The sequence below is a fragment of the Rousettus aegyptiacus genome, unplaced genomic scaffold (assembly GCF_014176215.1).
Source record: "Rousettus aegyptiacus isolate mRouAeg1 unplaced genomic scaffold, mRouAeg1.p scaffold_m13_p_5, whole genome shotgun sequence".
NCBI lineage: Eukaryota > Metazoa > Chordata > Mammalia > Chiroptera > Pteropodidae > Rousettus > Rousettus aegyptiacus.
In genome coordinates this window covers 120,914,050-121,834,110 of record NW_023416308.1, presented here as the reverse complement: position 1 = coordinate 121,834,110, position 920,061 = coordinate 120,914,050, and the positions used below count along the sequence as shown (strand labels likewise).

Here is a 920,061-nt window from a genome sequence, read left to right as displayed (position 1 = left end):
CCCCAAAATTGCATTTTATGACATGTGCTGTGATTTATTCAGAAAATGCTCACAGTGTAGCGGCAGGTGAGTATTCACAAGAGATACGCAGGTATTATTTCTGAAATGCCCTCCGGATGGCAGCGGCGAACAAATTTCACGACGTACACACTTTTGTTCTTCCCGAGATTCACACGACATGGCGACAGAGAAAACATTTATAGAGACACACGATGGAGTGGTATTTTTAAAGGCACACGACGGCGGCAGCGGTAACTTTTCACGGGACGCACTGTGGCGCTATTCCCAAAATGCTCACCAGGTGGCAGCAGAAAATAAATTTTTCTGCTCACGTACACCTGAGTGTTATTATCAAAATTTCTACGAGATGGCAACAGAGAACAGTTTTTCATTACTTGCGGTCCTGTGCTATTCTCAAGTTTAACCTGAAAAGGCACCAGAGGAAAAAAAATTATAACGACATTCCCTGGGGTGTTATTTTTGAAATGCACATGAGATAGCACCACTTTTTCCCCCATGACACTCTCTATGGCATTGTTCCCAAGTAACCACCAGACGGCCTCAGAAAATAATCCTGTGCTCACGTACACCTGGATATTATTTTCGAAATGCCCTTGAAATGGCAGCAGAGAATAACCTCATGACGTGGTCTCCCGTGTCTTTACACAGATGCAAATGAAATGGCAGTAGATAAAAGGTGATTATAATGACGTTACTTTGGGTTCATTTTCAGAATGCACCCTGCACAGAAGCAGAGATAACATTTTAGGATTTGCGCTGCGTTATTACTCCCAGAATGCCCACCAGATGGCAGCAAGAATAAATTTTATGACACTCGTGTTCTTCTCAAGATGCACAATGCATGAAGGCACAGAAGGAATATTTACGATAACCTACACCAGGTTTTATTTCTGAAAACTCCACCAGGTGGCAGCAAAGAGTAAACTTTTTTATTTCGTACAATCCGGTGTTATTCCCCAAATTCCCACCTATGACGGCAGGAAATAAATTTAATGATGATATACACTTGGGTGTTATTTTCAAATTACCCACGACACGGCAGCAGAGAAAAGCTCTTCATAATGACATGCCCTGGGTGTTATTTCCAAAAGGAACATGAAAAAGAAGTAGAAATAACTTTGAGCAGCCCTGTCATGTTATTCCCAAATTTCCCACCGGATGGAGGCAGAGAATGAATATTCATAATGAGCTACACTTAATGACCTATTTTCAGGTGTTATTCCCAAAATGCACAGCAGATGACTGCACAGGATAATGAATAACATTTCATGGCCAACACTCTGCTGCTATTCCCAAAAAGTCCACGAGATGGCAGCAGAGGATAGAGAATAACATTTCATGGCCATCGCTCGGGGGCTATTCCCAAAAGGCCCACGAGATGGCAGCAGAGGATTAGGAAAAATATCTCAGTACCTAAACTCCGGTGCTATTCCCAAAAATTCCATGAGATGGCACCAGACGATAAGGAATAATATTGCAATACCTACACTCTGGTGCTATTCCCAAAAAGCCCACGAGATGGCAGCAGAAGATAGGGAAAAACATTTCATGGTCGACACACGGTGCTATTCCCAAAAAGCCCACGAGATGGCAGCAGAGGCTTAGGAATAATATTTCAATCCCTAAACTCTGGTGCTATTCCCGAAGAGTCCACGAGATGGCAGCAGAGGATTAGGAAGAATATCTCAATGCCTAAACTCTGGTGCTATTCTCAAAAATTCCACGAGATGGCAGCAGAGGCTTACGAATAATATTTCAATCCCTAAACTCTGGTGCTATTCCCCAAAAAGCCCACGAGATGGCAGCAGAGGCTTTGGAATAATATTTCAATCCCTAAACTCTGGTGCTATTCCCCAGAGAGCCCACGAGATGGCAGCAGAGGCTTCGGAATAATATTTCAATACCTACACTCTGGTGCTATTCCCAAGAAGCCCACGAGATGGCAGCAGAGGCTTCGGAATCATATTTCAATACCTAAACTCTGGTGCTATTCCCAAGAAGCCCACCAGACGGCAGCAGAGGCTTAGGAATAATATTTCAATCCCTAAACTCTGGTGCTATTCCCAAGAAGCGAAAGCCCGGATCCGCGGAACCCCTGGGAACCCCTTGGTCCGCGGAACCCCTGGGAACCCCTTGGTCCGCGGAACCCCTGGGAACCCCTTGGTCCGCGGAACCCCTGGGAACCCCTTGGTCCGCGGAACCCCTGGGAACCCCTTGCTCCGCGGAACCCCTGGGAACCCCGGACCCCCGGAACCGCGGAACCCCTGGGAACCCCGGATCCGCGGAACCCCTGGGAACCCCTGGATCCCGGGCACCGTAGAACCCCTGGAACACCCGGAACCCCGGAACCCCAGAACCCTTTTATCCCCGGAACCCCGGCGCTCCCGGAACTCCCGGAACCTTGTCACCCCTGTATCCCGTACCCCGATACAGGTCGGGGCTCAGGGAGTCTCGTTGTCCTTTGAGTCCTGCCGAGGTACCACCGCAGACAGGCAGGACTCACAGGCTCCCTGGAGTATGTGTGTTGGCGCGCGCGCGCGCGTGTGTGTGTGTGTGAGTGTGTGTGTGTGGCTGTTTGCTGCGGCCTGTCGCGAGCAAGAAGGCTCACGCCGCACACGCGTGCGCGCTCTCGTGTGTCTCGGCCTTTCTGACGCAGCTGGTCAGTCCTGCTTCTCGTCCCGGGTGTGCGGGCCGGCCTCGCGCTTGGGCCGAGGGCACCTGGCTGTCGCGTGAGAAGGGCGAGGAGAAGGGTGTCGGAGGAGGTTTGAGGCCTCCGGCGGGGCGGGGCTGGGCGGGAGGCGGCGTGGCGGGTGGGGGTGGCTGGTCCCGCGTCCCGGGAATGCGAGCACACTCCCAACGTGTGTTAGAGACGGTGGTCCTCGGGGCTCGGTCCTACGGAGCCCAGGAAGGAAAGGGCCAGGAGCGGTGAGAGGAAACGGCCCGGGACTGGCTGCAGGAGAGCAGGTGAGGGCGGGTGAGGGTGCGGGCCCCCGGCCATTGGAGACGCCCTTTGGCTCGGCTGCCCGCGGCGGACCACAGAGACAGCGAGTGAGCGAGTGAGCAGAGCCCAGGGGCATCCAGGGGCAACCTGGCTAGAGGGCGGCATAAGGAAGGGGCGGCAAAAGCCTACGGCACCCGGCGTCCCCAGATGGTCTCCCACCCAAGTAATATAATAACCAGGCCCGACCCTGCTTAGCTTCCAAGATCAGACAAGTTCAGGCGCATTCAGAGTGGTAGGGACTTAGACGGGAGAGCCTGTCGTCTGCCGCCCGGAGAGACCGAGCCTGGCCTCCTGGCCGCTGGAGACGCCCACGACTACACCCTACCTCCTCCTTGGGGGGAGCGCTGGGGGTTCCGCTAGAGAGGTGGCTGGAGCGAGAGCCAGCCCGCGCTAAGGCACCACAGCCCTTGAGGGACTGAGCGGAGGGACTGGGTGGGCGCTCTCGCATCCCGGACCTGCCCAGGCCGCAGACCACTTGCCTTCCCCGTCTTGGCCGTTTGGCAGGACCACGGCCTAGGCGTGCCTCGCCAATCTCTCGGCCACCTGGGCAACAAGGAAGGTGCAGCCCTGATAAGTTTCGACCTGGCCCTGAACCAGATCCACCCCCACCTCTGCGTTCCCCGGCGGGGCTGACCCTGACCTGGCCAGAACCACGCGGAGACACCGGCCACACCACCAGGCAACGCTTCGCCCTGAAACCTCACCTTCTGCCCAGCGCCGTCCGCCATCGAGGCTCGGCCCCGCGGAGCCCAGGAAGCGAAGGGCCCAGAGTGATTCTCTGCTGTCATTTCCTAGGCATTTTGAAAATAACACCCAGGTGTATGTTCATAACTATTCATTCTCTGCTGCCATCTGGTGGGCACTTTTGGAAGAAGGACAGGGCATATTTTATAAACTGTTGTTTCCGGCTATCTCATGTGCTTTCTGAAAACAATCCAAGGGCAGGCTGTCACGAAAAGTTGTCCACTGCCATTTTGAGAGTATCTTGGGAAAGACACCCGATTGCATGTCAAGAATATTGTTCTCTGCTACCATCCCGTTGGAATTTTCAAAATAACAAGCACAGGTATGTCATTATAAAAATTTACTTTCTGCTGCAATCCTGTGGGCATTTTGGGATAACACACTCGAATGTACGCCATCATCAAAATATATTTTCTGTTCTCGACTACTGTGCCTCTTGGAATAACACCAGAATGGAAGGAATAAAGAGTTGTTCGCTGCTGCCATCTGGCGTATATTTCGGTAATAACACTTAAGTGTTTCTCGACATGAATATTCATTCTCTGCTGCTATCTGGTGTGCAATTTGGAACAAGACCGCAGCACACATCATAAGGAATTATATCAATGGCTGACTCGTGCATTTTGAAAATAATATCTGAGCATTTGTCTTAATGAAAATTTGTTCAAGGCCATTTCGTATGCATTTTAGGGAAAATACAGGAGTGCATATAAGGACAAATTATCCTCTGCTGCCATCTCGTGGGCTATTTGAAAGTAACAAGTGTAGGTCATGAAAATTGATTTTCCGCTGTCATCCTGTCGGCATTTTGGGAACAACACCTGAATGTATGCCATCATGAAAATATACTTTCTTCTCTCATTTACTGTGACCGGAGTGCAAGTAATAAAAAGTTATTCTCTGCTTCACCTGGTGGACATTTTAGAATAACGAGTGTTTGACATCTTGAATATTCGTTCTCTGCGACCATCTGGTGCATATTGTATGACCGAAGAGTGCATGTTGGGCATGATGTTATGAAATTATTATCTCTGCTGGCCTTCCGTGTTAATCCTAAAATGAACAAAGGAGTTCCTGTTACACACAAAAAATTGCTCTTTCCTGCCATCTCGTGGGTGTTTTGAAAATAACACCCACATGTACGTCATAATACAAATGTATTTTATACCTTAATATAGTGAGCATCTTGGGAATACCACATGGTGTAAGTAATAAAAACTTATTCTCTGTTGCCATCTGGTGGTATTTTAGGATTAACACCTGAGTGTTTCTCATGATGATTATTCATCCTGGTGGGAATTTTCGGTGTGACAGTGTGGCGCGTGTCAGTAAAAGATATTTCGACAGCCATCTCGTGTGCAGTTTAGAAATAAAACCCAAGGGCGAGTCATCGCAATATTTTTGTTCGCTACCTTCTCGTACACATCTTAGCAAAAACACAAGAGTGCATGTCATGAAGTGATTCTCAGCTGTTATGTTGTGTGCATTTTAGAATTACCATGTGGGTATTGGTTCATCGTGGCAATTCATTTTCACCTACCATCTGCTGTGAATTTAGGGAATTACACCACAAGCCTTATGACAAAGTTATTTTCGCTGCTCTGTCAGCTTATAGAAAATAAGACTATTACATTAAGCAAAGTTTTCATCTGAGGCTATCTCATGTTCATCTTGGAAATGAGACGAGTGCATGTCGTGAAAAATTACTCTCAGCTTTCATCTCGTGGGCATTTAGATATTAACATGCAAGTGTATGTCCAGGTACTATTTTTTTCTGCTGCCATCTGCTGGGCATTTTAGGAATGACACATGATTACGGGTCGTGAAAATTCATTTTTGTCATTCATCTTTGTGCACCGGATTATAAGTAATAAAGATATTCTCTGCTGCCATCTTGTGCATATTTAAGTAATAGCACTTGAGTGTTTGATGGCATGAATACTCATTTCCTTATGCCAGCTTGTGGCCATTATGGAAATGAAACCCAGATGTATATCGTCATAAAAATTAATTCTCAGCTGCCATCTCCTGGGCATTTTAAGAGTAACACCCTAGTGTAGGTTACTGTGAGTATTCATTTCAGCTGACACCTGGTGGGCATTCTGGGAAGAACACAACAGCGTGTCATGAAATGTTATTGCAGCTGCTATCTCACGTGCATTCTGAAGATAAGCCCAAGGGAATGTCATAATGAAAAGTTTTTGTTTAAGGTCATTTCGTGTGAATCTTGGGAACAACTCATGGATATTTTGAAAATAACACCCAGGTATATGTCATCATAAAAATGTATTATCTCTGCCATCTGGTGGGCATTTGGGGACTAAAACACAGAGCATGTCATTACTGTTATTTTGCTGACATCTCACGTGCATTCTGAAAGAAACTCAAGGGATTGACATCATGAAGTTTTCTGCTGCTGTTTTGTGTGCATCTTAAGAAAAACACAGGAGTGTATGTCATGAAGTGACTCTCTTCAGCCATCTTGTGGGCATTTTGAAAATAACACCCTACCTCATATCATAAAAGGTTATTTCTTGCTATCACGTGGAGTTAGAAAATGACTCCTGAGGAGATTTGGTTAAACGAAGGTTTTGCCTGTGGCCGTTCCATGTGCATCTTGTGATAAACACAAGAGCGCACGTCATGAAAAATTGTTCTGTGCTGCCATCTGGTGGGCACTTTGAAAATAACATGTGCGTGTAGGTACATATAAAATTATTTCCTGCTATATGGTGTACATTTAGGGAACAATACAACAGTGCATGTCGTGAAAAATTATTTCTGAAAATGGCTCGTTTGCATTTAAAACATAACACCGCCAGGCATGTCGTTATAATTTCTTTCTCTGCAGCCGTATTGTGTGACTCTTGGCAATAACTCGGGAATGCATGTCATGAAAATTTATTCTCTACATCTTCTGGGCATTTAAAAAATAACACCCAGTGTGTATCATAATTTTTTCCAGCTGCCGTCCTGTGGGCATATGGGATAAACAGCAGTGTACAGCATCATAAAAATTAACATTCTGCAGCCATCTAGTGAATATTTTATTACACCTGAGTTTTTATTTCAGGAATATACATTCTCTGCTGTCACATGGTGGCCACGTAGGGTGTATGACATCATAAAGATTTACTTTCTGCTGCCATCTGCTGGTCATTTGGGAGTAACACGACAGTGCATGTCATGATCAGTTATTTCTGCTGCTATCATATGGATTTTGAAAACAACACCCAAGCGTATGTCATCATAAAAACTTATTCTCTGATGTCATCTCATGGACCTTGGGGAGTAACACTGGAGTGTAGATCATCATGAAAATTAATTTTCTACCCACACCTTGTGTGCTTCTAAGGAATTTTATCAGTGCAGGTAAAAAAAACATTTTGTGCTGCCACCCGGTGGGAAATTTGGGTATAAACCACAGCGCATATTATACGATATTATTTATTATGCTATCTAATGTTCATTCTGAAAATAAACTCAAGGTCCTGTCATTATGAAAACTTGTTGTCAGTTGCCTTTTCGTGTATATCTTGGTAAGAAAAAAAACACGATCGCCATGTCAAGAAAAATTGTTCTCTGCTGCCATCTCGTGGGCATTTGGGGTATAACACCATGGTCTGTGTCATAGCTAGTTATCTCATGCAGTTAGAAAGTAACACCTAAGAGTTGTCCTTTAAGAACACTTTTTGTCTATGGCACTTTCATGTGAATCTAGGGATAAACCCAGGAGTGCATGTCATAAAAATTATTCCCTGTTGCTATCTCCTGGGTATTTTGATAATAACATGCAAGTGTATGTCATCATAAAAATTTATTTTCTGCTTCTGTCTTGTGGGTATTTTGGAATAACACCCGAGTGTACACTAACCTAAAATATGTTTTCCTCTCTCATCTACTCTGCATCTTGGAATAACAACAGTTTAAGTAATTAAATGCATTCCTCGGCTGTCATGTGGCTCGCATTTGAGAATAATACCAGAATGTAAGTAATCAAGTTATTTTCTGCTGCCATCGATGGACATTTAAGGAATCATCACCCCAAGTTGGTCATCATAAATATTAATTTTTTGAAGCCATGTTTTGGTAATTTGGGGAATAACACCAGACTGTTTATCATAAAACTTATTTCTGCTGTTATTTCTTGTGTATTGTAAAAAAAAAAAAAAAAACCAATGACATGTCTTTATGAAATTTTCTCTGGTCCCATTTAATTCAATCTTCAGTACAATACAGTAGTGCAAGTTGTAAAAATTGTTCTCTGCTGCATCTCATGGGTATTTAAAAATTACACCAGTTGTATGTCATCAAAAATATGTTTCTTTGCCATCTGGCGGAAATTTGGGCAAATAGCTTTAGTGTAGGTCATCGTGAAAAATGTTTAAGTCTTATTCTTGTGTGCATCTTGGGAATTACATAAGAATAAATAAGTTATTCTCTCCTGCTATCTGGTGAGTATTTTAGGAATTAACATGAGTGTTGTCCTCATGAATATTCATCCTCTGCTGCCATCTGGTGGACAGTTTGAGAAGACCACAGCTGGTGTCATAAAGAGAAATGTCAGCTGCTGTCTTGCACATTTTGAAAATAATAACTAAGAGCATGTCGTTATGAAAAGTTGCTGTCCTCAGCCATTTTATGTGTCATTGGTAAAACAAAGCAGTGCATGTTCAAAAAAATTATTCTCAGCTGCTATCTCGTCACCTTTTTTGATATAACAAACAAGTGCATATCCTATAACTTTTTGTGTTGCCATCTGGTGGGCATTTTGTGTATGACAGAATAGTGCCTGTTGTGAATAACATTTCAAATTTTTATCTCCTAATCCTACAACACTCACTACAACACTCACCCTAACAACAACCCTAACAACAACCCTAACCCTAACAACAACCCTATATCCCCAGCAACAATCTAACGTTTCCTCATGAGAAATATCTGAGTGTTGATTTCAAAAGCTGCACACGTGGCATTAAAAAATAACCTTCGATTTCTTACATATTGTGTAATTCTACAGATTCACACTACAGGGTGATAAATATATTTATGTGATCACATACACAAAGTGCCCACCAGATGGCAGCAAAGACTAACATTTAATCACTTCCACTCTTGGCATACACCTGGGTGTTACTGCCAAAGCCCGCTAGATGGCAGTAGAAAATATGGTAATGATAGGTGACGCTATTTTGCTATATTAAAAATTGGCCACGAGATGGCAGCAGAGAATAACAGTAGATTACTTCCACTCTGTCTTACGCTTGGATGTTATTCTCAAAATGCCCACTGGATGGCAGCAGAAAACTTGCTAAGGCTATTTTGCTATTTTTAAAAATGGCCGCAGGATGGATGCAGAAAATAACATTTGATTACTTCCACCTTGGCATACACTTGGGTGTTACTCCCTAAATGTCCACTGGATGGCAGAAGAAAATGTTATTTATAACTACCCTACCTTGTTATTTTAAAAAGTGGCCACGAGGTGGCAGCAGAGAATGACAGTCGATTACTTCCACTCTGGCATACACTAGGATGTTATTCCCAAAATGCCCACTGAATGGCAGCAGAAAATATGTTCATTAATGTAAATATCATTTATTTACATTAGCTTGCTATTTTAAAAATTGGCCACGAGATGGCAGCAGGGAATAATTTTTCATCACGAATTTATCATGTAAGTAAAAATGTCATTTTCTGCTGCCATCTGGTGGTCATTTTAGGAATAACACTTGAAAGCTGTCATTAATAGTCATTCTATACTGCAGTCCATTGGGAATCTTGGAAAGAACATAGAATATGTGTAAAAGAATTATTTAAACTGCTTTCTCGCATGCATTTTCAGGATAATAACTAATGGCAAGTCATCAAAAAAAATTCTTGTGCGTTGCTATCTTGCCTTTTCCGAAAATAACAAGCAAATGTATATCAGTATAATTTTTTTCTGCTGCCATCTGATGGGAATTTTGAACATAACACTTGAGCGCATATCATCATGAAAATATATTTTCTGCTCTCATCTACTGCACACCTTGGAATAAGACCTGAGTATAATTAAATGGTATTCCCTCCTACCGTCTCATGGGTATGTTAGGATTAACACTCAGTTATTTCTCATCATGAATATTCTCTGCTGACGTCTGGTGGGCATTTTGTGAATAATACCACAGTGCCTGTCATGAAATGATATTTCTCCTGCTACAGTGTGCGTCTTATAAATAACACCCAAGGATATATCGTCATGAAATATTTTGTCTGCAGCCTTTTAGTATTTACCTTGGGAAAAACAAGGAGTGCATGTTAGGGAAAAATGTAACCTGCAGCCATTGCGAGGACATTTTGAAAACAACAACCAGGTGTATGTCATCATAAAAATTTATTTTTTGCTATCGTCTGGTGGGGGCATTTTGGGATAAAATGCATGTGAGTGTCATCATGAAAATTTGTTTACTGCCACTACCCTGAGTGCATCTTGGGAATTACACCAGAGTGTAATTTAAAACATTAATCTCTGCTGCCATATGATCTGTGTTTTTGGAAAACACCCGAGTGTGTGTCCTCGTGAACTATCATTCTCGGCTGCCAATCGGAAGTGACTATGAAAATAACATGACAAAGCATGTCATAAATATTATTTCTCCTGCTACATCATATAAATCCCGAAAGTTAATCCAAGGGCATTTCATTATCGACACTTTTTGCCCACTTCCATTTCATGTGCATCTTGGGAAAAAAACAAAAGTGCATGTCATGAAGTGATTCTCCGCTGCCATCTTGTGTACATTTTCAAAATAACACTAGATAGGATATGTCACTATAAAAATTAATTTCGGATACGAGGCATAAAAAGTTATTTCTGCTGCTCTCTCTTGTGTGTTCTGAAAATAAACCCGAGGGAATAGTGTTACGAAACCTTTTGTCTCCTGCCATTTCATATGTATTTAGGTAAAAACACAGGAGTGCCTGTCATGTAGTGATTCTCTGCTGTCATTTTGTAGGCATTTTGGAAATAACACCCAGGCGTATATTCATAACTATTCATTCTCTGTTGTCATCTGGTGGACCCTTTTGGAAGAAGAGCAGAGCACATTTTATAAGGAATTGTTTCCATTGCTACCTCATGTGCTTTCTGAAAATAATCCAAGGGCAGGCTCTTATGAAAATTTGTCCACTGCCATTTGAGAGCATCTTGGGAAAAACATCAGTGTGCATGTCAGGAATTATTGTTATCTGCTGCCATCTCATTAGAATTTTCAAAATAACAAGCAAGTGTATGTCATTATAAAAATTTACTTTCTGCTGCCATTCTGTGGGCATTTTGAGAATAACACTTGAAAGTATGCCATCGTGAAAATATATTTTCTATTCTCATCTCCCGTGCATCTTGGAATAACATGACTGGAAGTAATAAAGAGTTATTCATTGCTGCCATCTAATGTATATTTTAGTAATAACACCTAAGCATTTGTCATCGTGAATATTCATTCTCTGCTGCTATCTGATGGGCAATTTGGAAGAAAACAACAGCGCATTTAATAAGGAATTATGTCAGCTGCTGGTACATGTTCCTTTTTGAAATTAATACCTAAGCATTTGTCTTTATGGAAAGTTGTTCACGGCCTTTTCCTATACATTTTAAGAAAAATACAAAACTGCAGATAAGGAAAAATTATTCTCTGATTCCATCTCATGGACTATTTGAAAATAAACAAATGTAAGTCATAAAAATTTATTTTCTGTGGTCATCTTGCGCACATTTTGTAAATAACACCTGAATGTATGCCATCATGAAAATATATTTTCTAATCTCTTCTCCTGTGCATCTTGGAAATACACCAGAGTACCAGTAATAAAAAATTATTCTCTGCTCCATCTGTTGAGCATTTTAGAATAACAACAAATGTTTGACATCATGAATATTCGTTCTCTGCTACCACCTGGTGCATATTATGCGTATCACTGAAGAGTGCCTTTTGGACATGATACTATTATATTATTGTTTCTGCTACCCTTTCATGCTAATCTTAACATCAAGATAGGATTTTCTGTCACACACACACAAAAAATTGTTCTTTCCTGCCATCTCGTGGGCATTTTGAAAATAACACCCACGTGTATGTCGTCATACAAATTTATTTTACACCTCGATATAGCAAACATCTTGGGAATAACACAGCGTAAGTAATAAAAACTTATTCTCTGTTGCCAAAAAAAGAAGTGCATATCATGAAAAATTGTTCTCCACTGCCATCCTGTGGGAATTTTGAAAATAACGACCAGCCTATAGTCATGCCACTCTGAACACACCGAATCTCATCTGATCTCAGAAGCTAAGCAGGGTCACGCATGGTTAGTATTTGGATGGGGGACTACCTAGGAAGACCAGGTGCTGTAGGCACAATTAATGATAATACAAATTACATCCCAAGGTATATCATTATAAAAATTTTTCTGCTGTCATTTCATGTGAATCTTGGGAGTAACAAGAGTGCAACATGAAAATTATTCTCTGCTGCCATCGCGTGGGCATTCTGAAAATTACTTCCAGGTGTATATCATCGCAAAAATTTTCTGTTGTCATCCCTCGAGAGTTTCGGGAATAAAACCTTACTGTAGGACGTCATGAAAATTCATTTCCTGTCCTACACTCATGTGTATCTGGAAATTATGCAAGAGTCTAAGTACAAATAAATTGTTCTCTGCTCCCATCTGGTGGGCATTTGGGGAATAACACAGCAGTGTATGTCAACTAAATCTATTCCTGCTATATCGGGTGTAATTAAAAACACTCCAGCTTATGTAGTTTTAAAGTTTTCTCAACTGCCATTCCTGTGAATCTTAGAAATGAAATAGGAGACCAAGTCATAAAAAATTGTTCTTCGCTGCCATCTCGTGGACATTTTTAAAATAACACCAAGATCCATGTCGTTATAAATTTGTTCTCTAATGACGTCTGGTTGACATTTTGGAAATAACACTCAAAAGTTATCGTAAATATTCATTCACTGCCACGATCTGGTGACAATTTTGGGAATAACATGCGACACATCGCATGTCGTAAATCGTTATTTCTGCTGCAATCTTGTGCAGTTAGAAAATAACAGCTAAGGTCATGTCATTGAGCAATGTTTTTCTGCAGAGACCTTTTTGTGTGTATCTTGAGAAAAATACAGCAATGCTTGTCATGAAAATTATCTTCTGCTGCCATCTCACAGGCATTTTGAGAACAGCAGGCAAGTGAATGTCATTTTTCTGCTTCCATCTGGTGGTCATTTTTAGAAATAACACCTGGGTATAGGTCATCATGAACATTCATTTTCTGCTCCCATCTTTGGAATAACACCAGAATTTAAGTAATAAAGAGTTATTCTGTGCTGCCATCCGGTGTATATTTTAGAAATAACGTCTCAGTGTTTGTCATCATGAATTTTCATTCTCTGCTGCTATCTGGTGGGCAATTTAGAAAATAACCTCATTGTGGTTTTGGAAGAAGAACACAGCACATGTCATAAAGAATTCCTTCAGCTGCTATATCATGTGCATGTTGAAAATAATATCTAAGAGCACATCATTATAAAAAGTAGTTACAAACGACCATTTCATATGTATTTTACGAAAAATACGGGAGTTTGCGTAATGACAAATTTTTCTCTGCTGCCATCTTGTGGGCTTTTTGAAAATAGCAAGCAGGCATAAGTAATAAAAAAAATTTTTCTGCTGCCATCCTGTGGGCATTTTGGAAACAGCACCATGAAAATAGATTTTCTTCTCTCATCTACTTTAGATCTTGGAATACACCAGCATGTAAGTAAATGTTATTATCTGCTGACATCTGCTGGGCATTTAGGAATAACATTGAGTGTTTCACATCATGAGTATTTCTTCTCTGCCATCATCTAGTGAGTGTTTAGTGTATGACAGAAGAGTGCCTGTTGGACATGACGTTATGAAATTTTTATCTCTGCTGCCATTTCATGTTTATTATTTCTGCATGAGATAACAGCAGATATAATTCTTTTAGAAATGCGATGTGGTGTTATTCCCCCAATTCCCACAAAATGGCCACAGAAATGCATATTCATGACCAGCTACACTTGTATGTTATTCTCTGAATGCCCACAAGATGGCAGCAGAAAAAAATTTATGATGACATTCACCTGGGTGTTATTATCAAAATGTCAACGGGATGGCAGCAGATAACAATTCTTTATCACTTGTACTCTGATTTTATTCCAATGATTTACTCGAAACAGCAGCAGAGAGAAAATTTATAATAACATACTGGGGTGTTATTTTTTAAATAAGCATGACATAGCAGTAAAAACTTTTGACGGGCACTGTAGTGTCATTCCCAAAATGAACACTAGATGGCAGTACAGAATAATTTCTCGTGATGACAACACTCGGGTCTTATTCCGAAAATACACACCAGATGGCAGCAGAGAATAATTTATTTTTACTTACGCTCTTGTGTAATTTACCACGTACACGAAATATTGGGGCAGAGGATGAATTTTCATGATGACCTATAGTAAGGTATTATTCCCAAAGTTTCCACCAGATGTCAATGGAAAATATTTGTTGATGAATGCACCTGGAAGTAATTTTCAAAATGCCCGCAAGATGGCAGCAGAGAATAATGTTCATGAGTTGCACTCCTGAGTATTCCCAATATGCACACAAAATGGGAGCAGAGAAAAATTTTATAACGACATATCCTGGGACGTTATTTTTTTAGATGCACACGAGATAGTAGCAAAAATAACTTCTCAAGACATACACTGTTGTGTTATATCCAAAACGCCCACCAGATGGCAGCAGATAGTAAAATTTTATGAAGGCATAAATTGAGCTATTATTTTCAAAATGCCCACGAGATGGCAGCAGAGTACAACTTTCGTAGCTTGTACCCTGTGTTAGTCCCAAGATGCTCACAAAATTGCAACAGAAAAACTTCATAAGGAAAGACCATGGCGATATTTTTTAAATGCACGAGATAGCAGAAATAAGTTTCAAGACATGCACTGTGGTGTTACTCACAAAATACAGACCAGAGGGAAGGAGAGAACAATTATTCAAGATGACACACACTGGGGTGTTATTCTAATATTCAAATGGCAGCAGGAAATACATTTTTATTACATACAGTTGGTATCATTTCCAAAACACACAGATGGCAGAACAAAATAACTTATTACTTGCACTCTGACGTTATTCGCAAGATTCACAGTTCATGAGGGCAGAAAATAAATATTTCATGATGCCATACAATAGAGTGGTATTCCCCAGATGCCCACGGCATGGCAGCAGAAGATGAATATTCATGATGACCTACACTGGGGTGTTATTTTCAAAATGCCACGTGATGGCAGCAGGGAACAATTTTTCATGACTGAACTTGTTTTTCTCAAGATGCATACTAAAAGGCAGCACATAAATACTCATGACGACATACTCTTGGGTGCTATTTGTAAAATACACACAAGATAGCAGCAGAACTATCTTTTCATCACGTCCACTGTGATATTATTCCCAAAATGCAACTAATGGCAGCAGAGAATTAATATTCATGATGAGAAAAGTGGGTGTTAATCCCAAAATACCCACCAGATGGCAGCAGGAAATAAATTTTAATGATGACATACACTTGGTTGTTATTTTCAAAATACTCACGAGATGGCAGCAGAGATAAATTTTTCATAATGACGTGTCCTGAGTGTTATTTTTAAAATGTGCCTGAAAAGCCCTCAGAAATAAATTTATAAGCAGCACTGTCTTGTTATTCCCAAATTTCCCACCAGATGGCAGCAGAGAATGACTATTCATAATGATCTACATTTGATGACCTGTATTCAGGTGTTACTCCCAATATACACACGACATGACAGCAGAGGATAACGAATAACATTTCATGACCTAACCTCTGATGTTATTCCCAAAATGCACACGAGACGGCAGCAGAGAAGAGCATTTCCCTGCCTTAAGGGCTCTGCCCACCATTAATATAATAGTCCAGACCCTTGGTACTTAACTCACTTCTAGGACATAAACCTAAAAGTAACTGACATTCAACAAACCATAACAAACATGAACACTAGAGCGTAAAAATAAGTATAATACTCACTGCAACTTTTAAGCATGAGTGAAACAAACCTACCAATGCACCATCACCCTCAGCTTCGAGTGGAATTTTCAACTCTAAATTTAAAGCCTAACCACAGTCGCCTAAAATTCAAACAATAAACCTTAACCCCTTTACCCAAATTTAATACACTAATCCTAAACTTGACCATTTCAAAGATATCCATAATCCCTGACTAAACTAGCACTAGGACACTGAAAGCTGCTGCTTGACACCGGATAACAGAGCTGCGACCCCAATCCCGAGACGCCTGATATCCGACACCATGGCCGGACCCTGACCACATACCGAAATTCTGACGCCCGACGCCGGACAATGGATGCCGGAGCCGGACCGGAAGCTGGACTGTGATCCCGGACCAGAAGATGAACTCCAATCCCGGACTGGAAGATGGACTCCGGCCCCAGACGCCCGATACTGCACACCGAACACCATGGCGGGACTCTGACCCCGGAATGGAAGCCGGACCTACACCTCGGACGCACGATGCTGACAGCGGATGCCAACCGCTGATGCCGCGTGGCCAGCTGGACCTCGATCCCGGATGTAGATGACGGACACTGGACACCGCAGCTGATGACGAACCCGCACCCAACTCCGGACTGGAAGCTAAAACCAGACATCAGATGCCAGATGACCGACACCAGACAACATAGGAGAACCAAGAGCCCAACCGGCCTGCTGGAGGCCCTAACCACTTAACTCTCTCACTCTGGAATGTATCATGTAACTAAACAGCAAACGCGTTACTATAAAAAATCACAGGAGTTAATCACTCTGGAGAGTAAGGGATACAATAAAGAAACACAGTAGATGGAAGATGTATGAGGCTACTGCCTCGTACCGTTTTTACAGCAAACTATTTTTACTGGAAAGAGTACACTGTAAAAAAAAAAGTTAAAATAAGAATATGTTAAATACAGAAACCACTGAAATGGTCATTTACTACCATTATGAGGTATTATGTCCTGTATGTAATCGTATGTGCAACATGTTTATGACTCCGGGAAAGTAGATGTTTTCACCTGCACAACCCAAACGTGACAGTGATGCATTGTGCTGACATGTAAGGATGTCTGCCATCTCTCCACATATAAGGTATTTTTCCCTTTGTCTTAATATATGGAACAAACATCACATATGGGGTATCATTGAAACATCATTGTGACGTGTGACTGTACATGTAGATGAATAGAACTAACTTGAGAGCCCAGAAATGAGCCCGTCCATCAATGCAATATGAGAGTACAGTAGATGCCTTACTTTTAAAGAAACATGTAAACATGTAGGACATCCGCCAGGGGCAAGCTCTCAAATGCTGTAGGGAATTGGTTTTGCAGCTTCTTTTATGCATTTGAACTTTTAGTTGGACCATAAGGAAGATGACCCGTAGGTGGGAGAAAGTGAGGCTGAGATAGGTTACAGGATAGACAACTAGATTATGTGCTTTCCTGAGGGTTAGTACCACCTTTGGCCTGGATCAATTTTGCTCTTTTAAAAGGTAAGTGTACCCGGACGCAATGCAAGAATGGGCAGGGCTGGATAAAAACCTTTCACCGGAACCTGCCCTGGTAGGAATGTATGACCTTAACACCTATGAGGTTACTTTCCACAGAACCCCACTTTTTCTTCCCACTTAGGTAGGGGCAATAGAGACCTGCAGGAAATCAATCTCTCTCTCTCTCTCTCTCTCTCTCTCTCTCTCGTGCGCGAGAGGAAGAGGGGCGCCTGGGCTATGGGGGTGAGTAGAGACTTGGAGACAATTTCTCTGGCCCTGCATGAGCACAGTATGGGAGGGGCTGAGGGCTACTGGAAACCGTGGGGAGAGAGGTCCAAAGACAAATTCGTTGTGGTGGCATAAGCTTAGTGTGCTCGGGGCATAGACAGTCCTGGAGGAATGGGTGAGAGACCTCGAGGCGAATGCTCCATCCTAGCTCCTGCCAAATTATGAGAGGCAGGGGTCTTTCTGTACGGAACAAGGTGACGCTGGGAGGTGAACACGCCACCCCTGCTCTAGCCAGCCTGAGTGGCAGAGGGGGCGCCCAAGGTAAGGGACGAGATGACACTCGGGGGTGACTTCAGCCCCATTGCAGCCATTGATTGAGAGGCAGAGGTTGCCTGATGTAGGGGTTGCACTTCGGCAGGTTGCGAAAACTTCCTCTAAGCAGGTTTCATGGAAGTACTTCTGGGCTGCTCTCCCGGTACACCTCCTCTGGGCCCAGCGTAACCGAGCGCTTGCTGTGGAATACTTCCCTGAAGCACGGAGAGGCGCGAGCGGCCTTCCCGGCGCAAGCAGAGCCAGCAGCCAGAGGCAGGGCGAGCTTTACCCTTCAAGAGCCACAGCTGGAGCCACCTTGACTTCTTTTTAGGTCCTGCGGTGGAATTGATTCTGAGACGATTTTGGTTACTGCTGTCAGCCATGGAGATGCTGCCTCTTCGGGGACATCTGTATTTGGTTTACCTCAGGATCCTCCTGGGAACAAAAAGGAGGGAGCTTGGGGTGTGCCACACTGCTGAGGCGTGGAGCGTTGGTCTTCCCGGGACTCGGCAGAGTGAGGGCTTGGTGAGGAAAATGGTTTGGTTTTCTGTGTGGCGCAAGGCAAAGGTAGTTCTAGTGTTTTGTAGGCGACTGTCTAGTGTTTCGGTGCCATTTATATGAGTTTGATGTTCAGCTGATTTTTTTTTAATTTTATTTATTTTTATGCCCCTACCACCCTGTTCTTGTTACTACAGTTTCTTAGTGATGTGGAATTCAAAAATCTCACTGTGCTGACCACGTCCAAAGTCACCCTCGACCCCTGAGTTGTAGTGGCTCCTGCTAGTCTTCCCACGGTGCCGCTGATAATGATGGAGTATGCCGAGAAAGAGATCAGCGCCACTGCTTCCCGTGACCGGGTTCGCAGAGAGTGCAGCCTCTGTAACAAGCTTTGATGACTTCTCTGCTTTTCTGGAGTATTAATGACATGGCTGTTTCAAATTGAAATTTATTTTCCGGTAACTTCAAAATTTCGCCTAACTTTCAATAAGAATGCAGAGTCTCTTGCTCTTCAGGCTGCACAGCTGTCATCGCTTCACCACACTTACCGTTTCACACACACGCCTCCGGTGTGCTTCCTCTGAAATAGGTGTGCCGTCCCAGGGAATCGGTGCATAGCCCTTGATGAGAAAATCTTTATGGTTCGGTTTCCCGTGATGATCCAATCCAGGGTCCCACTTCCACTTCGCCACTAGTCTCAACTGTGTAAAAATGATTTTCTCCATTATCACCTGATTTTATTTTTCTGGAACTATTATTTAAACTGTCACTCATTTTCATGGTGTGGGTGGACTTAGAATGCACAGGTGACTTCTATCTAGGTGGCCTTTTCTGCCCAGGTCCTTTTACTTAGTGTGTTTTCAAGACATATATCAGTATCCCAGTCATTAATTCTCCTGGTGCCATAACAAGATGGCAGCTTTCTACTTTTCTCAAATCCATCTTAAGTGCACCTTCAAGCCCAAGTGTCTTATCACCAACAGAGAGAGGAGTGGCAGAAGCAGAAAGCTTGTTTAGGATGTTATGTTCCTATGGGTAACAGCCTATGTTTTCATGGACACAGCCAAGCAGTAACTTTCCTGCAAATAATAAATTTCTAGCAGTCATTTTTCCGCCATTACAGTCTCACCAAAATTTACCTGTTGAACTCTTCTAAAATTACCTGCAAAGCACCCATTTTACCTGTAAAATCTAAGTCCTTTTCACCTTTGTCTAAAAAGTTTTCATGCTTATATAAATTCTAGGTGGGCATATAATAAAATTCCTTGTCTCTTTCGCAGAGTTTGGTAAAAGAAGTGGTTTGAGTTCATTGTCTCCCTTGTAAATTTAGATTGGCAGTTAAGAATATTTGTGAAGGTAGTTTGTCAGGCTTAGAGACTGATGGGTTTTCTGTGGGTTTGACTGTTTGGCACTAGATGTTGAGGTGTAGAGGGGTGGAGGGTAGGATCAAGCATGAGTTGAGGGTTTGGAGTCTCAGGGACAAGAGCCCTGGGCAGGAGCTACGGGAACATCGAACTCGGGTTCCAGGGCTCTAGTCTGTAGTCTGTCTGAATCCAAGGTGACCCTCTCAACCTGACCATGCTTGTCACATTCACATGACCAGGGTGAGCCCACGGCCACTTTGGAAGGTAGCTCAGCAGTTTTTCCCAAAGGGTCCAAAATCATGCCTCTAGTGTTAATGCAAGCGCTTTGTAAAACTACATTCGAATAATAACTAGTATGTAATTATGCACAGGAGTTTTAGTCATAATGGCTAAAAACTTAAGGAAAGTGGGATGTCCTTCAATGGAAGAATGCATTAAGCAAACTTGGGTACATCCATGTGAGGGGGAGCAGAACATGTCACCCCAAAATATACCTCTTTGGCATAAAGATTATTTTGAGCTGGTTAATTTTTAAAAATCAACAGACACAAGGGAATCTCTGAACACCAAGTACAAACTGCCCTTTTGTGAAAGTTGTGCCCAGCACAGAGCCCCAGCTTGCATGGCCAGGTTCACAGCACAGTCCCGGGGTGACTGGTGTGTGAGTGGCCCCACAGCGACCGGTGTGTGAGCGGCCCCTGGGATCAGGGCCCGGGGGCCATGGGCCATGACCAACCTGCAGCTCACAGTTTGGGGGCCACTTTCTTTGGGCAAGTTCACAACAAAAGCAGATGGATCTAGCGCTATCGAGTTTATCACAAGTAACAAAACAAGTAGGTAAAACTTTTTAATCCTTGGATGTAAAACGGGGCTGCAAACTTAGATAACTTTTAAATCATCTAGAAAAGTATTATACACCATCCCTGCAGAAGAGCCCTGCCCCTTGGATGTGCTCAGAACACTGAGGACAAGAAGACAGGCGACAAGGTACGACAAGGCCCACCGGGCAGGAAAAGATTTTAAAGCCACCATTACGGCCAGTTCATCAAATCCTGGACACTATTGTAAGCTGTATCATTGGTCCACATGACACTAAGAAAAACGCCGCCTGTTAATTTATGACTCGTGAGATGCATCCTGACTCAGAGGTCCTACAAGTGTGGCCAACCAAAAAAATCGTGCCTTGGGATTGTATCAGTGTGTGGATTCACAGACATTTAAAAAACAATAAACACGCCAGACATCGACCTAAAACACCCATGACTTGAGTACAACATTAAGATAATACCGCAAAAGGTTGGGGAAAGAAATCTTTTCAGTGAATAGTACGGAAAAAAGTAGGGAGTCATCTATGGGAAAATCATCTCCATTTCTCTCGCGTGCGCTCGCTCTCTCTCTCTCTCTCTCTCTCTCTCTCTCTCATACACACACACACACACACACACACACACACACACACACACAATTCCAGAAGGACCAAAGATGAAACAACATAACAATTTTAGAGGTAAAAATTTATCTTATCGGAACAGGCACGACCTTTCCAAGCATGTCATTGACAGAGAAGCCGCATAAAGACTGACGAATCCCACTGCTTAACAAACGACTCAGAAGCCGGCCGCACAGCACACGCTGCTCCATCATCAAAATGAAAAGGACAAAAGCTGGGAAAGTAGACTGGCCACCTGCACCCCAAAGACACAGTATTCCTCATAAAGAAATGTAAAGAAAACGTGGGTGAATGCTGTGAACCCCAAAAGGAACACAAGGGCTCTCAGGCCCACCAGATGGACATCTGTCTTTCAGAACGACAGGGACCCCTGCCCCCCGGCCCCTCCCCCCCAGTGATGAGCCTCCTTTTTCCACACCCACCTGGATCCCAGGGCTCCACCTCTCCAGGTACCTGGCTTGGGCTCTGGGAGAGGACAGGCCCCCGAAGATCCAAGTGGCCAAAGAGCAGAATGGAGGGTAAGGGAACAGGCTGAGAGTGACAACCGCTGCACCACGGTGACGCGGAGGCCACCGTGGCAGCAGCAGAGACGGTGGAAAGGGCCGAGCATGGCAGAAGGGCCGACAATGATGGGCCGCCCGAGAGCCAGGTGGGCCTGAGGGAGGTGGGATGGGCCACCGTGGAGCTGGCAAAGAAATGGCCGGAGGTTGACAGAGAGGAAGTTGGCGGGGCGCCGAGCCCCACAGGAGGACGGTGGAAAGAAACGAGACTAACAGAGAGTCAAAGGGTCGGGACGGGGCGGAAAAGGAAAGGACGAAGCCGGTGGCTGAGAAGAGCGGGCTGAGGGCGGACACGCGGCGGGCGTCCGTCTCGGCCGGGCAGGGCAGGACGGGGCGAGAAGCGACAGGTGGAGGGGAGGACAGAGGAGGGAGACTGACCAGGAGCAGGAGCTCGGCCTCATCGGGGTGAGGATGCGGGGGAGCGTGCGGACGCTGGGCCCACGCGGACGGGCGGGACAGCGGACAGGACGGCGGAGGTGGCGGACGGCGATGGGAGCGGAGAAGGCGGCGCGCGGGGTCGGGGCTGCCGCCAGCCTTGGGCCACCGACTGCGCGTGGCCTGTAGGTTTGGGATCTTTCCAGGGGCCTTGGCTGACTCTCCAGTGTTCCCAGGTCTTCCGTACACCTGCAGGCCCCCTAGAGCGTGAAGTTCCCACCCCAGGCCTGCCCTCTGACCCGAGAGTGGCCCCAGCCCTGGACAGGACAGTTTCTGCCAGGGCAAAGCCGACAGACTCGACTCCACCCGACAGGTCCACTCAGCACAGCTGTTCGGCGGTGGGGGGCGCGGTTCCCGCACAGCTGCCCGAGGAGCCTGCTGTTCAGCCCCTCTTGCAAATGCTGCACCTGGAGCGGGGTCCTCAAGGCCCCTTCAGCTCCAACCCTAGGCCAGAGTCCAGACCCCACGGCAGCCAGCCAACCCAGCTCTCCCTAGGGCCTGCAGCCTGGCTCCCACAGGCCCCTCTGCAGTCTCTCTACACCCGAGCTCTCGGCTCTCAGACCTGGGTTCCTCTGGTCTGGTCCTGGGCTGTCTGGTTTACGTGCAGAATAAATCTCCGATGGCACCCCCCTGCCCCCAGGCGTAGTGCCGCATGGAGGGTCTCTCAGCACGGCGCTAGTTCATAAACTGCTCTGGGGAAGCCAGGGAGCCAGGAGGGGAGGGCGACGTGAGGCTCGCACAGGAGAGAGGCAGGTGAGAGGGCGGTGGAGTCGGGGTGTGCCAAGCCCTGCGCCCGGTGTCGCCATGAGGACTCCACACTCCGGTGGGCAGCTCCCAGGGCACGAATGACTGGGGCACGGCTCTGGGTCTGACACTCTCCTCACTGGCTCAGAAGCCTTTGGAGAAAGAATAACGTTTCCTGGTGACCTTACTTGGTGTCATTCGCAAGATGCACACGAGATGGCAGCAGAGAAGAGCGTTTCTTTGCAAGTTCCACTTCAAAAGGAGACTCGGGACCCAGGGCACCAAGCTCACCTTGAGACAAATCGTATTTTAGGCCCTTCACGTGCCTCATCTCAGCCACTGCTCCCACTTGCCAGATGAGCCAGGGACAATTATTATCTCCATTTCACGGGTATTTAACCCGAAGGCTGAGCCTAACACAGTTCTGAGTCCAGAACCGGGGCCTACATGGGCCGGAAGAGCCCACGGGACCTGGACACAGAGTCACCCAAGCCGTCCCCGCAGCGTTGGACTGGACTCGGTTGTTCTACGTGAAGAAAATCTGCACTTTACCTCATGGTCCCACTTGCCATGACCGCTGAGCTGGTTCTGGAGTAGGGCTGGGCAGGCAGCTAAGGGTGGGGACAGGTGGGGCGGGGGGAGGGGCCTGGGCCTCACAGGGGTACAAACCAGCACCAGATCCCACAGCGGTGACTCCCCGCTTCTATACCCGCCCGTCCTCCAGCCTTTTACATTCGCTCTTCCTCGGTCCTGGACAAGGTCTGCTTCTGCCATGTTCCCCTCTGAGGTCCCGGCAGCTCAGGACGCAGCGTGCGGTGGCAGCTTCCCTGTGGGGGAGTGACTGGGCCCAGACAGGTGCAGGGCCAACTCCTGCCCCCGCCCCCAGCAGTGCGACTTCAGGCAAAGAACGGGAAACTCAGGCCCTTTCTCTGTCACGCGGGACCGGCCGCGCCTTGGTTTTAAGCCCTTAAACTTGGGGGCAATTTGTTACACGGGAGTAAATGACTAATGCTCATGAACATTCCACCAATTTCGCATAGTTTGCAAACAAAATCAGTTTAAATTAAACGATTTAAAAAACCTGAAAATGAACAATACTAATGGCGCAGACGCCCGTTTGAAACAGCTGCGTCTTGGAGACTCCGGACTGGCATGCCGGCCCCGCGGGCATCACCCCAGCTCCGGGGCCGCGGGCCACGTCCGTCCTGTTGGGGTTCCGCCACCGGCGTCTTCTCCGTCCGCTCAGGGGCCTTGCGTCCTGCGCCAGGCCCCTTCCCTCCGCCCGCCACCCCCGCCCCACGGGAGCCCAGGCGAGAGGTGCGTGGAGCTGCCGGGGAGTCTCCGGCACGGGCCCTGCGTTGTCTGCGCTGGGAAGAGCAGGGCAGGGGCTCCCCTGAGGGCACCCTTTGGGGAAAGCTCCCCACCCAGCTCGCCCAGGAAGGGGGGCCCGCATCCCCCCACCACATCCCCACCCCCACCCCGGAATCCAGCTGTAAAGCGAAACACTCAGAGGGGCATCTCTGAAAGGACTCTGTCCTGGGGTGCTGAAGGGACATCTGGGGGCTGCTAACGCCATGAGCCTCCGCCCTCACTGTTGGAACAAGAATGGCCTCAAAAATGGGGGCTGACGGGGCGCTGCCTGTGCCCCCTCCCAGCCAGAGGGGAGGCTGCGCCCCCGCCTCGTACCACGGGGGTCCCTGAGTGCAGGGGAGGAGAGGGGGGCTCCACCACACTCACCGGCCCCTCGACCCCTGTGCGCACCCGACGCAGGAACCCAGGTTTCATCAGTCCTGAGGCCTCCGACCTCCGCGGCCCTTGGCGCACCACAGGACACCACCCCGGGGCCTCCTGCTGGCCTGGCGGGTGCAGAGGGAGGCGAGGGGACTGTCCAGTGAGGGCAGGAGGAGGGCAGAGGGTGCACGTGTGAGCGCGACCGCGCTCGTGGCGAAGGCGTGGCGGACCGAGCCCAGGCGGACAGGAAGGCCGTGAGGACGGCGGTGGCCAGCCGGGGTGCCCCGCGAGTAACTGCCCAGCCTGCCCCGGAGGCAGCAAGCAGAGGGACGGAGGACATGGCCAGAGGGAGGCTCGCTTGACATCGGAGGTGAGGAGGGGGTCCGTCGTCGGAGCGGCCGAGGCCGGGGACCGCTGACGGCGGCTGACGGAGCCGTGGAGGGGGGCGGGCGGTGCGCGCAGCAGCCCCGCCAAGAGTGGCAGCTGTCACGGTGAGCGGAGCCGGACGGGGCCCAGGGGCTCAGGAGAGAGGGTTCGTGGGTCTGTCGCCCAACGGGCTGGGCAGGGGCACAGCGGCAACGCCCAGGGCCTGGGGTGTGGGGAGGGTCGGAAGCCGCAAGCTGAGCGCAGCAAAAGGCGCCCGTCCACCCAGCCAGGGCCGCGCCCTGGGCACACGGAGCGGAGGGCGGCCTCCCTCCGAGCTGGCCCTGAGCGCGGTGTCGCCTGCAGGGACGCCGAAGCCAGCCGCGGCGAGGCCCCATTACATGTGACTTCTCCTGCATTCTCGGACCCGCGTGCACACACAGGCGATGTCAACTTTGGGTTCCGCATCACGTTAGCAAAGGGTGCAGCACAGTCGTGCTTGACAAGCGCCAGGGGTGAGCAGCTGTGTGTGTTCGGGGAGGCACAGGACGGGGGTCTGGGGTCTGTGACAGACTCGGGGCTAGGCAGAGGCGAGTGAGGGGCGAGGGTGTCACGGTTACTGCGTACGAGGCCCACCCTGCGATTTGTCTGGGGTGGTGAAGTCGGTGCCGGATGAGGGGCTAGCTGAATCTCCGGGTCCTCAAGCTGAGCAGGACGGTCCCTGAGGGCACCAGCGGCCACCAGGTGGCAGAAGGGGACAGGAGGGTCAACGGACGAGGGAGCCCAGGAATGGCTGGCTGGAGCAGTTCGGGTGTCGCCCGCCCCACACCCCGGTCCATTACTCCGTGGGCTGTGACCGTCTCCCCCAGACCCTGGACTGCCCTGGGCTGGGCAGGCCCCAGAAAGGAGCCCTACGTCAGACTGCGGCCCCTCTTCGCTCCCTGCAGCGACGCGGCGACTCGCCAGGCCTCCAGGGTGGCCCCGCCCATGCCCTCCGTCCCCCTCTGCTGCCACACCTGCCCCAGTGGAGGCCTCCAGCCCAAATCCTCGAGCCCTGAGCCCAACGCCGACCCATGGGGCTTGCTGAGCAGAGGGGGCCTCCTACCCCGAGGGAAAAGCCTGGAGGCGTCCCAGCCCGGCCCCTTCCCTACTGACCAGGCTCACTGCTGCCCCTCACTGGAGCCCCAAGCCCCTCGCTGCCTGGTCCCCGCCCTCGCTGGCCCCGCCTGCCCCTCACTGGCCAGTCCTGCCGGGTAGGCCCGCCCTGCCCTGCAGGGGCCGTCCGCGGGGCATAAAGCGGCTGACTGACGGGCGGCTCCCCAGGGACGCGCCTGCCATGAAGGGACGTGGGGCCCTCCTCCTGGTGGCTGTCACCTCGCTCTGTGCCTGCGGTGAGTCTGTGCGCTGGCCGCCCTCCCCGCACGCCGGCTTGGGGGAGGGGCCAGGCCAGGGCAGCTACACGTCCAGGCGCTGCCGCCCGCAGGGACCGCTGTGCGCCTTCCCAGCACCCAGCCCTCCTCCCTCCCAGGACACGACGGACGGGGCAACCACCCTGGACCCCAACTCCTGTCCCCACCCTGCTGCACCCCACTGCACCCCAGCCCGGCCCAGCCAACCTCACACAGACAAGACCCGGCCCCAGAGCAAAGGGGCTGACAGGAGGGGCCTGTGGGCAGGCGGGGCTGGGACTCCAGCGGCTGAGGCGGCACCGAGGGGGAACGTCTGGAGACCACTGGGGCTGGAGACCGGGGAGCGCTGGGGCCGGGGCTGGAACCCTCTCGCCCCGGTGATACAGGGCTGGCCACAGGCGAGGACAACAGTGACTTTTTCATGGAATTTCTACAAACGCTGCTGGTGGGGTCCCCAGAAGAGCTCTACGAGGGGCCCCTGGGCAAGTATGAGGTCAATGCAGATGCCAAGGCAGCCCTGAACGAGCTCAAGTCCTGCATAGACGGCCTGCAGCCCATGCACAAGGCGGAGCTGGTCAAGCTGCTGGTACTGTGGGTGGGAGGGCCCCCCCCGCCCGAAGGTCCAGAGACCTAGCACAGCCCACAGCCCTGCTCCCGCAGCCCCCCACCCCGATACCTGACCTGCCTCAGCCAGCAGAGGTGGACACCCCAGCCCTCACTGCCTACAGAGCAGACCTGTCTTTCCACGCACACACGCACATATGCATGACGCACATGCACACGCATGCACACACACAGGCATACTCAGCCGCCACTCCCCCAGCTGCTAAGAGGGGACTAGGTGCCATGTGCAGAGCCCACTGTCCCCAAAGAGGCCGGCCTTACCTGATGTCACTGTGGCTCTCTAGTACTGACCACCCATGTCTGCCTTCCAGGTGGAGGTGCTGGGTGCTCAGGACGGTGCCTAGCGAACTCCGGATGCGGCTCTGAGCGGCCGCGGGGCCAGCTCCACGGCGCCGAGGCCGCGCCGCCCACCACCGCGCCCAGTGTGTGAACCCATCTTCCAGTCGTTCAATTAATAAAGCGTCCTGCAGCTCAGGGTCTGGGTCCTGTGTCTCCCCACACCGCGGGACACGCGCGCACACACGTGCACACACGCATGTACACGCACACGCATGACACTCGCACGTCTAAGTGCCCACAGAGCAGACCCGCCAGCGGGGATCCGCCTGACTCGGCGCAGGCAGGTGGGCGGGGGCGGGGTGAGTGTCAGTGGTGAGAGGCGTGGGGGGGGGACGCAGAGAGCCCCAAGGAAGAGGAAGCACTAGGCTGGGGGTTTCTAGACAACACGCACGCACACAACGCACAGACGCACATATAGCAGGGGCGGGGGGGGGGGGGAGCAATCTCTCTCCCCAAAGTCACCCAAGAGTCTGCCTGGAAGAAACCCCCACCCGGCCCTACGAGGGACGGAAAGGCAAGTGCGCCTGCTCATGGTCCGCGGGACAGAGAAGGGCTCTAGGTTCCTCAGCTCCCAGCTCCCAGCTGAGGCCGGCCCGGCCCGCCCCGGCCCCGCCCCAGGTCCTGGTCTGTCCTCAGCTTCGCACCACGGCTGCCTGGCTCTGGGCCACTTGGCCCTGCTGCCGGGTCCAGGCCCTCGCCGTCCCTCTCAGTGAGCACCAGAGCGAAGTCCGGGGACCAGAGCCACACCCTGCCTCCCCTCCAGGAGAGGCCATTGTCCCCGTCACAGACAGTGATCTAGAACCCACCACCCCGCAGAGCCACATTCTAGAGCTCGGTGCTGCGACCTCCCAAAGCTCGAAGCCCCAGGGGGCGGCGGCGGAGAGAGAGAGGGAGGTGCCTGGCTCTCCGCGCTCCTTTTTCGGAACTCCCTGTCTCCGAGGACGATGTGACAGGGCCACCTCTGAGGAGGCTTGGCCCACAGGTTGCTCTGAGTGCGGCTCCTGGACTGAAGAGGTGAGGGCCCCCCCAGAGTTGCCCACCTCCCACAGCCTGGGCCCTCACATCTCTGAGAGAGAGGAACCCGGCCAGAGCCCCTGAGGCCAGCGAGGGTGGCCAGCGAGGGCAGAGGAGACAGCTCTTCCGGGCTTGCACACCGGGGCTGACGCTGCCCCCCGGGGACTGGCGAGGGCAGAACAAAGCTGCTCCCCCAGGCAGAGGCCTGCGCTCGCTGAGGGCTGGGCTCAGAGCCCTGCCCTGGAGGCTGCGGCCTGCTGTTCTGCCCATGAGCAGGGCACGAGCGGGGTGTGGGGGGGTGTGGGAGGGGCTGCAGCCTCCCAGCACTTGGTCACCCTCCTATCCATGGACAGGGCCGGCCATGGCGGAGGAGGTATGGGTGGGCACCTGGAGGCCCCACCGCCCCCGGGGCCCCATCATGGCCCTCTACAGCAGCCCTGGACCCAAATACCTGATTCCACCTACCACAGGTAAGCAAGCGCCTGTGGGTCCGGGAGGGGACCGAGGGGCAGGGGTGGGAGCCGGGTCTGAGGTGGGCCTAGGGAGCGTGGGCCTGGGGCTCACCCCTGACTCTCGCACATCGAGCCTGCTGGGGCCGTGGGATGCGGGGAGGGCTGGGGCCTGGCCCCAGGCCACTCAGAGCCCCTGCTCCGCAGGCTTCGCGAAGCACACGCCCACCAAGCCGCGGGCGCCCGCCTACAGTTTCCGCGGGGCCCCCATGCTTCTGGCGGAGAACTGCTCGCCGGGGCCTCGCTACTGCGTGAACCCCAAGATACTGAGGACCGGCAAGGATCTCGGCCCCGCCTTCTCCATCCTGGGGCGCTACAGCACCAAGACCCTGCTGACCCCCGGCCCCGGTGAGTGGCAGCCCCGGCCCGGCCCGAGCCGACGGTGTGAGGGGGTGGTATCTTCGCTCTCCTGCCCTGTCCCTCTGCTCGCGAGGGGCAGAGCAGGGGCTGCTGACCTCAGCGCAGCCTAGAGCCACCAGAGCCCAGCTCTGACCTGGCCTCACTCGGCCCCTGTCCCCACACCGGCCCGTGTCAGACCCTACCCCCTCCTGCACCCCAGTCCTGCAGCATTTCCACTCTGGGTGCCCTGACCCATCTCAGTAACCTGCCGCACCGGGGTCCCTGAGCCCCTGAGGGGGCTAGGCACCTGAGTGAGGGCCCTTCCTCCCCCAGGCGACTACTTTCCAGAGAGGTCGACCAAGCACGTGTTTGACTCGGCGCCCAGCCACTCCATTTCTGCCCGGACCAAGACCTTCCAAGTGGACAGCACCCCAGGTTCCCAGGACTCCGAGGGCCCGTGGCAGGCTGGGTCGGGGCCTGGGAGGGCGGGCACGGTGGGGCAGCCTGACGCTGGCCCCCTGGAGGCGGGGAGCCCCAGGGCAGGAGCCCGGGGAGACTCAGCGCCGCTGCACCCTCAGGCCCCGCCGCCTACATGCTGCCCGTGGTGATGGGGCCGCACACTGTGGGCAAGGCCGCCCAGCCCTCCTTCTCCATCAAAGGCCGCAGCAAGCTGGGCAGCTTCAGCGACGACATGCACAAGGCAAGGGGGCCTGGCGGGCGGAGCGCACCCCCATCTGCCTCCGCCCCCCAGCCCCGGACCCACCGGCCTGACCCCGCCTTCCTGAGGGCTCTCAGCCAAGTGCCGGGTTACATCCAAAAGCTAAGGGGGGCTGAACAGGGCGGGGGGGTCACAGAGCAGCGCTCCTTGGGCGGCACACAGGAGGAAGACGGGAGAAAAGCCAGCTGTGAGGTAGTGAGGGGGATGACGGGGGTCCCAGCCGCAGAAATGGGCACAGAGGCCCTGAGGCGGGAGCCCCACGGGCCTGCCGCCCAGCCCAGCCCACCGCCCCCAGCCCTAGGACAGTGCCCGGCAGGAAGGGGCCTCCCTCACGCGCTCGCGGGAGGGGCGAGTGCGGGCTCGCACATGCCGGGACGTCATCCCCCTGGGGACGCTGGAGATGACGGGGCCCGACGCACAGATGCGCAGCGCCCCGGGCTCGAAGCCCACTGTCCGAGGCCAGCCCCGCGCCCCCCAGAGTCACGTGGCCTGGCGGGCAGAGCCTGTCCGAGCCTCTTCTGCTTCCCAGACCCCAGGTCCTGCAGCCTACCGCCAGACCGACGTGCAGGTGACGAAGTTCAAGGCTCCACAGTACACCATGGCTGCCCGAGTGGAGCCCCCAGGGGACAAGACCCTCAAGCCGGGACCAGGAGCCCACAGCCCTGAGAAGGTCGGGAAGAGCATTGCCTGGCGGGGGATGGGGGAGGCCGGGGCTACCGGGAAGAGGCGCTGGTGGGGGTGGCATGGTCCAGACAGGGTGGGCCAGGGCATGGGGAGCGCGCAGGCTGAGCGGGTAGGGTGGGGATGGCGGTACGAGCCAGCAGGCGTCACGGTGGCCACGCACGTTCAGGATGCCGTGCGTTTCCGGCACTAAGACCTTTCCCCAGCGGGCCGGCTCTGCGTCCCCAGACACTGGTGACAGTTAATGCTACCAAGCGCTCGTCACATACCAGGCTGTGGTCAAACCTGGCAGTGTGGCCTTCGTGCTGGTCATCTTGGCCTGGGGTCCAGGAGGAACAGTAGAGCCATCAGCAACCCGAGCCCCGGTGACGGCAGAGTCTGCAGGGCGGGGCAGGGTTGGTGGCTTCTCTCACAGCCCTTCCTCTCCCAGGTGACAATGACTAAGCCCTGCGCCCCCATCGTCACCTTCGGCATCAAACATTCTGACTACATGACACCGCTGGTCGTGGACGTGGACTAGCCCTGGTCTGCAGTGCGCCCGAGCCGGAGCCCCGCCCTGGGGTGTGGGCTCAGGGTGCTCTCCCACCGGCTGGCCTGGCCCTGCAGCCCTGCAGAGTGGAACACGCTTGCTCGGACAGCTGTGACCCGTTATTTTTTCTACGCTACTTTCCCGTTTGCTAATCTTGTTTGCTGCTGTGCCCACATATTTAATAAATCATGGATTCTATTGGTAATGGTTTGTCTTGGGAGGAACGTCAAGCTTTCAGACAGAAGCCCCCATGGGTCCCGTCCTGGCTTCCAGGGCCTGGGCCCGAGCAGACAGCCAGGCTTGAAGTGCGGACGCCCGCCCTGAGTTCGGTTGCAGACCCGACGGCCACACCTGCACCCGTCCCTCCTCCCCGCACTCTCCTGCCGCCGTGCCGACTCCGCCACTGATCAGTGGGGTCCCCTTGAATCAGGACTAAAGCCTGTGACCACCCTGAAGTGACGCTGCATGACTTTGGGGCCGGGCCACACAACAAAGGACACGGCTGCCGCCTGGACCGCTCACCTTGGTCACCGTCACACCCGCTCCGGGCTGAGGACTGCGTGCGGCACCGGGCGGTCAGCCTCGCCGGGCCCTCAGCTCGCACCAGCACCGACCTGCAGGTGCATGAGCAAGCCTTCAGGGTATGGCAGCCCAGCCTGTGGCCACCAGGTGAGGCCTGGACATCGCAGGGCAGAAACTGCTGTCCTCGCTGTGTCTCAAGTTCCAACCACAGTAACCTTAAGATATAAATTACCACGACTTGAAGTGACTAAGCTTTAAGGTGACCTGCTGCACATCACAGCAACACAGGAAGAACAGGAAGACGCGGGCAGGAAGGGAGCGTCCGAGCTGCGCCCGAGAGGGGCATTTCCAGATGCTGCCCCGGGATCCGCGGTCAGGCCTTGACTGGAGTCTGGATTTCACCTCAGCCTTGGGGAGGGGCCGCTGAGCCTCCCAGGGCGGGTGCCCCTGCCTGTGGCCCCTGGGGGACTGCCAGCTGCTGACGCTCCCTCGGCTGCAGCCCCACGAGGATACAGGTCACAACCACCCAGTCAGTGCCTAAAAGGCAATGCTTCCATCACCCCCGAGTGACAGGATCTTGGGCAGTCAAAAGTGAGCAGCAGGAAGTGACCGGCTGCCTGAGGGGCCGGGGAGGGGTGGAGATGGGAGGCAGGAGTGGCGCGTGAGCCTTCCGTGCCACGGCCAGTTCGTAGACCAGGGTCCGTCCCACACCGAACTCTTCCAAGCCCCCAAGGAGATGAGGACACCGAGGACCACACGTCTGCTCCCTCACGAAGCTGTTTATTGAAAACGTTACTGCTCGGTCTTTTCCTTGAATTACAGGTTAGAGCCTGCCACTTTGTCCTTGCTATAACAGACTGAGCCCCCAGGTCCCTCCCTGTTTTCCTGGTCTTGGGAATCAATGTCAGCAAACCCCCCTCATCCCCAGGATTAGGTGCTGAGGGTCCAGGGCTCAGCGGCAAGGTGAGGCCCGCAGGAAGCCCTGCTGATGTGGCAGCTGCATTCACCATGTCCCCTTCGCGGACCCATCCCAACACCACGAGGAAGAAACAACTGTAAAACAAAAAGGAACTAAAACCCAGGCCCTCGAATGGCCGGGGGGGCTGCACAGAGCCGTGGGGGGGATGGAGAAAGCTCTCCCAGAGGCCAGCTAGGTCCGCATCACGTGAAGAGTGGGCACAGTGGAGCAGGGACCTCCCTCGGGGGCGCTCTCCAGGTGTGGGGTGAGCATCACGGGCCCAGGAAAAGCTGGGGGATGTGGAACTTGCGTTCAGGTGTGTGTCCTGCCCACGGTGACCAGGTAGAGACACAGGCAGCCGCTATGTAGCCTGGCAAGCAACGGCCAAGCCTCCACGACAAGGACTGACAGATGAGCAGAGGGCTCAAAGCTGCAGTAGCAAGGCAGGACCTTGGGGGCTCGGACGTCGAGGAGCAAGCGGCCGAGCCCCAAACACAGAGGCGGGTCAGCCGACCTGAGTGTGACACGAGCCCACGCTGGAGGCCAGGGGCACACAGAACAGGACCCTGGGGATAGAGGCGGGGCCTCCTCCCCCAGCAGGACAGAGGGCACTGCAGGGCCGCTGCAAGGCCTGGCCTGTCGGGTGGGCGGGGGACACACAGGAGCAGCGGCAGTGCTGGAAGGCAGGCGTCCGGGGCTGCAGACCAGAGCGAGGGGGGCAGCAGGAGCAGACGGGCCCCCGGCTGCGACTGCACCTGCGGCGACCGAGCAGGGAAGGAGACAGTGAGCCGCCAGTCCCCGGGCAGCAAGGGGCAGTGACTAGGAAGGCAGAAGCTGGAAAGAGGACGGACGGACACACGGCCGACAACTCCTTCCTCTACGGTGTTTTTACGCGAACACGAGGGTGCTGGGATGTCACTGTGGGGTGTGAAGCCGCTGGCCTGGCTGGGCCTGTGGTTTGGTTTGTGAGCGTGGGGCTGGCCAGGTGGGCAGCAGGAGCCCGGGGACAGGTGGGGGGGCGAGCAGTCTGCCAAAGCAGGGGACAAAGGGGTGGCTCAGAGCCCCCACAGCAGGGGGAGACTTGCCGAGGGAAGATGGGCTGGGCTTGGTGTGGGGAACTGCCCAGTGACCCTTAGGAATTGACCTATGGGCCCTCCGAAGAGGGTTTTTGCAGGGATGACCAACCCCCTCTGACTCTCAAGCGCCAGGCAGGCCTGTTTCCACAGACCTGCTCTCCTGTAAACACATCTTTGGTGCTAGGCTGACCCTAAGTCCTGAGAAAACGTGACTTTGTGGTCTTGGATAAATGGCCGTGAGATCGGGAAGGATCCGGGCCCGGTGCCTCCAGCCAGGACTGCAGTCCACTCTTCTGTCCACAGCCCTGCCCTTCGGCCCTGGAGCGGAGGGCAGGCGCAGGGCCTGGTGGGGGGCCCCGCGGCCCTGGCCAGGAGAAGCCGCCACATCTGGGATGAGGACTCGTGGAGGAGATGGGGCTGATCAGAAGTCCCCAGCACAGCCCTTCCTGTGTCAGATCCAGGCGCCTCAGACACCAGATGTGGCCTTACCCGGATAAGGACATCAGAGCCCCGAGGGCTGCAGAAGGGCTGCTGGCCACGGGTGGCCACATCCAGCACTTCTGGCTGCTCTGCTCGGACATGGCTCTGACAGTGCCTCGAGCACCAGAACCCCTTGCACACACGGGACCAGCCAACACAGCTCATTGAATCAGATGCAACCACGGGCTCCCAGCCACACAGGAAGAAGATTCCTAAGCCACGATCGCCATTTCAAAGGAGTATTTCGTAGGCAGGTCCTCTGGAGCCCAGGACACCAGGGTGGGGAAGCCTCTGGTTCCCCCAGGCACCCACAGAAGCCAGCTCCCACTGGCTCACGTCCTTGCCTTCGACAGGAGGTAGGAGAGGATGAAGAAGACCACGATCAGTCCCACAGCCATACCACACAGCAGCTTTCGGTTGTCGCGCCCAGACCGTGCCATGGTGGAAAAGCGCTTCACGCTCCCTGTGAGCAGGCCTGTCACGCTGGTGAAGTCTGACTCCTGAGGGAAGAAGCCCGGCCGGGTCAGACGTGGGCGAGGCCTCCATGGCCCACGTGGGGCCTGCACAGGGGGCGGCGCAGGGCACGTCGCAGACCCTCACCATGCCATCCAGGTACCGGTTCTGGTCTTCCGTGTCCCTATCGATGTCCAAGGCCAGCTGGTCAGGACACAGAGGGGGCTGGGTCAAGCCAGGGCAGACACCTTGGTAGCACCCGACCCCCTACAAAACCAGCAGGCCCGGCCGACAACTCTGCCAGACATGGCGCCACCACCAGAGGTCAGGTACGGGTGGCACCGAGGCCTCACGCGAATGAGCATGGCCATGAATGGGACAAGGAGGAAGTACATAAAGCCCTTCCAGGCTTCGACCCTCCCTCTGATCCCCACTCTGGGGTGCCGGATGGAGAGGGGAGATCGCTACTGACCGATTTGAGCCTGGTGACCTTGGAAGCCAAGCTGTCAGTCATCCGCTTGTTCTCCAGGTCTAGAATCTCCTCCACAGCACCAGAGCTCTGGGCTGCAAGAAGAGAGAGGCTGAGGAGTACATCCACACGTGAGCCTGACCCTGCCTGTCAGTCCTTTGTGGCCTTGGGGACCCACCGCAACCCCGTCTGCCTAAGTCTCACGTCTGGGGGAACTGCATCCATCTGTGCTGAGGAGCAGGCCCAGCTCTAAGCCAGGGTCTGGTGCGTGCGCTTCGCGCACGTGGCACAGGCTGCATAAGTGACAGTGTGCACGAGCACATGTCCTATGTCCTTGTCCGGGCCAGGAGAGGCAGGAACCCCGAAGTGCACAACCCCAGACAATGCAGTCAAATTGGCACTTTCAGGTGTCATGACAGAATCTGTACCACCCCTCCATGACATCGCCTTTGGTGTACTTGGAACCTGTTCTCAGAGACGAACAGTAAACTGTGGTAGGGAGACTTAGCAGCAGGAAGGCCCCTCAGGGACCACGTGTGAACTGGATCCTAGAGAGACAAGTAACCGGAGGAAACAGCAAGCAATGCTCAACACCAAGGCACAGGTGCTGAGGTCGACCCCTAGGGCTGGGCCTAGGTCTGCTCACCTCTGCGACCCACCGAGGGCTTTGTCTGACACTCTGAACACAGTGCCTGCTGAGACCTGCCCCAGGACTAGGGCTGGGTCAGGCGATTCGGTACTATCGCACCAGGTCTGTGAAACGATCTCTCCCCAACTTGGGTTGCAAATCTGCTGCGGGGCACATGCCTCATTGTGACTTATTATTTTTTTTTTTTTAATTTATGCCTACAGCACCCTGGTCTTCCTAGGTGGTCTCCCATCCAACTACTAACCAGGCCCAACCCTGCTTAGCTTCCAAGATCAGGCATTGAGCTTGTTCAGAGTGGCATGGCCATGAACCATGGACCGTGGCTCCACTGGGCGCCAATCCAGGACCTTCTGCGTGTAAAGCAGACGTGCTAACCACTACACTATGGAACCACGTCATTGTGACCCTTCTAATAGCGGTGCAGCCCTAAGAATCACTGATGTGTACAGGCCCCAAAAGAAAGCGTGTTAACGTCCCACCGGCCCCTTCTCATTAATTCCTAAAGGTCATAACAGCTCAGAGAAACAGGCAGTCAGCATCCCACTTCGCAAATGAGAACAGGGGTCCCAGACAGCAAGTGAGGCGTCCAAGGCCCCAGTCACTGCGAGGCCGGCTTAGGCCCTCCCACCACGCAGCCTCCGCCTCTAGGAGGGCGTCGACCCAGTGGCCGGCCAAGGCCCAATGCGGAACGGTCTCGCAGGGGACAGAGCGTCGGGGACCCCGCGGCTTCGCCGAGCGGATGGGCAGGAGCACCCGCAGGGTCCCAGCGACCCCTCACGGCACCTCTGTGCGGGACCCGGTGCAGCCCGGCCCCGCCAGTTCGCAGGCCCTGCCGAGGCCACTCAGCAAGGCAGGCTGCTGAGGACAGCGGTGTCGGTGACGGCCGGTCCTGCCGCCATCCGGCTCCGCTGTCCCGCGCTCACCCCGAGCCCAGTCCGCCATCGTGCCGGGTTCCGACCCCAGGCTCTGTCACCGCCTCAGCCACAGCCGCCTCCGACGTGGCAGTCACGGGAACGGGCTTCCGGCACCGCCCCTTCCGCCTCAGCCCGCCGACTTCCGGCCGAGGTCTCGGCCGTGGAGCGCAGGGGTGGAACCTATAGTGAGTTGACTTGGGGACCGGGCGGTTAGTGTTTTCAACGCGTTACGGTGTAGACAGACACTTGTCAACCCTCCCGCACACTCGGTGCGGCGCCGGGTCCCAGTTGCTGCTGGAGGAACGAAGTGGAGATCGGTGCCTGCAAAGAGCGAGCACTGCAGGACACGCAGGCGTGAAGCGCTCGGGAAACGAAATGAAGCGAGGAGGGGTGGGAGAGGCGGGGACCTCTGCCTTGGCTCCCGGGCACTGACAGGGCCCAGCGCGACGTAGCTGCCCCACAGAGACCCGTCGCATGAGTTACCCACCCACTGCAACGGAACACATGTTGTGTCATTAGTCCTGCCGACAAACCGTAGAAGTGGGACTTTTTATCACAGTGCTATGACTGCCTAACGTCGTGATTTGTCCGTTTTTGCTTGGCTGTCTTCACTTCTGGAACATAAGCGCCACGAAGAGAGGGAAGTGTGGGTCCTGCTCACCCGCATCCCACCGCCTCGCACGCAGCAGACTCTAAAACGCCTGTCTGACTAACCAAATGGTCACGGGGCTGCAAAGTCCTTTTCCTTTTTCAGCTGTGCTTTCGCCCTCGACACCCCATGCGTTCTGTGGCTTGAGAAGGGCGTCGGTGCGCGTGTAGTCAGGGGCTGCGGTCCTCTCCTGCCCACGAAGCGCCGGGAGGCGGATTCACTGTTCGGTTCAGCGGCGACTCAGGTCCCAAGGTCGGACGATCACCGAGTCGGATCTTGAAGCTGGGGATGAACGAGCAGCAAAACCTTCAAACACCCCCCTTGCTAACTTAAAGCGCGCACAGCCCGGGCCCCGCCCCGCGGCGCCGCGCACGCCCTCCCGGCCTCCCCCGCGCGCAGCCCAGGCCCCGCCCCGCGGCGCCGCGCACGCCCTCCCGGCCTCCCCCGCGCGCAGCCCGGGCCCCGCCCCGCGGCGCCGCGCACGCCCTCCCGGCCTCCCCCGCGCGCAGCCCAGGCCCCGCCCCGCGGCGCCGCGCACGCCCTCCCGGCCTCCCCCGCGCGCCGAGCCAAGGCGGGGCGGGTGGACTCCGACCCGGAATCGCAGAGCGAAGGCCCTTTCGCCTTCTTGGCGCAGGGTGCCCGGGGCGCCATGGAACCCGGTGCGGTTGTGGATGCTGTGGAGACGGGGAAGGAAGACGTGATTATGGAGGCTCTGCGCACATATAACCGTGAGGTGAGTGGGAGCCGTGGATGCGGGCCGCGCGAGGCGGTGGGCAGGGTGGGGCGCGCGTCGGCGGACAGAGGGTGCGTGAGTGTGTGTGGGGGAGAAGGGAGCGCAGCGCGAAGGGGCGCCGAGTCTGCGAGGAAGGTCTGGGTGGGCGGTCGGGGTGCGTGCCTAGGGCAGGTGTGTGGGGTGGAGCTCCACCTACTCAGAGTGGTGCCTCATCCGGGGAGCTGCGCCCTGCCCCGTGTGGACCTGAGGTTCCTGAGCCTCTGGGTTTCTCTGCAGAACTTCCAGAGCTTCACGTTTGATGATGCCCAACAGGAAAACAGGAAGGTGGGTGCCTACCGAGAGGTAAAGGGGCAAGGACGGGTGGCTGCTGGTGGAGGGGTGTGGTGGACCCACTCTTTTCTCTCCCCATAGAGACTGGCGGAGCTGCTGGTGTCCGTCCTGGAGCAGGGTTTGCCACCCTCCCACCGCGTCACCTGGCTACAGAGCATCCGCATCCTGTCCAGGGACAGCAGCTGCCTGGATACCTTCACGAGCAGCCAGAGCCTGCAGGCACTCGCCCGCCACGCTGGCATCTCCATCTCCGAGGGGTCAGTTCCTGAGCCCCTAGACATGGACGTTGTGCTTGAATCCCTCAAGTGCCTGTGCAACCTCGTGCTCAGCAGCCCGGTGGCACAGATGCTGGCAGCGGAGGCCCGCCTGGTGGTGAGGCTTGCAGAGCGCGTGGGGTTGTCCAGCGAGAGCAGCTTCCCACACGAGGTCCAGTTCTTTGACTTGCGCCTCCTCTTCTTGCTGACGGCACTTCGCGTGGACGTGCGCCAGGAGCTGTTTCAGGAGCTGCAGGGCGTGCGCCTGCTGACTGATGCGCTGGAGCGAACACTGGGCGTGAGCCCCAAAGGGAGACCCCCGGAGCTCCTTCCTCCTCCAGAGGCCGAGCGGGCCATGGAGGTCCTCAAGGTGCTCTTCAACATCACCTTTGACTCCGTCAAGAGGGAGGTGGACGAGGTGAGGCCGACTTGCACCGCGGGGTGCTCACTTAATAGCTGGGATGTCTGGACCTGCCTTGTTGACAGGCACTGTAAAGATTCTGGTTACTCAACGTGGAGAAGATAGGAGGAAGCAAGGAGGTGCCCATTCTGGCCAGGGGCATTAAGGAAGGTTTCCGAGGGACGGGCTTTTGCTGCTTGGCAGGGGGGCTACGTGGTGAGAGGTGGTGGGCAAGTCCCCTCCATGAGACTGAGAGTGTGGGGCCAGGATACAGGGTACAATGTTCTCAAAAGGAGACCCATTGCCATTCATAAGGGGGTTGGGGAGAGGTGTGCCCAAGACAAAATGCAGTAGTTCCAGAGTGGGACAGATAGTGGGACCTCAAGTGGCAGTGGTGGGGACAGGTGCAGCTCTCTGTCACAGGAACCCCTTTTTCTTTGGTCAGGAAGATGCTGCCCTTTACCGGCACCTGGGTACCCTTCTACGACATTGTGTGATGGTCGCTGCTGCCGGAGATCGCACAGAAGAGTTCCACGGGTGAGGGTGGGGCCTGTCATCCTGGAGGGAAGTGTGTTCACTTGTCTAAACCGTGGCTCCCAGCCCCAGTGCTGGACCAGCCTCCTCCTAGAGAGCCTTCATCCGTCTTGGTGGGACCAGACGAGTGTGTTGCCAGCGAGCTCCGGCTTTTGCCGTACACGAGTATAAGAGCTGTGAGTGGAGACAGGAGTGTGCCTTTGGCCCTTGGGTTGTGGCAGTGGATGGCGTAGTTGCAGGGCACATGATTGTTTTCCATTCCCAATGACCTGCCTTTGGGTAGCTAGCTCGTGGTTTTCCAGAGACTGCCTGTGGTGTTTCAGCTCAGATGGAGGATGGTAGTGGGGCATCCGCAGAGTGCCTCCCTCTCAGGGACCCACCCCACTGGGCAGGCATGCCCAAGATCAGTCCCTCGCTTCAGCTGCTCTTAGGCTCCTGAATGCTGGGTCATGTCACGTGCAGCCTCAGCAGGGTGCGCCATGCGTTGTGCCTGTGCTAGGAGACTGGACTTACCAAGCTTCCCTCCCCACCTGTCGCCAGCCACACAGTGAATCTCCTGGGGAACTTGCCCCTCAAGTGTCTGGATGTCCTCCTCACGCTGGAGCCACAGGAAGGCTCACTGGAGTTCCTGGGCGTGAACATGGATGTGATCCGTGTCCTACTCAGCTTCTTGGAGAGGCGTCTGAACCAGGTAGGCAGGGGGACCTGCGGTGGGGGCCGCCCGGGAGCTCAGGCTTTCCCAAGCCGCCGTGGCCATTGACTCTGCGAAGTGCACACTGGTCAGCGGCGATCAGCTCAGCGGTGTGATTTGGGCAGTTCCTCCAGCCGCCGTGTTACCCAGCCAGGCCCCTCATCCCCGAGAAGCACGCGGACCCTCCCACACACGCCTGAAGGTTTCACTTTTGTGGGTTACTGCAGGGAATCCAGTATTCACAGTCAAGTGATGTAATCATTTTCTGGATCTGTGGTTCCCTCCTGCGTGGTCCAGAGAAGTCCCAGTCCCTGCTAGTGACCTTAGACTCATGGCACTGAGCGCAGGCATCCCTTGGTGACCAGCATCAGCTGTCCCGTGACCCGCAGGAACCTCGGGGCAAAGGCTCCCTGATCCTGCAGCTGCAGCAGAAGATGTTAGCCAGCGGGGCCCTAGGCAGCCCCTCTGGGAGCTTGCAGACCTGTTGGCTAAATAGCGTGAACCTCTCAGGAGTTCATGTTGCCTGTGTGCGCTGTGGGCTGGGTCACACGTGCTGGGCATTGGGCATTGGCCATGATCGTCTGTGCTATCACTGTCACTGCTGGTGTTGGGATCCATGGAGGTGATGGGAGGCCGGGAAGGGACAGACGCTTCCTGCTCTGTCTGAAACTCACACAGTAGGGGTTTCACGCCTTTTTCTTTGCCGGCCACCTTCTGAGGGCAGCTTGCATGCCAGTAGTGTGCTCACGGCTTCAAACACTGTCTCTCCCGCGTCCCTGTCTCACGGATGAAGAAGCTGGGCCTGGGGGGGTCATGTTACTGGTTCTGCGTCACAGCATGCAAGTGGCCTCACGGATCAGGTTCCAGCACAGTCTTGAAACAACGCAGACACCCACTGCCCGCTCCTGGTTCCCGGCCCCTCGCCTGGCTGGCTGGCTGGCTGGCTGCAGTGGGGCCTTGTCCTGACTGCTTCCTGCTGGGACCATGTGGCACATGTAGCCCCCTGGCCACTGGTCAGCAGCTGGCACAGTCTCCCTGACAAAGACCTCTCTGCAGACACACAGGCTGAAGGAGAGCGTGGCCCCCGTGCTGAGCGTGCTGACTGAGTGTGCCCGCCTGCACCGCCCCGCCAGGAAGTTCCTGAAGGGCCAGGTACAGCAGGGGGTGGCGGTGAGGCCCCGCTCACCCTGACCACTCCCGGCAAAGCTGAGGGACACCTTCCTCCCCAGGTGCTGCCACCACTAAGGGACGTGAAGACCCGGCCGGAGGTCGGGAAGCAGCTGCGGAACAAGCTGGTCCGCCTCATGACACACCTGGACACCGACGTGAAGAGGGTGGCTGCAGAGTTCCTGTTCGTGCTGTGCTCCGAGAGTGGTGAGTGGGAGCCGGGCGGGCTGTGCACCCCCGTCCCCCCGGCTGCCTGGCACGCTCACCTCTGCCCACCCCGCAGTGCCCCGTTTCATCAAGTACACGGGCTACGGCAACGCGGCCGGCCTCCTGGCTGCCCGGGGCCTCATGGCAGGCGGCCGGCCAGAGGGCCAGTACTCGGAGGACGAGGACACGGACACAGACGAGTACAAGGAAGCCAGGGACAGGTGTGTGCCCCACAGCCTTGGGCTTCCTCACTCAGCACCTGTCCCCGTTCCTTTGAGACTTGTGGGCTTGGGGGGACAGCCTGACAAAGGGTTAAGACCTTTCGGAGTGTGGCACTTTGTGAGTGCCGTGGATCCTGACGTCGGAATGTTTCATTGAGCGCAGAGGTGAAAGGGGCCCAGCCGTCTGGGGTCCCAGGTGGCGAGAGCTAGCTAACTGCTGCTCCGGGGAGCAGTCTCTTCCCGAACTCGCCTCCCCCTTCCCACCTTCCCCGCAGGAAATGCGTCTTGTGCCAGCCTAGGCACAGGCGGGCCCTCCCGTGCAGAGGGCCACTAACGCATCCTCCCTGTCCCTCCCCGGGAGCAGCATAGACCCCGTGACTGGGAGGGTGGAGGAGAAGCCACCCAACCCCATGGATGGCATGACGGAGGAGCAGAAGGAGCACGAGGCCATGAAGCTGGTGAACATGTTCGACAAGCTCTCCAGGTGCGTGGCATGGCGAGGCGGCCCGTGCTGTGCTGTCCACCCCGGGAGGTGGTGTGGGACGAGGGCTTCGGGGTCTGACGAGGCTGTTTCTTGTTTGAAATCACCCGCTGTGGAGAAAATCCCTGAGGTTCGAGTCGGGGTTCAGGTCAGCACTGTGTCCATTTTACAAATGGAAGCTGAGGCCCAGAGAAATTGAGAGACTGCCTCAAAGCCATGAGGTAGCAATCAGGGTTCAGGCCTGGATAACAGGGTCCTATGCAGGCTTCCCCAGCAAGCAGAGCAGCCAGGGCGGAGCCCAGCACACCTTTTTCTGCAGGCACAGAGTAATCCAGCCCATGGGCGTGAGTCCCCGGGGGCAGCTGACAAGCCTGCAAGACGCAATGTGTGAGAGCATGGAAGGACAGCTCTCCTCGGACCCCGCCTCAGATCCCGACTGAGGACGGCCGCTCTTCCGCTCCCCTTCAGAACCGGTGCTGCTCCCAGGATGTCCCTGGGGCTGTGACCTGGGGATGCCACGTTCCTCTCCGGCTTGGAGACCTCTTTCTCTTTGCTCCCAAAGTTTTGTTTGTGATCCGCCTCTGGTCCGATTTGTTATCTCTGGGACTGTGCGGGTCTTGCGCTGCTGTCACTGGAAACTCAGCTTCTTCATCCAGAGCCAAAAGGACATGCGCAGAGGCTGCGGCCCGTGGACGTGGCTTAGTGGGACTCAGCCGGCGTGCGTTTGGGAAGATGGGCTGAGCGTGGGTGCGCGCAGGCTGGCATGCTGGCCCGGAGCCGGCGGGTTGGGCAAGCGCTGCATTTCAAGGGAGAGGAACCTGCTGTGACATCTCATACTGACGTCAGAAACGTTCTCTCGAGGTGTGCGCTGATTTTGTCCCCACTGAGCAGAGCTGGAGGCCTGTTCTGCAGCCTCGGTCCTGGCTCAGCTGCCTGCTGTAGGGTCCGTGGCGCATCCTCACTGGTTTTGACAGTGGGATCTGTCTCTCCCCCTGGCGTGGATCATAGATTCACAAAGCAAAATGCTGCACGTGAAACCTTAAATCTGTATCACGTCTCACAAAGTGTCACAAACATCCCGGAGTAGTTTCAGGTGAGAAAGTGCGTTTGTGTGAAGGTGTGTGTAAAACGTCAAGTAAAGGCACATTAAGGAAAGGGAAAAGGCCGGCTTCGTTCTTTGCGGAGCTGCACGCGTAGACCTGCACTGTCCTGCTCAACCTGATGCGGGAGGTGGCTGTCGGTTGACTGTTCCCGCTGCGCTCTATCCCAGGGCCTGCTGGAAACTGCCAGGAAGGAGGGGCACATGGGGTGGATGGGGAGCAGGAAGGGTAACCCCAGTAGGAGGGGCCTGAGCAGGGTGGGGGGGCAGCCCAGGTCTCCAAGACCCTGATGCCTTCTGCGTCATGTAGGTTAATTCTGGCAGCGTTACCAGAAGTCCTAGTGGGGAGACCGGGGACAGGGCGCAGTTAGAAAGCTGCTAGGAGGGTCTGGAACAGGTGTTCCCTGGGGAGGGTAATGTGAAATGTGTCGGGAGAGTGGGCTGAACAAGACCGTCTGAGGCCGGAGGCCGGGCAGCACCCATCTCCAGCGTCCTCCGTCAGCGGATTGCTCCAGTCAAGGGGATGCCCACGCCTCCCAGGGGCCCCCTTCCACACTTGCTGTCAGCACCTGCATTCCCTCAGGAGACAAATGAAGGGATGCCTAATGCCTATGTTAAATTTATTTTGTGTCAAACTAAGGACAACCTTCTAATAAAAATAACTCTGCCAGGGAGGGCGGCGCGCCAGCACCGACGCACGGCCTGCGGCCCGGGGCTGCCCTCTGGGCCTGGATGGCTCACTCGGCCCGAGACTGGGTCTCGGGTGGAGGCTGCACACGCGGCGACTGCGTCTGGGCTCAGGGTCTCTGTCAGGAGGTGGCTTCTGTGTCATGGGCTTCCCCAGTGCAGGGAAGGGCGGCTCATTTGCACCTGGCGCCCTGCGTGACTGGCTCAGCTGCAAAGACACTCAGTGCCAGCCTCGCGCTTCCTCAGGTCCTGTGTTCTGCCTCGGCCAGGATCTGTAAACACGCCCCAGCTGCTCTTCAGCAATGGGTGGCGACTCCCACGTCTCTGCTGGTCCAGGGAGCGGCCATCGCCTATCCATGCTATCCACTGAGCTGGAACACAGGAGAGGGGTCAGCTGTGTGGAGACGCCTGGGCTCAAGCTCCTTCCTGAAGCAGAAGCTTCCGTGGCTCCTGGCAAACGCTGCTGCTCAGCCCGACCAGGGAGACCCAGCGGGGCTGGCAAAATGGCTGTGTGGGGCCTCGTCAGGCAGCCAGTCCAGTTGTGCCCCACCATTCGCTCCCGGCGAGCAACTCTAAATAAGGCCCTAAGTCCTAACCGCATTTATACACTGCGAGACGAGAAGCGGCACCGGCCAGACCTTACAGGGCCGCTGCCCGAAACCCACAGGTGCGGGCCCCTCCCCCCCGGCCGCTGCGCGGAGCTCGTCAGGGCCAGCGCAGGCTCTGAGAACGGACGCTGGACTGCAGATGCCGCCTGCTGCCTCCTGCAGAAGAGAACCCCTTCCCCCAGGTGCCAAGTCTCAAGAGAAATAACATTTCTTGTGACTTCACTCATTTATTGGAGGTTTGAAGTCCAAAGCTTGAAGGCTCGCTGGCTCTCTTCCCCCTCAGCAGGCCAGCAGGCCAGCGGCCCACCTGTCTCTGAACCCGCAGCCACGGCAGTGGGCACTCCTTGACCTCAGGGAACAAGAGCTGGCTGCTGAGGTGTGACGGGCACAGACTGCCGGGACGGCACCCCTGCTCTGCCCCTTGCGAGCAGGCCTCAGCGTCAGCAGAGGTCATGAGGGCCACAGGGCCCCAGATGGTGCCTGGACCGGGACTGGCGGCCAGTTGCCAGCTACCACTGTCACTCTCAGGCCACCAGCTCCATGCCCGGTGGGCCGACCGCCGCAGGGCCCTGCTCAGCAGCCCACCTTTCCGGTCTCCCGCTGGAGAAGGTCCTTCATCTCTCCTGTCCAGCCGAGCAGCTCCACCAGCTTTTCCACGCTGTGAACCAGGTCCCCCAGCTGGACCACGTCCCTGCTGCGAGGACACCACGCCAAGGGCCCTACCACGTCCCGGTTGATGAGCACTCGGGGCACCGAGTTCCGCACGGCTGCAGACAAGCTGGCAAAAGGTTCCACCTGCAAAATGGGCCCAAGTGTGAGGAGCTCAGCGTGCACCCTCCAACCGCTCAGGAGACTTCATGCCACAGCCCCCAGCCTTGAGACGGCAGAATGACAGATCGTGGAGCAGGGAAATCCAGTACCCATGTGCTGTCCTCCGTCTCCCTGCCCTGGTTCCCCCGCCCCTGCCTCAGCCTCAGCACGCCCTCCCTTCCTCTGGCTTCTGCGGCGTCTCCTGGACCAGGCTCATCTGGGCTCGATCCCAGCAGCTACACACACTCTGACCTGTCCTCCCCCTCCCCGCCGCCTCCTCAGCACACCACTGACGCACTGAGAGCAAGGACCTGGTCCCAACCGTGGGCCACCAATGAGGGTCTCCTAATGAGCCCATGGGCTGGGCGGCCGTTCCACCTCTCTGCGGCCTTCACTGTCCAGACCTCCAGAGAGGCCGAAATTCTGCCTATGGGCTCCTTCATCCAAAGGGTGATCATGCAAGACACGGCGATTAATAAATGGTGCTGAGACTGGCTCATCTCCTGGGAGGAAACAGCTCAATTCCTGCCTTTCACTGAAAACATTTCAAGAGGATTAAAGATTTAAGTGTAAACAAAACAGCTCTTGAAGAAAATTTGTGGTTTCTAAGTAAAGGTAGGAAAGGATTTTTTAGGCCTGACAACTGAAGTCAGATAAGACAGGAAAACAATATCAGACTACAATACTAACATAGCTGCATGAAAGTACTTTGTAGATAAATAGTTCTTAAATCTCACCACCATAAACCAATTGCAAAACCAGTTACAACGTGCGCCTATAAATGGTTTATGTTGTTAATCGATAAACTACAAATATGTAATTTATGAATTTACATTGCTAACTTACAGACAAACCCAATGAAAAGTGGTTAAGAGATATGCAATTTGAAGGAAAGAAATAGAGGTCAATAAACAAAAAAAAATGAACTTCACTGTTCATTAAAGAAATGCAAAATATCACACATACACATTTTTTCACAGTAAGATTGGTAAAGACATTTAATACTGGTATTGCTGATCACGTAGGAAAATGGCCACTCATACTGGTGGCGGCAGCGTAAACTGCATTTACTATGAAGTACTGACAGGAATGTACAAAACCGTGTACATGTGGATGGATATTCACTACGTTTTTAATATAAAAGCTATACTCTTTATTTTTGTGGGCCATCAATGGAAATTGCTAAAATAAACACTATAGATCATAGTCCCCTATCTTAAAGCTCTTGGGGCGGGATGCTTTTCAGAGCTCAGAGTACTTCAGGTTTGAGAAAAGACGGCTCACATACCACACACCCCCCAGTGCAGGGGACCAGGCGCTCCACACGGCGTGTGAACATTCCCTCCACGCCACGTGCGCGCCTGTGAGCCAGCTAGACGGCTGAGTGCTGCGGGCTCCGTGCTTACAGCTGAGCACTTGGCTTTGGGGCCCCAAGTGGGACCTCAGATCTGTACCCATCCAGGACTCCATGGCCACTAACAAGGTAGGTGTGTGAACACGATGGCATCCCAGTCCGGTGAAAGACCACCGCGTTTGTGTGCACAGGACAGAAACTCAAGGGGACACGGAACAGAGCACTAACAGTGCTATTGGGACTGATGGTGTCCTGTACTTTGTTCTCTACACAATGTATAAATTTTATATTTTATATATATTTTTTAAGGCGAGGCAACCCTTCGTTGACCTCACAGATTGCGAGGACCTTCTCAGTTTACAATCCCTTATTTTTTTATTTTTCACGCCTATGGCACCGGGTCTTCCTAGGTGGTCTCCCATCCAAGTACTAACCAGGCCCGACCCTGCTTAGCTTCCGAGATAGACAGGACTGGGCTTGTTCAGGGTGGCATGGCCATAGACTACAATGTATAAATTTTTAATAACAAACATGGAATTTTTGTAATCAATGGGGAAAAAACTATTTTCGTGTCACTTAAAAAACAGAGAGGGCTGGTAGCCCATGTGTCCATGCCCAGTGACAGGCACAGGTCAGCCAGGTGCAGCCCGCTGGCCCCCTGGCCTCTCCCACACACATCCCCACCAGGCCCAGTGTGGGCACCAGGTCCATCCACTTAGAGCTCTTCTGTTTGCCCACTCCAGAACCTCGCCACCTAGCACAGGTCCTCCCTGACTTTGACATGTCTACTCAGCAGCCCAGCTACCCAGCAGTCCTCACACCAGTGTGACCAACACCTAGGTCCCCAAACCTGCCCACAGGGCTTCTCCAACTCAGGAAACAAGGCCATCCTTGCAGCTGCTCAGGTCCCCACCTGGAGTCTCGCCAGCCATGCCTCCACTGCCCTCTTGGCTTTACCTGGCTTCCTGCCATCACCACTGGGTCACCCCTGCACTCTACTAACTGTCCCTTCTCCCACACTTGTCCCCCATGGCCTGTTCACGACACAGCGCACAGATGGACAGGAAGTCAGACAATCACCAATGCTGTCCCTACTGCCTCCTCCTCACCAGTGCCACATGGCCTGCTGTGCAGTGTCTCCTGTCAGAACTTCCCCACCCAACACCGCCACCTCCTTCAGCTTGGCCAGCATGACCTTCCTGCCAAGGCATACATATGCAAACCAACCTGCCAACACGTGGTTCCCGAGCCCTGGCCTTCCCATCACCCCACGCACTGTGCAACTCCTCTGTGACACTTGCAGTGTCTGTCCAAAGCACCAAGACACAGCCCCTCCCACAGCTCTGCCTGAGGGCCAGCCTCTGGGACGCCGACACACGGCCACCTATGTCCGCAGCTCAGCTCCTTTTGGGAGCTGCTTCCAGCACAGAGCTGGCCGCTGTGACCTGGGAGGCCTGCTTCTGCAGCTCTGTCCCCTTCCCTCGGCCCACCCCCCACACACTGGCCATACCTACAGCACCTCTAAAGCTGACCTCCTTTTCCCCACCCTGCTCCCCATCCCCCGGGAATACCTGTTTCCTTACCAGCTGAATCTACTCACCTTCCCCAGGTGGGGCCCCAGGGTGCGCCCCCAGCCCCCGCACCTCTGCCTCGCCCGGCCAGCCCTGCCCCTGCATGTCCACGCGCCACCTGCTGCCAAACCTGCAGGGAGGTCCCGAGGATGAGCAGCACGTCTGCCATGGGGAAGTCAGCCAAGTGCAGCAAGAACCTCTGGGGCAGCGGCTCCCCAAAGAACACGATGTCGGGCTTCACGATGCCGGTGCACACGGAGCAGCGCGGGACCCTGTCCACCAGCACATCGGCCTGCGTGACACACACAAAGTGGGCCCGAGGGAGACATCGCAAACACAGTTCAAAGGAAAAGGCAGAAACATCTTAAGAAAGTTTCAAACATCACACAGCTGAGATGGTAAAATGATCACCCCATAGATACACAACGAACCAGCTTCAGTAATTATTGACATTTTACCGATTCTGTTCATACAGCGCCCGAAATTTTGGGAGGACCACAAACTGTGTAACTCCACAGTATGACGTTCTGGGAAAGGCAAAAAGCTAAGGGGATGGCGAGAGGATCAGTGGTTGCCGGCGGCTGGGAAAGGCAGGAAAGGGGTTGGCTGATTCATGGACACAGAGCTGCCTTCTGGGGTGATAGAAATGTTATGGATGTCCTCAAGGCCGCTGACCTGCACTCCTTCAAACGGCGAACCCTGTTATGTGAATTTTACCTCCACCAAAAACGGAAGGCAGTGCGCTGTGCCACGCTGCTACCTGAGAGCTTCACCTTTGTGCACGACTTTCAGCTCAATCCCATTCTACTTGGAGAAACCATCCTATAGAAGTACACAGGGGCATCAGCGGGGGTATCGCTGCCATGTTATTTTTAATAGTAAAAATGGCAAACGTCAAAAAATATCCCACAATAGATGACTAAATGTAACACTCTTTCGTTACAACGTATACTCTAAAACCAGTGAGCAAAGCAGTAGTTACTGACAAGACATCCATGAAATTTTGCTTAGTAAAAAAGCAAGTTGTAGAATTTTAAGCTTAATGATCTCGTTACAAAAAAATAAAATTATAACTGTGTGTGGGTGCAGGTTCACAAATGTTTGTGTGTGTTCATATATGCACACCTTTTTTAAAGGTGTAGACCTTCATGCACCCAACTGTTAAAAGTGGTCTACAGGAACTGGTTATAAGGAGATTCATTTTTCCCTCCAAATTTCTGTACCGCAGTAATTTTTGACAAGCACACACAACATTTCCAATTTAAAAATAAAAAAAAACATTTTCATGGTATTACTGTTCTCTCGCCCTTATGACACGATGCTTTTGAGATACCACTTTTCCGGATCACTCTCGCAGTGCAGTATGACAACTCACCCAAAAGCTCTCCCCTGGGAAGGTTCTTCGGCAGACAGTGCAGGTAGCAGAGGCAAAGGATCCATGAGCTTCAACCAGCTTTGAGGCAGGGATGCCAGATGCTGAAATTCAAACGCGAACTAAGTCCTGCTGCCTCTGGGGCGGGCGCACGAGCCCCAGAGCATCACCTCTGGTCACAGCCCCCACTGGAAGCCTGATGTCCCTGCCTCTGTCACCTACAATGCTACCCACCACCACCCCTCAACCAGAATAAGCCGAGGGGTGAGAGCTCCCAGGTAGAGGCAGGTCACAGCTAAAACCAAGCCTGTCAAAACAGCACAAAAACATCCTATGTAAGTTCAGATACAATTTCGTCCAATGCCTAGGAAAACATTTTCTATTTTACAGACACCAAGCAAAGGTAAGAAAATAATATAAAGAAGTTTCCAAAAATTATATTTATAGATTAAATTTGTAATTTGAGGAATATTCTTCAAAATAATCCAGAGTTAAGAGAGAAGATAGAAGGAGGACAGGGAAGAGGACATGAAGGTTCTTTACATTCTTTGTCTCTTTACTTCTGTGGGTTCAAAAATCCCATAATAAAACCTTCAAGAGAATTCCTCATGTCAGATTAGCAAAACCAGAAGCTCCCGAAGTCAATGTTAGTTCTGGCCAAAACTCAGACTGGCGGGGATGCTGGCGAACAGGGCCACCAGCGGCCCTCGAGCACTCAACGGACGCTTCTGTCAGGAACGAAGGCATAGCTAGGTGGCTCAAGGCCAGTCACCGGGGTAGGGACTGAGACGGGACCCTGTGGTGGAGCGCGCACCCCGCACGCGGCCCGGCTCACCTCTCTCAAGCCCGTCGATGTTCTGTGTGTAGAGCCGCAGCAGCAGCCCCTTCTCATGCAGCAGTCGCAGGAAGTAGTGAATGACGTTGGGCCTGTAGTGCCCGGGGTACAGCTTCTTGGCCAGAGCGAAAAAGGGCTTGGGGTTGTGAAAGAAAAACGGCAGCTCGAAAATGGCCTCCGGGTAGGGGACGTCGTACTCCTGGAGGTTGCTGTAGTGGCCGCTCCCCGGAGACCTGCGGAGAAGTGGGGGGCTGAGAGCGGGCGGGGCCGGCGCCAGGGTGGCAGGGGCGCGCGGGGCCGGCTGGGCACCTGAAGTCCGGGATGCCGCTGGGTGTGCTGATGCCGGCGCCCACCATGACCAGCACCCGCCGGCAGGCTCCAGCCCGGACCAGCTCAGCTACGTCCTGCAGGGAGAACTTCTCTGTCCCGCCACTGCCTCCGTTTCCATGGACACCTGAGATGCCGGCGGAACGAGATCCGGGCCTGCTTCCTCCTGTAATCCTGACGGAAAAAGCAGAGTGGCCGCTAACCGACGCCAGCCGCGGACACGCTAGCGGCTGAGAATGAGGCCGCCGGCCCTTCTGCGACACACCGCTGAGAACGACCGGACGCCGGCCTCCTGCTCCCCAGCGAGTACCCTGCCACCACGAACGGCTTCTGGGCAAAAACAGGGGGCAGTCTCAACTCAGAAATCAAGACTCACTTGGGAGCGAAAGTTTCGCATTAGTGGGAATTGTGCGAACAAGGAAAGCGTCGTTTCCTGACCCCGTCGTCGAGGCCATGCCGACGGAACGGGGTCCGCACCGAGGGCTCCGGCTGGGGCCGGGGGCACCTCCGTGGGCTCCGCAGGGCTGCATGCGCTCACACACTTGGGACAGGATGAGTGAGCAGCGGCCTTTAAACGAAGTTAAGCATCTCAGACTTTACACCAAAGATTATCAGGATGAAAGTGGGTTCTAGAGACCGTTCCACAAAGAAACATCCACACTCTGAAGGCCAGGGGTTCAAACCATGGCAGACTTCGACATCCCCAGTGAATTCCGACGCTGCTCCCTTTCCAGGCAAACAGACCACACGGCACCATGAGGCGCTGGGGAGGCTAGAGCCGGGCGCCCGCCACAGGCTGCAGGCTCCGGGAGGCTTCGCAGGGCCCCTCCGGGAGCCAGAGGCTGAGACTGGCTGGGAGAGCGAGAGGCTGCTCCACAGGAACAGAGCGAGACACACAACAAGTCAGAGGCTTCGGGGAGGCCTCCAGAAAGCACCAGGAAGGAAACAAAAGCGATACAAAGAACACAAAACCTGGAGCAACCCCTGAAAACACCGGGCCAGGCCGCCTGCTTCCTCATCTGCTCTGAGGGCCCCGGCCTGGCATCTAGCCAAGCTGCAGACTTCTTGCTCTCCTGCCTCCTGCTGGTGACTTGCCCAGAGCTCAGGACTGCCAGCCCACTACACAGGACGCCGTCCTCACAGCCCCAGGGCTGGCAGCCACCATGCCTGTTCTTCTAGGACATGGTCCTTGGTGACCCTCCCCTAAGACAACTCTGACCTCAGTAGAGAGAGAGCCCTCCACCCTGGGAAAAAGGGATGCAACGAATGGAACTGAAAACCCCCAAATGATGATGACTCTAAAGTGAACACAGACATAAAAACAGGAAACAGCATTTCTTTAATTCGTGTATGATACACACAAGAAGTAAGCCTCTAAGTGCGCATCTTTAGACACGTGTCAGCACAATTTCGACTTGTCTCCTAGCAAGAGGGCCCTAGCTCCCTCTGTGTGCTTTCTTTTGTGTTTTTCCTACGTTCCTTACAAAACCAACACTGTAAAATCTCTGGACTGACCGACTTGGCGCCTGAAGATCTGCTGCCTACGCGCCACACGTCAGCACAGCAGGTGCCACTCCTGTGACAGCCCCAATTCTCCCTCTTCCCCCCATACACTCCTCCTTCCTGCCAAACAAAAGGACGCCTGGTTCTTATAGATCCCCGCTGCCTGGAAAAATCTTTTTCCACCTCAGCATATCCAAACCTCCCATACGCAAGGCCAGGGGCAAATGCCACCTCCTTCCTGGGCCCACAGCAGAACCCCAGGGAGAAGTCATTTCCCCTCTTCTGAGAGGTGACACTACTGGCACCCTACTCCTTTTAGGGTCACCCCTTGCCTTTATGCAGTTACCCTGCACACTGCCTCTCACGCCCCACGCTGGGGTCAACCGCAGTGCCATTCAGGGACTTGCTTGCCACACACAGTCCACTCACAGCCTTCTGTTGTCACCTCTCCTGCAACATAAAGCATCACCTTGGTTTTCCAGAGAGCCTGATTCTGAGGGGTGCGTACTGAGGAAGGGGAGCATGACAAGCGAAGGCATGTGTGCGGGGCTAGGGGCACCAGAAGGAGTCGGAGCCCTTGCTTGCTGCCTGTCCCTTAAGTCACTCTAACATCGAACCTCAGCTGCCAAAGTCAAAGCCAGGAAGAGACACTCTCACCTCCGTCGCTGGAAACCAACCAGGGGAAAGTGCACACACAGCGGACACCAACGCCCTCCCCACGCTCCTGCAGACGCCCGTGACCAAGTGAGGCCCGCTGCGTGGGAGGCCTGCGGAGAGCACCTGGAAAGGCAGCTCTTCTGAGGGCAAGTCGGGACATCCCCAGGGGATTTGCTAAAGCGAACCATACCAGCTCGTCAGGGGCGATAGAATGCTCTGGCTCCAACCAAAGCGATGAAATGACTTCAGCCGGCACTGAAAACATCTACTCACCCATGGGCCCCACCTAAACATTTACTGAGGACGCCCTAAATGCAAGCTAGTGTGAGCATACAAAATGAAAGAGAAAAAAGTTGTGATCTTGTGATTTGTAGTCAATATATATTTTGGTCTTCGTCCCCAAACCCTAATTTCCTAAGAGCAATGGAAGCGTCTTCTGTTGGGACACGGGCCTTTTGTCTCCAGGTGCTGAAGTTGATTCAGGGCAAAGGTGAAATGGGTGCTCATGAGGAGCCCCTTTCAACCACTCCTGGCTTTATGTTAATGAGACTTTCAGAAACCCTCTAAGGATGGGAGCTGGTTGCCAGGGGAACCAACCAGGATAAGAGGGGTGGAGCCTCCCTAAAAACCCAACAGGAGGGGGCTCAGAGAGCTTCCCCACTGGGGAACCAGAAAGCCGGCCAGGCCCAGGGCCCAGACTCCACGGCACTGATGCTCGCATTAGGGGCCCTTCCAGCCCTTCTGGCCTATGCGTCTCTTCCCCTGGCTGCTCCATCGCACCATGTCACATCCTCTTAACAAGCTGGGGCACTAGTAACTTAACCGGTTTACAGAGTTCCGGGAGCCACTTCAAGCACATGAATCCAACCTGAGGAGAGCATCATGGGGACCTCCACTTTACAGCCCAAGGGTCAGAAGCAGAGGTGACAACCTGATTTGGCATCTGAAGTGGGGGCACTCTTGTGGGACTGAACCCTAGACTGTAGGATCGTGTACCATCTCCAGGTCATGTGTCACGACTGACTCAAATTTGTGGGACATCCAGTCAGTATCTGTGGAAAACTGGAGACTTGCTTGCTGGTGCTGGCAAAAGGCACGTATCACGTAAGTTATTACTGTCGTTGAGCATCTGCCAAGAGCAAGGTGTTATATGTGAGGCACATCTCTCAGCTACATAAATGTTAGTCACTGAAAAACACATGGACAGAATTTTACCAAATGTCCAGAATATACATAACTGTCACTTAAAGCCTACATGGCACATGGGATCGGATTTACTGGCTGCAGGGGGACCCTGAGAAGCAAGTCTAGGAGTAAAAAGATTGAAGAAGCATTTGTCTCCACATGGACGTAACTCCGCGACATACTGTTTAGTAAAAACGGTCAGATACAGAACAGAACGTAACTAAAAAGCGGGAGGTGTCAGCAGTGACACCAAAGTGCTGCTTGTACACGCCCGAAGTGCCCGTGAGGAAAACACTAGAACAACCCGTCGCCACCGGGTCCCCCCCCCACCCCCCGAGTGCCCCGACCCGATCTCCCCGGGTCCTCCCAGCGCCCCGCCCACCGCGCAGGGGAGGCCGGCCGGCCGCGCTCGCCGTCCCCGAACGCCACTGGCCACCGCGGCGACAGTGCCGCGGCCCGTCTCCGCCCCGGCTCCCGCCCTGACCCGCGGCTGCTACCCAGACGAACCGAGGCTGGCGGGCCCAGGCCCGCTCACCTCCCGGGCCCCAGAGCCTGAGGGCGCGAACGGCGGCCCGAGCCCACAGAGCCATGTTCGCCACAGCCGCACGCGGCGTCGTCCCCGAGGGTCACGTGCCCGCCCCGCGCCCCGCCCCCACGCGTCCGGGGGGGCCACGGACGCCAGGCGGGGCCGGTTCCCCAGTGCGCGAAAGCCCCGCTGCGCACCCCGAACGCCAAAGCAGGGCCCTGCATGTCGCCGCCCCGCGCTCCCAGCCCTTTTTGGCCTGGGCGGCGAGGCGCACACTGCGAGCGCTTTCATGATCCTGCGTCTCGCACCAGTCCCGGGGTGCTGTTATCGTCACCCCCTCTGGAGACGAGGAACTGCGGGCGCCACAGGCCGAGGCCGCACGGCCCGGCGACCGTGCGCTGCGACGCCGCGGCGGCACTGCCCGCCGCGCGGGAAAGCCAGACGAGCCCTCACGGAGCTGCGTCCCCGGCGCGGAGGCGGCGCCACCCGGATGCCCGGCGGGGGCCGGGCCGCGGCCCGCTCCCGGCGTGCCCCGCGCTCCCGGCGTGCCCCGCGCGCCGCGGCGCCGGAAGTGAGCGAGCACTTCCGGCGGCGCGGATTCCTCGCTGGTGCCGCTGTCCTGGGCTCTTTCTGCCGAAATGAAGGACGTTCCCGGCTTCCTGCAGCAGAGCCAGAGCTCCGGGCCCGGCCAGGCCGCCGTGTGGCACCGCCTGGAGGAGCTCTACACGAAGAAGTGAGCGCCAACCTGAGAGGACCCGGCGACAGGAGAGCGGGAGACTGGGGGAGGGGCGAGGGCGCTTGGACCCGTTGCGGGGGACAGTGCGGAGGACAGGCTGGGCCGGGGAGGTGGGCGGTGGAACCCGGAAGGGCAGGGCAGAGGAGGAAGAGTGCCGACGGCTCACGAGGACCGAGTTGCAGAGCCGTAGACAGGATTTGGGGGTCTGGGGTTTAACTCCCTCCCTGACCGAGAGACGGTGACCGAGGTTCTGACCTCCCATTCCTTCTGGTCTTAGAAAAAGGGTTCGGGGCTGGCCTGTGATTTTAGCTCTTGGTTACAGTCACACAAGCACACACTCTCGGAGTCAGGCTCCATTCATTTTGGATAACAGATCCTGGTGTCTTGTACTTAGCCTTGTCACGCTGTGACAGCTATCTTTCTCAACGGTCTGGAACAGATAAACCAGAGGCCAGGGAAGTTTTGTCCTTTCCGCGTCGATTGTGCAACCGGTTACACGCTGGGGTACAGCCACTTTTCCCCTCTCCCATGATCCCTACTTTCCATTGTACGTATTGGGCATCGTGCCTCTAGAGAGATCGCAGCTTGGGTCTCTTTAGAAATAGGATGAATTTCAGAATGATTAAATTGTCTGTGGCTAAGCACCAGCCTCCTTTTAAATGAACATGTTGTTGGGATGTACTGGGCTAGCATTGTTCCATAGGCGAAAACAACTCCTGTTATAACCTCCCAGTTAACAGCCCTCGTGTTTAGTGTAGCGCCTTCACACGGATATTCATTCAATACGTATTGATGATGCTAAGAATTTTGGGAGAATATTCTTAGTGTTTGGCAAATAATTGCTTCTGTTGGATAGCCCTTCGTATTCTTCAAAGTTTTATTTGCATCCTTAAGAACTAGCCTTTAGTTTTAATGTGCTGTCATTCTAGAGGTTTGATGTATTCACTTGACATTCACAGATGAGGAAACCGAAGCTCAGTTTAGTTTAAGTTCTTTCCCTGAGGTACTCAGCTAATAAGTAGAAGAGCCAAGATTTCAACTTGAACATATATGATTATTCCAAAGTTCTGCTTTCTAGTTGAACCTTGCAATAACCTATTTAGGTAGTCTAGAAAGGTGTTCTCTGTTTTCAGCTGAGAAAATGAGTCTCAGAGAGATTAAGTGATCTCAAGGTGACATAACCATTGAGTAGCAGAGCCAGGAAACGAACTCAAGTTTATCAGCATGTGCTTTAGCATTATTCTGTTACACAGTAGAGACTGGTGAGTATTTGTTATTTGATAGAACCATCAAGGCTGAAGGTGTCTGTGACTGGAAATTAGTTTATAGGTCTTAAGGGCTTTCTGTTTTTCAGGTTGTGGCACCAGCTGACACTTCAGGTTCTTGATTTTGTGCAAGACCCGTGCTTTGCCCAAGGAGATGGTCTCATTAAGGTAAATGATTTGTCATCCTAGGTCAGATTATATAAATGTGCTCAAGGAATTTTTAAAATAATGGCTGGGATTTGTAATAACATGCAATACTATTTAGCAGTCACTTGACATCAGATACTGTTTTAAGTGCTGTACATATTTACTTATTGAATCTTCATAACAACATTGGGAGGTAAGTACTACTGTCGTCATCTTTTTTCTATGTAGAAGTGGACACCAAGAGATTAAGTAACTTGCCATAGGTCACAGCTAGTAAGTGGCAGAGGAGGATTCAGACAGACGTTCAGACTGCCTCTGAAATCCCAGCCTAAAACACTGTTTATGGCACCTGTGGAGCTTGTTGTTTATAGACTTTTTCTTTTTAGCACTGTACTTTTGGAATCTGTTATTCAGAAATTGAAAATTCCAAACCATTTAGGGGGTAGGGTAGGGTACCGAGGAGGATTACCATAAGGATCCTGTAAATGACTGCCATCGCTCCTCCCTTGCTGACTGTGCTCGCTTGCCCAAACCTTCGTCCTGGTGGGTGTGGAGTGTAGAGAAAAGAGCACCTTTTGTGCTTTACTTGCGGGCGGGGGGTTATGCTGCCTCCATAAAAGAGCACTTTTAGAGTTTTGTCAACATTAAAACACCCACTCTGCCCCAGCCTTTCCCAGATTCCCCAACAAACACCCAAGAATTTGTAACCTCTTTGAGGTCTTTCCTGATGTCTTCCTCTTTGATACCTTTCTCTTGGATTCTAAATGAATCAGAGATTATAGGTGCCTGGGAACTGAAAGCTGGTTCATAATGATAGCCTGAGTTACTTGCCCTGCACAGTGCTCACAGTGAAGCTTACCACCTGATTTCCCCACCCCCTGGGCTCCTGAAATTTTCCTGTGGTTTATATCCATCAATTTGACATTTTACTACTCAAAGGAACTTGTAATCATCTGTAAGCCTGGAGATTTTGCTGGATATTCTGGATTATGTGGAGAAATGGTAAATTAGAGCTGGCTTAATATTGGTTCCCTAAGGCCTATGTTATAGTGATGGGTAATTTATAATTATTTGTTTTTATCCCATTCTTTTTTGTCTTTAGACAGTTTCTACACATAGTAAAATATTTCCACAACCTCATGGTAATGTGACACTTATTTTGGTCAGCAAATTAAAGTTTACTATTTCTATGGATAAAATAAACTTTTAAATATTGTTGATGGCCCAGCCCACGTAACTTTCAGTTAGTATTCATGAGTTTGCAGTCACCAGAAGTAATTTTGAGTTTCCAGATTTAATGGACTTTCTTTAGAGGACTCTTTTCTTTAGGCACCACCATAAATTATAATTGGTGTCAGAAATGTTGAAACATTTCCTGTTACTGAGTTAAATCCCTTTGAAATACTCCTTTGTAATGAAAGACCATGTATTTCCATGGCCTTTTGCTGGGTGACAGATTTAAATAGCTAGCTGACTGCTACAGGGACATTTCTCGTTTTCTTTTTCCCCAAAAAGAAAAGTTTTATAGAGAAATTATTGCTATATAACATTGTATTAGTTGAAGTTGTACAACGTAACGATTTGACACTTACTACCCTCACCTCACTTAATTATAATTTTTTCTTTCTTGTGATGAGAACTTCTAAGACCTGCTCTCCTAGAAGCTTTCAAACATGCAATACACATGGTTAACTAGAGTCACCACGTCCCAGTTACCAGGTCCCGGGTGCTTACTTGTAATGAGAAGTTTGTACCTTTTAACCACCTTTGACCATTTCTCACACACACATGCACTCCCCGCCCTCTGCCTCTGGCAAACATCAATGTGTTCTTTGTATCTACAAGTTTGTTTTTTTTGAGATCATATGGTATCTGTGTTTCTCTTATTTCAGTAAGCATAATGCCCTCGAGGTCCATCCTTGTTGCAGATGGCAGGATTTTCTCCTTTTTCATGGCTGAATAACATTCACACACATGTGCGTGCACACGTGCATGTGTGTGTGTACATACACACGTGTGCCCACCACGCTCTTGCAGGGACCTTTTCATCTCTCTGTCTTCATCTCCCAGAGCAACTTCAGATTCTCCCGATCCTAAGTTGGCGGTGTCCAGAGGTTCCGTCTCCCACTTTGCCCACCCTGGACACTTCTGTCGCCAGTTACCCAGCCACGAGCTCAGAGGTCACTGTCAGCTTCCCTTCTCTGTGGCCTTTCCACATCCAACCAGGGCTGCTTCACCTCGGCTGCACTTCTCAGGCTGCTCGTCTGCCCTCCCTGCCATTGCTCCCTCACTCTCCTGTCTTGACCGCTAGTAACCTCAACTGGTCTCTGTCCCTAAGTCTTTTTCCTCGCTACCCTCTATGCCCCAAGTCATGTCCCTAAAATAGAAGTGTGATCATGTGTCTCCACAGCCTTGACTTTAGGATGGAGACCAAGCCCCAGTGCCTCCCACCCTCTGTGCCCTTCAGCAGTGCTCCTAGGACAATGCAGTTTTTTTTTTCAGTGCTTTTGCACATTTGCTCCTCTCTGGAATGTTCTCCTAACTGCCCCTTCTCCCACACCAAATCTGTTCACTTTAACCGCTCTTCATTCTTTAAACTCAGTTGCCACTATTTCTGGAATCAGTCACCTTCGAAACCTCTCCCTCTGGCCCATACACCTGTACGCTTTTCTTTCCCTTGCTCTTAAGCTCTCAGTGTTGTTATTTATTTGTCTCCAAGTCTGTCTTCTGTACTAGGCCAGGAGCTCAGGAGCGCCACGAAGACTTAGCCGCTGTCTTACACACCCTTGTCTTTAGTTGCTGGCGTAGGCTCTGGGCCCGTGCCCAAGTGTGCCAAGTGACCGAGACGTCTGTGACGGGTACAGTAGCCCGCAGGCTGTTCAGACTGCTTGCGTTCCCGGCCTTGCTGACCGGCGCTCAGTTTTGCTCGAGCACTTGGAGGGAGAGCTTAGGGATTGCTCTTCAGCCACAAAGAACCTAGCTCTCCCCAGTAATGCACTGTGATTATCTACATCTCTTGTCACTCAGCAGACATCTGTGCACTGCCACCGAGTGGTGGACGTCACAGTAGTGTCTGCAGTCTGGACTTTACAGGGTGAGAGCATCTGGTAATGACTCTCCATGTTTTGGCCCCACAGCTCTATGAGAACTTCATCAGTGAGTTTGAACACAGGTAAAACTCTTTTATCAGCTTTTGACTTTGACAGTGAAAACACTGGTACTTGTTGACACCCAGCGACCGGTGGTTTCGTTTCAGGGTGAACCCTTTGTCCCTGGTGGAGATCATTCTGCATGTGGTCAGACAGATGACTGGTGAGTCCCACACTGTGTCCAGAGGACCGGGCCAAGTGATAACGAGAATGCTAGAAAGTATAGGGTTCTAACTTACATTTTTATTGTATTTTATGTTCTAAACCTAAAGGTTATCGTGGTTGGTAGAAACCAGTCTGTAGAGCTGCTCGCTGGTATTCTGCTGACTCTGTCCTGCTTTCTTCTCCAGATCCTAACGTGGCTCTTACTTTTCTGGAAAAAACTCGTGAGAAGGTAAGTGTGACGTTTGAACCAGACCTTTTAAATAGCGGCTCACAGTCCACAGCTCTAGGCTCCAGTGTCTGCGCGCGGGACTCTGCCGGGGCACCCTGCCTGGCTGTGTCAGCCTGCCACCCACACTTCTCAGGTCCCTGTTCTGGCCTCTTCAGGTGAAAAGCAGCGACGAGGCCGTGATCCTGTGCAAGACGGCCATTGGGGCTCTCAAGTTAAACATCGGAGACCTGCAGGTTACAAAGGTGAGGGCGCCGCACCTCAGCTGTACCTTTGATTTAGAAATCTGTTTAAAACTGTTGGGGCAAATCCTGTTCTTCCTCTTTGATTATTTATTTTAAAATAATTTTGAATTCCAAAAAGTTGCAAAAATAGTACAAAGAATTCTCATACTCTTCCCCTCAGATTCTCGTTGTTAACGTTCTGTGCGCAGGGTCCCCGGCACTGTCAGGAGCAGGTGGCTGGCGGGTTACCTGTGTCCTTAACAGAGGGGCAGGCCGCACGGACCACAGCAGGTCCACCCCGCAGGCGTCTGCGCAGCTGTCGGCACGTGGGTTCTTGCGATGGACAGGTCACAGGCCTCTGCTCCGCTCTGCACCCCAATCGCCTCTCTCGCTTTCGCCACAGTATACTTTGGGGGACGGGTGTGGGTGGCAGTAAGACTCAGTTTACACAGTCAGTTCACGTTGTCTACTAGAGACTGTGTGTGTTTTGGTTTGGGTTTGGGATTTTTGGGGACCATGACATTAAAAGAAACTTTGGGGTAAATGTTCATGTCCTCATCTCCCTAGAAAGTACTTTTTCTTGGTTCTCACTGCGTCCCATCTGAGCCCCTATGCATAGTCTCTGCGTTTGTTTTGGCGTATTTAAGCCATACTGACAGCCGTAAAGTTCTGTCGAGGGTGCATGGGCATCGGGGCGCCCTCACTGGCCTAGGGACAAAGCGGCAGGGAACGGGTTTTGCCGCTGGGCCCCTCAGACCGCCCGCCCCCGAGCGCCTGCACCCCAGCGTGGCGCAGCGCGTGCTCGTGTGGGCCGTCCCTACGTGCCACACGACTAGACGACGTGTGGTGGTGTTTTAACACCGGCTAGGCGTGAGGGGTGAGGTGACCTGCTCGTTATTGCCGTACGTGGTATTTCACTGTGCAGTTACATCTTAGCCCGTGTGTCCAGTGTCCTCTTGAACGGATTCAGGTAGTGTTTATCTGTTAGGGACAATGCCATCGTCAGCATTTCTGTGCCTGGTTCCTCGTGGGCAGAGTCTCACCTGGACATAGGCCTGGAGGTGAGGCTGCAGGTGTGTAGAGTGTTCTGCCGGAGAGCCCTCCGAGGTGTCCCACGCGCCAGCAGCACCTGTGCAGGCCCCTGAGGCTGTGTAATTTCAGGACTTGCTACTTTTAGGCCGTTTAGTTCTTGCCGGTCCAGTGGAGGTGCGATGTACCTCATATTTCTTGATTACTGCTGGGTTATTGACCTGTCCATGTCTCCACTTCCATAAATTGCTGTTAATATCTTTTTTTTTTTTTTTGCCCGTTGCCTGTTGACGTGTAAGAGTTTCTCACGTAATGTCAGTCATAGTCCCTGGTATGCCACCTGTGCCGTGACTACCCTTTTCCTTTGTTACCTTTTCTGTGTCGCGGGTGAACTGAAGTTTTCCGTTTTAAGGTAGTCAAGTTTATTGTGCTGCTCATCTTGTCACATGTCACCTTAAAACGTTAAGGAAAGGCACCCTTGCTTCCCGTGCGCAGGAGACGATCGAGGCCGTGGAGGACATGCTGCACAACCTGCCTGGCGTGACGTCCGTTCACAGCCGTTTCTACGACCTGTCCAGCAAATACTACCAGACGGTGGGGAACCACGCGTCCTACTACAAAGACGCCCTGCGGTTCCTGGGCTGTGTCGACATCAGGGACCTGCCAGGTAACACGGGCGTCCAGTCCGCATCCCGCAAGGACCTAACCTGAGACACAGCTGTGAGCTGCTTGAGGCAGCGGGTCTGAGAAATCCCTCCAGCGCATTCGTCCCTTTCTGAAGAAATCCCGCGGGTGAGAGGGTGGGAGGTGGCTCACACTTGAGTGTCTGCGTTGGATTCGTCTCCGGCTTGGAGCTGGGTGAGGATGAGGCTTGCTCCTCGAGCCCCTACTGGTCCTTCTCCAGGCCTCGGCTGCTGTCCAGGCCAGAGCCAGGGGGAAGCGTGGTGCCATCGGGGCGTGCACCTGCAGGACGAGGGGCGCAGGGGATGCGTGACACGGGCTCCCCAGGATTCGAGGGTGGGAAGAAAAGCGACCCAGGAGTTTGAGGAAAAGTGCAATGAGTCCATGTTCAGCAAAGAAACCTCAGCACGTTTCTGACATTTCTCACAGTCTCCTGAGGGGGCGGAAGAGACCAGTGACCCCTCACGTTGTCAGTGCGGTTTTACCTGCTGCATCCCAAGAAAAATACGCTGGAGAAGCAGCTCACGTGGTCGGGGGCGGGGGAGGGAGAGCTGTGCGGGCACAGGAGGCAGTCAGGTCTGGTCTGGAGAGAGGCTAAGCCAGGTCCACACTTGGGGACTTCCCCACGAGAGGCGGGGGCACAGGGAGTAGGGCCAAAAGTGGAAGTCGGTTCACGCACGTTCCGGAGAGGGTGAGTAAGCAGGTGACTCCCACAGAAGCCGGACGCGCGGTTCCAGGAACACTCCGCGTCATCCGATGCTTGAGAGGTGACGGTGTCAGGGCTCTGTGCGAACACCCTGGGACGGGGTGTCTTCACTGTGCGTGGGGTTCTCGAGGCTGCTATGTCGTGACCGTGCGTGTTGGGGGTTGTCGCCCTAGCGCCCGAGCAACGAGAGCGAGCGTTCACTCTGGGACTGGCGGGACTTCTCGGCGACGGAGTTTTTAACTTTGGAGAACTCGTAAGTGGACCCTGGGAACAGTTTCTCTCAAGGGGCCACTGTGCGTTTCGTCAGCTGACCGTCCTGTCCTCACAGCTCATGCACCCCGTGCTGGAGTCTCTGAGGGGCACTGACCGGCAGTGGCTGATCGACACCCTCTACGCCTTCAACAGCGGCAACGTGGAGAGGTTCCAGACGCTGAAGGCCGCCTGGGGCCAGCAGGTTGGTCCCAGGCGGGGCTCCGCGCGGTCGCGTGTCCACTGTTGGCTGAGCACCAGGCCCTGGGGGAGCAGGGACTGAGGCAGGCCAGCCTTCTGTCACCGTGGGAGGGTACAGCAGAAACTCTGGTAACATGGTCACCTGTAGCGCCCAGTGCTGTGGACGGAACATGACAGCAGCGTCGTCTGTGCTGGGTAGAGGGGTGTCGCGGGTGTGCCACCTCACGAGTGAGGAGAAACGAGCCCCGTGAAGGGGTTGGGAAGAGCACATTCGGCAGAGTGAGAGGGTGCTTCGGGCTTAATGCAGCCCCAGAGGCCACAGCGTTGGGGGGGGGGGTAGGGAGTGCAGCAGGTCAGTGACCCCACGCAGGGGGTGCCCAGGGCGGGCCAGTGCGGAGACTGGGGAGGCGGGGCTCAGGGAGGACTTAGGTTTATTCTTTTTTAAATGAAGTTACGTTTCTGTTTTTGTATTTTTCTGACCTTGACATTTTCTGCAAATCCAAATCACACATGATGAAGCAGAGTAGGTGTAGATGGACCGTGGAGAGGCAGACAGGTCCTGCCAAGCCTAGCTAGCCTGTGTGTTAGCATGTCAAAGACAAAGACATGCCGCTCCGGAAGGAGGGGGCCACTTGCGGGAAGAGCCCAAGCATGGGGAGCAGGCCTGGGGAGAAACGCCTGTGCCGGGCGGCCAAGCCGGCCTGGAGGCACGAGCCGTTTGAACCACGTAACACACCCCCTGGCTTTGGTCCTGTGCCCAGCAAGCAGCCTTTTGATGCACCTTCCAGGAGATGGTGCCGGTCACACGGAGGGGCATGTCCTGGTGCTCCTGGCTGTGCTCCTCACTTCAGAGCAAGTCCCTGGAACTCGGGCATGTCCCTCAGGGGCCCCACGTGCACCTGGACCCGCTCAGCCCAGACTGTGCCCTTCCCTGCCTTACTTTGTGCCAGAGTCACCCTAAATGCCTGCACCCTGTGGTCCTACCTCCATTGTTTATAACAGACATACATACCTTGTAAAATCCTTCCCTTGGAAAACGGCTGTTCAGCCAGGCCCTTTTTGAATGAGTTTCTAAGAAAAGAAGTTCAAGTGACTGTTCGAAAGCCAGTCATGATCCCCGGGGCCAGCAGTGTGAGATGTTTGGACCGGCCCAGTTTCCTCTTACTCCATTTGGTGCTGTGAAGTTTCACCACCCAGGTCAGGTAACAAGTGTCACTCTACCCTGCAGCCTGACTTAGCGGCCAACGAAGCCCAGCTCCTGAGGAAGATTCAGCTGCTGTGCCTCATGGAGGTGAGCGAGTGCCGGGGTGGCTTGTGTGGGGCCCTGCAGATGGGCCCGGCCCCACAGGCTCCCCAGCCTCTGGGCACAATGCAGACCAATGGCATTGCTCCTGTCCTGACCCCTCCACCACCTTCCTTTTCCTCGGCCACTGCTTGCTTTTTAAGTTCAGTATTTTGGTCTCAGTGCGGACGACCTCTCAGAGAGGCGCCTGACCATCTGAGCTGAAGTGGCTGCCACTCCGGTGGCTGGGGAATCCCTCTGTCTTCCCCACTGGAATTTAAGATTTCTGAGAAAAGGGACCTGGTGTTTCTGGTCACTGCGGTGTCTGCAGCTGCAAGTCCTTGTTCAGGACACAAATAATGACTGGTAGGAGCTGCTAGGAAACTTACCTTCATCTAAGCCCTGGAAGCTGGTTCTCGGTATGTGACTAATGTTAAGAAAATTTTAGTGTGGTACTAGTAACTATATTTTTAGAGTTGGTATTGATAAAAATATCCTTATCGATCAGTTCTGACAATTTTTAATAAGAAGAAATTAATGAAACTTCTTTCAGATGACTTTCACACGACCTGCCAATCACAGACAACTCACTTTCGAAGAAATTGCCAAAAGTGCTAAAATCAGTGTGAACGAGGTATGGTTCTTTGGTTCTGGGTGTCACTGCAGCACAGCTGCTCCCTGGGGGCGAGGGCTCCCTAGACTCAAAACCACAGAAAGAAACAGCATGTGGCTTCCCGCAGGGCCCATGGGTGCCCAGCGGCACCGGGGCCTCACCCCAGCCCTCCGTGCACAGGTGGAGCTGCTGGTGATGAAGGCGCTGTCCGTGGGGCTGGTGAAAGGGAGCATCGACGAGGTGGACGGGCGGGTCCACATGACCTGGGTGCAGCCCCGCGTGCTGGATTTGCAGCAGGTGAGGCCTTCGGGGCATTCGGGTCGGGTCTGCCCCGTCTTAGCTTCCTTTGGCCAGAAGCCGCTTAGGAAGAAAGCCTTGTCAGACGAGGGGTTTTTGGAGAGTGAATTACCGCCGTAGGGTCTAAGGGCTTTTCCATGAACCTGATTAAATGTGGCCTGGGATTTGAACCCTATATTTAAACGCTTATGACGACAGCAGTGCCGGTTGTGCTGATAACGCCCTTTAATCTGAAAATTGGTACTCTGATCAAATACGTTCCTGGTTCCGTGATTTGAGCTCAGACCCACCTTATTCACTTTTGCTGGAAATTTAAGCTGGTGGGTTTTCTCTACTCTTGCCTGTTTTCTCACGTGCCGTTCTTTAGAATGTCCTTGTGCTAGGAATTGCTGGGGACAGTCCCAGCTCGGACACCCCACTGCCCCAACTCTGCCTCCCTCGTCAGTGCTGCCCCGTGGGCCCTGTGTCCCGAGTGTCTAACGCCCGTGTGGTCCCGGTTTGTACTCAGATCGCGGGCATGCGGGACCGCCTGGGCTTCTGGTGCAGCGACGTGAAGAGCATGGAGATGCTGGTGGAGCACCAGGCCCACGACATCCTCACTTAGCGCCCGTCCGCAGGGCTGCCTCCGACCGACGGAGCTGCCGCTGGGTCTTCATTTACGTGGGGTGGGCTGGGGGTTCTGTTTGGAGGAGGGGCTGTTCTTGCTGTAAAAACAGGACTGTCCATGATGGGGGCCTGGTCGCATGGAGCAGCCTCCTTGGTGGGCGTCTCCTTCACCTGCACTGGGGAAGGGGCACCACATCTGAGACGGTGAAGCCAGCAAGTGTGTGGGGACACCCCCTCTGAGGCCGGCCTCTGTCCTTGCCCCCGCCTGTGTGAGCGCTCGCTCGTTCTGTAATAAACGCCTCTGCTGTGTCCTGTCTGGTGGTTTCCTGACTTAGCTTCCAGGTCACGCCTGTGCCTGAAGAGGCCGAGAGGCAGGAGGTGGGGCCTGGGGACGGCTTGGTGGGGGTGAGATAACGCCTCCCCGCACGTGGGGCTGCAGCGGAGCCAGGCACAGGGCACCAAGGAAGCAGGGCCTGCTTCTCCTGCCCCTCCTTCCAGGCGTCTGCCCCGCGGCGCCTGTCAGGAAACCTGGCCCAGGGAGGGGGACGCACGGCGCGAAGAACCAGGCGAGTGCACGGGCTGCAGGGGGGCTTTAATGCAGGCTCCTGCCACGCGGGCAGGGGCTCCGGGCGCAGTGCGGTGACCACACAGCCTTCAGGCCGCAGGCTTCTTGTAGCTCTCTAGGTGGGACAGGACCCAGCCCGCAGGAATCAGGAAGCTGAGAAAGATCACCGAGAGCCCCACGGCCTGCTCCTGCAGTGAGGAAGGCACACATGAGTCCCCCAGGCTGTTACAGGGTTGGTCCTGGGTCGCCTAGAGAGGCCGGATACCTGCGGTGTGGGACTCGTCCCCGGCCGGGGCAGCAGTTGAGAGAGAGGTGCTGGTCCCAGCCGTGTGTGCCCTGCCTGCCCCAGACCTGGTGAGTCCGGTGGAGGACGTGAGCAGTGACCGCAGCCGTCCCGAGGGGGGACAGCCGGGCCTCCAGCCTCCTGTCACAGCCCCCCCGCCTGCACTAGAGCCTGCCAGGACACCCTCAGCCTTGACCGACCGCGGCCGCCTTCCCAGCGCATGATGTGCACGTCTGGGGCTGCGGCGGCACAGACAACAGGCTCTGAGTTGCTCGCAGACAAAGCCCTTCTCAGCAGCGGTCCCACCCAAACGCCAGGACGGAGGAGGGGCGGGCGTGCGTGCAGCAGAGGCCCCCGCCTGCAGCCCCGTGCTCTCAGTTCTGAAGAGCCAGCTACGTTTCGCCTCCGCCCTGGGCCGGGTCCTCCTCCTGTTCCCTGACACTGGGTCAGTTGCCAGGTTGGCCTGACCTTCCTTCGACCTCAGCCCGAGTTAGGAGGACAGTGGCCTAGAGCGGGTGCCTGAGGCGGGGCTCCTGACTGACCCCCCTCCAGCCGTGCTGCGTAGCGGGCCTTGGTCTCTGTCATTTGTGCTTAAGGGGAAGATAGCTATCTGCTGTCCGGGAGCCCCAGGGGGGATCAGACTTTTCACCTGTGCTCACCCCCAAAACAGCCCCCCTCCCCCTTTAACATGTGTGAGGCTGCAGTCTACTCCTCGCTCAGCCATTGGCATCCACCATTTGCCAGAGGGCTGCTTTGGGCCCCTGGCCTACAGGCAGCTATAGGGACCCCCTTCCTGCAGTTGGGGCAGTGTCCCCGCTGTAGGTCTGAGACCCAGCTCTAGGCCACCTCTAGAGGCTTCAGTCTTGAGAGGCTTTCCCCTCCCCCTGTGCCAGCCTGTGCACTGAGAGCATCTCAGGACAGCCCCCCCCCCCACATCCCGCGGCCAGCCCCCCTGCTGCCTTGGAGGCACTCACCGAGGGAGCAGTGGGCGTTTTGGCAGGTTTGGCGTGGATGTGTGCCCTGGGGACCACCCATCCCCGCAGGGGGGCTTGCAGCAGCCTGCCGGCGGAGGCCAAGCTCATGGTGGTTGTGCCGAGCTGCCTGAGTCCAGCGAGGCTCTGTGCTCAGTGTGTCCTCTGCTCAGTTGGGCATTGGGCTTTTTATAGCTCAAGGGGAACCTGCAGCTGTCCCCTCCTGTCACCAGGCTTGGCAGAAAAGATGCCTGCTTAGAACTGGGACCAGCCTCACACCACAGCTTCCAGGCACCGTCCCCCTCTGTGGCGCCCCAGGGGCTTTGAGCCCCTCACAGTGCGGGCGGGCGCAGCCCTCCCTGGAAAGGACCCTCCCTGCCCGATGCGAAGGGACTCAGGGAAGGAGCAGGACAGGGAAGTCAGGCATGAGAACGCCAGGGAGGACCCAGGATTAAAGAGCAAACTGGGGCGTCGGGCTGCTGGCTGCAGCACCCCATCCGCTGCCACGGAGTCTCCGGCTCGGGCTTCCCGGGCCTGGCGCAGCAGCCAGGTGACTCCGAGCCCTGCCGCCCCAGACGCGGCTCGTGTGTGGCGCGTGTGCCGCCCGGTGCCCACCCTCAGGGCTGCGTCACGTGCAGCCTCTGCCCCTGAGCGGCGGGCGGCCCTCACCAGTGCGCCTCGGAGGCACGGAGCTGGGAGTGGGCCAGGGGCCACTTTCTAAGAGCTAGCTCTCGGCTGGCACGCACGTCCTGCCCCTGGCCACACCTGTGGGCAAAGGCACCCAGGCCAGGACGCACCGGGTCACCCGTCCGCAGGCCGTGCGAGCTCGGCACGGGCCCCTCCTCTCCCGCCTGTGCGGACGACGACAAACTCCATCCTTCCCACGGCAAACGTTCATCGGCACACGTGCTCTCCTGCTCCCGGGGCCTGTTTCACCTCTGTGAACGCCCCCCCGTCGGACCCCATCCCTGTCCTCGGGAGAGCGGTGGGCCTGTCTGTGTCCCCAGACCCTCCTGCCAGAGGCCCGAGGTCCCGTCCCCAGCGTCTGCTCCAGCCGTTAGCGTGGTCGCTGGGGGCTGAGCCCCTGCTCCTCCTCTCAGCTCTTCCAGACTCTGCGCTCACGCTCCGCGGACCTCATCCGGCCTGACGCCCCAGCTACCTCTTATCAGTCATGGTATTTGGGGCGCCTTGGCACCAGCCTTTGACCTTCATCCCCACCGCGGCCCTGAGGCGCGGCCCCCACCCTTTCCCCTCCCGGCTGCTCAGGCCAAGTGCCTGGGCAGCACCCTGCTTCCCCTCCGGCGCGCACTGCGCGTCCGGCCACGGCCCCGCCCCCACGGACTCGTCCTCACGTGGCAGCTGGGACAGCCCGTCTGCAGCAAGCCGGTCACTGCGGCCTCCAGCAGGCTCCGCTCCGCCCAGGGGCTGCGGCCTGAGGGTCTGAGCCGGCCTGCCTCAGCCGGGACACCGCTCCGCCCCCGGGTGCTTCGCCCGCACTGCCCGCCCCGCTCGTCCCCCCGGTGTTGTCTCGTTCGGGCCCCGTTCCGATGGCGTGACCCCGGGTCCACAGGGCGGCTGTGCTTTTGTGGCCGGAACAGGAGCCCCATGACGAGCGCTTTGTCGTGCTCAGCACTGAACCTCTGGGGCCAAGAGCAGAGTCCGGTTGGCGACTTCTAGTCAGTGGTGGACGAGTGGGCGGGGGGTTCGGGGTGGCGTTCCTGTGTTACACCAGGTCTTGGGGGAGATGGAGGGAGACGGAGTCGAGTCAGACAGGACAGCTGACTGCACAGGTGTCAGCCAGGGAGCTGAGCGGCAGCAGCACGTCTGACCACATGGGTCCCTAAGCTCAGCTGTGGTCCCACCGCACTAGGGACGACCATGCCCCGGTGGGTTCGACGTGGTGAGCTGATGCTGTGACGACATTGCACGAGGAACATGACTGACTCATTCCTTCGTTCCGTCCTGGACACCTCGCTGTTTCTGGGCTCCCACCCACACCCCAGGGCCCAGGCCAGCGGTGTCCTGTGACTTGGTTTCCGAGGAGGAGCCCAGCCCTTGAAGGCAGACGTCCCAATCACTGTCCCCAGCAGCGCTGGGTGCTGGGGCCGGCCAGGCGTGAGCCTGCCCCTCCCCAGCAATCCTTTCCGCCTCAGACTTTAATTACAGCTTTCGGGGCCAGCCGGGGATAAGGCTGTGGATTAGAGGATTGATCACCACCCAGGGAGGCCCTCCTCTGCACCCTCCTTGGCTTCGGAGGGAGGGGCCGGGGGCAGCAGAGCGCCCGCTGCACCCCAGGGGAGCAGCCTTTTCCTCAGCCTTCAGCCCTCCCCACGTGCCCCCAGGGGCCTTCCAACCTCCCCAACCTTCCCAGGCACAAACCTGCTCTCCTTACCCCCTGTTCACGCAGCTAGCAGCAGGGAGCTGCGGGCCCACCCCAGTCGGGCCTTGGTCCCCAGAGTCAATCGTTCGAACCAGCCCTGCCCAGAGCCCAGCCACCCACAGCCCACACCAAGGCCTCCAGAGGTGGGAGCCCGGCACAGCCCCTCCCATCATGGCCCCAAGTCCACAGAGGCCCCCAGAGCACGCCTTGTGTCCTGGGCTCCCCTCCCCCTCTGGGGTCTGCCATTTCCTGGAAGAAACTCATGTGACACATGAAGAAGAGGTGGCGGGCACATTGCACAGGGGAGTGAAAGGCCCTGAGGGTGCACGGGGAGGGTGAGGTCCCCTGTGGCGCCGAGTGGGCGCGGAGCAGCGTCCCAGGGCTCGGAGCCAGCCCAGCCCGTCCTGCCTTGGCCTGGGCAGGGAGTGGCATCGAGAAGAGCTCCCCAGGGGTCTAGTGGGCAGCGTCCCGGGTGCCTGAACCCTTCATCAAGCACCCTCGACACACACCACCTGTCGCCCTGGACCTGCCACTCCTGCCCCTGGTGTGTGTGGGGAGGGGCAGCCGCTGAGCACAGCCCCCCTCACACAGCTGCGAGGGCTGGGTGCTCCCTGTGAGCACGTGGCTCCACCCTGTGGCAGTACTCGGAACCACGGAAGCTTCTAGGGAAGGCGTCAGGCAGGGGCTGGAAGGCTGAGAACCTCGGAGGTTCTCAGCGTCAGGGGGCCCAGGAGACTTGCGGTGCGGCCGACTTGCAGGTGGCGTGTGGCATAGAAAACCTTCTTCGTCGCCTAGCAGTGGTTCTTACATGTGGTCCCTGGAGCAGCAGCGCCAACATCCCTGGGAACTTGCTGGAAATCAATCAGAAACGCTGAGGGTGTCCTGGTCCTCTGTCACAGCACTGCCCCCACCAGGAATTCTGACGCAGAGTCAAGTGTGGGAACCACTTTCATGTCACATAAAACGCGATGCTTCACACTTTTTCATTCAAAACTAAATGGCCATTTAACTCGGCCCCTTTCTTTTATCTACAAAAACGTACTTCCACTGAGTGTGTTTTAGGTGTGGCAGGATTTACAGAAATGTTGGGGCTCGTAGGTAGAGCTCCCACAGAGGCCCTGCTGCCCCACGCCGTGCTTCCTGCTGAGGCTCCGCTTCCGGTCCAGAGAAATGCTGCTGCCAACTGACAGGCACAGCGTTCTCACAGCCCTGGCAGTCATGGTTAATTTCATGTGTCAGCTCGGCTGGGCCATGATGCCCAGACATCTGGTCAAACACGATCCTGGATATTTGTGTGAGGCTGAGTTTTGGATGACATGAGCATGCATTTAAACCGGTGGACTCTGGGGAAAGCAGATTGTCCTGTGCCGTGTGGGTGGGCCTCATGCAGTCAGTTAAAGGCCTTTTAAAACAAGTACTGACCTCCCCGAGCAAGCAGGAATTCTGCGCCAGGCGGCCCGTGGGCTCAGACTGGGCCTCCACCTGCCAGCCCCCTGCAGACCCCGGACTTGCCAAGTCTCCACAATCACATGAGTCAACTCCTTAAAGCGAACCCTGTGCGCCCGCCTCTCTCCACATGTACGCACGCGCGCACGCCGTTAGCATGATTCTCCGAGAGCCCTGATGCAGTCGGCAGAACGGCGCCGGGGAGAAGCCAGCCCTCCGGCCCTTCTGCCCCTTCACCTTTGACAGCACTTGGTCGCACGTCCCTGTCTTTGGTGTTTACCACATTAAACAATGCCCGGTGTGACTCAGGAATACTTCCTGTCATTTGCACCAGGGGGAAATCGCGCATGCCATCATTACCGATAGATCAGCATCTCCTGCTGCATGACAACTTACCGCGAACGTGGCAGCTGGGGACGGCTCGCTCATGATCTCGGTGTCCTGCGGGTTGTCTGTCCATGGCTGGGTCGCTGGCCGTCTGTGCAGTCTCCCCCAGCTGACATCGAGGAGTTCTGGGGCTGCAGTTCCCATGTGAGGCTCAGGGTCCTTGTCCAGGGTCACTGCTCGCTGCAGAGTTCAGATCCTCGTGGTTCAGGGCTGAAGTCCTGCTTCTGGCCGTCGCTGGCCAGGGACCACCCTGACTCCTCTGTAAGCAATTCACGATTTGCTGTTTGCTCCTTCAAAGCAAGACAATCACTCGTCCTTCAAATATTTCTGGCATTTTTAAAAATAAATGTTTTAAGAACAGTTTTAGATTTACAGAAAAATTCTGAAGATAACAGAGTTCCCTTACAACCCACGCCCAGTCCCACCTATTATTAACGTCTTAGTCGGGGTGGGGATGTGTCAACTTGTCCGGGCCACGGAGCACCCCGAGCTCCGCGGGAGGTTGTGCTGGCTGTCTGTGGTGTATCCGGGCGAGAAGCCGCACTGAGTTGGTGGGCTGCGTGAAGCAGACTGCCCTCTCCGTGGCAGTGGGGGGAGCCTCGCATAATCAGTTGACGGCGCGACCAAACTAAAAAGGCTGACCTCCTGCCGTGTGCTTCGTCTGGCCCGTGGGTCCCCTCCGCCTCCTACAAGGCGCGAGCCGGCAGCTCTGCCCGGGCTCCCCGCCCCGGCTGGCGGGCCAGACCCGGCGCCGTCAGGCCTGGGCGTCCAGCGCGGGCGCCATGGGGCAGCCGCTCCCGCCGCTCCCGCAACGACCCGCACCCGCGTCTCCCTCTGGCCGCCGCTCCCGCCGCTCCCGCGACGACCCGCACCCGCGTCTCCCTCTGGCCGCCGCTCCCGCCGCTCCCGCGACGACCCGCACCCGCGTCTCCCTCTGGCCGCCAGTCTGTCTCCCCGGAGGACCACGACTGCGGTGACTGGCGCGGTACACGCGTCACAGTCAAGGGCCCAGTAGTGATCCACCGTTATTAACAAAATAAAGCCCATACTTCGCGCGCATTTCCTCGACCCCCCCCCCCCACGCCGTGTCTCTAGTCCAGGACCCCGCCCGGACCGCGCCGCTCGCTCGCTCGTCACGTCTCCTCGGGCCCCTCTCGGCGTGACAGCTGCTCGGACTCCCCTCGTTTTCCACGGCGGCGGCGGTTTGGACGCGGGCGTCTGGGGGCGCGGGGGGGGGGGCGCCCCGGGGGCGTCTGTCCGCGGTCACCTCAGCGCGACCGGGCTGTCGCGCTGGGGAGGTGACGCTCCTCCTCGCCACGCCGCACCGGGGCGCCCGCTGCGAGCACAGCGCCCCGCGGCGGCCCGAGCGCGGCCGAGGCGTGGGCGTCGCCGGCCGCAGCGCCCCCTGCAGGGCGGAGGCCGCGGGTGCGGCGCGCGTTGCTCGGGCCGCCGCTCGTTCTCGCTTCTTTATCCGCTACTTACTCAGCCACTGTTACTTGACTATCCGGATTAGAGGTGGGGTCGTAACCAACGCCGCTTCATTCGGCTGCTCAGGCCTCTCCGCGCCCGGCGGCGGGAGCTCTTCCTTCGGCTGCCGCGTCCCCTTGTCCTCATCGCGTTTGCTCTTTTTGATTTGTTTCGAACACTCCCTTCGCCACTGGCACTGCAAAATGCTCCAGGTGCCTCCGGCGTATTTTCTGCCCCAGTCTTAAAATAAGCCAGGGAGGCCTGGTCCCTTTTATTGAGCAGAGGAGGGGTGTGATCCGACGTAGGTTTACAAGACCCTGTGGCCGCAGGGTCCCCCAGAGCAGCTGTGGGGGGGGGGTGCAGGGCAGGGCGGTGGGTGCAGGGGGGGCGTCCTGCGTGCCGAGGCCGGGCGGGACAGAATGCTCTGGTGACTGGTTCTGCAGGGAGAGACAAGTTCGAGGTGGGAGACAGACGGGCAAGCGGCAGCCGCTGGGGCGGGGACGGCCTAGGTGGGGCTCTCTGGGGACAAAGAACAAGGTTCGCTTTGAGACCTGAGTTTGAGATCTCCTAGGACTCGTGGGTGGAGCCGAGATGAGGTTTGGGAGGCAGAAGCTCACGCCGGGTGTGGCAAGGCGTGACTGCGAATGGGGCGGACACCACAGTGAGCATGGGGAGGGCTGAGCGGGGGTGACCGGGAGGCTGGGGGCCCCGGGGGCAGGTCCGGGAGGGCTGTGAGCGGGCACGGCCTGGGCCTCTGGTGGTTCACTGGGCTCGTGGGCGACTGCGGTGGGAGCTGGACTGGGACTGGGGACCGGAGGGGGGGGGGTGGCAGGAAACTGACCCTCAGGAAGTGGCTGCAGCACAGAATCAGGCTATTCGCAGCTGCCCAGAGGCTGGGAGAACCGGCAGAGCGTTTGTCCCAGCGTGTGACCCAGGAGAGGCTGGAGGTTGCTGGGCTCGGAGGGGGCAGGGAGCAGGCGGGGCGAGGGCACCAGCAGGGCTGCGAGGCAGGGCTTTGTGGAGCTGTGTCTCCAGCGCCGCCTGGCTCTTTGCTCCTGCCAGGCCTCAGGCATCTGGGCCTGGGCCTCCTGCAAAGGTGGGCATCCCCCTCATCCGTCTGATGCGGCAACAGGGGGGTCTGTCCCCTGCAGGTGAGGGTCCAGGCCACCTTTCCAATGGAACCCCTCCCAAGACCCTCCACCAAGTCCTGCCCACAAGAGGCCATGGGGCAAGACCCCGCCCCCCCCACCCCGTTGCACCCACAGGAAGCTGGGGGCGAGGCTAGAGGGCGAGGCTGCCCTGCCCTCCCCACAGGTAGTGCTGTGAGCAAGGTGTGGGCCTGGGCAGGTGATTGGGGCTCACTGGCTGCCAGCCTGTCAATGAGTAATTCAGCCTGATGGGGTTTAGGGTTCAGAGAGGGAGGCAGGCAGGCCCCGCTCTCTGGAGGTGACAAGGGTTGCCGTGTGATAAGCCTGATTAAACTTCATGGACCCTGTCCTCCAGGGGCGGGGGGGGGGGCCTGCTCACAGCCCCTCCCGGCTCAGCACAGGTCTGGGGAGAGAGCTGAGCTAATCGTGAACCAGGTCGTAGGTGAGCTGGCGGCCTTCGCCTTGTATCTGTGAGTCGAGGTAAAACACACGGAGCATGGGACCTCGCGTGGTGACAACTGTCGGCGCGGCTCGGCGGTGCCGGGCGCCGTCACCCTGCTGTGCAGCGGTCGCCGCCGCTGTCGCCAGGACCTTCCCGTCTCCCCAAGCCAACACTCCGTCCCCACGAAGCGGTCGCCCCCAGCCCGTCCCGCAGCCCCTGGCACCGCCATCTCCGTCCCTCTGAATCCGAGTGCCCTGGGGCCCTCGCGTGAGTGGAATGACACAGGCCCCGCCCCTCCACGGAGGGCTCACTTCCGCTTGGTGCCCCGCGGGAAAGGCCCCGAGTTGCAACCAAACATCCCTCCTTTTCAGGCTCAGTGATATTCTCTGTCTCCTTCAGAGACTAGTGCCCGCCACTTACACAGGCCTGTTGGAGGGTCAGGTGGCCAAGCGGGGCGCATCCAAGCAGCAGGCTCCCCAGGGCGGAGCCTCTGTCTGGCTCTGTGGAGAGAAGGGAGGGCATTCCTGGGGGAGCTGGGCCCCTGGGGGTGCAGAGGGCGTTGTCAGGGTCACGGGAGATAGAGGCGAGGCAAAGGGCGTCAGAAACAGGCTGGGGGCAGGGCCCGCCTCGGAGGCAGAGGCCCAAGTAACCCGTTGGCACTGCCTGGGGCGCACGGATGGAAACCCACAGAAAGGACCTGTCCCCCGACAAGGGCCCGGACCCAACGTCATCTGTGGATCAGACGCCTTCACTCCCCCTGCTCCTCTAGCCTCACGCGCACCATCCCAGACCCCGGGACCCTGTCCCCACGGCCTCTGGGGACAGAGGGGCTGGAGGCCGGGAGCAGGGGTCTGACCCCCCAAAAGCTCACCCAGCAGACTTTCTCTTCCCTGTCATTGGCTAAGACCGTGTCCCCCAGTCACCTCCTGGGAAATGAAGCTTGTAGGAAGGCGCCTAATCCTCACGGGTGGGTCCGGCTGCTGAGGAGGAAGGGCAGGGGTGTCTTGGGGCCTCTGGCAGGGCCTGACACACCTGCTTCCACGGGGGACCCCTAGAGGCTCTGGGGCCCGATTGTGTTGTGAGAGGGCCCAGGGGGGCGCCGTGTGGGAGGGGGGCTGGCAGGACAGTGGGGGCGTGGGAGGGAAGGACAGAGGAAGTGGATGGGAGCAAGCGCGCCACGGGGGGCTGGGCAGGGGAGCAGGGGAGGCCGGGGGGGCAGTGGGGAAGCCTCAGCCACGGCCCTGAGCGTGGGCCTCACGCTTCTTCAGGGAAAGCAGTGCCCTGCGATGGGGCGAAGCCCCTGGAGAGGCTGAGGCGCAGGAGGAACACATCTTCTGAGATTCGCAGAGCAGGGTGGACGGTCCTTGGGGATTTGGGCCTAGATTGGGCCATATGTCCTACGTCCGACCTTGAACTGACATCCCCCATGTCTGGCCCGGGACCACAGCACCAAGACTGCTGGGTGTCCATGCAGAGTCCCTGGACACAAGCGAGGTGGCCCCTGTGGTGCCCGCGAGGCGGGACCTGGCAGGGGCAAAGTCGTCGCTCATGGCGAAACAGACTGGTGAGGGGCGTCTGCGCTCATGGAATTTAGGCTGGGCACTCGGCCCCACCTCCCTGACCGCGGAGCGGAGCGCAGCCCCAGGAGGCAGCCGCCAAGCGGCAGAAGGGAAGCCAGCGGCCGGTGCAGTGCTGGCCTTCCCCTTGGAGGAAAGTGGCAAGTCCCTGCCCCTGGCCTTCCCCTGTCCCACAGGCCTCCCAGACCAACCCGGGGCCCGCTGCCCCAGACAGTGGGATCTGGGTCCCGGACCCCTCAGAGACTCCCGGTCATCCCTCTGCTGGTCTGACAGGTGACTTCCGTCCTGCTCCAGCCGTTGTGGGGTCCATTCCGGCCGCCGAGCCCACAGCTCCCTTCCGCAGGCTGCGGGAACGGGGCACAGAGACGGACAGGGCCTGCCGGCACCTCCGTCCCCTGAACCGTCATCCCACTGGGTGCGAAGTGCAATCGCTTTATGGTTTTTAATCAGATTTCGGGTTTAGAGCAGTTTTAGGTTAAAGAAAAACTGCCCGGAGAGAAGAGTGTGTGCACATCCGCCTGGCCCAGCCCCGGTCGGCACGGCCGCCTGGCCCAGCCCCGGTCGGCACATCCGCCTGGCCCAGCCCCGGTCGGCACGGCCGCCTGGCCCAGCCCCGGTCAGCACGGCCGCCTGGCCCAGCTCCGGTCGGCACGGCCACGCGTCCAGCCGCTGCGTCCCTTCTGACACGTGAGCCGATGGGATGCAGCACTGTTACCTGAGTGCTGGTTTACGGCGGGGCTCGCCGCGGGCCCTGCGCACTCGTGGGCTTGGGCGCGTGAGTAGCGCCATGTGTCCACCATCATGGTGTCACACGGAGAAGTCCCACCACCCTGAGGATGCCCTGTGCTCCGTCTGTGCACCCCGCCCACCCACTACCCCAGACGACCCCTGACCTTTCACTGCTTCCTTAGTTTTCCGTTTTCCAGAGCTGGAATCGCACACCACGTGGCCTTTTCAGAATGACTTCTTTCACTTCGTAATGTGCACGGAAGGTTCCTCTGTGGCTTTCCGCGGCGGGAAGTGGCTGCAGTCTGTGCTCCCGGCCACGCGGATCGGGGCCCCGCGGCTCCGGGCCTCGCTCCGTCCTTCCTTCTAGGTGTGTCGCGCTCTCCCACTGCTTTAACTTGCACTCCCGGCTGCTGAGCATCTTTTCATGTGCTTATGTTCATCTTCTCTGGTGAAGTGTCAGGAGCTTTTGACCATTTTTTATGCAAGTCATTAGTTTTCCTCCTGTTGACTCTTGAAAGTTCTTTGTGTATTTTGGATAACAGTCCTTTATCAAATGTCTTCTGCAAATATTTTCTCCCAGTCTCTCAACAGTGTCTTTTGCAGAGCGGACATTTTTAATTTTAGTTAAGTCAAGCATATAGCTTTTTCTTTCGTGGATCATGTTTTTGGTGTTTTATCTAAAATGTCATCGCCAAACCCAAGGTCACCTAGATTTTCTCCTATGATATCTTCTAAAACTTTTATAGTTTTGCGTTTAACATTTAGATCCATGATCCATTTTGAGCTAGTATCTGTGAAGGTGTAAGGTCTGGGTCTAGATATTTGTCACGTGGCCATCCAGTAGCGTTTGTCGAAAAGACAGCCTGTCTTGTCGGATTGGCCTCTGCTGCTTTGTCCGAGGTGCGTGGACTGGGTCCATATGGGTCTGCGTCTGGACTCTCTGCCCTGTCCGCTGGTCTGTGTGTCTAGACCTTTCCAACGCTCACCATCCTGATCACGGTTCCTTTACAGCAGGTCGCGAACCCAGGAAGCGTCAGTCCTCCGACTTCCAGGGTCTTTTGCCTCCATATTAACTTTAGATAAGTTTGTTAATTTCCACAAAATAAGTCGCCAGGATTTTTAAGGGGACTGTGTTGACCCTGATAGATCCATTCAGGAAGAGCCGACATCTTAACACTGAGGCTTCCTGCCCACGCACGGGGCCGTCTCCGCGTTGGCTTAGGGCTTCCCATCGCTCCTCCGAGCCTGAGTTCTCACCCGCGTCCTGCTCAGCCGGTGCCCGGCCGTTTCACTTTTTGGTGCTACTGTAAAAGACATTATGATTTGATGTCAAATTCTAATGGTTCGTTCCTGGTACATAGAAAAAAGTAATTTGTGCCTTATCTCTATTTTTCTTGGTTAGCCTGGCTAGAGGCTTATGAATTTTACTGGTATTTTCAAAGCACTAACTGGCTTTTCATTCTTCGATTTTCTCTATTAGCTTCCAGCTTTCAGTTTCATTGACCTCTGCTCTGATTTGTATTATTTCCTTTTTATGTTACCTTTAGATCTGATTTGCTTTCCTTTTTCTAGTGTCTTAAGGTAGAAGCTTATGTCGTTGATTTCAGAGCATTCTTCTTGTCTACTGTATGCACTCAATATTATAAGTTTTCCTCTAAGCACTACTTTAAATAAATCCCATAAATTTTTATTAGCTATTTTTTTTAATTTAGTAAAACATATTTTTAAATTTCTCCCGAGACTTCCTCTAGGAAACTTGTGTTCAGTTCAGTCGTTCCAAGTTATGGGGTTTTCGAGCACTGTAGGGTACTGTTCTTTTTCATTTGTTTGTGAAAGTGTGTGTCCTGGCCCAGAGTGTGGTTTCTCTTGGCAAATGTCCCACGCGTGGTCGAAGGGAAGGCGTCCTCTGTGGTGTCGGATGGAGTGGCTGGTCGATAGGTGTCAATTCGTCCCGTCGGTGGACGGCGCCACTGAGTCGGGCTGCCCTTACGGGTCCTGCCTGCCTGGTCTGCGGCTACCGGCTGCTGGAGGGGGGCGGTGACTCCCAACGCACCCGCGGATTCCACCGCCGCTCCCGCCCTTGGACGGCTTCTTCCCCCTGCAGCCAGCACCGGTCCTGGGCGCACGCACGTTAGGGCTGTGCATCTTCTTGCCAAACTGACCCTTTTGTCGTTATCTGTGCCCCTCCTGATTCCTGAGGATTTTCCTTGCTCTAAAGTCTACTGTCTGAAATAAACGCAGCTGCTACGATCTTCTCTTTCCAGTTTTATTGGGACATAACTGAGGTGCGAGACTGTGCGCTTACGGCGCACGGGTCTTGGTTTCGCACAGTCAAGAGGCCCCCAGCGGCGGTTTGGGGAGAGGGGGTAGGGAGGGGGGCAGGGGACGCTTTGGCACGGCAAGAGGCCCAGAGTGTGCAAGAAATGACCACAGGTTCTCATGAAATTTTCCTGGGTGGTAAAATCCCCATGGGAGGGACCTTGGAGGAAACTCAAATGCAGCTTACGTTATTTGTGAAAGCTTTTAGAGTTGAGCCTGCAAAGCTGGCCCTGCTCAAAAGCTAAACCTTGCGGTGATAGAAATCGAGACGGAAATGGCCTTGCGTGCAGCTGGCTCCCCACCCTCCCCTCCCCCTTACTTCCGCTCCTGTCCCCTCTCCACTCCCTGCTCTCCAGGGCCCCCTCCCCGCCACCCCAAGCCTCCCGCTCACCCCAGTGCTTGCAGGTGTCACCCCGGGGCGAGGGTTCCAGGAATCACTGATCCCCCGCTATTACGGCCTTCCCCGGCTGTTATCAGCAGGTGCTGAGAGTTTGCAGGGCAGAGTTCACTCCAGGAGGGACTTGGGCAGCCCAGAACAGAAGCAACCCGTGTCACCCGGCCCCAGTCGTCTGGGCCCACCCAGTGCCATCTCAGTTCCTTTGACAAAAGGAAAAGAGCGTTTAGAGGAAAAGTTCATGGTCAGCAGTGCTGAGTGCTGGGCAGAGGTGACGTGAACTCAAAAGGGAACCGGGCGTAGAAGCTCAGACCTTCTTGGTGGCCCCAGAAAACAGCTTCCTAGGAGGGGCCACCCACGGAACCTGAGTGGTGACGATAACTAAAGCCCCTGCTGTGCTAAGATGTGCCATCTCGCCGGTGAGGCAGCGGGGGCACAGAGAGGCTGAGTAACGGGCCCGAGGTCACCCGGCCCGGACGCGGCCCCGGACAGTCTGGCTCAGGAGCATGTACGCTTGACCGTGGCACTTTCCGTCTGAAACCACACGGGACGGGGCGGCACAGTCGCGGGGAACTCGCTTTCCAGGATTTGTGCTGTGGAGACAGAAGATGAAGGTGCCTCTGGGGGAAACGCAGCAGCGGCCCGTCCAGGCCTGGAGGAGCGAGAGTGCGCGAGGACATCTCAGGGGCACCGTGGGGGTGTGGCCCAGGGCCCCGAGTGCCACCCGGGTCTGCGAGGCCCAGACTGTCCACAGCCCAGCGCTGAAACGTCTGCGTCCGCTGTCCAAGCTGTTGCTTTCTCTGGCAAAGCTCCGCCGGCAGAATGCCAGGGAGTCAGGGGCCACGACCCACAGAGGACTCACGGGTCACCCCCGCAGGCAGCCGAGGTGGGCTCTGCTCGGAGTTCGTCTCCAGGACCCTGACCCCAAGGAGACGCCGGCCACGCCCCTACTTTGCTGGGTGCTCCCAGCGTGCCTGACGTGAGGCTCCCACCCCTGCTCTGGGCTGGCCCAGGGCAATGCTGCCCACGCGGGGGGTGGGTGCCTCTCAAGGCTCTGTAGGGACAAGCGAGAGGCGTCCCTTATAAAGCACAAAATGCCCCCAGGACGTGTGCTGGCCTGTCCCGTGCCGCAAGTGGCTGCTTGGACCCGGGCAGGAGTTCAGGGTGCAGGAGAGGGCAAGGAGGCCACAGCCTTGACACCCTGAGCCCTCCTCGAGGAGATGTGGGGGACATTTGTCTAAAATAGAAAAACAAATCACAGGAGAAAAGGGCTCTGGGGCCTTCCTCCTGAGGGGACAGCAAACAGAGGCCGCCCGCGGACGCGGACGCGGTCGCAGACATGCGCAGTCGCACACATGCGCAGTCGCACAGGTGCTCGCGGACGCGGCCGAGTTTGTGGCCTGTGGCTGCCGAAACACGTCGCCGCGAACTCAAGGACCTCGAACGACGTGCATGTGTTCCCTCGGGCCTGGGGTCCAAGGTCCAGGATCCATGTCCCTGAGCTGAGGTGCGGGCGCCGCCCCGCCCTGCCCCCCCAAGGCACAGGGGAGGACGCCCCGCCCACCCACCTCTCCACGCTGAGTCCCAGCGCCCCGCCACCCCAAAGCCAGCGGCCCGGCACCCTGCTTCAGTGCCATCGTGCCTCCTTCTGGCCCGAGCCCCCTCTGCCTTTATCTTATGGCACTTTCAAGGCCATCTGGGGCCCACCAGGACAATCTCCTCCTCTCAAGATCCTGGATTCAGTCATATCCGCAGGGACCAGGGATTAGGACTGGATATCCTTGGGGACTATCACTTAGCTGACCACAGATCCTGCCACGCAGACATTAACGGGGTCACCTGTGCTCCCCCAGCAGTCGTGTGCACCCCCCACGTCCGAACCTCTTCTCATCGGCCTGCTCAAGCCGGGCGCCGGAGCACCCTGCTCCCCTCTGCCCGTTCCGCCCGCGCCTGCGGGCCCGCCTTCCTCTGCCGTCGGCACTGCCAGCGCTCTGCTCCCAGGCTCCTCTCCCTGCGAAGCCCTTCGGAACACAACCGACTTCGAGGCCTTAAAGCTTAAGCCCTAGTTCTGAGCCAGCCACCTCCTCCATGCAGCCCACCCTACTCTGGGGTTAGTTACAGCCATACCTCACAGCCACACCCCATGGGTCTTCAAAGAATGTTAACCAACTAAAGGAAAGTAGGGAATCAAAGGTCACCACGCAGAGCTCTTAAAGGGCGGCGGGGCGTGTGTGCCACAGTGCCCTGGTTTGAGAACTTGGTGGCTGCCTGAGAGCAGCCGGCCCTGGGGCATGGGTGGGGCCGGACCCCCACCCCCGGACTCACTCCAGTCTGCATGTGGCGGGACCACCTCTCTGATCCCCACCTCTGCCCCTGAGCTCTAGAACAACGTGCCGGGTGCCATGGACCAGCCAGAGGCTTCCTGCTCCGGGTGAGTGCTGGGCCTCAGATTGGTCACTTGGGGGACCCGCTGGTCTCAGCCCTCTGGGGCTGCTGCCTCACCCTGCTAACCACCTGGGGCCTCGCACCCCCACATCTACACCCTCCCCCCACTCACCCGGGCTGGGGATTCTGAGGAGCACCCTGGGGTCCGTGCCCCACCAGGGGCTCAGACTCAGCGCCTCCTCCATGCAAGACCCCCAGACCAGGATTCAGGAACACAGACTGGGCAGGGGGAGGGAGGGGGCTTGTGCTCTCTGCTGAGGCCAGGGCAGAGAAGGCAGGGAAGGGGGAGCGAAGGCCTCTGGCACACCTCGCCCTGGGCGGCCGACCTGGCAGCCAGGTGTGAGAAGGCACCAGGCAGGAAGGGAGGCAGGGAGCAGGAAGGTGCCCCCAAGCGCTTGGGTCAGCAGTGGCCAGGGCCCGCCCTGGAGTTCCCCAACTTCATCACCAGGCGGCGTCGTGCTCAGGGGTAAAGTCCCTGAACCCGGTCCTGGGAGGGACAAAAGCCCATCTCTGCAGAGCTTGGGCTGGAGCTCCTGGGGAGTCGGGGCGCACCTGAGCTCCTGCCGGTCGTGGGCGCCAGGACGACGGGTCGGGGTCGAGGGGCGGCGGCGACGAAGCCGGGGAGGGTCCCGGGACGCGGGACGCGCGCTGACCGCGCCCGCCCGCTCGCAGCGTGGAGCCCCGCGCCGCCGCCGCCCGCGAGCTGCTGCTGGCCGCGCTCGAGGATCTGAGCCAGGAGCAGCTGAGGCGCTTCCGCCACAAACTGCGGGACGCGCCGCTGGACGGCCGCAGCATCCCGTGGGGGCGGCTGGAGGGCGCGGACGCCGTGGACCTCGCGGAGCAGCTGACCCATTTCTACGGGCCAGAGCCCGCGCTGGACGTGGCCCGCAAGACCCTGAAGAGGGCGGACGTGCGCGACGTCGCGGCGAGGCTCAAACAGCAGCGGCTGCAGCGTGAGCGCGGGGGGGGGGGGGGGGGGGGGGCGGGTCGCCGGGGTCCCCGCCCCTCTGTCCCCTCGCGCCTGGGCAGAATCCCGTCCCGGCGCTCTCGGGGGCGGCCCTGAGCCCCCCCGCAGGTCCGCGTGGCCTCACCGCGGGTCTGCCTCCCTTTCAGGGCTCGGCGCCAGCCCCTCGGCGCTGCTCTCCGTGTCGGGTAGGTCGGCGGTCCCCGCGGCTGGTCCCAGGGAGGAGCGGGCGGGGAGGAGGGCTGCGGCGGGGCAGGGGAAACCGAGGCCTGCGGCGGAGGGCGGCCTGGGCCCCGGGCGCGGCCGGCCCAGCCCCGCCACCCTCGGCCGCCTCCACCAGAGTACAGGAAGAAGTACCGCGAGCACGTGCTGCGGCAGCACGCCAAGGTGAAGGAGAGGAACGCGCGCTCCGTCAAGATCACCAAGCGCTTCACCAAGCTGCTCATCGCGCCCGAGAGCGCCGCCGCGGAGTCTGAGGTGCCGGGGCCCGAGGAGGAGCCGCCGCCGGAGCGCGCTCGGCGCTCGGACACCCACACCTTCAACCGCCTGTTCGGCCGCGACGAGGAGGGCCAGCGGCCGCTGACCGTGGTGCTGCAGGGTCCGGCGGGCATCGGCAAGACCATGGCGGCCAAGAAAATCCTGTACGACTGGGCGGCGGGCAAGCTGTACAACGGCCAGGTGGACTTCGCCTTCTTCCTGCCCTGCCGGGAGCTGCTCGAGCGACCCGGCGCCTGCAGCCTGGCCGACCTGATCCTGGACCAGTGCCCGGACCGCAGCGCGCCCGTGCGGCCGATGCTGGCGCAGTCCGAGCGGCTGCTCTTCATCCTGGACGGCGTGGACGACCTGCCGGCGCCGGGGCCCGGCGAGGCCGCGCCCTGCGCCGACCCCTTCGAGGCCGCCGCCGGCGCGCGCGTGCTGGGCGGCCTGCTGAGCAAGGCGCTGCTGCCCGGCGCGCGCCTGCTGGTGACCACGCGCACCGCCGCGCCCGGCCGGCTGCAGGGCCGCCTGCGCTCCCCGCAGTGCGCCGAGGTGCGCGGCTTCTCGGACAAGGACAAGAAGAAGTACTTCTTCAAGTTCTTCCAGGACGAGTGGCGGGCGGAGCGCGCCTACCGCTTCGTGAAGGAGAACGAGACGCTGTTCGCGCTGTGCTTCGTGCCCTTCGTGTGCTGGATCGTGTGCACCGTCCTGCGCCAGCAGCTCGAGCTTGGCCAGGACCTGTCGCACACCTCCAAGACCACCACGTCCGTGTACCTGCTCTTCATCGCCAGCGTCCTGAGCTCGGCGCCCGCGGCGGACGGGCCGCGGCTGCGCGGCGAGCTGCGCAAGCTGTGCCGCCTGGCGCGCGAGGGCGTCCTGGGGCGCAGGGCGCAGTTCGCCGACGCGGACCTGGAGCGGCTGCAGCTCCGCGGCTCCACAGTCCAGACGCTGTTTTTCAGCAAGAAGGAGCTCGCCGGCGTTCTGGAGACCGAGGTCACCTACCAGTTCATCGACCAGAGCTTCCAGGAGTTCTTTGCGGCGCTGTCGTACCTGCTGGAGGGCGAGGGGCCGCCCGGAGCACCGGCTGGCGGCGTGGCCGAGCTTCTGAGGGGCGACGCCGAGCTGCGCTGCCACCTGGCGCTCACCACGCGCTTCCTCTTCGGCCTGCTGAGCGCTGAGCGCACGCGTGACATCGAGCTCCGCTTCGGCTGCGTGGTTTCGGAGCGCGTGAGGCAGGACGTCCTGCGGTGGGTGCAGGGCCAGGGCCGCGCCGGGGCGGCGCCGGAGGGCGCGCAGGAGGCCCAGGCGCCGGAGGGCGCTGAGGAGCCGGAGGGCGCTGAGGAGCCGGAGGACGAGGACAGCGAGTTCAACTCGCCGCTGGAGCTGCTGTACTGTCTGTATGAGACGCAGGACGCCGCCTTCGTGCGCCAGGCGCTGCGGGGCTTCCGCGAGCTGGCGCTGCGGCGCGTGCGCTTCAGCCGCATGGACCTGACCGTGCTGAGCTACTGCGTGCGCTGCTGCCCGGCGGGACAGGCGCTACGGCTGGACAGCTGCCGGCTGACCCCAGCGCAGGACAAGAAGAAGAAGAGGAGCCTGATGAAGCGGCTGCAGAGCAGCCTGGGCAGCAGCTCGTGAGTCCTGGGGCCGCCACGCGCTCTGTGGGCCTAGCACATGCTGTCGCCTGGGAGTCGGGGTGTGAGGGCTGGTTCTGCCCGCCCCTGGCGACGCAGCCTCCCAGTGACCACCTCTTCCCCCCTCCCAATACCCACAGCCGGGCACATCCAGGCTCGCGTCGTAGCCTGGCCACCACATAGCTGTGGACTCCCCCCCACACACACACACACCGCCCCACCCCCGCTTTCTCGTAAGTTCTGGAAGACACGGGGCTCCCCATGCCCTGAGCGGCTGCACCTGCTGTCCCCTCCCCCAGAACACTGCTTGCGGCCCAGACTCCCCCAGCTGGCCCGGGGCCCTTTCGCCCCAGAAGGGCCCCGCTAACCACCATATGCCATGACATCTGCCCACACCATCTCCTCCTCCAGACCCTCGGCCGCTCGGGGGCAAGGTCTGTGTCACTGTGGCCGTGCACTCGGCTCCAACCCAGCGCCGGGCCCAGCTGCTCGGCATCTGTCTAGGGAACGAGCGTTAAGACGCTGACGGGCTGGGGCCGCCTCCTGCAGGTGCAAGGACAGATGCGGACCAGGGGTGCCGGTGACAGGCCACCGCTGGCTCCCGCAGACGACGGCGCGGGGGGCGCGCAGGGCCGCAGACGAGTCGCTTCACTCTGGGTTTGGGGTGCAGCGGCAGAGGGGTCCCGGCTCAGCGTGGGGGGAGGGCAGAGGCAGCTCCGACACCTGACGACCGCAGGAAGGGCCCTCGTACACGGAGGGGCCTGTAAGGGGGCCAGGGCCTTCACCTGCCTTCTCTCTCCACAGTGCTCAAGCCGCCGCGAGAAAACCCCAAGCCTCCCCTCTGCGTCCACTCTGCGAGGCCATGGCCGACCAGGAGTGTGGCCTGAACAGCCTGACGTGAGTGACCGTGCCCCAGCCCCTGGGGACACCGAGCAGGATACCCTGGGCAGGGCAGAGGTGTGGCCCTGCTTGGGGGTGGCTGAGAGCCTGGAGCCTCTGGTGTCCTGTGCTGGGGTGGACAGGTGCTGCCCACACAGGGGCAGACGAGGAGATGGGGCAGGGGCTCCGTCGCCACTCAAGGGCTGGTCTGGAAGGGCGTGCGCCCCAGCTCAGTGGGAAGCAGCTGCGCCCTGCAGAAGGGCTGGAGCCGCTGGGAACGCTGGGTGGGCCCCGTGGATGGAGGCCTGTCCGCGCTCCAGCCCTCCCCATGTGTGGGACGAGATTTCACCTCGGAGGGCCACTCGGCCACAGCACTGCCCAGGTGCTGTCAGCTGTCACCCTGAGAGCAGAGAGAGAGAGTCAGGACGATAGTAGGAGCTGGTGCTGATGGGCGCAGTGGCAGGGCCCGTCGTGTCGGCAGGACATGGTGGCGCAGCTCGCAGGGGGCGTTTCCGGCCCCCCGCAAGCAAACGCAGGGAGCCGGCAGGGTGATCAGCACCTTCGGCTGTCAGTCCCACCCGTGAGCGAAACACATGGTGGCGTTCGGCACAGCGCTGTTTATAATGGCAGAGAAGGAGGAAGGGCGGGACTGCCCGACCGCTGGGGACTGCCGGCCACGCAGCCAGGTCCCGCCTTAACCTGACGGACCGCGCGCGGGGAAGTGTGGGCGACGTAGGCACAGGCTCCTCGGAAAGCTTTGGCAGGACAGTGTCCTGGGGAAAAGTGGAGCGCGGGCCGGCACGTGCCTGAGGGGTCAGGTCCCACTGGGACACCCACCGTGACAATGAGCAGGGGAGGCTGTGGAGCCAGTGCTCCTCGGACTGAAATGAACGTCAGCCCCCAGGGAGCGGGCAGCGTGCGACCCGGGGTGCAGCGAGGTGGCCGAGGGGCCTGCACACCGGCCGTGTGCTTCTCACCAACAGGCTGAGCTACTGCAAGCTCCCAGATGCGGCCTGCGGCGACCTCTCTGAGGCCCTGAGGGTGGCCCCCGCCCTGACGGAGCTGAGCCTGCTGCACAGCGGGCTCAGTGAGGGCGGCCTGCGTGTGCTGTGCGCGGCCCTGGCCTGGCCCGGGTGCCGGGTGCGGACACTGAGGTGAGGCCTGGGCTGGGAGGGGCCAGGGGAGCAGCGGGGACCCGCGGCAGTCCCTAAGGTCAACCGGACCCCCAGGGTGCAGCAGTCCGGCCTCCAGGAAGCCCTTCAGTGCCTGGTCAGCACGCTCCGGCAGGGCCCTGCCCTCAGCACCCTGGACCTCAGCGGCTGCCAGCTGTCAGGACCCACGGTGACCTACCTGTGTGCCGTCCTGCAGCACCCGGAATGCCGCCTGCAGACCCTCAGGTGGATGCAGGCCCGGGAGGGGGGCAGGAACACAGCCTCTCAATCCCAGGCTGGGGTGGGGACCTGGGCACTTCACCTGGCCCTGGAGATGAGCCCTCCGGGCCCCCCCCAAGTGACCACTCTGACCCACCCCTAGAGACACACCTCCAGAGCCATGGCCCCGGCCCCTGGCCCCGACCACCCTGCCACACCGACGTCCATCTGTCGTCTGGGGCCCATGGCCACAATCTGGGTCCGTGATCCCTACACCCTGACTGGCCACCTTCTGTCACTGTGTACCTTTGGCACAACCTGGGCCAACAGCCCATCACTGCCCCACCGCGCCCCTGTCACTGCCTCCCCTGAGCCCCGACTCCCCCCAACTACCCCCCCCCATCCTGCTCCTGCAGCCTGGCGTCCGTGGAGCTGAGCGAGCAGTCACTGGAGGAGCTGCGGGCCGTGAGGACAGCGAAGCCGGGTCTGGTCATCACACACCCAGGACTGGACAACCACCCTGAGCTCTCCGCGAGCTTCAGCAGTGCCCTCTGAGGCCCGGACAGCAGAGCAGCGAGGAGGGCTCTGGGCAGCCCTGTGCGGGGCTTCCCCACGCCAAGGGCAGGGGCGTGGCTTGATCTCTGGGCAGCTCGTTGGAGCCCGCGGGGCCCTGGTCAGGCAAGGGAGAGGCTCAGAGGGACAGGACGCTTCGCCTGGTCTGGGATGCCCCCCCACACACACGCTGGGGACAGGTCGCGCCTCTGTCCTCCACACCCTGAGGCGACGCCTCCCTGTCCTAGGACCCTGCTGCTGTCCCCTTGCAGACACTTCCCAGCAACAATAATGATGCCGAGAGCTCCCGGTCCCTGAGCGCCTACCCCGTGTTGGCCTTTTCCTGGTATGCTGGGCGCAGAGTGACAGCATCACAGACCCCGCCTCCAGCCCCAGTGTGGCCTCACAGCCCAGGGCTCTGCCCCTGGGCCAGAGGATCAAGCGGGGCTGACCCTCGACCAGAGGCCAGCGGGTCACCGTCCCTCCCCAGGAATCTAGGACATGGCGTTAGAAGGGAAGCCTCCTGAGCCTGACGAGTCCGCCCACTGTCCGCCGTCTGCAGGCGGGACGGCGGGAGAGTGGGCAGGGCAGCTGTGACGGCCTGGGTGGCTGGCAGCCGCCCACACTGGCAATAAACTCTGCTTTGCGTTCGTTTCTCCTGGTGTCTGTGGCACTTGGCAGGGCGCCCCGACGAGCTTTCCTTCAGCCCCTCACCCGCGAGTGTGGGGCGGGGCCTTTGTCCCCATCTCACAGGTGAGGGACCGAGGCTCTAGGGCCAGCCCGACTGCAGGGAGTTCTGAGGCAAGCTTGGCCGTGAGGACAGGGCGGCAGTGGACCGCCCTCGGGTCCTCAGGCCTTGTCTGCTCCACGCTGGGGCACCTGAGACCCCAGTGCAGGTGGAGGGGACCTGGGAGCCGGCCCTTCACTTCCGGAGGAAATGCCCTCCTCTCGTCCACTGTCTGGTCCAGGTGCAGCTGCTGCCCCCTGGGGCCAGCACCCCCCCTCCCCGCCGGAAGACAGCTGGGGCAGCCATGGGGGCCGTGGAGGGGGCAGCAGGCAGTGGGTGGGAGAGCGCCAACCGAGGGTCTCCTGCAGCCGTAAGGGACCCGGGAAGACCTAAGTGAGGGCAGCTGAGGGTGTCGTGAAGAAAAGTGTCCCGGGCCCCGGAGAGGGCCGTCCCGGCCGGCTCAGGCCTCTATGGCGAAATACCAAAAACGGGATCTTATCGACAACGAGGGTTTATATCTCACAGTGCTAGAGGCTGGAAATCCGGGGTTGAGGTGCCAGTCAATCCAGCGTCTGGCGGGGCCGCTCTTTCCGGTGGCAGATGGCTGTCTTCTCGTGTCGTCCCGTGGGAGAGCCAGCTCGCCCTCTGGGGTCGGATAAGGACAGTGATCCCGCTCCCGATGGCCCTTCACCGCATGGACTGAAGGGCCCCACCTCCAAATACCATCACATTGAGGATTAGACTTCAACGGATGGGCTCTGGGGACACAAACGTTCATTCCACAACGGGGAGTCATCTTGGGGTGTCACAGGAGCAGCAAGGAAGCCAGGCTGACCGCAGCGGAACGGGCGAGGAGGCTGGGCTCGCCCTCCGGGCACCGTGGCAGTCTCCCGAGCAGAAGGCACGGTCTGGCCTGGCCCCTTGGGACCGGAACAGAGGCAGGGAGCGTGGACGGTGCCCACCCAGGAGGTCGCAGAGGGAACAGTGAGAAGTGGCCTGGAAGGTGGGACCGTGGCCACAGGTGACCTGAGCAGCTGGACTCGCGGTCGTCATCGCCTGTGCTGGGGGAGGCAGCAGAGAGCAGGTTCCAGGGGACGTGTGGGGTCTGAGTGTCTCCAGCTAGACGGCTGGACGGAGCGCTCAGAGCACATGTGTCACCAGGATCGGACATTCGGCTCCACCCAAGGCCTGAGAAACAAGCAGGAAACAGGTCCCCAGCAAAGCCCGCAGCGCCCAGGTGGGCAGGTGGAGGCTGAGAGAGAAGGGGCTGCCAGGGCCAGAAGGCAGGGGCAGAGCGAAGGGAAGGGCTCCTCTCCCGGAGGACTGTCAGCCGCACCCGTCACTGCTCCTCAGGGGAGACAGCTGGGGGGCTATAGCCAAAGGCCGGGGCCCCTCTCGGCTCCACCCCGCGCCACTGGGTTTTGAGGTCGAGCTTGGCGCCTGCTCCTCACGGGGGTTCACGCGGGTTCCGGGGGGTCCTGGCCGTCCCCGCACGGTCCCCGCACGGTCCCCACACCGTCCCCACACGGTCCCCTCACGGTCCCCACACCGTCCCCTCACGGTACCCGCACGGTCCCCTCACGGTCCCCACACCGTCCCCACACGGTCCCCACACGGTCCCCACACCGCGGTCCCCTCACGGTCCCCACACGGTCCCCACACGGTCCCCGCACGGTCCCCACACGGTCCCCGCACGGTCCCCTCACGGTCCCCTCACGGCCCCCACACCGTCCCCTCACGGTCCCCGCACGGTCCCCTCACGGTCCCCTCACGGCCCCCGCACGGTCCCCTCACGGTCCCCACACGGTCCCCTCACGGTCCCCGCACGGTCCCCTCACGGCCCCCACACGGTCCCCACACGGTCCCCTCACGGCCCCCACACGGCCCCCACACGGTCCCCACACGGCCCCCACACGGTCCCCTCACGGTCCCCTCACGGTCCCCTCACGGTCCCCGCACGGTCCCCTCACGGTCCCCGCACGGTCCCCGCACGGCCCCCACACCGTCCCCTCACGGTCCCCTCACGGTCCCCTCACGGTCCCCTCACGGTCCCCTCACCGTCCCCTCACGGTCCCCACACCGTCCCCACACGGTCCCCTCACGGTCCCCTCACCGTCCCCTCACCGTCCCCTCACGGTCCCCTCACGGTCCCCTCACGGTCCCCTCACGGTCCCCTCACCGTCCCCTCACGGTCCCCTCACGGTCCCCACATCGTCCCCTCACGGTCCCCTCACGGTCCCCACATCGTCCCCTCACGGTCCCCACACGGTCCCCTCACGGTCCCCACACCGTCCCCTCACGGTCCCCTCACCGTCCCCTCACGGTCCCCACACCGTCCCCTCACGGTCCCCTCACCGTCCCCTCACGGTCCCCTCACGGTCCCCTCACGGTCCCCTCACGGTCCCCTCACCGTCCCCTCACGGTCCCCACACGGTCCCCTCACGGTCCCCGCACGGCCCCCACACGGTCCCCTCACGGTCCCCTCACGGTCCCCTCACCGTCCCCTCACGGTCCCCTCACCGTCCCCTCACGGTCCCCACACCGTCCCCTCACGGTCCCCTCACCGTCCCCTCACGGTCCCCGCACGGCCCCCACACGGTCCCCTCACGGTCCCCTCACGGTCCCCTCACCGTCCCCTCACGGCCCCCACACCGTCCCCTCACGGTCCCCTCACGGTCCCCTCACCGTCCCCTCACGGTCCCCACACCGTCCCCTCACGGTCCCCACATCGTCCCCTCACGGTCCCCACACCGTCCCCACACGGTCCCCTCACGGTCCCCTCACGGTCCCCGCACGGCCCCCACACGGTCCCCTCACGGTCCCTCACGGTCCCCGCACGGCCCCCACACGGTCCCCTCACGGTCCCCTCACGGTCCCCACACCGTCCCCTCACGGTCCCCTCACCGTCCCCTCACGGTCCCCACACGGTCCCCTCACGGTCCCCGCACGGCCCCCACACGGTCCCCTCACGGTCCCCACACGGTCCCCACACCGTCCCCTCACGGTCCCCACACGGTCCCCTCACGCTCCCCTCACGGTCCCCTCACGGTCCCCGCGCCGTCCCACCAGGTCCACAGACGCACCTCGCGGCCTCACGAACGCGAGCGCGGGGCCCCGAGCCCCCCCCGCGCACCCCGCGGGCTGAAGCCGGGGCCTCGGGGCGGGGCCCCCGCGCCCGTCCCGCCCCGCGTCGCCCCGGGGGCGGGGACTGCGGGCCCTTCCGGCCGCTTCTGCCTCTGGCCCTGGAGCGCCCCCCGCCCCCGCCGGCTGCCGGCCCCCCTCTGCTGGCGCTCGCCCAGGGCTCCCGGGGCTGCCCCGCTGCGCCTCGGACTTCCCGCCCTGCCCCCAGCACGGCCTCCGGGGGGCAAACGTCCCCGACCGACGCCTCTCCACTTCCCAGCACCAGGTCTGGGGTTCCGGGGGGTGTGGCTTGGAGATAGCAGCCCAGTTAGGACTGAGGCCCTCCGGCGGGAGTTTGGGGGGCTCGGTCGTGTCGCTTGAGGTCATTTTTAGGCGGCGTGAGCACCTGTGAGGGCAGAGGGTGTTTTTGGGGTGGCCCGAAGGTGAGGGCTCTGGAAAACCAGGCCGCCAGGGTGTACCCACGACCCTCCCCTCCGCTAGGGCAGCAGAGCCAGAAGGGAGAGGCCCGGCTGCCGGGGGCCTTCACCCGCTCTTTTCCAGGCACCCCTTTGGAGCAAGCCTTTCCATGGCAGATGCCACTGAGGACCCAACCGTATTCACGGCCCACTCTCTGCCCAGTGACCCCCGACTCTGGGCCACCGTGACCAACGCATACTTGGGCACGCGTGTCTATCATAACGTACTACACGTGAGTGGCGTGTACAATGGGGCCGGACGGGACACACACCGGGCCATTCTGCCCAGTCCCCTCAACGTCCAGCTGGAGGCCCCTGCAGGGACAGGAGAGCCGCTGACCAAGACCTTTGGCCTGGACACTAACACAGGTAGCCACTTCCTTTCCTGCCCCCACAACCCCCATCTCGAATTCAGGATGCCTGACACACAGAGAGGCCCGGGGACTCCCAGACTGGCAGCCCAGGTCCCTAGGCAGGACAGCCGGGCTCGGGGGGGGGGGGGGGGCCCAGCTCACTGAGGGGGCAGACGGGCGCGGGGCGCTCAGCGGGGCGCTCAGCGGGCGCCGCGCCCGCAGGCTCCTTTCTGCACACCGTGGAGGACTCCGGCTTCCGGGCCTCCCAGCGCATCTACGCCCACCGCACGCTGCCTCACGTCCTGGCCTGCAGCGTGTCCCTCACCCGCCTGGCCGCCGGGAGCCGGCCCATCACGGTGCTGCTGAGGTCGGCCTTCTCCCCAGAGAGCCCGGACTTGGCCCTGCAGCTGGGGCCCGACTTCCGAGGAGCCAGGTGAGCAGGGCGGGGCCGGCAGGGTGGCGGGGGAAGGGGCTGGCCCCTGAGACTGGCCGTGCTCCTGCAGGTACCTGCACGGCCACACTCTCACCCCCGAGCAGCCCGGGGGGCCACAGCAGCAGGTGCACATGCTGTGGACGCCGGTGCCCCCAGCCCTGACGCTCGCGGCAGGTGAGGGCGTCCGCACCTGGGAGTTCCTGGCCGTGGTGGGCGGCAGCCAGGCCGAGGCCCGGACCTGCCTTGGCGAGGCCCTGCGGCTGCGGGCAGAGCGCGCCCTGTACCCTGCCCACGCCCAGGCCTGGGCGCAGCTCTGGGCCGGCTGCGGCCTGGACGTGCGGGGCCCGCTGCGCCTGCGGCAGGCCCTGCGCGCTGCGCAGTACTACCTGCTCAGCGCCCTGCCCCCGCCCGGGGCTCCTGGGCTCGCCCGCCACGGCCTCAGCCCCGGCGGCCTCTCCAACGGGAGCCGTGAGGAGTGCTACTGGGGCCATGTCTTCTGGGACCAGGTGTGTACCATCGCCCCCAGCACGCACCTGCCGCGAGGCGGGCGGCGCGTAGGCAAAGAGGGTCTTGCAGCTGAGGACACAGGCGTGGCGGCCGCCTCTGCCCTGCCTGCGGTGGGGGCCGTGGTTGGGGACGCACAGGGGCCACAGCACAAGAGAAGGCTTCCTAGAGGAGGTAGCATCTCAGCCAAAGGGTGTGCAGGGGTCTCATGGAGAAGCGAGTGGGCTGAAGAGACCAGAAGGTCCGAGGCCCAGAGCTGGGAGGGGTGCGGCTCTGCTGGGGGTGGCTGTCTTCGGGGGCTGGAAGAGCAGCTGTAAAGGGAGCTCGCTGCAAAGCCTTGAGACCTTTTAACTGGGGAGCGACCTGGACAGATGCGTGTTCTAGAAAGACCCTGGTGGCTGCCGAGGGAGCGTGGGGGGAGGAGGGGGAGGCCTTGGACAGTGTGGGAGCCACAAGCTGGGACTTGGTGACCTTGCAGGGGAGGGTCCAGCAAAGCCAGTGCTGCGGTCCACTTCACAGGCTGGGCTCAGGGAGGCTGGGTCACCACTAGGTCGTGCTCCCGGCCCGGGCTGCCCACACGCAGAGTCTGGCCTGAGCCCCTGGCCAGACCCAGATGCCCGCTGGAGATGTGAAGCCCTGGGCTGGGGATGGGACGTGTGCTGGGCAGATGGGGAGGGCCCACCAGAGACCCAGGTGGGCCGCACGGCACAGTGCCGGCTCCCAGGCCCTGCCAGGGCGGAAGGTCCTGGAAGGGCCGGCGGGAAGAGAGGGTGTGAGAGCTGGGACAAGGGACCCTTCGCTGTGCCCGCAGGATCTCTGGATGTTCCCGAATGTCCTGGTGTGGCACCCGGAGGCTGCCCGTGCTCTCCTGGAGTACCGCATTCGGACGCTGGCCGGGGCCCTGGACAATGCCCGGAGGCTGGGCTACCAGGTCAGAGGCGCCTGGGCAACCAGCCTGCAGGGCGCCACAGGGCTCCGTGTCACGAGGCCCCACCCAGGCCGCCACCCCTCACCCCAGGCCCCCTCTCTGGATGTTGCCGGGGTGTCCTGGGTTCTTACAAGGGCCCAGCAGCCCGTACCGTGCAGCTGGGAACAATCGGGACCCACTGGGCCCTTCACCGCCCTGTGCTGGGCAGCACACGACAGAAACCGGGCAGAGGCCACCTGGCCCACGCTGGGGTCACGCGTGGCACTCGGAGCCAGCAGACCCCCACAGAGGCTGCGGGCTGAGAGCATGGGGACACGTGCGGGCCCCCTCCCCCAGATCGGACTCAGGCCTGCTCCACCCTGCAACGCACAGGGAGCCAAGTTTGCCTGGGAGAGTGCGGGTTCCGGCCTGGAGGTGTGTCCCGAGGACATTTACGGGGCCCAGGAAATCCACATCAACGGGGCAGTGCTCCTGGCCTTCCAGCTGTACTACCACAGCACCCAGGTGAGTCGTCACCGTGCCTCCGGCCATGCCCCACGCCCGGCCGGGACGTCGTGGCTGGGGCCAGCCCTTCGCTTCCGAGCACGTGGAAATGCCGTGGGCGGCGGGAACTAGAAACACGGTGCCATGGCCTCCGTCCCGTGCTCCTGCTCCTCCAGGACCTGCAGCTCTTCCAGGGGGCGGGCGGCTGGGACGTGGTCCGTGCCGTGGCCGAGTTCTGGTGCAGCCGTGTAGAGTGGAGCCCAGAAGAGGAGCAGTACCACCTGCGGGGTGAGGGCGTGGGGGGGCGGGTGTCGTGGGGGCAGAGCAGACGGTCATAAGGCAGGGGGTTGAAGGGATGGGGTCGTCATGGGGCGGAAGAGCACACGGTCCCCAGCTGGGGGAGCAGGTACAACTCAATGCCTCGTGTGATTTCTGTCACCTGATGTTAGCCAGGACGGGGGCAGTAAGCACCCTCTTGCCCTGTTTGCCCAGGAGTCATACCCCCCGACGAGTACCATTCAGGGGTCGACAACTCCGTGTACACCAACGTCCTGCTCCGGAACAGGTCCGACCTGAGCCCGCCCCAGCCCCAGCACGCGGGGGCCGGTGTGCCGGAGCTGCAGCTGCCTCTCTCCACCTCTGCCCCTAGCCTGCGCTTTGCTGCTGCCCTGGCCAGGGACCTGGGCCAGCCTGTCCCCAGCCAGTGGCTGGAGGTGGCCGACAGGATCAAGGTGCCCTTCGACCCAAAGCACAGCTTCCACCCTGAGTTTGATGGGTACGAGCCTGGTGAGTGGACCCGGAACCCCTCCAGGGCCCCTTCTGGCCTCTCTCAGGACCTCGTGCCAGCCCTGGACTCCCCGTCAGCAGCATCTGTCCCCCAGGAGAGGAGGTGAAGCAGGCAGACGTCGTGCTCCTGGGGTACCCCGTCCCCTTCTCCATGAGTCCTCGTGTTCGCAGAAGAAACCTGGAGGTTTACGAGGCTGCGACGTCCCCCCATGGCCCTGCCATGACCTGGGTGAGGAGACTGGGGAGTGGGGCGGCAGTCCTCATGGTGGCCCCGCCCTGCCCCGCTGGCTGCGGTCCGCCTTCCGCACGCAGCGGACCTCACGGCAGCGCGTCCTCCGCCCCAGAGCATGTTCGCCGTGGGCTGGATGGAGCTGAAGGAGCCCGGCAGGGCATGGGGCCTCCTGGAAAGGAGCTTTGCCAACATCACGGAGCCCTTCAAGGCCAGCCTCCCCCCGGCCCCCACCTCCCCGGCCCCAGCCTCCCCCCGGCCCCAGCCTCCCCTCCAGCTCACCAGCCTTCCCTCACGCCCCTGGGCTGTGGGGTTGGGAGCCCAGCCTTGGGCCACAGCAGGGTCACAGCCTGGCAATTCCCTCGTGATCTGGGGCCTCCTGGGAGCAGAGGCAGTGGCTTCGGGAGGGTCTGTGTCTGGGGTCCCCGCACTGACTGCCTCGCCCCCCCGCAGGTGTGGACAGAGAATTCCGATGGGTCGGGGGCGGTCAACTTCCTGACTGGCATGGGGGGCTTCCTGCAGGCGGCGCTCTTCGGGTTCACCGGGTTCCGGTGAGTGCGGGGCCCAGCAGAGGGCGTCACCTGGCCGCTGAGGGCCTTCCTCACAGATCTGTCCCCTCCCACAGGATCACGGGGGCTGGCGTAACCTTTGACCCCATGTGTCCTGCTGGGGTCACAGGCGTGAGCATCTCCGGCATCTCCTACCAGGGGAGCAAGCTTGACTTCTCCTTCTCCGTGGGCTCGGTGACAGTCAAAGTCAGGGCCCGAGCAGGGCCCTGGGCGCCCCCACTGGAGGTCGAGCTGTGGCCATCACAAGCCCGGCTCCCCCTGCCCCCAGGTAGGGCACTGCCCCAGACCCCGCCAGGGGCCCAGGGCCTGTGCCAGGGCCTGTGCCGCCTCCCACGAAATGCGCCTCCCCGCAGGACGCGAGGTTTCCTTCCCTTGCTCGGCTGGCCGGATACAAAGGTCCTTCCCGTAGGAAGCAGAGACAGTCGTTCTGCTCCAGGAATTTCCAGAGAGAGCCTTTCGAAGGTGCTGGACACCTGCCAGACCCCACAGGACCACATCTGGGCCACCCTCGGGCCCTCCGCCCCACTGCCTCCCTCACCCTGGCTCTGCCTGGGGCTCTGCTCCTGAACCACCAGCACCGTGGCTTCCGGGGTGCCTCTCGGGCCCTACCCTCCCTCACTCCCTGTGCGGTGGCCCTGCCTGGCGGCACCCACCCCTCTTTGACGCCCTACTGGCCAGTCGTCCCCTCCCACCCACCCCCACCTGGCAGCGAGGCTCGTGGGCTCCAGGCAATGTCTGGGTCCTTTGGCCTAAGGGTCAAGTCTGAGCCCCTTTCCTCCTTGACCCCATGGCACCCCACACCAGCCATGTCTGTGCCCGGCCCTCTGGGCCGACGCCTGCGCCTGTCCCTTCGCCAGGCAGACAGCTCTGCTGAGGAGGCGGAGGCGGGCTCAGCTCCTGCCAGGGGACAACGGGGCAGGGCCCTGGGGAGGGGGCCTCGGCCCAGACCTGCTCAGGACTCACGGTCACAGCCCAGCACAGGAGCGCGCCCAGCCCGCGTCGCGGAGGGCAGGCGAGGTGCGTCCAGGTGCCCTCGGCCGGCATGGGGACTCGGCGCTTACAGGTTTTGGCTCCTCTGGCCTCTGAGCCGCTTTGCTAAGGTCAGACAGCCCGTCACACCTTTCCACAGCCGGGTGGGGTGCAGAGCAAGCCCCGGCCCTGGTCCCCTCTGTCCTGGCCGGGCTGCCCTTGGCTGGATGCTCTGCCCAGATTCCCCTCCTGGGGCCTCAGCCTCTCCCTTGGCACATCCAACTTGGGTCCTCGGGGAATCGCAAGAAGGAGGGGGCACAGCGCCCACCACCCGGATTGCGGTGAGGCTGGCCTGCGACACCAGTCCGCCCAAGGCATTAAAGTGCGGGAAGAGCCGGTGTGCGGAGCCGGTGAGCTCTCCTTCGAATGTGGGCTTGCCTGTGGGTCAGGGGTCAGGTGGCCACTCGCTCAGTAGAGCAGTAGGTGGGTCCTGTGGTCAGCGCCCCGCCTCTGTCCCCTGGCGAACTGCTGTTCTCTGTCTCCTGCAGAGTTAGTCCCAGGACCCGTGGACGCCACCTCGGGAGGGAGAGGGAGGGGGGTGTCTGTGCGCGCGGGGGTGGGGGCAGCACGTGGACGGAGCGTGGCCCAGTTGCACACCCGTCGGCACCAGCGCCCTGAGGACCTCGGCTGGCCGTGTGGCCCAGGCCCAGCAGGCGGGGACACAGCCGGGCGGGAGGGGCCCCGCACCTGCAGGACTGACGCCGCGGGACGTCGGCTGTGGTGCATGCCACGCGTGTGCGCGGGGCGGGGACCCTCTGAGCGGACCGGCCAGTGGCCGCGTGTGCGCGCCGGCGTGGCTGCTCAGGGGCCCTGGTAGCCAATGGCTTGAACTCGGTCGAGGCCCCTCCGCCTGTCCACGAGACGGCCGGAGGCAGGGAGGGCTGCTGGTGACCTTCCCACCGCCTGGCTGGACGGCGCGCTCTGACCCCAGCACCTGGGCTAATCAATCGTCTTTGCCCCGTCACGACCGGCAGGCCGTCCGGTGCTTGGGATCACGCAGTCAAACACACACAGGCCTGCGTACTCAGCGCGGGTCGGTCCCTTTGGGGCCAAGCCTGGAGCTCAGGGCTGGCATGTGTCCTCCACCCTGGTCCCAGCCCTGGCACTCTGCCCTTGTCCTTGGTCCAACACGGGACCCGTGCCCAGCCTGGGCCAGGGCCCCGTCCCCATCCCCAGGCCCCAGCCGGCACATGCCTCTGCCGCCAGAGGCCGGCTCGGAGCAGCAGACGCTCCTCATCGTGGGGCCGGTGGCCAAGGCGCCATCTGCGCTGGCACACAGTGAAGTTGGCTGAGCCAGCTGTCGGGGAGGGCACTTTGGGGGCTCCAAATACAGCAGTCACACAGAGACCTCCATCCCCAGCCCAGGCAGAGGGGCCAGGCAAAGGGGGCTCCCTGGGGACAGACGGGCCCCTGGGTGGAGTGCTCCTAACACCGAGCCGCCCTGTGGTTAAGGCCCCTGCAATTAGCCGGCCCTGTCATTGGCCTGGCCACAGCGCAGCGAGGGGACCTCGCCCCTCGCCACACAGGGCCTGCGCATGTGTTCCCAGGCCCGCCTCTGTCGGGCCGCGGGTTCCGGAGGTGGAATAATAGAGAGACGCATCCAGCTGCTCAGAAACGCCCTGGACCCGCAGCCCCGCCCCACTGGCTGGGAGGGGCTCGCGGTCCCGTGTGAGTGTGCGAGGTGCGCGTGCTTGGGTCACGGCTCTCCGAGCCTGCGTGCTCGCGTGTCTTTGTGTCCAGCCCTGCTGACCCGCTGCAGGGACTGAGATGTCTCAGAACTAAAAGGATACGGGGTCAGGGGACCAACAGAGTGACCCAAAGAAGGCGATCGATACGCGCCTGAGCCACAGACAGGAACATGCGGGACGAGATCGCCCGGCCAGGGACGCCCAGCGACCTCGCACGCAGACGTGTGCGCACGCGGCCTCGGGAACAGGCACACGTGGGGTCAGTGGACGCCACGGACCCCGGAGACGCACCACTAAACCACGGCCCCCGCAGCGATCAAAGCCTGAGTTCTCAAACTTGATTCTGAAGTACTCAGGCGCCTCCGTGCTGGGGACAGACGGAGCACGGCCCGAAGAAGACCATTCAGGACGGGGTCCCACCAGCGGTGCCGGGGCCATCTGGGCGACTTGGCGGTGGGCATCCCTAGGTAGCTCCCCTCAGGAAGACATCCTCCCCCCAGGACACACTTCAGGGACCAGGACACAGAGACCCAGGACACACTTTGGGGACCAGGCACTTTTAATTGTGGGACCTAGGCTGAGCCTGGTGAGTGGGGAGGGGGGACCAGGGACCATCGAGGTTAGAGGAGGCGTCTGGGATCCACAAGGGGGATCCTCGGGGCTGGCATCAGGTGCCCAGCCTGAGGCTGGGGGTGGGCATCGGGCCCTGCCATGCAGCCAGGGTTCCCGCAGGTCCGGGTGGAGCCCCCCGCTGCACGTCGGGGGCTGGCGTCCTGGCCTCGGGGTCCCCGGGTCAGGACTGGGTCGGGCTCAGCCTCTCAGTCATAGTCTGCGTCGTCGAACTTGGTGCTGAAGAAGGCGGCGGAGTCCTTGGCCAGCCGGGACAGGTGCAGGGCGCCCGTCACCACCAGCGCCAGCAGCAGCAGGGGCGGCACCAGGGCCCACATAGCCGCCAGGATGTTGTAGCACTTGGCTTTGGAGCCTAAGCGCTGGGCCTCTGCCAGGTCCCCGGCCACCTTCTGGTCCCGGGCCTGCGGGCGGCAGCAGGGCCAGGTGTCCACCTGTGCCAGGGCCAGGGGGCCCGCAGCCCCACCCCAGGAAGCCCCTGGCTCACACTCTGGGGGGCCCAGTGCTGAACCCAACATCTGGATGGAGGGATGCGGCCTGCGGGGGGCACACCCGGGGCCCGCCTCCCCTTCACTGCCCCCGACTGCTCGGCCCTGGCGGGGTGGGGCACGAGGGACCCCCGCCTAAAATGGGGCACGAGGGGCCCCTGCCTGCTGCGCTCCCGCCGGGGGTCCGGTGGCCAGGCCAGCACCGGCCTCCGAGGACCCTGGGTGGCTGGGGAGCCCGGCAGGGCGCTGAGGCTCCGCGGCACAGGCGACGCCAGGGCGGCAAAGCGCCCGGTGGGGTGGGCGGGGGGAGCGCGACCCGAGCCCCGGCGCGCCGAGGGGGAGCGCGCGCCCACCTTGATGGAGTAGGCCAGCGCCAGGAAGCCCAGGCAGCACAGGTTCAGGTAGAGGGTGCTGAACACCGACCAGAGGAGGTGGTCGCGCGGCGCGGGCCGCGGCGCCGCCAGCGTCAGGGCGGTGTGCGCGCCGCCGTCCGCCTCGCGGGGCGCCGGGGCCCGGGGGTCCTGGCGGGGGTACGCGGTGTCCATGGGTTCCAGCGCCGTCGCCGCCTCGCTCGCCGCGCGCCCCGGGGTGCGCGCCGCGGCCGCTTATAGCCGCCGGCCCGGCGCCGCCCGCTAAATATAGCGACAAATGAGAGCGGGGCGAGCGCGCCCCGCCCGCGGCGCGGGCCCTGGGGGCGGCGGCGCCGCTCAGCCCGCCGGGGAAGCTCCTCGCGGGCACGCCGGGCGGGCGCTCGCCCTCAGGAGCCCCAGGCCGCACGCGCTTCCCGGGCGCCCCCTGCGCGGGGGTGCACAGGGGCTGCAGACGCCCCGGAGAGCCCCTTCCTTCTGGCCAGACGGAGTTGGCAGTGCCACCCCAGGGCCCTGCTGGGTGCAGTGCTGTCTCAGCTTCAGCGTGGCCTGCACTAGGCGCTGCGAAACCACAGCCTCAGCACCCCCAGAGCATAGGTCCAGCACCCCTCACATCTGGCCCAGCCCTGAAACACAGAAATCCCTCCGGCCTCCCCTCTGGGACCTTCAGCCCAGGCATGTCCCTTCCTCTGCTCTCAAGTGGGACTCGCCCCCCACCCCTCCAGGAGAGGTGGTGACCTCGTGCCAGATAAAGCACAACCACTGACCAGCCCAGGACTGGGGTGCTGCAGGAGCAGACAGAAGCAGCTGTGGGGTACAGGCGGCCAGCCCCTCAGGGGAGCCAGGACGGAGCCGCTGCACGAAGAGCTGCCGACTGCAGACCACAGCCAGCAGGACCCCCCCGGGCCCACCGCTGGAACCCGGCTGAGCCCGGGTCCCCGAAGGCCAGGGCTCACGTGAGAGGCGAACGTGACGACCACCGCACTACGGAAACTGGGCTCACGTGGAGACGGGTTCACCTGCCCCGCACCAGCCCGTGAGCACCCAGACTTCTCCAGCCTCTCCACGGTGCCCACAGGGCATGGGGTCAAACCCAGGTGCATCTCCCTCCCACGCCTCAGGGGCCTCATACACGGGAACACCTGCGGCAGCACCCTCTGCCTGCTTGGGGCCGAGACCACGCCCCGCGCACCCTGGGCCCTGGCCAAGGCGCACCCCAGTGCCTGAGGGTCCCCGGCGGCTGGGACGCGGGGCTCCACCACGGCGCCCACAGACGCAGACCCCCATGGCCTCCTGCACAGCACCACAGCCCCCAGCCAGCTGGGAGTCGGGAGGCTCATCCTCGGGACCCAGGGTGCCTGGACCAGCGAGCCCTGGGGTCAGGCTCGCACGCTGGGCAAGGAGGGAACCCTCCCAGGACCCTGGTCCGCTGCTCCTCCCAGCAGGAGGCCAGAAACCGGTGAAGTCCAAGTGCAGCGCCCCCCTCAGAGCTGCCAGCAGGCGGGCAGGGGGCGAGGCGGACTCAGTCCTAGGGGCGGGCTGGGGACTCTCAGCAGTGTCTGCTCCCCAGGAAACGTCACAGCATTGACACATGTAAGTACGCTTTATTCAATTCAGTTGTAGACAAGTATGTCCTGTAAAGGAGCAGGGGCCTGGCGGCGGGGCCGGCAGCTGCCGGGCGCAGGGCCGGCGGTGGACGGCGAGGCCTCGGTCCGCTCGCCCCGACCGCTGACTAGTTGCCTCCGCGGTGCTGCATGATTTCTAACATCGTCTGGTAGGTGTTCACGGATAAGATCAGCAGATAAATGGATCCAATGGTGACAAAGATGCCCAAGATCAGGGCCCAGATGTTGAGGCACTTGGCGGTGGAGGCGTAGCTCTTGGCCCCGATCATGTCGCCCACCATCTTCCGGTCCCTAGACTGGGGGAGAAGAGATGGTGAGCGGCCTGGAGGGGTGCCGTGTGACTCGGGTCCTCCCTGGCTGGCCCCTGCCCCTCCCTGTTCCCTGGAGCCTGAGCAGGGCTGTGCCCTGAGGCCCCCCCCCCCCCCCGGGGCCCGAGCTCCTTCCCCTCAGACTCTCAGCCTCTCCAGGGGTCGTGGAGCCGGTCGCTCCCCAGCCTGGCCCGTCTGCTGGCGGCTCGGGGTTTTCTGGGTCCCTTTGTTCTTCCTGAGAGAGCCTTGGAGCCACACGGTTGAGTCTGAAGGATGTAATTTCTGATATTGGTCGGTAGGGAGATACTTGGAGACCCTGGCAATCCACAAGCACCCCATGTGGCCTCACTGTGACCTGCACACCCACAGGCCACACACACACGTGCGTGCGCACCCGAGGGCGCCCTCCCCAAGGCCGTCTGGGCCGGGGCACCTCTGCGGGCCACTCGCACTTTCCGGAGAAGCCCCGACGCGCCCACCCACCTTCACGGAGTAGGCGAACGCCACGAAGCCCAGGCAGCAGGGGTTAAAGAAGAGGGTGTTGAACAGGGACCAGACGACGTGGTCGGGCACGACGGTCTCCTCGCGGATGTTGATCACGGTGGACGTCACGGCCCCCGAGGTCTGGGGCGCCCCCAGCATGGCGACTTCGTGCTCCTCGTTGATCATCTCTGGCTTTGGGGGAGCAAGTGCGGTCCCAGGAGAAGGTGCAGTGGGTCTCTGCAGGCCAGGCTGAGCAGTGTGGGGCTGATGCCCGGAAGGTGCTCAGGGCCCCTCCCCGTCGGGGTTGGTTTTGACGTCTCTGAACTTCCTGTTTCCCAGTGTTTTGAAAATTGGTGATTAGGCTGGGGACAAGGAGGGTGGAAAAAACCAATGAGTGTCAGGTTGCATGGGGGAGGGGCTGTGGTCTAAGGGTAAGTTTCCTGTCCCCATCACTCGAATCCGCTCTCACATCACTCAGGGCCTGTGGGGGCCCTCGGGAGGGCGCCCCGGCGGGAGTTGGCCCTCTCTCTCCCCAGCCCAGGCCCCGCCTGCGCAGGGCCTGCCAGTCTCCCCCGGCCGCGCGCTGCGGCCCAGGGTTCCGTGGCGACCCCTCGGCTTTCAGCTGTCTCATACTCTGCAGAGTCTGAACATGTCGACTGATCGTTGCTGCTGGTTTGTTCGCTGCTTCTGTGTAGGGGGGGCTTTCGGAGTTCCCTTCCCGCCATTTTTCTCAGCGGTGATCATGGCTTTGTGCCACGACTGGCACACACACTCCCGGTAACGGAAAGGTCGAGTCTCACGCTCCCACACCGCGATTCCACGTCCGGACGAGCGCGTGGGCCGCGTGGGTGCTGGCGCTTTTGCAAATTGACAGCTGAGACTTGCGTGTATCAGTGTAAGTACACGCCAGGTGAAAGTGTGAAAACCAAATGGAAGGAAAGAATGACAAAAAAAACGACAGGGGACAAAAACAGCAGAAAGCGATCATCTGTGCGAGGACAGTGGAGCCTCACTCAGTCCAGCGAGCAGGTCCTCTCCCTGGCTGCTGTGGGGACGGGCTGAGGGCGGGGCACGTCCCCATGGGCAGCGGCTGGCCTTCTGGGCGGGCCGGCCAGGTGCAGATGGCCGGAATGGCTCCCTTCCACCAGCCCTGGCCTGGCAGAGATGAGAATGACATCCGATCCCGGGCACACAACAGAAATTAGCGCCACGCCACAGCCTAGCAGGCGAGGAGTGCTGGCCCTGCCAACCCTCTGAGACTTCGCCCCGGCGGGCAGATGCACCTGGCCTTGGGGCTGGGGCGTGTGCACCGTGGTCTGCTGAAGGCCATCTTTCTTATCTCTAAAGATGGACGTGGTGTTAAGGGTGGAAATTTTTCAAATGGCCAACTTCTGCTTCCATTGTTTAATGTCGAACAGGGTTTAGTCCTAGGAGATGTTCTGTGCAAAGATATGCTAATGTTAAGGGTGTCGTTATCCTGTGTAAAGGTATGTTAATGGCCAGCCTCTGCTTCTGGAAACCTGCTTGCTTGCTGGAGGGGGTTTTGGGGCTTTTTAAGCTATTCCTTCTGGAGGCTCGGGGCTGATTCTCTAGTGGGGAGAGGCAGTTGCTGGCCGGCTAATAAAGGCTCATAATTAATCTCGATTGGCTCCGTGGGTCTTAAATTTGATCGCGCCACAGCAGTGGGCCACCAGGTAGCCTGGTAGCAGAACCGCCCACCGTGGCAGGTTCTGTCAGACCCGCCAGGTCGGAGCTTTGGGTGGGCCCAAGCAGCAGCGCATTCAAGTCGGGAGTGGAACGTTCCAGATCAAACAGGCAGGTTGTCCCGTCCCTGTATCAAGGCCACGGCTCCCCAGAGCCTGTCGCTGAGCCCGTGCTGGGCTGGAGGGGAATGCACCTGGCCCCGACCGGCCGGGCGCCAGCCCCTCCTCCCCAGGGGAGTTTTATTTCTTAGAAGTTTTTCCCATTGGGTTTGCAAGCTGGTTAAGTGGAGGAGCATACAGCAAATGAGTGAGCGCCCGAGGACACGGGGGTGGGGGGGGCGGACACGGACCCTGTCCTGGGCAGGACTTCCCGTGGCCCCGCCCCGGCCCGCCCACCTGGTTCCCCCCAGGTCTGGGGAAAGCGGCTGAGCTCATCACTATTCAGATTATGGACGCATTGACTTTGTCTTAAATTTTTCAATTTTAACTCTTAATTTTTACAGAGAAGAGGTGGTCACAAGGGGGCCTGTGGCCAGCAGCATCGCCACAGGCCGGGATCTTGTCACAGCTCCTGGGTCCCCGCCTCAGACCCGGCCACCTGACCCCCAGCTGGGGCCCCCACGTCTGTCCTCAGGCGTCTTCCAGGCGGTTCGGGTGCTCACGGGGAGCAGCAGGGGCGGGAGCGGCCGCAGGAGGTCCGCGCGGGGACGCGCGCCAGGGGGGCCTTGTGGCCGCGGGGTCCAGGCCGAGCCCGCGCCGCGGTGGCTCCAGCCCCGCGCCCCGCGCCCCGCGCCCGCGGCGGAGCAACGCCCACGACGGCCACGCGGCCCCTGCGGTGCCCGGGCCACCGCCACCTTCTCGGGGCCCCGTCGACCTCGAGCGTCTTCCAGGCTCGGGCCGCGGCTCGCAGGCCCGAGAATGCCCCCTGCTGCCCGCCGCGCCAGGCCCGGGCGGCGGCACTAGGGCGCTTGTCCCGCCCGCAGGGCTCGGGCCTGGCGCCGCCGGAGGCCCTGCCGGCCCGTCGGGCGCCCTCGCCCGCACCGAGCCGGCGCGTGCGCTCCCGCGTGCGGCCCGAGCGCTGTCCCACGCAGTGAACGGGGCCGCGGGAGACCGAGTCCCGCTGGAGCTCCGAGCCCCACGCGTCCTGAGCGTCCGCGTCTCCCAGTGTGACCCTGTCGCTCCCACACGGCCCTCGCAGCTCCCAGGCCCCCGGCCCCTGCCTAGGACTGAGACGCCCTCCAGGGGGACTGGACAGGCCCCTGCCTAGGACTGAGACGCCCTCCAGGGGGACTGGACAGGCCCCTGCCTAGGACTGAGACGCCCTCCAGGGGGACTGGACAGGCCCGCCTCGCCCTCCACATGCCCCTGCCGTCCGTCCTGGGAGGACGTGGTGGCCACCGGGCCTCAGGCACAGGCACACCCGCCCTTCGTCCTTGCCGGTCGGCCGCCTGGCTCCGACGCGTCTCCGCGTGGATCTGTTCGTCGCCTAGGCGACCCTCCTTGCCCAGGACTCGCGTCTGTGAATGTTTCATTTCAGCTCTGAGGGTCTCGTGATCACTGCCCATTCCCCTCCCCTTGACTGTGGGGGCTCCCCCCAGATCCCCCGGGGGCCCTCCAGGGACTTCTCCCGCAAGGGGAGCAGCTCCGCGGCGGGGCTCCGAGCCCAGGGCCACCCTGACCAGCCGTGGCTGGATGGGCTTGTGGTGGCCGCCACGCTCCAGAGCCCCCGTGGGACCCGGTGCTGTGCCTAGGGGCCTCCCTTGCCTGGGGTAACTAACAAAGAAAGGCCTTCCAACGTGACAGGGAGCAGCGAGGATCAGAGATCCGTAAGAGTCACTGTTGGGGACACGCCACTCCAGGCAGAAGCCCAAATAGTGTCCCGATAAGGAGACACCGGCGAGGGCCATTTCCGAGAAGAGGGGGACAGTGACGTCGCTAGAAGGAAGGCAGTTCTGATGGTACAGATGCCATGGCAGAGTGACCCTGGTTCCAAACGGAGGACCCCGCTCGCCCGCAGCCCCCGCTCCCAGAACCCAGGGCGGACCGCGCTTTGCTTTGAGCAGCAGGCCGGGGCTGACCTCACGTGGGCAGACACGGCGGTCCATGCCAAGGAGAGTGCGACAGAAAGACTGGCCATCAGCTGGCGCCTGGGACTGGCCCGGGAGCTGCCGCCGCCTCCCACGGGACAGTGAGGGTGGAGGAGACAACCGCGTCTCGCTTCTCCTAGTCCCGGACGGAAAAGTCTCCCCAGACGGGCGCCGTCGTCACACAGCGGCCTCTGCAGCCTCCCGGTCGAGCTCTGCTGCGGAGACGGCTTGGAAGAAGAGTCGGAGCCTGGACGCGTGTGGCTTACACGGACAAAGGCGCGGAGGCTGGACAATGCGAGCCGCGCAACCCGTCTCCACGGCCTTTTATTAAGTTTCACGACGTCGCTGGCTTTGTAATTTAACAATAGTTACTCTCAGGTCAGCAGACCCAAGCTACAGCCAACTGCCAGGTTCAGCCTCAGAGCCACCTCCCTGTTCTCAGCTACTTCGTCTTAAGTAGCTTTTTCTAGTCCCTAGAGTAAGAAGTCGCGGGATCGGTAGGCGTGTGCGGCCTCCCTGCAGCGTGTCCTTGTGTGCAAGTCCACATCCGCTTCCGATGTCCTTGTTGCTCCAAGCACCGGACATCCTGCCAGGCGCCTGTGACAACAAGCCCCAAGCCGGGCCAGCTGCCCCGTCCGCCTGGGTTCCTGGGAGGCTCGGTGACCGCCGAGCGTGGGCACGGCCTCAGTCACCCCTGCACCCGCCGGCGCTGGGCAGAGCTACAGGCTGTCTGCCCCTGTCCCGTCTGCCCCACCACGGCCGCAACAGGAAGTTATCAGGGTACACATCTGTGTCACCCGGCGGCGGAAAACAACATCCCACAAACGGCACGCGAGAGGAAATGGCAGGAACCTCTGCGTGGGAAGCACGAAGCGGCCCTGACGCGGCCCCGTAAGGGCCCGGAGCGCCGCGTCCCCTGCGCAGGGGCACCCCCGGCCCCCGGGACCTGGCCCTGACGCCCAGCGAGGGAGCCGCGGCTCGCCACAGGAGGACACTCACAAGCTACGCCGAAGCCCTGACGGAGCGGGTCGGAGGCGCCCAGACGGGATGCCCACGGCGCTTCGGCACCTGTGGAGTGAGGAGGACGGCGGAGGGTGGAGGAGGGAATCGCGCTGCAGATTCGAAGAGCGCCGTGCTCCTCGGACTAGAGCACGATGAAACGAATGCCGGCCTACGCACGGAAGGGGAGGATGTCGAAGGAAAACTAACTGAAAATGGAAGCCCCATTTTAAACCGTATGTCCACGCTAAACGATCTCGTAAGTGGAACAACAGAGATGTGTTGGCGGGCAGGCCTGGGTGTCCTCACGGGAACCGACAGTGTCCACAGCAGGTACGAACACCCGAAGGCCCCAGCAGACTTTTCCTGCAAGTTAAAGAAGTGATTTGCATCTCCCCCGCCCCACCCCCAACACACACACACATGACTTTGACCCAAAGAAAATGACCACGTGTTTGGAGTACATTTGACCCTACATCTAGGAACTGCCTACCCTTGTCACATTATCTCAAGAGACAGAAAAACAGTGATTTTGAGGACAGTGACAGCAAAGTCTTCCTAATCCCCAGGCATTGACTTCTTACCTAGCTGTCTTGAGTTCTGAGGGATTCGATGATGGCGTTTGAGGCATGTAGAAATAGAGCCAGATGGGTAACAGACAAATCGGGGGTGGGGGATCATTTCAGGAACTATATAAATGTCTAACCAATGTCCTGTAGACTTGAAACCAATAGTAAAATGCTTCAAAAAGAAAAAGAAAGAAAGAGAGAAAGAGAGAAAGAGAGAAGGAAGGAAGGAAGGAAGGAAGGAAGGAAGGAAGGAAGGAAGGAAGGAAGGAAGGCAGGCAGACACAGGTGACTGGCCCACAGGTGTGTGTATAGAATATTTTCCCAGAAATTCCCCAGGCATTGGGTGCTGCCCGTCAGCCCTGGGCTGCTGCTCCGTGGGGCCAGGCAGACTGCCATTTCTAGGACTCTGCACTGAGAGGGGTTTCACATGATAATTTGAATAGCAGGTCTTAGTGTATAGATTCACTGACATGTTTACAGAAAAACTTACGCCTTGTTTTTTTACTGAAACTTCTTCAAAATCTCTTCCGATCGGTGTCCTCAGAGATGGACGATGAGTCACTTGGAGGGCAATTTTGGCTGTGGTTGTTTTCTTCCCTCATTGACGGAAGGGATACATGTAATAAAGATTATGATTTTTTAAAAAAGGAAAATAAACAATGTTTTTACTTTTCAGTCCAGTAGTCGTAATATCTGTTTTCTTGCTATCTGTAGCAACAGTCCTGTCGGCTCAAGGCCGCTTAGGCCCCGCTGAGGCTTATTTTGTCCTGTTCTACCATCCCAGAGGTTCGAGGTATAACATGCAAGGCCCTTCCTCCCGCATGGCGGCCTCAGCTCCATTTCAAATGATGGCTCCGTTTATTATTATTTTTTGACACATGGTTCCCCTTTTTTGTCCTGCTTTCCCCCGCCCCTCGCTGCCGGGACCAGGCTTCAGACCAGCTCCTGAACCTCGACTGGACCCCGCTGGGTGGGCTCACTCCTGGCTGTGTGGCTTCCCATGCTTCCCCCCTGTGCCGCAATCTGGGCAATTTCTTCAGGTCTGCCTTCCAGTTCTCGAATTCCCTCTTCAGCTGCTTTTATCTTCTGTTTGGCCCATTTGAATTTCGATTCGGGTGGATTTTACTTTCCACTTTCCTTTTAAATCCGCCTGGTCAGCCTCTTTCCTTGCCTTAAACGTAATTAAGCAGACTTATTTTTTTTTAATCCGGTATATTTCTCATCGGATAAACCCTGTATCTTCTGTCTTTGTGGGTCCGATTCTGCAGTCAGTTATTTTTGCCGACTCACTCAGGGCGACTCTCCTGGAGCGTTGGTTGCTTTTGACAGCCAGGCCAGTCCGTGGACTTCCATCTGTGAGAATTCTGTGATGCTCATGTGATGCCACGGCGGACCTGGGGCAGGGTGGCCTGCTCCCTGACCATTCCGGCTCAGGCAAGGGGACGGTTGTGGAGGGTGGCTGTGGCCGTAGGCCCTGTGCGCTTCCATGTCCTGCATGTCCCTGCTGAATGGACACACCGCAGGCCCTACTGTCCAGGGCCGTGTCACCGCCTGGAGCCGCACTACCACCAACTGACTTCTCCCAGGGGGAGGGACTGGCAGTCTGCTGCTGGCCCCAAGACCCTGCCTGGGTCCCTGGGCTGTGACGTGACCCTTCCCGCGTGTAGCCTGGGCCACGGGCCAGGGACCTGCGGCTGCCAGGTGAGGCCGTGCGCTTTGCCCCAGAGCCTGGCTGGGGCCTCCCGGGGCCTGAGAGCGGGGCCAGCTCACTGTCGGCATCCTGGGGGCAGCCCGCGCCCTGGGTCCGGGGGCCACACACACTGGGCCCCAGGGCCGCCCTGCCCTGCGCCCAGATCCGGTCTCGGTCGGCTTCCCTCCCCGCCCCCTCCCGTATCCCTCACTGGAGGGGCTCCCGGCCCAGCCCGTCCTCAGTGCGGGGCCCGTGCACCGTCTCCTCCAGCCGGAATGCTCCGCAGCCTCTTCCCTGGGGCCTCGGCACTCCCTGGACCCCTGTTCCCCCTGCGGGAGTCTGGGGGCCCTGACCCCGTGACCACGGCGATCCGCCCGCGGTGCCCTGCGGGTCCTGGCGGGGCGTATCCCCACATGGTCCTGCTTCCTTTTGGCAGGAAATTACTGCTTGGCTATTGCCCATGGGAACATCACAGTCTAACAATAAGCTTTCTGCTTCTGTACCCCGGCTTACACACCCGACCTTAGGTTGACAGGTAGTGAATAGAAGAAAAATAAACCTTTGTGTTGAGACAGAATGAAGAATGGAGTTTGGGGCTTAAAAATCTTGTATCTTTACATTTCGGGGAGGCTTAATTTGGGGTCTGCGTACCCCTGGCAGACCCAGCTGGCTGAATAAAGAGTGTGTTTCCTATAACTCACTGAGTTCCAGTGGTCCGTGTGTCTTTCGGGGTTGGTGGCTACAACATTTGGAGGCCCCAGCGAGATCTCAGGGAGTGGCCTTGGGATCTAAGACCAGACCGGCCTCCGAAGCGGTCGCTGCCCCTGTTACGGATTCAAAGGGGTGGCCAGCCCGGGACGTTCCAGGGCCCTTGAATGCTGTGACGGGGGCAATACCATTGCCAAGGACACAACTTTCAGGACACGCTCTTTGTTCCTGGTCCCGACGGGAATCTGGAATCTCCGAGGCCTCGGCGTCTGAATAAAAGGTACCTTCCTGGTTCTGTTGACCGGTCGTTGGGGGTCCGTGGGGAGACTGGACACAGTCAGATCTCCCAGACCGTGGCCAGGCCGCGCGACGCCGCCTCCTGTGCCCTGTGTCGGGTTCCGTCTGTTGTCTTTGGTCTTGTCTGGGCTGTAGGTGGCAGACCTCTCCGGGTCCACCGGCACCTCAGCGATCGTTCTCATCTGAGTATCTGTCTAGTGTTTTCCGCGCAAGCATTAGGGGAAGCCCGAGTTCACAGAGGACACCCTTCGGGTGTCTCCTGCGACATTTCAAAGAAGGGTTTGTAGAGGGAGCTGACTATGGCTTAAAGTTTTCTCCAGGCAGACTAAGGGCATTGTGTGAAGTCCAGTGGCTGTCTTTTGATGTAAACTGGCCTCCGGAGGGTTCCTCTGACAAGGGTTTGGTGAGGAATGTTTGGAAGGTTGTCACGGGAGACCCGGGACACCCCGATCAGTTTCCCTACATCAATCGATGGTTAAACCTTGTTCAGAACCCCCTCCTTGGCTCCGCCGGTGTGCCCTTTCTCTGGGGGCGTGAGTTTTAGTTGTGGGCACCCCGAAACATACAGCAACTGAATCTCCAAGACAGCCCAGTCCCTCAGTCCTCCAATCTGCACCGGAGGACAGTGACCTTCCCCCACCCTATAATCCAGGACAACAGAGGCCCAATAGCACCGCCTCCCCTCCTCGGAGGTGGGCAGGTCACCCCTGTGGGCCTCCTGCTCCCGCTCCGGGTGGGGCACCAGCCGATACCACCACCCCGGCCATCCTCCCCTTGTGAGAAGCGCCACCCCAGGGTTATCACACTGACAGGCCCTTCATGGTTTACGTGCCTTTCTCGACTAGTGACCTGTACAACTGGGAGGCACAGAATCCGCCTTTCTCTGAGAAACCCCAGGCATTAATGGGACTCTTAGGAAGTGTCTCTCAGACTCACTGCCCCACCTGGGACGAGTACCAACGGCTTTTAGTTACCCCCTTGACCTCAGAATAACTCGGATGCATTCAGACTGAGACACAAAAGACAACTGCAGGAGGGAGGAGAGTGAGGAAGCGGGGGGGGGGGGGGGACAGACCAAGCAGGGATTTCCCTCCACCCGCGCAGGCCGGGGACACGATTCTCAGGCGGGGAGGATGGCATTAGATCGGTACCACCAGATCCTAATTGGGGGAATTAGGATGGCTGCTCGCCAGCCAACCAACCTTTCTAAGGCAACTGAGGTTATACAGGGGCCTCAGGAATCCCCTGGAGTGTTTCTTGAACACGGGGCATACACCCGCTTTGATCCTGAGGCCCCCGAGAACCAGCAGGCAATTAACATAGCCTTGCTACTCAGGCAGCCTCTGATATCCAGCGTAAATTACACAAATTAGAAGGTTTTGCTGGGATGAACCTGTCTCAACTTGTCAAGATAGCCCAGAACATGTTCAACAACAGGGAGGCACTGGATGACCCCAAATGTATAGCTAAAATCCAAAGCTGCTGTCATCGCCCCAGCCAATCTGTTGCCAGACCCGGACCCCGAGACCCCCATTCACGACTGCACGGATTTCACTGAGGCTGTGTGTTCCTCGTGGCCAGACCTCAAAGACTCCCCTCTGCCCGAGGCCGACGAAGTTCTGTTCACGGACGGGAGCGGCTTCATGCGAGAAGGAAGGAGGTATGCCGGGGCAGGGGTCGTAACTCTGACTGGCACCATCTGGTCTCAGCCTCTTCCCCACGGGACTTCCGCTCAAAAGGCGGAACTCGTCGCCCTCACTGAGGCACTGAGATGGGGAAAGGATAAGGCGGTCACGACACACACTGACGGCCGACGCGCCTTTGCCACTGCACGTGGACACGGAGCCACCTGCAAGGAAAGCGGGCTTCCGACTTCGGCTGGGCAGGACATCAAGGACAAGGGGGAGATCCTAGCCTTACTTGCAGCCACACGGATGCCTGAGGCTCTGGCTAGTGTTCTTTGTAATGGGCATCAAGGAGGGAATGATCCTGAGGCTGAGGGAAACCTATGAGCCGACGCAGAGGCAAGAACAGCGGCCACATCTACTGACTGTTGTCCCTTACCCAGAACTGCCTCCGACTCTGTCCTATGTGGCGGAAGAGGACACATATTTTCAAGATAAGGGAGCCAACAGGAGTGGTGGCCGACGCCAGATAAAAAACAATCGGGCCCTCACGGGCCCTTGGAAGGACTCTCCTCCACCAGCTACACCAGGCCGCGCACCTAGGGCGGACGAAGATGCTCCAAGCTTTAGACCCTCAATTTCACTGCTTGGAAGGGAGAAGAACCACGGAGGAGATGCCCGGCTTGCGCCCACGTTCATCAAAAGAAGGGGAAGATAGAGGAACCTAGGCATAGGGAAGGAGGACCTTATCCGGGGAACCACTGGGAAGTCGATTTCACTGAGGTAACCCCGACTGTGGGAGGTTACAAATATTTACTTGTTTACAGACACCTTTTCAGGATGGGTGGAGGCCTTCCCTACCCGGAAAGAGGCTGCCTCAGTAGTTACTAAGAAATCCTCCCTCGATTTGGTCTTCCTGGAACTTTAGGGTCGGATGACAGGCCAGCCTTCATAGCAAAGGTACCACAGCAATTGGCTAGCTACTTAAGTTTAGACACTCCACTGCCCTACCGGCCTCAAAGTTTGGGCCAAGTAGAATGAATGAATCGGACCCTAAAAGAGACGTTAGTCAAGTTAGGATTAGAACCTGGCGGGACCTGGGAAGAACTTCTCCCTTTTGCTCTTCTCCGAGCCAGGTGTGCTCCATGTGTTAATGGATGCACCCCATTTGAAATTTTCCTTGGAAGACCCCCACCTTTAGTACCTAGAACAGAAGATGAGAAAAAGGCAGAACTGCATAACCTTGTCTCACTGAGTCTTTACAGGCCCTTCGAAGTGTGCAGAAGGAGATTTGGTCCCGGGTTCGTGCTGTCCACTCAGCCCCGGGGGACAGACTTCCCCATCGGTTTCAGCCTGGGGACACTGTGTGCATCTGGAAGTTCACTTCCAAAGGACTAGGACCCAAGCGGAAAGGACCCGTCACTGTCTACCAGACGACGCCCGCTGCAGTTGAAGTCGACGGCATCCCGTCGTGGATTCATCGCTCCCGCGCGAGGGCGGCACGAGAGTGGACAGCTCAGGAAGACGGGCCCTTGAGACTGAGACTCAAGCGTACGTACGTACGGCTAACCCTCTGTTTCTTCCTTTCTTCCTCTCTAGCCCAGGCATTCGACCAGCCACAAGCAGAACCAGAAGGGGCATTAATAACTTGGCTAACGATAATACTCAAGGTCTTAAATAAGACCGCTCCAGACGTAGGACAGGATTGCTGGTTGTGCCTAAACCCAACACCCCCTTATTATGTCGGGGCAGGAACTCCCCTAAACCTCACTGAGCTCAGCAGTGCACAAGGCCGTGAATGGGAAACTCCTCGACTCACCTTAGGAGACATACGGGGAAAAGGAACCTGCCCGATTTCAAAGAACTTTTCCAAGCTGTTGGCACAGTCACCCCACTTCGGTGGCTGTAGTCGTGCTATCGAAGTGCCTCCCTCAGGGGGTAAAGACTATGAGGCTGGCACGAGACGGCGGGCTCGCTCACTGTGCTGCATCTGTCCTTTTTGACTCAGGGGAGGCTGATGTTTGTATCCCGGTCTTTGTGCTCCCCCAAGTGCCCCTTTACAATGGGCCGGAAGGCAGACTCCACTTCCTCCACCAGGACAGGCCACAGGAACGGGCCGTACCAGTCTCAGTCCCCCTTCTTGTGGGACTCGGACTAGCAGGCTCGGGGCTGTAGGCGCCACTGCCCTTATCAAGGGAGAAAATGACTTACGTGAGATTGGAATGCACATAGATAAGGATGTCCGGACCTTAAAAGACACCATTAGCCGGCTAGAACTTCAAGCCGATTCCCCAGCAGAAGTAGTCCTTCAGAACAGAAGAAGTTTAAATGTATTATTCTTAGAACAAGACGGATTACATATGGCTCTCGGTGAACCCTGTTGCTTCTATGCCAATAACTCTGGAGTAATTAGAGAGAGCTTACGACGAGTACAAAGAAATTTAGATGCCAGGGAAAGACAGAGACTAGAATCAAATAACTGGTTTCATAGGATGTTCAGTTGGTCACCATGGCTAACAACCCTTCTATCTGCTGTAGCTGGACCTTGAATCAACTTCCTCCTCTTGTTGACTTTCGGCCATGTTTTCTTAATTTCTTGTTTGCATATGTAAGGAAGAGACTTACTTCTGTTAGACTTCTAGTATTACAAAATAGAGGCTGTGAGCAAATTCCACATGAAGAATCAAAGATTTGACTGTCTGCTAAGGCCAGTGGGGAATGTGGTGGCTGAAAAATGACTGCTAGAAATTTATTACTTGCAGGAAATTACTGTTTGACTATCGCCATGGGAACATAGGCTTTTAATTATAGGAGCATAACATTCTAACAATAAACTCTGCTTCTGTACCCCGGCTTGCACACCGACCTGTGGGTCGACATGTAATGAGTAGAAGAAAAATAGACCTTTGTGTTTAGACAGAATGAAGAATGGGATTTGAGCTTAAAAACCCTGTACCTTTCTGGGGCTGCTTAATCTGGGGTCTGCGTACCCCCGGCAGACCCAGCGGGCTGAATAAAGACTGTGTTTCCTGTAACTCACTGAGTTCTAGTGGTCTGTGTGTCTTTCGGGGACTGGTGGCCACAACACTGAAACCTGCACGAAGAGCTGCCGACTGCAGACCGCAGCCAGCAGGACCCCCCTGGGCCCACTGCTGGAACCCGGCTGAGCCCGGGTCCCCGAAGGCCAGGGCTCACGTGTGAGGTGAACGTGACGACCACCGCACTACAGAAACTGGGCTCACGTGGAGACGGGTTCACCTGCCCCGCACCAGCCCGTGAGCACCCAGACTTCTCCAGCCTCTCCACGGTGCCCACAGGGCATGGGGTCAAACCCAGGTGCATCTCCCTCCCACGCCTCAGGGGCCTCATACACGGGAACACCTGCGGCAGCACCCTCTGCCTGCTTGGGGCCGAGACCACCCCCCGCGCACCCTGGGCCCTGGCCAAGGCGCACCCCAGTGCCTGAGGGTCCCCGGCGGCTGGGACGCGGGGCTCCACCACGGCGCCCACAGACGCAGACCCCCATGGCCTCCTGCACAGCACCACAGCCCCCAGCCAGCTGGGAGTCGGGAGGCTCATCCTCGGGACCCAGGGTGCCTGGACCAGCGAGCCCTGGGGTCAGGCTCGCACGCTGGGCAAGGAGGGAACCCTCCCAGGGCCCTGGTCCGCTGCTCCTCCCAGCAGGAGGCCAGAAACCGGTGAAGTCCAAGTGCAGCGCCCCCCTCAGAGCTGCCAGCAGGCGGGCAGGGGGCGAGGCGGACTCAGTCCTAGGGGCGGGCTGGGGACTCTCAGCAGTGTCTGCTCCCCAGGAAACGTCACAGCATTGACACATGTAAGTACGCTTTATTCAATTCAGTTGTAGACAAGTATGTCCTGTAAAGGAGCAGGGGCCTGGCGGCGGGGCCGGCAGCTGCCGGGCGCAGGGCCGGCGGTGGACGGCGAGGCCTCGGTCCGCTCACCCCGACCGCTGACTAGTTGCCTCCGTGGTGCTGCACGATTTCTAACATCCTCTGGTAGGTGTTCACGGATAAGATCAGCAGATAAATGGATCCAATGGTGACAAAGATGCCCAAGACCAGGGCCCAGATGTTGAGGCACTTGGCGGTGGAGGCGTAGCTCTGGGCCCCGATCACGTCGCCCACCATCTTCCGGTCCCTAGACTGGGGGAGAAGAGATGGTGAGCGGCCTGGAGGGGTGCCGTGTGACTCGGGTCCTCCGCTGTCCGGTCCCTGCCCCTCCCTGTTCCCTGGAGCCTGAGCAGGGCTGTGCCCTGAGGGCCCCCCTCCCGAGGCCAGAGCTCCTTCCCCTCAGACTCTCAGCCTCTCCAGGGGTCGTGGAGCCGGTCGCTCCCCAGCCTGGCCCGTCTGCTGGCGGCTCGGGGTTTTCTGGGTCCCTTTGTTCTTTCTGAGGGAGCCTTGGAGCCACACGGTGAGTCGGACGGATGTAATTTCTGGTATTGGTCGTTAGGGACATCCTTGGAGTCCCGTGAACAGAGGTTGACCCTGACCATCCCCAAGCACCCCATGTGGCCTCACTGTGACCTGCACACCCACAGGCCACACACACACACACACGTGCGTGCGCGCGCGCGCTCATACACACACACACACACACACACACACACACACACACACACGAGGGCACCCTCCCCAAGGCCGTCTGGGCCGGGGGACCTCTGCGGGCCACTCACACTTTCCGGAGAAGCCCCCACGTGCCCACCCACCTTCACGGAGTAGGCGAACGCCGCGAAGCCCAGGCAGCAGGGGTTAAAGAAGAGGGTGTTGAACAGGGACCAGACGACGTGGTCAGGCACGACGGTCTCACTGCGGATGTTGATCACAGTGGATGTCATGGCCCCCGAGGTCTGGGGCGCCCCCAGCATGGCGACTTCGTGCTCCTCGTTGACCATCTCTGGCTTTGGGGGAGCAGGTGTAGTCCCAGGAGAAGGTGAAGTGGGTCTCTGCAGGCCAGGCTGAGCAGTGTGGAGTGTAACAGTGGAAAATATTCCAGGAAGCCAGCTACGGGGAAATCATATCTTTAGGCACCAGTCCTCAGACAAAGCGCTGCCAGCTGCCAGGATGCAGTTAAGGAAACTGCCTATAGGCCCTGTTTGTTCTAAGATATAGAAATCTCCCCACAGCAGATGTCCTTGAGCCAGAAGCGAAAGGCCAACTCCTGCTTTTGTGATCTGCTTGCTCGCCTGCGCAAAGGTCCACCAGGATGTGGTTTTAGGCTTTATGAGCTGCCTCCTCTAGAAGCTCGGGGCTGATTACCTGACCCTCCCTGGTGCAGAGTCAGTCACGGCTAATAAAGGCGCACAATTCAGCTCAATTGGCTCCATGGGTCTTAGATTTGATCACACCACAACATTTGGAGGCCCCAGCGAGATCTCTCCAGAGGGGGAGATCTCCTAAGACCCGCGACCCCAGCCACCTTCGGCGAGGACCTGCCTATCCAGGGGACGGCCGCTGAGAGACGTTCCTCAGCCCCGGACACCAGGCGGACTCGCCCAGGAGGGCAGGTGGACAAAATGTTCCATTCTATAACAACTGGGCACGAGCCACCCGGAGCAGCTTCACCGGTGAGTCAGACTGCGCTTGGATAGTCTGTCAGTGGGCCCGACAGGAGACCAGTGGAAGGCTGGGCGCAGCAATACTTCCCTAGTTCGGTCAAAGTCTGAGACGTCAGAGTTGACTTCAGGTTTTCAGGTTTTGGGGTACACTAGCGTTTTGTGTTACCTGTAGTTTGCCTTGTCTGTCTGTATTGTGTCTGTCTGTCCGGATTGGTCAAATGTACTGTTACCATCCTATTGCCTTGGTCTTCGTACGTTTACTTATTTTGATTCTTTCCTAAGGTCTGCCCTCCGTGGCCCCATCCGACTGGACTCTGGGTCAGAGGCTGATCCTAGCCCTGGCTTATTTGGCTTTTGTGGGGATTCTCTCTTTGCTTGCCCGTTTTTATGAACATGGGTCAGGCGTCTTCCTCGAATCATCCTACCCCGCTGCGGGGGCTGAACCTCAGAGGCCTTTCTGTGTAACTGGAAACATCGGAACCCTTCTTCCTCAGAGGAACCGCAGGGACTAACCTCCCTCCTGGAGACCGTCTTCTCTACTCGTCAGCCGACTGGGATGCCTGCCAGCAGCTCCTCCAGGGCCTTTTTCTCTCGGAGAACCGAGAGCGGATCCTCCGAGAAGATGCCAAAGCTGTGTTAGAGCCGAATGGGCTGCCCACCGCTGAGCCTACCCACGTCCATCATGCCCTCCCGAATACTCGTCCACCCTGGGACCCCAACACCAAACAAGGTAAGGAGGCTCTCAAACGGTATCGCCAGCTTCTGCTCCAGGACCTCCGGTCTGCCGCCAGAAGACCTACTAATCTCTCTAAGGTAAGCGAAGTCATCCAAACCAAGGATGAGTCGCCAGCGGCATTTTTGGAAGGCTCTTAGAGTCATACCGGTTGTACACCCCCATTGACCCAGAGGATCCAAACAATAGGCGAGCCATTAATCTGGCTTTTGTTAGTCGGTCGGCCCCAGATATTAGGAGGAAGCTGCAAAAGATAGAAGGGTTTGAAGGCAAAAATCTGAAAAGAAAGCCCCCTTCATCTTTTTTGAAGATGCAGAAAGAGGCAGTCAGGGCTCTTACCTTATGAGCCCGCGGGAGTCCAGAGTAACCTTGAAAGTCAGGGGCAAACCCTTAAGTTTTCTTGTAGATACAGGAGCCACATATCCTGTTTTGCAAAGTGCCCAGGGCCCCCTCTCAAGAGAGAGGACACTTATACAGGGGCAACCGGCCAAGGGAAATCTTACCCTTGGACCCAGGCCAGGATAACAGACTTAGGAAAAGGGCCCATTACGCACTCTTTCCTTGTCATGTCAGAATGCCCTTACCCTCTTTTGGGAAGGGACTTACTCCAGAAGCTATGAGCAACAATTTCTTTTAAGGTGGGTCATACTGAACCGACTGTTAACCATAGCCCACCCACCATTTTGCTTACTTGCCCGTAGACCTGTTACTTGAAGAACCTGTAACAGGTCTACCTGGAAACCCCCTATTGATTGAATTCCAACCAAGGGTTCCTGGTGTCTGGGCTGAGACGAATTCCCCGGGTTTGGCCATGCACCATCCTCCCGTAATCGTGACTCTGTCCAGCGCGGCAGCTCCTGTCCGGGTGCGCCAATATCCTGTGAGTCAGAAAGCCCGGGTGGGAATCGCCGTGCGTATCCGGAGGTTGATGGAGGCCGGGATTCTGGCTCCCTGTCATTCACCCTGGAATACCCCACTGCTGCCGGTGCAGAAACCAGGCCCCAATGACTTTCGACCCGTACAAGACCTGAGAGAGGTTAACGAAAGGGTCGAGACCATACAGCCAACGGTCCCCACTCCTTACGCCCTGCTCAGTCTGTTGCCCCCGAGCCACCAGGTATACACCGTCTGAGATCTGAAAGGTGCTTTCTTCACCCTGCCGCTTGCCAAAGCTAGCCGACCAACCTTTGCCTTTAAATGGGAAGACCCAGACAAGTATTATTCGGGACAGTTGACATGGACTCGGTTGCCACAGGGTTTTAAGAACTCTCCCACCTTGCTCGATGAAGCTCTCAGCAGGGGTTTAGTCGAGTATCGCCAGAGGCATCCAGAAGTAGTTCTTCTACAGTGTGTAGATGATCTCCTGGCGGCTAAGACCGAACTTGACTGTAAACAGGCAACTGAGGATTTATTTGCTCCTAGAGCTAGATAAGAATGGATATCGTGTGTCAGCTAAGAAGGCTCAACTCTGCACCCCCAGGCAGCCCATCTAGGCTACAACCTACAGAAAGGGAAAAGGACCCTGTCCTCCCGCCGGATCGAAGCCATCCGGAGGATACCAAATAGCCAGGCCGCTGTACGCCAGCCCTGGAGGGAAAGGAGAAACCTTACCTGGGGAGAGGAGGGAACAAAGGCGTTTGAGGCCCCAAAGACAGCCCTGACCACAGCCCCCGCGCCAGCTCTGCCCAGTTTGGAGAAGCCTTTTCAGCTCTGTCACAGAGGTGCAGGGAATTGCCAAGAGAGTTCTGACCCAGAACCTTGGGCCATGGAAAAGGCCAGTTGCTCACCTCTCGAAGCAATTAGGCTATGCAGCGGCTGGATGGCCTATCTGCTTAAGGGCGACTGCTGCCTCCTCTCCAAGGAAGCCCTGAAGCTAACGCGAGGACAGACCCTCCAGAGTGCTGACCCCCGCGCTGCAGAATCACGGCTCCACCGCCCACCAGACCGCGGGATCTCCAATGCACAGGTCACACAGTACCGGGTCCTGCTCCTTAACCCGCCTCACATTCAGCTTCTGAAAACCACCGCTCTCAACCCGGCCACCCTGCTGCCTGGTGACAACTCCCGCCAGCCCTTACATGACTGTCTCGATGTTTTGGAGAACGTCACCTGCATCCGACCGGACCTGACAGACAACCCCTGGTCGAATCCAGATGCTACTCTGTTTACAGATGAAGCGGTTGTGCTTCAGAAGAAGTCAGGTACGCCAGGGCTGCTGCAGTAACTACTGAGACTGTCATTTGGGCACAGGCTGTAAGTCACAGGACTTCGGCCCAACGAGCCGAATTAACAGCAGCGACTCAGGCTCTACGGTGGGGTAAGGAGAAGACTGAATACATACACCGATAGCAGGTCTGCTTTTGCTACGGCTCACATGCAGGGGGCCCTATACAAGGAACGGGGCCTATTGACTTCGGGGGGAAAAGAAATTAAGAACAGGAAGGAAATTCTGGCCCTCCTTGAAGCAATTGGGCTACCAAAGAAAGTAGCAATCATCCGCTGCCCCGAGCACCAAGACCCGGGCTCTGAAGAATCCAGGGGCAATGCCTTCGCAGACCAAACAGCCAAGGAGGCTGCCAGAAAGCCAGTGGGGCCCACTGATGTCTTTCTGCCCCTACCACTGAGGGTGTTGAGAGACTCCCCCATATACACCCAAGAAGAAGCTGAACTTCCCAGCAAGCTCAGAGGAAAGGAGAGGCCCTCAGGTGGGTCGAGCTCCCAGATGGCCGTATCTTCATTCCAGGGGCCCTAGGCGGGGACCTCATTTTACAGATACATCAAGGTACTCATTTAGGGGGAACAAAGTTAATTGAACTCTTGAAAAGGGACTACTACATTCCTAAATTACAGCAGACAGCCAAACAGGTCTCGTCACGGTGCCATCCCTGCACACAGGTCAACCAAGGACCACCAAAGGAAATCCACCAAAGCGTAAGGCTTCACAGACAGGCACCAGGGGAACTTTGAGAGTTGGACTTTACCGAAGTCAGCCTGGGAGCCTATGGGTTCAAGTATCTACTTGTGTTAATAGACACCTATTCAGGATGGACTGAAGCCTTCCCTACAAAACAGGAGACAGCTCAGGTAGTAGCAAAGAAGTTAGTTTCAGAGATAGTACCTCGATTTGGCCTGCCCATAACACTGGGGTCCGACAATGGCCCGGTGTTTATCGCCCAGACCAGCCGATCTTTAGCCAAGGTTCTAGGGATTCATTGGAAGCTGCGTTGTATTTACAGACCTCAGAGCTCGAAATAGGTAGAGAGGATGAATAGGGCTTTAAAGGAAACTTTGACTAAGTTTAAGCTGGAAACTGGTGAAAACTGGGTAAGCCTCCTTCCCTTCGACCTATTAAGGGCACGGTGCACCCCCTACTGTAAGGGAATCACACCCTATAAAATCATGTTTGTTAAGACCCCCTCCACTTCTCCCCAAGTTAGGGGAAGATCGGCTTACAGAAATCCATAACTTCTCCCTTCTTAAGTCCTTACAGGCTCTCCACCTGGTGCGGCAAGAGACCCGCCAGTTAGTTTCTGCAGCCAGAGCCCCGGCTCGGCCCCTAGGCCAGCCACACGACTACTCTCCAGGCGACTGGATATGGGTGAAGAAAATACAACCTGCCTCACTTGAGCCTCGCTGGGACAGGCCGTTTCCTGTCATCTTGGGCACCCCCACCTTTGTGGAGGCAGCAGGACGCCACCACTGGGTCCACCACACTGGGACTCAGGCGGCCCATCCTCCTCAGGCATCAGAACGATGGACCCTGCGCCAGACGGGGGACTCAATACAGATAAGACTCTTACAGGTCCAGTCTGGGCCCCCTTAATCCTACCTGTCCTCTTCCACTCCTCTGATTGCAACCCAGGAGCCCCCATCAGCCTGCGCCAGTTAACCGGGAGCTTACTAGGTCAGAAATGGGTGTCCCCATTTCCATCATCAGTGCTACAGGACGACCAACATATCACCTAGACTTATGTGACATCCTTGGGCAGTGTTGGAACCACCCATACAGGGGACAGTTCTCCCCGCGGGGGGACCGACCGCCGTAGGAGGGCGGCATGGGAGCAGGGGCCCGCCTCTCACTGCCCTCCGAGCTGCTCCGCCCATCACTGCCTAGTAGCCCCCCAAGGGACTTGGCTTGCGTGTAATACCGGACTCTCTCCTTGTATCAATCCTGGCTACTGGTCACAGGGTACCGGAGGACTTTGTGTATTAGTCCATGTTGTTCCGCAAGTACATTTTTGCTCTGGCGGGGGGGGGGGGCAATGGACATTTTCTGTGCATAGATCACCGAGCTGAGGGAGCAGCCCCTGGCTTAGTCCCCTTGCTGGTGGGTCTGGGCATAGCCGGATCGCGAGCAGGCGGGACCGCAGCCCTGGTCACTGGGGACTCTGACTACAGCACCCTCAGTGGACAAGTAGCTAAGGAGTCGCGGGGATCTTGAAACTTCAATATCTCACTTCAAAACTTCGGTAAACTCCTTAGCTGAAGTTGTTCTACAAAATAGAAGATTAGACTTACTATTCCTAAAACAAAGAAGTCTCTGCATGGCTCTAGGTGAGACTCGCTGCTTCTGTGGCAAGCATTCCGATGTTGTATCAGAGGTCGCTCAGCCTCAGTCAGACAGAGACTCCGGGACAGAGAAGAGCGACGTCGGCAGACAGGGTCTTAGTATGCGAACCTGCTCAACGGATCCCTGCGGAGACCCGCGCTGCTCGCCTCCACCGCGGGACCCCGACACCGGCATTTCCGGGGTTGCTATTTGGCCCCTGTGTAATTAATTGGATAACCGCCTCTGTCAGAGGGCGGGTACAGGCAGTGAAACTCAAGGTCCTCAGGACAGACCACCAATCACTCCAGGCGGAAGAATCAATGGTTTGAATTCCTCTTAAAAACTAGTGGGGAGCGTAAGGGTGGAAAATTTTCCAGGAAGCCAGCTACGGGGAAATCATGTCTTTGGGCTCCAGTCCTCAGACAAAGCGCTGCCAGCTGCCAGGATGCAGTTAAGGAAACTGCCTATAGGCCCTGTTTGTTCTAAGATATAGAAATCTCCCCACAGCAGATGTCCTTGAGCCAGACGCGAAAGGCCAACTCCTGCTTTTGTGATCTGCTTGCTCGCCTGCGCAAAGGTCCACCAGGATGTGGTTTTAGGCTTTATGAGCTGCCTCCTCTAGAAACTCGGGCTGATTCTCTGACCCTCCCTGGTGCAGAGTCAGTAACGGCTAATAAAGGCGCACAATTCAGCTCAATTGGCTCCATGGGCCTTAGATTTGATTGCGCCACGACAGAGGCTCAGGGCCCCTCCCCGTCGGGGTTGGTTTTGACGTCTCTGAACTTCCTGTTTCCCAGTGTTTTGAAAATTGGTGATTAGGCTGGGGACAAGGAGGGTGGAAAAAACCGATGAGTGTCAGGTTGCATGGGGGAGGGGCTGTGGTCTAAGGGTGAGTTTCCTGTCCCCATACTCGAATCCGCTCTCACATCACTCAGGGCCTGTGGGGGCCCTCGGGAGGGCGCCCCGGCGGGAGTTGGCCCTCTCTCTCCCCAGCCCAGGCCCCGCCTGCGCAGGGCCTGCCAGTCTCCCCCGGCCGCGCGCTGCGGCCCAGGGTTCCGTGGCGACCCCTCGGCTTTCAGCTGTCTCATACTCTGCAGAGTCTGAACATGTCGACTGATCGTTGCTGCTGGTTTGTTCGCTGCTTCTGTGTAGGGGGGGCTTTCGGAGTTCCCTTCCCGCCATTTTTCTCAGCGGTGATCATGGCTTTGTGCCACGACTGGCACACACACTCCCGGTAACGGAAAGGTCGAGTCTCACGCTCCCACACCGCGATTCCACGTCCGGACGAGCGCGTGGGCCGCGTGGGTGCTGGCGCTTTTGCAAATTGACAGCTGAGACTTGCGTGTATCAGTGTAAGTACACGCCAGGTGAAAGTGTGAAAACCAAATGGAAGGAAAGAATGACAAAAAAAACGACAGGGGACAAAAACGCAGAAAGCGATCATCTGTGCGAGGACAGTGGAGCCTCACTCAGTCCAGCGAGCAGGTCCTCTCCCTGGCTGCTGTGGGGACGGGCTGAGGGCGGGGCACGTCCCCATGGGCAGCGGCTGGCCTTCTGGGCGGGCCGGCCAGGTGCAGATGGCCGGAATGGCTCCCTTCCACCAGCCCTGGCCTGGCAGAGATGAGAATGACATCCGATCCCGGGCACACAACAGAAATTAGCGCCACGCCACAGCCTAGCAGGCGAGGAGTGCTGGCCCTGCCAACCCTCTGAGACTTCGCCCCGGCGGGCAGATGCACCTGGCCTTGGGGCTGGGGCGTGTGCACCGTGGTCTGCTGAAGGCCATCTTTCTTATCTCTAAAGATGGACGTGGTGTTAAGGGTGGAAATTTTTCAAATGGCCAACTTCTGCTTCCATTGTTTAATGTCGAACAGGGTTTAGTCCTAGGAGATGTTCTGTGCAAAGATATGCTAATGTTAAGGGTGTCGTTATCCTGTGTAAAGGTATGTTAATGGCCAGCCTCTGCTTCTGGAAACCTGCTTGCTTGCTGGAGGGGGTTTTGGGGCTTTTTAAGCTATTCCTTCTGGAGGCTCGGGGCTGATTCTCTAGTGGGGAGAGGCAGTTGCTGGCCGGCTAATAAAGGCTCATAATTAATCTCGATTGGCTCCGTGGGTCTTAAATTTGATCGCGCCACAGCAGTGGGCCACCAGGTAGCCTGGTAGCAGAACCGCCCACCGTGGCAGGTTCTGTCAGACCCGCCAGGTCGGAGCTTTGGGTGGGCCCAAGCAGCAGCGCATTCAAGTCGGGAGTGGAACGTTCCAGATCAAACAGGCAGGTTGTCCCGTCCCTGTATCAAGGCCACGGCTCCCCAGAGCCTGTCGCTGAGCCCGTGCTGGGCTGGAGGGGAATGCACCTGGCCCCGACCGGCCGGGCGCCAGCCCCTCCTCCCCAGGGGAGTTTTATTTCTTAGAAGTTTTTCCCATTGGGTTTGCAAGCTGGTTAAGTGGAGGAGCATACAGCAAATGAGTGAGCCCCCGAGGACACGGGGGTGGGGGGGGCGGACACGGACCCTGTCCTGGGCAGGACTTCCCGTGGCCCCGCCCCGGCCCGCCCACCTGGTTCCCCCCAGGTCTGGGGAAAGCGGCTGAGCTCATCACTATTCAGATTATGGACGCATTGACTTTGTCTTAAATTTTTCAATTTTAACTCTTAATTTTTACAGAGAAGAGGTGGTCACAAGGGGGCCTGTGGCCAGCAGCATCGCCACAGGCCGGGATCTTGTCACAGCTCCTGGGTCCCCGCCTCAGACCCGGCCACCTGACCCCCAGCTGGGGCCCCCACGTCTGTCCTCAGGCGTCTTCCAGGCGGTTCAGGTGATCACGGGGAGCAGCAGGGGCGGGAGCGGCCGCAGGAGGTCCGCGCGGGGACGCGCGCCAAGGGGGCCTTGTGGCCGCGGGCTCCATGCCGAGCCCGCGCCGCGGTGGCTCCAGCCCCGCGCCCCGCGCCCGCGGCAGAGCACCGCCCACGACGGCCACGCGGCCCCCGCGGTGCCCGGGCCACCGCCGCCTTCTCGGGGCCCCGTCGACCTCGAGCGTCTTCCAGGCTCGGGCCGGCGGCTCGCAGGCCCGAGAATGCCCCCTGCTGCCCGCCGCGCCAGGCCCGGGCGGCGGCACTAGGGCGCTTGTCCCGCCCGCAGGGCTCGGGCCTGGCGCCGCCGGAGGCCCTGCCGGCCCGTCGGGCGCCCTCGCCCGCACCGAGCCGGCGCGTGCGCTCCCGCGTGCGGCCCGAGCGCTGTCCCACGCAGTGAACGGGGCCGCGGGAGACCGAGTCCCGCTGGAGCTCCGAGCCCCACGCGTCCTGAGCGTCCGCGTCTCCCAGTGTGACCCTGTCGCTCCCACACGGCCCTCGCAGCTCCCAGGCCCCGGCCCCTGCCTAGGACTGAGACGCCCTCCAGGGGGACTGGACAGGCCCGCCTCGCCCTCCACATGCCCCTGCCGTCCGTCCTGGGAGGACGTGGTGGCCACCGGGCCTCAGGCACAGGCACACCCGCCCTTCGTCCTCGCCGGTCGGCCGCCTGGCTCCGACGCGTCTCCGCGTGGATCTGTTCGTCGCCTAGGCCACCCTCCTTGCCCAGGACTCGCGTCTGTGAATGTTTCATTTCAGCTCTGAGGGTCTCGTGATCACTGCCCATTCCCCTCCCCTTGACTGTGGGGGCTCCCCCCAGATCCCCCGGGGGCCCTCCGGGGACTTCTCCCGCAAGGGGAGCAGCTCCGCGGCGGGGCTCCGAGCCCAGGGCCACCTTGACCAGCCGCAGAGGGTCTCAACACAGGGTGAGAAGCGTTCTCTCTTTTCTTTTCTCCGGGAGACACTGTGGAGAAGGAATATTTCTTCCTGAGACGTGCAGTACAATTCGCCAGGGCCCCACCCCCCCCCCCCGCCCCCCCGCCCCCCCGCCTGCCCCTGGGCCCCGCCGCGCCACTTCCCGCCGTCGCCCTGCGCCGGGGCGGCCGCCAGGGGGCGACGCAGGCCCGCGCGCGGCCGGAGCGGCCGGGGCCTGAGCGGGAGCGCGCGGCACGGAGGCCGGGCCCTGGCCGCGGCCTCGCTGTCCGGCGGGCCCCAGGGCGCCCCGCGTGCCCGGTGGCGATGCAGAGCTCCGGGGCCGCGGGAAGCGCCGGGGCCGGGGGGGGGGTGGGGGGGTTGGGGCGCTCGGAAAGAGCCCAGGCCCGGACGCACGACGGGCCTGGTGGCACGGCGGGGGCGGGACAGGCTGGCTCGCAGCCTGGGGTTAGGGGTCGATTGCCACATCCGACGCTCCCCGCCTTCCCGCGGGAGATGTTTTCCCTCCGATTCCCCGAAGTGATGTGTGCGGGCTGGGTCCAAGGCCGGAAGCGGCCGGGCTACACCCAGAATTGGAGGGGCCCGGGCCCCAGGAGCCAGGTGCGCCCTCCAACCAGCTGAACTTAACCTGAAGGCGACAGTGAAAACCCGAGTGAGGAAGTGGATGGGATTGTGGGTGCCCCCCCCCCCCGCCCCGCCCACGCAGCCACTCTGCACTGATATCCTGCTGAGAAACAGCTAGGGAGAGCAGAGAGAGGGAAGGTGTCCTCTGCTGAAGCCTGTGACCCCCGCCGGGCAGAGCCCAACTCAGAAGGGCGGCCACAGGGACATTCCCTTTGGGTGTGAGCCTTGGGCCACCGCCCTCCAACCTCCCCAGCCGCAAGGCGCCTTCTGCAAACTTGCCCTGGACCTGCCACCCCTCGAGCCTGCAGGAGGGCACAGGGGCAGGGGGGCCCTCAGACCTGCTTGTGAGTGAGCATTGGGATGGAGTGGGGGGCATCCCGGACCCTCTAGAGCAGGGCCAGCTGCAGAGGAGGAGCCCGGAGACACTTCCGGTGGCCTGCACTCCCCCCTCCAAACTGTCCTTCTTCCTGGCGACCAGCCCCAGAAGATGGAGACTGGACTACCGTCCAGTGCAGTCACCGCGGCGTCTTCCTCGGGGCGAAGGTCAGGCCCGTAGGGAAGAGCCAGGGCCCTGGGCCCGGCCACGCTCTCAGCAGGTGTCCTCTGGGCCTCTCCAGACCCCTGTGGCGGATCCCTGGCACTGTCCTTGACCCCGACCCCGGGGTCTGTGTCTTCTGGAACTGTGCAGGCTCACTGGTCAGCTCTCGGCGGGGTGAGGTCCCTCAGGGAGCGCATCTGCATGGCCCAGAGAGGCAAGCGGGGCCCTTCCAGGCCTCCAGCAGCCCCGCCCGCCTTTGTTCTCTGGGCTCTGCCACCTGAGGCTGGGCTCTGGCCAGGCCCCCCCCCCCACACCCCTGCTAGGGAGAGTCGCCATCAGGAAGGGGAGGCCCCCGGCCAGAAGGGTGGAGCGGGGAGCAGTCTGCGAGTCGTGGGGTGGGGGGACAGCCTGCCCTGCCTTCTCACCCCGCCGTGGACAGGGGCAGTGCTCGTGACGTGGACTGCACCTGCGCACTGTTCTCCGGCCCGCCTCCCGCAGCCCCGTGTCCGGCGGCGCGGCCTGACAGAAGCGGCACTTCCGACGGGGCCCAGCACAGAGACGCTCTGGGGCTGCGATTGTGGCACGTGAAACACCCGAGTTGGAACAGAAGCGCCTCCCAGCACCTTGCCCTCCGCGAACCAAGATCCCGAAGTTCGGGCCCACGAACACTCAGCTGCCAGGGAGGGAGACAGTTCCACAGAGGAGGAAAAGCGGACCTTGCCCGGAAACGCAGAGGTCGGCTGGTGCTTCGATGGAGCGCCACAGGATTTCAGCCCAAACTGGCCCGAAGCAGGCCTACCTTGGCTCGAGATGTGGGCCGGATTCTCGCCCTGGGGACCTGCCCAGACAGGGCCCGGACACCGGCATTTTGCAGGTTCCTGGCAGTTGCCTCTGGTCTACGATGAGTCAGGGACGAGGGCCCACAGTGGAGCTTTGCTTTAAGGATCCAAACAGGTTTTTGTTTCTCAATCTTTCTCCAGGTCTCTGGAGCCCCGCCCCACTGAGCCTGGGAAGGGAGGGGAGAGGGGGCGGGGCGGCCCCACTCACTGCTCTCCACCCGGTTTGCCCCTTAGGGTCTGGGGTCCATCAGCCTCCAGGGTGCAGTCTGAGGCCAGCATGCCCTTTAAGGAGGCCCAGCTTCCTACAGGTGCAGGGAGGAGGCCAGAGATGCAAATGCCAGATCAGCTCCACTCAGACTGCTCCGCACTGATCAGCCCCGCGGCCCGGCCAGGAGGACAAAGGGTGATGTCCGTCGGGGTTGCTAACGCCCCATTTCCGACGCTGGCAAGGGGAGACAGGAGGCACAGAGTCTGGGAGTGGCGGCCCCACACAGGTGAAATCACTCAGTCCCTGCGGCTGGGAACAGCGGGCGGGCCTGGCTCGCAGCACACGCGGTGCGGTCACACTGTGCGGCCGTCCCGCCATCGAAGGGAAGCAGATAAACAAAGTCCACAAGCTGCGATTCCTAGAAACCAACAATGGCACGTAAACCGAATTCCCCGGACACTGGGGTCCCTCCCCCTGCCCCTCTCTCGTACTCTATACTCCCTCGCTGGCCTCCTCGCTGAGGGGCTCTCGCCCGGGGCCTCTGAGAGGACACCACCCTCGCGGGAGTGGTACCCCCTTTTCAATAAACTTGCCTTTGACTCTCCCTTTGGCCTGGGTGTTGAATTCTCTCTAAGCTCGCTGCCAAAGGACCCTCTCTGCTCTCCTGCGGGGCTGGCTCGCCCCGCCCCACGCCACGCCACCTGGGTGAGCCGCCCCGGCCTGGCCTGCCTCACCAGGGTCAGCCTGGGCTTCCCGTCCCCAGGTCCACGCTCACTACTTAGGACGCGGTCTCTCCGCTTCTCAGAGTGCTTCCAGGCAGAGTCCCAGGGCTCGGGAGCAGGGGTCGGGGTGCCCGGGAGAAAGTAGAGACTGAGGCCCCGGGCCAGGCTGGTGTCACTCCCCGGAACTCACCACCCCGGGGGCGGGGGCCCGATCGGCACCTGAGTGCGAGTCGGGAGGGACAGCTGGCCCTGGCGCAGCACCTCCGGGGGCCCGTGGAGACGGAAAGGGGACAGAAGGTCGCCGCCTGGCAGGCGTCACGGTGCCGACGGTCGTAGACGGGGCCACCCATGGGCGCCAAAGCTGTGGCTCGGCGTCGGGGAGAAACACGGTCTACACGGCCTGAACGCGTCTCCCCAGCGTGTCCGTCACCCACAGAGGAGAGGGTGGCTTTACACGGAGGCGCCCAGCAGGCAGCCCCTGAGTCCCGACCGCGGGCGACACCGGCGGCCGCGCCTCGTCCAGGCCGCGAGCTCCGCGTCAGGGCGCACCGGGAAGGGCCCCACTTCTTTTCTGCAGGACCCGCGCCCCGGACACAACCTCATCCCGACCGGGCAACACCACGGCGACCTGCGCCGAGCAGCGCCCTGCACCGCGGCCGGGGACCCGTCTCAGGGCTCTGTGATCGGGAGACCAGGGCAGGCCGAGGGCCGGCCCCGCGGACACCGGACTCCGGCTCAGCAGGGACGTGAGCGGACATGCTGGCGGGGTCCACGTGAGGCTGGCCCAGCGAGCCGGGGCTCCCGAGGGCTCAGAGTCTCGAGGCAACACCGGGCAGGTCGCTGGGCACCCCCGAGGTCCTACGGTTGCTTTTGGGCAGCCTCGCTGTGGCCGTCGATGGCTGCTGCTACCTAACACCTAACATGTCATTGCGGACAGGCGGGTGAAAACCCAGGGACAGCGCCCCAGCACTCCGGGCCTGGCTGTGGCCCGAGCTGTGGCCAGCGTGTGCAGCGGGGCCCCCTCGGGCGGGCCGTGGGGCGCACGTAGCCACCACCGCTGCGGAAAACCGTTCCGCCTGGGCCATGGACGGAGGCCCAGCGGAGGCCGCGGCCAGCGGAAGCCCAGGCTCCAGGCCAAGGCCTCTCCGGCAGCCAGGACACCACGAGCCCTGCCAATTGTCCCCAGGGGAACGGAGAAACCCTGGGGACAGGATGCAAGGTGGAAATCTGAGTAAAGGAATTCAGCTCCACCCAAGGGCGGCTCGCGGATGACCCGCTGAGGGAGGGGCGGCTCGCCCGCTGCCCCCACCAGTGAGGCGAGGCCTCCTCTCCAGCTGTGACTGCGCTCCGCTCTGGGGGTCCCGCGCGGCCACCGCCCCCGCAGGGGCGTCCCGGGCCGGCGGGCGCACAGTCCCCTCACCCGGGCAGCGCCTGGCGGGACTCTGCCTTGGAGCGGGTCGTGGGCGGCAGCTTTGCGTCATGCACCTTGCGGCCTGTTTGCTGAAGTTCACGGTGAGGGACGGTTCAAAGTGCCCAACGGCAACAAACTGCGTCCGTCGGCCTCCGCAGGTGGCAACTCTGGGACAGGGCAACCCGTTGGGGACCGTGCTTCTCGGGGCGCCAGGATTCGGCAGGCCCCAGGCCTGGGAACACGGGACAGCCCGCCCGGGCGGCGCCTCCCGTGGGTGGGCACTAAGCTGAAGGCCCAGGGGTGGCCGCCGCCAGGAAGGGGCGTCGGTCAGGGCCGGCGGGGTGAGGCCGGTAACCAGCCACCCTGAACACCCATGTCCTGTCCTGGCCACACCCCAGCGCGTCGCGGGGGACACGGCTCCACCGCCGTGCGGGGACCAGGCCAAGTCCCACGGAGACATTCACCTCCAGGGGCCCTGCAGCAGAAGGAAGAGAACTCGGCGACGTGCTCCGGGAGGTGCCCCGGCCCAAGGACGTAGACGCCACCTGGCCGCCGTGTGGTGAGCCAGACGTCCTTGGCGATGGCAGCAGTGAGCACCGGCCGCCTTCGGGCAGCTGGTCATCGAGAGCCGGGACACTGTGCCCTGCCCAAAGGGGCCGTCACAAAGTCCCCCCAATCCCCTGACGCCCAGGAGTGATACCAGGTCGCTGTGGCAGCCCCCCACGTGTGCCGTCTCGGGCCGAACCCTGGCCTAGGAAGGAGGGGCTCGCGCCCCCAGCCCCCACCCCCGCGTGGGAGCGGGTCACGCAGGAAGTTCCGCTGGGCAGCCGTCCCAGAGCCCCGTGGGGTGGCCGTGCTGAGCACCCGGTCTCCACTGTCCGCCACCCACCAGGCCCAGCTGGGCACCCTCACTCCGGCCCCTCGAGTCTCCGGCCTTCATGCCACATGCGGCACACGCCTGGGGCTCAGCCGCCCCCCGCCACAGTGGCCTCTGGTGGCATGCACGCCGGGCGCGCTGGCTCCAGGGCGGCCCTCCGGAGTCGGCATGAGGGCACCCGCGGGCCAGGCAGTACAGCCCACGGGGGACCGACCTCAAACAAGAGGCCCGACCCCACCGAGAGAGGGACTCCAGGCCAAGAGAGACACAGGGCTGCAGAGCCGGCCCCGGCCAGCCCAGGGGGGAAATGGTGGGCAGGGCTCCCCCGGGCCGGGCCGCAGTGTGCAGGAGCGCACGGCCGGCGGGAGACTGGCAGGGGCCGCGCAGGTGGAGCCTGGGCTGGGGCGAGGGAGGGCCCACTCCCGGCGGGGGCACCGTCCCCAGGGCCGCCCACAGACAGCCCTCAGTGAGGTGAGGAGAGAGGATTTGAGCAACGGGGACAGGAAATTCACCCTTAGACCACAGCCCCTCCCCACCCATGTAACCCGACACTCATTGGTTTCTTCCACCCTCCTTCTCCCCAGCCAAATGGCCGATTTTCTAAACACCAGGAAACAGAAAGTTCTGAGAAATCAAAACTAACCCCGACCGGGTGGGGTCCTCAGCACAGTCCAGACATCAGCCCCACACTGCTCAGCCTGGCCTGCAGAGACCCACTTCACCTTCTCCTGGGACCACACCTGCTCCCCCAAAGCCAGAGATGATCAACGAGGAGCACGAGATCAACGTGCTGGGGGCGCCCCAGACCGCGGGGACCGTGACGTCCACCGTGGTCGACATCCGCAGTGAGACCGTCGTGCCGGACCACATCGTCTGGTCCCTGTTCAACACCGTCTTCTTTAACCCCTGCTGCCTGGGCTTCGCGGCGTTCGCCTACTCCGTGAAGGTGGGTGGGCGCGTGGGGGCTTCTCCGGAAAGTGCGAGTGGCCCGCAGAGGTGCCCCGGCCCAGACGGCCTTGGGAGGGTGCCCTGGTGCACCTGTCGCTTTGTCACCGTGCTTGCTGGGGCTCACTCCCAAGTGGGGGGTGCCGTGGGGCTCAGGACGAAAGGGCGGCCGAGGCCTCGCATCCCAGGCGTTCTCCTCCCGGTGAGTTGACGGCCTTCCTGCTTGCCATTCAGACCTCGAGTCTGGTCCAGAAAACAGGAAAGGTACTCAGATACCAGCTCCTGCTGCGGTGAGTGGCCAGCAGAGGGGCCAGGGCCGGGTAGGGCCAGTCCTGAGATCCTGCAGAGGCTGAGCGTCGGCTCGTCACCCCAGGAGGGGAGAGGCCCCAATCAGGCCGAGGGGCAGGGACCGGACAGCGGAGGACCCGAGTCACACGGCACCCCTCCAGGCCGCTCACCATCTCTTCTCCCCCAGTCTAGGGACCGGAAGATGGTGGGCGACGTGATCGGGGCCCAGAGCTACGCCTCCACCGCCAAGTGCCTCAACATCTCGGCCCTGGTCGTGGGCCTCCTTGTCATAGTTGCCGTCATCACAGCCGTCATTGTCCTCGTCGTCAGCGCAAGGCGGCACATCATCTGAGATATTGAGATGCTATCTGGAAGTCACCCGCGGTTCTGGAGGACACCAGCTGCTGCCCGCGGCCCGAGACTGTCGCCCTCTCCCCTGCCGTCCGTACCCCGCGCGCCCTCCACTCTCCTGCCCCACCACCGCCTCACTGTGTCTGCCGTCAGTGCTGAATTCAATAAAGGCCTAGTGTGTGAGCTGCGTGGCTATGTGGGGAGGGGGCCTTGGTGAGAGTTCCAGGCCTGTCCAGGTGACAGAGCCCATCCCCACCCGTGCCGCCTGCTGGCTGCCCTGGGGGTGGGCGGGGCATGTCCTCGGGGCGGAGGTCAGGAACTTCCAGGGTCCTAGGCTTGCAGCCCCAGACACCACTACACCTGTGCTGGCCCTGCCCTCCGCCTCCGCCCTCGCCCTCGGGCCGCCCCAGGACCAGCCTCAGGACCGGCCCACACCTGGCCAGGGTCAGGAGTCCCACCTGCGCCTCTTCCTCCAGGGCTCCCGCCAGTCCCCGGGGAAGAGCACGCTTTCTCTCCCGAGGTGGCTGGGGAACACCTCCCAGCCTGTGCCCACCCGCCTCAGCCCCACCAGCCCGCCTCGTTCGCTCTCCGCACGGGGGACTGCTGAGAAGATGCGTAACCCCGCAAGGGCCCGAGCCCGCACCCCAAACGTCCTCTCCAGAAAACAACACAGAAAACATGGGGTGCAGGAGAGAGGCCAGCTAAGGAGAGGAGGCCGGGCCTGAGTGACGGGGACAGGACACGTGCCCCTCGCCCCTTCCCGGGCCTGCCTTCCCCTTCCTCTGACCCTGCCCTGGTGTAACTTGACACTCGCACAATTGTTACGCCCTCCTGGTCCCCAGCCAAAGCTCCACTTCCCAAACGCCAGGAAAAGGAAACTGGAGAAAACGAAACTGCCAGGCAGAGCGGCCAGGCAGAGCGGACGCCCACCGTGAGCTTCCTGTCCTCGCGGACGCTGACCGGACACTGACCGCACTCACCACACCGTCGCGGCCGCACCATGAGCTGCAGCTCCCAGCCCTTCTTCAACGGCCCCCACCGCGGAGTGCCCCCAACATACGAGAGGCTCCAGGAGGAGCACGAGGTGGCCGTGCTGGGGGCGCCCCAGCCCTCGGGGGCCGTGACGTCCACCGTGATCAACATCCGCGGCGAGACCGTCGTGCCCGACCACGTCATCTGGTCCCTGTTCAACACCGTCTTCTTTAACCCCTGCTGCCTGGGCTTCGTGGCGTTCGCCTACTCCGTGAAGGTGGGTGGGCGCGTGGGGGCTTCTCCGGAAAGTGCGAGTGGCCCGCAGAGGTGCCCCGGCCCAGACGGCCTTGGGAGGGTGCCCTCGTGTGTGTGTGTGTGTGTGTGTGTGTGTGTGTGTGTGTGTGTGTCACGGTGAGGCTGCATGGGGTGCTGGAGATGGCCAGGGTTAACGTCTCTCCCCGGGAGTTCAAGGATCTCCCTACTGACTGATACCAGAAATTACATCCGTCCGACTCACCGCGTGGCTCCAAGGCTCCCTCAGAAAGAACAAAGGGACCCAGAAAACCCCGAGCCGCCAGCTGAGGGACCTGGGCTGGGGGACCACCAGCCCCACGACCCCTGGAGAGGCTGAGAGTCTAAGGGGAAGGAGCTCGGGCCCCGGGCAGGGGGGCCTTCAGGGCACAGTCCTGCTCAGGCTCCAGGGAACAGGGAGGGGCAGGGGCCAGCCAGGGAGGACCCGAGTCACACGGCACCCCTCCAGGCCGCTCACCATCTCTTCTCCCCCAGTCTAGGGACCGGAAGATGGTGGGCGACGTGATCGGGGCCCAGAGCTACGCCTCCACCGCCAAGTGCCTCAACATCTCGGCCCTGGTCGTGGGCCTCCTTGTCATAGTTGCCGTCATCACAGCCGTCATTGTCCTCGTCGTCAGCGCAAGGCGGCACATCATCTGAGATATTGAGATGCTATCTGGAAGTCACCCGCGGTTCTGGAGGACACCAGCTGCTGCCCGCGGCCCGAGACTGTCGCCCTCTCCCCTGCCGTCCGTACCCCACGCGCCCTCCACTCTCCTGCCCCACCACCGCCTCACTGTGTCTGCCGTCAGTGCTGAATTCAATAAAGGCCTAGTGTGTGAGCTGCGTGGCTATGTGGGGAGGGGGCCTTGGTGAGAGTTCCGGGCCTGTCCAGGTGACAGAGCCCATCCCCATCCGTGCCACCTGCTGGCTGCCCTGGGGGTGGGCGGGGCATGTCCTCTGTGAAGTCTCATATTCTGAAGGCCGGCAGAAGTCAAGAAGGGTCGGCTTTGAGTCCTGAAGCCCCAGACGTCCCTTCTCCCAGGAGCACACCTGTGCTGGACCCTGTCCTCATCCTGCCCCAGATCAGCCCCAGCCTGGGCATGGGCAGAATCCTGTCCTTCCTTCCTCTTGAGCTCACCATGGCGGGGTGGCAAGAGAAGCCTTCCTTGCGAGAGGGCTGAGGAGGCTAGCACATTTCCGGGCATGAGCCTGCTGGCCCTGGCGCGAGCCCCGCTTCGGCCGAGCCGTCTCCGCCCCTCAACTCCTCTGCAGGTGTCTCCAGGCCCCGCCTCCGCCACAGCACCGCTCTGGCGGCCTCGACTGTGTCCCGCTGCGCCTCCGGCCGGCTCTGCCCCGCCCCCGGCGCGCTCTGCCCCGCCCCTCTCGGTGTCTGCCCCGCCCCGGCGCGCTCTGCCCCGCCCCTCTCGGTGTCTGCCCCGCCCCGGCGCGCTCTGCCCCGCCCCTCTCGGTGTCTGCCCCGCCCCGGCGCGCTCTGCCCCGCCCCTCTCGGTGTCTGCCCCGCCCCGGAGCGCTCTGCCCCGCCCCCGGCGCGCTCTGCCACGCCCCGCCGCTCTGCCACGCCCACAGCGCCCTCGGCCCCGCCTCCTCTATGGTCAATCATCTAGGCGTCACGTGATGACCTACCCACTTACGTTTTAACCAGAGCAGGTCTGACTACCAGGTTTAAAGGTGTTCACGGGTGTGTCCTTACGATTCCCTTGGTTAGTACCAAGGACCTTCCCGCTGCCCGCAGTTGTGATTTCGTGATGCCGCACGCCTCCCTTGTAATTTTGCAAAGCTCGATGTCATGGCTTCTTCGCTTCCTGCAAGCGAGTGTCTCTCTCACCTAGTAGGACCCTCGTTCCAAGTCAGCCGAGTTCTCACGCGGTTCCTTCCTGGGCTCAGCTTCCTCCCTGACCGCTGCTCCACAGGGGATGTGGGACCCGCCCTGTGTACGGGGCGCAGCCCGCGGGGTCACATGATGGCGCCCCCTACCCTGCTTCAGGTCTGCTCAGACCTTTGGCCGCGCCCCACCTTCAAGCAAGTGTTTCTCAGACCCAAGGATCAGATCTGTCCGTATATCTCCTCCATCAGCATCGCTAGGCCTGTATCCTCTGCTCAGAGGTGGGATCCCTAGGAGAGCAGGGCCCTTTTAGGATCCAGTGGCTTATGCTGTGGACTAAGCCACGGTATCAACCTACCAACCGCCCTCTGGAGTTAGGGTGCTGCTCTGGGGGCATTTGAGAGTGAGGGGTTTGGTTGGGAGTATGGTAGCTCTGGTGGGGGGGGGGGGAGGGGACAGGGAGGGACAGGCTACGGCTTTCCAGGCTGTGAATGCTTCTGTCCAGCTGGCTTGAGAGGGGGTCAGCTCTGCCCTTGAGATGGGACTTTACTTGTAAAATTCTTAATCTTTTATCAGGAAATGAAATGGGACATCTCTTGCAGAGTTAATCTTTTTAGTAAAGGGAGTTTTCTTCCTGCCATTCATTGGAAAAAAGGCCCTCCCCCTCAAATCCTGATAATCACTGTGGCAAATCAGCCTCTAGCTATTGATAAGTTTTCATCAGCCCTTTGTTAGCAGAAAAGGTGTTAGGCCTGGCAGAGCCCTTAGAGTCAGGGGGATGGGGCGTGGGGGGGGGGGTGGAGGACTTTAGGCCAAAGGTCTTTCTTTCTACTATTTAAGAAAGATGTTAACAAAGCCTGTTTCCCTTTCCTCACTTAATAGGCAAATCAATAATAGAAATTTAAAATGTACGATTTAAATAACGAGTTTGTATTTTCTGTTCCTTCTCTAGGGACTGTGGTGGCACTTCAGCAAGAAACCCAAGACTGAGAAGCCTGACTGAGGCGGAAAGAGAAAGAGCTCCATGGCACCCCTGTAGACAGGGACTATGGCCATTCTCAGCAGGAGGCAGATGCAGAAGAAGAGACCTCCTGTCCTTCAACGTCATTACCAATAATAAGGGGGTTCGTGGCTCTTAGAAAAGAGCTAGGCAGGAAATTTAGTTAGGAGGTTTCCATCTGCCAACAAAGACTTGGAGGTCATTGTATCCTAGAATAGGTCCGCCCTAATCCACTCACAATTAAGCAAGTCAGATGCATTTTTTAAACTCACACAAAGAAACCAGTAGGCAGAGAATGAGGTATCATTTTAAACCAGTCACTCGCACCTGTGCAATGAAGACCCAATGACCTTCAACTCACCTGAGCCTCGTTATACCATCATTATAATATGCTTATGCCTGGAAGTTCATTAATATCATTATAACAGACAGAATTCTGGAAACAAACATGCGCAGAATACAAAATGATGAATCACTGAGACCTCTAGATCTTAGTTGTCAATCAAGGAAGCCCGCTCCTCTAAGAAAAGTAACCGCCCACAGCAGAAAGGGATAAAATCCCTGAAGTCTCTCTTACCAGGCCTTCTGAGCCACGCTTCTCTGGCTCAGGCCTGCCTCCACATTTGGAATAGTACTTTTCCTTCTAATAAACCTCTTCTACTATATTTTGATGTCTTGCTCAATTCTTTGTTTGAGACGTCCAGAGCCTGGACCACGCGCCAGGAGAGGACCCCACTCTCGGTGACACCCTCAATCTGGAAGCCTTGCCAGATACAGGTGCCAGCTTATTGCCAGGTCAGGGCAGGGATTTTGCCTCAGCCTAAGGAGCAGGGGACACATGGACTCTCTACAGGTGTCCTGCGGAGTCTCTGACTCCTGGCACCCGCAGCCTTCTGGAGCTAATGAAGGCCTTAGAGGCCAACCGTGTTCTGAACCAGGGCCACCCTTCCCTAAATGAACCGTTCCAGGGCCAGAGATCAAAAGTCTGGCAAGTAGTGGTCCCCCAAATCCCTCATTTATCTGTCTCCCTTAGCTGGTGGCAGGGAACTGGTAAGAGCCGAAGAGATACTGCATCCGACGCCCAGGGCAGTCGGGAGGTGGCGCAGGTGGGGACGGGCTCAGGCGACAGTGCAGGGACTCTCCTCGGGGCACCCTGCCCAGTAAAAACACAGCACCCTTGCTCAGAAATCCTTTACTGCTTCAGCTGCAGGCAGGGGCAGGAACAAGCGGCCGTGCGAGGCGGACAGTGTCAGGCGGGGAGCTGCGGCGGGGCCTCCGGACTCTTTACAAATCGAAAACTTCCTGAGAAAACAATCAGTGAGCCAGTGTAGCAGTTAAAATGATGACAGCGAGGACTAGAAGGAGGCCCACGACCAGGGCCGAGATGTTGAGGCACTTTGCGGTGGAGGCGTAGCTCTGGGCCCCGATCACGTCGCCCACCATCTTCCGGTCCCTAGACTGGGGGAGAAGAGATGGTGAGCGGCCTGGAGGGTTCCCGCGTGACTCAGGTCCTCCCTGGCTAGTCCCTGCCCCTCCCTGTTCCCTGGAGCCTGAGCAGGACTGTGCCCTGAAGGCCCCCCTGCCCGGGGCCCGAGCTCCTTCCCCACAGACTCTCAGCCTCTCCAGGGGTCGTGGGGCTGGTGGTCCCCCAGCCCAGGTCCCTCAGCTGGCGGCTCGGGGTTTTCTGGGTCCCTTTGTTCTTTCTGAGGGAGACTTGGAGCCACGCGGTGAGTCGGACGGATGTAATTTCTGGTATCAGTCGGTAGGGAGATCCTTGAACTCCCGGGGAGAGACGTTAACCCTGGCCATCTCCAGCACCCCATGCAGCCTCACCGTGACACACACACACACACACACACACACACGAGGGCACCCTCCCAAGGCCGTCTGGGCCGGGGCACCTCTGCGGGCCACTCGCACTTTCCGGAGAAGCCCCCACGCGCCCACCCACCTTCACGGAGTAGGCGAACGCCACGAAGCCCAGGCAGCAGGGGTTAAAGAAGAGGGTGTTGAACAGGGACCAGACGACGTGGTCGGGCACGACGGTCTCGCCGCGGATGTTGATCACGGTGGACGTCACGGCCCCCGAGGTCTGGGGCGCCCCCAGCACGGCCACCTCGTGCTCCTCCTTGAGCCTCTCGTAGGTTGGGGGGACTCCATGGTGGGGGCCGTTGAAGAAGGGCTGGGAGCTGCAGCTCATGGTGCGGCCGCGACGGTGTGGTGAGTGCGGTCAGTGTCCGGTCAGCGTCCGCGAGGACAGGAAGCTCACGGTGGGCGTCCGCTCTGCCTGGCCGCTCTGCCTGGCAGTTTCGTTTTCTCCAGTTTCCTTTTCCTGGCGTTTGGGAAGTGGAGCTTTGGCTGGGGACCAGGAGGGCGTAACAATTGTGCGAGTGTCAAGTTACACCAGGGCAGGGTCAGAGGAAGGGGAAGGCAGGCCCGGGAAGGGGCGAGGGGCACGTGTCCTGTCCCCGTCACTCAGGCCCGGCCTCCTCTCCTTAGCTGGCCTCTCTCCTGCACCCCATGTTTTCTGTGTTGTTTTCTGGAGAGGACGTTTGGGGTGCGGGCTCGGGCCCTTGCGGGGTTACGCATCTTCTCAGCAGTCCCCCGTGCGGAGAGCGAACGAGGCGGGCTGGTGGGGCTGAGGCGGGTGGGCACAGGCTGGGAGGTGTTCCCCAGCCACCTCGGGAGAGAAAGCGTGCTCTTCCCCGGGGACTGGCGGGAGCCCTGGAGGAAGAGGCGCAGGTGGGACTCCTGACCCTGGCCAGGTGTGGGCCGGTCCTGAGGCTGGTCCTGGGGCGGCCCGAGGGCGAGGGCGGAGGCGGAGGGCAGGGCCAGCACAGGTGTAGTGGTGTCTGGGGCTGCAAGCCTAGGACCCTGGAAGTTCCTGACCTCCGCCCCGAGGACATGCCCCGCCCACCCCCAGGGCAGCCAGCAGGCGGCACGGGTGGGGATGGGCTCTGTCACCTGGACAGGCCTGGAACTCTCACCAAGGCCCCCTCCCCACATAGCCACGCAGCTCACACACTAGGCCTTTATTGAATTCAGCACTGACGGCAGACACAGTGAGGCGGTGGTGGGGCAGGAGAGTGGAGGGCGCGCGGGGTACGGACGGCAGGGGAGAGGGCGACAGTCTCGGGCCGCGGGCAGCAGCTGGTGTCCTCCAGAACCGCGGGTGACTTCCAGATAGCATCTCAATATCTCAGATGATGTGCCGCCTTGCGCTGACGACGAGGACAATGACGGCTGTGATGACGGCAACTATGACAAGGAGGCCCACGACCAGGGCCGAGATGTTGAGGCACTTGGCGGTGGAGGCGTAGCTCTGGGCCCCGATCACGTCGCCCACCATCTTCCGGTCCCTAGACTGGGGGAGAAGAGATGGTGAGCGGCCTGGAGGGGTGCCATGTGACTCGGGTCCTCCGCTGTCCGGTCCCTGCCCCTCGGCCTGATTGGGGCCTCTCCCCTCCTGGGGTGACGAGCCGACGCTCAGCCTCTGCAGGATCTCAGGACTGGCCCTACCCGGCCCTGGCCCCTCTGCTGGCCACTCACCGCAGCAGGAGCTGGTATCTGAGTACCTTTCCTGTTTTCTGGACCAGACTCGAGGTCTGAATGGCAAGCAGGAAGGCCGTCAACTCACCGGGAGGAGAACGCCTGGGATGCGAGGCCTCGGCCGCCCTTTCGTCCTGAGCCCCACGGCACCCCCCACTGGGAGTGAGCCCCAGCAAGCACGGTGACAAAGCGACAGGTGCACCAGGGCACCCTCCCAAGGCCGTCTGGGCCGGGGCACCTCTGCGGGCCACTCGCACTTTCCGGAGAAGCCCCCACGCGCCCACCCACCTTCACGGAGTAGGCGAACGCCGCGAAGCCCAGGCAGCAGGGGTTAAAGAAGACGGTGTTGAACAGGGACCAGACGATGTGGTCCGGCACGACGGTCTCACTGCGGATGTCGACCACGGTGGACGTCACGGTCCCCGCGGTCTGGGGCGCCCCCAGCACGTTGATCTCGTGCTCCTCGTTGATCATCTCTGGCTTTGGGGGAGCAGGTGTGGTCCCAGGAGAAGGTGAAGTGGGTCTCTGCAGGCCAGGCTGAGCAGTGTGGGGCTGATGTCTGGACTGTGCTGAGGACCCCACCCGGTCGGGGTTAGTTTTGATTTCTCAGAACTTTCTGTTTCCTGGTGTTTAGAAAATCGGCCATTTGGCTGGGGAGAAGGAGGGTGGAAGAAACCAATGAGTGTCGGGTTACATGGGTGGGGAGGGGCTGTGGTCTAAGGGTGAATTTCCTGTCCCCGTTGCTCAAATCCTCTCTCCTCACCTCACTGAGGGCTGTCTGTGGGCGGCCCTGGGGACGGTGCCCCCGCCGGGAGTGGGCCCTCCCTCGCCCCAGCCCAGGCTCCACCTGCGCGGCCCCTGCCAGTCTCCCGCCGGCCGTGCGCTCCTGCACACTGCGGCCCGGCCCGGGGGAGCCCTGCCCACCATTTCCCCCCTGGGCTGGCCGGGGCCGGCTCTGCAGCCCTGTGTCTCTCTTGGCCTGGAGTCCCTCTCTCGGTGGGGTCGGGCCTCTTGTTTGAGGTCGGTCCCCCGTGGGCTGTACTGCCTGGCCCGCGGGTGCCCTCATGCCGACTCCGGAGGGCCGCCCTGGAGCCAGCGCGCCCGGCGTGCATGCCACCAGAGGCCACTGTGGCGGGGGGCGGCTGAGCCCCAGGCGTGTGCCGCATGTGGCATGAAGGCCGGAGACTCGAGGGGCCGGAGTGAGGGTGCCCAGCTGGGCCTGGTGGGTGGCGGACAGTGGAGACCGGGTGCTCAGCACGGCCACCCCACGGGGCTCTGGGACGGCTGCCCAGCGGAACTTCCTGCGTGACCCGCTCCCACGCGGGGGTGGGGGCTGGGGGCGCGAGCCCCTCCTTCCTAGGCCAGGGTTCGGCCCGAGACGGCACACGTGGGGGGCTGCCACAGCGACCTGGTATCACTCCTGGGCGTCAGGGGATTGGGGGGACTTTGTGACGGCCCCTTTGGGCAGGGCACAGTGTCCCGGCTCTCGATGACCAGCTGCCCGAAGGCGGCCGGTGCTCACTGCTGCCATCGCCAAGGACGTCTGGCTCACCACACGGCGGCCAGGTGGCGTCTACGTCCTTGGGCCGGGGCACCTCCCGGAGCACGTCGCCGAGTTCTCTTCCTTCTGCTGCAGGGCCCCTGGAGGTGAATGTCTCCGTGGGACTTGGCCTGGTCCCCGCACGGCGGTGGAGCCGTGTCCCCCGCGACGCGCTGGGGTGTGGCCAGGACAGGACATGGGTGTTCAGGGTGGCTGGTTACCGGCCTCACCCCGCCGGCCCTGACCGACGCCCCTTCCTGGCGGCGGCCACCCCTGGGCCTTCAGCTTAGTGCCCACCCACGGGAGGCGCCGCCCGGGCGGGCTGTCCCGTGTTCCCAGGCCTGGGGCCTGCCGAATCCTGGCGCCCCGAGAAGCACGGTCCCCAACGGGTTGCCCTGTCCCAGAGTTGCCACCTGCGGAGGCCGACGGACGCAGTTTGTTGCCGTTGGGCACTTTGAACCGTCCCTCACCGTGAACTTCAGCAAACAGGCCGCAAGGTGCATGACGCAAAGCTGCCGCCCACGACCCGCTCCAAGGCAGAGTCCCGCCAGGCGCTGCCCGGGTGAGGGGACTGTGCGCCCGCCGGCCCGGGACGCCCCTGCGGGGGCGGTGGCCGCGCGGGACCCCCAGAGCGGAGCTCAGTCACAGCTGGAGAGGAGGCCTCGCCTCACTGGTGGGGGCAGCGGGCGAGCCGCCCCTCCCTCAGCGGGTCATCCGCGAGCCGCCCTTGGGTGGAGCTGAATTCCTTTACTCAGATTTCCACCTTGCATCCTGTCCCCAGGGTTTCTCCGTTCCCCTGGGGACAATTGGCAGGGCTCGTGGTGTCCTGGCTGCCGGAGAGGCCTTGGCCTGGAGCCTGGGCTTCCGCTGGCCGCGGCCTCCGCTGGGCCTCCGTCCATGGCCCAGGCGGAACGGTTTTCCGCAGCGGTGGTGGCTACGTGCGCCCCACGGCCCGCCCGAGGGGGCCCCCGCTGCACACGCTGGCCACAGCTCGGGCCACAGCCAGGCCCGGAGTGCTGGGGCGCTGTCCCTGGGTTTTCACCCGCCTGTCCGCAATGACATGTTAGGTGTTAGGTAGCAGCAGCCATCGACGGCCACAGCGAGGCTGCCCAAAAGCAACCGTAGGACCTCGGGGGTGCCCAGCGACCTGCCCGGTGTTGCCTCGAGACTCTGAGCCCTCGGGAGCCCCGGCTCGCTGGGCCAGCCTCACGTGGACCCCGCCAGCATGTCCGCTCACGTCCCTGCTGAGCCGGAGTCCGGTGTCCGCGGGGCCGGCCCTCGGCCTGCCCTGGTCTCCCAATCACAGAGCCCTGAGACGGGTCCCCGGCCGCGGTGCAGGGCGCTGCTCGGCGCAGGTCGCCGTGGTGTTGCCCGGTCGGGATGAGGTTGTGTCCGGGGCGCGGGTCCTGCAGAAAAGAAGTGGGGCCCTTCCCGGTGCGCCCTGACGCGGAGCTCGCGGCCTGGACGAGGCGCGGCCGCCGGTGTCGCCCGCGGTCGGGACTCAGGGGCTGCCTGCTGGGCGCCTCCGTGTAAAGCCACCCTCTCCTCTGTGGGTGACGGACACGCTGGGGAGACGCGTTCAGGCCGTGTAGACCGTGTTTCTCCCCGACGCCGAGCCACAGCTCTGGGGCCCACGGGTGGCCCCGTCTACGACCGTCGGCACCGTGACGCCTGCCAGGCGGCGACCTTCTGTCCCCTTTCCGTCTCCACGGGCCCCCGGAGGTGCTGCGCCAGGGCCAGCTGTCCCTCCCGACTCGCACTCAGGTGCCGATCGGGCCCCCGCCCCCGGGTGGTGAGTTCCGGGGAGTGACACCAGCCTGGCCCGGGGCCTCAGTCTCTACTTTCTCCCGGGCACCCCGACCCCTGCTCCCGAGCCCTGGGACTCTGCCTGGAAGCACTCTGAGAAGCGGAGAGACCGCGTCCTAAGTAGTGAGCGTGGACCTGGGGACGGGAAGCCCGGGCTGACCCTGGTGAGGCAGGCCAGGCCGGGGCGGCTCACCCAGGTGGCGTGGCGTGGGGCGGGGCGAGCCAGCCCCGCAGGAGAGCAGAGAGGGTCCTTTGGCAGCGAGCTTAGAGAGAATTCAACACCCAGGCCAAAAGGAGAGTCAAAGGCAAGTTTATTGAAAAGGGGGTACCACTCCCGCGAGGGTGGTGTCCTCTCAGAGGCCCCGGGCGAGAGCCCCTCAGCGAGGAGGCCAGCGAGGGAGTATAGAGTACGAGAGAGGGGCAGGGGGAGGGACCCCAGTGTCCGGGGAATTCGGTTTACGTGCCATTGTTGGTTTCTAGGAATCGCAGCTTGTGGACTTTGTTTATCTGCTTCCCTTCGATGGCGGGACGGCCGCACAGTGTGACCGCACCGCGTGTGCTGCGAGCCAGGCCCGCCCGCTGTTCCCAGCCGCAGGGACTGAGTGATTTCACCTATGTGGGGCCGCCACTCCCAGACTCTGTGCCTCCTGTCTCCCCTTGCCAGCGTAGGAAATGGGGCGTTAGCAACCCCGACGGACATCACCCTTTGTCCTCCTGGCCGGGCCGCGGGGCTGATCAGTGCGGAGCAGTCTGAGTGGAGCTGATCTGGCATTTGCATCTCTGGCCTCCTCCCTGCACCTGTAGGAAGCTGGGCCTCCTTAAAGGGCATGCTGGCCTCAGACTGCACCCTGGAGGCTGATGGACCCCAGACCCTAAGGGGCAAACCGGGTGGAGAGCAGTGAGTGGGGCCGCCCCGCCCCCTCTCCCCTCCCTTCCCAGGCTCAGTGGGGCGGGGCTCCAGAGACCTGGAGAAAGATTGAGAAACAAAAACCTGTTTGGATCCTTAAAGCAAAGCTCCACTGTGGGCCCTCGTCCCTGACTCATCGTAGACCAGAGGCAACTGCCAGGAACCTGCAAAATGCCGGTGTCCGGGCCCTGTCTGGGCAGGTCCCCAGGGCGAGAATCCGGCCCACATCTCGAGCCAAGGTAGGCCTGCTTCGGGCCAGTTTGGGCTGAAATCCTGTGGCGCTCCATCGAAGCACCAGCCGACCTCTGCGTTTCCGGGCAAGGTCCGCTTTTCCTCCTCTGTGGAACTGTCTCCCTCCCTGGCAGCTGAGTGTTCGTGGGCCCGAACTTCGGGATCTTGGTTCGCGGAGGGCAAGGTGCTGGGAGGCGCTTCTGTTCCAACTCGGGTGTTTCACGTGCCGCAATCGCAGCCCCAGAGCGTCTCTGTGCTGGGCCCCGTCGGAAGTGCCGCTTCTGTCAGGCCGCGCCGGACACGGGGCTGCGGGAGGCGGGCCGGAGAACAGTGCGCAGGTGCAGTCCACGTCACGAGCACTGCCCCTGTCCACGGCGGGGTGAGAAGGCAGGGCAGGCTGTCCCCCCACCCCACGACTCGCAGACTGCTCCCCACTCCACCCTTCTGGCCGGGGGCCTCCCCTTCCTGATGGCGACTCTCCCTAGCAGGGGCGGGGGGTGGGGGGGCCTGGCCAGAGCCCAGCCTCAGGTGGCAGAGCCCAGAGAACAAAGGCGGGCGGGGCTGCTGGAGGCCTGGAAGGGCCCCGCTTGCCTCTCTGGGCCATGCAGATGCGCTCCCTGAGGGACCTCACCCCGCCGAGAGCTGACCAGTGAGCCTGCACAGTTCCAGAAGACACAGACCCCGGGGTCGGGGTCAAGGACAGTGCCAGGGTATCCGCCACAGGGGTCTGGAGAGGCCCAGAGGACACCTGCTGAGAGCGTGGCCGGGCCCAGGGCCCTGGCTCTTCCCTACGGGCCTGACCTTCGCCCCGAGGAAGACGCCACGGTGACTGCACTGGACGGTAGTCCAGTCTCCATCTTCTGGGGCTGGTCGCCAGGAAGAAGGACAGTTTGGAGGGGGGAGTGCAGGCCACCGGAAGTGTCTCCGGGCTCCTCCTCTGCAGCTGGCCCTGCTCTAGAGGGTCCGGGATGCCCCCCACTCCATCCCAATGCTCACTCACAAGCAGGTCTGAGGGCCCCCCTGCCCCTGTGCCCTCCTGCAGGCTCGAGGGGTGGCAGGTCCAGGGCAAGTTTGCAGAAGGCGCCTTGCGGCTGGGGAGGTTGGAGGGCGGTGGCCCAAGGCTCACACCCAAAGGGAATGTCCCTGTGGCCGCCCTTCTGAGTTGGGCTCTGCCCGGCGGGGGTCACAGGCTTCAGCAGAGGACACCTTCCCTCTCTCTGCTCCCCCTAGCTGTTTCTCAGCAGGATATCAGTGCAGAGTGGCTGCGTGGGCGGGGCGGGGGGGGGGCACCCACAATCCCATCCACTTCCTCACTCGGGTTTTCACTGTCGATTTTCACTGTCGCCTTCAGGTTAAGTTCAGCTGGTTGGAGGGCGCACCTGGCTCCTGGGGCCCGGGCCCCTCCAAATCTGGGTGTAGCCCGGCCGCTTCCGGCCTTGGACCCAGCCCGCACACATCACTTCGGGGAATCGGAGGGAAAACATCTCCCGCGGGAAGGCGGGGAGCGTCGGATGTGGCAATCGACCCCTAACCCCAGGCTGCGAGCCAGCCTGTTCCGCCCCCGCCGTGCCACCAGGCCCGTCAGGCGTCCGGGCCCGGGCTCTTTCCGAGCGCCCCAACCCCCCCCCCCCGGTCCCGGCGCTTCCCGCGGCCCCGGAGCCCTGCAGCGCCACCGGGCACGCGGGGCGCCCTGGGCCCCGCCGGACAGCGAGGCCGTGGCCGCGGGCCGGACTCCGTGCCGCGCGCTCCCGCTCAGGCCCCGGCCGCTCCGGCCGCGCGCGGGCCTGCGTCGCCCCCTGGCGGCCGCCCCGGCGCAGGGCGACGGCGGGAAATGGCGCGGGCGGGGCGCAGGGGCAGAGGGGGGGGGGCGAGGCCGTATGAGGCGGGGCCTCCCCGAGGAGCGTGCTCCGGGCCGCCCCAGTCGGTCCCCCGGTCCCAGGGCGCTGAGGGGCCTTACACCCCACAGGACCCCACTTCGGAGCTTGGTCTGCCCCCCTCGCTCTTCCGTTGAGACCGAAGCCCGAATCAGGACTCGCTTTAGCTCGGGGCTCGCGGGTTCAGCTGCGGCTGGTGGCCGCGCGCACCTCGGTTCTCGGAACGGCGGACCGAGGGCAGAGCGGGCTGCGGGGGGCGCTGCGGGCAGCGAGGAAAACCGCGCGGCTCGCTCCCCGCCCTGCCCGCCGCGCCCCCGCACGAGGACGGCGCGTGAACACCGCCCCCGCCGCAGTGTGGACACGCCGGGCAGGGCCAGTGGGCCCGGGCCTCAGGGAGCGTCAGGGGCTGCGCGGATGAACCCGGAAAGGAGGCAGGACCACGTGCGGATGCGCCCCGCGAGGACGCGCAGGGCGCCGCGGGCGGATCGCCACGGTCACGGGGTCAGGGCCTGCAGCCTCCCGCCGGGGGCGCCGGGCTCCAGGGAGCGCCGAGGCCCCAGGGAAGAGGCTGCGGAGCATTCCGGCTGGAGGAGACGGTGCTCGGGCCCCGCGCTGAGGACCGGCCGGGCCGGGAGCCCCTCCAGTGAGGGATACGGGAGGAGGTGGGGAGGGAAGCCGACCGAGACCGGATCTGGGCGCGGGGCAGGGCGGCCCTGGGGCCCAGTGTGTGTGGCCCCCGGACCCAGGGCGCGGGCTGCCCCCAGGATGCCGACAGTGAGCTGGCCCCGCTCTCAGGCCCCGGGAGGCCCCAGCCAGGCTCTGGGGCAAAGCGCACGGCCTCACCTGGCAGCCGCAGGTCCCTGGCCCGTGGCCCAGGCTACACGCGGGAAGGGTCACGTCACAGCCCAGGGACCCAGGGTCTTGGGGCCAGCAGCAGACTGCCAGTCCCTCCCCCTGGGAGAAGTCAGTTGGTGGTAGTGCGGCTCCAGGCGGTGACACGGCCCTGGACAGTAGGGCCTGCCGTGTGTCCATTCAGCAGGGACATGCAGGACATGGAAGTGCACAGGGCCTACGGCCACAGCCACCCTCCACAACCGTCCCCTTGCCTGAGCCGGAATGGTCAGGGAGCAGGCCACCCTGCCCCAGGTCCGCCGTGGCGCCAGGGCCCGGGACCACACCTGTTCCTCCCGTCCCACAAGGGCTCGATCAGGGTGAGGTGGCCCGCGGTGCTGACCTCTGCCCGTCCCCCGGGTCCTGACTCAGACCCTACGAGTCTCAAGGGGGTGCAGGTGGCCCCTCTGATGACCCTTGGGTTCCTCTCTGGGGGCCTGGCGGTGGCAATAACCCAGCACAGCGGGAGGTGCCGCTCCCCACTCAGCCCGGACACGCCCCAGGACGACAGCGTCCCTCGTGACCCACGCCCAGCGCGCTGGCACCTCCGACCTCAGGGCCGTGCCGGCTCGCCGGCCCGGTAGATGGGGTCCTGACTGCTGTCCCTGGCCTGGAGGTCCAGGCTGGGAGACAGTCCGCGCCCTGCCACCCGGAGCCAGGAGTCTGTCGGCCACCGGGTCACCCTGTGCGTCCAAGGAGAGGATGTGGTCGGGGCGTGGGGGCCAAGGCCATCGTCAGAGGCAATGGTGGCCAGCAGGCAGCCCGCCCCCCAGGGGGAGGCGGCAGGGCCCACACCCGAACACGTGACCCCGCGCTGACCGTGGCCTGGCTCCTGGGAGCCTCCCCAGCCGCGTCAGCCTCGTCTCCACGCAGCCCCGGCCTCGACCGCCTCACGCGGCGCCTCCGTGAGCCACTGGGGCGCGAATCTCACAGGAGTCCCTGGAGGAGACGAGAGAATAATTTAGAGGAGTGGAAATGCAAACCCAGCTTGCCCCAATGCGTGGGCATCCTGCTCAGAGGGCGTCCGTGGTGTGGCGTGAGTTAGGGTGGACCCACCGGGATCCATAAGCCACACTTCCGTCTTAGGGCTCGGAGAGAACGAGGGGACGTGAGCCCGAAGCCAAGGGAAGGACACACATAATAGCGACTGGGACGGAGACCCATGAAATCGAACTCAGGAAATCATCAGAAAACCTCCGCGAGCCAAAAGCCGGTTATCTGGGGAGGAGAAAGTCCGCAAGTCTGGTAAGCCTCTAGCCAGCCTAAGCAGAAATAAAAAGAGGAACCAGAGGTCACTGCAGGGAGCCCCGAAAGAGAGCCAGGGACAGCGAGGGGTGACGAAGGACGCTGGACGGCCCCACGCCCACCAATTCAATAACAGGACCAACGGACCAGTTCCTCGAATGACGTCATCCATCGGGACTCACACAAGGGGAACGAGGTCAGCTAAGTGGGCCTATATCATCGGGTGGAGAAGTTGGCGCAAAAATCAGTGACCTCTGGACCAAGAAAGCACCGCTGGCCCAGGGGTTTCCCCTGGCGAATTGTACTGCACGTCTCAGGAAGAAATGATATTCCTTCTCCACAGTGTCTCCTGGAGAAAAGAAAAGAGAGAACGCTTCTCACCCCGTGTTGAGGCCAGCGTGACCCCGATACGGCCAAAACCAGCTGAGGACAGAAGGAGAGAGGGAAACGACGGGTCGCCCCACGGCGCCTCCTCTCAGGAGCACAACTTCAAAGTCCTCCACCAAATACGTGCGCATCGAACCCAACGGCGCGGCGTACGCACAGGAGAATTCTGTGCCTCTTCCAAGTGGGATCGATTCCAGGGGTGCCGGCTGATTAGGTCTTGAAGAAATTAACGTCATTCACATCTACAGGCTAAGACTGAAAAACGGCGTGACCGCATCATTCGATTCTGAAAAAGTCTCCGACAAAACCCAACACCCGTTCTTGATTAAACGGTCACGAGACTGGGAAGAGAGGGGCACCTCCTCTCTCGAAAAACATCATCTGCCGAAACACTGACATCGTACTTAATGGTCAGAAACCAGATGCTCCCCCAAGGTCGGGAGCAAGCCAGAGCTGCCCCTCGTCGCCTCCGTTCGCCACTGTACTGCAGGTCCAGGATGACGGAGACGAAAAAGCAAATGAAACATGTCCACGCCGGGAGCTGAGAAATAAAACTGTCTTCGTTCGCAGTTGCCACGCCTGTCTGCGCAGGCGACCCGGAGAATTCACCGGGAATCTCTCGGGACGAGGGAGCCATCGTGGCAAGGTTGCAGGATGCGAGGTCGTGTACGAGGCCCGCGCTTCGCGGCACGCGAGCCGGGCACCGTGCAGCCCTGACATCTAACATGCAACGCCGTCGCATCCCCACCACGACCGTGGAACGCGCGGGCGTGAGTCGCGGGACACCTCGAGATTCTGCAGGGAGACTCCGTCGGGCCGTGATGAAGGGAGCAAGGACCGAAATGGACGAGAGATGCCCGCGTTCGCTGACAGCAACTCAGTGCCGCCGGGTGGCCTGGCACTGGGTGACTTACCCCGGAGGTCTGGCCACAGGCTAGACGCACGGATCAGTGGCAGCGGACGGCGAGCCCGGCGCCAGAGCCCCGCCCCACAGCCAGGTGACCACCGAGCGGGCGAAGGCCGTTCCACGGAGAGCCTCGTGTTTCCACACGGGGCGGTGGACCCACTGGCCCTGCAGGAGCAATTAAATGTTTCAACCAGGGACTCGACAGACAGTTGCTAGCTAACCGACACAACGGTCCCCTGAGAAAGCAGTTTCCCTGACAGAGCAGGGCGAGGAGCCTGGGAGGAAGGGGTCCCCTGGCTTTGTCTGCCTAACTCTCCATCCTGGAGTAAACACCACTGTACACCAGAATCCCCGATACACACGCAGCCCCTTTGGGAAGTGGGGCTCGGGTCACTCCACCAGACAGAACGGCAGTGAGCTCAGGACACAGGGAACACGGGATGGGCGTGGCGGGTTCCGAGCACACCTGAAGACGCTTGTCCTTGCCATCTGGGCATGGGTGTTTGCACCGCTCTGACTGGTTTTTCTCCTTCATTCCTCCCCACTCTCCTTTTTTCTAGCAGAAGCCGTTGCTAAGCTACCCTGCACCTCTGCATCTCATGTCCGGCATCCTCACCAAGCATGTGACTCCATCAGAATCAGGGTCGCACAAAGGTGGGTAAAACACTAAGAAACTCCCCTTCAGCCCCTTCTGGAGAGTTAGTCTGCGTCGTCACCGGCAGGTGCACCATATTAGGCAGAGGCCTGCTTCTCCGACACTGCGTTGTCGGCGGGAGATTCTGCCGGTGTGTCTCCTGTCAGCTCGTTTAAGCTAGGACGTGGGTGAAGTCCGAGAGATGGCAGTGGGGGACGCCCGCGGCCAGAACAGATGTGCTCAGCAGACCCCAGCCGGCCGCTCACTGCCTCCTGCCCTCCGCCTCACCCGCTGGTCTGCAGGCCAAGGGGAACTCGCCCATCGCAGACACTTTGTCCAGGGCTTGCTCTCTGAGCCGTGTCTGTTTCTTAGGTCAGGGTCCCTGCCCCAAAGAATGGCCACGTGGCGAGAGAACCTGCCCTGCAGCGAGTCCAGGTCACCCCCGTCTCGTTTCGTTACCAGCACCTACCACCATCCGAAACCATTATCTGTGCACATTTTTGTCTCTGCTTACAAAAACATAAGCCCATGAAAGGAGGGACCTTACCTGCCTTGTTCAGTACTGTGCCCCTTCGGTCTCGGCTCCTGAGGCCCCAGGCGAGGTCTGCTGACGGAAGCAGTGGGCGCCCGGGCTGGCGGTGTTCGGAGTGCACACGCAGCCACACGGATGCGTGTATGTGAGCCGGGGAGGAAATGTAGGAAACAGGTCGATAGCACAGTACTGTGAATACAGTGTTAAAAACATACACAACTCGGTGTGTGTTCTCACGAATGCACAGGGAACACGCCACAGAAAGTGGGTTGGAGGAGGGAAGGGAGGAGATGGGGGGCGAGGGGAGGCGCGTCCGAAAGACGGCACCGCGGTTCGAAGCAAGGAGGGCATGAGGCCGCCGTGACTCTCTGCCCCGGCGTGAAGACGAAAGGGCAGGGCTGGCCTGGCGGGGTGAGCGCGGGGCTGCGGCTTCTCGGGCGAGCGTTCCAGGACGGGGCGGCGTCCGTTCCCCCTCCTCCAGCCTGGGAGGCCCGTGACCGCATGTGGCAGAACGGAGAACGTGACTCATGAGGCGCTTTGCCCTGTGTGCCGGAGCCCAAAGGCCACCACCCTGGAGTGGCCGCATCCAGGGGCTGCGGTTGGGCGGCCCGGCCGAGCCCCTCCGTCTCCACCCGTGCACTGGCGCAGGCGGGCAGCACTGTCCAGGTGACGCGGCCCTGCCACTGGCGTCACCGCCGGCCTTTCACGTCTCCCCACCTGAGGCCTGTGACATCACGAGGCAGAGAAGAAAGCCGTCCCGGCGGCCCGAGTGCCCAGCCCGCAGAGGGCCGCGAGCCACTGTTCTGCAGCGTCAGCGCTGGGCGGCCGCACAGCGAGAGAACACGCTGAGGAAGGGTCCAGGATGCACCGCGGCACCGCCCCACAGTCCCCTCCCATCCCCATGGACCCCCCGCACAGATCAGAAGGGGAGGAGCCACCTGTACACTCCCCGCCTCGCGGTCTTCCGCTGGTCCTGCCCGCTGAGTGTCTGATTCAGTGGAGGCCACCAGCTTCCCCCGGCGAGACTCCGGCCCCCAAGCTAAGGGCCTCGGTGGCTCTTCATCCTCAGCGCGAAAGCCATGTGCTGCTGAGACCCTCAGCCTCGCCTTTATACAGCCCGCGGAGCCCACACACCCAGCCCCGCTCACCCATGGCCTCACCTGCCCGCATGTTTCTCTCCCTGACCTTCCCTTCGCCCTCCTCCACTTTGAGCGCCGTTCCTCTGGTTTCACTGTTTTCCAGAGGCTTGCTTCACCTCCAAGACCAAGCTGGCCCTTCTCTGGCCTTCCCCCCACATTCCGCAAACCCCCAGTGAACCCACTGCCGCCCACCCAAAGCCGGCGCCTTGCTGGGGTTCCATCCCTACGCCCCCTGGTCCCTGTGTCCCCCAGTCCTCCACACCTTCCATCCCCCTGTGTCCTGGCCCGTCCTCTCCCCACGCCATCCTCAGAGCAACCCGAGTCCCCGGTCCCACGGAGAATCTCCTCTGTCCCTCCGTGCCCCGGTGCTCCACGCCGCTCCGTCCTCAGTGCACCCCCGGACCCGCGTTCCCGTGTCCTCGCTTCCCCAGTCCTTCGCACCTCCCCGCCCCGCGTCCCCCTGGCCCCGCGCCCCAGATCCTCCCCGCCGCCACACGCCCTCGGACCCCTCCCTCCGCATCCCGGCGCCGCGCCCGCGCTGCGCGGGTGGCGCGCCCAGGTGGATGCGCGCGCGCTGCGTGGAGCCGAGCGCCCGGCACACCCTAACGCGCCGGCCCGCCCCCCGCGCCGCGGATTGGCTCCCGCGGCCCGGCGGGGCCCCGATTGGCTCGCGCCGCGCGCCTGCCGGCCCGTTTCACGGTGGGTAGCACCGCAGCGCGGATGCTGCTCGGTCCCGCCGCGGCTCCCAGGACCGGGGAGCCAGAGCGGCGGGGCGGGGCCGGGCGGGGCCGGGCGGGGGCGCCGCCGGAGCCGCTCCGCCGCCCACCCAGGCCCGCGGCCGAGGGCAGCCTGGGGTCGCGACCGCAGCGGGTGGCCGCGGGCGGCGGACAAAGGGCCATGCGGGGCCGGGGGCTGCGGCGCGGGGTGCGCAGGAGCCGGGGGCCGCAGCGGCGCCGCTGAACGCGGCCCGGGGCGGGGCGCGGCCGGCCGCGATGCCGTGGTTCCCTGTGAAGAAGATCCGCAAGCAGATCAAGCTGCTGCTCCTGCTGGTACTGCTCACCTGCGCCGCCTGGCTCACGTACGTGCACCTGAGCCTGGTGCGCCAGGGCCGCGCGCTGCGCCAGCGGCTGGGCTACGGGCGAGGTACGGGAGGGGCGCGCGCCTGGGGCGGGGGGCGGCGAGGGCCCCGAGCAGCGCCCGGCTCTCGGCGGGTCAGACCCGCCCGCAGACCCCGGCCGCCCTTCCTAGCTCGGCAGTATCGGGGCAGGGGGCGCGGTTCGGCTGGGCCCGGGCGCCGGATGACGTCAGCAGTGACGGTCGCGGCCCTCTCGGGGAGCGTCCCTGAGCCTGGGCGGACTCCCATGGCCTGAGCTGGCAGTGACGGGGTTAATGGGGGTCTCCCGGACTGAACCGCGCCCCTAGGCCCAGCGCGCTGGGATTTCCCGAGGCCCAGTCTGACTGCTCTCTCCACCGCTTGCCCATGTTCTTAGCAGAGCCTCAGTTTCCCCATCTGCTGGGGATGGGGGAAGGGCGGGGATCCAGCCTCCCCACCCAGGGCGGGCAGGAAGGAACTGACCCGTGCAGTTGGGCCGTTTCCTGGAGGGGGTGCCCTAAGTGAACCCGTGGGCAAGGACTGTTGGGGGGAAGGCTTGGTGATGGGGATCCAGCTTGGGGAGCCCTCAACTGCCGGGAGTGAACTCCCAGGCACCCTTAGCTCACACCCCAATGGAACCCACGGAGCTGGTCAGGTCCCGGGGCACTGTGGGAGGGAGCAGAGGAGGGGTCCCATTGCTTTTGCCGGGGTTCTCCTGGAAGGTCTCTTGGAAGTAGTGACCTTAGACACGGCATTTGGGGGACAGCATGGTGAAACCCACGACGAAGAGGAGGAAGGACAGGGTGGGACCTGGGAAGGAGGAATGACACCTCGGAGCAGAGGCGCTCCCAGCCGGGCTGCCCTGACCCCCTCGGGGAAGGGGGGTGTCCTTCGGCTGGGGGAGGGGAGAGCCTTGCTTGCCAAAGACTCAGAATAATGACTGACTCACACCTGGGGCCCCTCCCCAAGGTCCAGATCTTGTTCGGTCCTGTTCCTACCCCCACTCGCCAGAACCCTCTGGCTCTCCTCACGTCTCTGACGCCTGGCCCCGCAGACCCCAGGGGTCTGGGCTTGTTCCCACCCCCCAGAGTCCACACACCTCACGGCTGCCACACCTGAGAGAGGCCCCCAGCACTTCTCACTCCCTAACAGAGAAACCTCGAGCTATCAGCACATGAGGCAGGACTCAGAGCCACATGCGCCACAGTGCAAAGCCAGCCCCCTCCTCGGGAGCCCGTGGATTTCTGGAGCAGCCACAGTCCTCCCCAGCCTGACTTCCTGAGGGGCCAGGGAGTCCAGCTCAGCCAGGAGGGCTGGCGACGTGGGAACCCCACTTCTGAGGCTCCCTCTGCTCTCAGCTGGACCGCTGGAGCTGGAAGACCGGTCGTCTTGCCTTCACTGCTCCGCGCCCTGGGAGATCGGGCACCTTGCAGGAGGAGGCTCAGCCCTGCCGGTCACCCCCTAGGCTCCCTCCAGGGCAGGGCTGTGTGAAGCTGAGCGCCGGACACACCTGAGCCTCCTGAGGGTCAGCTCAGTGCTGTCCTCACTTCCACCGGGGTGACGGCATTGCAGTGGGGCAGGAGGGCTACCCTTCTGGTGTCCGACAGCCTGTGCCAGCGGAGGTCCACAAGGGACAGTGAGCTGGGAGGCAGGGAGCCTGTCTGGATCTTGCCGTGCTGGGGCTCGGCCCTGCAGAGCCACGGTGGCGGCCTGGGCTGGGACCCCACTGCAGGAAGCTGCTGGGAGTGGGCATCGGGGCATTTGGCCTGGAGCCCCCGGGGCCACCTCCCAGCTAGACGGAGGACAGTGACTGGGGCAGAAGGAGGAGCAGGTGGCAGACAGCGCCCTTCCTGAGAAGGGGCCCAGGACAATTGTGTCCTGACAGCAGTCCAGCTCCTGGGGTCTGGATTGAGGGGCAGGCATGGATGTCAAAGGCCAGGCTTGGCCCTGGATCAGAGGGGGCTCCCGGACTGGGGATTCCTGGGTGGGTCCTCCAGGACGGGCGGAGAGGTTGCAGAGGCTCGGGTCCCAGCACACGGAACCCCCGGGGGATAGGCGGTGTTTGGGTCCACAGCTTAGGCAGGAAGTCTGGGAAGTAGAATGGGTTCGGGGGTGCGAGGGTGGTCTGTCCCAGGCAAGGAGGTTTTAGGGGCACCAAGCTCTGGAGATGTCCACAGACAGACCTGGGACGGGTTCCCCAGGGGACAGTCTCCCTCTGGGGCCACCTCGGCCTCATCCTCCAGCAGCCAGACCTGTGTGCCTGTGCCTCCCTGTGGGGGGGGGGGGGCGAGGGGGGAGGCGGGGGGCCACAATTCCCCCCGCCCGGGCTGGTGCTAGGGCACATGTGCCTTGGCTGGGGCTGGCTCGGCCTCAAGACCGCAGCGCTGCCTCTGCTGACAGCGAGCTCCGGCCCGAGCCCTCGCTCTCAGCTTTGATGAGGGGGCAGACAAAATACTCCAGCCCGTGGGAGAGTGCGGAGGGCACGGGCAGTCCTGGGGCCCTCCTGGAGGCAGAGTCACTGACGAGGACGGCCGGGTGGCAGTGCGTGTGCATGGCGTGCACCAGCAATGCACACGTGTAGCTGCTTCGTCCCACCGGTCGGTCTAGGAAAAGCCTGTTGGAGGGTTCAGGTTGGGGCTCCCCCTGCCCTGCACTGGGCTGTGGGGAGGGGCCCAGTGGAGATTTTGTCCAGCTGAAGGGTGGGGCATCTGGCAGCTCAGGGGGCATTAGGGGGGCGACACCCCTGGCCTTCCTGCCCCAGCCATGTGGGAGCGGGTGCCTGGACCCCAGTTACACCCCACGTGCCACCCACAGATGGCGAGAAGCTGACCAGTGTGACAGACGGCGGAGGCGTCCGGGCTGCGCTGTCCACGCAGAGGACAGAGGACTCCAGCGAGAGCCGTGAGGAGGAGCAGGCGGTGAGCAGGGCCGCGGATGGGGCCGCCCCGGTGACCTGTGCGGGGTCCGGGGGCAGCTCGCGCGGCGCGGGGCCCGCGTCTGGGTGGGCACGGGCGCTGCGTGGCGGGCGTGGTCGTAAGACCTGCCCCGCCCTCCGCTCTCAGCTTTGACCCTGGTCTGTTTCTCTCCTGTAGCCCGAAGGTCGGGACCGGCACACGCTGTTTCCTGGGGGGGCGGGAAGGCCGCCCCCCCTTAACCTCACCCACCAGGCTCCCCCGTGGCGGGAGGAGGTGAGCTGCGCAGGCCGGCGCCGCGGGGGGCGGGGGGCGGGGGGGGGGGCGCTGTACGGAGGGTAAGCACCCCCTCCCCGCAGTACAAGGGGCAGGTGAACCTGCACGTGTTCGAGGACTGGTGCGGGGGCGCTGTGGGCCACCTGCGGAGGAACCTGCACTTCCCGCTGTTTCCTCACGTGAGTGGCACGGGCAGGGGCTGCCCCCCCCCCCCCCCCCCCCCCCCCGCCCTGCGGCGTGGCCCTGACGCCAGCCCTCGCTGCCCCCAGACACGCACCACGGTGAAGAAGCTGGCCGTGTCCCCCAAGTGGAAGAACTACGGCCTCCGGCTCTTTGGCTTCATCCACCCAGCGAGAGATGGTGCGGGGGTGAGGGGGTGCGGGGGGTGCGGGGGTGCGAGGGAGGGCCCGCACCGCCCTGAGCTCCTGTCCTGTGGCCTAGGGGACGTCCAGTTTTCTGTGGCTTCGGATGACAACTCTGAATTCTGGCTGAGCCCAAATGAGAGCCCTGCAGGTGCCCGGCTGGTGGCCTACGTGGGCAAGGTACCCCGCTCGGCAGCCCGTCCCCTCCGTCCACACCCCGTCTGTCTTACCTGAGCTTCCCGTGGCCTCGGTCCCCTGTCCCCTCCAGCTTCTTAGGAACAGAGACTGGGCAGGGCTGGCGTGCTCAAGGAGTGGGTGAGCCCCCCACCCCCCACACACACCCCCCTTCTGTATCGCCTCCAAGACTGGCTCGGAGTGGACAGCGCCCGGAGAATTCACCAAGTTCAGCTCCCAGGTCTCCAAGCCCAGGCGGTGAGTGATGCGTGCACAGGTGTGTTTGCATGTGTGAAGGTGGGTGGCTCCACACACACAGGCACGCTGCACCTGTGCCTCTGCCACGCCGCCATGCTTCTGAGGGGCCTGCCCTGAGCCCCCCTCCCCTGGGCTCTCCGTCTGTTTGGGGCTCCAGGGCACGGCGGGCGCATCCCCTTGACCCCGCGTGTCCCCGGGGCACGGCGGGCGCATCCCCTTGACCCCGCGTGTCCCCGGGGCACGGCGGGCGCACCCCCCGACCCCGCGTGTCCCCGGGGCACGGCGGGCGCACCCCCCGACCCCGCGTGTCCCCGGGGCGTGGCGGGCGCACCCCCCGACCCCGCGTGTCCCCGGGGCGTGGCGGGCGCACCCCCCAACCCCGCGTGTCCCCGGGGCGTGGCGGGCGCACCCCCCGACCCCGCGTGACCCCGGGGCGTGGCGGGCGCGTCCCCTGACCCCGCGTGTCCCCGGGGCACGGCGGGTGCGCCCCCTGACCCCGCGTGTCCCCGGGGCACGGCGGGTGCGCCCCCTGACCCCGCGTGTCCCCGGGGCACGGCGGGTGCGCCCCCTGACCCCGCGTGTCCCCAGGCTCATGGCCTCCCGGCGGTACTACTTTGAGCTGCTCCACAAGCAGGATGACCGTGGCTCGGACCACGTGGAAGTGGGCGTGAGTGTGCCCCCCCCACCTCCCCTGCTCCGCCCCCCTCCTTTTCCCCCCCTAGAGTAGCGTATGGACCCCGCCCCCAAGGAGCTTCCAGTCTAGTGACAAAGCAGCCACTCAGGGACAGGAGCCCCTGGTCCGCACTGCTTGCTGGGGCGCAGGGAAGCTTCCTGGAGGAAGTGGCCCTGGAGTAGAGGCTTGAGGGGTGGAGGACATGCACAGGGAGATCTGGGGGTGGGGGGCGGCGAGTGCAGAGGAATGGAACAGAACCACCCAGGGTCTCCAAGGGGCTCTCAGGCCCAGACGGTAGGGCCTGCAGCGTCACCTGGACAGATCGGGAGCCTCTGGAGAATGAGGCAATGGAATGCCCATTTCAGGAAAAACCCTCTGCCCTGTGCAGAGGGAAATGGGGGCGGGGGTCACCTGATCCGCGGTCCCTGGCAGGGAGGTGGGGATGCAGGAAGTGGCAGGACAGGGCCTGAGCCTAGCCGGGTGCGGGCCAGGGGGTCCTCAGCCCAGCCCCTGGGGTGCCGCATGTGTCTGGTGGACGCAGTGGCTGTCACCCAAACTCAACTTGGCAGAAGGTGCAGGCTACGGACGCAGGTTTGGGGTGATCTTGCAGAAGCTGGGTGGGGGGGGTAGCCGAGAGGCCCCAATGAGCTGGGAAGGAAGGAGGGCCTGGGACAGAGTCTGCAAAGGGGACGTAGGAGCAGCCACAGGACGGGGGGAAATGGGGAGGCCCAGTGAGCTGACATGGGGTGCTAGCCAGCTGCGACCACTAGCTGCAGAACTGGGGACCAGGTGGGGACAGAGGCCATAACCAGCAGGTGAGGGAGCGCTCAGGATGTCGGGAAGGTCCGAAGGGAGCGTGGGTGTCCTAACTGCCACCAGAGTCCCCCAGCCTCCCTTCTCAGGACCTCCCCCACATCCACCCCCCGACGGAGCATCCCGAACGGGTCCCCTCACTGCTTCCCCACCCTGAGGTCAGGGAAGACCCCTCCTTCCTGTCCCAGCCGTGTCCCGCCTGCCCCCACCCTTCGGCCCTGACCACCCTCTCCGCCCCCCAGTGGCGCGCCTTCCTGCCAGGCCTGAAGTTCGAGGTCATAGGCTCTGCTCACGTCTCCCTGTACACAGGTGTGGGGCTGGTGCCTCTTTGGGAGTGGGGTGGGCTCCTGACTGGTGGTCTCTGTGGGTGGGGAGGGATCTGGGCACTCCTGGGGACCCCACGAACCCCCTTGTCCCCAGATGAGTCAGCCTTGAAGATGGATCACGTCGCCCATGTTCCTCAGTCCCCCGCCAGCCACGTGGGGGGGCGCCTGCGGCTGGAGGAGCCCAGAGCCGACATGCTGAGACCAGACCCACGAGACACCTTCTTCCTCAGTGAGCTGGGGCCAGGGGGAGGGGGGCGGGGCCCCAGGCCAGCACTCTGTGACCACCCACCCTGCAGCTCCTCGCGTGGAGCCTGCCAGTCTGGAGGACGTGCTGGAGCCCTGCGCCTACGCCCCCACCTACGTGGTCAAGGACTTCCCAATCGCCAGATACCAGGGACTGCAGTTCGTAAGTGCCCTGGGCCCTCCCTCCCGGTCCCCTGAGCCCCTGCAGCCCCGCCCTGAGCCCGCTCGCCCGCCCCAGGTGTACCTGTCCTTCGTTTATCCCAATGACCACACGCGCCTCACTCACATGGAGACCGACAACAAGTGCTTCTACCGCGAGTCGCCGCTGTACCTGGAAAGGTGGGCGGGGGGGGGGGCGTGCGGGGGCGTGCGGGGGGCGGGGCGTGGGCGGGGCCTCCCGCGAGCCGGCTTTGATGCCCCGCCCCCGCAGGTTTGGGTTCTATAAGTACATGAAGATGGACCAGGAGAAGGGGAAGGAAGATGAGCAGGTGCAGCGCAGAGCTTTCCTCTTCCTCAGCCCGGATGGTGAGTGCCCGCGTGTCCCCAGGGAGCCCCCAGCCGGCACCCACCTGGGCGTGGCAAGCTGAACGGTGCTTCCCCACAGACTTTCTGGACGAAGAGGACCAGGGGGAACTGCTGGACGGTCCGGAGCCCACAGAGGCGCCCCCTGCGCAGAACAGCCACCCACCCCCCGCCCCGACTGAGGCCGGAGCCACCCCTGCCCCGCCCACTCCTGCCAGTGCCTGGCACCAGCCAACCCCCAGGCGCTCCCGGGCGCTGAGCTGGGCCCCCCGGTCCAAGCGCCCCCTGCCTCTCTTCCTGGGCCGTGCCCCGTCCCCCCGTGCCGCAGCCGCGCCTCCACCCCCAAAGGTGTATGTAACGCGGGTGCAGCCGGGCCTCCGGGCACCCCGCCGGGCCATGGCACCACTCAGCCCGCATGCCCCACCCTGGCTGCCCTTCCCCGGCGTCTTCCTGCGCCCCGCACCCCTGCCCAGGGTGCAGCTGCGGGCGCCCCCACACCCGCCCAGGCCTCAAGACCGCAGGACCGGCAGCTCCCAGGCCACAGAGCTGAGGCCCCCGGCCCGGGTGCCGGCCACCCAGGGGAGCCAGGAGGGCCAAGCACAGCCGCTGGGACTGGCGGTACCCACGGTGGACTTGAACTTGTCATCTGAAATGCAGCCCGTGACCTCCTTCCTGAGCTTGTCCCAGGTGTCCAGGCACCAGCTACCCAGGGAGGGCGGGGAGGAGGAGGAGGAGGAGGAGGGAGCCGATGACGAGGCTCCGGGTGACGGGGCCGCATCTGAGGACAGCGCGGAGGTCGCCGAGCCCGCGCGCGGCCGCTGGCGTGAGGACGCCATCGACTGGCAGCGCACGTTCAGCGTGGGCGCCGTGGACTTCGAGCAGCTGCGCTCCGACTGGAACGACCTGCGCTGCAACGTGTCCGGGAACCTGCAGCTGCCCGAGGCCGAGGCCGTGGACGTGGTGGCTCAGTACATGGAGCGGCTGAACGCGCGCCACGGCGGGTACGTGCGCGCCAGGGGACCCCGCCTCCCAGGGGAGGAGCTTTTCTCCTCCCTGGGCCCCCTCATTGCCCAGGGCCCTTGGCTGGTGTTAGGAGCCTCACTCCCCCGCCACACACACACACACCCCCGCCGGGGCTGGCACCCCTGCCCTACACCTCTCAACGCCACCCTGTTACCTGGGACCTGGACCGAACAATGCCTCAGAGCTGCTCGGGCCTCTCCTCCAAGTAGACACCCCCAAAGTTAAGACGGAGCCACTAGGCTTTTCCTGGCACAGTTCTGCTGTGTCTTCCAAGAGGGGCCCCCACCTGAGTGCAGGGGTGCAGGGTCCCTGCCCCGGTGGCCCCATGGCTCCCCCAGGCCCCAAGAATCCAGTCCTGGCTCCACCCGAAGCAGGTGGGGGGCAGAGAGTAGGGGCCCCAGTTTGGCTTCAAGGGAGTTCTGGGAAGTTCTCAAAGTTTTGCCCAGGCTTGAAGGAGGAGCATTGCCTACACGGACAGCAGTGACAGCCGAGGGCGAGGCCGGGGCCGGCAGGGCCGGTGGGCAGAAGGTGGGGGAGGGACGGTCGAGGGCCGTGCAAGCCACTCTCAGAACCCGTTTTCCAAGCCTGCGATACCAGGGCTTTGACCTGTTTGGGTTGAAGGCAGGCATGTCACTGCCTGGGAGGGGACTCGGTGGGAAGAGAGCCCTGGAGACCATGACCAGTGGGCTCGACGGGACTATGGCAGTGATGGGAAGGTCTGGACTCGGGGCGGGGTGGGGGGATTTGATTCGAGGTGACAGGACAAGCCCACCCTTGGCTCCGAGCTTCTCAAGAGCAGCTCCTTGTCCTATGGGCATTAGGCTGTCTGTTCAGTGGGGTGGTCATGACTGTGGCCCCACCTTCCCAAGTAGTGCAAGGATGTGGGTGGCCCTAAGGAGCAAGAGTGTAGACAGACCCAGAGCATTTGGGGCAGAAAGTCCCTGACTTTTGGGGAGCATGATGGAGATGGTGGGGGTTGAAGGGAGGAGTCTGGACTCCTGGGGGGTCATGTGGGCTCCCAGAGTGAGGGGTGCCGGCTGCAAAGGGAGCACATGCTACAGGAGGCAGATCCGTGTTAATTAAGGGCAGAGCCCTGTTTTCCTGGGGTGAGGGGAGGCCTCGCCAAGGCCGGAGTGGATGGATGGCCAGGAAGTCAGGTCTCAGCAGGGGCCGCGAGGGGCCCCTGGAAGCGGAGGTCTGCCCCTGTGGTATGTGGTATCTGAGGGCCACAAGTTAGACTGCGTAAGGTCCTGGAATGTCAGTGTGAGACGGGAACCTCGCCATGTGTGTAGTGGGCGCTGTGGCAGGGCTCTGAGTGTGTCAGAGGGTAGCGGAGGGCAAACGCAGAGCAGGCGACAGAGGCCTGGGTGCGCGAGGGGCTCCCCGCGGGGCGCGCGGGCTCGGCTGATGCAGCCGGGCCTCGCAGGCGCTTCGCGCTGCTGCGCATCGTGAACGTGGAGAAGCGCCGAGACTCGGCGCGCGGGAGCCGCTTCCTGCTGGAGCTGGAGCTGCAGGAGCGCGGGCGCGGCCGCCGGCGCCTGTCGGAGTACGTCTTCCTGCGGCTGCCGGGAGCCCACGTCGGGGACGCGGACGGGGACGCAGAGAGTCCCGAGCCCGCTCCCGCCGCCTCCGCGCGCCCCGACGGCCGTCCGGAGCTGTGCCGGCCGCTGCACCTGGCCTGGCGCCAGGACGTGATGGTGCACCTCATCGTGCCAGGTGCGCGGGAGAGCCGCGGCGCCGCCGGGCCTGGGCGGCGGCTCTCCAGGCCTCCTGTGGAGGGCGGGGGACACCACGGCCCTGGGCCGGGAGCTGCGAGGCGGGGGTGGGCCGGGCTCAGCGGTCCCATCCTCCTCCAGTGAAGAACCAGGCGCGCTGGGTGGCACAGTTCCTGGCGGACATGGCCACGCTGCACGCCCGCACTGGGGACTCGCGCTTCAGCGTCATCCTGGTGGACTTCGAGAGCGAGGACATGGACGTGGAGCAGGCCCTGCGAGTGTCGCGGCTGCCCCGGTACGGGTGCCGTACCCTGCCCCGGCTGTGGGGTCCAGCCTGCCTTCCCTCCCGGGGAGGTGGGTTTTCCCACCCCCAGGGGTCGGTACCTGTCCCCTCCCCCCAGGTACCAATACCTGAGGAGAACCGGAAACTTCGAGCGCTCGGCAGGGTTGCAAGCTGGCGTGGACGCCGTGGAGGTACCCAGGCGGGATAGGGCGGCAAGGGAAGCCAGATGGGGGCGCCGGGGCAGGGACCCGTCTTTCGGAGGAGAGGGCGCGCTCAGACCGCCCCCGCCCCCGCCCCCAGGACGCCAGCAGCATCGTTTTCCTGTGCGACCTGCACATCCACTTCCCGCCCAGCATCCTGGACAGCATTCGCAAGCACTGCGTGGAGGGCAGGCTGGCCTTTGCGCCCGTGGTCATGCGTCTGGCCTGCGGGAGCTCGCCGGGGGATCCCCACGGTAACGCCCCCCCACCCCCGCGCGAAGCCAGGGGCACGCCCAGGCCCCCGGAGCCCTCTCCCAACCTCCAAGGTAATGCCCAGGACCCCCCAGAGCACCCAGCCATGCATGCCTGGGGTCATGCCCAGCCGTGGGCAACCCCCTGCAGCACGGCGGTCACGTGCAGAGCCCCCAGTTATGACCACCACAGAAGGGCGACCCCTGACAGCCTCCCCGGCGATGGGAGCCCCTCCTGAGGTCGCGGAACTTTGTGGCCTGGCGTCTGAAGGGCCCCCCTGCCGCCAGGATACTGGGAGGTGAACGGCTTCGGCCTCTTCGGGATGTACAAGTCAGACTTCGACCGCGTCGGGGGCATGAACACCCAGGAGTTCCGGGACCAGTGGGGCGGCGAGGACTGGGAGCTCCTGGACAGGTGACCGCGGCTCGGAGATGGAGGCTTCCCTGTCCTGTAGGCCCCACCCCCAAACCACCTCCTGCCCCGGGCCCTGCCGGACAGGGGCAGCTCAGCCTGGCTCTGCTCCCAAGCCCCGCCCCACCCCCTGCGGCCCTGTGGAGGCCCCGACACCCCTAGCGTGAGGACTGCAGTCTTGGCCACCGCCCCCCCTCCCACCCCGGCGCTGGCCCTCTCGGAGGCCCGCGGGCTCAGGGCGCTCTGCCGTCCCACCCACCCAGGGTCCTGCAGGCGGGGCTGGAGGTGGAGCGACTGCGCCTGCGCAACTTCTACCACCACCACCACTCGCGGCGCGGCATGTGGGGCGCGCGGAGCAGGAAGGGCGCCCGCGCGCCGGGGCCGTGAGCGCCGGCGGCCCCGCCCGGCCCGACCTGGTGCTGCGCGCCTGGCAGGGCGCACCGCAGCGCGGCAGGCCCAGGATGCGCCCCCACACTCTGTGCGGTGATTTCTGTGAAATTTTGCCGTAGCGATGACATTGTTTCCAGGATTTCCGAGAGTTCTGTCTCTTCCGTTTTTTATTCAAAATGAAATGAAATATTTTTTTTTAGTGCTGACTTGTTCTCTGCCTGGCTCTCTTGGGAGGGAAGGCATGGGCCTCAGCGATGGGCAGAGAGCCCTGCACCCATGGGTGGCCCAGGGTACTGTCCCTGCTCCTGATGCCCTTCCTGACTTGCAGTTGCAGGCCACACTGACCCCCCCCATTCCAAGACCATCGCCCCCTTCCTGCCCTTTCCCTCTGAGCTTCTGCGCGCGGCCCTGCAGGGGGAGGGGCTTCCGCCCTCCTCGCCACCCTGTGCCCGGCTTCGAGGGGCCACTAGTAACACCCACCATGGGACCTCCCCACCTGCCAGCAAAGAATATGCCATGTCCTCAGCCCCGGTCACCTGAGAACAGAGCTTGCATGTCAGCCCTACCCTCTCCTCCTCTGAGGGGGAGGGCACCCTGGGGGGCGAGTGTCCTATGACCAGGTTTGGGAGGGTGTAACAATTAGGTTCGAGTTGGCAGACACGGAAAACTCAAACTAGTTGAAGGCAGAATGCGGGGCTCATGTGACTACTGCTCCTGCAGGGAAGCTCTGGTCGGGAGTACTGATCCAAAGGCCGGGCGACGCCCCTGAGGACCAGCTCCTCCCTGGGGCTCGTGGCACAGGGGGCAGTGCTCTGCCCGGGGCTGGGTGCCCGCCTGTCTGAGTTCCCTGTAGCTGCTATAACGAGTTCCCACAAACGTAGAAGGATTTGTCAGCTTACAGTTCAGGAGAAAGAAGTCCCAGAGTTCCGGTTCCTGCAGGGCTCACCGTGCCCTCAGGCCTCCCCGGGGGCCGCCTGGACGTCCTGGCTCCCGGCTCTTCCTCAGTCGTCGTACCATTTCCGCGTCCCTCTTCCCTGTGTCTCTCTCGCCTCCACTTCATCCTCACGTCCTCTGGTCCCAGCCCTCCTGCCTCCCTCCTGGGAGGCCGCCTGCGATTGCCGTGGGCCCAGCCACGCAGCGCTGGGGTGATTTGCCCTCTGGGTCAACACCCTTTACTTCAGCACGCCTGCTATGGGCTTAGGACCTGAGTATCCTGGAGCTTCTGTCCCGGGCACTTGCTCAGTCATGTTCAGCAGGAAGGCCGCACATCCGCCCAGCAGCCCGAACTATCCCCTTGCGGTTTACCCAACTTATATCCTTAGGTCATACCTCACTCAGGTTCATGATCCATGGACACAGCAGCAGGGGAGGTTTTGATGAGAGAGACCAGGTGGACACTTGGATCTGGCCTCAAGAAGATTCTAGAGACAGCCCCGCTGGAAGGGACAGGGAAGAGGCATTTAGCTCTGAGATGCTGACTAGAGCAGCCGGGTATCCATAAACACTAAGTCACCTGTGACCTGTGGGCTTCGCCACAAGTCCTGCTGTTTCAAGGTGGACAGTGCCCTCAGGGCAGAGGATACCACCAATGGGCCACATGCCTACTCAGAAGCCAGCAGGTGTCCCCAGCCCAAACTGCCCACTCTTCCCTAAGCACCCTATTCAGACGGGATTGTCCCCAGTTACTGGTGCTGCATAATAAGAAAAGAACAAGCTCTGGACTTAGGAATGCGCACCACGAAAGGAGGAGGAGGGTCAGGGAGGGGAAGGGGACTTCAATAAATGGTGGGAAAACTGGACAAATGCGTGACAAAGAAAAACCCTAGAATAAACTAGTTTACAAGAATAAACTCGAATTAAGTTAAAGACTGAAATGTAAGACCTGAAGTCATAAAATCCCAGGAGAAAACATAGGCAGTAAACTCTTCGACATCACTCTTAGCAATATTCTCCTCCAGCAAGGAAAACGAGAAAATAAACAAATGGGACTACATCAAACTAAAAACTTTTGCACCGCGAAGGAACCCATCAACAAAACAAAAAGACGACCTACCGAACGGGCGAAGATTACCGCCAGCGATACATCCAATGAGGGGTGACAGCGGAAGTTTATAAAGAACTCAAACACCAGGTCGACACCAGAAAATAAATAAGACACGATTTAAAAATGGGCGGAAGACCTGGATAGACATGTCTCCCATGAGGAAATGCAGATGGGCAACAGACATAGGAAAAGATGTTCAACATCACTAATCATCAGAGAAATGCAAATTTAAACCATGATGAGACACCACTTCACACCTATCGGAATAACCATTATCAAAAAATCAACAAACACAAGCATTGGAGAGGACGTGGAGGAAAGGGACCCTCACGCGCACTCGGTGGGAATGCAAACTGGTACGGACGCTGTGGAAAACGGTATGGAGGTTCCTCGAAAAATTAAAAACAGAACTACCTTATGACCCAGTGATTCCGTTTCTGGCTACTTATTCAAAGAAATCCAAAACACATCTGTGAAAAGACAAATGCACCCCTATGGCCACTGTGGCATTATTTACAACAGGCAGGATATGGAAGCAACTGAAGTGGCCATCAGCAGATGACTGGGTAAAGAAGAGGCGGTACGTATACACAACGAAATATTGCTTGGCCATAAAAATAAATGATATCTTACCATTTGCGACAACACGGATAGACATGGAAAGTATTAAGCTAAGCAAGATAAGTCAGACAGAGAAAGACAAATACCATATGATCTCACACATAGAACCTAAAAAAAATAAATGAACAAAACAGGAATAAACTGATAGAGATCGAGCTGATGGTTGCCAGATGGGAGGAAGGTTGGGGGGCTTGGCAAAAAAAGTAGAGGGGTTAAAAAGTAAATTGGCAGTTATAAATTAGTCATGGGAGTATAAAGTACAGCATAGGGAATGTGGTCAATAATGTCGTGATGACTACGTACAGGGCCAGGTGGTATAAGACTAATCGGGGGTATCACTTGGTAAATTATATGACTGTCTAACCACTACGTGGTACACCTGAAACTAATATAATGTTGAATGTCAACTGTAATTGAAAAGTTAAATTTTTTATAAGTTGAAGAAGAAAAGACAGATGTAAGCTACAGGCAGATAAAGTGAACACATCAGAAAAATAATTCCCTGAGGACTCAGAAGAAAATTTCAGACAAAATTCCATGTAATCAGGGTTATACATAAACCATAATTTATTCATCCATTTTAACAACTATTTTTTGAGTACCCACTATGTGCCGGGCACTGAGGACAAAGCAGTAAACCAAACGGGCAGAAAATCCATGCCTTCATGAAACGTACGTTCCCGCGAAGAGCAAGGAGGAGCCGGCGAAGAGCAAGGAGGAGCCGGCGATAAACAACAAACTCTCGCGTGTCGGCTGGGAGCACAGTAAAGCCAGGGAAGAAGATAGTGAGTTTGCGCGACGCTGCGATTGCAAGTCTGAAATGTGGCACCCCAGCGAAGCCCTGAGGTTGGGGCGAGGGCTACCAAGGGTGCAGTGGGGGAGGGGAGGAGGGCAGAATGGCCTTCGAGGGAATTTTTAAAAATCAGTCATAAACTCTCGTCACTCCTTTTCCACATCATAATGGAAGTACTGGCTAATGCGACAGACAAGAGAAGGAAATAAAGAACATGCAGATAGAGAAGGAAGAAATAAAACTATTTCTGTTTGCAGATGACATGAGCATCTATATAAAAATCCTAAAGAAATGGCAAAAACAAAAAAGAAAAAGAAACGACCGCCTGGAACTAATGAACTGTAACAAGGTTACAGGATACCAAGTTAATACACAAAAGTCCATGGCTTTTCTGTTTGCCCGCAATGAGAAACCGGACTTGGACATTTAAAACACAATACCATTTACATCAGAACCGTAAGAAAACAAAATACTTTGACATAAACCTAACAAAATCTGAACAAGATCTGTATGAGGAAAACCACAAAACTCTGATGAATGGACTAACTAAACAAATGAAAGGATATCCATGTTCATGGATAGAAAGACTCAATATCATTAAGATTCAGTTCTTCCCAATTTTATCTATAGACTCAATGCAATCCCAATCAAAATTCCAGCAAGTTATTTTGTAGACATCAACAAGTCGATTTTAAAGACCACAAGGAGGTAAAAGACCCAGCACAGCCCACACCCAAGTTCAAGACTGACTATCGAGCCGTGAGGACCCACACGGCGTGGTGGAGCTGAGCGACCACGCGCATGAGTCAGTGGAACAGAACACGGAGCCCAGCAACGGACCCATGTCTGCGGTCAGCTGCTCTCCAACACGATGGAGCAGGCACAGTCTTTCCTGCAAATGGTCCCGGAACAACTGGACGGCCACATGCAGACACAAAAAAAACATGTATCGATTCAAAAATGGACCACAGTCCTAAGTGTAAGACACGAAACTATAAAATCCTGGAAGGCCAAGTAGGAGGACACCGAGAGGGCCACGGCGAGGGGGAGCACTGGGGTGCCACAGGCGCGCTCGCGGAAGATGACCGGCCAGCTGGACTCCGCGGAACTGCAAACCTCTCCTCTGCGGAAGAGCATGTCCAGAGAATGAGAGGACAGGAAAAATGACTAAGTCAATAGCAAAATAAAACAAAATCAGGAGAGGATGGGAAGACAAGCCACGGCCTGGGAGAAAATACTTGCAAAAGACGCATCTGATAAAGAAGTGTTACCCAAAATACAGAAATAGCACTTAAAACTCAACAATAAGAAAACAAATAACTCATTTTAAAAATGGGCCAAAGACCATAACAGACACTTCACCAAAAAAGACATACAGATGCCCAATAAGCCTGTTAAAAGACGCTCCTCAGGCCACGGCTGCCCATCGTGAGGGAAACGCACGCTGAACCCACAGCGAGCCCCTCCCCCCGCCCCCCCCATTAGATCGGCCAGAATCCGGAGCACTGACGCCACCCAGTGCTGACCAGGACATGGAGCCTCAGGAATCTCACTCGCCGCTGGTGGGAACCCAAAAATGGTACAGGCAGCATGGAAGACGGTTTGGCAAGTTTTCGCAAAACTAAACATACTGCGTTATGTGAGTCAGCAACTATGCTCCTTGGTATTTACCCAAAGGAGCTGAAAACTTAAGTCCACACGAAAGCCTGCAGACGGATATTTAGAGCAGCTTTACTCGTAATTGCCCAAACTGGGAAGTCGCCTAGATGTCTTTCAGCAGGTGATAGACAAACCGTTGTCCCTCCAGACGAGGAATATTATTCCAAGCTATGAGCCATGAAGAGCCACGTAGGAACCAGAAGGGCATGTGATTAAGTGAGAGAAGCCGATCTGGAACGACTGCAGACTCTGTGGTTCCAAGTATGGGACATTCTAGAAAAGGCAGAACTATGGGGACAGTAAAGCGTCGGCGGCTGGCAGAGGGGAGGGAGGGAGAGGCGAACAGGCGGGGCGCAGAGGATCCGTAGCACAGTGAAACTGCTCTGTGTGGCGCTAGAGTGGGGAGTACACTTGCCCAAACCAGCACGAAGACCCTGGCGCAGACTGGACTCCGGGTGAGATGAAGGCTCAGTGCAGCTCATCGTTGTGACAACGGCGCCGTCTTGTGGGGGGTGTTGGTAGTGCGGGAGGCTGTGCCTGTGGCCGGGAGGGTTGGGGGACAGGGCAATCTCTGCACCGTCCTCTTAAATTTGTTGTGCACCTAAAACTGCTCTAAAAAAGTAAAGACTTCTTAAAGATCAATGGTAAAAAACAAAGGAAATGGAAATTATCTGCCAACACTTGGGTGTGGGGGACAGAAGAGCAAAATAAAAAAGCCCCTTTAGGAATTTCACAGGTAAGAACGGCCCTTGTTGGAAACCCAGTCCGGGACGCGAGGCGGGCCGGGAGACCCGCACCCGAGGGAGACGTGCCCGAAGCGCGCGCCGGCCAGAACGCCTGGCCCGAGACACTGTCGCCAGGACACGTGCACGTGAGGTCGCCAGGCCTCGCGGGTGAAGAGCGCGTGGGCGCGTGGCGTGCGCGGCGGCCCCCCGCCGCCCCCTGCGCGGGCCAGCGAAACGCGGGGTCCTGAGGGGCGGAAGCGAGAGCCCCGCGTGGAACCCGGCATCGTCCCGGGCAGCGGGCGTGTCCCGGCCCGGGGGCCCGCGGCACCGCACGGGTTAAACCGCTTCCGACACGCACGGCGGCGGGGGCTGGGACTCGCGGAGCCTCGGTTTCCCCATCCGCGCTCCCGGGCTCCTGCGACGCGGCGCCCCGCACCCCGCCCGGCACGCGGGCGCCCCCGCGCGCCCCCCGCGCAGGCGTGCGACGAGGGGGGGGCCGCTCTCCCGCCGCCGGGGACGGGACTCGCCGCGGGCCGCTGCTCGCGCCGCCGCGCGCGCCCCGCACGCCGTCCCGGCGTGCTCACCCCTTGTCCCGACGGAGGCTGGCGCGGGTCACGCCCGCCGGCAGCCCGGGACCCCCGCGCCGGCGCCGGCCGCGCCCTGCCCGTGCGGGTCCCCCTCGGGGGCTCCGCCAGGCCCCCCCTCCCCGCGCGGGGCGCCGCGAAAGCGGCTCAGAGGCCAGCGCGTCCGCCGCCCCGCGCCGCGCCGCATCTGCCGGGGGCGCCTCGCCTCCGCGGGGGTCGCCCTGACCGGGAAGAGCCCATCGGCATTCGACGAACCTACGGGACGACTGCGCGGGGCGGGGGGCGCGGGGGGCAGCGGGAGTGGGGATGAAGGGTGCCTCGCCCGCTCCGGGCGACTGGGACGCGCACCCCTCAGCTGCTTTCCAAGCCAAAGTCTCAAGGCGGGAGGTGGGGGCGCAGAGGAGGCCAGGTCCCGTGTGTCCCGCCCAGGGTCCCCGAGGATTATGGGCGGGAGCCTATGGCGCAAATCCCGGTAGGCTCCGTGGAGGAGGTGGGCAAGTCTGCCGGGCCGCACTTGGCGGGAGCCGAGGCCACCGGGCGTTGGAAGATCGAGAGGGCGCGGGCGCGGCAGGGAGCGCCCGGATGCGCGGGGGCCGGAGTCGGGCGAGAGGCCGCGGTCCTGCTCCTCCGGGGGGCCCCCCGGCGAGAGCGCCGCGGCGACGCGACCCCGCACCTGCAGGCTGTGTGGCCCCCGAGCGGCTACCTAACCCCTCCGTGCGCCCGCATGCTCCCGAAAGCTGTTTTGAATATTATTTTGCTGTGGATGTCTTCAAGGTTGTCTTCCCATCTTCTGCGCCTAATAACTCCCCCAGGCTCCTGGTCACCAAAGCCAGGTTCGGGATCCCCCTTCCATCCTCCCCCGGCTCTGGCCCTCGGTCCTGGGGCCGCCCAGCCCCTGCTCTTTATCCCCAATCCCTCTTTCAGAGACTTTTGAAACAGCCGCTTGGGGGCGCCCTCCTCCAGTGTGCGCCCCGCCCACCCTTCACGCCCACACGGATGGAGAGGTGTGAATGTTAACTCGCCCCCTCAGGCCTCCAGAGCCCTTCTGGGGACTCCCCGGGGCAGAGTTCCGGGTCTGCCCCCCAGCGCCCACCCCCCACTCACCCTTCATGGCCCTGGGGTTCCAGGTTCTCACCCTGACGGTGCGTCAGAGCCAGGGGGGGTGGGGGAGGCCGGGGGGTTAAATGCAGATTTCTAGGTCCTGCCACACAGAGGGCCCTTTGGTCTGTTTCCAGGCCCTCGGAGTGAATCTTCACTCCCGCCTCTCGGGCGGACGCAGCTCCTCTGGAAGCCCACCTCCGAGCCTTGCTGAGTCTCACACCCCGGGGCCTGGAGGGGAGGACCACGCAGAAGGTTGGTCCAGGGGCTGGGCAGGCTCTAAGCCTGGGGCCCAGACCGTGTAGCTGGTCTCCCTGGCCCTGGTCTACCTGGGACACCGAGCTGCAGAGGTGGGAGGCCCACAGTGGGGAGGGGTCCACACGTCCTCAGGGAGGCTGGTCACAGCTCTGGGACACCTGCAGCCCTCCCTGCCAAGAGGAGAGGGAAGCTCCACAACTGGCCCTAGGGACCCTGCAGGCTGCTGAAAACCGTCCCCTGCCCGGGCCTCCTCTCCTCCCATAGCTGCGACCCCACCAAAGCCCCCTCCCCAGGGCCTCCGCACAAGCCCATCAGACCCTTGCCTGCTGCCTGCCCCCAGCCATGTGCCGGGCCGGCCTCCAGGGGCCCAGGTGGGCCCCCGCGAAGGGCGGGCCCCAGGCCCGTGCCAAGCATGAGCCTGGGCGCCTCCAGGCTCACCCGGCGCCGCACAAACTTGTCTCCCGGGATTTTTCCACACAAAACCCGTCTCCCAAGGACGCGACCGGTCTGATGAGCTGGGTGTTCCCAGCCCGCCCCCGGTGCCCCCACAGTCCTGCCCGCACGGCCGCCTCCCTGGACAGACTTGCTGGGCCCGGGATGGAGCCCAGGACCCCTGAGCCGGCAGCAGCCTCCAGGATGGGCCTGGGGGCCCTCGGTGTCCCCATCGCCAGCAGGGTAGGTCCCCCACCCCTCCAGCCCAGAGGCCTTCCCAGGCTTCACCCGACCTCTCCAGGGTCCCGCTAACCCCCCCCCCCCACTGACAGCCGCTGTCCCCAGCCACCTTCTCCCACACTGACCTCGCCCCCATCCGCCTCTGCCCCCAGCCACCAACCCCATCTGGGACCACGTAGTTTCTGTCCGGACTGATTGTTGATCAAGGCAGATGTTGCGGGGCGGGGGGAGGGGGGGCGGGTATAGGCCACACAGGAGAGAGGGCCAGAGGCAGGCTCTGGGGTGAGCAGACTGTTAGGGTGGCCCACAGGTGACTCTCCTAGGGGAGCCCAGGAGGTCTGTGAGGCCCCTACCCCTCCAGCCCTCCTGGCCTCACCCATCACCCCGACTCAGTCTACCAGGGGCCTCTCCTGGATCCACGCCAGGCCTCCCCAGGCCTGCTGGTCCAGCTGGATGAGGGAGGGGCAATGGAAGGCTTTGGGGGAGAGTCCCCCGAGGTGGGGCCTCGCCCCCCCCCCCCACACACAACCCTCATTCCCACTCTCCGGACTTCTGGGCTCTTCCCTGAAAACTCAGCTCCAGCACCAGCTTGGGAGGAGGGCCCCTGAGTCAGCCCCCTGGGGCAGCCCCGCCTGTCCTTCCCAGCATAAGCCGGGCTGAGCCTGACTCACGTGTCAGGACGGGCTCCCCCCACCAAAGCCTGGGGGGCAGGAGCCGGGAGGGGCGCCAGAGAGGGCTGAGGCAGCCTTCCCAGGCCTCTGCGGGGGTGGGGGCGGGGCTGGAGGCGACCTCTGGGTCTGCAGGATGGAGGTCTGGCGGCCATACCCTGAGGGGCGAGCTGATCTACCAGCAGGCTTCTGGGTCCACCCTAAGCCCTTTATCCTTGACCTTGACCCTTAGCACTGACCCCTGACCCTCAAGAGTGGCCGTTCATGCTGACACACAGGCCGAGGCTTCACCCAAGCTTCCTGGCTGGGGTCCTGGAGCTGCCTAGAGCCCCCAGGCCCCAGAGAAGGGGAGGCCCTCCCCTTCAGACTCCTGAAGGTGGCTCAGAGTAGGGCAGTAGGGCCTGCTTAGCCCACTCCTCCTCCTCCGCCCCCACTGCCCCCATTCCATAGAGTTGGTGTGGCCTCTGCAGGCTGGGAACCCAGACAGGCCCAGGACCCCTGCTGCCCTGTCCTGGTAGCTGGGAGGAGGGGCAGCCAGGCCAGGACCTGGGCCAAGCAGGGCCTGTTCGTCTGCCCAAATTCCACCTTAAGCAGGCCACGGCCCCTCCCTCCTACCTGGCCCAGGTGTCCCCGCCTCCCGCCCGCCAAGCTCAGGGCTGGGCCGGCAGCTGTCTCCTGGAGGCCCTGGGTGAGGCCAGCAGGGAGGGGACTTTGGGGACGGGGCCCCGCAGTCGAGACAGTGAAGACTGCAGGCTGGAGGCAGCGGCAGCGGCCCGGGCTAGGTGGACCCGGCCCCGCGCGCCTGCCGCCATGCAGGACAGCAACTTCCTGCTGTCGGCCCTGCAGCCGGAGGCCGGCGTGTGCTCCCTGGCGCTGCCCTCGGACTTGCAGCTGGACCGCCGGGGCACGCAGGGGCCGGAGGCTGAGCGGCTGAGAGCTGCCCGCGTCCAGGAGCAGGTCCGCGCCCGCCTCCTGCAGCTGGGCCAGCAGCAGAGGCACAATGGGACAGCCGAGCCGGGGACAGTCGCTGGGGTGGCCAGAGGTAGGCAGATGCCGGCGGGGTGGGCGGCGGACGGTGGGGAGGGTGGTGGCGGGCAGAGATGGCGTCGGCGGGCGCGATGGTGCTCGGACCAGAGGCCGCGGTGCGGCTGCCCTGGGCCCTGCTCCCTGACTCACAGGCCTGCACTGAGTCACCCACCCCGCCCTGGGTGTGGGGCAGGCCATGGGTGGGGCCTCCTACCACCCCACGGGGACCCCGCGTCCCCTTCACCCGCCTGCCTGGGCCCCACCTGTACCCTCAGCCCAGAGACCCCCGTGGAGGCCGGCAGGACGGTCAGCACGTGGCGGGCCAGCCAGGCCCATCTCCGGCTGCCAACCGGAACATGCACACGGACAGTCCCCTGGGCCACGGGCTCACACATGGTCCCGGGGACATGCAGACACACCCGCCAGTCCCAGTGAGACACAGACGCCCAGGCCCCGGCACCCCTCCCCACCCCACAGCCCATGGGAAAGAGCAGAGGAGACGCGAGGGCGGGGTCTGGGAATCCTGGGCCTGAGCCGCCTCCTGCCCAGCTGACCAGGTCCCCTGTGGAATCACAGGGCAGCTGCAGCGGCCCACATAGTGTCTGTGAGGCCTGTGGGCGGGGCGGGGCCCCTCGGTGCCGGGCAGACCGCCCCGCGGGGATCCTGGCTCCACGGTGGTGTGCCTGCACGTGCGTGTAGGCCGTGCGAATGTGAGCATGTGTGCGTGTGCGTGCATGAGTCCGCAGGGGTTCACGGGAGGGTCGGCCTGCGTAGGGGCCACCGGGCAGCCTGGGTCCCCCCTGCCTGGGTCATGGCCTTGCCGGTGGCCTGGTTGGTGCCTAGGGGTCACGGGATGGAGAATGGAGCAGAAAGGGCTTAATTACCACCGTGGCTACCTGCCAATTAGGGGAGGAGGATTATAATTTGGGGTGGGGGTAAGGTCCCCAGGCTGGGGTGTGCCTCCCAGGCTAAGCCTCATGAGCGTCAAAGGGTTAACAGCCCTGCCCAGAAGCCTCGTTAACCCAATGGGGCTGAGGCAGAGGCTGGGGCCTTCCGTCCACTTCACCCCGCACCCTTCAGCCAAGCAGAGCCATCCTCTGTCCTCCACCCGGCCGTCTGTCCACTCTCCGCAGATCAGGCAGGCGCGTGGCCCTCCGTGTGTGTGTGTGTGTGTGTGTGTGTGGCTGGATGGGGTGGGTGTGGCTCTGCCAGGTGGGACAGGGGACCGCCTTCAGGGCACACTGTGGCCTCAGTGAGCAAAGCTTCACTCCAGTGTGACCACAGCACAGGAGGGGATCGCAGGTCAGTGTGGCTTCCTGGAGGAAGGCCCAGGCACTGTGCCCTGGCGGGGCCCGGAGAGCTGGTGCAGGATGGCACTCCCCAGGGGCCCGGGAGGCCACGGCGATGGACACGTCTGGCCCTGGCACAGCGAGAGGAGCAGGCGGCTGGGGGAGAGGGGCCACCAGGGCTGACGTCAGAGGAGGTGGACGAGGCTGTGGCCGGGCCCCGTGCCGGGGGCGGGGGGCGGACAGGAGGCCCGTGCTGTGCCATTGGCCCCGGCCAGGCTACCACTGTCCCTGCCCGTAGGCACGTCCTGGGGCCAGTACCACACCCTGCAGACGGGTTTCAGCTCACGCTCCCAGGGCCCGAGTGGGGACAGCACCTCGGTGAGTGATACTCGCTCCAGCGGGGAGAGTCTGAGCTCTGGGGTCATGTCGGGGAGGCGGTGGGAAAGGTGGGGGCCCCGCAGCCCCCTCACTGCCCTCCCGCCCTGCCCGCAGACCTTCCGGCCCATCGCCAAGCCCGCCTACGGCCCAGCCTCCTGGTCCTCCCGCTCGGCCATGGACCTGAGCTCCAGTCGGAGGCTGAGCTCTGCCCACAATGGGGGCAGCACGTTTGGGGCGGCAGGGTACGGGGGCGCCCAGCCCGCCACAGCCATGCCCCCCCGGCCCGTGTCCTACCATGAGCGTGGCGGGGCGGGCAGCCGGATGGACTACGACACCTTGTCCCTGCACTCGCTGAGGCTGGGGCCCGGCGGCCTGGACGACCACTGCAGCGTGGTGTCAGAGCAGCTGGAGCCCACGGCCACCTCCGCCTACCGGGCCTTCGCCTACGAGCGCCAGGCCAGCTCCAGCTCTGGCCGGCAGGGGGGCCCGGACTGGCCGGATGCCGCTGAGGGGCCGCCCGGCCGGACCATCCGCGCGCCCGCCATGCGGACGCTGCAGCGCTTCCAGAGCGGCCACCGCAGCCGCGGGGGCGCGGGGGCGCTGCCCGGGGGTGTCCTGGAGCCGGTGGCCCGGGCGCCGTCCGTGCGTAGCCTCAGCCTCAGCCTGGCCGACGCTGGGCACCTGCCGGATGTGCGTGGGCTGGACAGCTTCAGTGGTCACCGCACTCTGCAGAGGCTCAGCAGCGGGTGAGCTGGACCTGGCCCAGGGAGGGGCTTCTGCCGTGGCCCTGGCCTGTCCCCAGGGTCAGCCTTACCCTTGACCCCTGTCTCCGCAGCTTCGATGACATTGACCTGCCCTCGGCAGTTAAGTACCTCATGGCCTCAGACCCCAATCTGCAGGTGCTCGGTGCCGCCTACATCCAGCACAAGTGCTACAGCGATGCTGCAGCCAAGAAACAGGTGCTGCCCCACGCCACCCCGCTGACCGCCGCACTGGCCCCTCCTCTCACAGCCCGCTGGTCCCCAGCCGCCCCTCCGTGATCTCCTGGCTGACTGGGCAGACCCCGTCCCGTCCGGAGCCTCCTCTGCAGGGGAGAGGCAGCAGGGAGAGGTCTGCATACATTTGCACATGCCTACATATGAATGCACGCCTCTGCTCACGCCTGCACACACACATTTGTGCACACCTGCATACATCTGCACACCTGCCCACATGCCTGCACACATCTGTGCACACATGCCCACACGCCTGCACACACCCGCGCACACCGAGGCGTGCGCCCCCCCTGCTGACGCGGTGCGCCCCTGCCCGCAGGCCCGCAGCCTCCAGGCCGTGCCCCGGCTGGTGAAGCTCTTCAACCACGCCAACCAGGAGGTGCAGCGCCACGCCACGGGCGCCATGCGCAACCTCATCTACGACAACGCGGACAACAAGCTGGCCCTGGTGGAGGAGAGCGGCATCTTCGAGCTGCTGCGGACTCTGCGCGAGCAGGACAGCGAGCTGCGCAAGAACGTCACGGGTGCCCGGTCCCCGCCGTCCCCGCTGTCCCCGCCGCTGCCCTCTGCCCCTTCCCCTCTGCGCTTGCCCCTCCTCCCCACCCCCCTCCTTGGTCCCCACGATGGCTTTGTGGCCAGCCTCCGGGGCCCGGGGCCTGTGTCCCCAGGCTCGACGGCAGCCCTGTGACCCTGCAGGTCCCACTCTCACTGTCCCCAGCGGGGCTCCTGGGTGAGGCTCGAAGTGCCGGGCAGGGCCCGGGGAGAGGGCTGCAGCCTTTTCCCACCATCCCCAGAGGAGGCAGAGGGGGTCGGCGGGTGGCCCCTGACCCCGGCCTCGGCCCCACCTGCCCCAGGGATCCTGTGGAACCTGTCCTCCAGTGACCACCTGAAGGACCGCCTGGCCCGAGACACGCTGGAGCAGCTCACAGACCTGGTGCTGAGCCCCCTCTCGGGCGCCGGCGGGCCGCCCCTCATCCAGCAGAACGCGTCTGAGGCCGAGATCTTTTACAACGCCACGGGCTTCCTCAGGTGCGCGGGGAGAGGCCGCGATGCCGGCCCCAGGCAGAGAGCGGGTGCCTGGGGGGCCTGGCTGACAGGGCCGGGGGCTGGGGACGTGGGCAGACCAAGCGGGGCACAGATGCAGGCCTGCCCGATGTGGCCGCCCCGTTTGTTTCAGCAGTTCTGGGGCCTGCAGGGTCAGGGCTCATAAAATCAGAGACTCGATCGGACATTCGTAACCTCCTTTGGACACTTGGAGTGCAGTGGGACCAGGGCCAGCAGCAGCGTCCAGTAGGGACTAGGAGCGGGAGGTGCCTGGAGGCGGGGCCCAGCTGGCAGCGCGGAGGGTGGTCACTAAGGACCTCAGCCCTTGCGCTCCGGCCCGACCGGCGTGGGCTCTTCCCCGAGTCTCTGTGCAGGTCTCTGACCTGCCTCTATCCACAGGAACCTCAGCTCGGCCTCCCAGGCCACTCGCCAAAAGATGCGCGAGTGCCACGGGCTGGTGGACGCCTTGGTCGCCTACATCAACCACGCCCTGGATGTGGGCAAGTGCGAGGACAAGGTGAGCTGCGGCCCGCGCCCCGGGGGGCCAGGAGGTGCGCCCGTCCTGACCAGAGCCCGCCCTCCGCAGAGCGTGGAGAACGCCGTGTGCGTGCTGAGGAACCTCTCCTACCGCCTGTACGACGAGATGCCGCCGTCGGCCCTGCAGCGGCTCGAGGGCCGGGGCCGCAGGGACGCGGCCGGGGCGCCACCCGGCGAGGTGGTGGGCTGCTTCACGCCGCAGAGTCGGCGGCTTCGAGAGGTGGGCGCAGGCCGGGGCGCGCGGGTGCAGGGGCCAGCTCGGCCCGGCTGACCCTCTGCACCCTCCCGCCCAGCTGCCCCTCACGGCCGACGCGCTCACCTTCGCCGAGGTCTCCAAGGACCCCAAGGGCCAGGAGTGGCTGTGGAGCCCCCAGATCGTGGGCCTGTACAACCGCCTGCTCCAGCGCTGTGAGCTCAACCGGCACACGACGGAGGCGGCCGCTGGCGCGCTGCAGAACATCACCGCCGGCGACCGCAGGGTGAGGGGGACGCGGGAGGCACAGGCGCGCGAGCCCGCGCTCCAGGAGTGCACGGTCTGTCGGGGACGGGACGGAGAGACAAATGCCACCGCCCGAATGAGCCAGAACATCGGAGTGAGAGGAAGGAAGGCAGGCCGAGAAAGCAGGGGACGCCTGAGAGGCAGCGAGGAGCGGAGGTCAGGGTCCCAGGCAGGACAGGCCTCAGGCTGTGGATCCAGCTCTGCAGGGGCGAGAGGCGGGGCCGGGAGGTGCCAGCGGAGGCGCAGAGGCGCATGCGCAGGGGCTGACGCGCAGGGGCGAGTCCCGCCTCAGCTCTCCCGCCAGGGGCCCTGCGGGTGCAGGGCGAGGGGCCTGCTCCCAACTCCCCCCTCCCCACCCCCCTGCAGTGGGCGGGCGTGCTGAGCCGCCTGGCCCTGGAGCAGGAGCGCATCCTGAACCCGCTGCTGGACCGCGTGCGAACGGCTGACCACCACCAGCTGCGCTCGCTGACCGGCCTCATCCGAAACCTGTCCCGCAACGCCAGGAACAAGGACGAGATGTGTGAGTCAGGCATCCCGCAGCCCGGGCTCGCCCGCACGCCACCCAGCAGGCTCAGCCCTGGACTTGGTCTTTATTCTGGCCGGTTGGAGCCGGGCGGACAGACGGGCACACCGACTCCCTGGGGGCTGGGAGTGGGGCTGACACTGACCTCCTGGCTTCCCGCAGCCACCAAGGTGGTGAGTCACCTGATTGAGAAGCTGCCGGGCAGCGTGGGCGAGAAGGCCCCGCCGGCCGACGTGCTCGTGAACATCATAGCCGTGCTCAACAACCTGGTGGTGGCCAGCCCCATTGCCGCCCGCGACCTGCTGTACTTCGACGGGCTGCGCAAGCTGGTCTTCATCAAGAAGAAGCGCGACAGGTGGGGACCCCGACTGCTGCACGGATGCCTGGCCCTGGCCCCACTCCCGCCTGACCCCTGACCCTGATCCCAGCCCGGCCCCCCCACACCTCGCCTTCTGCCTGTACCTTTCCCCTGCTGAGCCCTGCCCCCGCCTCACAGCCCCGACAGTGAGAAGTCCTCCCGGGCGGCCTCCAGCCTCCTGGCCAACCTGTGGCAGTACAGCAAGCTGCACCGCGACTTCCGGGCGGTAAGTTCTCGCATCCAGGGCAGGCAGGGCGGTGGGCATGGCCCTGGAGGAGGACGCGCGGAAGGACACTCGGGGAGGAACTCGAGGCCTGCATGCCACCTCACTCGGCCCCCTTTCACTGCAGAAGGGCTATCGAAAGGAGGACTTCCTGGGCCTGTAGGCAAGGCCCTCCCGGAGGAGGGGACCGCAACTCAGCCCGGCCTCCGAGGGACAGGCTCGGCTCCATGCTGCTTGCCGGCCAGCCTGGAGGAGAAGGCTGAGTGCCCAGCGGCTGCTCACTGGAGCCCCAGCTGCAACTTCGAAGGGCCTGGGCACCAGGGAGAGGACAGGGGATGGGGTACAGCTGGGGACTAGGCTTCTGCAGGGCAGGGAGTGGGGCAGGGCTTGAGGCTGCTGTGGTGCGCGGGGTGATGACCGGGTGATGCTGGCAGAGGTGGGGGTGGCTGAGGCCCAGTGCCTCAGGAAAGCCAGCACTGGCAATAAAGGTGGTTGTGAACACAGCAGCCACAACTCTGCATGCTTCCTCGACTGGTCAGACCCCAGGGACGCCAGGATGTCCCCAACCACAACCACACCCGCCCCCGGGGTAATGCACAAGCCTCTCCAGGTCAGGGGACCCAAGTCAGGGACAGGAGTGTCCAGCAAGGGGAGAACTGGCCAAGAGTAGAGGCGATGGGGCCCATGGAAGAGGCCTCGGCGGCGCCTGAGGCACAGACACGGCTGAGGGGGGATTCACGTGCATGGCGCCCGCTCCTGGGGCAGCCGTGACTGCCCTAGTAGGCTGTGCTCAAATGGTAAACACACCCGACACTTCTCCTTGCCCTGCCCTGTAGACCTGGGGGGGCCCTGACCAGGGACCCACACCACCCATCTGAGGCCTGGTGTCTAGTAAGTCCTGGGCCCCTTCCCCATCTCACCAAGCCAGGCCACTGGTTGTGGATTCCCACTAATATTTTTACAGCAGAGGGCTTCTGCAATGTCAGAACCTGAAGCCTCTAAGGGGCCTGCCCCCCCAGGTCCTGTCTGGGTCTGAGTGGGGCTAGGGCGGGCATGTCCCCTAGCAGGGAGACCCAAGGAGGCTACAGCAGGAGACGTGCCCGAACTACCTCAGGATGGAGAAAGGGAGGGGTCGAGAGGACAGCTGGATTTGGTGACTGAGTAGCCGTGGTCGAGGGTCCCGGAGAGCCTGAGACGAGTGTGGGGTACACTACCCAGGAGACAGGCCAAAGCCCAGGCGGGACCTAAAACGACTTTATTTTCTGGCACAAGGAGGGGCATTGGGGCCACTCCCCTTCCCGAAGGGCCGCAGGGCCACACGCAGGCAGGGAGGGCTCGAGGCCCCACTCCCAGCGGTCACTGGCACCCTACGGTTCCTGCGGAGGCGGGGGCTACATGTCATCCTCTGACACCAGGCAGTAGAAGTCCGTGCGGGCACTGTAGTTGCGGGAGCCGAGGTCTGAGATGTCCACCTCGCTACCCCGGCCCTCGCCCAGCGACACCCCACTTGCATGCACTGGAGCCGATGGCTCCCCAAGGACAGGCCCTCGGACACCTGGGGAGGGAGTACCAGCAGGCCTGAGGCTGGGCTGCCCACAGCTGGCCTCTGCGGAGCTCACTCCGTGCTCACCCTCCTGGGTGGTGACCTGAGATCCCAGAGGCCTTAGGCCGAAGAGCCTCAGGAAGGGGCAGCTGGGGACCCTGGGGTGTCCAGCCCACCCACAGACAGCACGGAGGAGTCCTTGCCACCTGTTCCCCTTTCCGGGCCCCTTCCTCTGCCCTGTGCAGCCCTCCTCCACCCCAGGCTGTTTCTCAGAGTCAACGGTGGGCCCCTGCAGGCATACCCAGGTCCCCTTGGGGGTCGGGGTCCAGCTCCGGGTCCAGGGTCCCGCCCTCTGGGATGCGGCCTCGTACAATCAGCATGGGATCCTTGTCATCCTGCAGCCTGGTCTGAGGGTCTCCCTCCGCCACTCTGTACTGTACCTTCCGCGGCAATGCCAGCTGCAGCTCTTTCCAAAAATCGGAAGAAGGTGTCTAGGGGCCAGGGTGGGGTCGTCAGCTCGTGTGAACACGCAGGGGGTGCAAACACTGGTAGCCCCCAGCCACTTAGCAGAGCGGTTCACTGGCTCTCAGAACCTCAAAGGAAGCCCCTCCTTCCGGCACCAGACCACAGAACCCCCACCCACCCCAGAGCCCGCACCACGGAGCCGGGCCTCCAGCGCAGCAGGGTCACCAGGTGGCGGTGCTGATGCAGCAAGTGCAGCGCAGGGTGCACGGGGTCGCGCCGCTGGGCCTCGAAGGTGATGAAGATGGGTCTCCGCGTGAGTTCCAGCAGCCGGCACAGGCCCTCCCTGCAGGGGCGAGACCGTCAGCTGGGTGCGGATGGCCCTCCCCCCAAACCCTGCGCTACACCCACCGAAAGCTGTGGCTGCACCAGGCCCGGCCCAGGAAGGCGTCCGACAGCACCACGATGAGGCGCCGGCAGCGGCTCAGGTTCACCAGGAGGTCTGCGGAGGGCTCTGCGAGAACCCGGCGGTGTGGGCGTGGCCGACGGCGGGAGGGGCGGGGCCACGGGAGGGCGGGGCGGGGCGGGGCGGGGCCGGGCAGCAAGGGCGGGCGCCTCAGTACCTGCGCGCGGCAGGAGGTCGCGGTCGTCCAGGAAGAGCTTGTAGCCCCGACGACGTTCCAGCTGCGGCTTCAGGATGAAGTTCACGAACTTCCGATCTTCGGGGCTGTCGCTGTAGGAGACGTAGGCGTCGTAGAGCTTCCCGTCTGCAGAGGGACGGCGGCGGGTCAGCGCGGCCATCCACCGGGGGTCCTCTAACCTTCCCCTCACTAGCGCACAGGGCCCCAAATACAGACCCCGCCCAGAACACCGCCCCCAGGATACAGGCCCCCATGCCCCCTTTCTGCCGACCCGGCCCTACGCCCTCCCGGGCTGCACGGAGTCCCCTCTCCTGGGACGCGCGCGCGCTGGAGCCCCCGGGTGCCGCGGCCTTCTCATCCCCCCACCAGAGCAGAGCGCAGGGAAGCCCCATGGCTGACCCCGTCCACCCGCACACATCCGCGCACCCACCGTTCATCTCCACCTCCCCGTGCGTGTCTTGGTACCAGAGCAGCACATTGAGTCGACACTTCACGTAGAGCAGCGCCACCAGAAGCAAGATCAGCAGGACCAGGAGTGAGGCCAGTACCGCCGCCAAGTGGCCCGCTGCGCCTGAGGACAGAGCTGCAGCCTGAGCCACTGCACTCACCACCCTCTAGGCTCCCAAGCCCTGCCCCCCAGGCCTCCCTTACTCCCTCTGCCCCAGTGTAACCCCCTCACCAGCAATCCGAAGCGTGAAGGAGGCGGAGCTGACGTTCCAGACGGAGCAGGCGAAGGCCCCATAGTCCTCGGCGCTGGTCAGGTTGACCCCCAGGACGCTGGACACGAGCATCTCTGACAAGTTGGCCTTGACCCTGGGGAGACCAAGCCCCACCCTCTCACCTGGGGGCCGAGAGCATGAGTGGATGCCCCAGAGTGCCACCTGTCTGGGACTCACCCAGAGAGGCTGCAGGTTTGGGCTCCCTGGACAGCCCTCGGGCCAGAAGCCAGAAGGGATGTGGATCTGTTTAGCGACAGTCGCCCTAATCCTGCATCTGGGTCCCAATGGCCAGTGCCTCATTCAGGCCTTAGGACTCAGCAGGCACCTGTGGCCCTGGGCCGTCTGCAAAGCCATTGTCTACAGGGGCCATCTGTCCCTGAGGTCACCGACCCTCGACCCTCGGGCTGCTTTCAGAGTGGCACTCTGGCCAGGTCACTCCCTAGCTCAGGTGTGACCAGGATGTAGGTCAGAGAGGCCCTTGGCCACCAGTACATCCAGGATGGTCGCTGACCCTGGACCCCCCAGTCTCTTACCAGGTATCCTCACGGATGTCATAGTGGCTTCCATTGCCTAGTGGCAGCCCGTCTTTTAGCCACTGGACTGAGGGCAGGGGACAGTGGGGCCCAGAGACCACCTGGGCTGTGCAATTCAGAGTGACCACACTGCCCAGGGCAGGCCCCAGGACCTGGTTCCCAGAAGGAGAGAGGAATTCGGGGGCCCTGTCACAGACACCTGCAGAAAAAGGACCCAGTGGGTTAGCCGTGCTCTAGTCGCCTGGCTCCCGCTGGCTGCAGGTGGTCTGTGGGCCAGGAGAAAACACGTGTTGCTTGGTGGGCATACCACGTCTGCCCACGAGTCCCATGGCGGACAGGGCCCAGCACCTGGCTGACCGTCCACCCAGGACAGGAGCCCCAGGTGAGAAGCCCGGCACTGCAGCCCTCAGCCCTGCCCCTCTTCTGGGGGAGCGGAGTGGTGTGGGGGACTCGGGTGCTGGGCATGCCAGCACCTTCACGTGGGCTGGGGGCCAGGGGTCCGAGGGCCCTCTGCCGGCCACAGGCAAGCCTTCCTGCCTCCGTGAGACCCAAACTTTCTCCTCTTAAAGTCGAGAAGGGGAGTACTACAGGAGTCAGGAGAGATGGCCACCTTGGCAGTGGGGTTCCCCCAGCAGCCCGTACCTCCCTGCCACGGCCCCCAAGCAACACCCACTCCTGCAAGCCTGGTCTGGAGGCCTGGGGCAGATGAGGGCTCACAGCCCACCTCACCACGGGGTGAAGACGGTGGGCATGGGGGAGGGGCAGGCAGAGCCAGGCGCAAGGTGGCCTGGAGCCAGGAGGTGCAGGAGGTGAGAGGGGCCCGTGCCTGTCCCTCGCTGACATTCTACCTGCCATGGTCTGTCCAGGGCCTCCTCGGGCAGGCTGGGCACGGTGCCACCCCAGGCTCCACGGGCTCCTCAGCCGTGCAGACCGACGCCTGGGCAGGACTTGCTCTCTGTTCTCGTGCTGGGTCAGTCAGGGTGGGTCAGAGGCTGCCACCATCCCCAGGGAGCAAGTTAAACAAGAACAGGGTGAGTTAACGTGTAACTTCGGCCACAGACTGCACCGCGCGCTGACTGCCCCGCGGACGCCAGCACTGTTCCACTCCCAATGAGGGCCGGGAGGGACCCTCGACTGACCACCCGCCCCAGGGCCACCGTGCGGCTCAGAGTGGAACGGTGGGCCCGTACCCCCCGCAGCCCCGTGAGGCTAGGCCTCCCCTGCACTCTCCCCCTGCAGTCTGTGTGGCACACACAGCCCCTCCACACGCACCTGCACGAAGCTGCCGCTGTCGCCCGTGTGCACACGTGCACGCTCCCCCCTCCGTCACTCCGGTACACACCGCGGGCATGCGCGGCACAGAGGTGGAGCAGCCGGCGCCCCAGGCACACAGCCGCGAGCATCTGCATGCCCCTCGCCACACGCACGGCCTCCCACTGGCCCCCACTCTCGCCCAGCACACGCAGCACACACTCACGAGCACAGACGTTCCACACATGCTGCGGGGCTCCCCGCAGCCAGGCCTGCCTCCGAGGACAGGCCTCAGGCCCGAGGAGGCAGACACAGCTCATGCAGGGCAGTGCGGCCAAAGAGGGAGGGCACGAAGTCACCTGGTTCCGGCTCTTTCCTCCTGGGGGGGGATGTTGGTCACTGAGGTCACTGACGTGTGCCTGGTAGCAAACCGCTCAGCCGGGCCCCAGGCCCAGCGCGAAGCGGCTCAGATGCATCGCCGGGCACCGTGAGGACCTGGCTTTTGTTTGTTTTAATCAGAACTTTCCTGTAGCTTCCTGGCCTTGCAGTCACATCCTCTCCTAAACTTAAACCCCACCCAGGCACCCACCCCCGCCCCGGCAGGCGGGCAGTTGGTGCTTCTCGCCCCGCCTGCCCCGCTCTTCCTGTAGCTGTGAGTCAAGGGCTCCTTCCTGGCCGCCCCGGCCGCGCCAGCCCCCCGGGCCCCACATTTCCCCAGGCCAAGCCAGGCCCGGGCTGTGGGGGCGCTGCAGAGAGGCTGGGGCCACCCGAGGGCATCTTGGCAAGAAGACTGCCCGTGAGGGCTGTTCTGCACTCACAAGGAGGGTCTGCTTCCTGGACACCCCACGCGGTGCCACCCAAAGAAGCAGGGGGGCCTCCATGTCCCCGCAGCGAGCAGCCCATGGGCCTCTGACCTCTGACCTGCTAGGGTGACGGGGGTCCTGTGGAAACTCCTGCCGATGATGGGACCTTGAGCAGGGCTCTTTAGGCCTCGCCCTGTCCACCTCCCATGGTGGTCCCTCGATGTGGACCTTGGTTTCAGGCTGGGATGGGAGCACAGTGCCCCCTTTTCCAGATAAGGAATCAAACGGGGCTTCAGCAGAGGCTCCTGACTCTGAGCTCAGGTGGGGGGCAGCCAGCATTTCCGGTTATCACTGACACCGCCCCACCCTCGAGTGACCTGGGACTCAGGGCCCAGTGACAAGTCGCTGGTATCGATGCCCATAGAAAGTGGCCCATCCCTGCCCTCAGCGTCCTGGGTGCAGTATCTGCTTCCCTACACCCCGATCAAACCCTGCTAACCCCTTTGCATCCCCAAGCACCACCTGGGGTGACCGTCCCACAGAATGGGAGGGAAGCCTCCCCACTGAACCCGGGCCTGCTGGATGCAGCTGCAGCTGGTATGGCCTCTCCAGAGGTGACCAGGGCCCTGGGGCTGGTCGTCAGCCACCTGCCCGGAGCACAGGCAGGAAGTGGAGCTGAGCTCTCCCGCTCCGCCCAGCACCGCAGCCCCCCACGGCTTCTGCCAGGCTGGCCACTGCTGTGTGCCCATCTGCGTCTGGACGCCCCCTCCCTCTGCTTGCGCCTATCCTCAGCCTCACTTGCCCCCAGGCCCACTCTCCAAGGGGAGTACAAAGCCCCCTCGGCTCAAGCACTCTGGCGAACAGACCCTCCGAGTCTCAGCCCGCCCCCCAGCCCGAGGGGCCCCAGCCTGCTCTCCCGGGCCCACGACGCCAGGTTCTCCCCCGCCACACACCCCACTTCCCACGCTCCGCCTTCCGAGGGGTGGACTGGCCCTAGGCTCCCCACCCTCCAGGTGCGGTGGCCCCGCGGGCCCGGACGCGCATGGGGTCGGGGCGCGCGGGGGGGCGGGGCGGGGCGCGCCCGGGGCGGGGGCGCGCACGCAGGCAGGCGCGCGCCAATGGCGACGTCCCCGCCCGGCGGCCCGCGGCCCCTGCGCGTCTCTCCGCGTCTCCCCAGCACCCTGGGAGGCCTCCGGCCTGGGGTGCGGACGTGGGACGTTGGTGGGGGGTCCCCGCGCGCCCCGGCTCTCTCCCTCCCTCTCCCGCGCAAAGGTCACGAGGAAGCCCCTGCCCTCGGCAGGGGAGCGGGGAGGCCCGAAGGGCCGGGACGCAGACCAGCTCCGGCTTCCGGGCGACGCGGGCAGCCGGCCCGGCGCTGAGCCGCTTCCTGCAGGACCGCGCCCGCCACGGCCCAGAGGCTCCTCGGGGCACGCACCCTCACATTCCCCCCAAGCTCCTGGCCTGCTCCAGGCTCCTGGAAGCCGGCGACCTCCACTCACCCCCGTGGGTCCGAGCCTGCCACTCACCTACTGCCAAGACCTGGGGCTCATGCGACCGCGGGGGCGGGGCGGCTCACCTGGGCCAGGTGCGCAGCGGCGACAGCCCCAGCGGCAGCTACAGGTGCAGCCCCGCCCAGCAGCCAGGGCCGAGGGCGGACCCAAATGTCCCGCTTTGCGCCCAAGGCTGGCGCTCAAGGATGTCCTGCGTTCAGCTTAGTTACTGGAAACCGAGGCCGACAGGCTTGGGGGGAGAGGCCAAACCGGCCCAACCAGACAGGAAAGTCTCCGTGGCCTGGGGGACTCCTTGGAGATTCCACTGGGGATTCCACTGTGGTTGCGTCCCCCCCCACCCAGCTCTTCCTCTTCCTCCTGGAAGCCTGCCTAGAGTACCCCTCCCAAGCCCCAGGCACAGGGAGGGTACGACCTCAGTAAGGGTCCCCCTCATTTCAGGAGCTCGTGGAGACCCAGAAGGGGGCCGGGAGGCTACCACGTCCTGACCTCTCCCCACCTGGGCCTTGGTTTCCCAGCTAGCCCCAAGCACAGACACAATCCACCCAAAAGTTGACACAGAGGTTTTATTATAAAAAGTTCTGCTGGTTGAGCAGAGTCAGAGAGGTGAGGTCAGGGCCCCCAAAGAGCCAGACTGGAGTGGGCAGGATCTGGGACCCAGAAGTCAGAGGGAGGCTAGGAAACGGCTGGTTTTCCTGTGTTGTGACTGTATAAGAAGCCCCCCCCCCCCCAGTTGTACGGTGACAGTGCTCAACCAGAGTTCAAGTCAGGGTTATGCCAAGCCTGAGTCCTACACATGGACCAGGTTTCACAGATCAGACAAGTGTGCTGCTCACAGACACCCCAAATGTTCACGGCCCTCCCAGGACCCTGGGACCCCTCACATACACCCACGTATACGTGGGCCTTCCTACAGCCCCCCCCCCACACACACACAGCCATGGGTGGGGGTGGCGGCTCTCAGTCTCGGCTCCCGGGTGCCAGTGACCGCTCTGGGTCCCCTACACATCTGTGCTCTTGGGGCTGGAGGTGGGAGCGGAGGTGGGGGGCGGGGCCCGCGGGCGCAGCCCCGCCTGCCTGCATCCCAGCTTCTCCTGGAGACCGCGGTACTTCTCCTCCAGAACCTTGTTCTTCACCGACTGAGGGACGTCGGGCACGAACCAAGCAGCCACGAGCTTGATTAACAAGGCCACGTGCTGGCGGAGGGGGCAGGGGCTGACTGGGGTGTCCAGCCGGCAGGAGTGGAGGCAGGGAGGAGGGTTGGAGCGGGCTGCACCCCCCAGCCCCCCCCCCCCCCCCCCGTTCCAGCCCACCTCAAAGAGGATGAGGAAGGCCAGGCGGATGGCCAGGAGGATCCAGAACTGCTCCGAGAAGTTGTAGTCCAGCGCGTTGCGATAGTCCCGGTACCTGAGTGCAGAGGGCCTTGGGTCAGGGGTCAGGAGTTCGGAGGTTACTCGCGGGGACGGAGGCGTCAAACCTGCACTCAGTGACGTTCTCTGAGCCCTCCGTCTTGACAGGGTCTTGGAAGTCCTTGGTGTGGAACACGGACAGGCTGTGGTTGACGTAGCCGGCGAGGCAGCTGTGGGGAGGGGTGGGGGCCGCGGGGTGAGGCTCCTCAGGCCTTGGAGGTGTTTCTCTGGAGCTAGTTCCTGTCTGGTGGGACCGTCAGTGTGGGACACAGCCAAGACCCCCTCCTCCATACCCTCTGTGGGAGAGGGGCCGCTGGGGGAGGCTGCAGGGACCTGGGGCAGCCACCAGCCGCCTTCCCTGCCAGGGGCTGAGGAGTGTCTTGGGGGAACCCCTGGAGGGCGGGGGTGCCACAGGGGGCCTGATGGGAGGGAGCTGTGGTGGTACTGCCTACTCAGGACACAGCTGGTGCAGGGACCCTCACCCCCCACCGGGGTCCCTGTCAGTGCCGGAGCGCAGGGCCACCCCAGGCAACGCTGACAGCATCGGAACATTCCCCGGGCTCCCTGGGGCAGGGCCGTGGTTGGGCTCGCTTTCCCGGGGAGTCTGGGCAGTGAGGTTCCCCGGGGGCCGCGTGGCAGCACCCCTTACTCGACTTTGGGGCGCGCCCCATCTCGGCATGGGCCGTAGCGGTACTTGTACACCACTCGGGGGATGAACTCAGATGTGAAGGCGATGATCATCCCGTTGGCGATGACCGCCAGCACGCCGATAGTCTCCAGCACCTGCAGCCAGGTCCCTGGACCAGAGCAGTGCAGTGAGGCCGTCTGGTCCCCCAGCCGTGACTGCTGGCACAGCCCAGCGCGCCTCCGCCCACCGTCCCCCAAGGCCAGAGCCCGGGCAGTCCCAGGGTCTTGTCACACCTCTGCCAATGGCACCCATCGCAGCTACGGGGCCAGGGCCGAGGTGGACAGAGCCCCGCCTCTGATCTCCTGACCCCTCGTCCTTGCCATGGACAGGAAGGGGCTCCAGTCTCCCTGTCTCCCTCTTATTCTGAGATGCCTCAGCTCTCCCTGGGTCCACCTCCTGGGTTCCTGCCCCCGGGCAGGACCCTTTCACCGGGACCGAGACCCGGGCCTCTCCCACACATCTCCCTCCCTCTGTGCAGGTCCCGGGCCCCCTTCCTTCTGTTCGTCCCTGACACCTGGCCGTCTGGATGAGGCCACCCTGGGAGACTGAGACCACCTCCTCTCCGTCCTGCCCCCAGCACCCTGTTCTCAGAGTCCAGCTTCTCTGCCTGGGCCCCCAAGGGGGCTGCAAGGGTGGGAGGGAGGAGCCTGTGAGGAACTGGCCAGCCCTGCGCTCTCCAGGGCCTGTGCCCACCCCAGCCCCAACCCCCTTCCTGGCAGGCCCTGGGGGAAGGCCTGGGGGGCTGTCTGCAGGGTGAGGGGGATTGTCTTGCCACTGCTGCTTAGAGTGTTTCAAGGGGACTGGTGTGGCCCCAGCGCACCTTGCCACCCCTGCCCCCCCCCACGCCTGGGCGCCCCGCTCTGTGCAGCCGTCCCCTTGGGCCCCTGACCGATGTCCTTGGCCTTGCGTGGCACCAGCCGCTGCCGCAGCCTGACCATCTTGATGGCGTCCAGGCGGATCTCCACGAGGTTGCTGAAGAGGGCGAGGAGCGGGGCGAGCGGGAAGGCGGCCACGAAGATGGTGGTGAAGCCGTACTGGATCACTGCGGGGGTGGCAGCCTGAGGGCCCGCCCCCGGCCCCGCCCCCCCACCGCCCCTGCCACGGCCCCCCCACAACCCCCGCCCCCCAGCTCCGGCCCACGCACTCATCTCCATGAACTCGTCAAACAGGCTGAAGGGGTTGACGGGGTTCAGGCGGTAGTTGCGCTGCCAGTCCCTCAGCTCGGGGTCCCGGGAGTCGTGGCCCCTCATTGAGCGATACTTGTGGCCCAGCCACCTGGGGGTGACGAGAACCCAGTGGGGACAGGGAGCAGGGGTGCAGGGGCCCCTCTGCCGGCCCGGGGAGGTGGGGAGGCGGGGTGCCCCGAGGAAGGGGGGTCCTCACGGGCCCAGGTACTCCATGCAGTTGCTGAGCGTTTGCTTCAGGCCCATGATGATGGCCATCTGCACGAACAGGTCCATCATGCAGCCACTGAGATGGCACTGCAGGCGGGGCAGGGACGGGAGGTCAGGCCTGGGGGGGCGGCCGGTTGGGGACAGGGCAGCAGGGCACCCCGGGCACACTGACCTCCTCCAGCTTCCACAGGCCCGCCAGGCGCACGGTCTTCCCAGGGTGGCCGTTGATCCTGGGGAGGACAGCAAGGCCGAGGGCAGCACCTGGCCTCTGAAGGGGCGGGGGTGGCGCCGGACGGAAGGGGCAGTGGGGCGGCCGGCGGCGGGGAAGGGAAGGAGCGTGCGCTGCGGGAGGCGGAGGCCGCCGCCCCGGCACGCCGCATGCCGCACGCATGCGCAGGAGGAAGCTCAGCCGGTCCCTGGCCCAGGCGTGCGTTCTAGACAAGGCCTGTTAGCGGCGGGCTTTCTTCGGTCTCCCCCACGGAAACTGCACTGGGGTTGCTTTGTATCTCAATCACCTTCTTTCCATAACACGATAAAAAGGACATACTAAGCCCCGGGTCAGGCTCGCGCTCAGCGGTGAGCTCCGTGAGCGCTTGGCACAGCTCCTGACAACCGGAACGGTGGAAATTTGCAAAAGAAGAAATCACTATTTTAGGAAACACGATTATGTACCTGGAAAACCAAAATAAACCAACCGAAAGACTGGCTCGCTAAAGCAACTGACAAGTGCTCGGAGGGAAGGCAGGCAGCTGACCCCCAGGTCGGCTTGCTCTGCGGGGCGCAGCGGGTCCAGCGCGAGGTGTCTGTCACAGACGCCCCCCAAACCGTCACGCGGCCCCAGAGAAATTCATGACAAGTCTGGCCCGCGTGTGAAGAAAACTGTAAAACTACTACAGAACGTTTAAAAAAAAAAACTTAAAAATCGAAAACTTCTTTATCAACAGGAAAACTCGGGATTGTGTTCTGGGTGTAGACGGAAAGCCGCCCGCGAGGACATCCACGTCCGGGTTCCTGGAGCCCGCCGCTTAGTGGCGCCAGCCCCGCAACACTGCTTTGGGACTTGGGGTCTACACAACGGCTCGGCAATCAATTCGCCAATTCGCGCTGCTCAAAGCCAGTAAGCTGCCCTCGTCCACGATGGCGATGGCGGTAACGGAAGAGCAATGTGGTGTCCGCCTTGGTTCTCCCTCGAAATGTACGAGTTTCCTGCAGTCTTAAGCTAACTGCCACGGAATCCTGCCGTAGTTTGACAGAATGATTCTAGAGTGTACCTAGAATAATAAACGTGTAAATAAACACTAAAAAAAAAAAAAAGAAAAAAAGGCCAAGCAAGAAGGAAGTGAGGAGCAGGGCCCATCTGGCAGTAAACACAACACAGAAAAAATAACGTTTTTGAAAAGCCCAGTATAAGCAGGGTCTGGCCCCGTTAGGCCTTGGACGGGAGACCACCTGGGAAGACCGGGTGCTGCAGGCGGGAAAAATAAAAAAGTAAGGGATTGTGAGCCGACAGGGTCCTTGCAGCCTGTGAGGTCAACCCAGGGTCGCTTTGCCTAAAAAATAAAAATAAAAGCACAACACGGCAACCTGCAGTGAGGTCGGGGTCACGCAGGCCACCGGCCTCTGCCCCTCACGGCCCACAGACCCCTCGTGAGTCAAAGGTCTGAGTGTTGAAGCCATGAATATCTGAAGGAAATCACAGCTGAACACGGTCTTACTCTTGAGAAGGGGGCCTTTTGAGCACGGCCTGAAAAACTGACACCGTAAAGGAACGTGGAGATGAAGCTCGCGGGAGGGACGGGCAGTGGCGGGTCAGGCACGCGCCCAGGCAGCACGAGCAGGCGGGGAGGAGCCGCCGGCGTCCGCAGGAGCACCCTGAGCTCGGGGCACGGGCAGAGGTGAGCCGCTCCACTGCAGGGTCAGGAACCAGAGTGGGGACCCCTCCCGGAAGCTGGGGCGGGAACGGGAGGAAAGAAGCAGAGGACGTGAGACGGCTGGTGCAGGAGACCCGACTTCCGAACCAAAGGACCCCAGAGGACGCAGCAGAGGGGCCCGCAGCGGGTCGTCAGACGCAGGGCGCGTGGAGGGCCCTCGGAACCGAAGGCGGGCGGGGCCAGCCCAGTGTGCGTGGCAGTCCCTCCTCATGCGACACACGTGGACTCCACAGCCAGGCCTGCTGCCCTGCTGGGAACCCCGCCAAGGACAAGGCCCTCTCCCTACGGGGCCGCTGTTCCCGGGACGCAGGGAACAGGAAGTGCGTGCCGTGTCCCGGGTGTCCTGGGACGGCAAGGCTGCGAGACCGGGGACGAGCTGGTGGACAGGGGACGGCTGGGGTGCCGGCAGGACCTCAGAGCGGGCATGTCGAGAGGCAGCCGCCGGGTCTGCGGGTCTGGACTGCAGGGAGAGGTCTGGGCGGAGGCGAGAGTGTGGGCCTCGGTGGTGATCGGCACAGTGCCAACGTCGCCAGCAGGTCCTTCCGGAGAACAGGTAAAGCCAGCGGCTGCGAGGGGGCAACCGGCACGGAGGAAGGAGAGGCAGGGCGGGGAGGGCCCGAAATCGGGTGTGCCGGGGAGAGGAGTCTTTGGAAGAAATGTGACCGCTGCTGTGTGATGGTGGTCGCCCGGCAGAGGGGACAGAGCAGCAGGGGCGGAGGAGGCAGTGGGTTCCGAGGCGCGGGGGACGCAAGAGGCGACCCGGAGGGACGCGCGGCTGGGAGATCCAGACGCCTGGGGCCGGGAGAAGGGGCGGAGCCTCCCCCGCGACAGCGCGGGCCACCCGAGGGCAGGCGAGGCGGCCCACCGCCCCTCGTCCACGCATCTCGATACCGACTTTCCACTTGTTCCGAGAGCGAAGTACTTTAAAAACCAGAAAGAGCAGATCCTTCCGTCCGTTAGCGGGGAGGGGCGCGGGGGGCACGCACCTGCCCAGGATGAAGGCGATGTAGATGAGGGAGGAGAAGTGCGCAAAGAACTGCAGCGTGAAGAACTTGATGGTGAACTTGCTCTCTCTCTCCGAGAAGGTCCTCGGCTTCTCTGGGACGAGACGCGGGCCGGTCCTCGCCTGTCCCTCGCCCCACGGCAGTCCTGCGCCTGGCGCCCGCACCCCTCACCTGTCTCTCAGGTGCGAGCTTCCACCCTCCAGGGGCAGAGCGAATGGAGACGGCAGGAAGGGCCCCTGCCCCCACCCCGGGCTCCAGGACCGCGGCCTAGAGTGCCCCCTCGGCCTCCCACGTGTCCCCGGAGGCCGGCGCTGAGGCCCCTGCGCTCACCATAGTCGCAAAGCTTCAGGGCCACGTTCTTGTTGACCTGCGTGAGGGGAGGGGAGACGGGGCTCACCTTGGGCCTCAGCGGGGACGCCCCTCCCTGCCCGCCCCCTGCCCCACCTGCCGACCTTGGTCATGATGAGGATGGTCACATAGTGCACCAGGGCCCCGGTCACCACCACGGCCGTGGTCACCTGGTCCTCCAGGAAGGGCAAGGCCGAGTTGCTGAAGACGGCGGCGGCCAGGACACGGTAGACCACCAGGACGTGGGCCATGCCGATCATGAGGCAGATCTGCGGGGGCGGGCGGGGCCTTGGGCGGGCTGTCCCCGGCCGGGTCTCCGTCCCCCCCAACCACGGGCTCCCAGAAATACCATGAGCAGAGACAAGACGAGGATGATAGTGCTTCTCAGGTAGGAGTGCTGGTGCGGCCGGAGCTTGTAGTCAGGGCAGTTAATGAGCTCAAGTGCCACTTCTTCCTGGGGATGGCCCCAGACACGCCTCAGACACGGAGAGTGGGGAGCGGCGCGCCCCGGACACGCGGGAGGGGCCCCGGACACGGGGGAGGGGCCTCAGCCACAGGGAGGGGCCTCAGGCACGCGGGAGGGGCCCCGGGCACGGGGGAGGGGCCTCAGCCACGGGGAGGGGCCTCAGGCACGGGGGAGGGGCCTCAGGCACGCGGGAGGGGCCCCGGGCACGGGGAAGGGGCCTCAGCCACGGGGGAGGGGCCCCAGGCACGGGGCGGGGGCCCAGACACGGGACGCACGCTTCTGACACGGGGACCCATGCCTCGGGGGCGGCAGAGGCAGGCGTGGGCTCCCGGGGCCCTGGCTCGTGCCGAGCCCTGGCTGCGGCTCACCTGGTCCTCGTCCCACCCGTACAGGTCCCAGTGCAGGACCACACGGGCCCGCTGCCGCTTCCAGATCTCCAGGAACACAGTGGCTGCAGCGGAGCAAGGCGGGTGTCACGTGCGTCCCTGGGGTGGGTCCGGGGTGGCGCCCAGGGTGCTGGTGCAGGGTGGTCCCGGAGCTCAGGCTGGCCCCCAGGTGCTCGCAGCGACTTACCCCACAGAGCCATGAAGATGGCAAACAGCACGGTGCCCTCGTTGTCGAAGAGGTGGGTGAGCTGGGGAGAGGGCGCGGGGCTGGGGCCGGCTTCCCCGCTCTGCGCCCCCCGGCCCCCCGCTCTGCGCCCCCTGGCCTTCCACCCCTCAGAGGACGGGCCGGCTGCCTCCCGAGCCCCGCAGCCCGCGCAGTCCGGCGGCGACGCCCAGGGCAGCAAACCTTAGCAAAGGTGCAGGTGTCCGAGAGGCGCTGGTACTTGCGCTTGTGGTCACCGCGAGGACACAGGAGGACGTCGTGGGCCTCGCAGATCTCCTTGCTGGGGGTGCAGGGACCCCTGCAGCTGCCAGGCCTCTGCGCGGCCGGCGCCCCCCCCCCCCCCCCCCCCCGCCGCACCCCGCCCGGCCCCGCCCCGCCCCCACCTGATCGCCCCGCCCGGCCCCGCCCGGCCCCGCCCCCACCTGATCTGGCTGGCGTGGAACAGGGAGAAGCCGCTCAGGAAGATGGCGAGGCCGGCCACCGCGGCGGGCACCAGCATGTAGGTGTACCAGCCGAGCCAGGCGAAGTACAGGGCCACCTTCTCTCCGAAGTAGTCCCTGTGGCCACAGCCGCCCGTCAGGGCCACCCCGCCAGAGGTGGCATCACCTGGGCGGGGCGCGGTGCAAGTGGGGGCGAGGGGTGTCCGTGCTGACAGCATCGGTGCGTCTAAGCGGGGTGCAACGACACGTCTGCGGGCGCGTGGGGCTGTCCGGGCGCGTGGGGGTGTCTGCGGGCGCGTGGGGGTGTCTGCGAGGGCGTGGGGCTGTCTGTGGGTGTATGGGTGTGTCTGCGGGTGCGCAGCTGTGTCCGAGCCCGCAGGGGAGTCTGCAGGGGCACAGTGTGGGGGACGCAGGTGATTTGCTTGGGCTCGAATCACCTGATCTCGTCGATCGGCTGCTTGCGGACCATGTGCCTCCACCGGGCCCATTCCTTCTTCAGGCCTTCCTCGCCCTGGCACAAGGGGCAGTGAGGGCTTGGGCCTCGCATCCACCCCCGCGCCCTCTCCCAGGCGGCCTGCCTCTCACCTTGTGCAGGGGGAACTTGGTCTCAAAGACCCTGCCCTCCACCAAGTTACGGAACGTGTCTACAGGTCACAGGGAGCCTCGGGTCAGAGGGGAGCGGGCCGAGGGAGGGCCCCGCCCGCTCTCCGCGTGACGATGCCCCTCCCGGCCCCGCACGGCCACCTGCCCACTGCGTCCTCACCGCCGTCTGCCGTCTCGCTGTTCAGGACGAAGTTGATAATTCGGATTCTAGAACACAAGAGCTGGCTCAGGGCGGCGTCATGTGACAGCGCCCTCTGTCCAGCCGGGTCCCCAGCCCCCTGCCTGGTAGCCTGACCAGAGCCTGAACCCAGGACTCAGCTGGGAGCCCACCCCTGACCTCCTTATTCTCCCAGGGTCCAGCCGCCCCGCGGCTCCGGGATGGGGCTCTCGGGGGTGGTCCCTCTCCCCCAGCGCCCCAGAACCTGGCGCCACACCCCACCTCCAATCACGCCTCCCGCCTGGAGCCCTGCACATGTCCAGAACACACCCTACACCTTTGGGTGCACGAGTCCTCTTTACCTCCTGGGAGCTGCTTTGACTACGTGGAGACCGAGGCTCAGAGAGGTCGAGTAACTCACCAAAGGTCACACAGCTAAGAAGCGGCTGAGCCACACCCCTCCGGTCACCCCGCTATGGGGCACTCAACCCCGCCTGTTCCTCCAGCCCCACCGAGGTGTCTCTGCTCAGCACCCTCCCCTTGTCCTCCTCCAGCTGGGCCAGTCCCCCTGCGTCCCCCGAGGCCCCTCCATCGCCTCATATCCAGATGCCAGGAGCGGTGTCTGCCGATCTCCACCGAGGGGCCCCAGCTGAGCTCAGAGGGGCCTCGGATGGAGGAGGGGCGTGGGGCGGGCTGGAGGGCCAGCAGGGAGAAGCAGGTGCTTGGAGAGGGGAGGCAGGGACCCCCTCTGGCTTCAGAGCAGGCGGGATGGCTGGAGGCGGCTCTCGGCCTCTCCACGCCCTGCCCGGCCCTGAAGTCTGGGGACCAGCCCCATGTCACTTTCAGAACCGCCCAAGAGGTGAGAGCTGTCACCGTCCCTTTTCGCAGATACCCAGAGACCCAGGGCGGCACTTGTGAGCCTCGCAGGCTGGGACCAGGCACGTGGTGGGCGGGGCTGCCTCTCCTTCACCCCCCCTGCCAGGCCTGGCTCTGGGCCGGCCTCTCACCTGGTGGTGGTTGGGATGAGGGTGGACCTGGCTGACTCCCCTTGGGGGGTCGGACCCTTGGGCTCCATGAGGAGCGCGCGGTAGAGGTCGAAGATCCTGCTGTCAGCTTGGACCCCAAAGTACACCTTCTCCTTGTCCTCCTTCACCTGGGGGCGGGGCCGCATGAGGACACACCCCCCCTCATCCACGCATCCCGTCTTCAAGCGCAAGGCCATGGGCCACCTCTCCAGACCCCTCTCCAGGAGCGGCCTGGCACCCACCACCCCTGCCCTGCACCCGCGCCCCCCGGCCGGCAGCCGCCCCGGCCCTCCGCCGGCGCCAGCCCACCGTGTAACGGAAACCCTTCCTCTCGAGGTCCTCCAGGAACCGCCGCTGCTGGCGGACCCGCCAGGGGCTCCTCTGGGTGCGGCGGTCAGCCACGAGGACGTAGTCCCACTGCTCAGGGGCCGCAGTCTGGAGGAAGAAGCTATGGGGTCGGCCAGGGCAGCAGGGGCCAGGGCAGGGAACAGAGGGGGGAGACGGGGGGCAGAGGGGGGGGAGGCAGGGCAGGGGCTGCGGGGCGGGGTGGTGGGGGGTTGGGGGCAGCAGGCGCAGGGCCGAGACTCACCTCAGACGTGCTGACCTCCACCAGCGGGATGCTGTCCCCTTCGGGCCTCATCAGGATCCGGAAGCCGTCTTCACCCTGCAGCGGGGGCAGATGGCTCGTTCCTCCAGCAGAGCGGCTCCTGAGCTGGGCACAACAGTACCAAGGGGCTCAAAACGCGGAGCTGGGCGGCAGGGTCGCCAGTCACTGAGTCGGCCAGTCCGGGCGGGCTGTGTCCAGGGAAGGGCCAGAGGCCCTGGACCGCAGCACGAAGGGCCAGCAAAGGTCCGTCTGGAGTCCGTGAGAAGACAGCCCAGCGTGAAAGGGGCCGAAGACGCACTGGGGCTTCCCAGGAAGGGGGCGGGGACGAGGCGACACACGGGACGGGGAGAGCCAGGGAAGCTGGGTCAGGGCCGGCGGCACCTCGCCCCTCGGTCACACGCAGCACGAAGGCCACCGAACCCCTGCATGTTGCGGGGCACCCTGGCGCCTGGATTCGGGAAACAAAACTAAACGTCCCACGGCCCGGCCCGGGCACCCCTGGGCCGCGGACAGGGTGCTCGCTGTCGCACGTCACGTCGAAACGGTGGAAACAGCCCCCCTGCCCACTGGCGGGGCGGCGGATGAAGACGCGGCGCTGCCCCCCGACGTGGCGGGCCGCGCAGCAGGGACGCAGGCGGCCGCTGCCTCGCGTGCGGCACTGGGGACCGAGGTGCCGTGGCGCCGGGTTCGGCAAAGCTAGGTGGGACGCGCCCCTCAGGGGCAGCCGCTGTGGGACATCCAGGCTGGGCACAGACGCCCACGTCACCGGGCAGAGCCGCAAGAGGGCGTGGAGGGGTGCGCAGCCTCCGCGCGGGCCCCGGGGGCGCTCGTGCTCCCGCCCCCTCCCTCCCCGAGGAGCCGGATCCCCGCAGCGCTCTGGGCTGTGCTCAGCGCCCCGGGGAGACAGCGTGGATGGCAAAGGAGTCGCTTTAGAGGAGAAACGTGGCGGACACCCCTGCCCAGGTGGGGCGTCACGGCGACGTGACCTGTGTCAGGGCCCCTCTGACGGAGGCGACGTGGTGTGTGAGGTCTCCTTTCTGAGACCCGGAGTGCCGCCTCGGCGCGAGGAGCGTCAGGATCTCCAGACCCGCGCTGACCTGAGAGGCAGATGCCCAAGGAGACATGAGGACGAAAGCCACGTGGGACCCTGAACTGACGGGGGTGGGAGGGGCCCCTGGGAAAGCCTGAGGCTGTGGGGGCGCCTCGTGCTGACCAGGGCCCCAGGGGATGGGGCGCTGACCTCAGGAGAAGCGGGACACAGGGCGCCCTGACCCGAGCTGGAGCTGCAGCCGCCGGCTCCGAGGGCGGCGCAAAGCGACCCAGGCCCCTCCGCTGGGGGAGCCGGGCCGCTGAGGGGTAGGGGACAAGGGCAGTCGGAGCAAGCGCGCCGGGCCCCTGGGGCCGAGGTGCAGGGGGAAGACCCTGCCCGCGTGTGCCGGCGTCGGGCGAAGTCGCCCCCTCCTCCAGCCGTGGCCCTGACGGTGTCTGCCCCACGGGGCTTTACTCCACGCACAGAGCACCCTGTAGCCCCACCGCCATGCTGAGCACGTGTGTGCCTGGGTGACAGGGACCGAGGCCCAGGTCCCTGCCGGCAGCTCCCCAGGGAGGCACATGGGCCCCGGAGGGACAGAACCCAGCCCCAGCCCCCAGCCCCCAGCCCCCAGGCCCATCCCCCAGCCCCAGGCCCCCCCAACCCCCCCAGCCCCAGCCCCCAGGCCCCAGCCCCAGGCCCAGCCCCAGCCCCAGGCCCCAGCCCCAGCCCTCAGTTCCCAGCCCCAGCCCCCAACCCCAGGCCCCAGGCCCCAGCCCCAGCCCCAGCCCTCAGCCCCCGGCCCCAGGCCCCAGCCCCAGCCCTCAGCCCCCGGCCCCAGGCCCAGGCCCAGGCCCAGGCCCAGCCCCAGGCCCCACGCCCAGCCAACACAGCCTGCTTGTCGCCCTGACCCCTCCCATCCTGCAACTGCCAGGACTTCGGCCCTGCTGGTCCCCCAACCAGGGATCCTGTCCCTTCTCCAACCACATTCCTGCCAAGCTCAAGCCTGCCTCCTCCAGAAAGTCTGACTGGACTGCTCCAGCCAGTCTGCCCTTGAGGGCTGCCAGGTAACATACAGGCCACTCAGTCATAATTGAATTTCAGATAAATAACTGATACCTTTTAGTATAAGTATCTCCCAATTACTGTTATCATAGGACATTCTTATACTAAAAGAAATTGTTTATGTGAAACTCAGTAACTAGGTGCCTGTTTTTTATTTTGTTTCGCTAAACCTGAGATCGTAGCCCAACCTCCCCCCACCGCACACGCACGCGCACGCGCACACGCACACGCGCACGGCAGGAAGTGCTGGCTCCAGAGCCGGCCTGGGTCTGCGCCCCCTCTGTCAATCACAGAAGCCGGGAAAGGCATCAAGGCCGAGGGCAGAAGACAGGCCCGAGGCATCAGGAGCCGGGGTCTGCGGAGGGGCGCTATGTGGCCGTCCCGTGCCCCACAGCGCAGGGCGGCCCCCGCCCAGTCTGCCCGGGGGGCTCCCCACGCTCCGAGAGAGCATCGGCTCTCTTCCTGCGCCATCTCCCGACAGCACCCCCCCGCCGGGCTGGGCCGCGGCACTCCCTGCCCTCCTACCGCAGCCCACGGACACCTGCACTCAGGTGTGGCTCGTGGTACCTGAAACTTCCCGTCTTGGGCCAGAGGAGCCCTGCCTTTCTCAGGCAGGTCTGCGGGTGGGGGTAGGGCTGCAGGGCCTCCGTGTCAGGAGCCCAGCCGTGTCAACTAGATGGGACCAGGGCGCGTGTGTCACCAGCATCAGGGTCATGGCCGGAGGCGCAGACTCTGGGCACCTGGCTCTGGGGTCCATGTTGTTGTCCCTTCGGCCCTGTCCGCCCCCACCCCTACAGGCTCCACCACCGGCTCCAGACAAGGAAACTTCCGGAGAAGCTGAGGCTCCGAGAGACCCTCCATCCCGCAGCCTGGAACACGAAGACTTCGAGCTGGGGAAGTCCTGCCTCTCCCCGCCGCTGCCGGCCCGGCCTCCAGGTCACCAGTGGGACCACCGCCTGCCTCCGGCCCGGCCACGTGGAGCGCGCATGTGCGACCTCACTGCAGGTGCGCCCGCCTGCGCGTGGGGTGCGGGCCCCCCTCACGACCCCTGAGGGTCTCGCCGTGCCTCCGGGCCCTCCCGCCCGGGCCGTGAAGGCACGGCACAGCGTCACTGTCCAGCAAGGAGACACACCTGCCCTTCCAAAGAGCAGAGCACGCCGCCCTGGCAGGCCCCGCAGACGCCCTCCGCCCGCCCTCCCTGGGCAAGTCCCCGCCCGGCTCTGCCTGCTCCGCTCCTGAGGCGGGCGGTCTGTCCCCCGCCTTCCTGCCCCCTGCATGCCCCCACTTCCCCAGCTGCCCATCGGTCTGTCATCTGTCAGCGCATCCTTTCGGGTGTCTGTCCACCCATCCACCCGAGACACTCACTGATGAAGCAGCCTGCCTCGTGCGCAGCCCTTATGGGCGGCGCGTGGTGTGGGTGGACACGGCCTGGAGGGGCAGGCACCCCGGGGCGGGGGGAAGGTGTGTGGTCGGGCCTTGAGGGGCAGCGTGCGACGGGTGTCCAGGGACTCAGCACCCCCAGGACCGGCTGGTGGCTACTGTGGCAACGTGCCGCTGGGCACTTCCGCTTTGCAGAGGCATAAAGAGCAGGGAGGGAGCAGACAGGAGGTGCGGCTGGGGGTCGGCGGGGGCCAGGTCGCTGAGGGCTACTCAGCGGGGGGCGACAGGGAGCCCTGGGAGGACCCTGAGCAGGGAAAGGGCACGCTCAGGCCCAGCCGGGGGGCTCAGGGCGCCACATCCCGTATGGGCGTCACACCTGTCCTGCAAAGGGTCGATTCATTCACCTCAGCCAAGCCAGGCGCTGCCTCCGCAGCCGCCCCAAGCCCGCTCCAAGCCTCTCCTCCGCCCCAGCACAGGCCAGCAGGTGCAGCAGGGGCTGTCAGGGGAGGCTGGGGCCAGGCCCAGGGCCGCCACGATGCCGGAGCTGGCTCTGGAAGGACCGAGGCGGCCCCGGGGCGAGGTGAAGCAAGAGGCCAGCTCTTGGCCCACAACTGGGAGGGCCCTGGATGGCCCAGTGGGAGGCTGGTTTCGCTCTCCACCTCACCTGGGTCTCCTCCCGGCTGCCCAGGCCCTGGCCCAGCCCTGTGACCTCTTGCCTGGCAGATGGGAGGAAGGGTGTCTTTCTGATATGTTCTCTTGCCTGCCTTTCTGGGACCCCCACAGCCTCCTGCTCTGTCCCCCAGAATCAGAATTCAGCAGCCTCCAGCTGCCCTCACCTCTGCCTGGGGCAGGACCCCCAGGGAGCAGAGGGCCCAACTGGGTACCCTGGGCCTCCCAGCCCAAGGCCAGCCCTTGCCGGAGGCCACAGCCCCTTCCTCCCGGGTGCCAGCTGCAGGGCAAAGCTGCGCAGCTGGGGGCCCTGGCTTAGGGCCGGGTGGACACGCCCTGCCCATCTGGGCCCCACACGCTCACTCAGACCCGAGTCCTGGGGCTGCCCGGATCTCTGGCTGCGTGGAGGATGGAAAGTAAAGCCCCTGCCGAGGGGTCTGTTCGGTTCTGCCACCCTCACCTTGACCTGGGCTCCAGGAGTCGCACGGGTGAGGCTGGTGGGCCGGCTGGAGGGGCCTCAGGTGTGGATCCCATGCAGCGCCAGACTCACCTGTGTGCTGGCAGCCCCGCGGGTCCCAGAGCCCCAGGAGCCGCCGGTGGTGCTGGAGCCGGCAGTTCCGAAGTGAGCCGGGCGGGTCCTACCTGACTTCCGCGTGGGACTCGCCTCCCTCTCCCTGTCCCTCCCTCCCGCCAGCCCTCCAAGCCCGCGCCCAGGCAGTGGGGCGGAGCAGGTGGGAGGGCACACCCAAGGGTGGTGGAACACCCTCCCGGGCCTTCGCCCTCACCTGCGGAGGGGCGTGCCCTCCTGGTGGGGCTCGGGGGCACATGAGCGCTCTCCGCGGCCCCTGCTTCCCTTCACCTGTCCTGACCCCTGACCCCGGGATGCCTCTTCCCCACGCCACCCTCAACATCCAACCCGTGATCCCCAAGTCCAGAGCTGATCCCCTCAGAGGGGAACCTGGGGCACCGAGGCTTGACGGTGAGACAGATGGAGAAAGGAAGCTGTCTCCCCAACCCCACCCCCAGCCCCTGCTTCGCGGACCAGCTGTGGGGGCGGGGCCCTTAGGGTCCCGAGAACAGGTGGCTGACTGCGCGCTGAGGGTATGGCTCCACCGTGTCCAGTGCTCCGAGGGCAGCAGCTGGGAGCAGGGAGGTGGGCACCCGGGCTCTGAAAGCTGTCCCGACGCTGAGGACACGGCGCAGGAGCTCAGCAGGACGAGACGCCCGGACGGCATGGGGCAGCCGGGGGGGGGGGGGGGAGGGAGCACCCACGTCCCAGCGGGGCGCAGCATCGTGCAGCCCATGCAGCCCAGTGGCTGGGTCAGACCCTGGCCGACGCGCTTGCGCCGGGATCCCCCGGGGTTGCACGGTCCCCACGCACGCTTCCGCTTCGGGGGTCCACGGTACCGGCAACAGCAGCGGGCACCAGGACTGAACTGTGAGGTGGCAGAGGCCGGGGGGATCGGGCCCCTGACGGAGCAAACTCAGGACACGCCGTGGCCGGCGTGACGGCAAACCCCGGGTGGCACTGACCGGAGCGAGCTCGCCTGCCTCTCCCCCCGCGAGCGGAGTCTGGGGGCGGCCAGGCCAGGACCTTAAACCTGTGGTCCCCCCACACAGCTCAAAATGGCTGCGGGAGCACCAGGCATCACGTCCACATTGCAACCAGCAGGAAGAGGGGAGAGCGCTCCACCCTCACAGTTAGTCAGCGGCCACACCTCACGGCCAGGGAGCTGTTCCTAAGGAAGGAGGCAGAAGACTCTGGGAACACGCAGCAGTTTCTGCCACGGGCCGCAGGGCTTCTGAAGGCAGAGCCAGGGAGGGTTTCGGGTGTTATTCAGGACCCAGTTACGCACCAGCTCCGGGGCTCTGCCCCGCCCCTAGGTCTCCAAGTCGGCCTGGCCAGGACACTCTGCTGAAACAGTCCGGCAGTTCCCCACTCAGGCCTGGCGCCTCTCGGGAACCTCCCGCTCTTGAGGACAGAGAGGATCTGGTCCTCTCTGGACGGGAGACAAGGACTGGCCTTTTGGAAGGTCGTTCCGCTGAAGGACTCAAAAGCCTTAAAATCATTTACACTTTGGTCCATTAAGTTAACCTTGTGTAAATTGTCCTAAGGAAAACATCCAAAATAACGTAAATATATATAATTATGTCCTTTGTGGCAAAAATTGCGAACCTCCTGGACGAACAGCCGCAGGAAGGCTTCGGGGCAAACACGGTCTTCGCGGCCAGCTGCTCTCCGAGCACAGCACCGAGGGGGGCCGTTTGCCGCTGAGTGCAGGGGCAGATCGCAGCGTACATGTGTTTTATCTCGGCCGAAGCACCGCAAGAGTGTGTTCAGCACCTGCTGTCTGTAGTTGCTTACCGGCGTGCACCGTAGATGGCAGAGTTCTGCTTTTCTTCCTTTAGTTTACCTTTTTCATTTTCTGCAGCAAACACACGTTGCTTTTTATAAACTTTATTATTAACTTTACTATCACACGAAAATCTATTATTATGAACATTATTTCCCCCAATCACGAATGTACCCCGTGGAGGAGCAACGGCGCAGGGGGCCAGCCCCTCGCCGGCAGTGCGGCCCCAGCCACGCCAGCTGTTGGCAGAGCTGACCGTGCCCTGCCTTGGGCAGGGAACTTCGGTCGAGGCCCACGTGGCCTCTTGCTCTTCCCCTGTGGACCCTGGACCCTGCTCCCCTTCCTCCTCAGAGCCCTGCCCACCTGCTGTCTTCCCTCTGAGGACCCAGGGGCAGCAGGAGGCGGCCCCTCCCCAGTCCCCCGTCTGCAGGGCACCTCAGACCCTTTTCACTGCGGGGTGGTCGCCACCGCACAGAGGAGTCAGGACGACAAAGCCATCAGGAATGCTCGGGGCGAACCGCCAGGGACAGGGGCAGGCACTGCCCCTCCTCCCAACGCCGGTGGCCTGGGTGCGTCTCCTGGGTGGGTGGATGGCGGGGCGCTTCGCAGAGGCAGCTCTGGGGGCAGCTGGGCCGCCGCCTCCCGCGTCCCCCCTGGGCTGGTCCCAGGTGCCCCACCTCCCTGGGCTCTCCAGCTGTAGGCCCTGCAGAGAAGACCCCTCTCAGGCTGGGCTTCTGCTCCTCAGGTCTGCCGGAAGCTGGTCCTTGCCTGTCACATCAGGGTGGCATCAGGGTGGGACCCAGGCCTCCCACTGTCCTCACCGCAGAGACGCTTCCGTCTCCCTGCTGCTCCAACACCTCTGGGCCTTAGGTTCTCGCCAGTCCCTGTTTCCTGTCTTAGGGAGCAGAGAGCTGTCTTGGCTGAGTGGACAGCCCTTGTCCCCAATCCCTCCGTCGACCTCGAGGAAACCCCCAGGTGGCAGGCCTGCTTGTGGTGTGTGGGGTTTCCTGTGATGCCCTCACCTGTAGCGACTCACCAGACCAGTGGAAATACCAGTCACTGTTTTTACAGATTCGCAGCTTTCTCTCCCTTCCCTGCAAGGATATTTTTAGAAAGCATTTCCGCCAATATTTTCACTATTCACCATCATTAACTTGTCCTGCAGGCCTAAGGGAACTTGGGATCTGAGGCCAGGCCACGCCCACATGAGCTTTGACCCCGCCTGCGGGACACCGGCTACCCCTGAGGTAGGCCAGACCTGGGCACCTTCAAAGTCTTTGCCTCACTGGCGCCCTGGGGCTTCTGGAGGTCATCCCAGTGGCTGAGGAAGGTCAGGGCCTCTGCACTCTTCTTCAGGCCGGGGACCCCCAAGTCCTCCTGCGTGGCCGGCCCCTCATGTCGCCAGCACCGCGGGGAACAGCGTCCTCAAAGCACTCTGCTAACTCCTCTCACCTGCTGCCCAGCCACCTGAGCCACAAACCACTGGCCTTCGGAGACGCCCGCACCACTGCCCCTGCGGTGGGTCTCCAAACGCAGCGGCGGACCCTGCTGGGCCATGCGTGCCCGCGGGGGATGGGTGAGCCGGGCTGCAGCAAAGGTGAAGGAGTGGTCAGGACAGGGGCTGGGCGGAGGCGAGACCCAGATCCAGGTCCCAGGCACCAAGCTGCAGGTGGAGGGTTCACCGCGGAGTGCGGGGTGTGGTGGGGAGCTCAGGGGAGAGGCTCCGGGCTCCAGCGGGGGAGAAGGAACTGGGCCCGGACGGAGAGGGGAGGAGGGGGGATCACCCGCTTTCCTGTGCTTCGGTTTCTCAGTCTCCAAACCAGAGATAAAAATGGAACCGGACCGGGTGTGAAGATCATAACAGCTAGTACACGTAAAGCGTTGGGAACTCTCCTTGGCACAGGGCCGGAACTCGACAGCGGTCCTTAACACTTGGTCCGCGCGCTGGGCAGAGGACGCCGAGCCGCAGCGCGGGACCCCCCTCGGCCCCGCTCCTGCCGGGGCCCGTCCCTACCAGCCCCGCCCAGGCCCCGCCCACCCAGGTCCCTCCCCTCCAGGCCCGCCCCTGTGGGGACTACCAGCTCACTTGCCCAGGCGCCGCGGAGTTGCCAAGGGCGACGGTCCTAGGTGGCCTTTGCGCCGTGGAGAGGCCGCGGGGCGCCGCTCTGCCTCGGGAGAAGGGCTCTGGGCACAGTTTGGTAAAAAGACTTATACCCAGGAATCGATCCCAACATCGCCAAAACGGCGCTCAGAATGTGAGCGCCATCAGTCAGGGCTGGAGAAAAGGGGCCCTGAAGGATGGCTCTAGGCCCCAGAGCAGGAGAGGCGGGCACCTGGCCTGTGGGGAGCTTGCTGGAAAGACTGGGTGGGCGGGAGCTGGCTTGCTTCGGGGACTTCTTGCTCATCAGTCCAAAGTCATTTCGCAGACAAAGCCAGTCTCTACGTGTAAGTCTGTGCAAGGCCAGTGCTCTGAGGACCATAAGTCCTGGTTCCCCACAGCACAGTCAGGTGACAATGACCTCATCATGACTTCCTTTGGCCTTCAGGATGGAGACCAAAGTCTAGCCCTGGCCACTCTCCCTAATTGCACCCTCACTCGTACATGCACTCGAGGATGGCCACAGAGAAGCCGGCTGCCCAGGCCACCCTGGCTACCCTACCTGGATGGGGCTAGGGCCTGGGCGGGAGGGTGGTAGGCGCGGGCAGCAGGCTCTGGAAGGCCCCACAGCACGCTTCCGGAGCCAGCGTGTCCTGGTGGCCTGCTGGTCCCCAGCTGACTGGGAGGCTCCACGTTGTTGCCAGGAACTGGGACGTGGTCACATCACAGTCAGACCCCATGCTCGACAGGCAGGGGCTACTGAGCGAGCTCCAGTACATACGTGTTTGTACATGTATCTTTCAACAGCTATATTGACAGGTAATTCACACACCGTATGATTCACTCTTTTACAGTTTCCATACATTCACAAATATGTGCCACCATCAGCAGAGGTGATGCAAGAATGATTTCACGGCCCCGGGGAGAATCCCAGCCCCTCTCCCTAGCCCTGCTGACCACTGGTCTGCTTTCTGTCTCCATGGAGCTGCCTGTTCTGGACGTTTCATAACAATGGCTCATGTAACAATGTAGTCTTTGGTGAGAGGCTTTTCTAGGTTCACCTATGTTGTAACATGTGTTACAACTTCATTCCTTTTTATGGACAAAGAATGTTCCATTATGTGGACATACACATTTCCCATATCCATTCATCAGTTGATGGGCGTTACCTCACTTCCCCCTTTTGGCTGTTATGATGAATATAGCTGCTGAGAAAATGAATAAAAGAAACATTTAAAATGGAGTGGGGAGGCCTGAAGGGGGCGCCCTCACACACTACCACTCCTGGTCAATTACACACCCACCTCAACAGGAAGAAGCTTCAGTTACAGACCCAATGGGAAAAGATGACCTTGCGTTCCCACCAAGATGTGTCTCTACTACTCTAGCAGGTGGAAATATTTTTCTCCTGACCCAGTAGCAGGCCCAGTCAATGGGAACCGTGTCAACTCAGCCAATGATCAGCCATCACCACCCTGAACTCTCGCTTTTCTCAGATAGACTTCCATTCAAAGCCTCCTCACAACTTCCTTTTTTTCTCTGTAAAGTAAGGTTCCTCTGTCTTTGCTGGACTTACCTATAGTTTTTGCTATATAGCATGCATGTCCTGAATTGCAATTCTCTGCTATTCCTAAATAAACCCACTTTGCTGGTAAAATAACTGGCCGTTTTATTTTTAAACCCAACACTGCCGTGAACCTCTATGTATGAGTTTTGCGTGCACGTGTTTTCATCTCTTGGGTATATACTAACGAGGGAAATTGCTGGTCACACAGTAACTCTGTGCTAACCTGTTTGAGGAGTTGAAAGACTGTTTTTCAAAGTGGCTCAGGGCTACATGTCTTTGCAGGGCCAGTCTATATTAACAAGTCGAGTCACCCCAAGTCCGCATGTCCGCACCATTCTGACAGCCCAGTTTCACGAGATCCCACAAAAGGATTACCACCCGCCACCCGATGACCCCATAGTTGCCTAGTGGCTGGAGCTCCGGGTGGCATCCGGTCCATCGCACGTGGGGTAGGGGGTCCAGAAGCGCCCTGAGAGACGACCAGCGGGCTCTACGCGGAAGGTGCTCCAGGAAAGCGCGGGCGAGTCTGGGGGCCGAGCACTGGTCGGGCCGCCTGGAAAGGAGGGTCTGGGATAGCTTCTGTGCCTGGCAGCCCCGGAGAGACGCCACTCTACCCTCTCTCCGGCCCCGGTTACCTAGCAACCAGGAGGCATCCTTCCCAGCAAGCACTGCTTCTAACCCGGGGGTCGGAGACTACGAGGGCCAGCATGCCCCGCGGCCCAGGCGTGCGGACTACAAGTCCCACAATGCACCGCCCACCCTTTCCTAACCGCCCGCGGCCCCCGCTCTCCAGAGACCCCGCCGGCTGGCGCCGCGACCCCTTCCCGGCGCTCCCCGCGCCGTGCGCGGCGCGCTCGCGGTGACCCGGAGTGCGTGAGGTCACGGTGCGGGGCGGAGCGGCTCTCGGGGCCGAGGAGCTATGCGGCGGGGCGAGCGCAGGGACGCCGGGGGACCGCGGCCGGGGTCTCCGGTGCCCGCGGGCAAGGCGTCGTTGGAGGAGCCGCCGGACGGCGCGCCCTCGGGCCGCCGCAGCACCGAGTCCGAGGTCTACGACGACGGCACCAACACCTTCTTCTGGTGAGGGGCGGCGGTCGGCAGAGGGCCGGCCGGGGTCGCGGGGGCGTGGCCCGGGCGCCGCGCCCGAGCGGCTGCGGGGAGACCCTGGGCCGCGCCCGGCCCTCCCGGGGGTCCGCCCCGCGTCGCTGACCTCTGCCCCAGAGCCAGGGGCTGGGAGCGCGCCCGCGGGCCCCGGGCCGGCGTCCGCCCCGCTCCAGCCTGGCCTCCCCGGTGGGCCCCCCTCCGCTCCCCTCACCCTTCTCGTGGGAGGATTGGGCGCAAAAGGACAGGCTTTTCCTGACCTCCCCGTCTGCAATTCACCCCTGGCCTCCGTCGTGTCATCTGTGTGATTCCTTCACTGCGCCGTGTGAAGTTATTTTCTGTCCCCCACCGGGACGTAGCCATGGTAACCGGCACGAACGCCTCACGCAGCGCTGGGAGTTGAGTGGCTGTTTGTCAGGTAGAGGCGCTGCCTCTCTCCGCCTGCCCCCTGCCCGGCCGGCCCGCGACCCGTGTGCAGCTCCGGCTGCCCCAGCCCGCCGTCGTGGGGGTCGGGGCGGCGCCCGGGGCCCCCCCTGCCCCCCCAGAGCCTCTGTCCGAGGAGCTCCTCCTGTCGTCTCTTGCTCTTTGGCTCTCCCGTGCTCGAGGGTTCAGGAAAGCAGCCCTGGGCCACAGGTCCCGGTCTGGCTCCTCTGCCTGGCGGCTCCGTGACCTTGGTCTAGCCCTTCACCTTTCCGAGCTTCCCTTCCTTCGTTTGTGAGAGAGACACAGCCCCGCCCCCCGGAAAGCATGTTTCGTGAGGAGGGCTGTGGCTTTCTGTGCTGCGTGGCGGCAGTGCTGGCATTTGAGACCCGTGGCAGGCTCTGGGGGGCAGGTGAAGTAGAGGTGTCTTGCCCGGGGTCGCTCACGTGTCCTAGCGAGAGGAAAGCGCCTGGCAGCAGTTCTTCGAGAACCGACTTGTGGGACTCGTCGGAGACCTGCCGAGGGAGTAACCAGCGTTTCAGGGGCAGGTGCTGCCACACCGGAGAGACCTCAGGAGAGGGGTGTCTGGGGCTGGACAGGCCCCTGGCCTGTGTCAGACGCGGGAAGGATGCAGGAAGGCGCTGTGGGGAGGGGGGCCCTTCGTCTGCGCAGAGTTGGCTCCTCCCCGGGCCGCCAGCAGCTGCTTCGAGGGATGGCCGCCCAGCCCCGCTTTGGGGGAAAATGCGATCAGGTGGCGCAGGAGCCATGGGGAGGGAAAGCGGAACAGGGTGCTTAGTCAGCGGGGGGGTGGCCCAGGAGCTAGTCACCCCTGCACTGTTGGGTCCTGCTGGACATGCTGCGTGTGGATCATGCCCCTGTAGCTGTCCCGCCTGGGGCTGTGACCCTTCAGACTGCAGGACGGAGAGCACTGCCCTCCCGCAGCCCAGCTGGTGACCGCTGGAGGCACCGCGGTTCCGGAACGCGGTGGCCGGGCTTGCTTTCCTTGTTTTCCATTCATTTACCACGTGTTTTGGAGCCCCTACTACTGGGTGCCAGTTCCTGTTCCAGGGGATACAGCAGAGAACTAATCAAGAAGCTTCTGGCACAAGCCTGGGACCTCAGAAGGCACAGTCCCCCGGCTGAAGGGATGCTGAATGTCTCAGCCCCTGCAGAAGCTCTGGAGCGCACCCCTCACCCTGTGCTGGGAGAGGCAAGTGCCAGTTTCTTCAGAAGCGCAGACCAGCAGGCCTTGGGGCCCTGTCCGCAGGGGTGCTTGGTCACGTGTGGGTTGGATCCACAGACACTGGCTGTAACTGAGCTTGCCAGTGAGGGGGGCTGCCAGGGCCGGGAAGGCTTTCCACGGGGGGTGCGCCAAGGCTGGCTGGGTTCAGGCACCTGCCCCGTGGGTCTCCCAGGTGGTTGATTCTGGCCTCCCCACCACAGGTGTGCGGTGCCTGCTGCTGGCTGGCGACGCATCTGGCGTGTGCAGGTTCTCGCCGCCTGTGGGCCTCTCACCCGCGCGGCTAACCAGATGCCTGCTGAGAATTACCTATCTTTAGCCACTTCCCTTCTGAGGCTTCCCACACTAACTCGCTGTGCTGGGATTTGAAAAGCTTATTTTGTGTTTTAGAGAATTTTAATAATATTACAAAATATTAGTGGAAAGACTAAGCATACATTTGTGGGAATGAATTTATGGTCCACAGTTACTTGAAGGAACTTCTGCTTCGTTCAGAACCTTGCTTTTTAGTTTTTCCTTTTCAAAGTAGGTCGGGCTTTTTTGGGGGCCAGTGATGGTGGCAGGGAGGCCAGGTACGAGCATTTTGAGTTTCTCTGTCACTACTTGTCAGCCACAGGGTATGGAATCGGAGTCAGGGTTCGTCTGAGCCTTGGAGCCTGCAGTTGGGCTTCGCTGAACCCGACCCCAGGGAGGCGGTGTGAAGACTGTCCGAGGTGGCCAGGACACTGCCTCTTCTGCTGAGCCTGGTGGTCTCCAGCGGGGACACCCACAGTCCACAGACTCGCAGGGTCCTTGCCAAGGTGTGTCAGCTCACCTCGTCTAAAGCCGGGTTGGGATTGGCCTGGAGACCTGATGCCTGGGACAGGCGCCCCTGGCACGCCACCTGTGGATGGTAGGCGGGTGCGTCGTGCTGGACTGCTCTGCTCCCTGACTGCTCGCGGGTCAGGAGCCAACCGGACGCTGTGTGGTGTGGGCATGCTCGAGACGTGCTGTCTTGCAGCACTGACCTTTGCGAGCACACCCGGTGACTCATGGGCGCCGCTGTCTGCAGCCCTGCGAGCCTGTGGGGGCGACCCAGGAGCCCCAGCTTCCGGGCCATGCCTTTCCTAGCCATGTGGGAAACATGACTCGCCAGCTGATGCTCCTTTGGTCATGCGAGTCGCAGGCCGGGAGGGTCAGTGTCACGCCCTGGCGTCCTTGCACACTGGGGACACACTGCCCGGTCTTGGCCAAGGTGTCATCCTGCGCTCAGCCTCCCGGCCACACGTCCGTGCCCTACTAGGACTGGCAGGCCTGCCTTCCTGCCCTCTCTGCGTAACGAGCGTGGGCATTTCTAGAAGGGACTGACAACTGGGCATTTTCCACTCATGGCAGGGAGCCAGCTGTGTTCATGGCCTCGCCCTTGCTGAGTGGTTGAAGTCACAGGATTTATAGCCACTCTTGTCCCATGCCTGGATCACAGGACCCAAACCTTCCCCTGAGTTACCCGTTAGCCACTTGACCAAACAGCGCGATTGCCTTCCTGGTCCCAGGGAGGTGGTGCAGGAAGCCCCTGCCCGGCGCTGGCATCCGGAGCGTCAGGCAGGTCTGGCTGCGTAGTCCCCCGTGCTGTCCCGAGTGTCCCTCTTTTCCTTCTACACGTGTGGACATGCTGCGTGCAAGACAGGGAGGCTTTCGTCCTAACCAGAGTTGCAAGTTAACACTTCTATTCTCATTTTAAGGGCGGGGGGAGACCGTGTGAGAGATGAAGAAGTTGCCTAAGGCCACACGTCTAGTGAGGGGCACAGCTGACGTTAAATCCGTGTTTCCCCCACTGCGCCGTGGCGCCTCTCCGAGGGAAAGCGTCAGAGCAGGAGCCGTAGACTTTACAGTGAGACGTGGGAGGAGGGCCCGGGCCGCAGCCTGAGCCATGGCCGGGGAGTGGGCGACGGGCGCCCTGTCCCTGGGACTCTCGCCTTGAGCCAGCCGCGTGGTAACGGTGCCTGAGGGGGTCGCGCGCCCTCACCTCAGACGCCGCTTCGGCGTGATCACAGCAGCGTGTTCGCACCTGCCCTTCTGCACCTGTAAGTTGGGGCTGACAATGTCGTTTCTTTGCCAAAGGGCTGTGGCAGTACAGCGGAAGGTGCTCAGAGACCTAGAATGTGGTGGTACCACCTGAACGTCACTGCTTGCCACGCAAAATTTGTAAAGTGATTTAAAAAATGTTTTGATCAGGAAAGCAACTTTACTTACCTGTGGACCCCCTTTTCCCATCCCCCCTCCCCGCCCGCCCCGGCAGCTCCCTGCAGCTGAGCCTGTCGTTCGGATTCCCCGTGTAAGCGGTGCTCGCAGCCTCTAGCCCTCTGCCCGACCTACTCCCTCAGCACAATGCCCCGAGTTGCATCCAGGGTTTCAACAGCGGCCAGGCTCCATTCTTTTTCATGGCTGAGTAGTTGCTTCCACGTCTTGGCTGTTGTAAATAATGCTGCGGTAAACACAGGGGTGTACACACGTTTGCAAGTTAGTGTTTCATTTTGTTTCGTTGCAGATGGGTGCCCAGGAGTGGACTTGCTGGGGCACAGGGTGGTCCTGTTGCCCGCGGTGGCGGCCAGCCGTGCCCGCGGCTCCCTCCCTCACACCCTTGGCCAGCGCTTGTTGCCTGAGGGGGGTGCGGTGCCTCTCTCTGCGGCTTTGGCTCGCACCCCTTGACGGCCGTGGTGCGGAGAACCTTTTCACGAGTTCGCGTTGGCCGTCTCTGCGTCATCTCTGGGGAGACGCCCAGTCAGGCCTCCGCCCACTTTTTAGCCCGTCGTGGGTTCGTCCTGCTCCCTCCTCTGCTGTCGAGCTGAGTTCTTCGTGTAGCTGGGGCGTTAGCCACGGGTCGGGTGTGCGGTCCGCAGCCGCTCCCTCCCCTGCGGGACGTCGCCTGGTCATCGTGCCCAGGGCTCCCTTTGCTGAGCCGCAGGAGGGGGCCTTCACAAAGCCGGGTGTCGTCGTCGTCACTGGCTGATAGGTTCTTACTCTCCCGTGGCGCCCGATTCTAGTGGTTCCAGAGCCGGTCCTGCTGTGTGGCTGCCGCCCGGGCCCTTTCTCTGGGTTCCTACCCCTCTGCCCGCTTCCCGCTTCAACAGGCCACGCTGGGTCCCTCGTAGTCCTCATTTCTGCTCCCCCAGGGCCCGTGGACTGCCTGAATGACAGTGTGGACATGTGTCTCAAGGGGCAGAACGTCATCTTCATTTCTCAGGCAGTTTGTTTTTAGCAGAATGGCGAGGTGCGTGACCGGGGCTGCCCGCGCCCATCAGGGCACGTGTCTTGGCCAGGCCACCGATCGCGTGTTCGTGGAGAGTAATGTTAGAGAAACCCGCGGGTCGACTCCAGCTGGAGTGCGGCCGAGCTCAGATCCCAGGGGGGCCCGCAGGTACAGGTGTCTCTTGTGCTGCACGTGTGTCTCTTAGACCCTGCGAGGGGCTGAGGGTCCCCACGGAGCTTGTGCAGTGTGTGGGTGCGCCAGTGTCCCCAAGGTGGCCTTGACGGGTGCTGGGCCCCGTTCCCCCCGGCCCACATCCGTTTTCTCGCAGATACCGCATGTGACATGAGGTGGGGCTGCTGGCAGTCCCATGCTGGGTCCCAGGGACAGTCTGTGTCCTAGGGGGACACTTTTCACTACGCCCAGTGCTCCACGCGCCAGCACTGTCGCCAGCCTGCAGGGGCCCGGAGGCCTGTGACTTGGGACCGCCGGCCAGGAGGCGGGCGCAGCCCCCGGCCCACGTGGCGAGGCCCCTTGTTCCCCACAACTGGGTGGCGTTGGGCCCCCAGGATTTGGCTGGGGTCTCGAGAGCCTTCTTGGAGGAAGGGGCCGTGCCCGCTCTGGGCCGGGGCCCGCCGGCACGCTTCCTCGGCTCCCCACCGCGCGCCCAGAATGCCAGTCTCAGCGCGTCCGCGTCCTCACCGCCTCGGTCACTGCCTCTGACACTGACTCCTGGGGGGACAGTGCCACGTGCTTGGGCTGTGTGTCCCGGTAACCACCTCAGGGCTGGCAGGACCCCCATCCCCACCCCGTGGAGGGGCCTCGGGCCGAGGCCTGGACCCCAGCCCGGACGCCGCCTCGCCACGTCCGCACCTGCTGGCCGAGTAGCCTTCCCGTGGGACAGCCCCAGCCTTTCCGGGTAGTTACTGGCAGGCTGGCACTCGGGTGGCCCGGCTCGTCCCCACGTCCGTCCCCGTGCCACCTTCGTGTGCCTGTGTTCAGCTGGAGTATCGTTAGTTTCGTGCCTGGGGTTGGGAGTGTCACTCTAGGGGCGCAGCGGGTGACCCTGAGCGTTCCCGGCCCCCGGCTTCGCAGCTCTGCCACGCCAGGCCCACGTGGGTTTGCCGGGCCCCCTGCTGCCTGCGCTGGCCTGTCAGAAGGTGCCCCACAGGGGTTTGGGGTCACCGTGCGTTCAAGAGCAAGCGGGGAGCAGCCCGGTCGTTTGCCGTTCCTGTCGCTCTTTCGTCTCAAGCCCTCTGTCCCGAGAGCGTCCTTAGCTCTGTCGCGCGTCCCTGTCCCGGAATGTCGACCTCTGGAGGATGTGTTTGCTGGGACAGAGTCCTTCACGGTTGGAAGCCTCTGGCGAAGAGAGGGGGACACGGGCTCAGAGGTGTGGTCGACTGCTCCCCGGGACCTGGGGGTGGGGCCTGTGGCGCCCTCTGCAGGCGGCTGCGAAGATGCAGCTGCTGGGTGCGTGGCCTGTCCCTGTCCTAGGCCTGACTGGCAGGGGGCTGGTCTCCAGGGGGGCTTCCTCCCACATGAGGCCCTGCAGGTCCAGCCAGAGGGGTGCGGGGGACCAAACCCACGGCCCCCTCAGCCGCAGGCCCGCACGTCCCTTCTCCGCTCCCGCGCTTGGGCTGCCGTCGCCTGTGTGCAAGGCTGTCGTCTCGGCGTGGTCTTGCCGCCGGTCACTCAGCAGCAGGCGCCAGCGCGGGGACCGGCCCTCTGGGCCTCGAGTGGCAGTCTTGAGCGCCCACTGAGAGCGTGGGCTCTTCCTGCCTGGCAGGTGGCTCTGGGCCGCAGTCTGGGCGCGGGAGGGCGCGAGCTTCTCACGCTGACACGCGTGTCCGGCTTTCAGGCGCGCCCACACCCTGACCGTGCTCTTCATCCTCACCTGTGTGCTCGGCTACGTGACTCTGCTGGAGGAGACGCCTCAGGACACGGCCTACAACACCAAGAGGTAAGCGGCCGCCCGGTGGCCGTGGGGCCTGGCCGCGCTCAGGCCCGGAGGGCCCCTGCCCCACGGCTGCCCCTGGGCCCCCGGAGCGGGCCGTCAGGCACGGGACCTGCAGCTCCTGTCGGGTGGGGGGGTCCAGAATATGTGCCAGTGGACCCAGGGATCCAGCCTGAAGAGCGGCTTTGGTCAGCTGTCCACCCGAGGCAGCCCCAGCCCCCATAGGGCAAGGCACGGGTCCCTAAAGTCTCCGCCCCGCCCCCTTCAGACTCCACCTGTGAGTCCACATGGTCACCTGGGCTTCCGACCAGCTGGCCCTGGATTGGAGGTTCCCGTGACCCGTCCTGGGTTCAGTGAGCTTGCCAGTGCGCTCACAGAGCTCAGAGGAGCGAGGCCGTCACCAGGCCTGCGTTTCCTGCAAAAGGGCGGGACGCGGAAGCCGCTGCATGGGAGACGTGGGGGGCAGGGCGTGGGAGGGCGCCCCGCTCCCGCCCCCTCTGAGCAGCCGCCCTTCCTACCGCTCCCACGGTCGCCGACCCTGAAGTCCTCCGAAACGCGCCCTTCATCCTTCTGGATGTTTGTGGGAGCTTTGCACAGAGGCAATTAAGTCATTGGCCATTGGTGATTGAACTTGGCTTCCAGTCCCCCCCCTCCCCGCACCAAGACTGTGGTTGCTTCTCCTGGTGATCAGCGCCCACCCTTGGGAGCTTCCAAAAGTCACCTCATTCACAGAACAGAAGAGCCTTTCCCGCTGCGCACAGGGGATTCTGAGGGTTTTCGGGCCTCTGCGCAGGAAGGGGGCGGAGACCCAGTGTGGCTTTCCCGTTGGAAGCCCCAGGCTCGCAGCCTGTGAGGTCGAGGCCTGGGGCGTGCGGGGCTTTGTGCCACCACGGACGGTCTCCCCTCAGTGGGCAGCACTCTTGCTCTCTGTGCTGATTTTTGGAGCATTTAAAGTGGCCGTAAGGCGTCAGGTGCGTGTCTGGCGGTTGACGCAGGCGGGGGAGGGGGACTGTCTTCGCATCTTCTGCAGACAGAGATGGCGGGCAGGTGCGCCCTTCAGCACCCCCCGCGGCCCGGCAGCCGGGTGCAGTGTGTGAGGGAAGGAAGCTGCTGCCCTGGAGCTCACCCCCGGATCCCCCAGTGCTGACGCGTCCCCCTCCTGCAGGCCCGCGAAGCCCCCTTGCTCCTCCGAACTTGGGCCTGGGTCACTGGCACCATCAGAACCCAGGCCCCACGTGCTCTGGGGGCACGGCCCGAGGAGAGCAGCGGGGATCTGGAGGCCTGTACTGGGTGGGACAGGTGGACGGAGGCGCTGTGGCCTGGCAGTGCCCGGGGACCACCAGTCAGCTCCGGTTGGTGGGGCCTCTTGGAGCCACCCCTTGTTGCTATAAACTGAGGCTCTTAACGACTGCCTGGGAGTGTGGTGCGAACCCTGTCACTCGCTCCGCAGGTGTCAGTGCCCGTTAAAACGCCAGGTGGCTCCAGGCAGGCCTCCTGTCTGTGTGGGCACTTGAGAGCTACCCACAGTGCACCCCGTAACCCAGCTTGGCTCCGTGGCTGTGGCCGAGGCATTTCTGCTTAGAAACGGCTACTGGGCATCTGGACCCAGGGCTCTGTTCGCTTGAGGACCTCACACCGTTCCTCGCCTGCGAGACTCCAGCCCCCCGTCGCTAGGTCCTGCCCCTCTGCCACCGTGGCCCCCAGCTTTCCATGGCCTTCCTCCGGTTTCCCAGCCCCCGCCGGGCATGGCCTCCCGCCACGGCCTGCTGCCGGGGCCTGCCCAGTCCCGCTCGGTGGCACCGCTGGCCTGCGGCAGGTGGAGCCGCCCAGGCTGGGGCGTAGGTAGTGGGGTCCCCGGGGGAGGACTGAGCCGGGCTGCGCGTTGGACCCTCCGGAACCGCCTTCACTGCAGCAGTCCTGGGGGACACTGGGCCTGTGGATTGGCAGGAGCCTGCGTCTGCCGAGAGGAGATGTCCAAATAGGACTCGGTCTTCTCTGTGAATTTGTCCAGCTGGGTGTTCTTGACTTTAAAAATAAAAGCGAGTTGTTTTACCAGCAAAGATGGGTTTATTTGGGAACGGCAAAGAATTGCAGCTCTGGATGAGCAAGTGTTACAAAGCCATGAGTAAGTCCAGCAGGCGAGGAGAGGAGCGTCGTTCTATGGAGACAAAGCGGAGGTCGGGAGGGGCTGTTGGAGGGAAAGTCCAGGGAGGCGACAGGGTGACAGGTCCTCGCTGGGCAGCCGGGTCCTGGGGGAGGACGCGGCGTGCATCGGCCTGTCAGTCCTTGCTCGGGGTTCCGCCGGGGTCCGCAGGGGCGCGGCGGCACGGTGCGAGGGCACCCCAGGACGCCCCCGCTGGCCCGCCCGCACGTCGCTGAGGTTCCCGATTGTCGGTGTGGAGGGTCTGCGGTGTGTCTGCTGGGCACAGCGGGGCAAGGAGGGCGGAGGAGCAGGGCGTGGGGGCACTGAAGGGGTGTCCCCACGCGGCTGTAAAAGGTCAGCGATGAGCAGCTAGAAGTGTCACAAGGAAGAAGGCGCCCGTCCCAGCGAGACTGAGACCATGCAGGGCTCCAGCGGGCGCCCCCCCTAAGGGCAGGGCGTTGGTTTTCGTTCAGCAGGTGCCCACCCTCCTACCTGGACCCCTGAGGGCCACAGCTGTGGACCCTTGTGGGTGGGTCCCGAGCGCTTCACCCTGCCCCTGCCCTCCTCCTGAGCTGCCCAGCCAGCAACTCCTGGACCCTGTCCCGAGCCCATGCCAATCCGTTGAAAGGGCGGCGGGGATTCCAGGGCTCCCGGCACTTCTCTGGAGTTCTGTTTGGGGACACGGAGCCTCTTTGCAGCTCGCCGTCTCTGGCGCTCCCGGCCCTGTGACTTGGCTTCGCCGCCTGGAGCCTGCTCCCAGCCGCTGCCCGGCGGCCTCCGTCAGCCTGCCCTCTCGCTCTCCGTGGCTCTGCTACTTCTCCCGAGAAGAACGTGGGCACGTGGGTCACAGGTTCGTCTGTGCTGGGTCATTCTCACTGCCTTAGACCCAGCTGCACCCTCCCCCAGCACCCCCGCCCCGCCGGCCATGAGGGCACCGGGTCCCTCCTGGGCTGGCTGCCTTCTCAGCCGGCCAGGGTCTTGGGGAGGCCACCGCTACATGAGAGCTTTTGACACTCTAGGTGGGGGAAGGTTTCATGTGTAGGAAACACTTGCTATAGGTTATGTCTATTTTCAAACATGAATACATTGTTAAAAGTTTAGGAAACTGGTTTTTATTAAGCTTGGAGTTTGGGCTTGTGTGTTATTCATTTTATGGGCCTGACAAGTTCTGTTACTCTGGGGGAGTAGGTTGAGTCTTCTTAAGTCGGTCTTATTGGTGCATAAGTTAAGCTAACATGTATCCAGTCACAGTACTCAGCTCAGTGAGTTTCCACACGTAGCCACAGCCACCTGACGATCCCGCTGTCCCTCTGGGCCCGGCAGCCAGTCCTCAGCACGGGCCGCTGGCCCGCCGTGTGCTGGAGTCGCCCGGCCTGGTGGCCCCGCGGCGCCTGCTGTGTCTGCAGCGGCCCAGCTGCGTCCCCGGCCGCAAGTGTCCCGCCCCGTGGAAGCAGCGCGCCCCGCGGACCCACTGATCTGCTGGTGACGTTTGGGACGTTTATGTTCATGTACGGCTACGTGTATGTGAATCTAGAAATAAGATTGACCGTTAAGACAGTGAAAGACACGAAAAGGGATCTGACAAAGGACTTGCATCCCAGATGTGCAAAGAACCCTTAAAACTCCGCAATAAGAAAACGACCCAATTAAAAATGGGGGCAGGGGGGAGTCGAAGGGGAAAAAGAAAACAAATGGGCGTATGGTGCGGGCAGACAGGCACGTCACCTGAGCTGCGCAGGTGGGAGCTGAGCGCGTGAGCAGACGCCGTCCGGCTGGAGTGGGGAGAGCTGCGGCGGTTCGGAGCCGGTCTCGGCCCCTCGCAGAGCTAGGCGCTCTCGCCACCGGGCCGCAGTCGCGCTCCGTGGCCTTACCCCGCGCAACCTGCCAGCTGACGTCCACGCAGGACCTGCACGCGGAGCTTCACAGCGGCTTTGCTCGTACTTCCCAAACCAGGAAGCCACCGAGATGTCCTTCAGCAGGCGATGGGTCAGCGAACTGCGGGACATTCTGCGGGACGGAAGAAACTTTCCTCTTGCCCTCCTCGGTTCTTTCGGCTGGCCTGATGAGTCTGCATGCGGCAGGTTAGATTAACAAGAAAAACCAGTTTACACACGTGCACGTGGGAACCCCGTGCACTCGGGAGGTCCAGGGAGGCTCAGCGACAGTGGGCCAGGAAGGGCATGTGACAGTCAGCTGAGGAGCCGTCAGGCGCCTGCGGCTTTGGACGGAGGAGGTTCACATGAAGGACAATGAGCAGAGGTTTAGGTGTTCTCCTGCCCTCCAGATGGCTCATAAAAGTTATTCCCGCTGCAAACTCCTATTCCAGGCAAGGCCACTAATTAGATTCCTCAAGGGAGGGGTCAGAGCTTCTCGAGAGCCGACAGGATCTTGAGTGCCTTCGGCTCAAAGTGGCCCCAAAGTGTCTTGGCCAGCTGGTTCCGAATACCTCAGCCCTGCCTTGGAGCCTTCCCGAGAGGCTCAGGCTCCGGCAGTCGGCTGGGAGCTCGCTCCCGGTCTCATTCAGCCAGCCGGCCGCGAGAGCAGGCGCATCCATCCGGTCGAACAGCTGTGTCTCGTCCCAGGAGGCGGCGGTGCAGGTGGGCCCCAGCGTGAGCCCCATGGTGCGAGCAGTCAGGTCTTCGGTGAGAGGCGTCATGCTGGAAACCGGAAAACACTGGTTAACGGCCAGGGCGGCTTGGATCCCACTTTCCAAGCTCTGAAGGTGGGCGGTCGAGGAGCTTTCTAGAAGTCTGTCAGGAGGCAGGCAGTGAGCATCTGGTAGGATCTCCTGGTCTGCAGCCTGCGTCTCTGGTGGCCTTGCTGCAGACTGTCCGTAGGTGAGCTGCTGTGCTGACCTCTCTGATCTCCGTCAGGTCCCGCCTCCGCTCACGCGTGGCCTTGGACAGGGCAGTTCTCAGTGATTCCCGGTCAGAGAAGGCGGGGATGGCAAGCCCTAGTCTGGACGGTCGGTCGCAGCCAGAGCTGGAGGGAACCGGAAGGATTCGGCCTCAGGTCCAGTGGGCCGGGAGTAGTGACGACTCAGAAGACAGTGAACGGCACTGAACTTAGTATCCACAAAGGCATGTAACTCACACGTAATTTTTCTCTCTAAAAACACCCCATTTTTACCAAAGATAGCCGAATTAAGACTAATTCATTTGCAAAGTTAAGTCTAGTTTAAAGATACGTGGCCTGCTGCTCCCTGAGGAGCAGGCGGAATAGGAATGAATCACGAAGGCTCTCAGTCTGCTTCGCGGGGGTTTTTCATAAGGAATCACCAGACTGAACTTGAAAAGGCCTCTCGAGGCCAGGAAAGCCAAGGCGAGGCCTTGCCATCAGACTCTGCTGCAGTACCTGTAGGGTCACGTGAGTTTCTCACTCCTTGGGGTCCCTGAAATACCTAGTTTCCCATGCCTGCCAGGAAATGATTTTCCTGACTCACTCGGTCTGGCTGCTGGGAGCCTTGCAAGCAGTGTCCCAGGCCAGACTTCCCAAGGGTTTTGTTGGCTCCCATAAGCCATTCTTAGTCTTCGTTCCTTCAGACTGTGTGGTCATGTCCGAGTCTTTGCGTGTGTCTCTCCAACATGACGTTGCGGTCAAAGCCTCCCTAACATAACCCATTACCTATTGTGTCCTGTGGTAAAGAGGACGAATTTCTATTGCACTTAGGCAAGTCACACTGTTGCCACGAAAATAATGCTCATGGGGTTTCTGAGTTCCGGAGGGATCACGTGAGGAGAAAAAGATGCGTGTTTCAGTTCTGCTCACAAAGGTGTCATTACCAGATTACCCTTAAGTCATAGCTGGCCTGAAATTTTCCTTATATCTAGAAAACAAAAAAATTAAAGAATCAGCAATGTTTCAAACAAAAAGTCACAGAAGTTGTAGTCATCTTCATCAGTTCATCCCCACGTTGATTTGTTCTGCTGGAATCCGGTTTTTCCGTTAGTTCTCGTGACCTCCCTGTTGACTGAAGGCGATGGGGACAGTGATAATTCCAAGCAGTTTGCGAGGCTCTCTGTCCAGACCCAGCTGCTCTGCTCAGTGAAGCGGGTGTCTCGATCGCCAGGGGTGGTGGACGGTTTACCCCAGTGGGCAGCACATCTTCTGACAGCCTCTTTGTCGCTGAGCACATCGGCCCTGTAGCAGGGGAAAGCTCGGCCCGTCCAGAAGACACATGGGAGCAGAGGCAAACCCGGTGTGAGCGGCAGTTGAACGACGTCCGGTTTCAAAGCACGTCGAGGAGGAACAAACGCAGAAACCAGAAGCGGGTTCCTCGGGGAGCCCGGGGGCGCCGAGCGGCCATCTCGGGCTCCCATCACGTGGGCGCTGCTCGGCGTACCGCCATCGTGGAGCTGTCCTGGCTTCCTGGAGTCAGGAGCAGACCGGTACTGTGTCGCGGGGCGCCAGGACGACGGCAGACTGGCACTGGGCCCGAGAGGGAAGAGACTGCGGACCCGGGAGACTCCTCGCGCCGCGCTGCCGCTGCGGCAGCCGATGCTGTGCGTGGAGGTGAGCCAGGGGTGTCCGGAGGAGATTCAGCTTCCTGCACAGTCAAAGACCCAGGGACGACAGCACGCAGCGCCGGGAATCGTTTCAGTAAAACACAGAGTCGTCGCCTCCGAGGCAGAAAACCTCACAGCATCTTGTTGGGAACCGACCAATAACACAGAAAAATCTTTTGTTTTCTTGGCAGGTGGAAGAATAAGTTTTAGTACAGTATTGATATTTAAAACTTGTTTTTTATGTCTACAGCACCTGGTCTTCCTGGGTGGTCTCCTATCCAAGTACTAACCAGGCCCGACCTACTTAGGTTCTGAAATCAGACGTTGGGCTTGTTCAGGGCGGCGTGGCTATGGACCATGGGCCATGGCTCCACTGGGGTGCGAACCCAGGACCTTCTGTGTGTAAAGCAGACGCGCTCACCGCTGCACTATGGAACCTCGTCCTAGAGCTTATTTTTAAAAGCCATTCTTATCCAACTTGATCACACATAACATTTCTTCAGTAACTTTTTACAACTTTCTTTATTCCTTTTAATTTGTCTCTTGTTCTCTTATCCATTCAGAAATAACCAGGACAAAATTACCTTCATCCCCCTTAATGAAAATACATCTCCGTATCTCATACCTTTGTTTGTTATTATTTTTTATGGTAACATTGGTTAACGAAATCCAGAAAGTTTCAGGTGTACAATTCAGCTGTGAGGGGTGTGTGTGTGTGTGTGTGTGTATACACACACACACGTATATATACATATATATATACATACATATATATTCACACACGTGTACATTCAAACCTTCGTTTAAAAATCAAAGCATGTCCCATTTTTCTTGTGTACACAGTTGTTTTCCCTATTGTCATTTGTTGCTTTAACTACATATATTAGAATTCTTAACCTGTAGAAACTAATTTCTGGTGAAAACTAAGAAGTAAGCGATTGTGAACTGTCTGTTGCACCAGTGTTCTGTAGATTAATGAATTTGTAAATAGAGGCCCTAATTTCTAGAGATATATGCTTTTCATAGTACAGTCTTTCAGTGAGGCACAAGACATGTTTACGAAAAGACCCCAATGCCATTGGTTCCTCGGTGGTGAAAAGCCAAGGTAGATAAACCTGTTCAGTAATTAATGTTTAATTCTTTTATTTGGAAATAGTCTGGATAGTCAGTGAATTTTCATCATTTAATTTAGTTAGCAAAACTTAAAAGTTTCAAAGGGGTTTAGGAAACCATTCTAAGTACATCGAATATGATTATCGCTAAAGAGGTCACCTCAGAAAACCTCTGTCCTACTTATTTAATTTATTTGCTCTGAATAATTCTGCTTAGATTACTTATGAAAATTTTATCATACCAAGTTATTTTTCTTGTTGACAAATTTTGCAACACAGATAACATGAACTTATTTGACTAGTAAACCCAGAGAGCATTAAATTATCACCCTGCATGATAACTGTACAGACATGCCTGCTTAACCAAACCAAACTCCAGTCCGAAATATTTCCCCAGCTCACGTGATCCTGAAAAGTGGGTTAGTCTTATTACCTCTTTGAGAATTTTATGCTAGCGCTTGTTCAAGCCATTTGACCAGAGCTCTTCTTCGAATGAGCAGTACTGTCCAGCGGTGGAGAACCACACACACACGTGAACAGAGTCACACTCCTACCGTTGGTTTTAAAATCGCGGCCTTGAGACAGGTGATAATCTAATGTACTCGGATGGCCCTGTCATTTTCTAATGAGCATTTGTGGAGAAGACGGTGAAGCTTTGTGTTTGTCCTTGGCGAGGGGGTCCTGGAGCCAGAGAAGCAGTTCCTGGCGGCTTCTCCCTTTTCTTCCATCAGTCTTGGGGGTCGGGGCTGGTACAGATGGGTGGGCTTGGCACCCTGCTCTGCAAGGCAGGCACGTTTGCTCGGAGCACCCCAAGGCTGGGTCGTGCCGTCGGGCGCCTCGCAGGTCGACCCCCCGTCCAGCGGCACGGTGGCCGGCCGGCTCCCTTCCGGTGCGCAGCTCACGCCGTGCGGGAGGGCCCGCCGCAAATGCCCGTCAGGCTCTGAATCTCCGGCTTCCCGTTTACCAGATTCCGATCGGGAAGTCATTAAATCCTTCCACGTATCTTATCAGGTCAGCGGGGGGCCAGCAGTGTTTCTGGTGGTCAGACAGTCCGCAGACGCGAGAGGGAGCAGAGGGCCGGACCTTCCAGCGTCATCTGCGCCGACACCTGCATGTCCCAGGTGGCAGAAGCCACGCCCGGCCCTTAGCACCGGCAGCAGCTCCCCTGGGAGAGATGTGGTCCGGGCCCGTGGGGGACGGGGTGGGCCGGCGTCCCAGTTCCCTGTCGCTGGGCGCAGGAGGTCGTCTGTTCACAGGGCCCTGTGGGCCCCTCGGGTGGCGCAGGCGCTCACCGTGGCCCTTAGGGCGGCTTCGGGCCGCGCCGGCCGGGCGGGTGGCGGTAGGCAGGCTCTGCCACAGCCCGCTGCCTCAGGCCTTTCGGTGGCGCTGTGTAGAAGCCGTTCAGCTCCTACGCTCCTAACTGCTCCTAACTGGAGCCCTCGGTGGGACTTTGCCAGCAGGCGTGGTGTTAGAGCTCTGGGTAGGGACGCTGTTCCCGGAAAGCATTCGGGTGACGGTGGCGTCACTGCGCAGAGCCCGTGGAGGTGTCCGGCATCGTTGTCTGACCCGCCTTGCGTTCCCTGTTCCAACCTAGTTGTAGTCTGAGTCGGGCATCACTCGTGGGTTGTGGTGCCACGGTTTGTGAATTCCCACGTCACAGAGCCCTGAAAATTGCCCCTTTCTGTCCCCTGACCATTTCACCCACTCTTGAGTCAAAAGTCTGCAGGTCCCAAGCACGGGGTCAAGCTAAGGACCCTGGTCCTTTGGTCGACCTTTAAGTTCCCTTCCCGTCCCGGCTGCTGGTCGGGTCGCTCCCCGTAACTGCGGCCTTCTGGCTTTTCGATGTCTCCCGGCATGGGGGAGGCGAGCAGACTTGAGCGGCCGCCGAGGGCCCTGCCGTGTTGGGCACCAGCGGGGGGCCCTGTGGCCCGGCCCCGGCAGTGCCTCGCGGAAGCCCGAGGCTCCAGCCCAGCGCCGCCCGCCTTGCCGGTGCCGTTCCTCGGTGACCGTCCGAAGCTCCCCGCCTGCCGCCTGCTCCCTCTGCTCCTGGCAGTACTCGCTTGGCTCACTTTCTTTCTTCGTACCCTTGAGAACTTTCCAGCGTTTGGGGAAGAGTCTCCCCGTCCTCGTGTTGACGAGCCTGGTATCTCGTCAGCGTCTGAGACCCCGCGGCGGGGCTGGGACCGCGCCATCAGGGCTTCCCGGCTGCCTGGTTTCCGTGAGGCTCACCATACTGCCTCGTGCCCATTTTTTAATAATTTGGTCTCTAGGTACCACTTAAAACACTATTATGTTGGGAGCTCACTAAAAATTTTTCAATTTGAAAGGTTTTCCGATGGACGGGTCTGTGTCTGGCCAGTGACAGTAGGGTCCAGTCGCCTCGACAGCAGTTCCAACCAGTGAGCCTTTCCGTGGGCGGGCCCGGCTTAGAATAGGTCGTTTCCCCAGGTGCAGATAGTGCAGCCCCATGGTCGGAAGATTCATTCCCGAAAGCAGCACAGGCGGTCAGGGTGGCGGGGCGCACGCGGCGTCTCCGGTTTCCCGCGAAATGCGAGCACCTCCGGCCACGACCCGCCAGTGTGTGGGCCCAGGCAGGCTGCGGAAGGGGGCTTTTCCCAGCACCGACGGTGACGGAGGTGGAGGCGACGGAGGGCCGCGCCCCCAGGCAAGTGCACCTGGCACGTGCTGAGCCCAGGGTCCACGAGTCTGTCTCCCCTGGTCACAGAGCCAGACAGACAGAGGCCTCAGCCGGCTTTGCGAGAGAGGGGCCCACAGCCGCTGGTCTCCACAGACCCCTGTCCCGCGAGGCTGCGGCCAGCAGGCTGCGGGGCCCCGCGCCTGTGTCTGTCCGGGCCGTGTTTCCTTCTTACGACAAACGGCACAGAAGACACAGGCGCAGGGAAAAATGCTTGTCTTTGGGAGGAGAGACTCGATAAAGTCCGGCGGTTGCTAGACCCCAGAAGCGAGCGTCACATGAACATTTTCATGCCGATCTAAATGCAGGAGAGGGAGCGAGGGCTCACGGCCCCGGCGGCCCTGCCCGGCCGCAGGCGGAGGCCCCGGGCAGGGCGGAGCGCTCACCTGCTGCCGCCACTGGGTCACCGGCCCAGCCCCAGCCCTGACCTTTCAGCCGCAGCCGCGTGCTCCTAGCGGGCTTGCCAGACCTTCAAGGCAGAAAAGTACCTTTCCTCCCCCCTTCTGAGTCCCGCCCGGACCAGTGACCAACACGGGGCAGGTTAGCAGGAGAAAACGGCCCGGTTCACCACACATGTCCACACGGGGTTCCGTAGGGACCAGCGCCCCTCGTTTCGTGTCCCCGGTGTGAGCCTTGCGTGTTGGAGGTGTGGCACGCGGAGTGCGCACAGCGCACAGCCCCCAGGGGGCGTCTTCTCCCTCGGGTGGTTCTGTCCCTGGACTTGGAGCTGGAACGGGGCCCCCTGGGCCGGGGGCTGGGGTGTAGGCCCAGCCAGCCCTGCCTGCTGCCCCGTCACCCAGCTCTGTCCCCGAAGGTCCCGCTTCCAACCGCCCCGCACACTGGGGTCGGGGGCTGTCTGGGCGTCCTGGGGCCTCCTGCCTCGAAGAAGCCAGCGCGGGCTGCGCCTGCACACACTGAGGGCTGTTTGTTCTTTATTTGCAGAGGTATTGTGGCCAGTATTTTGGTTTTCTTATGTTTTGGAGTCACACAAGCTAAAGACGGGCCATTTTCCAGACCTCACCCAGGTAACTTGCCATTTCTTTTTCCGTGTGTGCCACGTGGCGGCTCCTTGCTGAGCGGCCGCTCTGTGTCTGTGCTGCCGGGTGTGAATGTCCTGCTCCCCCTCTTCCTGGCCCGTTTCGGCGGGCCGCCCGCACTTGTCATCTGAGGAAGGCCAGGGGTGCGTTTCGAAGTCACCTGTCAGTTCTTGCAGCTGCCGGGTCGCCATCAGCCTAGGTTCGTGTGTTCCTCACCCTGCGGCGGCCCTGTGCTCCCTGGCGGGGTTCTTCCTGCAGAACGAGGGGTTCCCGAGCCGCCCAGTGCGGCCGGCGTGGGCTCAGGCGGGTGGCTGTGCTGTTGGCCGTGAGGTGTCTGCCCTGCCGTTGAGGAGCCATCTGTGGGGAGTTCTCCTGTCTCTGTCCCCCGCCCCCTGGGGTCACGGGGGGCTCTGACTCCCTAGAGCTGGAGGGCATGCTGTCCCGAGCCCGTCGGCTCCGGGGCCCAGCTGGTTCAGGGCTCCGGCCGCACCAGGGCAGGGCGTGCGGGTGGCTTTAGCTGAAGGCTCACAACTCAGTGACACGTTTCTTTCCTGTCTCAATAGGGGTGTGTATTTGTTGTAGAAAATGTGGAAAATACAAGAAATATTTTAAGTAAAACTACAAACCACTCACAAAAAATAACCACTGTTTTGCATCCTTGTACACATACATGGCTTAAAAAAATTGGAATCACGTCATGTGTGGGTTTATATCAGATTTAGCACTTGCATTTCCTTTTTTAAAATTAGACAGCTGGATGTTTTTTATATGCCAAAGGAGTTTCATTTCGACAGCCGGACTTTCAATGGCTGCTTGTTTAGCTGTCACTTGAATATACTACAGTTAGTCTAACCAGTTCCATGTGATTCTGTATTTAGGGGCGTCCGTTTTCTGTAGTAAACCAGGCCACACCAAGTCCCCACAGAGACGTCTGTGCGTGCGGTTCTGGTGAGCGTGTAGCAGAGTCCCGGGAGAAGGGGCTGGGTGAAGAGCCGGCCCACAGTAGATGTCGCCGGTGGGCCCTGCAGAGGGGCCGTGTCTGTGGGCCCAGTGGGCACGGCGGGCGTGAGCAGTCGCCGGCCACTCCGGCCCTTCAGTGCCTGCTGGGACGTGGGTGCTGGCTGGCACCTCGTGGTCCCTGGCCGCGGGGCGGTGGCGAGCATCCCGGGCTGCAGGGCGCAGCCTGGAGCTGCAGGGCGGTCTCCACCTGCTCCGCGTCCGACATACCCAGTCTTGCCTCAGAGGACTCGGGCTCCTGACCGGCGCGATGGGAAAGCGAGGTGCTGGTTAAAAACCTCCAGAATCACAGCGGACAGCCAGGTGCAGTTAAGCTTGTCGCGTCGATTTGAAGGGAAGAGCAAGAGCTGCCCGGGGCTTGGCGGAGCTGGCCTATCGCTGGCGGTGGTTATCGGCAGGTGAGCGAGCCCCTGTGGGCTCGGGGCCGGGCTGCAGGTGCAGCCCCCGTGGAACAGACAGCCCTGCCCGGTGGGGGGGGGGACCGGCCAGCGCGCAGCTGCTCGCCCCGGCCCTGGTTCCCCGGGCTGCAGAAGACCCTAGGCTCTGTGCGGTCTGGCTCACGTCACCCGGCAGGACGCGGGTCTTCCTGGAGTCGGGTGGGCATTGCGCGAGGTCCCTCTGCGAAGGCTGCGACGTCCCCGGGCCCGCGTTCAGAGCCCTGCTCCGCCTTTTGGTTTAGAGTCTTCGCACACGCTCAGGGTCTCCTTGCCAGTCTTCGACTTAATTAAGGCAGGGACCCTGTCGCGGAGCACCCTCATGTGGTCAGTGCTGCACAGGGCCAGGGGTGGGGGTTGGGAGCGGGGGGTGGGGGACCTCACTTGGGGTGGCTGTCGTCTCAAAGGAAGGCAGGCGCCCTCCTGATGTCCTTGTGCTCAGGCTCCTCTGCGAACCGGAGCTGGGCAGGGCATTCTCAGGGCTGCAGGTGGCCGGAGTCAAGTGTCTAGGAAGAAATAAGTGTTGGGAGCGGGTGCCAGGTCAGGGGAGCCAAGCCCGGGATCTCGAGGGGACCAGAGACCTGGCGGGGACTGGGAGGAGGGCCTGCCGGCTGTCCGGGAAGGGGCGGGCAGGTCTGGGGCCCCGGCGGGCGCCCACTGCAAGGCGAGAGTGGCGGGTGCTGAGACGCCCGCCTTCCTGCCGGCCCCGGGGGCGCGGGGGCTGCCAGTGCCCACGTGCGAAGGCGCCAGGCGCGGGTCCAGCCTCGGCGGCCGCGAGCCCTTCCGCCATGTCCGCAGCCCTCGGCCGAGAGGGACGTGCCCGGGCGTTCCCTTCCTGGAGAGCAGGAAGGATAAGTGTCACCTCAGCTGTTCGTCCCCAGCGTCCAGAGCGGTGTCGGCAGACGCTCCGCGTTCATGGCTCCTGCCCGCGCCGGCCAGTGTGCCCTCGACCCCCGCGGCTGCTTCTCCGCAGCGGGGAGACGGGGCGCGGCCCCGAGGGCGCTGGCCCGGCCCCGGAGACGCGTGGGGACACGCCTGTGCAGTGCCGCCCGGCGCCCCCCACCGCCGCCCTGGCTGCCGCCCGCCCCTCCGTCCCCTCCCCCTGGCGGGGGCGGGTGAGCTCTGGATGTCCTCACAACAACGGTCCAGCCTCAGGTCCGGCCCAGAGCCTCTTAAAAGATCGTGAGCACCCCTTTTTTATTCAAGGCGAATTAGATTTTTTGTTCGTTTGCTTGTTTCCAACTGTTATTAGTCTCTTTTTATTCCTTTGGTGACATCTTCCGGGGTTAACGACTTCTGTGCACAGGTGTCAGAGGCAGCCGCCGGAAACGCCGGCTCGGCGGGCGCGGGCTGTCCCTGCGCCTCAGCCCAAGTTCAGACTTTTGGCCCCTGTGGTCTCCACGTCCCGGCCTCAGAGGCAGCTCTCACCTGGGAGTTACCCGCAGCCAGTCTCGCGCTCTGGGACCCGGCTCCCGCCTCGTCCCGCGCAGTGAGTTAGGCTTTGAGAGTGGGCTGGCGATTTTTCTTTTTTACAGACACAAGCAAAGGGAAAGTCAATATTTTGGGCCTTAATTAAACGGGACTATCAAGATTCTTGGAAGGTGAAAGTTACCATTTGCATTTCAGAATAGTTCTAGACGTCCAACCAGCTACCTCATCCCCAGTGAAAACAGGTTTCCGTTTGAGGGTGTGACAAGCAGACTAATAAAAGGAGTTTTGATGGACACGTTCTTTTAGGTATACGACAAGAATTCGATGCGTATTATGAAATGATCGTCCTAGTAAGGTTAGTTACCACCTCTGACACCTCATGTAATTTCAGTTTTGTTTCTTTTTTTTGGTGCTGAGAACATTTAAGATCTATTTTCTTAGCAGCTCTTGAGCATATGATATACTGTTGCTCACGTCGTCACCAGAGGGACAAGTCCCTAAGTGTGCCGAATAAAATCAAAGGCCGTGTATCTTAAACCATTGTGACCAAACCGGGTTTGTTCCAGGAATTCAGGGCTGGTTCAGCGTTAGAAAATGCATTGATGTCATTCATCACATTAACACAAAAGAGAAGGGTCGATACTCTTAAATGCAGAAAAATAAAATATACTCATTCATGATAAACACTTAGCGAACTGGAATTAAAAGCTTTTCTTAACGCGATCAAGGGTGTCCTCCCAACACACTGCAGACCGGTGTGGTGTCGAGGGCACAGGCGTTGCCGGCGAGCACAGGGCAAGGCTGTTTGCTGTCACCGCTTCCCACCCGCAATTCAGGGGCCTTCTGAGCCGCTGCAGTGAGATGAAAAAAATAAATTAAAAAAAGAGTTGAGGACTGAAATGGAAGAAAGAGAAAGAGAAACCATTCCGCGAGAAACCGGGCTGGCTCCTGCGTTAGGCTTTGCTTCACGAAGCCCCCGCCGGGGCCGCCGGGGCCGCCGCGGCCTGACGCCCGCGCCCTCTGTGTTGCAGCGTACTGGCGGTTCTGGCTGTGCGCCAGCGTGGTCTACGAGCTGTTCCTCATCTTCATCCTCTTCCAGGTAAGCGGCTCCTCTGCGCTGCGTGTCCTGTGGGAGCTCAGGTGGTCGCGTGGCCCCCAGGTAAGTGCCGGTGATGGGAGGTCTAGCACAACGGCCCCTCCGGAGCGTTGGTCAGAAGCGACAATAAACGGGCCCCGTCTGAGGCGTGGGGAAGGCGAGAAGCTGCGGGAGCGAGCAGCCTGCAGGCCCGCAGGAAACCCAGAGAGCGTCCCGGGCGGAGAGGGGAGGCTGCTCCTGCAGGGGTGCCCCTGCTCTGGTCCCCAGAGGGCCCGTCTCTGCACAGGAGGGATCCGAATTTGCTCGGTCCTGATTGGTCAGTCTCACATTTTTCAATTGGTCGGTGTGGAGCCGCTCTGATTGGTCAGGACAGATACAGGCGAGGTATAGCTGCCAAGTACCAGTTGGACGGGACAGGTCTCCAACCATTGGTCAAGAGCCAAAAATACCAGGAAGGTCCTCGTAAGGGCTGGCCCAGAGGGCAGGAGCCTCCAGGTTCACTCTGTCTTTCTCCTGAAATGCAGTGTGCGCGGGGCTTGCGGGGCCTCGGTCAGCAACGGCGCTCGACTCTGCTCGTGAACTGCTCCCAGTTAACCGCTGGGAGTCCTTCTTGGTAGATACCTTCCTTGTTGGGGTCCACAGAGGCATGACTGGACCCCAACGAAAGTGGGCAGAGGCTGCAAGAAGACCCTCCAGGGGGATCCGTTTGTGAGAAGGCTGGACCCACTGCCTTTCGGCAGAGGCTGTGGCCCCGTGGAGCTCTGCAGGCCTGGGCCTCTGGGTCAGGCTGTGCTGCGTGGCCGCAGGCCGGGCAGGGCCAACTGGCTTCTGTGCGGGTGCCCGCTGGGCCGCCTGTGCTCCAGATCTGGGCCGCGAGCCACCCCGGGGGCAGCAGCACACCCGGCCCCGGGGCCCGGGCGCTCCGAGCGTGTGAGGTGGGCCGAGGGCCGGCCTCTGCTGGGGTTCCTCGGTTCCCATTTTGGGGCTGAGCAGTGGGGCTCCGCGTGCCTTTCTCCCCCCTGGCACACGCGGTGCGGGACGGTCAGGGCGGCGGTTCGAAGCCAGTCTCCCTGGTGAGTGTCGGGTCAGGGTTCGCGGCCACCAACGTCCGTCTGGTTGGTATTCATTGTTCTGCTCAATCCAAGGAACGCGTTTTGACGGTGGCCTTCAGTTCACAAAGCACTTTCATTCAGGCTCAAACTCTGCGCGGCCAGTCAGTTTCGCTTTTCAGGGCAGGTGTTTAGTTCTGCGAGTCCTAGTGCCTGTGTGCCTTCGCGTGAGCACCACCGCCAGGCCACGGCCCCGTGGCCCCAGACGCCCTCACGCTCCTTCCGGAGTCTGCCGGCTCCCCGGCCCCAGCCCCCGGCGCCGCTGGCGGGTTCTTCTCCATCGCCAGTCTCGCCTTTGAGCACCTCCTGTCCAGGGCCCGCGGCTGCCTCCGAAACCCGCGCCCCGCTGCCGTGTGTGGCCGAGTGGTCTCCGCTCCGCGACGTGCCCGCGCCAGCACTCGCCAGCTGGTGAGACTCGGGAGTGTCGGCCGTGGGGCTGCCGTGAGCTCGGCACTGTGGCAGACCCAGGGGTCACGTCCTCGTCGGCACGTGTCAGAGTCTCATTTACTCTAACGGGGGAGCAGCGTCTGGGCACGGTCCCGATTTGCGTTTCCAGAGTGGCCGGTCATGCTGACCCAACTTCTCCTGTGTTTATTAGCCACGCAGACGTCCACTTTCTGAAGCGTTCAGGTTTTTTGCCTTTTTAAAAATTGGGTTCGTGTAGTCTTGGTATAAAGTCCTTTGTTGGATTTGTGATTTGCAAATATTTTCTCCAAGTCTGGAGCTTGTCCTTTATTCCTTCACAGTGGGAGTCGTCATTTTTTTTCTGGATTGAGATTGTGATGTCATGTCTAAATTTTTTTTTCCAATGTCATGTTACTAAGATTTTTCTCCTTTGTTTTCTTCTGAAAGTTTCATGGTTTTAGATTTTACATTAGATCTCCATTTTGAGGGTTTTTAAAAAATATTTTATTTAGAAATAATTCTAGATTTACAGGGCGTTCTAAAGAATCGTTCAGGGAGGTCCCTCAAGAGCGACGTTTTCCGTAAGCGCGACGGCGCCGGACCAGGAGGTCGGCACCGACTCTGCGCAGGGCGCACCGCAGCCGCCGCTCCTCCATGCGCGCGCGCGGACGCGGCTCCGCGCGACCCCGGCTTCATCACAGTGCGCTTCGTAACTTCAGCGAAGTGCACGGAGCGCAGGGGTTGCCGTTGCGGCCATCCTCCACTGCAGGGTTCAGCAGCGTCGGGCACATCCGCGTGCTGTGCTGCCGTCACCGCCGGCTTCAGAACTCTGTCGTCATCCCCAGCTGACACTCTGTCCCCGTTACACACTCCCCAGCCCCCACCCCGGAGCCACCCCGCGTCCTGTTTCTGCAGCTGGCTCTACCCGGGACCCCGTGTGAGTGGAATCGCACAGTGCCGTCCTGCGTGTGGCTCGTTTCGGTCAGCGCGGCGTCCTCACGGTGCGTCCGGGCCGCGGCCGGTGTCGGGCCGTCCCTCCTGTCCAACCCCGGGCCTCTCGTTCTTTTTCTCGCACTGCCCCAGCGGCAGTCTCGGGCCCCGTCCCGCAGACCGGCAGGTGGACAGCCTCGCCGCGTCCCTGGTTTGGGGGAAGGGCTTCAGCGCGCCACCACGTAGCGCGCCGTGGGCTGAGGGCTTTTCGTAGGCCCCACGGTTCCGTGGGAGATGGTCCCCTCTGCTCCCGATGGGTCGTTTTCGTTAGGAGCGGGCGTTGGAGCCCGTCAGGTGCGTGTCCCGCGTCGAGCGTGGCCGTCATGCGGTTTCCCTTTGTTAACACGGTGTGCGTCATCGATGCTTCTTATTTTGGACCAACTTGGTGTTACTGGTGCATCTCCCCCTGGTCGTGTGGATCACGCCGATTCTGTGCAGCTGGGAGGAGTTTCCTTGCATTTCGCTGAGGACTTTGCCTCCCCGTTCGTGAGAGACGTCACCTGTAGTTTTCCTGCAACGTCCGGGTTCTCCGGACGTGGTCGCTGGCTCAGGAATGCAGCCCTCCTCGCCCTCGGGTCCTGTGGTCGCCAGAGCACGTGGGCAAATCGTCATGAGCCGTGTCATTGTCTGAGGGTCACTTCCAAAGACCCCAAGTCAGGGACGAGGGCCTCAGTCATGTGACAGGATGCAGGTCCGAGTGTCACCTGCCCATGCAGCTTGAGCCCCCCCGCTTTGTCCCTCGGCTGCTGCTCGGGGCAGGGGTGTGGGGGTGGGGTCCTGATGCTGGGCATGCGGGGCCCCTCCCTGTGGCCTGGCGGCCCCGCTGGTGGCCGGAGGGGGCAGTGCCGTCTCGGGAGCGTCTGGCCGATGCTGGCATGTGCGCGTCTGGGGGAGGCTGTCCTGGGGTCGTGCGGAGCGTGTCCCACAGACGGGAGGGCGAAGAGGCCAGATGCTCGGGCCGCCCCGCCCCTCCCGCGGGAGGCACCCCTGTGGCCCGCGCAGCATGGTCCCGAGGGGCGTGAGCGTCGCGTGGGGCTCGGGGCTGCCTGGGGGGCGGCGTGCGCCCTCACTGGAGGTGTCGGTGCCCCACGCGCCCCAGTCCGCCCGTGAGCTGGCGCTGCCGGGGGCGTGGCTGGTGCATGTGTGTGGCCACGCTGACCTTGCAGACTGTCCAGGACGGCCGCCAGTTTCTGAAGTATGTTGACCCCAAGCTGGGGGTCCCGCTGCCGGAGAGGGACTACGGGGGGAACTGCCTCATCTACGACGCAGACAACAAGACCGACCCCTTCCACAACGTGTGGGTAAGGCCGCCCGGGAGCGAGGCGTGGGGCGGGCCCGGGGCTGCCCCGCCCGGGGCTTCTCTGGAGCCTGAGCCACTCAGACTGCATGGGTGGGCGGGTGCCCCCTGCAGGGCGCCCTTCTTTCCTCGGGTCAAGGTGTGTTGTCCACCCACAGCACGTGCGCAAGACCCTGCCTTGCCCCTCAGAGGGCTGTGGAGGGCCTTGGGCCCCTGGACTTGGGTTAGAGCCAGCCAGGGTGTGCACAGGGAGGCAAGGGGGCTGCCGGGGCCCCTGAGGGACGTCACACACCCGGTCCTAGGCAGGGCGGTTGGGGAGCACAGGGGGTCACGAGGATGGGGTACGGGGGCTGTGCGAGGCCTGCGTCCCGCCCTCTGCAGGATAAGCTGGACGGCTTTGTGCCTGCACACTTCCTCGGCTGGTACCTGAAGGTAAGGTGACTGCGTTGTTGGGCGGGGTTCCCTGGCTTTCAGCCCCGCCCTGGCGTCTGCGGCCACTTCTCGTGGCGGGTGGACATTCAGGGTGGCCGGAGTGTGGTGGGCAAGGGCCTGGGGGCCACAGTGCAAGATGAGCCAGCTGTCCAGAGGCCTCATAAAGCCTCCTGGGAGCTCCGGGTACGAGCCCGACCTGCGGTCGTCCTTGGCGTGGTGGCGGCCTGTGAGAACATGGGCAGAGACCCCGCAAGGCCTCTGTCCCCATGCCCACGCGGCTCATGAGTGTGGGCCCCACCTGGCACGCCCTCGGGCACTGGACACGTGAGCGGGCTGCTGGGCGGCGGGCCGCGGGCGGGAGGGCGGAGCCGCAGCATCCCCGTCGGCCCGGCCGCAGACGCTGATGATCCGCGACTGGTGGACGTGCACGGTGGTGAGCGTGATGTTCGAGTTCCTGGAGTACAGCCTGGAGCACCAGCTGCCCAACTTCAGCGAGTGCTGGTGGGACCACGTAGGTGCGGCGCTCCGGGGGGCGGGGCGCGCGGCGGCCCGGGCCAGACGCAGCGGGGTCTGCAGGCGCCCTCCTCCCGCAGTGGGTCATGGACGTGCTTGTCTGCAACGGGCTGGGCATCTACTGCGGCATGAAGACTCTCAAGTGGCTGTCCCTGAAGACGTACAAGTGGCAGGGCCTCTGGAACATTCCGACCTACAAGTACGTGTCTGCTTGGGGGCCCGGGCACCTGTGGGGCTGCGGGTGGCCCGAGGTCCAGGCCCTGCTCCTTCTGGTGCCTCTTTCGGCGGGGAGTGGGGGCAACAGACGAGGATTTTCCGTCTTGGAATCTCCACCTGGAACTTGTCCCTGGGCTGCCGTAGGAACCGGTGGCCAAAACGTCACTGTCCCGCCCCCTGGGCCTTCCGCGGAGGCTGCTGCTTGCTCCGAGTGGCTGCAGGCGCCTGGCAGTTTGACATTGAATTTAATAGAAAGGAACCGTACAGGGGAAGAGCGGGGTGCGCTGGGGGACGGGGCCTCCAGCCCCCCGCCTCGGGGACCTCTGGGGATGGGGTGAAGGAGCAGCCCGGGTATAGCTGCGAGTCTTCCGGCCCCCAGGGGCAAGATGAAGAGGATCGCCTTCCAGTTCACGCCCTACAGCTGGGTGCGCTTCGAGTGGAAGCCGGCGTCCAGCCTGCGCCGCTGGCTGGCCGTGTGCGGCATCATCCTGGTGGTGAGCGGCCGCCCAGGGCGGGCCCGGTGGTGGGGCTGGTGGGGGGAGGGGCTCGCCGCCCACCGCCCTCCGCCGCAGTTCTTGTTGGCAGAGCTGAACACCTTCTACCTGAAGTTCGTGCTGTGGCTGCCCCCGGAGCACTACCTGGTCCTCCTGCGGCTGGTCTTCTTCGTGAATGTGGGCGGCGTGGCCATGCGGGAGATCTACGACTTCATGGATGACCCGTGAGGGCCACAGGCGGAGGGGGCGAGCCGGGGGCGGAGCCGGTGCCACCGTGCCCGCCCCAACCACGTGCCCTCCCTCTGCAGGAAGCCACACAAGAAGCTGGGCCAGCAGGCCTGGCTGGTGGCCGCTATCACCGCCACGGAGCTGCTCATCGTGGTCAAGTACGACCCGCACACGCTCACGCTGTCCCTGCCCTTCTACATCGCGCAGTGCTGGACGCTCGGCTCCGTGCTGGTGCTCACCTGGACCGTGTGGCGCTTCTTCCTGCGGTGAGCAGCCCCTGTGGTCTGCGCCGGCCGCCCGGCGTGGGCCTCCGTCCTGCGCGGCTCTGTGCGCCCCCCTCCGGCCGTGCAGGGCGGTGTGGCGGGGCCTCTGCGGGCTGGCCGGCAGTGACACAGCCCCCGCTGCCCCCAGGGACATCACCCTGCGGTACAAGGAGACCCGGCGGCAGAAACAGCAGAGCGGCGGTGACCAGGGCAGTGCGGCCGGCCACGCAGATGGGCACCCGCCTGGACGGGGTGACTCCCCGGCGCCAGCGGAGGCCGAGAGGGAGGGGGCGCCGGCTCTGAACTGACACTGCCCTCGCGGCCACCGGGACCCTGGTCCCCTGTCCCCGCAGCCTGTGACTCTACCAGGAGCCTGACGGGCCTCGCCGCCTGGGTTTTCCCTCTTCCCCGTGTGTGAGCGTGACGGGCTCAGCGAGGAGGGCGTGAGGACGGCCCGCCCCAGGCGGCAGCGTGCGTGTGGCGCGTGTGGGGGACGCGTGTGGAGGGGGTGTGTGTGTCATAGCTGTGCTGCTTGGGCCGGCAGGTGTGGCTGGGGTCTCCGCGTGGTCGGCCCACTGGCCTCTGGGCCCACGCCAGGCCCTCGGGGCCCTTCCCGCTGGGGCCCATCAGCCCCCTGGCGGCCTATGTCGGTGACCGACCCACGGACACGTGAGGTGGCGGAGACGGGTGGGCACGTGCGCCCCGAGCCGCTCCCTTGGAGGCTCCCTCCAGCCCCAGCAGCTCGGAGGCGTGTGGACATGGCAGAGGGCACTGCGGCTTCGGGGCCCGAGCTCCTGGGCACCTACCTGGGTGCCCCGGGCGGGCGGAGGGGCGTGGGGTCTCTGGCCTGGGCCCAGTGACACCTCTGTGAGCAAACAGAATAAAGCGGCAGTGGCCTGGGGCTCGTGTCCTTGCCACCCCCAGCCCCACCGTGCACCCTCGCCCGCCTCCCTGCGACGTCTCCCAGTTGGGGGTAGAGGGGGCAGAGCTGCTGGGCCGGGACAGACGACCTCCTGTCCCCGGCTGTACCCTCGGTGAGACCTGGGTGTGGGTGCAGCTGCCCTGAAAAGTCACCCACAGGCCAAAAGAGCCCTGGGTGCCCAAGTCCCCACCCTGGCTGTGAGGACCCTCCCTGCTCTCTCGGGGTGGACACACTCTGCCCCCGGGAGGCCTGCAGCCTCACGGGGCTGGGTTTCCGTGGCTGGGAACCGCAGAGGGGAGAACGGCCCGGTGCCTGTGGAAGGGCTGCCGCCCGCGGGTGCTGCCCACGCTCTCGTCCCGGCCGAGCCGTGGTGGCGGCTCGTCTCGCCAGTTCGCATGGCCTTGAGGCTTCTCTGCCGGCTTCCCAGCCTTTGTCCCCGTGGCCCGGGTGCTGTGGGAGCACGGGCCACAGCCCTGGGGCCCTCACAGGGGGTGCTTGGGACCGCTGGGCACTGCTAGTGGCGACGGGGCCTGGCACGTCCCGAGGCGCGCTCTTGGCCAGCTTGGCTGTGCTACGTGGAGGGGCTGCCGCTGTCGGCACCGCTGGTGGGGGAGGGGGGCCTCGGCCTCCCTCTCTTCAGTTTGGGGGCCCCTTGCTCCCCTTGTCCCAGGCCTGGCTCGGGCAGCCCGCTGGTCTCGGTCCTTGTGGTCTCTGGCACGAGATGCCACAGGCTGACCTTGCGCATGTCCTGCCTGGTTCCTGGCGGGGCGGAGGTCACCACTGGAAGCTGCACCTGGGGCTCTGAAGGGCCCTGGCAGGGGACACACAGCTGCTGTGTCCCATGGGTCCTTCCCGACTGCCGGTCAGGGCAGGTCACCGTGTTGGCAGGATGAGGCCAGCTACACTTGAGGGTGGAACTTCGCCCCCTGTCCCAGGGCCGCAGGCTCGGCTCGCCCATCACACAGGGCCGTGCCGGTCGCGGCGTGGCGGCCCGCACCCAGCTTCCAGGACAGGCCCCGAGGACGTGACGGAGGCAGCTGGCAGCACCCAGGGCACGAGCTATGCTGGCTGCTAAGCCTGTGGTCTGTGGGGCAGCAAGGCTGTCCACAGGGGCACCCCACCCCAACACAGGGCATCTCGCGGGAACCGCACAAGAAAGGACAGGGATCCTCTTGCTTAAAAAGTGCTTTAATAGTTATAAAGTGTCCAACATTTTCTTCTCTAAGTTGATTTGACTTTCTCCTCAGTCAGAGCTGACACTAGAGTCCCTCGGGCTGACCAGGCGCCCATGGGGGACGATGGCGGGCGGAGGTGTCCGGAGCTGGGGCCGGGCGGCTCAGGAGATGATCTTCAGGCCCGGCTTGCTCTCCTCCAGGGCCCGCAGGCGGTTGTCTGTGTCCTCCATCCAGTAGGTGTCAAACAGGCTGCACAGGGGTCAGGGAGGGCGTGGGCTGGGGCTGGGGCCTGTGCCCCCTGCTCCTGCCCCCACCCCCCGCCACGCGACTCCGTCACTTACACCAGCTTCTCCAGCGTGCAGCCAGGCTGCTGCAGGCTCTCGGCCAGCTGCAGGACGCCCACGTCACTCATACAGTTGTTGCTGAGGTCCAGCTCGCACAGGCTGTGGTTGGCCAGCAGGAGCGAGGCCAGGCTGCTGCAGCCGCTGTTGGTCACCTCGCAGTCCCCCAGGCTGGGCAGAGAGTAGGGCCGAAGTCAGAACAAAGGGCACGCCCGCAGGCTGCCACCGGCGGACCGGGTGACCTGAACACGGAGGGCGAGGGGACCCACACGCCACCATGCCCATGGACCAGAACACGTGCTCGTGGCACGTCTGGACGCTGGTCGGAGCTGTCCCTCAGACCTCGACCCTGAGCACGCGGCTTTCTCAGTGGCCCTCGACAAACCACGAAGGTGGGAAGGGCACTCAGCGCTCCACACGGTGACAGGGGTAGGCACACCCTGGACGTAGGCCCCCGGCCTCCGCCGGCAGAGGTGGGCACCCAGGGGCCTCTGGGAGGGGACACGCTGCACGACGAGGCAGGACAGCAGGAAGGCAGACTGGAGACGGCTGTCCCCCCGGAAGGCCTCGCCACCTGAGAGCCAGGGGCCGGCAAAGGTGGCAGCCGCAGAAGCCGAGGCAAAGGGCGGGGACGGTGACAGGCGCCCAGCGCACCAAGGCCTCCAGGTTCCAGGGAAAGGCTGTGGGGCTCAGCCTTCAGGGCTAGGGCTTCCCACACCCAGCTTCCACCTGTGCTCCACCCAGGATGACCAGGTGTCACTGAAAGCCCCCCGCGAGGGGCAGGGGCCAGGACACTGGACACACAGTGTGACAGGCAGCAGGAATGGGCAACATGGGGAGAGCAGGCGACGCGGGTCCCGCCCTGACCCCTGAGGGGGGCTCCTGAGCGCGCCGGGCGGTCCGACCGTCAGAGGCCTGGCCACGGGTCCGGCACAGAAGACGAACCGGGCCCACGTCGGGCAAGGAGCGCTGAACCCCAGAATCCGACGGACGGCCCCGGGGGGAGCAGATGAGACAAAGGGCCCCAGCAGACGGGACTCAGCCCAGGGGCCTCGTCCTCCTGCAGGCAGAAGCCAGGCTCCGGGAGGCGCCGAGAGGTGGCGGTCAGCAGAAGCGGGAGGGAGGCCGGTGGCAGAGGGAAGCGCGCCGACCCGCCGCGCGCATGCGCACTGGCGCGCACGCTCACCAGAGCACGCGCAGCGCCGCGCCGGGCCGGCCCAGGCCGCGGCAGAGCTGCTGCACCCCGGCGTCGCCCAGGCCGTTGCCGCTCAGCTGCAGCTCCAGCAGCCGCGTGTTCCGGGCCAGCATGGCGCTGAAGTGCTGGCAGCAGGCGGCCGTGAAGCCGCAGGACTTCGCCCTGTGGGAGAGGGACAGCACTGGGCCACGCCTCCGGGTCTCCGGGCGTCGCCCCGCCCCGCCCCCAGGGCCGCCCCACCGCACAGGGGCTCCCGCCTCGCCCTCAGGAGCAGCAGTGCGCCTGGGTCCTCGCCCCCGCACCGTCCCCGCCAGGCCGCCTCCCTGCTCACGGGGCCCCTCCCCTTGGGGGTCCTCGGCCCACGCTCACCACAGAGACTCCAGGTGGCAGCCGGGCGCCAGCAGGCTCTCGCACAGCAGCTGGGCGCCCTCGTCCCCGACCGCGTTGCCGGCCACGCTGAGCTCCTTCAGGCTCCCCTTGGCCCTGAGGACGCGGCAGAGGTCTCTGCAGCCGCTGGCCGTGATGTCACACTCCCAGAGCCTGCAGGGGGAGGCCTGGTCACTGCACGGCCACCAGGGGCGACCCCGGCCCGGTGCGACGTTCTTGGGCCACCCGCCACAGCCCTGGGAGGGAGCCCGGTAGGGGGCCCCGCGAAGTGGCACGTCAGGGATGCTCAGGACCCTGCGGGCAGCTGCCCAGAGCGCGACTCACCACAGGGTCCGCAGCTGGGAGCTGGGGCTCAGCAGCCCGGGGCACAGCTTCGCGACGCCCGCGTCACCCAGCTTGTTGTCGCCCAGCTCCAGCGTGCACAGAGAGGCCTTGGAGGCCACGACGCCGCCCAGGTCCTGGCAGCTGGCCGGCGTGAGGCCGCAGCCCTCCAGCCTGGAGACACAAGCCGGGCTGTGGCCGCTGCCCCGCCCCCGGGCCGCCCCCGCCCCGCCCCCCGGGCCCGGCCTCACCTGAGCGCCTCCAGCGGGGAGGCGGAGCCCGCCAGGCCGCGGCACAGGGCCCGCACGCCCGCGTCGCCCAGGTCGTTGTTGCTCACCATGAGCTCCCTGAGCTCCCGCTTGGCCCTGAGCACCGCGGCCAGCGGCTCGCAGCTGGCGGCCGTCAGGTTGCAGTACTCCACCCTGAGGGCCAGCGGGCAGTCACCCCGAGCCCGGGGCAGGTGGCCCCGGTGCGCGCCCCTCAGCCTCCCCCCTTCCCCCGCGGACACCACCCACTGACCACCAGCCCCGCCCGAGCTCCGCGTCCAGGGGCCTCCGCCTGGGCCTTCCCAGCTCAGCCTCCTGCCTCTGTGGAGCCCACCCGCCTGCTCACTGTGCCTGGCTGCCCAGACTCCAGTGAGGGGCACAGGCCAGCTGCCAGCTCCTTCCGGAGGAAACATCACCAAGGAGGAACATGTGCAGGCCCCCGAGAGCTCCCTCCCGCAACGCTCCCTACAGCCAGTGGGGGGGGGGGGGGGGCGGGGCAGGGCTGGGGGAGGGCAGGGAGCACTCACTGCAGCCTCTCGACGTGGCACTCGGGGTCCAGGAGGCCATCGCACAGGAGCTGCAGGCCTGCGTCCCCCAGCGGGTTGTTGCTGAGGTACAGCTCGCGCAGGGTGGGCAGGCAGCGCAGCGTGGCGGGCAGGCCCCTGCAGCCCGCCTCCGTCAGGCCGCAGTTCTGGAGGCTGTGGGAGCAGCACGCGGCCGTCACGGGGCGCCACGCAGACAGGCCTCGAGGAAGCTGGGTCCCCGCGTGCCGACCCTCACTGGGCAGCAGGGCTGGGGCTCACCTGAGCGTCTGGATCTTGCAGGTGGGGCCGTGCAGGCCCTGGAGCAGCAGCTGCATGCCAGCATCGCCCAGCTCATTGTTGCAAAGGTTGAGCTCGGTCAGGGTGGGGTTGTCCCCGAGGGCGGAGCTGATGTCCTTGCAGCGCCCCTCCGTGATGCCACAGTCGATCAGCCTGCGGACCGGACACTCAGATGGTCATGTCACGTGGCAGGCTGTGACCCAGAAGGGGGCCGAGAACGAGGTGGGTCACAACCACGACGTTGTGAGCGAAAGGGAAAAACCGACCAGACCATCGTGGGAAACTTGCTGAAGGCGGGTGCAGTCCGCGGGACGTGCGAGCTCCCTGCGTCCGCCACGGGCAGTCACGGCCCGCCCCAGGTGGCACTCCGAGCGAGCGCAGACGGCCGGCTGGGGCCCGAGCACAGGACTGGGGCGACGACGAACCTCAGAGCCGGACGCCCAGGCCCAGGCCCGCCTGACTGCGTGGGACACTGAGTGCGGAGGGTGGGGGGGACGCCAGCTCTTGCTCACAGGTGACAACTGACAAGCGTAAGGAATGACGCCGCTAAAAACCCCCGTGAGGCAAAGGCCGGTCACGACCACGGTGGCGAGCTCCGCCGAGGGAGCCTAAAGTCGCAAGGCGACACAGGGCAGACGCAGGACGCGCGTGGGGTACAGGGTGTCTCACCCCAGCTACAGGTCAGAGGCAGAAGCAGCAGAGAACCAGCATGCACCCCCTTAACAGGCGGTCACGTGACTGGGCGACCACGGGGTATCACTGGGGCCATACGCCCACAACAGATGCCTGGCAGAGTGAATATCCTGTATTCTTGCCCAAAATGTGTGGCTCAGCCAAGAGAAGACATCAGAGGGACTTTCTCCAGACCTGAGCTGACCTAAGACAAGGAGAGCCAGAGGGGCCGCCCCAGATGGCAGGGCCAAGGAGACGTGATAACAAATGCAACGTGGGACCCTGAACGAACGAGGACAGGAAAGGGTCCTGGGAAAGCTGGCGACATGGGCATCAGGGCGGCTGTGGGGGGCTCATGCTGACCAGGGCCCCAGCGGATGGGTGCTGACTTCAGGGGAAGCGGGACACAGGGTGCCCCAACTGTCTTGAGAATCCTTCTGGGAACCTAGATGGATTTCAGACCCGTGAAAGACAACAAGCGGGCAGCTTCTCTCGCGGTGAGAAGCCTGAGGACCGCTGGGTCTGAGGACAGGCAGGGATGGGACAGGGGACAGGCCACGCCCCCACACAGCCAGCTGAGCCCTGCCCAGCGGGCCTGAGCCAGGAATGGGCTTGCGTTTTTAAATGGCTGGGAAAGACAAGAAGACAGCATCTCACGCCCTGTGAAAGTCACAGTGTACCTCGTGCCTCCAGAAGCAGGGGGCCTCGCAGCACGGCATGCCCGCGTGTGGGCCCCAGCCTGCTGGCCACCCCGCGGGGACCGGCTGAGGGTGTCCCTACCTGACCACCTGGTGCTGCTGGATCAGCGGCAGGAGTTCCGTCCACCGGGCGTCACTCAGCTGCTCGAAGTGGATGTCAACACTCATGGTGAGGGATGGAGAGTTTTCTGGGCGGAAGGTAGAGGGAAAAGGAGACAATTTTAGCCGAAGTGTCACAGTTTGAGGGGCCAGACACCCTGCAGGCAGCTGACATCACGGGAGACGCCTCAGCCTCCCCCTCCCTCAGCCCCTAGGAGTGGGAACAGGGGAGGGCAGGGGGCTGTGCCCACTGGCAAAGGCTATTGAGGGCCACAGTGCTGGGGACGTGGCTGTGGGAGCAGAGGCTTCACTCACTCCCAGTCCTCCTGCACCCCTCTTTCTGGCACCCCCTGTCCCGGAGCCGGCAGGGACCCACACCTGCCACCTGAAGCCCTTGCCTCTCATCTGCCTGGGCAAGGATGGGGTGGGAGATGTGGCCTGTGAACCTGGACACAGTGCAGCCCCCAGCCGGGCGCACAGGACTGGCAGTCTGGCAATGCCTGGGAAACTGACAAGAGGGGTGCACTAGCTAGGCCGTCCACAGAGCCAGAGGCCCCTCAAGATGCGGACACTCTCGGCCTCATCACCCTGAAGCACGTGGGTGTGAGGGACAGGTGCCCGTGGTCAGCTAACAGTTCCCCAAGGGGCACCAGCCACAGGTGCCCAGAACAGAACACAGCAGGTGGAAAGAGTGCCGAGGCCCAGTGGCCTGCACACCCTGGGTGGCCAGCTTCCAAGACCCTTTGTGGGGGCCTGGGACTCTGCACTGGCAGGGAGCATCCTCTGCCCTGCCCGAGCGCCTGGCCTGAGGCAGGCTGGGAAAGGCGTGAGTTCTCTGGCCAGGGTTCGGCGGGAGCAGGTCACAGGCCCTCCAACCTCACCGGGGACTGGTCGGAGCCTGAATAAACGAGAAGCTGGCCTTGAAGGCGGGACCAGCAGAAGGGCCCTGCAGTACGCAGGGGGCTGAGTCCTTCGAGAGCCCCAGGAAGCCCTGGAAATGACGCGATCTGGGCCGCCTGGGGCGCGGCCCTGCCCCACAGGGTGACTCAGCCTGTGAGGTCCTGGCTCCCCGAAACCCCTGGCTTCCTGAGAACACTGTGTCAGGCATCGGTGTCCCAGCCTGGCACGGCCTGGCCTCACTGAAGGCTCCCTCCTCCCCCCTCCCACCCGGGGCCGGCGGGTCTGGGGCCCAGAGTGGGGAGGGCTGGTTCAGCAAGGTTCCAGTTCCCTTCCTGCTGAGTGCCAACCAGCAGGCGAGACTCATGTCTGCAGGTCCCAGCAGATGGCCCTACTGAAACTGGAGAGGGTATCTGACTGGCCATGTCACCCAACTGCCACCCGGAGGAGCCCAGATTCCACCCAGCCCACTGCCCAGAGCATGTGACCAACACTGAACCCGCCCCCCTGGGAGGCCAGGGTGTGGTCACCCCAACCCTGACTCAGAATCTTCAGTCAAGGTGGAGGGGAGAGGCCAGTGGAAGGGGGAGATGAGGGCTGCTGGCCCCTCCCCTGCAGAGGGACCATCTGGGTCTCCCGGCCCATCATTGCTCCCCCAGGCTGTGCCCGCCCCTGAAATCCAGTCTGAGGTTAAACACCAGGACAGAAAAAGGGCACCCATGGGCTAAGGCCCCCCTTCGGGGCTTCACTAGACATTGGGGTGTCCCCTTGGTTAAGTCTTTGGACCAGGAGGACGTTTCTTAATCTCTGGGGATCAATGATCCCTTTGAAAAGCCTGTAAAAGACGCCCCCAGTTAAGGTCCCTGAGGTAGAATGGGACGGGCACATCTCAGGCCCATGGGGATCACGGGGAGTCGGCACCCTCGCCCCCCGCTCGGCTGCTCCCTATAGTCCCACGTCTGGGGTCCAGGAGCGGAACAACGGCCCTAACCAATGCTTTCCAGGGCGACAGCAGGTTGCTGCGCAAGAGCCGGCCTTGGGCCTTCACTCGGGCGGCGCCCGCCGCCTGCGACCGCTGGGGCCAAGCGCGTCCCGGGCCCACTGAGCCGCGAGCCGGGCCGCCCGGGGCCGCCACCACCCTCCGCGCCAGCCCGAGGCTCCGCGCGCCTCTGGGCGGCCTCGGGCCCGGGCCCAGGCCCGGTGCGGTCACTCTAAGAAGAAACAGGCCGCGCTCAGACCCCAGAGCCCCGCCGCGCCCTTTTCGGGTCCCGGAAAACTCCCGCGGCCGTCGCCCGAGTTCTACCGCCCAGGAGCGCCGCGGAAGGTCCTCCCAACCCGGCCCGCTCGGACCCCGGGACCCTCGAATCCCAGGACCTCCAGACTGCGGAGCTCACCTCGCGCTCGCGCCGCCGCCGCCGCCGCCCCGGCAGACCCCACCTGCCGCTTCCGCGGGGACCGGGGGCGGGGCCTCGGGCGGGGTCCGGGGGCCGGGCCGCCCCGGCCGCCCCGCCCGCCCGGCGCGCACTAGCCCGGGGCCGGCCTGCCGCACCGCTCCGGCAGCGCCCGGCTCTTCCCGAGACGCGCGCCCAGCCTTCGCCCCGATTACGCGTCGCTGTTTTCCGCGGGGCCCGGCGTCAAACTCCACGTCCCCATCTGATTTTCCAGTTGCTGGCCCCGACTGCCTCTCAGCTGTTTCTGCCAGAACAGGGGACGGGCCAGCCCGCAGCGAGGGTCGCCAGCCCGAGGTGGAGGCGCAGGCGCAGGCGCGGGGAGGCCCCGAACCCCACCGAGACCGCGGCGCGTTTCCCTCCCCGCGCCTGCGCCCAGCGGCAGCCCCGGCGCCGCCGCGGAAACAGCACACCGGACACCGCTTTGCCGCCGGACGGGGCAGGGTGGGGCTGACCGGCCGTTATTCGTCGTGGGTGAGCTGAAATGGGTGAGACTGTAACTAGCCAGGCTTTTTGGAGAGCAGTTTGGCTTACGTAAAACACGTACAGACGCATTTCTACGTATCCATCGAGAGAAACATCGATTTCACGTATAAGCTTGGAGGCCACGTTCGAAACTTTTTGCAGCCTTCGGTAACCTGGAAACAGCCTAAATGTCTATCAGCAGGAAAATGGTTAATTTATAACACGTCCATTCTCTGCCCGTTAAGGCTACACTGACAGGGAGCGACCTTCGAGGTTCCCCTTGCATTTTTCAAACAAGCTTCACAGGACGTATAGCAGCACTATGTTTGAAAAAATCCTGAGGTGGACGCTGCCTGAGCAGGTCCCCGCCGCGGGCGCCCGCGGCTGCAGTTCCTTACTCAAGGGCGTCCCCTCCTGCTCTGCGCTCTCGGTACAACACGGACGCTCCGTGTGTTCTCATCGCTCGGGCATTCATCAAGTCAGCCAGCGGTCACTGAGCGCCTACTGTGCGCCGGCCCTGGGCGACGTCGGCGAGCTGAGCAGGCCGAAGGGCTCAGCCAGCCCTCATGGAGCACAACGCCCGGAGCGCAGAATGAAATGAAGAAGTAAACAGTACTTAAAATGTGGAAAGTGCAAAGCACTTAATGCAGAATAAAAGGGAATCAGGAGGGCTGGGTGGCGGGCCGGGGTCGGGTAAGCCCCTCCCAGGAGGGCAGCGGGTGGCAGCCGGTGGGGAGCGGACTGGAATGCGGTTCACCGACGTCGGCGAGCTCTCGCTGCAGACCCGGCCTAATCCTCCCGGCCACCAGGGGGCAGCACGGAGGGACCGGGGAGGGCCCGCCCGGTTCTCGGCGGGGTGAAAGTGACGTGTCGCTCAGTTTGGGACACTACCTCGCTGGGCCGGTCCTTGCCTGTGTAGCTTGCTGGGCGCCAACGAACAAGGACCGACGGTGAGGGAGGACCCGCGACCGGGCTCCGAGGGCCCCGCCAGGACGCGGACCACGCAGGCGCGGCGCCCGCGCCGGGGCTCCCAACGTGCCCCGGGCGGAGGCCGGCGGCGAGCGCGCACGCGCTCGGCGCGCTCGGCGCGCTGACGTCCTCTGGCGCGCCGACGTCCTCCGGCGCGCTGACGTCCTCTGGCGCGCTGACGTCCTCTGGCGCGCTGACGTCCTCCGGCGCGCCGGCGCCCGCTGGGCGGTGCTGCGGCCGCGGCCCGCGCGGCCCCGCCTCGCTGCCCCGCCCCCGGCCGCGGTCGCCGCGCCCCCCGGCCTCGCCTCACGAGCGGGCGTCTCGCCCGGCGGCGTGGCCGCAGTGCCGCCCCGCGCGCGTCCACAGGCGGCCAGACCGAGGCCGGCGCCGGTAAGGGCTGACCCCAGGCCGGCCGGCCGTCTGACTGGCCCGCGGGCTTTCGGGGGGCTGCGAGGGTGACTGACCTCGAGACGACGACGCACTGCCCCGGCCGGTCCCTGGGAGGGAGACGGGCCCCTTCCGACGGGGCGGGGCCTCGCGTGCGGGCCGCGGGCCGCCCTCGGACGTGGACAGACGCTCGAGCTCCTCTCGGGTGCCGGGACGTGGCGTTGACGTGGGTGGGAGCGGCCTGGGTCCGGTGACGTGGAGCGAAGTCCAGGGCTCGGTGTCAGGATCCTGCACAGCAGCCGTCTGTCCAGCACCGGCTGCGTCGTAGGACGGAAGAGAAACGCTGTGATAGGCGGGGGCGCAAGACACGGGGTTCTAGGAGTCAACGTCATTATGGCAGCGTTGTAACCTGTGGGTGATGTTTCATGCACCTAACGTTGTCAATGACTGTGGACAGTTGTCGCATTTAAATGCGCTCGTTCAATAAATATCGAGTGGCTCCTTTGTGCCCGATGTGTCGTAGGTGTAGAGGATTCAACATTACCCACGACCCACAGAAACCCTGGAGAACACCTTCTAGTACTGCATTTGCAATAAGTTTACTGCTGATGGATTCTGCCAGTTTGTTTCTCTGAAAATTTCTTCGTGTGTCCCCTGATTTTGAAGGACATTTTCTCTGGGTATAGAATTACGGGTTTGTGGTTATGTCCGCCACCACCCTGAGGATGTTAGTCCTCTATCTCCTGGCGTCTGTTCTGTAGTCTTGTCCTTCTTTGAAAATGACATGTCTTCCTGGTGCTAGCAAGGCTCCCTCTTTCTTTTCAGTCAGCAGTTTACTACGCAGCAGTTCCACCTTCCCACAGTTTCACTTTCCGTCCTTTCGGTTATCTGCAGTCAGTCGTTGTCCAAAAATATTAAGTGGAAAACTCCATAAGTAAACAAGTCATGTTTTAAATTGCACGCCGTTCTGTTTAGTACGATGAAACCTTGTCCCTCCCAGAATGTGAATGATCCCTTTGTCCACTGTCTCCAGGTTGTACACACTCCCTGTATATAATAGTAGCCGTCTGGGTTATCAGATCGACTGTCACGGTATCTTAGTGCTTGTATTTGTCGCCTTTATTTTAATAATAGCCCAAAACGGAAGACTAGCAAAGACAATATGCCAAAGGGAAGCCATAAAGGGCTTCCTTTAAGTGAAAAGGTGAGTATAGTACAATAAGATACCTTGAGCGAGAGACCACATTCATATAACTTTTCTTACAGTATATCATTACAGTTCTATTTTTTATTAGTATCGTTATTAATTTTTTGCCGTGTCTAATTTATAAATTAAACTTCGTCATAGGTATGTGTATGTAGGGTTTGGTATTACCTGTGACTTCAGGAATCCACCGGGGGTCTTGGGATGTATCCCCCGTGCATACAGGGAGACTGCCAAACTGTGCCTAGATGTGTTTTTCCTTGTATTTATCCTTCTTGAGGCTCATAGTGCTTCTAGAACCTGCAGCTTGATGTCTTTTATAAGTATGGGGAAATTCTCATCTCTGTTTTCTTCAGATACTTTGGATGCCCGTTCTCTTTCTGCTGTTCATCTAGAACTCCGATTAAAAATGAGCTGAACCTTTTCACTGTATCACATGTATCTCTAATGCTCTAGATTTTATATCGTTTTGATCATTTCATTCTAGATAATTTCTTTTGATCTGCCTTCTAGTTCATTCATTCTCTGTTTATCTGTAATCTGCTGTCAGAACCATCCATTCAGTCCTTAAATTTATTCTATTTTTCTGTTTTAGAATTTTCATTTACTCGTTTTTGTTTCCAGGTCTCGCCCTCCATAAATTTGTTAATCATGTCTTTTGGCTCTTTGAGTACACTGAGTATAGTTATTTTAAAGTGCTCGTCTGCTAGCTCTGCTGTTTGCGTCTCTGCTGGGTCTGTTTCTGTTGCCTGTTCTTTTCATCACGTCTTATCTCCTGGCACGCCTGGTTAGTTTTGATTGAGTGTTGCACATCTTATGTTTAACAAATCATAGAGAGTTCGGCAATCAGATGGGGCACTGGATGACATTATCTTCTTCCTCAGCAGACCGCTGGTTAGGCGCACTAGCCATCGTCAGGTCATCTCAGTCCTGACAAGGGGCTGCGATCACTTGAAGTCCAGCTTCAGTTCTTACCAGGACTGGTCTCTTTTTCGCTCCTCTTGCTCTGGAGTATATTCCTTCCAGGGCCCCGCCCAGAGCCTGGAGAATTCATAGGACCCCAGACCCTTCACACAGGCCCTGAAATCCAGCCTCTTCTTGCAGCCCGGGGCTCTGTGGAAAGTTTCGATCAGCTGCTCAGCCTCACGGCTGCAGTCTTCTGAATCGGAAGATGCTCGAGTGACTCACCTCAGGATGAGCCTTCTTCTGGGTCTTAGTCTCACGGTTCCTCACTATCTTGGTAACGATTCAAATAGGTGTGTAGGTTTTTCTGTTAATACCGTGCCAGGCTCCGTAGTCCTCAGCAGAGTGGTAATCTGAACCTCGTCTTCCACCATCTCAGGAAATGGGACCATCTCCCATCTTTCAAGAGTACAAAGTGCAGCCTGTACTTGAGTTTACACTCCAAGCCCTTGGGAAGCTCAGCAGTAGCTATTTCTAAGAAACAGGTCTGACTCACAGTGTCTTTGCACGTGAGAGTTATTGATGTGGGGTTAGCACCTCAGAACAGACCAGGTCCCAGGCTATAGTCTGCCCGTGCCCCGCCTTCTTAGGGAGGAGACCAGGAAGGGGAATTAATTTTCTGTTCAGGACACAGGACTTATTGGGGCCGTTTGTGACACCAACAATAAAAACATTACGCTGATTTCCTTTTCTAACTAAAACCAAACCTGCTCTGAGCCGCCACTTGCCTGGGTGTTGAGCGCCCAGCCAGACCACGCTGGTTCCAGGGTGCAGTGTGGCTACGAGGAAGGTCGCTTAGGGGACCTCATGAGACCCCACCCATCTTCTTGGAGCCCCCAAGAGTCCAGCGAGGGTGGAGGTGGGGCAGGCTGGCCTGCGAGTGGTGAGTGGGAGACCCGAGTGGGTCGTGGTGGTATGAGCCAGGGTGTCCAGCAGGGACAGGCAGACAGAAGTCAGGTATTCCGACGGCCAGCTGCCTGAAGGTAGTGATGGTTAGCCATCACGGCGAGGCGAAGGGACACTCCAGAGTGTCAGCTTCAGTAGCTATGGACATAATTGAGCTGTTTACAGAGGGAGGGATGAGGGGACTGCGTCGGGCTGGGCCAGAGCATTTTAGGTGTGTTAATTTCGGGATGCCCATGAGACTTCCGGGGGTTTTCCAGCTGGGCTTCAGTGACCGAGTGGAGGCCGGTCGCAACCTGGTGGGTACTTAACACTGTGAGAGATGGCTGAGAACTGACGCCCGGACAGATCCCGGCATTCACTGCCAACCAAGGGGTCAGGGCCAGCTGCTGGTGGCGCAGGGAGGCCGGGGGGAGGGTGCTGATTCAGCATGAGGCCCGCGGGGCACGGCACAGGCCCCCCAGGGCACCGAGAGGGATTGTAGCAGTGGGTTCTATCATCGTGTTCTACCATCTGTCAGGGTAAAGTGTTCCCACCCAGTCGGCCTCTTCCCCCTCCAGCATCTCCTCCACTATGCTCCGTCTCTGGCCAGGGGCCCAGGGGACCACGGGCAACTCCTGGCTCCCAGGCGCATTTGGACAGGTGTTCTGCAGCACCTCCATGTAGAGAAGAGATTATGCTGTTCTGTTTTAGATGCCTATGAAGGATGCTGTCTTTTGCCACCCTCAAATTTATTTCTGAAAAAACTGAGGGAAATTTTAATTGATGAAATATGAAACAAATACTAGAGATGAACTTTGAAATCAGTAGAAGTTATTGAGACATCAAGCATGAAACCTAATAGGAAATGTTTCAGATCACACCTCTCCCTAAGAGGAAGAGGAAGACGTCAACCAGATGCGCTGAACAAGCTCTTGGATTGACATACGATCCATTTAATGGGGACAGGAGCAGGAGGTGAGCACGTTGGGAAGAGGTGTGTCCTCCCAGGTTTGGCATCACACACCACGAGGGCATACCTGGCTCAGAGTGCGTTAGTTCAGAGATCCTTGAAGGGCTTTAAAGATTTTTGACATTTCATGGGAAAGTGGGAGCTTGGACATGGAAGAAACTTGACAGAGCCTTTCCCCAGTTCACAGTGATGCTACAACGTGCGGCAGGACGACCAGCGAGGACTCGGGCACGCTGTCTCTCTCCGCCACGTGGCGCGTGCGGCTGACCCCTGCTCACCTGTCTTCTCATAGACTTTCAGGAGCAGGCAGTTCCAGCCAAGAAACAAAAGCAGAACCGGCCCATTCCCCAGTGGCTTCAGACAAAAACTGGTGACAAAACCAGACACAACTCCAAGGGGAGACACTGGAGGAGCACCCGGCCGGGTCTGGAAGGGCCCCGCGGGGTGGCACACATGCTCATGCTGTGCCCGGCCCGCTCGGATCCCACCCAGGCACTGGGGAGAGCGCGGCTGTCCAGACAGTTGGGCTCGCTTTATGGGGAAATTATTAGGAAAATCCTTTTCTTCTTTGGGAATATGCTTCTGCACTAGTGGGCTGGTTCCACAATAAATATGAGACTTTTTTTTCAAAAAAGTTGTGAATACCAATGATATAAAAATGTTTTTAATTCAATTGACCTCTCTGTATAAACTATTATAAAATTGTCATCGGAAGAAGTGCTCAGAGAATATACAGCAGGTAGTTCAGGGGAAACACCATAGCAGTGTTTCAGACATTAAATACAAATGTTACGTTATTTTTCTGGATATATAGGATAAAGATCACAAAGTACAGAAAAATAACAATATTCGATGCTTGTGATATTAGTTTTTTAGTTGTGTAGATCATGATTTCTAAATATTCCTTTTTGTGTCTGATTTTGTATTTGTAATTTTATATTCATTTCTTTAGAGTCCCCCGCAGCTTAGATACGCTTCAGGCCCCCAGTGCTGTGTGGTCATGGAAGCCCAGAAGGAAGACTCTTGTGGTGAGGGCGGTCATCAGCTGTGCTGTGTGTTACGTGGAGGCTGAGTGAGGTGAGAGGCTAGAACATCCAAGAGCGTCGACCTAGAGCCAGTAAGCGGATCGCGTGAGGCACGCGGGTGCCAGATCGGCACGTGAGAACCGAAGCATCCTGTGCTCCAGTAACCAGCTAGAAATGCAGGAATAAAACCGATTTTATTCATAGCAGTGATGCTCAGTACCTAATATACAGGCCATTTGAAGGTGATTATGTATAATTTCTCAGAAGAATAAATATAAAAATACTCCCAAATGAGATTAATCAATACTGTAAAAGTATCAGTTCTTCTCAAGCCATTTAATTCAGTACAACCAAAATCCCACCTAGAGTTTTTAAATGGAACTTGACAGAGTCTGAAGTTCATCCAGAAAAACTGTCAAAGCCAAGAAACGTTTGGGCGAAAAGGGGCAATGAAGGAGACTTTGCACTCGCGCATTAAAAACTTGGGGCTCCCGTAGCTCCCACTTACGTTTGCGCAGCACGCCCCCACTGCAGCAGTGGGGTGGTTTCAGGCCGGTGGGGGCTGGAACCGAGCACCCACTCTGCGTGTCAGGGATTCTGATCACAAGGAAGGAAGCAGCCCAGTCGGGGAAGACGGCGATCAAGTTCATTGGCGGAGAGTTGGGCCCTTTATGCCACACGTGGAAGTAAGGAAGAAACACTAAAAAGCATTAGAAGAAAAACAGACCTGTGCTTTGGACACATCGGGGCTGGGAAGGTAAGGTATTCTTAAGCAGAATATAAAACCTGAAGCAAGAGGACAAGATTTGACAAAAAATTTAAAACTCTAATACAGCCAAATAAAATTTAAAAACCCAAACCCATGACAAGACAGATAAAAGTATTTGCAACATACATAACAGCGAGTTATTGGTATCCAGAATATGCTAATAACCATAACTCAGCAAGACAACACCATATGAAATACACGAATACAAAGTCACAGCACAGAAGAGAGAGAGAATTGGCCAAGAGACTTTGCAAGGCCCTCACTTCTACTTCTTATCAGAAAATGCACATTAAAGCAACAGTGATACATCCTCTTTTGCTCGTCAGTTAAAATGTTAACGGCGTCGTTGGGCGAAGTTGGCATCACCGTGCAGTGAAGATGGGAACGCAGATCTATGCTGACTCGCTGGAGGACGCCTTGCTGTTTCTGTCAACGGTCAAACACCTGTGCGCTTTTGTCCGCAGTTCTGCTTTTGGGTGTCTGCCCCAAGGAAGCACGTAGAGGGATGTTCGTCACTTCATTGCTCGTTCCAGAAAGTTCCTGGAAGCAGCTTCAGTACCCGAAGGTAGGAGGATGGTCAGTGTGTGCCGTGCCACTGTCCGTTCCTGAGAGCAGAGGACCTGAGATGTGACAGGCAGAGAGGAGTCAAGTAGGGGACTTAGTCGCTAAAAGGCCGGAAGGGCCGGAGGAGAAAGGCAGGAGACATCACCTAGAACTGAGGGGTGCCCAGCACCCAGGAGCCCACTGCCACTGCCACCCTGCAGGAAGGGCCAGGGCATGCCACCCGCTGCAGGCACTGTCCCCTGGCCAGGAGCACTGCTTGCACCAGTAGCTGCTGCTAGCGCCTCCCCTGGGTGGAGCCTGACTAGAAGTCCGGGATCTGGGAGGTGTAGGCTTCCTGCCCTGCAACGTGGGGTCAGGACGCAGACACGGCAGGTTACGTTCAGGTAGATGTGGACTGCAGAGCCCTGTGTGCCAGTGGAGAAAGCAGGGGCTCTGCTCACTGCCTGGGGGGCGAGGAAGCTGTGGCACAGGACAGGACGCCCGCGTGATCCTGACGGGACAGCGGCACGTGCCCGCACGTAGGTACACGTGACACGCAGAAAGAGCTCAGGACTCACGCCTGACTGCCGTGTGGGCACGGAGTCCAGTTACAGGGCAGGCTGCGACAGCGACCGCTGCGGAGGCCGCCACGTGCAGCTGTTTGGGGCCCCGCGAATTTGCGTGGGTTAACATAGGCAGGCATGTTGCGTGGGATTCGGGACTTTTATTTTGCTGTGGAAAGGCCAGCCAGGTGACTCACAAGACTGTTTCCTGTTTCTCAGTTTAGCATCAACTAAGGTCGAAGCATTTGGGCTTAACTTCTTATGTCACACATTGCCCGCCTTTCCCTTTCTGCTTTTTCACTGCGGAAACAAAAAGTAGAATTAGAGAGACACTAAATATAAATATGATACTTTCACAGGTTGATGTGCTTAGAAAACTAATTCACATTATTGTACGTCTTAACAGAATTCTAGGCATCCGCTAAAAAGAACAAAGCTTTGTATATACTGATATGGAATGATTAAGAAATATTAAGTGAAAAACCAAGGTGGAGATGTGTTTGTAAATTTCTTCCTGCTGTGTGCACATGTGTGCATGTGCACACGCACGTATACACATGTGCACAATGCCTGTTTAGGGGATCAGGTATGTTCTAATTTGGGGAAGATAGTTACCCACAGCAGATGTAAGAGGCGTAACCCGGAAGGGAAATGGACAGTCCACTGTTGGGGGGCGGGGGGCGGGGCCTGTGGCTTCTCCTCTTGCAGGCGTGAAAGCTCGGCCCCTAGCGTGGCTGTCGCGTCCTGCTTCAGGGCTCCCGGCGCTGTCCCCCCACCATGTACATTTGCATGCGCGCGCGCGCACACACACACACACACACCGGTACATGTGTGCACATGCATGTATGCACATGTGTACACGTATAACTCTCCACCCAACAGAGTAGAACACACTCTTCCGGTGCACATGAACCATTCACTAGATATACCATAGCTTAGGAGATTTAAAAGAATTGAAATCATATATGGTATATGACCTATTGGTATTAAGTTAGAGATCCCTAACAGAAAGATAGTAAGAAATTCTCCAAAAACTTAGAAATTAATCATCTTGCTTCTAAATAGTTTCTGGGTAATATGTACATATACAAAGAGAAAGTCTGAGGGGAAAGTCGTAAATAATTTGAACTAAAACAAAAAGTCAAAGTTCATAGGAGGCAGATAAGGCAGCACCTAGAGGGAAATATGTAGCACTAAACGCCTACAATACAAATCAAGTAAGCGTCATCTTAAGAAACCATACAGTGAAGACCAAAAAAACCCAAAGCAAGCAGGAGGAAGGAAATAATGCAGAACAGATATCAACAAAATTGAAAACAACAGAAAAGTCAATGAAAACAAAAGCACGGTTTCTGAAAATATCAATATATTGATAAGTCTTTAATAAGATAGGTAAAAATAAAAGAAAGACGACGTGATTCCCCAGTCTCAGGAAAGAGGGGCTGTCTCTGCAGGCCACGGAGACGGGAGAAGAGCAAGAAGGGGCACACACACACTGAGATGAGATGGGCCGGTTCAAGGAACCGCAAACACAAAACTCCCTCGAGACGAAATAGGAGCTGGAGTGGTCCTTGCAATGTGTGTTTTGTTCCAACGCCACCAAGCACTTCTGCAATTTTCCAATTCTGTCCCATATATTTGACTTAATTCTGACACTTGACCTGCAGATGGCACCTGATCCCACAGCCAAGGGCTCAGTCCCATAAGCTGCCCCCACTTACAGATGCCAATCTAAGTCGTCACCTCTGTTTCGGACTGACAGGCTATAAATTGGAGGTCGTCATGACCCCTTTCTCAGACTCAATCCATTTGCTCGAATGACTTCCGGAACTTGGGAAACCCGGTAAGTTTCTAGTGCCCCTGTTTGTTAAGAGGATGCAACAGGGTACAAACGGGCAGCAGCAGAAGAGACGCACAGGCCGGAAGGGCTGGAAGGGCCCCTAACGCGAGCATCAGTGCCGCGGAGTCTGGGCCCTGGGCCTGGCCGGCTTTCTGGTTCCCCGGTGGGGAAGCTCTCTGAGCCCCCTCGAGCTGGGTTTTTAAGGAGGCTCCACCCCTCTAATCCTGGTTCGTTCCCCTGGCAACCAGCTCTCATCCTTAGAAGGTTTCTGAAAGTCTCATTAACATAAAGCCAGGTGTGGTTGAAAGGGGCTCATCTTGAGCACCCATTTCACCTTCTTTGCCATGAATCGACTTCAGCACCTGGAGACAGAAGTCCCGTGTCGCAACAGAAGACACTTCCATTGCTCTTAGCACTTGGGAAATTTCAAAGCTTTGGGGAGCTGCGAGCCAATCGTGGGTGAAGACCAGATGTGACTTTACTATAAATTACAACGTCACATTCTCATCACCATTTTAAAAACTGAATTTGTAGTTTCACCTACAGAAAAAGGAATGTCCAGGCCCAATGGCATTTCTGCCAAACATTTAACGAAGTAACACTAATTCTATTCAATCTCTTCCAGGAACACAGAACAAGAGGGAATGCGTCCCAACTCACATCCTGGGGACAGCATTACGGACATGTCCGCCCCTAAGAGTACAAAACAAACAAACAAACAAAAAACCTACAGACCAATATTCCTCACGAACCAACTGCAAAAATCCTCAACAAAGTATGATCATCAAACACTATAGTATATAAAAAGAATAACGTACCACAACGACGTAGGCTTTATTCCAGGAATGCAATTGGTTCATTAGCTGAAAATGCACCATTATAATCCATTGTGTTAACGATCTGAAAAAGAAAGATTACACATCATGATGCAGAAAAAGATTTGACAATTGATAATAAAAACTCAGTAAAACAGGAACTTCCTCAACCACGTAAGGGGCATTTACAAAAACCTACAGCTTATGTCACACGTGATGGCAAAAGTCAATGTTTTTCCCCTGAAATTAGGAACAAGACAGAAATCTCTTCCCACTCTTAGCATTCTACTGGAAGCTCTCGCTACTCCAATGAAAAAGAAATAAAAGTACATAGACTGGAAGGAGAAAACAAAATGTCTTTATTCATAGGTGACATGATCATCTGTGTAGAAAATCCCAAAGAACCCATAAGAAAAACCTGAACTAATATATAAATTTGGCAATGTCTCAGGATGCAAGATTGTGACAGAAAAGTCATAATTGGAAACCAAAAAAAAAAAAAAAAAAATTTACAATAGCTCAAAAAGTTTAGATACTTAGATATAGGTCACACAAAACATGCACCACATCTGTACATTGAAAACTACAAAATCCTGAGTACAATAATGAAAAAGCCTTAATAAATGGAGAGGTATACCATGTTCCTAGATAGAAAGACTCAACATAGATATCAGTTCTCTTTAAATTGATCTATAGATTAATTGTAATTCTAATCAAAATCCCAGCAGGACTTTTTGTAGGAATAGATAAGCTGTTTCTAAAATTTATATGCAAAGTTGGAAAAACTGCAATAGCTTGAACAACTTTGCAAAACAAGAATAAGCATGAGCATCACATTAGCTCGTTTAAAAACTTACTCTGAAGTCGCAGCAATCAAACCAATGCGGTATCGGTGAAGGACAGAGACCCAGAGACGGACCCTCGCAAATGCGGCTCGTCGACGTTTGGCGAAGGTGCGAAGGCGGTTCGGGGAGAACTGTCTTTACGGGTGGCCTGCAACGGCTGGACGTCCACGTGCGAGAAGAGTCGCTCTAAGTCTCATAACTATGCACAGATGAACTCAAAATGGGTCATAGTTCTAAATACATATGTAAAAAAACTTCTAGATAGGAACATAGAAGAAAGTCTTACCAACCTGGAGTTAGGCAGAGTTCACAGATTTGACACCGAAAGCAGAATCTATCAAAGGGAAACACACACCCTGCTGTTAGTAGGGACGTCGCAGGGATGGAAGCATCTGGAAAACGGAAATGAGCATAGCCTTTTCTAGAACTTGCTCTCCTGGGAGTCCGTGCCCGCCCACAGAAAGCAGTGTCCCTGCGCGAGGCGCCCACAGCGACAGGAACGCAGGGTCGCGGGAAGGGCCACGAGGAGAAGGGCCGGTACGCACCGGACACCGGGCATCACTCCCGCAGTGAGTGTCCATCGAGGGTGTGCTCTGGGCTGCACAGGCGAGGTGAGGCTGGCCGCTGGGTGCTGCTGGGCGAAGGAGGGGCGCACGTGCGGGTGACTCCCAGTGGTCAGCTTGCCGCGGGCGCCGGGCTCATGTGGGGCCACACGCAGATGCAGAGAGTGTCGGAGGTATGCCTGCCTGCGTGGCCATCTTAGAGGGCGCCGCTGCGTGCGGAGGCGGCAGAAGGCACAGCGTAAGCCACAGAACGAAGGAAAAAAGGTGGTTTTAAAACCAAATCAAAGATCGCATTCATGATGCATGCACAATTCTGTGTATGGGTGGCATTGTCCCCAGCGCTGGCCCTGCGCTGGGCACTGTCCCCGGGCTCTGGCCCTGCACTGGCTGGCACTTTGGCCCCTGTGGTGCCCCTCCCCCACACCGCTCCGTGGGCAAGGTGCCCTTCCCAGTGGGAGGCCCGTGGGCCCACCCTGAGGTTCTTCACTGCCTTTGTGTTTTGTCCTTGAACCAGCTGTGACTGCAGCAGTTGGCTCGTGGGGCCCGCTCTGCTCCCGGTGGAGGGACCGGCTCACAGCTCGCTCTGTAGCAGCTGGGCCCCCCCCCCCCCAGCCCTGTTGTTCCCGAAGCCCATGTTCGGGTGATGCCGCTTTTCTCAAGGGAGCCGTGCACAGAAAACGCCCTGAGCTGTGGCTCTGTGGTCACTGCTCTTCCTCATGTTGGTGGCCGCAGCGCTGGGCCCGTCGCACAGAACGCGGGCACGACCTAGCCCTTTTCCTCCTGCCTTGCTCCCCGAGGCCCCGGGGTCTGCGTGTCCAGGACGGCCTCCATGATGGGACATTTGAAAGCCGAGATGCCCCAAACGACCGACGGTGACGGCGTGAGCAGACGCTGCCCGGCGGGCGAGCTCCGGACGGCAGCGGGCGAGAAGGGGGGCTGCTGGGCGCAGACGTGGGGGCCGCGTTTGTTCACTGAGCATTTGATTTTGAGAAAATCGTAGGTCCACGTGCAGCTGTGAGAAACGGCACAGGGAGGTCCCAGTGCCTCGCCCGGCCTCCGCCTGCGCTAATCACACTGCCACAGACACCCGGCCGGCCGTGGGCACTGGCAGGCCACGGCCATCGGTCACCTCAGGGTCTCCCCGCGCCCCCATCCGTGACCGCTGCACCCACTGGTCTGTTCTCCGTCTATGACGTCGTTTCAAGAGTGCCACGTAGATGAATAGCACGGCACGTGGCCGTCGGGCCGGCTCTGTGCCCAGCCCATCCCCCAGCTCGTGGCCACGTCGGCAGTCCCCTCCCCCGCCGACGACGGGTGACCTCAGAGCAGACGCGCCACGTCCCTGGGGAAGGACACGTCGCCGTTCCGGTGGGCGCCGTAAGGACACAGCCGCCGCGAACCCCGTGTCCGGGACCTCGTGCGCGCGGTGGCCGCCCCCCGGGGGTGCTGCAGCGCTGCACGGCGCCCCGGCACGGAGGGCCCCCGCTCTGCACGTCCGCGCCCCCGTCTGGTGCTGCCGCTGTTTATGTCTTTGAATAATAGTTTTAATTTTTCAGCAATAGCTGGGGTATCAGTTTCAGGTGTGCAGCACAGTGATCAGACAGCTATATAAATCACAAAGTGATCACCCCAATAAACCTGGTGCTCCCGTGCCCCACATTTATTACCATATCGTTGACTGTATTCCTGATGCTGTGCTCCGTGTCCCGGTGACTGTCTGGTAACCACCCGCTCGCACCTCTCGACCCCTCCCCCCGCGTCGCCGGCCCCCACCCCCCATCTGGCGGCCCGCACAGTGTGCTCCGCTCTTCAGGTCCCACAGGTACACGACTCCCCACGGCACTTGTCTTTCTCCAGGCGACTTCCTCGCCCGGCACAGCGCCCTCCCGGCCATCACGCGGTATCTTTTCCATGCCTTGACTTCCCGTCTGTGTCTTTGAATCTGAAGTGAGTCTCTCGTAGGCAGCATACGTGAGGGTCTTATTTTCTTATCCATTCAGCCACCTTATCTTTTGATTGGAGCACTTAATTCTTTTTCATTTGAAGAACTTGTTGGTAGATATGTAGTTATTGCCATTCTTTATTCTTATTTTCGATACATATTTTTTCCTCTTCTTAGAGTAGTCCTTCCAACATTTCCCTTGATATTGGTTTGGTAGTGATGAACTCCTTTAGCTTTTTCTTGTCTGGGAAGCTCTTCGACTGTCCTCCAACTCTGAATGATAGCTTTGCCGGGTAAAGTCATCTTGGTTGTAGGTCCTTGCTTTTCATCATTTTGAATATTTCCTGCCAATACCTTCTGGACTGAGAAGTTTCCTTTGAAAAATCAGCTGCCAGTCTTATGGATGCTCCCTTGTAGGTAACTAACTGCTTTTCTCTTGCTGCTTTTAAGATTCTCTCTTTGTCTTAACCTTTGCCATTTTAATTATGACGTGTCTTCGTGTGGGCCTCTTTGGATTCCTCTTGTTTGGGACTCTGAGCTTCCTGGTCTTGTATGTCTATTTCTTTCCCCAGGTTAGGGACGTTTTCAGTCGTCATTTCTTCAAATAGGTTTTCGACTTCTCGCTCTCTCTCTCGATCTCTCTCTCTCTCCCCCTCCCCCCGGCACCCCTATGATGCGGACATCGCCACACTTGATGTCCAGAGGCCCTTACACTATCCTCATTGTTTGGATTCTTGTCTCTTGCTGCCGTGTGGGTTGGGGGTTCTCCGCTCCCTCATCTTCTGAATCGCCGATTCGACCCTCTGCTTCACGGGATCCGCTGCCGATTCCTCCTCAGTTGTCTTCATTTCAGCTATTGCATTCATGTCTGACTGATTCTTTTTTATCTCCATTTTTATGTTTTCTATCTCCTTAATAAAGTTCCCGTTGAGTTTATCTGCTCTTCCCCTAAGTTCGCTGAGCGTCCTTGTAACCCCGTTGTCAAGCCTGCGTCTGTGAGATGCCTCGTCTCCTCCATTTGGTTCAGAGCTTTCTCTGGGGCTCTGTTATGTTCCTCCGTGTGCGACTTGCTTCTTTGTCTCTCCATGTTGGCTTCTTTTTTGTGTCTGTTTCTGGGTACTGTGTAAAGCTCCTACGTCTCCTGGTCTTAGTAGCACAGCTTTGTAGGGGCCCAGGCCTGAGAGGGGTCCAGCTGCAGGCCAGGTTTAGCCCCCAGCCCGTGCCGCCCCCTGACGTGGTGACAGTCAGCAAGAAAGCCACGGATGCCATCTGTACTGTGCTCACCGCTACCTCAAGAGGCCGTGCCAGAAACCAAGGGCAGCTGCTGCCAGTGCGGGGCTCGGGGCTGCTCAGCAAGGGGCACAGGGCACACCGAGGACACCACCGGATGTGGCGTGGGCAGGGCCACACGTCGGGAGGGCAGAGCGTCAGGGAACGCCCTGGGCCAAGCGACCTCTGTTGTTTCCCAGTTGGACGACATCAGCGGAGGCGGGCGGGCTGCCGCAGGCCAGCGAAGACCCCCGCAGTTCCCTCGGCCTCGGCCCGGGACGCCTACCACTCGGCGTCCCCCGGCATGTCTCTGGTGGTCCCCCGCAGCAGCCACCCCAGCGCCGCAGCTCAGAGCGAGGAGTCTGTCACCGCGAACGTGCGGTCGCGGCCGCGGGCCCTCAGGAGGACAGCCTGTGCCTGCCGGCCGCCGTGCGGGCCCAGCGGCCTCGCCTCCCGCGCCCTCCGGGCTGGCCTCTCGTGTCTCCCCCAGACCCCGGGCGACTCTGCCTGCCGTTCGCTCTGCGGTGTGGTCGCAGGGGAGACGCAGGAAGCGCCGGCCGCTCTGCACCGCCGCGCCCCCGCCTGTCTCTGCCGCCTCGCGGGGCCATCCTGACAGGCGCGGCAGCACCTCGTGCGGCTGTGCTGGCACGTGCCCCCTGCCAGCGGTCTGTGGCGCAGCGTGCAGTCATGTCTCTGCACGCCGTCCAGTCGGGATGGGTCTGTGCCGCGGGGCTTGCAGTGTTCCCTGTGTTTCGGATACTGAGGCCTTGGCCGCGGGTCGGCAGCTCCCTCTCACCTGCTTACTGTTTCCTTTGCCAAACAAAGTCCTGATGCTGACGAGGTCGTTTTCTTGGGAAGAATGGGCGCATTTCCTGTGCCGTCTCCAGCCCGTGAACACGGGGTGTCTGTTTACTTGGGTCTGCCCTCGCCAGCATTTTACAATTTCCAGCATGTACTTCTGTGTGTGTTTGGTCAAGTTCACACCTAAGCGTCCCACTTTCTGGGGGCTGGCGGTCAACGGCACGGTTTTGATCCCGGCCCCACGTGTGTGTTGCTGGGTGCACCCGGCGGGCCGCCCGCCTTGGCCTTGTATTCCGTGACCTCACTGAGATCAGTTGTTCCAGAACATTTTTGTTGAGACCTTGAGATTTTCTTCATAGCCAGTCACATCCTGTGCAGCTCGGGAGCTTTACTTCTTCCTTCCCAAGTCTGCCTTCTGTCTTGCTTCGTGGAAGTGGCGAGCACTCGGGGGCTGAGCTGGAGGGCTGGGGGCGTGCGAGGCCCGCCTGGGGGGCAGGTCCCTGCCGCAGCCGTTCTGGGTTTGTCGTCAGCGGGTTTGGAGGGCCAGGTTTTCAGTAACTGGGAGCTGGCAGGCTGCAGGGCGGGGCACACCGGGCCGCACAGGCCTTTCAGTTTGGGGCTGGGGCGCAGGTGGGGACGCGTTAGATAATCACCTCCTTCGTTGGCTTCAAGCTGTTTTCTCTGGAAACGGTCAGGTGGCAACTAACACAACGTGAACGTGAGTCTCGTTTACCTCCATCTCCTCGAGATGACTGCGTGAGGTGCCGGGCTGACCTCGCAGAGCCGGGGGGGGTCTCCGGAGCTGGCGTCACGGTGGGCAGGGGCCATCGCAGGGAGGCCCGGGCTGCCCGCCACAGCCCCTGCGGGCTGCACAGACCTGGGCAGCGTGTCCTTGCGCAGTGGGGGCTGCTGGGAGCCAGCAGGAAGCTGGGCATAAGGGTTCTGGCCTCTCTCCAGGCCCACCTGGGTCCCCGACAGGACCGGGCCCAGCCCCAGCCCCGAGGAGCAGCAGGAGACCATCAGGTGGGAAGGCCCTGCCAGCTCCGTCCGATGGGTTGAAGCAGGCCACAGGGGCACCGCCCCCCCCCCCCCCCGTGCGGGCAGCAGGGACGGCACCGTCACCTCCAGACAGGGTGTGGGAAGAAAGCGAGGCTCCCGTGCACTGCCCGGGGCGCTCAGAGGTGCTGCTGAGCTCAGAACTGACACAGGTGACCCCACAGCGATGGCCTCACGGACGGGCTGGTCGAGGCCGAATGTATAACCCTGTCCCTCAACCCAACCCCTTCCCGACTGGTGAGAGGTGTCCCCTGCCTTGATTCGCCAGCCAGAATCGGCCAAGACGGAGTTGGGTGGTGGTCGCCGCTCTGTGGATGCTCCCGGGGGCAGTCCCGGAGGTGGCAGGCCCCGCGGTGCGGCCGCCCCCGGGCGAGTGCCCGGCGAGGGCAGGAGCTGAGGGTCTCCGTGGCTGGGCACGCCCCCGGCACCTCCTCGCCTCCCACCTTCAGGGCCCCCTAGGGCTGAGGCAGTGGGAGTCTGGCTCCGCACTCCTTAGGTTCACAAGCCAGGAAGGTCAGCTCTCAGGGTGTGCGGGGGGGTCGGGGGGACCAGGGACGGGCGCGTCTGGCAGCCTTCGCCGCCCCTCCCGCTTCCTGTCAGCAGACCCCGGCCCGCCCGAGCGCGGGCACCCAGCGGCCCGCCGGCCTGTGCGGAGCGACTTCCAGACAGTCCGGCCACGGCGGCATGTGGTCTCCGGGGCCCAGCTCCGTTCGCCCCGCAGTGCCCGCCACGTGGCAGGCGGCACCTCGCTCCGCCCTGCGGCCGTGTGGTGCGGACCGCGTGCGGCTGGCCCAGTCGCCTGCCCAGGACACCCGGATGCCTCCCGGCCTCGGCTGCGGGGGTTCTGAGTGTCCTTGGAAGGACGCAAGTTTTCTAACCTGCTCAGGTCCAGTTGGCCAGTTTTCTCTGTCGCTTGTGCTTTGTGTGTCCTGGGGCACAGCCTGGTCCTCAGGGCCCGCAGGGCCCGGCCCGGCCGGCAGCTGTGCACTCACAGAGCGGCCTCCCATCCAAGCCTCCTTGGGACGCTGCCCAAGGGAGTCCCGTGGTCTCCCTGGGACACTCCCCTCGGCTGGGAAGTGGTCTGAGGAGAGGGTCACCAAGCGCAGGTGTGCGCCTGGGGTCCACAGGCCGGCGAGCCAGGGTGTGGGCGAGTCCCTGGCTCCTCGCGGGGCGCACGCCCACCCAGAGCGAGGCGGACTCTGCTGCTCCCGGGTCGGACTGGCCTGGTCCTTAGAATGGAGTGGCCTTGGCGAGAGTCCCTCTGTCCAAGAGCCATGTCCCCACCAGGATGTCTACCAGGGGGGGCCTGCTCAGGCTGCCCTCCCAACCCTGTCCCCACAGACCCCATCCTGCTCACCCTGAAGCTTGGGGACACCTGCATCCCGGACAAGCGCGTGCTCATGGCCAGGGCACACAGTCCTCAGAGTGCAGAGCAGCGACCCCTGCGCCAGGGCGGGGGGCGCCGAGGCGCGAGCTGGGCTGGCCGCCCTCTGGAGAGGTGGCGGAACAGCGGGCCTTGCGCTGGCCGGCCACCCCTGCCAGGCGCTGCCCGTGGACCCTGGCAAGTCACAGTGCCCACACAAGGGGACGTGGGGGTTGGGGGGGCCCGGGCCTCCCCCGTGGGGCGACCCGTCTGGCTGCTGCACGCCCCACCCACTGAGCCACACGCGGCTGCCCCGGGAGGCCACAGAGGTCCCTGCAGGACGTGCTGCCCACGGCCCTGGACCTGGGCCACAGGAGACAGCGCAGGGCTCGGGCCCCTTTGGGCTGCAGTGGATGAGCGACAGAGGACAAGGTGTGACCTTCCCCCCCGGGTCCCCTGATTCTCCACCACGGTGATAGACGGTGGGAGCTTCGGTCCCAGGACGTTTCGTCTTCGAAGGAGACTCAGAGAACCGCCGGGCTAGGTGTCAGGGCACATGACGCTGGTGGCCAGCCGCCTGGAGGTCGTTCGGGGCCAGTGAGAGCAGCCACACAGGGAGCCGCACAGACACCATGGGCCCCCCCAGCGCGGGCCACGTGGCCTGAGGGAGATGCTCGCCCAATCTGCTCACTTCCGGCAGCACCTGCAGAGCTCCCCACGACGCCCCCGGGCTGGAGCGGGTATCCCCAGCACCCACATGCTCCCCAGAGGACGGGCTGGCCCTCCCCACCCCACCCGCCCAGCGTGAGGAGTCTGGGCCCTTGCCTGGTCAGGCTGTCCCCAAAGCTAAGTGGTAGTAGGGCCTCTACAGGGCCCATAGCTACACACCTACCCCCGGGAGCCCCAGTGGATCTGTCTGGCCTAACTGCCCCCAACCCAGGACAGCTCTGGGGACTGACTGCAGCCACAGCTCGGGGCAGGGGGCCCCCAGACCCAGGCTATGAGCCACTACACTGGGTCCCTTTCCCATCGACACCCATCTGGGCCACGCTGGAAGCCCAGCGACAGGTCCCGCCTTGCCCAACAAAGACGGGACCACCGGGCCCAAGACACTCTCCTGCTCCTGCTCCAAGGCCTGGCACCTCCCGCTGCCCCCCGAACCCCTGCGTCCACAGGGAAGCTGGAGGCTTGGGGGTCTCCAGACGGCAAGGTGACCACAAAAGGGGTGGCCCCAAGACCCCGGCCAGTGCAGCACGCCCTGGCTCTTCAGGCTGGCCTGCCTGGCAAACTACGGTCCCTCAGACAGCACGAGCCAAAGAAACCCGACCTGGACGTGAGCTCTGAGCTGCCCACAGCCAGAAGGATCAAGGCTCCTGACCCTGACCAGTCCTGGATTCTGGTCCAAGGCAGGACATGCTCCCCTGGTGGAGTATGTGGCCACCTGAGGCCTGGGCATGCCTCACAAAGCAATGTGACAGGGTGATGGGGACAGGCCAGCCCCACCGTCGTTGCAGAGGGGAGCAGCCGGGGTAGACACTGGGCCCTGAGCAGCCACCCGGTGTGGAGGGGGCAGGGGCCGAGGCCAAGCAAACAGCACTGGAGCCCAGCTGAGAAGCAGCCAGCTGCTGCCTTGGACCAGGCCCAAAGACGCTGGCGGGCACAGACCTAATGGGCCAGGGCCTGCCCTCTGCCGGTCATCAGCCACTGCCTTTCGGGGTCCCAAAAGCTCAGCAAATGGAACCCCACCTGCAGTCAAGAAGCTCCAAGGTGGGAGACGCCAGTCCCCCCCTCTGGCTTTAGCGTTCCCCAAGAAATCCCCTCACAAGGGACGGGAGGGGCCCTTGGTCTCAACTCTCCCTCTTGCTGATCAAAGATCAATAAAATGTTTCGTATTAAAACGTGGCCCCGCGTGAACCAGTGGCACCCTAGTGCCCTGCAGGAAGCGCCGGAGGGGCCCCCCGACCCCGGGCTGAAGTCACCACCGTGTCTCGACTCAGGCCCTGCGCACGGCGGCCGCCCAGCCTCAGCCAGATGCCAGGGTCAAGACCATCAAATAATTTACTGCAACTGAACCTGTGCCCGACGGGCCAGGACGGGGCTGGGAGGAGAGGAACAGCCGGGGTGCGGTGCCGGTGGCATCAGTCCGCGACAGTCTGCGCACAGCGTCCTGGGAGGCCTGCGGTCACTGTCCACTGACCCTGGGCTGGCCGGGCTCTGGCGGCACTTCCTTCCTTCCCCCCTCCTTGCTCCGTCTGCACCGCCTCCCAGCATCCGGCCCCTCCAGGCCCGGACCTGTGCGGCGGGCGGGGGAGCAGCGGCGACCCCAGGGGGCACGGCGGTGTCAGGAGAGCAGGCACTTGCAGCTCAGGCAGCCGGGGCCGCCCTCATCCGGCGGGCTCAGCTTGCGCACCTTATGCTGCCGAATCTCGCGCACCAGCGTGTAGAAGGCGTCCTCCACGCCCTGGGGACGAGGGGCTGCTCAGCACGGGACTCCGAGGCCAGCGGACCCCTGCCACGGCCCCAGCACACCCCGCCCCTCCCCGCCCGCACCCAGGGCCCCCGCAGACACCTGTCCCTCAGCAGCTGGCGTAGGGCAGAGAACCCGGGTCTGTGCCCTGCTCCTGTCTGAGCTACTGCCCTCGTCCCCAACAGCCCACTGAGGGGGTCAGGGCCAAAGGCCCGTGGGGCGCTCTGGGGGGGAGGGGCGGGGGCCCCAGGGTCACCGCTCCGGCCTGGCTCAGGGCAGCTCTCTCCAGGGACCTCCACCTCCCCCCAGAGCTGTTTCAGCCCAGATCCCGGCCCTGGCCTCCCTCGCTGCCCTGGCGTCCTGGGAGACTTACAGCGCGAGGGGCCGCTGGGTCCCGGGGGTCCCGGAGCTGGAGCTGGAGCCAGAGCCAGAGCGGCTGCCCTGTGTCGAGGGAGAGGGCGGTGAGCGTGGCTCCTGGCGGGGCGGGCGGGGCCCTGGCTAGCTGTGCGCGGGGGTGGGGGGCGGCTCACCTGGCGTGTCTTGGCCGAGGTCTCGATGTAAGGGATGCCGTAGCTGCGGGCCAGGTCCTGCGCCTGCCGAGACTCCACGGTGCGCGCGGCCAGGTCGCACTTGTTCCCCACCAGCACCATGGGCACGTCGTCCGAGTCCTTGACCCGCTTGATCTGCTCCCTGCGAGGAGGGGGGTGTGAGCCGGCCGGCGGGAGACCCCGAGGGCGGGGAGGCCCCGAGGGCGGGCGCAGCGAGGACAGGACGGGGACCCCGAGGGCGGGCGCGGCTCGCCTGTACTGGTGGATGTCCTCGAAGGACTTGGTGTTGTTGATGGCAAACACGCAGAGGAAGCCCTCGCCGGTGCGCATGTACTGGTCCCGCATGGCGCTGTACTCTTCCTGGCCGGCCGTGTCCAGGATGTCCAGCAGACACGTCTCCCCATCAATGACCACTTGCTTCCGGTAGGAGTCCTGCGGGAGGACACACCTCAGGGACCCAGCCCTCCTGGGGTGGGGCGTTTGCACCCCCAGCCCCTCCTTGACCTGCTGTGGCCGCTAGGCCCCCCCCGCGCAAGGACCCCCTCCGAGGGAGCAGGCAGCAGATGGGCCCGCATCAGCGCGCGGAGCCGGGCGGGGAGCCGGCGCCACTCACCTCGATGGTGGGGTCGTACTCGTCCACAAAGTGGTTCTGGATGAGCTGGATGGTCAGGGCGCTCTTCCCCACGCCTCCCGCGCCCACCACCACGAGCTTGTACTCCGTCATCGCTCCTCGAGGGACCGCACTGCCAGGCACCGAGGTGGCCTCCTGTCCCACCTGCAGGGGAAGCTGCGTCAGCCACACCCGGCTCTGCGCCCAGACCTCACGAGCTCCCTGGGCCTCGACATCCAGGCAACAGGGAGCAGCCAGGACGGAGGCCCGCCGCTCACCTGTGGCACCTTCGGCCGGCGGGAGAGGGGTCCTGCCTCCGCTACGTTAATGACTGTGTGACGGGCAGGGAGCTGGCACCCCGGAGGCAGCGCTGACAGCTGAGAGCGTCTCCCAACCACGCACCCAAATTAGAAGTTGCTGGTAGGCAGAAAGCCTGAACTGGCAGTGCCGTGGGCTGAGGTCACCAGTCCCCCTCCCTCCAAGACAGGTCCTGCCACGGTGGAGCGTGCAGCAGCGTGCCCGGGCAGGCCAGTGCCAACCGACGATCCGTGCCGGGTCCTACTGGGCATGTCGGTGCATTCGACAAGTATCTACCCACCCAGCACCGACTGGGTGCCAGGAGCTGTTCCAGGCACAGGGCGACAGGCAGGCAGAGAAAGACCCCCCTTCCCTGGTGGGCTCAGCTTACGCCCCTAAGAGGAAGCCAACCTTAAGTTAAAATGAGGGGAAGCCATGGGGGCCTGCTGCCCTGACGAGTTTGGAGAAAACAAGGCAGGTGAGGAGCAGGGTGCCCGGCGAAAGTTCCGGGTAAGCACAGGGGTTCCCGACAAGCACAGGCCGAGGGACGAAAAAAGACCCAAAGGAGTGTGGGAGCTAGGGGACGGGTGGGAAGGAGAGAGGCCCGAGGCCAAGGCCCCCGACTGGGGTGTCTCCAGTTTCTGAAGCTTAATGAGAGGGTGCCCTTGTGAGGACAGTGGACGTCCTAAACCCCAGACGTCCCTGCCCTGTGTGATGGCCGCCGGGTGCCTGGGCTTTTGGGGGACAGGGCGGGGGTCCTCGGGACCCCGCCCAGCTCAGGCCACAGGCGGGCCACGGCGCAGGGGAACCCGACGCACTGCCTGACGGCACTTGTGGGGCCCCGAGGAGGCCAGGGACACAATGCCCGAGGAGCTGGCCTGGCGAGGCCGCGCGGACCCGCCGCTGGCACAGCCGGCGCCCGCCCCGCCCGCGGCCCCGGCCCCGGCCCCGGCCCCGGCCCCGGCCCCGGCCGCAGCGCCGCGCCCGCGGCTCACCTGCGCCCCCCGCGCGCCCGCGCGCCCCGCGAACACAGCGTCTCCCGCCCCGGGTCGCTCGGCCCCGCCGCCCCGGCTCCACGCCCCCGGTCGCCGCTGCCCCCCCCGCCGCACTCACCCCTCTCGTCTGGCGCTCTACTGCCCCCCCGTGCCGTGGTCGCTGGGCGTTTTCCTTTGCCGGCGCGCTTCTCGCCGGGCTCATTTTCCCGTCCGCGCGGGTTCGGCTTCTCGCTTGCGGTCTGCGGGCGCGAGCGCGGGCGGCGGACGCTCGGCCGGGCCCGCGCACGCCCCGCCCCGAGCCGCCCGGCCGCCCGGCGCGGCCGCCATTGGTCGCGCGCCCCGGGTCCCGCCCCAGCACCGCCGCGCTCCGCTTCGGTTGGCCGAGCGGCCCGCCCGTCAGAGGCGGCGGCCGGGCGGGGCTTCCGGGAGCCGGAGGCGCGGAGGGCGGTGCCGGGCTGCGCGGCCCTCGTGGGCCGCGGCCGGGGGGTTGTCTCTGCGCGTGCGGGAGAAGAGCCGCTGCCCCGGCGTCGAGGGCCCTGGAGCCCTCCGGAGAGAGTCGGGGGGGGCCTAGACTCTGTCCAGAGCAAGCCGACTCCCCAGAAGATAGAGGCCGTGCGGGGAGGCGCGGCGGCGGCCGGGCGTAGGCTGGGGCGCGGTCGCCAGGCCCCGGCTCCAGCCGCCCGAGCCGCCCCGGGAGCCTGGCGCCGGGCTCCCGGGCACCCCGCCGGCGCGCACGGCCGCGTCCGCTTCCCTGGAGGCCTCCCCTGCGCCGCGTCGCGTAGCCCGCCGGGGGGCCCGAGAGCCGAAGGGACGGTCCTCAGGGAGGGCGGAGCCCGCAGGGCGAGCGCTAAGGTCGCCCCCCGAGCTCGGGGCTGGAGGAGGCGGCGGGGCCTCTGGAGAGAGGGTAGGGCCCCGGAAGCAGGCTCAGCCCGCTCCAGGAGGCTGGGGGCCCCCAGTGGCTGGGGGCCCGGCTGTCCTGCACCCTCTTCCCCGCAGGTGGCTCCGGGACGGCCGCCCCCGCCCTCCCAGGACGCCTGGTAGCTGGGGTGAGGACGTGGGGCGCGGTACGGCCGTGCGCCCAGTATTAGGCGGTGCTAGGGCGCCTGGGCCGGGCGGGGACCTCCGAGCCCGCGCGACGGCGTCCGTCTCAGTCCCGGAGTCCTGCCGCTCACCTATCGCGCAGCCCCGTCCGGTCCGGCCCCCCGAGGACAGCCCCTCTCCCGCCCCCTCAACTCTGCCACCCCCAGCTCGGGTGGGCACTGCAGACTGCCGACCCGCCGAGCCCCCCACAAAACCAGCCCTGCAGAAGCTCACCGTGTGGCCTAATTAACAAACGGTGCGTAAAGAATGCAACCCAAAAGTTGCCATAAGGGTGTGAACAGAAGTTTCCGCCCATCCAAAGCGCAAACGTGCACGTACTGGCTGGCTCCTTTGAAGACTCTCAAACATATTTCTAACACTTTTAAAATGTAAAAGTAAATTTAAGTGTGTTTACAAGAAAGAGTGGTGCACTACACCTTCGACCTGCCGGACCCGCTCACCTCCCATTCCCCGCCCACGCCGGCCCGGGTGCTCTTCCTCGAGCTCGCCTGCTGCAGACCTTGACCTTGGGCGTCCCCTCTGCCCCACGACAGCCTCGAACCCACGTGTGCTGGCGTCGGGTTGGCTGTCCTGTGCACTGTGCTACGGCTAGAGCAGAGCCCGGGTCGCGCCTGAAGCGCGTAGACGCGAAGTGAAGGCCGGTGAATGCGTGCGGTGGCGGTGCGCCTTGCAGGAGTGGCCTCTGGCCTCCCTTCCGGGTGTCCAGGTCTTCACTTCCCTCGCCCTCAGGGGGTCCTCTCCCACGGCAGTTCGTTCTTTCTGTCATGGCATCGGCCACACCTGCAGGCAGAGGTAAATCCCGTTCTCGGGACGACCTTTACAGAGGCAACTCTCATCTGGAAAAAGTGGGCGTGTGTCCCCACCACAGGTGGCTTTTGCAAGGGGCTGTCACCTGGCCGGTCTGCGCCCCACACCCCAGCCTGGTCACCGCCACCCGACCTCCTCACCCAGCTCGAGGCGCGCCCACGCGCGTGCGGGGCTATACCCCCGAGGGTCCGCCGTAGCAACCGTTGCTAAGGGGTGTGGCTCGGCCTGGCAGAGCCAGGGTGATTCCCGACGCTCATGAATATTTGATTATTCAAATGAGGCCCTGCCCCTGTTGCCATGGCTCCCAGGCCCTGCAACCCCACGGCCGGAAGAACAACCCGGAATCAGAGAGAGCGCCGGGCTGCGGAGGGGGCCCAGGGCCGAGCCCTCCGGGCCGGGGCACCCGGGCGGAGCCCTCAGGTGAGAGTCGAGTGCGCCTTCGGGTTCCAGCCCTCAGGCTTCGCTATTTCTCTGGTGCCAGAGGGGAAACTGAGGCCGAGGGGCGGGTGCGAAGATCGAGTATCAAAACCAGTGGGGGACTCAATGGTGTCCCGGGATGTCAAATCTGGTCCCCTGGAGACCTTGCCTACAGTCCCCGACCCGGCTCTGAGAGCTCCCAGTCACTGAGACCGGAGGGCTCCCCTTAACCCCCCACCCCCGCCCTGCCCCTGGGGGAGAGATGGAGGCAGGCAGCAGACTCTGTGTGTGGGGGGGGGTGTTCCATGATGGGGACATGAGGGTGAGTGGACTCTGCCCTCAGAGCCCCTGCCTGTGTGGTGAAGGGCACCAGAGAGCTCATGAGCCAGGTCAGGGGCCGGCACTGTCCTGGGCTGTAGAGACAACAGGCCCCCAGGTTTCCAGCTCCGGGGGCTCACAGAGAGGCAGGGCAGAGTGGGAACCAGGCCGGGAACAACATGGCCAGGGTTGGGCCAGTGCATGAATGTGGGAACCGTGTCTAGATGGGACCCACAGCCTCCAAACAGGCCCTGCTCCTCGGACCCCAAGACCTTTGGGCTGGACTGGACAGATACGCTGGCCCTAGTCGTGGGCAAGACCTCCAGCCAGCCTCTCTCAGGCACAGAAAGGGCAGGGTGGTGGGCTTGGCCCTCAGTGCTGACCGTGCTGCAGCCCGGTCCACCCACACCCTCCCCGCAGCCTGATGGGTGCCCTCAGCCCCGCCGGGTCCCCTGGGGAGCGGCAGGCCCCTCCCTTGCTTGCCCAGCCGGCCGTCTTCCTCATCGGCCAGACCAGGTCCCCCATCAGGGCGATAGGAAGGACCCAGGCTGCCTGGCCCTGCTCCCTGTGCACCTGCTCGCTCCCGGGCATGGTGGTCTCGGCCAGGACCTGACCAGCTCGACTCTCTCTTGCAGGTGCCACCTGGGGCCACATGCGACCCTCTTGTCCGGATGTTTGACCCACAGTGGGAAACGGCAGCTGCCTCCAGGTGAGGGGCTCAGTGGGCACAGGGGTCAGGTGCCCGAGACCCTGGTGCTGGGCCCCCAGGCTCAGAGACCACCGGAGCAAGAATGCACAGCTCAGGGCCTGAGGTGGCGGCTTGCTCCCCGGTCGCGGCAGGCGGCTAAGCAAATGTGATCTGGGGCAGCACCCCCAGGCTCGTAGACTAGTGGGACCTTGGATGGGGAGGCCTGGAGCTAGCACCCCTCACGGGGACCCCGAAGGCTGGGCAGAAGCATGGAGACGGTGACCTGCCCAGGCAGGGGGTGTGGACTGGGGGAGGGGACTGCGAGACCCTCAGGCCAAGTGAGCGCAGCACAGAGCATTGTCCAGGCTGGGGGTGGGCCCCAGGGGCTCGCCGCATGTGGCACATGTCGAGGCTGCTCTGGGGTCCACTCCAGGCTGCAGATCAGAGGGAGAGCAAAGCCTCGGCCCTCCGCCTCTCCCTGGCAGGGTAGACGTGAATGGACCGGACCTGGGACAGGGCCTGCGGGCCGCGGCCGAGCACAGCCAGTGTCCAGGTCCGGGAGCTGAGCTGGCAGGGCCTGCACAACCCCTGCCCGCAGGCCGAGGCCCCGGGCAGCCACGGGGATGGCCACAGCGAGCGGCTGGCGGAGGAGTGCCTGTCGCCCGCCCGACTGGTGAGTGCCCGGGGCCCGCACGGGGTGACAGTCCGGAACCCACGTCCAGCCCGCGCGCTGTCCCCGGCTCTCCTGGCCTGTCTGTCTAATGGATGCCCTGAGTCCCACCGTGTCCCAGGCCCCAGGGGGGCTGAGCCAGACGGGAATTCCGCCAGTGTTTGCTGCGCACCCACTGTGTGCGGGCTCTGAGGGCCCCGCATCAAGCCGCTGGCATTCTGGTCCCACCAAGGCCGCACACAGGTGGTGCGGCATGCGGGGAACCAGGGCGACCGCGAGCTGCTCGGCCCACACCCACTGTCTCCAGGGCAGCTGGCCGCGGCTTTCTCCCAGGTCCGGGCCGGGGCTCGCCGCTACCCCCATGCCCCAGGCTGGGGCCCAGCAGGTTCTGCAGAGCCCTCTGACTGCAGGTGCCCCGGTGGCCGCTGCGACGGCCCCTGTCCGGCCCCAGGAAGGAGAGACAGGCTCCGAGCTGTGGGCCACGCCTAGGCCAGCCAGCTCCGGGGTCCTGCCGCCCTCGGCGCGCGTGAGGCCTGGGCCCAGAGACGGCAGGCTGACGTGGGAGAGGGGCCAGTGTCCGCGAGGCTGGCGGTCACTGTGGTCACGGCCAGCCGCCGCCCGCCGGCCGCGTGTTCGGCAGGCCCTGTGCCCAGGACATGCTTCGATGAGAGCCCAGCCTGCCCCAGGTGTGGGTCCCAGGAGGTCGGCCTGGGGCCCCCGGCCCTCCCCATGCAGGGAGCGCCCCCCTTCGCACGCGGCCCCCAGGGCCACTGCTGCGGGCAGCCACTGCCAGCGTCGGTCCAGGCCGCGGCCAGTGGGCCAGAGCCACACCTGACGTGGCTCCCGAGGGTGCTTCCCTCGCGCAGCCTCAGCCGCTGGACCCCGGGGTCGCAGGTTTCCTGGGGACCCCGACTGTCGCCCCCAAGACCCACCCCCAGGCTGAGTCCGGCTGGGCCGGTGCTCCCTGCTGCGGCCCAGGGCCGGCCCGCACGCCCGCCCCGTCCCCGTACCGAACGCCGTTAACCAGAGCCAGCTCGCTCCGCCCCGCGCTCCCCGATGCCGCAGGCCGCCGCGCGCACTGCTTCCCTCCACCGCGCCACAGACCCCACTGCCGCGGGCGCGGCGTCCACCGCGCCAGCCCCGGTCGCCCAGTCCGGAGTCTCGCGGTGGCGCCGTGCTCCTGACGGGCTGTCGGAGCCACGTCCGGGCCCCGCGGTCTGCTCGGCAGCTGTCGCTGCGACGCCCCGTGGCCAGAGCCCGGCCAGCGGGGCCCTCGCCCCCGGCCTGGGCTCGGCAGGGCCCGCGGCGCGCCGCAGAGCTGGGCCCGGCCGCGTCGGGTCCTGCGTGGGTCTCTTCTGCAGACGGGCGCCCCCGGGGCAGGCCCTTCTCCGCCAGCGGCCCCGCCAGCCACACGCGAGTTGCTCATTTCACGTCCACCCACAGCCAAGGTCGACCAGGACCGAGGCCAAAGGCAGGGGTGTCCCCGGGGGGCATGGCCGCTGTCCAGTCCCCGGGGCTGACTCCCCGGGGGTTTCTGCAGCAGGCCCTGGCCCAGGTGGATGACCTTCGGCTGGTGAGCGTGCTGGACTTGTGCGTGGACACCCGTGAGCACAGCCTGGGGAATTTCGGTGAGAGCCCGCCTCGTCCACACCCACCCCCGCCAAGGCCAGACCACTCGCCCAGGGTCTGCCCCTGGGTTCCTGCCCTCCAGGCTCTGGTCTTTGGGCCACTGCACCCCTCTTTCCAGGGATCAGGGATCTCCACAGGGCCAGGCTCTGCTCCTGGGAGGAGTGAGTGGCCCAGATCCCTCTCCTGGGGACTCTGGGTTAAGCAGGGGCACCGGCTGAAGGGTTTCTATGCCCCGGGGGCTCCAGCGCTACGAGCCGACGGAGGTGGTGGTGTGGGGTGCCTGGGGGACCAGGGGAGGCGGCTGGGGTGGGACCCAGGCTTCGGCAGCCAGCTCCAGGGGCCTGGTGGCCTCCCGAGTGGCTGCGTTGGCTCAGGTGCTCCTTCTGTGCCCTGCCCCGCGTGCTCCGCCTGAACCGGCCACAGACGGGAGCCGTGCCGCTGGGCCTCAGGGCAGCCACGGGCAGCGGGGGCCGGGGGCGCCGATGCCTCTGGAGGCGCCGAGGGGTGGCCTCTGACCCGGCCCCCTGTGGCCCACAGGGGCACACCTGCCCGGCCTCAGCCAGCTGAAGATGAACGGCAGCCGCCTGGGCTCCGTGAGGTGAGCGCCCCTCCCGGGGACATCGGGCCACCGGGCGGGGAGGGCGTGTCCCGACCTGCCCCGGTGGGGTCCTGCAGAGCTGGGGCCGCGAGGTCTCCGGGGCGGGTCCTGTGGAGAGGCTCCTGGGCGTCCTGCCGTCCAGCCGGCCACGGTCCTCACACGGCCCTTGCCGCCTGACTGTGCGCAGCTGCCATCGCCTGCCCCAGGCGGCTGGGAGCACCCACTCAGGGTGACACCGGGTCTGTGGTCAGGCTCAGGCCAGTCGCCCCAGGCGGTGTGGCTGACGAGGTCCCCAAGGACCCACCGTGCTGTACCCAGAGGCGCCTGCTGACCTTCAGGGTTCGCGGCGTCCCCCACTGGGAGGGCCAGGAGCTGGGGCCGTGGGTGGCAGGTGGAGGAGCAGATGGGCGTGGCCTCTGCTGGACAGACCAAGGCCTGTGGGAGACACACCGGTGCCTCCGGCACCGCCCGCCCAGGCAGAGCCCAGGACTCGGGATGGGCCGTGGCTTCCGGCCCCTCACGGGCTGAAGGACCGCCAGGCTTTGCCGTCGGCGTTTGAGCAGGATGGACTTCGTGACAGCCGGGCCCTGTGCCGCCGGCCGGGTGCCAGGCCCGCGGGCAGCTCTCCAGGGCCCAAACGGGCTCCGCGTGCCGTCTCCAGGGATCGTCACGTGAGGCAATGAAGGAATTTACGGAGCAACCTCACTTTAAATGTGTTCCTGGTCTCCCTCAGGTATACTGAGGTCTATCAAATTCGCATCAAGAATTTCATAAAATTCTCGAAGTTCTGGATGCAGAAGACTCTGGGTGCTCAGAGGGCAGAGAAGCCGGCTGGGCCCATGGCCGCCATGTGCCTGCGGGGAACGGTCTGGAAGGGGGCCTTCAGGAACGCGCCCTAAGTCCGTGCTAAGCCCCGCTCTGACAAGGACAAAGGATCGGGGCGACTCCTTCACGTTAAGGCTTGCAGACGAGCTCGAAGACCAATACAAGCGTATAAAAAGTGTATAAAATAAAGGATGAAAACTATGAAAAGAAATGGACGGCATCGTAAAGTTCAGAAACGTGATGTGCCACTTGTAACAGAACAAAATATTCAATTCCAAGAAAACAAAAATTCTAAGAAAAAGTGATTAGATCGTAAACGTTACAAAAAGGTATTTTCTGTCCCCTGGTGACGGCGGCGAGAAACGGCGTGGAGCTTCCAGTCCTTTCGGTCCCTGAACCCTGACACTCGGCCGCAGGGCGCTGGCACATGCCGTGGACGGAAGCTTGTCAGAGGAGACCACCGGGCGCAGTGTGGCCCCGGGTGAACCGGCACCGGCGCCGAGCTGGGAGGAGGGACCTCAGGGGGCTGGGCGTAGCCTCGGGAGCCGAGAGAGCACCCGGGCCCGGGACAGACGTGTCGCGTGAGGTCAGGTGTCCCGTCCGGGCGGCCCGCCGTGCTAACCCCTCTCATGGCACGGGCTGTCGGGGGGCACCGCACCCACAGTCTGTGAAGCTCCCCGGGTCCCCGCGCGCCTCGCCGCTGGCCCCCTGCACCGCCTGCGAGTGCGGCAGACCCTGCCCGGTCTCCCCGCCTCCTCCCGCGGAGGCGCCGCCGGCTCCGCCTACACCTGAGCGCGTCGCCCTGGTTCGCTCGATTCCCAGGGCTTTGCTGCCATTCGGGGGATCCATCCTCACCCCCAGGATCCTGGAGACATTCTGCTCTTTCTCCTGGTGGCTTTCGGGTCTCACTCTTCGCTTTCCCGTCCTTCACGCCGCTTACCCACAAGGTCGCCGGCGACTGCGGCGCGAGGCGGGGACTGGCTTCTGCGGCCGAGGGTGCCGTCTCCCCCGCGCCTCGCGCCCAGAGGCCAGCATGGCGCCCCCCGAGGCTCCGCGTGGGCACCTCGGCGTCGCCGGCCTCGGCCTGGCTTTTCTCTTCCCCGATGGACCGAGCCGTTGCCGCACCCACCGCCACGTGTGAGCCCAACAGTTGGCTGGGCGTCGCCCTCACTGACCTTCCCGGACTCTGGGGGGTGCGGAATTAAAAAGGCTCCCGTGCCCAGCGGCTTTGTCTGCCGCCCTCCGTGAGCGCGGCCTCCCTCCGCCCTCGCGCTGCGCGCTGCGTGGCAGTCCAAGTTCCCGCTGGACGTGCCGCCCGCCAGCATGGCCGCGGCTGCGAGCCACCCGCGCCGGGCCCCCCGGGGCCCCCCCTTCCGCTGTTCTTCCCGACGCTCTGCCTTTTGAAACGTCTTGTGGAGGAGGGAGTGTTCATTCCGCAGGTTCCCTAGAACTCGCTCTCCCGAGACCGGGGCTTCATTCCTGCCGGTCTCCCATTTTAAAGGGTCGCTACCTCCACGCTTGGTTCTCCTTCTGGAGTCCGCGCAGCTCCCCGCATTGCTGCTCTGCGCCCCGGTCAGCCTGGCCGGAGGCTGGTCTCTCGCTTTTTCAAGCACCATCCCCAGGCTCTGGCGCCCTTCCCGGGGTTCTCAGTTCTACGCCAACCGATTGCGACGGCTTCTTCTTCTTCTCGTTTGCCGTTGGCCCTTCTAGCTCCTTGAGCTGAGTGTTTAACTTCGCTGTTCTAACCCTTCCAGTTTTTTCATAAATATACCTAACGCTTTCCATTTCCCAGTGTGGACAGCTTCAGGCAGGATTCCACACGGGTCGCACACTGTGCTTTGTGTCACTAGCTCCGAGTAGTTTTCTTTCCTGTTTGACCTGAGACGAAGCAACATCTCCCAGGTAGCCGCCAACCGCGAGTCGTCTAGAGCAGCGGCAGGACCCCTCGCCAGGACCCCTCGCCTTCCGGAAACCCGAGCCGGCCGCGGAGCGAAGTCTGGCCTGCGTCGGGGGCCTGAGCCGCGGGTCACAAGCAGAAAGATGCGTGTGGATCCTAGAAAGAAATGCAATGAGACGGTAGCTCCATCGCAGAAGTGAGCACGACTCGCCAAAGTCCCGCAGGAACCCACTACGAGGCACTGTGGGAAAACAGGGGCGACAGCCATGAGCCACGCTGAAGTCCGCGGATGGTGCCGCCGGAGGCACACGGGGGCCCGCCACGCGCCACGGCGGCCCCGCGGAGTGCCGCGGGACGGCGGAGCAGGGCACGGCGCCGCCGGCCGAAGAAAGGCCGCCAGGCACGACACGCTGCCGCCTCTCGGCTACAGGGTGAGAGGAAAGGGTGGCGCCGCGTGGCCAGCGCAGACACGTGTCCTGATAACGTCCCTGGGCTTCGGGGTAAAGAACACCTGGGGACAGCCAGGAAAAGACAGGGCGAAAGAAGCGGCCTTTTCCCGAGACCCTCTCGAAGCAGCCTGAGCCCCGCGCAGCTCAGAGCCGGGAGGGTGCGGGCCGGGAACCTGTGCCCGGCCCGGCCTGCCCGGCGCAGAGGCAGCGGCGTTCTCGAACGAATTCGGAGACACGGGGAAGATGGTTCGATCGGCCCCTCTCTCGAAGGACTTGCTGGACACGTGTTCCGGCCAGCTTGGAGGGGCCTGGAAAAGCCATTTAAGGAAACAGGCTGGGGACGAACGTGGAGCCCGCGGAGCCAAAGGACAAAGACGCAGCGCGCGTGGGGCCGAGGCCGGCAGAATGAGACTTGAAGACCCAGTGGACGGGCTGGCCAGCGGGGGAGACGCAGCCCAGCGGGGCTTCGCGAGCCGGAAGACGCTCCGGGCGGGAGCGCGAGGCCGCGGCCGAGGCCGGGCTTGGGCCGCCCAGGGGGTGCCTCGCGCAGGGCAGGGAGAGGCGGCGGCGGCTGCCCCCGGAACGCAGGAGGCACGTGCCGGCGGAGTCAGGCACACACGGCCCGCCACCACCTCCCGCGATTTAAAATGTCCCAGTAGTCTAGGGCCACGCCGCCCGCCTGAAGAGCCCGATCCCGGCTGATCTCGGAAGCACAGCAGGGTCGGCCCGGTGAGTCCTCGGATGGGAGACCCCCCAGGAAGACTTGGTGCTGTAAGCAGGGAAAAAAATATATACAAGGGTTTGTAAGCTGACAAGGTCCTTGTAATCTGTGGGGTCAACCAAGGGTTGCCTCACCTAAAAGATTTTAAAAAAATTAAAATAGAAATAGAAATGTCACGATAGCCGCGGCAGGGAGGGGGGAGGCGGAACAAACCCAGCATCTCAGAGGGGACAGAGACAGTGCAAAGTCCCCCAAACCTGTCGCGAGGAAGGGTCGGGGCTGAGCCTCGGGGCGTCACGAAAGCCTTAGCAGCCACCTTGGACGGAAGAGACCGCGGAGGTGGCAGGGGAGACAAGGGAGGACCGAGGACTGGCCCACGGGTGAGCGGGGAGCTCCAGGCGTGAGGAGGGAGCGCGGAGAGCATGGAACATTCCGGAACCGAGCGGGATGCGGGTGGTGGGCCCGTGGCCTGTCAGCAGACGTGGGACACCAGGCTGAGAGGACCCCTCACGCAGAGGGGGCGGGGAGCTGGCCCCACAGCAGAGGCTGGCTGGGCTGGGACAGGGCGGGGGGTCCCGCAAGCAGCGCTGGGCGGGGGGAAGGGCTGTAACTTGGGTCGGTCGCCCACGACAGAGGCCAGGGGAGATGAAGGGACAGAGAGCACCCCAGGCTGAGCCCACGGTGGGCAGCAGGTGAGGCTGAGCTGAGCTGTGCAGCACAAGGTGCCCCCCACCACCCACCCCTGCCCAGCTCGGGGCCTCTAGGGACGTTCTGCTCGTGCCCGAGGCCAGGAGAGGAGGTGGAGCCCGTTCTGCAGCCTGGAGGCTGCATGAGCCGCAGGCACACCTGGCCTCACACCTGCAGCCAGCCAGACGTGGGTGTCACGAGGCAGGGCACAGGGTCTTCACAGCCGCAGGGCACGCTGACCCCCACCTCGCCCTCCGCAGAGACCTGGGCACCTCCCTGGGCCGCCTGCGGGTGCTGTGGCTGGCTCGCTGCGGCCTGGCGGACCTGGATGGCATCGGCTCGCTTCCGGCCCTGGAGGTGGGTCTGCGGCCCTGGGCGGGGGAGGGCAGCGGGCAGGCCCCGGCTGAGGCCCCCTGTGCCGCAGGAGCTCTACGTCTCCTACAACTCCATCTCGGACCTCAGCCCACTGTGCCTGCTGGAGCGGCTGGAGGTGCTGGACCTGGAGGGCAACAGCGTGGAGGACCTGGGGCAGGTGCGCTACCTGCGGCTGTGCCCGAGGCTGGCCACGCTCACCCTGGAGGGCAACCTGGTGTGCCTGCGGCCGAGCCCCGGCCCCCTCGACGAGGTGCGTGTGGGGGTGCCCAGCCAGCCGGGGGCCACCCGCACCCCGTGAGCTTACGCCCATGCCACGGGGCCATGCGTGCGCCCTGTGGAACCACACGCGCTCCGCCGCGTCCACACCGCACAGGCCCTGTCCCCCAGCGGTGCACCCCACCTGCAGCAGCTGGACAGTGCGAGCCCAGAGTCCCTGGTGCCCGAGAGACTGCGGCAGCCTGCAGGGTGCGGCAGCCTCGCCAGCCCCGGCTCCCCTGCCCCACCCTACAGGGGCCTGGGACAAGAGGCCCTGGGACACAGCTGGCCTGATGGCCACCGGCCGCTCCCCCCCACTGCAGGCACCCCAGCACTACAACTACCGGGCAGAGGTGAGGAAGCTCATCCCCCACCTGCAGGTCCTGGACGAGGTGCCAGCCACGCACACGGGCCTGCCGGCCTCCCGGAGGCTGAACCAGGACTGGCTCATGGTGAAGGAGGCCATCAAGGAGGGCCGGGTCCTGGGCGGCCTGCTCCCAGGGCTAGGTAAGGCCCACCTACCCAGCCTGCAGCTCCCACCTGTGAGCCCGAGAAGAGGTCTCCAACCCAGGCCGCCCAAGGGGAGAGCTCTCAAACGCCAGGTCCCCTGCCCAATGCCTCCTGGAGACGGACAGCCGCATATCCGTCACCTCCCAGCCTTGACCCCTTGTCCCCAGAGCTTGCACCCCTGCCCTGAGGCCAGGATGCCTCCCCATGAGCAGCGCCTGGGAAGGGCCACCCCACCCACCCGCAGAGGAAGAGGGGGCCGAAACCTGCCCCCCATAGCACCAGGCTTTGGGGCACAAATGTCAGCTGGTGGGGTCCCTGATTTGTGGACAGAGTCTTGGGGTCTGTTGAGCTGGCCAGCAGGTATGGCCCTTGGTGACCTGATTTTGACTCTTGGGCAGATCATCTGCACGGAGACCCCATTCGGAGACTCGGCCTCGAGCTATCCCTGCCTGAGACCCAGCCCCGGGCTCCCAGGTCCTGGCCCTTCTCCCCGCTGGTCCCTGGGGGCCCCCTGCCCGAAGGCCTGCTCCCCACGGACCCGGCCCCAGAAGACGTCGCCAGCACCCTCACCCACGGTAACTGACCCACCACGCCATGAAGCTCCGCCTCCAGCCCCTCCACCCCAAGCCCGGCCCAGCCACACCTTCTTCTGCAGGTGCCGGCCCAGTCCTGTGTGGAAACCCCAGCAAAGGCCTGCGGCAGCGGCAGCTCCGGTGCCCGGTACGCCCCGCCCCGCCCCAGGGCCGGCCCCCAGCTCTCCCATCCAGCCCCAGGCGACTGCCCCCTAGCCCCCGCGATGGCCGGGCCCCCAAACCTGCCCTTTCCCTCTGCAGGCGCCCCCAGAGCGGCCGCTCCGATGCAGGCCGGAAGACCTGGCCCCCAGCACCCCCGCCCCGGGGCCTGACCCTGCAGACAGCCGAGACTTCGCAGCACTGGCTGGACCTCCGGCCTGGAGGGAGCCGAGGCTGAGGCGAGGACCCCCCTGGGTGGAGCCCCACCCCCCACCACGTGTGCCCTGTCTGGTGGGGGTCTCCGGCTGCCTTGGGGAGCTGGTCGCCAGTCCCCAGGACGGCTGGAGGAGCCGGTCGTGGGAGCCTGAGGCTGAGGTGCCACCCCGGGGTCACACTCATTTGGAATTGGCTCTGAGGGGAACCGGGGCTGCAGCCTCTCCCCTCCCCCCCAACAACCCCATCCCCCCCCAGGCACGTGGAGTCCCAGCAAGGGACCGAAGCCCCCTGGAGGAGGCCACGGAGGGGCCCTGAGGAGCAGGAGGACGAGACTGGGCCTGACACCCCATCCAGCCCCCCAAGCCTGGCCCCAGGTACTGAGACCCACTGCGTCGGGGGAGGGCCGGGCGACCCTCACCTCAGTCAAGCTCCCCCTTCTCACCGGGTTCTGAGGGCCTGTGACAGAGAGGTCCCCTCCCGAGGGTGAGGGCGCACAGCTGAGGGGACCAGTCTCTAGTGCCCCGGAGCCCATGAAGCCATGAGGCCACCAGGGTTAGACTCCAGGTGGAAGGCATTACAGAGGGCCGTGGAGTGGGGGGCAGTGAGGAGCCAGGACAAGCAGGACAGGCCCAGGGGCGGTTCTCAGGGGGCGAGGCAAGGTGCTGGCGGAGGGGGCCCACCCGGCAGGCCAGAGGCTGAGGCAGAGGCGAGTGCCAGGCCCTGCAGGCAGGGCCCTCCCCAGGGGACACTAGCTGCAGAGTGACAGCCCTGAGCGGGGCACATCCAGCAGGGGCCAGAGGCGTCCAGGAGGAAGGGCCTGGTGTCCTGGTGGGTCGGTGGGGGCGGGCCTGGGGGTCACGTCGAGCAGGGGCTGTAGGAGCACAGTGACCCTCCTGTAGGGGAGGGGACGCCGGGGGTCCGGGATGGAGCAGGGATGGCCCACCTCTGCTCTGCCAGTGCTGTGCTGGCTGTGGCCTGGGAGGCTGGCGGAGAAGGTGGGTCATGAGATCAGCTAGTCTAGAGGGGTCAAAGGCCAGCCACCCAGTGGGGGAGTGGAGGGGGAGCGGAGCGGGCAGACAGTGGGGACTCAGGGACAAAGGGGCACGGGGCTGCCGCTCCAGGCTGGGTCCAGGCCGGCTCTGGGGGACCACGGCCGCACCTGCCCAGCCTGCCCTGCGGTGGCTGCTGGCGCCCAGCTCCACACCAGAGGGTTAGGAACTGGCCCTGGGGCAGCAACCTATGAGCAGGCCCTTGGAGACAGGACCCAGTGACCCAGAGCTAGAGCCCTTGTGGCCTCTGCCTCCTCGAAGGTGGGTCTGGCTAAAGCAAGGGGCAGAGGTCACAGGGACTGAGGTGGGTCTGGCTAAAGCAAGGGGCAGAGGTCACAGGGACGAGGGGCCACGGCTTTCCCAGCGAGCACAGCTGTGGGGCAAAGGAGCGCAGCCTGGGGGGTGGGCGACCACGCGGTAGATCTGCCCGGGTGATCCCCAGCGGATGATTTCTGGGGGGGGGGCCTTGTCTTCCAGAGCCGTCTAGGACCGTGGGCTATAATCTGCTCCCCTGTCCCCCCAAACTCCCTGTGCCACGTGACTCAAGCAGCAGCGGCCAGGGCTCCACAGGCCTGCAGTTCCGGGCACGGCGGCTCAGAGCCCTGCGTGGCTCCGGGCCTGGCCTGGGAGGGGGGCTGCCTGCAGCGGCAGCTCTGAGAGCCCTGGAGGTGGCCTCGGGCCCGAGCTCGCGAGCCCGAGGACGTCTAGACCCAAAGCCAACAGCAGACCCAGCAGCCAGATCCCCAGCGCTCCGGTGCCTGCCACACCTGAGCCCTGTCACGCCAGCCCAAACCCGCCCCTAGGGTAAACCCCCACTCACTGCCAAGCGGGCCTGGACGTAGGACAAGGGGCCCCGCTTGGTCACGGGAGCCTCATGGAGCCCAGAGCATCTGGGTAGGTGTGTTGGGGGTATAAAGGGAGCCTGGCACAGGAGAGGCCCCTCTTGGTGGAGGAAAGTGGGGGGCTGGAACCACCAGGGAGCGCGCACAGGTGAGAGCCCAGGTCGGCCAGGCTCCCCACTGCTGGCCCAGCTGTTTCCCGCCTCGTCTTCAGCGGGGTCTTGCCCTCCCAGGAGTGGAGTGCCCACAGGGGCAGCCTGGAAGAGACTGGGTGGATCCCAGGCCAAGGTGGTGGAGCTGGACCCGTCCATCCCTGGCAGGCCCTGCAGCCACCCTGGGCCGCTGTGGTCCCTGGCGGATGCCTGGCCTGGGTGGAGGAGGGTGTGGCCAGGCCTCCCATCTTTGGCGGATATCGGGAGCCGGGATACCCAGAAACCAAGCAAATCATTTTCGACTCTCGGGTGTACAGAAATGCAGGTTTTTTGGTAGGCGATGTTGGTTCAATAAATTATGCACCTGCCTCCCACGACCTCCTCCCCGCACCCGCGCGATCCCGGACATCCCACAGTGCGCCGCCCGCGCCGAGGCAGTCAGGGAGGCGGCCGGTGAGCGCGGGCACCTGTGCAGCCCCGACATGGGCCCTACACCCGCCTGCACGCGTCCGCGGTGATGGGCGGGCAGCTGAGGAAGCGGAAGCCGAATCTGCTCTGGGCCGTGCTCTGCACCGACAGCGCCACCATCGGGCAGCTTCGGTCCACGGCCTTCCGGCCCACCTGGTGGATGCGGGGCCTGAGAGGCGCGCGCGGCGCGGGCCGGGCCGGGCGGGGAAGGGGGGGGCGGGGCGGGGCTGCGGGCTGCCGGGGACCCGCGCGCACTCACCCGGACCCTGTGCTCCTTCCCCGCCTGGCGGTCAGCGAGCCCCAGCCGGTGGTCTGCGTGGGAGAGTGCCGGGGGTCGGGCGGGCCGCCCCCTCGCGCCGCGCCCCGGCACGTGCTCGCCGGAGACGGCGGGCAGGAGCTCCCGCGTCGCGGTCTCGGCGCTCTCGGGCCGCGCCGGCACCTCGGGCGCGCGGAAGAGCTTGCTGGCGCCCAGGCGCGGCAGCAGAGCCGGCGTCCTGGCCGGGCGAGGGGGTCGTGTGGGCCGCGCGCGCGGGGAGGGCGGGCCTGCCGGGGACGCGGGCCGGGGCAGTGGGGGACGGGCGTGTCAGGGGCCTGGGGGACGGTGGTGCGCGGCGGGGCCCGGGGACGCGGCAGAGATCGAGGGGCCCGCGGGTCCCACCCTGAACTCCCGGGCTCGACCCGGGCCTCCCGAACGCGGCCGTCGCGCGGGAGTCGGGGCTGGCACCGCTGCTCGCGGGCGTTGGCCCCGGGCTGGGCGTCCGGGAGCTGGAAGCGGTCGATGGACCAGTCGGTGTTGTCGTCGAAGGCCTTCGAGACCTGGGTCACGCAGTGCGGGGCCTGGTGCTTGCTGAGGACCTAGGGGCGCGAGGGGCGCGCCGTCACCCCCGGCCCGTGAGGCGTCCCCCCCCCCCACACCCCCGTCGGGGTCCGCACTGACCTCGCCCTTGGGGCTCAGCAGGAGCGTCACGCAGCCGCGGCTGGACTGGAAGTGGACGGTCCCCCGGCCCGGGGACGAGGGCGGCTGCTTCTGGGTGCTGCCAGGCCCCTCACCCCACACCTGGGGACGGCACCGGGCGTGCATGAGGGGCGCGGGCGAGAGGCGGGGGCGCGGGGGCGCGGGGCGCGGAGGCGCGGGGCGCGGGGCGCACCGTGACGTGGTGCTGCGGCGCCAGCAGCGTGTGCGGCGGGAAGCGGTACATGCGCACGGGGAAGTCGCTCCGGAGCTGCTGCAGCGCGAAGCCCCCCAGGTCCGCCGTCTCCTCCAGCGACTCGTTGACGATGCGCACGGACTTCTCGCGCCGGCTCACCGCTGCGATCTTCAGGCAGGAGCCAGGCGGGCTGCGGCCGGAGGGGCGAGGCAGGGCCCGGCGGGCGAGTCGCTTGGGTCCTCAGCCTCTCCCGCGGGGAGACCCGCTCCAGCCCCCACGCTTGGGGGTCCACCTCACTCCCTCACCTCCACTGGTGCCCAGGACGCCAGCTGTCGGAATCCGTACTGCAGGCCGGGACCATCTTGCCCGTGCTGTCCAAGTCGGTTTCCTGTTGATCCAGGAAGAGGACGCCTGTCGGGGAGGTGGACCCCCGTTTGGAGTGCCCATCGGGGACATCTGGTGTGAGGACAACTGGCCTGCAGCGCCCTGGGGGACGATGGGGAGAGGAGGGGTGCCAAGGGTCAGATCCAGGGCGGCCGGGTGCTTGCCCCCACCCCTCCCTCCAAGACCTCCCCAGTCCCCGCAGATGCAGCTGCAGAGGCCTCACCCACTTCCCTCTGGCCTCCAGAGAAGGCTGGTGGCTGGGGGACCCCCTTTAGGGCTCGGGGCAGAGAGCGCGGCCTAGTGGGCCGGAAGGAGGGCCCAGGGAGACGCACGCCCACCCTCAGACTCTGCCTGCGAGGCCCTGCGGCAGCCTCCGGCCTGCGGTTTGGTCTGCTCAGACGTGTGGCCTGGTGCCCAGGGCAGGTGCCCGGTCACTTTCTGCACACGAGACTTCGGGTCCAGCTGGGGGCTGCTCGAGTCAGAGTCGGCGCCTCCCGAGCTGCTGGTGCCCTCCAAGGGCAGCGGCCTCCACTCCACACTCTTGAAGCTCCGCTCCGCCTGGTGGACGCTCGGCTCTGAGCCACGCTCCTCAGGCGCTGGGGACACCGGTTGCTTCGTGGGGGGCTGGGGCTCGAGGTGCCTGCGGGTCACCATCTGCTCACTGGCCGCTCTGCTTCTATTCTCAGCCTCACCTTCCTCCAGCCTCCCCAAGGCTGGCGGGGTGCCCTGAGTTATGGGCCCCATCTGTAGGAGCCAGCCTGGGAAGGGGCTCATGGCAGGACAGAAGTGGCCCAGGACCCCTTCCCCGACCCCATTCTACAGATCAGAGAACTGATGCTTACAAGGTTCAGGTGACCTGTCCAGAGACACAAAGGGTTGAACTTGGACTCTAGTCCACATCTGCCAAGGCAAGCCTGCCCTCCCCTGGCCCTTGGGGGTCCCTTCCCAGTGCAGTTACTTGTAATCCAAGTTCGGCTTGGTGGCAGTGAAGAGGTTGGGGTATCTATGGGCGACACTGTTCCAGTCCACATCCTCGAGCCGGAAACTCTGCCCGGGAAACAACAAGCATGTGCCCCCCGCACACACACTGGCCTGTGGAACCCTGACCGCACTTGAGGGACCTGGCTCACATCCTGCGCAGGGGGCACCTCATCGTTCTCAGACAAGTCGCTGGGATCTATCAGGGTTTCTGCAGTCACCACCTGCAAGAGGGGGCAAGAGACTAGCAGGCAGGGGCTGGGGATACGGATACCCCTGTCCCCTCAAGGCACCTCTCCCCTTGGACCTCGCCAGCACCTGAGGCACCCCCCTCTGAGTGCCAGGTGGGCAGTGCCCAGGGCATTCCCTCCCAGTCCTAGGCATGTGGCTGTTGGGGAAGTCCGAGGAGGGCCGGGGAAGGATGGGGAGCATGGGCTCACCTCCACACTGCCGGTGGAAGAGCGCAGCATGCGGCCTATCCAGGAGGAGCGGGCCAGCTGCAGGAGGCAGGACTTCTCCAAGGCCTGCAGCTCGGTCTGCACCTGCTGCAGCAACTGCTTGGTGTGCAGCAGCTGCTCCTCCAGGTGCACCTTCTCCTGCTCCAGGAGGGCTCACAGGTGGGTGGGGCCTTCTCAGACCCCACCCCCAAGCCCAAGCCCCACCCAGCTCCCTGGCCCCTCACCAGCTGGGCCTGTTCTTTCTGCTCCTTCAACTCCAGAGTCAGCTTCTGCACCTGGGTCTGCAGGAGCTTTTTCTGACTGTGAGAGCTCCTGGGAGAAGGGGTGAGCTCAGCCAGCCAAGGGGCGGGGGGGTGGAGAAGAGGCCCGAGGGCATACAGTGCAGCTGGCCCAGGTGGCTCTGAGAGGTCTGGGTTGTCAGCACCCACTGACATGTCCAAGGTTAGGGTCTGGGCAAGGCTACAGTGTACCAACTTTTACAGGGCTAGGGTGGGGGGTTAGGGTCAGGTAAGGACTAGGGTTAGAGGCAGAGGTCAGGCTCAGGGCTGGGGTCAGGTTGGAGTTTCGGTCAGGCTCAGTGGTTGGGGTTGGGGTCAGACAGAAGGCAGCAGTTAGGCGCAGGCCAGGGGACTAGCATTTCGCTACTGACCTCTCGAATGGGAACCCAGCCACCTCCTGCAGGATGCGGCCGCGCCGGGCGCTCTGGGGCTGCTGGAGGGCACCCCGCAGCGCCTGGATCTCCAGTTCCCGCTGCCTCCACAGCAGCTTCAGGGCGCGGGGGTCTAGGGACTCGGGAGCCAAGCTGCAATGCCAGCACCCCAGCTGCTTGATCAGGCTTTGCCCTCTGGCTGGCCTGGCTCAGGGGCCTGACCGCCCCTCCCTCCCCTCCTTACTGCAGCTTGAGGGGGAAGTCCACACCCTCGGAGCTGGGCTTGGTGTCCTTCAGGCCTGCAGGAGCCGCCAGGTCTGCAGGCGTGGATGCTGGAGGCCCCAGATGGCCACTGACTGGCTCTCTGTCCACCATGGAGAGAGCCTCTTCCTCGGCTTCTCCAGCTTCCTAGCAAGACTTGGGGACCATCCTCGATGTTCTCGGAGGAGCTGAGATGGGTGGGGCTGTCTGCCCTGTGTCCTGTGTGCAGGCACCTTTGTGGGGCTCTCGTGCATGGCCACATGCACGTGAGTGTGTCTGACAGCCCAGACAGCACCGGGTTCAGAGTGTGGCTCTCTAAGGAGGGCGCGTGCGTGCATGTGTGTGCGTGTGTGTGTCTGCCGCCTAGGACACCAGACTGCCTGTCACGTGGGTGACCACACCTGTGTCTCTGACCAGGCAAGGTCACATCCTCAGGCAACATGTCACCTGGGCTTTCACACTTTCCCTGTGGTCTCTATCCCCCTGGCCCTCCAGGACCTCAGGTCCCCAGAGGTGCTGGTCCTTTACCCACAACACCCATGTCCCTCCAGTCCCAAGGCCCTACCCCTGCACTCACCTGAGGCCTGAGATCCAAGCAGGCCTGGGGAGAGAAAGGCTCTATAGTGTTGCCATAGATACCAGCACCCAGAGGGGAGTGGCTGTTTGTTACCAGGAGCCTCCAGGGAGACCCCAGACCAGGGCCCTGAGTGAGCCCTGGGTTCACTTCCTCCCCTGCCAAGGGGCTGATCCAGATGAAGAAGCTGAGGGAGGCTGAGCTGCTGCCCAACTAACGTCCGCAGACCCAGGGAACCGCAGAGTGACCAGCAGCCCCTGCCACGGTCACTAGCCCAACGTCCTCAACCAACCCTGGGCGGGGCTCCCACAGCTCCTCCCCACCCGACCATGGTGATGGATCTGTGGATGAGTAATGGGGTCAATACAGCCCTGTGAGTGTATCCATGAGCCATAGGACCACACTCCTGAGGATGCGGGTCTCAGCGAGCCGAGCAGAAGAGGAGGGGGGAGAGGAAGCAGTGGCTAGCCCCGAGAAGCTGGGGGAGGGGCTCGCTGAATGCTGACCCCCAGTGTGCCGTCCACAGCCCCTTCGCCCTCAGTGGCCAATGCCCACCTACCTAGCCCCTGAGCCAGAAACCTCACCTTCCCTTGCCCCTCTCTACCAGCTGGGTCACCGAGGGGAGCCCAAGGGACATTCCCATAACCATGGCAACTGTTCTGTCTATCCTAGAACAAGTGAGGCCCCAAACCTGAGCACAAGACAAGTGCCGTCCAGCCTTTGCTTCCCATCCACCTTCATCCACTCGTCATTCGCTTAGCAGACTTCAGCTTTGGTTTGTGTGGGGCCGCCTGGGACAGGGCAGGCGGGAAGACGCCCCACGGCCCGGTCGATGCCTGAGGCTGAGGGGCCGTGGTCGCTGAGCTGGCCGGGGTCCTCCGATGGGACAGCAGGCCTAGCCAGGCAGAGGGATGTAGCCACAGCTCGGGAGGCCACTGGGCCCCACTGGGGACAGGAAGGGGTCGGGGAAGGGGGCTCAGGCAAAGCCCAGAGCCTTTGTCCAGGGCAACCTCAGAGCGGCCTCCCACATCAGGGCTGTGGGCCTGACTGCGGCCAGACAGGGCCGGCGGCCCAGCAGCTTCACGTTTCCTCCGCGGGGGCTCAGCCCCTCCCCCGACCCCTGTCTCTCCCGACGGCCGCCGCGAGCCCTAAGAAAGCAGGATCAAAGGGGCCCTGGCGGGCTTGCGGGGTCCCAGGCCGGCGCCCCTCCCAAAAGGGAGACACGTCAAACTGGGCGTCTTGTGAGCAAGTGGGCCCGGGAATGGGGCCAGACACCTGCCCCACACGCCGCCCCCGGGTCCCTGGCCGAGACGCGCTTCCGCGTAGTTCGCAGGCTTCGGGCGTGAGTGGACCCAGGCTCCCCCAGCCACTCGGAGCGGCCAAGCCACGCCCACACCTGGGCACCGCCGGGGGCGGGGCGGGCGGGGAGCCAATGGGGAGGGGCGGGGCGTGGCACGGAGAATGTGGCCAATGGGCGTAGGTACAGGGAGGGCGGGGCGCACCGAGGAGCCAATGGGGGCTCGTGGGATGGGGCACACGGGCTGCAGGCCAATGGGGTGGCAGCCCGGGGCGCTCCCGCTGCGCTGCGGGCGGCAGGTTGCGGCCGCGCGGGGCTCGGGGAAGGAGCCGGTTCGAGTCCGGACCCCGGAGGCCGGCGGGCGCCCAGGTGAGCCACGCCGACACTGGGAGCCTCCTGAGTGCGAGGTTGGCCCGGGCAGCGACTCCGACGGAGGGGCGCGAACCGGGCCGCCCGTTGTGGCCGCACCGCACCTGCACCCGCCCCACGGCGGGGTCGGCGGCCTGCGGGGCGAGCGCGGCAAACGGCGGTAGTGGGAGTGGGCTGCCTGCGCCAGGCTCGGTGGGTCCGGACGGCGGGGGTCTCAGTCGCGGGGAGGGTGCGTTCCCATGGCAGCAGGGCGCCAGGTTTGCGTGCGAGCGCCCTAGGGTACCTGGGGACGGCGCCTCGCGGGAGGGGCAGTGCCCTCCGCGCCAGGTAACTGGGTGGGGGGGGGAGCAGGAAGTCCTGCATCTGGTTAATGATTTGCCTCGTTCCGGAGTGGGGCGGGGCAAGAGGAGGCTAGGAAGTGGGGAAGGCTCCAGTGCACCGGGAGGAGGGAAGGCTGGATTCCCCTTTGGGGGAGCTGGTCTTGACTACCCCCACCCCAGGAATGTGTGGCCTGTGGGTAGGGCTGGGCACAGGAGGGCTGGGCGGCAGCCCTGAACCAGTTCTAGGGTGAGGAGCAGGCTAGGAGGAGCAAGAGAGGAGGGCCAGGCCATGGCGGGGCCAGGTAGGGCTTGACCCTGCGGCCTTCACCTACAGAACAGGGATGCTCTCTGCGGCCATGGAGCTGAAGGTGTGGGTGGACGGCGTCCAGCGCGTGGTCTGTGGGGTCTCGGAGCAGACCACCTGTCAGGAAGTCGTCATCGCACTAGCCCAAGCTGTAGGTGAGTCCCCTCAGGGGAAGAGGCACGACAGGTAGACCTGGGGGGGGGGGCCTGGCCCTCTGGCCCTGTCTTCCAAGGAGCGTGGGACCGGTTGCAGATCCCTCTTGCCCTGCCCCCCCACTTCCTCAGTCTGGGTCGACAGGGCGGGGGGACGCAGGCTGACCCCGCTCCCCCACCCCAGGCCAGACAGGCCGCTTTGTGCTTGTGCAGCGTCTCAGGGACAAGGAACGGCAGCTGCTGCCCCTGGAGTGTCCAGTGGGTGCCCAGGCTACCTGTGGACAGTTTGCCAGTGATGTCCAGTTTGTCCTGAGGCGGACAGGGCCCAGCCTTGCTGGGAGGCCCTCCTCGGACAGCTGCCCACCCCCTGAGCGCTGCTCGATCCGCGCCAGCCTGCCCCCGAAGCCGCGACCAGCACTGGGCCGTGAGCCCCACAGAACGGTGACTTTCAGCCTGGAGTGCCACAGGCTGGCCTCCAGCCCTGCACTGCCTGAGCCTGTAGCCCCCGTGGCACTGGTGCCGGGGCCCTGGGAGGACCTGCAGGGCCTGGTGCAGCGGGTGCAGAGGAACGCCGAGGAGCTGGGGCAGGAGGCCTTCTGGGAGCAGGAGCTGCGGCGGGAGCAGGCGCGAGAGCGCGAGGGGCAGGCGCGGCTGCAGGCGCTGAGTGCGGCCACTGCTGAGCACGCTGCCCGGCTGCAGGCCCTGGACGCCCAGGCCCGCGTCCTAGAGGCCAAGCTCCACCTGGCTGCGGAGGCCCCTGGGCCCCCCTCGCCCACAGCGTCTGCTGCAGAGCGCCTGCGCCAGGACCTGGCTGCCCAGGAGCGGCAGAGCGCGGAGGTGCAGGGCAGCCTGGCCCTGGTGAGCCGGGCGCTGGAGGCTGCGGAGCGCGCCCTGCAGGTGAGCTCTGGCTCCTGTGCCCCGGACGGGTGGGTTCGGGCCGGGTCTCGGGGCCTGACTCGAGAGAGTGCCAGCCCGTGGAGCCCATGGCTGTGCCCTGAGGGTCCCATGTGCCCCAGGCCCAGGCCCAGGAGCTAGAGGAGCTGAACCGGGAGCTCCGCCAGTGCAACCTGCAGCAGTTCATCCAGCAGACGGGGGCCGCACTGCCACCCGCCCCGCAGCCCGACAGGGCCCCCCAGGGCACACAGGTTGGTGGTTCTGGAGGGTGGCTGGCTCAGCGGGGGCCCAGTCAGCTCCAAACTGACCTGCTCTCCCCACAGGATCTCATGCCTCCAGCCAGAGAAAGGCCCCTCCCGGGGGGCCCCCAGAGTCCCGCCCTCGTGTCCAGTCTGAGCCCGGAGGGTATGTGTCTCTGCCTGACTCTGGGTGGGACGAGGTCAGCCTGTGGCCCCTCAGCCCCCTCAGCCTGTGGCCTCTCCACAGTTGCCCCCATGAGGCAGAACTCTTGGAGGTAGCAGCTTCTGCCTAGAGTGAACGTCCACCGCCAGCCCAGCCCCCGGCTCTGACGACATGAGCGAGGGCAGCCGAGGCCAGCCCGGCCTGGACGGCAAGAGTCACGGTCCGAGAGGACTCCCTTCCCGTGCGGCTGGAAGCCCTTGTGCCCTGGGCCCAGGACTGAACGCCCCAGAGCCATGGGGTTTCTGCTGCGAGGGACGGGAGCCTGAAGATGCTCGCCCTGGTCCTTGCCGAGTCTGCCCAGGCCCCTGGAGAAGCTGGGGGCATGGCCAGCTCAGAACTCATTAGGCCTTGAATGCCACGGCCCCTTGTCTGGGACGGGAGATACGTGGATACTATTCAGTCTGGGTATGTACTTGACTGTGGGAGGCACCTTTCACTACATACGCGTGTGTGCACGTGTGTGCCCACCTCGTCCCCCCTACCGCGACACTAACGCCTCAATAAACTGCCTCAAGTGGCTTCAGTGTATGCCAAGGCTGCACTAGGCAGGGACTGGGGGCTCCAGCACTTGGGACTCCACTCAGTCACCCTGGAGTTCCCTGAGCTGCGCAGAGCCTTTGAGAAGGGGGTTCCCGGTGTCAGTAGTCAGTTGGATGCAAGGCTAGGCCTCCAGAGCCTCACACTTCAGGCTTCTGTGCCCGCCCACCCTAGGGCTGAGCCCACTGTTGTAGTTGATTTGGGTCCCCTGGACCCCTTCCCCCGGGTTCCCCCCTTCTGGCCTGCTCCTCACCAGCAGCAGGAGCTGCCACCTACTCTGGGGTGGCTCCTGGATGTGAGGACTCAAGGACACGCCAGACCTGCCTGTCAGGTTGACTAAGTCTGAGAGCTCGTGGGAGTGGGTGTCTGGACTTCCGGGTCAGCCAGGCCCAGGGCTTTGCCCAAAGAGGCTTTATAGGCCCTTTGGGGGTGTGGCCACCCTGCCTTCCAACAACTCCTGCTCTGGGTGGGCGTGAAGCCCTGCTGCCAGCCTGCAGCCTTGAAACAAGGGCAGGTGTCCAGATCATAGCTACGTCCTGGGCTGGGCCGCAGGCTCCCGGCTCCAAGGGCTGTGGCTAGGATCGGGGATGTGATGACCAGAGCTTGGGTGGCTCTAAACCTTTGGTTTCGCCATGAGTGATATGAAGGGACAGGGTGGGGACATCTGAGATCATGGGGTGCTAAGTTTTGGGGTGAGCAACTTTGGGATGGAGTCAGCCTTCCGCTGGACTGGGGTGGCCCCTGAGTTGGGTCCAGTGCTCCCCACTTCCTTTAGGGCAGACCATAGGGACATGAAGTCCTAAGCATGAGGAGCAGGGAAGCCAAGAGCGCAGCTTGAGGCAAGCAGCCAGGACTGGGGCTTCCTGCGTGAGATGGAACACAGGTCCGGAGCGGCTGCACAGGACGAGTGGCAGAGGCGGCTTCCTGTCCGTGAGGCTGCCTGAGCCTGCTGCCTGGCTCACAGCAACCTACCCCTAGGGGCTGGTCTGGCTGGACCTGAGGCCCCAGACAGGACCAAGCACAGGGTCCCATGGAACGTAGCCTGGAGTTGGAAAGGCTGATGGGGCCATGCAGTAGGTGGAGGGCCTGAGGGCCGTCACCAGGTCCGAGGGGCCTGCGTCCCTCATCCACTTCCCCTACCCACACCCAGGAAGGTTGGATGACCTCTGGGCACCAGCCCTGAGTCCTGCATGGGGTCAACGCCCACGCTGAGTACACAGGCCAGCAGGGGCAAGGGCAAGTGCCATTCAGGGACCATCCTACACAGATGGAGAGGGCAGGACTCAACCACACCATCCCGTGTCGTGAGCTTCCTCAGCTAGTTTCCTGGCCCCTCGTGGGACTCGGGCCCGGAGCCGGCAGGGCTCACACGCCCCTGGCCTGTGTCTGAGGGACCCCTGTTCCTTCCGAAACCACCGCCAGGGGCTCATCCCTAGTCTGCTCCTGGCTCTGAGAGAGCGAACGAGCCCTCCCTTCCACCTCAGGAAGGGTCTCAGGCAGCCAAGCTGGAGGAGGGGGCTGTGGCGAGAAAGGGGCAGAACCCCCCTCCTCCAGCCGTCGAGTGGACAAATCTCCCAGCACCAAAAAGGGCCCAAAGTGCTTCAGAATACTGAGCAAACCTGTGAGTGGCTGAAGAGTTTACTTTTAAGTTTTAAACCGTACACTGAGAACAGTGACATGAGCCGTGCTGCGCTGGGGGAGGCCCTGCCCCGAATGTCCATTCATGGCAGGACCCTGCCTGGTGTGAGGGCCACGGAGACTGGTCACTGCTGCCCTTCAGGGCCAGGCTGTGTCGGGGGACAGCACCGGAGCCCCTGCTGGCCTCAGTGCCTTCTCGCCCCCAGTGCAGGAGTGGCCTCTGGGGCTGTCAGAGAATACCGGGGTTCTCAACCCCTAGGCCGCCACAGCTTCCCCGTCACCTGCCCCACCTGCGGGGTGTGACAGCACAGTGACCACCAGGGCAGGGAAGGGGCGTCCAAGCCCACACGAGTCCCCGCGACCTCTCTGCCAACTGCAGACGCGGCTCCACTGTCACCCACCACTGCGTGGGGAGAGGACAGGGCCTGTCGCCGGCATCCTGGCACCCGCGGGCCCTGGGCACAAACCACGGCCAGCAGGCGTTTACCGTGGACTTGAGAGCACCCAGCAGAGAAGGCAGGCCCAGCAGACAGGCGGGGACTCCACCAGGTGCCCCCCACCTCTGGGAGGCGTGCACTGCCGGGCACTACAAATGGGTCTCCACGTCCTCACTCCCTCGGTGGCCTCGCCGAACTGGCAGAAGTTCACAGAAAAGCCAGGAGTGTCACTATCTTCCTTTAAAAAGTTCCCAGAGATGCTCTTTAGAGGATGGTCCTAGAGGCTTGGGTCCTGATGGCTGAGTTTCTGACCACGACACCCGTGCCTGCCCAGGGCTGCCCTCAGCTTGGCGACATCCAGAAGACCGACCCTGGAACCGTGCACATCCTGGCACCCTGCGACACACAAGGAAAAGAAAGTTCCCTCCAAGAGGGCATCGGGTACAACCTGAGCCCTCGGTGTTCCCCCTCTCTCCCCCTGGGTGTCTGCTGAGCGTAGACACGCAGACCCTTCCATAAAGGCGCCCTGGCCTCCCCCCAACTCTCGCCTTGGCGCGCGCCTTCCGAGCCGGTGAGACCTCCCCCTGCCCGACTGAGCAGGGTCACGGAGGGGCCGGGGCGATCGCGCTGCCCAGAGACAGATCAGCCGCTGTCACACGCACAGTGGGTCCGGAGCAGCGCAGTGTGCGGTGGGCAGTGGCTGCCCTGCGCCTGGAGGGACCGCCGTGCAGGCGGAGGGGTCGTCCCGCACCCCGACCCTTCCGTCCCCTCCAACTTGGACGTCCGAGCCCCCGTAGTCCGCAGGAGGGGGGGGTGCCTCTGGGGTACGCCCCCGCCCGCCGGCCTGGGACCCCTTGTGCGTCACCTGCGACCCCGGCGCGGGGCCGTCGCCGACTCCCAGCCCAACTTCGGCAGCGGCCGCTGCCCCCTCACGCCCCCGCGGCCCCGCGCCGGCGCCCGGCGCCCGGCCCGTATGCAAATGAGAGGGCCCTGCAGCCAATGGCCGGCCGGGCCGGGCCCGCCCCGCCGCGCCGCAGCCAGTGAGCGCGAGGCGGGGGGCGGACGCCACGCCCACCGCCGCGCGGCCCCTTGCGGGCGCGGCCGGCGCGTTCCTTTCCGCACGTCGGCCTCGGGGCGGGGCCGCCACCTGCCGGGCGGGGCCTGGGGCCCCGCGCTGCCGCTCCCCCGCCGGCCCGGCCGGGTGGTACGACCCGAGGAGCTCTCCCCGCCCTCCCCGTGGTGGACGGCGCCTCTCCGGGAGCCCGCGGGGCTCCGCGCACGTAGCAGAAGCCGGGGCCCAGGAGGGGCTGCGGCCTCGGGACGCACGTACTACCCGCGCCTCCCGCACCCACCCCGGAGCCATCTGGCTGGAGGGGCGGGGGCTTTGGCTCGGTCTGGTTTGCCCCTCAACCCCTGTGGGCCAGCCCCGCGGACCCCGGTCCTTCCTGTGGGACCTGTCACCACGGAAGGCTCGAAGTCCGAGTCCGCAGGCTCGTCCCTGCCCTTAGCCCGGTCTTGTCGGGGCACTGAAAAGGTTATCAATCAAGAGGATGGACCGCTTCAGACCTGGAGTTATAGATTCCTGTGTGGAGTTCCGGAGTGGCAGCTAAGGGACTTTGGCTCTGCCCCCTTCTCTTCACGGTTCCCCCTGGCTGGGGGCTCCCTGAAGCGGAATCGGGTCATCTGGGCTCCTGAGGGGGCAGAGAGGTGCCTGCTCCCCTTTTGTTCTTGGCACAGGGTCCTCATAAGCCCTGTGCCCCTTCCGAGGTCAGGAAGTGCTCCTCCTTTCCCCCCACCTCTCTCATATCAATCAGTCACTGGCGCCCGCCTGGAACACTGGCCCTCCCAGGAGACCTCTCTCCTGGCTCCAGGCAGCTCTGAAGGGCCCCTCCTCTCCCCATTGCTCAGGGGCCCTGCCCCCTCAGCCTCAGCCACCCTACCCCCCTGGCTGCCTTCCAGGCCTCCTGCCCTCCAACTCACCACCCCACTCCTTGTCCTTCTTGTCCCCGTGACTTACCTGCATCCCATATAAGCCAGGGCTGGCTCCAGCTGCCACAAACCCGGCACAAGCCCCTCCTGCACCCTTCCCACCATTGCTCACTTATTTTTTCCTTCACAACTGTTGCTTGGGTGGCTCAATGCCAAGGCCCCAGGGAGGCATGTGTTCCTGTCTGGGACCTTGGGAACGTGGAGCCTGGTGCAGGGTGCTGTGCAGTGTGGCCACCTGAGGCCAGGGAAGGAGCATTGGTGGCAATGAGGTGGCTCAGTTCTACTGGGGTCGAAAGGTGAGGCATCAGTAGGCCTGGATCATGTGGTCTTGAGGGAACCCCTAGGAACTGTGGGACTCACAGCTTCAAATCAGGCAGGGGTTTGGAGAGAAGTCTGACTCAGGAACATGGAGAGGCCAGAAGTCAGAGTGACTCCAAGTTCCTGTCTTGCCCAGCTGCTACAACCCCCAGCTGTGCCCCCAATCTGGTAGGTTCTGGTAGGTTCCAGATGCATCCTTATTACCCTCTGTAGTGGGTCAAACGATGGCCCCTCAAAAAGATTTGTTCTAATGTCTAGCCCCTGTGTATGTGGCTTTACTTGGAACAAGGGTCTTTGCAGCTGTAATTAAGTTAAAGAGCTTGAGATGAGATCCTTCTGGATTATCTAGATAGGCCCTAAATCCAATGACAGGTGTATTTACACAAGATAGTTGCGAGAGACAGACACACAGGGAGGAAGGCCATGTGAAGACAGAGGCAGAGATCGGGGTGATTGCCACAAGCCAAGGAAGCCCGAAGCACCAAAAACTAGAAAAGTCAGGAAAAGATTCTCCCCACCGATTTCAGAGGGAGCATGGCCCTGCCAACCTTGGTTTTGGACTTGGCCTGCAGGACTATGTTGCTTTAAGCCACCCAGTCTGTGGTCATTTGTCGCCGCAGCCTCGGGACACTAGCACCCTCCCTTCCTGTCAGAGAACAGCCCTGTGTCTCTCCTTCTCTGGTCCTGGCCCTGTGTGCGGGCAGGCCTGATGACACAGGAAAGGGCTGGCCCGGACGGGAGAGCCCAGGGGAGCTCCTGGCCCAGATCCACCCTCCCAAACACACAAAACACACACGGGGAGGAGCATGCGTGCCTGTCTGTGCCTGCCCCTGCCTGCAGGGGGCAGCAGCAGGGGGTGCCAGCACACACCGGCAGTGCAGCCAGGGCTTCTGGACGCCGTTCAGTGAAGTGCCCGTGGGCAGGGTCCACGTGCGTGTCCTTGCTCGGCCCCAGCACGTGGGAGGCGGCAGGTCAGTGTGCGCCAGAGGTGACGGTACCGATGGGAGGTATATATGGAATGTGTCCGCATGTGTGCGGGAGGGTGAGGTGTTTGCATCGGCATGTTGGAGGTGTCAGCATGTGGGAGGTACAGGTATATGCCTATGTCCTCAAGAGGTGCCATTAGCTATGCTCAGTTTGGGCCCAGACCAGGAGCTCCAGGCAGTTCCCTGGCGACAGGTCTCACATCCGAGCATAGGTTGGCATGGCCAGGTAGGTTGTACAGTCTACCCAAGACTGCCTGCTGAGAAAGTGTTTTTTTGCATTTCATCATGGGTGCATGCGTTTATTATGACAATTCTCCTACAGCCCCCAGGAGCAGCTGCAGATGCAGGTGGGAGGGCCTGGCCTTTCTCCAACGGGGATCCAAGGTGGCCATAAGCTGTCCAATTCTTTCCCAGCAGCTCCAGTGGCATGTCCCCCCCCCCCATCTGTAACCCTCTCCTGGGCAGTGGCCTTATATTTAATGGCCTTCAGCAGGTAGATATGGTGTCTAGCAAGGCCAGCACATGCCAAGCTCCAAGCTGAGGGTGAGTGCCTGCTGCAGTGTATTGACCACGCTGGACCCTACCCAAAGTGCTGTCCCTGTACTCAGTCATCCAGCTCTCAACATCCCTATCTTATGACTAAGGACACTCAGGCACAGGGAGGTTGAGAGACTCTGCTGAGGTCATGTGATTAATACACTCAGAGCCCAAGTGCCCAGGTTCAGGTACCTGGCCTGGGACACCCAAAGGCACCATGCTGTGCTTGCCACCACCCTCCAGATCCTACTGCTCCAGGCCACAGGGAGGAATCACAGCAGAGTCCCCCATCTCTCTGGGAGCTTCCATTCTTCCTTTCTGCAAAGTCCCGAGCCTATAAGGATGCTGTTACCTCTCATAGTAAACAGGAAAAGCAAAACAACCCTCTCTTGGCTACTCCCCATCAGCTCCCTGTGCTTGTCCCTTCCCTGGGCAGCAGAACCCCTGGGAGGAGTCGTGGGCGCTTGCTATCTGCTTACTGGCCTCCCATTCTTTTTAAACTCCCTTCAGCCGCCTGCCTGCCCCCCGCGTTGAGGCCCTTAGGGCCATCAGTGGCCACCACCTCCCTCTACTCAGGCGCCCTGCTTGATGCGCCTTCTTCGCCTGGCTCCCAGAGCCCCTCTCCTGTTTTCTCCTGGCGCCCCTATCACTGGTCCCCTTCTTGGTCTCCTTTGCAGATTTTGGACTTCTTAACGTTGGGAGCCTGGGTCCTCTGCTGTTGCCGCCACCTCCCGCCCCCAGCACAAGTCCCACGTTTTTATCTCCAGTGCAGCCTCTGCCCAATCCTTGTCAGCTGCCCACTGAACGTCTCTTCAGGGATGTCCCGAGTGTGTGCCTCAGGTTCCCCCATGGGTCCTTCTGAGCATGGTTTCCGTCTTGAGCCTAGGCCATGGTGGCCCTTGAAAGGGAGTCACCAAAGTGGGCCACTAGTCTCCTGGGGTTTGCCCTGGCTGTTCTAGTCTGTTCCCACCCTGCGGCCCAGGGAATCTTGTAAGCCAGTGCGTGCCATTCTGCTCAAGACCCTCCATCGCCGCAGTCGTTGGCCCGGCATGAAAGCCCCACTGGCCACTCTCCAGTCACGCAGGCCTCCCATTTGTGGTCCAGCCAGCTTGTCCACGCTCTCGGCCCTCTGGTCTTTGCGAGGTCCATCCCACCATCTAATTAACGCTGGCGTGGGCTCCCGGGCTCCTGAGCCCCGAGTCCCACTCTGTTTATCTTTTTATCATAGCGCGAATCACACATCACGCGGCGCACAACTGGCAGTGTTCACCGTGCGGTGTGTGTGGACAGAGCGGGACTCGCTGCGGGTGTGTGGTCGCCGCTGCGCCCCGCTCCTGGGGGAGCCGCGCCCGCCGGTCTCATCAGCGCTTGGTCCACGAGTGAGCAGACGGCGCCAAGCTGCTCGTCCCTGGAGCGCCACGAGGCGGCCATCGCCGGGCTCCCGGCGGCTGCTCTCGGTCGGCGAGCCGCGGGCCGCGAGCTCGGGGGCGGGGCTGGGGCTCCAGGTGTGCCGGAAGGTCGTTCCCATTGGGCCTGGGCGCGGGCGGGGCGGACTGTACCAGCTCCCGGGAGGGGGAGGACGGCCCCGCACGGCCGGCCGGCGGGGGTTCGCGCCCCGCAGGTTCTCCCAGGGCGCTTGTCAGCCAGGCGTCCGCCCGGCAGGACACCGTGTCCCCGGCGCCCCGGGGTCCCGGCCGCGAGGAGCGGCGTCTTCCTCCGCCGCGGGCCTCTCCTCCTCCCCCCGGTCCTAGTGGTCCCCGCCAGTGGGCGGGGCGTGAGGGCCCCGGAAGCCCGCTCCGTGCACTTCCGGGTCGGGGAGCGCGCGGCGGCGGCGGCGGCGGCTAGGCCAGGCCCGGCCTCGTCCTGTCTCACTCGGGCGGCGGCGGTGAGCGCCTGGGAGCGGCCGGCGTGGCGCAAGGTGACCGGGGACGTGCGAGGGCCGCGCCATCCCCGGAGGCCGCGCCGCCCGCGGCCGCGCGGGCCGCCCCGGCGCCGCGCGCTTTGTCTGCGGCCTGCCCCGCCGTGCGAGGCCTGCGCCGCGCGGCCCCGGCGGCCCCGGGCAGCGGCAGGGACCCCTTGGCCGGCGCGAGGAGGCGCCGCGCCGGAGTCGGGAAGGCTTTCGGCCTGCTTTTGGGTTCCCGGGGTCGCCGCCTTCCTGTCCCGGCCGCTGGGAGCCTCTTCTCGTGACACCCTGTCCGCTGCGCTGTCGCCCTCCCGCTCGGAGCGCAGTGCGAGCCTTTGCAAACTCGTTAGCAGTTCCCGGTCGTCCCTGCTGCCCTCGGCTTCGAGGACGTTTGGGCAGGCCGGGGCGGTGGGTGGGATGGCGTCCTAGCTCTCATGTCAGGCTCAGGTAGTCTTCGCAGCCGTCTTCCGGGAGTAGGTGTTGTCCTTCCTGTTTGACGGAAGACTGGGTTTGAGCCCAGAGAGGTTAAGTAACTTGCCAGCACTGCACAGCCGCAGAGTTTACAGACGCCTCTCGTTTCTACAGCAGTGGTGGCCTGGACAGAAGCCAAGGCCAAGCTGAGGTTGACTTGGGACCCCGCACATCTTCCCTCTCCCTGGACCGTTTGTTTTTTCCCTCCTGTGGGAAAAGCGTTGGATCAGAATAACCTCCTGGCCTGTTCTCCGCACCAGGCAGGTGGCAGAGCCTGACGGGCGAGCCCAGCTTCGTCCTCTCAGCAGCCCTCCGGGGTGGACTTGGTGCCGCGTCGGCGCTGCGAAGGCTTTGGTGGGCCCGCGCTTTTTGACTTCCATTGCGTTCTAGTTTCGAGGTCTTGTGGCCTCTGTGGCAGACGATGAAGACTGACAAGTTGGCCGGATAGGCTTGCCGGGGCCTGGCAGTGGGCACTCATCCTGGCCCACGTTCAGTTGCCAGTTTCCACACCAGAGGCTCTTCCGGTTTCTTAGCAATGGTTGGAATTGTGGGTGCATTGGGTCCCTGAATTTGAAGAGAAGTGGAAATCCCTCATTCTGGTTTAATTTTCCCCTCAGTCTTCCTAAACCTGGAGGCTGAACAGGAGAGCCACAGAGTGCCGCCAGCCTCTGGGAGGGCCTGTGGGCTGCCCTGCAGAAATGGCCTCCTGGCCCTTGGTCTGGACGTGCGGGCAGATGTAGGGGTGTGTCAGGCAGGCGTGTGCAATCTGGGGCTGCTGGTGGGGCCAGTAGGTCCTAAGCTGGGAACCCCATGAACAAACAGCGTTCTGTCTGCAGGGTTTCTGACAGAGCGGGGTGGTGGGTGTCCCAAGTACTCTCTTGGCGTTCGCAGGGGTACTTGCTCGGGAAAGTATTTCAGAAGTTCCCCGGGGTCTTTTCCTGGGGTGCTGCCACAGTTGCGGTCAGTGGTGGTGCAGGAAAGGGTTGCAGCCTCAGGGCACTGGAACTCCCCCGCTACCCTTGTGGAGACTGTCAGGATGCCTTCCGAGGGCCCTGTGGCAGCTGTGCAGAAGGAGCGCTAGGCCCTCGGGACTGGGTCCCCGAGCCGCAGGCACTGGTGGAGTCCAGCCTCATTCCCGTGCTAGCATTGCTGGCCAGCCCCCGTGCCAGGCCCCACTGTGGCCTCATTGTCCTGTAAGGCAGGCCCTGCCGCTGTCCCGCGCAGGTGGGCCTCGGTCTCAGTGCACCGAGGGAGAAGCCAAGGGCGCTTCTGCGCACCTGTGGCTTCTGCGTGTGAAGCACAGGTGGGGATCTGCCTTGGTGCCGCGCCGCTGGCTTTGCCGCCCCCAGGCACTGGGGGACCTGCTGGTGTCCGGGTGCCCCTGCTGGGCCGGGGGCTGTGCGTGTTCGCCTCCCTCACTGGCTGTGTTTCTCCGGAGCAGGAGCTGCCACACTTAGGAGGGGCAGGCAGTTTTGGAGCAGGGTCCCAGGACGATGTTGCGGCATCCCATTATGGGAACAGCCACAGCCGTGGTTAGAGAGCTCCAGGCTGTCTGACCTGACCGCTGCAGGTATGGCGCCCGCGGGGGAGGCACCACTCTCCTGGATGGGCCGCAGGCTGTCGCCCCGTCACGGCTGTCCGTGTGTCTGCAGTGGGGGTCGTGGCCAGGGTGTGGGTGCAGGACAGGTACGGTCCTGCTGCCTCGCTGCGTCACCAAGCACAGGGGTGCAGACCCTTAGTCAGGTGGGGTTAATGATTCCACAGAACCCCTCTAAGTTTACTGTCCTGGGAGAAGCGACAGACGTCAGTTGATAATCTCATTAAATCAACCTTCTCCACCCCTCCCCCCGCCGACCATCTAAAGTTGGGCTTCGTATGGGAATTGGGCCCTAGGTCCAATTGTAACCTTGGCCTCTGCAGGGGCTTGTTCTCTGGGAATGTCAGAGCTGGTGACCACCCTTCTCCGCTTGCCGACATGCGGGATCTGGGAATGAGAGACCCTCTGGATACTGGGCACATGCTGGTCTGGCCCACCTTCCCCTGAGGCTTGCTTTGTCCCTCTGCTCTCTGGTCTCACGGGATCTCTTTCCTGTGGGCGTGGAGACTGGGCTTGGGGGGAGCCCGCTGTGCCGCGGGGGGACGGGGTTCTTCACCGGGTCTCATTGAGTTACTGAATGACTCCCTGTGAGGGGCTGTTCCCTAAAGGTCACCTGGGAAATGGGTGAATGACACTGATGAGAAAGAAACCCTAATTTGGGGACCACAGTTGGAGGCCCTGGTATAGGAGGAGCATTACGTCCTGCTCACTTCTGTCGTCCTTCCGCGACGTCCTTGCTGTGGCCTTGCACAGTAGGCAGGACAGGAATCCCCACGTGGAGATCAGGCCCAGGAAGCGTGGGCCTCTGCTTCCCGTGTCCCCACTCTGCTCCTCACAGTCTCCAGGGTCAGTGGTGCCCTGGGGTGTCTTGCAGGGGTGGTCAGGAGCCTCAGCGTGTGCTCATGGCTTCCCAGGGCAGGCAGGGGTGCGGAGGCCTGCTGGCCCGCCTTGGCCAACGGGGGCATGTCATGAGTGCCGGGAGAGGGCCCTGCGTGTCACCTGGACCTTTCTGGAGACCACCCCCTGTTGTTGAAGGCCCTTTGCCTCAGTTCCTGATAAGCCATTTCTTGCCGACCACCCGCTGAGGCTCAGCGAGGTTTGCTGGAAACAGACCTGGCCGGAGGGCGCTCTGTCCATAGGCGTCAGCGTTTCCCTCTGCGCCCGCCCTTTGTCGTGGGGATCGCTTTGTGTGCGTTCTCTCTCACAGCTCGTCCTCCTTGTCTTGGAGATGGACACGTGTCACTGGGGATGTGATGTGTAGAGAGTGTCATTCTTTCTGAGCGGGAGCTCTGCAGCCTGGCACAGTTGGGAACCAACTCCTTAACTCTGGTTCGTTTCAGGGCTGAACTCCAATGTCCAGCGATGGATGACGACAGCCTAGATGAGTTTGAGGACCAGACCCCGGGGCCAGATGCGCACCCACCGCTCAGCGCCGCTGCCCTGGCCAGGGACGCCGGTGAGCCCTCCCCCCCCCCCCCCGCCAGCACCGTGCGCGCACGCCGCGGCTGCACCTCGCGGAGGGAGCGGGGTGCCGCCTGCTCGCTCCAGGCTGTGGCTCCTGGAACAGCTGAGCCCCTGGCTGTTGTCTCGATGTCGTCTACGTGTGTTTTGATCGCTTTAAAATTGCTCCTGGCTTTTAAGTTGCTAGAGTGGTATGTGCTTTTGTGTACTTTTCATGGACGTGATGCTGAAATAGAGCGAAAGCCTGCCACTTCCCCCCCGCCCGCCCCGCCCCTGCCCCGCGCCCCTGGCAGCCCGGGGCTGGTGTGTGCATCAGCCTGGGTCGTGACTCTCCCCGGGCCTTGTTTTTGCCTGTGCCGGTCTAGAAGAAAGCAGTGACAGCGACAGTGGGGGTTCTGAGGATGACACGGGCAGTGAGCTCAGTGACAGCTCTGATGGAGAGGACGAGGAGGGGGACCTGGAAGACGGATCTGGTAAGAGTGCTGACGTGTGGGCGGCCTTGCTGTGACTTCTCTCACTGTGACGGGACCACTGGTTCTAAAAGGTCCTTAGTGGAATGGTGGCCTTGGGCACATCGGCCAGCGCGGGGTTTGAAAAGTTGGGGCAGAGCTGCCCGGCACAGTGGGCCTTGTCGGGCAGTTCCCTGGGGCGAATCCTCCTCTTCAGCGGCGGCAGGGGCTCACTTTGGTCGTCACCCTTCCTTGCGGTTCGGCGACACAGTGTGATGGGTCTCTCTGGTGAGGGCGGGAGAGTGTGCAGCAGCCCATGCTGAGGTTTTCCCAGGGACGGCACAAGCAGCCCCCGTGTTCTGACACAGTGAGCGGAAGGGCCCCCCCGCCCCGGTTCAGGCAGCCTCACCACAGCCCGAGGGGGGCCGCGGCCCGGGACCCCCAACCAGGATGCCGGCAGATCTGGGGCTCTGTCCTGTGGCCTCTCCTCTCACTCTGTTGCTCAGAAGCCTTCCGGTGTGGTCCTCGTGTGAACTGGGCACTTTGAGGGTGCCCGCCCTCGTCTGCACTGGGGTCTGGGCCCGCCGCCAGCAGCCACACCAGGCTACACCGTCGTCTCGTGGGGAGCCGTCTCCAGCGGCCCCTGAGAAGTGAGGGAGGTCAGTGGCTAAGGGCCTTGCACACCTGCTCGTCCTTATCACCCTCACTCTTGGTGGTACGGCTCCTCAGAGACTTCAGAGGTACTGCTCTGTGGTCCGAAACGTTGCAGAGGGCCCCGGTGGCCAGCTTCGCCTCCCTTCAGTCCTTGAGCTCCTGGAGTATCGTAGGAGTCAGGCCCCCTGGCCTCCACCTGCCTCTGCCCCCGGGGCCCTCAGCAAAGCAGAAACACTGAACAGAAAGTCAGTTGTTACTTGGCTTTCTACTTGCCATCCTCCAAAGTTTTCTGAACACCAATCTTACTGGTATTCTCCTGCTATGTGACAACCTACCACAAACGTGGTGGCTCGGGACAGCTCGCTCATGACCTCAGTGTCCTGCAGGTCGGCCGGCCAAGGCCGGGTCGCTGGCCCTCTGCTCAGTCTCCCCCCACTGACATTGAGAGGTCAGGGGGCCGCGGTTCCCACGTGAGGCTCAGTGTCCTCGTCCAGGGTCACTGCTCACTGGCCGAGTTAAGGTCCTTGTGGTTCGGGTCCAAAGTCCTTCTTCTGGCCGTTGCCGGGTGGGGACCACCCCTCACTTGGCAGCTTCTGCTGGCTGTTTGCCTTTGCTGCTGGGGGCTCACTTGATGAGGCCCAGTCCACCCCATAACCTCTCTGCCCGGGAGTGGCAGGGCCTGGGCGCTGGTCCTGCCCACTGTCGGGGGTAGCTGGGCGGGGCTCGGGGGCAGGTGAGGCCCCTGCTGCCCCTCTCGCCTGTCTCTGTCCGTGGCACGTAAGTCTTTATTTTAGTGGAGTTTTGGGGCAGGGAAGAGACACACATACATTGTGCTGTGAAGGCGTCTCCTGCCCCGGCCCCACTCCGACCTTCAGATGCTCTGGTGGCCAGATTGCCCGGTTAGGGGCTGGTGCACTCCACATCCCGCAGAAGGACAATCCCGGACCTCTCAGGGAGGACGGTTCGCTCCCACCAGGCTGAGGAGGGGCCGGGGTGCCGGGCGGGGCTCTCCAGCCCCCCACCGTGGGAGGCGGGCTGGCCCCTGGGCACCCTGCCTCCTGCAGGGTCTGACTCAGCTCTGGCGGGGGCTGGGGTGGGTGCTGCTCAGTGAGGGCCGTGTCGTCTTGGCTTGAAGCAGCCAGAGGTGAGGTGCCAGCGCCGGCCAACCTGGCAGGGCTGTGGGAAGGGGTCTGTCCCTCGGGCGGGGGTTTTAGGAACGCTCTTTCCTGCGGCAGCTGCGGCCGCTGGCGCCCCGTGCTCAGCTCACACGGTCACGCCGCTTCCTCTTCCTCAAGGTTCCGAAGGTTCCGAAGACGACGACGGCGTGGAGATGACGGCGGACGCTCAGGGGAGGCTGGAGGCCAGTGGCGCCCTGAACTCCGACGACGACTCTGAGAGCTGCCCCATTTGTCTCAACACTTTCAGGGGCCAGGTTGTGGGGACACCGCAGAGCTGTGCCCACTACTTCTGCCTGGACTGTATCGTGGAATGGTCCAAGGTGAGGTGGCTTCTCTCAGGGGTCCTTCCTCCCTCGGGACGGTTCCCGCTGTCTGCAGGGGACCCAGCCTGTGGCTGGCCTCTAGCCGGCCAGCTCTGTTCTGTGGCAGAAGTGGACCACACAGTTGTCCTGACTTGGACTCCTGCGTCGTTGGCTCTCGGGCTGCATGAGGGTTGTCAGACCCATGTCCTTTGGGGACCTGTCTGCAGACACACTGAATGACTCGTTGATTCGTCGACCCGTGCGAGTCACCCGGTCTGCACCTGCAGCCATCTATAGGGACAGAGAGCAGGGCCGTCAGCTCAGTGCTGATTCGTGGTGGCTAGCAAGGAAAGGGACTGTCCTCAAACAGGCGGAGGGCGTTTTCCAGCTGCACACAGCGCACTTCAGCCGAGCCGTAGTGGGGAGGGTCCCAAAGAGGTGGCGTAACGCAGGCGGGCGGCGGTCCCTGCGACCCCACCGTCTCCAAGAATCGTCACCTCCGCCATCCTGAGCTCTGCCTCCTGTCGCTCCACCTGTAACTTCACCTTCACGGACACTGAAGGTCACAGATCTCCACGCTGTCATGTGACCCGGGGTGACTGATAGTGACAGCTCAGCCTCTGACACCCAGCGCCGTCGTCCTCGCTTTCCCAGATAGCTCGGAAGCACCCCGTCCGGCTGCCTGTGAACCAGGAGGGGACATCACCCGTGCCGCCCGCATGGCCGTGCGTCTGCCGGCTGGCGCTTCCTCTGCCTCCGCCCCCTCGGTCCTGCCCTGTGCTGGTGGCTCCGCTGCCCGGCTTATGTTCACGTTTAGGTCTGGGGCGCGTGAAGAAGGTATTTGTTTACTAACGAGCTGTCGGAATGTTGCGCTCCACGAGATTGCTGGATACCGGTTAACGAAGATTAGAAATTGTAGCGATCTCAGAAACGGTTGGTGAGATGTGTTAGACTTTAAAGAGGTTTTCTGAACAGTTGCGACCAAGTGCAGAAGGATCACTTTCTGAAAGGATCACCTCCTACCAGAGAGAGGGCAGTGGGGATGCAGGTTCATCTGAGTCGTGGCCATGTCTGGAGCACTTGATGGGCTGTGAAGCGCCTCCTGGACGGAAAGGAAATGCCAGGAATCGCCAAGCTAATTTTGAGAAGTGGGTAATCACCTTCTGGATGTTGAGATTACAAACTCCAGTGATCACACTGGAATTGCCCGGGACGGGAAACGGGCAGCAGGAGCGTGGCATGGGGACTGGAGGGGACAGCGCTCACGGCCGGGGCAGGCAGCACCTCAGTCTCCTCGGGGGGGCCCTTCTGTAAGTGTGCGTGAGATGGGTGAGGGGCCGGCCCCCCCCCACACACAGTGCCACGTGGCTTCTGGGCTGGAAGGGAGATTAGCACCCTGGGGCACGCAGGCGGCTGGGTCAGGGAGCAGGGAAAGGCTCGAACGAGGCTCTCAGCTGGTCAGAGGAGATTGACGAGTGGACAGCAAGTGTGGGGGTGTCAAGGTTCCCAGGACGTGCACGTGCCATCGCAAGGCAGCAGCTCCGCGCAGCTGCGGGAGCCTCGGGCGGGAGACGGAGCCCGCCGCGCGTGGGGTGAGGGGGCCGCGACCCCTGCAGCCTCAGAGGGGGCGCGCTGGCGCCCTGCGAGCCAGCGAGGGCGGCGGACCAAGCGCGTCTGCCGGACACGCCGAGCATGCGCACGGAGCCCCTCTTTGCCACCCAGACCAGAAGCAGCGCCCGGCACAGGGGCCCCACGCGGCTGCCTGGGGGCGGGCCGCGGCGCTGGGGGCTCGGGCAGTGGCGACCGGCGGCAGTTTGTCGGAGCTCATCCACACACGTGGGAGGTGCGTGCGCGTTGGTGTGTACAGCGTGCCCGTGACGGCAGCCGGGAACTAGGTCCTCAGGGGTGTGGAAACCGTCGGCGGGGGCCGAACGGCCGCCGTGCGTCTGACAAGTGTCCGCGGCGTGTCGCGGGGCCCTCGTCGCCCCCCGGGAGACGGCGGGCGGCCCGTGGGGCGCCGGCAGAGTGTCGGAGCAGAGGCCCGTGGCGGGGGCGTGCCGGGGCCAGTCCCTGCCGCGTCCCCGCTCGCCCACCCCGCGGTTTTCTTAGCGCTCAGCACGTGCCGCGACGTGCACACGCCTTGTCTCCCGTCTTCTCTTCCGCGAGGCGGGGTTCCCGTCTCTCTCCCTGCCGCGTCCCTAGCAGCCAGCACGGGGCCTGGCGACAGGTGGCCAGCGGGACTTGACTCCCGTTCCGGGCGCCGTGTCGACGGTGCTGCGCTGTCAGCGTCCCGACGCAGCTCTCGTCTCTTCCAGAACGCCAACTCCTGCCCGGTCGACCGCACCGTGTTCAAGTGTATTTGTATCCGAGCCTGCTACGGCGGGAAAATCTTGAAGAAGGTGAGTGTCCGCGCGGCGCCCCCCGGGGCCGGGGCTCACGACTGGTGCGTGTGTCGTGGGGAAACGTGCGCGCGGCAGGGAGACACGGGCATGGCCGCTCCTCGCAGTCCTGTCCTCCACCCTCCTCGCGCCAGAGCTGCTGTCCGGAGCCGCGGCAGCCGGGAGAGGCATGGTCACGGGCGGCCCGGCCTGGGGCAGGAGGCCGGCCTCCTGGGCCCGGGGCTCTCCGAGTGCGCGGCTGCGGCCATGGGCCGTGCAGGCCGGCGCCGGGGCCACGCGCCTTCACCCTTCAGCGCTTGCGTTTGCACCCACGCGGAGACGCGGAAGGCCTGCGTGGGCCCCTGCTGTCGGGGACCAGAGACGCACCCTGGGTCCCATGAGTGTAGGAGGGCGCGTCTCGGTGCTGTAGGCCTGCCCCTGCATTGACGGGGTGCACAGAGTCACGTGCGGGGGCTCCGCCTCCGCGTCGGCGCGTTTCTGCTGGAGTCCAGCATCCTCTGCGCCGTGCCCTCGAGTCCGTGTGGGAGGCGGCAGCTTTGGTTTTGCGGGTCCAGGCCCCTGTCGCCAGCCCTGTATGCTCTGTTCTCCCCACAGGGCTGGGCCTTGGGCCGTTGGGCCACCAAGGCCTCTGTCGTGCGGGCCTTCTCCGCGCAGGCGGTTCTCTCGGAGGGTTTGCCTTCTAAGCGCACGGGCCCCGAGCTGTCCCGGGGCGAGGCCCTGTGGGGGAAAGATCTGAGTGGCAGCGTGCAGGAGGGCCGGGGGCCTCGCTTGGCGTGAAGGTGCAGACAGAGGAGTGTCTCGAGCACGTCCCCTGGGGGCTCCTGGCACAGCGGAGGACGTGAGCAGCGGAGGCCAGTTCCTGGGCCGGGCTCTCAGGTGGTAGGCTGGCAGGAGGTGGGCAGGGGGCAGAGGCCACCTGCACTGCCGAGGGCCTGTCTGCAGAGCTCCGCGGGTCGGGCGGAGTGCTGGACGCCTCGTCGTGAGGCCCCTGGGAACACCTGTGACGGGGTTCCCGGTGCGCAGCTGCGACCGTCATCCTTCGGTGGTCGTGCTTCCGCGTCTGCTTGATGGTGGCTGTTCGGAGAGCTCGGGGCTGCCCAGGGCCGCCGCCTGTCACAGCCGCGGCGGGGTGTGCTGTGCCCGTCCCTGGGCTGTCTCCACCTGGCTCTGCTCGGAGCCTTTCCGTGGGGTTGCTGTGTTTTCTTCGCGGCCGACTGCCCTGGAATGGTCCCCCGGAAGGGTTGGGAATGTGATGTCCGTGTGCGCCTGGGGCTCTGGACGTCGGGACCCGCGGACCACAGGTGGCCCCCGGGAGCTGAGGGGTCTCTTATCAGTGGCCGCACGTCCGGCCGCGCATGCCGTCTGGGCTCCGACTGCCACGTGAACGCGGTGCTGTCTGCCTCCAGATCCCGGTGCAGAGCGCCAGAGCCGCTGAGGACGAGGATGAGGACGAGGACCCCACCTTCTGCGAGGTCTGTGGCCACAGTGACCGGGAGGACCGCTTGCTCCTCTGTGACGGCTGTGATGCCGGGTAAGCGTGAGAGTCCACCCCCTCCTCCGCCCCTGGGGCTCCAGAAAGAGGCGGGCGGCGGTGGCCAGGCCGCGTCCTGGAGCACAGGGCTCCGTTTGCGACCTGTCAGAGGGACTTCCTGCAGGGCTTCCGTCCGCAGTGACACCAGCGTCCCTGCTCGGGACACGAGCCCCTGCGCCCCCTGCCCCAGCGCCAGAGGCTCCGTGACACCGTCGGTCCCCGCAGGCCCCACGGGCTTTCGTCATTGCCATGTACATTCTCCACCTGTTCCCCTGACGTCACACGCGACAGCGACCAAGGAAAATAGGCCGGGGGACCGTGGCAGGCCGGGCGGGGCCGGGCAGCAGGCCTGGGGCCCAGGGCGGGGTGCACGCGGGACCCGCCTTCCTGCCCGGCCAGGCCCCAGAGGTGCGGCCGCTGGCTGCTCCATGCCCCTCGGGCCCCCCACGCCTCCTGTCCAAGCCGCCACCGGCCACAGGGCATCCAGCAGGCCCTGCCACTGTCACTGCCGCTCCTGTCCCTGTGCCATCTGCCTGGTCTCAGGCCCTCTGCCTGGCCAGTCCCCGCAGGGTTTCCTTGCACGTCTGAAGACTTTCTGCTACGAAAGGGTGACAGGGCTGCGGAAAGCGCCCCGCGCAGACTGGTCCGGGCGCGGGCGGCCTCCGCCCGCTGGGCTCGCACGCTCGCGGAACGTCACGGCCCCCTCCGTTGCTGCAAGTCTCAGCTCGCAGCCATATTGGGCGGCAGTTCTCTGGACCTGGTCTTGGCCTTTCAGGGTTCCTTGGAGCTATGTGTCTGCTACTGTGAGTCTGGAGGGCAGAGGTGGGGCCTGGTGTCCCGCAGGCCAGAGCGCGCGGGGCAGCACTGACTGCGGTCTCATGGGGACACAGGGCCCGGGGGTGGCGGAGCGCTCAGAACTCTGCTCACGTGGGAGGAGAGTCCAGCTCCCAGGGGCTGCGGCTGAGCTGGGCACGTGGGGGAAGGGTCCGGGACAGCGGGGCGCCGCCGTGGAGGGGGAGGCCTGGCGCCCGCCTGGCTGGCGTCACAGGCCCGGCCTCCACAGCCGCCCTGCTCCCCCCGCCCCGCCCCCGCCGGACCGCGGCGCCTCCTTCCTGCGTTTTCTGGCGGCCTCAGGCGGCCCACGAGCCTGGCTGGTGCCGTTGGCGCGTCACTCACAAAGCCGTTTTCCGTGAGGTTTGCACTGAGCCTGTGATTCTTTTATTCCTCCCCCTCTTTAATTCCTCCCCCCACTTCCACCCCTGACCTGCGGATGTTGCTGTTTCCCCTTAAGAACTGGACCTCGGAAGGCGGGGCGTCTCCTCACACACGCTCGCGGCGTGCACCTGGGGTACGGTCCGCGGGTCCACCTGGGGCGCGAACCCAGGGCCTTCGGACGTGCCGACCGCTGCACTGCGGAGCCACCCGGGCCTGCGATTCTTAATCCTGTTCGTTCTTTACGTCGAGGTCTTTTTTTTAATTCTAGTAATTTTTAACAGTGATTCTTAGGGATTTTGACAATTTCATTAATTTTTTCCCACGTTGTACAGATATGAATTTAGTGTATCGATGTTACGTGTTTGAATTTCTTAACACTTTAAGAAATTCAAGTGCATAAAAATCCCAGTGAGTCTGAAACGTTAATGGCCTCATCTGTTAACATTTGCTACTTGCTAAACTATCTTACGGTCGTTTTTCCAATTTCAAAGTTACGTATCTAAAGTTAGTCCGTTACTCATTTTATTTATTTATTTTTCTGGGATTTATTTATTTTATACATTTTATCTATTTTTCCTCTTCTCCCCTGCCACTGTTACTCGTTTTAAAACGGAATCACAGGTCGTCTGTAGGTGCACGAATATGCCAGGTGCTTTCACTAGTATGTGAAATAAGGGACAGGTTGTTTCTGGTTGTTTTTTATTTGAAATCTAACATAAAAGTATTTATTCACCACGGAGACACCTCAGGACCACATGGGCCACATAGCTGCGGCCGTCCACGTTGGGCCGCAGGGCATTTCTTGGCTGCATGGGAGCTGCGTGCATGACCAGGTCGGCCGCAGGCACTGTCCTGGCAGGCGGTGGGCGCAGGTGGCTGGGTACCTGTCACGTGTGGCCTCTGCTCGAGCCCTCAGAGCTGGGTGAGGACTTCGGTTCAGCTGTCCGGGAGTCTTGGCAGGCGTGCGAGCTTCCTCTGAGCGCTCGATTTTGTTCCTGAGACCGTGAGGGGGCCATCTCAGGCTGGCGTTGACTTGGGGTTCGGGGTGCTCCCTAGTGCTCGATGCTGGCCTCGGTGGGAGTTGCCACCGCCCCGCCCCCTGTGTCCATCCCTCGTGGTCCTGGAGTGGGGTCCCAGGAGGGTTCGGGGAGGGAGGCGGCGTCCTCCCTGCCCCACGTCTCACGGGTGCTCAGCTGGTTCAGCTTCGAGCGGCACGTGGGCATTAAACTGACCCCATTCGAGGCTTGGGCTGCAGGAGTCGGCATCCAGTCACCATGAGGGTCACCTGCCTGGGGCTGCCCCGGGTCTTGGGAAGCAGTCTGGAGCGTTCTGGCACAGACAGCCTGGGCCGGCAGCGGCTCCCCAGGGCGGCTTTCCTCGGAGGCTGCGCGGGGGCCGGAACGCACACCGCGGCTGGCGGCGCAGCAGCCGCTCAGACCGGGCTGCAGGGGGCCAGCGCCAGCCTCCGAACTCTCGGGCCGCAGGGTGGCGGCGTGTGGGTGGCCTGGGAGGACCAGCAGACGCCTCGCCGTGGCTGAGACCAGCCTCCAGGCGAAGGCGGGCTCAAGGCGCACGCGGCAGTGGGCCGTGGGCCCGTGGGGGTCACACCGCCAGCCCGTGGGGTCACACCGCCACTGCTCTCGCCCGGTCCCTTCACGCGGTGTGCCGCCTCCGGGGACTCTGGGCACCAGTGGGGCTCCCTTCGGAGCACGGAGCTGCCCAGAAGCCCGCCGTAGAGGTCTGTCCGCCCAGAACGCTGGGACGGTGGAGGACCGAGGTCTCAAGCGTGGGGGGCCGGCCTCCGAGCAGGCTAGCCCCTGCGTGCCCACGCGGGAGCTGCTTGTGGCCTGGGCGGAGGCCAGGCCGATTCCGCCGAGAGCTCCCGGCCGTAGGCGCCCCTCGCAGTGCCCTCGCAGGCCCTTCCTCTGCTGGGGCGGAGGAGCACGGCGTCCCCTCTGCTGAGAGTCAGGGCCCCACTCGTGACCTCGTTTAACCCTCCTCAGCCCCAAGAGGCCCCATCTCCAATGCCGCCAACCCGCGGGGGTGGGGGTGCGCTTCGGCCCCCAGCAGCCGTGCTGCACCCTTGGGTGCACCTGGGCGCCTGCTCCGTGGCACAGGGTGCTCAGCGAGGTGGCCGTCTCACGGGCCGTGTGCTGCAGGTACCACATGGAGTGTCTGGAGCCGCCCCTCCGGGAGGTGCCGGTGGACGAGTGGTTCTGCCCGGAGTGCGCCCCCTCCACAGCTGCTGCCACTGCCACAGGTAGTGCCCCCCGGGGCAGGGCGCGGCGGAGCAGAGGGTCGGGGGGTCGTGGTGCTCAGGGCCCCCTGCGGGGAGGGCCTGGCAGGCATGCAGCAGCCCGGGCTCTCGTCTCCCCCAAGACGCGGGTCTCGTGAGCGAGGAGGAGGTCTCCCTGCTCTTGGCCGACACCGTGCCCACCTCCAGCCGGCTGTGGCCACACACGGGGCGGACCCGGGCCATCGCCAGGACGCGGCAGAGCGAGCGCGTCCGAGCCACCGTGAACCGGAACCGCATGTCCACTGCCAGCAGGGTCCAGGTGGGGCTCCCTGTCGCTCGGGCCCCGCCCCCCTTCCCTCCAGGGCTGGCCCCAGACCCGGAGCTGACTCGTGGGCGGTGGCAGTGTCGTGGGTTAGTCAGCGCCCTTTGCGGTCGAGTGTCTTCCCTGGGGAGGGTCGCCAACTCGAGGATGGGTTGAGAGGACTGGGGGCACTTGGGTCCTGGGCCCTTCGGCACAAATGCCCCTCCCACCCCCAGCTGTCAGAGCCGAGGCCCGCAGTCCGTCCGGGCTCCCTGCGCCTCCGTCCCGCGCCCGCTCGTGACTGCTGTTTCCGGCATGTCTCTGGTCCACCCCCTTTTCCCCAGCCCCCGACCCCACCCCGCCTGGCCGTGCAGGTCCCTCTGCCCTCACCCTGAACCTGCTTCTCGGTAGGTCTCCCCCGCCCCCCCACCGCGCCCTGGGTGCGTCCTGGCCCCTGCCCGAGGGAAGCTCTCAGCAGTGGGTCTGTGGAGAGAGAGAGGCTGGTGCTAGCCGTGGGCATCCGCTTTGCACTCGGCTCAGTGGAGGTGGTCTCGGGGCCCACGAGGGGCCAGACGAGGTGCTGTCCCCCCACTGCGGCACTGCCCAGGGCCGTCCCTGGGAGAGGGTGCTGTGCAACGTCCTGCGGCCGCCCCACTGACCGGCGGCCCCTCTGCTGTTCAGCGCATCCCGCAGTACCTGACGTCTTCCCTGCTCGACGAAACCATCGAGGCCGTGGTCTCCGGCCTGAGTACTGCCGTGTACCAGCGCCCCACGACGCCCTGGGCCCCCACCAAGCGGCGAAGGAAAGGTGAGTGGGGCGCGGTGGCTTTGGCTGTGGTGCTCATGTGTCCCCGACAGCAGCCGGCCAGATGCCGTCCCCTGCCAGCCTGCCCCGGAGCGCGCACGGCGGGGCGCGGCCCTGGCTCCAGGGCGGGCGGGGGGTGGGGGGCAGGTAGAAGAACCGACTCACGAGTCACGTGGCCCAGCCCTTTGCCCGTCTGGTAACTTCATCCCAGTCGAGTCCCGTTCCTCCCGGGGGCCGGGCTCAGCCGCGTGCTCGGCCCCCCTGCCCCCCCCCCCCGCCGCGTCCCCGTTTTGCCCCAGTGCCACGTCGTGGGTGGCCCGTGGTTCGGTTCCGACTTCTGTCCCTTTGTTTGTTTGTTCGTTTTGTATGGTGGGTCACGATCTGGGCTCCTGACATGCTGCCGCATTGAGACACCCACGGGCCTGGTCGCACCCGCTCTGGTTGGAGAGACGTGCCTGACGCCCCGCGGCCCCCGGGCGGCCCGGGCTGCGCTGTCCTTTAGGCCGCCAGGGTGGCTGTGCGCGTTGTCGGTCTCGCGACCCCGAGCGTGCTCAGGCCAGCTGCTCAGCCCGCAGCTTGGGGCCTGGCGTCGGCGTCCCTCCCCGGGCCACGAGGACTCGAGGGGCCGTGAAGGCTCTTGCACAAGTCTGTTGTGGGCACGTGCCTTCGTTTCTCAGGCCAGCGCGCGATGGGCTGTGTCCGGGTCCCGCCCGGTCGCGGCGTGAGCCTGACGCACCCCACATCTCGCCGGCACTCGGGTCGGTCAGCGTTCGCGCCATGCCAGGGGCACGTGCTGGGTCTCAGGTCGGGGTCTGTTTGGCCCTGTGACCCCACCACCGGTGCCGCGACGCCGTATTGCTTTTGGACATGGCGAGTGTGTGCAGGTGGCCTGTCCTCGCACGGCCTCCGTGCCGGCCGGGACGCGGACACCCCCGAGCGCCGCAGTGGCGTCTGCGGGTCAGAGCTTGGGGGGCCCCCTCCGCGCGTACTGACCCTTGGCTCAAAATCCGGGGTTACAGGCGCTCTGCTTCTCGTGCTCCTGTCTGCACGCCCTTGGCGCGTGGCCAACCGCCCCTTCCCGGCAGTGACGTGTGCAGGCGGGTGTGTCTCCGTCGTGCGAGGGCGGGCTGAGTCAACCCGCAGACGGCTTCCCGTTCCGTCCGCTCAGAGCAGGATTGAAGATTTTTTTCCCTTTGACCCTAACAGGTAGCCAGCTAAAGATATTACAGGCAGACAGCTTACCAGTGGTAACAGATCAGTTCTGTGCTTGTCGCCTAGCCAACGAAGCCCTTACAGACCGGGGCCAGCCTTGGGCCTGCAGACAGGGAGGCCAGAGCCCCCGCCCAGCCGCCCGTCCGGCCTTGGCGCCTGGCCAGTGTCACCTCATCTCCACCCCCGCCCACCCCCGCCCACATCAATTCAAAGCAGTTCTTTTTAGCCGTTGTCTTTTTTTTGCTTTATGTCCCTAAAAGAGGGATGCTCCTTAACTTACCCACGTACCTTCCGTTACACCTGAGGACGCGAGCTCCTTCCCGCCACACGGCAGTCAGCGCTGAAAGTTCTGATGGTGTCATAAATGTCATAGAATTTTAAAAAATGATTTCTTTGAATCCAGAACCAAGTAAGATCCGTGTTGGATGGTGGCTGCGCCCGGTAAGTGTGTCTGTGTCCTCTGGGTTGTGGAGTCTTTATTCTCAGCGTCCCCCTGGTCAGCTGTGCCCACGCACTGTCAGCTCGTAGCTGCCCGGCCCGCCCGCCCGCCCGCCCGCAGCCTGATGATTGGAGCTTCGCAGTCCAGCCAGCGCGGGGCCCTGCAGGCTTCCTGGGGGTGGGCGTCTGTCGGCCGCGTGTGCCCACAGCGCTCCAGGGCACAGGCCCACGACACACTGGGACAGCGAGGGGAGGCCGACCTGCACCAGCTGCTGCCCAGTCGTGTGGCTTTTAGGGACAAGGCTTTCCACGCCTTCTGTCGGTAGTGACCAGACCAGGGACCGTGCAGGTTTTCAGCGCTGTGAGCGCGTGGGTTTGGGCGTGCGGCGTGCGGCGCCCCCTCCACACCAGGGTTCCTGTGCACCCCGAGAGGCGCTGGCGCGTCGGCCCTGGGCGGCCCTCACAGCGTCCCCACGGCAGCTGGTTGGGACTGACCTCTGGGCACCTCTGCAGCTTTGTGTCGTTAATGCACACGGAAACCACGAGTTTTCACGTCTCTCGGGAGAGCCCTTCTCTGGTGAGACCACAGAGCGCGCACGGCTGCCGGTGCGCGTCACCGTGCCCGTGGTCATCAAGGTCTGTCCCAACTCTGTGTGAAGCGCGTGCTGGTTTCGAGTCAGAGCTGCAAACCACAGTGGAGTCTGTCGCCCTCGCTGGGCGTGCGCCCCACCGCTCCGTGGGCTGGGCGTGCGTGTCCGGTAAGACCCCGCGCCGCAGCGGCGTGCGGGCGCACAGGGGCGCGCTGACGGCCGGCGTCCTCTCTGCAGGGAGACGGAGGAGAGCGGCGGGGAGGAAGAAGGTGCAGCGCAGACCGCCTCCGAGGAGCAAGGGCTCCGGGACGAGGTCCAGGCGGCGCCAGGGCCGCGCCAAGAAGAGGAAGGGGCGGACGCCGAAGGTAGCGTGGCCCGGCCAGCTCGCGTCCGCGGCGCGGCGGGGCTGGGCTCCCGCAGCACGAGGTGTTCCCCAGGGTCCTTTGGGGCCTGGCATCCTGAGGGGTAGTGCGAGAGGCCTGAGACCCAAGGGCTGGGCCAGGCCACCAGCTTGTCGGGGAGTCTCGCCGACTGTCGCCCGGGGAACGGGAGCTGCCGGCGTGAGTCGAGAGGGAGGTGCCAGCATGGGAGTCCAGGCGAGGTGGCCGTGGCGAGGGGTGGCCACGTGACCCTTGTCTCAAGTGCTTCCTCCTCACCCTGGGTCCTGCACCGGACATTTGAGACGTTTAACCCACAGAACGTAAAGGGCTGAACTGCGGTCGTTGTCCGAGTGCGTCTGTGATTCTAACGTTGCCTGGTCCGTGCGAATTCGCGGGCGTGGGTTAGTGTGGAAGTGAGTTTTACTTTTAAGTGGAAGAGCAGAAGCCGGGGCCGTTCGCCCAGCCCCTCCGCAGTGAGTAAAGCCAGAGCTGCAGCTGCACGTGGGCACCGGCGCCGGCCTCGCCGGGGCAGTCCCGGGGCCCCCGCCTGGGCAGGGGCGTGGGGGCCGTGCTGGGGGCGCCGTCCCCACGACATCTGCTCCTCAGGTGGCCGTTTAAACGCGGCTGCGAGGCAGCCACCCGGTGGATGGTTTCTTCCTCTTCCACGAGTCTTTGCTCAAAACAAAACTGCCTGATGACAGACAGCAGCACGTGGTGGCCCACTGCTGCTTTGGGGGTGCGCCGCTGTTTGGGGCACGCCGTGGGCTCTGTGGCTGGCGAAGCCCCTGCAGGGCCGTGACGAGCGTCGCGAGCCCCCGCACTTCGGGGCGGCGCGGGTTCACCCGGCGTCCGTGCCGCCAGGCCGCAGCCCGGCAGTTTTCCTAGAGCCTTCGGTTTCTGTCTCACGTGTCAGTCACGCTCTTTCTTTGTCGCCGCGGTTCAGAATGAAGTCACAGCTCGCTGTCGCATTGCAAGGACGCTGGGCCTCCGGAGGCCGGTCCGCGGGGCCTGCATCCCGTCGGTGTACAAGCCCGCAGACCCCTCCCTGGGGCTGCTGCGCGCGGACATCGGGGCCGCCTCTCTCTCTCTGTTTGGAGACCCCTACGAGCTGGACCCCTTCGACAGGTGACCGCAGGGGGCCCGTCCTGTGCGGGCACCGTCTGTATTCGGGCAGCCGGGTGTCACTCCCCTCTGCTCTCGGTGTGGGTGGTGGGCGCGGCGGGTGGCGGCTCTGCCCCCGCGCCGGCTGCAGTCGGGTGCCGTGTAGGAACGGTCGCACGTGCTCGTCCCCTGCCCCGGAGCATCACGCACCCGCCCCCACCCCGTTCCCGCTCAGAGGCTCAGCCAGCCGCCCAGGCGGACGGGCCCGGGCCCGTGTGCAGTGTCCGGTCCTGAGCGCTGCCACGTGGGACAGTGCTCAGCCCACCCTGGCTGGACACTGAGCAGGGGCCGGGAGATGCCCCCGGGTCTTGGGTGTGGGTCACCTGTCTGTGCGGCCTGTGTCCTCCCTCCAGCAGTGAAGAGCCGGCTGCAAACCCAGCTTCCCCTCTGAGCACCAAGAGGAGGGTGCTGTCCCGGTCGGCCCTGCGGTCCCACCAGCCGGTGGCGCGGCCCGTCCCCATGGGGCTGTCCAGGTACATCTAGGGGGCCTAGGGCAGCGGGGCCAGTGGCTGGCTGGGGCTCCACGTCGGCATGGCGTTCTGCCTCCTAGACACAGAGACCTTTCCGACCCCTCCCCTTGGCTTCTCAGTCAGGAAGTGCCACGGCCAGTCTTGGCCCAAGGGCTCGGGGGTGACGCCGCAGGCCGCAGCTCCTTGGGCCACCCGCGTGCCTGCCCCTTGCCAGGCGCACCCACGGGGGAGGGGCTGGCCGGCAGCCAGACTCCTGTGCTGCTTTTGGCTGGCGGTGTTCTGATGTTTGAGTCCTCGGGGAATGAAAGCAAACCCGCAATCCCTGTAGAGGCTCCAGACAGCCTCTTTTCCTTCAGTCGCGGCTGCTGGGGGGCCCACTCCTCCCTCCTGAGGGCTGGCGACAGCCTGCTCTCAGCACGGCAGCCAGGACGGGGGGCCGTGGGGGCCGTGGGGCCCGCACTGGCAGGGTCTGCTCTGCACCCACAGGAGGAGCGTCCCCGCCGTGGCGCCCGAGCCGGAGATGGACGCAGCTCCCGCGTCAGACCTGCTAGGCAGCATCCTGTCTGGCCAGAGCCTCCTGCTGATGGACAGTGCTGACGTCACCATCCACCGGGACGGCTCGCTCAGCGCCAAGCGGGCAGGTGAGGCAGCTCCGCACGGCTGGCCCTGCCCGCCGCCTCACTCCCTCCGTTCTCGCAGAAGCACGGCTCCCCAGAAACCAGCGTGCACCCCGGCGCAGCATTGGCTTCTGAGTGCCGGCTGAGCGCTGAGGTGTGCTGGGTGTCTCCACTCACTGGAGACGTGGGGGCGCCGTTCGGCTCCACCGATTTCCCTCCACTTCCTGCACAGTGCACGAGCACGTGATTCAGGTGGCGACCGTCTCCAGCCCACGGCCCCTCCTGGGCCGTCGCGGGGCTGGCCTATGTTCTCAGCGCCACGGGAGCCCGCCACCGGGCCTTCCCGCTCTGATCAGGGCCCTGGCAGGCTGTCTGGGGGACAGGGCCGCAGTGGACGGGGCTTGGCGCCTCCCGTCCCACCCCCTTTGAAGCATCTGTGGTTTGGGTGTGTCCTGGGCCACGAGCAGCAGCGGAAAGGCGAGGCGGGAGGGCGGCCCTCTGGTGCCGCGGAGCCGGAGCCCGTCGAAGGGAGGGCCGTGCGGCGCCGCCAGCCCCAGCTCGGGGTGTTTAGCTGAGGGGGCACATCGGAGGCGTCTGAAACACACAGCTGAAAGGCCGTCGTGTTCACGGAGGTCGGATGAATGGTTGGACTTCCTAACGGGGCCTGTTCGCCTTCTGTCTTCCAGTGCCAGCGTCTTTTCAGAGAAACTCAGCGGGTCCGTGTGCCGAGGGAGACAGCCCTGGGCCCGGCGATGGCCTGCGGCCCAGAGCGCCACACTCGGGGTGCTCGGGAGGCCTGGGTTCGCGCTGTCAGGGCAAGCCCGCCCCTTCCTGCATCCCTGCGCTCTCAGGGGGTGCTGCGGTGAGGCCAGACTCCTCGGGGGCCCCTCGGTCCAGCCAGGCTCAGAGCGCATCGAATGCGACCAGTCCCAGCTCCAAACAGCATGACAGCCCCCAGTTTAATGGTGACAGCAAGCAAGCTTTGCCTCTTAGATTTGCATCTAAGACCTCAAACGGTAACTTGCCATCTAAGAGTGCTGGGCTGGGACAGGCCACCAGACCAGCTCCTAGGAGAACTGACATCTCTGAGCTGCCCAGGATACCAAAGATCAGAAGGGACGACGGAGGCAGCAGACGGGAGGGCCCGGCCCCGGCCCCGGCCCCGGCCGGCGGGCAGCAGGTCAGCATCCCCAGCTCGTGCATTAGCCGGCTCACGGGCCGGGAGGGCCCCGGGCAGCCCGGCCTTGGCACCCGGGCCGACGGCGAGCCCCGTGGCAGGGCCTCGCAGGAGCCCGGTGTGCACTCGGGGAGTGGCACCCAGCCCCCCGGCCCGCTAGGACCCTCGAGGGCAAAGGGCAGTGGCACAGGCTTCCAGAGCTTCCGGATCAACATTCCCGGGAGCGCGGCGCACACCAGCAGACTGCCCCCGCCTGGCTTCTGCGACACCTTCCGGCCCGTGGACAACAAGGCGCCGAGGAAGGACAGCGCCTCGTCCTTGTTCTCCCTCAGGAAGACCAAGCAGCTCGAGAGCGAGATCTACGACCCCTTCGACCCCACGGGCTCCGACTCCAGTTCCGCCAGCAGCCCCGAGCGCCTGGGCTCTGGCCTCCTGCCCTCGGAGATCACGCGCACCATCTCCGTGGACAGCCCCAGGGCCGCGCCCCTGCCGGCCGTGCGCCGCGTCACCTCCTACACCGTGGAGGCGGGCTCTTCGGAGGAGCCTGGGCCCCCTCACGGGCCTTCCTTAGATGTGCTCAAGCTCCCAGACGAAGAGGGGCCCCCCGAGGGTCGGGGCCCCGCAGCCCGGGCACAAAGGCCATCCCCGCCAGGGCCCTGGGAAGACGAGGACCCGCCACTCCACAGTTCCTTCTTCAGTGCTGAGGAACGGACGGTGACCTGTGTGACGGGGACGGAACCAGATGTCCCACCGCCCGCGCCGCCCACCCACAGGGCCGTGGAGTTGCAGGCCCAGCCCCGCTCCCGCTCCCGCTCCCGCTCCACGTCCAGCTCCCGCGGCAGAAAGGAAGCCAGAAGGAAGCGGGCCCCTGCCAGGGAGCCCAGGAGGACCCGCTCAGGCACCCGCTCTGGCTCCCGCTCTGGGGATGGGAGCTCGGGGTCAGTGTCGCCACCGGTGGGTGAGGATAACGCCAGGAGGCAGCAGCCCAAGGCCCGGAGCCGGAGGTCCTCCAGTGAGTGCTCCAGCAGCCACGAGCGAGCCAGGCGGAAGAAGGCCAAGGACAAGGGCAGGGAGAGGAGTAGGGGCTTCCGGGGCCCCGGCCGGCGCAGGTCCCGCTCTCGGTCCGGCAGCCCAGGCGGCTCCTCCCACGAGCACCAGGACAGCAGGCGGAGGCGGCGACGGCGGTCAGGGTCCAGGCCCCGGGGGCGGGGCTGCTCTCCGCCCAGCAGCCTGGACAGGGCCTGGAGGCCCCGCCACCCCAGGGAGAGAAGCCGGGAGCGGCCGCGAGACAGGCGGGGCTCCCGTGAGAGGAGGAAGCACAGGTCCCGGTCACCCAGGTCCTCGAGCGCGGAGCACAGGCCCCGTGAGCACCGGCGGCCTCGTTCCCGTGAGCACCGGCCCCGGCCCCGTCCCCCGGAGAGGGAGCCTCCAGCGAAGGGGGCTTCCCCGGCAGTCCCGCCCCCCGAGGGGCCGCAGCCGCACAGCGAGTCCCCCGCCCCGCTGCTGGCCTGGGCGGGAGCTGGTGCCTTAGCAGAAGGGACCAAGGCCGAGGCCCTCCCAAGAGCCTCTGCTGTCCCAGAGGTGTCGGCGGGGTGTCCGCCCGAGGACCTGGATTATGGGGATTCCGTCGAGGCGGGGCACGTCTTTGAAGACTTTTCGGGGGAAGGCATTTTCATGCAGCTGGATGACATGAGCTCCCCACCCTCCCCGGAGAGCACGGACTCCTCCCCGGAGCGAGCCTTCCCCCCCAACCCTGCCGCCCCTGCCGCCGGCCAGCACCAGGACACCGGCCCGGCCGTGGCTGTCATCAGAAGGGAGGCGTCGCCGGTGCACGGTGAAGACGCAGCGCAGCCCTTGCCCTGGGCCGAGGGTCCCCAAGGGCTGCTCTTGTTCCAGCGGGGTCCGGCCAGGGCCGCTGTGGTGCCTGGCACGCCGGGAGGTCTGGCTGTGGGGCAGGAGGAGGGCCCCCCTCAGACCCCGGCGCTGCGGGCCAAGGCCCCCGTGAAGAGAGTGACCTGGAACCTGCAGGAGGCGGCGGGCGGCGCCCTGGCCGAGGACAGAGGCCCGCGTGAGTAGGGAGCCCCTGGGCGTGCCGGGCGGCTGGGTGGCGTGCCGGGCAGCACGGGGGGCCGTCTCCGCCACACCAGAGGTGCAGGGCTGATCGAGGAGGTGGCTGCAGCCCGGCCCGTGTTCCTTGCTGCTGGGTCGCTTCTCTGGAATTTTCCAGCCAGGAAGCAGCCTTTGGGCTGAGGTAGCCACAAAGCACCCACCTCCCTGTGTTGGCCCTCAGGGATGCCACTTCACAGGCCGCAGCCGCCCCAGGAAGAGGCCTGGGAAACGGAAGACAAGGGCCCTGTGGCGGCCCCCCAGCAGGCGCCGCTCCCGGAGCCGCCTCCCCATGGTCACCTGCTTCCAGAGCCTGGCTTCCCGGACGCTGATGCCATTCAGGTGGGTACCTGTGCCGGAGGCCTTGCACCCGGCCACTCAGGCTGCGTGCGGCTCGGGCAGAGGCCATCACGCTGCTCCCTTCCTGCCTGGGCTGTCGGTGCTCCGGGAGAAGATGGGGCGCGCGGTGGCTTTAGCGGGCTGCTTTCTCGCCCAGGTGTATAACCCTAGCCTGCCTTCTGCTCCGGCCTTGCCCTTGAGCATCCCGCCCTACGCGCCGGTCAGCCAGCCCACGGTCCAGTTCATCCTGCAGGGGAGTCTGCCCCTGGCGGGCTGCGGGGTGGCACAGAGCCCAGCCCCAGTGCCCACCATCCTGACCACAGCCTCAGAGCCTGCTGGCCACGCCACCGCCACCAACAACTCAGAGGAGAGGACGGCCACGCCCCGGCCGGCCGCAGAGAAGACCAAGAACGAGGAGGTAAGTCCTGCCCCGGCATCGGGGTGGCGGGCCGGACGCGGGCGCCCACACGCGTGTCTGCACCCCTAGTACATGAAGAAGCTGCACGTCCAGGAGCGGGCGGTGGAGGAGGTGAAGCTGGCCATCAAGCCTTTCTACCAGAGGCGGGAGGTGACGAAGGACGAGTACAAAGACATTCTCCGCAAGGCCGTGCAGAAGGTGCGCGGGGGCCGGGGGCCGAGCCGCGTCTGAGCACCGGGGCTGGGGGGGGGGGGTTGGGGCAGTGTCCTTGGGACTTGCGAAACAGGCGCATGCAGCAACGAGGAAGGCGCGACCCCACGGGACGTCTCTGGTCGGCTTGGTGGGACCCTTAGCAGCCCGGGAGGTGGACTGTGACAGGGCCTCTGGGTGTTTGTGCCCCATCCCCCAGATCTGCCACAGCAAGAGCGGGGAGATCAACCCCGTGAAGGTGGGCAACCTGGTGAAGGCGTACGTGGACAAGTACAGGCACATGCGCAGGCACCGGAGGCCCGAGGCTGGCGAGGAGCCGCCCGCCCAGGGCGCGGAGGGCTGAGGCGGCGGCCGCACGGCGCCCCAGGGGCCGGCGTTCTGTCGGGAGTGGCAGAAGCAGCAGACTGGGGACAGCCAGCGCTCCTGTTTCAGGGTTCCTGTGATCACGCGTGGGTCTGTGCACCTGTTCTGTTCACAGTTTAAACTGGACTCTTTTATATTATAGATACACTGTTTCATTGTGTACTAATTTATCAAAAATGGATTATCTTTAGAAATATTTTGACTGACTCCGTGCTTGAGAGGCGAGAGCGCTCACTGGTCCGGAGGGGCCTCACCTCCTTTGCTCACATCTGTGCGTGATTGCTCAAGCGTGCACGCAGCCACGCCTCCACCCACAGGGCAGAGCAGTGTGGGCGATTTCAGAGCCCAGGCGTGGGCCCTGGGCACAGCGGGAGGCAGCTGTTGGTGACTGAGGGAGCCCCGGGTGGCGCCCTCCCCGGCACGCCGGGGCAGGGGAGCTCTGTGGTGTTTAGTGTGTGGGCTACAGAGAGTGCGGCGTGAGTGTCTCCATAGAAGACAGAAAGACAGACGGCGGGCGTGCCCTGGAGGCCTCCGGGCGCGTCGCTGGCTCTGCGGGCGGCCGCCTCCCTCCCGCGTCCCCGGCCCGAGCCCGCCCCTGGTCAGGACACTGGCACTGGTTCTCGGCCCGTTTTATTGGTTCGGGGGGTCGGGGTCTGGCCCTAGGCAGGCTGCTCCACCTCCATGAGGTAGTGCTCCAGGAAGCGCTCCAGGTCCTCGTACAGGCTGTTGGCGCTGGACAGAGCGGAGCCAAAACTGCTGCTGTCCAGCGAGGACACGCCCTCCCGCTGCACGCTCTCCAGGTACGCGCGGCACAGCCACGGCTCCAGCTGTGGGGAGGGCGCTGTTAGCCCACCGCGGCGGCGGCCGCCCCCCAATGGGACCCTGCGCCTCACCTTCACCAGAACCAGGCTCCTGTCCTTGGGCCTCCCAGCCGACAGGTCCTGCCCGAAGCCCAGGTAGACGGTGTAGTGCGGAGAGCCCCGGCGCTGCCGTGCCCGGAACTCCACCAACTCTGCGGGACAGGGCGCCAGTGAGGGGCGGGGCGGGGCCGGGCGCACCCCAGTCCCAGGGCGGGTGCGTCACTGACCTCGGAAGAAGGTGTCAAAGTCAAAGATGGCGGTGTCACAGTTCCTCTGCAGCAGGCGGGCAGGCGTGGAGGGGCTGTCGGAGCCCAGGGGGCCGCCCACCTCCCAGTAGACCTTGCACTTGCCCAGGCGCCGGGCCCACAGCCCAGGCCACCGCAGCTCAAGCTGCAGGCCGGGGGCCACGTGCTGCAGCAGCTTCTCTGTGTAGTGGAGCTGCTTCTGGTCAGGGAGCTCGGCCGGGCTGGGGAAGGCTACCCTCTGGGGCTCCTGGGGCTCTCCGGCCTGGCCGGCTGGGCCGGGGGGCCCGTAGAGCAGCACACAGCGCGGGCGCCCCACCACCTCCTGCAGCACCGTTCGACCCTTGTACATGATGGTCACGTCCAGGGTCCCCAGGCTAGACTCCACGTGCAGATGGGGCTGTGGGTAGCTGGGCCCCACCACTTGGGTGGAGGGCTCCGTCTCCTGTGGGGGCTGCCAGGGCTCTGGGGCAGGGCCTGCATCTGGGGAAAAGGCCTGAGCTGACACCTGGTCCCCAGCCCTCCCTCCCCACACATCCCCTGACTCCTCCGACTCACTTGTCATTGCGGCCTGGGGCTGTGACCTGGGGCTGACAGCCACCTCCATAGCCCAGGGCAGGTATGGCTCCCCAGCAGGGAGCTCTGGGCCTGAGGAGGACAGACAGTGGGAACACCATCCAGCTGGACACCCTCCCCAGGGACTCTGCCGCCCTGCCTGCCCCTCCAGGGCAGAGCACGCCTATCCAACAGCCTCTCACCAGGAGCCTCGAGGGGGACCGGGTCCGCTTCCTGGGCCCCGTCCAGCAGATGGTCCTCCAAGTGGCTCTGCTGCAGAGCCTGGAGCAGGAGGTCCCCGGCGCAGCCTGCCAGGCCAGGGCTCGGGCCACGGGGCACAGACCCCAGCCTGTCACCGGCATCTACATGCGGCCTAGGGAGCCCGCCCTGCAGGGGGAGACAGTTCAAGCAGAAGCGGCCTCCAGCCCACTGAAGAGCGGCAGCCTCCCCCCAGGCCTCCCCTTACCCCCCCACCTGCCTCCCCCTCCCGCCCGAGCAAGGGGGCAGAGCAGCCTTACCCTCCAGGATGAGGCATCTTCAAGAGCCTTATGCTCCCCCTGGTTAATGCATGGACTTTCTGGGGGAGATTTGGGGTGACCTAAGATGCTAAGTCCCAATGCGCCCCATCAGCTTCCCCAGCAACCCGGCACCAGCCTTTCCAGACCAGTTTCTAAAACAGCAGCTCTGACCCAGCACCACGTGCAGGCCGTTCCTCCGCCCTGGCCTCCTGCCGCCCTGGCCGCTGCCTCCCCGCCGCTCACCCCTGCACGGCGGCTCGGAGCTGAGCTTGTACACTTTGTGCGGGTCGGCGGGGTCCGCGGAGTAGTCGTGCACCATCTCGAAGCGCTGAGTGCTGTGCAGCGCGCACCGGAAGTTGGTTTTCCAGCCGGCGCGGAGCGCACTTTCGGGGATCGGCGGGTTGCCTGGGCCGCTGCTGAGCGGCCACCTGCCGCGGGCGATGGCCCAGGCCTAGGGAAGGGGACAGAGGGCGTGGGCCTGGGCCCAGGCGGGGGCCCGGGCCGGCCCTCCCACCCGGGGCGGGCTGGGGTCCCACCTTGAAGATGCGCGAGTCGGCCTCGCCCAGGTTCTTCCGCGAAAAGTGCTTCCACGGCACTCGGAAGCGTGTGCGGGCCTCGTCCAGCCACCGCAGCCCCTCGTAGCGGCCGCTGCTCACCTCGCCCAGCAGCCAGTCTGCGAAGAGCACGCGCGGGGCCCCCCTGCGGGGGAGCGAGCAGCCCGTCAGGCCGCGGGCCGGGGGCGCGGGGGGCGCGGGGCGGGCTGGCCGGGCGCTCACCTGTCGCGGGCGGCGGCCATGGCTCCCGCTGCGAGGGGCTGTGGTCACGAGTGGCAGTAGGGTGTTCCCACAGGTGTGGGAAGGGTTGCTCACGTGTTGCCACAGGTAGTGTGGCAGGTGTCACAAGCGTGACCCAGATGTTACGGATGTTAGGGTCACAGACATGGGTTGAGGACTTATAACCACGACGTTGCCCAGGTGTGGGTTTCTTGGCAAAGGTGGCGATGGGTGTGACGACAGATGTGGCAGCGCGCACACGTGAAGTCACAGGTGTTGAGCCAGCGTCCGGGCCCGCAAGGCTTGCAGGCTGGACCTGCGGAGACGCGACGGGAATGACCGCTGCAGGGGCCCGGGCGCCGGGAAAGCGAAACTGCGCGTCGCCGGAAAACGAAACCTAACCCTCAACCGCGAGGCGGGCGCCTCCCCTTCTCCACCATCCCCGGCCGCCCCCCCTCAGCGACTCCTGCCCGTCCTCAGACACCCACCCCCTCCGCCTTGCACCTGGGGCTGCCTCTCCGGCCCTAGTGGGTGGAGGTCTCGAGTACCTGGAGCCGGAGCCGCCGGGTCGGGAAGTTTGGTCTCGCCGGGAGACCAGAAGCCGGACCTTTTATGCTGCCCGGCCGGGGGCGGGGCCGGGGCGGGGCCGGGGCGGGGCCGGGGCGGGCCCTGCGGGGCTCAGGTGCAGCCGAGGTCACGTGCTTCCGCGCCCTGTTCCCGGTGGCTGGTGGGGTGCGCGCGTTGTGTTCCCAGAGCCCTCGTGCAGGCTCTTGGGTGGGGGTGCAGACCACGGCTGGGGACAGCGGGGCAGGGAGGTCGCGGAGGGGCTGCAGGGATGGTGGATCCCGTCTGCCTGCCAGGTTCAGCCCCTGCGGGCCCGGTCGCTCCTCTCCGCTCCCCACTTCCCAGAGCATCCCCTACGCGCGCCGGAGCCTGGAGTGGGGTTCAGTACGTAAAGCTGGGGACTTTGCGAAGTCCAAACAAAAGGAGGCGCCTCTCATTTTGCGCGGGGAAGTAAGTGGATTACAGGGCAGTGCATGGGACGGGAGTAGCTGTACAATCTGGGTTCTTGACAATGAGAATTGTGCAGACAGAATACTCAAATACCCTCTATATTAAAACGTTTGGAAAGTAATTCGTGATGCCATTTCATTAGGGGAAAAGACGACCCACCAGGGACAGTGTGGTGCCGGTCAGGATGGATGTTCAGCGGAGGGGGTTTTGTCCCCCACTCTGTGGCCCTGGTTCCCTCCACAGCTTCTGCTGGTTCAGCAGCCTATCCCACCCGCCACCCCCCGCCCATGGCCTGGCCACTGCGCCTGGTTCCTGTCACCCTGGCCGCCCCACCCCGCGCCACGGGCCGCTGTCCAAGCACTTGGGTGTTTAGGGCCCAGCAGACCTCACGGGCACAGGTGCTGTGCCCCCTGTAGGGTCCCGGGACTTTAACTTTCGGAGCGCTCTCCAGGGCGGTCCCTGGCGAGGTGGCTCCTGAGCCTCCCCCAGGCCGAGAGTTGCCGCGTCGGGTCGACTGGGAACACCCCCCACACACACACCAGGGCGCCCTCCTCCGCCGCGGTTGCGGCCAGAGCGGAACTCGAGCCGCCAGCTGGCACGGAGCCTGGGAAGCCCCGCGGCCCGCGGCGCAGCAGGTGGTTTACGGGAAGCCGCGCCGCGCTCTGCGCAGGGGGCCCTTCCCGCCCGCCCCCTCCGGCCCACCGCGGCCCCGCCGCCTCGTGCGCAGCCGCCGAACGCCTCGCCCGCGGTTCGGAAGCGTCACTTTATTCTGCGGGGGTGGGGGTGGGGGGGCGGGGGGCACTAGATGTAGGTGGCGCCGGCACCGGGCGCTTAGTCGGCGTCGGCAGCGTCGGGACCCCCGCCCAGGCCCGCGGCAGCGTCCTCGTCCTCGTCCTCGTCCGCGCTGCCCGCGCTGCCCTCGGCTCCCGCGCCGTCCGCATCCGAGGCGGGCGTGTCGAGGACCACGACGTCGGCCTCGGCGCCGATGTCCTCGCCGAACCACACGGCCTTGTAGCCGCCCTCGGGCCGCCGCTCCTTGGTCAGGATGGACCTCACGCCTGCGGGGCCGTCCCCATCCCCGGCTGCCGCGGGGGCCTCGGGGACGAGGTCGGCGGTCGCCGGGCTGGGGGACGCGGGTGGTGCGGGCAGTGGGGGGCCAGGCGACTGGGCCGCGGGCGCGGTGCCACCGGGAGAGGGGCCGGCGCCCGGCGCCCAGTTGGCCTCAGGGTCCACGAGGAAGGCCTTGTTGTCGAAGCCGCCGGGCGGGGGCTCCTGGGGAGCAGGTGGGGGAGCCGGGGCATCGAACCGATCCCTGCGGGCGCTCAGACCCGCCTCTCCCCGCCTCTCTGTCCGCACCCACCCGCGCGCTCTGGCGGCTACACCGCACCTGCGCGCACCTGCGCCGCGCCGTCCCCCTCCGCCATCCGCTCCCGCCCTCACTCTCACATCCGTCTCCTTGCCGCCTCCACCCTGGTCCCTCTCTCCCCACCTGTCCCTCTCCGGGCCTGCCCCCCCCCCCCGCCCCCAGGGCCTCACCAGCGCTTTGCCAGAGCAGCACTTGAGTCGGGAGCCGTAGTGCTTGTGGACGAGGGTCACCAGGGCGATCAAGGCCAGCAGCAGCAGTGCGCCCAGCACCCCGCCCAAGGCCGCCATGTCCACGGCTGAGAAGCGCCTGTCGGCGCGGCCGACGCCTGGCTCGTCGTTCCTCGTGGTGTTTACTCCGTTCCCGGGCCGGCCTGTAGCTGACGCCGCGAACGTTAGCTGGGCACCCTAGCACCCACACCGGCCAGGCCGAGCACACCCCGAGAACGAGCCAGGCGGGTGCCTCCCGTCTGTTCCCAGGGACCCCTGGACAGGCCAGCCTGGGGGGGAGGGAGGGGTTGGGGTCTGTGCCCACCGGCTCCAGGTGGGAAATGGGTCCAACGGCACAGGAAGGGAGGTGGGGGCGGTGCGGGGGCCAGCGGGGCGGGCACCCCGGGAACTGGGGGATTCACTGGGTCCTTGCCCAGCGCTCCCCCCACTTTCTTCAGTTTGCCTCCTGGGAGGGTGGGCAGGACCTGCCTGTCTCTGCTTGGACCAAAGCACCCCATTACCCAGGTTCTATGGTCAGCATGGACCAGCCTGGGGTGGACCCTGCCCTGGAGTAACTCCCAGGACTACCTGCCCCCGTGAGTCAGGCAGCAAGGGCAAGTGGGGTGCTACCTGAGGTCGAGGAGTTACTGCTGAGCTGTGTGGGCTGAGAAGTTTCTGGCTTTGGGGTCTGTGCTGAGCCCCTGCTGGGCGAGGCTGACGAGGAGGTGGTGCTGGTTCCTGCGCTGGGGGGGCCCCCAGGTGTGGACGAGGCAGGCGGCCTCAGAGTCGCGCCTGAGGATGGGTTTGGGCCAGCGCTGCCCCCAGAGCTGGTGGTGGAGAGTGACTGCGAAGGCCCGGGGGGTCTGGGGGCTTCCGAAGTGGTGCTCAAGGACCTGGTTGTTCCTCCAGACACAGGGGAAGTGGGGGTGCCAGGGGGTTCTGGGGACAAAGGACACAGCTCGGGCTGGCCTCGGCCCCGGCATGCCTGCGGCTGGAAGCCCTCCCTGAGGGCCCCCCAGCCCCCGAGCGGCACCTGTGGCGGGGGGCTCCTGCTCTGAGACGTGGATCTCCACGACTGTGGTCGCCGTGCCCGATGTCACCGTGTTGGTGGCCTCAACCTGGGGCAGGAAGAAGGCTGTCCCTCCTCGGTTCCCCCGACCTCCTGTCCCAGAGGCGCCGCCCGCCGCCCCTCACCTCTGCATAGAAGACCCCCAGCTGCGTCAGCGAAGCCACAGTCAGCACAAACTCCCCGCCCATCCGGAAGTCCGAGTTGTTGGTGATTCGATAGGTGATGGCTGAGTTGAGGTCCTGGACACAGGTCCGGTGAGCCCTGGGCTCAGGCTTCCCTCATAACCCCCCACCCACCCGCGGAGGGAGGCCCGGCAGACCCGGGACCAGCCGTGCCCACCGGAAAGTCAGGGTCCTGGGCCCAGACCCTTAGAGGCAGGGAGGGCTCAGCGGCATCCTGGACGACGGTGCCCGTGGCCGAGCCCAGAGCCACGGTGCCACGGTACAGGCTGGCGGGGAAGCGCGGCAGGCTCTCGGTGGCGTTACGGGCCTCCACCGTGACCTGGGTGACGGAGTAGCGGGCGTGGTCCGCCTGATCGCCCTGGGGCGGGGAAGCAACGGGACCGTGAAGGGTGAGCCCTGCAGCCTGGGCAGCAGGGAGGGCCCACGGAGACCCGGCCAGGGGACCCACCTTGACGATCAGAAAGAAAGTCTTGGGGCTGGGGACACTCCTGGTCATAGTGAGGTTGCCTGTGTCGGCGTCGATGGCGAAAGTGCCGTCCTCGTTCCCTGGGAGGATGGCGGGAGGGTTCGGCCCGTTTCCTCCGGGGCCCGAGGTCTAGGGTCCCAGCGGGCTCTGCCACGGAGCAGGTCCCCTGGGGCCTCCTCAGCCCAAAGCGGGGCTGGGGGGCGTCTGGCATCGTAAGGCGGAGGAGCGCCATGGTCCTCACTCACCCGTCAGGAGGCTGTAGATGATGCGCTGGTCGATGCCCCTGTCCCCGTCCACGGCATAGATGGGCCCCGGTCGCAGGATGAGGGGGTCCGGCTGTGGGAACCCAGGGGCGGGAACGCTGTGGGTCTGCTGTGAGGGCCCCACTGGCCCTCCCCCCTCCCTTAAAGCAGGCCTGCAACACGCCCTCCGGGCGGACCCCCGGGGTGCAGCTGCGCAGCACAGCCGCCCCCCACACCCCCTTGGACCGCGGTGAGCCGATCCGTCTGAGCGATGTTTGTCTCGGAAGGCCATGTCCGGGGGCTGCGAGCAGCCCAGTGGAGGTCTGGACCCCGCCCTCCCGCGCCTCCCTGCGCCCCCGCACCGGCCAGCAGGGACCGTCAGTGGTCAGAGAGGCAGCCGCGCCCCAGGAGCACCGCGTGGCCCCATCCGAACCCGCCACACTGGCTGTGGGCTGGCCCCTCACTCTGACTTCAGAGGACTTGGCTCACCGCTCCCCACCATGGGGTAGGGCAGGAATGTTCGTATTTGTTTGAAAATCCCAACAGAATTGGGCCCGTGGCACCCAGGCCTCCACCCTGGCGCCAAGCCTCCCAGACCTGGCCCTGCCCCTCCCTGTCCCCGGTACCAGTTTGTAGCCCGTGGGGATGGCCCCTTGGTACTGGGCCTGGACACAGACATAGGTGTCCGAGTAGACGCAGGGCAGGAACCAGGGGGGCCGCAGGTCTGCCGGCTGCACCTCCAGGACCAAGGTGGCCTGCGCTGTGTGGCTGGGCACCGCGTCCTCCTCCTGAGTGTCCTGCAACGGCCGAGCCCCGCAATCAGCCCGGGAGCAGGGCCGGGCCGCTGGGAGGGGCTGGAGGGTCCGCCTCGGGCGGGCGTGGCCTGCGTACCCGCACCAGCAGGTAGAAGGTCATGTTTGGCAACCTGTCGAAGGCCAGTGGCTTGTCCAGCTGCAGCGCGGGGCGGTTCACACCCACCAAAGAGAAGAAGCTGCTGGCGCCCTAGGGAGACGGGGCCACAGCCTGAGACCCTGGGAGCATGTGGGGGGCGCCCAGAGGGAGGGCTGGAGTGGGGTCGCGGCTTCGGGCTCTGACCGGGGTCACTTCCTGGAGAGTATAGAACAAGGTGTCGTCTTTGTCCAGGTCCTGGGCCTCCAGCTGTGTCTCAGGGATGACCGTGGTGTTCACTTTTGTGTCCTGGGGGACAAAGCGGGCTCAGTCTGGCCACACCTCGGGCCCCATGGACCCATCCCTGAGGCTGAGGTCCCTGCTAGCTCTCTGCCCTCGGCCCCTCGCTGTCCCTCACACTCACCTCTGGCACCTTCTCCACCTTGACCTCGAAGGGGAACACAGGGGGGTTGTCGTTGACGTCCAACACGGTCACCAACACCCTCAGCTGGGTCACCTGGGAGACAGAGTGCTGGTCAGCCCCCGCCATGGGCCCGCCCCCGGCTCTGGGGGCCCCGCTCCCTCGAGGTGCTGGGGCAGTCACGGGGGAAAGCTCTGCTCTCGCGGGGGCTCCAGACAAGGGGCAAAAATCACTCTGTACAACACGCAAGGTCACAGGCGCGGGGGGGGGGGGGCACCGCCGGCCCGACCCCTGAGGAGGGCCTACAGGCCGCCAGCGTGCTCACGTACGGATCTCAAAGGCCGAAGAAGAAAGAGGGGACCCCAGGTCGAAAGAGAGGTCAGAGAAACATCAAGCGGTCGCCTTAGGGTGTCACCGCTTGGGCGTCTGCAATCAGCCCTCGGTGACCGCCGGGACCCCGGGGCCGCGGGTACCCCCGGGGCCTGTGACGCTGCTGACTTCCTGCTTTCTTCAGGTGTGACAACAGTGCATCCGAAGGGTCCTCACCTTTTAGAAGGTGCTGAGATACCGTGGGGGGGGGGGCGCCCACGGGGCGGCCCATCCTGTCCTGTGTGTGTGTGTTTGGAACCTCCCACCATGAAAGACAAGCAGAGTCAGGGTCGGAGCTGGCGGGGGGCGGGGAGCATTCTGACTTAGAATGGGGCAGCGGCGGCCTCTCTTCGAAAGGAGAGGAAGCTGGTGGCAGCCGGGCGCACGGCCACCCCCCTCGGCCCTGCGGGAACACAGTCGCTGGACCCCGGGGCGGGGATGTGGGTGGGGGCCCTGCGGGAACACAGTCGCTGGACCCCGGGGCGGGGATGTGGGGGGGGGGTGGCTGCTATTTGCCAGGAGGAGAGTGGGCTGGGGTGGGCAGGGCGGAGAGGACTGCGAGGGGACCCGCTGGAAGGTTCTGGGGAGGAGACATCGCTCTGCGCTCTGCGTGGACAGGGAGGTGGGAGGGAGACCCGGATGGCAGGGCCTGGGTGGGCAGAGGACCAGGTCGCGGGCAGGGGCCGTTGGGCCCTGGTGTCCAGTCAGGGAGGCTGGGTTTGGGGGCTGCGCCTCGGGGCGGAGTCTGGGCAAGAGGAAGTGCAGGCGTCACCAGCACCGGTGACAGTGGAAAACACACCCCGGGTGAGGTCACTGGGGAGGGACGGGGGGCCAGGCAGAGTACAGAGGTCCAGGCCTGGGAGCGCTCCATGCCCGGCCGGGGAGGGGCCGCGGGGCCGCGGGGCGACTCACCACCACGTCGCCTCTCTGGCACTCCAGGTACGCCAGCAGCACCGGGGTCTCCTGCGGGCGAGGCCCAGGGTCGGGACCGGCTGCCCGCCGCTCGCCCGCACCGTCCCTGCTCCGCGGGTGAGGAGCCGGCCCCCGTCCCCGCCATCCGTGCCAAGTCCAGACGGCATCGAGGCCCAAACAGCTCTGTCCCCCTGATCCCACGGCCCCCAGGTGCGCCCCACCTGAGCCTGGGCGCCCGCAGCGTGGCGGTCCCGGCCGCCCCCCCCCCCCCCCCCGCACACCCACCCGCCGCCATCGGCACCTCATAGTCGGGAGTCACGTTGAGAAACAGCTGGGTCCCCTGGATCTTAAAGGCAAAGGGGGTGGACGAGGATCCCAGGGTGACCCGCTGGCCCTCGGGCACGTAGATGTCCACCAGGGGCCCACTGGGCTCCGTGTTCTCCGTGACTTCGAAGACGGTCTTGTTCACGGAGCAGACTGGGAAGTGGGGGGCGGACGGTCAGCGCCGCCCAGCCCCCGCCCGCCGCCCGGCCCCACTGCCACGGCCCCCGCGTACCCTGGGCCTGGGCCGCGGCCTGCAGCGGCAGCAGCAGCAGGGCCCAAACGCCCCAAACCCCCATCTCGGGCCGCGGGACGGTCCGGCCCCGCCGCCGGCCAAGACCCTCTGAGCGGCGGCGCTGGCGCGGGCGCTGCCTCTGCCCGCGACCTTCGCCCTGCGCGGCGCCGCCCACTTTATGGCCCTTCGCGCCGCTTCCGCCAAGGAGGCTCCCGCCGGCCGCACGCCGGCCCCGGGCCGGGCGCCCTGCTGGGGCCCTGGCAGCGACCAGGTCACATGCTGGCGCCGTCGGGGGCCCCACGCCACCGGCGCCAAGTCAAGGGGCGCGAGGAGCGCGGAGAGGACGCGCCGGCGGCGGGGGCGGGGCACCCCACCCCCACCCCCCGCGGGCTGTGCCCGCCCCGCCCCCGCCTGCCCCTCTGCGGGGCTCCTGAGCGAGCACCATCCGGGGCAGAGTCCCAGGACCCAGGCCCCGCTCCTCTCCCCACACCAGCCCGGCTGGAGGGAGAAGCCTGGGTCCTGGGCGCGTGCCCGCCCGTCCCAGAAACAAGCCACTCCCTCTGGGTGGGGCTGGGCCGCAGGGATGGAGATAGCGGAGGTTGGGGGGGGCCCAGGACCCCAGGAGCCCTGGTGACCACAGCAGAGTCATCCTGGAGAGCCAGCCCTACCCTTGTGTTTCCTTGGTCCCCAGCCCTGGCTGCTGGGGAGAGGTCCTCGGCAGGGCCGGGAGGGCAGGGAGGGGGGGCCCCTTCCTGACTTCAGGCCCCCTCACCCCCCCAACCACCGCCCCAGTCCAGAACCCCTCCCAAAGCGCCGGCTCTCCCTGCTGGTGACAGCAGTTCTGCCTGTGCCGTGTGCCTAACTGGTTGCCTGAACCCCAGCACCTCCGGGGGGACCATGGCTGTCCCTGCTCCGCAGGCTGTCTGAGACCAGGAACCTGGTCGGAGAGCCAAACACGCGGCCTCCGGGTGCCATCCCCCAACCCCCGCCTGGCCTCTCTCCCCACCCAGCCTGAGGCTCTTCGCACCCTCGAACTTCCCTCCACCTGCTTCCCATGCTGACCACGCGGCCCCTGGGGCAGGAGCTGGGGAACGTCCTGGGCCCCCCTCAGATTCCCTGAGTGTTTGCTGAGCGATGACCAGGGCCCGGGGAGCTCAGTCCGTGAGACAGGAGGTGAGCGATGCTCAGGATAAGGAGAGGGGAAGGTGAGGCGGCCGCCCACCACCGCACCCCCGGTTTGGAGGGTAGTGGGGCGCAGCCTCCCTCCCGACAGCTCTGCCCCCTCCCACGCCCCAGACAGCGCACACAGCAGGCTCAGCGGGCAAGGTCTGGATCCCTCCTTTATTGATGTGAGTGCGGCCCCCGCTTCCAGCTGCTCCCCTGGTCCACAAAGGCGGGGCTTCCTCCTCAGGACCTCATGTGGGTCCCAGCATGGCCAGCTGGCTCTGAAGCCGAAAGCCCAGACCTCAGTCCTGGCGGAAACCGGGGAGACCAGGCCTGGCCCAAGGGCACCCTGCAGAGACACAGCTGGGTTAGGGGCTGGGTGCTGGCAGCTGGGGGCACCCCCTACCCCCCATCCCCCGCCCCCCGCCTGGTGAACTAGCCCTGACTGGGATCACTCCCCAGGCCCCTGACCCCACCGCCTGGTTTCAGCCACTGATCTGGGGAGCCCCAGGGGACCGGAGAGGGGTCTGAGGAGGAGCTCTGGGTGGGGGGCATGGGGCCATGTGCTCACCAGGCCTGCGGGGCGAGCATGTGGAACCGCGGTAGGCAGAGGGGGCCCCCAGCAGACTTGGTCCAGGAGGTGCTGTGGTCGGGGTCCTGCTGGCTGACCCCCACCCCAGATCAGAATTAGGCGGGGCGCCGGGCGGAGGCCGCGGCGTGAGGGGCGCCGCCGCCCCCGTGGCCTCCGGGGGGCCCCGGCCGCGCCTCACCTGCGCTTGCCCACCAGGCCCTGGAGCAGCCTGTGCAGCCGGGCGCTCTCCCGCAGGCGGCTGAGCTCGCTGGTGAACATGCCGTCGGAGTGGCGCGGGGCCCTGGGGACGGCATGGCGGGGCCGCGGCGCGTCAGGGCCAGGCCGGGGGTGCGGGGCGCGGGGCTGGGGAGCGGGGCTGGGCTCACCTGGGGGGCGCGGGGCGCGCGGCGGAGCCTGCAAGCAGCGGCGGCAGCAGCAGCAGCAGCAGCAGCCGGGCCCGGGGGGCCATGGTGGGCGCGGGGTGCTGAGAGCTGCTGCGGCGGCCCGAGCCCCGCGCGACCCTTTATAGCGGCGGGCGCGCGGCGGAGCGGGCGTCAGCACCGCCCCCGCCGCGCCCCATCGATCCGCTGGAAGGTCAGGGCCGCCCCCCCAGCTGTCGCCCCGCTGGCCGCCTGCCCCGACCGCCGCGTCGGCGCCCCTCGGCGGGCTGAGGGGGGCGGCTGAGCCGGGCGCGAACGCGGGGCCCGCCCGGGAGGAGGGACGTCGCGGCCGGCGGCGGGGCGCGCAGGGTGCGGACCCAGCCCGCGCGCAGCTCGGAGCCTGGGGCCCCGGAGGTGGGCTGATGGCAGCGGTCAGGGCTGGGACGAAGGGCGAGGCGCCCCTGGGGAGGGGGGCCCTGGCAGGCAGGCGGTGCGAGCGCCCCTGGGGAGGGGCGGCTCCGGGCAGGGCCCAGCGCACGACCGGTAACCTCACTGCCACTCGGCGCGGGGTCGGCGGGAGCGCAGGCTGCAGCCTGGGGGGCCTCGCCCTGCGCCCTTCGTGGTTTGCCAGGCAGGAGAGGCATGAGCCTGCTTCAGGGGCGACACGAGGCCGAAATGAGGAAAGTGGGGAGCAAGGGGCGGCTGCATCCCTGCGGCTCAGTCAGTACGCGATTAAGTCCAGTTAGGCCTTAAAAACCAGGCGGCGGGCAGTCTCTAAACGCAAATCACTAATCCGGTCAATGAGGTTATAAACGAGTAGCTCTGGTGTTAAACTTCACACGCATTTTAAATATCATTAGACGTTTTTAGAGCAGTTTTAGGTTTACAGAAAAATTGAGCTGAAATCCAGGGTCCCCCCCACGCCCCCCCCCCACGCCCCCTGCAGTTTCTCCCCTTCCCGCTTCCTGCGTGAATCTCGCACAGGCTGGGTGCGTTCCTTAGTCTCCTGGCCAGTGCCACTCCGGGGACCTGGACAAACGTGCAAGGACACAGTGTCACACAGCAGCTCCACTGCCCTGAGAATCCCGTGCTCCGCCTGCTCACCCCTCCCTCCCTCAGCCCCTAACAGCCACCGGCCATTGCTGTCCCCACAGTTCTGCCTCTTCCAGTGTGTCACACACTTGGAATCGTTCGGTCCGTAGCCTTCTCAGGTGGCTTCTCTCACTCGGTCACATGCTCTAAGGTTCCTCCCTGTCTCTTCGCGGCCTGAGGGCTCGTTGCTCTAACTGATTAGTGCCCTTGTCTGGAGGGACCCAGTCTGTTCCCCCATCGCCTGCTGAGGGGCGTCTAGGCGACTTCCCAGTCTGGGCAGTAATCGGCGAAGCCGCGGGACGTGTGTGCAGGTTTTGTGTGGACATCGGGCTTCAGCCCCTCAGGGTAAATCCCAAGGAGCGTGATTGCTGGATCGTGCGGCAAGAGTGCGTTTAGTTCTGCGAGAACCCACCCACTGTCTTCCCAAGTGGCTGCACCGTTGTGTGTTGCCACCGGGGCGAGTGACATTCCTGCTGGTCCCATCCTGCTGGCGCTCGGGGCTGCCGCGCCCTGGGCTGTGGCCAGGCCGGTGGGCGTGCGGCCAGCTGGTTTCTTTACATGTGTTTTTAAACAGCTGGCAAGACCTGTTCTTGCACAAACTTGGCAGATTAAAATCTGCTAAACATCAATACCGTTGACCGATTAATTATATTCATGAGGTTGTTCCAAAGTCCAAGTGCTAATTTAATTGGTACTAATTTAACCTCAGGGGGAAGCTTCCATCTCTCCACTGCGTACAACGCTGCTGTGTGTCTTTCGCATGTGGCCTTTATCACGTTGCGAGAGTTGCTCTCTATTCCTAGTTTACTGAGTCTTCTTTATCGTGAAAGGGTGTTGGATCTTGTCAAATGCCTTCTCTGCACCAGTCGAGATGATTAAATGGTTTTTCTCTCCACTCTATTAACGTGATGTGCGCCACTGAGTTTCGTCTGTTGAATCGGCGTTGCTTTCCTGAGATAAATCCCCACTTGGTCATGGAGTATAATCCTTAAAAAAAAATGCTACTGGATTTGGTTTGCTCGTTTTTTTAAAAGGAGTTTTGTGTTTCTGTGCATAAGGAATATTCACCTGGAGTTTTCTTTCTCATGATGTCATTATTGTTGAGTGTTTGGAGGTCTTTATATATTTTGTATTCAAGTCATTTGCTGATACTTTCTGCTATTCTATGGCTGGAAATTTTTAATTTTAATGAAGTCGAGTTTATCTATTTTTTCATTTGGTGTGACATCAAAACACTCTTTGTCTCTAACCCCTGGTCACAGAGATTTTTCTCCCATCTTTTTTCTCAAAATTTTTAGGTTAGATTTACGTTTTGATCTACGATTCATCTTGAGTTAGGTTTTAAATAAGGTGTGAGGTTTGGATCAAGGGTTTGGGGGTTTGTTTTTGTTTTTTGCGTATGGATGTCCAATCATCTCAGCACCCTTTGTTAAAAAGACTATCCTTTCTCCATTCTGCACCTTTGTAAAAAAAAAAAAAATCTGGTAGTATTGGTGTGAGTCTACACATGGACTCTATTCTGTTCCCCCATACCCAGGGGGCCCTCCTCTCCATGAATTCCACACTGTCTGGATTACTGCGGCTAGATAGTCATTTTTAAAATTAGCTAATACCATCCCTCCAATTTTATTCTTCTCTTTCAAAATCGTTTTGACTAATTCTGCTTGTTTCGTTTACCCACATGAATGTTAAACATCGATTTGTCTATACCTATGAGAAATCCCACTGAACTTTTGATCACGATTTGCCTTAAATCTATAGGTCGGTTCGGGGCGAATTGACGTTTCTAAGGTGGAACCTTCTCATTCATGGACACGGTGTGTCTCGTCATTTATTTAAGTTTTCTTTGATTTGTTTCATCGGCGCTTTGTAGCTTTCTGCATAGAGATCCCATGTGTATTTCGTTAGGACTACGGATATTTTGTGTATTTCTTTAGCTGTTATAAAGGGCAATGTTTCTAATTTTTAGGTTTGGCTTCCGATCGCTCACCCCGGTACACAGAAATGCAGCTTCTCTTCGCATGCCGCCCCGAATCCCGCAGCCTCCCTGAGTGGGCTTATCAGTTCTAGGAGATTACGATAGATTCCCTGGGGTTTTATGCAGACGATCAAGTCATGTGTGAATCAGGAGAGTTTCCCTTTTTCCTCTCCCTTCTGGATGTCTGTTATTTGTGTTTTCTCGCTGCCTGATTGCACCGGCTCAAACGTCAGCCCTACAACAACCAGATGGGCTCAGAGCGGACTTACTTGTCTTGTTTCTGATTTTAGGTGGGAAGTGTTCAGTCACTCATCGTTAATTGTGAGGTTATCTGTAGATTTTTTTGAAGGTGCACTTTATGAGGCAGAAAAAGTTCCCTTCTACTCCTAGCCTGCACCCTTTTAGCGTGAGCGGTTCTGAATTTTGTCAGATGTTTCTCTGTGTTGATCAATATGATCACATGGATTTTCCTCTTCGGGTTGTTACCTGGTATTCTTTGTTGATGTGAGACCTTTCTTATTTTCAAATTAAGTAGGTAATGCTATGAATTTTCCTCTGAGCACTGTTTTAGCTCCAGCCCACACATTTTGATATAATGGATTCTCATTTTCCTTCAATTTGAAATATTTTCTAATTTCCTGAGATTTCTTCTTTGACCTATGGGTTACTCAGAATTGTGATGTTTAATTTCTGAAATTTTGGACATTGTCCTGTTATTTTTTGTTATTACTTCTAGTTTTATTCCTTTATGATAAGAGAGCATACTTTGTGTGATTTCCAGTCTTCAAAAAACATGTTATGGTTCCTTTTCTGATACAGAATACGAGCTCTCTCGGAGAATGTTCCCTGTCGAATAGTGGAGACGTGTGTTCCTCTGCTATGGGGCGGAGTGCTCTACCGATGGCAAGTGTATCGACTTGGCTGACGGTTCATCCAGATTCTTCTGTACCCTAGCTCATATTCTGTCTACTCGTTCTATTGATTCAGGAGAGATTCTTAAATTTTTGAACGACTCTTGTGCACCACATAAACGACATCCTCATAAATGTTTCAAGCATCCCATAAGGCTCTGCAGCGTTGACACTTGCCCAAGCGTCACCACTAGGACGGTGTCAGCCCACAACTCCGGCTCCTGTCCTGTTCCAGAGGGTTCCAGATGTGCTGGAGGACAGAGTGGCCGCTCAGGCCCCGCACAGCCTTCGAGGTCGCACAGCCCACCTCTCAGTGGCCGGAGGTTCTGGCCAGCATCAGGGCGTCCTTCTGCCAAGGTGAGTCGCCTCGGCCTTGCCATCCTTTACTGCCAGTACGGCCATCGTTTGCGCCCTGAGAGCACACACTCGGACCTGGCCTCTTTTATGAAGTTTGATCTACTATCTGTAGTTACTCTTTTTGATCCACAGTTCTATGAGTTCTGAAAACTGTATTCAACTTTGTAAACACCCCCAGTGCCACCACCCCCAGGTCTCCCTCAAGCCCCTTGGCGGTCCGCCGTGACTCGGAGCCCCTGGCAGCCACGATCCTGAATACTCAGGTATCTTACAGCAAACCAGTCACATACGTGAGGCAAACACTGATATGGAGAAATGGAACTCGATGGAGAAGCAGAAAAAACCGCAGTTGTCCTTGGAGACCTCGGCGTTCCCCTCTCAGTGATCAACAGGACGGACAGAAACCGGCACGAGGAAGGTGCGAACAGTGCCGTCCGGCTCTAAGTGACTTTTCCAGAACTCTGCACCCAATAGCAGCCGAACGCACATTCTTTTCAAGTGTGCCTGGAACGTTTATCATTTATGTAGAGACTATATTTGGGGTAATAAAATAAACTGTAACAAATTTAAAGGAATTGAAGCCCTCAAAGCATTTTTTCCTCACCATATGCAATCAAAGTAGAAATACATAATAGAAAGATAACCAGAAAATCTCCAAACATTTGGAAATTACATAACATAGTTCTAAGAAATCCATGGGTCACAGAAGAAGTCTCGGGGGAAGTAGGAAGTATTTTGAAAACATAATTGAAAACCCAATTGAACATAATTGAAAACACAAAAATGTGTGCCTGCATCTTAGAGAGAAAATTTCTAGGATTAAATGCTTATGTTAGAAAAGAACTATCTCAAGTAAGTGGCATCAAGAAGCTAGAAAAAGGGCAAATTAAATACAAAGCAAGCAGAAGAAATAATAAAGAGCAGAAATCCATGAAATTGGAAGCAAACACATAAAAAACTACAAGGAAAAAAAAATCCATGAAACCGAAAGCTGTTTCTCTGAAAAGATCAGTAAAACGAATAAACCTCTAGACCGAGAACAAAAGGAGAGAGGGAAGGCAGGGGCAGTGTCACCAGACGCCTTCCAGGTGCAGGGAGGAAATCAGGGGTCACCGCAAACGGGGCTGGGCCCGGAAGCCGAAACCTGACATGAGACAGACCGGCGCTGCGGAAGGTGAGTAGCCACGTTCACTCGGCAGGAGACGTGTGACGAGGAAATCGAGTCCCCTGTCAAAACCCGTTCGGTGGTCGGCCGTGGTCACATCGGTGTTATGGAATCCGGGATGGGGGGGGGACACAGGGGAGGAGGAGGTGCTTCCGGGCTGGGGTCCCCCAACCAGAGGGTCCCACTGAGCTCCGCGGTGGGGCCGCTCACCTCACCGCCTGTTGACGGGCCTGGGCCGCACGTCGCTGAGATTTCAGGAAGTCTGTGATGAAAATTCTTGATGGGACACATCGTCCCCGTACGCCCTTTCTGTGCACGTCCGTACTGACAGACGACAGCCTGGGTGGACCAGGACCCTCCATGCCACCCAGGCCCCCGCGGCCCTGCGTGGGCAGGTGGGACGATGGGCCGGGGAGTTTGTGGGTGTGCTGGGTGCAGGGCGAGCGGGTTCTCACTGGAGCCTTTTTTTGCTTTGGAAAGGAGGAGGTGGCCACCGTGCTGCTCAGCTCCGGAGGCTCACCCCGGCCCGGCAGTCATTCTGCCCATGGCCACAGCCCCAGGCTGAAGGACGCTCGCTTGCTCTGGGTCTTGGGCTCCCAGATGATGGAGCAGGGATTAGGGGCGACCGCTCCAGTCTGGTGGTTGCTGGCACCTGACCAGAGAGGCAGCTTCCTGGAATGGGGTGCAGGGCCCTGGATGGGGGCGTCGGTGATCATTGCTGGAGGCCAAGCCAGGCCAGGAGGGAGTTGAGTGAGAGGGTCGGGAAGGAGGAGGCGTGTGGTCAGGGCCGAAGGGGGAGGGTGGCACCCGGTCCTGGGTCTCGCGGTGTCTGTGGGAACCAGCCTGAGATGTCCTCCTACGCCACGAAAACGGGTGCGGGGAGAACCCGCGCCGCCTCTGCCTTGAGGCGCCTCCAGGAGCCTCCCCGGGTAGGGACCGCGGGGTCCGGTCCGCCACCTTCCCTCTCCATCGGTTTCAGAGCACAGACCTGCGCGTCCCTCCAACCCCGCGCGCGCCCGTGCGCATCCGTCCACCTGCCCATCTCCCGTGGCACAAAAGTCCAAGACGGGCAAACGCGAAGTGCACCCCGGAGCGCCCTGGGGCCCACCGAGCCGGGGCGGATCCGGCGGGCCGAGGCCAGGCCGGGGCGTGCCCGAGGGGCGGGGCTCCCGGGTTCGCGACCTCGGCTCTGTCCGCGGTGCTGAGCGCCCTCCGGGGCGCGCGGGGCCGGGGCGCCATGGGGAACCGCAGCGCCGCGGACGTGGGCGGGCTGCTGGCCGGGCGCGGGCCGGGCAGCAGCGGCGGCGCGCGGGCGCCGGCGGGGCTGGCGGAGCCGGGGGCGGCGGCGGCGCTGGCGGGCGGCGTGCTCCTCATCGGCACGGTGCTCGCGGGGAACTCGCTCGTGTGCGTGAGCGTGGCGGCCGAGCGCGCCCTGCAGACGCCCACCAACTACTTCGTCGTGAGCCTGGCGGCCGCGGACCTGCTCCTCGCCCTGCTCGTGCTGCCGCTCTTCGTCTATTCCGAGGTGAGCGCGTGCGCGCCTGCGCCGCGGACCCCCGCGTCCCCGCGGCTCCGCGTCCCAGCCCGCGCGCGCCCAGCGCCGCCCGGCCGCTGGCCTTCTCAGGAGCCCCCCTGCTGGGGCTGGGGCAGGGGCGCTGTGCCTGGTCCCAGGACGTCCGGAGCCTCTGTCCCCTCGGAACCCGTCCCGCCCCCGTCTGGCGGTCCATCTGCCACTTTGCGATCAGTCTGTCGCCCTCCCCCTTCTTCCCTTCCCTGTCTTAGCGTCTGTTACCCAAGAGATGCCTCTGTCCTTCAGCCGGGGGACCCCACAGCGGGCGGCTTTGGAAGTCCAGCCAACCACCCACTGCCTCCAGCTGCGTTCCACTCCCCAGGGAGCCAGCTGGACGGGCGAGCGAATGCAGGCTCACCCCCTCCTGGCCCTCCCTGGGGCACAGAGACAGCCCTGCACAAGGCCAGAGCCGCGCGCGACCAGGAACACACTAGCACACCCCACAGAAGAGGAGGACCCTCACACACACACACACACACGCACGCACGCAGGCACCCGGGCTCTTACAGCAGGGACACTCAGTTACCCGGAGCTGCAGAGCTGTGAACCCCGGAGGGGGGACCTGGGTGGGAGGGGGGCCTGAGCAGGACAGCAGAAGCGGGGAGGGGCGGGGGGTCTAGAGGCCCTGCAGACTCAGACTAGGAGTCTCCACCCCAGGCCAGGTCCGGGCCTTGGGTGGGTCCCCCGTGGTGCCAGCCCTGTCTGCGCTGTGGTTTGGGCAGAGAAAAGCTGCTTAGGGCTGGGCTGGGGACACAGTGTCCCGGGCTGTGGGGGAGGGGAGGCTCGCTTTTTCTAAAATGGACACAGTGAATCAATCAGGGCTGGGGCAGAGACTATCAGGACAAGGACATGCCCTGCCCAGTTGCCAGAGCCACAGACGGACGTCACTGTCACGGCTCTTAAGCTCCTAATCGTCCCAAATCGGCGGGAGGGGATTTAGAAGGGGGGGTGTCTGTCTGCTCCTTTGCCCTTGGCGGGGGCGCTGAGCAGCGTTCAGGCCTTTATTCTTTTTAACTCACTTACCCTCGGGACAATCGTGTGGGTGCCATCATCGCCCTCATTTTACAGGTGGAGGCGCAGACGTGAAGTCACTTGTCCAAAGTCCCAAAGCAGTGACTAAGTTTAACCAGATCGGCGGACTCTTAGCTGTGCTCTGGGAGAAAGAGGGACGGGGGCGGGGGAATCATTCATTCCAGAACGGCAAGGTCTCCGGTGCCCAGGGTGGGGCCCCGGCACCCTGAACCCCACACATCATCAGAGATCAGGGTCCCCTGTCTCGCCCCAGGCCTTTCTCAGTCCTAGCCAAAGGCATCCTGGAGGTGCGGCAGAGGGCCACAGGCCTGGCCGAGGAGGCCGGGGAGTCAGAGGGTCTGGCGGGGTGGTGTTGAACCGCCCCCTCCTCGCGGCCCAGGTCCAGGGCGGTGTGTGGCTGCTGAGCCCCGGCCTCTGCGACGCGCTCATGGCCATGGACGTCATGCTGTGCACCGCCTCCATCTTCAACCTGTGCGCGATCAGCGTGGACAGGTGGGTCGCCCCCCTCCGCCCCGCCCCTGCCCCGCCCCCTCCCGCCCCCTCCGCCCTCACCGCGCTCCCCGCAGGTTCGTGGCGGTGGCCCTGCCCCTGCGCTACAACCGCCAGAGCGGGGGCGGGCGCCAGCTGCTGCTCATCGGCGCCACGTGGCTGCTGTCCGCCGCGGTGGCCGCGCCCGTGCTGTGCGGCCTCAACGACGCGCGCGGCCGCGACCCCGCCGCGTGCCGCCTGGAGGACCGCGACTACGTGGTCTACTCGTCCGTGTGCTCCTTCTTCCTGCCCTGCCCGCTCATGCTGCTGCTCTACTGGGCCACGTTCCGGGGCCTGCGGCGCTGGGAGGCCGCCCGCCGCGCCAAGCTGCAGGGCCGCGCGCCCAGCGGCCCCGGCCCGCCGCCCCCCGCCGCCGGCCCGCCCCCCGGCGGCGTGGCGCCCCCCGACGCCGTCCCTGCGGAGCCCGCGCAGCAGCCGCACAGGACGAGGCGCGCCAAGATCCCCGGCCGGGAGCGCAAGGCCATGAGGGTCCTGCCCGTGGTGGTCGGTGGGTCCGGGCTCCGGCCGGCGCGGAGGGGGCGGTGGCAGCGCCCGGACCGCAGGCGCGGCGGGGAGCCTGGCTCACGCCCACGCCCGCGCCCGCCCCCAGGGGCCTTCTTGGTCTGCTGGACGCCCTTCTTCGTGGTGCATATCACCGGGGCGCTGTGTCCCACCTGCGCTGTGCCCCCGCGGCTGGTCAGCGCCGTCACCTGGCTGGGCTACGTCAACAGCGCGCTCAACCCGATTATCTACACCGTCTTCAACGCCGAGTTCCGGACTGTCTTCCGCAAGGCCCTGCGCTGCGGCTGCTGCTGAGCACAGGAACCTGGGTGTCTGCGACCTCCCAGCTGGCTGCCCGCAAGGCCCCGCCAGGAAGGGCCATTCTGTAGAACTGATTAAAGGGGTTGCTTCCTAAACGCCGGCCCAGAAGGCTCCTTGGGGGCGGGGTGGGGAGGAGGGGGTGAGGCGGCCACTGACCACAGTGGGTCCTGCAGGAGCCTTGCCCTGGGGCTGGGCGTCAAGGCTTCCTGAGGCTGCCCTTTGCCTGGCGGGAAGGCCAGTACGGTCCCCAAGGATCAGCCGGACGCTGACCAGAGATGCCCAGGCCCCGACGAGAAGGCTCTGGGGTGCTGGGCGGGCCCACTGAGGTGCCCTGGGGGGTGCTCTGCGAGGCAGCCTGGCCTAGGGTGCAGGAGGAGGGGGAGGTGCAGCGCCCCAGGCCGGGCAGAGCCACCCAAGCTGCCAGTCTGTGCCAGGGAGGAGGGTGCAGCTCTCGGCCCTGCAGCCAGGGACAGCCCGGCTGCACGGCAGCGTCCCCCCCGGGGAAGCACCATAGACGGGCCTCCCCGTCCCCGGCGCCCACCCTCTCCTGTCATGGCCTCAGCTGCTCTCCTGAGAAGCCTGCCTGACCACCCCACGCCCTTAAAGACCTGTCTCCATGGCTCCCCGGTCCCCCTCTGTCTCCTGCTGGGCTGAAGGCTGACGAAGGGCGCGTGCCCACGCCCACACAGGGTCCGATGGGCCAGGGGGGTGGGGGCGGGGTGCCCAGGCAGCACCCCAGCTCCGGGCACCTTGCTGTGGCAGACACCTGGGCTCCCCCCAGGGCGGCCTGGCTGAGCCCCTGCCCCTGTTGGCTGTCTCGGGGGCGGACGCCCGCCCCAGGCCCGCCCACGGTCCCCTCAGCTCCGTGGCGGCCTGCACTCTGCCGGCGCCCCCGCACTCGGGCCACGCGCATCCGCTGGTCCCACGTGCCCACTTCGGACGCTGCCATGGGGACCTCGTCCAATGCCACCTGCTGCCCTGCCACCGCCCAGGCTCCGTGTGTGGCCGCAGCCACACCCCCATCTCAGACAGTCCTCATCACCTGCCTGGGGGACAGGGCTGACTCTGCTCCCAAGAGGCGGGGACAGGCCACAGCTGCAGATAAGCTGGGAGCTGCCGTGGCTCCACACCGTCCCTGCCTGGCCTGCAGCACCACGGAGGAGGACGAGGTGGACACAGGAGACAAGGTGGCCACGGGGACGAGGTGGCCATGGGGACAAGGTGGCCACGGGGGACCCCAGGAGGTGTCTCAGCTGTTCCTGCAGCTCTCTCCAACTTGGGGGCCCAAATGGCCTGGCCCTTGCACCAGCTGGCAGAGCAGGCCCTTGTCGCCTGTCCCCAAGCCGTGTCCCGTAGGAGGTGACATCCGCTCGCACGAGACGCTGACGGCCGCCACGATGCTTGGCGCCCCAGAGGGCAAAGTCCAGGAGCCGCCGACCGCAGGGCTGGTGGAGACAGCCTCATAGGCTGAGCTGACACACGTTGGTGAGCTGTCCCCAGACATGCGGTCCCGAGGCTTCTGAGTGAGAAGAGCGGGGAGAGGGAGCGGCCCGCGGCCCCCGGCTGCCCGAGGGGGGCCCTCAGGCTGCACTCCAACAGCAGTTGCTGTTCCGGCATGTGCAGGCTGGAGGGGTTCCTTCCCGGGGAGTCGGTCCCTCGGCCAGGCCCCTCGTGCAGGGGCTCGCACAGCCCCCGGAGGCAGCCGCCCACTGGCGCTCGGCGCCGAGGGGAAGCCGACGTGGCGAAGCCGGCCGGGGCCACGGCCACCGCGGCGCAGGCCCAGGCGCTTCTGGGGAGCAGGCCCAGCCCCTTGGCTCATCCCCAGGCCTGCGCCCCAAAGGCAAGTCTCTGGTGCTCATGACTTGCAAGAACCTTCTGGAAGCAGGAGCCCGCGGGGTGCCGGAACCTGCCTGGCTCACAGGCCGCCTCGGAGGCACTGGCAGCATCGGTTGTAAACTGGGCCACCGGCTGGCCACTGTGTCCCCGCAGCCCGCACGGAGGCTCCCCAGTGCAGACCCAGCCTCTGAGCCCCTCGGCACAGAGAAAATGGGGCGACGGCTGGCCCAGGGCCCCAGGGCCCGGAGGGCTTTCCTAGAAACCCACGGAAGCTTCCAGAACGTGAGGAGGCTGCTCCCCGGGAGCACTCTTGGTCAGCAGGAGAGGCAGGTCCCGTCTACAAGGCCAGGCGAGCCTGATGCCCAAGTGCGCCGGTGCTGAGCCCCAGGTGCCCGCCCCCCCCCTTGACCCCTCAGACCTCTTCTGCCCCGTTCCGGGACAGCCAGACTGGCAGTGACGAGGACACACCCTGGGTGCAGGCCATTGAGACCCTCAAGTAAGAGTCTCGGCGAGGGGCCTGGGGGAGGCCAGACGAGGCCTCGGTCCGGGCTCTCAGCTGTGACCGGCCCTGAAGGGAGAGTTAGGGGCCCTGCTTCAGGGTTACACGCAGAGCCCCGCACAGGGACCTCTGGGGCCCAAGGGCCCCACGCGCCTGGGCGGCCCCCTCCAGTGGCTGCGGGACACTGGGCCCTGCCTCCCGGGCGCCGGGCGAGATGGACGTGGGGCTGGAGCTGCGCCTGGGTGGGCCAGGGACGTCGGCTTTATTGAGACACATGTATGTACACGCGTGTCACGGGACGCGGCACGCCGTGGGCAGGGCGGGATGCTCACGGCCGGGAGGCGAAAGCGCCGGGGGGGGGGGGGGGGGCCCGCCCCGCTGCGCGGCGTCCCGCGGCCCCTGGGCCGCACGAGCTCACGCCCCAGGGCGCAGGTCACTTCGAGGCTGTTCGCAACTTGGCCAGCAAGCTCCTTCACCTTTCGCTGTCCCCACGGTCCTCGGGGGGCCTGGGCCGGCACCGGCCCCGTGGCACGCGGCAGCGCAGCGGGACCCGTCACACAGCGACCTTCTCTATCACACTCTCGGCCACGTGGACCTCGTCCCCCTGCACGGTGACGGCCGCCGACCGGCCACACACATGCTGGTGGTCCTTCCAGTCCTGCAGGGGGGACAGCCCGCGTGACCCGGGGCCGCCGCCTCCGTGCAGAGCGGGAGCCCGCACAGGCGCAGGGGGCAGATCTGGGGGGGTTAGGTCTGGGGTCGGGTCTGGGGGCGGTTTGGGGCGGGTCTGAGGGGTGGGTCGGGGCGGGTCTGGGGGCGTGTCTGGGGGCGGCTCATGGGGCGTCTGGGGGTCTGGTCTGGGGGGGTCTGGTCTGGGGTCGGGTCTGGGGGCGGTTTGGGGCGGGTCTGAGGGGTGGGTCGGGGCGGGTCTGGGGGCGTGTCTGGGGGCGGCTCATGGGGCGTCTGGGGGTCTGGTCTGGGGGGGTCTGGTCTGGGGGTGTCCCCGTCTGGGGTCGGGTCCGGGGCGGGGCAGCACGCAGGACCTTGCGCTGGCAGAAGGTGGAGCAGTAGTTGACTTTGTGGCAGCCGGTGCACTCGCTCATGGCCTCCCGTCCGCAGTTGGCACAGGACTGCTGCAGGGACATGACGGCCGGTCAGTGTCGTGGGCGCGCGGGGTCCACAGGGGCCGGGGCGTCCCCAGGACTGTCACGAGTCCCGTCCCCAACGCTGCCCAGACACGCACTGCCGTCACCTCTAGACGCGGCCCCTCTGTGGAGGAGGGGTGGGCAGCGCAGCCACCCCCCGGGTGCCAGGGCCCGGGTCCCCACCAGGTGCAGGGGGCCAGGCGTGGGGACACCCCCAGACGCCACGGGCCCACGGCCCCCGCGCTGCAGCCACACGGCTCGCAGAGATGCATTCTGCTCCTCCGTGCGTCATGGGCCAGCTGGGGCCTGCGCACGGGCACGAAGCTGTCCCTGGCTGGGCGCCGGGGCACGGGCCACGCCGGCTGTGCGGTGGTGGAGGCACAGGCTCCCACACCGGTCACACTGCTGCCCACCTCCACTCCCCCCGCCCCCGCGTGGGGCACACAGCAGGCCGCCCCAGGTTTCTGTTCCGAACCTCAGCTTCCCCTTTGCAAAATGCTATATTTACCACAATTGACGTTTTTCCACTCACAAAACCGCCCCATGTGCACTCACTCCAAAAATGTGCCGGATGGGACCCGAGCCCCGGAGCACTCGGCCTGAGCCTCCCCCTGAACGACTGGTACGCGGAGAACAGCGGACGAAGCCCGCGACCACCGGACGGGCCCCACGGGGCGGCGGGGTCGACAGGCAGCACCAGGCCCGCGTGGGGTCAGCGCACAGAGGCCGCGGTGGCAGCTGCCCTGGGTCCTGCGGCCAGGCGCCGGGGCCTGCCGGATGCCATGCCCGTGCCGGGGAGGAGCGGCCTGCAGGCCCAGCTCGGGGGCCCTCCTCACCCGGTCATGTTCCAGACGCCAGGATGAGGGGCCTGGCCCCGCAGCACCTGCGCCCGGTCACGGGGCGCGAGGGGACACGGCCCTGCCGCTGTCTCCGGCCACATGGGGGGCTGGGACACAGTCCCCCCACCCCAGGCGAAAGGGCCTCCTGCCTCTGCCCGGCCCATACCAGCACAAGCACTTGAGTGACAAGTCCGGGGGCCCGTGGGGGCGGGGACCTTGTCACGCCACAGCAAGGACCTCACGGCCGAGCCCGCATGGCGCAGGCCGCGCCTGGACTGCACACCAGCTTGCCGGCTCGGCGGGTCACTGCTGGGGGCGTCTCGGGTGCGTCTGGGTCTCCTCTCCTGGACGCCGCTCAAGCCAGAGCCCGAGCACTGCTGGGCCGCCGGCCACGTGGGGCCCCCGCAGAGGGGACTCTTCCAGGACGCTTAATTTCACAAGAACCCAGCATCCAGGAGCCGTGCACCCCAGGCCACAAAGGTCGGTCAGGCCTGTCACCCTCGGTATGAAGGGGGAGCACACGGCGCTGGGTGGCTGACCCCATCTGCAGGGCACGGCCGGCCACCAGGGCTCCGAGGGGCAGGCCTGAGCCAACCGCCACGCCGTGCAGGGCCCCTGGCCTTGACACTGAGTCGAGGGCGGGCATGGAGTCTGGGTTGCACGTCACACCGACAGCAGGAGAGGAAGCGCGACCTGCCAAGCCGGCCGGCCGCACCCCCGGCCACTTCAAAGGCCAGGAGGCTGCACGCCGGCTCCCGGGGGAGGCTCGGCCCCGCCAGCCCCCTAACTAGCCAGTGCAGAGGATTTGGAGGATAAAGAGATTTCGTATCACATTTCTTTCCTAGAAATGCATAAACTCACACAGGAAATGCACAGCCCAGCCTTTCGCGGGGGGGGGGGGGGCACCTGGGCACCTGGCTGGCCTTAGGGACACGGATGTCGGCTCCTGCCTGCCCCAGCCACCACCGGCCAGCGTCTGGACCGAGTGTGACCCGGTGGGGGTGGGGCGGGGGCCCTGAGCCAGGGGAATGTAAGGCACACACGGTGGTGCCCCAGCCTGTCGGGCGAAACGCCATGTTCCGGTCCAGCCTGCCACCCGCAGGGCACTCACCCCGTAGTCACTGAGGGAGGGAAACGTGTCTCCACCACCCACTTTCCCGCAGGACGGTGAGGGTGAGGGAGGGCACGCAGGGGGGTGAGGCTGCCCCCCCCCTCCCCGCGCCCGACAAAGTGCCGCAGGCGCCCACGCGCCTACCCAGCGCTGGGCGCCGCGGCCCTGAGCACGGGAAGCCACGCGGGGCACGCCGGGCGCGGCCTGCTGAGTGCCCCACCAGTGGGGGACGTCCGGGCAGGCAGGTCCGGGTCGGCGGGTCAGGGGCGGCCGCGGGGACTGCGTCCCCCTGGGGTAACGACAGGGTCTGGACTCGGACGGCACCCGGAGCCGCGCACGATCGGAGCGGGCAGCCGCCGAGCGCGCGTGCGCGAAGACGGCGGATTCGGCGGCGTGTCACGGACGCCTAAGGGCGAGCTGATGCCTCTCCCGGGCACGCGGGCTCAGGGGCCCGGCACGCGAACGCACCGCATGAGCCGGACACCGCTAGGCATGGGCGGGGGTCACCGGGGATGGCACCCGACCGGACGCCACGCCCCCGCAGGAGGCCGGCGCGCGGGTCTCGGGACTGGTCGGGACTGGGGGGTCGAGCACGCAGGAGAAGTGCAGGGGGCCCAATGCGGGCGCAGTGGCGGCCGGGTTAGAGTCCAGCACGCGGTGCTGGGATCGGCTGAGGCTTAGGGCGCCGCCATGGAAACGTTCACGACGGAAGAGCGAAGCGCGGTCCCCCCGGGGGTGAGGCGCTCGCCCCGCCTCTCGCCATGGCGCCTGTCACCGAGCCCCCTGAGGACCGAGCATCCCCCACCGAGAGGCAGCTCCCAGCGAGGCGCGGCCACGCGGGGACGGGCCTGGCCCTGTGGGCGTCTCTGCCCTGAGTCGCCCGCACAGCCCACCGGCCAGGCACTCGCCGTAAGGGGGTAAACTGTCTGGTTCCGGCTGTTTCTGTCCGTTTCATTTCTCCACTGCAGGCTGCTGGTTTCATTTCCCCGCTGACGCAGCGTCCTCGGCCGCTGCGCTTCCTGCCCCTGTGGGTCGCGGCCACCGAGCAGCTGTGCCAGTGGCCGCACGGCGGCTGCTTCCCGCCATGAAAGCCGCCACAGGGCGAGGAGAGGCCGAGGCCCTCCGGGGCGCCAGGCGGGGACAGCTCCGGCTTTCGCCTGCTTCTCCTCCCTGTGGACTTCAGCGCCAAGCAGGTGTCAGCTGGGAACGTCTTTTTTACCTGCTTTTAAGTTCTCTCTGCAGGAGCAGAAGCGACGCTTCTCCTCCTTGAAAGCAAATGGACCCCCGCGGTGCCAGGTGGGAAGGAGCCAGGTGGGGGGGACTCATAGGTTCCACGAACGTCTGACCTCTACGTCAAACCGCAAGCTCGCACATGCTGCGCGTCAGCCGCAACGGAAACAAGCACTTACTGAGAAAAGAAAAACCGGCCTCGACCGCGCCCGAGGCCCTCTGATCGTGGCAGCTAAGCAGGTCGGCCGGGTGAGTCCCTGGACGGGACACCCCCTAGGAAGACCAGGTGCCGTGGGTGTGGAAAAGAACAAAACTCACACATTAAGAGATCACTTAGAAAATTAAAAGCCTGACAAGCTCATCTTTTCTCTGATCTATGAAGAAAACTAAGAATGAGTGAAAATTTTTTGTGTAGCTTCAGTAGAAAAACGTCAGCCTGACTCGGTTGACACGCCAGAACCCCATGAGAAAGCTCGGGCCACCGCCCACCGTGGGCCCTGCCCCCCAGGAAGCCTGCCCCGGGGAAGCAGCCTGGGCCTTCCCATGCCCCCTGGTGCCACCCCGATTTACAGCGGTGCCCGGCGCCCGCTGCACGCTGCTGGGACCCCAGCGCCCCGCCTTGGGCACCGCGTGGTGCCCCCCCATGCCCACGGTCGCGACACGGAGGAAGGGAAGGCGAGCTGAGGGCCTTCCCTCCAGTGGCGCTGCTCAGGCCCCTCGGTGGAAGGAGGCAGAGGGGAGATGCCAGTGAGATGCCGTGACGGGGCCTGGGGGCCGAGGACAGGAGGCGCACCTGCCCTGGCGGCCGCCCCAGAGACACACGGGCTGGTGCTCCAAACCTAACGACACACGAGACCCTCCCGCCCTGTGACAGCCCGAGAGGACCGCCACGTCCATCCCGGCCAGTGCTGGAGACCGGCCGGCCGGGCACACGCGACCGTCGTCCTCGTGGGCAGACCAACCCGTCTGTGAGAACCCGAATCCCTGGCGGGCAGCTGGCCCCGAGCAGCGGGCACGGTGTCTCCAGCTGCCACGCCGGCCGGGCTCACCTCCTTGCGCTCCGCGGCGGCCTGCGTGCGGGCCTGGGCCGCGGCGGCCTCGCGGTAGGAGCTGGCCTGCTTGGCCTGCTCGAACAGCGTCTTCAGCTGCTGGGCCGTGCTGAGCAGCGAGTTGACCATCTCCTCCAGGTACAGCCAGTTCCGCTGCTCGGACATCTCCAGCCCGCTGACCACCACGGGGGACACGGGCTTGCTGGAGGGCGGGGCGGCCAGGGCCGGCAGCGACGTCAGCACTGGAGGGGTGGGAAGCAGACGAGAGGCGGGCGTCACGCAGGGCCCCGCGTCACCCGCCCGCCGGACGTCAGATGCTGCGGAGCGCGTGGCCGTGGTCGGTGGGGGTGACTGTCCCGGGGCCTCCCAAATTGCTCCCACGTCGTCAGAGCTCCACGCGCACAGGCGGGAAGCCGCGCGTCACATGGCCCGTGTGCGGCCGCCACACAGGGGCCTTGCCGCGCCAGCGGGCCACACAGTGCGGGCAGGGAGGCGGCTCCGGACTCGATCACGTGAACGGCAAACCAGACGCGGGACGGGGCGGTCACGCGTGTGACGGACGGGACCCAGGCCCCGGGGGCGAGCCCGCGGCAGCCCCGGGCCGCGAGGCTGTGCACGACGTGGGGGCGGTGCCACTGCCCAACGTCGCCCCGGCCGGAAGGTAACTACGAGGCGGCCGGAGTCTCCGGCCACGTGTCTGCTCACGCGGAAACTCTCCTGGCACTGTGGTCGCCCACGACGGCACCGAGGCTTCTCGGCCAGAGGAAAAAGTTACAAAGACGGAAAGAGAGGACACTGGAGTGACCGCCACGGTTTCCACAGTTGGGATGGGGACAAGACTCCACGTACGACCTGGGGTGCCCAGGACCTGGGGCGCCCACGCCCAGAGCAGCTGTTCAACAGGCAGCCTCCCCAGGGAACCCGGTCTGCAGCGCTGGCCGGCCCCTCGGTGTGGACACTCCGCTGCGGCCCGTTCCAAGCCGCCCACGCGAGGCCGCTGGGCGTGGGCAGTCGGGGCGTCGGGCACAGCCATCCGGCCAGCTCGCCAGGACCGGGGCTGGCACTCGGCTCTGCAACACTACCTACTGAAAGGCTCAGGACTCCCCAAAGCCCCAACACGAGCCTCCAGTACTTTCCTGTGCCCGAACGTCAGGACACACTCCAGGGACAACGGGCCAGATCGGGAACGACTTGGGAACAAATAACGGCAGTAACGGGCTGCAGCCCAGACGGCTGCGAGGTCGGGAGCGTCTGCACAGGCGAGGGAGGGCGCGGGAGAGGGTCGCGGTTTTACAAACCCCGAGCACGTTTCTGTCCGCCATGGCCTGTGCAGGTGCGGCGGGCGCGGGGGTGCACGGGGCACGGACATGGAGTCCGTCCCGCACGGGGCGCAGAGCCCGCGCTGTCAGCACGGCTCTGCAAGGGGCCAGGCCCCACCCAGGGCGCGGGCCACACGGTCTCCATGCGCGAGCAGCCAGACGTGCAGCGGGGGCAGCCGTACACGACCCACAAGGGACCGGCCGCAGCCGTGCCCCCACGGGCAGTGGGCACCGAACCAGCCCCCCGAGGAGCGATTCCGAGGACCTGGTGTGCGGCGATCCCCCCGAACTGACCGATTTTGGGATGAGACGTTGGCAGAGCAGCTTCCGGAAAGGGCGCGACCTGGCAGCCATCCTGGTAGCCGGGGTAGTGGGGCTCCGCGTGGCCGACCCTGCACGGAGGCTGCACGCTGGCCTCCTGCACTGGAGACACGGGGGACAGGATGGCGTGGCCTCGCGGCCCGGCCACCTCGGCCCGCCCCGCGCCGCGCTGTCCCTTAGCCTGGCTCCTGCCTCGGGGGCCGGAGCCGCCACGGCGACGCCGTCTGGAACACACCCCTCATCCCCCCCCCCCCCCCCGTCGCGGCTGCTGCGATGCTCACGGCCACGTGCCCTGGCGGCCTGTGACTATGGGACAGTGTGCTCCTGGGCGCAGTCCCTAGACTGAGCCTTCTCAGCTGCTCGGGGGTGGGGAGTGCGGGGGGCGGGCTGTCCCAGTGATCGCCACAGCCTCCCCGCCCCGTCCTGCCTCCCCTCCGACCTGCCCGCCCAAGCTCGGCCCACCTGGAGCCCGCCGACCAGATACCCTGCTCGAGGCCCCGCCGGGTGCCAGACGGCTGACAGACGCCCACCCAGCAGGGGGGAGGTGGGCGGGGCGGTGCCGGGACTCACCCGTGGCTCCCGCGAAGACATCTCCCTGGGCCGGGCTCTCCGAGATGACCGCTGTGGCCTCCACAGTGGACGCCCGGTCAAAGGTCAGTGCACCAGAGGTGGCGATCTGTCCCGAGGGCGTCACCGTGACTGAAAAGCAGACGTGTTTTTACCACGCGCGGGGCCAAGGCCTGCGGCTGAGGCCCAGGCGCGGACGCGGACGCCTCGCCCGCACGTGCTCCGGGCGCCTCCGCAGGGACACGGGAGAGGGCGCGGGCCGCTTGCAGCCTGAAAGCCCTGCCTGGTCGGAAGCAAAACCAAAACTTACCACGACTCGAGCCCCACTCTGTGGTTTGACCTGAGGCCCAGGAGAACGCGGCGGTGCCCCCCGGGTCTGCGCCCCGTCTCCGCGGGGTCGCCCTGCGCCGGGGACCCCGGCGGCCTCCCCAGCGCGTCGCCCGCTGCCACGTGCCCCCATCCGTCTCTCCCACCCTTTCACGGTCCCAAACACAGCCAGCCCCGCCCCCGCTCGCGAGGCCTCCCCTAGACCGGGCCGCGGGGCACGGAACGGGCATCGCGAGGGCTGCCCAGGCCGAAAGGCGGAGACGTCGCCACGAGGGCAGTGAGACGCTGATGCCCCGGGGAGGCCGGGGAGGCCGGCTGGCCGGCACCGCGGCTCCGGCCACCCCAGGCCGTGTCGTTGGGGACAGGCTGGGGCACTCTCCTCAGCAACGTGTGCCGCACTGTCCTCGGCTCGCGAGCGGGGAGGCCTCCCGCCCCGGGGGCCGGTGCCCGAGGTGCAGGCAGGCGGGAAGGGGACGCGGGAGGCCCCGCCGGCCCCGCGGGGCCGCTGCACACGACGAGCGCGGTGCCCGGCGGCGGGAACTCACAGGCGGTGGCGGCGGCGGCCGGCAGCAGCGCGATGCTCTTGCTGGCCTCCTTCTTCGCCGGGGCCGCCGGCAGCTCGTTCTCCTTCTTGCGCCGCTTGTAGGGGACGAAGAGCCGGACTGGGCCGCTCTGGGGGGGCAGAGGGAGATGGCGGGCGGGGCAGGCTGACGGGGCCCTGAGGCGACGCCCCGGGCCGCAGGCCGCTGCCGGGGTGCGAGCACCCACGCGGGAGTCCCCGCCCCCCGGCAGAAAGGTCGCTCAGGAAGGGAGCGTGAGGCGCGGGCGCGGAAGAGGAGGGCGCGCCTCACCCACGTCGCCCGCTCAGGAGCCCCTGGGGGCAGGACGGAGCAGCAGGGAGCGGAGACCGCCACCAGGAGCGGGGGGCGCTCGGCCGGCCCGTCGCCCCAGACGCACGCGGGAGGAAGACGGCCTGAGGTAACTGACCGGCCGAGAAACCCCGGGGACGGACAGCAGGGCACAGTGCCTGGGGCTGACGCCCCAGCAGGGCCCAGGCGCGACGGCTGCAAGGGACGGTGCCCCCGCCCCACGAGGACAACTGCGCTGCGCGTCCCCGGCCTCCGGAAAAGCCACGCCACACCCGGTGCCCGGCACCCCTGCACCCAGCACGGCCCGGCCCCCACGACGCGGTGCCCTGCCGCCACCCTAGCCCTGCCCGCCTCGTTCTTTATGACGCGACACCTCCTGCCGTGGGCTACCTGTGTCCCCAGGACTCACAGGTGGAGGCCCCCAGCCCGGGTGCGGCTGTATCTGGGGCAGGGGCGAAGGCTGTCGAGGCCGTGCGGGCGCGAGTGTGCCCTCGAGGCCTGTCCCCCGCTGGGCGCGGGGCCCCTGGCAGGCAGGGCCTCTGCGGCCTCCCTCCCTCTGCTCCTCTGCCTCTCAGTCCCGTCAGAAACCGGGCACCCAGGTGGCCTATGACGGCGACTGGGGACGGACGCCCCTCCGTGCCGCCTGCGGCTGCCGTGCGCCGGCTTTGCTGCCGTCCTTGGCGACGTCACGGCACCAGGGCCCGCTCTCGCCACCTCCACTGCCCTCGAAAGCCAGGCCGGGGGCAGCCAGCTCCGGGCCGGCGCCTCGCGCGCTGCGGGCCACTCGCTGGGCCTCCGCGCTGGGGTGCGGCCCCCCGCCCCACGGGAGGAGCTGCCCGAGGGGGCCGGGGAGCGGGAGCCCCCGCATAGGACGCCCGGGGTGGGGAGAAGGCCCTTTTCTGGCCCCCCCGAGGGGCACGGCGCCCTGTCCCCTGTCCAGGCGGGGCAGGGGCCCAGCACTCACCAGGCTCATGTCGTCACAGCAGGCGGCGCAGGTGCAGGACGCAGCGTGAGGGTTCAGGATCCCATCCTGAAAGCAGACAGTGCCGGACACGCCGCGGTCGGCCGGGGTGCGGCGGCCGCTCTGCCACCGTCCGCAGAGACGGACCCCGCGTCCAGAACCTTCCGCGCTTCACCCCCGTGACTCACGCCCCAGCAGGACGCCCTCCTTCCTCCCCACCGCGCCCTCTGCCAACTCCCCGAGCCCTGAGCTGGAAGCAACACCCAGGAGCCTCTCCCCCGGGAGGGAACCGGAGGCCGGGGAGGCCGGGTGTCTCAAAAGTCGCAGCATGGCCAGCACCCAGCAGCCCTGCCTGGCCCTGCCTGGCCCTGCCCATGCGGGCGGGCCCCGGTCCCAGGGTAGACGGGGCAAACATCGCGTGCCCGGCGCAAGGTCAGGCGGCCAGGCAGGGGGGCGGGGGCCTGGCGCAGCATGGCGGGCCCCGCGCCGGGCGCCCCCGCGGGCACCTGGATCAGGCACTGCAGCGGCCGCCCGGCGTAGCGGATGCTCCTCTTCCAGTCCTTGCTGCTGGCTCTCCCCGCCATGGCTTCGAACTCCGTGGGGCTGTACCAGTTGTCCCCCTGCTTAATGCACCGGCCCCGGCCTCCTGGAGCGACAGGGCAGCCGTCAGGGGCCCTGCGACGGCCTGCTGCTTGCTGGCGTGGGGCCGGGTCCTCCGCCGGGCCGCCCCCCGCCCCCGGCGCCCGCGGGCCGGGCGGCCTCACCTGAGCCCAGCCGGCTCTTGTGCAGCGTGCCGCTGACGTTGCGGCAGCGCACGGGCAGCTCGCTGTCGTAGGCCGACGGGTCCCAGCTGTACTTGCCTCCGCCCTTCTCCTGGCCGGGAGCTAGAGGAGGTGGGGGGGACTGAGGACCTTGGCAAAGAGAGCGAGGTGACAGTGAGGCGCCAGGCGCAGCCGGGGGCCCGGAAACGCCCGCGGGCTCAGCGCAGCCCCAGCGGCGCCCTCTGCTCCGGGCAGCCCCGCCTCCCCGGGCGCACGCGGGACCCCGGCACTCCAGGCTCACGGCCACGAGCCGTCACCGCCCTCAACGCGCCCGCGGGCCGGGCCCCAGGAGCTGGGGCGCCACGGCCGCCAGCGAGGCCCCTCCTGGCGCTCACCTGGCGTGAGCGGGGCAGCCGGCCCCTTCAGCCCGGCGGTCTCCACGATGCTGCCGTCCGTGTGCACGACGATCAGCGTGGCCTTCTCGGTGTTCAGGCTGTCGCCGATCTGCAGGGCCGTCCTGCCGGACTGGAGGGAAGAGCGGGCGTCGGGCACTCGCCAGGCACACCTGCGCGGCGGGGCGTGGTCCTGCCACGCGGTCCTTGCTGTCGCCAAGCGGACGCCTGCCGCGCCTCGGCGGTCTCTGTCGAAGACCCCCCTGAGCACTCACACACGGAGCCGAGGGGACGACGGGGCAGTGCTAGGTCTGCGTGGCCCCGAGCGAACGCCCGACGTTGCTGGTCAAAGTCACAGAACAAGCGCGTCCGGTGGACCCGCCCAGGAAACAGCAAGTGCCCCACTGTCCGCCCGAGAGGCCGGTCTGCGGTCACAGCCAGGCCGGGCGCAGGCCCCCTCCCCACAGCCACTCGGGACCGGGGCTCCCAGACCACCCTCGGACACAGCTCCCCTCCCTGGAGGCCACGGCGACCTGCACGTCCTGCGGGCCAGCCCCCCCCCCATCCCTGCTGGCGCTCAGGCCACCGTGCTGCCCACCAGGCACTCACCCCGGCTGGTCATCAGCGCCTCCCTCAGAAGCCCCGGGTGGACCAGGGGCCCCCAAGCCAGCCGCCCCAGCCCAGCACCCGGGATGGCCGGGAGCCTTCCTGCCGGCCACATGAGCAACACGCTCCTCACTCAGGGGTCGAGCGGGAGCTCCCCGTAGCGCTGAGGGGCCCCGACCGCACGCACGCGGGCCGGCGCCCACAGGCCTGGGAGGCCGCCCCGCCGGAGGCGAACGCTGAGCCCAGCAGCCCTCCACTGGGATGGGGTGTCTCTGCCTGCACGAGCCTGAGGGCACCCGCCTCCGAGGCAGGGGGAACACGCACACCCCTCCCCTGGCCCCCTGTCCTGCGAGACAGACTGACAGGGTGGAACCTGCTGCCAGGGAGGAGCGACCGGCAGGAAGCCACCAGCCCGGCTGTGCCCCGCACGGACGAACCCCCCACACTCACACGGGCCGCGCGCCCCCCGCCCCCCCCACCAGCCCGGCTGTGCCCCACACGGACGAACCCCTCACACTCACACGGGCCGCGCGCCCTCCGCCCCCCCCACCAGCCCGGCTGTGCCCCGCACGGACGAACCCCCCACACTCACACGGGCCGCGCGCCCCCCGCCCCCCCCCACCAGCCCGGCTGTGCCCCACACGGACGAACCCCCCACACTCACACGGGCCGCGCGCCCTCCGCCCCCCCCACCAGCCCGGCTGTGCCCCGCACGGACGAACCCCTCACACTCACACGGGCCGCGCGCCCCCCGCCCCCCCCACCAGCCCGGCTGTGCCCCACACGGACAAACCCCCTCACACTCACACGGGCCGCGTGCCCTCCGCCCCCCCCCCGCCCGGTGGTTCACGGGCGTTTTCTGTTTGTTGCCGTTCGAAAGACGAGAACTTTGCCATCGGGCGCCTTGTGTCCCAGCTGTGCCATCGAGGCCGAAGGGAACCTCAACAGTCCAGCCAAGGCCCCAGGGACAGTCCACTTTCTGGGGACGGCCACCCCAGCGCGCACCCTGGAAACAGGCTGTGCCCCCAAGTCCCGAAAGGCCTTGGCCGTAAAGGGCCACAGAAGGCTCTGAGGGCGCGGACGCCGCGCAGAGCGGGACGGGGTGGGCGGCCCTCGGGCGCATGGCGCATGGCTAGGCTGTGGGACGACAGGGACGCCGCGGGCCAAAGGCACCTGGAGCCGGACCGGAAGCAGGCAGCAGGCAGGGCGGGGCGTGCGCAGACACGCCCCCCGCCCCTGGGGCCGAGGCGGGCCGGGCCGCGAGGAGGAGGGGCTGGGAAGGGCCCCTCCGTCCACCGCTCCTCTGTGCCCAGCCCGAGCAGGCTCCGGGGAGCGGGCCACCCGAAGGCGGCCCTGGGGGGCCTGCGCGGCAGCTTACCAGGACGTGTCCCGAGAGCGAGGCGGCGTTGGCCACCGACGTCGTGAAGACGTTGTCCGCCGAGGCGCCCACGTTGGCCACCGTCACGGTGGTCACCTCTGCAACACAGGGGCCCGACTCAGCGCGCCGTCAGAACCGGCCGCCACGCAGCCGCTGGGCGTGCCCGCGCCTCGGACACACTCACGCGGAGCGGAACCCACACTCCCCGACCTGGCGGCGGCCGCACCGTCCAGGGGACAGACAGGCCGCCGGCCTGCGGGACAGCCTTTCGCTGTGGTGAAAAGCACACCGTGCCCGCCATGCGGCCCAGGCTCTGCCCGATAGCCCTTCCGGGGGGAACCAGACTGCAGGGGCCCCGCACCGCACAGGGCCGCCTGGCATGGGCCGACCCCTCGCTCAGGCTACCGCCGCCCTTCGCCTCCACCGCATGCCATCGGGCGACTGCTTGTGTCCCCAGATCCCCCCCGTGTCCACCTCCCTCACGCTCTCCCTCCCCCCTCAGCTGCCCATCACCCCCAACCCGCCCTCATCAGCCCGCTGCCCACGCCTGGCGCCCGTGCCCCTGGGCTTGGGCGCCCCCTCTGCAGAGCGGGTCCCCCGTGCTCCTCCTTGGCCCCCTTGGGTCACGCAGCATTCCAGAGTGTCCCACGCCAGGGCCGGATCTGGCAACACTGGTCGAACGACTTCTGCACCTTCCGCTAACCCACACGCACCAGCTGCTCTGGGAATGCCTGGCCCCATCCGTCCCCACTAGCAGACCACGTGCTGTGGCCCCAGGGAGCCCAGGGCAGAGGGGGCGGGCTGAACACGCGCTCTGGGGTGCAGCCTGCACGAGCGGCCGCGTGCCCAGGGAGGCGGCCTCAGTGCCCACGCGTGCTGTCGCGGTCCACACCTGGACGCCGGCCTCAGCCGCCGACAGCACGGCGCTCCGCTGCCCTAACGCGCGGGATGCAACCAGAACCAGGAAAACAGGATGTCGGCGTGCCCTCCTAATGCCATGACGAATGACGTCACGTTTCTACATTCAAAAATAGGTGCAAAAAGGGCAAAAACCTGAGGAAAATCTCCACAGTCCAAAACCCCAATGTTAAACCAGAGTTTAGCAACGGAAACGGAACGCTTTAAGGTTTAAGGGCTACGAAGCCAACTTCCCTCGCCTTTCTGAGGCTCCCAAACAGACTGCGGGCACGCCGGAGGCGCGGGCCCACCCGCGGGCCCACCCGCCCCACCTCCGGGCCTGGACGAACGCCGCACGGACAGGCGCCCTGTGTGCTCTCTGCGCGTGCACACACGCGGCCGCACGTGAGGGCCAGTGGCTGCTGTCCGGGTCTGAACGCTGCGACGGTCCCCAGCAGGATGGCCTCACATGTCACGCAGCCACAGGATGCTCTCCAAGGGTTCTGACACTCGGCTCTGAGTCCTTGAGAGCCACCAAGCACACTCCCGTTGGGAGGGGGTACGCCCTAGGGTGAGTCTCCACCCCCTTGGGGCGTGGTCTGCGACTACTCTAAAGGGCACTACGGGCCACTGCCAGAAGCTCCATGGGTCACTGAGCTCGAGAATGGTCCATGTGGCAGGGGACATCACATGGGCCAGCAGCGCATACTGGCTTTCCCCTGGGAAGGGGGCCTGATGGGAATGCCGTTGGAGAACGGGAAGGTCCGTAGTGAAAAGGAGGACACATGTGGGAGACGGACAGGCAGCTGACCGCTGGTGTCAACGCCCCAGAAAGCCATGGGCCCTCCCAGGCTTGGTGACCACTATCTTGTTCCTCAGCCCTCAGGTCGCCCCTGAGCTGGCCCTGAGGATTCAGGGGACTGGACATGCCCACCCTTGGGCAGCTCTAGGACAGGATCCATGCCTGACCTCTGCCCCCGTGTGTCACAAGCACCCAGGACAGACGGGGACAGACAGTGGGGCAAGCAGCAGGTGCCGAGAAGGTTCCAGAAAGAATGCACAGTGCTGAACAGAAGAGGTGGACTAGCACAGGAAAAGGGGTTCAGGGAACAGATGTGCATGCAGGGCAGGGCCAGGCTGGTCACGGGGTCGTGTGCAGGGACGGCAGGTACATTGGTAGGTGTGAGGAGGTGCTTAAGAAGGGTGGGTGCACTGGTTTCACAGGTGCGTGCGTGGCAGGTGCAGAGCAGGTGTGCAGGACACATGTGGACCGGTCGTGTGGAGTGCATCTGGCCAGGTGCACGCGCGGCGTAGGTGCGTGCAGGACAGGTATGGACTGGTTTTGCAGTGCACGAGCCTGGCAGACATAGCTGGCCGTGGCACTGTGTGGGGGGCAGGTGCGCGCGGGAATATGTGGGCTGGTCGTGGAGGTGTATGCGGGGCACGTGTAAACTGGTAGTGCGGGGCGCACGAGGGCAGGTGTAGCCAGGTGCAAGTCAGGTGCAGCTAGCCGTGCGGGTGCGCGCGGGCGCGGGCGGGCGGCACTTGCCTGCGAAGGCGGCGGCCGCGGCAGCCTCGTCGGGACCGGGAAGGGCCTCGGTGCCCATGTCCATGTGCCTGGGCTCGGCGGCCATCACCGCCACGGCTGTCACCCGCCTCGTCTCGCGCTCCGCCTCCGAGTCGCCGTCCTCCTCCGAGTCCTCGTCCCTGCCGAGGACCGGCTCCTCCGCCTCGCCTCCCGCTGCGGCCGCGGCCGCCGCCGCAACAGCGGCCGCGGCCGCCACGGCGGCTGCCTCGGCCAGGCCCAGCTGCTTGGCGGCCGAGTCCGAGTCCTCCATCCGGACTCCGCCGAGCGCGCCCGAAGGCGCTGGCCGGGGCCGCCCGAAGGCCGGGATGGAGGCCGAAGCGCGCCGCCCGAGGACAGCCGCCCGAGCCCGGCCGAGCCCGGCCGAGGCCGCTCACCGAGCGCAGCCGAGGCCGCCCGAGCCGAGGCCGAACCGGCACGAAGCGGCCCCGGCGAGCCGAGCCGAGAGCCAGGGGTCCGCGAGCGAGGGGGACCGAAGCGGCCCGAAGCGCAGGAGCGACGCGGTCCGAGTCGGTCCGAGGCCGCACGAGCCTGGCCGAGCGCCTCCGCGCGAGCCCGCGCAGCGCCTCCGAGGCCGCGCCGGCCGTTGCGCCCGGCCCGCAGGGTGGCCGGCCCCCGGCGCGGCGCGGCCCGGCCGGGCCTGCCCGGCCCCCGGGGCTCCGCTCGCCCCGCCGCGCGCGGGAGCCGAGTCCGCGCGAGCGCAGCCGAACCGCGACGAGCGCGCCCGAGCCTCGGCTCCCCGCCCCCTCGTCCGGAAGTGCCCGAGCGCCGCCGGACCGGCTAATCGGGCCCCGGCCGCGGCTCGGCTTCAGCTCTCGAAACGCGGCGCAATCGGGCCTCCTCGGCTCCACAGGCGAAGATGGCCGAGAAGACGCGAGCGGCCCCGGGCCGAGAGGCTGCCGGGATCGCGGCGGACCCGGGGGGCGGGGCCGGGCCAAGATGGCGGCCGCGCGGCGAGGTGAGGGGCGCCGCGGGCCCGCGGGGCGCCGGCCGGCCCGGGGCGGGGGTGCGGCGCCCACCAGCCTGGCCGCTCGTCCCGGCGGCTCTGGGGAGCCCCGTCGCCCGCCGGGGGCCGCCCGCCCTCGCGCCGCGCTCGGTTCGCGCAAGGCCGTCGCTGTGGCCGCGACTCCATCCCTCCCCGCCGCTGTGCGGAGCTCTGGCGCTCCTCGCGCCTGCCGGGCGCGCGGGGCTGGGTCCCCCCTGGGGGCGGCCAGTGCTGCCGGAGGCCGGGCGCACAGGTGGCCGTGGCCCGGGCCGTCGCGGCGTGCGGCCTGCCCGGGTCCCGCCGCCTCGCCCTGGCGCTCGCGCGCGGAGCGACTCGGAGCCCTCCGTGCTGTGTGTGCGGCTCGTGGCGGAAGCCCGCGGGAAGCAGGTTGTCGCAGGGTCCGGGGAGGACGAGAGGGGCGCCCTGCCACCGTGGCCAGCAGCCTGGTCGCCATGGCAAACCCCTGGTTTGAAAGCTGGTCACCGCCAGAATATATGTCACTGGTACGCGTCTCCCGGACGTCAGTCCGTGGGACAGCTCGCGAGAGCCCTTAATGCACACGGCGGCACTGGCCCAGCTCGCCAGCCGGTGGGCGCACCTATCTCGGTGTGTGCCCTGCTCCCAGCCCGGGGCCACCACGCGTGAGGAAAAGGGCGTGAGTGGAATGGGGCCGCGTTAACCCAGCCTTGGAGCTGTCCTCGTTCCCTGTCCGCGGGGTCGGAGAGGAAAGGCCACTTCCCACACTTCAGCTGTCCCAGGAGGGGGTGAACCGAAGTGCAGCCGGGCGCCCCGCACACAGCCAGCCTCCCCGCCGGCTGCGCTCACGGCTCCACGCCGCTTCCAGGCACCCGACGGGGTCTGCGCGCGGCCGCTGGCACCCAGGCTCCTCTTCACCGGGTGAAAACTAAGTTTATGCTAGCACGGGATCTCTGCACGCCGTGTATGTCGCCGCAGGGAAAGCGTTGCTTCCTTCCACATTTAACTTCTGGTGTGACTGCGCTCACAGCCACGTCGTCATTCCAGGAAAGCGTGGACAGGAAACGCCAGGCGGGGGGCGCCAGGGCCGTGGTGCGGGGCGGTGGCTCCTGTGGGTCCGAACCCCTCGGGGCGGCGCGTCTGGTGGCAGCTCCTGTGGTGCTCCTACTGGGTCTTGTGTTGCCTGAGGTTTTTGCACGGTGTCTTTTCCTGAGCCCCACGATTTCAGTCTACCACGTGGGCAGCTGGCAGGTACACTTGAAGTATGTGTGAAGCTGACCTTCAAGAGAAGGATCAGAAGGGAGGAGACCCCACTTAATGTGAAATCCACCCAAACGATGACAGACATCTAGGCAGCCTGGCTCAGCCGGGGCCCAGGAAAGGACGGATGTGTTTAAGAGCACTCTCTGCCTGTAACGTGACGCCAAATGACAGTGACTGGCCCGTGAGCCATCCTGGGCTTCCCTCAGTGTGTGCCACCTCCCGACCAAGCCTCGTTCTGAATCTCTGTCACTGGTCCCCTGTGCTGACCCATTCAAGACCCAAGTGAGGCCCACGGAGGGCCCCGAATCTGCACAGGCATCTGACTTCCCCACAGAAACACCGAGGCCAGGCGCAGCAGACCCGGACGGAGGCTCGGGCAGGCAGGCTCGTGTCGCAGCCTAGCTCCAGCCAAAGCCCGAGCGTCACCGACGTAGCCACACGTCACCGCGTGCAGCTGGCTGCACTTCTTCAGACGGGACGTGAACCGTGGCAGTGCTGTGGTGATGGGAGGTCCAAGAGATACACGATTAAAAGGTTGGGTCGTTGGCTCAGGAAGTTCTTATTTTTGGAGGGGTATTTGGGGCGATGAATACAACCCCAAAGGAAAACAAAACGTTTCTTAATGATGAAAAAAGATTTGCGGCCTGAGTGGGGCAAGGCTGTCATCCAGTCACACACGTGTGGCAAATATGCGGAAGACAGAGAAGCTGCCGGGTTGCGTTCCAGGGCGTCTCCTGCCCCACCCGGCCTCAGGTGTGGCTCTGGCTTCACTTCTGCTCCCGTGCACCCAGGTACACATGGTCCCCCGGCCTCGGGTTCTGAAAAGCAGATTGGTCCTCCTTGGCGATAGAAAGGTAGCCAGCTGCAGGCCCAGATAAACGTGGGCTCCTTCCCATAACCGCCGTGAGGGGAGAGGGGCTGGGGTGACACATGTCACGTCCCCAAGGCCCAGTGCAGCACCCGGGAGGGCCGCAGCCCATGACTGCTGCTTTCTCTTCCAGGGGGCACTTCTTCCACGGCCGTATCCTGCTGCTGTGTCCTGTGTCCTCGGCGGCAGCAGACCCAGGCCTCTGCAGGACAACACCCGAAGCCAGCTCTCCGCTCCTGCTTTTTGCTCCCGTTAACCCCCTTCCCCTTTGCTGCAAGCTCCGCATAGTGATTCCATCTCTAAGCGGGAGGGGTGTTCACTAACAGACTTACCGAGGTGCTCAGAATGAAGCACTGGCTCCGGCACCCCCGTGCAGGTCCTGGCCCCCTCGGTGTGGGCCACCTGCCCCCCATTGGGCTGGCGGGGCCGGGGAAAAGAATGCCCTTGCTCTGAATCCTCAGACTCAGCTGGGACAAATATGAGATGTGCAGAGTCTAGGAAAGTCAGCAGTGGCTATGTAACTGCCCCCAGAAAGGGAGACATTTATTTTATTTGGAGAAAAAACAATTTTTTTTTCTTTGTCTCGTGACCAAGGCCATGCTCAGGGTGATGCTGAGGCCATCCTGCCTGCAGTCACCAAGTATGGGCCTGGCAGACAGGTCTAAGCCAGGGCGTTCCTGTGGGGGGAGGTCCCAGCTCCACTCTCTAGGCTGCAGGGGCCTGGCTGCTCCTGTGACACAGGAGGAGCATCAGTGGGTGCCCGTGGGTGGTACTCCATGCCACGCGCAGGGGCCTGAGCTGGACCTGCGTGTTCGTGGTGCCTCCTCAGTGGCGGAGGAGCCCTGACAGGTGTCCCCGGGGGGCGTGGCTGCTGGCCCCAAAATCCTTAACCCCCTGCCAGCTCTCGTCGGTCCTCCTGCAGATGCTGCTGTGCCTCAGTGGGACATACTGCGCCCTCTACTTCCTGGCCACGCTCCTGATGATCATGTACAAAAGTAAGTCAGGGACGGAAAGGCAAGACGAGGCTGTCACTGCTGCCACCGTAACCTGAGCTCTGGTCTCTTGCCTCCAGGTCAGGTTTTCAGTTATCCTCATAGTCACCTGGCCCTCGACCTAACCCTGCTGTTTCTGCTGGGGATTCTGGAAGCAACTCGCTTGTACTTCGGTGAGTTGACTGACGACCTTAAGGTCCTTACGAGAACAGGGTCGTGAGCCTCTAAACGCGCATCTCAGCGCGGCTCCTGGAGACACGCGGGAGGTAGCTGCTGCGCCAGCTGCCTTCGGGCCTCGCCTTACAGCACCATTACGTATTAATCAGTCCGCCGAGCGCTGTCCTGGCGACGGCGGCCGGGCTCAGCCCGGGACTGATGCCGCCCGCAGCGAAGCAGCTCAGCCCTGCAGCCAGAGCAGGCGCGCTCGCCTCACCCGCTGCCCCTTCCGCTGGCCAGCAGTCTGGAGGAGGGTCTGGGAAATTCCGTCACGTTCCCTTCAGGACAGTGGAGGCTGGACGGGTGGGAGCCCCCACCCCACACAGGCACCCGAGCAGTGCAGAAGCTCAGCGAGACCGTGGCCCTCTGCACTCCCCAAACTCGCTGTGCGAGGTCCGGGCCTCCAGCTCCGTCGGCCTTCCGCGCTCACTGTCGCAGGCACACGTGCAGCGTCACTGCGCCCCGCCTCTGCCGGCATCTGGGGCTTCTGACGTCCCCCAGTCCCATGGGCAGCGGGGGGGCTGAGGTGCAGAGGAAGCCAGGCGCTGCCTGGGGTCTTGTCACCAGGGTAGACGGGAGCAAGTCTCAGTCTTTCTGTGGAGTGCGAGCTGGGCCTTGGTGTCCGCTGTCACGGACCAGGGCCCGTGTGCAGGGCAGGTGGCAAACGGTGCTGGAACTGGGCATCTGCCCCCCCCCCCGGCCCCTTACTGCACACACCGGGCACCTGGGCGCATGTGGCCACCTGGCCGTGGCTGGGGACCAGCGCTTTGCATGGCTGACCCGTCTGTGTGTGAAACGGGATTGTTTCTCTAAGTGCATTCACGTCTTCAGACTGGCCTTCGCCTGGGGTAAATGTTTTCGGAGATTTTAAACAGATCCTCTCAGTACACGTGGATGGGCAGGAATGTCAGGATGCACCAGGAGGGGTTTTTGGAAGCCGGAGCCTGCGTCCCACCACACGCCGACCCGGCGGCCGGGGTGGCAGCCCACAGCCAAGGCTGGGCTCCCCCACCGAGCAACACGGGGCCCGTCTGTGTTCTGCTGCCTGACGCCTTGAGTCTGGGGCGCCAGTCGTCCGGTCCCGGGGCCCCTGCTGCTGTGTGCCGGCATCCGTCCTGTGCCCCCCGCTCCCGGGCACACAGGCGGCGGGTTCGGAATGGGTGTCCCCCCGCCTGGCACTCATGGCGTGCGTTCTGCCCTCCAGGCGCCAAGGGCAACCTGGTGGAGGCTGAGGTGCCGCTGGCCGCCAGCCTGGTCCTCACGGCGGCCAGCGCCCTGCTGTCTGTCCACTTCCTGCTCTGGCAGACCCTGGTGCTCCGGGCAGACTCCGTCCTCAGCGCCGTGCTCCTGACGCTCCACGGCCTGGAGGCCGTCCTGCAGGTGGTGGCCATCGCCGCCTTCATCAGCTAGACGGGCGACGCCCAGCGCCCGTGACAGCCCGGGCAGGACGCCTTCGTGCCCCGTCTCCCCTGCACGGAGGGAGGTGCGCCTTCCTGCCGCTGGTCACACGTGATGGCCGGGCGACCTCAGGGTTTATGAATCACGTCGGGCTGCGCTGGGCCATCTCAGTGGGAAGCGGCTCAGTCTTCCTGATTTGGGCACCCTGACCTAGACGGCCAGCGTGGGAACCGGGCAATCAGGCCCACAAACCTCAGGGGCCACACACGTTCTGCACCGGGGCGGCGGGGCGAGCCAGGTCCCGCCTGATGCTGCTCTCGGGGGGTGGGCCCCTCAGCCACCACACGGAGACTGACCCACGGTTGGTGACAGCCACTTGGGGCTCAGCTGCCGCAGCCTTCGTGCTGGGCATGTTTAGTCCCACTGTGAGCCGCCCCTTCCCGGCGACATCCTCCCCTTGGCCGCGGCACACGCGTCCCGGTGGTCCTGGCTTTTCCACCACGTTTTAAATAAAGAAGCGTTTGTACTGCCCTGAGCTGACTGAGGGCCCTGCTTCTCCCCCCGGTCTCCCTGGGGACACACAGGCGCACTGCCCTCCAGGCGCACACCCAGCCCGCCTCAGGCATCCTGGGCCTCCGAGGGGCTGGCCTCAGGCAGCGGCTCCCTCTCCCGTCTCTCCTACACGGGGGCAAGTAGGACCTTGGGCTCGGGACTGGTGCACCTGGAGGCCTCATGAAGGTGCCGTGCTGCCCACTGGCCATACCCCTGCCGCCCTGGGCACTCACCTGGGGCCCAGCGAGGCTGCGGACAGGGTTCGTGACCTCCCACCCAAGGATCTGGGTGGGGTCATCAACATGCCCCTCACTTTGGCTGCAGAGACCTGGGGGTCGCCTGTCCACACTGGGACTCCGGGCTCCCTGCCGCCTCCTCATCCGATGGCAGCCCCTGGGCTCTCGGAAGCTGCTCTCTCCCGAGCGGGTCCCGCTTTTCTCTACCGAGGCTCAGCCTCCAGGAAGGGTGTGGGCAGGTGCGCACCCTCCCTCCTGGGTGCTGAGCAGTGGGCAGAGAACCAGGAAGCCAGAGTGGGCAGGGTTGGCCCCGAGGACGAAGGCCACTTCCTGCCCCCTCTGCAGGCTCACCTGTGACGCCCCAGACAGCGGGCTGTGGCTGACCCTGCAGGGGCGTGCCTCCCTGTTCCCAGGGGTCCCCTGGCAAGTGCTGAGTGCCAGTCCCCAGTAAATGCACGCCACGTGTCCCGCCCTTCTGGGACCACAGCCCTGGGGCTCTTCTGGCACATTCTTCCTCTCCCCCAACCCCAGGGAAAACAGCCAGAGCCTCGAGTCCCCGCGCAGGGCTGGGGGTGCCCCCCTGCACCTGTGTCCTCCCTCGGCCCCTTCTCCACTTTCTCCTTGCCCCCGGGGTGGGCAGGGAGCTCACAGGACTCAGTTCAGGAGGGAGGGGGCCTGCTGCATGCTGTGGTCCCAAGGAAGAGGGTACTGCCCCGAGCCCCCCACACACCAGGTCTCTGCCTTGGCACTCCGGGACAGCCTAGGCCCCAAGCGTCCCCACCTCTCCATTGGACACCCCCACACATGTGAGGTGCCCAGGCAGGGCCAGGACGGCACAGAGCCGAGGGCTCCCAGTCTGTGGAGAAGGAGCCCCACCCTTAGCCCTTAGCCGGCCACCCGGAAAGGCTGCTGGAGTGGAAGGGCTCTGCCCCTGTGCCCCGCGGACTGGGCCCCTGCTGGGCAGTTGAGGCTGGGGCCCCTTAAAAGTGGCTAGAGCCTGTCCTCCGCGGAGCAGCATGTCGCCCCCACCGGGGCACAGCTCAGCCACCCCAGGAAGGACTGCGCTTCAACCCGCGCGTCCCCGCGACCGCGAGTGTCGGGCTCTGGGGGTGGGGTCTGCGCTGGAAGCCCAGGGTGCTGGGGATCCCCCGCCGGGAGCCCCGATGGGGGCGGGGTCTGGAGCAGGGGGCGGGGTGTCCGCGTCCCGCCCTCCCCGCCCCCGCGCCTGCGGCGTCCAGGTTCCAACCTGCTGCTCAGGTTCCTCCCGGCGGCTCCGCCCCGGTCCGGCGGGCCCAGCCCCGCGCGTGTCCCTCCTGCCTGCCGGAGCCCGGAGCCGACAGACGGGCGGACGGACGCCTCGGACGAGGGAACCAGCGGGCGGCGACGTGGGCCGGAGCAGCAGGTGAGCGCCCGCGAGGTCCCGGACCCAATGCTCCCGACGCCACCGGGAGCCGCGCGCACGGACGACGGGCCGACCCGGGCCTCAGCGTCCCCCGGCGCCGGTGCGACGCGGGGCTCGGGCCAGGTCTGCGGCCGGCCGGCGCAGGGTGGGGGTGGGGGGCAGCGGGAGGCATCGGGACGTGAGGGGACTGCGCCGGGCCCGCAGGCCGTCCAGTCCCTGGGCTGGTGGCCAGGGACCGGTCCCGCTGCGGCCTGGCCTGCCCCGTCTGATCCTGGGTGGCGCGGGTGCGCAGGATGTTTGTGAGCCCTTGCACTGGAGTCAGCGGCCCCTGCCCAGCCCTGGGCCTCGGTGGGGTGAACCCCTTCGCCTAGTGAAAGGGGTGTGGAGGGGGGTTCTCCCCTGCCCTCGAAGACCCCATGCTCCCGTGTCAGGGGCAGGCTGGGCCAGCAGAGGCCACACGACCCAGGCCAGGCGGGGCCACAGCGGGTCAGACGTCACAAGGCACTTCCTGGGTGTCCTCCAGGAGGAAACCCAAGGCCAGGGAGCATCAGGCGGGGTCAGGCTCCCGGTCACGGAGGGGTGTGGGAGTTTCAGGGAGGAGGCGGCGGGGGCGGGTGCGGCAGATCTGGGGCCTGTGGCCGCCCGCATTCCTCCTCCCTGAGCTGGGCCCGCGGCAGCCACCGGGCGAAAGGGTGTGCCTGGCCCCCGGCCCCGGCGCAAGCAGGGCCGTCGGCTTGTGAGCTGGGCCCCAGACCACCTCTGCCCCCACCCCAGGCGCGGTCAGCCCCATCTGTGCTGGGAGTGGGGGCCAGGGCCCCGCCTGTAGCGCCTCCCCGCCCCCCCCCCGCCCTTGCACACGCGCACGCACACACACGCGCACACGCACACCATAGCCCTGCCCAGGCCTCTCCTGGTCCCTGCCTGTGCAGCCCTCGCGGCTCGCCAGCCCCCCAAGTGCCCCCAGGCTTTGCTGGCTCCCAGCCCACTGCTTTCCGTTCCCTCGCCAGGATGGGCCCTGACCCCCACCCCCCGCCCTGCAGCTCCCAGACCTGGGCACAGCCAGAGCCTGAGGGATCCGGCCATTCCAGGGCCCCCCGGCTTCCCCTGGGCCTAGGCTGTCTCCTCCCCAAGGTCACTGGGCAACAGGGCAGGAATTTGAACCTGGAGCCTGTCCCTGTGCCCTTCCTGCCCCGCTGGGGCCTCTTCCCCTTCCACTGCCTGACTGGGCACCATGCTGGCCCTCCTTTTGCACCCGGAAAATAACCGCAGTAAGACCAAAGTGCAGCCTGGGCCCGGGGGCCCCAGGGTTGCGTGGCCCCTGCCCCAGTCAGCTGAAGGAGCCTCAGTCCCCCACGCAGTGGGCCTGCAGGGGCTCCCTGGCCCAGGCGCCAATGCCTGACCCCCGCCGGCCTTGATGCCCCCCACCCCGGGCCACAGGGAGCTGAAGGCGCCCCGTTCCCCGCTGGGCTCCGCAAGGGGAGGCGCCCCATGTCACAGCCTGTGCATGTCCGTGTGTGCCCGCAGGGCTGGGTTTCCCCCAGGTGTGTGTGTACCTGGACACACGTGCCCAGTGCCTTTGGCTCAGCCCGCCAGGAATCCCATTAAGCAAACACTCGGGCTCACCCACTGAGGTCATGAGCATTCCGGACATTCTCCACGCACAGGTGGACCGAGGAATCTGGCCAAGCCCCCACCCCCGCCCTCCCCAGAAAGCCAGGCCCCTCGGTGGCAGGTGGGAGGGGGTGGCCCAAGGCCCCCCAGCCCCTCACACCCCCTGGGAGCCCTCCCTGCAGGTAGGGCCTGGTCAGACCGGAATGTCCTGAGCCACTCCCTGCTCTGGTTGCCAGCACCCTTGGTTGTGAACCCTGACCCCTGACCCGGGCAGAGCCCAAACACCAAAACTGCTTGCTGGTGACAATTGACAGGGGGACGGTGTGGGCCCAGAGATCCCCGTGGGGCGCAGACCTCACAGGACAGGTCAGCCTGGCCCAGGGTGCCAGGCTCCGCTCTACCCCAGGCGGGGTTCCCTTTGGACTTTGCCGCGGGCTCCGGCTCCAGCCCCCTAGCTCCAGCCTCATCCCGTGTGGCCATCCTCTCCCGGCTCAGGGCTTTCAAACGTGGCCACTCCCTTTACTTGAGGCGCTTCCTCCCTCGACCCCCCTGCAGAGCCCCACCCCAGATAGCCTCTGGGAGTGGGACCCCTCTGCCGGCCCATCCTGGGGGGCCTGTGGAGGACCAAGGGTTTGGGTGAGATGGGGCAAGGTGTGGCCAGCTTGTGACCCAGGACAAGGGGTGCTAGGGTGCTGGGAACCTGGCCAGGCCTCAGGGCTGCAGCCCCTGGATCTGGGTGGGGGAGGGGGAGACCCAAGCCCTAAGCCGGTGTCAGCTCCGCTGTCCGTCCACTCAGGTGTGGGCCAGGCACCGGGCCCGGGACCCAGGCCGCGCAGATATCTGCCCTCCACCGCCGGCCACCACCCAGGATACCATGAGCCAGTCTGTGAGCTGCTGCCCAGGAGCTGCCAAGTGAGCCCCCACCCCCCAGCTCGCCCCCCAACCCCAACCCGAGCAGTCCCCAGGGAGGGGCGCAGCGTGGGCCCCGCCCTCACCAGCCGCTCCCTGCAGTGGCAGCCTGGGCCGGGCTGGTGGCGTGGCCAAGATGAGCGCCAAGGACCTGTTCGGTGAGTGAGGTTTGAGGAGGGAGGGTCCCGCCCCCCCAGGGCTGTTCTGGGCCCCCACCAGGAGAAGTGCGGGTCGGCCCTGGGCACCCGGGGGAGGCCCCGGCCCCTACTCCCCCTGGCCGCCCAGGCCGCCCCAGAGCCCCCAGCCAGCGGAGCGCCCCCCGCGCGGGAAGGGGACACGGGAAGGGGCGAGGCCCCCCCGCCGGTGCTTCGGGGACACCGGTGTCGGTGTCAGCACAGCCCTGCTCCCCGCTGCAACCCGATCCCAGGGGGCCGAGCGCCAGGCGTCTGCTCCCCAGCTCTGCCCCAGCCCCGGCTCGCCAGCTCGCGGTGCCTTTGGACAGGGTGCCAGTCCAGAAGGCAAGGGACCCCAAGGAGGGCGGGGTGTCAGCTGGCAGTTGGCAGGGTGGGGGGAGGCCAGACACCCTGCAGAGGGCAGGTCTGCACCCCCACCACGGCGGACCCCCGGCCGGTGTGCCGTCCCCAGGCCGAGTGGGCGTCCTGGGCGCGGGAAGAGGGCTGCCTTCTGCTGGTGGCCACCAGGGGCCGCAGAGCAGTGGCCCTGGCCTCCTCTCCATCCTTCTGTGGCCCAGCCCGGGCCCAGGCCCGTGGATGGGGGGCTGCGGGGCCTGCCCTCAGGGGTGAGTGACTGGCGTGTCCCTGTCCAGAACAGAGGAAGAAGTACTCCAACTCCAACGTCATTATGCACGAGACATCCCAGTACCATGTCCAGGTGAGGCGGCCCCCAGGAGCACCCTCTGCACACAGCTCCCCGTGCCTGGGGCGCCAGCACCCCTGGGAGGGGTATTGAGGTCCGGGGAGGAGTGGTCAGCCCAGGTCCTGACACCCGCAGTGGTCGGCTGGAGCCCGGGACTGCCCCACACCTCTCTGGGGCTGCGCCACCTTGAGGGCCTCCCTCTGGTCCTGGGGAGCTCGCAGTCAGGGGACACAGGGAACACAGGCCCAGGGACAGGAGGTCCTGGTGGCCAACACCTGGGTGCTGCCTGGCGCCCTCGGATGGGGAGACCCAGTGTGGTGGAAACTGCCACCCTGGCCCCAAACAAGGAACTGGACCCCGAGGTGGGGGTGGGACAAAGGCTGCTTTCTTGGGCTCCTGCGGGGGAGGGCCTCGGGCCAGCGCCGACCAATCCCGCGAGCCGAGGGCGGCCAGCTGCGGGGGAGGGCCTCGGGCCAGCGCCGACCAATCCCGGGAGCCGAGCGCGGCCAGCTGCGGGGGAGGGCCTCGGGCCAGCGCCGACCAATCCCGCCAGCCGAGCGCGGCCAGCAGGCTGGGCAGGGCTGTTCCTCCACTTCACACTGGGGACTCGGGGAGCCTGTTTCCGAAATGACCTTCCTGCTCTGGGCAGCTGGCCACGTTTCTGGTTTCTGGTCATTGACCAAGCTTGCAGGACAGCAGGGCTAGATGGTGGAGGAGGGAGTAAGGTGTGTGTGGGGGGGAGCTGGTCAGGAAGGTGGGGGTCCCTGGGGTGAGAATGTCGGGGATCCTGATCAGGAAGGTGGGGGGCCTGCGCCAGGGAGGACTGGCAACTCTGGGTCAGGAAGACACGAACTTCTGCCCCCCGAGGTCAGGCGAGCCCCTGCTTTCTGAGCCTCGGCCTCCTCGTGCACACAGTAGGCCCACGGAGGCACGGGGAGTCCCCTGGGCTCCTGAACGGGGCTGTGTTGGGTGACCAGCCCTCCCTGCCGGGCTGCGCGGGCGGCGGCCACTGCGCTGCCAGGCTGGTGACCGCTGCTGGCGCCATGTCCATGGTCAGGGCCCAGACGGTGGACAGGCCGGCCTCGTCCCTTTCCTCAGGCAGCTCTGACACGTCTTTGGGGGGACTTTGCTTTCTTAATGAGGAACCACCTGTGCCACTGAGGCCTCCCCACCCTTCTCCTGGACCCTGGTCCAGACCCGTAGGAAGGGACCCCAGCCCACGGGCGCCTCTGCCATCTCAGCTGCCAGCAAGGGTTTGCCCACCTCCCCAGGCAAGAAAACTGAGACCCAGAGAGAGGGCGAGAAGTGGGGGCAAGAACAGCTCCACCCTGGCAATGGGGGGGGGCACCGCGACCCCCGGGGGGGGGGCGGTGCACTGCGACCCGGGGTTTTCTTTTGTTCATCCTTTTTCTGCGTTAGCACATTGGCGCTGCGGGGGCGGGCGCGGGCAGTTGTCGTAGGTTCGTGTTGCCAGCACCATGAAGAGCCCATCACGCCAACACTGCCCGCGGCTGGCCCTGTGCGGGCGCGGCCTGCCCCCGCCACCGCTTCGTCTTCCCGAGCACCCCCACCCCAGCCCCCCCACCCCACCCCGGTAAGGGGCGCCGTGCAGCGCGCAGCCCCCTCGCTCCGCCTCGAGACTCACTCGCAGGCAGCACGCGAGCGGAGCGCGACCCCCCCACCCCCGCGCGAGGCCCCGTTTCTGTCCCCACGCACGGGGGACGCGGGGTGCTGCCCACACGGCAGGCCCGCGCGCCGGGAGTGCGGCCTGGCGGTCCACGTGCGCGGCCGTCTTGATGAGCAGAAGCGTTTCATTTGGATGGCGCCCAGCCACGTCCATTTCCCCATGTACCGTCGGGGCTTCTCGCTGGTGTCTTGCTTGGCCCAGGGCTCTGAGGATCGATTCCTGTGTTTTCTTCTAGATGCTTTAGAGTTTAGGCGTTTCCATTTCGGTCTCTGGTCCATTCTGAATTCACTTCTGGGGCTTGGGTGAACTCAAGCCTGATTTCTTCCCCGTAGGGACGTGGGGCCATGTTAACAAGACGTTCCTTCCCCACGGAATCGCCTGCCGGGCGCGGCGGGGCCGCCCCTGGCCTCCGGCTCACGCTTTCCTCTCACCGCAGCTTGAGTGTCCGTCTCGCAGTCAGACGATGCGAGTCCCTCCGCTGTGTTCTTCGAGACGTCCCTGCCTATTCTCAGGTCTTTAGCCTGGAAATTGTATCATGGGATGGACCGGTCCAGTTCCACCCCAAGCAAAGTCTGCTAGAATCTCTCTCCACTGGCATCGAGTCCAACCTGCGGGCGGGGGGCGGGCGTCGAGTCCCCCTGGCCCCGCCCCCGCGTGCCCGCACCGCCCACGGGGCCCCGCCCCGCCCACGCGTCCCTGCCGCGGGCTCCTCCTGCTGTCCCTGAGGCGCTCTGGTTCCTCCGCAGAGCTCTTGCGTCTTTTTCGTTGACATGCTCCTTGGGTGTTCGGTTTTTATACACTGTTACAAATAGTCTCGTGGGGTTTCCTTTATTTCATTTTCTCATTGTCCGTTGCTCGCCAGCAGAAAACAATTGAGTTTCTGTAAAGTAGCCCCATCCAGCAAGTCCCGGCCAAACCCTTTGTTCTGGGGATTGGCTTGGGGGTTGATTGGACCTTCTGCGTACACACTCACCTTGTCCGAAGATAAAGATGGTAGTGAATTTCTTATTTTAGCCACTTTCCTTTTCTTTCTGGACACCCCAGGCCAGGACCACCCACACGATGCGAGTAGAATCCTTGCCTCGCGCCCAGTCTTAGAGGACGGCTCGGCATTTTGCGTTTGCCACGCTGCCTGTTTTCACAGACCCCTCCCGTTCTCCGGGTGCTGAGACTTTTTGTCACGAAGGATGCTGGGTTTCACTAAATGTTTTTTCTGAATCCCTCCGATTGATTTTTTGAATATTAAATCAACTTTGCATTTCTGGGTTAAACCTCATTTATTCATGGTGTAGCATCCTTTTTATGAGCTGAAGACTAATTTACTAACGTTTTGTTAAGGATTTTTTTTTTAACGTTAATGTTTAGCAGAGATATTGATCTCTACTTCTGTTTTCTTATGATGCCCTTGGCAGGTTTTGGTGTCAGAGTTATGTCGGCCTTATAAAGAGTAGGGAAGTGTCTGTCCTCTGTTTTCAGAAGGAGTTTATGAAAGATTGTTATTACTTCTTAAACATTTGTTAGGGTTTGGCTGGGAGGCCCTCTGTGGATAGGCTTTTCTTGGTGGGAAGGTGTTTGATCATGCCTGTGAGATCTGTAGTGAGGTCCCCTCTGTCCTCCTGGTTATTGATAACGTGTGTTTCCTCTACTTTTTTTCCTGGCCAGTCTTGCTAAGGGTTTATCAATCTACTTAATCCTTCAGAACCAACTTTGGGCTTTGACTTTTCCCCGTTGTCTCTGTTTACTAGTTTGTTGGTTTCTGCTTTTAATTTCCTTTCTTCCAATTACTTTGGGCTTTGTCTTTTTCTAGTTTCTGAAGGAGAATTCTTACACCTTTGATATTAAGTCTTCCTTCTTTCTTGAGATTCATTTAATCTGTAAAGTTCCTTCCAGTAACTACTTGACCTATACCCAAGGTCTGACGTGCATGTTTTTATTAGTGTTCAGTTCAGAATACACTTGACCTTTGAACAACACGGGGTTGAACTGCACAGGTCCACTTATTCCTGGATTTTTTCAATAAGTATGTAAGTAAGTATTTTCCTCCCTTATGATTTCCTTAATAACATTTTCTTCTCTCAGACTTACTTAATTGTAAGACTACAACATGTAACACGTACAACATACAAAACATGTGTTAGTTAACTGTATATATTATCAGTAAGGCTACCGGTCAGTAGGCCATTAGTAGTTTTGGAGGAAGTTAAAAGTTATGCTTGGATTTTCAACTATGAAGGGGGGGGTTGGTGCCCCTGGGCCCCACATTGTTCAAGGGTCAATTGTACTTTCTAATTTGCCTTGTGATTTCCTCTTTGACCCATGGGTTATTTAGATCTTTTTTTTCATATAGATATTTACGGCTATAAATTCGCCCCTTAGCACTGCTTTGGCTGTGTCCACAAGTTTTGGTTGATTGTGCTTCCATTTTTCTTCATCTCTAAGTATTTAGTCATTTCTCTTCTGACTTTTTTCATTTGTTGGTTGTTTAAAAGTGTGTCATTTAATTTCCTAAAATTTGGATCTGTGAGTTATTTAGAAGTGTGTTGTTTAATTTCCAATTACTTAGGCGTTTTGTAGTTATCTCTTTGTTATTGGTTTCTAATTCCATTCCATGGCAGTCAGAGAGCCTGCATGATTGTAATCATTTGAAGTTCACTGACCTGTTTTGGGCCCAGCAGCACAGTTTCGTTTGGTTCGGCTGTGCTGCATTTCGCTAACAACAGGTGCTTTGGGTTTTACCCAGTCTTACGTCCCACTATGTGTTTCTGCCATTTACCTCTTTAACTTGTTGATGGACACGTAAGTTGATGGACACGTCAGCCTTTGTTATCACTACGTTTCCGCAGTGAGCAGACTTTCACCTGCACCATGTTTGGTACACGTGCAGGGACCCACCGCAGAGCTATGAGAGGAAAGTGTGTGCGCTGGGTGAATGGAATGACAGTTCCCGTTCCTTCACAGCTTAACACAAGGACCCGTTAGTACTGATCCGTAGACTAGGTAACAGATTCAGTGGTTTATTTATTCCTAAAGTAATGGTCTCAGAGTTCCAACTTACAAATCTTGCATACGATTGAGAAGTTACTTGAATTTATTTTCCTGTAGACTGTTCATCTTTTGCCAGTTTTGCTATTCGGGTGTTAATCTTTATTTACGTAATAGTTTATTTCGTTATTATCTGTAACCTCAATTATTATATTTAACAAAACAGAGCTTTTAAAAAAAGTGAAGAACCATAGTTGCGATGCATATTGGACTTTTAGTGTATCAAGAAAATTAGCCTTTACCATACCTATTATATGTATATTTTCTCCTCTTTTTTTTTTTACTTCGTATATGGTATTTTTCCTCCAGGAAAAAATATTGATATTTTTATTAAGTCAGATTTATCACTCTTTTCTTTCGAGCATCTGGAATTTCTTCCTTGCTTGGGAAAGTCTCCTCGCGAAGGCCTTTCCAAGATGATCGGAAATCATCTGGTGGCCCTTCGGGCACTTCCCGGTTTTGCCTGGTTACGTTAAGTCTTGACCGCCTGTTGTGTCGGTGTTGACCCAGCTGCCCCAGTCAGCCTGGACCCAGACTCCTGGGGGTGCCGGGCTTGGAGGGAGAGCAGAGGAGGCCGCTGGGGAGGGGAGGGCTGGGCCAGCCAGGGTCCAGGAAGCTCGCACATTACCTGCACATTCACCGAGGGGCTGCTGTGTGCCCCACACTGCCGCAGCACTGGGGAGGCCACAGTGAGCGCGGTGGCTGGAATCCTTGCTGTCACACAGCGAGCACTAACGACCTTTGCGTACAGCATGTCGACAGATAACACACAAGGCCCGTCAGGGGTGTGGTGACAGAGATGTCGCCGCTGGTACTCGGGGATGGCAGCACCCAAGCAGAATGGGAAGGAGGGGAGGCGGGGGCGGGGGGCGGCCACGGCACATGCACACGCCCTGTGGGGAGCCTGCCGCAGGAGGCGGGTGGGGTGGGGCAGTTTGTGCAGGGCAGCAAAGGCTCCATCTGGGCCGTCCATGGCCCCCACAGACATCCGCCAAAGCAGAGCAGAGACCCCTAAGGGGGCGCTGTGTCTCTTCCGGCTGAGGCACACCCCCTCAGGCCCCGGGGTGCAGCCCCTTGGGCCTGGCTCTTGGCACAAGGAGGCCGGTGCCCAGAGTGACCATCCACCTGGCCGCCCCCAGCACCTGGCCACATTCATCATGGACAAGAGCGAGGCCATTGTGTCCGTGGATGACGCCATCCGGAAGCTGGTGCAGCTGAGCGCCAAGGAGAAGATCTGGACGCAGGAGATGCTGCTGCAGGTCAACGACCAGTCGATCCGGCTGCTGGACGTGGAGTCCCAGGTCCGGCCCCGAGGGGCGGCGAGGGCGTCCACCTGTCCCTGGGGGCAGGCAGAGGCATGACCCAGATGCGCAGCTGGGTGTCTCTGTGGGGGTGAGGATCAGGACGAGGGCAAAGGGCAGGTCAGTCAGGGAGGCCTGGGCAGTCCAGGCAGGGAGGACGGGACAGGCCTGAGTCCGGGGAGCCATGTCTCGCAGGGCCACATCCACATCTGCTGCAGCCTGTCTGCTGGCTGGACGGAGCCAGGGCCGCAGGGTCTGGGGACGGTCTGGGGGCAGTCTGGGTGCAACAGCTGTGGCCCCGCCCAGTGGCGTACACGTCTGTGTCCAAGTTTGGGCCACGCCCCTTTTCTGTGCCTGCAAGTTATGCTTGTGGCCCTGTGTCCACGGCACAGACTGCGCGCACTGGGCCACGGCCCGTGCCCGTGGCGCCGCGCCTCTCTCTGCCCTGTGCGCGTCCCCGTCCGTGTTCCAGTCACATCTGGGACTCGCGTCTGTGCCACGTGGCTGGGCGCCGGTGCAGGGCGGCGCCCAAGCTTCCTGTCCCCCAGGAGGAGCTGGAGAACTTCGCGCTGCCCACCGTGAGGCACTGCCAGACGGTGCTGAACCAGCTGCGCTACCCGTCCGTGCTGCTGCTCGTGTGCCAGGACTCGGAGCAGAGCAAGCCCGACGTCCACTTCTTCCACTGCGACGAGGTGGAGGTGAGCAGGGCGGCGGGGCGGGCCCCGCGGCCGGAGCCGGCCTGACGCCGCGTCCCCGCAGGCGGAGCTCGTGCACGAGGACATCGAGAGCGCGCTGGCGGACTGCCGCCTGGGGAAGAAGATGCGGCCCCAGACCCTGAAGTAGGCGCGGGGCGCGGCGGGAGGGCGGGCCCGCGCCGCAGGAGGGCCCGGCAGGCTGAGCGGTCTTGTCCCCACCCCAGGGGCCACCAGGAGAAGATCCGGCAGCGGCTGTCGGTCCTGCCCCCCCCTCAGGGCCCCGCCCCCATCCCCGTACAGCGCTACGCCGGGGACTCTTCGCCCCCGAAAAACCGCGTGGGGCTGCAGGACCCGCTCGGCGAGCCAGGTGGGCCGCGGGGCCGGGGACGAGCGGGCCGTGGGGGTCGGGGTCGCAGTCAGCAGCGACCTCACCCCGCCCCCCGGACCCCGCAGGCTTCTGCCGTCGGGAGTCGCTGGACGAGGAGACGCCGCGGGCCGTGCTGGCTCAGAAGATAGAGAAGGAGACGGTAGGTCGGGCCGGGCCGCACCCGGGCCGAGGGGCAGCGGTGGGGCTGTCCCTGCAGGGCCGGGCGCCCGCTGACCCCGCCCCGCCCGCAGCAAATCCTCAACTGCGCCCTGGACGACATCGAGTGGTTCGTGGCGCGGCTGCAGAAGGCGGCAGAGGCGTTCAAGCAGCTGAACCAGCGCAAGAAGGGGAAGAAGAAGGGGAAGAAGGCGCCGGCAGGTGCGGGGGCGCGGGGAGCGCGGGGGGCGCGGCGACGGCGACACCGAACTGGGGGGCGCGGCGGTCAGGGTGCGGCGAACGCGCGGCCCCTGAGCCGCGGGAAGGTCCGGCCCGCGCCCGCGCCCGGCGCGGACCTGCGGCCAGACCCGGCGGCGGGGCGCGGGCCGCGCGCTCCCCTCACGGCCGCCGCTCCCGGCTGCAGAGGGCGTCCTCACGCTGCGGGCGCGACCGCCCTCGGAGGCCGAGTTCGTCGACTGTTTCCAGAAAACCAAGCTGGCCATCAACCTGCTCGTGAGTCCAGCGGCCCCTCCCTCGCCCCCGCACCTTCCCCTGCGCCCCGCCCGCTCTGTCTGCCGCCCGCTCACCCGGTCCCCCCCGCCCGCAGGCCAAGCTGCAGAAGCACATCCAGAACCCCAGCGCGGCCGAGCTCCTGCACTTCCTCTTCGGGCCTCTGGACCTGGTGCGGGGGGCTGGCGGGTGGGCACCCGCCGGCCAGGGGCCTGTCCCTGGCTGCGGGGAGGGGCAGCCGGCTGGGCCGCACGTGTCCACCTCAGAGCCGAGGGTGCAGTGGGCTGGCCTGTGGCGCTGCAGGGCGGGGGTGGGGCTGGGGTCTAGTGGGCGCGATCCCCCCTGAACCCCACCGGTCCCCAGATCGTCAGCACCTGTGGTGGCCCGGACATCGCGCACTCTGTGTCCAGCCCCCTGCTCTCCCGAGAGGCTGTGGCCTTCCTGCGAGGCCACCTAGTTCCCAAGGAGATGGCACTGTGGGATTCACTGGGGGAGACTTGGACACGCCCCCGGTATGGCATGGGGCGTGGGGGGCGGGGAGGGGCGCAGGCCCTGCTGGGGGTTCACCCTGCACCTCCCACCCCAGCTCCGAGTGGCCCCGGGAGCCGCAGGTGCCCTTCTACGTGCCCAAGTTCCACAGTGGCTGGGAGCCCCCCCTGGACGTGCTGCAGGAGGCCCCCTGGGAAGCAGAGGGGCTGGCACCCGCCCCCACTGACGAGGTCAGAGCACCCAGTGCCCACCCGCGGGCCACCGGCTGGCCGCTCCATGGCCGCCCGCTGCCCTCACCCCTTCAGCAGTCTGCCCTACCCCCTGCCCTCCTGGCCCGGTCCCCACCCCGCACCAAGCCCAGGCGGCCCACTGTCCCTGCAGCCAGCTCCAGCGAGCCGCCTGTCCTTTCGAAACTCCTCGAAGCACACCCTGGCACCTGAGCCCACAGCCCCAGGAGACGTGCTGCCCCCAGTCAGCTCCCCGCATGCTCACAGGTAAGCTCCCCTCAGGGAAGGGAGCCTGCCGCTCACCTGCCGGAACGCAGAGGCGCTGGAGGGCGAGCTGCCACCAGGCGGCGCAGAGCCCCCCCCCCCCCGCATGCTTCCCCCGGCCCCTCTGCACCGACCGGGTTTCCATTCCAATGTCACGACACGCAGTTGAAGGAAAAACGTGAAAAGCCATCCCGCGTCTCCTTGTGCCTCCACATTTACGTGTTAACGTCGTGGTTCAGAACTTCCTGGGCCGCTGCACCTGAGTCTCCCCATCACCGTCGCCTGCGAGGGTCGATCTGGGAGGGTCTCTGCTGGAACGCCCTCTCCCACCCCCACCCTCCCCCCGCATCTCCCCAGAGCACACCTGCAGGCCCCCCTCCTGCCCTCCCCGCTTCCTCTCTGTCCTCAGCCCTGACCCAGATCTGTCTGGGGGGCCGGCTTCCCTGCCAGACCCCAGGATTCAGTCTCAGGAGGGGAGGGGCCCAGAGTCCGAGGTTTACACGGGTGAGCCTCCCCCGCCCTCATCTCCGGCCTAGTGCCCCTGGTCCCTGGCCTGGGCTGCACTTTCAGAAATGTTTTCATCCTTTGCCCTGGCTGGTCCACCCTGGCCGTTCCCGACGGACCCTGCCAGGGCTCCAGGGGGCACCCCAGCCGCAGCCCCACCACCTTCCCGGTGTCCTGAGGCCTGCACCTGCATGATCGGGTCCCAGACTGACCAGGAGGGCTGGGCTGGGTGGCAGCCACAGGCCTGCCCCATGCGCAGGCTGCGAACCCCCCTTTGCCAGAGCCCCCGGCCCAGCCATGCTCTGCAGCCGGGAGCAGCCCTGGAGTGCAGGTGCTCACGCTCGGTGTGCGGCATGCAGGGCCATGGCTCTGGGCACCTGCGGCCCTCCCTGGCTGGCTGGCTGCTTTGTTTTCCGGGGGCGGCTGTGACCCTGTCCTTTCCTGGGCACACGCCTGGCTCTGGTTTCCCTGGGGGGGCCAGGCCTGGAGACCCCTGAGGTGGCCCGAGCTGGAGCTGGCCTTGCCGAGCCCACGGGCACCTGAGTCCCAGCGGCCTGCGCTGCCCCCGCCCCCATGCGGCGGTGCGGCCGCTCTGGGGCTGTCACAGATTCCATTCCCGCTGGCAAGCCGCAGCCTCTCTCCACTGCAACCTGGAGAGGCAAACAGGAGGCAGCCGCGCACCCGGGAAGCCGCTCCCCCGGCCCGGCCCCAGGTCCAGGAGGAGACCCCGGTCCCGGGCCTCAGCCCCTCCCGTTGCACACAGGGGCTACGAACCCACCCCAGCCATGGCCAAGTACGTCAGGGTCCTCTACGACTTCACGGCCCGCAATGCCAACGAGCTGTCGGTGCTCAAGGACGAAGTCCTGGAGGTGAGTGGCGGGGGGTGGGGGGCAGGGGCAGGGGGAGCGAGAGGCTGCATGACGAGGGACCCAGCGCGTCCGCTGACCCCTTCCCCCGCCCCAGTCCCAGCCTGGGCTCCAGCCCGCCCCCCTCCCCGCCACGGAGCCTGGCTGAGGGGGGTCCCAGCGCAGCAGTGTCTCCCCAGGGGGCTCTGTCCAGGTCGGGGCCCTCCACCCAGCAGGGGCTCGTTATTCGTGCCCATCCCTGGGGCCGCCTTGAGGCACCACCTGCGTGTGCCGCCAACCCAGATCCAGGCCGCCAGGGGAGGACAGTGGGGCGGGCTGGGGGCGGGCGACCCAGGTCCACAGCCAGGCTCAGGCCCCGAGCCCCGGACCCTGCAGGGGGGCCAGAGACGGCCTGTGGGTGAGATGGAAGGCCGGGCGGGGCCGGGGCACCTGGAGGGGGCTGTGACCGTCCCCAAAGGCCTGGGGGGTGGGGCCCGAGGGGAGAGGGAGTTCTCTCTGGCCCCTCTGTACAGAGGGCCACACTGGGGGGGGGGCGGGGGCGGGTCCCTGCCCTGGTTGCCATGGCCGGAGGGCGGCTGGCCTGACGGCGGGGGGCGTGGTCCGCAGGTGCTGGAAGACAGCCAGCAGTGGTGGAAGCTCCGCAGTCGCAGTGGCCAGGCGGGCTACGTGCCCCACAACATCCTGGACGAGGCTCGGCTGGAGGACGTGGGTGCCCCTCCAGAGCAGGTGACGGGGGCTCCGCCCACCACCGGGTCTGAGGGGGCGTGGGGGGGGCGGCAGGGGGCGCTGAGTCTCAGGGAGACACCGTCCCTGAACCTCCAGTCCTTGCTGCAGGGGCCGGTGTGGGGGGCCGGGTGGGGGGCCGGGTAGGGGGCCGGGTAGGGGGCGTGGACAGGTCCTGGGAGGGGGGCAGGGTCCTCACACTGGCTTTTCTCTGACCCTGACGGGAGGGACGATGAGTGAGGCCAATGGGACCCCCTACTTCCTGCCTCTTCCCACCCAGGCTGGTCTGAAATATTGGGGTGCTGCTAGCCCCACCCATAAGCTACCGCCAAGCTTCGCTGGAAACAAAGATGGTGAGGAAAGGTGGGGGGCAGGGGAGGGGCGGGGACAGCTGGTCGGCCCACAGCCACCTGGGGAGCAGGGCGGCCCAGACCAGGAGAGGAGGCGCTCTGGGGTGAGCGGGGCGGGGCCTGAGCTGCTGGGCCCCCGCAGAGCTGATCCACCACATGGACGAGGTCAACGACGAGCTCATCAAGAAGATCAGCCACATCAAGGCACAGCCGCAGCGACACTTCCGCGTGGAGCGCAGCCAGCCCGTGCACCTGCCACTCACCTACGAGTCGGGCCCCGACGAGGTCCGCGCCTGGCTGGAAGCCAAGGCCTTCAGCGTGCGGTGAGCCCGGGGCGCCTGGGGGGTCTGGCAGGTGGCGGGCGGACGGCCTCAGGGGTGGGCCGTGTGGGCGTGTCTGCCACGCCCACAGCCGGACCAGCCTTTACGCTGCCCCGCGCGCCCGCAGAGTCGTGGACAACCTGGGCATCCTGACCGGGCCCCAGCTGTTCTCACTCAACAAAGATGAGCTGAAGAAGGTGTGCGGGGAGGAGGGCATCCGCGTGTACAGCCAGCTCACGGTGCAGAAGGCGGTCCTGGAGGTGAGCCGGGGCGTGCCCCGCTGCGCCTCCCTCCACCCCTCCCCCACCCTGGCCTGCTGTCCCCCAGGCTGACCCCGCCCCCTTTCCGTCCCTAGAAGCAGCAGGGTGGGTCTGAGCTGGAGGAGCTCATGAACAAGTTTCACTCTAAGACCCAGAAGAGGATGGAGGAAGACAGCTAGGCCCCGCAGGGCCCGCCGCAGCCTGCAGCCTGCGGAGACGCACCTGGGCGCCCGCTCCCGGCGCGGGGTATTTTTGTATGCACCGGATTTTGTACCACGGACACAGAGGGAGTGGGGTGCTGGCTGGTGCCTCCTCCCACACACCTGGCTGGGGACCGATTCGCCTGCCTCATGCACGTGGCCTATCGGTGGGCTCAGCAAAGCCCAGTCTACACTTGCCCGCCTGCCCCAAGACCCACCTTAGCCAAACTTGCCACCTGCAGGGGCCGGCGCCTCATCCCCCTGCCTCCCGAGGCCAGCACAGTGGCCGGCACCTCTCCCCACCTCGCCCACGCCTCTGCGCCCCCCCCCCCCGCCCCAGAGGCCCCTATTCCTCTGGCCTCCCCCATCCACATGGGGTTCCTGGCACTTGTGACTCTGCCCTGTCCCAGCCCCATGACTACTGACTTCCACACCCACCCGCACGCCCACAGCCCTGGACAGGCCGACCCGCCTCAGCTGCCCAGCCACCCTGGCTCTGTTCTCACTAGGCCGGCGACCCTCGCCCCCCGAGTGTGCCCACAGCACCCACCCAGTGCTCCCTAGGGGTTCTCCCGGGGTGCATGCTGTACTCCCTTCACGTTTTCAAGGAACAAGGATGGGCCAGACTCACCTGAGTCCTGGCCCGGGGCACCCCCACCCCAGGGCAGAGCCGGAGGAAGGGACTTTCTCTGACCAAGCTCAGGATAGCATGTGGCGTGGGGGGCCGGTGGGTCTTGGAGCCCTGGACTCTGCAGCTCACACCCTAAAGCCGAGAGGTGGCCAGACTCAAAGACCACAACATTAAACCAGTTGTCTCTTAGCAGCTCTGGTGTCTGTCTCCTGGAGGCGGGGGTAGGGTGCAGGGGGCCCTGGAGCGGACCTGAATTTCACTCCTTGTAAGAGCTGCTGGCTAGGGCAGGCTGGGGCCAGGGGGAGCAGCGGCAGCCCGAAGGCCACGCATCTTGACCTCGAATGGGGGGCTGGGGAGACCCTCCCCTCCACGCCTGCCTCAAAGGGCCTGGAGGACATTCCTGGGATGTTGGGGGTTGAGAGGGGCCCTGGGAGGGATGCCCAGAAGGTCCACCTGAGACGGGGGGGTTGAGGGGGGTGAGGAGCCAGGCCTGCCAGACTGGGCGGGTGGGGAGGGGCGAGGGATTTGGGGAGCTTAGCTGAGGCTGGGGTGGGGGTAGGGGGAGCAGGGGCTCGAGCAGAGGGTGTGAGGCTGACGGTCAGTGGGGACGGCATCCGCACAGAAGCGGCGTGGTCCCTGAGCGCCCAGAGAGTGCACTCTGCACCTGGGGGCGCCTGCCCCGCCCTGGGGGCTCTGGCGCCCTCTGCTGGCGCCGAGCTGCTGCGGTGCGCCTGCCAGGTGGCGCCCCAGCCCTGGCTGGGTCTCAGGAGTCCTGACCTGCAAGTCTCCAAAGCAGCTGGTGCACCAGCCCTGGGGCAGCATGTCCAGCGGGGCTCCAGTCACCGGCATGATCTGGGCCTTGGAGACGCTGCAGCTGGCCTGGCTCGCTGACCCTTCAGAGCCCCAGAGCCTACAGCTGCTTCCTCACCTGCCACTTGCTGCCCTCGTCCCAGCCCATCAACACGCTGCTGCCTGCTCTGTGCCCCTCTGTGCCCACTCTGCTCCCCAGACAGCCTGAGGCGGCCGCAGGTCAGATGTCACTACTTCTGGCGGCTGGTTCCGGGGTGCCCTGGGCCTGTCCAGGCCCCTGGACTCCCAGAGAGGGCTTCCCCGCCACCTCCCCACCCTCCCAAGGTCGCAGAGGGTAGGTGTGAGGAGTCACTCTGCTTTTCACCTGCAGGTGTCACTCTCCAGGGCCCCCAGATGGAGGTGCCTGCGTGCCACGCTCACTGGCATCCTGGTGTCCCCAGGGCTCGTGTGGCAGGCATGGGCCGCAAACAAGGCACAGAAGGACCAGGTTGCAGCCAGAGCCCCAGAGCGTGAGGGGGCGGGGTTCAAACTCAGTGGCCCGACTCACGTCCCTAACCACCCAGCTCCCCCCTCCCACTCCAGCCAAGCAGGGGAGAGGGAGGGCCTGGCGGTGGAGCCCCAGGAGGGGCGGGACAGCAGGGGGGTCAACCAAGGGCAGAGGGTCAGTCACACTGGAGGGCCGTGGAGCCACCCGCCCAGCACCCGCCCTGGGCCCGGCCGTGCGCAGCAAAGGTCCGGGAAACAAGGCCTGTCTCTGTCTCGGGGACAGGTGTGTCTTTGCGGCTCTCCCCCAAGCAGTGTGGTTCTAATGTCTGCCCTCCTCAGTGAGTTTGGGAAATAATTGCTTTTCGGAGAAACATGCTCTTTACGTGTTGGACGCCGACTCTCCAAAATGCCACCAGTCACATGGGGACAAAGCTAGGTGGGCTCGCTGACCTTGGGGGTCTTTGCTGGGTCCCAGGGGCGGGCAGGCAGGGGAGGCCACGTGCGGCTTTGGGGTCTGGGTCCAGCAGGTCTTCGGAGGCTTGAGGCGGACGAGCACCCTTGACAGTTTGCTCAGGGCCAGGGGAAGGTTCCTGCGTCCTGCATCAGGGGCGACTGCTCTCAGGGTTGCAGGAAATGACTCCCGATGGAGAAATTCAGACGCTCAGACAACTTCGTTGGAGGAAGGAGAATTTAATGCCAGGGAGAGCGTGGGGCATTCCACAGACCCAAAGCAGGCTCTTCCCTCGGTTAGATTTCTTACAGCTTATGTACCCCCACAGCGTCCACGCAAGGGGCGCGTGATTCCTTTGTCTGAGGTTTTCCATGTCCCTCCTTACTCAGAGTGGGGAGGGGCAGCTTCGGGTGGAGGGCTGCAAGGGAGGAATTTCCAGACCCCTGGTGTTATCAGCACTTTTATCGGGGTACAGGCAGGGAGTAGCACTCACGGGTGTCTGCACCCGCTCAGGGGGCTCTCTCTCGCTCCCACAGTCGTGACATTCCTACGCAGCTACGGAGATGGGGGAGGGGCTGGAGGTGGGGGACGTGGCCCTGGAAAACACCTGAGGAGCGAGGGCAGAATGCGGGGCGAGAGAGCGGTTTTCGCCAGCCCAGGCGGTTATTTCTGCAGCCCTTCCCTTGGCATCTACTTTGACTTTCAGACGCCTCCTCTCCTCTCTTGGCAGGAGGGCTCCGAACCGGCCGGGCAGCCCGGTCCTTCCTGGTCTTGGCGCCGCGACCGGCCGGCTGTGTGGGCCGGTCGGTTCCGGGTATGGCCTGTCACGGTCACTTTAACAGGGATGACTGAACGTGTATCTTCAAATTGTCAGTTTTAGTTTCTACTACAGTGGACATCAATAGGTCTTTTGGGCCCTCGATGATGAAGTGTGGAAAGGTGTCCGTGTAATGGATGAAAAATGACTGCTAGAAATTTATTACTTGCAGAAAAATTACTGCTTGGCTATCGCCCATGGGAACATGGCTATGTCCATGGGAACACAGGCTGTCACCCATAGGAAAATAACATTCTAACAATAAGCTTTCTGCTTCTGTACCCCGGCTTGCACACCCAACCTGTGGATCGACAGGTAGTGAATAGAAGAAAAATAGACCTTTGTGTTTAGACAGAATGAAGAATAGGATTTTGTGCTTAAAAACCCTGCACCTCTACATTTCGGGGCTGCTTCATTTGGGGTCTGCGTACCCCTGGCAGACAGAGCCAGCTGAATAAAGAGTGTTTCCTAGAACTCACTGAGTTCCGGTGCTCCGTGTGTCTTTCGGGGGCTGGCAGCTACAACATCCAGAGACCCTGAAGTTGGAGAGTCGCTAGCACGGCACCTACGAAGAACTTGGGATCAGTGGGGACGGCGGACCTGTGAATAGGACACCTACGGGGGACCCGCAGCCCCCACAGTCTGAGCAGGTGTTCAGACTCATCAGAGGAAGGCAAAGGACAGCCACGTAGGAAGCTGGCTGACACTCGGCGTTGGGAGGTGTGGGGCAGGGTGCTGCCCAGCCACTTCAGTCACCGGTGTCCCCTGGCCCAGCAGCCTTGCTCCCGCAGGGTGTCCCTGGGACCTTCCCACGGGTCCACAAGAGAGGGCTGGAGGGTACCCTTGGGGCGCAGGGAGCTAGAGTGCCAGGTGGTGCCCCTGGGGAGCCTGCGCGTGGCGCATCCCCCAGAAGAGAAGCATGCAGAGCAAGAGGAAGAGGCAGAGACGCCACCGCTCAAGTTCTGTGCCTTAAAGTACACAGAAGTGAGCGGAAAATCGAATGTGAGAGGCAACGCGCATTTCACAGGAACTCACGCAAAGGCCTGGAAGAGTTATCTAGAAGCAGGGAGATGTGACTCGCTTACGTCTGAGACCCACGGAGCCGATTGAGATGCATCGTGAGCCTTTATCAGCCGGCGGCGACTGACTCTCTACCACGCGGGGTCAGAGGAGGTCAGTCCTGAGCTCCCAAAAGAGGCAGTTTATAAAGCCTAGAACCACGGCCTGGTTAACAAGTAAGCAGATTACAGAATCAGAAGTTGGCCCTTAGCATATCTTTGAGCAGATTACCACACCCTGGTTAACAGAATCAGAGTAAATCCTTAATGCCAGCTTACTGGAAAATTTTCTACACTTAACAGGAAAGGGTCTAAGGGAGAGTAAATATCTAATAAAAAGAGGAGAAAAATTAACAGGCGAGGACAGTTCTGCAAACAAGCGAACACCCACCCTCCAACCTATGAAAACAAGTCCAGTCATATCCCACCTGCTCCCCCAAAACAGGTGCCGTTCTGAATTAGGGGGTCATCCTTCCGACGAACACATTTATATTCTCATAGCCCGCGTGCATCTTCCCAAACGCTATTGATAGTTGTTGTCCTTCGACAGGAAACTTTAGAACTCTGCACAACGGGAAGCTGAAGCAAGTCACCCCAGGCAAACAAGACGGGTGCCAGGCCACCTGTGCAGCCAGGCCACACGTGGAGAGGCCCCCACGGCCCCGACTGGAGGACAGCGTGGAGCCTTCGGGTGGCACAGCCCCGCGGACTGCCCAGCTGCTCCCTCGGGGCCTGAGCCGTTTACTTACTAGGTCACTGGTTTGTTTGCTCACCAGGAAAGACACCTCCAAACCCTCCCTCCCGCCAGGCTGCAAGGCCCAAGAGGCCCTGTGCTGCCCGCTCCAGGGAGCAGGCTCTGGGACGCACGTGTCACCCCTCGAGAAGGCAGCCGGCCCCGACTGGAGCTGTGCTGGGTCTGGTGATCAGAAGCTGACACTGGGCAGACAGCCAAAGGACACAGCTTTCGAAAGTGACCAGGTCAGGCCTGCACAGCCTCTTCTCACTGCCAGTTCCGACTTCGTTTTCGTCCCTTCCCAGTTCGCATCTCCTAAGCTGCTGGGAAAGGGGGAACTGTTGTGGCTACTGAATCTGCCAGCGAGAGCCTGGATCTTTCCAGGGACATAACGGTCTGTTTCGTGGTCTGCAGTTTTGAGTCCTGGTTTAAATTCGTCCAGGCGAGGTCGTGCCGTTCTAATCCTGTGCTGAATTCTTCCTCTCATTAAGCTCTGAACCAGAACCTGGTGAACCCGGACACAAACTGTTCCCGTCCAGCCGCCTGCCCTCTGATGGGACAGACGCCACCGCCAGGGGACAAAAGGCTGAAGTCGGAAGTCTTGTTGATCAGCAATGCTTTCAGAGAAATCCCGGTCAAAACGGGAACGACAAACCTGAGACCTTAGAGGAACGTGGTCTGTGGGAGGCGCTGGGGCTGTGGGTGGTGCTCTCCCAGCTGGCCATTCACGCCACGCCCATTCACGCCACGCCCATCCTCCTGCCCTTGACTTTCACCTGACTCAATCCCGCCCCTGCTCACCCCCTCACCCCCACCCCCGCCCCTCCAGCCCAGCTCAGCTCCATCCCAACCTGGAGGGCCCGCCTTGCCACATCTGCCAGCCAAACCCCATTGCGGTTAAGTCCACCCTCCGCGCCTCCCACACCCGCCAGAGGAGCAAGAGGAGCGGGTGGCCACACCCACTGGCCGCACCCAGGTCGGCCGCACACTGCCTACCGGAGCCGGCCCCTTCCCGGTGCAGGCCCGACGCGTCCCTCCTGCCCTCTGGGCTGGCGCACCTGCTTCCTCTGAGCCGCTGGGCAAATGAAGCACTCAGCAGGGCCTCCGCGGGTGCCACCGGCGGTCTGCTACGCCGCCCCCTCGGCGCCCAGTCTGCTGCTGGTCCCTCCGGTGGCCCCGACGTCCTGGCTGGGGACAAAGGCCGCCCTTGCAATAACGCCCTGTGTCCCAGGCCTTCTCCACCTAAGGCTCTGGCTGAACACACCCTTCTCTCCTGCCACCAGCCCACAGACTCTCGGCCATTTCTCCCCATGCCACCAGTCCTGCTCTCTTCACCGCGAAATGTCCAAAACGCAAAGTTGGCACTGTCCCCACCCCTCGTCCTGCTCCATCCTGGCCTCGTTCCTCTCCGTCCTAGCCTCCACTGCAACTTCCCAGCCAGGGCAACAGTGAGGCCCGAACGGGCCACACCCCAGGGCCAGGAGCTCCCTTCTTCCCACCGCGGGTTCTCTCTCTTCTGCAGCTCCTCCTTGACCGACCAGGGACCCAGCTCCCCTCCATCCCTGCTCCTGGCCCCACACAGAGGCCTTGATCCAGAAGCTGTAAAGGACTCCAAATCAATGGAGTTACGTTTCCTGTGACTTTTTTGGTACATGAGGCCCTCAGGACACCTTGTGAGCTTCGTGCTGCTTACCCCGTGCAGACTCTAGAATCGAAGTCAAGGGGGAATGGACCCATCCCTGACGCTCTGAATTTGTGGGAGACAGTGAAACCACAGGCCCTAATCCTCAGCCGCTTCACCCCCTCGCCCCTCCTAACCCTGCCCCTGCGGCCAGGCAAATTTGATCCCAGCGAGGGTCGGAAGGGGCAGCCAGGCCTCAGGGGAGCAGGTGCACCCTGGGCACCTGCAGCTCCACGAGGGGCTGAGGCGAGCAGCGACTGAAACCTAGCCCGCGCTGCTCACCCCGCGCCCCATGCCCTGATCACGGGAGCGGCTCCCCAGCACAGCCAGTGCCAGCGGACAAAGGCCCTTTATCCCCCAAGGGGCCGAGAGCCGGCAGGCCTCGTTGGACAGCGCTCAGGCTGCGGCCCAGATGCAGGGCCGAAGTCTCCAGGCTGCCCTGGACTCTGCTCGCCCTGGGGCTGGTTTTAACGTGACCCTCAAGACACTTCTCCGTATCGTGACGAAGCGCGCCCTCCGAGGGCACAGCTTGCTGGGGGCGCGCCTCTCCGGGGAGCCCCGCTTTGAATCAGACTGCAGGCGGATCGGGACTGCGTGCTTAGTGTGCGTGCGGGGAGCGCCGACCTGGGGCTCTCCGCCTGGTGCCTGCATTTTAGGGCGATCGCGCGGGTCCTCAGGACCCCTAAGCCGGCCACAGGGGCCGCCCGGCGGGACTGGCCCGGGGCCGGGTATCGCCTCCTGGGGCAAAGCTGCCTCCGGGTGCCCTGCGCGGTCTCCGTGCGCCGGGCTCGGTCTCGCGGGCCCGGGTCTCCCTCGGGGGCGGGGCTTCCGCCCGGGGGCGGGGCGGCCCCGCCCCGCCCTCCCGCCCCGCGCCCGGATTGGCCGGCAGCCGGGGCGGGCCGCGCGGGGCATTGTGGGACGCCGCACTCCGGCTAGCGCCTCGCCATGTCGGGCTCCCCGGTGAAGCGGCAGAGGATGGAGAGCGCGCTGGACCAGCTCAAGCAGTTCACCACCGTGGTGGCCGACACGGGCGACTTCCACGGTGAGGCCGCGCGGGGCCCCGGTTTCGGACGCCGGCCGGGACGCCGTGCCGGCGTAGGGGTGCGGTTCGTGGACGCCGGGAGCCGGCCGGGTCCCCCACCCCGGTGCCCAAGCCCCCGCTGCCCCGGCCCCGCTCCCGGCCCCGCTCCCGCGGCGGCGGGCACCGGCGAGCCCCGGCGCCGGGGACCGGGAAGGAGCGCGCCGGGGCAGGAGGGCGGGGCCTCCGGGAGCCCGGCGCCCAGTCCGAGCCCCGCCCCCGTCCTCGGCCCGGGAGTCGCCCCCGGGGCCCCGCTGTGAACCGTCAGTGAGTCGGGGCGGGATGCGAAGGCTTTGGACTGGGGAGGGGTCCGCGGTAGGCCCGGAGCAGATTCCCGCGACCCCCGGGCTTGCACGAGGCGGTTTCGTGCCGCGACCAGGAGCATGGCTCAGTTTCTGGGCCCAGACAGCCCAGAACTGCGAATGACACCGGGCGCTTTAGAAACCTGTGGCGCACACCTTCCGCCCCTGCCCAGGGGACAGCCGCGGCCCTTCGTGGCAGGTGCCGGCCGCGGAACCGGGTGGAGAAAACCCGAAGCACTGAGGAGAGCAGAGGGCTGTCCTGGGAGGGTTTAGACTTTCCTGGGTCCGAGTCGTGCCCGTTGGAGAGGCCTGGCGCACAGAGGAGCGTGGGGTTAGACTGCGACCCCTCTGCAGCGAACAGACCAGAGGCGTCTCCAGGAACAAATGAGATTTTCAGGAAAATCGTGAGACGCTGGGTGGATGTGGGCACACAATAAGGAAGTGACTTCCTCTCTTTCTGCTTTCTCACGGTGACTTGAGAAACAGGCTTTCTTTCCTCTTTGGTCACGTTGTAAGAGGGTTGTTTATCTAGCAGAACCTAGGAGAGTGAATAAGCAGATTTTGCTGCTTCAACGTAAAGGATGGAGAGGGGGTTCGGCTTGGGTCCACCCTGCAGGCTTCCCAGCACACCAGCTGGAGGCCTTGGGCAGTCTGGAGCACCTGCACCCTTAGCACTTAGAATTATTTTTGCGCTGGGCCTAGTCGACAGCCCTGGTGGGCAGCAGCGGCAGGATCGCTAGTCCGTTACACCCTCCAGCAACAGCCAGCGAGGTCAGAGGGGACCTGACGATGCTTGCTTGTTTTTGTTTTTGTTTTTGTTTTTTTAGAAATGTCTAAACCAAAGTACTGACATTTTAAGTTTCTCTAAAGAATATTAATTTTGTAAAGATAGATTAGTTGACAATATACATCCGTAAGTGTCTCATACATAGTTGTAAACAGGGCCTTCGGTTCTGTGGTCATTTTATGAAGTGAAGGCTCCTGCCTTGGAGGCGCACAAGCCTCTTCGAGAATATCTCCCCGGATCAGTGTCCCCCAATCCTGTATTAGTCTCAAGGATCCCTGGACCCTGAAGCCCATCTGATGAGTCCAGATGGGTCTTGATATTTTTAGTTTTGTTAAAAGTCAACTTTATCAAGACATCATTTTATATGGCAAAAGATACCATTTTCAGTGCATCCCTCCGTGGGTGTACACACACCTTTTTGAGCACCAGTCCAGGACACTTTCTTCACTTGAGTTTTGAAATAGACTGACAGGAAGTTGCAAAATTATCCCATGGAGCCCCATGAACCCTTGGCCCAGAGCCCCCCAGTGGCAACACACCTCGTGCGAACATGGTGTGACGCTCGAGCCAGCAACTTGGCACTCGCAGAGGCTGTCGGCGCAGCGCAGGCCTGGCTCGGTGTTCGCGTTTTCTGCCTGCATGGGGAGGGGGCATGTCTGAGCCATTTTTCTAACACGTGTGGATGCTTGTAGCCCCCTGCCAGTTAGGCCAGGGCTGCCTCGAGGCCCACAGATCTCCCTCATGCTCCCTAGAGCGGCCCCCACCCCGTGCCAGGCAGCCCCTAATCTGTTCTTCAGCTCTGTGTTGTTTTGTCATGATACACTGACTGAATAAACGTACTGAAGCAGCGATTCCGCTGCCACTTGCCCACTGCGTGCTCGCCCTGTGCTCCACCTGGACGGGGGCCCGGTCAGTGAGACCCAGGTCAAGCCCACGGGCTGCTCGGAATCCCTAGCTTGGCTACCTAAGAACAAATTGACAGTTTAGAGAAGGAAGGCATTGATGGAGACCGCTTTGTCGCCGATAGCACGTGTCGTGCAGAAGCCCCCCCCCCCCACCAGGCTGTAGGTGTACGAAGTCAACTCTCGCAGGCACCCTTGGACCCTGGTGGTTGGATCACCCCGTAAACGGCTGCCCCTTGGCCAGCCTCCAGGGTAGGGGAGGCCGTGTGTGAAGCGTGGCTGCACTGGGCTCAGAAAACACTCCTGACCCTGTGTGGGGGCTCGTGGGGACCCCGTCACAGCTTCTGGGTGGAACCCCCACTCTACTAACTTCCTGCTTTCTGGTCACTTCTCTAGCCATCGAGGAGTTCAAGCCCCAGGATGCCACCACCAACCCGTCCCTGATCCTGGCGGCCGCACAGATGCCAGCCTACCAGGAGCTGGTGGGGGAGGCCATCGCCTATGGCAAGAGGCTGGGCGGGTGAGCGGCCGCGGCACCCCACATGTCTGCAGGGTGGGAGTAGGTGGGGCCGGGCTCGTCCCTTGTCTCCTTACACTCTGGGAAGGAAAACTCTTTTCTTGTTTGTTTTTATCAATTTTACTTGTGTTACTTACAGGCAGTGAACTATGCCCACCGTAAGTAAGTGTGCAGTTCAGTGAGTCCTGTATCCAGGAATGGGCCCCTGCGAAACCAAAAACCACCCCAGTCAAGATGCAGAGCGTGCGCTGCGCCCAGCAGTCTCCCTGGGCCCTGGCGGCCACCGACCTGCGTTCTGCCATTCTGTGTCTTTCCACGGCTTTGGTGGAGTGCAGGTCACCGAGTGCACAGTCTGCCGCGTAGGGGGAGGCTTTATGCAGTGGTGCGGCCACTGCCACAGCCCCGTCCTGGAGTGTCCCCTGGGGCCCGCCTGCAGTCAGTCCCTGCTCCCTCCCGCAGGCAGCCACACTGGGCCGGGGTCTCCAGAGCTCTGCCTTTTCTACATGTTGTGGAAAATCCTCATCAGGGTGATAACAGTCAGCGGAGCGTGGTGCCCGCAGCGGGCGGCGACCCTGGGCCAGAGTCCCGCAAGCAGCTCCGCCTGTCTGCCCGCCTGCACCATGCGCCCCGAATCCGAGCTGGCTTCGCTGTCCCTTCCCCCACAATCGGTCTCTCGCCCCACCCCCACTGCATCAGTGAGGCCTCTGCTCCAGAACTGGGTGACGAGGTGGCACCTTTGCTGCTCACAGGCCTCCCTCGTCCCGCCGCCCATGGCCAGAGCCCTGGGTGCACGCAGTGGGCGAGTGAAAACCCTCAGAGTGGTCGGTCTGGGGACACCACGGTCACACACTCACCTGCCCAGGCAACCTGGGGGTGGACAACCATGTGAATGTGCTCAGTGCCCTCAGACCACACACCTCCACGTGGCTGAGGGTGGCGATTTCATGCCATGTGTACTTCACCGTGATAAAAAGTATTTTTAACAAGAAAGATGGGATGGCAGGAGTGTCACGAAAGTCATAGAACTGCTTTATAGAATCCTGTCCACTTCACCCTCACACGTGAACTGATCTGTTTCCCCTGGAATTTCAGGTCTCAAGAGGAACAGACTCAAAACGCTATTGATAAACTTTTCGTGCTCTTTGGAGCAGAAATACTGAAAAAGATCCCAGGCCGCGTCTCCACGGAGGTGGATGCGAGGTAGGCGCAGGGCGGGCGGGCAGCTGCTGGGCCCGTAGTGTCCCTCCGGGAGTGGGTCTCCAGCAGCATGTCGTCAGCCCCATTGAGAAGTGTGATTGTGACACAGGGCTCCAGGCTGCTCCCTGAACCGGGGCACTGCCACCTCTGGCTGTCCTGGGCAGGCATCCTGAGGTGAGGCCACCTCTCACGTGGACCCTGGCTCTTGCAGGCTCTCCTTTGACAAGGACGCCATGGTGGCCCGAGCCAGGCACCTCATTGAGCTCTACAAGGATGTTGGGATCAGCAAGGACCGGATTCTGATAAAGCTGTCCTCCACCTGGGAAGGGATTCAGGCTGGGAAGTAAGTGTGCCCCTTTCGGGGGGCAGAGTCTGCGCTCAGATGCCAGCTTCCCGGCTGCCCGGGCCAGGTGTGTGGGGCTGAGAACAGAGGGCCTACAAGCCCTGCAGGTGTGGCCGCCACCCAACCTGTCAGGCATGCTCAAGCTTTATAATTGTTTCACCCCAAGCGTGTGCCCCACGCAGGAGACGTGGGGACCAGAGTCGAGCCCTCTGCTCTCTCGCAGCCGCACTGTGGCCGCTGTGCATGGGGCGTTGCAGTCTGTCCCTGTGGTCACTTGGCCCGCTCTGCATGCTGGACTTGAATGCAGTCATGTGGCACGTGGCCTTCTACATCTGGTTTCCTCCCTTGGCACGTTTTCAGGGCTCGCCTGCGCTGTGGCGCGTGTCAGGGCTGCATTCCTAAGGCAAAGGTCCCAGTGTGTGTGTTCATCTTTTGGACGGATGGCTGTTCCCATCGGGGCTTTGCGGGGCGTGGGTCTTGCTGCTCTGCACGCCCGTGTAGTTTGGTGTGGGTGTGTCGCCTTTTGTGCGCACATGCCCAGGAGTGACACTGCTGGGTCCCAGCCACTTGGTGTCTTACTGTGGGGGGGCTGCACACTGGCCCTCGCCGCTGCTGTACTGGCTCCCCACGTGGGTGTAGGCTCTGTAGCTGGACGTCTTAATCACCCCCATGTGACCACCGTCCCCTGGGGTGGGAATTTATTGCTGGAGGGGCCCCAGCAGAAGCTCAGCTATCACAGTGCACGGCCCACCACACAGCCTTTGTCCTGTCCTTGGGGCTCAGCCCCAGGATGTCTGAGTGAACTGTGGCAGGCTTGCCCAGGAAGGGCAAGAGTGAGCAGTGGGGCAGGGGGCCTGGACAGGACAGTGGTCAGCGATCTTCAGTGGTGGCCTGTTCCATGGAACCTGCAAGGATGCGAGGGATCAGAGTCCGTGGTGCAGGTGTTAGCTGGGGACGTGCACGGTGGCTCTCAGTATCTCTCTTGCCTTTGTCCTTGTTGGGAAGTGTGGGTCTGAAAATCCCAGCAGCCAGAGAAGACCGGGTGTGGGCTCCAGACCTGCCCCAGGGTGTCAGCTGACCAGTCCAGCAGCTCTGTCCCGCATGGCGCTGGGTGGGACGCTCACGTGCCCTGTCCCCTCCCCATAGGGAGCTCGAAGAGCAGCACGGCATCCACTGCAACATGACACTGCTCTTCTCCTTCGCCCAGGCCGTGGCCTGTGCCGAGGCAGGGGTGACGCTCATCTCCCCCTTCGTGGGGCGCATCCTCGACTGGCACGTAGCCAACACGGGCAAAAAAGCGTATGAGCCCTTGGAGGACCCAGGTGAGTGGCATTTTGTAGCAACAGGGCCGGTTTGGCAGTAGACAGGCACCTGGAATGTGGGTATCACAGACACCACCTGGCCATCCCCTGCAGGAGTGAAGAGTGTCACCAAAATCTACAACTACTACAAGAAATTCGGCTACAAGACCATCGTCATGGGCGCCTCCTTCCGCAACACAGGCGAGATCAAGGCGCTCACGGGCTGTGACTTCCTCACCATCTCCCCCGCGCTCCTCGGGGAGCTGCTCAAGGACAGCAGCAAGCTGGTGCCCATGCTCTCGGCCAAGGCGGGTAAGCCCCTGGCCCCGGCTTTGGGCCGCTGAGCTGGGGGGCTGGGGTCTGGGGGTGCGGTGGACGTGGAAAACCCACTGCATGTCCTCCACAGCCCAGGCCAGTGACCTGGAGAAGATCCACCTGGACGAAAAGGCCTTCCGCTGGCTGCACAACGAGGACCAGATGGCCGTGGAGAAGCTCTCCGATGGCATCCGCAAGTTCGCTGCCGACGCGGTGAAGCTGGAGCGGATGCTGGCGGTGAGTGCCCCCCAGGTGGGCGCGGCAGAGCGGGGCTTCTCCTGGCACTGGTGTCAGCTGCTGGCGGCCCAGCACGCAGCCCCCTCCCCGTCCCTCGTGCGGGAGGTGGCCTAGCACTCTGCCCTCTCTGTCCCCTAGGAACGGATGTTCAGCGCAGAGAACGGGAAATAGCACAGCACCTGAGGCTGGACCCCATTTCTAGCCACACACACCGGGCAATGAATCTGGCATTTTTTACCAATCAGAGTGGATTGGAGAGATTTCTGATTTCACATAAAATTTTGCTTAATGCAATAAAGCAGTCACTTTTTCTGTGCAACACTTTTCACCATGTGGTATTTGTCTCCGAAGGGCTGGGTCACGAGCCCCACAAGGGCCCCAAGCAGGTGACAGGCAGCTACAGCCCTTCCTCTACCCCGCTTCCACCTGCTGCTGGCAGGAACCACCTGAGCTCTTGTCAGTGGCCCCCAGACAAGTAGGTAGGGTGAGCAGCTGGACATAGGATGCAAAAGGCTCGGGCCAGAAAGACCCCAGGCTCCTGTGCTGGTGAATGGCGCCACCTAGCGGGGACAGCATGACGTGCAAAATCCAGGTCGCCTGGATGCACTGCAGCTCGCCCGCCTGGCCTCTGCTGAGGCTCTACCTGCAACATGCTTCACGGGGCAGGGCTTGGTGGAGGCTGTGTCGGGTGGACTGATGGAGTGGTCGTCCCTCTCCCCAGGGACCAGCCTGTTCCTGAGGCAGCACGGCAGAGGCCAGGGCCTAGGTTAGAGTGCTCACAGGCCCAGCCTCCCAGGTGTGGGAGACCAGGCTGACCGCTCCATGTCTGTGCAGGCAGAGGCTGGTTTTGGGGACAGCTGTGTGGGGACACTACCCCAATGTCAGCAGGGAGCTTCTGTACCCTCCCCCACCTAGGCAGCCCCTTCCTCTTCCCCTCCCTGGGGGGCCCAAGTCAGGGCTCCTGTTCTCCATAGTCGCCTGCAGAGACCAGGCACCAGCTGGGCAGGGCCAAGTCCCCCTTTATCTTGGTCAGAGAAGGGTCAGCCGGCTAGTGGCTCTGGAGTGGCTGCCACCCTACCCAAGAGCTCTAGGGACTGGCCTGGCCAATCCAGGGTGCTAAGCGGACTGCCTTTGGGGGCAAAGGGGACCAGCTAGGGTGACCCAGAGCAGTGGGCTTCGCGCCTAGCCTAAGCCTGCCTCTGCTGGGCGCCTCCCAGCCCTTAGGTCTGGGTGCATGTCCCACAGGATGGTTTTAGGACTTGGAGATGGATGCTGGTGGCCGCACAGGTCTAAGTCCTAAAGCCATCGCGTAGGACTTGTACAGGCACGCTGGGTCGCCTCGTCCGCGTCCCCCTACTATGCACAGGCACTGCCGTGGAGAGACAGGGAAACACCAGACTCACACTGAGGCTTCTGTCTGGCGAGGCCCAGGCCACCCCGGTCCCTGTGCAGGCCGCCCACCCTGACTGCGAACGCCGCGGGGGACCGCACCGCACATCACAGGCTTGCCCACGCCGGAGCCGGTGCTGACCTACCTACACGGGGGTCACGCACAGGCATGAGGCGTGACGCCCCAAGGTGACGCCCCCACAGGGTACCAGGACTCGGGCATCCGCTCCCCCTGCTCAGCGTGCGAGCCCACCTGCGGGTGTCCCCGGGGCCGCAAGCCTACACGAGGGTGCACGCATGCGCACTAGCCTCGTCGGCCGCACAGCATCCCTGCGCGGGCTCCCTCCCCCACCCCCTACCTTAGAGACCTGAGAGGACGCTTCCCCGTGCGGGAGGGGGAGGTGGGGCGGAGATGTGGCTCCAGAGGCCTGTGCCGCCGGCTCACTGGCTCAGCCAGCTCTGGTGCCTTAGCGACGCTCCACTGGCGCAGGTGCGGCTGGGCCAGCAGGGCTTCCCGTGGCCCTCCTGCAGCCCCTAGGTCTGACAGCCACGGGGAGTGTGTGTGTGTGGGGGAGGATCCAGCGGCACGGGCCTGTCGCCAGACCCACAAAGCGCTCCGCGTGACTAGGCCGGTCTCACCTCAGGCCCGAGGGTCTCCAGCCAGACTCGCCCACCCAGCGAACACGGGCACCACGTTCCCGCCAGTGCCAGGAGTCCCCAGCTCCCGCTTCACCCTGTGGCGGGAGGGCCATGCGCCTGACCCTCTCGGGTGGCCAGGCCAAGAGCAGAGCCCTGCTGCGAGCCGGCAGTGCCCAGCAAAGGTCGCTGGGTCAGAGCAGAGGCTGACAAGACCTGCGGGAACCCCGCTGCCCGCCCCTCCACACTGGCGGCGGGGTCCCTGCAGGGGTGTTGGGGGCCCAGAGGCAGGGCCAGCCCTCTTAACTGCCAGTTTGGGCCCGAGGCCCAAACACAAAGGGGGCACCTGTCCACTTGCCCCGTTCCCACCATAGGCAGCCCACCGCCGTCTCCCCGCAGGGCGGGTCCGCGCACGTGGAGGCACTCACACCCCTTTTTTCACTCAGCGTGTTTCCCAGCTTCACCCACGGTGCACGATGCCACCAGGACCTCATTCCTCTTTGTGGCCAGTGACGTTCTGCCACATGGCGGCTGACGCCGCCTACCCGCCAGGCGCCTCCACGTAGGGGCTGCTGTCCACGCTCATTACCGAGAACAGTGTTCCTGACCGTTTTGGCGGGGGGTGGCGGGGTACAGTGGGTTTCTCTCAGGTGGACATCAGGGTCTGCTTTAAAACAGCCTGGACATGTGGGGACTCACCAGACAGCAGGGGGCCAGGCCCAGAACCCACTCCACCTCCTCCAGGGGTTTCGCTGTCTTCCCCGCAGCCTTGCGGGGGGCCTGCGGCCCTCGTCAAGCTAAACAGGCACAAAGGGCTGGAGACAGCAGACGGGCCTGGGCACGGCCCTGCCCACAGACACTGCCCGGCCAGCACTCTCACCCTGGCCCGCAGGGAGGCTCAGCCTCTGCTCCCCGACCTGGGGTCACAGGGACCCAGTGCCAGCCCAGAAAACCAGAGAGCCAAGACCACACCCTGGGAGGTGCGGCCACTCGCTGACACCGGCGCTACGCGGAGCAGTCACTGGGGTGTCCCTGAGCCCCACCGTGGCCAGCACGGAGCCTCCTCCCCAAGGGCTAATTGGGGGAGGCCTCCAACCCCGCCGGGCCTGGTCAGGGCGAGTCGCTCCCGCGGAGGGCATCGGGAGGTGGCGGCGTCGGCAGGCAGGCAGGCTGGCTCAGCGGGGGACGCCTCACTTCCTGCAGGACGAACCCTGGTCAGAGCTGTGGGCCCAGCTGCGGCCCAGGGAGGAGCCGCGCGCACGCCGGAACCCGCCCGCTGCCCGGCCCCTCACCGGCTGCCACAGAGGGAGAGCAGGTTCTGCACGGCGGGGACGGTGGAGCCGGCGTTCTGGCCGGTGACCAGGTGGCGGTCCAGCACGACGTGCACAGCGTCAGGCTCGCTGGCTGCAGGAGGCCCCGGGACACAGGCCTCAGGTCGGGCCACACGGGACACGGCCCCCAGACCCACCCCCCCCCCTCCGCCGTGAGCTCCAGGCCAGTCGGCCTGGGCCTCAGAGCCACTGACCACCGAGGGCTGTTGGACTCGGCTCCAGGAGGCCGGCCCGGCCGGCGGCGTCCCCACCCGCGAGCACCGGCCCAGCTCACCACTGAAGCTGGCTCCCGCGTCCTTCACGAAGTCCTCCACGATGAGGGGCAGGCGGGCGAAGCCGGGCGCCCTGACGAGCTCGTACACGGACGGCTGCGGGGCAAGGGGGCACCGCCGCGGTCAGGCGGGTCCCAACCTGGGCGGGGCCGCGCCCGTGTGGGGTGGGTGTGTGACATGGACTTCGGGGGCCACCAAGGGGCTTCTGTGTGACAAGGCCATGGAGGGACCAGCTGTCGCCCCTCCATCACCACAGCACACAGATGACCAGAATGAGCGGGGGGCAGGGACCATGAATGGGGTGGGGCCTAGCCCCAGCCCCGCCCCCACATCCTGAACCCGCACCACCTGCCAGCCCCCCAGAGCTAGACCTCAGTCCTGCCATACAGAGCCCCCTAGATCTGCCCCAGGACGCTCACCCTGGGGTCTTCTCCCTGCCAGGTGCACCCCGCCTCTGACTGCCGACATGTTCCAGCTCAGTCCCGGGCCCCCACCCCCGCATCCAGCGGCCCTCCCTCCACATGGCGGTCCTACCCCTTGGACGGGCACGAAAGCGCAGGCCCGAACCCCCTCCTCATGCACACACAGGGAGCGCCCCCCGCCCGATCCCCTCCCCACGCCCACAGCCATGTCAGCAAACTGGGGACCCTGTCCTCGCCCACGGTGGTCAGCAGGGAGGGGACGCGGACGGCTCAGACGACGGCCAGCCTGGTGCCGGTGACTGTCACCCCACCACAGGGCACCACGGGGCCCCTCCGGGACCCGGCCTGTCCCTGGGCGGCCAGGCCCGACTCCTGCCTGGGCTCCCGCGCTGCACTCACCCCGGTCACGCTGTAGCCCTGGAACACCCAGGACCTGTCCTCGTTGGTGGCGCAGCAGAGGGCAGCAACACCGTGGCCAACAGCGCAGATGGGCTCTGAAAGCAAAGGCAGCAGGGGCCTGAGGCCCTGGGGCCTGGCCTGGCCCCCCGCCCTCGCCCCGCACTGCCAGGCCAAGTGGGCGGCCACCCCCCCCACCCCCGCCCCGAAACCCTGTGAGAGCCGCCCAGGGACCAGGCTGCCCCGGGCTCAGGCCTCAGGCCCTGGTGGCCGGGAAACCGGCACACGGGCCACGAGTGCGGCAGGCCTGTGTGCCAGCCCAGGAAGGCGCCCCCCGCGGACCCTCAGGACAGCCTGTCCTGCCCCGGGCCCGCGCGCAGCCGCGGAGGGCAGAGGCCTCACGGCGCCACGGGCACTGGCCGTCACCTAGAAACTTGCCACTGCCCGACTGCAGTGGGAAAGGCGCCCAGCCCTCCTCCGCCCTCGGGGCCCCCGGAGACGGAGTCCGCGCCCTGCCGAGTGGCCCCCCTGGCTCCGAGCCTTTCCCGTAGCAGCCTGCCTGGCACGAGTGCGTTCCCACGGTGGAGGTGGCCGGGAACAACGGCGGCCTGTCCCGACAGCGCTGGGGGCAGGAGGCCCCGCGCAGCACAACAAAGGACGCACTGTGGAGTCCGGGCTCCGTCTGCTGGTCCCCAGGGAGCGACCGGCAGCGTGCCCCTCGGGGCCCCATGGAGCAGCCTCTCCCCCACCCCCGCTGGCCTCGAACCCCGGCCTGGACACCGTGCTTTCCCACCGGAACGCAGCCAGAGTCCTACCCGCCGGCCGCGGAGGTGCCCGGGGCGGCAGTGGAAGGGCACACAGGCCGGGGGGAGGGGCACCCCATCTCACATGAAGGACGGCTGCATGAAGGCGTCCACCCGCTGCTCAGAACCCCAGGGCGCGTCACAGCTCAAGTGGCCTGGGGTTTCCGGGTCCAGAACCTGAACCCGCACCCCACGCTGCCACGCGCACCCCAGACAGACAGGCCGCTTCCGGCCTCTCCTCCCTGCTGACGGAGCCCCCCACCCCCCCCCGCCAACAGCCCAGACCCAGGGGTCACCTACTGCTCTCAGAGCGGAAGTGCTGCAGGATGCGGGCCAGGGAGCCACTGCTGGCCAGGTCGGCCAGGGCCCCCGGGCAGCTGGGGATCAGGAGTGCGTGGTACCGGGCACCTAGGGGAGACCACAGGCCGGTCGGTCACTGAGGGAGGGCAAGGCCACCGGCCAGGACCGGGCCCTCCCCGAGCACCGCAGCTCCTCTCTGCTCCTGCCGCCCAGACGCCCTGTCTGGTCACTTTCCTACAGCGCGAAGGGTCCGGAAGCCTCGGCACTATTCCTAACTCCCGCGTCTCTGCGTGCTGCCCCCCCCCCCCCGCCCCGCCCTGCCCCGATGGAGCTCGCGAACTCTGGGCCCAGGACGCACGACAGAGGTGACCTGGGCAATCACAGCGCCTGGCGGCATCCCCCAGGGTGCTCCAGGAGCAGAGTGAGGGGCCGCAGGGGGACCACAAACCCTCTGGGAACCCCACCCCCAACCCGTGCAGGCTCAGGCGCTCACCATCGATGGACTCGAGCTTGGCGGGGCTGGAGTAGGCCTTCAGGCGGAAGTCCTGCACCCAGCGAGCATTGCTCTCGTTCACGTCCACAAAGTCCATGGTCTTCCCCTGCCGGGGTCCCGAGGTGAGAAGTCAGCGCGGAACACCCCCTGCTGGCTCAGGGATGCTCAGAAACGCTGATGAGGGTTGGGGGCCAATAGCAGCCCCTTGGGGACAAAGGTACCCGACAGCCCACCCCCCTTACTGGGTCCCAACACGCCCCGGGCTCCCAACCTCGCCTACGCCTCGCTGATCCTCAGTCTCCCACCTAGGAAGCAACAGCAATTGTCCCACCCCCCTTGGCGGTGACACCGGAAACATGCAAAGTGACAAACGCAAATAGCATCACTGTTGTCCCACGCCACCGGAGGGATATAAACCCGCCTGAAGGTCTGTGCCGTCCTTGCTCTCATGTGTCGACATCAGCCCCAAATGACAAGCTTTCCCTTGCCACGGGTGGGGCCAGAGCTTGACGATGCCACTGGGGTCCTGGCCCCTCAGCCAAGGCCAGCTCCCTCGGGGTTCCAGAGGCCTCGGCCATGCCACAACTCCCACGAGCAACAGGCGCTCCTGGCCTCAGCCCCAGGAAGGTGGAGAGTGGGTGGCTAGACTTACCCCAGGGGTGGCCACCTGCAGGTTAAAGGCGGCACTGGCCAGCGTGAAGCAGTGGAGGAAGGATGGGGCCGACACACCTGCAGGGAAGACAGCCCCAGGTAAGTGCCGGGCGAGGCAGCCCAGGGCTTCTCCTGCTCCCAGAGCGACCGGAGCGGCCCCTCCCCCAGCTCACATCAGGGCTCGTGCCCTCATCTGCCACACTGGGCCCTCTCCTGGCCTGGCCATCGCAAACCTTTCCAGAAGGCAAAGCCAAGCGTGTGGTTCCCTTACACTTGGCTTACCTGCTCACTGAACCAACGGGGACTGAGCCTCCGCCCCCACTGTGTTCATCCGGGAAAGGTGGCAGGGAGCAAAGCCCGGGTTCGTGAGGCATGGCTGGTGTCACAGGAAGGGGGGTGCGTCCCGACACTGTCACAGCCCTTTCCTACAGGGGCGCTGGCACCCTGGCCCCATCCCGGCCCCTGCTGCCCACGCCCAGCCCAGAGGGTTCTTGGCGGCTTGGTGCTGCAGCTCCCCCAGAAGTCTACTCCCCAGAGGCTTGATCGCATCATGTCTATTTTAATCCTGGGACCCAACCCCTAAACCTCATTTTCACCTTTATTCACTCGTAAATTAGCGTATGCTCGCTAAAAAGTCCACATGTCAGGCAAATAGTCTCTCCAAATGACGTGCCCCCTGACTTTCCTGATTCTGCTCTCCAGCTCCTCGAATCCAACTCCTCCTAAACAGACTCTGGAGGGCCCACTGGTTTTGCCCAGAGCCTAGTGGTCTTTTCAGAGCTGTGCCCCTCACCTCATGTCAACATCCCCTGCTCCTGGCACAGCCAAGCTGATGCGACCCCTCCCCTTACCGGTTCCAACCGGCCACCTGGGGACCCCCCAGAACTGAGCCCACTCTCAGTAGCTCCTGGGGCCCGTGAAGTCCCTGTGGGGAGGGGCAGGGCCTTGGCTCCTCCTACTCCCCCCTCTCAGGGAGCACCAACGTGACCCCGTGACCCGCAGGCTCCCTCACCCACTTGAGCAGGTACAGAGGTTGAGAAACAGACCAGGCTCCGCAGGCAGACCCCAGGTCCTGACCCTGGCCCTTCGACTGCCTGCGAAGGGACCTTGGGCTCATCACTTCTGCGATGGGGCAGGCACAGCTGAGGACCGGGGGAGTGCCCGGAACCACTTCCCTTCCGTGCCGGCCCTCAGCACGAGGCCCTGCGTGAGCCTCAGTGCCAGCAACGGCACGCCCCGTGAGCCCGGCGCCAGGCTCTCCCGGGCCCCCACCCCACGGCAGGGCCAAGGGATGCTCCGCACTCGCACACGCCCCGCCCCGCCCCGCCAGGACAGTGTCCCCCGCAAGCTCCCAGGCCAGCGGGCAGAGGGGGTGGGTGCTGAAGAACACAGGCTCATGACCGTCCTGTTCGGGAAGGCCCATGTTCCCAAGGCCATGGCTGTCTCACCCCCAGGTCGGCGGGAGCCGCCACCTCCTGAGAACGCCCACGGCCCCTCGCCACACCCGGGCCCCGCCTGTCCCGGAGGGAAGCGGCCGCCGGCGCGGGGCGGTCCGGTCTGCCTTCTCCCCCGCAGGTGCGCTGCACCTGCAGGCCGCCAACCCAGCACGCCATCTCTTCAAACAGAAACGCGGGCCGCGGGCCCCACCCGTGCAACGGACCAGAGGCGCCTCCCGACTGTGCCCCGAACAAGACGCTCCAGCCCTGGTGGCACCGCTCGGGGTGCGCGGGCCTCGCGTCGGGACGCCCGCCGCGCGCTCCGCCCGCTGTCCCCCTCCGCGCGAGCCTCACCCTCCGCGGCGCCGCTGGCCACCAGGAGGCAGGCCGGCCGGCTCGGGAGCCGCTCCGACGCCATGGCGCTGCGCGGCGGACCCGCGGCCTGCGCGTGCGCGGGGCGTGCGTGCGTGCGCGCGCCCGGGGAACGTCCGTCAGGGACCGCGGCGGCCTGGGGGCGGGGCCAAGGCCGCGCCGGGCGCATGCGCCGTCCTCCTGCCCGCCCCCCTCCCCCGCCGCGGTCTGGCTCCGGCACCTTATTCCTTACCGCGGTCGGGGGCAGTGACCCCTACTCAAGGCCGTCGGCATCTTGGCACCGCAGGGCTTGCGGAGGGCTCTAAGCTGGGCGGCGGGGCCGTGGGAGGGAGCCCCGAGGGTCTTCCCGGGCCGGAGGTGTCAGCATCCCTGAGCAGACCCCTGCCCGGGCCCCGGCGCTGTCAGGAACAGTAGCTCTTCCCTCGTCCTTTCTCAGGCAGTTGGCACTTCCGGCCAGCCGCGGGCGAGGGAAGAGCAGAGGAAGGAGCGTGAACCAGAAGAGAAGACCACCGCCCCGTGGGAAGGTCCCCTCCCCGTGAACGAGGGTCCTTCCCCGTTGATTCAGGAATTGACTATTCGATCCTCAAAAGCCACCTATGCCACCCTGAGCACTAGCACTGGAAACACGACATGGGATGCCAGGGGCAAGGCGCAAGGCCCAGTGGGGCTCGCGTCCTGGGGTGCGGGCTGGACCATGCGTGGTCATAGGAAGAAACGCACACTTCGTAGGTAGCAGTGGGGCAAGGGTAGCAGGGAGAGGGGCTCATGGATGGGAGGGAGACAGGCCTGGGGCCAGTTTGCGGTGTCCCTGGAGGCGGGGCCAGGTGGGCTGCGGGTTCTTCCTCACCGGGACATTTGGGGGAAGACGGTATCAAGGGTCACTGGGGTTCAGCTAAGCCCCTGGAAGAATGGAGTATCATTTTCTCAGACAGGGGTGCTTCAAGCGGAGGTGCTGAGTTCGGTAAAGAAAATCATGGTGCTCTTTGGCCAGGCCGCATTTGGAGCTGTTCTTTCAAACTGTCCAGGAGGCAGTTGTTTGGGGTATACACGTGCCCTCAGCAGATGGTGGGTGCTCTTTAGGGCCTGGGAGGGAAGGGAAGGGAGCCCCGTGGTGGGGCTTGGGCCCAAGCTGGTAGTTATGAGGGCTGGCCCTGCCTCTGGGCCCCCAACACCCCTGCAGGGACCCCGCCGCCAGTGTGGAGGGGCGGGCAGCGGGGTTCCCGCAGGTCTTGTCAGCCTCTGCTCTGACCCAGCGACCTTTGCTGGGCACTGCCGGCCCGCAGCAGCGGCTCTGCTCTTGGCCTGGCCACCCGATAGGGTCAGGCGCATGACCCTCCCGCCACAGGGTGAAGCGGGAGCTGGGGACTCCTGGCACTGGCGGGAACGTGGTGCCCGTGTTCGCTGGGTGGGCGAGTCTGGCTGGAGACCCTCGGGCCTGAGGTGAGACCGGCCTAGTCACGCGGAGCGCTTTGTGGGTCTGGCGACAGGCCCGTGCCGCTGGATCCAACCCCCCCCACACACACTCCCCGTGGCTGTCAGACCTAGGGGCTGCAGGAGGGCCACGGGAAGCCCTGCTGGCCCAGCCGCACCTGCGCCAGTGGAGCGTCGCTAAGGCACCAGAGCTGGCTGAGCCAGTGAGCCGGCGGCACAGGCCTCTGGAGCCACATCTCCGCCCCACCTCCCCCTCCCGCACGGGGAAGCGTCCTCTCAGGTCTCTAAGGTAGGGGGTGGGGGAGGGAGCCCGCGCAGGGATGCTGTGCGGCCGACGAGGCTAGTGCGCATGCGTGCACCCTCGTGTAGGCTTGCGGCCCCGGGGACACCCGCAGGTGGGCTCGCACGCTGAGCAGGGGGAGCGGATGCCCGAGTCCTGGTACCCTGTGGGGGCGTCACCTTGGGGCGTCACGCCTCATGCCTGTGCGTGACCCCCGTGTAGGTAGGTCAGCACCGGCTCCGGCGTGGGCAAGCCTGTAATGTGCGGTGCGGTCCCCCGCGGCGTTCGCAGTCAGGGTGGGCGGCCTGCACAGGGACCGGGGTGGCCTGGGCCTCGCCAGACAGAAGCCTCAGTGTGAGTCTGGTGGTTCCCTGTCTCTCCACGGCAGTGCCTGTGCATAGCGGGGAGACGCGGACGAGGCGACCCGGTGTGCGTGTCTGAGTGGGGCACACCCGCACGCCCCAGTCAGGATTGTGGTCTGTTGCTGCTTCCCTGGGCAGCAGCCCCCAACCCTGTCCACCCCCCGACCGTGCTGGCATGTCTGCCCCTTGGCCCTCGCGCCCCTTGGTCCCCACGTCCCTTGGTCCTCACGACCCCACCCCCAACGGGTGAGGATGGGCTGCTCCTTAGGCCCTGGGTTAGGGCCGACACCTGCAACTGACAGGCACACACCTGGGCGGGAGCTGGCAGCGGGGAGGGGGCGGGTGGCGCCTCCTGTCGGCAGAGCACAGGAGGTCCTCCCGTGCCGGCGGTCTGCCGCCAGCACCCAGCTTGGGTGAGGTCTCCTTGAAAGGTTCAGGCCTGGGGGCTCCCCTACAAGGGCCCGCGTTGGGGTGTCCCGCAGTCCTGCTGAGCCTGCCCCCGGGGGCACTCTCACGCGGTCACACCTCGGGTCCTGAGGCTCATGGTCCATCCCCTGCGTGGACAGCAGGGCGCCATCCGCGTGCCGTGCCGGCACCTTCGCGTCCCACACCGAGTGCTCAGGGGCGGCAGGTGAAGTGGGATTGGGGTCAGGGAGGGGAAAGGGAGCCTTGAACCTTGCGGTTTGCATTTCTTTAGGGACTCGTGACAAGGTGTGTGAGGGAGGGGTCGCAGGACACGGTGTCATGCATGGGTTAAAGGGTGATTTCATTCCTGTCTCTGGAACTTCCTCACGCTGCAGGCTGCGGGCATGTAAGTGGCGCTGTTCCCAGGGCGCCTGCTGCTGCTCCCCAAGTGGCTGGCACCACCCCCCTGCTGCCTGTGCAGCTCCTACCTGCACCGCAAAGCCCGTGGGCACGAGAGGCACCATCTGCCCGCTTCCCCCTTGCTGAGCACACCCCCACACTCAGGGGCACCCTGAGTGCCCCCTCTTAGCCTGACTGCTGGGTGGACCTCGGCTTTGGACTGGGGTTGGGGTTCTTTCTCAGGGGTCATATGCGTCTTCCCAGCGGGGTGAGGCCCCAACTCAGCCTCGAAGCCCCTGTGAATGCTGCAGACCTGACCCGGGAGGGCGGAGGGGCAGGGGGCAGCCCGTGGGGCGGGGGGCCTTCGCCTCGGGGGCTGCAGCAGGTCTGCTGAGAGGACGAGACCGAGCGGCTGGTGCCATCTGCCCCCCGGGCTGGCAGGGCCTCCTCAGAAGACGGCAGCGGGCGGGCGGCAGTGGCATTTGTGGCCTGGAGCAGGGCTATGTGACAGGGAGGCACGCCCCTCCCAATGCCCGGGACATCAGGGCCGGTGCTGGGTGCCTGGGAGGGTCCAGAGGAGGGCTGAACGGGGTTCGTCTCAGACGGGGAAACAACGGCCGATCTACCGCCAGCCTTTGCTCCAGGCGACAGGCCGTGTCCCAGGAGTGTCACCTCAGCACCTCCTGCAACACCACAGGGCGTAAGCTGCTCTCCTGGGTCACAGTCTCTTGCTGCTTCCCCGGGCAGCAGCCCCAGCCCTGTGCACCCCCAACCGTGCTGGCCGTCGGCGCCTTGCAGCAGGCGGCTCCTCACTCCTCCGCAACCTTCCGACAGCACCAGCTGCACCTGGGCCACAGGCAGCAGACGGGGGTGTCCAGGCACACCAGGACCAGTTGCTGGGGCACAGGGAGCCTGCGGCTGCCCAGCCCTGGGGCTGCTTATAAGGGGGGAGCTGGGGAAGGGGCAGCTAAAGGCCCAGGAGTCGGGCCTGGCAGCAGCAGCCGGGTGGGGGCCAGGCAGTGGGTGGCCTGCCACCTCTGCCCCGTGGGAAAGGAGGTACTCTAGAGGACACCCTGGCCTCATGTCCACATCTGGGGAAGGCTGGGTCCCGAGGCAGCGGCCAGCCCTACCCCCCCAGGCATACCTAGGATGCATTCCAGGGCAGGGTCCCCCCAAAGAGGAGTCGCACGCTCTTGGGGGAAGGAGGGGTGCTAGAGAGGACCCCCCACACACATTCTGCACCCTTGTACATGACACATGTTCCCTGCAGAGTCCACCGGTGACACGACACACCATGACATGGGGACCAGGACCTAAGACGCTGGTGCGAGTGCTCAGAATGCAAGCGCTGAGGGCGGAGGTCCCTGGGGAGTCGGCGTCCGCAGAGCCCTGGTGGGACGGGGCGCCGCCGCCTGGGTTTTCCAGATGCGGCCGCCCCGCCTGCCGGTCGGGCGCGGACTCGCAGTGCACACTGCTCGCACTCCCGGTCCTTTTTTTGTTTTGACCCTAAAAGCAGTTTGGGAATAAAAATCATCTAAAGCAGCTTTGTGCATCCCCAAGGGTGTTTTTTGTTTTGTTTTGTTTTGTTTTTAGTTTTGGAAGTGTCCCTAAGTCACACGAGTTTAGGCACACAACGAAACAGACTGAGCGTGAGAATTCCACATGGGATCCTTCCGACCAAGATTGGTCGACGGGACAACGGTGACACGTGACGAGCTCGGATTTCAGACCTTCTCTACTCAGGAGACGCAGCGAGAGGCGAGCTCGCCGAGGAGCGAGGATGTGCGCGGCAAAGCGTAGCGCGCGGAGAACCCCGCGCGTGAAGAAGCAGCCGGGAGCGGCACGGACGGGAGAAACCGCGGAAGGCAAAACCCGAATGGCGAAAGGAAAAGGGGCGCGTCAGGACAGGGCACACGACACCCTGGGGCGGGGGGCTGTCCCCGTGCAGACCGGCAAGCCGTTTCGCCCCACGGCCGCTCCCCGGGCAGGAGGTGGGCAGCGGGGCTCACGCGCGCCCCGTGCCCGCGTGCAGCCGGGAGCGGAAGCAGACGTGAACAGATGGGGCACCCCGCGCTCGCGGCAGCACGAGTCACAGCGGCGCAAAGCGGGTAGCAGCCCACGCGTCCATCGACAGATGGTGGACACGCGGAACGTGGTCCATCCTGACGGCGGACTGTCACTCAGCCTGAAGAGGAAGGGAATTCCGACCCTGCGGCAGCATGGCCGGGCCTCCAGGACGTTGTGCGGAGTGAAGTAAGCCAGAGACGCCAGGCCCGACGCTCTGCGACCCCTGCTCGAGGTCCCTAGAGGAGCAAGATTCACAGAGAACAGGGGCTGGGTGGGGGCGTGTGGGGACAGGGTTTGAGTTCCGTACAATGAAGAGGGTCCTGGACGTGGTGGTGGTGACGGCGGTACCACTGAGCTGTGCACTTACACATCTGAAATAAGTTGCCCGAAATGTCGGGAGGGGGTGTGTGTTGGTTTGTTTTTAAGCCGCGAGCCGCAGGATGAAGAGAGGGGTGGAGGAGGTGGGACCGCGAAGGCTGGCGAGCCGCCCCGCCCCGGCCGAGTGTCCCCCACGGCAGCTGTGGGACGGGCGGGCGCGGGGCGGTCACAAAGGAGGCTGCGGGACGCGGAGGAGGGCCGGGGGGGGGGGGCTGCTCTGGACGTTTTCACCCTAAGGTGGCTTTCCGGACTTACTGGGTCCCGAGATGCAGGTCTGGGGACAGGGACGACCGGAAAGGGGCGATGCCCCCCACCCTGCCCCGCCTCGCCAGACCAGCTTGCAGGCTGCTGTGGAGGTAGGGGCCCCGGGGTGACGAAGCCCACAGGGCTGACTCTGGGACCTACCCAGGCTGACCCCAGCCCACGCCTTGAAAGTCCCGACCATAGCTGGGGTGACAGGTGGGCCTGGCCAGTTGGACACCTAGGACACCTCAGGGAGCTGTCTGCGGGAGGCGAAGTGAGGAGAAAACGCCCCCCAGGGACGGGGCGCTCGCTGCAGAGAGCAGTGGAAACGGCCCCCCAGCTGGAGGGGCGGGGTCCCGCGCCCTGAGCCCTGCAGCCCCCAGGTGTCTGACTGTGCCCAGCGCTGGCAGGAATGCCTGGCTGTGGCCATCCAGGATGGGGCAGAGCCGACCAGGATCAAGGGTGCGGTGCTGGAAGGGAGGGCCTGGGAGGAGCACCCTTCCCAGGAAACGGGGAGGTATGGGCATGTGGGTGACCCCCACACCCCGATGGAGACCCCTGCCTCTCCCAGCCACGTGCAGGTGAGGACGCCAGCCCAGCCTTTAGACAAGAGCGTTTATTGTAGACAGCCTCCACCACTCAGGCCCACTGGCCAGCTGGCCAGGACAGGACAGGCATCGGGTGCCCGCCGCCACCCTCCCGAGCCTGGGCCGAGCCGGGAGCAGGCGCGCGGCGGGGCCGCACCGCACGGTCCCCCTGCGGGCACGTGGGCTGTGGCTGTGGGTGACAGTCACCCACCCAGAGGCTCTACTCTACCTGTTATTGCATTTATACGCTTGTTAGACTCGAAGGCCGCGGTGAGGCGGGAGGGGCCTCCGCGGGGCTGGGCGCAGCTGCCGGGCAGGTCCCCGACAGGTCCCTGACAGCCACCCCGCCCTGCCAGGCTCCCAGCTGCCCCTAGAACAGCAGTGCGGGATGGGGGAGGGGCTCGGGGCAGGACGCCAGGCGGCCCCTGCCTCGGGAATCCCCTGGAGCCACAAGCTGGAAGGAAGGTGGATGGCGCCTCCGGGCCGTCTGTCTGCCCGGCGGGGGCGCAAACGACAGGCGGACATGGCGTGGAAGCTCTGCCAACGTACCTGCCCACGTCCTGTCAGCCCTGCTGCAGGGCCCCCCCAGACACCCCCCAAGACAAGCTGCAAGCAAAGAGCAGGAGAGGGGGAGTGAGACAGCCGCACCCTTTAATGTCCCCACGCCGGGGCGGGGCCCAGGTCAGCGCCCATGCTGGACCCCTGCCGACCTGGGCACTCATCAGGAAGCTGCCGCCGGGGAGCCCCCGGGACCCCGGGGGCCTCCCAGGACAGGCCGGCACGGGAGCGTCCCCCCCTTCCATCGCCCCCCGCGCCCTGGCCCGAAGTCCTCTGCCAGGCGTCCGCGCTCCACCCCGTGCTGCCCAGCACCCGGGCCCGGGCTCCTTCTGCCCCAGAGGGTGCAGGGGAAGCGCTGGGCGCCAGCCGGGGGCCTGGCTCCCACTGCCCGGGCCTGTCCACCTCTCGGTCTGTGTGTACGTCTATACATGTGTTACCTGTGTACATATGGGTGGATAGCTGTGTGTGAATTCGGCATGCACTAGACTCCCAAGGTCTGTACAGGGACTGGTGGGCCCCCACCTGGGTACCTGCCATCATTTTTTCCGAGCCAGGAAGACCACACCAAGAATCAGGGCTACGGCTGCCACAGCCACCCCCCCGGCCACCAGCAGGGGGGTCAAGTTCTCGAAGGGGCAGGGACCTCGGCCCCCGGGGCCCTCCCTGGGGGTCTCGTCCTCCTCTGCCCCATCTCCAGGGCCCTTGGGCTCGGGGGTGGCATTGGGGCCGCTGGGGGCGGCAGGGGCCGGCTTCAGGTTGCTGTGGTTGTTGAGAAGGGCGGGGTCTGCCTTGCCCGGGGTCTTCTTGGCAGGCGGTGGGGCGGGGCCCACAGGCAGCTCCTGCTTCTCCACTTGGGCCTCCTTCTTCCCGGGCTTGGCTGAGGGGGCCTTCCCGTCTGTGGCGGGGGGCCCTCTGACCTCAGCACCAGCCGGGGGCACCTTGGTCTCCGGCTTAGGGCTGCTGGCCGACTTCCCTCGGGACTCCATGGTGGCGGTGCTGGCAGGCTGTGCAGGGCGCGTGTGGACAGGCAGGTGGACCACAGCGGCTCAGGACAGGTCAGCTCCGGGCATTACATGGGCCTGGAGGGAGACATGATGAAGCCTTTCTGTCCAGCCCCCACCGCCTCGTCCCTGTAGAGACACAGCCTGGTTCGTTGGACCCTCAACTTAGAATCTCCCTCTTCCAAGGCCTGGCTCCCTCTTGTCCCCAACCGCTCCCTGTGGACCCCACACAGGCTGGGGGGACCATCACACTGACCCGGAGCAGGGGCCCTGACAGGAAGTGAGAGCCCGCCCAGCTCCGAGAAGGGCCTGCGGTCAGGGGAGACGGCCAGCGGCCAGCGTGGGCCTGGGCGGAGCTGACCCTGTGTCTTCCTAAGGAGGGGACCGGGTCTGAGTGGAAGAGGCAGGGCGGGGCGGGGACCCGGTACTGGGCTGGCTCTCTGGTGTTGGCGAGGGGCTGGGGGTGGGCCCAAGGCCACCAGGACCTGGATCTGACAAACCTGAGGTGCCTGCCCAGGAGGCTGGAGAAGCCAGGAGGGCAGTGACAGGCCTCTGCTTCCCCGCAAGCCATCTGCCCCACCCTAGCTCCTGGTGCCAACCCCCAACCCCGCTCCAGCTCAAGGGCAGGGTGTCCTTGCTGAGCCGGAGGGTGCACCTACCTCTGGGGCAGAGGGGACACCTGGTGTTAGCCTGGGGTGCGTACACACCCCGTCAATCAGCCGGAGCATCTGGGCCAGGCAGAAGATGGGGGTGTTTGTAGGAGAGGCCTGGACCTGGTACTTAATGTCCAGGGTCGGGGGGAGCGGGGAGGGCAGGCACCTAGCTGCCCCCGGCCTGAGTCATCCCTCTCTGCAAAGCTAGACACCACCTGTCTGCCTTTCCCCTGGGAGGGTGGGACACTCCCACCCCAGGGTAGGGGGCCTATGGCAGCCCAGTTCCTCACCCTGGAAGGTCACCTGAAGGTCACATCATGGGGGGGGTTCCAGTGAAAGGCCCAGCTGCTGGCCCACTTCCCAGGGAGCCCCAGGAAGGCCTCACCCCCTGCCATTCTGGAGGGGCACCCATCTGCGGGGCATCGCATTGGCAAAGAGTAGGTGGTCTGCGTCCCCCACCTCCCCTCCACACTGACGTCACCAGGCTGTCCCCTCCCACTCCTCAGGGCTGCTGCGCCCAGGAGTGATGACCTTCAAGGAGGGGAAGTGTCCCAGTGCCCCGTCCGGCCCCGGCCGCCTTACGCTGCTGCTGCTCGCCGCTGCTCCTGGCGCTCGCACCTCGGCGCTGCGCTCTCCGCGGGCCAGGCGCGCAGCGGGCTGAGGCTGCGGCTGCGGCTGCGGCCCGGGAGTTTCCCACAATGCAGTGCTGCCGGCGCAGGAAGTGGGTGCGGGGCCGCATCGGTTCGGGCTCCGCCCTCCGTCTGGCGCCGCGGCCCCGCCTTTAATCTTACAGGCGGTTTAGGGTTGCGGAGCCGACGTACTGAGGCTGCCTTTCCTGCGCCCGCATCCCAGACTGCGCCGTCGTCAGGAGGCGGCGCCTTCCAGGGTCCCTCCCGCCCAAGGTGCCCGTCGGGGGGCGGACACGCAGACCCGGGTCTGCACAGGTGAAGCCAGAGGTGGGCCTCTTAACGAGACCCAGGGAACTACCCTTCCCCCAGCCCCTAACAGAGTCTCAGAGAGGAGGCATCTACTTAGAATATTTATTTACCTTCTTACATGACAAGACACAAAAAGTCACTTCTCAAAACTCCTCAAAAGAAAAAAATATAAATCTGTAAGCAGCAGCAGCAGCTTCCAAGGTACAGATGTGGTGGGAGTAACCGGAACTGGGGGCCAGGCCTGAGCCCCAGGTAGTGTCGCTAGGAGGGGCTTCCTAGGAGGGGCCTGCGTGGGGGGGTCACAGCACCGGCACGTCAGGACCAATCAACAACACGATCACGTGGCGGGGGAGGGGCGAGCCTGCTTCGATTCACAGCAGGGGGGAGTTCGGAGCTGGCGGCGCAGCTGTCCAGGTGCAGCCAGGGCCTGGAAGGGGCAGCTCCTGGCCCCGACCCTGCAACCTGGGCAGGTGCCCCCAGGCTCCACACAGGTCTTCATGCCTGCCCTTCCCTCTGGCCAATCCCGGACCCTGGGCGGGGGTCTCAGGAGAGGGTCAGCAAGACGGGGTCAGGCCAGAGCAAAAAATACCAGGCCAGGGTGAGTGGGAACCTAGGGCACAGGCCACACACACACACACACACACACACACACACACGCCCTGCCCGACCATGGGGGGGAGCTGTGCCCCCATAGCCCTGTTCCGGTGGAGCCCGGGCAGCTGAGGGCTGGTGGGCAGGACGGGCTTCTCACAGCGTTTGCTCGTACACGGGGACCTCACGCGCTCTGGGCCCCCTGCCTGGGGTGGGGCAGAAGGGCCCACCAGGAGGGATGCTGGGTCCCACGGTTGGGGGCGTTCCCTGGGAATCAGAACGCGGTGTGTCCCCCGGTCTGGGATTCCTGGCTCAATATGGGGGTAGGAGACGCCGATCCTCCTGCAAGGCTGGTCAAAGTGACAGCGGCAGCAGGGGGCTGGACCGGTGGACGGAGGGCTGGGCAGAGCCATTTGTGCTCGACAAGGTAATAAATAGGTTTGTGCAGGGCCCCCTGTGTGGAGCAGGGGCCGTGCCGCGGGCACGGGCTGGTAGCCTGGAGGGCACGGTCCAGCTTGCCAGCCCACGCCTGGGGGCCCCCAGCCCAGAGACCAGCTCTGATCCTGGGGGTGTTGGGTCAGGCGGGAGCTGGGGCAGGGCTGGCTCCAGGAATGTAAAGATTTCTGAGATTTCTACATAAATAAGACATTGATCCCAGTGGCCGTGCAGGCAGGAACCCTCAGGGTCCATGCGTGTGGACCCTGAACCCCTTCCTCTGCCCCTCATCTATGTGGGGAGGGGTGGGCGACACTTCTCGCTCGGTCCTGGGCAGCCGTCCGGCCCCTGCCCCGCTCTGGTCCCGCTTGCTGTGGGTGTGGGGCGGCGAGGCTCAGGGCTGGGGGTGCTGCAGCAGCCCCAGCAGGGTCTCCCCAATACCCAGGAAGTAGACCACCTGCGCGATGCCGAACAGCGGGGCGATGACCAGCGCGCGGCAGTACGCGCCCTTCAGGAAGGCCGACGGGCCCTCGTGCCGCAAGATCTTCCTGTGGGGACAGGGCGTCAGAGCTGGCGGCGGCCCCCCTGCCTCGCCCCGCCCCACGGCCGCCCCCGCCAAGCCTCACCCACCTGGCGCAGTCCAGGAACCCCGAGTAGGTGTCCTCGTTGACCCCACGCTGGAGCGACTGGAGCCGAGTCTTCACGACTGCAGGAGGCGGGCAGGTGCATCAGCATCGGCGAGGGCTCCGCGCTCTCCCCCAGCCCACCCCCTAAGCCCCCGTCCCCGGCCCCACCCAGGCCCGCATACTGACCGTCACAGGGGTTGACGGCCACAGCGGCCGCACTCCCGGCCACACAGCCGGCCAGGAAGGACACATAGAAGGGAGACTTCTCCCCGGGTGCCGGCTGGCCCAGCTGGTTCAGGTTGGCAAAGAGGGGGAAGTAGACGATGGAGAAGGGCACGTCCCTGCAGGAAGGAGGCAGCAGTGACCTGGGGGCGTGGGGCAGCGGCAGCCTCCCTCCTCCGGCACCCCATCGCCCCCACCTGAGCAGCGTGGCCCCCAGGCCCTTGTAGAGGCCGGCAAGGCCGCGGCTCTGGAGCAGGTCCCGGGCAAGCTGGGTGGCTGTGGGCCGCGCCACAGCAGGAGCCTCTGCGGGGGGCTGGGCGCCCCCCTGCGGCGAGAGCTGGGCCTGGGTGGCCAGGATCTTCTTCTGGGCAGCTGGGAAGAAAGGGGACAGGCCGGCTGGCTCTCTCTCCAGGACAAGGTCAGGGCGGGGCCCGGGGGGGTCCGGCTGCTGCCACAGCGCGGTTCTGGCCCTCCCCCCGAAGCCCTCACCGATGCGGCCTGCGTCCTGCAGCTGGATCTTCAGCATCTCCATGGGGGTGGTCACGATCACCTGGCAGGTGCCGGCCCCGCAGCCCGCCAGCATCTCCTTCAGCAGCGTCAGCTGCCTGCACGGGGGGGAGGGGAGGGGCCGCGGGGAGGCGTCAGGGGTCCCTGCCACCCTGGCAGCTGCCCGTGGGAGTGGGTGTGAAGGCGGATGGTGGCGGTGGAGGCTGACATGGCCTTGTAGGGGTACAGAGCCCCTCTGCCTCAGACACCCCTCCAGCAACGGGCGCCAAGCCTGACAAACAGATGGCCCCCCAGCAGGGCCTGGAAAGGGTGGCAGGGCTGTTCTCAAGCAAAGAGAAATGGAGAAACTGGGGTTCTGAAATGCCCCCAGGGGCAACCCTTTTACCCCACCCTCTGGTGACACAGGAAGGATGGTCTATACCCCCAAATCCCTGCCTCCGAGGGGCAGCTGGGGCCAAGGACCTCTGGCGTCCTGAGCACCAGTGACTCACTGTCTGCTTCACCCCTCCCAGCGGGGGGAGGGCAGGGGAGGATGAGCAGGAGGCCCCGCAAGGTCAAGGTGAGGAGCACAGGCAGAGCCTCTGTCCTTTGTCTGGAAGCACAGACCCCTCCCAGTGACCTTGGCTCCCAGCAGCTGGGAGGGCAGAGCCCCTCACCCGTCCTTGGAGAGCTGGTGTCGGAAGAAGTCGTTGGCCGCTAGCTTGATGGCCTTCTCGGGGGTGACGAGTGTCAGGTTCACGGCGGCCCCTGTGAGGCACGTGGGGGACACAGGCGGAGCAGAGGCGCGGGTTGGGGAGGCTCCGGGCCAGCGCTCGCCTCCCAGCTGGCAACGCTCTGCCCTCGCTGGCTGCTGCCTCCTGCCCTCTCACCCACATCTGTGCCAGGCGGGGGCGGGGCCCAGGCTGGGACAGGGAGCCTCGCCCCCTCCGGGCACTCTGCGTGCCCTGTCCTCATGACCCTCGCACTCCCGCCAAGTGGGCCTCCCCGAGGACAGAAGGTGCTCGCAGCGGCGGGGGGCCCCGCGGGAGGGCGCAGGTGAAGGCAGGTGCCCGGCCCGCCGGGGGTCGGAGCGGGGGGAGGCGGGGGCAAGCCCCTCTAGGTGCCGAGGGCTCAGGGCTGCACAGGGTAGAGGCAAATCCAGGCTCGGGGAGTCTAAGCTGCTTTGCAGCCCTGCCCCGCCCCGCCCCCAGCCCGCTCCCGGCACAGATGCGGTCCTGCCCGGGGAGGAAGCAGCAGCCACCTGACAACGCGGTGTCCTCCCGTGCTGGGCGCTGGCAGTGAGTGCGGGGTGGACGAGGGCCAGGAAGAGGCGATGCTGGGAACTGCCAGCCCCCACGGATGCCGCCCCATCGCCTGACCCCTCCAGCCCCCAGCTCCGGTGCAGCCAGCCCCCCGGGACCCGTCCACTCACACACCCAGCCCAGGCTTGTGGCCCTACCCTGCCGTCCCGCCCGCCTCCCCCCACGACGGCCAGGCCCCTCTGAAGCTGCCGAGGGTGCTACCCAGGCCGGCCCCTGCCCGAGCCTCACCGCGGTACATGCCGAAGTAGCCCTCAGAGCGGATGGTCTTGACGAGGCAGTCAGACCTGCAACCAAGGGCCGGGGTGAGCGAGGGGGCAGCCGGGCGTCTGGCCGGGGCGCTCCCAGGCCGGCGGCCCTCAGCGTCCCTTCAGCTAAGCAGGGGGAGGAAGACGGGAGTGGGGCGCCCAGCGCGCCCCGCACACTCACATGCTGGTGTACATGCGCTGGCCATTCTGCTGGTTCTGCAGCCGGGTCTTGGCCAGGTCGATGGGGAACACGCAGGTGACCCCAATCAGCCCGGCAATGCCACCATTGATGAGCTTGGCTGGCAGACTGTGTGGACAGAGTGGGTGTCAGGACCTGTCGGCCACAGGGCAGCAGTGGGGTGGGTCGGGTCGGCCACGACCCACGGCGCAGTTACTTCTCACCTGATCTGCTTATCAGCCATCTAACTCGGGCACCCAGGTGCGAGCGAGCAGGAGGTGGCTCCAGGCAGCGGCAGGAGGGCGGGCGGACCGGTGGGGAGGGGTGGTCCTCCACCAGCCAGGGGATCGCAAGGTGGTGTGTCCTAGAGGGGAGGGGGGACGGAAGTCAGGGGGTGGGGCGCGGTGCTCAGAGGCACAGCAGAGGGACCGGCGCCCGGCTCTCCCCCGGCCCAGGCGTGGCATCGGCGTGAACAGGGCAGCAGCCAGGCAGAAGATGCCGGCCACCAGCTTCCCCCTCGAGGTCCCCCACGGTGCGGCGTCTCCCAGCGCCTGGCTCACGCTCACTCACGCTCGCTCACGCTCGCCGGCACAGGGCTGCCTTTAAAGGGCCAGGCGCGGGGGCAGTGGGGGGGGGGGGTGCTGGCGGCCGCGCGGGCAGCACTGGCACATGTGCCAGCTGGGGCGCCCTGCACCGGGCCGCAGCGACCCCCACCCCTGAGCAGAGGCGGCACGGAGGTCCTCTTTAGGCAGGGGCTCTCTCCCAGCACCCAAGGGACCCTACCTGGGCTCAGCTCACGGCAGCCCAGGTAGACACTGCCACCTCAGGTGCAGCCCCCCTGCCGAGGCCCCCTCCCCTCAGAGAAGCATGCGCTCACCCACACGGCCCTGCCCGCACGCCCCACGCCCCCGCACAGCCCTCCCGGACAGACACACAAGGCCTGGGGCCCACACCTCTAGCAGCCGCGGGGCGGTGCGGGACACAGGGGCAGGGCGGCAGGGAGGGGGCAGCAGGACACCAGGCCTGCCGAGGACCCCGGATCGGCGCCCCATCCACTCCAGGATGAGGCGAGGGGCCCTCTCATGAGCGTGGGGCTGGGGACCTAAGCCAGCCCTATGGGCCTCCCAGAGTCCTGGGGCCTCCGGCCACCCGGCCAGCTGTCACCACTCACACCCGGAGATTGCCCCCCAGGGTCACCCAGCTGGCTCACACCCAGGTTCCTCTGAGGATCGGTGACCTTCCCAGGGAGGCAGCCCCTCCCTGTCCGCCACCGTCTCTGCCACCCCCATCGGCTCACCCGAGAGATGCACAAAACTCCTCTGAGACCACAGCCTGCCGGCTCCCGAGAGAACATCTAGCCGCTGAGGGAGGCGTGGCCATGGGGACAGGCCACGGGATTGGTCACGGGGATCGGCCTCCAGGTGGGGCGGGGCGGGGTGGGAGACGACTTTCTCTTTCATTTCAGGTGGCTGGGGTCCCCACAGCCACAGCTGCAGGCTTGCAAGAAGGTATGGGAAGGGGTGTGCCAGCTCCTGGGAGGCGGGGCCCAGCTTGGCACCCCCTCAGACCGCAGGGGAATGGGTCCGACTCAGGACTCGGGCTGACCCAGCCAGGTGAGGCCACCCGCCCACAAGGACATCAGCCCCTGGCCACCTGGCCTCCCGCTGCCCCATAGCTTCCTGTCTGCGGCTTGCAGTCTGCCTGTCTGGGGACTCTGGACCCCTGAGAACGGGACTCTCTTGGTGCCCAGGCCCCCTGTGTGCCTCTGCTGGGAACGGGTGCTGTGGGGTGCAAGTGAGTCAGGGCCCACTCATTTCTGTGGGGCCCATGTGTCCACGAGGGGAAGGCGCATTTCAGGGAGACAGTCCTGCCCACTGGAGAGGCTGGGGAAGGGGTGGCTGCTGCCCACAGGTCTGCCCATGGGGCGGGTCCAGAGTTCTCCGAGAACCCCCGCCCTGCCCAGCCAGCCCCCACACACGCTGGGCCTCAGCACCAGCTTCTCTGCTGCAGCCTGCAGAGAAATCTGACCTCTGAACTTTAACCTGACCTCGGCCTCCCCATTGCAGGTGCAGACTGGCCGCAGCCAGCTCTGTCCATGGCCCTGCCAGGCCCCTCCACCCTCCACGCTGGACCCTGGACCCTGGACCCTCGGGGGCAGGGTCTGCGCCCAGGCTCTGGTCTCCAAGTCTAGTCTTGCCCTCTGGGGACGGAATGAAACCTGCCTCTCATCTCCAGACCCTACCCAGAGAACGGGGGGTCCTAGGACTAACTAAGGTGGGAGGGGAGCAGCTGTCCCAGGAAGAGAGGCAGGTCCAGAGATCCCAGGCCTGAGAAGACAGCCAGCCAGCCCTGGGCCCCCCCCCCCCCCCCCCCCCCCCCGCCCCCCCCCCCCCCCCCCCCCCCGCACAAGCGGCAGGCTGGAGGGGGGAGGCGGGGCCAGGAACACGGCCTCTGCTCGGGACGACTGGAGGGGGTCCTCCGGACCCTGAACCCCCCACCCCGCGTTCCGTCCTCACTTCACCGTTCCCACTCCTTGCTTATGATACAGCTGTGGAGAGCCTTCCCCAGCATCCTCTGTTGTCATAGAAACCAAGCAATTCCAGCCAGGAGAAGCCCAGGGCTGGCAACCTTCTCCGTCTACCCCTCCACTTCCTGCCGGGTAAATGGAGGGGCAGGCCGTGGACAGCGCCAGCCAGAGACCCCCCACAGGACCGTGCTTCCGCTTCCAGACCTTGAGGCACGAACTCCCACCAAGAAAGCTGCTGAGCTGTCCCACCGCTGAGAAAGGCGAGGGGGGTGAGACTGAGTCGGCCTGGCCAGTCGCTCACCCCTTCATGTCCCCCAGTCCCTTCCCCCTGGGGAGGCGCTTTCTGTCTTGTCGGCTACAGGGGCCCCGACACGCGGACAAAGGAGGCACGGGTGGGGGCTGCGGTCTCCAGAGGCCGGTTCGCCCCCTGTCCTGCAGGAGCGGGTCCGGACGGCCCCGGACAGCCCCGCCGTGCCAGGCGACTGCAGCCACACACGTGTCCACACACGTCCGGCGGGGACCCACGTGTCCCACTTCCCCACCAGCCTGCCCTCTGCTCCTCGGGCTCCGGTCCTGCGCTCCCGTCCCGCGGGGACACGTGGGCGTGGGGAGCGCGCCCGCCAGCGCCCGGGGCCGAGCACGGCCTCCCACACCCGGCGGCAGCGGATCCGAGCATCTGCCGCACTGGGCGCGGCCGGAGCCGCCTCGTCCGGGCGGCTGTCACCTCCCCGGGCCGCCTCGGCGTCCCTCGTCCCCGCAGCCGGCCGCCCTCGGCTGGGCGCAGTGGTAGGAGCGCCCAGCGCGCACTCACCGCGCTCCGCCGCCGCCGCCGCCGCCGCCGCGCTCGCCCGCCCGCCGCGCCGCGCGCCCCGCTGCTCAGGCGCGTCGGCTCGGCGCCCAGCGCGCTCCGCCCCCGGGCCCGCCGCGCGCGCCGCGGCTCCCCCTTCCGGCCGCCCGCGCCACTGCTCCGGCCGGGCCCCGGGCCCGGCGGAAAGCCGGGCATTAGGCGCCTCGGGCAGTGGCGGTGCCGGGAGCGCAGAGACTAGGGTGTCCTAGGGGAGCGGCGCCCGGCCACTGAGTAGTGCTTAGAGGGCCCGAGCCCTCACGGCCCACGGAACAGATGCGCCTGGCCACACACGGGTCACTCTCAGCGGGGAGCGGCCGTTACTTTGTCGTGGGTGCCCCTCTGCCTCACGGGAGGGGGGGGTATGGGGCGGGACAGCAGGAGGTGCTGGGCACGTGGGAGGGGTTGTGTACAGGGGCCCGCTGCTAGCAGAGCCGGCCTGCGGCTCCCCACCCAACAAACACAGCAGGCTCTGAGACAGCGCCCAGACAGAGCATGTTGGTCACACGTGGGAGGTCACTGCTCCCGTACACAGGGAAGGCTTGAAGGTGGGGGCACGTCAGGGGCCAGCCGAGAGTCAGCAGGTCTAGGCCTGGGCAGGCTCCGGGGGCTGTGAGGCCGAAGCGCCGGGTGGGGCCGCGTCCCTGGGAGCCAGGCTTGTGTGGCGGATGCCATCCTGGTACTTGCGACAGCCGAGCTCCAAGATGGCCCGCACCTCTTGGGCCACGTCCCGCCGGTCACTCTGCTCCAGGGCCTGCACGAGCCGCCCCACGGCCCCTGGCTGCCCAGCCTGGCGCTCAGCCCAGGAGAAGAGCATGTGGCGGATCTGCCCGTCCAGGTCGTCCCTGGGGAGGGAGGCGTGGTGACAGCGGCCCAGCCCAGGAACACCCCACACCCGGGGTCCTGCTCACCTTCCCCGGGCCAAAAGTACCAGACTCTCCCTTCCCTGCCTGTCACATTGTTCCCACCTCCCCTGGAGGGAACTTCAGCCAGCCTCAACCGGGGATCCCCCGGCAGCCAGGGCAGGGGGCGGCGGAGGCAGCAGAGGCGGCTCAGAGGAACCCACCTGAATTCGTGCCGGATGCGCTGCAGCTCCTGGTAGGACAGGCCCAGGTGCAGGGCCACGGCCGGCCAGTCAGGGCCCAGGCGCCCGGCCACGTTCAGCAGGTTGCTCTGGGTCAGGAAGCCGGTCTCGGCATCGCCCAGGTTCAGAGGTGCCAGGGAGAGGCCAGCCCCTCTCCCCAGCCCCTCGGAGCCCCGCAGCCTCTGTGGGGAGGGATGGGTCTGCTGAGAGCCCTGGCCTATGCCCTGCCCCGTCGCACACACCGCCACCCCCTCAGGCCCGCACCGGCAGCTTGATGGGCAGAGTGGCCATCCACAGGGCGTCTGCGCCTCTCCTCTGCCGGGCAGCCTCCGCCTCTTCAGGTACCTCCTCGGGCACCGGTCCCCGATAGAAGGACACCTGGAGCGAGATAAGGGCTTCAACACCTGCCGCCGCCCAAGCGGCCCGGGGCCCTGGCCCGTTGCCCCACCTGGCCCCGCACGGCCTGCGCCTGCCGGTCCAGGCTGGTGGTGACGTACACCTCCTTCACGTTCTTCAGGTGTGAGTAGAAGACGAAGCACACCCTGCCCTCCACGCAGTCTGGGCGGTCTGGGGGCAGGGCCAGTGCTCAGCGGGGGGGCCTGGGGCAGACCCCAGGCCCCCGCTCCAGGGAGAAGGACGTACCGGCATCCACGTCCAGGCCCCTCTCAAAGGCGGCAAAGAACTTCTCACCCTCGAACATCTCCACCGTGTCGGAGGGCTCGGGGCCGTGGTACCGCTCCAGCAGCCGCCGCAGGGTGGCGTCCACCTGGGGGCACCCCTGGGCTCAGAGCCCAGCGCTGGCCACCCCCACCCTGCTGCCCCTGCCCTGGCGCCCCCGGCCCATGCCGCACCTTGTGGCGGGGCAGGCACTGCAGCAGGACCTGCTCGGGGTCCCGCCGCCTCTGCAGTGCGATGAGGTTCACGCGGTGCAGCCGCAGCCGCGCCCAGGCCTTCCGCGCCAGGCCTCCTACACAGGTCTTGGTGGTGTACCAGAGCCAGTACCTGGGAGGGCTGAGGTGAGCTGGGGCTGCATGCACGGGGTGGGCAGGGAGGGGACCGAAGGAGCCAGAGGGGACACTGACCAGGAGAAGTGCATGACCTGGAAGCGAGCATACAGGTGGGTGAGCTCCAGTGCCACCTCGGCCGTGATGTCATCCCAGGTGGCTGTGGGAGGGGCCTGGTACAGCAGGTGCAGGCGGGAGCGGTCCAGACTGAGGCCTGGAGACAGGAGGGGGCCGCCGGCTGAGCCCCCAATGGCAGGGGCTGCCCCTCTGAGCACTGCCCCCACCCCACGGCCACTGGTCCAGCCCTGCCACGTGGCCACCTCTCACCTGTGATGCCAGGGGGCAGAGGCAGCTGCACGGTGACTGGCCGGAGGAAGCCAGAGGGGCCGCTCTGGGAGAGGCAGAGCAGGGGGCTCACGGCCGCCGCGGGCTCCCCCAGCAGGGCCTGCAGCTCTCTGTCCGCCATGTGCACCACCTGGGGCAGACAGGCCACCTGAACACTCGCTTGCGCCAAGGCGCCACCTGCCACCCTTGGCGGCTGCCCTGCAAGTACCTGCATGCGGACGTGACGAGGCTCGTCGGTGGCTCCCGGGGGGAATGTGACCTTGATCCCAGGATTCCCCGAGGAGAACAGCAATGTCCCCTCTGGTGGCACCAGGCAGGCATTGGACACAGGGCGTGAAACCACGAGGAACCACGAGAAGTGTGGCACCTGGCAGTGGGCCCAGAGCCGCTGCGCACGGGGGACAGGGTCAGAGGGCACAGTGTTGGGCAGCGCCGCCCCCGGCCTCCTGCTCAGGCAGGCCTGGGTGATGGCCCTCACCTTAGGGGCCTCCTCTTCCAGGCGGGTCTCCAAGTCGCTCCAGCCGTCATCACTCAGGGTCCTGACCACCACCTCGCGGCAGCGCCGGACCCGCGGGGGCACGAACAGCAGCCACAGGCCCACCTCCTGCCGGGCGAGGGCGGCGTGAGCACGAGGGCCGTGCCTGGGCCCTCCTCGCCCGCCCCCCGACACGTCCTGGCCGTGCCTGCTGGAAGGCCACCCCATGGGGCTGCAGCTCCAGGACACCACTGAGCAGGGAGTCATGGGGACCCAGGGGGACAAGACGCGGTTCCGGCAGCCACAGTCGATAGCGGATGGTGACAGAGGCAGCAGTGGCGCCGGCGGGGAACTGCAGGCGGACCCCGCAGGCCAGTGTCACAGAGCAGCCTTGGGGGGTCACGGGGAAGCTGAGTGAGGAAGCACAGGGCGGGCATCGGGTCAGGCGCAGAGGGGCCTGTGTGTGTGCGCTCGGCACCCTGGAGGCTGGGAGAAGACCCCCAGGCGTGGTGCGGACAGCTGCTCCTGCGGCCCCGCCCCTCCCCCACCCCACACCTGTCCAAATCTGAGGTCAGGAACAGCCTGGGCATTTCCGGAACCACGGGCGTCCCTGTGGGAGGACAGACAGGTTGTAAGGACGGTAACGGTTCCTGTGTCCTGCACACGGTCTGCCCCTCCCCAGCAACGAGCCTACCGGGGGGACTGCAGGAGTCTGGCAGGGCCTTGCCTAGGGGGTTCCCCTGCAGCCGCACAAAGGGGGCGTCTCGCAGCTCAGGGGGCACGTCCCAGAGCTGGTTGTCCCTCAGGTCCAGCCGGGTGAGCAGCGGGAGGTGGGCCAGGCCGGCGGGCACGGAGGTCAGGAGGTTGCTGTGCAGAATGAGGAGCCGCAAGGAACGCAGCCCCGCTGTGGGTAGGTGCCAGCTTAGGGCCAGCAGGGGGCCACTCAGGGCCACCCCTGGCCCTGGAGCATCAGGCCGGGTGGGACACTCATGCTAGGGCCTCCCCAGAAGCCCTTGTGGTCATGCCCCATGGCCAGCACGGCACTCAGGCAAGCCGGTACAGGGTCCCTGGAAGGCCTGGCCCCTTGAGAGTGGAGGCCAGGCCGTGGCCAAGGCGCCCTCCCAGCAGGGCACAGCTGGCACTCACCGAGGGAAGCCGGGAGGCTCTGCAGCCGGTTAGAGGCCAGGCTGAGCTCAGCGAGGCTGCTCAGGCCTCCGATCTCGGGGGGCAGCGTGTCCAGGAGGTTCTCAGAGAGATCGAGGCGCTGCAGAGTGGACAGGGCCCCCAGCGCCGTGGGCAGCGTCTGCAGGCGGTTGTGGGTCACAGCAAGGAAGGTGAGGGCGGGGAGGCCCCCCAGCGCCTCGGGCAGCTCTGAGAGGCGGTTGTGAGACAGCAAGAGGGCACCCAGGCCATGCATCTGCGGGACGCAGTCTGGCAGCGTCTCCAGGCTGTTGAAGCTGAGATCCAGGTGGACCAAGTGGGCCAGGCCAGCCAGGCTGGAGGGCAGCGTGGTCAGGGAGCCCGGGAGGCAGGCACCCAGCGCATCCCGGCGCTGCCCACCTGGGAGGAGGAAGGCAGGTGTAGCCCTCAGTCCCAGGTGCCAGTGTGGCCCCCCCAGGGAGCAGCATGCAGGGAGGCACAGACCTCCCGTCCAACCCCACCCGACAGGGACTGGCAGCTGGAGAGACGAGTGATACCAGCTTATGGAAGATAGCAAGGACTGAGACCGCAGGCTCCCGTCGGCTGAGAGCCATCACCCCTGACCCAGGACAAAGATGCGCACCGGGGTCTGCTGGGAGACCCCACCGGGCAGCTGCAGGGTCCAGGAGCCAGGGCTCAGCCAGCGTCACACTGGGGGAGGAGGGCCGGGTAGGGAGTAGGGATGCGGGCTGGACCAGAGTTTGCCTTCAGAGACCAAGAAGCAGAGGCAAGAGCTAGAGATGGGTCTGGGACGGGGCTGGGACCAGACGGGGCTCACCTTTGAGGACCAGGGAGCGGAGGTGTGGCAAGCTCCACGGCACGCAGGCCAGGGTGGCCTCCAGAAGTTGAGGGTCCTCGTGGCCACTCAGCTGCAAGAACTCCACTTCCAGCAGCTGAGGGTGCTGCTGGGCACACAGGTGCTGCAGCCAGCGGCAGCCCTCTGGGTACAGGTCCAGACTCAGCCGGTTCCCGGCCAGGAGAGAGGGCGCCCTGGGCCCGGCATCCGCAGCATCTGTGGCGTCTCTCACAGCATCTCCTGCACCAGCCACCTGGGGCTCCGGCCCCTCCTCCACTGCAGCCATCGCCCCCCTGCAGTCCTCGAGGGCCACACATGTCCCAGCTTGCCAGGCAGGCCTGTTCAGGCAGGGCCCAGGGAGGCTGCAGAGAGGGGGTGAGGAACGGGCAGGAGTGGGGAACAGGAACTCTGGCTAGAGGGAGCCTTTGGGCCCGGCCAGTGCGTCCACTTATCCCAGGGTCTAGGCTGGGCAGATCACTGCCCAAATGGGGCTGGAAGGGCCGCAGGCAGGGGAAAGCCCTGTGTGCACAGGAGCCTGGGAACCTGCCTGGGGGATGAGGGGGCAGGGACACGGAGCATCCTAATTCTGGAAATTTGGACAAGGGATGCCGGGAGCTGTCAGGCCAACTGGCTGTGGCCCCTTCCAGGATAGAGTCCCCGGTCCAGGCCCCTTTGACAGGAGGTCTGGACTCTCATCTACCGCAAGAGGGCGGTAGCCTAAGCCCTGGGGGATAGTGCCAAATATGTTAGAGAAATGAATGTGAGGGAGAGGACCTGGGATCTGAGCCACTGGGCGGCTTTGGGGTTCTGGGGACTGGACCCCACTTCTCGATCCCTGGAGGAGGGCTCTCCCGCAGCCTCCAGTTCATACCTCGGTCGGCAGGGGAGGGCCTGGGGCACCCCGCATTCGAGGCTTGCGTGGCCTGGGGACCGGTCTCCGTCCGGGGAGCGCGCCGTCCCTACACCCCGCCGTCTCTATGGCCCCTGCTGCCGGGGCGTACCTGCGCTCCAGGGCCGCACGGCCCCTGATGCCGGCTCCATGCGCACTGCGCGCCCGGGTTCCCGCCGGCGCGTTTCCGGGCGGGCTGGAACTCGGCACCACCCCTTCTGGGACCCGCCCCATCAGAAAGCGCCCGTTGCTGCCCGCTGGGGTCCGCGGGCGGAGACCTCAAGGTCCCTCCCCGCCCCGCCCGCCTTCTGCCGGCCTGCATCCTTGGAGACGCCGACGCCAAGCCCATCTGCCCGGCCGCCAGCGCAGGTGGCCACGGCTTCCTCTCAGCCTGTCTCCGTCGGTGTCGGCCGGCCCCCCCCCACAGGGAAGACCGGCGGTGCGCGCCACGAAACCCGCCCTTCTAGAGGTCTTGGCCCCCAGAGCTGCTCTGCTCTTTGGCTGTGCTTTCACAGGCTTTTGTTAAAATGAGCTGGTGCAGTCTCTGGGCAGAGGGCGGTTTTGGGGGTTGGTCGCAGCTCTTGCCTCACATCCACCCCCTATCAGAAGCCAGAGCTCTGAGAGTGTCTTTGCCCTGACAGGCCCACTGTGCTCTCAGGCCCTACAAAGGCAAGACCCCAGCTCCAATGAGCCTACCCCATGGGCGATCACTCTGGGCTGGGCTCTCTGACAGTACTCCCCACACGCTGCCTCCTCTGCATCTCATACTGGAAGGAAACCAGACTGGAAGGGATCAGTTTGCCCAAGGCTGGTAGCTGGTGAGTGCAAAGCCAAGAACCTTACACCAGGTCTGTCTGCCTCTCGAGAGCCTCCCCTGTCTGTGCTCTCGCCCTGCAGAGCGGAGGCGCTGTAAAGAAACAGACGAACACATCCCAGGTCGGCCAGGCCTGGCCTACATCACATAGTCTGCACCCTCCTTCCTCCACCTCCGCTCTGGTGCCCCCGCCCACACCAGAAGGGGCAGCTCCTGTCCCCTACCTTTCAGTTTGCCTTCCCATGGCTGTCAGAAGACTTAAAAATGAATCAGGAATATTGCTCAGCCTTAAAAACAAATAAAATTCTGACATGTGCTACAACACGTATGAACCTGGGGGACATTATGCTGAGTGAAAAAAACCAGACACAAAAGGACACATACTGTCTGATTTTGCTTATATGAGGCCTCTAGAGAAGTTAAAGTCATAGTGACAAGAAGTACAATAATGGGCCTCAGGAGCTGGGGGAGGTGGAGGTGAGTTATTTAATGGGTATGAAGTTTGGTTTGGGAAGAAGATGAAGTTCTGAAGACAGATGGTGGTGGTTGCGCAATACTGTGAATGCACCTGATGTCCCTGAAGTGTATGATCAAAATAGTAAATTTTATGTATGTTTCCACTTAAAAAAAATCACATCATGCTACTTCCCTATTGAAGTAATGGAGTGCCATCCTTACCAGGATGGTTTCCCCACTCTACCCCAGCTGTGTGACTTCGAGCAGGAAAACCATAAAATGGGGGTCATATCAGGACAGCGACTGTGTGGTGGGCGTTAGCAGACCATTGCTCTCTGTACTACACTCCATGGCTCGCTTCATTGCGCGAGTCCTTCATGGGCTTGCTGAGGCCTCGGTACCCATCTCCTGCCACCTCGGGCCTTTGCACCTGACCCAGATCTTCGCACGCCGGGCTCATCTTTCAGCTCAGTGTCACTGCCTTATTCCTTCAGGGTCTACCTCAGCCTGGGACTGCTTCGTGGAGCTGCGCTAGAACCTAAGCTGGGCGGAAGCAGGGCCAGGCCTATTGCTTCTCAGGATGTAGGCCTGCACAGGGTCCCTGACACGGAACAGCGAATGAGTGACATGTGCTGATGTCTGCGTGCACCGTGCCGTCAGTTTCCAGCCCACACGTCCAGGGTCCAGGGCACCGCAGAGGAGGAGCCACTAGGCTCACGCAGCTCGGTTCCGCGGTGTGAGCGCGACTCGCCCCCTTCACCAGGTCCCGCTGGGAACTGGCGCCACCGACCGCGCCGGACATACGACCTAGGTCCCTGCAGCCAGGAACCACTCGAGAGCCGAGAGCGCAACGGCGGAAGCTGCGGAACCTGCGCGGAGCCCACGTGCAGCCCGCGCAGGCGTCGGCGCCCCGCGCCTCCAGCAGCCGTGCACTATGGGACTAGCAGTTCGCCGGCTGCGTCGGCCGCGTCCCCAAAGGGACGCACGCCGTGCGTGGCGGCCGCGCGGCATGTTGGGAGCTGTAGGCCCCGCGTGGCATGCAGGGAGCCCTGCAGGGAGCACTTCACTTTCGGCGCCTGCCACGCTTTGCCCCGCCGCTTCATGCATTTCGGGGGCACTGGCCCCACACTATACAAGAAGGCGACCCAGCACTGGCCTTCGCCTTTGCTGTGGCGGCTGCGTGACTGGATAGGGTGATGGCTTCTTCCGCGTCCTTATTGACCGGGCACCCCCTGACGTCACTCGGAGGCGCCCCCGCCGTGCACGGCGCGCGAGTCCCGGGGGCTTCTGGGTAGCTGGTTAACCCCGCCCCCCGCGCCGGCGCTTTCCTTTTCCTTCCTGACGCCGCCGAGGTCGCACGCGCGAGGCCTCTCCGCCGCTGCCGAGTGAGTGGGGGGGTTGGGGCTAGGCTGCGGGCCTGGCGGGGGCCCGAGGGGGGCAGGCGGGGCGCAGGGCAGGCCCCGGGCCGGGCCTCGATGGGGGCCCCGGGGCCGGGCCGGGCGCGGCCACGCTCGGGCCAGGTGGGGGCGAGAGGCCTCCGGGTAACGCTGTGGTCCTCTTTTCCGAACTCAGGATGCGTTACGTTGCCTCGTACCTGCTGGCAGCCCTCGGGGGCAATGCCTCCCCCAGCGCCAAGGACATCAAGAAGATTCTAGACAGCGTGGGCATCGAGGCGGACGACGACCGTCTCAACAAGGTAGCCGCCTGGGTGAGACAGGCGACCCGATACACTCTGCACGTAGTGCCTCCTCCTACCCGACGCCAGTTTTACGTTTGGGAAAGTGGTTTGGGGGTGGCCTGTGCGAGCCCTCGTGGCTATTTTTTGAATCGCTTCTTTGGGGCCCGGATAGAGTCCCAAAGCAACAGCCAGCGTGAGGCAACGCCCCGACCAGCATGGTTCAATAGAAGCACAGTGGAAGTCTCGTATTTTAAAATTTGTAACTTTTTCCCTGAAAAACGTAGGAGAGAATATTTGAAAACCGTTTTTTTTTTTTTTTTTTTTTTTTTTTACCGGATTTACTCAAGATGCTATTTTGACAGGTAGTAAACTTGGACATTTTGCATTCTTGGTAGCTTTAGAAATGTGGTCCATGCTCCCCTTTGCAGCAAGTCTCACTGCAGAGAATCCACCCGTGGGTAGTCACTGGTGTGGTGTGCGTCAGCCTAGAAGCTTCAGCACGTTGGCTCACCTTGTGCTTCGGAGGCCAGCCCTACACTGGCTCTAGGGGTGAAGCTCAGGCGGGGTCTCTGTTAACTCCTGGTTGTGGTTTTTTATTCTAGGTCATCAGTGAGCTGAACGGAAAAAATATCGAAGACGTCATCGCCCAGGGTGAGGTTGCGCAGGGCACTTTCCTTCCACGGTCCATCCTAATCCCTGCTGGTCAGCCCGTGGCCGGCCAGGGTTCGCTTGTGGACCAGAGCATCTTAGAAGCCTCTCCCGGAGCAGTGAGCACAGCATTTGTGGGCTCGTGCCAGGGCGCTTCTAGACACTGGGGGCGCTAGGGGGCGCTCGTGGGCTCCCCGGCCTGGATGCCCCGCCTGCAGTGTCTGGGCAACTGGACCTTGTAAACAGGCCTCACCCGTGTGCCCTCTGTGAGGGGGTTGGGAGCAGAGACGGGTATCCGGGATGACCACGGGCCTCCCTCCCCCCTTTGCTGGGCAGATTGTTTTCTGGTGACGACAGTCTGGCGTTGATTGGACTTGTTTGGAAGTTAAGCTGTTTGGGCAGTCGCTGCTGTCCGTAGGCACGTGATAGACCAGGGACAGAGCCAGCCCAGTAAAGCCTTTTGAGGTCGCTGGTGGAGATGAATACCTGGGCACTAGGGCAGCAGATCAGTTCCTCCCTGGTCATAAACATGTTTGTCCAATTTGACTCTAGGCTAGGACGCTCTCAGCCTGCTTCGGACTGATTTCCAGAAGCCGGGTTCCCAGATAGGAAGTCGTGGAGGAGGGGTGTGTAGCAGGGCCTCCTGTCTGGGAGAACAGGGAGGCTGGTGACATTGGCCCTGGGTGACCACCTCAGTGTATGGGACAGACTGTCTTTTCACTCCCCTGAAGCATCCTGGAGGCTGAGCAGCCGTGGTCTCTCCCCCTCCTCTGGTGTCTGTAGGGATTGGCAAGCTGGCCCGCGTCCCCGCCGGTGGGGCTGTCGCTATCGCTGCGGCCCCAGGATCTGCGGCTCCTGCTGCTGGTTCCGCCCCGGCTGCAGGTAAGTGGAGGCTCCAGCAGCGGTTGCTGCGATGCACTGGGGTCTGGGCACCTGGCCTGCAGCGCAGGCCTTGCTCACCACAGCCTTTGTCCCCACAGCAGAGGAGAAGAAGGACGAGAAGAAGGAGGAGTCAGAGGAGTCGGATGATGACATGGGATTTGGCCTGTTCGATTAGTGTCCTGCTCCCTCGAATAAAGCTCTTTTTACAGATCTCTGAGCGGCCCAGTCTCCTATAGGCAGAGGTGGGGCTCCCAGGGAGGAGGAGCTGCTGCCTGAAGAGCTGAGGGGTGACAGTGCAGGGGTCTGGTGCAGAGTAAGCACCTGGGGTGGGGGTACTCCTGTGGGTCTTGGGTGTTGCCAAGCCTTGAGTGGGGTCAGGGAGGGACATGAACCCCCTTCTGGGCATGGTCCTGGCTACTCTGCCAAGGCTTCTCAGGGAGCGAAGCCCTCGGGGACACTCGTGAAAGCTTCTGAAGCAGCACTGGCTGGTCTCCACCGCTCTGGGGAGTAGCCCAGTGGGCTGAGGCCCCCTCCCAAGACTGGTGGGGTTCCTCAGTTACACAAGAGGTGCGGTGGGTGTGTGGTTCTTCAGGTTTCCCTGCAGCAGTCGGGGCCAGGCTCCCAGCAGTGCCCCCCGGTCCCCCGCTTCATCTCAACCCCTGAGCGACTTGGGTATGCCCTCCTCTGAGCCTCATTGCCTGGTTATCTGATGGGCCTTCACCTGCTGTGCTGGGCAGATGTGAAAGTGGCTCATGGGTGCGCTAAGGCCACAGCGCTCGCTCAAGCCTTTTTAGGGTGGGCCTGCCCATGTCTCACCCACCAGGCTCTGGCCTGGGTGTGGGCCAGAGGGCCTGCCTTTGCCCACCCAGGTGCCATCCTAGCCTTGCAACTGTAGTCTCCTGGGCCTTTAGCCTCAGCCAGGCCACTTAGTAGACCCCTGCTCCCCGCCAAAGTCTCTTCATCTACGCCTGGTCGGGGAGGGGGTGTGGGGTGTGTGCAGGGCCTGCCCTGTGGGCTGGTGTTCTGTGCGTCAGTACAGCACAAGGGGTGGGGGAGGCCCTAGGGCAGGAGTGATCATGGCCTATGAAGGAAGGGCAGGGCCCCTCTGGTTACCCAGAAGAGCAGGAATTGGGGGGACCTGGACTGTGGGGCAGGCCATAGATGCCCCACTCAGGGTGAGTGGGATATGGGGCCAAGATAAGTGAGGATCACTGTCGGGGTCCTGGCAGCATGTGCGGGGGTCTAGTGGGGTGGGGTAGAGGGCCACTCAGTAGTAACGCAGTGTCCAAAGGCCCTGTGTGGGCCAGAGGACACCATGGGAATGGGGGCAGGGCACCGGCCCAGCAGACTCACACCTCGGTTCTTCGGGCCCAGCTAGGATTCCAGGAAGAGCTGTTCTGTTCTGGCTCTAAAGTCAACAGTCCCAGAGGCCTGGAGGGAGGCCGTGTACCCAAAACAGTTCTCTGGTGTGGAAATGGGGGCAGAGTTCTCCCCACACTGGAGCAGCACCACCCCCAAGGCCCCAGGGCCTCTTGGAGGCAGGGAGGGCGGGGGCTCCGGCCTCTCTCCGGAGCAGATCAGGAGTGAGCCTTCTGAGGTCACTGGCTCAGCCTGCACTGCCCAGCTCCCCTCTTGCTGGTCGCCCTGGTGGACCTCTGGACTTTCCAGGCCAGCCTTGGGGTTCTACCCTATCCCCACTGTGCCACACTTCTCACTCCACCAGCACCCTCAACGGCGTCACCCAAGGGTGATCATGCTGACGGGGCCACAACCTCAGCACTGTACCTCCATCCAAGGCATTTGGGGCATGAATAAGTGTTTTAAGTCAGATTCTGAGAATGCCCCGCCCACCCTCCCTCTCTCAGTGCCTAGGCCCTGGTCCCCTCTCCTCAGCCCTGTCCTATGGCCTTCGCACGTGCTGTTGGGTGGCCCAGGAGGCCTGTACCCTCTCTGAGTTCACTGCATCTACACACCCCGTCACCTGTTTTATCATTTTGAGCTTATGTTAACATCTGCCACCAGCAGCCCTAGCAGGACTGGGGCCGGGTTGACTTTGCTCACTGCTCTGTCCTCTGCTGGCCCCCATGCTAGGCCCATTGTGAGTGCTCCTGAGAACACAGCACACTGCCTCCCACTGCCCAAGCATGGACTAGCCCTGGGGTTGGGGCTGGTGTAGGGCACAAGGGGCTGGGGCCTGGCTGGCTCCCAGATACAAGCCAAGCTGGGCCCTGCTGCACAGACTGTCCTGGGGAAAAATGCGGAACAGGGTGGTGACATCACTGGGAGTGCCCCACCTGCTGGGGCAGTTGGCCTGGGCTGGGCAGGGCCCTGTCTTACCCCAGTAAACCCCACGGCCTGAGGAGCCTGGGGCAGACGCGGGTAGAACACAGGTTAGCAGGTTAGTGCCCAGGTGCGGAGGGGCTGTGGGGGCGGGGGGGGGGGGGGCGCAGGAAGGGGGAGGGGGGGAGCGGTGCACCGCAGGTGTGGTCCGCGGCGCTGGCGTTAGCTCTGGAAGTTGTGTGATTCGCATCTGGCCCTGGATGTCTGTGGGTCAGTCTGTGGATGAGTCATGGACCTTGGGGGTCCCCAGCCTGGGGAGCGGGTGTCCTAGGCGGACCGCAGGGAGGGGGTGGTGGCTGCTCAGACACCAAGGTCCTCCCATCGTGGGTGTCCAGATTTGTACGAGGCTCCCGGGCCCACAGACTCGGGCAGTCCGGGCCCGAGCTCGCCCCTTCCACACCCCCAGGCCACTGTGTGTCCATTCCCGTCACCCGCGATGGGAGGGGAGGGAAGGTGGCGGGAGGCCGGGGACGTGGACTCGCCGGTGTCGCGGCTCAAGACCCGCGGACCAGGCCTCCGGGAGAGGTCTCAGGGCCTAGGTGGGCCTCCAAGGAGGGATCCCTGGGTCGGGAGCGAGCCTCTGGGGAGGGTGGTCTCAGGACACAGGTGGGTCTCGGCCTGGGGGCGGGGCTTCGGGGCCTCCCGAGGGTGCGGCCGTTCCCCGCGCGCCCTGATTGGGCCGCGTGCGTCGGTTCCGCCCCGCACCGACCCCGCCCACCCTCTGAAAACTCCGTCTCCGCCACCTCCCAGCGCAGCGTCGCCGCCTCCACTGGCGGTGACCCTGAGTTACAGCGGCCGCGAACCGGCCGGCCAGGCCCAGAGCGAGCGGCGAGCGGCGAGCGCGCGGCGCACAGCGACGCCGGCCACCGGCAGAGCCCGGGCCGGCGGGCCGCCGCGATGTTCCCCAAGAAGGCGACGTTCCCCCGGGAGACGACGTGGAACATCTCGTTCGCGGGCTGCGGCTTCCTCGGCGTCTACCACATCGGCGTGGCCTCCTGCCTCCGCGAGCACGCGCCCTTCCTGGTGGCCAACGCCACGCACATCTACGGCGCCTCGGCCGGGGCGCTCACGGCCACGGCGCTGGTCACCGGGGCCTGCCTGGGTGAGCGGGGCCGGCGGACGGGCCGGGCGGACGGTCGTGAGCGCACGGCGCCCCTCTACGCCCGGCGCCGGGACGCCGGCCGGGCCGCGGGTCCGACCGGGCGCCGGCCAGGGGCGGGGCCTGGTTTGTTTTGCTCCGCGGGTACCCTGGCCCGGCGCGCTTCCGGGCCGAGGCTGCCACCCGGGGCCCGCCTCTCGGGAACAGAGGTTGGGGGCGGGCAGGTGCAGCAGAGCTCGGTTACTGGAAAGAGAAAGAGACTCGTGGGCGGGACCGGGAAGCCCGGGGGAGGGGCCCAAGCTGCCCCCTCCTCCCGGGCATTGGACTAGGTGCTGGCGGTCACTGTGTCCTGGGGCCTGGTAGGGGGGGTGGCCTCTGAAGAGCAGTCTAGGCCTAAGGGGCCCTGAGCAGGAGCCTGGCAGGTCAGACCAGAGCACGGGGAGCTTTCTCTCACGCAGTTCCTTCTCGTGCACGGCTGCCGCGGGGCTGGGTCCCTAGCTGTGGCCCACCATCTTTGCCCCTTCCATGGGACACAGGTGTTTCCGGCCTCTCCAGCCCCGTGGTCGGGAGTGCAGGTGTCTGAGTGTGCGGACACCGACTCTGCTCACACACAGGCTTCCATGGGGGTGCATGAAGTGGTGTCTGCAGCACAGCAAGTATTTCGGGAGTCCTGGGACTGCCCAGCCCCCAGCCTACTAGGGCAGCCAAGGTGACAGAGGAGTCATCAGTACCCTGGCCAGCAAGAGCCTGTGGAGGGTTGTCCCCTGTCTCCTTCTCAGGGGTGACGTAGAAGGAGCACAGCTCTACATCTCGGGACCTGGGGGTCTACCACTGTGGCCCTGACCCCTCCCTCCCACGGAGTCCTTCAGACCAGTGCTCCTGGTCCCCATGCTTGCCGCAGGACACACCCAGGCCCCTGTGCCCAGTCGAGGACATGGCTCCCACAGCACCTCCCCACCCCGCTCTTTCTCACTTGTGGTCTTGAGCACCTGGTGCCCCCACAGTGGCGGGCGCCGGTCCCACCCTGCCCCTGACCACCCCTGGGCCTGCCTCCACTCTGGCTTTGTCCTAGGTTGGCACCCGTGGCCCTCAAGAGGAATGTTGGGGGGGGGGGTCACTTGCTCTTGGTCGCAGTGGGACACGGTGATGGCTTCCAGGGGTGGTGGGGCCCCATCGTTTCCCGCCTTGTGCCACCAGGCCTGTGGGCCCCCTGGGCTGTGCTGGGCTTAGCGGGTCTGGATCTGGCCAAGTGGGTGAAGGCCGGAGCTGTTCAGAGTTGAGCCTCTGCTTTCCCAATTCCAAAACTGGTGCCACCCGAGGCCAGACCCAGTGACTCATGGGCCAGAGCAAACAGTTGGGAAACACAGGGCAGAGGGCAAGCCTGGGTCCAGCTGGCCAGACCTCACTGTCTGCCCTCCCAGGGGTAATGACCTGCCCCTCTATCCCCAGGGACAGGAGGCAAAAGTCTCAATTGTGGGCCAAGACCCCTGGTAGACGCGCTGATTCCTCCCGGGTGGATAGGTTGTCAGGGGCTGTGGGGCACTGTGCATGGAGCCATGTGGCTATGCCGGCCCCTGACCCTTGGCCCTGCCGCCCCAAGGTGAGGCTGGTGCCAACATCATCGAAGTGTCTAAGGAGGCCCGGAAGCGGTTCCTGGGCCCGCTTCACCCCTCTTTCAACCTGGTGAAGATCATCCGTGGCTGCCTGCTGAGGATCCTGCCGGCTGACAGCCACGAGCACGCCAGCGGCCGCCTGGGCATCTCCCTGACTCGCGTGTCGGACGGCGAGAACGTCATTATATCCCACTTCAACTCCAAGGAGGAGCTCGTCCAGGTGGGCCCTGGCGGGGTCGCACTTGGGGTGCAGTGGAACCCAGAGGCCGCTGCTCACTGCCCCTCTCTGTCCCTGCCCGCAGGCCAATGTCTGCAGCACCTTCGTCCCTGTGTACTGTGGCCTCATCCCTCCCTCCCTCCAGGGCATCGTAAGTACCCCATGGGCACCTTTCTTGGGCAACAGGAGTCTGCTACTGTGGGCTGTGGCGGGGGGGGGATAGAGGAGGAGGCCGTCTGTGTCCCCGAGCCCCTCGCTCCCGCCACTGCCTCTTACCGCACTTCCCCCAGTTACTCAAGAGCCGGGCCAGCCACGGGCAGTGCACACTTCCTGCGGCCGCCCCGCCCCCTCCCCGTCTGGCCGTTTCTCAGCCCGCAGGCCTGTGACCAGTGCCCAGTGGGTGAAAAGCTCAAATGGAACAGCCGCCGGGTGGGGCTCGAGGTGGCCCGGTAGGGTGGCCAGCTCACCCTGCAGGCGCCTCGCCCTGTGACCACCTCTGTCCCTGCCACCGCAGCGCTATGTGGACGGTGGCATCTCGGACAACCTGCCACTCTACGAGCTCAGGAACACCATCACGGTGTCTCCCTTCTCGGGCGAGAGCGATATCTGCCCGCAGGACAGCTCCACCAGCATCCACGAGCTCCGGGTGACCAACACCAGCATCCAGTTCAACCTGCGGAACCTCTACCGCCTCTCCAAGGCCCTGTTCCCGCCGGAGCCCATGGTGGGTGCCGCCAGGCAGCAGCCTGCCAGCCTCGCCTCACTTGGTGCTGGGGGCTGGAGCTGCCCCGCACCCCATCCTGGGTGACCGGGGTGGGGTGGGGATCTGGACTGCCTCTCCCGAGGGCCGGGGAACACTGCGGTGGCCTGCACAGCTCACCCCTGAGGCTGGCTGGGATCTCGGCCTGGACTCCTCAGCTTACGGTGGGGAATGGTGGGCGTGCGAGGAGGCCAGGACTCTGGGGACTGGGCCCCCCCCAGCCGCTGACCCCGTCCACCCCGCCCCCCGCCTCAGGTGCTGCGGGAGATGTGCAAGCAGGGCTACAGGGACGGCCTGCGCTTCCTGCGGAGGAATGGTGCGTGGCCTGCCCCACGGAGCCCTGGGGAGCGGGGCGCTCTGCACCCAGCCCGAGCTCACCCCCTGCTTGGCTCTCCCCACCTAGGTCTCTTGAACAGGCCCAACCCCCTGCTGGCAATGCCCCCTGCCTGCCCCCATGTAGCCGAGGACAAGGACGAGGAAAAGGCTGTGGTGGCCGTGGAGAGGGCCCGAGTGGAAGGCCACTTGCAGCGGCCACAGGAGGACCGCATCCTGGACCACCTGCCTGCAAGGCTCAATGAGGGTGCGTAGAGGGGAGGGGCAGGGTGGGCTGGGCTCCACTGACCCCAGCGCCCGGACAACCTCCTGACCTGTCCGCCCCTCCCCCCAGCCCTGCTGGAGGCCTGTATGGAGCCCAAGGACCTGCTGAGCACGCTGTCCAACATGCTGCCCGTGCGCCTGGCCACCGCCATGATGGTGCCCTACACCCTGCCGCTGGAGAGCGCCGTGTCCTTCACCATCCGGTACAGGATGGGGGCGGGAAGCGAGCTCGGGGCCCAAACTTAGGGTCATCCTCGAGTGCTGGTTACCTCAGGTTGGGGGTGATGAAGAGAATCCTTGTCAGGGTTTCCAAAAGCCAGGGCAGACACAGGGCCAAGGGCGGGGGGTGCACGGGCATGCGTGCCAAGCCACCGCCCGAGGCCATGCCTCCCACCCTGCCTAGCTTGCTGGAGTGGCTGCCTGACGTCCCGGAGGACATCCGGTGGATGAAGGAGCAGACAGGCAGCATTTGCCAATACCTGGTGATGCGTGCCAAGAGGAAGCTGGGCAGCCACCTGCCCTCCAGGTGAGCCCTCAACCGCCGTGTTGACTGGGACCACAGTTTCCCTTTAGAGGCCCACCCACTAATGTCCGCCCATCCCCGCCCCGCCCTCCTTCCCGGCTTGCAGGCTGTCGGTGGAGATGGAGCTGCGCCGCGCCCGGTCGCTCCCCTCTGTGCCACTGTCGTGCGCCGCCTACAGTGAGGCGCTGCCCGGCTGGATGCGCAACAACCTCTCGCTGAGGGACGCGCTGGCCAAGTGGGAGGAGTGTCAGCGCCAGCTGCTGCTCAGCCTCTTCTGCACCAACGTGTCCTACCCGCCGGATGCCCTGCGCATGCGCAGCCCCGACTGTCCCGCCCCGGCCCCCGGCCCCGCGACCCCGCAGCACCCTCCTGGCTTGCCCCCTTGCTGAGTGTCCCTCCTTGCCTTCCCAGCCCCCTGGGGTCCCAGTGCTGAGGGCCAGGACCCCAGCTTCCCTGCCCCATGAGGCGGGGCCCTGGGGCCGGCTGAGATCCCCCTCCCTGGTTTCTGTTTCCCCTGTGGAGTGAGGAGATGGGGGCGTCGCCAGCTGGCAGAGGACTTTGCCGTCGACCTCACCCCCAGCGACTGCCTTGCTGCACTGAGTAGGCAGGGGTGTGGCACAGAGGGCCCCTCACTTGTGCCTTCATCTTCCCCTCCCAGGCCCCACCCTCGGGCGGGGCGGGGCCCCAGGCCAGGGGCCCGCGGCCCGCTGCCTCCATGTCGGTGCAGTACTACCCCTGAGAACTTTGCACCTGCTCCTCCTCCCTCTGCGTTTTTCATTTTTTTGCTGAAGAATATGTGTGAAGTTATTTATTTTCGCCAAAGCACATGGAATAAAGGCCACAGCTCAGCCCCTGCGTCCTCCTTGTATGCGACGCCTTCCCCGGCTGACCAATGTCTATCAGCTTCAAGGGTCCCCTCTCCTTGAACCTGGCATTCAAGCCTGGGGCGCGCCCTTAAGGCACCCGTGGCCTCCTGGGTTGCAGCCCACGCCTCTACTTTCCCCCACTTTGCTCTGAGGCCTGCTGATCGCCCTTGGGCACAGCTTTTCAAGAGCCAGGGAAAACACCTGAGACCAAGATTCTTGCTAAATAAAAAATGGAAAAATGTTTACAAAAGGTGGCGTCCGCACCTCCACTCCATGGTGACAGGAGCTTGGGGTTGATTTCCAGGCTGTGGACGGGGAGGTTGTGGGGGCCGTGCGGGCCTGCTCCACTTTGGGCATTTGGCCCAAGGCTCTGCGTGAGATGCCGGGCCTCCCCGTGTCACGGCAAGCCTCACTGGCCAGGTGCACACATGTCCTGTCCCCCTGTCCTCTTCACGCACAGGGTACCCAGTCTCCTGCAGGTACATTAGAGAGGCCTGGAATGTGGGGCAGGGTGAGGTCTGAGCTGAAGGGGGCTGGGCCTTGTTTTGGGAGATGCAGTGTTTCCTGAAAGTGTCCTCTATCCTGGGCAGTGGGAGGGCATGTGGCCGGCCCTCCTTGGTGGCCCAAAGGGCCTGGGGTGAGGGCGCCAGAGCAAAGCCAGGGCCACAGCTAGCTGCCCTGGGCGCTAGGCCCTGCTCAGCCCGGCCCCACCTGCCTCCTCCCGCAGGCTGGAGCTGCGGCGGTGGCAGCCCCCAGCCAACAATAACGGTTGGTGGTGGGACCGCAGGACTGGGCGAGCCGGCTGGGCAGGTCCCTGGAGTGCGTGTGTGCCAGGGGCCACCCCCCTCGCCGTCTCAAGGTCCTGTCCTATCAGCCCAGCCTGTTCTGGTTCAGCAGGATCCCGGGCCCCTGAGGAAGCAGAGGCCTCCAGACCCCTGTGCTGCCGGGGTGCCCGGTGGCGCCTGCACCTCAGGTGGGTGCGGGGCCGGGCCCTGGCTGCGGAGGGGGCCCTGGGCAAGAGGGTGGGATTCCTCCCCCAGCGGGAATGCCACAGGCAGGGCTCCACTCTGTGGGAAAATTGCTCCTCTCAGCTCTACCCCAAGGTGAATGTAATAGAGTGCTGTGGGGGGGGGGGCTGCTGTGGGGGTACCCCCAGCCCTCACCCTGACTCTGCCCTCACAGGGCACAGGCACTCATGCTGCTGACTTAAGTATCATTTTCTAGTATATCACATGAGTACTGTGGAAAGACGGGGTGAATCGCCCCGGGAGGGTGCGGGGGGAGGGAGGCGAGCCCCCAGGCCTGGAGCGTCCCCCTGGAAACCTGTGTCTCTCTGGGTCCTGCCTGCCGTTTGTTTCCTACACACACTTTTTGGCGCCTTAAGTCAGAGTCCTCAGGACCACGCCCGCTCCTCGCCCTGGCCCCGCTCAGGGATGGTCCTCAGGCTGCGGCTCTGCCCGGGTCGGGGGCGGGTAGGGTGTGGGGCGACAGCCTGGGCGCCCGCGCCGCGCCGAGAGGCGGGGACACGGCTGCAGCAGCGGCGGGGCCCCGCCCGGAGCCGGCCCACGCCGGGGTCTCGGTGCCCGCAGGGCAGAAGGAGCTGCTCCAGGTCCGCGCCCCCGGCCGTCGCCACTTCTCCTAGAGGAGCGGCCGCCGCGGCGGCGCAGCCCACAGGTAGGTGCCGTGCGGGCCCCGCCGCCCGCCCGCCCGCACGTCCCGGTCGCCGCAGGGCGCGCCGACCCTCGCACGCAGTGGTCAGGGACTCCGGGGCCCCTCGGGGCAGGCCGCGCAGCAGCGGGGCAGCGGCGGCTCGACCCCCGGGGTGCGGGGCGCGGGCGCCTTTGCCTACCCGCTCGCCGGGTCCGGCCGCAGCGCAGCTTCCGGCTGGGTGGACTTCTGGTCCCCAGGAGCCCGGGAGCCGCCGGTGGGGTGGCGCCGGGTCCAGGCGCGGCGACGGAGAGAGGGGAGCGGTGTCTCTGGTGCCGCGTTCCCCCCTCTCGCCCTCCCTCGGACCTGCCGTCTTCCGAGAGCGCGCCCCTCCGCGCCCCTAGGAATAGGGCGGCGGGTTGAGAATCACGCCTCGAACTGAGGGGAGAGGACCTCGGACCCAGGTGTGGAGGTGTCGCCATGCTGGGGGTTGGCTTCGGGGAATTCTGGCCTCGGGCGCTGTGGGAACGACAGGTGGCTCGGGTTGGGGGCGGGGTGCCCCGCGGGGAGCGACGCCGCGCGCGGGTTCCGGGCCCTGGAGGGCTCGTCCGGAGGAAGGAATGGCTTAGTGCTAGGCGGAGGGTCTGTTGAGCCTTGAATGTGGGGTCTTCCTGAGAAGGGCGGTGGAAGGCACCCTGTCCCAGGCCGGACCCTGCACCTGCACCCTGGGGGCCTGGCGCCTGCTGGGAGGGGCTGGGCAGGGAGGAGGAGCTTGCAACCCGGCAGCCAGCTGGCTGGAGGGGAGGGCCTCTGATGCGCAGAGTGGGGTCTGAGGATCGGGCAGGATTGACTGAACCCTTCCACTGCCCAGCCAGGTCAGCGCCGTCGGCCCCGTCTCCATGTCCCCAACTCCAGGACCTGTTCAGCTCCTCCCCTGCTGACCACTCACTCCCTCAGCCAAGCTCTCTGCCCTCGGCTGCCAGAAGCCCCCATCCCGCTGTCCCTCGCAAGGTCTTCTATAGTGCCCTCCCCACACACACTGAGATCACGCCTCTCCCCAGTGAGCCCTGTCCTGGGCCCGCGGCTCCTAGCCCCTTGGGCAGTCCCCACAGACCCTGAGCCTGCAGCACGCCCCCCGAACTGGCCAGACCCTTTGCCAGCTGCGCCCTCTCTGGCCCCGCGCCTTGCCTTCCTCCACCGTCCTGCCTGGGGCCGGGAGACCCCTCTGCTCACGCCCGGCTCGGGGCTGCAGTGCAGCCCTCGCGCCTCACACCTCTGCCCTGTCACATCTTCTGAGCTCTGCTCAGGCCCCGACTCCTGGCTTCACAGCAGCCAAGGGCCGAGAACCCACTTCATGGCTAGCCCCGGGAAGCCTGGGGCTGGCGAGGCCCAGCAGGAGGAAAGGGAGCGAGAAGGGGGCTCCCTGGGGCCACGGGCAGCCATGCTGGCGCAGGCCCAGGAGCTGTTTCTGCTGTGTGACAAGGAGGCCAAGGGTTTCATCACCCGGCACGACCTGCAGGTGAGTCCCCAGTCCCAAGAGGCCGCTCCAGCCCAGAACTACCTTGGCCACTCAGCCCTGCATCGTTGTCTGGCTAGGCCTTGCAGAGCGACCTGCGCCTCACGCCGGAGCAGCTGGAGGCTGTGTTTGAAAGTCTAGACCAGGCTCGCGCGGGCTTCCTCACTGCCCGAGAGTTCTGCCTCGGCCTGGGTGAGCCCACCCTCATCTCCCCACCCCACCCCCCACCCATGGCTCTCCACTGGCCCATGCGGGCTCTGTGGGGCCCACAGCCTGAGCCTCTCCATCGCCACCCTTGGGAGCACGTACTGGTGTCCGTATACACAGGCGTCACAGGAAGGCGCCGCGGGCAGCCCCCCAGCCGCTGCGGTGTGTGAAGCTGACCCTTTCGCTCTCCCACCCCCGTCCCGTGCCAAACCCAGGTGGGGCTGGAAGCCAGCCGTTCATTCTGGCCGGAGCCCAGCTGTCACCTCCCATTCCCAGGCCAAGAATTAAACCAGAATAAGGAAGAAAAACAGGAAACTGGGCTCAGAGAAAGGGCAGGATATGTGTGTTTGTGGGGGGGGGGAGAGGAGGCTGAGCGGGGTGGTAACTCACAGCCCTGGTCATCTCTCCCTCCCATGCCCACAGGGAAGTTTGTGGGGGTGGAGTCGGCCCAGGGCGCACTGCCCTCCGGGGCTTCCGAGGAGACCTTTGAGTCGGGCTGGTCAGAGGTACAAGGCATGGGGGCCTTCCTGGAGGAGGAGGAGCAGGAGGAGGAGGAGGAGGAGCGGTTTTTCGCTGCGCTGGAGCAGCTGGGAGTGGCCCCGGTCCTCCGCGAGTGAGTCCGTGCTGGCCCCGCCCCCAGTTCCCTCGCCTGCGACCTCTGTCTGCGTGCTGCTTGTCCGCCTCGCCGGAACTTCTGCGCAGGGTCCCCAGGCGGCTCTGGCCCAGCAGTTCTATCTCCACTGCAACTACCTGGGAGGGGCCGGGCGTGATTTCCCGCAGAATTTGCATTTTAGGAGGCAGAAGCCACGGCTTCGGGGAGGAGGGGCGGCGCGGGGCAGATGGCCTGTACACACGACCCCTCGCTGCCACCCCAGCCCCGCACGCGCACATAGACCAGGCAGGAGCATGAGCACCCGGGACAGGAATGCATGCGGGAAACGTGCTTGGCTTGCCGGGGGCTGCAGGGGTCGCCGTCCCGCAGCGCAGGGAGCCTCCGCGTCATCTCCAGCCCCTGCCCACCTCTCCAGGCAGCGGGTGGTGCGGACGCTCTGGACCCGGCTGCAGCGCGAGCGGCCCGAGCTGCTGGGCTTCTTCGAGGACGTTCTGATGAGGGCGTCGGCCTGCCTGGAGGAGGCGGCCCGAGAACGGGACGGCCTAGAGCAGGCATTGCGGCGGTGAGGGCTGGAGACCAGGACGGGGGTCCGGGCGGCGGTAGGGGCTGGGGCTGGGGAGTGTAGTGCTGGCAGGTTCTAGGCGGCAGCGTCACCCCGGGTCCTTCGAAGGCGAGAGAGCGAGCACGAGCGGGAGGTGCGGTGTCTGTACGAGGAGACAGAGCAGCAGCTCCGCCAGCAGCGCCAGCGCCTGCGGAGTCAGGTGGGCCCGCAGCCCCGCCCCCGCCCAGCCCGACCCCAGCCAGGGCCGTCGCCGGGCTCTGTGTTCTCTGACCCCTGCCCCTCTGCGGCCCGCGGAGGCTCAGATGCCCCCGGTGCGTCCCAGGACCTCCCCCGGGAGGAGTGGAGAGGCTGTCTGGAGCTGGAGCTGCAGAGCCGCGAGCAGGAGCTAGAACGCACGAGCCTGCGGCAGCGGGAGGTGAGCGGCCGCCGGCCCACTCTGCCGGGAAGGGGTGCGGACCGGCCCAGCCCAAGCCCCCGTCCCCATCGTCACCTTGCACTCCCTGGTATTCTTGAGGTCCCCTGTGCCACAGTATCCCCAGCTTCGGACTTGTTGGGAGTCAGGGGCAAACCAGCTAACCCCGGGAAGAGGGTGGGTCCTCCCCAGCCTCGATTCCCCCACGACTCCCCAGTTGGAACAGCAGCTGCAGGCCCGGGCCACAGAGCAGCTGGAGGCGCAGGCGCAGAACGCCCAGCTGTGGCTGGCCAACGAGGCGCTGCGGACGCAGCTGGAGGGGGCGCAGGAGCAGCTCCGCAGACTGGAGGGCGACGTGCACGGCCGCCAGGAGCAAACCCAACGGTGCCCATGGGTGGGGCTGGGGCAGGCCCTCAGGAGGGGCGTGGGACCAGTGGGTGCGGTAGGGCTGAGGTCCTACTTGGGGCCCAGGTCTGGGCCACTTCCATCTCCATCCCATGTCCCAGCCCCGCCCGCCCCCAGGGTCTGCGTGGGGCAGGGTCCTCTAGGGTGTCGTGGAGCGCCCCAGGAACCTCCCTGCACCCAGGTCACCACTTTCTGCCTGCCCGCAGAGACGTGGTCGCCGTCTCAAGGAACATGCAGAAGGAGAAGCTCAGCCTCCTGCGGCAGTTGGAGCTCCTTAGGTTCGTTCAGCCGGTCGCTGGAGGGAAGGGGCTGAGCGCAGCTTGGAGCTCCCAGCTCCCAAACACTCCTGACCACCCCCAGCCCACTGCAAGGAAGCCCTTCCTTGAGTCGGCCCTCCATCCCTCGAGCTGTAGCCCCAGCCAGACACCTGTCTTCTGGTCTGAAGGAGAATTAGAGCCTACACTCCCCATCCCAGAATGCTGGGACCTCTCAGAGTCCTTGGACGCCCCTTCCTCAGGGAGCTGAACAAGCGGCTACGAGACGAGAGGGACGCCTGTGAGGCCAAGCGTCTGGGCAGTGGCCGCAGGAAGGCTCTGGCCGCGGCGCTCCTGCAGGGGCCCACCTGCTGCTGCTGCTGCTGCTGCTGCTGCTCCTGCTGTGCCTGGGCTCGCCCTCCCAGACATGGCTCGGGCCACCTTCCCAGTGCCCACTGACCAGCCCCGAGCGACTCACTGGGCGGTACTGGAGAAGCTGTGCCTGAAGGTGACTCATCACAGCTGGGGGTGCCCACTCAGAAAGTGGCTCCACCCATTGGGCTGCCCAGCCTGCCTACTACAAACATGAAGGGACTAACCTGGAGGTGGTCAGGGTCTCCTGACCCCATCCCATCAAACCCGTCTCTGTCCGACAGAAAAAAGCCCTCCTCCAAATAAAACCCAGACTGCACTGCAGCCCCCTGGACCTCCTGTGTGGGCAAGCCACATGCGTCCAGTATCCACGGTACATACGTGGCATGTGTGTGGCACATGTCCATAGCCCTGCTGTGCTGGGGCTGCAGCTGCAGGTCCCTGTTTATCCTGTGGGTGCCTCTGCATGTCTCTGATCAGACCTCAAGCCCTTACTGCCCATAAAAGCTTGAAGCTCCATGGGCTGCTCCGTAGGGATGGGGAGACTGAGGCCCACCGTGTCACCAGAAAGCACCCAGAGGGATTTCCTGCCCGCTCCAGCCTCAGTCTACCATCCCCTCCCCATGCCAGTCCTCTCGGCCCTGGGCGGACCGCGCAAGTCCTGCCAGTCCCGTGCCAAGTCTCTGAGGTGGGCCAGGAGCTGCCGCCCATGAAGAGCTGTGCCAACCGACTGTACAGACTCAGACCCCGCCTGGGTCTGGGGATGATTGTGGGGGTTGGGAGACCCCCACACTCACTCTGGTTCTCAGTCCAACACGCCTTCCCCCCATTCCCAGGCCAATGTCTCCCAGACTGGAGTGTCTCTCATAGGGACCCCAGGCCTCCTCCACAGGCCGGCATCTGTCTTGCCGACCCCTGCAGCCTCTCGGTAGTCCCTGAGTTAGAGAGAAAGCGGGGTCTCGAACACGGTCCAGAGCCTCAGCGGGGCTTGCGGCCTCCCCACCTCCCGTCCCTAACCTAGCTCCTCCATCTCGAGGGCGTGGGCGCTGGCTGGGTTGTGGGGCTCCCAGGCTGCAGCTCCTCCAGCTCCTCAGTTCTGGTGGGGGCCCTGACTGAACGCCTGAAGCTGCATGCTGCCCAGCTCGCGGGTCGGCGCCGCGCGCCTGTTCAGACCTGCCCCGCGGGGCGCCTGCGGGCCGGGGCGGGGCCTGCCGGCGGGGGCGGGGCCGTGGGCGGGGCCGTGGACGGCCCGGCGTCTCCTTCCCCGGCCCTCGGTCGCCCGCGCATTCCCAGCGCTCGGAGTTGCCACCCCCGTCTCCGCCCCACCCCGACTCGGACGCGTGGTCGGTGAGTGCGCCACCTGGCCAGGCCGGCCGGAGAGGGCTGGGTGCCTGGAGGCCCTGCGCGGCCCGGGCGCAGAGGCCCGGCCGCAGGCCGGCGAGGCCCCTTCCGGAGGGAGGCGTACGCCGGGAGGCCGGGCGGGCGGCCGGGCGGGCGGCGGGGGACGGCGGGCGCGGGCCAGGCGCCTCCCAGGTGTTCGGACAGGCCGGGCGGCCCCTGCGGATCGAGAGCCCCACCTGAGCATCGCACTCATCGTCCCTGGACGCCGGTCCCCTCCCCTCCGCCTGCAGGCCCGCCCACCACCCGGGTGCCAGGGAGCGGGTGGGCGGCCGCGCCCTGACGGGGTGGGGGCGGCGGCGGCGGCGGTGACTTCATCGCGGTGACGCGGGATTCCTCCCCGGGCCTGGCGAGAGCGGAGTCTCGGGTCTCCCAGCTTGGGGTGCAAGCCGCCGAAGGCCAGGTTGAGTTGCAGGGGGCTGGGGGTGGGGCCGCTCTGTTCCCGGCCGCAGGAACTATTTCTGGCCGGCCCTTTCCCTGGGGGTTTACATCCGCTAGGCATTCCCGGAAAGATAGCGCCGCTCCTCAGAGGGTGGCCGGTGGGGCCGAGTCCGTGTCCGGAACCAGCCTCCCCGGAAGGCCTGGGACCTCAGAGCAGGCCCGGGCTCACGTTTGCGCGGTGTGGAGGCTCCCGGGCCCCCGGGGGTCTGTGCCCTTTGTTCTTACCGGGCGGCAGCTACTGCCGCTTGGTGGGTGAAGCAGCAGTGACAGGTATGGAGCTAAGGCCCAGGGCGGGGTGCTCAGAGAAGGCAAGGGGTTCCTCCCAGGATCAGACTGTCCAGAATGTCCTCTGCCCTGCCCCTCCCTGGCCCAGACCAAAATACCCGGCCTGGCTGCTCCCCTCTCTGCCACTGGGAGTGACGTTTCCTGCTCTGGAAGCTCGGCCTGGCTCCACTGTCTGGGGCAGCCACAGGGAGGGGTGGCAGGATCCTGTCCATCTAGCATGGGCCAGACCTCTGACCTGTTCCCGCCCTTCTAGCAAACCCTCCTGGGGAACTTTCGTCCACCTGTCTTACAGCGGAGCCTGCGGTGCCTGCCAGGTAAGTGCTGGGCGGGGCGGTGTAAGTCCAGCTGTGGGCGTTGCTGTCTGGAAACGTGGCCCCAGGGCACTCAGCTGCTGTCTGCGCCCCACAGCCTGCCCTAGTGCAGTCACCCCATGACTGAGCGGGCTGGCACCCTGGGGTGCCTCTGAGGAGGACCATAGCATTTCCAGGGTTAGTGGAGCTGTCCCTTTCCAGTAGTGAGACCAGCAGAAGAGGGGCCCCAGGCCTGGGGTGTCTGCCGGCCCTGCGGGCCTGGACCCTCTGTTCTCCCCACTCGCTGGCAGGAAAGCCTGCCCTTTCACAGAAGCCTGAGGGCCGCATGGCTAGGAAGGCGCAGGCCAGTCTGTCTGAGCGGCCCCCTCCCCCACAGCAGCTGTGTGATGTGCTGTCCTGTGACGTGGGGCCTGGGGAATGCTGTGGGGTTCAGGCCAGGCCCACATGAGCTCACCCCGCGGTGCCTGCTGGGCTTCCCACCTTGGTTGCCAGTGATGGGCGGGGTCCTCCACATCCCCTGTGCCCTGGGGTCTGGCCAGAGACACCCGGCTTCGGCCCTGGCTGCAGGGGGTGGCTCAGGTCGGGCTGCCGAGCTGCCTCTCAGGAAGTGTCCTAGTTCCCATGGACAGTGTCCCAGGGCCGGCGGCTGACTCGGGCATCCGTGTCCCCTTCTGTGCCACTGGTGTCTGGCTGTCTTCCTGGTCAGGTCCTGGTGGTGTGGGCCCTCTGAACAGGCCCTGTGCCCCCGACGCAGGATGGGCGAGTTTCAGGAGAAGTCGACATGCGGCACCGTCTGCCTCAAGTACCTGCTCTTCACCTTCAACTGCTGCTTCTGGGTGAGCGGCGGGCATCCCGGGCCCTGGTGCCTGGTCCTCGACCGGAGCCCTGGCCTGGGCTCAGGTGCTGACTGACCAGTGTGCACTGCCCACAGCTGGCTGGTCTGGCCGTCATGGCCGTGGGCATCTGGACGTTGGCCCTGAAGAGCGACTACATCAGCCTGCTGGCCTCGGGCACCTACCTGGCCACAGCCTACATCCTAGTGGTGGCTGGCATTGTTGTCATGGTGACTGGTGTCCTGGGCTGCTGTGCTACCTTCAAGGAGCGGCGGAACCTGCTGCGCCTGGTCAGTGGGGCATGGCCGGCACTGGGGGTGGCGGTACCTGGGCAGAGGTCCCCTCAGGGCTGCCTGGGGCTGGCTTTGGGGCCCTGACTGGAAGAGGGGACCGCTGGCCGAGTGTGACACTGCAGGACAGCCTAGCAGTGCTTACCTGGGGGGGTGGTCCCTTCCCATCTACCCAGTCCTGTGAGTTCCCACATCCTAGCTGGGCCAGCCAAGGGAAGACACCAGCTCCGAGAGAAGGCGCTGGGCAGTCCGCAGAACGGGGGCGTCTGTGTCCTACGCCCCTCACTGCATCCTCGCCCCCTTCCCCAGTACTTCCTGCTGCTCCTCGTCATCTTCCTGCTAGAGATCATCGCCGGTGTCCTTGCCTACGTCTACTACCAGCAGGTGAGGGACGCGGGTGGGCCGCACTGGGACGTGCTCATGTACAGACGAGCCCTCCCCCCCAAGATCCAGAGCTGACCATTGTGCCGAGAGGCCCTGCAGGTGTGGGCTGAGTCATGTGGGGAGTGGGGTGGACCGCAGGTGTCAACCTGGCCACAGCCCAGGCTGCCCACTTTGGGGCTCATGGGAGGAGGCAGCTGTTCACAGGATCTGGAGCTCTCTCCCTGCTCCTCCCCGTGGCCAGCTGGGTGACTGCCCCAGCTCAGCTGACGCCCGGTGAGCCTCCCTTTTCCCTTCCCTTGGAGACCTCCCTTCTCTCCCAGCCTGTGTGGCCCCATTCTGCCCCACCTTGGAGGGTCTTAGACTTTGCTGCTGAAGTTGTCACCACTTCACCCCCAGTTGAACACGGAGCTCAAGGAGAACCTGAAGGACACCATGACCAAGCAGTACCACCAGCCGGGCCACGAGGGTGTGACCAGCGCGGTGGACAAGCTGCAGCAGGAGGTTGGTGGGTGGCTCAGGCCTTCCTGGGGCCTCCGTGCAGTCCCGCCATAGGGTGGGTGGGGTGGGGACTTAGCCTGGCCTGTCCCCCTGCAGTTCCGCTGTTGTGGCAGCAACAACTCCCAGGACTGGCGGGACAGTGAGTGGATCCGCTCGGGGGAGGCAGGCGGCCGCGTGGTCCCTGACAGCTGCTGCAAGACCGTGGTGGCCCACTGCGGGCAGCGGGACCACGCCTCCAACATCTACAAGGTGGAGGTAGGTGGGCGTGGCCTGGGGGCTGGTGTGGCCACACCCTGGGGGGGGCCTGGAGCTGTGGCAGTGGGGGGTTGAAGGACTTGCCTGCCATCAGCGCCCCCATCCCCACCCTACCAGGGCGGCTGCATCACCAAGCTGGAGACCTTCATCCAGGAGCACCTGAGAGTCATCGGGGCCGTGGGCATCGGCATCGCCTGTGTGCAGGTGCGGGCCGTGGGGCAGGGCGGGCCGTGGCGGGCGCAGGGCACACCAGGTGCCTGACGGTGGTGCCCACTCGTGCCCTCTCCACGCCCCAGGTGTTCGGCATGATCTTCACGTGCTGCCTGTACAAGAGCCTGAAGCTGGAGCACTACTGACCCTGCCACGCCGGCCGCGCGTGCGCCTGCGCACTGCAGCTTCTCGCGGACTACTGAGCTACTACTGACCGCCAGGGAGCGCGCGTCCCTGGAGGCATCTCCCTCCCTCTTCCTGCTTTGCCAGGGTGTTGTCTCATATCTGTGCCCTCCAACACTGTTATCACCGTGACCTCTGGGGCCCCCACCACCAGAGGGAGCTTCAAGTGCCTTTCGCTGCACACCAAAGTGCTGAGACCTCCCGCAGGGTCTCTCCTGCAGTGGGACTGGTGGGGGCCTGGTCTGGCTGGGAGGATTGGGTTCTGCCAATAAAGTGCCCCCCTCCCACTGGTCACCTCCTTTGGGGGGGGTCATGGGACCTTAGGGTGCTTCCTGATGCCTGTGTTTAGTTGGAGGAGCTGGTTTGGGGCAAGTTGGGCAAAAATGGGCTAGGCTTGTCCCCACTAGGGCACTCCCAGCCCCCTGGACACACCCCACAGCGGTCAGGGGCAGGCCTGGGAGGGGCACTGCTGGGTGGGGTGGGCACAGGGGGTGCTGGACAGCCGGCCATGGGTGAGGAGTTCCATGTGTCTGCCACCCACCCTCCTGGGGAAAGCCCTGTCCCCAGGGTCCCACGCCTCTGCTGCCGCCCCTGCTCTGCCCAGCCCCTTTGTCTTACAATCACCACATCTACAAGGTGATAGACTATTCACTGCTGTCCCCTCTCGTGGGCAGGGGTCTTGCTAGCCTCACTGCTGCACATGGATGGCTGGAACAGTGCTGCCATTTAACAGGTGCTCAATAAACATTTGTAGAACAGGCGAACTTACTTCAGTGGTGACAGACAGTTCTGGTCCTCAGGGCCCTTGCGTCCAGCAAGGTGGACAGATCTACCCACCCACCGCCATAAAGGAGGGCAGATTCTGAGCTGAGAGGACTCAAGGGGAGGAGGCCCATGGCAGGCATAGCTGAGCAGAGGGCCTGAAGCAATGGCCCACACATCCTGGGATGGGAAGACGGTGGGGAGGCCTGGGCTCTGACGGGGTGTATGCTGGCGATGAAAGTCAGGGCTTGGCCACTGTACCCCTCTGCCCAGTTCCTGCCCCCATGGCTTGGGGTGTCACCCCTGGGCAGACCGTATCTGTCTGCCAGTTTCCTCATGTGCAATCAGAGGACCCCACTTCAGATGTCTGGCTGCTGGGGCTGGCTGAAGGCGCCTGGAGAAGGACGCCTCCCTTGCTCCTGCCTGCCGGAGGGCACCAGGACCCACCTGACCCCTGTCCAGGGTGACAGCTTCTGGCTCTAAGCTGCAGCAGGACTTGGAACAGGACCGAGGCCCTGGGAGACAGCTCTCTGGGCTGGTTGGTAGGATTAGATGCTAATGCCTGGGCCTGTGGCTCAGCCAGCCCTGACGACCACTGGAGCCACCTCAGGGCCACCCTGATCCACCCTGGGTCTCAGGGCTGGTTGTGGAGACCCGGCACTCCCCCTTCCCTGTGAAGGAACTTGGCTAAGGGGAGGAGCCTGCTGGGCTTGGGTGGAGCCTGGGAGCTTTCCCAGGCAGGGCCCTCTGAACGGGAGCCATGACTGCAGCAGGTACTCTATCCAGGGCCCAGAGATCCTGGTGCTTTGGACCCTGGGGAGAAGATGTGGGGACCTCTATATTGGCCTTGAGCACCCAGAGCATGGGGGTGGGGGTGCTGGTACCCCCAGTGCTCTCGGCTGCCTGTGCCTTTGCTGGGCTGAGAACATCCCCTCCAGAGGAGGTACCCCAGGCTGAATGGCTGCTCCCCCCCACCCCGTGGGTACATTCACCCCCAAGTGGCTTCAGGCATGAGGCGGGACGCCAGTGCACTGCCCGGTAGCAGGGAGTCTCACAAAGCCAGGCCAACCGTCAGCACCTCGGCATGGTCCTGAGCGGCTCTTTATTGGTTGATTCCCACTAGAGCAGGAGACACACACACACACAGCTGCACGCGGGGGCCGGTCCCAGCTACGCCCGCCTGGGGGGTGCGCAGACTCTGGGCAGGACGCCAGCTGCCGTGGCCTCTCGGTCACTTCTCCAGGGGCGCGTAATTGAGCAGCTTCTCGATCAGGTCCACGTGGGCCAGCAGCATGCGGCGGCAGCAGTAGCGCTTCAGGCCCAGCGCGTCCAGGGCGTCCCTGTGGGCGAGAGAGGGCGGGCTGTGGTCTGTCCGTCTCTGCGGTCCTGGGCGGATGGGGGCCTCAGGAGGCTGCTGTGGCATCTCTCCTCAACTCTGCTCTCACCTCAGGGAGGGAAGTGTCTCTCCAGGGAGCCACCTCTCCCATTTCCCAAGCCAATTAGCATCCCTAATTTCCCTAGGACCAAGCCCAGTCACCCTCGAGGCCTCCAGAAAATTCTCACACTGTTGGCCCCAACGTGCTGAGATGGCAACTTGGGAAAGGAGAGGCCAGGCCGGGAGCACGCCGCCTGGGCGAGGCAGGGAGGGGTCCTGTGCAGGATGCCAGGCACTCAGTCACTGTCACTCGAGCAGCCTCCCCAGGGTCTACCGCGAACACTGGGCCCATCCGCGGCTTCTCCGTTCACCCCACACCCCCACAGAGCTGAGAGCCCTCCTCATGCTGGCAAGCCCAGATTCGGGGGGCTCAGGTGTGATCCGGACAACGGCTGTCCACACGGTGGCCTAGGGCGTGACTCTAGTGGGGATCAGAGACTCGGGCAGGAATGGTGTTGACCGTAAGGATAAGGGGCGAGCACGGAAAAGGAACCTGCAACGGCCTGACGAAGACAGCGACGTGGTCCGGAAGCTGTCCTCCGTCCTAAAAGACAAGTGAGCTTCCAAGACATGGGGGTGGGCCTGACAGCAGAGGAAAAGAGGTGGGGGGCAGGCGGAAGAAGGACCTGAAGCGGAGCGGCACCGCGAGCGGCCAGGACACCTAGAGGCTCCCGACGCCAGGGGCTTGATGCCCAGCCGCCCTCCTCTCCGCACACTGCGGGGGCCGCGCTCTCCTGCGAGCAGGGCTGAACGCGACCCCGGGACCGAAAGTCCCTGCAGGGGCACCTGGGACCGGATGTGCGTGCCGCGGGGCGGCCCGGGGACGCTTCCCAACGGCGCCGGAGGCCTTTCCGCGCCGACGCGGAGCCTTACCCCTCGGTGTACTCGGCCTGCAGCAGCCCCAGGTAGGCCTCCCACTTGTTGCCGACAATCTTGCCGCAGGTGAAGCAGCGAACAGGGATGATCATGGCGGCAGCGGAACAGCGACCGCGCTCCCGGCTCCCGGCGGCGCTTCCCTGCGAGGCGCAGGCCCCGCCCCGGGCGCATCCACGGCGCGGGGGAGGCCGGCCCCGCCCCCGCCGCCCCCCAGCCCGCCCCGCCGCCCACCCCAGCCCGCCCCGCCGGCTTCCACGCCGTCGGCGTCCGCTTCCCGCCTCGACGAGCCTCCTCCGCGCGGATCGGGGGACGGCGCGACCGCGCAGGAGCAGGCGGCGCCCCCCGCCCGCCGCCTTGGTACGTCCCGGCCTACGGCGTCCGAGCGGGGCCGTAAGGGCTCGGCGGCGAGGTTCGCGTTTCTCGTGTCCGCATGACTGACAGCTGCGCGGCAAGCGGGCCTCGCGCGCAGGTACCGCGTCAGTCGGCGGGCGTGCGGCCGGGGTCTCGTCGCCCGCGGCGCCGAAGCCGGGACCGGAGCTGGGCCCAAGCCCCGAGTTCCAGCCCCGAGCGCGGAGCCGCGAGCCGAGCCGCGGCAACAAGTGGCGGGGCGGGGGGCGCGGCGACCCCACGCCGCGGGCGAAGAGCGGCCGGCCGGCGGCCACCGACCAGTCTTCCCGCCTCCCCTCCTGGCGGGGCCGGGAAAAGGGCTCTCCTGCTCGCAGCTTCTGCCTGCGGATGTCCGAGGGTCTCTGCGGCTGAGTTCGGGGGTGTCCTCGGGGCGCCGTCCGGCCGGCTCGGCCGCACGATATCGGCCCGGCCAGATAGTCACCTGTGGCCCGGGCTGTGGGGAGGCCGCGCTCGCCGTGGTCGCCCGGTGGCGGGCTCTGCCGGCAGCTCCTCCCCTCCAGCGCCGCATCGATCCGCTCTGGCTAGCGTCCCTCCGGCCTTCTTGTCGGGGAAGGGGTGGGGTGAGGGGGTGGGATGGGTCTGCGCCAGCCCCAGGAGAAGTTGTGCTGGGTCCCTGCGATCTGAGGGGCGTCGGACCCCACTTCTGAGTACGCGAGCGAGGCAGGGAGGGCGGTTACGGAGGGCGTCGCGGAAGAAGCGCCTTTTGAGCTGAACCTTGGGCGAGCCTGAGTGTGTGAAGGAGCAGGGCAGACCCTGGCGCAGAGGCCTTGGAGGCTGTACCTGCAGGGTAGCTCGAGGAGGTGGTGGAGCCTGAGGTGATGGGGCAGGAGCCATGGACGGTTTAAAGGGAGGGGGCTGTGTGTCAGAGAAAGGGTGGGATGTGAGCCCCATGATCTGGGCAGGAGGCGGCGGGGCCAGTGCGCAGTGAGAGGCAGGGAAGGCTCCCTGCAGGAGGAGAGGTTTGGGTTGTGGAGGATGGATGTGTTGCAGAGTGGCTCCCTTGACTTAAGTTATGTGCAGGCTCTGGGCAGGCTGCCTGGATCTCTGGTTGGGTCCCCGGTGTCAGCTAACTACCCTCTCAGGCCTTATTTGCTGGCAGGGAGATGGAGGGTCTCCCAGGTCCTGGGTGGAGCTGGCCAGAGCTGCTGCCCGCCTGGAGTTTGGGCCCCCGTTTTCGCCTGGTCCCGGGACAGTCTCCCCAGTGTTATTTGCCATCCCCCACCCTGCCACGTGCGGAGCCACGAGCCAAAGCCACTTCCCTTCCCTGATACCCCCCCACCCCCACTGCTGGACGTACATCCTGTCCCTGGCCAGAGGGGCAGGCTAGGGGCCTTGAGTCACAGTGGCCTGGGGTCAGACCAAGGCTCAGCTGCAGAAGCTGCCGGGCACAGGCTGTGGAGGTGAGGGAGACCAGAGGGTATCTGAGATGTCGCCTGGGTGGACCTTCGGGAGTGGGTGGGGGCAGAGGGCTTCCTGGAGGAGGGGCCCAGGGCCTGTCCCACCCTAGCTCCTGCCCCGCGGTTGTTTACTCCAAGAGAGTGAGGGGAGAGAGCCTCCCGCCCGGATCCGGTCCAGAGCCAAGCTGACATTCCTGGAATTCTGCGAGCGGTGTGCAGATTTGGGGGCAGCCGGCGCCAGTCTTCCCAGCTCCTCCCTCCAGCCTCTGATTCCCCGGGAGAGGCCATGGGCAGCGGGGTGGCCGCCCTGTCCTGCATGGCCCTGACACATCCCTGTGCGGAGGCCCCTTGGGGCACTCAGTCCTCCCGGCTCAACTCTGCCTGGCTCAGTGCTGCCCCGGCTGGACCCGACCACCCGGGGGAGCCTCAGAGGTCAGCCCTGCCCCCAGCACTGTGGCCCTGAGGGGCTGTGTCCCTCTGTGTGCCTTTTGGGCGAGCAAGTCGAGGTGAGGCCAGGCTCTCCGGGCGGGCTGGGCGGGAGGGAGCCTTGGGGGCCCAGGTGTGCCCAGGCCTGTGCGCGGGCTGGGCAGCGAGGCCCAGGCTTCCTGAGAGGGGCGTCTGGCCCTAGTGGTGGGGGCGCGAGAAGGGAGGGCCGTGCTCACATGTGGTTTGGAACCCATGAGCCTTGTTTCCTGCTCGAAAGGGCCACTTGAGGGCAGGCAGGGGCAAGGGGAAGTCAGTGATTGAAGTTTTAGCTGCTGATTCTGGCCCTGAGCGTTGTCCTGGAAACAGGCGCCACAGGCCCCGCCCCCGTATCCTGGATCAGTCTGTTTCCCCACCTGTAAAGTGTGGACCCAAGCAGAAACTGCCCAGCTGGAGGGTCCTGGGCTCGGCCGCAGGCCCCACTTGTTTTGGGTAGAGATGTGGCACACGGGGCATGCAGAGCGGGGGTGGGTCCCTGAACATACCTGTCAGATGTGCCCCCGGGTCAGACGGGGTCACCCTGCTACAGTAGCGGCCGTTCTCGGCTCCGGGGGCTGAGTGGCTGTGACGGTTGGTGTGTGGATGTGCTTGAGCCAGAACTGGCCCTAAACTAATGATCCTCTGGACACCTGGGCCCTGGCATGTGGGGATGCCGTTGCCTGCTAGCCCCGCCCAGCCTCCTGGGCCTGATGTGGACTCCCTGGTGGTGCTGCTCTGTAGGGATCCAGGTGGCACAGAGGCAGGGCGGGGGTGTCCGCAGAGCTGGGGCACACACTGCGCTGGGCAGGGAGCACCCCCGGATCCTAATTGTGTTCTCTTCACCTCTACGTCCATGTGGCCCCCAGCAGAGGAATCCCTGGTGTGCGGGGAGGGGCAGAGAAGGCCTAGGTGGGTCCAGGCGGAGGGAATGGGGTCCCTCCCCTGGAGCGGGCGTCTCCCCGCCCCCGAGGCTCCGGTTTGGTTTGGGGAGGTGGCCCAGCCGGGGCTCTGCGTGGAGGGCGTGCCCGCCCGCGCAGCCCGCCCGCCCAGCGCCATGCTGCTCCCCTAGGCGAGGGGCCCGGGTGGGTGCAGGGGCCCAGCAGGGCTGAGGCCGCGGCAGGAAGGCTCACACCACAGGCCTGTTTGTCTTGGCGGGGCCTCCCGGCTCCTCACGGCCGCCTCAGCCAGGGGGGCCGGGGCCCGGGCGGGCGGCTGCAGCTTTCTCTGCCCTGCGCTGCTCTGCCGGGGCTCATGGGTCACCGGCAACCGCCGCCCGTCCGCCCCTGGCCTCCCAGGTGGCCGTGGGCACACTGGCTCAGCACTGGGGCGGGGCCTTCTGCGAGTGGCCCTTGGTCTGGCCAGGTAGGTGCCCATGGCCTCTGTGTGGCTCTCACTGGCCCAGGCCCCTACCCGACCCCGTCACAGGGTTCAGTCCCGTGGTGGCAGGCTGCGGCGTTAGCCTTGGGGCTGTCACTCAGCCCTGTCCCTGTTGCCTGCTGAGTGTGCCCTTCTGGGGAATATAGGCCCATCGGACCCTGACCTCAAAGGAAGTCCAGAGTGAGCACCGGGGCGGGGAGGCTTCCTGGAGGAGGGGGACGCTGGGCCCGGACAAGGACGGGAACCAGCCCCGGTCTCGCCTGTCCCCAGCCCTTGCCCTGACTGCAGGCTTGTGTCTGGGCTGCCCAAGAGGGCGTTGGGCCTGGAAGGGCTGGAGGCCATTCCCAGGGGTCCTGGGGCCGTGAGTGTGGCCCAGCAGTGGTCTCATCCTGGGGGTGGCCAGTGCTCATGTGGGCCACGAGGGGTGCTGGTGGAACTGCCCTTTGGGGCCTGCCCAGGTCTGGGGATGGGGGATGGGCAGGGCCAGCCTCAGGCCTGTGTAGGCAGTGCAGTGTAGTGCATGGCTTTTAGCTTCTAGAATGTTGCTATGGGCTTTGGGCTGTGTGGCCCTGGGAAGGGCATGTCCCCCACTGCCTTTGATACTCACTGGGCCTGAAACCCCTCCAGGGTCACTGCATCCCCACGGACAGCGATTACTGAGGGGACAGTGGGGGCCCAGGGCCCTGGCACACCCTCTTCCTGCTGTGGTGGGTGCTGTTCGCACCCCCTGAGGGTGGGGGTGGGTCTCGGGTTGCTTGTAGGGAGGAGCTGGGACTGACCCACTGAGCGGCCTTCCATCTGCCCCAGGTGGACAGGTGGGCAGTGGGCTGCCCATGAGGGGTTGGGCAGGAGGGGGGGCACCTGCCCGGGTGGCATTTTGAGGCTTTGCAGCCGCTCCTGCCCCCAGGCTGCTAGGAAGCCACCTGCCCAGTCCCTGGTCTGAGGGGAGGGGTGGAGGGGCGCCCTGTCCCCACAATCCCTGGCCAGTGGGGGGGGGGGACAGGAGCACTCAGGGAGCACCGGCGGCAGGTGGATGGCCTTGTGCATCTTCACCAGTCGGCTCTGCGGGAGGAGCACGAGGTGGGTGGCGTCTGGAGCAGGCCACCTAGGGGAAGTGGGTGACACAGGGGTCCGTGAGCTCGGCAGCGGCACGTCACTGCGTGCCCTGAGTCTGCGCGAGTCCACGCATCTGAACGAGCGTGTCCCCGCGTGCAGTGTGCACTGTGTCTACGCGCGCGAGCCTGCCTCACTCGCCCCGCATCTCAGGAGGCTGAGCGACCGAAGGTTGGGGACGCAGCCCGCCGAACTAGGGCCGCTGGTCAGTGGGGCCAGCTCGCCCCTGGGCCGCTCCTCCGCCCCTGTGGAGTCTTGGTCCCGAGTGCAGGGCTGTCCCTCACCCGCTGTGCTTGCCCGGTGTTTGGGGGGCCCGGTGGGCGGCCCGAGGTGCAGCCCCCACCCCGCCCTCTCTCCTCCGCAGAGCTCCCGCCACCTCGGCCGTGCAGACCGCCCACCCGCTGGCCCGCCGTCAGGGGCGCCGAGCACCGCCTGACTCTTTCCCCGTGCGAGCCCAGGTACGTCATGGCCTGGCTGGGCCGTTGGGGGGAGAACTGGCCGCCTCCTGGTCTCACCTGTGACTGTGCCAGGGGCCTTGCTGGCTGGACACTCCTGGTCCTGGCACAGCCCGAGACTGTGCTAGCCAGACGCCGTGTCCCGAGCATGCCTTGGCGGGGCACCACGCGCTGGAGGAACGGGACTCCCGTGGGGGCGTGACTGGACTTTGGGGACAGGGTCGCTGGCCGCAGCCCTGAGGCACCACTATGCTGGGTCAAGGTTTTTGGTTTCAGATTAGACTCACCTGCTCACCTGGGGTGAGGGGAGAAGGGTGGCAGGGCATCTGGGGGACGCTGGGACAGTGGTGCCTGAGTGGATGGAACCGAGGGCACCCCGGTCCCCCCCCGCCCAGTGTGGGGCCGCCCCCCCCCCCCCCCGGTCCCTGCCCGCCACGCCCCGGAGAGATGAGGGCAAGGAGAGGTGAGCCCCGCGGGAGCCCTGCCGGTCGCCGCTCCCCTCCCAGCCCGGCGCCTCGGACCCCCCCGCCCCCCGTCCTCTGAGGCCCGGCAGCTACCTGTCCAGTCAGCCCTCCCTTAACTGTGTGACTCTGGGCTGCAGGGGCTCCGCGTGGTGGCGTGGCTGGCTGCGGCCCTGTCGTGGTGGTTGGTGTCTGTTGGGGTATGTGCGGTGAGGTCTGGCTTCTCCGATGGGCGGGGGGCCCTCTTCCGTCAGCTCTGGGTCGCCCCCAGCTCCCCTGGCCCACGAGTGTGCTCTGAGTGCACACTCACACACCAGTGTCCCTGAGCATCCCCTCAGCTTGGGTGTATGGACCCGGCTGAGTTGGGCCAAGGGGAAGGTGGCCATGGGTCGCTGGGGGTTCACTGGCACCTCCAGGGGTCACCAGATGCCACTTGCTCCCTGGGCAGAACTGCAGATAGTAATCTCTGAAGGGCGCCAGGTGGGGACTGTCCACTGCCTGCTGTGGCCCCTATGCACTGGCCCGGGGCGCATAGTCACTGTTGTGTCCCTTTTATGGGGCCCAGACCCGCCAAAGAGCCCTTGGGGAGGACAGGGTGGAGAGCCATGGAAGCCCCAGGAGGGGGGCAGTGTGGGCGGGGCAGGGACTCTGGGGTTCTCTGTCCCTCGCCTGGCAGGGCCAGCCGTGCCCCGGGAGGACCCACACAGACACCTCCCAGGGCGGGAGCTACAGCTCTCCCCAGAGCCTCCCCTCGGGGTCGGCAGATGCTGGTCCTGGTGGGGGCAGGAGGGAGGCGGGGGGGGGTTGTCCAGATGGCCCTACTCCAGCGCGGCCCCCACCTGGACGGCAGACAGTCCGCCGTGCCCGCCGTGCCCAGCACCCTCCCTCCCTCCTCCCCGTCCCCTGCTCCTCCTCCCCTCCCCTCCGAGCTCTGCAGCCCAGCTCTCCAGGACCTGGCGCGAGTGCTTCCTGATTGTCCCGTGGGATGCACGGGGCCCTGGACGGCCTTGGCCACCGGTCCACACCTGCAGCGCCACCCTCTCCCAGGCCGGGCTCTGCCTGAGCTCCGAAGGAGGGGACCGAAGGCCACATGCTGCCTGCGCCCCCTCCATGGCCCCGGGATTGCGCTGCCCCCACGGCGTGGGCACCTGTCCCCGTCCGCGACTGGGGCGTGTGGGCACCTCCAGGCTGTTCCTGGTGCCTGTCCTGGGGGGGAGGAGCAAATCACCCTGGGAGTCTGCCGCCTGGCTTGGGTCCATGTCCGCAAGTGAGTGCGGACGTGTCAGGGGTCCGACCAGACACAGCTGGTGCAAAAGGGAATTTGGGGCTCTTCAAAATCATCACCACTTTTAAGATGGTGGCAGTGGCATGGCAGGTCCGGTGCCCTGGCTGGGCAGAGGAGCGCCCCGCCCCCCCAGCTGCGCTCAGGGCCTGCCTGGACTGGGCCGCCTGCCTCTGCGGCTCTCCCTAGTTGCCCCAAGAAGCCCATGCACCCTGGCCGCTCTCTTCAAGCGCAAGGCCCTGCGCGGGCTCCCTCCCGGCCTCCTCGCTTGCCCTCTCTTTAACCCATAGAACCGCCTCGCCCCAGCCCCCCATTCACTGCTCCCCTCAGGTTGGGTACCCCAGGCCCACCCCTGTCTCAACAGGCGCCTCTCCCCACCCAAGCTGTGAGCCTCGGGAGCTTCCGGGTGTCAGGGAGGAGGTGGAGGGAGGCGGCTTGCAGGGTGCGCACCCCGGGGTGTTGGGGGTACACTCCCTGGCGCTACTCCCTCGTTCATCGCTCTGGACCAGAGGCTTGGGCCAGGGACCAAAGCCAGAGCTGCCCCAAGTCGCCACCGTACAACTACTGGGTCACCCCGTCGTTTGCGTAGTGCTTAACATGGGTGCGGTTGGAGGTCTCCGGGCTCGGCGGGACTGCGGGGTCGGGCGCAGAGCGGCCGCGGGGGAAGGCGGGGGGCATCGTTCCCGCGGCTGAGAGCTGTCCGGGCCTGGCCCTCGGTCCCCCGGCCGGTGCCCCCCGCCCTCCGCGGGCATCTTCCGCCCCCACGGGCGCGGGCGGAGGGTCCGGGGCGGGGCGGGGGCGTCGCCCCGGGGCCGCGATTGGCCGGCGCGGGGCGGAGCGGCGGGATGTGCCGCGCGGCCCCGCGAGGAGAGGAGGGGTCCGCGCGGGGCGCGGCGGGCGCGGATTGGCGGGTGGGCGCGGGGCGGGGCTGCGGGGTCGCGGCGCCGGCTGCGGCGGGCGCGCGGGCCGGGCGGGGGGCCCGCACCGGCTGCCGGGGCTGCGGGGCCGGGGCGCGGGATGCGGCGCGCGGCGGCGGCGGCGGCGGGCGCGGGGCGCTGAGCCCGGCGGCGGCCGCGCCATGCGCCGCTCCAGCACGGACGAGTCCGCGTACCGGCGCAGCCCGTCGCCCGAGCGCAAGCGGCCGGGCTTCGCGCGCCGCGGCCCCTTCCGGCGCCACAGCAGCCCGTACGCGCGCGGGGGCCGCGGGCCCGGCGGCGGCGGCCCCTGCTCCGGCCTGCACGCCGGCGCCGGCCCCAAGGCGGCCCAGGCGCGCTGCACGGCGCCCCAGGGCGCCAAGTACGTAGTCTTCTACCTGGACCTGTCCTTCATCTTCCTCCTAGAGCTGAAGCGCTGCGGCATGGCGCGCGGCTGCCTGCAGGGCGTCAAGTACCTCATGTTCGCCTTCAACCTCCTGTTCTGGGTGAGTGGCGGCGGGGCGCGGGGACCCCGGGTGGCGCCGCGGCCCGCCGTCGGTGCCGGGCTCCGGGAGGTGCCCGGCCGGGATGGGGCGGGACGCGAGCGCCGCAGGCGGCGGTGCCAGGGCCGCTGCGCCGGGGCTGGACCGGCCGACGCGGGGCGTTTCCGGTGCCGCGGGGTCCAGCCGGGCCTCCACGCCACCCCTGGCCGCTGCCCCGTGTCCTCGCCCCTCTCCTGCTCAGACGGGATGGGGCCCGCCCTGGCCTCTGCGCCTCCCCTGGCACCGATTCCAGTCCTGGTCTGTGTGCGGGGCCGGCGCCGCCCCTCTGCCCCGGTCCCCACCAAGGGGACCTACTGGCCCGCAGGGTGGGCTCCCCAGGGGCCGAGGGGCGAGGCGGTCCGGCCAGCAGAGCCGCAGTGGGGAGGGGTGCGGTGCGTGAGCGCCCTGACTGCGCCCGCCAGGACTGTGGGTCGAGGGGCGCCAGCAGGGGTGTGTGGAGGGTGCCTGGCGTCCCTGCTGCCCCCTCCTCCAGCTGGGTGGGAGGGGGCTTTCTTAACTTTGGCTCAGGCGGGAGGTGCCTGAGTCCAGAGTCAGAGGTGATAGTGCTACAGGGTGGCCCCTTGACCCCAAGACTGGGGGACAGAGTTGCACCCAGCCCCGTAACTGCCAGGAGGGTGGCGGGCGTGGCTGTGGCAGGTGCCCCACTGACCGGGTTGGAGCGCGCCTGGCCAGGCCTGGAGCGCCGCTGTCTGGGCTGGGGGAGGCTCGGTGGAGCAAGGACGCCAAGGTCACTCCCTGCTGCGCCCTTAGTTCCCGAGCCCACCCCCCTTCCACAACTTGGAGTAGGGGGCGTGGCTTAGCTGCCGCCTGCGGGTTCCAGAAGGATGCTACATTCTAATGCTCAATTGCCAGCGGTCTGGTTAAGGCGGAGTGCCCAGAAACCCAGGTCCCCATTTCTGCACCTCCTTCCCATACCGGGCCCTGGCTTTTCTCTCCCGCATTTGGAGGCATTCAGGGTCACTGGGAGTGTCACGGGTCAGTCAGAGTGCAGGATTGTGACCCGAGGTGGCTCCTGCCCCAGCACTCGCTGCCAGAGGGAGTCGTCCCAAGAGTTTGTTCTCTGCAGGGGGATTCCAGGAGGGGGAGGCCCAGGGGTGGAGTAGAGGAGGACCCCAGAGGCCAGGAGCCTGAGCAGGCTGTGACGGGAGGGGGGGATGGGGGGAAACGGGTGGCTGCAGTGGGCTCCGGTGTGGTGGTGCTAGTGGCCGTGGGTGGCGATGTGAGCAGCCCTGGCAGCCATAGGTGTTGTCGTGACCGTGGCGGGCAGTGTAAGTGGCGGGGCAGTGGCCAAGGGGGTGGTCACGTCCCGGGAGGTGAACAGGACCTGCTTCTCCCCTCCCCTGCCCTCCCTGTTGACTGGACACTTCCCTGCAGGGAGAAGGCGTGGGCCCCTCAGGGGGGCTGCGCTCCAAGGGCGGCTTGGCCTCACTGTCCCCAGCAGAGCTGTCTGCCCTGCGACCCCCGCGGGGGCCTCCCTGCAAGATGCCACTGGCCTGGAGAAGAGCAAACTGGGCCCCCTGGGTCCCCCGCCCCCCCTGAACGCCCCACCCCTTCCTACCACACATTTACACGTCCAGACTGGTCCAGCCGGGCGCCTGCGGCTGGCCTCGGCCCCCCAGCTTGGCCTCCGCACCCCACGCTTGGTGCCCCGCGGGTCCCGACCTGGGGCACTGAAGGGAGGGGCGGTGCCGGGCAGGACCCCACTGCGCCTCGCGCCTGTGCGGTGTCTCCTAGACCCTTCCCGCCGGTGGCAGAGGCGGGAGCCCCCTTCCCCTGGCGCCCCGCGGGGTGCGTGCTTTTGCCCAGCGGCCAGAAGCATCCCCCCAGTGTCCTGCCTGTCTCCCCACTGGAACCGGCCGCGGGGGCTGGGGCCGCCCTGAGGAAGGGGCTTCCCCGTGGCCTGGGCCTCAGGAGCCTGGTCAGCGTCAGTGCTCTGAGCCCCCGGGCCGGCCGGCCGGGGCTCGCTGCCGCAGTGGTGTGCGGCGCAGGCGGGGCGGGGAGTCCAGGGTGCGGGGTGGGGAGGGGTCCCCGGGGCGCCTGGGAGGGGCTGAGGGGAGGTGAGAAAGAGGGGCCCGCCCTGCGCAGGCGCTTGGAAGTGAAGGCGCAGCGGCCTCTGCTCGGGGCCTCGAGGCTCCCAGGCTCCTGAGGCGCTGGCAGCGCCCGGCACCCGCCCGCCTGGCTCCCTGAGCTCTCTCCTGGGTTGAAGCTTGAGGCGGCGCCACCCTCCCGGCCCCACGGCCCTGGCGTACCTGGCTGAGACCACTGTCCCTGGCTAGGCCTGGGGGTGCAGTCGGAGGACGGGGGAGGGGCTGGCTGGGGGGGGCGGTAACTGACCGGTCTGTGTGCCCGGTTTGAGGAGCTTCCCTCGGGGGCCTGGGCGGGCTCTGGGAGGGCGAGGCTGAGAGCCTCCCGCAGTCTGTGTGGGGCGGGGTGGGAGCTCACTCGTCACTGTCACCCCCGTCTGTCCTGGGGTGGAGGTGCCGGCTCGTCTCTGGAGGGAGCAGGCCTGCCTGTTGTCGCAGGTGCTTGCCGCCGGGTCCCCTGGGCCTGGGGGCTGGGAGGCCGGTCTACATGCAGGCGGGTGGCAGGCGGGTGGAGTTGGCTGAGGGACGGGGCAGGTGCCGGCCATGTGCGCTCCCCGGGGGGAGCGGGGGGGCCGGGTCGCTGTTGTCCTGCCCAGCCGAGGGCTCCAGGTGCTGTTGGCAGTGTTCTGGGCGGCCGCGGCAGGCCTGTGTGCCCACTGACCCAGGAGGCTTCCCGGGGCTCCGAGCGTCCCCGGAGTCCAGCCTGCTGGTGGGGGGGTGGAGGGGAGAGGCAGGCCTGCCAGGCTCTGTGTGGGTAGATCCTTCTAGATGTAAAGCAGAGATAGAGTAGACTGCAGGTCAGGTGGGGGCTCTGTCTGGGGCAGGGGGGAGGTCTTAGAGGTCTGAGTGGCGGGAGGGCCCCAGGTCCCAGCTGCACCCCCTGGCCTCGGCCACAGCCCCGCCTCCCGGCCTGTGGGGCTCTGGGCTGCATGGTAAGACTGCCCTTTGGGGTCAGGCCCAGCAGTGGCCCCTGCCTCTCCACCCCCTGGCAGCCTGGCCATGCCCTTGTCTGTCCCCCGCATGCCCCTCCCCCCACCCCTCCTTGGACGCTGGGGACCTTGGTCAGTGGTGTCATCTCCGCGACGGGCCAGGTCTCTAGTGACTTGCATGGACTTTAAGTCAACAGTGTGGAGTTGTTACCTGAGTGACAATATCTGACCGAAGTGGGGAACGTCTCTGTCAGCCTGCAAGGCACCCCCAGCCCCGTGGCTCAGTCCCGCCAACCCCGCCTTGGGCAGCTGCGGAAGTGGTTTCTGGCCTGGGGCATGGATTGCGCCGTCCTCGGGCTGCGTGTGGACGGCCACCGTGGCAGTTCTTGGCTGGGAGGCCTGTGCCACCACCGTGCCCAGCCCCCACCCGAGGCTGTGCCAGCTGCCAGGTGAGGGCCTGCCGGGCACAGGCCTGGCCTCTGCGGGCATCCAGCCTTCCACCTCATTCCAAGGACGTGGCCAGCTGCCCGGCCATCTGCTACCCTGAGCCGCGTGGCCATAGGGGCGGTGGGCAGAGGGCTGGCTGACAACCCCCCTGGGCCTGGAGGTGGTGATACCATCGGCCTGCCCTGAGGCGACCTGGAAAACCCATGGACAAGAGACACAGGAAGGGGGAGCAATGAGCCAGGCACCGGGCCAGGGCCGTGGCGGGTGAGGGCCGCAGACAGGGCGCGGGTTCGGGGTGCGTGGAGGGGGACAGAGAGGCTCCAGCTGACGGCAGACCTGGGACAGGCTGGCCTCCTGTCCCAAGCTGTCATGGGGTTGGGGTCTGCTCCTGGGCCCACCTGGGCTTCTTTCTGGCAGGGGATGGGGGTCCAGCCAGTGCCCTAGGCAATGAGCGAGGGTCTGGGGAGGTGCTGGGGTTGGGGTGGGGTCCTGGGCCCCCCGCTGCACCCTCTCGGCCAGCCTGGCCCAGGAGGGCCTGGAGCTCCTGGCCTCTGGGGCCCGCAGCCCTGTAATCTTGAGTTCTATGGTCTGTGTCTGGGTGTGACAAGGCCCATTTTCTCTCGCACTTAGAGGCTATAATTTTCCTGCCAAAATGTTTTAAAAGCTTCATACGCAGAAACATTTCAAAATTACAGGTGATTTTATTAAGCGCGTGTGTGCATCCTGTAGGCGCGTGTGTCTGGGTTTTCGGTGGCCGTTCTGTGCACATGCGCTCACCCAGGGAGGGGCCCGGGGGCTTGCGGGGGTCACCGTGTGACTGGCAGTGAGGGGCTTCTGTGACGGCGTGGGCTGGCATGCGTCTGGGCGACAGCCAGCGTGCGGCCCCCCTGCCAGCTCAGGGTGGCGGTGCGGACGCCTCGCGGACAGCTAACCGAGGACATGCACTCCTGCCGGGGCTGGTGGTGGGGAGCCCCCCCCCCCCCGAGCCTGGACCGGCCCCCGCCCCCGCAGCCACCCCGCCGCGGCGTCCTCCCCATGCCCTTCCCTGCCTCCCGCGGGACGCGTCGTCGTGGTTTCTTGCTGACTGGAGCCATCGGCCGCCCTTGAAGGCAGAGCCAGCCTCCCCGGCGCTTTCGGGTTTAAATGACATTCTTCCCCTTTGCACCGGCACCTCCCCGGGAGGCAGCCCCACCCGCCGTGGTCGGGCCTGGGGACTCAGCCTTAACTGTGACCCTCCCGCACCAGCTCTGTGAAGCTGGCGAGGGGCCTGGGGTCCGCCAGACCCAGTGGGTCACTGTCCTCCAGCCAGAGGCCCTGACTCCCAGCTTCCTCCACAGAGGGCGGTCCCCCACGTGTGGCCTCCCTGCCCTGGCCCGTCCCTTGGCCACGGTGCTGGTCTGCAGAGTTGCCTTTGCACGCAGAGCCCGCTGGGTGGCCCCAGCTGCAATCTTCCCCTGGGGTCCCTAGGGTTCCCACTAGACCCAGAGCCTGGGGATGAGGTGCAGGGTGTTCTGATGAGCACAGCGGGGTGGCACAGCCGGGGCCGGCCCCTCGGCCCCTCGGTTCCTCTCCTGCAGGTCAGGTGGGAGGATTAAATGAGCCAGCACCTGCCCCCACCACCTCTGTGCCCCGCGGTGTCACGAGGGGCATCTCCCACAGGCAGGCTCAGGATGCCCAGAGGTGTCGGTGGCCCGGCCTCGCCTGTGGTCAGCACCGTGGACAGCTGCTCCCGGTGCTGGTAGGGGCGGCCTCCACTGGCCCTGCACAGCCAGCAGACCCTGCCCGGTCCTTGGGCTCTGCCCAAACCCAGCCGGGGTGAGGACGGCCAGGGCATGGCGTGTGTACGGCCCCGGGCGCGTGGCGTGGGCTGGGACTGTGCTGGCATTGTGGGTGGCACAGACCCCAGGCCCTGTGTTCAGGTAAAGGGTCCTGGACATGCCATGTGGGCAGCCTCCCCCAGCCCCCCGGGCCCCCCGGAGCCTCGTCACGAGACACGCTGAGCTGGACATTGTGCCGAGGCCTCACGGGTTCTGTTCGTGGCGGTGGGCAGAGGCACTTGTCACCCCGTGTGGTCAGTGCGGGGCCAGTCAGCTCCCCGCCTGGAGCCGCAGCGCCCGCCCTGGCCCAGCCGGGGCTCAGACAGGCGTGCCGCGTCTGGACCCCCAGCTCCGGGGGGCCGTTGCGCAGAGCTCCCCAGGCTGCGCCCCAGCAGCCTCGGGAACGGCGTTTGTGACTTTTAGACAGGACTCTCGTTTTATGCTGAAAGTGCAAACAGGGATGGGTGTGGTTGGCCTTGGACCTGGCACTGGGGGTCGGCATTCAGTGGGCCCTCCTTCCGCCCAGCCTGGGCAAGGCCCAGGGGGACCCCAGACACGCAGGAGGCCGGCCCGAGCCCCTGGGGCTGGGAGCTGCGTCCCTCCGCCTCCCCGTAACTGCCGTCTCCTGCCAGCCGGGCTTAACGCACGGGGCGCATTCCCGGGTGAGTTATGGGGCATGCAGTGGCAGCCACCACCCCCTCAGACAGGGGTTCAGGGTCCACAGGACCTACCTGAGGTGAGGGGTCCCTGTCGGCGTGGAGGCCCCAGGCCAGGGGGGTGTGGTTGGCTCATTTCCCAGTCTCAGTTCACTTGTCTGGAAAACGGGGTGCAAGTCTGGCTGTCAAGGCTGGGGAGACTTTCGTGGGGTGACATGGGGCTCATGGTGGCCTTGGGCGGACATTGTATCCTTCAGAGTCTAGTCACCTAGCCTGTCTTGGGGCAGAGCGAGCACCCTGAGCCCAGGACTGCCCTGCCTGGTGGGGGCACAGGGCCCCACGTCCTGCCCGGGCCCGCGGTGGTGCGGCCCAGGGGTGCTTGGCCGTCCCCGTCGGCCCCCGGATGGTCGTGCGTGGGACCAGGTGCTGGGCAGCATCTGTGAGGGTGGCCTGCCCCCCGCCCGCACCCCGGAACGCATCCTCCCGTCGGGTCCTGAGATGACTCATGGCCCAGGGCCTCAGTGCTGAGGGCAGGGGCAGAGCCCCCAGCTGGCCCCGGCCCCCCGGTCCCCGAGGCCAGGCGCCCCCGTCACCACTGCCACCTTGCCTTCTTCCTCTTTAACTGACATCCGTCCACGAGCAGTTAGAAACCCAGTGAAGGCTCCAGTGGTGGGGGGGCGGCCGGGGCACTCCTGCGGGGCAGCCCACGCTTTGGGGCTTGCGCTTGGTAGGGGACAGCTGGGGACACCCGGAGGGGCCCATGGGGACAGAGCCCTCGGGCGACCCACTGGGAAGCCAGGTCTAGGGAGAGCGAGCATGGAGGGCGAGGCCTCGATAGTGGGGTCTCCCCGGGCTCCCCAGGCCGAGAGGCTGCGGGGCGGGGCTCTTCGTGGAGGGGGACGCCGCGTGGAGGGGTGGCGTCCGGGGCGCATGTCCAGGCTGCTTCAGCGGGGCGCCTGCTCGTGGCAGTGTCCTCGGACAGCCCCCTGCCCCAGCCCCAGTGTGGACCCGGGCGTCATGCCATCGGCATGGACTGGGGCTAATGTGGGGAACCAGCTGGGTGTTGGGACGAGGCGGGGGGCAGGTACCCGGCCCCGGGCGGTCAGAGGGGCGGGCAGCGGTGCCCTGGGTGCCGCCCTGGCTGCCTCGGGGCCCCGGCGGGACCTTGGCCTGCTGTCCCGGGGCGCAGGGCGTGCAGACGGCAGCTGACCTCCCTCTCCCGGCCCCGGCGGTCCCAGCTGGGAGGCTGCGGCATCCTGGGGGTCGGCATCTGGCTGGCCGCCACGCAGGGGAACTTCGCCACCCTGTCCTCCTCCTTCCCTTCCCTGTCGGCCGCCAACCTGCTCATCGTCACCGGCACCCTGGTCATGGCCATCGGCTTCGTGGGCTGCATCGGGGCCATCAAGGAGAACAGGTGCCTCCTGCTCACCGTGAGTGCGGGGAGGGGCCGGCGGGGTGGGGCGCGGGGCTCCCTGACACGCGGGCTCCGCCTCTGGGTCTCCCAGGCCAGGCCGGGGCTTCCTCTGACAGGACAGGAACACGCGTGTGCACGCGTGTGCCAGGCCGCACCTCTCCATCCTGCACTGCGCCTGTCCTCAGCCCCCACTCCCGGGACCCCATCCCGCCTGCTGTCCCAGGCCTCGCGGCCCAGGACCCTCTGATTGGGCCCTAGCCCGGCCTCAGCCTTGGACATGAGCTGGGCTCCCGGCCCAGCGGACATCTGTCTCGCAGAGGGGAGGGGCCCCTGGGCCAGGCTCCTTACAATGACAATGCGTGGGGCCCTCGCACCGAGGACGAGGCTGCCGTGTCCCCAGGGTGGGCCCCGAGATCTGAGCTCAGACTGAGGGAAAGCAAATCGGAGTCCCCTGGAGAGAATGGGGCTCACCTGCATCCCACCCCGGGTCCGGGCTGCACCCTGTCTGCCCTCCTCCTTCCTGGAGGAGTGACACCGCGGGGAAGGTGGGTGGGCCCCGGCCACCGCCTCCACTCAGCTCGGCCCGGGATGCCAGGGGCCGGGCCAGGGCGGTGCCTCCATGGCGCCGAGTGGGGGAGCCGGCCAGGCGGGGTGTGTGCCGTCGGAGGTGGGGCTTCCGCCCCAGGTAGCCGTACCCCGCCTTGGTCTCGCCGGTGCTGGCAGTGGCCCCCGGCTGCCCTGACCCACTCCCGCCCCTCGGGCGTTGCTCTGCCTGTCCGCCCACCACGGGGACCCAGGCACAGAGCGCACGCGTCTGCGTGGGGCCTCAGGCCTGCGCTGCAGAGGTCCGGTGCGGCGCACAAAGCCGGGAGGTTCTGAGGCGGGGGGGGGGGGGCTGGGGGCCGGGCCGCTGAGGCCTGTCCCCCGATCCCCAGTTCTTCGTGATGCTGCTGCTGGTGTTCCTGCTGGAGGCCACCGTCACCATCCTCTTCTTCGCCTATACAGACAAGGTATGGCCCCCTCTGCCCTCCGGCCCTCACCACCCAGCCAGGGGCTGCAGCTCTGTGGGTGGGCTGAGAACGGCTGTCAGAGGCCCCTTCATCCAGCTGACGGGGACCCAAGGCCGAGGGTCAGGTTTTGAGCGCGGTCACTGAGGCCCTGCGGCCGGCGGCGGCGTGTGGGTTGGTCAGGAGCGCTCCCTTCCGCGCGGCCCTGTGCCCAGGCCAGCGAGGGCCCCTTCGCGTGAGCTTTAGCCGGAGACTGTCTTGCCCCTCGGCCCTGCTCTGCCATGGGGCCCGCTCGGCTGGCCCGTGTCCCCTGGGCTGCCCCCGCAGCGCCCCTTTGGGCGCTCCTGCCCAGCCCTGCGAAGGGCCGTTCTCCCAGGAGCCCTGGTCCTTCATGGGGTGTGGTCTGGGGATGGAGACCTGGGCGCCCAGGCCCCCTTGCCCCCGGGCATTGGTGCTGCAGGGCCCCTCAGCCGACCTGCGGGGCTGCGTGTGCCCAGCCCACATGCCTGCCCCTGCCCCTGCCCCGTCCCCATCCCATGTTGGCGCGGTGCTGTGGGGGCTTCTGGGAGGAGGCGGCTCCAGGGAGGGGGACAGAGGGTGGGCAGAGCCGGGCCTGCACGAAGGTGGCCGAGCCCACCTGGACAGGCCCGCTCGCCCCGCGTGCCTGCAGATCGACAGGTACGCCCAGAGAGACCTGAAGAAGGGCTTGCACCTGTACGGCACCCCCGGCAACGTGGGACTCACCAACGCCTGGAGCATCATCCAGACGGACGTGAGTGGGGGCCGGGGCGGGGGGGGGGGGGGGGGGGGGGGGGCGGGCCGACGTGAGGGGGCGGGCCGACGCGAGTGGGGGGCCTGGGCGGGGGCGGGCCGGCGTGAAGGGGGGGCCCGACGTGAGTGGGGGGCCTGGGGGGGCAGGCCGGCATGAGGGGGTGGGGGGCCGGCACGCGCCTGCCCCGCCCCAGCTCGCGCCTCCCCCGCAGTTCCGCTGCTGTGGCGTCGCCAACTACACCGACTGGTTTGAGGTCTACAACGCCACGCGTGTGCCCGACTCCTGCTGCCTGGAGTTCAGCGAGAGCTGCGGGCTGCACGCGCCTGGCACGTGGTGGAAGGCGGTGAGCCCGCGCCCCTCCCCGCCCGCGCCCCCCCTACCCCCGCGCCCCGGGATGGGGAGGGGCCCGGCCCCGTGACGCCCGTTCCTTCTGCAGCCGTGTTACCAAACGGTGAAGATGTGGCTGCAGGAGAACCTTCTGGCCGTGGGCGTCTTTGGACTGTGCACGGCGCTGGTGCAGGTGCGGAGTGATCAGCCGGCAGGGGCCCTGCCGCAGGGGGCCAAGTTCCTGAGGGACGGCCACCTCTCGGGAGGGGACCTCTGCTACCTCAGGGGCAGATGGCCGCCCTGGGCACCTGTGCCCTGGCCAGCTGTTCTGTAGCCCCAGCGGCCTAGAGGATGGTGGCCGCAGGGCTGCCCAATGCAGACCCAGGGTGGGTGGTCCGGGACAGTGCCCAAGTCCGGCAGGCGGGCCCTTGCTCCCCAAGCCCCGCTTCTCGGCCCCCACCCCGTGAGTCCTGCCTGTCAGTGCCAGGGAGCGGGAGGCCATGCTGTCAGCTGCCCTGGTTGTCAGGACAGTGGGCGGCTGATGCCGCATCAACGGGCACCCGGAGGTGGCGGTCGCAGCTGGGTGAATGGGCGAGAGGCAGGGCACAGGAGGCCCCCATGCAGGTCGGGAGGTGGCCCGAGGCCCAGCCCAGAGTCGACAGGCCCTGCAGCCGCTGGCAGAGCCCAGGGTGGTCAAGCCCAAGGGGAAGGCGGGTCTGGAGGCTGAGCCCTGGGAAGCCCCGGGACCCCGTGCCTGTGGGGGGCAGACCCCGCCCGGAGGCTTAGAGGGAGTGGCTGTAACAGACCCGGACTGCCAAGGGTGAGGGGCTCCCCCAGAGAAGGGGGCCCGGCCGGGGACTCAGGCTCGTTGGAGCTGGGGCACCCACTGCGGCAGGACGCCCTCTGGGCTTGTGGCTCCTCGGAGTTCCCGCCAGCCCCTGTGTCCCTGCAGATCCTGGGCCTGACCTTCGCGATGACCATGTACTGCCAGGTGGTGAAGGCCGACACCTACTGTGCGTAGGCCGCCCGCCGCCTGCCGCCCTGTTTTGCTGCCAAAGGATGCTGCCCTCCGGACGTGACCTCGGGGTCCCTGCACCAGCCTGGGCGTGGGGGATGGCATGGGCGGGCGGCCGGGGCCCCCAGGACCCCGGGCCGGGTCCGAGCACTGAGGCAGAGGGGGCGGCCGCGCGGGCCGCCTGCCGGGGCTGGGGGCTTCGGCGCTTTTCCCTCTCCTCATCTGTGTATCCTCCAGAGCAGTGTTCGCCCCCGGGACCCCGTCCTGGGCCGGGGGCGGGGGTCGGGGGCCTACTGCTGGTCCTGGTGCTTACGGTGGGGCTGCAGCCCCGTCACCCACATTCCACATGGGGCCCCGGCAGGCTCCAGTGCACCCTAATAAAACGTGGGCGGCAGCCCCCCCCAACCCGGCTACCTGTGTCTGTTGCTGCCGTGATCCCCATGGGGGGCCACACCTGGGCAAACCCCACATGACCATGGATCCCCCCCTCCACGATAGGGCTGGTGCCTGGGGTGGGGTTCCGGACACAGGCCCAAGCGAGCCACCAGGCCAGGCAGCTGGGGCTCCTGCCCCTCAGAGGAGCCACAAAACGGCCGTGAAATTGGCTCCCAGTGGCACAGAGGCTCCAGGACGGCCCTCAGCCTCCTGAGCGGTCCACAGCCTGTCCTCGCCCTGATGTGCGGGGGCCCCGCCCCCGGAGTGTCCTCACAAGTGGAGTTCGGCTCTGGCCTTGCATCTCTGTTCCCGATGGTTCCTGGGGACTGCGCCTGCTTTTCAGTGACGTGGCCAGCGGGAGCTGGCTGGGCTGCACGGGGCCCAGCACCAGAGCCGTGGTCTTGCTGCACCTCGGGCATCAGGCAGGGGCGGGGCCTCCAGCGGGCGCTGATGGGGAGCGAGGGTCATGGATAGGGGTTCAGGTTGAGGACAGGCCCATCTCAGGAGCATCCCGAGCTGTGGGGCATCGGACCCCCAGGACCCCGCTCTGGAACCTCGGTTTCCGCCTTCCTGCTGGCTCTGCTGTCCTGCCTTGGTCGTCCCTTCTGCGTCACTGTTCTTGTGTGGCAGACCCCCTGGTGACACTGACTGCAGCCATGGACACACCCCGGACCGCCAGGCTGCGCCCCGATTCCCCCACACTGCCTGTCCTGGCTCCGTGGAGGCCGCCGCACCCCGAACCTGCCACCAGAGCCAACGTGCGGAGACGGGGGGTCCTGGGACGTGAGGCTGACACACAACCGAGCTGCTGCGTACACAGCGGCAGCAAGTGAGCGGCCCCGAGGCCAGTCGTCCAGCAAAGCCGGCCCCGCCACACCGCGCCGGCGCGCCCCGCCCTCCGGTCTGCGCCCAGGTCCCCGTCAGCGTCTCTCCACCCCCGTGTGACGGGAGGCCTGACCTCCCCACTTGCCCGCTCATCTCCAGGCGCCGTCTGTGTCCAGCCCTGACTCGACTTCCCCCCACAGCCCCTGAGCTGCACTGGGGTCCAGCCCAGGACCCTTCTCCCAGCCCCTACCCCCTTAACTGAGCCCCCATGTCTTCCAAAGCCCAAGCTGAGGAGCCCCCACACAGAGCCAGCGCGCCATTGGCTGCCTGGCTCCACGTCCACCTACACTCCGGCCACACTGTGGGCCCCCAGCTCAGTACAGACGGCCAACACGAGAACCCAGTGCCCTGCCCGCGAGGTGGTGGCCTCCACTCTTCCCTACCCCCGCGCCCGGGCCTTCCGAGCTGGGGGCAGCGTGGGGCCTCGGGCCTCGGGAGCCCTGCTGTGGCCCCGTGAGTGGTCAGTGTCCCGGCCTGCCGGCCCAGGTGCAGATGGGCACTTGTGCACGCCCATGTCGGCCCTACCCCACCCTGGGCCTGGGTGCTGGGTCTGTTTCCCAGGATGGCCTGGATGGGGTGCTGTGCAGGGCCTGACCCACCACCTGGGCAGAAGTGGGGGCCAAAGCCCCCCCCCCCCAGTGAGGCCAGATTCTGCCTAGGCCCTGAGGCTGACCGTCCGCTCACAGCTGACCAAGGAGACACCTGCCCTGGCCCCGGGACTCCCACGGAGCTTGGGCTATGGCTGAGAGGCCACACGGCCTCCGGGGAGGGAAGTGGGTGGCCGGGGTGACAGACACCAGGCAGAGCTGCCCCGCCAGGGGCCAGTGTGACCCTGGCATGTCCCAGATCTCCCAGACCCACACGGAGCACGAGCGCGTGCACTCCCGGCCACCCCGGCACCACGGGGCAGGGACTGCGTCCTCCTCAACCCTGCCCACAGAGGCGGCGAGGCTGGGTGGGAGGGGCCTGTGTTCCCGGGAGCCCGGCCCCTCTGCCGCGCCCCCCCACCCCAGGCCCGCCGCAAACATTGGCCTGGAAGACAAAGCAGAGTCTGTATTTCGCATGCGCACCAGTCGCTCGGCACTGGCGGGCCTACAGTAGGTCGTAGAAGTAGTCCAGACCCTGGCCCAGCTCCCAGATGGACAGCCCGACACCCAGCTCCTGGGCCAGCTCCAGCCGCACCTGCAGGGACTGCGGCAGACAGGTGTGTCAGCCTCTTGTCCCCATCGGGTCGGCGGCCCTCCTGACCCGAGAGCGTGCCCAGGTCTGGGCCCCTCGTCCCCAGGGTGGAGCAGCTCACCAGGCACTGGCTCCCTCTCCCCACCTCGGCCTCGCTGAGGACAAGGGTCATCGAGAGGGCCGTGCCTGCTGGGCCCGCGTACCTTCAGAGTCGGGTAGAACATGACATGCCTCCCCCGGCGGCTTCTGCAAAAGACAGGACTGTCCGCCTCCTGCCTTGGGTGCCCCCGGCCCGCCCAAGGATGGGGTGCGGGCCCCCTGCCCCCGCCTGGGTGTCGGGCCAGGTCGGCCCCCAGGCCAGGGGTCGAGCTTGTGGCTGGCCCCACCACGGCCCCCGCGCCCCGCGTGCCCGGGCCCGGCCTGTACTCACCTCTTATATTCGAAGAAATGCTCCGCGGCCTGGCTGTCCCACACCATCCGGGGCCGGTGCTCCTTCAGCGTCTGGATGTACCTGGGGAGGCCGGGGGCGTGACGTGTGGCACCCCGCCTGTCGGTCTGGTGCCCCAGCCCCCCAGAGGCCTTGCCCACAGCCGGGACACCCGGACTAGGCGGCTGCAGGCATCACAAGAGTGAGGCCACCTGGGGGCGGCAAGACGCGGGGCTGCGACAGGGCCACTGTCCCCACGTCCAAAGCACCAAGTGTGCACCCTCGGCGTGAGGAGGGGCCAGGAAGCAGGACCGTGGGGCAGGGCCCGGAACACTGGGGCAGCTGCGGGGTGGGCACCTCACAGCTCGGGGAGGGGCAGACACCCGCGGGCTCGGGGTCTGAGCGGACACACAGCGCCCAGCTTGTGAGTCCGGGTCGGCGTCCCGAGTGAGCCCTCCGCTGTGAAACCCCTGAGCCGAGTGCGGCGTGGCACGTGGGGGTGGGCAAGCCACAGGCCTAAGCACGACCAGGGCCTGGGCAGCTCCCGGAGGCCCCACGAGTCCCGACCCTGGCTTTCTGGGGACGGCAGGGCAGGGCGAGGGTTTCCCGAACCTTTCAGAAGCCATGGGCTGTCGGCCAGCTCTACCCATCCAAAACGCCCGGACGGCCCTCGACTGGAGCACGGCTCCTGCTGCCGCCCAGCACCCGTGGGGAGAGCCGCGGGGGGCAGGGCACTCCTGCCCAGCCTGCCCGAGGCCCCGGCCCCACCCCAGGTCATGGCAGTGCCCTGACCGTGCACTCCTCTATTTGTGGGGGCCTCTGTGGTCACCCCCAGTGCCAGCTGGGTGCACATGAAACACACTCCTTGGGGACCCCACTTCCTGGTCTTGCTCACGGCCTGGCTGACCATGATGTCTTCGTGCAGAAGACCCAATCCAGGGGCAGTCAAGGTAAAGGGTGGTCTCGACCGCTCATGGGCATTCCTCCTTGTCCTAGAAACCCGGTTCTCAGAGGAAGAGGGGCCTGGAGGGAACGGAGAGCCTCCAGCCCCCAGGGTAGGCAGATAGTAGAAACACCCCCAGAACCTGTGCGTCCTCCAAGGGCCAACCCAGCAGCCTCTTTCCCTCCCCCAGGGCAGAGCCTGAGGGAGCCGCCATGGACGACGGGCACCGACGGGCGCGGAGGGGCACGGCCAGGCCTGGCGGGGCAGCAGGCACGGAGCTGGGCGGGCACCCGCCTCCAGCCTGGCCGATGCGCTGTGTCCCGGGTGGTGAGCGGGGCTGTGGGTGGCCTGCAGAGCCTCCCCTGGGAAGGCCGGCCGCAGTGGTGTGTGGGCCGCGTGCCAGACGGCGGTCTCCAGACATGCGTCCACTGCCGGGACGGCACGGGACAGCCGCAGCGGGTCACGCGGTCTCCGAGGCTGGGGAGACTCAGGACCGCCCGGCGCCAGTGCCCAGCCAAGCAGAACGCACACCGGGCGCCCGACCCAGAGCACGGGCCCGCAGAGGGAGGGCGACAAGGCGACTCGAAGGAGCCGCCCTCTGACCAGACCCCGAACAGACTGGCGGGGGAGTGGGGGGCAGGACGCCAAGCCGCTGATGAGCCACTTGGTCAGGGTGCGGGAAGGGCCAGGCGCACCGACGGCAGACGCAACGTGGCAGGGGCGGCCGCTGACCACGAACACGGCAGCAGAACCCAGAGGGGGAGGAAAGGGGAGCCGGTGGCCAGGACGAACCTGCCGACCTGCGCGCACCTGCTGGGGGGCCCGGGTGCGTGAGGCAGGAAGCCATCGGAAGGAGAAACCCATGGACCCCAAGGAAGCCAGGCGGGGGAAGCAGGAAGCACACGCGGCCCCTCGCAGCCCTGCTGCAGCTCGAAGCGCTGGGGATGACGGGGGCGGCCACGATGCCCTGCCCAGCAAAGCTCCAGGAAGCACGGGGAACAAAGCTGGACGGAGCTCACGGCAGCAGAGCCACAGCGAGAATGGCAAAGCCGGCCTCTGCGCAAGAGTCCCGACCCACGTGAGGATGGGGGCCTTCCCCGCTCCACCCAGCACCGCGGGGAGACACGCAGGCCCACGGGGACGAGGGTGGAGGCGGCTGCCTGGTGTGGCAGGAGCCCAGGCTCACCTGGCCCCAACGACGGACTCGCGGGCATCACTGGAGGTCGAGTAGTCTGTGCCGTAGAAGTTCAGCCCCAGCAGGATCTTGCTCCGCCACTTGGCCTTGGGGTCCAGGACCTGGACACAGGCTCGCACCCAGGACAGTGGTGCATTGGGGCCGGGCCTGCAGGGCAGGGCAGCGGTGGTTTTCGGCGGCAGGCGAAGGCCTCGGGCTGTCCACTGCGGCCCCCCAGACTGGGGCAGGGATCGCGTGCACGGGGGGAGGGGACAGAGACGGGCGTCCCGCGGTGCCTTCCCGCCAGACACTCACGCCTGCTTCAGCTGGGCCCTCCTCAGGGAGCAGGTGGCCCAGGTCCAGGCCCGAAGCCCCCTGAGGCAGCAACCCCCACCCACAGGAGCACTGTCTCCTAGGCAACGAGGCAGGCCCAGCACCAATGACTGCCTTCCACAGTCCCGGCCCTGGAGGTGTGGCTAGACGCCCCAGGATGGCAGTCCCATGGGGGCTGTCCACTGCCCTCTGTCAATGCGCCTAAAGTAAGACTGCCCAATGCAGGGCCGATCGCGGGTGTCGGGGAAGCGACGGGGCTCTCTACGTCCTCGGCACTGAGAGCTGACAGCAGTGTGGCCCTGAGTGGGCCTCTCTGAGTGCCCAGTGGCCAGGCCCGGAGCCAGCAGGTGTTTCTGTGCCAAGCCAGAGCCTGCAGGGCCCCTGGCCCACACTCACTGCTGCGCCGAGGGGTAGTCATAAGTCATGAGGCTGAAGCCGTCCAGCACGGGGGCCAGCTGCTCAAACTCCTTGTGCGTGAACACGCCCAGCTGCTCAGTCCTGCACGAGACAAACACAGCCACCATGGCCCCTCACGCGCCCTGCGGCCCTCAGCCTGTCCGTCCCCCCTAAGTAAGGGCAGAGCAGCTAGCTGGGGGACCCCAGGCCCACACCCGTCCTGCTGTACTACAGGACCTCAGATTACTCCCTGGAAAGGACTTGGTACCTGGTGTGGTCAGGGCCCTGTGCCAGGAGCATGGGTGGGGCCGCAAGGTTCACCAGGGCGCCTCTGGGCCCTGCCCCTCCCTGAGGCTGTGGCCCTCTGGCCCTGGGCTCCTGCTTTGTCCCACGAGGTGGACACCTCCCTCCTCCAGTACCCCAACGGGCCGTGGTTCCTGCCCTTGCGCCCCACCGTGGACCCTTCCTCGTGTGGTTCTGAGTACCCTCTCCCCAGGCCCACGTCCCCTACCACCTTCCCAGCCTAACCCACGCATGTGGCTCTGCTCTCCCCCTTCCTCCCCCAGATACTGTGAACCTGCCTGTGGCCCCCACCAATCCTGACACGCTGCCTATCAGGTGAACCCCAAGTCCTGCCCCTGAATGGTCCATGGCCACCGCCCGCAGCGGCCCTGGTGGGGACCCAGCCAGTGACAGGCAGAAGGCCCACTCGCAGCCTTCGACCGCGGACGCGGGTCCCCAGCCCTGGTTTTCACGCCTGCGAACATGGCGGCTGCAGCGTCTGCCCGCAGGGGCCGGGTGCTGACCGGGGAGGCCCCCTGCCCCGAGCGACCGTGACACTTACCCGGGGGTGACAGCCGGTGGGATGACGAGGATGGCCAGCAGCCGGGCCTGGTGCAGCGCCTCGGCCATGTGGGTGAGCATGTGGACGAGGCCCCTGCGAGGAGCGGAGGGTCAGGAGGCTCGGCTGAGATGACGCTCCCGGCCCTGGGGGCACAGGGTGGCGTGGCCGGACAGTGCAGACACGTGCGCGCCAGGGTGGGTGGCAGGCCCCCCACCCCGACAGGATACGCAGGGTCACACAGCACCCCAACGTGCCCCAGGCGCAGGACAGCGGGGGCAGCTCCACCGACTAGGCCTTGTGCCAAGGGGGCCCAGCCTGGCTCCCCAAGGAGCCAGCCCCGCCTGCCCAGCCTGTGTAACGACCCTGGGCCTGGCAGATGCTGGAGACAGAGCTCCGTCTGCCTCAGGTACAGGTGGGGTGCAGGGACGGGGTGCCCCATCCTGGGGCACACGGAGGGGGAACCTGGGGTGAGCACTGGGCGTGCCCCTCCACACGAGCCCAGACGCTGGGGAGTCTCCACGGGCCACCGGGCGGGGGACAAAGGAGGTGGTGTCACGGGCTCCCCTGGCCCCAACAGGGGGCAGGTGGCAGTGTGCAGTGGCTGGCAGCATGCCCAGCACGAAGGAGACCAGCGTGGCTCCTGCCACGGCCTGGAAACCCATCGGGGCACCCCAGCCCCGCGGGCAGTGCGTGGCCATGCGGCGGCTGGCACCGGGAGCCTCGGCCCCGCACGCAGCCGCGCTGCGCTCGGCCAGCTTTCTGGACGGCCCACGTCCTGTGCGTCCACTCTGACCTGGCCCCAATGTCACTGTGTGACCAGCCCTCTGTCCTGCCCTGCAGCCCCTCAGGAAAGCAATGGTGAGTCACCCCGCACCGGCAGTGCAGGTCAGAGAAGCTGGGCGCCCGGACTCACACCAGCGGGGGTGGCCAGGGCGAAGGCCAGCGCCACCGCCACTCGGCTCCACTGTGAGCCTGCAAAGCACAGGCGAGGCCGGGATGGGGCCAGGCCCGCGCAGAACATTGATGTGGCCCAGACCAGCAAGGGGCTCTTGCACGAGGAGGTGGCTCTGGCTGTCCGCGGTAGAGTGCGAACCCGGGGGGCTGGGCCCCCATCAGGCTGGCGCCGGTTCTGCCGGAGCTGTCGCTGTCCGCGGTGAAGCGCGAACCCGGGGGGCTGGGCCCCCACCAGGCTGGCGCCGGTTCTGCCGGAGCTGACACTGTCTGCGGTCGAGCGCGAACCCGGGGGGCTGGGCCCCCACCAGGCTGGCGCCGGTTCTGCCGGAGCTGTCGTTGTCCGCTGCCCTCAGCACCTGTCACTGTCATGTCCCTCTGGCTCCCTGGGGACTAGGTCCTCGCGAGAAAGGAGGGATGGACTTGTGCCCCTGGGGCAGTACCCACCTAGCCGGGCGTCTGTTGGGACAGAGTCCCAGGGGCCACTCCGTGGTCACCCACATGCAGACACGGGGACTCCTCCACGCTTTCGACTCAGCCTTCACTGCCTCTGCGCACCCTCCCCTGACATCCAGCCTCAGGGACCACCCAGGCGGGCCAGCGCCAGGCCCGTGGGGCTGGGCAGCGAATTCTTCCCCCAGAGGACTCGGGAGCCGTCCACTTCAAGGGCCCCGCTGCACCCGGCCAGCAGCTGCTGCTCACGTCCGAGCCTGACCCCACCGCCCCGCGTGGGCTGCGTCCCCCCGTCGCACCCTCTGCCACCACGCGGGGGCAGGGCCGGCAGAGCGGCGAGGCCAGAGCCCCCCCCCCCCCTCCTCCGGCCTGCGCCAGGACGCTGGGGCCGGGAGGGGCTCGCGCCGCCCGTGTTCACTCACATGTGCTTCTGGCTCAGCAGCTGGCTCCAGACCTCCACCACGAAGCCGTCGAAGTGCTGGTCCTGGGAGGGCCGGCCAGGTGAGGAGGGGGCCGCAGGCACGCGAGCCCCTCTCTGAGGAGTGGTGCGGGGATCTCCGCGGAAGCCAGAAGCAGAGAGGCCAGGGCTCCCCTGTGTGTGCTGTCCACTCCTGTGCCCCTCCGAACCCCCACCCCTGCAGCCCGGCCATGCACAGCTGGACATCACCCAAGGGAAGGCCCCCAGGCCCGGGGACCCGTGGTCAGGAGGCAGCCGGTGCTGGCCCCGTGGCGCGCCAAGCCTCACCTTGGCAACCTGGACCACGGCCTTGCTGAGCTCTTCTATCTCGTCCTCGCTGTCCCAGACTCGCCGGAAATCCTCGCGGGTCCAGTCCTCAAACAGGAGCCGAGGCACTGGGGGGCAGGCCCGTGCAGGCACTGTGACCCTCCTGAGCTTGGCCCCACCCCCCGGGCTGGCCCCCGGCCTCCGGAGTAGGCTGACCACACAGCCAGGCACCCAGTGTGGTCATCCCGGCAATGCATGGGATGGGGGTCGGGGAAGGATGGAGATGCTGGCCCCTTCCTGCCCTCGCACACCGGCCCCCGACTGCCCGGGCCCTGCGTGTCCTGGCTCCTCACTGTCCGGTGCCTGGTAGACCATCCTCCACCCCGGCCTGACCCGACGGCTCCTTGTCAATGCCAACCACAGGGCCCCTCCGGCCTCTGCCCCGCATGGTGACTCCTGGCCCCAGCGGGCTCCCTCACTCCCTAGACCCTGTGCTGGTCCCACTGCCGTTTGGGATGGGTGCCCCTCTCGGGCCAGCTGTGAGCTCTGGGACAGCGCGGGGCAGAGCTGGCTCCACTCTGGGGCTTGGTCCCCATGGCCCTCGATAAATGCTCACAGGCAAATTAAAAAATGGGAGGGTGCATGTGCAGACAGAGGGGGTGCGGGCCTTGGCGGGCTGAGCCCGGGTGGGCAGGAGGGGTCACGGGACCCCAGCTGGGCTGAGGGCTGTGAGTGTGAGGCCAGCGGCTGCCTCGTTTCTGGGCGGTCAGGGGAATGGCAGACGCACCAGGCACAGGTGAAGACCCCAGGGCCACTCACCACCCATGGGAGGTCACGCCAGCCAGGGCCTCCACCCCTCGGCGTGTGGCCCAGAGACCAGCGCGCCCTGACCGTCCAGACGCCTGAACTCACCTATGCGCAGGCCTCTGCCCTGCTTCCTGACCATCCGCATCCACCCTGTGGGCCGTGAAGAGGACAGTCAGGCGGGGACGCAGCCCCTCGCCCACCCCAAGGAAGAAAACGCCCAGCCGCATGGTGGGAGGGAAAGGGAGGTGGACGGAGAGAGCCCGCGAGTCGGAAGACCCCTGGGCCCGGGTGGCTCGGACCCCACGGCTAGAGGGGACGGGGGCTGTGCCGGGGACCACACCCCACGGAGCCCGGGACTGTTTCTTGGAGCTGAGGGGTGTCTGGAGGGTCAGGATCCGACACTACCCTCCCGGCATGAGGGAGCCTCTAAGGGTCTTGAAACTCCACAACTGGCTGGCACCTGTGTCCCCTCTAAATCCAAAGGGGGACAGCCATGCGACCTCGGGCGCACGTCAAACAGCGGGGCCCTCGCCCCCTCCCTGGACACCTGCTGCGGGCATCACGCACACGTCGCCGGGGGGGACGGGGTGCAGGCCGCCGCCGGGCGGTCGTCATCCTCACACACAGACACACGCACGTCCTCACGCACACGCTCGCGGACACCCCCGGGGCCGAGGGCGAGCAGCGCAGGGAGAACCTTGGTCCACGTCGTGCAGGCCGGTGACCTCGAACATCTCGCGGCCACGGCGCTTCAGCTGCAGCCACACGGGCGAGATCTGCGTGAACTTGCCTCCGAACAGCTTGGCGATGTCATAGCCGCGGCTGTTCCACTGGGGGAGCAGGGGACGGGTGAGCCCCCGGCAGCCGAGCCCGAGGGCCGCCTTGGGACGGGGACCGTGCCCCCAGAGGGCCCCTTAGCGAGCCCCACGGCAGCCCCAGCGAAAGGGCAGACCCCGGTCGCTGCCTTGCCCTGGGACGGCCCTGGCCACCGGGGCCCCGCTTACTGGAGTGACGTAGCCCAGGACGTCCCCAGCAAAGTGCCTTTCCCGTGCCTTCGCGGAGCAGTAGCTGCGATGCTCGAGAACCACGTCCTCAGCCCTGGGGTCTGTCACCACCAGACCCCGGTCTTGGACAGGCTTCTCTGAAGGCTGAGTCTGAAAGGGACAGGGAGCGAGCGTCATGCCTGCCGTCCGCAGGCAGCGGGCAGGGCCCGGGGCGCAGAGCGGTGCTCTCAACCCGGCCAGGGGCTGCGCCCGGAATCCACAAGGCGCCACTGGCCCGACCACAGGGGAAGGCCCACCCCCGAGGTGCTGCCGCCCCCTGAAGACACACTCTGCCTCCCTGGGCCACTGAGAAATCGGCACAGACGTGGCACACGCTTCCTGCCGTGGACATTACAGAACTCGGTGAGGCGGGACAGGTACTAGTGTCGAGAGGAGCGGAACGCAGGTGGGGACCGAAATCTGGGCATCGTCACAGAAGATGCCGGCGGGGGCAGGCACACCCTCAGGCCCCCGAAGCTGCTCCCTGAGGCCACCCGGTCAGAGCGCTCGGGTAGCACAGGGCTGGCCACCCGAGAAGCCAAGCCCCTTGGCCTCCCGGCTCACCGGCTGCGTGGGTACGAGGCCCCAGCAGGCAGAAAGACGTGCGACGGGTCAGCCCCTTGGCCAGCCCCCAGACCGCCCTTACCTTCTCCGGCAGTGTCTTCGAGGCGGCCTTTTTGGCGTCTGACTTTGACAGGGTGGTGTGCACAGAGCCACAGGCCAGAGCTAGCCAAAGTGTGCCGAGGAGCGCCTTCATGGCGGGCATGTCACAGCAGCGTCCAATGCTGGGATTCAGGGGGCTGCCGGGAGAGCAAGGCACATGGAGACCAGCAGCAGCGTGGGCCGACCCCTCTGCTGACTGGGGTACCTGTCATAATAGAGCCTGGGTTCTTGTAGCACTGGGCTGGGCACTGGACCCAGCATGGAGCCCAGCCCTGGACCGCCCTGCTGGCCGGACTCCAGCTGCTAGCACAGGTGGCCCCTGGCTTCTCTCACAGGCAGCCAGGAAAGGGCGTCCTAGCCTCAGGCCACAGAGCTGCCCGCACTGCCCCAGGGTCGTCTCGCCATGCTGGCCATCCGGAGTGCCGGGTCCCCTTTCCCCCAGCAGACTGAAAACGTGGGCGCCTGTTCGCGTCGCCTCAGGGGCGGGGGCCTCTTCCAACTACGTCAGCAATGGCAGAGGTTATGGAAAAAGACGCCCATAGGTGAGAACACAAAACTTCCAATCAGGAAACAAAGAAAAAGCAAACCAGGAAAAAGCCTGGCAGTGGATTTCTATTCGTCGTATACCCACAAACACAAAGAACGCCCACACGTCAATAGAAGATGCCCTGATAAAAAACGCCCCACTCCAAAAACGAAGGACGCAAAAAGAACCGACACGAAGCTGCCCCACGCCCCAGGACGGCCCCGCAGCTCTGCGAGACGTCGGAGGACTGGACGCTGATGTCGGACGCGTTTCGCCGGCAGATCTGCGAGGACGCAAGGCAGGGGCTGCCTCGCGGCCCCGCGGGACACGAGCTAGGCGGGCCTTTCTGGGTGACCGCGTGTCCGTGAATACCGCACCTTCCGACACGTTTTGCTTTCACAGTTCCCACTTTGGGGGCCTTCCCCACACACGCGGAGAACACGCAAGGACGTTCGCCGCAGAGAATAACCCGCACTCCCTCCTGCTGGAACGTGCACGGGCACGGCGATGTGGCCGGGGCAGACGTTAGGACACGCTCTTGGCACAGGGGTGGCTTTATTCAAACTCCCGTGGGCTCGCCCACAGGAACAGAGTGGAACGGGGACGCTGAGGAGCAGATGAGCTGGCTGTCTGACCGGAGGGTCATGTGGCCCTCTGGCTTCATCTGTTTCCTGTTTTTCTGCACTGGACTTTTACTAGTTGTGCAGTTCATTTTTAGGTCCTGGGACCCGCCCCCCTCCCCCAATGCAATTCTGCCTCACCTTTCTCTTAGGGCAGCTGGGCAGTAAGCAGGCCCGGCCTGGCTGTCACCCTTGACAGGGCTTTGGGACGTGCACGTGTGAAGGGCACGATGACGGAGTCTCAGAGCCCTGGCACGTGCTTCCTCCAGACCAGCAGAGGGGTCTTAGTCCCCTACATCCCTGGGGACACCAGCCTGGGGGAGGGGGACCCCAGAACCACCTGTTACTCCCCTGACCAGGCTGAGACTGCAGCTGCCAAGCTGTGAAGGGCTTGCTCTGAGCAGCCCAGCCACCATGAGGCCAGAAAGACACCTGACCAAATGTGCTGGATGAGGACTGTGCACATGGGCGGGGCCTGCTAGCAGGTGCCACGTGGCGGGGGGCACTCTCTTTGGCCACAGCCCCCTCCAGCCCCTGCACGACCGTGGGCTTCTCCCGGGCTCCAGGGTGGACGTTTCAGCCACTGAGCACGGAAAGGGATGAGACGAAGCAGGAGGGTGCCTCCCGAGCTGTAACTGGGGGCGCGCGGGCTCCCTTCCCACCTTCCGGCCGCTGCCTGCCTCCCCACCACCGTGCGGGTGGACGGAGACTCCTCTGCCTGATCCCTGACCTGGGATTTCACACTGCGGGGAAGAGGAGAGGGTGGACATGGGCCGAGCTGGAGGGAGACAGGCCCTGCTGGCCTCTGTGCCCAGAAGAGGGGCAGCGGGAGGGCAAAACAGAGCATGAGGCCTGGGCTGCCACTGCCACGGTCGCCTGTGCCCGGGGGCCAGCTCTAGGGTGAGGGACCACAGCACCCAGGGAGAAGCATTTAGAGCTGGGCTGCTCCCTGCCTGGCCACAGGACTTTCCAGACTGACTGCCTGGTGCGTGGTGGTGGGGACCCCGTGTGTGAGCTGCGTGATGTGCGAGGTGCTCATGCTGCAGCGAGGCCCTCGTCTGGGCACTCCGGTGGCCCCCACCGTGCATCTGGGCAGGTGTCTGTCAGGCCACTGTGCCCAGAGCCAACCTCTTGGCTCACTCATGGTCCCGCGTCAGAGCGTGCTCTGTCCCCGCATGCCAAGGGCCTACTTTGGGCGGAACAGCCCCCGCAGCGGGGGTGCAGTGTGTAGTAACCAGCTCATCCTTTGGTTGCCCAGAGGGCCCTGGACCTGCTGCTTGCATCCAGAGCCCACCATTTGAAGGTCCCAGCTCCGGGGAGGATTGTTTCAGCGGTGTGACCACAGGGCAGCGAGTCGCAGAGGTGACTTTCAAGTGTTTTCCATCGAGACCCACAGTAAGGAAGTGTGCCACAGGCCAGTACACGTGTGCCTTGTGTGTGCACATGTACCATGTGTGTGCAGTGACAGCAGCCGACCAGGTCTCCCCTGATGTGACACATGGTGATTTCTCCTTCATTTTCAAGACACTGGTTTCTACCAGTCAAATTGGTCACGCTACTCAGTGACGTGCAATTTGAGAAATGCTGACTGACGTGCCCCGAGTGTCCATCTCCGACACCAGTCCGGCCCCCAGGCCGACTTGGTCCTCAACAGAATGGCGAGTGTACTGGTCACCCATCTGAGTTCTCATCAACTGAGTTCCTGCAGGGCCTGTGGAGATGATGGTGGCCTCCGGGCAGGGCCACAGCCCTGGGTGACATTTATCCACCACGGCGGAGTTCTCAACAACCTGGGCCGGTCCTGTCGTCATCTCCTTCATGGATGACGAAGCGGGGCAGAGGGGTGTGTGGCCCCTACGCTAAGATGGGCTGATGGAAACAGGAAAGCCACAGACCGCTCAAGGTCCAGTTGTGCCACCAACCGCTGTCCCCTGACCTCTCTGAGCTCAGCTCTAGAGACCTGGGAAGCGAGGAGCGGTTGAATCACTGTTCTGTGTGGAAAATCTACGCTTTCAAGCCTGGGGGCTGAGCGAAGTGAGGTCCAGCCCAGTGCACCCCTACAAGCATGGGGTCACTTGCCCCGCACTCCGGCCTGGCCTCTCGGCCCCTGGGACAGGGTGGCCACCGCTCTCTTGGCCCTACCACCTGTCGTGTGCTGCCCCCACTCAGGTTCATGGTCCCTCACGCTCGTCCAAGGTCTCACTCACTGGGCCTCCCACTGGCACCCACACGCTCTGGCGCACACGCCCCTCTGGTCCACGCCCGCTCACACCGCTCTCCCTCGCGCCGCCCGCGCCCACTTCGCGGAGTGGAACTGAGGCCGTGCGAAGAGGAGGAGCAGGAGTCCCGAACGCGGGGCGCGGACACCAGCCCGGCCGGCCGCCGCGGGGCTCACCTTCATGTCCCGGATGCCGGCCGGACAATTCTCGCGCGCAGCCGGAAGACGCTCGCGAACACCGCCGGAAGTCCCGCCCCAGAACGCCCGCGCGGGCTGTTGCCACGCCGGCTTCCACGCCGCCGCCGTCACGCACGGCACGCAGGGGCGGGGCCGGCCCAGGGGGGAGGAGCCTGCGTGGGGCGGAGCCTGTGTGGGGCGGGGCCTGGACAGGGGGCGGGGCGGGGCCGAAGCCGGGGGCGGGGCGAGGGCGGGGCCGCGGAGGACGAAGGGGCCGGGCCCGGACGCGGCTGGGACTCGGCGACTGGGAGGCTGAGAAGTTGGGGGGCACTCTGACGCCGCGAACTCCGCAGAGTGGTGAGCGCCCCCGTGCGGGGCGCTCCGGGAGCCCCGGGCTCTCTTGGGAGCCCGACGTCCTCGCTGTACGGTCCCCTCGTGGGCATCACGGAGTGTCGGGTTGGCGAGCCCCTCACCTCTTCGGCACACGCGCTCCTTAGGAGTCCGAGCGCCGGGTGCGACGTGTGCGCTGCAGCCATGTGGTGACCACCAGGGGGCGCCAGATCTCTGCCTTGCGTGGGCAGGTGGCCGAGCGTACCGTGTAGGACTGTCCTCACTCGCTTGCACGTTCTTCTCGTTTGGACGCGGGAATCGCCTCTCCAAGCTGTTCTCCCACCCCTCTGGTGGCCGTTCCCCTCCTCCACCATCCCCCACATCTCCCCGGGTAAGCGCATTTCAGCCCTCAGCTTCGATCACCATCCATGGGCCAGCAGTGCCCGTACTGTGTCTGGAGCAAGGACACGAAAACCCCGCTCACCCAAGGCCCCGCGCTGTTGCTGTTCTCGCCTCCAGGAACAGTGGCACCATCTTGCACCTCTTACAAGCTGGAACCCTCAGAGGCAAACAGAACCCCTCCGTCTCAGCCCTCAGCAAGAGGAGTCGGGGGCCTTTGGATGGACTTGGACGCACGCGTGGCCAGGAATCGTAATCACAAGAGCGAACAGACCCTCCCTGCCACCTCATCCCCAGCTGCTCCCAGCAGTTTCCTGCAGAAACCACACAGCCGCCCTGCCGCGGCCCTGCCCCCGCCCAGCCAGCCCCGGGATGGACTGCTGTTCTCCTTTTCTTCTGCGCGAGCGGCTTCTCCCTGAGCTGAACTTTGTCTCTTCCTTCCTCCTCATCTTTTCTTCTTTCTCTTCCCCATATTTCCCACCAGCTGGCCCCACAGTCGTCCCAGAGTGGGTTTGGGCTGGTGTGTGTGCTGACGCATGTCGAATACCAACTGTCATGTGTCACTGGGCTACTCTGCGTTCCTGGCACTCAGCTTAGTCTTGAGACCCAACTTTTGAGGTAGGGACCCCACATCAGGCGGAGCTCTGGAGAGGGCCTCGATGAGTGATACTGGATGCGCTGGCAGTCCGGGGAGTGCCAAGGAGACCCCAGCAAGAGCACAGATCTCTCTGTGAAAAAGGCGATTGATCACCTTGGATCTCATTGAGTTCAGAGGCCTTTGGGGCTAAAGAACTGCAAAATCCACCCCGGGTTCGCTCTGGGTCAGCATCGCAGACTTCGAGGGCAAAGCCTCTGGGCAGAATTCCAGGGGTCCTGTGGAGCTGCCAGCACAAAGCTGTCGGCCTCACAGACGCCACAGGTGGTACCAAGGAGCCAGAACCTGGATCGAAAGCTGACTTCTTTACGTGGGTGCACATCCTTCAGCCACGGAGAGATTGAGAATGAGCCATAGGACAGTCAAAGAGAAGCAGGAGCGAAGCATTAGCATTTATATATTAAGTGAAACATGAGCACTTTGGTATTTCATGTTTCTGGAACATTTACGAAAGCTTGAGGTTCGGCACATTCAGAAACTTCATCTATTGAGTTTACGAGTTCTTTAAGTACCGAGATTTTATTGTCAATTCAGACAAGCTAAAGTGCTTAGAAAGGAAGTAAAAGATAATTTATGATTTCAGTTTGAAATGTTGAAAATGCTTAATTGAGTTTGTAGCTGGGACCAAATATTAGGCAGAGGCCCGTTAAACATGACTTTAAAATCTGCTAGGCTTATAAAGGGAATAATAGGGTTTGTAAATTTGAACTTGACAGGTCAAAAGATTAGGTTTTGAAGTTGTAATGTCATTAAATGGAATTCTAATTATTTCAACTGAACGCAAATCTGAGTGTAGGCCCCGTGCCCAGGCCCTAAACCCAGCCCTGGGCCCCCTTTCCTGGCCCTCTCACTTGTGGAGCAGCCAGCTCTGCCAGGGCGCAGGTGCAGGGAGCCCAGGCCCAGGTCCAGGCTCTAGCCCAGGACTGGCTCACACCTGCACCATCTTTGCCTCTGCCTGTCTGCAGTGGGCGCTAGAGGACAGACAAGGCAGGGACAGGCCCCCCGGACTGAGGGGGCCTGCAGAGAACGGAACCCCGTGGTCCAGGGATGCCTGCAGGTGCACCTGGCCAGCCGAGGGTCCCCAGCCTGCGGCTGCCTCTCCAGGATGGCCACTAGTGTCCCTGAGATCCTATGGGGATCCCATACGTGGCTGGCACTGCAAGAGCACTGCACGGCTTGTGGCCGTGGGGCGTCCGGGGGCTGGGCTGCTGTCTTTCCCGGGCTGGCCACTGTTCCTGGCGTGGGGCGAGGGTGGGGTGCCGGCCTCTCCTCATTTGCCGAGTCAGCATAAGGCAAGGAAGGCCCTTCCTGGCAGGGGCAACTCATGACTTTTCTTCCAATGAGGGGAGCTTTGGCCAGAGGTCACCCCGAGGGCAGGGCCCAGGCCTCTATCACTGATCATGTCCTATCACTCCAGGCCCTGCGACATTCCAGTTTGGGGGCCGGAAGCCCAGGAAGAGAAATGCAGGTCAGGACTTCCTGCTGCTGAGCTGTCCCCTTGCTGGTGGATAGAGACATCCTCCTTGGGTGCTGGGATAAGCAAAGTCCAGAGGGAGAAGGGAGGGGACTGGCAGGTCTGCGTGCACGGAAGCTTCTGGATGGAGCTCCAGAGCCAGCACAGAGGATTTCCGTCTGTGTCCCACGTGTGGCCCCGCACAAGCCCAGCTGGCCACGGCCAGGATGGCTGTGACTCGGTGGGCGCCGTCTGGCGTGTAGGTGTCTGTCTGGTCAGCAGCTGGGCAGGCACTGGGGCCTCAAATGAGCTTCTGTGATGGGCAGTGACCCTGCACAGGGCTATGTGCTTCGTGGCACCAGTCGTGGGTTTTATGGCTCTCATCATTCTGCAACCAACCTTAAAATGCCTTGTAATAAGGGGGCAGGGCAGTAAGTGTGCATTGAGGCCACAGAGGCAGGATTTCTTAGTGGTCGTAATGGGGCAAATAGTGGACGCCCCGAAATCGTTCCTGTCCCAAACTCCTAGCGCCTGTGGAGGCGACCTTATTTGCGTCTAAAGATATAGTGAGAGATCCCAGGATGAGATCCGCTTGCGTTTAGCGTGAGCCCTGCATGCAATGACGAGGACCCTGTCGTTTTTAAGGCACCAGGCTGTGGTCATTCGTTAGCGTCACCCCAGGAAACTGCTGAGAGGCCTGACCTGGTACTTGCAGGTACATTTTCTTTCCTAAAGCTGTTTTTCTCAGGCTAACCTTAAAATGGTATAGATTCCATCAGTTCGCGCCGGCTGGGCCCTCAGAGGGAGATGTGGCGGTGGGTGGATGTCAGCCTTCGATGGCAACCCCTGCCACAAAACGCCCAAAGCACAAGGACCACCCTGTGATGGCCGGCTGGCCAGCTGCCAGCAGGTAAGGTCAAGGGGTGTATTTTCAACAGACAGCTGAGGGAGACTGGAGGTCCTGGGCTCCTGCTCTGAGGACGAACAGGACACCTGATCTGATAGCACCTGGGACTGGCAGGAGTTTCAGAGTCACTTGCCGAGCCTCTCCCCTGGCTGGTGTCACCAGCTGCACTGTTGTCATGGCCATTTACTGATGATGGACAGTGCTCGCTAAGTAAGCCCTTTTGGCCCCCAGAGGCATGGATGCGAAGTGGTCTTGATGACAAGCCAAAGGACAGGACGGGGGCATCCTGCCATGCTCTGGGAACTTCCATGACACAGCACCCATGAGCATGCGGACAGGCACTAATTAGGACTGAGGCTGGCGGGGTGTCACAGAGCCCCCGACCACTGTGGCGTAGACACGGCGGCTTCAGGGCCAGCACGGTGGAGGGTGCAGTGCGCACCCTGGGAGCCCCAGCAATCGGAACCTGTCCCGGGGAGGTAGCCTGGGGAGGGGCGGGCACTCAAACTCATGTCCCTCAGCATGCTCACATCGCCATCTGTGGGGGATTGAATTGTGTCCCCTGAAAGCGCACGCGTCGAGGTGTTCAGCCCCAGCACCCCACGTGTGAGCAGACCCGAGTCTTTGCAGACATATCTAACTCAGATGAGCTTGCACTGGGGCGGGGCGGGCCCTAATTTAATGTCACTGGTGTCTTTGGAAAAAGGGGAAATTGGGGCAAAGAGAGATGAGCACAGAGGGAAAATGGCCGTCTGTGAGCCTGGGTGGGGCCAGACCCTCACTCGCAGCTCCTCGGAGCTGGCCCTGCTCACGCCTTGGGTGCAGCCTTCAACCAGGAGAGAGTAACCCCGGGGCCCTTTCTCTGCATTATATCCAGGGCTCTCTGGCATCTCCGTCCCGCCTTCGCTCGGGCCGCCCTGACTCCAGCCGCCAGGCAGTTGGCTGTCCAAGCTGGCTGGGCTGGCCTTGGTCACCGGCTGTCACGGGCCTGCCACCCGGGGAATTCACCCCGTACGCTCTGCGGCGTTCTGCTAACTCAACTTCCTGCAGTTCTCATGGTGGCTCAGCCTTCCTCTGGGTACAACTTTGTGTGGGGACATGATTCCCAGGTCTCAAAGGGTGGGGCCGGCCTGGGGGGAGGGCAGTGTGGTTAGGGGATAAAGGAAAAGCGTTTGTGGAGGGCTTCAAGGGCAACTGAATTTTCTCTGACAAAGTAACTCTCTCTTGACAGATGTCATTACAGGGACTTTGAGTATGGGGATGGCTTCATCCAATGAGGGGAGGCTGGTGGGGGGCTCCTGCAAAGTAGGAGTCTGGGCCTTCCTCCGGGGACCCCTGGGTTACCCCACAGACCTCGCTGCGGTTCCGTGGGCCCCGCCCGCACTCCAGCTTTCCCTTAGGACACGGGGAGGCCACGTGTGGCTGTTTCACAACAATGAGAACCCAGCCGTGTGTGGCTTCGGGCTGTGCGGTCTCAGGCAGCTCCTGCCACTGTCAGGCAGAGCAGTTAGGGGCCTGAGCCCCTCACGCTCTTTCCTCAGGTGGTCCTGCTGCTTCTGAAGTGCCGCCCATCGCAGGATTCTCGGATTCCTCCTGCTCTGCACGTGGCGTGGCCTGTGGCCAGGATGTGCTCTGTCCCCAGAGCGTGGCCTTCCCCAAGCATGTCATTCCAGGTGACCACAGGTAGCCACCAGATACCAAGAACTGCCACATCTCTGTTCCTGGACAGGCACACCTGGACCCGGCCTCCAACCCTAATTTCCTGGAGGGGGTCACTGTCTGAAACCCATCCCAGAGACTACGGGAAGGACACTGGGTCCCTTGCACAACCCACGGGAAGCTGGAGCAGGCTGGGGGCTGGGCTCTTCGGACACCCTGGCCACACTCTGGGCTCCCCGGCCATAGTTTCTTCCTTCCAGATGCAAGTGTTGGGCTTATGTCTGTGGGACCCTCAGGTCCCAGGGCCCATGGACGGGGGAAAGAGATTTTGGCTCCACCCTCACTCTTGGGAACCCTGCTGTGACCACAAATGTCTAAAATGTGTCAGGTGTCCAGTTCACACAATTTAAGAAATGAAACTGTTTCCAAGCACTGCCCAGAGCCGAGGGTGGCCTGTCCCTCACTGAGCAGTGACTGTGGTCCGGGAGGACCATGCAGACTCAGGCTGGAAGCCCGATGGTATCAAGTGGTCTGAAGGGCTGGGCTGGGAAGGTGAAGGCACCAGCATGAGGTGTGGGAGCTTGCTCACGGCCGCCTGTGTGTCTCTGCAGGCCCTGGGACCTCGGCCACACGCTTCCCAGGAGGCTTGGGCAGCCCGGAGTCACCAACGAGAGGAGGTCGATACCTGGCCAGCCCCAAGCCCCTCCTCCAGGAAGCCCTCCACTTTGGGCTGAGCTGGCATTGCGTCCATGCTCCTTGTGGTCCGCTGCCTGCTTGGGGGCGGGGGCCAGGGCGGTGTCAGGGTCTGCTTGTTGAGTCCCCTAGCCTGGCATGGAGTGTTAGTTATCTCTTGTGGGGAGACAGCCTCTGGGCGTCTCCCCTCCTCCAGGAAGCCCTCCAGTGGCTCAGCTTTTGGAGGCCTTGGAAAGGGGTGAAATTGCTGCCTTATAAGGACTTGGGTCTCCACAGGTTCAGGCCCGCCCCTCAATTGGAGGCACAGAGTCTGGGTGGGGTGCCTAGTCTGTGGCAGGGGCCTGCCTCTTCCTCCTCCTGACCAGGGTCCACCCAGGTCTGAACTGTCAACGGGAACTGAGGAAGTGAGCCAGGGTGGGACAGAGGTCTCCCTGGCGGGTTTGGGCCCCTTCCAGGTACTGCCGGATAACCCGTGCTGAAGAGGGAACTTCCTCTTCAAAGCCATTTGGCTTTACAAAGGGGAGCCCGCTGGGCCACCTGCTTTCCAGATAGCCTCCCCTCAGGCCCTGCAGTGCAATGCGGGGGAGCTCAGGGGGGCGGGCACGGGTGCGAACGTGGCAAAGGGTCCTGGATGGGCACTGAGGGACCAGATTGCAGACAGGGCCCTGCGGTCACGGGGTGGGGGTGGCTCTGGAAGGCCGGGGGATGTGCAGCAGAATATCGGAGTGCTGCACGCATCCGGGCCCCGCAAGGCGGGCCGCAAGCTGCCGCAGATCCAGGGCTGAGCGGGGCGCCGGGGAGCGGCGGCGGGGCGCCGCGCGGCCCGGGAACGCGAAACCGGGGTCCCCAGAGCAGTCCCGCGCGCGGCCTCGGCCTGCAGGGGGCGCCCCCGCGCCCACCGCGGCACGCGCGCCCTCGACGTGCTCGCCCCCGCGCTGCGGTCGCGGAGAGCGTGCGCGTGCGTGCGGCTGCGTGCGCGCGCACGGCGGCGGCGGCGGCCCTGAGAGCGGCGCTGCGAGCCTGAGGCGGCTCCGGCTGAGGCGGCTCCTCCCGCGGCCGCGTTTCCCGCTCCCGCTCCCCGCGCCTCCTCCCGGCCCGCAGCGCAGGCTGCTCCCCGGCGCCCGAAGATGCCGGCTGTGTCCAAGGGGGACGGGATGCGGGGCCTGGCGGTCTTCATCTCCGACATCCGCAACTGTGAGTGGCCGCGGCGGCGGACCCGGCCTGCGGGGGGCGGGTGTCGGGGGGCGCAGGCCCGGGGTGCGGGGCGGGGGTGCGGACCTGGAGGGCGACTGTCCTGGGGGCGCAGGCCCGGGGTGCGGGGCGGGGGTGCGGACCTGGAGGGTGGGTTTTGGGGAGCGCAGGCCCGGGTTACGGGGTGGGGAGTCCGGGGTGCGGGGCGGGGGTGCGGACCTAGAGGGTGGGTGTTTGGGAGGCGCAAGCCTGGGGTACGGGGCGGGGAGTCCAAGGCGCGGGGCGGGTGGAGACCCAGAGTGCGGGTGCCCGGGGGGCGCAGGCCCGGGCTGCAGGCCTGGGGGTCCGGTGTACGGGGCGCGGGGTCTGGTTTGCGGGGCGGGGGTGGGGACCTAGAGGATGGGAGTCCGGGGGCGCCGGCCCGGGGTGCGGGAGGAGGGGTTGGGGATGCAGGGTTGGGGGCTCAGACTAGGGTGGGGGGATGCGGGTCGGGGAGCGAGGCGGGGCGCTGGCAGTGGGTGCGGGGTGCGGGGGGCCGTGGCTCCGCCGAGGGGGTTCGGATGAAGACGCCCCTCCTCAGCATGATGTCATCTCGAGCAGTCTGCGCCTTTCTAGTAATGGAGCATTTAACCCGGCGCTTTCCACAGTCGTCCGGGTCTTCACGTTGGGAGTGGGGATGGCGACATCCACGTCTTGTGGGGGAAGCAGCTTTGTGCTCCAGGCTCCCGCGGGCTCTTAAGCCTGTTTAAAATGACTCACTCCCCAGGGAATCCGGACAGGGGGCAGTGGGGCGTGCGATGGCTCTGGAGAAAGTGCTCTGCCTGCTGTCTCTGGTCAGGGACGCACGTGTCCCTTTTGAGTGGAAAAATCCACACCCAAAGGTGGAAGCGACCAGGAGGTGGTGGGTGCAGTCGGTCTTCAGTGAGTTTGGCTTTGGTGTGCAGCAACTCCTGATGGCTTGTAGAGACTGTCCCTTTTATTCGATTAAAAAATAAACACAAAGCCAATTTCCTGCTTGGTGTGTCGTATTTTTTTCCTTGTTATCCACCACGTTTTTTTTTTATTGCCTTAGATTTCAAGAGTGTCTGTACCCTCACCTCCTTACACTGGGCGGAGGGCCCGGACTGGAAGGGTGAGCCCCTCTGTCCCCTCCTTACTCCGCAGGAAGTCGCGGTGGAAACACACCCTGCAGGGCCTCTCCAAGTGGGGCAGTGTGCTCGTTTTCTCTCCCTTCGCTGTGTACGTGATTTCCAAGACGGCGCCACTCCTCATCCCAGCGCGGCTCGTGAAGCTAAGTGTGTGTGCGCTTCGTCAGGGGACCCCTTGGGCAAAGCTTAGCAGCCTTTAATTAGTCGTGACGTCTGTCCTTCTATCTTGGAAGAAGGTTGCATCGGGCAGGGCGTTGAGATGAAAACCCGTTTTCTCGGACAGCCCATCGCTCTCAGGCGTGCTCTGAGCAGGGCCGGCGCCGGACCAGGCGGTGCCTGCGCCTAGTGGGGACACGCGGTGCCCTCTGAGTGTGGGCCAGACTCTCCCCAGCCGCGTGCCGTTGACTCGCAGGCTGCGCATTTGCTGTGCGGAGCTGTCCTGTGGCTGGCGGCATCCCTGTCTCCACCCACTAGATGCTTTGGTTGTGACAGCCCAAAATGTTCCCAGACGTCACCCTGGGGGCACAGTCCGGGTGGAGGCCCCTGCTGTGGATGGGTCAGGCGCTGCCCCCTGAAAGAGCAAGTGTGAGGAGGGCGCCTGGTTCCTGACGGGGCGGGCGGGCCTGTCCCACACAGACTTCCTCAGAGACACCTTTGTGACCTCACAGTGTGGTCACCCCGGCATCAGTCACAGCGCCGTGCTTCTTCAGAGCAGTGGCAGCTTGTGGTGTGTGCCCCCCCACAAGGTGGGGACTGTCACAGGGGCCCTGTTCCCCTGCTCTCATGGCGTCTGGCATGAGATGTGTGCCTACTGAATGAGGAGACGAGTGGGCCAGACATCTCACCTGGGAGGTGGCTCTTGGGCCGCTGTGTGTGAAGGGCGGGCAGAGAGCGGGGACTTGCCTGAAGCTGCAGGGTCACCATTCTCAACCGGCGTGGCTGGCGGTTTGGAAAGTGGACTTGCCAGAGCCAGTCCGAGCTGGACCCCGGGTGGTAGGCAGAGGATTCCCTGCTTGCCACTGGCCTGTGGCTCTGGCAGGTGTGCAGACTGCTCTTGTGAGGGTGATGGACACAGCCAGGCCCTGGAGAGGGCGCTGAGCTGGCAGCCTGGGGCCAGACTCCTGCGGCCTCTCATCAGCTCCGTGACCCCAAGCCTGTGGCCACTGAATTTCAGTTTCCTTGTGAGGAAATATCGGTAAAGTCTGTTTCAGCTCTAAAATTGCAGTTCCCTTCTACTGCTCCAAACCGGTTTCCTAAACGTTCCTGGTCAGAGCTCTGAGGCCTGCCCTGCAGTTGTTTGCGCTGCGTGTTTGCAGTCTGCTTCCAGCCGGCTGGCTGGGGACATCGCACCCCTTAGCACAGGCAGCAGTGAATATGCTCCAGCATTTGAAAAGGGGCCCACGTCTTAGCTTTTGTGGCCCAGGTAGCAAGCTCATTCAGTGCCTCATGAAATGAGCTTGATCTTTGCTGACCGACTCTACCCAGGGGCCACTGAATTCACCTAGTGTGAGTTAAGTGTGTGGAGTTAACCAATAGTTTCTCTCTTTCTTTTTTTAATTGGCATTAAGAATTCTAATTCTTTACTTTGAAGCAAATATAGATTCATAGAAAGTTGCGAAGAAATGGACAGGGTGGGCCCAGCACCCCTCGCCCCAGCCTCCGAAGATGGACATCTCACACAACGGTACAGTTTCCACACCAGGAAACTGCCGCGGTCCAGTCCCCAGGCGCGCACACTTCACCAGTGTCACCGCACTGATGCGTGCGTGTGTCGGTCTGTGCGCCTTCTCACGTGCAGCTTCGTCTAACCCCACCTCCCTCGAGGTACAGAACTGGTCCTTCCTCATAGAGTCCGTGCGGGCCACCCCATGCAGCCAGCCTCCCCACCTCGTCCCAAACGGCGAGGTACCCTGCACGGTGACATCTCGTGTGTTGTCCTGTCGACATGGGCTCTTTTTTCTCACTCAGCACAGTCCCCTCGAGGGCCGTCCAGGCTACTGCACTGATGGACGTTGCAGTCAGGCAGTAGCAAAGGAAACAAAAGAACTGCTGAAATTGGGAAAATACTCGTTATTTGCCACTTATCCGGTTCTGTGGGAACTTTCGTTTGCCCTGCGCGTGTGACAAGCTGGCCAAGGAGTCGCGTACAGGGGACTCCTGAACAGCTGGGGAGGTTAGTGGCACGGACCCCACACAGTTGAAAATTCAAGTTAACTTTTGACTCCCCCCAAAACTTAACTCCTGTCATCCTCAGTGCCTGCGAGGGGTTGGTTCCAGGACCTTTGCAAGCACCAGACTCCGCAGGGGCTCTGGTCCCTTACACAGAATGGTGTAGGAGGGTGCAGAAGTCTCCCCTGCGCCCACGGACTCCCAGAGGCGGATGTGACACCCCGCAGAGGAGAGCCGACTGCGGACGTACTGAAAAAACGCTGCGGGTCAGCGGACCCAAGGGTCAGCTGTGCAGCCGAGTCAGGGCCTCTCTTTCTGCACGACCTCTGACGTGTCAGCACTAGAATGTCCTTGGGAGTATAGAACACTGCTGAAGATGTCAGACACGGGATTGGCAGGAGGATCATCCTGCCCGCAGCGAACAGGGCGAGGTGACCCAGATGACCATCTTTGTCCCTGTGAGACCAGCCACATTGCCCTGGGCAGGGGATCCTGTTTACCCCTCCCTGCTGGCGGGGCGGGGCGGGCTGCACAGCTTTGTGGAGAGACCCTGCCCTCCTCCTTGGAGCTGTTTCCCTTAACCCCCCCCAGGCGCTGCATGAAGCCAGGTGGGGAGAGATGTAATTAGCGAAGGGGAGGGAGCCCGCACCTCTGCAGCAGGTGTACCGGGGAAGGGTTGAATGACTATGCGCTCTGCTCATGCGTCCTCATAGAACTTGGTCTCTTCCCTGTTTGTTAACTTTGTTGGAATTTGGCTCCCCTTTGCACTGTTTCAGCATGACTAAAGTTTGAAAAAATTTTATTTGTTCGTAAAATCCATTTCTTATGAGTCATAAATTGGACATGGGGCAACTGAACATAGAAATTTAAATTTCAGTTGAAACGAGTGTCAATATTAAACATACAGTTGGTACTTGATTTTCCTGCATAGTAATAAAGGTCAGAATCAGAGTGTGTCAGTCTTGTTTTTAACTTTTAAAGTCTTTTAAAAATGTAATGTTCATTATGTTCATTTTAGTCTCGACTGTACATTTGAAAAATGCTGACTTTTGGAGACAGAGTGCTCTTCTTGCGTATAGTCTTTTGCACTCTTATGCATAATTTGTATTCCATAGAAACTGATTAAGGAAGTAAGTGACAGGGTGAGGGGAGGGACAGCCACCCTGCGGAGGAGGAAGGGAGCTTTTGGTCCAGGTTGATTGTCCTGCCTGGGTTGGCCGTTGTGGCTTCTAGGAGGTATCTGTGTGTTCTTCCCCATCGTTCCTCTGGCCCCTCTGAAGAGGGGACTCTTATGACAAGTTGACACGTCCTGGTGAGAAGTGTATTCTCATGCCAGATACCTGGCACTACTTTTTTCCTCTTAAAATGATTTTCACTGTTTTTTGTTGTTTTTTTTTTTTTTTTTGGCAACGATACATGTCAGGATTTTGTAGGCGCAGAGTTACTGGAAAGGGTGTCTTCGTGATCGAATGGCATCTTCCTGGCTTTTAAGATGTCACGCTGAGTCGGAGCCGGGGGCAGGTGCGAGTGCCACAGGAAGCGGCGTGCCGTGCCGGCGGGAGCGACCGCGCTGCAGCCCCCGGTGGGCACGCTCCGACGGCCCCGCCGCCCCGCCCGCTCGCTCCGCGGGCTCTGGGGGTGAGGCCGCCGTCCTCCCTTAGCTCAAGTTTCAAAACTTACAAGGACCCAACAGCTAGACGTCCTTTTCAGTAAGTCCGTGGTGAACTCGTCTGGCCGCCCTGAGGGCTGCGTGGTGGCCCTGCCCACGGGGGTGTTTGCAGCGGCGCGCTGCCTGCCGAGGTGGGGGTCCGTGGACGACGGTTACGCACTCTGCTTCCTCCTGAAGTCTCCGGAGGTGTGAATTCTGGGACAGCTTGGACCTCGTGGTGTATATGGAATGGCATTTGGGCCTGTGATGTGACATGCTGTGTGGCTTTTGGAGAAATGGCGCCCTCAGGAGCTTGCAGACAAATGAGGTGCGGTCTCGCCAGCACCTTGCCCCTGATTGCGAGCCTCCTGTGTTCAGGGGGCGCTAAGAGGGCATCAGGGTGGACCAGGGCCCTGGCCCTTGCCCTCGCCCGTGCCCTGCAGGTCCTGGTTTGGGATGGGCAGGTCCTGGAGGGAGGGCAGAGGGAGTGAGGGAGGCACGCCGGGTGCCGGGATGTCTGGGAAAGGCAGGTCCGGGTCAGGCGCAGGAGGGGTTCACGGCCTGTGGCCTTGGTGAGCATCCTGTTCCTTGGAGTTGTGTTTGGTCCGCCCCGCCCCAGTGTGCTGGAGTGAATGCAGGGACGGGGCGGTGCCCCTCGCGGGGCTTTGCCTGGCAGACGCAGCACTGAGGTTTGGTGTCGAAACCACGGTGCGGGAGATCGGAAGTGGATGGCTTCGTCAGCTCGCGGCGCAGTGTGCACTGGGTTAAAGGACTGTCCCCAGCTTCATGAAATAAATACACGGAAGGGTACTCCCAGGAGAACAGGCCACGTGATGTCTGAGACTTAGGTTGCAAAACCGTGTACTGATTCTAGCATTTGACTTCTTCAGACTTTTCTGACTTCGGTATGAAAGCTGACATGGTTGAAATGTTACAAAAGGCAGGACGTGCCGCAGTACTGAGAAGCATTTCTGGGCAGAGAGGGCCAGGTGGGTGTCCCTGTAGGCAGGGGCCTGTGGGGAGATGGCCACATGGGCTCGACCCACAAGGAGACGCAGGGGACAGCATGCCAGGAGGAAGTGGCCTGCTTCCAGAGGGCGCTCTGGAGGCTGAGCTGGGAAGAGGACCGAGAAGAGCCTGGGGACAATGTGATGTGTGTGCCCCAGAGAGGTGCCACTGGCTATGAGGTGCAGCCTATACGGAGGACACCCCGGGCCCTGCCGCCTCCAATCATCACTCCTGCCGGTTCTTCTGCTTTGTCCTTCGGCACTGTTGGCCCACAGTCACGACGTAACGAGGCTGTGGGAAGTGGGGTCAGAGGGCTTCGGGGTGCCTCCAGGGTGCGTGGCTGGCGCCAGGGGCTGGTGCTTGGAGTTTGTCTCCTGTGGCAATGGTGCCCAGAGTTAAAGAGGGCGGTGACGTGGCCACATCTGCCCTGCGCCCCGGGTGAGAGGCCAAGACCATTTTCCTGGCTCGGTTCTGGCCCCGTGGAGCTCTCTTAGCCTCCTGGGCCTTAGGAAACAGGAGTGGAGTGGCCGGATGTGTTCACTTAGGACACAGTCTTCTGGCCAGCGGTTCGGGTTCTGTTCTGAGTCGGTTCCCTTTCTCTCTCCTTTGCACGTTGGGGCCCTGCCGAGCCGTGCCTCATGGCAGGGTTTGGGGGGGCACCATGCCTCACACTGCCGAGAGACCTCAGTGTCAGTGGGACGCACTCAAGGAGCTGTAGGCGGTTCCTCGTGTGAGAGGTGCCTCGTGGGTGGCAGGGACGTGGCGGGGGAAAGAGGTACGCCAAAACCGACTGCGGGAGCCTGCTCTGTAGGGCGCGGGCCACTGGCATACTGTGAGCGGCAGCGCGGCACTGGGTTTAGCGGCGCGGGCGTCTCGAACGCAGGGCTCAGCGGCAGGAAGCCCGTCAGGGAGGGAGGGCGTGGTCTGGTCCCGCAGAGGTGGCACGGGCCTGAATCAGGGCGGCGGGTGGAAAGGGAGGGTGGGCTTTTGGGGTGTAGAAGTCAGGATTGACGGGTGTGAGTGGTCAAGTACCCGCCATTCGTAGTGGCTTCGAGTCTGCAGCGGAAGTGCCGTTTAGTCAGAATGTTGGCGCGAGAACCTCCATGTAGTCACCCCTCTATAAAAGCGGGTGGTCAGCATCAATTTTGTCAGAATCTGGAAATTAACCAAAGGTCAATTCAAGGAAAACTGCCGCCCCTCTGACCGGACCTCCTCTCGTTCTCCTCCTCGTGCTCTGCCTGGCAGACCAGCCTTGGCGCCATTGGACGGACAGGGCAGATTGGCCCCTCAGAGCCCTGCTCAGGGCGTCTGCTGCTGGAGCGGGCTGGCAGCTGGCCCAAGATCCCCATTGGCAGAGCTTGGCGTCACCTGACCTCACTCAGTGTGTTTGCGGGAAACAATTCCTGACAGTTGTTTAATATCACAGTGTGGGGCAAATGAGTCAGGCCCAAATCCTCAGATGTGGGGAATGGCATGCCATCTGGGGCTTTGAGAAGTTCTCGTGGGTTCCGTGTCCCTGGAGGGCTATGCGTGTGTAGGACTGCATGTGCGCACATCTGGGGGGGGGTCCGGCAGGGGCTGCAGCTCCCACCTCAGGCTCATCCCGGTCCCCACACAAGTGAGACGTGAAGGCGAGGGCTGACTGTCGAGAGTGTGCCTTGCACGCACGGTTCCTGGCATTGTCTGGGGCACACTAGCTTTAGGCACTTAAGGAGAGACCTGACCCGCCACTGACTGACCACCCGGCTCAATGAGAGGGAGTTACAGACTTTACGGAGCTGGTTCAGGAGAGTCACTGAACACTCGGCAGCAACAGCGGTCCCTGGGCGGGGCCTTCTGATTTCCAGAGCTGCCACGTCATGTCATCTAAGTACCCAGGTTTCCATAAGAAAATTTGGGATGCATGAAGGAAGAGGAGAACGCGGTCTGTACACAGGAGAAAAAGGGGTCACTAGAAAGTGTCTTTGACAGAGTCCAGGTGTTGGACCTACTTGGGAAGGAGTCGATTGTTACAAATTTGTTCCAAGAGCTAAAAGAAACTGTGTCTGAAGAATTAAAGAAAAGTATGAGAATGATGTCTCACCAAATAGAAAATATCAGTTATGGAGTGGGAAATTGTTGAAATTATAATAACTAAAATGAAAAATTTACCAAAGGGGCTCAGCAGAAGATTTGAGCCAGTGGAGAAAGAATTGGTGAATTTGAGCATAGGTTTGCTAAATGATTAAGATCTATATGAAGGTACATATAGATCCAGTCTGAGGAAAAGAGAGTAAAAAGAATGAAAAATGAGCAGAGCCTCCGAGAGCGCACTGAAGTCCCATGAGGAGAGGACGTGAATGCCCCAAATTTGATGACACGTTAATTTACACATCCAGGGTGACCTCCAGATAGCATAAATTCATGGAGAGCGGCACCCAGAACACCACAGCAAACTGTTGAAAGACAGTTTACCTTTGAAGCAGCAAGACACAAACGTTCACGGTCTTCAAGACAGCTTGAAGGTCAGCAGCTGATTTCTCACTCAAAACCACGGAGACTAGTTGACCGATGCACCCAGAATGCTGAAGAGAGACTGTCAACCAAGAATTCTGTCCCCAGCAAAACCAGTCTTCAAAAATGGAGAAACCAAGGTATTGCTTGCTAAGTAAACCAGAACGAGGGTGCGCGTGGCGTTGCTGCTCCGCGGGGCGTGCTGGAGGGAGGTCGGGACGTGGCACGAGGACGTGAAGAGCGACGGGAAGGCAGGACGGAGGTCAAGAGGGAAGACAGTGCACGTTCACGGTCGTGACTTCATGTCTCCTCTCTGATTTAAAAGACAAGGGCCAAAACACTAATTTAAACTTAATAAAGTTTAAAGAAAACTGTGCTACTGGGCTCGATTCATTAAAGATGTAATTTGTGTGACAATAATAGCACAAAGGAGGGGGAGGGGTAGAGCTCTACTGAAGCAAAGTGTATATTAAAATTAAGTTTGTATTACCCAAAACTTGATCGTTTTAAGGTTAATCCCAGGTAACTACTAACAAACTAACTAAAAAACATTGTAAAAGAAATGGGAATTGGTATACCAAAAACATCTATTTAACACAAAAGAAATCAGTAATGGAAGAATATATGAACAAAGAAACTATAGCACAATGGCCCATGTCATTCCTACCTTATAAGTAATTACCTTAAATGTAGACAGATTAAACACTTGAATTAAAAAGCAGAGATTGGCAGAATGGATTAAAAAAATAAGATCCAGCTATATACTGTCATCAAGAGACACTATAGATTATAAAAGATACAAGTGTGAAAGGAGAAAAAATGATATGCTTTGCAACCAGTAACCAGAAGAGAATGAGCATGGCTATATTAATGTCAGACAAAATGGACTTGAAGACAAAAATTGTTTTTAGGGACATAGAAGAACACTTTGTAATGATAAAGGGTCAGTCCCTCAAGGAGATATATTAGTTATAAACGCATCTACACCTTGTAACAGAGCCCCACAGTACATGGAGAGGGAAGAAATAGACATTTCAGCACTGGTGGTTGACTTCATTACCCTGTTTTCAGAAACAGGTAGGACTAGACAGACAGATCAGCAATGAATCGAAGACTCGGACGACACTCTAAAGCAGCTAGACGCAACAGACACCTGTAGACTGCTCTGCCCAGGGAGAGGAAGGGACACACGGGGACACACATACTCCTTGAGTGCACATGGAACATTCTGCAGGCTAGATCCTATGGTAGGCCATGAAAAAGCCTCAATAGATTTAGAAGGGTTGAAAGCATACACAGTATATTCTCCAACCACAATGGAATGAAATTAGGAATCAGTAACGGGGAAATTGACAAGTAGGTGGAAATAAAACACTCTCCTGTATAACTAATGGGTCAAAAAAGGAAACCCGAGGGAGATTAAAAAAACTTTGAGATAAGTGAAAATAAAAATACAACATACCAAAACGTGGGAGGTGTTCTGAAAGCAGTGCTTGGGGAAAATTTATAACTGTAAATCCCTACATTAAAGAGAAGAGCTTAGTTCACTAACCTAATGTTTTATCTTAAGAACCGGAAAAAGAAGAACAAGCAAGACGCAAAGCAAGTGGAATAATGACAAAGATTAGATTGAAGGCAGGTTCTTCAAAAGATGAACACAACTGACAAACCTTTGGCTAGACTGACCAAGAAAAAGAGAGGACTCACTCAGCACTTAAATCAGGAAGGAAAGGAGGGACATTACTACTGAATTTAAAGAAATAAAAGGGATTATAGTTGTATGATTGTATGACAAAAATGAGCTAACTCAGATAGGGTGGAGAAATTCCTGGAAAGACACAAGTAACAAATTGACTCAAGAAGAAATAATAATAATAAAAAACCTGAATAGGCTTATAACAAGAGGTCGAATTAGTAATTTAAAAACTTTCCATAAGAACAAACCCTGGCCCAAGTGGCTTCACTTGTGAATTTTATCAAGCAGAGAACTGGTGCTCATCCATTACAAAATCTGAAAAAGAAGAGTTGGGAATACATGACAACTCGTGAGGCCCTGAGAACAACGGCAGAGACGTCACAGGAGGGAAGGCTGCAGGCCGCCGCCCACGGCAACCTGGCAGCCCAGCCAGGTCCTCAGCCGCGGTGAGGTGACAGGGACAGCCCTGTTCTGTAATGGCAGGCATGTCGGTCAGTGGGGGTAGCACTGCCACTGCGGAAGCAGATCTTTAAGTCTTCTGACAAGAGTGCTGAGAATTCAGTAGGGGGAGGAATAGTGTTTTCAGCAGACAGCGCCGGGATAACCGCATCAGCCGCGTGGAAAAGGGTGGAAATGGGCCCGCTGCACAGCGGGGCCGGAAATCAGCTCCAAAGGGTCACAGACCTAAGAGCAAAAGCTGAAGCTATGACATGAGAAAACATGTGAGTGAATCTTTGTGACCTTGGGAAACGCTTTCTTGGATATGACAAAGTACCAAGTGATTAAAAAAAAGATTAATTGGATTTCATCAAAACAGAAAATTTTGGTGCTGCAAAATGCTATCAAGAAAGTGAAAAGACAACCCAAGAATGAGAGGAAATATTTGAAAATCATGTTTCTGATAAAAGGCTGTCTCCAGAATATTAAAGTAAAAATGGACAAAGTATCTGAATGTGTTTCTCCATAGTAGGTACACAGGTGTCCAGCAAGCACGTTAGAAGCCATCGGGCAAATGCAGCTCAAAATGCAGTGAGATTCCACTTTGCACCAGTAGGGTGGCCACGGCGAAAGTGAAGGGCAATGACAGTGTCGGCAGATGCGCGGAGAAATGGGAGCCCTTGTTCTCTTCCAGCGGTGAAGTAAAATGGTGCTGCCCTTGGGAGAACTTGTGTCTCTCTTCAAGTCGCTTAAAATAGAGTTGCCATGTGACCAGCGGTTCCACTCCTAGGTGTCCACCCAAGAGAAATGCAAACACGTACACATGAAAACTTGGACATGCGTGTTCAGGGCCACATGACTCATAGGAGCCCAAACTGGAAGCAACCCCGAATCCGCCAATGACCAGGTAGCCAATGTGGTACATCCGTATAATGCAATACGATTCAACAATAAAAAGGATTCATTCCGCCGTGAAAACATCCAAAGTGAAAGAAGCCCGTCGGAACAGACTGCGTGAAGGTCGCTTGTCACGAAATGTCCAGAAGAGGTGAATCCGAACAAGCGAGCACGTAAAGGGCTGCTGAGTGCCTGCCGATGGGGTGGGTGTTTCTTTTTCGGGAGATGAAAGTTTTCTCAGATTGTGGTGCTGGATGCACAAGTCTGAATCTTGCGGAAGCCAGGGCATCGTACGCTTTAAACGAGTGAATCGTGGGAGAGCCCGGCTCAGAGAAGCTGGTAAGAGATGTGCCTGAGCGCGTGCGTCGTGCGCGTGCGTCGTGCGCGTGCGTCGTGCGCGTGCGTCGTGCGCCGGCCGCGGTGCCGCCGTCCGGCCTCTGCGCCCTCCCACTCCGCCCGCCGCGGAGGAGGCGTCGGGAACGCCGCCGGCCGCTCGCTCGCCGTGGTCCTCCGCGCAGCCCCGGGGTGGCGAGACCGAGGCGCAGGCTCTGCGCGCCGGGGAGACGGGGGGTGGCCGTCGTGTGCCGGCTCGGTTTCTCCGTAGTTTCAGCAGTGATGTCGTCCTTTGGAATCGGCGTTTCAGTCAGTTCTGGGCTTTTTGCCTGCTCAGTGAAATCGTTTCCTACAGACCGAAATTCGTGTCTTAGACCACGTTTTCCTGTACGTTTCCAGCCTGCCGCCGCGGAGCCGAGAGGCCCCTGCGCCCACTCCCGAGGCGGGCTCTTCCCGGACGCTCAGCCGTCCGCTGAGCAGTCTGGTCGCCAAGGGGAAGAACTCGTTGACAGAACGACCAGAGCTTCTGCCGGGCCCGGGCCCGGGGGCGGGGCGCACCCTTGCTCCGTCGGGGCAGAGGTTGCGGGCTAGTTACTCTTTAGCCAGCAGCGCCCCAGGCGGCTGTGGGGACTCCTGGTACAGTCTCGGTGTGTTCAGTGGCCCTCAGACCTGCCGCATTTGAGACGGAGACATGCAGCGGAGGTCAGCTGCACCGTGGTGACGTGTCGCTGCCTCCGGTCACCCTTGCTGGAGCTGGACCCATCTGAGATGGGCTTCTGAAGTTAGCATAGGGCAGGAAGCCTCTCCCTCCCCCAGAGCGAATTCTTCATCTAAAAAGATAAGATATTTTGCCCGACTTGCTCCCAGCAGTGTGGGGTGGGGAGAGGCAGCCTGAGGCCCCGGGAAGCCCCAGGAGGCCCCCCAGCCACCAGGGTGCGCTTGTGCCCAGCGCTAGGGTGATGACTGGCCCCTTAGCACTGCGGTCAGCCGCGGTGGTCTGCGCGTGGGTCGGCGGTCACCCCAGTCCTGCTGGCTTTCCCTTGACCTTCCCCCGGCCAGGCACGTTTGACCTGGCAGCACTTTGCGCCCACGGAAGTCTCCCGTGGCGCTTCCAGCCACCGTGTGGCATGGCTGGCGTCTGCTGGCTTGTGCTTCTGGTCTTCCTGCCACGGCGGCTCCACCGTGAGGAGAGGGCATCGGGGTGACGGCCGCTTAGAGAAGCTGCCGGTTCCGCCCAGACCTGAGCCCGGAGGCTGTAGCACCAGGCCCTCCCGCGTCCCCCTCGGCACCCTGCTCATCGCGCCTGGCCTCCCTCGTCTCCACTGCTGGGCTGCCAGTCCTGTGCAGGACGTGCCTGAGCAAGGGTTTAGGTGGGGACAGTGCCAGGAAGTGCCCGGGAGACTAGGGTTCACTGTGCACCCAACCCTGTCGGGGGGTGGGGTACGGTGTTTCGCTGCATGCCTGGGGGCTGGGCCCCCCCCCGGAGCGATGCTGAGTGGGCCCCAAGCTGCAGGGCTTCGTGCGCCACGCTGGGGCGCGGACCGCTCCCCGGCCCTCGGAAGGTCAGGGGAGCCCCAGGACCCAGCTCAGGGCATGTCTGCCGTCGGGGTGTCCGCTGCCCCGCAGGCAGTATGCTCTTATTTTTTCCTTTTCTGTTGTGAATGAAAACACAGAAAATTACACAAAACCAATGTTTGAAGATGAATGAGCTGTTATTAAAAGGCAAACACCCAGAGGACTTCCATCCAGGTGACCCTCCCAGGAGCCGTTCCACGCGCTCCGTCCCGTCCTTCCCAGACCTTCTGGGGTTCGGCTTCCCGTGTCCTCGCAGGCCCCTCACCCCAGGCTGCGTCCTGAGCGCCAGAGTAAGCATCTGGTGCTCTTCAGTCTTTTAATCTGTACCCCGCCTTTTTTTTACGATGGTCTGTTCAGGGCGCAGGACGTTTCAGGGAGGCTGAGTTGTCGAGGTTGTGGTACGTTCCACCACGTCCTTTGCCGTCTGCAGCTGGGTCCCGAGGCCCGCTCGCGTGCAGGCGGCTCTGTGGCCAGACTCGCGGTGATGCCCTATTCTCACGGGAGGCTCGCGCTGTCCGGCCAGCTCTGTTTCTGTGAGGTCAGCGGCCATCCCTGTCCCCTGCCTGACTCCGCGCATCGCTTCACTCTGGTTTCTTTCCCACTGACGCGTGGGGATGCCGTCGCGAGGAGCCCCTTCCCTTCCTGTGCTGTCTGCCTGCCCGGGCCGGCGCGGCAGGGGAAGCGGAGCCAACGGGCTGCCCCCTTTATTTACCACTTCAGGGTAGTAGCCGCTGACGAGGTAGCTGTTTTAAATGTCTTTGAACCCACGGATTGGAATGTTTTTGTGAATTTTGACTATTGCACTTTTAATCCTTTCGGCCAAGGCCGGCTCCTGCTTTGGCCGCCGCATTTCGGACGTGGCCTCTGGTGGTCTGCGGTCTTCGACCGTCTGCGGCAGGCAGGAAGCCCGGGCTTGTCTGCGCCGAGCCAGCGGTTTCCGCAGGGCTCCTGCTTTCCTGCGGTGGGAACAGCAGCTCCTACTCCCGTGTGGGCTCCGGGGGGACTGGCTCCAGGACCCATACTGTCTGTGAGCGGGGCGCTGTGCCCCGTGAGGTTGCGTGGACTCTCACTTAAGTTCAGAGCGGCCAGCTTCCTGGAACCTGTTCCCTCCCAGGGTCCCGTGGGAGCTGGCAGCGGGGGGTGGGGGGGGAAGTGCCGTTAAATGGTCTCCTAATCATGCATGACCTAGATAGACCCTGTGTGGCACCCGCAGCAGGCTCAACGCCCCACTGGTGACCGGGGACAGCTGGCGCAGGCTCCCCGCCTTGCGCTGGCAGTGCGTGCCGCTGCTGGGCCTCGCTCCCTCCCCCCCGCCCCCGCGCCCGCTCTCGCTGCAGGCCTTCGCACGTCTGCCCGTTCTCTGGGGCCCCGGGGGCCCCGGGCTCATCTGTCCCTTGTTCTCCGAGCCCTTCCACCTGGGTGAGGTGTGTGCCTGGTTCCCCGGGGCCCTCGTGCCGGGCGCAATGGCCTGTGTCACACTGCGTCCCCTGCAGGCCTTATAAGCAGCGCCCTCCCCCGGCCGGTGCGGAGGGGCCAGAGTCCGAGCGCGCCGCGTGTCTGTGTTCCGTGCGAGCGGCTTGCCCTTTTCCTCGATGGGCAAAGGGTTCCTTTTGTTTAAAGTCCAGTCATTGTATGAGAACGCATGTTGGTGTGTGTTATTTGGTGTTGACATTCACGATTACGTTGAGGTTTTTTTTTATGTGGTTTGAAGTCTTTTATTTACGTTGTTCGATGGCAGGAAAGCTTTTGCGGGTGACACGTTTGGGCCTGATTGCTGCCCCGCGGTCTGTCTCGCCCGCGACTCCTGCTCGTCGCAAGTCGCACCTTTGCTTTTGATCTTTGTTACTTTCTCTTGAATCTTTTCTCTTCTTTCTTCATTTCTTTTTTATTTAAATAATTTTTTAATTTTCTGTTTTTTTCCAGACTGGTATTATGTTATTTGTTCTTGTATTCCTTTTAATTTTTTTTCTGAAATGGCTTTCAAATTTACCTGATTTCTGTTACCTGATACCCGAGTTTCTGGTGGGTTTTAAAATATCTTCTGTTTTTCTTTTCACCCTCTGGCTTTCCCCAAAGTAGAGGGCCCTACCTCCCATCTGGTGGGTGCTGTCTCGCTACCTGGGGGTGTCGCCCTGCCCTGGTCTCCCTGTCCTTGCCGTCTCTCTGGGTGCAGGCTGACCTCAGCACTTTCCAGCTGCCTGTTTTTACGGGACAGAGCATTTCTAAGCCATCGGGCACGGTCCAGGGCGGCTGTCTGCTGCACGGTGCTCCCTCCTCTGTCTTCACGTGGTGGCCACTTGCTGAGGGTCGGTCCCTGGCTCAGCCCGCCTGCCTCTGCAGACCCTCTCCTGAGTGGCATGCAGTGTGGACTCCTGGCCCACAGTCTCTGCTTGGCGGGAGGCCGGGGACCAGGCTGCTGCAGCCCTTGGTCCTTGCACTTAGCTTGTTGAGGTCACCTGGGTCTGCTTGGGCCCTCTTGTCCTTCGGTGCGGCGATGCCCATCCTTTGTACCTTCTCTCACTCAGACGTATTGACGTGAGGTCTTGTGCTTTTGGTGGCCTTCCTTTTGAGGGCGCACTGCTCGGAGAGGTCAGGTAACTCCCCCTTGGGTGCATAGTGAACCAGAGGCTGCTCTTGGTTTCCGGCTGCAGGCCTGGGGCCAGAGCCCGCTGCTGCCACCACGTGCCGTGCGCTCCGGGAGAGCCCTGCCCTGCCCTGGTTAAGTAACGTTGCTTACAAATTTGGCCAATTAAAAAAAGCTTAGGAAGAGAAGCTGTAGCTTCTTGCCCTGGCCTGGCCCTGCTCCCCAGAGGGTGCTGTCCCCTTTTGTGTTCGGTGTACCCCTTAACTCTGTTATGTGCCTAGGGTTCTGTGTCGTGCTCCCCCTTCTTGGGTGGTAGCTGCAGAGTCCGCTCATGAGGGTTCACTGAGCTCATTTAACATTATTTCTTCCTCCCACTGCCTCCCAGCGTTTCTGTTTTTTCTGCTCTGGACCTGACCCTGTTGACCGCATGGCATAAGTTCCTGCTCTCGGGGTCTCTTTCCCTTGGGCTTGGGCAGGTAGGTAGAGCGGAGCACAGATTACTGTGCCCCTCGCGAGACGCGCCCATGCACACACGTGTGTACATACAAACACTGGCGTGCACACACACGTACATGCATACGCACAGGAACCCATGCATGCACAAACACAGGTGCACGGCGTACACGCAGACACGGACGCACACACAGGCGTGTGTACACGGACACACGCGCGTGCCTTGCTGTGCACGCTCAGTGCGGGCCAGGTGAAGCCGCCTGCAGTCTGTGAGCAGCATCAGGTTTCCAAAACGCTGTCTTTCATGGGCCATTTCAGCCAGGTCCAAAGAGCCTGTTTCAGCAAAAATATTACTTTTTAAGAAAAATTTAAGAAAAAGTTTGCCCTTGATCTGCCCCCCAGGAATCAGGCCCAGAGCTCTCCACGTGCCCCCATGATTCCTCCAGGGATCTGGGCCCTGTGAGCTGCTCTCTTGGAAGGCGGGTGTCGGCGCCCTGTCCCCTTGCAGCCTGCACCCCCCTTGCCCGGAGCTGACTGTTGAGCTTATTTCCTTAAAGCCCCGCAGCCCCCACCCCCACTCCCAGTGGAGCAGGCCTCTCCCAGCTGTTGCCTCTGCTCCCGTCCGTCTGCAGAGGGCTGGGTGGTTCCTTCGCCTCAGCAGGTTTAAGTCCTGTTGGTGAGCAAGTCGGTAGCATAAGAGGACTGTGTTCTGGGTGTATCCTGGACAGGGTGGCTGCCCGCTGGGCCAAGATGGGTCCCGGGAGGTCGTCTGGGGGCTGTGGCTGCAGGAGCCTCCCTCCCATTGGACCAAGGGCCTGCCCGGCAGGGTCTTTAGCAGAAAGCTAGACTCCTGCTTCCAAGGCGATGGAGAGCCACAGCCGGCCCACCGCAGCGTGCACGGTGACAGCGTCTCTGGCTTCTGGTTCTCGTCCAGGTGGCAGCCCTGTGCATCACCTGTGCTCCCTCGGCCGCGGTTTCCGCACGAACCGGGGTGGGCCAGAACCAGACGTGGTCCCTGCCCTGTGCCCGATGCTTGTCGGCGTCCGGCGAGCTTGCCAGCAGCCCTGGGGCGGCGCGAGAGCTCGGCTGTCACAGGCGCCACGCAGTCCCCTCCCTTTCGTGTAGTGGAGAATTCCCCAGTCTCACTGAATATTAGAGTCCGAAGGCTGGCGACGTTCGTAAGTAAAGTTGGAAGCCTGCAGTAGGCAGGCATTTATACTTTGAAAAATCATCTGTGGCACCGAAAGTCAACTTTTGGAGTAAACTGTTAGCTAGTAACGATTTGTTGTGGATACACTTGTATATGAGGGTTCGTTGTGTATGAGCACTTCTCCTTCAACAACTGGGGCAGAAAGGTGAATTCAAAATGTCACTAAAGACCCCTCCATTCTGGGCAGCCTTTAGGGACTGGCCTGAGCTGGCTAGGGGCTGGGGCCTGTGGGCTGGGGCTGGGGGCTGGGGCTGGGGGCTGGGGTCTGGGGACTGGGGCTGAGGGCTGGGGGGTGGGGTCTAGGGCTGGGGGCTGGGGCTGGGGCTGGGGTCTGGGGCTGGGGGCTGAGGGCTGGGGCTGGGGGCTGGGGGCTGGGGTCTGGGGCTGGGGGCTGAGGGCTGGGGCTGGGGGCTGGGGCTGGGGTCTGGGGCTGGGGGCTGAGGGCTGGGGCTGAGGGCTGGGGCTGGGGGCTGGGGGCTGGGGCTGGGGGCTGGGGGCTGAGGGCTGGGGGCTGGGGGCTGGGGCTGGGGCTGGGGGCTGGGGCTGGGGGCTGGGGCTGGAGGCTGGGGGCTGGGGCTGAGGGCTGGGGCTGGGGTCTAGGGCTGGGGCTGGGGTCTAGGGCTGGAGGCTGGGGGCTGGGGCTGGAGGCTGGGGGCTGGGGCTGAGGGCTGGGGCTGGGGTCTAGGGCTGGGGCTGGGGTCTAGGGCTGGAGGCTGGGGGCTTGGGTCTGGCCTTCGGCCTCCGTTGCTGCTGGGCTCTGCCCCGCGGCTCCTAAAGCAGCGATCCCACCTTCACTTGCGCCATGTGTGTGTGTGTGTGTGTGTGTAAGTCGTTTTAAGTAAAAATGCATATGTACTCTTCTTTTTCTTTTAGGTAAAAGCAAAGAAGCAGAAATAAAGAGAATAAACAAGGAGCTGGCAAACATTAGGTCAAAATTCAAAGGTAAGTGTGTCACCTTTTTTATGAAATGTCCTGTTGTAAATTTCATATAGTTGGGACTTGATCTTTTGCTGTCACGTTTTCTACTTCAAACTGAAGTTAAGTTCTTAGCTCAGTTACGGCTCTGTTGGAATTAAAGGTGTTTAAGGTCAAGCCGTTGGTAATTCTTGAGTCGTTTGACAGTGTGTGCAGGATTGATCAGGTAGTTGGGCCCTTTCCGGCACTGGTGTCTGCTCAGAGCTGGAGGGACACTGGCCTAGAGGAGCAACCTCCATTCATGGACTTGGTCCCCTGGGGCCCGGCAGCAGGGTGAGCAGCAGGCCCCACATACTGGGCTCCAAGCTGGGTCACCAGTAAAGGCGCGCTCCGCCTGAGGCGCTGATGGCGTGTCGAAAGTGTCAGAAGTGACCAGGTGTTCCTGGCTGTGTCGGCAGCTTGACCTGACCCCTCAGGTGGACCACATCTCTGGGGGCTAGTTTGAGGGGGCGCACGCCTTCCCTGAGCACCCTCATCTTGAAGAGCTGTGAGATTGCAGTGTCAGCGTTGGGACGCGCTTGTGAAAGGCTGCTTGATCCTTTAAGCCTTCGTTTTCCAGTTAATTTTAATGAGTTTGAAACCTGGTCAGTCTCTGAGCAGACTTTGGGGAGTGGCTGAAATTGCCCAGGAGCAGTGAGTGGAGGAGAGGACTGGGACCAGCCCCGAGGGACCGTGGGGACAGGAGCACAGGATAGCTTGACAGTGGCTGCCTTGTGTCGCCAGGCGGCACGGACGCTGGAGGGTTTGGGTGGCTACAGGTGGGCGAGCCCCGCATACCCCAGGAGACGTGCTGCAGTGCGAGCTCCCAGCCCGGCCCGAGGACCCTGTCCCAGGTCTGCGAAGCTCCCAAGATGGCATGTGACACGCTTTGCTAATGTGTAGATATGTTTTTTGGGAGAGGAATGTCTTTAACTTTCATAGCTTTAAAAAAAATTATTTTTTTAGCCTATTTTTTTCAGAGCAGTTTTAGGTTCACAGCGAAATCGAGAGGAAAGGACAGAGAGTCTGTGTGAGACTCGCCCCCCACACCCAGCCTCCCCACCAGACGAGGCCTTTGGTGTGGTCACTGCTCCTGCGCTGACGCGTCACCGTCACCGGCGTCCACAGCTCACGTCAGGGTGCAGCTTGGTGTTATGTGTTTACGGGTTTGAACAAACGTGTGGTGACCCGTATTCACCGTTCGCAGTGACACACAGAGTAGTTCCCCAGCCCTAAAAATCCTCTGCTCACCCCTCCCTCCCTCAGCCCCTAACAGCCACCAGCCATTGCTGTCCCCACAGTTCTGCCTCTTCCAGTGTGTCACACACTTGGAATCGTTCAGTCCGTAGCCTTCTCAGGTGGCTTCTCTCACTCGGTCACATGCTCTAAGGTTCCTCCATGTCTCTTCGCGGCCTGAGGGCTCGTTGCTCTAACTGATTAGTGCCCTTGTCTGGAGGGACCCAGTCTGTTCCCCCATCACCTGCTGAGGGACGTCTAGGCGACTTCCCAGTCCAGGCAGTAATCGGTGAAGCCGCGGGGACGTGTGTGCAGGTTTTGTGTGGACATCGGGCTTCAGCCCCTCGGGGTAAATCCCAAGGAGCGTGATTGCTGGATCGTGCGGCAAGAGTGCGTTGAGTTCTGCGAGAACCCACCCACTGTCTTCCCAAGTGGCCGCACCGTTGTGCGTTGCCACCGGGGTGAGTGACATTCCTGCTGGTCCCCGTCCTGCTGGCGCTTGGGGCTGCCGCGCCCTGGGCTGTGGCCGGGCCGGTGGGCGAGCGGGGGTAGCTCGCTGTTTTAACGTGCGCCCCCTGACGGCGGAGGGGCATCTTTTCGTGGCTCACTTGCCGTCTCCCTTCTCTGGTGCGGGGTGTGTGACTCCGTTGCTTCCTAACGGGAGGGACTCACATGGTGGTGAAGACCGAGGCTGCCCTGACTGCCCCCAGATATCAGCCTTGCTCTGGGGCTCCTTAGCTCTGTCACCCGTCAGGTACTTAAACCCGCGTCTCTTTCCTGAGCAGTGAAGTGGGTGCTGATCATCTCAGCAGGGCCCCGTGAAGCGGACCCTGAGACGAGGTCGATGGACAGGGAGTTCTTAGAGCCGCAGCAGGGTCAGGCGGGGGCAGGGGGCGCCGGGGGTCGGGGGGGACGTGGGCCTGCCACAGTCACCAGCGACAGGGAGCTTTGACAGAGCTTGCCCTTTGAGGATTGGCCTCAGGGGGACAGCAGCCCCGACACCCCACCCTCGCTCCCACCCTCGCTCGGCCCTGCCCAGAAAGCCCGAGGGCCCTGCCCAGAAAGCCCTAGGGCGGCTGCTGACAGTGGAGCAGGGCCTCAGCCTGCCACGCCCTCGGCCGCCGCTCCTCACTGCGGGGCGGCCCTGTCCGCGCTGATGGGCGCTGCGCGCGGAAGTGCACGTGAGCGCACGTGAGCGTCTGGCGTGACTCGTCTTCTCCACCTTCGTGCCTGACTGGGCTGAGCCGCCCTGCACGGGGAAGGGGGGCCCTCGCTTCCTCTCAACCACTTGGCATTTGCTGAGCACGTGCGAGGCCCGAACAGTTCAGGCGGGAGGACGCCCGCTCCCTGCCTGCAGTCGTGAGCTCTGCCCCCGCCGGAGTGGCAGATGGGCTCGCCAGCCAAGCCACCCAGCGCAGCTGCACTGCAGGCCGCAGGTGCAGACATGGGGCTCTCAACTTCCTGGTGTTCACGACAAAAAAGAAGCAAGCGAAGCGAATTTTACAATCCGTCTTATTTACCCCGGTGTGCCTAAGACATCAGGACACTGACCGACAGAAAAGGAAAACGTCGGAGGCGTTTTCTGCTTTTCCATGCCGCGCCTTTGGCACCGGCGCGCTTTGCATGTGGCGCTGTCTGCAGCAGTGACGTTCCGAGCGCTTGGCGGCCACCGCGTCGGACTGTGCAGACTTAGAGTTACCCTTTCACCGAAAGAACTTCAACCTGAAAGAGTCGTCGAGGAGCGAGAGGAAAGCCGTGCCGGGCCGTGTCCAGGAGGAGGCGTGCCCACTGGCAGGCGCTGCGCTCGGCCACTGTGACTGGGGCCCGCCGGGGCGCCGCGCAGCGTTCTCGCTGACCACGGAGGTCTGGAGGGCAGTGACCAGTCGGGACTCTGGGCTGCGCGGGCGTTCAGCGGCCTTGGGGGACGTTTTTGACCGTCACAGCTGCCGGTGGAGGGTGCTCCTGCCATCTCGTGGCAGAGGCTGGGGGCAGGGGGGCAGCACCTCACAGTGTGCCCACAGCCCCCAGCCAGGACCGATCCAGCTGTTGCCCTGGTTGCGGGGGGTGGGAGTCCGAGCCCACAGCCACCACAAGTGGGGACCCCCTTTCGCTTAAGTCGAGACCCCCAAAGGCAGTGAGCCAGTCCCGTCACGGTGCACCTCAGGGCCGCAGCCTCTGGCGTGGGGGACGGTGAGGAGGCCCGCGCGCTCTGGGGAGGTGCTGTCTGGGCGCCGCGGGGGCTTCCTACTGTGAGCTCTGCAGACAGGCTGCCCAGCGTGGCGCACGGACAGTCCGGCGCCCACGGTCGAGACGGCACGACCAGGAAGCAGTGGAGACGACAAACAGCTGCACGAAGACCACGGCACCGGCTCTGGGCACCAGGGAACATGGTTTACTGTTTTTAAAGAATTAGTAGATGAACCTAAACTTTTAGCAGGAAACTTGGAAAATGGAAAAAATAACAGCAGATTTTGAAATACAACCAAGCGGAAATTCTAGAACTGAGGCATGAGTAACCCCCGTGACGGGTTTGGGGCCGACATGGTTGAAGAGCCATCTAGTCTCTGACAGGTGCGAGGCCCTCTCCTGAGCCCAGGCTTCTGTCCCCTGGTGCTCAGTAGCCTGGGTTGTGGGTTGTTATCCCAGGCGCCGCTCCACGCAGCGTGGGGTCCTGCTCCCCTGTGCGGCCTGACCAGGACCGGGCCTTAGAGAAGTGGGCTGGGTGCGTTTGTGGTTCTTGGCCAGCTTTCCCTCCTGTCCTCTGCTTCGATCTTCACGGCAAGCCAGGGACGTGGGTGTCGCTCTCATCCCTGTTTACAGCTCAGAAGAGCCTCGATTTCAGTTCAGAATTGCTGCAATTAAAAAACAATTCTAGCCCTATTTGGAAGCACCACTTTGAGGGCTGTTTCAGTTTGGTCTAATCAGGGGGAGAAACCACACAGTCGTCAAGGGACGTTTGCTGTGAAGGAGGGTGAGCTCTGACGAGGGTGGCTGTAAGACCCGAGGAGACAGCGTGGCCCCCAGGGCGGAAGGCGAACCCCGAGGAGGACAGATGTGGAGGCTCCTTGGAGCAAGGGGCGAGCGCAGCCTGCCAAGAGCAGGGGAGGCGGCTGGTTTGACCAGGCCAGGCCGGGATGCAGGCCGTCGGCATGCCGAGGGCGGGGACCGTCCTGTGGGCAGTCTACTGTGGGGCCCCGAGGGAATCCGGGTGCCAGTGCAGGCAAGAACCATCTGGGTGCGTGTCAGCAGGGCCGGGCATGTGATGACCATGGCGGCCAAGCAGCTGCCGCGGGTTGGCGGGGCTCTGGCCCCTTCAGTGCGCGGGGCCAGAGGGCTGCTTCCCGCAGCCGTGTCTCTCCAGCGCCCTCTGCCGAGACAGGCCGAGGTGTGTCCGCCCTGGGAGGGCGCCGGCAGCTGACCCGGGGCACTCTGTCCTTCTGTCCTGATGGTGAGTTGTGCAGTTGGGAGTGGCTTGGGCTCTGACAGAATGCAGAGCTGGGCCCACCGGTGGCCTGTGGAGGCTGCCAGCGTGCCCGCCCCTCGTGCCCGCCCTGGCCTGGGGGCCAGGTACCGCTGGAGCTGGCGAACACACCGTCGGGTGATGAGCACCCAGGCCACGCGGAGAGGGCAGAGCCTCCATCGCTAAGGCCTCCCCCGAGCTGGGAGTGCAGGTGCTCACTTGGGGCCCGGGGCGGGGGGCGGTGACGAGGCGCTCTTGGAGCACCTGGGGGTCCCGAGGCGGCCTGCACATGGTGTCGTGGTCAAGCTCAGAGGTGACCCTGCCCCTTGGTCTGCAGCCCTTGGAGTGGCTGCTGCTCGAGGCCAGGGCTGTGAGGACTGGTGCTCCAGGCCCTGCTGGGGAGCACTGGGGTTTCCGGGACCCCGAGACGGGAGGGCGGCCCACAGCCGGAGCTCCCTGGGCTGAGCAGCGCTGTCAACGGCAATACCTTGTGGTCTGGCCGGCCGGGGGCGGATGGATGGGAGGGACAGGCAGCAGACCGTGGCAGCAGTGGCACTGCAAGACCACCGGCCTGTCTAGCGTCACCTCGGCGTTCTGCTCTACGGGACGCTTCACACTCCTCGGGGGCCGCGCCGCGCGCCCTTTCCAGGTGGCGTGTCATGCTCTGCCCGTGGCACGCGTTAAGTGTGCCTCGCCACGGTCTCCAGTGGGTTGAGCTGCGCTGTGGCCAGGACGGAGAGGGTGGCCTCTGGTCCTTCCGTGTGCGGTTTTTGTTTGGGGCGGCGCGTGATTTGTCCTAAAGCTGATGTGAAACAAGATTATGCGGAGCCTGGCCACCTGACTCAGGTAATAAACTCCGGGGCGTCACATGCGGGCTCCAGGAGCCTGGGGGGAGCCTGGCAGGTGGCTGTGCCGCCCCAGGGGCCGAGCCTGGCCCAGCAGCACCTGCCCAGGGCTGTCCTGGGAGGGCACAGCTCCTGCCGCAGGCATCTGGGTCCTGACGTGCACCGCCCGGTCTCAGGCTCGCAGCGTGTGCTGTGTGTCCAGCTGCCGCATGGCCTGCCGTCTGGTTCCCTCCGATGGAGCTCTCGGCTGCCCCTTTTCCAGGTGACAAGGCTCTTGACGGCTACAGTAAAAAGAAGTACGTCTGCAAACTGCTCTTCATCTTCCTCCTCGGCCACGACATTGACTTCGGGCACATGGAGGCTGTGAACCTGCTGAGCTCCAACAGATACACGGAGAAGCAGATCGTGAGTGTCGCTGCGGGCGGGGGCTGGGGTGGCGTGGCAGCAAAGGGGGCCCCGGGCGCTGACTCCTGCTGACCAACGTGGGCCTGCCGAGGAAGGGGCTGTTCCCCGAGAGTGTCTTCTGACCAGACGGCCACCTCTCTCCAGCTCCCACACAGGCTGGGAGGTCCGTGTGGGCTCAGGCGGTGGTCCCCGGGAGGCCCGCCCCAGAGGGAAGGGAGGGCGTCGTCTTGCCCACAGCAGCCTGCTGCTACTCTTCACAGCCAGTCTGCCTGGGGGCCCAGGCACGACCCCCTGTGTCTGCCCCGCGCGCCACAGCCGCTTGGTTTCAGAGCCAGAGCCCCCGCCCCCTCCTAGACGGCCTCCTGCCTGGGCGCCTGCAGCGCCCCCGTGCTTTGGGGTCCTAGCCCCGCACCCCTTGGGGTAGCTCTGTCTCCGAATGTTTGCTACAGTGTTGCACAGTAGCACTTCTATTTGTCCAAGAACTTAACTTATAGAAAGTAAAAAAATAGCCTGGGTGCCAGGAATTTTGTTAAGTATTGGTATTTACTCAACGAGAGTTTGTCGAATGTTTGCCATGGACCAAGCAAGGTGTTCGAGGGACCCCTGGGGACACAGTGGCCAAAAGCAGACGTGGGCCCTGCCCCTTTCTAGTGAGAAGATGGCATCAGGCAGCCCCATGAGTAGCCAGTCATAGCTGTGGCCAGTGCCCAGTGGCAAAGGCGTGCGGAGCCCCCGGGACCCTGAGGAGGGGCGTGGCCAGTGGGGAGCGTGCCCTTGTGAGGGCATCTTGAGCCGAGGCTGAAGGATGACGGCTAGGGCCAAGGGTGGACAGGGCAGGTTGTACCTGGCCGAGGCACGCGCCCTGGAACACAGAGCTGCAAGGCGGGCGGTGCCTGGCGGGTAGGCCTTTTTGCTGAGGCCTGTGGGCGGCTGGGCAGGAGTTTCACCCGCGTGGTCAGTGATCAGATGGGCTTTGAGAACTCACTGTGCCCCTACATGGAGCGGGCATGGACTGTGGTGGTGACATGGGGCTGGACTTTGGCTTGGGTGGTGAGAAGAAGCTGGGGGCACAGAGACAGATTCGAGGGGCGGGGGCGCCAGCCACCAGCTGGTGGAAATGGCTGTGGTTTCGGTTACGGCCCAAGTGGGCCCCTTCCCCTCTTACTTAGGGCAGTGGCGAGTCAGGGTTACTCAGACATGTCACGATGGATGAGGACCAAAGTATCTAGTTCCCCTGGGGGCATCTGACCAAGTGCCTTTTAGGCTCATTCCACAGAACCTTCTCGTGGCACTCGGAAGCTGAGCTCTGCTTCTGTAGTGGCTGCGTTTTCACCGCCGTGCAGCTGGGTCTGCCGCGGCAGGACGGTCGCCGCAGCCCGGAGGCTTGCTGGGAGCTGGTCGTGTCTGCGCGGGTGTCTGCCAGGTGCCTGGGGCCCACACAGAACCTAGGTTGTCACGCGCTTGTGCCCTCTCGTCTTTCTGGACCCAGGGCTACCTGTTCATCTCGGTGCTGGTGAACTCCAACAGCGAGCTGATCCGCCTCATCAACAATGCCATCAAGAACGACCTGGCCAGCCGCAACCCCACCTTCATGGGCCTGGCTCTGCACTGCATCGCCAACGTGGGCAGCCGCGAGATGGCCGAGGCATTCGCCGGGGAGATCCCCAAAATCCTCGTGGCTGGGTACGCATCTTTTGAGTTGTTGACAAATGAATCTCATGTTGAATGAATCAAATACGTAGCTTCTTAAGGAACTTGGAATGAGTCCGTCTCCCCACGTTACGCGGGGGGCAATGCACGTCGACGCCAGGTGAAGCCCGCTCAGGCCTCCCAACCCCTAGTGCCGCCGGGATTTTTAAGTAGATTACAAGAGAGCGCTGAACCCCGCCGATCCCAACCAAATCAAGAAGGGGCTTCAGCCTCACACAGGGCCACGGAAGAGGAGACACAGCCATCCCGTGATGTGGCACAGCGCCTCTTCTTGCCCTTTCCCGAGGAAAAGGTCATGCGCCCAAATCCTGGGAATGTTCAGCAACCCACCCTGCCCCGTCGAATTTGGAGAGGGGCCACACGGGGCCGAGCAGGTGGCTCTGGAAGGCTTGAGGACGGTGCCAGCCCATCCTGGGCTCCCCGGCGGGGCAGAGGCAGGGCCCTGCTCACGTCCCGGAACAGTGCTGAGCTGGCGAATGAACCCGGAGCCCGCACCTGGGCAACACCCCTGGCTGGCAGGGGCCGTAGTCCAGGGGACTTGTTCAGGACAGCTGGCAGCGAGCAGAGCGTGTCCGGCAGCTCCCGGCACCTCTGGCCAAAGGACGGGAGACGGCCCTCGGCAGGCACAGTGGAGGGGGCGGGGGGTGTGTGTCAGGAAGTGCTCACGCTGCAGCTGAGCAGGCGGGTTCTAGACCCGGGTGTCTCAAAGGGCGGTGTTCCCCAGGAACCTCGGGTGAACGCTCAGCACGTTTGGTTGTCACGGCAGGGCCACTCTGCCAGCCCCTCCTGGGTGGAGGCTGGGATGCTGCTGCATCCCAAGACGGCCCCCAGAACCCCCTGTCCCAGGGAGGCGCCCTGGGCTAGACTGGGCACAGGAGCGCAGCAGCCGGGTGGCCATGCAGGCCCTGGAGGAGTGTCTCAGGAGGGTCCCAGCAGAGCCAGACTGAGGAGCTGGCCTGGGAGGGGATACCCCACTGGAAATGAGCTCTGGGATGCAGGAGCTCAGAGGTAGTCATCCAGCACTGGCCTGGGCAGGAGCAGGAGTTTGGGGAGCCGAGGGAGCAGGCGGAGGGCCGGGACGACACCGCACGCCCACAGGGCACGTGGATGGGGGCGGGGCACTGAGGCGGGTGGGCCGGAGATGCCCGCTTGCCCCTGAGGGGGCCCGGGACGGAAGGTCAGGAAGGGCCGCATGCTGCCCTTGCCCCCCTCACCCGTTAGGGCTGCCCAGGTCTGGGGACACCTCCCTTCTTCCACCCTGGCCACCGGCCCTGTCCCCGTCCGTGTCCCCCGCCCTCGCAAGGCCCCACCCTGGGGTAGTAGGGGTCTTCCGTCTGCCGTGGCCGCCACCGCTTCATTCCTGTGTTTGGAACAACGACCGGTTCACAGCGAGTGCCCGGTGCACGTGCGCCGGGTCAGCGACATGCGGAGCGCGCAGAGGTGGCCCCAGGAAGGGTTCGGAGGGCCCTTCGGGGGCGTCTCCCTGAGACGAGGGCGCGCGCCCACGCAGCCCGAGGGACGTGGCTGCACAGGGGTGCTTCCCGCACGCGTGCGGCCGGGAGGGACGGGCAGCGAGGGGCCCGCCGAGGCTCCCGCTCTGAGTCCCGGTCGCAGGCCGGCGCTGTCCCACACCCGAGGCTCCGGGAGTGCGGCAGCCGGAAGCCCTACTTGAAAAATGTGACCAGCCCTGGGCATCCAGCTGCTGTGACTGGAAACAGTGCTCAGGGTGGCGGTGCCCCGAGGCAGAGCCGAGCAGCGGGCCGGCGGGTGGGCGCCGGCAGAGAGTCTGAATTGCGGCAGAACTGAAACCGCGTCGGCTGCGGGCCCCCGGTCCCTGCTGGCTGCTGGGGGCACACTGCCCCTCCTGTGCGGGTCAGGCCTCACAGTCGCAGGCCTGGAAACGAGCTGCTGCTGTGGGCCAAAGGAGCATGTCACAGGTCTGCTGGGTGACGCGGATGGGTCCCCGGGGCGGCCGCAGCACACGGCCTCCGTGCACACGCAGGGGAGGAAGCTGGCAGAGCGGGGCACCCTGTCCCCTGCTCCCGGTGAGGACAGCAGGGGCCAGAGAGGGGTACAGGTGTCTGCGTTCAGAAGAGGGTCTTTTACCAGAGTAACTTTTCTTCGGACTACAGCAGGGTGGTTTGGTTTAGACTCAGTTCAGAATTAAAAGGCCAAAAGGGAGGTAGGTGGTAAAGACGGCCCCCAAAACCCCCTTCCTCTCCACGCTGAACCGGGGCCCCTGCTGCCTGGCCAACGCCAGCCAGCTGTCTGAGGCGGGCGCCCACAGCTTGCGCTGGGCGCTCGTTCATGGTGGCCTGTCGCGAAGTTGCTGGGGTGTGGGAGGAGGGGTGAACGGCATTGGGGGTATTCTGCGCCCTTAGTAATGTCGCATCCAGAGCAGAAACCCCACCGCAGCCCTCCCAGGGTGTCTGTGGTGGCCCCTGCCCAGCCTCGTGGTGCTCGGGGATTCCAGGGTGCTGAGCTCCCCAGCCCAGCCAGTCTCCTGGAGATGGGACGCCTGGGAGCCAGGCCTGCTCTTGCAAGGAGGGGGCAGGAGGGGGTGGGAGCGTGGGGTGGGGGAGGTGCCGACCCTGGCATTGGAGGTGGTGGGGGAGGAAACCCGGTGGACGGAGAATGCTGCGATGCGAACAGGCGGGTGGCGGGCGTGGCCCTGCACGGCCCTTTCCCGCGCCTGTGTTCGATGTGACGTCCCCGGAGGTGGCTCTTTCGAGCAGCCCAGTGTCCGTTGCCGGGACGCGGTCCACGCGGAGGCCCCTCGCGGGAGGCGGAGGCGTGCGCGGCGTGTGCTCCTGCCTCCGCCTGGCGCCGGCCTGCGGGGCTGGCCGGGCGCCGAGGGTCCCGGCCGTGTGGTTGAGCGGCCGCTGGCGTCTGTCTTTCAGCGACACCATGGACAGCGTGAAGCAGAGCGCCGCGCTGTGTCTGCTGCGTCTGTACCGGGCGTCCCCCGACCTCGTGCCCATGGGCGACTGGACGTCCCGGGTGGTGCACCTGCTCAACGACCAGCATTTGGTAAGGGCCTTTGCGCAGGGGCCTGCCCTTGCCCCGCCAAGGGACCTTCGTAGGAGGAGCCGTCGTGACAGCTGCCCCACGTGGTTTCCCACGGCGCCCGGGACATGTGCACAGCTCGGCTGTGGAGCCTGTGAGCGCCCGGGTCCTGGCCGAGGACAGTCGGACTTGGTCTCTGGTCACCGAGTAATGAGGCGTTGGGGGTCCTCCCGCAGGCCAGGCCACACAGACGAGGCGGGTCAGCACCCTTGGAAGCACGCTGTCCGGCAGGGCCGCCCCACATGGCGCGCTTGGCCGCGCCTCGCTCAGGGCAGGGACGGGGCGTCCTGTGGTCCCACCCAAACTCCGGCACGCAGGCTTCCTGATCCACGTGGCCACCCACGGCCGGGCGGGACCGTCCTCCCCGCGTTGTGGATGGGGCGGGGGGGTCGAGTGTCCACACCGCAGGGTGCACACAGGACTGTGACACTGGGAGGCATGGCCAAGCAGGAGCAGGTGGTGGACAGCGAGGCTTTGCCCTGCCTCAGTTCTGTCACGTAAATGAATCGAGCCTCGGCACGGAAAGATTTTCCTGTGGAGCAGAGGCCATGAGCACGTCAGCCAGTTACTACATTTTTTTCTAGAAGAGAAATCCACTGTGAAAACTGAATTAAAAACAAGTAGTCGTTACGTGGAGATTCAGAGGCGCGAGCCCGGGTGGGCACGCGGGCTCTGGCGTGGCAGCCCGGTGGGGTGTCCCGTGCTCACTGGGGAGGTCTGCGTCTGCGGGCCGGGCAGGAGGGCTGGGAATGCTTTCGCGTGCCAGTCACAGCTCGGTGTTATGGTCTGCCCGGGGCCGGACCCCGCCCGCGGGATTGGGATGCCAGGCTGGACGCCCGGCACTTCGGATCCACATCTCCCATCCGAGGGACCCGCGAGGCAGTGGGACTTCTGGTTTTGCAGACCAGGAGACTGAGGCTCGGGCAGTTTAAGCAGCTGCACGCTGATCCGGGCTCGAACCAGGACTTGACGGAGGCGCAGAGCCCGGTGTTGGTGGATGAACTCAGGGAGGGGCCGGGGGGGGGCGACGTTGGGCCTCTGCACTCGGCGCTCTCTGCAGATGCCGCCGGTGCAGGGGCGCGGGTGCCGCGTGCGGGTCCTCACTGCCGCCTCGTCGTGCGGATGCCAGGCCCTCAGCTGTGCGCGCCACGCCCGGGGCCCAGCCTCCACGCGGTGGCCGCAGCCTCCCTCTGACACTGCCCCTCCTACGGAGACTCCTGTGGGGCCAGTGAGAAACGGCGCGGCGTGGCGACGCACCCCAGCCGGCTCTGAGCGGAGGGCTTGTTCCGCCCCGCAGACCTGGCCGGGCCCGGCGCCAGGCGCAGGGGAGCCACAGTGAGCAGCACTGTGCCCTGGCGGGGTCAGCATGGCACGGGACGAGTCTGCGCAAGCTCTCCGTTGGCACTGACTTTGCCCACCGAGAGATGGGCAGGAGGCCAGTGGGGTCCTTTTCTAGGGCTCTCACCCCAGCAGGAAGTCGAGGACCAGCGTGGCAGTGAGACCTTCCGATGAGGTCGCGGCCTGCAGAAGTGTCGTGGGCCCGTCGGAGTGGGCTCGAGATGGCCCAAGGGCTGCCCACGCGTTGCTCTCAGTTCAGAGTTGTATCTGGAGAGTGGGTCTAAGCGGCAGGCCGGCCTCGGGTCGCCTTGACCGGGTCGCAATGCCTGTTGTCGCCTGCGCCTTCCTTCCAGGGCGTGGTGACCGCCGCCACCAGCCTCATCACCACCCTAGCGCAGAAGAACCCGGAAGAGTTTAAAACGTCCGTCTCTCTGGCCGTGTCCAGGTTAAGCAGGGTAAGTGTCGACGGGGAATGGAGCTCGGTGCCTTTTGGTCTCGGTTATTTATGCAGCTAACGTACGGGGTCACCTCTGGGATGCCAAGGGTCAGCCAGTCTGTAAGTCAGAAGTGACGCTCGTCGGCGACTGGCGGGCCCCCCTTCCAGCCGTGCTGCCAGCCGAGGAATGTCCTGGTCGTGCGGAGGGCGCACTGGCCGAGCCGCCTGGCTCTCGGCTCGCCCTGCGGGCGGGGCACGCGGTGCCCGGGGCCGCCGCCCGGGGCCCTCCTCGTGGCAGGGGGCCCTCGTCCCCAGCAGAGTGGCCTTGCCGCCCGTGGCTCTCCCCTCGCCCCAGAGTGAGCCCCCTGCACCGTCACTGGCCCCGAGGCGCGTGCAGTTTTCTGCGGCGGGCCCATCTGGCGTGTGTTCTTCTGAGCGCGACGTGGGGTGCTCACGTTGGAAGTTGCCCTGTCGGCTCTGTGTGCTGTTCACCCCGTTTCGACGCTGCGTGGCATTTGTAAGAATATGCCACGACTGCCCCCCTGAGCAAGCTCACTCACGACTGAACACATCACACCTGGAGGCTTCGTGGGGCGAAGCTGCTCCAGGTCCCTGATGTGGGAGCTGGGGAGGGCAGCGGGCTGTGCGAGTGGGGTTTAGTGTCTTGGGAGAGTCACGTGTTCAGGGGGTGGAGGAGTGTCTGCCCTGCCGGGGGCCGTATTTGGACCAAGCAGAGGTCCTCCTTTCGTGTCTCACGCGCTTGCGGGCCCCCAGAGGGAAGCCTGAGTCCCACGGGTGCTGTAGACCCTGCACTGGGTCAGCAGTGTTGCAGGTCCCACAGAGCGGGCCTCTGTCACACCGCAGCACGTGGGCCGTCTCAGGTGACACCAGGCCGCCCTGAGTGTGAGCCTGGCACCTGGAAGCAGGCTTGTGGTCAGTGCGTGACCCGCGCGCGGTAGCAGGACCAGCGTGGCTCTGTGCGGGGCCCCGCAGGGTGGCACTCTTGGGGACACCTGCAGCAAGCATCTCGTTGCCTGTGCTCTTTCACAGATCGTGACGTCGGCGTCCACAGATCTGCAGGATTACACTTACTATTTTGTCCCGGCCCCCTGGCTGTCAGTCAAACTGCTGAGGCTGCTCCAGTGCTACCCGCCTCCAGGTAACGGCCGTGCCACTCAGACCCCTGGGAGAGGGCCACCTCCGCCGCGTCGGGGTCCAGCTTCTGCTGCCACCATCAGAAGCCCTTCACTGGCCCTGGAGGGTTCTGTGAACCCTGCTGTGACACTGCCGGGAACCTGGGCGTCCCCGGTGGCCGTGGATGGCTCCCGGTTCAGGCGCAGTTCGGCACGCCCTCTGCTTTCATGGAGCAGATCCGGCCGGTTTCCCATCAGTCCCTTAACATAAAATGCGTGACCCGTTAGAAACTATGCATCCTAAATTGTACGTAGTCCATGAGGCCAAGGATGTTTCCTGTTCCTGTTTCATTATAAAGTGTTACTGACTTGTTCAGCATACTAGGTGTCTGGAAATAGAATTTCTTGGTTGAGGAACGTATAGGAAAATTTCTGTTAGACGCTCCCAACTTCGTTGCTGTGACCTTTACATTTAAATTTAGCTTGTTTTTGTATAGGGTGTTTTTCTTGTTATTTTCAAGTAGCTGGCGCCTGTCATGCTGAGGCGTGAACCGCGGCGGCGGTCCTCCCCCACTGCTGCCGAGATGTTCTGGCTTTTTCATTTTCTTACTCTTCTTCGGCCTATTTCTACCTGTTTTCTGTTTTGAGTAGAACGTTACAATTTTCCATTTCTTTTCATTGTTTCTTATAACACTTTATTTCTTTGCCCCTTTTCCCTTAGCTTTTTACGTGTCGTGTTTTGTCTGTGTGTCTGAGACTTTGTTTTTTTTTTTGACTCACACGACCTGTATCCCAGCAGTAGCGTTGTGTGCGTCTCATTGAAACGGACCCTGGCTGTTAAGCCTCGTATTTTGCATGGCTGTAGCCCTCTGCACGCTCCCCTGTGAGGCGACGTGATGCTCGGGACTCCAAGGATGTGGCTGGGAGGGTGGGGCGGGCTGCGGGGCTGGCCCGATGGCTTTCTGTCCTGCCCAGAAGACCCTGCCGTGCGAGGCCGCCTGGCGGAGTGCCTGGAGACAGTCCTGAACAAGGCCCAGGAGCCACCCAAGTCGAAGAAGGTGCAGCATTCCAACGCCAGGAACGCCGTGCTCTTCGAGGCCATCAGCCTCATCATCCACCACGACAGGTGAGGCCGCAGGTGGCGCCCTCCCACTGGCCTTGCTCCCCAGCCCGTGGCGCACGAGACCCCCTTCAGCGTGGGCTTGTTGCGTCCTCTCCCCCAGCAGCACATGCTCCCTGCGCGGCCCTTTTCTTGTCCCTCCTCCAGCACCGGAGGCTCGTGGTCCGGCCTCAGAGCTGCCAGTGACCGCTTTGCCACGTGCGGGCGCCCCTCCCCCAGAGCACCCCACTGCCTGCGGTCTTCTCATGGGACCGTACCGAAGGATGGCTGTGTGCCTGGTCCCATGTGTGTCCCTGTTAGCTCTCCAGCGGCACACAGCGGCACTGAGCCCCAGGATCTTCCAGGAACTGTCGGAGATGGCTGTGTGTGTCGGGGAAGCACAGAGGTGGGGACAGGCACGCCGGGACAGCCAGAGGCTCTGTTTCCTCGTCTCTGTGCAGCTCTGTAGTCGAGCTTCCTGTCCGAGGCCTCACGTGGGGTGCCGTGTCCTAGGATTCCTGTGAGAGTGACAGTGTGGCTCCCAATAGCAGCGGGGGCCGTGTGGCCCAAGGTGCCGGGCACAGCAGGCCGTGCTCAGCAGCCTCCCGCCCCGCTGCTGCTCCACAGATGCCCTCCCGCGCCAGCACTGAGCCGGGCTCAGCGGGGCCTGTTGCCAGAGGAAGCCTGTGTGTCTTTGTTAAGTGGATTTGAAGAGCAGCATGGTCACGCGGACAAGCGAGCAGTGGGTAGAGACTCAGCGCCCTGTCACGGTCACGGGTCCCCACACATCCCCTGACCCCTTTACGTCTGTGCCGTGCATCTGTCCCCCTGTGGTCCTCTCAGGGTCAGGGCCCTTGTTCAGCAGTGGTCCTGGCTGGTGACCTTTGGCTGAAATGGCATCCCTGGCCAGGACTGGACCGTGAGCTAGGGACAGGCGCAGAGTCGCTGGGCTTGCGAAGGCGCCTCCGCTGCCAGCTGCCCTCTGTGGTTGCCGGAGTTGCGCAGATGAGCTTGGAGAAGCTCGGGGGCCTGTGAGGCGTGGGCGTCCGCTGTGGTCACTGCCGGAGTGGATGCAGAACTGACTGCAGGGTTGACGTGCGAGGCTTCTGCGTCTTGGGGGGCCCCGAAGTCTTCACTTCGCATGGCACTGCCACCCGCCATGCCGACCGGCACGTTTCTCCCGTTCCCGCAGTGAGCCCAACCTGCTCGTGCGGGCCTGCAACCAGCTGGGCCAGTTCCTGCAGCACCGGGAGACCAACCTGCGCTACCTGGCGCTGGAGAGCATGTGCACGCTGGCCAGCTCCGAGTTCTCCCACGAGGCCGTGAAGACGCACATCGAGACGGTCATCAACGCCCTGAAGGCAAGTGCTCTGCGCCGGGCCCACGCATCACCACAGGTGCCATGGGCGCCCCTGCCACCTGCCTCACTCAGGTGGGCACAGTAGCCAGGCGAGCGCGGCAGGGGAGGTTTTGCAACGGTCGCTGGAGGCAGCAGAGTGCGGGCCCTGGGCGGGTCAGGCCGCGCCGTTGCCCAGGTTCACCGCCGTCCTGCCTTGCCAGCCGCGCTGTGTTCCGGTGGCGTCCTCCCCCTGCCTGCGAGACGGCCCCTGTGACGCGCGGCCTCCGACGCTGTGTCTCGCCCAGACCAGGGACACAGCCAGTACGTGCGTGGATAGAACTGGTTATTTTTGGCAGGAGAATAAAATATTTTATCTCCAAGAAAATCCACCTTTTGCAAGAAAAACTAACTTTTCCCAAGGGATTAAAGTTCCAGACTTGGAAAAGCCAAGCTGAGGATGTTTGTCCTGTCGTGAGGCGCAGCAGCGTCCCCTGCGTCCCCAGTCGTCAGCCAGCGCGTTGGAGCGCCGGAGGCAGGCGGGGGTGCTGGGCCCGCTGTCCCCGCCCCGAACTCCGAGTGAGAGCGGGGTTCGACCCTGCTCCTTTGTGTCTGCTCGGCTTGGACGGGCGTTTTGAAGTGTGTTGAGCAGGAGGCCTGCAGGGTTCGGGGTCAGCCCTGAGCTGTTCCGGGCCCCTCCAGACCCAGGTCTGGCACGCGCGGCCCCCGCCGGGCCAGGGAGGCCTGCCCGCGTCCACGCATGTCGCTGGCCCTTCGCCAGGGGTTTTCAGGGCTCCTCATGCTGAGCAGCCGCGGGCGAGAGGTGCGGTGGGGCTGGAGTGCCGGGACTGCAGCGGGTTCCTGGGCGGCACAGACGGCGCGGGTCTGTGACCAGCCCCTGGGACAGAGCTTGGTTCCGGGCAGGGCAGGGCCGAGCGGGCCCTGAGAGGGCGTGCGAGGGCCCCTGGGTCCGGACGCTGGGTGGGCGAGGGGGGCGCGGAGCGAGTGTCAGGGTGGACCCGCCATGGGCGGCCCCGCCTGCCCACCCAGGCCTCGCTCCCGCTCTTCACTGCGCCTCGTTCCCCAGACGGAGCGGGACGTGAGCGTGCGGCAGCGGGCCGTGGACCTCCTCTACGCCATGTGTGACCGCAGTAACGCGCAGCAGATCGTGGCCGAGATGCTGAGCTACTTGGAGACGGCCGACTACGCCATTCGGGAAGAGATCGTGAGTGCCGACGGCTGGTCCGGTCCCCGTGGGCCACGGCCCGAGGGGTCCTCTGTGGTTTCTGATTCTGGCCCACAGGCGTCACTGCGAGCCTGCTGGGCGCTGGGTGGAAGATGCCTTCGCTTTAGTTTTTAAGCCGCATTTTGGTAGAGCCTTCAGTCTTCCGGAATGCCTCGATACCGTTTGCTGCTGGCGAGTGCGCCCGGCCGCACCCCCGCCTCGGTGGGGAGCTTCCATGGCGAGCGTCCGGGCGAGGCTTCAGTGGTTCATGGCCAAGGTCAGCCCTAATTCAGATTTCTGTGCGCAGAACTCTAGTTTTGGACCTTTGGATGGCTACCTCTTTGCTTGGCAGGTTTCTTTACGTTTCTGTGGTAGATCTAGGAGCGTCTGGGCCCCCCTGACTGCATGGTCTTCATTTCCAGTGTTGTTATGCCATTTGCAGAGAGGGTACACACACCCCACACATCGTCCCAGCTCAGCCCATGTGGGGGACCCAGCGCCAGGCAGGGTGTGGGGGTGCGCGAGTCCCCGCAGGCTGCAGGCAGCTGAGGGCCTGCACAGAGTCCTCGTGGCCTGTCGGGGGCTGGGGGCGCCAAGGCGGGCAGGCTGCTGCCTTTCCATCCTATGCGGGGCACTCCTCCCTGTCTTTCTGGGGAGCAGACTGCCACCGAGCCTCCTTGGGGGCTCTGCGGAGCAAGTGTTCAGTGGCAGAGGTGGCTGTGAGTGACTCAGGGTGGCTCTGGGGCTGGTGCTTGGTTTGCAGACAAAGGCCGGGAGCTCCTGAGTGTGTGGCTGTGTGCGGGTCTGCCTCCCGGGCCTACAGGGGACCGTTGGTGGACGGCCAGGCCGGGGGCCTGGTGCTGGCTCTTCAGTGCTGAGCGGCCATGCCCCTGGTGATGAGGGTGTGGGCCTGCCCTGGAGCAGGAGGTCAAGGCGGGCTTCTCAGGGGAGGGGCGACTCTGGAGCTGACCTGCTGGCCGGCTCGGAAGTTGGGGTGGGACAGGGATCTCGGAGCACAGGGCTGGGGAAGGCGTCAGGGTGGGCTGGCCGGGGGTCTGCTCTGGGCATGTGGGGGTGGGGCCGGCACCGGGCCTGCTGTCGGGGGCGTCCTTCCTCATCGCTACCCAGAGCGTCGTGAGCAGAGACAGCGGTGTTTAGGGTCTCGTGTGTCTGCAGCTCCATGTTGGCTCTTAGTCCCTTTCAAATGATGTAAGTGACGGTCCTCAGTTCTAATTACAGGGGGAGAGAAGCAGACGCACTCTGCCCCCGGTATGTGCTCCAGCTGTCTGTCTGTCTGGCCAGCGTGTCAGCCTCGTGCTATTTGCTGGGTGCCCTGCTGGACTTGTGCGTGCCCCGCCCACAGGGAGCCTTTCTGTCCGCGGTGGGGCGCGTGGTATGGGTCGGGATGGATGGAAGCCAGGCCTGGATCCGGGGCCCTCGGGGAGCGGGGGCTTCTGCAGGATGTGGCGGTGTGCTCATCAGGAGAGGAGGGAGGCTCGGAGGGCTCTTGGGGCAGGAGGTGGCTCAGCACGGGACTCTGGCCCGCGCTGTCGCGAGGGGCCCAAGTACACGGCCGCGGGGGAGCTCTGTCCTTGACGGGTTTGGAGCTGAGGGTGGTGATGAGGCGCGTGTCCTGGAATTGTGCTCCGAGGTCGCGTGGAGCATTGGTGTGGCGGTTGGCGGGGGGCCGGGTAGGTAGAGTGGCCGGGGCTTCCGTTAGGGGTGTGGGGCACAGTGGAGAGGGTGGAGAGGGGTGGGGGGTGCGTGGTACCCACAGGAGGGCAGGCAGCTTACCAGGGACGTGGTCCTCTTTGGGCAGCTGATGCTCTTTGGGGTGGGCTCAGTCCAAGAAGAGGGTGACTCGGAGAGTCGGGGGGAGGGGTTTGGTTATGGCCAGTGTGGCGCTGTTGTCCCTGGGGCAGACAGTGTGGCCCGCAGAGCCCTCTGGGGTACTTGGGGGGTAACTCATCGGGTGGGGTGTCCCTTGGAGAGTAGAGGGGAGACTCGTGAGAAGGGCCGGCCAGAGTAGGAGGGGCAGGGAGTGCGGCACCCCCACGGGCCGGGCTGCGGTCGGGTCGGGCCTGCTGCCCCCTCCAGCCATCCCCCTCGCTTCCGAGTGGCTGGACCTGTCCCTCTGTGTCTGTCCCTGGAGGGCGGTTCCTCGGTTAAGTCGGAGAATCTTAAACTTCTTGGGCTCCGTTGAGGAAGGGACTGGCCCCCGCCGGCTGGGGCATGCAGGCCCAGTCTGAGCAGCCACACTGTGCAGGTGCTGAAGGTGGCCATCTTGGCGGAGAAGTACGCCGTGGACTACACGTGGTACGTGGACACCATCCTGAACCTGATCCGGGTTGCCGGCGACTACGTGAGCGAGGAGGTGTGGTACCGCGTCATTCAGATCGTCATCAACCGGGACGACGTGCAGGGCTACGCCGCCAAGACGGTGTTTGAGGTGCGGCGCGGCGCGTGCGGGTGCGGGCGTGGCGACCTCCTTTCTTTCTCCTGTCGAGCACCCTGGGAGGGCCCCGCAGTGGTCCTGCTGATGCCCGCCTGACCCTCAGCTCCCCGTCACCCGGCCTCCACATCGCCGACCACAGGCGAGGTGCCGTCGGCTCTCGAGAGGCCGCCTGAGCACCGACCGTGCCCAGGGCCGGCGCCTTGGGCTCGCTTCCCCGTGTGTGTGCCGGCAGGGCCTCGGGAGGACGCCGAGCTGCCTCTGTCACCCACCGGGGCCTGGGTGTCAGCTTTCAGGAGTGTGCCCGTCACGATGGGGCTGGGTGGGGGTGTCTCTGCCTCTGGGGCTCCCGTGCTGCTGCCGTGTGTGTGTGGAGTGGGAGAGCAGGGGGGCGACCCTGCCCACGGGGTGCTCCGGGAAGACTCCCCAGGAGCACGAGCTGTGTCCTGCGCACCCCTGGCACGTCCCCACGGCTGGGCGCCTCCCTTTACCCTCCCACTTGCGGCCCCACAGGCGCTGCAGGCCCCAGCATGCCACGAGAACCTGGTCAAAGTGGGCGGCTACATCCTGGGGGAGTTCGGGAACCTCATTGCCGGGGACCCAAGGTCCAGGTGAGCGGCCCTTCAGGAGTCCGGCGGGCACTGCGTCCTGATGCTGGGCTGTGCCTCCCGTCCTCACGCCGACGGTCTGGCCTGCTTGTCGCGACAACCCAGAGCAAGGCCACCTCCGCTCCGGGCCGGCGGCCCTGCCTCCCCCACGCTGTGTGGAAGGCAGGGGTTCTAGCGGGAAGTGCAGCGACCTGGGGTGGGGAGACCTGGGGTGGGGAGCGTGTGTGTGTGTGCTTCCGGGCGGGGGCTGGGTTTCCCCGAGTCCGGCCTTGCTCCCCTTCCCCGGGTGAGAGCCTCAGGGTCTCGGGCTCCGGGCTCCGATGCACCAAAGACCAGCCAAGTGCGCAGCGGCAGGGCAGGGCGAGGTGCTGAGGGCGGCCCCCTGACCTGCCCCGCCCGGTCCGCCCCGCCCTCGCAGCCCCCTGACGCAGTTCGACCTGCTGCACTCCAAGTTCCACCTGTGCAGCGTGCCCACCAGAGCGCTCCTCCTGTCCGCCTACATCAAGTTCGTGAACCTCTTCCCGGAGGTGAAGCCCACCATCCAGGACGTGCTGCGCAGCGACAGCCAGCTGAAGAACGCGGACGTGGAGCTGCAGCAGCGGGCCGTGGAGTACCTGCGGCTGAGCTCCGTCGCCAGCACCGACATCCTGGTGGGCCGCCCCGCCCCGCCCGCCCCGCCGCGGCTCTGGCACCGCGGGGCTTCAAGCCGCGCTCACCAGGGCTTCTTCCCTCCCAGGCCACTGTCCTGGAGGAGATGCCCCCATTCCCGGAGCGCGAGTCGTCCATCCTGGCCAAGCTCAAGAAGAAGAAGGGCCCGAGCACGGTGACGGGCCTGGAGGAGGGCAGGCGGGAGCGGGGCGCCGACGTCAACGGGGGCCCCGAGCCAGCGCCGGCCAGCGCCACGGTGGGTCCCTTGCTGGTGCCCGTGCCCTGCACGAGCTCCTGTGCGTCCCGCCCCCGAGGTTGGGAACCAGCAGAGTGTGTGCCTGTTGGGGGGACGTCTTTGTCACATACAAAAAACGTGTGCCAAGAGCCTGGCGGTGGCACCAAGCCCGAGGCCTCCACCTGTGCTTCACCTGGGCCTCCCAGAAGCAGCTCTCGTCCAGACACGCCTGTTGCTTCCGGACGCCTTGTCCTGTCTCGACTTCCGTGGGACACGGGGGCACCTGCCTCTTCCGCGGGACGTCCCGTGTGGGAGGCCTGCTTGCGGCGGCCCGCCCCCGGCCGCTCCGGGCGGCTTTCCGCCTGAACCGGCTCAGAGCCCACGTCCCTTTGTGATGTGGTGGGAGTGCTCACAGAAACGGAGTGTGTCTGTCGACGCCCGCCGGGTCCCAGCGTCACGTTGAGACTTGTGTCTGTTTCCTCTCTCCCCCCAACCAGACTGGGGGCCCCAGGAGAGCAGTGTCCCGTGGTCCCCTCGGCACTGCCACAGGCTCCCAGGACTGTGGGCCTCCTGCTTGCCCCGGTGAAAGGAAACCGGGAGAGCTCCGTTTCCTGGCGGGGTTCCGGTTCCGTGACGTGGCTGACGCCACTTGCGGGTGGAAGACGGCCTTGGTGAAGACGAGCCGAAGGGGCGATGGAGGCCGTGCGCAGGCGGCCCGGGGCCCGGGCGGCTGGCTCGTCCGCAGTGTGCTTGCATCCGCGCCGTGGCGCTCTTGGCTGTGACCCTGGCCCTGGCCACGCTCCACCTGTGTGCCCTGTCTACTGCACGTCCCTCCCCCGGACCGAGGACGCCGTGAGGCCTGCCGAGCCTCGCTGGCCCCGGACTCGGGGTCCTACGCTGTCAGGCCTCTCACCTGAGCCTGACACCCTCTCTTCAGAGGTGCCTCAGACCGGCACTAGCAGTCACGTCCTGAGGCCTGCTGCGTGCCCCGGGGTGGTATGACTTCCCTGATGGCTGTATTTTGGGGTGAGCGGCGCATGCATTTCACTCCAGGTGGCCATTGCCTCTTCATGTCTGAGTAATTTAATGGCTTTTTTTTTTTAACCCCGAGCTTTTGGGCTCGTTCCCTGGGCACAGGGTAGACCTGAGCCTGGAGGCAGTGACTGGCTCGCCCCCTCCCAGACATGCTGATACCGCTCATAGAGCAAGCACGGAGCTCATTCTAGTGCCAGAGGTCGGTGGTGGATGGGAGTGGTGAAGTCCTGTGATTTCCTGCGAGAGCGCGAGCACGCGCATGTGTGCTTGTGAGCTGCGCACGCCAGCCTCCCCTGCCGGCCGGAGACTGTAGGGCCCCCCAGGGCCGCCTTCCGGGAGAGCCGTGCTGGCTGGGCTGCACCTGGGGCCGCCCGGCCACTCCTTCCCGCCCAGCGGCTCCAACCGCGGGCCGAGCGTGTCGAGGCCACAGCGGGCACCGGGCTTTCACGTGTGTCCTGCCGGTGTCGCGGGTCTTGGTCTTTCCTGAGATGCGTAGGTAGGGCCGACAGGCCTTTCCCCCGCACTGTTTGCCTGGCTATGCCAGGGCGTGGCTGGGCCTGGGGTCTGGGCTTCGGTGCTCGGCCGAGTGGCTCAGCAGAAATTCGATGGAACCTTCCTAACCCTGGTGTGAGTGGTGAGATCCACTTTGAGAAACAAGCCGTGAAAAGATTTGGCGTTTCGTACAGCGTGGTGACGGAGGTGGAGTGGGGAGGGGAGGAAGGCCTCTGCTCAGCCAGCTTTGTGCCTTTTTTCACTTCAGGCTGTGGGCTTTCTTCTCGACTTTGTGCGTGGCATCTGGCCGGTGCGTGCCTGTAGGCGGATGTTCGTGGCTGCGGCCCAGCCTCGCTCCGGAGCTGAGAACCTGCAGCGCTGTGGGCCGCTGTGTGGCCCTGTGGGTTCCGACCTGTCCCCAGTGCTCAGATGGCTGGGGGTCTGATCAGAGACCCCCTCTGAAGGGAGTGGTCCTTGTCGGGGCTAGGGTTGAGGCAGGAGAAGCCGGAAGCAGCGGAGGGTCCACTGGCTGCAGTTCCCCTCGCGAGTGGAGGCCCCACCTCGCAGTGGCCCTGAGCCGTCTGGGTTTTACGTGAAAGCCAGTGGGGCCGCGCTCCCTGTGCACGGGGCAGAACGCCTTTCGTTTGTCTAGGAGTCTAGGTGCACACCTGGGTCGCGGCTGTGCCCTGCTGGCGCAGGGCCGCCTCTGGGCGTGGGGGCCCGGGGCCGTCATGTGCAGAGAGTCCTGGCGCTTCTGCTGTTCCGACTCCAGCTGCGAGGAGGGGTGACTCGTGCAGGGCCGGGCGCCAGGCTGGCTCTCCGGGGAGGCCCTGAAAGGAGGAGGCAGCGAAGGGGCGGCGAGTCCCAGCGTGCGGCGGGGCCTCCTGGCGAGGCCTCCAGCAGGACGGCTTCCTCTCGTCCGCTGTGACTCTTGGGGCAGGCGTTTCACTTAGTTGGAAAGCATTTAAGCTGTCGTTGGGGAAGCCGTGGTGCGAATCTTGCACAGGTGGCAGAGGGGCGATGGCTCCACGCGGGCCTTTCCTGCGTGGTTCGTGGCATGGCCGCGGCCACCTGGGTCAGCTCACCACCCTCCTCAGGGTGCCGGCGGCACAGTGTTGGCACACCGCTGTCGTGAGCAGCCGTGTTTGCGGGAGCACTGTCACAGGTGCACTGAGGGCCAAGGCCCACGTTCAGATCCCTCCCGCGGTGCAGAAGTTTTCGTGGTCCTTCTCGTGATGGCTCCTTCGAGGCCCAGGAGCCCCTGACCCCCGGCGGCCCGCCCGCCAGCGCCTGGCCCAGCGCGTGCTTCTGTAATGCCTCCTTCGTCTCGAAGTGGACCTTGCCCGCACGGGGAGTCCTTTAGCAAGTGAAGGCAGGGCCCTAACTGCTGTGGCCAGCACTCGAGCAGCCGCCCACACTGACGTTTCCACGCGTACGTGCCCAGCCTGGCTGCGCCGGGCGACGGGCAGCGGCGGCCACGCGCTGCGGAAGGAGCGCACTCCGCCCCCTCCAGCCTGCGCTCCTGGGAGGACGAGTGTGTTAGATCAGGCCAGATGTTAGGAGTGGTGATGGGGAATGGCGTCCGCACGTAGCTTCAAGAAATCATAAACCGGTGTTTGCCTTCGCGAGTGCCTGGTGGGATGCCGAAGATGAGTTTCCAGGCTGAGGGGCTCACATCCCCAGTGCTTGCACACGACATGCTCCTAGTGCCCATCCGAACGCCATGCGTTTGCAGAGCGTGTTTGCCCCGGCAGGCAGACACCCTGGAGGTGCAGGGTCCAAGGGTGAGCCTCAGCACGTGGTCCAGAGCTGCTGCCTGGGCGCCCATGGCGACCTGTGCTGTGTGCGCCCCGCCGTCAGCGTGACTGACCACGGAGAGGCTTTTCCTGGGGCTTTGCCTAAGGAGTTCTTTTAAAACGCCTGTCGCAAGGGCCTGCCCTCAGCCGCAGCGCACCGTCGCCTAACGGGTGACTGGCGGCTTCTGCAGCTTTCGGCTGGCAGCAGTGTGCTCTGAGTTGTTTCTAAAATGAGGCATTTCTTTTTGAGCTCTTTCATGGCAAAATTTTTTCAGATTTTTTTTCATTCAAATGGCATTTGTCAGCAAAAGTGGGTCTTCTTTCCCGCCATGTGAGATGGTGACTAATCCTCCCATGTGTTGTTGGGTGACCTTCAGGCTTGACTCTGGCTGCAGCTGTGTCTCAGATCTCAGCGGTGGCCGTCACCAGCCCCGCGGAGGGAGGGGTGTGGGCGCGGGCGCCGGGCGGCCTCTGCGCACCGGAAGCTTCCGCACTGATCCTGTCCTTCCCTGTTTTGCAGTCCACGCCTTCTCCGTCGGCAGACCTCCTGGGTCTCGGGGCCGCAACCCCCGCCCCCGCGGGCGCCCCACCGTCTTCCGGTGGGCTGCTGGTCGACGTGTTCTCAGACTCGCCCTCCGCGGTCGCGCCTCTCGCTCCTGGCTCCGAGGACAACTTTGCCAGGTAGTCGGGCTCTCGCCTCGCAAAGACAGGGCTCCTGTGTGCCCCCGACGCCCCACCCAGGGCCCGGTCCGCGGCCCTTACTCCCCTGGTCCTTTTGCTGGCGGTTGTGAGCAGCCCGCCATGCTGGGGTGGGCTCACTCTGTCCCCGCCCCTGCACCCCATCCTTCGTGGACTGCAGTTTCCACTGAAGGTGGCTAACGGTCGCAAAGAGGAGGTGGGCGAGGAAGTGCCACGGCGGGCCGTCAGCCGTGAGCGCGCGTGTGCATGCGTGCACGTGCGTGTGCGTGCGTGCGCGCGCGCGTGTGCGTGTGTGTGCGTGTGCGCGCGTGTGCGCGCGTGTGCATGCGTGCGTGTGCGTGCGTGCGCGCGCGTGTGTGCGTGTGTGTGCGTGTGCATGCGTGCACGTGCGTGTGCGTGCGTGCGCGCGCGTGTGTGTGCGTGTGTGTGCGTGTGCGCACGTGTGCGCGTGCGCGTGCGTGTGCGTGTGTGCGCGCCGGGCGTCCCTGCTGCTTCACTCTGCTCTTCAGAGTGCTGCCCCCGCACCCGCTGCCCTCAGCTGCCCCCGCTTCGGCTTAGTCCCTCTCTGTCACCCGGGAACCCAGCCTCTTCAAGAAACTCTTTAGCGGCGTGATGGTGGCCTTATCCCGTGAAGTCTGCGTCCCAGGTTCCGTCCTCCTGCTGCGACCGGCTGCATCCCTGTTTGTCTGACTGTGACTGTCTTGGAGACGTTCGCTCGCTGACCGCAGGCCAAGCCTGTCCTCCTGCGTGGCCATCTTTGCCGTCTCCCTCTACCTTTTCTTTCCTGTTTTGTTGTTGTTGTGTGATCTTCGAGCCTTTTCCCTCTTCATCCCACCCCATCCCCGAGAGAGTGGGTGCGAGGTCTGTTGCTTACAGAGGTGAGCGTTTTCAGGAGCTGGCTTCTTGTCCTCGGCTACCACGATGAGGGCAGAGTTCTTGCGGTGCGCAGCCCGGCCGTCTCCGTGTCCCTGCTGCGCGCCCTCCTCCTCCCCGTGGCGTGGCGGCGGCACTCCGGGAAGGCAGGTTGGAGGGCTGCGAGGCGCCCGTCCGCAGCGGGAGCAGGCTCCCTTCCGCTCTGAGAGCCGCCGAGTCCAAGGCTGAAGCGGCGCGGACGCCCGGGCGTGAGGCGCCTCCGTGCGGGGGCAGCGCGTGTGCGGGGGGTGGGGGTCGCGGCAGGGCCTTCCTTCAGTGTCCTGAGCCCTCTCTGCCTGGGGAGCTCTGCCCGGCTCCTTTGCAGTTTCGGTGGAAGGCAGAGCGGGCGGTGGCCCGTTGTGACCTGGGACCTTGGCGCTGTCTCGCAGGCGGCTTGCCCAGTTCCGGGCGCGCCCGTGGCTGTGCGGGGTGCCGTCGGGGCCTCGTGGGGCTGCTGCAGAGGTGGGGAGTGTCTGACGCGGCTCCGGTGTGGGCGGAGCTGCGCCTCCCCTGGGCCTTCCAGCACCGTCCTCGTTAACCCAGAGTTCCAGTGCCTTTCGGTTGCCATGGCCTTTTAAAACAACCAGCCAACCACCCAGCCAGACATCGGCAGATGGCCTGCTTCCATCACTTAGAGGGTGCCCTGCCATCTCCCCTCGACAGTTCCAAGTGCTTCGGCCCCCACCGCCTGTGCCGTGCGGCCGGCCAGGCCTTGCATCTGGATGGCAGGTGCCGTGCGCCAGACCCTCCGCAGGCGAGAGTTGGTGTGAGCGCGTGAGCGGCAGTGAGGCCTTGGACTCCACGGCCTCGGCCGCCTCTCCTCTCTGCTCCGTGGCAGCCGCGGGAGCAGCTGGGTCCCTCGCAATGGACCCCGGGGCCTGGGCCGCACGCGTTCTCACGTGAGTTTTGGAGAAGGTTCTGCGTGTTGAATGCACCGCTTTTTACCTTGTGGAGTTTTGTGTGGCTCTCAGGCCGGATAGAGAGGCCGTCACGGGGTGAGCTGGAGGACTGGGCCAGGCGGGGGCAGCCGCGGCGCTCAGCGTCGTGCGGGGAGCACAGCCCCGCGTCGCTGCCCGGCGAGTGGACGCAGAGGGAGGAGCCCGCCTCGGCCGCCTTGCGCCGCTGCCGCTGCTCCTCTCCTGCCTTCTGTGTGGCTCACATCGGCCTCGGCCCAGCTGAGACCGCGCGATGCAGACGAACGACCCTTCACCTCCGAGGCTGGCGCCGCAGCAACATTTGTATCCAAAGGCACAAGCGCCGGGGTCAATGGCTTCGAGCTTGCCCAGGCCAGCACGTGGCTGGAGATGTGAAGTGTGGGGGCCCCACGGGGACAGCTGGGCCCCAGTACCCCCGGCTCTGCCCGCCAGCCCCCCTTCTCCCTGAACTGCCTTCTGCTTCCCCTGCTGAGGGGCAGGCCAGGTCCTCGGGCCCACGGCGCCTGCTGCATTTGCGTGGCCTCTGCGGGAACTGCCCGCCGCCTCGCCCCCTTTCTCTGGGTCCCAGGTACGGTGTGAGTGAGATTTGTGCCAGAGGAGGCTAGACACCCCAGGCCCTTCTGAGATGAGTGCAGGGGAGACCGACGCACACGCCGTCACGTCCCCGGCCGCCCACGCTCCGTGAGGCGCACACACCGTGCGGCGAGCAGAGCGCCGGGCCCCCGGGCAGTACGCAGTGTGTGGGGGGCGGGCCGACTTGCGGAGCGGGTGCCGCCGCGCGTCTGGGCAGCCCGGGGCGGGGTGCCGAGGGCCGTCCCCAGGACCGAGGTCAGCCAGCACCAGAGTGGCACGGGGGAGCCCTGGTCCGGGCCACAGTGTGCGTGCGTGTGCCAGGGTGCCTGGACCCGTCGGAGCCGAGGAGCCGGATTTGCTGCCTGGGACCTTCACGGGAGGAGGGGCCCTCTGTGCCTCGCGGTCGCGTCCCGGCCCGCTCGGTGGCGTGCTCCGCTCAGCCCACCTCCGGGCGCTTTCATTGCTGGCCTTGGCGACGCCGTTGGGCTCTTCCCGTCCCTCGTGTCCCTCAGAGGTTTTCTGGCCTCAGTGCTCGTTAAACCCTTTCAGAGCAGGGCTGTGTGTTTTCAGTGGGCGCTTTGAGTGACTCGTGTACTGTCCCTTTTCCCCTAGGTTTGTCTGTAAAAATAACGGTGTGTTGTTTGAAAACCAGCTGCTTCAAATTGGACTTAAGTCTGAATTTCGGCAGAACTTAGGTATGTATTTTAATGACTTATTGAAAACTCCTTTTAGAAATTATGAGAGAAGGTATTTGCGAATCACATATCTGATGAGGGTTTGGATTCCAAGATCTGTAAAGTCCCTCAGGTCACCAGGAAAGCAAGCACCCTAGCTAGAATACAGGCAAAGGAGCTGAATGACCCTTCGTGAAGGAAGACGTGCGGATGGCCCAGAGCACGTGCAGAGATGCTCAGCACCTCTGATCCTCAGGGGAGCGCAAACCCAACCCACAGGGAGAGGCACCGCGCCCCCGTCGGAGCGGGTGGTGGCGAGGGCGTGGAGGAACTGGGCCCCGTGCGCTGCTGGCGGGAGCGAGAGCTGGTGCGGCCGCCGCGGGAAGCCGTGTGCAGGCTCCTCGGACAGCTACGCAGAGCTGCCGCGTGCCCCGCAGTCCCGCTTCTGGGCACGTCCACCAAAGCCCCGAAAGCAGCGTCCTGGAAAGGGATTCACACCCCCGGGTTATGGCAGCATCAGTCACAGCAGCTAACACGCAGAAGCGGCCCGTGTCCAGCGGTGGACGAGGGTCAGGCAACACATGCTCCATCCGCACAGCAAAGGGGGGGTTCTGTCACCTACATTAACGCGGATCGACTTGAAGAAGTAGGTGGCGGTGGCAGGGGCTGGCTGGGTGTGGATGAGTGTTTAATGCAGATGCGAGTTCCAGTTTGGAACGAGGAGAAAGTTCCGGAGACGGCGGTGGTGCTGGCAGCGTACCTGCCGCCGCTGGGCTGTGCACTTAGAATGGTTAAGCTGGGAAACTTTATGCTCCGTGAATTGAACCACAATTTAAAAAAAAATCTTTCGCGTCTACCCCCCAAATTATGCCCCCTGTCCCTGGGGCTGCTGCCGAGGGGGCGCGGCAGGCCCACGTCCCTCTCGGGCTGTCTGGTTGAGCCAGGTGAGGACGCGGTGTTCTCTGGCCTGTAAGCGCAAACGCAAGCGTGACGAGGAGGAGAAAACGGCGCCCGGCCTCCCAGGGGCCCTCGGGGCGCGGCGAGGGCTCACAGCGGCTCCGGCCCGGGGCTTCTGTGTCGAAAGCGGAGTGCGACACTTTATCCCCGCCGTGGTGAGGTGTGAGACTGGGCCTGGCGGCTGTGCCCGGATCTGGGCGGGGCGGGGGTCCTGGCACCAACACCAGAGTGATTGTCCCTTCAGGCTACTTGAGGGTCCCTGTCCGTTCTGGATTCAGAGTGCATAACGGGGTTCACAGAGGTCGCGGTGAGATCCCTGTCGTGATCTGGGTGGCTGGAGGTGTCGCAGCGCCCTAAGTGCCCGCCTGCACGGAGCCCATGGGCACCGCTGGGGGGGCAGGGGTGCCCCGCCCGGGGTCCCAGGCAGCCAGGGGCTGGCACCGGCCGTGCTGCCCGAGAGGCTGCAGGGACGCTCTGTGTGCTGCCTGTCCCCGCGGCTGGTGGGGGCAGCGGAGGCTACGCCCCCGGGGTGCTGGAGAGCAGGGGCCCCCAGGGGAGGGGGTGCCGTGGGGGAGAGGGGCAGCACAGCTCTTTCCTCAGACGCAGCCAGGGTGGCGGCGGGGCTCCCCGTCCGCACTCAGGCCGCGTGTGCAACGATGTGCGTTTTTCCCTTTCCAGGCCGCATGTTTATATTCTACGGTAACAAGACGTCCACGCAGTTCCTAAATTTCACTCCAACACTAATCTGCTCGGACGGCCTTCAGGCTGATATCCTTGGTTCTGTGTCCCTCACGCCCGAGACAGGCAGCCATTTGGGATTCAGAGGAAGGTTTGAGGAAGGCGTTTTTTTTTTTAAATCAGATCAGAGGGTGTTCCTAGGTGCTGCAGTCAGCTCGGCTGACCTTCGCACGGTGGAGAGGTGTTTGCTGACGTAGAAACAGCGTGCCGACACCTGCTCCTGGTTCACCGGGCTCCTCGGAGCCACGTTCGTTCGCACCTGTTTTGCTCTCCTGTGCCATCGCGGTTCAGTCCCGCTAGCTCACTGCCTCCGCCGGGGGCCTCCCAGACGCGGCTGCTGCTGCAAGCGGGGCGCGCAGGCCGCCGGCCCGCCCGGGACCGCGGGCCGCACGGTGCGGCCCAGCAGGCGTTTGCTGCCGGCGGCTCAGTGTTCCGACTGGGGACTCGTCCTTCGTCAGCGTCTGCAGTGTGATTAGAGCTGTCCCGGCCAGCGCCCCGACTGCCCTCCCTCCCAGTCCGGGCTGGCCAGGTAGAGTGGTGCTGAGGAGGGGGTGTCGCCCACCCTGCCAACCTCCCTGTCGGCCACGCCTGCTTCTATCTCAAGATAAGTACGTTTTAAACGTAGCCTGTTAAAGCCACATCTACATCTGTGTGTGTCAGGTCACCTGTGTTCAGGGTCTTGCCCACAGCCAGGAGCCTGGGCTTCGTACTTAGCCCCCTCTGGCACGCCGCTTGCCTCTCGGCCCGGGGCTCACGGTCCCCATGTTGCAATGGCCTCCTTGACACGGACACATCTGAGCCTGCAGACCAAGCCCGTGGACCCGACGGTGGACGGGGGCGCGCAGGTGCAGCAGGTGGTCAACATGGAGTGTGTGTCTGACTTCACGGAGGCGCCCGTGCTCAACATCCAGTTCAGGTAGGGCCCAGAGCTGGGGGGCCTGGGGCCGGCCCTGCGCGGGGCCACGTCCCTGGGACCTGTTGGTCCTCGCTGAGCCTCCGCACCCTTCCTTCAGAGGCTATGGTGAGGACCGAGGGGGACCCAGCACGATGCTGGCACCAGCGGCAGAGGGTGGCGGTGAGAGACAGGCGGTGTGCCCGGGGCCACGTGAGGCCAGCGCGGCCCAGCACCGAGGGTCCCGGCGGGCGGCGCCGTCTTCCCAAGGCCCAGTGCTTCCCAGCGGCGGAGTGGGGCGCCCACCCCGCGCCCCGCCCTTCGGCCTGCTGCCCAGAGCCAGCTGCAGAGTCGGGCGCCCAAACCCCGTCGGGGGCGCGGCCTCGCGTCGTCGTGCTCCACGGGCACCTCCCATTTGGTTATTGTTTGTTTTAATGATTGTTTTCTGTGTTGCACCTGCTTTATCGCTATTGTCGCCAGTGACGACAGACGTCATGCGGCCAGCCCATTCTCTGTGGGCCGTCTGGAACCGAAGGTCGTGTGCTTTGTGGAATTTAGGGAAATAGACATGGGAAATTTTGCTTTCCGTAGAGATTTTTTTCTTAGTCTCTTCACGGAAAAAGAAAGAAGCCCTGACGCACCTTAAACTAACTGGAGTAGAAGCTGGACTGAGGGGGAAGTGAGGAGGCGGTGGAGTGCCGAGGTCGGGGTGTCCTGTCCGAGGCCTGTCTTAGGGTTCGGTCAGCCCCACAGCGCTTGCCCGAGGAGCACGGCTGACGAGCACAGTGTGCCCGCGTGCTCACTGAGAGACGAGCCCGAGGCATCGCACCCCCTTCAGGCTGCTCCGCCCGCCCTTGTCAGGACAGCCCCTCTAGGAGGCGGGAGCCCCGCCACCTTGCACTGTGCCCTGGAGATGTGCACGCGGGGCTCCAGGGCCTCTGCTGTCCACATCTTTTCTGCAAGTCTTTGTTGCCTACAGGTATGGGGGAACCTTCCAGAATGTGTCTGTCAAGCTGCCCATCACGCTCAACAAGTTTTTCCAGCCCACAGAAATGGCCTCTCAGGATTTCTTTCAGCGCTGGAAGCAGCTGAGCAAGTGAGCAGCTGTCCCGTGTGGTGGGTGCAAGGTGGGGGGCAGCCGTCCGCAGGGGGGCCCGCAGGGGAGGGCGGGGCCTGGAGGCTGGAGCCTTTTGATTTCTGACTTGCTGAAGGTGCTGTTTGTCTGTCTTTGTCATAGCCCCCAGCAAGAAGTGCAGAACATTTTTAAGGCAAAGCATCCAATGGACACAGAAATCACCAAAGCCAAGGTGACTGCCTTGTTCATGGCGTTCCCAGGTCGGGACACCGTGCGGGGCTCTTGAAGGAGCCGCTGTGTTCCCACGCGCAGCCACGGCCTGTTTCCTAACTCTTCCGCTTCTTTTGCACAGATTATTGGGTTTGGTTCTGCACTCCTTGAAGAAGTTGATCCCAATCCTGCAAATTTTGTGGGAGCCGGTATCATCCACACCAAAACCAGCCAGATTGGGTGCTTACTGCGTTTGGAGCCGAATTTGCAAGCCCAGGTCAGGCCTTTGGAGGAAATAGCTAAATATGCGGAAGTGTGTTTTTACTGTGGTGTAACTCAAACAGTGGGATACGTGGATCCCAAGTGTAGTAGTTCTGTGAGTTTCAGCAGATGTGCACACGTGCGTAGCCCCCACCACCCCATTCACACACATGACGTTTCGTCACCCCGGGAAGTTCCCTGGTGCCCCCTTTCTGCCAGCTGCGGCCTCCCCCAGAGGCAGCTGCTATGGGGCCCGCCACGGGCTGCGTCAGCCGCCCGAGTTGCTGCGTGCGCAACGGTGGGTCCTAGTGTGGCTGTGGGGCCTTCCTGTCCCCAGCTGGTTTACCCAGTCCTCCTGTTGACGGACACCGGGGCCGTCACAGTTTCGGGCCACGTGGAGCAGAGCGGCTGCAGGTGTTGGGCGGGCGTGCGGACATCTGTTTCCACTTCACCTGCGCGACACCAGGCGCGGAGTTGAGGCTCGTAGGCGTGCGCGGGAGAGTGTGCAGCAGGCTGCCAGACCGCTTCCCAGAGCAGCCGGAGTTCACGTCCCCCCGGCCACGTCTGAAGGGCCCAGCGGCTCCCCAGGCACAGTGGCGCTCGTCACTGTCAGACGCGTGCAGGGCGCCCGAGTCTTCGTAAAGCAGCGGGTGCCTTCAGAGCCAGGCGGAGGTGGCCGCCCAGGGCGCCGTGGGGCAGGGCCTGGCTGCGGCCGTCGGCTCCGCGGGCGTCGTCCGGAGGCCCCACGAGCCCTGGCGCCCGCCGACCTGCTGCGCCCTCTGTTGCAGATGTACCGACTCACGCTGCGGACCAGCAAGGAGACCGTGTCCCAGAGGCTGTGCGAGCTGCTGTCGGAGCAGTTCTGACGGACGCGGCAGAGGGCGGGCCCGGGCGCCCGCCTCCCCACTGCCACCGCGTCTTCAGCGCGTGCTGCACACACGCGCCCCTCTGCGTGCTGAGGTGCACGGCAGCGCCCAGCCTGCCCTCCGCCCCGTCCCTTCCTGTGTGGATGGGGGCGCACGTAAGCAGTTTAAGAAGGAAAGGCTGAGCCTGGACTGCAGCCGGCCTGCTGAGTCAGGAGGGAGCGTGGATCCTGGGATCAGTTTTTATAGAAATCAAGACAGTTCTGTGGTTAAGTCTACAAATTAAAGGGAAATTAGACGTTTGAATGAAAGTGGACACGTTTCTGAACTCGTGTTGAAATGCCAGCACGCTGTTGCTGCTGGTTCCCCTCTGCCTCTCGGAGAGGAGCGGCGGCGTTCTCAGCGGGGGTCGCGGTCGCGCCTGGGCCATGGCTGGCGCCAGGCTCGGGAGGTTTGGGACGAGGAGCACGTGGGGCCCGACCCTGTGCGCAGGGCCCTGGCGCCGGCACGTGGCGCACGCTGGCTGCAGCGTCGGCCGCGGGTCGTAGACCAGACGTTTGTTTTCCGCGGCTCTCCACAAAGCTGGGGGCCTAGCCGGGGTCAGTCGCTTCTCCTTGCCAGCGCCGGGTTCTCGGGGCGGGTGCACTGCCGTCGGACTGTTCGCAGCGTGGGACACGGGTCGCCGACGGCTCTAGAGGTGTGTGCCTGGCGCACTCCCATCTGGGCTTCTGATAAGTGCACGGTCACCACGGTGGTCAAGGACTGTGTTTCATGGGTGATGGGAGCGTTGCATGTGACTAGCAGAGAAGGTTCTGGAAGGCGAGCTGGCCTCTTCCCAGTGGTGGCCGAAGGCGTTGGTGCACCGTTCCTGGGGTCACAGTGGCAGCTGGCGCTGTGGGCCTTGGCCAGTGCGGGTGGAGGGGGGAGGAGGGCCAGCCGCGGCTCCGCTGCAGCCTGTGTCCCCGCGCGACGCGCTCGCCTCCGGGCTGTCCGTCGTCGCTCACACGGGCCGCCAGGCCGCACGTCGGCACCCGAGGCAGCTGGCCCCAGAGCTGAGCCGAGCCAGGGCCCCGTCACGTCCCCCTGGTTTCCCGGCAGGCACTGGGCTCCCCAAAGATGCGCCGTGGGCCCACGCGGGGCCCATGCTGTGGCGCGGGGCCCGGGAGGCAGAGTCAGGCAGCAGCGTCAGTGCTGGTGCCGCAGCCACGCCGCGGACACCCCTGCCCACGGTCCCCGCCCCCGCTGTTCTGTGTGCGACCGGCGGGGCCTGCGGCCGACGCAGGCGGTCAGCACGTTGGGGCTGCTGCGGCCATGCCGCCAGGGCCACGCTCTGCGCTTTCGTTCACGCCGCTGCGCAGAGCGTGGTGTTCGGGGCGCTGCCGTGAGGGCCGCGCGCCCGGTGGCAGTCCCCCGTGTCAGCGCACACCTCCCCGGGGTGTGGCAGGGTGACCCGCGAGCCTCGCCTGAGCGCCCTTCCAGGCGCGGCTCCGTCTAACGCTCCTTTCCAGAAGGAGCAGGTGCCGGCACCGTGCAGGTCGCGTCGGAGGGAAGGGGCCGTGACGGGGACGTGCGGGTCCCTCGGAGGGAAGGGGCCGTGACGGGGACGAGCGGGTCCCTCGGAGGGAAAGCACCGTGCACACGGCCCAGCCTCGCCCTGTGGGTGGTGCTGGTCCTTGACCCCAGGGGCAGGGGCTCGGTGCCTGCCCTGGATGGGGCTGTCCTCCAGAGCACCGTCGCCAGGCCACGGGCAGAAGCGTGGGGCATTGCAGGGGCGTGCTTCTGCTCCACGTGGTGGTTGGGGGGTGTGGACCAGCCTGAGGGCGCTTCAGCCCCGGCTCGGCTCTCGCCACTCCACAGTGTGTGTCAGGGTCTCCTGCCTTTTGGACGGCTTGGGTTTAAGGGACGAGTGGGGCCCGGCGCTTCTTTCCGGGGCATGAGCCTGCCTGCAGAGCTCACGTGGGGGTAACCCCAGCCGGGTGGGCTCAGGGTTTCACAGGGCGGAGAGCTCCTCAGGGGAGTTCTGAGCGAGGGATGGGCCCTGGAGGTCGGCCTGAGAAGGACCAGCGGGCCCGCAGCAGGGGGCCGGGTCTCCACAGGCCGCGGCCCTTCCTGGCCCAGCCTCGCAGGGCAGGGGCTCGTGAGCGCCCGGGGGGCGTGGGAGCAGCAGGCAACGACACGCGGCTTCCTGCCTGGGCTCGTGCTGGTTTATTTGTCCTCGGTTCACAGGGTGCTGGTCGCTCGTGGCGGCTGTGGCACCCCACCCCAGGGCAGCCTGTGGGCGGGCCGGTGACCGTGCTGGACCCCTCCCCGACTGCATGGCGCCCCTGCTGACCCGAGCCCCCTGCCCACCCACCCTGGCTTGGGTGCCCCACCCAGGGACCCCCTCTGGAGCGGCCTTCCTCGCAGCCCCTGCCCCCGCGTCTAGTCCTCGGGCTACCCCAGAGGCCTGTTCCGGTGAGGCTGGGCAGGTGCCTTCGAGAGCCGGCAGGCCGTGTGGACCACCCACCGATGACGTGGCCGGCAGTCTGTGGTTGGCGGGGCCGGGCAGAGGGGCTGGTGGCGCGGGAGCAGGGCCCTGTCCGCACCGCGGGCCCGCGCCTAGTCCTCGCAGCGCTGGGCGCTGCACACGCAGCTGCTGAACACCTGGAGCGTGAGCACCAGCTGCCGGCCCTGCGCCCCGGGGCCCGGGCAGGCCAGCACCACCTGCCTCTCGTGTGAGCCGAGCGGTCGGCAGCAGCCGCAGTGGGTGTCCACGTGCTTGGTGTCCACGTTGAAGCTGCAAAGAGTCCACGTCAAGGGCACAGGTCAGGGCCGCTGCCTTGGGACGGTCCCCACCCAGCCGGGCCACCCCACAGACAGGCAGACCCGAGCCCCAGGCGGCCCTCAGGGTGTGGCTGCTTGTCCCCGACCTCCTGGCTCTCAGTGTGTTCAGCTGCGGGTCTGGCGGGCGTGGTGGGGCGGAGGGGCAGGAGTTGATGGTGGGCGGGCGACGCGCCCTGGGGGCGGCCTTGTGGGCAGGGCCGGCTCAGTGCGCAGGCCCAGCCCTGGACGGCAGCTGCGCAGGCCGCGGCTCACCTGGCCCAGGAGGCGCAGACGCCCTCGCAGCGCGTCACCGTCACGTTGGCCGTGCAGCCCTGGTAGGCGAGCTCCTCCTCGAGCTCTCTCACGCTGCAGAGCCCTGGGAGCCGGTGGGGGGCGGTCAGGGCCGGCCAGGGCAGGGCGAACCCCCCAGGAGGCCCTGCACCGAGCCCTCGAGGGGCAGGGCCGGCGTGCCCTGTGTCGGGCACCCGTCCGTGTGAAGCGGAGTGACAGCCGCGCCTCCACTTCCGCGAGGCTGGGTCCCGGGCCGGGGCCCCGTTCGCACTGTCCCTGGGCCCCGGCCTGGTCTGAGCCCCACTGGTCTCACACCTCCCAGCTCTGCGGGAACAGAGCCCGCTCGTCCCGCCAGGGAGTGAGGGCGTCGTCAGGGGACGAGGCGGGGTCCCCAGCCGACACCCCCGCCCTCCCGCCGCTGATACCAACCGGTGGGCGGAGGTGACTCTGGTCCGCTGGACCCTGAACCTGCAGGAGGGACAAGGGGAGGCCGTCATTGTCCCCGGAGGGGACCTCCGTGTCAGGGTCTGGATCCCCCGTGTGGAACCGGGGGTGAGTGGTGGCCGCACGAGTCCCCGTGGACAGACGGTGGTGGCGGGCCGCCTCGGACGCCCTGGCAGTGGGCAGGGCAGTGTTGCCATGGGAATCGCCGCCCTGGAGCTTGAGCTGAAAAGCTCAAAGAGGTTCCTGAGCGGAGAGTGACGGTGCACCCTGCCCGCGTCCGAGGCCTCCCCGCGGGACGTGTGGGTGGGAGGCCCGGCAGGGACGGGCTGCGCGGGTCCCCGTCGGTTCCCATCGTCCCCAGCTGGTCCCCCCCGACATGCCACTCTGGCGCCCTCACCCTGCTTCCTGGGGTCCCCTCCCCGTGGACAGCCTCACCCAGTCCTTGTCCCACAGGGGAAAACGTGTTGCTGCAAACAGTCTAGTCTGGGGGGGCCGGGCCACATGAGAGGGGCTGGGGGCACGCGGAAGCCGTGGAGGGAGCACCCCAAAGGCAGGGGTGCCGAGGGGCGAGCCGGGCCCCGGCAGGCCGGAGCGGGAGGGCAGAGGCCTGGGCAGGACGACAGAGGGTCATGGGAGGGCCCAGCCGCCACCGGGGGTGAGGCTCGGCCTGCCAGCCTTTGACTCCTTTCTGCAACAGGAGAGGGTGGGGGCGGCTGAGCCTGGCTCCCCAAGCCTAACTCCCAGGAGCTCAGGAGTGGGCGGCTGTGCAAGGCCCCTCGGGAGGGGCTCCCCTCAAAGGAGACATGAGGGGAAGGGGTGGGCCCCAGGTGGGAGAGGTGGGAAAGGCAGGCCCTCGAGTGTGCTGGGGGTGGGGCCTGGACATACGGCTTGGCGAGCTGGTCAAGGAAGCTTGAGAACAGGCCCTTGGGACCCCAGGAATGTGTGGCCGAGGACAGGCCGGAGAGCAGCGAGCGGGGGGACGTGACCCAGGCACCCCGAGTGCACAACTGGGGACACGGGCTCAGACTGCACGGCGCCCAGAGCACGTGGCTGGTGAGAGGAGCCGGGGCTGCGGGCCGGCCGTGCGCCTTGGTGCGCGCACAGCGCCCAAGCTGCCCCGCTGTCCCCGGAAACGGAGGCCGCGGGGAGGGAGGGGACCTACCACCGTGACGACAGCAGGCGCGATGGCGGCCGGCCGTGGGAGCGGGCGGGGGGCGGGGGTGCGGAGTGGCAGGCCTGGGAGGGGGCTGCGTGCCAGGAGTCACGTGTACTGAGGTGGGCTCTGGACCCGACACTTACCCGGGGAGCTGGTCGGAGATGTGACGAGAGAGGAGGCGGAGGGGCCCCCTGGGGAGTGGGGCCACAGTGTCGCTGGGGAGGGGGCGCTGCCATGTGTGGTGACGGAGCCGGTCAGCAGAGCAGTGGTCCTGGGGTGCCCGGTGCTGAGGTTGGTGGCTGGAGAACTCGGGAAGGTCGTCACCCCCAGAGTGGATGACATGAGGCTGGGCAGGGGAGCTCGGGTGGTGACAGAGGGTGACCGCGAGCTGGCGGGCTGGGGAGAGAGCGGGGAAGGGCTGGGTGCGGGGCAGTGGCGCGGGAGGCGGGGACAGCGTGGGGAGGGGCAGAGGTGGGCAGGGCGAGGGGACGGAGGGGGAGGCCATGGCCTTGGCGGGGCGGGCCCTCTGTCAGCGGACGCAGCTGGGGGGGAGGAGAGGGAGGACGAAGAGGCTGTGGGACGGAGGCCGGGGGGGCCGAGGAGGGGGAGGCGTGGGGGGCTGACCTCGAGATTGGGGGGCGCTGCGATGGAAGCTGCCGAAGACAGGAGCAAGGGAAGAAACGGGACTGAGGAAGGACAGGGCTGGGAGGGCGCGTGAGCGGACCGAGGAGGGCACCAGCCTGCCGTTGGCATGGAGGAAGAGCGGGAACTGCCGGGCACCAGGTGCAGCGACGTGGAACAGACCCAGGGAGGAAGGGGCCCGAGGAGGGGCGGGGCTCGGGTCACAGGGAGGTAGAGCCGGGGGCAGGGGGAGCACCGGCGGACGACGAAGGCAGAACTTACTGCGGAGCTGACAGAGCGGGGGGCCTCGCTGCTCGCGGTGGCTGTCTGTGTCGGTGGCGGAGAGGTGGGGGAGGGCGCTGTGCCCGTGACAGTGGCAAGCGTCCGTGTAGGATGGCTGCCTGTAGGCCCCGCACTGTCGGAGGACGTGTGTGCCTCGTGCGCGGTTGGTGGTGTCGCACGGTGAGAAGTGGGAGTGACAGCGGAGGTGGCAGTGTTGGGACCGTGAGTGGAGCGGGTGGTCTCGGGCCCTGACGTTGTGGGCACGATGCTGGTGCTGAAGGATGTCCCCGTGGGCGGGCCCGTCGTGCAGACAGTGACGGAGACGGCTCCAGTGGGAGCGGAGGCGGTGGTGAAGGGCGTGTGAGGTGACACGGTGGTGGCCGGGGCCGTGTGTGTCACAGGGGTCCCCGTTTCTGTACTGGTGGGTGCGTGGGAGATGGTCGTGCGTGTGGGCGCTGTGCTTGTGTCAGTGACAAGTGTCAGGGGACGATGGCTGCCTGTTGGTCCTGCACTCTCGGAGGACGTGTGGGCCTCGTGCGCGGTTGGTGTTGTCGCACGGTGAGAAGTGGGAGTGACAGCGGAGGTGGCAGTGTTGGGACCGTGAGTGGAGCGGGTGGTCTCGGGCCCTGACGTTGTGGGCACGATGCTGGTGCTGAAGGATGTCCCCGTGGGCGGGCCCGTCGTGCGGACAGTGACGGAGACGGCTCCAGTGGGAGCGGAGGCGGTGGTGAAGGGCGTGTGTGGTGAGCTGGGGGTGGCCGTGGCCGTGTGTGTCACAGGGGTCCCCGTTTCAGTACTGGTGGGTGCGTGGGAGATGGTCGTGCCTGTGGGCGCTGTGCCTGTGACAAGGACTTGCGTCAGTGATGAATGTGTTCCTGTTGGCCTGGCTGTACTAGAGGTGTGGGCCTCATGTGCGGTTGGTGTTGTCGCACGGTGTGAAGTGGGAGTGACAGCGGAGGTGGCAGTGTTGGGACCGTGAGTGGAGTGGGTGGTCTCGGGCCCTGACGTTGTGGGCACGATGCTGGTGCTGAAGGATGTCCCCGTGGGCGGGCCCGTCGTACGGACAGTGACGGAGACGGCTCCAGTGGGAGCGGAGGCGGTGGTGAAGGGCGTGTGAGGTGACACGGTGGTGGCCGGGGCCGTGTGTGTCACAGGGGTCCCCGTTTCAGTACTGGTGGGTGCGTGGGAGATGGTCGTGCGTGTGGGCGCTGTGCTTGTGTCAGTGACAAGTGTCAGGGGACGATGGCTGCCTGTTGGTCCTGCACTCTCGGAGGACGTGTGTGCCTCGTGCGCGGTTGGTGTTGTCGCACGGTGAGAAGTGGGAGTGACAGCGGAGGTGGCAGTGTTGGGACCGTGAGTGGAGCGGGTGGTCTCGGGCCCTGACGTTGTGGGCACGATGCTGGTGCTGAAGGATGTCCCCGTGGGCGGGCCCGTCGTGCGGACAGTGACGGAGACGGCTCCAGTGGGAGCGGAGGCGGTGGTGAAGGGCGTGTGTGGTGAGCTGGGGGTGGCCGGGGCCGTGTGTGTCACAGGGGTCCCCGTTTCTGTACTGGTGGGTGCGTGGGAGATGGTCGTGCCTGTGGGCGCTGTGCTTGTGACAAGGACTTGCGTCAGTGATGAATGTGTTCCTGTTGGCCTGGCTGTACTAGAGGTGTGGGCCTCATGTGCGGTTGGTGTTGTCGCACGGTGAGAAGTGAGAGTGACAGCTGAGGTGGCAGTGTTGGGACCGTGAGTGGAGCGGGTGGTCTCGGGCCCTGACGTTGTGGGCACGATGCTGGTGCTGAAGGATGTCCCCGTGGGCGGGCCCGTCGTGCGGACAGTGACGGAGACGGCTCCAGTGGGAGCGGAGGCGGTGGTGAAGGGCGTGTGAGGTGACACGGTGGTGGCCGGGGCCGTGTGTGTCACAGGGGTCCCCGTTTCTGTACTGGTGGGTGCGTGGGAGATGGTCGTGCGTGTGGGCGCTGTGCTTGTGTCAGTGACAAGTGTCAGGGGACGATGGCTGCCTGTTGGTCCTGCACTCTCGGAGGACGTGTGTGCCTCGTGCGCGGTTGGTGTTGTCGCACGGTGAGAAGTGGGAGTGACAGCGGAGGTGGCAGTGTTGGGACCGTGAGTGGAGCGGGTGGTCTCGGGCCCTGACGTTGTGGGCACGATGCTGGTGCTGAAGGATGTCCCCGTGGGCGGGCCCGTCGTGCGGACAGTGACGGAGACGGCTCCAGTGGGAGCGGAGGCGGTGGTGAAGGGCGTGTGAGGTGACACGGTGGTGGCCGGGGCCGTGTGTGTCACAGTGGTGCCCCGTTTCTGTACTGGTGGGTGCGTGGGAGATGGTCGTGCGTGTGGGCGCTGTGCTTGTGTCAGTGACAAGTGTCAGGGGACGATGGCTGCCTGTTGGTCCTGCACTCTCGGAGGACGTGTGTGCCTCGTGCGCGGTTGGTGTTGTCGCACGGTGAGAAGTGGGAGTGACAGCGGAGGTGGCAGTGTTTGGGACCGTGAGTGGAGCGGGTGGTCTCGGGCCCTGACGTTGTGGGCACGATGCTGGTGCTGAAGGATGTCCCCGTGGGCGGGCCCGTCGTGCGGACAGTGACGGAGACGGCTCCCGTGGGAGCGGAGGCGGTGGTGAAGGGCGTGTGAGGTGACAAGGTGGTGGCCGGGGCCGTGTGTGTCACAGGGGTCCCCGTTTCTGTACTGGTGGGTGCGTGGGAGATGGTCGTGCGTGTGGGCGCTGTGCTTGTGTCAGTGACAAGTGTCAGAGGACGATGGCTGCCTGTTGGCCCTGCACTGTCGGAGGACGTGTGGGCCTCGTGCGTCGTTGGGATGATCACATGGTGAGAAGTGAGAGTGACAGCGGAGGTGGCAGTGTTGGGACCGTGAGTGGAGCGGGTGGTCTCGGGCCCTGACGTTGTGGGCACGATGCTGGTGCTGAAGGATGTCCCCGTGGGCGGGCCCGTCGTGCGGACAGTGACGGAGACGGCTCCAGTGGGAGCGGAGGCGGTGGTGAAGGGCGTGTGAGGTGACACGGTGGTGGCCGGGGCCGTGTGTGTCACAGGGGTCCCCGTTTCTGTACTGGTGGGTGCGTGGGAGATGGTCGTGCGTGTGGGCGCTGTGCTTGTGTCAGTGACAAGTGTCAGGGGACGATGGCTGCCTGTTGGTCCTGCACTCTCGGAGGACGTGTGTGCCTCGTGCGCGGTTGGTGTTGTCGCACGGTGAGAAGTGGGAGTGACAGCGGAGGTGGCAGTGTTGGGACCGTGAGTGGAGCGGGTGGTCTCGGGCCCTGACGTTGTGGGCACGATGCTGGTGCTGAAGGATGTCCCCGTGGGCGGGCCCGTCGTGCGGACAGTGATGGAGACGGCTCCAGTGGGAGCGGAGGCGGTGGTGAAGGGCGTGTGTGGTGAGCTGGGGGTGGCCGGGGCCGTGTGTGTCACAGGGGTCCCCGTTTCAGTACTGGTGGGTGCGTGGGAGATGGTCGTGCGTGTGGGCGCTGTGCTTGTGTCAGTGACAAGTGTCAGAGGACGATGGCTGCCTGTTGGTCCTGCACTCTCGGAGGACGTGTGGGCCTCGTGCGTCGTTGGGATGATCACATGGTGAGAAGTGGGAGTGACAGCGGAGGTGGCAGTGTTGGGACCGTGAGTGGAGCGGGTGGTCTCGGGCCCTGACGTTGTGGGCACGATGCTGGTGCTGAAGGATGTCCCCGTGGGCGGGCCCGTCGTGCGGACAGTGACGGAGACGGCTCCAGTGGGAGCGGAGGCGGTGGTGAAGGGCGTGTGAGGTGACACGGTGGTGGCCGGGGCCGTGTGTGTCACAGTGGTGCCCGTTTCTGTACTGGTGGGTGCGTGGGAGATGGTCGTGCGTGTGGGCGCTGTGCTTGTGTCAGTGACAAGTGTCAGGGGACGATGGCTGCCTGTTGGTCCTGCACTCTCGGAGGACGTGTGTGCCTCGTGCGCGGTTGGTGTTGTCGCACGGTGAGAAGTGGGAGTGACAGCGGAGGTGGCAGTGTTGGGACCGTGAGTGGAGCGGGTGGTCTCGGGCCCTGACGTTGTGGGCACGATGCTGGTGCTGAAGGATGTCCCCGTGGGCGGGCCCGTCGTGCGGACAGTGACGGAGACGGCTCCCGTGGGAGCGGAGGCGGTGGTGAAGGGCGTGTGAGGTGACAAGGTGGTGGCCGGGGCCGTGTGTGTCACAGGGGTCCCCGTTTCTGTACTGGTGGGTGCGTGGGAGATGGTCGTGCGTGTGGGCGCTGTGCTTGTGTCAGTGACAAGTGTCAGGGGACGATGGCTGCCTGTTGGTCCTGCACTCTCGGAGGACGTGTGTGCCTCGTGCGCGGTTGGTGTTGTCGTACGGTGAGAAGTGGGAGTGACAGCGGAGGTGGCAGTGTTGGGACCGTGAGTGGAGCGGGTGGTCTCGGGCCCTGACGTTGTGGGCACGATGCTGGTGCTGAAGGATGTCCCCGTGGGCGGGCCCGTCGTGCGGACAGCGACGGAGACGGCTCCAGTGGGAGCGGAGGCGGTGGTGAAGGGCGTGTGTGTCCTCCTTTCGGTGGCTGTGGCCTGGTCGGGCTGTGGACTCCTGGTCCGATTATTCTGGTCGGTGGTAGTGAGGGAGAATCCTGTGGCCTCCGTGTGTCCTGTCTCCCGTCCGGTGGTGGTCTGCGTGGTCCCCTCGTTGGTGGCGGACGCTGTAGGAAGCCATTGTGTGAGCATTCCCTCTCCCTTAGCTCGGCGGGTCTGGACCTTTCCTTCCTCCACAGCATCTTATTCTCGTGTGTGGCCCTGACTCGCGCGTGCCCCGTACCCCAGTGGCTGAGTCACCACTCTCTCTCCTCCTGCGCACCTGCTGTGGTTTAGGGCGAGAGTGACCGCCCTCTCTGCTCCCGCCCTCCCCGGTCTCAGGGTGACTACGTGAGCACTGGGCCACCCGCTCGTGTCCTGTCCGTCGGTTCCATCAGGGGTTGAGACCCCATGGCCATCTCGCCAGCTGGACACTGTACTTTACAGCTAGTGTATCTGGGGCTCTCCAGTCTCCTGGGTTCTGGCTCCCCTGTGGTGGATGGGTGCTCGGGCACCGTCACCTTGGGGAGGCGCTGAGAGAGCACGGTCAGGGACGAGCCGCGGCGGGGGCTCGGGCGGCTGCCCTGTGTTCGCCTGGCTGTGGCGCGCTTGCAGGCCGCGGCCCCTCTGGGGGAATGTGTGCGCGGGGTGCTTACTTTTGGCGGAGCCCGTGGGGTTTGCTGACGCTGCGGGAGGTGACCGTGCCTCTGTGGAGTGCGCCGTGGCCCACCCTGTCGGTGGTTTTGCCATGCTGACGGAGGAGGCCGTGGGCTGCGCTGTGACCTGGGTCACTGTGGGTCCTGTGGCTGTTGAGCTGAGCGCGGTTGTGCGGACCAGCTCTGTCGCCGCCCGCGTGGTGACCACAGTGGTGTTTGGCGGTGATCCTGGGGGGAACAGGTCCCGTCCGCACTTGCCGCAGCTCGAGGTCTCGCCCCCACCCTCCCCAGGCACGGCCAGCTGCGAGTGCGGGGGGCCCCTTGAGAGGGCCGTGTGTCTCCCTCCAGCGGACACTCCTGTCCTCTGTTAGCCAGCCTTGACTGAGGGGGGGCCTCGGTGGCATTTGCACACCACTATGGCCACCCCTAGGAGACCACGCACCCCCTTCACTGCCGTCCGCACACCCACAGCTTCTGTCTCCGTCACCGCCTGCACGGCAGGCCCGGCCCGCCCCTGAGGACACGCATGCCTTGGGACACTGCTGTCCCTTCACCTGCCCATGCTAGCAGGACCCATTACTCGTCCCCTCAGGGCCCCCGGGCAGCCGGGATAGGGCGCTGCTGTGTGAGCTGGGTGTGGGCTGTGTGGAGGGCTGGCTTGTGCCGCTGGGGCCTCCACCTGGCAGGTCTCACGTGCTTTCTAGTGACAGTATCAGGCAGCAAGGATGGTCACATCCTGTGACCAGCCTCCCCTTTATGAAAACCTTTCAGAGAAGCCCCGCTCTGCTCCCACGCACAGGGGGTTCTGTGCCCGAGAATCTGCTCTTGGAGAGTGAGGGCGCAGCTGCCCCGCGCCCACAGCTGCGCCCCTGCTGCTCGCAGCCAGCGTGGGCCTCAGCTCCTGAGCAGACTGTCCCTGCCCTGGAGGAGGGGGCGAGGCCGTGGGCGTGACCACAGCGGACAGCTGCCTGTGGGGGCCACAGGTGTGGGTGCCAAGCCCGGGGAGGGTGCGGCGGGGCTGAGGGGCCCCGTGGTCCTGGGGGTGGCCATGCTGTCCTGGCCTCTGGAGGGCAAGGCCGAGTGAGGCGGACGGGCCATGACCGCAGAGCGCAGCCTCGGAAGGAGCCCTCCCCTCACTCGCTGGGCCCCTAGGCCGTGCAGCACCCCCCACTCTGGGAGGTACGGGGGCCGGCCCGTGCCCTCCGAGGGTGACACGGGCTCCCATCAGCACCCCGTGACAGTGGCCGTCTGGAGGGTGCGATGGGGCCGGCTGTCGGTCAGCCTGGAGCTCAGCTTCACGTGCAGCGCCTCTGCCCGTCCGGTCAGCGCACACTGCGGCCCCCGCAGGGCAGGGCCGCCCTGGAGAGCACCGCTTCCCCTCGGCACCCAGCAAGCACCCAATCACCTGTGGTGGGCGGTGGCGGCAGCAGCGACTCTGCAAAAGGGAGGGTGTCAGGCCTCCCCGCCGCCCGCCCCTGCCCCGCCCAGGATGCTGTCTGGCGCCCACCAATGGCAGCTCTCCGGGCCGCCTGCCGGGGTGTCCCCAGGAGGTTTCGCCATGCACCCACACACCCAGCAGGCTGGCAGGGCTGGTCTGGCCTGTCACAGGGGACTGGGGCTGTGGGTCACCGTCTGGGGGGGGCCTCATCTTTCCCCCTGTATCTCTGCTGTCTGAACACTGGGGGTTGCTCTCAGCACCACAGGGGCCCAGCCCTGGGGAGTCGGGCGTGGGGGCCAGAGACTGAGCTTACCGCACGGTACGCACGTCCCCTTGTCGTGGTCGAAGTACTCATCCTGGGAGCAGTTGTAGCAGCCTGGGCAGGAGGGCACATGAGGGGCGGCAGACTTCAGTGCCTGGAGCTGGACGCCCCTCTTCCCCGGGCCACGGTCCCTTCCCTGTGCACAGCCACTCCCGGCCTCTCCCCGGACCTCCAGACGGCGGCACCCCCTCCTGGCCCCCGCCCCCAGCTGCCCTGCACTGTGGCCCACCAGTCCTCACGTCCCCCGTCGCAATCTCTGGCTCCAGGCCGGCCCATGCTCCACCTCGTGCCCTTGACCCTAAGCCCCTCCGCACCCACCGGGCCCGGGGAGCCGGCCGTCCTCTGGGCTGACCGCGCCCGCCCCGTGGCCGTACCTTCGATGTTGGTGCCGGGGAAGCTGTGCAGCTTCTGGGGACAGAGGCACGGCTGGTAGTGCCACGTGCAGTTGGCCTCCGTGTACTGGAACTGGCCGTCGCCCACCCGCGCGTGGGTGTTGTAGAAGTCGCAGTAGACGGCTGGCAGGACGAGTGCCCGTCAGGCGGCCCCGAGCCCGCCGCGGAAGCCCCTCGGCGGTGCTGGCCAGGGCGCCCGAGCCTGGGCCTGGAAGGCCAGGGTCCCTCTGCGCGGCCTCCCGGTGGGGCACGGCCCGCGACCCTCCCCGGCGGTGCGGGGTGCGGGGGCCGGGGCGGCCGCGGGTGGGCAGGGGCAGGTACTCACGGCAGAAGTCGGGGGTCCTCCAGTCCACGCACACGCCCCGGCCCAGGCAGGCCTGGGCGTAGGCGGCCACGGCGTCGCACAAGCACTCACAGTCGCCGCCGCTGTCACACCCACACGCGTCGCGCACGCAGGCCTCGTAGTAGGGCAGGTGGTACACCTGCGGGAGCCGGCCCTCAGTGCCCGCCCGGCGCCGCGCGGCCAGGCCCGGGGCCCGGGGCCCGGGGCCGAGGGGCAGCCCACCTGGCTGTGGCAGGCGGCGAAGGTCTGGCTGGTGATGACGCTGCACTTGCGCTCGGCCCAGGCGCGGCGCAAGGCGTTGAGGCTGCAGGGGTCCAGCGCGAGGCTGGTGTCCGCGCACAGCGGGCTCTCCTTCCACGAGTTCGCGAAGTCCAGCTCGCTGGATGCCACGTAGGCGCTGCGCGTCTCGAAGTCGTCCTTCGTGTTTCCGTTGTCGTTGCCGCACAGGCCGCACAGGCCGCCCTGCGGGGGGCGGGGTCAGGCGGGCGCGCGCCACCCCCCTCCCGGCGGCCGGCGGGTGGGGCGGCGCGGTACCTGGGCGGCACGGGCGATCTTGATGAAGACGGACATGTGCTTGTTCCAGACGAGGGTCAGGTTGTAGCTGCTGCCGATGGCGACGTCCAGCAGCAGGTGCAGGGAGCCGGCCTGCACCCGGAAGTGCGCGTCGGGGTCCGCCCCGCTCACCGTGTAGTTCCTGTCCGCCAGCGTGATGGACAGGCCCTGTGGGGCAGGGCTGTCACCGGGCCGCCTGCCCCCAGGCCTCAATGCCGCCGGCTCTGCTTCCCCACCTGCACTCTCCGAGTCCGTGACGGACACGTGTGGCCAGCACCTGCTGCAGGCCAGCTCTGTGCTGGGCACCGGCCCTGCGGAGCCTGCCGCCGGCAGGAGGCTCCAGGACACGGGGCGCCGCGCCGATGGCTGAGCCAGGCGTCTGGGGGAACCGCCCCCCAGGCTGTGCGGCTCCGGGAGGTGCTGCTGCCTGTCGCGCGGACGAGGAGCCAGGATCTGGGGCTGGGTGGAGGAGCAGGGACACCCTCCGGCCCACTCACCCCCAGAGAGATCCTGATGGCCCGGGAGCAGGTGACCCCCGACTTCCCACACACGACATTCTCTGTCACTATCTTGAACGTGGGCTGCGAGTTGTTGGCGCCACAGCCATCCTGTGGGGAGGGGGTGCTGAGGTGGAGCCCACCAGGCCCCCGCCCGCCTGGGCCTCACCGTGGCCCCCTGCCCCCAGGCCTCACCGTGGCCTGTCCCCCCACCAAGCCTCACCGTGGCCAGGATATACTCGCAGTTGCCATCAAACACAAACCGCTGCCCGTCGAAGGTGACCACGTGGCCCTCCCCGTAGAGGGTGCAGGTGGACGAGCAGTGGGCGCTCTGCTGGCACGTCCACTTCCCCCTCGAGCAGGTGCTGGGGGAGGAGTGGGCTGTTCTGGGAGACCCGAGCCGCACGTGCCCTCGCAGGACACACGGATGGGCTTGGTGGGGGACCCCCTGCCGTCCCTGAAGACCCTAGGGACAGCTCCGGGCTACTGGGGTCTCCAGGGTGGGGCCGCAGCTTACCATGTCTTACAGTCGGTGTTGAGCTGGGCACCCCGGGGGTAGGATACCCCCGCAAACTCGCACGGGCAGTCCTCGGGGGGCACACACTGTCCGCTGGCGTTCTCGTAGAGCCCCTCGGCACAGACACAGCCGGGCTCACACTTGGTGGGCACCTGCAGGGAGGGGGTTGGCAGCCCCCGGGGAGGTGGGCCCCCAGCACCGTCCCCCAGCCCGCTCCCTGCATCCACCCCTTCCCCGAGCCTTTTAGCAAAGCCCTCCCCTACCGTAGGGAAGGTTTTGGGCCTCTGTGCATCACAGCTAGGCCATTGGGTCCCCTCTTTTCTCTCCCCAAGCTGGGGGGGGGCGCCCAGCCCACAGTCCTCGGGAAACCCCACAGATGGCACACGGCCCTCCAGCTGCCTGGCTTCCCAGCCCTGCCATCTGTGCTTCTCATGGGGAGACAGGGACTGGCGTCAGAGTTGGGCCCCGCCTTCCCCAGGGGCTTTGTGAGCGCCCTCTCATGGCCCGGTGGAAGGCTCTGGGGCCGGCCACTGCAAGCTTGTCACCACAGGTTGTCTGGTGGGGACTGTCTTCTGGGGGGCTCCCTGTCCCTGGCTTGCCCCAGCCTTACGCATGGTGCGCCGGTGGCTAGCATCTGGCACGTGGGGGCACAGGCTGCCCCAAACTCGTCCCCTGAGGCCTGGCTGCAGGACCGGAGTATCTTGGGGGCCGAGCAGGCTGCTGCAGGGAGGAGGAGCCCAGGGTGAGACGGGCTCAGGGCCATGGTGAGGGAGGGCCAGGCCCGCCGCTTGGCTAGCTACGTACCCACGAGCATCTGTGGCCGCGCCGGGCAGCTCAGCCGCCCGTTGGTGCAGTGGCTGCAAGGGATGTGGAATGAATGGGTCGGCTTGGGCCGGGGCCGCAGGCCGGGGTGGGGTCACCCGCCCAGGGCCCCTCACGCACCAGACAATACCGTCAACCACAGTAGATTGGTTGGCCGGGATGAACTTGTGGTTGGCCAGGAGGCAGGGGCACCGGGCCTTGCGCACACACTTGGCTTCGTGGTTTAGGTAGGTGCCCTCGGGACAGTTGCAGCCATCCACGGGGACGGCGCTGGGGTGGCACTCAGCGGTGCGGTCCGACAGTGAGAGGCACGTGCGGCCGCAGGCGCGGCTGTCATAGCTGAATGTCTGGTTGCCCGTGCAGGGGACGGCTGTCGGGGAGGCGGAAGTTAGGCCCTTGGGGAGATGGCCGGGCATGGCTTCAGGCCCCGATCCCCGTCGTGCCCCCGAGACCCCCTCCTGCCCCCGGCCTGCGCGGCCTGCACGCACTGCAGTTGTCCACGCTGTCTCTCCAGCCGTGGAGCAGGACGCCGCGCGAGGCGCAGGCGTGTGCGTAGTCCCCCAGGGCGGCGCAGATGTGCGGGAAGGTCTCTTCGTAGTTGCAGGCCTGGTACACACACCTCTGCGGGCAGACAGCACGTGGGTGCCCGCCCTCCCGCACCCCGGGGTCCCGCGGGCGCCCCATGCCCGCAGCCCTCCCTGCCTGCAGGCCCTGCCCACCTTGTAGAAGGGCTTGGGGTTCACCAGGGCGTGGCACTTCTCGAACACGGTGCCCGTCTTCACCAGCACCGAGCAGTGGGTCTCCGCGCACGCCTCTGCGGGGACAGGTCCTGGTGGGTGTCCTGCGCGCGCGGCCGGGTCTCCGCGGCCCCCGCAGCCCTCCGCGGCCCGGCACTCACTGTTGAGCTGGCTCATGGAGCAGGGGTCGGTCTCGCGCTCCAGCGCGGCCGGGCAGTTCCCTGCCCGCCAGGAGTCCACGAAGAGCGTGGCGGTGCCCTCGGCGATGCCCATGCTGGTCGTGAAGTCGTCCGTCGTGTCCCCGTTGAAGTTGCCACAGAGCCCTGAGCAGGCCGGGCCATGAGGGTGGGCCGGCCTGCGTCCTCGTCCTGCCCTGCACCCCCGTCACTGTGCCCGGGGCAAGAGGCCGTCCCTGGCCACGCCGCCGGGAGGGCTGACCACTGAGCGGCTGGCCTGACGCCATGCGCGCTGGACCCGCAAGGTCAGTGCGCGGCTGTGTTGTGCCCCTTCGCCTCTGGTGTGGGCCGAGCCATGTGGGGACAGGGTAGCCGGCTGACCCTGGGCAGGTGCAGGAGGGACTCACCTTTTGTTTGGCCCCTGAAATGGGGCCCTAGAGTGATGTACGCCTGGAACACGGGCCATAGCCGGATGACCAGCTCCAGCCCGAAAGTGGTGGCCATCTGGAGGTGGGTGGACGTCTGCCTGAAGACCGTGATGTTGCCTAGGGGACAGGGGCTCAGTGGGCCGCCTGCTGTGGGACCGTGGCCCACGGAGCTGCCAGGCAGGGCCGCGGACATACCAGCCTTGTAGGGCAGCCGCTTGGTGTCCCCGTTGGTGGTCACCTCATCCTGAGAAATCACGATCTTGTCCTGGAAGGACGGCGGCCTGAGTCATGGGGGCCAAGAGCAGGGGATGGCGTCCCCACCTGCAGGCCAGGCAGGGTCAGCAGGAGCATCCGCTCAGGGATCTGGGAGGGGGCAGTGGCCACAGGCGGAGCGGCCTTACCTGGCTGGACACGTAGATGACTGCCACCAGGGAGGTCTCTGAGTCCGAGTACCCAGACCTGTCGTACACAGCCAGGAGGGAGCCCCCGTCGGGGAGCTGGGGGCTCTGAGAGGGGGGTAGTCAGCACAGAGGGCCAAGGGCTTATGGCGACCCCTCCTGGTGGGACCCCTGGTGGTGGCCCCGTGGCCACCCCTCCTCTCATGACCCCTGGTGGCCCCGTGGCGACCCCTCCTTGTGGTGACCCCGTGGCAGCCCCTCCTGGTGGGACCCCTGGTGGTGACCCCATGGCCACCCCTCCTCTCATGACCCCTGGTGACCCCGTGGCGACCCCTCCTGGTGGGACCCCTGGGGGTGGCCCCGTGGCGACCCCGCCCTTCCCGGGGACGCGGCAGCCCACCTGCAGGAGGGTGTAGGTGCACGCTCCGTGGAAACGGTAGGGCCTGGCGTCGAATGTGGTGACAAAGGAGCCCCCTTCCAGGGCGCAGTGCCGGGGGCAAGGCCGCTCCTCACAGTCCCAGCGTCCCATGGTGCACCGGCTGTGGGTGGGGAGGGGGACCCAGACGGCACCCCAGGGTGCTTTGGACTGGCAGCGCTGGCTGCCCCCAGGACTGAAGCTGCCCCCTGAGCCGCTGTCCCCCGCATCCCCATCCTATCCTCGTGCCCTCACTCACCAGGTGCGGCAGGTGTCTGCCGTGATCTCCCCAGGGGCGTAGGTCACCCCGCCAAGCGTGCAGGGGCACCGTGCCATAGGCACGCAGGTGAGGTTTTTGGAGATGTCGTCGAGGACCATACCTGCAGGAAGGGCCTCCTGGGGCTGCGGCCGGGAGACGCCCTCCCACCCCCCGCCCCCCCGCCCCGCGGGGCAGCGCCTGCCGGCCCGGCCCCCAGGGGGCGCTGTCCTCCCCGTCTGCACCGCCACACCCCTCATGCCAGCGTGCCCAGGCCCGGGGCTGCCGCCGCTCCAGCGTGAGCCACCTCCTCTCAGCGGCCTCCCGGACACCCAGCGGGCACCACCCCCCTTCGCTGTGGGGGCCACCGGCGGAGCAATGTGCCGGGTGGGGTGGGGGCTGGCACCCTGCCTCTGGGCTCGTCTGGAGGGGTCCCGGCGGGCAGTGCCCTCACCTTCCGGGCAGAAGCAGCCAAAGGCACAGAAGCCGGAGCAGCCGTGCTGCGGGTGGGAGCAGGTCTTGACGCAGGCCTCGCCGCACTCCTGGTACACCTGGTTGGCCGGGCACTGCCCCAGGGCTGCGGGCACACGGCGGCGCAGGTGAGGAGGTCGGGCAGCCCAGGCCCCTGCCGCCCGCCCAGCGCCGCCTCCGCCTGGCTGTCCTCGGGCTCCTGGCCGAGGCAGGGCTGGGCGCTGGCCCGCCCCACGGCCCTCCCCCGCCCTTGCACCCGCACTCACAGCAGAGCCCGGGGCTTCGCCAGCGCCTCACGGGCTGGCCGGCCAGGCTGCAGTGGCGTGAGTACTCGGACAGGGTGGCACAGGCACAGCTCTGGCCGCCCGGCTGGGCACACGCAGCCAGGTCCGCCTGGCAGCTCCGCAGGAACGGCTCCTTGGGCACGGCGCACTCGGCGGACACCAGAGTCAGCAGCTGGGCGCAGGTCCGAGCCTGGGCAGAGGGCCACTTGTGGTCACAGGGGTCAAGGCCACAGCCCACACCCAGGGTTTTGACTTGGAAGGCTGGGGGTTCCGGCCTCAGGGACCCCGTCAGACCTTGTGGGCTTGCGGGCTGGCCCCGCCCTGTCACGTACATGCTGGGCCTGCGGGACCTGCGGCCTGGGGGTGGCCTCGTAGGCACAGATCTCGTTGGGGTCGTCCAGCGTGTGCAAGGCGGCGTACTCGTGGGGTTCCAGGAGTTGGCCTGGGGGTGTTGGATGGGGCAGGGTCAACGCCCCAGCCCCAGGATGGCCACGTGGGGCCTGGGCCCCACCCCCACCTACCGTCCTCGCCCAGGAAGTCGTTGGTCGCCTGGCCGTCGAAGTTCCCGCAGAGCCCGCACACCTGGCTCCTGTGCCTCTGCTCCAGCAGGACCTGCGGGCGGGGGCGGGGGGGGGCGCTCACACCCGCTCCAGAGCCCGGAGCGCCCCCGCCATGCAGGCCGTCTCCACCCTCCCTGCTCCTCCCGGGGGCTTCCTTTTCTCCTGGGTCATCCTCATTTTCAAGTGGGGAGGCGGCCGCCAGTGAAACCCAGGCCTGTCCGGCACCCGGCTGGCACCAGCGACGAGTTACAGGAGCTGGAGGGCGGGCGAGACCGCACCCCACGCCCGGCCCTGCCCTGTCACCCGCACGCGCCCGCCATCCTCACCATGAGGTGTGCGCCCGGGCCCCACACGACCACCAGCTGCAGCTCCAGCTGCTTGGCCACCAGCCGCACGCTCTGGCCGAAGGGCGCGATCTGGAGCCCGTTGCTGCTGTAGGGCAGGCTGACGACCCTGCGGGGTGACAGTGGTCAGCAGCGCCCCTCAGCCCCCGGCCACTCCTTTCTGCCCTGGACGCATGGCCGCGTGGCCTACCCCACGTCTTTGATGGAGATGGCCCCCTGCACGGTGACCACGGAGGCCCCCAGCTCCACGACGATCCGGGAGATGTTGCCGCTGGGCCCTCGCCGCAGCTGGACGCTGAAGGTGGGTGCGACGTCCTTGCAGGTGGCTACAAACACGTAGTTGCAGGTGCCCTCGAAGTCATACACGTGGCCATCGAAGGTGGAGAAGTGGCCAGCGCCCCACGTGGAGCACCAGCCCCTGTCTGGAGCTGCGGAGGGAGCGGGTAGGGCCTCGGTAATATATCCCCTGGCTGGCGGGGCAGGTCTGGGGCAGCCCGACCCTAGGAGCTGGGTCCCTGGGGAGCCCGTGCTTAGAGACTGGTGCCCCACGAGTTCCAGGCCCTTCTTGGGGGGGGGGGCTGGGAAAGAGGATCCCCCCAAGCCCAGGGCTGCAGTCTGCCTGTCACCCGAGCCGTACAGGAACACAAGCCTCTGCCACCTGGGAGTCTAGTGTCACTAGCCCTGGGGTCTGTCAGACACGAAGCTGCGCCCCCCCCCCCCGGGATCCCCCACCCCTGCAGCACGGGCTCATCTCCCAGGGGAGGGGCTGGCCGAGGCTCTTATGCAGCCAGATCAGAAGCCTGCACCTTCATGGAAACCCCAGGCCACTGACTCCTGGGCAGGGCTGTGGCCCTCACCTGTCTGTGGGGAGTCCCTCAGCCTCTGGAGGTCTGGGTGTGCAAAGGAGGTGTCCAGACCTGTGTGGAGAGGGCCCGTGGTCAGTGCACGGTTCACGCCTGACTCCTCCCGCGTGTGCACTCACTCGCTCGCTGGGTCCCCACGTCTGCACAGAGCTGCTGTGTACCTGCCACCTGCTGGGTGACGGGCACACGGAGGACAAAGGTGCTGCCCCCGAGCGCCCCCAAGGAAGGCGAGGTGCACACTCACGCACACGGGCCGTGAGCAGGGCCTGGGGGCCTCGTGCGGCAGTTCAGGTCATGCCGAGAAGGTGGGGAGGTCGCCAGGGAGACACGTGTGGCCGCATGCCGGGCCTCAGGGCAGCGTGGGTCCCTGACACCAGACACCAGCTCTCGGGCCCCTCCAGCCCTGGGGCGTCTGCTGGCCACCCCAAGGCTCCCGTCACCGGCTCACCCCTAGGCGCACCAGATCCCTCGGCTCAACGGAACAAACAGGAGCCTCAGGTCAACGGGCTGTTGGCCCTGCAGGCTCCCCGTGGACCTCACTGGGTGGTGGTCGTGGGGGGCGGGAGGGAGCCCTGAGCACGGAGAGGGACTCGCTGGTCCGTGGGCAGGCGGGGAGTGGGGGGGGGGGGGCGGGGAGCTGGGGAGGGGCTCAGACCTGCCGGGTGAGGGCTGACGCCCCACAGTGGGTTTCTTTGCTGGGCCCTAAAGGTGCCTGGTTTCCTGTCACCTGTCAGCCTCTCAGACAGGCCCTGGGCTGTGGGCATCACTGCCAGAGCCGTTCCCGGGTGATGTGGGGCAGGAATCACTGACCCCGGCTGGGCCCCACGGAGCCCGCGGGGCAGGCTGCTGTGCCCCTCCAGAGCCCTAGACCGGCCACGTGATGGCGGGGCGCTCGCTGTTCCTCCCGCCTGTCCTGGCTCAGCCCTGGCCCGGCTCGGGGCTCCTTCCCGGCCCCGCAGCCCAGGCCCCCTGAGCCCCTGGGGCAGACCTGGTGCCTCTGGTCTGGAGGGAAGGTCCACCCCTCCCCCCGGCCAGCGCAGAGCTGGTCCTCACAGCTGCGGTGCCGATGCCGAGGCTGAGACACGCCCTCGTCCCCCGCGGCCCCCACAGCTGCAGCCCTGGCCATGCCTGCAGGCCGCACCTCACCTGCCGGCTCCTGGGCACCTCCCCACACCTCCCCGCCCAGGTCTGGGTCCAGGTCTGCGCGTCCCCAGGACCAGGCAGGGTCCCGAGTCCTCAGTCACCTCAGGGAAGGAGGAGCCTGGAGGGTGGGCAGGGGCCTCATGGGTGACAAGGCCTGACATGGGTGCCACGCCCGGTTCCCCTGCGAGGCCAGTGGGGATCAGGAGCACCAGGGATGGGGCGGCGGGCTAAGAGAGGGGGGTGAGTCTCCCTGGCTCAGCGAGTGGCTCTCAGGCGGTGGGGGTGCTGCAGATGCCTGGGGGCAAAGTCGGTGAGAAGGGGCTGCCCCTGGGCCACTGAGGCACCCCCAGCCCCTCAGCAACCATTCCCACGGTCAGGGCGGGCGTAACGGCCTGAAGGCTGGGGGTAGGGCAGGGGCGGGAGGAGGAAGGGGATCCCCGCCGCCGGGGCCCGGCGGGGCGGGCCGCCCTGTCCTTCCACTTCCTTGATCCTCCTGGGAGCCGCGTGGGGGGCTGTGTCTCCCCCATTTTCACAGGTGGGGAAGCTGAGGCCAGAGCCCACCTTGTGGTCACTGTCACAGTCAGGACCCTGGAGCCAGGTCTGCACCGGGCTCTCTGCACCTGGCGCCCACAGGCCCTACACGCCCTCTGGCCGCCCCTGGGGACTGCTGGGCCCAGTGGGCCGGTGGGGGCGCCTGGCTCAGGGTTGAGCCCAGTGCTGTCACCCCAACACGGCCCTGACACGCCTGCTGTTGGGGAGCCTGCATGTCCCATGGACCCCTGCCCACTGCGTCCCCGGCCTTGGCCCCTGTAGCCTCTGTCCCTCTGGCTGGGCCAGCCGGACCTTGGCAAGTGCAGCCTGGCCAGAGCGGGGAGTGGCCTGCCATCCGCCAGCCTCCTCGCGGCCGGCCACCTCTGGCTGAGTGGAGAGATGTGCCCACGTGAAGGGGCCTCGGGGCGTCCTGCCACCCCTGAGCGTGGCCCGCAGGCCCCACTCACCACTGAGCAGAGTCCCCCCGCAAAACAGCAGCAGCAGCCAAGGCCCCGGCATGGTACGTGAGGAGAGGTGGCCGCCGGACCCGGTCTTCCCGCCACTGGACGCCAGGCGGGCTCCCCGCACCTGTGCGAACGCGCGGCCAGCCCTGGGCGCCTTATACTGGGGCCGCAGGCCCTGCCCCGCCAAGCCCGCCCACCCCCACGCCCTGGCCCCGCCCTGCGCCCCCTGCCCCCCCCCCCCCGGCTGGGCACAGGGGTGGCCAAACAGGATCTTGGGTGCTGCTTTATCAGGACTTCTTGGAAAAACTTGGGCGGGCCGTGGCCCCCCCCCGTCACTCGCCACTTGCCCCCCAGCGGGGGGCTGGCACACACCCTCCCTCCCTGCAAACACCTCCACGCCGATCTTGCCAGGGGCCGTGCCGGGGACGGTTCTGGGCGAGTGGTTCCAGGGCTCAGCCTGGGCACCATCAGCCACACCCCAGGAGCCGAGACGGGGCTTGTTCAAGGCATGGGGGGCACTGCCTGGGCCCCACACCTCCCCTGGGGAGAAAGACCACCAGCGGAAGGGCCTCTCCAGAAGCGAAGACAGTTTAGACCGCCCTTAAGGTGGGGCCCCAGCTTCGAGGCCGTCAGAGGGGCAGCTGGCCCTGGGGGGTGCCCTTCTCAGCCAGTCCCCGGGCCTTCGGGTCCTGGGTGGGGGCAGGGGTGGGAAGGGCATGCTACTCCCTGGGAACCCCAGTTACTGCTCTGTCCCCATGGCTCTAAACTGCTCGAATCAGGCACAGGATGGGGTGGGCCTCTTGGGGTGCAGACCCCGTGGGCACAGGATGGAGTGGATGACTTAGGATACGGACCCTGTGGGCACAAGAGAGGTGAATGATTTGGGGTACAGAACCCACGGGCCCAGGACAGATGGACGACTTGGGGTGCAGACTCTGTGGACACAGGATGGAGTGGGCGACTTGGGGTACATATCCATGGGTACAGAACGTGTGGACGACTTGGGGTGCAGACCCTGTGGGCACAGGATGGAGTGGGCGGCTTGGGGCACAGACCCCGCGGGCACAGGGGCGGGGGTTGTGCCGTGGCCCTGGGGAGGAGGACGTGGGGCCTGGGGCAGCTCCTCAGACGACAGGGCAGAGGGACCAGTGGGCCTTTGTCCGCAGACAGGACACACGCCGGCGCCGGGCGGGGCGGAGCGAGATGCGGGTGGCTCTGGCCCCGGGGCGACTTGGGGTGCAGGAGCCCTGGGCGCCACCATGGAGGACCGACGAGGGCTGGCGGCCCGCCCCAGGCTCGGGCTCCCCACGTGGGCTGCACCCCATCTCAGACCAGTGCGCCCAGGAGACCCAGCCACACCGGTGCAGGAGGCGCTGCCCGTTTACCTGAAGTAAACGTGCTGAATAGAGAATCATTCTAACAGAAACCGCTCCCGGAGAAGCGGGGCCCAGGCAGGCTGAGGGGCTGGGGAGTCGCGGAATGGGGAAAGGGGATCCCTGGGCGCAGCCCCAGGTGGGCGAGGCTGCGGTGCGGGCCGGAGGAGCCGGCCCCCCGGGCTACACCGGAGCTGGGGCTCGCGCCCTGGCAGGAGATGATGTAGGGCCCCTGGCCGCTGAGCCCACCCCCAGGGACATGGCCCCCGGGCACCAACCGCAGGCCCTGGCACGGCTGCGTCCAGCGTCCGCACACGGCCCCCCGGATGGGCCTCGGCTCCTCTCTCCCTATGGACACTCCTTGTCTGCTCTCCGCTCAGCGCCCTGCCTCGCGGGGGCCCGTCCTGTTCCCCGTGTGCCCCAGCTCCTGGAGGCCGCCCCCGGCCCAGGACACATGAGGGGCCGAGTGCAGGATGGAGCAGGAGTGGCCCACGCTCGCTGACTGCAGGCCCGGGGCGGGCCGGGCTGCGGCAGGCAGCAGTCTGCACATTGGGGTCCCCAGTGTCACCAACAGCTTGAAGGACACAGAGGCGACCGTGGTGGGGGTTTGGGGGTCACCTGGACTGCTGTCCCCGGGGCCTGGGCGGAGGAAGCCTGCCCGTGCGTGCGTGTGTGTGCGCGCATGTGTGCGCGCCTGTGCGCTCCAGGATCTGGGACGCGGGCCTCCAGCCTCGGGCGTGCGGCTGGCCGGCAGCTGGGGGGCCAGGGCTGCGGGGGCGGGCAGGAAATCATGGGGGACGGCGTGTGCGCGCTGACCCGGGCCGCCGGGCCGCGCCGAGCACACACCGGGGAGATAAGCGTGTGTACAGCCCTTGTTCCCGGCGGCCTTGGCGATAAGCGGCGTCCCGCTGGCCGGCCTTGCGAAATGGAACCGAGGCCGGGACAAGTGGGCGATTGTCCGGCCTCAGGCCCCGGTCCAAGACCCTGCCTCGCCCTCGGTCAGTGTGGCAGGCCCTGAGCAGCTCGGTCACCCCGCCGGCCTGGAGGCCTGGCCTGGCCGGCCCCCAGCCCGGAGCCCGGGCTCCAGGGGACATTGCCCGCACGCGGCTTCCTGCTTCCGGGCCCCCTGGGGCGGATGGGTGCTGTCCCCTCGGCCATGGCTCCCTGGGCAGCCCTGACCCGACCTTTGCTGGGGGCCTGGTGAGGACACTGACGTTCACCCCGGACGGCTGCTGTCAGGGGCAGGAGGCCCCCAAGACCGGGGTTGGCTGGGCTCTGGCTTACAGAGGTGCCAGAGAGCACGCTGGTTGGACCGCCACCCTGGACCCCACCTGTCAGGTGTGACGTTCCCTGGTCAGGGGGCGGGGAGCTTCCCCTATCCCCCCAGGCCTGACCCCACTAACCACATCCTTTCGAAGGGCTGGAAACCGTGGCTTTGGGCATGTCGGGGAAAGATTTTGACGGCAGAGCCGAGCTGGCCTTTGTGCGGTGGTGGCCGGGCCTGCCGGCTGCCCTTGCCTATCTGAAGGGTGGGCTGGGCGATGGTCTGGGGGGCAACTGACCGGCCAGCACTGGGCCGGGTGGCGGACGGGCGCTCTGTTGCAGAGCCAGCGACCCCGGGTACGTGGGGGACCGTCCTGGACCCAGCGTTGGGGGCGGGGCCGAGGAGTCGGCCAGGCTGACCCTTTGTGGAGTCGGGAGCCAGGCCCAGCTCGCCCTGCACTCTGCCTGGGAGCCACGGGTGCCCGCCGTGTGGGGAGACAGGACCAGGGAGGCTTGCCTCCTGGGATGTCCTGACTCGGTCACCGTTGCCACCCAGTGACCCTGTTGCAGCCCAGGGTTCTCCCTTCCCTGCCCGTCTGAGCTGCTGGGGGGCGGCTGTACCGGGGGCCGCCACAGAGCCAGCATCCCAAGCCAGGGGCCTCGGGACCAGGAGTGGGGTACGGACCCCAGGGAGGGCACTGCAAAGGGCTGGGGCAAGCCGCGTCCCGGCAGACGCTCCGTCCCTGAAGCCCCCTCCGGCTTCTCAGGGGCCTGTCCCCAGCACCTGGCCCCACCCTCCGCACCCCACCCCACACCTGGATTCGAGGCGGGCGTTACCCCCCACCTCAGTCCCCGCCCTTCCTTCTCGTCTGGGGCGCCCTGCAGGGCGGCCCCAGCATCGTCAGCTACCCCCAGCCCCGCCGTGTGGCCTTTGGGTGGGTAGAATGTCATGTTAGACTGCAGAAGGAGCCCTGACCCCCCTGTCCCCCGCCCCCTCTGGCCGGGGCTCAGCCGCGGGTGGGGAGGCGCTCCGGGGAGGGACCCGGCCCCCCAGGGCGTGTCTGCCGGGCCCCTCGGTTCCACCCTGCAGCAGGGCACCCCTGAACCACTGGCTGGAGTCAGCTCCTCCCCACCCGCACCCCCAAACACTGTCCCTCCCCACGGCCCCGCCTTGTGGGGGACCTCATACGCCCCCCTGTGGGGCTCACCGGCTGCGGGACTCAGAGCCCTGGGCGCAGGGGGCTTCTCTGCCCCAGTCCCCAGTGGAGGGTCCCGAAGCCTCCGCTTCCTGGCCCCAGGGTCTGTGGCCCATTTCAGCTTCTAGGCCTGAGTCCACTTACTTCACTGGCCACAGCCTGCCGAGAACTACGACCCTCGTGCCCCCCACCCCAGGGCTGAGCAGACATCCTCCCCCCCACGGTGGCTGCTGACCTCCCGCGGATGTTGAGTGAACAGTGGACAGATAAGGCGGCTCGGGTGCGTGCTCCGCCGGCCGCGGGCTTATCTGGGCTGCCTTCCGTCCACAGTTAGCAGGTGTTTGCTCTGCGCTGGCGGCTGTGAGGGGGGCTTGGCGGGGGGGGGTCCTTGCCTCCGTCTGTGACCCCGGAAGCTGGCGGCCGGGTGGCAGTGCCATCGGGGTGGGTGCCCGGCCCCCAGCCTGGCGTCTGCGGCTGGTGCAGGCGTGAGGGGGCCGGACGGGCAGCTCCGCAGTGACGGGCGTGCGCCCCTCCCCGCCCTGGCGTCTGGGGTCTGAGCCCCGGCTGCCGGCAGGTCAGGGCGGCAAGGCCCCCCACCCGGCTGCAGGTGGCACCCCTCGCTACGACCTCCTGTGGGGACAGAGGGACAGGAAGTGAGCTCTGGGTGACCTCCTGTGAGGGTGCTAACCCTGCCCTGGGGCCACCCCTGTGACCTCTTCACTCCCAATTCCATCGCCTTGGGGTAAGCGCTTCGACACAGGATTTTGGGGGGACCACGAAACACGCAGCCCATAACGGGGGCCACACGTCATGGGGAACATTCAGGCTCTGGCAGGACCCCCAGAAGCTCAAGTCAACGGGCTCTGCGGGCAGACGCAGCGCAGAGCTGGGAGGCCCTGGAGCAGCCTGGGAAGGCTTCTTGGAGGAGGTGGGCTGGGGGAGGGGCAGCCGGACGCCCGCCACACCTGGAGGCGCCTCAACAGCCGTGAGGACACTGGACACAGAGCCTGGGCCAGGCCAGAGGGTGTCCTGGACCTAGAGTAAAACGAGTAAACCGAGGGCCAGGGCTGCAGGCGTGGGGCCCGCCCCGGCGGAGGGAGAGCAGCAGGCGAGGGTGGGCAGGGCCCGGCCGAAGCTCTTCACCTGCCGCAGGGACTCGGGGTGGAGGCCGCCAGCACACGGGGCCCGCGCGTGGCAGACGCGCCGAGCGGCCCGTTCTGAACGCAGATGGGTGCCGACCGGGGGTTCAGATAGCCACGGGGCGTGCTGACCCCCGAGGCTCGGTGCCGGGGCGGTGAGGGTGCCTGTCTGCCCGGGAGGCCCAGACTGCAGACCCTGCGGACCGGGCGGGGGTGCACCTGGGAACAGGAAAGGGGACAGGAAACGGTGGGGGGGATGGCGTCCCACCCCTCAAGGGGCCGCCCTCCGAGTGGGCGTGGGCACACACACGGGCACACTCACACGCGTGCGAGGCCCAACACCTGCTCACACGCGCGCGGGCTCACACACCGCCGCTCCAGGACGGCCTGTGGGCTCCGGGCGCCCTCTGCTGGTAGCTGTTGGTGTTGGCTGCCACCCTCCTCACAGCCTTGCGTGGACCCGTCACACGGTGGGCCTGTGGTCTGGCCCAGCAGGCTCTGCTGGGGCAGGACACCGCGACCCTCACCACACACCCGGCAGGGTGGGGGCGAGGTCCCCGCACACCCCCAGAGCCCGGAGGAAACACCGAGGTGGGCGGCCCGCGTGGGGCTCGGGTATGGTGCCGGGGTGGACCCTACCCAGGGGTCCTGGGGGTCCCCAGTTACTCGTGGCTGTACCAAGCCTCCTTTCCTGCGGATGTTCAGAGGGGCGCTGCAGCTGACCCTTAGACACAGGCGGCCAGGACCCCAGCCCCGCAGCCCACGAGAACCCTGGTGACTCCTGTGCCTGCCCACTGTCCCCAGCCTCCAGCCCCCTGGGGACCCCATTCAAGGAGTAGGGGCGGGGTTTCCTCAGCACGTCTGGGGACTTGGGAGGCATGCCACCCCTCACCATCTCCACCCAAATCTGCTTCTGCTCACTTTGAACCCCCACTCCCTTGGGGCCCTGTCCTCACCCCCAGACCTGATCACAACCCTGGGGATGTCCACAAGTGTCACTGCCCCCAGGCCTGTGACCCGGGCACAGGCTTCTCCCGTGGGGCCCCCAGGCCTGCTTTCTGGGGACCAGGATCTGCAGAGTGGGCGTTGTGGGGTGCTGATTCCCACCCAGGGGCCTGGCCTGTGACTCTGCATATTTACTGAGTCCCGAGCAAGTGTGGGGGTGCCCGAGGGGCAGGATCAGCAGGGTGGAGGCTGGTCCCTTCCCCCACGGCCCGTCCTCCTGGCTGGTCAGAGGCCCTGGGTCACCGCAGCACAGGCTGCGAAGTCTTGGCTGCTGCGGCCCCGGCCTTGGCAGCCCCGGGGGTGAGGTCAGTGGTCTCCGTGGGGCCCGACGAGGTGGGTGGGAGCTTGGTCGGCCTCGCCCCCCGCCCCCAGGGAGAGGGCACTCCCAACAAGGCCCCTCCGGCCAAGGCCAGGCTGGAAGCTCTGGGTCTGGCCAGTCCAGCTCACTGCAGGTAGGGACAGGCCACGTGAGGGAAGGGGTGACCTGAGGTGACATCACCCTCTGAGTGGCCAGCCTGTGTGGGCCCCTCCGGCCTAGTTGGTCCTAGTTGGTGCTGCTGTTGGGGGCAGCCGAGGGGTGGTGCCTGAGGCCCCCGCACCCCCAGCTGGCCATGCACCTGCCTCCCAGGCGCCCCATCCTGGGCTTCCACCCAGGGCAGGTGAGGGCAGGACATGGTGACCCCCACGGACCGGTGGCGTGCCAACCGTGTGTGGAGCCTGCCGAGGGCGGGGCCGGGGCACGCGGCAGGCCGCTCCAAGAGGCCCGTGAGCCCCTCTGGCCGGCCGCCTGTCCCCCCCAGCTGCACTCCGCCCGTCACCCCCCCGGCCGGCCGCCAAGCCCAGCCGGGCTGCACACTGCCACCAGGCCACCCCCCCCCCCCGTGTCCCGGCTGCTTGCCCCTTCCCCGCAGCGTGCCTGGCTGAGCTGCGGCAGGGCTGGGGGCAGGTGGCAGGTGAACGTCCACACCTCACCTCTCGCTGCCAACCCCAGCTCACAGCTGGGCCTGTTGGACCGGCTTCCAGGTGACCTTATCTGTGGCTGGAGACCTGGGGTCCAGCAGAGGGCAGCCTGGGGGTTCTCTTAGCCACTGCCTCTCAGGTCCCCTGGGAGGGGCTCCTGGGCGCCAAGGACCCTCCCGGCTGTGGAGGAGACGCCTGCTGGCCCCCACCCACTGCTCTGGGCCTGAGGGCAGCCGGTCCCCTGGGGGCCACGGGGGCCTGACAGAAGGGAGTGGCCTGCTGGGTTTGTCCCCTGCAGGGGGACGTAGCGGGCACAAGGAGCGCCCTCCCAGGTGGCCGGCGGAAGCCCTGCCTGGAGCTGCCTCCTAGGGCCCAGGTAGCGTGTCCTGTCCCGTCTGGTGGCTGACATGGCGAGGGGCCTGGGACGCCCGACCCTAACCCTCCCCCCGCACCCCTGCCTTCCTACCCTGCCCCAAATGTGCACCCCAAGCCCCTGCTCGAACCCCTTAGCCCTAGCACTTGGGCCCTCAAACTCTAAGACCTGCGCCCCAAACCCTAAGTCCTAACCCCTCACCCCCAACCTCCCTCCCCAGGCCAAGCTGTCTGGGCTGACCCCTGATTGACCTCGCCCATCCACCCCTCCCCCACCCCTGGCTCCGGGGAGGCCAGTGGGTCTCTGGGGAGGCTACACCCCGTGTGTGCGACTGCCGGGCACACAGGCACCAGGCCATAGCCTGGGCTTTGGGGGGTGCTGTGCTGCAGAGCGGCTGGGCCCTCCACCCCCCGCTCCCTGTGATGCTGGCCGCTGGCCAGGCCCTGCGTCCCTGGGAAGTGACCCGCAGACACCTCCCACCCGCCCCCTGCCCCCGAGCTGCCTGGGCACCCACAGCCCTGGCCGGCCCGGAAGATGCCAGGGTGGCGGAGCTGGGCCCGCGCCAGCAACAGGACCTGGCCATAAACCAGGGCGCAGCCGGGACGTGGCCAGACGGCGGGCCCTCCCCGGGACTTTCCCCCAGCCTAGCCCCCAGCTGTCGGCCTTTCCCAGAAGTGAGATTTTGTTTGTTCCTTGAAGGAGCTGGTGGCGTCGCCTGCCCAAGCCCTAGGAGGCAGCTGCAGGCGCCCCACCCACCAGGGCGCACAGGCCTGGAGAGGCTGCCTGAGCAGGAGAGGAAACTGAGTCCCAGACGGGCCAAAGCTCATGCTCAGCTGCCAGTCAGGCAACCCCAAGCTGGACCTGGGGCCCAGGAGCTCACCAGTCCCACGGCCCGGCCTCGTCTTGGACCTACGGATGTGATGGTCAGTTGAGATGGAGGTGACCACTTTCATCCGTTTTAGTGTCGAGAGGGGCCATGTATGTGTGTGGGGGGCCACAGTGCTTCCCCCAGCTCCTGCTGGCTGTCCCTGGGCCGAATCCTCACCCAGGCACCCAAATTCTCCCGGGCGACTCTATAACATTCGCAGGTGACAAATCGTCTCAGCCACTCCCTGGCATGGTCCACAAGTTCACTGCGGTCCCTGGGACACTTTTGGGGCGCTGTGAGTTCTAAACTATTTCATGACGAGACTGAGAAGTGATGTCCTCCGCTGGGCTCAGGTGCACAGCAGGGCAGAGCCCCAGGGGGCGAGGCCACCGGCTGCTTGGCAAGGTGGGTCCTCAGTGTTGCCCCCTCTCGCCTGCCACATGCTCCTAGGAAAAGAAGCACCAGCGCCAGGGGGCGTCCGGATGAACCGGCGATGCGCCACCGCCCCGCCCCTTGTCCCCGCCTGCAGGTGCGGAGCTGACGTCACCCAGGAGGTGGCCTGGTGTGGCGGCCTGGGAGGGAGCTGGCCCAGCCGCTGACCACGGCACTGTGCGCACTGACTCCTGGGGCCTCCACCAGTTTCCCGCTGTTCCCACTGCTCCTGGTCCATCACTGAGACACGCCTCCCGGACACGCCCCCCGGACACGCCTCCCGGACGCGCAGGCGGGACGCGCAGGCGGGACGCGCAGGCGGGACGCGCAGGCGGGACGCGCAGGCAGAGCCCCAGCTGCGCGGCCGCGTCTCCAACAGGAGCCACGCGCTCAGCTCACCGAGTTTGTTCTGGAAAACAGTTATTTTTTTGTAAAAGCGTCATTTATGTTGGCACGTAGTGTGTTTATTATTTTGTAACGAAAGTAACACACGTTTTAAAACTTTCTCAGTTTCAATGCCTCGCGAGGCAAATTGACAGGTGTCGCCTTGGATGTCAAAGCTTGTGGGCCCTTGACGCGTTTTAAGTGTGAGGGTCCTGAGTCAGGGGAGGTGACCCGTCACCAGGGAGAGAGGAGGCTGAACCTTCCTGTCCCCTGGGGGTGTCCTTCCTGCCATGCAGCTCCCGCGCACTTTCTGGGGGACTTTGCCATGGGGAGTGAAGATGTCGGTGACCCGCCCAGGGCCCCCGCCCCATGGAGCTGCCCCCGAGCCAGGCCTCCCCAAGGGGTCACAAGCCGGCTGCCTTGACCTGCCCTTATTTATTTATTACTTAAAATAATTTTTCTTTTAAAATTATTTTTTTTGTGTGTGGTAAAGTACACAGAACATAAAATTTGCCATCTTAACCATTTCTAAGCAGCATTAGGCACATTCGCATGGTTGTACTGCTGTCACTGCCAACTCTAGAACGTCCTCATCTTGGCAAACTGACACTCTGTCCCCAATAAACACTCACTGCCCCTCCCCCTCCTCCAGCCCCGGCACTCCACCTACTTCCTGCCTGAATGCGGCTCCTCTGGGGACCTTCTGTGAGTGGGAGCACACAGGGCTTGTCCTTGTCTGTCTGGCTCATTTTGCTCTGCACGGTGTCCCCAAGGTGCATCCATGTTAAAGCAAGTGTCCGAACGTCCCTCCTTTTTAAGGCCGGACGACACCCCACTGTGTGGTGGACCACGTGTTGTGTGTCCGTCATCCATTGGCGGACACTCGGATTCGACCCTTCCGCGTTTTATCTACTCCGAATGTGGGGTACAGACATCTCTTCGCGATGCTGCTTCCACTTCTTTTGGGTCTGTGCCTGGAAGTGGGGTTGCTGGGTCACGTGATAAGGCTATTTTAAATTTTTGGAGGAACCGCCTTGCCATCCCCCTACAGCGGCCGCGTCCCGGCCCGCAGCACACAGCTTCCAGCTCCCCACATCCTCCCTGAACTTGCTCTTGGAAATGGCCACTCGGGGGGGTGAGGCCCTGGCCCTCTGGCTGAGGTCAGTCTCGGGGGGCCCAGGGGTGTGGCCCAGGGGCCAGGAGCCCCAAGTGCCTTTTCAGACCAGGCCCTCTGCTGCCTCGTCAGGACCCCAGGCCCCTGCGTCCCTCACTCGCTGCCTCATCTTCCAGGTGGAGCCCTGTGCCTGGCTTCTGTCCGGTCAGAGGCTAAAGGGGCTGAGCCACCTGCCCCTGGGCACCTGCCAGGATCGGTGTGTTCCTTGTCCCTAGAAGGGCAGCCGGAGCTTCCCTGGCTTCAGTGGTGTTTGTGTGGAGGCCTTGCTGGGACGTGGACCCAAGTCTCCCCATCCCACCAGAATCTGATGGTCCCAGACCCCAACCCAGCAGGCGGGACGGCAGATGTGGGCCCGGGCCCGACATTTGCCGTCTTTATGGTGTTCGAGTTTATCGTGCCATTTAATTGTGCTGGGGCGGAGTGGGGGTGCAGGAAGCAGTTTACGGCCCTGGGCTGAGCCTGGAGTGGGGCGCAGCCCTTCCATCTTTACTTTGTGGACAGCGTCTGCCCTGGCCCTGCCGCTGGCTGACATTCCGGGAGCTGCTGATTCACTGCAGGAATTTGGAGGGACGCCAACCAGGAGGCCCGAGGCGGTCCTGCCGGAGGCGGAGGCGCAGCTGGTCCCTTCTCCTCCGAGCAGCTCTGGGTGGCGGTTCGTGACGGGGCCTTGGTGGGGCAGGCAGGGAGCAAGACGATGACACCGGTTCCGGTCGTGGGCTGGGGTCCACGGGGCTCCCAGCCTCGCCTCCTCCGGGCGGCCGGGGCCTGCGAGGGAGCTGCAGGCGGACGGCGGCAGAGGCGCCGTGACGGGTTCTCTGATGCGGTTGAGCCTCGGCTCACCTGGCCGGGGCTTCTCTGCTGAGACGGGTCACGAACAGGTCCCTCCCCCTCGCTTCTGGGGGTGCCTCAGTCCACCGGCCAACGCCGCGGGCTTCGCGGTCCACCCCGCCCACCGCCACCTGGCCACGGGGAGCTTCCCTCACACGGTTGTCCTTCCAGCCCTGCTGCACCTTCTGAGCCCTTCCGGACGGTGGGCAGGTCTGAGGTGACACAGCTGTCCCAATGTCCCAAACCTGAGACCCCGACCCGGATCCCACACTTGGACCTTGCTTGGTGCGGCCACCCTCAGGCCCATGTTCCTGCCAACTGGCGTCCCCGCCCCGAGGGCCCTCCCCCTGCCATCAACGGCGGGGCCTCCAGCGGTCCAGACCGACGCCCACCCCCTCCTGTCTCACCCGCCGCCCACCCCGGTTCCGGTGCACTGGCTTCTGTCTGCGAAAGTGGGGAGCAGCGCCAGCCCCCACCCCCGCCGCTTTGCGCCTCGCCCCGGCCTCGAGCCCAGGCCCCACGGGAATTGGCCGGGGGTCTGGTGTCGTGCCCGCAGGCCGGGCGCCACGTTTTTGGGGAGGCGCTGGATTCACCCCGTGACCCTGTTCCGATTTCTTCCTTCACACTTAGGAAGCTGTTCAGATAAACGTTTGACTATTTTCTTCTCACGCTGTTCCATGTTTCTGATTTTTTCCCTTATTTTTACCCCATAAGCTTCTCATGTTGTCAAAGATTCTATTTAAACATCACTTAAAATTTTTAATTGTTTCGTATGCTTTCGACTAGGGCAAGAGTGGGCACGCGGACAGCCCCCCGGCTGCCCGCCATCCATCCTCCCTGTCCCCTGCCCACAGATGACCCTGCAGCTCCCCAGAGACATTCCTGCCTCCCTGTGGTGGCCACACGCTGGGAGCTTTGTCTCCTGGTCCTGGAGGCTGCAAGTCTGAGATCAAGGTGTGGGCAGGACGGGTCCTTCCTGTAGGCCCCCGGGGAGGGTCCTTCCTGTCCCTCTGGCTTCTGGGGGCCGGGTGCTCGCTCCTGGGCTCGCGGCTGCTCCCTGCGCCTCTCTCTGCCTGTGACTGTCTCGCTCGTGAGGACAGCCACGGGGTCAAGGCCCCCCTTGGCGCAGCAGGAGCCCACCTCAGGATCCTTCTGAATCACATCACAGACAGCCTTTTCCCCAAGGAGGACGTGTCTTTGGGGCCAAATGGGGACAAATAGACGAAGAGGGCGACAGCCCTCACCCCGGTTTTCTGACCCGTGACGGGATGAGCAGGGGGCGTGAACCGCCTTCCCGGCCCCGGCAGTGGGAAGGCGTCCTGCCCGCCGCAGTGGCCGCAGAGGTGGGTGCCGCCTCGTGAGGCCATGAAGGGCGGAGGACGGTAGTCCCCCTCCTGTCCCCATTCACGTTGTGCGAGGGCCCCTGCGGCACGGGTCACGGCAGGCGACGGTGACATGGCAGCAGTCAGAGGGACCCGCGTGTGGCCGAGGTTCCGCGGCTGCACTGCGGTGGCTCGCGCCTTGGCGAGAGCTGGCGACCGCCTCCGGCCACGGCCCCTCTCGATCCCCAACAGAACCCGGGCCAGAAGCCGTTTCCGCCCCCGTCGGCGTGCGCCTCCGGGGTTTGGGGAGCGAGCACATGTCCGTGTCTGCACTCGGGGTGTCCTCAGGGGCATTTCAGGTGGGGACAGGGCACCCTGCCTCCCGGCTGGTCTCCGCCTGCTTCGGCTCCCTCGAGAGGCTGGACAGACCTGTGCTAAGACCCTGCCTGTCCCCAGCCTGAGCTGCGTGCGGAGCCCCTCCTTCCCGCCTCTGCCTGAGCCCACCCCTCTGTGCCCTGCTCGTGGGCCCCTCTGCTGCCTCCCGGGGCACTGGGCGGCACGGGGCAGGGTGCAGAGGGGCCTCCTGCCCCACACGGCCCTGCCGCGGCCACACTGGGGTTCTCCCTGAGTCTCGGTGCCATGGTGAGCATCCCTCCCCCAGGCCCAGGGGTACAGCCAGCCGGGCAGTCGCTGTATGGTCACTCGCCTCCTCCCAACACGACAGCCCCCATGCCGGGTCCTCTCCATTGAGATGCCTGGTGGGGTTGAGGTTCCTCCGACTTGGCGGAAGGGTCTGTGGCACACGGGACGTTCTCCTGGGCTCCGTGGGAGGGTCCCAGCCCAGGCCCTGGGCACCGGGAGGGGAGCCACAGGCCTCCTGCTCCCGAGCCCTGCGGGGCTGCCTGGCACAGGGCGGCAGGCGGCCGGGGAGCGAGCTGCCATCGTGACCCGGCCCCTCCCACCACAGGCTGGCCGCAAGGCACCGCGGGGCAGACGCGGGGTGACAATCGGTGGGAGCAGCTCCCGGAGGCCTGGCTGAATGTTGCCCAAATCTCTCCAGCTCTGGCCATCGGGGGCGGCGTCCTTTTCACACACCTCGTCCTTTCCCGAGCGCCCCCTGGCACTGCAGAACGCTCCGGGGTCGTCTCATCGTGTCCGTGCCCAGAAGGCGCCACTTCCCCCGGGCCCGGGCTCCGGCTGTTGGAGCGCGGGGTTTCGCAGCCAAGGTTGGGCCGGTGCTCGCCGCTCCCGGGCGCGGCGTTCGTGCGCCCGTCGGCGCTGGGAGAAGCGTGTGCACACGCGGCACACGCGTCCGTCACCCGTCCGTCCGTCCGTCATCTATCTATCACCTATTGGTCTATCTATCGTCTCTGTCTGTCTACCAATCATCTATCTATCACCTGTCATCTATTGTCTATTGACCAATCACCTACTCGCTGCTGGTCGTTTTAAGCCCAGGGTTGGGCGCTTCGCCAACGCAGCAAGAGCCGATCTGTACACGAGACTGGGATGTCGCGCACTGTGCCCCGGGCTCCCAGCTGCCGGCTTCCTGGAAGACACCGTCGGGTGTGAACGGGAAGAGGTATCCCCTTTCCTTCCCCAGCTTCTTTCGGGGTCCCCGCAGTCTCAGAGGGGGCCCCTCCTCCAGCCTCGGCTCCTTCGGGCACCCCAAACCCCCCGAGTGCCCCCCGGTCCCAGGTCAGCAGCCCCATGTGCCCGTCGCCCTGGGAGCTGGTCCCGCTGGTCCCGTGCCAGGCGCCGGGGCCCTGCTCTCCCGCCCGCAGCGCTGGGCACCGGTCCGCGAGCTCATCTGCCCGAAACGCCCTGTGCGGTCTCATCTCTCTGACCAGGCGGCAGCAGACATGGCCAGCCCAGGGTCCCCAGCCGGAAAGAGACTGGCCAGCAGGGGTGAGGGGACGAGCGTGTCGTCGTTGGGGTCCCCGGAGCCAGAACCTTGGGCAGGAGGGGCTCGCAGCGTGCGGGGCGCCACGAAGTCGTGTCTGGGGGAAACGTCCTGCAGAGCGGCAGAGGGACCGGCTCACACCAGGGACCTCGGCTCCCACCCGGGAAGTCAGAAACGGAAACGAGGAGACGATGACATCCGAAGCCGGCGGAAGAGAGGAACGTGACCGATGGGGTGAAGGAGAAAACGAAACAAACCACCAGAGGAAAATCGGTGACGCAAAAGCCGCTTCCTCGACGGTGACAGTGCCGGTGACGGCGCCGCATTCCAGGCCGGCCGGCGGGGCGGGGAGGAGGCGCCGGTGCCGGTCTTGGCGGGAGGAGGGGAAACGAGGGGACCGTCACCAGCCACCTTCTGCCGATGCGCCTGGCAGCTGGGGTGCAACGGACAGACTCGCTGAGACACGCGACTTACTAACGCTCCCTCGAGAAGGAGAAAAAACGTGACTATTCGAGAAACCGCGGGGGCGGAAACCTTCCCGCGAAGCGAACTCGGGCCCCGCCGGCTTCCCTGGCGGGTCCTGTCGGACGTGCGGGGAAGAAGAAATGACAGCTCCGCGCAGCCTCCCCCAGAACCACCGGAAGGGAAGGCGTGTTTCTCAACCCTGGCTCCGGGGCCGGTTTCACCTGGTGCCGAAACCACACGACGACATCAGAAGGAAGGGAAAGCACGGACAGACGTCCCCCGCGCACACGGACGCCGCGGGGGCGCCGCGCGAAGGCTCGGGGCGCAGAATCCCGCCCCTCACGAGGGTCGCGACTGAGCGCGGAGAAGCACGTGACCGTCTCGACACGCGCGGAGGAGAGACGAACGGAACTCAGCGCCGTTCCTGATGAAAAAGCTCAGGAAGCTGACGAGGGGGACGCGGGCTGCAGAGCCCACGCCTGATGCCACAGGAAAGGCGAGGCAGTCCCCAGGGCGCGGGACCGGGACGTTCTCCCCGTGCCCAGCGAGCGAGCACGGTCCGGAAGCCGTCGCCAGCGCAGTCAGGAAGAGAGACCTATGAAGCCACCTTGACCGGAAGGAAGAAACAAGCCGTCTCTATTCGCGGACGATGTGCTCGTCTCTGTAAGAAAATCCGGGGTCTACGGAAAAGCCGCTACATCGATGGGCGAGTTCATCAAGGTCGTAGAGCGATACGCAAAGCCAGGCGCGCTTTGATACCTTGGCGACGATCACACACTGAAATAAGAGATGAGGCCATTTACAGCGGCGTAAAAATCACGCAAGACTCGGAGGCAAATCGCACAGAAGCTGTGAAAGGCGGGGCGCTGAGCCCCACACACGTCGCCGAGGGGAGTCGGAGACCCGGCTGGGTGGGGGCGGGAGCCTCGCTCGTGGGCCGGGAGACCCAGGCTCGCCGGGATTCGGCTCTTCCCAAACGGTCCGGCGGCCGGCGCAGGCTCAGGTGCACCCCAGCGGGCGCTCCGTCGACACAGACGAGTTGATTCTGAAAGTCAGACGGAGATGCAGGGGCCAGAGGACGGGAACGCGGCCCCGGAAGGGCGCAGAGGTGGGGGCGAGCATTGGCTGGGCCCGTGGGCACACGGACAGATGGAGGGACCAGCGGACGGAGCGGGGTCCGGAGATAAACGCGCGGACATCTAAGTGACCATCTTCCTTTTTCACAAAGGGGCGAAGGCGCCGGCCGCCCACGTGGCGCGGGGTGGGCTTCGAGCCACGCCTCACGCCGCAGGCGAGGACGGTCGCAGCGTGATCGCGTGACCCCTGCTGGTGTAGACTTTCCGGAGGAGTCATAGGAGAAAAGTTGTTGGATCCAGATCTCGAAACCTACGACGCGATGCGTCAAAGAGTAAACCGATTAACTGATGTTCATCTGAATGAGAAACTTCAAGTTTTCAAAAAGACACTGTTAAGAGAATGAAAAGACAAGCCACCGAGAATATTCGCGGGGAATACCTCTGAGAACGGGCCGGTCTCTAGAACACGGAATAACCCTTCGGGGAAAGGAAAAAACAAAGTAACACCCAAGTAACCCAACGGATAGCAGGGAAAGCTTTGTGGGGAGGCGTCCCCGAAGCGGGCACGTGGGTAGCCGAGCAGCACACGCAGGGACTCTCGGCACCGTTAGTGGCCGGGGGGTGGGGGGGAGGAGGGGGGCGGATCGGGCAGCAGCGAGGCCCCCGAGCGCCTCCCTGCGGATGGCCGTGCCGTGAGCAGGCTTCGCCTGTGACGGCCTCATGCTGGGGACAGCCCGGAGCCCGCCACAGGGCCCGCGGACGAACGGGCGCACGCCGTCTCATCCCCTCGCTCCACCATGAAGGCGAAGGGACCGGTAGGCCCAACGAGGCGGGGGCATCTCCAGGTGGCGGCGCTGAGTGAGCGGCGCTGGGCGGGAAAGGGTGCGCGGAGCCCGGGGCGCCAGCTCCCCGCGGGACGCAGTTACGTCGCGGGCGGGATGGAGGGCGGGAGGCCTGCAGACACGCGGCGGCCGGCGGCGGCGAAGGCGTCAGGGGCGCCTTCGACTGAGCCGGTCCACACCGGCAGGTGCAGTGCGCCGGGCACCGACCGCGCCCCGGGAAAGCTGCTCACAGTGTTTGGAGCTGGAGCTTTAGACGAAACGTCGTCCTGTGCCCTCCCGACTAGTAAACCCGAAGTGGTTTTCTCGCTGTGACGTGAAATCACAGCCACGGTTTCTCATCGTGATGCTTTAGATTTTAGATTTTAGCAATGAGAGATTTAAAATGAATCATAACAGTGTATTTAACTCCTAAGTATAATGATGGCAAGAGACTGGCAGTTCCAAGGCTTTCGGGGGGGACTGGAATAGGAGGGACTTTTAGGGCAATGAAATTCTCGTGACGCTGTAATGGTGGGTGTGTGACTGTGCATTATATCACAACCCATCGAACTTTGCACACGAAGAGTGAACCCACCCACCCATCCGTCTGTCCAGCCACCCACATGACCATCCGTCCACCCGTGCACCCACCCACCCACCGGCGCATCCGTCTGTCCAGCCACCCACATGACCATCCGTCCACCCGTGCACCCACCCACCCACCCACCCATCCGTCTGTCCAGCCACCCACATGACCATCCGTCCACCCGTGCACCCACCCACCCACCGGCGCATCCACTGTGTGGCCCACAGCAGCCAGGCCAGCAGGGGTCACCCAGTGCGGCCAGGGCAGTGCAGACCATGCTGGGGGGGAGCGCGGGACCTGGGCCAGGTCTCGAGGTGGGTGACCGCCCGAAGGCGCTGCTCTGAAGCATGGCGAGGGGCTGGCCCAGAGGCCGCCTGCCCAGCCCGGGTCGACATGCTTGGGCCACTGCCTCGGCCCTCCCCTCTCCCGCCGGGAACACGCGGCCGAGCAGCTGCGCCCCACCTCACATGTGGGGCTGCGGGGTCGGCGTCCTGCCATGAACCCTTGCAAGCCGGGGGAGGTGATGGGGGGCCTGGCCTGCAACCCCCCAGTCTTTCCGAACCTCCGAAGGTGCAGGAGGGGGACGCGCTTGCCACGTTTGGTGTCTCGGGGGGGACGTGGACACGGGGTGGGCGTGGCCGGAGTTTTGTTTGCCAGCCCTGAGTCCTGAGACCCTGTCCCCATGGCCGGTTGGGGCTGGGTCTCCCTTGGGTGTCCAGAGGGGCTAGGAACCCGGGTTCTGTGGACACGGCCTCCGTTTGCCCACCGAGACCAGGCCGGAGCCGTGGAGGTGGCCTTGGGCCCAGGCTCAGAGAGGGACAGACCCATCTGGAGTGGCTCACGTGGCTGTGGCGGCTGCGAGTCTGAAATCTGGGGGGCCCGAGGCTGCAGGTGCGTCCCTGCCTCCTCCTCCGCCATCAGGCCCCAGGCCTTCGGCTGATCGGGCGAGGCCCACCACGTCAGAGGGGCGTCCGCTCACATGGGAAACACCCTCACGGCAACGTCTAGTCGGGTGTTGGACCGAAACCTGGCGCCGTGGCCTGGCCTGCCTGGGACACGAAGTTCACTCGAGGCGGCTCAGAACGAGGCCCGGGGACTCACCTGCCGTCTTCGGGGTTCTCTGTCAGGTGTGGGCCCCTCCCTCCCCACCTCCCTCCCGGGCTCTCCCCCATAGCCCCCCACTTCCTGATGAGTCAGGGTTTGCAGAGAGTCATCTCAGGCTGCGTTTCGTGACGTCTGTGTGGCCTCTCCCTGTGCAGGACCGTAAACTGCTGCGGTCCTCGGGAGTGCGTCTTGTCAGGGTAAACACCGCTGGGCGTGGGGCCTGGCGGGGGGGCCGGGCTGGCCACTGCCCGTGGGGGTCAGCCTGGCCGTGGCCCTCGGGGGTCCCGTCCTTGTCCGGAGAGAGGCCCCTCTGGCAGGCTCCTCAGCCGTCTGCCCGCGCTCGGGCCCGTGCCGTGGTGGGTCGGGGGAGAGCAGGGCTGGGGGCCGCGCCGGGGCGGGGGCCCTTCGCCAGCTTGCGGCCACCCCGTTCGCATGCCATCGGTGGTAGGTCTCCGTGTCGCGGCGTGTTCGATGCCCTGTCCGGACACTGCCCAGCTCCCTTCTGTCCCGTTCGGCACCACGACACAGAGCCCGTGACCGCGTTCGGCGGGCGAAGGCCGGCGGCCGTGGAGACTGCCCAGGGGTCGCACAGTGGGGCCGGATCCCGCGGTGGGTCCCGGACTCCTTGCTGGGGATGGCCGGGTGCACCCCGGTCACCCGGCCAGGCGGAGCCCTCAGCCCCGCCTTCCGCCGGCTCCGTCCGCCCCGCTCACGCACACTCCACGCCTGTGGCCTGATGTCACCGTGCCCGGAGCCCCGCCTGAGACCTGCGGCTGGCCGGGAGGGTGCCGGGTCACCCCGGGCCTCAGAGGGGTCATGCGGCCGACCTTCTCAGGCCCCAGCAGAGACCCCAGCAGCGACCCCCACCTGCCTAACTGCACCTCGGGACTCGGGGTCGCAGGGGCCGTGGACGTGTGCGGTGCCCGGCCGGGCATCCCTGGTCCCCGCCAGGGCAGGGGGAGCCCGGCGTGGAAAATCACCGGCCCCGTGCTCGGGTTGCCAGGCTCAGCGCCCCACAGGGAAGTGGCACGATGGCCCGCCGGCCCCTCTGGCTCCGGTTTCTAATCCCTGCCTGTCCTGGCTCAGGCCGCACGCTCTGCGTCGCCACACGCCCAAGCCTGGGGTCCCTGCCTGGAGGACGGCTTCTGCTCACAGCGGCACAGGACGAGGGGCTTTGTCACAGGCCCCCCCAGGAGTGGCAGGCCAGGTCGCTGCCCCTGAGGGGAGCCTGGTCGGGGGAGCTGTGTCCACAGCCCCGTCCGCAGGCCAGCCCTGTCCCGAGTCGCAGCAATGCTGAGATGGACCCCGCCACACTCACCCCGCGCTGTGGGCTTCCCCGAGTCCGAGCGTGCTGCCCGGCGAAGCCACACGCAGGATCCTGTCCATGTCAGGAGGAAGCCAGGCTGGGAGCCGTGGGCCCCTGGCCTCGGTTCCCCGACAGCTGCTGCCTGTGTCCGCTTGGGCTGAGGGCTGGCCGGCCTTGCCAGGGGAAACTGAGGTTTAGGGCGGGGACAAGTTCGCACACCACACCACGACCCTCGAAGTACTCCCAGCATTCCTGGGCTCAGCTCCACTCAGAGAGTCTGACACGCGCTCATCTGACCCACCACTGGTCTTTGGGGCGGGTCACTCTCAGAGAGGGGACCCTCCACCTCGGTCACTTCACCTCCCCTTCCCGGGGCTGGAGGCAGAGGGCCACGTCTGCGTGGGGGTGGGGGCTGCCTCCCGCCAGAGGGGTCTGCGTGAGGGCCACGTCTGCGTGAGGGTGGGGTCTGCGTGAGGGCGGGGGCTGCGTGGGGGTGGGGGCTGCCTCCCCCCCAGGCAGCGGTGCATACACCTGCCGCGGGCATGTCTGGGACCTGGCCCCATTCCCCTCAGGGATGGCCACCCTGGCTAGGTTCCCTGTGCCCCAGAGAAAATGATTCCCTCAAGTGTCCCCTGGCTGGGCTCCTGAGTGCCGGTCACACGTGACTGCAGAGACAGGCTCTGCCTGGGGAGCGGAAGGGTAGAGGGTGGGCTGGCGAGGGGCCCGACCGAGCTGCAGGAGCCCCCCATCTGCGGCACCCCCGTAGGAGCCCACGCCCCCATCTTGGGTTGGCGGGGAGAGGAGCAAGCACACAGGGTCCTCGGGTCCCCTCATTCAAGCCCCTGCTCTGCTGGGCGGGGTGGGGGCCTTGGGAAGCCCGTGGGACCTGCTTCCGGCCGGGCCTCCTGCTTGCGCTGGCCCGGCGTGTGGCTGGCAGCGCCCGAGGGTTGCTGGGCGTGTGTCGGAACATGGTAATTGGGGTGGCGTGGGGGGGGTTAAGCTTTACGCAGGGAGATGAGTAAATAGATAAACCTCAGATAACCTGAATCAATATTTCCCCACGGTGGCCCACGGTGGCCCCTACAGCTGTTTTCTTGATAATCTGGCAGACGCCCCACCCCCTGGCCCCTCCCCTGGCCTCCCCGCCCTCTGCCAGCCCTGCCAGGCCATATAAGGCCCGGACCCCTGGCCTGGTCACTCTCCCACACCGCCCTCCAGCCGCCATGGGGCCACCGCTAGCATGGCTGGTGGCCCTCTGCCTGGCCCTGACCTCGGCCAGGGCCTCGGAGCTGCGCAGCGGTGAGCGGGGTGGCGGGCACTGAGTCTCGGGTGGGGCAGGAAGGCCGGGCAGCTGAAGCTCGGGAGTGGGGGTGGTCGCCCTCCGCCCCACCTGTGGGGTGTCCTGCAGCCCCCAGCCCTGCTGACGCCCGGGGACAGGTGCTCGCGAGCTCCCACCGTCCCCTTGAAAGTGATCACCTGGCCAGAGGGGCTGTCCAGGGGCTGCTCCAGGCGGAAACACCTGAGCTGGCTGGGGTCCATGAGCGTAGTGGGGGAGGCGGGGGCGTCCAGGAGGGGCCGGTGGGGGACGCCTCAGGCCTAGGCATCAGGGGCCCGGCCAAGAGCCCCGTCTTCAGGAGTCACTTCGTCCAGAGCAGGCTGGGAACAGGATGAGGACACTTCTGTCCCAGCAAGGCTGGGCGACCCGGTCCAGCAGAGGCCCCTCCTGCAGGAGGATTCCCCGGCCCCGCGCTGCGACCCCGGGGCTCCGCGCTACAGCCTGGCACCCAGGGAGGGTCCCGAGGGGGCAGCTGCCACCCCCCCCCCCCGGTCGGCTCACGCTCCGTCGCCACCGCCCCGCAGAGGTCAGGGCCCGGAACCACGGCAACAGCGTGTGCAGCACCTGGGGCGACTTCCACTACAAGACCTTCGACGGCGACATCTTCCGCTTCCCCGGCCTCTGCGACTACAACCTGGCCTCCGACTGCCGTGACGCCTACAAGGAGTTTGCGCTGCACCTCAGGCGCCAGCCGGGCCGCGACGGGGGCCACCCCCAGATCGAGTACATCCTGCTGACCGTCAAGGACGACACCATCTACCTCACCCGCCAGCTGGTCGTGGTGAACGGGGCCCTGTGAGTGGTGGGCAGCGCCCCAGAGCCCGTCCTGACTCGGCTGAGGAGAGCACTGGGTTTGGGCTCAGGCCACTGATTCATCAGCGAGCAGAGTCCCCCCAGGAGCCCCCACAGGCCGGGGGCGGGGCGGGGGGCTCAGGGGCTTTATTCGTCCTGCTAGTCTCCCATAGCTCTTCTCTGGGCTGAGGTGGGGCAGCCCAGGTGTCCCGGCCCAGGTGTGTGGTAAGGAGGTCTGGTGCCCTGTGACCCCAGCTAGAGTTACAGAAGCGGGGTGGGGCCTGTGGGAGCCCCTCCCCAGGGCCCCCGCTTTTGTCCTGGCATTGTCTCTGGAACAATGAGGCCCTAAGCGCGGTCCTGCCCAGCAGGTTGGGATCTGGCTGCAGCCCAGGTGGCCAGGCCGGCTCGGGGCAGGGTGGGTACAGGGCCGCGGAGGCACAGAGTTGGGGGAACACAGTGCCGGAGCCCACCCTAAGCGATGGGGGGGTGCAGGGGCTGGAGAAGCCCCACCTGGGCTAGGCTGCCCCCCTTCCTCGGCCCCGGAGGCCCTGCCCAGGACAGGGGAGGGTGGGAGAGGGAAATGGCAGGCTGGCCCAGGTGGACAGCGCCCTCCGGCCACTGCAGCCTCGATGGACAGCTGGCCACTTGAGGCCCCAGGGCGGGAGGCGGCTGAGAGGCTGAGGGGGCTGTCCTTGCACGCCCCGTGTACGGCTGCGGGGCCCTCTGGGGGCCAGACAGCGAGGACTGGGCACAGGGTGGTGGGCGGGCTTGCGTGTGACTCCCTCCCGGGCCCCCAGGGTCAGCACCCCGCACTACAGCTCCGGCCTGCTCATCGAGAAGAACGATGCTTACACCAAGGTCTTCTCCCGCACGGGCCTCGCCCTCATGTGGGACCGCGAGGACTCACTCATGGTGGGTGCCGGGACCCAGGGGAGCGCGGGGTGGGCTGCCCACGGCCTCTGTCTGGGCTGCTGGAGGAGGCTGGCCGCTGAGCGGTCAGCAAGGGCCAGGCCACACGACCCCCCAGAGGTGGGGACCCTGGGGTGGTGTGGGGGCCTGTGCCCCTACACTGGTCCTCAGCTCCCCCCAGCTGTCCTGCTGAAACTGGCACCCACTCAAGCAACGTTCCGAGGCAGCCCAGCTATGGCGGCTTGCTCTGCTGCCCCGGCCGGCGGCCCCGCGGGCTGGTGGACACTCACCTGCCCTCTCCTGCCACAGGTGGAGCTGGACAGCAAGTTCCAGAACCACACGTGTGGCCTCTGTGGTGACTACAACGGCCAGCAGACCTACTCCGAGTTCCTCTCGAACGGTGAGTCCTGGGCGCCTGGTGGGTGAGGGACTGGCGGGGGAACGGCCGGCTCCTGGCCCCGCCCCCCATCCCGGGGCCCCGCTGACCGGCCGGGCCCACGCAGGCGTGCTCTTCAGTGCCCTGGAGTTTGGGAACATGCAGAAGGTCAACAAGCCTGACGTGGTGTGCGACGACCCTGAGGAGGTGGCGGAGCCCACGTCCTCCACGTCCTGCTCGGAGCACGTGAGTCGCGGGCGAGGCCCCGGCCCCTGGGCGGCGGGCGGGCGGCCTGCGCGAGCCGCCCCGCCCACCGCCCGCGTCTGCCCGCAGCGCGCCGAGTGCGAGCGGCTGCTCACGGCCGCGGCCTTCGAGGAGTGCCTGGGCCTGGTGCCACTGGCGCCCTACGTGCAGGCCTGCGTGCAGGACAGCTGCCAGTGCCCGCGCGGGGCCTCCTGCGCCTGCAGCACCCTGGCCGAGTTCTCCCGCCAGTGCTCCCACGCCGGCGGGCGGCCGGGCGCCTGGAGGAACGCCACGCTCTGCCGTGAGTGCCCCGGAGCGGCGCGGGGAGGGCGGGGCGCGACCCGTGCGCGGCCTGGCGGCCGTGGGCGGCCCACGGCAGGTGTCCTGGTGTGCCGGTCAGGAGCCACATCTGCTGACCACAGAAGCAGCCTCGGCCTCGGGTGCGAGGCATTCGCGAAGCAGGGCCGGAGCCCGGACGCCCGCGCGTCCAGCTCAGCGGCCCGCCTTTGCCCTTTCAGCCAAGAGCTGCCCTGGGAACATGGTTTACCTGGAGAGCGGCTCGCCCTGCATGGACACCTGCTCTCACCTGGAGGTCAGCAGCCTGTGCGAGGAGCATCCCATGGACGGCTGTTTCTGCCCCAACGGTGAGTGCCGCAGGGCTGGCGGGCGGCACAGGGCCCAGTGCGGCCCGCCGGGCCGGTCACCATGGGACACGGGGCCTCGCAGCCTGGGGCTCGGGCTCTCAGCTGCACTGAGGGGACAGTGCGGGGCGGAGCTGGCCCAGGGAGCTGGGTGGGCATGGCGCCCTTCCCTCCCAAAGTCGGGGCCGAGGTCCGGGTAGGAGAGGCACAAGGCTCAAGGCCCCTTCCGTACATACACCGGGGTGGCTTCCGGCATCTCGGGTGGGGGCACCTTCCTGGTCACCACCTGTGGACACACCTCCCCCTGCCCGGCCCATGGGACCTGCAGCTTCCAGGGAAAAGCCAGACTCTCAGGCCCAGCATGGTGGCTAGACAATGTGGGAGCCACAAGTGTCACCCAAAGGACCAGGGGTGCCTGTGGATCCCGGCACCTCCCGAGGTCGGCCGCGTGTGACGTCCCACCCCACGCTGCGCAGGCACCGTGTACGATGACACCGCAGCCGGGGGCTGCATCCCCGTGAGCCAGTGTCACTGCAAGCTGCACGGGCACCTGTACGCGCCTGGCCAGCAGGTCACCAACGACTGCGAGCAGTGGTGGGTGTGCGGCCGGGGACCGGGGCCGGCGGCTGGGGCTTCTGGGTGTGGCGGGCCGCGCTTGACCCTGAGCCCCGCTGCCCGATAGCGTCTGCAACGCCGGCCGCTGGGTGTGCAAAGACCTGCCATGTCCCGGGACCTGTGCCCTGGAGGGCGGCTCCCACATCACCACCTTTGACGGGAAGAAGTACACCTTCCACGGAGACTGCTACTACGTGCTGACCAAGGTCGGCCAGCTGCCGGCCGGGAGGCCCTGGGGGAGGGGCCGGGCCCCGCAGGTCCTCACCCCAGCCTCTGCCCTCCCCGCAGGGCGACCACAACAGCTCCTACGCCCTCCTGGGAGAGCTGGCCCCCTGCGGCTCCACGGACAAGCAGACGTGCCTGAAGACGGTGGTGCTGCTGGCCGACCAGAAGAAGAACGTGGGTATCCCCAGCCCCTCCCTTCCCTGCACCCCTGGGCCCCAGGCCCTTCTCAACCCTGCTGTCCGCCTGGCCTTGCCCTCAGGTGGTGGTCTTCAAGTCCGACGGCAGCGTCCTGCTGAACGAGCTGCAGGTGAACCTGCCACATGTGGCGGGTGAGTCCTGCTCCAGGGCGCCCCCAGCGGGGGCGGGGCGGCATGACGGCGGGGGACCCTGGGAGCGGGGAGCGGGCAGGAAGGAGAGGGCGGGCCGAGCCGCCGCTCACGCTGCTCGCGCCCCGCCTTGCAGCCAGCTTCTCCATCTTCCGACCCTCCTCCTATCACCTGGTCGTGAACACGGCTTTTGGCCTCAGACTGCAGGTCCAGCTGCTACCCCTCATGCAGCTCTTCCTGACACTGGACCAGGACGCCCAGGGGCAGGTGCAGGGTGAGTGGGCCTCCAGGTTCCGCCACAGAGGCCGCCCCCAGGCCCGCCCCTGACCCCGCCCACTCCTGCCCAGGCCCCGCCCACTCCCGCCTGCGGCCCCACTCACCCTTTGCCACTGCCCCTGGTTCCACCCACGTTGGTCCCTGGCCCCACCCACTTTGCCTCTCGGTCCTCCCACCCCTCCCTGGCCCCGCCTACCACCTGCTCCTCATCCCCCCGCCCCTGGCCCCGCCCCTGGCCCCGCCCCTGCACTTCCCCTCCCCAACCCTGTCCTGGCTCCTCAGGCCTCTGTGGGAACTTCAATGGTCAGGAAAGTGATGACTTCAAGACGGCAGGCGGCCTGGTGGAGGCCACCGGGGCCAGCTTTGCCAACACCTGGAAGGCCCAGTCGAGCTGCCATGACAAGCTGGACTGGCTGGACGACCCTTGCTCGCTCAACATAGAGACCGGTGAGACTCCGCCCCTCCTGGGCGCGCTGGCCTTGGGCCACTGCGGATGGGGTTGCTGGCCGGACATGGGGTGTGGGCAGGTGCCTGTCTGCTCAAGGTGGTCATCGCCCCGCTGCTGTCTGCCACGTGGCTGGTTTACGGCGGCCCAGGGCGCAGGGCCTGGGCCTGCTGCTTGCTGGGTGGAGGCCCTCGCGCCCCGCCCACCCGGTGATACCTCACTGCGCCCAGGGAGGTCGCGCGGAGGAGGGGCGGTGGTGGGCACCTCTGGCTTGCAGGGGGGCTCCGTTCTGGGGTGACCTGACCTGGAGGGAGGGGCCAGGGCTTGGTCTACAGAGAAGGCAGTACCCACTCCAGCCAGTGTGATTGGACAGCCAGACTCTGGGGACCTGCCCTGGAGGGGCCACACCCACTGAGGTTCGGACCCCTCTCTAGCCAACTATGCTGAGCACTGGTGCTCCCTGCTGAAGAAGACAGAGACCCCCTTCGGCAGGTGCCACTCCGCCGTGGACCCAGCCGAGTATTACAAGGTGGGTGGGCTCCACGCGGCCCAGGCCAGCACGGTGTGCTCCGTGCGCCGGGCTGACCCTGACCCGCTGCCCCGGAGCGAGGCTCCTGCCGGGAGCTGCGGAGTGCGCGCGCGCGCGTGTGTGCGAGCATGTGGCACACGTGTATGTGTTCGTGCACGCGTGCGTGTCCGGGAGTGCTCATGTGGGCCTGGGCGGGCACGTGGCCGCCAGCCTCTCCGGCTCACCGCCTGCTCCGCTGCCCAGAGGTGCAAGTACGACACGTGCAACTGCGAGGACAGCGAGGAGTGTCTGTGCGCCGCCCTGTCCTCCTACGCGCGCGCCTGCGCCGCCCAGGGCCTCACGCTGTGGGGCTGGCGGGAGCTCGTGTGCAGTGAGTGCCGCCCGCGCGGGCGCCCCGGGCTCTGCCGGGCGGGTCCGGGGCTGGGTCAGGGGGAGGGTCCACCCCCCGCGGGCGCCCCGGGCTCTGCTCGGGCGGGTCCGGGCCTGGGTCAGGGGGAGGGTCCGCCCCCCGCGGGCGCCCCTGGGTCTGCTCGGGCGCCCCGGGGTCTGCTCGGGCGCCCCGGGGTCTGCTCGGGCGGGTCCGGGGCTGGGTCGGAGGGGGGCGGGTGGAGGGTCCGCCCGGAGGGTCCTGGCACTGTGGCCACAGCCTGTTCTCCCTGAGGGGAGGCGTGTGCAGCAGCGCCTGCGCTGCCCGGGGGTCCCAGGGACACTCGCCTTCGCTGAGCAGGCGTCTGCCCCTCCTGGGTGGAGGCGGGGCTCAGGGACCGCAGGCGGGTCGGAGCCAGGCAGTCCCCCTGGCCCCTCACGAGGCCCTTCCCTCTGCAGACAAGGACGTGGGCTCCTGCCCCAAGTCACAGACCTTCCTGTACAACCTGACCACCTGCCAGCAGACCTGCCGCTCGCTCTCAGAGCCAGACACGCACTGCCTCGAGGGCTTCGTGCCCGTGGACGGCTGCGGCTGCCCGGACCACACCTTCCTGGACGAGAAGAGCCGCTGCGTGCCCCTGGCCCAGTGTTCCTGCTACCACCGTGGCCTCTACCTGGAGGCGGGGGAGGTGGTTCTGAGGCAGGAGGAGCGCTGGTGGGTGTCCGGGCCGGGACGGAGGGCCTGGGGGAGCCCGCAGCTCCGCCCGGCCCCACCGAGCCACGGGGCCTGCGCCCCCCGACAGCCCCGCTCACCTCCCCGTCTCTCACAGCGTCTGCCGGAACGGGAGGCTGCAGTGCATGCAGGTCATGCTGCTCAGCCAGAGTAAGTGGCCGCCACCCAGGGTGGGGCCGCTCCCCACGCCCGGCCGCCGCTGAGCTGAGGTGGCCCCTCCGTCCCACAGGCTGTGCAGCCCCGAAGGTTCACGTGGACTGCAGCAACCTGACCGCACTGGCCATCCGGAACCCCCGTCCTGTCAGCTGCCAGACGCTGGCTGCCGGCTACGTGCGTGCTGGGGCGGGCCGCGTGCCGGGGAGGGGCAGGCGGGCTCCGCGCTGGCCCTGCCGTCCGGGTGCGCGGTGCTGAGAACACAGGGGCTTCGTGGGCTCTCCCTGTCCCTGGTGGGAGGTGGTGGCCTGTGGGCACCTGCCCTGCCCGCCAGGGGCACAAGGGCCTGTTCGGGGGCCCCTGGCAGGCAGCCCTCACCTGCTTCCCTGCCCGAGCAGAGAGGTCGAGGTGGGTGGGGACGTGAGGGGTGTCTCCGTGTCAGACGAGCAGCGAGGCGGGGCCGGCCTGGCACCGAGTCCCTGACCTCCGCTCTCTGGCCGCCCCCAGTACCAGACAGAGTGTGTCAGTGGCTGCGTGTGCCCGGAAGGGCTGGTGGACGACGGCCGTGGGGGCTGTGTCGTGGAGCAGGAGTGCCCGTGTGTGCACAACAAGGACCTGTACGCCCCCGGCGACGAGATCAAGGTGGACTGCAACACCTGGTGAGTGGCCCGGCCTGGCCGGCCCCGGCCCCCGGCGCTCAGAGGGAGGGCCGGGGCCCCTCCCCACTCTGCCCGCAGGGCCCTTGCCCGAATGCGGGTGCTGCTCGGTGCTTTTGGGCTGGCGAGGGCTCGCAGGCGTCCTGCTTGGGGAGCTGTCCTCACAGTTCCCCGGGGACTTGGCCCGGTGGCCCTCTGCGTAGGGTTGGGGGGGGCCAGGCTCCAGACCCCTCTCCCACGCTCCGCAGCACCTGCCAGAGAGGGCGCTGGGCCTGCACCCAGACCCTGTGCCACGGCACCTGTGCCATCTACGGGAGCGGCCACTACATCACCTTCGATGGGAAGTACTACGACTTCGACGGACACTGCTCCTACGTGGCTGCTCAGGTGAGGCCGGCGCCCGCCCTGCTGTCTGGCCCCCACTTTGCCGGCCCTGAGCTGCTTTCAGCCTGGTGAGGGGGCCTGCGGGTGGGAGGGGCCGGCCCTTCCACTGCCCACCTTCTGCGACCCTCCCTTGGTGTGTGGGGGTGTGGGGTGCATGGGGAACCAGGTGCATGGGCAGTGGTTAAGGCCCCGCCCAGTGGAGGAGGGGCTGAGCTTGGCAGGAGTGCGGGGTGCGGGGAGCCGTGATGGCTGGCTTGGCTCACGTCCCCTGTGGCTCCCAGGACTACTGCGGCCAGAACTCCTCGCTGGGCTCCTTCAGCATCATCACCGAGAATGTCCCCTGCGGCACCACGGGGGTCACCTGCTCCAAGGCCATCAAGATCTTCATAGGGGTGAGTGCTTGCTGCCCACTGCCGGACGCGTGGGTTCCTGGACACCTTGGGTCCAGTCAGTGACCGGGCGCTTCCGCTGGGCACAGAGGACGGAGCTGAAGCTGGAGGACAAGCACCGCCTGGTGATCCAGCGGGACGTGGGCCACCACGTGGCCTACACCACGCGGGAGGTGGGGCAGTACCTGGTGGTGGAGACCAGCACCGGCATCATCGTCATCTGGGACAAGAAAACCACCATCTTCATCAAGCTGGCCCCTTCCTACAAGGTGCGCGGCCGCCGGGAACGGGAGCGCGAGGGGACGAGCCCCTCCCCCTCGAGCTGCTGCTGGAAGCCCCTGTGCGCCCCTGTCTCCGCAGGGCTCCGTGTGCGGCCTGTGTGGGAACTTCGACCAGCGCTCCAACAACGACTTCACCACGCGCGGCCACATGGTGGTGGAGAGCGAGCTGGACTTCGGGAACAGCTGGAAGGAGGCCCCCACCTGCCCGGACGTAACCACCACCCCCGAGCCCTGCACCAAGAACCCGCACCGCCGCGCCTGGGCCGAGAAGCAGTGCAGCATCATCAAGAGCTCGGTGTTCGGTGTCTGCCACAGCAAGGTGGGCGGGGCGTGGATGTGGTGGGCGGGGCGCAGGTGGGCGGGGCGTGGATGTGGTGGGCGGGGCGCAGGTGGGCGGGGCGTGGATGTGGTGGGCGGGGCGTGGATGTGGTGGGGCGGGGCGTGGATGTGATGGGGCGGGGTGTGGATGTGGTGGGGCGGGGTGTGGATGTGGTGGGCGGGGCGCGGGTGGGCGGGGGCGTGGATGTGGTGGGCGGGGCGCAGGTGGGCGGGGCGCAGCTGGGCGGGGAGTGGATGTGGTGGGGCGGGGTGTGGATGTGGTGGGGCGGAGTGCGGGCGGGCATGGGCTGAGCGGGCCAGGTGTGGGCACCGGCATGGGTGGGGCTGGACAGTATCTCCCTGGGCTCTATGCGCGCACTGGGGGGTCCTCTTGCTGCTTAAGTATGAGGCGTTTGTCCTCCAGCTTCAACTCCATCCTCTGTGTCCTTTGGACATGTGACCAGACATCGAGCCTTTCTTCTGAGAGCCTTGGCTGTTTCCCCCTGCCCCCCCAAGCAGGAGAAAGGACAGATAACCCAGGCAGCCCTCAGTCTGGGCAGTGGCAGGGTTTGGGGGCAGTTCTCGATTGCTCTCTTACAGCTGAAGGCCCCGGGCCCCAAGGGACAGGTCTGCATAGCCAGGGGTGGCCAACCCCTGGGTGGTGTGCCTTGGCCCAGGAGCAGGGTGGCCTCTGGGTCCTGCGTTCCTCAGGCCGGCAGGGCAGGCCTGCCCCATGAGGGCAGTGCAGACCAGAGCACAGGGCGGCTTCTCCCCCAGGTGGACCCCAAGCCCTTCTATGAAGCCTGCGTCCATGACTCCTGCTCCTGTGACACCGGTGGGGACTGTGAGTGCTTCTGCTCCGCCGTGGCCTCCTACGCCCAGGAGTGCACCAAGGAGGGCGCCTGCGTGTTCTGGAGGACGCCCGACCTGTGCCGTGAGTGCCCGCCTGTGCCGCCTGGGGCGTGCTCGGGGTGGGCTGGGGTCGCTACTGGGGGGGGCCCTTCTCCATCCAAGGGACGTGTTCGTGGTCTCCTGCACGCTTCCCCCTGCCTGAGGATCCACGCCTCCTCCCCGCGGCCACTGTGGCCTTGGCCCTCCAGGGGTCTGACCCCCACCCCACCCCGCCTCCCCTGCAGCCATATTCTGTGACTACTACAACCCTCCGGACGAGTGCGAGTGGCACTATGAGCCCTGCGGGAACCGCAGCTTCGAGACTTGCAGGACCGTCAACGGCATCCACTCCAACATCTCCGTGTCCTATCTGGAGGGTGAGTTTGGAGGACCTCGGTGCCCCCGCGAGGCCCCGAGTGCCAGGCGGGCCAGGCTTGCCTTGCTGAAGAATTTGTTCACAGAGGGGGTTTGGAGCCGGAGCTAGGACCCTGCCTTCAAGCGGAGAGGTGGAGGGAAGTAGGTTAACACCCCACACGTGAGGCCCGGAGCGGCAGGCGCTGCGAGGAACGGGCAGGGTAGGCTGGGGTGGGGCATGTTTCAGAGGATGGGTCGGGGGGGCCTTGAGCTGAGAACTAGCCACGTGAAGACTTGAGAGGGATGCCAGGCCAGCGGTCAGAGGGCTGAAGCAGGTGGGCAGGGCCTGGCCATCCCTTTGGCCCTACTGCAGTGTTCTGGGCCCAGCCGGGGGACCCAGGACCCTACCTTTTCCAACACCGGCATTCCCAGAGGAACATCCTAGGGAGAAGGACCTGCCCTGGCGGGGACAACGGGTGGGATCTGGGGGACGTGGGGCCCTTGGTCGTGGTTCAAGCCCCATGCCCTGCGGCCACTAGGCTGCTACCCACACTGTCCAAAGGACCGGCCCATCTATGACGAGGACCAGAAGAAGTGCGTTGCGAGAGACAGATGTGGCTGCTATGTGGAGGACACCCACTACGCCCCTGGAGCGACCGTCCCCTCCGACGAAGCCTGCCAGTCCTGGTACCTAGGGGAGGTCAGCACACACGGGCATACATGCACACCCACGAGCGCACACGTGCATGGGCGTATGGGCACACTCAGGTGCTCACACGTGCACACACACACCCACGAGCGCACACGTGCATGGGCGTATGGGCACACTCAGGTGCTCACACGTGCACACATGCATGGGTGCGCAGGCACGTACACGTGCACCCACATGCACACCATGAGCACACATCTGTGGGTGTACAAGTACACACAGGCACACGCACTTGTGCCTACATTCATACACAAGAGCTCACACGTCCATGGGTATGCAGGCACACACAGGCATGCATGCCCACGATCACACACGTGCATGTGCGCACAGACACGCGCGTGCACCGGTGCGCAGGTGCACAAGCACACAGGCGCACGCACAGGTGCGCACGCGGGCGGCAGGGCACAGGACTTCCGTCCTCATCCTCCCCTCTTGGTCTGGCTTTTGCCTGCCTCACCTCCTCCCTCCTCTGCCTGCAGTTACAGCACGGTGGGTGGGCTCCTGGGGGGTGCCTTGGGGGCTGCACCCTGGGGCTCAGGGCTAGGCCGGGTGCCTGGGCCAGGCCTGAGCCTCCTTAGCACCTGCAGCCATTGTACTTGCTTTCCAGCACGTGTGTCAACTCCTCGCGAGTCTGCCAGCCGGAGGAAGGTAAGCTGGCCTCTGCGGCTGCCTGAGACAGCCGGCCAGGGCCCCGCCCAGGAGAGCCCACAGACTGTCCGTCCCCGGGCTCCTGGGGCTGGCCCGCTGGGGGCTTGGTCTCCTGCGGGGCCCTTCCTGCCCCACACCAGCCTCTGGCCGATGGCAGCCCCCGTGAGGGCCCCGTCACACGGCCTGTTTCTCCTGATGGGGAGCCGGTGCCTTGGGACCCTGTCTCCCGACCTGAGACACAGCTTCTGCAATCTGAAGGGGGGTGGGGTCCTATGGGCATTAGCTGGCCACTTGTAGAAGCCGGAGTCACCTGCCTTGCCCTCACTAGCACAGCCCAGGGCCTCTGGTTCCCACTGTGCTGACAGCTGCTTCCCTCTCGCCTACAGGGAAGATTCTGAATTACACCCAGGATCGCCCCTTCTGCTACTGGGAGATCTGTGGCCCCAACGGGACGGTGGAGAAGTACTTCAACGTCTGCACATCCTCCCCACCACCCTTGTCCTCCCGGCCAACCCCCACCACGACCCCCGTGCCCTCCACCACCCCGACCACCGGCACCACCACCACCAGCACCCCAACCCCCAGCACAGGTGAGGCCCCGGGCCGCCCCTCCTGGAGCCCCTGCCTCCCCCGTGCCCTGAGCCAGTAGAGGCGGCCCTTCTGAGGGCCAGAGCGTGGCCAGCATGGCAGGGTCTCCCCTCTGCCCCGGGGCAGAGGGATGCCGACATGCCTCTCAACTCGGGGAGTGGACGTCCCCTCTGTCCCTGGCCTTGGGCGTGACGACGCCGGAGTCATGACCATGTGCCTGAGCCCAGACCATAGTGAAGGTGACTTGGGGACTTTTCCCCAAACCAGCAAAAAAACCAGCGCCGTGGGTTAGGGCAGCAGAGGCACACCCTTAAGTCCCTGGGTTGGTTCGCAGGGAGGCAGCGGGCCGTGGCTGCCGCGGGGGCAGGGAACTCGTAGAGAGGAAGGTCCGGGCGGCCTCGGCCCGGGTAACGAATGGCACGCCCTCTCCCCCTTCACTGCAGTGTCGTCTCCCACTTCAGCGACTCCGAGTAAGTGTGCGGACGGTCGTCCCCAGTGATCCAGGGGCCCAGAGAGGAAGTCCTGCGAAGGGGCTCGCGGAGCCGCCCCGGCACCGGCTGTGGGGCCGCTGCCAGCCCTCTGTGGAGGGAACGCAGATGGTGCTTGCCCGGCCTGCTGAGCCCGGAGACTCGCGCGGGGGGCCAGCTCTGGGGCCAGCTCTGGGGCCAGCTTTGTTGGCCGTGAGTCGAGACCAAGCCCCTTGAGCATGCTCCCTCACGGCAATGGGTGACCCTTCTGTTACTAGTTTTTGGGCACCAGGACCTGCCAACAGCTGAGCAAGGGGTGCCGGGCTGGAGCTCCGAGGGCCTGTCCCTTGGCGTGGCGTCTGGGGTCCTCGTGCCTCCCGGGGCCTCAGTCTGGCTGTGAAGGGGAGGACGGACGTGGCGTCCAGCCCTCGACTCTCTGAGCCTCCTGTCTGGTCCTTTGGTGATGACGGGGCAGCTGACCGTGGGGTCTCTGAGCTCTTTGGGTCCCAGTGACCTTCGGGGTGGTGCCACTCCCAGGCGTGGATGACCAACGCTGGCTCTCACTTCCCCAGAGCTGTGCTGCTTCTGGTCCGACTGGATCAATGAGAATCACCCGGGCGGCGGCAGCGATGGCGACCGAGAGACATTCGACAGTGTGTGCCTGGCCCCCGAGGACATCCAGTGCCGGTCGGCCACGGAGCCCCACCTCAGCTGGGAGGAGCTGGGCCAGAAGGCTCAGTGCGATGTCTCCTTTGGGTTCATTTGCAAGAATGAAGACCAGTTTGGAAACGGACCATTTGGAGTCTGTTATGACTATGAGATTCGTGTCAATTGTTGCCTGCCGATGGATAAGTGTCCTACGCCACCAACCCTGAGCCCTACCACTACGACAAGCCCCGTCACCACCACCACCACCACCACTACCACCACGGAGACCTCAACACCAGCCACCACGTCACCAACCCCCACCCGGGAACCAACGACCACAGTGACGGCCACTACTGTGACATCCACGCCTACGCCAGAGCCCACCACGGCCGTGACCACCGCAGCGCCGACAAGACCTCCGTGTGTGGATGACTGCAGATGGTCAGGCTGGCGGGACTCCGGGAAGCCGAGCTTCACCAAACCAGGCGGAGACTTCGAACACATCAAGAACGTCTGTGAGCCGGGCTGGGCAGCCAACGTCTCCTGCAGAGCTGCCATGTTCCCTGACGTTCCCATCGAAGAGCTTGGACAAACTGTGGTGTGCGACCTCTCAGTGGGGCTGGTGTGCAGAAACCAGGACCAGAAGCCAGGAGGGATCGTCCCGCAGCCCTACTGCCTCAACTATGAGATCAACGTCTACTGCTGTGGCCACTGCGCCTCCACACCTGTCCCCTCCACCAGCACGACCACGGCAGAGACCTGGACCACGACACCCATCACCACCCCAACAGAGACACCAGCACCGACTCCCACCAGGACCACCACCACCAGCTCCACAGAGACCCCAACACCGACACCCACCAACAGCTCCACAGAGACCCCAACACCAACAACCCCCATCATCTCAACGGAGACACCAACCCCGACACCCACCACCACCACCACCACTACCACAGAGACCCCAACACCAACACCCACCACCACCTCCACAGAGACCCCAACACCGACACCCACCACCAGCTCCACAGAGACCCCAACACCAACAGCCCCCATCATCTCAACGGAGACACCAACCCCGACACCCACCACCACCACCACCACTACCACAGAGACCCCAACACCGACGCCCACCACCACCTCCACAGAGACCCCAACACCAACAACCCCCATCATCTCAACGGAGACACCAACCCCGACACCCACCACCACCACCACCACTACCACAGAGACCCCAACCCCGACGCCCACCACCACCTCCACAGAGACCCCAACACCGACACCCACCACCACCTCCACAGAGACCCCAACACCGACACCCACCGCCAGTTCAACAGAGACACCAACCGCGACACCCCCCATCACACCAACAAAGACATCAACAACACCTATCACCACAAGCTCAACAGAGACCCCAACACCGACACCCCCCATCATCTCAACAGAGACACCAACCGCGACACCCCCCATCACACCAACAAAGACATCAACACCTATCACCACAAGCTCAACAGAGACCCCAACACCGACACCACCCATCATCTCAACGGAGACACCAGCCCTGACACCCACCACCACCACCACCACTACCACAGAGACCCCAACCCCAACAACCCCTATCACCCCAACAAAGACATCTGCACTGACTCCCACCACCACCACCACCACCACAGAGACCCCTACACCAACACCCTCTACCAGTTCAACAGAGACACCAACCCCGACACCCACCACCACCATCACAGAGACTCCAACACCGACACCACCCATGATCTCAACGGAGACATCAACACTCACTCCCACCACCACCACCACAGAGACCCCAACCCCGACACCGAACACCAGCTCCACAGAGACTCCAACCCCAACAACCCCTATCACCCCAACAAAGACATCTACACTGACTCCCACCACCACCACCACCACCACAGAGACCCCTACACCAACACCCTCTACCAGTTCAACAGAGACACCAACACCAACACCCCCCATCATCTCAACGGAGACAACAACCCTGGCACCCCCCATCACACCAACAAAGACATCAACAACATCTATCACCACCAGCTCCACAGAGACCCCAACACCGACACCCACTACCACCTCCACAGAGACCCCAACACCAACAACCTCTACCAGTTCAACAGAGACACCAACACCAACACCCCCCATCATGTCAACGGAGACAACAACCCCAGCACCCCCCATCACACCAACAAAGACATCAACAACATCTATCACCACAAGCTCAACAGAGACCCCAACACCGACACCACCCATCATCTCAACGGAGATACCAAACGTGACACCCACCACCACCACCACCACAGAGACCCCAACCCCGACACCCATCACCAGTTCAACAGAGACACCAACCACGGCACCCCCTATCACACCAACAAAGACATTAACAACACCTATCACCACAAGCTCAACAGAGACCCCAACACCGACACCACCCATCATCTCAACGGAGACAACAACCCTGGCACTCCCCATCACACCAACAAAGACATCAACAACACCTATCACCACAAGCTCAACAGAGACCCCAACACCGACACCCACCACCACCTCCACAGAGACCCCAACACCAACACCCCCCATCATCACAACGGAGACACCCACCACCACCACCACAGAGACCCCAACACCGACGCCCACCACCACTACCACAGAGACCCCAACACCGACACCCACCACCACCTCCACAGAGACCCCAACACCGACGCCCACCACCACCTCCACAGAGACCCCAACACCAACATCCCCCATCATCTCAACGGAGACACCAACCCTGACATCCATCACCACCACCACCACTACCACAGAGACCCCAACACCGACACCCCCCATCTTCTCAACAGAGACAACAACCCCGGCACCCCCCATCAGACCAACAAAGACATCAACAACACCTATCACCACAAGTTCAACAGAGACCCCAACACCGACACCACCCATCATCTCAACGGAGACACCAACCCTGACACCCACCACCACCACCACCACCACAGAGACCCCAACCCCAACACCGAACACCAGCTCCACAGAGACTCCAACCCCAACAACCCCTATCACCCCAACAAAGACATCTACACTGACTCCCACCACCACCACCACCACCACAGAGACCCCTACACCAACACCCTCTACTAGTTCAACAGAGACACCAACCCCGTCACACCCCATCACACCAACGACGGCATCAACAACACCTATCACCACAACCTCAACAGAGACCCCAACACCGACACCACCCATCATCTCAACGGAGATACCAACCGTGACACCCACCACGACTGCCACCACCACCACAGAGACACCTACACCGACAACCTCAACAAGTTCAACGGAGACACCAACCCCGACACCCCCCATCATCTCAACGGAGACAACAACCCTGGCACCCCCCATCACACCAACAAAGACATCAACAACACCTATCACCACAAGCTCAACAGAGACGCCAACACCGACAGCCCCCATCATCTCAACGGAGATACCAACCGTGACACCCACCACCACCACCACCACTACCACAGAGACCCCAACCCCGACAACCCCTATCACCCCAACAAAGGCATCTACACTGACCCCCACCACCACCACCACCACCACCACCACAGAGACCCCTACACCAACACCTTCTACCAGTTCAACAGAGACACCAACCCCGACACCCCCCATCACACCAACAACAACATCAACAACACCTATCACCACCAGCTCAACAGAGACCCCAACACCGACACCCCCCATCATCTCAATGGAGACAACAACCCTGACACCCCCCATCACACCAACAAAGACATCAACAACACTTATTACCGCAAGCTCAACAGAGACCCCAACACCAACACCCCCCATCATCACAACGGAGATACCCACCACCACCACCACCACAGAGACTGCAACACCGACACACACCACCACCATCAAAGAGACGCCAACACCAACGCCCACCACCACTACCACAGAGACCCCAACACCGACGCCCACCACCACCTCCACAGAGACCCCAACACCGACGCCCACCACCACCTCCACAGAGACCCCAACACCAACACCCCCCATCATCTCAACGGAGACACCAACCCTGACACCCATCACCACCACCACCACTACCACAGAGACCCCAACCCCGACACCCATCACCACCACCACCACAGAGACCCCAACCCCAACACCTCCCACCAGTTCAACAGAGACACCGACCGCGACACCCCCCATCACACCAACAAAGACATCAACACCCATCACCACAAGTTCAACAGAGACCCCAACACCGACACCACCCATCATCTCAATGGAGACACCAACCCTGACACCCACCACCACCACTACCACTACCACAGAGACCCCAACCACGACACCCATCACCAGTTCAACAGAGTCACCAACCCCGGCACCCCCCATCACACCAACAAAGACATCAACAACACCTATCACCACAAGCTCAACAGAGACCCCAACACCGACACCACCCATCATCTCAACGGAGACACCAGCCCTGACACCCACCACCACCACCACCACTACCACAGAGACCCCAACCCCAACAACCCCTATCACCCCAACAAAGACATCTACACTGACTCCCACCACCACCACCACCACTACGGGGACCGCAACACCAACGCCCACCACCGCCACCACAGAGACCCCTACACCAACACCCTCTACCAGTTCAACAGAGACACCAACACCAACACCCCCCATCATCTCAACAGAGACAACAACCCCGGCACCCCCCATCACACCAACAAAGACATCAACATTTATCACCACAAGCTCAACAGAGACCCCAACACTGACACCACCCATCATCTCAACAGAGACAACAACCCCAGCACCCCCCATCACACCAACAAAGACATCAACATTTATCACCACAAGCTCAACAGAGACCCCAACACCGACACCACCCATCATCTCAACGGAGACACCAGCCCTGACACCCACCACCACCACCACCACTACCACAGAGACCCCAACCCCAACAACCCCTATCACCCCAACAAAGACATCTACACTGACCCCCACCACCACCACCACCACAGAGACCCCTACACCAACACCCTCTACCAGTTCAACAGAGACACCAACCACGACACCCCCCATCACACCAACAACAACATCAACAACACCTATCACCACCAGCTCAACAGAGACCCCAACACCGACACCCCCTATCATCTCAACAGAGACACCAACCCCGACACCCACCACCACCACCACCACTACCACAGAGACCCCAACACCGACGCCCACCACCACCTCCACAGAGACCCCAACACCGACGCCCACCACCACCTCCACAGAGACCCCAACACCAACACCCCCCATCATCTTAACAGAGTCACCAACCCCGGCACCCCCCATCACACCAACAAAGACATCAACAACACCTATCACCACAAGCTCAACAGAGACCCCAACACCGACACCCCCCATCATCTCAACAGAGACAACAACCCCGGCACCCCCCATCACACCAACAAAGACATCAACAACACCTATCACCACAAGCTCAACAGAGACCCCAACACCGACACCACCCATCATCTCAACGGAGACACCAACCGTGACACCCACCACCACCACCACCACCACTACCACAGAGACCCCAACCCCGACAACCCCTATCACCCCAACAAAGACATCTACACTGACCCCCACCCCCACCACCACCACCACCACAGAGACCCCTACACCAACACCTTCTACCAGTTCAACAGAGACACCAACCCCGACACCCCCCATCACACCAACGAAGACATCAACAACACCTATCACCACCAGCTCAACAGAGACCCCAACACCGACACCCACCACTTCAGTGACCCCGACCGTGACATCCATCACCACCTCAACAGCGACCTCCACTCTGACCCCCACAGTCACAGAGACCCCAAGTCTGACTCCCATCATCACCACCTCTACCAGCATGGGGACCCCGATTCCTACAAGCAAAATACCCAACGAGACCGCTACGCCCACCCCCCCACCCGGGTCATCCCCTGCCGTCTCTCCGTCCACCTCTGCCTCGTCCACGGAAAGCCCCCCGCCTACGGTAGTCGTGGAGACGTCCAGCACAACTTCCACGGCCACGGGAACGAAGCCGCCAGTCACTGCCACGAGAGGCCCCACGCCGCCGCCTCCGGCCACCGTCAGCTCCAGCACTGCAGGTACTCGGGCCCCCGTGCAGTCTGCGTGGCAGGGGGTCCCGCTTCCGGTCCCTCCTCTCTTGGCTAGGGCTTGCTGTCCAGCTGCGGGAGCCTTGCGGGTCTTCGGCCCGAAGCCCGCTGTCCCCTCCTCTGCCCAGTGAGGGCGCCAGGTTCCCGCAGGCTCAGTGACCTCCCGCCCGCTCCGCTCAGCCAGCGAGCAGCCAGTGAGCATCCGGGAGCGGCCTGTGCCGGGCGGAAGAGCCAGCGGCCCCCCACATCCCCCCAGGAGCATGTCTTTCCTCAGGCTTGCTGCCTTTGGCCCCTGTCCCTCGGCACTGTGGACAGAGCTGTCCCGAGGGGGTCCCAGCCAGGTGTGTGGGGTCAGGGCGGGGCGGGCAGCAGCGGCTGCTGGTCAGCTGCCCTGGGAGAGCCTCCTTCCCTTTCTCGTCCCCGCGGGCCCTGCTCACTCGGCCCCTCCTTGAGACTGAGAGCCGGGACGGTGGGCGTGAGGCCTGGCCATGCCCATGCCGCGCCTCGGGTGGCGGTCCTGCTGTGGGGCCTGCCAGCGGCGTTGCTGACGGGCGCCGTCGGCCCTCACGCGCAGCCTGCCTTCCGCAGGCACGCCGGCCTCGGGTCCCACGCCCTCTGCGCCCACGACCGTGCTGACGACCTCCACCGGAACCCCCGCCCCGACAGCACGCCCCTCGACCCCGCCGCCCTCGTCTCAGAGCGTTGTCACCTTGTCCACCCTGCCCGCTTTCACGGTGACCCCGATAAGCAGCCCCCACTTCAGCACGAGCACCGGGTTGGGGTACAGCTCCTCCACACAGATCAAGTGCTGCTATGTGAACGAGACCGAAGAGTACTATGCCCCAGGTACCGAGCGCCTCACCGCGGCTCGCGGGCGTCGCGGGCTGGCGGGCCGGGGGTCCGCTGCCGCGGCTGAGGCATTGGGCGGCCGGCTCCAGCTCGCTGAGGCCGTGAGTCAGGCAGAGGTGGGCCGGGGGCTTCCTCTGGTGGCCTCCTCGGGGACCTGCTGGGCACCTTGGTGGCCAGCCCTGCCTGGACGGGATGAGGACTGGCTCACGCTTCCCTCGCAGGGGAGGTGATTTACAGCGGCACCCACGGCGGCCTCTGCTTCTTCGTGAACTGCTCGCTGACCTGCGACCTGAAGTTCTTCAATTGGTCCTGCCCGTCCTCGCCCTCCCCAGAGCCCACACCTTCAAAGCCAACACCCTCTGCGACGCCCAGCGCATCCACACCCACGACCCGGCCGTCCACACCACCAAGCACGACGGCCAGCACCAAGCCCCCCGGGTGCCCGGACTTCAACCCCCCCAGACAGGTCAGTGGCCTATGGGCGGCTTTAGCCCCTCGGCACCGGACACACCGTCCAGGCATCTAAAGCCCCAGGTGCTGTCTTTCTGCTGGCCTGCTGGCCGTGCGAGATGGCCCTAGCCCTGGGTCCTGAGCCGTCCCAGGTGAGGGGAGTTGAGGCAGAAGGAGCTCCCTCTGGCCGGGTGCCCTTGGCTTCCAGCCTCCTAGGAGGCTCTCAGCCTGGGGCCTCACAAGCACAGCCCTTCCGCCCCGTGCGAGCCGGGCTCCGGGTTGGCCCCGGCAGACACTGCGCCCCTCCCCGTCTGCAGGAGAACGAGACGTGGTGGCTGTGTGACTGCACCAAGGCCGTCTGCAAGCATGACAACATAGTGGAGCTCGTGCCTGTGGAGTGCGAGCCCCCGCCCATGCCCACCTGCTCCAACAGCCTCACGCCCGTGCGAGTCCTGGACCCCGACGGCTGCTGCTGGCACTGGGAGTGTGACTGTGAGCCCGCCGCGCCGCGGGGGCCCCCACCCCGCCTCCTCCCCGAGGTCCCCGGGCACAGCGCTCAGAGGGGACGCCAGGGCGGGGCTGCCTAGTGCCCACCGGGGGCCAGGCACATGTCCCGAGGAACCCCTTGCAGCCTGACCCCCGCCCGGTCTCAGGCAGGGCCCGGGCTGCCTGGGGGGGCTGCTGAGGTTGAGGGGCGGAGCCGGCGTTCGGACCCGGCCTCCCTGCTCCGGAGCCAGGACCTGCTGGGCAGAAGGCGGGGGCCGCTGCGGGCGGCATGCGCTGGTGCCTTTGGGGCCGGGAGCCGGCCGGGAGCCCCGTGTGCCCCAGGAGCCAGGCCCTTGGTGCCCCCATGGCTCCTGCTAGCCCTCCCCGCCTGTCCCTGGCCCCCGACTGCATCCGTCCCCACCCCAGGCCCCGCGCAGGGCTCCACGCTGGTAACGCGGCCCCCCCCGCAGGCTACTGCAGCGGCTGGGGCGACCCGCACTACGTCACCTTCGACGGGCTGTACTACAGCTACCAGGGCAACTGCACCTACGTGCTGGTGGAGGAGATCACCCCCACCGTGGACAACTTCGGGGTCTACATCGACAACTACCACTGCGACGTCAGAGACCAGGTGTCCTGCCCCCGCACGCTCATCGTGCGCCACGAGACCCAGGAGGTGCTGGTCAAGACCGTGAACATGGCACCCATGAAGGTGCAGGTACGCCTGCAGGGCCCGGCGCCCCCACGGGGCGCGTGGGCGCCGGCCAAGGCCCTGGAGCCGGGCAGGGGAGGCTCGGCGGGCCGGGCTGACCCCAGCTGCTCCCTGGAGGCGTCTCGGCCACACGTGAGGGCGGGCTCCGGCCGCGTGTCCACCAGCTTCCGCCGCACCGGCTGCCGTCCCTGACGCCGGGTGTGTCGGCCACAGGTGCAGGTCAACAGGCAGGTGGTGGCACTGCCCTACCGCAAGTACGGGCTGCAGGTGTACGTGTCCGGCATCAACTACGTGGTGGCCATCCCCGAGCTGGACGCCCACATCTCCTACAACGGCCTGTCCTTCTCCATCCGACTGCCCTACCGCCTGTTCGGCAACAACACCAAGGGCCAGTGCGGTGAGCCCCTGGCCGGGCGGCCGGGTGCGGTGGGCGCAGGCGCCCGCGGCCCGGTGTGCTTTCCCGGCTCCGCTCAGGGCCCGGGCCATCATCCTGGGTTTGGCCCTTACGGGAGGCCGATAGGAGTCGAGCGTCATCAGCGGCCCTGGCCCCGGCCGGCTGGGCACCAGGGAACCAGGGCCGGAGGGGGCAGGTGTCCCGGCCCCGCGCCGGCTCACGCGGGCTTCTCGCCGGCGCAGGTACCTGCACCAACCGCACCGAGGACGACTGCGTGCTGCCCAGCGGGGAGGTCGTCTCCGACTGCGAGGTCGCAGCCGACGAGTGGGTCGTGAACGACCCCTCCAAGCCACACTGTCCCCGCACCAGCTTTACCACCAAGCGCCCGACCAGCACGCCCTCAGGGGACAGTGGCACCACCCCGCGCAGGAGCTGCGCCTCTTCTCTCTGCGAGCTCATCAAAGACAGGTGACCCCGCCGCTGGGCCCGTCTGCGGCCTCAGTCATGGCGAGCTGCAGGGTCTCGGGGAGCAGGCTCAGGCCTCTGCGCCCCCGCCTTATCTGCAGAAAGGCGAGGAACAGGGGCCGAGCACAGGGCTGGGGGGGCCGGGGCGTCAACCCCCCCAGGCCTTTCCTCACCTCCCACGCTGGCTGTGCAGGGTGGGCTGAGCGTGAAGCCGGGGTGGCGGGGGGGGTGGCCAGTCGACACTGCACAGAGCCAGTGTCCAGGGCTGGGGCAGAGTGGGGCTTGGACCGGGGGCACCACTGAGGCTGGTGGGGGGCGGGGACCTCGTCCCCAGAGGGGCGCACAGGGAGGCTGGGTGCTCTGTGGGGGTTGCCGGAGGGGAAAGCTGGCTCACGCCACTTTGACGGGGAGCCTCCATCTCTGGGAGCCCGGCTCTGCTGGGAGCACCTCCCCCTCGGGCCAGGAGGGCCCCCCTTTCCCCGAGGTGCCTGGGCACCCAGGGTGGGCACACCAGGCAGAGCAGGCGGGTGTGGGGGAGGGGCGGAGGCGGGGACCGCCGCCGGCCAGAGCGTGACCGTGCCCCCCGCCCCCCCTCCCGGCAGCCTGTTCTCCTCGTGCCACGCCCTGGTCCCCCCCCAGTACTACTACGAGGCCTGCGTGTTCGACAGCTGCTTCGTGCCCAGTGCGGGCCTGGAGTGCGCCAGCCTGCAGGCCTACGCGGCCCTCTGTGCCCAGGAGGGCGCCTGCATCGCCTGGCGGAACCACACCCACGGGGCCTGCTGTGAGTGCCCGCTGGCCCCTGGCCCTGGGGGGGGGGGCCCAGGGCTCTGCTGGGCTCGGTGCCCAGCCCACACGGGGGGCCAGGCTGGGCCTTGGGGCAGCAAAGGGGGCTCCTGGTGAGGCTGGGGGGCTGGGAGGCTGGGCTGCTGCTGGCCTCGCTGAGCACATGGGGGCAGTGCTGCCCGGCTCAGGACAGCATGGGGGGCTGGGGAGGACTGTCACTCTTGGGGGCGCACGGCCCTGCCCTCCTGACTTTGGCCCCTGGTTGCCGCCTCCCCCACAGCGGTGACGTGCCCGCCTCACAAGGAGTACCGGCCCTGTGGTCCTGCTGAGGAGTCCACCTGCAAGTCCAGGTTGGTTGTTGGGGGCACCCCGGGCCGTGGGGCGGCATGGTCTATGGGTGGGGCTCCAGCGGGCCACTCCCCGCTGTCTGCCTAGTCACATGATGCTCTCCTGCCCCTCCAGCCCTTCGCAGAATAATACCCGCCTGGTGGAAGGCTGCTTCTGCCCGGAGGGCACCGTCAGCTACGCCCCCGGCTTTGACATCTGCGTGGACACCTGTGGTACGTCCCTCAGCCACACGCGCGCCCCCCGCCCCGACCCCACCCCCAGGAGGCTGAGCCTCGTCCTCACACCCGGCCTCTCTCTCCTAGGCTGTGTGGGGCCCGACAATGTGCCCAGAGAGGTAGGCCACCCGCCATGGTGCTGGGGTGGGGTCCCCCAAACCCTGAGTTTTGGGGGTGGGGTGGGCTGCACAAGAGAACCTGGAAGCTCAAGACTGAATGACGAGTCATTGAAGCCCTGGAAGGCGAGCTAGCTGGGACAGTCACCCACCTACTGCTCGTCCACCCCTCTGTCCCTCCGTCCCTCCGTCCCTCCGTCCCTCCGTCTGTTTGTCAGCTTCTCCACCCTTCCACCTCTGCAGCCCTGTGTCCCTCTGCCCCTCTGCCTGCTCACCCGCCCGTCTGCTCACCCACCCGTCACCAACCCCCCCACTCATGATGCACCCACCTGTCATCATCCGACCATCTGTCCGTCCGTCCACCCGTCATCCGTCCGTCCCTTTACACCTCCTTCCAGCGGTCCCTCCGCCCTTCGCACCACCTGCCACAGGCCATGTGACGCTCTTGTCTTGTCCCCTGTGTCACTGTCCGTGTCTCCTACACACGACTGATTCGTTAGCTCTGTTCTGCACAAACCCTGGACACACGTGTGGTGTGTCCGCCATGTGCCCAGCACACGTAGGCAAGTGCTGGCGAGCAGGTCACGGTTGTGATGTTGGTGGCCCGGCCCTGAATGAGGACCTCCTCACGGGCCGAGACCTCCTCGCTGGCCGGGACCGCCTCGCCGGCCGGGACCTCCTCGCGGGCCGGGACCTCCTCGCCGGCCGGGACCGCCTCTCCGGCCGGGACCTCTGGGAGTGCCGAGCGGAGGGAGGGCGCGGGCTTCCCCACAGGGCCTCCTCCCCGCTGGCCACAGATGCACCGCGGTGCAGCCCCACCCATAGGGGGTGGACAGCGCCTCTCCCCGCTCACCCCCGTCCGTCCTGCAGTTTGGGGAGCACTTTGAGTTCGACTGTAAGGACTGCGTCTGCCTGGAGGGGGGAAGCGGCATCGTCTGCCAGCCCAAGAAGTGCAGCCAGAGGCCCCCCGCTGAGTGCACGGAGGATGGCACGCACCTGGTCACGGGGGTGGACCTCACCGACACCTGCTGCAATGTCACCTTCTGCAGTACGCCGCCCCCGGGGGCAGGGAGCCGTGTCGGGCCCCGGGGTCTCTGAGCGAGCTCCTCTGGGCACGTTCTGACCTCCTTCCTGAGGCAGGCAGCCGCAGGGGCTGCTGGGGCCTTGGGGGGCGGTGTCCAGCCGAGAGTGGGTGGCGGGGCCAGTGTGCCACAGGGACGCCGTGGGGGCCTGGACCCCCGAGCAGCACCCTCGTCTTCCCCGTGACCTCCCCTGTCTCTCCAGAGTGCAATGCCAGCCTCTGCAAGGAGAAGCCCCCCGTGTGTCCCCTGGGGTTCGACGTGAAGAGCGAGATGCTGCCCGGGAGGTGCTGCCCCTTCCACTCGTGTGGTAAGTGGCCAGGGTGCGGGACGGGAGGGAAGTCCGGACCCAGGGTGGTCTGAGGGCGGGGGTGGGGTGGGGCTGTGGCGTGAGGAGGCTGGGGGGCGGTGCTGGGGTGAAGTAGCCCCCCGCTGGGGCCTCTGATGATGCTCCTGGTCAGTGGCCTCAGTGCCCGAGCCGTCCTGGGCTGTGCGGCTGACCCGCTCCCGTTTCTTTCCCTCAAGTGCCCAAGGGCGTGTGTGTTCATGAAAATGCCGAATACCAGGTGAGCGGGGTGCTGCGTGGGGGCGGAAACGGGGGCGGGTGAGGGGCGCGCTGGCTGGGGTGCCGCGGGGGCGCCCGCCTCACGCGCTCCACCCGGTGCCCCAAGCCCGGCTCTCCAGTGTACGCCAAGTGCCAGAACTGCGTCTGCACCAACGCCACGGACAGCGCCACGCAGCTGCACGTCGTGTCCTGCACCCACGTGCCCTGCCACACCAGCTGCAGCCAGGTGAGCCGCGCGTGGCGTTGGGAGTGGGGCGCGGGGGGTGGGGGGGCGGGGCGCGGGTGCTGCGCGCAGGGGATGGGGCGCAGCCCGCCCACGCCTCTCCTCCGCCCCCTCGCCCCCTCGCGGCTGCCGGCCCCATGCTCCCCCTCTCCCCCAGGGCTTCGAGCTGGTGGACGTCCCCGGGGAGTGCTGCCAGAAGTGTGAGCAGACCCACTGCATCATCAAAGGCCCCGGCGGCCAGGACCTCATCCTGAAGGTGCGAGGGGGACTTCCGATGCGGGCGGGGTCACCCCTAACCGGGAGCTGGGCCCAGCTCTACGAGTGTCCTGGCGGCTGTGACAATTGACCACAGACAGTGGAGCTGGAAACAGCAGCAACGGTTGGCCAGCCCTGGGGGGCCAGGGTGCAAGCCACGGCCCCTGGGCGCCCCTCCCAGAGGCTCCAGGGGAGGGTCCGACCTGCCTCCCCACCCCCCGGGCCCAGGCACTCCTGGGCGGGGCCGCCTGGCCACAGTGTCTGCCCTGTCTTCAGGGGGCCCCTCCCCTCTCTGTCTCTATGAGGACGCTGGTCATTGGAGTTGGGTTACCTGGTAATGCAGGATGATCTCTTGAGATCCCTTACTTAATGACAGCAGCCACGACCCTTTCCCAAATCCGGCCACATCTGCAGATTGCGGAGGTCAGGCGGTGGACTTGTCTATACACTGCAGGCTGATGGCTGTCCATGGGCCCCTCCTGGGTGTCACCTGCCCGGTGGACCTGAGCTTGTGGGCTGGGCCTCCTGTCCGAGAAGCCGCACGTGGCTGGGTGGTGGAGCTGCCAGGTGTGCCCAGGCTGTGCCTCTGAGTGGGCCTCCTGCTGGCCTTCACTGAAGTGTCCTCTGTCCCATAGCCCGGAGACATAAAGAGTGACCCCACGAACAACTGCACCTTCTTTAGCTGCGTGAAAATCCACAACCAGCTCATCTCGTCTGTCTCCAACATCAGCTGCCCTGACTTCGACCCCAGCATCTGCCTCCCGGTGAGCCTCTCGTCCCGGGTGCTGGCTGCGTTTGCTCTGCCGGGAGCAGGGGCCCCCGCGTTTGCGGAGGGCTGGTCTTCAGTGCCGGGACAGTGGCCTCTGGCCTGGATTTTAGCTGCCCTGGACGCTGTGCAGGGGCTGCCGCTTCCCGCCCCCGCAGACCTGGGGCGGTTGGTGTTGGGGGGAGGTCCTGGGGTCTCATGCTCATCCCCCCCCCCCGAACCCCCAGGGCTCCATCACCTTCATGCCCAACGGCTGCTGCAAGAAATGTGAGTACAGGCCTGGTGGTGGGGGGCCCCCTGGGCCCCTCCTTTGGGGTTCCACAAGAAGGTGGAGCCCCAGGGGCCACCCTCAGCAGGATGAGGCGTTTGTGGGTTTCGGCTGGGCAGCTGAGGTGGGGTGCTTGGGGTGGGGAAAGGGAGCAGTGGCAGGGAGCAGCGGGCCACCTGGAAGGTGTGGAGATCCCTCCCAGAGCCTCGGCCTCCCCGTCCCCAGGCATCCCTCGTAACGAGACCAGGATCCCCTGCTCCACCATCCCCGTGACCAAGGACATCTCAGATGCCGGTTGCAAGGGGACGATCACCACCAACTACTGCTCGGGGTCTTGCGGGACCTTCGCCATGTGAGTCTCGGGCAGGCGGGGGGAGGCTGCTGGCCGCAGTGGCGGCGGCCCCTCACTCCGGCCCTCCTCCAGGTACTCCGCCGAGGCGCAGGCCCTGGACCACAAGTGCTCCTGCTGCCAGGAAGAGCGCACACGGCAGCAGGAGGTGGTGCTGAGCTGCCCCGACGGGAGCTCGCGGAACCACACCTACACCCACATAGAGAGCTGCCTGTGCCAGGACACCGCCTGCGAGCCTGTGCGGGCCCGGCGCGCGGCCCCCAGCCGCGCCCGGCACTCTGGCTCCCAGGCCCTGCGCCCAGGCAGAGGCTGAGCCGGGCGGCTGCTCCCGGGCCCCACCTCTGCCTCGTGCCTCCTCCCGCCTGCTGACCCTCTGAGCTCCCTCACCCCCTGAGCCTCTTCTCTGCGGATATTTATTTTCCGAGCCTTTGTTCAGTCCTTTGCTTTCCAAAATAAACTCAGGCAGAGAAGCTGTGTGTGTGTGTGCTTCAGTCAGTGCCCGGGGGCTGGGTGGGCCACTGCGCATGGCCGAGGTCCAGCTGCTTCCTAGGGGGCGAGTGCATCCAGACCACCTGCAGAGGGACCCTTGCTCCACATGGGGCCTGGACACCAGGCTCAGCACACAGGACACGGGACACCATGCACATGTGCTTGGCCTGGCTCCAGCAAACTTTGGGTCCAAAACGTGACCCCAGTGACCACCAGGAAGTTCCCCCGAGAAAGCCTTGTCTCACCCTGTCCTGCTTGGGTGTGTGTGCAACACCCTCGTGTGACGATCAAGGCTCTGGTGGCCCCTCTTTCAGGAAGCCCTCCAGGCGTGAATCCTGAGATGGACTCTCGGGTCCCTCTCACAGCCATTTCCAGGGCTGTCCGCTTAGTGAGGCTTTCATCCTGCCCTAAGGGGCCCCATAGCTGTGGGCAGGAGAGAGTGAGCATGCACAAGCTCCTGTGTCTGTGCATGTGCATGTGTATGTACACGTGTCAGCATGTGCACACGTGTGTGACTGCATAAGCACCTGTGTGTGCATGTGAGTGCACGTGTGAGCATGTCAGCATGTGTGCATGTGTGCACGAACTGTGTGTGCATGTCAGTTCATGCATGTGAGCATGCACGAGCACCTGTCTGCATGTGCATGCACATGTGTCAGCATGTGTGGACGTGTGAGTGTACACGAGCATCTGTCTGCATGTGTGTTCATGAGCTCTTGTGTATGCATGTGTATAAGTGCATGAGCACCTGTGCGCATCCATGTGTGCACATGTGCGTGAGCATGTGTGAACACCTCTGATGTGTGTACACGTGTGTGCGTGTACATGCTCACACACCTGTCTGCATGTGATCACACGTGTATGAGCGTGCGTGTTCGCCTATATGACTTGCAAGTGAATGTGCACAATAGAACATACCTCATTAAGATAAAAAACTTCTCTTTGAAAGACAGTTTTCAAAATGATAAACCGCATTTGGGAGAAAATTTTGCAAAATATGTATATGAAAAGGAGTTTATATCTAGAATACATAAGGACCCCCTACAACTCAATAATAATAATACGTTAATTAACTCAGCTAAAAATGGGCAAAGATCGCCATGCGAGACAATTGGCCAGGGGCCGGGGCCAAATGTCTGACTTTCCTCGTCATCTAACAAGCACACATTCAGCGCTCACGGCGGAGACACGCCGGCGTCCGCATGGTGCCGGGCGCTGGCGAGCCCGGGCGCCCGGGGCTCTCGGATGTCGCCGGCGGGCTGCGCACTCAGCAGCGGCTCTGGGAAGCGAAGTCTTACGGAGTGAAACAGGCAGCTGCGCGTGACCAGGAGCTCCACGCGTCCGCGCCTCGGCGGGCCCGCCGGCAGCCCGCGGCCGCCTGAAGACGCGAGCGCCCGTGCCGGACGCAGCATCGCTCAAAGATCCTGGAAACCGGAACTGGTCTAGGCGCCTGTCCACCGCAAGCGGAAACGCGGCCGCCCAGCACGCAGGAGACGTGAGCACGCAGGAGACGTGGGCACGCAGGAGACGTGGGCACGCAGGAGACGTGGGCACGCAGGAGACGTGAGCGCGCAGGAGACGTGAGCGCGCAGGAGACGTGGGCACACGCGGGACGCGCAGGCGCCGAGCTCACCGGCCGCAGAAAACGCGAAGCACGCAGCTCGCAGATCCGCATGCGCGAACAGAGGCGGAGCGGCGACCTCCTGGGCCAGCGAAGGGGTCACCCGGCACGCGGCACACACGAGCTTCCGGCTTCTCACCCTCCGCCGTGGGGGCGAGGGAGGGGTGCGATGGCAGATGGGCGCTTGAGGCGGTGTATTTTGTTGCATGTTAACGATACTTCACTTAAGATCATGAACCTGCTAATGGCGGCTTAAAACCACCATCATTCATTTGGCTCGTGATTCCACGGCGTGCCGTCCGGGCCGGCACGTCCCGCATCGGCTGTCCACTGGTGAGTCTGCGGGGCTGGCCTTGGTGGACCAGCGTGGAGCGCTAACACGTGCACACGGACCTCCTTCCCCCGGAGGCAGCTGTTCTCACCAGCGGCAGGAGGAGGTCGGGCAACTTGCACGCCTCCCCTCCCACCCCTGGCACACCTGCTGCTGCTCCCGCGGAGTCATAGCCACACGCACGGCCACGCCCGGACCAGCGAGGGCGGGACACGGTGTGGCTTTAACCGCATGGCGTCACGCGGACCACCCCAGACGGTGGGAAAGGTGGGGAAGCGCGGCCACCTCGCTTCTGAAACCAGAATAATCGTGATGCCAGGATCACTCAAGAGCAGACAGACGCCACTCTCGTGAGCAGAGGCAGGCGCGCTGGAACAAGGCGCCGGCAGCCTCTGCGGCCCGCGCTTCTCTGCGGCCGATGCTGCCTTCTATGCGGGGCTGTTCCCTGAGCTCCTTCTGCCTCACTCGCGCGCCTCCGGGAGTGTGCAGTGACTGAAAGGGTTAGCCAGGTTTGAAAAAAGAGGCCTGGCACATGTCCCCAAGTCCTCTTTGTTCCTCCAGGGGCTGACCGGTCGTTCTCCCTGGCTTCTCCAAAGAGTGCGGCTTGTCCAGGCCCAGTGTGGGCGGAGGGGTGTCTTTCTAACTCTAGGGGTCACACTCAGGAAACACACATACCCACAAACATGATCCGTGGCCTCCAGCCTAGAATCTGTCATCGAAAGAAAGGCTCGGCCCGGCGCGTGCCGGCTGCTTTGCTTAGTTTTCAACTGGTTCAAGCACTCAGGTGGGGAGGCTGGTGCGGTCTGGGAAGCCCCCGACCGAACCCCGGCAGTCGTAAGCAGGTAGGTTTATCCAGGGACTCAAAGGCGGTTCACCGACAGAAGTCCCCTAACAACGCATGGGTAGGTGGGTTCTGCTGGGGTACTCGAATCTCCGCGGTGTCTGTTTCATTCATGCTTCGTGGCTGTTACAGCTTGGCTGATGCCCTGCCCCACATCCTCTCACTCTAGGACCTGGGGTGACCGAGCAGATATCACCTCAAGGGTGACCGCTGGTCATGGGGTGGGGCCCTCCATGGCCTCTGGATCCCGCGCCTCACGGGATGTGCAGTACTGCCTGTGGACAGGAGGGGGAGCCAGAGCGCCGGGAAACCGCACGGCGACCTCCACGCGGCGGGTGCAGGGAGAAAACCGTTCTCAGACGCAGAAAAAACATCCCATAAAAGTAAACAGCTTGTCTTGATTTTTTAAAAAAAGCATCCTAAGACTGTTTCACAAGGAAACATTTTGAGTCTGGTAAGGGGCGTCCGTCAAAAAATTGCAGCAAACGTCAGATCCAGTTCTGGGGCTCATGGACCCCTCCGGGAAGGTCGGGGAAGTGGGGGCCGCGCGCGCTGCCCCCTGCGCTAAGACAGAAAAGCCGAGAGGATACACGCTGTTGTTTGGAGCAACGAGCAGGTTCGGGAACTGCTGGATACAAGGTCAGTGAACGGAAAGACACGAAATCGGCAGCGTTCATTTACACCAGTGAAAACCAAGCAGGAAGCTGCCTCACTAAAGCTGCCGCAAAACTTACGAACGTCCCCAAGAATAAATCCCAGGCTGTGCCGAGAAAATCACTGTATGTGACTCTTAACAGTCGCACTGAGACATCTCAGTAAGTGAGAACCGGGGTGGCCACGCCCACGGGGACGGGATGACCACGCCCACGGACGGGGTGGCCACGCCCACGGACCTCGAGCTTCCACTCTGAATAACGAGGTCGATTCTCCGCAGCAGCGGCGTAAGCGCAGTGAGGAGCCCTTCTCAGCCCGGCGGAGGGTTTCGGGGTTCGGCAGGGCACTAACCCGTGTGGGGGCAGCGAGACTAGAGGGTCCCAAAGATGGGCCCGGGGGACGCCGGCTGGCCCGTCGGTCTACGCGACTCGGTGCGGGGACAGGCCAGCGGGCCGTGGGAACCGACCACGGGCGCCGGGAGCGGCTGCGTGCGGGGTCCGCGCGGGGTGGGAGGGGCCTGCGTGACTAGCCGTGCCTGGCACAGCCGTTCTCTCCGTGAAGAAACCGAACCCGCGGGCTGCGTGACTAGCCGTGCCTGGCGGCGTGGGTTACCAGCTGAGCGCTGAACCCACAGGCCACAGTGAAAGCCAGGGGGTACCCCGGACTGATGGCAACAGGTAACCAGGCAACGGTGTAGGCCCCGGTGGCAGCCGCGGTGTGCACGGAGGGCTGGTGTTCAGGCCCCTAAAGGGCGCCCGCCCCCGTGGACAGGCCGAGGTGCACGGTCCCCGACAGCACCTGGGGAAGGCTCAGACCGTCGCTAGGGCGGCCCTGAGCCACTGCGACTGGAGACCTCAGGAGGTCAGGACACGCACAGAGGGACGACCACGTGGGGACACGGGGAGGAGCCACGGGATGGAGACGCCGTCCACTCGCCCAGGAGAGAGGCCTGGGGGGAACCGCCCACCTACACCTGGGGCCTGGACTCCGGCCTCCAGACCAGGGACAGGAAGTGTTTGTGGTTTAAGGTGCCATCTGTGGTCCTTCGTTATGTGGCCCCAGGACACTCACAAATGACATTCCCGAGAGCGGGGCTGACCATCACCTTCATTTAACAGATGGCAAGACTGGCTGAAATGGGCCACCCACATGGGGGGTTATGCAGCCTGGACGGCAGCGCCCCCTCCAGGACACTCGGAGCCACGGTGACATGGCCAGGGGCTCTGTCCCGGCCAGAAGTGCCCTTCAAAGCCACCGCCCCACGGTCCCGTGGCTGCGCGGGGAGAGGTTGCCTGGGGCCCTCTTGCCTGCTGCCCCCACCGCGAGTGAGGTGCAGTGAGGCGTGGTAGCCCGTGGCCAGGGCACCCCGTGTGGCCCTCCCGTCAGCACCCAGAGCCCCGGCACCAGACGGCTCCTGGACGCCGTCCCCATGCTGGCGCCCTGACCCCAGCACCTCAGGCTGCAACTGCATCCGGAGACGGGGCCTTCGCGGAGGTGATCAGGTGGCCATCAGGGTGACCCCAGGTCCAGCGTGACGGTGGGTCTGGGGACAGATACACAGGACACCACGGGAAGGCGAAGGCCGAGATCGGGGTGGCGCTGCCGACCGTCGGGGCCAGCACCCCGGCCTCCGAGGAGCCAGCCCCCGACACCTGGGGGCTGGACTCCACCTCGAGAAGCGGGGACGGTGACGTTCCGTCAAGTCCCTGGCCTGTGGCGCCATGTTTGGCCCCGTGCCAGCTGTTAGGAATGAGCCCGCTGCAGACATCGCTGGGCCCGGCCGTGGGCTAAACAGTGTCCAAGGCGGTCATGGCCGCCCCCCAGCCACCCCGGGGCCCTCTGTCCCCGAGTCGGCCCTTCCGGTGGGGTGCCGATGGGAGCCGACATGCCACCACTCCATGTCCAGGGGCCGGTTTCTGTTTCTTTCAGTCGCCCTTTGACTTTTGCTGTGGGAAACTGTCTCCACTGGGGCGTTAATATTTTTCCTCTCTACTAAAATTTTAAAAATTTTAAATCGCGGTGAAAAACACACAACGTGGAATTCACCATTTTAGCTCATTTTAGCGCACGCCGCGGTGGCGTTGGGCAGTCCCACGGCGGTGCTGCCCTCACCACAACGTCTCTGTCCCCAACAGCACTCGCTCCCCTCCCCCAGCCCCGCCCCACCCCTGCTTCCTGCCTCCATGGCGTGGCCGACTCCTCCGGAGACCACACGGCTCCCGTCCCGCACGGTGCCCTCCGGCTGCACCCACGCTGCAGCCTGTGTTAAAATTTCCTCCCTTTTTGGGCTGAATCGTGTCCCGCTGTGTGGACGGACCACATGCGGGGTGTCCGTCATCCGTCGGTGGACTCTCGGGCTGTGTCTGCCTCTCGGCCACTGTGAGTATGCTGCTGTGGCTGTGGGGGTGCGCGTGTGGCTGTGGGGGTGCATGCACTTGTTTGAACTGCTGTTTCAGTTGTTTCGGGGGTACTTCAGCATCTTACAGAGAAAGGAGGGATGGGCTCGGGGCCTCAGACTCACCTTGATGGGTCCCCTCCTGGTCAGGCTGTCACCCAACCCCTGTGGGGGTGGTTTGACCCACCAGCTAGGGCTCGGAGGAGGGGGAATTCTGGGAGCGCTGCCCGGTTACAGTCATCGTCCTATGCATGTTTATGCTCTGTGATGGCCTCTGACCCCTCGCCTTCAACCCCTGAACCGGGAGCCGGCCGCGAGGCCCTCACCCAGCCTGCCTTCCATGGCCTCCCGTGGTCCCCTCCCTGCCCAGCTGCAGCCGCTGCCCTGGCCACCTGTCACCGCCCAGCGAGGCAGCCTCGGGCTCCTGATCGGCATCCCCCTCTCTCTGTCCCCGGCTCCCTGTGTCCCTGTCTCTCTCTGTCTCTCCTCAGCCGTTCCCTACCCCATGGGCTGACCAGCGACTGTGTCATTAGGTGCAGCTTTATTAAAACCCTATAAATCTCATAACTAAATAAGGTGGCGGGGCCAGCCCTGTGTGCAAACAAGCATCTATGTGCCCTCTGCCCCCTGGGGTGGGTGGGGCCAGGCAGAGCCGGGCTGTGAGGTGGGACAGTCCTCCGGTGTCTAACCACACCTCCTCGCCGGCCTTGCTGGGCCTGACGCTGACCCGTGGGACAGGCCTCAGGTCTCGGGGAGTTGCTCGGGGTCATGGGTGGGGGACAGAGTGTGGCCGGCGGCTTCAGGGCTGTGTCAGGTTCAGGGTCCGCTGTCCCGTCTGGGGTCCTGAGCTGTAGCTGTGTGTGTTTGAACGCGGACCTGCAGGCCCACTGCTGCCAGGCTGTGGGGTGCAGCGTGCCTGCCCAGGATGCCGGCCGCTCCTTCTAGCTGCATCCCTGTGTGGGTTACAGAGGACGCGAGGACCAGGGTCTGACCCACAGAAATCACCATCCACAGGGCCCACTCTGACCCCGAGTCTGCCGGTGGGCTGGAAGCCAGGGTCGCCGTGTGCTGAGGGGCTCAGTGAGCTTTGCATGCTTGGAAGGGCCACGAGGCCTGTCCCCACCAGCCTGGGCCTGCAGCGGGCATGGCTGGGAGCGGAGACTCGGGGAGCCCATGCTGACCCTCAGAGAAGATGTCCCTGAGTTTTTTAGCTTCCGTTTATAATGCCTTTTTTAAAAAGTACAAAACAGCTCAGCGCCCCCAGCGTGACCTCCACTGTGAGCTGCTCTCGGTCACCCAGAGGGCCACCCATTGGCACCTCCGCTTGTCCATCTATTTGACCCTGTTCTGCCCTTATGCACTGGGAGGGAATGGAGGCCTTGACCTGACCCTGTGAATCGTGCCCCCCCACCCCGCCACGGGGCCCGGGCAGAGACCTGCTCCCTGCTGGGGGAGGCTCAGCCTCGCGGCTAGCCGGGAAGGGCCACGGCAGTGTGGGCCAGTGGTCGCCCTCTCGTCTTGCTCTGTGCACCCGGCACAGAGGGAGCTAAATCATGGGGCACCCCTGTTCCTGGCAGGCCGGCCCAGGTGGCCGCTGCAGGCACTTGGGGGCTGTGGGACACCTGCCCAGGGCTCGGTATCCTACCAGCGGGCTCCTGGCACGGGCACAACAGGCGGCTGTAATCCGAGACAGCTGACTGCCCTGGCCGCCACCGCAGCCACCACCTGCGTGGCCACCTGCATGGCCACCTGCATGGCCACCTGCGTGGCCGCCTGCGTGGTCACCGTCTGTTTCCAGCCTCTCACTCGAGTCTGGCAGGGCAGGGCCGGGTGCATCTCGCACACCATGCATCCCCCGTCCAGGTGTGTCTGTGGGCCAAGCGGGAAGACGTCCACATGGGGCAGCTGGCTGGGTACAGGGTCCCAAGCCCCTCAGAAGTGGAGGGACTCATAACAGCTGGATGGCCCCCATCCCCAGCCCATGGGTGGTCATCGCCCTGTCCCTGTGCCTTGGCTGGCTCTGCTGATTGGTAGGGCCCGGAAGTGGCCTTAAAGTCCAAGGAACACACAGCTGGGGCGGCCCGGTGCCCCCGATGGAGCGAGAGACGCATGCCCTGGTGTCCTGGGGGCCTGGCACACCTGCTCTGGACCGGAGGCTGCTGCCCAGAGGGCCCCAATTTCCGGGAGGGGCGAGGGTAGCCTTGGGGCTGGAGGGTCTTCCAGAGTGGGGCGTTGGTGACCTCTGGCTGCTGAGGCATGAGCGGACTGGCTGGACGTGGCTCTGAGTCACATCCCCTCCCCTCCCTGGCTGGTCCCCACACCCAGAAGCCCAGATAAACCAGGCCTCTGTTTTCCCAAGGAGGAGGGGACGGGAGACAGTATTTCCTTTTTCTGTGACTGGAAGTGCCTTTTGTGGTCCTGTGCCAAGGTCTTGGCTCACAGGCCCCTCGGACCCCTTGGCCTCAACGCATGACTCAGGCCTCCTGGAGACCTGGAACCGCCCGAAGCTTGGGCAGGAAGAGATCCTGGATTAGTGCGGAGGGCAGGCACACAGACCTTTGTCATTCGCGGCCCGTCCCCAAAGTCCACTCTGGGGAAACAGCACCCCCTAATCCACCACAGACGTGACAACAAAGGCTTGGCGGTCCAGCCTGCCAAAGGTACCCAGCCGGGCCCATCTTCAGGCTGCCCCGAGGTCGGCCACCCGTCCCCAGCCCCGTGAATCTGCTCTGAGGCCACGTGCGCGTGAGATCAGACGGCACGTGTCCTGCGTCAGGCTCATCTCACTCAGCAGAGCCCTCCGGGTGTCAGGACTCCCTCCTGTCTGAGGCTGAATGACGGTCCAGCGTGGGGAGGGACCACGTTTTGCTGTGGCCAGGGGTCCCGTGTCCCTCCCCCACCAGCCCAGGGCCAGCGGGGCTGGGCTCAGGGAAGGCTGCATGCAACGTGCAGCCGGGACCCGAGTTCCAGAGCCACCCCACCCAGAGCTGCCAATCGGGAGGGCCCCGCGCCAGGGGCGTGCGGACACTGTCCAGCCATCCAGCGCGGGGCTCAGGACACACGCGCCTTTCCCTACAGAAGGCATGTGCCTGGATTAGGGCCTGGTCACTGCTGAGGACAGAGGCCTCTTCCCTGCCCCGCTGCCCTTCAGGGGGCCATGGCTGCAAGGGGGCCCTGTAGGTGTAGGGAGCAAGGGAGGGGGGCGGGCAGCCTGCTGGACCCTGAGCCCTGGCCCCCGGGTCGGGCAGGCAGGCAGGCAGCCAGCACAGCAAGCCCCTCCCCTCCCTTATCGGGTGGTGGGCTTCTCTTGGGCGTGGCCTAGGAGAGCAGTGAATAAGCAGATTAGCCCAGTGTGCCCTGGGCACTGACATCAGCGTTATCGAGGCCAGGATGTTGTCTCAGGTGGGGCTGGGCAGGCCCAGGTGAGGCGGGCGTTCCCAGGCCATGAATGGGCAGCACGGCCCAGCTCCCACCGCTCGGCCGGGGCGGGGGGCGGCAGGCCTGGGCCGGGGTTTGCTCCACGGGCCTGCCGGTCCTGGGCAGGCAGACGGGACCTGGTGTTTCTAATCCATTCCGGAGAAACGGGACGGTGGAGAGGGAGGAAGGGTCAGGGCTCGGAGAGCCTGGGGGGCTGGCCGGGCTGGGGGAGGGGCTGAGTGCCATGAAGCTGGAGAAGTAGGAGCCCAGGGCTGGGGGTCAACTGGGCCTCGCCCCACCTGCCCGCCCCGAGGGCCTGCCCGCACTCGGCCAGGCCCCCAAGTCCCCCACGGTGCTCCTCCCCCATGGCCCCCCTGCTCTGACCCTTTGCCCAAGATGCCTGCCCACCCCGGCCCCACACCCGCTCTGCCTCAGCCTCGGCTGTAGCGCCCCCCATTCAGCCCCCCGCGAAGCCCTCCATGTCCCCTGCCCCTTGATGCCACGGCCACAGACGGAGCAGCAGGCTCCAGAGGCCAGGCTCCCTCCCAGTCGGGCCTCCGGCCAGGCCGGCACAGCCCGTACAACCTGGGACCTTGCTCGGGCGTCTGCCCCTCTGGGCGGGGGGCCTGGGCCGAGGCTGGCACAGAGCCAGGGTGGAGTCCCCGGGGAGGAAAGCAAACATATCTTTGTCTGCAGCTTTGGCTCCCGCTTGAGGGGCACAGGGGACAGAAGCCAGCAGGCTGAGGAGCCCGTAGTCTAGACAGCCCCCACTGCGGGCAGCAGGCGGGGCACTTGCTGAGGGACCAGAGGAGGGGCAGCTGGGGCCATTGTCCTGGGCTGAGACTGGGCTCCAGCCTGCTGCCCCTCCTCCCCCGGCGAGGCTCCAGAACCCCTGCTCGGTGGGGATGAGCCACATCAGACACCTCCTCGGCTGTTCCTTCCTTCCCCGCCACCTCCTCCAGGAAGCCAGCTGGACATGGCCCCCTGAGGTCCTGTGGGACCCACCTTGAGCTGCAGCCTTGTGTGGCCTGTGTCCCCATTAGCCTCAGAGCCCCTCCAGCGGGGGCCACGATAGGGGTCGCCCCGTGGGGGCTGAGCTAAGAGGCGGGGCCCGAGGGCTGGGGTCGCCAGCCCGCTGTGTGCTCCAGCGCTGCCCAGTGCCTGCCATACGCAGACGCCCCGGCCCCAGAAACTCCCGTGTGCGTCTCGCCAGCGGCTGAGCCTCTCCTCCCCGCCTGTCACTCGTTTCCTCTCCGCACCGCGGCCGGGCACCAGCTTCCTGTCCTCAGCACACCCCCATGCTGTCTTTGTCCAGGCGAGCACACGCCTGGCCGAAATTCTCCGAGGCCCTCGTCGCCGGGGCCCCCTCTGCCGGCTTCTCGACTGCCCAGCGCATCTGCAGACGTTCTGCCCCACGTCACGGTCACCCCGCTCTTACTCCCCCCCCCCCCCCCGCCCCGCCACCTCAGGACTCAGCCCTCCGAAGGCCACTGCCCCGGCACTGCGGCCTCCCCCCTCCTGAGCCCAGCCCCAGCCGCCTCGGGAGTCCTGCGCCTCTCCGGGGAACGACGACGCGGAGAAACAGGCGTCTTTAACGATGCTCCTGGCCCGACCCCAGGACGCCCTCGGCACCGGCCCCGAGCCTCGGCTGCGGGAGCGAGGACGCACGGCCGGCCTGCGGCAGACACGCCGCCGGAGCCCCAGACGTCTACGTGACTGCCTGACACGCAGGCGACCAGCGCGCCCGGGGCCTGCAGGGCCCGCGGCTCCCCTCAGCGGGGAGGCCTGGGGCAGCCGGCAAGGCCCGCAAATGGCAGGCCGCGGGGACCAGCGGCGGCGCGGCCCGCGCAGAGCCATCGGCTGCGGGAAGAGAGGCGCGAGACGCGTGAATGCAGGAAAACGCCGACTCAGCGGAACGCCACGCGGGAGCCGCGGGCAGCGGCACCGGGCGCACGGCGGAGGCGCGGGTCCGCGCCGGGCGACGAGTGAGGAGGGACACGGGGCCGGGGGACAGCTGCGGGAAGGGCGCCCGGGGCGGGACGGCCAGCGGGGGAGCCGCGGGGAGTTCTCGAGAGCCGGGAGGCAAAGGGCGGAGGCCGCGCTGGCGAGAGGCTCCCGCGGGCTTTGGGGGGCGGCCGGTCAGGCGAGCGCGTCTGCCAGTGGAGGCGACGAAGCAGGACGAAAGGCAAAGGGCAGCTGTTTAAAGGCCAGAGAGCGGCCCCGCGGGCGCGACCGTGAGGCGGTGAAGCAGGCGGGGACGTCCCCGTCCAGCTGGCCGCCCCCGAGAGCCTCCCAGCGTGCAGGCCGCTGGGGCGCAGGACCCTCGCTGGGCTCAGGGGGGCTGAGGGACGCGAGGGGGGCGGAGTCCGGGGGTGGCTGACCACGTGAGAGCCACCTGACGCCCCCAAGAGCTGAGCTTTGCGGGGCGGGCGCTGGGTCCCAGGATGTGTACGGTGCCCCGAATGGTCATTGCGTACGCAACGCGACGGCGGTCATGAGAGGATAAATGAAACGGATCCCCCTGACCCCACATCTCACGGGCCGGCGTTAAGCCCGGGGAGACCCGCACGTGTTCCGGATGAATCCCGGCGTCTTTGGAGGAACCACTAGAAATATACACGTACACATCGATAAAAAGCCAGGCGAGGCCTTAAACTTAGTTAGATGTGAAAAAATGCTCAGCCGACTGAGCCGTTGGCAGGGGGGAGGCACCGGGCTCTGAGACGCCGCAGAGGAGCGTCCCAACGGGCAGCCCCCTTGGAAAGCCGCCTGGCAGTTTCTTATAAGATTAAGCACATGCTTAACATACGACCCAGAAATTCAACTCCTGGACATCTACTCGAAAGGAATTTAAAAGTGTGTCTACGAAGAGACCTGTACCAAAACGGCGGCCTCGATCGATAATCGTCAAAGCCTGGACGTGACTCGAGAGGCCGCTGAAATAAATCACGGAAAACCATCCGGGAATAAAGAGAGCGGTGGACACAGGCCGCGAATCCCCGAAACACGTCGAGCGACACGGGCCAGACACGGCAGAGTTCCCACGTCACCGCGCCACCTGTGCGAGGTTCCAGAAAGGACGAGAATGAGGCTGGGTGACAGGACCGGGAAGGGGCGCGGGGGTGGCGCCGACTGGGGGTGGACGTGCGGGGGTTTCGGGGTGATGGAGATGGGTCCCAGCTGTGGTGGCCGCTCTGCGGGTGCACGCATGCGCCAAAACTCACTGACTGTTAGCCTGAATTAATTTTAGTGTATGTAAATCATATGTCAATAAAGTTTATTTTAAGAGAAAATGAAAAAAAAAAAGTTAACTGAAAAGAAATCAGGAAAGATGAACAGACAACAGACGGGTGAAACATAAAACAAATTGCAAGACGGTAGACGTGACCCCCGAGCACCTCGACTACGTAACAGGATCGAAGGCACAGGGAAAGAAAACCGTGGTCTTGCTCATTCACTTAGTTACTTGATAATTCCCCATTTCCATGGACTAAAGTGCACAAAAACGGACAAGCAGACGAAACCCTTCTCTCCTGCGGAGGGGAGTTCGGTGGGGCCACCAGGTTTTGGTCATGTCATCTCTCTGATCAGTGTGTGGTTCCACGGGGCTGTTTACCACAGGGAGGCGAGCCAGCAGCGCGCGGGCAATGGGGCCGATGGGGTGTTCGGACCCCGGAGGGTACCCGCGGCGCCTGGCGTAGGGGGGGGACAGGCCCCCCGAAGACGGGTAAGTCAAAGGGTTGGAAAGAATATTTCCCACGGACCTTTTCTGGGAACTAGAAGGACTGGGAGACACACCTCGGCCCATTAATCAAGACGTAAGCTCAGCAGGGCTCCCGGGATGGGGAGGTCGTCACGGAAGCCGGCGGAGCCGGGGACAGTCTAGTTTCAAGGTCGTCTCAGACGCCCGCGTGGTACGGCAGCAGCGCCGAACGCCAAGACCACAGGTGACTCTGCAGAGCCAGGACATGAGGGGTGACACTGTTGGTACCAGCACAAGACCACCCTCCGGGCGGACCAACGGCGGCGAAAGAAATGGAGGTTCCGTGTTTAAAAAAGACAGTCTCTGCGATCATTTAAAGCAGAGCAGATTCGCACAAGCGAAAACAGGCAGAGAAAACGTGGCCCGAACTGCAAAACACACAGCAGGCCGAAGGAAAGAGCCTCGGAGTGGCCGACGACGCCTGGCCTCGCTCGGCTGTGGTGACAAACGCACACTGGGGCTTCCTGCGGAGACGAAGCTGGACTTCGGGCTAAAGAGTGACCCGCCAGGCCGATCACATTAGTGACAAGAGACAGACCGAAGAACCGTGCCGCGGAGAAGTGACCAGTGACACGATCCCGGACAAACGCGAGCAGATCCGAGCAGCGGCAGTGGGATCGACGGGTGCAAGGGCAGAAACCACAGGATGGGGGGGGGTGGTTAGCACGATGGCGGATCCCGAGCATCGTTTATAAAATAAACACAGGACTCTGAAAGGTGGCGAGGAGGAGACGGGCGGCCGGGGCCTCGGGGCCTCGGGCACCAGTGGGCGGTGAGCACCCTGGCCTTGTCCCCGCCTCGCCTCGCGCTCCCGGAGCCTGAGCTGAGGAAGCGACAAGGGGCTGCGGAAACCTGCACGCTGAGCCGGAACGCTGGCCGAACAGGAGCCTTCGGCGATGGCCGGGTAACGCCCTCCTCCCGGCGAGCACCCAGGAAACACGGCCTGGCCCCCGGCAAAGGCGGGCGGGCAGTGTCTACGCTTGCGCCTGCCGCAAGGCGCCCACGGGGGTCCCTGGAGGGTGGTGTCGGGGATGCAGGCAGGGAGCCGTGGTAACAAGGCCGCCTGCCCCCCAAGAGTGTCTGGAGAGGACGCATGGGGAGCAATAACAGGGCACCTCGCACCCCGCCCAGAACTCCCGCCCTAAGGAGCGGACCCTTGGCGTCAGCAGAGGGCTGGACCCCCACCCACACCCCCTTTCCTTCCAGAAGTGTGAGGGAGAAAACCAACTGAATAGACCATCCTCAGGGCAGAACAATGGAGCTAATAGAAATGTAGATTTGGTGTTTAAAAAAGACAGTCTCTGGGATCAAATAACACCCAGAGGCTTGAGATGAGACCCAAAGGCCCAGGCGCCCATCAAAAATCACTCACGACGCCAAGAACCAGGACGATCTCACTCAACAACCAACAGAGGCCGCGCTGATGGCAGAGATGTTAGGGTTATCCGGAAAAGATTTGAAAGGAGCTGCAAAAAAAAAAAAAAAAAAAAGCGTTCAGTTATGAGCGCATTGAGATAAGCGGAAAACAAAGTCTCAGCAAAGAAATAGAAGATGTAAAGGAGAACCAAAGGAAATGTTAGAACTGAACATTACAGTAACTGAAACACACAGCCAGACGTGCTCTCTCCGGCAAACGGAGGGGAAGAGCCAGAATATTGTACAAAAGAGGGAGAGAAGTGGCCCGATCTGATAAACGGAGAGAAAGGGTACTGGGGGAAAAATGAACAGAGACTCAGAGAATGGCAAGTTGTAACAAAAACTCTAATGTGTGCGACAGTGGCGACCCGGAAAAGAGGAGAGCGGGCTGGAAAGAAAGAAAGGCGGGGGGTTTGGCAAAACACCTGCCGATTCAGGAAGCCGAGTGGATCCCAAACAGGTTAAACCCAGAGAAAGCCACCTGGAGACACATCAGAGTCAAACTTCTGAAAACTGAAGACAAAAAGGAAAAGGAAAAGGACAGCAGCAAGAGAGAAACGAGGCTTTGCCCACGGGGGAGAAGCAATTAGAACAAGAGCAAATTTCTCATCGGAAAACACAAAGGCCGAGGAAGCAGGACATTCAAGTGCTGGACGAAGAGTGGCCTGCCCAGCGCCACGCCTGGTGGCAGCGCCCTTCAGGGAAGAGCAAGAAGACCGGACCGACGAAGGACGCGCGTGTCACCGGAAGGCGCACCTCACGCGCTGGAGCGGACGTGAGCCGAAAACCGACATCCGCAAGGAGAGACACGCGGACCCAGGACCCGGCCGAAACCGGAGGGTCAACGCCCCTCCCAACAGCCAACAGAAAACTAAACAGAGACTCAACACGGACGTAGAAGAACCTGACACCCTCAGCAGGATGTAGCCGACATTCTCAGGACACTCCTCGCCCGTGGGACACGTGCCAGCGTGGACCATGAGCACTCGACAAACAGCACAACTGAAATCACGTGGTTGGCTGTCCGGCAACAGGGGCACCAAACCAGAAACCAGTAACAGGAAGTTAACAGAAACCCTCAGGGGCGCGGCCGAGAGCTGAGCAGGAGTGGGGCAGAGGCCCCTCAGGCGAGGCCGGGCTGCGCCGCCGGGCGGGAGGACCCCGACCCGAGGCTCAGGGGCGCATGCTGCGAACACCCCTCCCCGGCTCTGCCGGGATACGCCAAGTTCTTTTCTCAAGGCGGGGCTGAAAGCCTTTGCCTTAAAGTTTTTTTCCGATCAAGAAAAATTGTGGTAAAATACAACTAACGAAATGTTACTGTCGTAGCCATTTTCAGCGCGCACTGCTGCGCAGCCGTCACCACCACTGTCCCCAGGACGTCCCCGTCTTCCCGAACCGGCACGCTCTCTGTCTCTGACTCCACTAAACACCCCTCCGCTCCCGCGCCCGCCACCTACCTTCTGCCTCTACGAATCCGACTCCTCTGGGGACCTCACGTGAGTGGAGAGTGGGACCACACAGCATTCGCCCTCTGTGTCTGGCTTGTTTTGGTCAGCACAGTGTCCCCAAGGTGCACCCACATTGTAGCAGGCGTCAGGACTTCTCACCTCTTTACGGCTGCATGACATTCCATGTGTGGGGGGCCTGCTCTTTGCTTACCTGGTCATCCATCGGTGGGCACTCGGGGTGCACGCACCCCTTGGCTGCACTGACTGACAGCTCTGTGCCGGTGGGGATGCACACGCCTCTTCGAAACCTTGTATTTAATGATTTTGGGGATGTACCAGGATTAGTGCTTTAATTTTTACAAATGTGATTTGACACTGAGGAAACGCCTTTAAAATGAGCTGGTAGAACTAGACGCCCCCCTCCCTCCCCGGCAGAGGGACCGGCTTGTGCCCTGGGGCGTCGCCTGGAGGGATCCAGGAGGGACATTTGTGGTCCCTCTCCCCTCTCTCCCGAGGCTGACCGGACCCTGATTGGTGACTTTCCTTGGTCCTAATGCTGGCAAACCCTGGCAGGCTGGCCCACAGCCAGGGGCGGTGAATGCACAGGTGGCTGTGCTCGGAGAGGGGTCCAGGGCGGCGGTGCTGCTCAGGGGCAGAGGATGGGGGCTCCGGAGCGGCACGGGAGCCGCCCCCTGACCCCTCAGTGCCCTGGCCGCTGGAGGCAAGAGGGACACAAAAGTGCCCCACCCTCCGGGAATGCTGGCCCGGCTGTCACAGACTCCGGGGGATGCTGGGTCAGGGGCGAGAGAAAGCTGGCCGCCCAGGGGAGGGGGTCCGCCCCAGGGTCCGCCGCGAAATTAATGGCGGACTTGGGCACTTGGGGAGGGGTCTGTGGCCTCTAACCGGCTCTCTGAGGTGTGGGGCCCCGGTGGGGGGTGTGACAAGTGTCGCTGAGGAAGGCAGCACGGTGGAGGGGCCTTTGTGTTTCCCGCGGCAGGAGGAGGGGGGAGGGGGCCAGGGCGGGGGCGGAGCAGCGGTCAGATGACGGGGGTGAGGTGGCAGGCTCCCGGAGCCTGGGCAGCAGAGGCCCGCGGTGGCCCGAGCCCCAAGCCCCCAAGCCCCCGAGCCCAGCCGCTGTGGCAGTGGGCGGGGCCTCCCTGGGGACCGGGGCTGGCGCGGGGCGGGGCCGAGCCGTGCCTCTCGGGCCGGGGCCTCACTTCCAGGGAGGACGCGTGTTTGCCCAGTGATTCAGGTGAACAAACACGCGCACGCACATTCCCATCAGTGCGCCCCGCCACGAAACCAAATTTACCTCCCCTCCCTTTCTCGGACGCTCGCAGGCGCCCCCAGCCCCTCGGCCTGGGGCTGACCGCACCCGCGGGCACCGACGGCTCTGCGCCGGCCCGAGGCAAAGCAGAAGGGCCTGCGCCTTGCCCCGCGGCCCGGCGTGGGAAGCTCCTGGCTTGGCGGGCGCGCAGCCGCCCCGCGCTCCGTCCTGCCCGGATGCCTGGGGACCGGTCCGCCCCGCCCACGCGGAGCCCCCTTCCTTCTCATGGGTCTGGGGAACTCGGCCCTGCCTCATGTGGGTAATCACGCCCCATCACCACCCCCCCGCCCCCCCGAGACGCGGCGATCACCCTGCAAGCCCCCACCTGTGACGTCAGCAGCCACAGCAGATGCTGCTTGGGTGGGGCCCTGACCCCGCGGTCCCCGCGCGCCAGGTGCGCCTGCGGCGTGGAGGCAACGCCGCCTGGTCTGGCTGCTGCCCGCGGTTTTAGGTGCCTCCAGGACGAAAAGGTGCTGTCCGTTTCACTGTTAGGAGTGACCCGGGCGGCGCAACGCCAGGTTCTTTAAAATGCACGAGAAGTCAGAGGACTGTCGCCCGACCACTCCTTTCCGCCGATAAGGAGGCCGGAGCTTGGTAAAGGCCAGAGCTCATCCAGCCTCAGGGTGGGGTGGAGCGGCCACCCAGGGGATGTGGGGGCACTTCCTGGGGGCCAGGGCTCAGGGTCCGCTGGCTCGTCCCTGGGGCAGCAGTCCTCTGGCCCCTCTGTGGTCCCTACTGTCTCCAGAGGAGTCCCCGGCACAGACAGGGTGACATTCTGGCTGGGGCCACACGGCTGGTAGGCGCCTGGGCCAGGTCACGCCTTCTCCCAGGGTCTGGAGCCCCATCCTGGGTTCCGATTTCCCGGGGCCCCACCTGGCCAGGTGCCTCCCACCTGTGTCACCTGCAACGTGGGGCTAACACGGCTCCTCCCACATGGGGTGAGGGGGTTTGGGGCATTTTAAGAACTGAATTAATTAAACAATGAAAGCCTCTCCAAGAAGTGTGCCCGGCCTGCCAGGTGCTCCCCCAGGCCTCAGCACGTCCAAGCCGCTGGTCAGACTCAGGGCTGCAGGGACGGGGTGGCAGTCAGGGCCGGTGGGGCCCGGAGACAGCCATCCATCCACCCCAGCGTATGGATGGAAAATGGAAGCCACAACCGACTCCGCCTCAGACGCGTGGAGGTCCAGGCCCTGCCTTGCACCCATGTGCCCGGCGATGGCAGACCCGGGGTCGGCGGACCCGGGGTCAGCGGGACCTCAGGCTGGTGGACCTCTGGATTGGAGGCGTGCCCTGAGTAGGGCTGGACTTCGAGTCTCCCCACTGCAGGCCACCCCTCCAGCCCCCCGTGGGCACTGGGCGGTGGCAGAGGCCTGGCTGCTCTGTCGGGAGAGTGCGGGCAGCTGACCAGGCACACCGTGGTCATCCCTTGGCCCTGGAGGGAGAGCACCAGCCCCATGGGGCCCGGAATGTGGAGCTGCCCCCTTCGCAGCCCCAAAGTCACGGCCGGCCTCCCCAGGACAGAGCCCCAGCCCGCAGCCTCCCAGGGGGCCTGTGCATGGCAGGGCTCCGGGCTGGCGGGCATTTCATCCTCATTCGTGTCAGCATCAGCTTAGTCACCCGTGACAAACGGCTATCTGATGCCCACTTCCTGTCCCAAATCAGAGCGGCCAGAGTGAGTCAGTGGCCAGTGATAGCATGACAGCCAAGAGGGACTGACACCCTGGGTTGCGGCCAAAGCCTCCACCCTGCTCGCCACGTCCGTCCACTGTCCTCCCGTCTCCGTGGCAACGCCTGTGAGGTCCTGCAGGGCTGGACCCCAGCCCACCTGCCGGATTCCCGCAAGCCCACGAGCTTGTCAGACCGGGGGCGCTGGCAGCCTTTTTGGGTCACTGCCCTGGCCCAGGCACGTCTCCACGTGTGTCCCTGCTCCCTGCGCACGGACAGCCCCTACCGCGAGTCCCCTGCCCGTGCCACCCTCTTCCTGCAAGGATTTTCATGGGCCCCCTTTCCAGATGAGGAAAGTGAGGCTCGTGGAGGCAGCAGCCCATCCCAGCCTCTCCCCCTCCCCTGCACCACCTCTCCCTGGTGTGAAGACCGGGGAGGCGGCCAGAATCACACTGCTGAGCTGCTTTAAGGGACTCCCTTGCCTCCCAACTTCTTCATTGTCCCTACTGGGCTTGGGGAGGTCATGGGGAATGACCCTGGTCTTTGAGGCTGAGTTATTGGCCCTACACCTGCCATGACCTCTGACCCCTCCCCATGGGCCCCCAGAGCTGGATGCTCTGACCGAACAGGTACCAGGCCTGGGTTTCCTGGGGCGCTCGGCCTTGGTTAGATTTTCAGGGGACCCCAGGAGGAAGCCCTGACAGCCAATGGCATGGATGCCAACATGGGCAGGTCCCACCACCCTGGACCCCAGCAGTGGTCTGGGCAGCTTCTTCTGGGGTGTGTGCCCGGGAAGTGTGCCAGGGCCTGGGGGTGCCCAGGCTGCAAGCTCTGGGCAGCCGGCGGAGCCCACTGCCTGGCTGGGTCAGGCCAGCCTTGGACGTGCAGGGCGTGACCCAGGCTGGTGGCAGATGGGTTGGGGGTTGTGGCGTGGACTCGGGCCTGCAGGGAGTGTGGTTGACCTGATGCCTCCCTGCCTTTCTGGGGGTTGTGAGGGTCACAGGCCTGTCACTCACACTCCCCTTGGCCTGGGTCCTGGTCCCCAGCTGCAGAACCTCAAGCTTCCCCCCAGGGCTCCGGTTCCTAACACCCACTTGTCTAACAGCACACCAGACCGGTCCGCCCTGCCTGCCCCTGGCGCAGCACCAGGTGACCTTGCGTCCAGCTCTGAGGCCTGGCAGGGAGCCCCAGCCATCCCAGCGGGGGTCAGACCGGCTGGAGCACGAGGCTTCTGGGCACCCACTCGCTCGCCGCATCTGGCGTCCTCCCCCCATCCCCCACGGCCACTCACTCACACACTCATCCACTCACGCATTTTCCCAGGCTCTCATTCAATCACCCATGCGTTCACTCGCTCATTCTTTTGTTCGCCCTGCACTCAACCATTCATTCCTCTACTCACATTCATGCGTTCACTCGCTCATTCCTACTCCTCAGCCATCCATCCACCCATCCATCCATCCATCCATCCACCCACCCATCCACCCACCCACCCACCCATCCATCCACCCACCCACCCATCCATCCATCCATCCATCCACCCACCCATCCACCCACCCACCCATCCACCCACCCACCCATCCATCCATCCATCCATCCACCCACCCATCCACCCACCCACCCATCCATCCACCCACCCACCCATCCACCCACCCATCCATCCATCCACCCACCCATCCACCCACCCACCCACCCACCCACCCACCCATCCATCCACCCATCCACCCATCCACCCATCCATCCACTCATGTATCCATCCACTCTCCTTTATTAATCCACTGACCTATTCACTTATTCGTTCATTCATCATTCTATACTTTCCCACATCCCTGTGATCTGTGAGACACACTCTCTCCCAGGTACCAGGGCCAGCTTAGGACATGGGGAGGGGATCCTAGACCTCTCCCCAGCAGGACGGGGGCCCCGCCCAGCCACTCCCGCCACCTTTGGTGCCACGCCTCCCCAGGTTGGGGTCTCCTGGTCAGGCCCAGGAGGAGATGCCAGCCTCGCGGAGGTGTGTGGCCGCGTGGGAGGCAGAGGCTGAGTCTAGCCCCAGTGCGGGCACCCGGGGCCTAACGCCCCCAGAGCCTGGGGCCAGGTGTCCATCGTGCTTTGATGGCTTCTCTGACAAAGCCCATCGGGGTAAATACCCATAGGGATGGTTTCTGGGCTAGGGCCAGTTGGCATCTCCCCAACTAGTGGGCACAGACACTCCTGCCCCTCACGACCATGGGCCCACATGTGACTCCATCTGGCTCGAGGCTCCCCACTGCCTGGGTGGGGCCAGGTGCCAACGCACGGCCAGTGCTCCAGGCAGCACTGGGCTGGGGGCTGCATGGTGAGGGAGGGTCCTGTCACGGGGGGGGCACCCCCTGAGCCCCTCTCCAGTGAGGGAGAGGTTGGCCCTGGGAGCCCTGTTGGCAGTGAGGACACCAGTGACCTCTCTAGGCACCAGGAACTCAGCGGTTTGGGTGCACAGAAGTGTGCTCAGAGCAAGTCTGGGGTGGGGGCCGAGGAGGAGGATGCCTGAGGCCAGGACCTGGGGAGCCCTCAGGGAACCAGGCCCCACCTGGCACACATGCCCACCTCTGGCTGTCTCCGGCTGCGGCCAGCCCAGAGCGAGTGCCCACTGTTTACCTGGGCAAGTGGAACCGCAGCCCTGCCCCACCCACCCACGTGAAGCCACTGGGGCTGGAGCCAGCTCTGGGGCTACAAAAGGCTCCCGCAGACTCAAGTCCCTCCACAGAGGCCGCCCCTGGGGACGTCTCCCCCCTCCACGCAATGGGTGTTGGCTGGAGGCAGCTGGCCCCGCTCTGGGCCCTGGCTCTCGCCCTGGCCTGCGCCCAGCACACAGGTGAGCTTCCCGCTGGCTGGCGTGCCCTGGCCATGGCCCGGCGCCCCTGCTCCCCCACGTCCTGAGGTGGCCGTGGTCTGGGGCGGCCTTGCCCTGGGCTCCGGACAAGCCTTGCGAGCCGCTCTGGCAGCTCGACCCTGCCCCTGCTCTAGCCGTCCTACAGGTTCCAGCTCGTGGGGCTGGGGAAGGGTTCCCAGGGCCGAGGGGTCCCAGTGGGGGCATGGCCCCTCAGGACCCCAGAAATCAGAATCACAGTGTCTGACAGGGTCTCGCGGTGGCCTTGGGGCCGACACCACTGTCCCTCAGACCCCGCCCCAGCCTCTGCTGTGCTGAGTCCCACTCGCTCGGCGGCCCTGAGCGCCCCCTTTGGAGTGCAGCCACGTCCTCACTCTTGGCCACCAGATGCCCTAACGTGCTCCACATCTTCCTGCAGAGGCCTAGTGGCCTCCTGGCAAGCCGTCAGGCCCTCTGTGGCTTACCAGCTGGCTTCTGGACAGGCTGCTGCCTGTTTTGTCCCCATGTCTGAACAAGGACACCACTGCCCAGCCTGTGGTGGACACTTGCTGTGAATGGACAGTGAATGAATAATTGGCTCCTGGAGATACCCAGTCACGCCTAGGTGACAACCCCAGAGTGCTTGTGGGCGAAGGTGAGGGGGTTGCGGCTCGGCTCTGGGGCTGGGACACCCTTCCAGGCCCCTGCCTCCCACAGAGCCCATCCCTCTCCGAGGCCGTGTGCCTGCCCTACACCTGCTCAGGGGCACCCTCCCCTGCCCCCACAGGCAGGGCCCAGGTGTGCTCTGCAGAGCACCTGGACCTCCCTCCTGCCCCCCAGGAGTCCGCGGTGTCTCCTGCCTGTCAGAGCCGCCCCAGGGGCCGAAGCTGGCACAACTCCGAGTGGCCACTTGCCTTGGGTACCTCTCAGTCTGCCCTACTGAGGGGTTGGGACTTGGGGCTAAGGGACACCCCCTGCACACGCGGCCCCTGCCGGTCACCTGGAAGCTCCCCTGCAGGCTGCTCGCTATGTTCTCATTGCACGGCAGAGAGGGGGCGGCAGGCTGGAGGCCCAGCCGAGGGACGTCCGCATTCCTCCCTGCTTAACTCCTGACGTGTCGGCTGCACCCGTGTCCTCTCAGGAGGGGCTGGCGGGTGCCTCCTGGCATTTCTGTGTGGGTGCTGCGTGTGCAGAGCAGGGAGCATGGGGTGGGGTCCCTGTGGCCCCGGGAAAGGTGGAGGGATGAGGTGTGCCCCAGCCAACCCATCTGCATGTCCCCAAGTGGCTCCCAGGGGGCCCGCCTGCCCCGTCTCATCACCCAGGGGACTGTCTTCAGACTCCAATGCGACTCAGGCACTTTTGAGGTTCGGGGTGCAAGGAGCCCCACGTGCCAATGGCCTTCTGGGCTATGTGGATGTGAGCACGGACAGCCCTGGGTGCTCTGGGCCAGCGCGAGAGGAAGTGAAGGGCAGAGGGAAGCCCTTGCCCACAGAGGCCTCCAGGCCGCGAGTGTGCGCCAGGCCGGGAGGCCAGGCAGGGAGGCCGCACGGCAATCCAGTTGGTCTGAGAACCCGCAGCCTCAGATGGTCACTTGGCATCTTGCTGGGCACAGACTCCCACCCCCTGATGCTGTGTGGGTGGGCGGTGGGCGCAGAGGCTGTGCGTCAAAGCTCTCCTTCCCACAGGTGACCCACTCCTCGGGGTGACCATCCTCCCGCCTCTGAGAACCACCCCCGTGGTGCGAGGTGAGTGTGATCTTGAGAGGCCGGGCTGGGCGCCTTAGTCGGGCCCTCCTCCCGCAGGCCTGGGGGTGCAGCTTTCCAGGAAACTGTGACTGGGTGTTGGCAAAGGGCCCAGGACGTCCAGGCCCCACTTCCCCAGATGCCTGCCCTGGAGCAGCGGGGGTTCCAGGCGGGGCGGCGGGGGTTCCAGGCGGGGCGGCGGGGGTTCCAGGCGGGACGCGTGGGTTCCAGACGGGACGGTGCGGGTTCTAGGCAGGGCAGCGGGGGTTCCAGGCGGGGCGGCGGGGGTTCCAGGCGGGGCAGTGCGGGTTCCAGGCGGGGCAGTGCGGGTTCCAGGCGGGACAGCGGGGGTTCCAGGCGGGGCTACGGGGGTTCCAGGCGGGGCCCCCTCAGCACAGTCGCTGCTCCCCCGCAGCCCTGAACGTGGCGCACAACGGGCGTGTGTGCAGCACCTGGGGCGACTCCCACTACAAGACCTTCGATGGCGACATCTTCCGCTTCCCCGGCCGCTGCAACTACGTCTTCTCCGCGCACTGTGGCGCCGCCTATGAGGACTTCAATGTCCAGCTGCGCCGCGGCCCGGAGGCCAACGCCACCACGCTGAGCGGGGTCACCATGAGGCTCAACGGCATGGTCGTTGAACTGACCAAGAACTCCGTCCTGGTCAATGGCCGCCCGTGAGCCTGGGCCCCTGGGCGGCCGTGGGAGGGACGTGGAGTCACCCCATGAGCTGGGTGGGGCCTTCCCTGGGCCTTGTGCTTGGCCACCTGCCCCTCCCAGCGCCAGGGTTCTTGTGCTGCCCCTAGAAGTGTCCCTTTCCCAGTGCTCCTGGGCCCCCTGTCCCTGCCGCACCCACTGGCACTGTCTGTGGCACAGTGGCCTTGTCACATGATGACCCCCGTTACCCTGCCCTCACGTGCCCTCGTGCCTCAGCCGCTCCTCTCCGCAGAGTCCAGCTGCCCTTCAGCCAGGCGGGGGTCTTCGTTGAGCGCAGCAGCAGCTACCTGAAGCTGGTGGCCAGGCTGGGCCTCGTCTTCATGTGGAACCAGGACGACAGCCTCCTGGTGAGTCTGGGGCAAGTGGGGGCGGCCACCTGTGGACGATGGCCTCCCGAGAGGGAAGGGGTGTTCTGGGTGAGGGCGACTGGGAAGGCAGGGGGAGGACGGGCCCCTGGGAGTCCCTTCCAGGTCGGAGCGCTGCCTGGACTCACGGCTTCGTGAGGGCCTGGAGCAGGTCCGCAGCCCCGCTCCCCCCCGAGAAGCCCTGGCCCCTCCACGGGGCGTCACTCTCCCACACTTCCTCTGTCCCTCCATCCTGGGTGTCCCTGGTGGGCCCGGCGTTTGACATGTCATTTCATTCCAGCTCGAACTGGACACCAAGTACGCCAACCAGACCTGTGGGCTCTGTGGAGACTTCAACGGTGTCCCTGGCATCAACGAGTTCTTCTCCCACGGTGAGCCCAGGGGCACTGCCACCATCGGCTCCCTGCAGGGCTGTCCTCCCAGTCCCAAGTCATGTCTCTAACTGCATGCACATGCACCCACGTGCACACGTACCTGCACCTGAGCATGGAAACCTGCACACGGCCATGAAGACACGCACGGGCAGAGGTGCACCTGCACACACCCACATGATACGGCATGCCCACGTGCACATGTGTGCACATCTATGTGATCTGGCATGCACGCCTGCACGCCTGCAAGATGCCGGCACGCACGCCTGCACGCCCGCACGGTCCCGGCACGCACACCTGCACGCCAACACGATCCCGGCACACTGTATGGTTTGCAGTGACGCGTGGGGCCCTCCGAGGTTGCTCTGGGCAGTGGACACCTCTGTACCCCACGCTCTTACCCGAAATTACAGACCAGCCTCCAGTCAGACACCGTCACTGTTCCTGGTCAAGTTTTTGCCACCAAGCAGTGGCCTTTTGTGAAACCCACGCCCAGGCCCAGGAAGCCCCACAGTGTGGACGGGGAGGTGGGCAGAGCCGGGACATGTGAGGTGTCAGGGGGCCGGGGGGACAGGGAGCCAGCGAAGAGCCCAGTGCTGTGCTCCCTGCAGGTGTCAGGCTGACCCCCAGCGAGTTCGGGAACCTGCAGAAGATGGACGGCCCCACGGAGCAGTGTCAGGACGCCGTCCCTGTGGCCCCGGCCAACTGCTCCACTGGCGCTGTGAGCCCCAGCAGAAAGGGGCGGGTGGCGGTGGGGGCGGTGGGCCGGGGCCTTCGAGAACCGGGAGACAGCGCGGGCTCCCGGCTCTGCCCCCAGAGTATCTGCGAGGGGATCCTGAGTGGGGAGCCGTTCGCGGGCTGCAACGCCCTGGTGGACGCCGGCAGCTACGTGGACACCTGCCGGCAGGACCTCTGCCTCTGCGAGCACGCCGACCCGGCCCACTGCCTCTGCGACACCCTGGCCGAGTACTCCCGCCAGTGCGCCCATGCCGGGGGGCTGCCCCTGGACTGGCGGGGCCCCCACCTCTGCCGTGAGTGCCTCGCCGCCCTGCCCAGCACCCTGTCCTGCCCCAGACTCAGGGGCAGGGGCAGGCTATGACATGGGCCCTGCTGTCCTTCCAGCCCAGACGTGCCCCCTCAACATGCAATACCACGAGTGTGGCTCTCCCTGCGCCGACACCTGCTCCAACGGCGAGCACTCCCAGCTCTGCGAGGACCACTGCGTGCCTGGCTGCTTCTGCCCAGAGGGTGAGACGGAGCCCCCAGCCCCACTGGCCCCCCTAAGAATCACAGAGATGCATCCGAGGTGCCCAGGCGGTCGGCACTGCTACGCCGGTCCTTGGAATGAAGGCCCCTCTGACCTGGCCAGCGGCGTTCCTGAGCCCCTGGGCAGCAGGGACACCAGGGACAGAGGGCCTGTCCCCTGCACACGCTCGCTTGGTGGACACAGCCTGCCACCTGCCACATGGCCTGCCCGCTCCTGCAGGGACGGTGCTTGATGACATCGGCCAGACCGGCTGCATCCCCGCGTCCCAGTGTGCCTGCGTGTACAACGGGGCGACCTACACTCCGGGGGCTGTCTACTCCACAGACTGCACCAACTGGTAGGGCCCCAGGACCTGCCCCCCGTTCCCCCCGGAACAGCTCCTCTGGGGGCTGGCCCAGGTGCCGGTTGCCCCTCCCACGTGGGGCCCGGGCACAGGCGGACGCTGATGGGCCGGGACTGCGCGGGGCGGGCGGGCCTGCCGGCGGGGCGGGCGGCGCTGCCCCCAGGCCTGCCCGCCCACGGCCTTTCCCTGTTCTTAGCACCTGCTCCCAAGGCCGGTGGAACTGCCAGGAGCGTCCGTGCCCCGGCACCTGCTCTGTGCTGGGGGGCGCCCACTTCTCCACCTTTGACGAGAGGCCATACACAGTGCATGGCGACTGCAGCTATGTGCTGGCCAAGGTGCGGCCGGGGCCCCTGCCCAGACAGAGTGGCTGTCAGGGCCACCTCCGGCCTGGGCCATGTGTAGCTGGGTCTCCCAGGTCCCCAGGCCCGGTCCTCCAGGACACAGCCCCAGCACCATGGGGCTCCCAGGGTGGGCAGGGAGGAGGCGGTGGGGCAGGCTGGGCAGCGCTGAGGACATTTGTCCTTGTCCGCAGCCTTGTGACGGCAGCGCCTTCACCGTGCTGGCCGAGCTGCGCAGGTGCGGGCTGACAGACAGCGAGACCTGCCTGAGGAGCCTGACGCTGAGCCTGGCCGGGGGGCAGACAGTGAGTGCAGACCCTGGGGCCAGGGGAGGGGCTGCATCCCTCATGCAAGTGACCACTGCCCGAGCCTTGACCCTGGTGTGGGCAGCGAGCACCAGGCATGGCCTGAGGCTCTTCCCACCCCATTTGCTGCATGCACCTCCGTGGGTCCTCTGCATGACCGGTTCAGGGCGAGGGGTGGGGTCTCTGCACCTGCCCCAGCCCACAGTCCCTGTCTCACGAAAACCTTGGGATGCGCATGGGCCAAGGGGACCCGTCCTTAGCCCATCCTCGTGGGAGCTACTCACGGCAAGGACTCGCAGACACATCCCAGAGCTGCCGGGGCCGTGGAGGGTGGGCAGGGGCCAAGCCCTGACCCCATTGCCTGGGGAGACCACACTCCCTGCTTGCTGCTCCCAGGTCATCGTGATCAAGGCCAGTGGGGAGGTATTCGTGAACCAGATCTACACCCAGCTGCCCATCTCGGCAGGTGAGGGCCGGGCCCCAGCCTCCCCCACCTCTCAGAGGGTCCCGCACCTCACACCCCATGGAGACCCTCGTCCCCTGTGTCCGCAGCCAACGTCACACTCTTCAGACCCTCGACCTTCTTCGTCATCGCCCAGACAAACCTGGGTCTGCAGGTGGACGTCCAGCTGGTGCCCACCATGCAGGTGTTCGTGAGGCTGGCACCTGAGCTCCGGGGGCTGACCTGCGGTAAGAGGCACCACCGCCCTATTGCCCGAGCCTGCCCTCGGAGGCTGGGCTCACGGGCCTCACGCCATCCCCACCCCCGGCCCAGGTCTCTGCGGGAACTTCAACCAGAACCAGGCCGACGACCTGCGGGCCCTCAGCGGCGTGGTGGAGGGCACAGCGGCCGCCTTCGCCAACACCTGGAAGACGCAGGCCGCCTGCCCCAACGTCAAGAACATCTTTGAGGACCCCTGCTCCCTCAGCGTGGAGAACGGTACATGTGTACATCTGCCCGCGGCCCAGGCCGTGGAGGTGCAGGCACGGGCTCCAGCTGGCCGCTCTGGGCCTGTGGGGCGCGTCCCGGGGCAACCTGGCAACTCGCCAGCACGTGCAGTCGCTCTGGCCACAGCGAGCCGGGAGCCGGGAGGAAGGCGCAGGGAGCTAGGGGAGCCCTCTCCGTGAGCGCCCACCCAGGCGGGGTGGTGCATGGGAGTTCGGGGCGGAGGGAAGGGGCGCACCTCCACACAGCCCCCTGCAGATGCCGCACACGCCCGCTGACGCCCTTCGTCCTCCGTCCACAGAGAAGTATGCTCAGCACTGGTGCTCGCGGCTGACCGACCCACAAGGCCCCTTCGCCCAGTGCCATGCGGCCGTGAGCCCTGGCACCTACTTCTCAGTAAGGCCGCCCACCTGCCTCTCCCTTCTGGCCGCACGGACGCCCCCATGGGGTCCAGAGGGCCATGCAGCTGGGTCCAGGCCAGCCGGTGTCCTGGCTTCATCCCTCGTCCCTAGTCTGTCACTCACCACCGTCCTGAGTTTGTCTTCTGCCTTCAGCCCTGCCACAGGCCTGGGGTCCAGACCCAGACAGTGCGTCACCCACTGACCCTGGGTCCAGTCAAGCCACTGTGAGGCTCTGGCGTCTGAGGCCTCCGGGCAGGGCTGGAGCCGCTGGGCCGCAGAGACGAGGCCCCGCTGTCCCTGCCCAGTGGAGAGCTTGGCGGGTGGAGCGCCAATGGGGGAGCGGGCCCTGGCCAGGCGGGGGCGCGGTCCTGGAGACTGGGGCGGGGAGTGGCGCGTGCGCGTGCGCGAAGCGCGTGTGGGCGGGGCCCCTGACGCCCGCCGTCCCCAGAACTGCCTGTTCGACACGTGCAACTGCGAGCGGAGCGAGGAGTGCCTGTGCGCCGCCCTGTCCTCCTACGCGCGCGCCTGCGCGGCCCAGGGCGTGCTGCTCAGCGGCTGGCGGGACGGCGTCTGCGGTGAGTGCTAGGCCGCGGTCTTCTAGGGCCGGGGTGCGTGCTCTGTGGTCCCCGCCTGGCAGGGATGGCAAGCCAGGGGCCCGGGGACACACCGTTCTGAGTGCCACCCCCATCCTGGCGTCCTGCAGCGAAGCCCATGGACACCTGCCCCACGTCCATGACCTACCAGTACAACATCAGCACCTGCCAGCCCACCTGCCGGGCCCGCAGCAATGAGGACGTCACCTGCGGCATCAGCTTTGTGCCCGTGGACGGCTGCGCCTGCCCCCACGGCACCTTCCTGGATGATGAGGGCAAGTGTGTGCCAGCCACTAGCTGTCCCTGTTACTATGGGGACTCCATGGTCCCCAGTGGGGAGTCGCTGCACGAGCACGGGGCTGTCTGGTGAGTCCCCGCTGGGCAGCTGGGCGGCAGGCGGGGCAGGAGGGTGGCCACTCTCTGACCACCCTCTCCTTGCAGCACCTGCACGCAGGGCACACTGACCTGCATCGGAGGCCACGCGCCCGCCCCAGGTGAGCTGGGAAGGAGGCAGGGAGGGAGGGGCCCTGGGTTTCCCCCCACAACTTCGGGATGAAACGCTCCCAAGTCCCCGTGGCTGCTGGGCGTTCATCGGCGTGTCTGGTGGTCTCTGCTCTCTGGGCTCAGCAGGGGCAGCGGGGGCAGCCATGCCGTGTGTGCATGGGACACACACACCCACACAGACCTGTGCACACACACTCACGTGTTGCACACGTGCACACACTCACCATGCCCCAGGGCGACCACGGGCTCGGCCGGAGACTCGTGTATTGAGTGTGCAGTGGCCGTGTCCCTCAGAACGGGCTGGGCAGGCGGTGGCTGAAGTCCCCTGAGTGGCCGCTCCCTCCCCAGTCTGTGTCCCCCCCATGGCCTATGTCGACTGCCGCAATGCCACGCCCGGGACCGCGGGGGCCGGCTGCCAGAAGAGCTGCCAGACCCTGGACATGGACTGCGTGAGTGTCCGGTGACCCTGTGTTCCCCAGGACCCCAGTGCCAGCCAGTGCTCCTGGAGACCCCAAGGACCCCACACCTGCTTGGCCCTCATGGGCTCCTGTGCAGACGTCTGCCCAGGCTGGTCCCAGGACCCCTGCCCGAGTGCTGCGCCCGCTGCCCTGTGGACCCACAGAGCCCACACGGCCCTGCTGTCATCCCAGGGTGCCCTCTGCCCCCCTGCAGTGAGCTCTCTGTCCCAGCCCGACCACTGAGTTGTGTCTGCCCTGCCCACAGTACAGCCCCCAGTGTGTGCCCGGCTGCGTGTGTCCTGACGGGCTGGTGGCCGACGGCGAAGGTGGCTGCATTGCTGTGGCTGACTGCCCCTGTGTGCACAATGAGGCCAGCTATCAGGCCGGCCAGACCGTCCGAGTGGGCTGCAACACTTGGTACGGGGGACTTGGGGTGCCATCCTTGGGGGGAGGCACAGCCCAATCAGGTGTCCGGAAGGCCCCGCGGAGCCTGTGGGAGAGATGGCCTGCCCGTGCCAGCTCCGGTCTGACCAGAGGCACCTCTTCCAGCACATGTAAAAGCAGGATGTGGCAGTGCACAGATGAGCCCTGCCTGGCCACCTGCACCGTGTATGGGGACGGCCACTACCTCACTTTCGACGGACAGCGCTACAGCTTCAATGGGGACTGCGAGTACACGCTGGTCCAGGTGGGGCCTGAGCTCCTGGCTCTCCCAGCACTCCTGTATCACAACCCCCACCAATCCCCCCTCCCCGCCGCCGTCGGCCCCGTCCCCCCCGTCAGCCCCATCCCCGTCAGCCCCGTCCCCGCCATCAGCCCCGTCCCCGTCGGCCCCGTCCCCGCCGTCAGCCCCGTCCCCGTCGGCCCCGTCCCCGCCGTCGGCCCCGTCCCCGCCGTCGGCCCCGTCCCCGTCGGCCCCGTCCCCGTCGGCCCCGTCCCCGCCGTCGGCCCCGTCCCCGCCGTCGGCCCCGTCCCCGTCGGCCCCGTCCCCGTCGGCCCCGTCCCCCCCGCCGGCCCCGTCCCCCCCGCCGGCCCCGTCCCCCCCGTCGGCCCCGTCCCCGCCGTCGGCCCCGTCTCTGCCATCAGCACTACCCTGTCTCCTTTTGGGAAGGTGAGTGGGGTTCTTCTTGTCCTCGCAGGATGACTGTGGAGGGAATGGCAGTGCCCAGGACACCTTCCACGTTGTCACCGAGAATGTCCCCTGCGGCACCACAGGGACCACCTGCTCCAAGGCCATCAAGATCTTCCTAGGGGTGAGTGAGGGGCCAGGACACCCCTGGGAGGCTCCAGGGAGTCCTAGGAAGGCCTCGTTTTCACCGGTGAGCCGTGATGGGCACCGTGTGGCCAGTAGGTCCTCCTGGGAGGTGGCCTGGGGTCCTGGCCGGGCTTTGAGTGACCCCTCCCTGTGCAGAGCTACGAGCTGAAGCTGAGTGATGGGCAAGTAAAGGTGACTGAGAAGGGTGCGGGGCAGGAGGCGCCGTACTCCATCCGCCAGGAGGGCCTCTACCTCGTGGTGGACGCCGAGGCTGGCCTGGTGCTGCTGTGGGACAGGAAGACCAGCCTCTCCCTCAGACTCAGCCCCGAGTTCAAGGTGAGCCCCTGCCCCCCCCTGTGCGTAGAGCAATGGGGTTGTGCTCAGGTGTCCTCTCTCCAGGGGAGGGACGGGGTCGGAGGGCAGGGGCAGGGAAGGGGGCTCTGGTCCCTCCTGGGCTCACTCTCAGCCTTCGACCCCTCCGCACCCCAGGGCAGGGTCTGCGGGCTGTGCGGGAACTTCGACGACAACGCCGCCAACGACTTCACCACGCGGAGCCAGTCCGTGGTGGGCGACGTGCTGGAGTTCGGCAACAGCTGGAAGTTCTCCCCGTCCTGCCCCGACGCCCCGGCCCCCAGGGACCCCTGCACCGCCAACCCCTACCGCAAGTCCTGGGCGCAGAAGCAGTGCAGCATCATCAACGGCCCCACCTTCGCCGCCTGCCACGCCCACGTACGTGCGGGCTTCCTCCCGGAAGTGGGGGGGGGGCAGTGTCACCTTGCTGGGGAGTGGACGCCCTTTAGGACCGGCCTATGGACGTTAGGGTCAGTCCGGCTGGCCATGTGGGACAAGGCCTTTGCTGTCCCTGAGGTCTGGGGGCACCTGGCCAGGCCAACACGACAGTGCAGGGCTGATCCCCTGAGAGCCCGCAGGGCAGGGTCCTCGGAATCTGAGGCCCTCCCCCACAGGTGGAGCCCGCCAAGTACTACGAGGCCTGCGTGAGCGACGCCTGCGCCTGTGACTCCGGCGGCGACTGCGAGTGCTTCTGCACGGCCGTGGCCGCCTACGCGCAGGCCTGCCGCGACGTGGGCGTGTGCGTGTCCTGGCGCACCCCGGACGTCTGCCGTGAGTCGGGCTCTGTCCGCGGTGCCGCAGCGCGGGTGGGGGCGGCGGGGGCGGCGGGGCCGCAGCGAGCCCTGGGCCCGCCCCGCGCGCGCGCATGCGCAGCAGACACGCAGCGCGCGCACGTCCGTGAAAACCAGCACACGGGGGGCCGCCAAACGGGGTGACCCCGGGGACGACGGGTGTCCTAATCCCCGGCTGAGAAACGAGCCCGCAGCGCGAGGGGCGGCCCCCCAGCTCCCTCCGCCCCGGCGCGAGCCGGCCCTGCCGGGCGTGCCCAGGGGCCGAGGGGTCAGGCGGCGGCCTCAGCCTCTGTCCTCCGCCCTCAGCCCTGTTCTGCGACTACTACAACCCTCAAGGGGAGTGTGAGTGGCACTACCAGCCCTGCGGGGCGCCCTGCCTGAGGACCTGCCGGAACCCCAGCGGCCGGTGTCTGCACGACTCGCAAGGGCTGGAAGGTGGGCCACTGCCCTGCGGGCCTGGGGGTGGCTGTCTGGGGATCTGGGCTAGACTCTTCCTGGCCTCTTGAGGTGCCTTTGTGGGCACAGCCCCATGCTCCCCGTGGTGTTGTGGGCGAGGCTCAGGACTGGGGACCGTGGAGGCCATGGGCATGTGGGGGGACTCAGGCCTTTCTGGCCCACAGGCTGTTACCCCAGATGCCCACCAGAGGCCCCCACCTTTGACGAGGACCAGATGCGGTGTGTGGCCACGTGCCCCCCACCGCCCTGCCAAGTCCAGGGCAAGTCATACTGGCCGGGCGCGGTGGTCCCCGCCGACGGGAACTGCCTCTCCTGGTATGTAACCGCGTGGGCGAGGGGCCTGGGGCCTGTAGGGGATCCGCCCGCCATACCCGGGGGCTTCATCCTTTCAGGGCCTGGAGGGGTTTCCGGCCTGGGCTCCCTGAGGGGGCACCAGAGCCTCCTGTGGCAGGATGAAGGAGGCTGGGGGGTGAAGGGGAGGGCTAAGCAGGATGGAGCCGGGGTGGGGGGCAGGCACAGCCTGTGGCCACCAAGGACCTCGGGATGGGGAGTGCTCGCTGGTCGTTGATCGGAAGGGGCTCCCTGAGAGGCTGTGCCCACAGGCCTCGCCCACGGGGCTGCCCCTGCCCAGCCGGCACCCCAGACCCACCTTCTTCCTCCTACCGCCAGCATTTGCACCGAGAGCGGCGTCCAGTGCAGCTACGACGCCGAAGGTGAGCGGCGGGCGGCCTCCCTCGGGCCTGGGGTCTCGGGGCCCCCGCGGGTGCCCCAGGCCGCTGACGTGCTTGTCGCTCTGCTGCCCGCAGCCTGCGTCTGCACCTACGGCGGGCGGCACTTCCATCCCGGTGACGTCATCTACGGCACCACGGATGGCACAGGCGGCTGCATCTCTGCCCGCTGCGGGGCCAACGGCACCATCGAGAGGACGGTCCACGGCTGCGGCACCACCAACCCCGCCCCCCACACCGCCTTCTCCTTCTCCACACCGCCGGCCGGTGAGGCAGGCACGCTGGGCTGACGCCCCCAGTCCTGCCGTCAGGGCCGAGGCCCCGGCATGGGCGCCCAGCCAGCCTTTCCTGGGAGCACCTTAAGGCTGTAAGAGAGGCCCCCTGGGAGCAAAGGGTCCCCAGAGCTCTGGCTTTGGAGTCACACGTGCAGGCGCTGGCCGGGGAGCTGGCCCCCTGGATGACACGTTTGCCTGTCGATTCGGCAGCCGTGGGCACCGCACCCGCTGCGTGCACACACGTCCCAGGCTGGGCGTCTGTCCTCCCCGAGCACCTATCGAGAATCGAGACAGACAGGAGGACTGAAACCCCCAAGGCAGCTGACTGAGGGGGCAAGGGACGGGGATAGCAGGCTGGGGGGCTCGGGGAGCCCCAGTGAGTGCCGGGTGCGCATCCTCAGCCCCTGCCTTCTCTTCTGTCTCCAGGCACTAGCTCGACGCTTCCACCTGGCACGCACCCTGGTCCTGCCACGAGCCGGGCGCCCACGGGCACCCTGAGCAGAGCCCCGTCCACCACTGTGGGCACATCCCCCGGGCCGATGCCCTCAACTGCCTCCGGCTCCCCCCGCCCGGGCTGTGGGGAGGAGTGCCAGTGGTCGCCATGGCTGGATGTCAGCCGTCCGGGACGGGGTGTCGACAGTGGTGACTACGACACGCTGGACAATCTCCGCGCCCATGGGCACCAAGTGTGCCCAGCACCGAGGGCGGTGGAGTGCCGAGCCGAGGACGCCCCTGGGGGCCTGCACCGGGCCCCGGGGCAGCACGTGGAGTGCAGCCCAACGACAGGGCTGACCTGTCACAACAGGGACCAGGTTTCAGGGCTCTGTGACAACTACCAGATCAAGGTCCTGTGCTGCTCCCCACTGCCCTGCCCCACCACCAGGGGGCCAGCTCAGACCACCCTTCCCGCAACCCACAGGACAACTGAAACTGGGTCCTCAGCTCCCCCTGTCACCACAACTGGCCCAAGCATTACCTCTATAACTAGCAAAACACGTGCCCCAGGTACCTCCACGCCTGCCCCGGGCACTGCCACACCTGCCCCAGGTACCACTATACCTGGTCCAGGTTCCTCTGCATCTGCCCCGGGAACCACTACGACTGTGAAGACAACTCTCTCCACCCCTAACCCAACTCCAGTGTCAACAGCTTCAATCACAACCCCCGTGCCCACCACAGCCCTGGGGCCCTCGGGTGAGCCCACACCACCTGAGCCCAGCCAGGCCTGTTTACGAGAGTCGTGCACCTGGACGGAGTGGCTCGACGGCAGCTACCCCGAAGCCGATATTAACGGCGGAGATTTTGACACCTTTCAGAATTTGAGGTCCAAAGGGTACAAATTCTGCCGCAGGCCCAGCAAGGTGGAGTGCAGGGCGGAGGGCTTCCCGGACACGCCGCTGTCCGCGCTGGGCCAGGACGTGGTGTGCAGCAGCACGGTGGGCCTGCTGTGCTGGAACAGGGAGCAGCTGCCGCCCATCTGCTACAACTACGAGATCCGGATGCTGTGCTGCGAGTGGGTGGACGTGTGCACACAAAGGACCACCAGGTCCACGACGTCGGGGGCCATGCGACCGACCTCACACACGGCAGGCACCCACACACAGGCCACCGGCACCAGCGGAGTCCCCTCGACTGCCTCGCAACACAGCAGCACCAGCTCAGCTCATGAGCCCCCAACACATGCTGTCACCCCGCCCGGGTCCACCGCCTGCCGGCCGCAGTGCACGTGGACCAAGTGGTTCGACTCGGACTTCCCGTCGCCCGGGCCCCACGGCGGAGACACGGAAACCTACAGCAACATCATCAGGAGCGGAGAGAGGGTCTGCCGCCAGCCCGAGCACGTCACGCGGCTGGAGTGCCGGGCCGAGAGCCACCCCGAGGTCAGCATCGCCAGGCTGGGCCAGGTGGTGCAGTGCAACCCCGACGTGGGCCTGGTGTGCCGGAACCGGGACCAGGTGGGCCGGTTCCAGATGTGCTTCAACTACGAGGTCCGCGTGCTGTGCTGTGAGCCCCAGGAGGGCTGCACGTCCCTCAGTCCTGTCACGGTCCCCAGCACCCAAAGTGTGAGCCCCGCCAGCCCCACTGGGACCACGGCCCACGTGGCCACGTTTAGGACAACCCCTGTGCCAGAGACCAGTACAACTCCTGTGCCAAGCACCAGTACCGTCTCTGCCCCCGTAACCATCACAAACCCTGTTTCTGCTTCTGAGACGACACTCCCCACATCCAGGACCACCGCCCACGTGGCCACGTTTAAGACAACCTCTGTGTCAGAGACCAGCGCGACCTCTGTGCCAGGGACCAGTACCGTCTCTGCTCCCGTAACCATCACAACCTCCAAATTTGCATCTGAGACGACACTGCCCACATCCGGGACCACCGCCCACGTGGCCACGTTTAGGACTACCCCTGTGCCAGAGACCAGTACAACTCCTGTGCCAGGGACCAGTACCGTCTCTGCTCCCGTAACCATCACAACCCCCGTTTCTGCATCTGAGACGACACAGTCCACGCCCGGGTCCACCGCCTGCCGGCCGCAGTGCACGTGGACCAAGTGGTTCGACTCGGACTTCCCGTCGCCCGGGCCCCACGGCGGAGACACGGAAACCTACAGCAACATCATCAGGAGCGGAGAGAGGGTCTGCCGCCGGCCCGAGCACGTCACGCGGCTGGAGTGCCGGGCCGAGAGCCACCCCGAGGTCAGCATCGCCAGGCTGGGCCAGGTGGTGCAGTGCAACCCCGACGTGGGCCTGGTGTGCCGGAACCGGGACCAGGTGGGCCGGTTCCAGATGTGCTTCAACTACGAGGTCCGCGTGCTGTGCTGTGAGCCCCGGGAGGGCTGCACGTCCCTCAGTCCTGTCACGGTCCCCAGCACCCAAAGTGTGAGCCCCGCCAGCCCCACTGGGACCACGGCCCACGTGCCCACGTTTAGGACAACCTCTATGCTAGAGACCAGCACGACCTCTGTGCCAGGGACCAGTACCGTCTCTGCCCCCATAACCATCACTACGCCCGATTCTGCTTCTGAGACGACACCCCCCACATCCGGGACCACCGCCCACGTGGCCACATTTAGAACAACCTCTGTGCCAGAGACTAGCGTGACCCCTGTGCCGGGGACCAGTACCGTCTCTGCCCCCATAACCATCACTACCCCCGATTCTGCTTCTGAGACGACACCCCCCACATCCGGGACCACTGCCCATGAGGCCACGTTTAGGACTACCCCTGTGCCAGGGACCAGCGCGACCTCTGTGCCAAGGACCAGTGCAACCTCCATGCACAAAATCCTCTCTACCTTTGTGCCAGAGACCAGCATGACCTCTGTGCCAGGGACCAGTACAACTCCTGTGCCAGGGACCAGTACTGTCTCTGCTCCCGTAACCATCACAACCTCCAAATTTGCATCTGAGACGACACCCCCCACATCCGGGACCACTGCCCACGAGGCCAAATTTAGGACTACCCCTGTGCCAGAGACCAGTACAACTCCTGTGCCAGGGACCAGCGTGACCTCTGTGCCAGGGACCAGTACTGTCTCTGCTCCCGTAACCATCACAACCCCCATTTCTGCATCTGAGACGACACAGTCCACGCCCGGGTCCACCGCCTGCCGGCCGCAGTGCACGTGGACCAAGTGGTTCGACTCGGACTTCCCGTCGCCCGGGCCCCACGGCGGAGACACGGAAACCTACAGCAACATCATCAGGAGCGGAGAGAGGGTCTGCCGCCGGCCCGAGCACGTCACGCGGCTGGAGTGCCGGGCCGAGAGCCACCCCGAGGTCAGCATCGCCAGGCTGGGCCAGGTGGTGCAGTGCAACCCCGACGTGGGCCTGGTGTGCCGGAACCGGGACCAGGTGGGCCGGTTCCAGATGTGCTTCAACTACGAGGTCCGCGTGCTGTGCTGTGAGCCCCGGGAGGGCTGCACGTCCCTCAGTCCTGTCACGGTCCCCAGCACCCAAAGTGTGAGCCCCGCCAGCCCCACTGGGACCACGGCCCACGTGGCCACGTTTAGGACAACCCCTGTGCCAGGCACCAGTACCGTCTCTGCCCCCGTAACCATCACAACCCCCGTTTCTGCTTCTGAGACGACACCCCCCACATCCGGGACCACCGCCCACGTGGCCACATTTAGAACAACCTCTGTGCCAGAGACCAGCGCGACCCCTGTGCCAGGGACCAGTACCATCTCTGCCCCCGTAACCATCACAAACCCTGTTTCTGCTTCTGAGACGACACTCCCCACATCCGGGACCACCGCCCACGTGGCCACGTTTAAGACAACCTCTGTGTCAGAGACCAACGTGACCTCTGTGCCAGGGACCAGTACCGTCTCTGCTCCCGTAACCATCACAACCTCCAAATTTGCATCTGAGACGACACTGCCCACATCCGGGACCACCGCCCACGTGGCCACGTTTAGGACTACCCCTGTGCCAGAGACCAGTACAACTCCTGTGCCAGGGACCAGCGTGACCTCTGTGCCAGGGACCAGTACCGTCTCTGCTCCCGTAACCATCACAACCCCCATTTCTGCATCGGAGACGACACAGTCCACGCCCGGGTCCACCGCCTGCCGGCCGCAGTGCACGTGGACCAAGTGGTTCGACTCGGACTTCCCGTCGCCCGGGCCCCACGGCGGAGACACGGAAACCTACAGCAACATCATCAGGAGCGGAGAGAGGGTCTGCCGCCGGCCCGAGCACGTCACGCGGCTGGAGTGCCGGGCCGAGAGCCACCCCGAGGTCAGCATCGCCAGGCTGGGCCAGGTGGTGCAGTGCAACCCCGACGTGGGCCTGGTGTGCCGGAACCGGGACCAGGTGGGCCGGTTCCAGATGTGCTTCAACTACGAGGTCCGCGTGCTGTGCTGTGAGCCCCAGGAGGGCTGCACGTCCCTCAGTCCTGTCACGGTCCCCAGCACCCAAAGTGTGAGCCCCGCCAGCCCCACTGGGACCACGGCCCACGTGGCCACGTTTAGGACAACCCCTGTGCCAGAGACCAGTACAACTCCTGTGCCAGGCACCAGTACCGTCTCTGCCCCCGTAACCATCACAACCCCCGTTTCTGCTTCTGAGACGACACCCCCCACATCCGGGACCACCGCCCATGTGGCCACATTTAGAACAACCTCTGTGCCAGAGACCAGCGCGACCCCTGTGCCAGGGACCAGTACCATCTCTGCCCCCGTAACCATCACAAACCCTGTTTCTGCTTCTGAGACGACACTCCCCACATCCAGGACCATCGCCCACGTGGCCACGTTTAAGACAACCTCTGTGTCAGAGACCAGCGCGACCTCTGTGCCAGGGACCAGTACCGTCTCTGCTCCCGTAACCATCACAACCTCCAAATTTGCATCTGAGACGACACTGCCCACATCCGGGACCACCGCCCACGTGGCCACGTTTAGGACTACCCCTGTGCCAGAGACCAGTACAACTCCTGTGCCAGGGACCAGCGTGACCTCTGTGCCAGGGACCAGTACCGTCTCTGCTCCCGTAACCATCACAACCCCCCGTTTCTGCATCTGAGACGACACAGTCCACGCCCGGGTCCACCACCTGCCGGCCGCAGTGCACGTGGACCAAGTGGTTCGACTCGGACTTCCCGTCGCCCGGGCCCCACGGCGGAGACACGGAAACCTACAGCAACATCATCAGGAGCGGAGAGAGGGTCTGCCGCCGGCCCGAGCACGTTACGCGGCTGGAGTGCCGGGCCGAGAGCCACCCTGAGGTCAGCATCGCCAGGCTGGGCCAGGTGGTGCAGTGCAACCCCGACGTGGGCCTGGTGTGCCGGAACCGGGACCAGGTGGGCCGGTTCCAGATGTGCTTCAACTACGAGGTCCGCGTGCTGTGCTGTGAGCCCCAGGAGGGCTGCACGTCCCTCAGTCCTGTCACGGTCCCCAGCACCCAAAGTGTGAGCCCTGCCAGCCCCACTGGGACCACGGCCCACGTGGCCACGTTTAGGACAACCCCTGTGCCAGAGACCAGTACAACCCCTGTGCCAGGCACCAGTACCGTCTCTGCCCCCGTAACCACCACAACCCCCGTTTCTGCTTCTGAGACGACACCCCCCACATCCGGGACCACCGCCCATGTGGCCACATTTAGAACAACCTCTGTGCCAGAGACCAGCGCGACCCCTGTGCCAGGGACCAGTACCATCTCTGCCCCCGTAACCATCACAAACCCTGTTTCTGCTTCTGAGACGACACTCCCCACATCCAGGACCACCGCCCACGTGGCCACGTTTAAGACAACCTCTGTGTCAGAGACCAGCGCGACCTCTGTGCCAGGGACCAGTACCGTCTCTGCTCCCGTAACCATCACAACCTCCAAATTTGCATCTGAGACGACACTGCCCACATCCGGGACCACCGCCCACGTGGCCACGTTTAGGACTACCCCTGTGCCAGAGACCAGTACAACTCCTGTGCCAGGGACCAGCGTGACCTCTGTGCCAGGGACCAGTACCGTCTCTGCTCCCGTAACCATCACAACCCCCGTTTCTGCATCTGAGACGACACAGTCCACGCCCGGGTCCACCACCTGCCGGCCGCAGTGCACGTGGACCAAGTGGTTCGACTCGGACTTCCCGTCGCCCGGGCCCCACGGCGGAGACACGGAAACCTACAGCAACATCATCAGGAGCGGAGAGAGGGTCTGCCGCCGGCCCGAGCACGTTACGCGGCTGGAGTGCCGGGCCGAGAGCCACCCTGAGGTCAGCATCGCCAGGCTGGGCCAGGTGGTGCAGTGCAACCCCGATGTGGGCCTGGTGTGCCGGAACCGGGACCAGGTGGGCCGGTTCCAGATGTGCTTCAACTACGAGGTCCGCGTGCTGTGCTGTGAGCCCCAGGAGGGCTGCCATACCTCCGTGCCCCCTGCCGTGACCTCCTCTGCCATGTACTCGCCCTCCACTGAGCCGGCCTCTGTGGGTCCTCCGGGCACATCGCCCAGCTGGGCCCCGTCGTCCTCCCCGAGGCTTTGCTACTGCAGCGTTGCCGGCCTGCTCTACCCTGCGGGTATGTCATGTGACAGGCGTGCTGCCCCGTCACCAGGGTTTCTTCCACATGGAGCCGCGGCGGGCGGGACCCCGCGTCGGAGCCGCGCGGTGGTCGTGTTGCGGTTCCTCCCCGCGGGATTTCCACACTGACATCCCACAGGAGGTCTCCTGTCCGTCCGCCTGGGCGTGGACCGCGGGCCTGGTTGGGACTGCGCCCTGCTGAGCCCCTGCCTGGCGTGGCCCTGCTGACGCCCATCCCTGGTGTTGCAGGATCCGTCATATACCAGCGGACCGATCTCGCTGGCCACTGCTATTACGCCGTGTGCAGCCTGGACTGCCATGTGGTCAGGCGGATGGACCACACCTGTCCCCACAGCTCGCCGTCCCCTGCCACGGCCACCTCCCTGCCTGGGTCGTCCCCTTCCACACCTGTGCAGGGGTGCCCCAATGCAGTCCCACCGAGAACGGTAATCGCCCCTGTTCCTCCCTTCTTGGGGGCTCGAGAGCCAGTGCGAGGACCCCAGTGTCCTGCCAAGCAGGCTGTGGCTTCGAGCGGGCCACCCTTGGGCCTATGCAGGCCAAACTCGGGACACAGCTGGAAGGGGGTGTCTGCTGCTTTGGGGAGAGTGTAGGGCCCGAAGTGGAGTGTCTCTTGTCTGGGAACACCATGGCCAGAGTGGGTGGCCAACAACCTTGGTGTGCCAGGACATCCAGGGAAGGGTGTGGGGTCCTGGGGGGAGGGCCGGGGAGTTGGGCGCGGAGACCCTGCCTGTGAGAACAGGGGGAGAGGGGCAGAGAGGGGAGGGGGCAACCCTCACACGTCAGAGACCCGGGGAGCCAGCCTGGCACTCATTGGGTGAGGGTCGTGGGGCCTGGAGCAAATGCTGGTCAGGAAGACAGTCCCCATCCGGGTTCCCTGCTGGCTTCTGGGCGCGAGGGGCGGTGTGGTGGGGGTGGAGGGGCGGGGCCTGCAGCTGGCTTTGCCTCCACAGAGAGGGGAGACTTGGGCCATGCCCAACTGCTCTCAGGCCACCTGCCAGGGCAACAACATCATCACGCTGCAGCCACGCCCATGCCCGCAGGCGCGGGAGCCAACCTGCGCCAACGGCTACCCCGCCCTGCCCGTGGCGGATGAGGACGGCTGCTGCCACCACTACCAGTGCCAGTGTGAGCGGGGCGCGGGGCGGGGCTGGGCACGCGGCTCCGCCCGCGAGGGGCTCTGGAAGGACCACCCAACGCAGGGCCGTGGGCGGGTGCTGAGCCCCAGAGCCTCTGGGCCAAGCCAGAGGTGGTGGGGTGGAGGGCGCTGGCCCCTCCGAGGCCTCGTCCTGGGCGGGTCTGTGTGGACGCTGGGCACGCGGTGCTGCGGACAAGGCGGCTCAGAGCCGCGGGCTCCGCCGGCCCCGGGGCCACGCGCCCTGTGGGAGAGCCGCGGGCCGGTGGGGGCCGGCGGCAGCCCGCGTGAGGCTCCCCGTGCCTGCAGGTGTGTGCAGCGGCTGGGGCGACCCGCACTACATCACCTTCGACGGCACCTACTACACGTTCCTGGACAACTGCACGTACGTGCTGGTGCAGCAGGTGGTGCCCGTGTACGGCCACTTCCGCGTGCTCATCACCAACTACTTCTGCGACGCGCAGGACAGGCTGTCCTGCCCGCAGGCCATCATCGTCGAGTACCAGCAGGACCGCGTGGTGCTGACCCGCGAGCCCGTCCGCGGCGTGATGACCAATGAGGTGGGGCTCCGCTCCCGGGCGGCCCCCGGGGGCGCGGGGTGGCGCGCGGCGCCTGACGGCCGGGGGCGTGGGGTGGCGCGGGGTGGCGCGACCGACGCCGGCCTCCCGCCCCCGCGGTGCGTCTAGATCCTGTTCAACGGGAAGAGAGTCAGCCCCGGCTTCCTCAGAGGCGGCGTCGCCGTCTCCCAGGACGGCGTCAGGATGTACGTGACCATCCCCGAGATCGGAGTCCAGGTCATGTTCAGCGGCCTCATTTTCTCGGTGGAGGTGCCCTTCAGCAAGTTTGCCAACAACACGGAGGGGCAGTGCGGTGAGGCCCTCGCAGGCGACCCCAGGCCCCGCCGGGCCCCGCCCAGGTCCTCCAGACCCCGCTCCAGCCCCGCCCTGGCCCCCCGGACCCCGCCCCTCCCAGCCCCTCCCGGGTTCCCCAGACCCCGCCCCCATCCCTGCCCCCCCAGACTCCGCCCCCGCCCCGCCTTCATCCTTCCCTGACTCTCTGGACCCCAGACCTTTTCCTGGCCATTAAACACGGCCAGGGATCAGTGGGACCAGGGCGGCGTGGCTGGCTCTGCGGGGGCGGGGGCGGGGGCGGGGGAGGGGGCGCTACGTGCTCGGCGGGGGTGAGGCTGCAGCGTGTCCTCTTTCCTGCTGCACCAAGGACAAGCCAGGCGCCCACCCCCAGGCCCATGGCCGTCCATCCTCCCCGCGAACTGCCCCGGGTCCTTCAGTCAGCCTCCTGAGTGCAGGTCGGGCACACTGGCCCACAGGGGGTGAGTGGCTCTGCTGTCCCCAGACACCTGACTCCCACCGCCCCGCCCCAGGCACCTGCACCAATGACCAGAAAGACGAGTGCCGCCTCCCCGGGGGGGCAGTGGTGTCCTCCTGCTCCGACATGTCTGGCCACTGGAAGGTGACCGACCCCAACCAGCCGTCCTGCGATGGGCCTCCCCCAGCACCCTCCACAGTCGTGCCCAAGACCTCGCCTCCCCAGTGCTTGCCCTCGCCAATCTGCCTCCTGATTCTGAGCGAGTGAGAGGCAGGGGAGGGGGCGGGCGGACTGCCCTGCTGACCCCACCCTCCGGGGCCGGCAGGGGGCTCCCGAGGGAGGGGGAGCCCAGTGGAGGGGCGATCCCCTGTGGGACCAGCCCCCGTGCGGGTCCCTGATGGCCGTCCGCGGGCTCCGCTGGAATGCTGGGCGGAGCTGCCGGGTGGGTCGCCACAGGCTGCCGGCCAGCACACTGCGGGGTCGCGGGACGGTCACTGCCGGGTTCGCAGGGTGGAGGGAAACCCAGAGGAAAATCTGCAGCGAGAACGGCCATGCTGTGGCCGGGTCGTCTGGGGGCCGGGCTCTCGGCACTCGGGGCCAGCGACCGCCCTCCAGCGCGCCCGCCCGAGCCTGGCAGCGGCACGACCCGCGTGTCCCTGTGCCTCAGGGTCTTCAAGCAGTGCCACGGCGTGATCCCCCCGCAGCCCTACTACCAAGGCTGCGTCTTCGACCATTGCCACGTGAACGACCCTCAGGTGGTGTGTTCCGGCCTGGAGCTGTATGCCACGCTCTGTGCGTCCCACGGCACGTGCGTGGACTGGAGAGGCTGGACCAACCACACGTGCCGTGAGTGCCGCCCGCCTGGGGACCCTCCACCCCCACCGGCCCCCTTGCCGGGCAGACAGACTGCGGGTGGGCTTCCTGGAGGAGGAGGGCTGACCTCAGGCCGAGTGTAGTTAATTCCTGGGGAGAAAGGACGGGTGTCTGAGTCAGGGTGCTGGGACCGGGTCCAGCACACAGGTGTGGTGGGCTCCGACAGGCCGAGTGGCAGGGCACCCAGGGGCAGGCCTGAGGGGCCCACTTCCAGGCCGCAGGCCCCCAGCAGGTGTCCAGCACTCAGCACAGCCCGGAGTGGCTGCTGGCTGGAGCCCTAGGTTTCAGGCGTGGCTTGTCCTTCCGTACAGCCTTGGCCTGCCCTGCCAACAAGGTGTACCGGCCCTGCGGTCCCTCCAGCCCCTCGTACTGCTACGGCAGTGACAGTGCCGGCCTGGCGTAAGTGCCCGCCCTTCCTCCCGCGCCCCCAGTCCCAGAGGGCATGGGGGCCCGGCCAACCCTCCACTCCCCGCAGCGCCCTTCAGGACGCCGGCCCTATCTCGGAAGGCTGCTTCTGTCCGGAGGGCATGACGCTTTTCAGCACAAACGTGGACATCTGTGTGCCCGCCGGCTGCCACAGTAGGTTCTACGGCCAGGCCTGGGGCTGGCGGGGTGGGCTTTCCACCCGAGCTGCTGTACAGCTGCACCCCGGGGCTTTTTGTCATGGCGGGGGCCAGGGTCTGTGGCCGCCCGGCAGTTACCTTGGTCTCTCTGTCCCTCCAGGCTGCCTGGGGCCCCACGGGGAGCCTGTGGAGGTGAGTGTGGCTCGCAGGGGGTAGGGACCCCTCCCAGCACCGGAGGCAGAACTGGGGAGGCTCCCATGTGCGGCGGCCCTGAGGCTGGCCGTGCCTGTCCTCTGCTGGGCCCCCTGCTGCTCCGCTCGGCCACAGTGAGGGCAGAGGCTGGTCGCCCACACTGCTGCCTCCCCCACCTCTGGGCCCCCCCACCCCGGGCCTCAGGCGCTGCCCACGCATCTGAAGCTCCTTCCTGCCGGCTCTGCTGTGTCCCCGGCCCGCCCAGCTGCCTCTGGGCTGTGTGGCTGGCCGAGGGCCGGGGCTCACGCGTGCCCCCTTTGCAGCCCGGCCACACGGTCACCGTCGACTGCCAGGAGTGCACCTGTGACGGCGTTGCGCGGACCTTGCGCTGCCGGACGCAGCCCTGCCCGCCGCCCCCCGTCTGCCCGGAGCTCGGGCTCGTGCCCATGCCCGCGGCCCCGCAGGCCGGCCAGTGCTGTCCCCAGTACAGCTGCGGTGAGCCCTGGGTGGGTGGGGCACGGGCCGCCAGCCCCACCTCTGCTGAGGGTCACGCACGCACCAGCTCAGGGCTGGAGAGCTTTGCCATGAGGGGCTGTGGTGCTGGCAGCTGGGGACCGCACCCAAGGAAGAAGGTGTCACACTGTCCTTTGCTGCGGCCTCCTTGGTGTCCCCAGTGGTCGGTGCCCCCTGGAGAGCCCCACCACCTGCCCCCTGGGCGGTCAGGACACCCAGAGACCCCAGGGGGCCGCACGGGCTCCTGACGGCCTCATTCCCGCCCACCACAGTCTGCAACACCAGCTACTGCCCCGCGCCCGCGGACTGTCCCGAGGGCTCCCGCCAGCTGCTGGCCTACGAGGAGGGGGCCTGCTGCCCGCGCCAGAATTGCAGTGAGTTCCCCGCCCAGCGGTGGCAGGCCCGGTCCTGACCCTCTCGCGGGCCGTGCGTGGGCGCCGCCGGCCAGGGACCCAGCCTCCCTCGGGGAGGCCAGAGGGAGCCACGCTCGCCTGCCATGGGCTTGTCGCCCTGGGGCCGGGGCTCTCCAGTGCTCGGTGTGGCCCCTGTGTGCTCAGGCAGCTGGCAGTGGTGAGACCAGGGTGGGGGGCGGAGGAGGCTGTGCGGGTCTGGGGGCGTGCGGGTCTGCAGGCCTGCTTGTGTCCTCCTGAACAGGCTGGACCGTCTGCAGCGTCAACGGCACCGTGTACCAGGTAAGAACCCGCTGAGCTGGCCCGCGGGGCACGGGTCACTAAGCTGCCCACCCCTGCCAGCTCCTCCGAGCCCAGGGCTCGGCTCTGCTGGGATCCCACGGGCGTGGGTGGGTTCCGGAGTGGCCGGCATGGTTGAGGCTAGGGCTGGGCCAGGCGCAGACCCCAGCTCTGTCCTGGACACGACGAGGCTCCCAGCCTGTTGCTCCCAGCTGGGCCCTCGAGAACATGTGACCACAAAGGTGCTGTCTTGGGGCTTTGCCACCAAGGGCCACCCGGACGGACGGGGTGACTGAGGGGACGGGGGGGGGGCAGGCGCGGGCGGTGTGGGGAGGACAGGGTGCCGGCCCAGCCCACGCTCACTGGCCCCGGCCGCCCCGACTGCCCAGCCCGGAGCCGTGGTCTCCTCCAGCCCCTGTGAGACGTGCAGGTGCCAGGTGCCCAGCGGCCCCCTGTCCGGCACGTTCGTGATCAACTGTGAGACCCAGACCTGCAGCACCGACTGCCCCGTGGTGAGCACCCGCCTCCCCTGCCGTGCCGAGCCCCCAGCAGCGCCGGCCAGGCCTCCGGCCTCACGCCTCCCCTCCCCCACAGGGCTTTGAGTACCGGGCGCTGGACGGGCAGTGCTGCGGGCGGTGCGTGCAGGTGGCCTGCGTCACGAACGGCAGTGACAGCTCCGTGCGCCTCTTCCAGGTGAGTGCAGCAGCGGCACCTGCCAGGGGCCTCACAGCCTGGGGGCGGGTCCTGGGCAGGGCCAGCAGGCCGCCCCAGCAGCCCCAGGCCCCCCCCCTACTCAGGGCCATGCCCACCCCTGCCTGTGGGGGCACCAGCCATGCAGCAGGGGGCTGAGCTGGCCAGGTCCTGGGGCAGCGGGGACCCCGGGGCGCTGCCATTGCACGGCATGCTCCTGGCCGAGGCCCAGTGCACTCTCTGGAAGCCGCAGGCTGGGGACGGAGGGACAGTCGGACGGACGGACGCAGTGCCTGTGGCAGCGGGAGGGGGCCGCCTCGGGGACGGGCGCTCACCCCGCGGGCCTGGGCCTCCCGGCAGCCTGGCGAGTCCTGGTCGGACCCTGGGGACCGGTGTGTGACACACGAGTGTGAGAAGCACCAGGACGCGCTGGTGGTGGTGAGCATGAGGCAGGCGTGCCCCCCGCGCAGCTGCCCCGAGGTGAGTTCCGGGAGCCGCCCGCCCGGCCTCGCCCAGTGTGGACGGGGGTGGCGGGAGGGGCGCCCCAGCCCTGCGTGTGCTGGTCGCGCCCGTCCGAGCGCAGCCCGGTGGCCCCGGCGCCCCGTCCCGGCACAAACGGCACCCCTGTTGGCACAGGAGCAGGCTCGGCTGAGTGAGGATGGCTGCTGCTGGCTCTGTCCCCAGCCCCAGCCCCAGCTCCAGAACCGTGAGTGGGCGTCCCGCGGGGGAGGGCCGGCTCAGGGCGCCGCGGCCAGCGCTCACCCCGCACCCCCCGCGTGTCCCCAGGGTCCAGCTGTGCTGTCTACCACAACCACACGGTCGTCCAGCTGGAGAACTGCAGCTCCGCCGAGCCCGTGAGCCTGGCCTACTGCCAGGGCAGCTGTGGAGACGGCACCTCCGCGTACGTGGCCTGCCGCCCCAGGCGGCTCCCGCGGGGCCGGAAGGCTGGGAGGGGCTGCGGCGCCCACCACCCCGGGGCGGAGGGGCAGGGCCGGGGTGCAGGAATCACGCTCCTCTGTGTCTGAGACGCTGGTCTCAGAGGTCGCCCCGGCGATTTGCGGGGGCCGGCGAGAGCCCGCTCGTGTCCCTCCCGGGTCCCTGACCACCCAGCCGGCAGGCGAGGGCCAGCCGTTCAGCGCTGGCCAGGCCGTCGGGACTCCACACCCGGGGCTGGCGGGGGCTGCTTGCCGGGGTGGCGGCCCCCGGCGCTGAGCGGCCCTGCCCACAGGTACTCCCCGGAGGCCGGCGCCAGGCAGCACCAGTGCCAGTGCTGCCAGGAGCTGCGGACGGTGCCACGGACCGTGACCCTGCACTGTGCCGACGGCTCCCGCCGGACCTTCCGCTACAGCCAGGTGGAGGAGTGTGGCTGCGTGGGCCTGCGCTGCGAGGCCCCTGGGGGCCTCGGCCTCACACACAGCCAGGACGCCGGGCGCTGGAGCAGAGGGGCCCTGCTGCCCGCAGCCTGACCGGCGTCTCCCCCCGGACAGGACGCCCTCCTGCCCTGCAGTCTGGCTTCCAAGGCTGGGAGCTTGGGCCCTGAGCCAGGCGGCCTGAGTCCAGGATGCACGCCCACCCTCCTCCTCCTTCTCCGGGCTCCGGCCTGGCCGTGGGTCCCAAGGCTCCTCCCAGACTCAAGGCTCCATCGCACAGGCTGCTGGCGAGGAAGCCCAGCGTGGCCGGATTCGCTGGACATGCCGTCCGCTGCTCGGCCACCAGGAGGCAGAGTCTCGCCCTGCTCTGCCCTGGACCCCAGGGAGGGGCCAGCCACTCCAAATACACACGGGGCATTTTGCAACGCTCAGACTCTGTAATTTTTTTTAAAGTTTGTCTGTAAAGCCCAGGTGCCCTGGGGGCTCGCACACCTGGGTGTCTGCCCCACGGGCTCCTCTGCTGGGGACAGCAGCCGTCCGGTCCGGTCCGAGGACACGGGGAGGGAGGGAGTCAGGCACATTTACCCACCAGCTGACCACAGCAGGTATGGGAGGGCCTCACCTGGGGGCGCAACCTCCAGGGGGCGCTCCATCCTCTCCCCACAAAGCCTCCAGCCCCACCCATCACACCAACACAAGTTGGGTGTGTGCATGCCCGTGCGTGTGTGCAATGTAGGCTCTCTGAGACCGGTCCCCATAGAGGGGTGGATGTGGGCCTGGAAGTCCTGTCCTTCCCCCTTGCTCTGTATCCCATAACCCTGCCTAGTTTCTGCGTTTCTAAAGTCCATCCCCAGGGGAGCCCCCGGACACCCTCCGTGACACCCTGGGTGGGGGTCAGGGCGGGCCCTGAGCACCGAGGTCTGGAGGCAGCCCACTGTGCGGGGGTGGGGACCAGGAAGCCCGAGGTCAGCTCTGGACACAGGCCGTCCCGCATGAGACGCGGTGGGGGCGTCCGAGGGTGCGGAGGGGCACCCCGAGCCAACGTGGCCAGGCCCCAGCCTGCTGACCCCCAGCCATGGCCGGGACACTGACCTGGGCTGCAGGCTGATGGAACCGGTGGCTGGCAGGCGAGTGAGCGTGAGCCATCGGGAGACATCCTGGGGCTTGGGGTCTGTGGCTGCCGGGCGGGCGCTGAGTGCCAGGCGCTGACCGCATGTCCTCCACAACCACAGGACGGGCGGTCCCCTCGTCTCGGGAAGGGAGGCCGAGGCTGGGGGCCATGGCTCGCTGCGGCCGGGCCGCAGGAGGCCGGTCCCGTGTCCCCTCACCTGGCGGGCAGTTTCCCCCGCCTTGGCACTTGGAGTCAGACGCCTATGTTGTCCACCTCACGCTGCCTTGGTCCCAACAGCCAGGCCCAGCCTGGGCTGGGTCTGGGGGTCCAGAGAGGTGGGCCAGGGGCCAGCGGATGCCTTCTGTCTCCAGGATTCGGCTGCCATGAAGGGCGGCTCAGGCTTGGGGCTCAGAATGCAGAAACAGGGTCCCGAGGCTCAGGTGGCAGCTCGCGTCCTCGGAGGCTGGGCCGAGGCTCCAGGCCAGCCCAGCCCCTGGGCAGCCGAGCCCGGGAGGGGAAGGGGCCGGCCCGGGTCTCAGGGCCGAGAGGCCGCTGGGGGAGGGTGCCCACTTCCCCACATTGCGCCCCCACCTGCCCACCCCGACCTGCACGTCTGGGCCTGAGCACGGAGCACCCTGGCTGGTCCCTCAGCCGTCTGCCTGACGTAGCCACACGGGCAGAACGGTGCCCTCGGAGCCTGACGCTCCTGTCACGACCAGGGGCCGGGAATGCTGAGGGCCTCCTGCGTCCCCTTGGCGGCCAGCCTGGCGCTGACGGAAACTAGGCCGTCAGCCGCGAGGAGGTGGCCGGAGTGCCGGGGGGCGTGGGCGCGGCCACAGGGCCGCAGAGACGCCCCCTGGGAGCAGGAAGCTCAGCTCGGACTCTGGGAGCTGCCGCCCCCGTGACCGGCTGACCCCGCAGCCTTGGGCGGCGCCCTCATCAACGTCACTGCCCCCTGTGCCGAGCGGATCTGGTGTCAGGGCAAGTCGCCCCCCGGGGGAGATGGGTGCCAGGGGTGACGCACGCCCACCCCCCACGGAGCGCACAGCCCCCCTGCCTGGGGCCGGCCCGCGCCAAGGAGTAACCGGAGAGCGGTGCCCGCCCGCCCGCCACGCCCCCGCAGCCCCGGCCGCGTTACGCAAGCCGTCCTTTCCGGAAAAGGGGCCAGCTGGGCACAGGCCCCTCCCCCTCCTGAACACCGGGAGAGGGTAGAACAGCGTGTCACCTCTGGGGTGGGGGTCCATGCCCAGAAGAGCCCCCAGGGCGACCGGGCTGGCCTAGGCAGCTTGGTGCCCCACTCCCGCGGCCCCCGGAGGGGCCGGGTCCTGCTCCCGTCTGATGGGGGACGGGTGCCCCACCCTCACGCTTGGGGGGCCCCAGCTGGGGCAGACTCCGGAGGCTCCTGCAGATAGGGCAGGAGATGGACATGGAACACTGGGGAGCCTGTGGTCCTGGAGGGCAGGGCAGGTCACAGAGACCCCTGACCTTCGCCCCAGCAGGCCCGCCCCACCCAGGGGCACTGGGGCTGCAGACTCCCAGCCCGGCCCCGGTTCACTGGAGAACTGGGTCTGCAGCCACACACAGTGACCTCAGGACGGCCTCTGAGTGCTAGGAGCAGAGACCTCGAAAGAATGATTTTGGGGACAGTGAGGACTCTGGACGCGGGGAAACGGCAGGAGGACAGGTGGCAGGTGCTGGTCACTCGCCCTGGGCGCAGCACCTGCTGGACGCCAGACACACGGCCCCCGCTCTCGGGGTGCGCCCGGGGTCCAGCACGGCCTTCCAGATGGGCAGGAGAATGAGGGTCACTGCATGGCAGAGGGCCGGTTCCCGCGGGAGACCTGGACACACCTTGGCCCTGTGGCACGCAGGACCGTGCAGGAGAAGCCCCCCGCTACGCAGCCCGGGGGCGCCAGCGGAGGCACTACTCACGGTGACGGTCCAGCCGGGTGGCCGGGCCCAGGGGCAGCTCTGGAAGTGAGCACCGTGTCCCACGCCCTCGACAGACACCGCCGGAAACGCCGTCTGGACGCAATGCCCTCTCCAGCAGCATCGGAGCGGCGTTGGCACCCGGCAGGGACGGCCATACCCTGGGCAGGGGATGGGCACGCGGGGGACACAGAGCAGGGCCCGGATGTGGGGGGCAGGGGAGACGCACCCCTGTGAGTCAGCCGCGACACGGTGCGGCTCCGACGGTGGCCGCGGTTGTGGCCTCCTGAGGAAGTTGGCAAACGGCAGAATTTGCATGGACGTCAAGGTCCTCACATATCCAGGTCACCCGTGACCAGGAGGGCACTGCCCTGCCCCTGGGGACCTCTGCCAAACCAGGACGGAGAGCGGCAATCCGGGCCGGGGTCTCAGGGAACCCCGGGAGCCGTTATGGGGGAGGCTGCTCGCGGCCCGGGGCTCCGGGTGCGGGGCGCCCACAGTGCCCGCCCAGTGGGCAGCGTACTCGGCAGGGGGTGTGGGACTGCCACAGGGAAGGACACACGGAGGGGCGGGGGCCTCTGTCTGTGGTGGAGTCTCGGGGGGAGCCCAGGTGCGCCGGAGGTGGCCTCGAGGGGGCAGGAAGGCCATGAGCAGGCGCGGCAGGACCAGGTTAGTGCTGAGGGAGGCAGGGGGCTGGGCCTGGCTTCCCCGACTCACGGCGGGAGGGTGACAGAAGGAGCCCCAGCTGGGGCGGGGGCTGGCGGCAGCGGGGTGGGGGTAGAGGTGACAGGGTCTCATAGGCCAGATGTGGGAGTGCGGGAAGGGACAGGCCACTCCATCGGGGGTGGGGGGCTGCCCTCGCCTGAGACGGGGCAGCTGAGTGGAGCTTGGTGACCGTGGGAGCTTGCTGGGTCATGCCTGGCCGTTGGACCGTTAGACGCAGGTGACGGCAGATGTGTGGGTGGGTGCGTGGGTCCGAAGGAGCCCGCCGCTCCCCACTGGGGAGACCCCCGAGGGGCGAGTGCGCGTGGGGCCTGGGGCAGCGGGCGGTCTGGAGGCAGCAGGTGGGGCCTGGAGTGTGGGCCTCGTCCAGCGCTGGACCCCCGACCACCCAGGACCCGGCGGGGGGCTGGACACCTCGGGAAACACGGATGGGGCTGGGCGGTGTTTCCGGGGCCCGGACGTGGGGACGGTGCCTGCAGCGAGGGAGCGTGGGCTGGGCGGCCGGGAGGGGAGAGGCGGAGAGGCGTTCGCGGGCTCCCGCCGCCGCCCGGACCCTCTGCAACGGTGGCTTCTCGCCTCTCGCAAAATCTACCTAGAGCGTCACGCCCGGTTTTCGTTTCTTTACAAAACGGAATAAAAATAACACGGAAAGCATTACTGTTACGAAGCCTGTGTGTCCCGGGCCCTGAGGGAAGGACACTCATGACCAAAGCCCCAAAGACCACGGAGGCGCCTGCCGCGTGCCAAGCTGCAGGTCAGAGCCGGCCTGCCACGCGGGCAGAGGACACGGCCAGGCTGTGGGGTCAGCGCCCGGGGCTCAGACCCCACCTTGCCCAGTGACTCTCACAGCCTCAGGGGCCGAGCAGGGGGCTGCCTGGCTGGAGCGTCCAGGGAGGGTCCTCAGGGCAGGACAGAGCTGATGCAGCTGGACATGAACCGGCCCCACCTCCAAGGCAAACAGCCCGGTGCCACCAGCAGAGGTAGGTGGCCAAGCCTCCGCCCCAGTCAGCAGGCCACGAGGGGTCCACCCACACCCCCCGTGCAAGCTCGGGGCCACACCGCCCTGTGAGCACTGCAGCTCCTCAGCCGTGACGGGGCCCCAGCCTCCCAGGGGAGCCAGCCCCAAGCCCCGTAGCTGTGCAGGGAGCCAGGTGGCCCCACGCCCCAGGCGAGGGCAGCAGCCTGGCCCGGCAGCCCCTGGACTCTGTCTCTGTGCCCCGAGTGGATCCCATGTGGGGGGCTCCTGCCCCATCTCCAGAGTCAGGCCCCCTCCTGGGGGCAGCTCCTGCCAGGCAGGTCTGGGCAGGAAGCTGGGCTCCGTCTCGGGGCGGGGCTTGGGCTTCCCACCGCCCCACCCCGACAAGCCTCCTCCCGTCTAGCAGCCACGTTTTTTCCTTAGTGCCCCCCCCCCGCCGAGCTTCCACGAGTCCACGCTTTGTGCCAGCCAAGACCCGCGCCCGGCCGAGGACAGCCGAGGCAGGGGCCCCACCCGCTTGTGGTCCGGGGCTGCCCCAGAGTAGCGACCTGCTCCGTCCCCAGAGCCCATGGAGTAGGAGCGTGGGATTTGCCACTTGCAGCTCTCACGGGGCTCCACACCTGCTCCCAGGGGTGCCGCAGACGGCTGTCGCCAGGCGCTGTCCCTGCCTCCACCCAGCACCGGGGACCCCGTCTCTCCAGAGTCGGCTGGGTGGGTTCCTGTGGGTGTGTGTGTCACCCATGCAGTCCCTGGCCTGGTACGCACAGGGGACCTGGGCACCAGAGCCTGGAGACGGAGGGCAGGCTGTTCGGCCCAGCAGAAGCCCCTGCTCCGGCCACCCGGCCCACCGCTGCTGGGCGCAGGGGCTTTGCTCTGACCCCCCGCCCGTCACGCCCGGCACACACACAAGGCCCAGCTCACTGTGTGCGCCCTCGGCTTTCCCTGACCACCCTGCCCCCACCACGTGCCGCCCTCCTGCGGGCGGGGTGGCAGGTCAGAGCTCAAGGTCGCCACGGCTGACCTGGGGCGCTAAGCCACTGTGGTCTCGCGGCCCAGCCCCGGGTGTGGGCTCCCGTCCCCCTGCTTTGTTCGTGCCGCACACTCGCCGAGCACTGGCCACATCCCGGACGTGGGGCCCTGATACAAACACGGCATCCGGGTGCCGGGAAACCCCTGTCGGCCGCCCCTGGAAAATGCGACGGGCGAAGGGGGGGTGCCAGAGGTCACACGGGGCTGTGTCCCCGTGAGGGGCGGGCCCACGGCGGGGCTGTGCCGCCCCATCGGGACCGAGTCAGGACAAAGCTGGTGTGGCCAGGGTGGTGCGGTGTCCCCCAGACTCCCTCTCCCAGTCTCCGATCACTGCTGGGGCCCTGGAGCAGGTGGGGGGCCAGGGCGGCAGGCGGGGCCTGGTGTGGATGCCAGGCCACCCACCCTCTCTCAGCACCGGTGGGGGCGAGGTGGCCCCGGGCCGTGGGGGGCCGCTTCTGGGCCCCTCTGCCAACTTTCTGGTTGCTGAGTCAACACCGGGGTTCCTGGAGGGAAGGAGGGCCTGTTTGCCCACGGACGCTCGGTTGATCTCGGGTGCTGAGCCAGGGCATGGAGGCCCCGCTGCCGTTTGCTCCTCCACGCTCTGCTTAGCCCCGAGCAAACTCGCGCCCAGGGCCTGTTGCTGCCCCTCTCCGCTGCTGACACCCGCCCTGCCCACACGGGGCCATTCTGGGCCACGCCGGGCCAAGCCTGTCCCCACCGCCCTGGTTCTGCTCCCCCTGACGGGGACCCCCAGGCTGTTTCCCCGACCTGGCCCTGTGTGAGGGTGCTGCTTCCCCAGGAGGCTCACCAGGGATGGGGGAAGGACGGCGCGGAGAGAGGGAGGGGGAGAGGGGGAGGAGGAGAGGGGACGGGGCGTTTCTCACACCTGCTTCAGGGTGATGGGGTCCCCGGAACCAGGGCCCCCTCGTACCTCTGCTGAGCACTCTGGCTGGCGCCGCCCAGCAGATAGCGTGGCTGCCCCTCCCTCCCCCCGTTTCCCCCCTGGCCACCCCCCACCTCCCCCTGGCCACTTCCCTCCCTCCCCTGCCCCCACGACTCTGTCCACACTCGCGTCCAGCTGGCTGCGGCGGTGGCTCCTCCGCGGCTGTCCCTCCATTCCGTTCCCCAGACCGCAGCCAGCGTGGGACGCGGGCGAGAACTTCCGCTCTGATTGGAGTTCGAGTTCAGGGATCAGGCGCGGCAGCAGAAGCGCGAGCCCTGCTCGCTCTCGCCGTCCCGCGTGTTTGCGTCCGGCTCTGCGGAGGTGCCTGCGTGTGCTCGCTCACGCTCTGCACCTGTGCACTTTCCCTGAACCACCTGCTGGAGAAGCACAGCCCTTCGCCCCTAAAGAGGTGGGGGTTTTCTAGAAGGGGGGTCACACCCGGTTGAGTCAAGGACACCTCGCCCCCTAAACCACAGGCCCCGGCTGGCTGAACCCCTCCGTCATCTTGACCCTGTCCGTGTCTCCTGTACCCGGATCTGGTCCCAGACCACATGTCACAGGAGCACCACCTCCCTGGCCTCCCTGGAATCTGCCCTCAGCCGTTCTCTGTGTTTCTTGACCACAACCTTTCTGAGGCGCACAGGCCAGTTACGTTGCTCCCCCAAGTCTGGGTGTGTCTGCAGCTTCCTTGGGCTCAGGCTGGAGCGCGTGCTCTAGCAGGGACCACAGTGCAGAGCCCCGTCCTTGGTGCATCGTACCTGGGGGCACGTGGTGTCGACTGGACCCATTGCTGGGACGTTCGCCTTCATCGCTTGGCTCAGGGTGTGTCTTTTTAAAAATATAAGTCAGTCAGCGACAGGCTGGACTGGGAAGCACTAAGCTCTCATTTCCTGGAGATGTTGAAAAAAAAAAAAATCCAGGAGAAACTGTCTGAACCAACTTCATCAAAGCCACAGAAGATGGTCAAAGCTTCACAGCAACCAAGCTAATGTCCAGGCAAGAACAAGCCATCTCGCAGTCGTGTGGCATTTTTGCTCATCCATGCATGTCCGCCCCCAGCGCGGTGGCAGTTTTGGTCTTGAATTGCCCGCCCAGTTACCATTCCACCCCCCCCCCCAACACACACACACACACAAACCCGAAGGAACAGAGAATATCACGTTTGCAAACTTTTGTGTATATCAGTTCTAAACTGTTTGGTGGATTTCTGAAGGACTAACGTAAGGTGTTCACTGTTTTGCTTAACCTGGAATTCAGGTGGCAAAAGAGGCATAAAAGCTGCTAGGTGACCACAGACCCACAGACTCCTGCACAGGAGATCACAGGCGGACGCCCACCACAGACCATCGAAGGCCTAGAGAAGGTGAGGTCAGACTCTTTGAGAAATTAAGAGATTTGAAAGCAGCTGTATGTACACGGGACTTTACAAAGCAGTCAAGTGCACCTGAGTATGGAAGGGCGGCCTTAGCACTGGAGCCAGGCTGCAGACTGGGAAAGCTCCTGACAGTCAAGGAAACTGTCAAAACATTAGTTGAACACAGGTTAAAGGAGAAGATTACATGCAACAAGGAATATTGTTTGTAAAAATTATCTGGAAAAGTCTCAAAACAAATGGACCACTGCACCCTTCAACAATTAAAACAAAAGAGACAGACAGAAAGAAAGAAGAGAAAGAAAGTGGAAAGGAAAGGAACAGCAAACTCTGGAGGACGGGGAAAATCTGATTTCCAGAGTTACATTATAATAGTGAATGCCATAGTTTTCAACAAAAAAGTCATAAGGCTTACAAAGAAACAGGAAAATATGGCTCATTCAGAGAAGAAAAATAAATTTACAAAAATCATCCCTGAGGAAGTTTAGATATTGGTCTTACTAGACAAAGACTTTAAAACACTGTCTTAATTATGCTCGAAGAACTAAGGAAAACATGGACAAAGAACCAAAAAAATTCAGGGAAATTGTATGTACAATACGAGATACTAACACAGAGATAGAAATTATTTTTAAAAAACAAACAAATTCTGGAGCTGAAAGTACATGAGATGGAAAATTCACTAGAGGTGTTCCACAGAAGACTTGAGCAAGCAGAAGAAAGATTCAATGAACCTGAAGACAAGATGACTGAAATCATCAAGTGTGAGGAGCAGAAAATACAAAGAAAGAAGAAAAGTGAGTGGACCCTAAGGAACTTGAGGCACACCACCAAGCGGGTCCACGTACTCATGATGAGTGTCCCAGTGGAGAAGAGAAAGGGGTGGAAATTTAAAGAAATAATGGCTGAAAACTTCCGAGAAGCTCAACAAACTCCAAATAGGATCGACTCAAAGAAATCCTTACTGACAAATATTGTAACCAAATTTTAAAGACCAGGATGAAAAGAAAATCTCAAAAGCACCAAGAGAGAAACAACTCGTCACATACTAGACACCCCAAACACAATTGTTAGCCAGATTATCATTAGGGACTCTGGAAGCCAGAAAGGCAGAGGAGAATGTATTTGAAGTACTGAGAGAAAAAAAAAAGTCAGTAAATGAAATGCTGAAAAAAAACATCCCATACAAACAGTAATAAAAAAAAGAGCTGGTGTGGCTACATTGATATGAGAAAAAAATAGACTTTAAAATTTAAAAGGTTAAAAGAGACAAAGAAGGGTATTATTTATTGATAAAAAGAATTAATTCAACAATTTTAAGCATATATGCACCAAACAACAAAGCCCCAATGTATATGAAGAGAACGCTGACAGAATTGAAGGGAGAGATAGATTGCTGTCCAATGACAGTTGGAGATTTCAACATTGCACTCTCGATAATGGACAGAACAGACAGAAGATCAATAAGGAAAGAGGACTTGGAAACACTGTAAACCGATTCTACCTAACATACACACACAGAACACTTCACCTGACGACAGCGTGATACACGTATTTCTCAAGGACATACGGAACATTCTTCACGATAAACTATATGTTATGCTCAAAAACAAGCTTTAACAAATTTGAAAGGGTTAAAATTGTGCAAAGTATCTCTTCCAATCATAAAGGAATGAAGCTGCAAATCAACAGCAGAAGTAAAACTGTAAAATTCATAAATATGTGGAAGTTAGGCAACACATTCTTAAACAACTGAAGAGTCAAAGAAGAAATTAGGAAATACTTAGAGATGAATGAAGACAAAAAATACAACATACCAAAAATGTATAAGATTCACCAAAGGAAGTGTTAAGAGGAAAATTTATAACTGTAAATACCTACATTAAAAAAGAAGAAAAAACTTAAATTAGTAACCTAACTATACAACTTGACGAAACAGAAAAAGAAGGAAAAACTAAACTATAGCTAGTAGAAGGAAGGACATAATAAGGCTAAAACAGAGATAAATAAAATAGACAATAGAAAACAGTAAAGACCAATAAAACCAAAAATTGGTTCTTTAGAATATCAACAGAACTGACAAACCTTTAGCTAGAAGGACTAAGAAAAAAAATAGAGAAGATTCAAGTTTCTAAAATTAGAAATGCAAGGGACATTACTGTTGATTGTACAGGAATAACTATTATGAAATAATATAATAATAATATATTATGAAATAAATAGAATTTTATGCCAACAAATTTGATAGCCTAGAAGAAATGGACAAATTTATAAAAACAATCTAATAAAACTGACTTGTAAAAAAATAGACAAATTGAATCATATCGTGCTTAGTAATGAGATCAAATCAGGAATCAAAAACCCTCCCAGCAAAGAAAAACGTAGGAAGAGGGCTTCACTGGTGAAATCTATCAAACATTTAAAGAAAAATCAATACAAACACTTCCTAATCTTCAAAAAAAAAAAAAAAAACTGTAGAGGAGGGAACACTTTTGAACTCATTCTATGAGGCCATCCTTACCTTGACAAAGATACTCAAGGAAAGAAAAATAGAGACCAATATCCCTTATAAACATTGATGCGAAAATCCTCAACAAAATACTAGCAAACAAAGTCAAATGCATATTAAAAGGATTATGCACCACAATCGAGTGGGCTTTATTCCTGGAATGCAAGGATGGCTCAACATAGAAAATCAACCAATCATCACTTTAATGGAATGAAGGGAGGGGGAACCCACACAATTATCTTAATTGATTCAGAAAAGGAATTTGTCGAAATTCAACACCCTTTCATGATTGAATAAAAACACTTAACAAACTAGGACTAGAAGGAGACTAGCTGGACAGAATGAAAGCCAAATGTCGAAAACACACAGCGAACCCAGCGTGCAGTGGGGAGCGATGAGAGCTGTTCCTCCTAGATCAGGAACAAGGCAAGGGTGCCCGCTCTCACCGCTTCTGCTCAACACAGTCCCAGGAATTCTAGCCACAGCAAGCAGACCAGACAGGGTAATAAGAAGCACCGGGGTTGGAAATGAAGACGTAAAACTACAAACTACCCCTGGCCACGAATGACATGATCTTATATGCAGAAAACTCTAAAAGTTCCACCAGGGCAACTACTCAGGTGTGCTGTGGTCTGAAGTTGTCCCTTGTCCCCCCAAAACCCATATGTTAAAACCCTAACCTGCAAAGGTGGTGGGAGGTGCTTAAATTGTGCAAATGCGGCTCTCATGAAAGGAATTAATGCCTCATAAAAGAGGCTTCAGAGAGACCCCCCGCCCACCCCTGCTGACTTTGCACGGAGTCGGCAGTCTGCAACCGAGAGGCCTCCACTGAAACCCGCTATGCTGGTGCTCTGACCTTGGACTTCCAGCTGCCAGAACTGCGAGAAATAAATGTCTGTTTTTTTATCAGCTACTGGGTCTGTGCTACTTTAATATAGTATAGCAGCCTGAATGGACAAAGACTGAGCTAATATGTGAATTCGCCAAGTTGCTATACACTAGCGATGACCAACCCCTAAGGGAAATTGAGAAAACAATTCCATTTACAGAAGCATCAAAAATAACAAAATACTTAGGAGTAAATTTAACCACAGAGGCAAAAGATACTGAAAACAACAAAGCATTGCAGAAAAAATGAAAGAATAAAGATGTAGAAAGACATCTCATATCCATGGATCTGAGGACTTAATATTGATAAAATTATCAATATTATACAAAGGGACCTACAGATTTAATGCAAAGTGGTGCTTTGTTTTGTTTTTGCAGAAATAGAAAAATTTACCCTAAAATTTGTATTAAGTCTCAAGGGACATTGAATAGCCAAAACATTCTTGATGAAAAAAGAACAAAGTTAGAGGACTCATACTTCCTGATTTCAAAACTTAGTGCAAAACTACGGTAACCAAAACAGTTTGGGAGGGGCATAAGGCTCAGACATGTGACCGGTGGAACAGGCTGGATGGTGCAGAAATAAGCCCCAGCACTTTCTGTTAATCATTTTCAACAAAGATGCGTAGACCTTTCAATGGGAGAAAGAACAGTCTTCAACAATTGGTGCTGGGGAAACCGGACATCCATGTGCTACAGAGTGAAGTGGATCCTTACGTCACATTGTACATAAAATCATTTCAAAATAGATCAGAGACCTAAATGTAAGAGCTAAAATTTTAAAACTCTCAGGAAAAAAATAGGGGAAAATCTTTGTGATGTTATATTTGGCAATGATTTCTTGGATATGACCCCAAAAGCATGGACAACAAAGGGGGAAAAAAGTGAACAGATAAATTGTATTATTAAAATTAAAACCTTTCATGCATCTAAAGACATTATCGAAGAGTTAAAAGGCAGCCACAGAATGGAGAAAATATTTGCAGACCTGTATCTGATAAGGGATTAATATTCACAATATTAAGAACTCTTAAATCTTAACAATACTAAAAACAAAACGAAACAACCCAACTTAAAAACAGGCAAAGGACCTGATCAGACGTTTCTCCTGAAAAGACATGCAAACTGCCCGTGAAACGCAAGAAACGGGTCTCAACATCAATAGCCATTAAAGAAATGCAAATCGAGGCCACAGTGAGATGCCACTTCACGCCCATCAGGACGGCTATTATTTTCTTTAAAAGGGGGAAAAAAACAGGCGCTGGTGAGGATGCGGACAAACTGGGAACTTTGTGCATTGTTGGTGGAAATGTAAAAGGCTACAGCTGGAGAAATCAGTATGGTGAGTCCTCAAAACGTTAAACAGAATGGCGGCATAATCGAGTGAATCCACTCCTAGGTCCACACCTGAAGGAATTAAAAGCAGGGACTCAACACATACTTGTACCCCATGTTCACACCAGCATGTCACAACAGCGGAAAGGCAGGAGCAGCCTGTGTCCATCAATGGATGATGGACACGCAAAACGTGGTCCATCCACACACACAGTGGGATGTCATTCAGCCTTAAAAAGGAGGGAACTCCCAGACACACACAAGGACGAACACTGTGGGCTCAGTCTTCACACGGCCGAGGCTCCTCGGGGAGGGGGCCACACTCTCACAGCTGGGGTTGAGTGGGGGACGAGCGTGGTCCTTCTCACAGTAAAGCAGCTCCGGGGACAAGGGTGCCCAGGTACAGCGTGACCTGCTTGTCCCCCCACAGCTTTACCCCCAAGCAGAGCTGTCACAGCTGCCTCTCTGCACCCCACATCCTGACGTGGGGTGGAGGTGCTCAGTAACACCTGTCAGTGGGCAGGCTGGGGGTCCAGGGTGCCACCATGGCCGGGCGTGTCCTCCACCTGTTCCTTCTGGACCAGGCTGGTACCTGGGTCTAGCTGGATACATCCTGCATGTGTTCGGGGTAGTGACAAGGCTTGGCCGACCCAAAGCCCAGGGCCGGAGGTGCCTCCCTTCTTGGACCACCCAGCCATGGGCCTGCCTGGCTTGCGGCCCACTGGTCACACCACCGGGCCCCTCAGCTCGCCAGGAGCGTGGGCCCCTCGGGAACAGACCAGGGCTGCCGGGCACCCCGTGGCTCCCACCTCATGCCCACGTCGCCCTCTGGGGAACAGGAGGCAACACACGTAGTGCCCCGTCCCCAGCAGCCCCAGGCGGACTCCAAGCCGATTGAGAGCCAGCCACACCTGTGATGCCCTGGGCTCTGCCTGGTCCTCCTGGACCCTCCGCGGTGGGCAAGGGGGAGCTGGGCAGATAGCCAGCACCTGACAAGTGCATGAGGCACCTGGGAACCGTTGTCCCGGGGTCTGCGGTGTCACGGAGGGGGACGGGGCAGGGTGAGTGGCGAGGGCCTGTCCACCACTCAGGGGCCTGGTGGGGGCGGTCTGCCTCTGGGTTTGTGGTGGGGGTCTTTATCCACGGGTGGGAGCACGTCACCTCTGGACGCTGTGCAGCCCAGCGCGGTTCCCCCGTCCTGGCTGCCCCCGGACTGAATGAGGGCCAGGGCGCACCCAAGGCAAGCAGTTCCCTGGCGCGGCGCCGTGGAGCCCTCCCGGAGCGGCGGGGGGCCCCTTCCCGGCACGTCTCCCCTTCCCGGCCTTTATCTTCTGTTCTCCGCTCCCTCAAGTGTGAAGAGGAAACTCGCTGAGCAAACAGGTCCGGCCGGTGCATCCGGGATGTCTCAACCACTGCGACCCCGGGGCCGACCCAGCCACCGGGGCCTCCCGCCCTCGTCCAGGGTGCTTACTGAGTGCCTACTGTGTGCCAGTGGGGGACCTGACGCGTGGAGCTCGCCTTCTGGGGTGGGGATGCACACACACCTGGGGCCCGATGCAGGTGCCACTGCCCGGTGTTGGGGGCGTGGGACAGCTGCTGGGCTGGTGGGTCCCTCTGAGGGCGTCGGGGCAGGTGCACGGGTATCCGGCCCCCAGGTATACTAGCCTCCAGGCCTGTCCCGCGAGGTTCCCGGCCAGCCCTCCCTAGAGGCCCCTCCAGCTGTGCTCTGCTGCAGTGGGGACAACTGGGCTGGACGTGGAAGAGCTTTGGAGACCCCAGACACCCCAGCCCTGAACTTTTGACCTCGAGAATGACAGTGAGGATGAGGGCAGGAGCAGCGGGTGGCTGGAGCGCTCGCCCCGGGGTCCCGGCAGTGGGCTTGGAGCAGGGTCTGGAGCTGCCCTGCGACCTGCATGTCCCCTGCCCCGCCCAGGGCCCAGGTTTGCGGGCCTGGCAACCCTGCACCCACAGATTGGCCCTCACGGACACAAACCCCGGGGTGCGGCGGCCGTTCCTCGGGACCCCTTCTGTTTATCATGCAAACCGCCCTATAAACTGCCGCCACCCCCTGGAGAGGCTGCTCAGAGGACGGGACCCTATGATTCCTGCCTGGTCCCTCCCAGGGGGCGAGGCACGCGGGGCATTTGCAGGCGCACTCAGGTCTGGGTGAGGGCCCGGGTGCGTTGCTGTGGGCGGGTGAGGCTGCACAGAGGACGTTTTCAGAAGCAGCAGTGACCGGGTATTGGGCACCCCATGACCCATGGCTGTCAAGGCTCCCAGTGTGGGAGACCCTGGTCTCTGAGGTGACCCCCATCAGCCCTGCTGGGGGCACCAGGGAGGCCCTGAGGGGTGCAGGAGTCACGTGAGGGTCAAACAGGATGCCAGGCTGGGGGCCTCTGCCTTGCTAGGGCCACGGTGGGCCTTATTTTCCTTTGAACTTGAACTTGGAAACAGATTAGTCCGGGGACCTGCAAGGGGCACTGGTCCGCATGGGGGGGTCCCAAGGCAGACCAGGTTACCCGCCCTCCACACACGGCCAGCCACGGCCCCAGCTGAGCAGGAGGCTCCAGGGCGCGCGCTCAGGCCTGGCCCTACTGCTCGGGCTGGGGCCAGCGCCTCTGCCCAGCTCCCCCACTGCCACCACCTGACGTCCCCTCCCCGCCTCCCCCCATCTCAGCCTCGGCCGGGCTCCCCAAGGGGCTGGACGGGGAGCAGAGTGTGCAGCTGCTTGCCAACCACTCTCCCCGTTGAGTAGGTGGGCTGCAGTGAGGCGGGACCCCCAGGCAGCCCTGCCTGCAGGGGCTTTGCTGTCTGGAGGGGCCCCAGGCAGGCGGGAGAGGCTGGGGGGCAGGGGTCCTGTCTCTGGGGCCCAGAGCTGAAAATCCTTCCTTGTCCGGCCCCCTTCCTGCTGCGGCCCCTCCCCGAGAGCAAACACACGTGGCCGGAGCGGGGAGAGGACAGTGTGCCTCATGGCCCAGGAGCTGGGCGAGGGCCAAGGCTCCATGCTACATAAGCCCAGGGCCCCCAGGGGAGCGAGCACCCAGCCCCACGCCCTCCTCGCCCGCCCGTGCCAGTCCCCAGGATGGGCACCCCGAGCGGGTGCCAGCTGCTGGTGTGGGCGCTCCTGGCCCTGCTCTCACTGCAGAAGGCAGGTAAGGCCGGGGCCCGCTCCACCTTCGCCCTCCGCGGGCTGCTCACCTGCCGAGAACGGATGGCGGGACCCCGGCCCATTTGTCCAGGAGAAGCTGGGGCCCCTAAGGATGGGTGAAGGGGCCAGGCTGGGGATCACTTGTTCCCAGCTCTGGCGTCTTCTCCACTCTACCCTCCATGGCCAGCCTGGGGTGACAGCCACCAGGGAGCCCCATGGCGGCTCTGAAGCGGGGTGCATGCGGCAGACAGGTGACCCAGCCGCAGGGAGCCGCACCTGAACCCGCTGCGCCTCACGCCACACCTGCTGCACAGTCCTTCTCAGCCCGCCACTCCCTGTCTGTGGTCCCTGGGCCCTGGCGGCATCTCCGGAAGCACCACGAGCCTAATACTCACTGTTCACAAAAACCACGTGGTCCCGGGGGCTGTCTGGGCAACACCGTCCCTAGTCGTTCCCACCCGCCCCTGCCGTGCTCGGCTCCTGCGGCCTGTCCTCACCGCGCCTCGCCCCGAGCGCGGGGTCCGGGCCGGCGGGCACGAGCCCAGTGCAAGGTGGCGGGCAGCGCAGGGGTGCGGCCATCTCCCGGAGCACCCGCCCCAAGTCCCCTTTCCCGGGAGTGAGCAGCGCTGGGAGGTGACAGGGGTCCTTTCCTAGAGCAGCTCCCAGTGGGGCCCCGGGACAGCCACGTCCCCGCTCAGCCGGATCCTCCAGGCGCCCTGGCCACGCCGGCTCAGGCACGTGGTCTCCCACGCCGCCCTCTTCTTGGGGGCAAACCCCTTGGGCGCAGAAGCACTGTGACGGGTGGGGTCCCCCCGGGTAGGTGAGGATGGGTCCCTTGTTGGAGGGGTCTCACGCCAGGGAGATGTGACCCAGTGTGCTATCAGACGGGCATTGGTGGTGGCATTTCTCCGGAGCGCGGTGGAGGCCCAGGCTCACTGTGCTGGTCCCTCAGCCCGTGGGTGGCCCTGCATGGAGCTGGCCTCGTGGGAATCCGGCCTGGGATCCAAAGGAGGGGATGCCATTTGACCTACGTCCAGTCTCCTCGACATGGAGTGGGAGGGGCCTTAGGTCTGGGGTCACGGAGGACGGAGGGGGCGGCTGGAGGGGAAGGGTGACTGCAGGGCAGTCCGCGGGGCTTCCAAGTGTCCTCGGCCTGGAGGGGAAGTCTGACAGGAAGTCTGACAAGAAGTCTGACAGGAAGTGGCCTGAGGTGAGGTTTCAGCATGGCCTGGCAGGGGAGTCTGACAGGAAATGGCCTGTGGTGACCGCCGCAGCATGGCCTGGTGGGGAAGTCTGACAGGAAGTGGTCTGCAGTGACTGCCGCAGCATGGCCTGGCAGGGAAGTCTGACAGGTTCACCATAGCATGGCCTTGTGGGGAAAATCTGGCAGAAAGCGGCTTGAGGTGATTGCTGCAACATGGCCTGGGAGAAAAGTCTGACAGGAAGCGGCCTGAGGTGAGGTTTCAGCATGGCCTGGCAGGGAAGTCTGACAGGGTCACCACAGCATGGCCTGGTGGGGAAGTCTGACAGGAAGTCTGACAGGAAGTGGCCTGAGGTGACCGCTGCAGCATGGCCTGGAGGGGAAGTCTGACAGGAAGTCTGACAGGGAGTCTGACAAGAAGTCTGACAGGAAGTGGTCCGCGGTGACTGCCGCAGCATGGCCTGGTGGGGAAGTCTGACAGGAAGTGTCCTGAGGTGACCGCTGCAGCATGGCCTGGTGGGGAAGTCTGACAGGAAGTGTCCTGCGGTGACTGCTGCAGCATGGCCTGGTGGGGAAGTCTGACAGGAAGTGTCCTGCGGTGACTGCCGCAGCATGGCCTGGTGGGGAAGTCTGACAGGAAGTGTCCTGCGGTGACTGCCGCAGCATGGCCTGGTGGAGAAGTCTGACAGGAAGTCTGACAGGAAGCGTCCTGAGGTGACAGCCGCAGCATGGCCTGGTGGGGAAGTCTGACAGGAAGTCTGACAGGAAGTGGCCCGTGGTAACTGACACAGCATGGCCTGGTGGGGAAGTCTGACAGGAAGTCTGACAGGAACCATCCTGAGGTGACAGCCGCAGCATGGCCTGGTGGGGAAGTCTGACAGGAAGCGTCCTGAGGTGACCACCGCAGCATGGCCTGGTGCGGAAGTCTGACAAGAAGTCTGACAAGAAGTCTGACAGGAAGTGGCCCGCGGTGACTGCCGCACCATGGCCTGGTGGGGAAGTCTGACAGGAAGTCTGACAGGAAGCATCCTGAGGTGACTGCCGCAGTATGGCCTGGTGGGGAAGTCTGACAGGAAGTCTGACAGGAAGTGGCCCGCGGTGACTGCCACAGCATGGCCTGGTGGGGAAGTCTGACAGGAAGTCTGACAAGAAGTTTGACAGGAAGTGGCCTGTGGTGACTGACGCAGCATGACCTGGTGGGGAAGTCTGACAGGAAGTCTGACAAGAAGTTTGACAGGAAGTGGCCTGTGGTGACTGACGCAGCATGGCCTGGTGGAGAAGTCTGACAGGTTCACCATAGCATGGCCCTGTGGGGAAAATCTGGCAGAAAGCGGCTTGAGGTGATTGCTACAACATGGCCTGGCAGAGAAGTCTGACAGGAAGCGTCCTGAGGTGACCACCGCAGCATGGCCTGGTGGGGAAGTCTGACAGGAAGTCTGACAGGAAGTGGCCCGCGGTGACTGCCACAGCATGGCCTGGTGGGGAAGTCTGACAGGAAGTCTGACAAGAAGTCTGACAGGAAGTGGCCTGTGGTGACTGACGCAGCATGGCCTGGTGGGGAAGTCTGACAGGAAGTCTGACAGGAAGTCTGACAGGGAGCGGTCTGCAGTGATGCTTCAGCATGGCCTGGCAGGGAAGTCTGACAGGGTCCACAGCATGACCTGGTGGGGAAAATCTTGGAGAAAGCAGCCTGAGGTGACCACTGCAGCATAGCCTGGCAGGGAAGTGTGACAGGAAGTCTGACAGGAAGCGGCCTGAGGTGACCGCCATAACATGGCCTAGAGGAGAAGTCTGATAGGAAGCAATCTGAGGTGATCGCCGCAGCATGGCCTGGTGGGGAAGTCTGGCAGGAAGCATCCTGAGGTGACTGCCGCAGCATGGCCTGGTGGGAAAGTCTGACAGGAAGTCTGACAGGAGGTGTCCTGAGGTGACTGCCGCAGCATGGCCTGGTGGCGAAGTCTGACAGGAAGTCTGACAGGAAGAGTCCTGAGGTGACTGCCGCAGCATGGCCTGGTGGGGAAGTCTGACAGGAAGTCTGACAAGAAGTCTGACAGGAAGTGGCCTGTGGTGACTGACGCAGCATGGCCTGGTGGGGAAGTCTGACAGGAAGCATCCTGAGGTGACTGCCGCAGCATGGCCTGGTGGGGAAGTCTGACAGGAAGTCTGACAAGAAGTTTGACAGGAAGTGGCCTGTGGTGACTGACGCAGCATGGCCTGGTGGAGAAGTCTGACAGGTTCACCATAGCATGGCCCTGTGGGGAAAATCTGGCAGAAAGCGGCTTGAGGTGATTGCTACAACATGGCCTGGCAGAGAAGTCTGACAGGAAGCGGCCTGAGGTGAGGTTTCAGCATGGCCTGGCAGGGAAGTCTGACAGGGTCCACAGCATGACCTGGTGGGGAAAATCTGGCAGAAAGCAGCCTGAGGTGACCGCCGCAGCATAGCCTGGCAGGGAAGTCTGACAGGAAGTGGCCCGTGGTGACCACTGCAGCATGGCCTGATGAGGAAGTCTGACAGGAAGTGGTCTGCAGTGATGCTTCAGCATGGTCTGGCAGGGAAGTCTGACAGGGTCCACAGCATGACCTGGTGGGGAAAATCTGGCAGAAAGCAGCCTGAGGTGACCGCTGCAGCATAGCCTGGCAGGGAAGTCTGACAGGGTCCACAGCATGACCTGGTGGGGAAAATCTGGCAGAAAGCAGCCTGAGGTGACCGCTGCAGCATAGCCTGGCAGGGAAGTCTGACAGGGTCACCACAGCATGGCTTGACACCCCTTGCCCTCCGGCTGCATGGGGACAGCGGGGCTCTGCCGCCACTCCCCACGGGGTGCAGTGGGCTGAGTGTGGGGCTCTCGGCAGACCGAGGAAGGAGCCCTGGGCCGGGTAAAGGGGGCGCCCTAGCCGGAGCCCGGCTGAGAGGGGCTGCGGGGCTCGGTCCTGTCCACCAAGGCAGCGAGGAGGCATGTGGCTCAGCCCTGGTCAGGCTGACAGGGCGGAGGGGGGTGCCCTGCCTGGGGTGGTGGACACACAGGTGACCTTGGTTGTCCCAGGAGTAGGGCTCCCAGGCCCCCCACCTGCCGTGATTGTTGGCTCCAGCGCGGAGCTGGCTCTGGTCTTGGGTTTCTGCTAAGTCACGCCGGAAGCTTCCCCAACAAAGCTGGTCTTTGTCCTTCCCTGAGGGATGTGGGATGGGGCCGAACCCTCTCCCTGAGGTGGCCGGGGTCAATGGGGCCAACGCCTTTTCCTGATTCCATTTGCCTGCCCTGTCACGGCAAGATGAGGGATGAGGCACCACCCTGAATTCGTAGCCCAGGAGGGTAGGGGTCAGCACAAGGCCACTGAAGAGCGGCAGGCCCTGCTGGAACCTTCCACCCTGCGAGGGCTTGGTTTCTGTCACACTGAGCGACGGGAGGCCAGGGCCTCTTCATGGGGCTGCCACCTTACTTCACGGAGAGCTGCCACTGGGGCCCCATACAGCTGCCAGACGTGTCTGGTTTTTTCCCGACTCCCACCCCTGTCCCCGCAGAGACCCAGGGCAGCACGGAGCCGAGCCTCGCCAGCACGGAGGCCGCGGCGAACAGTCGGAGGGCGGACACAGGTATGTGGCCCCAGACCTGGGCGGTGGGGCTCCCGAAGCAGGCAGAAGGGGCTGGCAGGAGTAGGGAGGGACCCCTTTCCACATCAGCCATGTGTCACGTAGAGACCCTGCTCATATCCCATCTTCCCAGGGGAAGGGACAGCAGTGGGGGCGGGGGGGACCAAGCAAACAAAGACACAGAGCAGAGGCTCAGACGCTCACGTACGCACACAGCGTACACACGCGCATGCGTTCGCACTCATGTACTCACACAGTGTGCACACACGCGCACTCACACCGTGTACACTCGCACACTCACGCTTACACGCGCGCGCACACACGCACACATGTGCACACTCACTGTGAGTAAACACACACGATGTGCACACACAAGTTCAAGCATGTACACTCACAGACTGTGTGCACACCCTAATATGCTCATACTCTGTACACACACATTCACACATGTACTCACACTCACACATGCACACTGCGCACACATTCACACATGCATGCACATGCTGTATACATACATTTCACACATATGCACACATAGTATGCACTCACAGGGACATAAATGCACATGTATATGCTCTCACACTCACACATGTTCACACACATGCACGCTCAAGGTAACACACTCACAGAAAGACCCACAGAAAAAGTGTGTCTTGTGCAGATCCAAGGAACCAGCAGGTGACAGTCATTAGTCCTGGGTCCCCTGGGCTGTTTGAGGGTCGGCCTGAGACTCCTATTACCTCAGGGTGGCAGGGAGGAGGGTGGCGTCTCAGGAAGGGCTGTGGCTGCCTGGCCATGTCCCGGGTGTGACCCACCCTCCCCCGCAGCCCAGCGTGTGACCTTCATCCCACCTGTTGCCACCTACCCCACCATGAGCAGTAAGTGGACAGAGCCCACTGCCGATGGGACTGGGTGTTTGCCAGCCCTGGGTGGGGAGTCACCGATGTCTGGGTAAACCTGGGACAGGCTGGGCCCGGCTGGGAGCCTTCCCTGTAGACGGCCCTCCCGGGGCTGCCCCGGGCTGCTGGCAGGGCGTCAGGGGCCCATGGAGTGTCAGCGCTGAGGGGAGCAAGGCGGGCGAAGTGACTAGAGTGTCACCCCCTTGGTGGCCCCACTCCCAAGCCGGTCCCTCCCCCTGGGAAGGCTGCCCGGGGCTGGGTGCGGGCAGCGGCGCTGGCGGGGGGCCTACCACGCTCTCCCCGCAGCCTCGAACGCGGCCCACAACGGGCGCGTGTGCAGCACCTGGGGCGACTCCCACTACAAGACCTTCGACGGCGACGTCTTCCGCTTCCCCGGCCGCTGCAACTACGTCTTCTCCGCGCACTGCGGCGCCGCCTACGAGGACTTCAACATCCAGCTGCGCCGCGGCCTGGCCGGCTCCAGGCCCACCATCACCCACATCGTCCTCAAGAGCCAGGGGCTGGTCCTGGAGGTCTCCAACGGCTCCGTCCTCATTGACGGGCGGCGGTGAGCCCGGCGTGGCGGGGAAGGGCAGGGGCTCGGGTAGGTCGGGGGTCAGAGCTGCGGGGAGGGTGCTGGACGCTGCCTGAGCCACAGCCGTGGAGGACCGGAACTCTCGCCCCAGGGAGGAGCTGCCCTACAGCCGGGCCGGGCTCCTGGTGGAGCAGAGCAGCGACTACACAAAGGTCAACGTCCGGCTGATGCTGACCTTCATGTGGAACGGAGAGGACAGCGCCCTGGTGAGATGCACGCCCACGCCCCAGCTCAGGGAGCCCCCGCGGCTGGGCTGGGGGGCTGGCACGATGGCCCGCCCGTCCTGCAGAGGCCACAGGTGTCCCTCTCCTACCCCCAGCTGGAGCTGGACCCCAAGTACGCCAACCAGACGTGCGGTCTCTGCGGAGACTTCAACGGGCTCCGGGCTGTCAACGAGTTCTACGCCCACAGTGAGTGCCCGGCGTCAGGGATGACTGGCGGCCCGCCCAGGCGGGACAGTCCCAGGGAGGCTGTGGGGAGGGGCTCAGCCGGGCACCTGTCGGAGAGCTCGGCGGGGGCCCTGGGCGGTCAGGGTGCCCTAGCAGCCTCCCCTGCACTGCCCCCCAGAACCCCTCTGTGTCCGTGACATGGAGTGCCTCCTCTCCCCAGACGCCAGGCTGACCCCTTTACAGTTTGGGAACCTGCAGAAGCTGGACGGGCCCACGGAACAGTGCCAGGACCCCCCGCCTGCCCCAGCCGACAACTGCACAGACAGGGTGAGCGCCTCCCCAGGGGTCCGGCCTGCCTGCAGCCCCCGCGGCGCAGGGCGTGAGGACAGCTGGAAGGTGGGGTGCCGTGTGCCCAGGAGGGCACCCCCTGGACCCACACACTAGTCCCACTGCACCCATCATACGGGCGACACACGTGCGAGCACATGTGCCTTGGGCTGTGTGTGCCCATCTGCACGTGCAAATGAACACGTCCCCCACAGTGCCACCAAGAATGGGGCACCCAGGGTGGGAAGCCCCTCCAATGAGCTGGGGGACCCCTGCCTTTGGAAGTGGCCTGAAAGCTCCAGGACCCCCTAAAACCAGCAGAAACCCCAAGCCAGCTGGTGGTGTGGCTGGGGCAGGAGGACGTTCATCAGCAGGCCCCTCCCCTGTCTGGGCAGCCTCCAGGGGTGAGTGGGCACCTTTCCTGGGTGCCCCACAGTGTGTCCTGGAGCCCCGGGCGGGCAGGGCGTCCAGGGTCGTGGGTCACTCCCAGAGCTACACACCACTCCGCCCGCTGCAGTGGTAGGTTCCAGGGGGGAGTAGAAGGGTGGATGGGGGGGAGGGATGGACAGACGGACGGGTGCTGGATAGAACCGCAGGGGAAGAAGGGGGCACCCTAGCCTGGGTGACGGCTGCAGGCTGGGGTCCCCGACAACCCTGCACTTGCGGCAGAGTGTGCCCAACCTCTGTCACCCCCAGGACGGCATCTGCCACCGCACCCTGCTGGGCGCGGCCTTCGCTCAGTGCAGCCGCCTGGTGGATGCCGGTGCGTACGTGGCCGCCTGTGTCCAGGACCTGTGCCGTTGCCCCAGCTGCCCGTGCGCCACCTTTGCTGAATACTCCCGCCAGTGTGCCCACGCAGGGGGCCAGCCGCAGAACTGGAGGGGCCCCGACTTCTGCCGTGAGTGTCCCACTGGGGCCTGGGCTGGGGCGCACTGAAGCCAGCCCTGAGTCCCTGGGGAGGGGCCGAGGGCCGAGAGCCCTGGGGGGACACAAGTGTCTGGCGGGGGACACGGCAGGTGCAGCCCCCCAGGGCCGACAGTGAGAGGATGGGCAGGGGAGCAGTTTGGAGTATACAGGGCCTAGGGGCTGGGGCCCGGGGTGGGCCTGGCCCAGGCACAGTGAGCTAAGCACCCCAGAGCTCAGGAGGCACTAGGCCACGCCCCCTCCCTCCTAACCCAGGGGACAGTGGGGCCAGGACGAGCAGGCCTCGGCTTCTGGGACCAGGGCCTCCCAGGCCCAGCTGTGGCTCTCTGTTGGTGGCACACGGGAGGTGGGAGTACAGGCGGCCTCTCTGCTTCCCGGGGCCAAGCACTGTCCCCTCCCTGCAGCCCGGACGTGCCCCCTCAACCTGCAGCACCAGGAGTGTGGCTCCCCGTGTGCCGACACCTGCTCCAACCCCGAGCGGTCCCAGCTCTGTGAGGACCACTGTGTGGACGGCTGCTTCTGCCCCCCAGGCAAGTCCTCCTGGCCTCTGGGGACTGTCCGCGACCCGGGCCCTTCGCCCCCCTCCCCGTGGCTGCCTCCGGTCACGGCGCGCCCAATGCCCAGCCTCGGCCTCGCTGACCTGCTCACCCCCCAGGCACGGTGCTGGACGACATCACGAACACCGGCTGCCTGCCCCTGCCGCAGTGCCCCTGCGCCCACGGCGGCCGCGCCTACGCCCCGGGGGCCTCCTTTAGCACCCCCTGCAGCTCCTGGTAGGCCCGTGGCCCTGCCCTGCCTGGGGGGAGGGGCAGGTGTGGCCTGCCTCCCCCCTCACCTCTCCCCTCTGCTCACGGCTCCCCCCAGCACCTGTTCTGGGGGGCTGTGGCAGTGCCAGGACCTCCCGTGCCCAGGCACCTGCTCCGTCCAGGGCGGGTCCCACATCTCCACCTACGACGAGAAACTCTATGACCTGCATGGGGACTGCAGCTACGTCCTATCCAAGGTGTGGCCCTCAGCCTGCCTCCGTCCCCGGGTGGCGTCCAGTGGTGGACACCAGGGCAGGCCCCATCCCGAGAGGGAAGCCCCTGGCCTCACACTCACGGGGCCGAGACGAGCTGCCTGGAGGCGACCGTCCGCCTCCGCCCTGACCGGCACGGGGTGCCACACACTCAGCCCTCCCTGCTTTGCCTTCAGAGATGCGTGGACAACGGCCTCACCGTGCTGGCCGAGCTGCGCAAGTGCGGCCTGACGGACAGTGAGAACTGCCTCAAGGCGGTGACGCTGAGCATGGGCGGTGGGGCCACGGTGAGGGTCCCGCCGGCTGCGAGAGCGGGTGGCGGCCGGGGACTCGGGAGGGCGCGATGGGGACCGGTGGGGGGGGGCGGAGCCGGGATGCGGGCCCGGGTGGCCGGCCTCCAGGCTGCCCCGCGGCCACAGCGCATCCCACCCTGAGGCCAGCCCCCCTCCCTGCCAGACCGTCCGGATCCAGGCCAACGGCGGCGTGCTCATAAACTCCATCTACACCCAGCTGCCCGTGTCAGCAGGTACGCGGCCCTGGGACAGCCGGCCACCTCCGGCGGGCCCGCAGGGAGCCTGCAGGGACCCTCGCCAGTTCTCATGGCCTTGGGCAGCTCCAGAACACTCTGGGGCTGGCTCGCCACGGGCAGAGTGCAGAGTCGGTGGTCCTGCCTGTGGCCGCTGTCGGTACCTGGCGTTGAACACGCTCGGCACCTGAATTCTTGGGGCATCAGTGGTGAAGACTCTGCTCCCAGGCTCCCGTGGGGTGGTTGGGGTCTACCAGCCGCCTGTCCGAGCCCCTCCCCAGTTCCCAGGTCATCCCGGGAGCACGGGGGCTCAGGTGCCGAGGGTCAGTGTGGCCAGGCCCGGCCTCCAGCCACCACTGAGCATGCCCCCACCCCCCACAGCCAACATCACCATGTTCAGGCCCTCGACCTTCTTCATCCTGGTGCAGACGGGCCTCGGGCTGCAGCTGGAGGTGCAGCTGGTGCCCCTCATGCAGGTGGTCCTCAGGCTGGACCCCGCCCACCGAGGCCAGATGTGCGGTGAGGCTCGGCGGCTGCGGGGACAGCGTGGGGGGCTGCAAGTGAGGGATGGGCAGAGTGTGGCAGGAGATGGGGTCAGGGAGGGAGGGAGGGCTCACAGGGCACCGGAGGGCTGACCACATGGGGGAGGTGGCCTGGGAGGGAGCCTCGCAGCCGTCACTCAGGCCCTGTACAGGTGCAGGCCCCTCCAGTTTATCTGTAGATGGTTCAGGAACCAGAGTGCCAGGGTGGGGGGGGGGCACAGGGGCCCAGGAGCAGGTCTGGCCTGGACAACCTGGTGACCCCCACCCCTGGCCCAGGTCTCTGCGGGAACTTCAACCAGAACCAGGCCGACGACCTGCGGGCCCTCAGCGGCGTGGTGGAGGGCACAGCGGCCGCCTTCGCCAACACCTGGAAGACGCAGGCCGCCTGCCCCAACGTCAAGAACATCTTCGAGGACCCCTGCTCCCTCAGCGTGGAGAACGGTACCCTCCCCGGGGCCCGGGCACCACTGCCGGTCACACAGGACGCCTCCCGTGCTGCCCGGCGGCAGGGCGGGTGGCGCTGGGGGCCCCATTCCCGAGGTGTGGGTGAAGGCAGCAGGGTCTGGGGGCGAGCAGGGCAGGGCGCTGGCACCCCTCCTCCGGGAAGGGCATCCTGCTGTCCTGTAAGCAGCGCCCACACAGCAGCGGGGTGAGCCCCGAGTCCCGCTCAGTTCGCCAGGGCCGAGGGCGCCCTCGGGGCTGTGCGGAGCGGAGGCCGCGGGCGGGGGGGCGGGGGGGGCGGCGAGCAGCGTGGGGACCGCTGCCCCTCTCTGCCCTTCCAGAGAACTACGCCCAGCACTGGTGCTCGCTGCTGACCAGCCCGGCCGGCGCCTTCTCGCCCTGCCACTCTGTTGTCAACCCCGCGCCCTTCCACTCGGTGAGACCCCTGGCCCGCCATGGATCTCCGGGCCCTGCATGCGATGGGGTGCTGGAGCAGGGCCTGCCCCGCCTGGAGCTGTCTCCCCAAACCTCCCTTTTGGGATTTCCTCTGCCAAGGGCCGAGCTCCGTGAAGGCTCCAGGGGAGGGTCCTTCCTGCCTCTCCCAGCTTCTGGGGCTTCAGGCCTCCCTGGGCCGTGGCCACGTCACCCCGGTCTCAGCCTCCGGTGTCACGTGGCCCATCCTCAGCCCTGTGTCTGTGTGCAAGTCTCTTCCTATAAGGGCGCCGTCGTGTTGGGTCAGACCGCCCGCGTGACCTCATCCTAACTAGTCACGGCTGCAAGGACCCTATTTGCAGTGAGGCCACTTGTATAGGCCCAGGGGTTGTCTTTTTGGGGAACACAACTCACACCCCCAGACTAGTTTGGGGCAGATGTGGGGGAGCTGGAAGCCTGTGTGCTGTTAGTGGGGACGGAGCCCCTGTGGAGGACGGCAGGGCAGTTCCTCCAAAACTTACCCACGACCGCTGGCCCCCAGGCCACTTTCATGTCAGCTTCGAGTCAGACAGCACCCGTGACCCCACCCCCAGGGGTGTCTGTGCAGGAGACAGGCCCACCCTGCCCGGCTCCCTCCCTGCCGTCACCCACACCCCCCCGAGGCGGATCTGTCTGGCATCCAAGCTGGACCTGCCCTGGTCCTGCAGAGACCCCTCCCCAGACCCTGAGCTCAGCTCGGCTGCGTGCTTCCTGCTGGGACCCCGGCCCAGCCTGTCCCATCACTGGGTGGCCTTCCACGAAGCTGGGGGGACCCAGCTCAGGCGAAGGTCCCAGAAGAATGAACAGGGAGAGAAGGGGTGCTGGGGGGGGTCCCTGACACCCTGACGCCCGCCGTCCCCAGAACTGCCTGTTCGACACGTGCAACTGCGAGCGGAGCGAGGAGTGCCTGTGCGCCGCCCTGTCCTCCTACGCGCGCGCCTGCGCGGCCCAGGGCGTGCTGCTCCGCGGCTGGCGGGACGGCGTCTGCGGTGAGCGCGGGCCGGGCGGGGCTCCCGGGGCCCAGGGCAGCACCCCCCCCTCCCCCGCGACATTGTCAGCTGTGACAGCCCGGGCTTCCTCTGGGGCGGGCTGGCGCGTGGGGCGCTGAGCGGGCGTTAGACGCGGCTCAGATGCGGTAAGGGAGCCGGGCAGGCACCACGTCACTGACCTGAGGGCCACCCCGTCCCTCAGCCAAGTACATGAGCAGCTGCCCCGAGTCCCAGGTGTACACCTACGTGGTGGACCGGTGCCAGCCCACCTGCCGCGCCCTGAGCCAGGCCGATGTCACCTGCGCCGTCCCCTTCGTGCCCGTGGACGGCTGCACCTGCCCCAACGGCACCTTCCTGAATGACGCCGGCACCTGCGTGTCCGCGGAGGCCTGTCCCTGCTACTTCCGCGGCTCGGTCGTGGCCCCTGGGGAGGTGCTGCACGACAACGGCATGGTGTGGTAAGGGCCGGCTGGGTGAGTCCCCGGCTGTCAACGTCCCCCCCCTCCCCGGGCCAGCGGGGGCCACCACCCACCTGTGCCTCCCCGGAGGATTCTGAAACACAAAGCGGCCTCCTGGGGGGAAGTCCCCAGCCATCCCTCAGGCCCTCTGTAAAGACAGACCTGTAGGTAGGCCCCCGAGGGGGTTCTGAGGGTGGGGCCCACAGTGGGTGCCACGGGGCCAGCCCCAGGCGCCGGCCCCGCCCTCTGTACCCCGTCTGGCTGCCTCCCCACACCTTCGTGTGTGTCCTGGAGCGCTTTTGTGGGGTTGGGGGCCTTTGCTGCGAACCCCTGAGCAGGCGCCGTCCTCAACTTGAGGGACCAGGCCTGGGAGCCCATGTGCTCGCCCAGCTGGGGCCCAGGCCGGTCTGTGGGGCAGCGGGCAACTGCCCAGACTGGCCGTCCGTCTCTCGTAGCTCATGTGCGCGTGGGAAGCTGAACTGCTTGGGAGCCACTGAGCAGACAAGCTCAGGTACTGCGGCCCGTCTTGCCAGCCAGCCGCCCGCGGCCCCCATGCGGGATGGGGGTGGGACAGGCCTCTGCCAGCTGGGGGGAGGGGGCCCTGGCTGCGTGGCCTCCCAGCGTGTCCTCCTTCCTCAGGGTGCGTGGCCCCCATGGTGTACCTGGACTGCAGCAATGCCTCGGTGGGCACGCCCGGTGCCGAGTGCCTCCGGAGCTGCCACACGCTGGACGTGGACTGCGTGAGTTGGGGGAGGGGGACTCAGCCACTCGACTGCCCGAGGGGTGTGCCCGCCCATAGCCAGCGCAGCTGGGAGGGGCTGCGCCCCCTCCCCTGATGTCCCCGGGCCGCTGCAGGGCACGAGCTACTGACCGGTGCCTGTCCGTCCACAGTTTAGCACTCACTGCATGTCTGGCTGCGTCTGCCCCCCGGGGCTGGTGTCAGACGGGAGCGGGGGCTGTGTGGCCGAGGAGGACTGCCCCTGTCTGCACAACGAGGCCGCCTACCGGCCCGGGGACACCATCCGTGTCGACTGTAACACCTGGTGGGTCTGGGGTGCCTGGAGGTGGGGCTGTGGGGGGCAGAGAGACCACAGGGGCAGCGGCCTGAGCTGGTCCTGGCCAGTGGTCCTTGGCGGGAGGCAGAGGAAGAGCTGAGGCCTGATGCTGCTCCTACCCCCTGGAACGCCGTCGGGTCCCATCCATCCTCTGGAAGGCACCCAGGGGCAAGGGCCAGTCAGGGCTGAGCCCAGGGCCACAGGGGCCGAGGGCCACCGGAGCTGCTTCATATGACCGGTCACAAGTGTGGGAGGGGCAGGGGCTGGGTCCCTGTCCTTGTCACGGCTGTGGTCCCCGTGAGCAATGTCCCCTTCCTTCCCCTGCAGTACATGCAAGAGCCGCAGGTGGGAATGCAGCCACCTGCCCTGCCTGGGCACCTGCGTGGCCTACGGCGACGGCCACTTCATCACCTTCGATGGTGAGTGGTACAGCTTCGATGGCAGCTGCGAGTACACCCTGGCCCAGGACCACTGCGGGGGCAACGGCAGTACCAACGGGACCTTCCGCATCGTCACCGAGAATGTCCCCTGCGGGACCACGGGCGTCACCTGCTCCAAGGCCATCAAGCTCTTCCTGGAGGTGAGGGGGGTCTGGAACATTGTCCCTCAGTCTGTAGGGACCAGCCCCACCCTGTCCCACCGGCAGCGCCAGGGCACCTGGCCCCCCAGCTGTACCATGTCTCGGGGTGTCCGGAACAAGTGGCACAGCCCAGGGACTGAAAACCAGGGGGGGTCCCTCTCTCTCTCAGTTCCGAGGCCAAGACCCCAACGTCCGGGTGTCCCAGGCCCTCGCTCCTTCAGGAGGCTGTGGGGAGGGTCCTCCCAGCCCCTCCCGGGTCCGGGGGAATGTGGGCGACCACTCCCCGGCCTCCGTGACCACAGGGCTCCTCTGCGTGTGCATGCCCCTTCCCTGCTCGCTCAGGAACTCCAGACGCTGGGTTCGGCGCCCCCTAAGTCCAGGATGATACTGTGAGACCTTCCACTTAATCACATCTGCAAAGACCCTCTCTCTGAGCAGACTCACGTTCACAGATTCTGGGGCTAAGAACAGAACATGGATGTGTCTTGTTGGGGGGGGGCCTCCATTCAGACCACCACACCTGGGGACCACCCCCAGTAGAGGGAGGTCAGAATTCACAGGGCGGAGAGTGGAGCTGCTGGCTGGGGGCGTCTCCCCAGAGTGGGCAGGTGCGCAGGAAGGCGGCCGCGCGGGGTCGGCGGGGGTCGGGGGCCAGGCAGGTGAAGTCTGGACGGCGGAGCAGGGCCTTAGCTCAAGCCCGAGGCGCCGCGTGCCCCTCCCCTGCTTGCTCCGGTCCCAGCTCCCAGCATGCCCTGCCCACACCCCCTGCCTCGAGTTCACTGGGCTCGGGCTTAATGCCCAGGCCGGCTCTGGCCCCAAAGCTGAGCACTCGGACCCCTGTCCCTCTGCAGAACTACGAGCTGACTCTCCACGAGGGCACCTACAAGGCAGTGCAGAGGGGGCCGGGCGGGGGCCTGCCATACAGGGTCCGGTACATGGGCACCCACCTGGCCATCGAGGCCCGCAGCGGCCTGGTCGTGTCCTGGGACCGGAAGACCAGCGTGCTCATCCGGCTGCAGCAGGATTACAAGGTGAGGGCGGGCGGGCTGCTGGGTCCCTCAGGCAGGAGCAGAGCCTGCTTCCGGTCCTCACCCTCTGGCAGTGGAGGTCCACTGAGGGCTGGGGTCAGCCACGCCTGTGTGGGTGCCGTAAGGGGTACGCTGGCCCCAAACCCACCGACGGTGTGTCCAGCCCTGCTGGAAGCCGCCCTGCTCCCCGGTCCCTGCTCAGCGTCCGCACCCCTGGGCCGAGGCGCCACAGGAAGTGGTGCCTGCTTGCCTTCCTGCCCACCGTGGACCCACTGTGCACCTGGGCTGCCTGCAAGTTCACGGGGTGCTGCCTGGGGGAACCAGGGGCCCGCAGTCACCCCTCCCAGGCCAGGCTGCCCCCTGCGGCCCCAGCCCCACGGGCCCGTCTGTCTCCACGCCCCAGGGCAGGGTCTGCGGGCTGTGCGGGAACTTCGACGACAACGCCGCCAACGACTTCACCACGCGGAGCCAGTCCGTGGTGGGCGACGTGCTGGAGTTCGGCAACAGCTGGAAGTTCTCCCCGTCCTGCCCCGACGCCCCGGCCCCCAGGGACCCCTGCACCGCCAACCCCTACCGCAAGTCCTGGGCGCAGAAGCAGTGCAGCATCATCAACGGCCCCACCTTCGCCGCCTGCCGTTCTCAGGTGGGCCGAGGGGCTGGGGCCGGAAGTGGTGGCGCCACCCCGCCCCCCCCCCCCTGCCGTGGAGCCGGTCTGGCCAGGGTGGGGCCTCGAAGGGCGGTCTTCACCCTGAGCTATGCGCATGGCGCACCATCCGGGCCGCCCCCCAGGCCTGCGCCCGTGACCCCTGTCCTGGCAAGAGCCCCTCTGCCGTTCCCTTTGACCACTCAGCCTCCTCCCCCGGAAGCAGGGCCGTGAGCCATCCAGGCTCTGGTATCCGCCCCGGCGCCCCCCATCCTCCCCACGTCCCCTGACCTGCTGGCCTGCCAGTGCGGCCCAATGGCAGAGGACGAGGGACCAGCCTCAGAGACTTCCCAGCGGTCCTTCCTGTTGACAACAACTCCAGGGCCTGCTCACCACACAGTCTCCCGATTCAGGACCCGCAGGGACGAGCAGGGTGGCTGGGTGGGACGGGCTGGCGCTGTGCAGCCGGCCTCCTGACACAACACCCCTGTGAGCCCGACCTGCGCCCCCACCTTGGCTGGTGCTGCCTGCGAGTCAGGTCCACTGGGCTCTGCTGCCTGTGGGAGGAGCCGGCCCCCTCACCCTAAGGGGACAGCCCCCCCACCCCACCATGGTCACAGGGAGGGCTGGTGTGCAGTTCATCGAGATGCCGAGCAGAGGCAAGGGAGGAGGGGCAGGGGCGAGGTCAGAGAAGGTACCAGGTGGGCAGCGGCCTCCCAGCCGCAGCGCTCATGGGTCTCGGACGGCAGGCGAGCCGCTATCCCCCGTGCCGAAGAGGGACCCCTTGGCCCGCCCGCACTAGGTCGACCCCGCCAAGTACTACGAGGCCTGCGTGAGCGACGCCTGCGCCTGTGACTCCGGCGGCGACTGCGAGTGCTTCTGCACGGCCGTGGCCGCCTACGCGCAGGCCTGCCGCGACGTGGGCGTGTGCGTGTCCTGGCGCACCCCGGACGTCTGCCGTGAGTCGGGCTCTGTCCGCGGTGCCGCAGCGCGGGTGGGGGCGGCGGGGGCGGCGGGGCCGCAGCGAGCCCTGGGCCCGCCCCGCGCGCGCGCATGCGCAGCAGACACGCAGCGCGCGCACGTCCGTGAAAACCAGCACACGGGGGGCCGCCAAACGGGGTGACCCCGGGGACGACGGGTGTCCGATTAGGGTGCCCGGCTGAGAAACGAGCCCGCAGCGCGAGGGGCGGCCCCCCAGCTCCCTCCGCCCCGGCGCGAGCCGGCCCTGCCGGGCGTGCCCAGGGGCCGAGGGGTCAGGCGGCGGCCTCAGCCTCTGTCCTCCGCCCTCAGCCCTGTTCTGCGACTACTACAACCCTCAAGGGGAGTGTGAGTGGCACTACCAGCCCTGCGGGGCGCCCTGCCTGAGGACCTGCCGGAACCCCAGCGGCAGCTGTCTGATGGACATGCCAGGCCTGGAAGGTGAGGGGCAGGCTGTCCCGGGGACCCGCACCCCTCATCCCAGGACGTTGCACAGGCACCAGGGGTGGGTTGGGTGCGAGGGGCATGGGGGGACCCGCCCCCCCCTACAGCACCCCCCCACGCACGCATAGAGGCAGCATCGACCATGTGGCAGGAGGCGTGAGTCTCCCCCCCGCCCTGTGCCGCCTCAGGGTGCTACCCCCGGTGCCCTCCCAGCAAGCCGTTCTTCAGTGAAGACCAGATGAAGTGTGTGGCCCAGTGCGGCTGCCACGACCAGGACGGGAAGTACTACGAGGTGGGCGCCAGCGTCCCCACCACGGAGAACTGCCGGAGCTGGTGAGGCGCCCACGGGGGGGCGGGGCGGGGGCCGGGCGAGGCGGGTGCCGCCTGGCCCCTGCAGGGCCTCAGCTCTGCTCTCTCCCCCTCCCAGTGACTGCACCCCGAGCGGCATCCAGTGCACACACAGCCCCGCAGGTAAGGAGGGGCCGGGTTGGTTAGGGGCGGGGGGGCTGGGCCTCCACTGAGCCCTGGACCTGCCGTGTCCCCAGCCTGCAAGTGCACCTATGAGGGCAAGACCTATGGCTATGGGGACGTCGTCTACAACACGACCGACGGGCTCGGCGCCTGCCTGGTCGCTGTCTGCGGCGACAACGGGACCATCGCCCGGTGGACCATGGACTGTCCTGGAGCCTTGTCCACGACACCCTTCACCTTCACCTCCACTGCAGCCCTGCCCTCCACGACAAGTAGGGTGACCCAGGGGGAGCCTGGTGGTCTCGGGGCGGGGGGAAGGCCCAGCAGGCCCTCAGGGCAGGCGTCCTGGAATCCAGCGGGGGCCTGGGGACCAGCCCTGGGGCAAGGGGCCGTGTGCTGCCCCACCCCCGGCACACGGCTGTCGCGGGTGCAGAGGGGGCTGACCAGCCCCCCGCCTCTACCCCGCAGGCCCGGCGCCCACGCTCTCCACTGTGTGCGTGCGCGAGGTCTGCCACTGGTCCGCCTGGTACGACAGTGGCCACCCAGAGCCCGGCATGGGTGGTGGGGACTTCGAGACGTTTGCTAACCTGAGGCAGAAGGGCCACCAGGTGTGCCTGGCCCCGGCCGGCATCGAGTGCCGAGCTCAGCGGCTCCCTGACGTGCCCCTGGAGCAGCTGGGCCAGAAGGTGGAGTGCAGCCGGCAGCAGGGGCTCACATGCCTCAACAGCGAGCAGAGTCCCCCGCTCTGCCACAACTATGAGCTGCGGGTCCTCTGCTGTGACCTCGTGCCCTGCAGCACAGCCCCGGGCCTGGGCACCAGCCAGGAGCCCACGCCCACCCCGACCCTCCAGGCAACAACGGCCTTGACCTCACAGACCCAACCCACCAGCCCTGCCACAGCTGAGACCCGGGGAACCAGCAGCTCTGTGGCCCCAGGCACCACCTGTCAGCCCCAATGTTGGTGGACGGAGTGGTTCGATGAAGATTACCCCAAGTCTGAAGAGGCCGGGGGGGACATCGAGTCTTACGACAAGATCAGGAGCGCAGGGGGAACTGTGTGTGAGTGGCCTCAGGACATAGAGTGCAGGGCAGAGCACTTCCCTGACAGGAGCCCTGAGGAGCTGGGCCAGCGCGTGCACTGTGACCCCAGGTTCGGCCTGGTCTGCAGGAACGATGAGCAGGTGGGACTGTTCAAGATGTGTTACAACTACAGGATCCGCGTGCTGTGCTGCAGCCAGGATCACTGTGAGGACCACACCACCACCACGGCCGCCACGGCCACCGCCACCGCAGCCACAACGGCCACCGCCACCGCAGGAACCACGGCCACCGCCACCACAGCCACCACGGCCACCGCCACAGCCACCACGGCCACAGCCACGGCCACCGCCACCACTGCCACCGCCACCACCACCACAGCCACCACCGCCACCACCACGGCCAGCACCACCACAGCCACCACGGCCACCACCACGGCCACCTCCACCACGGCCACCTCCACCACTGCTGCCACCGCCACGGCCACCACGGCCACCGCCACCACAGCCACCAGGGCCACTGCCACCACAGCCACCACCACGGCCACCTCCACCACCGCCACCACTACTGCCACCTCCACCACTACTGTCACCACTACCAAACCACCAGTGACAGAACCATGGACCTGGCCAGGAAGCAGTCGGGGGGTGACATGGCCCCCCTCGGGCAGCACTACAGCAATGCCTTTCCACTCAACAGGATCGGAATCCCCAACAACATCCCCGAACCCCAGACACACAGACACACTCGAGACATTGGCCACAAGGCGCTCCATGTCTCCTCCGAGCTCCACAAAGACCACCACCCTGGGCAGGGCCACAACCCCGCAGGGGACCACAGGGGGCATCACGACAACTCGCCCCACCACAGGGACACCCGTGGGCACAGCAGGCACTGCCTCCGTGAGCACGCGACCCGCCTCACACAGCAGCGTGACCACACAGAGCACAGAGACGTCGCCGAGAATGACGTCATCCACCGAGGCCACCACTAGCCAGAGCACAACCGCCTGCCAACCCAAGTGCGAGTGGACCGAATGGTTCGATGTGGACTTCCCCACCTCAGGGGTCACAGGTGGAGACATGGAGACCTACGAAAACATCAGGGCCGCCGGCGGCCACATGTGCCGGGAGCCGCAGAAGATCGAGTGCCGGGCGGAGAGCTACCCCGAGGTGAGCATCGACCAGATCGGGCAGGTGGTCAGCTGCAGCCTGCAGGCCGGGCTGGTGTGCAGGAACCGGGACCAGAAGGGGCACTTCAACATGTGTTTCAACTACAACGTGCGCGTGCTCTGCTGCGACGATGCGAGCCACTGCGCCACCACAACCCAAACCCCGACCACGACCGCGCAGGAGGGCTCCTACAGGACCGCCCGCACGACGGGGCGGGCCTCCCCGACAGAGACCACTCGAGGGCCGCGGACAACAGGCCGCACCGCTGGGACCAGCCTGCTCTCTGCCACACTGAAGCCCAGCTCCACCTCTCACACTGCGACCACCAGGACGGCCGCGGCCTGCACGGCGCACTGCGCCTGGACGGACTGGTACGACACGTCCTTCCCGATGCATGGCACCGACGGCGGGGAATTTGAGACCTACGCCAACATCCGGGCGGCCGGCAGGCCCCTCTGCGAGAGGCCAGTGGCCCTGCAGTGCCGGGCCGAGCTGCTGCCCGACGTGCCCCTGCAGCAGCTGGGCCAGGTGGTGGAGTGCGGCCTGCAGGACGGCCTGGTGTGCCGGAACCGGGACCAGCACGGCCGGTTCAAGATGTGCCTCAACTACCAAATCCGCGTGCTCTGCTGCGACTACAGCCACTGCGCCAGCACGGCCCCGACCAGCGCCCCCCGCCACCAGCACCCGCTCCGGAGCGCCGACTTCCGGCGGGACGACACTCTGGAGCACGACCACCACCCGGCCTCTGCCGTCCTCCCCTGGGACCACCCAGAGGGTCACCACTCCCACGTCTGAGACAGGAATCTCCTCCACGGGGACCACCCAGAGCGTCAGCACTCTCACCGCTGAGACCAAACCCTCCTCCCCTGGGACCAGCCAGAGGGTCACCACCACCACGGCCCTACCCGGGACAACCCAGCGGGTCACCAGCCTCACCTCTGAGACAGGAACCTCTATTCCCGGCACCACCGAGACGGTCACCACCTCAAGAACGGAGCCTGGACCCTCGTCTCCTGGGACCACCCAGAGGATCACCAGCCTCACCTCTGAGACAGGAACCTCTGTTCCTAGGACCCCCCAGACGATCACCACCACCAGCACCACCACCACCGCCTCCGAGCCAGGACCCTCCTCCCCTGGGACCAGCCAGAGGGTCACCACCACCACCTCAGAGACAGGTCCCTCCTCCTCTGCGACCGCCCCGAGGGCCACCAGCACCACCTCTGCGACAAGACCTTCCTCCCCTGGGACTACCCAGAGGGCCACCAGCACCACCTCTGCCACAGGACCCTCCTCCCCTGGGACCACCCAGAGGTTCACGACCACCACCTCAGAGACAGGTCCCTCCTCCTCTGCGACCGCCCCGAGGGCCACCAGCACCACCTCTGCCACAGAACTCTCCGCCCCTGGGACCACCCAGAGGGTCACCGCCACCCCCACCCGCGTGCCCGGCACGGAGCCGTGGACCCGCACCAGGAGTAGCCCACGGGGGACGCAGGCCCCCCCTGGCAGCTCCCCGGCCGAGCATTTGACATCCACGGGGACCACGTCTTCACCCACGTCCCCGCACCGCACTCACACGCCCAAGACATCTGCCGTCGGAAGTGCCACGTCTCCCACGGGCTCCTCAAAGCCCGTCACCGCGGCGGTCTCCTCCCACCCTGCAGGGAGTAGCCGCACTGCAGCGACCCCCAGCACTAGCGCCCCCACCCGCACCAGCTCCCAGCCACCCGCTGGACCCTTCACGACCTCCACAGGCACCTCCCCAGTCAAAGAGCCCACCACCCGAACCTCGGAGACCGCTCCCCGATGGCCCAGCACCGGGCCCAGCACAGGGGCCAGCACCGGGGTCTCACGATCAGCGCCAGTGCCTGAGGCCACCAGCTCCTTGCCAGGCACCACCCCGGGCCCCTCCACGACTGCCCCCGTAGCTACAGGGACCTCGGGCAAAACTCAGACCTCTAGCCCTGTGGCTTCAGAGGCCGGGTCCACTGCCTGTCAAGCACACTGCGCCTGGACGGACTGGTACGACACGTCCTTCCCCCTGCCGGGCGCCGACGGCGGGGAATTTGAGACCTACGCCAACATCCGGGCGGCCGGCAGGCCCCTCTGCGAGAGGCCAGTGGCCCTGCAGTGCCGGGCCGAGCTGCTGCCCGACGTGCCCCTGCAGCAGCTGGGCCAGGTGGTGGTGTGCGGCCTGCAGGACGGCCTGGTGTGCCGGAACCGGGACCAGCACGGCCGGTTCAAGATGTGCCTCAACTACCAAATCCGCGTGCTCTGCTGCGACTACAGCCACTGCGCCAGCACGGCCCCGACCAGCGCCCCCGCCACCAGCACCCGCTCCGGAGCGCCGACTTCCGGCGGGACGACACTCTGGAGCACGACCACCACCCGGCCTCTGCCGTCCTCCCCTGGGACCACCCAGAGGGTCACCACTCCCACGTCTGAGACAGGAATCTCCTCCACGGGGACCACCCAGAGCGTCAGCACTCTCACCGCTGAGACCAAACCTTCCGCTCCGGGGACCAGCCAGAGGGTCACCACCACGACGGCCCTACCCGGGACAACCCAGCGGGTCACCAGCCTCACCTCTGAGACAGGAACCTCTATTCCCGGCACCACCGAGACGGTCACCACCTCAAGAACGGAGCCTGGACCCTCGTCTCCTGGGACCACCCAGAGGGTCACCAGCCTCACCTCTGAGACAGGAACCTCTGTTCCTAGGACCCCCCAGACGATCACCACCACCAGCACCACCACCACCGCCTCCAAGCCAGGACCCTCATCCCCTGGGACCACCCAGAGGGTCACCACCGCCACCTCAGAGACAGGTCCCTCCTCCTCTGCGACCGCCCCGAGGGCCACCAGCACCACCTCTGCGACAAGACCCTCCTCCCCTGGGACCAGCCAGAGGGTCACCACCACCACGTCCCTACCCGGGACAACCCAGCGGGTCACCACCACCACCTCAGAGACAGGTCCCTCCTCCTCTGCGACCGCCCCGAGGGCCACCAGCACCACCTCTGCGACAGGACCCTCCTCCCCTGGGACCACCCAGAGGGTCACCACCACCACCTCAGAGACAGGTTCCTCCTCCCCTGGGACCAGCCAGAGGGTCACCACCGCCACCTCAGAGACAGGTCCCTCCTCCTCTGCGACCGCCCCGAGGGCCACCAGCACCACCTCTGCGACAAGACCCTCCTCCCCTGGGACCAGCCAGAGGGTCACCACCACCACGTCCCTACCCGGGACAACCCAGCGGGTCACCACTACCACCTCAGAGACAGGACCCTCCTCCTCTGCGACCGCCCCGAGGGCCACCAGCACCACCTCTGCGACAGGACCCTCCTCCCCTGGGACCACCCAGAGGGTCACCACCACCACCTCAGAGACAGGTTCCTCCTCCCCTGGGACCAGCCAGAGGGTCACCACCACCACCTCAGAGACAGGTTCCTCCTCCCCTGGGACCAGCCAGAGGGTCACCACCACCATCTCAGAGACAGGTCCCTCCTCTGCGACCGCCCCGAGGGCCACCACCACCACCTCTGTGGCAGGACCCTCCTCCCCTGGGACCAGCCAGAGGGTCATCACCACAACGTCCCTACCCGGGACAACCCAGCGGGTCACCACCACCACCTCAGAGACAGGTTCCTCCTCCCCTGGGACCAGCCAGAGGGTCACCACCACCACGTCCCTACCCGGGACAACCCAGCGGGTCACCACCACCACCTCAGAGACAGGACCCTCCTCCTCTGCGACCGCCCCGAGGGCCACCAGCACCACCTCTGCGACAGGACCCTCCTCCCCTGGGACCAGCCAGAGGGTCACCACCACCACCTCAGAGACAGGTCCCTCCTCTGTGACCGCCCCGAGGGCCACCAGCACCACCTCTGTGGCAGGACCCTCCTCCTCTGCGACCGCCCCGAGGGCCACCACCACCACCTCTGCGACAGGACCCTCCTCCCCTGGGAGCAGCCAGAGGGTCACCACCACCACGTCCCTACCCGGGACAACCCAGCGGGTCACCACCACCACCTCAGAGACAGGTCCCTCCTCCTCTGCGACCGCCCCGAGGGCCAGCACCGGGGTCTCACGATCAGCGCCAGTGCCTGAGGCCACCAGCTCCTTGCCAGGCACCACCCCGGGCCCCTCCACGACTGCCCCCGTAGCTACAGGGACCTCGGGCAAAACTCAGACCTCTAGCCCTGTGGCTTCAGAGGCCGGGTCCACTGCCTGTCAAGCACACTGCGCCTGGACGGACTGGTACGACACGTCCTTCCCCCTGCCGGGCGCCGACGGCGGGGAATTTGAGACCTACGCCAACATCCGGGCGGCCGGCAGGCCCCTCTGCGAGAGGCCAGTGGCCCTGCAGTGCCGGGCCGAGCTGCTGCCCGACGTGCCCCTGCAGCAGCTGGGCCAGGTGGTGGTGTGCGGCCTGCAGGACGGCCTGGTGTGCCGGAACCGGGACCAGCACGGCCGGTTCAAGATGTGCCTCAACTACCAAATCCGCGTGCTCTGCTGCGACTACAGCCACTGCGCCAGCACGGCCCCGACCAGCGCCCCCGCCACCAGCACCCGCTCCGGAGCGCCGACTTCCGGCGGGACGACACTCTGGAGCACGACCACCACCCGGCCTCTGCCGTCCTCCCCTGGGACCACCCAGAGGGTCACCACTCCCACGTCTGAGACAGGAATCTCCTCCACGGGGACCACCCAGAGCGTCAGCACTCTCACCGCTGAGACCAAACCTTCCGCTCCGGGGACCAGCCAGAGGGTCACCACCACCACGGCCCTACCCGGGACAACCCAGCGGGTCACCAGCCTCACCTCTGAGACAGGAACCTCTATTCCTGGCACCACCGAGACGGTCACCACCTCAAGAACGGAGCCTGGACCCTCGTCTCCTGGGACCACCCAGAGGGTCACCAGCCTCACCTCTGAGACAGGAACCTCTGTTCCTAGGACCCCCCAGACGATCACCACCACCAGCACCACCACCACCACCGCCTCCAAGCCAGGACCCTCATCCCCTGGGACCACCCAGAGGGTCACCACCGCCACCTCAGAGACAGGTCCCTCCTCCTCTGCGACCGCCCCGAGGGCCACCAGCACCACCTCTGTGACAGGACCCTCCTCCCCTGGGACCAGCCAGAGGGTCACCACCACCACGTCCCTACCCGGGACAACCCAGCGGGTCACCACCACCACCTCAGAGACAGGTTCCTCCTCCCCTGGGACCAGCCAGAGGGTCACCACCACCACGTCCCTACCCGGGACAACCCAGCGGGTCACCACCACCACCTCAGAGACAGGACCCTCCTCCTCTGCGACCGCCCCGAGGGCCACCAGCACCACCTCTGCGACAGGACCCTCCTCCCCTGGGACCACCCAGAGGGTCACCACCACCACCTCAGAGACAGGTCCCTCCTCTGCGACCGCCCCGAGGGCCACCAGCACCACCTCTGCGACAGGACCCTCCTCCCCTGGGACCAGCCAGAGGGTCACCACCACCACCTCAGAGACAGGTTCCTCCTCCCCTGGGACGAGCCAGAGGGTCACCACCACCACCTCAGAGACAGGTCCCTCCTCTGCGACCGCCCCGAGGGCCACCACCACCACCTCTGCGACAGGACCCTCCTCCCCTGGGACCACCCAGAGGGTCACCACCACCACCTCAGAGACAGGTTCCTCCTCCCCTGGGACCAGCCAGAGGGTCACCACACCCACCTCAGAGACAGGTCCCTCCTCTGCGACCGCCCCGAGGGCCACCAGCACCACCTCTGCGACAGGACCCTCCTCCCCTGGGACCAGCCAGAGGGTCACCACCACCACGTCCCTACCTGGGACAACCCAGCGGGTCACCACCACCACCTCAGAGACAGGTTCCTCCTCCCCTGGGACCAGCCAGAGGGTCACCACCACCACGTCCCTACCCGGGACAACCCAGCGGGTCACCACCACCACCTCAGAGGACAGGACCCTCCTCCTCTGCGACCGCCCCGAGGGCCAACCACCACCACCTCTGCGACAGGACCCTCCTCCCCTGGGACCAGCCAGAGGGTCACCACCACCACCTCAGAGACAGGTCCCTCCTCTGTGACCGCCCCGAGGGCCACCAGCACCACCTCTGTGGCAGGACCCTCCTCCTCTGCGACCGCCCCGAGGGCCACCAGCACCACCTCTGCGACAGGACCCTCCTCCCCTGGGACCAGCCAGAGGGTCACCACCACCACGTCCCTACCCGGGACAACCCAGCGGGTCACCACCACCACCTCAGAGACAGGTCCCTCCTCCTCTGCGACCGCCCCGAGGGCCAGCACCGGGGTCTCACGATCAGCGCCAGTGCCTGAGGCCACCAGCTCCTTGCCAGGCACCACCCCGGGCCCCTCCACGACTGCCCCCGTAGCTACAGGGACCTCGGGCAAAACTCAGACCTCTAGCCCTGTGGCTTCAGAGGCCGGGTCCACTGCCTGTCAAGCACACTGCGCCTGGACGGACTGGTACGACACGTCCTTCCCCCTGCTGGGCGCCGACGGCGGGGAATTTGAGACCTACGCCAACATCCGGGCGGCCGGCAGGCCCCTCTGCGAGAGGCCAGTGGCCCTGCAGTGCCGGGCCGAGCTGCTGCCCAACGTGCCCCTGCAGCAGCTGGGCCAGGTGGTGGAGTGCGGCCTGCAGGACGGCCTGGTGTGCCGGAACCGGGACCAGCACGGCCGGTTCAAGATGTGCCTCAACTACCAAATCCGCGTGCTCTGCTGCGACTACAGCCACTGCGCCAGCACGGCCCCGACCAGCGCCCCCGCCACCAGCACCCGCTCCGGAGCGCCGACTTCCGGCGGGACGACACTCTGGAGCACGACCACCACCCGGCCGCTGCCGTCCTCCCCTGGGACCACCCAGAGGGTCACCACTCCCACGTCTGAGACAGGAATCTCCTCCACGGGGACCACCCAGAGCGTCAGCACTCTCACCGCTGAGACCAAACCTTCCGCTCCGGGGACCAGCCAGAGGGTCACCACCACCACGGCCCTACCCGGGACAACCCAGTGGGTCACCAGCCTCACCTCTGAGACAGGAACCTCTATTCCTGGCACCACCGAGACGGTCACCACCTCAAGAACGGAGCCTGGACCCTCGTCTCCTGGGACCACCCAGAGGGTCACCAGCCTCACATCTGAGACAGGAACCTCTGTTCCTAGGACCCCCCAGACGATCACCACCACCAGCACCACCACCACCGCCTCCAAGCCAGGACCCTCATCCCCTGGGACCACCCAGAGGGTCACCACCGCCACCTCAGAGACAGGTCCCTCCTCCTCTGCGACCGCCCCGAGGGCCACCAGCACCACCTCTGTGACAGGAACCTCCTCCCCTGGGACCAGCCAGAGGGTCACCACCACCACGTCCCTACCCGGGACAACCCAGCGGGTCACCACCACCACCTCAGAGACAGGTTCCTCCTCCCCTGGGACCAGCCAGAGGGTCACCACCACCACGTCCCTACCCGGGACAACCCAGCGGGTCACCACCACCACCTCAGAGACAGGTTCCTCCTCCCCTGGGACCAGCCAGAGGGTCACCACCACCACCTCAGAGACAGGTCCCTCCTCTGTGACCGCCCCGAGGGCCAGCACCGGGGTCTCACGATCAGCGCCAGTGCCTGAGGCCACCAGCTCCTTGCCAGGCACCACCCCGGGCCCCTCCACGACTGCCCCCGTAGGTACAGGGACCTCGGGCAAAACTCAGACCTCTAGCCCTGTGGCTTCAGAGGCCGGGTCCACTGCCTGTCAAGCACACTGCGCCTGGACGGACTGGTACGACACGTCCTTCCCCCTGCCGGGCGCCGACGGCGGGGAATTTGAGACCTACGCCAACATCCGGGCGGCCGGCAGGCCCCTCCGCGAGAGGCCAGTGGCCCTGCAGTGCCGGGCCGAGCTGCTGCCCGACGTGCCCCTGCAGCAGCTGGGCCAGGTGGTGGTGTGCGGCCTGCAGGACGGCCTGGTGTGCCGGAACCGGGACCAGCACGGCCGGTTCAAGATGTGCCTCAACTACCAAATCCGCGTGCTCTGCTGCGACTACAGCCACTGCGCCAGCACGGCCCCGACCAGCGCCCCCGCCACCAGCACCCGCTCCGGAGCGCCGACTTCCGGCGGGACGACACTCTGGAGCACGACCACCACCCGGCCTCTGCCGTCCTCCCCTGGGACCACCCAGAGGGTCACCACTCCCACGTCTGAGACAGGAATCTCCTCCACGGGGACCACCCAGAGCGTCAGCACTCTCACCGCTGAGACCAAACCTTCCGCTCCGGGGACCAGCCAGAGGGTCACCACCACCACGGCCCTACCCGGGACAACCCAGCGGGTCACCAGCCTCACCTCTGAGACAGGAACCTCTATTCCCGGCACCACCGAGACGGTCACCACCTCAAGAACGGAGCCTGGACCCTCGTCTCCTGGGACCACCCAGAGGATCACCAGCCTCACCTCTGAGACAGGAACCTCTGTTCCTAGGACCCCCCAGACGATCACCACCACCAGCACCACCACCACCGCCTCCAAGCCAGGACCCTCATCCCCTGGGACCACCCAGAGGGTCACCACCGCCACCTCAGAGACAGGTCCCTCCTCCTCTGCGACCGCCCCGAGGGCCACCAGCACCACCTCTGCGACAAGACCCTCCTCCCCTGGGACCAGCCAGAGGGTCACCACCACCACGTCCCTACCCGGGACAACCCAGCGGGTCACCACCACCACCTCAGAGACAGGACCCTCCTCCTCTGCGACCGCCCCGAGGGCCACCAGCACCACCTCTGCGACAGGACCCTCCTCCCCTGGGACCAGCCAGAGGGTCACCACCACCACCTCAGAGACAGGTTCCTCCTCCCCTGGGACGAGCCAGAGGGTCACCACCACCACCTCAGAGACAGGTCCCTCCTCTGCGACCGCCCCGAGGGCCACCACCACCACCTCTGCGACAGGACCCTCCTCCCCTGGGACCACCCAGAGGGTCACCACCACCACCTCAGAGACAGGTTCCTCCTCCCCTGGGACCAGCCAGAGGGTCACCACACCCACCTCAGAGACAGGTCCCTCCTCTGCGACCGCCCCGAGGGCCACCAGCACCACCTCTGCGACAGGACCCTCCTCCCCTGGGACCAGCCAGAGGGTCACCACCACCACGTCCCTACCCGGGACAACCCAGCGGGTCACCACCACCACCTCAGAGACAGGTTCCTCCTCCCCTGGGACCAGCCAGAGGGTCACCACCACCACGTCCCTACCCGGGACAACCCAGTGGGTCACCACCACCACCTCAGAGACAGGACCCTCCTCCTCTGCGACCGCCCCGAGGGCCACCAGCAACACCTCTGCGACAGGACCCTCCTCCCCTGGGACCACCCAGAGGGTCACCACCACCACCTCAGAGACAGGTCCCTCCTCCTCTGCGACCGCCCCGAGGGCCACCAGCACCACCTCTGCGACAGGACCCTCCTCCCCTGGGACCACCCAGAGGGCCACCAGCACCACCTCTGCGACAGGACCCTCCTCCCCTGGGACCACCCAGAGGGTCACCACCACCACCTCAGAGACAGGTTCCTCCTCCCCTGGGACCAGCCAGAGGGTCACCACCACCACCTCAGAGACAGGTCCCTCCTCTGCGACCGCCCCGAGGGCCACCAGCACCACCTCTGTGGCAGGACCCTCCTCCTCTGCGACCGCCCCGAGGGCCACCAGCACCACCTCTGCGACAGGACCCTCCTCCCCTGGGACCAGCCAGAGGGTCACCACCACCACGTCCCTACCCGGGACAACCCAGCGGGTCACCACCACCACCTCAGAGACAGGTCCCTCCTCCTCTGCGACCGCCCCGAGGGCCAGCACCGGGGTCTCACGATCAGCGCCAGTGCCTGAGGCCACCAGCTCCTTGCCAGGCACCACCCCGGGCCCCTCCACGACTGCCCCCGTAGCTACAGGGACCTCGGGCAAAACTCAGACCTCTAGCCCTGTGGCTTCAGAGGCCGGGTCCACTGCCTGTCAAGCACACTGCGCCTGGACGGACTGGTACGACACGTCCTTCCCCCTGCCGGGCGCCGACGGCGGGGAATTTGAGACCTACGCCAACATCCGGGCGGCCGGCAGGCCCCTCTGCGAGAGGCCAGTGGCCCTGCAGTGCCGGGCCGAGCTGCTGCCCGACGTGCCCCTGCAGCAGCTGGGCCAGGTGGTGGTGTGCGGCCTGCAGGACGGCCTGGTGTGCCGGAACCGGGACCAGCACGGCCGGTTCAAGATGTGCCTCAACTATCAAATCCGCGTGCTCTGCTGCGACTACAGCCACTGCGCCAGCACGGCCCCGACCAGCGCCCCCGCCACCAGCACCCGCTCCGGAGCGCCGACTTCCGGCGGGACGACACTCTGGAGCACGACCACCACCCGGCCTCTGCCGTCCTCCCCTGGGACCACCCAGAGGGTCACCACTCCCACGTCTGAGACAGGAATCTCCTCCACGGGGACCACCCAGAGCGTCAGCACTCTCACCGCTGAGACCAAACCTTCCGCTCCGGGGACCAGCCAGAGGGTCACCACCACCACGGCCCTACCCGGGACAACCCAGCGGGTCACCAGCCTCACCTCTGAGACAGGAACCTCTATTCCTGGCACCACCGAGACGGTCACCACCTCAAGAACGGAGCCTGGACCCTCGTCTCCTGGGACCACCCAGAGGGTCACCAGCCTCACCTCTGAGACAGGAACCTCTGTTCCTAGGACCCCCCAGACGATCACCACCACCAGCACCACCACCACCGCCTCCAAGCCAGGACCCTCATCCCCTGGGACCACCCAGAGGGTCACCACCGCCACCTCAGAGACAGGTCCCTCCTCCTCTGCGACCGCCCCGAGGGCCACCAGCACCACCTCTGCGACAGGACCCTCCTCCCCTGGGACCAGCCAGAGGGTCACCACCACCACGTCCCTACCCGGGACAACCCAGCGGGTCACCACCACCACCTCAGAGACAGGTTCCTCCTCCCCTGGGACCAGCCAGAGGGTCACCACCACCACGTCCCTACCCGGGACAACCCAGCGGGTCACCACCAGCACCTCAGAGACAGGACCCTCCTCCTCTGCGACCGCCCCGAGGGCCACCAGCACCACCTCTGCGACAGGACCCTCCTCCCCTGGGACCACCCAGAGGGTCAACACCACCACCTCAGAGACAGGTCCCTCCTCTGCGACCGCCCCGAGGGCCACCACCACCACCTCTGCGACAGGACCCTCCTCCCCTGGGACCAGCCAGAGGGTCACCACCACCACGTCCCTACCCGGGACAACCCAGCGGGTCACCACCACCACCTCAGAGACAGGTCCCTCCTCCTCTGCGACCGCCCCGAGGGCCAGCACCGGGGTCTCACGATCAGCGCCAGTGCCTGAGGCCACCAGCTCCTTGCCAGGCACCACTCCGGGCCCCTCCACGACTGCCCCCGTAGGTACAGGGACCTCGGGCAAAACTCAGACCTCTAGCCCTGTGGCTTCAGAGGCCGGGTCCACTGCCTGTCAAGCACACTGCGCCTGGACGGACTGGTACGACACGTCCTTCCCCCTGCCGGGCGCCGACGGCGGGGAATTTGAGACCTACGCCAACATCCGGGCGGCCGGCAGGCCCCTCTGCGAGAGGCCAGTGGCCCTGCAGTGCCGGGCCGAGCTGCTGCCCGACGTGCCCCTGCAGCAGCTGGGCCAGGTGGTGGAGTGCGGCCTGCAGGACGGCCTGGTGTGCCGGAACCGGGACCAGCACGGCCGGTTCAAGATGTGCCTCAACTACCAAATCCGCGTGCTCTGCTGCGACTACAGCCACTGCGCCAGCACGGCCCCGACCAGCGCCCCCGCCACCAGCACCCGCTCCGGAGCGCCGACTTCCGGCGGGACGACACTCTGGAGCACGACCACCACCCGGCCTCTGCCGTCCTCCCCTGGGACCACCCAGAGGGTCACCACTCCCACGTCTGAGACAGGAATCTCCTCCACGGGGACCACCCAGAGCGTCAGCACTCTCACCGCTGAGACCAAACCTTCCGCTCCGGGGACCAGCCAGAGGGTCACCACCACCACGGCCCTACCCGGGACAACCCAGCGGGTCACCAGCCTCACCTCTGAGACAGGAACCTCTATTCCTGGCACCACCGAGACGGTCACCACCTCAAGAACGGAGCCTGGACCCTCGTCTCCTGGGACCACCCAGAGGGTCACCAGCCTCACCTCTGAGACAGGAACCTCTGTTCCTAGGACCCCCCAGACGATCACCACCACCAGCACCACCACCACCGCCTCCAAGCCAGGACCCTCATCCCCTGGGACCACCCAGAGGGTCACCACCGCCACCTCAGAGACAGGTCCCTCCTCCTCTGCGACCGCCCCGAGGGCCACCAGCACCACCTCTGCGACAGGACCCTCCTCCCCTGGGACCAGCCAGAGGGTCACCACCACCACGTCCCTACCCGGGACAACCCAGCGGGTCACCACCACCACCTCAGAGACAGGTTCCTCCTCCCCTGGGACCAGCCAGAGGGTCACCACCACCACCTCAGAGACAGGTTCCTCCTCCCCTGGGACCAGCCAGAGGGTCACCACCACCACCTCAGAGACAGGTCCCTCCTCTGCGACCGCCCCGAGGGCCACCAGTACCACCTCTGCGACAGGACCCTCCTCCTCTGCGACCGCCCCGAGGGCCAGCACCGGGGTCTCACGATCAGCGCCAGTGCCTGAGGCCACCAGCTCCTTGCCAGGCACCACCCCGGGCCCCTCCACGACTGCCCCCGTAGGTACAGGGACCTCGGGCAAAACTCAGACCTCTAGCCCTGTGGCTTCAGAGGCCGGGTCCACTGCCTGTCAAGCACACTGCGCCTGGACGGACTGGTACGACACGTCCTTCCCCCTGCCGGGCGCCGACGGCGGGGAATTTGAGACCTACGCCAACATCCGGGCGGCCGGCAGGCCCCTCTGCGAGAGGCCAGTGGCCCTGCAGTGCCGGGCCGAGCTGCTGCCCGACGTGCCCCTGCAGCAGCTGGGCCAGGTGGTGGAGTGCGGCCTGCAGGACGGCCTGGTGTGCCGTAACTGGGACCAACACAGCCGGTTCAAGATGTGCCTCAACTACCAAATCCGCGTGCTCTGCTGCGACTACAGCCACTGCGCCAGCACGGCCCCCACCAGCGCCCCCGCCACCGGCACCCGCTCCGGAGCGCCGACTTCCGGCGGGACGACACTCTGGAGCACGACCACCACCCGGCCTCTGCCGTCCTCCCCTGGGACCACCCAGAGGGTCACCACTCCCACCTCTGGGACAGGTCCCTCCTCTTCTGTGACCGCCCCAAGGGCCACCACCACCACCTCAGAGACAGGACCCTCGCTACCCGGGACAGCCCCGTGGGTCACCGCCACCCACATACCACTCATTTCTGTCAGAACCACTGAGACCCTCCCTGTCCCCAGTGTCTCTGGCTCCCCAGGGACTCCAGCCACCAAGCCCGCCTGGCCCAGTGGCAGCGCGTCCCCCACGCCCTCGTCCCTCCTCAGCTCTCGGGGACCCACCCTGTCGCTGATGCCACCCAGCCCCGCCACGCCCTGTCGGTGCCGGGCCTTCGGGCAGCTCTTCCTCCCTGGTGAGTGCTGAGCCCCTCGCGGCCCCCCCGCCCGAACCGCCAGTGTCCCGTGCGTCAGAGGCCCGTGTCGTCACAGGCGCCCCCCCCTCGCACCCCTCTGGCTGACCCCGTGACTGTCCTCTGCAGGGGACGTCGTGTACAACAAGACCGACAGTGCCGGCTGCCACTTCTACGCCATCTGCACCCCGCACTGCGAGCTGGACCGCTTCCAGGGCGCCTGTCCCACCTCCACACCCCCAGGGCCGCCGTCCGCCGTGCCTCCGACCTCTGCAGCTCGGGGATGCGACCTCGCCGACCCTCCCCGACAGGTGTGCACCCCTTCCTTGCGTGTGCTGTCTAGTCCTGTGCAAGGTTCAGAGGCTGCTGATGGCCGAGGCGCGGCTGGCCCCCAGCCCCTCAAGGACCCCTCCACGGGCAGCTCTGCCCGGAGGGACGCGCAGGGTCTCGTGCGGCGCCCTGCCCGCGGCCATGCGGGTCCCCGGGGCGCGACGGGTGCGAGCCCGCCTGCTGAGTGTCGTGCCTGCTGTCTGCCAGGTCAACGAGACCTGGACGCTGGAAAACTGCACGGTGGCCAAGTGCGAGGGTGACAACCACATCGCCCTGCTGCCGCCGACGCCGGTGTCCAAGGTCACCTGTGTGAACGGGCGCGAGCCCATCAAAGTGCAGAGCCCGCAGGACCCCTGCGAGTCCCACTACGAGTGCGAGTGTGAGTGGCCACGTGACGGGCATGTGATGTAATGCAGGCCGCAGTGCCAGCCGGGCGCCGGGGGGCGGCCAGGGCCTTTGAGGGGCGCCCGGGCCGCTGCGACCAGGAGAGGACGGGCGGGGACAGGGGCTGCCAGGTGCCAGTCCCCCCGGCCTGAGCCGCCTGTTGGGGAGCCGCCCGCAGGGGGAACACCACCTCTGTGGTTGGAAACAGCAGTGACCTGCCCCGGGGGCCAGGGCGCAAGCCCCGGCCGCGGGCGCCCCTCCCAGAGGCTCCAGGGGAGGGTCCGACCAGCCTCCCAGGGCCCTGGGCCCAGGCACTCCTGGGAGGGGCCGCCTGGCCGCAGTGTCTGCCCCCTCTTCAGGGGCCCCCCCCCTCCCCGTCATTGGAGTTGGGTCACCTGGGAATGCAGGATGACCTCTTGAGATCCCTAACTTAATGACAGCAGCCACGACCCTTTCCCAAATGCGGCCACCCCCACGGGCTCTGAGAGAACGTCTCTGGGGCCACTCACCCAACTCACCGAACTTATGGGTGAGACCACCGCGGCCCGGGGCGCCCGAGCGAGCGCCCGCGGTGGCCGTGCTGGGGGGCGCTGGCTGAGGGCGCTGTGCCTGTCGCAGGCTCCTGCAGTGGATGGGGTGGCTCCAAGTACAGGACCTTCGACGGCACGAACTACTCCTTCCGGGGCAACTGCACCCACGTGCTCGTGCGCGAGATCCAGCCCCGCTTCGGCAACCTCAGCGTGCTGCTCAACAGCTACTACTGCGCGGCCGCCGCCGCCCCCGCCAGCTGCCCCCGCGCCCTCGTCATCCGCTACGGCCCCACGGAGGTCACCCTCAGCACCAGCACCGACGCCAGCGGGCGTGAGCAGAGCCTGGTGCGTGCAGGCGGCCCGGTGGGCGGTCGGCTGTCCGGATCCCCCAGGGGGCGCCTGTGGTGGGAGGCCCTGGGGTGCACATGCGCTTCCCGCGGAGGAGCTCCCAAAGGGCCATGCCGGGCCTGTCCCTGCCCCACCCCCACCAGGACCCTGCAGGAGAACGGGGTGCAGGGAAAGCCATAGAGGGAAGGGGCGCCTGCAGCCGAGAGCGTCGGGGGACCCGGCCGGACCCCGAGCAGAGCACCCGCGCTTTGGGCTGGGGGCTGCAGAAGAGAGGTCCCCAGTAGCCCTGGTCACGGCCCCGAACGCATCCGCAGATCCTGTTTGACCACGTGCGGGTGAGGTCGGGCTTCAGCAGCAACGGCGTGAGCGTGTCTGTGACGGCCAACGGCACGATGCTCGTGGACATCCCGGCCATCGGAGCCAGCGTCACCATGCGCGGGCAAGCCTTCCACATCCTGCTGTCCTACAGCCGCTTCGGCTACAACACCGAGGGCCAGTGCGGTGAGTGGGGACGCAGCAGGAGCGGCACGGGAGCACACGCCTGCTCCTGCCCCCGCATCCTTCCCCTGCACCCAGGGTGCCCCCCCCCCGTCAGCCACCTGCCACATCCCCGCCCCCAGGGCTGCACCTGCGCGCCCGGCCCCTCACCCCAGGCCAGAGCTGCCTCTCGGTCCAGTAACCAGTGTCATAACGGAGTAACCGCCAGGGAGGTGGGGGGTGGGGGTGGGGGGCGGGCGGCAGAGGAGGTGAAAGGCGTGAGAACAGGACAGCTGGGCACCCAGCCTGGCCCCAGAGGTGACCTGCCCAGCCTGGCATCCCAGGCACCTGCACCAACAACAGGACGGATGACTGTCGCCAGCCGGACGGCACCATGGCCCCCACCTGCCAGGACATGGCCCACAGCTGGCTGGTCCCTGAGGGCTGCTGGGCACCGACCGGCCCACCCCCCACGGCCAGCTCCCTGCCCCCCGCACCCACCACGTCCTCTGCCAGCACGTGCCCCCCGGCGCCCCTCTGCAAGCTGATGCTGAGCCAGTGAGTCTCTCCCCGGGGGCCTGGCCACCCTGGGGCAGTGACCCCTGTCCGGGCCAAGGACCTGGCTCAGCTCTGACCTCTGACCGCCCTGCCTGCAGGGTTTTCGCCGAGTGCCACAGCCTCGTCCCGCCCGACCCATTCTTCCAGACCTGTGTCAGCGACAGCTGCCAGGCTGGCCCCGCGGTGCCCTGCCAGACGCTGGAGGCCTACGCCGCACTCTGCCGCGCCAGGGGCGCGTGCCGTGACTGGCGCAGTGCCACCGGCGGGCTGTGTGGTGAGTGGCGGGGCTGGGGGACAGAGGCGCTCTGGCCTCCCCGGCCCACCTGACTCCCGTCTCTGTGCTCCCAGACCTCACCTGCCCGCCTGGAAAGGTATACGAGCCATGCGGCCCAGTGCACCCCGTGACCTGTGACTCCAGGTGAGCAGATGGTGGGAATGGGGTGGGGGGGGGGCGTCCAAAGGGTCTGAGAGCAGCCAGCAGGGGATTTGGAGAAGTGGCCAGGACCGCCAGCCCAAGATCTCTGGGCTGCCCCTCCCCAGCCCGACCTTCGACCCAACCCCATGGGACATCTGGGGCCACGAACAACCCCGTGCTCCGTCCGTGCCCGCTGCTTCCTCCCTCGGACACTGTCCGCATGGACGGAGGTCCCAGGACGCCTTCCTGGCCTGGCAGGAACCACAGCTCGGAGAACGAGGCGCTGGCGGAGGGCTGCTTCTGTCCAGACGGCCACGTCCTCTTCAACTCCTACACGGACGTCTGTGTGCCCACGTGCCGTAAGCCCCGCCAGGGCCTGGGCCCCCAGCCCTGCAGAGGCGACGCGTCCTGGCCTCGGCCTGGCCCGCCTCCCTGTCGGGCCACCCGCTGCCCCCGCCCTGCTCCAACCCCTCTGCCTGGAGCCCTGCCAAGCCCCCTCCTTGACACCCCGAGTTCTCCGGGGGTTTCTCTTCCCAGTGGGAAGACAGAGGCCTTGGCTGGGGTGGGTGGGGCCAGGGTCAGGCCTGAGAGGACATATCCTTGTGGCCTGTGGCCTGTGCCACCAGGCCACGAACCCCCAAATCCCCAGTGACCCCCCCTTCCCCTTTCCTTCCAGCCTGCGTGGGACCAGATGGGTTCCCCAAATTCGTGAGTGTTTCTACCCTCGCTCAGGCAGGAGGCGGGAGGGAGCACCCGACCCCCAGGGCTGTCCACTCTGCCTGGGCAGCACCCTGGTGGGGCTGGTGCGGGCACCGGGTGTACGGTCTCACGGGCTGCTCGGGAGGCGGTGGCCGGACGGGGACACCGAGGGCTGACCCGGCCAAACTGAGCACCAGGGCTTGCCCTGCTGCGGGGTGCAGCTCGAGAGGCTGGGGTGCCGTCCGGGAGCCTTGGGGGACCCTGAGCCGGTCTGTTCCAGCCCGGAGAGCGGTGGGTCAGCAACTGCCAGGCCTGTGAGTGCGACGAGGGCTCAGTGGCCGTGCAGTGCACCCCCGTGAAGTGTGAGGCCCACCGCCCGCCCCCGGAGTGCAGCCAGGCCGGCTTCGTGAGCGTGAGCAGGCCCCAGGCCGACAACCCGTGCTGCTCCGAGACACTGTGCGGTGAGCCCCGCGCCCCCGCGGCCGGGCGGGTGGGAGCAGGCGGAGAAGGGTGAGGGGCCCAGGCCGCCGGCCGGCAGGGCCTGTGGCATCCTGGCCTGAGTGCCGCCAGGCCACTGAGGTGGGGACGCCTCCTGCAGCTCCATTCTCCACCTAAAAATGAGGCAGCGACCTCTGGTCTACCCAGGGACTTGGGGAGGACCGAGAGGCTGACAGAGAGGGACCCCTCACAGCTCCAGCGTGGGGAAGCCCTGTTGCACGGGGAAGCAGCAGGGCTGGGGCAGGGAGGGCAGGGGCACCCCGACAGCGCCCGCCTCTCCCGCAGTCTGCAACGCGACCACCTGCCCCCAGGGCCCGCCGGAGTGCGGGCCAGGCGCGGAGCTGACGCGCACCTTGGAGGAGGGCGGCTGCTGCCCCACCTTCACCTGCCGTGAGTGGGGCGGGCTGGGGCGGGAGAGGAGCCTGGACACCTGCTCCCCCCCGCGCGCACGTCAGCCCTTCCTTTCCTTCCAGGGCCTAAGCTGTGCACCTACAATGGCACCGTCTACGGGGTAAGGGCGCCGTGGGTGACGGCAGGGCGGGGTGGCTGGGGTGGCAGGGGCCCCCACTGCGCAGCACCCCTCCGTCCCTCTGGACCTCCATCCGTCTCAGCGTGCCCAGTTCTGTCTGACCCTCCTGGCCCGACAGCAGATAAAGAGGGGTCTGGGCCCTTCAGAGCGTGGCGGGGACACAGGGGGACATGGGAGTGCCGCCTTCCGTCCAGAGCCCGGTGGGCTGTCGGCTCCATGCTGCCGTCCCTGAAAGTTGAGCATTAGGGTCTCCCAGCAGCTCCCCCCCAGCCCCCTCCTGCCTGCCCGGAGTTCCTGCCCCTTGGGGTCCTGCCTCTGCCCAGGGACCCTGTTCTCCCTCGCCCTTTGCCCAGATGGGGTATATCCGTAATTCCACGTGAAGAAAGGACTGCTCCCTGGGGGCCTGACTTCCCAGCCACCCAGCCACAGGGAGGGCTCCTGGCCCTGGTGCCCCACCCAGTACCCTCACCGCCTCTCCCCCACCCCGCCCCGCCCCACCGACTGCAGGTCGGGGCCACCTTCCCAGCCACCGTCCCCTGCCACACGTGCACCTGCCTGTCTGTGGACACCCAGGACCCGACGGTGCAGTGCAAGGAGGAAGCCTGCAACACCGCCTGTCCCCAGGTGACCCTGCCCTCCCGGGCCGACCCGGACCCCCGGCGTGTCACTGGCACCCAGGCTCCCTGGACTGGTCCTTGAGCTCAGCTTTTGCTGGGGTCATGGAGCAGGCCAGGTGTGGCGGTCTGCAGGCTGCTGGGGCCTGGGGCCAGGCCCAGGAAGCCAGAAGGAGACGCAGGGGGCTGGAAGCGGGACTGAGGCCACCTTCGCCCTCGTGGCCGTGGCCAGCGACATGATTTCAGAGGGTGGGGGCTGCTAAGGAGGCTGCCAGGCCCGTGGGCTGTGAAAAAGCGGACAGGAGGGCCGGAGAGCGGGCTGGGGCTGCGGACCTGACCCCTCCGACCCCCAGGGCTCTGAGTACGTGCGAGCAGCCGGGCAGTGCTGCGGGGAGTGTGTCCCCACCGCCTGCCTCACGCCAGACGGCAGGCTGGTCCAGGTAAGCCGGGGCTCGGTCTCCGCCCCCCACCCAGGAGACCCCCTTCCGGCCCCTGTCTGCCCACGAGATGATCCCCACCCACGCCTCCACTCTCCCCCGTGCGTTTCAGCCCAACGAGACCTGGGTCGACAGCCGCGTGGACAACTGCACTGAGTACCGCTGCCAGGATGAGAGCGGGGTCCACATGCTGGTCCCAAGGCCCGTGACCTGCCGCGACGTGTCCAGCTGCAGGGTGTGTGCCCCCGGGGACTCCCTGGCCACTACAAGCCTGGCTACCTTCCTGCCCTGCCCGGAGGCCCCGCCCACCCGGCAGACCATGCCCACCGGGAGGCCCCGCCCACTGGGAGGCCCTGCCCCTGGAGCCCGCGCTGTGTCCCCAGCCCGCCCTCTGTCCCCCGCTGCAGGGCATCCTCAGGAAGACTGGCTGCTGCTACACCTGTGAGGAAGTGGGTAAGTCAAGGCCACCTTCCCACCCCTCCCCTTTGGCTCCTGCCGGGCCCCCAGAAGCCCGCCCCGAGCGGCAGGTCCTCGGAGACCCCAACCCTGCTGCCTTTCCTCCACCCAGACTCCTGCCAGGTCCGCGTCAACAGGACCGTCCTGCGGCACGGGGACTGCGAGGCCCTCGTCAACGTCACCTTCTGCGAGGGCTCCTGCCCCGGGGTGTCCAAGTGAGTGGGTGCTAGCCCTCCCCAGAACCCCCCACCCACTGGGTGCCTCCTAGGTGGGAAGCTGAAGGCCACCCAGGCTGCAGGGTCAGCATCCAGTGCCCACACGGCTGTCCTTGGTCGTCCAGTTTGCCACAGGAAGAGGGAAGGGGGTGCCCAAAGGAGCTCCCCTGTCTCCACGTCCACCTGCAGAGAGCCAGGCTGGACCAGCCAGGGCACCGAGAGGGGACCTGCGGCTTCGGACCTGAGTCCATGGGCCTGGGGGCAGTGTCCACTGGGGGTGGGGCGGAATCGGGGCCCTCTGCGGACCAGAGTCTTGGGCAAGAGCTGCTGGCAGAGCCGCCTGACCCAAGTCAGCCCAGGCCACGGCCAGCTGCCTGCCCTGGGCCAGGGCGGGATCCTGAGGAGGGGTCCATGGGGTCAGCACGTCTGAGCTGGTTCTGGAGGAGAGTGCCTGGCCGGGAAAGGGCTGGGGTCAGAGCCACCCCAGGCCAGGATGGCAAAGCCCCCACGTGCTCAGACCAGGAGCTCGGGGCGGGTGGGGCTGCCGTGTCCGGGGCCCAGGGAAGCTGGGACCGGGCGGCGGGCGGCGGGCGGGCCCTGAGGGCGCTGTGTGTGCCAGGTACTCCGCGGAGGCCCAGGCCATGCAGCGGCAGTGCACGTGCTGCCGGGAGACCAGCACCCACCAGCAGGCGGTGACCATGCAGTGCCCCGGCGGGACGGCCGTCCAGCGCACCTACACCCACGTGGACGCGTGCGGCTGCGCCCCGTCCTGCGCGCCCTCGCCTGCGGCTCCCGAGCACAGCACCCCTGTCCTTCCGTCCTACGGGGCCATTGTCTGATGCCACTCCGTCCCTGTCCCGCTGCCCCCGCCCGCCTTCCAGCTGCCTCCGGGTGAAACCGCGCCCTGGCGGGGGACCGTGCAGCATGCCCCCGTGAGGAGGGTGCCTAGACTCACCCTGCCCGGTATCAGAGGGACGCCCTGGAGCCACACCGCACACGGGCCACCGGCTGCTCCTCGTGGGGGGCTGCGGGCCCTCCCCTGCGGCCTGGACCTGCCCGGGCACGGCCAGCTGCCTCCAGGGAGCGGTGTCAGCAGGGTGGCTGCTGCCCACGTCTGGACCTGGGGCTGAGGCTCTGATGGCCGAGGAGGGGTCGGCATCCCGAAGCACCCCCTTCTGCTCTCCCAGCCCCCAAACGTGCAAATAAACGCTGAGCACCATGTACGCTTCCTGGTCCTGGCATCTCTTCCCGCCAACGGTGTCCTCCCAGGGCTCGTCCCTCCGTCCGGGGCCAGGCTGCGTGGGGCCCCGCAGGCTCTGAGGCATTGCGGGGCTCGTGCGGGACCCGCGGGGAGGGACCGGTGGGGCGGGGGGTGCTGGCAGAGGCATCCGTGCCGTTGTTTCAAGCACGCGGGGTTGATGAGGGAGCTGGTTCACAGATGTGGACATTGGACAAGCCACCAGGAGGCGGTGCCGGGTCGTGGGTGTCGGTGCAGGAAGCAGCGGCCCGCAAGCCGGGGCTCCTGGGGGCGGGGGGTGGGGCGGTGCACGATGCCGCGCAGACCCCCAGGAGCGGCTGCTGCTGCGTGACCCCTCCCCGTCCAGTCCGCACTGGCCCTCCCAAATGTATTTTCTTGAGCTGGGGGTGGGAGGAGCTAAGTGCAAGTTGGGGTGCAGACAGTGAATTTGCCAACCAGGCCCATACGTGCGCCCTGGGATGCGGAGGGCGCCCCTGGCTTCAGGCTTTACCACACAGGAAGGGCAGGAAATAACCCCCAAGTGGGCAGGACGGTTAGGGGAGGGGCTGCCACCTGGGGAGGCAAAGGCCACCCTGGCGGGGGCACCTGAGGGTCTCCTTGTGCCTTCCGGGCACCACGTGACCTGGTCCTGCGCTCAGTGAGGCCGCGACAGCGCGTCACACGCACTGAGCTCCTGCTCCCCCACGGGCGGGGCGCCCAGCTCCGTGGGAAAGGCGGGCTGGGGGCCGGCGCGGAGGGCCCGGCTCCCTCTCAGTGGCTGCTGCCAGCGTTCTGGCCGTCCCCGCCCACCCCCGGAGGTCCAGTCAGGCCAGGCCACCTCACCTGGGAGACGGCCCGCTGGGCCGCCAAGGCTGCAGTGAGGCTGCAATGAGGCTGGCCACGCCCTCGGCCTCCGCTGGTCCGACTTCTGCAAGCAGACCCCGTGACTCTCACACAGCCTGAATTCCGGGGGTCCGTGGCCAGCGCCCGCTCCCGTGCACCTGGCAACCGCCCCGGGTGGTGCGTGCCACTGCTCCTGCCGCCTGACGAAGGCGGAAGCCGGGCACGAAGCGACAAGACCTGCTTCCGCGAGGGGTAACGCCGGCTCTAGCCCGGGTGGTCTAACCCAGAGTCCGCACGGAAAGCCACATGGGCACGGGCCCTAGAGACGGTAACTAACTATAAGAGTCAACGCAACAAACGAACAAAGACAGTGTCACCTAAACTCAGAATATTTTCCAAAAGGGATTTCTGGCTTCCGGACGGAAGCGTGTGCACACCCTACCCTACGGACACAAACGCTGTGACAGAGCTAGGAAAACCTGACCACGGCGGCAACTTAGAACAATGAAGTGAGGTCTCTGTAAGGCCGACAGACCTCCCAAAGAGTTCTGGGACGCCCCAGAGGGGCCGTGGCTGCAGGGTGACTGGTGAACCGAAAACAGAACTGAAGACAGGCGCTCAGGCCGAGAGCGCTCGGCGGCAGCCGCGGAAGGTAGAGACACGAATCCGTCCCGGCGGCTCGGCTGCGAGGTTTCACAATATCAAATGAGGGGAGCCTCGAAGCTACCAGCAGACGAGACCGTTTGCCACCACGGGGGATTCGCAGTTACTGACCAGTCACGCTGATGCTAGCTTTCACAGTGACACTTCTGCTTTTCCCTAATGCATCAATCTGCTAAATCGTGTAGAAAACCTGAGCCCGGGCACCAGGCGCTGCCTCCGCCTGCGCGAGCCGGGGGCCGGTTCGCAGTGAGTTTACTGGCTGCCGCCCACGCTGCTTAAGAGCTGGGTTAAAAAATACTCGGGGACAAAACTGGTAAACGTTCTTTGAAGGACTTTAATTCTCTACTTTTATATAGATCATTTATTAAATTAGAAGGCTGAAAAGTAAAAATATACTTTACAATCAAAGAAAGACCTGGACACTGGACCCCAGAGGATGACGGGAAGCAGCGCCCACAGCCGCAGCGCCCCAAAGGCAGACGCGCCCCTCCTCACGGACACGGGCCGGGACGAGGCGGGGGACGCGGGTGCGGTGGCTGCACAGTGACGAGCCCCTCCGGAGGGCCTTCTGGGGGGCCCGCCTGCGATCCCTCAGAAACGGCGTTCACGAAAGCGGGGATGGACGGAGGTGGCCTGGGCCCGGCTGAGCCTGCGCGGCCGCTCCTGGGCCTGGGGACGGGCGCGCCCCATGGGGCGCAGGCTCCCGGGCGCCGGCCCTGCCGTGCCGCGCTGTGCGGGGTGCCACTGACACAGCCCGACACCGCCGCCCACTCGAGATCTGCCGCATGGCCCGAGACCCACCTGTCAGAACCACGGACGCGGGGTCCACGAGGAAGGGGGGTGCACCGTGCTCGAGCACGCAGCCTGGACCCCCTGAGCCAACACGAGCCTCCACTCTGAGCCCCACTCTGAGTCACCGCCCAGCCACCGCACACGTCCCTGGGCTGACAGGAACAAATTCCAACCCAACGGCCCGGCGGAGGCGGGACGCGTGGGGGGAGGCGCAGGGCCCGGCGCGGAGCAAACCCGAGACGTCGCGCTGCCGGCCCCGTCCCGCCGTCCGTACCGGGGGACCTTGCGCCCAGAGACCGCAGCGACCACCCAAAGAGCGCCGCAGCTGAGTGCCACTGACCCCCCCCCACGGTCGCCCGTGGGTGTCTGACGTGTGCGCGTGATTCCAAGGGCGTCGCTTCCAAGGGACCTCGAATGTCCCTAGGTGTCCCCCGATCTGTCCCCGTCCGGCGTCTGCGGCCAGAGCTGGGGCCAGTGTGCGGGGCACACACACACACGCACAGCCCCTCGGGAAGACCTGCAGGCTGCCTGTCGCCAGACCGTCTGTCACTCGGGCTGCGGGCACCGGACGGCGCAGTGACTGAAACTGGCGTCGGCGAGCCGCGGTTCCCACACCCCCTCTCACGAAGCGGGACGGGGTCAACTTCCCCCCCAGTTCCGGGTTCTGATGGCAGAGCTGACCACAGAGAGAAGCGGGTCCTCAGAACGCCCCACGAAGCTGGCACGAGACAGCGAGGAAAGACGCGAGGGGCCCTCTGCACGGAGGGCGGCCCAGCTCTGGCCGTGCGGCCCTGACGGCCGGACACCTGTGGCCGCGGCCCAGCACGGGGCGCCGGGGCGCAGCCCGGGGCCACAGGTCCACGGGAGGGATGTGAGTTTTCAGTGTGCAAGTTCTAAAATCAAGCCCAAATCAGCGATCAATGGATTGTGTGCACGTTAAATTAATAGGTCTGTCCCAGTGACGTCAGGTGACTGCATGCCATTAGCCAACCCAGGACATGTGGCCCTTGGCGAGGCCGCGGCGAAGGCAGGCGGCCCCGCAGAGCACTCAGGCACAGCGCGAGGGCGGGGAGCACACGGGACATGGACGTGCACGCCCGGCCGGGGCAGGCGGGTGCGTGCGCACAGGACACGGCCCGTGTCTGCTCGCCCCCGACATGGCGGGACGAGAGCCACCCACACCCACAGCCCCGAAGGGCAGTGCACACGGCTGCGGGGGCCAGACCCGCGTGCGGCCCAGACGGGGCGGGCCGGGCGGCACGGACATCCGAGGAAGGGGCTACGAGGGGCTCGTTAGCAGGGCTGTTGGGACGGCGCTCCCCGGGGAACCCTGGGCTGGCAAGTCCGGAGGGCCGGAGGCGACAGGCGGCGGGGGGCGCGGCCTAGGACTCCTCTCCCATCTGCAGCAGGGAGTTGACGGCCGCGTCCCTGTTCCCCCTCTGGGCTTCCAGCACGGAGCGGATCACCTCCCGGTCCATGTTGGGGAACATGTCCTGGATGGCCTTCAGGTCGTCCTCGCTGCAGCGGGGCGGGGCGCTCACGGCTGCCGGGGGCAGGGCCACGGGCACCATGCCGGGGCCGCACACGGCGGGCATCCCTGCAAGCACAAGGCACAGTTTAGGGTGATCGGGGTGTCAGGTCAGCGAGGTGCAGGTTGCTTCTGGCTGATGGAGCTGCGCCGCACCCCAGGGCCTCCCCGCGGGTACAGCCCAGACCACGCTTACCGCGCGGGGGCCGGGAGGATGAGTGGCCCCCGGGGACAGGCCACCTTCGCTTCCCCACAGCACACAGGGCAGCCCTTGGCCCCGCCAGCCTGAAAGGCTCGACCCTCCCAGCTACTGGGACTCAGTGTGACCTGTCCCCTTCCTAACTCACAAGACCCTAAGGGCAGCCGCACACTGTCTTTGTCACCGGCCTGAGTCAAGGCCAGCAAGCAAGTCATCTCACGAGTCCTGAACAGGGCAGGAGGCGGCTGAGGGCAGAGCTGTGGGCCGGTCCTAGGACAGAGACGGGACGCCGTCTGGGCCAACCGCCCCTTCACGACATGCGGCCTGGAACGGCCGGGAGCAGGCGGCGGGCTCGCAGGAACTGCGGCTGCGTGGGGGCGCGGCAGGGGCATCGGGGGGGGGGGGCGCCTCGGTCTCAGAAGGTTCCAGCCCAAATTCTTCCCTCTCCTTTGTAACTCGTCAGCGCGTGACTGTCCCAAACCTTACGAAGGCACATCCACGGCGAAGCGCGAGCCTCCGCGCACAGAGAGCCCTGCCCGCCCTCGCGAGCACGCCAGGGCCAGCCCGAGGGGCAGGCACCGAGAGCGCTAAGGACGGGGGCCAAGAGAAGACTTCGCGAATTTTCTATTTCTTCGAAGGCCGACTAGCCATTAACCAAACACATGCTCTGGTGGTGACCGTGCAGGTGAAACTGTGTCCCCCAAAAGATGTATGAGGGGCCCCACGTGGAAGCAGGGTCTTTTCAGGTGTGACTGAGGGAGGGCGAGGTCCAGCAGAGTGGGGGGCTCATGCAGCCACCGGCGTCCTCACTAGCTGGGGCCCGGGCACAGACACGCATGGAGAAGCCGCACAGCGGCAGACATGAGGGAGGCGGCCTGGGCCCCAGGAGCCGATGAGGCAGGACGACCCTCCCGGGGCCTCTGGAAGGGGCACGGCCCTGCGGCGCCTGCGTGGTGGACTCGGCCCCCAGAACGGAGGAAGCGGAAATTCGTGCCACCTTCGGGCCCTGCCTGGGACTGTGACGGCCGTAGGCCGCCTACTCCTCCTCAGACTCCGCCTCGGGATAGTTAAACCATGAAACTCGTACAGACGCTGAAACGCGCTCTCAGGAGGGCAGAGACCCAGGACGAGACTCGGGGCTGACCGGGTCACAGCGCGGAGGGGCGCGGGCCGCACGCTGGCAGGCCAGCTCGGGCCGGAAGCCAGCACCTCCCCGTCACTGTGCTCCCCGTCAGCACTGCGCCAGGGCCTTTTAGGGTCCCGCCTCGGCAGGCGCCCTTCTCGCTGAGCTGGTCCCCTTTAGCGCCTGGACGTGCTGCCGCTGCTGTGAAGGTCGTGGCCGCTGTGGTCCCTGTCTGTGGACTGCGACCACACTGTCCCATGCCTCTGCCAGAGGGTGCCCTGGGGAACTGGGGTCCACTCTTTCCCTCGGAGTGTCCCAGGCGGAACACCCTGAGCCTACGAGTGAACCCCGGCCCTGTCCCCCACCTCTCCCTTGCAGGCCTGGGTCCCGTGCGGGCCAGGGTGGCGGTAGGGGTCTGAGCAGGCCTGCTAGAGGGCACGGCCCTGACTCTGGTCCCAGGAGTGACGGGGATGCTGACGAGGCCTCTGCTCTGGCTGAGCCGAAGCCCGACACCCACGATGCCCCCAACCCCAAACTCAGTTGCTGCCCTGTTTTATGGCTGTTGACAGCAGGAAGCTGGCTGAGCCCAAACACTGTCACAGCCAGGAAGGAACGTTCACCAACAAGCTAAAATTCAGATGTAAAAATTCAAGGACGTAAAAGCTACAGTGCAGCTTGACTTTTGCTATGCTGCCGCCACCACCTGCTCCTCTGCAGAGGGAAATCATTTGTGAGGTTAGACGAACACCGGGAAAGTCCCATCGGAGCACACGGTCCGTTTCACCCACAGTCAAACACGGTCTTCCTTTATGATGACTCACGTGCTGAGTGCTTAGAAATTACATTTCTACGCCGCCATGAATTTCCACTCACCTTGCCGGGCCAATGGTGAGGGGGAAACCGGTTCTGTTCCCTCCATCCACGCCCGAGAGCCACGTGCCCCGCGCCCGGGCTTGCAGAAGGCCCCTCGCTGCTCCCCCGGAACACGAGGCCAGGCCCCCGCGGCGTGCCCCTCGTCCCCACAACCCCGCCCCGCTCTGACGCCACCGGGAGAAGGGCCCGGAGAGGAAGGAGTGCCACCCACCTGTGACGGGCACGTAGCCGACACCCTGCTGGTACACGGTGGGCATGAGGACCACGGGCTGCGGCGGCATCATCATGGCAGCCGGGAGCGACTGAAACACACCGAACACGACCACGGGGTCAGAGGGCACGCCGCACGTACAACCGCTTCCCGTTCAGTCTCACCAAAAACGTCCTGGGAGGGACGGCACAGGGCCTGGAGCCCAGTCACAGAACCCCAGGTGCGGCACGGCCACCCCTTCAACGCCCCGCCCACGCCGCCGCCCCAACAGCTCGGCTGGGGCCAGAGAGGAACGGCCTGGCCACGAGGGGTGGTGCGCCTGCAGACCCATGGCTGAGACGTGACCACAGGACAGAGCCGGTCGAGAGGCGGGTTTGGGTACGGGCTCCAGGGCCGGCGCCCGGAGCCCCGGCCGTGGCCTCTGACCGCAGCGCTGCGTGGGGCACAGCGATGCCTCAGTCTGCGTGGAAACGGCCGTCAGAGGCGCGCAGTGAAGCGCACACGCGGAGTCGCACTGAGGCCGGCGCCGGCCTCACACGGCCCTGCGGCTCACGGAGGGAGGGGCGGGACGCGACTGCCGAGCGGGCGCCGGGTCCACGCGGGCCCTGAGCTCCCCCAGCACTGTCGCTCGTGCTGGGGATTTTTATAAGAAAAAAGTTAAAATAATAACAACAATCCTGCCTGGCTCACATAAGGGATATGGCAAGAACCCAGGATCCTAGACCCCTAACCCTGTCCCCCCACCAGCTGCCCCCACGGACCCCAAGGGTCCCACGAGTGGCCAGGCTCTGAGGCGGCTTGGCTCTGCTCTCCGGCACCACCCCCTTCTTCCCAGCGAGGCCCTGGCTGCTGCGTGGGTGGGCCTGGGGCAGGAGCAGGCAGGCCTGCAAGGACACATGGAAGGCCACGCCTCCAAGGATGGGTCTCGATCCCAGGACAGGGCCACCACACGAGGCTGCTCCTCTCAGCACTGGGTGCAGGGCGGTGGCTGCTCTGGCGACCATGCCTGAATCCTGCGCCTTCAGGAGAGGCGTGACCGGCCACCTGAACTGGAAGGCGAGGTTGCCATGGGCCGTGTGGGGCTGTGAGCAGCCTGATGTGTCTGTGAGCAACGGGGTGGGCGCGGCCCCGGCCCCTGGCACTCCCCGGGCCCGGCCCTCACCCCGCCGACCCGCCGAGCCCGCCAAGCCCGCAGGCGCCCTCACCGAGTAGGACATGACCAGGTTGATCATGCCCTCCTTGTCGTCGCCCTGCCGCCCGCTCAGGCAGAACCACTTGTCCTCCACCTCGCCCTGCTTCAGGGCCTCAGAAAGCGTGACGTGCGTCCAGGCGATGCGGTCGTCCATGGAGAAGGCTCGCTGAGGGGACGACAGGGAGGAGCACTGAGTCCCCGCGGAGCCCAAGGCCCCGCCCTCCTGACGCCCCACCCGAGGCCCCGCCTCCTCCCAGGAGCGGCCCCAGTTCAGACCCTCTGCCCCCCAGGCCGTGTGTACACTACGCTCCCCACCCGCCCTCGCCCTGAGCCTGAGCCCAAGCCCGGTGGGCGCGAGCGGAGGAAAGGAGGCGTGCTCCCCGCCAGCTTCACCCTCCGAGACCAGGGCGGCAGGCGGGGCCTGAAAGGACAGGCACAGGACGGAGGGCGCGGGGACCACGGGTCCCTCTCCGCCTGGCCGAGCTCTCGCCCGCTGGGGCGCCCTGGCTCGGCCTCGTAAGGGAGGGGGTGCTCCCGGACGGGCTCCGACGCACCCCACACCCAGCCTGGTCCCCGGCAGCCGGCGGCCCCGCTGCGCCTGGCTCGGGGGGAGGAGCGCGTGCCATCGCCCCGTCACTGCTGGTGGGGTGGGGGGGACAGGTCGCCACTCGGCCCGCGGAGTGCTCGGTGCGAGCCATCATCAGTGGGGACAGCTCGAACAGTAGCTCTGAAAGAACCGGCACAGGACACGTGCTTTCACTACTGCTAGGGGCACAGGACACCTGTCACAGCACAGTAAAGCGGCCTGTGGCCAGGCACGCCGACCGTTCCCGGAGCAGCCTCAACAGCCAGAGGGCACGGCGCCCCGACACGGCCATCCCCCTCCGCCCCCCGACAACAGGACCGGAGGCCCCACCTCGTCGAAGATCTCCAGGTAGAAGGAGTCCACGCCCGGGGGCACGGTGCAGTGGATGACTTTGTTCCAGCGAGGGTTCTTGGCGCCGTTGTGGGCCGTGGGCGTCTCGTACACCGCATAGCCCAGCCGCAGCCGACAGTACGGGTCCATGCGGGTCATGCCGTAATTCTTTGCCAGCTTGGCCTGAAATGAAGCCGGCATCAGGAAATTAGGCAGCCACCGCCATGATGTGGAAAACAGTGGCCAACTGTTTAAGGCGTGGAGCATGGTGATGACCGAACTCCTGGGCACGGGGTGACGGTGAAGTCACTGTGCGAATCCCACAGGTCCGCACAAAGCACCTGGTGCCGTGCCTGCCAGGCCCTGTGGTGCTCCGGCCTTCCTCAGAAGAGGCCGCGGGAGAGGGTGACAGAGGCGGGCTGTCCCAGGACGGAGCCAGGAGCCAGGGGGCACGAGAGGCGGCCGGCTTTCCTACCCTCACCCTTGGGTGCAGTCACAAGCCTGCTGGTTCTCCCCTAGGAGCACCGAGGGCAGGGACCGCCACCCTCGTCCCCAGTCTTCCCAACACAGCAGCCAGAGGAAGCCTCCGAAACTCAGCTCGGGACAGGGCGCCTCCCAGCTCCCTCAGAGTCGGTCCCGCGTCCCGGCCGTCCCGAGGGCCCGGAGCAGCCACCAACGGGCTCGTGACTAAGGGTCTTAGGTGTCATTCTCCATCAGACACGTGTTTTAGGACAAACGAAGCAGAACAAGTTCCATTTGTCCACAGAGGGAGCGTGGCAGACACGCGGACACCCCTCCCGCCGGGCGACACCCACCTGCACGACGGTGATGTTGAGGCGGTCCACCGTCCCCACCGCCCCTCCGTACTGCAGCTGCTGCGCCGCCTGCGCGTCCAGCTGCACCTGCTGCTGCTGCTGCGTGGGCGCGATGCGGAGGAAGTCGTGCGGGAGCTCGCCGATGTACACCTGTGCAGCAGAGGACAGGTCAGGGTGCAGGGGGTGGGGCACGGCATCCAGGCTGCACCCTCGGCTTCCGGGGGCCTGGGGCCGGGCTGTGCTACGCCCCACTTTCTTCATCTATAACACGGGCCAGCGGGGCAGGGCTCCGGCCTGGGGCCTCTCCCCGCCAGGCCACTGCTGTGGCCTGGGAGCCCTCTGTCACTCTGCACGCACCCCCAGGTCCCCGAAACACGAGGAAAGCCTGAGAGCTGGTCCCAGAGTGTAGGTGACTCAGGAGCTGGGATGACCACGTGGGGCCCTGGGTGAAATCGCAGCAAAGGGGACATAAAATGAATAAAAGCCGGAGGTGGCAGCGTGACCATGTCCCACGGCGAGGACACGGTACCAGTGGGGAACCGGGGGAGGGGTGTGCACGGCAGCTCTCTGCACGACGTGTGCGACCATTGCGATCCCCAAATTTAAAATCAGAAAAGATTTTAACTTAAAAATACAGGAAAGGAAAGGAAACGGCGCACCGGCCTCGTGAGGCCACAAACCGGCCTGCCTGGGGCCCCGGCCCCCTGGAGGCATCGCCATTCACACAGGGCTCCTCCGCGGAGACTCCGCCCCCGCAGAGGGCCACGCCCATGAAGACTTCGGCTAGCGCGCCACACGCTGCGGTGAGTACAGATGCCAACGTGACGGGACCAGAAAGTGTCGTCTAGAAACACGTACTCTAAACGGACATCGAAAACCCTGTGCTAGCCCTAAAACTTACTGTGCCATTTTATAACGCGGCGATGTCTGAACGCTCACGTCAAAACTGTGCTCACAAGCGCAAAGGCTCGCGGAGAAGAGGGCGACTCATCCCGACCGCGGACGAGTGGCGGGCCGTGTTCTTAATCGCCACCTGGCTTGCGCGCACAGCACGGACACGCTGAGCTCGGTCCTCGGGGACGGCGTTAAATCCTGTTACGACTGCACGAGTCGCTCCTGGGACCCACTCCACGGAAATGCTCGCACAAGACGCCCGCTGTCCCCCTGCCGTGCTGTCCCGGCGCCAGGGACACCCGCCGCGGGCGCCCGGTCCCCTCGGCCCAAGCACAGCCCTGTGACAGAGACCCACGCAGCCCCGCACAGGGAGCTGTCCCTGTGCCCCCCATCACGGCCCCTGAGGGGGCCCAGCATGGCCCTGCGCAGAAACCGCAAAGCTCTTAGGTCGAAGAGTGCTGTTTCAGAGACGAACGTTGGCGAGTGGAATTCGGCGGGGGCGGGAGAGCCCCCGGCGCCCGTCACGCGCTCCTGCCCTGCTGGTCGCCACGAGCCGCCTGCTCACCCGCACATGCCGATCCCGTGCGCAAACGGCTTCCAAGCGGCAGCAGCAAACGCCTGCATTCCGAGAACCCTCTCGATTTGAAGTTCTCTACAACTAAAAGCTGCTTTCGTAAACGTCAGTTTGCTGCCAATATTGCTTCAAAACAGTGGCCTCCAGCTCTCCTGGTCACGTGGTGTGGAGAGCGGCACGAGGTGTGGGTCCGACGGCCCCCCTCCCGCCACTGGGGGCTCTCTCCCAGGAAGAGAAAGACGCAGAATCTGGTTCTACTGGAAATAAACACTCTTTTTAAGCCCAAATAGGAATTCTGGCACAGAAATAGTGTCTAAACTACCGTTTTCATCACGTAACATGTGCACTCACTCCCCGAGCTCGTTAACAAGCACCCCTGGGAACCAGTCACAAGTCCAACACAAAGAACCATGGCCACAGAGGCCGGTCCCCACGGCACCCGCCCGCGGCGCCCAGTACACACCGGGCTTGGCCCCAAAAGCCTCCCTGGCAGCAGAGCTGCCCCCGGCCGCCGCTCCAGGCCTGCCTGGCACCCCTGCGCCTCCAGGAAGCCTCTGTGAACTGCTTCTCCCCAGTGCCCACCCTCCGCGGACGTCGGCGCTGCCGACTTCTGAGTCAACGGCCCACGTGCACCTGCGCTTCTGCGTGAAGCGCGCGAGGGCGACGCTTATTGTTAACGCGGGATTAGACCAGTTAAAACTGAGGAGAAAGATTAAAAAAGGAAAACTCCTAACAACTTTGCAACTGCATTTTTTGAGCAACTTTCAACACAATTTACTTATAAATTACAGCATATCATATTATATACAAATTAGCCACTTATGTAAATAGCAATGTGATCAAAATTTAAAAGCTCATTTTCCCAGCAAAAGTAAAACATCTGAAAAAATTCTTTAAATGTTTTTAGTAAACTTAATTTTTAACTTCTGCTTGATGTAACACTTCTTAACTGATAGATGTTCTTTTCAACACTTTGAGTAGTTAGTGATGGGCTGAATAACTTTCGCGGATTTAAAAAATAAAACGTAAATGGTTTTTAGCCAATTCTCCAAGCACAAGCCGCACGCGAGCACCGTGAGGGCCACACACGCGTGGGGCAGCGGCCCGGGAGCCCCCGACCGGCCATCGCCATCTCTGCCCTCCGGGCTGCTCCTGAGCTCCCACATCGGCTCCTTCCAAGCACTCAAGAGCCACAGGATGCCCGAGGGACCCTGCGGGCACGATGACACTCTACGGAGCGGGGCTTGCGGGGAAGCACGCCCTGGGGGCCACGCGGGTTCCGCCTCCTCCGAGAACCGGCTTTCACGCCCCGTGGGTCGGCTTGTCCCCACGCTGAGCTGAGCACGCACGTGCTAAGGGCTCTGGAGCCCCCACGACGTGGCCCAAGGAGGCACCCCTGCACCCTTGTGCCACGTCTAAAGCTAACCACATGGGGGAGCGGGGCCCGGCCAAGGCCCACAGGGACAGACGGGTACCACAAAACAAAGCAAACGCTGCCCCCCAGTCCGGTGGCAGCCTGCTGGCCTCGCGGTGGTGAGAGGCTCCCTGGGGACGGCGTCCTCGGCGCCTGCCCTGCTCAAAGGCTCTGTGAGGGGACACTGGCCATGACTCAGCTAGGGCCAGAGCTCGGCACAGCCCCGAGTCTGGCCCAGGAGCAATGTCCTGTCCACCCAGTGACTGCACGGGAGAGGAAATGGACGTGCGGGCTGAGACCGAGGATGGTGGGGGGGCACCCCAGTGGCTCTGCGCTGGCCTGGCCACCTGACGGAGCCCTTGCTGCCCAGCAGCGCGTAGCGAGCAGGCCGAGGGACCGGCCCCCGGCGCACCACGGCTCCAGGAGCAGGGATGGAGCTGCCGCCGCCTGCACGTGACCCGAAGGGAGGCGGGGGGCCGGCCCGCTGCGGCCCGGGAACCACGTAAGAGGAGCCGGGCGAGACCGCGGGCGCGCCGTGGTCACTGCACGGCCACTTCTGATGTGCTGAAGTTCAGCGTCTGCCCAGATCAGGCTAGAAAGAAAACTCCGCTTCTCCCTCAACGGCCGCAGCCACGGACGCCACGGGGGCCGCGCGATGCCAGCGGTCCCCGCGCAGTGCCCCGGCTGGCCCCCCACCCCCGCGTCGCCGCGTCCCCGCCACCTCTGCTGATGGCCTTGTTTCTTGCAGCGGGAAAAAAGACAAACACCTTGAAGCAACAGGCAGGGAAGGCCGGCGCCACCGCCTGCCCCCAGCCCCGCGAGGGAGCCCCCGAGGGCTTGCGGGGCGCGCTGCGCGCTGCCTCCCGGGACTCACCGCAGGACCGCCGGTCCTTCCCACATGTCGGTTCTGTCCCCGCCGGCCACCCGCGCCCTCTGCGACGTTTCCAATTACCCAACACAGGACAGGCGCCTCAAGGCCAAAGCTCGGGCACCTGCCAACCCCGCCAGAGTCCGCGGCGCACCCTGCAGTTTTCTGGGACCAAGGGAGCGCGGCGTCCAGTGAACACGTAGGGGCCGCAGAGCGAAGAGGAGACAGGTGAGAAGTGAGAGCTCCCAACCACGGTCGGGACGTGGGAGCCGGCAACAACGGTGACTTTAAATGTGGTCTCCGCCAGGAAGTCCGCGGCGCGTGGCCTCTCATCCCAGGTGCCAGGACTGTCGGCAGCCTGAGGTGGGACACCTTGACCTCCTGGGCTGGAAAGCGCGGGGGGCAGGGCTGCGACTGGGCCCCCTCCACCCCCCGCGGACGGAACCTTGGTAATGAAGCGCTGGGCGGGGGGCGGGCGGCTTGCTGCTCTCCTGGCGCTTGTTTCTTTAAACTGAGTAACGAGGGTCAGTTAGCTGTGCTGGAGCCTGTGGCACTGTGCGAGAAACCACGCGTGCTCACGGGGGCCGGGCCGCCGCGGGCAGAGGCTGACAGGCCCCGCGGCGACGGGGCCGTCTGAGCAAAGTCCTGAGTGGTGTGGAGACCTGAGTCAGGCAGAACCTGGGTGAAGAACAGCTCAGGTGGCGGGAACGCCTGTGCACAGGGCCTGTCTGGCAGGTGGAGAGTCAGGGGGGAGGTGGCTGGGACAAAGAGTGAGGAGAAGGTCAGAGGTGGAGGATGCACAGCCAGGAGTGGTGGGCCGCAAGGGCCACTGATGGCCTCTGGCGCCAGGAAGGCGCGGGGCCGGGCGGGCGCGGGGCCGGGCGGGCGAGGGGCCGGGCGGGCGCGGGGCGGGCGCGGGGGCCGGCGGCGCGTGGCCGGGCGGGTGAGGGCCAGGCGGTCGCGGGGCCGGGCGGGTGAGGGGCCGGGCGGGCTGTGCCTCACGTCTGACTGCCCTGGCACCTGCCTGCAGGGTGTAACAGCAGGGCGACCAGTCCAGCGAGTGTGGCAGCCTGCGGGAGGCTCAGGGCTGACAAAGCCCGGATCCTGGTTCTGCTGTGGCGGCGGCACCAGCAGGGCTTCCCCAAGGCTCAGGAGGGGGCGAGGCTGTCCCGGCGTCGGCCTGAGCAGCAAAAAGGACAAAGGAGCTGCCGCCAAAGGGTGGGGGGGAGAAGTGTGTGCACACGCGCACGCACACACACACGCACAGGAGAGGGGTCCGAGGGAAGGGCTGCTCCCTCTGGCACGTCTCGAGCATTCCAGGAGACGCTGGAACACAGGGATCTGGGCTTGAGGAAGGAGGTCGAGGAGGAGGTGGAGTCGCTGTCTCGTGGGGGAGGGAGCGAGGCCAGAGAGCGATGAGGAGGTGCCCAAGGGAAGCCAGGAGTGGGAGCAGGGGGGCTGCTGGCTGCGCCCAGGGCAGGGGCCACGTGCAAGGCCCTAGAAGCCATCTGTGGCTTCTGAGCACCAAGGCTGAGCCCCCACCTGGAGCACCCCCTGCCACCTGCAGTCGCCTCCCTCGGGCCCTCAGAGCACAGGTGGCTTCTTGGCCTCCAGGGGCTAGTGGCCCTCAGCTGACGCAGCTGCCCCTCCTGGGGTCCACCGCCCTGCACAACCAACCGCCCCCCCACACTCATTGTCCAGCTGGTGTCGGTGCAAAAAGAAAAGGCAGGCGGCACACGGGACGGCGAGCAGCGCGCACGGGCCCGAGGCGGGGCGGCCACGAGGCACCGCCGGGCTCTGAGACGTGAGTGAAAGTAGGCCGCAGGGACCCGCAGCCCACAGGCTCAGGTGCTCACACAGCTGGGCCTGGGGCGAGCACCTGACGCGGTCAGTCCCGCTGGTGTGAGAAAGGGTCACGCGCGCAGACGCTGAAGCACGGAGATGCTGTGCGGCCGGCCCGAGGTCAGAGCTGCCGGTCGTGCAGCTGACACTTGGAGCTCTGGGGCCGGTTTAACAGACGGGAGCAGAGCCGCGCTGAGCCGCGGCGACCAGGAGGGTGTTCGGGGCGCAACGGAGACTCGGACGTGGGCCCCGAGGCTCCCGAGCACGGACGCCAGAAGGTGGCCCCACGCAGAGCCCCTAACACGGCAAGGCGCCTTTCAGGGGCCTGTGCTGACAACCCACACACAAGCTGAGTGTCCCCCGCAGGGAACTCTAAAGGACCAGCAGGAAGCAGAGGCCAGCGACCCCAAGCGGAAGGCCTGAGACGCAAGGAGGACCAGGAAGAGGACGAGCAAACACACGGGCGCACCCGGACGAGCTCACGGCTGGGGGCGGGGGGATCCAAAGCAGGACCCACGCGCCCCACAGAACCGCACGGCAGCTGGGAAGAGGTCGCCTGCGGCGGCACAGTGACTGTGAGGGAAACTAACGGTCAAGCTCAGATCCCGCCGCGTCTGCCCGTTAACGTGCACGGGATCACCAGGAAGACGACAGAAGCACAATGCTGTGTTCTCTCTGAACCAGCAGAGAACAAAGGACTGAATTTTAAAAATTGTTATTCACTCAATTTGAAAGATAAAAAAAAAAAACAGAAAAAATAGGACAAATAAAACTCCAACATGTGTTTCCTAACGCGTGTGTGCATCGAACAGCAGGTACCCGTGGCTCAGCCCCCAGCCGGGGTCGGTGGGGCCTCCCCGCACAGCAGGCAGCAGACTTGTCAAAAGAGGGGACGCCGCCTCCACGCAAGCCTTGCCAGCGTCCCCGCGGGCTGACCGGCTCCACTGAGCCTTAAAGCAGCGTGGCCTGCACACCTGCCAGGTCCTCACGTGGCACGCAGGGCCCCTCGGTCACTCCTTGTCGGTGCCCACTGGGTGCTTTCTGATGGTTTGTGGAGTGGACACAACACGGGGGAGGGGCACCCACAGGGGCTGTTCAGGGGAACAGTCGTGGAGAAGTGACCAGCACGTCTCCTGGAACCTAAGCAAAGGACCACACTGCTCGGCTGCAGGGCCCACGCACGGTGCAGCGGTGCCGGGTCAGCAGCAGCACGTTCTCTCCCGCACCTGCCTCTCCCAGCCCCTCCGGCACCCCGAGCCAGGACAAAGGAGCCCTCCCAGACCCGCCCAGGAGGTAATGGCCAGATTTCAGACTAGTCCCGGCGGGAGCCTGAGTCCAGGCTCTGGACTCCCTGGGCCCAGGCCCAGGGCTCACACTCGGGATGGCTGCCCAGCCAGGGCCTAGCGCAGTCAGCACCTGCCCAATGCTACCCTCACCAGGCGGCGCGGACCGCGTGTGCGAGCCAAGCGCCCTATCGACCCTCCGCCTCCACAGCACCCAACACATACGAGGAAGCAGGGGCCCAGGCAGCGTCCGGTCATGCGCACCCTGGCTAACAGGGGCGAGCTCTTCCGCCGACTCTGCTGGCCAAAAGGCCCTGCGAGTCCTGGTTAACCCAGGCAGCAGCAGGTCGGCTCGCAGAGGTGGCAACTGTAGGGGGTGGAGCCAGGCAAAGAGCTTCTAACGAACATACACTGTGGTGACCAGATAAAACTCGAAGGCCAAACCCGTCTGGACCAGTGCCCCGGCCACGCCTGTCACTCTCTCTCCCACACTGGCACAGGCACTGTGCTCGGGGCCTTCCCGCAGCCCGCCACACCTCACCTCGTCGAACGACTCCTGCTCATCCCTCAAGTCTCAGGTTCGTCCCAGAACCTGACTCACCCCAACCTCCCGCCCAGGCCAGGCCGCTCAGTACACCTAGCCCTCAAGTCACGACCCCAAAGCTGACGGCAGCCACCCCAGCCTGGCTCACGTGCGCGGCTGTGCGCGGGGACCGCTTCCTGCCTGCCCCTGCATCCTGGTTAAGTAAGTCCCGTGCACTCCAGGGACGCTCAAGACCCTTGCCGCTGGGGACGCCTTCCTGGAGCCCTCTAGCAGCTCTGGCCCAGCCTGAACATTACCGCCCGCTTACGGGTCACGAAAGGCACCCCAAAACACTCGCTGGTCTACATGTGCGGCACGCATCACACCGACACGAGGCCACCGGACGGGGTTAGCGAGAGCACGCGGGGGGACACGGTGCACGGGGAAAGCGGGACATCGCGTTGGCGCCCTGACAGCACCGGCCTTGGGTGTTTGGTCACCTCTGCCACTCCCACCTGCTGTCTGTCACAGAGCTGGGTGCCCGAGCAACGCAGGGGTAACCTTTACTGAGGGCTCACTTCCTGCCAGATTGGAGTCCACTGTTCCTGCTCACGCACTGTCCCTCTCCCACGGCCAATGAGGCGCAGGATGGGGGCGCTGAGCTTCCGGGGCAGGTGAGGGGACGTGACAGGCCTGGAATGGGGCCCTCGTGCCTGACCATCACGCCCCCGTCTGTGGGGGTCACCAAGAAGGGAGCCGCTAGAGAGGTTCCTCTTCTCTGACGAGCCTGCTGCGCAGTATGAGAAGTAGCTGGCAGCGCGCCAGCCGCCACCCCCCAACGCCACCCCCCCCCCCCCGTCACGCCCGCTGCTTGCGCATCCCCCTCGGGAAGCACCTGCGCCCACGGGGCCCCCCCACAAACCCCGGGCCGGCTCTCTGCCTGGAAAAACGCTCTGCGCGAAGGACTCCAGTCCAGCCGGGAGAGCACGGACGAGGTCCGCCGGCGCCGGCCTAGGGCGAGGGCCGTGGCGGGGCTTTCCTGTCACGCGGAGGGTCCAGGCGGAGCGCCTCTTCCCCCACGGCAGGGCTGGGCCGTGCGTGTCCCGCCCACCGAGCGGGCTGGGCACGAAAACCGCCCTGCTCGGGCCACGCCGCCCCGACCCCGTTTCGCCCGCACCCCGTCTCTGGCGAACCGAGGCGCCGGGATGTGAGAAGTGGCTCCTCCCGGCCGCAGCCGGGCAGGGAGGGCGCCGTCCGGGGCTCGGGCCCCCACGCGGGAACTGGCCCTGGACGGGACCATCCGGGCAGCGGGGCTCCACCACCCGCGACCCGCCCCCGCGGGCGCTGCCTCCACCCGCCGGCCGCCCCCTCGCTCGTCCGCGGCCCGTCGCCGGGCCTCCCCGGGAGCCCCGGAGCCCGCCGCGGACCCGCCCGCAGCCTCACCGGCCCGCGCTGCGTGCTGACGGTGGTGGCCATGGCGCTGCCCCGGCCTGCGCCTCGTCCACCGAGAGCTGACGTGCACCGGTGACCCTCGCGCCGGAGCCCGCGACGCCAACGGTCGTTCCCCGGAGGTCTGTGCCGCCTCAGTCAGCTGACGGCCGCCCCACCCCGCGCCGCCCAGTGCGCAGGCGCCGCGCGGCCCCGCCCCCCCCGGCGCCGCGCACGCACGCGCGCTCCCGACCGGCGCCTGCGCACTCGCCGCGCGCTACCGACTGGCGCCTGCGCACTCGCCGCGCGCGCTACCGACTGGCGCCTGCGCACTCGTTCCCCCGCCGACCGCGACCGGCTCCCGGGCCCGCAGTGCGCGCCTGCGCGGCCACCGACCCGCCGCGAGGGCGGGCTGCACTGACCGTGGGGTCCGCTTGGGCGGGCCGCCCGGCCGGCGCCGGGGGCTGCGGCGCGAGGCCTCAGTGTCCCTCCCTCCCGGGGCCTCCGGCTGCACCCAGGGCAGGGACAGTAACCGCAGAATCCGCGCAAAACGGCCCTGTGCTGGTTCCAACAAGATACCGAGTTGCTTTTCAGAGAAAGGATACTAAACTGCATGCGAGTCGTGCCGCGGAAGCGGAGGAAGGAACTCTGACCTCCGGCTGCGCTGGAACCGCGGTCTGCCCCGCCCCCGCCCCGGGAGCCGCAGGACCGGGGCTTGGATCCCGGGAGCCTAACAGAGGCGACGGGGCCGCTGTCCAGGAAGGTCCGGTGCTGAAGCCCCTCACCGCAAATGGCCAGCCCCAGGGTCCTCCGGTTAAAACGCGCCGGCAGCACTTCCCACACCTGTAACCCCAGCCGCTGAACCCCGCCGGAACCCCGGACGTGGGAGGCAGACGCGAGTGGTGCCTCCGTTCTCCTGCGAGCTAACTCGGCATTAGATAAACCGCCTTCTTTTCCTCAAAAGCCGTCACCATACTGTTGGCTTCTATGCGCCTCTGGCAGCAAACCCTGTTAGGTAACCACAGTCCTCAGACAAGAGCGTGGGCTCCCCAGGAAGCCCCCAAGAAGGAGGGCCCGCCAGCTGGGAGGGGTCCCGGTCTGGAGCCAGCGGCCACATGCTCGGGACAGGAGAGCCTCCGGTCAATGGACGACGGACCACTGAGCTGGGCCAGGGGCTGCGCCGGTGTCTCAGGGAGGGGATTCTCCACCTCAGCGTCACCAAGCAGAGGAGGGTCCTGATCCCAGCCACGGACTGACGGCGTCCAGCAGACGTGCGAGCCTCCTGGAGCAGGGGAGGTTGTGGGTGGAGGAACCGGAGAACAAAACAGAGCATTCGGCCAACTGTCACCTCAGGCCCTTGATTCACCCCAAAATCCCGTGGGAAGGGACCACTCAGATTTAAATTTTTAAGAACTGAAGTCAAACTAAAGGAGAGGCGAGCATGGGCTGGGCCGCACAGGGGCACTCCAGTGCGGGAGGGACGAGGCACGGCCGCCACCTCGTCTTCACGGGTGGGGTCACATGAGCCTTACGGAAGCAGGCGCCGCAGCAGCACCGCCAACGGTGCCGTGTTAGCCGGCGGTTACCAACAAACGGGAAGTATGTCTGCGACGTCCGCCTTTCCCGTGTCTGCGATGAGGCTTCCTGCTTCCACCGCCCATTTCACGTTCCCCTTCTTTCACGCCACGCACCTCAGCGGTGTCTGCCCCGGGGCTGCTGGAGATAGGTGTCCTCTAAGGTGTCCGTAGGGACTTTCAGTTTTTCTATCGGAGAAGGACGTGGAGAAGGCCTGCCTGCCGCTGGGCCTGCCCTTCTCCTGTTGAGCATAGGCGGTTCCACAGGACTTTGAGCTGAGACGAGGCCACTCTGACCACATGCATTGGCACCCAGCACGACGGCTCTCCTGTCCTGTGTGAACACAGACGACGTGACACCGCCCAGGCCGATGGCAGACCTCTCCCGTCCCGGCTGTGGGGACTGCCACCGCTTACCAGTTCCGACTTGAGCCTTCCCCTAATCTTCCCTCCTTCTAGACAGGAGTTAGTAAGAAGCCGAATCATAGAATTACCCGTGCTTCTGAGAGCATCCAAGCCAGGGCAAACCCCGCTTCCGCGAACCTTCCCCGTAATCACTGACGAAAGCCCAAATCCTGTAATGACTCCTTCTCAGTACCCCCGCCCCTTACCCCCCGGCAAAGCCACCCTCTGCCTCCCCACTGTGTGGGCTCTTCTTCGCAGCAACAGGTGATAATCCCACCCTGCTGAGTGACAGGTGTGTTCCTGGTGGTCTGGCAGGACGGCACTGACACACCCTGTCCCTTTGTACACTTTGCAGAGCTGAAAGTAGACGGCCAACTGCATGATCTGGATCCTCACCATTTCGCCAAAGCGGCGAAGTGTCCCAGCCACTCGACCACCTGTCCCTCGCCCTCCACGGGCACCACATCCCTGGCCACCGCTGGAGATGGCTGAGGGACTGGGATGGCACCGCGTGACCCAGATCCCCAGGGCTCGACACCCACTGGCAAGGATCTTATCCGCTTGCTCTTTGAATAATGAGTGACCCGATCCCAGAATCCCATTTGCAGAGGCTGTTTTCTGGGGGCACTTCTGGTGGCAATTACTGTATCAGTCAGGGTCCCAGCAAGAAACAGATGGCATGCTCAGAAAGATAATTGGAGGAATTTTAATAAATGGACTGTTTGCAAAAGAAGGGCAGTTAAGGCATGGCGAAGCACGGAGGGAATTTGAGCTTCGGGCAGCTCCCGCCACTTCCCGTCTCAAAAGGACAGACGCGGCAGTAACCAGGGACAGAGGCTTCCTGGGCAGCAGTGTGGCCTGTGCAGAGGGATGAGGCCACTGCCAACCGCAGGCCTGTGGGGCGGGGCCCGGGGAGGCAAACACTCTGCCCTCCCTCCTCCCACTTCTGACCTCCTGCAGCGCCCCCCACGAACCCAGGAACCCAGCCTGGTGGCGCAGTCGGGACGTCAGCCCCCCGGGGCGCAGAGAAAGGCAGAGAAAGGTGGAGAGCGGGCCTGGGAAGGCAGACGGAGACTGTGCTCCGCATGCGTCTGAATGTCAGCAATCACGGAAGGATACAGTTTCGTGAAATACCATTCAAAAGAGCAACGCAAGAACAGGAGAGACACGAAACTTTCTAAAGCGAGCGGAAGTGTCGAGGAAGCGCTGGGAAACGTGACGCCGAACTCGCGGAGGGACGAGGAGGCTCGGTGTCAGAAATCCGTCAGTGCCCCCGCCGACTCGTCCCACAAAGGAAATGCTCATGAAAACCCCGCAAGAGTTTTCCAAAGAAACGTAACACGCCGGCTCAAAACGAATGTGAAAGAACAAAGGCTGAGGAACAGCCAAAACTTTGTGGAGGAGATGAAAGGCGACTGTCCGAGGAGAGATCGAAACGTGGTGTGAGGCCGTGGCCGCCGAGGCCGCGACACCCGTCTGCAGATGGACAGACCCAGCAGCGGCACAGACGCGGAGGCTCGGCCCAGGGAGTGCCCGCCGGGCTGCGCAGTCGGGAAAGGAAATGTTTTTTTTCAGTCGATGGGCTGTGACAATCAACTCTACTTATGGAAAAACTGAAACCGGACCCCTGCCTCAGTTGAAGCAAAATAGTGACCCTGGATGGAACTGACCCGATAAATGTTGGGTGCATTCAGAATCGATGCTGAGTTTGGAAAGGGTGCAGTCGGGAACAGCGGTCACCCCTCTGCTCCGGCAGGAGGCCTGAGCAGGAGTCCGAGGTGTGACAGTCGGGAACAGCGGTCACCCCTCTGCTCCGGCAGGAGGCCTGAGCAGGAGTCCGAGGTGTGAGGAGGGGACAGGTGTGACGACAGGAGAGGCCACCCGGTGAGCCAGACCGGGAGAGAGGTCCAGCAGACCGACGCCCCGGTGTCGGGGCGCAGACCAGACGTCCTCGCGGAAGGCAGAGGGAGCCGATGAAGGAGCGAGGGCGTGGGAGCCGGGAGGGCCGCAGGGGCGGGTTTCACACCCGGAGTGGGTGTTGGGCACGGTCGCGAGGTGCGACGGCGAGCCGACATCGCGGGGCTCTCAGGAGTGGGCGGCGTGGCCACAGAGCCGGGCGGAGGAGTGACGAAGGCCCGAAGCCGGGGCCAGGGGCCGGCGGCGTATTTCTGTAACGTGCAGGCCTCGCCGGGAGCGCGAGCCCGCTGCTGCCTGCACCCTCTCGGGAGCCGCGCGGGCGTTCAGACCCCGGCCCTCGGTGCCACCTGAGTGACGTCACCACTTGTGCCGCCATCATTGCATCCAGTCCATTCCCACGATGTCATGGAGTCCCCACCCCCACCCTTCCCGTGTCCGGGTCTGGCACACGGGCCCCAGTGTTCGAGGAACACCCTGATGTCCCCGAGCCCCACAGCTCTCCGCACGTCTGACTCGGGGTCCTGGGGAGACAGTAATGGTGTCACCCCTTCGAGCGCCCCGTCCGTGCCAGGCACTGCTCTCAGTGCTTGGACCGCGCCGTCTCGTCTGATCCCCCCACCCATCCCGCTCGGCCGTGCGTCTGCTGTCCACACGACGGACGAAGGCCGCGGACAGACGGAGGAGGGCACGCTCGCCACGTCAACACCAGCGAGCGGCCAACGCCCACGGCACAGAAAGGCCAGGGACAGGAAGCCGGAGGGATGAGCGGCCGGGTGCCGTGAGTCAGCAACTCGAAGCCAGGGCGCCCGGAGCTCGGCAGGTGTACGGGGGGCTCTCGAACTTGCCACCGACAGGAGAAGCAAGGTGACAATGTGATGGTGCTTTACGTCACCAGGACAGTAAGAATCAGGAAGGGAGGGACCCCAGGGCTGGGTGAGAACAGAGGGGCTGGGAGAGGCCGGCCTACAGCAGGGCGGCTGCACGGCTGCCCTGCAGGGCCTTCCAGAAGGTTCTCGCACCGGTCCCCGAGGGCATGCTCGCTGGGCTGCTTGTGGCCCAGTTGTTTGTGCAGCCTGATTACTCACCAGCAGAGGCGTCAGGAGAACCCCATGGGGACACCCAAGGGAACACTGTGCCACAGGCAGAGACGACGAAGCCGGTGTCCGCGGGACGGCCCGTCAACGCAAAATGCGTGACGCAGCCGTTTCCAAGACAGCGGACATCAGGAGCGAAGACCAGCGGCCCCGCGAGACGGCAGCGAGGGGCCCGAGGGTCGCCCCGCGGGTTCCCAGGTGGCAGGCCTCAGGCGCAGAGTGGCACGGAGCAGACTCGCCGGCAAGGCCAGCTCCCGGTGGGCCCCCAGGGAGGACAGAGCTGCCAGGAGAAGCCCTGCTGTCGGCGGGAGTGCCCCCGGGGTCTGGAGCAGGGTGCAGATCCGTAAGGGTCTCCCACCCGTGCCGGGAGCTGGCCCGGGCCCAGTGCCGAGCAAACAGTCTCACCCCTGCAGGACGCGGCCACCGTGCCCAGGGGGTCTGTCTTCATATTGCCAAGGCTAACGTGAGGCACTTAAAACGACAGAGTCCCCTAAAGGTCCTGCAGGTTTGTACGGCTGGTCGTAGAGCCTCGAATACTTGTGCCCCAAACCGGCAAACGCACGTCGCAGGCGGAGACTCAACGCCCTTCTCTCACGGCCCGCAGTGCGGGTAGGAACGTGGGGTGTGGAACACCTGGACGAGGCTGCGAACCAGCCGACCCCCTGGACGCGTCAAGAAAACACCACCCAATGACACCGAACTCCACGCTCCGGCAGGCATGAGGCGTTTGCCACAGCAGACCACGTTCCGACCCAGAATGGCCCCCCAAAATTCAAATTACATAAATTATGTCCTCTGACCAAAATGGAATTAAATTAGAAATCAACAACAGAAAGGTGTCTGGAAACCCGCTCCTCCCCCAAAAGTTTTGAAACTAAAGAAGCCACGTATCATGGAAGCAATGAAAAAGAAAATTAGACAGCATTTTAAGCTAAATGGAGATTAAAAAACATGACGTTATGTTTCATGGGATGCAGCCAAAGCAGCATGTGAGGCATCCGTACCTACATCGGAGGGGCGGAAGGTCCCGGATCACGGGCGCCCCGCCACTCGCCTCTACACTCTGGAGAAGGAGCCGTCCCTGGTCCTTCCGCCTGCGGCTGGCCGGCCGCCCGTTGCTGGGGCTGTTCGCCCACCGTGACCTGCTGTGCGAAGGTCTCCCTGCTCCCCCCGGCTCCCTGGGATGTGGGCTCACAGCCCATCCCCGACCGTCCCACGGTCGTGGCCACGGTCACCCTGAATCACGCCTCAGATGAGCACCGGCCCTCACAGCAGGTGCACCGGAGTGCCGCCGACGGAGTGACCATCATGCCGCCAACGTGGGCAGCAGCCACACACGCCGCGACTTCGCGATCCCCTCCGCCCTTCACGGTGGCCACTCAGCCCCGCATCACAGACGGGGAATCCAAGGCGCGGGGGGCCCCTTGCCGGGGTTCACATGGGCCGCGACGGGGTGAGGAGGAGAATGAACGCGTCCGTGAAGAGGTGCATCCTGCGTGGCGGGGCTGAGTGGGCGCCCGACGCTAGCGCGAGCCAGACAGTGTACCCGAGGAAACAGGGTCAGACGCCCCACACAGGGGCGTCAGCCGATAAAGCAGCCACCGTCCGGGTGGCCTCAGCGCTTTCAGGAGAATGTACTAAAACTCAGAGTGGGGGCGTTTCAAACAGCGTGGGGTCCTTGGTAGCAAAGCCAGGCTGGGTTTTTATTCCTGCTCTAAGACGTCACCCAGGCGGGGACGGTTTTCTCCAGGCGGGAATGGTTTTTCTCCAGGCGGGGACGGTTTTCTCCAGGCAGGCCTCCCTGAACAGGTGGCCTGGCGAGGCTGGTCTGGGGGTGCCGGCCACCCCCTTAGCCCTTGCCCACCTGCCCTCCCTGCCCCCGCCCCGTGCCACCTGCTTCAGCCCTGCCGCTTGGCAGGTGCCTAAGGTGGCTGGAGGCCACCTCTACAGCACCCCAGCCCCGCTCTGCCACAGGCAGGGAGAGCGCTCCTGCTGGATCTCTTCCAGAACCTTCTGTCCTCGTCCTTGTTTTTATTCTCAAGACAGACTCCAGAAAAGCACGCTCTTCCCTCCGTGACTCTGCGGCCGGTCCCCTCTCGTGAGGAGTGTGACACCGGCAAGTGCTGTGGCCCCCACTGGCTTGCGGACCGGCCAGTAGGCCACTGTTAACGTGACCACGGACCTAAGCTCCCATGAGAGGAACAACAGGACAGACCACGGCCGTAAATTCTGCCGCTTCCTGGCCGCGGATGGCTGCTTGCTTTTACATCTGCACCGCAGGTGGCCTCCGTGGGGCCCATGCGATGCCGTGTGTGACCGCACACCTCCTCCAGTCCATGTTCAGCGACGCTGTGGGGCAGCCGGAAAGAGGCCGCCGTGGGGAACGCGCCCCATGGAACCGGCCCAGCCCCCTTCTGCATTGGGCCCAGGGCCCCGCTTTGCTGGCCATGTAGACTCTAGACCCAGAGATGGGTGTGTTAATAATGTGGATTAAAATTAAAGTTGTGCCTAGTCTGGAGTTGTCGCATTGAGGAAGTATTCTTCTAGAAAGTTCCTTTCTCTAGTGGAGAACCCCATGGAAGCGGGCAAGGTGGGGGACGAGGGTCCCGCCCAGCAATACCTGTGACCTGCCCTGTGGGGCAAGTCCCGGCCAGACAGAGCTGTGCCACGTGCAGGGCCCACATAGGTGGCTCAGCAAGCCGGCTCGCCACGGGCCTCCATGTGCCCCCCAAGGCCACTCGGCCCAGACAGTGTGTCCCATCCTCGTCATCGGTTACTATCGGGCGGGTCCTGAACGGACCTGTGAGCAGCAGGCTCTGCAGCTGCGCGTTTGGCGGGAAAAGCCTGCGCCCCGCCCGGCTCGGGCGCTTGTCTGTCCCCGTGAGCCGGGGCCCTGGCCCGGCAGAGCCCAGGACGCGCCCCGAGGGCTGGCCCCGCCCCGACGGCTGGCCCCGCCCCGACGGCTGGCCCCGCCTTCCGCTCCACGCGTCCTGCCGCTTCTCCCTTCGCAGGGAGGGAGCCGTCCTTTCGTCCCCATCGATGCGACCCGCTCCGTTAAGCATTTTTAAAACCCGTTTCATCTTGGTTTGGGAAATGTTCCTAAAAAGAAAAAATGGAAGGCAGGGTGGAGAGAGGCTCCCGAGCCCCATCCCCAGCTGCTGGTCCCACCTGGGAGCCCCGTTTCCAAAGCCGGACGGTGACGGGGAGTCGACCCCACAGTCGGGCGAGTTGGCCGGGCAGCCGAGGCGCCCCGAGCCCGGCCTTCCTCCCTGCGGCCGTGGCGCTCCTGGCCCCGGGTCCGGCTCTGGCGGCTCCCCTCCGCGCCGCCCCCGTCCCCCCTCCGCGCCGCCCCCGTCCCCCCTCCGCGCCGCCCCCGTCCCCCCTCCGCGCCGCCCCGTCCCCCCTCCGCGCCGCCCCCGTCCCCAGGGCGGACTCCCTGTCTCTGTCCCTCTGTCTCGTCTCGTCTCTGTCCCAGGGCTCCCAGTCCGGGGTTGGTGTCCATGTGTCCCCCACACTTGCTGTGGTTGGTCTGCGGGTCTGGGGTACAGGGTCCAGTCACCGCTGCCCAGCTCGCCCCCCTGCCCTGGCTCCCTTGACCCCCTCTTCGGCCATTGGCCCATGTTCACAGTGTGCCCCTCGGCCTCTGCAGGTGGTCCCTCCCCTGCGCCTCTCTGAGGCTGCGTGCCTTCACCCCGCACTGTGGATGGGAATGGTTCTTCCACCACAGAACCGTCACCGGGTTCATGGAAAACACACTTAATCGCTGAGCAGAGGAGCCTGTGCGTTGCTTCACTCCGAGTGCTGGGGTACCAGCTTTCTCGCACTAACTCCCAGGCCGGTGTGTGCAGCAGCCGCCTCGCCCAGGGCACACCGCCCGGCCAGCTGTTTAGGCAGAGAGCAAGCTCCGACTTGCCTGTGGCCCCATTTCCAATCGGTGACGGGGTCCGGCAGGAGGGCGGCACGAGCTGCGTTAGGTATTTCTGGCGAGAAATCGCTGGGCATCCCTTTGGCACAAAGTGTCACGCCTGCAGGCACCCGTGGCGGAGCGCTCAGCCTCCGACCAGGGCAGTTTGCCGCTGCCCCTGTGGCAGGTGGCACAACCCACGCGGGGCCTGGAAAAGCCACCCAAAGCGCTGGCTGAGCATCCTGGGGAGAGCCCGCCCTGCCACGAGCCCCGCCTGGCAGAGCCCGCCTGGCAGAGCCGGCCTGGCAGAGCCTCGCCTGGCAGGGCCCCGCCTGGCAGGGCCCCGCACGCATCACGGGGAGCTGGGAGCCCAGCCCCAGGAAGCCCCCAGCTCCGCCCCTTCCTATTAGAATTTAAATGAGGGACCTTCAGTTTGATGGATGAGCCTTGGCGTCCTGGGCCACAGCACAAAGGCCCGGAGTCCTTGCGCCCACACCTGCTCCATCTGGCCTGGCGCTGGGGGAGCCTGGCTGGCCACCTCGGGACGAGCTCAGCGCCCCAGCTGCTGCCTCTGTCACCTCTGTCATTCCGCTAGGACCTGGGCTGCTGCAGGCCTGTGGGGCGGCCAGGGTCTAGCAGTGACCGGGGGCACTGACCGGGTGCTGGGCTGGACGGCCCTTCAGGGAGAGAGCCACCTGCATGCAGCCCTGGTGGTCTGCTGCCAAGGGACATGGGTTCGGGGACCACAGATATCCAGGCTTTGACCCCGAAGGTCGGCTGCTGCCCCTGGGGCCAGTCTCCGTGTGCCCCACGTGCCTCCTGGAGCCCTCCGGTGGCCCTTCCCCGTGAGTCGTCTCCGGTGACCCCCAGCCCTCTCTCACCCACATGTCATCGGGGGGGCAGACCTGTTGAGTTTGCCTCCTTCCCCCACTGAGTCTGACTGAGGTCCCACCCCAGGCTGCCCATGCAGAGGGTCTTCTGTCACTGCCCCAGGCCCCCCTCAGCCACACCTCATCACGCCCATCCCTGCCCCCCAGCCCTAGCTAATGCCCCTTGCCTCCTGCGACCCCTCCCCCCAGGTTCAGCCGTAGAAAAATGATACCTGTGCCAGGAAGGAAGTGTCTGTAATGTCCACTGGGGCGGAAGACATCTAGTCACGAAGGTGCAAATCCTCACGCTGACCCCTACTGAGTGTGTGGGGAAGGCCGGGCGGGGTTGTGACAGCTAAAGACCAGCAGAGCATGGGGGTGACGGCCGCAGGGGCGTGAACTCACCTGACGCCCTGAGCTGCACGCCTAGGAATGGCTAAGGTGGTAAATTCTATGCGACCTGCACCTCACCTCCAGGGCTAAGGACAATTCGTCGGGAGGGAGGCCATGGCGTAACCACCAGCTCCGCATTAGGCGCTCGCATCTCAGCCCTCCGCAAAGCTGTAAAAAACTCTTACGGATAAAAATTTGAAAACGTTATTACAGGCGGAGGAATCCAGACACAAAAGGCTGCATGCAGACCGACTTCACTCATGTGGAGTTGGAGAACAGGCAAAGTGGTGAGGGCACCGTAACTCAGAGCCCCGAGGAGGGGACCTGGGGGCCGCGGGGCCGGTCCGGGCGGCGGCGGTGTCTGCCGCGGGTCACACATCGGAACTCACGGGACCGGACTCGCCGACAATCTGCATTTCACAGGGTGCAACTTTTTTCTCTATTTAAGAAAAGTGGGCGGCCTAAACGGAGAAGCGGACTAAGCCATATTCGTCACTGGAAACCTTCACCCACCATCCCGGGAAAACAACGAAACCAGAAAAGAACGACCCTGTGGGAGGTTTGAGCCCGTGGGAGATCTGAGTCTCAGAAAACCAGACTAGGCCCCGGTAAAGACACCGTAAGAACACGTCCCCCCCCCCCCCCCCGCTGTTGCCACGTGTAAAAGGAACATTCAGAAGAGTCAGCAAGGCGGGCAGCGTGTCCCCGAGGTGGCTTGGAGACACCCAAGTATTTGGAACAGGGGCCGTGGGTCTGCCCAGGCGTGAGGGGCCTGGGGGCCCTCAGAGTCTGCGCTGACAGGTCTCCTGTCTCTGCTTGCTTCGGATCTGCTTGGATAAACTTGCAAGTTCAGATCTAATGACCCCGCGGTCCTTTATGTCATTCTTACCAGTGGCTTTGTTTCTCTTCATTAAAACCAATTGGTGCGCATGTGGCAACATCTCGGGACGAGGCTCGCTGAGGGGGTCTCGAGGCCGGGCGAGGCTCAGGCCGCAGAACCTCTCTGCCCCTGGCAGCCGCTCTGCCCTGAACTCCAGCCCCAGGCTCTAAATTAGGCGCCGGGAGGCGGGGCTTCTGGGAGGCTGGAGGTGGGGCTTTGGAGAGGCAGAGCTTTGGGAGGCGGGGCCTCTGGGAGGCGTGGCCTCTGGGCTGGGAGGCGTGGCCTCTGGGCTGTGAGGCTGCAGGAGGCGGGGCTTCAGGAGGAGGGCTCCGGGGAGGCAGGTGCAGCCGGAAGGAGTTTCCGTTGGCGGGTGCTGAGGCTGGGCACCTGGATTTCCTCTGAACCACTGCTGCGGGGTGGACAGTGGTGGGGAGCGGGGGTGGGGTGGGTGGGGACAAGCAGGGCAAGGGCCGCGATATGCTGCAGAGTGCTGTCGTCCTCAGCACAAGCCTGACTAGGCCTTGCCCCTCTGTTGAGTCTGAGTAGTGGTGGGAGTTGGGGTGCGCCTGGAGCTCTGGCGCCCCCAGCCTGCTCCAGCGTCTCTCCAGGCACCAGGACTCCTGGGACACAGTCTGAAACCCCATTATAAGGCTACTGCCACAGCCCGTGGATCTGAGGGTGGCTGGGCATCCATCTACGGCCCCCGGCACCCCACCTGGCTTATCTGCACACACCTCTTTCATGTGGGGTCCCACACTTGCTCACAGCTTTGCCAGGCAGGTTGCAGGATACTCCCTTACGTCTAAATTTCAGATAAACTATGACCAATTTTTCAGCACAAGTGTGTATGAAACACGGCACGGGAATACTCATACTAAAAAAACTGCCCATTGTTCATCTGGAATTTAAATTCAGCCGGGTGTTCCGTGTTTTTACTCACTACCTCCGGCCACCATACCTGTGACCGCATCAGGGCCGGGGTGGGGGAGGGGGGAAGCTTGGCCCCGTAGCTGCGCATCTGGCCCGGGCCCTCAGGGTCGAGGCCCGCACAGATCGCCTTCCGCGGCTGAGCCCGTGCCGGAGCCCTGTCCATAGCATGACTCAGCACGAGCGACCGGCAGGACAAAGGGACAAAGCAGGCGGTAGCAGCACCTCCTGGTGGGCCTGTGATCGTGGCTGCTCACAGTCGAGACTGTCGCCGTTACCGACAAAAATACTCATGGCTCCCCGTTGAGGAGCACAGATAGCCACCAACGAGAAGGCTCCGATACACCTGTGGGGTGAGGCGGGTCAAAGGTCACAGCATGGAAAGACGGTGAGGAAGTCCGGACAGAGATGGAGCCGGTGTGGTCACCCCTGTGGCTGCTAAGTCAGTCCTGCACACCCCCCACGCTGGTACGCCCAGCGGTCAGACCCGGGGCCGGCCTGGCGGTTCCAGAGGGCGCAGACCCCGGATTTAATGGTTCATCCTGGTCACTGAGCCCTTCTCACGAGGGGAGGATGTTAGACTGTTATTTTTCTGGTGGCCTTCCGTTAACAGCTGATGGATCTGGGGCGAGGTCCCTAATTTGTGATCGTGAATCCAGCTGCCGCATCCCATCCTGCAGGCTCCTTACGAGAGCCCGGTATGGAAACCAGGCCCAGAGAGGCCTTAAGGGACCAGGTCGCCTAACATAGATGGCATGTGGACAGGCCCCTAAGCCACGGGTTCGTCACCCTGCCATGTGACAGCTTGCGCACTTCGATTTGGGGGTGATCCCTGTCGGGGTGAGGAGACGGCATGCCAGCAGCGCCTGTCCGCTGTGAGCTCGGGGACACCGGCCGATCAGAGCCCTCTGGGCTCATCTGGTCCCCGTCCTCTGCCTCTCACTGACCACCGTGCTAACGGGCCCCTCTGTCCAGCCTCCTGAGGACAGGGGCGCACACACAGCTCCTCCCCACCAGTTCCACCAGCTTCGGCCCCCAATTTCTGTGGCTCTCAGGCACCCGCTCAGGCTGGACACGTGGGAGGCCCCCCGGGAGGTGACCCTGATGGCCCCAGGTGTCGAATCTCAATACGCACAGCGCATAGCACTGCTGGCGGCAGGGTGCCTGCCCTGCCCGCGGGGGCCGTTGCCAATCTCGGCCGGAGAGCAGCAGGAGGAGCACAGATGCGCAGAGGGGGTCGCCCGTCTCAGGAGCACGCGTGACCTCTGCCGGAGCAGGCGCAGCAGCAGCAGCAGCAGCAGCAGGTGCAGCAGGCGGCGTCACAGCACCAGACTCTCCGTCTGGGGCGAGTGTGGAGAGAGGCGCCTCCTCCACGCAGCAGCCAGCGCCTGACGCGACAGGGAGCGAGGTGCCTCGCGCCGCGGCACCTGGCTCATACTGCCCGGGTCTTGCTGCTGAGTGCTGGTGACGACCAACCCCAATCCTGGCCGCCTGCAAAGGGATGTGTGTGCAGGCCACCAGGGCCACACTGGGCTCAGCCGGGACCCGCGGCAGTGGCTCCAGGCTGTGGCTTGGGGTCAGCGTGTCCTCATAGTCATGGCAGGAGCACACAGGCCTCTCGGAGACGGGCTTGGGGCCAGCACAGTCGCTGGGGCCCATCAGATACTGCTGTCTGCTCCAGTGGGAGGCGCGTGTCCAGGGCACAGGGCCAGGGGAAAAGGCCCGGGGTCAGGAATCCAGCCCCACACCCTGGCTTTACGTCGTGGACCGTGGACGGACGCAGCCTGCCCCGGGGGGCCGCGTGCTCTCCGGGCTCACGAAACGTCGGTACATTCAGACCAAGGAGCAGCGTGAGGATGGGCCATGGGGTGTGTTAGCTGCACAGGCCACATAACACACACTACAGCCGGCGGTTTGAATGACAGACGCTTCCTGTCCCTGGTCCTGGGGCCGGCGTCTGAGACCCAGGTGTGGGCAGGGCGAGCCCCCCCAAGGGCTCTCTCCTTGGTGTGCGGACAGCATCTCCTCTCTGTGTCCCCACGTGGTCGTCCCTCTGTGGGGGACTGTGTCTTGATCCCTGTGTATGAGGACACAGTCATATTGGACTAGAGTCCACCCCAGAACCCCATTTTTCCTTGAGAAGACTTCCTCTCCACAGTCACAGTCAGAGGCGCTGGGGTTCAGGCTTCAGCGTATGAATTTGGGGGGCCCGTGACCAGCACAGGAGAGCCCAAGAGGCAGGGCAGACACCCTGCAGCACCCGCGTAAGGGGACAGGGCAGGAGAACCGTGAAGGGGCTGAAATGGGCTCAGGGTGGGAGACGCGGAGCCCCGGGGACGGGGAGGGCCTCAGAGCCAAGAGCCCCAGCACGCGGGGCGCCGAGTGGGGTCACGGCCGCCCAGGGGACCTTGGCCATGAGCAGGCCCCCGGGGGCAGGGGCCTCGACCGCCCTCCTGTGGCCACCAGAGCTGAAGAGCAGCAGACACGTGGGGAGAGAGGGTGGCCGTGGAGCCCCGAGCCCAGCCCAGACCCAGCGAGGGCGTCTCCAGTGTGCACAGTGCCCGCAGCCTCAGCTCCAGTCCCCTCCCCCACCCACGCTGGCCGCCCAGCCCCCACGGTCGCGGGAGCACAATCCGGGGCCTGGCCGCATCTCTCTGCAAAGACGCACGACCCCAAGACGCGGTGTCTGGGATTTCACACAGGTCTCCAACGGCTGCACCCAGCGTGAAAGGCTTGACCTTCAGGCACCAGCGAGCACCCCTAATTCCAGAGACCCCACATGACCACGCAGCCTCACGGCCTCATACGAGACTTGGGGACTCTGTCAGTTCCAGACTGGGTGACCGGCCTTGGGGCTGGAAGGGTCCTGAGCAAAGCCAAGAGAAAGCCCCTTATTAAACACCAGTTTAAAGGGAAACACAGCAGGGCAAACAATGCCAACCCGCCCGCCGCTCGCGAGGGGAAGTGACGAGCGGCTAGCTCGGCAGTCGGGAAACCCAGGCGGCGCCGGGGCGGGGGGGGGGCGGCCGCGGGGTGCATCACCTTTAATTATTAACATTCAACATCATTGTCAGATATTTCTCCCCTGGTTCATCTGAGGAAAGCTCTCTGCCTGCACTTCGGGGACATGTGACCCAGTTCTGGGAGCGAGAGGATGTTTGACATATTTCTCCTAATTCCAAAAAATTAATAATAATAATAATAATAAAAGCAAATTGAAAACAAGTGAATGGTCTCGTTAGAAGGCAGGAGCACAGGGAAACAACGAGGCAGGTCCTGGCCGTCCCACAGCCCTTCAGGGCTGGGCCCTCTCGGGGTCTCGAGAGCCATTTGTCATTGAAGGAGCCAGGAAACAGGCCACCGCTCTGCAGTAGGCGCGGGTGCGCGCCCGCCGCGCGCTGCCGTCAGCGGGGAGCCTCCCCAAGGAGGCAGCGTCCCTGCCCAAGGCCTCGGGCCCCTTTGCTGCCCCCCTCGCTTCCGCATCAGGAGGGGCCCAAACGCGCACCCCGCGGGGAGGCGCGACCCCGCGTGCCCTGGACGCGCCGCTGCCCTTCCTCGGGCGCGCCATGCTCGAGTTAAGCGCGGAAGCCAAGGCGAAGGGGGCGCGGGCCGGGCTGCCTCTCTCGAGGAACCAGATTAACGCTCCAAAAATACCCGGGCAGTGCGTGGGCGCCGCTCGGAACAACGCCTGCCCCCTCCCCGCGCAGGGGGGGCGGCCACCTGGCTCCCTGCGCTGGGCGCCCACCCATCGGGCGCCCGGGGCCCAGCGAGCCCGCGGGTGAGGAGGAGAGGAAGGAACCAAAGCCCCACTTTAAAGAATACTAACCCCATCTATTTCCGGGCTGTTTTTAAAATTTTTCTAATCGTGGTAAAAACACACAAAACGTACCATCGCAAGCATTTCTAAGTGTGCACTTCGGCCGTGTTACACGCACTCACACTGCAGCGACCTCCCCAGCCTGGCATTTACTCGCCCGTTTCTTATTGAGACGCTAGCAGAGATGCACACGTGGGGAATGGGGAGCATGCGAGCCCCCCAAATGGAGGGGCCTGGGTCTTGACCCTGCAGCAAAAGAGGTCCCTACCCTCTCAGGGCCTCCGCAAGCTCCCCAGCAAGCTTGGGGCGGGGCAGGAGAATGCACCCCACCTCTTCATTGCTGAAAAGTCTTTCTGTGTCCAGGGACCAGATGGTGCCCGTGCAGCCTGAAGCCCTGGGGGTGGGGGCCGCCAGGACGAGGCACCCGCCTCTCCCTGCACGGAGTCCTGAGCCCCCTCGCTTCCCTGGCCTTCTTGGGCGCTCCCTCACCCCAGCAGTGGGGACCAGCAGCCAGGCGGGTGGGAAGAGGTTTCCCCTTGGGGTTGCCCCAGGGAGAGCTGAGCAGGAGAGGGTGACAGGTGGCAGGTCCTGGCCGCTCACGAAGGGTTTTATTTCCGTGGTGACAACAGGGAGGAAGGCTGCCTGGCACTCCCCCAGCAACTGTGCCCCTGGAGGGGCTTAGTCAGGACTTTGTTGTGGCAGGTGACCCACAAAACTAAGAGCAGCATAAGCGTGAACCGACCTCACGGGCACAGGACAGTGGGCCTCCTCTGGCCTCTGTGGCCCTCCGCCCTCGCCTCCTGCTCTGTAATCTCACCTTGGCAGCCTCTCAGGGTGCGGTTCCCCCGTCACAGCTTCCGGGCTCTCTGTCCTCCACATTGCCTGGTAGGGACCTCTGGATCCTGGTCCCAAATTATCAGGAGGAAGAGCCCAGTTGTCCCCGCGTGGGCAGGTGGCACCCTGGTCCAATGAGCCAAGGCTGGGCTGTCACCTGGAGAGACGAGCCCACAGGCCTCCGTGACGCTGGTGCCATAAAGGGGACGAGTACGAGGAGGAACCGACGGCAGGAACACGGACCCCGCGCTCAGCCCACGCGACGCCACCGCCCAAGTCGGAAGTAAGGGAGCGAACTTGGGAAAAACGCTGCCAGGCGTGGGCTAGAGTGGACGCCGATCTCTTTGGTTAAAAAGGGCTCTGCGAGTCCGTGTGAAAACCCGAACACCTCCCAGAAAAGCAGGCAAAGGACACGAATAAGCGATTCGCAAAAGAAAAATGCAGATGGCTACTAACTGCGCACACACACGCATGCACGCACGCGCGCACACACACACGCATGCACGCGCACACACACGCACACATACACACTGGCACACACACGCACACGCATACATATGCGCACACATATATACACACATACATGCACACAGGCACACACGTGTTCATGCACAGACACACTCACGCATGCACACATGTGCGCACACACACATGCACACACATACACACACGTGCACACATGCACACACACGTGCACATGTACACACACAAGCTCACACGCCCCAGCAGGTGAGCCTCGCCCGGAAGTGCAGGGAGGTGTCGTCATGACTGGCATTGCTGCGGGTCGGGTCGGGGCCCGGCTCCGTGAGGGCGGGACAGGTGGTTCACGAGCATCTGTGACGCGGGGGCGCGGCCGGGACTGAGTGGTGACCAGCCGCGGCTGTCACAGAGGCCGCTCCGGGTGGCGTCAGAAGGCTCAGGAGACCAGTTCAGCGCAGGAAGGGATCGGGGAGTGCACGTTCAGGTGGACAAAGCCGAGCGTCCTCGCTCACCAGTGCAAGGCCGTGCTCCGTCTTACACGCTGGGAAGGTCGAGTCAACCCGGCCGCCCACAGGGCCCCACTTGGCCGAGCATTGGTGGGCCGCATCCCATCAGCTGACCCTACCCGAGTGCGAGGGACCCCACCCCGGCCTGGCTGCTGAGCGCGGATGTCAGTCCCCTCCGGCCGTCAGACGGAGCCGCACCGTCCGTCATCCTGGGCTCCGGCTGCCGCCTGCACGTGGGACCCATCGGCCCTGGAGGCACGCGACCCAGTTCCTGACAGTGAACGCCTTTCTCCCTACGTTGTGTTTCTCTGGAGAACCCTGGCTGACACACATGGTCACGGATGCCTGCACCTCCCGTAGTCCCCAAAGACAATCCTTCGAAAGGACATCGATGACGAGGAAGGATGGTCACTCTCTGAGCACCTGCTGAGTGCCAGGCTGGGCTCTGGCCCTGAGGTTCATCCAGGAACACAGGACCCTGGCTGGGGGGCCGAGTTCCAGCGCGGAGAGGGACGAGAGCCGACAGACGTCACAGGAAACGCAGAATGCCGCTGGAAGACGATGCCCACCATGGAAAAAAGACAAGGCGAGGCCGGGTGGGTGGGCGGGGTCTGGCCGGGTGCAGGCCGGCGTCGTCAGGGAGGGCGGCCCTGTGGGCCCCGCTGGAAGCCGACTGTCAGGGCGGAATTCACCTGTTTAATCCTCAGCACCTCAGAACGTGCCTGCACTTGGAGATGGGTTTTTAAAGAGGCGATAAAGGTAAAATGAGGAACAGTGGGAGAGGAGGTCAGGGAGAGGGGGCGAGGGGACCCCACTTGGCTTTCACCCTGAGTGAGATGGGACCCGCGGATGGGAGTGAGTGGAGGAGGTGGAGGAGCAGCGGGGTCTGACTCACTCTCAGGGAAGGTCCCTGGCATGCTGCATCGACCCCGACCCCGTGTGAGGCCGAGGGGGAAGCCAGCAAGAATGCGCACACACGCCAACGGCTAGATCCCTCAGGCGAGCTGGACACATGCCTAGAAAGACACAAACCACCGAAACGAATTCGACGCAGCTTTCAAATCAAGGTTTCTTCTCATTGAGTTGCTAAGAGCTCTTTACATATTCCAGATACAAATCTTGTAACAGAGACACATTTTGCAAACACGTGCCCCCTATCTGTGGCTTTCCATTTTTTTGACCAGTGTCTTGTGAAACACAGAAGATTTTCATTCTGATGGGGTCCACTTTATTATTATATTTTAATGTTATCATTTGGGTTTTGTTTTGTTTTGTTTTGCAACTTACCTGAAAACATCTTTGCTGACCCAAGGACACAAAGGTCTCCTGTTTTCTTCTAGAAGTTTTGGCTCTCTGAACCATTTCCAGTTCTGACTGGTCGATGTCCGCCGTCCCGAGTGGTTGGCATTTGTAGATGCAGTGAGGTAAGTCTGGGTTAACTCGGCGCCTCCTGCTGAAATGACAGTCCTTCTCCAGACTAAACTTTGCGCCTTTGTTGGAAAAAAACATGGCCACGAGTGTCAGCGTTGACTTCTGGATTCTGGCGTCATTCTCTGCTTCGCGTGTCTGTCTCTGTTTAAGCCAATGGCGCTCCGCCTTGGCCGTGGCGGTTTTGTGATGAGACAGAATCGGGCCACGTGAGCCTCTCGACTTCGCTTTTGGTCACTGTCGGAGACTTCCTTGGTCCTTTTGAATCTCTTTTTTAGATTTTAGTAAATAAGCGTGTCGCTCTGTGAGAGGAAGACAGGTTGTGGTTTTGCTTGAAATTGCGTCGACTCTGTAGATCGATTCGGGAGGAACTGCTTTCTTAACAGTTTTCAGTTTTGGAACCCGTGGCCGTGGTGACTCTCCACTCCCTTAGGTCTTTTTAGGTCTCTCGGGGGAATTTTATAGTTTTCTGTGTACGGGTTTCACATATTTTTGTTGTTGTTGTTGTTGTTAAATTTACCTCTGACTATTTCACGGTTTTTGAATCTGCTTGTGAATGACATTTGTTTTTATAATTTCTAATCTTCCATTGTTAGGACACAGAAATAGAATGTATATATTTTGGCTTCGTATCCTGTGACTTTGCTAAACTCACTCGTTAGCTCTGGCAGCATTTGTAACTCAGGATTTTCTACAGACGATAATGTCATCTGTGATTCAAGATTGTTTCGTCTTTCCTTTCCGATCATCTAAAAGTGAAACCCGCATCTCCTTGCCTTATCGCGTCGGCTACGTCCTCTAGCACAGTGTGGAAATGAAGTGCTGAGAGCAGCTAGTTTTGCCTCATTCCCATCGGTCCTTCCCCGCCAAGTGTGGCATCGTTGTGGGGTTTTCGTAGACGTCCTTTATCAGGCTGAGGGAGCCCTCCTAGTCCTAGTTTGCTGAGTTTGTTTTGTTTTTAATCATGGATGGGTGTTGAATTTTGTCAAATGCCTTTTCTTTCTGCGTCCATTGAAACAGTCGTGTGGTTTTTCTGTTTTAGACTGCTAGTGGTGCATTACGCCGACCGATTCTGAAACATTTAACTTCACGCCTGAGGAATAAGCCGTTTGGTTGTATTATTCTCTTTACACGTTCCTGGAATCGATTTGCTTATGCTCCGCTGAGGACTTTTGCATCCGGGCTCATGAGATATACTGGACTTTAATTTTCCTTTCTCGTCATGTCCTTATCTGCACTTGGCGCCAGGGTTATGACGGTCTCACGTAGAGTTAGGAGGTGTTCCCTTCTCCTCTGTGTCCTCAAACACTCATGTAGGGTCGATGTCATTTCTTCATTTGGTGTGGTCTGCCAGCCAGGCCCCACACCGTGGCCAGCACTGGACAGGGCTGACGGAAGCCTGGCCACCACGGGTCATGCTGTCGACCCCACAAAGATGGGGAGATGAGGCGTTCTGCTGTGACCGTGCTGAGCTGGAGAGTCCACGTGACGGACACACAGAGAGCTGCAGGAGAGAGCTGGCCCTGTGGCCCCGGGGTGAGGGCAGGCTGGCGCTGGGGCCTGGGGAGGGGGCCGAGAGTGAACGCGGTCACCTGGAAGACAGTAGAGAGGTCCCCTGTGGAGCCCTGAGAAAGGTCCGTGGGTACGGGCTGCGTGGCCCCTGAGAAGGCTGAGGAGTGGCCGGAGAGAATGACCCGAGGGGCCCAGGGCTGGGCAGAAGTGGGAAGCAGGAGTCTTGAAAGCCAAGAGGTTCAGCCTAGGGGTGTCCAAATGGGAATGGTCAGCAAGGCCAAGTGCTGCTGAGGGCATAAGAAAGATGTCAAGTCCTGTGGGCTGGGGAGGCCCAGGTGACCGTGATGGCGCCGGTCCAGCAGAGGGCGATATGGACACCATGAGGCAAGTCTCTGGCAGGGGCCCCTCCTCCAGGCACCGGCTGCCCACCCGCCTCTGCCTGCAGGGGGAGGAGGGGGCTTCCCTATCTCTTGCACACCCTCGACCCAGTGATACCAGGTCTGCCTCCGGCCACACCTCCAGCTACACAATTTCTCTTGTCCTGGGTCCCAAATGCTCTTCTGTACCGGTTACATCGCACCTGCAGCCTGGCTGGGTCTCTGCAGGTGGCGGTGCTGATGCTGCTGTCTCCGCAGTGTCAGGGCCCTGACTGCGAGGCCTCAGCGCTTAGCACAGCCCAAGGGGACGTGCAAAAAGCCCAGGGGACCAGACATGGGTTTCGAGGGCCATCTCTCCTTCCTGAGCTGAGAAAGGGGAGAGATACCAACAGGCCCAGCCAGGTGGGGTGCTGGAAAGATCTGGGGGTTTCTGGAGTTCACGCGCCCTCCCCCCAGGGGCAGGAGCAGGGGATGGCCCTGAGGGGAGTGAGGGCAGCCGGCCAGGGAGCGCCAGAGCCTGTGGCAGAAGAGGTGCAGGTGAAGCCACCCAGGACGTGGCAGCAGACCCCGAGACTCGTCCAGGCACTCCGTGGCTCAAACGCTGCGGGACCCCCACATCTGCGGGGTTCTGGGCTCACCCCTCCTCTCCCATCACCCTCTGCAGCACGAGGAAGGAAGCCCTGGCGCAAGGAAGCACGAGCGTTTTCCCGCAAGAAGCCTCTCCGGAGCTGTCGGCACCCGTGCGCCCGACCCAGCCGCCCAGCCGGACCTGAGGGGGGTTCGCGGCGCCTCGGCCTGGAACCGCCTCCCCAAGGAGGCCGCTGCTGGGTGACCTCGGGTGAGTTCTTCCACCCCGCTGTGCTGGTCACGCTGTGAACCCGGGGAAACGGAGCGGAGGAAGGCAGCGACCCTGCACGGCCTCGGGAGGCGCAAGGTCACGGTCCGGCCACGCGCCCCCGCAGAGCCACCGCCCCCGGGAAGGGGAAGGGACGAGAAAGTCCTTACGACCACGGTGGCGGTGGCCAGCAGGCATGACGCGGAGGGCCGGGGGCCGCGGACTGTGCGTCCGCATCCCGACAGGGCAGCCCCCGCGCGCTCCTCCTCCACGCGCTCCCCGCCGCCCCACTGCCTGCGCCGTCCTGGGGGCGATTGGCGCGCAGGGCGGCGGGCCGGGCGGCGGGCTGGAGCCGCCCAGGCCCCGCCCCGTCCCGACCTCGCGGGGGACTCGCCCCCGACCTCGCCCCGGACTCGCTTCGCAGAGTCCAGCTCCCCCGAGCGCTCGCAGCGGCCTGGCTGGCAGCGGGGCGGGGCGGGGTGTTCGGACGCTGCTGATTGGTTAGGCTCGCTGATTGACCGGCGCGGGAGCCACTCGCGGCCGCCGCCGCTGCAGCGGGCTGCTCTCGTTAGGGTTCGGCTCTGCTCGGCTCGGCGGCTCGGCTCGGCTCGGCTCGGCTGCGCAGCTCGGCTCGGCTCGGCTTGGCTCGGCTGCGCGGCCGCGGACCGACTGACGGGCGTGCGCTGGGGGCGCGGGGCGCGGGGCGCGGGCCTCGGCGGCGGCGGCGGCGGCGGCGGCGGAAACCTAGTGCCCCCGCCCGCCCGGTCCTCTCGCAGAGGCGGAGGCAGCGTCGCGGGCCGCAGCGGAGCGGGGCGCGGGGGGCGGCGGCGCGGGGAGGCGCGGGGGGCGCGGAGCAAGCGCGGCCCGCCGGGCGCCGCCGACCCGGCCCAGCGGACGGGCGGACGGACTGACGGACGCGGACCGACGCGGACCCTCCCTGCCGCCGCCGCCCGCCCGCCCGCCCGGGGCGCCCACCTCGCCGGCGCCGGGCCCGGGAGCGATGACATCGACGGGGAAGGACGGCGGCGGGGCGCAGCACGCGCAGTATGTGGGGCCCTACCGGCTGGAGAAGACGCTGGGCAAGGGGCAGACAGGTGCGTGCGGGCCGGGGGTCGGGGCCGGGGAGGCCGGAGGACCCGAGCGGGACCGGCGGCGCGGGGGGACTGGGGAGGCTCGGGTGGCCCGGGAGCACTGGGGGCGCCGGGGAGACCGGGACGCAGGGACGCGCAGGCCCGCGGCGGCCGGCGAGGCCGTGCTGACGGCGCGCCGCGCGGGGGCCCTGGAAGGACGCGGTCCCCGGAGCGGCGTGCAGGCCCGGCCCGGCCCCGGCCCGCGGCCGCGAACAATGGGCAGCCCGCCCCGGGGCCCGCCGCCGAGCCCCGCAGGCCGCGCGGCTGCGCTCTGCCGGGCGCGGCCCAAGGACACGCGGCGCGGACGGGGGTGCCGGGCCCCGCCGGCACCCCTCTGTCCTGGCTGCAGGTGCGCGGCCGCGGCCGCATTGTGCGCCCGAGCGACCGGCCCCATTGTGCCGCGGGAGGAGGGGGCCGGGCGGGCGCCCATCTGCCGTCTGCCACGGCCGCGCTAATAGGCGTGCCGCCTGAGCAGCTGCGCCCCGGCCCGCGCGCCCCCGGCCGCGACCCCCAGCTCCGGGCGGCCGCTGGGGCAGGGAGGCCGCCGGGTGCGGTGTGCGGCCAACGGGGGGCCACCCTGGCCAGGCCGGGCCCTCCCAACACCGTGGGAGTGAGAGAGCGCCCCGGCCACTCAGAGGGCTGGACAGCGCCTTTCTGTCCTCCCAGCCTCTGCTCCGAATGTCTGCGACACTGCACTCCCCCAGGGGAGGGAGAGGGAGGCGGGGCCTGGGCCGGAGCTCGGATGCCGGCGCGCTGGAGCAGACCCCCTGATTACCGGAGGGAAGAGGGGGCTTCTGGGCTGGCGCTGGCTCTTTCAGGGATCAGGGTAGGTCCAGGCGCCGCGGCCAGGCCCCTCGTCCGGCCAGCGTTCCCAGTCGTTTTGTGGGAAGCTGGGCTCAGCCATTTTCTTTCTTCTCCCAGGACGGGCCTCTCCTGGCGCCCAGAGCTCCCCTTGGCCCCGACCTCCCTGTCTCTCTGGGAAGGCCCTTAGACCTTGGGCAGGCAAGGGGACGGGAGAAGGGAGCAGGAGGGTGCGGCGGGCCGGCCCACCAGGCTGGCGCCCGAGGCCAGCAGGCTGCTGCAGGCCCTCGGGCAGCACGGAGGCCGAGCAGAAGGTGGTGTTCGGGAGGAAAGTGGGCCAGGCCCCGCGCTCTCTGGGGAGGGCCGTGGCTGTCTCAGCAGAGAGCGCGAGGTGCTGGGCTGGGGGGCGGGCTTCCCCCCGCCCCACCCGGGCTAGACAGTGCCCTGTGCCAACTGCTGAGGCACAGAGGGGGCCCCCGGCAGTGAGGCAGCGCGTCGGGAGTGGAGGTGAGTGGGGGTGACGTGGCCGGGGTTGGAGGAGGAGGTGGCAGACTGTTGGGGCTCCACCGAGTTCAAAATAGGCCTGTTTCCTGGGGGAACAACTGTAGTTGGTGAGCCCCTCGGTGGGGGAGGGGCCGGGGCAGCAGAATGCGGGAGGCAGAGAAATAATCTAATTACAGCACCCGTAAACCGTTACCACGAGGGGACACGGGCGTGCGAGTGCCGACGGGGGACGTGTGCGAGCCGGGCGCGGGCCCCCCGGGCAGGCCTGGCCCCCCATGCTCACTGAGTCGCGCTGCCGAGCAGTTAATTGCAGAAGGCTCCCTCTGTAATTAACAGTAATGCACACAAAAGGGTGTGTGTGAGTGTGTGTCAACAACACGCCCCGCCGAGCGCTGTTCCGGGACCGGCTCCCGTGGCCGCAAAGCGCAGCCTCTCCTCGCCCCCCCCCCCCAGGGGACCCCTCTGGTCTAATCGGGTGGCCACCTGCGGGGGCCTGTTGGTGCTGTGTCCCTTCTTGCCTCCCGGATGCTGGACCACCTGCATCCGGGAGGGTGGGGAGGAGGCCCACCTGTGGGCGCCCTCTCTCCGTCCCTTCCGTCGAAGGGTCACCTGGAGCTTGGTGGACGTGGGGCCTGAGGTGCGACCGCCCGGCCCGGCCGCCCGGCTTGCCCGCTGGTCTTCGGCACCAAATGCCGAGAGGGTTGCAGTGCCCCTGGCCGGCCCTCGCCCGCCAAACAAACAGCTGACCTTCCCCGGGGCCCCTGAGGCGGCGTGGGCCCCGGGCGCCCATCCCACTGCTGAGGCCGTCTCCCGGGCGTGGGAGCCCGCGCGCGGCCACCGTGCGCCCAGCCGGCTCTCCCGTCCCGTGGGTGACAGCCGCCCCGGTCGTCCCTGTCCTGGCCTGCACTCTGCCCGGGGCCCGAGCAGGCGCGGTGGCAGGAGGGAGCTGTGGGCCCTGCACCCCGTGCCTCTTGGGCACCCGTCCCAAGCCAGGGCCCACGGGAGGCGGGCCCGCTGCTCTGCCCCTCGGCCGCCTCCGGAGCAGCAGACGAGGGGCAGGGACGCCTCAAGGGTGGACCGCAGGGGCCGGCAGGGCCACCGCCCTCCACCCGCGGGACACCTTCCCGCGGCGTCCGCTCGGCGACGGGGTGCCATGCCGCTTGTGCGGGGTCGGCTCGGCGGGCCGGTTCTGTCACGCGCTGGGGCTGCTGCCCTCAGGTGTGGCGGTGGCCGTGTGGCCACCTCCCTCTGCGCACGGTCCTCAACGGCCTGGCGTGGCCTCTGCAGGCACCGTGGACGCCTCCCCCCGCCGTGGGGCCCGCTCGGGGGCAAGGCCCTGCCTGGACACCCCCATCTGGGAAAGCCTTCTTCAGAGGGCCGGGGCGGGCGGCACCCCAGCCTGGGCCAGTAGGTCCGGAAGGATGTGCGGCCTTCACTCCTCTAGCCTCTCAGGAAACAGCGGGGCTTGGCTGGCCAGCCCGGCGCGCTCAGCTCAGCAGGGCTGGTGTAAGCCGTGGGGACCCTGCCACAGGCTCAGCGAGCTGTCCTGGGAGCAGGGTCCCCAGCGGGATGTGGAGCGGCCCCTGGACACCCTTCTGGTGGGTGGGAGGGGAGGGGCGGTGGCTAGGGCAGAGCTCAGGCCAGGCGTCCGCGGACTAAAGAGAGAAGATGGGGGTGAGGGGCCTTCTTGCTGGTGGGAGGACCAAGTGGGGGAGCCTGTGCTGCCGAGTTCCTGGGGGTCCTCTAGGAGAGGGGTGCTTGTGGCAGGCGGGCTGGAGAGGAGTCCTGGGACGGAAGGATGCCATGAGGGTGGGGCAGGGGAGTGAGGGAGAGACAGGTGACCTGGGGGGAGGGCAGGGTGAGATGGGGAGAGCCTGGCAGGCCCTGGCGTGAGCCCCGCAGGACGGGACGGGGAGGCAGCGCCACAGGCAGCAGTGGGGGTGAGTGATCGGGGGGCGAGGGGCTGCCCGAGGGCCTGGCCGGGGTGCCGTGAGGGGCTCAGGCCGGGAGGAGGAGCCGGCCTCTCCGTGCGGGGCATGGGGCATGGGGCAGGGCGGGCCGGGCAGGGTGGGAGCCCCATGTGGACCGCCCGCCTCATCTGAGGGTCACTGCCATGGGCAGGCCCTGCTGGCCTCCCTGTGAGCCCAGGCCTCAGCCTGTGTCCCCCAGTTTGCCGGCAGGGAAGGAGGCTCAGGTGCAGAGCGCTGGGCCAGGGCGACCCCCCTCGGGGGTGGGGAGGCACGGCCTGCTCGCCGCACAGGGTGGGTTCAGAGGCCCCGAGAGGCCCCCGTCCTCCAGTCACCGTGGGCTTGGTCTCCCTGTCACGCAGCGGTGGGAAGGGCCGTGCAGTGTCCCTCGGTGCCCTAGCGGTGATCCGAGCCCACCTCTAGTGGCACAGACCCTCCCACGGGAAGTCCCCACGCCCAGGGAGAGCCAGCTCTGGGAGGGGGGCTGTCCTCTCGGCCCCGGGTGATGGGACCCGGCAGTCTCCTGCATGCAGGGACGGAGGGTCCTGGGGGAGGCAGAGCCCTAGGACCCTGCCAAGAGTGTGTGTCCGCCGCCGTGGCTGCGGTGGCTCTGAGCACCTCCGAGTCCTCCCGAGGCTCGCCGGCGGCAGCGGAGACAGCTCTGCAGGGCCCGTCTGCACCGGGAGGGCACAGCGGGCCGCGGGCCCGGCGCAGGCACAGTGCAGGGGGCTCCCGGGCCCGGCTCGCCCGCGGGAAGCAGCGAGGCCTGGCGGCCCCCGGCTCTGGGGCTCCCAGCAGGATGCAGGGAATGTGTGGCCTGTGCCCAGGGTAGGGTGGGGGTGCGGGGGCTGCCGGGGTCGTCGCAGCGCAGCCTCCGCTCGGCCACGTGTCCAGGGCACAGAGTCACCTCCCAGCCACGCGCGCCAGACCAGGCTCGCACTTCCAGTCGAAGCTTCGCCCTCCCTGGCCGTGGCCCCGAGACCCCAAGGGGCTCCGGGCCCCGCCGCAGCCCCGGCCTGCCCGACCCTTGCTGGCGGCCGGCGGGCCTGGTGGCCGTGGGGCTGGTGTGGACGGGGCCTCCAGGGCTGGCGCCCTGGGCTCCCCACGCCGCTGGCCGCTCCCCGGGGCCGGTCGTGCGTGTGAGCTCTGTGCTGCTCGGGACGCGGCCCACGCCGTGTCTGGCCAGCCTAGCCCAGCCGCTCCGGGTCGCGGGCCGAGCGGGCGCCCTCCTCGCCACGCACCCTTCCTCCGGCTGCTCCTCCCGCTTCGCGCTCTCAGTATTGGTCTGGGGGGTGGTTGCTGGACCTGAAAACACGGGAGGACGAGGAGGGCCGCGGGGGCCAGAGGGCGGCACCATCTCTGTGCGCGACCCCCGCACGTGCCTGGCGCAGGCCGACAGGCCCTCCTGGGGCAGAGGCCGGAGGCCGCGGGGACGTTGGAGGCCAGTGGCCGGCACTCGCGAGGCGCCGCGAGGACACCTTCGTCGTCACCTGGGGCTCTGGTGTGGAGAGGCCACTGGGCGCAGAACCGGCTTCTTTGGGGCCCCGGGAGGGTCTGGCTGCTCTGGAGTCAGCTCCCGGCTGCTGGCAGCGCTGAGGGGGAGGTGGCCCCCTGCCTGGAGCCCCCAGCCTGCTTCCCCGCGAGGGGGCCGGTGTGCCCACAGCCTGGGGCTCCCCAGAGGGCCCCTCGCTCTCCGGGGCCTGTCGCCACAGCGAGTGAGCCTGCGGGGGCACTCGAGGCGGGGGAGGCCCCTGCTGCCCGTGCTGGCCCGTGCACCCCGTGTGGCTTTGTGACTCCAGTAGCTTGGCCCGGGCCACCATGGCGCCTGGCGGGCGATTCCGCACACCGGTCCCGGAGGCGCAGTCCGGGGACCGCCTGCTGGGGCCGTGGCGCTCAAGCCACCGCAGAGCGGGCTGGGCCGCGGCTTCTGCAAGGCTCCGGTGGCCAGGGACAGTCGGGCACGTCTGCTGTGCCCGGTGTCCAGTGGGAGGACAGCAGGCCGGCATCGGTCTGGGCCCAGGTGGGGTGTCGGGGGAGGGCGGGTAGGGACCCTGGCTCCTCCTGGCGGGTGGTCCCTGTGCTGCCCAGGTCACTACAGGAAGGCCACTTGCCCATGGGGACAGCGGGTGTCTCCTGGTTGTGGCTCCAACAGACTCTCCCTGGTGCCAGGTCCAGTCAGCCTCACTGTCACCTGCAGGGCTGGCTGATGGGTGCAGCCCACCCAGCACCTGGCGGCAGGCCTGGGGTGGGCCCCCGCGAGCCGGGCCCATGCTCAGGGACTGCCCTGGGCCGGCTGCCTGGGACTCGGGACAAGATGGAGGCTGGGCTGGGCAGAGGCCGCAGGGACAAAGCAGCATTGTGTGGGCTGGGCCTTGAGAGGCGGCCTGGGCCTTGCTCTGCAGCCTCTGAGGGGCCAGTGTCCCCAGCGGGCACCGGGGCCCCCCCGCGGGGCGGCTCGCGAGAAGGGCCTTTGCTCCCAGCCGGCCCTCTTCCTGCTTGCCCGCCCGGGGCCCTGTCCCTCGGTTTCCTCTCCGTGTGCTGGGGTGACGCTACCTTCGCACACACCCGGGGGCGTCCTGGGCTGCACACCCTGGCTGGGGCTATGGGGACAGAGCCCTTCCCCAGGGGGCTGTGCCGGCCTGGCCGGTGCGGGGCCCCGGGTCTGGCCGCCCCAGCTGGACCTCCTGTGGCTGTGCCTGCCGGCCCGGCCGAGGGTGGACGGAAGATTCCGGGCCCGGTGGCTCTGGGTGTGGGTGGCGGAGAGGGGCAGGGGCTCAGGCCTGCATGGTGACCCCAGGGCACCATTGCCGCCCACTCCGGGTCAGGCTGGGCTGGGCAGTCTTGGAGGGCCAGGCAGAGAGGAGGGCAGTCTGAACACCCGCCCACGGGGCCTGGGTGACGTGGCTGGGCCTGGGGACGTCGGGCTGCCCCCGGGCAGAGTGCCGTGGGTGGTGTGCAGCACAGGCCGCCCGGCCGGGAATGTCCCCCTGTGAACATGGCTGGGCTGGTGTCCAGGTCTGTTCCGGAGCTGCTGGGCAGCCGCTGGCTTGGCCGAGGGCTGGGGGGGGGCTGAGGACGCAGCACCTGGTGGGCCTCGTGTGCTGGGGGGCGGCCGCCAGGTAGGGCGGGTGACTGTGGTGAGGCTGCCCGGTCCGGCTCACCAGGGCCCTGGCCGGCCCCTTCCCTGGGCAGGAGACCTCTCCCGTGGGCTGAGCTGGGATGGGAAATGCACGGGCCAGACGTGGCCACTGGGCAGGGCGAGGCGGGGTCAGGGAGGCAGCCCAAGGCTAGGCCCCCCATTCTGTGTGAGACCAGGGGTCCAGCGGCAGGTCAGGCCCACGTGCGTCTGCCTCGGGTGCCGACATTGTCCTAGGCCGGAGCCCAGGCCACTAGCCGGTCGAAGCCCCTCGCAGTTGGGAGCCCGGGCTCTGCTGGCTGCTCCCTCAGACCAGGGTAAGGGGCTGACGCGTGGCCGGTGCCTATGGAGTTTGGGGATCCCCGGTGAGTGCTTTGATGCCTGTGCCGAGGGGTGCGCCTGGCGCTCTGTGGCCCTCTGTCCTTCAGGCCGTGTGACATGCCAGAGCCCTGCGGACAGCTCAGCAGCGTGCAGCCCCTTGGCCAGCCCGGCGGATTTTGGAGGGGGCCCGGCAGGCTGGCACCCCCCGCCCCGGCCTGGCCGCCATGCTAGTCAAGCGAAGGTGCAGGGCCACCCGCCACTGGGTCCCAAACCCGTGTGCAGCAGCCCTGAGGCGGGCCCGCCAGGCGCCTTGGGGAGAGCCTGGCCCGGCCGCCTGCTGGCCACGGGCTCCCCAGCCCCGCTGGGGCGTGATGGTGGGAGGTGGTACGGGAGGGAACGGCGGGCTTCCTCGGGGCCGAGCGGGGGGCCTGGCCTGGCTGCTGTGGCCGGCGGCACCCCCGGGGCCTGTGCGGGCAGGACGGGTGTGTGTGGGCCGTGGGGGGGGCGCGTGTGCAGCGTGTGTGGGTTCTCTGCAGCTCTGATTCGTGGGGCAGCGGGTGGGAGGAGCCGGCGGGGACTGTGGCAAAGCCGGGCCCGGCCGGCCGTGCGGCTGGGAGTCAGGGGCACGCAGTCCCTGGGCCTCGGGCGGGGGGCGGCCCCACCCCACAGGTGCTGGGCAGGTGAGGGGCTCGTCCTGTCTCTCCCCTCTGCCACGTGGTGCCACGGGGCCCCGAGGCGTGGCCCCGCTCTGCCCCGTTCCCACTGGGTGGACCTCTCCCGCCCGCCCGGCGGCTTCCTTCGTGTGGGTCTGGGGCTGCAGCCGGGGCGTCCCAGGAGCGGCATCTTGTTTTCCTTGGTGCGTGGGCATTTCCGGGCACAGCAGAGAGGAGCACTCTGGGCCCCGTGACCCCCCAGCCCCAGGCACACGTGGCCAGTTTCCCCTCGCCCCCCACCCCCCACCACATGCCGGCAAAGTGCAGGTGCGTCCAGCTGTTAAGTGTCCCGCTGTCTGTGTTCGTAGACGATAGAGACCCTGTGTGAGGGCACAGGGCCATCGTCAGCTGAGAAGTCGGCACAGTCCCCAGACCGCAGGGGGACTTAGCCACAACGGGCCGTTTCCGGCAGCTGAGTGTCCGGTGGCCGCCCTCTGCCCGCAGCACCTGGAGGCCGGCGGGACCTGGTTCCCTCCTGGAGCCCTGACCCGGCCCCCCAAGGCCTGGGCACGGCCTCGCTGCATGGGGCGGGCTTCGCATCGAGTCCCTGGGCAGTGCGGCAGCTGGCGAGGACCGCGCGTGCCTGTGGCCTGCCCCCCTCCTCATGCCTGACCCCGACCCCAGTGCCAGACTCCGGGTCTCCCTTACACCACGCCGGGCCCGGGCTCTGAGCACAGCCTCACCCCAGGCGTGCGCCACCTTCACCCAGGGCCAGTTTGCACACTTGCTGCCGGCCTGGGGCCCGCGCAGGACACAGACGTGCACGAGGTGGTCAGCTCGGGTGGGGGCCGCGGCCCTGCCCTCCCCTGGCCCGCCCCGGCCTCACGGACGACACACCTGGCCTGTGGCTCTGACGTGCGACCTCACAGGAGGCGGCTCGTGCCCAGCCACCCCTGCCACACCTGTGTGGGCTTCCTGCCTGGCATCGGGGCTGCTGGAGGCCACGGCGCACCCCTTCCCTCCGTCGGGGCTCAAGCTGGCTGTGCGGGTGCTCCCCAGGTGTGCCCGCGTGTCCCAGCGAGCCGCCTGGCCAGGACCTGCGAGCCCGCCTCTGCACACGGGGCTGCCGAGTCTCTGCATCCAGGGCCAGCCACCTGGAGCAGCCACCTGGGGCGGGGGTGCTGGGAGCAGGAACGAGGGTCGCGGCCTGCAGCCCCTGCCCTCCCCCCTCGCCGCCTGGCAGAGCAGCAGCAGGCCCGCGGGTGGCACCCCCATCTCTGCTGCACGCACCTGGGGGGTCCTGTGGGGATGAGGCCGGGGCAGCACATGGGCTGCTGCCCTGGGCAGTTCGGGAGGCTGGGGGCCCCCTCTTCCCCAGCTGGCCTGGCCTGTGGGCGGGGAGCTGTCCAGCACGGCTCTGCTGAAGTCTGTGGCTCCCATGTGTCCCCAAGCCCACGAGGCTGGACAGACCCGTGGGAAGGGCTGGGGTCTTAGGCAAGTCCCTGCACCTGTACCCGCCGTGGGGTCTGGTTCTGTGCCGATGAGGGGCAGGAGGGGGACGCCGCCTGGGTGCCGAAGGTGCTCCGTGGTGGCCCGAGGCCCCCAGGCCCTGCCGCTGTGCTCCCGGGGGAGGACTCAGCCCCCGATCCCGGCCTCAGGCAGGGGCCGGAGGCCGGTTCTGCCGCGGATTTGTGTGTGTGTGTGTGGGGGGGGGCAGAGCCTCAGAGCCCGGGGGTGGTGTCGCTGGGTGCAGGTGCTGCGGGGTGCACAGTCACCTGGGGGGCCTTGACCACCGGCCCCTCCCTGCTCTGTACTGGGGGGCGCCCCAGGGAGGGGCGGGCACACCGTGGGGTCGGGTCCCCTGGCTCACTCCTGGGTCCCGTTGTTTCAGGGGGCAAGAGTGGATGCAATGCAGGCATTTCTGCAGAAAGCTAGATGGCCGCGGATGGCCGGAGGTGGCCGGGGGGACTAGCCGTGGGCCAGTCTCTGGGCCAGAGGCCCGAGTGCCTGAGCGGGGACAGAGATGTGGGGGACACGAAGGTGCTGGGTGACCCCCTCCCATTTTTCCTGCCTCGGGCCTCCCGGGAACCCCTGCTCACAGGGGGAGGGCCTCTGAGGCCTGGGGTCTGTGCCTGCAGCCTGGGCCTGGGCACTGAGGATTGTACTGACTCCGGGAGCCAGGCCCCTGGCCCTCATCCCAGCCAACCCTCTCACCGCAAACCCCCACCCTGGGTTAGCTCTGGGGTGGGGGTCTCCCACCGGAGATGGATGGAGGCCGTGGGCTGGGGGAGGGGCGTGGCCCGCTGTGGGGGAGGGGTGCCGGCTTATCTCTGGGGGGGGCCTCTCTCACCCCGGAGGCTTGCTGACGCTAAACCCCAAATCCCAAGGGATTTATAGCTAAGCATAAACTGGCACAGATAGGACATGCTCCGACAGATGCCGCGGGCTGGCGGGCTGGGGGCCAGGGCGGGGGCTGCAGGGGTGCCCCAGGCGCCGTCCACACAGCTGCCCAGGGCCTGCGGGGCGCGTCCAGCGGATTCGCTTCTGGCTTCGCTGCCGTCCGCCCGTCACCCCCAGACGGGGGCCGGGCCCACGTCGCGCCCTCCCGGCCCCTCTGCCTGTGGGCGCAGCCCCGGGCTCCATCCCTCCCCTTAGGGGTCAGCCGGCCACGGGACTCTGGCCTGGGGCCCCCGCATCTTGTCACCCCTCTGCAGTGCCCACGCTCCCCCGGCGTCCACGTCCTGCCCCGGTGGCCGTGGGGCGGACGTGGGGCCACACCGGGTCACGCGAGGGTTGGCAGCGGTTGTCCCCACACCGGAGACCAGCGAGGCGGCCGCTCCCCACGCAGCCCCGGTCCAAGGGTCACTGTGACGGTCACCTCGCCATTCGAGGTGCTGCTGGTGACGCCCCCGTTGGGAGCTGGGCAGGGAGCAGATGACCAGCAGGGGACCTGGACTGAAGCCACGTCCGGGTGAGGGCCTGGGGGCCCGGCCGGCGCCGCCAGCACCGCGGGCCTCCGGAGGTGCCTGGCGCTGGGCTCCTGGCCTCACAGCCTCTCTCCCTGCCCCTGTACCTAGGGGCTGCAGCACCCCACGTCACCCCAGTCAGCTGGCCTCTGGGTGATAGTCCCACTATCCCACTGTGCCCAGGGGGCCTGTGCAGGGTGCCGTGCTGACTTAGGCCTGGCCTCGGTGCTGCGGACGGGTGGGGCACCTCTGGAAAGCTGTCCGGCTCTGCTCGGGGGACAGTCCTCACCTGGGTAGAGAGATCAAGGGGCAGCCAGGCTTGGGGGTGGCTGTCCATGCTGGTCAACTGGGTGTGGGGCTCCGCTGCTGGCCCACGCACTCAGCGGGAGCTCCCCCAGCTTTGGGCCCCCCCCCAGCTTTGGGGCCCCGTGGGAGCCCGTCGGTCCCTGTGGCAGCACCCCTCAGTGACTGTGGCTGGCCCTCAGCCGGCTCTGCACAGTCCGGTGGGCAGCTGGGCCCCTGAGCGTGGCCGGCGGCCGTGGGCACACTCCCTGGGTACTGTCTCAGGGGTTCGCCACAGGGCCAGTCCCGCCACACCTGGGGGACACAGGCCAATGCCATCCCCAAGGGGGCCTCTACCCCAGGACCAGGCGGGGCGTGCAGGGTGGTCCAGCAGCGCTGGGCAGGTGCGGAGCGGGCGCTGGCTGAGTGTTTGCGGAGTGAGGGCCTCTGTGCCTCCCAGGAGCTGGGGCAGGTGGCGGCCAGTCCTGTCTGCGGGGTCAGCAGAGCCAGAGCCTGGGGCCATGCTGGCAGGATGATGCCGGGTCATCATGGTGCGTGTGGCCACCCAGTGGCCTTTGGTCCGTGACTTCGCAAGCCAGGCCTGTGCCCAGTGGGCCGGCACTGGGACCGACCTCAGGCTTGCCCACGGAAAGGAGGCGTAGGCGTGAGCTCAGCGCCTTGCCCGCCCGGCTCTCTGGGCAGTGGGTGCTGGCGGGCAGGGAGGAGGCACGTGGGACGGGCTCCACGGCCCGGGTCGGGGCTCGGGGCGGGGAGGTCAGGCGGTCAGGGCAGCCGCCCCCGGCGTGTGGAGCAGGGCGTGTGGGGCGGAGCGTGGGGGGGGGGCCCGCGGTTGTGGGCTGGCCTGAGCCGCGTGCCACACGTCGCGGGAGGGGCTGCTCCTCGTCCTGCGGGCCGTGCCCTGGTTCTGCAAATGCGGGTCCGTCCACGCCATCTGGACGGCAGGGTCCGCCTCCCGGCCTCCCTGGCTTCCAGCCCAGGTGCCAGCCCCAAGAGGGGAAGAGGCGGCGGAGGCGAGGTCGCACCCCAGCTCCATCACCCTGGACAGCTCCAAGCAGGCGCGCCCCCTGGGGGTGGTCTGAGGCGCTCGGGGCCTGGCCCTGAGCGTGGGAGGACAGGGACGGCCGGTGAGCAGGCGGGTCTCTGCGTCTCTCCCCTCGCTGTCCTTCCCAGCAAGCTGCCCGCGGCCCGCTAAGCAGGTTCTGCCTTTACCGTGTGCTGGAGATGACGTCCCGGCCGCTCCGGGATGGGCGGGCTCGCGACCCAGCCCCGCGGCAGGGTGCTCAGGCCGCAGGGCTCCGTCCTGCCCCCGCGCACCGTCGGCTGCCTGTCTGGGGAGCAGGTCCCGCCGAGGGACGCGACCAGCGTCCAGGTCCAGCCCCGGGGAGGTTGCTCCCCGACCCCGGCGCCCGGACATCCATCTTCCACCGGCGTGGGGGGCTGCCTGCCCCTGCACTCGCCGTGCCCCTGCAGGGGCTCCCCGCAGGCAGCTCCGGGAGCCCCACGGTCGGGGCCCTGGGCCGTGGCACAGAGGAGGAGACCGAGGCCCGGGGCCCCCCGCAGCCGGCACCCAGCGGCCATCCTCGGTGGAGAACTGCCCAGACGTGCTGCGGGCAGGAGCCCTGGGGCTCGCGGCCCCGACGCGGGGGTCGGGGTGGGGGTGGGGAAAGCCGGCTGCAGAGTGTGCTGGGCGAGCACGTGGCAGTAACGCCGGGTCGAGGTCTGACGGCGTGCAGAGCGCCTGTGGCCTGCTCCGCTGCGGAGCGGCTCGGCTGTGGGGCGTCCCCACAGAGGCCCCACGTGGGTGCAGCCCAGTGGGGCGCGCCCGCCCTGCCGCCGCCGTGGTCTCCTCCTCCCCGGCCCGGCCCCGGCCGGTCCACACGGCTTCTCGCGTCCTCTCGGGCGGCGCCTGCCTCTGCTCAGCCGCAGGCGGCCGCACTGTGTCCTGTGTCCGGCCGGGGCACATCCGTGTGCTGGCGGGAGCCAGAGGCAGGCAGGGAAGGGCGTCGGCCCCCGGAGCTTGGGCCGCACAGCTCTGCTCCCGGGCGTGGGGCTGCGGGAGGCCTGGAGGCTCCGGGCAGCATTTCCACACCTGGCTCCGCGCCCAAGGGTCCCCCACGCCCAGCGCCGTGTGGAGGACGGGGCTACACCTGCCCACCAGGTGGCTGGTCGTTGGTGTGTGACGACAGGTGGAGACTCCCTGGGCGGCCCACCTCGTCGCCACGGCAACCCCATCAGCAGGCAGCCACCCCAGCGGTGGTGGGGGCGGGGCCTGGCAGGAGGGGAGGCCTTGTGCTCCGTGCTCCGCTGGGCAGGCTGCAGGCTGCCCACCTCTCCTGGTGACCCCACCCAGCCAGGCACTCGGCCGCCAATGCTGGTGGCTCCTGCTGTCCACCACCGCCTGATCCCTGGGGGCCGGCCAGGGCGTGGGCCATGGCGGTGTGTCGCCCGGCACACCTGGACCCCGCGTCCTTCCCCGCACAGCACGCCCCCCCGCCGCCCGCCCCCAGCCTCCTCTCCCTGGGGTCCCTCGAGCCTGCCACCCCCCTTCCTGCCCCCAGTTCTGAGGCTTCTGAAACTAGGGCACCAGCTTAAATTAAAAAAAAAAAATTACCAGGTTGAATTACTGAATAGTTGCTGGATTCAGGCAAAGTACGTCACTGGTCCGATTTCGCAGTGTTGGGCTGGGACCAGCTGACGGAGGCGGCCGTGCTCGCCGGCCTCCGTGGGATGGAGGCGCGCCTGCCCCCCCCCCCCCGGTGCTCAGGGAAGAGCACCCCCCGCGCGGAGGGGCACCTCGGGCAGGGGGGACGTGGCCCAGGGCGCAGGGAGCCCACGGCCTCCACTGTCGCTCGCGCTGTGCACCCCCAGACTGACAGCTTCACCGCACTTAGGCCACGGACGAGGCCGTGGGTCCCCTCGGGCACCTGCCGAGCCCCCCGCCTGTGGCTGGGCTGGATATCTCCGCCCGCCTCCCTCTCCCCGGCAGAGGCCGCGCCCCGTGGCCCCCAGGTTGGGTGCCCTTAGGGTGCTGTGCTGAGCACCCCTCCTAGGCGGACATGCCCTTGGGGACGCTGGCTGGGCAGGCGGGCTTTGGGGGCTGAGGGAGGCTCGGGTGGGCCTAGCTGCCTCTGGGGGAGCCGGGCCTGGAGGTGGGGGTGACTGCGCCCACGCCCCAGACTTCTGCCTGGCCGTGGGCGCGGGGGGCTGGTCTGGGGGCTGCTGGTCCTGGAGGTGTTGGCGCCGGGGCGGGAGGAAGCCGGGTGGGGGTGGGGAAGGAGGGGGAGGGGCGCCCTGTTGCATCACACACCCCGTTGGTTTCCCTCTGCCTCTGTGGTCGCTATGGCAACCACGGTGCTGCTGAGGCAGGGCGCCCCTACTCCGTGTGTGCTGAGGAGAGGGAACCCTGTTCCCCGCCGGCCTGGAGCAGGGGCCTGGGCGGCCAGCGGCAGGGCAGGTCCTGCCTTGAACCTGAGCCTGCTGCAGCCCTGAGTCCAGGGTCACAACCCGGTGGGCAGGCCCAGGGCCATAGCCCTTAGAAGGAGCCGAGGGGACGTGGTTTAGTGGGGGCTTCCTGCCCCCACCTCCTGGGCCCACGGGGGACGTGGCCCCCGGCAGGGTGGCCCCAGGCGGGAGGAAAGGAAGGCAGCCGCCATCCTGCTCCTGCAGGCCCCACACCTCCGCCCAGGGCCCCACCTGGGCCACCTGTCCCCTGACTCCCAGGCAGTGCGCCTGGGCCTGGAGGCCTGCGGCCAGGCTGGGGACCGCTCAGGGCCCCATCCATCTCTGGCGGCCGCAGCCTCTGCCCGATGTGTCGGGCACTCGTGGTCGAGTGAGGAGCCGGCTTCTCGGCTCCCGTGAGAACAGCCGGGCATGGGCGGCTAAGACACTAATCAGAGACCCTTTTGTGCAGAAAGCCCACTCCCCGTCACCTGCCAGTCACCCTCTGGGCGGGGGGCGCTCTGAGTCGCTGCTGCCTGTGTGCCGAGTGGGGGTGTGTGTGTGTGACATGCCCGGGAGGGCAGACTGCGGATAGGGACAGTGCCCAGCGGGCGCAGAGCGGGACGGAGCGGGGAGGAGGCCGCGGCGTCGCGTGGACGTGTCCAGGCGCAACCCTCCGTGGGGTGAAGGGCAGCAGCTGCGACTGGGGGCCACTGGGAAAGAGGGTTTCGGGTCGGGGGCAAGCCAGGGCTCAGGACACAAGGAAAAGGAGAACCGAGGGCCGGGCCCTGTCGCGGGCACGTGCGGCCCCCGGCCTGCTGCCCCCACGGTGGTGGCCTCTGCACACGCGGCTGCTCCCCGAGCCTGGGGCCTGGCGGCGGGAGGGGACGCATGGTGTCCGCCTCCCGGAGGCCGAGGTGGCCGTGGTGACCTCGTGCTGACCAGGGGAGCCGGCTCTGGCGGGACGGCCAGCAGCCATGCCCCAGGGCGGGACAGGGCCCCGGGCGGGGCCGGCACCCGGGTGTGGCCAGGGAGGGGCCCCGGAGGCTGCAGTGGAGGGGACGCTTCGTCTGGCCTCCGCGTGGGATGTGGGACGGGGCAGCGTGGCTGAGGCCAGGCCTGCCGGGGGGGCGGGGGCTCTGAGGCCGGCGGGGGCTGCAGCCGGCGGCCTGCTCTGAGCCCACGCCCAGCTGAAGGTGCAGGAAAGAGGGGGAAGCACCCGGCGCCGCCTGCCTTTTCTGCTCCCGTCGCCATGGCAACAGATGGCGGTTTGGCAGGAGAGAGGAGGGAGTGGGCTATGTGGGGCGGCTGGGGGTTTGGAGACCAGCTGGGGATGCTTCGGGGATGGGGGGTGGGGGTCTGGCCACCAGGCTGAGCGGGCTCCTCCCTGTCCCGGGCCCCCAGAGCAGCTCCCGGTGCCCTGCTGACACGGACCCGTCCAAGCCCCTTCCTCAGCCCTGCCCACCGGCCAGCTGGCCCACTCGTCCCCTCCCTCTCTCCTCCGTACCCCTGGGCCCAGGGGACAGCTGGAAGACCAGTGCCTCCACCTGGACACCCCGAGCCAGGGTCAGCGGACAGAGGGGAGGGCTGCTCCGTCTCTACCTCCAGCCCTGGAGTCCGGGAGAAGTCCTGGCTGGGGCACAGCAGCCTCGCTCCTGATCGGCCACTGAATGCAGGGGCTCCTTCCCCAAGGCCGAGGGCCCACCCCTGGGCACTGCCCCGGGATCCAAGGGTCATTCTGCCCCTGCCAGCCCTGGGGCTGCACCTCCTCCTCCCTCTGCCACCAGGGGGGCTCTCAGGCTCTCCCCATGATCACCTGGTCACAGGGAACCTGACCCCGCCCCCTGCACACACCTGCAGCCCTGGCTCCTGCAACCCGGACCTCCTCTCTGCATCCTGGCTCCTCCCACAGAGGCTCCCCACCCCCCGGAGGCTCCACCCAGGCTCTGCCCTAGTTAGGCCCCGTGTGAGTGCGAGAGCATGCCTGTGCGTGTGCACAAGTGTGTGAGCCTGTGCACGTACACGAGTGTGACATCGTGGCCATGTGTGTAAATGAGTGCGAGTCTGTGCATATGCACGAGTGTGAGTGCATGAGCGAGTCCACGCATGTGTGTGTGCATGAGTCCATGCGTGTGCGTGTGTGCATGAGTCCATGTGTGTGTGTGTGTGCATGAGTCCATGCGTGTGTGTGAGTGCGTGCGTGAGTCCATGTGTGTGTGTGAGCATTCTGCGTGTGTGCACGAGTGAGTCCATGCGTGTGCACGAGTGTGAGTGAGAGCATGTCCGTGCGTGTGCATGACTGCGTGTGCGTTCATGCGTGTGCACGAGTGTGAGTGAGTAGCGGGACGCCGGCCTTCCCAGGGGAAGGGCCCCGTGCGTGCTCACCTGCCCCAGGGGAGGCTCGGCTGCGAGGTCCCAGGCGGGAATGCTAGCACCTGAGCGGGGTCCTTGGCCCGGCACCGCCCATGCGTGGGTGAGGAGGCTGCTGGCCACCTGCCCGGCCACTGCGGGGACAGCTCACCGGCCAGTCTGACATCCGAGGCCCTGCAGTGGAGCTGCCTCCTCAGCCCCAGGGACAGTGCCGGGCCATGCTGCCTCCCCTCCCGCCCAGCCCACGAGACACCCCTGCCCTGCTGAAGTCCACCGGAGTCAGCCCCAGGAGGCCAGCCCCGGGGAGCCCGCCCCGCCAGCCTGTGGTGGAGGCGGGGCACGGGCACACCCAGGTCTCCGGCTGGAGCAGGTGTGCCCAGCAGGGCCTGCCACAGTCACTGGGGTTCCCTGACCATCATGACATCCTGGCCATACCCCCCCCCACATGCCCCGGGAACCCCCTTCAGCTCCCGGGGACCCCCAAGGGCACGCCTGTATTCCTGGGTATGTGCCCTAACCCACCACCCGCACTCAGCCCAGGGCGCCCAGCTCTGCCCTGGCCTCCCCAGCAGTCCCTAGCAGGGGACCCAAGGAGGATGCTGGGGCCCTCCGGGGTTTCTGTCCCAGGACAGGAATGCCCCAGCGGGGGCCCTGGGTTGGCGGGGGGGGGCGGGGAAGGAGGGGAGACTGCTCCCTGGGGAGCCGTCCCGGCTCCCTCATAGAGACCCCCGGAACAGGAGGGGAGAGGGCGCGTGGTGTCCGGGGCCAGAGGCTCAGCCCTGGCTTGGGGCGCTGCGTCCCACTGTGTGCGGTTCCCTGACCCCGCAGAGTCCGAGTCAGTGCCTTGCAGGTGGAGCGCGGGGCAGGCCAGGAGGGGCGCAGCTGCCCTCAGCCTGGGCAGTGAGGCCTGCCGCACCCCTTGCTCCCACAGCCCCGCAGGCCATCCTTGGGGACACCAGTGGCTGAGGGCAGGAAGCTCAGCAGTGGCCATGACCCTCTGAGAAGGTGCCGGGGCACCCTGCCCAGCATGCTGGCTGCTGGGCCCAGCCTTGGCTGCAGGCATGGAGAGGACGGCCATCTGGGGTGAGCTCAGCCAGGGAGACCAAGGCCAAGGGCAGCCTCTCCCAGGGGCCGGTGCTCCAGGGCAGAGGACTGGGGCCACCCTCGGTGGCCAGAGACTCATCTTGAGGGCTCGGCGTGTGAGTGGCGCTGCTGTGACAGCCGTGCCTGGCTGTGGGGACACGTGGTGGGCCTGCCCCAGCCCCGCAGGACCTCCGCTCCCTGGGGGCTGCGTGCCGGCCGTGCAGCCATGTTTGGCGATGATCACGTGACGTGCCGTGACAGGTGTTTCTCTTGAGCTGCTCTTCAGTTCCAAAAACGATTATCACAAATTCATTTTAAAAAGAAGCGTTTACTTCCGTATTTAAGACGCTGAAGTCTTTTGCGTCTGCAGGTCACTGTCGGCGTTTTGACTCGTGAGCACACCAGGCGCCCCCGGGGGCCGGGGGGCCGGGACCTCAGCGAGGGAGGGGCTGAGCCGTTCCCTCGCCCCGGGAGCCCGCCTTGCCCCGCGTCCACCGTGCTGGGTGGGACATGCCCGCTAAAGGAGCCGGCAGGTCGGGCCAGAACCGACCCCCGGGGCGAGGCACGGGACACGCCACCCGTGAGCGGCGAGCGTCGGGAACGCGGATGCTGCAGGGCCGCGTTTCGGGGAAGGCGTTTGTTTTATCGCTGATGCGGCTTAGAATTGTCAGAGCGGGGTGATAAAACGTAGCCAATTTCTTTAAAACTCGAGATGAAATTCATGTAAAATTACTGACTTAAGGTGCAAGGTTGAGCAGCATGTAGAACATGCAGTGTTGTGCCATCAGTGCCCCTGTCTAGTTCCAGAACATTCCGGCCCCCAGGGGAGCCGCTCCCCGCCCCTCCCCCAGCCCCTGGCAGCCCTGACCTGCCTTCCGTCTCTATGGCCTTTCCTACTCCAGACATTCCACGTGAATGGAGTCGCGGGGCCTCGTCCTCGGGTGACAGGCTCATTCCACTCCGCAGTGTCCTCAGGGTCCATTGTGCTGTGACGTGTGTCACGACGCGATCGCGATCTTGCTTTTGAAGACTGAACAATATTCCATTGTAGGGTGGGGTGACATTCAGTGTGTTTATCCATTGGCGGACACTCACTCCCGTGTTTGGGCTTCTGCGAACGTGGGGTGCACGCACCTCCTCAAAGCCCTGCTTTCGCTTCTCCTGGGGCTCCACTTGGAGCAGAATTGCAGTAACCCCTAGGTTCAGTTTTGGGGGCACGGCCAAAGGGCTTTCAGGTCGACCGAGTTTTAGTTGGTTTTGTTTTTGCCGCTAAAGTCTCCACCGCCGGGGCGTGGCCTGGTCCAGCCACAGCGCCTGTGGGGCTGCCCGGCCACGCCCACAGCACACCCGGACCGCCCCCCGCCGTTGGTGGGAGGAGGGGCTGGGGCTCGGGTGCAGCCTGTCGAGTGCCCGGTGCCCGCAGGGGTCCTGGGGACGCTTTGTGGGCGGCTGCCCTTCCTGAGGCGCTGAGCGCGTGGTCTCGGCCACATCCCAGGAAGGCAGCGGGGTCAGCCTGGACGCCTGGCCCAGTGCAGCCAGACCTCAGGGTAGCTCTGTTCTGTGACAGGCCCCGTCACCTGTCCCTGCCTTCCGACTTGCAGAGGTGTGCAGAACGTTTTGAAATTTCCGCGTCCCGCCACCGGGCTCCCTCTATCTGCCTCTGGGGGGTAGCGTCTATAGGCGGCGGCAAACACAGGGGTCCGGTCTGTCCGGGGGTGGGCACCCGCCCCAGAATCTGCCCCGGCCCTCCCTACGCGGAACCCCACGCAGCTCTGCCTTCCCGGGGTCACCTGGGCCGCAAAGCCCTCTGGGGACCAGCCCTCCCCAGCCTCCCTCTCCGGACGCGCGCCTCCTAGCGGCCGGCTTGGGAACCGCCTCCCGGCCGCTGGGTGGGGGTAGGGCCTGCCCGTTACTGAGCCCAGAAGCCCGGCTGCTTGGCGTCCCTTGGTGACCTCAGGTTCCCATCATCTTGCCCCTCTTCAGCTTTGACCTTGGGAACCTGGCCTGGATGTCTCACGGGGGAGGAGGGTCTGTGTCCCCAGGAGGGCCACAGCTCCCTGGGCCCTCCCACCGGGTCCCCAGAAGTGAGTTCTCTGATTGGTGGATCCTACTGCTTCCTCCAATCGCATGCAGAACCTAGAGGGAGCTGGGGTAAGGAGATGTCTTCTGATTTTCGGGGCTCGGGTTCCAGCCCCTGCACACCACCCCGGGGCCCCCAGCTGGGCCTCCGCATGGCTGCAGTCAGTCCCAGGCTGCCTCGGGTGGGGCGCAGAGCAGGGCGCCTTCTTCTAATCTACCACAGGCAGGAGAGGGCGCTAGGACACTCCTGAGGCTGGAGGGGCCACCCGAGCCTTCACCACGGAGGGGACAGGGGACGGGGAGCCAGCCTGCAAAGCCTGGGCCCTTGGTGACAGTCATCCACACACGCGGGGCTGCAGAGATGCCAGCTTCACCTGGCAAGGGCCTCCAGTAGCGGAACTGCCCCTCCTCCACATAAGGAACACAGCGGGACGCCTGCCCGCCCCCGCCCCACCACCAAGGGCCGCTCGGGGGGCCTGGTGGGTCTGCAGAGGGAGTGGGCAGTGCCCCCTTGCCACGTGTGGGAGCTGTGGTTGGGGAGGGCTGGGAGCTCGCAGAGGCGGCCTGGCGGCTGTAACGCGTGTGAAATATTTCAGGGCTTAATTAATTTAATTTGAGAGGTTCCTTTTCCGAGCGTGAACAGTTGTCTCCCAAGAGACGGCGCGCGCCTTCTCCCCCTCCCGCGTGCCGAGCGCTGGTGGGCGGAGGGAACGGTGGGATCCATTCTGTGAGCGAGCTGCGCTGGGGGCGCCCTGCCTCCCTCCCTTCCCGCCCCCTGCTCCCGTGCCTCCCCCCAGCGGGATCTCCTTCCAGCCCTGGAAGAGTGCGCGTGGGTGTGAACCAGGAGCTGGGCGCGTGGCGGGTGTGGGGGTGTCGCTGGGAGCTGCGGCCTGCAGCGCCTCCACGGGACTGTGGGTGCACCTGGCGAGGATGCCGTGGAGGGTTGCCGCGCAAAGTTGGGGGCCACGGGATCTGGGCATCCCCCGACGGAGGAAGGAGCGGGGGAGGTTAGGGGAGCTCAGAGCCCCAGGAAGAGGGGCTGAGAGAACTGGGGCGCCTGCCCAGCCCACTGAGCGCTGGGGCCCGGGGCGCGCGAGCGGAGGAGAAGGTGGATGGGGCCGCGGTGCGGGCAGAGCGCAGCCCGCGCAGCTAATGAGCGGGAAGGCGCGGCGCGCCGCTGGGCTGTCTGGGTCCGCGGTGGTCCCCACGGCCTCGCAGCGCGTCTGTCGGCCGAGGCGCGCAGGTCGCGGAGTGTTCGCAGGGTCCTGCTTGGCCTGGGCTCCCCTGTGCTGGGACCCGGGAGCCCCGGCTGGGCGGGTGGGGTGTCCTCCGAGCCCGAGACCCGAACCCGCCGGCCCTGCGCTCCTCGCCCCACCCCCCCGGGCGGGGGATCCCGCCCTCTGCCTGCGAGGAGCAGACCTGCAGCCAGACGCGCGCGTGCGGGGCGGCGGACCCCGCACAGCAGCCGAAAAGGGAGGCCGCTGGGCCGCCGTCCTGTCGTTGGGGACGGGGGACGTCTGCGAGTGCGGGGGGTCGGCCTGAGCCCGGCCCACACCTCTGGACACCCACCTCCCAAGTGCGCCTGCCCCACAGCGACGCGGACCTTCTCCTCGCGGCGCCCTGAGCGGGCCGTGGAGGGTGCGCTGGGCCAGAAGACCCGGGAGTCCCTCCAACCCCCGCTGTGTAGAGGACCGCCCAGGGCCCCGCGGGCGCTTCCAGACTGGGGTCCTCGGTGGTGGCGTCGGCGGACAGTGCTGGTCATCCCGTTGGAAGCCGGAGGGACCTCGAGGCCTCGCGTGGATGATCACAGTCCACCTGGATCCACCTGGGCCCCGGCCCGGGTTTTTTTTTTCTTTATTTTTCTTTTTCTGTTTCCTTTTGCTGTCCTTTTTTTGAGCCCGCGCGTGCGCAGTGAGCCGCCGGCGGGTCCTGCTTTTCCCGGGACTCTCCTGTGCCCGGCTGCAGCGTGTCACACGTGGGGCGCTCTCGCGGGGTGAGTGGGGGCTCCTGCAGTGCCTCCCCAGCCGAGGGCTGGGGGGAGTTCTCCCGAACGGCCTCCAAGAGCAGTTTCGTGGGCCCGAGGCCCTGGAGTGGGCACACACCCCTCTGCGTGCCCGCAGGAGGCGCCCTAGGCGCGAGCTGGCAGCCGGCTTCCAAGGGCGCGCGGGCTCTGGCGTCGCGCCAGCTGTCGGCCTGGAGAGAGTCACCTGCTGTTCCTGCGCCCTGCGGGCGGGACCACCCCTGCTGTCAGCCGCGCGCCGGAGGTCCTGTCCATGGTGCTGAAAGGCGCTCCGGGCGCCCGGGCCCCCACGGACGCGTCCCTCCCCTCCCCTCGGCGGCCCCGGGAAACGACCCTGTGCGCACAGCGTCTCTCGGTTTCGCCCCACTTCTCTGCCCAGCGGCCCGCTGCCTCCCCAAGCCTGTACAGCCGGGGCGACAGGGCGACTCGGGGGTGGAGTGTGTGTCTGCACCCGCTGGGGAAGCGCCAGGGCCGCGCTGGGCGAGCCTCATCCTGACCCCGTGCGCAGTGGCAGGAGGGTGCGCGTTGAGGTCACACAGGCATCGCCCGGTCTGTCTCCCTTTCTGGGTCAGAGAGCTTGGCTGTTGTGAGGGTCAAAGTTCAAGTGGAAGCTACATGGGAGTCTCAGTTCTGCAGAGACAGTAGCGTATCCAGACCTGGGCACTGCTGGGGCCCATCCTGCCCCAGGAGGGGCCAGCGAGTGGTCTGCAGCCCACACACCCCTCCCCCAGGCTCTGCCTGGTGCCAAGGCCGCAGTGAGGACCCGCTGGGCTGTGCGGTGGCTCTGACAGACGCCACAGGACACCCCCACCCCCAAGTCCCACCTCTGAGGTCTCCGGGCAGATGCCAGCGGAGAGCCCCACGGGTGCTTAGTCAGGTGGACACACGTGCACGTGCATGGGCGTTGGGGGGCAGCTCATGTCACCGCGAGTTACGCAACATCCTCAGGGAAAGAACGACACATATTAGGATGTTTCTGGTGGAAGGAAACTCAAAATAAATACTCGGTGAGCGGAAGAGGCCGGCGCTGGCTCCCCGGGCTCCTTAACCAGCTGCCACCTGCGGGTCTAAAACAACGGGCCTCGGTCTATCAGTTCCGGGGGCTGGGAGTCCGGGGCTGGCTCCGCCCGAGGCTGCAAGGGACGACCGGTCCAGGGCTTCCCCTGCGTGCGTCCGATGTCCCCCTGCCTGTCTTGTACATGAACATTTGTCACTTGAGTCAGGGCCACCGTAAAGCAGGGCGATCTCATAGGAGATCTGATAACTCGATTATCTCTGCAGAGCCCCCTTGGCCCTCCCTGAGGGCATGGCTGGGGGCACGTGGGGAGCCTGAGGTCCTTTTGGTCAAGGGCAGCCTGCAGGCTGAGCTGGACCCAGGCCACTCCCAGCAGGAGGCCACTGTGGGCTGATGCTCCCAATGGTGTCTGTGCTGGCGGTGGGGACCGGCCGCCGCCTTCTGTCACAGCGGCAGTGCTGCGTCCGCCCCTGCCACCCTCGGAGGCTGCTCCCGGCTCCCACGGAGGCTCCCAGGCCGGAGGAGGTGGAGCGGGCTCAGGGCGCCAGCTCTGCTGACTCATTTTCCAAGAGCCAGCGGGCCGCCACCTCACTCCTCCGAGGAGAGCCCCGAAGGAGTGGCGTATCACTCTGTCCACCCCAAGAGGACATGGTATCTGTCTACTGCGTGTGGCCACAGGAACTGCCCCCCACGCTCCGCACGAGGCTGTAAGGTGGCGGAAACTGGGTCACTGTTGGCTCTGGGGAGCTGGCCGCGTGGCCCCAGTGGCGCAGTGGTCTGCAGTGGGTGAGGACGGTCAGTCTACCATCCCAGGGGGCGTGGCCGGCCTGGCCTCCCCAGAGGAGCTGAGGGGGGCCTTGGAAAGTCCAGCCAGGCATGGCCTGCTCCTCCTGCTGAGTCGGCAGGAGCCTGAGGGGCAGCAGTGGGGCCAGCAGTGGACTCAGTGGGGCTCTGGCACATTCTGCCCCCCCAACCGTGAGTCCCACCTCCAAAACTGCAGGGGTGCACCCGTGCCCGAGGACCAGCTGGCCCCTGAGGTGGACAGGCCCCCACCATGAGCAGGGGGCAGGGCTTGTCTGGCAGGGGAGCACGGGCCAGGGCTTTGGGGCAGAGACTCCAGGGCTGGGAGGCCGGCCCCCTGGGGGGGGGCAGGGCTGTGGCAGGAAGGAGGGAGGGGCCAGCCAGTGGTCAACCTCCTTCGGGTCAGCAGGGAACCCGCGTGGGGACTGGGCAAGCGGGGAAGGCCTGGGGAATAACTGAGTCGGAAGTGGGGCGGCCCCACTGCGTTCCTGCGAGCCCCAGACCCCACGGGCTCTTTTCCTGCAGCTAGCTCCAGCCCCGGCGCTGGGTGCTGGCGGGACCGCACGGCCTGGAGACTGAGTGATTCGAACGAAAATGGCGAATGGAATCGTTCCTCCCTTTGCTTGGTGGCTGTGTGGGAGCCATGTGGGGGCCGTGCGTACCCCCAGGCCACCCCGCAGGACACTGCTGGCAGGCTGGGTGTTCCCACGCAGAGGCCTCGGGGACCACAGGGCCGGTGCGTACCCATCCCCTGCTCTGGCCCCGTCGGTGGAGGACCTTTCAGGTCCAGACGGGCGACCAGCCCACGGTGCACACTGGAGCGTGTGATGCTGAGTGACCCCGCAGGGGACGGGACACGTCGGCCTTCTGGAAGGGGACGTGAGAGGCTAGCTGCCCGAGTGGGAAGGGACCAGGTGGGTGGGCACCAGGCCGGGTTCCACAGAAGGACAAAGCTCTCGCCCGACAGATGGCCACTGAGCTTGACCTTCGGCCTCGGGGACCTCCTCCCGACCTATTAAAGGGCAGCTGGGCTGTGCGGGAGAACCCGGGGTGACCGCGCCCGTGTGTGAGGGCCTCGCCGGTAGTCGGCAGGGAGCACCTGCGAGCATCCTTTCGGGACGGCTTTCTGTCCTGGGTCCCTGTTGGCCTCCGTGTGCCTTTCCCATAGCACTGGGGCCCCGAGGTGCCTGCACCCCTTCCTGCAGCGGCCCCCACAGCGGGACCCCGTGCACGTTCCTCTCTGCACGTGCCTGTGTCTGCCGTGAAGGCAGTAGTCAGAGATGACTGAGCCCCGCTAGTGGATGAGCCTGAGTGCTAGGGGCCCGGTGACCTGGCCTGTGCCAGTTCCCTGGCTCACACTCACGGCACGCGGGCCGTGCGGTTGCTCGTGGCGGCGGCGGCTGCGGCATCGGCCGGTTAACCATCTGCTCAGGAGCGCCGGCTGGCGTCGCTGTCCACCCCTCCCCCCATCCGTGGACTTGAGGCCCCGCCCCTCCTCCTTCAGGAGACGGGCCCATCCCCACCGCTGGGGACAGGCGGGAGGGGCGCGGCTGTGCGCGGTGCGCGCGCTCCTGCTCAGCGGCCTCCTGCACGGCAGGCCCCGCCCCGGAGGCCGCCCCGCCACGCGCACGCGCGCTCGTGCTGCGGTTCCGCGTCCTCAGTAGCCCCTGGCTGAGCCCTAATCACTTAACTGCACTGCGGGGAACTCTACCTCATTTCCCAGTTCTGCACTGCCACCCCCGGCCCCTGTCGCTGCGTCCAGCCCTACGGGGTCTCCCAGACTCACGTTCGCGGGGGTTCTGGGGTCTCCTCCCAAAAGCCTGCCTCACCTGGCGGCGGTCCTGGGCGCTCAGAGAGTGGTAGGAGCTTGTCACTCTCAGAGCAGCGGCCTTTGCTGCCCGTCCCCACCCCCTGGTTGCTCTCAGCTTGTTGGCCTTGTTCCTGACTCCACTTGTGGCCGCTCTGTTCCTGGTCTGGGCCGCGGAGGCTTGGACCGGCTGGGGCCAGCCCAACCGCTGCCAGCGATGGCGGCGTCCTTGGGCCCCTGGCTGTGGTCTGTGGAGCAGGAGCCGCCCCAGCTCACTGCCCCTCACTACCCTGGATCTCGGCTCGTCCACCTGACCTGGAGCCACAGGGCTCTCGAGTGGATCACAAGCCACCAGCGAGACGCCTCAGCAGTCTGCAGCCCTTCCCGGCCCCAGCACAGGGCTCCCGCAGGGGCCGCGTCCCCCACCGGCCCCCGAGCCGGCTGGCTGCTGTGCCTCCGGGGAGCACAGCCTCATCTCGGCCATGACCCCGCAGAGCCTGCAGCAGCAAGGAGAGACGTGTGTGATGCGAGCTCGGAAGGGGACACCTGGCCGCACCCCGTAAATCCACGCAGGAGGCTGGGCTGCGTGGTCGGTTAGGGGGCGTTTTCGGTGCATATGACAAAGGGCCAGTTGGTAAGAAGCCTCACCCCCCAGTGCAAAAGGGGCGGAGATGAGCCCAGTCGGGAAACACGAGAAGGCGTCCAGGTCACGGTGGCAGCAGAGTGCTGTGCTCTCCGGGCGACCTTCCGAAGTCAGAAGTGAAACAGCAAGAGTGTGTGTCCCTCTGCTCACAGAAGGGGCGTCCCCGATGTGACCCGCGTCCCTTACGATAGCAGAGGTCACGATCAGGCTGTGGTTACCGGGCCGTCCCTCATGTGGCAATGCCCTGGTCCCCAAAATGCCAGGGCAGTCCCACCCACGGTGACCTCCCCACGCACATCTGGGAACTCAGGTCACCTGGGAGAACGCTGGAGTTGGGGGCCCAGCCCAGGGAGTGCACAGGGCGTCCCGGGCCAGAGGCCACAGAGGCTGGGCCGCGGTGGGGGACAGGCGGGTGGTGGCACGTCCCAGCCGGGGAGGGGAGCGGAGGCACAGGCCCAGCAGCGCCCGGTGATGAGGCGGCAGTGACCAGGACTGTGGGTCCTTGAAGTGTGGCCACCAGAGCGGAGGCGCATTACTCTGCCGGGGGTCCAGGGCGGAGGGCGCAGGGCCGGCTGGGGCGGGTGCTGCCCGGGAGCGGCCTTGGGCCTGCCCCGGTGTCCTGGGAGAGCAGTGGCCTGCACACCGGTGTCTGGGCTAAAAGGAGGGTGATGGGTGGGGTCGCAGGGGCCGTGCTGGCAGGAGGGCCGGTCGGGCCTGGCGGGCGGCGGCCCTCCTGGGCTGGGGATGTCCTGGCTCCCCTGTGGGGGTGCCCGGGCAGCTGGAGGCCTGGCGAGGGGCTCTGGGTGTCACAGGCCTGCACAAGACCTAGGACTCCAGGAGGCCAGAGGGCCTGCGCGTGGAAGAGGGACGTGGCGAGGGGCAGGGTGACACTCGGACGCGGAGCTGACCAGGGGCGTGGGAGGGCAGACCGTAGCCCAGAGAGCCCGGCCTGAAGGGCACTGGGAGGCGGGCGCAGGGGCAGGTGGGGCCCTGCTGGTCAGGGCCCTGGGCGGAGGCCAAGGCCACCCCCAGGGGCACTCTGGGGAGGACCGTGCTGCCGGTCCTCGAGGCCCTGGGTGTGGCCCAAGACGGAGTGTGACAGGCTTCTCTCCCCACAGGTCTCGTGAAGCTGGGGATTCACTGCGTCACCTGCCAGAAGGTGGCCATCAAAATCGTCAACCGGGAGAAGCTCAGCGAGTCTGTGCTGATGAAGGTGAGCGAGGAGCCGGGCCTGGGGGGCCGGGGCGTGGGCTGGGCTGCGGCGAAGCCCGCCTGGGGGGCCCGAGTGTAGCGATGCCTGCCCCCCCCCTCCACGGCTCAGTCACCAGCACCTGGGCTGGTCCAGGCTCCAGCCTCGGCCTGTAGTCTGGCGTGGTCCGGCCCTGTGCCTCAGCTGCGCCTGCTTCCCCAGTTAGAATCGGAGCAGACCTCTGCTTCTGAGGGGCACGGCGGCGCTTGGGGGCGCAGATGGCGGCCTCGGCTCTGGTCTGCCCGCCCGCACTCGGGTGTGGGGCCGCCCTCTGCAGGCAGGTGGGGCTCCCCGTCCAGCAGCCGCACCCCGAGCTCCTACCCGCGGGGCTGCCTCTTTGCTAGTCCCCTGGTGAATTCACTCCTCCTTCCCGGCCCTTCCCTCGCTCATCCAGGGCTGGATGGGGAGCAGGCCTGCCCTGCGGGGCGCTGGGGGCACGGAGGTGGAGGCAGTCACAGGTGCTCTGCTTAAGCGGGGGAGGGCCAATGGCATCAGTGAGGACCCCTCTGGCCGCTGGGGACAGGCCCTCCTGGGGAACCCCTAGGGACCAGAGGTGGGGAGGTTTAAGGGGAGGTGGCGGTCACCTGGATGGGGTGGGGACAGTACAGGTGCAGGGCAGGTGGATTCTGACCCTGCCTTGGATGGCGCTGGGCTGGGAGCCTGGGCTCGCGCTGGAACCCTGAGCTTGACCCCCCCGAGACCTCTAGGTGGAGGGACAGGAGCTCTGGGATGGGGGGGCTGGGGATGAGATTGGAGAACACCCCCCTGAAGGCCTGGAAGTGACCAGGTGCGGCTGGGGGAGGGGCCTGGAGGCGGCCAGGCCCCTGTGTGGGGACAGGCCGGCCCTGCTCCAAAGCCCCACGTTGGCCCCTCTGTGTCCCCAGAGGGTGAGGGCGGGGTCTGCCCTGTGGTCCCTGCTCACACCACAGCAGGAGCGAGTGGTAGAGGGATACAGGTGTGAGGGGACGGTCCCCCACGTGACGCCCTGTCCCCACAGGTGGAGCGGGAGATCGCCATCCTGAAGCTCATCGAACACCCTCACGTCCTAAAGCTGCACGACGTTTATGAGAACAAAAAATATTTGTAGGTATTGCTGGGCCGGAGAGTTGGGGTGGCCAGAGGGAGGGCTGGGGGGCTGGGGCGGGGACAGGCGGCCCTCGGGCCGTGGGGCCGGGCGGCGGGTCTCAGGCCGAGCCCCAGGCTGTCCCATCACTGCTCCTTGACGAGACGTGTGGAGACCGGCAGAGCCACCGGCTTGAGCCACCGTGGGAGACAGGGCTTCCCGGAGGAGTGGGCTGGGGCGGGGGCCCAGGGGCAGGAGCCAGCTGGGGTCCCAGTGCCGCACGAATGGCCCCACCGAGGATGGGGGACAGGAGCAGGGACACCAGTCACCACCGGCCTGTGGGAGGCAGGGTGGCCCTGGGGCCACCGATGCTGGTGACCCAGAGGAACTCAGCCACCAGCAGAACCATGACACGGGGACACAGGCCTGCTGCATGCCGGCGGCTTGCTTTGCAGCGTGGTGGTGACCTCCCATGAGTTTGGGGTGCAGGCAGGCACCTCCACATACAACGTGCAGGACACCGGTCACCCCCTCGCTTCTATCAAGGACAGGGCGGCAGGCAGAGCCCCCCCCCACGCCCCTCTCCGCAGACCGGTTCCCTGTGCCCTGGGGGCTGCCCCACCCCGACTCACATCCTACAAGACCCTTCTTCCCTGGAGACAGCTATGCCCCTTGCTGCCCTGTGGCCCACACACTCATCGCCACCAGCCCTTGTCCAGAGCCATCCTCTCCTCATGTCCCCCTCCCCCAGCAAGACACCGCCACCCACCCAGGACTGCCACCCTCCCGGGTGTGGGGGTGGGTGTGCTCAGTGCCCCACCCAAGCTCCTGAGGCCCCGAGTTCCTGGGACCACCCTGCCACACCCCAGAAACCAGCGCCCTCAGGCTCCACCAGGGACACGCTGGCTTGTCACTCACCACCTTCAGAGGGGCGTGGAATTCCCCAGCCACTGTCACCCGCCTCCCTGTCTCCTACCTCCCGGCCTCTCCTCCCCCACTCCATGGCCCTGCACAGCCGCCCAGGGGGTCCTTGGTCTGTGGACCCTTGGTGACATGATGCAGAAGGGTGGGGCACAAAGGCACCGGGGGTGCCAGGCCACAGGACCCCGGGCAGGCTGGACCCTCCGCCCCAGAGCGTGGGCCCTGTGGGGTCCTTGTCCAGCAGCCCACCCCCATGCCGGCCCTGCTCCAGACACGCTGAGGGCGGTCACCACTCAGGCCGGCCTCCCACCCCACCCTCCCCTGGATGCTGACACTGGGGGCCACCCTGGGGTGCCGGCGTGGCCTGCTCCAGCCCCCTTGCCCGCACTTTTTGAGGGCCAGGGCTCTGTGAGGGCTGGGAGCCCCACTTGGGCTGGCCAGTGGGGCCAGAAGGGCCAAGCCCCAGCTCCATGACGGTCAGCGACCACAGCAACCCTCTCATCTTGGGGCTCAGTGGCTCCTCAGAGGGCCCCTCCGGATGGCGGGAAGCTGCCAGGAGGCAGGCGGGTGGGGGCCGCCGCACGCTGAAGGCGGCTGCAGCCTCTGCGCAGCGGGGTCCGGGCTGGGAGGGGACGGGGTGCACCCAGCACGCGTGCGCACCACCGGACGCCCACCCCCGCAGATACTTGGTGCTAGAACACGTGTCCGGCGGGGAGCTCTTCGACTACCTGGTCAAGAAGGGGAGGCTGACCCCCAAGGAGGCCCGGAAGTTCTTCCGGCAGATCATCTCGGCGCTGGACTTCTGCCACAGCCACTCCATCTGGTGCGTGCGCCCCCTCCCCCCAGGCGCCCCAGCCCCAGGTGCCCGGTCCTCCAGTGCCCTCTCCCGCAGGCGGTCCGACCCCCGCTGACCCCAGCCCCATCGGGAGCTTCCTGCTGGGAGCCCTCCCACCGCTCCAGAAACCCCGCCTTGGCTTTGTCAGGGGTCCTGGGGAACAAGGCCCCTCGGTCTGGTGGCTCCAGGTTGGTCTCGGCCTAGAGCAGGTGCAGCGAGGGCGTATGGGACCCCAGGGAGTAAAGTGGCGCCTGCCCAGGGCTCCCGGAGCATATGGTGTGACCAGTGAGCCCCTGCCCTCCATCCTGCGGACCACGCAGCCAGCCCGCAGGCAGGCGACTTCCGATTGGCTGCCTGTGACATCACCGTGCTGGGCTGCCATTGGACCAGTGCTGTGAAGATGCGGTTTCGGGCGGGACCCCGGGTCAGCCTGCACTCGCATCCCTTCCAGCCACAGGGATCTGAAACCAGAAAACCTTCTGCTGGACGAGAAGAACAACATTCGGATCGCGGACTTCGGCATGGCGTCCCTGCAGGTGGGGGACAGCCTGCTGGAGACCAGCTGCGGGTGAGCGGGCGCCCCCTCCTGGCCAAGGCCGGTTCTGCAAGGCCCCCTAGTCCGGCCCCTCCGCCCCGAGCCCCACTCCGGCACCCCACAGCCTGGGCTGCAGGCAGGACCCATGGTCCAATTCCTGGCGGTGGCTTTAACTTGCAGTCCAGTGAGGGGGTGGCAGGCGACCCGCCCTTTCCAGATCCTCACTGGGCTCTGGAAGGCGCCTCCCGCCCCGGCGGCTGCCCGCCCTGCGCGTACGGGATGGAGTGCGGGCCTCCGGCTCTGCGCACGCTCAGTGGTGGTGCTGGCTTAGGATCCCGGGTCCATGGCCTTGGACCAGGACTGCAGAGCAGCCTTGAGTGGGACCGAGGCTCCAGGCTCCTAGGCCCGTCCCTCCCCAGAGCATGGGGTGGGGGTGGCACCAGACCCCCGTGGGCTCATGGTGGGCCGACGGCTGCGCAGTGGGGCATCGTCCCCAGGCGGAGTGTGCGGGGGGAGCGGGGAGGCACCCTCTGCGCCCGCTGCGGGAGGTCATGGCTGGGGGACAGTGAGTGGGTCCGAGCCTGCGCCCTGACTGCTGCGTTTGCCTTCAGGTCCCCCCACTATGCCTGCCCCGAGGTGATCCGGGTAAGTAGTCGTCGTGCCCCACAACCCCCAGTCCCCGCCTGTCCGAGGGTTTCCTCCCGCCCCCTCGCGGACCCCCAGCCCCCGGCTCCCTCTCAGACCCTGCGCCTGGGCCCCTCATGCCCCGCGGAGACCCTGGGCCTGCGCCCGCCAACCGCGCCGCCCTCCGCAGGGGGAGAAGTACGACGGCCGCAAGGCGGACGTGTGGAGCTGCGGGGTGATCCTGTTCGCGCTGCTGGTGGTGAGCCCCCTGGCCCTGCGCCGCCCCTGCCGCACCCAGCTCTGCCGCACCCAGCTCTGCCCCCGTCCTCGCCCGGCCCCGCACCGCTTGCCACGCCCCTTCTCGCCCCGCCCCACCCGCCGTCTGCCACGCCCCTTCTCGCCCCGGCCCGCCCCAGTCCCTCCGCCCCGCGGTGACCCTGTCCCCGGCCGGCAGGGGGCGCTGCCCTTCGACGACGACAACCTGCGGCAGCTGCTGGAGAAGGTGAAGCGCGGCGTGTTCCACATGCCGCACTTCATCCCGCCCGACTGCCAGGGCCTGCTGCGCGGCATGATCGAGGTGGACGCGGCGCGGCGTCTCACGGTACGTGCGCGGCGGGCGCGGGGCCCCGGTTTCAGCCCCGCGACTGTTCCCGGGAGGGGCCCACCTGTGCCTGCGAGTGTGGTACAGGGAGCCCGGGGTGTGCACGGGCGTGCACATATACCAGAGTGCATGCACAACCGTGTGTGTGCGCGCGAGCGCGGGGGCATGTCCGTGTGGGTGGGCACCTGTGCATATATAGGTTTGCGTAAACATGCACAGGTGTGGTGTGCACGTGCATGAAAGTGTATGCACAGGTGTGAACGGGTGCAAGGCTGTCTGTGCGTGTGCAGGGGTGAGTGGGCACACTCTGGCTGTGCACGGCTATGCATGCACAGGTGTGTGTGCATGTGAGAACATGTGTCCAGGTGTGCCCCCTCCTGGCCTGTGCCTGCGGGTGTGTTTCAGAGTGCTGGGTGTGCCGGGGGCCCAGCCCCACCCCACACCTCCTGCTGGCCAGCCATTGGACTGCAGGCGGGCTGGGGGGCCAGAGGGAATTCCCACTTCTAAAAAACACTTCGGCCAGCCTCTCGGGGGTCAGCTGGTTCCAAGATGGCAGGTCCAAGGGTCCAGGGTAGCAGGACTAACCGAGGCTGACCTTCTCCAGGAGGGGAGTGGCCCAGTGACCAAGAGGCCACCTTCCGATGGCCTCTGAGCCTCCTTCTCACACCTGCGCCCCAGCTGCCCCCACGGGTGGCCAGGCCCTGCTGCTGCTCTCCCAGCTCCTCTCCCTCGGGCCACCTTCCCAGCCCCGCCTGCAGTCCCAGCATCCTTGTCCTGGGGCGGCAGGGACAGCGGCTAGCCTAGAGCCTCAGGGCATGCAGCCCCTCCCCATTCTCCTACAGACCTCTCCTCTCCCCTGCGCCCCCCCCCCCGCCTTCTCTCCATCTCCATGCTCACCCTCTTCTCCCTGCCCCCAGCCTCCCCCGCATGCTCTCCTGCACTCCAGTCGCCCCCACGGCCCCCTCCCCGCCCCTGCACCCCCTGACCCCCTGACCTGGGCTCTCTCCTGGCGCCTCCGCACTGACTCCCTGTTTCTCTTGCAGCTAGAGCACATTCAGAAACACACGTGGTACATGTAAGTAGCCTTCCCGCCCCCTGGTCACCTGTTCCTCTGCCGCTGTGGCCCAGAGGACCGGCTAGGGACGGCAGGGGTTGGACCGCACCCGGTGCAGGCCTGTCCCAGCCTCGGCCCAGCTCCCCCAGCTTTCGGGGCCCTCTGGCCAGCCGCGCTGGGCCCGGGCAAGACACGGGGGTGTGCAGGGCCGGGCACAAGAGAACAGCGGGCTCACGGGCCACAGCAAGGGCCGGTGGGGTGGGGGGGCCGCCGGCTGGCCCGAGGGGCGTGACCGTGGCGGCACCCTGTCGTCCGCAGCGGGGGCAAGAACGAGCCGGAGCCGGAGCAGCCCATCCCCCGCAAGGTACAGATCCGCTCGCTGCCCAGCCTGGAGGACATCGACCCCGACGTGCTGGACAGCATGCACTCGCTGGGCTGCTTCCGCGACCGCAACAAGCTGCTGCAGGACCTGCTGTCCGAGGAGTGCGTCCCGTGCGGGTCCCTGGGGGCGCAGGGGCCCACGGGGCTGGGGTGCATGGCCCCCGGCCTCGCCCGTGGTCGCCAACCCCTCGCGGTCCCCCCGCAGGGAGAACCAGGAGAAGATGATCTATTTCCTCCTCCTGGACCGGAAAGAGAGGTACCCGAGCCACGAGGACGAGGACCTGCCCCCCAGGAACGAAATAGGTACGAGGCCCCGGGAGGCCCTGCGCCACCCACCAGGCCCCGGGCTGCCTGGCCCTGACCTCCGTCTGCTCGCAGACCCTCCGCGGAAGCGCGTGGACTCGCCAATGCTGAACCGCCATGGCAAGCGGCGGCCGGAGCGCAAGTCCATGGAGGTGCTCAGCGTGACGGACGGCGGCTCTCCCGTGCCCGCTCGGCGGGCCATCGAGATGGCCCAGCACGGCCAGAGGTGCGTGCCTTCCGGGAGCTGCTGGTGCCCTACCTGCCGGTGCCCCAGCCTGGTCGGCACTGGCACCCCCGCGGGCCGTGCGGGGCCTGGCCTCACTCGCCTGTGCCTCCCTGGCCCCCGGGCGAGGCCGGGCTGGGCTGGGCTGCACTGGGCTCAGCTGGGCAGGGCTTGGCTGGCCTGGGCTAAGCTAGGCCGTCCTGGACGGGACTGGGTTGAGCTGGGCTGGAGATCAGACTGGGCTGGGCTAAGCTGGCCCGAACTGGACCAGACCGGGCTATGCTGAGCTGAGGTGGGCTAGACTGGATGGGACTGATCTGAGTTGGAGTGAACTGGACTAGACCAGACTCAGCTGAGCGGGTCTGGATCTGACCTGGATGGGGCTGAGTGGAGCTGGACTGGACTGGACGGGGTGGGGCTGATCTGAGCTGGGCTGAACTGCAGTGGACTGGGCTGAGCTGAGCCGGGTCGGGCCTTGCTTTGTTGGTCTAGGCTGAGCTGGGCTGAGCTGAGCTGGGCTGGGCCGAGGTGGGGTGGTCTGTCTGGGTCACCCACAGCTATGCAGGAAGCAGGAATGTGGAATTCTGGGGGAGATGAGCAGGTTTGGGCTGTCCCCAGTACACCGCCCTGGGGGAAGGCGCGGCTTCCTAGCCCCCGGCTGCATTGGTGATGGCTGGGCGAGGTCCTCGGCAAGTCGTCACCCTGGCGCCAAGGGTGGCCTGTCAGGGTTGAGGCCCATTGTTCCTGCCCAGGCAGGGGCTCAGCCACCTGGGGTCTGGGCAGCCCTGGCCTCTGACCAGCTGGGTACCAGAGCCTGGGCTGGCCAGGGCTCTGGAGGAATTTGCCAGCAAATGGGAACCACTGGGCAGTTGGGCCACCATCGGGGTTATGCTGAGCTGGTGGTCCTGGGCCCTCCCCAGAGAGCCGGGCTGGTGCAGCCTCTGGCTGGGGGTCCTGGCCCTCCAGAGCCGCCTTCCAGGTCTCCAGATAGCGCTGGGCCGGAGCAGGAGGAAGGGCCCCTGCTGGCCACACTCCGGCCCTGGCTGTGCCCAACGTCCTGCTCCTTGTGGGTGCACCTCTGCGCAGCCCGCCTTCCCACGCCTGGCCCCGGCCTCCCGTCTGACCCCTGCAGGGCTGGCTGAGTGCTGCCCCCACCTCTCCCACTAGCCTGGGCCTCGGGGCGGGGCTGGGCGTGGAGGCGACCCAGTGGCGGCTTCTGCTCTGCTCCGCAGCCCTGACAGCCATGGGCGCGGGGTGCTGGATGACCCAGCTGGATGGGCACCAGGAAGACCCCTTCTCCGGCATCTCCTGCCCTGAGGCTCCCCCTTCTGCCCACTTGGCACTGTGTCTGGGCCGCCTGCTGGGCTGCAGGTGTCCTGGGCTGGTGGCGGGCGCTGGGCGTCCTCCAAGGGCCACCCTGCCCGGCAGGTCCCCAGGGAGCGCACCGAGGCCCTGGCACGCCCCTGCCCGAGGTCCCCTGGCATCCACGTGCCCTGGCCCGGGCCAGGCGGGCGTGCCCGGCTCCGAGCGCGCGGAGGCCGGGCCCGGGGCTGCCCACAGCCGGGGCAGTAACTCTGTTTTCTCGCTTTGTTCCTGCTATAGTAAAGCAGTGTTCAGTAAAAGCCTGGATATCGCTGAGGCCCACCCCCAATTCAGCAAAGAAGACAGGTACACACCCTGCCCACCCGCCCCCGCCCCCCAGCCCCCCAGCGACGTGGGCCTGGTGGCAGGGCTGGGCCGCAGGTGCACCCCGCACCCTCCCCTTTGGCCAGGGAACCTTCGGGCCAGCCGGGGGACAGCTGGGTCAGGCCAGGCTGAGCCCAGGAGGAGTGGGGCAGCTGGCGAGGCCGCCGGCCGGCCGAGACGGGCCGGGAGACCCACGGTGCTCCCCCTGCCCTGGGGCCCCAGGGGGCTGCAGGCGTGAGGCCCTTTCTGGCCGCCGTGTCCTGTGGGCCTCAGGGCCCTGGCTGACCTCTCGCGGAAGAGGCAGCCCAGGCACTCGGCGGTCCTGAGTCCACCGACAGGCTGCTAGGCTGGTGTGACGGTCGCGGGGCTCTCTGCACTGCCGGCTTTCCCGAGTCCTGCTGCTGCAGAGGGTGGGGGTTGCCAGGCCTTGCGGCCCTGGCCCCCGGGGTCCCAGCACCGCCCCGGGCCCTGGCGCTTTGGGCTGGCACTGTCGTCTGTCTCCGTGGCTGCGGCCGGGTCCCCAGGGTGCTGTTAGACAGGAGGGGTGGACGTGGCCCCCCCTTCCTCCTGGTACTGCACTCTGCTTCCTCGTGCTGGCCTGACAGGGGGCCCCCGACACGGGGCCTCACCGTGACGGCCGCCCCCGCTGGCCCGTGGCTGCTGGGGGCACTGGCCGGGACTGGCCATCCCCCCGGCTTCCCTCGCCACTCCTGAAAGCGTTGGGGCTGGGCCTGCTCTGGGCAGGCCGGCTGGGGGCCGGGGCAGGGTCAGTGCACTCCAGTTCCCTGGCTGTGTCAGGCGGAGAGCTGGGGGGTCAGCGCCACGGGGCTCTGCTGCTCCCCAGGGCCCACAGGCCAGGCTGTGGGCGGGCAAGACCCCTCTCGAGGCTGCACTGGCTGGGGTGGGCAGGCCTGGCCGGGCAGCGAGACCAATCTTTGCCCTCCTCTCCGGGGGCGGCCCGGGCCCCCAGTCACACTTACTCCTCTGAGGACGGCAGGTGCCGGTGCCCAGGGCCGAGCGGGCGCTTGCTTCCTCCGAGGCCGCATGTGTGGTGGAGGGAGGCCCAGTGGGCCCAGTTCCTGTCCCGAGGCGGCGGCCACTGCAGGCCTGTCTGAGCCCGGCACACTGGGCCAGTGGCCTCCCTCTGGCCGAGGCCCAGGCCCGGTCTGCGGGCCCGGTGGGGCCAGTGGTGGACGAGGCCCTCGGTCCCTGCCAGTGCCCACCCAGCCCCGTCTCGCCCAGGCCGCCACGGTGTGAGGGACAGGGCCGTGGCTGGCCTGCCAGGGCAGCTGTGGGTCGGGCGGGTGGGCTGTGGGTGTGGAAGGGCTGGATAGTGCCCAGCCGGCCGGCACACGCTGGGGTGTGAGGCCCTGGCTGAGTGCCAGACTCGGGCCCTGTGAGTGCCGCCTCGGGGGTCAGGCTGGCCTCGGGGCAGCTGCAGTGTGGCCAGTGGGCCTGGCACGGGACCGCCCTCGCCCCTGTCCACCCAAGCCCCGGACAGACCTGTGAGAAGGGGTCGAGCTGCCCTGGGCCGCGGGCCCTAGCCACGGGCAGCTCCCGTGTGGTGGGGATGAGTCCCGAGGCCACAGCACCGGGGCGTCGACAGGACCCCAAAGGGGCTGTGGGGCGCCCGGGCCTGGTGGGAGGGCGGCTGGGGACAGCGGGACAGCCCCGGGCATGGCCGCGTGTGCGCCGGGCCGGGGCAGCCCGACGGCTCCCGGCCAGGTCTTTGGGCCTCCGGGACAGTGCACCTGGGGCGGGGGCGGGGCCGAGAGCCCACGGCTCTTCCCCACCTGAGCCCCGCTCCGCACCTGTGTCCCCAGGTCCAGGTCCATCAGCGGCGCCTCCTCAGGCCTCTCCACCAGTCCGCTCAGCAGCCCCCGGGTGAGCGACCCCGCGCGCCCGCCCGCGCCGCCCACGGCGAGGTGGCGAAGCCCGGGTCGGGTGGGGGGGGGCTCGCGGCCGCCGGGCCCGCCGCGTGGCTGCCGCTCTCGCTAACTGCACGTCTTTTTTGTTTTGTTTCCTCGTGTGTCACTTGTTTTCTTTTGTGGCGAACGCTCCCACCCCACACCTGCCTGCGCCCACTGGCCCCGGGGACCCCGGCTTCTTTCTGGTGCTCCTGGTGCTGCGCGTGCATGCGGGGGCGGGGTGGGTGCGTGCATGGCTGGCCCGCGCTGCTCCCCCGCCCTCCGCGCCTGCCCCGCAGCCTGTTAGGAAGTTTGTCCTGCCCCCCCCGCCCCCCGAGCTCCCCTTTGTGGCCTGCACCCCGGCCACCTCCGTGGAGCCCGAAGCTTGTCGGAGCGCCCCTCGGCCCGGACACGTCCTCGCTCCGCAGGCCGCCCCTCGGCCCAACCCCAAGACCCAGACCTTGCCGAGCAAGGCCAAGCTCACCGACAAGCCGCTGCAGGGCACCAAGTCCAACCCGCTCCCGGCGGGCACCCAGGCCCGGCCCCCCGGCCCTGGCGGCCTCGGCCCCCAGCTGGCCCTGCCCCCGCGGCCGGCCATCCTGCCGGCCCCCACCCGGCTCCAGCCCACCAGGACTGAACCGAACACCAAATCTGTCCCCACCATACAGGTGACCCCTCACCCCTCTCCAAGGGGCAGTCCCCTCCCCACCCCCAAGGGGACGCCCGTGCACACGCCTAAGGAGAGCCCGGCGGGCACGCCCAACCCCACCCCGCCGTCCAGCCCCAGCGTGGGAGGAGTGCCCTGGCGGACGCGGCTCAACTCCATCAAGAACAGTTTCCTGGGGTCGCCTCGCTTCCACCGCCGGAAACTGCAGGGTGAGCATGGGGACGGGCAGGACAGGAGGCGGCCCCCTGGCCCCGGGGTCCGCCCTGCCGCAAGCGGCACGCAGCGGTCCGTGTCCACCAGGCCAGCACGGGCCTGGGCGGCCTGCCCAGGCGGCCACATGTTCCCGAGCCCACGTGGCACGGACCTGCCCGCCCGGGCGCCTGGCCTCAGAAGCCTCCTGGGCCTTTGCCTGTGTTCAGCCTAGTGGCCTCCACTGGGCAGCAGAGGCGCCATGGACAGGAAACCCGCCCGGGCGCCAGAGGTCAGCCTGCCCCTGTGTGCTGGGCGCCCAGGGTCAGTTGGCACTGCCCGGCCCCCCCGGGCACACTGGCTGCAGTGCCCAGCTGAGGGGCGGGGCATGGGGACCCAGTGTCATCTCTCGGGGGACAGCAAGGCTGGCTGAAGGCCGGAGCAGGCATAGTCCGATTTCAGCACCAGAGGGCAGGACAGCTCCTCACGGCCTGAGGCTCCTGAGGGTTCCCCCCACTCCCGGCCAGGAAGCGGGTGGGGCTGGCCAGTGCCCTGGGTGCCACCGACAGTGTGTGGGGTGCGGCCCCAGGAGAGCCGCTGCGGCACGGGGGGCCCTGGCGGAGGGCAGAGGGTCACCACGCCTTCTCTCCCTGTTGGCACAGTTCCGACTCCAGAGGAGATGTCCAGCCTGACCCCAGAGTCATCCCCAGAGTAAGTGGTCCCCCCCCCCCGAGGTTGAGTGGGAGCCGTCAGCCTCTCTCCTGGCGCTGGCACAGGTGTGCAGCAGGCCAGGGGACCCCCCCGAGGGCTGTGGCACCCCAGTCCCCCCACTCCCCCCCGTGGTCCCCGCCGGCCTCGGCCCCTCCTCCCTGGTGCTCACATGGCCCAGGCTCCTGCACTTTGGATGCTAGGCGGGGAGCGGGGCCTAGGGTGGTGGGGGCGCTGCTCGGGGGGAACCCAGCTCTGCTCAGAAGCCACGGCCTGGGGTAAAGGGCCAGGGCCGGCTGTAGGCGAGGGAAGGTAAAGCCCCGCCTCCGAGTGACTGCGGCACAGCTGCTGAGCCCTTGGGGGCCTGGCTCATGCACACTCGCCTGGTCACAGCGTCCGGCTGGACGTGCTGGGCACGGGCCACTGGCAAGGCCCGGCCAGCAGTGCCCGCAGCCGGGGCCTCCGCCGGGGAGGGGCGCTGGGCGGAGCGCAGCCCTGAGGCGGCCGGAGGGCGTGGGGCCGGGGTCGGAGGGTGTCGAGGCGAAACAGGGTGCTGGCCAAGGAGGAGCAGCAGCCGGGACACCGTCGGGGGGGGGGTGGCCGCGGCCGGGGGCAGGGCGACTGCGTGGGTCACCATCGTGCGAGAGGGAACAGCGGGGCCGCACCCCCTCCCACACACCGGACGCCGAGATGCGCCTCCACGGGCATGGGGGGCGGGTCGCCAGAGTCACGTGGCGTCCGTGGCGAAGGCCTTGGAGGACGCGGCCCACACGCAGTGGCCTCGGGACCGTGGGCGGCAGGCAGAGCCCTGGCCTGGCGAGGGCATCAGGCCAGGGGCTGAGGGGCAGCTGTCATTGTGCTGCCTGAGTGAGTGAGGCGGGGGCCAGCGCCCCGTGGTGGCCGCCTTCAGCGTGAGCGCAGCCAGCGAGCCCAGGGCCAGGATCCCGCTGGCCCCGCCCCCTCGTCCCCACAGCCTCCCGCTGTCCGCGGCCGCTCTCCCGGCCACACTCGTCACATCCGCCGTACTGTTCAAGAAAGTCTAAAAAGCACCCAGAACGGCCTGCGTCATCATCGGGTGGCCCGCAGCCTCTCTCCGCTCCCTTCGAGTCCCCGTGCAGGCCTCGTCCCCTGCCCAAGGGTCCAGCGGTAGGGGACAGACGCAGTGGCCCTGGGGGACTCCGTGCTGTTCACCCCAAGTTTGCGCTCTGGGCCCGAGACGGCCCTCGGCTGCCAGGAGCCCTGCTTCGGCCAGGGTCCCCGAGAACCCACCAGGAGGTGTTCGGGGCGGGGGGGGGGCCTGTGCCACCACCGTCGCCGTCGAGAAGTCCTCCTCCGGGAAACCTCGGCAGGCGCTGCCTGGACGGGCCGGCGTGTGCTGGATGGAGCTGGGCTGGAGCTGGCCGCTGCACTCGGGGACGCCCGCCGCGTGGGCAGAGTGCCTCTGAAGAGGCAGCGTCCCACGGGGGACCGCACCGGCCACGTGGGCACGTGCGGCATGTGTCACGGGCCACCCACACTCGGCCCGGTGGCCGTCCGGCTCGGCCAGGCTGCTTTCCGACCGGGGACTGTACTTGCCAGATGCAAAACGGCGGGGGTCAGCGCACAAGGCGGCAGGTGGCCGCGGGGCAGGGCCTTGGGGGAGGGTCTCGGAGCGGGGTCCGCGCTCGTCCACCACGGCAGGCGGCCAGGGAGCCGGCAGGACGCAGGGAGGGAAGCCGGAGTGGCCGAGTGAGGCCGCGGCGCCTGGAGGAACACCTATGTCCACAGCTGGACCTTGCCGTCCTGCCGTGGGGTTCCTGGGCCAGGCAGTGGTGGCCCTGGCTGACAAGTGGAGAGGAGGGTCAGTCCCCAGCCTGTCATGGTGGCCGAAGAGCAGCTCCGGAGAAGGAACCGAGCCTCACGGCCAGGAAAGCTGCCACGGTGCCTGGGGCCGGGCCGGCCAGGCGCTGGACGTGGTGGCTGTGGCCGCCACCTCCTGGGCCCCGGCTTCTGCATCGCTGACCGCCAGGGCGCGCAGGGCACCTGGTGGGCGGGGCCTGGGCACGTCCACACGGTGGCCACCGTGGAGGTGGCCAGGCGTGTCGATGACGGCTGCGTGATAGACTCCAGCACATAGTGGCATGCACGGCGCACACCCAGCACGGCAGTGCCCAGGCCGGAGCCGGTGCGCCCGGCCGGGCCTCCCAGGCAGGGCCGCGGTCCCCTAGGGCTGGACGGGGCAGGACTCAGGTCCGTGTGGGCCTCGCCACCAGCCAGTTCCTCCAGAAGGCAGGGAGGCCTGCTGGCACGACGGGAGTCAGCCCTTCGTGACCTAATCGCGGAGGCCATGTCCCTTTTTCCCGTGTCCTGGTCAGAAGCAAGTCGCGGCCCCACCCGGGCCCGAGGGAGGGGCCTGCACGGGCGAGACTCCCAGAGGTGGGGCGGGGCCAGGCTGAGGGGTCTCTCACACTGGTATGCACTCCCTCGGAGGGGGACAGGGGGACGGCCCCAGACGCAGGACACAGTGGCGAGACCAGCATGGCTGACCGAGTGCACCGAGGGCAGCCTCGGGGGCTGGCGAGGGGCCGTGCAGGGCTGCCGCCAGCCTGGGGCTCTGCAGGTGTGGCCCCCGCCCCGCCCAGCACAGCGGCTGGGTACCCGGGGTTCGAGGTGACCTCTTTGTGCCCTGGGCTGGGGCAGAGGGAGGCCGGCAGCTGGACAGGAAGGTATGGAGGCTGCCCCGGGCCTGGCCACGTGCCCCCCATCCGTATCTAGGCAGGGTCCCTGCCGGCACCTCCCCCCACCCCGCCTCTGCACTCCTGTGCACCCCACCCCCGGCCCCAGGGCGGGGTGCGTGCACAGAGGGTGCTCAGGGCTGCCACATGGCCACCTGCCTAGACCACGGCGGCGTGACAGAGGAACACAGCTGGGGGGTGGGGGGGCTCCAGGGGGTGCTGCCCTGGCCCCGGCAGTGGGGGTGGCGGGGTATCAGGCCTAGGGCTGTGGTAGGTTAGCAATAGGGCTTTAGGATCAGAGCCAGAACGAGGGGATCAGGTCCTAGGGGGTGGGGCGATCAGGGACGAAGCAGGCGGGGGTCAGGACGGAGCGGTCAGGGGCGGGGCGAAGGGGGTTCTGACTAGGGCAGTGAGCTGGTTCCCAGCCGGGAGGCCAGGGCTGGCCTGTCCCCCGAGGCACAGTGTCCGGGTGCCATCAGTCCCCCGCCCCCCGTAGGCTGGCCAAGAAATCCTGGTTTGGGAACTTCATCAGCCTGGAGAAGGAGGAGCAGGTGTTCGTGGTCATCAAGGACAAGCCGCTGAGCTCCATCAAGGCCGACATCGTCCATGCCTTCCTGTCGGTGAGCCTCCCTGCCCCCCTCCCCGCCTGGGGGGGCGGCTGGCCTAGGGGGGCTGCTGGCCTGGTGGGGCCGCTGGGCTGGGGGAGCCGCTGGCCTGGGGGGGCCGCTGGCCTCGGGGATCCCTCTCTGAGCAGCCCAAGCTGTGGGCTGGGCAGGGCCACGGGGAGCTAGCAGGTTGGGGTGTTGACAAAGCAGGTTACACTGTGTACGGGCCCCACTGGGGCTGGGCCGTGATGGCAGGGTCCCCGGTGACAGGGATGGGCTTTGGGGGGTGACGCCTTCCTCGGACTGGGGGTGACATGCAGGGAGCCTCAACACACAAGGGGCATGCCGGGTCCCGTAAAGACGCCTGAGGCCTTGGGAAGGGTCCCCAGGGGCCTGTTTCTGGGGTGCCCTCCGCCCACCCCCACAAGCTATGGCCTCCTGCAGCCCCGCCCCCCCGAGGCCCGGGGCTCTGAGGCTGGCGGGGCCCAGGCCCTCCATGGGTCCCAGTGGTCGGCCGAGATCAAGTGCACGCAGCAGGAAGCCCTGAGAGCTTTCTGCTAGTCCCGCCAGGGGCCGCCCCGCCTGTGTGCCCCGCCTGTGTGCCCCGCCTCGTGCTGGGCCCAGCGGCCCCGGCACCCCGCTCAGGCTGTGCCATTGGGGGTGGGCGGGGTGGGTGGCTTCTCACTCGGCAGCCTCACCCCCGGCAGCCTGGTCGTGAGGACTCCTTGGCACTCCCAGCAGAGGTCCCCAGGGCCGGGGAGGACAGCACCAGGCAGGGGGTCAGCCCCATGCTGGACGCGAGCACCTGGCCCCCAAGTCCCCTGCACCCTGCTCCTCCTGGGACACCACGAATTCCTCCCCTGGGGACAGGGACTCGGCCGCCGGCCTCTTCAGCGTCCCTGTGCGGGCTGGCCCTTCTGCCCTCGGGGCCAGTGACACGTGCTCCCGAGGGGCAGAGCCCTGTCCTGGGGGTGACCCTCCGAGGCAAGGCCGCGCCCCAGGTCCGCTGTGACCGGCATCGCACATGCCGCCGAGCGACGCGGGGGCTGCGGGCTGCGGCTCCCAGAGCCAGCGGCACGGCGATGGCTGTGTGGCCTCGGCCCCGGAACCGGCAAAGGCCTTGCCCCTCGGCCCCCACTGCTGCTCCGCGGGGTCCCCAGTGCCCCCCACCCCCGTCCTCTCGCCCCTCGCTGTCCCACCCGGTGCCTGTGCTCCTCGTAGAGAGTCCTGCCCTCCAGGTCGGGTCCCAGTCTGTCCTCCGCTCTCAGCTCGTGGTCACACTGTGGGGGGACAGGTAGGGCAGGCGGGGGCTCACGGCGCCCCGCTGGCTGCAGCCTGGGCGGCTGAGGCTCTGAGGGGCCGGCTCCGGGGCCCAGTTTGCGACTGTGGACGGGGCGAGCCCCCGGCGAAGGCCGGGCCACGCTCACGCCGCCCTGCCGCCCGCAGATCCCCAGCCTCGGCCACAGCGTCATCTCCCAGACCAGCTTCCGGGCCGAGTACAAGGCGACAGGGGGCCCGGCGGTGTTCCAGAAGCCGGTCAAGTTCCAGGTGGACATCACCTACACCGAGGGGGGCGCGGCGCAGAAGGAGAACGGCATCTACTCCGTCACGTTCACGCTGCTGTCCGGTGAGCGGCCCGGACGCGGCGCCAGGCCGCGGGTGTGGGACCCGGGACCTGAGGTGTGGGGGTGGCGCCTGGGCCGCGGGGACGGGCTCCAGGCATGACCCCCCGTCTCCCCCAGGCCCGAGCCGCCGCTTCAAGAGGGTCGTGGAGACCATCCAGACCCAGCTGCTGAGCACACACGACCAGTCCTCCGCCCAGCATTTGGCAGGTGAGGCGGGCTCGGCCGGGCTGGCGAGCAGGCCGTGGCCTGAGTGCCCACCCCCCCGCCCCAGCCGTGTGCGCCCCCAGGGAGCAGGGTCCCCAGCGCAGTGGGCCGGCCATCTCTGCACACCCAGGGAGGTAGGGCCCAGCACACCACACTGAAAGGCGCCTCTTGTCCACTGTAGAACCCCCCCCGCCAGCACCAGGACTAAGCTGGGGTGCTGGGCTTAAGGGCCAGAAGGTGGCCACCAGCTACGAGAGTAGCCTCTGACGCTGGCAGGTAAGGTGTCCGGCCCCGCCGCCGGGGCGGGGAGGGGGCTGTGGTCAGGTCCTCTGGCGAGAGCCACAGGTCTAGCTCCTGGCCCTGGACAGGCCACACAGGCCCAGACCCCAGGCTGAGTGACCGGATACAGGGCAGCCTGGCCTTGGCCCAGCAAGAGTAGGCACTGGAAAGGCAGTGACCAAGGGCCCGCCCAGAGCCCTGAGCCCCCTGGGGGTCCCGTGGCGCCCACGTTGGGTGACGTGGTGGGACCGCCCGCCACGGTCTGGCCTTGAGCGGGACAGAGGGGGCCTGAGGCCCAAGTCAAAGCAGTGGCCCCCCAGCTGGGCCTAGCGAAGCCACACAGCAGCAGGGGCCGCCCAGGCCTGGTGGCGCCGGGGGCCCGGGGGCCGTGCTCAGTGTCGGGCGGGGAGTAGGCGCACCGGCGTGGGTGTGGGGGAGCCCACGGCAGTGAGGGGGTGTGGTGTGCGTCTGGACGGCGATGAGGTGCCGGCTGCCGTGAGGCCCGTTCTGGGGTGTGGGGTCTGGGGAGCACAGCGTCCAGCCCAAGCCCTGCCTCTGCGAGCGCCCTGTGGCCGGCCGGGGCCTCGGCGGGCCCGTGCCCAAGCCTGCGGGCCACCTCTGCGCTTCTGTGTGGGCCCGAGGGCCAGTCAGGCCGCCCGTCCGCCCCGCCATCTCCATTCCATCCTGTGTCGCCCCTCCCCCCAACGTCCCCGCCCACGGTGGGCCGGGGCTGCGGCCCCCCCACCACCCCGGCCCCGCCCGGGAGCCAGGCTGCCTGGGAGCAGGTGGCCACGAGCCCCTCAGGGCCTCTCCGAGCAGGGCGGTGCTGACAGGGAAACTGAGGCTGAGGGGGGGCGGAACTCGCCTGGGAGGCGAGCAAGGCCTGGGGTGCTGCCCAGAGGGCGCCTGTGCACACAGCCGCCCCAGAGCAGGCCTGAGCCCAGACCCGTGGCCCCGGGCTCCGGCGCCATCTCCAGACCCCAAGCCCGTCTCCCCTGCGTCCCTCAGGGAGCCCGGCCGTGCCCTGGCCTCGCCGCCAGGCCTGCCCCTGGGGTCTCCCCGTGCTCCAGCCGTCCCCAGCTCGGCCCTCCTACTGGACGCTCTCGCCCAGAGCCCCCGTAGCAGCGGGGTAGAAGGAGGGGCCCTCGGGCACCAGGCCAAGTGAGCTGGAGGCCACCCCAACGGGACCCCCACCTCGCCCAGCCAGGGGAGGCCGAGAGGACCCCTCCCACTGGGCTTGGGCCCCAGTCAGTCTCGAGGGAGCAGGTAGGGGAGGCTCAGGGACGGGGAGTCACCGAGGGGCGGGTGGAGGTGATGTGGGTGGCCGGAGCCCTGGCTTCTCGGCTCCGGAGCACGTGTCCTGGGTCCAGGGCAGGAAGGACAGAGGGGAGGGAGGGCCAGGCGGCCCAGGACGCCTGGCGGACAGGGCCACGTCCCGTCCGTCCCGTGCGCAGGCTCCGTCCACTGGCAGGAGGTGCCCCGGCGCCTGCGTCCTGAGTCCCGCCCCCCGCCAGTCTCCGCCGCTGGCCCTGGCTCTGGGCCCCCCACGCCCAGCCCCCCCCCCCCGGCTCTGCCCCTCGCGGAGGGCCTGGCCAGCAGCGGCGCCCTGCAGAGGACCTGGCGGTCCCGGGGGAGGCTGTTCACACATGCCCCCCCTCTCTCCGTTCTGTGCTCCAGACACCACTAACTGTGTGGGCATGATGACGGGGAGGCTTTCCAAACGCGGTAAGAACCCCTCACGGGCACCCGGCCCTCGCTTACCGCCCCCCTTGCCGCTTGCTCCCGGCGGGGTGCCCCCAGGGCCGTCCTGGGTCCCTGTGTAGCTGGGGGCTCAGGCACGTACCTGGGACCCAGCACAGGCCCCCCCCCCCACGTCCAGCCGCCCACCTGTCAGGAGCTGTCCCTGTCACCCGCCCGCCAGGGCAGCCACGGGCTGGGCCCTGGGATCAGGCCCAGGTAGAGAGGGCCCCAATGCTCAGAGCAGGAAAGGGGTCCTGGGCCCTGAGGCCAGTGAGGGTCACGTGTGCGGGCTCTGGCCTGAGTCGGGATACGCCAGACCGGGCCCTCTGTCCACTGGAGGGTGTGCGCCTGCTGAGCTGCCCCCCTCGGCACCACGCCTGGCAGGGAGAGAGGGGCTCCGCCCCGCGAGCGCTGAGCTCAGGCGGGGGTCAGGCCGAGGAAGCAGGTGCGGCGCCCGTCAGTGCACCTGGACAGGGCGCGGGGACCCCGGCCCGGGGTGCCCGTCACACCCCCGCCCCTCCGGAACTCTGGCTGCCTGCCCCCAGGCCCCTCACACCCACGCTCTCCATGTCTGTCCACCCATCCGTCCATCTGTCTTGTCTGCTGCTGACCTGTGTCCCCTGTGTGGCCTGGCTGGCCAGGGCAGGAGTGTGGCAGGCAGGCCGGCTTCGGCCCCCCGCCCAGGCCGGGACCTGTGGCCTTGTGCAGAGAACCCGCCGCAGGTCCCAGGGTCCCGCTCGGCCCTGGGCTTGTGGCAGCCCTGACTTTAGGCCTCTGTCTTGAGAGTGGGGCTGGCCAGCCGGCAGGGCCACAGGGCTGACCCGGGGGCAGGCCGTGTCTGGTGCCCCATCTCCATGCAGCTTAGTGCGCAGCGGGGAGAGGGGGCTGCAGGGTCAGGCCTGGAGAGGGGGGAGGGGGCCCCCCGACGCCTAGGGCTCCAGGGCCACAGCTCCGAGGCCCGCGAGGTCCGGCCTTCGGTCCCCACAGCGCCAGCCCCTCCTGCCAGCCCCCCGCACACAGGGACCCCCGCCGGCCGCCTGCCCACGCCCCACCCCGCCCGCCCGCCCCGCCCCAAGGCCCAGCACAGACCTCGCCTCCCGGGGTCTCCTCCGCCGAGGCCCTTCCAGGCCCTTCCGTTCATTCGTCTGTTTGTTCTTTCTCTCTCCTCCCTCCCTTCCTCTTTCTCCCCGTTTTTCCTTTTTTCTTTCTCTTCTTCTCTTTGTCTCTGTTCTGTGTACCCAGGCAGCCCACTGAGTAACTTCTTTGACGTAATTACACAACTTTTTTCAGACGAGAAGAACGGGCAGGCGGCCCCCGCCCCCAGCACGCCCGCCAAGCGGAGTGCCCACAGCCCACTCGGTGACTCGGCCGCTGGCCCTGGCCCTGGAGGGGACGCCGAGTACCCAACGGGCAAGGACGCGGCCGAGACGGGGCCACCCGCCGCCCGCCGCGCGCAGCCTTAGACACATAGCCCCCCGCGCCCCCCGCACGGCCCCGACGGCGGCCGCCCTGCCTCCCGCCCGCCGCCCGCCCTGTGTGGCCCCAGGGCCGCACCCTCCTGTCCGCCCAGACCGGTGAAGCCGGGAGGGAAGGAAAGGGGCAGCGAGGGCCGCCCGGCCGCTCTCCTTCCTCCCGAGGTCTCTCCCTCTGCCTGTCTCTGACAACGCCACTGTTTCCGCTCTGATACCAGGAATTATCCCGAAAAGCTAACATGTCACCTCCACGAGGCCACCCTCTGGGCGCCGCGCCGGACCCCGGCCGACCGAAGGCAGCTGCCGTGGACCTGCCCTCCCTCCTCTCCAGCCGCCCGCCCGCCCCCCGCCGCCTCCGTCCACCTGCCCGCGGTGCCGCAGCCGGCGCCCGCTCCGCATGGCCACGGGGAGGACCGGCCTCGCGGGAAGCCGCCTCCAGCCCCGCCGACCAGACTCGCAGTGACCGGAGCCCTCGGCCGGTCCGGCCTGCCCGGGCCGGGGCCTGCGTGGGCGAAGTGGCCTCCGCCCGGCCCCCTCCGCCCTCTGCGCCCCTCCTCCGTCCACCGCCGCCCACCCCGCTGCTGATCCGCACCCCACTCCTCCGCAGCTCGGGGGACTGCAGGGCCCGGCGCCTGGCCTCCCGTCCCGCCGCAGTGGACCTGGGCCCGGGGGCCGCGGGGCCGCCCGCCCGCCCCGGGCTGGCCGAGGAGATCAGTGTTATTTATTTGCCGTTTAACTTATTGTTTCTTTACTTCTGTTCAGGGAGGGGCAGCAGCGCCGCCCTGGTCCGGCCGTCTGTCTGTCTGTGTATCTCGGGCGGGGGGGTCTGGGGCCGAGCGGCCCCGAGGACGGAGCCGCGGGAGCGCCGGGGTGGCGGGGGCAGGCCGGTGGATGCCGCGCCGGCGAGCTACTGTAAACTTTAAAGAATTCCTGCAAGATATTTTTATAAACTTTTTTTCTTGGTTGTTTTTGGAAAGGGGTGTGGGGGTGGGGGGAGCCGCTGGGCAGGGTAGGTTTTGTGTTCGGTCCTTGCTCTTGGTTCTTTCTACACACACGCACACGCACGCACACGCACACGCGGTGCAGTTCTGGCTCCCCCGGGTCCGGGCCCGCGGGGTGCTGGGGGGCTGTCGCTGGCAGGATGCCACGGCCCGGGGGGGGACCGTTTTGGTTCCGTGTCCCAGCGCGGGGGCAGGAGGGGGCCCTGAGCTGACCCCCCCACCAGCCCGCTCACACGATGGCAGGAGCACGTCGGTTTTTTTTTCACTAAAATGACAAAAAATTAAAAAAAAAACAAAACATAACCGAGGACGGGGGGAAGTCCGCGGGGTCCTCCGCGGCGTGTCCCCTGTGCAGCGAGCGCCGCCCCGCCCCCAGCTTCTGCTCCTGGTTCTGCCTGTGGGTGCGGCCCGGCCGCTTGGGCGCGGGCTGTGGGGCCAGGCCGGCGCAGCCCCGGGCCGGGAGGGTGGGCTCCGATTGCATGCCTTTGCTGTGACAGTCCACTCTGCTTTCGGTGCATCTCCCGCCTCCCCGCCCGCCCCGCCGCCCGCCCCGCCGAGGACAGACCCGACCGCCTGTTACACGCCCCCCCGCCACAGGCTGGGATTTCCACACGTAAGAAAAGAGGAACCCCCGTAACGGCAAAGGCCGCGCGGCGTGCGTGGGGGGCTCCGGAGACAGAGGGCACCGAAAGCAATACCTCGTTAGCCTTCCTCTTCTGTCCTTGGGACACACGCGGACGTCACGGAAACGGACGAGCCCCACGCAGTGTACCCCTGTCAAATACCTGTGAGCGACTTCAGTTCCGGAACAATAAATTCCTTCAGCAAAGACATCGCCGCCAGTGTGCATCCAGGCGGGCGGGCGGGGTGGGCGTGGGGACGGCCCGGGACCGGCTCTCGTCCCCAACGTGTGTCCCTCCGGGCTCTGCCGCCTGTGGATGGCGCTGCCTTCTGCCCCGGCTGAAGAGGACAGACCCTGGTGCAGGGGTTGGGGGGACCCCGCAGGCTGCCCCCAGCCTGAGTCACCACCACGCGCGGGGCGGGGCTGGGAGGGGAGGAGAGGCCCAGGCCCCAGGGCCATGCCACCTGCGGAGGACGCGGAACGCCACCCCCTGCCCAGCCACTGCCACCCTGTTGCTACCCTGAGACCTCACGGGGTCACCCCGGCTCCCGGGCTCCTTCCTGGAGGATGATCCTCTTTCCATCCTTTTCGGGAAGAGGTGGCTGGGTCCCCCCGGCCCGGCCCCGGAAGCGATGGGCCCAGGGTGGCAGGCAGTCCCCGGAGGCCACACGCTGGCCTCTCACAGAAGGGGGACGGTGTCAGCTGTGTCCATCAGGCGCACCGGCCGGGGACGTAGGCACCTCGACCACGCACTGGCCAGCCGCCCCCTCGGCTGCTACTCATGCGAGGGACGGGCCGCGCCCCAGGGGCCGCCGGGCCACCCACCCCCATGTCACGGGGGCCGCGCCCGGGAGTCCACTGCACAGCCTCGGGGACAAGCGAGCGTGATCAACGAGGGGTCCGGCAAGGTACGTCCCCCACGACGGCCCCGCTGCTCGTGCACACACGCTCCCCACACGCGCACATCGGGCCCCGGGCGTGGGGGCGGCGGGTGCACCTGCCTCCCCCCCGGAAGGGCCCTGACCTCGGCGGCTCCGTGCTGAGCACCGTCGGCCTGTCCCTGGCCTCCACCCACGAGACGCCCGTAGCCGTCATCCACCCGTGTGACAGTGAAGTCTGCTCCCCGACATCGCCGCGTGTCCCCTGGGGACAGAACGGGCCCTGGAGTTCACGCCCTCACCTCCGCACAGCCTGCCGGGGGACAGCCGCGAGGGGGACTCGGGGACTGTGGGCGGGGCAGCTGCTGGCAACTCTGCTCGGGACCCGGGACGTGGAAGAGCCTGCGCACGCCCTGGTCCTCCTCCTCCGGCCGGCCCTGGAACAGCGCCGGCCTTTGGGGGAGCTGGGTGACCGGAGGCGCTCCGGAGAAGCTGGACTGCTGCACGGCGCCCCGCTGACTTCGGCTGGAAAAACGGGCTGAAGGAAACCGGCCGCTACACGGCACGGCGGTGCCGGGCGCCGGGGCCCGTCTCCTCGGTGGTTCTGGCCCTGCTTCACGGGCGCACACGGACCTCCTCCCGGCCCCCACGTGGCCCTCCGGACGTCTGTGGCCTCAAGCCCCCACCTCAGCAGGCACGTGACCGGCATCTCCGCGGACATCGGCAGAACACCCAAGAGACCTGCCGCCTGACCGCCAGCGCAGGCCTTCGGCGGCAGGGGACACCTCCTGCAATCCCGCTGCTGACACCGGGCTTCCCTCCTGGCCGTGAGAACCAGAAACCAAGGCGAGCCAAGCCGAAACCGTCGGCGTTAACATTCACTGACATGAGACTTGGGACGGACCGAGCTAAAGGCGGTGCGTGAGGTGAGGGCTTCCTGTGGGCCAGGCACCGTCCTGGGCACTTCGCGTGGGGTGGAAAGCCACAGGTCCCCACGTGACTTCTACGAAGTTGACGTTAAACAAGACTCACACAGAAAGGACGCACGAGGATGGCCTCTCCGGCCCAAGCCTGTTCTCAGGCCGCTGCCTCGCCCGGAACACTGTGGGCGCCAGCCACTGGCTGGACGGGGCGGGGGGCTGGCGAGCATGTCCGCTGTGGCATGCCCACCCGTGTAATCGCAGGTGGTGGCGGAGGCCACTCTCACACGCGCTCCCCACAGGGCTCTGAGTGCCCGCGGGGGCATGGGCAGGGTGCGGGCTCACGGAGGCGTGGGAGCAGCAGCCCAGCCCCCCGCCCTGCCCCGCTGGGAGCCTACCCCAGACCTCGCCCACATTCTCAGCTGGTAGAGGCAGGGGCCTCACGGGCTCCCCAGCTGTGAGCTGGGGCCACTCCTGGTCTCGCGAGGCCTCAGGACTGGAGGAGATGCACCCCAGAGGCCTACAGGCCGGCTTCCGGGAGGGGGGCTGCAGCAGCCAACCTCACGCACCTCCCGCGCCAGGAGCTCCCCCGGGGGTGGCCCGGCCCTCGCCAGTGGTGGCCGCTCTCCTGTCCGGCACTGCCCTGTCCCTGTGGCTCAGGGCCGCTCCCCTTGCCCTCGCCCCAGGCCACAGGGGCTGAATCACTGAGCCCAGTGCCCCACCTTCACCGCCCCCGCCCACTTCGGGGTCCCCCTGTCCTGGACCCGCCCCACACCCCCTGCTGGGGCTCGGCAAGGGGGGCGGCCAGCAGGGAGCAGCGAGCATGGCCAGGGACAGGAGGAGACGGCCCTGGTGGTGACCGTCAGGGCAGCTGGGACTGCCGAGGAGGGGGTGTCCCTGACCAGGAAGCCGCGCGCCTGCCCTGAGGCTCGGGCGGCAAGTCCCGCCGTCAGGAATGAGCCCGAGCACCGATGTCGGTCAAAGTCGTCCCTGGAGCCTGGCCCGGGGCAGGGTGCTCCCCGGACTGCCTCCCCGTGCCACCAGAACGACCCCTGGGGCGCCCATCTTACGGATCGGCTTTCCACTGCTGCTGTAACAAGTCACCTAAACCGAGTGGCGTGAAACCATGTTTTCATCTTAACGTTTGGGAAAGCACATCGGTCTACGGAAGCGACTCTCGCGGGGCTAACATCAAAGGCCGCAGGGCTGGGAGCCTCCCGGCGGCCCTGGGGGCCCTTTCCTCGGCCCTCGGACCTTAAACCCTGACAAAGCCTCAGCTCCTAGAGGCACTGAGTCCCGGCTCAAGCCTCTCCCTCCGCCTCCAAGGCCAGGACATCAGGCTGAGCCCTTCCGGGGCTGCTGCCTCGGCCGCCCCTTCCAGCCCTGAGGAGCCCCGTGACTACGTGGGGTCCGGGACCTCTCTCCATCTCAAGTTCCCCTTCGCAAAGTGACAGTCACAGGTTCAGGGGAGGGTGTGGACATCGGGGGTGGCATCCTCCGGTCACCGCAGACTGCCCCCCGGCATGTCTCCCACACAGCTCACAGGGAAACAGCGTGCCCCGGGCGGGTCCCCACGGCCACAGCCGAGCCCCGAGACTGCGAAACGCCTGCACTGGGCAGGGCTGAGACGAAGTGTGACCCGTCCTGGCGCAAAGCTGCCCTCCACGTGTGGGCCTCCGGCGGCGGAAACGTCACCTGCTCCCGGAACACGATGGCGGAAGAGGCACGGGATGCCAGCTAGAGACACTGCCACCCAGAGAGAGGGGGGAGGGGGGCGCGCTGCCTACTCAAAATCCAGCCGGGTGAACCGCAAAGGGGGACCGCGAGGCCTGGGCGGGACCCTCTGCGCCCCACCCCGGTCGCGCCCCTTCTTTTTCAGGGAGAAGGCGGCACGTGTTTGCTGAGGCTTCGTCAGGGTGGCGGGGAGTGGGGGGCCACGGCCTCTCTTCGTCCTCCCTGCCACTTTCCGCCCGGCCCGGTAGGGTCTGCGCCGGCCCCCGGGTCTCGAGGAACACGCGGCTCTCCTGTGCGCGCCGCGGGACTCGCCGCACAAGCCAGGAGGCTCCTCCGGACCCTCGGACGACCTCCCGCGTGCGGCTGCGGCTGAGGTGACTGCGGCGTCTGTTGGTCCCCGCAGGGAGCCCTCGGGCAGCGAACGTGCTGGCCTTGCTGGCCCTCCGAGGCGCGACCTCCGGCCACACCCGCGGTCTTGCGGGGGCGCCTCCGATCTCAGCGTCTTCTGCAGCGTGACGCGGCTGAGACGTCCCCGAGCCCTCGGGTGCGAGGCCCCGTTTGTCTGGCCCGCCCCCTTCCCTCAGCGTATCCCCTTCGCCTCGCCTCTCGCTGTCCCCGGCAAGGAGAAAGCGGGCCACATGCACCTTCGACCTCGGCTCGCGCGCCCCTCGGCAGAGCCTGGGGCCGTCCACGCCGCTGGGCGCTCGTTCGCCTCCGAGCCTTCAGGACGAGCACGTGGCGCCCACCCTGCCGACGCCCCGGGCTCTCCCACCAGGCTGCCCACGCCGGGAGCCGCGTCTGCGTTCACAGGCGTTGGCTCCGGGCAGCGCTCCATGCCCAGGGCCACACTCGGCACGCGCTCTGCCCCTGCGGTGGCCACTGGCCGCGAGCACCCATGCTGCCTTACGGTCCGGAGGTCAGAGCCCAGAGTGGGCCTCACGGGGGGCGAACCAAGCGGCCAGGGCTGGCTCCTGCTGGAGGCTTGCGGGGGGCTCTCCCCGCTCCCCCTTCCAGGGCCCGCCCCCCGGCTCGCCCTGTCCCGTCCCCACCCCATGACGCCCCGACCACCCCGGGGACAGGCTCCGTCTCTGGGCGGCGGACCAGGCGCCTTAGTTCCTTTGGCGGCTTTAGCTCCCCGTTGCTAGGGAACGTGACAGCCACAGGTCCCAGGGTTTAGGACACGGGCATCTTTGGGGAGGCTGCTCCTCTGCCCGCGGCAGAGCTAGCAGCGCTGGGTGGACCAGGCCGGGGCGGGCGAGTGACGGGCTGTCCAGGCACAGCTGGGACCCGGCCCCACGCGAGTCTGCACACCTCCAGCCAGGCCCTCAGCACCGGGCTCCGTGGCCGGCAGACCTGCCTCTCCACACAGGCCGGACACAGAGCAGAGACCGGAGGCTCCTCTGGTGGCCCGAGGGCCAGGGCGCCAGGTCTCGCAGCCAGGAGCCGGCCATGGCGGGGAGCGCACTGGGAGGCGTAGAGGCCGCTGCAGGAGGCGGCCCCCAAGACCCGTGCTCGCCCTGTCCTGGTCTGGCTCCCGGCCCCTCCCAAGCACAAGGCACGATGACCAGTGCAGCGCCCGGGCCTCCACGTGCCCAGGACCCCACAGCCACCCGCGGAGACGGCTCCCCCACGCGGTTCTGTCTCGGGCTCCACCCAGCAGCTTGAGCCATGAACCGCATCCGGCTGGCCCCCGCCCCACACAGGCCTCCAGTGTGTGCGCTCGGCCCCGCACTCAGGTCCGGAGACCTCTGTTTAAGGGGTCCGTGTGTAGAGAAGTGGGTGGACATGGGGGAGGGGGCTCATGCAGCCCAGGGGACGGCGGTGGGAAGGAGAGTGGGGCACACAGGGCGGCGTGACTCGAGGCGGTGGCCAGCCCGGGCGCGGCCCAGGAAGCACTGTGTCCCAGTCGGCTGGCCACAGAGCTCTTGGCTGCAGGGTGTGGGCAGCAGTGGGCGGTGGGCTGCGCGCGGGTCGGCCAGGAGCTGCCCCTTCCGGAGGCACCTGGGGGAGTGGGCCGCGGGGGCTGACGTCTCCCAGGCTCACTGTGAGGCCAGGGCCGCGGGGGCTGGTGAGGCCTCCCCACTGAGCAGAGGTGGGGCCTGGGTGCTGCCAGACATGTCCAGTGACTTGGCGGACGGGAGGGGGCCGGCCACTCCAGCTGGCCTGAGCTCCTGACCGGGCGGGGACAGAGACGCAAGCCCCAGGCAGTGGGGTCCCAGGGGAAGAGCAGGGCCCAGAACCTTCGTGCAAGAAGAGCCGCATTTGCCTAGGAGCACCAAGCGTGCAAAAGTTCAGCAGGAGGTATGAGTGGAACCTTCTGGAACAGTATCCACTAAAGTCACATTCAAATCACACGGCTCCGACATCCGCCGGCGGACAGAGGCAGAGCTGGCTCCGGAGCTCCTGGCACCATGCGGCTGGCATCAGCAGCGCTCTGGTGTGGCCGGGGACCCACGGGGACGTCGGAGCCAGGCTGAGAGGGCGGGGCACCCCGGGAGCGGCGGGGTGTTCCAGGGAGCCCCAGCGCTGTCACGCGAGGGCAGCCCTCAGGGGCAGGAGGCTGCCGGAAGCCAAGGGCTCCGCGGGCCACGGGCGCACCACGTGGCAGTCCAGCTGCAGGGCCAGGTGGCTGTTGGGGGGCGGGGAGCGTGAGGAGCACAGGAGCCCCGTGGGGAGACAGAGACCAGGGCCCAGGGTCCCTGTCCCTTTAGGGGTGGGGGGGCCAAGCATGACGGAAATCACCAACCAGAAAGGGCTGTCCCCCCCCCGCCCCGTCACCTGGTGTGACGTCAGATGGGGGGGAGGCTGCCAGGGCCCCTGTTCTCTGTGCGCGGGGCCTAGACAAGCTCAGGGGTTCAGCTTACGCCACCCCCATCCCTGTGCACCCCCAAGCTCGGCCCCTGTGGCATACACGCACCCTCTCCCGAGCTTCCTGGACTCCCACCCTGCGGGCTGTAGAGCCGCAGCTGGGGTGGGGCCTGCAGTGTGGCCGCCATGCCAGGCTGGCTGGGAAGCGCCCCACCCGCCTCCTGCCCACACTCCAGGGTCCCCGCCACCTGCACGGGCAGGGCACGGGACCAGGAGAGCCCAGGCCCCCCGGAGAGTCGGACACAGGGTGTGTGCTCCCGCCCCCAGCTTCCTGTGGCCCTGCTGTGGACACGGGTAGCTGCGAGAGCCTAGGCCACCCGGGCAGAAAGGGCAGTGAGAGCCCCACATCCCCAGGCCCCAGGAGGTATGCGGGGCCCCCTGGGGCTGGTGCAGGAACAGGAAAACAGACCGGGCTGCGTGGCCAGGCCGCCCTCAGCACAGGCCATCAAGACTCCGAGGACGCACAGGCGTGACCTGAGAGAATCCTTTTTATTACGACCGGACAGGCGAGCGGCGCGAGCGGGTGCCCTGCTCCTGCCGACGGCCACCCAGGCCCCCACCCAGACCCTTCGGTCCTCAGCCCCGCTGGTCCGGGGACCCCTCCGGGGCCGTGGGGGGTGGGGGAAGGGGGGTCCGGACCCAGGGCCCCTGCAGGGCGCCGCCGGTCCCCCTTCCCGCCCGTGCGGAGCCACCAGCAGCCGAGATGCAGGCGAGGCTGGGAAAGCGAGGGGGAGAGGCAGGCGCGGCCGCTGCAGGAGCCCCCCGAAACGAGCAGACAGAGCGGCCCTCCTGGGAGGGCCCGTCCCTCACGCGTGGCTTCTCTGCACACGGCAGCGCCCCCGGGGAGGCGGGGCGCGGCCGCGCAGAGGACCGCGGACGGGGAGAGCCCGCGGAGGGGACACAGCAGTCTCGTGAGTGTGCGCTGAGCGAGCGAAGGGGTCCAAGGTGCTTCCTGGCCCGCGGCACTCGTCCGGCCAGCAGGACGGCGGCGGGGCCGGGCGGGCGCCCACTGGCGTCTGGGCCCGCACTCCGCGCGGCCCGGGGGCGGCGTCCCTCTCAGACCTACCGTGAGCGTGCCCAGCACGTGCGCGCACGCAGGCGCCCACGCAGGCACACGTGCCATCTCCGCGCACGTGCACGCCTGCCGGCCGCGCGGCTCACCTCTCCTTCACGTGGTTCTGCGCCCCCGGGCCTGCGCCCCCGCCGCCCCCGCCGCGGGCCCCGCCGGCACACAGCACCTCCGTGAGGTCGTCCATGACGGCGGTCTCTTTGGGGTCCAGCAGGTTGAACTCCCTGGCGAAGAGGATGAAGTGGACGTAGAGCGTGTTCAAGTGTCCGTGCAACTCGAGGGCCAGGGTCTCGCGGAAGTGGGAGGAGTAGATGTGGGCCAGCACGTGGAACAGGTACTTGCAGATCTTCTTCACCAGGGCCTCGAAGGAGCTGGGGAACTCCCGGCCTGCGGGCACACGGCTGGGCGTCACGCTGCCCCCAGCGCCTGCCGTGTGGGGGCCGAGGAGGATCGCCCCACCCGGGGTCCCCGCCACCAGGCCCCGCCTTCGCAGGGCCTACCGGCCACCCCCGCCCTGCCAGCCCCTGCAGACACGCGAGTGACATGTCACCCGGAGCATGGGGGGCGGTGCTCGCCGAGCATGCTGGCCACCTGTGTCCCAGGGGCCAAGACCCCACCACGAGCCGCCCAAACCTGGCCGAGGACCATGGCCGCACGCCGGCAGCACCCAGGTCCCACCCCTGCCCAGCGGGGAGGCCTCGCAGCACCTGGTGGGTGCTGGAGGGCACACTGCATGGCCTAGGCCACAGAGGAGGTGCACAGGCACCCCTGCCCCCGCCAGGCCCTGGGGTTGCCCGCTCCTCCTCAGCGGCGGCCGCCAAGGGGACGTTGCGGGGAGACACATACCGTATTTAGTAGGAAACACGTCCTCGTCTGTCACCAGCTTCTGCACGGAGCTCATGACGAAGTCGACGTACTGGGGGGCCGTGCACTTCACCTTCTTACCCCTCTCGTCATACCAGTAGTACTGTCTGTGGGGACAGAGGCCAGCCCCGGCGTCAGCCCCCGCCGCCCACGCCCCTGGCCCTGGGGTGTGGGGCCTGCTGCGGTCAGGAGCTGGCGCTGCGCGGGTGGCCGCCAGTGGCAGAGGTGTGGCAGGCGCCAGGCTCCTGTTCCAGAGCCCCTGGGGAAAGAACTGTGGGGACCAGGAGCTGCGTGTGACAAGGGGTCCGTCTGCACCGACTCCAAGCAGCGTCCGGGCAGGAAGACGTGCCTGGACACCTGTGGAGGACACAGCGGGCAGCTGCACGTCCTGCCGCGTGGCTTCACACTCTCTCCTCCACAGGAACGCGCGTCCCTGTCACACGGAAGGCGCTGCGGGTGGGTCCCTAACGGCTGTGCCCAGCCCTCCCGCTGCCCGGGCGGGGACGGCCACGTCCCGTCAGCCCGGCCCCCACCCGGAGAACCCAGATCCTCTCCAGGAGCCCGGTGGGACGAGTGGGCTCGGGGAACAGGGACCTGACAAACAGGGAAACAATCCTCAGGTGACGGGGGCCAGAGCATTTGGGGACAGGGACACCCTAAGTGGCCCTCTCACAGTTTCCGTCCGGCCGTGAAACCAGGCGCGTCTTCCAGCCCACAGACACGCACCGCCCTCCGGCCACGCGCCCACTGCCCAGAACCCCGGCGACGGCCGCCCCACGGGCACCTCCGCCGCCGCGCAGGCCGCGGCACGGCCACCTGGCCTGCGTTCCGGCTGGTGTTCCGCTGGCACGTCGTTTCCACCCCGTCACTTAATCTTCCTACGTCACCGCACGCACGTAAAGTGAACGTCTCGTCAACACGGTGCAGCTGACAATGAAAGCCCCGCCCCCCCTGCCCGCCCAGGGGCGCGGCCTGGGCACTGCTCGGCCCCCTCGTTTTCCGCTCCCGTTTCCTCCCCCACCCTCGGAAAGGGAAGCGCGTTTCTTAACGCGCCTGCTGCGACCTGACCACACCGCTCACGGGCGTCGAGAGGCTGCTCACGGGTCACACGACGCGTCCTGAGCTCCCCTGCGGTGCCAGAGCCCGCACACGGCCGCGTCGGCCGCAACGCACGAGGCTAAGCCCCCGGGTCCCTGGGTGCCCCCGAGCCGGCGCGGCCCTGTCCCCCCTCTGCACACCCTGAAGCCGTCTGCTCGCCCACCAGACGCCTTCTGAGGAAGGCGCGGGGAGGGGGGCGGCCTGGCGCTTCCACGCACGCTGCTCCCCTCTGAGAGGTCCCACGTGTCCTGGCTGCCTCTCCGGAGCGGGTCTGCTGGCTCCTCGGGGTTCTTCGCCCGAGCCACAGCCGTATCTCACCGGGCGCCGGGCTTTGCAGCGGCCACTGCCCCCGCCGGCCCCGAGGCCCGTCACGGAGCCACCCGCGGCGTCCGCACAGGCGCCACGCGCAGGCCCCACCGCCAGCAAGGTCCCCTCCCTCCCGTCTGCGCGTGGCCGCAACTGTCCTCGCGGAGCGCCTGCGGCTTCCTGAATCTGCGGGCTCCTCTCTCACTGACGGGAAGTGTGCAGACGCGATTGCTTCCAGTATGTTCTCAGCATGGCCTTTCCTCTTCCCCTTCGGAGACGCCCACGTTATCTGCTGGTTTGTCCTGCAGACACTGGCGGGTGAAACGGGCCTCGGCCCCACTTCCTGTGGACGTGCTAGCCCGGGGACAGCAAAGGGCGCTGTGGACCTCTGACAAACCCCTCTCCTCTGAAACGAGCTGGAGAGCTTCCGCCCTGTGACCGCGCACGAGTCCCAGGAGAGAAGTGCCCGCACGCCGGTTCATCACGACGGCTCCGTGGAGCGGGTTACAGACCGGAGCCAGCAGCGGGCTCAAGTCCCCAGACCCACGAGTCGCACTCGGCAGAGTCGGGGTCCGCACGCGGGGCGGCCCCGCACCAAGCCCCTGCGCTCTCCCGACACGCTGACGCCGAGGGCGTGCGGGGGCAGAGTGCCGCGCGAGCCCCGCTCCCCACCGCCCGCCCGCGGCCGCGCCCTCCTGCCCCGGCGCACTGCCCGCCTGCACTGCCCCTGCTGCCCTGGGCCGTGCCTCACGGTGGCCAGCCGGGGCCGCACGTGACACCGCGGCGCCCCTCAGCGGCTCCCTAGACAGGCGCGGAGCAGGGAGCTGCCACTGTCCGCATCAGCTCCCGCGTGACGCAGCGCTGAGCCGTGGCCCGAGGGGCGCCCGTGCCGTCCGCAGTGCCCAGGGTGAAGGGCGGCGCTCTGCGGGCGTGGAGCTCCGCTTCCGGCTCCCAGCTGGGCCCCGGCCAGGAAGCCGGCCAGCGGCGTCCGGGTGGGGCGCGGCCGGGACGGCCCCCGGGGACATGACGTCACCAGCAAGGCGCCAGCCCCCATGCGCTCATGTCCTCCGACCCCGGCCAGGGGCGACCAGGGCGCCCTCGCGCCCCTCCTCGGCCGCCGGCCTCCCACCCACGTGTCCATCTTCCCCCGCCTCTGCTACGCGGGCCGGTGGCAAGCCTGGGCCACACAGCGCCCTACCCACGCTGCACTCGGGAGCCGCTGCGGAGCTGTCAGGGGGCCCGGGCTCCTCGGGGAAGGGTGCTCCCGGAGGACACGCGCCGACCGTCGGAGCTGAGCGGCTGGCAGCAGGCCTGCCGGAGGCCACCAAGGGGGCGGCCCGGCCCCACGCAAGCAGCCAGCAAGGCAGCCTCCTCCCCCTGGCCAAGCAGGAGTTCTGAGGGAGAGCCTTGGCTTCGGGGACAAGGAGCTAGAGCAGGGAAGCACCTGCAGCTGTGCGGGGCTCTGCTGTCCTAGGAAGCCAGCCAGCGTGTCCGGTGGAGACGGCCCTGTCCCTGGGAACATGGCCTCTTGGCCTCTGCCTGGCTCCCGGCGCCCTGTGCCCTCACAGGACCCATGAGGCCAGAGTCTGGCTGAGCTCTGCTTCCCGTCCTCTGCAGGCCCTGGGCACCGGGGGGACAGCCGCCCGCTGAGGAAGGCCCCGAGGGCGGGAAGCCTCGCAGGACACAGTGCGAGGGGGTCTGAGGACGGGGCTGCGGCAGGCCCACGGCCCCCGCCACCCGCGGGCCCGGCCACGGCCACGGCCACGGCCAGGCGGCACTTACGTGTTGCACACGGCCATGGTCTGGCACGCCTCCCCCGTGCAGAACTCCGAGATGGTGCTGTACTGCAGGTTGACGTGGTGGAAAAACGTCGTGGCTGCAAGAGAGAAGGGTCCTGGTGAGCACCGCCTCGGACGCGTCCCACGCCCGGGGGACCGGTGCTCGGTCCGTGAACCCTGGGGCGGCCTCCACTTTCCACAGACCGGAGACGAAGGCCCTGGTGCACGGCACGGGCCTGGGGTGCTGGCCTGCAGCCCCCGCACAAAGGGTGGGGCACACGTCCCATCCCAGCAAGAGGCCAGCGCCCCTCAAACTCAGGGCCCCGCTCTTACCAACACCAGCTGGGTCCAGGGCACCCCTGGGCACCCGGCCTAGAGCCCACCCCCTTCAGAGAACCAGCGCCCTATGGGACTCCACCCCCAGGGCAGGTGACCTGGTGTGGCCCTGAGCCCTGCGCCCGGGCTCGCACGGCGGGTGGGGTGACAGCTGCCGGCCCCTGCACGAGCCGCGGCCTCCCCACGGCCACGGCGCTGCCGGCCTCGCGGCCGCACTCCCGGCACCGCTGCTCCCTGGCGCCCGGCCCCCGCCCCGCCCCGCGCCCAGCCACGCACTGTTGCTGGCCAGCCACTCGTTGAGGTCGATCTCGCGCGGCAGCGCCACCAGCTCCTTGAACTCGCACTCGGCGATCCGGGACTGCGCGTGCTCCGGCTCCAGGTACACCTTCTTCTCCTCCGCCGGGGGCTTCTTCCCGTTGGGCTTCGCCTTGGACTTCCTGCCGAGAGAAGGGAGCGGGGGTCGCCGCGTGGCAAGCGCGGGCGTGGGGGCCCCCCTTGGTGTCCCCCAGAGACGCCTCAGGAGGTGCTGCTCCCGCCAGCTGCCGGGTGAGGGAGAGGCTGCCCTGTGCCCGTGCTGTGCCCGGGTCAGGGGCCCGTGTCCTGACCAGCAGAGCCGAGCTGCCACTATGCGGGGGACGGTAGGCTGCAGGACAACAGCGGAGGCCTGGCGTCACAGGGCCAAGCCTGGAACTCTGGGACCGCGAAGGCTGGGTGGTGGCCCCACTGGCCGGCACCCCCGCGTGCGACACTGAGCCCTGCGGCCCGCTTGGCCCACGCCTCGGGCCTGGGCTGCCAAGGCAGGACGGCCGAGCAGGACAGACGGGGATCGCCGGTGCCGGCAGACCTCTGAGCAGAGTCCCGCCGCAGGCGGGCGTGTGTCCTGTGCGCACGACCCAACGGCACCGACCGTGCGCCGATGCTCCCGAGGCCCAGCCAGCCGGGCCGCCGCAGGGCACCCGTGCCCCGGCCCGCGCTCCCTCCCAGCGCACGGCGCGGGTCTCCAGGGACAGGAGGGAGGGAGCCGGATGAGAGACGCAGGAACAGCCACTGCTCGCTGAGTGTTTTTCTTGTTTGGGAAAACAGCTGTTTTCCATAAAAACGTGCTGTTACTCAGCGCGGAAGGGCTGTTGCGGCTGTTTTTACCCTGATGAAGACACACTTCAGAACGTTTGCGGTTCCGTTCGAGCCTGAGCCGCGAAACCCCAGGAGCCAGAGCTGTGCGGCGAGCAGCCTCATCCCGAGGGCGCGACCCCGCCACCCCAACCAGCCTCCCGTGGGCTGCTCCAGGTCACGCCGGGGGTGGCACGTGGCCGAGGCAGGCCTGGTGTGTCCCCCAAGAAGGAAAGCTGCCCAAGATCAAAGCCCGGAACCATGGCTGGGAACGCAGGGTTGGCCCAGGTCACTGTCACACAGAGGGGCCTGCCCGGGCAGAACGTGCCTTGGAGCAAAGAGGCCCTGGCGTGGGGCCCCCAGAGGAGCACCGGCGTCCAGGTTGGGGCAGCAGGAACTCCACCGCCCGCCCACCTCCAGGGACCAGCACGGAGCAAGGCCACCACCACTTTGATGTTTAGAACTGGGTTCCCGGGGGGACGGCTCGGACACCCGAAGGGAAAGTTCCTCATGTCACAGCTCAGAATCTCGGCTCCTCTGTGAACCGGGTTCTTCAATGGCCGGCACCACGACTTTGTGAAAACGAGCGGCAGACCGACACCGTTGGGAGGCTCACTGTGCAGGGAAGGCTGCCTGGGTGACACTCGGAGCGCGGTCGTCCAGAGAGGGCCCTGCCCCTGGACAGAGGGCGACCGCAGGCGGGCACAGAGCGCCCAGTGGACCGCCCTGAGGAGGAGCCACAGGCCAGAGGGACGGCCTCGCGGGGCAGCGGGCGCACCCCTGCAGGGCCGGCAGCGAGCCCCGCCGTCGGGCCCGCCACCCTGCGGCTGCCCGTCTCGGCCCCGACGCCTGCACCCCGGGGGCGCCGTGGTCGGCGCTGGCCGGGCCCCGCCGGCTCACCCCCTCGAGGTCCGCACACCAGCAGAGGCAAACCCGCCCACTCCCGGACTCTGTCGCCGTCCCCGCTGCCCAAATGGAAACGCACTGCTGACCGAGCCGGACATCGCCACCCTAAGGACCCTCCGTGGCCGTCCACCCACAGCCCTGGCGAGGCGCACTGGGGGGCTGTCTCACAGAGGTGACTGACCTCTGCGGCTCCCTGACCTTGTCCTTTTTTTGTTCTGTTTTGAAAAGTTGCTGGTGGTTTATTTAAATGAAACAGGAAGGAAAAATGCTCCCCGAATGCCAGGAAAACGTTTTCCCTCTGACTGCTCACAGCACACCATCGCCTTAAAAGGCGATGTGAGCAGGGCCTCTGGGCTCCGTGCTGGGTGTGACGAGTGCCAGGCAGGGCCACGGTGTCCTGGGAACGGGCCGGGTTGGGGCTTGAGCCAGGCACAGGCCACACACACACACTGCGCACTCTGGGGGTCCCGCCATGCGGTGGGGCTTGTCCCGGAGGCCATGTGCATATGAGCGGCTCAGGGCCATGCGGCCCCTCGGCCCTGGACAGGGAGGCTCCCCGCCTCCCCCAGGGCAGGGAACACAGGAGGGGCTGGGGACACCGGGGGCTCCGTGGACGTCCTCGGACGCACCACCTGGCGTGGGTGAGCAGGCAGGTCATGACGCTCTCTGCCCGAAGCCCTTCTCCTGACCCTGAGCCTCCGCTACTGAGAGATATGCCACCTTGTCAGGAAGCCGTGACTGGCCTGGAAGGTCCCCGTCCCCTCGGCCCAGGCAGGAGGGACCAGCGTGCAGGATGCTCCCTGAACCCTGCGCCAGCCTCCACTCCGATCACGCCCTGTGTCCGCCCGCCAGACAGCCTCTCGGCCTGGACCAGGCTGGCCACACGCTGCCTCGGCCTGCTGGTCGTGTGTGCAGATGGGGTGCCCTGGGAGCCCCGGCTATGAAGCTGGCGGCCTGACCCGCCTTCCCGGTTTGCCAGTCGGGAGCCGTGCTACCTGGTGACTCGCAGACATGAGCACTGGCCTTCAGGGGGCCGTTACACAAGTGACCACACAAAGCCACCCTCGGGGGGCGAGCAGTGGCTGAGGGGCCACGGGCAGGACACCAGCGGGCACGCACATTCCTGTCTACCAGAGCCCGCCCCGCGCCGCGGCGCAGTCCCACGGGAGGGACTCTGCGGTCACTCAGCGTGACCCCGGCACGGAGACGTGGCCCACTGGTGCCGGGCAAGGCAGCGAGAGGCGCCACGCGCTGGACGCACCGCGGGGGTGGCCGCGCTGTCTGCAGTGTCAGGGAGGGGCCCCGGAGCCGGGCTGCACCGCGGAGGCCCCCACCTGCCCAGAGCGCCCTGAGGGGGCCGGGGCAGAGGGGGGCATGGCGTGCCAGCCGCCAACCCGCCCCGCGGCGCAGGGGGCGGGCGTCCCCAGACGCAGAGACCCTGCGGCCTCCGTGGTGGTCCCTCCCTCCGAGCAGCAAGGACTTCCAGGCGGAGGGACCAGGACGGAGCCCCGAGGCACCGGTCATGCTGGGCGAGGGGCCCGTGGTCCCTGGGCACAGGCGGGGCCGGCTGCGCCCACTGAGAACGGGCAGGGCGGAGGGTGCTCCACTCGGCCTGGAGTCCCGCTCAGCCTGCTGTGTCCCCGACCCCCCAAGGACGCTGAGACAGCTCCGGCCATCGCCAGAAGAAGGGCGCAGGTGGATCAGGGAGCGGTGCTCGAGAGACGTCGGGGAAGCGTGGAGAAGGGCGGCCAGAGAGGACACCTGGGGGCCGGGAAGGCAGTGCAGCAGGGTGCTGCCCTGAGCCGCCGCCGCCAGGCCACCCCGGGGCGGCGCCTGGGCCTCCACACGGGCCCTGCCCGCCGCCGCAGAGCGGAGCTGCCCCGAGTCTCGACTCTACTGGCCTCCCGCCCAGGATGCTGTGGGGACCGGCTGGGCAGGGACGCCACTAACGGGTGTGCAGCCCGTGCCCCGGGCTGACGACTGGGGCCAGTCCTGTCACCCCGATGGCCAGGACACAGACGCACAGCGGACGGACGGCACAGGGGACTCTCGGAGCTCCGTGAACGTCCCATCCCCTGGGGCTGGGGAACGTGGGGCTCGCCGCCACCCCGGGCTCCCGTTTCTAAGGCAGTGGCCTCAGGTGGCACCTGAAAACCACCGCTGTGATGCTCGGAGGCCCCCCGCCGAGGCCGTGTTCACGGGGCCTGGGACCACCGCGACCCCTTCCGTCACGGAGCCCTGGCAGCGGTGGGTGGACCCCAGGAGACCCCCGTCGAGCCCCCGCCAAACCCACGGGCTGCGGCCGGTCAGATGCCACAGAAAGGGACAGCAGGCTGTTCCAGTCTAACCGCCTGGCGGGCAGCCCCCCGACGGGCAGGCTTTCACCGGCCCTCACGTCCCACGGGGAGGAAGAGCCCCAGGCAGACTGGGGAGGACGTGCAGGCCCGCTGCGCGCCCTGCTCTCCGCCCGGGACGCAGGCGCTCTGCCCGACGCCGGCCCGACTTGTCACCCTCGCCGTGAGGGCTTCCCTGGTCCGCCAGCGAGGTGGCCTCGGCCTGTCTCCCGCAGAGCCTGCTGGCACGGTGGGCGCGGCCGCGGCTCAGAGGCTCAGTCCTGCTGTCTGCCTTCTGCGGAGCCCGTTTCAGCCTCCGGCCCCTCCTGCCGCGCGCGCACGGTCGTGGTTCCCAGTCTGCACCGACGCCCTGGAGCACAGGCCGGCCTGCCCGCGCTTCCGGTCTCGCACGTGACAGCAGCAGGCGGCGCTCTGGCGAGCTGGCGGCGGGTCTCCCGTTTCCCGGGTGGCACGCGGTGACCCGCGGTGGGGAGGCGCCGGCACGCACGGGCTCTGGAACTCGCCGGCCAGCCCGCGGGGCCCGCTCACCCGCCGCGGAGCCACACCTGGGGAAGCAGGAGGTTCTCCCGACTTCACACCACGGCCCACTGAAGTCACAGGCAGATGTGCGGCTGTCACACTGAAGGCCCTGACTGGCCCGTGACCCTCTGACCGGTCTCGCCTGTGACCCTCTCTGGGTGGTCCTGTGAGGACCCGCCCCCCCCAACCCCCCGGCACCGCCGCCTCCAGCTGGGGCAGAACAGACGCTGTGCTGCGCCCTAAACGCACGCGCGGGGCACAGGGGGCGCGGCGGAGGGGCCGGGCGGTCGGGACCGGCGCTTCTGGCAGTGCCCGCGCAGCGGCCGGCCAGCTGCGGCCCCCGTCGGTTCTCCGGACTGGGCCACTCGTGGACAGGCTCTGGTCGCCACGCCTGGGGACGGCAGGCCAGACACCCTGTCGGCGGCGGAGGGCCCGTCCGGAGGGCGCGCGAGGGTCAGGCAGGAGTGACGGGGGCCCCGACTCACCGCCCAGGTGCAGATGCTCCCGTCTCCCCGAGCAGCACAGGTGACACACTTGGAGGCCACCCTGCTGCAGACACCTGCTGGCTGGCTCTGCGCCCAGCCCCGCCGGCCCCGCGGCCCAGCAGGGGGGCTGCACGCCAGGGCAGACGGGGACGGCTGCAGCCGCCGCTGCCCAGACTGCCCTCAGCGGCAGGGACCAGGGACAGGACGGACACCGCCCCCCACCCTCACCTGAGCACTTTGCCGACTGCCTGAAGCACCATTTTGCAGCTGAGTCCGGTTTTGGGGGGCTGGCTGAGCAGAGCCCGGTCTGCGGGGAGGCTGCCGTGGTCCCCCAGCATGGCGGGGCAGCGCAGAGGCACAGAAGGAGAGCGGGAGGCCACAGCGCCCGCTCGCGCCCTCCCTGCCTGACCGGGAGCCAGCTGACCCGGCCAATGAGGACGCGGGAGGGAGGCTCCGGCCGCACACAGAGCTGCTCCTTTTCCAGGCCACGCGGGCCAAGTCCGGCTCAGCGAGGGCGTGTCTCAGCCGCCTTCAAACTGGCGCCTCTGGGGGGGGGGGGGGGAGGGCCCATCAGGGAGCCCGGGGTGGCTCTCTGGGGCCGACAGCAGACCCCAGCCTGACCCCAGCCTGGCGGAGACAAGACACTGGGAGGTGCCGCCCGGCTGGGCTGTGGACACCACACGGGCGGCTGCCACCTGCTGGAGGGGACCAGACGGGACGGGCTGCCCAGGGCAGGGGCTCCAGGATGGACAGAGCCACCTGAGCCCTTGGCCGGCCACTCGGCTGGGTGCACGCAGGAACGGGAAGGGCAGCTCTGAGGACGAAAGACCCACGCGAACCCTCAGCGCATCAGACCGGGCAGCTGCCACGTGCACCTGCGCACCGTGAACGGCTCGCTCAGTGCACTCGTTTACCAAGTTTTCGCTACACGAGAAAAACATCTGGACTGTCCAGCCTTCACGAGGACTCCCAGGGCTGCATGCCGCAGTGTGTGTGCGTGTGTGTCAATGTGTACCCACGAACGTGTATCTGAGTATGCACCTGCGTACCTGTGTGAGTGTACGTAGGTGTTACCTGAGCATAGGTGTGAGACGTACGCACGTGTGAATGCGTGTGAGTACACCTGTGCGTATGAGGTGTACGTGTGTGCGAGGGAGACGTGCGCGTGTCTGTCCATTGCGTGAGTGCGGGTGTGCAGGTGTGAGGTGTGAAGGCGTGGCTGGCTGTGCAGGTGAGTCTGCACAGACGGGTGCCTGGGTCACTGCCGGCAGCTGTGCCTCTCCCTAACCGTCCCCTCCCGGCCCCTGTCTCCCTCAGCCCCCGCCGGCCTCCAGGCCGTGCCGCTCCCACGATCCCGCAGCCCCACGTCCTCTGGGGTCCTGCCCGGATGGCAGCTCCCAGCGCAGGCCCCTGGCCAGCACCCACGGCCGCCCCGGACATGCGGTGCCGCCGAGTCCTTCCTGCCCTCGCGCACGAACCCGTCCCACGCGGCGCCTGCGGACACTGCCAGCGCCCCGCCGCCCCTCGCCACGCGGTGCCCCTCGCCCTGTGGTGCCCCTCGCCACGCGGTGCCCCTCACCCTGCGGTGCCCCTCGCCCTGCGGTCTGACCGCTTCCCCTGCGCTTCTGTCGCACTGGCACGGCTGCCGTGACGTCCTCGACACCCTGAGCGCTGCTGTCCGGGAGCGAGGGAGCCAGACACGGGCTCCTGGCACCGGCACCCGGTTGGCAGCAAAGATGCTGCAGGCACAGACGCCCAGGCCGCGGAGGCCGCGGAGGGCCGGCTTCGGAGCCCCGGAGCGCCCAGGCACCAGAACCCGCCCCTCCGCGTTCTCCCCGCTGCACCCCCGCCCCGCCCGCCCGCCCACTCCGGCGCAGGACACAGGCGGACGCTGCGCTCACGCCGGAAGCACGTCGGGGGGCGCCAGGGGCTGAGGGGGCGAGGACGCAGGGCAGCCCAAGGCTCCGTGCCCTGCAGGCCCGTGGGTCCTGTCCAACGTGACCCACGCTCCAGCGCCGGCCGCCACGCAGCCGGACGGCGTCCCTCAGCGCCGCGGACGGCAAGGGGCTGCAGGCCCCCCAGCTCCGCAGGTGAAGCGCGCCAGGAGCAGGCGTCAGGGCCTGCGCGGCCGCCGCCCCTCTGGGCCCCGGCCCCGGTGTCCGCTGGGAACCCGCACGCGGCGCGCTGAGAGCCGAGCCTTCTCCACGCCCGCGACCTGCTGGCTTCGCGGAGAGAGCAGGCGGCACTGGCCGGCGCCGCGTGCGCGCGGGTGGATGCAGGCGGCGTGTGGCGGCTCCCTCAGCGTTTCCGTGCCTGACCTACTTCACGACGGCAAACGGCTCTGCCTAACATTCCAGGCAGGTGAGAACGTAGGGGGCTCTGGGGGGGCCGGAAATCCCACATAGCAGCCATCTCCTCGTGGGCACACGGCCCTCAGCGCTCGGAGAGACCCTGCCCCACAGACAGCACCCTCCCCCTCCCCGCTTCAGGCCCGGCCTGTGCCCAGGGCTCCCCCTGCCCCCCTCCACCTCTGCCCCAGCAAGACCACCTGGCCACCCCCACCTGCCGGCAGCGGGCGGGCAGGCGGGCACGCGAGAAAACCAGACCCCCACTCGCGGAAGCTGAAGAAGTCATGTCGCTTCCATTACTTTGGACAATCGGATGCGCCACGTGGGGCCACGTTGCTGGTGCAGAGAGCGGGCCACCAGAGCTGCCACGCAACGAAAGCGGGGCCGGCACGGGGCGGTGGCCCCCGCAGACCCGGCGGCGCTTGCGGCAGAGGGGCCGGGCACGCCGACTCCGCGGGCGCCCCGCGGCGAGGGCCCCCCACACGGGGACTGAAGCAGCTGCCTGAGGCCAGCAGTGCCCACGCCACACGGCCCGGCGGGACAGAGGAAGGAGCGACCCCTCCGGCGGCAGCCACGGCCCCCTCGGCAGCACCCTCGCAGGCCACGTGCCCTGGGGCCGGGACCTGAGCCGAGGCCCAGCGTGCTCCAGGGTGTTGGCACATGCCCCCACCTGCGTCCTGAGACCTTGCAGGCCAGGAGCCCTGTGTGTGTGTGTGTGGGGGGGGAATGACAGAAAGGCCCCGAGCGCCTGGAACCCCAACTCCTAGGCCTCAGCACCCCGCCTATTGCTGCTTGCCTCAGCGGGCAAGGGTGCCCTGAGCCTGGGGGAGACGCCTGTGCATCCGCAGAACTGCCCCAGCACATGCTGACTGCTTCCCAGGGGCTGACTCACTCGAACCTCAACGCCCCCATTTCACAGAGGAGGAAGCTAAGGCGCAGATGAGCCTGGCACAGGCCGCCTGCTCCAGGGCCTTTGCCCCCACCCCGCAGGGGCCAGGTGCGCTTACGAGGCACGGCGCTCATCTCCAGGCCTGGCCAGAACTCAGCGTCACAAGCAGCCCTGGGGCTGCCTCGGGGGGCGAGCAGCTCCAACCCCCAAGCGCAAGGCTGCTCTGCTTCTCCCCAACGCTGGTCGGCGGAGGGAGGGATCGGAAAAGGAGAAGGCCCCGAGCCCAGCACTGCTCCCGGCAGGCCTCGCACCACGAGCCCTGCAGACGACGGACGGTGGTGGCCGTGCCCCCTGGCACCGGTGTCCAGGCAGCGCCAGGTCTGCTGAGGCGGGGCAGAGCGCAGACATGGGGCGCAGGAGCAGGGCGGGAGCAGGTCCCTGGCCCAGTGGGGCTTGCCCTGGCCCTCACACAGTCACCCGACGGCCCGCACGGCCCGGCCCAGGGAGTCAGGGAAGAGCCCCGGGCAGCAGGCCAGGAGGGCCTGAGGGGTCAGGCTGGAAGTCGAGTGCCACCTGAAGCCCAGCCACCAGGTGACCATGGACACACCGGGACCCTGGGAAGCAGGGCTGAGGCCAGGCAGAGGAGCCCCAGGAGGACAGGGGGAGGCAGGCTGCCCCGCACGCCAGGGCCCAGTGCACCCGCACCAGCACCACTATGTCAAGTTCAAGCCGAGCCAGACTCCAAACAATTAAAGGGGCTGTTGGAACCTGCCTAGTCATCCTGCCTGGCTGCTGGCCACCGCCGACCGCAGAGGGCAGAGGTGCCCAGGCCATGTGCCAACCGCCCCCGGCAAGTCTCCCCGCCTCAGCCCCGCACCAGCATCTGCCAGACACGTGCCAGCCGGCCCTGGGCACTGGCGAGGCGGCCGAGCGTGGGAGGCTGGCTGAGACCCAGTGAGGAGCACCCCTCTGCGCGACGCGGCGTAGCCTGTGTGCTGGGAGAAGGAGCCCCAGCCCCCGCGAGGCCCAGCGAGGACAGACGCTGGCTGCCACGGCCCTGAGCACCGGGGCTCACCGGCTCCTCTGCAACGTCACAGGCTCCGAGGGGCCGGGGGCCTCACAACCGGGGCAGGTGACATGCCATCTCTTCACTGCCCTCAGCCTCCACCAGCCAAGCAGACAGCGAGCCCAGGAGGCCAAAGGGAGGGGCCGTGCGGGGCTGCCAAGGCACCCGCCCTCCCCGCTGGTATAAAAGCCTCGGCTGCAAGATTTAGCCCAGGCTCCGTGCCCGGGAGGGAGCGGCGACAGGCGGGACACGGCTCCTGCTGCCGAGGAGGCTGGGGAGCAGCCCCTCCCTGTACGTACGGCCTGGTCACCTGCAGGTCCTCTAACAGAAACACCAGGACTGGGGGGGCGGCAGGGCCATGCGCAGAGGCAGGGGCCCTGAGAGGCTCAGGCTGAGAACTTCCTACCCCATTCCCCTTCCACAGGCCCGCGGGGGGCGTTCCCTGGCTCGCCGACCCCCACCTAGCTGCACCCAGGGCTCCAGCCTGTCCCCACACAGCTGGCTCAAAGAGGTCCCTACCCTTTCTGTTGGAGCCACAGACAGGGTCCCTGATCCTGGCGGTGACCCTGGCCCAGGCCCCGGGGTGCTGTGGCAGGGTGGGCATTTACATCCATGCAGAGGGAACCTGCACACGGGCCTGGGGGTGGGTGCACGCCCTCCGAGGCCTCGCGTGACCCTTACACGTGGACACGGGCACCCAAGGTGGGCCTGGCAGCCCAGTCTGCAGCAGGCCCACGGCCTGTGCCAGCAAGCTGGCCTCGCGCGCTCACTGGGCTAGCCACACGCCAGTGTCCGCCTGGCCGGACCCTGTCCAGGCCTACGCGGTCAGGGTCGGAGCGGACGCTCCTATCACTGGAGCCGCCCACTCTAGGTAAAGGCTTGCTTTCCCGTGAACACCTGCCCCGGCGCGGCTGCCCCGCCCCTCGGCCCCCCCGCCAGGCCGGCAGCGACCCCTGGTGGCCACGGGGTGCACTCTGCTTGCAGCATCACAGGGCCGCCGTTCCCCGCCACAGGACAGGGAAGAGGCTGCTTTCCCAAGTCCTGGCACCCGGACAGAACTGCCCTCTTCCCTGCTGCGAGTCCCAGACAGGTCCCCGTGAGAGGCCTGCACCTCTCCTCGGCCCCCCTGCCCCAGAGGAGTGTGGCTGTGAGGGCACGGGACGTCCTGCGGGGCAGGGGCACTCGGACACGGCCCTAGCCAGCTACCTGACCCCAGCCGGGGACACTGACCTCTGGTCCGGTGTGTCCCAGCACCAGCCCCTGGACGCCACTGGGCACAGGAAAGGCGGCCGGCCGAGGGACGAGGCCTGGGCCACCAGGGGTCGCCATGTGCTCTGGGAGCCTGGGAGCACAGCCTCTGAGGTGACGGCGGGCCTCTGAGCCGCTGCGGGGACGCCGCACCTCCCCGCCGGGCAGCGGCCGGTCGCCTTCTGAAGGAACGAGTCAGAAAAAGCCCTTTCTCAGCAGTGACCACGTGAACCTGGACACAGCACCCTGAGACTGTCGTGAGCAGTCGCAGCAGAAGACTCACGAAAGATAACGAAGATAAAAAAATGCGTGCTCAGCCCCGTTAATAAAGACAGACGGAAGGGAGGAGCCCCGTCCCACCTGTCAAGGGGAGGACCATGAACAAGCTGGGGGCCCAGCAGGCGGACGGTAATGGAACGCATGTGACAAAACGCATCAACTGAGAGCCCTTGCAACGCTGTTTCTGACCTCAGCACAGTGGCGACCACCTAGCCGTTTCCCCCCGCACCGGGCCCCAGCCCACAGGGCCGCTGCCCGGCCGTGAAAGAGCCCCCACCGGCCGCGGGAGGCTCCCGGGAACTTCCAGCGAGACCAGCAAGAAAGACCCACCGCACTTTTGCTTTAAGCAATGAAAAATGAACACTCGACACGTCCAGGTCTGGGGTTCCGGTGCCTCCAAGAGGGAAGGCCCCCCCCCCCGGAAGAAAGGAGCGGGGCCCGCGCGCCTCGCCTGCCGCGGTTGGGAGGTGACGCAGGGGCCGCTGTGCACCCCGACGGAAAGCAGCCCGCGCGCCAGCCCCCGCTGACCCCCCGCTGACCCCTCGGCCTCCAGGCGGGTGCCGCAGAGGCTCAAAGAAGAGGAGGGCCCTTCCTGTTCTGAAGAAGCCTTTGCTCCCTCATTCGAACTCGATGCCACACGCGCACGCACCACCTGGGGGCGTTTTCTCAAGGGAGTCTCGATTCGGATTCAGCACCACACCCTCATCACGCTGGGTCCCCCGTGTGCACAGACGAGGGGAAAGGCGAGAAGCGCTGGGCCTGCCGAGGACCAGAGAGCAGGGAACACGAGGGACCCCCGCCCCAGGGACGGGGCAGAGAGAGAAAACAGGGGAGCAGGGGACCGCACGCCAGGAAAGGGGCAGAGAGCGAGCTGGGGGCCAGGGACGAGCTCGTGCAGCGAGGCCACCCCTGGGGTGAGGCCGTGCTGGGCTCACGCCCCTCCGGAGAGCACCAGCTCAGGCCCCGGCAGCTTCCCGGCTCCACCCGACCGCTGCATGGCCGGGGGAGGGGGTGGTGCTGCAGGACAGGACACAGCCCCCCGAGGCACGGCCCGGCCCAGGGAGCACGCCCCATTCCCAGACGGCCCCCACCTCCTGTCTCCTCCTCCAAGGGCCGACGCGCCCTCTGCGAGGAAGCACTCCCGAGCCGCAAGCCTGGATTTGCCGCGTCCTAGGCGCGTCTCCTCGCCAGTGAGTCTCCCTTCCCTTCACTCTCACCTCGAAGCGCGCCCGCTCCAGGACCGCTTGTCAGCCTGCAAGCTGGACCCGCTGACGTGGGCTGCGAAATCGGTCCAGCGGGTCAGACTGACAGTTAAACGGCCTCACGCACAACAGAAACACACGCCCCTCGGTCTGTCTCGGCGACACGCACCGTACACATGCACACACGCACCACACGCACACCGTGTGAGCTGGCGCACGCCGTAAAACACGCCTCTCACGACGGGTCCCGAACGCAGCTCTGAGGCTCGGGGAGACTGCTGTGGGCCGGGCAGCGCCGTCTCCGCCCTGTGTCTGGGACGGTCCAGGGGCCACAGGGCCTGCCTGCCGCGCTGTCCACTGCAGGGCCCGGCCCCACAGCCACAGGGCACAGGCGACACGTTCTGGAAACCACAGAAGCACCGCTCCACCCGGAGAACGTTCCAGCCTCCGAAGGCCAACAAGCGGAGGGGACCGAAAGGGACAGCAGGAGCTGGAGAAAGGCAGCACGCCGCAGGACGCGGCCTGGGCCTGGCGACCGCGGGCCGTCTCTGGGCGCCAACAGCCCTCCTGGAGGGGGGACGGGAAAGCTGGATCGTGACACCGAGATGCTGGACGTGGGACGGCGAGGGACGCCGCGAGTGGGACTGGCCAGCTCCGGACATCTGGGAGGCGGAGGCCACGTGCCGCCTGACGACAGGGCCGGTTTTCGCCCGGAGCGGCCCGAGGCCCCAGGAGGCCTCGCCGGGTCAAGGTGGGAAAGGGAGCTCCCGGGAGCAGAGCCAGTGTCTGGAAACGACCGCCGGGCGCGGTCCACGGCCTGCGTGTGCACAGACCCGGCCTCCCACCTCGCGGCGGGGCGTGCAGCAGCGAGAGACAGGGACGCGACTGCGGATGAGCCGCGAGGAGGCGGCAGGCGCTCCGCACGGCCGCAAGCTGAGAGCCGCCAAGTCAGCAGACACGCGCCGCGAGGACCCCTCTGACCCCGACTGAGCAGAGTGCTCCCGAGGCCTCCCAGGAGCCTAGGCCGTGCCGCTCACTCGGCAGGTGCACCTGCGTATGGCTGGCCTTCAGCCCGTGTGCCCGACTCTGCTCCGGCCCAGAGCCGGCACCAGGCTTCTCCGGTGAGTTAACCCATCGCCTCTGACGGAAGCCTCGGCTAAAACCCAGAGGGGCGCGTTTCGGAAGCCTTCGGGGTCACCGACCACGGGAGCAGAGGGGAGGGCGGCTGCTCAGAGGGGGCGGGAGCCGGGCGCCCTCCCACGTCCTGCCCCACGCGGCTCCTGTGTCCCGCCCTTTCGCAGGAAACCCAGGTCTGGTTTACGCAACGACAGTAAACACACTCGGACGGGAGGACAGGACGGGCCGGGCGGCAGGGAGCGGGGGCTGAGCCTGAGCCGTGGGCAACCGCGTGACGCACGGAAGGCGGCTGCCGTCCGGCCAGCGGCGCGGCAGCAGAGACAGCAGGGAAGCGCCCGCTGCGGCCCCGGACCTGGGCGGCCCCACGCGACTCACACATCGGCGCTTCTTCCTCTGGCTGGGCCGCTCGCGGTCCCCTTCTGTGAGGCGTCCGTGAGACTCAGCCATTTCTTAGCACACTGGCTGCCTGTCACCTGCCGAGGTCCGTATGTGGGCCGCCCGTCAGCCTCGTGTGCCGTGCGCCCCGGGTGGCCGGCCTCGTCACCCCCTGGGGATCTCGTCTGGGGGACGGAGGTTCCCCGTTGCCACGCGAGCCGAACTGCCTGCCTTCTCCTCTGTGACCGGCCTCCCTGGCCCGTGTACGCCCCCCCCCTGCCCACCGGGAGCGGCACCTGCCACGTCCTCCCACGACACGCGCTGCACGAGCCACAGATCACGCCGCGGGTGTCGTGTCAGGTGCCCCAGCAGCCGCGTTAAAACACAAGAGGGGGCAGGCGAAATGCGTTTTAAAGAGACACGGTTTCACCCCGAACGCCACGTCGACACGTGACCAGCACTGACACACGCGCAGCCCTCCACGCTCCTCCCAGGACCCGGTGCCTCTCACTCGGGCACGTCTCGCACGCTCAGCGACCTGGGCCGGCTGGCCCCGGCTGGCCCGCGCTGCTCCCCACGGCACCACCCGTCCGGCCCTGGGCGGCATGCGGTGCGGGCCGAGGTTTTTAAAAACTCGGTGCCATGCTGACCTGGCACGACCGTCCCAGGACTGGCTCGCCGGCCCTCCTCTCTGCGCTCCCCCTTCCTTCCCATTTCCAAAGACTGCCTGCGGCCCAGCGCTGCGGGAGGCCGACTCCGACTCCGCAGCAGTGGCTCCGCGGGCACCGGCGCGTCCCCGTCCTTCCCCTGGGTTCGCGCGCCGACAGGCGAGGACTCGGACGCTGCCCTGGTCCCCACGCCACGGGCTCCGGGCCCCGGGCCCCCTCGGGTCGGCCTGCGCCCCCCGAGGTAGCGTCTTGTCACCGCTCAGCTACGCACGGCCCCTGGTCCCCACGCCACGGGCTCCGGGCCCCGGGCCCCCTCGGGTCGGCCTGCGCCCCCCGAGGTAGCGTCTTGTCACCGCTCAGCTACGCACGGCCTCCCAGTTCCACCACGAGTCCCTCTGTCCCACCGCTACCCGGACACGGGCCTCCTGACCCCAAACGCGGGGAGCCGGCCGGTCTCTGGGGCTGACTTCTGGTCGATGCCACTTCGGCCGAGCGCACACTCTGGACGGGGCGTCTGCCGAACCTGCCGCGGCTGCCATCGGGCCCTGGCACGGCGCGCGCGTTCCCGGAGGGGGAGTGCGTCTGCCGCCGCTGGGCTCGCCGTTCTCTGCTCAGGCCGAACGCGTGAGTCGTGGTGCCCGAGTTTCACGCGGGCTGGTACGTACGGGAGGGTGCAGCGAGGCTGAGCACCACTGCGAGCACAGGGCAGGCGGGGGGCTCTGCTCCCAGCAGCTGCCTGGGGCCCCCGGGCCAGCTCCGGCTCCACCCTCAGGGCTGACCCGGGACCCAGGAGAAAAGGGACGAGCGTGGGGAAGGCCAGGACGGGCACTGTCCCCTGAACGTCTGTACCACGAACCACCGCTCCCTGCTCCCCAGCCCCAGCCCCAGCGCCCCCGCGCCCCCGCCCCTGCAAGGGCGGCCTCCTTAGCGTGTGGGTCCCGCACACAGGGGAGGCCACAGCGTCCGTCTTTCCCTGAGTGACTTCATTAGCACGATGCCCTCCAGGTCCCTCCGCTGGCAGCAAACGACAGGGTTTCCTGCTTCTGAGGCTGGATCACCCTCCTTGGTGCACACACACGGCACGCTCTCCCATCTGTCACCGGCCACCGACGGTCACCGGGCCTCGGCCGCTGCGAATGAGGCTGCAGTGAACGCGGAGCAGGCTCTCTCCTCGACGACTCTGCGTGGACAGAGACGCAGCGGAGGGGCTGCCGGGCCACACGGCTCCGTTCGGACTTCTTGGGGACCCGCCAGCTGTGTCCACAGCGGCCGCACCAGTCCGCGTCCCCAGGGCGGCGCATGGGGCCCCGTTCTCCACGCCCCCGCCAGCACCTGTTACCGCTCCTCTTTCGGGCAACAGCCACCGTAACGGGTGCAAGGTGGCATCTCGGTGGGTTCTGCCGCACACGTCCCTGACGACCGTGGTGCTGAGCGCCGATCCTCGCACCTACGGGCAGTGCGCGCGTCTCTGGAGAAACGCCGACCCCGGCCCTGCCAGATCTGGGGTGTTAGCCCCCGCGCTCGCGCCACGTGGGTGGTGGCCGTCCCCGCCCGCCCCGCCGGCCGCCCCTCCGGTCCCCGGCGGCGTCTTCGCTGTGCGAGTTTTAGTTGGACGCGGCCCCACGTGTCCATTGTCGCTTTCGGTGCCTGCTTTAGGCGTCAGACCCAGAAAACCGCCGAGAACCCCGTCGAGAAGTTCCCCGCCTGCGTCTTCTTCCAGAAGTTTCACGGTTTCCGGCCTTCCGTTCAAGTCTTTATCCGCTTCAGGTTTCCTTTCGTGAGCGGTACCGCGGTCGAGTTTCATTCGTCTGAACGGGACTGTGCAGTTTTCCAAAGACCATTCACTGAAGAGCCTGTTGTTTCCCCCTTGCCTGTTCTGGCTCCTCTGCCATAAACTAACTGAGCACACGCGTGTGGTTTCACTTCTGGGGTCGCGACTCTGGTCCGCTGGGCCGCGTGCCCAGCACCGCGCTGTTCTAGATCCCACTGCCTCACCGCACAGTGGGATGCTGTTCTCACGGGCGCTCTGGCATTCCCTGTGGTTCCACGAACCTAAGGACGGTTTGTCCCGGTTCTGTGAAAAACAGCTGTGACAGGCCTGCGCCGAACCCGTGTCTCTGCAGGCGGCGTGGACGCTCTGACGGCGCTGACCCCCTGACCTGCGTGCGCATCTCTCTGCAGGCGGCGTGGACGGTCTGACGGCGCCGACCCCCTGACCTGCGCGCACAGAGCCACGTCCTTCCTGCCGTCGGCTTCTCCCGTCGGTGCCGTACAATCTCCACTGCACAGACCTTCTGCCCCCAGGGTTAACTTTATGCCTAAGGATTTTTCTTTTTGATGCTGTTTTAACTGGAAGGGTTTTCCAAGTCTCTCTCTGACAGACAGGACACGCGTCTTTAGGACAACTGGGAAGCTCCGCCCTCACTCCCGTTTGTGTCTGGGTCCTGAGTCTGGAGTCCAAATGTTCTAAGAGTTCATGGCCAGTGAAGCCACACAGAGGTCAGCCAAGTAGAATGAGGAGGCTCTCCAGGCCAGCGTGAACACAAGTCAGGTGTCTTGGCCAAAGAGGGGACATCAGAGGGCAGAGCTGGCTGCGGTGTAACAGGTGACCCCAGGGTGGCAGTCAGGGGGAGATGGAAGACTTGGATTTCATCCAAGTCCTGGCAAGGCGGTCTAAACAGTCGTTTGAGCAGGAGCATGACATGGCCAGCTCTCTGGGCGTTCGTGGAAGCTCTGAGTCAAAGACAAGGACGTACGCACTCCAGCCCCACCGTGGGTGCCTGTGTCTAGGACAGCCTGGGGACGGGGCCTGCCTGGAGGGAGCCCAGCAAACCAGGACCCGTGACATGGCCCTGTGGCCTACAAGCAGCCTCTGGGTCAGGCCCTGCAGCCGGAACCACGGCCTCCTCAGCACAGGCTCTAGGCCCCGGCCCACAAGCCCAGGAGTTTGGTCTTCACCCCAGACCTCTACAAATGTCCTTTAAGGGGCTGTGCTTTACTTTCATTAAAAATCGAATGGCCTGTACTACTGGGAGAGAAATGGCAGAACCCGGCAAACTGCCCGTGCACGGCTCCCGGCAGGGACGCCAGGTCTCGGAGGCAGGGGAGGCCCCTAACCGCCCCTGCGTTCCCAGGAGGGCTCGTGACCCCAGGCGCAGCGGAATCGGCACGCAGCACCAGCAGGACGACGGGGGCGTCTGCAGGAGCCACGTCCCGATCCCACCGCTGCACCACCGGGCTGAAGACGAGGCCGCAGCACAGACCCCGAGGCCCAGCCCACGCGCCCCGGCTGCGGCCGGCCGGAGCCCAGCATCTTCGCTGCCCGCAGCGCCGCGCCCGTGACGTGCCCCCTCCGTGCCAGGTCGGCGCTGGGCCGGGACACTGTGGGGACACCAGTCACCGAATCCTTCAGCACAGCACCTGCTCCTGTGACGTGGCCGCCGCCTCAGGCACAGCGGGAAGTCCCACCAGGAGCCAGACAGCAGGACATCACCGCCAGCCAGCGAGGTAACAGCCCCCACAGGTGGGAGGGCTGAGGCCCAGAGGCCTGACACGATGGCCCGCAGCCACACGGCTGGCAGCGGACAGGGGACCGAAGTCTTGCCGATGGACAGCAAAGACGGTACCCCTGACCACTATGCGCACGGCCATCAAGCGGGCCCTCGGGCACCTTGTCCAATTGCCGTGTTGACAGGAGCAGGGAGGATGCTGCCCATGAAAGGAGCAGACAAGAGGTGGGCGGATGGACAGCAGACCCCCGGCCCATACGCCGCTCCAATGCCACAGCCCGGGGCTCGGCAGTGCGTCTGCGTGGCATGAGGACCGCGCGCACACGGCCAGCTGCTCCTTCCAGGAGGAGACCGAGGTGGAGGCCCCAGAGAGCACGGTGCCCAGCGGACCCTGTCCAGCCACCACCCTGGGCCCCCAAGGGCCCCGCACAGGGAGCAGGCCGGGGCCAGGCCACACATGTGCAGACCGGCCTCCTGCGTGCACGCCAGGCACGTGAGCTTCCACCCCCCCGCCCCGTGGCGCTGTCCCAGCCCCTGCCCGGCGGCCAGCATGGGAACTCAACTGAGGGGCATGGCCCTGGCCTGGTGTGATGGGACAGCGCTCCATGAGGCCCCCAGCGGCACCCGCTACACTGTCTCAGGGGACAGAGGACACTTTGCTTCCTTCCTGGTCATAATTCAGACCTCAGGGGACAGGTCACCACGAACGCTCCTCCCTAGACCCACGAGTCCAAGGAGGAGGCGACGCAGGATGAGAAATGGTACAAGGCTCGAAGCACCCCCAGAGGAAGCGCGGCCCCGAGCACCGCCACCCAGGGGGACAGCAGCGAGAGGCCGCACGGCGGCAGCTGCACCGGCCGGCCCGGGAGACGGTCCACTGAGGCCAACGAGGTCACAACGAGACAGCACATTTATTTTTACATGAATTACGAATGCCAGGAACTCACAGCAGAACTCAGCTGAGCCCAGCACTTCTTCAGCCAAAAAGGTAGGAGGCCTCCCCAGCAGGGACGACAGAATGTGCTCGAAAACAAGGACTTTAATTACAAAGCGCTCCTCAGTCCCTGCCCGCAGTGACCGTCCCCAGAGGAGGGCCCGAGTCCCCGCACTGACGTCAGACTGCGTGGTGCCTGGCAAAGGGCGTCCCGAGACCCAAAGTCCCCGCCAGAAACGAGTCTCCCCTGTGCCTCGCAGCAGACGCCCTGCTGCCCAGAGGACACCGCGGCCCACGGGCCTCACGCCCGCTTGTGCCCGGCGCTCGGCACCCTCTGGGGTGTGAGCGCATCCGTCTCCCTGAAGCCAGCAGACCTGGTAGCAACGGCAAGGACGGCTGCCGCACGCCAGGCGCCTTCTAGAAACCACATCCCGGCCTGAAGCACTCCGCAGGGCAGGGGCTGCGAGCCCCCTCCCCAGATCCGGTGCCGAGGCCCAGAGGGCAGTCAGGACCCCTGAGACGTGACCGCCTGGTCTGCAGGCGGCAGGCTGAGTGAGCACCCAGGCCGCTCCGTGCCTGCGGGGCAGACGCCGACCGCCAGCACCCGCAGTGGCCACTGCCGGAGGCCGGCTCGGGCTGCCCTGGCGCCTGGCTTCTCCCAGGCCCCCAGCCGCACTGTGTACGCAGAAGTCACCTGCGGGCCTGGGGACAGGAGATGGAGCTGGCCTGAACGGGAACCGTCAGTGACCGGTTTCAGCATGGCGGCAGGGTGGGAGCGGCCCGCACACATGCTTCTCTCGTGAAGAGTCGGGGTTCCCGGACAAAGACGCCTGCTCCGCTCTCCTGCTGACGTGGAGGGCCCCAGCTGCACCCCCCAGGTTGGGGATCCTCAGAAAAGCAGTGGTCTCGGACCCTGTGTGCCCTCTGTGGCCCTGCCAGCCCTCGGCCACCACATGCGTGTCCAGCACAGGGCAGGAATGTCACTGAGCGCACGGATGCCCACTACCTGGGCAAGTAGCAAACTCACTTGCGGAGAGAAGACGCCCAGGCCCCCGGGGGAGGGCTCATCACTGCGCCCCGTCGGCAGCTGGGGGAGCGAGCACAGGGCAGCACCGCCTGTGGGCGACTCATGGCCCTTCGCCCCTGCCAAAGAACAGGGCAGTCAGGTTAGGGAGAAGGCGGGTGCGGAGAGGGTTCCATGGAGACGCCAGGCGGCAGAGGCCGGGGGTGCGAGCCCCGGGTCGAAGAGCAGTCCTGTTCGGGACTGCTCCTGCGGGCCAGCCAGCTTCCCAGCAGACCCCGGGCGTCCTCCGGGGCTTCCCAGAGCCCTGTGGGCGTCTCGGCAAGTGTGCTGGGACGCCGAGGTGCAAACGCTGCTCTAGGCGCTCCACGCTGGCACCGCGCCCTCTGCCTCCGCACATTCTCCGAGGCCTCGGGGACCGAGCTGGGCCGGCGGGGCGTCCTGCGCAGGTCGCGGGGTCGAGAACTGATTTCCTCCCACAGAACGACCTGAACGGCCTGGCGCTTCCTACGTGTTTGGGGCAGGTGGGGATGGCGGTTACACAAGAAAACACGGGTGACGAGATCGCTGCTCACGCACCCGCCAGGAAGGAGGCCGGCGCCGGGCCGCCCGCCGGAGGTCGCAGGGCTCTCAGCCCAGACCCGCACGCACGCGCTCACACTCACTCTCACGCTCACACACTCACACGTTCTCACACTCACGCATGCACACTCACTCGAACTCGCATGCTCACACTCACAGGCGCACACGTGCATACACACACGCACACACTCATACTCACGCGCGCACAGACTCACGCACTCGCACACATGCACATTCGCCCCCTCCCCCGCGCAGCGTTTGCCGCCCCACTGCCACACTCTGGTCCCCTGACCCCTCGCGACTCCCCGGCACGAACGCCCTCAGGACAGACAGAGCGCGGGCCCGTCAGGACACGCACGCCACCGGCAGACCCAGGCCAGGCGGGTGAGTCACCGAGGGGGGTGTGGGCTGCCCGCCGCCGCGGGGCCAGGCGGACACGCCAACACCTGTTCTGCATGGCATCATTCGCTTTTCTGTTTTTCCGCAGTGGACACGTGAAACCAAGTTCCATGGGGGCGGGACTTGGTCTACCCCGTACGGTCGCACCAGCAGGGGACACGAAGGGCCCCCGGCGCAGCTCAAAGAGCGGCGTGCAGGTGAGCAGGCATTACTTCTGCAGGAAGTGGAAGCGCTTCCGACTGGGGCGCGGGATCCACACCCTCTCGACGCCCGAGTCCGCCCGACGGTCCCACGCGCGCCCGCACGCTGCCCGGCGCCCGAGCCCCTCCGCGGGCCCAAAGAGCACCCGGCACAGACGACGCGGCGCTGGCTCAACGAGAACGGGCGCACGCGCACCCACCCCGGTGGCTCTGGGCCCGGCCCCCTCCCCCGCATTTCCCCAGGGCCTCCCAGCCCAGGACACAAGAGCTCACCCGCGGGGCAAAAGCCCTCTAAGAGCAGGACAGAGGCATCAGCGGCAAAGTGGAATGACATGCAGACGCAGGCAGACGTGAGCACTCAGCAAGGACAGGCTGAGCGAGGGCGGAGGGCTCAGGTACACGGAGCCCCTGGGGCACACCTGGCCTGGCCTCTGCCGCCTGCCCCCCCCCACCACCGCAGGCCCGCGGCGTGTGCGCGGGGCACCGGGGCGGGCACCGCGTGTGCGGTGCAGGCAAGAGGGCAGCAGCCGCGCCCGGGTCTCTCCGAGGCAGCCGCAGTGGGAACGAGTCCTCAGACCGGGGCTGGTGCCACCGCGCACGCGACCCCTCAGAGCCCGCGGGAACCTGCACGCGGGGCCACTGCGGCTCAGGGAGGAGAACCCGGTCACCCAAGCTGTAGAGCCGGGACCGAACCCCCAGCCACCCAGACCCCCTATGCGACGTGTCAGTCTGCCCGCCACCGGCACGGAAGGCCGGGTGGGCGCGGACACACTCACGGTGGAAACAGACCGGCGTTCCCGCCCGTGTCCGTCTGTCTACAAACGGGGCTGCCGGCAACGCCCCGCTACCCCACGCAAGACCCTTCCACGGACAGGCAGTCTGCGCCCCCACCCTACTCCTGTCCCCCACATCTGGCAGCTCTGCGACTCGTCTGACTAACAGAGAGTGGCAGAGCTGACACTCTCGTCTTCTGGCAGCTTCCACTGCGGCCCTCCAGCTGGAGCGAGACCACGAGAGGAGGTGGGAGCTACGTGTCCCACGTGTGGCCCAGGAGCCCCGGGGCTCCCCGAGGGAGGTGCCGCCCGTGTCTCCCCCACGCACGCCCTCGCAGCTGTGCGGTGGGGCTCCCAGGAGCCACGGCAGACGCAGCGCAGAGGAGACGCGAGGCCCAACTCCCAGGCTTGCAAATGTACTGCCGACCTCCTCGCTCCGTTTGTACTCTGGAAAACGAAGTTTCTAATATAAAAACATTATGTTAACACACGCTGCGTTTAGTAGTCTTTTAAACTAATTACAGAATTTTTAGTTTCTGAAACGGTAAACATTAACAGCTACGACCCGCGCAAACCCAACAGTTTTTAAGACACTGAGGGGTCCCGGGCCCGCATGGCTCGACGGCGCCGCTTTGGGCTCACAGGAGCCTGCGTGGAGAGAGGCCGCGCGGGGAGACTGAGGCCCCGAGTCGGCCAGGAGAAGTGGAGGTCCTCGTTTGGAGCCTGTACGTTCTGGGGTTGTTGGCTTCACGGCAACAGAGCCCCCAAACCCAAGCCGGGAATGCTGAGCAAGCCGGGAGGCGAGAGGCGCGTGAGCTGCGTGTGCGGCCGGCCCGCGCGCGAGGGCCGGTCCCGGGAGGCCGGGCGAGCAGGCCGCGCGCGCGCGGGCCGAGTCCCCGCTCAGCACGGCTGTGGCCAAGCGTCCAGACGGAGCTGGGAAACGCGAACGCAGAGCAGACGCGCACGCGACGTTCCCCACTCGACACCCGCCCTGACTGTCCGCGGCGTCCCTTCACGTCACAGCCTCAGCGACCAAGAGCGACAGCGTGTTCCTCGCTTTACCCCGCGAGGCGTGCAAGGTGCTCCCCAAGCATGAGAGCGCTCGTGGCATGACCCTGCGGCCGGCACGACGGCCTCGCATCCTCACGCTGCACCCGACGCCCGCGCCCGGGGCCCCGGCCGTGCCCACGTGCGTGCTCGGACCGCTGCGTCTCCCGCGGCCGGGGGGCCCCGGCCGTGCCCACGCGCGAGCTCGGACCGCTGCGTCTCCCGCGCCCGGGGGGCCGCGGCCGTGCCCAGGCGCGTGCTCGGACCGCTGCGTCCCCCGCGGCCGGCAGCACGGTCGCCCGTGCGGCGTGTCCGCCCCCCCCCCTCCGAGGGTTTGCCCCTGCAGCTGACGCAGGAGGCCATTTCAATGACTACACTGCCCCACGGGTGATACCTGGGCCGATCTACTCGCCAGAGACAGGTGTAAGATACCAGAGAGACAGAGACTCGGGGTTCCTGGCGACGTGGGCGGGCGGGCCCTCCTCCCCGGAACGCACCCAGTCGTCTCCCCCGCCGCCCGGGACAAGCTCCCTCGCCTCTGCAGGTCTTGGCTCAGAACCCACTGAGAACGGCCCTCCCACTCCCGCCGCCACCCCACATCCCCACCTCCTCAACAGCGCCCGCCCCCTGGGCACCGCACGTCAGGTCACAGATTCTCTGGCCCATGCTCCCTACGCCACGGCACCGTTTGTGACAAGCTGCCTCATCACACGTGCCCCAGAAGACAACGCTGCAGCGCAGGGACCTGAGGTGTGCCGGGAGAGCCGGGGGCGGCTCCTGCCAGCGGCGGGAGCCCACATAATGAGCCCTGACGGCACAGCCACGCCCAGGCTGAGCTCATGCCCGAGCTCCCTGCCAGGCCGCCCAGGGGTTCAGACATCTGGCTCCTGCAGGGCCACCGGGCACCTACAGGCCTCCCCACAGTCTGGGGCAGAGCGGGGGCTGGGCCTTCTGTGGGTGCGGCCCATGCAGGCCAAACCTGAGAAAATGGGGCTCGGGGACGCCAGGTCCTGAGAGAGTGCAGATGCGGGCCCGGGGCCAGCCCTGAGAAAGGCTGGCAGGAGGCGCTTCTCCACCCCCAGGAGAGAGACTGCGAGCGCCCACTCCCCCACCGGGAGCCTCCCCCTGCGGGAGCCCCCGCCACCCAACACAGCAGCGCCATTCCGCACAAGCAAGGTGACAGCGCTGACTGTACCCACTACACCTGGCACATTCGCAAGCAAGTGCAGGGGGGACCTGCATGGACGCCCCGCCCCAGCGACGGTGCGAAAGACCAGGAGGGCAGGAGGTGACAATGTGGATACAGCTGCTGCCGGAAGCCACGTGGCTCCACGCGAAGCTGCGCCACGGCCACACGTGGCCCGGAAGCCCCCACGCCCGCCCTCCTCTTTACGCGTCCCCACTTTACCCTCCTGTCCGAGCCTTCCTGTGCCCACGGTCCCAGGCCCCGTCCTGCGGAGGCCCGGGACCCCTGAGGGTGTGGCGCCGGCAGGAGGAGTCCTCTGGGAAAGAAAAACGAGCATGCAGACAAAGGACGGCCGGACCCCTGCCCGCCAGCCAGGAGCGCGCGGGCCGCCTCCCGCCAGGCCGGGCCCACACCTGCAGGGGGAACGGCACCGCGAGCCATCACCGGGGAGCAGAGCCGTCCGTCTCCGAGAGCTGACGCGCCCTGCACAAGCACAGCGTGCGCCTCGCCGAACGTGCCCGTGCCCGGGCTCGGGGTCCCTCACGCGCCGTGCAAGTCCGCAGCACGCCAAGGACGTGGGGCGTGGGTGTTCTCCAAATTCCAGGACCCCCGCAGGGGCGATGCAGAACACGCTGGGACGGCGGGAACCCTGACGTGGCGTCCCCACCAAGGTGGCCGCCAACGCCCGGCACCGGCCAGACAACCACGGCAGAGGCCACAGCTCCCCAGCAAAGGGGGCTCTGGGGCTGACGCAGCCGTGTGCACGGAGGGCACCCGTCCTAAGCCGGCGCCAGTTCGTGCCGACAGCGGCCGGCGGCCGGCCCCCTGCGTGGCCCGTGGTGAGCACGTACCAGGCGGTGACACTTGGTGGGGGGACACCAGGACAAAGGCCGGAAGCCGGGGCCGACGAGGGCGACTGCGGCCCCTGCCCACTCCCCACAGTGCCTTTCCGGGATGGGGGTCAGAATGCCACAGCCGCCCGAGTGCCCGTCGGGCGCGGAACCTGTGGGAAGTGGCAGTTTCCGGAAGCGCCCCGCAAACCGCGGGTTCTGGGCGCTCTCACGCACGTGCCATTCCTCCTTCCTGGGCCGCGGCCCCCCTCCTTTCAACCTGGAAAACTCCCACGCCCCTTCCCAGGGACCCGACTGAGCTCCGAGCTCGGGGCCGCTCGCCCGGCCCGGCCCGGCCCCCCGCATTCCTCCCGCGCGCCCATCGCCGTGCCCACGGCCTCCTCCGCCAGCCTGAGGAGCTCTGATCCCTAGCACAGGGCTGGGACCGCGACGGCCAGGGAAAGAGGTCAGGACCTGGTGGTCTCTGCAGCGGAGGACGCAGTCCTGCGGAAAGGCCGGGTCACGGCAAGAGGCTGGGGTGACGCAGACGTCAACGGAGAAGCGAAACGCGCGTGTCTCCACACGCGGAGCATCGTCCGGGAAGGGGAGGGTGGGCGGCTGACACGCGGCAGCACGGACGGGCTCCTGAAACGTGACACCAGCCAAGCGAGGCGGCCAGTCCCCGAGCCCACGCGCGTGGCTCCGTTTGTACGGAACGCCCAGGAGAGACAGAAGGTAAGTCGGTGGCCACCCGGGGCCGGGGGCGGGGACGAGGAGTGACTGCCAACGGACGCGAGGTTTCTTCTGGGGCGATGGCAATCTTCTCAAATTAAACCGTGGTGCCGGTTACACGACTCTGTAATTTCACTAAAAATTATTTAATTGTACACTTAAAACACATGCACTTTATGGTATGTAAATTATACCTCAATGAGGCTGTTAAAAAAGGAGTCTGGAGACTCAGGCGAGTTCAGTCTGGGTCCCCTCGCCATCAGATTCGGTCATCGGCCACCAGCAACAGCCTCCCATGAGGCAGAGCGCGAGGAAAAACGAAGCCACCAGCAGCCACTCGAACCCCTGCAGAGCCAGGGCGCAGGGCAGGACTCCCGGAGGCAGAGCCGCCGGGCCTGCGGCCGCGCCTGCAGCAGGCGGGAGCTCCCGCCTCCCCGTGCGGTGCGTCACGGGCCCATCTCCCTCTGCCGCACCAAGAGGCTCTCACACTCCTCACCCCGGGTGGCTGGGTGGCCCCAGAAAGGGGGCCCCAGCCTGCGGACTCAGGCTGGAGGGCAGCATGTCCCTGCACAGCTCACCCTGTCAGCCCCACAAGGGCCGGTGGCATGGTCCCCAGGTCCCCAGTCTGCTGCCACCAGGTAGAAGGGGGAGGAAGTCCGTTTCCTCTCCTGCACCCCCAGATGCTTGGGAGTGAGCTTCTGGGTGATGCCTTCTGTTGGGGGGAAATGTAAACCACACTGTTCTCGTCCTAAAACAAATGTCCCTGGTCACCAGTGAAAGATAAGGCTGGTCCTACCCACACCACCGAACACTGCTCGGTGGCCCTCGCTGTCACACACCTCTGGCATTTGGCGTCACTCCTACAGCTTCTCCTCGGGGCGTGGCTTTCTGCCCAGTGGCAAGACCCGCCACCCTGTCATCAGCTGTGCAGAATGAAGAGCCAAGGACTAAAGAGGCAGGCTACACGAGAAGTGGGGACCCTCCGCAAATCAGAAATTATTCTTCGTAAAAAGAATGAGGGGGTGGGGAGGAGAGAGGGAAGGAAGGAAGGAAGGAAGGAAGGAAGGAAGGAAGGAAGGAAGGAAGGAAGGAATGAAGGAAGGAAATGACCACATACCTACTTCGACAGCCGGCTCAGCGCAGGCAGAGGGAGTGCGCACAGCTGTGACATGCTGCGCGCTCGCCCGCAGGGAGCGCCAGCAGCCTCCGCGGCGCGGTAGGCCCTAACACGGCATCCTCCGGCTTCCCAGCAGGCTTCCTGCAGGACCGCCCTGCCTCGGAGCAGCCCGGGAGCTGAGATAAGGCCAGCACTGCTCGGCGGAGCCGTCAGTGACAGATGTGGTTTCACGCGCACATCCGTAAGCTGCTCTGGTTATGACAGTGACCACAGGAGAGGCAGGGAGCACTATCTGCTACTACAGCTGAGTCCATACTTTGTCACCTGAGAACTGATGCAAAGAAACTCTTTCTTAAAAATAGAACAAACGGCATTTAAAACATAAGAAGAGAACTACATTCCGAAGTGCCTAGTTGACACTGAATGGTGTGAATTAATAAAAACGGTAAGGAAATAACACATTCCCTAACGTCTCCCAGGCTGAAACCCAGTTAAAGGCTTAACAGCCAGCGTGAGCCCCCGCGCTGAGCACACAAAAGGTGTCCAGCAGCTGCAAGCTCCTTCGCACACCACTGGCTGGCTCTCGTCAGGGGGGCTGGGTAAGTGAGAAGGGGACCAGATTGGGGGACATCTGGGGGTCTCTGCTGCGGCCGCTGAGTTGAGGCCTCAGCCTCTGAGCATTTCATAGCAGATGCGCAGAGGGACGGGTGGCTGGCCCGGCCCCTGTTCTGGCGTCCTAACATACCACCTTGAGAACAGACCCCCGAGGGAGGCCGGCACCTGACAGCCGAGGCGACAGCACCTTTCTAAGGGGGAGGGCGGTGTGTCCCGGCTGGGGAAGTATTAAAGAATTCACACTTTCCAGTGTCCCACCCCTAACCCTCTAAGTTTAAAGCACATACGTGCAAATACCCGAACTGCATCCTAAGGCCTTTTGGCCACTGGTGTCCCTCTGGAACTGGCCACCACACAGCCGGGCAACAGCGAACGCACCTTCCTCCCCGGGGCCTGTGGCGGCATCAGCTCCCAGCTTGTCCCTTTCAGAGCTATTCTTCTCCAGCCCCTGGACCAGCACCCCAGAATGTGTTCCGCTGACCTTACCCAGACAGCTGCCAGCCCCCAAGGCCAACGAGGACCTAGGAAGCGGGCCGTCACAGCCTCGCCGGGGCTCATGCTCACACCAGTGACTATGGAAGCCACAAGCGCAGACCTCGCCCAGCTGAGGACTGACTGCTGGTCAGCTCCAGGGACAGAGGACCTGCTGCTCTGGACACTGGCCTGTAACAATCACAGACAAAGTGGTATGTCTGCTTCCTCAGCGACCCGGCTGATCAGGCCGGCCCTCCCCGCACGCAGCCCTGTGCACGCGACCCAGCGCGGACAGTGGACTTCGCTGAAAACCTCACCGGGAGGCCAGCGACCGCCAACACAGCCCCTCTCCATAAACGCGAAGAAAGTCTTAGGATTCAAAACAAAGCCAGGAGAGCTGTTCACCCTCCACGCTCGGGGCCCGCGGGCCACAGGGCCCCTATAAACCCCTCTCCGCTCTGACGGTGGCCGACGCGCACCAACGACCGAGTGCCGCGGAAACGCGTTTCTCCCTCGCCTCAGTTTACCCTCCCACAGCCCCGCACTGTGAGTACCGCATGTTCATTCTACAGACGGCTTCCAAAAAGCACCGCTGCAGAGGTGACGTGACCGCCTGAAGCCACAGCCAACGAGGAGCTGGGCTGGGACAGCAGTGCCCCCTGTCTAAGAGGCCCAATGAGCCGGCCCGCCCGGGGCTGGTCCCCTGTGTCACCCGCATGCTGCCCCGACCCCTGCATTCTGGCTCCCACCCCAAGGGCACTGCTCTCGGGCCTCTCATCCCTGAAGCTGCTGGTCCGCCCAGGTCTACCCCTAGGACTCCACACAACCCGCAGGCAGCAGTGGGTCTCACCCCTGCCCTTGGTTATCCGAGGGCACCCTCCACTCTGCCCTAAACCCCGCGGGGGCCTGACAGAGCTGGACCCAAAGGTCCAGCAGACTTTTCATCTCCCTTCCAGGCCTTCCGTGTCCCGCTGGAGGCCGAGCCACAGAGTGCCTGACCTCACCCTGGAGGGCTGCTATTAAAATCGGAGCTAGGACTAGGTGAAGAAAGACCCGCTACTGAGTGCAAAGAGCCTAACCCTCCAGTTTCCTCAAAGCAAAAAAAAAAAAAAAAAAAAAAAAAAGCACAAAACAAAACAAAACACAATCACTTTGGCCAGGATAACTTTTTGAAGACGCCGTGACGTTTAGCCTCGTTTCTCCCACTGCCAGCGAGCTAAACACAAAAGCAGCCGGCAGGGAAAGACCAGCCCGCGGCTGGCGCTCGGCGCTTCCTTCCTACTCCACCCTGCGGCCCGCCGCCCGCGCCCGCGCCCAGGCATCCTCCCCACGCCCCGGCCTCGCCCTGCGCTCCCTCGCCGCCCGAGCCCAGCGGACGGGTTCGGCAACGCCGGGCTGCGCGGCTTTTCTCCCTCGTTTGTAAGGCGCTGTTCTCTGCCGCAAGTTACTTCTTCGGGAGCAAGTTTCCCGCGGCGACCGACGAGGGCAGCGCCGCGCGCGACCTCCACGGACGCCCGACACCCCGCGGCGAGGCGTGGCCGGCCCGACCTGGGCTGGCCCCCGGAGCCCGACAGCGCGGCGCGGCCGCCGGTCTTCAGCAGGCCGGGCGCAGCCCCGCTCCCGGGCCCCGGCCCCCGGCGGCCCGGCCCGGGCCGGGCCCCGCGCCGCTCGCCCCGCCCGCAGCGGCGCCGGGCCCCGCGGCCCCAGCTCGCGCCCCCGCTGGCTCCCGGCCCGGCGCCCCGCTCCCCGTCCCCGCGGAGACGCCCCTCGCCGGCCCAGCCCGCGCCGCCCGCAACCGGATGCCCTTGACCGGTGCCGCCCGCGGCGCGCCCCGCGGCCCCTCCCACGGCCCCGGCTCTCCGGCCCGGGCGCCCGGCCGCCCGACTCACCCCATGAGCCAGTCCATGGCTGCGCGGAGCCCGCCGCGCCCGCCGCCGGACACGCTCGGCCCTCAGCCCGCGGCGGCGGCGGCGGCCGGAAGTAAACACTCTCTCGCACACTCCCACACGCGCGCCGCGGGCGCCGCCGGAAGTGACGCGCCGCGCGCCGTCTGCTGGGAAGTGTAGTCCCGGCGGCCCGTGCGGCGGCGCGCGCCCCACGCAGAACCTGCGCGGGGCTGGCTGCTCGAGCCCCGCCTGTCCCCGCGCTCCCGCACTGTCCATTCACACCCTGGGCTCCTTCCCCACGCCCTGGGCCTGACTTCTGCTCTCGGACTGTCCCCTACCGCCCGGACACCCCGAGCTGTTCCCCCACGCCCCGGCCGTCCCCTCGCGCCGGAGGGAGGCAGCCCCTCCCGACTCTCAGAGGAGCCGCTCCAGCCCCCCTCTCTCTTCCAGGTGCCCCCCTCCACCTCGCCTTCTCTCCAGGCTCAAGAAGTCTCGAGTCGCAGGCAGGGCTCTCAGTTGCCATCAACGGCGAGGTCTAAGGTGCAAAGGAATCTATGGACGGATGTCGGGTAGCTCACAGCATCGCCAGGAGAGTTGGCGAGACGGACGCCGTAGAGACCGTGCGCTGACCGCGCGGTCCCTTCTGTGTCGTGAGCCCTGCTTCCCTGCCGTCCCCCGTAGTGGAGACCAGCGAGTGAAACCTTTCGATCCTGGCCTCCCGTGCGGCAGAGGGACATGGTATGGTCAACGAGGTAAACCTGAAGTCGGCCAAGGAGGCCTCCCTCCGGAGTGAGAGGCCCGAGCCCCAGAGAGAGGGGCGCTGGGGCTTCTGCTGCTTCTGCAGGGGCTGATGCCTGGAGGGACAGAGCCATCCAAGGACCATGAGGGTGGAAGCCACTGGCTAAAAACAAGGATGGAAAGACAGCCTGGGACGTGGGTGCCTTCCAGGAGCTGCGGTGCCAGCCCCAGGCCAGTTCCTCACGTGTGGGAGACGTAGACCCTTCTGCTTGTCGCATCTGAGCCCCTTCCTACCCCATCCCCCTAAGCCGCGGAACTGGCATGAAGACAGCCACTGCTGCCCCCAGTAGTGCTGGAAACCGACACCCCCCCCATGCTAGCTGGAAACTGCGTGCAGTGGGGCTGCGGCAGCAGCTGCAAACTTGCTGGAACGAATTCTGTTCAGTCCCTGCTTCCAGTTCAGAGTCGGCAGGAGCTGCTGACTGGGGAAGCCTAGGTCAGTTGCTGCGCGCCCGCTGCACCAAGGCGGGCAGCTGCCAGAGCGACAGGCAGACCCTGCCTGCTAAGGAGGGGATTCCCGGCGGAGAAGTTCAGACGCTGGAAGAGGGTGGAGGGTGAGAGCATCCACCACAGTGCGGGCCGTTGCTGCTTCACGCTGACAAACGCCATTCCTTGCCCCCACCCGCACTTCCAAAAGGAGGAACCCGGCGCTGGCCGCCGCAGCGCAGCTGCCCTCTGTACACTTGAAACCGTTCGGTCCTCCCTAACCGCCCAGCCCGGGTCTCAGCAGCGACCGCCGGGATGTGCTGACACGTCCTTTCTGCCTTTATTTCCCTGGTGGTTGTGAAGCTCGTGGGCGGAAGTTCAAACTTACCACCAACCACCCCCTGAGGTACAGCAGTGGGGAGAGACAGCGAAGAGATCGTGTAGATAGATAGTGCCTCAGGGAGGAAGGACATGCGGGTACGGGCTCGGCCCCGAAGCACAACGCGACTTCCTTCGCCCCAGTCCGTGCTCACTTTGCCTTCAGCCAGGTCTCTGCAGGCCGCACCTCTCCCTAGTACAGTGACCCAACCCACCGTTCTGGGGAATGTGTGCCTTGGTGACCTGGGCATCTGGCTGCTGCAATTACCCATGAACTGTCACCATGGACGCGCTAGCCCTAAGAGGCGCGTCAGGCGGTCCCCCAGGTCCCGCCCATCCTCCTCCCCGCCCCCATCGCGTACCGGCAATCCCGTGTCCCCTCCGGCCCCAGCTCTTCCACTTACTGGCTGGGCAGCTTGGACGACTCGTTCAGTGTCCCCATGACTCAGTTTATTAGTATAACGAGAATAATGTGGCCAGACGTGTCATCAGAAACTTCACGCGGTCACAGGTGTGGGCTGAGGTGGGGTGGGGGGCAGGGCATGGCAGGAGTGTGGCACACTTGCTCATGCAGCTTGCCCGTGCTCGAGGTCAGTCCCTGTCCCCCCGATGACGGCGTCCTGCTGGGCAGACCCCGCGTCATCATTTCGTGTCACCCAGTCTGCAATGGGCTCTTCGGATCACACGGGCCTGTGATACCCACGGCCTCACGTACGGTCTGAGGCGGAGCCCGGGGACAAGCCGGAACTCGCACCTCCAAATCGCGATGTGTTTCCTAAGAGAGTATGGCTTCGCTCCCAGCCCGGGGTCCTCCCACCCTGTTCTGTTGGCGCTTGCCACCGCCTCCGCCGGCGTCTCGTCGAGCAGCACTGCGTCTGCTGGGCCTCGAGTGCCAAGTAGGGAGCCGCTCATGGTGCAGCCCAGCTCGGCCTCGGCGGGCACACGCTCAGCGCAGGGCTGCTCTACGGTCTTGCTACCGAGGTGAGAACGGCGCAGTCGAGCGCAGGCCAGGACTGAGGGTCGCCTGCCCTACGTCCATACCCGGTTGGTTCCTCCCCCTCCTCCTCCTTCTCCCCTCCACCCTCCCCCCCGGCTTCCCGTGTACACGAGTGGCCAATGACCTGTATGTGTTAGATGTTGGGTGCCTTCCAGGAAATCCCGTTTGTCCTTCCACCCGTGGCCCAGCCCCCCGGTTCCCATCAAGAACGGGGAACTGGTGGTGAGAGCTCTGGCAGCCATCCTGAGCCGTTGACGGCCGGAGTCGCTGTTCCTCCCAACTCCTGTTACTTGAAACTAAAGGCAGCTGAGTATCCGATGCACCCGTCAAAATGTACGTCTTCTTCCTAGCGTCAAGGTACCGAAGGAGCAACAACTTGTCTTTGACTTTTGAGGGAAGTCTTGACATTTTCTTACCACTGAACCCCCAAAATTTCACACAGCCGTGGCACGTTCCTTAATTTTCATGGATGTATCCCTTGGGCAAGCACGTGTATTATCTTAGTGTCTAGAGTGTCACCAAGGCCTGGCTCTGCCGTCTGTCAATGACGTCACCCGTTTAATGGAACGGTGTGCTGTTCGGAGTCTCACGAGACGATCAAAATCTGGGCACTGAACCGTGGCCAAGAGCGTTCGAGCTGACGTGCCCCCACGGCCAGCTGGCCGAGGGCCACATCCCATCCTGCCAAAGGACAGCACGCTGCTCCCGGCGTCCTCGGTTTGGGGGACGTGGCAGGGAGGTCCCCGAGCCGCAGCCAGGCGAGGCGTGTGCTGGCGCGCCCCGGGAAGGGCGGCGCGGCGGGGGTCGTCACGCCTGTGAACTTGCAGCGGCCCGCCGACCGCCTCGTCTCCCGCACAGCCGCGCAGACAAACGCGTGAGCGAGGGTGGAAAGTGCCACACCCCCCGTCCCCTGCACCCTTCAGGTCCTGGACGGTGGCGCGATCTCTGTGACTCCTCCGGGGGAAGCTCTGCTCGCGGCCCCCTCCCTTCCGCCTCTCCACTCCCTCACAAACTAAGGGCCCAGCAGCCCCGCGCCAGGCGTTCATAAGGTGCTCGGGACACAGCGGGAGACAAGGCAGGCGGCGGAGGGAAGTCGACCCCGGTGGCTTACAGACTAGGGGGAGTAGACAGTAAACTAAATGGTAATAACAAGGAAGACCTGTAAATGCTAGAAAGTGGGGAGCACTCGGGGACCGGCGACACCAGCGGTAGGACAGGAAGGCTGGGCGTTACGGGGGGACTCGCGCCCCCTTCCCCGCCCTAGCCCCCCCAGAAGATACGGGGAGCCCTAGCCCCAGTGCCTCAGGGGAGAAATAGGGGATTGAGAAGTAATTGGTCGAGCAGAGTTCACGCTGGGGCAAGGTGGCGCCTAACCCAGGGCGAAGGGCGTCCTTATGACCGGGGGAATCGGGCACGGGATCGTGAGCCCACGGAGCACACAGCCGCCCTCAAGCCGAGGAGAGGCCGGCCGACCCGCACAGCTCGCCGGGCACCGAAGACTGGGGCATCCGGCCTCCGGAGCTGCGAGCCGATCCATTTCTCTTGCCTTAGGGGGCTCCGTCTGTGGGGCTTTGTCTCTGCGGCCCTGGGGGGCTAACCGGGCTCCCACCTCTGCCCAGGCTCCGGGGGCACCCAGACCCACGGTGCCGGGGGCTCCTGGGCCGGGAGGTGGGGGCCTGGTTTTTCCAGCGACGCTTCGCTCTAGGCTGGGGACCCCTTGAAGACAGGGCCTGCAGGAATCTCCCCAGAGAGTGGTCCTCCGTCGCAGGGTGGACCGTGGGGCCCCCTGGGAAAGGGTGACTGCACGCCGGGCCTTGGCAGGAAGCCGACTACCGACCAGCACAGCTGAGGCCGCCGTCCGCCCTCCTCCAATGGCCTGGGGGCGGAGGGCCGCCTCGGGGGGCCTTCCCTTTCCCCACAGCCCATGGGGGACGTGCTCAGTGGGTCAGCGTCATGCACCCCCCCACACACACACACACCAGGAGGCCTTGGCACGGGGCGGGCCTCGTGACACACGTCCTCAAGCTCTGGGGACCGGAGGACAATGGCCCCTCTCACCTCCTGAGCTGGTTCCTGAGCCTTGGGACAGACCCAACTGTGGCCGAGGGTGAGCGACGGCGGTGCAGGGCCGGCAGGGAGGGCCAGCCCTGCCTGCCCACCGCCCCAGACGGTCAGGACTAGCTTTGTCCCAGGGGGCTGCTTTGGGGAAGGCCCTGTGGGACGCCCCTCATGCCCTGCCTCCCTGCTCCCAGGGCCTCAGCCCTTCGGGGCCTTCGGCCCTCCCGCACTGGGCCGGCCGCCCCAGAACGCTCCCTAACGTCACCTCCCGCGTGCAGGGCAGTGACCCTCAGGCAGGAGACTGAGGCTCCTCGGGGGCTTGTCCCAGGCCCCTCGGCAAGCAGGCGGGGAGCCGGACTGCAGAGCCATGTTCTCTCAAGCCCACCGCCTTCCCACTCTGTCCCGAGTCACCCATGGGAGCAGCCTGTGGAGGGGCCCTGCCCGGCAGTGGCGGAAGGGCTGAGCTCCCTCGAGGGGCCTCAGGCTTCGGCTCCCCTCCCCGCGCAGACAGCAGGAGACCCTCCTGCGTGAGCCCTTGTTCCAGGCTTCAGCATCCCTGCCTACAGGTGCGGCCGAGCCCCCTGGCTGCACCCTGAGAGGCACTGGCACCCGGCCCGCTTCACACCTGCCGTGCCGGGTGCTTCCTCCTGCTTCTCCTCTAAGCCCCACCGCCTGGGACCTGCGAGCCACCGCGAGCGAAAGCTTTGGCCGGCTGAGGTCCGCTGAGACCCAGTGGCAGCCAGGGCTTCGGCTCCCGGACACGCGCCTCGCGTATGGAACTGAGGGCTGCCGGCACCCAAGGAGTGGAACCTCTTCAGTTAGGGACCTCTCCTGTGTCTTTGCTGTCTGGAGGCTCGTGCTTACGCATCGCCCCCCGCCCCGCCCCACAGACACTGGCTGCCACTTCGGGACTTAGCTGTGGATGTGCAAGCTTTAGGAAAACTGAGTCGAGAGCCCGATGGGAGATGGGACCGTTTCCTAGGCTGCTGGAAACGACGACCTCAAAGCGGGCGGGCAGCTCACGTCGACGCAGACGCTCGACTCGCAGCCCTGGAGGCCAGCGTCGGCTCACGTCGACGCAGACGCTCGACTCGCAGCCCTGGAGGCCAGCGTCCATGGGTCTCAGGGGAGGGTCCTCCCACGTGTGCTCCCAGCCGCTGGTGAGGGCAGGTGCTCCTCGGCCCGTAGAGGCCTCGGTCCCCCAATCCCCGCCCCCTGTGTGCGGCCAGTCTCTCTGCTCAAACTCTCTGCTTTTTCTAAGGACACTGTCTTTGGATCGGACCCACCCTGACGACCTCAAGTTCATCACATCTGCGAAGACCCTACTTCTGAATGAGGCCGCGCCCCCAGGAGACAGACATAGCTTAGGGCTCCCACAGGCCTTTTTGGGACGCACAGTCCAGCCCACGCCGGGGGTGGTTCCTCAGCCACACGACCCAACGCACACGTAACGCGCTCCACCTGAGACCTGGGTGGCACTCCCAAGTCCCCGGCGAGTTTCAGCCGCAGATTTGCCCGATGTCATCGACCTAAGTGTGACTTGTCATAACGAAACGCCGTTTCCAAGGTGATCGTCCAAGCTTCGTTTTTGGGAGTGAGTCCCTGAGGTGAAACTCGGCCCTTCCCCCACCAGCCTCCAGCTTTGGGGTTTTCCGCTCACCCGAATGCCAAGTGGGGATTTTCAAAAGTGTCCCCCTCCCAGCCTCCAGTCCCACCGATGGGCCTCCCACTTCATGGACCCCCCTGACCTACCGACCTTGACGCACAAGGGGGTGGTTCCCGTTTTATGGTTGGTTCTGCCGGGCCCAGGCCGGTGAGGAATGACTCCTTCTCACGGGAGGGGAGGTTCCTCCTGGCCCACCACCGCCGGCTGGAAAGGGCAGCCAAGGTCATGGTCTCCCACTGTGGCGGCCTAAGACTCCGGCCGGGCCTTGCCAGGTCCCCCATTTTTCAAAGAAAACGAACACGCAGGCATTTAGGTGAACGCTCCCGGGGGACACAGGGCTGGGACCTGCGCGGGGCCACAGGAGTCTCAGGCAGGGTACAAAGTGCGAGGAGGCGCTCGCTCTCAGGGTGGCGGTGGTGGCCGAGGCGCCCCTCTTGCCCTCACCCTGGCCCCACCTTGGCCTTGGGACGCCGGTTCTAGACCCAGGTCCAGAAAGAGAAGGTGGCGGGATTCTGGCCTGCAGAGGGCGGCCGAGCTCAGCCTGTGCGCGCCTGGGCTCGCCCTTGCTCGCTCCGCCCCGCCTCCCGGAGCCCCTCCCCCGGGGGTCCGCCTTCCATCCCGCTGCTGTTTCAGGTGTAGAGAACTCCAGCTCGTCGCTCCAAGGCCCGTCTCAAACGCCTTTCCTTGGGGGTAGTCTCCTTGCTGCCCGCTTCTTCTGAGTACTGGCATCTCTTGAACATACCCTGTCACAGGAGACCCCGACGTCACCATGGCGGCATGTGGCCTGCCCCCTGCCGCTCATCTTCCAGGCACTGGGTGGAGGGGAGCTGCGGGGCGCGTGAAGGGTGAGGGGTCTGTCTGTCTTGTGCAGATTCTCAGCACCAGGGCCTCCGATGCAGGTCGAGTGGAAGTGGGGAGGCGAGTCAGTGACGCCCTGTCCCCGGCCCCCTCACCCTCACTTTACAGAGGGGAAGCTGAGGCCCTGGGAGGGAGACCCACCCTGGAGCTGGCAGAGCGCCTGGACGCGGGCTCCCGACTCCCGCGCAGGAGGGGCCTCTGGGTCTGCTCCTGCCGCCTGTCCCGGACGGGGGCTCGTGAGCCAGCTCTGCTCCCCGGAGGCCTGGGGGAGCCGATGGAGACCCCCACCCCCAGCCGTCCAGAGCCAGCCCACAGCAGATCAGGGTGTGGCGTGCGGGAGAGGCTGTCCCCTTGGGAGCTGAGTGCCTGGGAGGGGCGCCATGGGAGTGGGCACAGGGTGGCTGGGGGTGTGGGTGCATTGGGGGCAGCTGGGGCAGCATAGCCCCCAGTTCCGGCTGCAGCATGGCGGGTTGCTGGGGTGGCCAGGCCTTCTGCTCAGAGACCTCAGTGGGGTCTTAAAGGACCACCCTCAGCCTCTCCAGTTGGGTGGGGTGAAGCACCCAGAAACGTGTGAGGGGGAGGGAAAGGGTGAGCGAGGCGGTGGGGGCCACAGAGGCCTCGTCCCCTTGCGCCCACCCCTCCGAGGGCTCTGCGGCACCTCCCCAGCCCCTCCTGCGCCGAGTGGCCGGCCACCCGAACGTCCTGGCTGCGCGCTCCAGCCAATCACAGGATGCAGGCGCCCGAGATCAGACGTGAGGGACCACTGCATCCCCGAGGCTCCCCACCCCTTCCACACGCCCGCCCCAGCTCGAGGGCCCAGGGCGCTGGGCAGGGCAGGCTGAGGGTCACTAGGCCACGGCCCCTGGCAGGGGGCAGTGGAAGGAGCTGACCTGGGAAGGGCCGGGAGACAGCCCTCCTCCCAATGCTGCCACAGGCGACTGGAGTCCCCTCCCAGCGGATGGGAGGTCCCCTGAATGCTAGCTCCCCTCATTAGCACCTGCCTGTAGCAGACTCCCGGGAGGGACTTTGGAAATGCAGACCCCTGAGCAGCGTTCCCCTGGGGCCTGACTCTGTGGGGATGGGCCGGGCCCTGGGTCTGTGTTTGAAGATGCTCACAGGGGATCCAAACAGCAGTCAGCAAGAAGTTCTGGACCAGATGGCCCCCCGTGGCATTTCCTGCTCTGGTGTGTGAAGACCCCAGACAGCTGGGGCAGGGGCGGGTCTGCAGACCCACAGCCAGTAAGCCTTGTTCCCAGGGTGGGTCCGAGGGCCTTCCCCTGGTCCTGGGAAGGGCACTGGCCTCCCCCACTTCACCAGCACTCGCTGCAGACTGCATCCTGTCCTGCCCAAGGAAGGTGTGTTGAGGTCCTGGTCCCCGGCACCTCAGGATGGGACCTTACTCGGAAATAAGGGTTTCGCAGATGAAATTAGTGAACGTGAGGTCCCTGGGGTGGGCCCTGATCCACTGGGACGGTGTCCTTATGAAAATGGGACGTGGGCACAGACTGGCACACGGGGAGACGGCCATGTGAACATGAAGGCAGAGGCCAGGGCCCCTCAGTGCCAGGCCCCGCTGGGCACTGGGAGGCAGAGACAGACCCCCAGCAGAGGGGGGCAAGTGTGTATGTCCCCTCAGCCACAGGAGGGGGAGTTGAGTGAGGCCCCGCGCCTGGTGGGGGAGGGTGCCTGACGAGGGGGACATGGGCAAACCAGGTGAGGGGCACCTTCTAGGAAAAGAACCGGCCGCAGGAGGCAGTCAGGGCACTGAGCCGGTGCTGGAGGCCTGGAGGCGAGTGCGCCCGTCCAGGTGAGAGGCGGGGGTGGGGGGTGGGGTGAGGGCCGGGGGGTGTGCAGGAGGGGCAGGGAAGGAGCGTGGGGACGGGGGCGGGAGGGGGTGGGGGTGGAGATGAGATGCCAGCTCACTGCAGGCAGCACCCAGCGCTCTGCACTTCCTGGTCTGAAGGTCAGGGAGCTGAGGTGCAGCTGGGGCAGCCGACTGTCCCAGAGCCGTGGCTGCAGCTGTCCTGTGGGGCCAGAGGGCTCAGGGGACGCGGAGACCGCAGATGGGCCAAGGGGAGGGCCTGGGGGAGGGCCTCAGAAGGGGAGGGCCTCGGGGAGGGCCTCCGAAGGGGAGCGGCTGGGGGTCGTGGGCCTGGAGACCACTGAACCCGCGAATCCCACCACCCTTCTTCCACCCCTCACCCCCCACCTGCCACGCTTCCTCCCAGCCTGCAGGGCCAGGACAGATGGGGTGTGCGAAGCCAGGGGACCGGGGAGGGGTCCTCGGCCGGCGACTGTCTGCCCCTCCGCAGGCACGGGCAGCAGATGGCGCTGCCTGGCTGCTCTCAGCCTTTGGGGCTCCGGGAGCGCGCGGTGGGGCGGCTGGCAAGTCCAGGTCACAGTCTGAGCCCCGAGAGGAGCGCACAGTGTGACCCAGGCCCGCTGGCCGCTTCTGGAGGGGTGCTTGCCCCGCCCCACTGGGCAGGTGTTCGCCCACCTGGGGCCACCACCGGGGACAGGGCGGGCCCCGATGCGCTCTGGAGGGCCTCGGGAGCCTGGCCCGCGCTCGGGGCGCCCGCCCTGCGCTCCGGGCCGGGGTTGGCTCAGGCGCGCGCAGGGGCGGGAGCCTGGGGGCAGCGGCGCGGCGCTTTGAGGATGTCGGGCGCCGCGCGGGCCCGGCAGGCGGCGGCCCGGAGTGGGCGCGGCCTTCCCGGCGTGAGCTCATCGCGCCCAGCAGCCCGGGGCCAGGAGCACGGGCCGGCTCCGCTGAGCGCGCGGGCTGGGCGGGACCTGGGCTCCGCGCAGCGGGGCCCTGGTGGCCGCAGTGTGGTGGAGGCGTTTCCCCGAGGGCCCGGAGGCCCTATGCTCCGGCCCACGCCACGGGGCTCTGGGCGCCCCCACACCTGCGCGGCCGCCACCGCCCAGTCCCGCGGCCCCGCGGGTACCCCTGGGACTGCCCACTCCCCCTCTGGCGGCTCAGCCTCTTCATTCCTCTGCTTTGTCCTTGGTCTCGGGGAAGGGAGGGGCGGGGCAGCCAGCCACCTGCCGGGTGAGGTAAGGGCCCCAGCGTCCCCTCCCCCACCCCGCCCTACTGCCCCCAATCCTGCCCCCTCTGCAGTTTCCTGGTGGGAATGACTCAAGGGGAAGGGCCGTGTCTGCAACCGACGTCATCCGTTTGTGGTTCATCAGCCCTAAGGCCTGCTGGCCCCCCTCCCGTGGCTGCCCCCCCGGCAGAGAAAGGGGCCCCTGGGCGGGGAGCCTCAGCGAGGGGGAGGTCCTCTGGTCACACCCAGGGCTGAAGTCACCGGGGAGGAGGACCTGGGTCCTCTCCTGGACCTCTAGGCCTGCAGCCTGGGGGAGCCCGGCCTCCCCGTGGCCTCAGTCCTGAGGACCCATGGGTGCCCAGTCTCGGCCTAGGTCCCCAGGTCAGTGGGCAGGAGGAGCGATCACCTGAGCCACAAGACCACGGGTGCCAGTGGCCAGGCTCCTGGCCCCCAGGGCCTCCCCTCCGGCTGCCCTGGCCGCACGTGTCCCAGGGCGGGTCAGCGGCACCCCCGGGTCGGCAGGAGTGGATGGGTGCGTGTGAGGGGCGTTGGAGGGTCTCCAGCCCCAGAGGTGTGACTGGGGGGGCGGGGGCGGGAGAGAGGGCGGCAGGAAGTCTGCTTCGGCTTGTCCTGGAAGGCCGCCCCGCTCGCAGGCCACGCGGGACAGAAGGTGGGGAGCCGTGGCAGCCACAGGTCCCCATCCTTACCTGTCCTCGTCCCCGCCCCCAGTCACCCTCCGGCCTGGGCTGGCGGAGTCCTCGACTTCACCCCACTTCCCCAAACGTTTGTGGTGCGAATACCAATGGGCCAAGAGGTGGGGGCGGGGGCCTTCGTTTCCCTCGATGGGGTCTGGCTCTGGGCCCGTCTCCTCCGGACTGGACTCGAAGGCTCCGGCCCCCTCTCCCCTTCCTTCCCCCCGCCCCTCTCCCCTCCCCACCCCCCTTTCCCTCCACTTCTATTTCAAGCTCTCCTGGCTATTTATGCCAATTGCGTCAGGCTGGGTCTGGCTTCCGCTGGCCCCGATGCCAATGGTGCCACCGCCCCGTCCGGGCCAGTCACCTGCCCTACTGGGACCTGGCAGCGGGGTCAGGTGTGTCTGTGCTGGTGGGGAGCGTGCCCCGTCTGGGGAGGAGCCGCAGGAGTGCGCATAGTGGGGGTGGAGGCAGTGCCCCCGCCCCCCAGTTCAAGGCGCGGAGGGGAGTCAGTCGGCTTTTCCCTTTGAGTTTCCTGAAGTCCCCTGCTGGGCCGCCCGGAGGACAAGCCTCCACTGCCCTGGTCTCACTCTTGGCGTCTCAAAGAGACTGAGGGTGGCCCCAGCTGCACAGCGCCCCCGCCCCCCAGATCCCTGGCCACCCCTATATTCCAGAATGGAATCTCCGCACCTGACCCAGTCCCACTTCAGAGAGCCCCCTCCTCCCGCCCCTCGCTCCCTCCCCCTCCCAGCCCCGTCCCCCACAGTTCTCCAGGCTGGGACATTTGAAGGGAGTTCCCCCGGTGCACCAGCCCCTCCACCCCCCTGCCCTGCAACCTGTGTGGGGGAGGGGCAAGCACAGGGGTGTCCCCAGGTCCCGCCAAGACTCCTCTGGGCTCAGAACCGGCCCCACGACTCAGCCCCATTATGTCCCACTGACCAAGGTAACTCTGTCCCCACCCCTACCCTGGCAAAGCCATCCCATATCATCAGGGCCTGGCCCTCCTTCCTAAAAACACCCTATGTCTGGAGACACCCCCAACCTCAGTGGGGAGCAGGCCCAGGGACTGCCTCACTGGTCCAGATGGTGGCATTTCTGGGGGTGGGCACTGGGAGCTCTGCCCGCCCACCCATCCATCCACCCATCCACCCACCCACCCATTCACCCTTAAGCACCCATCCACCCCACCACTTACACACCCATCCCTCCGTCTGCCCACCCTCCGTTCCTCCCCTGCCTAGCCGCCCACCCGTCCACCCACCCGGTGCACATGCACCCACCCATCCACACCTGTAGTGTGAGAGCCTGACAATTAGCCCTTTTTTGCCTGCAAGTTGGGTGCCTGGCACTAAGCGTTAAGCTTTCTGTTGCCGAGGCATCCATTTCAAAAACATCCACCACAATAAACACATTGCCGACTGCACAGCTAGACGAAGAACCAGGCCACCCCGCATATGAAGCACCCCCTTTAGAAAGCCCTTGGGTGACCTAGATAACTGACCGCTTGAGTGACCTGCTTTTCCACTCCCATTCTTACATTTTAACTTCCCCAATAAGGAGTGAGCCCCGGAAAGCCTGGGAACGGCGGCGCCCTTGGGCCGGGGAAAGGCAGAGCCCACCCACGTTGCCCCCTGCACCCCTCCGTGTGGCCCAGAGTAGGCAGGCTGCCCTCGGGGACCTGAGCGAGGTAACCTCGCATTTTCAAAGTTCCCGGATGTTGTTGCTGCGTGCGTCTGGCAGTCACGGTGGGAACCACCAGCGCGGGGGGGGGGGGCGGGGGGAGGGGGTGTGGCCGCCGCGACGGTTCTGATCTGCGAAATGTCTGCTGGGGGAGGCGGGGTGCGGTGGGGCAGGCGAGAGCCCCGGCATTCCTCGGGGGGGGCAGCATCACCACTGATGGGCCGAGACGACCCCACGCGACCCCTCGCGCACGCCTCGAGCCCCGGCCGCGCCGGAAGCTCTTCGCCGCGGGCCGCGGACACGCCAGGCAGCGCAGGGGCGCGGGGCGCTGAGCGGTCAGAGCAGGTGGCTCCAGCGCCCCGGCGCCGAGCCTCCCCCGCTCCCCGCTTCGTTCGGGCCTTGGACAGGGTGACCCCGAGGGGGGCCCGCTCGACTCGGCGAACGGGAGCCCTGCCCCCGCTCAGCGTCCCCCGCTGCGCCCGGGGTCGCCGCGCCTGCATGGCCCGCAGCGCGGGGCTCGCGCCGCCATGCTGCCGGCGACGGCCTCGGCTTCTCCACAGTCCCTTTATTGGCTCCGAGGGGCTGCCAGCGTTATAAATAGATGTTCTCCAGCTAAAAATAGCCGCGCTGGAGCCGCGGCCCTGCTTCCAGCTTTCGGTCCCTTTGAGGACTCTCACGGTTCACGGAGCCCACCTCCTTCCGCAGCGCCCACGTGTGCAAATTCGCGCGCGCGCACACGCACACTGCTGGTGAGGGATGCAGGTCTGCGGACCGGCGGGGAGCGGCCCCACAGCCCCGTCCTTGGGGGACGAGGGGGGCGGGGAGACACCAGAGGCCTTCGACCTGGCATGTATTACTTCGATAAACAATTTACACGAAATTTAAAAAGCGAGTTGCAGACACTCTATGTAGCCAAACCCCAATGTCTAATGATGAGAAGCCGTTGTGTGGTATGTACACGCACGCACTCAGGAACGCACATACGTGCACACATGTGCACGCGCACACGGTCCGCAGGGAAGCACACCTCCCTGGGGCGGGGCGGGGGGAGCCGAGGTGTTATTGCACACGCTTCTCAGTGATTGAAACTTCCACAAGCGTGTAGTGAGCACAGAGCGCAGCGCGTCCAGGGCGCAGAGGTGCCCTGTGCCCAGCCCCCACACGGGCCACCCTCTGGTGCTGCCCCCCACCTCGCAGGACCTGCCCCCTGTGCCCGGGGTTTGGGGCAGTCCGGCCTCCTAAACTGGAAAGCCTCCCGGACCGCCCCCAACCCTTCTACCCTCTCCCTCACCACCCCTCCCCGCCCCTGAAGAAAGAGGCAGCCAGAGGCACGGAGAAAACATCCATCTCGGGATTTATTACAACACGTTTTTTTCCAAATACAAAAGAAGGGACAGGACAGGAGCAGGAAGTGTGGCGCGCTGGGGGAGGGGCCTGAGGGGGGCAGGCAGCCCAGTCCAGAGAGACTGGGAGCCATAGTGGGGGGACCTGCCACCCCTCCTCCGCTGGACTTTCCAGCAAATAATAGGAGGGGGCCGGGTCCATTCTGAGGCCACACCAAGGCCAGGGCACCAGCGGGATGGGAGGGTGGAGGGCCGAGGGAGACTCGGAGAGGGCTGAGGCCCCGCCCCTAGCCCCGCCCAGGGGTGAAAATGACCAGGGAGGTGCTCTTGCCTGGCGCCCGCCCCTCCCCCAGACAGGAGACCGTCTCCTGGGTCGCAGCTGCTCACTTGGGGGTGACCAGTGTCTCAAGGGTTCCCAGACTCCCCAGGACAGAGGCCATGAGAACCACTGCAACCCCCGAGAAAGGGTGAGGACTGGGCTTTGTGGAACCTTCCGCCAGAGTTCTGGGGCCCAACCAGTGGCTCCAGCCCACTGTCTCCTGGACAGCACGGGGTGGGGTGTGGAGGGGGGACCGGTGCATCCTCCGCACCGAGGGTCACCTCAGAAACCCAACGCGATAAACAGGAGGCAAATTTACAGAATCAATAATAATAATAATAATAATTAACCAATAATAATAAATACTTAAACCTCTAATCCATAGATTGCAAATACAACAATGATAGCTTATTTCTTGAGGAATGGAGTGGGGACAGAGAGAACAGGAACAGGACTTCTGCGTAAAGGGGGCACGACAGGGTCACAGGGCTATGGGTCCAAAGAAGAACAAACAGACATGGCCAGAGGGGCCCCTGGCAGGGGAGGGGGCACACACCCCTCCCCCTCCATGCTGCAGGTGTCGGTCCTGCTCCAACCCCTCCTGCCGAGGCCCTAGTCTCTTCCCTCGGTGGCCCTCACTCCTAGACTCTAGGACTTCTGAAAGTTGGGGGACATCTACGTGTGTCTCCAAAAGCCTTGGGTCCCAGTAACCCACGTGGGTGTGCGGCGGGGGGGGGGGGGAGCAGGGCCTTCGCTCTTGCCCTCACCTCCAGGCTGCCCTACCTGGACCAAAAAGCCACCCAGCGACGGGGACTGGCATGCTGCCTTGACGGTACCGGGAGGCTCCGGAGGGGAGAGGTCCCCAGGAAAGGGGGTGCCAGGGGGTTCTCTCCTGAGGCTCCTGTGGGGCCAGGGGCCGCCATGGCGGACAGCTCCTGCATCCGCTCACATCGGGGGTCTTTATCTGCCCTGGAGCTGGTTCTCCCAGAGCTAAAAACCCCACTAGTGGAAGCAGAAGGGTCTGACCAGCAAGGGGGCCCCTTGACCTGCAGGAATACACCCCAACTGCATGGCTGGCTGGGGCAGGTGCGGGAAGAGCCCAGAGTAAAACCCTAAGCCCATCAGCCCTCTGCCCAGCGGGCAGCTCTGGCCAGCCCCCCATCTCCTCCCCCCAGACACTGAGGCCAGCTCCTCCTCCTGGCCTCCCCCACCTGGCAGGTGGCTCTTGGGGCACCCACAGAGGAAGGGGAAGCAGCCTCCTCTGAACGGCCTGGCTGAGGACATGAACACGGAGCCAGGCTCAGGCGGGAGTGGGGAGCCCGGCCACCTCATTCCTGCCTGGGGGACCCGCACATCATCTGACCCTCAGGAGCCCCTTTCGCCAAGTCTCACCCCGTTCTACACCTGGTCCCTCTGAACACCCTGGCCTCGGCAGGCCCAATGCTGGTCACACTCTGCCACACACAGGCCTGGGGGTATGGGTGTGGGGGTGTCCTCCATGGCACCCAGACTCCCACCTAGAGCTGGAGGCGGGGGCTGGCAGAGACTCCAGAACCACAGCTCCTATGGCTTTGGTGCGGAGCCCAGGAAAGGAACAGAAGGAAGAGGGAGGAGTGGTGGGGGAGGGGAGGGGGGAGGGGAGGGGAGGGACGGAGAGGCAGGGAGGTTCAGCGGCTCAGTTTGTGGCAAAGTTTTTTTCCCTCCCCCCCACCCCTTTTTCTTATGTAAAAAGTGCACACAAGCTCGGCAGCCTATTTTGCAAAGGTCAGCAGTGTTTCCTGGGGGGCGGGGTGGGCGAGGAGGGGACCCCCCAGGCCTGGCACCCCAGCTTGCTACTGAAGGTGGCCTCATATTGCTTAGAAACGAATCTCAGTTTAAACACCAGATTAAAAATAGAGCTTGGAGGACCGCCTGCACTGTTGCCAAATCATTGCCCGAATGAACAGCTTCAATAAATAAAAAATCGAAATATTTACTTCTCGGTAAAAATCGCAGTAAAACCATTTACCTTTCTTTGCATTATATATAATATCTATGTATAGTAGGCCCGGCTGCTGGCGGCCCAGCCGAGCGCAGCGGAGGGGCCGATGCCGGCCGGGGTCAGGACACCTCGATCACCTCCACGCTGCCCGAGAAGCTGGCCTGCTTGCCCAGGGCGGCCAGCTCCTCGCCGTGCGCGCGCCCCTCCACCATGCCCTCCTCAAACTCCATCTGGCAGCTCCTGCGCTTGAACTGCGTCTCCGGGGGCGGCTCATCGGGCCAGCTGGTCCGCGCGTCCCGGGACTCGGCCCTTGCAGCCTCCCGCCGCCGCAGGTCGCCGCCGCCTGCGCCCTGCGAACCCGCCAGGCCGAAGGGCGCGAACCGCGTGCCCTGCGCCCCCTCCGGGCTGTAGCACCAGAGCCCGTCCGGCGACGGCGTGCCGGGGGAGTCGAGCGGCGGCGCCCAGCCCCCCGGGCCGGCCGGCTGGCTGGGGCCGGGCAGCCCGGGCGCCGACAGGGCGGAGAGGCCGTGCCGTGGAGTCTGCCGGGCGGCGTCCCCGAAGTTCAGGCCGAGGCCGAGTGCGGGCGAGCGCGCCGGGGAGCCTGCTGGAGGCCGGGGCCGCCGGCGCAGCCTCGGGCGCGTTTCCGGCGCTGCGTCCGGGCTGTCGGGGCTGGGGGAGGGCAGGCCGAGCGCGCCCCCCGACGGGCTGTCCAACTTGCAGAGCTTCGGGGCCTCGCCGGGGGCGGGGGCCCCGGCGTCCTCAGGCCGCCGGCTGGGGGCGTAGGCCGACTTGATGTCCAGCGAGAAGGAGCGCTTGAGGCGGTTGGTGTCCTGGAGGCGGTCGGAGGAGAGGTGCAGGCCACGCAGGCCCTGCTGCAGCGCGCTGGTGGTGGGGGCGGCGGCTGCGGAGGCGGCGGCGGGAGGCTCCGGGCCCTCCCTCGCGGCCTTGGCCGTCGCACTTCCGGTGGCAGCGCTCTCTGAGGTAGGTGGTGGCAGCAGGGGCAGCGGGGCCGCGGGGCCCGGGAGGGGCTCCGGCGTCCCGGGGTGGGGGGCCCCGTCGCCCTGCAGGGCGGCCAGCAGCTTCAGGCTGCGCTCGTACTCCAGCAGCTGGCCCAGGAAGTTGAAGTTGGGTGAAATGGAGGGGCGCCGGTCCTTCACGAACCTGGGGCAAGAGGCAGCTGTGTGGCCACAGGGCTTCCTGCCGGGCCAGGTGGCCCGCCCACGCCCCTTCACCAGCACCCGTCCTGGGGCACACCGCTGGCCTGCAGACTTGCCGGTGCCCTGGCTGGGCTCCGGCCTCCCCTCCCCTGCAGGTGTTCATGGGGGGTGCGGGAGGGGAGGGGCGCTCTCCTGCCCAGAGTGGGGGAACCAGAAAAGGCTACCTGTAGGCATCATCAGAGGACATGCCCATGGTCTTCATGATGTAGGCGATGGCGATGGTGGCTGAGCGGGAGATGCCGGCGAGACAGTGCACGATGACTTGGCAGCTGGACAGCTTGGCTTTGTCTGGCGGGAGGGGGCCACGGGGACCAGGTGAGCGCTGGGGTCACACAGCCCTTCGCTATCCCCAGGCAGGGGACCACACCCTCACCCCGCCAGCCAGCCGGCCTTCCAGGGAACAGCCTCCCAGCCTGCCACTCCTCCAGCTCTGCCCCGGGAAGGGAGGGGTGGGCAGGGGCGGGGCGCCCCTCACCGATGAACTCGATGGACTTGTCCAGCCAGGGCAGCAGCTTCTCACAGTAGTTGTCGTTGATGGGGATGCGCATGAAGCGGCTCTCGCAGATGAAGTCCGGCTTGGGGCAGGAGTTGCTGGCGTTGAGGACGTAGCTTATTCCGTTTTGGGTCATCAGGTCCTGAGGGACCGGAGGACAGGGTGTAAGGGGGTGCATCTGGGCAGGCCCTTCGAATCCTGGGACGGTCCCCAGGTGGGCTACTCCGCGGGCCTGGGCCCAGGAGGGATGCGGGCCTCTTCAAGCCCCGCCCACGGCCGGCCCTGCACTCCCAGGGATTTTACGGCTGCCTGGGCGGTGGCTTCACCCTCTTCCCTCGTCACCATTTTTAAAACACGGGATTCTTTCAGCGCTGGCCAGGGGCCCAGTGACATCAGCAGTCTGGCATGTGGGCTCCACCGACCAGGGAGCAGGGAAGTGCGGCCCCGCCCAGCCCTGACTGGCCTTTCCCCTCGTCCACCTCTGGGCCTGGGGGGGGGAGGGTGGGCCCTTGGGTCCTCCTGTGCCCCTCGCCCTGTGTTCATCCATCCACTCCCCCATCAGCCTTCAGCTCCCTTTCTCCCCCCGCCCCCCACAAGCCTTCTGCACTTCTGCCCCTCCCCCAGCGGAGCCCCAGCTGCGTCCAGACCTTGTTTAGGACGTCCTTCTGAGAGCCCAGGTAGAGGTGAGGCAGGATGCGGGTCAGGCCCACACTGGGCACCGGCAGGCAGGGCTGGGAGAGGCTCATGGGCAGCAGGGCGGCAGGCTTGCCCTCGCAGAGGCCCGGGAAGCAGGAGGAGAAGGTGGCGAAGCCTCCTGCAGGAGGGGGAGCCCAGGAAGTGTCAGGAGCGCCCCTGGCTGGGGCAGGAGAGCCAGGGCACTGACCACGCAGTGTCCCCGCCACACCCGACCTGGCTTCCCCAGCCCGATGTGATGCCAGCACCTGGGCCTCTGGGGGGAGCACCTGGTCTCGGAGGTGCTGGACCCCTCACCACAGCGGCCGGGGCGCGTACTGCAGGTCTCCAGCGCTCCCCTATGACCACGCTCTTCCCCACGTAATTAGGGGCCGGCCCCGCTGAGGACGCCGCTGTGATGCCCGTAAAAGTGGGGTCGAGGTGGCGGGTCACCACAGCGTACGCAGGCCTTGAGGCTGTGGGGGGCGGGGCTCCCGCTGAGGGTGTGGATCACAGGGCCCCTCCATACCTGTGGCCAGGGGCCAGCCCGGGCCTTCCCTGCCTTCCCTCCTGGGCTGATGCAATACCTCCCTGCCTCCATCTGGCTGGGCGCCCCAGGCCAGGCTTGGGTGCCAGGACCAGGAGGCAAGAGCTTCTGAGGGAGCCCTCCCCTCCCCCTGGGCATGACATCACCCACTGGAATTGGCACAGCCCACAGGGGCATCTGCTGGCCGGTTCGGCTCCATTCCACCAGCCGGAGAGGGCCGAGGAGCGGAGGTGCGCACGGCCCCGGCGGGGATGTCCTGCGTGTGGCTGGCACGTGCCCTGCCGCCCGCCGTCCCGCACAGCACTTCCGGGCCCCGGGTCCGCAGAAGGGGCCCCACCGCCGCCCACAGCAGCCGGAGTGGGGCTCCCTGGTACACCACTGGCTCTCAGTGACCGCAGCTGGGGAGAGCGTGTCATGCCTCTGGCCCATCCCTCCTCCTGCCTGCCACACAGCATGGCACCGAGGCTCACAGAAGATGGCCTGCCCACACCTGGCCTGGCTGGGTGACCACTGGCTCTGGCCAGCAACCGGGAAGCACCCAGGGCTGCCAGCTCTTGGTAGGACAAGATGGGCCTGCTGGGAGGCACCCTGGGGCTGACTACATTTCTGGGGACACGAGCCCATGGCACCTTCCTTGCCCCGAGTCCAGTGGGCTGCTGTTTCTGTCCTCTGCGGGCCAGCCCATCACACAGGACAATCAGGCCAAGCCCTGCCTGGCCCAGCGGAGAAGCCAGGAGAGTGGGAGGGGGTATTGGGCCGCGGACCCACAGGGCTCTTTCCTGCGCTGGGGCTAAGCAGCAGCTGGCGCTGGAGGCCTGGCGGATTCCCAAGGCCAGAGACACCTGGCAATCCCAGCCTTCTCCCACCCCCCAGCTCAGGGCCGGTCCATACAAACGCCCAAGCGGAACGCCTGTGTGTACTTCCTGTGTCCCCAGGGAAGGCTCGACTTTGGGGGGCTGCGGATGTGGGGGCCCTCCAGGCCGGGGAGTAGAGGCGCCAGCCCTGGAGAAGTGGTCCCTTCCTCAGGGAGAAGCAGGTGACAGCCCTGAGGAGCACACAGCTCACTGGTTCCCAGGCGAGGAGGCGGAGCCGCGCGCTGCGGTTGGCTCCTGCTCATGACCCAGCTCCCGGGGATGGCCGGGGCGCGCAGAGCGGCCTGGCCAAGCCCGGGAGTGCGAGGGCGGGCTCCACTCGGAACCCCTGCCCCAAAGGGAAGCGTCCACGCAGGTGCAGAGACCCGCCAGCCTTTGCTGCGTTTCCTCGGCTTGCCCCCCCTCGTCCCCCCCCCCAGCCCCTGGGCGGAGCCGAGCGGCTCGGGCGTCCCCGCCAACCCCCTCTTGAGGCCAGGTCCAGAGGGAGCTCCAGTCCCTTGGCGTCCCCAGGGCCGCCCCGGGCGCCGGGGCTGCGAAACGAGGGCCACCTGGGAGAGGGTCAGTGGCAGCGGCTCGACCCTCTGCAGGTCCCTGAGTCCCCAGGCTTGAGAAGGCACCCCAACACCCAGCATCCCCACGGGCACCTTCCTTCAGGAGGGACCCGCGGCCCGCACGCTCCGCCGCTAGCCCGCTCCTTCTGCCGGGCGGCCAGGGCGGGCACGGCGCCGGCCCGCCCCGCACAGCGCAATCTCGGACTCGCAGAGATGCGCGCGCCCCGCACGCGCGCCCACCTCGCCGCGCTAGCGCCGGCCGCCGCCCCACCGGCCGCTTCCGCGCCCCCATTGCCCTCCGCCGCATGGTCTCCACCCACCCTCTGCGCTGTGGCCACGCCCGCCGCGCTCTCCGGCCAGGGTCCGAGGGCGACGCACGCAGGAGCGGCCGCGGTGGGCGCACCCGACCGGCCCGCATTCCGCAGCGACTAGCACGGGCGGCCGCCGGCCGCGGCCACTTAAAGGGCCAGGCTCCCTTTCCCATCCCCGCCCCCGCCGACGTCACAGCCACACGGTTGGGGGCGGGGGAGAGGGCGGGGGTCACAGCAGCTGGGTCCCCGACCCCAGAGCGCCTGGCCCCGTCATTCTCTGGGGAGGGTGCCCCCTTCCCCCCAGCTTTACCTTCGGCATCTTGGTGCTCAGCGGGCCTCCTCTCTCCCCACAGAAGGGTCTGTCCCCACGTTCTGGCCTCTGCTGAGCGCCCCCCTGTGCTGAGACCCAGACTTCTTTCGAGGTGGGCGGCACCCCTCCTCCCCACGCTGCCTTCCCATTCTCACTCTCCCCGATTCAGGGGCTCAGGCGTGGGGACTCTGGGCAAGGCCGGGAGGCAGTCTAGTTCCTGACCTGGTGTCCCTACGAGCCCTCCTCACACCATGGGGTCATGACTTCTTCCCGGCTCCGCCCTTGGAGAAATTGGACAGAGTACTCGAGGAGCAGCAAGCGGGGGAGGGGAGAAAGGGGGAGGAGCGAGCCAGGCGGGCACAGCCAGGTCCCAGGTGGGCTCTCCTGGTGCGTCCCAGCCCAGGCCCCCAGGGTGACAGACCACCGAAGGCGATGCTCGGAGGGCGGAGCTCTGGGACCTTCTCAGATTCCCAGAAGGGCCCGGGGGATTCCCACTCCCGCTAGGGCGCGCACGCACACACCTGGGTTTCCACCTGGGTCCGGGCGAGTCCCTGCTTTGCGCTGGACTGCTGCCCTCCCTCCCCTCCCCTCCCCTCCCCACCCAGACCCCAGACTTAACCCAGGTGTGGCGTCCGGAGCAAAGGGCCGGCGATCCCGCAGCTTCTGTTTTCACACGGACACAAACCCCACATCCCACCCCGATGACCTCGAGGCCGCCGGAGCCGGGACGCGCGTGCACACCCGCGCACACCCTGCGACCACCAGCCTCCCGGAGCCCCGCACGGATGCGGACGCCCCCTGCCACGCAGACCGGGGCCTGACGTGCAGGGCGCAGGGCCTGAGCAGGGCGCGGGCGCGGGCGCACGCGCACGCGCACGACGCCGACCCACCGTGCCGTGCCGGCCTCCCATGGCTCTGCCCGGAGCAGCCCGGCCGCGGGCGGCAGGAGGCACCCTCTGCCCTCAGCCTCTCTCGAAGGCTGTGTTGGAGGTCTGCGCTCCCCCTGGACACCAGTGCCGGGGGCCAGCCTGGTGCCCATCGACCACCCCGCTTGTGTCCGCGCATGGCGGCTGCTCGGGCGGGAGCCGAGGGAGCAGAGCGTCCCATCAGCGGTGTGACGGGTGGGTAGCACCCTCCACACCCTCCACACTCCGCCTGCCTGCCGCATCCCCGGCAGAGGGCAGGGGGCAGGAACACCCACAAAGGCCGCGGGACCCAGGTGAGGAGGGCGCATGTCCCTGGGTCCCAGGCCTCCTCTGGGAATGGGTTCTACAGAGGGTCCTCATACTGGCCCCAGGGGGTAGGAATCAGCGGGAACCACTGCAGAGCCTGTACGTATGCGTGTGCGTGCACATGTGCGCGTGTGTGCACACATACGGGGGCTTCCCAGCCCCCAGGCTGGCCTGGCTGCTTTGGGGGACAGGAAGCCCCGTGGAGATCTCTGCTGGCCCCGGGCAGGTGTCATGACTAGTAGGTTGTCGCCAGGTGTCCTGTGTGTGGCTGCAGCATGCAGGACCCCCCATCCCCCAGTGTGGGACCAGTGAGACCACTTCTGCTCAGACTGGGGCTCCCAGAGGGTGGGGCCTAGGGCTCCCCCTTCAGACAGTGGCAGAGGTGGGGGGGGAGTTCCCAGCAGCCGTGTCTTTGCCTTGATCCCTCCCCACCCCCACCACAAGCGGCGTTTGGGGGTTTCCTCCTGTCCTGGGCCCATGCTGGAGGGCGTCCTAAAGCCTGGGGGCCCCGGGGAGGGGACAGGAGCCAGGGCAGTCCGGCCCTACTGAGACTCGCCCCCACCCGCACTGCCTGGGCCCGCGGTGCTCTGGGGCTCAGAAGGAGGAACAAGGTGGGTCCAGAAGCCTGGCTCCCCGGACGCGCCCGACCCCCAGAAGCGTCTGCCCCCCAGACGCGCCTGCCCCTCAGCCGAGCGGGCCGCGGGGAGAGGGTGGCCCACAGCCCCTCGGAGCTCACCGGTGAGGATGGCCACGCTGTCGAAGCAGCCGTCCAGCTTGCTGAGCAGGACGGAGAGGAAGCTGTCTGCGGCCAGCACGCTGGCATCCCGCGTGCTCTGGTCGTACACAACCACATCCTGCGGCTCCGTGGCCTCCACCTGGGGGCCGTGAGGGCAGAGGTCAGGGCCCGCTGGGCACCTGCTAAAGGCCCCACCCCCTGCTGAGGAGCGGGCAGGGGCTTAGGTGATGGGCGGGAGGGGCTGCTGTGACCTTGCTGCCTGCACGGGAAGGAAGGCAGGACACCAGCTGCCCACGTCACACCTGGACAGGTATGAACCCATGGCCCACAGGCAGAGCCTCGGAGCAGGCAGACACGAAAGACACGGGTCCCCAAGGCAACCAAGCCCTCACGCACACTCACAGGAGTGACAGAGCAAACTCTCCTGGGCCTTCGCCATGGGCTAGGCCCACGAGGAGGAGGTGCAGGTGCACGTGACGGGGTCCCCAGGAGGCACGTGCGGCTGGCCATGGTAGCGCGGCCTCAGACTGGGCTGGCTCTCGGGAGGGCCCAGGCTTTTTTAGGGTCCCCCGGCAGGTCCATTTTGGGGATTCAGAGGCAGAGTGCCTTTAAGTCTGGGCTCCCCTGCCCACCGCCCCACCCCCAGAGGCCAGCAACAGTGTGACTTAGGGCTGCAGCGAGACACCCCCAGTTCAAGAGGCGGCAGCTGGAGGCCGGGGTGCCACCTGCCCTCCTCCCCTCCGGGGCCAGATGCTCAGCAGCTTGGGCTGGAGAGCAGCCGATGCCGCCCCTGCCCCCCCAGGCATACTCAGCCCTTAAGCCAGCTGAGCCGCTGCGACCCGGCCCGATGATGTCACCGGCAGCCAATGAGATGGGGCTCTGGCCCAGAGTCCTCGCTGGGGGTGATTAATCACCTGATTCCCCTCATTGAGGCTGCAGGGAGCCGGTTCTGCCTGTGGGGTGGGGGCCACCCACCTGGATCCTCTCACACCCAGCTGTGCGTGGGGCAGGGCCTGGGACCGGGCTTCCCCACAGTCCCCTGCTGGGCATGTGACCGAGATCCTCCAGAGCCCCCGGCTGCCCGGCATGTCACCTGCCCTCCACTGGAGGTGCCACTGCCTCCCAAGTACTGGCCTAGTGGTCCCTCCCAAGATGTACTTGACGCCGTTGGGAATAGAGACAGCATTGCCCACTGCAGGTGACCCAAGACATTCTCAGGGGGCCACAGAGAATACTGGGTTGCTGTCAACTTCGGAGGGGAAGGCCCTGGGGGGCTGGGAACAGACTACTCAGTGTGAGGCCCTGGGCCTCTTCTGAGTCCTCACAGCCATCAGAGTGTGGTATCTGGTCCATGCCCCCGCCATCTGCTGCCTGTGCCCCCAGCCCACCTTGTGCCCCTGGGTACGGTCACGCCTTGCTCACCCACTCGGCGCCCCTCTGGGCCCCGGGCGACAGGGCCTTGTCCTGTGTGGGGCAGACCTCTGTGCAGGGCTGAGTGAGGACCCAGACAGTGTCCGAGGCTCCCGGAGGCGGGAGGCGGGATGGGAGGGTGAAGGGTGGTGTCTGGGGGGCGGGGCGTCACGCGGCCTCCCCAGGGAGGGCACTCCCGCACCCTGAGAAGGACACTTCAGGAGGAGCAGGGAGCTGGCCGGTGGCGTGGAAGGGCCGAGAACATGCCGACCTGGGGATCCTGGTTTGGGTTCCAGGCAGAGGACAGGGAGGTTGCCCAGGCCAAGGGCCCCCGTGCACCCGGCCCGGGAGCTCAGCCTTGGGCCGGGAGGCGGCGGGCGCGGCGGGCGCGGGGTACCTGGCTGCGCGCGGCGGGCTGGATGAGCTCCGAGATGGTCACCTTGCCCTGCTGCAGCCGCCGCTTCACCAGCTTGGAGCAGCAGATGTTCACGGAGCTGAGCACGTGCCCGCGGTTGTACTCCACGAACGAGCGGCTGTCGATGACCAGCGGCCCCCCGGGCCCTCCCCGCAGCAGGCTGGCCAGCCTCTTGGCATCCATCACCTTCCTGGGGAGCCGGTCCCCTGCCATGGCGGGCGTGGGCGAGGGGGCGGGGTTCTCCTTGAAGTGCGCAGGTGTGGCCTAGAGTTCAGAGTGACCAGGCATGGCGCCGGACCTGCAGAGAGAGGCGGACAGTCAGCTCTGCGGGCCCCCGGGGGCACCGGCTGGCTCCCCAGGCAGGGCCGACCCCGGAGGGGCTGTGCGCGGTCCCAGGGCACAGACAGCCCGGGCCTGCCACGGGCCCACAGGCCCTTCCTCCCTTGGGGTGAATCCATGCCCCTCTGGCTCGTCTCTGAAAGTCACCGAACATCTCAGGCGAGCACACCGGAATCCGTGACACACAGAGGGAGCCGGAGAAAGCCCAGGGGGTGTCGGGGTGGGCGCCTCGGTCCTGCACCACCCGGATCACAGAGCCAGCCTCCCGGCAGGTGGCACTCAAGCCAGTGGGGGACAGAGGGAAAGGGGCTTGGGCTGGGCTGGAGAGGTGGGACGAGGCCTGAGGGTCCCGCCCCTGGGCCCTGGGGTCCGTGGATCCCCACTCGTTTCAGAGTGCTGCATCCTACTCCTGGGGCTCCTGGCACCCCACTTCCCCTCTCTGGCCCCTCATCTTCCCAGTCCCCAGGACCCCTCCGCAGCCCGCCTGCCCTCTCTGACCCTGTGTAGCCCAGTCCCTCCCATCTAAGCTGATAATCTGGCCGGGTTGGGGAGCTGGGAGGGCTGGGGCTCCCAGTGGCCCCTGGGCGCCCAGGGCAGGGCCGGGAGGGGGCGCAGCATGCAAGGCGGGGCGCCTCTGCTGCGCTTTGCCTGGTCCCCAGGCCACACCCGCGCAGAGGGGCTGGGGTCAGCGTCCTCTCCTGCAGAGTGGGTCACCCGCTCACAGAACGGGGGCATTAGGACAAAGGTCAACATGGGCGACCCTCGGCATGGCCTCCAAGGGCCTCGGGCTGCAGGGTGCAGTGGGGGCGGGTGGTGGTTGGGGCTCGGGGGGCCGCGGAGCATGTGCCCAGACCCTGCCACCTCCTTCCGCTCTCCATGTAGGACGGGCCCCAGGGGGCAGAGTTTGCTTTAAAGAAGGGGAAACTAAGGCTCAGAAAAGGGGTGGGACCAACCCAAGGTCACACCAAGGAGACTAGACAGAACCCAAGACCTGTACTGGCCGCCAGCTCACGGGTTCCTCCCTCCGCCGCCTCCCGGCCTCGCTGTGGGGTGGGAGGGAGCTGTGGGGCCGATGTGCCCCCAAGGCCCACAGAGAGGGGACCCCCTCAGCACGACGCCAACCCACAGCCACAGAGGGTGTGGGGGTGCGGCACCCTGAGAACACTCGTCACATTTCGAAGTGACTTTGACACTGGGGACAACAGAGGCGGCTGCCACCATTTCTGGACCGCCCCCCCTTTGCACGAGCTCCCAGGCTGGTGGGGTGACCGCAGAGTTCACAGAGACGCAGCTGCAAGGCCCGTGTGGACCGTGTCCCCCCAGAGTGGCGGACCTTGGAGCTGGCGGAGAAGGAAGTGCCCAGGGCAGCCCTGATGTGGGCGGGGCCTCGGCACCCCATTCACAGCCCCCCCCCCCCGCAGTAGGGGTGCAGCTGCCCCTCCCAAGCGCCAGAGCAAGTGGGTTCAACAGCCTAAGGGCCTGCCTGCTGAGGGGCATCCCTGCCACTGAGGGGGTCCTGCCTGCTGGGGGACCCTCGATTTGATTCCTGTGGGAGCTGTTTCGGGCAGCTTCTGCATTCTGAGCGGAGCCTCATCAAGGCTGTGACAGGCCACAGCCACCAAGGACCCTCCCACACGCCATCCCTGCGGGCCTGGGCAGAGCCTCCTGCCCTTTGACATGGGCCCAAGAATCCAGCCCAGAGGCCCAGGACCCAGAGGCAGGGCGGGGAGGGTCCTGCACTGTGCCCCTGACCCCCCTGTCCGCATCAGCTACGTGGGGGCACTCGGCTCCCACCCAGGACAGCGAGAGCCAAACAGAGCTTCAGCCCAGCGATGAGGAGGGGGCTGGGGCAGAGGGGCCTGTACGTACGCTGGCTTCGGTCCTCAGTCCTCCCCGGAGCACTGAGAGGAGGGGCTGGGGCACGGAGGGGTCCCCCCCACAGAAGGGAGTCCAGACTGGAAGTGCGGAAAGGAGCCAGGCCAGGCTGAGACCCAGGAGGGGGGTGCAGGGCAGGGGCTGGAGGGGGGCTGGGTAGCCCAGTACCTGCCCCCCCCCAACAACAAGGATCCTCCAGCTCGGCCCTATTAATCACTACAGTATTGTTATTTGCAGCCAAGGGGGACTCATTAGCCAGTTAGCACCTCCGTCGTTGCCATGGCAACAGCAGAGGTGCCAGGCAACCGCTGTTCCTGCGGCAGCAGCCGCGAACGGGCTGGTTCTGCGGCTCCGCGGAGCGCAGAGCGGCGCGGCCGGTCGCCCCTCCTCGCCTGCTCTCGGCCTCTCCCCGCCCTGGCAGGTGCCCAGTGGCTGGGGCCTGGGACCACCCCAGCCAGGGCCCGGGAGGCCAGAGCCCGGCGCGGTGGGGCGGACGGGCTCCTCCCAGCCTGGTCCTAACCCCACTCATGTCCACATCCACCTGCAGGGCTCCTGCCCCGCCTGCGGCGACCTCTTGCCCTGAGCTGGCCTCTGGGGAGGGCGACCTCACCCACAGGGCCTCCTTGTGTCTAAGGCTCCTGGGGGGCAGACCCGTGACCCTCCTCCCACAGATGCTATTGATCAGGGCCCAGAGCTGCTCACAGGGCCAGGGGCGGGCTGCAGACACTGAGGACAGCCTTGAGCAGAGCAGCGGGGCTGGAACAGGCCAGGTGGACAGAGCACACAGATTTTGGGGCGTCTTGGGCCTTCCCGCTCTCAAGCACCCGCCCCAGGCTTGGCCAGGACCACGTTGAGAATGAGCGGGGAGAACACCTCTCACCTCCTATGGCCCCGCCCCCCTGGGCCGGGCACGGGCTTTCAGGGGTGTGGGGAGGAGAGAGGCACAGCCGCACATCCTCCCCAAAGGGCTCAGAGCGAAGAGCGGCTGTCCCCACCTGGAGGCAGCAGACCCCTCCCTGCCCGGCCGGGTACACGGCAGGGCCCTGCTGCTGCGCCGCGTGCCTGCCGGGACACGTCCCCGCGCACTGACCACACGCACACCAGCGCTCGCCTCTTTCCCACAGTCCTCCCCGCCCCCCACTGCTGCCACGTGCAGTTACACGTACGTGTGCCTGCACACACATGTGGTCACCGGACGCATGCGCCCTCACCCTGCACACGCCGAAGCCCCCCACATCCCAGGACACCCCACGCCCAGGGCCCAGATCTCACGCCGTCAGCTCCCGAGGCCTCCACGTGGCACATCCGTGTCCCTGAGCACGCGCGTGGCCAGGGACCGCCCAGCGGTCAGCATCCTCACCACGGCACCTTCTGCCCTGCATCGCGTGATGGGGAACTGACTGCCTCTAGAGACGGCTGTCAGGACGGGAGGACAGGGACGGTGGCTCTCACTCAGGGGTGCCTGGCACACATAGGCAGACTCTCAAGAAGAGGGACCTGCTAAGCTGAGATGTCCAGCTCACTGTGACCCAAGGGTGCCTCTGGAGGCAGGGGCCTGGGTGCTCACGCCAGGCCAGCTCCCATTACCCTCGTCTGCGCTCGCACCCTGTTCCCCTTCCGGGCTCCCCAACACCAGTGGGGCAGGACCCAGCGGGTCTTCTCTGCCCCTGCTGGGCCCGTGGCAATGCCAAACAGGGGACAATGCCACTGGCCTGGGGACAGTGGGGACTTCAGAAGCAGTGGGGCGGGGGCCCTGCCCCTTTGGCTCCTAGGGGGGGTATCTGGGCGGCTTCTGTCTCAGCCTCACTGATCTGTAGGACTTGTCCCCATGCTACACCCCCAGGCCAGCCCGGCCTTCTCCTGGTCACCATTCAGCCTGTTACACACCTGGGCCAGCCCACGACATCTACGGGCCACTGCCCTGAGCTGCCCAGGCACAGGTGGCCTCAGCCCGTGCAGTCCCAGTTAGAGTCTGACACGTCTCTCTGGCTGTGGGGTTTGGTCCCCTCCTGTCCTTTCCCTGAAGGCTGCACGTCTTGGAGATGTGATCAGGATGCTCTCTGGCTCCTCCTGACACAGCCCAGGGTCCCCGGAGCACTCTGCTGGGCTGGAGCTGCTGGGCCCCCGAGGCCGCCTCAGCCCGAGGAGGGGAGATGCGGGAAGGGACCTGGAGCACAGGGTGACTTCGCGCATCCTTCCGCATCTCCCTTCGTGACCCGCGCTGGGGCCCGGGGCCTTCCCCAGGGCTGAGGGAAGCAGGGGACCAGAGCCCACCCCGCACCCCCGGCCAGGCCGACTGCAGCAAGAGGCACTGCAGCAGGCCTGGGGGGGGGGTGCCCGTCCTTGGCTCGCGCTCACCGCCATCCGCGGAGGGAATGCACAGACACAGGGGGCACTGGATGTCACGCGCATTCCGGGGGCTGCCCCCAAAGCGAGAAGGTCTGGCGGGCCCACAGGAGGAAGAGTGGGGCTCCCCTGGCCTCCAGCAGCTCTCACTGCAGCTACCGGGCCCCAAGCACCAGCCGGGAGGCAAACTCTCCCAGAGGGATGACCCGCTGGGGCCTAGGCCTAGGGGTGCCCCCCCTCGGGGCCAGACCATGAAGTGCCCCCCCAGGTGGGAAGATGGGCCAGGCGAGGCTGGCTGCACGCAGCCTGGCGGTGCCAGCCCCTCCCCCAGCGCTGGGCCGCTCCTGCAGCAGGCTGGCGACGGTCTTTATTCCGCAGAGGCCAGCTGAGGGCCCCGAGGTGGGGGTGCCCCTGCGGCCTGGGCAGACGGGGGTCAGGCTCTGCAGCCCCTCCGCGCCAGGCACGGAGCGGGCCCTTCACTGAGCCCCTCACAGGCCAAAGCCCTCGGCTGGGACAGCCGAGGCCTCCGCATCCCCGACCCGCCCGCGGCAGGAGCGACCTTCTCGGAGGGCTGTCCGGGGGGCGGGGGGCGTCCTGGGCTCTGGCAGAGGTCGGGACAGATCCCCGCTGGCTCGCAAACGGCCCTCCTGGGTCCTCCTTTCTTGCCCCTCCCCCCACCAAGGTAAGCGGCGGTGGCAAGGAACGGCGGCGAGGCGGGCGCCGTGTGGGCCAGGCCGGCGCGGCCCGCCGCGCGTTGCGGGAGGCGGAGAAGGCGCGTCCTGGTCCCGGCTCACCTCCGGCTCGTCGCCTCCACCCGGGCGCCCGCGGGGCGCAGACCTTGCGCGCTCAGTGCCGGGTGACCCCCTCCCCGCCCGGCGCCCCCGCTCACCTCGCTCACGCTCGCCTCCGGGGCGCACCGGGGATCCGCGCCGCGCTCAGCGCGCCCGCTCGGCCGCGCCGCCCATGGGCCCGGCGGGGGCCCGCGCAGCCGGGGCAGGGGCTGGGGGAGCGCGCGGGTCGCGTCGCCGTCGCCGCCGTCGCCGCCGCGGCCGCCGCGGGGAGCGCTCGCTCGGGCCGGGGCGCGCGCACTGCGGGCGGGCACGCGCGCTCGCGGCGCGCATCCCACCCCGCGGCTCGGCGGGCGCGGCCGGTGCGGCTCCGGCGGGGGCTGGGCTCGGGCGCCGGCGTCCGGGCGGGGGGCGCGGAGCCGGCTCGGCCGCCGCGCTCGGCCGCGAGTGACAGGCCCGGGGCGGAGGGCGGGGCCGCCGGCGGGGATGAGGTCATGCCGAGCGAAAAAAGCCCCTGACGTCACCTGCAGCCAATCAGCGCGCGCGGCTCGGGGGCAGGTGACGTCAGCCGCAGCTCGGCTTTGGGTGCGGATGAGAGGCGGCTGCCGCGGGGGGCGGGGGGCCGGGCTTGCCGCCGCCGCCCTCCGCCCTCTGCCCTCACCCCGCACCCCGGCCCCGGCTCTTAAAGGGGCGGCACGGCGTCCGAGTGCGGTGCCTGGGACGCCACCTCCAGGAAGTTTTCCCGGCCCCAGCGCTCTGCCCTGCCCGGGGACCCCCGGCCTCGCCGCGCGCAGACTCGCGGAGGGACGGGCTGACCGGGTCCCGCGCGAAGGTCCTTTCCCGCCAGCCCGGCAGGAGCGGGCAACGCGCCCCGCGCCCCGCGCCCCGCAGCCTTTGTTCGTGCGGGGCTTGCGGTCCCGAGAGCGCGTGCCGCGGGCCCGGCCCTGCGGGGCGCTGTCCCGCAGCACCGCGCTCGCCCTCTCCACAACTCCCGGAGGCGGGCACCTGGCCCTGCACCTTGCGTGGGAGGCAATCGAGGGCTCAGAGGCGAGAGAGCTTGCCTGGGTCACACATCTCATGAACTCTGGTGGGGGTCTCCCAGGCAGCGCCATTCTCCCAGCCCCGCTGGTGACATCCACCCTTGCCGCTTCCGGCGAAAAGCAACCCCGAAACAGCGCTCCCCGGCCCACCCCGCCAGGGTGTGCTCCCCACCCCCAAGGCTGTTGAGGGTCCGCCCCCCCCCACCCCGCCGATCACTGTGGGAACACAAGCAGCCGGGCACCTGGCCGCTGCGAGTCCAGGGTGGGTACAAACACAGGTAATTACACTGCGCGCAAGTGCTGGGCGGGAAGCAAGCTCGGGCCAGCGACACACTGCAGCGGGTGGGCGTCCTGGAGGACACCCCAGGGGGCGACATGCGAGCAGTGCCCCGAGGCTGAGGCTGGCGAGGCCCGAGGCGCAGGAGGGACCCCCAGAGGCAGGAGAGGACCTTGTCCCTCCGCCTGGCCGCCACACATCTATTGATTGGTCAAATATCTGCTAAGCGCCTTCTATAGGCCAGACACCGAGCCACGGCACTGGGACTTAGCTCCGAGAAAGGGGACAGAGACCCCCGCCGGGCAACTGACAAGCATTAGGAGGAAGGAGCCTTTGGAGGTAATTGGTTCACAGGTGTGACTAGATGCCCCAGACGTTTCTAACCCCTCCCCAAAGCTTCCTGCGGCCGGAGCCCCAGCCAGCATAGGCCCGGCCGTGGCTCTCAGTGGGGCGTTGGTCCCCAGAAAGTACAGCCCCTTATGATGGAAAGAGCTGAGGGGCGGCCCTCAGCCATCACTGGTGGAATGAAGGGTCACAAAGAACATAGCAGGCATGACTGGCCCGTCACCTCCTGGGCCGGGCAGGCACTTGGGACCCAGGAGCTCTGAGTGGGAATGGGACCAGGGCAGCGGGCAGCAGGCGACCCTCCCCTGTCCCATGCTCAGTCCCCCCGGCAGGCTGCGTTGCCTTCATCCTCGTAGCTTTGCACACAGTGGGTGTCTAATAAGTGCCTGGGGCCTCCTCTCTTGCTGGCCTGAGGAGCACCCAGGTAGCTGTGCGTGTGTGAGGTGTGCATGTGGCGGGAGCGCCTGGCTCAGAGGCACGGGCACCTTGGGGGTGGGGGCGTGGGACCTGGCTGCACTGGGCTCACTGCAGTCAGAAAAGTGGGGGAGGCTGGGCCCTGGGAGGGGGCCGTGAGGGTCCTGGGGGCATCCACACACGAAGGGCCTGGGACCCACAGGTATGAGGTCGTCAGCGTAGTTAGGTAGAAGAGCTGTCACCTGGGGAGGGGCCATGCCAACCCAGCTTGCTCCCCCTGCCAGGCCCAAGGTGAGCCCAGTAGGGGGTACAAGGTGAGGGGGTCTGAGTGGGCTCCTGCAAGGGGGTAGGGGTGTTGAAGTCCACTCCTGCCCAGCCCAGATGTGGGCAGCGCTTGGTAAGGCCTGGGGGTGCCCTTGACCCCTAAGAACTTCGACTGTGCTCTCGACAGCGCCTAGCCAGGCCTGAGCGGGTGGCAGTCAGCGGAGGGGCTGGCGGTGGAGTCCCCGTGCCCCCTTCTGGAAGCCGTGGGTATGGGGGTGGCCTGCAGTTTTCCCGGGCTGTGCTTGGCCAGGGGTGTTTGGGCCTTGATTACTTCATAACCTTAATGGGCGTCTCTCGTGCCCATGAGCCCTTGAGACCTGTGGCTCTGCACCAGCGGCCAGCGGGGCGGGGCAGTACCGGTTCGGGGAGGACAGTGGCTTGCCAAGGCCTCCAGCTCAGGCCCCAGGTTCTTTCCCGTTTGCAGGATAGATTCTATCTCCAGCCTCGGCTTCCCCCGGCCCTCAGCCGAGGGCCAGCTGCCTGGGTGCCTCTCCTGCGGGGGGCCCTGAGCCTCACACGCCCAGGCTGGGTGGGCCCTGCCTGAGGCCGGGGGAGCCGGCTGTGGTGGGTCCCAGCAGCAGCCGTGAGTGGAAGGGAACACCTGGCAGGGTGTGCAGTTCCCCAGAGGCAGGCCGGCCTCCCGCAGGGAGCTCCGTGCCAGGCGGGGCAAGGTCCAAGCCCAGCTCTGAGGCGCCCTGGTTGCCGGCAGGTGATCGTGGCTACACTGGCCCTGACATGCGGACCCTGCACAGGGTCCCCGGGGTGCAGCAGGACGCTGCGCAGGGCTGAGGTCTGGTCTAGCTTAGCAAATCTTTCCAGTCGCCGAGCGGGCACCTCCGGCCGGGCCGCGCGCACCGGGTCGGCAGGTGCGAGCGCCGCCTGCCCGGCGGTTCGCGTGCGCCCTCTGCCGACCGCCGCAGGGAGCACGCCCAGGGCGGGCGCTTCCTCCCGCAGCTTTGCCATGAGAAAGAAAGGCGGGTTGCTTTTTCTTGCGGATTTGCAACCAGCGTTTCCGCTAATGACAGAGGGTTTTCGTGTACCCGTGACAGTCCATTCCCACGGCCTGGCTTGCTTAAGCCAAGGCGCCGGTCATGCGGTGCACGTCTCGGGGGAACGGGGGTGGTTCTGACAGCTGCATTCACCGCGTCCTCACCGCCCATAACCGGGCCCAGAGCACGTCGGTCACCCCAGAGAGCTCCCTCCCCCGCGCGCTTCTCTCCCTCCCTCCCCCCTCCGCCCCCTCCCCCGCCCGCAGACCCATTGGCCCCGGCTAACGTAAGGAGACATGCGTGTGCACCCTTTTCCCACTCGAAACAGCTTTGAGATTGCCACCGCCCGACGACAAGTGTCTGTGTGGTGTGTGGCGCTTAGTGCACGCAGGGTGGGGCATTCGAACCGACTCCGTCCTCACGTTAGACGGTTCCCGGGGAAGAGCAGGTTGCTGAGCCGCGCCCTATATGCTGTATATAACGCATTTCAGATGATCTTTCCTGCTTTTTTTTTTTTATTGTGATATTGGAAAGCAACAGCGACCTTACAAATAAAGCCAGAGAACACTATAACAAACACCCAGCTCCTGGACCTCCGGGGCCGGCCCTTGTCCATTTTTGCTTCCGATGAGCTTGGACCCGGGGGTGTTCCCCATCCCCCACTCCAGGTGCAGGGTGGTGGGCGGCGGCTCCCCAGTTCTGACTTCACCGACTTGCTGCCTGCGTGAGTCCCGTGTCCAGCAAACGGTGTCCCTTGCATGCTTCTAACTGGTGACGCGCAGCATCACGGCGCGGCCAGGGTCTCTCATGCTGCTTTTGGCCGCTCGCGGGTCTGTTCGTGCCGCAGGGCGCCCGTGAGCCTGGCTCCTCCGTCGCAGCTGTGTGGACAAACTGCGTAGCTGTGCTGCTCTCCGGGGACGTTGAGCTTGTTGGCGAGTTTTTCTACCTGCGACAGGTGTGCTAGTGGATTTGTCCTCACACGGCTGTGTGTCTCTGTCCTGCCCGTCCGCAGCCCAGCGCCCCCGCCCCCCCCCCACCTCAGATGCCCCTGCAGCTGCTGAGCCCAGAATCTGGGCTTCACTAGCCCGGCAGGTTTGCGTGCACGTTTGGTTTCTGCTTTCTTGTCCTTACGGCGCTTTGATATTTCTAATCGCCCCGGAGTGGAGCTGTCTTCTTAGTCGACTTCGTTGTGGAGGTGAGAGATGCAGAACGCGGAAGTCGCCATCGTCACCGTTCTCAAAGGTGCCGTTCGGCGGCGCTGGGGACCTTCACATCGCAGCCTCCAGAACTCTCTTTCCATCGCCCCAAACGAGAACGGTGTCCCCAGTGTCCCCGTTACAGGCTCGCCCCCCGCCCCTGTCGGCACCGCCCGCCCCCCTGTCTCTGTGACTCTGACCCCTCCGGGGACCTTGCAGAAGCGGAACCGTGGAGTCACTGGCTCACGTCGCTGAGCGCAACGTCCTCGAGCCGCATTCGTGCCGCGGCAGGTTCCAAACCTCATTCTTTTGAAATGACCGCAGGGCAGTCCATCGTCTCGGATGCCACATGTGGGCGCCCGCATATCCGCGGCGGGGCACGGGGGCTGTGCGCACCATCCGGCTCCATCCGGCTCCTCGAGGCGCGTCGCTATGCCGCTGGCACGCGGGGATCGCTCTGAGACCCCGCTTTCCGTTCTTTTCGGGGCCACCGACAGCATGGTGGCCGGGGCGTGTGAGGGTTCGGTTGAGCCTCCGAGGAGCTGCCAGACTTGTTCACAGCAGCTGCACCGTGCCAAGTGCCACCAGCAACGCACGAGGCTTCCAACCTCTCAGCACCCTCGACAAATCGACCCTTGTGGACGGTGACGTGTGTGTGCGCAGCTCTGAATTTCAGCACAGATGAGCACCGTAATCGGGGCGCAGAAGCTCCGGCGCCCCAGGAATCCCCCCAGTGCTCTTGGCAGTGACACCCTCCTCTCCCTCCTGACCCCTGGTGGCCTGGGCCCGTCACTGCAGCTTGGTCTCTTTGAGAGCGTCTCCGGCCTCCCGCACGGACGCTGTCCAGGCTCGCGGCCCTTCGAGGCTCGCCCAGGCTGCCGCCTGTATCAGGAGTTTCTTCCTTTTCCTGCTGAGAAGTATTCGTTGTTCAGACCACGTTTAAACGGCTCACCCAGTCGCTTGCTGACGGACATCTGGGACGCTTTCGGCTGTGGGGGATTTTGAATAAAGCCACTCTAAACGTCCCCATGCGGATTTCGGTGTGCCCACAGCTTTCATTCCTCGGGGCCCAGTGGTAGACGTAGGTTTAACTCTACGAGAAAGTGCCCGACTCTGCCGAGAGGTTTTTTCCTGTGTGTGTGTTGCATTGTACGAAATGCTTTTTCGACATCCTGCGAGGCGACCATGCGATGTCCCTCCTTTATTCTGTAAGGTGAGCGATCACACGGACGACCTTTTGAACGTCGAGTCAATCGTTTCTCCCCGGCCGTAACGCGCAGTCCTTGCACGCAACTCGATTTTGTTCGCCGATACCGCGTTGGCGTTTGAAGCGCGTTCGCGAGCCGCCCGGGCCTCCCCTTTTTCTTTCCCGCGTGTCTTCACCTGGACTCCGTATCTGGTGCGTGCTGACCTCGCGAAATAAGCTGGGGAGCCTTACCTCCTCTCTGGGCTCCAAAAGAGCGCGGACGCTCTCTGTGTTAGTTTCCCGTCGCTGCTGCCGAGAGACCAGCACGAACGTCCTGCCGAGCTACAAGGCAGGTCTTAAGTGCAGCTGTCGGCAGAGTCGCGTTCCTCCTGGAGGCTGGTCCCCGCCTCTGCCAGCCTCGGGGGGCCGGCCGCAGTTCTTGGCTGAGGGCCCTTCCTCCATCTCCTCTGAGTCTGTCATCGGCTCCTCCTCCGCCTGGACCTTCTTGCCTCTCCGCTGCAAAGACCCTTCTGATGACAAGGGGCCGCCTGGTGATCCAGGGCCATCTCCCCGTTTCGAGGTCCTTAACTAAATCACATCTGCAAAGTCTCTTTAGCCATGTAAGGTTATAGATTCACTTCGCGAGTGAGGGTTAGGACGTGGACATCTCTGGGTGTCCCTCACTCCGTCTGCCACGACTGGTGGTCTGTCTTCTTCCGGTACCTGAAAGAATTCACTCTTGGAGACACGGAGCTTCCGCTCTCTTGGCGCGAAGGTTTTCGACCACAGATTCGACTGTTTTTGATGGATGTGAAGCTGCTCACACTCCTGCTTCTTCCGGCGTAAGGCGTGGTACGGTCATGTTTTTCAAGGAACTCATGTATTTCGTCTAAAATTTCAAATCGTTCGTGTGAATTTGTCTTCACATGTAGTTGTCATGATTTTACTGTACGTAGGGTATGTAGTGATGTCCTTTTTTCATTTCCATTATTCATAACGCATCTTTTTCTCTATTTCTTTTGGTCAGTGTTGCCAGCGGCTTATAAATTTTATTAACCTTTGTGAAGAACAAACACTTGACTGTTAGCTTTGTCCGTTTACATCTGATTCCAGTACTGGCGATTGGTGTTCCTGCTGTAATTATTTTCCTTCTTCCGCTCTCATCGGATTTAATTTTCGTTTCCTTCTCCGGCTTCTCGAGAGGAAAGCACAGGCGGCCGCCCCGCCCGCGGTTCTGTGCCGTGGACTTTGAGCCATGGGTTTTTCTGTGAGCGCCCCTTCGGCCGGATCCAACAGGCTTTGACGCCACGTTCGCATGATGAGGCAGGCCAACAGACCTTCTCACTTCCGCCGTGAGTTCTTAGACTACGTACGGGTTATTTCGAAGTCTGCGACTTCATTCTTCAACATTTGGGAATTAAAAAAAAAAAAAAAAGGAAATTTTCTCTCGTCGAGCTCCGGTCTGATTCCCCTCAGTCTAAGAACGCACCTGCAGGAGTTCGCGATCCAGCTCAGCAGCGGCGTCCGGACGTTTGGGCCGTCTGTCTCCTCGCCGATTTGTCTTAGCTCCTGGTCCCCTTGGTCAGGTTTATTCAATCAGAACGATTTACTCCAACTCCCAGTCGTATTCGTGGATCCATCCATTTCTCCTTCAGTTTCGTCGACGTTTGCTGGACGCGCCCTGAGGGGTGCAGGGCGCGAGGGCCGCTTTCTCCACGGCTGGGGGACCCGGCGCCGTGAGCTGTTCTGTCGTCTCCTGCGAGGCCGCGTCGCCTGGTGTTGACCCGACGGCACTCGCGCTCTATAAACTCGGGGCCTGTGAGACGCGTCTTTCGCCTCCCTTTGTTTCTACCTCTCTGGGCCCCGGGATTCAGAACATGCCTCCCGGGAGACGGCGGGCGCCCGTTTCCTCTCGCTTCCCCGTCTGACGTGGGCCTTGCCCGGCCACGCTCGGGCCGGGTTACGGGGACGGGCGGGCGCGTCCGCGCCTCTCCGTTCCGGTTCCCCGTCTCCTCCATCCCCCCCTCCCTCCGCGACCCCTTTTTGCTTCGCCCCCTTTTGAATCGATCACATCGTTTTAGTCGGCTTCTCTCTTCTGTTCGCCTCGGAGTGACACATTCCCGGGTCGTCCCTTAGCGGTTAATCGTAGAGGTTACGCGTCACATCCTCGGGGTCACGCGCCGCCGGCCCGTCGTTCCGTGACTTCCTGGGCGAGGCCTGGGCCTGACGACGGTTGAGTCCCGTCGACTCCGCCCGCCTCCGCCACCATGTTTTACTTCCACACACGTCACAAATCGTACGGGGTTTGTGACGTGTGCCGACCATCCTTTAAGGGGCTCGCGCCCCCTCACGCGTGCCGACGCCCCCTCCCGAGGCCCCGGCCGCCGCACACGCCTTCCCCCGCCCGCGCACCGCCCCCGGCACTGCCGCGGGGCGACGCCTCTCGTGACAACCGCCGTATTTCACGCACGCTTTAAAGGCTATTGTGCCAGGTGCAAAGGTCCAAGTTGGCAGGTGTTTCTGCGGCACCGCGAAACGTCATCCATGGTCCTCTGGCTCCTGCCGGTTCTGTTCGACAGTCAACCGTCACATGCATGAGGGCTGGACACCGTCCAGCCCATGGCTGCTGGCGGGGCCGCCTGGCCAGGAGGTGAGACCGCACTCTGGCGAGAGCCTGGCGGGCCCGTCTCCTCGGCCCCGAAAGGCCGCGGGAAATTCAGTTTCCCCTCAAGTATTTTAAGCTTAGCTGTTTGGTTTTCTACTCAGGCAGCTTCCAAATTTGGAAAACGTCTTAAGAGGCGCGTGCGGATACCTTTTCTCAGAAGGACATGACGGAGTAAGTGCCGTGTGGCGACTCAGGGGGTCCCCGGTGCCCATGTCGCCTGGCCCAGGGCCCCAGAAGCCAGCAGGGGGGGCGGCTTCCCACGCCGCCCGGTCGTGGCCTGCGGCTGCACTGGTCCTCCAACCCACGCCGGCCCTCCTCCGGGGTCAAGGCCGACAGTCCGCCGCCCTGGAACTGGCCGGTTTCCCGGGGGAGGAGAGGCGCGCCGGGCCCTGGCCCGCCTGCGGGGGCCCTTTACGCGCCGGGTCTCCTCCTGCATTTCTCCAACGTAGGGTGCGCTCCCTCCACTGTTTACAAGCCGCGGTCAGATGCGCGCGACATAGACCCTGCCGCTGCCTTTCGCAGCCCCGTGGGTCGTGCGGTCAGTTTGGCCTTTGCTAGTCGCTGCGGGGGGATCACCCACCACCCGTGACTGTCACGTCCCCTTCGGAAGCAGAACCATGGCGCCCGCATTCTGTCAGGACCCGTAAGTTCCGGGGCCCGGGAGCAGGAGCCGGCCCTGGGTCGGAGCTGTGTGGCGGGACTCACACAGGCGTTGCCGCCGGCTGGCGGCTCCGCGGAGGGCCGTCCGCCCGCTGCCCCCGGTAGTCCCGATCTGCAGGCAGATGGCACTGGCCGTACTCCGAGGGGCAGGACAGGGTTTGCCGGCCGCGCGGTGAGGCTCGGCTCGCCCAGGCCGTCTGGGGCGGCCTGAGGGGAGGGAGGGGACCGCGCTTCGGTTTCATCGTGGTTGCGGATGGGATGGGTCCGGGCTCAGGGTCGCCGTGCAGGAGATGGTGGCTTGTCGTCCCCGCCGGTGGCTTCCTCCTCGCTTCCCCAGCCGTGGGGCATGAGGAAGGTGTGTTGGCGGGAAGGGGGGGGGCGAGGCCTGAACACTGTCCGCGGCCCAGCGCCGAGGTCCGAGTCGGGCTCACCGTGCCGCCCGCCCTCCCCTCCCTGCTGGACGGCAGCGACTGGGGGCCGCCGGGAGCTCGCCCTGCGAACACGGGTCGGGGGCTTGGCGCAGTGCCGGCTCCGCTGAGGAAGCAGCCCAGCCGACGTCATGTCGGTCTGGCCGCTGCGGTTCCGACGACAGGGCCACACCTGCCTCAGCTCAGCACTGGGCCCGGAGTGCGCGTGTGGCAGACGCGTCTGCCCGGTCGACTCGGGGGCAGCGTCGCGGTTCACAGAGCACGTCCGGCGGGGGCGGTGCTCTCGGCAGCCCCTCTGCGAGTGGACGCGGAGGCTCCACGCTGCTCGGCGGCCGGCCTCGGGACACATGCTTAGGGCGTTGGGGGACGAGGAGCCGAGAGGTGTGAGCCGAGGATGCTGGGATACAGCAGCCGGGGACTGAGCGTGACCACGGGTTAGTCCAGCACCTCCCACCCCCCGAGGACTCAGAACAAACACACAGCACAGTGCTGGGGGCTGGAGCAGGCGGCTTTATTAGATGCTCAAAGGACAGAGACAGACGAGCTAGAGACGGCGGGACAGCAGGGCTGAGGCCGCCCTTGCCGCCCCGTTCACGGGCCCTGCCGGAGCAGGTGCCGGAGCAGGTGCCGGAGCAGGTGCCGGAGCAGGTGCCGGAGCAGGTGCCGGGTGGCAGGGGCCGGGGCGGGCCTTTGCGGCAGGTGGTGGAAGGCTCTCCCGGGCTGGGACGGGGACTGGGACTCAGTGTGGACACACATGCCCACTCACTTCTTGCCGATCAAGGACAAATGTTCACACTTGGCTGGGGGCAGGGATAGCAAATAGGCCTGGGGGGGGGGGCAGCTAGGAGAGTCTGGCTCAGGGGGAGCCAGGAAGAGGCAGGTGATGGCCGTGCTGGGACCCATGACTCCTGACCGAGGATGGCACCGGCTTAGGGGAGAGTCCAGCGAAAAGCAAAAAATCAGATCTTACACTGGCAGCAGATGGGGGCACAGCAGGTGGACTGGCCGCAGCTGGGTTTGCAACAGCTGGACTGGCCGCAGACAGGGACACAGCAGCTGGACTGGCCGCAGACAGGGACACAGCAGCTGGACTGGCCGCAGACAGGGACACAGCAGCTGGACCGGCCGCAGACAGGGACACAGCAGCTGGACTGGCCGCAGCCACAGGAGCCGCAGCCCCCACAGGAGCCACAGCCCCCCTTGCAGCCCCCGCAGGACCCGCAGCCCCCGCAGGACCCGCAGCCCCCCTTGCAGCCTCCGCAGGACCCGCAGCCTCCGCAGGACCCACAGCCCCCCTTGCAGCCCCCGCAGGACCCGCAGCCCCCCTTGCAGCCCCCGCAGGACCCACAGCCCCCCTTGCCACAGCCGGAGCAGGCACAGGCTGGCACGCAGCCGCACACGGGCACACAGCCACACACGGGCACACAGCAGCCGGAGCCGCAGCCCCCGGAGCAGCCACAGCAGCTCATGGTTCTGGTGGGTGAGGGTGGAGCAGGTCAGACGAGCAGGTAGAGAGGGAGGTGGTCAGGTGTGGGGTGGAGCCTCCCGGGCCGGGGGCCCTTATATACGGCTGCTCCGGGTCAGGTGAGCTGCTGGGCACGTGGTCACTTCCTGGTTCCTGTTAGTGCCGCTTCCCCAGGAGGCTCTCTGCATTCCCTGATGTCTCTGGTGCGATCCTCTGCCATGCCGTCAGCCCCACGTGGCACGAGGTTCTCAGGGGACGCTGCCGCGGGCAGCGCAGGGTCCTTGTCAGGGCAGTGGGTGGGGAGGCGCAGAGGCTCGCTCGGAGACTCGGCCTGGGCGTCAGTGGAGGCCGTGGCCCTGCCGTTCCTGCGTGACAAGCAGCCATCTTTGCAGCCACCCCTCTTGCCTTGGGGGGCCCGGGCCTGGTCCCCACACCCACAAGGAGCTCCTGGCAGGGGCACGCTTCCGAGGGGGCGGGCATGCGGTTCAGCCGCCCGGCCCGCTGGCTCCGTACCTGGGCGAGCCTCTGCCGCGGGTGTGGAGAGCTGGCCGCGCCCGTGGGCGTCAGCCGCTCGCCCCTGGTTTCGCCACACGTCCACCTACAAGCGTCCTGCCCTCACGAAGGCGTTGGCCACTGCCCCTGCCGACCCTTCTGCCTGGCCCGTCGCGCAGGTGGCAGAGGTGCCAGGTGAAGCTCAGGATGCCCCGGGAATCTTGGGTTTCAGCTGGACCACAAATGCGTTTCAATTGTGAGTGGGTCCAAGTGTGACTGGTTCCTGAAGACGACATCCTTCTCAGGCGGGACAGAGACCTGCCATTCCCCCTGCTGCCACACGGTGGGGCCCACGAGCCCTCCAAGCGCCACACCGCAGATGGATGGGCCGGGACCCTCTCCCTTCCTCTGAGCCCCTGCGGTCCCCCTGCCCGCAACGCCACCTGACTAACACCGACAACCTGCCTCACCTCACCCACCCGGACGAGGCGTCACTTCCCAGACGTTCGTTCTGACACCATCCAAACGCGTCGGCCCCGCAAGGAGAAATCGGCCGTTAAGAAAAAGCGAGAATGGCTTTTATTATTATTATTTTTTTATTTTCGATTAGAGTTAACATTCAGTAAAAAATGTGGAACGCTCCATGAATTTGTGTGTCATCGTCACGGCGGGGCCATGCTGATCCCGGCCATTCCAGTTTCGGTGTGAGTCCTGCCGAGCGAGCCCCGGAGTGGCCCCCCAAAACACCACGCACTCAGCTCCCGTGGGAACGCCTGTGCAAATCCAGCCACGGCCATTTGTAGGAATGTATTTCCTCAACCGAGGGATCTCTTTGTAAACCAAGAAAATCATTCAAAGAATATATATGTTGTAGTGAAGTTAAAAAAAGAAAAATGACCCTGCGAAGAAATTAAAGCGATAAATGAGAGGTCCCGCTCCACCTGTGAAATTGGCACCGATTTCGAAAGTGGTCGGTAGCGTCCACCGGGGGAGGCTGTGCGCACAATCAAGCGCCAGGACCGGGAGCCCCGCGATGTCGCGAGACGCCAAAGCCTCGCGGGTGCCAAGGTGGGGCAGGCGGTGCGAATCCTCCCCGCAGTGGAGCCTCCTCCACGGCCTGGACAAAGCTCCGCGAAGACACTCTGTGCAGCTGGAGCCCACACGCGGAGAGGAAGTGCCGCCGCGCGGGCGGAGACGTGGCCCCACGCGTCCGTCCCGAGCCGGGATCTGGGGCTCGCGGCCCTTCCCCGCAGGGTCGCGACGCCTTTCAGCACCGCCGGCTCGTATTTTCAGATCGGACGTAACACGCCACGCGCGTTATTAACGCCACGGGGACTGCGGCCAGGTCGAGGGGTGTTTTGGTCGGGGTGGCGGCGTGATCTCGGGGGGACCTGTCCTCCACGTGTCTGTCACCTGAGGAGAGGGAGACGCAGGTGACCAGGATAATGACAGGGTCCCGTGCTTGGAGGTGGCAACATTAAATAGAGACAGGAAGTGCCGCCCTGGGCACTGACTGCCCCGTCCAGGAAGCCGGTCACGCCCCCGGGACCCGTATGACACAGCGTGATGCGGTGACCAGGGGCCGCAGGCTGTCCCGGGCAGGTATATAAGGGCCCCCGGCCCCGGAGCTCCACACCACACCTGACCACCTCCCTCTACACCTGCTCCTCTGACCTGCTCCACCCTCACCCACCAGAACCATGAGCTGCTGTGGCTGCTCCGGGGGCTGTGGCTCCGGCTGCTGTGTGCCCGTGTGTGGCTGTGTGCCCGTGTGCGGCTGTGTGCCAGCCTGTGCCTGCTTGAGCGGTGGCAAGGGGGGCTGTGGGTCCTGTGATTGCAGCCAGTCCAGTCTCTGTGTCCCTGTCTGCGGCCAGTCCAGCCTCTGTGTCCCTGTCTGCGGCCAGTCCAGCCTCTGTGTCCCTGTCTGCGGCCAGTCCAGCTCCTGTGTCCCTGTCTGCGGCCAGTCCAGCCTCTGTGTCCCTGTCTGCGGCCAGTCCAGCTCCTGTGTCCCTGTCTGCGGCCCGTCCAGCTGCTGTGTCCCTGTCTGCGGCCAGTCCAGCTCCTGTGTCCCTGTATGCAGCCAATCTAAGCTCTGTGTCCCTGTCTGCGGCCCGTCCAGCTCCTGTGCCCCTGTCTGCGGCCAGTCCAGCTCCTGTGTCCCTGTCTGCGGCCTGTCCAGCTCCTGTGTCCCTGTCTGCGGCCAGTCCAGCTCCTGTGTCCCTGTCTGCGGCCAGTCCAGCTCCTGTGTCCCTGTCTGCGGCCCGTCTAGCTCCTGTGTCCCTGTCTGCGGCCCGTCTAGCTCCTGTGTCCCTGTCTGCGGCCTGTCCAGCTCCTGTGTCCCTGTATGCAGCCAATCTAAGCTCTGTGTCCCTGTCTGCGGCCCGTCCAGCTCCTGTGTCCCTGTCTGCGGCCTGTCCAGCTCCTGTGTCCCTGTATGCAGCCAATCTAAGCTCTGTGTCCCTGTCTGTGGCCCGTCCAGCTCCTGTGTCCCAGTCTGCGGCCCGTCTAGCTCCTGTGTCCCTGTCTGCGGCCCGTCCAGCTCCTGTGTCCCTGTCTGTGGCCAGTCCAGCCGCTGTGCCCCCATCTGCTGCCAGCGTAAGATCTGAGGCCCTCCCTGGCCACAGGTGACTCCTGCTAACACAGCTTCGCAGCCTGTGACCTGCTCTTCCTTGCTAACTCCCAGGTCACATCAAGGCCACTCCGACTGCCGCCCGGAGAACGAACCGCGGTCTGGAACTGGCTCCTAACACGCGGGCACTCCGATGCTCACGCCCTGCTTCCTCCTAAATCACGTGCTGCTATCCAATAAAAACATTTCGTGAACAGAGCGAAACCCGCGGCTCGTGGATCTCTGGCCGGCCGCCGTCACTGCTGCCGTGGCGACGCCGTGGCTCTCGTTCCGGTCGGGTGTGGGAGGCCGGGGCGCTGGCGGAGGTGCTGGCGGAGGTGCTGACGCCCGCAGTCGGGCGAGGCTGGCGCTGTCCCGTTCCCCCGTCCCCCGCTGGCCCGTCTCCTCCCCTCATGTCCCCTCTTCTTAGCCATCGATCTCACGGCGACCGCACAGTCCCTGAGGCCAGGCTGGTGCAGACCCAGAGGCTGTGGGGAAGTCCTGGGGGGAATCAGACTGGCCCCCCGCTCCGGGGTCCAGGCCTCCGCCTCTGCATTACCATGGCGGGCGGCACGTCCCATCCCTGAGCTGCGGGCCGGGGAGCCCCGGGGCCGGCGCCCGGATAGCAGGGCCAGGCCGCGGAGGAGCCCGTCGCCCGGGTGGGGGGCGCACGGCACCCCTGACCTCCTGCCGCAGGGGAGCGCGTCCGGCGTCTCGCGTCCACCTGTCCCGTCCGGCCCGTGTGCGTGACCCGTGAAGGATAACCACGGACAGGAAAAGGCCTCGCTGTCCCGGGACCTGGGACCTGGGAGAGCGAGCTCTGCGGCCTCCCTGGCACCCCGGGCTCCCCGCCGCACTCGTGCAAACGCCCCGAAAGGTGGAGCGCCGGGGACGAGTCACTCCGAACCATGGAAACCCCGACCTGCCGGCGGGACCCGCCCCGAGCAAAGAAAAGCGGCGAATGACGATTTAAGCCGTTTCCAGTCACTGCCTCTTTGGTGGCGGTCTCGGTGACGTCATTCGGTCGGCTGTGACCGCGTTGGGGGGCCGCGAACGAGTAACTTTGTGCTTACGACCTAAATAGATACAGTTTTTACCAATCACACCTCAATAAAACTAAACAAAAAAACAATGCACAAAATGCAGGACTCGTGAGTGCCCTTTGGAGCGTCCTGGGAGTCGGTTCATGATCTTGAACACAGCAAAGGGAACAAGAGCAAAGGAGGGAAAGACTCGCGCATTTACCCTCTCGCTGGTGTACGAACTCTACCTTAGAGTCACCGTGTTCTTCATCAGGCGTGCCGTGGGCTCCAGTGGCACAGTCCTTCCTGGTCACCTGGGCCAGGGGCTCCAGGTGTGTCCCAGGTGTGTCGTGCGTCCCCTCTCGTTGCCGTTGAGCCTCGGTTGCTGTTTGCACTTCCATGGCCCTCGGGCTGATGGGTCGTGAGCCGCCTGGCGCAGGGCTGACCCTCCGGAGCAGGGCCCTGGCGCCCGCCCCGCCTGCCCTTCAGGGGCGTCCTCCTCCGATGCAGCCCCGCCTGGTGCTCCAGGTCTGGTTGGAGCCAGCCACCGGGCGTGCCAGCACCAGGGCCTCCTGAGAGCGGCCCTGCCGCAGGCCAGCTCCAGCTGCAGGCGGTGCCCTGCGGGGGGCCCTCGGGTAAGAATCCCGAGCAGTCCGCAGACGGCCGCCGCCTGTGCTGGGCTCAGAGGTGCCTTGAGAGGCCAAGCCGGGAACCGAGGCCGACTGCAGCTAGCGCCTGGCCCGGGGCTGCTCAGCAGGAGGTGAGGGGCTCGCCGAGGCCAGGCGCCGGTCATTTAGAGTTTGTGAACCTTTGAGAGATTTTAGAAAAGTCCATGGCGCGAACCAGGCCAGGTCATTTGAGTGGCAGAACCACGGGAGGAGGCGTGGGGGGCGGGGCGGCGGCACATTGGGAGAGGCGGGGCTTCGGGGAACCACCTGGCAGGGCGAGCGATGTCAGCCAGGCTGATGGAGACTCAGACGCCCCCCTGCGTCTGCACGCCGGGAGGGGACGGCCCCGCGAAGACAGAGTGGCCTTTGCCAGCCCTGCCGTCAGGGGGAAAGCCCGCCCCCCAGCCCTCGCCTGACGCCAGACACCCCGGTTCTTCCCCGTGCGTCCCTGGCACCCTGGCTCTGTAGCCCAAGCGCTGAGGCTCAGAGCAAGCGGGTCCATCCGCGGTGAGTCCGCACATGCCTTCTTTAAGAAGATGCCCAGCGCGGGCCCGGGACCCCTCGCTCCTCCGCGGGAACCTCTGCAGCCAAGATAATTCGCCCTATTGTGTGTGTGTGCGTGTGTGCGTGCGTGTGTGTGTGTGTGTGCGTGTCTGTGTGCCGCGTGCGTGTGAGTTTGTGCCCCCTCCCTAAGTTCGCCACCTCTGGGCGTCACCGTGCCTGCTGCCGGTGGCCCCGGGACGTGGACATGAACTCGTCAGTCCCTGTGTCCGACGCTCTGCCCTCCGGTGTCCTCATCGAGCTCCATGTGGCACTAGCTGTTTGTTAAGCGACTTTCCAAACGAATTTTGTGGGGACCTTCCTCTCCCTTGTGTGCGGTCTCCGACATCTCTGTCTCTGTAGCCACCACAGGCGTCCTGGAGGGGCAGCGTCCTCGGGGCCGGACAGGGGGGCGCAGGCCTTGCTGAGACCTCAGGCCGGCTGGAGTCCCGTCCCCTACACCCGATAAACCAGACGCGTGGTTCCCCGCGATGCCCACGTGGGCGCCGTGAGCCGTTCCCCCCGCGGGCCCCACGGGCGTCTGCGCGGCTCATTGTCACGCTGTGCTCCGCTCGGCCCGGGGCGGGACAGCGTGGCGGCCTGCAGAGCTCCCCGCCCTCGGGCCCCGTGCTGCGCAGGCACCACCCGCTTCCCGACAAGGAGCGCTCGCGGGACACGCAGGTGAGTGTTTTTGTCAAGTTTATTCGTTTTGAAAATCAAAAATAAATTAAAAATAGTCAGGCCGCCTCCTCCGTGTCTGGGCCACACGCACTTGCGATCACAGTTTATCCACCTTTTGCGTCCTGATTTCTCGGTGACCTAAGGACAAAGCCACAGGTTAGGAGGGACCCACAGGCCCAGGGCCGGCCGCCCGGAGATGCCGCGGACAACGGGTCGCGTCCCGCCGGTCTCGTCCCTTCCGCTCCAGCAGGTCACCGACGTCCCCTTCTCACAAGCGATGCGGAGTTAACCAGCCTCAGCGAGGGAGTCACCAGGGGGAGGGGAGCCTCGTGGGACCGGGCCCCTGGTTCCGGGGCGAGGACCCCGCGGGAGGCGGTTGGGCAGGGGGCGGGGCCGGGAACACGCATGCGCGGTGGGCGCCCCGCGGCGCCCTGCCGGACAGCGGCCCTGTTCTCTCCGGCCTGAGCGCAGCCCGGAGTCCCTGGTAGCTCAGAGAGCCAGGGACCCGTGCTCCGTCAGGGAGTGCGGGCCCGGACCTCTGGGCCTCGGGACAGGCCGCATCCATCCTGGAGAGGATGGACACAGAACCGGGCGCTGGGGTCCCAGGGGTGTCAGCGCTCACGGTGACACCTGAGGTCTGGGTCAGCAACTCAGATCTTACACTGGCAGCACACAGGGACACAGCAGCTGGACTTGCAGCAGCTGGACTGGCCGCAGCCACAGGAGCCACAGCCGGAGCAGGCACAGGCTGGCACGCAGCCGCACACGGGCACGCAGCCACAGACGGGCACACAGCAGCCGGAGCCGCAGCCCCCGGAGCAGCCGCAGCCCCCGCACGACCCGCAGCCCCCACAGGACCCGCAGCCCCCCTTGCAGCCCCCGCAGGACCCACAGCCCCCCTTGCAGCCCCCACAGGAGCCGCAGCCCCCGCAGGACCCACAGCCCCCCTTGCCACAGCCGGAGCAGGCACAGGCTGGCACGCAGCCGCACACGGGCACACAGCCACACACGGGCACACAGCAGCCGGAGCCGCAGCCCCCGGAGCAGCCACAGCAGCTCATGGTTCTGGTGGGTGAGGGTGGAGCAGGTCAGACGAGCAGGTAGAGAGGGAGGTGGTCAGGTGTGGTGTGGAGCCTCCGGGGCCGGGGGCCCTTATATACCTGCCCGGGTCAGGTGAGCTGCCGGGCACGTGGTCACTTCCTGGTTCCTGTTAGTGCTGCTTCCCCAGGAGGCTCTCTGCATTCCCTGATGTCTCTGGTGCGATCCTCTGCCACGCCGTCAGCCCCACGTGGCACGAGGTTCTCAGGGGACGCTGCCGCGGGCAGCGCGGGGTCCTTGTCAGGGCAGTGGGTGGGGAGGCGCAGAGGCTCGCACGGAGACTCGGCCTGGGCGTCGGTGGAGGCCGTGGCCCTGCCGTTCCTGCGTGACAAGCAGCCATCTCTGCAGCCACCCCTCTTGCCTTGGGGGGCCCGGGCCTGGTCCCCACCCCCACGGGAGCTCTTGGCCGGGGCCCGCTTCCGAGGGGGCGGGCATGCGGTTCAGCCGCCCGGCCCGCTGGCTCCGTACCTGGGCGAGCCTCTGCCGCGGGTGTGGAGAGATGGCCGCGCCCGTGGGCGTCAGCCGCTCGCCCCTGGTTTCGCCACACGTCCACCTACAAGCGTCCTGCCCTCACGAAGGCGTTGGCCACTGCCCCTGCCGACCCTTCTGCCTGGCCCGTCGCGCAGGTGGCAGAGGTGCCAGGTGAAGCTCAGGATGCCCCGGGAATCTTGGGTTTCAGCTGGACCACAAATGCGTTTCAATTGTGAGTGGGTCCAAGTGTGACTGGTTCCTGAAGACGACATCCTTCTCAGGCGGGACAGAGACCTGCCATTCCCCCTGCTGCCACACGGTGGGGCCCACGAGCCCTCCAAGCGCCGGACAGCAGATGGGTGGGCTGGGGACCCTCTCCCTTCCTCTGAGCCCCTGCGGTCCCCCTGCCCGCAACGCCACCTGACTAACACCGACAACCTGCCTCACCTCACCCACCCAGACGAGGCGTCACTTCCCAGACGTTCGTTCTGACACCATCCAAACGTGTCGGCCCCGCAAGGAGAAATCGGCCGTTAAGAAAAAGCGAGAATGGCTTTTATTATAATTTTTTTTTTATTTTCGATTAGAGTTAACATTCAGTAAAATATGTGGAACGCTCCATGAATTTGTGTGTCATCGTCACGGCGGGGCCATGCTGATCCCCGCCATTCCAGTTTCGGTGTGAGTCCTGCCGAGCGAGCCCGGAGCGGCCCCCCAAAACACCACGCGCTCAGCTCCGGTGGGAACGCCTGTGCAAATCCAGCCACGGCCATTTGTAGGAATGTATTTCCTCAACCGAGGGATCTCTTTGTAAACCAAGAAAATCATTCAAAGAATATATACTTTGTAGTGAAGTTAAAAAAAGAAAAATGACCCTGCGAAGAAATTAAAGCGATAAATGAGAGGGCCCGCTCCACCTGTAAAATTGGCACCGATTTTGAAAGTGGTCGGTAGCGTCCACCGGGGGAGGCTGTGCGCATAATCAATCGCCAGGACCGGGAGCCCCGCGATGTCGCGAGACGCCAAAGCCTCGCGGGTGCCAAGGTGGGGCAGGCGGTGCGAATCCTCCCCGCAGTGGAGCCTCCTCCACGGCCTGGACAAAGCTCCGCGAAGACACTCTGTGCAGCTGGAGCCCATACGCGGAGAGGAAGTGCCGCCGCGCGGGCGGAGACGTGGCCCCACGCGTCCGTCCCGAGCCGGGATCTGGGGCTCGCGGCCCTTCCCCGCAGGGTCGCGACGCCTTTCAGCACCGCCGGCTCGTATTTTCAGATCGGACGTAACACGCCACGTGCGTTATTAACGCCACGGGGACTGCGGCCAGGTCGAGGGGTGTTTTGGTCGGGGTGGCGGCGTGATCTCGGGGGGACCTGTCCTCCACGTGTCTGTCACCTGAGGAGAGGGAGACGCGGGTGACCAGGATAATGACAGGGTCCCGTGCTTGGAGGTGGCAACATTAGAACAGAGACAGGAAGTGCCGCCCTGGGCCCTGACCGCTCCCGTCCAGGAAGCCGGTCACGCCCCCGGGACCCGTATGACACAGCGTGATGCGGTGACCAGGGGCCGCAGGCTGTCCCGGGCTGGTATATAAGGGTCCCCGGCCCCGGAGGCTCCACACCACACCTGACCACCTCCCTCTCCACCTGCTCCTCTGACCTGCTCCACCCTCACCCACCAGAACCATGAGCTGCTGTGGCTGCTCCGGGGGCTGCGGCTCCGGCTGCTGTGTGCCCGTGTGTGGCTGTGTGCCAGCCTGTGCCTGCTTGAGCGGTGGCAAGGGGGGCTGTGGGTCCTGTGATTGCAGCCAGTCCAGTCTCTGTGTCCCTGTCTGCGGCCAGTCCAGCCTCTGTGTCCCCGTCTGCGGCCAGTCCAGCTCCTGTGTCCCCGTCTGCGGCCCGTCCAGCTCCTGTGTCCCCGTCTGCGGCCAGTCCAGCTCCTGTGTCCCCGTCTGCGGCCCGTCTAGCTCCTGTGTCCCCATCTGCAGCCAGTCCAGCTCCTGTGTCCCTCTCTGCTGCCCGTCCAGCTCCTGTGTCCCCGTCTGCGGCCCGTCCAGCTTCTGTGTCCCTGTCTGCGGCCAGTCCAGCTCCTGTGTCCCGGTCTGCGGCCTGTCCAGCTCCTGTGCCCCTGTCTGCGGCCCGTCCAGCTCCTGTGTCCCGGTCTGCGGCCCGTCCAGCTCCTGTGTCCCTGTCTGCGGCCAGTCCAGCTCCTGTGTCCCTGTCTGCAGCCAATCTAAGCTCTGTGTCCCTGTCTGCGGCCCGTCCAGCTCCTGTGTCCCTGTCTGCAGCCAGTCCAGCTGCTGTGTCCCTGTCTGTGGCCAGTCCAGCTCCTGCGTCCCTGTCTGCGGCCAGTCCAGCTCCTGTGTCCCTGTCTGCAGCCAATCTAAGCTCTGTGTCCCTGTCTGCGGCCAGTCCAGCTCCTGTGTCCCTGTCTGCGGCCAGTCCAGCTGCTGTGTCCCTGTCTGTGGCCAGTCCAGCTCCTGCGTCCCTGTCTGCGGCCAGTCCAGCTCCTGTGTCCCTGTCTGCAGCCAATCTAAGCTCTGTGTCCCTGTCTGCGGCCAGTCCAGCTCCTGTGTCCCTGTCTGCGGCCCGTCTAGCTCCTGTGTCCCTGTCTGCGGCCCGTCCAGCTCCTGTGTCCCTCTCTGTGGCCAGTCCAGCCGCTGTGCCCCTGTCTGCTGCCAGCGTAAGATCTGAGGCCCTCCCTGGCACAGGTGACTCCTGCTAACACAGCTTCGCAGCCTGTGACCTGCTCTTCCTTGCTAACTCCCAGGTCACATCAAGGCCACTCCGACTGCCGCCCGGAGAACGAACCGCGGTCTGGAACTGGCTCCTAACACGCGGGCACTCTGATGCCCACGTGTCCTGGCAGATCCCTTCCCACGCTGCCCTCCTTCCTACAGCCGGGGTTCCCGGCTCTCGCTGGGGTCCACGAACGGGTGGGGGTTCGGAGGGCTCCCCGCAGTCACTGTGCGTGGCTCACGCCCTGCTTCCTCCTAAATCACGTGCTGCCATCCAATAAAAACATTTCGTGAACAGAGCGAAACCCGCGGCTCGTGGATCTCTGGCCGGCCGCCGTCACTGCTGCCGTGGCGACGCCGTGGCTCTCGTTCCGGTCGGGTGTGGGAGGCCGGGGCGCTGGCGGAGGTGCTGGCGGAGGTGCTGACGCCCGCGGTCGGGCGAGGCTGGCGCTGTCCCGTTCCCCCGTCCCCCGCTGGCCCGTCTCCTCCCCTCATGTCCCCTCTTCTTAGCCATCGATCTCACGGCGACCGCACAGTCCCTGAGGCCAGGCTGGTGCAGACCCAGAGGCTGTGGGCAAGTCCTGGGGGGATTCAGACTGGCCCCCCGCTCCGGGGTCCAGGCCTCCGCCTCTGCATCGCCATGGCGGGCGGCACGTCCTGTCCCTGAGCTGCGGGTCGGGGAGCCCCGGGGCCGGCGCCCGGATAGCGGGGCCAGGCCTCGGAGGAGCCCGTCGCCCGGGTGGAGGGCGCACGGCACCCCTGACCTCCGGCCGCAGGGGAGCGCGTCCGGCGTCTCGCGTCCACCTGTCCCGTCCGTCCCGTGTGCGTGACCCGTGAAGGATAACCACGGACAGGAAAAGGCCTCGCTGTCCCGGGACCTGGGACCTGGGAGAGCGAGCTCTGCGGCCTCCCTGGCACCCCGGGCTCCCCGCCGCACTCGTGCAAACGCCCCGAAAGGTGGAGCGCCGGGGACGAGTCACTCCGAACCATGGAAACCCCGACCTGCCGGCGGGACCCGCCCCGAGCAAAGAAAAGCAGCGAATGACGATTTAAGCCGTTTCCAGTCACCGTCTCTTTGGCGGCGGTCTCGGTGACGTCATTCGGTCGGCTGTGACCGCGTTGGGGGGCCGCGAACGAGTAACTTCGTGCTTACGACCTAAATAGATAGTTTTTACCAATCACACCTCAATAAAACTAAACAAAAAAACAATGCACAAAATGCAGGACTCGTGAGTGCCCTTTGGAGCGTCCTGGGAGTCGGTTCATGATCTTGAACACAGCAAAGGGAACAAGAGCAAAGGAGGGAAAGACTCGCGCATTTACCCTCTCGCTGGTGTACGAACTCTACCTTAGAGTCACCGTGTTCTTCATCAGGCGTGCCGTGGGCTCCAGTGGCACAGTCCTTCCTGGTCACCTGGGCCAGGGGCTCCAGGTGTGTCCCAGGTGTGTCGTGCGTCCCCTCTCGTTGCCGTTGAGCCTCGGTTGCTGTTTGCACTTCCATGGGAGGGACTGGCCCTCGGGCTGATGGGTCGTGAGCCGCCTGGCGCAGGGCTGACCCTCCGGAGCAGGGCCCTGGCGCCCGCCCCGCCTGCCCTTCAGGGGCGTCCTCCTCCGATGCAGCCCCGCCTGGTGCTCCAGGTCTGGTTGGAGCCAGCCACCCGGGCGTGCCAGCACCAGGGCCTCCTGAGAGCGGCCCTAGCCGCAGGCCAGCTCCAGCTGCAGGTGGTGCCCTGCGGGGGGGCCCTCGTGTAAGAATCCCGAGCAGTCCGCAGACGGCCGCCGCCTGTGCTGGGCTCAGAGGTGCCTTGAGAGGCCAAGCCGGGAACCGAGGCCGACTGCTGCCTCTGTTCGCCTCGGAGTGACACATTCCCGGGTCGTCCCTTAGCGATTAATCTTAGAGGTTACGCGTCACATCCTCGGGGTCACGCGCCACCGGCCCGTCGTTCCGTGACTTCCTGGGCGAGGCCTGGGCCTGACGACGGTTGAGTCCCGGTCGACTTCCGCCCGCCTCCGCCACCAATGTTTTACTTCCACACACGTCACAAATCGTACGGGGTTT

The 920,061-nt window shown here is 64.9% G+C and overlaps 59 protein-coding genes, 9 long non-coding RNA genes, 1 other non-coding gene and 2 pseudogenes across 163 annotated transcripts; 36 read left to right on the top strand and 35 right to left on the bottom strand.

The window, feature by feature from the left end:
- Window positions 1–12,045: 12,045 nt before the first annotated feature.
- On the top strand, window positions 12,046–12,164 carry LOC118603058 (annotated as a pseudogene).
- A 14,183-nt stretch (window positions 12,165–26,347) lies between these two features.
- Window positions 26,348–27,598, top strand: SCGB1C1 (secretoglobin family 1C member 1). Its single transcript, XM_016137191.2, has 3 exons — window positions 26,348–26,482; window positions 26,887–27,086; window positions 27,436–27,598. The coding sequence occupies exons 1-3, from the start codon at window positions 26,428–26,430 to the stop codon at window positions 27,466–27,468; spliced, it is 288 nt and encodes a 95-aa protein (XP_015992677.1). The 5' UTR covers window positions 26,348–26,427; the 3' UTR covers window positions 27,469–27,598.
- A 552-nt stretch (window positions 27,599–28,150) lies between these two features.
- On the top strand, window positions 28,151–31,447 carry ODF3 (outer dense fiber of sperm tails 3). The gene is made up of 7 exons (XM_016137204.2): window positions 28,151–28,477; window positions 28,831–28,947; window positions 29,134–29,334; window positions 29,659–29,760; window positions 29,904–30,038; window positions 30,580–30,713; window positions 31,155–31,447. Exons 2-7 carry the CDS (start codon window positions 28,839–28,841, stop codon window positions 31,242–31,244), a joined length of 771 nt encoding a protein of 256 aa, XP_015992690.1. The 5' UTR covers window positions 28,151–28,477; window positions 28,831–28,838; the 3' UTR covers window positions 31,245–31,447.
- Window positions 31,448–32,534: 1,087 nt separating this feature from the next.
- Window positions 32,535–37,605, bottom strand: BET1L (Bet1 golgi vesicular membrane trafficking protein like). 5 transcript variants are annotated; one of them, XM_016137202.2, is made up of 5 exons: window positions 37,489–37,605; window positions 35,215–35,306; window positions 34,890–34,946; window positions 34,634–34,789; window positions 32,535–33,488 (listed from the first exon to the last, which is right to left on the bottom strand). In XM_016137202.2, the coding sequence occupies exons 2-5, from the start codon at window positions 35,254–35,256 to the stop codon at window positions 33,006–33,008; spliced, it is 738 nt and encodes a 245-aa protein (XP_015992688.2). In that variant the 5' UTR covers window positions 35,257–35,306; window positions 37,489–37,605; the 3' UTR covers window positions 32,535–33,005. The 5 variants fall into 5 exon arrangements, with proteins under 5 accessions (XP_015992688.2, XP_036076179.1, XP_015992687.2 ...); XM_036220286.1 differs by lacking the exon at window positions 37,489–37,605 and adding an exon at window positions 37,262–37,356; XM_016137201.2 differs by lacking the exon at window positions 37,489–37,605 and adding an exon at window positions 36,784–36,886.
- Window positions 37,534–43,603, top strand: RIC8A (RIC8 guanine nucleotide exchange factor A). Of its 4 annotated transcripts, XM_016137193.2 has the most exons (11): window positions 37,534–37,675; window positions 38,058–38,156; window positions 38,433–38,480; window positions 38,568–39,158; window positions 39,586–39,677; window positions 40,215–40,365; window positions 41,422–41,517; window positions 41,595–41,739; window positions 41,816–41,960; window positions 42,325–42,662; window positions 42,761–42,876. In XM_016137193.2, exons 2-10 carry the CDS (start codon window positions 38,073–38,075, stop codon window positions 42,638–42,640), a joined length of 1,668 nt encoding a protein of 555 aa, XP_015992679.2. In that variant the 5' UTR covers window positions 37,534–37,675; window positions 38,058–38,072; the 3' UTR covers window positions 42,641–42,662; window positions 42,761–42,876. The 4 variants fall into 4 exon arrangements, with proteins under 4 accessions (XP_015992679.2, XP_015992678.2, XP_036076177.1 ...); XM_016137192.2 differs by lacking the exon at window positions 37,534–37,675 and having other exon boundaries at window positions 37,959–38,156; XM_016137195.2 differs by lacking the exon at window positions 37,534–37,675 and having other exon boundaries at window positions 37,962–38,156; window positions 42,325–42,444; window positions 42,761–43,603.
- Window positions 43,604–44,143: 540 nt separating this feature from the next.
- On the bottom strand, window positions 44,144–55,462 carry SIRT3 (sirtuin 3). Of its 4 annotated transcripts, none has more exons than XM_016137196.2 (7): window positions 54,957–55,160; window positions 51,087–51,278; window positions 50,778–51,010; window positions 49,946–50,046; window positions 48,701–48,862; window positions 45,421–45,630; window positions 44,144–44,598 (listed from the first exon to the last, which is right to left on the bottom strand). In XM_016137196.2, exons 1-7 carry the CDS (start codon window positions 55,037–55,039, stop codon window positions 44,587–44,589), a joined length of 993 nt encoding a protein of 330 aa, XP_015992682.1. In that variant the 5' UTR covers window positions 55,040–55,160; the 3' UTR covers window positions 44,144–44,586. The 4 variants fall into 4 exon arrangements, with proteins under 4 accessions (XP_015992682.1, XP_015992686.1, XP_015992684.1 ...); XM_016137200.2 differs by lacking the exon at window positions 44,144–44,598 and adding an exon at window positions 52,214–52,341 and having other exon boundaries at window positions 45,043–45,630; window positions 51,087–51,302; window positions 54,971–55,162; XM_016137198.2 differs by lacking the exons at window positions 44,144–44,598; window positions 54,957–55,160 and adding an exon at window positions 55,173–55,462 and having other exon boundaries at window positions 45,043–45,630.
- On the bottom strand, window positions 47,385–47,502 carry LOC118603624 (annotated as a pseudogene).
- A 31-nt stretch (window positions 55,463–55,493) lies between the features above and the next one.
- PSMD13 (proteasome 26S subunit, non-ATPase 13) lies at window positions 55,494–66,865 on the top strand. 2 transcript variants are annotated; one of them, XM_016137205.2, is made up of 13 exons: window positions 55,494–55,708; window positions 57,066–57,144; window positions 60,261–60,295; window positions 60,380–60,435; window positions 60,623–60,666; window positions 60,822–60,908; window positions 62,412–62,583; window positions 63,477–63,556; window positions 63,632–63,757; window positions 64,982–65,044; window positions 65,589–65,669; window positions 65,829–65,945; window positions 66,454–66,865. In XM_016137205.2, exons 1-13 carry the CDS (start codon window positions 55,614–55,616, stop codon window positions 66,547–66,549), a joined length of 1,131 nt encoding a protein of 376 aa, XP_015992691.2. In that variant the 5' UTR covers window positions 55,494–55,613; the 3' UTR covers window positions 66,550–66,865. The 2 variants fall into 2 exon arrangements, with proteins under 2 accessions (XP_015992691.2, XP_036076178.1); XM_036220285.1 differs by lacking the exon at window positions 64,982–65,044 and having other exon boundaries at window positions 55,545–55,708.
- A 260-nt stretch (window positions 66,866–67,125) lies between these two features.
- On the bottom strand, window positions 67,126–68,544 carry LOC107506505. The gene is made up of 2 exons (XR_001595943.2): window positions 68,374–68,544; window positions 67,126–67,304 (listed from the first exon to the last, which is right to left on the bottom strand). It is a non-coding gene; the product is annotated as an uncharacterized LOC107506505 (long non-coding RNA).
- Window positions 68,545–82,989: 14,445 nt separating this feature from the next.
- On the top strand, window positions 82,990–89,772 carry NLRP6 (NLR family pyrin domain containing 6). The gene is made up of 8 exons (XM_016137206.2): window positions 82,990–83,090; window positions 83,777–84,057; window positions 84,218–84,256; window positions 84,409–86,176; window positions 86,981–87,073; window positions 88,039–88,209; window positions 88,285–88,452; window positions 88,842–89,772. Exons 1-8 carry the CDS (start codon window positions 83,062–83,064, stop codon window positions 88,978–88,980), a joined length of 2,688 nt encoding a protein of 895 aa, XP_015992692.2. The 5' UTR covers window positions 82,990–83,061; the 3' UTR covers window positions 88,981–89,772.
- Window positions 89,773–90,197: 425 nt separating this feature from the next.
- Window positions 90,198–92,869, bottom strand: LOC118602927. Its single transcript, XR_004951012.1, has 2 exons — window positions 92,788–92,869; window positions 90,198–90,892 (listed from the first exon to the last, which is right to left on the bottom strand). It is a non-coding gene; the product is annotated as an uncharacterized LOC118602927 (long non-coding RNA).
- A 120-nt stretch (window positions 92,870–92,989) lies between these two features.
- PGGHG (protein-glucosylgalactosylhydroxylysine glucosidase) lies at window positions 92,990–98,619 on the top strand. Of its 3 annotated transcripts, none has more exons than XM_036220639.1 (13): window positions 92,990–93,669; window positions 93,876–94,086; window positions 94,157–94,592; window positions 95,402–95,521; window positions 95,891–96,022; window positions 96,178–96,289; window positions 96,494–96,566; window positions 96,651–96,787; window positions 96,883–97,016; window positions 97,132–97,227; window positions 97,470–97,567; window positions 97,642–97,853; window positions 97,939–98,618. In XM_036220639.1, the coding sequence occupies exons 1-13, from the start codon at window positions 93,411–93,413 to the stop codon at window positions 97,992–97,994; spliced, it is 2,076 nt and encodes a 691-aa protein (XP_036076532.1). In that variant the 5' UTR covers window positions 92,990–93,410; the 3' UTR covers window positions 97,995–98,618. The 3 variants fall into 3 exon arrangements, with proteins under 3 accessions (XP_036076532.1, XP_036076533.1, XP_036076531.1); XM_036220638.1 differs by having other exon boundaries at window positions 93,005–93,110; window positions 93,386–93,669; window positions 96,494–96,787; XM_036220640.1 differs by lacking the exon at window positions 97,132–97,227 and having other exon boundaries at window positions 96,494–96,787; window positions 97,939–98,619.
- Window positions 98,620–100,843: 2,224 nt separating this feature from the next.
- On the bottom strand, window positions 100,844–101,962 carry IFITM5 (interferon induced transmembrane protein 5). The gene is made up of 2 exons (XM_016137208.2): window positions 101,771–101,962; window positions 100,844–101,333 (listed from the first exon to the last, which is right to left on the bottom strand). The coding sequence occupies exons 1-2, from the start codon at window positions 101,960–101,962 to the stop codon at window positions 101,121–101,123; spliced, it is 405 nt and encodes a 134-aa protein (XP_015992694.2). The 3' UTR covers window positions 100,844–101,120.
- A 1,407-nt stretch (window positions 101,963–103,369) lies between these two features.
- Window positions 103,370–104,505, bottom strand: LOC107506509 (interferon-induced transmembrane protein 1-like). 2 transcript variants are annotated; one of them, XM_016137209.2, is made up of 2 exons: window positions 104,202–104,480; window positions 103,370–103,706 (listed from the first exon to the last, which is right to left on the bottom strand). In XM_016137209.2, the coding sequence occupies exons 1-2, from the start codon at window positions 104,385–104,387 to the stop codon at window positions 103,518–103,520; spliced, it is 375 nt and encodes a 124-aa protein (XP_015992695.2). In that variant the 5' UTR covers window positions 104,388–104,480; the 3' UTR covers window positions 103,370–103,517. The 2 variants fall into 2 exon arrangements, with proteins under 2 accessions (XP_015992695.2, XP_036076538.1); XM_036220645.1 differs by lacking the exon at window positions 103,370–103,706 and adding an exon at window positions 103,816–103,984 and having other exon boundaries at window positions 104,202–104,505.
- Window positions 104,506–106,534: 2,029 nt separating this feature from the next.
- Window positions 106,535–108,673, bottom strand: LOC118602983 (collagen alpha-1(I) chain-like). Its single transcript, XM_036221630.1, has 2 exons — window positions 107,211–108,673; window positions 106,535–107,124 (listed from the first exon to the last, which is right to left on the bottom strand). The coding sequence occupies exons 1-2, from the start codon at window positions 108,007–108,009 to the stop codon at window positions 106,535–106,537; spliced, it is 1,389 nt and encodes a 462-aa protein (XP_036077523.1). The 5' UTR covers window positions 108,010–108,673.
- Window positions 108,674–117,702: 9,029 nt separating this feature from the next.
- Window positions 117,703–118,897, bottom strand: LOC107506511 (interferon-induced transmembrane protein 1-like). The gene is made up of 2 exons (XM_016137211.2): window positions 118,603–118,897; window positions 117,703–118,039 (listed from the first exon to the last, which is right to left on the bottom strand). Exons 1-2 carry the CDS (start codon window positions 118,786–118,788, stop codon window positions 117,851–117,853), a joined length of 375 nt encoding a protein of 124 aa, XP_015992697.1. The 5' UTR covers window positions 118,789–118,897; the 3' UTR covers window positions 117,703–117,850.
- Window positions 118,898–128,919: 10,022 nt separating this feature from the next.
- Window positions 128,920–131,601, top strand: LOC107506935. Its single transcript, XM_016137884.2, has 2 exons — window positions 128,920–130,626; window positions 130,746–131,601. Exons 1-2 carry the CDS (start codon window positions 130,424–130,426, stop codon window positions 131,584–131,586), a joined length of 1,044 nt encoding a protein of 347 aa, XP_015993370.2. The 5' UTR covers window positions 128,920–130,423; the 3' UTR covers window positions 131,587–131,601.
- Window positions 131,602–134,303: 2,702 nt separating this feature from the next.
- Window positions 134,304–135,496, top strand: LOC118602818 (interferon-induced transmembrane protein 3-like). Its single transcript, XM_036220646.1, has 2 exons — window positions 134,304–134,675; window positions 135,150–135,496. Exons 1-2 carry the CDS (start codon window positions 134,490–134,492, stop codon window positions 135,312–135,314), a joined length of 351 nt encoding a protein of 116 aa, XP_036076539.1. The 5' UTR covers window positions 134,304–134,489; the 3' UTR covers window positions 135,315–135,496.
- A 572-nt stretch (window positions 135,497–136,068) lies between these two features.
- On the top strand, window positions 136,069–137,418 carry LOC118602817 (interferon-induced transmembrane protein 3-like). The gene is made up of 2 exons (XM_036220641.1): window positions 136,069–136,562; window positions 137,072–137,418. The coding sequence occupies exons 1-2, from the start codon at window positions 136,314–136,316 to the stop codon at window positions 137,234–137,236; spliced, it is 414 nt and encodes a 137-aa protein (XP_036076534.1). The 5' UTR covers window positions 136,069–136,313; the 3' UTR covers window positions 137,237–137,418.
- Window positions 137,419–139,707: 2,289 nt separating this feature from the next.
- LOC107506941 (interferon-induced transmembrane protein 3-like) lies at window positions 139,708–143,639 on the bottom strand. 4 transcript variants are annotated; one of them, XM_036220644.1, is made up of 3 exons: window positions 143,260–143,639; window positions 142,703–142,786; window positions 139,708–140,796 (listed from the first exon to the last, which is right to left on the bottom strand). In XM_036220644.1, exons 1-3 carry the CDS (start codon window positions 143,443–143,445, stop codon window positions 140,737–140,739), a joined length of 330 nt encoding a protein of 109 aa, XP_036076537.1. In that variant the 5' UTR covers window positions 143,446–143,639; the 3' UTR covers window positions 139,708–140,736. The 4 variants fall into 4 exon arrangements, with proteins under 4 accessions (XP_036076537.1, XP_036076536.1, XP_036076535.1 ...); XM_036220643.1 differs by having other exon boundaries at window positions 139,708–140,808; window positions 142,715–142,786; window positions 143,260–143,637; XM_036220642.1 differs by lacking the exons at window positions 142,703–142,786; window positions 143,260–143,639 and adding an exon at window positions 141,374–141,866 and having other exon boundaries at window positions 139,708–140,880.
- A 2,541-nt stretch (window positions 143,640–146,180) lies between these two features.
- On the bottom strand, window positions 146,181–151,152 carry LOC118602861. Its single transcript, XM_036221088.1, has 3 exons — window positions 151,040–151,152; window positions 147,309–147,761; window positions 146,181–147,189 (listed from the first exon to the last, which is right to left on the bottom strand). Exons 2-3 carry the CDS (start codon window positions 147,509–147,511, stop codon window positions 146,349–146,351), a joined length of 1,044 nt encoding a protein of 347 aa, XP_036076981.1. The 5' UTR covers window positions 147,512–147,761; window positions 151,040–151,152; the 3' UTR covers window positions 146,181–146,348.
- A 1,589-nt stretch (window positions 151,153–152,741) lies between these two features.
- Window positions 152,742–167,196, top strand: B4GALNT4 (beta-1,4-N-acetyl-galactosaminyltransferase 4). 3 transcript variants are annotated; one of them, XM_036221086.1, is made up of 21 exons: window positions 152,742–152,850; window positions 153,323–153,413; window positions 158,972–159,075; window positions 159,250–159,345; window positions 159,429–159,524; window positions 159,615–159,705; window positions 159,787–159,887; window positions 160,072–160,139; window positions 160,728–160,806; window positions 161,868–161,934; window positions 162,046–162,180; window positions 162,248–162,357; window positions 162,433–162,533; window positions 162,625–162,719; window positions 162,799–163,717; window positions 165,166–165,455; window positions 165,596–165,749; window positions 165,856–165,928; window positions 166,038–166,191; window positions 166,477–166,603; window positions 166,864–167,196. In XM_036221086.1, exons 2-21 carry the CDS (start codon window positions 153,359–153,361, stop codon window positions 166,985–166,987), a joined length of 3,039 nt encoding a protein of 1,012 aa, XP_036076979.1. In that variant the 5' UTR covers window positions 152,742–152,850; window positions 153,323–153,358; the 3' UTR covers window positions 166,988–167,196. The 3 variants fall into 3 exon arrangements, with proteins under 3 accessions (XP_036076979.1, XP_036076980.1, XP_036076978.1); XM_036221087.1 differs by having other exon boundaries at window positions 152,772–152,850; window positions 153,320–153,413; XM_036221085.1 differs by lacking the exons at window positions 152,742–152,850; window positions 153,323–153,413 and adding an exon at window positions 156,057–156,207.
- Window positions 167,197–176,289: 9,093 nt separating this feature from the next.
- PKP3 (plakophilin 3) lies at window positions 176,290–183,490 on the top strand. 2 transcript variants are annotated; one of them, XM_016137921.2, is made up of 13 exons: window positions 176,290–177,154; window positions 178,726–178,805; window positions 178,920–179,551; window positions 179,641–179,764; window positions 180,120–180,324; window positions 180,655–180,829; window positions 181,244–181,361; window positions 181,431–181,601; window positions 181,675–181,860; window positions 182,247–182,400; window positions 182,566–182,758; window positions 182,900–182,987; window positions 183,112–183,490. In XM_016137921.2, exons 1-13 carry the CDS (start codon window positions 176,923–176,925, stop codon window positions 183,145–183,147), a joined length of 2,394 nt encoding a protein of 797 aa, XP_015993407.2. In that variant the 5' UTR covers window positions 176,290–176,922; the 3' UTR covers window positions 183,148–183,490. The 2 variants fall into 2 exon arrangements, with proteins under 2 accessions (XP_015993407.2, XP_015993399.2); XM_016137913.2 differs by having other exon boundaries at window positions 182,900–183,490.
- A 730-nt stretch (window positions 183,491–184,220) lies between these two features.
- SIGIRR (single Ig and TIR domain containing) lies at window positions 184,221–190,533 on the bottom strand. 6 transcript variants are annotated; one of them, XM_036221266.1, is made up of 10 exons: window positions 190,463–190,533; window positions 187,731–187,874; window positions 186,883–187,081; window positions 186,310–186,443; window positions 186,061–186,201; window positions 185,613–185,756; window positions 185,401–185,503; window positions 185,185–185,335; window positions 184,829–185,018; window positions 184,221–184,421 (listed from the first exon to the last, which is right to left on the bottom strand). In XM_036221266.1, the coding sequence occupies exons 2-10, from the start codon at window positions 187,735–187,737 to the stop codon at window positions 184,240–184,242; spliced, it is 1,251 nt and encodes a 416-aa protein (XP_036077159.1). In that variant the 5' UTR covers window positions 187,738–187,874; window positions 190,463–190,533; the 3' UTR covers window positions 184,221–184,239. The 6 variants fall into 6 exon arrangements, with proteins under 6 accessions (XP_036077159.1, XP_036077157.1, XP_036077158.1 ...); XM_036221264.1 differs by lacking the exon at window positions 190,463–190,533 and adding an exon at window positions 188,155–188,704; XM_036221265.1 differs by lacking the exon at window positions 190,463–190,533 and adding an exon at window positions 188,360–188,704.
- Window positions 190,534–191,006: 473 nt separating this feature from the next.
- Window positions 191,007–206,504, bottom strand: ANO9 (anoctamin 9). The gene is made up of 24 exons (XM_016138468.2): window positions 206,312–206,504; window positions 205,820–205,965; window positions 201,108–201,230; window positions 200,828–200,953; window positions 200,501–200,646; window positions 199,497–199,543; window positions 199,319–199,377; window positions 199,171–199,244; window positions 198,716–198,850; window positions 198,477–198,573; window positions 198,258–198,318; window positions 198,053–198,135; window positions 197,568–197,672; window positions 197,323–197,487; window positions 197,201–197,237; window positions 196,853–196,964; window positions 194,108–194,165; window positions 193,925–194,022; window positions 193,686–193,816; window positions 193,431–193,583; window positions 192,503–192,650; window positions 191,922–192,023; window positions 191,758–191,851; window positions 191,007–191,640 (listed from the first exon to the last, which is right to left on the bottom strand). Exons 1-24 carry the CDS (start codon window positions 206,502–206,504, stop codon window positions 191,446–191,448), a joined length of 2,688 nt encoding a protein of 895 aa, XP_015993954.2. The 3' UTR covers window positions 191,007–191,445.
- A 5,527-nt stretch (window positions 206,505–212,031) lies between these two features.
- On the top strand, window positions 212,032–241,584 carry PTDSS2 (phosphatidylserine synthase 2). Of its 6 annotated transcripts, XM_036220519.1 has the most exons (13): window positions 212,061–212,365; window positions 219,131–219,232; window positions 222,068–222,219; window positions 230,624–230,706; window positions 234,632–234,759; window positions 238,367–238,501; window positions 238,879–238,929; window positions 239,327–239,440; window positions 239,523–239,641; window positions 240,038–240,152; window positions 240,231–240,376; window positions 240,461–240,646; window positions 240,792–241,584. In XM_036220519.1, exons 8-13 carry the CDS (start codon window positions 239,333–239,335, stop codon window positions 240,949–240,951), a joined length of 834 nt encoding a protein of 277 aa, XP_036076412.1. In that variant the 5' UTR covers window positions 212,061–212,365; window positions 219,131–219,232; window positions 222,068–222,219; window positions 230,624–230,706; window positions 234,632–234,759; window positions 238,367–238,501; window positions 238,879–238,929; window positions 239,327–239,332; the 3' UTR covers window positions 240,952–241,584. The 6 variants fall into 6 exon arrangements, with proteins under 6 accessions (XP_015993465.2, XP_036076412.1, XP_036076413.1 ...); XM_016137979.2 differs by lacking the exon at window positions 222,068–222,219 and having other exon boundaries at window positions 212,032–212,365; window positions 234,632–234,699; XM_016137977.2 differs by lacking the exon at window positions 222,068–222,219 and having other exon boundaries at window positions 212,074–212,365.
- Window positions 241,585–242,737: 1,153 nt separating this feature from the next.
- RNH1 (ribonuclease/angiogenin inhibitor 1) lies at window positions 242,738–251,930 on the bottom strand. 4 transcript variants are annotated; one of them, XM_016138009.2, is made up of 10 exons: window positions 251,784–251,930; window positions 247,524–247,629; window positions 246,054–246,224; window positions 245,778–245,948; window positions 245,236–245,406; window positions 244,988–245,158; window positions 244,646–244,816; window positions 244,268–244,438; window positions 243,082–243,252; window positions 242,738–242,989 (listed from the first exon to the last, which is right to left on the bottom strand). In XM_016138009.2, exons 2-10 carry the CDS (start codon window positions 247,607–247,609, stop codon window positions 242,902–242,904), a joined length of 1,371 nt encoding a protein of 456 aa, XP_015993495.2. In that variant the 5' UTR covers window positions 247,610–247,629; window positions 251,784–251,930; the 3' UTR covers window positions 242,738–242,901. The 4 variants fall into 4 exon arrangements, with proteins under 4 accessions (XP_015993495.2, XP_015993504.2, XP_015993513.2 ...); XM_016138018.2 differs by lacking the exon at window positions 251,784–251,930 and adding an exon at window positions 251,242–251,365; XM_016138027.2 differs by lacking the exon at window positions 251,784–251,930 and adding an exon at window positions 251,262–251,284.
- Window positions 249,971–261,624, top strand: LOC107507039. Of its 3 annotated transcripts, none has more exons than XR_004950809.1 (3): window positions 249,971–251,300; window positions 256,681–260,471; window positions 261,094–261,624. It is a non-coding gene; the product is annotated as an uncharacterized LOC107507039 (long non-coding RNA). The 3 variants fall into 3 exon arrangements; XR_001596061.2 differs by lacking the exon at window positions 249,971–251,300 and adding an exon at window positions 251,386–251,709; XR_004950808.1 differs by lacking the exon at window positions 249,971–251,300 and adding an exon at window positions 251,386–251,709 and having other exon boundaries at window positions 255,909–260,471.
- On the bottom strand, window positions 256,931–264,000 carry LOC107507053. Its single transcript, XR_004950810.1, has 2 exons — window positions 262,141–264,000; window positions 256,931–261,368 (listed from the first exon to the last, which is right to left on the bottom strand). It is a non-coding gene; the product is annotated as an uncharacterized LOC107507053 (long non-coding RNA).
- A 7,162-nt stretch (window positions 264,001–271,162) lies between these two features.
- HRAS (HRas proto-oncogene, GTPase) lies at window positions 271,163–273,805 on the bottom strand. Of its 2 annotated transcripts, XM_016138147.2 has the most exons (6): window positions 273,026–273,805; window positions 272,751–272,912; window positions 272,391–272,569; window positions 272,120–272,279; window positions 271,963–272,030; window positions 271,163–271,583 (listed from the first exon to the last, which is right to left on the bottom strand). In XM_016138147.2, the coding sequence occupies exons 2-6, from the start codon at window positions 272,859–272,861 to the stop codon at window positions 271,520–271,522; spliced, it is 582 nt and encodes a 193-aa protein (XP_015993633.2). In that variant the 5' UTR covers window positions 272,862–272,912; window positions 273,026–273,805; the 3' UTR covers window positions 271,163–271,519. The 2 variants fall into 2 exon arrangements, with proteins under 2 accessions (XP_015993633.2, XP_036077225.1); XM_036221332.1 differs by lacking the exon at window positions 271,963–272,030 and having other exon boundaries at window positions 273,026–273,795.
- A 636-nt stretch (window positions 273,806–274,441) lies between these two features.
- LRRC56 (leucine rich repeat containing 56) lies at window positions 274,442–289,347 on the top strand. 6 transcript variants are annotated; one of them, XM_036221185.1, is made up of 14 exons: window positions 274,444–275,932; window positions 276,256–276,367; window positions 277,318–277,391; window positions 277,856–278,043; window positions 279,581–279,668; window positions 280,207–280,267; window positions 285,107–285,203; window positions 285,271–285,471; window positions 285,800–285,983; window positions 286,385–286,561; window positions 286,642–286,706; window positions 286,820–286,956; window positions 287,189–287,307; window positions 288,460–289,347. In XM_036221185.1, exons 4-14 carry the CDS (start codon window positions 277,867–277,869, stop codon window positions 288,783–288,785), a joined length of 1,632 nt encoding a protein of 543 aa, XP_036077078.1. In that variant the 5' UTR covers window positions 274,444–275,932; window positions 276,256–276,367; window positions 277,318–277,391; window positions 277,856–277,866; the 3' UTR covers window positions 288,786–289,347. The 6 variants fall into 6 exon arrangements, with proteins under 6 accessions (XP_036077076.1, XP_036077077.1, XP_036077075.1 ...); XM_036221183.1 differs by lacking the exon at window positions 280,207–280,267 and having other exon boundaries at window positions 274,442–275,375; window positions 285,107–285,471; XM_036221184.1 differs by lacking the exon at window positions 280,207–280,267 and having other exon boundaries at window positions 274,442–275,932; window positions 277,861–278,043; window positions 285,107–285,471.
- A 57-nt stretch (window positions 289,348–289,404) lies between these two features.
- Window positions 289,405–295,245, bottom strand: LMNTD2 (lamin tail domain containing 2). The gene is made up of 15 exons (XM_036221181.1): window positions 294,585–295,245; window positions 293,897–293,920; window positions 293,303–293,538; window positions 293,059–293,211; window positions 292,634–292,721; window positions 292,392–292,547; window positions 292,104–292,175; window positions 291,932–292,020; window positions 291,312–291,613; window positions 290,895–291,075; window positions 290,590–290,779; window positions 290,379–290,498; window positions 290,100–290,296; window positions 289,701–289,935; window positions 289,405–289,594 (listed from the first exon to the last, which is right to left on the bottom strand). Exons 3-15 carry the CDS (start codon window positions 293,431–293,433, stop codon window positions 289,463–289,465), a joined length of 2,046 nt encoding a protein of 681 aa, XP_036077074.1. The 5' UTR covers window positions 293,434–293,538; window positions 293,897–293,920; window positions 294,585–295,245; the 3' UTR covers window positions 289,405–289,462.
- An 816-nt stretch (window positions 295,246–296,061) lies between these two features.
- RASSF7 (Ras association domain family member 7) lies at window positions 296,062–298,219 on the top strand. Its single transcript, XM_016138126.2, has 6 exons — window positions 296,062–296,126; window positions 296,214–296,338; window positions 296,520–297,232; window positions 297,352–297,480; window positions 297,553–297,634; window positions 297,716–298,219. The coding sequence occupies exons 1-6, from the start codon at window positions 296,062–296,064 to the stop codon at window positions 297,745–297,747; spliced, it is 1,146 nt and encodes a 381-aa protein (XP_015993612.1). The 3' UTR covers window positions 297,748–298,219.
- A 1,469-nt stretch (window positions 298,220–299,688) lies between these two features.
- On the bottom strand, window positions 299,689–301,253 carry LOC118602874. Its single transcript, XR_004950939.1, has 2 exons — window positions 301,169–301,253; window positions 299,689–300,699 (listed from the first exon to the last, which is right to left on the bottom strand). It is a non-coding gene; the product is annotated as an uncharacterized LOC118602874 (long non-coding RNA).
- A 4,692-nt stretch (window positions 301,254–305,945) lies between these two features.
- Window positions 305,946–330,312, top strand: PHRF1 (PHD and ring finger domains 1). 8 transcript variants are annotated; one of them, XM_036220347.1, is made up of 18 exons: window positions 305,946–306,051; window positions 309,445–309,560; window positions 309,934–310,038; window positions 311,964–312,166; window positions 314,464–314,547; window positions 315,954–316,078; window positions 319,453–319,553; window positions 319,673–319,848; window positions 320,512–320,638; window positions 323,113–323,240; window positions 324,199–324,380; window positions 324,770–324,889; window positions 325,373–325,527; window positions 326,190–328,748; window positions 328,971–329,128; window positions 329,283–329,543; window positions 329,613–329,741; window positions 329,953–330,312. In XM_036220347.1, exons 2-18 carry the CDS (start codon window positions 309,467–309,469, stop codon window positions 330,094–330,096), a joined length of 4,851 nt encoding a protein of 1,616 aa, XP_036076240.1. In that variant the 5' UTR covers window positions 305,946–306,051; window positions 309,445–309,466; the 3' UTR covers window positions 330,097–330,312. The 8 variants fall into 8 exon arrangements, with proteins under 8 accessions (XP_036076240.1, XP_036076239.1, XP_036076241.1 ...); XM_036220346.1 differs by having other exon boundaries at window positions 309,931–310,038; window positions 324,773–324,889; XM_036220348.1 differs by having other exon boundaries at window positions 309,931–310,038; window positions 326,190–328,742.
- A 416-nt stretch (window positions 330,313–330,728) lies between these two features.
- On the bottom strand, window positions 330,729–333,691 carry IRF7 (interferon regulatory factor 7). The gene is made up of 10 exons (XM_016138174.2): window positions 333,613–333,691; window positions 333,068–333,380; window positions 332,828–332,990; window positions 332,535–332,742; window positions 332,292–332,350; window positions 331,977–332,160; window positions 331,777–331,866; window positions 331,204–331,701; window positions 331,010–331,128; window positions 330,729–330,943 (listed from the first exon to the last, which is right to left on the bottom strand). Exons 2-10 carry the CDS (start codon window positions 333,085–333,087, stop codon window positions 330,776–330,778), a joined length of 1,509 nt encoding a protein of 502 aa, XP_015993660.1. The 5' UTR covers window positions 333,088–333,380; window positions 333,613–333,691; the 3' UTR covers window positions 330,729–330,775.
- A 1,162-nt stretch (window positions 333,692–334,853) lies between these two features.
- On the bottom strand, window positions 334,854–341,070 carry CDHR5 (cadherin related family member 5). 2 transcript variants are annotated; one of them, XM_036220343.1, is made up of 15 exons: window positions 340,756–341,070; window positions 340,501–340,676; window positions 340,200–340,250; window positions 338,922–339,014; window positions 338,705–338,806; window positions 338,501–338,611; window positions 338,236–338,406; window positions 337,613–337,703; window positions 337,350–337,447; window positions 337,059–337,259; window positions 336,845–336,958; window positions 336,684–336,768; window positions 336,281–336,589; window positions 335,615–335,820; window positions 334,854–335,350 (listed from the first exon to the last, which is right to left on the bottom strand). In XM_036220343.1, exons 1-15 carry the CDS (start codon window positions 340,817–340,819, stop codon window positions 334,910–334,912), a joined length of 2,313 nt encoding a protein of 770 aa, XP_036076236.1. In that variant the 5' UTR covers window positions 340,820–341,070; the 3' UTR covers window positions 334,854–334,909. The 2 variants fall into 2 exon arrangements, with proteins under 2 accessions (XP_036076236.1, XP_015993963.2); XM_016138477.2 differs by having other exon boundaries at window positions 334,855–335,350; window positions 335,615–335,814; window positions 340,756–340,993.
- A 1,027-nt stretch (window positions 341,071–342,097) lies between these two features.
- On the bottom strand, window positions 342,098–342,959 carry SCT (secretin). The gene is made up of 4 exons (XM_016138501.2): window positions 342,877–342,959; window positions 342,690–342,791; window positions 342,491–342,583; window positions 342,098–342,268 (listed from the first exon to the last, which is right to left on the bottom strand). Exons 1-4 carry the CDS (start codon window positions 342,957–342,959, stop codon window positions 342,163–342,165), a joined length of 384 nt encoding a protein of 127 aa, XP_015993987.2. The 3' UTR covers window positions 342,098–342,162.
- An 863-nt stretch (window positions 342,960–343,822) lies between these two features.
- On the bottom strand, window positions 343,823–349,458 carry LOC107507167. The gene is made up of 3 exons (XR_001596112.2): window positions 348,584–349,458; window positions 347,499–348,435; window positions 343,823–343,899 (listed from the first exon to the last, which is right to left on the bottom strand). It is a non-coding gene; the product is annotated as an uncharacterized LOC107507167 (long non-coding RNA).
- A 152-nt stretch (window positions 349,459–349,610) lies between these two features.
- Window positions 349,611–352,399, top strand: DRD4 (dopamine receptor D4). The gene is made up of 4 exons (XM_016138195.2): window positions 349,611–349,898; window positions 351,355–351,467; window positions 351,542–352,011; window positions 352,114–352,399. The coding sequence occupies exons 1-4, from the start codon at window positions 349,611–349,613 to the stop codon at window positions 352,317–352,319; spliced, it is 1,077 nt and encodes a 358-aa protein (XP_015993681.2). The 3' UTR covers window positions 352,320–352,399.
- Window positions 352,400–355,080: 2,681 nt separating this feature from the next.
- DEAF1 (DEAF1 transcription factor) lies at window positions 355,081–370,276 on the bottom strand. 3 transcript variants are annotated; one of them, XM_016138182.2, is made up of 12 exons: window positions 369,982–370,276; window positions 367,536–367,633; window positions 365,555–365,684; window positions 365,163–365,309; window positions 364,905–365,044; window positions 364,402–364,467; window positions 363,114–363,240; window positions 362,245–362,373; window positions 361,648–361,776; window positions 360,035–360,276; window positions 355,704–355,793; window positions 355,081–355,318 (listed from the first exon to the last, which is right to left on the bottom strand). In XM_016138182.2, exons 1-12 carry the CDS (start codon window positions 370,268–370,270, stop codon window positions 355,214–355,216), a joined length of 1,692 nt encoding a protein of 563 aa, XP_015993668.2. In that variant the 5' UTR covers window positions 370,271–370,276; the 3' UTR covers window positions 355,081–355,213. The 3 variants fall into 3 exon arrangements, with proteins under 3 accessions (XP_015993668.2, XP_036076231.1, XP_036076232.1); XM_036220338.1 differs by having other exon boundaries at window positions 355,704–355,790; XM_036220339.1 differs by having other exon boundaries at window positions 365,163–365,282.
- A 638-nt stretch (window positions 370,277–370,914) lies between these two features.
- Window positions 370,915–376,250, top strand: TMEM80 (transmembrane protein 80). 7 transcript variants are annotated; one of them, XM_016138222.2, is made up of 5 exons: window positions 370,915–370,975; window positions 373,243–373,262; window positions 374,011–374,104; window positions 374,182–374,274; window positions 375,522–376,250. In XM_016138222.2, the coding sequence occupies exons 1-5, from the start codon at window positions 370,957–370,959 to the stop codon at window positions 375,725–375,727; spliced, it is 432 nt and encodes a 143-aa protein (XP_015993708.1). In that variant the 5' UTR covers window positions 370,915–370,956; the 3' UTR covers window positions 375,728–376,250. The 7 variants fall into 7 exon arrangements, with proteins under 7 accessions (XP_015993708.1, XP_036076235.1, XP_015993730.1 ...); XM_036220342.1 differs by lacking the exon at window positions 370,915–370,975 and adding an exon at window positions 371,050–371,389; XM_016138244.2 differs by lacking the exon at window positions 370,915–370,975 and adding an exon at window positions 371,396–371,505.
- A 1,508-nt stretch (window positions 376,251–377,758) lies between these two features.
- Window positions 377,759–394,085, top strand: EPS8L2 (EPS8 like 2). 2 transcript variants are annotated; one of them, XM_016138254.2, is made up of 21 exons: window positions 377,759–377,905; window positions 380,313–380,428; window positions 380,528–380,583; window positions 381,252–381,316; window positions 387,170–387,331; window positions 387,880–388,029; window positions 388,091–388,170; window positions 388,251–388,393; window positions 388,480–388,553; window positions 388,645–388,771; window positions 388,974–389,062; window positions 389,157–389,231; window positions 389,423–389,571; window positions 389,646–389,778; window positions 389,930–390,042; window positions 391,307–391,412; window positions 392,016–392,135; window positions 392,413–392,485; window positions 392,625–392,805; window positions 392,930–393,062; window positions 393,158–394,085. In XM_016138254.2, the coding sequence occupies exons 2-21, from the start codon at window positions 380,391–380,393 to the stop codon at window positions 393,239–393,241; spliced, it is 2,151 nt and encodes a 716-aa protein (XP_015993740.2). In that variant the 5' UTR covers window positions 377,759–377,905; window positions 380,313–380,390; the 3' UTR covers window positions 393,242–394,085. The 2 variants fall into 2 exon arrangements, with proteins under 2 accessions (XP_015993740.2, XP_036076230.1); XM_036220337.1 differs by lacking the exons at window positions 377,759–377,905; window positions 380,528–380,583 and having other exon boundaries at window positions 380,336–380,428.
- Window positions 394,086–400,836: 6,751 nt separating this feature from the next.
- On the top strand, window positions 400,837–407,227 carry TALDO1 (transaldolase 1). Its single transcript, XM_016138259.2, has 8 exons — window positions 400,837–400,971; window positions 403,395–403,518; window positions 404,608–404,715; window positions 404,924–405,055; window positions 406,202–406,377; window positions 406,471–406,668; window positions 406,763–406,908; window positions 407,047–407,227. Exons 1-8 carry the CDS (start codon window positions 400,875–400,877, stop codon window positions 407,077–407,079), a joined length of 1,014 nt encoding a protein of 337 aa, XP_015993745.2. The 5' UTR covers window positions 400,837–400,874; the 3' UTR covers window positions 407,080–407,227.
- Window positions 404,522–415,498, bottom strand: GATD1 (glutamine amidotransferase like class 1 domain containing 1). Of its 3 annotated transcripts, XM_016138267.2 has the most exons (8): window positions 415,392–415,498; window positions 413,603–413,679; window positions 412,951–413,056; window positions 412,458–412,565; window positions 411,358–411,452; window positions 410,539–410,632; window positions 410,226–410,337; window positions 409,990–410,130 (listed from the first exon to the last, which is right to left on the bottom strand). In XM_016138267.2, the coding sequence occupies exons 1-8, from the start codon at window positions 415,453–415,455 to the stop codon at window positions 410,124–410,126; spliced, it is 663 nt and encodes a 220-aa protein (XP_015993753.1). In that variant the 5' UTR covers window positions 415,456–415,498; the 3' UTR covers window positions 409,990–410,123. The 3 variants fall into 3 exon arrangements, with proteins under 3 accessions (XP_036076870.1, XP_015993753.1, XP_015993759.1); XM_036220977.1 differs by lacking the exon at window positions 410,226–410,337 and having other exon boundaries at window positions 404,522–410,130; XM_016138273.2 differs by lacking the exon at window positions 409,990–410,130 and having other exon boundaries at window positions 410,222–410,337.
- A 6,695-nt stretch (window positions 415,499–422,193) lies between these two features.
- Window positions 422,194–424,450, bottom strand: CEND1 (cell cycle exit and neuronal differentiation 1). 3 transcript variants are annotated; one of them, XM_016138277.2, is made up of 2 exons: window positions 424,356–424,450; window positions 422,194–423,198 (listed from the first exon to the last, which is right to left on the bottom strand). In XM_016138277.2, exon 2 carries the CDS (start codon window positions 423,103–423,105, stop codon window positions 422,656–422,658), a length of 450 nt encoding a protein of 149 aa, XP_015993763.2. In that variant the 5' UTR covers window positions 423,106–423,198; window positions 424,356–424,450; the 3' UTR covers window positions 422,194–422,655. The 3 variants fall into 3 exon arrangements, with proteins under 3 accessions (XP_015993763.2, XP_015993780.2, XP_015993773.2); XM_016138294.2 differs by lacking the exon at window positions 424,356–424,450 and adding an exon at window positions 424,064–424,276; XM_016138287.2 differs by lacking the exon at window positions 424,356–424,450 and adding an exon at window positions 423,780–424,037.
- Window positions 424,451–424,799: 349 nt separating this feature from the next.
- On the bottom strand, window positions 424,800–432,176 carry SLC25A22 (solute carrier family 25 member 22). Of its 2 annotated transcripts, none has more exons than XM_016138317.2 (10): window positions 432,155–432,176; window positions 429,041–429,180; window positions 428,820–428,945; window positions 428,622–428,677; window positions 427,749–427,839; window positions 427,075–427,190; window positions 426,783–426,957; window positions 426,550–426,704; window positions 426,368–426,443; window positions 424,800–426,285 (listed from the first exon to the last, which is right to left on the bottom strand). In XM_016138317.2, exons 2-10 carry the CDS (start codon window positions 429,058–429,060, stop codon window positions 426,132–426,134), a joined length of 969 nt encoding a protein of 322 aa, XP_015993803.1. In that variant the 5' UTR covers window positions 429,061–429,180; window positions 432,155–432,176; the 3' UTR covers window positions 424,800–426,131. The 2 variants fall into 2 exon arrangements, with proteins under 2 accessions (XP_015993803.1, XP_015993790.1); XM_016138304.2 differs by lacking the exon at window positions 432,155–432,176 and adding an exon at window positions 430,114–430,283.
- A 482-nt stretch (window positions 432,177–432,658) lies between these two features.
- Window positions 432,659–438,196, bottom strand: PIDD1 (p53-induced death domain protein 1). 3 transcript variants are annotated; one of them, XM_016138340.2, is made up of 16 exons: window positions 438,093–438,196; window positions 437,074–437,453; window positions 436,242–436,655; window positions 435,790–435,999; window positions 435,651–435,705; window positions 435,304–435,505; window positions 435,099–435,224; window positions 434,829–435,008; window positions 434,603–434,750; window positions 434,354–434,489; window positions 434,123–434,273; window positions 433,914–434,037; window positions 433,720–433,838; window positions 433,536–433,649; window positions 433,254–433,453; window positions 432,659–433,032 (listed from the first exon to the last, which is right to left on the bottom strand). In XM_016138340.2, exons 2-16 carry the CDS (start codon window positions 437,375–437,377, stop codon window positions 432,774–432,776), a joined length of 2,742 nt encoding a protein of 913 aa, XP_015993826.2. In that variant the 5' UTR covers window positions 437,378–437,453; window positions 438,093–438,196; the 3' UTR covers window positions 432,659–432,773. The 3 variants fall into 3 exon arrangements, with proteins under 3 accessions (XP_015993826.2, XP_036077764.1, XP_036077763.1); XM_036221871.1 differs by having other exon boundaries at window positions 434,603–434,768; window positions 435,651–435,999; window positions 437,963–438,135; XM_036221870.1 differs by having other exon boundaries at window positions 434,603–435,008; window positions 435,651–435,999; window positions 437,963–438,135.
- On the top strand, window positions 438,181–439,196 carry LOC118603015. Its single transcript, XR_004951108.1, has 2 exons — window positions 438,181–438,449; window positions 438,622–439,196. It is a non-coding gene; the product is annotated as an uncharacterized LOC118603015 (long non-coding RNA).
- Window positions 439,197–440,500: 1,304 nt separating this feature from the next.
- Window positions 440,501–442,670, top strand: RPLP2 (ribosomal protein lateral stalk subunit P2). 2 transcript variants are annotated; one of them, XM_016138406.2, is made up of 5 exons: window positions 440,501–440,635; window positions 440,823–440,946; window positions 441,531–441,579; window positions 442,360–442,458; window positions 442,560–442,670. In XM_016138406.2, exons 2-5 carry the CDS (start codon window positions 440,824–440,826, stop codon window positions 442,631–442,633), a joined length of 345 nt encoding a protein of 114 aa, XP_015993892.1. In that variant the 5' UTR covers window positions 440,501–440,635; window position 440,823; the 3' UTR covers window positions 442,634–442,670. The 2 variants fall into 2 exon arrangements, with proteins under 2 accessions (XP_015993892.1, XP_015993886.1); XM_016138400.1 differs by having other exon boundaries at window positions 442,557–442,670.
- Window positions 441,609–441,742, top strand: LOC118603305. Its single transcript, XR_004951180.1, has one exon. It is a non-coding gene; the product is annotated as a small nucleolar RNA SNORA52 (small nucleolar RNA).
- Window positions 442,671–445,556: 2,886 nt separating the features above from the next.
- On the top strand, window positions 445,557–450,455 carry PNPLA2 (patatin like phospholipase domain containing 2). Its single transcript, XM_016138361.2, has 9 exons — window positions 445,557–445,900; window positions 447,498–447,730; window positions 447,813–447,878; window positions 448,242–448,451; window positions 448,743–448,803; window positions 448,891–449,067; window positions 449,155–449,287; window positions 449,488–449,610; window positions 449,714–450,455. The coding sequence occupies exons 1-9, from the start codon at window positions 445,696–445,698 to the stop codon at window positions 449,994–449,996; spliced, it is 1,491 nt and encodes a 496-aa protein (XP_015993847.1). The 5' UTR covers window positions 445,557–445,695; the 3' UTR covers window positions 449,997–450,455.
- A 148-nt stretch (window positions 450,456–450,603) lies between these two features.
- On the top strand, window positions 450,604–456,795 carry CRACR2B (calcium release activated channel regulator 2B). Of its 3 annotated transcripts, XM_016138374.2 has the most exons (10): window positions 450,604–451,446; window positions 452,996–453,639; window positions 453,717–453,828; window positions 454,267–454,456; window positions 454,872–455,018; window positions 455,127–455,217; window positions 455,341–455,433; window positions 455,648–455,814; window positions 456,042–456,113; window positions 456,353–456,795. In XM_016138374.2, the coding sequence occupies exons 1-10, from the start codon at window positions 451,026–451,028 to the stop codon at window positions 456,546–456,548; spliced, it is 2,133 nt and encodes a 710-aa protein (XP_015993860.2). In that variant the 5' UTR covers window positions 450,604–451,025; the 3' UTR covers window positions 456,549–456,795. The 3 variants fall into 3 exon arrangements, with proteins under 3 accessions (XP_015993860.2, XP_036077765.1, XP_036077766.1); XM_036221872.1 differs by having other exon boundaries at window positions 456,042–456,468; XM_036221873.1 differs by having other exon boundaries at window positions 455,341–455,814; window positions 456,353–456,464.
- Window positions 456,796–457,707: 912 nt separating this feature from the next.
- On the top strand, window positions 457,708–462,309 carry CD151 (CD151 molecule (Raph blood group)). Of its 4 annotated transcripts, none has more exons than XM_016138414.2 (9): window positions 457,708–457,808; window positions 458,839–458,899; window positions 459,603–459,732; window positions 459,828–460,019; window positions 460,329–460,403; window positions 460,800–460,904; window positions 460,998–461,156; window positions 461,274–461,360; window positions 461,453–461,885. In XM_016138414.2, the coding sequence occupies exons 3-9, from the start codon at window positions 459,652–459,654 to the stop codon at window positions 461,510–461,512; spliced, it is 759 nt and encodes a 252-aa protein (XP_015993900.1). In that variant the 5' UTR covers window positions 457,708–457,808; window positions 458,839–458,899; window positions 459,603–459,651; the 3' UTR covers window positions 461,513–461,885. The 4 variants fall into 4 exon arrangements, with proteins under 4 accessions (XP_015993900.1, XP_015993926.1, XP_015993905.1 ...); XM_016138440.2 differs by lacking the exon at window positions 457,708–457,808 and adding an exon at window positions 458,085–458,262 and having other exon boundaries at window positions 458,878–458,899; window positions 461,453–462,309; XM_016138419.2 differs by lacking the exon at window positions 457,708–457,808 and adding an exon at window positions 458,088–458,262 and having other exon boundaries at window positions 461,453–462,309.
- Window positions 462,310–463,369: 1,060 nt separating this feature from the next.
- On the bottom strand, window positions 463,370–464,782 carry POLR2L (RNA polymerase II, I and III subunit L). Its single transcript, XM_016138451.2, has 2 exons — window positions 464,620–464,782; window positions 463,370–463,651 (listed from the first exon to the last, which is right to left on the bottom strand). The coding sequence occupies exons 1-2, from the start codon at window positions 464,712–464,714 to the stop codon at window positions 463,543–463,545; spliced, it is 204 nt and encodes a 67-aa protein (XP_015993937.1). The 5' UTR covers window positions 464,715–464,782; the 3' UTR covers window positions 463,370–463,542.
- A 119-nt stretch (window positions 464,783–464,901) lies between these two features.
- On the top strand, window positions 464,902–483,935 carry TSPAN4 (tetraspanin 4). 9 transcript variants are annotated; one of them, XM_036221880.1, is made up of 9 exons: window positions 464,996–465,091; window positions 469,744–469,837; window positions 472,918–472,997; window positions 480,226–480,417; window positions 481,337–481,411; window positions 482,079–482,180; window positions 482,392–482,523; window positions 482,617–482,700; window positions 483,460–483,935. In XM_036221880.1, exons 3-9 carry the CDS (start codon window positions 472,935–472,937, stop codon window positions 483,526–483,528), a joined length of 717 nt encoding a protein of 238 aa, XP_036077773.1. In that variant the 5' UTR covers window positions 464,996–465,091; window positions 469,744–469,837; window positions 472,918–472,934; the 3' UTR covers window positions 483,529–483,935. The 9 variants fall into 9 exon arrangements, with proteins under 9 accessions (XP_036077771.1, XP_036077773.1, XP_036077768.1 ...); XM_036221881.1 differs by lacking the exon at window positions 464,996–465,091 and adding an exon at window positions 465,636–465,677; XM_036221879.1 differs by lacking the exon at window positions 464,996–465,091 and adding an exon at window positions 466,717–466,933.
- A 1,459-nt stretch (window positions 483,936–485,394) lies between these two features.
- Window positions 485,395–498,453, bottom strand: CHID1 (chitinase domain containing 1). 2 transcript variants are annotated; one of them, XM_016137846.2, is made up of 13 exons: window positions 498,321–498,453; window positions 494,763–494,916; window positions 494,078–494,227; window positions 493,771–493,903; window positions 493,179–493,223; window positions 492,288–492,394; window positions 491,965–492,026; window positions 490,139–490,231; window positions 489,295–489,396; window positions 488,578–488,733; window positions 486,452–486,532; window positions 486,143–486,267; window positions 485,395–486,033 (listed from the first exon to the last, which is right to left on the bottom strand). In XM_016137846.2, exons 2-13 carry the CDS (start codon window positions 494,880–494,882, stop codon window positions 485,579–485,581), a joined length of 1,629 nt encoding a protein of 542 aa, XP_015993332.2. In that variant the 5' UTR covers window positions 494,883–494,916; window positions 498,321–498,453; the 3' UTR covers window positions 485,395–485,578. The 2 variants fall into 2 exon arrangements, with proteins under 2 accessions (XP_015993332.2, XP_015993334.2); XM_016137848.2 differs by having other exon boundaries at window positions 485,876–486,033; window positions 486,225–486,267.
- A 6,959-nt stretch (window positions 498,454–505,412) lies between these two features.
- Window positions 505,413–557,871, top strand: AP2A2 (adaptor related protein complex 2 subunit alpha 2). Of its 2 annotated transcripts, none has more exons than XM_016137852.2 (22): window positions 505,413–505,610; window positions 524,133–524,201; window positions 530,017–530,159; window positions 531,649–531,842; window positions 534,770–534,899; window positions 536,627–536,728; window positions 537,760–537,868; window positions 538,821–538,968; window positions 540,134–540,302; window positions 541,365–541,502; window positions 543,769–543,951; window positions 544,468–544,565; window positions 544,981–545,212; window positions 545,299–545,466; window positions 549,289–549,449; window positions 552,500–552,582; window positions 554,197–554,286; window positions 555,049–555,172; window positions 556,128–556,244; window positions 556,386–556,455; window positions 556,576–556,710; window positions 557,483–557,871. In XM_016137852.2, exons 1-22 carry the CDS (start codon window positions 505,544–505,546, stop codon window positions 557,558–557,560), a joined length of 2,808 nt encoding a protein of 935 aa, XP_015993338.2. In that variant the 5' UTR covers window positions 505,413–505,543; the 3' UTR covers window positions 557,561–557,871. The 2 variants fall into 2 exon arrangements, with proteins under 2 accessions (XP_015993338.2, XP_015993337.2); XM_016137851.2 differs by having other exon boundaries at window positions 505,418–505,610; window positions 538,818–538,968.
- On the top strand, window positions 506,150–509,875 carry LOC118602839. Its single transcript, XR_004950882.1, has 2 exons — window positions 506,150–508,439; window positions 508,724–509,875. It is a non-coding gene; the product is annotated as an uncharacterized LOC118602839 (long non-coding RNA).
- A 7,579-nt stretch (window positions 557,872–565,450) lies between the features above and the next one.
- LOC118602903 lies at window positions 565,451–570,651 on the top strand. Its single transcript, XM_036221308.1, has 2 exons — window positions 565,451–565,621; window positions 566,001–570,651. Exon 2 carries the CDS (start codon window positions 569,611–569,613, stop codon window positions 570,541–570,543), a length of 933 nt encoding a protein of 310 aa, XP_036077201.1. The 5' UTR covers window positions 565,451–565,621; window positions 566,001–569,610; the 3' UTR covers window positions 570,544–570,651.
- On the bottom strand, window positions 570,645–577,477 carry MUC6 (mucin 6, oligomeric mucus/gel-forming). Its single transcript, XM_036221629.1, has 21 exons — window positions 577,467–577,477; window positions 577,285–577,411; window positions 576,920–577,010; window positions 576,731–576,840; window positions 576,381–576,588; window positions 576,098–576,220; window positions 575,647–575,767; window positions 575,373–575,511; window positions 574,976–575,080; window positions 574,554–574,839; window positions 573,953–574,293; window positions 573,722–573,854; window positions 573,354–573,603; window positions 573,216–573,268; window positions 573,022–573,131; window positions 572,412–572,563; window positions 572,118–572,259; window positions 571,895–572,005; window positions 571,380–571,565; window positions 570,918–571,307; window positions 570,645–570,710 (listed from the first exon to the last, which is right to left on the bottom strand). The coding sequence occupies exons 1-21, from the start codon at window positions 577,475–577,477 to the stop codon at window positions 570,645–570,647; spliced, it is 3,255 nt and encodes a 1,084-aa protein (XP_036077522.1).
- An 11-nt stretch (window positions 577,478–577,488) lies between these two features.
- Window positions 577,489–580,358, bottom strand: LOC118602982 (mucin-6-like). Its single transcript, XM_036221628.1, has 3 exons — window positions 580,307–580,358; window positions 578,160–578,219; window positions 577,489–577,880 (listed from the first exon to the last, which is right to left on the bottom strand). Exons 1-3 carry the CDS (start codon window positions 580,356–580,358, stop codon window positions 577,489–577,491), a joined length of 504 nt encoding a protein of 167 aa, XP_036077521.1.
- Window positions 580,359–601,104: 20,746 nt separating this feature from the next.
- Window positions 601,105–629,012, top strand: MUC2 (mucin 2, oligomeric mucus/gel-forming). The gene is made up of 48 exons (XM_036221627.1): window positions 601,105–601,180; window positions 601,742–602,012; window positions 602,807–602,921; window positions 603,228–603,318; window positions 603,422–603,540; window positions 603,628–603,838; window positions 604,056–604,181; window positions 604,655–604,772; window positions 604,861–604,999; window positions 605,082–605,192; window positions 605,278–605,347; window positions 605,481–605,618; window positions 605,903–606,067; window positions 606,500–606,594; window positions 606,838–606,964; window positions 607,420–607,675; window positions 607,791–607,843; window positions 607,923–608,023; window positions 608,354–608,505; window positions 608,751–608,889; window positions 609,168–609,278; window positions 609,365–609,544; window positions 609,636–609,875; window positions 610,652–610,808; window positions 611,011–611,142; window positions 611,659–611,806; window positions 612,436–612,476; window positions 612,863–613,066; window positions 614,080–620,367; window positions 620,965–621,222; window positions 621,447–621,691; window positions 621,993–622,167; window positions 622,632–622,879; window positions 623,087–623,270; window positions 623,510–623,735; window positions 624,335–624,513; window positions 624,796–624,865; window positions 624,978–625,075; window positions 625,166–625,197; window positions 626,065–626,242; window positions 626,479–626,583; window positions 626,799–626,839; window positions 626,945–627,064; window positions 627,219–627,317; window positions 627,952–628,080; window positions 628,310–628,349; window positions 628,576–628,702; window positions 628,775–629,012. The coding sequence occupies exons 1-48, from the start codon at window positions 601,105–601,107 to the stop codon at window positions 629,010–629,012; spliced, it is 12,966 nt and encodes a 4,321-aa protein (XP_036077520.1).
- Window positions 629,013–650,847: 21,835 nt separating this feature from the next.
- On the top strand, window positions 650,848–677,608 carry MUC5AC (mucin 5AC, oligomeric mucus/gel-forming). The gene is made up of 55 exons (XM_036221626.1): window positions 650,848–650,920; window positions 651,702–651,756; window positions 652,435–652,442; window positions 652,600–652,659; window positions 653,072–653,333; window positions 653,606–653,720; window positions 654,019–654,109; window positions 654,721–654,830; window positions 654,927–655,140; window positions 655,232–655,357; window positions 655,596–655,713; window positions 655,916–656,054; window positions 656,252–656,362; window positions 656,759–656,828; window positions 656,915–657,052; window positions 657,138–657,302; window positions 657,610–657,704; window positions 658,158–658,284; window positions 658,413–658,668; window positions 658,744–658,796; window positions 659,155–659,255; window positions 659,530–659,681; window positions 659,814–659,952; window positions 660,404–660,517; window positions 660,676–660,855; window positions 661,009–661,248; window positions 661,485–661,641; window positions 661,968–662,096; window positions 662,282–662,432; window positions 662,787–662,830; window positions 662,924–663,112; window positions 663,547–664,054; window positions 664,109–667,085; window positions 667,256–667,319; window positions 667,417–668,601; window positions 668,639–669,504; window positions 669,538–670,141; window positions 670,393–670,589; window positions 671,115–671,289; window positions 671,606–671,856; window positions 671,983–672,166; window positions 672,678–672,885; window positions 673,290–673,468; window positions 673,807–673,894; window positions 673,971–674,074; window positions 674,219–674,250; window positions 674,574–674,745; window positions 675,036–675,137; window positions 675,418–675,455; window positions 675,842–675,964; window positions 676,047–676,145; window positions 676,503–676,622; window positions 676,779–676,848; window positions 676,929–677,043; window positions 677,371–677,608. Exons 1-55 carry the CDS (start codon window positions 650,848–650,850, stop codon window positions 677,606–677,608), a joined length of 12,681 nt encoding a protein of 4,226 aa, XP_036077519.1.
- A 20,488-nt stretch (window positions 677,609–698,096) lies between these two features.
- MUC5B (mucin 5B, oligomeric mucus/gel-forming) lies at window positions 698,097–734,502 on the top strand. The gene is made up of 55 exons (XM_036221625.1): window positions 698,097–698,268; window positions 699,093–699,143; window positions 699,471–699,732; window positions 699,851–699,965; window positions 700,079–700,169; window positions 700,369–700,475; window positions 701,172–701,373; window positions 701,804–701,929; window positions 702,055–702,172; window positions 702,264–702,402; window positions 702,594–702,704; window positions 702,874–702,943; window positions 703,325–703,462; window positions 703,762–703,926; window positions 704,268–704,362; window positions 705,260–705,386; window positions 705,589–705,844; window positions 706,300–706,355; window positions 706,484–706,584; window positions 706,736–706,887; window positions 707,227–707,479; window positions 708,331–708,510; window positions 708,911–709,150; window positions 709,953–710,109; window positions 710,441–710,569; window positions 710,761–710,905; window positions 711,000–711,043; window positions 711,118–711,315; window positions 711,512–712,303; window positions 712,631–713,994; window positions 714,080–714,458; window positions 715,089–716,206; window positions 716,909–718,325; window positions 719,660–720,559; window positions 720,974–722,040; window positions 722,875–724,446; window positions 724,492–726,904; window positions 727,031–727,212; window positions 727,439–727,610; window positions 728,234–728,490; window positions 728,808–728,994; window positions 729,315–729,528; window positions 729,627–729,802; window positions 729,877–729,946; window positions 730,202–730,302; window positions 730,620–730,651; window positions 730,923–731,103; window positions 731,426–731,530; window positions 731,614–731,651; window positions 732,177–732,293; window positions 732,637–732,723; window positions 732,833–732,955; window positions 733,128–733,173; window positions 733,289–733,391; window positions 734,011–734,502. The coding sequence occupies exons 1-55, from the start codon at window positions 698,097–698,099 to the stop codon at window positions 734,228–734,230; spliced, it is 17,433 nt and encodes a 5,810-aa protein (XP_036077518.1). The 3' UTR covers window positions 734,231–734,502.
- Window positions 734,503–736,448: 1,946 nt separating this feature from the next.
- Window positions 736,449–752,796, bottom strand: LOC107511658 (toll interacting protein). 2 transcript variants are annotated; one of them, XM_016146215.2, is made up of 6 exons: window positions 752,625–752,788; window positions 743,784–743,933; window positions 742,969–743,151; window positions 742,066–742,218; window positions 740,861–740,951; window positions 736,449–738,523 (listed from the first exon to the last, which is right to left on the bottom strand). In XM_016146215.2, the coding sequence occupies exons 1-6, from the start codon at window positions 752,655–752,657 to the stop codon at window positions 738,309–738,311; spliced, it is 825 nt and encodes a 274-aa protein (XP_016001701.1). In that variant the 5' UTR covers window positions 752,658–752,788; the 3' UTR covers window positions 736,449–738,308. The 2 variants fall into 2 exon arrangements, with proteins under 2 accessions (XP_016001701.1, XP_036077006.1); XM_036221113.1 differs by lacking the exons at window positions 740,861–740,951; window positions 742,066–742,218; window positions 742,969–743,151 and having other exon boundaries at window positions 738,332–738,523; window positions 752,625–752,796.
- A 191-nt stretch (window positions 752,797–752,987) lies between these two features.
- Window positions 752,988–760,117, top strand: LOC118602922. Its single transcript, XR_004951007.1, has 2 exons — window positions 752,988–756,366; window positions 756,431–760,117. It is a non-coding gene; the product is annotated as an uncharacterized LOC118602922 (long non-coding RNA).
- A 14,852-nt stretch (window positions 760,118–774,969) lies between these two features.
- Window positions 774,970–823,483, top strand: BRSK2 (BR serine/threonine kinase 2). 11 transcript variants are annotated; one of them, XR_004950982.1, is made up of 22 exons: window positions 775,362–775,455; window positions 802,517–802,611; window positions 803,645–803,730; window positions 805,314–805,454; window positions 805,918–806,034; window positions 806,613–806,646; window positions 806,816–806,884; window positions 807,080–807,226; window positions 808,270–808,301; window positions 808,599–808,763; window positions 808,867–808,964; window positions 809,040–809,190; window positions 810,790–810,855; window positions 812,697–812,757; window positions 813,449–813,656; window positions 814,299–814,347; window positions 817,555–817,678; window positions 819,110–819,290; window positions 819,406–819,495; window positions 819,674–819,768; window positions 821,449–821,496; window positions 823,202–823,263. XR_004950982.1 is itself a non-coding variant. In XM_036221341.1 (21 exons), the coding sequence occupies exons 1-20, from the start codon at window positions 775,362–775,364 to the stop codon at window positions 819,757–819,759; spliced, it is 2,094 nt and encodes a 697-aa protein (XP_036077234.1). In that variant the 3' UTR covers window positions 819,760–819,768; window positions 823,202–823,305. The 11 variants fall into 11 exon arrangements, 7 of the variants coding, with proteins under 7 accessions (XP_016001696.1, XP_016001699.1, XP_016001697.1 ...); XR_004950983.1 differs by lacking the exon at window positions 823,202–823,263 and adding an exon at window positions 822,802–822,818; XR_004950984.1 differs by lacking the exon at window positions 823,202–823,263 and adding an exon at window positions 822,754–822,771.
- Window positions 823,484–831,476: 7,993 nt separating this feature from the next.
- MOB2 (MOB kinase activator 2) lies at window positions 831,477–866,454 on the bottom strand. 2 transcript variants are annotated; one of them, XM_016146209.2, is made up of 5 exons: window positions 866,352–866,454; window positions 836,734–836,894; window positions 836,126–836,219; window positions 832,922–833,046; window positions 831,477–832,462 (listed from the first exon to the last, which is right to left on the bottom strand). In XM_016146209.2, exons 1-5 carry the CDS (start codon window positions 866,366–866,368, stop codon window positions 832,164–832,166), a joined length of 696 nt encoding a protein of 231 aa, XP_016001695.1. In that variant the 5' UTR covers window positions 866,369–866,454; the 3' UTR covers window positions 831,477–832,163. The 2 variants fall into 2 exon arrangements, with proteins under 2 accessions (XP_016001695.1, XP_016001694.1); XM_016146208.2 differs by lacking the exon at window positions 866,352–866,454 and adding an exon at window positions 842,060–842,270.
- LOC118602869 lies at window positions 836,904–839,403 on the bottom strand. The gene is made up of 2 exons (XM_036221147.1): window positions 839,297–839,403; window positions 836,904–839,139 (listed from the first exon to the last, which is right to left on the bottom strand). The coding sequence occupies exon 2, from the start codon at window positions 839,129–839,131 to the stop codon at window positions 838,121–838,123; it is 1,011 nt and encodes a 336-aa protein (XP_036077040.1). The 5' UTR covers window positions 839,132–839,139; window positions 839,297–839,403; the 3' UTR covers window positions 836,904–838,120.
- A 15,865-nt stretch (window positions 866,455–882,319) lies between the features above and the next one.
- On the bottom strand, window positions 882,320–896,889 carry DUSP8 (dual specificity phosphatase 8). Of its 2 annotated transcripts, none has more exons than XM_036221312.1 (7): window positions 896,804–896,889; window positions 891,337–891,652; window positions 889,530–889,668; window positions 884,946–885,112; window positions 884,281–884,440; window positions 883,970–884,093; window positions 882,320–883,749 (listed from the first exon to the last, which is right to left on the bottom strand). In XM_036221312.1, exons 2-7 carry the CDS (start codon window positions 891,565–891,567, stop codon window positions 882,708–882,710), a joined length of 1,863 nt encoding a protein of 620 aa, XP_036077205.1. In that variant the 5' UTR covers window positions 891,568–891,652; window positions 896,804–896,889; the 3' UTR covers window positions 882,320–882,707. The 2 variants fall into 2 exon arrangements, with proteins under 2 accessions (XP_036077205.1, XP_036077206.1); XM_036221313.1 differs by having other exon boundaries at window positions 882,560–883,749; window positions 891,379–891,652.
- Between the last annotated feature and the right edge of the window lie 23,172 nt (window positions 896,890–920,061).

Coding starts and splice junctions, on each gene's coding strand:
- SCGB1C1 (XM_016137191.2), top strand. CDS start 26,428: ATGAAGGGACGTGGGGCCCTCCTCCTGGTGGCTGTCACCTCGCTCTGT. Junction 26,483..26,886: donor CACCTCGCTCTGTGCCTGCG/GTGAGTCTGTGC, acceptor CCGGTGATACAG/GGCTGGCCACAGGCGAGGAC. Junction 27,087..27,435: donor CGGAGCTGGTCAAGCTGCTG/GTACTGTGGGTG, acceptor TCTGCCTTCCAG/GTGGAGGTGCTGGGTGCTCA.
- ODF3 (XM_016137204.2), top strand. CDS start 28,839: ATGGCGGAGGAGGTATGGGTGGGCACCTGGAGGCCCCACCGCCCCCGG. Junction 30,039..30,579: donor GCACAAGGCAAGGGGGCCTG/GCGGGCGGAGCG, acceptor CCCAGACCCCAG/GTCCTGCAGCCTACCGCCAG. Junction 30,714..31,154: donor GAGCCCACAGCCCTGAGAAG/GTCGGGAAGAGC, acceptor TTCCTCTCCCAG/GTGACAATGACTAAGCCCTG.
- BET1L (XM_036220286.1), bottom strand. Junction 34,947..35,214: donor AGGTCACCAGGCTCAAATCG/GTCAGTAGCGAT, acceptor TGTCCTGACCAG/CTGGCCTTGGACATCGATAG. Junction 34,790..34,889: donor ACCGGTACCTGGATGGCATG/GTGAGGGTCTGC, acceptor TTCTTCCCTCAG/GAGTCAGACTTCACCAGCGT.
- RIC8A (XM_016137193.2), top strand. CDS start 38,073: ATGGAACCCGGTGCGGTTGTGGATGCTGTGGAGACGGGGAAGGAAGAC. Junction 40,366..41,421: donor TGGAGAGGCGTCTGAACCAG/GTAGGCAGGGGG, acceptor ACCTCTCTGCAG/ACACACAGGCTGAAGGAGAG. Junction 41,518..41,594: donor GGAAGTTCCTGAAGGGCCAG/GTACAGCAGGGG, acceptor CTTCCTCCCCAG/GTGCTGCCACCACTAAGGGA.
- SIRT3 (XM_016137200.2), bottom strand. CDS start 55,039: ATGGCTCTGTGGGCTCGGGCCGCCGTTCGCGCCCTCAGGCTCTGGGGC. Junction 50,047..50,777: donor CATCGACGGGCTTGAGAGAG/GTGAGCCGGGCC, acceptor TTTGAATTTCAG/CATCTGGCATCCCTGCCTCA. Junction 45,631..48,700: donor TCCTCGGGACCTCCCTGCAG/GTTTGGCAGCAG, acceptor CCCATTTTGCAG/GTGGAACCTTTTGCCAGCTT.
- PSMD13 (XM_016137205.2), top strand. CDS start 55,614: ATGAAGGACGTTCCCGGCTTCCTGCAGCAGAGCCAGAGCTCCGGGCCC. Junction 63,758..64,981: donor AGGCCGCCTGGGGCCAGCAG/GTTGGTCCCAGG, acceptor TCTACCCTGCAG/CCTGACTTAGCGGCCAACGA. Junction 65,670..65,828: donor CTAAAATCAGTGTGAACGAG/GTATGGTTCTTT, acceptor CTCCGTGCACAG/GTGGAGCTGCTGGTGATGAA.
- NLRP6 (XM_016137206.2), top strand. CDS start 83,062: ATGGACCAGCCAGAGGCTTCCTGCTCCGG. Junction 87,074..88,038: donor TGTGGCCTGAACAGCCTGAC/GTGAGTGACCGT, acceptor TCTCACCAACAG/GCTGAGCTACTGCAAGCTCC. Junction 88,453..88,841: donor TGCCGCCTGCAGACCCTCAG/GTGGATGCAGGC, acceptor CTGCTCCTGCAG/CCTGGCGTCCGTGGAGCTGA.
- PGGHG (XM_036220638.1), top strand. CDS start 93,411: ATGGCAGATGCCACTGAGGACCCAACCGTATTCACGGCCCACTCTCTG. Junction 93,670..93,875: donor TGGCCTGGACACTAACACAG/GTAGCCACTTCC, acceptor CCGCGCCCGCAG/GCTCCTTTCTGCACACCGTG. Junction 96,788..96,882: donor GTTTGATGGGTACGAGCCTG/GTGAGTGGACCC, acceptor TCTGTCCCCCAG/GAGAGGAGGTGAAGCAGGCA.
- IFITM5 (XM_016137208.2), bottom strand. CDS start 101,962: ATGGACACCGCGTACCCCCGCCAGGACCCCCGGGCCCCGGCGCCCCGC. Junction 101,334..101,770: donor CGCTGGCCTACTCCATCAAG/GTGGGCGCGCGC, acceptor TGCCGCCCGCAG/GCCCGGGACCAGAAGGTGGC.
- LOC107506509 (XM_016137209.2), bottom strand. CDS start 104,387: ATGATCAACGAGGAGCACGAAGTCGCCATGCTGGGGGCGCCCCAGACC. Junction 103,707..104,201: donor CGTTCGCCTACTCCGTGAAG/GTGGGTGGGCGC, acceptor CTTCTCCCCCAG/TCTAGGGACCGGAAGATGGT.
- LOC118602983 (XM_036221630.1), bottom strand. CDS start 108,009: ATGGACCGCCGTGTCTGCCCACGTGAGGTCAGCCCCGGCCTGCTGCTC. Junction 107,125..107,210: donor GGAGGGCGTCTCAGTCCTAG/GCAGGGGCCTGT, acceptor TCTCAGTCCTAG/GCAGGGGCCGGGGGCCTGGG.
- LOC107506511 (XM_016137211.2), bottom strand. CDS start 118,788: ATGGTCAACGAGGAGCACGAAGTCGCCATGCTGGGGGCGCCCCAGACC. Junction 118,040..118,602: donor CGTTCGCCTACTCCGTGAAG/GTGGGTGGGCAC, acceptor CTTCTCCCCCAG/TCTAGGGACCGGAAGATGGT.
- LOC107506935 (XM_016137884.2), top strand. CDS start 130,424: ATGGAGCGCCACAGGATTTCAGCCCAAACTGGCCCGAAGCAGGCCTAC. Junction 130,627..130,745: donor TGCTTTAAGGATCCAAACAG/GTTTTTGTTTCT, acceptor TTTGCCCCTTAG/GGTCTGGGGTCCATCAGCCT.
- LOC118602818 (XM_036220646.1), top strand. CDS start 134,490: ATGATCAACGAGGAGCACGAGATCAACGTGCTGGGGGCGCCCCAGACC. Junction 134,676..135,149: donor CGTTCGCCTACTCCGTGAAG/GTGGGTGGGCGC, acceptor CTTCTCCCCCAG/TCTAGGGACCGGAAGATGGT.
- LOC118602817 (XM_036220641.1), top strand. CDS start 136,314: ATGAGCTGCAGCTCCCAGCCCTTCTTCAACGGCCCCCACCGCGGAGTG. Junction 136,563..137,071: donor CGTTCGCCTACTCCGTGAAG/GTGGGTGGGCGC, acceptor CTTCTCCCCCAG/TCTAGGGACCGGAAGATGGT.
- LOC107506941 (XM_036220642.1), bottom strand. CDS start 141,622: ATGAGCTGCAGCTCCCAGCCCTTCTTCAACGGCCCCCACCATGGAGTC. Junction 140,881..141,373: donor CGTTCGCCTACTCCGTGAAG/GTGGGTGGGCGC, acceptor CTTCTCCCCCAG/TCTAGGGACCGGAAGATGGT.
- LOC118602861 (XM_036221088.1), bottom strand. CDS start 147,511: ATGGAGCGCCACAGGATTTCAGCCCAAACTGGCCCGAAGCAGGCCTAC. Junction 147,190..147,308: donor TGCTTTAAGGATCCAAACAG/GTTTTTGTTTCT, acceptor TTTGCCCCTTAG/GGTCTGGGGTCCATCAGCCT.
- B4GALNT4 (XM_036221085.1), top strand. CDS start 156,057: ATGCCGTGGTTCCCTGTGAAGAAGATCCGCAAGCAGATCAAGCTGCTG. Junction 159,346..159,428: donor CTCCCCCGTGGCGGGAGGAG/GTGAGCTGCGCA, acceptor CCCTCCCCGCAG/TACAAGGGGCAGGTGAACCT. Junction 166,192..166,476: donor CTCGCCGGGGGATCCCCACG/GTAACGCCCCCC, acceptor CCCTGCCGCCAG/GATACTGGGAGGTGAACGGC.
- PKP3 (XM_016137913.2), top strand. CDS start 176,923: ATGCAGGACAGCAACTTCCTGCTGTCGGCCCTGCAGCCGGAGGCCGGC. Junction 177,155..178,725: donor AGTCGCTGGGGTGGCCAGAG/GTAGGCAGATGC, acceptor CCCTGCCCGTAG/GCACGTCCTGGGGCCAGTAC. Junction 182,401..182,565: donor CAGGAACAAGGACGAGATGT/GTGAGTCAGGCA, acceptor GGCTTCCCGCAG/CCACCAAGGTGGTGAGTCAC.
- SIGIRR (XM_036221266.1), bottom strand. Junction 186,444..186,882: donor GACATCCGTGAGGATACCTG/GTAAGAGACTGG, acceptor TGGTCTCCCCAG/GGTCAAGGCCAACTTGTCAG. Junction 185,336..185,400: donor TGGTGCAGCCACAGCTTTCG/GTGGGTGTAGCG, acceptor TCGCCCCTGCAG/GGAGGGCCTGTGCCGGCTGC.
- ANO9 (XM_016138468.2), bottom strand. CDS start 206,504: ATGCCGTCCGGGCGTCTCGTCCTGCTGAGCTCCTGCGCCGTGTCCTCA. Junction 205,966..206,311: donor GGGCCCCGCCCCCACAGCTG/GTCCGCGAAGCA, acceptor GCGGGCTTGGAG/GGCTGGCGGGAGGGAGGGAC. Junction 193,817..193,924: donor TGCATGGAGTACCTGGGCCC/GTGAGGACCCCC, acceptor CGTCACCCCCAG/GTGGCTGGGCCACAAGTATC.
- PTDSS2 (XM_016137977.2), top strand. CDS start 212,208: ATGCGGCGGGGCGAGCGCAGGGACGCCGGGGGACCGCGGCCGGGGTCT. Junction 239,642..240,037: donor TGGAACATTCCGACCTACAA/GTACGTGTCTGC, acceptor TCCGGCCCCCAG/GGGCAAGATGAAGAGGATCG. Junction 240,377..240,460: donor TACGACTTCATGGATGACCC/GTGAGGGCCACA, acceptor CTCCCTCTGCAG/GAAGCCACACAAGAAGCTGG.
- RNH1 (XM_016138009.2), bottom strand. CDS start 247,609: ATGAGTGTTGACATCCACTTCGAGCAGCTGAGTGACGCCCGGTGGACG. Junction 245,949..246,053: donor TGCAAGATCCAGACGCTCAG/GTGAGCCCCAGC, acceptor CTGCTCCCACAG/CCTCCAGAACTGCGGCCTGA. Junction 245,159..245,235: donor TCCCCGCTGGAGGCGCTCAG/GTGAGGCCGGGC, acceptor TTGTGTCTCCAG/GCTGGAGGGCTGCGGCCTCA.
- HRAS (XM_016138147.2), bottom strand. CDS start 272,861: ATGACGGAGTACAAGCTCGTGGTGGTGGGCGCGGGAGGCGTGGGGAAG. Junction 272,280..272,390: donor GAGGACATCCACCAGTACAG/GCGAGCCGCGCC, acceptor CCCTCCTCGCAG/GGAGCAGATCAAGCGGGTCA. Junction 271,584..271,962: donor ACCCAGCGGCCCCTCGCGCT/GTAAGTCTCCCA, acceptor CCTCGTCCCCAG/GGCGTGGAGGACGCCTTCTA.
- LRRC56 (XM_036221183.1), top strand. CDS start 277,867: ATGGACCGGACCTGGGACAGGGCCTGCGGGCCGCGGCCGAGCACAGCC. Junction 285,984..286,384: donor CGGCCTGCTCCCAGGGCTAG/GTAAGGCCCACC, acceptor ACTCTTGGGCAG/ATCATCTGCACGGAGACCCC. Junction 286,562..286,641: donor CGCCAGCACCCTCACCCACG/GTAACTGACCCA, acceptor CTTCTTCTGCAG/GTGCCGGCCCAGTCCTGTGT.
- LMNTD2 (XM_036221181.1), bottom strand. CDS start 293,433: ATGGTGGACAGAGAGCCAGTCAGTGGCCATCTGGGGCCTCCAGCATCC. Junction 292,722..293,058: donor GCTGGGTTCCCATTCGAGAG/GTCAGTAGCGAA, acceptor CCCTTCTCCCAG/GAGCTCTCACAGTCAGAAAA. Junction 292,548..292,633: donor AGAAAGAACAGGCCCAGCTG/GTGAGGGGCCAG, acceptor CTCCTGGAGCAG/GAGAAGGTGCACCTGGAGGA.
- RASSF7 (XM_016138126.2), top strand. CDS start 296,062: ATGTGTGGCCTGTGGGTAGGGCTGGGCACAGGAGGGCTGGGCGGCAGC. Junction 296,127..296,213: donor AGCCCTGAACCAGTTCTAGG/GTGAGGAGCAGG, acceptor CTTCACCTACAG/AACAGGGATGCTCTCTGCGG. Junction 297,635..297,715: donor GTCCAGTCTGAGCCCGGAGG/GTATGTGTCTCT, acceptor GCCTCTCCACAG/TTGCCCCCATGAGGCAGAAC.
- PHRF1 (XM_036220344.1), top strand. CDS start 309,467: ATGGATGACGACAGCCTAGATGAGTTTGAGGACCAGACCCCGGGGCCA. Junction 309,561..309,930: donor TGCCCTGGCCAGGGACGCCG/GTGAGCCCTCCC, acceptor GTGCCGGTCTAG/AAGAAAGCAGTGACAGCGAC. Junction 319,849..320,511: donor CCACTGCCAGCAGGGTCCAG/GTGGGGCTCCCT, acceptor TCTGCTGTTCAG/CGCATCCCGCAGTACCTGAC.
- IRF7 (XM_016138174.2), bottom strand. CDS start 333,087: ATGGCCGCCGCCCGCGACAG. Junction 332,743..332,827: donor CCGACTCGCGCATCTTCAAG/GTGGGACCCCAG, acceptor CCCCTTCCCTAG/GCCTGGGCCATCGCCCGCGG. Junction 331,867..331,976: donor GGTCCCCCTCGAGGCTCCTG/GTGAGAGGCTGT, acceptor TGTCCTCCTCAG/GCCCAGAGCTCCCTGCTGGG.
- CDHR5 (XM_036220343.1), bottom strand. CDS start 340,819: ATGGGGGTTTGGGGCGTTTGGGCCCTGCTGCTGCTGCCGCTGCAGGCC. Junction 338,407..338,500: donor CCTTCTACCTGCTGGTGCGG/GTACGCAGGCCA, acceptor CGGCCGTTGCAG/GACACTCAGGAGGAGGACGC. Junction 337,260..337,349: donor CTTTCTTTCTGATCGTCAAG/GTGGGTCCCCTG, acceptor TCCCCGCCCCAG/GGCGATCAGGCGGACCACGC.
- SCT (XM_016138501.2), bottom strand. CDS start 342,959: ATGGCCCCCCGGGCCCGGCTGCTGCTGCTGCTGCTGCTGCCGCCGCTG. Junction 342,792..342,876: donor GCGCGCCCCGCGCCCCCCAG/GTGAGCCCAGCC, acceptor TGCCGTCCCCAG/GGCCCCGCGCCACTCCGACG. Junction 342,584..342,689: donor GGCCTGGTGGGCAAGCGCAG/GTGAGGCGCGGC, acceptor GGTGGGGGTCAG/CCAGCAGGACCCCGACCACA.
- DRD4 (XM_016138195.2), top strand. CDS start 349,611: ATGGGGAACCGCAGCGCCGCGGACGTGGGCGGGCTGCTGGCCGGGCGC. Junction 349,899..351,354: donor CGCTCTTCGTCTATTCCGAG/GTGAGCGCGTGC, acceptor CTCGCGGCCCAG/GTCCAGGGCGGTGTGTGGCT. Junction 352,012..352,113: donor GGTCCTGCCCGTGGTGGTCG/GTGGGTCCGGGC, acceptor GCCCGCCCCCAG/GGGCCTTCTTGGTCTGCTGG.
- DEAF1 (XM_016138182.2), bottom strand. CDS start 370,270: ATGGAGGACTCGGACTCGGCCGCCAAGCAGCTGGGCCTGGCCGAGGCA. Junction 365,045..365,162: donor CAAGAGCCGGCTGGGCTCAG/GTGAGGCCGCCC, acceptor CTGTCGCTCCAG/GAGGCCGGGGCCGGTGCATT. Junction 361,777..362,244: donor TGTCTTCGCGGGAGCCACGG/GTGAGTCCCGGC, acceptor CCGTGTCTCCAG/TGCAGGAGGCCAGCGTGCAG.
- TMEM80 (XM_016138211.2), top strand. CDS start 372,864: ATGATGAAAAAAGATTTGCGGCCTGAGTGGGGCAAGGCTGTCATCCAG. Junction 373,263..374,010: donor GGGGCACTTCTTCCACGGCC/GTATCCTGCTGC, acceptor ACCCCCTGCCAG/CTCTCGTCGGTCCTCCTGCA. Junction 374,275..375,521: donor AGCAACTCGCTTGTACTTCG/GTGAGTTGACTG, acceptor TCTGCCCTCCAG/GCGCCAAGGGCAACCTGGTG.
- EPS8L2 (XM_016138254.2), top strand. CDS start 380,391: ATGAGCCAGTCTGTGAGCTGCTGCCCAGGAGCTGCCAA. Junction 388,772..388,973: donor GGGGAAGAAGGCGCCGGCAG/GTGCGGGGGCGC, acceptor TCCCGGCTGCAG/AGGGCGTCCTCACGCTGCGG. Junction 389,063..389,156: donor AGCTGGCCATCAACCTGCTC/GTGAGTCCAGCG, acceptor CCCCGCCCGCAG/GCCAAGCTGCAGAAGCACAT.
- TALDO1 (XM_016138259.2), top strand. CDS start 400,875: ATGTCGGGCTCCCCGGTGAAGCGGCAGAGGATGGAGAGCGCGCTGGAC. Junction 403,519..404,607: donor TATGGCAAGAGGCTGGGCGG/GTGAGCGGCCGC, acceptor CTGGAATTTCAG/GTCTCAAGAGGAACAGACTC. Junction 406,909..407,046: donor AGCTGGAGCGGATGCTGGCG/GTGAGTGCCCCC, acceptor TCTGTCCCCTAG/GAACGGATGTTCAGCGCAGA.
- GATD1 (XM_036220977.1), bottom strand. CDS start 415,455: ATGGCGTCGGAGCGGCTCCCGAGCCGGCCGGCCTGCCTCCTGGTGGCC. Junction 413,680..415,391: donor GGCCAGCGGCGCCGCGGAGG/GTGAGGCTCGCG, acceptor TCTTCCCTGCAG/GTGTGTCGGCCCCATCCTTC. Junction 410,633..411,357: donor AGGGCTACAGCGTGACCGGG/GTGAGTGCAGCG, acceptor CTTGCCCCGCAG/CCGTCCGTGTACGAGCTCGT.
- CEND1 (XM_016138277.2), bottom strand. CDS start 423,105: ATGGAGTCCCGAGGGAAGTCGGCCAGCAGCCCTAAGCCGGAGACCAAG.
- SLC25A22 (XM_016138317.2), bottom strand. CDS start 429,060: ATGGCTGATAAGCAGATCAG. Junction 427,191..427,748: donor CACCAGCTCTCCAAGGACGG/GTGAGGGGCTCT, acceptor CCCCCCGTGCAG/GCAGCTGACGCTGCTGAAGG. Junction 426,958..427,074: donor GCAGGACGCAGGCCGCATCG/GTGAGGGCTTCG, acceptor CTTTCTTCCCAG/CTGCCCAGAAGAAGATCCTG.
- PIDD1 (XM_036221870.1), bottom strand. CDS start 437,377: ATGGCTGCAGTGGAGGAGGGGCCGGAGCCCCAGGTGGCTGGTGCAGGA. Junction 435,009..435,098: donor TGGAAGAGGAGGCCCCTAAG/GTGAGGGCCATC, acceptor CCCCGTGCGCAG/CGGCTCTGGGCCCACTGCCA. Junction 433,033..433,253: donor CGCATCCGGCACGAATTCAG/GTGGGTTCCTCT, acceptor CTCCCTCCCCAG/GGACGACCTGGACGGGCAGA.
- RPLP2 (XM_016138400.1), top strand. CDS start 440,824: ATGCGTTACGTTGCCTCGTACCTGCTGGCAGCCCTCGGGGGCAATGCC. Junction 440,947..441,530: donor ACGACGACCGTCTCAACAAG/GTAGCCGCCTGG, acceptor TTTTTATTCTAG/GTCATCAGTGAGCTGAACGG. Junction 441,580..442,359: donor CGAAGACGTCATCGCCCAGG/GTGAGGTTGCGC, acceptor TGGTGTCTGTAG/GGATTGGCAAGCTGGCCCGC.
- PNPLA2 (XM_016138361.2), top strand. CDS start 445,696: ATGTTCCCCAAGAAGGCGACGTTCCCCCGGGAGACGACGTGGAACATC. Junction 447,879..448,241: donor CTCCCTCCCTCCAGGGCATC/GTAAGTACCCCA, acceptor CTGCCACCGCAG/CGCTATGTGGACGGTGGCAT. Junction 449,068..449,154: donor GCCTGCAAGGCTCAATGAGG/GTGCGTAGAGGG, acceptor CCCTCCCCCCAG/CCCTGCTGGAGGCCTGTATG.
- CRACR2B (XM_036221872.1), top strand. CDS start 451,026: ATGCAGTGTTTCCTGAAAGTGTCCTCTATCCTGGGCAGTGGGAGGGCA. Junction 455,019..455,126: donor CTAGAGCAGGCATTGCGGCG/GTGAGGGCTGGA, acceptor GGTCCTTCGAAG/GCGAGAGAGCGAGCACGAGC. Junction 455,218..455,340: donor GCCAGCGCCTGCGGAGTCAG/GTGGGCCCGCAG, acceptor GGTGCGTCCCAG/GACCTCCCCCGGGAGGAGTG.
- CD151 (XM_016138440.2), top strand. CDS start 459,652: ATGGGCGAGTTTCAGGAGAAGTCGACATGCGGCACCGTCTGCCTCAAG. Junction 459,733..459,827: donor CCTTCAACTGCTGCTTCTGG/GTGAGCGGCGGG, acceptor CACTGCCCACAG/CTGGCTGGTCTGGCCGTCAT. Junction 461,157..461,273: donor CCAACATCTACAAGGTGGAG/GTAGGTGGGCGT, acceptor CCACCCTACCAG/GGCGGCTGCATCACCAAGCT.
- POLR2L (XM_016138451.2), bottom strand. CDS start 464,714: ATGATCATCCCTGTTCGCTGCTTCACCTGCGGCAAGATTGTCGGCAAC. Junction 463,652..464,619: donor CAGGCCGAGTACACCGAGGG/GTAAGGCTCCGC, acceptor TCTCGCCCACAG/GGACGCCCTGGACGCGCTGG.
- TSPAN4 (XM_036221878.1), top strand. CDS start 470,524: ATGGGCGGGGGGCCCTCTTCCGTCAGCTCTGGGTCGCCCCCAGCTCCC.
- CHID1 (XM_016137846.2), bottom strand. CDS start 494,882: ATGCCCGCCATGAAGGCGCTCCTCGGCACACTTTGGCTAGCTCTGGCC. Junction 493,904..494,077: donor TCCTGGGCTACGTCACTCCA/GTAAGCGGGGCC, acceptor CTGCTCCCCCAG/TGGAACAGCCGCGGCTATGA. Junction 492,027..492,287: donor CCGTGGTCCAGGTTGCCAAG/GTGAGGCTTGGC, acceptor CGGCCCTCCCAG/GACCAGCACTTCGACGGCTT.
- AP2A2 (XM_016137851.2), top strand. CDS start 505,544: ATGCCGGCTGTGTCCAAGGGGGACGGGATGCGGGGCCTGGCGGTCTTC. Junction 538,969..540,133: donor CTCATCATCCACCACGACAG/GTGAGGCCGCAG, acceptor CCGTTCCCGCAG/TGAGCCCAACCTGCTCGTGC. Junction 556,245..556,385: donor CGCTGGAAGCAGCTGAGCAA/GTGAGCAGCTGT, acceptor TCTTTGTCATAG/CCCCCAGCAAGAAGTGCAGA.
- LOC118602903 (XM_036221308.1), top strand. CDS start 569,611: ATGGGGCCGGCTGTCGGTCAGCCTGGAGCTCAGCTTCACGTGCAGCGC.
- MUC6 (XM_036221629.1), bottom strand. Junction 576,841..576,919: donor CGACTTCCTGGGCGAGGACG/GTAGGTGGGGGT, acceptor CAACACCCCCAG/GCCAACTCCTGGAACCCCAC. Junction 573,855..573,952: donor ACCCCAAGCCCTTCTACAAG/GTGGGCAGGGCC, acceptor GTCTGCCCGCAG/AGGTGTGTGTACCAGGCCTG.
- LOC118602982 (XM_036221628.1), bottom strand. CDS start 580,358: ATGCCGGGGCCTTGGCTGCTGCTGCTGTTTTGCGGGGGGACTCTGCTC. Junction 578,220..580,306: donor CGGGGGGACTCTGCTCAGTG/GTGAGTGGGGCC, acceptor CTCTCCACACAG/GTCTGGACACCTCCTTTGCA. Junction 577,881..578,159: donor GAGGGACTCCCCACAGACAG/GTGAGGGCCACA, acceptor CCTCTTTCCCAG/CCCCCCCCCCCAAGAAGGGC.
- MUC2 (XM_036221627.1), top strand. CDS start 601,105: ATGGGGCCACCGCTAGCATGGCTGGTGGCCCTCTGCCTGGCCCTGACC. Junction 603,541..603,627: donor CCACGTCCTGCTCGGAGCAC/GTGAGTCGCGGG, acceptor GTCTGCCCGCAG/CGCGCCGAGTGCGAGCGGCT. Junction 604,773..604,860: donor ACCAACGACTGCGAGCAGTG/GTGGGTGTGCGG, acceptor GCTGCCCGATAG/CGTCTGCAACGCCGGCCGCT.
- MUC5AC (XM_036221626.1), top strand. CDS start 650,848: ATGGGTGTTGGCTGGAGGCAGCTGGCCCCGCTCTGGGCCCTGGCTCTC. Junction 660,518..660,675: donor CCATCAAGATCTTCCTAGGG/GTGAGTGAGGGG, acceptor CTCCCTGTGCAG/AGCTACGAGCTGAAGCTGAG. Junction 670,590..671,114: donor ATGCAGTCCCACCGAGAACG/GTAATCGCCCCT, acceptor TTGCCTCCACAG/AGAGGGGAGACTTGGGCCAT.
- MUC5B (XM_036221625.1), top strand. CDS start 698,097: ATGGGGCTGCCACCTTACTTCACGGAGAGCTGCCACTGGGGCCCCATA. Junction 712,304..712,630: donor TCACTGTGAGGACCACACCA/CCACCACGGCCG, acceptor CCACGGCCACCT/CCACCACCGCCACCACTACT. Junction 731,652..732,176: donor ACAATGGCACCGTCTACGGG/GTAAGGGCGCCG, acceptor CACCGACTGCAG/GTCGGGGCCACCTTCCCAGC.
- LOC107511658 (XM_016146215.2), bottom strand. CDS start 752,657: ATGGCCACCACCGTCAGCACGCAGCGCGGGCCG. Junction 742,219..742,968: donor ACCTGGAGATCTTCGACGAG/GTGGGGCCTCCG, acceptor TCGTCCCCTCAG/CGAGCCTTCTCCATGGACGA. Junction 738,524..740,860: donor CGGCTACGTGCCCGTCACAG/GTGGGTGGCACT, acceptor TTGTGCTTGCAG/GGATGCCCGCCGTGTGCGGC.
- BRSK2 (XM_036221340.1), top strand. CDS start 775,362: ATGACATCGACGGGGAAGGACGGCGGCGGGGCGCAGCACGCGCAGTAT. Junction 805,455..805,917: donor TGCCACAGCCACTCCATCTG/GTGCGTGCGCCC, acceptor CATCCCTTCCAG/CCACAGGGATCTGAAACCAG. Junction 808,302..808,598: donor CAGAAACACACGTGGTACAT/GTAAGTAGCCTT, acceptor TGTCGTCCGCAG/CGGGGGCAAGAACGAGCCGG.
- LOC118602869 (XM_036221147.1), bottom strand. CDS start 839,131: ATGACCTGCCTGCTCACCCACGCCAGGTGGTGCGTCCGAGGACGTCCA.
- MOB2 (XM_016146208.2), bottom strand. CDS start 842,169: ATGCTGGGGGACCACGGCAGCCTCCCCGCAGACCGGGCTCTGCTCAGC. Junction 836,895..842,059: donor GCAGTCGGCAAAGTGCTCAG/GTGAGGGTGGGG, acceptor TTCTCTCGGCAG/GAAGTCCAAGGCGAAGCCCA. Junction 833,047..836,125: donor ACCATGGCCGTGTGCAACAC/GTAAGTGCCGCC, acceptor CTGTCCCCACAG/ACAGTACTACTGGTATGACG.
- DUSP8 (XM_036221312.1), bottom strand. CDS start 891,567: ATGGCAGGGGACCGGCTCCCCAGGAAGGTGATGGATGCCAAGAGGCTG. Junction 884,094..884,280: donor CAAGTCCATCGAGTTCATCG/GTGAGGGGCGCC, acceptor CCCTCCCGCCAG/ACAAAGCCAAGCTGTCCAGC. Junction 883,750..883,969: donor TCCTCTGATGATGCCTACAG/GTAGCCTTTTCT, acceptor CTCTTGCCCCAG/GTTCGTGAAGGACCGGCGCC.